The 1,153,433-nt window shown below is 38.6% G+C and overlaps 10 protein-coding genes and 1 long non-coding RNA gene across 38 annotated transcripts; 6 read left to right on the forward strand and 5 right to left on the reverse strand.

The window, feature by feature from the left end:
* Positions 1-32,758: 32,758 nt before the first annotated feature.
* KIAA0232 (KIAA0232 ortholog) lies at positions 32,759-98,168 on the forward strand. 7 transcript variants are annotated; one of them, XR_014883227.1, is made up of 10 exons: positions 32,759-32,958; positions 48,505-49,008; positions 65,079-65,216; positions 76,958-77,024; positions 78,322-78,403; positions 79,770-83,067; positions 92,370-92,478; positions 94,483-94,580; positions 95,513-95,670; positions 97,481-98,168. XR_014883227.1 is itself a non-coding variant. In XM_085223514.1 (10 exons), the coding sequence occupies exons 2-10, from the start codon at positions 48,778-48,780 to the stop codon at positions 97,558-97,560; spliced, it is 4,248 nt and encodes a 1,415-aa protein (XP_085079640.1). In that variant the 5' UTR covers positions 32,759-32,958; positions 48,505-48,777; the 3' UTR covers positions 97,561-98,168. The 7 variants fall into 7 exon arrangements, 6 of the variants coding, with proteins under 6 accessions (XP_085079640.1, XP_085079645.1, XP_085079642.1 ...); XM_085223514.1 differs by having other exon boundaries at positions 95,526-95,670; XM_085223516.1 differs by having other exon boundaries at positions 32,760-32,958; positions 92,397-92,478; positions 95,526-95,670.
* On the reverse strand, positions 97,823-104,632 carry LOC146544531 (uncharacterized). The gene is made up of 2 exons (XR_014883228.1): positions 104,267-104,632; positions 97,823-104,130 (listed from the first exon to the last, which is right to left on the reverse strand). It is a non-coding gene; the product is annotated as an uncharacterized LOC146544531 (long non-coding RNA).
* TBC1D14 (TBC1 domain family member 14) lies at positions 103,530-170,230 on the forward strand. 3 transcript variants are annotated; one of them, XM_085223520.1, is made up of 14 exons: positions 103,535-103,894; positions 109,034-109,766; positions 123,178-123,298; positions 141,940-142,058; positions 144,618-144,700; positions 146,311-146,428; positions 147,892-147,998; positions 148,888-148,968; positions 150,212-150,306; positions 151,372-151,443; positions 153,157-153,285; positions 156,219-156,328; positions 164,073-164,331; positions 166,988-170,230. In XM_085223520.1, the coding sequence occupies exons 1-14, from the start codon at positions 103,852-103,854 to the stop codon at positions 167,051-167,053; spliced, it is 2,136 nt and encodes a 711-aa protein (XP_085079646.1). In that variant the 5' UTR covers positions 103,535-103,851; the 3' UTR covers positions 167,054-170,230. The 3 variants fall into 3 exon arrangements, with proteins under 3 accessions (XP_085079648.1, XP_085079646.1, XP_085079647.1); XM_085223521.1 differs by having other exon boundaries at positions 109,037-109,766; XM_085223522.1 differs by lacking the exons at positions 144,618-144,700; positions 146,311-146,428 and having other exon boundaries at positions 103,530-103,894.
* A 1,426-nt stretch (positions 170,231-171,656) lies between these two features.
* On the reverse strand, positions 171,657-173,230 carry CFAP184 (cilia and flagella associated protein 184). The gene is made up of 2 exons (XM_010710387.4): positions 172,380-173,230; positions 171,657-172,233 (listed from the first exon to the last, which is right to left on the reverse strand). The coding sequence occupies exons 1-2, from the start codon at positions 173,193-173,195 to the stop codon at positions 171,691-171,693; spliced, it is 1,359 nt and encodes a 452-aa protein (XP_010708689.3). The 5' UTR covers positions 173,196-173,230; the 3' UTR covers positions 171,657-171,690.
* Positions 173,231-173,519: 289 nt separating this feature from the next.
* On the forward strand, positions 173,520-179,204 carry TADA2B (transcriptional adaptor 2B). The gene is made up of 2 exons (XM_003205947.5): positions 173,520-173,844; positions 174,545-179,204. The coding sequence occupies exons 1-2, from the start codon at positions 173,575-173,577 to the stop codon at positions 175,535-175,537; spliced, it is 1,263 nt and encodes a 420-aa protein (XP_003205995.2). The 5' UTR covers positions 173,520-173,574; the 3' UTR covers positions 175,538-179,204.
* A 787-nt stretch (positions 179,205-179,991) lies between these two features.
* On the reverse strand, positions 179,992-186,123 carry GRPEL1 (GrpE like 1, mitochondrial). The gene is made up of 4 exons (XM_010710385.4): positions 185,978-186,123; positions 185,214-185,382; positions 183,319-183,400; positions 179,992-181,192 (listed from the first exon to the last, which is right to left on the reverse strand). Exons 1-4 carry the CDS (start codon positions 186,046-186,048, stop codon positions 180,846-180,848), a joined length of 669 nt encoding a protein of 222 aa, XP_010708687.1. The 5' UTR covers positions 186,049-186,123; the 3' UTR covers positions 179,992-180,845.
* A 44,427-nt stretch (positions 186,124-230,550) lies between these two features.
* On the forward strand, positions 230,551-767,584 carry SORCS2 (sortilin related VPS10 domain containing receptor 2). Of its 7 annotated transcripts, none has more exons than XM_085223524.1 (28): positions 230,551-230,973; positions 415,940-416,007; positions 543,525-543,624; positions 662,688-662,852; positions 666,869-666,942; positions 676,536-676,600; positions 678,685-678,803; positions 683,004-683,093; positions 691,384-691,563; positions 695,807-695,953; positions 697,206-697,308; positions 704,607-704,683; positions 710,597-710,688; positions 712,233-712,340; positions 724,099-724,219; positions 725,660-725,793; positions 726,385-726,513; positions 728,049-728,220; positions 731,646-731,832; positions 735,858-735,991; positions 737,479-737,602; positions 739,515-739,627; positions 741,780-741,905; positions 744,932-745,031; positions 746,234-746,336; positions 754,653-754,810; positions 757,014-757,093; positions 757,436-767,584. In XM_085223524.1, exons 1-28 carry the CDS (start codon positions 230,629-230,631, stop codon positions 757,457-757,459), a joined length of 3,438 nt encoding a protein of 1,145 aa, XP_085079650.1. In that variant the 5' UTR covers positions 230,551-230,628; the 3' UTR covers positions 757,460-767,584. The 7 variants fall into 7 exon arrangements, with proteins under 7 accessions (XP_085079650.1, XP_085079652.1, XP_085079651.1 ...); XM_085223526.1 differs by having other exon boundaries at positions 757,014-757,075; XM_085223525.1 differs by having other exon boundaries at positions 754,653-754,798.
* Positions 767,585-772,670: 5,086 nt separating this feature from the next.
* AFAP1 (actin filament associated protein 1) lies at positions 772,671-887,646 on the reverse strand. 12 transcript variants are annotated; one of them, XR_014883230.1, is made up of 21 exons: positions 874,887-874,906; positions 832,560-832,688; positions 828,255-828,352; positions 816,780-816,888; positions 813,281-813,492; positions 810,198-810,377; positions 800,488-800,580; positions 799,432-799,516; positions 796,850-796,999; positions 792,940-793,151; positions 791,171-791,316; positions 787,517-787,634; positions 785,751-786,008; positions 784,394-784,508; positions 782,433-782,597; positions 781,734-781,924; positions 780,882-781,043; positions 779,047-779,109; positions 778,903-778,953; positions 776,779-776,849; positions 772,671-776,040 (listed from the first exon to the last, which is right to left on the reverse strand). XR_014883230.1 is itself a non-coding variant. In XM_031553212.2 (20 exons), exons 2-19 carry the CDS (start codon positions 832,684-832,686, stop codon positions 778,948-778,950), a joined length of 2,490 nt encoding a protein of 829 aa, XP_031409072.2. In that variant the 5' UTR covers positions 832,687-832,688; positions 874,887-874,906; the 3' UTR covers positions 772,671-776,040; positions 778,903-778,947. The 12 variants fall into 12 exon arrangements, 8 of the variants coding, with proteins under 8 accessions (XP_031409072.2, XP_085079658.1, XP_085079659.1 ...); XR_014883229.1 differs by having other exon boundaries at positions 778,903-779,109; XM_031553212.2 differs by lacking the exon at positions 776,779-776,849.
* Positions 887,647-898,086: 10,440 nt separating this feature from the next.
* On the reverse strand, positions 898,087-1,009,714 carry ABLIM2 (actin binding LIM protein family member 2). The gene is made up of 22 exons (XM_085223540.1): positions 1,009,586-1,009,714; positions 1,001,558-1,001,701; positions 986,469-986,652; positions 976,332-976,447; positions 971,980-972,106; positions 970,556-970,649; positions 957,200-957,287; positions 953,874-953,932; positions 949,310-949,387; positions 945,118-945,264; positions 942,421-942,453; positions 939,641-939,761; positions 937,837-937,935; positions 932,194-932,295; positions 930,940-930,993; positions 926,651-926,703; positions 925,977-926,121; positions 920,853-920,911; positions 918,300-918,354; positions 916,884-916,948; positions 916,616-916,696; positions 898,087-899,959 (listed from the first exon to the last, which is right to left on the reverse strand). The coding sequence occupies exons 1-22, from the start codon at positions 1,009,599-1,009,601 to the stop codon at positions 899,846-899,848; spliced, it is 2,034 nt and encodes a 677-aa protein (XP_085079666.1). The 5' UTR covers positions 1,009,602-1,009,714; the 3' UTR covers positions 898,087-899,845.
* Positions 1,009,715-1,050,816: 41,102 nt separating this feature from the next.
* SH3TC1 (SH3 domain and tetratricopeptide repeats 1) lies at positions 1,050,817-1,077,796 on the forward strand. 3 transcript variants are annotated; one of them, XM_010710496.4, is made up of 18 exons: positions 1,050,817-1,050,956; positions 1,055,794-1,056,063; positions 1,056,936-1,057,010; positions 1,058,333-1,058,460; positions 1,060,969-1,061,074; positions 1,062,067-1,062,210; positions 1,062,905-1,063,082; positions 1,063,535-1,063,608; positions 1,064,485-1,064,680; positions 1,065,083-1,065,207; positions 1,067,260-1,067,301; positions 1,068,651-1,070,342; positions 1,070,997-1,071,177; positions 1,072,244-1,072,394; positions 1,073,938-1,074,060; positions 1,074,329-1,074,479; positions 1,075,381-1,075,577; positions 1,075,800-1,077,787. In XM_010710496.4, the coding sequence occupies exons 2-18, from the start codon at positions 1,055,838-1,055,840 to the stop codon at positions 1,076,028-1,076,030; spliced, it is 4,020 nt and encodes a 1,339-aa protein (XP_010708798.2). In that variant the 5' UTR covers positions 1,050,817-1,050,956; positions 1,055,794-1,055,837; the 3' UTR covers positions 1,076,031-1,077,787. The 3 variants fall into 3 exon arrangements, 2 of the variants coding, with proteins under 2 accessions (XP_010708798.2, XP_085079665.1); XR_014883233.1 differs by lacking the exon at positions 1,075,800-1,077,787 and having other exon boundaries at positions 1,074,334-1,074,479; positions 1,075,381-1,075,523; XM_085223539.1 differs by lacking the exons at positions 1,074,329-1,074,479; positions 1,075,381-1,075,577 and having other exon boundaries at positions 1,075,800-1,077,796.
* Positions 1,077,797-1,105,720: 27,924 nt separating this feature from the next.
* HTRA3 (HtrA serine peptidase 3) lies at positions 1,105,721-1,128,290 on the forward strand. The gene is made up of 9 exons (XM_010710522.4): positions 1,105,721-1,106,453; positions 1,114,972-1,115,071; positions 1,116,683-1,116,905; positions 1,117,800-1,117,994; positions 1,120,670-1,120,702; positions 1,121,353-1,121,467; positions 1,125,389-1,125,437; positions 1,126,776-1,126,871; positions 1,127,330-1,128,290. Exons 1-9 carry the CDS (start codon positions 1,106,036-1,106,038, stop codon positions 1,127,493-1,127,495), a joined length of 1,395 nt encoding a protein of 464 aa, XP_010708824.4. The 5' UTR covers positions 1,105,721-1,106,035; the 3' UTR covers positions 1,127,496-1,128,290.
* The last annotated feature ends 25,143 nt before the right edge of the window (positions 1,128,291-1,153,433 follow it).

Here is a 1,153,433-nt window from a genome sequence, read left to right on the forward strand (position 1 = left end):
ATTTGATGAATTGGTGTTAAGATCAAAAAAAAAAAAAAAAAAAAAAAAAAAAAAAAAAATCAGAAGTGTTCTTAACACAGTGGCAATCTTCTCTCTAAATCAACATCCCACGGAGAGCGGGATGAGCTGCCTGCAGCCAGCATTTCCCTGCTGAGGTGCTCTGTCTCCTGGGCTCTGCTGCTCTGCTGCAGCCACCCCAGGGAAAGCACTTCCCCTTATTTGCAGATCTCAGATCCCTTGTGCAATTACTGGAGCATAGTTCTTTACACCACTGCCAGCTCTTTTAAAACACACCTTTTAAAGAGCATACTGGTGAAAAGCAGCCTTCCCAGCCAAGAGATGAATCTTATTTCTCCGATTTATCTCTAATTTTGAAGAACACGCTGCTCAGCAGTGAGAGCTGTACACTGTTATAAGCAATGCTGTAATTTACTGTAAGCTATGCCTTATTTTCTTCTTCCTGAGCTCCCTGCCCCTGATGTTCATTATCCACACGACAGCATCTGCTCTCTCATTCCATTTTGCCCTTTTTCCTGACTGTGAGGTTTTGTCTGTCCTTGTAGGACATTTGAAGGTTTGCTTTATTCTGTTTGGCTGTAGCACCAAGCTAAACCTTTTGTAACCAGTCCCCTTCCCAAAATGTGAAACAATCTAAATCCTGGCACTGTGCTGAGCTACGGCACATTCTCCTTTTCAGTAGCAGCTCAAGTGTGCTAGGAAATGAGTAGGATATAATTTCTCTCACTGTTCCTGAAGGCCCCACTCCTGCATACTCTTAGGCATGTGCTTAACTCCTGTTAGGAGCCAAGGTCCCACTGGCAGCCATAGGGTTACCTGGAGAGCTATGAGAGCATCCCTGGCAGCACAGAGCGGGTGCAGAGGGAGGGAAGCAAAGAGTGTGGGGCTTTTTTTTCACTGCAGTTCTTTCAAAAGCTCCAACTACGTGATGAATATTCATTTCAATGTAGTACTGAAAATTCAACTGATGACACCTCAGAGAGAAAATGATCCAGGAATAAAAGAAATTAACATATAGCTCCCACCTTATCATGGAACAAAAGTGACTTTTCAGAATATATTATCAACCTAAAAGCATTTCATTAGAGTCGTTTAAATCTCTTTCAATCCACTGATTTTATTCCCCAGTACCATTGATTTTCATCACATCTACCCAGAATTTGCTGCATATTTCCTTCCCTGAGTAAACCTTAGTTAGGTTGCAGAGGTGCTGGGCCTGTTTTTATACCTACAGTTTAATCTTAGCTCCTAGACCTAAATATTACAAAGGATGAGACAGTTTAAGAGACAGTATAAGGCAGATTTAAGGGAAAGGAAAAGACAACACAACTAGCAGCTCAGCAAATATGAGCTAATAGTTGTGGATAGCGTGTGTTTGTTTTAGTTGGGTTAACAGAAAATAATAGATATGGGAAGCAATATAACTCGCAAATGAAGATATAGGAAATATTCATCTATGGTGAGTTTCAAAGGAGAAAAGGCCTAAAGGCTCAAAAGGTCAGCTAAGAGCAGACCAGCCAATAGGTATTTTGTGTTGTCTTCTATAGAACAATATATACTTGGATTAACAGTAGGTACCTTCCAATGATTAACATATTCCAGTATCTGTGGTCAAGGCTTTTCAGTTTTAAGAATAGAAGTGTATGTACAGGAAATATACGAATGGCATCAGGTTACCTAACCCTGAAAACACTTGTGGCATTACCTGAGAAGGTCCCTCGTTATACAACCTTCAGAATAATCACAGAAAAAATAAAGATTCATGAAAAAAAAAAATACATCTCCAAGGAGAGCATTGGGTTTATATTCCCAAGTAAGCCCAGTTTGGGGCTGGAAACAGGACACTTCTGTCCCTGTGTACTCTGAGCATTCCATGCTAGCAGAGAACACCTTCAACACTTGACCTATATTGCTAAGATCAAGCCCTTCACAACATTCGTTTGAGCTGCTTGTTTCCATATAATAAATTGATAGAGGAGGAGGAGAAGGAGGAGGAGGAGATGTGACCTGTCTTTTATGCAATAGTCTCATGGTAAAACACTCCTCTAAGAGCTAGGAAACTGTGCTTAGGCCTTCCCCACACATGTCAGCTGAGTGTACTATGCAGCAGGATCCAGCTAGCATTGGTGTGACTGCCACTTGGTTCCTCTGTTGTACAAGAGACTGGAGGGACTGAACAAGAAGCAATGAGCCCCTGCAGCCTGGCAGATCAAGTGTTTCGCCAGTAGTGCAGGTGGCTGTGTCCTAGATACTCCATAAGGGCAGATTTTATATTTTAATCAATAGCTACTTAAAATACATACCTAGCACAACTGAAAAGATGGTTCTTGCTAGGTGAGCTGCAAAACCACTGAAAGGTTGGGCCACACTCCCAAGCCATTCCTCTCTCTCGGGCCCATGGAGCAGGCTGGAAGGGTCTCAGCAGGGCAGGAGGCATCTCCTCCTCTTCCTCCTCTTTCTCCTCCTCAGAGAATCCAATCACCCCTGTAACTGGTGTTAAATGCTGGGTGACTCCTGCTTAGACACATAGAAGAGTTTATATCTCTGTTTTGCTACAGAAGTTTCATGTTTACAGCTCAGGTGAGGTTCATTGCTTGCTCAGTGTCCTCTTGCTCCCCAGGCATTGCACACTTGGTCTTAGGCCCCTTTCTGAGACACTTTTCCCATGTTCAGGTTCTTGCAGTCTGCTCTCTGAGCCACCCACATGGAAATTAGTCATTACAGCAGCTAATTGACTGTGCTTTTATACAGGTTTTTCAGGCCATTTTCTTCCCTAGACTCATTCCAATTATTTTTCCCCCTAGTTGAGATTATTTTACTTCTGGACCCAGGAGTAACCCCTGGGTCACAGCTCTGTCTAGATGCTGGTCATTGTCTGAAGGGAGAGAAAAACAACACTTTTACCAGCACAGCTCTTCTGCTCTACAGCAGGTGCTAAATAACTGCATACATTGTCTTATGCAGCAGGACTAGGCAGCAGAATCGTCTACAGGTAGGCTTATTTTTGTCTAGTAAACACTTCCATTACATCCAAATAAATGCATTGATATTTTTCCTCATGGTTTCATAACTTTTCAGTCAACACAATTGCCAATAACATTTTCTTTTATTTTATGACAGGCAGAAATAGGTCTCTGAAGTATTACATAGCTATTGACTGTTGCATTCAGAAAGAACAAAAGATTCCTGAGAAGAAATGGGTAAGGAAGCAGAGCAGAGATGTGCTGATCCCAAATAAACAGCTGAGAGAAAGCGAAAGCCCAAAGCTGTGGCTGGAGAGGAGCTGGAGAGGATCCAAAGGAGATCCCAAGTCCCAAGTAAACCAAGAGTAATGCCAGGTTTGTCCTGTAAGGGGTCTGTTGTTGGAGAAAAGATGCATGCCTTGCCCGAGGCTGAGGATGTAATGTCAATGGCAGGAGGGTTTTAGTCGGGGTTTGGCAGGAATGAGCACAATCCCTGTGAACCCAGGTGATCCTCTGCTGGTCTTCCCATCAGAGGACTCATCCTGCTGCCCCACATCATGGGAAGTAGCGCATCCTTGCTGACTGTGTGCCCTCACCTTTGTCTCTCCTCTGCAAGCTGAATAGCAAACTGAAGGATTTTTCTCATGCTCTGCCCCCAGAGATCAAGCAAAAGAGCTATTCTCTCTTTGGTGCAGGAGGCTGCTGTTGTGTCCTGCAGTTTAACCAGTAACACGTGTCAGCTCCATCTTTCAGTGCCCAGAAGAGGAGCACTTTAGTGGCTGGATATGTTGCTTCCAGTTTGCTCAGGCTATGCCCAATTATTACTTCATTAATGAACAAATATCATCATGGTTCAGATAAAATAAAAGCGTGTTTTAGGTTTTTTTTTTGCAAATCCTCCTAACTTTACAGCAGTAAAAATGAAACAGTGCTAACTTTCTGTGAGGTATCATCTACAGAAGCACAAGCAAAAGACTTCTCTGTAGGTAGCCTGTTTTCTGCAGATCTCAGCATTAATGAAAATAGAAGGACAAATCATTCGATTTTCCTGGCACTTTTGATTAGGGAAGGATTCAGTTCAATAACTTTAAATATCTATCTAATAATGATTTTGGGTTAATGGGTGTGGTATTGCTCTTTTTAGTCATCACCAAACATCAGCTGTACGTTGGGATCAGAGGCGGTGGCCCTCCTTCTGGCAGGCTACAGGAATGTTGACCCATAGCCATCACACAAGATGCAGACCTTGGTTCTTCGTTGGGTTCCCAATTCCAACTGATAGCAAAGAGTACTAGGTTTTGCAATTGCTCAACAACATGGATTCATGACTAAACACAAAAGCCATAGAGGTTTTGTTATAGGATATCACTTGTTGTCTATGCACATATTACCTTTGTTTCAAAGTTTGAGTGAAGGATAACAGCACTAAAATGGAAAGCAGTACTTGATAATGGAAGCAAACAAGCCAGCTCAGTATCTCAAGTGAGAACAATGCACTGGGCTTACAGAGGAAAAGAATCACAGAATCACAGAATCACCAAGGTTGGAAAAGACCTTCAAGATCATCCAGTCCAACCATCCACCTATCACCAATAGTACTCACTAAACCATGTCCCTCAACACAAAATCCAACCATTCCTTGAACACCCCCAGAGTCAGTGACTCCACCACCTCCCTGGGCAGCCCATTCCAGTGCCTGACCACTCTTTCAGAAAAGTAGTATTTCCTAAAAAAGTAGTATTTCCTAAGAAAGAATCAAGACAGTTGGAAAGCAGAATAAAAGAAATAAAATAGTTTCCTATGGCTATATTTAGAACTGAAATTGTGAATGCTAAGGAAGTATATGTACTTTTTGCTGCATTATCCTGAGAGAAGAGGCAGAGACCATGATTAAATGCTTCCTCATATGACGGTGCCTCAGTAGAATAACTCATTGCTATGGGTGCTGCAAGTTTTATATCACATACAGAGAATGTCTACATTGCCCTGATATCTCTGACTTGAGAAACACAGTCATTTTAGATTTGCTTTTGTCTCTCAAACATCTGAATCACCTTTACCCTTTGCCCCCTCCATCCCCAGAGAGGTTCTGCCTTAACCTTGCCTTCATCTATCTGAGATTCTGTCTGCTTTCAAGACAGCACTGGGATGGACTTTTAAACCAAGACAGCAGTTATACTTTCTGTCCAGGATCAAATTGTTTATTATTGTCCAGATAAATATAAGTGCATTCATTTTCCCAGGCAAAGTGCTGTGCACAGACAGCAGCTGAAGGAGCAAAGGCAGTGACCCTGGTGTCCTGCAGCCAGCTCTACCCTGATGCACTGGGCAAGTGAGGACTCTGCCTTCCTGGTCCTCTCTGGAAAATCATGAAAGCAAACACTTCAGGACATATGGAGTAGGATGGGGCCCTGAGATAAGTGAGAGATTCTGCCAAAGACGGGCAGGTTTAGCAGACACAGACTTTAGCCTTCTAAAAGCCCAGGAATTAAAATTATAATTAACAGTTGTGCCAACAGGTTTTGGCTCCATCTAAAAAAAAACTCTTCACAAAATCTTGAGCCTTCGTTTTCTCTCCATACCAGCTTCTGCTGCAAGATCAAGGACCATTTGCTCCAGCAGGCTGGCCACTGACCTACATACAGCAGCAATGCTAAGGGAAATAAAGGACAAAGCTGAAATTCCTGTTTAAAAATAATCTAAGTTTAGAAACAATTTAGATGCTGGTGAAGACATGTGACTCCAGAAGCCACAGAGCCTAAAGCCAGTGGTTTAATCTGCACCTGGCTCTTGGCAAACCATGTGCTGCTGCTGATTTTACACCTAAAAATCTCCACTCAAGATGTTATTCATTCTGATTGGTAGAGGCATAGATGAAGGCACATGGAATCCTATGTCTTAATAGATCTCGGTCTCTAAATGCAGTATTTTGTATTCATTTAAAGAGGTCTGCTCAAATTTATGCATTGTGTCCTGCCCCAAAGAGGTTCCCATTCCTGGCTTAAGGCTCCAGCGATTATGGCAAGATAAGTAAAGAATGTTAATGATACCTCTCATTAGGTGTCTCTTGTTGCTTACATATCTTGTAACAGTTGTCATGGCTGGGTTTTTGAGAACTGCCCAGTGCTGCTCTAACTGTGACCTTGTTGCTTCCGGAGATTGAGGTATTCATTCAAAATAGATCCCAATATGATTGTATCATTTGGGACACAGAAGTATTTTGTTTTCTAATCTTGTAGTGTAATATTTTCCTTGTTAAACCATATTAACTCAACCTTATGCTAATCCTGAAATAATTTGTCCTGGTAGATTCTATACTCATCTTGTTGTTATTGAAAGTGGTTTATGTTTGATGATCTGAGAACACAGTCTTCTAATTCCTTAATTGCTATTGAGACTTTTTAAAAGTGCATCTTATGTCATATCCAAGCAAAAACCCCATTACGTGTGAGACATTACTGGCCATCCATTTTGTGATCAAAAGCATACAGCAAGATTAGTGATCATCTGTAGCTCAGCTGTTATTTTTACTGGGTTATCAAAGCTCTGGGGAGGATTTTGTAAAGCTATTTAGCCTGAAGGAAGGGATTAAAGAGGTTTCTCCTCATGAAACATCTGTTGCGAACATACCTTCTAATATTCAGAGCTGAAAGTTAAAATTAATCAGAAAGGGGAAGTTTCTTTCCTGTTCAGCAGCCATCCCATGGGCCAGTCACCGTTTCCTTCTTTTCCTAAAACAGAAACTGCCCCCAACCACTGTGTAGCAGAAGACTTATTTGGATGCTGTGCCCCTCAGTCCTTGATAGGATACTTCACATTTTTTATTAAGCTCCCTTCCCTTTCACCAACTAAGGAGAAACCAGGACTTGAAGTGGCTATTACAGTCAGAAAGGCCGACCATCTGTGATCTTCTCTTCATTCCCTGATTCTCAGATCTAAACTCATGCTTTTGTGGTCTATGCATGTACACTGACGTTTTTTTCTAACAGGTACCTGAAGGAACAGTACCTGATCTACTGCTTTGAGCAATAAAGGCTGATCATTTTCCCAAATGGAGCCCATTATATACAGTTCTCTTATTTATGTCATTTAAAAAATAATAATTATACTCACTAGAAAAAGAAGAAAGAATGGAATATTAAACACACTTGGGCACTGTTAGTCCTGATACAAAAAAACACCCTAGCTTTTTCTTCTGTGCCTTTCTTCTCCCCACTCAGTGTTCTCTCAGGTCCACTGACTCCAACCCCAGCTAAAACTGGGGCAAGGATAACTTCTTTCTCCAGTAGCAGATAGGACTGGGTTGCACTGTGCTTTAACTGCTTACTGCATTGCTTTCTGTATTATCTGGGGGAAGAGGAGATATCCTGTACTAAGTGAGCGCATTCACTGAAAAGCAATATATACTGTGCAAATTCAAGCTGGATAAAAACACTCCGTTTCTTTTCCTGGTTTATGCACAGAAAATTTTCAGAGAAATTGAGGAGACCAGACTTGATGTCCCTCATTCTCAGTGCTATTTATTTTGTCTTTTTTTTTTTTTTTCAAAGTAAAAGAAAAAGTGAATTAATTCTTCTCCTCTGTGTAAGAGGTAGAGGTGTTATATGCACCTGCTTTCACACGCTAGGCTCAGTGAACTGAAGCTTCAGGAGAGTGAGAGAATGGCTTTCTGGTAGCATCACAGTAGTACCCTTAAGTTGCATTGATTACACAGCTACAGGCAAGTGACAGAAATCTTAAAACTATATTATTGCTGTTGCTGGTATTATTCTATCAGGCACTAGAGTGGTAGCAGGGCTGGTGGCTGAGTAGAACATCAAATCATAGAATGAGTTGAGTTGGAAAGGACCTTAAAGCCCACCCAGTTCCAACCCCGTGCCATAGGCAGGGCTGCCCCTCATCCTGGGGAGACTGGGCTGCTCAGACCTCATCCAACCTGGCCTTGAGAACCTTCAGGGACAGGGCACCCACAGCTTCCCTGGGCAGATGTGCCAGCAAGAGCAACATATTTGCTCTTGTCATACCATGCTCAGAGCAAGGGACTGAATCATTTTGTTTTTCCTGTGCCATGTTCACCTGCTGCAGGGGAGCTGCAGCCAGCAGACACAAGCACAGAAGGTGCCGGTGATGCACCTACTGTTATGAAATAAAGAATCAAGGATACCAAGGAGAGAAGACCCTAAAGCTGGATCCGTGGGGAGCAACACATGGGAACCCAGGTTTTGCACCCTACTGTTGTCCTGGCATGGGAGAAGATTCTATTTGCAAACAGGTTGTGATACCAAAGTAGAACAGAGATTTTTTGAAGACTCTTTCAAGATGACATACAGAAGAGTTAGAGATAAAATTTCTGCACTGAGTATGAGGATAAAGATCATAAATAACAAGGCAGACAGTAAAACAACAGCAAATGCCTGTGTCTACTGGAATAAATTGCACCTCAAAGATTAACTGGTATACTTACACTAGTCACGCTTTTCTACCATGGCACAGGCTTTAAGAGGTCAATTGTTACTTCATCTGGTTGAGGTCTCACCTGAAACCCTGACAAATACATCCCCAAACCTGAAAAAGGATGCAGTGACCAACCAACCAGAGCTCCTTTGAGGCACAAGGAAGGGGACGGGACAGCAGTTTGAGAATAACAGAACAGTGAAACACACAAGATTTTTTCTACCAGAAACTGGAGGAAATCCAGAGTCATATCGCAGGGGTCATAAAACAGCCAGTAAATAACCACTGTAAACCTGAGCTATATTAAACCTGGTGATATGTGATTAAAAACCAGCTGTCATTGCCCTCAGCCTCTGCCCACAGCCAGGTGACATGCTGTCCCCACCCTGGGAATGGCTGAGAAGTAGCAGTTGATTTGGCACCTGCAGTGGTAATAAATTTTTTTCCTCCAAATCAGAAAGTATTAAAAACATACTGACAAAATGCACTCTAAATTTTTCTCATGTAATAAATCTACTCTTATATTTAAAGACTACATTTCTTTCCCTGGCAGGACACCACCGTAGAATATTTCTTTCCTCAGAAGACACCGTACCCGCCCAGTTTCTGGAGGGCCTTAATGGGGATGTGCAGAAGTGCAAAACATGAGCTTCATGTGGGTCGCTGGGGTGAAGGCACAGGAGATGTTCAGGGGACATCCATGGGTCTGCTGGAGATATTGCAAGAGGCAAACCACTGTACAACACACAGGCTGGGCCAGCTAATGCAGGACAGCGGTCTGCCAAAGCCCTTCCTACCCTGGGGAAAGGACTGCACAGCAGAAATGTCCTGTGTTCCCCACAGAGCATGGGATCCCAATCCAGCACACTTCTGAGCGCGGCCTGAGGCGTCTGGGAGCATTGACTCACACTGCCAGGCCTCTGTGGAATTTGTACTGTCCATTGTGACCTATGTTGACTAGACATATTCAGATCAAGTCTTCTCCTGTGAGGTGGGTTTATATGAAGGAAGTTAAATGAGTCTCTAGGAAGGATACAGTCTGCCTTCAGGGACTGCTGCCTGTCTTTAGAAGACATGGGGCTGTTCTCAACCAGAAATAACTATGGTCATGTGTGACATCTGCAACAAAGCCTCAAAAACAGGACCAATACCCTGCCTTTAGTAATAATCTCAGCTGTTCTGTTTGAAATCAACATCTCTTGGGAAAGTGGCACCCTGTGGTTACAGAGCACTTCAAAGCACAACAGATTCAGGATCTGTGGTGTGAATGGTAGGTGCTGCTTTTTCCTACATTTTTGCAAAATAAGTCTGGGGAGGCATGCAGAGCAGTGAAGCCTCTGAAACAACTGAATTAGATAAGCTGAATCTGCAGTGTAGCATTTGAAAGCTGTTCAGGATCAGGATGGATAACTCAGTAATCTGGCTGGGTGATAGCAGATTCAGCTGATTTATGTGTGAATCAACTGCTGCTCTCCTGGGTTTCCTTTCTCTCTCCAGCCCTGTAATTCATTCTCCTTCTCCTGCATAAAGCTGCTGGGTTTTTTCACACTGTAATCTTTCTGTCCTGCAACATACCCATGTTTTGAGGACCAGTTTTACAGGGGTGGAGGCACGGAGGTGGACAGATGAGAAGGACCATTGCACTTGGGCTTGGGGGTAGCACAACTTCTCCAGGTCCTTACTCCTGTGGGATTGCTGCTGCACCCTTTCCTTAACCGAAAGCTCCCTTTGCAAGGGGAAGGAAAAAGGCTTTGTGTGTCCCATCATTGATTCTTATCTCTGTGTAGAAACAGAGAAATCACGGGGACAAGACTACAACTTGCATGAGGGTTGAGGATCTTCTTGAAACAAATAAAGGGCCAATTGCAGTTGTTGAGCTATCTGGAATTAGCAGCACTGTGGGGGTGTTGAAAGGTACCCAGATGAAGAAACATAGCTTATTCTTTGTATTGTCAAAGTGATACCTGGGACAATGTTGCATAACATTATAATCTAGAACACAAGGTGTCCATGGGCAGGTAACCACACCCAAACAGTGTCTTCTCACTGGATGAGGTTAAATGCACCAGATTTTCAGTCAAGATCTTTTAATGTTGTCTAAAATGTGCTGGAATCATCTCACTGCCTGCATGCTGGTGCCTGGGCCCAGAGACAAAACCTGAGCTGCTCCGTTAGAGCACAAGCAGCAGAGCAGCAGGGCTTGCAGTGAGAATAATTAGTGTGTAATAAAGGGCAGGTATCAACTGAAGCCAGCCATTCCTGCAGCTCACCTTCCCTCACACGAGCTCTCTGGTTCTCAGACACATATCTGCTGTCATACTGTCTTCTGTTTTTCCATGAAGACTGCCCATTTTTCTCTGGCCTCCTCTGGCCTAGGCATTGCACACCTCTGAAAATAGAGCACCTTTGAGATAGCTAACACTGATTGCATTTTGGTTGAAAGGTTTGGTTTTCCATTTGGGGAAATCAGTTGTCCTCCACTGCAGCAGGACATTTAGAAAAACTGATATCTGATGTTTCTCCAATTTGTCACACCTTCTAAAATGTCTCTTTAATAGGTGATTCAACGAATGTGCAAGTCATGTACATGTAATACAAATTACTCATGGGACTCTAACAACATCCAAGGCTTATGAAATTCCTTTGCCAGGATCTGGACCCATCACCTCAAACAGATCTGCATAAATCTAGTCTCCTCAAGTCAGAACTGAGCCATTTTTTTTTGTGACAGAGCAGGGAAGGGAGCCCATGCTCTATTATTTTTAATAACAGAACAAGAAGTAGCAGACTTTTCTGTTTCCAGGGTTCTCCAGTGAGTCTTTTTCACAAGCAATATATTTTCTTCTCTCAACATAAATATATTGCTCTCTTGCTGGTTGAAGTATGAAGCCAAGGAATCTAAATTAATCTCATCATTTAAAGCTGAAAAAAAGCACCCATACTCCAAGAAGCTAACAGGAATGGATAGCTGACCCAGCACTGAGACTTCCATGAGATTTGGCTCTTGCTGCCTGCCTGCTGCCCAGACATTTCTCTGAATACAAAGGCTAGGTTGAGAATTTTGGCTTTATGTTGGGTACACACACTTCAGCTCACTCAAATTACGCCATGAACATACACTAACTCCATTTCTCCTAACGAACATCTCACTGCTGCTCTCACAAATGCAAACCAGCATCTTTCCTGCAGAACACTCACTACCACTCCTACTTTTGCTTGCAATGTACACATACGTGCATCCCAAAGCAAGAAAGAGAAGAAGCTACAAGCTAAACCAAATGGCATAAATCAGATATTGTAGCAGTAGACTGAGAATGGAATAATCCAATTTGCAGTTAACAACACCATTTTTAATGGAAGCAAGAAGCCATGCTTCAGCCAGACTAACTAACTTTTATTCTTTCTGTTATTGCCACCTAAGTCTCACAGTTCTTAGAGCTGTTGTCCCATCAGCTCCAGAGTAAATCAAATCTGATTTCATATGGATTTGTGCCTTATCTCCCTACACATCTTTACCCCTTTCCTGCCCTCTTGAGGACATCCTCACTCCCATGTCTGTGCTGAGCTTTCACCCTTCTCCCAGCCTTTCCTGGTCTGGTAACTACCAGCTTGAGCAAGAGGTGGCATATGCTCTGTCTTGTTCTGAAATACATATATTTAAATATATGTCTGGTTTGTGTATGCATACTGGGTTGCCTGCCGAGAGCACATATAGCAATTTGCTAGCAGCAGATCGGATACCGCTGAGCACACAGTCAAAACTTTTTCCCACTGGATACTCTCTCCCACAAGACTTACAGGAATTTAATTTCTTGTGGAACTTTCACTCTTATGACTAATTATGATCTGATAAAAAAGGTCCAGAACTTACTGGTGGGACAGACAGAGAGGTGAGCAGGCATTACAGAAACAGAACAAAAATAAATTTATCCACAGATGGCTTTGTCCTTTTAGGCAGTTTAGAAAACATATACCCACTCAAATACAGATTTGGAAAAGGAAAGCTTTACCATAAGGTGGAAATTCATGAGGATATTCTGTCCTTCTTCCTACTACCGCAGGCCAAATCTTCTCCAAAACACATCCTCTTCCTCTGCTCCCCTTTGTGTATGGATAGATGCTTCATCAAAGCAAAATCTTCTGTGCACAAGTCGTATTTTCACCCTGTTGAACTTGCAAAATTAGATTTTCAAAGGAGTGTAAGACCCAAAATATGTTTTCCGTGAAGTCCAGAGCAAAACCCTTTTGTCACATCCAATGTAAGCGTGAACACCGGGGTAACACGTTGTCCTAGATATTTTCAGGCACAAATGTCTTATTTACTCTAAACTACGACTCGGTGCCTCGAGGCTGAACCTCCAGCAGTAATGTATCCACTGGATTTGATGAGTTGAGCATATTTTTGTAGATGATAATGTAAATTCTACCCTGATATCATAAATAAAAGGCCATTAGTAAGTTCAGAAGTTCCTTCCTAAGAATTACAAAGGTCCCTTAGTCTGAGGAGCCCTAAACTAATATATGTCAACAGTGGTCTGACAGCTCCTATGTGCATCCGCAAGACAAAATGATGTCGAGAAGTTTTCAGCATTGCTCACTGATGTGTTGGGATGTGCTTTAGAAGGAATCATTTATTTTTAAAAGTATGCAGCGAAGAAACAGCTGCAAGAAATGTGCCAGTCAGCCCCCAGCTGTGCAATACTTTCTTTGGGCACCTTACAGCCAGACCAGCAATTACAGCCTCTCCTCCCAGATTAAGGATGCTCTGTCAGATTAGCCCTAACCCTGAGCAGATTTGCCTTTCACTTTTCTCCCCCGCTTTCACTGCCTGCTGCCTTTCTGAACCCGTTTACGTGAACTACCAAAGCAGATATTTGTGCTGAGTAGAAAACCTCATCCTCCTGCAATACGGATGGGTTTTCAGAATGCCCTAGTCTTGGTTTTCATCAGGCTTTTGATGAACTGAGAAGAGAAAACCTGCTGGTGTGTGCAGCACAGTGCTGTGAGCCTGCGAGCAAATTCCTGCATCTGCATGTCACAGCCATCCAAAATAGTAGCTTCAGTCTCGAGGCTGGCATGAGCCTGATACTGCACCCAGATTAATGACCACACGCACTCTGGCAGGGTCAATAAGCCAGGGCAGGCTACTAGGTTAATTCAGGTCCAAGGCTAGCTTGTACTCCAGTTCCAGAGTGACTTCACTTGCCTCTAATTTGGGTTTCTTTGCATGCTGTCACACTGCACCTTCAGACATCACAGCATCTCCGCCACTTCTGAAATGCGATGCAGTCATTCGGTGCAGAACATAAACATGTTCTATCTGAGCATCAGTGAACTTCTCAGGTGCTTTTGGGAATCCTGCCTGAGAGCAGCTGCTGGTTGCCATTCATCTCATGCAAAGCTTGGATTGACGCATTTTTTGCTGCATCCATCACAAAAGTAAACCACGCTGCAAACTAAAAGGATCGAGTGAAAGTACTAGTGATCACATCTTCTACTGCTTTGCCTGAAGAGGGGACAGGCAGAACAAAAAGAACTAAGTCTGAAAATCCACTGGAAAATATAAATTCTAGCCTTGAGAACTGCCTACATTTACTTAAAGGATAAAAATGTTAAAAAGTCAGGAGCGGATTTATCCATCGTAGCTGCACCAACCTGAATTACTGCCCCACAGCCATCTTCTAGCATTACCAGTCATCAAGGCTGAAATTCCAGTATTGTGATTGCCACAACTCTCCAAGAAGCATTTGTACCAGTAAAGACATTATGAAAAATAAATAAATAAATAAACAACAGCAAAGAAGAATTTTTCTGATTAATATGAACAGTGTAGCAGGACGAAAATTCCATCACTTTATTCAGTGTCTTTGAGGAGCAGACATAATCAAGTTTCTGAAGAATTGCCTTTCATCTCTCAGAAAATTGAGCCTGTAATTATATTCCGCATCCTGCTACAGACAGCTTTTATATCATTGCCAGGCACTTGTTCTCCATAGGTATGTTAACGTGCCATTTCTGAAGTTTTCATAATTTTTATGTGTGGATGATTCATTCTGAGCAGCACTGAAGGAATCTTGAAAACTTCAGTCTTTTTTTTCCACGCATTTTTTGCAAACCCAGTCACAGCTTCCCATAGACATGAGCTTGAAACAGAGCATGTTTCCGTATTTACAGAAATACCTCTGACTTAACACAAAGTGAGCAGTGAAAGCTGAATCCTTCCCCGGCACAGCAAACGGGGAAGGAAGTGCTGAAAGGGAGATCCTGAGAAGGATAAGAGCAAAAAGGCAGCAAGGAGGGGAGGGGGCAGGCAGGTGGGGAGCGCGATAACCAGCAGGGTTATCACTGAGGGATCCGTGCCAGGTCACGTGAGGATATTTCTCTGAAGCGGACGATGGGCAAGAGTTTGGCAGTAATAAATGGGATAGAGCGTGTTTACGTAAACACAGAAAGGACACAGGCTGGAGCTGTGAGAACAGCTGCAGACTCCGCCAGTGGAGTGGGGTTTGACCTGCTCCTGCTCTGCTTGAACTGTAAAGATAGTTCATTCTTCATAGAGAACAGTAACTGGAAATGATCATGAATAGAGATTCAAGTTCTGCTCAGAAAAAGTACTTCTAAGGGCATACAGTATTAGGGATTCTGTTTTTGCAAAGCCTAGTAGAAAACGGAGGGAATTTGGGGAAAAGGGAAGTAATTTTTGTAAAAACAGAGAGAACTGGGGGAAAAGGGAAGTGAAGTTTGTTCTCTGTCTTATTTTCCCACAGGATGATCAGAGAGGCCAAGAGGTTTGTTTCAGGTTGTGCAAACCTCCACTTTAGGGAAGTGCATGAGCATCGCAGTGGAAGTTTCAGAATGGAAAGTTCCTCCTTTCAGACCCAGACTCCGCCAGAAGGGAAGCCCTGAGCCAGGCCTGTGGCTCCACTCACCATGAGCTGTACTCTCCTCACACTCATTGTAGGGCAGCTATTTTCAGCCACAGCCATAGCACAGTGATAGCTTGTGGTGAGAGTGCGTGGGGCTGTGTTCTGTGCTCTCATCCCCATTCCTGTGCTGATCTTTCACGCTGAGACACACCAGCTGCACTGCTGGGGCTCTGCGTAGCTATATAGCACATATTTCAAAGCCTAAATGTCCATCACAGCTCCGTGCCTATGATGAGATGCCTTTCACCGCCCTCATGCACTCCCGCAGGAATCAGGCAGCAGATCTCTTGCAGGACTTGGACCACACATCACGAGCTGAGAGCAGCCGCGTTCAGCTTCAGCACGCTGCATGTGACCAGGCCAGCTGTACTCCAAGTGGTCTGGATGTCCAATTGACTGGAAAGAGCAAGCACATTTTTTCCAGAGCCACTGACATTCTTGCTGCAGGGACCTGATTTATGAGTGGTGTCTATAGGAGCCGCTGCAACACGCACCATTAATCTGTCAGGAATAGTAGTGCCGGCTGCGAACATATACAGGGAATCTTTCTGTAAATGCCATCAGACAAAAAGCTGACTTACTTGCAGTTTCCATCTGTTGAAGAACATTAAGCAATTAGCAGTGCTGCTTTGGGGATGAGCTTCTGCATCCCCTTCCAAAGAGCCGGCGTCCTCACACTGTGGAGGCGCACTGCTGAGATGTTATGTGGGTCCAGCCCACAAACCCCTTGTTTGCTGCAGAACTCGCATGTGGCAGCAGCACCTCTCCTACTAACTGTCTGAACTATTACTAGATGAGTATTTAGAGGCCTGTACATTATCTATTTGATGCAAGGCAACATATCAAGGTGAAAAGCCCCATAACGGGGCCATCCCTGTGACTGCAGCACCACGTGTGCCCCACAGCAGCACCAACGGCCGCAGGGACTTTTTGTGCCCAGGATTAGCAGGGATTGGGAACGATGCAGAAGCAGAGTGCTGAATCCAGGGTGGGAAATTGCTTTGCACGGCAATTTCTCTGGGAAGATTCAAAAATGGTGTTGATTTCCAAGTACAAACAAATGTGCTGATGTCCTATATTCAGAACTTATTTATTCCTTTAAAAAAAATCAAAAACAAAATCAAAAGATACTGCAGATCAGAGTTTGTTTCAATGAGCTGACGATGCTGCATTTCATGGCACAAAGGTTCACTGCAATTGACAAAACTATCAGAAAATGTGGGAGAAGTGCATGCAGATAGGTTTGTTAAACTTTGACAGCAAATGAGAGAAAAAAAAGAGAACTTGTTTTCAGTCAGAGACATCTGTCATGCCATGCTTCCCTCACTAGGAAAAGCAATGAAGCACTTCTGCCTAATTGTGAATTTACTCCTGTAGCTGCTGACACAATTAGTTTCAAATGTGCATTATTTTGAACCATCTTTACCTCTCAACTACACAGTGAGCTTTAATGAAAAAAGATCTTCTTGGATCCACTCTCAGTCAGATGGATTCCCACTGTTACATTTACATTCTAAAATCCATAATCCTCTTTTCCCCAGGCTTCCAATAACTTTCTCCCATTTCTACAGTCTTGCTCCTATTCCATTTGAAAAAATTGTCAGCCCTCTACAAACTGCATAACGAACAATAATGAACTGTTTTACTGCACACTTAGCTGTAAGCACACTTGCTAATTATCCAAGTTGCATTGTGAATGAAGATTTATATTTCACCTTGCCTCAGCTACATAGGTGCATTAAAAATATTTGTAGCATCTGTGACAGACAGAAATGTCTCCAAGTTTTCTGAAAAAAGGGAGGAGATCAAGTCTTGATTTGCTCTCCAGCAGTCTCAAGAACATCTCCATGGAATAAAAGTGTTTTTTTCTCCTAGCTGAAGGACAGAGCTGCATAGTTCACCATGTCAAGCTAATGTATTTATGGTTCGAAGGGCTCTCCTCACCCCCAGACTTGAAACTTGCCGATGAATCCTAGGTATGTAATGATGATATGAACATGATATACTTTACTGTAACCTGTGCTGCAGGCAGCTGTTAATGCCAGTCTAACTTTCTGCAGTCTGCAGCCAAAGGAAAGCTGTCTGCAGCATATGTATAGTTTCACTCTGCAGCATAGTTACTGTGAAGTCAATGGTATGCCGAAGTGGATGCCGCAGAACCAAAGAGACATTTGTTAAAATTCAAGCCTCAGATGTTAATACATATTTGGAGTAATTTCTCTGCCTGTAAAGGAAATTCATTTTCTCCCTGCTAAATTAGTACTGCAGTAGCGTCTACAGTGTCACAAAAGATTACAGAGATGCATTGTGCTAAACACTAGGCAAACACTGGGAAAGATGGGCAGGCTCCAAAGAGATAAAAGTCAAAGGTACCAAAAAGGTCAAAACACATAAAGGAGACAGCAAGGAGTGCAAAGGGAAAGAGAAAGAAAAAATGACCTTAGCACAACTGCTGGGCAGATCAATAACAGAAGGATTTGAAGTCAGTCTGTTGGCTCCTTGTCTAATCTCCTATTGCATGCTGCTGCTTCTGACAGTCTTGGCCTTGGTATTTTGGTACTGTCCTGAAGTAATCTCTTTCTTTTTAAATTGTTCTTGTTATGAAAATACTTAAATTTTCAGCCTCCATTTCTGCAAGTCCTCTGCTACTTTGTGAAGAGGGAGATCATTATATTTTACACCAAGTGTGAGTGCTTTCAGTGACAGACAGTCAGTAATATCCTATTCCCTCCCTACTTTATGAACATGCAAAACTTATGCAAATCATCTAGATCCAAAAATGCATACAGTCAATTTCTCTGCAACATCTCAGTTAATGTTCTGGTCATAACAGATTAGGGAAAGCAATCAGTTCTGTTGCTTTTCCATGGATTTTTGCTCTCTTCTATCTACAAAACCAAGCCCAAGTAATTCCGAAATTCAGACCTTTAGCGTGTTGAGTAGCATGGGAGCATTTCTTGGTTTTACCAACATGCAACACTCCTCTAAATATCACCCCATAGGATGTTTGCTTTTGTGAAGCATGATGGTGTTGACTCATCTGCCTTTTTCCTTCTGCATTCTTCGAAGTGCTTCTAGTAAGCATTTAACATTTTTTTAATCGTTAATATTACTTTATTAATATTAAATGGTGTTTACTGGCAGTATATCTTGGCTGAGAAAACACCAAGTATTAATCTCATTGTGTATACATATATGTGTATATGTACAGCTTCTCCCTACTCTCCTGTTTCTATGCATACGTTAGTGAGAGCAATAGCAACTTATATGATTGTACTGGATTAGATTTTAATTATTACAGCTTGTACAATAGAGACATAATTACGGTAATATAATTTACAACTGCTGTAGGATAACTTCAGCTTCTTCACAACCTTTTCTAGAAAGCAGGTTCTTTACATGTTGGTTATGTTTTTAATTACGCAATTAAAACATAAAATCACATTCATAAGCCAGATGCTGTACACCACATACATCTCCAGCATGGAGATGTCAGGACCTTTTTGGAATGCACAGGCATCACCCTGCTGGCAGAGAGGTGGAACCCAGGTATGGACCCAGCTACTACCCATATTTGAATTTCTCACCTACATACTCAGCTGACAGGTGCCCAACTGAATTGCAAGTGCGCACTGAGAGGCAGGCTTTGTGGATGAGAGAAGGTAAGAAATAAATAAAAGATTTGCAGCAGATCGATCTGGACAGCACAGACGTCATTTGTCTTCCTGGAGCTCCTTGGAAAAGGGTCGAGGCACCTTCAAGGGCATTGCTGCTTACAAAGAAGAAGGTGAGCGCCTTTGTGACTAAATTATTTAGTGATCTGTAACAGGTTAAGCATTAGGGGGAAACATCAAGTGCCAAAGTTACGTAATTGATTTTTGGCAGACAGAAGCACTCAACAAACCACACAGATTACCAAATATCAGGCAAAACTAATTATTTGTGCCACACAGAAGTATAAAAAGGGTACACAGAGAGGAAAAGCAAGACAGCAGGCAAAAAGAGATAACGGGAACTGTATGCATGGTAAGACAAGGGGAGGAAAAACAAGTAAAAAGCTGTTGATTTTCTTTTCGTAAAAGCTCCATTTTCTACCTCTTTTTATTTCCATCTCATCCTAGCCTTTGACATCAGTGAATGATGTTTGTTCCAGCAACCAATCCAATCCTCAACTTCCAGGTCCCACTATTCAACACGATTTTGGAACATCGTCATTTGATTATTTTCACATTTCTATCTGAATATTTGCACCTTCCTATTTATCTCTGTGATATTCTGACCACTACATCTATCACAAAACACCATAGTACATCTTGGAGTAAGTGTAACAGCGCATTTTGCTTGCCTGAGCTTTTTAAAATTTGAAATGCAATGCACTTCCCAAAGAAGAGATAACCTGCACGTGGGGAATCATGAGACTGGTTTAGCATCCTGCAAACATGTTTGGAGAGAACAAAATTAAACATCTAAGCATGCTGATTAAAGCACTGATTCTGCAAAGACTTACTACCAGGCACAGTCCCTTTGAAATCAGTGGGACAATTCACAGCCATAAAAGCTGCGACTATGAGTAAACATTTACCTGGTTGAGCCCTTGGTAGCAGTTGCAGACAATGCTTTTTTTCCAGATGGACAGTGCTCAACTGCCAGCAGTCCACATGACATATATTGCCATTGTGGCTACGTGGTGCACAGAGCGCATCACTGCCCTGTGAGAGGCCCACAGGAAATTGCATAAACAGGCTGCTGTAATTAGACACCTATTATTATTATTTATTAAAACACAACTAGCTACACTGGTTGTGCATATTCTGTAGGCAGACCTTGTGAAAAAGTGAGTAATCTAGTTGGGGCTGTGCAATGTAAGCTTTGTTTATGACAGAAAGTTGTGCTGACCTGACTGTGTGTCTGAAGTTAAAGCTGCATCTCTGCAGCATAGCTGGTGTTGTATCCGCATAGCTTATGTTTTCCTTAGCAGAAGGCAAAACAGCGACAGTGTAAAACACCTTCACGGCAGTAAAACCACGCATCAATTTAAGCAGCACAGTTAAACGAGTTGTAAAAATTCACAGCTCAGACAGTTAAATTGCTACATGACTTATGAAGAGATCAGACTCCTTATTCCACAAATAAATGATAATCAGTGAGTTTTACCCCTCCTGCACATAGGAGGAGAAGAAAGGAATGAACATGTCCCTTGTTCAGGACAGAGCGTTTCATGTCTGAGCACCCTGTGACTTAAGCAGCACTTGCAGCTGAGAGGATCATGATGTATTTGTCTGGCTGCTGCCTGCACAAGTTCTTGAATCAGTCTGAACTAATTCTTTGAACAGGCACAAAGTGGGAAGCACTAAGACCAGAGAGAGAGGAACTGCTGGTTTAAAGAAAACAGCAAAAGGTCACGGAGGGATAAATGTTCCTGCCAGCACTAATTTTACTATGATGCTCCACTTTCTCAACTCGAAAACTGAAGGAATTTTTTCCTTATTCTTCCAGTCAGAGAAAGCAAGAGAATGTGCATGCATATGAGTTAGAAACACACAGAATTATGGAGGAAGCTGATGAACATTTGCTAAAGGGATGGAGGAGCAGCATGGCACTAGTGACCAGGCCTCAGCACCAGGCCGAGGAGGCTGGGCACTGCTTTTGGCCCACTCTGAGTTCTTGGTACACAACCGTATCTCTTCACCTCTCTGGTTCTTCCTTTGTAGGATGAAAGAAGGCCAATTTGTAGAGCGCTCTGAGGATTAGCAATGACAAACAAGTGTTACATATTAGTTGGGTAGAACTTCTGTTAGCTTCAGTACCTTCTTTTCTGGTGGAACAAGCCACCATCCAAGGGAGAGGTTTCATCCCCGATTGCTTAATGAGGCAATTTGATAATTTGGGCTCCAAATCAGAATTCAGATTTCGAAATGAAGTTCAAAAATCCATATTCTTGAACATGACTTTTCAGCTTTAGGCATTATTTTCTTTAAAAATCCTCGTTAAAACAAAAAACAGCAACAGAAAATTTCATATGGACTGCTTCCAATTTACTGGCAAGTACCCAAATGGACACAATTGATCAGCAACATTACCTATTTTTGAAGTCTCCTCTCATTACCTACTTACAGAGAAATGGCTATGAGTAACTTCACTGTCAATTGCGACCAGTAATTCCATTAGGTTGAATCACTGAGTCACCTTGTTTGTGACACCACAACCAGGTGCATCAAACCAAGTAGTGCACTGAACGCACCACGCACTGCTTGGCTGCTGACAAGGGTGTACTGCAAGCTTGGGGATGAGAAAAAAGTACAGAGATGTGATGTCTAACAAACCGTGCCAAAATTTGGAGCCCATTGTTCATTGCTGCCTCTTCCTAGGAAATTTGCTACTATTCACAAGATGTGAAAATATTTTCAGGATCAAAACTTATCAATTGTTCTCAAACATAAGTTCCAGGCAAGCAAGCGGCCTGTTTTGTGAATGTGAGATCATGCAAGAGCCAATTTGGCCTTTGTTTTACTGTTTTAGTTCTGCAAAGGATCAAATAAAAATAGAGCAAAAATGGTATAAAGGAAACAGGATCTGGTCCCAGATTTTGGGTATTATATGCGGGAGACTAGCTACTTTTGCTCTCAAAAGTCCTCTATTTCTCTTTTATAGGTATTGCTGTTTTGTATACACTAGCTAAATTGATACATATTCTATCTTTAATATCGGAAATGTTTATATTATTCTATTTTTGTTGATACAGCACAGAGGAGAATCTAAAGGATACATTCCAATAATGTTAATTTTTGTTAAATGATTTTATTTATTTCATAATGGACTACTCCTGTCCTTTTTTGTATTTCCCAAACTATTGATATACATAAGAAATTCTCTTTACATGACACTTAATTTTGAACTGCAATAATGGATTATTTACTATAAAACATCAATTTCCTAGACATGGAAATGGTTTATCCTGCAAGTTCTGATAAATTTTTCTAATATTTAAGGTATATCAATACCAGTTCTACTGAGCCAAGATACAGGTCACAAAATATGTGAATAGCTTTTGTTTTATAAACTGCCCTTCAGATATCATCCCAGCATCTTCTGGCCATTCCAAATCATGTTTGCTATAGAGAACAATTTGAATTAATTCTCCAAAATCAATGACTTCTCATGTAAGGGAAGTTCATATGCAGGCTCTGATGTACTCCCTTCTCTCTCTTACAAATTTCCTGCGTGTATCCCTTAATCTTGTCTTGAGTTATTATCTGAAAACCCTATGCAAATTATGAACTCATTTTTAAAAGCTCTAATTTTGCTCAGATTTATAGGAAAATCATTTTGTAAACACATGTATATGGATGACAAGAGCAGACTAGGACCTTAACAGCCTGTGCTCTTCTTGCTAAATTAGTTGTAAATTGTAGATCCTTCTGGCCCTATCTCAGGAAAACACTTTAACCTATAATTAAATCCCAGAGAAATCAAGGACACCTCAGCACACATTTAGGGTTCAGTGTACACTTCAGTGTTTAAAAGAGAAGCTTAATGCATTCCTGAAGGAATATTTATTATCATAAACCAGTATTTCACTATGACTGGGGCACAGAATCCAGGCAGTCCAGCAAAAGAGATCTAAGAGATCATGAGACATTGAAAAAATTATTAAATGACAGGGAGACAATTTGTATATTCAACTTTTTGAGGTCTGACATACTAAGCTTATTAGCTCCACCCTTTTCATACCCCGCAGGTGACTGCATTATCTTAGCGCTCCACAACTCACACTCTCTTATCATGCACCTTCAAGACCTCAGTCAATCTCTTGAAACACGCATGGAAATGATGTACATGTATACTGAGAGATGCCAAGGCGTACCATTCTGCACTCCTATCTGCATTACCAGAATAATTTCCGGACACAAATATATACCAACAACACCTGCTTTTTTTGGATTTCCGCTATTATTTTTATGGACCTGTGCAACAAATTTGGCAATTTTTCTTCTTCCTGGAAGAGCAAGGGATTTGTGTATATTAACCATAGATTCATCTCTGCATAGTCTAATCTTTGACATTTTCCTACATTGAAAAATTGGCTGTAACATTGTGATTCTGTGCTTCCCAGAAGTCTACGACTAACATGGCAGAATTCTGGAGGTGGGAAACATGTATGCTATAGGCTCCAAATGTGGCAGGGCTCATACAGTCCTTCCCCCAAAGAACTCACAGGCACTAAGACTTACTGTGCATGTTATTTACTGCAAAACTAAATGCAGATTATATTTTTCATTTAATGCTTTATTTTCAGAGCAAGCTTTTCAATACAATGTTCTGCTATGCCTTTTTGTGAACTCTCTAACATTGCAATGTACATGCTGCTTTTCTGATTATCTGATGTCATATAGAAACAGGACTGAAAGTGAAAGAAACAATCCGTATGCAGTGAAAAATGAGGATTTATAGCTAAAATTGTTAAGCTTTCCAAACTAGATAAATTACTAAGCTTACCTCTTTTGTTGGCATTATGTTCATCTCTTCCTGAGACATTTAGCCCCTGCAAACAGCAACTGATACTGTCTGCAAATATGATACACTTCTGTGGGTGTTGTGCAAGCCAAATACATCCCACAGGACAATTCCTCTCATACTATCATTACCATCTTGTACAATCTTGGAGAGGAGATGAAAGGAAATGACTAATTCGGGAGGTGCATGAATCTCAGCAGAAGTTGCTGCTTCCACGTGAAGGATTGGTTTGCCATCATTTGGCAAGCAGAGACTGGCATAAAAATTTGTCCTCCAGTATTAAAAAAGTGGAGAGGTTCTGATGAACCTTCCCAACTCATTCTGAGAATAGGTTGCTGCTGCAATAATATTAGCACAAGAGACTGTCTGTAGAGAGCTCTGCTGCTGTCGAGTGAGTGCAGAAATGTGTTGGTACAGCCCTCTCCATTCAGCCCTGAGGATGCTGAGAGGCTGCTGAGCTTCCACTCAACAGAGCAGTACTGCACTGCCCACTGTGCCCATGATGAAGTACACTTGATGGGTGATGAATCACGATAACCTCCCTAGCTGCCGTAATGTTTTCATTGCAATTATATCTGTGTAGCTATTTATTGTGATGTTTTATCTTGCGGATTTTGAATATGATGTATTAAAACATGGTGCAGTGCAATCCAAATGCAATGAGGCAAGTAACTGTAAAAGTCAAAATTAGGATACAGAGAACAATGTATTTCAAATTAAGTGGGAACAAGATTACTTGTTAGCTGAAAATAATGAGCACCTTCAGCGCCTTATGCGCATGCAAATGATAGGTGTGCCAAAGGAATATAATATCAGCTGGCATTACAAAACCTACCACCGCAGAAAATAAGAGAAGTGCACTGGAGAACCTAATTATTACAGAATTTAAAAAAATTCCCCCCTTCCCCAAATCAGGATTACAAGCAAATAAGTATGCTGATTTAACCTGCCTCTGCATAAACTGAAAACCTGTCTACGTCCTATGAGACATATGTCAGGTGAATCCCTGAAATGGGATAGCGAGCCGGAAAAAGAAAACGTGCTGCTAAAATGTTCTCTGCATCTACGGGTAAAAAAAATGATTGTAACAAGTCATGAAAGCTGGTTATCAGCTCAGTAACTAGGGCAAGCAGAATAGTTGACACAATCATGCACTCAAAATTTGAGAACAAAACATAAGCACTTGTCTTAATTTTGAATGAGACCCCCAGCCCAGTGAAATCAGGCGGCTGTTAAATTTCAGCTTAGCTATTGCTGAGGCCTTCTTTGTAAAATGGGACCGCACTTTGAAAGTATTTAGGAAGTATTTCCCTCTGCCACTAGCTCATGTAAGTTTCCAAAACGCCCTTGTCACAAGTAATGACGGTGACTGTCTAGAAGAGTCAATTAATGAGCATGCTGAAAAGAAACTGCAGCTGAATGCCTTACTTCCTCTGCACAGTACATTTTCAGACAGCTGGTGCTAAATCTACAAAACAAGGAATTTGAAAACTACTCTAATATATATATGGTTAACCTCATTCAGAGAAGAAACAGTGCACAGAAGCACAGAAAATGTATCAGATATTTCAAGGAGGCAAATTTAAACAGTGGGAATTTACCCTCTCACTCAGAAAGCTGAGGGACTGTATGGGAAGAAGCTGCCTTCCACACTTTTCCAAACGTGCATGTCTTCAAGAAGAGAAAACAAACACAACTCAGTCATAAAAGCCTATCACTACTTGCTGGTCTTCTTACAGCTGCATAATAGTTCAATCTGCATGGTGCCTAAAATGCAATACAGCTATTCAGGTCACCTATTATCCATGGAAGGGCTAAAAGTTTCCTAGCTTCCATGATGGACTGCAAAATTTTCTACAGTCTTCCACACTTACATACTTATATGCATCCCAAAATGAACCCTTAAAGTTGTAACTGAGAAGTGTCTAAATTCATACCCAGAGAGCCCATTCTCACATCTAGTATCCATGAAGCATTGAATTTAGCTCAAAATCCATTTAGTGCTTCCAGTTGGCGCAAGCAGTCTTGTTCTGCCCGTGGAGAGAGCTCTTCCAGTAGACTGCTCTCACCAGCAGCCTAGAGAATAGCTTCGGATGAGGTCCATATCTGCCCTCCCAATAACTCTCAGTAGCTCACTCATGAGATAGGAATAGTATTTACATTTTGCATTGCTGACTAAACTGCATGCATATAACCAGCATCAGAGTTTCAATCCCAAAGACCTCTCATTTCAAAAAAGTATTTTTAGCATTGGAAGACAGGGAGTTTGAGCCTGTTTTGGTAGGCTTCATTATCCTATTTACTCTTAAAAATGTCTTGGTGGTCAGAGATGCTTCTGGCAAAGCCAAACCTGCTCACTCTTCAGGTGATTTCAATAGCATTTTCCACTGAAGACCTCCCTGCAGAACTCCACGTCAGTATATGGGAGTCCTGAGTCAGCTGGCAGCCCTAGGCAATCAGGACAGAGCAGCCGGTGCCTCACACAGGTGCACTCAATCCCTTTTTACAAGGCTTTACAATTTTTAACTGGCTGTGAAAGAAATTTTATAGTACTTTCCTGGCACAGCAATGCATCAGTTCCAGATATGGAAATAACTTCTATGCACAGTGGTGATGAATGGAGTTCTCCGCTTGTTTCTTAAGGATTTCATTTCCTACATGAAAAACTGTGCAGTGAAGTACTGTTCACTATACAGAAGAACTTGCCTCTGAGAAAGAGGCTCCCAGGAAGAAAAACTTAAAAATTGTAATATCGCAACAAGCCATGAAACAATGTCCTTGACTGACAATTCTTACCACTCTGGATACTGACATTTAGGAAGAAAATACCTGTTCTGAGAAACACACTGCTCACTTATTTAATGATGGTGTATTTGACATACATCTTCAGTAAAATAAAGTCTAAATAGGATAATCCAGTCATAGGATTATATTCCTCTGAGATCTGTAGTTCTGGCCCCAGTCTGGCATCTAGTGTTCTCTTATACACCTGCATGGCATCAGCTTGGATTGTAATAGCTTCTCCTTGTGTTATCAGACCATCATGTGCTCCTGATTTAGCTCTATTTGGGACTACAGTCAGCCTCAAAGAAAAACAATTGCTCCTTTGGTAAGGGAAATGACTATCTTCCCTATGCCTGGAAAGATTGGATGAATCTGGATATTTACCTGTACCTTTATTTAATGACATCTTTAAATGCTAAATAAACTTTTTTTTTTTTTTTAAACACCAGACAGATTCGCTATTTGTTAAAGCTGTGCCTGATTTGTCTCTCAAGACTACAACACCGAAACAGTATCAAACTCAAAAGACACCTCAATTTCAACATAAAGTCCTTCTGACAGCAGAAAATGAAGAGCTTTCATGTCAATGTAGAGCGCTTTCAAGGAAAAACAGCTTGATAATGTAAATACAAAATACAAAATTGGAAAGTCAGGTAGTTTTGCTTCTTTTAATGTTATAATGGAGTAGCTCTTCAAATGAGCATCTAAATGTAATTAAGTTGGAATTTCAAGGCAAACTATTACAAAAGGTATTTTAGATAGCATATCGGTGCAGTTGAAAAGTATCAAAACATCATTTACTTCTTGGCAGAAAAATATGCTTTCCTTCTCTCAGGATGCCCAATTCTATTTCAGCCTGAAAGCTCTGCAGTCAGTCACACAATCCAGATGACTCTCCTTGCTGTAGTTACGATACTGGAAGTTCAGGTGTTATATCTCAGCAAGAAATTTATTTTTTTTTTTGTCTAAAACTGTAACAGTAGATGTTCTTCTGGTTGGGATTCAATCGTCTTTTAAAAAATACTGTTTTTTTTCAAACTTGACTTTTTCCCCTATTCAACATGAACTCTTTGTAACGGCTGCTGGTATCGATCAGTCACTCTTAATGCTTCTTCACTACCTATGAAATTAGTTGTATTTAGTAGTAACACTTGTTAGGCTATCAGTGAAAGCAATGACCATTCTCCCCCCTGCTGCTGCACCAATAAAACAGCCTGCTCAAACAAAAATACAGAGTACAGAAGAAATGTAAATTTATTACAGCCTATAAATCATGCATACAGTTTTCCAAACACATATTTCATTTTTTTCCAAGTATCTGAAAATAAGTATTACTTTTGTTTTGCAGTTATGGTTGTGTTTTGTTTTGGTTTTGTTTGTTTGTTTGTTTAACCATAGGATCAGATAAGAAAGCTCTTTTTGATCAGCCAAAACAGAATGTCAAAGTGTCAGGACAACAAGCCATTAATACACACAGGATCTTTTCTATTACCAGGGTATGCAACAGAATCTCGTGTTAAGAGAATGCTGATGCACTGGATAAAAAAAGAATAATGCCAGGGCAATTGCTTTAAGAACACAATATATTTTCAGGTGTTTATTTCAGTTTTCATTTCATGTAGGTGATTAACAAAGATTGAACCAGTTTGCCTATCCTTCCAATATATTCATTCAAAAAACCATGCCCAGATCAGCTGCTAGTATAACGTGACCAACCCTGTTCTCAGCATTCTCACTGATTGAAAATACGGTCAGTATCTGAAAAGAAAAAATGCTTGGTGGAATTGCTGTGGAACAATAATTATATTTCTGACGAGTAAGGCGAGGACTGGGTGCTGATGCTGCAGGCTACTCAAGGATGGTTAATTGTATTCATGGACTATTTGTAAGACAGAAAGCTGCCAAAACCTCAGACATTTCCAGCATGGTAATTCAGGAATGCTGTAGTAAATAGCAGAAAACAGATGTCATAATGTGTTTCATCTAGTTTAAAACTTAAAATGTAATTAACTTAATGGCTTGACAATAGCTGATGTAGCAACAAATATAATGCAATTGAATTAGTGTCTCATTATGACATTGAATTTTTCTACATATGCACTACCAAAACAAGAACAGATTTTGAGGTGTTGTATCTTATGGTGATTGTCTTTGAAACACTACTGCATGTAACACTTTCTTTGTATTTCATCACTTGTGAAAATTATTTCACTTTTATAACACTATACTTCTGTGCTTTTTCCATTATATCACTAGTTAAAGCTGTTCCTTGCTTTATTGTTTCAGAGGCTTCTGCCTGGAAACTTGGGCTTTTATATTCATTGAGTAGGATAAAGTTTTCATTTTCTCTCTCTTTTGTGCTGCTTGGCTGTTTGGCCAAAGCATGGTAGGTGATTATCACAGTTCTTTCACATCTGTTCAGGATATTTCTTATGGTAGACTTTAGGTGGTTCTGCTCTGCACACAAAGCAGTGTGCAGTGACAGAGGCCTGGGCATGTATTATTATGGACTTCCTGAAGGCTCCTCAAGGTATTATTGTAATTAATTAATTATAATTAATGTAATTGAATTAAATTGGAAAAACAAAATGAAACAAAGCAAAAAACTCTCTGAATTGTGAAACTGATTTTTCAAATGACTCAGGCCTTCTAAAATAACTGTGCTACTATGCCCCTTTTAATAATACTGAAACCTGTCACAGCAAAATCTGAACATAAAATGGCCTGAGTGGCCTAACGCAGACCTGACTAACGTTTACATTCTTCTCCATTCATGTAGATGAGGTCCTTGATGCTAACCAGAAAGTGACCCCTTGCTGCTGTGGGTAACTCCAGCTAGCTTTTTCACTGTGCAGTGATATTATTAAGAAGGATCAGTAAAAAGGAATCTGCAATCTGATCTGGTGCTGAGGAATGCCTTTTGAATGTGTTATTTGAATTTAGTTATTACTTCTGGGAGGTGTGAATGTTTTGCATGGCTCTTCATTTCAAAACCTGAAATCGACTGTGAAGAGCGCTAAAAGAGTTATGCAAGTCTTCATGCAATTAAGAAAAGTAGTTTCAAAAAGGTAATTATACACAGTACATCATGATAGCCAATAAAATACACTATTTATGTCTTGGACATTCTTTGTGTTGCATTACTTTTGATAGTCCACTTTCTGGATTTTAAAATTATCTATAAATGTATGTATATGTTTTGGATTTAGATCCTGCACACTTAGTTGTGTTGTTTTGTTTTTTTTTTTTCCTTAAACTACATTTGCTCCCTCATGGATATTGCTCCATCTCCATTTCTAAAATGCTGAATGGGCAGATTGTTTCTATCGAGTATCTTACATGAACTGTCAATGAAGTGTGAACAGTAGGGGACTGTCAACTGATTGGTTCTCAGGAATTTTACAGTTAAGTGATATGGAAGGCTTACTCATGGAAATTCAGCCTTTTATTGCACCTAGCAGGAAATCTTAGGGAATATTACAAACCAACCAATTGTAGGGAAGTATGATGTATGTCTGAGAGTAAATGCTTATAAGCCCTGCATACTGTGCTGCTGAACTGCTGTGCAATTCCTTCTTTAATATGCAACTGAATAGGAGAAAATCTTACATGGTGAAATTTATAATTTTCTAAGAAATTCATTGGAGACCCTATCCAGCAGGGGTCAGAATGAAAAAGGGAAACAGTGGTACTCGCTGAGGCTGACAGCTAAAGGCACAGACACCCCGTGTCTGTTCAGCATTCTTTTCAGCACAGATCATCTGGTTTTGATTTTCCAAACAAGTGTAGTTACCTACAGCACACACCCACCTAGTTGTTCATGCTGCGTGTAGATTGTCACATATTACTCCTTTAGAGAACCTTCACCTTTAGTATCAGTTCAAAAAGTAAAAAAAAAAAAAACCACTGATTGGAGTTAGCATTGTCTATCCCCATGGTTTTTCAGAGGAAAAGTTCATTAGCTGCTTCACATGCCAAGGGACCAGCTGTCCTTCAGCACATGGAGCGGCTCTGATTGACCAGGAGGACAAGTGGGAAATAAGCTCACAGCAGTGCCAGCACAGCATATGGTCATGTACCAGCTGTTTCTGAAACACTTGCCAAAGGGAGACCAGAATCTGGTTGGCTGTTAGGAAAATAAAACTCATCATAAACCAACAAGCAAACAAACAAACAAAAAAATCCACTATCAGTATTCCTGAGACCTGGCCACAAAGGCAGTGCTGTGGATTTGAAATGACAAGCAGCAACTATGTGAATATTCAGAATAATCTTTTGTTCGCATGTTCTGACTTCCTCTACTAGGAGAACACTGATAATCAGACGTTTGGCCCTTCCACAGAGCTTTTAACACAGGAAAGCCATAGAAAGAGTTAAATAAGGTAAGTGGATTTGCACTTGTAATATACATCGCTAATACATTGAAAATATGTTCGCCAGCCTGTGTGGAGATCAGTTTAAAGTGGTGCCAATTTTCACTTCAGACAAATCGCAGGTGTCCCACATTTTACTGTATTTTATTTCTATTTTGAAAAAGGGAACTCAGATTCTAAGCTTGAAAACACAAGGAGATTTGATTTTGATTGGCACAAGTCATATTGCTGTGTTGCTGAAGTGCTTTTGATAAAGCCGTGGAGTGACTCAGCAGAAAACAGCCAGCAAGATTTTTCCCCAAGCTTTTCCATTTTCAGTTTCAGCTCTTCTTAACATAAAAATAAGTTAAACAGTAATTAAATAGCTCAGGGAATGACTCTGCTCTTCCAGCACTGAAGCGCTGCTTTCTCTTCAGAGTGCTCCCATAATACTCTCTCAAGGTTTGGAAGAAGCTGCGCTGATTAACTCCATATTCATATGACATCAATTACTGCCTTGGCACCATTCAGGACATCGTCAGTAGCTCATGCAGCCACACAGTCCACGTTAAACTTTAAAAATAGGTTTATGTGGTTAGCTAAATTAAATGTACAACTAAACTAGGTGCCTGGCAAAGAATATCTAAAAAAAAAACAAAAAAAAAAACAAAAAAAAAAACAACCACCAAAAAACCTAGCTAAAATGAAAATAAAGGAGAAATAAGAGTAATGCTGCTGTCATGTATCACAAATAAATATGTATGTGGAGAGGCAGTGGCTACTAACTTGGCACCAGTGTTCATGGTTTCTATGAGATGTGCTTTCATACACAGGTTTAATTCTCTGGAATGCCCACACCCAGCTGTGGGATCATCTTGTCAGCAGGGAGCATGGTTGCAGCAAAGGCTCCGTGTGGACAGAAGTGGTAGTGTGAGCCTAGTTAGATGGCACACCTCACTACGAGGCTGTGAGTAAAGGGAAAACCCTCAGAATGACACGGTCTGACTTATTTGGCATCTTACATAATACTGACTTTCCTTGCACCTGTGTGTGTTCATACAGCTGAGGAATGAGCAGACCTACTGCACGTCCAGGAGGGCGTTATTATTTTCCCAATTAAGACGCTTAATTAGCACTGCGGCGTGCCGCCTTCGTCATATTTTCAGTCTCACCGCGGCCTATTTTCATCCATCCGCCACGCTACAACTGCTGTTCCTTCATTACCCCTCGGTGCGTACACAGCTCTGACAAACTCAACACTTCATCCACGAGGACGAAAGTTTCGCAGCTCCTGACAGTGGCTCTCGGTGGCAGCCTTTCTTTTCACATGGGCTCCCGAACCCGCTCTGTTTGCACACCGCGCCCTCGGAGCCGCCGAGCTTTGCTGTGGACCCGCACGCGGCGACGCTCTCATCGTTATCCCCACTTTCTTCTCCTCCGCATTCCATCCCCGTGCTCTTCCCGCCCCTTTTCTCTTCAGGCGCCCCGCTCTCCTCCGGCGGGCGGGGCCGCAGCGCACAGCCGGGCCAAAGAGACGCTTCCCTCCTCCCGCCCCGCCCGCCCGCCCGCCATGCGGCCGTACGGGCCACCCGCTCCCCTCGCGTCCCGCCCGCCGCTCCTCTCAGCCCCGCGCTCGGGCGGCGGGATCCGGGCCGCCCTCTGGGCGGAAGGATACGGGGCGGGGCCTGCGGCGCGGTCCGCCGAGGCGCTGAGTCCTGTTGCCGGGTGACGGAACGGCCGCCTCCCTCCCCCCCCCTTCTCTCCCTTTTCCCCTCCCTCCCCGTGGCGCTGGGAGCCGCCGCCGCCGCCGGTTTACGTAACGCCTCCCGGGGCAGGTCCCGGCTCCGTCCCGCCCGCCTCACTCGGGGACGGCCGCAGCGGGACGGAGTCCGCCGCCTCCTCCGGCTGCCAGAGGCCCCGGGGCCCCGCGCCGCGCCGCCACGGCAGGTAAAGCCCGGGTAGAGCGACGGGAGGGGCGGCGCCGGGGCGGCGGGAGGACGGGGCCGGGGCCTCCGTTCCCGCCGCCGCGCCGAGGGCCGGGCCGGGCCGGGAAGGCCTCCCTCGCTCCCTCCCCGCGCCGGCGGCACGGGGAGAGGAGGAGCCGCGGGGCCGGGCGGCGGGAGGACGGCTTCCCCGGGCCGGGCGGGGGGGGAGCGCGGAGTGGAAGCGGCGGGAGGGAGGAGAGGGGCCGGCCGGGGGGTGACAGCGAGCGCCGGCGGCGGGCAGAGCCTGGAGGCGGGGCCGGGGGCCCGGCCGGGGCGCCCCGGTGCGAGCGGCTGGCTGGCGGCCGGCCCGGCCCCGCCCGCGGCGCTCCGCTCCGACCCGCGGGGTCCCGGCGCCGGGTGAGAGGCGGGGGGGAGCCGCGCCGCGGGCCGGGCGCGTCCGGAGGGAGAGAGGCGGAGGGCGGGCGGTGCAGCTCGCGGGCGGGGGAGCCGGAGCTCGGGCGGCCGTGACGGCGCAGCGCGGGCCCCGCCGTGACCTTTCGGCCGCGCGCCGCCGGCGCCGGGCAGCGCAGCGGGGCTGAGCGCTGCGGCTCGGGGCGGTGCGGGCAGCGGAGCGGGGTTAAGGCGGGAGGCGGCCGGCGGGACTCGGGCCCGCTTCTTTTTTTTTTTTTTTTTTTTTTCCTCCTCTTTCCTTCCTCTCCGGCAGCATTGTCCTTTAGGGGCCTATCGAAGGCAAAAGGCGGACAGAAAGGCTCGGGCTGCCGCCGGCGGGGGGCGGGGCTCGGCTGACGGCAGAGTGACGGCAGCCGCGTCCTATGGCCGCGCGGGGCGGGCCCGGCAGGGCCGCAGCCGCTGGCGGACGGCGGGCGGGGCGGGGGCCAAGGTTTGCCGAAGGTTACGGCTGGATGCAGAAGCGGCGCGGCCGAGCCCCGCGCCCGCCGGAGCGGAGCCGGCTTCTCGCGGGTCGCGCTGCCCGAAGCGTGGCTGAGCGCGGCCGGCGGCCGAAACTTTGAGAGAAGTGGGAGCGCGGCGCGCTCCGCCGGTTTGTCTTTGTTTTAATCGCTCGTTGCGGTATCCGGCGCTCATCTGAAGGGTGCGGACGGTGCGGTTTGTCCTCTGAAGAGAAGGCGTTCCGATGTTCCAGTGCTCTCCGTATGTCGGGTTGTAGCTGATAGGACCGGAGCTGAGGACGCTGCGGTGCGTGCGGCAGGTTTTCCTGCCGGCCCTTGGAAGTGCTGTGCTTCGTGTCCTTCTTTCACACGAACGACTTCAGTGTCGCTGTGATGAAGAGGAAATTGCAGCTCAGATTGGGTGTCCTGGCTGTCAAAAGTCGTGTCAAAATTACCCTCTGAGCTCGCAGTTGGTAATTGCATGAAGCAGACTATTTCACCGCAGCACCCGAGCCCAAACAGTGCACACTGTTTGTGCTCCCTGCCCGTCTAAATGGCCTTTTTCTAATGTTTGTACTGTTGAAGACAAAAATATTCTTTATAAAAGTAAATGACATGTAACTTGATTGTTACTTGACGTGTAACTCTACAGATTTTATTTTGTGCTAATCCTCCATCTGCTGCTCCTTGTCAGTATGGATATGCTAAAATGGTCGTGTACAACCCTTCCCTTGCAGTTAATAAAGTGTGCTGTGTATGTATCAAAATCCCCAGTCTCTGGCATAGAGATGTAATAGAGGAAATAGGTAACATGAATGAAGACAAGCAGTACCTTGTACATTTGTAATGTCCTTCATGTTCCAAGAATTTTAGGGGAAATCCTGCTTTGACCTCTCAATGGAAAACCTTAGCAGTTGCTGTCCCTGCCACGCTGTCTCCTGTGTAGCAGGTGTTCCCGTGCTGACAGCAATGGAACTTAATCTCAGTTTGTCTCTTTTGTGCACCGTTGGAGGTAATGATTGTTCCAGACCGCAGGTTGTGCAGATTGGCATTAGTTATGCGACCCTGCAGCCCTTCTGCTCATCGGCAGGTGAATCAGAAGGAAGGGGAGAGCAGATTGATATGGGACCCCAGAGGAAAGATAGGAGGCCTTGAACATCTGTTACCGTAATATGCTGATTCCTTAGCGTGCACTCCCCACTGCTTTTCCTCTTTTTGCTATTCACTGCTCTTCCGAATAAGAGAAATTCCATAAGAGTAAAATGATGTCAGCATTTTCCTTTGCTGTGCATCCTAGCAGGAAGAGGGACAGAGTGGGATCTGGATACTGCTTATAATTTAGTGTCAGCTTCCCTATTTGCCCTTCCTGAGCACCTTGTTTCTAGGTGGATGGGGGCAGGGAAGGAAGCCAAGAGATTGCTTCTGTAATGGGCGCTGGTGAATCTTCTGTGAAATTTTACTGATTTTTAGGAATAGTATTGCAGAGCCCCGATAGGATTCCTGGCTATTTAGTTCAAACTGAGCAAAATCATCTACTACTTCAGACCCTGCTTAAAGAAGCATACGAAAACACATAATGATGGGTATTGAAGGTGGTATATGTTAAATGTCGCCTCTAAATCTAAATGATATATATTCAAATATATATATAATTCCAGGGCTTTCTGTAGATGGTGTGAGGAAAAAGACCCCCGTTCCCGTTTATTCCTTTGTAGCTCACTGCTCTTTTATTTTGCTTTTTTTCCTTCAGACATACATTGGTAGCACATCTTTCATACTTGTCTGATGGAATGCTAAGGTGAAGCCCCTAAAATTATGCAATAGTAATAACAACTAATGGCTAATAGCTGTAGGTAATAACTTACTAATGTAAGGTGATGAGTAATAACATATGGTGAAGCAGAGTGTGATGAGGACAGCAACAATTAGAACTCCTATAGGCTGAGAGGTAGCAGGGACTGTTCTGGTCATCTGCACTGCTGGTGGAGCTTGAAACACTAATGGGATCCTGGGAGCTCTTTCATATGCTCTTTTTATTGGGACTGTGGGACAGAGACTGGAATGGTACAGTTCAGCTCAAGAGCAGTGCCAGGCTCATTGGTCGTTTGAATATCGGTATAGAAATGAGTTGTCTTTGCATTGTTTGTCTTGTGGTTGTTTTTCCAAGCTGTTTTCTCAGTAATTTCATGATGCAAAATAAAGATATTCAAATGAATGTTTGAGTGTTCAGTTGCATTTAAGTATATAGTTAAAAAGAAAATTGGCTACTGTGAAGGAAAAGCGTGTTTTCTAATTTGGTGATCATTTACCCAACCTCTTGTTAGGCAGAAATACCAGGTAACTGTGAGACTTGTTGAGTGTTCAGTAGGGAGAGATCTATACCAGCAGTGACCTCTTCTGTACTGGAGAGGCTCTTGTAGTTTCCCAGCAGCTGGTTGGGCACGTTTGGATGCTGAGTGATGGGATGTGTTTTATCAGTGGGCTGTTTTCAACATTCAGTAGCATTCACTGAAAAGGTTCCCCTCTCACAATGCTCTCACTAAAAGCTCCTTCTCTAGCTGTATTGTAAGTTACAAAATTGTAGTTTTTAATCTATTTTCTTTATAATTTGCTGTGCAGTTATCTGGATTTAATCACAGAAGTGTTCTTCTGCATGGATTCTGCTCCTAACTGAGCTGCTGCATGACTGCTTTGGCATCTATCTGTCCTTCCAGGAGTTTTACTTCTCACTCAGTAGTGTGGAAATTTAAAATTTGAATTCATTTTTTTAAATTTCCTTTTTTTTTTCCCCCCACTGAATTTAAATGAATTTAAATTCATTTTACTGTTGTGATATTATATGTGGTAGGTTAACTAGGTCCTAGGATGTGTAAGCATAGTCTGTATGCAGACTCACTGTAATAAATATAATTTTCAGTGTAATTTGGAAATGATTACATTGCTCATTTTAGTGATGTGTTGTCGTGAGGAGGAAGTTTCAAGTCTGCAGTCAATGCCAACTTTGCTCATGTCTGTAACTTTTGGGGCCTTATTCTTGAAAGGATCGCAGGTAAAAATTTGTAGTCTAAAGAAAAAATCCCCTCCTTACTCACAGACACCTTATAAATTGTAACAGGGATAAGCTGTGAATGTTGTTTTATGTGAAAGGAAGGAAGGTGGTCCAGCAGCTGAACGTGGGTGAGACTGAAGAGACCTGCGCTGCTCTGTCAGCTGCGTCACGGCGTGGATGGAAGCACGGCGTTCCGTTTGGTTGTGCCTGTGTTTCACATGCTGTATGGAAAGGAGCAGTGGTTACGCTGTTCGTATATTATGAAACTGCGTGTGGGCTGTTTTGGTGGTGGTTTTTGAGATCTGGTTAGAGGAGCGAGCTTGGTTGCGGAACAGTTCCAAAGAGAACTGTAGTTACGTTGCAGGAAAGATTTTGTCCTGTTAAAGGAAGTCTGGAGATAAGAGTGAGAGCTCAGGGGCTCGCTGAAAGCAGGGGAAATAAAGCACGCTTTCATAAAACTGTGTCGTTTTAGCATCAGAACAGCAGAGCTCAGCTGTAAGATACCCGTTGCAAGGTTATTCCAGGTAATGTTTGCTCAGCCAAGATTTGGATTGAGATAATCTTTAACGGCAAAGTGGCGAAACATACCAAAACATACAGAGTGATTAAAGGCATTTTTTTTGGATGTGTCATATATGCTTTTTAAGAAAATAGTTTTGTTAGCCTAAAGGGAAAAGGCTGCTTGAAGCATCACTAATGAAAAAATAGGTAATGCGTGTTGCTGCTACCGAGTGAGTAATTAATTCTCACTAAATCCTTGTGACACCTTAGTGAGTTATTACAAACTTGAAACAAATGTGAGGACTCCGGCTGAGTGGGAGCACAAGGCTCGCGCCGTGCGTCGAGCTGGGGGAGCTGGAGGATGTTGGCAGGAACGGGGCAGGCTTCCAGCAACTTGTCTGACTGATAGCTTTGCTTAGGAAGCTGAAGGAATGATTTGTGCTTTTTCATGGTATTTTACTACAGCTGCTTGAAGATTTTGAGCTGGCAACTGTTACTAATTAGCTAAAGGCTGCTACTCAGTGACTTCCTATTTTCCTGCCTCTGCCTTCTGGGTTAGAAGTTCACTGTCATGTAGTTCAGCAAAGTGAAGCTCCCTGTAGGAGCTCTGGGTTTTGTTTGGTCAGAGTTTTCATAACTGCTTTACTGGAGTCACGTTGAGTTGGGTGGGGTCACACAGGAGTTGTTCTGTAAGTCTAGCTATTAGTTTATTATCTTTTCATATTTATGTAGTTCTGTTTCTTTTTACCAGCTTCTTTGAACAGCGTGTCTTATCAGCTGGAGAGAAACCTCAGAGTTCCAGTTTTCAGTAACTTGGTTCTTGAGTTGTGAAGGAGATAACTTGGCTGACAGTCCCATAACTTCCAGGAAGAGAAGTGGCATAGTGCCGATCTGCTCTTTTTGTGACAGTTCTTCTGCAGTGATAGTTAAACACTTGGCATTTTAGTAAATTAAATTTCCAGCTGTCATTTGAAGTAGCAAATATTTGGTTTTTAAAAGTGATGTTAACCTGTCCTACCTACTTAGTTTGTACGCTTTTATTTTCAATAATAATTTTCTTTTAACAGAGAGATACTGAAAAGGCTGTGTGGTCATTTAAGCTTTTTTGTCTTTTAAGCCTTTCATTGGGCTATTTTTAAGCTTTTCAAAAGGATAGTAACTTTTGAGTTACTATCCTCAATAGTTGAGTCACAGACCCACTATAGAAAACCTCAGCCAAATACAGAAAACTTCAATACAAAGCATTCAGGGAAGAGCCACTTACATGTTAATGAAATAGAATGTATAGTGTGGCCATTTACTGTGAAGGAATTTATATATAGCCAAATGATTAACTTTAAAAGTATAAATAGCTGGGAAATGCCTTTACCTTTAAATGGACAGTAATTATTGCATGTCTGGAATACAGAATTAATTCTCCTTTCCACTCCCGAGCTGAAAGATGCAAAGTGTGCCCAAGAATAAATTCTGTATTAGTTGAATTAAACGCTGTACAGTTGCATGAATGTGCAATGAATGAACTGTGGGCTGCTTAATGCAGTGGTGCTCTGACTGTTGGGAAGGGCAAGTCAGTGTTTTATCCTGGTGATCCCTTTGGCTGCCCATGCTGCAGGAAGTGTTGGTGCTGAGGCTGTGACACTGCAGGTAAGGCTGTGTCAGGGCTTGGTGCTTAGGCCTGGGAGCCATTACCCCGCTCCTTGAGGGGGGCAACGAGCTGCCCACAGAATGTGTGGAGTTTCCTTCTCTAGAGATTTTCAGAACCCACCCGGATGCTTTCCCTGTACTGAGGGACCCTGCTTGTCAGGGGGATTGGACTAGATGATCTCCAGAGGTTTCTTTCAACCCTTACAATCTGTCATTCTGTGGGTTGAGCTCTGACAAGGAGCTGTTGTAACAGAGAGCTCAAGCTGCTCCAGGAGTTGGACAGATACAAGGCATCAGGAGGTGAGGAAGCAGAGTGATCCAACAGTAGGTCCTCTGTCCGATGTTTCCATTATTTGACAGTGTCCTCCTTGTCTGCATTGTAAAGCCCTGTCTGTGTTTTAGGTGAGAGAAAAATTAGTAAATCTATTGGGATGCAAGTAGCTTGAAGATGTCATATGCCACAGGTCCTGAAGATAAATGTCCCAGTGAGCTTAGGGCATGTGTGTTCTTTGTGATCTTTGCTATATTTGGTTTGTAGTAACGTTTTCTATTTTCTTTTCCTAAGAAAGAGTTGCTGAAGAATGGTGATTGATGGTAATCAATGGCATGCCATCTGTTGCTTTTGTATGTGTATGTAGGAAAAGATACAGCTCCTGATAAATTGTTTCTGTAAAAAAAATCTCATGGGACTGAATAAAAACGATGGATGAGGTCTCCTCTTCGAGGTTACAGGCAGAGGGTTCTCGCAGCTCCTCTCAGCCCTGTAGTGATTCATCCAAGTGTTCCATTTGTGTAATGGGTGTGAGAGGGCGAGATGTTCATCGCTGATTTTGCTCTGGTATGCTGATGGGATCTGCAACTTCAGATTGAAACACTTAAATCATACTGACATCTTCATTGGCAGAAAGAAATGAAATAGAACAGTCTGAAACCTGATGGTGGTGTGATACCAAAATTGTTGCAATGTCTGGGGAGTTACTGTGAAGTATGACTTGAGGCACTGTCTGCTTTTTGGAGGCATTGCATATATACCTTCTTCTGAATTAGCACTCAGTTTTTCTTGGATTTGCCACAGTTGGCTGATCCGCAGCGTTCCACCTTAGTAGCAGTGCAGCGCTTTCCCCTGTGCCATCGCAACCTACAGCAACTGGAATTTGTTGTCTGCTGCTGTGGCTCTGATCTGCTTGTTTTAAAGCCAAGTGTGCTGAGTTGCAGTGTCATTTCCTCTCCTACACCTGTTGTGGAGACTGTGGCAACAAAAGTTGATGGCTTATTTGTGTTTGTTGAAGACTGACCCATCAAAAAAAAAAAAGTCACCAAAAGTGACTTTTCTTCTATTTAGAACAGACTGATTCTTAAGTTCACTTTTAATGTAGAAAGCAGTTGAATTCCTTGCCATTAGACACCAAGTTGTATTTCAAAGCTTATTAAAAATTCTGATTTCCGAGTTAGGTGATGAGTGTACATTTTTCTTTTTTTTTTCCAGTTAGGATTTAAAAAATCTTGTAGTCTTGTTTAAACAAGTACCAATGAGTTCAAGCACCAGCTTTAAGCAAGCTTTATATTTAGTGCCAAATTCAGTCCTGGACAGTAATAAATTAAATGGGGGAAAGAGGGGCATTGTCACGGTGTACCTCCATCGTTGTTGTGAATAGAATCATTAGGATTGGACTGGTAGATGGATAACCCTGCTTGGACAAATTCTTTCTGGATCAGTGCAGGTGTTTCTGTTGTTAATGACAGCTGGGCGTTTGAAATCAGTGAAGCGGTGTTTTCAATTATGTAGGTTCAGACCATCTATAAATATCTTCTGGTTTGTTAAATCTGATCTCTGTGTGAAGGTGTTTTCAGAAGTTGTGAGGAGTACTGAAGTGTTGGAGATAGGAGAGTTTGGGCAGCTTACAGGGTTGTGGTACCTACACTTGTCTGGTACCACACAACCAAAGCGTGCTTCAGAAATTGTTTTATTTGTTGAGTGTGTGAGTTTTGTCTGAATTGCTCTGGACTCCCCTAAGTTTGTGGAAATGAGAATAGTGGCTATGTGCCACAAAATGAAGTGCCTGCTTTGGGATTTTTTGAATGTCTTTTGGTGTTGAATCTTGATTTTCCTGAAACAGTTTCCTGAGCGATGCTATAAAATACTCCCGTCTTGAAGATCAAATTTGCTCACTAAATAATTAAGATAACTGTTGAAACAGGTTTTGCAAAACTTATCAGCTGATAGAGCTCCTGAAAGTCCTATTACATAAAGAACCACTTCCTATCTGTCCACCATCTAGAGACACTTCTTGCAAGTCTGCTGTACATAATAGGAACACTTCCAAAAGAGCCTTCTTGTGAAGCCACTTTCAGACCTTCTTGTACCTCTGTAAAGTGATGGAGTTTTGATGTGTGGTGGACACAGTGTGCTGTGACTGTTCTTCACAGTGCTTGCAGGTTTTGCTGCTAGGTCATGCTTTTCTCTCTTGCTTTTTTCAGACTTACTGTAGGTTTTTCATCTTATGTTACACATTTATTTTGAGGAAGCAAAGAATATTCTGGTGAGTGAGAACACTGGGATCTTGGTTATGCAGCTGAACCTGGTGCAGGTGCATCGCCTGCTGTTTCTGCAGCCCATTAGTAATTGCTCCCCAGAGCTCACTTTTTGCTTTGCTCTTTGGCAGGATTGGTGTTCTGACATCCTGTAACAAAGTCCATGTATGTTAATAAAGCGCAGCTCTGTGAGCTGATCAGCTAATTGAACTCCTCCAGCTACTTTTTTTCCTGAGTGTTGTTCTTGTATTATGGTGAACATGAATGTTTTATGAGAACAACTGTACTGCTTCAGACAAAGGCTTTGTCAAATCCAGTACTCGTCTGCATCAGCATCTGTAAGTGAGCTGTTACAGAGGAACAGGGAAAGTACATGTGATCCTTCTCCCAAATTGCCCCGAGCCCCTCACCGTTTTCTGCCTAGGGGATCTTCTTAGCCTGATGTGTTTTGCCTTGTTGGAAATTTTCAAAGGATCTCTCCTGTTCAATTGCTTTTGAAGCGCATCTGAATATGCATATATATATATATGTTCTGTGCTTTCAATATCTTTTGACAAGGAATTCCTGATCCCCATTTTATAAAGCTTTGTATGTAGCTCATGTTAACCAAAAACAACACAAAACCAAACAACAGTGCATTGAGCAATCCTATCCATGGAGAGGCACGTCTGCTTTGATATTACAGGAGCAAAGTTCTGTGCAGCTGTTGCAGATAACACCAGCGGGCAGCTAACAGCACGCAGCCGCTCGCTCGCTTTCCCCCAGCAGGGTGGGGAAGAGGATCAGAATGGTAAAGCGAAAGCTGCGTGTGAAAGCGAAGCAAAATAAAGAATTTGCAACTTCTCACTGAAAATGTGCTTCTCTCTGCCGTCTTTCCCCCAACTGGGAACAGCATATGGTATAAGACATCCCTGCAGCCACTTGTGGCCAACTGCCCTGGCTGTGTCCCCTTCCAGCTTTTTTGTAGTTCTGTTCTCCTTGCTGGCACGGCAGCCTGAGAAGGAGCAGGCCTTGATGTGGAGTGAGCACTGCTTAGCGATAGCTTGGGCATTCCTGGATTATCAAAGCTGGTTTGGTTGCAAAGCCAAAGCACAGCAGGATACATTCTGCTCTGAAGAAAATTAATTCTATCCAGCCCATACCAATGCAGTCTTCTCTCCAAGCTCTGCTCACACTACCCAACATGCTCTCATTAATCACCACCCCTCTTCCAGCCTTTCCATTTATACACAGATTTTCCCTTTGTCTGTGAGTTGCCCTTGTACAATGTCCATGAGGTGTCAGTGGAGTTCATGTAGCTCCTGGCTTGGCTTCTGCCTGTGTGTGGCAGTTGCTCAGGGCAGGACGGCAGTGTGCTGCATGGGTTTTGGGGCACTGAAGGCAGCTCATGTCAGGGCACTGCTGCACCTGCACTGCCACACTGGATGTTCATCCTCCATCAGTTTGGGTGGTTCCTGCCTTGGAATCCCTGTAAGGAGCAGCTCAAATCACAGATTACATCAGTTAAAGGTATATCCATTATACCTTTATAGCACTGTATATGTGTGCAGTGAAACAGATGACTTTGGTTTTGTACTGTGGTTCTGTCTTTTGACTGCTGCAGGGTTTAAACTTGCAGTTTCATGAAATTCCTAATATACTGCTTAAGAACTACATCCTGGAATCAGCTTAGAACTCATTGTTTTATATGAGGAACTTAGTATTAATAGCACAAAATTACTATTCCTGCCCTGCATCATTTCCAGTTTCTCTACACTGAATTTTGTTTGCCTTTTCATTGCTCAGTCACTGTGTTTCATAAGCATCTCCTGCATTTTTCACTTACTCTGTTCGCTGTCCCTGCTGGCTTGCTGTAATTCATTAGCTTCAGCACTGTGTCATGTATCCCACCTTCCAGATCCCTTATACGTTTGTTAAATGATGTGGGTCCTACAGAACTGTGCTGATGACTTTCCCTGTGCTGTTTTGATTGCATCCATGCTTTTTTTATTTGGTAAGAAGGAAGAATCATAGAATGGCCTGGGTTGAAAAAGACCACAATGATCATCTAGTTTCAACCCCCCTGCTATGTGCAGGGTTGGCAACCACCAGACCAGCTGCCCAGAGCCACATCCAGCCTGGCCTTGAATGCCTCCAGGGATGGGGCATCCACAACCTCCTTGGGCAACCTGTTCCAATGTGTCACCGCCCTCTGAGTGAAGAAAATGAGGCTTACAGGGTAGCTCTTGAATTCTTTGAGTAATTCCATTAAGCTTTGATGCAGGATTAGCAGCTTCAGTCCTTTGGATAAGCATTATGAAAATAAACAAGCAGATTTTTCAAGAGAAGCATCCTGCAGTGACACCCCCACGCTGCGTTCTGTCCCAGGTGGGTTCCCACTTGCCTGAGTTACTGTAGAACCAGAGCATAACGGCAGCCTGGGTAGACATTAGACAACTGTAAAATGTCTATCCATTGAAGCAAGCTTGTACTGCCCTTGCACATCTGATAAAACTTCTTAAAAAGAGAAAACCGGTGTCTATCAGGAAGTCAATTCACAGAGCTGCTTGTATGCTTCTTCCTTAAAGTGCTCCTTGCTTTGATTCCTGACAGATGCTTTAATCTGTGTTTGCTGTAATGCAGCAGCACTTCTGGAGCTCTGTGGCAGGAATGGACTGAAATGGAATGGAGGCAGAGGTTTGTTTACAACGCAGACTTTATCAGTATTTTTTGTTTTGCTGCATTCAGTGCCTTAGTCATGAGTCAAATCTCTGCTCTGCTGTTTGTTGTACAACACCACCAAACATCACCAACACATGAAAAGATTGTTCCTGCTCTGAGAATTATAGAGCCAAATTTCTTTGGTCGTCAAGGAATGTGATTAAAAAACAACTTCTTCTGAATTCACATGTCTTTTAAGTGCCATGTGAAATTTATTAAGGACACAGATGCCATTGTTCGCTGCAGTCTAAATAGGCTTTGTTTCAGGGCTGTGACAGTGCCCTCCCCAGTGTGTGGCCCATTGGTTTGCGTATTCAGGATTTGTTGAGGCTTTTCTCTGAAAGAAGCAAAACAAATAGTGGTAAAATTGCTGATTTTTCCATAATGCATATGAGAAATTTTGAACTTTTATTGCCATCTGTGGCTGTGCTTTTGATCCGTAGTTTTCTGGAGGGGACTGAAAGATACTCATGTGAATACGTACTTTTATGTTGTTGACCACACAGTAACATTTTCACTTCTGACTTGTAGTAAATAGGATTCACTGGCTTTTGCTACATGCAGTTGTCGTGGAGAGGAAAGATTGCTTGTTTGTTTTTAATAAAACTACCCTGCAGAAAAGTGCTACTTCTAAAAGGTGTCCTGGTTAATAACGTGTGGATTTCTATATCCACATTTATAAGCAGTAAGAATGCTGTGGTTGCTTCTTCATGCATTGAGAAATTGTCTTAAGTCGTCGAAGTTTGTAGCAGAAAGGCCCACACCTTTAGCAAATGAGAGCTTTTAATTGTAAACTATGCAATATACTGGCGTATTTTACAGAATATCAGTGGAAACGTATGAAACAGCTCTAAAGACAACTGCTGTGTGACAGTGTGTTTGTTGCAGTTGTGAGTGTAAAGTGTAGGGCAGAATGGTGCATTGGAGGCACAGATGTGGTGGTTGTCCCTTCTGGGAATGGAAGGAATGAAAGAGGTGACCTGTAGCTTTATTGAGGAACGTGCTTCTCTGCAGTAGGCATACAGTAGTGTGTAAAGAACAACTTGGTGGCTTGGGAATCTTTATTTGCAGATCATGCAAAGAAATAATTATTAGTTTCCTATTTCCTTCAATATATAGATTCTCTAATTTTTGTTCCTTTAGAGTGTAGACTCCTATGTTGTGGATTTAAGCCTGCAGATAGCTTGATTGCTTTTTGAGTTACCTTTTGATAGTGTACAAGGAGCAGTCCGTTGTGCTTTAGTTTACCTACAAGGACAGTAATGAAGGATGTGGTTGGTTTGCTCTCTCTGCTGGAAGTCTGGTAAGAGCACTTACACATACTGGTGCTTTCTGGGTAGGTTTGTATCAGTTTAAATGAGGAGTGATTTAATTATACCTTCCTTTTACTGTCCTCTTGGCATGCCTGTACTCTGTAAGCTTGTACTCACAATGTCACAAAAAGGCATTTGTGTGGTCCAAGACACACAGAATTATTACTATGAATTAGTTGTGACCATAGCTGTATTCCATTAGTCTTACAGGGAAGACTATGGTTGTTTAGTCTTCAGAAAAGGTTTGTCATGCAGCAACAGTGACATAGGGAACTGACATGAAGTTTTCCAGCTTCAGTTTCCAGACCATTGGGCTTCCTTCCTATTTTTCACCATAGAATACTTAAAACTGCTTTCCTGTAACTACATTTGAGCATACTTGTACTCGGTTGTTGTCTTTCACTGTTTTGGGTGAAAAGGATGTCCAGCGATTTTGAGAAGAATCTGTTCTCAGATAGCTCAGTGGTAGAGTCCCTGTGTTTATTTACCTACTGTTGTATCCTCTTTCCTTTATAGGACACTTTGTAATTTGGCTGTAGTGCTTCGGAAAGGTCATTGATTAGTAGTACAAAATCTGAAGGTTACTAGAAAGTGTACTTGGGTGTGGAGCAAGCAGAAATTGGCTTGTAGGAATTTCATCTCATGTTTTTGACTTTGTCATTTGTGATGAATAGAGATTTCACAAGCTATTGAGAGAGAGATGTGATTTCTTATTTGGAAATTCTCATAAGGACTGTCTGTCTACCATGTTTTATGGCTGGAAATGGAGAGTTCTTTCCAGCTTGGTAGTTAAGTAACTAGCCTTGCTCTAATTACTAAAGCTACATAGTAGTCTCCTTGTTAAGATTGGCTGTTACTATAGCGAGGACAGGGTTTTTTTTTTTAACAAGACAGTGTGAAAAAGATAATAGGAAGAGTTGATTTGTCAAAGACTGTTATCATACAAGTTGGGCTTCGCATCTTGCAGAGTGTCTTTTCTTTGAATGACTTGTGTAAATTTGGTGTGTAAAACCTCTACGTAGTGCTGGGATAGGAAAATATTTCTGTTTGTATGGGATTTTGTTCTCAAGCATAATGGAAGTACATGCTTAGTGCTTCTGGTAAGGCAGAGTACTGGAGGCTGTTGTAAAATGAGAACTCTCAAAGACTTTTCTCGTTTTTTGTCATTTATATATTTTAAAGATATAGTGAAATAACATTAAAAAGGGGAACTTAAATATGGTAATAAAGTTTGACTAAAAGTCTTGGAGCATCATTGACACTTTGTCTTGTTTCTTAACTCCGGACTTTAACAAAAAAAAAATGTATAAGTGAAATTTAGTTTTTCAGCAGTTAGGAAGATATGAACTGCTGAAGAGTTTGGACTTGTGACTTTTCATTCAGAATACATCAGTCACAGTATGTAACTTTATGTAATTTCATGATGAAACAACCTTTGCAAAGTGTTTCTATGTACTTTTCCTTCTGCTATCATACGAGAGGCCAAGCAATACAAACATGCTACTGACAGAGCTTGAATACTGGTCTGTTATTTGCCTGCTCATGTGAAGACTGCCATTGGAGTAAGGCAGTAAGGCAGCTTTAACTGTAAGGTAGGGCTTTGTCAACTCAGATTATCATCTTTGGGTTCTTTTCCTGATGATGTTGCAATTGATTAAAATTCTTGAGTATACAGCTGTATCTGAACAGTAATGCAAAGAAAGCTCCTAAAGCTGTCGTCTTAAGTCATATAGACATATGTCAACAGCAAAGGCACTGTTCATTTTGTTTGGCCACAAAACATGCACTGCCCACACAGCATTGCTCAGAGCTACAGTAAGGAATGGCTGTTTGAGTGAGTCTGTCCCCTGCACCTTGCAGAAGGGTTGGAGTGAAGCAGTAGATATTGCTAGGTGCTTTCTTTGGTGCTTCCCTTCAGTGAGGGTATATTTCTTGCTTGGATTTGAGCTTTGTTTTCTGCTGTCGAGCTGGAGAGGAGAAAACTTGCACAGATACCAGATTGCTGTTTGGCTGATTGGCAGGCTGGTCCAAATGGCCTTTTTTGGACCTGACTTGCTCTGGATTAGAGGACATAAGAACTGCATACTTGGGGCTTGCTTGTTCTGCAGCTTACTTATGCATGATTGGTTTGGCATTGCAGGTGTTCTAAGTCTTAGGATGATTTATCTATTTTAGGATATGGTTTAGAGTGTAAGCTCACTAAGTTAAGACTGGTGTAGTCATCTGTGTGAAGAAGGTTAAATGTTGATTCCTATGTGAGTGGATGATGTTCTGCTCAGGTTTTTTTGTGGACAGATTTTAGATGATAAAATGCTGCATTGATCTGAGGCAAAGCAAAAAGTGAAATTAAAACAAAAAACCACCAACAAGAACAACCAAACCTGGCAATAGCAACCATTCAGCAATAGAATATAGGAAGTATTTTATATGTCTGGTGAAACTGCTGGCCAGATTGATTTGTAAATTCAGTGTTTTATAAACAGGACAGTTTTTTCTGCTTGTAGATGGAAGTCACAGCAAAACAGTAGGATTATGTTGTCTTCTAATGATGCAAAATATGCAATTAGTCTTGATGTGAGTGAATGTAAATTTTTTGATCAAAAGGTCTCTCTTTGGCTGATAGTAAATAAAATCTCAACCTTTTATTAAACTTAGGTCTGCTGTACATTTCAAGGAAGGGTTGGTTGTGAACTGTTTGAAAGAATGTCTCTTCCTTCATGAAAAAGTGATTTTTCTCTAAGTCACCTTTAAGTTTGGAATAATACCTGTTACTCTTTGCAGCGACACAGAACTGGTGTGCTGTACAGGTGAAGTAAGCAGTATGTAAATGACTGCTTTCTACATTGTTTATTTTGCACTGTTTGATGTTGTTTGTGTGTGGATACATAATATCACAACTTATCCTTTTTTCCTCTTTATAGGTCCTGCTGGGGACTTGCATCTGGCCTCAATGTGAAATTAAGGTAGAAAAACACATCTACATATGTGTTTGCTATTAGGATTTAGTTTATTCACTGGTCATGCCTGAAGAGTGATGTTCGTCTCTAGACGGCTAACTGCCAGGAAATATAAATGATTGTCCTAGAAGTCAAGCCTCTCTCCTATTTACTGGAGTGAAAATCACCTCCAGATATCGACGGGATATCAACTACAGAAAATGCTTCACGTTATAAGGATGCCAACCACCTAGATTCATGCGCCCTATCTGTACAGTTGTTGTGGATGGTTTGCCATCAGAAAGCTCCTCAAGCTCTTATCCAGGCCCTGTATCTGTTTCTGAAATGTCTCTGCTACATGCTTTGGGTCCAGTGCAGACCTGGCTGGGACAAGAGCTAGAGAAGTGTGGCATTGATGCCATGATTTATACTCGGTATGTCCTCAGTCTTCTGCTGCATGATAGCTATGACTACGACCTGCAGGAACAGGTATTTACATATTTTAGATGTTGTCCAGTGAAAGTGAGTTTTGTATCAGTTATGTTTTGTGTATTATACTTGGGGATGGCTCGGGGTGGGAGGTGGTTGTCTTTCAGTGTGTGGGTGGAAGGGGGGTATGTACTGCACTGGGATCAAATTCAGGTTGATGTTGGTTTTCTTTATCAGGAATTGCATTAACATTTTAGTATTACTGCAGTCTCCATTAGAATTATTAGCACTGTCACGTTTCATGAACTTAGAACTTCTGGTAGTCCTGGTTGTAAGATTTATTTAATATTGGAAGATTAATAAACTTAGGTGAGTTTTGTAAGCTGTATGTGAAATTGGGCTGCTGCGCAGTAGCCTGTAGACTCCCTGTCACTTCCTCTTAAGAATTTCATCTCATGCTATTTTCAGTAAACAATAAAAATACTTTTTTAATATCCAAGTATCTAAAATACTTTATTGCACGAATATTGTTCATCTCTTAAAGGAGTGTTAATGCTGAATCCCAATGACAGCTGTGCAAAAGAGTTGTTGAACAGTGAGTTGTGATGCATGGCTGTAATTCAGAAAGGGCAGAGGAAGAAAAGTGAGGCCATGTAGCACAGGCAACTGTACTGCCATTCCCACGTGCCATTCTTGCTAAAGATTTTCTTTGTTTCAAGAGCAGTGATCCTTATGGATTCCTTCCAACTCAGGATATTGTGTGAGCATATGCTTTGCTCCTAATTTCATCTCCTTTTTATAAATTTCTCTGCATCTTTTGGTGTACATCAGAATATTTTTAATAGAGGATTTTTTTTAATATAAAATTCAGAGAAGTTCTGGCATTTTCAAGAGGGAGCGAGAGTACTGTTATCATGGACTTGGATAAGGTGTTTGTGATTAATGTGAAAAAACAGAAGGAAGAAAGCATTGCTTTTTTTGCCTTGCCTTGATAATTCATTTTTTGTTGCTGTTTCTTTGATAATGCTTCACATATTGCAACTGAAGTGCTTCAGAATTTTTTTTTCTTTGTCTTCCTTTTTTCACAAATCCATCAAGAAAAGGGCAGGAGTTGGATACTGCCAATTTCAGAACTCTTAGCAGCTATCACTGTGCATGCTTCCATCACACAGAACAAAAAACTTGATGTGCAAAAGCATTTTTTGCGCAAAAGTTCCACCCACAATGGTGGAAATCACCAGGAACAACCTCATGATTTGTAATAATAATTAAAAATAATAACAAAAAGAAAACCACTGTAATATATTTTAAGAACACACCTTAGCAGTGAGCTTACTTAGGTCTTGGTCAGACACGAATGGCTGTATTTTAGAAGATAGACAAAATGAAGTTTCACAGCCCATTGAAATAGAGGAGTAGGACAGAAAAAAAGAAGCCAGTGACACTCCACCAGAATTTGAGAAGCTTTGAAGATAGTCCTGTGACCGTGGAGAAAAATGAAGACTTGTTTATTTCTAGTCTGATTTGGAGCATAGTCATAACTGTAAAGTCTCTATTGTGATAATTTAAAAATGACTGAAGTGCCAAAATTACTTTTCATCAAGCATTACAAGAAACATTATTAACTTTATTATGAAAATCTCAATCATTCGATTTCATCTTGATACCTTAACTGGATACTTAGGAGTTGATTGAGCTTCAAGGAAAGTCCCTGTTCTTTTCCAAGTTGAGTATATGAACCTAACGAGCCAAAGAGAGAAGAATGGCACATGCTGACAGGGTAACCAGGATGTGTGCCAACTGTACAGGATGTCTTCTGAACAGCATCTAGAGACTGAGCAACTTGGAAGTTTCTTTCCTGCCTCCCTGCTTTTCACATGCCGTTATTGTACTTGTTCACTTCATTTTCAAGTAACTGTTCTCTAATCGTTGAGGTCTAGTGTCTGGTTTTGTGATGATTCTCTGTAGTAATGACTGGATGGATACATTATGAAATACTGCTACCTAATTCCTTTCTTGAATGGCTTAGTCTTTAAAAACTGCAAATGTTTTTCTTTTACATGAAGAATTGAGGAAATTTATATCACGTGTGCTTGCTCTACTGTATTTTATTTTATTTTTTGTGTGTGGCTGCATTTAAAAAAAATTGGCTTAAGCCACTCAGAAACAAAAGATTGTATTCTGAACAGTAAAACTACGTTTAAGCAGTTTCAATCCAATTTTGCTGATGTGTACAACATGAAGACAAACAAAAGAAATACAAATAACCAGCAGTGCTTACAGGTAGGGAAGAGTGCAGTAATTCAAGTACAGAAATATCTTTCAGATATTTAAGAGTAAAATATTGAGAGATGCTGAACTCCTCTAATTGTGATCTGTTCCTGGGGAAGAATTGGTTCTCAGCATCACAGGAATTTTTTTTCCCCTCATGTGATTCCTTTGATTCTTGAGAAAGATGGCAGAGTTTTCAGGGGAGAAAATGCTTTCAGTAACAAGTTTATTCTGATGATTTCTCTTTACTTGTAGAAGTCTCTGCGGGGCATGATTAGCCAGCGCTTCTTTCCAAAAACACAGCAGCGAGGTCTGTTTTGAACTGTTCAAAGGGAATGTATGGGCCCGAAACAGAATGAAGTGGCAGATGTGGCAGGGAGTTGGAACTTGATGATCCTTGAGGTCCCTTCCAACTCAAACCATTCGGTGATGCTCTGTGATTGGAATCCGTTCTCGTACTGGGAATGTGTGCATGCTGAAGGAGACAAACTATTTAGGAAATACTAAACTTAAAGATACCTTGTAATCATCCTTATTAGAAATGTTGTGAATTGAAGTTAAGGTAGATATTAGGATCTTTTGATCTCAAGATGTTGATGGCATTTTTGGCAATTTTAAATGCATTTGGAAGCTTTCTTCCATGCTTCCTTTGTAGTGTTTTTGTGTCATCAACTGTAGCAGAGAAATGGATGTATGAACTCCCAAACTGGGCTTCTATCAGGAACATACAGAAAGATTTGAGGGTTTTGTTTTTTTTCCTTTTTAAACAAAAGCAACAATCATTGCTAACCTTACTAAGCAACCCCAGCTATTTGAATGCCATAGTTACAAGCTAGTGCTTGCTTCTGCTTATGTTGACAAGTATTTCAAAATAATATGGCAGTGTTCATTGACTAGGTCTTCAGGATTCAGTTTTGAGTTTAAACAGGGTGTTCCCTTTTGTTCTCTTGCTAATGCAAGGTATGTGATCCTCTCCTTGATTACGCTGGTGACTTCTATGCCTTCTGTCACTTGATGGCTTTTCCTCCAGTGTTACCCAGTTCTGCATGGTGAGGTTGTTTGATATCTGGATAGGACCTCAGGTGGTGTTAAGGGTTTGAGATGTGTGGTGGTTTGTTTTTGGTTGGTTGGTTGCTTGCTTGCTTGCTTTTGGGTTTTGCTTTTTTAAATTCATATTTGTTTATTTTACTTTTGTTTTCGTGATCACTACTAATTCCGTGGCTTGCCCAAGTAGAGTGGTTTCTCTTGGATATGGTTTTGTGTACACAGATCTAATACTGCTGAACGACACATTGTTTAGATTCTTGATACTAGGTTTTTCAAGACTTAGGTTTTCTACACAGAAATTACAGATGAAAATAAAACTGTAACACATTGTGATCCATTTTTACTGGAATGTTTGCATTTTTTGTTCTGATTCATCGGCTTGAATATAAAAATATTCAGAAAATGCATAAGCAGGTGTGTTTTGCTTGACTGTTTTGGAATCTTGTTTATGAAGAATTGCACAGGGATTCCTTGAGCCTCCAGGGCTGCTGTGGTTATTTGTACAGCCAGCTACTGTTACACACGTGTTATATGTATAAGCACTCTGTAACACCTTATAAATATGCCCATTCTAAATGTTGTAAAAACTGAAAAAACCTCTACTGTAGTACATTATCGTTGGCATTTGTAGCATATTTCTCATTCAAGCCAGTTGCATGTGTGGATACCTGCTACTTCTGGAAATGAGCTGAAGAGCTTAAGATTTGAATGTTCTTAGGCAGTCCTTAATTCTTAATGGTTTTGCTCTTTTCCTTGAGGAAATAGAAATTGGTTTGGATTTAAAGAATAGAATGTGATAGAAACTTAAATGTTCTGCATTTAAATGTGTAGGCTTTCATCATTTGCATTTTATTGATGTTTTTTTTTTCTTGTTTAGGAGTAAGAAACAAATAAACTACAAAACTCATTACATCATTGGGCAATCTTTATCTCTGGCAAGCCCACAGAAATGCTGTTGGGGACAATGTGAAAATTCTGAGACAGCTTTTTGACTTCAGATTAGACTGACTTTTAGTCAGAGTGCCTTGCACTCAGTGTTTCCTGATGATAAATCAACTTCTGATTATAGTTTAAATGCCAATTTAAAGTATATTTGCAGATACCTGTTCTCAGACTGGTTTGTGATATAGCAAATACTGCATTACGATGGCGAAGTCTGTTGGAAGCAACTGCTTCTCACTGCATTGCCTTGGGATACATTGTGTGAAACAGTATTTCATTGATCTTTATTTGTGCAGTATTAGAATCAGTGTTCTGTGATTTATACGCTATTTGTAGGCATAGCTGTTTCTGAATATAACAGGTTCATCTGTTTTTGCCTGCGGATTTTTCTTCCTTTTGAAGAAAGCAAACAAACCAAACCAACCAAAACCCCAACATGCCAGCAAAAGAACCCCCACCAGCTCAGCATTGTGCAGGATAAGGGCTTTGTTTGTAAGCCTTTGGTCATGCAGCAGAAAGGTCTAAACACATTTGTTACGTGTACTGGCTGTACCCAGTGCTGGCTGCTGTTGCTGATTTACTTCTTTTCACTCATTTTTGGGGGAAGTTGACTTTTTCTGACCCTCAAAAGTAGAAATCCTAGAGAAGTTTTTTAAAAAGATAATTCCAAGATTTAGGAAAATATTAAGTGGCTGTTCTATTACAAACTGTGCTCTTCTTTGACTAGCATGAGGTGATCTGTTTTGAAACCTGTGGCAGAGGGTCATTCTGGAAGACTTGCTATTTGCACCCTGATTTGAAATGGTCTTCAAAATAATAGCTACACTTCTCATGACTGATCACAGTTTTTATTCTTGCTTTTTCATCATCATATACCTAAAGTCCCAAAATGTGATTTTTATTTTTTTTTTTTTTCTCCTTTATATAAAGGGAGGAACAGAGTGGGAGAAAAGGCACCTGGCCTCATGTGATAAATGCTACCTGTCTGCCCATTGGCTGTATATTCATTACATGTTCTTGGCCTGGTGTTCTGAAATGGGCTGGGGCTGTTGCTGCCTGCACACAGGTGTGGTGCAGGTACTTGGAGCACTGCTGGGCTACAGTACATGAAGTGTCAGTCTGGTTAGTATGCCTGTTTAGCAAAACACTACAATTTGTGTTCTAGTACAGTGGCTCTTGGATCATCCCTAAGAAATAACTGTGGTTCTGTTACAGCAGAGCAGTGCTATGTGACTGTTGCACACAGGTGTTAAGTTTCCAAGTTTACCAGCAACTCGAATGCAAAACGTTTTCCCTTTGGTTTGGGTTTGTTTCTGCTTATTGTGCTGTACAACATTTCTGTAGGAACCTTTTTTTTTTTTTTTTTTTTTTTTTTTAATTTTCTGACCATAATACTGAAGTATGTAAAATTCAAGCTGTAGAAATTTGTCTATGCGGAAAAAGAATAGGTAGGAAAGGAACTATGAGTCCAAGACTTCTAATTGTACTTTTCTCATATGCTTAATTTAGTCTTTAGAGTAATGTAATATATATGTTTGCAAGATTAGGACTAAAGAAACTTTTTTTCATACATAAATATGTAAACTGAAGCAAGAGAGATTGATCATGATTAGCATACAGTTCTGTGTCCTCAAGTTAACTTCCCCATACAGCTTATTTATTCATAGCAAATCATTTCAGTTTTATAAAAGTTCAGATAAGTAAATTTAAAAGTTTGTAGGGAAAACAGCTCTACATTCCCCCCCTCATTTAGAAGTGATTAGATGAGGACTCATTAAATCACAGTTGTATTAACCTTTTGAAAACAAGTCTTTTATATGCAGTTAACTCGGTGAGAAAAATTGTGGTTTCATCCTCAGCACGTAATGCCTCTGAGCAGCCTTAAAGCAGCCTCATGGTTCCCCAGCTCTATCAGTTGAGATCAGTCTGTGAAGGACTGCTGCCCATTGGTTGTTTGCTGATGCTGAAATCATTCCAGCTGTGTTCCTTTTACAGTCACTGTCAGTATGGGAGCATCTGGCAGGAGCTCCGGGAATAGCTCTGGCCAGTGTAAGGCAGGTTCTACTGGTGCAGTGCCTCTAAAGGACATACTCTTTTTTTCCTCCCCATTTACTAATTATTTCTCGTGTTAATTGTGAAGCGATTGCTTTGTTCTGTATTTCTGTGTTGGTGACTTCTTGACAAGGGGTACAGTTGATGTACCCTGGACTGTGCACTTGTATTCTTGATTGTGTTTGAAGGATAGAACTGGAGCTCAGCAGTGGGCTTCTCACTCACTGAACAAACTGTGCAGGTCCCAGGGCAGTCTCCTTCAGCTGCGTTAGCACAAATCCTGTTGGAAAACATTTCTTCCCAACAAGCGGCGTTATCAGAACATTTTCTTTCAGGCAGCATTCTGTCTTTGTGCTGGTGCCTGTGGTCATGTTTGCAAATTTAAACATGTCTGTTTCATGATGTGAAGTATCTTTTTCAAGGCATCTGACTTAGCCAGGGTCTTTGGTGCCTGTCTTTTGTGCTGTCCTGTTGAAATTGGCAATAGAGATAGCGTGTTTTCTTCAGATTCTCTTGTGAGGATTCCAGGCAGTCTTTGAAATATGTACTACGTTGCCTTTCTGTGGCTTTCTAACTATCATCTAACACTTAGTTACAACGTGTATCCCAATGCAGTCACCCAAGAAGTGTAATGGAATGACTTCGTTATCACTATTAATGTATTCTCACAAAGGTTTATGTAATGCAAAGCAGAGACAGAAAATCAAGCACTAGGTTGGTTCTTCTGCCTGAAAGTCAGGATTTGTTAGCAGCCATCTCTGTGCTGATGTAATTGCCCTGTTCCTTATTCTGAGGCTGCTGAGATGCCTCTTCATGTTCAATGGTCTGCAGTGCAAAGCATGATGATGTACTGCAGCATGTCTCCAAGCGTAGATGTGCACTGTACTATGTGAGATCAGCTGATTATGGTGCTGTGTCATCTTTGCCACACAACTTAATTCCAAGGTTCAAGAGAGTGACCATAACATTCCGTGAAATGATTTCCTCAGTCATAATATGTCATTGTCACTCACAAGGATTCTGTAGTGACAGTTTCTGTTGAATTTTTATCCTCCTTCTCTGACATGTAAGGCATGCAAGTAACGTGATTTCTCTGTAGCAGAGGCCTTGCTACACATTCTTTTCTGCATTTACTTTAATGCGAATACTTTTAACTCAAAGCCTACTCAGCAAACCTAGGATTTCAATAGATGCAGCATTTGCATGTTCTCTAGCTCTTGGCAGTGGGTGTGATTAAATTCCTTTTGCTTGATTCCAACTTAGAGTAACTTCTAATTAGCAAACAACACATAGAATGCCCTTTCAGGTTGGTGGGATTATAAGCAAGAGTTTGTCTTTGACAGAAGCTCAGTTTACACTATTTTATACTCAGATTGGTTGGTTTTGATACAGTTCTTCCCTGCCTGCACATTGTGAGATCATCAGCTCAGTGTCTTGAGGACCTTGAAGTCACAGGAGCACATGCTGTGGTCTCATACACTGTCAGCTGTTCTGCTGCAGTCCAACACGTAGGATTATTGTGTTCTGCTTAGAGCAGCTGGGAAAGAGCTGACTGTAGTGGCTAGCTACTTTACTGTACTTGCAGTACAGTGGTTCTCTGCTTTCTCACAAAAGAAGTGCGAAGTTCTCTGCTTCCACTGGTAAGAACTGCATTTGGAATTTTTCTAATTATAAAGAATGTTTTTAAGTCTCTTCTGTTCTGTGGCCAGTACAGCTTCTGACTTGGAGAAAGCTTGTGTTGTTCTCAGAAAACCTACTTATCTGCTCTTGCCTGCGCAGCCTCGTGTTGCATGTCTTCTGGGGAATGTAAGCTGAGTTTTCATGTGTCTTCTGAATTGTTGCGTATGTATTAATTCATCACAGGAATGCCTGAGCCAGTCCTGGTCCGTTTAGACTGTTAACTTTAATGCTAGTGAGATGCAGTCTCTCTCTCAAATGTTTCACAGTCATTGTGAAGTACAGAAGTACATCTGCAGAGCTCTAAGCTACCTCTGAAAGCTTCTTTTCCAGACTCAGTTTACAGGGAAATATTTTATTTTTTCCAGGAAGTAATGCTTTTTATACACTCTACTTCTTGAGCAATTTTAAAGGTGAAATAAATGTGTAATCTGTTGGAGCTTTCTCCTTATTTTCCATTATGAGAACCTCCTAGAAGTAGTGAGGATCTGCTCCATTTTTTTCTCATCTACTGCTGGTTTGTTTTTTTTTTTTTCCATTTTCTTACCATCCAAATATCTCGTAGTTAATTTTGGAAATTATTTGAATAAGTTTCTGGAAAAGCCTTCTTCAGTGCAAAGTGGTTCATACCTGTCTACCTGAACATTATATTTAATTATTAATTGTTAATTTAATTTAACTTCTGCCAAGAGAAGCCAGGATTGCTGTACCACATAGTTTTTTATTACGTCAGCTTACTTGGCTCAGGCTTTTTTTTGTTTGTTTTTGTTTTAAATTCACTATAAGCCTTCACTTCTGAATTTTCTTTAAAATAAACTGATGATGGGCTTAGCAAAGAAATATTATGGACTGTGTGTTGATATTCAGAAACTATTCTAGGTATGTTTGTGGAGAGGGAGCATAAGTGGCTGTAGAGGTCACTGCTGGCATGAGATTGTAATACCTCGTAGGTAAAGATTGGCAAATTCTGTAGTTCCTTTTAATGAAAGATTTTGGGATTTGGAGTGTTTTCATCGCTTCAGTATCGCAGTTAGTTCAGATGATCTGTCTCCTACTTTGGAGCTTTCTAAAGAAGTAAGGTTCACATGGACAAAGAACAGTAAATGCATAACCATTTCTGAACATGATTCCATTTGTCCCATTGATCTGCCCAGTAATTTGATGACCTACTTTGTTTGCATTTGGACATTTTTAAGTTTTAAGTTTTCTAAGAAGGTTCCTTCTACAGTTTGGTAGAGGCTAATGCCTCAGTTTGGAACACTGGGGGGCAGTTAACACTTAATCTTTATATATGGCATCTGACAGGAACTTGCCATCCATTCAGCAAACATGCAATGCCAAACCATTTGTAGTAAAAATACCTATTGGGTCTCCTGCTGAATCTTTGATGTTTGTTTCTTGTTAAAAAGTTGATACTTGTTTTTTTAATTTTTTTTTTCCCCATCCTTCCTCTACAATCTCTCTCAAACTCTTAAGAGTCACAAGGGGGAAAGTTTTTTGCATATGTTGCTTAGTGTTACAAAACTCCCCATATCTGAAACATTATGGGAATTCTTTTTCACACTAGAACATAGACGACTTGTTTTGATGGTTTACTGAATTAGAATCTGGAAGGGAGAAACTGTCTATTTCTGTGGTATTTCAGAAATTATGACATTGAATCTTTCCTAGTTTTTGTATGAGCTTGTTTCTTGAGCTTGCCTGTTGAAGCAGCACTATTTTTTGGCCAGCAATAACATTCAGAATAGCAAAAAATGCTGAGATGGTAATTTGCTTAAATCATGAGTGGTTTGTACTGAAATTAAAATGCTCAAAGAAAAGAGGTGAGTTTCAAAATTCCCTGATCCCGAATTTTTTTACTCTGTTTTCTTCAGCCCTCTGAGAGAATTGGATTTCTTGCCATGAAATCGTTTATCATTCAAAATGGGGGTATTGACCAAGTAGGTACTTATGGTTACTCAATTCATTATCTGAAAACTTGGTAATTGTATATAGAATCATAGAATGGTTTGAGTTGGAAGGGACCTTTAAGATCATCTATTTCCACCGCCTCCCACTAAAGGCAGAGACGCCTCCTTCTAGACCAGGTTGCTCCAAGCCCCATCCAGCCTGGCCTTGTATGCTTCCAGGGAGGGGACATCCACAGCCTTGCTGTGCAGACTGTTCCAGTGTCTCACCACGCTCAACGTAAAGAATTTCTTCCTAATACCTACCCTAAATCTACCAGTTTAAAATCATTTCCCCTCATCCTGTTGCTACGTGCCCTTATAAAAAGTCCCTCCCCAGCTTTCCTGTAGGCCCCATCAGGTACTGGAAAGCTGCTGTAAGGTCTCCTTGGAGCCTTCTCTTCTCCAGGCTGAAGAGCCCCAGCTCTCTCAGCATGTCCTCCTAGGGGAGGTACTCCAGCTCTCTGATCATCTTTGTGGCCCTCCTCTGGACCTGCGCCAACAACTCCATGTTCTTCTTGTGCTGAGGACACCAGAACTGGACGCTGTACTCCTGGTGGGGTCACACAAGAGCTGAGTAGAGGCGCAGATTCACCTCCCTCAACCTGCTGGTCACACTTCTCTTGATGCAGCTCAGGATATGGTTGGCCTTCTGGGCTGCAAGTACTTGCTGCTGGCTCATGTTGAATCTTCTAATTCACACTCCCAAATACTTTTCCTCAGGGCTGCTCTCCAGGCATTCTCCGCCCAGCCTGTATATGTGCTTGGGATTGCCCCAGTCCAGATGCAGGACTTTGTGCTTGGCATTGTTGAACTTCATGAGGTTGGCATGGGCGCAGCTCCCAAGCCTGTCCAGGTCCCTCTGGATAGCATCCCTTTCAACTGTATGCCAACTGCAGCTCTCTGCTTGGTGTCATCTGCAAACCTGGGGAGGCTGCACTTGATTCAACTGTCCATGTCACCTACAAAGATGTTAAATAACACCAATCCCTGAGAAATGCCACTCAGCACCGGCTTGATCATCATTTTACTGTATCTAATTTAATCTGTACTGTGTGCAAAAATAATCATAGGGAATCTGTTTCTCTGAGTTTACTTGAAGAAAAAAAAACATGATTTCTTAAGCATGCTTTTTTGCTGATTTGGTTTCCCCATTTTGGAAGTAGTTTATCATCTTACTTTTCTGCATGTTTGACTGGTAATGCAAAATTTAAGCTTATTTACTTACCTGAGCATGAACTGGGACCTCGAGTCTTGTTTCTGCACCACTGAACTTGATACCAGCTTTTATGAAACAAGTAGTTTCGTCTTGAGATGAGATTTAACACTGATTTTTGCTATTACATAAATCACGAATTTTAAAACAATTTTTGCGTAGACTTGTTGCAAGGCATTGCAGTTGTTTTCTTTCTGACAATGGGTATTTCTTCAGTGTCTTTATAACAAATGAAATTAAGAAGAATCTCTACTGCAGTTGCTTTTCTTTTGCTTGCTCAAATTCTTGGGAACTGTGAAGAGAAGTGTGGGAATTGCTGTTCTTGCGTAGTTGAGCAGCAGAAGCAAGTTAGAAATCTAGTTCTAAATTTTGCATCCCTGTATGAAGCTAGTATTCGATTAAGTGCTCCAAACACTGGCAGCATAATGAGATTTTGTACTTTGTCACTTTAGGAATCAAAATCTCCATGAAGAATTTACCTAGATAGGTAGTAGTCAGTAAAGCAGGACTCTAAAGAATGGGTGTTTAAATAGCAGGTTTGATGTTTTTCCAGTATCCACATGGCTTCTGCTTCCAATTGATGTTTGTTTATGTTGAGTGGTTCACCATCAAAATTCGAGTAGTAATAGTCTCTTCAATGTTAGAATGTTATAAGCCAAGTTTCTTTTTTTTCTCGTGGATGTTTATATAGACTTCCTAAATTTGCAGGATTGGAGTGATGTTGCTTCTGTGCTCAGTGACCACTGAACAGGATTGTGAAAATTCAAAGTTATGGCAGAGCATTAAAGTAGCATTAAAACAAACCTTATGATATGGTCTTGTTCTGTTAGGAAGTTCTGTTAGGAAGCAAAGGTAAATGAACACAGCTAATAGCTGAAGAGAATAGAAGTCCTTAGTGATTCTTTCCATGTGAAGTAAATAGTTTACTCTGTTTCATGCGCACAGAATGTTTTGTTGAACTGCTTTCTTTCCTGTTTGTCACGAGCTCAATATTTTCCAGCCTAAGCAATAAACTTCTTAATGGGCTTCTCACCACTGAAAAAAAAAAAAAAAAAAAGGTGCAAGAGATTAATTTAAAACATACAAAACTCCTGGATTGTTTTCTTACCAATTTAGTCATAAAAGCAGAAAGCTGCTCAGTTTGTGTCATCCCCTTTCTAGAACTTAAGGTATATATGACGTTTTCTTGTTCCTGCCCATTTTACTTGAATTCCTTCTCCTTTTTTTCTTTGTTTCTGTAAATTGATTCAGACAGGTTCTGATGCACTATAACAAAAGGATTTTATGTAATGAATTTATTTTATTTGCTGCTTTATGAATGTGGTATTTGAATTATTTGTGGAAAGTACAAGGTACCTGAAAAATGTGTGGATAAGTATTGTAATTTATGTGAGGATTATAAATTTCAGAATTTTATGTGGAATAACTGTAATTCATAATAGTAATTTTGTAAAATGCAAGGTAAAAATATCAACAGGAAAAAAAATTGAAAACTCAGTTTTTCAGTAGTTTTTCCTATAAAAATTAAAGTGATGGTGCGATGCAGTGGCAGCCATGTGTGATTGAAAACCCAGACAGTGTTCAGAAACAAGTTTTCTGTGTGCTGTCTGGAGACATAGAGAGAAGGTACTACCAGAGCTCTGTCCTCTGTTGCTGCATCCTACAGGATGAGTCACTTTGTTCCCAGAGTGCATGAACAAAGTGTTTGCTCTGAAAGGAAGGACAAGATGGTGCTGGATGTTTAAGTGAATGTTCCATATAGACTCACTTCCTCCTTTAATAATGAGTATTTTTATTGCAAAGAGTAGATATTTAAAAACATATATTAAAAAAAAATAGACAGAAGCCAGATATCTTTTGAATTACGTGTGTAGAGAACAGACTGAAATGTTCTGTGTCCTTAGTGCTCTGCTGACACACACCACTGGCTTATGCAGTATATAGAACTGTCCTTGCTGAAGACAGCTGCAATGTGCTTGTGCAAAACTGAGCAGCAGTGTAGCAAAGCATGCTGGTTTATATTTTATATTTTATATTTTGGTAACATTTTCATAGTGTAGGTTTTGCCTTAATCAATTTTCCACCTAAGAGTAGAATGCGTGAAGTCAACTCGGTGCGCATTTCACAGAATCGGTGGAGTTGGAAGGGACACTTTAACATCAGCTAGTCCACCTTCCTGCTGAAGTAAGTTCCCTACAGTAGGTCACCAGGAAGGCATCCAGATGGGTTTTGAACATCTCTGGGGAAGTGAGACTCCACAACTTACCTGGGCAGTCTGTTCTGGTGCTTTGTAACTCTCTCAGTAAACTTCTTACGTTTGTATGGAATTTTCTGTATTCCAGTTTGTGCCTATTGCCCCTTGTCCTGCTGCTGGGCACCACTGGGCACCATTGCTCCATCTACTTGACTCCTGCCCTTTAGGTTTTTATAAGCATTGATAAGATTCTCTCCTTGATCTTCTCTTCTGCAGGCTGAATAGTCCCAGATCTCAGTCTTTCCTCGTATGAGAGATATTCCAGGCCCCTCACTGTTCTTGTAGCCCTCCACTGGACTCTCTCCAGTAATTCTCTGTCTTTGTTGAACTGAGTGGCCCAGAACGGGGGACACAGAACAGGACACTCCAGATGTGGCCTTACCAGGGCAGAGTAGAGGATCAAGATCACCTTCCTCAACCTGATGGCCAAGCTCTTTTTATTGGATACTAAGTATATTGTTGACCTTCTTGGCTGCAAGGTCACACTGCTGGCTCATGTCCACCAGGACACCCAGGTCCTTCTCTTTAGAGCTCTTTTCCAGCAGGTAAACCCCTGACCTGTACTGATGCATGCAGTTATTCCTCCCCAGGCGTAGGACTCTATATTTACTGTTGTTGAACCTCATAAGGTTCTTCTCTGCCCAACTCTGTATTCTGTCCAGGTCCCTCAGCACAGCCTTCTGGTGTGTCAGCCACTCTTCCTAACTTCCTACCTCAGCAAACTTGCTGAGGGTGAATCCAATCTCTTCATCTAGGCCATTGATGAAAATGTTGAACAAGGCTGGACCCAGTATTGACCCCTGGGGAACAGCACTAGTTAAAAACCTCCAGCTAGACTCTGCACTGCTGATAACAGTCCCCTGAGCTGTACCAGTCAGCCAGTTCTCAATCCACCTTCCTGTCTACTAGTCTGTTCCACACTCCCTAAGCTTACCTGTTAAGGCAAGCAGTGCCAGACACCTTCCTGAAGCCAATGTATAGACAGCATCCGCACCTCTTCCTTCGTCTACCCAGCCAGTCATGAAATTTTCCTGTGTGCTTAAATGTTCAATTTGAATGACCTTTTCTTAGTGGATGTGTATTTTTTTCTTTGTAATTTTGCCTGTATGTGGATGAGCAGGACAGGCTTTGGCAGCTGCTGGGGTAAGTGGGCCTTACCAATGTGCATGCTTCATGTCAACATTAGAAAGAGCTACTGAGCTCTGCAGCCTCCTTGTACTTGATGGACAAATGTAAAATTATGGGAAAAATATATATTTTTTAATGAAGTGTAGATATGTGTAGTTTATTGCACTTATTTTTGATAATTTTACTTTTTTTTTTCCAATTATTTTGTAAATATTTTTCTGTTACTTTAGTAGAGGCGTGGTAGACCAATTAGATTTGTTATTTTAAATGAACCACTGGAAATCTTGCACAAATATGAGAAAGCATAGAGAGACCAGTAGCTTTTTGTTCTTAAGAAGCAAATACTTTTCTCCGTATCTTGTGATTTAATAAGATTAAAAAAAATAAAAATCAGGGAATTGCTCTTTCCTGAGGGATTCAGTTGGATAATGAGTCCATGGTAGCTGTTTAAATGCAGCTGTCAAAATTCTTCCTTCCAAAGGCATGTGGTCATTTTCCTCCCTCCCACCCATTTTCTGTCTGACTTCTTATGTGCACAGAGATGATCAGTCTCAACTGACAACTTGTTTTTACTTCATTTTGAAACTGCGAGGAATTTGGAGTTGTTTTAAATGAGGTTAGGCCTTAGCCTGAATTTCATTAGGAGCAGGTGAGAGGTATGTTGAAAAACAGCAGTTTTGTGAAGCTCTCTGAAGATGATGTTTTAGACCAGCATACATTAAATAGCATAATTTTCCTGGTAGTCAGAATATTTTGTTGATTAGATGGACATAAGAAATCATATGTATAGACATGAATGGACAGTAAGGAATAATAAGCAAATGTTATAATACATTTCAGGGTAGAGATGAGTATTTACCTGAGTGTGGATGAATGAGTAGGGGAGACAGGCAACTCTGCAGGAGGGTTGGAAGTGCTCTGTGGTTGCTGCTGGTGTGATTTGACTTTTTCAGAAGTGACACAGAACAGATGCTGTGTACCTTCAGATGATTGTATATGGTACAATAGCTGCCTCCTTTGATTTTCGTTTTTCCTAACGGGGACTCTTCCTACTCACAAGTATGTGACTTTGTTAAAAAACATTTTGAGTTCATTGAAAAACAGACGCTGCTATCTGTAGTCATAATGGTGCTTGTTGTAAAAGCTAGTGGAAGACTAACATGATTTTTCTTCTTTTGGCCTATTTTACATAAGCTTGATCCAAACTCTGAATTTCTTGCTCTTTATTCTTATTATTTCAGAGGTCATGTCAGTGAAACTAATAAGTTTTGTAAAAATTGTAGTGATGTATTCAACTGTTTAGTTGGCCTTAAAATAATCCTTATGGATGATACGCCTTGCAGTTGGAAAATATTGCATTCAAGTGTGAGTGGCCTCCATGTCCAGAGACAAATGCATGTATTTTTCTGAATAGTAAGTGCAACCATCTCCTGTAGCCATTGGTTTTAATCAAACTGAATTTTAATTTGGAAAGCAGCAGTTTTTAATAGATGGAATGAGTTATTATTCTAAACAATATATTGTTTGTGGTCTTATGTTGCTGTAGTACTGAATTATTTATGTGTCTTAATACCATTTTGTTTATTTTTGATTTTAGGAGAATGACATCTTCCTGGGCTGGGAAAAAGGAGCTTACAAAAAATGGGGAAAGAGTAAGAAAAAGTGTTCTGATCTAACACTAGAGGAAATGAAAAAACAGGCTGCTGTCCAGTGTCTTCGCTCTGCTTCTGATGAAGTAAGTTTATTTAATAATAAATAATAAATGAAGTAAGATTATTGAACAGATTCTTAAGACTTTACTCCCTTCTTTGAGTTAGCCATCACAAGCTAAGGATATCTAGTCATCTACTCCTTGCCTTCTTGAAATGCAGGATCCCCAGGAGTTCTGAGTGTTCTTGTTTTTCTTTCGGAAATTATGAAACCTTTGTTTGGTAGCAGGATTTCACAAAAGATTCTATATATTTGTAGTGTTACGTTTCCTTTCCCTTCTTCAAGCCATTACCTATTATTATTAATAGGTGTTGCAATGCACGTGTTTGTGTTGAAATTGCCCCAGAGTTTTGCATAAGATTGTTAAAATTCTAAGTTTACTTTGTGGTGGAGTCTATTTGAGCAGCAAGGAGCAGAATGTTTGGGCACAACATCAGCTTTGTGTCTAGTGCAATTTCTGCAATCCAGAATTGCTAAATAAGTAGCAAACACTCATTTTCAAGATCACATTGTTAAGTGGAAGTGGAATTGAAGCCTGATGACTGGAGAAGGTGAGGAGAGGTGAAGGCAACACAGTTGAAGGAGAGGTGGGAAAGTGGACAAAGGGAGATTGGATAGAATGAAATATTAACGTAAAAATTCTGTAGCATAGATCAATGAAAGCTCTTAAGAGAGATTCTTCAGACAACAGAGATCAGAAAGGCTAATTGCAGAACTACAAATGCTTATATTTCTCTCAACAGTAAGGGAAATTCTCCCTCTTCCTTTGTGGCCTGGTTATGTTACTGCTCTATACAACCTCCTGGTCACAGTTTGTAATTAGTATTTGTGTGGTTGTGTGGAGAGTATGATCAGGAAAGTGAATTGGTATTCTGAGGTGGAAGAAATGTAAACCAAAAGCTGTCTGGTCAGATTCATATGGAGACTTTCCCCAGCAAGAGTGGGGAAGGTATGTGGCTAAAAATAATGAAGAAAATGGAATTGATTTGTGTGATTATTGCCTCTGTCTTCAGCAGCATTCTTGTTATTTACTGTCTTTTTGTGTATGAGCATTTATCCAATTACTAAGGTGTTCATTGACTAACTGGGAAGTTTTGTGAACTCGCGTTTTCCCATTACTTACAGTCTGAACAAAGAGATGCAGAATATAATTTTGAGGGTAATTTGCAGTGCTCTCATAGTTACAGAACACTGGAGTCAGCAATCTGACTGCTGTAAGCGTTAATGTAAATAGGAAGTATGAAGAAATAATTTCAAGAAATAATTCCTTTCTGGTGGTATGGCAATCTTTATGTGCTCATGAACAACAAAAGCTAATAATCTGCACGTACTGCAGGAATACCCACGATTGACTTTTAGCATTAAGAATGATTCTCTTTACGCATCATCACAAATGAAAATGAAGGGGCATCACTTAGCTAAATCTATACTGAGAAAATGAGTTGAAAAGAGAGTGAGATAAATGTATTACTAATGCCTGGCCTGCCTTCACTTCAAAGCTTGTATCATATAAAACAGATTAAGAAGGGAAGAAGCCCTGTAACTAGAGCTTTAAAGGAATGAAAAGATGTGTGGTCTGAAAGACTAAACAAGTAACTTCTTCCTTTGAATCCTGCCACCTTGTAAGATTTTACTGTTCAACAAGAAGCTGTAATCTATAAACTGTAGTCTCTGTTTGGCAGGGCTATTTTGACTTCTGTTGCTTACCTAGGTAGTTAAGCTTGCTCATTTGTTGTCTTTAACAAAACTGCAGAATATGTTATTTTTTCTCATGTTTTCATACAGAATGGAACCTTCCAACCTTTCTCAAGGTTTGAACCCTGTTGCTTAATACTGTTTTGTAGATAGTGCAGATAAATTTGCATTGTACAAGAGAGAAACATTATTTTTGAGCACAAGAGTTGGGGGAGGGAGATGATCCTGCTTAGATATGAGTGTAATTTAAAAAACAAACGAACAAACAACTGGCTGAAAAATTTTCTTTCTTGGCTGGTGCCTATGTGTATCTTTATGTGCTAATTGACAGAAGATAGTGTTACAACATTATGTTTCAGTGTACAAGAAATATCATTTCTCTTGAGTCATTGTGGCTGCTCTGTGCAACGTTTGTGATTTCTTCTCTACAAGAAGATGAAAATACTTACTTGTGTGTGTGAAAAGTCTCAAGCTATTTAAGGAAGTAACTAACATATTATAGTTTTGCTCCATCTGTCACCCTGGGGTGGATTTTTGGATTTTATGTGCATTGAAATTGAGGTAATTTGTCTGTTAGATTTCAGGTTGACTCACAATACTTATTTTGCGTGACCAACTTTAGGAGCAAAATTTCAGGTACTTTAGCTTTGATCTTCATGTTGGATTATTTAAAATAGTGTCATGGTTTTGTGATTTTTGGTTTTCGATATTCCACATCATAACATCATGTCACGGAACTGGGCCGAACCACCCGTAAAACGTTGACAACTAGTAATGTGTGGAGAAATTGCTGCTGATCCATTTCTTTCCTAACTGAATAATCAAAGGCCTGCAATTTGGGCGACTGTTTAAAGAAGATGCTGTCAGGTGCTTAATGGGAAGAGGAAATCATAAAATAAATGAGATGAAATTTGGATTGGTGAAAGTAAACTCTTTTGTTTCATGGTTGAAATGACATTTTTTGAGAACTCGTCTTTCATTGGCTTCCATTTTCATGGTATTCATTCTCTGGGAGTGTTTAGCTTGGTAGCTTAGCTTTGTTACTGTTAGAATTCAGTATTGGCTCATTAAAAACAAAACTAATAAAAACCTGATTGTTGAGAAACATTAGCCTGAGACAGAAATCCAGGATTCCGGTTATAATTTGTTGCTGCAGAAAACAAGCATTTGAGATGTAGAAGTCTGCAGTGTGGTGTTTCTTTCTGAAGCACTTTTCAAGTTACACAGTGTGTGACAGTCAGGGTGGCTGACTGTGGCATCATTGTGTTTCCCAGTGGCCAATCATGTTGTGGACTAAGTACTTTCACTTGTGGGAGATTTGACTGAAGGATGCAAACAGTTTCCATGTGTGTGTGCTGAGGGTGGTATTTTTCTGTGTGACAAACGTTTTGATGTCTCAAGTTGTCAATAGTTGTTTGAGTCTTTGGCTGCAGACACCTCTGATGCAATTAAGAGGCAGTTAAGTACATCACAACTCACCCCAGAATGAAGACAGAAGGATGGTGAGAAGGAGTAAGACAAGTATTTCAGTATAGTAATCAATTGTTACTCTAACTGTAGTTCTGAAGCTTATTTCTTCCAGAATGCTTGAATGGAGTTTAAAAAGTGGGTCAAATAGAAGTGGTGAAGAATTGTTCAAATTCTAAAAAGCTCATTAGTTACTGATCTTGCATAGAGCTTTTATTTTCTTATTCTGCTGAAACGTAGGAGTAATTTTAATTTTGAAGTGTTGGTTTGCAGTTAGCTGGCAAAGTAAGGGTACCTGTTCAGATTAAGCACTGCGTTGCGGGAAAAAAAAAAAAAAAAACAACACCAAGAAACTGTTAGGACTAGAGAATATTTATGAAAAATTCCGTACTTTTAGCAAAGACATCTCAAAAATACCACCTCAAATGCTAAGTAATAACAGCAGTTTCTGACATTATTTAATGACTTTTGATTCTGTCTGGTATACCTAAAAGATCAGTTTGTTCAGGTATAGTTTCTGAGTCACTTTAATTCTTTTGGATCTCCCAGTTCTGAAAGTTCATAAATCATTCTGGATTTGATAAATGAAACTTAGCAGTAACAGTGCATTCTGTCCTATCTTTGATTTCCCAAAGTTCAGGTGAAAAAGATAAATGTAAATGCAGAAATCCATCCATGTTGAATTTTTGCAAGGTGGGAACTGTCTTAGTAGGAATGGACATCAAGGTTACTTTTTGAAAATTGATGCGTATGACTTTTCAGTAGGAACATTTCATACTGATAATATTGATATCACTTTTGTTGCATGGCTGTTCATCACAAATTCAAGCCAGTTACCTTTTAACTGACCAGTTTTCTGCCAAAGGCTGATTTGCTCAGTGAATTGAGCAGGTTTCAGCTGTGTTCTCATGTCATATGGCTCTCTCATTGAATGCTTGTAGTGTTGCATGTGAAATTCTGCCCCAAGATGGTGCTAGAGTTTTTATTCACGTAATAGATGGCTCTGTTCTTCTCAACTATTTGAGGACACTTTAAGGTGTGGGCATGACACTGTTTGGAGCGTTGGATTTGCTTGCTTTGAATTATGAGAGAGAAATATGACCTATCTGTATTATCAGCACATAGAAGACCAAGTCATCTGCTAGACGAACTTATACCTGGCTGGGTTTTTTTCTGTTGTTTTCCCCCTTTGTTTGTGTTTAATGAATTTTCTTTCATTTTAAATGCTGATATGCAGTATGTTTATTGTTCTTCCTGATGTGTCTTAGCTAGCTCAGTAGTAAGCATTTCTTTGTGTCTGAGAAAGATGGTTGTTGGGGTTTTTTTCCTCAAACAGAGAACACTTCTCAACATTAGAGAAAATAATCTTCCTTTTGGGTAATGATGTTCACCTTCTGGAAAGGCTTGTAATGTCTATCCTTAGAACACATGGTGTTATTTGTGAAAGAGTTTTAAAATCAGTCAGGATCTTAGGAAGAATTTTAGATTAAATGTTTTTTAAAAATGAAACTGAGCTTCTTCTGTGAGAAAGCACCACAGAACTTTATTTCCAACCAGTCATTGTTTTTCTGGGATAATTTAATTTGAATTGGTTTAAGAGAATTTGTATTGGTTCTGTCTTACCAAATCCATTGGCTTCAAAACATTACTTCTTTTTTTTTCTCCCTCCTTTCATTATGCATTATGTTGGATTTGGCAAACTGTATTAATCCATATTTTATAACTTCAGCTACCGCATTGATACTTGAAGTGTATTTGTCTTGCTGAAGTAACTCTCAGAGCAAATTAATTACAATAAATCAATTCATTTTTCCTTATGACTTTTGCAGTCCAGGAGATATTACTGGTAGCATGCCATCAGCTTTGGCAGATATTAAGGCTGCTACCCCAAGTACAAAAGTTACTCATGTGGAAGTTGATAGAAGTTTCAATTATTAAACCTCTTATGCCAATTTTCTTGATACAGAAAAAATATATGTTGAACAAAAGAAGTTCTTCGTGGAAGCTCTGTCTGTACAGAACTTAGTTCATAACATTTGTTTGGGCATGGAAACTTTCTCACTTTGTCGAATCAATGAAAGGATACAAGTGCTAACCTTGTGTTTCTTCTATTTGAATCTTTCCCATAGTATTTGTTGTGAAGGCTGACAGCAGGCTTGCTTGGTGTGTTTGAGAGTGATTTCATCTGGCATGTACTGCCAGCAATGATGAGAGTAGAATGGGGCATCAAAGCTCTTTCACCAGCAGCTTCTCTAAGTATGTGACAGGAAGAAGTTAGCACAGGTCTGGAGGAAAAGAGAGAGTATGCTTTTCCAGGTAATCTCTGGTTAACGACTTATCTCTCATCACAGCATAAAGTTACTAGGTTATTATTTTCCATCATGTAGAAGAAATACACACACACACACACCCCCACCCCCAATTGGAGTCTGTTGTGAATTTTACCTTAAGCATAAGCAGACTTCAGTGGATATTGCAGAGTCCCTGTCTATTGCAAGTGTCCCTTCTGCTTTTTGCTCTGTGCAGAAGGTCACTTTTGCATGACTGGAGGAAATGTGCTTTTAAAAATTTCTCCTATCTCATTGATGATACAGATTAGAATATTTCAGCATCTGAAAGCTGAAGTACTGTTAATTAAATTCCCTCAGCAGCTCTGCTTACAAGAACACCAAATCTATTGTGGCTTTGAAGTCAGCGTGTTTGTTTATTAGCAATTAATATAATCAAGAGGAATATTTTTTAGAGGCAAATTATTCTTTCTCGGGGGGATAAAATGTATCTCGATGTAGCCCACTTTAGAGTTAAGAATCTATAGTAGCAGGAATGTAGCCACTAAATAATTAAGTGAAATAATAGAGGTCAGGGGATTATGTGGTAATTTTAACTTAGAGTTGATAGTTGAATTCTTATCTGGAATGACTAAATAATACATGCTGTGGTTTCTGTTTCAGAATATAGTATGTGAAGTGATGAATAATAGTTCTGAATTTTAAGCCTGATTCTAGATAAGTGATTTATTTTTCTTATTGCTGTCATAGTGCGAAAGACCAGATAAAGAGAGTTGCAAGAAAGCGTTTTGTTTCCTTGTTGGAGAACTATTGCTCTTGTAGTGCTTGAAAATTTTATTTATTTATTTATTATTTATTGTTTTGCCTGCTAAACAAAGTCAGCTATTCCAAGGTAACACATCTATTGAAGATTATTCAGATCAAGTATTCATGAGCCCCAAAAGAAAAGTCTATTTGGCGGGGTTTTTTTTTGTTTGTTTGTTTGTTTATTTTGACTGGTCCAACACCCTTGTTGAAAAGATGTTGGTTATTCAAATGTTATTTGTGCTTGTGCAAGGCAGCACTAAATTGGCCAGATTCATTCTGTCTTTCTGTATTCGTACAGATACTTTTTGCTTGTTTTTCACTTGTTTTGATTTTAGACTTTGCGGAACTGCTCTCTATAGTGTATAGTGCTCAGCTGGTTTTGGGTAGCCATATTTACAGCACTGTCCTGCTTCCCCGCACAGGTGTATTGTTGTGAAGAATGATTAAAGCAAATGCAGGACATTAAGCACAAATGGAAGGAACGCATATCTGAATTCACCCATGACTTTTTTTCTGAAGTAACAGCCTTACACAGTGGAGATAAATAGAACATTCCTAGTATAGATGAATAGCAAATCCAAGAATATTGAGTTTAAGTTGCAATTCCTCCATGCAGATAGCAAGGGAAGCAGTTAGTTATTCCTCATGTATATTTAATAAAATTTTTAACCTCAGAAAAACATAAACTGTGTCAGTAAATGGAGAAATTTCTCTGAAAATGTCAGGAATTGTGGAGGCAGTGGGGATATTCAGTTTTGGTTCCACTTCTTCTTGTGCAGAGCACCTTTGACCATAGATAGGCAAGTAAGTCTGCTCTCATCCTGCAGGCGGTCTGAGGATGCTTCTTACAGTTCCTTTGCATTTGAGAAAATGGAAACCTAGGCATTGCCTAGTTCTTTTCATTCTACAAAATGGAGAAATAGATGTGTGATTGCAGTGAATCACAGTTTGTACCTTATTCAGTTCACGTGGCTTAACAGCTGATTCATATGGAATGGCTGCCTAATCCTTCACTTGGTGACAGGCTGCATGCCAAGAAAACAGTCCTGCTGCACTGGGATCAAAGGACAGTGTCTGTCTGGAGGGGCTGATGGCCTGTCGTAAGAATGATTTGAGACTATGAGTCTATTGATTAACCTTAATTTCAAGATTGTTTGAACTTGTATTCTGTGTGAGAAGTGTCAGTATTCCGCTTCGGGGGTCTGAGCAGGTGACCTCCACAGGTCCTTTCCAACCCCATGCAATTCTGTGGAACTGAAATATGGAAATGTGGAAGTAAAGTGAGGACTTGTTTCGAAAGTGTAAGCTAGAGAGCTCTCCAGACACCTAGGAGAAAATTAGTGATTGGTTTGGTCTCTGTGGTAAACTGAAATAGAAAGCTTCAGTCTTTTGAAAGAGCCTCAAGATGAACAAGAACTTTCCTCATACCTTGCAGGCCTCACGTAGTGCGCCATCTTCAGTGCATTCAGAGCACACAATGAGAGCTTCTAAAGTATTAACTTACTAGGCTAAAATGGGAGGGGGGAGAAATGGTAACATTGCAGTCTTTGCCACTTGCATCTTATAATCAGTTTTTCTATTTCTGCAGTTGTATTATAGTACATCTGGCTTAGAAAGCTCATTCTAAATATTGGATAGTACAACTCTTTTTTTCCTTGATCTGTTTTCTATTTCTCTGCCCAAAATTTTGGGGTATTGATTATGTACAGATTTATAGATCTGTGTACACGTTTTCATGGCATTCTTTGGATTGCAGTATGCAAGCCATAACTTGACATCATTACTGGAATATGGAAAGGACTGCAGAACCAGTGAAAAAGCAAGTTTTGCTAGCCTGTGCTGTCTTCGATTCCATAGAAGAAATGACATGAAATCGTTGTGACCAGTTGTGCTCAAATCCAGAGAAAAAATAACCACTAAATCTTCTGTATGGTGCCCAGTGGTGCTAGTTTGCAATGCTCAGAAGTCCACTAGCAGAGATAAAGGTCAGCCAGAATTAAAGTGACAGGGCTTGATGTTTGACTGCTTCTTCCTTAAAACTCTCAGAATGTAATAGCTGGTGTCCACTGTTACATAGACAACAATTTTTAGCAGACTTGAATTTTATATGCATAATATTATTTTCTTTCCATAGTTGCAGTTAAACTGAATATCTTAAATGCATAAAAGTATTTCTGAAGTAATTAAGTGTATAGATGTGGTCTCTTTTGGGAACATTTTCTGCAGCTATACAGGACTGAACCTTCAAAAGCAGTGGAGTTGCTGTAAGCTGATGTCATAACTTCCATCTCTTGGATTGCTCCATTTGAAAAGGAGAGCATGTAAAATGATGTTGAAGCTTTGTCATTATTTAAATATATTTGTATGGATGTGCATACGTGCATGTATACAATATATGCAATATGTGTAAATACATCTGTATTTACATATAAAATGTGTGTGAGGTTTGCTTTTTTTTTTTTTTTTTTGAATTGCTCTCGTTCCATGCTACGCAGAACTACACTTATTTGGCTTCGAATTGAGTCGTTTTGGTCAGTAAGCAAGGCTGGCTAGTAGTGAGAGCCCTCTTAACTCAAGCAGTCAGATTGACTGTTCCTTTTCATGCTGGGTGAGTTCAGAAGCTTAATTTATCTGTTAGCACAGTCATTCCTGTGTCAGTAATATAACACCTCTCCTTTATGTAATCCTTCCCTTGCTTCAGCCAGCTGATGAAAAGCCAAAAAGCACAACTTTTGATGGAACTGGCTGTAAGTTCAAGCAGAGGAATAAATTTGAAGGATATTGGAAACAGTAGGACAGAATAAAATGTGTTTGGTGTAGAGGAAGATTTGATATGCGAGATGGAATTGTGAATTAAAAAAAACGATACCCTATCTTCTGTCATTCGAATGAGAGAAATGGGTTAGTAGAAATCTGGGTCAATAGTTTAAATAATCTTAGAGATGATCGTAAGATTTAAGTCTTTCATGTTGGAATTACAAAAGCAATCCTAATTAAGTGCTAAGACCTCCATATTGGAAAGAACTTATAAAGGTACTCTGATATTTGTACTATTTGGGGACTGCCTTTACATTTGAACCTGATCAAAGCACTTGAGGCAGCTCACCCAATATCCTGGAATATCCTGCTTTCTGGCAGTGGGATTGCTGCAACTGCTGCACATTGACCTAAACAATGAAAAATTTTAGTAAATAAATCATATATTCGGATAAGAACACTATCAGATAGAAGATAGTTGCTGAGGCATTCATTACATTGCCTGCAGCCTGTTTTTACATACTGCAGTAAGAGGTTGAGTAAGTGGTCTCTGGAGACTTGGCATTCTGCACAGTTGTTCGTGGTTTTTTTTTTCCTTTAAACCTAGCACTAGCTACATGGGAGTGCTATGCAGGACAGCATGCAGCCTGTCAGCTGACTTGAGTATTAGTTTCATGGTACAGGAGGAAATGAAGTGTTTGATTCCAAAAGTTTTCCCTTCTTCGGTGCAATGGTGAGCATTTTGTTGCTGTTCTGGGTTGATTTTTTGTTTTTGTTTTGATGTGATTGTGCAGATTCACTTCCTTAACTTATGTTGCTTAGATTTTGAGTATTTGCTACAGGTGCCGATTCAGTTAGACAGTTCTGAGAGCTAAGCAAAAACAGGGCCAGCTCCTCCTCTGTTGCCCTTTTGCGGGGAGGAAGGGGGGGGTCAAAAGAGGTAAAGGTATAAATTGACAATTCTTACAGCTATGTAGGTTTGTCCCTTTTACTGTGCTGCTTGGTTGTTTCTAAATGATATAATTTATGTTAGTAAATTTATTGATGTAGGAGATACTTTCTGATGTTTAGTACTGCTAAGTCATCCTCAGTTAATTACGTGGCATAAAGTTTCATATTTAGTACTTCAGTGCAGCAGTGCCGATAGGAACAGAAAATTGCTTTCTCACTTGACTGCAAATAATTAAAGTTTAGAAGTTAGTGTGTACGTCATTGTTTCAGTATATGATTTTTCAAGGGCATGTTTCTGACACTGGTTTAAACAAGCTGGTTCACTGTATAATTTAGTATTTCCTTTTTCATAAGGTTTACTTGTGCTTTAATGTCATACGTTCACATTTCTCAGCAATTTCTAGCCAGTAGCCAGAGGAGAAAGGAGGAGCTCTTGTATTATGGGAAAACAAAATTTGCCACCATAGTGACACAGCAAATCTTAAACTTTGAATGCATTTCTTTACCGTGACGTGGGATTCACGTTACCTTTGGAGAGCATGCATTTTCACTCAGTGTGAGTGCACAAGACATGTCAAACTCAGAAGGTGAGGTAATTCCACAGGAGCTTTGTACAAGTCTCAGAATGTCCAAGCGGGTTGGGGAAAAGATGGAGCTGTTATTATGGAATCTATGCATAGGGTAGAAGAAGCTGCCCAGTGCTCTGTGTTTACCACTTCCAGCTGTAGGGTGATGTGAAGGTGGCTTCCCACATCTTCCTCACGTGTTGCACGGTGCTCCTTTTTGCTGTGGTTCCAACCTTGTGTTTGCAGTTACGAAAAGTGCAATCACCAAAGGTGACCCCTGAGTACCAAAATACTCACCTCACCTAGCTTTTCTTCCACAAGAAATTGTCATTTCAGGCCGCAGGTTAGTTAGTGTTCAGTATTTCACTGACTGGCATCCAAGTTTCATTCTGTTAGAACAGCACGGTGTTTTCTCCTATGGGACGTTGGCAGCGTACTGTTCTGCTTTATGCATGTTTATCTTCCAGCATTTTGCTGTTCTGGTACTGTTGTTTGATCTAGAGCTGCTCACAAGTCTAGGCAGATTGAAAATGCAGAACAAATGCATGTGTAAATAACATTGAAATGGGATTTAAAAGGAAATTTGAGTGTAAAGAAGGCTTATGCGGAGGAAGAAAGGAGCAAATAGAGGCTTATAAGGGAAGGTGAATAAGCTGTTTATTTTTCCCTCTGCTCTTCTAAGCAAACAACACGATGTTTAAAAAAAAAAATAAAATTAGGCATTGCAAACTGATATAGCAGTGGGATATGTGTTGCATGTATCCTCCATACCACCTGTCCTTTTGTACTCTTCTACTTTTCACCTTCACCTGATTTTCTTCATCCTCTTCAGCAGTCCCTTCCTCACAGGTATAAAGTGAGCAGCAAAAGGGCTCAGACTTAGCTTTCTGAAATGCATCTTAGAGATGGGCTGATTCTTGGATTTTATCCTGAGACATTCAGCCAAACCAAGTGATACAATGCAGTTAAATGTGAGAAAGCCTTGGGTAATGCTTGTGGCTTGAAACCTTAGTGTGAATTTCTCATTTTGTGGGATTTACCTCTAATGAATTTACTTAGAGGAATGGATTTAAACATGGGGAATAATTTAGTTACCATGTGAAAAGAAAATGGCTGCCAAGGCATGTTTACTGTATTTTGTTGTCTTTATGTAAAATGAATATCCTTTTTGCTAAGCGTTCTGTTTTTCTGTTTTTCTTCCTTTTTTTGCTTCTGTGGTGGTGTTTATTGTGCAGAGCTCTGGGATTGAAACTTTAGTGGAGGAGCTTTGCTCCAAACTGAAAGACCTTCAGAGTAAGCAAGGTAAGAAATAAACCCTCAAACTTCACAGGTTATATGTGTTGTATTAACTGTACATGTAATTTTTCATTTAGGCCACACAATTTAAAAATAAACAATAATTTCGTTCAAAGAATTGCAAACAGTTCCAACAATCATACACTAGTATGCTTTGTCTGCCTAAGAATAAGCCATTCGTGAATAGCATTTTCCTTGGGAAAAGAACACTTCTTTTTTTTTTTAAGTAAATACTCCATATTCGTTGTTTTCTTTTCTTGTCAAAAGAAATGAAAATAAATCAGGCTTGATTCTGTTCCTTTTGTATATTGATATTTGCAAGGAATAGATCAGCCTCAAATTACTCTGTGCTAGCTGTTCTGTGACAGTCATTCAAATAAGTGTAATGGAGGTGTGCTTGAAGTTCCTGGCCTTTAGGGGAGTAGTAATGGGGGCTTTATGTTCTAAAGCATATGGCATGATATAAAATTGCCATTACTACAGTTTGAATTCTTTGCATATAAATGTTTGTTCAGGCACACAGCAGCACCCTCTGACACCTTACAGTAAAATGAACAATAAAGAATAAGTATTTGTCTGCTTAAAGAATGATTTTAGCTGTTTCAATTCATTTTTCTGCTTTTAAACACTAATCATTTGTCTCTCAGTATTGAATAGAACTGTGTTGTGATGCTTCCTTGCTGAGTCAAAATGGTGCTGACCATTTATTCAGAAAAAAATAAGTAACATTTGTGTGCATTTCACAGCTTCTTTTGTCTTTTTTTTTTTAATTTATATTTTATACATTTTAATGTAAAGAATTAAAAATCAGAGTTTTTTGCTTAGGAAGTATGCCTTCATATGCTCCCGAAACACAGTGACTACTGCAAGGATGCTTCCTTTTGGTGACATGCAGTTGTTCATAAAAATGTTCAGTTAAACTGTTGGGTTTTGGTTTGCTTGTTTTTTGTATGTAGTAATGTATGATGAGGGTAGGATTCGAATATGAACTAACTAAAATCTCACTAAGAAATGTCCTGATGGGGGCATTGCTAACCACAAGATGGCCTGCAACTGCTAGCAGTTTGGTGAAATTTGCCAGGCCAGCAAGACAATGGTGGAAATCTTGAATCTTTGGTAATAACTTGTATCTTCTGTATGCCTAATGCTCAGACTATAAATTGCTTTGTTACTTTACAGTATTTTATGAAAACGTACTGCTATTACAGATGTATGTCCTGGTGCTTTTTGTTTAGTACTGGTATAAAATGCATTGGCTTTTTGAACTTTCCTGTTAAGCATTTGGAATTTTCTTCCAAAACAGAGGAGAAGATTCACAAAAAGTTAGAAGGCTCATTGTCTCCTGAGGCTGATTTATCTCCCACAGCAAAGGATCAAGTAGAAATGTATGCATTTATTATTACTATTAACTTAATCATATTTTATTAATCTATCTCATAACTGCTCTCTTCTCCTTCTATATTCGTATTTTAAAACAATGAAGTTTTTAGTGGTAAATTTGAAGCTTTGTGGATATTACGCAATCTTTGTTTTTTTATCTGCCATCTTCTTTTGTTCATCTTAGATAAAGTATAAGCAAGTCCTGATTGCTTTCTTTTTCCTGCTTTTGACTATAAGCTGAACTCAGACCAATACTGTATTTTAGTCTCCTTGAAACCAAGTCAGCTAGAAGAATTAAAAGCCCTTAAAACAGCCTGGATTGACAAATTGCAAGAAGAGAATGAGTTTTCCATCTTCTGAACTTCTGTTGCAGAAATGGAAAACTGAAACTCTTCATAATCCTTAATCTCTTCATAACCAAAGTGACCTATTGGATAGCAAGTACCCAGTTACTGGAGTATCCAGGATCTTTGTGGTTGATTTTTCTTGGAGATACTGCTTTCTCCATCTTCTTAGCCATGCTTGCAAAAGTCTATGGAAATATTGCTAAATGAACAATACTTCTTCAGGAAGCTGATTCTGTTAACTCACATTTAACTTAACTGACTTTTGTATGTTTTTGAAAAGGTTTTCATTGGAGCGTACATGAGAATCTGCATAAATGTATTTATTGTCAAACATAGGCTGCTTCAATCTTGTCCTTGTTGGACAGAGCTGGTACACGTTATACTACTGTAAGGCAATACCTTCTTTTTTTTTTTTTTTTTTTTTTTTTTCAGTAGCTAAGGCTTTTTTTTATTTTATTCTTCTAGAAGTTGGGACATGTTGGTTTCCTTTGCATGTTGATGTTCGATTTTTTTTTTGGCGACGTTTTTTATAAGTGGAAGAACAAACTATGTAGAAGTTAACACTCCGTGTTTTACAGTGTAGAGTTAACAGTGGACAACTGAAATTCAGAACTGAATTGACTGAAAATGAGGACTTCCTCATTTGTATTTTTAAGTTGAACACTTTTAAGATAGCTATTAAATAGCTTCAATATCTAATAAATTTGGGATCAGGCCTTCACTATTTTAAGCAATGACAATTTCTATCTACAGTGAAGTTTACTACTTTCTAAAAATAGGAGCTTTACTTTGTAGTATCTTTTAAAACATGCATGAGTATATAAATATAAGCTTATCTTAATCTCCCTTTTGTTATCATTCAGATAAGCAGGGCAGTGAATGGTGTGTGTATAAATAGAACAAACTAGGCTTTTTTTGACAAGTAGATAGGCAGTGTTTTGATGCGTTTTTAGTAATGCTTTCTAATTTTAATGCCTGTCAGAAGTTCTAAGATACAAATGTCACCTTTTTATGTTACTTTTAGGTACTATGAAGCATTTCCTCCTCTTTCTGAAAAGCCAGTTTGCCTGCAGGAAATTATGACCGTATGGAATAAATCCAAAGTATGCTCTTACTCTAGCTCCTCATCTTCATCCACTGCTCCACCAACTAGCACAGATACATCTTCTCCAAAGGACTGCAATAGTGAAAGTGAAGTAACTAAAGACAGAAGTAATAAAGTACCTGCCGCTGTACACGAAAGAACCCAGCAGAAGAAAAGTAAAAATGAGAAAGAAAACAAGTTTAGTAACAACGCTGTTGAAGATAAGCCTGTTTTGTATAAAAAACAAGTCCGACATAAGTCTGAGGGAAAGATGCGTCCTCGCTCCTGGTCATCTGGATCCAGTGAGGCTGGCTCAAGTTCTAGTGGTAATCAAGGTGAATACAAGGCATCGGTGAAATGCATTAAAGTAAGACACAAAACAAGAGAGGTGCGAAATAAAAAAGGGCGTAATGGGCAAAGCAGGCTTGCAGTGAAATCTGGTGAAAAGGCCGATAGGAAAGTCCACAGTGGAAGCAGTAGCAGCAGCAGCAGCGGGTCCATCAAACAGCTGTGCAAAAGAGGTAAAAGGCCATTAAAAGAAATTGGAAGAAAAGAAGCTGGCGGTAATGATGGAAAAGATTTGTACATAGACAGCAGAAATGAAAAGGAATATAAAGAAGAACCCTTGTGGTATACTGAGCCCATTACAGAGTACTTTGTTCCTCTTAGCAGAAAAAGCAAGCTGGAGACTACGTACCGCAACAGAGAAGATATATGTGGCATAACATCAGAGGCTGTAGAAGAGTTGTCTGAATCAGTGCATGGTCTTTGTATTAGCAACAATAATGTTCATAAAACATACCTCGCAGCAGGTACTTTCATCGATGGTCACTTTGTAGAAATGCCTGCAGTTCTAAATGAGGATATTGACCTCGCTGGGACCTCAGTTTGTTCTCAACCAGAGGACGACAAATATTTAGATGATGTTCATCTGTCAGAACTAACACACTTCTATGAAGTGGATATTGATCAATCCATGTTGGATCCTGGTGCCTCAGATGCGATGCAAGGGGAGAGTCGGATTTTAAATATGATTCGACAGAAGAGTAAAGAAAAAAATGATTTTGAGGCAGAATGTTGCATAGTGTTAGATGGAATGGAGTTGCAAGGGGAAAGTGCAATATGGACAGATTCAACCAGCTCTGTTGGTGCTGAAGGGTGGTTCTTGCAAGACCTTAGTAATTTAGCTCAATTTTGGGAGTGCTGTTCATCTTCTAGTTCTGGCGATGCAGATGGAGAAAGTTTTGGAGGAGATTCTCCTATCAGATTCTCCCCCATCTTAGACAGCACAATGCTTAATTCACATATGCTTGCTGGCAATCAAGAGCTCTTTTCAGATATTAATGAAGGGTCTGGTATAAACTCTTGTTTTTCAGTGTTTGAAGTGCAATGCAGTAACTCTGTTTTACCGTTTTCTTTTGAAACACTCAACTTGGGAAATGAAAATGCAGATTCTAGTAGCACTGCTAATATTCTTGGGAAAACACAGTCTAGGTTGCTAATATGGACCAAAAATAGTGCCTTCGATGAAAATGAACACTGTTCCAATCTTTCAACAAGAACTTGTAGTCCATGGTCACACTCAGAAGAAACACGTTCAGACAATGAGACTTTAAATATTCCATATGAAGAATCCACGCAATTTAATGCAGAAGATATTAATTATGTAGTTCCTAGAGTGTCTTCAGGTTATGTAGATGAAGAAATTCTAGACTTTTTGCCAGAAGAAACCTGCCAGCAACAAGCTAGAACTTTAGGAGAAATGCCCGCTTTGATTTTCAAAAAAAAATCTAAGCTAGAATCTGTCTGTGGTATTCAGCTAGAACAAAAAGCAGAAAGTAAAGACTTTGAAACTACACAGGGGTGTAGTGCAAGCAGTCCACATGGAGATGGCTACAGCTCAGGGGTTATTAAAGATATTTGGACAAATATGACAGACAGAAATTCTGCAGCAATGTTAGAAATAGAAGGAATAGAAGATGAATTGTTTTCACCTGATGTAAATAACTATTGCTGCTGTTTGGATACAGAAGCAAAAGTTGAAACCCTCCAGGAGCCCAATAAAGCAGTGCAGAGATCAGAGTATCACCTTTGGGAAGGTCAAAAAGAGAATTTAGAGAAGAGAGCGTTTGTCTCAAATGATTTATCAAAAGTAGATGGTGGTGACTACACTACACCATCAAAACCTTGGGATGTTAACCAAGATAAAGAAAACTCATTTATACTTGGTGGTGTGTATGGGGAGCTGAAAACATTTAACAGTGATGGAGAATGGGCAGTGGTGCCACCTAGTCACTCAAAAGGGAGCTTATTGCAATGTGCAGCTTCTGATGTAGTGACAATTGCTGGTACAGATGTTTTTATGACTCCAGGTAATAGCTTTGCCCCTGGTCATAGGCAGTTATGGAGGCCATTTGTGTCATTTGAACAGAGCGATCAATCAAAGAGTGGAGATAATGGATTAAATAAGGGTTTTTCTTTTATCTTCCATGAAGACTTACTGGGAGCTTGTGGTAACTTTCAAGTTGAAGAACCAGGGCTTGAATACTCATTCTCTTCCTTTGACCTGAACAATCCATTTTCTCAAGTTCTTCATGTAGAGTGCTCATTTGAGCCAGAAGGAATTGCATCTTTCAGCCCTAGCTTTAAACCTAAGTCAATTTTGTGCTCTGATTCAGACAGTGAGGTTTTACATCCCAGGATATGTGGTGTTGATCGAACGCAATACAGGGCTATAAGGATTTCTCCAAGGACTCACTTTCGCCCAATTTCTGCATCTGAACTTTCTCCAGGTGGTGGAAGTGAGTCGGAATTTGAGTCAGAAAAAGATGAGGGAAGTATTGCTGTCCCTTCTCAAGTAGATGTGTTTGAGGATCCACAAGCAGATCTCAAACCTCTGGAAGAAGATGCAGAAAAAGAAGGGCATTATTATGGAAAATCAGAGCTCGAATCTGGAAAATTTCTTCCCAGATTAAAAAAGTCTGGAATGGAGAAGAGTGCACAAACATCACTTGATTCCCAAGAAGAGTCTGCTGGGATGTTACCAGTAGGAAACCAAGATCCATGTTTAGAATGCAGTATGAAAGAATCCCTAGATGGGAGGGTAATGGAGAGCTCTAAAGTAAACTGCAGAATAGTGGAGCCGCGAGAGGAGACTAGCAGGTTTTGCAGTTGTAAAGCAGGATGCCATTTCCCCACTTATGAAGATAATCCTGTTTCTTCAGGAGAGCTTGAAGAGGTACGTGGATGTGCAAAAGTATGGAATTTGCAGCTAACAGCTGGTAACCAGCAATTTGTCATGTGACAGTTCCATTTAAATGATTGTAGTTGTATAGCTCTCTAGAAAAATATATTCTATAGAAACACAAGAGTTCTACCTGAACATCAGGAAACTGTTCTTTGTTTGTTTTTTACTGTGAGAGTGGCATAGCACTGGCACAGGTTGTCATAAAGAGTTGTGGAGTCTCCTCCCTTAGAGATACTTGGAAGCTATCTGGACACAGTCCTGATCAAACTTGGTGACTCTGCTTGAGCAAGGAGGTTGGACATAATGACTTCCGGAGGTCCTTTTGAACCTTAATCGTTCTATGGTTCTGTGAAATATTAACCATTTTCAGGCATTAGTGTCGTCTTGCATAGCTTTGGAAATACGTGCATGTGTATACTCATTGTGTACACTTTAGAATCTGTTCATATTAAGCTTTTAGTTTATGATTTACATATAATATGTTAAAGCGTGCATTAATTTTGAGTAGTGAAATATTACTGGTTTAATTCATGCCTATTTTAAAATACGAAGAGGAAGATCTGAAGTCAGTCTTCTCAATATGAATGTCAGTATGAGTTTTACTGTTTCCAAGTAGAAGATTGTGGAGCTGAACTATTGCATGTCAACTTAGGCACAGAAATATTTCTGGAAAAGGGGTGATGCCTGGAAGATGAAGTGTTCTCTTGTCAGCATTAGACATGAAATGAAGTAAAACACGGATGCAAAATGTACGTTGCTACTGCAGCATTGCAAGTAAGCCTCAGTATGAGTTAAGCTCAGAGTTTTCACTCAGTTAATTGTAGCCATAGGTAAGTAAAGATTTAAAGCAAAATATCCTTCCAGCTATAGGTAGCCAAGCTTTTCTTGCTGTTAGCTCCCTCTGCTCTTGAAGGAAAAAAATCCTTGATCTGCAATATTTGCAAAAGAAATTGCATGGATAGTTACAAGGTGAATCTTAGGTGGTCTTTTCAGTTTCTTCCTCTGCATACCTGGCAGTTGTAGTATCTCCTTTAGGAAGGAATTCTTTGCTTTTAATTGAACGACTCTAATCAGCTGGTGTTGTGCTGATTGTATACTCTTTAGTTACAAGTTTGAAACACTAAATCATATATGGGGGAGGCTAACCATTTTCTTGATAAAACTGAAGCAAAATTTTGTGTTGAATGAAAAAGTTCCTTATTTTTCTTCCTCATTTATTGCTCCTCTCATTCCCCTGTGAATTAATTACTATTACTGCTTCTGTTCTCTTCAGTAAGTTGTTGTCTGCTGCTTGTGCAACAGAATCAAATAATTGTGGCTTCCTGCTTCTCCAGAGTCTGGGGATTTTCTTTTGTGCCAGGCCTTGTGATTAAAGTCACCAATAAAATGAATAGACCAAGGCTGTAAGTCAGAGGAGATTCTGGAAATTACCTTTAACCAGGCATAACAGATTCTGTCTAGCTTTATCATAGGGTAGAACGTAATAAATGAATAAATGGTGATAGCAGGAGAGAGAATTTCCTTCCAGCCCCTTTACAGATCTCTTTTCTTGAAGTTCAGCGCTCCATGAGGATGATTTGCTCTTTTCAGTGACTTACCCATACAAGAAAGTAGTATGTGCCTGCTATAAATTTATAGTAGTTTCAAAGTTTATGATAGCTACAAGCCTTGAAAAAAGCACTGGTACCAATTACTGCTCAGAAATTTCTAGTATTCTATTTTCCTTATACTCTCTGTCACAAGAGTAAAGCTAACTGCTTCCCATTCTCAGGTCATGTACTTTTGGCAGTCTAGACTCCAATTTGGTTTGAAATTAAGCTCTTCCTAGGAGACTCGAGCCTGATTACAACTTAAACTCAGAAAGATTGGGTCAGCTAGCCTTCCTAAATATAGTGTGTCTCAAGAGAATGCACACGCATTCTGGGCTTGTCTAAGAGCAGTTAATGCATCTGATGGTAATTGGCTTTTTAACTTCAGAGCACATTTAAATTTATTGGAGTTAAGTCTATATGTAAAAGTTTTCAAGCAGTAAGACAACAGATTCTAATATATTGGTTATGCAGCAAGCTTTAGTAAAGATGATGATTATTTTGTGTGCAAGGGTGCAAGTGTCATACAGTTAGACTGTTTGAACTTGTTTCTTGTTAGGAGTAGTAGTATTTTCATCAGTGTTAAAATCAATATAAAAAAAAATGTATAACTAAAATCATTTAGGAGAGACATTCCTTCTTGACACCCCACACATATGCAGGGGAGTGTATGCTTAGCAGCAGTCAGTATTTCTAAAGGATTTTTTAAATGAGACTTTATTGACTTATGATAAAATTTAAATGTGTTGTTTAACTCATTGTTATCTAACAATGTTTGAGTTGTATTCTGAGATACGAGTATCTCCAGTGTTTTGCCTAAGTAATGAACTTGAAAATACTAATGTAGATCATGATGTAATGGTGGATGAATTGGTTTTGCATCACATAAACCTGTATTATGTACATGTGTAAACACGTCTTTCAATACCTCCTATTTACAAGAATGTAAAAGAATCTGGCTGAGTTTCCTCCCTCTTACTTTATTTAGCACTCCATTCAGGATTATAGCATGTTTTACAGCAGGAGTGTGCCAATAGCTCACACTGAAGTTCTTTAAAATTGAATTACATATCTAGTCTTAAGATTTAATTAAAAAAAAAAAAAAAAAGAAGACACAGGTACAGTCCATGTTCTTTCGGATAAATGCTCTTACCATTTAGCTGTGGAGTTATGGGTAAGTATGCCCTGTTAATGGTGCCTGACTTTAATAACACTGAAACTCGTATCAGTACATGTTACATGGGCTCTGATTTAGTAGGTGAGCCCTAAGAATGCTTATCATACTCATAATGAACTTGTGGGTTCTGTTGGGATGGTAACTATACTTCTGAGGTCTAAACTTGCTAACAGGTGCCCGTGGGGTGAGGGAATTTGATTAGCAAAATCATGTCAGTGCTCGTGGATCTCGTGACTTAGTTGGCCTCTGAGATGTGTGAGCTACTTTTTGACTGGAGTAATGTCAGACACTCGTATTTAACTTCCTTAGGAAGGACTGGCAAAAGAGAAAAGGAGGAGGGGTGACTTACATTGATTCTGAGGTTAATAGTGTATGGACAACCTGCAGTTGCCTCAAGGTAGTTGTAAGAGAGAGAAAATAAAGAAGGTCTGTTTTATGCCTTAAAACCAGGAGAATTAAGTGGAGGAAAAAAATCCATTCAAGAACATACTGTCATCCATGTACAAAGCAAGGTATTTCATTTTAAAAGGGTTAGTCATTGTGAGGCTACCTGAGAAGGGCTGGTCCTGGTAGTTCTTGATATGTGCTAATTGGGGCAGATGATGACAACTCTAAGCTCTAACTTTCTAATTAATAAGACGTAATTTTTTGAGATTTTGAAAGATGAAATTGTCTTGTAGTAGAGGGAAAAGGTGGAGCTGAAAATGTCTGTATAAAAGTTCTGAGGTAAAAAAAGAAGATAGAAAGCCAGTAGGGTAAAGGTTTGCTCTATCTGAAAGTTCTACGAGTAAATCAGAAACAGGAAAAATAACCAAAGAGGGATTTTTCTGAGAGGCACTGTATACAAGTACAGGAAACTATGAGAAGGTAATGTCAGAGAGGTCCTGTTTAATGTATTTGTGTCATCCATGGTTTGAGTTGTTGGTGAATTTACTAAGGGAAGGAAAAATACAAATAAATTACATTGTTTCAGCTTGTCCTAGCCTGAATACTAAGAGGAGAAGTAGCTAATTTAAAGATAGTCTAGAAGAATACTTACTTGAGAACACACAGAAGGCAGAAAATACATGAAAGTCAAGCATGTTTTCATCTTTTAAAGGCTTTCTGTTACACTGAAGGTATTTCCAACTGGCGAGGGAGATTGTTAATTTTGTGGTCTGGGGCGTAGAAAATATGCTTCTGAAAATCTCTAATGATTCAAACCAGACGGTCTAGTTACACCAGAAAGCAGGATTGGAATCAAAAGATTGTTGAATGAGAGAAATAAAATGCAATCCAGCACCAACAAATACAAACTTTTGAAGAAAAAATAATTTTTTCACAAGCACCATGTGAGGAGTGACTGACAAGGAAATCTTACTAAACAGAAAAGCACCTTCAAGTAGATAGAAGCTGAGCATAAATTGGCAATGCCACATTTTGCAGAAGACAACACTGTAAGTAAGAGCCTCCTTCTGTAGGAGGGGAAGTAATTGCTGCTCTGCAGCTGGAACTGGCAAGCTGGAGCACTGTGCCTGGTGCTGGTCATCTTTCTTGAAAGAAGGTGACTTGAAAAGTGCAGCCCAAAGATCACTATTGTGAAAATAGAGTGGTGGAACTGAGGAGGTTTCATCTCAAAAAAACAGAAACTTGAAGAAGAATGCAGTGACAGAAGATAAGGAAAGAGTTGTGTTTGTTCTGTAAACTCTGCTGTACACAAAGGAAGTGGATGTGATGGCCTTACAGCAAGGGGGAGATTGCAGGAAAAGAATTCTAACAAGTAAATGAGCTTTCTCTAAGGTTTAATTACTTTAGGGAAGCAATAGAAATACTGTCTTGAAGAGACTTGGAGTGTAGGCAAATGTCTGTTAAGAGTAGTGCACTGTAGTTGATTCTGGCTCTGCAAAACTAGAGATGATGACCTCGTGAGTTCCCTTACAGGTGTGTTTTCAGTGATACTTCAAAATGAGGTGACTGACAGGCTTTAAGAATATACAGCTTAGACTTGGCTTCCTTTGTAACTACTACAGCCAGATGTATGTTCCAAGAGTAGCTGATGAAGTATAATTTGAATCTCATCTTTTGGAATGGGACTCCATAGGTTCATTGCTGCTGTGACTTCTAAATTATTTGTGTTTGTCAGCTCACTTGTTTCATGTTGTATATATTTATGTATATGAAAATGCCCTGTGTTTGAGACATTTCGTGAGCTTAGACATCATGGTTTGCAAATCTTCATTGCCTAGAGGTCTTGAAGAGAGAGGCAGAGAATTGGATAAATTAAATTTGCGAGTCATGTTTTTGCACTGATAAAATTAAAAAAAAAAAATTGTGGAAAGTAGATGGATAAAAATGCTGGGAAGAATGCAAAAACACATACAGTGTTTGTGTTGATTTTTGTAACAGCAGGTTAAATTATATCTGTGTGATTTTCCATCTGTATTCGTAAAAAAAAAATGTAGTCAAAGAAGTCTTAGCTACCTGTATTTTTCCTTCTTCTACAGTGGTCTTACAGTGGCCTATTAAAAAGAATTTCAGATAATTGGCAGTAATATTTCTGTACTTGGGCAAAATATTTTATTTACATGGAGCTGAACACTGTTAGATTTGTGGTTAGAATCAGTGTTCTACTAACTTCAATTGCAACCTTTAACCAGAAATATGGAAATAATTAACAAAACTAAATATACACAGTGCTTGGAAAGGTCAAAGTTTTAACAGACAAAAACCAAGTGTGTTCCATCTCATCTTGGTCTCAGTCTTACTATTTGATCTGGAAAGCTGCTATATATGCTGTTTCTCACATCTGTAAATAGAAGAGATGGAGAAAGCAACTTCATGTACAGAGTTGGCACTGTAGGAGAAAAATATCTGTTGAGGTAAAGGAGAGAATTTTGACAGTTGTTACAGTTGCATAAAGCAAAGATAGAAGGGACTGAAAATGCTTATTGCATGTATAGGGGAACAAAAAGGATGGGGGGGAAGAAGGAGGTGATGTGATGGACAAAGTGATTAGCAAAGCTTTCTCTTTTAAAAAGCTCTGAGGTTTGAAGTACCATTGAAGAGTAAGACAAGGCAGCTTGCCTTTGTTTCAAAGACTTGAGCTAGATGGCCCTTTAAACTGTAAACCCCAGCTCTGAGATGGTTGTTCTTTTGTTGTTTTTTTTTTGGGGGGGGAATCCAAAACAACTATTTTTGGCTTAGTGGTTGTCTTTTAAATTGTCAGCAGGAATTTCCATTTTATAACTTCTATATGCATAAAAGGGAGGAAGAAATCTATGCCACATTCCCCAGAGTCTCTCCTACATTTTGTTACTTGGCTTTTCCATCTGCCTTTATAGTTTATCACTTGTGTAATGAAACCTTGTATTTCAGACGTGACAGAAGCAGGTTTATTGCTGGACGATCATTAATTACTCTCCATGGCAGTTTTGGAAGGAGAGCAGCCATACAGTAAAGCTGTGTAGAACAGTAATCTTCCGTAGCTGCCTTATTTCAAATAGATATGTGAATGGGAGAGGTGAGGAATACCTCATCTGCTGAAGAAAATGGCATTGATGGGGCAGGAAACAGTCTTTTTACCATTTTCTCTTTTGCTCACTTGTACCCTTAGAAAACACTAGATTGCACTTGCATCATGATGCTAGCTCTGCAAAGTGGCCATTAGCTATTTACATTCGCAAAATCTTCCATGTTTGCTGCATTGGTTGAACTGCAGAGTTGTTTCACTGTAATTAGATCTTTGAAACAGCTTGAGAATTTTTAGAAGGAAAAAAAAAAGAATATTTTTATTTCTATAGAAAGTATTTGTACTGATGTTCCAGAAACCAGAGGTTTCATTTGAAATTTTAGATGAAAGACTTAAGTGGATAGCCCTGCTGCTGTGTGAACTTCCTCAGAAGTTTTATTTCAGACAGACATAAAATGATGTTGGAAGGAGCAAATGTCAGCAGGTTGCCAAGGAAGGGTATATAAATGCTGGTTAAAGTTTTGGAGCTGTTTTATTCTTCTTTCATGCTATTATGCAAACAATAGCAAACATTAACAGGATTTTATTCCGCTGTTGTATGGAGAAGCGAATGAGGGACAGAAATGGAAACACAGAAAATAATTGAAGTTTTAGTTTTTATATGTAACTGCAATTCTGACCCTAGTTACTGAAATTAGTAGAAAATTCTGACTGACTTGGCCAGGATCTGGGGACAGGTGAACATTGCACAACAGCAATGTTGTAGTCATTTTGTGGATTCTGAAGTCCTCAAGTGATTCTCCATATCTTTAGCCAGAGGCTCTAAGGAAAGCCTCAGTTTTCTAGCTGTAAAATGCAAAAAAAGAAACTATCAGTCTTCTCCCAGACCTGCAGCAAGGCTGGGAGAGAAGCAGGCGTTGCACATGGTTTTGCCTTGTTAGCTTTGAGCTCTGTTTAAGAGAAAAGTAAAATAATATGAATGATTTTAGAGAGGAAATCTGCCCCTTGCAATGTCTAATGCTAGTACAGTTTGAGAATAACAGCTGTTCAGATGTGCGACTGGAAAATTTAAAACAAGTTTTCATAAAACACTGGAAGTGTGTGTACAAGAAAGGGGAGGTATAAGCTGAAAATGCAGTTTTAAAAGAAAAATACTAAATTGTGTTTTTTATTTACTGACAAACTGCAATTGTATTAAACATCTAAACAATTAAAGGAAGAAATGGTTTTCTTCAGTGAATGTATGGACAGCAGCTTCTGCCCCCCATCCTCTCCTGAAGACAAACCCTGGCTGGATTTAGTATTGGTAGCAGATCTTTCAACAAATATCCCTTAGTTTTAGACATCAGACCTTAAAGCTGGTTTAGAAGTAAGTCATTCCATGAGGATCATCGCAGGGCCAGGAGCACCAGGTCAGAGCTTAAGCTGTTGCCCTGCTGGGCTGCTTCTCTTCCCTCTTTCCTCTCGCACTTGCGATACTGGGGAAGGCTGGCAGGATGGGGAGCAGAGCTGGCCAGCAGCAGTCACTGAGCTGTCTTCCTGACGCAGACATGTCGGCTCTGATGGTGGCTCAGCCCAGGAAGCAAGGAAGCCGTCGCTCATTAAACCCTGCCAGCCTCAAGCTGGCTTTGTTTGTAACCTGCTGTGCTTCACCCAGCACATCACACGGAGATAGGAGTGCAGGTGTGACATCAGCAGGATGAGCGGCTCTGAAGTTAATAAAGCGTAGTGCTGGTGGAGTTTAGATACCTCTGTCTGTAGTCAGCAGCAGAGTGATGATTTTATTTTTCTGATTCCGTTTATTTCTACCTGTGTGTATTTTCTGTTAAATTCTGCTTCAAAAGCCCTTGGGCTTCTTTGGCTTTATTTTATTTTATTTTATTTTTTACTATGGCTTTATTTCCTCAGAAATCCTTTTTTTAGAGTTGGAGTTCTTGCTTTTGGAGGTTTACTTTGAAAGGGGAGTGTTGTGATAGGAAAAAGCATGATCATTTCAGTATCTGTTGCAGGAGAGTTTCATGGGGAAAAGAGTTTCATCTGGAAGATGCTGTCATTATGGCACTCTGAGTTGCTTTGAGAAAGGCTTCCATTTTTTGAGAAATAGCAATTTGTAAGTTCAGGTTCTATGGCTTCATAATTCTGCAGTAGATTAAAGAGGAACAAAAAGTAAGGAAATATTGGTCGTAGGTAGACAATGATCTTGGATCTCTTTTCCAACCTCAGTGAATCTGTGATTCTATGAAAAAGAGGCTCCATAATTTTCCATGCTTAGATGTTCTCAGAGTTACAGAGGAGGGAACTGGATAGATATTCAGCATTGAAACTCATTTGTTAGCACTTCATAGAAGCTGGTAGCAATATTGCTACCATATGTATGAATTCCACCTAATATCTGTAGGGGATGCTACGAGCTGGCATCTTTATAAGGAGGAATGGAGCTACCATAGATGAAGTCATAAGTCTAGGGAAGTACCCACGTACTAAGCCTTCAGTATTTCACAAAGAAAAGACCCTGTGAACTTCAGTTAACACTGCAGTATGTTGTGGGGGAGAGTATTTATGCATTTTTAGTTAATATTTTTAGCATGAACTAATTTATTAGTAACTCCTGTAACTAGTTTTTCCTCATGCTGACGTTAATTCTCTTATTGCTTTTATAGTGATACTACTGCTTATTCACCCTTCCAGAATACAGACCTTCAATTTTGCTGGTTTTTGTTTACTTTCTTCTGTTTTGTTTTACACTGAATGATTTATCGTGTTGGCTAAGATTGTTTTATTTTTCATCTCTTGGATATCTGTGTGTTCTCACTGAGATTATGAAGTGTGAAGCTGGAATTCGTGGTCTTGTTCTGGGTTGGTACAGCTCTAAATCTGTGACGTAGGAGCCTCTGAATGGGTTTGTACTGGCTGTAGCAGTTCAGGTAATGGCTGTAGTTTGACAGTCCTTTCCCATTAGTGTTAGAAATTGAACAGTGTGACCTATGCGACCTAGCAAATTGACTGTCACATCACTTTCCTCCTTTTCATGTAAGTATGTTATTTATGGCATAATGAAGCATGATTATTGTCTAAACAGCTTTCTGTATTGAATACTGATCTGCAGAGAATGAGTGGCAGCCAGGAAAAGCGGTGCTGGTGGGAAAAGGCGCTCTATTCTCCCCTTTTTCCTGTGTCACAGTGTGAAGGTAAGAAACCGTGCATGCTTGAACTAACTCACTGTTGCACCTGGCTAGAATTAAGTGGTCTTTGTTGTGGATTTGAATTGTTCCAGATGAGTTAGTACTACCACTTGTATGTAAACAGAAACAAACACAAAAAAAGGAAGTGCATTTTTATAATAAATTATCTGAGGGAGAGCTGGGATTCCTGAGTTTGATCTGCAGTTAAACCTCCAGCATGCTTCTAACTAGTTCTTAAGTGAAAGAGCTTTCAAAATAGTATTTTGTGACTCACTTAATTCCAGAATTTGACTTTACACAGAATGTGTTAACCTCTGACTCTGAAAATACTTCATGACATTTTTTGAATGTTTCAATGTGTACAACGTGTAGGCAACTAATTTTCACCGGAATGTAAAAGCATAACTGCCTTTTATAGGTTTGCATAAACAACATGCTAGTTATTTGGTGAATGTGAGGAATTTCTCTCAAGCTGGGAAGCAGAGGGATCTGCCTCCTGGCAACCATTCACAGTGACAGTCTGGGAGTTTTTTGGTCCCACGCTGAGCATTAAGCCCAGCTTGGTGGCAAGCAGCTCACTGGCGAAAGCAGGTGTGTTTCCAGCTCTCTCTGTTGCCTCCCAAGTATTTGCAACATCTGACAGCTGGCCAAAGGCCAGGAATTCTGTCAACAGAATCCAGAGCTTTTTTGTTTGTTCTGGATTTTGCTACATGCCAGTTTATCTTTTCTGGGAAGAAGGCTAAATAATACTAGAAGTCTAAATAATAACACTAAACTGATGGATCTCTGATGCTTGCAGAGCTCAGTGCAAGGAATTTTTTATCAGAGATCTTGTTCTTTAATAGTCTGGAATTACAGTGGCCAGTAATTATTACTGAATTATTTTTAGAGTACACCTTAAAGTACAGCCAACTAAACCATGTTTAGGTTACCTTCAGAAACTTCTTTGCTTAATGAGCTCCCAGCTGTAGAGATGTGTTTGTGCTGTGAAAGGGTTCATGCCTACAGGGTTTGCCTCCTGGGCTTATACTGGAAAAATACTTGGTATTTAGAAAGTGAAGTTATTTACTGTCCTCTTGTCAAGTTTTTTTTTTTTTTCATGATGGTAATTGCAGAGATACTATCTGTCTAATAGCAAATGCAGTAACTCAGAACTGTGAATATGTATTTTATGCAGAGTAATCCTCTAATTCCTGTGAATGAATTGTGTCGTCTTACTGCTGACATCTGCTGGTGAACTCATAAATTGTCTCAGTGTTTCACTGCCTTATTTCATCAGAGGAAAGCAGTGTTTAAATTAAAAAAAAAAAAAAAAAAAAAAGTCCAGGAGCTGCTTAATACAGTGCCAGAATTTGTGTGAAGTTGAATAATCCAAGGAATTTGTCTTTTAGACTAAGCTTAAGAAAACCAGAGCTTTATGCTTAGATCTAATGTTACTGTTTCACAAATACGGAGTTTCCTGTATGGATAGTTATATACACATGAACACTGATGCATGCAATCCATCTACACTTATGTATGCCATTATTTTATATGGAAGATTATGCTGGAAAACAGAAGTTACAACCATTTTCTTTCACAATTTTTGAGCTTCTGTCAGTATCAGATTACACTATATTTTGTGTGGGTGTAGAAATATAAATGACCTGAAACACTGTGCAGTATCAGAATTGAGAAATGTATGGAACCATTGATAATAGAGTAATTTTTCATCTTTGTGCTGTATTTTCTAGATGTTTTCATTAACTGAGCAGCATTATTATTAGTATCAGTTTAGTTATCCAGGAAAGATTTGATGATGCCTCAGTAAGATACTACGTTGAGCTATTTAAGGATGTCAAACTAGAATCCTCCACAAGCACAGAATTTAATTGACCTAAGAGTGTGAATTTTAAAACTACCATTCAAGATGCTTTTATTTTGGCTCAATGTAAATAATGGCGTTCCTCAATTTTTCTTCTTTTTTTTTTTCCTTCCTTTTTCCTCTGAACACTCCACATCCACTCTAAGAGTGTTATACAAATGCCAAGGGAGAGAATGGTGTAGGAGAATTTGCAGATGTAAAGGAAATACCCAATGATGATGAACATCTTTTAGATTTTAACATGGTAAGTTTGCCACTGGACTGGGGAGTGAGCTCCTTATTTTTATAAGGGTATGCCACTGTGTCTTTCTGTTCTTCAGAGTTTTCAGTCTGACCTCAAATGAACTCCCTACAAAAATCCTTGAAAGCTTTTCTTCCCTTTCTGTGTTTTTTTAATCTCTTCTGTATCTCAAGCATTCTCCTGAAAACTCCACAGACTGCAGAACATTGGACTTCGAGTAGCCAAGGAGATTTGGTTTCCTTTGGGAATACTTGGCTTTCATCTGTTGTGTGCGCTAAACATTAACGCTTTTTTCCCTCAGCTTCTGATTCACTAACCGTGGGGTGGGCTGATGTGCACTATGAAACCAGAAAGGACTAATAATTAAAGGAGTAAATAGAACGTATGCTCAGTTCTGTCCTTATTGCAAATAAAAAGCTGATGGACTGCACGGTAATTTTTGCTATAGGGAAAATCTTTGTGTTTACATGCACTTATTGTTGTCCTTTTGGAAGTACTTAAATTTAACACTGTGACATGCTTGGTGTAGCTCTACTGATTCAGCTGAAAATGTATGGACTTTCCTCAAAATTCATCAGATTTGTGCTGTTTTCATTATATTTAACATTTACTGTCAGCATTTGGACACAGCTTCTACAGCAATACTCTCTTAAACAACAAACAGTGCAGTAATGACACATTGTAAGTTTACTTTTGATTCTGTTGCCGTTTTATGCAAGTCCTAAAGGGCCCTAAAATTAATTAAAATCCTAAGATGAAAAAAAACATGTTTTTTTCCTACTGTTCTGTAGTTGTCAATACATCATGGACTAAGACAGGAAAGAGGAGAATTTATCCTGAATTGTGACATTTCTCTTGAACATGTACAATATTACATTATTTACCAGCCCAGAAAAAAAGCAAACGTTTTTATTGTTCCCCATCAACACTGTCAGTTTAAATCCATAGGTTTCTTCTGTTTATGAAGCAAGATGTGCAGATGATATAAACGCTGAAGCAAAACCAAATGGCTTCAGGAAGAAGATCTACTCCAGTGATAGCTCCAGCTCTGAAGACACAGCTTCAGAAGGTGGCAGTGAATGGGCAGATCCGTGTGAGGAGGAGCTTTTTTCTCGAACTCAACTATAAAAACTGCAGAGTAGGACGGATGATTTAAAAGTAACGTGAGGTGGAAAACTATCCTTCTTGAGGGTCTGTAGCTCTAAAACAACAACTTGAGTTTCCTCTTCAGTTAATGGATTCAGATGTGTATTTATCTTTCTCTTCTTGCTTATTTTATAGATGAGGACACAGCTGTCCTGTTGAAGATTTTTTTCACCCCCAAACTGTTAAATTCTTGGCTATTTGAACTAGACTAGATTGTGTTGTTAAATCAAGAATGGATGTGCATGTGCTTGTCTTAGTAGTACCACTGCTTTTTTGCATCTTAATTGCAGTTATTTTCATTCGTAACTGTAGCCCTACCACTACTGCTATCTTCTTAGCATCGCAGTGTCTACAAGTACTTCTGCTATTCAGAGACTTTAGCTTTTGGCACATTAGGCTTTGTTCTTTAAGAACCGGGAGATAAATACTTAACACTGTAATCTATCAGTGCCTTTCTGAATGCAGGAGAAAAGCATGAATGACTTGTCCAGTCTTCATTCAGTAAATCTCATAACTTTGAAGTAGGAACAACAGGGTTGTGCTTTAGAGACTTACAGAAACTGTGTTTTCTATCCTATGATTCCCTTTCTCCCCCCTTCCCCCCCGCAAACCAACGCTGAGGTTACCATGGTTTGTATTTTTGCTAACTGGAGTAGCCAAGGATTTTTTGTAGGTATGGAGGCAATGTGGTTTTTTCTTTTTTCTTTTTTTTTTTTTTTTTTGTCCTTTTTAGCAACTTGCCAACATAGGGCAGTTTAAAAAGAAGTAACACCAAAAATAATAAACCACTGGGGTGATGTGTGGATTGTTTTGAATTTTGTAACAAGTAATGAGGATGTTGTCTTGTTGCAAATGATGGCATTCTTGTAACCTGCAAAAGCATTCAAGACTGAATTTGAGCCTGAATGACTGAAACTATCGAAAATGCTCAGTGTGTTCAGTGTTTTAAATGCAAAGGGTCAGTGCTTCACTTGAGAGAAATCCTGTGGCTGCTGCAGTTAGCTGCTGTTGTGGCTGTAATTTAGTAAATCTCGTAGTTCATTTTGTGTTTCTGAGAGAATGTGTGGGGCAAGTTACGTGTGTGGTGGGTGGGGGTAGGGAAAGCGATGATTTACAACATACATGTGTGATTGCAGTAGTGACTGTTGCTTTATGTGACTTGCTTTTCAATTTTATTTTGTTAACTTAGAAAGTCAATACATTGTCAAGTTGCATCTGTACAAAACTATCAACTCCTTGTGCTTTTAACACATTATGCAAAATGTATAAGCCAGGAGGAGCAATATTTGCAAAACTAAACATTCTTAGTTTTCACCAACTCGTAGTTAAAAACCAACAACGAAGAACTAATTATACAGTAGCAGCATGTCTATAACATCAGAAAGTGCAGAAAGTCCAATATTGACTTGAAAAGCTTAACCATTAATTTTGACAGGCAATAAAACTCATGAGAACTATAGCTGTTTGAAACGTGAGCTGAACTGGCTTTGAAATATGTTCTGTGCTAGAAAGGTTTTCTGAATAACTGGGTTTGGTTGCCTTTATTAAATTGATAGCATATGAATTGAAACGCGTGGTTAAAAAACCATGCCATACTTTGTGCAACATTTTAGTTGAGTTCCTTACCTAATATTGGCTCGGTTTGTCCTTACCCTGGGACTTTGTTTTGGTCCTCCTATTGAGCTATGTTTTAGGGTTTGTATTTATACAACAAATCTTTTGACACTTTACAGTTTCTTTTCTTAATTTATTTGCAGACTTTGGAGAGATTTTTATATATTTTACTTTCTTCTGGAGCTTCCTTGAGAGCTTGTTTAGCACCTGCACTGAGAACTAGTTAACTGTAACATGAAAGTAAACAAGAACTTACACGTAAATTCTTCAAATCACTACAGTGAAGAATGGAATAGAACTTCATTCAAGAACAAGAAATGACCAAATGGACATATTTCAAACACAAACTTCAGCTCAGTTAATTTTGGCTAGAGCTGCTTCTTTGGTAAGAAAGGGCTCAAAAATCACAAAGGTGTTGCTTATAGTTACATTGTGGTATGTAATAATTCCAGCACCTTTGGGGAAAATAAAATCGTATTTTGAGCTTGGGCAATAACAAATTGTCTTTACTTGTTTTCATAGTTTACTGGCTAAAGCTCTAAAGCTTTCAGTGAGAAGTGAAGTGTGGTTTTTAGTTTTTCTGTATGGATAGAAACACAAACAAAACAACAACAAAAAGCATTAAAGGTTGGCATACGCTGAACCGCACTGTGGTATGAAGCGCATTGCATATCCATAGCACTGAAGTATCAGTTTTCCATTCCTGGGCTGAAATTTGTTTCTACTTTTTGCTTCAAGTGGTTGTATTGTTCTGATTTCACGTACACCAGAGTAACTGATTTTGTTTTCTTGTGGAGTTACTTAACACCAAATAAAAATATAAAAGGACAATTGGATGGTGTGTGTGTGTGCTCATTTTCTTTTGCTAATAGTATGTGACTTAGATAACTCAGAGCAGTTAGAAATTAAACATCCTAAGAGGAGTTAGTAATGATGTTTCTAATTTGGGAGTCCTCATTGCTGTATTTCCTTGTGTTTTATACTGGAAAAAAAAAAAGCATTAAAATTAACAAGCTATTACTTGTGTTCTTAAAAAACAGAGGAAAACACAAGACAGCATGTTTAGTCCTCACTTCAGTTACTTACGTGCAAAATATCGTGGTGTCAGTCAAAACATTTAATGTGCAATGACATCTTCATGTTTAGAGAACACAAGACCTCTATTTTTATATGGTGTGAAATGTGAAATGTTTTTAACTTGTGCCAAGAGATCAGGTGGGTCTGTACCTGACTTCTGCTTTTAGAAAAACTGTTTGTGACAAGAAGATGCCCATAGGTATCATCTGTACGTACATCTTGCCTTGTTGGGAAATATGAAGAACAAAGGGAACTCCATAGGTCTGTGAATCCTCTTTCCCTACAGCAGCAGCTTATGTGCAGAAGGACTTTTAGATTTATTTATAGTTTAAAGAGAAGGGAAAAAAAGAATAACTAGATTGCCTACAGAACACAAAATCTTGTCAGTTTTTCCTTTATTTCATGTTAGTAGCTTGTGCTTAAGAGAAGTACAGCTTGGAGTGGTTGAAGCCTGTCTTCCAAGGAGTAATTTGCTGTATATATACTTCAACTGTGTTACAGTGGGCTACCCTTCTCCCTTCCAAGTACAGGACAGAAAATGTTACTGAATGTTTCCTTTACTGGTATTGCATGTTTCTTTTTTCTCTACTGTTACTCAGGAGGATTGTATTCTTTTTCTCTTAAATATTTTTTCATTTCACAACTTCTCATTTTCGTGCTGACTTTTGGCTTTTAATTCGGTTCACTTGGAGGTGGATTTGAGTCCATGTTCTGTTGATTCTGGAACCTTCGTTTGTTTGACAGCAGTCCTGTTTAAGAAGACACAGGTCTCTTCCATGCTTTTTTAATACTTTCCTCTTTTTTTTTCCTATGATATTTGAAACAAATACTAAGTCCTTTGAAGCATTACAGATCAGTAGGGAGATATTAATTTGATCTTCGGTCTGCCCAAATTGAATATTACCTGTTTTCATTCATCATTACTATTTCTGAGCAACTTCTTTTTAATTCAGTACTCCAATAGAAAGTTACTGCATGCTGGGTTCATTCCCTTTTGTACTGCAGAACTAATGTGTTTGCTTTAGAAACACAGTTTAAATTGTGCTGAGGTATCAGTAAGAGAAGCAGTATTTTTTGTTATGTGTAGTCTTACTCCTCCACATCTTTTTATTTCATAAACAGCTTGTAGACAGCGATAAAAAATAGCCCAGTTGCATGCATTTAGTTACAGTAATACCAATTCAGATGTGCTGGAAAGTCTCGTAGAATCTTCTCCTACCTTTTCCTCCATGCAGAAAGCTTTCAACCGTAGAAGTCTATTTTTACCTAGTGGTTAACAGTAGTTAGAGACCTGGTTTCACTTTCCTCATCTTTTTTTACATTTGCTAGCATTAAGATCCTATAGAAGGAAGCATTTTTGGGGCCAATGAAATGGCAATTTCTCTAGCTGTTCCTGATTTGCCTTAAACCTACTGAAATTATTTAGTAGATGCAGTAGGAAAGGCAGTATAGATGGTGGCTGGGCTGGAAATGGACTGCTGTCCATCACAGATTTGTACAAGACAGATATATAGTTTTTTGAAGTAGAAGGGATAATTATTCTCTTATTTTGTCAAAACCATCACTTTGTCAGATAATACCATAACAAGATAATTTGATCAAAAAATATTGTAAGTCAGTAGTAAAAAGCTGAATTTAATCACTGTTCCATTTTCCTGTGCCACAAAGCAGGCATTCTCCATACATACAAGTGATTCTGTGAAGCAAGGAGGAAAAGATCAATGACTTATCTCTGTTTTGACACTTCAAGATGAATTTCTCTGTCCCTCAGCACCATGAATTCTAACAGATTATCTATCATTTGCTTATATTCAGCACACACATACTCTTGCTTACATGGCCTAACACAACCTTAAATGACAGTGATGAGAAATCCAGGCATGACTGATCAGCTAATATACAGTGATGTCTGACTGTGGGATATCCACAGCATGCAAACTATTTGTTAACTGGAGAAAAAAATACTACTTTGAAACTTCTGCTGGTTTCTGACAGAGAACTGCTGAACTCCAGATCGATAGCGAACTGTGTGGATTGAAGTGAAGCTCAGTTTGGCTGTGTGGAACCAGCTTGCATCACACTCAGCAAGTTACTTGGCAACTGATAAATGAAAATTCAATCTAGATATTTCCATTTAGTTATTGAAACAAATGTCTCTGTTGCAAAATAGTTGAAGCTTCAAAACAGGAAACACTTTCCCCATATCTGTAGGCATAAGAAACATGAGAGGAGTTGGTATTTCTATTTTTGTACTGTAGAATTCTGCCTTGTTTGAAAGGACTATTACTTTCGCATGCTCTTCTGTAGGCATGTATACTTGGAAAAATCAGTGAGACTGAACAGAGCACACAAATCCCCTCATGTTTTCCTGAAGAATAGTCATGAAACTGGTTTATCTAATTCTAGTGGCATGGATATGAATTTGCATGACAGGACTTTTGACACAGATATTTTCTAGAAATTAAATTCTCTAGCCCTGATCTATTGTTAGACTGCTTACTTGTTCTTGGCCTCTTAGGTGAACAGCAGTTGCCAATTCCAGGCTCCTCTGTACAGTGCTTCATTTTACTCAGCAGCTGCTGGCAAGACATTCATGCACAAAACATCAAGATTTTGTCCCATGGATTTTTGCAAACATAAGTATTTATTGTACAAATTTACTTGATTCTAAATCAATAGGAGAACACTAATGCTAACCACCTTGGGTAGATAGTGTAAATATTGGAGAATGGTTTTTTTTTGTCCATCATGTTTTGCTAAGCTGCCTGATTATGGTGAAGGCTGAATGTGTTTATTAGGTTTATTTTTCATTTAATGTTTCACTGTTTCAAGCATTTAGCAGGTTCCAAATAAGTCAGGAAGGATATACATACTGCCTCATTAAAAAAACAACAAGTGATTTTTTTTCTTCTTGTAAATACCCTGAGGGCATTATGCTACATGCTAAGTTTTCTTCCTCAAACTAGTAAAACAGTCAAGCAGGTTTAAACATAAAAATCACAAACAAGTTTGTCACATATTAGCAAAAACTATAGCCCTGGATTTGACTTTTTATTACGCTTCTGCGGATTTACTTATGGCCCAGCTATTCAAACTGGAACATTTCTCAGCGTGCCCTTCTGGATGAAGTCATTTAAATGTCACACACCTGAAAAACAAAGGATGTAAGGGACCCTTTTGCACTTAGTTACACATTCATTCTTCCTGAACCTGGCAGTACCTGCTCATTTTCCTTTTAGTAATTAGGGCATTCCACACTTCCCCAGGACTAATAATGTGAAGCTTTATTAAGCTGCAAAATTTGGCCCTTCACCAATAGAGGAATAATAATGCACAACACTTGAAGGCAGAAATTGTGCTAACTCTTACAGACAGCTTTAGCATTAGTTCTGTTAAATGTTGCTGGAAAAGTCTAACTGAAAATGAACAACCACTCATTACAACAAATTATATGGTGATTCAGATGTAGAAAAGAGTACATACATTTTATACTAACTATGATGGGATGTTCTGTAAACATTTTAAGGCTGACCTTGGTATTTTTATGCTGCTTAGCATAGCAGACCCTGGTTGTTCTTATGTATTTCTTCAGTACCCTGAGCAATACAAATTTTGTTGCGAGTAGGTATCAAAAAGCACGTCAGTTGAAGAGAGTCATCTGTGGGTTGGAAATGGAAACGTCCACTACATTACTTTAGAATGGGACCTTAGGCACAACGCTGTTCTTAAGTATTTACTGAGAAAGCCTTTAAGTTCCTGACTGCCTTGACTGCTTTGAAACTTTTAGCTGTAAGTAAGCTCAGCTGAAAGAGATCTGTGGCAGATTTTTCTAATTCAAAATTATTCATTCAAAATAAAATTACAAAGATAGAAGTGTAATTAGTTCCTTTGGAGATAACTGCAGACACAGAATTCATGACTCTGTATTTCCATTTGCTTATTTACCCTGGGAACCTAACAACTTTGGCCTAAGATAAATGACAGCATGGTGACAGTACAGCCTTTCAGTTGCTCCAACAGAGGATTCTCAAACACAGAAGGAAAGTGTTAATACTGAAAAAGGAATTAGTGGCAGCATATGTTCCAAAATACTCTCTTTTGCATATAAACAAGTGTTTCAAATCTGTTTTGTTTTTTTTTTTTAATTTGCCATTTTAGCAGTAATATGGAAAGTGTCTTACAGAAGTGATTTGCAAAGACACGGAGAAATCAGTGACATTTTAATTGTTTTGCATTCTTTTTGAAACCTCACAAATCCAGCAGAACAAATGTTTAATTTTCTCTCTCTTTGAATCAGACATATCTGGAGAGGTATAATCTTTGGTTGATGATGATAAGTGCCTACTTCTCATCTTGATAATGAATTAATTCTCATCTCAGTAGCATAGAACTGCTGTCAGTGGGGCTGTGGTGGCAAATACTGCAGTACTTGTTTACCTCAGACTGACAATTTACCCAGACTTGCCCACATCAAGGCTGGAATAATCAGGGTTTTGCTCTTCTTGATATCAAACTCTTTGCATCAGTGCAGGTTCTGATGTGCCTCATTTGCTGCACTCAAGATTCCAGCTTTGGGCAGACCTAGAGGCATTGCTGGGACCCTGAGAGGTTGGTGTTTAGACTACCCTGAAGCAACTGACAACTGTATTTTGCTACTGTAACATATTGCATAAACATCAGTTTGGGTGTTTGGTGCTCCCAGAACTTTTTTGCAGGGAAAAAAAAAAAAAAAAAAAAAAGCAAGTATGAGTTCCAAGGACGATAAAGAAAGGGAAACAAGATCTCTGGTCCTGAACAGTCCTGCATGTTTCCATGGCCTTTGGCTTCAGACCGGGGGCAGAAGGGTATGGCAAGGTGTGCTGATGGCGCACTCAGCACAGAGAACACAAGCAGGTACGGCTAAGATACATAAGCCTCATTTGATGCCCCTGGCCGACAAACTTCCGTAAAACATCACATTTTTTTCCTCAACTCAGCCAGGCCCGACACCACCCGGTGCTGAGCGGACAGCCCTGCGGGCTCTCTGAGGCGATTCAAAATGGCGGCCGGCGCGCAGCCCCGTGGCCCAACGGCCGCCTCTCCCGCGAGCCACCCCTCCCCCAGCGCGCAGGCGTTCCCTCCCCGGCGGGCGGCGCTCGGCCCCGCGGGCCGGGTAGGGGGTGCGGCGGCGGGAGGGGCTGGCCGCGGCGAGTCGCGGGAGGAGCGCGACACCTGTCCCACCGCCAGGTGCGCGACGGGCAGAGCCGCTCCGTGCTCGCCGCGGGGGCGGGCGCCATGGGAGGCCCCGCGCCGTGCTGGGAGGGAGCCCGGCGGGCGGGGGCCGCGCCGCCGTACCTCCGCTGAACCCTTCGTGCCTCGTCGGGGACCGGAGAGAGACATGGACCCCTCGCCGCAGCCGTCTGCAGCCTCCTAGTCCCGGCGGAGGGGAGGGCTGGGCATGGCCCGGCGTGAGCGGAGCGACGGAGCGCGGCGCTACCCAGGTGAGGCGTCAAAGTTTGTGCGCGGCTCTTCCTCGTCCCCGGGCGGCGGGGCCGGAGCCGGCGCGGCGAGGCGGCGAGCGACTGCCGGGGGAGCAACCGGAGAAGCGCCGGGGAATCTCCGGGGGTTAAAGGGCGCGGAGAGGGCGCCGTCCTCGTGGGGGAAGGCGGGATGGTGGCTCTGCTTCGATCGAGGCCGGCGGCTCGGAAGCCTTGGCGGTACCGAGTCAGGCGTTCGGCTGTGGGGAGGAAACAACTTTCAGTTCTCACTGGCTCTGTAAGCGAAGTCTCTGAGGCGCTGCGGGCTGAATAAAGCCGCTTAGAACGCCAGCTGAAGTTGTTACGGCGCTGCTAACGGCGTAGCGATGGGCTCACCTTTTTAAGCGACGTTGGGGAGGGCTTATAAAACAAAACCAACTCTGTAAACTGCCTCTGAAACAGAAGCTTTAGTAGAACCCTGCGGCTCGTTGACGCTGCCCGCCCGATGTGGCCGGAAAGCGACAGAGCCGTCAGCGCTTCGCCTGCGATCGCCCCGCCGGCGCTGCGCGGGGAGCCGGGCTCGCAGCTCTGCCCGTGGGCGAAGGGGCGGGCGGGAGCCGGGCGGTCTCGGCGCGGCTGCGTGTGCGGCAAGCGCTGCGCATCGCGGCTTTGCTGAAAGCTGTGCGGCCTCGGGAGCGCTCCGCTGTTGGCAGTGCGGTGCGTGTCAGCTTGTGAGCGTCTGATCCGCGGCGTGCTGTGGTAAATAAAGTGGTTTTTGTGTTCCTAAGGACACCCGTGCTTGGTGGCGGTAACGCACAGAGTGTTTCGTGGTACGTTCGGTAGCGATGTTGCCTGAAGAGTTCAGACTAATCACTTTTTTTTTTTTTAAGATTTTCTTTAAGGAGAAAAAAGCATTTGCAAATTTCTGTTATTGGGTGGGGGATCTTAACTCCAAAAATAATCGTGAGCCTTGAAGTAACAAGGAGATAAAAATGTCGATCTTATCCCTACGATAACTGAGCAATATACACAGAATCACGGCACATCCCATGTTGGAAGGACCCGCGGGGATCCAACCATTGGCCCCTGAAATCCAAGTCCTGTGTCAGAGATAATGCACAGCCTGCTGTTAGGCTGCTGTTGTGCCTTCTAAACAAGTTCTTTGCCTGTGTTGCATTGCAAGGCAGTGCGAATTTAGAAGAACATGACTTCTTTCTGATCTTTGTTTTGTTCTAAGACTTTGATTTTTAACTTTTTTTTTTTTTCCTTTTAACTTCCCAATAAAGCAGCTAAAAAAGCCATTTTATTCTGCATTTTTTGGAAATTACGTCAGGTTTGACTTCTTCCCTCAGCACGGTTGGATGATGTGCTAAGTCAGAACGTACTTTAAAGCTCAGGTACTGTCAGAACACGCCTTCTGACTTGCTGTAACCAGAACTTCAGAATGCATGACCCTATGGACAGCCGTGCTGGGCCAGCCCCAAACCCCTCCCATCAGACGAAAGAATTTATTTGGGGAAGCCTGTAGGCAGGGCTGATGGTTGTTGGTATTTCCCTGAAGTTCTGGTACTTGCAGTTTCCTGAGTTCCTTTGTGAATCTTTAGTGTTTGTTTTTTTTGTCTTCCTTGAACTTGCATGTAAACCTCTAGTGCCCATCACTTGCTGTGTGAGGAGTTCTGCAGCTCAGTACCCATTGCATGAATAGTTGTGTCCTTATGCTACTTTTGAGCCTGGCTACATCTCTGTCTTTATTTGGTGCCCCATTGCTCTTTTGTTGGCTAAGTTAATGAGTAAGTGATCCCTGCCTTCCTCTTCCTTGCTTCGTGTGACCTCTGTTGTTGTCTTCTGTCTCTTTTTCTGTGGTTATCTCTCTTCTGGGATATTAATGTTGATGAGATCACCATTCCTGTAAGGCGTGAGATTTTAAAGACTTTACAAATGTCAATTTTACGTAAATGTATTACCAAATCACGGGGCCTTATGGATGTTGTGCAGACAAAAGTGCTTTTTCTTCTTCAGTAGTTTATTAAGCTAATAAGACTTTATTGCCATGTTTATTATGGTAATAATATTACATTCATAAGTAATTTATGGAGAGAAGTTTGTGTTGCAGAAATGACGCTGTGGATGTTTGACATCAGTTGTCAGTTTTTGCACTTAGCTGCAAAGCAGCTGAAATAAAGAATATAAATATCTGTATACCCTTAACGGGAATCCTCCATCAGCCTGGCGCAGAGGGAGTTGAGGAGTCTTCATGTATGTATTTGACAACTGATCGTATCTCAGGTTCTCATTCAGAGCCCTTGATGGTGTACTTCAAAGCTCCCCACAGTTTCACTGAACTGTGTGAAACCTTTGCAGCTTGTTGTTGCACAATTTGCTCCAGCGAGCTGTGGCTGTTACATACTTCTGCATTTGCTGTTTGTCCCATTTAAAGGATCTCCTCGTGTAAAATTTCCTCCTTAAAATCCTATCTACTCAAATCAATATAGCTTCGCTACCCTACATGGAAATCCATTTTCCCTTCACTCTGAACTCTTTTACAGACTTGTTCTGCCTTTTGGGCTCTTCCCAAGGCTGCTGGAATGCTTGCTGTTTATGAGATCAGTTGAGAAGAGCTATGAAGATAAGGCAGGAGCTATCTCCACTTAGGAGTCACTGAGCAGAAGTGAAGGCAGTGGGGGAATTGATTATGGAAACACCATGGCTGATTATATTTCTGAACCTTATTTTCTGGACCAGTTAATACATGTGAATTGCAATAAAGCGAACACCTGCACCTTTGCTTTTAATGATCCAAGGGATGGAACACCTCTCCTTAAGGACAGTCTGAGAACTGGAGTTGCTTATCCTGGAGAAGAGATGGCTCTGGGGAGACCTGATAGCAGCCTCTCAGTGTCTAAAGGGGGGTATGAGAGAGAAGGGGACAGACTCTTTAGTAGAGTCTGTGGTGATAGGACAAGAGGAAATAGTTTCAGACTAAAAGACGGGAGATTTAGATTGAATATAATGAAGATGTTTTTTGCAGTCAGCATCAGGGCACTGGCACATCCTTCTGAGAGAGGTGGTGGATGCCCCATTCTTGGAGACAGTGAAGGTCAGCCTGGAAAGGACTCTGAGCACCTGATCTGGTTGTATGTGTCCTTGTTCATTGCAGAGGATCTGAACTAGATCACCTTTAAGAGTCCCTTCCAACTCGAACAAATCTATGTAACAGAATCTAAGACTGTATTCCATAGCTTGTGTATACAACTTTGAGAAATGCTGGGACTGAATGAGCTCTTGATATCAAGAGCAACATAATGTGTTTGAAGGGGTAGGTGAGAACGGGGGAAAGAAAACAAACTTAATTTAGAAAAATAAGTGAAACCAAGCAAAAAGATCTAAGCAGAAGATTCAGGTGTATGCAATTACAATTATACCTAATACCTCAATTGTCGTATTTGTACACTTTGACTATCACAGTTGACTTCAAGAGGTAGAATAGTCTGTCTGTATTCAGGAAATGTTACTTAGTGTTTTTATTTTTGTTTGTTGCCCTTTGCAGTTTTAATTCTCTGAACAGGGAGGTTCATAATTATGCAATTTATATGCTAGCTATCTGAGGGCATGGCTTCTTAAAACTGGAGAGGATATAAACTTTTCAAACCACGGTAATGAGGAGGAAAAAAATGTTGCTATAGCAACTCCATAAGAAAAGTGTACATCTTCACAAGCTTTTTAATCCCAACAGTAAATTTGAAATTTCACCTCTCCAAAGGATTCAGTAATTGATGCGTTGATTGCTTTGAATGGGTAATACAAAAGAAAGCTCGGGAAATGTCTAAGGGATGGGATAACTGAAGAAGTTCTACATACTTATATTTGACTTTTTCTTACGTGTGGAATTAGATTGGAATGATGGATCAAACAGCAAATAGCATTTTTGTAGTTGAATTAAGAAGTTAGTATAATCTATGAATTATATTTGGATTCATGAGCTGTTCACGTGTCTAAAAGATTATAGAAAAAAAAATCTTTACAGTTTGGGGAAATTGAATTTGTTTGAAATGTTTTCTGTCACATACTGCCCACCTGTATATCAATTCCAAAGGAAGTGGATAGGCTCAGGTCTAACAACAGCCACACATCAAACCCTGGTGTTGGGCAGGAGCACGTCCAGCCACGGGTTTGGAACTGCTTGGAGGAACCACCGCTAAAGAGTTGATTCTTGAATGGGGGAGAGCCTCCTGGTAGACAGCTGGCACCTTTCCTTAAGTGCTGTACTGCAGAGAGAGCAGGAGACCTGGCTTCAGGAAGGAGGAGAGAAATCTATTTAAAAAGAACTATTTGCACGATGGGAGGAGAATTCTTTGCTGCTTCACACTTAACACAGAAAGTGTTTGAGAGTGAAGAAACTGAAGCAATATGTGCATATTTCTTCTGCCAGCTGCTGTAATTACATTGCAAATGAAGCACTGGCTGGTTCGCTGCCCTGCTGGCAGCCCCCGGGTGATGTGTATTGCAAACAGGAGGGCTGGTGGTCCCTGTGCACAGTAAATATGTTACGTGTGAGTGTTAGTTTTGCTGTACGTGCATTGTGTGTATCATCAAAATGTTGGTGATAGGAATATCTTCCTAGCTATTCAGGTTCTGCATCTCTTGCTTAATGCAGCACTCATATATTATGGATTGCATTTGAGTGACAAATTTATTGTAAGCTTTATGATTGCCAGAAGAAAGCCAAGAAATTCTATTTAAACCGACACTATAATTTTGATGTAAGTTGTAAAGTATGTGGAAACGATCTTTATAGCTCCTTTACATCAGTAAATATGCATTTATGACTATATAGAAATCAATCTCAAACCTTTGCATTAACATTGACGTGGAACATTACATGGCTGCAGTTTTTGTAGCACGTAACTCTCAGGAGGTGGGCATGAGGCAACCACTGGTACACTGCTTAAGAAAAGCTTTTCATGCTTGACATTTCTAGAAGCCTAAATTACATTGCCTTTGTCCTGCTTGTTCAAGCAAGGGGGAAGGGGCATTCATTATCTGCAAGGGAAGACGAATAACTTCTTAATTACGGAGCTTAATTTATGATAGCACAGAGTGTAATTAAAATAAATATATATATATTCCTCCCTGCAAACTCATAATCTTTTCTTTCTTTTTAAGCAGTTACCACGTGGCCCAATACACCTGATGGAAATGTATCCAACTCCTTGAATGGTTTGAGCTTGATAGGTGTTCTGAACACAAGAGCTGGCGGCAGCATCCAGGGTCTTCAGAACTTGAAGTCCCCGAGATCTCTCTCATTGCCTGAGTATGGGCCGGGTCAGCACTCAGGTGCTATAGAAGATTGTCATAGCCTTAAATCAGTGGATTCTGGCATTCCAACCCTAGAAGTAGGAAATCCAGAGCCCGTTCACTGCAACGTGCTAATTGCAAAGAGGAAGCAGTCAGAACCTGAAATTGTGCCTGACAGAACTTTTCAGAGCGCGTGCACACTGCCGTCCTGCGTGCCTCCACGCCCTCTGGCTTCCGAACACGATCACGCAGTGCGAAAATCCTCCACTTTTCCAAGAACTGGGTATGACACTGTCAAGCTTTACAGTCCGACTTCAAAAACTCTGAATCGAAGTGATGATATCTCTGTCTGTAGTGTTTCTAGTCTTAGCACAGAACTGTCAACAACTTTATCAGTCAGCAACGAGGACATTTTGGACTTTGTGGTCACAAGCAGTTCAAGTGCAATTGTGACTCTGGAGACTGATGAAACACACTTCTCAGATGTCACCCTGAGTTCCACTAAAGAGAGCGGTGATCAAAGTCAGCAGGGCTGTTGTCAAGAGGCTGACGTGGACACTAAACGAAAAATATTGGGACCTTTTACCAACTTCCTTGCCAGGTAACATTTGTGTTACATAAATTTTTAACAGTGAGAGTAAATGAGACCATAGGAGAACTTTCTGGTACACTGCTTAGGATTTTACTTCAAAAGTGATAATAGCTTGCTGTTTTAAGTTTATATTTTGTATTATTGGTCTCTTCTGAATAAGTAAGCCAATATTGCTTACTAAGGCTTTGAATCCTTTATTATCTTTAGGATGTATGAAAGCATGTTATATTTCTCTAAAAGGTTCCTTCTGCATTACAGAAAAAGGAGTTCTGAGCTAAGGTTTCCTTCCTATGAGCACAGCTTTGCTTCTAGGCTTCTCCAGTGATACTTCTTGCATTTTGGCCAAGATCCGTAATCTCATGGCTCATAAACAGATATGTACTGGTGGGATGTGTACTGTATGGAAGGGTTTTGGCAGCTGGGTGGTCAGGTAGTCATGGAGCATTTTTATTGATGGCTATGAGCATATGGAGTTTAAACAAACACTTGAATGACTGCTGTGATGTTTCCCAATGATATGTTCCCCCAATGATATTGTGTTAATGCTTTGTTTCCTTCAGTTTGCTGTGGAGTGGGAACCCCTGATGTGGAAATTTGGCATTCAGTTGTTGAAATAAAGTCATTTGCCACTCAGTGCATTTACATCTTCTACACCTCTTCTGACTGTGGCTTTCAAATGAATGATGAGGTGTTCTAAAAGTAGATATTCATTTGGTAAATGAAAGTGGTGAATAAGGGACAGGATTATTCAATATTTTTTTTTCATTTAAGGCCTTGCTAATACCTCTTATTTTTAGAACATAATGTCTGAGGTGTGTTGTATTTTGAAGGAATGGTTCTAGAAGCAAGCTTCAGACTTTAAGCAGTGTTTGCTGAGTCTAGCCTGTTTTGAGAACTATTTCTTCAGTTTATCTTTTTTCTTCACGTAAACTTTTTTCTTTAAGAGCTGAGTAGGCAATAAAGTGCTTAGAGACTTGGCAAACATCATTCTTTAGAAGGCTGTGTTAATTGCAGAGCTCAAGAGAAGCAGTTCCTTTAGATTTACTCAACTCGCTGAAACTGTCATGGGTTTTTATTCTTAGGTTAAAGTGACGGTAGAGTACCAAGCGTTGAACTCTCCTTATCACTTCTATTTGAGGTACTGAAGCTTTTGTGGATCTCTACTTGTTGCCATGGAGCCAGACTCAGTTCTGAAGCAAGAGGGCTTTAGCACTTCAGAGCCTGAACTTGTGTTACTCTTCTGTCGCACAGCTGTTGGCTCAGACAAATGGTGTGCCTCAGCCCGGAGGGAGCACAGGGAACAGCCCCATTTAGGCCCTGCTGGGAGGAGGAGGATGTTTTACCACTTCTCAACTTTTCCCATCCAACAAAAGAAAACCGTCTGTCCGATTCTGTGCTGGTGTAGTCTCTCACGGTTTTGCCTGTGTTACTGAAGTGGTGGTGCTAGACTGAGCCTTTTACCTTGAATGTTTTCAGGTAAATTCAGTGTTACATTGAATTTCAAAGTGCAAGGGACAGCCTTATTGCCTTTCAAATGGGGAGCAGCTCAGCTTGGCCACCAGGTGATGTCACCGGGAGAATATGAGATCTAGTTAAAACTAGGTTAGCAGCCTTGAAGTTCCAGCTGCTCTATTTGTAACCTGACCTTTAACATCCTTCCCCCTAACACTTGCATTCTGCTGTTTTGAAAACAAAAAGAGCTGCTGGCTGGCTGTGCTTGCACTCCACATACCTGTATTCTGTGCATGCATTCTCTTATACCATCCAGACTGGCAGCGTCTCCCTGGTATCTAACCAGCATGGAGCTTCTGAGCATCCTTCTGTCCCACAAAGGATACTACGCAACTTACACTGTTGACCTTGTTGAGGATTGGAAGATTACTGGTATGTGCTGCTGTCCCTGTGGTTGTGATTGCATCCTCTAATCATCCCATGCAGTTGCTGTTTCCCTGGAGTTTCCATGGCCTTGATTATGCTCCTCGCATTCCTGGGCCGAACAAACACTTTGGTAAATGAACTCAGCCCCACAGTGTTTTGTCTGAAAGTAGCTGGCCACCAGCAGGCTTCCCACAGCTGACCCTGAGCTGCGTGCCAGGCTTTGTGCAGTGCTGGAAGAGGAGGAGGTGTGATATCGTTAGAGAGCAGTTTGCTGAGAAGGGGGTTGCTGAGAGCACTTGGTAAAAAGTGCTGCAGCCACAGGTATAAAGTCCCATGTTTTTAGCACTTTGAGCTAAAAGGATTTTCCCTTGTGATTCATGCAGGTCAAGTGTGTAAAGCTTCCCTTTCAGAAGGGTGGCAGGAGAAAACCAGACTGTTTGGACACTGTACACATACATGTAATGTGAAAGCTGGCACAGGAGGTTTGGGTATGGCCCTTCTGCTTTCAGCAGACAGATGGTGAGGCATGATGGAGGAGTTCCAGCCTTCCTCTGCCACTTCAGGTCAGTGAGGGTCTTCTGGGTGGTGAGTCCACGTCTGAATTGTAGTGAGCTGCGATGAAGCAAGTTGTTGACATTTGGTAAAAGGAGGGATCTTGCTGCTTGAAGCAGCAGCAGTACTTGTATTGAACCCTGTCATCTGAAAATGTGTTAGTTTCTGAGCTTGTTAAGACTGAATTTGTACTGGGTACGTCAGTTAAAATTTATTGCTGCCTATAGACATTACAGTGGCAAAAATTAGATGCCTCTAGTGCTTGGCCGTATACACTGAAAGAGCTTGGGTATCAGTGAAGGTTAAATCTTCTATAAAGAAAATGCTTAGAGAAGCAGCTCTTTCGGAATGCAAACTGATTTCTTAGCATTCTGAAGATTTATTCTCTCCAGTGACAAGATTATGTGCATGCACGTGCAATGCATATGGGGTGGTGTTCCCTATTGGTTCTGACAATATTTATCCTCTTACGAATTGTCGGTGTTCGCTTCAGGCTGCTGTCGAAGTTAAATCATAGCAGAGATGGAAGACAGGAGAACCTGGCAGGCTGGTTGCCTGTTCGACGTGGCACCTTCAAGGCACTTGGGAATGGAGTGCCTCTGCTCTACCTTTGTAAGCACAGAGGGTGAAGAAATTTCCTGGGCTTCTGCTGAGACTCAGTTGCTGTCTCTTCTGCACTACCAGGTTTTGAAAGGGCCAATGGTTTCCTCAGGCTGTTACATGCCTCCTTGGGTGTGACAGAAAGATCCAAAGTGAGAAAAAGAGGTGGCTTTCTGCTTTGCTACGCAGCTTTCTTGAAAGGGCTTAAGGCATCATGTGGACCAGCTGTGTGTGCCAGTAGCTGTCATTAGGCTCCAGGTTAGTGCATGAGAAGGGATTAGTGCTTTGGAAAGCAGCTGTAATGCTGACTACTGCAGAAGAAACCATCAGGTTGTTTTCAGGAGTTGTGCGTATGTGGATCAACTCCATAGGGCTGGGATCCTTCGCATAAAGCTTAAGTCTGAATTCATTTCCTTAATTTGAATGTACGTAGGAATTTGGTTTGAGAAATAGTGCTAAGAAATAATTGGCTGAGACTGAAGGTTCGGTGCCTTGGCTGTGCCTTTGCCCTGCTGACCCGCTGTAGTGATGGTTAATGAATTCCACCTTTGTACTTTGCTTCTGTACTGTACTGCTGAAACAGGCTTTTAAAAGGCTCATTTTTAAACCAGCTTTGCTCAGAACCGTTGTGATTTTACTGTTCAAGTTGTGCTTTTCATTATTCACTTCAGAGAGTGAGGATGAGGCTCTTCATGGTTACACGCAGAGGTTTTTCTAGGACTGTGCTTAGTTAAGTAATAAGCCATGAGATTCCCATCCTTTTTAAGGAAATATAGGAATCCTCACTCTACATAATCCATTACCGTGAATATTCTCTTTTGTTCCTGGAATCTGAATCCTTTTTTTTTCAGGCTGTACATAGAAGTTTTTGATCCCAATTTTCTAAGTAGCAAAATCTCGGGAACCTTTTGCAGAGGTTTCAGTGCTTCCAAAGAACCTCTATTTCTGAGAGAGAAAATATGAAGGTGAATTGGCACCACATCCCCATACGTAGAGGAACAAACCTGTGGCCTTATTTGTAGTGGAAGATGAAAAAAAGCTTACATTTCAGAGCTGTTAACTAGTGGTTTCATATTAAGTCTAAAGCCATGTAACTTTTATGTATCTCATACACACGTGTGTGACTGGTCACGTAATTGGGACATTTCTGAACCCAAGGAGCTTTGTCCAGTGGTGCCATAGATAAGTCTGCTGCGTTGTTGAGTATGATCTCTTCATAATGCCATTTCTTGTTTTTAATGAGAGCACAGCATTCTGTACTTAGATAATTTGATGTTAAAAGAAAGGTATCACAGAATCACAGAATGGCCAGGGTTGGAAGGGACCTCAAGGATCAAGAATCTCCAACCCCCCTGCCACATGCAGCGCCACCAACCTCCACATTCAACACTAGACCAGGCTGCCCAGGGCCCCATCCAACTGGCCTTCAACACCTCCAGGGACGGGGCATCCACAACCTCTCTGGGCAGCCTGTTCCAGCACCTCACCACTCTCTCTGTAAAGAACTTCCCCCGACATGCAACCTAAATCTTCCCTCCCTCAACTTAAAACCATTTCCCCTTGTCCTGCAGTTATCAGCCCTTTCAAAGAGTTGATTCCCCTCCTGTTTGCAGGCTTCCTTTAGGTACTGAAAGGCTGCAATGAGGTCACCCCGCAGCCTTCTTTTCTCCAGGCTGAACAAGCCTAGCTCCCTCAGCCTGTCTTCATAGGGGAGGTGCTCCAGTCCTCTGATCATCTTTGTGGCTCTCCTCTGGACCCTCTCTAACAGCTCCCTGTCTTTCTTGTACTGGAGGCTCCAGACCTGGACACAGTACTCCAGATGGGGAAGGTAAAATAACAAGGATCTTTATAGTGTTGATTGACCACTTTTCATCTTTCCAAAAAGGGAATTCCCTGGCCACAGAAGATAAGAGAAAGTATGAAAATAATTATAAGTGAATAATCTGAAATTTTAAACTTTAGAAACTCCTCACATGTTTTATGTTAAATAAAGACTATTGAAGAGACTATAGGCTGTATACTAGATCTCCTGAGACTCACTCATCTGCTGGAGGGAGCAGGGGAATTCAGTGGCAGCTTCGTTCCTGCCCTACAGCTTTGTTAGGGCATACTAACTGTTATCAGTGGTGTGGATCTGAAAGGGCAGGGAAGAGATTTTTGGGAAGGAGGAAGGCAAACAGGTGCGTCAGTGTTCACAGTGTGGTTTTGGATGGCCCTTAATTGAAAGCCACTTTGCTTGAAACTCCCCTAATCTGTATTTACTGTAATATCTCTGGAGAACAGAAGAGGTTTTTTCTGAAATAAACACTTATAAAAGCAAATGTTTCAGGGATGCAGAGTTGGAGTTCTATATTGATAATAACCTTTTCATTTGATAAAGAAAGTTGAAAACGATGTGATACAGGTTTCAGAATTCCTGTCCTCTGTTTCCCTGTGTGAAACTAGGAACTTTGTCATGTGGCCTGTTCTCCACTAGGTGTTGAACTTAAACTGTCCTTGTAAATTGTAATCTGTTTTTTCCTCTTATGCATACAATAACGTAACTTTAGAATTTCTGTTGTGTTGTTTCTTCCTTTAATTGTGCTTTAAACCTGATTCGAGGTGCTGCTCTTCAGAATAAATGGAAGTTGATATTGGTGATAAAATCTTCTTTATTTAAATTCCTGTTTGTGAAAAACTTTTCAGTTATTCAGCAGCAAAACTGGAGAGGCTTGTTGAAACTACTTCATTATGGAAGTCAGGTGAACATCTGCCCGGCAGCTCTTTGGTGATTGTTTTCTGTTTTCCCAGCAGTGGTGCAGTAAGCAGGGACTTAATGCGATCCAGTTACTGTTTACAGTAAGGTAATTTTTTTAGTGACTGATGGGAAGAGTGACCAAAGTCTGACCCTATCTAGCAAGCGTGCTTTGTTAGCATGGGGAGCACTGCGTGTAACGTCCAGCTATAATGTTTTTTTTTTTTTTTAATTCATTCCTTGTTCTCCTGCATGTGAGGCTGCCTTTCTGAAAGCTTGCACTTGTTCTATTCTGTATGTTTGCTTTGGATAGAAAGAGTGAGAATTATTTACATTTTGATAGTTGTATGTAAAAATGTCGGGTGAGTGAATCTGAATTCTGCTTTCATTTTGATCGTCTTTGAGAGAGGTTAGTGAATTAGGTGGCCTTTGTGTATCTTAGGTTAATTTGCATGAAGTTTTCTCATGTTTTGTGTGCCAAAAGGAGCTGTGAGTAGTGGCATTGAGGGCGTTGGGAAGGAGGAAGACCATCAGTGCAGTCGCTGCCCTGTGACACTATCTAATCAATGGAACACTGAATGTTCAGCTGACTTTGTTTCCTCACTTCCTTATCCGTAATGTAAACTGTTCAAAGTTATCCTTAGTTCAGAAATCATAAAAACAAACAAACCACAAAAACAATGTAGCAGGTTTCTGTGGGTTACTTGGACCTTAAGAAATTCCCTCAAAATAAATAGTTATTGTATTCTCTCTCCTTGATTTTTGGCTACCATTACCAGTGCAACATAATCTGTGGGAAATTGGATTCCACGTGAGATGTTTAAAAACAGATGCTAAAAGGCTCCAAGAAGAAATGGTCTTTCAACAGAATACTGTGTAAGGATGAAGTCTTGTTTCGTAGAAATAGTGTGCAGAGATTGCAGATTTCCTGGTGCAGGGATGGGTGTTTTTAGGTCTTGCTCTGGATAATGTATGTTCTGTTAAGTAGATTTAAGTTGTTTGCTGCATGGCAAACAAAAAAAAAAAAAAAAAAAAAGGAAAAAAAATTCTTATTCCTATACTGTTTTATAGTCATTAGCTACATTGTTGTTTTAAGCAGGTATCCATGGTGAGCATGGCTTTGTAATCATTAAGGAAACTACTTTGTAATCACTAAGGAAAATAAGTTTTCAAGCCATACTGTTAAGAGAAATAATTTTAAAATGGCCCAGTTGATGAGGAGTCACTCATGTCTTACCCTGACACTGGACAAAACAAATGCAAGAAGTTGGTAACAACCATGAGTAAGACTGCATCTATGTACTTAGTGCTTGGACTTCCCATCCTGAGCTGTAGCATTTCTGGAACACAGAATCACAGAGCAGTTCAGGTCAGAAAGGGCTTCTGGAGCCATCTGGTGTAACCTCCAGTTCAGTGCAGGGCTGACTTCAGCTCTAGCCTGCATTGCTCAGGGCCTTGTCTGGTCAGCTATGGGCATATCCAAATGTAGAGGTACCAGAACCTTTATGAGGTGTTGTGGTCTGTGCTTGAGCCGCTGACACTCCAACTTTTCCTTGTATCCAGTTGGAATTTATCTTGCAGCAATTTGCTTCAGTGGCCTTGTGCATCTCTGGGGGTGATCATCCAGGCTGAGCAGAACCACCTTTCTGAGCATCTCCACTTGTGTATGTTTCAGCACCCAGCTGTTACAGTGATCATCTGATGGACTTCCTCCAAATTTTGATCTTTATTTTACTCCAGAGGCCCCAACCCAGACACAGGTAGTCTTACAGTTAAGTAGGGCTTTTAATCATTTCTCTCTTGATCTGATAACAGATCCCAGTCTAAATCAGTCTTTACTGCTAGGTTTTACTGCTGACTCAGGTTCAGCTTTTTGCTTGAATATATTTCATGTATTCATCTGGCATGTGATTTGTGGAGCAGTGATGCTTTAGGTCAATGATGGAATCCTCTATCAGTCTCTGGGAATAGAAGTTTGGGTTATTCTGATAACATTAGAATAACTGGGAGTTTTGCCAGCTAGTAAAGAACCATTATTTGTAGTTGATTGAAGCTAATACAATGAGCTTAGACCCCAAAGTTGCTTCTGTATGGGAGCCCTAACTGGCAGAAGCTCCTGTTTCTGAGAAGTCCACAGAGTTTGCATTCTAGATTAGCACTGCACATCATCCACACACACAATATTTCTTATTTTGCTACAGCCAGTCTTTACTGCCAAACACGTGGGATTAGTCTTGCTTATCTTCTCATGTCTTTACACTTCAGTACAAGCAGCTCTGCTTTGTGCTCTTCTGAAATGAGGGGTATCCTCTAAGAAAAAAAGGTAAACACAGAATACAGCAGTCCTCTTGATTTTTAGTTTATTAAACTTTGATTTTCTTATTTTCTTTTTTTTTTTTTTTCTGGAACATACTGAAGAGTGTGCTGGTATGTCAGTAGTTGGACATTTAATCATAAAATTTGATATGGACTTAAAAGATGATTTGTCATCAGGGAACTCTATTTCTAGACTGTCTGATTCTAAATCTGTTGGATTTTTTAATCCATAAACCAGGCATTGTTCAGCCTTTACCCTGGTCTGTGGTGATCTGTGAGATAGAATTCTGCAAACACTGCTTTTATATCTAAATTTGGATTCTTATTCAAAGCTTGGCTTTTAACTAGTTGTCAAAGGTTCTTTTCCATGGCCAAAATACTTGGACATTTCTTGATTATGCTCTGTTCTGATACATGTGTGTGCATTTGTAAAGTGTAGGTTGACTGAGAGGTGATCTGGGCTGGGTGTGATTCCCAAAAAGCATTTAGTTGAGTTTGTACTGTACCAGGAAAGATGGCTGGACACTTTTGCTCACTCTGCAACAAATATTTAGTACAATTTTCTTCATATACTTTTTGTTTCTTAGATGCTGTACATTGCTTAAAATTTCTTGTTTCAGTGTAGGTTTCTGGGTGCCTTGTGGAGTAACATTTGTGTGGACATTTTTACACAGTGCTTGTGTGCTAGACATAGGAGTTTTACCTGCTCTTAAGAGCATCATCTCCTTATGCTTTAGGAAGTTGGTTTTGCATTCTAGTTTGACTGCCTTTATCTAGACTGAGAAGCTCAAGACCTGAATGATCTCTTCACATACGGAAACTTCAGGATCTTCCTCCAGAAGCAGCTGAAGGAAATGTGATTTGCTTCTTAAGAGTACACACAAGTTTGATACTCATTTGAAATTACTTCTGAGGATAATTCTGTTGTACAAAATCTGAACCTTCTGAACTGTCTTCACAGCCCTTATCTTTCATCTGTTCTCTTCGTAAGGCTGGTAAGTTCTTCCAGTCGTTAATTCATATGACAATTCTAATGATTTTGTCTTCTTAAGATAACCATCTTAACTGGAAGACTAACTGAAATGTGAATGGAGCATGCATCTTGAGAGCAGCAAATGCTTATTTGTTTTTAACCCTCATAACAAAAATGTACCTGCTGTTACAAATGAATTTTGGGTGAACGTATTGCATCAGTCTTATGTGTGGGTTGGGTCAGCATCTGCCTCTGGTTAGATCTACCATGCATGTTTCTTTACAGCAACTGTCTTTTTAAAAGTAACCAACTTTTTAAGCCATGACTGTGCTTTTTTAGTTAAAGATTGGACTTTCTGCTTTGGTCGTGATGCTGAAGTTCATTTAGAAATACAGACTTGAAGAAGCTGTGACATGTGCTATATGGGTGGCTTTGGCTTGGCTGCTGGTTGGTGTGGTTCTAGTATTTTTTGAATTATTTTCATTTATTTGGGGCTTCAGTGTGACCATGACATCATGGAAGGTGACAAAAATAATGACAATGTATGATTGTGTAATCTGTCTGTGTGGCAGTTATTCGGTAACTTTACCTCAGCAGTGCTTGTAGAACCAAAGTGAAATGATTGTCAGGTTTTACTCACAAATAAGCTTTTCCTGACACTGCTGAACACAGCTATTAGCATTACCTTCCACTACTCCCCACAGAACAGGCAGTTGGGCAGTCAGTGTACAGTAGTGGTGCAGTCTGTGATGTTCATGGGGAAGAATTTTGAGCCTCTCTTATCGCACGGCGTTACATGCATGGATGTCAGCACTTACTCTGGCTCTGTAATTCAATTATCTCCAGTCAGGTAACTTTTTCTTATCTCCACAGCTCAATTAAAACAAGAAGGTTAAACATTTATTTGGTGCCAAATCGTGTTTTTAAGGCATGGTGCAAAAAGTCATTTTGTATTTGAAGTACTTAAGTTCTGTGCTAAAATAAGCAGCTGCAGACATTTAGTGTGAAATAGTTCATGTGTTTGATGGAATGCAAATGAAACCTATGACACTTAAATGGTTCCACAGTAATGATACAGCAGGCATAATGTATTGTGTCAGTGATTCCTGTTAATATCCAGCTGTAAATCAGCATGATGTGCTTTAATGATTGTGAAGAAGGCAGTGAGACTGAGATAATCATCAGCACGTGATTTTTTCTTTCCAGGCATGCCAACCCTTTTTACATTTAAGATCTCAAATGAGCTTCTGTCTTAAAGCACTTGTAATTAAATTTTAGGATCTTTTCCTAAAGGAGTTCTGAGTTTTTCTTTGGAGTGAGAAGTTCTATTTTTGCAGATAAAGAATTTTTGCTCCTTATTACGTTTTCCATTAAGTATCATCTCCTTAAACATGTCACCTCTAAGCTGAGTTATTTGGTGAATTGTATTGATTCAGGAGTGAAGTTGTTCGGCAGTTTATTGGTTTTTTTTTTCTGTTTTGTTCATCTTTAATCTGATGGAGCTAAGTATGGAAGGAAAAAAACCTTTTAGTGTTAGGACACTACAGACAAATAAAAGCTTTTGCTGTGAACTACTTGCTTGTGTATTTGTACATATATATGTACATGTGCATAAAAATGGCAGACATGATTTCCTTCTGCTCAAGCAGTGCCTTTACCAGGACCTTTTGGTGGATGTTCTGATTTATTATAAAAGAACTGGTTGTAGTTCACAGTTCTACATCTGACTGCCAGTTTTTGGCTTCTGATAACACTGTGTCTTTTGGAAGTTCGGATACTTCTTGGAGCGTGAGAAGAGCGCGGATACCAGCAAAGGAGCAGAATTTAGGCAGAGGGTGGAGAAAGAGAAGAAAAGGCGAGGTGGGTTGCTCTGAGAGGGTGGGATTTGTATGTTCACCACACCAGGTCCTTTTCTTTCATTTTTTATTAAATAAAAAGATTCAAATGGAAATCGCTGATGGCGCACAGAGAGAAAGAGTTGCCTCGTGCCCTAGAACTTGCAACAGAAGTCACACAGATGGAAAAAACAGTGAGCTGAACAGCACAGTGCCATCTGCTAGATAAGCCATAGGACAGATTACTTACTGTGGTGCTGCCTCTAAAAGAAAGCAGTTAGGACTGCTGAACTGAATTCAAAGCAACTGCTTGAATGGGCTTTTCATTCTTAGTGTTACAGCAGCACTTCCAGCTGAGAGCTATTACACTTCATCATCCAAATTTGTCTTTATTTTGCTGTGAAGATGTATTGCAGTCTGCTGTCCTTCTTAAAATCCTTCAGAGAGATTGGGGATATTGTTGCTTGCATAGACATTTGCTAGCAATCTCTAGTGTGGGAAAGAAAATTGCCTGCTCTTTTAATTTTTGTGTTACTGCCATCCTGACAAGCTGTGCTGAAAGCTTTTATTTGCAAACGAGGATTTGAATGTGCAGGGAAACGCCATGCAGGTGTGCCTCCCTGGGTGGCTCTCAGCTGTGCCTGGTGTTCTGCTTTGCTCTACAGCTGGCTTGTAGTCATGAATTGAGTTTCTTGCTTCCTAAGTAGTGACCTTATAGCAAGAACAACCAACCTACCTTGCAGTGTGAATCATATTTTTTTTCTGGAGTGATTTGGGGGATGTTCTTGCTGTCAAGTTTTCCTCCTTCTCTTTTTTAGATAGATTTTAGAACTTTACTGATTTTTTTTTTCCCTTTAAAATTAACAAATAACAGCACAAATTTCCCTCAAAAACTCACATCTGTCCCTTTTAAGTTTTATTTCCTTTGTAGTTGTCTCAAACAATCCTGTAAACTCATAATCTCTGGCTGTCTTTCGTATTTGAACTTGGGCTGGGTTAAACACACCTAAGCTCTTTGAGGTACTAAACTCAGAAAACAAATTCTTATATTGTCAAGGTCAAGGAATTGCTGAAGAAAAGAAAGCGAATCCAACTGAAATATCTTTCCTTGAAGTTGTTTTTATGATGGTCTCTTTTCCCAGCACTAGCAGTTATAGTGGCAGCACTGTAGCTGAACTTGCTGATTAATGCTCTAATTAGCTTATACATCTTTAAGTAGCATTATAACTTTAATGATGAACTACAGGAGAGCTCTGTAACTGAAATGGAGCATGTTGTAGAGAGACAGCAAATCCGTGCTGCTGGTCCAGTAATTTACCTGTGGAATTAGGAGTTCGTGCCATCGGGGGGGAAAAAAGGGAAGAGGGGGAACGAGGGTGGATGTCAACAGGTTTCTCTTTTCCTTGCTGTCTCCCCTACATTTTTATCCTATTTCTTGTTTTCTCACAGGGGTTAGAGGGAAAGCTGTACACTTTGTAGAAGTGTACTTACTCTTAATACTTAGCTTTGACATCAGCTGTTACTGAATTGTGTGATTTCTGTACCTAGCCACCTTGCTCTTATCTTTCAGTATGATAATCTGTTCCTGCTTTGGGTTTCAAGGTAACTGTACCCTTGTGATACAGAAGCATGTGATCATTAGTGTAAATACAGACACATTTAAGGATAGCAGAGCACATTATTAACTTTAAAATACATTGCCATGCACCCTATGCTTGTGTCTCCTATTAAACGTTTTTCCTCTATTCCCAGCAGTTTGATCTCTGTTGGTGTCCTTACAGTACTGCTTGTGTTAGCTGAGCCAAGGTAACCTGAAAAAATTACTTGTTTTTGTGAGTGTCTTTCCTATTGTGGACTTGTATTCAGCACATTTGGAATGCTGATTTCCCAACCTACCAGACTTAATGAATAGGAAACAGTCTGTCCTTGCTAGGGTTGGCCTGTTGGGTGTTAAAGTAGTGATTGTAAGTGAGGAAAAACAGTAGTGCTAGACTGGAAGCAGCTGTGATATGAAGGTGCTACAGCTGTGTGCTGGTTGAAGAAGTGAAAAAACTTTTGGTGGAGTAGAGTTAATGTGTTTTCATAGCTGCTTTTAAGGTTATTCAGGAAAACAATCTCTTATAAAAACAGATCAAATACAGTAAAAGGCTACTGTGTCTGCAGCCTCTTTGTGATTTTCTTGACAGCAGTCTGTTGTAACAGGTGGGTAGAGAACGTTGACATAGCAAGAGATTTGTTTTTTAGTCTCACTTTAAAAGACTCATAATGAGAGTTGTGGAGGGAGGCTGAAAAAGTAGACAACTTTCAGAAAGTCATAAAAAAAAACCTTCTTTATCTGTTAAAGTGCTTACTTAGCCAAGTCCATTGTCTGGTATGGTGGCAGTGCTGCATAACATATCTCTTTAGGGTGAGAATTGTCCCTGCCACCACAACAGCAACTAGAATGTGTGGTTGAGGGTGAATAAGATTGACAAATTATTTATCCTTCTGTTGTAATTAGTTATTAATCAAACTTTTTCTTTTTTTTTGTAGGAATTTGTTTACCAGGAGGCAAAATGCAAGACTTGAAAAACAAAATGATGTGGGCTGGAAGTTGTTTGGAAAAGTACCCCTCAGAGAAAACTCACACAAAGATCCAAAAAAAATACAAAAGGTATTTGCTTTAACTCTATATTAGGAGTAGCAGTGAGTGTAGAATCCAGTTCAGTTTAGGATCTGTGTATGTGACTGTGAAATCTGTTTGTATGAGGAGTTGCACCCAATTTCTTGTGCAATATCGGAGATGGTAACAGAATGTAATTCAAAAGAGCATGTTTTGTTTATTTGATAACATTGTTATAAAATTGAGTATTCTATGAAAATAATACCGTTTTGGTATAAAGCATATAGTGAAAGGATTTAAAGTACGGAATGCATTTTGGTGGTTTTTTTTTTTTTCTTTTTAATCAAACTCAGTAGGCATTTTGAGGAACTTTCAGTTTTCATTGGCATTTTCCAGCTTTCACTGATGTTTGAGGGGAAATTGCATTCTTTTGGGGCCTTGGCTTATTTGTGCTTAAAAAGCAATTAAAAATGTATGAACTCGGGATACCATCAACATGGTGGAGTACCTGAAAGTTCCATTGGAATGCTAGTTTCCTTGTTTTCTCAAGTGCTTGCTACTGGGAGTTGAAATTCTCTGTGTATGGGCCTTGCTGAAAATTCAGTTACTGACTTGAAATGTTAGAAAAATGTAATACCATTCAGGATAGGCAAATGAAATATAATTTTTCTTTCATTCCTAGCACAGATAGTTCAGAGGGGAATGTGTATTGAAATTGTTTATTGAAGTGTTTCCCTGAACAGAAAAATCTGTTGAAGCTTCACAAATCTCTATGCTTCTTAGGTCTGTGATTTGTCAAACTTAGGTAGCTGGTTTTGGATGTGGGATTGTGGTGGGGAGTGAAGAGGTTATAAAAACAAACAAACAAAGAAATGAAGGAAAAAAAAAAAGAAAAAGACAGCTTTTCAGGTCATCCCTAGCTTGTCATAAGGGACTGAAAAATAGTGAAATCCTTTTATGTATATCACATCTAAGTATAATGTTCTAGCATTTCTTAAAATGAACAACATATATGAGGGTTGGTTTGACTACAGATGAATCTATTTGCATAGCTAATGATTCAAATAACCTGCCTTCCTAGTTAGGAAGAATCTACTGAAATTCATCTGTGTGTCCGATAATTCCTGAGCTGCTTGCTCTTCAAGAAGAAATATCTTATTCCTATCTTTGTCATTTGCTCTGGGATTTTTGCATTGCATATTGGCTGATGCTTGAGGTTTTTGTATTTCTTTCAGTATGGGAAGCTTCATGTTCTCACTTCCTTGTTCAGACCAGCTGGGGGATGGACAGGTGTATATAGGAAGAGATTGCATAGCTAGAACTTCAGAATCAGCTGCTGCATGTGAAGTGAGAGTGTTTCTTTGAAGGACTGTGCTGCTTTACTCAGGATGAAGTGTTCTGGAGATCTGGTGTCTCACGTGACTGTTGTTACCTGTAGGTAGGCTGTCAGTTCAGGTGAAGCTGTAGCACCTTTTTGAAGTCATGGCTGTGATCAGCTGTTGTGACCTTATCTACAGCTTATTTACAGTTCAGTTTTTGAGAGTTCATCAGACATTTCTGACAACACATTTGGAGAGTCAGTACTCTGATGATAACTGCAGCACTCTGACACCTAACCATGTGTTAATTGTGGTAATCACCTTTTCTTTGAATACTGAGTAAATAATTTGTTAGCATTTTATGGTTTTTCCATTAGATCCAAACTATCTTACATTGCAGTATTCTAGAAATACTGAATACTCAGTTTTGGTTATATTAAATGTGTTTGGGTTTTTTTTGTTGTTGTTGTTGTTGTTGTTTTTTTTAAGCTATTAAAGATGTGCATGATATGGCAAACAACCATTAGTGAATTTCTGGCAAGACTGCAATACTGAAAGAATTGTCCCTCGGATGACAATAACTCACCTTTCCTGATTTACTTACAGCTTTCCTGAAGCTATTCTTGAAATGTTCAACTTCTGAGATTTGGGTACTGCTGTAAATAATTGATCCGGCCTCACCAGCACCCAAAAGCACAACACTGTGCAGGTTACCCTGGCAGATTTATTTGATGGTGTCAAAGTAGCACCTTCATTGCAGAGGTTTTAGCCCACTTGGAGGCATGCTTTTAGCAGTGTGAATTGTGCCCAAAGAACGGGAAGATGTGTAAAGATAGGAGGTGACAGAAAGGCCATTGGAAAAATGCTTGCTGGCCTACAGCCATTCTTTCTCCTTTGTGAATAAAACAGTACTAGGCCAGAAGAACAGATGCTTTTGTCTCTGTTTCTGCCTTGAGGCATGTATTTTATTTCAAAGGCTGAAGAGTAGGTGGTTGAAAGATCTATATTGAAGTATTTGGATGAATGTGATGGAATGGAGAATTAGGGGAAGAAGGTGACTGTGATCAAGGTAAATGATTAATGTCCTAGTAAAATTTTGTGGTGTCTGCACTTTTTTCCTATGGCACAGGAAACAAGGTGCCAAGACTGTATTTTTACAGGTGGGTGTTAATTGTCTGCACTTTGTTTGCTTTACTTGAAATTGGGCTTATTTTTTTTCCTCCAGAAGTGCTGGTGCCTTTCTTGAAGCTCAGTGGAATGGGAGGAGTTAGTGTGTGAAATTCTCTATAAAATCTAGGTGTCTGAGAATCCAGTCCTCTGCCCATAGGCAGTTGGCTGTGTTGGAGCTTAACACTAAATATCTTGGTCACCTTTGTTTTGTGGCAGCCATGTTGTCCTATGCTAAGTGATGTTGTGGGAAACACTGTGGAACATTCTTAAGCAAACCTGTCATTAGTGCTGTGCTGGGAGTTGTAATGCCCTGAGCAATGAAGGTAACAGAGTAGTTTTTCATTGAATCATGTCAGTTCTGCATATTGAGTGATGTATTTAGAATACTCAGCCCATGTGCAAAGTACCACCTAGGAAGTAGGGACAACATTTAAGTATTCTTTTAATGTGAACTTGTTTGTAAGTTCCTATACACAAGTTTTGTATAAAACCAAACAGGAAGGAGGAAAGGGAGTACCAGTATTTCTGGCATAATGGGAAATCAAAATGGTTGAGGTCTGTAGTCTGTTGATCTCTTGAGCTAACATAGTGATTTGTAGCTATGGTTTTCTGTCGCTCTGTGTCATGTGACATAATTGGACGTATACAAACTTGATGTGAAATAGATGTTGCTAATGTGGTGGTGGCCTCAAGTTAACATTGGTATGGCCTTCTGCTCATGATAAACCTTATTCCCTCTGACTTCTATGCATGCAGGGTTACCTGATTTCATACACAGTGCTCTGGCAGACTTGCTTCCTAATGCACTGCTGAGATGATGTACAAAAGAAATGTGCGTTGGCATGCACTTGTATCCAGCTTCTCATTGCTTTGCCTCTTGGGTATTCATCTGGATTTATACTGGAGAGATGCTCAGTGCTCTGTTAAAGGGTCTCATTGCAATTTACTAGTGGTAGAAAACTGACAGGATTCTGAGGTTCTGTAACTCGAGATTCCTCAAGTTTGGGAAAGGGTGGAAGGGAAGAACGTGCCTTCCCCTCCAGCCTGACCCTGTTCTTGCTGTTCCAGTTCTCTCCTGTACTGGTGCTGGACATTAACTGAGTACCTGAAATACTTGTTTGTTGAGTAAAAGTCGTTCCAGTCTTTGGCTGCTCAGACTTGACTTACTGATTCTTTTCAAGGAAAAAAAAAAAATACATATTTATACCATATGGAGTCCTTGTCCTTCAAATTGTTTGTTCAGTGCCGTTGTCTATGTTGTGAAGTATTCAGAAGCCCATAGGCTTAGGACTCAGTCTGTATGGCTACGCAGAGTAGTGTTCCTGTTCACAAAATCTTGGTCTGACTTAAAGGTAATGTGCAGAAAAGATGATAAATTTTTCACTGTTTTTTTATTTTTTTAACTGTAATTTCCCATTTGACCAAAAAAAAAAACCCACAACCAACCAACCAAACAAAAAAAGCCAAAACCACCAACAAAAAAGAAAACTAAGTGGTGTGTAACTTGTTGAGACTATTGAAAGTCCTCTGGATTATCTAAGATGCCACAAAATCACAACTATAGTAGTAACTATGGTTATCAGTCCTCTGGTTTAGCATATCTAGGGAGATCAATCTGATCCTACTTGCTTGGTAGGAAGCTCTTTGTGCGCAGGACCTGTGGCAACTGAGTCATCGGGCTGCAGTTTCTCAAGTCAGCTTCTTTTGCTTCTGGACAGACATCAAAGGAATCCTTTGTGCCAGGTCAGCTAATTAAAGCCTTGTGACTTCGTTGGTATGTTCGTGGGTTCATCTTTTGATAACTTCATTATACGGATAAAGGATGATTTTTTTTTTTTCTTTTCCCAGAATGAGATGAACAAAGTTAACTGCAAACTTAGGTGTTCTTTTGAAAGATAGGGATTGTGTTTGTGCATACAGTTTTTAGACTTGTTTAAAGGGAACAGCCTTTACAAACATTCTTACTGCACATTGTTCTCATCCTTCAGCCATAGTAATTTCATGTGGGTTTGAAAGAAATGTGTAAGAAAGAGGTTGTAAGGTGTGTGTGTGTGTGTGTGTGTGTGTGTGTTTGGGGTGGGGAAAAAGAAAAAGTAATTGAACTGTGAAGTGCTTAAGCACCATTTGTAGATGTGCCAGCTCTCACTGCCTTCCAGTTATGAAGTAAATAAATGATGAAAATGCCATACCCTGGAGTTGCAGTTCACGAGCTGAATGTTGTTAATGCTGCAGCTGAAGGTGGCTGAACGTACACGACTGATCTAGAAACTGTTTGTAAGAAGCAGCCTTTTGTTTTCCTCTGACTTCCGACCAAAAGAACGACCAGACAGATTTTGTGCACGTAAGCCTCTTCTCAAGTCTTACAAGTATTCCTCTGAATACACTCATTTATTTGACTAGTGAATGGAAGACACAGGGCTGTGCTCCATTTTGACGATGTGGGAATTAAAATAGCTCACTTGAGTTGGTGTTTGGCCTACCTGTGAAGGCTGACTGTATATGTGAATGTTACTGTTTTGAAACAGTGTTGTCATAGACGAAGCTTGGGTTGTTTTTCATCGCCACTGTGAAGTTTTGTATAGATTTCATCCAAGTAAGTATTTTAAAGCTTAAAAGGTGCAAGAGTGAGTAATCTCATCTGTGAAATTGTAAGTACATTTACAATGAAGGTTTACATAATTAATTTTTTGAATGTATTCTCTTTCGGAATCCTGCTTGAGCAGAACTGGTTAAGCCTGTTGCTTTTGTAATTGCTGTGTCAAAATGCACTGAAAGTCAGATGACAGTACTTCACTGTGAATAATGATAGAAGTAAAATTATCTTCCCTTCTAAATAGACTACAGGGCTGAACTGGTGGCCATTACTTCTTTCCGGAGTGCTTTTCAGAGCTGGTGAAACTAACAGATGTTAATATTGTATGTTTGCTTTTTTTTGAAGTGGTTTTCTTTGTCAACTAGAGTTTGTCACTAACAAACTCTTAAAAATGAGGTTGTTCAATCTCCACACAACGTTGTCTCCACATGTGGTCAGTCTTCAAGAAAGTGACTTTGTAGCTGTGTCTTCAGCTGAAGACATTGCAGCTGTCTTATTCAAAAGAGCAGTATAAATGAAATGCAGTGTATATCTCATTGTGTAATATGAAAATCCATTTTGTAATCAGTGCCTAATATTTCCCTCTCCAAACATTCTGTGCCCCTGTGTAAACAGCTCAATTTAATTTTAACCATGGAAATTCCACTAAGAGCTCAATGGAATTTTGATATTTTCTTTGAGTATCAGCACCAGTGAAATCCAGCATAAGAAGCCTTTCAAGTAGCAATCTTTACTCATACATTCACATATAAATATTTTATGAACTCATTTGCTACCCAGAGGCATTCCATGTTTGACGTTCTAATGGAAGTTCCACAAGTATAAGTAATAGTTATACTTTTTAACTTTGGTATTGTCATCTTTCCAAACTTAGAAGGGTTTCTATTTTGGAAGCTCTTTCAAAAACATTTAGAAGAGGAGACTCTTCTTCTTTCCCCGCATGGGTAAGGATTCAAAATTTCTGGGGAATAAGTGAGGCCATCAATGATGAAAGCATTGTGTCTGCCTCAGATGTAATGGAAAACTACAGTGGTTTATGTGTAACTGTGGATAACAAGTTTGTCAGCACAGGGCTCTGGGAGCAGACTGCAGCTGTGCAGTAGGCAGAGTGGCAGCAGTGGGGCTTTGCAGGCAGCCTGCTCCATACATCTCATTTCTTTTGTCCTTATAGCTCCAAGAGTCATTTGAGGCAGCTTGCTTGGCCATGATCACATTAATACAGCACTGTTTCTATTACACAAGCTGGCAGCACTGTGTTCCATACCCAAACTGCTTAGTTTTTTTCAGTCGTTTGTGTTTTTATTATTTTTGTTTCTGAGAGGAAAAAAAAATTATAAACCTGTTCTTTTTGGGTGCCAATAAAATTTTTTTTCCGACTGGGATATATTCAGCTGGAGACATAATGGAGTTTCTTTTAGGAGTGATGTACTAAAACAAAACAAATCAGCAGGATTTACCAGCTGTGGTTTCCTATAATAATCAAATTGTGACTGCAAGTGGAATCAATCTTCCTGTTAATCAAAATCAGTTACGCTTAAACAGATCACTGGGCAGGGATAAGATGAAGTGCAAGGGAGCTCTTGTAACAGGCTGTGTGCAGTGTTTGGGGTGTAGGTGATCTTTTTTTCGTGGAGTGGGGTGTTAAGCTTCTAACAGTACTGGAAGAAAAACTTGTATGAGCTGAGTTGAGTGAGGTATCATTCAAGTTAATCTCAATTTTACTTTTTAAAACTGATTTATGAAGTCACTTTTCTCAAAATCAGTTTTCTGGCTTTGGTCTATTAAGTAGAAAAGATCAACAGCACTTCGCAGGAATTACTGGAAGAAATTACTGCAAGTAAGTCATGCCTTAGCTAGACAGTGACAAGAGCTGGTGCTGAGGGCAGCGTGTTTTATCCAGGCACCAGGAAAAAAAAGAAGTGTACTGAGAGCACTGACTTGTGCTGCGTGGACGTTCTGTGCAGCTCCGGGTGCAGGAGCATTCCGGATGTGTGCTGTGTGCCACGTGCAGGGCTGCCACCGCGTGTCCTGCTTCCTTGGCCTCTGCTGATGGGTGACAGTTGTCTAAAAATACATAGCTTTTCTAAATGCTTATCTTACCCATTTTCTCTGTGCTCACATAGTTCGTTCAGAGCCTTCTGAACAGGAAGCGGATGGTTCAAACCAATTTCTGCAGGAGCTTGATCTGCTTTGGGTAACTGCTCATACTGAGATTGTCTACACATAGATCACTGGATGCATCATTGTGACTGATGACTGAAACTGTTAAAGGTTCAGGGGATGCTGTTAGCTTTTTATTCACACTGTAAAGTGTTCTAAGCTGTAAACTGTCTAGTATATTTTTTCTGTTGCACAGTAGAAGTCCAAGAGTGTAAGTGAGTCATGTCCTGTCTTGTCTTCCTCTGGGCTCATTTCTGCATGTCACCCTGAAAGGCAGGATTTAGATCAGTTGTGGTGTGGCTGAGTTCATTCCTTATAAACAAGAAAGCACAACTGAAGTGCTGTCCTCATTGATCTGAAGCTAACTTCTGTTAGCTGTTTGGGAGGTTGGAACTAGATGATTTTTGAGGTCCCTTCCAGCCCAATCCCTTATATGATTCTGTGCATACTCTTGTTGCTGTCTCTAGAAATAAAAGTGTGAATCCAACTTTTCCAATTGAGAATTATACCTGCAAAACTTGCAAGCTGCCTTAATGTACTGCTGTTTTCCTTTCTAATCCAACTCAAAACATTTTGATTTTATTGAAATTACATGTAAAGAGAATCTAGTTTTTGTGACATTATATGAAAATAGGTAAACAAGGGGTACCTGCTTTGTCACTTAGAAAACCTAAAATATTTCTTTGGATAAGGAACCTAGAGAAATGTACTGAAGAGATTGTTCTGCTGTTCCAGTAGGCTGTGTTACTGTACAGTGTTGCTTTTGTCCTGACTTGAAAATTACGTGTCTCAAACAAATCTAATATTATATTTAAACTGATAAAGTAAGGGTAATAGCTTCATCCATAGTAAATGAAAGGGAAATTTAATCCTACAGCAGAAGGATTGTTCCTGAGTATTTTAATAATAAAAGAACGTAATATGACTCACCCAAGTATCTTAATCTAGCAAACTGCCCAGCCGCCTCAGTGCTTCTTTTAATGCTCCTGGAACCTCTTTCCTTGTGTTATGAAAATACATATTAGGAACATGAAGCTAATAGAAAATAATAGGCTTTGAGTATCAATTTAACAGTTACAGCAAACTAAAAAGTGTTTTATTGAAAGGAAGTAGGGTTTGGTGGATTTTCTTTTTTTTCTTTCTTCCTCTTTAGTTTTAAGGCCTTTGTGTTAGATTTAGCACTCAGAAATTCCTCGCATGCTGTCTTGGTGACACCACTCGGAGGCTTGAGAGATCTTACGTTTAACATGATGTTTGAGGATAAGTGTTTGGCTTCCTGGAATAAAGATACTGGGTAGATAACAACATAAACTTTGTTGGTTATGGCTGTTAAAACGTCAATTAACTATTCTTTATTAAAAATGTCCATTTTAATGCCAGTGGTGAGTTTTAGGGGAAATACAGTAAGTTTGGAATTGTTTAGTGGGATCATAAAGTTTGTCTTACTTGAAATAGTTATTTTGTAGCCTACTCTGATACTTAACATTAGGTGGAATATAAACTCACAGAATGCAACATTAGTTTTAAGTGCAGGAGGCCACAAAGAAGTGGGGAAATGCTTGCCTGTTGAAGGTGAAGTACATAGATAGCTCTTCTTACCCTCGGAAGTTCAAGGCCAGGGAGAACAGCTTTTCAGAAGACCTGGTATATATGTGGAAGCTCACTCTCAGTTGTTAAATAAGAATCCAGCACACAGCTGGCATTTGTGTGTCTCATAGTGCTTAAACACCGGCATCTTCATGCAGCCAGGAAGTTAGTTTTTTTTCAATGTAGTAACCTTGGAATGAAAATAGAATTATGTAGAGGAAGAGTATAGAAATACTGGTGCGACTTCTGAATGTTGCATCAGAGAAACACCTAGCAGGACGTGACTGCATAGTGAAGCTGGAGTTAAGTCCTTGAAAGCAGATATGTTAGCCTCTAAATATTGTAAAGAAATATCTTAACAGGAGACTGGAACTTGTGTTGCTAGAATGTGAAACTAATTGAGAAGGCTTTGCTAGACTTCAGTATGTTATTTTTTTATTAAACAGAACCGTGCTACCAAGAAACCTAATCCAAAGGTTCTCTTTGTTTCTTCTCCAGTTTATACATCTCAAGCTTCATCTTAAATTAAAGAATGGGGGCAGGGGGAAAAGAGTGAGGGTTGTGAGAGGCCAACTCTTTCCATGCTCACTAGCAATAACAAACAAAGCTGATGTTCTTTGGCTTTGCGGAGTGAAAGGAATTCCTGTGTGTGTTATTGGAAACCTGGAGGGTAGAGATGTACGAATTTAGAAAAACAAAAACACCACACCGAACTGGTCCTTTTCTTAGGTGTCTTTCTGAAGAAATATCAGGAGAATGTTTCAAGCTTTGTATTCTCATTCTCCCCTCCCTCTTCTGGATACTTGACCTTATTTATCCACATGATCCTATTACACATTTTTAGGTAGTAATTTTCTTTTAATGTGTTGTGAAGCTGTCTCTCTAGCAAGTCAGTGCAAATAGTGTCATGAATGCAGAAGCCTGGAAATAGCAACTAATTTAAGCTAGACTGTGCAGCTATGTTACCTTCCTTTGTGTTTTATTTGTACTAGTGAGTGATTTTTTTAAAAGTCCCAATCTCTTCTCATCAAAACCAAATCTTAAGTTACAAAGACGATGTTCACAAAAATTTATATGTTGATATAGCTTTTTGTTTAAAAAAAAAGAATATATATATATATATATATATGTACATACAGAATATACAGGAGTCTTCCAGATAGTGAAAGATGATGTGAAAAAGAAACTTGCACTAAGCATGTAAGAAACTGCCACCAATAACTGCTTAATGGGCAATTTTAGGGATCAGACCAGTGAACACAGATGTTGAAAATGACCTGAAGAAGTTTTAGAGCAGTAGACTTATTGCCTTGCTTTTCTGTCATTTCAAAGGGCAGACAAGTATAAACTTGAAAAAGTGAGAGATCGTTAGAAATGCACAAATGTTGGTGAGGTGGCAGTATAGAAATCAGTGAGAGATTTAAAAAGGGAGGTGAAAGCAGAATATGCTTCAAGTGAAGTGCCTTTTCTCACGCTGATTTGGTGTATGTGCTGAGAGCATACACAGAAACATAAGCCTGCAGATACTTACCTACACAGATAGCTGCTTGCAAACTTAAAAAAAAAAAAAAAAAAAAAAAAAAGAGTTGATTTATGCTCACCTGAGTGTCTCAACATCATAATAATATGCATTTATATGCATTTCTGGCTCATTCTTTTGTTGTCTTGAAAAGTGGAAGTGTTTGAGGTCTTATTAGCAACTGAATAGAGAACTTGAAAGATAAAATATCAAATTCCTGTGACTCCTTTCCTATATCCTAAAGTTAACGGGTGTTTTGGCCATTTCACTGTCACTATGAAGCTGATGTGACTTAAGTATACTTTCTTTTTTTCCATGTCTTGCTCAGAATGAGGGAACAGTTCTTGCTAGGAGCTGGACTGAAGAGCATGTAATTCAAAACGAGATAGGAAAGATAAGTTCTCTTCTGCAACACCAACGTGTCAGCACTAATGTGAAATCTCAGAAGAAAATGTTGCTGAAAGTTGCTTTGGAAGGGTGCAGTGCTGAGGCTTTACAGTAAATTGACTAGGAGAGATTAGTGAGTGGACATGTCATTTGTTTAAAATTATTATTATTATTATTATTTTTTTTTTTAAGCTCTGTATCCAGTGTACTCCCAATCCTTAGGAGTAACATTTCAGGTACACGCTGAGAACAGGGGTTGATAGTATTTTATTTTGTAGGCTGTTCACTAAAAAAATAATCAAATAACCATTTGGCTTGTATTCTCTTGCTCAAGCACTTGTTTGATGCTTGCCCTGCTGGAAGCTGTTCTAGCAGATGTTTCCGCTCGGTTGATACTGCAGTGTATCAGATGGTGTCAGTATATAGGGAAACTGCACGTTTGTATATGCAGATTAAATTACATCCTTTTCAGTGTTCTGAAGTAGTATGAGTTTTTTTGGTTACAGTGACTCATACTGGAGTCACTTTGTAAGAGTTTGCTTCACAATCTGATTACAGATACCAGACAACAATGAAGAGCTGTTATTAAACCACATAGTGCATAGGTGTGCTTTGTCTTTTTTAAATAGTCCTTCAAATACAGGGAAATGGTCTGGATTTTTTCCTCCTTTTTTTTTTTTTTTTTTTCTTTTAAGCGTGTAACTGTATGATTCAAAAAGCACTTACATAATTCAGATGTTTCATTTCTGCTATATGAACCCCAAGGGCAAAAGCCGTCTGATATGTAGCATATTGCATGAGGGCAGTGTGCCCTTATTGCATGAGAGCAAACTCATTCTTTCTTGGGAGAGCTAAATTGACTGTAAATAGACTTGGATTTTAAATTTTCTTTAACTCAACATTGCTCAAAATACAATGCCAGAAAGTTAATATTAGTAAAAATGGCTAACATGGTCCAATGGAAGGAGAGCAGGTCTGCAGTGTAGCTTTTATGAGGGTTGCTCTGAAAGTAGTGCCTCCTACTTTATGATGTCAGCCCATGACAGAGGCAGATGGTGGTGGTATACCAGTAGAGGTCAAACCTTCTTGCCAGTATTCTATTACATTTTGTTGCTGTGTGACAGATGGCTGCAGAGGGGCAATCAGACGGTGGCATCTGACACAAACACATGAAGCAAAGGTGTGTCATTCCTCCACGAGGAAAAAATTGCACTCGTTGACATTCACTGATGCTTGGTAAGCACATGGAGAACCAAACAGTGAATATGGGCATAATGAAATGGGGGGTGGTATGTTTCAGCGATGGCAGCAGCTGCATGAAAGACAAGCCATGTGCCAGCCAGCCATGCAGATTTTTATGAGTATGGTATGCAAACTCTCATTTATTGCTGGCAAAAATACACAGCTAATGGTGGTGGCTATGTTGAAAAACAGTGTTTGGTAGTGAGAATATCAAATAGTGTTGTTATGTTCTTTGTATCTGTTGTAGTTTCCATGGAAATAGATAGGAGGCATTACTTTTGGAGTGATCTATGTAGTTCTCTCATTACCTTTTAGAATACGAATTCAGCATGGTTGTGTGGAACCGAATCCCCCTATAGTCTGTAATCAAAAGGGAGAAGCTTTTCAGGAAATAATGGAGGTAATTTCACAGCACTTGAAATTATGCCTGAAAGTAGGTGGTGAGAGGATTTCCTTGTGTGAATTGGCCATCGTCTCTTACCCTTACTTTGCTGAAGCATTATTCCTAATTTGTTAAATACGGAAGAGACAAATATGGTAGTACTAAAGATGAGAAGAATGATGTGATAAAAAATGCATATAATGTTATTCCCTCATCAAATGGCTGTCTTCTGCTGTGGTATTCCTCTTTTAACTTAAGAGACTTAAAAATGTGTACAAGTGGGTAGAAAAGCAAGTGGAGCTGGTGGTTCTTGAACCATGACTGAGTCACAGAGCTGCCAAATCACTCTGGCAAAGTCTGCGGGTTTGGTGTGAAGTTGATATTTCTCAGGTTGCCAGATCAGATCTCTAATAAACTGATTATATTTCAAAACAGTCCTGGTACTCTTTTTTGGACTTGCATAAAAAGCTCTCTAATCCTGTTAATACTAAACTTCCAAACAATTCTTTGTGTTCCTATTTGAATTTTGTTAAATTTGAAGGATGTTCTCATAGTCTGATCTGTGCCTGAGGTATTAGTCTTCTGAAATTCTCTTTGATTACTGTAATTGTTTATATACAGAGCCTCCATTAAAATGACCATTTTATGGCTTAGTATGTCAAGAATCAAATCTTAGTTACCTGTCTCAAAGATCATCTCAAGTTTTGTGGTCTGCTGGTTTCAGTTCATCTTCTGAAAGTCCTGCTGCTCTTTCCTTTTCCTGTGTAACAGTTATTTGTATGCAGACGGTTGCATTGCCCTGTAGCAAAGCAGATCCAGAAGTCTAACTAGAGTAACCAGAACTGATGCAATAAAACAAAAGATCCATTTGTAGCAGAGTCAATTCCCCAAATTAATGTGCTGCGTGGTAGCACAACTTCTTAGCAGAGGCAATGGGGAATTGGTGCTGGAAGGGGGGAAGGGCAGTGATGTTCTGGGTGTGCACCAGCTTAGATCCATCTGCTAAAGTACTTCATAATAAAAACAGAGAGACTGCAGATGGATGTAGCAGGAAGCTATGAAGCAACAAAAGGGGAATGCTGAAGCAGTATTTTGGTAGCAGTCAGACTCAAAAACAAGAAAAAAAAACAATTTGGCTTGTGCAATTCTGGTCTGGTTCCTATCTTGTAAGCTGGAAGAGGCAGGAATTCCAGTGGAAAAATTATCATGCAATTTCAGCTTGTGCATAACTTGTCTGAGTAGCCTCAGGTAATCTCAGAATTGTGGCAGCCTAAAAATAGAGCTACCATACCTCTGTGTAATCAGTGGTAATGAAGTGAGTTATGGAGTGTACTTTGTTTCACCCCACAGAAGTATCTCCCAGTTCCACCAGGCTGCACTTTCTGTATTTATTTTTTTATTATTATTACTTTGTGGAGACAAGTGATGGCTGTTTCCTTGGAGATTTGCAGCATCGTTCCACTTTCAGTACATGAAACCAGAAGGGTTTGTCACGGAAATATTGTCCACCTCACAGTCTGAAGTTGTTTCTGTATTAATAGTTGTACTTCTACGTAAATGTTTTTTGATGTGTGATAATTGACTGCTTCGGACAGCTTATGAGGAGAAACAGCATTTGGGGCTGTGGTGCTTTAAGTGAGCTCAAGTGATAGCATTGTGGTGATTGTCCATGCTCTGACACCAGACGTCTGTTATTGGTGGTGGTAGGAGTCAGGTGGAGATATTTTAAACAAATGAGCTGTCCCTCATTGGGTGTATTATTGCTGCCTCAGGATTTGATGGCAAGCTGTAGGTTGAAAAAATTAAGCTGATAAAACATCCAGCAATTCCAAACATCATAGAATTGTTTTGAGCTATAAGGGACCCTTAAGGGTCAATATTTGCAACAATATTTAGTTTGAAACCGTTGCACAGAATCATAGAATCACACAGGACTGTGGGAGTTGGAAGGGACCTCAAGAGATTGAGTCCAGGCTCTAGCTAAAACAGGTACTCTACAGCAGGTTGCACGGGTAGGTGTCCAGACAAGTCATGAATATCTCCAAAGGAGGCTGCACAGCTTCTCTGGGCAGCCCATTCCAGTGCTCCATCGCCCTTACTGTAAAGTTCTTCCTATGTTCAAGTTTTAGGCCAATGCTCTTTGTCGCATTGCTGTACACCACTGAGAAGAGCCTGGCCTCATGCATTTCTCTCCCACCTCCCTTTAGATGTTTATAAACATTAATCAGGTCCTCCCTCAATCTTCTTTTCCCCGGGCTGAGCAGACCTAAGGTACTCAGTCATTCCTCAGATGGGAGATGTTCCAGGCCCTTAGTCATCTTTGTCGCTCTTCACTGGACTCTTTCAGAAATCCTTATCATTTTAAACTGTGGAGCCCAGTTGTCCTGTCACAGCAGCCCCTGCTGCTGGCTCTGGCCTTTCTTACACCCCCTCTTCAGACACTGAAAGGCTGCTCTCAGGTCACCTCTCATCTGCCTTTTCTCCAGCCTGGACAGCCCCAGCTCTCAGCCTGTCCTCACATGCTGAGGTATTCCAACCCTTTCACCATTTTTGTGGCCCAATTTAAGAGAAAATAAGGAGAATTAGTAGAAATTCTCAGAAGCAGGATGCTGAAGCTACTTCTCTTATATTCAGGGTATCCGTGCTGCTCATTCTGACTCAGGAGCGGCGTGAGGTCCCGAGCACCGGGACGAAAACTGGCTGCAGGTGCGGGGATAACAGCACGGTACTTGCGCTAAACGCGGACCTCGTAGAGCTGCCCGAAGAGGGCGGACAGCAGCAGTGAGGCCGCCTGCAGTTTCCTTGGGCCCGCTGCTAAGTGTACGCGTCCCGCTGAGGCGGGAGCCTGCCGGCCTGGCAGCCGGGGAAGCGGGCGTGAAAGCGGCGAACCCGGCCGGGCCCGCCCCGCCGCCACGCGTGCTCAGGCAGCGCTGGGCGAGAGGGAGAGAAGCGATCGGCCGCGGCGGCTCCGCAGCTGATTAGCGGGGCTGGCGGGGCGGGGCGGGGCGGGCGGCCCGCGAGGCCGTGCGGGCCCGGGCGGCGCCGCGGCGGGGAGGCAGGTCCCGGAGCGGCACGGGCATGGGGCTGCGGCGGCGCGGCCGGTGAGGCTCCGCGGCGTTCATGGTGAGCGCGGCCGCTCGGGGGAGGGGAAGAGAAGGGAAGCGAAGCGAAGGGGCGGCGGCGCGGGCAGCGGTCGTCCTTTGGAGCTCGCGGGGCGGGGTGCGGCGCGGCCGGCGGGGAGAGACTGCGGAGGTGACGCGGTGACGCGGGTCGGGCGTTTCGGGCTCTCCAGCCGAGCTCGGGCGCTTGGTTTTCTTTGGTGTGAAGGCTGCCGGCTGGAAGCGAGTGCCCTCCCACCCCGGCGCAGCCCAGCGAAGCCGCACGGCGGTGGAGCGGCGTGGTTCTCGCTGCCCCGTCGCCCGGCGTTAGCGTTTCGTGTTCCGCTCCCTTTAAACAAAGAGCACGCGAAGCCGGGTGACCTTGGCGGAGAGCTCCGCGTCCCGCAGCCCGTGCTGCTCCTGCCGGGCAGGGCTGCGGTGCGCACCGAGCCCTGAGCGCTGCTGCCTCGGCCCTGTGTGTATCTATCTACGAGCTGCTCTCACAGAACACCTTCAGACCTCTGCTCTGCTCCCCGGCTGTGGCAAACGTGGAGGAAAGCCTGAGTGGTCGCGGTGTTAGGGATGTATTCAAAATCATAAGCGATCAGGTCATCCTGAATCGAACCTGAAGTTAATTAGGTAAGGCAGCCCTAGTTTTGAGTACGGGGTTTAAATACAGTTTGTCGCTGCAGGAGATTTGAGTCTGGTTTAAAGAAAAATGCTTCAAGTGAGCCATTGTGCGTTCAGCCTATTGCAGTATGCCGGTCTGTACAAATGCTTCTGCTTGCCTCGTCAGCAAATACTCTTGGTATGAGTTTGTGAGGCTTCAGTCTGTTTCATTGCCGTTCGTACAGAAAGCTCTCCTCAAAATTGCCTTCTCTTCCTACTGAAGTAGAAGGTCGTTGTAAAGAGCGCTTCTGAGTCTTTTTTAACCTTGCCTAATTCCTGTGCAGCCTTATCATTTGTATGCAGTGGACATTTTTATTGTTTTTGGCTGATACTAGAAATACTACAAAGGACTTACACTGCTAATCTGATGAAATGAGCCACTCCCATTCTGTGTGCTGCTCGGGCTTCTTTGCTGTAGGCATGCTGAGTAAAACACATGGGTCAGTGCTGGCTGAAATGTGGAATTGGCTTTTGCTTTATCCTTTGAGAACTGTGAATAACTATGCTAACACGCCAGTGCTGTAACTAGCTACCGTACTCCAAAGTATTCTAAAACAAAGCATCGTTAATCAAGAAATTCCTGAAAGGTACTGTGCAGAACACTAGTCTGGAGAAGTTTGTGCTTAGGTGATTTTGATTTCCAAATAATGGGAATAAAATCCCCGTTGTAACCCAGTCTGTACAGTTTTTTGTACCTTCTTAAAGCAGTTTTGCTCTGTGATTGTCTTTCAATGAAAGGAAACCTTGAAAATAATATTCTTATGCAAAAATCAGACGACTTTTTTGGAACTTCTCACCTAATAAGCACTGAGTGCTTGTGTTTTCGTGTGTGATGCGTTAGGGAGATTGATATGTGATGATGTCTGCCTTCTTGCAGACTCTTGCAGATGTCAGCTGGTTTCACTAGCAGCAAAGGAGCAAAAACATCAGGTTTAGGGATAAGGTTTACATTCTTTGGGGAAGCAGTCATGTAGGTTAGTATTTGGCCATGTTAATTTGTGGAAAACAGCTAGGTCTATCTCCTAATAGAATAATAATAATAATAATAAAAGAATAAGCCTCTCTTTCGTCCCCTAAGTGCAGTGGGTGTGCCACTCTGTCAGTGGGGCAGCCGAAGCACCCACTGATGGGCACTAAGGTATGCTGATGCACTGGTCACTATCAGCTGCCTGCAGTGAGTTATTTAGGTAGGAGCAATGTCTTAGCATTCTGAGTAAGTGTCTGTCTCAGTACCTTTTCAACTACCTTTGTTTGCTTATTTTCTCAGTAGATTTTTTTTTAACCAAGAGCTTTGTCAGTACGACTGCTCTCTCTAATAGTCAAAGCTACATACTGTTCAGTAGTTTAAATGCTTCTGTTTTGTTGTTGTTCTTTTCCTTGTTTTCAAACTGCTGCTGTGCATAGCAGCATTAACTGGTATTAATGAGGCAGACATTCCAAATTCATGACAGTATTTCCCGTCACAGCAATGCAGGCATCACAGGATTGAACGCTGAGACACTGCCCTGTTCATAAACAAGGAGGGAGTTCTTCTGCATCCCAAGAGCTTCACAGAACACAGTCTGTGAGTCCCACAGAACTAACTTGAACTAGAATTGAGTTGGACAGCGTAAAATAGAAGAGTTAATGTGGTTCTGCTTTCAACTGTGTGTTTCTATATTTAAGGAGGAAGAGAAGGGCTTTCTGTTAGTAGTTGACACTCCATTCTGGTTTCTGAATGAGCCAGGCAGTTTGGTTGTATTTGATGGTTGGATCTTTTGCCCAAGGAACTTTTTTTTACATAACTGGCAGGTTAGGTTGACTGAAATCAGTACCATGTGAAGGAGCTGTTTGTGCTGGCAGGAAAAAGGGGGAGAGAAAGACTGGTTGGAACACCTTTCACAGAACTCAGTTATAATGCTTAATTTTAGAGCACTATGTGCAATTTTTATTTTTTAAATAGAAATGGTATAAATAAGCTGTACTAGAAAGAAAGTGTCTTTTGGAAATGACAAAATTGGTGAAGTTTTATTTAGAATGTCAGTGATATCCCAAACACAAGGTAATGTTACGCTTTGCTATGATTTAGGATTGTTATACTTCAAGGCATTATAAGAACTGTGAGTTTAACCCCCAAAACACTCCTCCCCAGCTCTGGTGAGCCACTGAGAATAAGGTGAGAAGGAGAAATCTCACGATGAGATTTTAAAACAAGAAGTCTATGGTGGCTTTTGGCTTTGATTTCAAAACGATGTAGATAAAAATATTGTAATAGATCTTTTTTACACCTCAGGTAATGTATGCTGTTTCAAAGCTTGTTCTTAGTGGTATTTTGTAAGGGCAGGCTTCCAGCCAGAGGAACTTAAAATTAGAAGTAATGAAAGAAGACATGGGAACTCACTTCTGAACTTAAAATTTAACATTGTTTTCAGTTCTGAGTTGACTCAAGCTGAAAAGCTTAAAAGAGATTGCAGTTGGGCAGAGATTCAAGAGCATTATCTTGGTGTCTTTTATTGACCCTGTTTAATTCTCCCGAGCATCGTTTTGGTGTTCTCCACTTTTGTAACTTGTCCTTCATCTTCTCTAGGAATATGAAGAAAAAACTGGACGAGCTCACAGACCTCTCTCTCCTAAGCAGAATGTGAGGAAGAATCTTGATTTTGAGCCACTCTCCACTACTGCACTTATTTTAGAGGACAGACCAGCGTAAGTTTTGGGAAGCATCACAGCCCCTTCAAAATGGGGCTAGCAAAGCTTATATTACTGCATGTATTTGATTGCTCCAATTCAGACAGATGATTTTAAATCTAAATACTTTTGTTTCATGCTAATGAATATACAAGTGTGATAGTTATGAGGAAAATTATTCAAACTTACTTCAAAAAAGTAATTTTATAGTAAAAACATTTTTTGAGCTTTAGTTTTGAGTAATTCTAAACACAAGGAATTTTTATTTTCCCTTTGAGAGCATAAAGATAAGAATGAAGCTCGTTTAAGCTAGGGAAATTGAGAAGCAGGGATAAAGTGTCTTTGTTTGCATGGAGAAAGACCAAACCCATATTAATAATGAAATGATATAATGATTGTTCTGCAGTGAAATCAGCACCACGTGATAAAGGTTGTCAGGAACTCAAGTTCTTTGGTGCTTCTGTTTCAGTAATGAGATTATTGCATATGCAAACTAACTCTAGAAAGATTTATTTGAAGCTGTTCTCATAGTTTTTTACCCTTGAATTTCACAAATTCAGTTGCATTTAGTCAATTTATGGACAGTATCAAGTCTTGCAGACATGATGTCTGCGTTCTTAATAGAGCAGTGCATTGATACAAAGAGCTGGCGTAACATGGTATATGTTTTCATGAATAAATTTACACCAAAAATCCTCCTATCAAACTAGTTTAGTTGTAAGGTCATTTAAGACACTTCTTGGTTGGCTGGTAGACTACAAGATTTCTTGGTACCCCAAAACAATCAGTGAGGAATTATTTGTAATAGTAAGTTTTCTTGTGTACAGCTGGAAGCAGTGCATACTGGCTTATTTGTTTTAAATAAAACTTGTCTCTTAAAATCATTCTTTATGTGGCATACTCTGAGACACAGTACTCAGCTAGATTCAATTATGGTACATTACAGGATAACATTCAGATTTTACTTTTTTTCCTAATGTTGATAAACTGAGGAACTTCTAGCAAAAAAAGTTGTTTTTTAAATTGTAGACAACTGAATCATGATTTCTTCCCTCTAATAGAGGAAACTGAACAACAGTGCCAAGCTCTAATGAATCTCTGTAAAGAACCTTTTTTTTGTTTGTTTTTTTAGTTGTTTTCTTTTCCCCTACCTATTAGGCTTCAAGTAATTTCTTGTTGATTATTTGCAAAAATAAATGCACAGATAAATAAAGACTTCCAAGAAATGCAGTGAGATTTTATTTCCAAAAGAGTTACTCTTGGTTTTGGCCTCACTTGTAGGGTTTAGGTAAAAACTCTAAGGAAAAAAATCAATATTTTATAGTTTCTGTATCTTTAACTGGACAACATTAAATCTTAATAGATACATCATCTCACTTATATGATGATGTCATTAAGAGAGGGAACAAATAATTTCAGTTACGAAATTTAAGTTGGTAGAATTTGAATCATTTCTATAGGTTTTCCGTTCCAAAATTCCCTTAACTCACACCCTTTATAAGGACTTTGGATTTATGAAAAGGAGCCAGTCAACTTACTTAAGTGAAACTGGAAAAAATCATTCTTTATGGGTAACAATTACATTAATGTGCAAATAAATTTCTTGTATTCTTGTTACAGTCTTGATTCTTAAAAATATTTGTAGGTGTGTAGCACATGGCTCTGCATGCTTTAGAGCATAATGTGATTATGTAAATAGTAAAGCATACTGCTATTGATGATGTCTGCACTGACAGCTGGAAGCTGCCTTATGTCTGAGATCGTACAGGAGTACACACATTAGTTTTTGTGGTTCTTTTTTATTAACTAACGATATTAATTGTCCTAGAAATACGATACAACGATGAACAAAATACTTATTTCCTGTTCTGATGTTTTGATGATCCTATAGTTGCACGAGATACATAGTGATTATTTTAATTATTAATATAATTAGCTTAAAGTTAATTTGATCTGATACAGAAGCATGTGTATTGTATGGTAGAGATTTTACTTTAATCACAAGTAGAAAATGGCTGCGTTGATCTCAGTGAGTGGAAAATGCACAGAATGGCTACTGCTTGTTGCTGTAGAAGAGAGGGGAGGGAGATAAGCATTCTAAAAAGAAATGGGGTCTCTGAGAACAGAAAGAGGAAGCTGGTGCAGCGAGCCATTACTGCATGAGTGAAGAAAGCTGTGGATGTAGTCCTTAAGTGAGGTACGCAGTGAGTGAATAAGGTCTTTATCTGTAGTGCTCAGTTTAAAGTAAAACTACCAGCTTTTTATGTACCACTATATTCCCTTTATTTATGAAGATTAGTCTGTGGCTTCAGTTGGTTTAATAATAAAAATGCTGGAATTGCCAAACAAAAGGAAATTGCTCAGCATATTTGGTGTATAAAAGTACTCATAGCTGTTCAAGTGTTCTTTCCTTCTCTTCCGCTGACTCCGGCAAAAAAAATCTTTCCAAGAATCTGTTGGACTACTCCTTAATCAAATATTTTGACGTCGGGCAGCATTATGTTTTTCTTTTAAAAGTGCCTAGAATTGTTGTTAGATGGATGTGGCAACTTGAAATACTGCTTTTTTTAATTCAAGGAACCTTCCAGCAAAACCAGCAGAAGAAGCCCAGAAACACAGGCAGCAGTACGAAGAAATGGTGGTTCAAGCAAAAAAAAGAGGTGATGGAGTTTCTTTTCTTCAGAAGAAAACAGTAAAGTTAATGGCTATTTCTAAACTTGAAATAGACTGATGTCATTCAGTTTTTCTGTATTGTGAGGGATTTGTACTTCCCTTCTAAGAAGAATCAATCCAGAAAAGAGAGAAAGACAAAAGTAGTTTCATTAAAAAGCCCCAAGAGTTTAATTTTAAATAACTAAAAATATGTTAGAGTTTTATTCCAGGAACAATTTGTTGAGGCTGTCGTACATAAGTACATGTAGTTTCCATGCAGGAAGTGCAATAATTTTATTTGATAATCAGTCTCCCACTTAAAATTTACATCTTTCCTCAGGTTTTGCTTCTCATTTCTTGTCTGGCTTCACAGCAGTGTCTCAGTAGCACTATACTGCCCACATCACGTGGAGCTGATAGCAGTGGTTTCTTGCAGATTATTTTGTACTATCTCAGCCTTCTAATAAAACCAATCATTGCAGTAATAGGAAATCCGGACACGTGGAAGTTGTGTGTACAAGGAAAGCTTCTGGAAATATTGTTTTTCCAGCTGGTCTAAGTTATATGAAGCAGTGGGAAAGTGGCACGAACTCAGGACTTTTCCTTTCTTTCTACAGTAGACATTTTAATTAAAATATTTCATTGTGGTTTTGGTGGGAAAGTTCATTCTACCCTTTCTTGTGACCTCCATGTCACTATGTTCATGTAGCACGAAGTGGTCCAGAGGAGATTCTCCTTTCCTTCTGTGCACATACAATAGGTGGTTTGGGAGAAATGGAGTGATGCTCAGGTTAGGCAGTGGGCCAAGCCTTTGTGCTGTCTTGACTAGATGAGAGTATGTCATTCTATCAGATAAGAAAACAGAAAAACAAAAAACATTTTGCCTACAACCTCTGCAGGTGAACGACTTGGCAGAGTAATGTGTTGTGAGGAGGTCAGGAAATCAAAGTGTGTAAGCACTGTTTTTGGTCAGAGAAAAATGTGTCTGTGTTTAAGACAGACTTACAGAGAGGTTGTATCAAAGCCAGAGGTACATGGAGGCAGTTGGTGTGGTTCAGCCCTAGCTTCTGTTGTAGCTTTAAAGTGAACCCAACAAGTGGTGTGTGTTCATTCCAAAGAGCGTGGAATGAACACACGCAAGGTGTGTGCAACTAGTTTTCCAATTTGCCAATCAGTACTTGCCCATCTTGTAGACTGTGTGTGCTCACACACACACACACAGGTTCTGTATTTCCACTGTGAATCTGTAAGTGTCAATCTGTAAGTGTCTGCTGATGTTTGTTAAATCACATCTAACAAATCTGTCTGTGGAACAAACAGTAGTTGATGACGCAATAAAAGAAGCACTGCAAGGTAATGCAAAGATATAAAATACATTTAAACTGAGCGTGAAAAATGTAGGATTTTATTCTGGGAGTTTCCAGTTTGTACAGTTGTGATGTAGAACATTTAGAATAACCATACATTAAAATCTTAGAATTGGAATAGTCTGCTGGAAATGTAGATGTATGTAAGGTGATTTTACATGGCTATGTAGTCATGTATAGCTAACTTTCTTTTTTTTTTTTCCTGGTTTTATTAAACTAAAAAATAAAAAATAAAAATTGCTTTCCTGTAGAGCTTAAAGAAGCCCAGAAGAGAAAGAAGCAACTGGAGGAACGTTGTAAGCTGGAAGATAGCATTGGCAATGCTGTTTTAACTTGGAACAATGAAATCTTGCCCAACTGGGAAACTATGTAAGACAGTATGTTACATTGAGATTTAATTAAAACTCTTCTGTATCCTGAAGAGAAGTTACAAATTTAGCAAGTGTAATTTTAAATGGTGTTGGTAACTTTTGTTTGAAAGTCATCTTCACACAGTGGCAAAGATAATGAGTAATGTGAGCTTCATTAGTTTGATAAGGTGATAAAAAGTAACGCAGTTCTAATTCTCATTGCTTGATCTTCAGTGGGAATTGGAGAAATTTGGAAACTGTAAAAGAGTGAGAAGTGATCCATGAAAGAAAGTGCAAAAGCAGAAAGCAGAGTGCTTAACTGCATTTATCAAAAATGAGTTTTTTTTCTTGACTACATCTTGAGCTTGATGTTTCAGTATCAAACATGGAGTGAAGTATGTGCATGGTCCTATTAAGCCTCTTTAATTAGTGGTAGACCTGCTGAGATAATCAGGTGATGGAAAAGAAAAGTAGGGAAAACGTTGTTTTAAAAAAGCTGAAATACTACAAGATTTTCTACAAAGACACAGCACATACAGCTGGGAAGCTACCTCCGCTCTCCAGATTTTCATGGACTTTACAATAACAAAAAAACATCCCCTTCCAATCTGGAGAGCATAAAAGCAACACAACTGTAACAAAAGCCAACACAGCTCTTATAAATGCAGCTTGCTTAATGATACTCAGATGCTCAATATTAGAAATGTTGATGTGATGTGCTGGAAAATGCAACTGAATTAGAGAACCGAGTGTGAAATAAAGCATAAATAAACTGTTGATTAAATGTCTGTCTTTAGTAGTTGAAGGTGCACGTCTTGTCTGCTGTAAATCTAAGTATGCATTTTACTGTTTGTGGCTTACAAAGCCAAAAGTTCCTCATTGTGTTCCATATTTTACATTTGATTGAGAATCTGCTTTTAGGTCATTGCATTGCTGGGTTCTTTGTCACTCCTGGAAGCTGTAGCAATTTCTATGTCTGTGTTCTGTTAAATGTGCTTCTACCTGAAAATTGCTGCTTCATGCTGGAGAGCTGGAGTGGCAAAGCTGAGTGGGTAACTGCATGTCTCATTTGCACAAGGAAGCGATGACCGAGAGAGTAGATCTGTAACTTGTTTATGTATTTAATTTTACATGGAATTTTAAGTCTGTCCAAACTTTAGTATATGCAATGGCATAGATATGGATCTATTTTTCACTTCTTTATTACTGTTCCTTACAACTTTTGCTGATCATCTGTGGTGGAATGTTACTGTGGCTGCACTGCTTCTGTCAAAATAAACCATTAACTTTAGAAGGAAGGAAGCTTTCCTTTTGCAGTTCAAGACAAAGTAGTACTAAAGAATTGATATGTGCCAATCTGGTTTGACTTCTTGGCTCACTGATGTTCATTCTGGTCTGTATCCCTTTAGCTATGGTAAGAAGACACATTTACAGTTCAGCTGTCAATGAAATCTTTCTTAGAATGCATTTTGTTTTGAACAGGTGTTGTTCCCGTAAAGTTCGAGAGTTATGGTGGCAGGGCATTCCACCGAGCGTGAGAGGCAAAGTCTGGAGCTTGGCAATTGGCAACGAGTTAAACATCACCCACGGTGAGACTGTTGTCTTGTCTGCGTTGTGATATGAAGAGAAATGAGTCTTGTATTTACTGAGTTGCATCAGAATCTGATTTGTGGTCATGAAGTGTTATCTGCTTAGGTTTTATTTCTGGTGGTTTTAGATGCTAAGTTCAGAAATGCTGTATCTTTTAATCCTGTAGCTGTTCTAGGACTGTTACCATGAGTTGTTTCTGATTATTGCCACCATTGTGTCTTGCTTTAATGTTACACAGAAATGGTCAGAACTACTCAAGATTTTTTACTTACTTTCTTTTTTTTCATATTAGAATTGCTACTCATGTTGTAATGCCCGTGAGTATGCAGTCTCTCCATTTAGAGCAAGAAGTTAGGGCTTATGAGATTGAAAGACTTCCAGGGAAACTAGTCCATCTGCTTATATATATGTTTATGAAAACAGAAGTAGTGTGCTACTTCACTCAACAGCAGAACAGTTTTGAAAGAGCAATTAATTCCAGTATGGAAAGACAGTAGACTGCCTGTACTCTTGCTAGTATTGTGCTGCTTTTCTGTGTTTGGTTCAGTTACCTCTGGTTTAGTTCTTGCCTTGAATTTGGTAGTTTTATCCTAGCCATCTGTTCAGACTGTAACTTTGAATGTCAGTGCTCTGTAAGAAAAAAATAATTGCTTGAACATAGAATGCAATTTCTGCCTTGATTGCCTTTCCCTCTTTCTCGATCTTAAATTACAGGTCAGTGGAACGGGTCTTTCAGAACCAGAATCAAAAATTCAATTAGTATCTCACATGTACTGCTGTTTGTGTGCTTGGAGCTGCATTGCTCACATGGTACATGGTTGGTACTTGACAGTAAGCAGATGTGTATTCAAATAACAGCTTTGATTTTCTCTACTCTTTTTTTTCCAGAACTGTATGATATTTGTCTGGCTCGTGCCAAAGAGAAATGGCGATCACGTAGCACGGTAGGGGCTGAGGTAGAATGTGAAGGTATGTTTTCTTCTGGTCAATAACCTGTGCTGTGCTACAAAATAAAAGATTTGGTTAAATTGTTCCTTAAGGTAAGATTAAAAAAGAAAAAAGAAAAAAAAAAAAGCTGTAGAGATGAATTTGATTTAAAAACAAACAAACAAAAAAAAGACCTTTTTTGTGGAAGAAAGAGCTGCATTCTTTCTTTTAATGAATCTTTTGTCTCTTACATGCCTTGCTTGTTCTGTTTTTGTTTGAAATATTTCTCTAGCTACAGTTATGAATTGATACCTAATTTATAGGAAAACTAGGAACATTTAGGAGGTTCTAATTTGAACTGAAACACAAATATTTTGCTGCCTCTGCAGTTTTGCAATTGAAACTCAAATCATAGCAGAAAGTTAAACTTTAGTTCCTTAGTGCGGCTTTGGGTCCATCTCCTGGGCATGTTTCAGAGAGAAGCAATTTATTTTTGCATATGAAGTGGTTTGAGATTTGCTAATTGATGAGAGGAGTTGTATTTTTGAAAGTAGTACACTACTGCTTGAAATTTGTCTTTGGTAAATAATTACACTGAGCAGAAAAAGGAGAACATACGTACTGCTGGTGTTTATCCACAGAAAAGCATGGTTAGTTGGAAACCCCCAACTTTGTTTTCTTAAGATGCAATTTCCTGCATCTTAATTATGATGACATTGGATACATTTCCAGCTTTCTCTTGCATTTTATTTTCTGGAATGTGTATCTTCGTACGGTTGTTATAAATTATTGCTGTTTGCTAGTGACAAGTCTTATTTTTTCACTACTCCAGAAGTGACAATAGGTAGTTCCCAACTATATTTAACCAGGACAAATGAAATAGAACTGAAGTTTTTGGGTGTCGGATGCTTTAGGATTTTACTTTCAGTGAGATCTGTTTCAGTTTTGGACCATGATCTGTAACAACATATACAAAGAGTAAGTATGATTTTGGAATGTGAGCCAACAGTAGAAGAAATAGGAGACATCTGTTCTATAGTTCTTTAGATCTTCTCTCACCAGAAGCTCTCCACAGAGATGACTACATAAAGAACTATTGGAAGCCTTGTTTGAAAGCCATCAGGCTTGTGTGTCTATTAGTTTGTCAAAGGATGCCAGTGAAATTTCTGGCATGTTTTGCCTTGCCTCCCTCTCTTTCTTTCTACCCCTGATTTCATAACAGTTGTGGGGGGGAAAAGGTGTGCACTGATGCATGTAATAAGAGCAGTAACTTTGGCTTTTGTAGATGCTGGATTTTCTACAGCTGACAGAGAAGCAAGTTTGGAGTTAATAAAACTGGATATCTCAAGAACGTTTCCTAATCTCTGTATATTCCAACAGGTAAGCAGTGTTAACATTCAACTTGTCTTCTCTTGAGAAAATAAGTTTATGTGATCTTACATGCCCCCTGGTTGAAACAGTCTGCTACAAAAAAAGGAGTAGACATCTTGAGAGAAGAAGTTCTTACAAATTTGGGAAATTTAGAAAAAACTAACCTTGAGATACTGTATGTTTGGAAGAGACAAAAAACCAATCTGTTAGCTAACCATTGTGTTTGGGTTCATAGAGCCCAGTTCATGCTGGTTTCTGTCCAAGTGATACAGGTTAGTGTTTCCAAGTCAATGAATCAGCACAGCTGCATTGCAAATGCATGGGAACTGAAAAAGCAAAGCTCAGGCAGGAAAGATTGGATTTTTGTTTGTTTGTTTGTTTGTTTGTTTGTTTGTTTATTCCATAAAAGACCAGTGTCACTTGCATGCTTTTGGTATGCTTTAGTGACTTGTTTTAAGCAAATATTTTGTCCTTCTATAAAAATCTTTAACGTCTCCGTTAAAAAAAGTTTGGATTGTGATGAACCAACATTTTTGGGTAAAAAACATCTCCCTTTAGAAATTCTCAGCCAGTTATAATTGGTGTAAGCTATGACAGCTGTTAATAGGCAACAGCATGAAATTCTTTTCAGCTATAGAGTCATTGATATGCTTGATATGCTGTCCGTGCGTGTTATAGCATATTGTTGTTCTAACTGTTCTCTTCATGATTGCATTCTGCCTCTAATCTGATAGACAATTAAGAAGTTCTCATTAGTGTTCTGCTTTCTTGGCACAATTATCAAAATGCTGCTAAGCTGTAATGAATCTCTTAGGCTTACATTTGTCTTGTATAAGGATTTCGTATATAACTGATATAATTGTGCATCTATAATACATGTGGTATATGCAGTTGTTACAAGCTTCTAAGGTTAAAAGATTTGGGGATGTTCAGAGCTGCTTTGGGGAACGTGAATAAAATAATATGAGTAATAATGAATTATCAGAAGTAATACAAACTGTCAGTAACATTGAAGAGTTTTTAATGTGTTTGCAATGTACTTAGATATGTTGTCTTGCTTTTGTTAAATTATAGGGTGGTCCTTACCATGACACATTGCACAGTATTTTAGGAGCCTATACTTGTTACAGACCTGATGTAGGATATGTAAGTGAACTTTTCATCTGGGAAAGGGGGGAGAGTGAGGGGGAGGGAGAATTCTTTAACAGGCCTTCATAGACAAGTATTAAGCTATTTCGTGACTAATTGTGGGGTTTCTGTTTGCTTATATTCCAACACACGCTTGAGAAGTGTGTCTCATGTAATTGTTCTGTTGCTAAATTTAAGCTTTTTAACAGTTTAAGTCATTGGAAAAGTCAAAAGTACATATTTTTAGTACTTGAAAATTGGAGTTGAAAGAGAAGATGTAGTTAATGGATCCTTTGAAGTACATGCTGTTCTGCTGTTCTTAATGTCAGTGTTACTGAGATTGTTCTGTTGTATTGTTTGTTACTCCTCTTTATATACATTTCTGCACCTTAGCATAGTGAGCTATTTACAGTCTGTAACGGCCTATAAAGCAGCATCAATCCAGGCAGTGTGAGCTCCCTAAAAGTATTGGGAGTGATTATGAAAGGACAGAGTGGATTCCACATTCTTTATTGAGTCTGGAGAAAGGAGAAAAAAAAAAAAAAAGAAAGAAAGAAAAAAAAGAGCATACAACAAAAACCAATGCCAAAAGCAGAGCAAAGGTGTACATAGGAGCTTGTTCTTTATTTGGCAGCAATTGTTTTACAGAAGGCTGGTGTAGGTAGATGCCATTCCTGTTTTCTGAGTAGCACTGGCTACTTGGCAAAAAACTTCTGAACATGATTGTTAGGGTGCTAGAAAAAGGGGAGATCAGATGATGTGCTTCATTTGGCATGGAAGCTGTTGTGTGAGGAGGGGGAGCTTGTTCCTCTGGTTTGCAGGAAGGATTGTCACATCTTGATCCATGTGACACAGTGATGGCAGCACTGCACGCTTTGAGCGAGCAGTCTTTGGCTAGGTTCATTGTCAGCTCCATAATATGCTTTGTGGAAAATGCAGCAGTATCATGAGCTTATGCTGAGTGAAATGTGTGTAAAGGCATCTCTCCATAACTGACCAGCTAATGATTGAAAAAGGAACGGGTTTAGTCTCTAGAGTCCTAGTCTAGTCTGGATTTCCACAAATCAGAATACATTGATCTCATCGCTAGGAGAAGAGGGATCAGAACAAATCTTCATTCTGTTCTTCAGGAAAAAATCTTTATTCCGTGTGTTTGAAATGGCAGTCATCTTGGCATTCCTTAGGATTGTGCTTGGAATCTTTGAAAGGAGGGGAATCAACTCTTTGGATGAATAGATAATGGCAGGACAAGGGGAAATGGTTTTAAGTTGAGGGAGGGAAGATTTAGGTTGGATATCAGGGGGAAGCTCTTTACAGAGAGAGTGGTGAGGTGCTGGAACAGGCTGCCCAGAGAGGTTGTGGATGCACCGTCCCTGGAGGTGTTGAAGGCCAGGTTGGATGGGGCCCTGGGCAGCCTGGTCTAGTGTTGAATGTGGAGGTTGGTGGCCCTGCGTGTGGCAGGGGGGTTGGAGATTCTTGATCCTTGAGGTCCCTTCCAGCCCAAGCCATTCTTTGATTCTGTGAGGCAACATGGGGATTGTTAGCTTCCATGCTCTCAACATTCAATACCAAATGGTTACATGGTTTAAAAAATCTTCCCTTTCTGAAAGTTTAGCAAAATTCAACGGTGCAGTGAGTGCATTGAACAATAGTGATTGTGAGGGCAAAATGTGGCAGTGTTCTTGAAGGAATGCAGTTCTTGCTGAATGGTAACACTTCTCCTTTCTTCAGGTACAGGGCATGTCTTTCATAGCAGCAGTACTGATCTTGAACTTGGATACTGCAGATGCCTTCATTGCTTTTTCTAACCTTTTAAATAAGCCCTGTCAAATGGCGTTTTTCCGTGTGGACCATGGCCTTGTAAGTATGCACTAAAACTGTAGTCTACATGTTGAAGGTAAAGTTTTAAAATAAAATCGTACCCTCAGTAGCCTGGAACATGTCAGAATTAACTTCAATGCAACGTACTTGTTTAAAAAGAATGGAAAATTAGCACAGACACACGTACACACCCCCTCAAAAAACAACCAGCAAACAAAACCAAATACCAAACTGGGAGGTTTGAAGATACGAATGAAGTTGTTCTGCTGATGAGTATCTTACGATTCTCAGGGAATAATCATGAGAATATTATTCTAAGTGTGTTTCCATTTGAGCTGAAAGATGAAAACAGCATTCAGACGTGGTTTGAAGGTACTTTTTATCCCAAGCTAATATGCTGCTAAAAATAGTCTGTTGAAGGAAAAGCTGTTTCCCATCCCTTACTCTCTGGCAGTTTCTTTAAAGATGGCACTGGGGAATCAGATGAGCAGACAGTCCCCCCATCTGCCCCTTGACAATGTTCAGTGAAAGTTGGGTGGCTAAATCTCTTAATTGTCTGACATTCCTTGTTAGTATATACAGAGGGAGGGCTGCTTGTGTACCATCACAAAATAAGACTCATCTCCTGAAGTACTTCTTAATTTATTCGATTTTCAAAAAATAAATGGCGTTCTGCATTTCCTTCTCACTTAGTTACCATCTGACACTATAAAAATAGGATCTTGCTTCTCAAGTGTTGAAATGGGGAAAACAAATCATGGAAGTGGCTTACATCAGCAGTGACCACTTGTGTTTCTTAAACAGTAGGACACTAGGAATCCTATCAGCATTTTCTATTGAAAAACCAGTACGTAATTTCTTGTTAAAGCTTCTGAATCTCATCACTTGTAAATGCCCTTGGGGGAATCTTTTAACAGCATTGCTACCAGCAGTATCAGTCATCTCTATTACTTGAAAAAGGAGGATGTGCTTACACATTCAGCATGTAAATACAGTTGTTCTGAAGATGGTGTCAGAGTTAAATTTGCTGGAATTAGATACTTACTAGCTGAAATAATGTTTCCTGGGAGTCTCTTGGATAGTGCCCATAAGGTGCTGCTATGTGAAAGAATATTAGCAATAATATTAGTGTTTTGTCCAATTACAAAGCCATGATTCACACTACAAAGAAAACTTCGTAGTTTAGAGACAAAGTAAGACAGTTTTGGTTTTTTGGGGTTCATATACTGATCTGATGTCTACCCTGAACACCTCTGTGTTTAAGTTCTGTAGCTCAGTAATGAAATGCTACTTTGTCTAAAATTAATAAAAAAGTAAAACCAATAGAAGAGTTACTCGTGGAAATTATAATAATATAATCTGTCCTGCTTGTTTTTGATTTCTTTTATTGGTTACAGTTTTATTACACTAGAATTTTTAATTATTACTAAGTGAGGTACCTTCTTGTATGTTGGTTTGGTCGAGATAAGCACCTGGACTGCTGTTGCATTTCTCAAAGCTACCTGCATTACCATCAGCAGATGTGATATAGCAGTTGTGTAAAATTCCTGCTATAAAGTATTTCAGAAATGGAGTAGGACTCTTACTGTGGTGTTGGCATGTAAACAGATCCCTTCCAATCCCTGACATGCTGTGATTCTGTCATTTTGAAAGTACGACTGTCTGTTGCGTTCCCTGCTTCCTCTTTATGATTGGAGATCTCACATGATGCTTGGTTTTCGTGCATTTAAAAATACATACTGGGAAGTTGTTTTAGCTGTACAGTTCACAAAAGTGGGTTTCTAGGTTTTTGGCTTCATGTTTATCATGAAGCTCTTTCTCAGTGACTAGTAGGTCAGAGATTTTACGTAACCTGTATGGTTTTTTTTTAGTATGCTGATCTCATATTGGCTTGTAAGCCTTAAAACTCTTACTGACTCAGTTTCTCTTTTGCTGTTGTTAATGAGGGTAGTCTGTCTGTCACTATATTCAGATGAAATAGGAAGAAAAATTTTTTAAGGACATGGTAAAAATGGGGAATTGCCTGTCATCCCTGTCAGGATTTCACACAGAGGACTCCTCCTTTACTATCATCACGTTCTGGGGGAGAAGTGTGCTGATAAAACTCACACTTCAAAGAAATCATAACTACTCTTTACTGCTTTAATCAGGATATTGAATTAAAAATACTGAGTCATTCAAGGACTTTGTTGAACTTCTCTTCATGCAGTATTAAGAGAATTGAGGTAGAAAAGCTAAAAAGCCTTTTCTTTTTAACTCTTAGTTGGATAGGAAGATTTTCCAACCCCTCTCTGTTACAAAATTTGCATTAAACATTCAATTTTTAAAATACCACAGAAGTCTTCACATTAAAAGCAGTTCAGTTAAGGGGGATAAGGTATCAGTTGGGAGTTGGAATCTGTTTTTCTCATCATAGGTGTTTTGTCCTGATCTTCAGCTCTTCTGTGTGACCTTTCTCTTTCCCTCTTTGCAATGGAAATGACTTATCTTGTGTTAAAATTTTACACAGTAGAAGCTTGGACATTATAATATGACTTATGATTGGAGCCAAATGAACTCTTATCTCTTGCTGTGGGCTATTAAATTGTTTCAGTTTGATAATTCATTTTTTAATCCATTGGATCTTGGATTGTACTCAATGTAATATTAGGTTATTGCCACGAACATAAAGCACCATTCCATTATCATAATTATTTTGAGTAATCAGCAAATAACTTCTCTCCTGCTGGTATTTTTCTTTTCAATGGAAGCTAGCCAAGACCCAAAACAATAATTATATTGTTTAATATGAGATCAATATATAGAACAGGTCTTTAACTTGCAGATGCTGTCTATTATGTAAATGATTAGTTCTACTGTATCATGTAATTTACATGATCCTCTTTTTGAAGAATGTTAATCCAACAACAGATAGTATATTTAAGCCCATTAATAATAAAACTAACTGCTTTTTCTCCCTATTGTTTTCCCAGATGTTGACTTATTTTGCTGCATTTGAAGTATTCTTTGAAGAAAATCTGCCAAAGCTATTTGCTCACTTCAAAAAAAATAACTTAACTCCAGATATCTATCTTATTGATTGGTAAGACATTGAAAGCATAATTACTAATTTGCATACTAGTTTATAGCTGCATGTCTATATTCCTAATGTAAGCTGGAGCTCTCTTAGTTTTAATATTTTTTTAAGGTAGAAGTTTTATCTTGTGTTCAGTAATTGAATTTATCAATCCAAATATTTCTTACAGTCTCCTGTGGTAAGCTTAATATTTGCTTAGCCTTTATTACTCCAGTGCTTTTGAGTTTGAAGCTTATTTTGCATAAAGCTGGATAACAGTGTTTATCCATATTTAGGACATATCTGAATTCGGAGAACATAAGGAAGGATGCAGTGAAGACATAGATGTGAGCAGTGCATTATTCCTATGTTATGTGGTCTCAGGTCCTGTGTAGAGGATTCTAGCACAGGTTGTTTAAAAACTGCACTTCAGTAGCATAAAGGCTTTAACGTGTTTCTAATTACTCCAGCCCTTAGCAGACAGTTAGTTACAATTCTTTTATTTTATGAGATTGCCTTTCTTCTTAGCTCTGTGTAATTTTAGCCTTTTTCCTTTGAGGGAGAAAAAAGTATGAATCTTATTTGCAGACCTGTCGAATTTCAGTGTATGAAGTATTCCAAATTGAGTGTTTGCATTTGTGCCCATTAGGCTTTGGTTTGGAGGCAGCTGAAATGTCTCTCCTCGGCCAGCAAGGCTTCATTGTCAATTTTGGAATGATATGAAATCTTTTTCATGAAAATTGGCTTGCCTTTGAATTGTTGGAATCTTCTTCTGTTCTCAAGTATTTGACTGAATAGTTTTAGTTAAAGATGAAACTCCCAGCAGCAGCTTTGTGGATTCTGTTTTTTTTTCCTAGATTCATAAGCTGTTATTTCAGAAAACAGTCTGTATCTTAATCCAGTTCTGTCTGAACAAGCTCTCAGTACCTGATGATCTTTCAAAGCTTACTGTTAGTGCTGAGCATGTGGCTGATCCGTTGGACCAGAAATCCATTTCAAGTTGTTCTGTCCAGTCTAACAGCTAGAAGTTTCAATAGGTGAACTTTCACTGGATCATGGGATTGCTGAGATATTGAGGATTTTATGAGAGACAGCGGTGATAACCTTGCTAAAATCATTGTAAACTTTATCCACTGCTTTTCACTCATCCACCAAGTCAGTCATGTCATCGTAAGAGGCTATCAGGTTGTTCAGACGTTACTTTGCCTTCAGAGATTCTTTCTGACTTCTCCCTATCACTTTGGGAGGTGATTGTGAGTGGCCTCACAGTGATGGGCTTGGGTTAACCTGATGAGGTTTAACACAGCAAAGTGCAGAGTTTTGCACTTGGGCCATAGGAATCCCAGCCATCCATACAGACTGGAAGGAGCAGTCCTTGAGAGCAGTCCTGCAGAGAAAGGCCTAGGGGGTCTTGATAGATGAAAAACTTAACATGAGCCAGCAGTGTGCCCTTGCAGCTCGGAAAGCAAATGGTATCCTGGGCTCCATCAGAAGAGGGGTGGCCAGCAGGGACAGGGAGGTGATTGTGCCCCTCTACTCTGCTCTTGTGAGGCCCCATCTGGAGTACTGTGTCCAGGTCTGAGCCCCCAGTACAAGAAGGACAGGGGGTTGTTGGAGAGGGTCCAGAGGAAAGCCACAAAGATGATCAGAGGACTGGAGCACCTCCCCTATGAAGACAGGCTGAGGGAGCTGGGCTTGTTCAGCCTGGAGAAAAGAAGGCTGCGGGGTGACCTCATTGCAGCCTTTCAGTACCTAAAGGGAGCCTGCAAACAGGAGGAGAATCAACTCTTTGAAAGGGCTGATAACTGCAGGACAAGGGGAAATGGTTTTAAGCTGAGGGAGGGAAGATTTAGGTTGGGTGTCAGGGGGAAGCTCTTTATAGAGAGAGTGGTGAGGTGCTGGAACAGGCTGCCCAGAGAGGTTGTGGATGCCCCGTCCCTGGAGGTGTTGAAGGCCAGATTGGATGGGGCTCTGGGCAGCCTGGTCTAGTGTTGAATGTGGAGGTTGGTGGCCCTGCATGTGGCAGGGGGGTTGGAGATTCATGATCCTTGAGATCCCTTCCAACCCGGGCCATTCTTCGATTCTGTGTGATACCAGGCAGTTTCATCAGCACTCACAAGTTCCTTGATTTGCATGTGCCTCTTGCACAGAGAATGCTGTTAGTGGATTTTGTTTAATTTTTGCAGTTACACTGGCATTAAATTTTAACGCAAATTGAATAGAGAAATGAGAAGTGTGATGGTTGGCTCATTTCTCCCAACGTTTGTGGATGCTGTCAGTTCTTTTATGACTGAATGCTGGATCTCTTTAAATGCACAGCAGGAAAATGCCAGAATAACACTGGAATAGGATAGAAGTAAAGGAAGAGGGCAAGGGCTGGCACATCCAGTGACAAGAGGAGAGATGTTGAAATTATATTAAGCGTCAGGAATGAGGACTACTTGCATAGTCCTGAGAAATCCTTTATTAAATTTCCTCACATTTGCCTTCAGCTAGACAGCTTGTCCCACTACAGCGTTAGTTTTGTTAGACAGTAGGGTTGGTATTCAGCTGTGTGGGGTTTTGGTATAATACTGTTCTCCAGAGGTGGTAACCACGTGGGAAAGTAGTGAAACACTCTGGAAACCAAGAAGTGCAGTGCTGCCCCCTCCCCAGCTTTGGCAAAACACTGCGTGATGTCGTGATATGGAATACCATGGAAAACCATGACAGTTACTTAAATACATGTGTACATGTGTTTATATATATGTATATGTGTGTTTGCATATGTGTTTATGCATATATGTGTATATATGTTTCTTTCGATGCCATAGGAAGCAGATTTAGATTTGTTTTTTTTAATGTCCACTTTAAACTTAATTCTCTTTAAGTTTATATCTGCTGTCCTTCCATAGAAATTAATAGAGAACTAGGCAGAAGGTACTTCAAAAAAAATATGAAGGAAAATCAGGTTGTTCTTGCAAGTGAGGGCTTCAGAAAATTTTGTTGAGAATGTTGCCTGTGGCTCCTGGGTGACTGCCAGTTTGAGAGTGAATTTGCTGTAGTACTGATAGCACTGGGGAAAACAAAACTATTTCTGGAAAAACAAAGATGAAGTTTCAATTAGGTTTCAAGTCTGAGAAGAATACGGTGAAGGGATGCTTTTACAATTCTGAACCCCGCGAATTCTCTGACTAGACAGACCTTTTGGTTGTGGGTAGAAATCTCTGTGAAACAGTCTTGCCCTGTCAACATTACTTTTATTTAAATGCACATTTGTCTTGAGCTCCAGAGGGATGCCTGCTGCTATTCTGGTGGCTGGCATGGTTACTGTGCAGGCATGTATGCAGTAAATCTCAGCTGGTGCCAGCTGCAGGAGGACTCCAGTGGCCAGTGCTGTGCAGACCAGTTGCTGGGAAACCTTCATGCTCCTGCTGCGGTTACAGTGGAATCAGCGTGTCTTCTTTGTGCTGCTTCATGCTACCAGTGCTACAGGAAGTGGCAATACAATTGTTAGACTTGCATCATTTGTTGATGCATATGTTCCAAGAAAAAGCAGTTCTGTGCATAAAGGTGGGACCAGCTATACAAGCAATGTAATATTGCGTTGGGTTTTCTTGGGGCTGGTGGAGGATTTTGGGAGCAGAACTCCATGCTGTCTGTCACAGGCAGACATTGAGGACTTAAAAATTTAATTACAAGGTGCAGCAGTATTACCAGCAATGGCTACCTGCCCCAGGTAAGGCTTCCCTTTACAAAGAACACGAGCTTCAAGCTCAAATTTGGTTCTAGTATAAATTTCAGAAGCTAGGCAGGCTTTTAGTTTTTTGAAGAATGCAAAGAGAACCAAAAGTGCAAAGGCTGTAAAGAGCAATGCACAATCAGGTTCAAGAATGCAGAGGAAATCAAGTGTGCGAAGGCTGTAAAGAGCAGTGTGCAATCATGTTCACAGGGAGCAGAGGGAAAATTGTGTGCCTCAGTAGCCCAGTTTTGGCCACTCAGCACTGTCAGCTGATGTACTGCAGGCTCTTCTGAGCAGAGCAGAATGTGGATTTACAAAGGACACACGCTGTCCATTTATGGCCTGCTGTTGCTGTACAAGTACCTCTTCATCCCTACTAAGAAAAATGATTTTGGCAATAATTACAGCCCGGGGCTTTGTTTGTACTGATGGATTGATCAGTGGTTCTTTAATACTGCATTGACTGTGATCGTGCTCTTTGAGCACTGACTTTCTCTTGATGCTGTTTGCTTATTATGACAGAGGGCCAGGACAGTTTGTTTGTGCAAATGTTTGTTGTGGGCACTTCAGTGAAATATTTATAGGCTTTGCTGTCTGTGACATCAGGAAAAGCACAGCCCATGTCATGCCATTAACACCTCATCCCTCAAAAGTGAAGTTCAGTATTATGCTTTAAATGCATGCCTCCATTTCAGAGAAAAAATAGATCAGAAACTCAGACAGTAATTCAGTCCAAAGATCACTTGTGACGTTCTGTTTTTCCTAAATTTGGGGTAGTTGTTACCAGACTCCAAAAAACCAGTCGCTGCAGGGTAAGGTGAAATACTGCATTGCCATGTAGTATTCCTGAGTGAGAGAACATGGCTTGTTGGGCGCTTCTGACCTGATGAAATTGCTCAGAAGCTACCACAGTATTTGTATCAGCACATTTTAGAATGCAGTCAGTTTTGCTAAGTTGCTCTGTTGCAGTCAGCATTGTGTTCTATGTAGGGTTTTTTTCCCTTATTAGAAACAAAATAAATGCTTCTACTTTCTTCAGCTGTAATGATTAAAAAATTGTGCCAAATTAGCTGTTAATAGCAGTCTTATTGCAATAACTCTAAAGATACCAGTGAGAATAGAGCTGCCACTGTGCAGGAGTATGCAAGAAGTAATGCGGCAGACACTTAGAAGGGTGCAGGTTTGTCTCAAAGCAGATATAGAGGAATTGTTACAAAATGTAGCAGTGATAAAGGAGTACCAGGATAAAGTGAAAGGATCTTAAAGTAAGTTCAAAAGCTGAATTAATTCAGCGATTTCCACAACTGAACTGAGAAGTTGCAGAGGGACTCTTGTGTAAAAAAGTCGTGGCGAAAGAATGGGTGGTAGAAGAATATATAAAATCTGAGTGGTGTCATCATCGCTGTGCAGGAGTTGTCAATCCAAAATCTGGCATACCTGCCCTCAGCACAATTTTTATGAAGACAATTTATGAAAATAAAAGAGGAGGAAAACAAAACAGAGCCATGAAAATCAAATCATGGTAACAGTGCTTTCTTGGTAAGCAAGGCTCTGGTCATATGCTTTTCCTGTCTCAAACATATCAAGATTTTATGCATCTGCTTCAAAGTACGTGTGTCCTAGGTGGGTCTGGAAGGAGCAGGAGTGTGTATCTGGTATTTCTTTCAGAGAGCAGCCAGAAACCTTTGTTTCTGTTTCTCTGACACTGGACATCTCTGTGAGCTGCTGTCTGCACCTGGCTGGGAGTCGTAGTAAGCTGAAAGAGCTTCAGGCAGAGACTCATCCTGCTCTCCAGTGCCAACAGATCACATCCAAGTCGTGTGCTGGCGTTGCTGAGAGCTGCTGCAGCTGCCTTATGGCTGTCATAAATTTCTGCTGGGTTTCAGAGCAGTAGCTCAGATGTGTAATAAAAATGTCTTCCAGTAGGAAATGTTTTCAGAGAGCAAATGCTGTATCAGTTCTTAGAAATGACTCCTCCTGTTGTACCACTGCTTATTCTGGGAGGCCCGATTTCCATTTCTTAGGGCTTGATGCATTTGGTTTTATGCTGGTGTTAATGAAAGTTAATTGACTAGTGAAATTCTTGCAAATTGCACTTCCTTGTGAATTATGAAGAGATCAGTGTCAAATCCCTTGTTTGAAGTGACACCTTTTTTATCCAAGTAAATCTTTTCCTACAGAAAGTAGCGTTCTAATAAATAGGTGTGACTGTTTTTTCTGACAGTTAATTTTCTGCATAGTTGCAGATTTAACGCACGTGGGTTATTCAGGTTAGGTCTGATTCATGACAGGATAATAGCTTCTGGGGATAAAATGGAGCAAAATTAGGCATTGTTGCTTATCTTTAACCAGTGCCAATTACTGGCTGGGAGTTTGCCTGCTGTTTGGCGACCAGGAAAGCACTCTGCTGAATTGCTTCCTATTACACTGCTCCTTTTAAATGGAAAACCCATTGCTGTTTCCTGTACATGTGTATGTGTGCATACAAGTCCTAATTCTGCTGCGTAAGTATTCTGTAATGAGATGTTGTTACATGGCATTGCGACTGTACAAGAGTGTTGGAAGAATATACAAGTTCTGCATGTCAGTCAGTAACCCAAATAAGGGTTGCTGCTATTTTTTTAGATATATAATAATATATTGTGTAATATGGCCAGTAGTATTTTTTTTCATTCCAGACTCTACCACATTATTATATAATACGCTAGCTTTTTGGTGAGCAGAATTTTAATATTGTCCCACTTTTTATTAAAAAAAAAAAAAAAATCATCTGAATTTGTGCAAGTGACTTAATCTGGTCTTGCAGCTTGTAAAGTGGGATATTGCCCAGTTTTCCCAATGCGTGCTAAGAAAAGCTTGCTAATTATGACACATCATTCCAATAACCTTAAGTAAAAAAGATACTTAGAAAACCTTTGATTATTAGAATTTACTGGCAAAATATGTTAATTTGTATTTTATGTCTCTCTGTATATCTATTCAGCATCATTTTTTTTTTAATGAAAATTGGAATATCTTGAATAGAAAATTGGAAAGGGTGGGGAGTAAAGAGCTACTGTTAGATTTAGCATCCTTATATATAAATGTTATGTTCATATGGGAAGGTTTGATTTACATCTGAGATTTTACTGACCTCTGCTGGAGAAGGAATTATTTGCAGTTTTACAGTGACAGAAGATGTGATATATCTGTGGAGTAATACTCTTTTTAAATTTTCAAAGAGAAAGATTATTGTGACTCTTTTCCCGTGCATGCTGTCACTTGATTCCAGTAAGTGTAACAGTTGGCACTTTTTGAGGTTATGATGTTGTACTGTTATGTCTTTGTTAGGGTCAGGGAAGGAAAAGAGAGTACCTTTGCCTTCCTTGCTGCTGAGGCATCAGTGGTTTGATGAAGGAGGAATTGTTCTCTTGGCAGTTACCAAAATGTGCTTTTAGCTACATTTAGCCATTGCTGTTGCCTTTGCTGTTTGGAGATCACATCTGTCTCAAGAGTATTATCACAGCTACCTGCTCATTCTTTCTGGAAATCTTGCCTGTCTTGCTCAACTCACTAGAGACCAAGCTGATCTTTCAAAACTCACTCTATTTTTGCTTTGCCAGTGAATCCAGTCTTGGACACTGAAGTAATCTTCATCTTCTCTTCATCTAAATCACAGAATCCCTTTTTAGTACGTCTTAAGATTCAGCTTTTTGTGTCCTCGCAGCTAAAACTACATGAATCTTCAGTTCTAAAGTGATGATTGATTTTTCTTTAATCATACTTGTGTCCAGGGCATGCCCATCAAAAAATCATATATATTTTTCTTATGGTGTGAATTAAAAAAAAATGAACCTGGAAAATGCTATAACTGTTATACCAGCGTAGCACAGTTTTGTATTATTGCACATATTGCTATGCTGCAAACAATAGGAATACTTCTGAAATACAAAGGAGCTATTCAAATTAACACATTTGAGAAACCTCAGTAATGAGTAGTCTGTGTACTTCTCTGTGGATCCATACATTTTTCTTGTGCAGTAACTCAGAAAATGTTACTCTGTTTTTCAGGATATTCACATTGTACAGCAAGTCTTTGCCACTAGACTTGGCGTGTCGTGTCTGGGATGTGTTCTGCCGGGATGGAGAAGAGTTCTTATTTCGTACAGCCCTGGGAATATTAAAACTTTTTGAAGATATTTTGACCAAAATGGATTTCATTCATATAGCCCAGTTTTTAACAAAGCTACCAGAAGACTTACCTTCAGAAGAATTATTTTCATCTATTGCTGCCATTCAGATGCAAAGTAGAAACAAAAAGTGGGCTCAGGTAAAGAGAGTGTTGATCTTTGATTAACAGATGAATGTGCTGTACCTGTGAAGAATGGTGTTTGGCATCTAGGAGAATACTTTAGCAGACACGGGATATGTAGGGCGACTTAGCTCGCTTTGTGTGTTTAGTATAGAAGTACCTCCAGACAGCAGACTTTGTTGCTGAACTGTGGAGCAAATAGATCTTAGGTTTAGCTCACTGTAGGGTCAGTATTGGCTGATATCTTACCTACCTCATTGACTTCTGCACCAGCTGCCTTTCTTCACTACGTATCTCCGTTACTGAGTAAGTTTCCATAAAGAAGGCCTCTTCCCTCTCTAGCCTGTCATCTTTTTCTAGGTCAGTGGTGGGTAGAGGCTATGAGTTTACTTGCATCCCATACATACTAAGAGCTGAGGTGCCACTGTTGGAACTAACATAGAATCAGTACCAAGAGAAAAGAGTGTATGGGATTTTGTTTCCTTTTTCTAAGATGCTGACTATGGTAGTCTCTACCTTTGTTCAGTCTGTACAAAGTTCACGAGATGAGTTTGGACTCAAAGTCCTGAATTTTGCTTTTTTGAGGAGCAGGCTTTTGGTAGTGTGCAGGTAATGTGAAAAAGCACAGTATGTTGAAAAAATCCTTCAGCAGTTGCAGTACTCCTTAGCAAGATAATTCTTTTTGACTGAGACGATTACAGTAGAAACTAGATACTATACTGTAGTATCCATTTGTGTTTTGTAGAGAGATACTGTAGTATCCATTTGTGTTTTGTAGAGAGATGCTTTTTTAAATTAGCAAAAGGAATGCTAAGTGTGATGGATGCACAGCATGAGGTAAACTCTGAGGTGGACTGAGCAATGGCTCTACTTTCCAGAGAATGCCAAATGCTCTTCAGCTTAGAAAAAAAGTTAATTTTGTCTCATCTTTAGCATCGACTTGTTTGGTAACTGTACTGCATAAGTAAGCAGCATACTTTGAGCTACAATAACTTTGCAGGACTATATACGACTGTGTAGAACTAAGAAGTCACGTTGCAGCAGTAGATATAATCAGTACTCAGAAAAGCACTCTGAACCTTTTGCCTTGCTGTACTGTGGTAATTACGGGGCTGATATCCTGTGGGTCACATTCTGGAATGGTGCTGTCTAGAGATTATGTATGAGGGACCACATCTAAAACGTTCCGAGTTGCTGATTAGTCTGGTTCCCAAAATCCTGGTTCCCTCATCAGACAGGTTGGTGGTATTTTCCATCTTACTCCATTTTCTGTAGGTCGCTCTGACAGTCTGATCAAGAACCTAAAGACTGAAAGATGCGTAACTAAATTACAACCACGGCACTTCTGATGACAGGAAGCGTGGTTAACACAATGTCATAAAATCATAGAATGGTTTGAGTTGGAAAGGACACTAAGGATCATCAAATTCAAAACCCTCTGCCACAAGCAGGACCATCAACCTCCACAGTGTCCACGAGTTCTTTTTTTTTTTATCTGGAATTACCCACAAAAAACAGCAGGTTTTTGTGCCAGTACGTTCTTAGCCTGAAATTTGAGTGACAGTTGTTACTGTCACTGCTTTGTCATCAGCAGCAGAGAAAAAGAGATAGTAGAACAGATTTAGCTGTTGTCCTAGCATTTCTGCAATTTCAAGCTCTCTCTTAGCAGCCTTGAGGTATTCGTGAAATGCTTTTCTGGGCCAGATTTTGGTGTCATTCTCAGATTTGTTGAAAAGGCTGACTTTTTTCCATGAAGGATATTGTTACTATGGCACAACAAAATCTCATAAACTTGCTGTAGTTTCTCCAATTCCAGGACTCTTTGAACAGCCAGCCAGCTAGCAGCAGCTCTGTTCATACCTGGATTGAACACCCTTGTTGTGATAATGTGGGTGATTTTGCTTTTGAAGAACAGGCAGTGTCATGTGATTGCCATATGAGTGATTTAGATTTAGTTAATTCTGTTGGGCAGAAGCTTGTTTAAAATTGGTCGAAGTTGCAGATCCTTGAAAAGAAATGTCCCTAAGGGCATTCAGTTCCTGGACACTTCTTGGGGATGCTGCTGTACTTCAGTGAAGTGTAACCAGAAGGTAGAGAGTACATACTGCTTCAGCAGCATGAGAAAGTGGGTATCAGTGTGCCCTCTACCAAACAAAATTGTCCATCAGCCAGTGGAGAATGAAAGTTTTCCATCTGAAGACAAATGCTGATTTTAACGTAACACTGATGTAAACAGATCTAGGGCAGCAGCAGTGCTAGGCAAATCCCAGTCAGTACCATGGTAATAATTCTGAGCAGGCTGCTCACTTGCCATGGTTTTAGACAGTTTATTTATCCTAAGAATGATGACATCCCCTCGGGAAGCTGCTTTTAATTGTACCAGATATCTCTAATCTGGGTAAAAATCCCATATTCAGGCTTCAAAAATATGTGTGTGGAGGTTAACTGAGCTTAAACCTTTATTTAAATCAATTTGTATTTACTGTGCCATGAGGGCTTAAGGAAGAAGTCTTGTGCACTGGGAAAGGTTCTCAATTTAGATAAAGTAACTATATTTAATAGTTTAAAAAGTATTGCTCAAAGCATCTCAAAGAGGAAGGTCTTTGGACAACGGTTTATTGAGTCGCTTTTAAAATCTAATATCTTTTTCTCTGTCATTTCTGTACATGTCCAGATACTGGCTGCTCTGCAGAAGGATAACCGGGAAATGGAGAAGGGAAGTCCTTCACTTAAACATTAACTCTGGCTGCCTCCAGTGACACGCAGGAAAAGGATGTAAAGTGGCAAAAGTATTTGATATGTACGACCTGCAAATCAAAGCGTTACTTCAGAGTTCTGTTCAGTAGTCAGACAGCCTTAAAGGGGAGAGAGAGGAGGAAAAAAAAAAAGGGAAGGAAACTGGGAGAGTCACCTTTATAAGTGAAACCAAGGCGTAGCCTTAAACTTCTAGTGGAGCAAGTGCTTGCTGTGGACAGCAATACACATTCGTATGTTTGATGAGGGCAGTTAAACCAAACTATATTAAGATTTCTTTATTATTTCTCACTGATGTTTTATAATACCGGGCATTCAGCGATGTCAGTTGCTTTGAAAGCCATTCCCTAGTTCTGTTCTTAGGCAGGCTATACACTTCCCATGCCCACTAACTGGATCTGGATTTTAAATAACTGGTGCTGGAATTTAAATGATGTAAGGACCATTCTTTTAGAAATGCTTTTTGTTTTATAGGCCGTGGGTCCCATTTACCAAAGAAATCATGTAGACGTAGAACTACATTCCATTCTTTAAGAAAAAAGAGTCAAGAAAGTACACTTGGAAGAGAAATCACACTAGCAGTATAAAACCAATTATTCTTCAAGATGCCTTGGAAATCCACATTTCTGTCTGAGTATATATAGCTAAAGTTCCATTCATTTGGCTAGATGGCAAACTCAGCAGGAGTGGGTATAGTATTAAGCTGGCATTATTTCCCAGCTGTTCTCTTTTCCCCCGTTTCAACCCAGGGTCACATAGTACTAAATGGATGCTTCTGTGTCTCTTGTGGGGCAGTGCCATTTCAGGGCCTCGCCTCCCAGCTACTGGCTTCTGTGCCATCTGTCCAGTTGTGCTCATAAAACTGGGCTGAGCAGAAAAATTGAGAAATGGTTAAAAGGAATTTGTACAGCTGTTTTAAACCCAGCTCTGCTCACTGGCAAAACTGAGGAGGAAGGGTGTGGGGTAGAAGTTACATAAGCCATCATTGCTGCTGAAAAGAAAAGCCTGTGAGGAGCTCTTGAAGCTGCTGCTACCACAGTGGAAAAGCACGTGGAATTGAATTTGATTAAGTAACGAGGGAAAGAAGTTTACTGGGAAATATGCCAAATACTATCAGGACAAGTTCAGGCTGTCATTTCCTGGCATTTTATCCAGCCATGTGAGCAAGTTACAGAGAGAGCAGATGGCCATTGCTCAGTTGTTATACAGGTTAGATTCCCTCTGCATTCAGATGAATGTTGAACTGTAAAGCATTAGGTGCCTCTGGTTTACAAGAATGGTGAGTGTAGAGCATAAATTATGTTTTATAAATAATTATTACCACTGAAAAGGGAAACTAACTGTAACAATATTCATTAACTCTAAGCAGGAATTATTACTAAATCCTTTAGCTATAAGGCCATAGGCTTCCCAGAGTTTTTCATTCTGTTTTGTGCTGAGTTTTTGGCACTGATAGATGTTAAAAAAAAAAAGTTGCACACTGCTTAACTCAGCATACAGTGTAAGGACTGTGGGACACAATCAAATTACTGTCCTTTATTACAGACATTGTTTCTACAAGTGATACTTTGACTGTAATTTTATAAAGAGGGAAAGGAAGATTTCTTGGTAAGTCTTTTAAGATTCACAATCACTTTGGAATATATGTAATGCAAATGCAGCTTGCAAGTCTGTTACCTCGTTGGCCTTTTTTCCTGTCCACTCTGTGTACCTGGCATAATAGATGTGTTTTTTTCGGTTGGCCATCTGAATTTCTCCAGAAGACTTCTTTAAGTCATCACTTACTGAAAACAGACATCAGGATGCTGACATTGAAAACATATTAATTCTCCCAAGATTTGTGCGTGTGTATAGACTGGTACTTGCATGCCACGTTGCTTTGAAGTGCAATAGAAAGCTGGAAGGTCAGTAAGTACTTTTCCTAATACAATAGCAAATATGCCTTTTCATGAAGGGCATGAGAGGCCTAACATCTGCAACATTTGCACTGTGCTTTTAAATGATCTATTAAACACACAGACAACTCTCCCTGGTATACTTTGTAGGTGGTACCGTAACTGGCTTTGTGAGTTGGGTCTGCGTTGTAACTAGGTGCATATTTCTGTTCAAAGCAAGTTGTCAGTGTGGCTCACCTGTCTGGTTGGAATGCGTTCTTGAGCCACTGGGTATTTGTCTCAGCCATCTGCAGCCTGTTTTCTTCTCAAAAACACGTTGAATGTAACAGTGAAAATAGGCATAGTTGTGAGAAAAGGCCTGCTGCAACACTTGTGCACTGTTTGTTACTTGCAAATGTAATTATTTTGGTCTGTGATTCGATCTTTCTGTTCTTAGGAGATGTATATATTTTCTAGATGATTTCTTTGTGTATATAAGGTATGTTCTTTAATGAAGAAAAGCAATGCAATAAGGAGGAGCTTTGCACAGTTTATTTTCAAACAAAATGCATTTGGAAAAAAAAATGACCTGCCTAAAGATGCAATTGTTCCAACTTCTCAGTAACTTGATTTGAAGATTACACTTGAATTTTGATATGAACAGAGATGAGTTGTAGTGGTTTAGAATAACTTGCCACCAAGCTTCGTAAGTTTCTTGCGGCACACCAAATCTCTTCATTATTAAGGAAAGTTTCTGTAATCAATTCAGGGATTGCATAAAAAATTCTGACAGCGTTACTGTTCAGGTGCTCAAGGGTATCTGTAACATCATGCATGAGGTGTTCTCTCATTGAAGTGTCCCCATCACAGCAGACTTTTTTTTCTTCACGGGTTTAAGGAAAAAAAAATGCTGCAATACACCACAGGTTTGCCACTGTCACTGTACATACAGCGGATCAGAGAAACCAGAACATTGCCACCAGGTTTGGAATTTTGTACAACCCGCACTTTATTGCAAAGCCGTTTTGCAACTGCTGTCAGCAATCAGTCATCAACGTGTTTCATTCAGAAATTCAGTTTCATTTGGAAAGGTACCTTCTAACAGCTCATTTTTGAATGTTTTAAAAACTAGACACATAGAGAACTGTTGATACATCCTCTGTACATCATGTTTAAATTGTTTTTATGTAGTTATCTGTTGGTTTTGTTTAGATACGTGTATCAAACTGGAACTTTTTTCAACTGTAAATATATGGTTTTATTAAATAAAGTCATGTAAAGTTACCTTACTCACCTGCTGTCAGTGCAATTGAGAAACTGAAAGGTTAAGTATCTTCTTCTGCTGTTTGGTCTCCAGAAACGCTCAGCGAGTGTGGATGAATGTCAGTGGGTGCCATTTTTTCCATGTGGAGAAATTCAGTGACACACTTGCTTCATGCACACATGCTTTTTGTTGAGCAGCCTCTCTGCTGCTCATCATCCACTGTTATTTATTAAAACAGTTTTGTGGAACACCAGAAGGCTTCTCAACTTGTGCAGAAACCACCCTTGGATCGAGAGAAAATCTCACATCTGCTGACGTGGGTTGTGGTGGAAGTCCTGACTTACAGTGTCTTGGTCCACGAAGCATAATAAGTCGTTGGCACTCGTCTGTTTTCACAGTCCAGCAGCAGCCAGAGGTACATTTACTGTTGTATGTTGTGAATTGTGCAGTCTATTTTCATGAATAGAGATTGTGAGCTACTGGAGATACATTGCACTTAGTAGGACACAACTGTTTCTGTATTCATGACATCACCATCCCATGCCTGAGTCAGCAATGATGCTACTCTAGCAGCAGCAAGAGCTGCTCTTTTTGCCTCTTTTTCCATGAGCCGTGTGGGAATTTGAAGAATACACTGCTTTGAAAGTGGAAGCTGCTTCCTGTCTGCTAAAGCTGTCTGAGCTGTATGATCAGCCCTGTGTAACAGTTTCTCCCTCCCTCCCCCCTCTTTTCCTTGTTCTGCAATTCTGACGTGTCTTTGAACAGTGCAAAGGGGCTGAAGCTGTGGTTGGGTGATGCTACTCTGTACCTCATCACACACCACGTAGAGCCCGCTAAAAGGCGAGTCTTAAAACTCTAGTTTGGGATAGAAGTTTAATATATGTATTTGAAGTAGTAAACCTTTCATCTCGTACACTAACATAGCAGATTTTGCAGCCAGTTCTGTTGACAGAATGAGTGAGGGATTGAGTGCTTCTGTAGTAAGTTGGCTGTATGCAGGTCAGGTTTGCTGTGAATACCTCCTGTTCCTCCTCAGCCACATCTATGAATGCTAACCCCTAGAGTAAATTCTTCATCTCCTAGGACCTGTCCGGAAGGCACCTGTGGTGGTTGTACAGATGAAGTCGTTACTGAATTGTAAGAACCGGGAAGGGGGTTGCCAGAGTCAGGGTATGAATTAGAGCTCTGGGTGCTCTGCTTAAACGCTATTGCCATGGCCTCGCAGGACTCAGCGCTTGAGATGGTGTTCTAGAAGCGTAGGCTTTTGGCTGTGCTCTTCTTGTGCACTGTTTTTAATAGGAGATACGTGTAGGTGGCTTCGTTCAGAAATGGGTACAGTGATCTCCTAAGGCATCACACTGGTACGTCATACACAAGTCTTTTTCAGGAGCACACGTAATACCTTCCCCAAAAAGAAGCGTGTTAAAAAATGACCATTACAGACAACTCTGTGGTTTATATCTTTTCTATGCTTTATTTTCATCCTCAAGGTAGAAATGAATTGGCATCTCTCATTTTTTTCTGAATTTCCCCCTGTTTGAGGATCAGACTGGCGTGGTGATGTTTCAGTGCTTCCAGCTGCCGTTGTAACAACTCCATGGTGTTCACCTTCTCCTCAAAGTCCCGCAGCAGCATCTCCTCTCCAAGCAGCCCGCGTTGCTGCTGCAGTTTCACATTGCGTGCCCTCAGCCTGTCTCTATCCTGCTTGCTCTTGCTCAGGGTGTCTTTCTTCTGCAGCAGGACGCTCACGATGTCTCTCAGCTCAGCCTTCCGGCCTCGGTTCTCAGCTTCCACAACCTGCAGTTTCTCCCTGACGTGGCCGAGGATCCGTTCTGCGTTAGCTACCTTCTTTTTCAGCTTCAGGACCTCGTCGTTGAGGCCGTCCAGCTTTTCGTTGAGCTTCTGGTTCTCTTTCTTCATGTGATTGAGCTCCGCGAAGTGGCGGCCTTTCAGCGTTTCTCCGTGGGCTCTCAGGCCGCTCTCGAGGTTTCGGACCTCAAGCTTCACCTTGATGTTTTCCAGCCGGGCCTGGAGGGGCAGAAGCACGAGGAGGGCTGGTTCCGCGCCTCTCGTCTCCGGCGCGGCACGAAGGACCGCGGCACGGCGCTCGCCGCGCGACCGGGCAATCCTCCGCCCTTCGGGAGAGCGGACGGAGCCGGGCGTGCCGCGCTCACCTCCCGCACGGAGATCTCCTTGTCCTGCTCCCGGGCCTGGATGTCGCCCACCGCCCTGAGCGCCGCCTCCCTGCCGCCCCGCCGCCGCGCGAGGGTCTGCACGGCCACGGCCTTCTTCCGCGCCTGGAAGGCGGCCCAGGCGGCGCCGGCCCTGGCCTCGCTCTCCTCGCGGTCCCTCCGCCGGGCGTCCACCCGCCTCTGCCAGCTCGCGGCCTCCCGCTCCCGCCGCTGCCACAGCTCCCGCAGCTCCCGCAGCCGCCGGGCGAACAGCTGCTGCCCGTCCGCCTCGTCCGCCCGCCGCTCGCCCCGCTGCGACCGCAGCGCCTCTCCCAGCAAGAGCTGCAGGCGGCCGTCCACCTGGTGCAGGCGCTGCCGCTCGGTCTCCAGCGCCCGGTACTCGGCCAGCAGCGCCGCGCGCTCTCTCTCCTCCGCCTCCTGGGCTTCGCCGCCGGCTGCGGGTTCCGGCTCCCCGCCGGCGCTGGCTTCCTCCGCGCCGCTCTCCTCTTCCCCCGCGCCCGGCGCGGTTCCTTCGGGCTCCGCGGGCTCCGGAAGCTCCGCCGGGCCCTTGGCTTCCCCGCTCCCCGCGCTGTGCGCGTCGGGTTCGCTCTCGGGGACTTCATTATCCCCGTTCCCCTCCCGCTCCTCCCCCGGCTCCTCCGCCCCGGGCTCCTCCGCCCGGGCTCCTCCGCCCCGGGCTCCTCCGCCCCGGGCTCCCCCGCCCCGGGCTCCTCGCCCCGGGCTCCTCCGCCCCGGGCTCCTCCGCCCGGGCTCCTCCGCCCCGGGCTCCTCCGCCCCGGGCTCCTCCGCCGCCTCCATGCCGCTTCCCGTCGGCTTCCCCCGTTGCCCGGGCGACGGGACTCGGCTCTGGCAGCCCCGCCCCTCCCTCCGCCCCGAGGCCCCGCCCTCTCTTCCCGGCCGCCGCTCAGCGGCGGGGTCGCCCGGGGTCGCCTCTTCGATTGGTCGCCGGAAAGGAAGCAGGATTGCGCTTGGCCAATCGCGGCCGCTCGTTCATTTTAATCTCCCCCGCGCCCGGGCGTTTCTCCCCCATTGGCCGCGATCCGGAGGGGCTGCCCGAGCCCTCGTCACCCATTGGTCGCCCGGCGCGAGGCTCCTCCCTGCGGGAGCGCTGCCATTGGCCGCGTCCGAGCGGGGGCGGGGCCGCGCGTGCGTGCGGGGCGGTGGCGGGCGGGGTAAGATGGCGGAACTGGGGAAGAAGTACTGCGTGTACTGCTTGGCCGAGGTGAGCTCTCTGCGCTTCCGCTGCACAGAGTGCGCCGACATCGAGCTCTGCCCCGACTGCTTCTCGGCCGGCGCCGAGATCGGCCCGCACCGCCGATGGCACGGCTACCAGTTGGTGGACGGCGGCCGCTTCACGCTGTGGGGCGCCGAGGCGGAGGGCGGCTGGAGCAGCCGGGAGGAGCAGCTGCTGCTGGACGCCATCGAGCAGTTCGGCTTCGGCAATTGGGTAAGGGCCGGGCCGGGCCGCGCCGGGCTGCGGGGCGGCTCCGAAACCTCCTGGGGTGGTGTCGTGGCGCGGCTCCGGGCTGGGGGGAACCCAAAGCCCTCTCGGTTCTCGCCCTGCTCTGGGGTCGGGCTGCCTGGGCGGCCGCTGCTGTCCGTGCACCTGTTCCTGCTCACCGCCCTCTGGGTGAAGCATTTCTTCTTTACGTCTACAGCTTCAGTATCTCTTCGTTCAGCTTAAAGCCATTCCCCTTTCCTTACCGAAATGTTAACTTTCCTTTTTCTCTGTCGCTCTAAAAACGAGGCTGTAAGTGAGCAGAGCCCTGGCGGGTGACGCAGTGAGCTTGGGACCCGTCGCAGTGCTGAGCTGGGTTGTTGAGGCAGCAAAGGGTCCTCAGGAGAGATTGTGTGCATGGTGAGCAGACAGGGCTGATCTCCCCAGGGGCAGCTCAGAGGCAGTTTGCTGCACTGATGCTTTTTGCTTTCTTTTTTTTTTTTTTTTCATGGCTTCCTGTGTTCCCAATGCTTTTCCTGTCCCTTTCGCACTTGTAAATGCTGACCTGGTCCTCACTGTGTGGCGGTGCTGTTGTTGGAAGAGTTTGGGTCTTGTGAGTCGGTTTTTGAGGGACGGGGAAGGAGGAGTGCGTGCTCCAATGAAGGTGTAATGGGAACCATCTTCTTGCCCCTCCTTGTTTTCCATTTAGGAAGACATGGCCGCTCACGTGGGAGCATCCCGGACGCCCCAGGAGGTGATGGAGCACTACGTGAGCATGTACATCCACGGCAACCTAGGGAAGGCCTGCATCCCCGACACCATTCCCAACAGGGTGACGGACCACACGTGTCCCAGCGGCGGCCCTCTCTCTCCCAGCCTGACCACGCCGCTCCCGCCCTTGGACATATCGGTGGCTGAGCAGCAGCAGCTGGGCTACATGCCGCTCCGGGACGACTACGAGATCGAATACGATCAGGATGCTGAGACTCTGATCAGCGGCCTGTCGGTGAACTACGACGACGATGATGTGGAGATAGAATTGAAAAGAGCTCACGTAGACATGTATGTAAGGAAACTCAAGGAGAGACAACGGCGGAAGAACATTGCGCGAGATTATAACTTGGTGCCGGCCTTCCTGGGGAAGGATAAGAAGGACAAGGAGAAAACTCCCAAACGAAAGATCACGAAAGAAGAGAAGGAGTTGAGGCTGAAGCTGAGGCCTCTGTACCAGTTCATGTCCTGTAAGGAGTTTGAAGACTTCTTTGAGAACATGCACAAGGAAAGAGTACTTCGAGCGAAGATCCGGGAACTGCAGCGGTATCGCAGAAATGGAATCACCAAAATGGAAGAGTCGGCGGAATATGAGGCAGCCAGACATAAACGAGAGAAGAGGAAGGAGAACAAAAACATAGCCAGCTCCAAGAGGGGGAAGGAGGATGGCAAAGAAGGGGAATTTGCTGCCATTGAAAACCTGCCTGGTTTTGAACTCTTATCGGACAGGGAAAAAGTGCTTTGCAGCTCTCTGAATTTGAGTCCTGCGCGATACGTGACTGTAAAAACCATCATCATTAAAGACCATCTTCAGAAAAGACAAGGGATTCCTTCCAAGAGTCGCCTTCCCAGCTACTTGGATAAGGTACTGAAGAAAAGGATTTTAAATTTTCTAACAGAGAGTGGCTGGATATCCAGAGATGCATCATGAAACCCACCGCATCTGAGCACCGCGCCAGAGGCCTGACAGGCTCCCTTCTTTTTCCTGCCTTCTCCGGAGATACAGAAATTATCTCACTCAAAACAGACAGACAAAACAAAAGAAGTAAAAACAAAAAAACCCACAGTGTTCGTGGTCCGTGCTTCGAGTAGACTTTTGCTTTGTGTCACAAAAAATACTGAATTGTGAAACTTCTCCATTCGATTTCATTGCTCGTTAGAGTACACTGTTTTTGTTATGTTACTCAAAGAGATTTCTTTCATGTGAACCAACTCCTTAAGTCCAAAAGTTCTGGGGTGGTCACTTCACTCCTTACTGTTGGATAAGTGAGCGTCAATGTCATCCATAATCCTTGCCTTTTTCTTTTATTTTTTTTGAAGGTGGGAGATGGTTTTCAGCAGATGAGTTCTTCTCCCTGATGTTGTTTTTGTCACAGTGCTGGCAGCCAAGCAAAGCTTGCAGAAATCCTGAGCTGTCAGGCTCAGGGTGCAGGGATTGGCGTGGCCGTTGCAAAGCTTTTGGAGCCCTGCCCTTAGTAGCACAGCGCAGGTGTCAGGACGTGGGGTGAGAGCTTCTTTGGGGTGCAGCGGGGCTGAGCCGTGACGGGGGTTGGTATTTGAGTTGCCTGCAGGTATTTGTGCTGTGTGGGAAGGCTTCTTGGAGAGCTGCCTTCAGCTGCCTGACCTCGGTGTATGCTTGGTCGGGCAGCTGTATGCTCTGTGCTGGGCTCAGCACTGCTGTGAAGTGGCTGCTTCTGGCCAGCTGTGGCTTAGGACACACAGAGTGCTGCCCTGGTGAAATCACCACTTCCAGTTGCAGGAGGAACCTGCCCCTCCTCCTGTATCTGCTGTGCCCAGTGTGCGCAGCCCGAGCACCTGCAGCTGCCTCCTGAGTGCAGCTGGGATGGACGGGGACAGGGAGCTCCATTCTGAAGCTCATAGCGGCCACTGAGGTTGGTTTATAAAAAAAAAAAATTAAAAAAAAAAAATTAATTTATATAGATGAAAATGTCCAGCTGCTGTGCTCCTGGAGTGCAGAGTGGTGGATGCAGCCATCGCAGGTTTCTGGCTGTATGTACCTTGAAACCTGCTGGACTAAATGTGCTGAGGTTATTGCTGTGGTTGGCAAAATGGATCTCGGTTTGCCACAGTGGTCACTTTGGCATCACGTCGTGTTGTCAGAGCTCTCTGAGGGCTGTGCTCCCTGCCAGACAGGGCTGGAGTTACAGTGCAGCAGAGCACAGCAGAAACACTTGATCCACACCGTTGTTTTAGTGGTATATACCAGTATACCACTTAAGGGAAAGGTGTTCAAGGAGGACTGGAAAAGGCTTTTTTTATCTTCATTTCATTCTTAGATTCCTGTGCTGGCATCTAACCATGTGAATTAAAAAAAAAAAAAAAAAAAAAAAAGTTGATTCTGTGTGACAGACATCAGTGTTGTTGCACCTGAGCCCTGTGCTGGGCAGTGGGTGGCAGCCAGCTGAGCAGCAGCTCCACTGTGTGGATTTGCCAGGAGATGGAGCTGACTGAGTTGAGAACGGATGTGAACACAGGAGGTGTGCTCTGGTTCTGATGCCTTGGGCCACAATGAGGAGCCCATGACATCTTAAGAACAGTATTAATTCTGCAGCTTGGCAGAGGTGTGCTGACCAGAACTGGTTTTGAGTCAGTATCTCCAGCATTATCAGAACAGTGTTACCGCTGAGTTTAGCATAGAAAGGGTACAGTTATAAAGCCAGCATTTCTAAGGAGAAGGGAAAAAAAACAACACCACAACACACACACACACAAAAAAAACTCTAGTGCCTTTTTGTTTTGAGCTTGTGGTGTTACGTCCCTCCAAAAAAGGAAAGGGCTGTGTGCTCTCTGATGGAATGCTTTGGCTTACCTGGAAGTGGCTTCTCGGGCGCTCGAGACAAAGCAGTGCAACTCACTGCAGTGTGCCAGTAGCTTTAAGAACCTCTTCCTCCCTATATGCACGTATAGAGAGCACAGGAGACAAGTTCAGAAGGTGTAAACCATTGATTATTTCCTCTGTCCTTCTCCTGTGGAAAGGAAGCTCAGCCTTTCCAGCTTTGGAGTTATGCAATTTGGTTCTTCCTCTGAGCGGTTCCGGCTGCTGCATCGCACCGGTGCTGTGCTGGAGCCTCAGCTCTGCCTGCAGCTGGGAGCTTAACACAAATGTGGGTTTTCTGATTTATTACTACCTTCCTCAGATCTAAATTTTATATTTCTACAGTGCTTTGGCACACCTAAGCCTAACTGAAGCAATAGCCTAAAACCCATCTGAACAGTAATTTAAAAATAAAATTAACTAGGCACCAATGACTCATTTAAATGTTGTAGAAATGAATTCTGCATTTATTCTTTGTAGTTCCTGAATTCCTCAGCCCTTCCAAAATGTTTCTTTGGTGCTAGACGTAACTTATTGAACATCAAGATGAATGTAAAATAAAGTATTTTTAATGTATGAAATATGGATATCGATATTTATTTTATACTTGCAAGCAAATTCAAGGTGGTAAATGTTTGCTGTAGCAAATGCTGATCCCTTGGAAAGGGCTTCCCTAGAAGCAGTGTTTCATTGTCAGCTATGCTTTTAATTTTAAAGGTGACTTGCACTAGAGGATGCTGCTGTCCTGTATTTTCAGATGGAACCGATTTAATCTAAGCATTCCTTTGTTACGAGCTGCTGTTTTGTTTTCTCGAGCTGAGATGCCGTTGTCTTAATCTGGCAACTTAGTAGAGCTGTGCTGCTTTTCGTGTGGTGAAGGGCTGACAAAAAGCGTGGCAAAAGCTCTCCAACTTTGTGTCTTGTGTTTGTCAGGAAGTGCTTCCTGCACTGTACAGATATCCTGGGCTTCATGTCGCTCATGAAAAGGTGCTTGTTTGTTTGTTTTTGTTGTTGTTTTTTTTTTTATGCTTAATGATCTTGGCTTATTTTCTAACGAAAAATAATGCTAATGGTAGTATCTGCCCTAACAGCACTGATGTAAGCCTATGGCAAAGCGCTAACCCGTCAGCTGTTCAGTCTGATCTGCTGCTGGTAGGGGCAGCAGTCAGCCTGCTGTAATGCTGTACTTCCATCAGTCCCAGCCACGTGTTACAGTACAGCTCGCCAAGCAGCAATGGAGCATTAGCCTTCATTCTGTGCGTACAGCCCAGATCAGATGGGCTCGTTACAGCGTTCTGCTTACAGCCCCTCCTGCCCTACCTTCTGTTCAGTCCCAGTGAGGGTTAAGAACAGCATTAGGTTTGCATTGGAGCCTCTGCCCGTAAATGGCCTTGTGAATGAAAGCACTCTGCTGTTCTTCTCTTGTGTGATGGCTGCACCAGGTTTCTTTGCAATTGTAACCGACAGCATCAGCTTTTTGGTTTACTGCTCTTTCTTGCAAGGTGTTTTTGCGTGTGCCCCAGGTGCTCTTAAGAGATGATGAATTAAATACTGTGAAGGAGGGTACCTGGTGAGCACCCCTGGCTCATCAGCTTCTTTAAAGGGAATGTTGCACTCATTTGCGTGGTGTACTGGTGTAGCTGTGCCAGACACACAAACGTCTGTGCTGAAATCATGTAAAACCTAACTGATGTTGTGCACACTCAGCATTTTACTAGGTTTTTGCATTGTATATTGGTAAATAAACTTGTATTAAAGTTTCTTTCCATTATTAATTGCTTTGTAACATAGCCCTTTTCCTCACTGTATCAGCTAAAGCCCTGGCAGTAGTGACTAAAGATGCATTTTAGCTACACGATGATATGTGGAGAAGTGCTTGTAACAAACTAGCTAGGCCAGAGGTAGCAGTGGCAGCTTTGTAAGCTACTCTCATGCTTAAACTTCAGTCATTCACATTTTTATTTCTTCAGTGCATTCTGCTGCCATCTGCCAGCATACAGGTGCTTGGAGAGCTCAGTAAAGGCTTTCCCATACACTACCTCCTCTGAAGGGGCACACCAAGGAAAAGGAATTATTTCATTCAGATGTTCAGAATTCACTTAGTTTTAAGGAAATGAGCTTGAGTCCTGTGCTGAACACTCAACAGTAAGTTGTGTTTAGCAATACCTTAAATGAAGTAATGTAGTGCAAAAAAGACACTCTCTAAGGAGCTGGTAAGTTCATTACAAAAACCTCAGTCTCAACCGACACGTGAACTGAAGAAGCTCCTTAACCCAAACAGCCAGCAGTGAGGATGGAAAATCCAGAAGTCCGTCCTGTTACATTACCAGGTCCTAAATAACATGTGTAACTCTGATATTTCAGGTGCGTTAAGTGTATGGGCTTTGAGGATCTGAGGGAAGACACTCTGTCAGAGGTGTAGTTTGGCAGGTCCCATCCACTCCTATCAACATGACCAGCAGCAGGTGGAGTTACACGTGACAAGAGCTGTGTATGGGAAAGCTCTGTTGCAGCCTAAGATCCAAGGTGAGTAAACACAAGAAATGAAGCAGAGTTCACATTTTTGTTTGAGCCACTTACAATGCAATTACTTGTGCAGTTCTAAACATAGCAGATACCAAACTCTGAGATACTCACTTCTTTAGGTATTCTGACTTTCAGAGGGGTTTTAACTACAGTTTGCATAACAAACTGATTTGCAGAGCTTGAAAGTTACGAGTCTATCAAAATCCTTTAAACCAATTTATACAATATTAAATTCAAAATCCAGAGATAGGATAAGTTGTACTGGTTCTTCAATGCCATACAAGTATTAAATGGTTTTCTTGAGTCAACTTGACTATTGATCTAAAAGGGCTGAACAATTACAAAGGATGTCCACTCTCCCTTGCCTTTTATTTTCAGGTCAGAATTCACAAACGTTTCTATTTCAGTTGTTGAGAGGGATTGTTTCTGAATAGGCATTCTACAAAAATGGGTGCTTACATCAGCCAAAAAGCCAGTGGATACTTGCAGAAGATTGATTATCTGGACAACTTCACCCACTTTTGCAGTTTAGCGTTACAAAGCGAAAGGAACCATTTGAACCACTGACTGGATCTTCAGTTTACATAGTGATAAACACAAGATTGCAGAATTGTGAGCATTTTGTTCATTTCATTTTAATGTGTACCTTCAGTAGCCATGGTTGTAACAAATATTACTGATAGAAGAGAGCTGAAGGAACACCGTTGAAGGCCGCTAAGCAACAGAATGTCATTGTCTGCTTCATTTTCACTGGGAGACCTCAACTGGTTCACCGGAACCTCTTGGGGGACAGAGGGATAAGGAAAGCACGACGTAAGAGAAAAACCATCCAGCTGTTTAATAATTGAATGGCATTTTAAGTGCTCTGATTGAGCAGCTAAGCGTCTTTCACAACGCCCACGAGGGCGGGCCGCAGCGTGCGCCCATGCAGCTTATAGCCGATCTTGGATACTAATGCAATAGTGCCAGGCTCCTTCCCTTCCATGGGAGCGTGGAACAACGCTTCGTGTTCGTAGGGATCGAATTTGGCTCCGACGGGGTTCAGTCTGAGCAGCCCGTGTTTTTTGAACACTTTCTGGATCTGTACTTCTGTCATGACAAGACCTTCGTATAAGCTCTTCAGGTGAGGATTTTCATCCTTAATTTCTTCTTTTGGAACGCTTTCTGTTGCTTTCTCCAAAATGTCTGCGACTTCTAGCAAGTCCTTACAGAAGCCCTGAATACCTAAAAAGGAAAGGAAAAGAAAGGGGAGGGAGGAAAGCAAGTATTAAAAACCATCACCAACAAAAAAAAAAATATACAGTGATGAGATGATATCGACAGTTAACTGTAACAAAAGTTACCAAAACCTTCAGATGACTTCACGTCATTTCCTGCTGTTAAGGAATGGATCTTTTGTCTCTCAGTGGTGGGATTCACCTGAAGACCAAAGCATTATATTGCTCTATTTCTACTCTTTAATCTGAGATACAAAGAGTGTTTGCTGAAGAAAAAGCTTGTAGTCAGGCTGACAAGGAATCTTAAGAGGTGAACAGTGATTCCTCCTTTAATGAGCAGAACACTCGTAACCCCCCCCTCCCACTACAAACCGCTCTTACAGAGTGAGCCAGAGGCTGCACCTCATGCTGAGTAATTCCTGGACCAGCAGCAGTTTTGAAGCTGATCTCCAGCTCGCCCTAGAAGAATCTGGACTCATCTCACTTAAGGTAGAATGTCTCAAGCAATCACAAAAGACCAGGACAACTCAGAACAACGCATTTCTCTGCAGAGGTATGATGATGACAAAGTGCACTGAGTTGTGGCAGCCTTGCTCATTTCTTCTTTTAGTCAGGGCTGGGATTTATAACTCTGTCCACTTGTTTTCTCCTCACCAGGAAGAGCGCAGTACCAGAAGACAATGAACTACAGAAGCATCTTGCAGGATCTATAAGGATGAACTAGTTCTCAGGAAAAGGCCACTTTAACAACTGCACAATTTTATTTAGAGACTTGAGCTTTTTACAGAACTGTATCTGAAAGCGTCCAGTCAGTTCCCAAAATATTAGGAAATGAATCAAAACTTTAAATTCAGCCTAAAACTATGGCTAGGGCAGAACTGTCCCAAACACCAGCTGTCAAGCGCTCTGGATCAAACCAGACAGCAATTTGTTCAGAAAGGGATTTTTTTATTTTTTTCTATTTTTTTTTAGCATAAGTTATTTCTATAGACAGCTGTCACTGCATCTCTACGGACTTAGTTCCCAATGGACAAGTTTAAGAATGAATTTCCCTTAAGAGTTTAAAAACAAAAAAAAAAAAAAGCAATCCCAAATGAATGATGAAACTTACAGTCACACATTGACTGAGATAATGTTTAAATGAGAAACTTTATTTGAATATTTTTATCATACATCTCTGGGCTCAGAGATAACTCCAAGCCTTTCTGCCCTACACAGCACAGCAATCAAACAATGCTTTTTGCAAATGAACTTCAGGATGAAGCATTCAAACATCCATGAAAATGGTACAGAACAATGAAACAAAGAGATGCTTTCTTACCACACACATTAACTGCAGATTCTGCATGTAGAAATTAAAATGTCTGCATTCAGAATAAAACTACACAGCTCTGCAGTGCATCAAGAGAGGGTAGCTTATATTTCAAACCAAAGTGAGTGACAGACAAGTACTAAAAGGAAGCTCTTTTGCTACAGCGTTTACACACAAGCAAGAAATTCTGTCTGAATGTCAGAACGCTGTGTCAGATGTCAGTGAGCTGGCTGCTGGAGGCAGATGTGTTTCTAGCACTCCTTAAAGCCTACAGCTCTATGTTCCCTACCACTGTACTGCCTGTTTGAAAGCCATGGCTTTCACCAGAAGAGGAATGTTATTCAAATCTGAAACAAATGAAAACCTCCACAGAATGAACCACCTCAGAATCCATGCATCAATAACAACAAAACAAGCAACACAGCAAGCATGCCAGTATTCCATCCTCCCCCTCTGTTTTTGAAGCCTGCCATGGGACCGAGCGCATAAAAAGGCAAACTTGAGGCTGCAAACCTTACTAGAAACATCTCCTAATGCTGTACATTTAGCAAATCAGGTGCCAAATTCAAACAAAATTCACAGTTGTTGACTTAAATTGGTTAAGTCTTGCCCTATCTTAAGGGAGACTATTGTAATTCTATTACCAAGTGAGGAACCATTTTTAAACCTCTTTCCCCTAAAGATGTTTTTTAAACTAAGTAGCCAGAATAACTACAAGTACAACTTGTCAAAACTGTAGGCTAGTAAACTCCATTTTCCAGGCTCTGCTTTTCAAGTTAGTATTCCTGGGTCTAAAGATTAAAAACAGAGTTCTGACTGACCGTATAACTTTGCTTCTTCCACAAGTTTCTGGCTTCTTTGCCTCACATTTTCTGCATCTGCCAGGGCCCGCTTGTACTTATCCTGCAGAAAAACAAGTCACAGAAGAGATTTCAATCCAAGTGGTTGAAGCATTGAAAATTCTAAAGTGAGTACAGAACAGCATTTCTCTTTTACTCTTAGATTAATTTTAAATAGTGGATTTAGGCAAACTGAAGACACGACAATTACCACTGTATCCTTGTTGCAAAGAAAGTTGTTTGCTTCATTTATGTGCAGAAAGAAGCTAGAGAAAAGAAGTAAGGATTGGCCTGTAGACTCAATATTTGCTGTCAGGAATTTTTAACACTACAGATACACCAATTTTTCCAAAGATTTCTGCTTTTTCTGGCAAGTGCTTGCAGGAAGTCTTCATAAAGTATTATGTATTCTGACACTAGCAAACAAGACCAACCCAACCATTCAATCTGCCTCTTCCCTCTCCACCAAAGTGTCCTCCAAGTTTTTCAGACCTTTCAAACTACAAAGTCTGACTCCTCTGTTTATCAGGCTAAGTTTAGGTATGTTCCTAGCAAGTTGTCCTGCAGCATGAGATGCATTAAGAACTAGATTCAACAAACGGTGTTTCAGTGCTGCACCACCTGACCCAGAACTCTGCTGGGCCTGCACACACTGTAAGGTTGACGTTCGCATCAAGAAGTTGACTGAAGGGATGCCCTACGTAGCCAGGAACATATACTGTCAACTGAGGTGTTAAACAATCTCCCCGATTTGTCTTTCAGTTCTTTCCTAAGGGCAGCAGAAAGGAATCTCAATCCACTTACAATTCATAGGCATTGCTACTACAGAAGGTTCTGGGCTACCTCTCAAAGTCCCAAATGCTCTAGAAAGACATTTTCTATAAAGCACGCATCCAGAAAAGCTATGCTTTTGTTTAATCCACACCTCTCACCTCCTAGGGCACTGTTCACTCTCCATTAAGTCATGCATGAGAGAGAATGCAAGATTCACTAGGCCGGATAGTGGGAATGCAACACAGACACGTTACTCTCCCATTTAAAGGCATCTCTAACAGAGATGGGTTCAAACTCCCACTGTGTAAGCATGTAATAAGTACAGTATTATATACAAGCTAAGAATTGTTAACCCCTACCTTTGGAAAAGTCAGTGGCTGCTTTCAGAATACCTACTCTTAGCTCACATACATACATACAAGATGCATTCCAAGCCATACCTGAACTTCAAAGAATTATTTCTCCATTGAGCAAAAATCTAAGTGGGCTGAAGTCAGTGAAACTAAAGAACAAATTTCCAGGTTGTAGGGGAACTGTTATGTCGCAGCCTGAACTGATGACTGAGCACCTGGTGAAGAGGGTGGCTGGCCTAGGAAGCACAGGTGCAAGATATTCACCTGTGTTTCCCATGTGACAGGAAGGGCTCATTTAAGGGCCAGCTTCCAAAGGAAGAGCATCTTTTGGATGAAGGCTACTTCCTGAGAAGGAGTGGTCTATAGCCAGAGGCCCTATCACCAATCAGGTGAGTCAACTTTTTCCTATATATGCTTACTGCCATTCCTAACGCTGTTTTGCCTGGCATCACAAAGAACTTCTCAGAAGCAATTTCCCTGCTTCTGAGAACCAACACAGGTCAAGCAAGATTCCATCCAGAAATCAGAATGAAACCACCCAAAGTTCTTGTTTTAGAGTAGGACGGGATACATTTCAGGTCTTACAGTAAATCCACTCTCTTAAGTTTTGAGAAATTATTTGATTACAGCTTATTATCCATTAACTAAACATCAGTTGGATTTTTGCGTTCAGACTATGCACTGAGAAGCTATAATCAAGACTCTTAGGTACACAGCCCAGGAGGTATGCACACAGACTGAGCCACTTACAGTAACTTCCTTGAGCTGCTCTTCCAGTTTGGCCTTTTCCTCAGTTAACATTCTTTCAGCAGCACTGGGTTCAGTCTTCTGCTCATTGTGGCTCTGACCCTGGTCCTCTTCCAAGTTCTGGCCAGTGCTCTTCTGCTGTGTTGCTACACAAAGCAGTCGTGGAGAGGTCCTATGGGGGAAAAAAACCACACAGAGAGTATTAATCGACCACTTACCCTGTAGGACAGTACTGCTTCCTAGATGCTTCATCTGACAAATCAACAAGCACAACAAACACACATAAGAGCACAAATTAACGATTCTAGAACTGTGGAATCTGTCTGTAGAACCTTCCATCAAAGAACCAAATTTAGCTAATCTGAACTGCTGCAAACAACAACTCGTCTGCAAGACACGGACCACGGGGCAGCTCGTGAGTGCCCGTTCGGTCCAGCCTATGCCATAGGGCACAGGAGCTCGCTTTCACGGCAGCACGCATTCTGCCTGATGCAACGGCCCGCAAGAGCCGCCCGAGGCCCGGCAAGAGAGCAGCGGCCGCACCGCACCTCGGCCCTTACACCGAGAAAAGGCCTCCAAGACGGTCCCATGAGCGCTTCGAGGCCGAGCCGGCCCAACGCCCTAAGCGAGCTGGCTCACAGGGCTGCACGCCGAGCCCGAGCCCGGGCCCTGTCCCAACAGAACGAGGGTGAAGGGCTGGCCCTCGTTCCCGAAGGCCCCGAGCGCGGCCTCAACCGACGCACCCGGCCCGGCAGCACCGCGCTCACCTCAGCGCCAGGCTTAGCAGCGGGGACCGCGAGCGGAGCGTGCCAAACACGCACTGCGCTACCGCCGCCATAGTGCCTTCCTACCCAGCACCGCATCTGCCCGCCCACCTGCGCATTTACCAATCAAAGAGAGGGGGCTCCAGGAGTGACGCGGGCAGCAGCCAATCCGAAAGGAGGATGAGCGAGAGCGATGGGTGGAACGCACGGCCCTTCCGGGCCGCGGAGGGGAACTCCGTGCGGGGAGTTGTACTCTGCCCCCCTGTGGCGGGAGGTGCCGCCTGAGGGTGCCCTGGGGGCCATTTTGTGCGCTGTGGGGCGCTGGGGCTGTCCTTGTCATCCCTCGGGGGATCTGGCGCCTGGCTAGCGTAACTGGAACACACAAATCCTACACGGTGATACACGAGTTAACTTCACCAGTGCTATCAGTTAGCATGCGATTATCACTCTAAAAGAAAGAAAAAGGTCACATATATTACAAGGTCCCAGAACAGTTGCTGGATTTTCCACAGATGCATATGCCCCAGCTGTAAGCCTGATTTCTGCTTGCATTTACAAAGTATGTCCTGAGGATGAAGAAGCTGCACATACTGTAAAGCAAATTCAGTGAATTATATATCCTGCTGTGTTCAGGTGTGTAATTACAGTGTTAATAAAAAGAAGCCTCAGAAGAGCCATCAAGCTTGCCATGTGGGAATCCTGCAGAAGTTAGGAGCCTGCTCGGTTAACTCAGGCTTCTGCACAGCCTCTGTGCAGCAGGGTTGCTTGTCTGTGGTGCTGCTTTGTGGCCATTGCAGAAAGGATGTGGGACATTCTGGTCCTCTGGTCTTGTGACAAGTGTTATATTCCAAGGAATGCTGTTGTCTCTGGCAGTCACACAGATGTGCATTTCTCCTTTTGAGGGACAACTTGGAAGAGCAAGAAGCGTGCCGGTAACACCCTTGGGTGACAACATCTCTGCAATGAGTACCAAGCAAATGATTTTGCATTCTGGTGATCATTAGTTTTATACCGTGACACTGATACAGCACAGCAGCTTGTACACAGAACAAAGCAAAGATTGAGGTTGCATGCCATGTTCCAGTGTGTCTCTAGCCCTGTCAGTGACTGCCTGCTGCTTTCTGGCAAGTAGATAAGCCACAGATCCCAAGCTTCATCCTTATAATTCTTAAAGATGCAATTGACGAAACCTGGTAAAGATGCCAGTAATGCCATGGAAGGATCTGAGAGAACAAGGAGAGAAGTGGGAATAGCTGTAAAGGAGGCTATCCACAGAAAGCTGTGAAGAAATGAGACTGAAAAGGTAAGTTGGTCTTTAGATCTGAGGCTTCTAAAATTTTTGCCTGGAAAACTAACTGGTTCCTTTTAGCACTGAACAACCAGTCTGCCTGTCTCATTTCCCGTCTGTTGGGCTTTCCTGAAACCCTTAACAGGCTGCTTCCTATTTGCCTTTTCTTCATTCTCTCCTGCCTACCACCTCTGGAAGCTGTGCTCAATTAGTGATTGATTAGAAAATTAAAAACAAAGTTGAGAAAAGCCTATTGTCAGTATATCTTATTAATCATTTAATAAACCTTTGAAACAAGCTAATTCCTGTATTAAGGCCCATTTGCCCAAAATGATCATTCACAGGCTTTTTCCAAGCAAAAATTCAAAATGATGCTCAATGAAAGTGAATTTTGTTGTGATTTCCTCAGCTTGAAGAGCAGTCAAGAAAAGCCCACAGGTGGTGCAGATTCTGAGTGTAGGACTGAACAGCATACACAGTACTACAGATAAGCATGTAGGTTACCCAGACTGTGCACTGTGACTGATGTTGGCCGTAAGTACTGTCCCACTTTGGAAGGCACCTTGAAGAAATTACTTTTGCAAGCTTTGTTCTGACTTCCGCCTTTGCAGTCTGTTCTGTTTTATTTGTAGTGCCACCTAGTGGCTTGCTCTGTGTTTATTATTATTTTTGTTAGTACTGAGCTGAGGAGTAATTCAGCACCTGCTGCTTGGCATGGCTGGCAGCCACAGATGTGCAATCACAAGCATTTTCCTGAGTAGTCCTCTCCATATCAACCAGACTTTTGTTTTTCACATACATTCAGGGTTTGAATATTGTTTGTTGATAGGCAATGCTTATTCTGAATTCTAAAATGTTAAGTTAAGCAGTTGCTACCTTTCAACTTGATGTGGTTAGAAGTGGTTTTAATCTCTAATTAGTGCAGTCCAGTGATTGACTCGAGTGGTGTGGACTTAATTCCTGATTCATCTTGTGATTCACTTTGTGGCCTCATGCAGTTATTCAGCTTCGTGCAGTTATTCAACCCCGTTTCCACACAACTACAAATTAAGGGTAGTAATCTCTCAGAACAGTAAAGTTGTTCAGAGTGCACAGGGAATTTCTGTGATATTTTCAGAATGTCAAAGGAATGATAAGGCTCTTTTTTATTGTTATTAACATTAAATATATAGTAAAAAAGCTTGTAATCTTTTGAGGTGAAAAATGGTATAAATGCAAGATCTGTGCTTGAAACATTAAATGAAAAATTAAGGCATTTCTGTGTCTATGAAGAAATACTGGTCCTTTCTCTGAATGCCAAGATATAATCTGTTGATATTCAACCAGCAGGCAGAATGCCATTACATTTGTGTTTCAAATATGAGCTGTATTATTAACGTTTTCAGGCTAAAAATGAAAGGGTATCATATCTTCCCTGATCAAATATGTTATGTGTCAGCCTGATCAGAACCAAACATTGAACTGTGGTGGGAGGAAGTGAAATGAGAAAAGAAAAAAAAGAAGAAAAAAAAAAATCTTTGTAAATAGTCTAGCAGTGACCTTTCAAGTCAGTTATCAGGAAATAACAAACTCAAATTAAAATATGTTAATTTAGCTATAAGACTGTTACTGAACTTTTCAGTGGTGATATCAAACTTGTTTTTCAAACCTGAGCCCTTTAGGAAAGATTTCACAAGAGAGGTCTTACCTGTAGCATTCCAGTGTAATGTTGGGGTACATATTCTTTCATACAGAATGTTAATTTAAAAATATATATGTATATACACACATATACATATATATAGGGATCCCTACAAATAGGGGTTATTGAGTCTGAGGATCAGTAACACCCTGGAAATGTCTCAGACAGAAGAAGACTATAAAGATTAGACTGTTATTTGCATCCAGAGACTTTAAATATCGTGTAGTGAGATGCAGATGTGTGTGTAGGGGAGAATATCCTTCCTTCCTTTTAATGAGAGCCTTACTAAGATAGTTAATGTGTCCCAAATTCATAATTTTTAATGCAAACATTTAAAGAAATCTCTCCCAAGAGAGAACGTGTAACACCTACTCTCTCTGCCTAGTTTCTCTGTAGGCTGGAAGTACAGAATCACACGTCTTATTCTGGTTATAGAATAGCCTTTGAGTTCCCATAGCTTTTTGCTAACTAATTTGAAAGGTACATTTTGTAACTATCTTGTTGCCTGGAGAAGGTTGTTGCTGTGCTGAAAATCTAATAGCAACAGCCACAGGGCTCTGAAGAGAGCTAATTAGAGCAATTTAGAATAACAGAAGTTCTGTTCCTAGGAGGACACTGAAGAGATCCTACCCCAAAGCAGCATGCAGCAATTTCAGAGCAAATTTATTGTGATATTCCTGCATAAGTAATTTGGTATCCCAAGGATTTGCAAATTTGGCTATCTATTATGGTTTGTTTTTTCAGCTCTCATTATTGGGGCACAGGTATATGGCTTGTAACACTCCTAGCAATAAAAAATGCTTCCCCTGTCATCTTTCTTAAGAAAGCAGCTAGCTGGTTCTAATGCACAAAAGCAATTTTTTATCATGCTGATGTGGCTTTACACCTTGAGACAAAATTATTGAGCTCTGGGAGAAGGGTTTTCAATCAATTGTTGTTCTCATAAACTCTTAGTGTGGTGCCATTGATTTTCTTAATGTTTTTTCTTAAAAATAGTTGTCTTTCAGCTTAACGGGTCAAGTTGACAGAAGAGGTCAGCTGTGTTTGCGTGGTCTCTCCTCTCCCTTCTGTTACATTGAGGTTTTGCCAAGAGGACAGAAGTTGTTGGTGTCCACTTCTGCACAAAGTTTAACAGTGGAAATACTGTTACTGAAACAGTGTTTGGACATTCAGGCCTACATTTTTCTTTCTTTCTTTCTTAATTTTTCTTTGAGGTTTGATGAATTAGATCCTGTGGGCCCATTTCTGCTGTGCAGCGTACAAGTGATTTGTATTAGTCAAAGGGACTGTGGTGTGGGGAAGGGCTGCCAAGCCAGGTGCTAGGCACACAGGCTGCCAGCAGTGCTGTAAGAGCCCGAGGCCTGGCTGGTTATTGCTCGAGTTGGACTTGTGCAAATGTTTCTCCCTTGCTTTTTACGTATTTTTTTCAGATAACTGTCAAGAGGTTAAGCTGCATGGTGCATGCCAGTGAAAGGAGCTCTGTTTAGACGTAGTGTTTTAGTGCTGTAATTCAGTCTCGTTGGCGGGCTGTTCTTCCTGAGTCAGAAGGGGAATGCTCATTCTGCTGGTGCTGTGCAAGTCTGTTGGAGAGCTAAGAAGACAAGAAGCACAAAGCAAAATTTAAAGAGGTTGTCTCCTGCTTTTCTCCAGCTCCTTTAGAAAGCAAGCAAGAATTTTTGATTGTGTTACTATGAGTAATTAATGAGTGCATGAACGTTCCCGTTGGACAATTATTATTCTCCATTCAGTCCTGAGCTAGGAGGGTAGGTCTGGCCAGACAGGAGAGAGTCCAGCTGAAAATAGCTGGAGGGGGAACGAATAAAAGGCTTCCAAACCCCCCAGATTTTCCACATAAATGAAATCTACCTAATACTTGCTTGGTGCTTTTTTTTTTGTTTGTTTGTTTGTTTTGGTAAACGCCATAATTTCTGAACCTGGATTTAAACCTGTCTCCAGATGAGGGCTTTACTCTTTGCTTCCTTCCCACAGGCATCTGTGAACATACAACTTCAACCTTGTTAGAAGAGCTCTTACAATCATTAGCATTAGACTAGTGACGTTTATGGGGAGTGGCATTAGATTTTCCTCAAAATCTCTTGAGTTGTGTCATTGGTATCTGTGGCATGGCTCTCTAACTGTGGTATCTACAGTAGATTGAAATTTACTTAGATATAAAAGCTGTGCTGGGCAGGTGCAGACAGAACTGAATGAAAGTGCTTGTTTTACATCCCAGTACTTGAAGCTTGTGTGGCTACTTCAAGTTCTGTGATAATCATCACACAAAGGACTTTCACCGCTGCTGTAAAGGTCACCTCAGCTTCATGAATCACTGCAGGTTAATATGTTGTTAATCAGTCAGAGACCAGCTGAAAATTATTGGTTCAGCTCGTGTTAGATGTTTATAAAATAAAATACAAGGAAGAGAATCTGTGCTTCTATGCTAGGAGTTAAATAGGAGTTCTGCTGCTGTCACTTAAACCACGTGGTCTTTCCCTCTTACTCCATCACCAGCTCCTGCTGTTGGTCTCAGAGCTGTCATTCTCTGACCTGAGTGGAGATGCTACTTCTCATTGCCATAAAACCTGCTGCTGGTCCTTTAATTTTTGGCTTTTCTTTCCTTTTTCCTTCCTCTCTACCCCCTGCTGTACACTTGCCATCAACACACCTGCTCAGTTTGGAGTGGGGAAACCTCCTCAGCACACCGCTTCCATCTCCGCTCGCTTGTTTCAGGTTTTGCTCAGGATGTCCTTACTTAATGTCTTCTGTTATTTGAGATTGAGGACACCTTCACCTTTCTGATATTAAACCTTGCTTCATCTGCATTGTGTTCTTTTCTAGAGGTTCTTATGTTTATGATATTAGTGTTGACTGATAATTATGCTTGTGGTGCAGAAAAAGCATTAAGGTGGAGGACCCCTGTGACTTCTCTTTTAATTCATCTTTATTACTGAATGAAACAGACTCCTCCATTTCAAAGAGCTTATGGCTTTTCTCTGACTGATCTTGTACTTTTCTGCTTGCTTAATTTGTTTTTTTTAGTCTATTTTTAAAATGATATTTCTATTGTGTCTTTTAGAATACGTGTTTATTACTCTTCGACGACTCCCAGGTGTCTTAGCTGGCAAAGTCTTAATGAATAAAATTGCTGTCATGTCATAGCAATAAAAATTCATTCCTTCCCTGGAATGAAGCAGGCAAGTTTGAAGGAGTGCAGGGAAATAAGAAGTTATCCTGGAGTTATTTTAAGTAAAATGGGATAAATACTTAGGAAAAAATGTAGGATTCTGTTGCAGTTACAAACTGTTAATGTGTTAAACTTCCTCGTTCTTTACAAAGAACAAATTTGGTGCAAATGAACCAAAGTGTGTATCTGTACAATCACTGCAATGATGTGTGCTGTGTAGAACATATCCACTGACTAACTTTGTGAGAGTTGAACCCTGACACTAGCCTGGAAGAACCAAACAATTCCATATTTACTAGAAAACCTGCCTGCGTGCTGTGGTCCAGTAAGTCATGCTAGTGACTCTGAGCTGGTTGTGCTGGAAAGCAACTAGTATGTGAGGCACTTTGTGTCTCATAGAGCTGTACACTGCTCTGCAGACATGTTAGTGGCTGTCTACACATTGACTCAACAGCTTTTCTTTTGTTTTCAACAGAAGGAGATGCTTTGAAGTGTTGGTTGTTGTCTTTCAATAACAATTGTTAATACCTTGGTGCGATACCAAGTGAGTAAATGTGTACAAACAACAGCTTGAGGCTTCGGAGATAGATAGCAGAGCTGTGAAGTTGATGCTGTGCTCTTCTGAAAGAAGATTGTGACAGACTCAGTGGCTCTGTTCTACTTGTCTGCATTGCAAATAATTGTGTAAGTGCCAACATTTCCATAAACTGCAGCTATAATATGTAGATCACGCAAGCAATTGGCCAGCACAGCTCCAAGCAAGGTCAGGCAAGAGCATAGCACAGGAAATAGTTAGCATTAATGGCAATATCCTTATTACTGCTTCTGTTCTGTAAAAAATACATTTCCAGTTGGGAGCAATTCTAAAACAGCAAACAGGTTTACCCAGCTTTATGCTTTTCAGACTTTGCTTGCTTTTGTTGAGGGCTCTGCTGATCACTAAGTGCAGAGTGCTGATAGAGGTTAGGTGATGACTTAAGGCAGTGTCACCTTTCCAGGCAGAGTCACTAAACAGGGGAGACAGCACACATTTATCTTCCTCTGTTTGCACAATGTTGTGGGTGGGTTGACCCTGGCCAGCACCTAAGCGGCCACCACCAGCCTGCTCGCTTCCTCCTGCAGTGGGATGGGGGAGTGAATCAGAAGGGCGGGAAGCAAGCAAAGCTCATGGGTGGAGATAAAGACAGTTAAAGTGAAGGAAAAAATAAAACCACAAGTGATGGAAAGGCAATCACCAGCTCTCGTGAGCAGACTGGTGCCAAGTTGATTTCTGACGAGAGACTACCGTGGGAAGAGCCCCTCCTCAGTTTTATTTCTGAACATGGGATTACATGGCATGTGCCAGATAGACTGTTCCAGTCAAGTCTTTTCCCATTCCCCTCGTTATCCTCAGCCTACCTGCTTGGGGAGCAGAGTGGAAAATGGAGATGGTTTTGATGCTGTACCAGTACTGTTCAGTGACAGCTAAAGCACTAGTGTGTTAGCAATGCTGTTTTAGTTATAAATCTAAAACAAAGTAGCATGCAGGTTGCTGTGGAAAAAAACCCTCCATCCTGGCTGGACAGAGTGTATGCCTTAATAGATGGGCTTAGCCCTAGGGTGGGGTAGTCACTGTGCAAGCTGTAAATTCGCTCTGACTGCATCTGTATCTTATCAGTTCCAAATAAATTTTATGTGACTTATGAACAACAAAAAACAGTAAGTGACTGAATCTGATCACTATATGTGCGCATACATATTTTAGGCCTTACATATGTTTTTCACTTGCAGTTCCAGAAAATTTGTAGCAGTCTGATCACTAAGATGGCATTTTGCAGGAGTTGAATATCACTGTATTTTGCTTGCTATTCATGACGTATTTTCATTGTCTGTTTAGGTGAAATTCTGGATTAGTGAAATTTGTACCCTACATAAATACAAATCTCTATTTCAGAGAAACTTGCTCCTGTAGAATCATTTGAATTTTCTTCTAGAAAATGTTGTGCTTTATGGTGAAATCTTATTCTGCTTAGGGACTTTCTGGATTATCATTTCTAGCGTTCCTCCATTTGCCCTGTAAGTGCCCTTTATTTGAACTCCTGTATTTCTGTGAAATTTATTACATTTCTTTCTGGAAGAGGAGATCACTTGGAGCAGAAGAGTTGAGATGACATGCAATATGTTAGCCTGGAAATAGTAATACCTTTATTAAACCTAGCAGTGTTCTGACCTACAAAGGATCAAGGTGTAAGTGAAGTGTCAGGCTTCATTTTGTTCCATCAGTGATGCTTGGCTCTTGGTGAAGTTATTTATACCCTTTCCATCTGCCTTCCAGACTGATCCTTAAGCCTTTTCTTGGCTGGTGTTCAGTCTGTTCTCAATGGCCGTGCTTTCATCTGCCTCACTCTTATGACTGTGATTCTCATCTGTTAGTTTAGACGCCTCTTCCAGGAGATGTCCTGCCTTGTTCTGGGCTTTGTTTGCTGAGCTGGCCAGAAGTGTGAATCAGATGACCTCAATTTGAGTTATCTGAGTGCATTCCTGTGTCTACTGTTGAATTTCTAACAGTGGACCAGGATGTTGTTCTTGCTTTGAATCCTAAGACAACATCAGGACACAAATCTTAGAACGTAGGCCAAAGAAAGCTTGGGGTGCTCCTAGAGAGCCTGGAGCCAAAGGCTACAGATGGATTTATATTGGACTTCTGAAGGTCAGCTTGTCCACCATCTGTTCTGAGGCAGGCCACCTGAAGCTGGTTGTCCAAGAGCATGTCCAGGTGGCTTCTGAATATCTCTGAGAAGAGGGGCTGTACAGTCTCTTGGGGCAACCTGTCCCAGTGTTAAGTCATGTTCATAATGAAAAACTGTTTTGTGGTATCAAGGACAAAGCTAAGTATAGTACATGTACAAATATGTAATGGTCAGGCTAACTCGGTGCCAGGATATTAGCATGTCTGTTTGACAGATGTACTGATGTGTGTCTCAGACTGAATGGAACACTTGAAATGTATTTCATGTTTGGAAACATGCAGTGTTAGTAATGCAATTACAAAGATCCCCATGTCTGAGTTTTTATCTCCTTTTAGTCATGTCAAACTTGGTGTATTTCTCCCTGTTTATTAAAAAGAAGATAAGGTTGATTCATATGATTTAACCATAAATGTTTATCTGCTACTTGGACCATATTGAAAATAAAATTCATTAGGTTTAATGAGAAAACTGACTGATATCAAGAACAAAAATAAATAAATATAAGCCATACTGAGAATTCATCCTTTTATATTTCATTCCAACTTAGAGAAGAAAGGGTACAGGCAATTTTTCAGCTGCAGTACATTTTCTCATTTTCATTATGCAGAGCTAAAATTATCCTTGCTGTAATTTTTCTGAAATCAGTGGTATTCTTCTGCTAGGTGTGAGAGTGACCTGCTCTGATGGACCTGCTGTTCCAGGACATGCTACACTCCACCGGCTTTCTTCCTTTCAGTTGAATGCAAACATACAGGTAAAAACTGTTTACTTCTGCAGTCTTTTATATGATTATAGGCAGCACAGACAGGGGAGCACAATGACTTAAATCTGTGGCTTTCAGTTGGATGAGATGAGCTTTTTTTTTTTGACTCAGAGGAGGATGCTGTTCTACATCCTGTAGCTTAGTTTGAAATTCTTTATTGCATCCCTGATTAGGCAGAAGCCTTCTATAGAAATAAATCAGGATTAGAACCTGGGAGATGTTCAAGTTTGATCATCTATGCAGTATCTGGAAATCACAGCGAAGAGGGTGGGGGAAAGGCTTTGACTTCTTTAAATAATCAATTTTTTTTTTATGTTGTATCAGAATATGTTGTGGCTATTTAAAAAAAGAAAGAAAGAAAATAGGATGACGGGAATTTTTCCAGTTCTCATTTCATGAAAGAAATAGTAGAGAATAAGATTTATGTAGGAGTTAGGACTGCGCTGTGCTTTAATATCCAGTCTTTATTTTGAAATTATCACATTTCTACCTGTTAGGCCATACAGACTGCAATTGAACAATTTCTATTAACAGAAAATTCATATTTCACTCCCAGTGCTTCTTGTTCAAATCTTCCTTATATTAATGTGAAAATCTGACTTTTTAGTAAAACTGCTTCACTTTTTGCTCCTACTGTGAAAGTATTGTGTGTCTAGAAATGTGTATGGTTCCTTTTTTCTGTTTACTTATTTTTATTTAGCAAGTTGTCTACTCTCATCAGTAGCTCGTGAATGATATGGATTTCTGTAGGAATTGTGACTTTTTAATGAACATTGTAAATATTAATTTAAAATGTGAGAAGCCAATAACTGAGATATTAATGCAGCTTTGGAGGTCTTCCTGCTTCCGAAGTGATAAAAATAACATATGGGGTTAAGAACATGAAAAGCAATGCCTTGGGGAGGATGTGGATGCCCTGTCCCTGAATGCATTCAAGGCTAGGCTGGATGTGGCTCTGGGCAGCCTGATTTAGTGGTTGGTGACTCTGCCTGTGGCAGAGGGGTTGAAACTATGTGATCATTGAGGTCCTTTTCAACCCAGGCCATTCTGTGATTGATTCTGTGATGTGCTTAATGATAATATAGCAGAGGTAGGACGTAGAAATATTTAGATTGTGAAACAAAGACTAATAGCCTCTTTCTTGGGAGATGAAGAATCATAGAACCATGTAGACCTACACAGAAGTATTGTTGGGGAAGAGGTAGTTCTGCCCGAAGGAATAAATTTCTCTGCATAACTTGCCATTCTTGGTGTATTTTTATTCACCTGTCAAGTCACTGGTTTTGACAGGTTGTTAATTGTCACTATGCAGTCAGTTTTGTAGCAAGAAGTTAAGAGATTGGTTGTAGTCCTGCCCCAGGACATTTTTTTTTTTTTTGGTGCTGTCACTGAAGAGTAATTTTAGAAGATTCTGCATGATAAGAGGTACCATCCTTCAGCTGATACGTTAAATTGAGGTCACTTCTGCCAATGGCCCTCTTAAAAATCACCTCTGTGTCTTGTCAAACATTCCATTTCACGGTGAAATTAATTCTGAAAATCAAGGACTGTGTATGAAATATTACCGTGCCCATAATGGTGGCTGTGTTTGCCCTGTATTGTTGCTGGTATTTCACTTACAATTTTTGTCAGGACTTACATTATAAAACTCAATTTTACTCCGTTCTATATCACAAAGCAGCATATGTCACACTAACTCCACTGAGCACAGTAAGATTACTACATGAAATCTTATATCATCTTGTGATATATATACACACAAGATTACTCAGAAAATAACTTGTCACCACAGTAGACACTTCATGGTTGCTGGAAAAACCACTCCATTCTGAAGGTCACATGTATGCACGCACTGATTTAACAGCTCTATTCACCCTTTGCTGGAACAGTGCTGCTGGAAGAATGACGAGAGGCTACGAAAGCATCATACTTTCAAGGAGAGCTCTCTGATCTCTTCTGTTCAAAGGACCAAAGTCTAGTATATTAAAAGGAAATAAAACTTTAGAACTGCTTTATATTGTGAAAATAAAAGCACCCTCAACTCTTTTTGACCTCAAACACTACTGACTCCAAAAGTGTTGCAAACCTTGCCATAGAGCACACCTTATTGATGTAAAAAACTAGCAGCGCTAGTTTTGGCACTTTCAGGTTGCTAATTCCTTGGTTTAGGTCATGTTGTTGTGTTGTTTTCTTTTTCTTTTATGAATACAGATAAATACTTCAAGTAGTTCAGTGTTTCTGGATCTTTCAGCTGATGTTTATAAAGTCCTCTCAGATTCTTAGTATAGACTCGACTCTTATAATCCATTCACAAGAAGAGTTAGGACATCTGTATTTGGGTGCCTATCACTCCTCCATGCTTCATTCACTATGCTGAATGCTCTTCTCTTTGAAGCATTTCAGAAGTGATTCTGAAGGCTTCTTATCTCTGTTGCTCTCATGAACATCTACTTAGATTTTGCTGATTTGCAACCTCTTCCATTAGTGCCCTGTGCATTTGTAGTGGCTCCTTTCTGTTGTTCTGTAGCTTCCAAACGGACATAGTCAATATTGCAGGCTAATTTTTTGTATGTTTTGACTAACTGTGTATCTAGAAATAAAGTTCATTTTGGTTAGATGATGCTGGTTGATTTAAAACAAACAAACAAAAAAGTAATTTCCTTTTGTTTCTATAGGATGCATTTGATAAGAATCCACAACATTCTTTTTTTTTTTTTTTTTTGCCAGCATGCATGACTTGTGCCTCCTTAAGTGACTTGGCTTCATGGCTTTCCTTCATGAAATGCTCTGCATTGTACAGGTGCTTTTGAACCTTGTCTTATCAGAGTCAATAGAGGCAGCTCAGTTTACATCCAAGGAAAGCAGAAACATTGACTTGTTTCCTCTCTTTGCAAAGTTTTGGGAGCAGCAGTCAGTGGCAAGGGTTGGTGACAAACCACTGTAAATTAATAACAGTGATGCTAGCACACTTTCTTGCTACATGAATGTGAATCATGGCCTGAACTTGTATTTCACTTGTTCAAGGATGCTTGAATCTTACTTTGTAATAGAAGAACAACTTCTAACATTAAGAATATGCTCTTTTTTTTTTTTTTTTTTTTTTTTTTCACCTTTGAGATCTGGGTTGTGGTGCAGATTGCCCACACAGCGTAGTGTGAATGTGAAAGATTTTTGCCATGAGTTATTAATAGTGAGCACTGCTGCCTTATTTTAAATTGCTGAATTGCAGGGCTATATGTTATGGGCTTTAGAGTCTTTCTGAGGAGGTGAAGGGAATTAATGCTAGCCGTGTCGTATAACAACCTAATGATTATATGTGGTGTACACAGTCTGTTTTTCTTTTATATACATCCTTTATATACATCCTGTTTGTTTTTAGAATCATAGAATTACTCAGGTTGGAAGGGACCTCAAGGATGATCAAGTCCAACCGCAGCCTAACCGTAGTACTCTAAGTGCCCTATTTAAGGCAGCACTTACAAGTAATTATCATAGCTCTTTCTGAGATGCCAGTTTCTGCATAAGAACTGGTCTGCCTGCCTCATCAATTTTGGTTTGTCTTGAAAAGGCACCACTAAACTGGTGGATTTAAATCAGTGCTAGAATCTGTATAGATGCTGAGGAAACGTGGACAGATATGCTATCCATAGGATGGGTAAAGTGATGAATACACTCTTCAGCAGGAAGCTAGCACACCTGCTGCCAGGTGTCAGATTGGTGCAATGCAGTGCAAAATCAGCCTGTTTATCTCCAGCCGCAGCTGGCATGGTTTAAGGTGAGCCTTGCTCCTACACTGAAGTAAATGAGGAGGACTCAAACTTTCTGGCCTGATGGCTCTGATGGAAGAGGACTGTATTTCATCAAGTGGATGGCATGAAGCAGCTTTTAGGGAAATAATGCCTTTAACTGCTTCAAAAAGCTGCTAAAAAGCAAATTTATATTTTTAAGTATTGTACCATAAAAATGTACATATAAAATCTCATAGACTCAAGGAAGCAGATGCAGACCACATAGGTCTAAGCCAGATTAAAGTACTGCAAAACTGCCTAAATATTAATGCACAGTATTTCAATATATCATTTGTTAAGTCCATGCAAGGCACAGAGATTGGAAGAGAAGAAAGCACTCTACATTACAAAAATTACCAAGTTCTGCTTTCTAAATCAACTGAGGTATTAGGAAGAATAAATGTCATGGAAAGTCAATAAGGCTTGGCTCCTGGGTAACTCATGTTATTTTAAATGTCATGCTCTGTACTAAAAAGTGACTCATCTTGTACATGTTACTGAATCTTCCTGGGAAATGATCGAGGTTTAAGCTAATGTGTGTGAAAGTAGAAGCTACTCCCAAGCCATCAATTTCTGTTTTTTTTTTTTTTTAATAACTATTATTATTCTTTACATATTGGCACCCCAGAAAAGGGTCTAAAAGAGAAAACAGCTAATAAACTAAAGGTGACCTAGTAAAGATACATGTAAAAGAAAACAGGGGTGTCAAGATGCTGTTTGACTCTGAGAAGGGAACATTACATAGAGCAGATACCCCCATGGCTCTTAAATGTAGTTCAGCTGAGAAGTACTTAGGATTTTCCAAGAAATATTCCACTGAACTTGTATTTATATTAAAATAAACATTGTTTCATGTTGAGGGGCAGAATGCTTATAATGTTTTCCAGTTTTTCTCTCTCCAGACTCTGCCTAAGTGTTTCTGAAGTAATGCAGACGGTTTTGTTTGTCAAATATTTAGTTGTTAACTTTGAGTTTCAGGATGTTTTCTTCAGGAAAGTTGTTTTTTTTTTTTGGTTCAGTCAGAACCAACAGCATCAGATTGTAGTGATAATTTTATATGCCCTGGTCTTGACTCTTCTTTCATGTTAGTCTTGTACTCAGCCTAACATACTGAAAGCATTAGGTCAGACTTTATTAACTAACAAGATCTGTACTTCTCAAAAAATAAAAAATAAAAATAAATTGTTACCTGAGATCAGAATCTGGTGTTCAGTTTCCTTTCTTGAATTTGAAGTATCTTTCCTAATTTTCTTTGTGAACATCAGAGAGATTTTACAGAGAAACATCTTTCAGTCTACAGCAGAAGTTGAAATATTTTTTCTTGCTTCAATTCTAACCAGATAGCTGCTTGATTATAGTGTTCTCTTGAATGATGCCATTGAGAAGATCTGACAGTTAATAAGTCTGTTTCCAACCGCTGTGTACTTTGGCTGTAGATAGCATTCCAGGTGGAAAATTGGCACAGCAGGTGTCAGCCTAGGATACTTAGAATGCTTCCTTCTCCTGCTACCAAATAAAGCAAAGGAAACCTTGTAAGGATTTTGTGGTTTCGTGTTCCACTAGGCTTTTTGTTCTTGTTACTCATAATTTCCTTCCCACACGGCCTTCCACGAGTTTCTTGAGTGAATGATGGTCTACAAAAAGGTGAGGAGAAGGATTCAGGGTGCTGCATGCAGGGCAGCATCACCTCAGTCCCTGAAAACCTCATGGAGCAAGTCCTGCTGGAAACCTCTTTCTAGGCATACTGAGAGCAAGAAGGTAACTTAGAACAGCACCAGTAATTCTGACCAATTAGTCACTGTCTAGAAAGAAATCACTTCTCTGTGGATGAATTAATAGCAGTGGATGTTGTTTATGTTGAAACGGCTTCTGACACAGCCTCCTATGCTGTGTGCAAAGCTGCTTCACTTCTCTCTTGCACGAGAGGTCAAAACTGGACACATTGCTCTATGTGGGGTCTTGTAAGTAATGAATTGCTGCTTAGACATGAGGGAGACATGAATTAGATAGTGAATGGAAAACTGGGCCATTCGTTCAAATAGGAGCGATGAATGATTTGGAGTAAAACTGACAGGTAGCAGCAAGTGGTCAGTGCTGGGACTGATGCTGCTAAACATCTTCAGGAGGAGTGGGCTGGCAGAAGCCTCATGGTGTTTACGAGGCAAATGTTCATGAGGCAGAACTGTGATTCTGCCAAGACAAATTAGCACAGGCTGCAAGCCAACTGACTAGAAAACAGCTCTGCAGAAAGACTTGAGAGTCCTGGTGGACAACAAGATGGTGGGTCAGCAGGAACATACTTAGAGCAGTGAAGGCAAATTGTTTACCAGTCTGCCTTATCAAGACTGTAGTCAGCAGATCAAGTGGTTATTCTTCTCTATTCGTTACTTACAAGATCTCATGTGGAGCAGTGTATCCACTTTTGACATTCTGTGCAAGAGAGGAATGAAGAAGCTGGAGAAAATCCAACAGGGAGTGAGTAAGATGGTTGGGGAGCTGTGGCATAGGAAAGTTAAGGAAACATAAGGAAAAGCTGAGAGAGCTGTGCTTGTTTATCCTGGACAAGTGAAAGCTAAGGGAGGATCTCAGAGGTGGTCTTCCACTACCTCAAGGAGGGATATATGGATGGAGGATGGAACAAGAACTTCAGAGCAAAAGAACAAAATGCAATGAACACAAGTTGCTATATGGAAAGTCCAAAGGCATTAGGAAAATTTCTTAGACGTTATGTAATTTTATTTTATTGTGAGGGTGCTTAAAAACTGTAACAGGTTGGTCAGACAGACTGCCAAGTCTCCATCCTTGCAGGTGCTGTTGCTTGGTTAGTCACTTGAAACTTGCCCTCTTTTGTGGAGAAGGTTGGGCTCGATGACCTCCAGAGGTCTCTCCCAAGCCAAACTACTATCTAACTATCTCATTCTATAATAAGCCTTCACCTGCAGACACGACATCCTTCTGAGATGGAGGAAAGATGTAGGGAGGAAATAGGGAAGAAGCATGAGGCTTGGAAGTTGCTCTGCGGGCTTTTGTGGAAGATTCTTTAGATCTTGATTAGTTCTTGAGTTAGATCTCCAGGTTTGCAGGGGTGTATTTGTCCTTTAGGAGTGTCACAGAGCTCTGTTAATGCTACAGCAGCAGCAAGGGCCCAGCGTACCAGACACAAGACTGACTCTCTGAGTTGGATTCCTGACTTGACCATGCTGTTGTTCTGCTGCTCTACAGGTCTCTGTGGTTTGTTTCACCTTCCCATTCCTTCCGTATTTAGACTGCAAACTGTTTGTCACTAGTTGTTTTACATACAGCATGCCCTGGCCTCATATTGAGTATGGCTGTAAACACTTTTTAATTTTATTTTTCTATTTTGAAAATGCCATCTGAGATTAACAGTGCACAAAATACAAGGTATTACAGCTGGAATTTCCCTCAGTTTGTTGTGCAATACTGAGAGAAAATTAAAGTCTTCCATGCTGTACTGCTCCCTGTAAGAGGCTTAAATAAACTTGCACTGTGTGTTGAAATGTTAGCAGTAGCAACTAGAGCTGGGATTGAATTAGAGTAATCTGTGAGGAGAGAAGCTGAAGAGCCTTGTTACAGTTAATGGAGCAAGATGAGGGAAAAGATCTGTGTTTGCTCATAAGATTCTGCTTCTCACCAAATAAAAACAAAGCTTCGAGTCTTTACATGGGGCTGAAATCCTTGTGCAGCTTGGTGGAAGGCTTTGTGTTCATTCTGTGGTGTTAATTCCTGGAGGGTAGTGTGAACTCGACTTCCAATTAACATTGATGTAAAGTGCTTACAGGATTTATGAGCTAGAATTAAGAAAAATAACCAATGTGGACTGTTGCCATAGCTCTGGAGATTCTCTTTTAGCCAACTGTACTGCCACTAAAATTACTTCTGGCAAAGTATTGCGAGTTGACTTCTTTCCTTTTCCAAAATGGAAGGAAATGCCAGCTCACTCTGTGGACATGTGTTTCTGGCAGCTTTTTGCAAAGGCAACTGAATGAGCTTGAAATAAAGATTTCAGTGGCCCTGTGAATCATTCTCATCTCATTGATACTTGTGAGGCCATAAAAGAGCAACAGTAATGCCCAGTCCACAGCTGGGGCAGATTCACTCTCTTCTGGAAGAGAATCTCCTATGGGTGACTCTGTTATTCCTTTCTCCTGAGTGTTGTAACTGTGGGTGTGCCTGAGATGTGATGTAGGTGCTTCAGCAGCATTAGGGACTGGAATAATCCCTCGTTGGGTTTGCTTCTACACACAGTGGCTGCTGAGCTAATTCTGGTGGTTGGCCTGTGATTTCCTTGTCTTTCACAGAGTGCATAGAGCCCACAGATTTGAGTTGGATCAGGATGGGGCTGAAGCTTTTAGAAATACAAGTATGTGTCAGAATCTTTATATTTTTCTTTCTTGGACAGAAAAGATTCTCACCTACTGAGGGTATAGAGCCATGATTTAAGTTATTCTGGAAACAATACTTATAAAATAAATGCTAATTGTAAGTTTATATTAACTTGTCATTTGCTCAGCTTGGCTCTGGTAGAGCTAACTATGAACATATTTTAGGTGACTCAAAAGGCTTTGAATTTTATTTCTGCCCCTGGTTATCTGATAATGAAGTTCCAAGATGTGATTTAGGAGTAAGTTGTGATTATATGCACCTAGAAAGGTAGTACTGGTCTTGAGGATAAATCACAGGACTTGATGGCAGGAGATGTAGGTTCTTTCTGCTTACCTTTGTGATTTCCAGCAAGTTGCTAGTTTTTGGAATCTCAGGGTGCCTATCTGCATAAGAGGGCTCAAAAACCCTGGGAAATGCAGCAGGGAGTAAGCATTTCTAAGTATGTGAGAACTTTTAATGGACTGTTGTGTGAAAGTTAATGGTATGGTTCTGTAAGTCACAAGCTGAGATCACCCTTGTGGCGTATTTCTGTTAAAAACATCGCTGCCGCCTTTAGTTCTGTTCTTCTAAAAGCAGGGTGCATGTGAGAGTGGAAAACAGCAAGACTGCTTCAAGTCTATGAAAAGAGAGTATTGCAGCTCCTGACTTAATGCTATGGCAAAGTTGCTACCTATGGTAACAGAAGCTGTTTTTGCAATGGTCAATATTACAATGCAGCTTCAGAAGAACTTAAAATACTTTAGAAATTAAAGGGGTGTAATTTAGCCCTGACTAAGTAGTTAAGAAGAAGTCTCTTGCAACAGCAAAATTTGTGACTGAAAATTCTGACCTATGACAATCCTAGAAAAACTGATCTACAGCTTGATGCTATGCACAAAATGGACAGAATGACTTCTTTATCAAAGACAATATTTATATGTTGAATGATTGTTTTGGTTAGTTTGGTGTCTGTTATAGAACATGACTGTTGTACAGGTGACACCTGGGAAATAATTAAGTAAAAAGATGATTGTGAAATGTAATTATCATTTTTCTTCTTTTTTTCCTTCCTTTCTTTTTTTTTTTTTTTGAAACACATATATGTGTAATATTACAATAACATAGCTAAATATGATGTTAGCTGAAAAAGAAATATCTATGCATAATTCTGGAACATTTTTTTTTACTTTTGTGAGTGGTGTTATTATGTGATAGAAGAGAGGTCACAGCTGTGTTCTTCCTCTGTTGTTTTTTTTTCCCACAGAAAGCACATTACAGTGAAACATGCTGAAGTAAATTTGGAAGAGAATTCTGTGCAATATTCTGTCCTTTTTTGTAAGTTCTTCTATTACAACAGTGATCCAGAATGATGAAATTCTATGGAAATGTTAATAAAAGCCAGAAAGATTCCTCAAGGTACAGTGATTTCAAGCTGTATAAGACTTTAAAATTTCTGAGTCCTTATGGATTTTGTAGTTTTCCTAGGAGGGTATAGGACTAATTAATTGCCTTGTAGCACAGAAAAGGCTGAGTAATTTTTTTCCCCATAAAATTATAATTCTGATACTTTACATCTCTATCTTTCTAGTTCATTGATGTTTACACTGATGAAAGTTGGATTTGAGAACAGACACTAACCTTAGTGCCCTTGGTGTATGCACACTGTACAAGGATAACTGCCTACTCCTGGTTTTTACAAATGGTCTAATTTCAATGGGACTTATCACAAGGCTAAACACTTTGTGGGTACAGGGGCTTTTAGACTGGTTCTGTTAATCAGTGTCTCACTCCATATTTTAAGTTGAGATTTCTATGTTTCCTGCATTATATTAACAAATAGGGGATCATAGAATCATAGAATCCTTAGAGTTGGAAAGGATCTTTAAAGATCTTCTAATCCAAATCCCCTGCAATGAACAGCAGCATGTGCAGCTCCATCAGGTTGCTCAGGGACTGATCCATCCTCACCTTGAAAGTTTCCAGGGATAAGGTGTCCACCACATCTCTGGGCAGCCTGTGTGATGTGTCAGTGCCTCAACACCTTCACTGTAAAGGACTTCTTCTTTATATCTAACTTAAGTCTACCCTCTTTAAGCTTGAAACCATTTCCCCTTGTTCTATCACAACTGACCTTGCTAAGGTGTTTGTCTCCTTCTTTCCAGTAGCTCCCCTTTAGATATTTAAAGGCCACCCTTAGGTCACCTCAGAATTTTCTCTTCTCCAGGCTGAGCAGCCCCAGCACTTTGAGCCTATCTTCATAGCAGGGATGTTCCATCCCTTGGATCACTTTTGTGGTCCTCCTCTGGGCATGCTCCAACAGGATTTTACTGGTGTTTGTAAAATGCTTTGAAATCCATGTGTGAATGGTGTCATAAAAGTGAAAAGCTGTTCTTTGGCAATGCCAGGTAAAACAGACATTGCTTTGAATGTGAACCGTGGAGTTATCTTCAGTAGTTCCCTTATCATTACTTGATTTTATGAAAAAATAACTGAAACAATGGAGTATGACTAGGCTTGTTAAAAACATATTTTGTTATTAACATCCTATAAAGAACAGACTGTAATATCAATTACTGGCTTCAGCGGTTTTGGGAAATGGGAGTGCCAAAGTACTTATAGGAAAGCCAATATGCACCAATGGCATAGTCATTGATTTTTGTAGGACAATGGGAGTCAAAGATGGAAATTGATATTGCAGTGATGTCCTGGGTAATTGACCATTTAAGTGATTTGGTACTATCCTGGAGGTAAGGGAAGAGATGCTCCTCTTCATGCCTGTTCTGTAGTAATGAGTTTAGTACTTTGTCTTTTATGCTTGTTTCTTTTGCAGTAGAGCTCTAAGTACTTGATCTTGACTTGAGAGTACTTGGCGTCTTGCAGAATCAGGAATTGTGCCTGCTGAAGCTTACTGCATTTAGTTTAATTGTAGCATTTTATTCACTGTTACTGACTCCGTTTATCCCACGAGGAACATACCGAAAGGAAGAGGGGGAGGGCATCATAACCCATAATAGCAGAAAGAAGGAATTAATTTTAAATAGCTTTGAAACATGCTTTCTATAAGCAGTGCTGTCTTCCCAAGTGGCCAAGAGCTTAACTATTGCAGAGAACTGTGGTAAACTGAAGTTTTCCTCTGGTGGCATAACAGTGTATTGACTACTCTTAATTACAAACATGGACTAAAATGGGTTTTCTAATCTAGGGTAATTGTCAAGTGGATAGGACCAAAAACCAGGAATATTTACCATGATGGGAATTTATAGTGAGGGTCATACAGAGGGTTAATAAAAGACTTAATAGATATTTGATTAAAAGGCAGATCAGCAATTACAGTCCAATAGGTTGCTTATAATCATTGCTTTTAACTGTCCATTAAACCTAATGATACTGTCAACTGTAATACATAAATCTTATACCATCTTTCTTACATGTTGTCATTTAACCTTTATAAAATATTTATAAATGGAACTTTGCTGCAAGTGTAGCCTATATTTTGTGATTTTGGTTTCCGCTCTGCAGCGTTCACCTTATTGTGCCAATCAATATTGTCTTACTGCTTCCTTGTACTCCCCTATCTGCCTATATATCTAAGAAAAGAGAATTTTCCTGAGATTATTATCCTCGTGTTACTGTGGAAATATGAATATGCATTCTGTCGCACACAAATACTATTAATACTAAAAATCTGTTTGGGAAGTGCCAGAATGAATGTTACCTGCCCTGAACGAGGCATGTGTACCCCGATGTTAAGGGCTCCCATCTCACAGCTTGTGAAATTGAGACTGTGTGATGTCACACACAAACCAGTGCTCATCCTCTTCCTCCCGTGCCGTGACATCCTGCCATGTGGTAGTGTGGTGGTGCCCTGGTAGCGTGGGTGGGAGGAAGAGCCATAGATGTGTCATTTGGTGGATTCACTGGTTACCCATTTTGAAGCAGGTTACTCTTTCTGAGGCAGATCTCTCAGTACCACTTGCTGCATATTTATTTGCATCAAGCAGTTGCAGTTTGGATGAGCTACATTGCTTTAAGAGATAGCTAAACCAGGAGATCCACTGCAAGTACGCACCAAACTTGTCCTAGTCCATAATCCTGGGGACTGAAACCATAAATTACCCTCAGCACCATGAAGTTCCCATGCGTGAACCAGATGCCAAGAAAAGGCTCATAAACTTCTGCCAGTTTGTAAAGCACCCAGAAAGTGTTCCTAGCGCTATGCAAAGCCTACAGGGCATTTATGTGTGATGTTTCCTGTTGCTGACCACTCCTCAACTCCTTGAAACTTGTTCCTTTCTTCTTTTCTGGGACAGCTCACCTCAAAACTCTGTATTTATCAGTGCTGAATGTGGTGCAATCTCTGTTTGCTGAACCTGGTTCAGACAGTTCTACTGTCTTTTTTTTTTTTTTTTTTTCCTCCTCTTATTAATTTACGCCCAGCTCATTTCTTTCTTTCTGAATGGAGTATCTTCTGTTTCTGCCCCCCAGGAGATCCAACAATGGACTTGCTGCAGCCCTAGAAATGTATTTATGTTTATTATCTTGTGCTGTGAGAAAGGTGAAAGCTTCTCAGATGGCAGAATAACCCAGTGGCCATCCCAGGAGCTTGCTGATGTCAGGATTGCTTCTAAGTGCCAGAGGGCTGATGCTTCTTAGTGCAGCATTGCATAAATTGCAGGAAGAGGAAGGTACTCTTGATAACAGCTGCATTTTAGGAAGGCACAACGGATGCACACTTGTTCATCACAGAATCATAGAAAGTCCTAAGTACAAGGGGACCCATGAAGCTCCACACAGAACGATCCAAAAATCAGACCATATGTCTGAGCATTGTACAGATGCTTCTTGAACCTCTAGAAGGCTCAGTGCCATGACCACTTCCCTGGGGAGCCCTTTTCAGTGCCAGACCACCCTCTGGTGAATTAAATCTGAATTGCTTTTCAGGGGAAATACGCTTCTGAGGCTGCCATCCACCTGGATGCGTGCACTTTGGGCCCTGGGGCATCTGGATAATTCACTAATACCACTCCTGCAAAAAAGACATCAAGGAACACTTTCTTTGTGTTAGTGTTTTCATACTAGATAAGAATACATTTGCACAGCAAAACTAAGGAGCCCACCTCCATCTCCTAGAAGGAATATGGACAAGAAAAAGCTGCGATTGTTTTGAAAATCAGACCAAGGGTTTATCAGGAGTATTGAAGAATACAAAGCTTTCTGTCTCCGTTAGGAGCTTAAATTGACTTCATTGGAATGAAGTTTAAATGATGAGATCAGTATTGATCTTAATGTCAGTACATAAACCTTTGTGTGGACTTTACGTGACTAGTCATAACTAAGGCTTGGGTTTTCTGTATTTGTTTCTTCCTCTTTCTTGGCCCCTGTGGCAATGAACAAATAATTCTGACGATATATTTATTAAAATTAATTGTAATGATAAAGTAGAGTAAAAAAGCAGGTGATTAAAAATTATTTTAAAAATTGAAATTTAACCATTTTCTTATAAAAATGTTTATTTGCAAAATACTTTAGAATATGAGTATATTCTAAACCCTTAGTAAAAAAAAAAAACAAACTTTTAGTCATTTTTATACACTGAGAGTTCATTAATTTGTTGTCAATATTTTCAAGGGTCAAACCACTGCATTAACTTTGTTTGAAATGATAGGTTGCTGAGGCTCTAATCTAGGATGAATTTGAGTTGACAAACATTTTTCCCCTTGTATAGAGCAGATTGAAGGCTTTTATTTAACTTATGACATAGCTTCAAATGCTTCGTTATGTATTTGAGGTTAATTCGGATTTTTTAACCTAATTTGATTTGGGAGAAATAACTCAAATAAAAAAAATAATAATTTACTTTGGGTTAGAAAAGAGAAAATAACCATGTACACAGCTAATGAAAATTTATGAATTAATCAATTACAAAATAAAATTAATGATTGCTTGAAGTTTTCTTTTTGGTAACTCACATTATCACTAAAATCTTTGGAGCTTCCAGAAGCTGAAAATGGGTTATCAGTGCTTTAATCCCGTGGTTTAACATTATTTACTTTTTTGTTTTTAAGTCTCAATATTCAGAATAAAAATTTCTGCGATAAGTTGGGAAATAGGAATATTCTGTAGAAGGAAACTGATGATGTTTTCTTTAATTGCTCAGTGCTGAAGCACTTACTCAGCAGCTGAAGTGCTGGCTTACTCTGCAGTTCACATTTGTTTCAATGTCTCGTTCAGCAGTGCGGCGTTTCGTTAGTCTTTGGCTAGGAATGGTCGTTGGCACTTTCAGTTTCTTCATTCTGACAGTGGGTAATGCTGTGCTCTGTATTTGTAGCCATGAGCGAATAACAATAAAATGACCGCCATGAGGAAATTGAGCCAACAAAAGCAGTTTACCTTTGGATATGATCTTAATGCAGAAACAACAAACCCCCCCAGAAGCCCATTAACTGAGGCTGAAAAGGCTGAGCTCTATTTGTATCTGTAACTCTCTTAAATTCTGTGTTGTTTCCTCAGGTTGTTTCCCCATGGATTTGAATAGTTTGTGATGAATAAAATATTGATTGGTGGTTTCAGGTGACAGATGCTTCTAAATCTGAACAAACATAACTAATATGAAATTCAAATTCTGATCAAACAAAAAATTAATATGAATTTCATATTTTGTTGCTTTTAATAAGCACAGATGTCTTGCCAGTGGCTCAGGCTCTGTCAAGCATCACTGCATCGTTTTTTCTGGGCTCAGACACAAAGGTAGAGAGTTCCCACTATACTGATGCTTTGCATGCAGAATCAAATTGATTGGTATTCAGGCAGAACTGATGTTAATTTGCTTGAATTGCAATTGTAGTTCTAATGTAAAAGTCTAGACATACTTTCCTTTTCCAGTACGATATGTATTCATATGTATTCAGTAATTTAGGGCCAGAAGGTTCCTAGTTCACCAGCAAATCTCATCCCCTGCCATTGTAGGTGGTTTAATCATATAATCCCTTTAAGAGACCGATGCAATTCTGTACCTCCTACTGCTTAACAGTGGGTAAAAAAAGATAGAATTGCTGATACTGCATGTTATCTTCTGCCACATAACTGAAGATGAATAATGCCCTAAGCTAAATGAAGTAAAGTGAAGTATCCGATTAGTGAACAATGAAGCAAATGAACACGAGGATTGTGAGTTAGGTCAAAATATTGCATATCTGGCCCTGAATGCTGGGTTTGACAATGTCCTGTTGCAAAGTAAGGTTTAAGATTTTTTTTTTTTTTTTTTTTTGCTGGATCATTGCACAGTGACCTTTGTCTGGAGGTGGCATTTTTGTAATTGCTGTCTGTGAGTAACACGCCCTAATATGGCATTTAGTGTCTCACCTGGAGGAAATGTTTTTATTCCTGCTATATAACTTGATTGTTCTTCCTGTTTGCATAAACTTTTAAGTTCTGTTTTTAATGCCTTATAGTGGTGCATTTCAGATGTTAACATGACAGTTTTATTCCTTCAAATACTTCTGTCTGTCACCTTCACTACTTCATTAAGTATACCAGAACCACAACCATTTGCACTGAAAATTTTATACATATCTTTATCCCATGTCTCCTTGTTGGCATCTTACTGAGGCCCTTAGTTTCCTCCATTAGCTCTGACAGCAGGATGCGCAGAACTAAATGCACTATTTCAGCTGAAGACATACCAACAATTGTAATAAAATGGTGTACTAACACCATTTTTATTCTTTTCTGTATCATGCCTTTACGGAAAAAAAGGCTGAGCATCTCAAGATAACTTTTCCCCTCCTTTTCTTGTAATCCTAATGTATTGTTTGCCTCTTTATTTGCAGTTGTGTGTTGATCCAAAGCTTTTGTATTTCATCTGCTTACAGCAGTGCTCCTGTCTCTTTCCCAAATTAATTTAGAATTTATCAGTGAATGAGCAATTCAGACTGGATTAATGTAAAGTGAGCTCTGTTTGGATTAAAATCCTTATGTGTTGAGACTGCAGATAGGACTGGTGAAAGCATGCAATGTCGTTCTGTTCCAGGACAGTCATTCGATACAGTGGGGACCAAAAAGTGTCTCTTCACTGAATGGAGTTTATGGTGGTATCATCTCGGCTCTTATGTGAAAAGACACTTTTTTTCCCAGTTGGCATGTTTGTAGGAAATCTTCACCAAAAGGTGAAGACTGGCATGAAGAGATACCTGTGCTGGTGTCTCTGAGTGGGGCAGAGTAAAAAAGCTGTTGCTGTTGCCCGCTCTGTATTATCCATTCTAAATAAGTGCTGGGGAAAGGCAGAGGAGTATTTTTGTTTTACATCAGCAGCATTCTCCAAAGCATCATTTACTCCTTAGGTCAGGGACTCGAACAACCACATTATAGTATTCCTTCAATAACCTAACCAAGCTCAGTCAAAAGACGTGCTGGTGTCTTGTGTCATGGCCAAAGTATCCAACATTAATAATGCATCCTAATTAGGAGGCACCTATGCCTGAGGGTTGTAGCTTCATCAACTGCAATTAGCATGAATATACAAGCGGAAATGAAACATGAAACGGCAAAATAATAGATTGTACCTATAATTTTAAATTATATTAATTGCAGGCATGGTAGATTGAGTTATTTAGTATATGTGCATTTATATTAGACAGTGGAACAAGACAATAATGTATTTGCCTAGAATACATCTGAAACCCTATTAATTGCACAGATTTTTATCTAAACAGCACTTTGTGTAGTGGAAAAAGTATTTATTCCTCCAGAAATTTCAAGAGAAAAGCAGTGACAAATTTGTGAGTTTTCTACTTATTTTATGTAATTATTAAAAATAATAATAATAATAATAAATCTTCACCTATGGCACAAGTCAACCTATTGTGACAGTTCTTGCTAGGGATCATCAGATATTATTACAAGCTCAGCATTAATCCTTAAGGTCCATGTAAGACTCATTGTAGGCTTATGATATTACATGGACATTAATCTGTCTTGGTCCTGGAGCTGTTTAAAACTTGTCACTAATCACTATTATTAGCAGCAGCTTTCTTGTTCAGAGCACCTGAAGAAGAACCAGGAATTTTGTGTTTAATGCTGCATAACGCAGACAGGAAGGCCTTGACAGCCTAAGGCTGAAGTTGACAAGGTAGAATTGGAGAAAGATTTAAATTTCCAAAATAATGTCCATCATATCTGTAGAATATACACATGCATATATCAGAGCATGTTTTTGCCAGTGTAGGTGTAGAAATCTACCAGTTAAATGTTAGCTCTGTTCTTCTAGATATTGTGGCACAGGTGGGTAATGATAAAATAAATGGATGAACCAGTTGCTACTGCTCCAATGCAGTTGGAGTTCAATTCTGGAAGTGTTGGTTTCATTCTTTTGTCCCAGTCTTCTGCTTTGAATGTATAGAGGAACCTGGCTTTATTGACAGCCCTCATGCAGACTGAGATCTGTTCCTTGATTTTTCTTAACTTCATGTACTCCGTTCATCTTAATTATGCAAAACTTAAGTGCCTGAACATAGTAGATAAGCAAAATGCAGCTCTCTTTCAACATTTCTTATTCCTTGCATGGTTTATGCAGCTCGTGTAATATCAGCCAGCTATTATGGTTTTGTTTGACTTGATAGCTACAAGTTCATCTTTAGATTGGCTCGCTGTGCTGTACATGAAGCAGCTAGAGTTTCCAGCAGTAGTCTTAAAAATTCTGATTCAATCTTGTTACTGTTCAATATGTCTGCATCCTGTCTAGTTGATCATAGTGTTCTTATTGCTCTGTGGATTTCTGTGTAAGACCAACAAGTTGCAGCACTTGAGTAGCTTTCATCTTTTCAGACTACTTGCCTCTGCTTATATATTCTGCATGGAACTCAGGATTTATCAGTATTTTTACAAGGACAAAACAGAATCACATGAGGAAATTATTTTTGTGTCTTCAATTGTGATTATAAAATAAAGAATTTACTCTTCCTTTAACTGAAGAACGCGGATTTTAAAATAACATCCTTCTGAACTTTATAGAAAAACTTCTAAATGTTTTTCCCCATTTAAATGTATTTGCAGTTTTCCTGTTGTGTATGAATTATTACTTTTTTCTTTTTTTTATCTTGGAGTGGCAAAGATTATCCTTCCGTTCCCAAGGTGTTAGTAGAGCCATATTTCCACTCTCCTTCCTACATGGATCTAGTGCACCTCCATAACATTGCTTTTGATTTCAGTAGCTACCCTTGAGACAAAAATTGTCTTTCTGATTTTAAAACTGCTGAAAATAATTTCATTTTATTCTATGACTTGAAAGGACAAGGGAATGCTACAGACATAAGAAGAAAGTCAGTACCAGATTCAGTCTTAAAGTGCAAGAAGAGATGTTGATGAATGACTGCTTCTGTATCATCTGACAGTTGTCAGGTGCTACTCCTACTGGACTCACTGCTCTCCCACGCCCACAGTAATGGATCTATCTGCCTTTATGAAGTGTAAGGAGAAAGAAAAGAGGCAGGTGCTGTACTCTGCCCTTCCACAACCAGTCTGTCAATAACAAGAAGCTCCTTCCTTTAGGGTCAGACACTGAGCTGTTAGGAACACCTTTTTCTTCCTCCCATTCAATTTTTCTGGAGCTGTATCTATTCTGTTTATCCAAACAACGATGTGTTTATGCAGGTACATGTACCAATGGGCTTTAAGCTTTCTTTGATCTTAGAGCAACATGAAAAATTTTGTGGAGTGACAATAACAACAAGCTTTCTTATGGAAACAACACAGCCAGATTTAAATACATACAGTAATCATGTTTACATTACTTGAATGGCAGTTTTGCAAGAACAAGTTGGTTAGTGACAGGAGTGTAAGCTGTTGGTTTTGGAACAGTTTTGCATCAGTGTCAATCCATACTGAAATGAGGTTTATTTAATTCTAGTAATCATAGAAGAACTTGCTTTTAAATAGAGGAACTCACTAAATAGCAGTTAAAAATTCTAATTAACATATATACTTATATATGTGTTTCTATTGCAGGAGCTCAAGACAGGTATTTCAGGCTCCTTAGGAGTCATGTGCTTATCACCTCTCATGTACTCCAGGAACACTGAGGTCCTTATGTTTGATCCATTTTTCAGAAATCAGGTACATCAGGATGCTTTCAGACTGTAAATATTTAATACAGTCTCCTTCCAGGAGATAGAGCCATATTGATCCTGTGTTCTTAATCTTTACAACTTCAGTCTTTGTCTGACTGAAATTTGAAAGCTCTCCTGGCTGGGTTTGGGGGTATTCTTTCTATTTCTGCTTAATGACCTGACTAAACTTCAGATCACCAGAACAAGAATTCATGGAACTGCACATCCTCTTCATCTCTTTCTTTTTTTTTTTTTTTAAATGCATGATTTGCTTTATTATTTAAATACATTTTAGCCGAAATTGTTGCTGAAAATATTGAGTAACTAACAATAATATATCCAACAGAGATAGCTGCTTTCTTCAGCAGCTCTGTTTATGTCATCAAGTCTGTAATTCTATTTATTCAAAATACATACTTGAATCTATTCTTGCAATTTCTGAGACTCTAAATCATTTCATTTCTTTAAATCTGGAGTAGATGATGAATTCTTTCAACTCAGTAATCTTGCATCATTTCCTTCACTGACATAACATATTCACTAGGGGGAGGTTTAAACTAAGCTTAATGCTTTTGCATGGAATTTTTGAGACCCATATATTTATGTGGCTGACTTGCTTAATGCAAACAAATTCTGTTTCATGAAATTAATGGGAATAGGCCACAGTTCTTGTTACCTCTCCAGCTAGTTTGAGAATGCTATCTGAAAGCAGTGGAAAATGGGCAATAATAGTAAATAATTAAATATCACATGCCTGTGTTGCTGTTCTGTCAGTGTTGCTCCCTGAGTGTAGCTTTGTAGAGATAGAAGGGTGTTCTTGCTGCCTTTTATAGTTGCTGTCTCCTTTTACAGTTGAACTACTTTGTCTTAAAGAAGTTAAAATGGTGTTACAAACAGAGCAAGGAGATACAAATGAGTAGTCTTGATATCCAGTAGCAGATGTTTGGGGAAAAGTAAAAGAAACAGAGAAAATACAGAATAATCTTTCCCTGGTACCGTCCAACCTTTCTATAAATGGGAACTTAGGGACTTCAGACCTGGATATTTCATTCGTGCCACAATGCTTAAAAGCCTTGATGCACCATTACCTCTCTCTAGTGTCTCTTTACAGTTCTGACTTCCACAGCATCTCAGATGGAATTTAATTATGCAAAGAAGTGTTTCAGTTTCTAAGTTTTAGATCATCTGCATCCTGAATTCACGAGCTACTTTGTCCCTACCAATTATTTCATTTAAATATACTGTAATACTCTTCAGTCATCTCAAGCCCAAGTGTCTGACTAGCTTCTTCTCATGCAAGTATCGTCATATGTCCAATCATTACTGTTGCTCATTTCCTTCTGAGTCTCTCACATCTTTTCTGAGCTGGGAAGATCAATACTCTGAATGGTACCTCAAGTGTAGACACCTTCATTTTATGCAATAATGAAAACTGCTTTTGCATCTGTTTCCAATTTCTGTAAATGAGATTCTTGGGGAAAGAGAATGTTTGAGTACCTTTACATGCCATTTGCAAGACCAAAAGCCCTGCTGCAATGGCTTTAATCAATTTGTACCATTGTTCCACATCCAGGAACATGAGGCCTTACGACTTTGTTGTTACCACCCTTTCTTGATCTTTATGTGTTTCAGTGCTCCTAAAGGGCCAAATTCTCTCCAGTGGGTGACAGGCTCTGGTGCAGATAAACTCTTTAATCAGTACTTCTTTTAGTCCTTTCACTTCCTTGTCTCACAAACAGCTATTATAGTTGGCTTGCATGATGAAACTACTGCTCCCCATGTTTCATATGCAGAGATGCTTCCCAGCTTATATAGGCCATTCCCAGCACATATAGGCTCTCCTTCTTCCTGGTTTTATCTAGCTCCTCCAACTCCTTTCGTATTCCTAGAGCGCAATATTCTTCTTTCAGTCCCTGCTCCTCGTTTGGGATCTTCCACTTCTACATTACTTCTGCTTTTATTATTTTTCTAGAATTCTTTTTTTTCTAGAAATCATCATTGAAGTGTATAATGTGATGGGAACTCATTTTGTCAAGTGGCATACAAACATGGCAGAAAAGGTAATCTCTGTTCCCAAGAGATTACTATATAAGTTAAAGGTAATAAGGGGCTCTGACGAGGGAAGCGGAGCAGAGCAGTGAGCTGTAAAAACTGGAGGCAGTCACAATGGCACTAAAAGTAGACATAGATCTGAGTCTGTTCCTGAGACCTGCACTACCTGATGTGGAAAGAGTAGTCCTTGTGTTTGTATTAGGCAGAACCAAACCTGTGATTTAGATATGACTAAGTGCCATATGAGCAAGTGTTAAGAATATAGAAATGATGTTCTTTTGTCTCAACCCCCCATTTATGTAAGGACTTTACTGTAGTTGCAATTCAAGATTTTTTTTAAATATAAATACCAATAAGAAAACTAAATATGCTGTAAGGTTAATAACAAGTGCTCTTGGTCATTGTGTTGTATTCATGGTTTTATGCAGAGGAAGTCTTCTGTACCTATGACATGAGAGAAAGTTATTATGAAAAGATCAATGAATTGCATTAAAAGAAAGCTACAAGAGATTCTATTGCTAACAAACTTCTACCTGAGATATTCGTTTATCCTTTTTTTCTTTCATTATTATCATTATCATTATTATTATTTTAGCATCTTAAGATAAAGTCTTATCTTAGACCTCTAAGTACAACACGTAAGGGTTTTGGGGAATAATAAATGAAAAATTGCTATAGAAATAATACAGGAGTGCTTAAGAATGAATTTTAAATGGTTCAGTGAAGTAGATACTGCAACAGCAATCTAAATTCTATCAGACGAGGTAATGGAGGGTAAAGAAGCTGGCAAGTAGAGTGACTGGAAAACTAAGTGATAACATAAGCTTACACCATAGAAGACCTTTGGAAAAAAAAAATCTATGTAAATTGACCAGAAAACTAATGTATACATAAAGGGTTGTAACTTGAAAGGAATAAAATGAATGCCTGGTTAAAAGGGATCCAGGAAGAGCCAAGCCTAAGATTTTACTAAGTGTTGTTGCTCTGGATGCATGGAATCTATGCAGCTGAGGGCTGAATTCCCATTTGTGGAGTTGTGATATGAAATAAGATCATACAAGGTCTGTCTGGTAGCAGCCATCTGGTGAACCTCATGGCTTCAAACCATAATCAACTGCTCCTAAACCATTCTCAACAGAGTGTTGTTCTGCTGATCCTTAAAACTTGCACAAGGATTTGCAGTCACCAGAGGTGTTCCTTTCTATGTATCATCACTTCAGCTTAGGGAAGTTTCCAAGGTACCTCACCCTTGTATTTCTTTCTGCACTTTGGACCCTTTACTTCTAGCTACATTCTCAGTTGGTGAAAATGAGATCTTGCTGCTATATTAGCTTCCATTTTAAGGTTCTTTTCCCTGTTCCCACAGCCGTTCCTTATATTTGTGTGTCACGCTTGGGCTCCAGCCTGTGGTGACCTGCTCACCTTTGTGATCAGGGAACTTGGGTCGGTGGCAGAATGGTGTAGGTGCCATACTTCTGTCTATGGTTGTTCACTTAAAAAAAAATAAATTGCATATTGGTCTGATAGCTACTAGTAGAGACTATTTTGGCTGGTGCCCTGGTTATCTAGGAGCCACTCACAAATGTATGAATCCTCCATAATAAGCATGGAAGGAAATCCTGTCTTGAAAAAGATAGCACATCCTATCAAAATTAGTGAAAATACAACTTGGAGGAGAACATCTATTTTTTAGCTATTGAATTCCAGTCTGAATTTAAAGAGTGTTTAAAGAGTTCTCAAAATGGCACACCTAATGACAGTTCTTTGAGAAATACTTTATAAGGTAGCAGAGAGGCAATTTCAGTTCTCATATGTAACGCTCAGCAAGTATGCTGTTCCCACTGCTTTCCTAGGAGTAGATGTGTGCTCACAGGTTTCTATACTGATAACAAAAATGCTCAAAAAGAAAGCCTGTTACAATGGTTGAGCCATATGACAAAGCATCCTGACTGAATCAGTACATCACGTGCGTACCACAAGGGAATCCTTGTAGGGATTATAGGTTTTGTGTGTGGACGATCTGGCTGCTGCTGAATACCATAAAACAGCAGATGCTCTGTTGAAATGATGATTGAGGAGAAGACTGTTTTTAAGAATCTATTCCAGTGTGGTTCCTTGAGGATTTGGAAGGAAGGATGTTCAGACAGCATGGCAGACGAATGCCTTTTCTGTCCTGGTCAGCGCTACAGCTGTGCTTGGTCTGTGACCAAAGCCTAAGCTTCTCAACACATGTGGTATTTGGAACAGCTAACTCTGTTGACTTCAAAGGGATAAAAAATTGATGGAATTGGCTATATTTTTAGCTGGTTGGACAGTGCAACGCATTATTTGGTTATGATTAGATCAGTCAATGCACAGGGCTAGTAAATGTTAAAACATTAATATTAACTGTGCAGCAATGCCACTTCCAGGCTCTCAGCATTCTGGTCTGCAGCCAGAAGTGCAGGTGTGCAAATGAGAGATGTTTTGATATTAAGAGCCAAACTTTTCTGCTTCTCACACCTGCACATATTTGGCAAATAAATATAGCCAACAAAAGCTTTTCTAAAATACTATTATTGTCGAAGTGCTCCCTGCCCAAACACTGCTGAGACAAGCATACATATATAAAAGAAGCAGATGCAATTCCGAAAAGTTTAAAGCATATGTACTGTGCAGGAGTTGATGTGACTTTCTCATGCTCATCAGAACATTAGCTTGTAGGAGGCATTTGACTACCTGCAAATTTTGGCAGGTAGTCTCAGTAGACTGGTATGGGGTTATCTTCAAAGCCTCATCTTGCTCCCACTGCAGTTAATGATGATGTTCTTATCTCATTCTTAAAGGGTTGTCTGTTGGCAATATTTTGTTATATTGTTGTTCACATACATTAACTTCCATTTAAAATCTTTGCAAATATCTCCATTCTTATTTATTTAAGAGAGAGATTTAAATATTTCCACTTGCCTTCCTTCTGCACTGTTTTTATTGTATAGTAGGTTCAGAATTTTTGCTTAGCACTCAGAAGTACAGGTGGTGTGTTACTCTACTGATTCCAGTGTTGTTATAGATGCATTGTTTATAATCTGCATGGCTTTGTTACTTCAGATGCAAAATCTAGATGCAATAATCTCAGCTTTTGTAGGAAAACCTTTGAACACTGATTGCTGCACTGTGTTTTTGAATATAACAGTCCAGAATAAAATAGCTCTTTGCCAAGAAGCAAGGTCTTCTTATAGCATATGATGATGCACAGACACTTAACACGTAACTCCCAGAGGTCAAAGAGAAAAAGATCAGAAGTGGTCCAGAACATCCATAACTGATAAATCCTGCGTGAAGAAAAGGCAGGGATTCAAAGACAAGGGATTCAGGAAGGAGACAATGCTGTGTACATTATCATGATCCCAGCACTGCAGAGACATATCTGGGGAAGGCAGGGCTGAACTTTTTCAAAGTTTATTTGGTTATCTGTTTTAACAGTAGGAGTGAGTCTGGCTTAATGTGTAAACTCTGGAGAAATCACAGCTACAAGATGATGATGAGGAACATGGGCAGATATGTAATGTGGATGAATAATGAAGAGAAAGAATGAAACTATTTGTAGTCTATTTGGATCTGGAAATAATGGAATTAAAGTAAAACTCAATTAGGAAATGCAACTTACTTGCATTATGACTCTAACTGGGTCCCATTTTCTAAGACTTAAGCTCATTTAATGCATACATCTACCTAAAAAGATCATTGTTGTCATGGCTTGTCTACATGGTAGTAAGTGTATTGAAGATTCAGAAACAAATATTTATAGTAGGAGTGAATAAGTGAACGGCAGCTGCTGTGAAGACATCATTAAATTTGATGTATGTCAGAGATAGTTAACTGGTAGTTAACTTCTGAATGGCCACAGGCTACTTTTGTTCTCTGGTGGCTGTTTGGTGACCAGAAGGAGCAGCTTTAGTTCTGAGGTGTTGCCTGACATGCCATAGATCAGCATACTTTGTATAACCTCCGCAGCAATGCCTTTTAATTTAGTTGGTCTGTTGGCCCAATGACATTCCTGGAATCCAGGTCTTTCCAAGGCTCCAGCTCTGCAAGACCTACAGACCAAAAAGTTTCAGCCCTCAGTTACTAAGTAGCCATTTGATTTAACCGCGCTGGAAATTGGTTTCCAACCTAGGTTAGCAGTGAGAGCATGGATAAGCCTTTAGAGTAAGGTGGAAATAAACATTCCAAATGACAAATATGACAGCCTGTATTGGAATATCATTCATGTGGGAAATAATACTATGCAGTTAATCATTCTCTTTTGAAATGCTAATGCTTATTGAATACGATGGACATGAAGTCAGGATGTTTTCCATCTTTAACTCTTTAAAAATTCCCCAAAATATTTTGTTTCAAAGGATACAGAAGATTCCCAGTGGAGTCAGGGACTCCATCGGCATGATTTGAATTAAATGTCTGCATGTGGTCTCTGCTGATTTGTGAGCCATGGCCGAGGACCTTCCCTTATTGCTCTTCTTTGTCACTGTGAAGTCAGTAATGCATTCAACATATTTTCCATAATTTATAACCCCACAGAGATAAGCACTGTATCGAATGCTGCTCTGCTGACTACTGACTGATTGAACTAATGAAGTCCACGGGCCATGTGCAATATTGCAGAGATTCACAAAGAATTAGCATTTTGGAGACGGAAGGTGACTCAGTTAACCAATATAAAAAAAAAGATGAAGTATGCACCCAGTTCACTATAATACATCCTTAGGAATAGCTACTAATACAGCTAAAGTGGAGAGCCTAGGAAATGAAGGTGCCTTGAGGACAGACTAATAGGAATAACTTAAGGATGAGAAAAATGTTGCATCAAGCCAGCTATAACTGCGTGTCTTCATTCCTATCTTTTCTGTTGACAACAGAGACCCCATGAGAAGTCTTTTATTTTTTTTTCTTCCCAAAACAGAAGATTTGTGTCCTGTAATGAAGTTCCATGCAGGCTAGAGCTACGAGAGCACTGCTGGAAAATTGCAGGAGCAGTGATTTATTCCTAGGTTGAAAGCTGAACAAGGGAAAACACATAAACACTGCACTATAGGCACAAAGGGTGATTATTTTTGCCACATGAAACTGTTTTAAAATTCATGGGAAAAAGTAATTTTTGACAGTATGGTATAGGTGTTTTAGTGCTTATAAAAATAGCTATGGAAGGAATGTTTGTTTGTCAGGGAGTGCTATCTTTGCTGTGCCATTCAGGTATTTTTAATGGCTTTTCTTGAGTAAGACTTAGCATAGTTATGTGTATTGATGGATGAATTTATATAATTACAGCAGACTAAAACTGCAGAATCTTTACAATAGCAGAAGGAAATCTGTGGCCTTGCTGTATTTTTCTTGAGAAAGTTTTCTTAGTAGAAAATTCTATTTGCTTAGATTTATTTATTATTATTTTTTTGTTTGTTTTATGTATTTTAGTAGGTAAATAATGTACTGCTTTTATGGGGTTGGACTCAGAATCATACATGAAATTGGAGTGAAATATGGTAATTTAGGAGTAGATTCCCCATTAAAATATAGGTTTAAGTAGTTGTCTTTTGTTTCTTTTTTGTCAAATTTTACAGTTCTGGGGATACAAATTCAGTTTTAGAATGCTTTCTTGTGACCTCAAAGCAGATTTGTTTTGTTAGATGTTTTAATGTCCATATTCCCCATATTTGTGGTCCAGCATTCTGTAGATTAGGTTACGATGTTACCAAATAAGGATGGAAGAAGAAATATCCTAAGTAAGGTCTCTTTTCTTTCTTAAATATATTTCCACAATATAATTTCAAAACTGGAAGTCAGCTCAGATCCTGTCGTGTAGTAACCACCAAAAGCTCTCAGAGGCTCAGTCAGACAGAAGGAAGAAGACGATGAGAAAACTGTGCAAGACCTTTCTGCCACAGCACCGCCAGAGAGAAACTGAAGGTAAAAAGTCATGAGATTGCCTTAAAGATTCTAACACTGAAGTGAAATTCTTGACTTCAACATCTTTGTATTCTCCTTTCTCGATGCCAGAGGATTTATTTATTCTTTGTTTTCTGTCATTCTTTAAGAGCATGAAGACTAGCAAACATCTTACAGCTCTTTCAGCTGTTGTGTAAGCAGAAATCTTTACTGCTTCTTACAGATAGACATTTGCTCTTATTTACCTTTCACACAGTACTTATTCACAGTTTTTAGGTGAATGATACAGCAAGAATATCATTGGGAAACACATGTGTTTCCCAAACTTCCTTGCTCTTTGATAAACAAAAATAAAACAGCATCTTATGCTAGATTTCTAAAGGCAAATTCATTTTTTTTAAACATTTGGGCTCTTAGTTGCCCATTGATTTTTGTGGAAGTTAGAAGCCAAGTGCATTGAAAATGCCTACCTGCATCTTCATAGACGTGAGCTATTTCAAAATTCTACATCAATGGGAATTTCAGGGTAGGCTGCAGTTGTTTGGGATGGAGGGAAATAACTGCACTGGGAAGAAAAAAGGACAGATAAATACTTTTTAATGGATATTTTTTCATTTTGTGTGATTATAAGAGATACTGATAATGTAATTTCTATAGTGCTATTCAAAACAGCATGATATTTATGCACTAATTTGTTTTTGTCAAGTTAGGTAATCTTATATTCATAGAACGATACCAGAAGGTATCTATTCTGTGGGAAAACAAGTATGCTGTCTTCATATAAGCTATCTCACTTGGTGCAGAAAATGAGATTTTAAGATCCTGTGAAATATTTTTTGTTACTGTTGTTTTACCAACTCAAAAGCAGAACAAGAGTGATTTAAAGGAAAGCAATGTTTAAATATAGAAATGTAATTGATAAGGGGAGTCTTGGAAAGCATGAAGTTCTTTGTATTTCTTCATCTTTTGATTCTAAAAACCTTTTACTTATCCAAAACATCTGCCTTCAGCTGTTCCATTTTTCAGGAAAAATAGCTTGTAGGAGAGGTGCCAGTTGTCTTTTATGTTTCTATTACTTTAATTTTTACTGTTACCCATATGGCTTTTTTGGAAAATGGTCTACTCTATAATGTGAGATCCTCAGGGTCTCTGGCATCTAATAATACACATTTTCACAGTGTTACAATACTGCCAGTAACTTGCTTTTCATGGAGGAGAAAGATTCATCTTTATGCATTCCTCTAAACCACACAAATCTAGATCAGAAAAAAGATATAAAGTGGAATAAGCCAGCATAGAAAAAAAATATCACCTAAGCAAAATTAATGTGCTGATCTGTTAATTATTTAAACCAGCTGCTCCTGAAGCTTGGTACTACTACAGGTGAATCTGTTTCACAGATTGAAAGTAGTGGGATCTTCTATGATTTGAGAAAATGTCTTACACAAAAACCTCTCATTTTTTGCTGGTTTGGCTTTGAACCAACCTCTGCTATAACTGGGAGACTTCAGACAATGAGGCAAAATTCAGATTACTTCTTTGAAAATGCACAGTGAAACCCTTTCTCATCCCTTCAAACAGGCACATGGGCAGCAGCCAGTCCTGCACCAAGTACAGCTTGATTGCATGCAGTATGACGGATTGGCTCTGGTGATTAAACCCTATTAATTGGATCCTACTCATGTTTGCATTCTTAGCTAAGCTCCTCCCGTGAAGAGTTTGAGTGGATTGTACTCAGACGTCCCCCTGACTTTCCACTGAGCATTTAGGAAGATCTCCTATGAGAAAAATGGTGTCTTCCAGGATCCTTTCCAAAAGACTATGGGACTGATTTAGAATGGCTTTAGTTGAGTTTAATAGTTCTTTTCCTGTTTATTTCTGATGTCATTTTCTCAAAAATGCAACTGTATTAGGGAACTGATTAATGACACAGGTAAAAATCCTGTAGATTAGACAAGAACGTAAATGTTTGGTAAGACATCAACAGTATTTCCAAGATAAAAGGAACTGCATACCTGTAATATACAAAGCTGAATGTAAACCTGAAAGCTACCTCATTCAGCACCGTATCTTATTTACCTAAATGTTCAAATCTTTTCTAGCTTTCAATATTTTCTCAAGTTAGCTTCACGAAATTTTGAGATTGAAAGAGCACAGTGATTGCAAAGCTATGCCATGAAAACAATTCCCACAGTCTAGCTAGCCACATGAAAGGAAATGCTCTACTTGTTCTGTTGTGAGCTCTTAAGGTGTAGACAATTAATCCAACTCTCTCATGTTTTCAGACCTCATTAATTGTCAGTGAGAAATTATGAAGGCTGCAGACTTGCGGTAGCTACCATAAAACATTTTTCACCATATGCTTTAATTTCACATTAAACCACCATTTCAGGATCCAGATTCAGAGCAGATTTGTACAAGTCAGGTTTTTTAACCAACAGAAGATAAAATGTTAGAGGTTCAAACAGCTTGTATTAATTGTCAACCTGTTCTGTGAGCCACAACACTTTTCTTTCAGTTTATAAGCTGGAGCTTGAGAAAATTGTAGTATACATTTACCTGCTTCCCAGGAAAAATCCTGCAAGGTGCTGAGGTTTGTAATAAGCACCTGCACTTTCACTGAGTTAATGGAGAGCTGAAGATGTTCAAAGGATCAGGTTTGTGGCCTACCCCAGCAACTTCTTGTTTAGGGCTACTGGCCTATCTAAAGACAGCTGGTTGTGTTAGGTTTTCTGCATACGTGCTGCTTGATAGTTTAATAATGCTAAAATAATAAGCTATTTAGCTTTCTCCCAAATCACTTACAGTTCTTCCATTTTTTTTCTCATACCTGTGTGTCAGTGTACTCATACTTGAACACAGCACTCAGTATATTGTATTATCTCTGATTATTATTGAAATCCTTGCTTATATTGTTTAAATTTGGATAGGATAATTGAAAGTGTACTTTCTAGCTTAGGCAGGCTTTCACAGAACAAACACTCTACTCACTTTTTTGTTTCTTATTTTTAATTTTTTTTTCGACTTCAGAAATGCCCATAGAAGTAAAGTTTTGTCCTTCTATCAACAAACATTTCTTGCTACTAAGGTAGTTTTCTTCTGAGAGCATCTGAGATAGCAGCTGATAGTGACAAAGAATGAGAAAAAATCAGTCTGACACTCACTTGATTTTTTTTTCATTCTGTCAAATGGAACAGTTGTTTAGGAAGGTGTTAAAAGTGACACCTTGATTTTTTTTTTTTACAATAGAAATATTTTTTTTTTCTGTAATTTTAGTAATACAAATAGAAATCATTTTGGACCTTGAGAGGCCTTGCTAAATAAAAAGTTTGCTGTTTGGCATAAAGGAAGTTAGGGTATGGCATCATAAATATTAATATCCATTTAATTTATCCATTAAAGAGAGGAAAACATTTGGTTTTTTGGTAGTTGGGTAACACGGCAATAAAGTTTTGCCATTTATTAATTTAATAGCTTATAACATGGTCAGAGTGAGCCAAAAGGCTGTGCTGGAGTCAGGCATTTTGATAAGACGTGAGATGAAGTTCTTTTCATGCATGAGCATTTTGTTGAAAACTCTGCAGGTCACTGTAACAGGCAGTCATTTTCTATCTGATGTATAGAATAAAGTATCTTAAATGCATCTTGATATATTAATTTAAATTAGCCTTGAAAATATGTAAACGATCTATAAAGAAGATGCTTGCATGAGTAATTCTGTGATTTTTCTACCGTGTTGTTCCTACATGGCCATCTTGCTCTACTGTGTTTAAAAGGCTCTCTGAAACATACAACAAATTTATTGTTATTTTTATTTGCAAGAGTACTTCCTACATCCAGTAATGAAAGGAATATTAGCATGGTGTCTTGGTTTCTGCTCAAGCAGACTTGTGACTTTTTGTAGTACTTTTCAATGTTTGATCAGAAATGAACTTGACAAAAATAAAGCGGTTAAATGAAGTCCTCTTAATCTTAATCTAATCTGACAGTCAATAAAAATTTGAGCAGACTTTATTAGCATAGCACTAATAATTCTGCCATTAACAGGAAGAAATCTGTCTTAGATTTACAAGGCACTAATTCTTTTTCAAGCTTTTTCTATTTCCATTCTGGGACTAGAAGTGCTCAGAGGTGTCTGATGCAAGGCTATTTGTCTTTCTGTGTGTCTGAGCCTATTTGCTGGGTCAGAGTTTATAGGAGAGATAAAAGGTGGCAGAAATTTAGGAAAGATTTTTGTTTTAGGAATCCTTAAACTTGAACGAAACAAATGTTAAGAGGGGATTTACCTACTGGACTTGGAATGAACGGAATGGGATTTATGTCATGAAGTTCCCTTTTCAGTTTTGCAGACCTCAGCCTTCTCTTCCAACATGTTTCATTCTGGTATTTTAAGCTGTACTTTATAAGCTACACAGTAATGACACAGGGCAACAGGTGTAGTTGGTGCCATATCCCTAGTCTAGAGTTACAAAACTTTATCATTGTGAATTACTGGTATACTAAATATGCATTATTTATTGGATTGATCAGTCTGATGTCAAAACAGCTCAAAAAACCATTGAGGAGGCAGCCAGGTAAAAGCTCATTAACTAGTTGCTGTAGTTCTCTGTGTCCTAAAAATCTGTGCTGCATCAACACAGATGGTGTAAATATTTTCTTAACATTGCCCATACGTTGGTCATGGATATGATTCTCTAAAGCACAGAAATAGGGAGGTTACCTTCATTTCCATTTAATCCTTGACCTACTCTGAAGAGCATGGTACAGAGGGATTCAGTTAGTAACAAGCGCTGTGGTACGTTGAATGGTTCATGCTCATGTACTCAAATCTCACAATTCATGCAGAGAGATAGGAGTTACATCCATTTGTCCCTGATTCAGCATCCTTCAGGTGAGATTTTTAATTTATTTGGCAAGAAATAAAAGGCCTGCATAGTTTTTGTCAGTGAGAAATCACTGTCTCTCTCCCTTCACCTTGGTCAACATCTTCTCAACCTGTAAGACAATTTCAGCTAAACTAGCAAATGAGGAGAAATCAGAAATAAATAGGAAGTGTTGTGATTGCACAATCTGGTGACAGACAAGTGGATTTGTTAGGTCTACTGAGATGTATGAGAAAGACATTCTGAAAATATTCAAGCAGACCTTGCATCCATAGGATACAAGGCTGTAAGAAACTGAATTTAATTAGTTCTAGATTGACTGATTGCTTTTTGGTTTTGTCTTTCGGTTTCATTGTAAGAAATGTCAGTAATTGACAGGTGTAAGGAACTTGATTCTTGGGTACCTGGATGTTATCATCTCTGCTGCTCCCCACCTGTTGAACACAGTAGTGTGAACGCAAAATTGATAAGCATAGGACTGTGAGATGAAGTATTAGTTGTGGTATGCCAGTTTAAATCTGTAGGGATTTCCTTCTATTCTGAGCATTTTTAGATTATGATACGAATGTTGAGTAATCTTCACAGTTTCGTGGGAGATGATGCCAGAACCCAAATTGCTCACTTCCTAGTAACGTACAGATCACCCTTCATATCGGTTGATATGGCTGTTATTAGTCAAGGTTTTCTGAAGAACTCAGCATTGCATTTTTCCCTTATTCCCTTTGTGCAGAGGTGCAAAAGATGGAAGGTGACACACTCCATGTGCAGATTCCCCAGCAGGAATGGCTTTCTGCTCTGTGAGCTGTTGAGTCACTTCCTAACTTCTGCACCCCTGAAGAACATATCTGAACACTTATGACTCAAACGAGTGTTTTATCACCATCTCTTGCTGATACCAGTTTGCGAGTCAAGGGGTTGTGTCTGGAAAACTCCCTTTCTGCCCACTGGAGCCAGGTGTTTCACTGCAAGAGTAGTGCTTTAGAGAGATAACATACTGTGAGGAATCCGCATGCCAGGATCATTCTCACCTCACACTTGTGTTTAAATTCCTTTAGGTAGCTTAGTACAGCAATATAGGCACTTTAAGCTTTCAATTTCTGTCTCCAGAAATCAAGACGTATATTTATATATAGTATATATACAATATACTTGCTTCATATTTAAGACCTAAAATATTTCAGAAATGAGTTTAGCATGCAGCTCCCCAAGGAGCCCCAGTGGCAGCTTTTGGTGAGTGGGGCCAGGTGTTGCTGCCTGCCCTGCATCCTGATAGAGAGCATCCAAGGCAGACACCAGAGCTGCTGCTGAGGTCCCTCAGATGCTGGCAGTTTGTGTGCTCATTCAGCATTAGTAGCAGAAGGAGGGGAGAGCTGCTGTGGGACTGTGCTTGGGTTGATGACATAAGGCATCCCAGGCCTGTAAATTATATAGGTAGAAGTAAAAAAGTAAAAATAAAAAAGGGATACTGTTTTTGTTTTCTTTTCTGGCCCCTAACACAGCACCCTCCTGACTCTTGCTGCACCCTCTCAGGATTCACAGCCAAACTCTGCCCTTGCTGGGCATGCCTGCTTGCCAGGCGGCCTACAGTGACAGGAAGGTAGCTGAGGGGGCACAGGGATGGCTGAAAGTTCTGCAGATCTGCCCAGTGGGATTGTTCACACGTGGCCCTGTGACATGGTGTGGGCTGATGATGCCTGCACATTTGCAGCTGGAATGCAGGGTCTGGGCAGCATGGCTGTGGCTTGGTGTGCAGCCCCATGTGTGCCCCTGCCTGTGACCCTGTGTGTGACACCATGTGTAGCCTGGTGTGCAACATGGTGGGTGACACAGAATCACAGACTCAGAATCATTTGATTTGGAAGGGACCCTTAAACGCCATCTAGTCCAACTCTCCTGGCAATCAACAGGGACACCTACAGCTCGATCAGATTGCTTGTAGCCCTGTCCAGCCTGACCTTGACTGTCTCCAGGGATGGAGCACCCATCTCCCTGGGCTACCTGTGCCAGTGCCTCACCACCATTATAATTTTTTTTTCCCCTTATATCTAGTCTAAATCTCTCTTCTTTTAGTTTGAAACCGTGTCCCTTTTTTCACCACAAACCCCACTAAAGAGTCTGTCCCCTTCTTTCTTACAGCCCCCATTTAGACAATGAAAGGCCGCTCTCAGATCTTCTTGGGGCCTTCTCCAGACTGAACAGTCCCAGTTCTCTCAGTCTGTCCTCGTTGGAGAGTTGTTCCATCCCATCGATCATTTTTGTGGTATTCCACTGGATGCTCTCCAACAGATCCACGTGTCTTCTGCACCGAGGACTCCAGATCTGGATGCAGTGCTCCAGGTGAGGTCTCAGCAGTACAAGGCACGGCGTGGTCTGACGTGTGACCCGGGGTGTGACCCGATGTGTGACAACGCATCCCCCGGTCTGTAACTCAATTTCTAACGCGATGTCAACACGATGTGTGACTCGGCGCATTATACGGCCAGCGTCACGGCGTGCGACCGACTGTACAGCACAGCGCGTGGCCCACTGCGGGGACCGCGTGTGTCCCGGCGTGCGTCCCAGCGCCCGACCCGCTGCGTGCCCCGCCGTACAGCGCAGCGCCAACCCCCCTACGACCCACCGTACGCCGGACGGCGACCAGCGGTCCGACCCGCCGCGTCCCGGTGCCGCGCCGCCCCGCTCCGAGCGATCCCCGCCGCGCGGCGTTTCGGCGCGGGCCAGCAGATGGCGGCGCCGCCCCGGCTGGGCGCGCAGCCCCGCGCACGCCGCTGCCGCGCGAGCCCCGCTCCGGTTACAACCCTCCCCCGCCCCCGCCCTCCGCGGCGGTGTCTCCCTGCCCGCCACCTCCCCGCCTGTCACTGCCACGCCGGAGAGCCACCATGGCGCACGGCGGGCCACGCGTGTCCCCCGCCGCCGCCCGCCTGCCGCTGCTGCTGCTACTGCTGCTGCTGGGCGCCGCCGCCGCGCCGCGCTGCGCCGAGCCCTGCGGCCGCCCGCGCCCCGGCGCCCTGACCCGTGGGGCGCGCAGCCCGTCCGAGGCGCGGCGGGGCGGCGGCGGGGCGGCGGCGGCGGCGGCGGCGGGGGGCGGCCGCTCCCGGAGGGCATCCCCGGCGGCGGCGGCGGCGGGCCGGGAGCGGGTCTCGCTCCTCAGCACCTCCTTCGTGCTCAAAGGGGACGCATCTCACAACCAGGCGATGGTGCACTGGACGGGCGAGAACAGCAGCGTGAGTGCAAAGGGCGGAGCGAGAGGGTCGGGGGGGTTCCCCGTTCTGGCCGCAACTTGCGTGGCGTTCGGCGCCCCTCCGGGATCGCCGCTCCCGGTGCCCGGGGCTCCCGCGGGGCAGACGGGTGGCGAAGCGCATCCGCCGCTCGCGCACAACTTTGCAAAGTTGGCGAGCGCGCATCTCACACGGGCCGCTGCGCGGCGAGGCGAAGGAGAGCTCTGCCCCGGCCCCGGAGCGCTGTCCGGCGGCGTGACTCGGGCAAAGCGGAGGCGAGGGGTTGAGAGCCGCAGGTTCGGTTGCCGCGGCTCGGTCGCATCCTTCAGCCCCGCGCAGCCTTCCCCTCGCCGCCGCGCCGCGCTCGAGCGCCGGCGAGCAAAACGGTAGCGGAGAAGAAATCGGTGGGGACTCTGCACCGCGCCGGGGGGCAGCGCTGAGGGCCGGGCTAGGCCGGGCGCTCCCGCGGGTCCCCGACCGCCGGAGCGCCCCGAGGAGCTCCGCAGGCTCAGGCGCGGCTCGGGATCGCGCACCGGGAGCGGGGCTCGCTGCAGAGCGTCGTCAGCGGCCGCAACTTTTCACGGCTGGAGCCGCCTGCCGTGCCTCGATGTTGCCGATTTTAGGCAGAAACTTTCACGGTGATTTGCTTTTGACTCGTTTTCAGTGTCAGCTGTCGTCGCTTCTTTATGTGCCGGCCCATAGCGGTTGTGCGCTCTCACGGATGATCTCAGGGATTTGCGGCTTCTAATTTATCCGGCACGGAAACGTTATATCCTAACAGCGTGCAGCACAGGGAAGCACGGCACCGCACCTTGCGCTGTTGGTGCAGCTTCACCGGCAGGAAAATACCGTTATGGAGGCTCAAGACCAACTTTCTCCTTGGGGATTTGAGCTTTTCTGGAAAACTCCTGAGAGTTTTTTACTATAGTTCAGCTAAGATTGAGCTTTGTGAGCTTAGCGTAAAGTTTACTTAAACTCAGCTCGGTTTGGAGCACTTGCTCTGTAGTTGGTGCTGGTGTGCGAGTTATCGTCCTCCCTGTAGGACATCGAGTCCTGTGTTTCTCCTGCCCCGCTGCCTCCCGGACTGCGTGGGTGCGCGGTGCGGGTGCGGCAGTTCGTTGCGCTGCGTTAGCGCTCCTGTGGGAGCTCCTCGTGCTGCTGTGTGTCCGGGTCGGAGTCAGCACAGCGCCTGACGCTTTCAAAGGCAGTTTGCGAGCCGCTCAGGGAGGCACTGTGCGATGACGGCTGTTTCCTTCTCGCAGAACGGGTTGCGTATCGGCAGCATCGGCCGCTCCCATTCTGTCCTTCCTCCGTCTCCGCTGGGCTGCTGCCGTCTCCTCTTTGTGGAGCACTGCGGGCTGTAAGGATCATTGCCTTGAAGGATTCAGTATTAAAAAGTTGGCATAAATTCATTTTTTGACATAAAAGGCAAGTAACAGCTTTCATGCGAAGTGCCTGGAACTGTGAAATGAATGTAGCAGAACCTCGCTGATCCACGGCTATGACAGTGGTTTCCTCACCTCTCTGCAAAGATTTAATAACAGATGCTGCAGTGGAGGCTTCTGTTGCTACAGTGGTATTATTTCTTCCCAGGATGCTACAGTTCACTCCCAGTGCAGCCTGAAGTAGTCTGTTCAAAAGCAAAGATAAATGGCAAGTGTCAGAATGAATGAAAGTAGATGCAACTTCTTAGTTCTCTCTGTGTTTGCTTGTTTACTGTCTGCTAATTCAGTACTGCAGGGTGGTGCTCTCATCCTGGGTGCACGGAGGCATTCTCCATGGCATTTACACATTGAATACAAAACGCTTTTCTGCAGTTATTTAAAAAGTGTGCTCTTACCTTACCTGCCACCAGGTGACTGCTGCTAAGTGAGTCTGGTTTTGAAGAAGTGTCCAGGTAATGAAAGCCTTTGCCTCATTTGAGCAGCCTTTTTGCTGTGGATATTTTGAAGTATGGCTGTCAGCAGTTCTTTCTGCACTTTTTTTGTCTTGTGAGCTTTGTTCTATTGCTCGCTTCCAGTAGAACTGATTTTAAAGAAGGCTTCTGGGGAAAAGTGATTTGTAAGGAGTCTGTAGGATCTTTTTTTTTTTCCCTTGGAAAGTGAAAGAAATGCATTGAGCCCGGTGGAAGCAGGATGCGTTTAAAGGGTTTGGAGAGAATTATGTTGCCTCTGTGTATTGGGATGAAAGTGTTTGAAAATAAACACCTAATCCAAAACGTACTAAGATTGTCTTGAATGTTTGCTTGCTTTTTTCACTTCGGTTGGGAGTCTAGAGGTAGGAATGCTAATATCCCTGGACCTGGCACCGTGCCGTCTCAGGCCTAGGGAAACCTTCCTTGCCTCAGAAGTCCGCGTTTGTATTGAGAGTGCTGCTCTGCCCCAGCACCGCTGTGAACAGGAGTGTTGCCCGGGGCCGGGGTGGGGCCCTGTGAACAATCCAAAGTGTCACCGCGGACATTTGGCACCTCATTGGAGGTACTCAGCACTTTGTAAACCGGGGAGCTAAACTAGCTCCTTTATCCTTTACAGCTACAGGGCTGAAAGTTTGGCAGTGATGAGCTCCAGATGACCGTATATCCCCTTAAACACCTCACCTAATAAAATAAATGAAGAAGAAATTGTGCTCCGTGCTGGGGAGACAAATACCCATAAAAGCCGAGGGCAGCCCCCCGAGGGACACTCACCTGCACGGCTGGTTCACTGAGAGCACCTCGGGGAAGTGTGTGTGTGTGGACTGAGGGCAGAAAACAAACTGACGGGCAGACGTGCACGTGGAGCTTTTAAAAATATATTTACGTCTTCTAAATTCTCCTGTGCCTCCGGTAGTGGAGCGTGTGGTTTTTGGTTGCAAGGCATGTCTTGAAGGAAACTAAGGAAGCTGTAAACGAAGTTGTTCCTCTCTCCTGTTGCTTTTCTGCACGGGACTGTTGTGTACTTTGCAGTTTTGAGAAGTAGGGAGAATGGTGGATTCGATGGCAGATTGCGTGGGTAAACAGATTGTAAGGTGAACTTGCATCACTGGGAGGATGACTGTGCTCCTCCTCGTTTTGTCAACAGGGAGCTGTGCTGGGAAGTATGAAATTGCTTCCTGCCTTGTTCCCCCATTGCTTTTATTTTATATTTTGATAGTTAATTATTTGTGGATTCCATGCACACTAAGCCTTTCCCTGGCCTTTCTTGGCAGTGGGATGCACAGTTACAACTGCCACTAGTGACTAGTGGCACAAGCCCTGCAGACCCTATCCTTTAGCATCATGGATGTAGCTGCTTGCTGAATTCCTGCACTCGTTATTTCTGCTCTCTGTCTCCCACATCCACAGAAGTTTGTTGTGCACTAATGCTTTCAAGTGGGACTCATTTCTTTTCCAGTCTTAAAATATCACAAACAGAAGCTGTGGCTGCTCGGTGTTGTGGCACACCAATTGCTCTGGGCAGGGCTGGTGGCTGAAGTTGTGGAACTGGTAAATAACGTGGAGTGGTGCATCCGCAGGTACAAGAAGTGTGTGTCCAGAGCAGCCTCTTACTGTGCTCAGCTGCATACTGATGTCCCCAGCTTTGCTGTACTATCCATACGCTATCTACTGACTTAGGGAAACCAATCACTTTTGAAAGATAATGCTTTAAAATCCTCCTTTTTCTGTAGGAAACCTTATAGGTGTCCCAGAAGCCTTTTTTTTTTTTTCTTTTTTCCCCTTTTGTGCTAGGTAAACAACTTTTTTTCCAAAACTGTATTCTTTTTGACCCTCCTGGAGAATTCCCATTGTGCATTAATACTAGTTGATTTTAAAAAACATCAAAGCCAAAACAGAGCTGCAGCAAGAATGAGGTTTGTATTCACAGTTGATTTTGATTCCTTGGATGCTCATCATGCTGTGTGCAGACTGCTAAAGTGTTACAAACAGGACTTCGGCCAACTAGTTCCAAGTCTGCAGCTTTGTGGTGCCACTATTTCCTCTTTTTGTTTGGTGTCACAATATTAACCCCCGTGCAGGCACTTATTTGTCCCATACGTTGATGTCATGATCCCTCATAAATGTGTGATTCTTTGTTGTGAGAAATAAACATAAAAGCATACACAATCTTTCCAAAGACTTAATATTAAGCAGTAGCTTATCAGAAAGGAAGATTTGTACATCCGCAGCAATTACTGCACTCAAACTTCAGCTAATCCGGACTTTCTGATGTACAGATACTTTGTTTAATTAAGAACAGATTTCCTTTGTAATACAGTTTCACAGTACATGATTTGTAGAGTTTGTGATCACTAAATGTACTCTTCTGGCAGATATTTTATTTAGTTGTTTTTCTGTTTTGTTCAGTTGGCAATAAACTGTGCTGAGTGGATCTATAGAAACATTGACTTCCATATTACTGTGGCACTGTCTGTAATGGTGAATGTAATTATCTGTCCAAGCTGGGTGAAAGCCCATCTGTGGTGAGGTTTTGGTGCTGTTTCTCAAGGGCAGCCAGGGTTGTTTTTATGAAACTCAAAGGAGCGTGAGGTCAGAAATCCTAACAAATGGCAGATGTATTATAGAATTATAGATTCTATCATGAAGTGAAAGGCAAATTTCCCACAGCAAGGATCTTGAACATGTTAGTGTGATAGAAAACAAGCAGAAACCAAACCCAGTAATCATACTTGAATGGAATCCCACACTGAAAGCAGACTGATGTTAAGCTCACTGAAGAAACTGAAGAGTTTGGCATCATCTTGGTTTTTTTTTGGATGTGTGTGCATGTGTAGATTTTTTTTTAATTGCAATATGAATATTATGACATCATTTATTTGCTTCTGCCAGCCTCCAGCTCTCCTGCCCATACTGCTGCCTGCTGAGCTCTCTTACATTTCTGCAAAGTCCACCTGCTGAAAAGTGGGAGCACTTCTTGTCCCCTGCACAGGCATTTAAAACTGATACATAATTTAATTAGAAGCATGTGTTTTAAGCATACCTTAATGTCCTCCTGTGAGTGCACCCCTGCATGTCACCCCTCTGTGTCATACCTGGATTTCCCTGGGTTTGCTGGTTGGACTGGTGCTGCCTGCTTTGCACTGGAACAGGCTACCTGCAGCCTTAGAGTGAGCAGGTGCTGCTGTGCTGGTGCTGGAAGGTGCTCAGAGAGAGCCAATGTGGTACAGGAGTTTGAATCTAGGAAGGTAATTTAGCAGTAAATGCTACAGGCACAAGATTGAAATCACCTGTCTGATACTGGTGATGTATTACAAGTGCACGATGAACCAAATCTGGCTTAATTGCAGTCATTAAACCTGTGTTTAGGCTTTTGATGGAGGGATCACGTATCACAGAGGGAATTTCATACTGCAGGTATGTACAGATTTATGAATTAAAAGCATGAAATTGCTCAGACTTTGGAAGTGTTTTTCTCTAAGCCCTTAATATGCCTAAGTGAAATATTTTGTGGTTGTGTCAGTTAAGACCAAAAGATGTTAACATGAGGTGAGATGATCTGCAGTGCAGTGCAAGTGGGATCCCTCCTCTTTCTGGAAGCAAAAATCCATTTAAGCAAAAGCTTGAAGGATAGGTTGGCATTAGTCTGCAATGTATGGCAGCTTGCAGTAGCTCATGATGAAACTCAATGACCTGCAGCATTTCTTTGGCATTTTTATTCCCATAGTCTTACATTCTTTACCAAACATTCCTATTCCCAACCCTTATCCCCAGCAATACTAATTTTAAACCCTAACAAATCACCAATGACAAAAACACTTGAAAGTAGAAATGGATGGGATCCTTTCTCTTGCACAGCCTCAGCCTTCACCTATAAGCTTGGACTTGTGCAGGCAGAGCTGGTCCTTGGACTGATCTCTCCAGTGGTAATCTTAATGTCCATGCTTGAGAAAGTTGGGATGAGTTGTCTTCTGGGAACATGGGTCCCTTCTTATTTTAGAGGGGCCTGGATGACTAACTGGAGTGAAACGCTGAATTTAAAACTTTCCCTAACCCAAGTATCTGGGTTTATTGCTGCTGCATTTCCTTCCCTACAGACTAAGTTATGGACTAAGGCTGTGTGGAAAAACCTCTGTTTGCCACAGCCCTAAGGTTTTTATAATTGCTGTTTTACCTACACGTATCCTTGACAAACAGAATTGTCTGCTTAGAGGATGTTCATTGACAGAGATTACACAAAAGTCTAAGTTTTAGGCCAAGCACTGCTCCAACAGCTGATTAAGTCTTTTTTTTTTTTTTCTTTCCCACTAATGACTTGGAATATTCATACATAAATGCATTTTTAAAAATGCTCCTGCACATTGCAAAATGCTTAGTGTTGTAGGTGTGTGGTTGCACATCTGCTAGGTTTGAGTAAGTGGAGAGGTGCCACATTTATGGATCCTATTGGATTTTGTCAGCCCAGACTGAGGCTGTTGCTGTAAGAGAGATGCTCTGGCACTGCCCTTATAGGGCTGAGCCCCATTGGTGCTGCAGTGAGCTCCAAAGCAGCACTGTGAGGTTTGTGAGAAGCATCAGGGCAGGGTAAGGTGTGGCCAGAGGTACAGCACAGGGTTCCAGATGAAAAGATTTGGGGTTAAATTGAACCTGAATGGGATTATTGAGCAACTTCCCCAATTGCTTCACGAGTTTCCACTAAAATACCATTTGCAGTACGCAGCTTATTTTGTGCCTCAGTTTCCTTCCTGCGACGTGCAGATAATGGTAATTCTTCATTGCTGAGAACCGCTTGTGTTCTCAATGAGAGGGGTACTTTGATATTAAAGTAATGATTACTGCTTGAACACCTGAAAGAGGCAAGACTACAGGAGATCAAGAGATCACATCTATGGTTTCTTTCTTCCTTTGGCTGTTTGGTGGTACAGCCTAGGAGTCGGAGAAGAAAAGGCTCTCCTGGGTCATGCTCGTACTGATGTTTGTTTTGATCAAGGCAGCTTTTAATCTGTAGTCCAGTTTAATTTAAATGCCTAGCCTCTGACACGTCAGTTGTCAGACCAGTGAATAGACTTAAGAATATGTGGCTAAAAACATTTTCAATGAAATTTAACCTGTATTTAACTTGTTCCCTGCCCCCTGCCTCACTTACCCGTATACTTAAATAATTGTGCTTCTTTCTCTCTGTGTGTACCTTGTCTGCTTTTGTAGACTAGTTATTATTTTTCTGAATAACTTCTATTTTAGCCTTTTGCATTTTCTTTCTTTCTAACTCACTTTTGCTAGCACTTTAATTGCCCTGTCTGGATAGGACAGTGCCTACAATTTAGCACTATTTACCTACAGTATATTTGATGGACACATTTTTAGAAATTTATGGGCACGTAGATTATTGTTCACTTCTGGTTTCCCTCTAGTGCTCATAATAATCTGTGTTTTCAAAAAAGAACAGTAAGCAGATAACATTTTGAAATTAAAAAAAAATTGTAACTCATAAAACCATTTAAACAATCTGGTCCCTAGCAGAACTCTGGTTTTTGGATTCTGAGCAGTGACATTGTAATAGGTTTGTTCTAGTTCATGAAGTAGATGAATTAATATTTCATCTTTCCCCACTCACTTCATGAAATTTGTCTCTTCCCTACGCCTGCTGGGGACTGAAACTGTGTGAAGTGTGGAGGTGTGGTGGCAGTGCATTTCCAAACCCCAGCTGCTGGGATGTATCCTTATTCCTGCTGAGAAGTAGCCCCATGTGTACTGGCCAGCACTTAGCAGATGGCAAGCTGCAGTCTGTGAAAACACATTTGTTGTTATTGCTGCTGTCTCCTCTCTGCCCCCCAGAGTGTGAGTGCCACAGGGCAGGAGCAGCCTTCCCCCTGTACGTGCACCAGCAGGCTGTGGTGCACCATGGCACTGCTCTGCATTGACAGCGTTTGGGTGCTACTGTAATAGCAATAGATGATGATGATGATGGCTGGGAACTGAGCTTTTCCACCTGTAAATTCTAACAGTGCCTAGCCTAGCTTCCTAACTGAGCCACAGCAAGTTGCTTTTCTTAGATATTGAAGTACAAACTGTGTGTGGTTAATGTATTTCTATGCTGCCACAGCATGACAGATGCCCACAGGGCTGGAGCTGGGGGTTGGAGGGGTGTGTTGGAGTTGCTCCTGGAGGTTTGGGCCCTGTTTCATAGTGTTATATGTGACTGAATCTGAAGAAATAGTTGTTATTTCATTGAAAACACAGTTGTATCAGGGGATGGTAGGTTGGCATAAAATCCTCCTGGGTCTAAGTTCAATAAGATATTTTCCCCGTGTTTGCTAGCAGAAAATACCTTGTTACTTGCCTTTTTTTTTTTTTTTTTTTTTTTTTTTTTTCTCCAAAGGATTGAAGCTGCCTGTGAGTCTAAGGCATCTAAATCTGCAGCAGTACTCGTTAAATCTTGCCACTTACAGAAAATAGGATATTTTTTTCTTGGTTCTTCCTCTTATGCTCTTAGGTGCTGTGTGGAGTGTTCAGCGTAAGTAGGCATTACTGTTAGCACAACCAGAGATAAGAAAACAGCCCTGAACTCTTGAACCCCTTTCATATGTTCAATTCAAGAACCTGTGAGCCAAATGTTTCAGGGATCCGTAGCGCCAAACACCAGGGAATGTGCAGGGGCCTGGCTCTGATGCTGGAGACCAGTGGCCAAGCTCAATTGAACACAACAGAATTGGTATTGCTCTTTTGCCCATGTCGCCTCCAACTGCACTGATCTCGGTAGTGCAAATCAGAAGTGAATGCTTGGGATCCTGTGCAGGTGGGAGTGTATGTGCATGTACTGCAAGGCTCCAATTTCAGTGTCTCTTAACTAAACCCCTTCGTCCAAGTCCACAGCAGGTTGGTGCTAACCTACTTCTGTATCTAAGTTCCCAACTGGTCTTTTAGAGCGATCCCACTCTGTTCTTCTGAGCACTTTATAGGGCACTGTTGAAGCTGGTAGGATTAAAATAAGACTTGGCTGCTACACGTTGGTTTGCAAATAGGCTACATGAATATCGTTCCTTCTGGCCTCTCTCATTTTAGCCTTGTAAAACACACAAGTTTAATAGATAAGTGTAGGACTTTGGAGTCTTGGCTATTGTAGCATTTAATGTGGTTGAACAAGCAGGCATATGAAGAAAACCTTTCCTCTTCCAGACCCAGATGTCATCCCATAGGCACTAGGATTTCATTAGAGCTGCAGCTTTTGATTTAGAGGGAAATTTCTTATTTTGTTAATTTGTTTGTCCTTTAATCAGTGGTTTCCCATGTTTCCCTGCCTGTTTTCCAACCACATAATGGCAAGCATATTGAGGTCTCAGCTGTTTGGAGAGAGATCTTAAAACATGTTCCTTGCCCTGAATGGGATGTAAAATATGAACAATGAATGGAGGCTATGCAAAACATCTATGTTGGATGTGCAGTGGCTTTGGAGTAGGAGCTGCGTCCTGAGCACAGCTGACGGAGCACAGAGGAGTAACTCTGAGCTCCCTGGCTGTTCTTGGCTCTGTTTGTGCCGGAGGTAGAGAATTGGGAAGACATTACTGCTGCTGATCCTAAGCTTTGCTTTCCCCTTGGATGAAGAAGGCCAGTATTGGCAGAGCCAGCTGAGACTCCATCCTGTCCTTCATGAGGTATTCCAGCCTTGTAGGAAAAACAAACATGACAAAAGAATCCAGTTATTTTTAACTCTCTTGTATGTGCCAGCCACTGAGGTGCTGCTGAACACATGCAGGAGAGAGGAGGATGCATATATGGAGCAAAAGTGCCCATATTTTTGAAGCAAGCAGCCCACCATTTATGCTTAAAATTTCTCTTGGGGCTCAGCTATTATTATTAAACTTTAAAGCAACTGTAAAGAAGAGTAGTAAGAAAGTATGTTGTGCATCAGATGTACAGCATTTTTGTAGCTCTGTGAAGCCGATTTGTGATTCACTGGCTAAACTATTGGCTCTTGCTAAGGAAGATGTAGAAGGAATGCGTTCCCCTGCACCTTGCCTGAATTGAGAACCTCTGCTTAAAAATGGCAAGATGTAGCTCAGTGAACACGTTTTCAGTTCCTAATGAAATACATATGTTCTTCTTCATACAGCATCTCTCAAGGGCTACTGTGCAGAGCACTGAGGGCTACTAATAGGGTCTTCTTTTCCTTCCTTCCTTCTCAACTGCTGTGAAACAGATGTATTTTTATAAAGTCGGATACATTTGGAGAGTTTTGAGTCTTTTTATTTTTTTAAATGTCATTGATCCTGAAGAGCTCTAAGAGACAGCATTTTTCAAATCCGTTGTATAAGTATCTTGTGCTCTTTGTTCTGTTTATTTAAAAAGTCTTGGGGGGAAAGGAGAGAAGACTTGACCACCAATGGAAGATTGATACCAGGCTACGGTATATAATCAGTGTGAGAGCTAGGTTGTAGCTGCTAAATTATCAGATTTAGCTTGGTTTAGTTGACTTCACAAACACCAGTTCTTAAACTGGTACAAAGCAGCACAACTGAAGACCTGGATGAAAGACAAGCATCTTCATCTGCTCATGGGTTTGGTCTGGTTAGTCTGTGAGCATAGGGATGTTTGGGCTGATCTGTGTGTGCTGTTGAGGCAATGAATGCCTAACGAATGCATGAGAGGAAGTTTGAATCAATGCATATATTATTGTGGAGGATTACATCTCAGCTCTAACATTTCTGACTGCGAAGAGACTGTTCCTGAAGATGGGAAAATAGGGTTACAGAAGGAAATAATCTTTATCTTGTTTGCAGAAACTGCCGACAAGGCTTTCTGAGGCTTTGTGGAGTGCTTGGAGGCTCCCTCAGGGAGCAGGACTTAGCCCGGCGTGGTGTTTCACAGGGGTCGGCAGCTCAGAAGTCAAGCCCAGTGAGATGAGAGCACTGAAATTCCCATCTAGGCATAGACTGTGTGCCAGGAAATAATATAAAGGGTTCATAGTTTGACTTACAGGCTGTTGTGTGTGGAGGGTTTGCACAAAATATGCAAGCTTTTCATTTTTTGCCATGTCTAAATAGACTTGTATTTATTAACTGAACCTGAATGTCACAATCACTGTCACTCAGCGAGAAACTCTGCTCCCTTTGGGCAAATTCTTTTGTTTCTCCTACTTTTCCGCCTTCTTTTTGTATGGTTTTCATCCCTCCTCTCTCCTTTCCTTTTTCTGTCTGAATCCCCTTTGTTGTTCTCCCTTCATTTCTTCTTCCTATTAAATCACCTTTCTCACCCCTGAGGCTTAAATAGCATCATCTTCCCCGTTCCATCTAGAAAGAAAGATCGTCAGGGACATGGTTGGTAATGACCTGACATGTCAGCACTTCAGGAGATGCCATTCCAGGAAGTATAGATGTTCACACTGGGTCACATACTGTCTGCGAGCTTGGACAGAGAGGCGTTACTGAAGGAGATCTTTTCTTCATGACATTATCTGTATCTCTGGAGGATGGCAATAACAGATGTTTAAAAAAGAAACCCCCCCAAATCTAACTTGAACCTGGCCTTGGAGCAGCGTATTTCCCCTCGTGCCCTGAGCCTGGAGCTGCAAAGTGATCTCTTGAACTCATCTAGGGGTGGGCTGGGGACACAAAGGGAAATGCGCTGCTGCTTTGTCAGGCTTCTGCTGTGTTTAAGTGATCGTAATTAGAAATGAAAGACTCACAATCCCATTTCCAGTCATCCAGTTCCATAATCTGCACATACCATCTAATAAGAATGTGTGTATTACCCATCACTGGAATTACTTTGCTGCTCATCCAAGCTTAATTGAAAAATAATCGTAATCTATTCAGTGTTACATTTAGTGCTTAAGTGAGGTATTGTGAGGAAAAAACGACTTCTGAAATGTGGATTGTCATGGATTTCATTGTTTGGGCTTAGTTCTGATAATGCTCATCATTCTGATCCTTAGGTGATGTCACTCTGATATGTGGCTTTGCAAGTACACCTCATTATTATTCCTTGCAGCATATAGGAAGTGAATCCTTTCTACTTTAAATGAAATATTTACAAGCTGTTATTTATTGCAGGAATTTAAATGAATGAAGTTTCTTTCAAAAACAAATGCAAGCTGGGGAAAGCAAAGACAGCAACTGAGTGCGAAGGTGTCATAGAGTGGAAGCTGTGCAGCTCATGTATGTAAGTTCTGCTGCTTTAGCTGAGCTGGGAGTGAAAGGCAGGGAATGCTGGAAACTTGGTGCTGGCATAACCCATTGCCATGAGGCAGGTGCACTTGCTGCGCAGTCACTATAGCTCATGGACTGAGTGTGTTTGTCTAACATGCAAGTGATATTGTCCTATGGGAATGGTTTGTAAGAAGAGCATGAGGATGCCTGTGATAGGCCAGGCCCATGGATTTCTGGGGAGAGCCTCAAAATCAGCTGACTGCATTGTGACTCTTCACCAAACAGCTTTTTTAGCAGACAGTACTCTGTTGCTTGGGGATGACTGCGGAGCTTTTTGGGTGCAAGAAATACACCTGATTTATAAACATGGAAAATGGGCTTACATAGTTCAGTGTAGCACTTGGCCAAAATTGCTAGTACTGAATTTCTGTTAACCACGATCCTTCCCCCAGATCTGAATGAGCTCAGATTTGGGGCTTTGATCTCCGAGTAACTTAAATTTTGTGTTTTGTAGTTACACTGTAGAATTTCAAAACCATTTTTTACTACATTGACTTAAATAATATTTAAATTCTAGCAAATTATGTAAGATAACAAATATGTCTTTCATCTCATAATTGACACAGTATTTATTTTCTACTAAGTTTCTCACCAGTTTGGGAAATTTAAGGGATGCTATTTCACTTATGTGAGTATTGTTTCTGGAAAGAAAGATGCGCAGCAAAAGTAGTTTTTAGATGCCTCTTAATTTTTCTAGATTTTATTGAAACATCTTTTTAGGAGTGTTACATGATGGTACTGCTGTATAAAAAGAAGTACTAAATATATTGAACTTTTTCTTCAGTTATTTAGAGTGGAATTAATATTCATTAAATGGACAACCTCTTCTGAGCCAGGATTAACTTCATCTTGAAGCTGTTACTCTCTTGCTACTTAAGCAATACAGTATATGTTCTTATCAACAATTGAGTCTCATTTTTAATTTATGAAAGTTTACCTGAGAGCATTCACGTCTCACCCTTTCCAAGTTTGAGAAAATGCATTTAATGTCTTAGTGCTTGACTTTGAACAGCTAATCTTCTTCTATGCTGTGTAAAAAAGTTGTTTTGATATGTACAAGATTTGCTGCTTGTTTGTTCCAAGTCTGCGCAGCATAATCAACTAAGCTTTTTTCCAGTAAAAGAATCAGTGATTTTGTTGAAACAGAAATCAATACTTTTCTCTTAACTTACTTTGAAGCCAGTTATTAAAAAGTCATGATCCCGCTTCTTAGATTTTAAGAAGCCTGAAGGTAAATTTTGAAAATTTTCTTGCTCATTTTTGTTCACAAACATTTCATGATTTGTGCTCTCTTTAAATTTTTAATGTTGGACTGGAGGATATCAGTACAAACAGTTAATTGTAGTGGACTGTCTGTAGGCTCCATGAGAACCCATGCTGTGATTAGATTTCTAAGCTAGTGTGTGGTGCACAGTTTTATTGACTTAAATTTCACACATAATTGAAGGATTCTTAGCTTTCATTTGCCCCGCAGTTAATTAAGTCTTCAAACTAATGGGAAACAAGAGGGGCAGAAGCCTACAAAACGGCAAAAAGTAAGCACAAAATGGCCTCAAGAAGTATATATTAAATATTGAATTCCACACTGTTCTTTCTTATTGTTTTTCTTCTTCTTCATTTTTCCTTAAGCATTTATATGCTATTGAATTCATCTAGAAAAAGCAAGCTTTTTGTCTTCTCACTCTCTCTTACTCCTCCGCCTTACTTTCTATAGATGGTTAATTTAATCTTTCTAGCTGTTGCGTTGGTTTGTCTGGCCTCACTAGAATCAGTAGGAAGGCATGTCAGTGGGATTAAACTAATATCCTGATCAACTTACCATCACTGCAACTAGAGAGAAACCAACTGGCATGAGTGAATTGATTTTTGCATCAATCTCCCTGCACAGGCAATCAGTTTAACAGAGAGAAATGGGAATGGAGGCCTCACCACTACCCTGTTGTGGAACGTTCCCTATGTTACAGTCTCATCCTTCAGAATTTACTGGTGCTCTCTACCATCACTTAGTTATGGGAGCAATGCTACTTGGTGCTTTTAAAAGCTAACCACACAATATTTCTGAATCCAGAGCCTGTAAAAGGCAACAGCAGGCTTCACTGTTTTGTCAGTCACTATACTAGTCACCATACTAATTAAGAGGCATTTAAGCCACAAAGGCATTAGAAGGTATCTGTCATAGCTAACAGCATGAGATTTATCTTGTTGACAAAGGAGGACTGATCTTATTCATAATTTTTTAGTATACCCAGCTGCGTTGTGTAGTTTTTGTGCCTCATGCATACTAATAATTATGAGGAATGGCATACTGTGTTAGTAGGAATCACTATTATGTTCAGCATGGGGAAAAATTGTGTTTTCACTCTTCTTCATCACTTTTTTGGTGAAAGAACGTAAGTGCAGACAAGCAGATCTGTTCTTTAATGAAAATTTTCAGATCACTATGCTATATAACTTAGGTAATGGCTTAAATAGTCAAGTTAAAGAGAAGATAATTGGAAGGCTAATTTGGATTCACCCTTCCCTATTACTGTTTAAAGATGCCAAATGCTGAGTTCCCTTAGTGCTTCATTTAGTTTGGCTGTTGCAATGACCTAACTCCTCCTGAGTCAGGCTGCTCTCATCTCAATATAATGTAGGATTTTTGTGTTGCTGGATTGGAGCATGTGATACCTTTGGCTTTTCTGATACCATAAGATTTAGAAGCAGATAAGCTGACATACTGGCTTACATAAGGGAACAGACTAGCTCTGCGTTGGTCCCTGAGGTGTCATCGATTCTATTTGCATTACATGGTCAAATATTTATATGTGGTATCATCGAGGCTAACAAAAGGTTGTCATAGGGCAGTGATTATGTCACAAATTGTGACATTTCCCCGTTGATGAGAAGTATAATGCCAGCATGCCATGGTGCAAATGTCATCATTTTGTGATGTGACAAATTGTCCCTAAGGACAGACTTTTAAAAGAACTTAGCTGATGTTTGAAAAATGAATTGGTAGAGACGGATTTCATTTACGTCATGTTTAGGAACGATCAGAAGTTTAGAAAGCAAAGCTTGCAGCACTTTGTATCGCTTTTCATTCTTGAAGGGTCTTTGCCAATGCCACAAACTTTAGTCATTATATACATGATGCTTGGTTAGCAGACATTTGTTGACTCATCATGCTTAAAGGCAGCTCCAGAGCAGACAGTTCTTCTGTAGCTAACGTGTTTAATTGGACTGTTCTCCATTTGTAGTGTAGTGGGTTTTTCTATTTTAACCACAGAGCGGTAAGAGAATTTGGAATATTTCCAGCTTGTCAAAACTTAAATGAAATGAGAAGTGGGATAATTTTGTTTGTATTTTTCCTGTTCTTCATTTAAAGCTTGTTAGAGCAATTGCGAAGGACAGTGAGCGTTGTTTCTTCAACCTTATCTGCAAGACAAGTTCAGCTGGGAGGGCTGGGCTTAGTTAATGTAACTGTTAACCAGAGATACATTTAGTATCATAGGGAAGTTCCATGTATATGACCGAGACACACCTTAATTAATAAACACAGATGGCATTAGGTAGTTTCTAGATGACATTTTTAATAAAATTCAGATGTAACTTGCAGTAAAATTGGTTCCTTTGAGAATGTTCAACAGATTTCTTAAACTATGGAGAACGTCGAATCATGAAATAGAATCATTTAGTTTGGAAAAGATCATTAAGATCACCAAATCCAACCATGGCGTCACGCTACCTACCGTTAAACCACATCCCTAAGTGCCACTTCCACACATTCCTTAAATCTCTCCATGATGGCTACCATCACCTCTTTGGGCAGCCTGGAGAACTGAAGGCTGCAACTATTGCTGTAGAAATAGTAGATTCTCTTTCTGTAGAAACAGAAATGATGGAAAATGTGTTCATCCAATCATAGAATAATAAAATCATAGATTTGCTCTTCAGGTAAGGTGTTTCTAGATTGCATGTTTGAATTTGCTCTTCGATGCCTAGTAATTCTTCTTGGTGGCTGCATGCAGGTTTATTTTGTCCCATATTGGTCAGAAAATGGACACGGAACAGTATTAGCCAGCAGCATCCTGTCCTCTGCTCCCGAAGCTGTGTCTGTTCATTGTAAACCAAGCTTTAGATCGGTGATGCTGTATGGAACTACTTTCCATTAGATTTGAAAAATGTTTTGATGAATTTTGTGTTTGCCAATTCTGTAGTTTCTCAGCTATGTGTTTGCACAGAAATTCTTGCGTATTTTGAGTGTGGGCTGTGTGTGAAACTATCTGCAAATGGTGCAAGTCACTTATTCTGCCTGTGTGTAAGCAGCAGATTTAATCCTGATTTTAAGTGCTGTTCTTTGAAAACAGAACCAACAGAAGCTGCATTCTTCAAATCCAGCGTCTTTTCTTGTAGCATTTTAGCATTTCCTAAGCAAGGAGCAGTGCTGGGTTGCCCACGCACCTTATTTAGGGTCTGATGGTGGCACAGCGCAGTGGGCTGCTCCTGCTGCTCGGTGCTGAGCTAATGCTCTGTGCTTGCACCAACCTATAACTCACTGCTAAGGAGGAGACATTGAATAAGGAAAAACCATAGTATTTCATGGAAATGAACAGTGTTGTACAAACTTTGAACAGCTTTCTCGTCACGGTGTTTAGACACTGGGTATTTTTTTCAAACTGGTTTGTGATTGATCCAAAGCCAGTCCTTCTCCTGTGTGAATTCCTGCTATATGACATTTTGGCTCAGATTTCCGAGAGCATAAGCCTCCATTTCTGTCAGTTCAAAGGCCAACTCCAGGTGAGCTCTGCTTCCTCTACAGAAGACGTGCCAGTGGTTGCAACATGAGGGCAGCTTCTGCAGAAACAGCACACAGAGGAGCCAGTTGTTGTTGCATTCATTTGGGCTTCAGGAAATCCACTTTGGGTTCTTTGGGCTGCCAGAAGCTTTCTGTTCAGCCCTGGGCAGGTAACTTGAATCTTTCTGTTTCTCAATTCCACATACACAGGTCTTGTTCTGCCTCTTTGGTTATAAGGGCAACATCAAAGATCATGAAGTGTTTGAGTACTTTGGAAATTTATGTGATCATGTTACCATAGAAAAATAGAATGGTACAGAGAGGCAAGCTGCACAGGAAAGTGATTTTTCTGATGCTAATCGGGTATAGGAGAATCTCATCTTACAGTTTCTTATCCAGAGCTTTCATGTGGCTTTACATCCTACACAATATTGCTTTTTAAATGCTGTCCTGCAAAAACAGTAGACCCCTATGAACGATTTTTCATTTATGTACATTTTTAATGCCTGATATATGCATTGGTGAGATATGCTTTTTATTTTGAAGAATATGATTTTCTTTCATAATAATGTCTATTTTAAAAATAATTAGGAAATTTTACCTTTAGAGAAGGCTGTGTCATTTTTTTTTTTCTTCTTTCATTCAACTATTTGCTTTTTTAATTCTAATTTGGTAAGAGTTATAAATTTCTTGGAAGAGTCACTGCATACACAATAATTTGAAATGTGTCTGGCATTAGTTCTGCAAAAACAATCTGGATGTTCTCTGATCTGGTTCTACAGAGCCATAAAATATATATGGCACTGTATTAAGTTTTATAATGCTCATTACTTCAGTGTTGTACCTGTTGGGTAGAAAATCACTGAAGCGGATGAAGAGTATTGCTCTTTGAGCAGCAGAATTATTAGAAGTGCTTTTATATGGTCTCTTCTAGATATGAGTTTCACTGCAGGGTTCAGCAAAGAAATAATTAGTATTTAAACTGTTTGCTAAGGAATATGACTGTTCCTCCAGAGCAGAAGAATTACAAATCACTGAAGTGCTGCAGAATTTTTCTTTGGGCTGAACTAATTGCTATATGAGGTCTCCAAGTTATAATGAGGGGTATCTGTGGTTTAGTAAAGCAAGCTTAAAATTCAATACAGTAGGACCCTTTTGTAGCTCCAGAATCTTTCACAGGACTTTCTTTGTAATTTTGGGCAGTGCTCTCTGTTCCCGTTCCAGTTGTTAGAGCTGTATTAGTAGCTTAATCTGTGTGCCTTTAAAATTAACTGTGCATTTATATTTAGTTACTTTCAGGGTCAATTCCTAAGCTACTTAGACAACAAATTTAACCCACCTGCTTTGTAATCACTGTAATCAGTACTCTGAAATACTTGGGATCAACGTACAGCAATTTGACTGTAGCAGTGAGCTCTGAAAGGTTAAATGTTCAGATTGTTTATTGTTAGGTAACCTTCTGCTTATAATTATAACCATAATAGACATCAGTATTTATCTTGATATCTTTCTGTTGTTGAAAGGGATTCTTATTTATGATCTGTAGAAAATGCATTTGCTTAACAGGCACTGCATTAGCATTTCTGAGCCTTGTAATGCATTTAGTTTCACACGGTGTCTATTCTGAAACTCACTGCAGAATAGCGGAAGTGCCACCATTGTCTTGGAAGTGTCTAGGAGAAAGTCATGCAAACGTTTTGAGGTTAGAATATTTCATTATGCTACTCATTTTCCATCACCAAAGTGCTGTTTGTTTGGTTTCAGTAGCAGCATACTGGCAGTGAGGTATTTTCTCTGAAACAGTCCTGTAAATATCAAGGTAAAAATCCATAAGGAAGTCTGGACAGTTTTGGTGGTTATATAATCCCCAGCTCCATTTTTTGTGGTGAGATCTTATCTGGGTGTTGGATATACACAACTTTTGAGTGTAAAGCAGCATGCATCTCCCACTGATGTGAACAACTCAAATACCTGCCCATTGCATGGGTTTACATGCTTTGCAGTATGCTGATTTTGCATTCTCCTAGGTTACAGCTCCCTTAAAACAAACCTTCCAACACCAGACTTATACTTAATCTGGCTCCTCTTACATTACTGCCTTACTGTGCAGCCCCACAGCTACTGCAGTGGCACAGCTGGAAGGCACTGGGCACTGGCAAAGGGTTCAGAAAAGTGCCCAGAGTGTTGGGAAATGGGGGCTTTGGGAAGTGCGCTGCCGAATATATTGCTTGCTACCTGTTTGTCTGGGTAATGGTGCTGTTTTAAGCGACTGTGGGATGCTTAAGCCACCAGGCATGTGTGAACCCTTCAGCTGGTGTCAGTCTGGTTGTTTATGGAGTTGGATGGGAACTGAACTGGAGAACTGATTGTAGTAAGAAGAACCTGGACGACTGGGTTAGGCTATTTTCTTTAATGCCTGACTTAAATCTGCTTCAGTTTACTTCTTTCCCTCTCCTCTATGGGTATGGAGAAAAGTTTATACCCTGTCTCTTCTCATCAAGCTTTAATATATCTGAAAGCCTTTATTGTGCTTCTCCTCTCTCTTGCATTCTTTAGATTTAATAACCTCAGCTTCTTCATCCTTCCCTTGCTGCTCGCTTGGTGCTGCTTTTCTAGGCCTCTTATCATTTTTACTGCATTCTTTCGGGCTCTCTCCAATTATTTCACATTACTCTGTGATGCTGTGGTGTGAACACTTGTTCACCCGAGGTCTTCAGGCTGGAGTGAAAGTTTACTTTGGGTCTTACCGTCTGGTCTTGCAGCCTCTCTCTCCATCTTATGATGCCATGCTGCAACGAAAAGGACAGATGTTATCATCTCATGATTCATTAATACTCCCAGCAATTTTGCTAAGCATACTTTGCTCTTGACAATTCTGATTATATGCACTTTAGTATTTAATACATGTTGAGTGTCATCATTCTTGCTGTACAGCACCCAGTCATTTTTGATCATTTTGTCAATTTGTGAAGATCACTTTGAATTCTAATCCTGTACCTCCGGTACATCATTCAGCTTGGTGTCATACTCACATTCAATATGCATAGCACTTTAATATGGATGTCCAATAGTACCAGACTAAGGACACATTTCCTTGCAAACCTGCTCGTTTGCCTTTCTGTTATCCCAAGGCCTGCTACTCGTATGTATGAGAGAATTAGATAATTTTGATAGTAATTGCTTTTGGGAATTTAAAATTGGTCTCCAGGTATTGCTTGCACACCATTTATTTGGTAATAGTTTCTAGAATTTTTCTGGGACTTGAAGGTGCACTGACTAGTTGGTGATTTCCAGAGTTGTTCTAACTCTTTTTATAAAAATAGATTCAATATCTATTCTTTTCTGGTCAGCTGGTATGAACCCCACTAACTCTTTAAGAAGTAATTTTATGCCATATCAACACTTCTGACAGTTCAAAAACCTGTGGATGATATTCGTTACCTTGTTCTTCATGGAAATACCACCTAAGTTCTTTCACCCTTCTACATTCCCTGTCATTTGTTGTTTTTCAACATATTTCACTGGGCTTTGGCACTGTTCTCTTCATGTGACCATGTGGTAAAGCTGATCAGTGGAACAATTTGGAAAAATGATCAAACATTTTCCTGTCTTCAACCTGCTTGAGCTTCATGATTTACTTATAGATTATAGATATTTATAGATAAATCCTGTATGAATAAAATACACAGCTGGTAGGTTATATTAAAATTGGTGAAGGATCAGAAGCTCGGTGTGCGTTATGCATATATATTTATGTCTCACTTGAAAAACTCTGTAGGTTAATCTCCGTTTCTCTTCTTTCAGAAGATCACTGAAATATTTAAAAATAGTGAACTCAGTTGCCTTGATTGTATGTTTACTTTTCCATGACCCTTTGTCCATATAGCCAGTGTGAAATCTGTGCTTCTGTAACAGTATTTTACCTGTTGCTTAGTGTGACTTAGATTTTGATCCTGGAGATGGGCACATAGATGCTGGGGTACAGCAGGTAAGAATCGGCAGCAGATAATGCAGTAAACATAGCAGAAGTTCAGAGGCAAGATTTTAACTTTTATTATTATTACCACACAGCTTTACACATCCCTTTGTCTTACCAGATTGCTATCTGGAGTTCACTGAGTGGAATAGATTCCTTCTGGGTGTTCACAGAAAGATGTGACAAACGTGAGTTGATAACATTGACCCCTTTCCTTCTATGAGTCAGATAGCTTTTGTGAGTAATACGGCATTAAGTTATGACCAAGGCGTAGTCTGTGAGTTGGTGAGACCAAACTTTTCTGTAAACACTCAGATCTGCAGAATTTCTTACAGAGACATTCAGACAATGATGGAAAAGATCAGAATGTCTAAAACAATTAAAATGATTTTTCAAATAAGCAGAAGTGCCTAGATTGCTGAACACAGTGAAGAGGAAACATTGCTGGTGCAATGAATCCAAAGACTTCTCCATATACTGATGAGTTACTAGTCTTTAGGAAAGCGCTGAAGGAAGGCTTAGCATGCCAGAAGAGAGGGCTTAGATCTTCAGAAGGAGGAGAAGAGATTGTGCTGATGGGAGTTGCCATTGTGGTTATAAAATTCCATCCTCTCTGACAGCAAAGAAGCTGAGGTCTGAGATGAGGTCAAACATGAGGGTCATGCTGGAGGTGTGAGCATATTTAGAGAGGCACCATTTTTGCAATGGGAAAAGTGGTGCTGCGGTAGAGCTGTAAGTCTCTGCTTGTGTGTTTGTTTGTTTAGCAACAAGTTACATCATGCAATGTACTGGGGGTTTGACTGCTGATGCTCAAGTTCCGGGTGCCTGTCCAGCGGAGAAGAGCAGCTACGTTTCCCCAGGGGGCTTTGCGGTCAGCGAGGAGATATAACTCCCGGCAAGGTCACCTGATGCTCTCTTCTCTGCCTGCGCTGCTTCGCTTGCGCTTCTCTGCCTGCGCTGCTTCGCTTGCGCTTCTCTGCCTGCGCTTCTCGCCTGCGCTTCTCTGCCTGCGCTTCTCATCTCAGCGTTGTGGTAAGGCCGATCCACCATCAATTTCACATTCTCTCTCCTTATAAAATTCTGTTGATACCATATTTAGTAAATTACTTTGTTTTACCTCAGATTGTTGCCACTGTTTTCAATTATTTCGGGGTCCCTTATTTTCTTTTTTTTCCGGGGGCGCGGATCCGCGGATCCCTCCGCCCTTCTAGTCACGGAACCGGGCCGAACCAGCCCGTAAACCGTTGACATTCTTGGTGGAGAATGCGGGCAACAGTTGCTTTTTAGCTTTTTGAACAAATCTCTCTCTCCGCTCTCAGACAGCTTCATTGGGAAAGTTTATCTGTTTCACCAGTACTGTCTGAAAGCGTGACCTTGAAAAGTCCAGGCGGACGGCCAATACTCTAGGATATTTGTAAACTTTGAGCCTTGCTATCTTGTTTCTGTAAAAGAAAAAAAAAAAGAGAAAAAAATGCTTTCTCTACTGAAACTGCCTTTTAAGGGGCTGCATGCCACTGTCTCTTCTTTCTTAATGCTAAAAACATACTGGGCCTTAATTAAGTTCACCACTTTGCTCTATGGAGCAATAGGTATATATAGCCAATTGAAAACATGGATGGAAATAACTATGTGGCATCTGCATATTATGTGGCATACCATTCCAGAGGGAGCTGCTAATTTTACAGGGTTGGGGATTTTTAAGCAGGTTTCCAGCCTCTCCTTTGAATTCTTTATGCGGATTTTCAATGCTCACCTGATCACGTTATTAATCTCCGTGAATGTACTGCTCACCATTTCACTTATTATTAGTATTTATTATATTTTGAGGAAGTCTGCCCCAAAACCAGTAAATACTGAGTGGCAGGGAATGTGGAGAGGCCTGGGTGAGACTTTAGAGAGATGGAAATCTTCGGTGTCATGGAACTTTACTCCAGAACACCTGAAAGACCCTGAAAATTTAAACAGATATTTGAGACAGGAATGTCGCGGCTCGGGAAGATCTGAGGAGGCCCAAATTATTTGGGGCCTGGCTAATGCTTACCGGGCCTTATTCAATACTATCCTGGAGAGGGAGAGAGTTTGTGAAATTGAAAAGGAGAGTCTCAGGGAAACAGTGCAAAATGAGCGAGAGAGTCTCCTGGTCGAGAGAAACAGCCTCCAATCTGAGAGAGATGCCCTCCGAATTGAGAGAGACTCCCTGCAATCCAAACTCAACAGTCTTCAATCTCAACAAGACACCCTCCAATCTGAGCTAGATACTCTCATAATCGAACGAGACAGGCTCCGAGCTGAACTGGAGGATGAGAGCATTGGAACTGACCAACCTGATCAACTACAAGAAGCACCACAATTGATGTCACTTGCCCCTGTAAGAGGACGGAAAATGAAACGAATCTCGACTCAGTTAGAAGAGAAGAAAGAAGAGGAGAGAGGTCCAGAGGAGTGGCTCCAAGATCCACAAGAAGCACCCCTAAGTCCAGGGGAGGGGCCCTCAGTAAGACCACGGTCACCGGCGCCAATGAGGGCAACAAGAAGTCCCGAAAGAGTAAGAGGTGAGCAAGATATCGTTACTATTGTTGATCGATCTCTGAAAATGAATGAAATTCGAAGTCTGAGAAAAGACTTTTCACGTCACCCAAATGAGCCTATTGCCACTTGGTTACTTCGATGTTGGGACAATGGGGCCAACAGTGTGTGGCTGGATAGTAGAGAAGCTCGCCAACTGGGTGGCATTGCCAGGGACTCAGCCATTGACAGAGGTATTAGTACATGCCAGAACCAGGCCTTTACCCTCTGGAAGCGGATGTTGTTAGCTGTAAAAGAAAGATACCCCTTCAAAGATGATCTGATGCCTGAGAAAAAGAAATGGGCTGATATGGAAGAAGGCATCTGTTATTTAAGAGAATATGCTGTGGTGGAAATGCTACATAGCCCCGATTTCATTCCTGACGAGCCAGACCAAGAGCATGATCCCGAGAGAGTCAGGTGTACACCAAACATGTGGCGTACATTCACAAAGACCGCACCAGAAAGGTACGCCAGCACATTTGCAGCAATGTATGGCAGAGGGGAAAGAAGACCCCTTATAAGTGAATTGGTTAATAAACTTCAAGACTTTGAGTTACATTTAAGCCCTCTGCGAGCTTGTGTTTCAGCCATTACAAAGGTAGCTGAAAAGCTGGACAGAATGGAAAACAAACAAGAAGATATAATAGACAAACTATCAACCGTGCCTGAAGCTGATAAATCCATGGAGGTAACGGATACATCAAATGGGGACCAGAATTCCCAAAACAGCCTATTGGAGGGGCTCATCAACTTGATTTCCTCCCAGCCGGTGGCATCTAATGTCTCAGCCATCAAAAGAAGACGTTCTCCTGCTCGAGCAAGTGACAACAGTAAGACCACATCACGTTTTGCCTTGTGGCATTACCTACGTGACCATGGAGAAGATATGAAGGAGTGGCATAAACAACCTACTCCTGTACTTCAAGCACGGGTAAGAGAGTTACAAGACAAATCAACCACCAAGGTGAACTTCTCTAAGAAGGTGATTGCTCCAGTTGCTGCAGACAATGAAGGTAACAAATAGAGGGGCCCTGCCCCCAGCCAGGGGGGGGAAAGGGATAATAGAGTTTATTGGACTGTGTGGATTAGATGGCCTGGCACATCAGAATCACGAAAATATAAGGCCCTGGTGGATACTGGTGCACAGTGCACTCTAATGCCCTCGAGTCACCAAGGGACAAAATCAATTTATATTCATGGGGTGACTGGAGGTTCCCAAGAGCTAACTATGTTGGAGGCCGAAATCAGCCTCACTGGTAAAGACTGGCAAAAGCACCCTATTGTGACTGGCCCAGGGGCTCCATGCATACTTGGTATTGATTACCTCAGAAGGGGATATTTTAAGGATCCCAAAGGGTATCGATGGGCCTTTGGAATAGCTGCTGTAGACACAGAAGGTGTTAAGCAGTTGTCTATTTTGCCTGGCCTGTCAGAAGATCCATCTGCCGTGGGGTTGCTACGAGTGAAAGAGCAACAAGTACCGATTGCTACAAAAACGGTGCACAGACGGCAGTACCGCACCAACAGGGATTCCTTGCTCCCCATTCAGAAGCTGATTCACCAACTAGAGAATCAGGGAGTGATTAGCAAGACTCACTCACCTTTTAACAGCCCCATATGGCCAGTGCGTAAAGCCAGTGGAGAATGGAGGCTGACGGTGGACTACCGTGGCCTGAATGAAGTCACACCCCCATTGAGTGCTGCTGTGCCAGATATGTTAGAACTCCAATATGAATTGGAGTCAAAGGCAGCCAAATGGTACGCCACCATTGATATTGCTAACGCCTTTTTCTCCATTCCTTTGACCAAAGAATCTAGGCCACAGTTTGCTTTCACCTGGAGGGGCATTCAGTATACCTGGAATCGTTTGCCCCAGGGGTGGAAACATAGCCCAACCATTTGCCATGGGTTGATCCAAGCTGCACTGGAACAGGGAGGTGCTCCTGAGCACTTACAGTATATTGATGACATCATCGTGTGGGGCAACACAGCAAAGGAAGTTTTTGAGAAAGGAAAGCAAATAATCCAGATCCTTCTGCGTGCTGGTTTCGCTATTAAGCGAAGCAAAGTGAAAGGGCCTGCCCAGGAAATTCAGTTCCTAGGTATAAAGTGGCAAGATGGCCGTCGTCACATCCCAACAGATGTGATCAACAAAATCAGTGCCATGTCTCCACCCACTAATAAGAAAGAGACACAATCGTTCCTGGGTGTAGTGGGTTTTTGGAGAATGCATGTTCCAAACTACAGCCTCATTGTAAGCCCCCTTTATCAGGTGACACGGAAGAAGAATGATTTTATGTGGGGTCCTGAGCAGCAGCAGGCTTTTGAGCAGATTAAACAAGAGATAGCCCGTGCCGTGGCCCTGGGGCCAGTACGGATGGAACAGGATGCGAAGAACATCCTCTACACTGCTGCTGGAGAGAAAGGTCCCACTTGGAGTTTGTGGCAAAGAGCCTCAGGAGAGACCCGAGGCCGACCCCTGGGATTCTGGAGTCGGGCGTACAGAGGGTCTGAAGAGTGCTACACTCCAACTGAGAAGGAGATCTTAGCCGCGTATGAGGGGGTTCGGGCTGCTTCCGAAGTAATCGGTACAGAAACACAGCTCCTTCTGGCACCTCGACTGCCAGTGCTGAACTGGATGTTCAAGGGAAAGGGTCCCTCCACCCATCATGCTACTGATGCCACTTGGAGTAAGTGGATTGCGCTGATAACGCAGCGAGCGCGGATGGGGAATCTCAACCGTCCAGGAATCCTAGAGGTGATCATGGACTGGCCTGAAGGCAAAAAGTTTGGAACACCGCCAGCAGAAGAGATATCACGTGCTAAAGAGGCCCCACCATATAATGAACTACCCGAAAATGAGAAGACATATGCCCTATTCACAGATGGATCGTGTTGTATTGTGGGGAAACACCGCAGATGGAAAGCCGCTGTGTGGAGCCCCACACGACAAGTTGCAGAGGCCACTGAAGGAAAAGGAGAATCAAGCCAATTTGCAGAGGTAAAGGCTGTCCAACTGGCCTTGGATGTTGCTGAACGGGAGAGGTGGCCAATGCTTTATGTTTACACTGACTCGTGGATGGTGGCAAATGCTCTATGGGGATGGTTACAGCAGTGGGAGCAAAACAACTGGCAAAGAAAGGGTAAACCTATTTGGGCTGCTGACCTGTGGAAAGATATTGCTGCCCGAATAAAGAATATGGTTATAAAGGTGCGTCACGTAGATGCCCATGTGCCCAAGAATAGGGCTACTGAAGAGCAGCAAAATAACCATCAGGTAGACAGAGCTGCCAGAATTGAGGTGGCCCAAATAGATCTGGACTGGCAGAACAAGGGTGAATTATTTCTAGCCCGATGGGCCCATGAGACCTCAGGCCATCAAGGGAGAGATGCGACATATAAGTGGGCTAGAGACCGAGGGGTGGATTTAACTATGGATGCTATTGCGCAGATAATTCATGACTGTGACACGTGTGCCACAATTAAGCAAGCCAAGAGAATGAAACCTCTCTGGGAGGAAGGGCGATGGCAAAAGTACAAATATGGGGAGGCATGGCAGGTTGATTATATCACCTTGCCACGATCTCGTAATGGTAAGCGTTATGTGCTCACCATGGTGGAGGCAACAACTGGGTGGCTTGAAACCTATGCAGTACCCCACGCTACCGCCCGAAATACCATACTAGGTCTTGAGACACAAGTCCTGTGGCGACATGGTACCCCAGAAAGAATTGAGTCAGATAATGGGACTCATTTTAAAAATTCTCTTGTAGGTACCTGGGCTAAAGGTCATGGTATTGAGTGGATTTACCATATTCCCTACCATGCACCGGCCTCAGGTAAGATTGAACGATACAATGGGTTGTTAAAAACTATGCTGAAAGCAATGGGAGGCGGTACATTTAAGCACTGGGAGAAGCATTTGGCAGAAGCCACCTGGTTAGTCAATACCAGAGGATCTATCAATCGTGGTGGTCCAACCCAGTCCAGCTCCCTACATACCGTAGAGGGAGATAAAGTCCCTGTTGTACATATAAAGAATATGTTGGGAAAGGCAGTTTGGGTTATTCCAGCCTCTGAGAAGGACAAACCTCTTCGTGGAACTGTTTTTGCCCAGGGACCTGGGTCCACTTGGTGGGTGATGCAGGAAAACGGGGATGTTCAATGTGTACCGCAAGGGAACTTGATGTTGAGGGAGTGCAGTCAGTAATTCCTAGTGCGTGTGTTTATATTTTGTTTGTCTATATTAAGCATGATGTAGTGATGTGGAATAAGGGGTGGAATGTCATGGTTTCATGATTTTTCATTATCGGTATTCCACATCATAACATCATGCAATGTACTGGGGGTTTGACTGCTGATGCTCAAGTTCCGGGTGCCTGTCCAGCGGAGAAGAGCAGCTACGTTTCCCCAGGGGGCTTTGCGGTCAGCGAGGAGATATAACTCCCGGCAAGGTCACCTGATGCTCTCTTCTCTGCCTGCGCTGCTTCGCTTGCGCTTCTCTGCCTGCGCTGCTTCGCTTGCGCTTCTCTGCCTGCGCTTCTCGCCTGCGCTTCTCTGCCTGCGCTTCTCATCTCAGCGTTGTGGTAAGGCCGATCCACCATCAATTTCACATTCTCTCTCCTTATAAAATTCTGTTGATACCATATTTAGTAAATTACTTTGTTTTACCTCAGATTGTTGCCACTGTTTTCAATTATTTCGGGGTCCCTTATTTTCTTTTTTTTCCGGGGGCGCGGATCCGCGGATCCCTCCGCCCTTCTAGTCACGGAACCGGGCCGAACCAGCCCGTAAACCGTTGACATTTTTGATCCTTTTCTGTCTATTTAGATGAAAACTTGGGGAAAACCTCTTACCATGATGTTTGTAGCACAAAGCACAGAGAACTCCCAAATTTGAACATAGTTTTGAACTATGTTCTGTGCAGAGAGTTTACCAAAAGTGGAATTAATGCAATTTATTTTACCTCCTGAGCTTTTGCAGACCTTCAGAGGGAGGAGGAAGAAATTGTCATAATTTTTATTTGTAAATCCTCCTTCAATTTGTCTTTATGTTAGTCTTGTTCTGAATCACGAGGGAATAAGCAATGACAAATAAGCAGAAGTTATGAGTAGGGCACAAAGTATAACTGTGCCCAAAAATGTTTATGAGATCACACTTTGATTTTTAAACAATTGCTTAAACAAATAGTTTGTTGATAGAAGGACATCTTTGAGTTTGAAAATAATATACGATTTGTACAGTAATTGAAGTGGCAGTTACTTCATCACACTTAAGTTTATTGATTCCATTAGTGCACTGACCTCCTTTCTGCTGAACCACCAGTCTAAACGCCTGTGCTGTGTGGGATAGATTAAAAGGAAAATATGCCTAACTATACAGGTTTCACTTTTCTGCAATAGAGAAATAAAAGCAAACACACTAGTGGAAAAAGAAAAATGTCGGGATAAATGACTATTTGAATATCTTTAGATTTGATGGATTTTTCAAAGAAACTGAAAACAGGGAATGCCTTTTTTGCAGATCAGTGATGGATGCTGAGTTTGCTTGCTTAGTTAAGTGTCTGGCATCCATACTCAAGTAAGCAGAAATCCAGAAGAATATGAAAATTGTCATACGAATGGGAGAGCAAGGCCAGCTGGAAAGTGAGTTTGTATGTTCTACATATTAAATAATAGTTTCCACACTTTTATTTTCCCCCAGAAGGATGGCTCATAGTTGAGCAATGTTCAAAGCTGCAAAATAAGAACGTAGAACATTGGCACTTGAACTCAGTGGGAGCTGGGAACCACTGCCTTGCAGGACAGGAATCTCTCATCACTTGTATTCTGCTGGGCAGCTCTTTCCCCCCTCTGGCCTCTTCAGGGCATGCTGCCCTCTGCTGCAAGCTTGCTTAGTCTTATCTCCTCTCTGGAAAGGGAGACGGACTTTGCACCAAACAGTGTCTTTATTAAAGAGCAGGAGCTGGCAGCAAATGGTCCTCCATCTCTCTGTTCCTGGCAGCCCACAGCTTGCAGCAATTCCCCAGGACAGGGAGGTACAAAAGCTGGTGGTCTGCCATGGCATGGAGAGCTCTTCCAGGCTGAGCATGGCTCTAAGGAATGGATGTTTTGGCTTTTGCTGCCTATCCCTCAGTTTTGATAGGTTTTCTGCTTCCTCCCTTTAATCATTGATGAAAGTCAGCCAAACTGAAAGGACGTGTTTTGCTCTTTGTATCTGGGAAACAGAACAAAACAAAGGAAAGATTTGGCCATTGGGATAACTGAAGTGAGGATGACCCATCGCAGTGTGTTTGGTAGAAGGATAGATGATATTTTTTTGTGTTGATAGTATTTGCTGAACCAATAGATGTAAAGCTTCAGTTGCATTTGTAGATTCTGACCATTCTACAATGAAATGACATAAATGACTTTGGTTACAACCAAGGCTCAGTAACATTCAAAATCTCTTAGTCACACTTAGATGCTGGTAGAAGAGGTGTTTAGTAAAGTCATCCTAAGAGTACCATATTTTTAATATCCAGATTTGTGCCTGGATTACCACTAAGTGAATTTTGATACAGTTCCAAGAGCACCTTTTCATGGGATTTGGCCCAGGCATACTATGCTTTCACTGAAGTGAGCCTGGAGCAGCTGAATGGGAGAAATAGAGATTGGGAATGGTCATGCTGTTTCTGAAGGGTTTTTCAAACAGATTTGTTTTCTTCCTGTTGCAAGATGGAAACTTTTGGATGCAGAGCCTGATTCAGAGACCAAAGGGATAGAGTACTCCTGCATTTATTAAACTGTGATGTGAGTTGGGCCATATGGCACAGAAGCAGAACAGGGGTATTATGAAGGTTTTCCTCTGGGGATCCAACTTGCTTTCTGTGAGTTCATTGGAGTTTTATTGCACAGACATGCTCAGATGCTCTGTTAAGAAGTGCAGTATAGCAATCTGAACTGGATGGAATTAATTGCAATCTTCTAAATGACAACACATTCTCTGGCCATATTATCAGGTTGGCATCATCATCTTTTTTGATTGTGCTACTCTAAATTTGGACCATCTGCATGGAGTTGTACCAGTGTTGCTGCTCAGAATTTTACAGGCTTTCTAACAGCCAAGTTGAAAGGGCATTTCTCATTATTGTACCAGTGGCTGAGACACTAAGTGCTTGCTGTTGTGTTCACAAATGAGTGTATGAGTTTTTGGCAAAATGAAGGGGCTGGGTTCACTCATGTAAATTAAGGTCTTATTACAATATGTCCAAGGGGGCTGTGTGCACCCAGATTAAACCACTGGGTCTTTCATGTGAAACGAGGGTAAGTTTTAGATGTATGGTAGAATTGACATAATATTTTATCAGCACCATTCTATTTTTTTTTTTCCATTGACCTGATTAGGAAAGAAAACAGGATCTAATTTAATTTTCCTGCCTCCTCTCTATAAAAATCTGTTTTACTGGCAAATTAGAGTGATGAGAATTTCTGAAAATTTTGTCAAGCAAATACTTTCCATCTGACAAGGCTGAAACTCCAAAGTTGCCAGGAAACCAGAAAGCTAGTGTGATGTTAATTAGAGGAGATGGTCTGGCTCTTGCCATCTAGCTCTGCATAATTTCACAGAGAAATTCCAATAACTATTCTAGGTTCAATAGCCAGCTGATTGTCTCATCTTTTGTATTGCATAACATGAATTAAAAAAGTTTATTTACACAAGCATCACAAATTATTTGTCTGTGCTATCTCTGAAAATGCAACAAATTTTTTAGACTTTCTGGGGCATGAGTTTAAAGGGGAAGGAGGAAATGGGGAACAAAAGGATAGCTGAACTCATAAGAGCTGCAAGCTACTTTCCACGAGCTTGCTGTTATTATTTTATTAAAATGTTGATTAGGAAATGGCAGGAGTACTTTGAATACAGAAAAGGTTATGTTTCCCACCTCTTGATTTCAGGAGATGCGTTGGGATTAAATTAAAGTAAATATGCCTGTAATTTATTGTATCATGAACATTGAGTGTACTTGCTCTTTGACGAATATCCAGTTCCTTTCAGTGCCAGTTACTTCCTAATCAGGTAGTAGATGAGTCTGGAAGGACAGTGCTCAGCATCTCCTTGAATTTTTGCTGCTGGGTAAAGGGAGATGTAAGGCTTGAGGGGGCCGATTCAGAAGAGGCAGGAGCACATGTGGAGCTGGTTTTGGTGCTTGCTGTAGGGATTATTTCTACTTTTTCCTTAACGAATCATTGGCTAAAATGTGTAAATGTTGATTAAAGCATTGGATGTAGAGCCTGTAGTTGTGGGATCGGTAGTCATCTCAGATGAAGTGATTACTCTCTCCTTGACTGTAGAACAGAATTTTTAGAAGTAGTCATTCTAAATGAGGAGTATAAGAAGGGGACAAACTCTTTAGCAGGGTCTGTTGCGATGAGACAAGGGGAAATGGCTTCAGACTAAAAGAGGGGAGACTTGTACTGGGTAAACGGACAGGATTGCTTACAGTAAGAGTGGTGAGGCACTGTAAAGGGTTGCCCAGAGATGTGTGTCTTTGAGGACATTCAAGGTCAGGGTGGACCAGCCTCTGAGCACCTGATCTAGCTGTAGATATCTCTGTTCATTGCAGGAGAATTGGACTAGGTGACCTTTGAGGATCGCTTCCAACTCAAATGATTCTATGATTCAATGATTCTGAGTACATCCATGTTGGCTGTTGCTAGCTTGAATATTAATTATTTTTCTAGTCATTTAGCTGTCACTGATGTGGACTCCTGTTCTGTGTGGTCAAATAAACATTTTTTTTCCAACATTAAGAAGTAAGTGTGAATTTAAGCTCAAGCTTATTTCTGGGGCCAGAGGCAGTGAATGCATTCTTTGATCCGCAGTTTGTTTTTGGAGTATAAACTCATTAGATGTATTAGGACTGCACCTTCTACAAGGAGAGTTAAACCAGGTATTAGGGCTGAGTTTAACCATACTGTGGTTAAACTCTAGATAGAGCCATAAATAGTGTGTTTCCCTTTTTTCCTGATTTGTCTACATGGAATTTCCTGAGAATTTTGTTAGAAGCTTGGCTTAAATGGAATACTGAAATTGGTTGCTGGTGTTAAGAAGAAGATGGTGGGAGTACCGTTGTCTAGTATGATTACTCACATGCTATATACACGCTGTTTGTGTAGAATATGTCAAGGTATTTTTGAGGATTTCTGTAGTTTGATAACATGGACTATACTGAAATGTGGGCAGAAGTGAAATCTGATGTTCTTGTTTTAATTCAAGGCTATCAGTCAGTTTGCTTGACTTCGAAACCTGCAAACTCCAGTTCTGATTTAAAACAAAAGGGAAGTAATTTCTTTTGCTGTTTCCTAACAGGCATTGCACGTGCATTGGATATGTGCCTATGCCTTGATTATATTTTAAAGTGCGTGTGATGGCAATAGCTCTGGTTCATGTTAGAGAACTCTGTGCTGCCATGTGCCAGCCACTTTAGAGTTCTCAGTGCCCTTGCTGTTGATCTGAGTGCTGAACATGTCCCATAGGGCTCTACAACCATGCCAAAATATATTGCAGTACTCAGGATTTATATGTTCACTATACTTTTTTTCCCTCTATGTTTTTTAACTGTTCTCTCCATATGACTTTGAGCTCAGGTCCGTGACTGATTATAGGTTGTTAACAAAGTTTTCTGCTGCCTGTCTACTCCCTATTTCCTAATTGAACCCTTCTGTGTAGGAGTAGAAACTTTCAATCTGTGAAGATCTTGTGGGCCAAGAGGACTTTTTGCAGCCGAATAATTTTGAATAATACATAGATTCAGTGTCTCGCATGTATGTCTTACTTTTTGTTCTATCCCCAGCACGTTTTCCTTTAGCAGCTCCTGTTTATGCATCTTTTTATGATTTAGGATCTTGAAATGCACTGCTGCTGCCTCACTAAGTTGTATTTATGAATTGGTGTATTTAGAAAGAGAGGATTGTGCTGATGAACACTGACAGCCCAGTGAGTTTGCACACATCTCTGGGTGCATCGCATGCTGGTGATGCTGCTTTTCTGCCTGCTGACTTACTCCAAAGCAGAAGCTGTTCTGTTTTCCACATTGAGCATGGAATAATGCAAACCATTCTCTCAGCTAGAACATGGAGCAGAGAGTTGGCACTCCTGGGTTCTGTGTTTCAGGCAGATTTATAAGGTGCTGGGAGTACAGACTTTGGAATTTTGGTGTTAGCTTTCCTGTTGATGTGCTGTTGTTTCCTATTTGGTGTTGTTCCAGCATCTCAACATTGCAGTCATGGAGCTGAACCTCATTGTTCTGAGTGCTCTGTACACACAATACAAAAGAGAGGTGAAGGAACACTTTAGAAATTTTTATCAATAAAGTGAGTTTTCTAAAATTTACACTCAAGTATTTAAATACAGTTGGCTGCTTTTTCCCAGATGTGCTGGGCTGCTTCTTTGCCCTTGTGATATCACAAGACTTTTGTGGTCACCCAGCCACTGATGCTGGTGCTGCTACTCAGTTGCTGCGCAGACAGTGTGCACAGTGTAGCTCCACAGAAGTCTCCTTCTCTGGAGATAAACTTAAGACCCATCTGGATGCCTTCCTGTGTGACCTACTATAGGGAACCTTCTTTAGTAGAGGGGCTGGACTGGATGTTGAATTATTTCAAATACTTAAGGTTTTTTGATACGCATTTTGAGTTACTTTTTTAAAAGATCATTTGAAAGGACTGATAATACAGTACTTTCTGAAATCTAAGTCTAGTAAAGGTTGCCTAAAATGGCAATGAGTGCGAGTCAGCTCACTAGTCGCCTTTGAAAATCCACGTTTGTCTGATGTTGAGGAGCCTGATTTGAAGTACCTGTTTGAAAACACCAGTGCTTTTTTTTTTTTTTTCGCTTCTTTTGATCTCTCTGTACAGGGACCTGAAAGAGAAGTACCTCATCATGTTGCTGTCAGAGTTAATATTTTGAAAGATTTTGAATACTTTCAAATTATACCCCTTAAGTATTAATTTATTTAATATTGTGGCCTCTGATAGAGACATATTTTGCCTTTCTGTATCTGTATCTCTCTAAAATGAGCACAGTGTTATTATTTGGTCTTAATCTAGATTTCTTTTGTGGGGAATGGAAACCGCTTGATGGAAGTAGGAAATTCTAACAATTCCACAACCCTCTGTCAGTTTTGTAGCTGAAGAGATCCCTTTGCAGTGTTGCTGTCCTATTAATCTGAAATTTGAAGCAGCTTTCATCTCTCATTTAGATGCCCGCTTTGTAAAATGTTCCTCTTCACGTCACATTTGCATCCTGCATTGTATCTGGTGCTGTTGTGCAGCTTGGAGGTGCAGTTATTTCAATCCTGAGCAAGTTCGTGGCTTGTATTCATAGTCAAATTTTGGCATCATCTATCTATGAAATTATTCATCAGATTCATGTTTGAATGTTTTTAATGGTTTAATGTGTTCAGCTGATAACAGACTACATGCTCAAATGTAATGTTGCTCTTTTTAGACTTGATTAGACTCTATCCTTGATTGTGATTTAATGGCTGTTCACAAGCTTGTTCGCTCTTGCTGTTGCATACTAAGTACCAAAGTATCCAGCCAGGTCTGCCAAAGTCTTTCAAGGGACCATGGTTTCTCAAGGGAGATGAAAAGCCCTAAGTAGGCTAGCGTTTTGATTCAGGGCTTGGATTGTGTTTGATTGTTCTTGATCATCAAAGATTTTGTCTGTAAATCCCTCAGGAAATGTTTAAGTGCTCAAAGACCTGTCTCAGTGCTGGATTTTACTCTCCTAAAACGCTATCTAAACAGTCAAACAAAATACTTTTTAAGGCAATTAACACAAGGAATAGCAGTCAAAACAATTCCAAATATAAATTTTATTCACCTTTTCGTTTCCCAAATGTCTGTCTGAGCTACGGTTCTATAAGAAGCAATGTCTGATTAGAAATCTTCTGTTTTTCATATGCTTTGTGTACGGTCTCTAACATTTTGCATTTGTGTGTTGTGGGTATTACATGGCCCCAGTAACCATAATCTCTGCTTTTTAGCATGTGCTGTTTTTCGTTGTGTTCTCACAGAAGTACTGATAACCTGACGTCACATGCAGGAAAATACGGGTGAGGTTATTGAGTCTGTTGAGGATTTTTACAAGAAGTCTGTGGAACAAGGAATTGAAGTTCTAGGCTAATGCCATTACCATGCAGTCACTTTTTAAATCAGTATCCAGTTTTCTCTGTTTAAGTAATGAGGTGCTTAATCAAAATATGATAGAGATATACTAATTAGGAAACTGTTTAAGCTCAACTTGATGTTACACCAAAGGCAGTGGTGGATGAAATGTTGTCCTTAGTAGTTTTCTGGACGTAAGGCCTGATGGCTGGGCCACAGGGAAGTGGGACCGCAGAAGTGATGTGCTCCTCACCTTTGGCTGCTGTGACTTTTATGAGCCTAGTGAACTTACATTCTCCAATAAAATACCTAGAAGAATAAACCAGCTTTCTAAGTGGAAGTTGATTGCACTTGATAGTGTAATCAGGTGATGTTGAGAATTAGGAATGGTATAGTAAAGTTTTGTATCGGAGCTGATTTTGCCATAATCGTTGCTTTTCAATAGAAGTAAATAGTGCAAAGATTTGTCAACACTTTTCCATACCAGTGAGTCTTTGTTAACTTTGAAATTAATTCTGGTTTACTCCTGGTAACTGAGAGGAGGCTTTTTGCCAGCGTTGCCTTCTTTTTATTTCTCGTGTTCAACTATGGTTAATTTGCGTCATAAGATTGCTGAAAGATGATAGCTTTGTTTGAGCTGACGTAAGCATGCTTTTGAGCTGCATTTTATTAACTTATTAAGAAAATATGTTGATTACTCAAAAGAAAAAAAAAAGGAGCAAGAGATACTTCTCACCTGTGCTTGTGTAAGATACCAAACTTGCTTTTTGTTAAGCACAATGAGAGATGAAATGCCGAAAGCTACAGATGAAGGAAGGAATGCTTTTGCTGTAATGAGTAGCCTGGTAAATCTCAAGTATCAGGGAAAAGCCATAAAACAGTTTTGACTCCTGATGAGAAGGTGCAACTAACTTGTTTTGAAGGTAGTCATCCAAGCAGACAGGTTCTCATACTCTGCTTTAACGTACGCCTGCAATGTGCCTGTGCCAGGCCAAGGAGCTCTTTGTGCTTGTGCTCAACCCCATGCCTTCGTCTCTGCCTGCTAAAAGCCCTTCATTTTTCCGTGGGGAAATAATCACCAGCTGAAGTGGAGCAAGAAATACTTTCATGTGGATCATATTCGGCAAGAAGTTTAATTAAAACTGAAGTGGCAAATATTCCCCTTGTGACACATCCTCTGTTTATTGGCGTCAGAAGGAATGTTTAGCAGAGGAGGAACTCCAGACTTGCAGGAGAACATTCTGCTCTTCTGCTACTCTGACCAGGTGACTCCTGTGTTAGCCCAGCTGTCCCTTTCATCTTCCTTTCAGGAGAGAATGAATATATATTGCTATGATTTAATGCATACCTAGCACAAAGGCTTTGCTTTTAAAAACAGTGAAATATTCTGCAAGCTTAAATTGTGTGATAGTATTTTATGAAGGCAGCAATCCTGGATTTTGTTAAGATTTAATGTAGACATTTTTATTACTTATTAATCAACTCCCAGATACATCAGGAACATGATTTAATTTCTACTTAATAATCTTCTAAGTGCAAATATTGGAACTTTTTAAAACAAGCTAAATATTTTTTCACTTGAACTTGATGAAGCTGATTAAGAATTACCTGCAGGAAGGAGTTTTAGCTACAATGTAAGCTATCTGTTTAATGAAATAAATCAACACCTCCTGGGAGTACGGAGAGAAACACTGAACATTTCTAGTGAGATTTTCAGAAGCTCTTTTCAATGCCTTAGCTCTGCTTTTCATTGTGATTTTTATCCTTCACTTAAATGGAGCAAGGTGAGGGAAACACCCAGTGTCCATCTTGGATAAACTGTGCTCAAATAATGCAGAAATGTTTTTCCACTATGTTCTCTACAAAATGTTTGTTCAGCATTGCTGTGAAATCCTAGTTGTCTTGCTAAAATCAAAAGCCTTCTGCCAAAGGCAAGGACAGGTTAAACTAAGTGAGCTGAAAAACAGCTGTTGGATTCACTGGCAGTACTTCATTGTCTGTGTCTTGTTAACTTTCTGTTGGATTTGGCTCTGTTCCTTGAGCAACAATCCCATCTCTTGAAGAAATAAACCTCTTGTAACCACCTTAACATAATATGAAAAGTCTTTGATTCCTCTTACCACATTTCTACCATCTTCTTCTCTCATTAAGATGTGTTGTTTGAACATTATTTTCTGTTGGCCTCTTTCTGTACTGAACCTGCAATATTTCTCATTGCTTATCCCTTGAAAACTCGAACATTCCATGCTGCTTGCCAGAAGTCATTCAAGCAAAACATTACTCGTTTATGAAATATCTTTAATTAATATGCATCTGCTTTTAAGAAATAAATGGTGCTAAAGACTGTTCAGCCAAAGTAGGCATTATGCTGTTGGTCTAATGCACAGATCTCCCCTCCTTCACTTGACCAAATCTCTATTAAATCAGAAAATAAAGCTGCAGTTCCTTCAGAGTGGTCTATCCGCGTAGTTTGCCAGGGGCTGCGGCCTAACCTACCTTGTGGAGGCAGGGATGTGATCAGTCACACTGGGAAAGCAATGTGGATCCAATTGGAAGTCAAGGATGCAGGGACTCTGAAGTAGATGGCTTTTAACCCACTTTCTCGTGCCTGGCTCTTGATGACATCCTTGAAAGCAGAGTGAATGAATATAACATGCAACACATCCTGCCTCAGCTGAGCAGCACGGTGCAGGGACAGACATGATTCTAGCATTAAATATGAATTTTCCATCATTTTGCAGCTGTGAGGACATAACTCTGTGTTGGTGTAAATGCATGAATACATATTACATGCACTGGGAGGAATGCACCAGGACTTTCTCCATGTCCCATATGGTTCCCGCAGATCAGAGCAGGACTGCAAGGCAGAGGCACTTGCGGACTTGTGCTCCAATGGCTCTTCATTGTCACCGCTTCTGCCCAGAGCACCCAGAGCACAGATCTGGAGCTGTTAGTGCTTCTGGGTGTTGATACCGTAGAGTGAAAAAATATATTACATAATAAGTGCATATTATTTTATTTTGGGTACTGGAGTTGTGTGCATCTTCTAATAGAAGCTGAAAGTTGTGGGAGCTTAGAATGGTGTTCTCTTGAATTTCATTCCTGGAGAAACTTAATCTAATTCCTTTTGAGAAGAGATATTTTCTCCAGAATCCTGCTTGATTATTGAAGAAAGGAGAGTTTTTCATGTGTGGTAGAATCATAGAATGCTTAAGTTTGGAAAGGATCTTACAGATCAAGCCATGAGCAAGATTGTCAACCACTAGATCAAGCTGCCCATGATACATTTCATGTAGATATTTAATGTAGATTGAAAACATCTCTCCACAACTTTCTTTCTAGGAAGAAAGTCTTGTGCAGGAAAGTTCCAGATAACTGTATTTGCACTCTGAGATGGTCTTGGTTAGGCAGAGGCATCCTGAGAGAGGTCGTCTGGTTTCATATTCAGTCCTCTGACTGTATTTGCAGCCTTATGTAAGTTATGAGTACTTAAACCAACAGTTTTGCATGTCAATGTCTGAAGTTAGACATCCAAATTTTCAGGTGAGCATGTAAGTAGGATTCTCTGTTTTTTATAGACACTGACTTCCCACGGTGTCTTCATGTGCTATGTTCTGTAGGGGGTTGAGCATTACTGAAAACTAAATGTGGATTTAGGAGCATAACATAAGTTTGAGAATGTCAGCCTTGACCTCTACAAGCGTAATTTTTTGCTATTCTATGAAGTTGACATAATAACACTTCCTTGGCTGGAGATTGCTGGGCTATGGGTTTTCTGACTACCAAAGTGTTTTGATCAGCCAGTAGCTGATATTTTCCCATTGATGAATAAATAGGATTATTGTTGTAATATAAAGAAGATTTCTTCAGACCTGTTGCCCAAACATAGTGCAATTGTCAAGTGCAAATGTACCTATCTAATGAATCACAGTTTCTTAACAAGAGCTTAGATGGCTTCTGTGAGACATGTAGTGTCACACTGATGAGAGAAGGGATCCTTTGTGGTTCTTCACATTCATAAATATGCTGACTGCATGAGCTGGGTCAGACTGTTTGAGCATTTTATTAATGAAAATAACCCAGTGTTTTGGTAAAGTTTTGGGGCCACATTCCGGTCTTATTTTAATTATGTATATCTGGCATGTAAGACAGAGGAGCTGCACTGAAGTTAGTCTTCCTTTTCATCATATTGAGACCAAAAAATAGAGCTCTGTATTTAAAATTTCTCTTGTCCAGTTTTACAGTGGCAAGGGCACATTATTTTTGCTTTGTGCCATGCTGGGAGTGAGTTCTGTGGCATGTTTCTAATGGGTAGATTTGATGGTAGGAAGTGCAGTTGCAGCTTTCAGCCTGTTACAGAATTAAGCTCCAGAGTGTGCACGCTAAGAGAAATTCCCAGTCAATGTAATGCTGTTTGCAGGCAGAAGCATCTGAAGTTTAGTATCCCTCTCACTTCTGTTTGGTGACTGCTGTGACATCTCTGTCCCTTTGGGGGACAGGCAAAGTCTGCTGCAGCTTTATATGGAGCGTGTATCAAAGCCTACTTTTGTCTTGATGAATTCAATGGGAATTTTGTCTTTAAATGTAGCAGCAGCCCCATTGGATTCCTTCTGTTACAATTTATTCTTTGAGGGGTTTGTGTCCAGAAGCAATGACTGCCTCTTGCTTCAAGTGACTTAAACATGAGCTGACTGCTTATCATCCCTGGAAGATGGGGTTTCTTCGCTGAAGAAGATTCCGGCTTAAACAGGCAGATATAATTGTTCAGAAACAATTTTTCTCTTGGCTCTTGATGAGCCTGCCTTAAGTCAGGTTTGCTTTGGTGTGCTTTGGTATAGAGGTGTGACAGTGCATTTCACAAAATTGGTTTAACACTGAAGGCATTGTCTATTTTGATTAACACGTTGCAGTTTTTCTCTAACAAACAGAGAACTATTACCAGCACAGAATCATTTTGACTACCAGGAAAACGTTCTTCAAGCAGATGGGTTTATCACATACTTGATCAATCATTCGAAATTCAGTTGTTGAATAGAATCAGGATAAACAGTAGTGCACTCTGTTTTTAAATTATGTATCAGAAAGGATCTTGACTTTTAAGAAATGCTCTGCCTGTGTTGTTTTTTCACTCCAAAGCCTTTATGCTGCTTTGCTCCAATTTGATTTGAGAGTCTTATGTGGCATAGGGCTGTGTGTGGTACACAACTGCTGGAATTGTTTCTTTTTTTAACTAGGAGATTGGCAGCCATTTGGATGAGTCACAATCAGGAGCCTAATTTTAGCTGGTATGTATGTATTGGGAGAATCTACCACAGAAAGCTGCATCTCAAAGGTTCAGAGAGGTGAATTTCTTTTTTGGGCTTCTTAGAGACTGGCTTTTGTGTCTGATTTCTCTTTCTTTTCTTGTGGTTTTGTACAGCCTGGCTAGAAACACAGCATTTATGACCTTTCTGTCAGAATTAACCTAACTACTTTACCGTCAAAGAGTTTATAAGAAGGAGACAATCTAGAGTGACAACGTCGATACTTTGATTGATGTTTGTTTGCTATGTGTTTGACATGTTTGCCTCTGTTTTGAGCGTAATGAAGTCCAGAGTTTTGGCTGTCTGTAGTGTCCCAGTTCATTTGATAATTTATCTGTGTTGCAGCCTCTGCTTGTTTCTTCTAGTTTACTTGAGAATTAGCATGGAGTGGTAGGATGGAGTTGAAGAGGAGTTAAGGGTATGCAGTCAGAGCCTTCCAGTCATTCTGGCTACAAAATTTTGCTGTGTTGGTTGGCATGTATCAAAGTAATGTAAGCACTGGCAGAAGCTGGCTCCTACTTCTGGCATCCTCCTTGGAAAGCAAACATGGTAGAGTGGTGCCTGGTTTTGAAGGCTGTGTACGTGAGAAAGAGCTTTTTAAGGCATCTTGCTGTTCCCTAATGCATTGTTTTGGTTTCTTGTGAAGCAAAGGTGTCAAACTGGATTGTTCAAGGAGATGAAGGACGTGTTGTCATTTAGTGCCCGTGTTTAGAAAGTGGCTGTTCGTGTACCCAAGTTCTTCCTCTGCATTGTGCCATGATGCTCGTGCTCAGCCTCTCTATGCACCCAGGTAGTAAACTACCATATGTTGTTTATAGAGGATTCAAAGGCAGTGTATCATTTTCCACTTAATCAGGATGTTCCTAATCGAGGAAATTGCCCAGAGAACTAATTAAAGCCAAATGTACTCAATAACTACTGTTTAAGAGACATTTTAATTCGACTTAGCAGGAACATCATTTGGTGATTTACAGGTACCTGGGCCACGTCCCATTTTCAAGCTGAGCATGTCCTGGTTTCTCCCAGGGGAGCTCTTACTTTTGTTGGAGTTACAATGCAGGGAATGTCTATAAAAGTGACTTTGTCACTATTTGACCTGTATCAAAGCTGTACCTTTCTTAGATCAGATGGGCAGAGTCTTTGCCATGTCTGGGCAGCGTGTTCTGCTCTCTGTGTGCAGAGCTGCTTTTTCTATCCCTGGAGGAGTCTCAGGCTGCATGCTGGTACTGATGACAGTGCTTCTTAAGGTTAGCATAAACACCTCAAGGTCCTGGACACATGTTCTTGATTTGTGCTGTTTCTTGCGCTGTCCTGGCAAGCTATTTGTTCAGCTGTGTAGCAGTTAAGTCAGGATACTGCTCTGGCTGAAAAATAACCAGAGAAGGGAGAAGAAATAGGAAAAAGAAGACAGTTGCTTCATCTGAATGGGTTTTCTAGCTTGGTTCACTGTGTGGCTGTACAAACAGCTGTACAAGCACAAAGAAGGGAGTGATGGGAATAAGTGGGTGAGGTCAGGGAGAAAGGAGGCTGTTTAAGCTAGCACTGTTGCCAAAATGTTACTTGCCAAATTTCTTAGCTTCTCTACTTTCTTGAACAATTCCTCACATCTGCTACCACAGTACGCTCATATGGATGTTACCACTTCTGCATAATAGCATGACATCTGTACATTTGGTGCAGACACTGACTTACTCTCAACCAAATATCATGTCTCCAGTGGTGGCCATAACGGGCAGGCCCACGGGGTAAGAATGGGACAAGCACACATGATACTTTCTGTGAGAGAACTTTCTGTTCTTTCAGACTGTTTTCAGCTCAGAAGATTTCATGAATCTAGTGTTGTCTGTTTATGCAGTAACTGTCAGTGTGTCTCCTAAGTACTTCAAATTGAATACTCCCCTGAAGACCATGCAGGATGACCATGCAAGTGCTCACAGCATCTTTTGTCAGGGAGTCCTATGGTTTTTCAACTTGGGATAATAAATAAGTCCATGGACAGGACAATCCTACACTACCAACCTGAGCAGACATGGGAGCATGATGGCACAGAGCAAGCATCTACTCCATGTATTGTCACACCTCACCTCCAAACCAATCTCCACCTGCTTCTACTGTTAGGAACAGTTCCTGGCTCCCTCTAGCTCTCAGAATCTACCAAGGAGTTGTTTGCATCATTGATGCAAGCCAAAGAAGAGAGGGGCTTCTCTGCAGCTGGCAGCACGGTACAGCAAGCTACAGTAATTGGGGCTGTTTCCTGGCACTCTTAAATTAATGGAAGGAGATACAGTCATGATACCTTTGGTTAATCCCAAAGGGACTGAGATCATTGCAGTGTTCCTACGTCAGCGTTTTCAACCTCTGATGATTTCAGGAAAATGATAATTTCCTAGAGGGGATTGTTCATTATTTAGTATTCTTAAACTGATAATTCCATTGAGTCAGTTTTAATGCCTAGTCTAGTCATCTGTTGACTATTGTTATTATTTTTATGAATACATACTTTCACATAACGTTGACTAGCTTATGCAACAGATGAAATTGCTGAGGGAAAGGCTTCCTTAAAGAATTGGAAGTATCATGAAGTTGATAACACCTGCTATCTACTGCTCAGTGAAGGGGAAATGTTTGGATTGTCTCAGTCCAATGGATGAACAAAAGATGTCAAAGTACCATTTCCAGAAGCCAGCAAAGGGTAATGAATTTGGAGAATTCAGCTGAAAAGCCCAAGAAGGAACAGTTGGGACACATATTATATGTTCTTCTCAAAGGTAGGCAGGTTTAATTCATATCTGAAAGAACATCTGTAAGTGGATAAGCAGTCTGTATCAGTTCTGTCAGCACATGAAGGTGTTTTACATCCTTGTGCTCGTCCAATTCTGCTGTGATTTGTGTGAGATTATAAACTGCTTAAGTCTGGATAGCATCACTTTCTTTGTACATCTGTGACCAAGTCAGTGGGTTGTGGTGTTGTTCAAGAAAAGTGAATCCATTGAGATTTGCTGTGTTGACAAACTAGGGCAAAATTTAGATGTATATTTAATGGTATGTTTGATGTAGATTATAATTGTTGCTACAATGTGGATACCTGTTTGCTGTGATGAGAGGGAAAACTCATTTCTCCTCATGTTCACCATGTTTCTCATTGTAATCTCTGCATAGGCTGTTGTAGGCTGCTCTAGCCAGTGTGGTTGCCTGAGCCTCCAGAGGTGCTCTGGCAACGAGGACACGTGTGTAGTCCCATGGCAGAGAATAAAATTGCCTGGTATTTGTGTGCATGTTGAAAGCTTTTTATGAATAGGTTGTACACTCCTTTCTCCCGCCCCCTTGGGATGCAATAACCCCTCTGTAAGATATTCAGAATTTATGTAAATGATTGTGATTGCCACAACTAATCAAGGCAAGGACGAAAGCAATCACAAGCTCTCATCTAGCAGTCAGCTTCCTGATTCCACGTCAGCCCCCATATTAGATGCTACTTCATTAAAATATATATGACCCAATTCAAGAGCTAATTTGGGTGAAACCATTAGGCTTCTGTCCTCATCACCAGTGAAAGTTTGCAGTTCATTTTCACACACGAGTGAGCAGTTGCAGCTTTAAGATGCGTGAAGGTTACTGCTGTGTGTGTGTTGGAGGGGGAGAGAGAGGGAAGGTGGCAGGCAGTGGTCTGGTAGGACGTGCTCATATTTCTAGAATAGCACTGTTTTATAAGGTCTTACTTGTGCTCCACCTGTGGACTGCTATGCAGAATATGGAAATGTATGGATCAGTTAAACACATCAAGGGGAAATTGAGCCTCTGAGAACAGAGAGCGCAGGATGCTCATATTGCCTCCTGGCTCAGTGGTGGTCTCAGTGGAGTGTCTGTGGAAGGTGTCTGGTCAGATCTCCAAAGTTGTTTGGACCAAGCCCAGAGAATCTCTGCAAAGGCTAAGAAGTTTTTTTTATTTTTTATTTTTTTCATATTCATTAATCATTTTAAATGCCTTAATATCATAAGAAGCTCTTAATAGACAGAGTTTGCAAAAATAATCAGAAGATCACAGATTCAGGATCTCAAGATGTTTTCTAATCCCGTAAATCCAAGTAATTTCCCAACAATGGGAAGGATGCCACAACTGAGTTGCATCAATAATATCTACTGGCATCCGTGGCTGGCAGGGGTTTCTTCCCTGGAGCCGCTGTCTGGGGTATCAAGTTGCTCTCTGTGCTGATGGATGAGTCACTGGAATCTCTGTTTTGTTTGTGCATTTTATCAGAGATCATCAGGCAGCCATCACTGTGATTGACTAACCCAGCACGAAGTGTCAGGCGAAAGGAACTGAAGTGAAGTAACACAAGTGACAGCTAAAGAATAAGCAACAATCTGTCTTTTCAAATGAGTTGTTCTGTTGGCAATTTGACAAATGGTACGGTGTAACTGAAAGTTCTAGTTAATGTGTTACATTACTTTATTTCAAAATATTCTATTATGAATTGCTTACATTTAAATTCTGCAAGATAGAATGCTTAATGATAGCAGTACAAACACAATAAAACTGACATAAAAATGCTGAGACAGTGCAAGTCTTCTGAGATTTATTTCTAAATATACTTGCAAAGTTCTGTTTCAGCATTTTTAAAAATAATTTGACATTTTTGTTTTGTACAAAATAGAATGTAATAGGGGAGTTCTCAATATAAATGGACAAGAAGGAGAAGTGGTGAGATTGGAAACAAACAATTTGTTTGGTTGTAGAAAATCTCCTGCAAACTTCCACTCAGCAGATTTATTTGGGTGCTATACCAACTGATTGATTGAATTTATCTGCCCTACATTGGTAATTCATGTTTTTCCCATTGTCTTTTTCTTTCATTGAATTTGATCAAAATTGGTTCCATGCTATTAGGGTGAGATTTGGACGGGAAATATGTATAAGGATTATCTCCATAAACTCTGGTTTTGTTACACCAATCCATGCCAGGAATTTGGGAAGAACTTCCTTCCAATCTTTTGTTTTTCCTGGCTGGCTAGTGCCTTCGGAGAGCCTGCAGCTCTTGTGATCATCACTGTTTCCCCATGTTTTTATAAAATTACTCCCATTCTATAAGAAAATGTGATTCACGGTTTCTTGAGGAATGGCTACACTAATTCATTGTGACTATATTTCAAGGTGTTATAATTTGTTTCTCACAGTCTGGGCTGTCAGTGTCTTGTATGTGGCAAGCTAATGATACAGCCTGTAAAAAGCTGTACTGGAAAAATTAAAGTGTGATATTAAACAATTGCAGTTTTACTGGTGCATGTCCCTTTGGGGATATCCTTATTTTACAATAAGCACTTTTTTCTTTTTTTTTCCTAGACTGACAAATCAAATTTGTAACTAAATTGAAATATTCTGCTCTGATTCCAGAGTAAGTGTACCCAGATGAGGAGCTATTTGCAAGCAATCAAGTGGCCACATTATAAAAACTTGCTGTGAAGGTGAACTGTCCTTGTTTTATTTTGTATTGCAAAGGACGAGCGGTGCACATTGTCAGTTACCATGCTTGACTGAGAGTGCTAAGTCAATCACATGTGTTCATTAAAAATGACCACTGTCCATTAAATTGCTAATACTGTATCTTGGGTTAAAATTGTTCAGATGATTGCAGCTGCTTACAGTATCTAGGTGCTTTAGATTTCCTTCCATGCTTGTTAGTCTGATACAGTGCGAAGAAAGCACTGTTTGTGTTGGCAGCTACAGATTGTAGATTAAGCACCACTTCCACAGCAGCACATCTCGTTTGTCTTCATCAGTGCTACTGCTTGTGCAATGGTGTAGATTTGTCCGGGAGTCTGTGAGAGATTGACAAGACAGCAGGAACAGATTTTCATAATTATCACTTCTTTTAGGAAACCTTGCAAGTAGCAAAGGTATATTTTGTTTGCACATGACATTCCTCCAGCTTTAATCTCCTCCCTTCTGATTACAACTGCATAGTTACTGGGATGAAGCACAGATTGCAGTTATCATCATCACCTTGAGGTTTGGGGCCAACACTGGAGGCAGGGGAAAGCTGTTTGCTCGTTGTGTTGCCAGAGGCAAAGCAGTGCCATCTCAGTGTCACGTTGCCTAGGCTGGCAGTATTCTCCTCTGTGTTTTGGATTGAATTAAGCCCCATTGGCACCGAGACTTGTGACTCTTTTCTAGTGCAGCTGGTGTGACTGAGTTTCTTCATCAAAGAGGGTTGATACTGGAGTTCCAGTGGGGTTAGGTGGCTACAGCCTAATGCAAACAGGAAGGAGAAGAGGCTTTTTAAATAGAAGATTACTAGCAAGCTGTGGTGGAGAATATAACCGCTGCTTGCCCTGCAGATATTTAGCTGTTCTTTAATAGCTGAATCTGCAATGACATCTCAGTGCCTGGGGCAAGTAGACGGTAAGAACTTTTTCTTTCTCGTGCAAGCCTTGTGTCTGAACCTTTAAAAGGCTGTGGTACCTGCAGAAGGTAGCATGTGTGTGTTAGAGAACCAACAGGGCTGTGCTAAGCCATGCAGATCCCTGGCCCGGCTCCACTGGCTCTGCTGCAGGGGAGGTGGTTTTGGAGAGGAAGGGAAGGAAGGGACTCAAACTCTTCCCCCTCCCCTGCCTTCCAGTGAGCCCACTCCTTTGCAGGATTCTCCACTGTTGAGAACCTGATGGTTTCTTGGAGGATGTGTACATCGTTCCAGAAAGCACTTGATGTGGCAGTGCTGCTGATATGAGTGGTGCAGAGCTGTGGGTGGAATTGCTTAGCTAGAGTTCAGGAAATTAAATAGGCAATTGGAGCAACCACATTTCTTCACACAGAATCATAGAATGGCTGATGTTGGAAGGAACCTATGGAGGTCATCTGGGCCAACTCCCCCTTTTGAAGCAACTTGGGTATTGTCGTCTTTCCTTCAATTTTCAGAAGGATGAACACTAATCTAGAGGTGATGATGATAACAGTTGTTGTGTTTACTTTCATTATGTACCGAGTAATGTATCATCCTTTTATTCTGCTTTTTGTGGTTAAAAATAAAACTGATGACACTTCTGAGAATGCAGGAAAGACATTTCAAACAGACATGTTGAAACAAAAATAATTAGATGGAAAAAAAATTTACATTCCCTATCAGTGAATGTGTTTCTTTCAGGCTAAGTTTTCTAAGGCAGATACTAAAACTTTGTTATCTAAATTCATACAATTTTATTTAAAATATTTTATTACTTTGTTGGCTACTCTCTGTATTACTACACTTGTCTAGGCTTTTGAAACACAGAAACCAGCTACTTAAAGAATTCCATCGTGGCCTTAGATTGCAAATTAGCTCCTTGAAATATCAGCTGTACATATTTTGCATTTAATAAATTAATTTATTAAGGAAGCAAGAAATTGATTATTCAATTACAGGCACCAGACACTCTAGTGTGTTAGATGAAGCATGAAGCTGATCAATAAAAATATATTTCATCAGCATCTCCTAGGAGTGAACTAGCTGGCTAGAAAGGAACAAAAGCACACCCTTGCAAACCACTCTCTGTGTTTTCACATGATGAGATTGAAACACAAATGTCCTATGCAATAAATTTGTGTATAGTCAAGGAATTTGTATTATGTATGAAATGCAATTTGCATTTCACTCTGGAAAAAAAGTTAATACTTGTTTGTTTGTGTGGGTTGAATAAGATATATGAATCCCATGAGTTAGAAACACGTTCTGAAATCTACATACAGAAAAGTCTGTTGGGTCTTAATATTAAATCTGTGCTGAATGCTGGCAACCATCCAGAATCAAAACTGTCATGGCTTGTTTGTATCTCCCTGCTTCCTTCTTCTTAAAGATCCTTTATATCCTTGCTTCAGTCAGGTTGTCCCAGATAATTTATAGTCAGTGCTGCCAAACTCATCTCATACTGGGCATTTTAGAGGCAAGGCAAAACAAAACAAGTGTTTTCACAGGGAATTTATGCGCAGATGTTTCTTTTTAGCTTACTTTCTTCTTCTTTTTCTTCTTCTTTTTCTTTTTCTTTTTACTTTTTCATATCTCAAAAATGTTCCAGTTGCAGTTGATGGTCAAGGTGATTACTTACTGTGTATTGAGTAGGAATAGCAGCATATGTCCGTTCTGGAATGTGGATAATAGAGTATAGTCACCTTAACATTAACTTTCTTAATATTTTTCCTTCTGGATCCTAAATATGCAAGCGTCAGGCTACTGCTTGCTGTTGTACCAATTACAAAATAATGGTTGTGCTGGGAAGGAGTGTAATTACTGCACTTTTGTTTCTATGCTCGTCTAATAATCTCAAATTTGGATTTCCAGGGTAATCAGTTCTGTAACCTTCCTGAAAAGTCTGAGACCTTTGTTCTTTGGCAAATATTGACAGTCATTTGCGCGCTAAACTTAGAATAAGGAGATGATAGTGCTTTGATTTTAGTGACTTCAGTGGAGTTCCTTTCCATTTACACCCAAATAATGAAGATGAGAGTCGGGTCATTGTTTTTGGAGCCCTATTGTTCTTTTTGCTTTAGTAGAATCCCTCTAATGATATGCAGCTGCCTGAAAAATTTCAAGAGATCCAAAGTAAGCATTGCTGGGTGGTTTGGGAGTCTTTCCTGCCTTTGAACAGTTTAGTTTCAAAAATGAATTGTACAATCTAATTTTAATGCGTTTTGCAAAACTCTGCTTGTGATGTATGGTTTGTGTTACCAGTACACTCATTTCAGCCTTAGATCTCCCAGCCAGCCCTAGGAGACGTTGTAGCAGTAGAAGAATCTTTATCCCTCTGCCTATAAACCTGTAAAAACTGCTACCACAAATCTACACAGAAGAAGGAAGCAAAACAAATTAAACTCAAGGTAGATTTATGGCCATCATCAGCCAAGCACTTCAGCATGCATTCAACTGCAGGCATGGGTTTAATCCATTTTTAGTCACTTGAGCTAAGTGACTAAGTCCCTGCATAACCATGAGGAGCGGGCGTGGGCCTACCTGTGCGGCTGCCTTGGAGCCTGTTCCCCTAGAAGTGCAATAGCCTCCTTGCGTCACTTGTGTGACATTTGTGCCACGGCAGCTGCACACTAATGGTGAATCATCCAGATCACCACAGCAACAGATTTCTTCTTAATACCTTTGTCTCTTGGGAGACAGAATCTCTCTTGTGCCAGTGCTAAGTTTTTAAAATGTCGATGTGAATGAGCAGGGATCTTGCGTTTGTTGAAGATCAACCTGCAGCCCTGCTTTGCATTACGTGGGAGACTTTGAATCCTGTAGTTACCTCTTGGATCTGCCCAGGTGCTCTCGTTCACCCTTTTTAGGGCTGTGGCAGATAAACATGAGAGGAGATGGGCACCAAGGCTTGCGCTGCTTACCAGCAACCATCTGCAATCCAGAAAGGAGCAGATCTCGTTAAACCCACAAATGTTTGTGTATCAGGAACAGCTACATCTAACTGCATCAGGTAGGGCCAGCCATGAAGTTAAATGATTTGTTATACCAGATTCTTAATTGGTGAGATTCAGCACCTGAATTAATTACAGTGATGTAAATCAGCCAAAGGGAGGACCCGTTGTGTTGTTGGTGTTTCCCATTCAAAGAGTTTGCTCACTGAAGCAGACATCAGAAGTACCATTTTTATGCAACGTAATTAATTTGAGAGAATGCAAGTGTTCAGAATGAACCATTTTTTACTGATTTGTTCCAGAGACAGGCTGCTATCTATTCCAGTCTTCAGCAGGGCAAGGAGCTTTCCAGAATAAATTTTGTGTTGTCCTGTTCTCCTCATTAGCATGGTTGCAGATGTTTCTGTGAAAACTTTAAAGATGCTTTCTGAATCTTTGCATAGTGATTTTGAGGCAGACTGAGATTCCTTATGGAATATAGCTTGTCAAACACCTGTCAGTCATTTAGTGTTCTCAGCTTTGTTGAATTCTCAAAAAAGGCATAGGCATCTGTTTTCAACTCAATTCTTTAAAACCATTTAACCACGATAAGTCATTTTTTTTTTAATGAGGTATTTTTTGGCTTGTGTATGCTTTTCTTGATATGGATGAAGGTGCTTGAAGCTGAACTCAGAGCAAGGGTCAGCAGAAGGGTTACGTTGAGATGACCATTGTGGGAGTCCTTTCTCTTCCCTGCTATTTAATTTGATAGTAGCAGAGGAGATTCACTGCTGCTTGTGGCAGGAGGGCCTCGCAAGCACAAGGTCAGATGCCCGTATGGAATGGTTGGCCAATGTTCTTGCAATTGTTATGATGATTATTACGGTTTGAGATTTTTCCTATTTCTGAAAAACAGCAGGAGAGAGATAAACCCAATATTATAAACTGAACTAAGAAGATAGTGCTATGACTGCATCTCAGTTGCTGGGTCTTACAGCTGTAGGTAGCATTTTTTATATCCAAAATACTCGTTTTGATGAAGGTAGAAACATTTCTAAATTTATAAAAATACTGAAAGAATTTGTTGTTGAACTGGGGCAGAGAGAAGACAAATGTCTGACCGGCTCATCTTTGACTTTGCTTAATGATACTCTTTGTCCTGGCAGTTATCTTGTGCATCTGACTGGGCTCATTTCCCAAAATTTATATCTATCTATAATCACAAATTAATGTGGTAGAGTAATTCCACTTCTGATTCTGTGCTTTCTCTCTCTTAATTAAATTACTTTAGACAGTTTGGGCTGAATAGAGGCAGTGTTGTGCAGAACTTGTAACTGTCCATCTTGAAGAAGTAAGTGCTATTTTCTGGGTTTCTCCATCAAGAGTAAGCTTCCTTCCCAGATGAGTATCATTCAGTTTAATGGTTTATGTTTATATCCATTTAGAACATACTGATGTGTTAAACTTAGAGTACTTGCCAGAAAAATACCAGCTGAAGCTGAGAAGCCTTTCCAAATGCTCTACTCAACAAACATGGTTTTTAATGCAGTTTGTGAGAGTTTACTGACTTTCTGGGCTCATCTGGCTTTGGCCTGTCAGTACATCAGCAACATAGTGTTAAGCACATGTCAACCCTGCATTTTAGTTCCAAGAAAGAGATTTTATCCAACTTGCAAATTCTTACTATATGCTTACTTATGATACTTGGAATTTATAACTCCTGAGAACACTCTTCTGTTTTAATGGATATGAAATCAAAGGAGGGAAAATCTGCATGGTACGAATCTGTTAAAACAAAAAAGCAGAGAAGAATTAAAGAACATATTAGAGGACATTTTCCTCAGGTAGTATGGTTATGGTCTGTACCCTTTTACTCTGCAAAGCAGATGATGTGTTAACTGTTCAGCTCAAGAGAAACACTTCATTTCAGATTTTGATCATTTGAACCTATCAAGACCCTTGTGACTGCTAGATCTTGAAGAAATACATGACTTTTTTTGCTTTGAATTTGCCATTACATTTGTCATTCAGCAATATTTATCTCCTGCATAAACTCTCAGGGCTTTAACTCCTCTTCTGATGAACACGTTATAGTCATTTTTAGAAACAGAGTAGTCCTTTCCAGTCACATTATCAGGGCTGCTGAATAGTTCATATTTAATTCCCGAAATGTACATGTCTAGGTATACTCCTAGAGATGAGGCAAATGTAATGTAACATTATGATTTTCTTTTCAGTCTGCATGATTAATTTTTGCTCATGATATGGATACAGACTGAGATTTATCAGTTTCAATTTATCAGGTCAATAATGGTCTTCTCTCCAGATGTAATATATTAGGCTCAACAGACAGCAACCTTTTAACATTTCTGTCTTCTAAATTGCTATTTATGTGGAGAAGATGAGTCAGTGGAATCAGCTGGATTCACATTTTCCTGGCTTTTCAGAATAGAAGACACTGGAGTAAAATAAACTCCTAAGTGCCTTCTGGGTCTAACCAGCTGAGGTGGGTTATTCTCTGTCTACTCTAATATATCATAAGATTCCTTGCTGCCCAGAAGCTAATAAATTGTACTGTGTGCTATCAGGGGAGTATAAAATGTGACCTCAAGAATTTGATATCCTTTTATATTGAGGCTAGATAAGGCATGGATTCTTTATTTATTGTGAGGTTTCAGAAGTAGTTTCATATGTAATGGCAGTTATTGATTTACTAGTCTTTTTATTATATATTGGAGGGTTGGAAAGAGGAGTGCTTTTGCTCATGCGTGAAGTAAGTGCAAACAGGATTTTCTAATCCATGATACATCTGAAGGTACATCACTTTAATGGAATTGGTAGTCTTTGGGCTATTGCTGCTGTCCACCTTCTGTTTTCCCTGAGAGGAAGCAGAGCAGGTGGAGATGAGCTCCTCCTGCACATGGAAATACAGTCAGATGTGTCACTCCCGCATCAGCCGTGCCTGTGAGAAGAGCCCCAAAACTAGGATGTGTAATCTCTCCCACAACTGAGATTTTGTCTCTCCCTCTTAAGTAACTAAGTCACCTGATTTATATCGATGCGAAACACCGCAACCTATGATAACATTCATAAGCTTCATGGTGCACATCATTTGGAAGCAAGATACTTAAATAAGTGTGAATTTAGTCTTCCAGCTTTAGGTTGAAGCATTCAGAATTATAGTCTTTATTTCAATGATTTGACTATAGGCAGTTTTCTGGAATTGTCTGATAGATGCAAAATCTCTTCAGCTGCTCCTCTTTCTTCTCTCCATCTCTACAAGTTCATGAGCAGCTACAGCTACTGTTCTTGCACTCTAAGTTACACTGAAGAATGAAGACTTATGATATTCCCCTCCCCCCTCCCCAGCTCTGGTTTTCATTACCCAGAGCTGCTTTAACAAGCAGGGGTAAGCATCAGTGCCTAGGTGCAGCTGGCAGCGTGCATCGCTGCCTTCCAGCCTCGCAGCAGCTCCATGCTGTTCTGCATCTGCCCCCATTTTCAGGCAGTGCCCTTTATGTTTGAGTAATGGTAATTCTTAAGCTTCAGAATATGATGATTTCTTGATTTTATTCTTTTGCTCCTTACCATGTGTGTGGCTTGCATTAGTAATGGTACTTTTGGTCCTGCCGGGGGTTCTGTTTGCAAGGACAGGTCTTCCCATAGACAGTCTCGGTGGCTTGAACCTCTAAGGAGTGAAACTTAAAAACATGAGGTTTTCGTATATAATTTTCCTAATGTAACATTTTTGTTGTAAAAATAATAAAGCAGGACTGGCCTGATCTATTGAAGTAACAGGTTTCCTGTTACTAATGCTAAGTGAGGCTACTTCTATATCTATTCATATGTAGATTTGCAAGATGATAAAGTAAGTGGAAAAATTAATTTCATATAATGTGTAATTGTCTGAGAAAATAATGCTCATTAAAAAAAAAAAGGAATATTGAAAACATTAATCAAATTCTATAAAAACTTCACAAAACAAACAGTTGAATTTATTTCTATGAATTTTGATGTTTTTCTTTAGCCTCTCTTAATCCATTGAAGGAATCTGCTTTGTAATGTACCTGAACATTGGGTACCTGAACGTACCCAAGTCTCACTGGGAATTTGGTCCATCCTTGGGAGTCGCTTATAATTTATTAGGCAGCCTGCCGTGGTCTTAGAAAGAAAACTTCAGTTATGTCTATGAAGGATTTTATACATATTGAATTAATAAGTGACTTGCTTAGTGCATAAACTGCTTTATCTTGTGATCCTTTGCCTACGTAAAAAAATTGCAATATGTTAACAAGATTGGGATATTGCTGCTGGCACATACTGGAGGAAAGCCAAGATCTGTGCTTATTTAGCTTCAATTCTGGTAAGTCATTTTTGATTATTTCAATTAAATTATTTGGTTTATGTGATTTCATAATGCCTTGATAACAGCTCTTGTGCTGCACACCTGCAATATGAACTTCACATAATAGTTACTGCTTAAGAAGAACATAATAAAAATAATAGTATAACAAATAGTAAGATATAAACTTCTCCATTTCATCTGTTGGTTACACCAAACGTTTTACAGTGTGTTTACTCTCTAATACATTCTTGTCTTATGTATTTGAAATGCCACCACTTTCAAATGAACATGTCAACGTTTTGGATGAATAAATGACCAATTAATACCCAAATAGTTCTCTGGGATATCTCATGATGCTTGATCTCATAATGAGAAGAGTGGCTTTACTTGAGGAAAGCATGCGGCTGTCCTCCACACCATTGCAGGTTTGTGTTTGCCATACTTGAGATCTGGTGCCATCTAAACACAGTAGCATGTGGCTCTGGATGGAGCAGCAGTGAAGATACCGATTTCAGAGCATGAGCCATTGTGATCTCTTTTCTTTTTCTTCAGTAACATTGAGGTCTCTCAGTGCTGCTTGCTCTTGAAAATAACCCTTTTCTTCTTCAAGGAATAGAATTGCGCAGTTGCCATAATGCTCCTGCTGGGTTTGCTAACAGGACATTCGTGTATCTGTGATTACGGGTTGCCTCTGGAAATGCTTCTCTGTCTTAGGCAGAGGAGAAAAAAACTATTATTTTTGATGGAGATACTGCATGGCAGGTCAGAACAGATTATTATTTTTTAAGGAGGGAATTTTCTAGTGAGACATAGGCTTTAATATGGATACGGATATTTTTTTTTTCTGTCTCTCTCTACTAGTTATCTAATAGGGAACTGGACAGCTGGAGGGTTAGGCTGTTGCTTTCTAAGCTTAAGATACTTTTGTTGTTGGAATCTAAATATAAAGCTGCATCCATAGGATGATAAGTTTACTGCAAGCAAAGGGAGCATGGTGTATGCAATAATCACTTGGTGTATACTGTAGATTGTTGAAGTCGTTAGAAAAATGATGACATCAGCCCTTTTATTACAGTAGTTGGATTAGTTAGGGCTTCGGCAATATTTTCTCAGAGCCAGCAGATAAAGCAACTATTAGGGATGCCTTAAGTGTTCTCATTTGCAGGGAGCTCGCACCTGTACTTGTTTATTTTTTGGTAGGCATGGGAGAGACTCAGAGAGCAAAGCTGCAAAGTGGCCAGAAACGATACCAATCCATCACAGTTTTCATGGCTCATATATTTTTACTGTGCTATAAATAGTTACTCTGAGCCACCCATGGAAACACACATAAAACACGTGCCTCCTGTGCTGTAGTGGATGATGCTGTTTGTCTTCATCTTTCCTGAGTGATATATTGGTCTCGAGCTCACCGCCTTCTCTCATACTGAACAGGACTTGCCTCAACTCAAGCTGTTCTCGAAGCATGGCTTTGTGTGAACCTGCAAAATTCAGCTGGGATTTAATTTTTAAATTCCAAGGTGCAAGGATTTCTACTGCTTATTGATCAAAGGCAGTAGAAATTAAATATATGCATGCCAGGATTAAACCACACAGCTCCTACTTTCTTTGGACGTATATATGATTTGAAGGATACGTTTTCAAGTGTTTTTTTTTTTTTTTCTTTTTCCAAACTTACCTTCCCAAATCCTCTCTGGGCCCTGAAATACGTAGAGTCTCATTTTCAAAGGCACTGAATAGCAGTCTCCTGACATCAGATGCTTAGTAGTTTCAAAGGTTTATAGATAGATATTTAGAAATCCAGTTTCATTTCCAACAAGCTGTGTATCCAACTCAGATGTTCATTAAGGTTTATTTAAAAATGTGAGAATACCAATACATACTCCCATCATGGTCTTTATTTCTTTGCTTTTACAAGCATACGAATGAAAAGTTCCTTTTCCCACTTGTGGTGATGTGGTGATGATTTTTATTGACATTTCACCTAGGAAATGTTCTCCCCAAAATGTAGCTTGTGTTTAGAGTCAAACAGCAGGCTTTGGCAAATTTCTTTTGACAAGGATTTTCGTTTTTGGCATCCAGCCATTGAAAATAACACAGTCCTCTCAAAGCTGCATTTTTCCTGGAGAGCAAAGCTATCTTGCAAGATCATGGAAAATGAGGGGATTGTAGAGGCAGCTTGATTAAAGGCCTTGTGAATTTAGGATAAGACACTGAAATATTTTTGAAATTAAAAAGTAGCACTCGTGCTGACGAGATTTGTTTGTGTAGACTCTTGCTGGCTGTGCATATCTTCATAGTCATGTACCTCATGCTAGGGGTGGACAGATAAGGCTGTATCACATCAGAAGAAGAACAATAGTCCACTGTCAAATTTGCTTCAGCATGTCCAATTTATGACATTATTAATTTAAACCAGGAATTTTCTCTTAACAGTTATGGTACTTGGAGAAGGAAAGGTTATCTTAAAAATAACTTGGACCTAACCCATAAAAAAATTTTCATAGTTTGGCATCAGCATCTTGAGCTGCATTGGGGTTAGCAGGACAGTCACGTGGTCTCTGAGAGAATTATGATGATGTGTTCCTTATGGATAGCTGCTTTCTCCTCTTGCTTGCAGTTAACAGTGTTCCTCAGCTTCTCCATATAAGAATGAATACAGTAATCCAGTCTGGAGGTCCTAAGGTGTAGCAGCAGTGGCAATTATGCCTTGACAACAGACTTCTAGACTGTGAGGCATGGCTTCATTACAGTGAATAACTTAAAACGTGCTGCCAGTTTTCTGAGGCTCATCCAATCTGAGCTGAGCTGGACTGGAGATCTTAAATCAAGGCAGCTGTTTGCTCTGTGCAATGCAAGCAGCTGGTCTTAATGGTGGCAGCTAGTGTGGTAATGAAAATGTGACACCTACTGCTCGACGTAGCAGAGCTTCAGATGCCACAAAAGGCTACTTTCAGACAAGATAGGGGATTAGGATTAGTGTAGGGAGTACAGTGCAGATGGCTGAAGAAAATTAGCTGCTCTGTGTTTCAGGTCAATGGCAAAGATTTCAGATTAATTTGTGCTGCCTTTGTTGCTTTTTTTTTATCATAAACATTTGCAAAGATTACTTTGGATGTATGGATACCAATACAGAAAATTGTAGCTTATACACACAAGGCATTTAGCTTCCACATACATCCTAGATGAGGAAGATATTTAAGCCATTAAAGAGATGAAAACTTAATGGTAGAAATAAGCCCATATAGATAGGACATTATTGCATTTGGTCTTATGCCAGACGTAGCCCTCAGAGTTAGTGTTTTGCTGTAACATTTGCAATGTGGCCAGTGAGACACTTGGTCAGAGCTGAAAGTTCCTTGAATGAGAATGCAGTATTGCCTGCTGAGACTTGCAGTTTTGAGGGACTTCAGCTTCAGTGTGCAGAAGACGACGGATGGCTTTGACATGGGATTTCCAGTCTTGCTGAACCACTTGCAAGTGGGAAGTTTTTGAGCAGAGGAAAGTTTTGGCCCACACCTTGCTGCATTGCCCATAAAGGACTTAAGAGATAGAAATGTGTGCTCCAATCTGATGATAAAAAAAAATTTCTAGCTGCCAGCATTATGTCCATAGCAGGCCTTCACTGCTAAAAGTTAGCTTTTGGATGGCAGTGAAAAGGGTCAGCCTCTTGCAAAGTAACCGAAAACAAGATGAAATGTTGTTCAAACAGACAACCGTCTTTCTCTAGAGTGTGATCTATCAGTCATTTCTCAGCTTCTCACTTTGTTGTCATGAGATGATAGCAAATTAATTGGAGGTCTGTACATCAAACATTTAAGTACCTGTGTGTACTCTGCAAAAAAAAAAAAAAAAAAAAAAAAGGCTTGGAAATAATTCTAGTGAGCACTTTCCAGCAACACTTTTGTTTTTATAAAGTCAAGAACAAGAATTAAACTTGGTTTTAAAAACTAGCAAATTAGTCACAGAGAAGGCTGGCTGCAAGAAATGCAGAACCCCAGACTGTCCAAGCTGATCTCTTTGTTGCCAAGTTTCTGTAGCACGCCCTTACTGTCAATGGGAAGAAAGTATCTCTGGAACTCATTGGCTCACCACTATATTGGAGTGTCCACACTAAGTCAAAATGCTTGCATTTCTGACAAGGCAACAGCTGATTGTGTGATTATATTTTGGTGTAGCTCTTACAGCAGCAAATGGGGATCTTGGCTGCCTGCTGTAGAATTGACCTGCGGAGCTCCACAAAAGATCAGGGTCGTAGTTTCACAGCAAAGTGAGCCTTAAAAATCCCATTCTTTATAGCTTAAACTGATTAGAAGTCCAGCACCTTTTGTAGAGCTTTTTTGTAAATCCAGTTCTGTAAAGTATCTAGGTCAGAACCTAGAGCAGGTGTCACTGTTTTTTTTTTAAGCTGTGGTATGTTTGGAAAGTCTTTGATATAGTTGGATTGCCTTGAGGAATCCAGTTGATTTCTGAAGTGAATGCTTCAGAAATTTAACCTGTCAAACTTGACTTTCGGCAGTTTAGCTGAGGCTTGTCTGCTGGTGCCTTACTCTTCATTTTAGATCAATGTGAATATTTTGAGAAAAGAGCAATGAAAAAATCCTGTGTTCTCTTTATCCTATTCACAAGCCTTTTGCATCTTCAGTGTGGAGGCTTTGCCTGAGGTTATGCATAAAGAAAACTCAAAATGCATGCTGGTTAGGACAGAAATCTTATTCCCCTAAAAGGAGCATTTTGAGCAAGAGGACTCTTTGGAAGCATAGGTACTTTGTTGGTGACAATACGTTTTCTTTTCCTGGCACGAAGTGATACTTGTTGCTTTGGAGATCAGTTTAGTAAGTCAGGTGTCTGCATGACTCCTCAAAAGACACATCATGCTGATGTTGAAACACATGCTTTTGAGTTCTCATTTAAATGTTTTTTCTCCGACTTCAAAAAAAGAAAGCTCTAAAGGGGGTATGTAAGCAATTAAAAATAGAGGTAGCAACTGTGTGATATTATAAAGAAGGATCTTTTCTTAGCCTGCAGTTACTACAATATCTAAATGCCTTTAAAATCTGTCCGATGTCTTCTCTACTCAGGATCTTCCTTCACTGAAATGAAAAGATAATCAGGATTAATTCCCTGATGGAAAATATGTATCAGTTGGATGAGAATGTCCTGAGGACAAAAGTATCTTCTATTCCTAATCCAAGAAACGTGAAATTTTCAAAGATGCAATAGGAACTCCATTGGTCTGATATGGTGGAGGCAGCAATTGAGAAGGGCTGTTCCATGCACCCTACAAAGAAAATCCCCAGAACTGGCAGAATTCTGGGCTCTTTCTTTGCAGAAAGCAGACTGACAGCGCTTGTAGGTTAAATGAAATGAATTAGCAAACAGGTAATTATATTTACATGTAACCTTGTTAAGATAATATCCTGCCCATCTTAAACCTGTCATATTAGACATATTTAATCTTTGTGACGCATGGAGCGGTATATTATGTTTGACAGCTTCTAAAGGAAGAAGGACGAGGGGCTGTAATTGGAATGCTGGTGTTGGATAATAATGATGAGCACTTCTCATCTTCAAAGGGTTTTCAGCCTCGCTAGCTAATCCACACATCCGCTGAGAGGGGAAGGTAAGTTTTATCCCTGTTTCGCTGATGGGGTAACTGGGATGGAAGAAGAACAGCTGGATTAGAACTTGAAGTGCCTACATGCCAGTAGTGCTGTGAAAAAACAAAAATTTACTTTGCTCATTCCAGTCAAAGTACCTATATGGTTTAGATTCAAATTATATACGTTACATCAATCACCTTGCTGTTTCACCCTTCAAATATAGAATTAGTCTCGTGGCATTACCAGTATAACAAGTAAGCGTGTTACCTTTGTGTTCAGTAATCTTTGCAAATAAAACATGAAGAGTGTGTGAGTATTTTGCACTCAGAAGAGAAGATGTGATTCTGAAAGCCTTCAGGTTATAGACTGTGTTTCGCAATTAGTGGAATTTCAGACTCAGACAGCTGGAGAGTATCAGTCAGTAAAACTGGACAGTTTTACTTGCTGGGTTGGCGTGCTAATGCAATTTTAGTTTACTGGTAATTAAAATAATAAAACTAAATCAGTTGCTGAAATTGAATTTTTTCTTGTCTCTTTGCCGCCCGTTTTATTAGAAGTGATTGCTTTGGGTGTTAGACAAAAGGCGGTTTGAGAATAACAATTTCATTTCAAGCCCGTAACTTACATTATTAAATTGGAAAATGTTTTTTAAAAAATGAGTTTACCTACTTCTGATTGTACTCCACACTGGAATTTCTTTTGTACCAACAGCAAAAGGTGAGCCAAGTATTCCACGTTACTTGTCCCTCTGTGTCATTCTGTTGTCCCAATGCTAGTGGACAACAAATATGTATTAGAGATTTTTACCAAAAGTCTGCTTTTCATGAACAAGTACGTACTATATTTTTTCCTCCTCATCTTAAATTTTGGAAAGCTTCCTCAGTTTTACCAAATTTTGATGTCCAGAGAAGCCATAACCTTAACTATATTCTAGTCCCCCACTGGAACCCAGTACTATACAGCTTGTGAGCGGACAGGAGAATACTCTGACTTGAGACATTTTAATTAATCTCTGGAGAATGAATCATTTATGCAAAAATTGCAACATTTCCACATGCATTTTTCAGTTCCCCAGTAAAAAGAAAGCTTTCACTTAGTCTTTACCGGACTTTTATTGGCTGAAATGACAATGCTGTTAAAAATCGATGTGCTGAAGGACAGATCGGTACTGAGGTTTTCCCCTGAACAGTTCATATAGACAGCATGCTCAGGGAAACAGCCCGAGTGAACTGCATCACAATTGATTTCAAGTACTTGTGATGGAGTATAATTGTCCACCCATTCATTTCTTTTCATTCTCCTCTCCACATGCTTCCTCTTTTGGGACCAAATAATCAGTAGCAATAATCACAAGCAGCAAGAATAAAAAATGAAATAAATGATCCCCCCTCCGTTTTGCTTTCAAAACCAAATAGCAGTAACCTTATATTTTGTTTATGAATTCCCATGTTCCACTATAATATCAGCAGATTCTTTGGGAAAGCCCTGACAGCACTTGATACAAACTTAATAAAATATATACTTTGGTTTATATTGATGGTTTTGTTATTAGTGGTGTTGAAACTGGATTTCCATGTGTCTCAACATCATTACCAATATCTTCTCCTACTTGATTTCTTTTAAAATGTGGCAAAAGAATCAATAGTGTGAGATGTCAGGGTCATAGTGTTTCTGTTGTTTTTTGGGTTTTTTTTTTGCTAGTTTTTTAATTGACGTTCATGGAACTCAAAATGGAGGCTGCAGTTTAAAATACGACTCTAAATGGTCTTTTGGGAAGCAGAGCATTAATTGTCTGATATCTTACTTGATATATATCCATACTACTTAATTGATATTAATAAACTTCATTGTAAGGATCCCAATTAAAATAAATCCAGATTTTGCTCATATTCCTTACCTTATAAATTTACATCAGTACAGAGTGCTGCATACTCTGTGATTATCTGCCACAGGCCATAAATCTGTTTCAGAAAATCATTCATCACTTAAAATGTTATTCTAAAAATTGTTTACTAACTTAACATGTATGGTCTCAGGCACAAACTTTATCTTAGCACTACCTAAGCAAATAGTTTTGGAATATGTATGGATTTTGTTTTTTTTATGATAACATGGCCATCTTTCTTGTGTATAGCTGTAGCACACTGGTGAATTGCTCTTAGTGTGCTGAAAGAAACTGTTCTCGTGAATGAGGACTTTTTTTGCTATCTCTTATGCTCTGTGCTCCAACTACTTTTATACCATTGGTGATGTCATCAGTGCAGAATGATTTCTGATGGATGTTGGCTCTAACATGATGGATTACTTTTGAGTTTTGTTTAGTTCTAAGGTCCTCTTTCAAATTATATTTGTCAACACATCCTGGCATTCTATATCTGTAACATCTCAATTCTTTAAGCATCAAATTCAGTAGTGAAAACTGGCTTTTATGTTTTTTTTTCCAACCACATAAACTTAGTGTGAAATGTGAGAATTAAACTACATTCCTCTTTCTTTTGGTGTGTGTGAATAAATTTATCTCCAAGAAGGGATAATCTTCAGGCAATGTTCATTGACTGTCACCAGAAGAAAAAAATTCCACTTTTTCAGATTGAGCCTTTTGTGACTTTACCCTGTGAAGGTAATAGGACTCTGCAGTGAGAACAAGGCTGTGAGGAATGAAAGCAGGAATACTTCAGTTTTGTCAGATACGTCTCTGCAAGGAGCATATGCCATGGAAAGAAGGTGTCATTTAATGCTGAAGATTTTCAGAACGGAACAATACTTTTGCATATCTAAAAAGTCCTGTCTGCTGTCATTGATATGAGAAAATCATTATACACTTTTTAGCTATTCAAACTGTTTCTTCTTTTACTCTCTATTTCAGAGGTACTAGATTGTTCCCTTCTTTCCTTTCTACTTTTCACGTAGTTAATTATCAACTACATTCACGTTTCCTTCTCTTTCGTTCACCTCAGCCCTCAGAGATTTTGTCACTACAGCCCTACTCATGGCTTTTTACCCTGTGAGCACTCTCTGATTTATCTAAATCTTTCAGATAAGGATGTGCAATCAAGTATTTGTTTGCCAACTAGGTCCATGCTAATACGGCCAAGAAAAATGATACAAATGTTATCAGTTGTGTTAATATATTTATATAGGCAGATCTGATTAAGAGTATATGGGCAAATACATTTCTATATTACAAAAAATTTTGAATATTTCCTCCTATTTTGGCTTTATTTTTAAAGGATCTTCTTTCTGTCTTTCTAGTTGAATTTTTGCATTTATTTCAAAAAAAGCATTGGATTATTTAATGTAAAGAAAGCCCTATTCTGCATCTTCTAAATCATTGGAAATCTTGCCATCGTCTTGAATGGAATAAGATAGTATGCATGATTTCTTCACCAGGTTCTCTATAGAAATATGTGTTGCTTCGTTGCTTTTTAACAAACAGTTAAATGGCTATAAGAAGAACTGGCAATCACTTCTTAAGAAGTGCTGTTGACAAAAATACTTTTATTATCTTTTTTTTTTTTTGAATAGCACTATCACTTTAAAAGGAGAGCTATCTTAGACCCTGAGAAAAGTGATTCTTTTTTTTGTTGTTTTTCTTTTTTTGTCCTTTTTTTGTTAGTTTTACTGAAACAACTGATTTGAATGAGGTGAGTGGGAGAGTCAGATAAAGATGCGCAGTCTCTACATTGTGAACTTTTGCAGATAGTGATATTTTTCCAGGTACTAATTTATTGTTTTCCATAAGAATTATAGTTGCTTTAATTAATTTTTGAATGCAACTTGATACTGTGGGTCTTTTGATTGTCTTAAAACATGTTTTCAGTTCTTAAGCAAGACAGTGTGAAGCACAACTCATTCTTATCTCGAACTGAAGGAAAACATTTGAGTCTAGTCTGTGGGCCTTAGCCTGATGGCTGCATACTTGTTATATTCCCTCTCGTCTTTCAGGGAAGTCCACATGTTTGGTATAGACCATGAAACTGTGAAGCAAAGAAAAATTCAAGATAAAATTCCAATTGTAAATCTATCCTTATACTTAATGCAGATAAATGTACATGCAGCCTATCATTTTTATGTTATATTTTATTCATTCTTACTAAAATATTTCTGCAAGTAAGTTTCTCAAGATTTACTTCTTTTTTTAAGCTGTCAGTATGTCAGAAATTTGCCTTCTGCACATGGGCATGGAGAAGAGGAGGCTTGTAGGTGTGGTTATCGAGATTTTGAGCCATGATAAATGCCTTTTAGTCACATATCCATAATCAAATATCCAATTAAATTCCTGGGAGAAAAAACTCTAACAGTGTAACAGCTGATGCTGTGCTGTATGTGACTAACTCACAGGTCTGTTCCAATTGCTCACTAAGGCACAGGAGCACATGTTTGTGATTTTGTCTGCTCCCAAGCACAAAATTACATGTTGTTCCTCATTAATAATTTCTTTTAAAGATAGTACAGGGATGAAGAGAAAGCCTGGCCAACCTCACATAATGATACCCTGAAGCATTAGAGGTATTACGGGCTTCTGATCTCTGTGTGAAAATAGTGTGCAAATGGAAAATGTCTATTTTCCAAAAAGACGGTGAGGTCTTCCTGGATGTTTTCTTGAACACTCCTTTGTTTTGGTAGATTTGAGGCTGTCCCACTGTGTTTCAGTGGCTATCCATCATACATTTGTTTCTAATTATGCTACTCCTCAAACCAGTGTACATCTGCAGGCTATTTTGTGAGATGTTAGCTTAATGTATCAATACAGAATATCAATTGCAGTAGTTTTTTTGTTTTGTTTTGTTTTGCTGCTGAGGATATAGAATCTGTGCTGTTTATAGAAAGAACTTGGGAGAGTTCTAAGAAACCTGAGAGAGTGAGAGTCAATTTTTTCTTTTCCACGGATTTTCCTTTCAACTATGGGTCTTTCAGAGTCATAAGAGGACTTGTGTCCTACTACTTCCTTCTCATGCTCTTTACTTTCCCCTCTCCTCTCCTTTAATGTTTTTTATTGTAAATAACCTGAATGGTCCCTTACATTGGCACTAAAAGTGTTGAAGAATATTTCTGTTAGAGTGTTATTAACGATCTAGTGGTTAGAGGGCCATCTACCAAAGCAAGAGGTGCAGGTTTAACTACAGGACCAGTGTTCATAGGATTGGTATTGACTTCTCCGTATTAATACACAGAACTGTGAATAATTGAGCACAAGGAATGACATAAAAAAATAAAAATACAAAATTGAGAAAATGAATGTAACTTCATAACCAAATGCAGAATTAAATCTCTGCCAGGAAGCTTTGCACTTTTAATTTAAATTTTGAATTTACCACGTGGATCTCTTTTAGTTGCTCTGTACAACTAATAGTGAAAAGAGGAAGAGAAACTGGTTTGAATGTGAGTCTTTGCCACAGTGTTGGAGCACTTACCATGGAGTCCTTGGGAAAATCCATTTGGGAAATCTGCCTGTCGATAGAGCCAAAAAGAAACTATAGAGGGGTCACAATGACAGCAGGAATGTTAAAAGCAAAGAGAAAGACATTACTGGAAGGTAATGCAGGAAGACTGAAGTGTAAGATGCTCAGGCAACCTGTCAGAAGAATTGTTCTCTTGCTGCCATGGTAGTTGTGCGTACCAGACAAAGAGATGAAAGGCTAAAAGTGACAGATCTGCAACAAAGATGCAAACGTATAAATCTGGCTGGTATTTCTAAATTTAGATGCTAAGGCAGTGTTGTAGCTGTAACAAGGTGAGAAGAGGCTCAGTATATGTGGGAGTTGGACATGGAGTGCTTTGTAGTGACAGAACAGAGATGTCTCTTGGTGGAAAGGAAACCTTGCTGTTACCCCTCCACCCAGGGTGGAGAAGCAGAATGTTCAGATTTCACCTTAATTCCCCACTGCAATCAAGATGCAGCTTGGGAGAACCTTTCCCAGTTAGCTGGTGTGTGTGCACCTGAGCCTCTTGGGTGTCAGCTCTGAATAGCATGGAGCTGTCAGAGAGACTGGGGATGAGCAGGATGACAGATCCTGGTAGAGGAAATCTGCATGCTCTTTATGCTTGGGGAAACACTACTATGAAAGCTGTCTTCAAAAAAGAGCCATCCATATTACAGTGCTATACTTTTTATTGGTTTTTTAAAAACTTCATTCGTAACTCCCAGATTTCCTCTTCAGTTGCCTTTTAAGTGCTTTGACGTTTTTCCATTCGGTTGTTTACATTTCATGGCTGTACATTGCTTGTAGGCAATTTTGTCTCAATAAAGGACCGGTAGCAGAAGAAGGTCTAATAATGTGAGATACTCAGTTCTTGTTACTGCAGCTGACATCTGTAGGAAGGGAATTCTGCATGAGTAGCTGTAGGTGTGAATTGAAAAAAACAAGGAGGTGATGAAGAAATCGAAGATGTTGTGAATGTGAAGAGAGAAACTGAATTGTTGAACATTTCCTGTCCTGCAGCATAAAATAATTATTGATGAAAATTTTACTCTGTAGAAAATTTGTTTTCAAGTTGGTGCACCTGAGCTTTTTGGTTTAGCATGCGGATTTAAATAATGAGGAGCAACGCTATGTCTTTAGAAAGTAGGCATTGGAGGTAATGGCACTAATCTGGAATTTGTTTTGCTTTTCTGTGAGTTTGGTAGGACAGGTTAGGAAAGCACTGAATATCCTTTGAAAAGCTCATGATGAAGAGGACTTATCTTCTGCAAAGTGCTTTGGGTTCCTCAGTCTCCACAGAATAGATTATCTGTTGCTTTTTCAGGAAGAAGTTACAATAATTGTATTGATTGTCTTTCATTTGACTCTTGACTGAGAGGAATAAAAAGCTTCAGAATTATTGATTTAGTTCTGCTGTCAAGTATTTTACTTTTGTTTTTACTTCCCTTAGGACCTAATCCCAAGACCATTTAGGCAGTTGTGTAAGGCCTTAATGCAGTAGAGATAATGCAGTTTTACTCTTCAGTAGCCTGAATCAGCAGAGAGCCTATGTGTCTATTTCCCTGCTGAGGTATTTATAACTCTACCATCTGAGAATAATCCTAAAATGAATTAAGAGAGGTTTAAACAAGTGAATGTTTATTCTGCCTGCTTAGGAATTGTTCTGCATCAGAAACAGTGGAAGTGATTGTCCCCTTGTATGTGGCATGGGTGAGACTGCAGCTGAAGCATTGCGTTCAGTTGTGGGCCCCTCACTACAAGGTCACCGAGTTGCTCAAGCACGTGAGGAGAAGAGCAATGAAGTAGGTGAAGGGAATAGAAAACAAGACTTATGGGGAGTGACTGTGGGAACCGGGGTTGTTCAGCTGAGTGAAAAGGTAGATGAAGGGATACCTCATTGCTCTCTATAACTACCTGAAGGACTTTAGTGAGGAGCCTTTCCACAGGTGAGGAGTCTCTTCGTAGGTGACAAGAAATGAAATGTGAAGAAATGGCCTCAAGTTGTACTAGGGAGGTTTAGATTGGACTTCAGAAAAAAATTCTTCGTTGATAGGGTAGTTAAGCATTACAATTGGCAACCTGGGGAGGTGGTAGAGTCCTCAACCCTGTAGATATCTGGGAGACACATGGATGTGACCCTAAGGAACATTTACATGGTTTTGCAATAGGGCTTAGTAAGTCAACCAGATCATTGGACTTGATGATGTTAAAAGTCTTTTCCACCCTAAATGACTCTGTGATGACAACAAGTTGACAGAAACTGTTAACCTTTCTGGAGGTAGAAAGGCCCTACAGAGGGATCTGGACAAGCTGGATAGATGGACTGACACCAGTGGGATGAAGTTCAAAAAGACCAAGTGCTGGGTCCTGCACTTCGGCCACAACAACCCCAGGCAATACTACAGTCTTGGGGCAGAGTGGCTGGAAGACTGTGTAGAAGAAACAGACCTGGGGTTGTTGGTCAACATTCAGCTGAACATGAGCCTGCAGTGTGCCCAGGTAGCCAAGAAGGCCAATGGCCTTTATGATTCTTTTCTCTTGTGAACCAAAATGACTTCTAGGTAGATTTTACTATATATGTCCCTGTCAGTGACCAGGACCTTGGGGGAAGTGGCAAAGGCTGTTCTCAGCTTAAACTTAAAACAAAGGAATAGAGAATTTCTAGCTGTGGATGTCCCTGTTCATTGCTGAGGAGTTGGAGTAGGTGACCTTTAAAGATCCCTTCTAACTCTAAGGATTCTATGATTCTATGTTTCTATGAAAATTAGGACTAAAGATTTTCTGAAGTGCTGGGCATATCCTGTTCTTTTTTTGCTACTGAAATGTATCTTGTTGCAGTAGAAATAGTAGTTTATCCTGCTTTGGAAAACCCATGTGTTGGAATTAGGTGATATGTTTCTAGTTAGTGCTCAAAATGTAGCACTTAAATGTGATTGTCTTCTCCTTAATCCTTTTCTTCATCCTCAAGTAAACAGAGCTTTGATAATACACATCCAAGCTATTCTGTAGGAAAGAAAGGCTGTTGCTCTCACCATGCTACCTGCAGAGGAGATGCCTAATTCAGTGACTGGAGCTGGGAATCATTTTACAGTCTCTTCTGGCTTCAGACAATCTGAAAAACAGCCTTCCTTAAATTTGTTGGATTTTGTGTTGAAAATTGATTTCTTCACTTCCTTTAATTGATAAATAAATGTGTGTACTTAATGTGCAGTGCCTGTATATATAGTGCTAGCATCAGTATGAGGGAAGGAGAGGACACATGAATTATTTTCTAACACAATTATGAATTGTAGTTCCTTTATTTTCTGTACCATTCTGAAAATGAGGTGATCCCATAAGAATGTGAGATCAAACATTCAAATATTCTCTCAGGATAATGTTGGTGCTATATCTCTCAGTCACCTCATTTTCTTGATGTTGTTGATAAGACATTAAAATGTAGAAAAAAAAGTTGGAACAAAAAGATGTGTGCACTTAAAATTATTTTACTGCTTTAAATTCAGATTTAATTCTACTCTAAAAAGAGTGCCTGATACGTGGTACAGTAGGAAGAATTTTAGGAAATTAATTAAATGCGTGAAAGTCCAGGTCAGGTGTTCTTTTAGACACATTTTCCATTAGGATGGTTAATCACAGTGGTCATCAACTCCAACTCCTGGCTCCACACAGGACCACGCAAAAGTCAAACCCTCTGTCTGAGGGTATTATCCAAACCTTTTTCCAGTGCCCAGGCACTCTCTGGTGAAGAACCTTTTCCTAACACCCACTGGACCCTTCCCTGATGCAGCTCTATGCGCTTCCCTCAAGCCCTGTTGTCATCAAAGTGCAGAGCTCAGTGCTGCCCTCCACTGCCCTCATGGGGCCTCCTCTCATCCTCCTTTTCTCTGGGCTGCCCTCTAGACCATTCCCCGTCTTCATAGCCCTCCTTTTGATGCTTATAGTTTGATATCCTTCTTATATTGTGGTGCCTAAACCTGCACACAGTGCTCAAGACAGGATCACACTAGTGCAGAGCAGAGTGGGACAATCTCTTCTCCCCTCACCCAGCTGGCAGTGTTGGGCCTGATGCATCCCAGGGTATGGTTGATGCCAGGGCACCTACTGGCTCATACTCAACTTGCTGGCAGCCAGAACGCCCAATTCCTTTCTGTGGGACTGCTCACCAGTCTGTGCATATATCCAGGGTTATATCCTAGTTGCAGAATCAGGCATTGCTCTTGTTTGACTTCATGCTGTTGCAAGCTAATATGAGTTTGATGCTCTAGTGATCGTTTTAACTTAGCAGATGACCTTGGAATCTTTTATGTGGCTTCTTGTTCTCATTTGTAAGATAAAGATAAGCAGGCAGAGACCCATTGCCCAAAACCATGATATCTCTTGATGAAAAATGTTGTGCCATTTGCACATGTTTGTTATCATCTATGAAGCATAGTCATTATGTTGTTTCCTTGAGAGCATTAAGCCCTTTTTTGACCTTTTTTCATTTTTTTCTTTCTCAAAAAATTTTATATATTTACCTTACATCCAAGAGCCTACTAGCACTTTATAAAGATCAGGGGATAGCATTATCTTTGTTTTACAGATGTAGCATCCGAGAATCTGTACTAAGATCCCTCTTGAAGGTTATACATCTTGCTCAGTGTCCCAGGTTCCTGTCTCCCAGCAGCTTTCATCACTAGACAACTTTGCTGCCCTTTGTAAGAGAGAGGCTGATGAAAAAGCCATCTGCTGCGATGGTTGCCAGGGAGTCACACGGTGCCCTCAGGTTAGGCTGATCCACTTTCTCTCCCATTTATACTTGTTTGTGATGCTGCTCTACTTAGTTTTTCCTCCCCCTCCCAGCAGTATGGCAGCTGGACAATTCAAAGTGGACTGCATGGCTTTCAGTATGCAACCCGCTCACAGGTACATGCAGAAAAGGAGAGTAAATGTAGGTTTTGAAAAGCATTGTTCTGTATTTGTTTGTTCTCTAAATCTTGCAACATGGATGAGGAAGAAAATTGCTTTTTAGTGAAGAGTGCTCACACCCAACACATGGGCAGAATATGTAGGTTTTTGTAAATTTGTTCTTTATGGCTTTATGAGGAGTTTCCAAGTGTATTAGCATTTTTAGGTCCTCTTATCAGCATTTCAGAGATAAAGTGGTGCGAGATGAATGCTTCTCCCTTGGTGTGCTGGGTTTTATATACACAACTGTGCACCCAAAATAGGAAAGTCTAAAAGGGGATTTACAAGCGGTTTAAAAATATGATGAATTATTTTTCATATCCTTTTTAATTATGATTTGTCAGATGGCTTCTCATAGGAACATAATAGCAAACCAGATAATCACCGATAGTTTATTTAAAGAAATAAGAAGGAAGGCACGCTGGGTGGTGTTTTTGCAAGGTGCTGCTTGTGGGGGCTCTGTGTCTGCATCATGCTTCTCTCTGCTCGCTGTCGTCATGGAAGCTTGCAGCCAACTGGGAGACCCTGCTCTGCACGGGACTGGATTACTGACCCTAATGCATGGGAAATTGAATGTATTAAGCAGCAGCCGCATTTTCAACCCCAAGGACTTCACAAGGAATTTGAAACAAAAGACGGAGCCCTCTGAGGAGATTTTCATCACAGGGGGGAGTCTCATTTTAAAGAAAACAAATTAGCATCACCATAGAAAAGCAACTTCCAATGACCAAAAATTAGATTATGAAATGAAAGATTTTTTGTTTGTCTCAGTGCTGCCTTCCATCTTTCTTTTTCTTTTTCTTTTTTTTTTTTTTTTTTTGTGCCAATCAAAGGAGCACTCTTGTCTTAGATGTAGCTGAGGTGAGCTAAGCTATGACCTCAATGCAGTCGGTTGCACTCGTGTTGGAAATGGGAAAACTGGAAACATCTGAATGTCGTGCCAATCCATGGATGAAAGATAAAAGGCTTATTCTTTTATAGAGAGTTAACAACAGGGGTCTCTTGATTTGTATGTATATAAATTCTGTAGAAGTCCATGAAAAAAGAAATCTACAGGAGTTAATCTAGCAGGGACAGATAAGGGTTTTTTTCTTCTTGATGGCAAAGAAAGTATTTTGTGGACTTCTATTAAAATATATGCACAATTATAGAAAGATATGTGAAAGAAGCCTCATGAGCTGTAAAAACCTGGGTTGAATGTATATGTGTGTGAAAACCACGCATGTCATGTCTTTCAGGAGGTATCTGAGAACTGCATGGAGAAGGGCTACAAGGTTTGAGTTTGGAAATGTCATTTCAAGAGGTGAGGGCACAGACCACCTCTGCAGACCACCTGCACATCCCTGCTGAGTTCTGGTGTGCTGCTGCACCCCTCAGAGCTGTGTCACAGCAGCTGGGTGTTGGGAAATGCAGCATGAGGTCACTGGCAGGTGTGTGCTAGATGTGAGGGAGGGTGAGCTCTGTGTGCAGAGCCCTGTGCTGACTGTGCACAGTGGAAGAACTCTGTGCTCCTGCTCCTGGCAGGAAAGGCTGTTGATGTAGTCCACCTAGACTTCAGCAAAGCCTTTGACATTGTCTCCTATAGTATTGTCCCAAAGAAGCTGCAGGCTGTGGCTTGGAGATATGCACTCTGCTGGGTAAAGAATGGGCTGGATGGCCTGGCCGAGAGAGTGGTGGTAAATGGAGTCACATCCGGCTAGCGGCCTGTCATGAGTGATATTCCGCAGGCAGAGGCACAGGCCTAGGCCTGTCCTGTTCAATATTAGCAAGTTTAACAAGACCAAGTAGCAGTTCCTGTACTTTGGCCACAACAACCTCAGGCAACACTACAGTCTTGGTCAAAACTCAGCTGAACATGAGCCAGCACTGTGTCCAAGAAGTCAAAAAGGCCAGTGGCACCCTGGCTTGTATCAGACATAATGTTGCCAGCAAGAGCAGTGAGGTGATCATCCCTCTGCATTCAGCTCTGGTGAGGCTGCACCTTGAGCGCTGTGTTCAGTTTTGGGCTGAAAGTACAAGAAAGACATCTCCCTGAAAGGAGGTTGTGATGCGGCATGGGTTGGCCTTTTCTCCTGTATAACTAGTGATAGGACTAGAGGGAATGGCCTCAAGTTGCGCCAGGGCAGGTTCAGGTTGGACCTTAGGTTGGACCTTATTCTCCAAGAGAATGCTCAGGTGCAGGAATGGGCTGCCCGGGGATGGGGTGCAGTCACTGTCCCTGGAGGTGTTCAAGGGATGTTTAAATGTTGTAGTGAGGGACATGGTTTAGTGAGAAATACTGGTGCTAGGTGGACAATTGGACTGGATGATCTTAGAGGTCTTTTCCAACCCTGGTGATTCTGTGATTCTATGAAAGGTTGTCGGGACTGTATGCTGACTTAATGCAAAATAAGTTTCATTTACCTTTCTCTACAGTGAATTCCATACTCTAAATTCAGCGTCTGTCTGTTGAACTCTTTGTTTAAGCTTCATAGCGAACACTCAGAGTTTTATAAGATAACAAGCTTATATTGATGAGTGTTTTCTCCTTAAGCCTGGTTATCCAAATGTAATAATACTCTGCAGTGCCTGAAGGGTGCCTGTGTAGCCTGTCACTTTGGAGGATATGTGCTAAGATGGAAACAACACTTCATTATAAAGAATAAGCAGATTTTAATGATAGTTGTTGTCGTATGAGATCTTGCAAGTGAAGCATACATTTTTCATACAACCAAATCAAGAGCAGACTTGATAGTGCTGTCACTGCTTTTTGGCTCTCTGCTATTTTGATGGTAAAATACCTGAAATTTGTAGCATAGAAATGAATGAGGTAACTACTTAATTTATTTTAAAAGATATGGTGCCCTTTGGTGTGTTCGTGTCTAAGACTGTATGTGGGAATGTGTCTCTGCTTAATTAACAATGCTGAGCCAGCAGTTTTACCCTGTAAAGCTCTGTGTTTTTGGACAATCCATAGAACATAGTAAGAATCTTTCATTGAACAAGTGGTGGCAAAATAACCTTTTTCTGCCGTGCGCTGAGCATTTAAAGGTCATGCTTGTCGGTAACAGCAACTTTATTTTTGCAGCACAAGTGAGGTGTTTTGTCCTGGTTTATGCACTTTACTCTGAAGCGTGAGCCGTGGTGCTTATGATGTGACTTGACACCGTTTCAAATGGGTGAACGTTGTGTGACATACACTACAGGAAACAGGCTCAGACAGAGGCACAGAACGCCCTGCCAGGATTTGGATAAAGAAAGATGCTGAATCACTGTCTGCCCTGAAGAAATCTCCTCCAGCAAAACAGTATGATTAAAAGACAGTAACTTCTCAACTGTCTTTTTTTTTTTTTTTTTTTTTTGTCTCCTAACATAAGCATACAAAAATAGTGAAAAGGAATAGCTGAGACACTCTGCATAGAGTGGGATAACAGTGGTAAATTGTGACAGGAGAGGGAATGAAAGATGGATCTTTTCTTCACTGCCAAAGCTATAAGGAAACATAAGGAAAAAAAACAAAACACCCCCACCCCCAAGCCAACGAAATGCTGCAATTAACATGGCAGAGATGCTAGCATTGCTGTGTGTGAATGGGGAGAAGACAGTGATGACAAAGAGAAGCACGACAGCCCCCAGGCATCTGCAGCTGATTAGAAGTGCCACAGACAAGCAGCTGCCATGCCAATGAAATATTATGGGATTGAAATGAACTTACAGCAGGTTGGGGTGCCACCCCTCGCACTTCACTTTTATCACTGCCACTCAGGCTCCTGCTCTTTACCTAGCCAATGAGCCTCTCTCTCTCTGCATGCATCCCATTTAATTAGCTTCACTTCACATCAAAATGGGGCCTTGTTTCTGCAAGCCTATGCTCTATAAGGTAGTGGGGTACAGAGCAGCATCAAACTGTTCTCCCCAAGCACAGTTGAGGCTGGGGAGGTTATCATGGACACAGCTGAGATCCTGAGCAACTATGAAAGTTGGGAGATCACAGCCTTTCAAAGCATTCTGGTATCTCTCAGTTTTCTGCTTTTCACTTGTCTCATCATTATTTCCTGTGCTATTTTTCCTCTGGTCCTTTATAGAAGACTTGCTAATATTTTGTTCAGCTACCAGCTAACAGAGTAAGGCTCCAAGCAAGAGAAATACTTCTCCTGAATATATAGCAAAATACTTAAATTATATACCTGTATGCTTAAAATACTGCATATTAGTATGATATATGTAAAATATATTTGCAGATCATTTGGCTCGTGCCATGGTGTGAAAGGTAATTCTAGTTGACTGCTGGGAAATAGGAAGTGTAGCCTCTCATTTTCTGCTTTCAGTGCTGAGCTATTCATGGCATCTGCAAGTTTTTTTTTTTCCTTTTTTTTTTTTTTTCTGGGTCTCTATTATTTTCCATTATTCTCTAGATTTAGCTACTTCTAAATCCACAGAAATGCTCGGGATTTCAAATATTGCCTCCAGGAGCAGAAAGTCTGTTTTCCTGCAGGATGGATGTTTTGCTCTTGAGTCTATTAATTACGGCCTTTTCTTTCAACGGGAATAATTGTGTTATTAATAGTCTTTTCATGAACAGAAGAAAGGCCTCTTTGGAAGGAGAATGCTCTTGCTTCACAAAAGGTTTCTGATAGCCTTAAGGTGGATTTATCTGGAGAAGCCTTGGCTAACCTTCATATTAAACAGACAGAAGCAGTTTAGGGAATTTGGGGATGAGAAGCAAATTAGAAAATAAATTAAAAGCATTATAGCTCAATAGTATAAATTAATGCTGCTGCTGTAAGCTTCATCCTGAGAGAGTTGTCAATATCTGCAAAATTCATGCTATGGGGAAGAAAATTAATGCGTACTTTAGCATTTGTGTTTTGCCCCACAAGAAGCAATTTGAAAGAGTCCCCTGTAGCTTTGATGGTTTTCCTTATCTTAACTCCTTCTACACCACTGCACTGGGTGCTCTCTGGGGACTGCAGAAAGCAGGAGCTAAAACCCATCCCATCTCAAGCAGAACACCTGGTGAGCAAAAGCTGTGCAAAGCAGATGCAGATGCAGATGACAGCAGTGATGGCCAGGTTCCCTCTGCAGCTGCTTCTCAGTGCTGCTAGCTGTGTGGCAGGCTTTGTCCAGACAAAGATGGCTTGGATTGGATAGAGGCATCAGCTGAGCCTGTGTCTGCAGAACAAAAGTCTCTTCTGTCCTGATAGAATTCTGTTAGTGTTGGTGGGAGAACAGCACTTCTCTGCGCCTCCAGGAGCCCAGCCCTGCTGTGGTGCCATTCCCTTTGCTGCAGCTCTTTGTGCTGCCTCTTGCCAGCCAAGGTTTTAACTCTGTCTCTTCCTTCCCTGACATCTGGGCACAGGCTCTACCAAGAGATCAGAATGACTAGTGGCATGTCCTTTTTTGTTTCTGGAGCAAAGAAAAGAGTGCTGCTCGTTCTAAACAGACACATAACACCAAGCTCTGAAAGCCAAAGAGACTAAGATAGCAAAAATTCTGTCTTCAGCATGGCTTGAGTCAGGGCAGTTACATGGAAATTTAGGGTAATAGATAAAACGTGCTAATTTCCTGATTGAAAAGAAAACTCTGTATGGGATTACTGCTTCTCTAGTAGTCTTAATGTAAACTGGAATGGAAACTCTCGTTGCTGCTGTATTTATATTCTGGTTGCATTGAGCACTCTTGGTTCATGATGTTCTGAAAATGTTGCAAGCGCATAATAAGTGAGAAATTATGTCCCAATGAGTTTGTGATCTTGATTAAAATAAGATGCTTTAAAGCATGTGAAGAAATGCAAAGTGTTAAGGGCAGCCATGGCAATGCCCATGTCTGGCAATATTAACGCTTCCATCTGTAAGCAGAAGGAAGTGATGTCTGGCCACAGTTATTGTTATTATGTGAGATGAGCATTCCTAGGATTAGATGCATCAGAGAGAGTTTGAGATGTTAGAGGACAAATGGCTAATTAAGGCTGTCCCTATTGGTATGCTGGAGCAAACTAGAGTGAAGAAGTAGTGATAACATAAGTTGTGCAGGTGCGTAATGCAGGGGGCAAGGAATGTATCCTTGAATGAAAGCTAATAGAGAGACTTAATTGGTAAGAACTGTGTGTCAGGACATTATGGTATTCCTTATGGACATGAGTTGGGTGTTATAAAAATGGTGAGTATATACTGGGTAGTACCATGAGGAAAAAGGTGCAGTTCTGTGGCTAAAGGTTTGGAGAAAATTTAACTGGTTTGCTGACATCTTATGAGGAACTATCCTAGAGATGTCGCTCCATGGTTCTAGATAAGATTCTAAATTTTACCTTGCTGACTGCTTTTAGAAGTTTATATCTCTCTAATTTTTAATAAAGAGTACTCCTTGCATTCATTAATACTGCTTTTTAAACATGAAATGGATTATAGCATGCTTCTGGCAGAACATGATTTGCCTCCAGAACAAACAAGGAAACTCATAATCTTGAAAATCTGACCTTTGCTTAATTTGTTCTTACTTGTTCTCAGCATGTGTTCCTCCCATAGATTCCCCCTTATTTAAAGCGCAAGAGAGCAGAGATGTTACCTCTGTCTTTCTGCCTTTTTTGGGGTACTCTATGATCTTCAGGTGCCTTAGAATTGCAGGAATGGACAAGAAGGATGAGGAATTCTTGTATGTGGAGAAGGATGGAACATATGACAGCGGGTGCTAATATCTCTATTCTGCTACACCTGAGGCCCTGACATTCCCCTTCTACTGCTGCTGGAAATGCAGGTCAACTAATAGGGGCAGAGTTCTCATTTTTGATCCTTTATTTAATTCCCTGAGGCTATTATTGCCTTGAGGGAGTGGGGGAAAAGTGGAGAGGATAATTAGACTTGACCTTGTATTATGGAATAGTGCAAAGTGTCGGATTAGCAATGAACATTGTCAAAGCTTGGTTAGAAAGCGATGTGGGGGGAGACTTGTAAAGCGTATTTCTCAATATACCAGAGAATAAAAATTGAAATGAGACGGACAAGGGAAGCTGCAAGCATTGAAGCCAGCTCCGTAAGTGCGATGCTGTCAGAAGTTAATGCCTTTTTTGTTGTTGTTGTCAGAACATCAGTGATAATCAGGCAAAATGGTACTTACTGCAGAGAAACAATTAAGTTGAGCCTTCACAACCTAAATGATTAAAAATGAGAAAAAAATGGAATTACGCTATGGGAACACGTAATGAAACCTGTTATAGCTAAGCAGCAGTTGTACATCAACTAGATGGAGCAGAGCAACTGATTCTGATCAGCTTTGCTTTTCTTCCCCGTTTCTCCCGTTGAACCCTCTCACACTATTCTGCTATTACTATTAGCAGCTTCCACTTTGGTGTGGATTACAATGGTTTGAATAAGTCTTTTTTGGATACCATCTGGCCACAGACATCAAAGAACAGCTGTAGATAGAACTGGCTTTTAATGTAGCTAAAGTTCACATCCCTGCGAAAATAAAATGGAGTGGTGCATGTCTTAGTGCTGACATGGTGACACGGAGCCTGGGGGAATTCATTTTCTCTTATTCAGTTTTGTTGTTTTTGGTCTCTGCCTCCATTGGGGATTCTGGGCCAGATCCTCTTCTGATTCACACGAAAATAGTTCTTGATGTCAGTTGTTCTCTAGTATCTTAGAATGTGCAGCCTGCGTCCTAAATCAGACATCGCTCAGCAAGTAAGGGTGAAAGGAAGGGAGGGCAATATGAAACCCAAGAAAATGCAAGATTTGGTCACAATTTAAATTTTGATAAAGGCTGTTTTTATTCATGTGAGTTCTCTGGGCACTGGAAACCCCAAATCAGAAACTATTTGGAACACAGCAGAAAACTTTAAAAGGTGAAAGTGCAAGAGTGGATTCTGCTCTCATTTCTAGCGGTGTAAATGTGGAGCGATGTAGATGGCTTCCAGATGCATGTAGCTGCCACAAACAACTGCCCTGAACCTACAAAATGAAACTGCTCGTTGCGTTCATGATGGGCTGAATGTGGGAGGGAGAACTTGAAAAGTCAAGGTGATTCATGAAAATGTATTAATTTTGTGAATTCCTAGGACCTACTGGTAGCATTACAGCTCAGCTGGAGCTGTTATGTGGACTTAGGAAATTTCGAAGGCAGTGTTAACGGGTGGGCCAACTCTAAAAAGAGGCATGAAGTTGTTGCATTCCCTGTGTGTCGGTCTGCACTCCCCCCCTCTCCCCTCCCAGTCCAGGCTGGGGTAACCATTGCCCTGCATGTGGCAGGGCAGTTGGAGCTCCATGAACCTTGAGGTCCCTTCCAACCTGGGCCATTCTGTGATTCTGTGAACCTGGCTCACCGATCGTCCCGTTCTGCTTCAGTTTCTGCCAGTAGAAGGACCTGCAACCCCTGTGTCCGGTGAAGCAAAGAGCAGTGTGTGTTAGTAACGTGCTGCCCTGTCAAAACAGAGTCAATAGAGTGAGCAGTGTGAGGGGAAACTAATCTTGTGTTTATACTGAATCATCCTGCATAGCACTCTATGAGAGGGACTAAGAGAGAAGTGAAGGCAGGGGAAAAGGCTGCTGCAAGACCGTGTTTCAATTACTTTATGAAGAAGTAACTGTGAACGTTCCTCTTTAAAATTTGCTAAGCTTCATTGATTTAAACATAGCACTCAATGTGGGAATTTTCCTCCTGAGCAGCTGGGTTACTCTACACCTCACCTCCTTCCTGCTCTTTCTTTTCTTTTTCGAGAGTGACTTTTTAATAATGGTTGGCAAAACAAAATTAGATTTGCTTTTATAGGCACAGTCTCTACTTGCCTGTTCTTTCTGGCCACTGGAAGTAATTTGTAGGAGACAGACATGCTAATGCTGTGAAAAAAAATCCATAAATACAGTGTATCTAAGTGCTTGTCCTTATTCTAAGCAGATTTATTTTTGCCCTTGCACACAGTCTCGTGTTTAACAAAATCTCATGACCTGTAAATATTCCAGTGAGCATTAAGTGAAATAGGTATTGGGCTGGATGAGTTCTTTTGCATTTCCTCTAGGGAATATCTGAAAATTAAACTAAAGCTTGCTTCCCTTGGGCTGCCAAGGAGATGGGGAGTGGAAGGAAAAGGGAAAAAAAGATTCCCAATAAAGTGCGGGTAGCAGATTCTGTAGGAGGGGATGAATACTAAAAAGAAAGGTTAAGATCATCACCCAGCTATGCTGCAGGTTTATACTGGGATTATCCATGGAAAGCTGAAAGAGGGAAGTATATATATGATACACATGTACATATATATACAAGTGTGATGCAAATGTAAATTACATGAGAATATATCATTCTAAAAGTGGATAGCAGTTCTGTAGATACATTAATTAAAACTTACGTATAAGGCATTTTGGAACCGTGAGCAACACATAGATGACTTATTTGCATCCTTCCTGCTCTTAAAGAGAGCTTATGAACAGGAGGGAGGCCAACTGATTTCTTATATGGATAAGGGGGAATGGCTTTAAACTGAAAAAGGGGAGATTTGGGTTAGATCTTAGGTGAAAATTCTTCAGAGGTCAGTCAAGGCTGTGTTGGATGGGGCCCTGAGCAGCCTGAGCTGTGGGGGGCAGCCCTGTTTGCAACAGTGGGGCTTTAAGGTTCTTTCCAACCCAAGCCAATCTGTGATTCTGTGGTCACAAGAAAGTTGCATGGAGTGCCGTGGCTGCTGGGCCACTTGCCCTGCTGGGAAGGGCTCTCAGTGAGCTTAGGAAGTAGAGCTGCACTGTGTGACTGTGCTGAGCAGCAGAGCTGGGAGGGTGAGAGGGTCCGTGCATACAGCATTTGTCTGGATAAAATTACAGATCACGTACTATGTTCTGGTCAATTAAGATTGAAAATAGCCTTCTGATTACAGAATATTTTTTTCAGTGTTTTCAGTTTGCATTCTTCTGGCATGTATTTGAAGAGGGGTGCTGGTGCTAGAAGGGCTGGCAGACTCTGGGCTCCTGCCTGTGAGTGACACTGGCACTGGGACCTCTCTCTGCACTTTGCCATCTGTGGCCCAGTGCTAAGATGGCAGCCATCAAATGGTATTAAAGGGGTATTAATGAGCTCACTCAATCCTGAGATGCCAGACTTCATAGCTGGTTGCCTCTTTAGAAAATAAATGCTCATAGATTCCGAATTACCTTTTGGAGGCTTCATTTCCCTTTTTCTGGAGCCTGAACTGCCTGTTGACATGTGCAGCATGAACATGTCTGCTGAACACATCAGCGGACAGTGAAGTCTCCGGAAGACTTTGTGAATGCCTCCCCAGAGCCTTCCTGCTGATAGTAAAGAACGATGGGCTCCTGCTCTGGCTGTTCAGGGCTCTTCTGCTGATACCTGACTGATGCTTTTCCAAAGTTGGGCTTTGTGGGAACTCATTTTTCCTCACACTGTAGTCCCTCAGAGCACTTTGCACTCAAACTCACTGTAAGTGTTGTTGCCTCACCATTTCCTGTAAGTCAGCTGGGTTGCAGTAACTTTCTGAGTTCTTGATCACGAGCTTCAGTCCTTAAGTATGTCCTAATTGCTTTACAGAGATCTTGAGTCCGATCTCCGTGATTTAACTGACTGCACAATTCAGCTACATACTTGCTTTGTTTTTCAGTGATGTGTTAGCACTCCAAAGTCGGAGAGATGCTTGAAGCTTTAAATCAGTTACTAGTCCTAGAGAAAACTGATTTTTTGTTCATCTTATGATTCAGTATACTGGCTTTATTATTATTTTTGAAAAATCGGGATGTAGATTACTCAATAATTTGATCAGCACAGCAACAAAGGCCAGCCAGTACCTCATTGCCTGTTGTGCCCTCTGGTTTGAATAATAACAGCACATTTTCATGCTGAGTTTAGATGAATTGGCTCCTGCCTGTGTGTGCCCAGTAATGTCCTTTCATATTCTTGGCATTGGGAATGAATAGGATTTTGTACACAGCTTGCAGACGTTAAGGCTTATCATAGGAAAAACCCTCACAAAAACTTTAAGCTTCTAGTATGTGCCTAAAAGCCAAAGAGGGTATTGGAATTATGGCACTAATTCAGTTGCTGTTTGGTGCTTGCTGGATTTCTAATTGCCTGTGCATGCACTTAAATGCATTTGGTGATAGATGACTTAACTGTATTGTTCCCAGATTTTTTTTTTCTCTCCTCTTTAATGCTATAAAACAAATTTGGCAACCTGATTGCTCTTAGACCTATAATTTGACTATAAGATCTCAAATACCTTCTTTGATGTTAGTGGTGCTCTTGCATCTTAATTGAGATCCACGTCTGATCTGTTTTCCTCCCCCCAAAGTAAGAAAACAGCTCTAGTATCGATATCACAGATTACTATAGGTAGTGTTAGGAAAAAAAATTGAAAGAAATGGGTAAGACAACAAAACCCAATACTCCAGTAAAGTGTCTGCTGTCTGAAGACAGCATATTTGCCACCTTATGATTTATTATTTGCTTGAAAACCAGAAATGGAAAAATCCTCTGCAGTGTCAAAACTGTCAACTTCTTACTTTGGCAGGGTGTTTTTCTGAATAGGAACACAAGTCATAAACAACTAACAAATAACAAATCTCCTTTTTTTGAGGAATTACTGCGATTTACAGATCCTATTTGATTTTGCAGTAGAGGGTAATGCTATTGAAAAGCTGGATTTAACACAGATAGTTAAGAGGGATTCTGTAGTGTTGTTGTTTTTTTTTTTTTTTTTTTTTTTTTTTTTTGCTTTTCTCTTTTTGCAAGGGAGTTGTTTATTTCAGCTGTGGATTTAATCCTTCCTTCAAAGAGAACTGGAGGATAAAGTGAATGCCAGAGCACCACTGCAAGATTCTACTGTACTTCTGCTTTTTGTTGCTGCCGTGCTTAAGATCCTGTTAATGTGGTTGTGCAGGTGAAAATACTGGGACTTCATTAACAGCCCTGGTGATGATGTGTGAACCAGAATAAAATCTGGTTCCTCCTCTGCTAGGTGAGTTAGATTTGCAGGACCAGCAGAAGTAGCCTGCCCTGCTTATGTTATTCCACTGAATAGATTCCACTCAGACTCCATGCGGGCAGTGGAATAAAAAGAAAATAGCAGTAAAAATGTGAAATCTTTATGCAGCCGCATTTCTGAATAAAACCAAACCTCTAAGACCTTCAAAGTGAGGCTTCGCAGGCAAATTACAATGGGTCATCTGTGCTGTAGCCAAAACATACTGAGGAAAAATAACCTGAGAATGACACATTAACAAGGAAAAAGTAAGGAAATGAACACATCATTTTACCTTGCAGCCCGTGTAATTCAGCACAGTGTTAGAGAAAGGAGTCAGACTTCTGCATGGCTGCGTGTGGATGTAATGGTGCCTGCTTTAATGGATAGTCGTGTGGCCAAAGCCATAGCCATGGTCTTATGAGTAAATGTGAATAAATAAAAAGGTTTTCTCCCAACATGAGTTGGAAATATCAGTGGCTACATTAAAAGTTTTAAACCAGGTTAAAGTCATTTGTTTTTTTCTGCCCCTTGGTCCCTGCTTCTATGTGAGAGTAAATTCAATGATATTTGAGTGCTGTCGGAATTGTGTGAACTGACAAGATATTCCCATTTGATTAAGAAGTATCCAGCTCACTGAAAAAAATTGCATTATTGCTAAAGAAGAAGCTGGTTTTGTTCTGACTTTCATAATCTCTGTTAGAACTCTTTTCTAAACAGTGTTTTGCATAAAATAATTTAATTCATGCTGAAAAAGAGTGCTTCAACGTGTTTTTTTAATAGAGATGAACAGATAAGCCCTTTTCAGCAACAGGAAGTACATCTAACACTTCTCTCTTAAGCACTGCAGCACACAAGAACATTAACAAGAAAAATCACAGTCAGATGAAGATGGTAACAACAGGAGAGTTTTTTAAAAGCCAGTGTTTCTTGTCTCTGGGTGAAGCAATCAATATGTTCTCTAAAAGCTTTAAGACAGTATGAATTTCCTTAAATAGTGATGTAGCTTTGAAATTCCCTTTCATACCTGGGTCAAGCAACACTGAGACAAGAGACTGCATCATCAAACTTGCACTGACTGATGAAAAGAAAGGGGTGTTTGTCTGAGCCCAATCTTTCTTTCCTCTAAGCGATTCTCGCTAGATGCAAATCACTGGACAAAAATCAGGTTCTGCATGCACATTACCTTCCTAGAGAAATCTTTGCAGACTGGCCAGCACTTTCCCTAGGAGTCACCAAAAGCCCTATTGTTTTCTTTACTTCATCTTTTATACTGTATGTTTTTCCCGTTTTAAGGGTGCTTCACAGTCTGTGGAAGAAACATAAAACACAGGTCATGAGCACTTATGGTAATTAAAGATCCGTGGTATGTATGTTCTAGGTTGTTAGCTTGGATATGTTGGCAAAATTCCAGCTGGGGTAATTATGTGCTGTCTACCTGAATTCTGTCAGCAGCTTCGGCTGGGTAAGGCATTGTATTCAAGTCTTATCCTACATTAGTACATAATTTTAGCTGCTCTGTCTCCTGGGCCTGTGATTTGAGGAGCTGTTCACTGATTTATCTTTTGAAAAGTCAGTAATGATCTTGTTGCCCCATAAAAAGGTGCAGTTCTGAGAGAGCAGATCCTCAACAAATCATGAAAATCAAGTCCTTTCAGTAGTTTTTGTTTCATGAGGTGTGTGAAATCACTAGTTATTTTGGGAAATTTAAACTTTTAGCAGAAGTTGAACAATTCCAGGGTGGGTATGGTTCACTGGTAAATGCCTAGTGTAATGATGATTCTCCTCCAGAGCTGCAATGATTCTCTTTCAGAAAGAATGAAACAACAACCCCTTCTCCCTAGCAATCCTGAATTTGCCTGAGAAGATGTGTATCTCTCTGTCAGAGAATAATCAAGCTAGGATGGATCGCTAAGGGAACTGCTGCAGTTCATGCTAGGTCTTAATTGGAAAGGAATCAATTATAAAGAGAATTCTTGTTGCTATTATCTTAATGTATTCATATATTTATAAGTATTGAGCTATGTTCCACTATGTCACCTCAGAGTTAGTCATAAGCTCACCTCGGAGTTCGTCGTAAGCTCTTGAATATCTAAATCATTAATACAGCACAGTACAGCAGATTCTAGTTTGAAGAAAATGATACAGTACCTCTCATACCATCAGATGCTTGGTGAGAACAGGTTTTGGCCACATGCGGGCTCTTTTGGTACTGCTGAGTCCCAAATTCCTGCAGCCATCAAAGTAGCAGTTCCAGCAGCACTTCAGTTAGAACACAGGACTAAATTTAGCTCTGGTCATTTTTGTTGTAAAAATGGAGATTTATAGTAAAAAGATACTCCAGTAATGTATCACAGGGGACTACTGTGATGAAGTTAATATAGCAGAGATTTTATGTCTTACAACATCACCTGCAGCAAACCCTGTAGTCACAAAGCCCATGCTGTCAGTTTGGAAATAACCTCCTCAGGCATAATATCCATGTTTCCTGAATAACAGGAATAGTACCTCAGAATGAAAATTAACAAACCCATATGTGTATATAGGATAGATATGAATGCAATTAGGTATCGTGCCTCTAAGAAGAGGCTACTTAGATGCTGCCTTGTCATCCGTAAGTCTGATGCTGCTATTATTGCTGACTACTTACACAGGTTTTGCTTTCTGGTATTGGGAAGAATCACAGCAATTAATGTCGTGGATTCTGAGTTGCCAAACAAGCAGATTTCTCTTTTCGAGCTGCATTTTTTTTTTTTCTCCTGTCAAAGATGGGAAAGAAAAAAAGCAGAGGATGTCATTAGATCTGATCAGGAAGCCTCTGTGCTATCTGGATGGGAATGGCAACAGTTCAGGGATATTCTTCATCCTTTGCTGCTAACAAGGACATAAAAATGAAATGCAAGAGCATGTCATTGGTTTGTTTACTCCAGTGCTTTGCCTCCCCCAGTGCTTTGCCTCAGGCAATGGCAGCAGGAGACACTATTTGGCACTTGCCACTTCCTTCACTGTTTCTCATGTATTCAAACATCTACATCCCTTTCTACTCCTTCTGATATTTAATTATGAACCTGTTGCCACTAAATTTGTCTAATTTCTTTTTGAACTTACGATTCAGTCAGTCTCCTCAACCTAACTGCTGTATGAAGACTTCCTGCTCTGTGTTTTAAGCCCGCTTCCAACTCATTTTCTTGGGTATGACATCATCTTGTAGAAGGAACCAGAGTTGATAAGCAGCATTCACCCATCCACCACTTCAGCACTGAGAAACACAGCCTTCTCCTCTCTAAATGAAAGACTTCCAGATTTTTAGCATTTCCTGGTGAGGCAGAGAGATCTCTTCCAGCCATCTTGGACTTCGTCTAGACACAAGTTGCTATGAGCACAAATCCCATTAGATATCAGGAGAAACTTTTTCACTGGGAAAACCATTTGTGGTTAAGCATTATAACAGATGCCCAGCGGAGTTGTATAGTGTTCAGCCTTGGAGATATTCAAAGTTTGATGGGGTACAACCCTCAGGAGCCAACCTTACCTTAGAAACTGACCTCACTCTGAGCAGGGCATTAAACCAGATTACCTCCGAAGATCCTTACCATCTTACTTCATGATTCTAAATACCCATCCAGATATTTGGAGATGAATTTATCACTTGTGTTATTTCACTATGTATTTTCTCATGGTATTACACCAGATGGAGATGTTCATTTTGGCTTCAGTTGGAATTAGGACAACTTCTTAGTAGTCCTGTTCCAATGCCCATTAAATCAGACATTTTATGAGTGTAATTTATTTCTCTAATTTCTCTAATCCTTTTATACATATGACATCTGTAACAGTGTGTGGGAGTCAGTTTCACAGTATCACTGTATGAAAAAAAATACTTTCCAGTTTATCTATTTTTTTTAATTTGCATTCCTTCCCATTGCCTTCATCTGTGGTTTGGTATGAGTTTGTCAGACCATTTATATGAAGCAGATTAGTGAGGGGAAACAGTAAAAAAAGAACCTTGAATAAAAGGGCTAAATACGTAATTCTGTATTGGGAACTGTCAACCATGACAGAAGATGAAAGTGCTGAAATTTAAATAAGTGCACTGGGCAGTGTATTTCTACCTCATTTTCAACAGTAATATGACTTTGTTGTGAAAGCAAGACATCCTGCCTGCAAAAGTTACAGCCTCTTATAAGAGCAATATGGGTGCGAGGTGGATTATTTCTACAAAATTGCTGACTGGCAGCACGTCCTCAGCTGGTTTAAGAGCACCCTTTACCCCAGCTGAGGATCCTGCTAGTGGTGTCAAGCTCCTGAGCAGAGCCAGATCTGAGCTAGCGACCAAGGGGTGAAAAGCTCTGTATCCTGTTAGCTGCTCTCTGGGGAATTTTGGTCTTTCCAGTTTTAACTGTTTAAGGATTCATGCATTTTCTGCAATGGCTGCTCTCAGCAGAAGCAAACTGCTGATGAGAACTGGGATCAGGCCATTCCCCTGAGGTTTCCTCCCTCACCCTCTCCACTTGCAGCTTGACAGTTTGGATAGGAAACAAATCAGTTCTTTACTAACATTTCACAGTAGTTGAGCAGAAAAATGTCACAACATCTCTGTAATAGAGTCTTTAGCTCCAAATTGTGCAGGACTGCTTTAAAATGGTTGGAAATATGCATGACTCTGCAGCAAGCAGAAAACTTGTCGCAGTAACTTTGCTGCCAAGTCAGGATGCCATAGATGCGCTGTGTCTGAATATCTCCAGAAATCTGCACTTCATCTAGCTTGGGAACTGTATCTTTGCTGCTGGTAGGCCAGATGCATCTGTTGGTTCTTTTTCTTTTTTTTAGTGTGAGGAAGAAACTTCAGCCATTTATGTTTATCTCTTGCAATTCTTGCCATGTTTTAGTTTCTAGTTCTGTAACTCTTTTTATTTATTAGTAATGCCTCCTATTTTATGGTGGTATGGTAGAAGTTGAACCTTCCCACCAATATTCCATCACATGTCGTTGCCGTGAGACAGATGGCAGCAGAGGGGCAGCCTGACAAAATGGTGTCTGACATGGAGGGACGTTTGAAGTAAAGGTGTGTCATTGAACTTTTGGAGCAACCTGTGTACTAAAAAGTGCTGCGTAGTTTGGTGCAGAGTTTAGTGAGACTAACTTCTGAACTGGCTGCAACAGTGAGAAATCTGATCAGTTACAAAAAGTACACTGATTCTCCTTACCTCAGTGTGTTCTCCTCTGAGGCAGTGGTTCTGCTGTTGGTGCTGATGCTTCAGGCTTCCTGGAGGCTGCTGTTAAAGCTGGACTTGTGGGCAGTACTGGCAGCAGGCTGCTGGACGAGAGTCTGGATCTCATCTGAGAGCATCCTCGTGAGCCTGCCAGGCTCTGCAGCCTGCACTGACTCTCCTGCAAGGCAGTTTGCAGGTGGGGATGGGGGGGGTTTGCTCTGTAGCTGCTTCACACACCGCTCTCTGGAGCAGCAAAGACTGAGATGAATGTGGACTCCCCAGAGATGGGAGCACACGGCATCCAGTGAGTCTGTGCAAGAGACTATTTGTTTCAATAAAAGTAATGATGGCTGTAATAATAAACAGGAGGTTTTCCCATGAGCCTGTTTCTATTTCCCTAGAGGCTGTGTAGCATAGGAAATTACTTTTATTCCAGTCATTTCTGCCTTGATTGTGTAAGAATGAGAGATTACTCTCAAAGTAGCATAAGAAAAAAAAATGAACAGTGATATCGATAATTTTTTTATTTTTAACAAATCAGCTGAATTAATTCCTGTTGGGTGCTTCTCAGTATGGCCATATTCAGCAGCCTGTTAGAAGGAAGCGGAGCAGGACATCTCACTATGTATGGAAAATCGATTTGAACCGATAGGCTGGAATGTGGGAGTCTGTCAACACAGCCGTGATGCCACCAGCGGAGCCCGATGGCATTCCTTGTGGAGCCTGATGGGATTCCTCTGTGCACTGTAGCTCTGCCAGCTGTCTCTCTTGCATGGAGTGCAGCACAGTCCATTTAGATTCAATTTTGTTTTTATTCTTTGATGAGTGTTTAATAACCATTTCCAAATCTCTGCACAGTTGGAAAGTGACATTGTCAAGAACAGGTGCAGCCAGCTGAAATTATGTGGTAATGCAAGTTGTAACAGCACTGGGAAGAAGTAAAGCGGAAAAGTTTTATTTCCTTGAGGGCAGAGTTGGCTAAATGGAATTGAGAAATCCTGGGATAAAATAATTACCCTCTTGTTTTTGGTTCACTTTCCATTGCCAGAGACCCAGAACAACAGTTTGGGCTGGGAATAAAAAGCCGTATGTTTTAATCCCAACCTCGATATCAACTTGCTGCATGATATTTGAAAAATCACACGGACAAAATTTTGAATTTATTTGGTCTACAGTTACATGCTTATGTAAGCCACCTGGTTTCTTAAGTAACCCCACAACTCTGTTCATCATGCTGGACACCCAGCATTCCCAGCACTTGCTGTTTGGGTCATTAACAGTATACACCTAATCAGGACCAAACATTTCAGCTTTATTTTTGTTGTAGGAGAACTCTGTTGCAAGAAAAATTAGTGGAACCGAGAGGCGTGCAGCATCTTCTGAAATCATTTCTTCTATTTCTTAGCTTTTTCCTGGCTAAATTGTAGGCAATAATTCATACCTTGTCAAATTGTTTTGAGGCTTTTAATCAATTGGAGTTTGGAGCTGCAAATTATTGAACATCGTGAGCTGTGATGGATATTAATAGATGAGCATGCAGAACACCCAGTGCAAGCAGGGATATTAATGTTTGCAATTGCTTTGAGATCTTTGCTTTGAGATGCTGTTGAAGTGCTAAGGCTTATTAAGCTCTTTCTTAATGATAGCAACCTACTGCACTGTCAGTGGGAACTGTTTGTGGCTGTGCTCTTTTATTTATGATAGGTTTTACTACTTATTCTCTGGTATTTTCTACTGACTGCTTCATATAAATGCGTTGAGAACTCTGTGAGAACATCTTCTTACAGATTTTCACTAGCCTTCCCTCTTTTCTTTTTCTGATATTTCACCTTTTCCCTTTGCTTCTTTGCTGTGGCAAAACAGCAAACACAGCAATCTCTGTCCTTCAATGCAGAAGGATTACGGGGGTTAGATAGTGTAAAAGTACACATTGAATGAATAATTCCCATTAGAAAATCAGTTTGTTGACTGAGGGAGAGCAGCTGGAGATGAAGGGAAGGGACGAAAAGGCTTCCTTTAAACTGCTGTTCTCGTGGTTCCCTGTTGAATCTTTGTTAGTGTGAACAGCTGATATCTGTGGAAGCTCCTGACCTCCTTTCTTTAACTATTAACCTCTTGATTGTTTTATAGTGCCGTTTTGTCTAATAGAGGGGTTAACTCAGTAGATGGCAGTCTCTTTCCTCCGAGTCAGCGCAGAGGCAGAGCCAAAGCCATTCTGCAGATGCCCTCTTTTGGGGGAGATGTAAAGCCCTGGTCAGCTGGCATTGGTCAGATTGCTGCAGGTTTCATGGGAGCGGGTGTGTTCCACCTGAGAAGGCTGCAACTCTCATAATTGGGTCTCATTTTTCCTAGTTAACAGTTGCTATTTTTATTGTATCGTAAAGTTTGCAGGAAGCAGTGCACACAGTAGGCTTGTCACGCTGTAGCTTGCTGTGCAGGGCTGCTGAGTGGTGGAACTGCTCTTAATTCGTGTGTGGAAGGGGAATCAATCTTTACATGTTTAGTGTGGTTTTTCTTCAAAAATATGAGGAAAGGACTGTGGAGATAAGTAATGCGTATAAAACCTTAGTGATGACTAAAAGCAGTAGATGTGCAGCTTTGCACACAAAGACTAAGTTCCTCATGGAATAATGGTTCATTTTTTATTTAATTTGTATAGCGATTGTTGCAGCAAAAACCTGCAATGTTTATTATAATACTAAAAATAATTTCTATTTTCTTACTAATATTTTCTTTATTGTTTAATATTTTATTAATGTTATGAAGAAATGAATATTGCTATGTGTTATTATATTTTTACAGTTACGAAAATTTTCAATCTTAAGTGCATGAATCAGGCTTGAAAATCAAGCTTAAAGAGGATCCAGAATGCCTATTGGAGTTGAGTTGGTTTTTGTTTGTTTCTGACTGAAGTTCTTCATGGTTTGGCTTCAGGAGAAACCAGTACCTTATAGGCACTGCTTTGGATTGTCTGCATATTAACGTGGGAAGGTTAAGTCAACTTATAGCCCTAGACAACATCATGGGACTGCAGAAACTCAGTATTTCCAGCTGAGGACAACTGCCAAATAGAAGGCTAGTCTTGGAGGTCAGAACTTTGCTTTAAAAAGATATCTGAGTGACCCTTGTTTCTCTCCCATTAGGATGGAAGAACATACATGTCTGAATGGATTAGTTCTAGAATTCACACTAAAATGCTCTTGTCTGTTATAATTTTTGTCCTCTTGAGGTTTTTTAAAAAAGGATTCAGCTATTAACACCTGAACGGCTGGAGACTGAATGTATTTTATAAGTATTTTGCATGCTGGATTTTGACATACTGTACACTGCCACAGTATTACTATAGCACCTGCTTCAAATTCTTTTCTCCTACCTGTCAGTGCATCATTTCATGCTCCAATAAGTGGTGCAAATAGCAAAACCATCTGCTCATTACTCATGTAGCCATCGTGTGAAATATGAACGAAACTTCTCATGTCTGAAAGAGTCTTTGTCAACTGACTCCAGCTGGTAGTGCTGCATTGTGCCCGGAATCCAAAGTCCAGTTGCTTCCTTCAGTTGTCCTGCTTAGACTCAGTGCAGTACTTGTTCAAGCAAATGTTCAATCTGTGACGCAGAATCTTCTGTTTACACACCTGTTCTTCCCTTTAAGCATACTTTGGGATTGAGATCCTTGCTAGGACACTAACTGTAGTGTGAGATCACTCTTTGGCTTTGTGTTTGTAGGCACAGATAAGGGAATAATGTATGCTTGTATACCTACAAGTGAGGGAAAGAGATTAATTTGTTATGTACGGCAGGAAGGCAGTGAATGTTTTGAAGAACTCAACATTTTTTCCACACTGCCTTTACTGAAATAACTTCCATCAAAAGTTTTCTCCATCAGATCTTGAGTTCCATCTCCATCAAAGCTATTTGTATATTCTTTCTGCCAAGAGAAAAGAATTGTTCCTTTGGAAGCCATCATTGTCACTGTTGCACAGATCAGATGGCAGTGGCTTCTAAAATAGCAGGTTAATATTCCTGTCTGACAGGATTAAAAAGCTTAACAGTGATTCTTGCTTTTACAGCTATCAGGATAAGTGATGCCATATGCAATGATAAAGATGTGACATTGTTCAGCGTGCCTTTTGGAGAATGATTAAATGACATGCTTAAATCCTTTGTGGCCTCACAAATGTGGTGATACTGAGTGACACAGTGAAACAGAGTAGCTATACCATAAGTGAAGAATAACATGTAAATTACATATCTGAAATTCGGTTTGTACCTACAAGTTTTAGGCAGAAGGAACTGCATATATTTTCTCATTTGTAATGAACAAATTGAAATGTTATAAAATCTGTCTCTGTAACCTTTCCCACATCGCTCATGAAGGCCCTCATCCCTTTGGAGTGGGAAAGACAAATTGATTAAAATGTTCAGTAAAACCTATACCCCCATCATCTCTTTAGAATTTGGGTAAGATTCCATTTGTGAATTTAAATATCTACATAGAGCTGTCTACATGTGCAGCAGGAGTCTAAGCTTCCATTATAAAGTCAGTGAAGATCTCATTATAGGAGTGTAAAGCCATTTAGCTTCTGAAGCAAGGCAGTCTAGAGCTGCTCAGCTAACCAGATCTAAGTGCCTGCTTTGGGATGAACTGAACAGCTCATTTGGACTCCACTGAGTGCTCAGGTGAGTTCTTCACATGTGAACATCTGTGTGTGGCACCTATATTTAGGTACCCATCTGCAAGCTGAATCCAAGCCTCCCTTTTTGCAGTTTATAGCAAGATGAATATGCCAGCTCGTAGTTCATAGAATGAACTGGACCATTGCAGCACAACAGATGAGAGGATCTGGCTTGGTGAGATGAGCCCAGTGTCAAGTTATCTGCATGCAGGCTTCTGCTGGCTCTAACATCTGTGCATCTGAGGGACAGAAGGAGCAGCTGAGCTGTGGGATTTTTGAGGCCATTAGTAATAAATGTAGGTACTAAAACAGAGGTTGGTGTCTAAATAGTGAGGATTTGGGCTTTGGCATGTGCATTGGTTGCCGACATCATATATAAAAGCAGCATTTGGTTCATTTCCATATTTTTTTGTTGCTAGCCATATGATTAAATAGTTGTGTTGTACAGTATTAATCAGGATGCTGCACAAGACAGTTTGATGACAGATCTCAAGTGCTCAGGTGGCTATCCTGTGTTCAAAGCCAGCATCAGGTGTCACAGCAGATTTGGAGAATGTCTTGGAAAGGTGCAGCTGGACTGGTGGATGCCTGGGAGCCTTGCTTGCTGTCATGCTGACAGTCCCATCAATCTGAGTCCTGTCAGCTGCTTCAGGAGCTTCTATTCGTGCATAAGTTTTTTCCAGTATGGAGGTAGGAAAAGAGTGCTTACTTTGGTGTTCACAGTCGTTTGGTAGTCCCTTTATGTTTTTTCTCCCATTGAGCAGCATGTAGTTTCACATATGGAATGTCATTTCACATATGGAAATGACATCATTAACCAACATAAGATTTTTTGGAGTAGATATTAATATGAAAGTATATATTTCTTTTAAAATGAGAAACTAGCTGTCTGGCATAAATGTTTTGCCATCAGGAGCAAAAAAAAGTGCTTCCTTAGTCTCTATGTTGTGTAGCTTTAAGAGATCCCTGTAACGGGAAATTAACCCTTCTACATTCAGGTGCTCTCCACTTTACAGAAGGATAAAATGTAACCTGCAGGCTTGTATTATGTGCAGTTTGTAGGACTGCAGGTTTGGGTCAGCCCTAATGCTACAATATGACTCAAAGTTCAAAAATCTGGAAAGCTGCCGATGTTTGCTTTTCTTAATAAGCAAACTGTAAGTCAAACATTTAATCACAGCATTCTGGTAACCGGAGGGCTGTTTTAATACAGCTCTTTTATTGGCCTCTTTGTAGTGCAGAAATAATAAAGGCGATCCTGGTGGATAAGGTGTTTTCAATGCAAGTCTCCCATGGAACCTTTATTTTCAGATGCAGGCCCTGTATAACAATATGAATCACCGGCACGAGAGCTGTTCTGATCTACGGTGGTTTTTCCAGTAGGGAAATAACCTGCTGAGTTTATTAATGTTTGTCTAATTTACATCATTAAGGTCATTTTTTAAATAGCCTTGTCTGTTCGTTTTATTGCTGGAGAGAGCGCTGTGAGGAGTGATGCCAGAGCTCTGCATTTCTTCCTGGCTGGAGAGCTGGGCTGCGTGTCCTGGGGCCGGAGAGAAGGCTCTGAAGAGTTGAGCTCTCAGGGCCTGTGTCTGTGTATGTTTTTTAGTGTGGGTTTTCTAGTTCTTTAGAAGGGCTTTGTGACAGCAGGGTGAGAGGTGGAAGAAAGGCTTTCAGGTGTTCAGCAGGGAAACGGCGCAAGGCCTAGTTTGACATTTTAAGGGGGAGCGTGTCCTAATTCCTCATTTCATGGTCTTGTGTGTATCATTTAGCAAAGGGGACTTTTGCATCTCTTTGTCCATGGGTGACCACTGGGCAGTGCTGGCAGAATTCAGTGGGATCATCTTTATGTTGTTTGTCATTGAGAAGAAGCGTGGCATGGCAGTGGGGAACGCTACAGGGTGCTGTCACAACATGGCGTATTGCTGGAAGACCTCTCCGTCTCCTCGGGAGCACCCCCTTATCTGAGGTCTGCAAGATGTTTGCTTTAGATCAGATTGCATTTTTTTTCCCTTCTTGTTCATTCTCAAAGGGAAATAAATGAAAGGATAAAATTGCATTTTGTATCCCAAATTTTGGACCAAGTTTTGATCTTTGTCTCCCAGTGAAAATCTGGAATATCTTATTGATTTGGTAGTTACTCTGGGTTTACTACAATGAAATAAGAATCTGATTATGTTGCTATAATTTCTTATGAAGTGTACTTAATTTATATCAATCTATCTACACATGTACAGATGATATGGGGAAAGTTGCCTGTAAATCACATGGACTAAAATTACACGTAATTGTTAAAGTGGCAGAACTTCTTTCCTTCCACAGTTAAATCTTTTTCACCTGAAAGAGAAAGCTTGAAGAAATTATTCACTCTGAGTCACTGTGCCTATTGAGTTTGCCAGCAAGAAGAATAGAAGTACGCTTTCCCAGAGTTCAACCAGCCAGGCATTTAAAGCAGAGATCTTTTGGAAAAATATTCCCAATTTCTGAGTTTAGAACATCTAAACTCAACTCTCTCAGTAGTAGAACATTATACAGTTGCATTCTTTATGTGTGAATATATTGTGGATTTTAAGTTTTTGAGGTGATTTGGGCTTTAGATAAAATGGTACTCTGAGAGAGCTCTTTGCTATTTTACCACTGACTCTGATTCCATATTAAACTGTAAGGAAGCATTTACAGGCAACATACTTTTTTCTTTTTCCTGAGTAGGAATTTTTTTGTCTCTTTGTGTGAACAGCTGCTCAGCTTCAGGTAAAAAAATGTTATAGTTTATGGGATTGCCAGCTGGAGCCAATTAAAATCTAATGGACCAGAGTTGGCACTAAAATATCTTTTTCTGCCCTAGCAAAGTTGAGTTTTTGTTCTGCTGCTTGTGCATGATTTAAGAGGTTCACAGTGTTAAGAAACTTACCATTTTCTTACCATTACTTACCATTTTTCAAATGAAAGCATTTTTGAATTTAAAATCTGATATAGGAAGAATACAATTTGGCTACTTTAATGAAGCTGTTGTTCTTCTGAAAGTGAAGAGTTGTGATGCAGGGACTTTATGTGCCTTATGATGATCTTCCCTAAATGGATTAGACAGAAGCAGAAAGCTAAATAGCTTTCTTTGGTCATACTAAGGATGTGCTATATCCCTAGGAAAAAAAAATACAGGTCTTAGGTGATCTGTCTTTTAGTTCTGCCTCCCTCAAGGAAAAGAAGCCTAGGACAAGACAAGGAGCCTGAATTACAGCATTTGTAAAGTGAAAATCATTATTGAGAGTAGCATGGGCAAAGGGAGATTTGGCTGAGGTGTGCTAGATGGATAGAACAGAGAGTAAAAGCTCAGCAAAAAGAATTGATTTTTGGAAAAAAGAAGAATTCAGTTCATTTGAACTGAAATGAGTTGTTTGTTCTTGAGAGTGATAATTCAGAGTAGTCTTCTGTGCAAACTTCAGACTAAAAAGGCATTTTTGGCATTTCCAAAATGATGTCGTTTCAAAAGTTGAATTGAGACTTTCTGACATAATTATGAAGGCGGGGAGAAAATTTGTTTCCAAAATACAAATTTCACTAACACTGTATAAATGTGGTCGGTATGGGCAATCTTTACCTAGGAAACTTTCTGTTTCTTTACTTAGTGGTAGTTTATGTGCATCTTGCTTGATGTTTACAGTGAGAATACATGATTAACTACTGATGAAGATTTATCTGATAAACAGGAACTCAATTCCTTGTGGTTGTTTCTCCACATTCTCAGAGATTGCTCAGGGCAAGATACCCTGATAACAGGTAGAAAAGTAATCCTATAGATTTGTGCAGCTGGAGCATACTGTTCTGGATTTCCACAAATACATATGCTATGCTTTGGAAAGAGTGAGAAATGGAAAGGCTCTGAATAGTGGGCATTTGAAAGCAAAGCATGATAAACTTAGGCTGAATTTCTCTATTTTGCTGTTCTAAAAACAGATCAAATCTGCTTTTAAGCATCTGTGACTTATGTAGAAATTTACGTATTCAAAGGTTGGACAACGTGGCTGATTTTAATCCTGAGTTGACCAGTTTTAACCCAGATAAGAGTTACTCTGTATTCATGATGCTTCAGAATGGTCAAGTTGCTGTAGAAAGCAGGAGGAAAAGTGGATTGGAAGGACAATAAAAATTCAGAAGAAATAATTGAGTTTAGAGGTACTTATATGGAGAAGAATGTACTGAGCCTGGAAAACTTGTGTGTTTTGATGAAGCATTTAATAATTTCAAAGAAGGATCAAAAACCCTTGGCTGTGTCTAATATAATGGTAACTGCCAACCATTGACATCGGTCCTGCTTTGACTTGTCGCAGTGTTTTTTTGGTTCCTGGACAATCAGCCTCGTGGATGCAGTACATTCCACTGCTGCTGGAATGTGTGCATTCATGTGCTGTTTTGACTGACCTCCAGCCCCTGGTCTGTTTGTGCTGAGGAGCATTTACTCTGAGCAGAAATGCAGAGCTCAGACGACTGTCCTCAGAGGATTGGGACTGAGGCCAGGCCTCTTAAAACTGTTTTTACTGTAATATTATTATTATTTTTTCCATATTTTTCCTTTTCTAAAGCCTTCGGCAACCACTTCTATCTGTTTATGAAAATAAATTAATGGAATTACCAGTAGTTTCACAGTTTTGCACAGTTGAAATTATATAGTTCTCCTTATTATGTATTCAGCTCCCCTCAACAGGAGAAGCAGAGATTCAAACAGAAGTGGAGATCATATGGCCTCAGGGTGGTCCTCGGGCACAGGACTGAGCTGTGTTCTCAGAGAGCTGTTGGGAACACCACATAGGTGTTGCTGTGCCTGTATCACAGCCAGAGGACTTCCTGCTCTGAACTTGTCAGCGTGTCACTTAGAATAGGTATTAAATTTAGTATTTGGAGAGACACAACTTTGTTATATTAATAACAGCTTCATAATGTTGAAGAGAAAGATACAACATAATTGGAGAATGAATATGGACTTTTTTTGGCTATGGTTCAGGCAGGAGATTTATTAGAAGCACCGTGGTGCTCTAATCCATCTACTCTCCATCTACTCTCCCCCAGTTTACAGTATGTTACTTCATTTGCCTTTCTCTCTAAAGAGTACTCCTGAAATGACTTTTTTAATGTACCTGTTTCTTAGAAAACATCATGGAGGAAGAGGAAAAATAAGCCAATCCTAAGCAGAATGTGGATGATTCATAGTCAGAATTACTGAAGTTGTAAAAATCACTGGTAGGGATTCTGACGAGTTGGCATATCTCCTTCCACATCTATAAATTTGTCACTGGTGAAAATGTTTATTCCTTCACATTTGTGTGATTTGTATTGGACTGTTTTTATTGCATATGTGGACCTCTAGCTCATCCTTAAACAGAATATTGACTCTAAGTAAGAGATCTCAGTGACTATCCCACAATTTGTGCTGGATTAATATTTTAAAAGAGTAGTGTGCTTGATTTAAGTAGGAATTGAGCATATAGCCATGGTTTGTCCTTTGCTGTCAGCAAAGCCATCCTAAGTTCATTTCTTTAAAGAAGCTCCAGGCCAATTGTCAGGAAAAATTAAATCAAGCAGTGATGTAGACCCATAGGGAAAATGTATTTCAATTGTGAGGTATTCATGGATATAATATGTCATCCAGTAGTCTGTGACTGTTGGGTGCACTTACAGGCAACGTGGATTGGTAATTGCTACTTGTTAAGAAATTTGGCTATGATATAAGACGACCTGCCAGGGAGAGAGACAGTTTAGTTAATTTTATTTATGAGACTTTCCTCAAAATTGGAAGATACGTATATGTGGCAGCAAATCCTCCATGACACAGCATCTTTAGTAGAATGTTGTTTTTGTCTTCCAGCAGGAAGATACCATAATCTTCTAGAGCTTTGGCTTCTATAGTGTGAGAAACAAGTTAGACACAAATCCCTTTTTTTGCTCTGCCACCAACATTTTGCTACCAAATTCTGCCTTCCTAAGGGCACGCATAAGTAAAATTTCCATCTTTCCAGCAGATGTCGGACAAAGTTAGGCTTGTCAGATCTGCCTGTATCCAAACCTGGAAAGAATTAACTCCACCCTCTGTAGTTTTGTTTTCATAAAGTTTCATTTTCTGGCATAGCCTAAATAAATCAGTCCAAACCCTTACAGTTCAGATTATTCTTTAGTCTGGATACCTGAACTCATGTGTGAGTCTCCAGGTTGTAACTGAGACCTAGCATGAAGTCACAAATAGCCTTTTCAAGAGATACCTCCCTTTGCGTTCTGTTATTTATTATTCACTAAGCTTTTCTGGAGTCATGGATATGGGTTTTGCAGTGGGTTTTTTTTATTATTTTAAATAATAGTTTTTAAGTGCAAGTATGTTAACCTTGTGATACCGATGTCACATACGCATCAGTACCATTCAGATGTTCATGTCATTCTTAGCCCTGTTATATGATTATTGTGAAGCATTACACACATTTAATGCAGGAAGGGCATCTCTTTAGATCCAATTAGGTGTTTAAATCTTCATAAGAAGCCGTTGCACCTTTGATAGCAACATCTTTCCAGAATGAAAAAAATTATCAGCTATTGAATCATTATGGAACAATAGACCTGCTCCCTGAGCTGGTCAAAATCATTGTAGTGCTTTGTGTCAGTGGCCCTACAACAGGAATGATCTAACCCAGAATTGTTCCTCTAGCTGAGGTAGGGAGTAATGAGGCCACATTTAATGGATTTATTTTAAAGATATGAGTAGCAAAAGGGGCAGATTCTGTCATTCTGAGTCCAGACAAGATGAATTAAAAATGGAATAATTTCTGTGGTCTTGATGATCCTCACAGGTCGCTTCCATCTCAGGATATTCTATGATTCTGTGTTTTTTAAGTGGAGTGCTTATGTTATCCCATGGTTACACTTCCCTAGCTGATGCTTGAAACTAATTGCAGAAAACGACTAAATGATAAATAAGAGTTGCTGAGTAGTGTCATTGTGTGCTAGAACAATGCATGAGATGTTCTGTGCGGGGAAATAGGTTGCATCGAGTTTGAATAGGCAAAATCTGCATTTAGTTAATCCTTCAGAGTCTGCAGGCACAGCAGCCATAGGTAGGCAAATTAAGGATGAGCTGTTATCAGATGGGTTCGTCTGGCCCAAATGACTTGGATATCTTGGGACTAATGTACTGTAGGGGACCATTCAACAGTGCCTCTTAACTGGAGTGGAAGTGGGGTGGCAGATCAAAGGGTGGCAGATCCTATAATACTGAACACAAGATTTTAGTGACCTGCCCATATGACCTAAAGGACACGATTTCCTTTCCTGAGGAATCAGTGTTGAATCTGAATTCATCTAATCTTTCCAAAATGCATTTCATTGCAGTGGCTTTCCTGTTGCATACTCTTGAGATGCTTTTTTTTGGTTGCTTTTTGGAGTTTCCCCCAATTTGTTCCAGCGTCCAAATTGAACCTATCATCACAGACACCTGTTGTAATTGTTTGTATTTCTAATGAGGGTGTTACATAAAATCAGAGTTATAAGAGCATGGAAAAATCTCCATTGCTTCAATTCTTATATAAATACAATTAACTTTTCTAAGCATGAATACAGTCAGTGTGATCAATTAGTACCAATTGTTCACAGCTCCTGGGTGAGTAAGCATTCATTCACTGTGACTTACCATGGGTTTTATTCATTATTTTCCTCCTGCATAAAAGCTTCGGTCCCTTGCATGCCTCATCCCTTCTATTTGCAGAGACAACAGGAGTGTCCCGATTTCTTTGTCCTTTTCCTGTGGTGAGAAATGAAAGCAAGATGTTGCAAATTGTTGGAATCACTGGAAAGCAATGATTGCCAAGAACAGTTCCTACAGAATAACCTCCTCCTTGCTTTGAGGAGAGCACAGAAAGGCATAAACAATCTGGTTGTGTGTCTGCTCATCTTGCCTCCTTTCTTTCCCAAGTTCCTTCATCTTGTTTCCTACCCATTTTCCCATCTTACAGCACACTGCCTGCTATATATTTCTCCTTCTCTTTGTATCCCTTCCTTCACTGGAACTAGTATTTATTGAGATTTTAATTTCTTCAGCTTTTTCTTTTTTTTTTTTCCCCCTCTAGTTTTCTCATTTTGTTTACTGCAAGATTTTTTCCTCTATCTTGGTTATGTCTTATGCAGGTAGTTCAGATAGACTTCTGTCTTGGTTGTCTTGGAAATGAGATGCTGCTGATCTAAGCTGTTACCTGTACCTTTACAATTGCAGTTATCTCCTTCCTTTTTAGGGACTCATTCAGAGCCTTCTGGCTCTGACCCAGACTGAGAGATGGGAGCTCTCACTGAAGCTGTTTAAAAAGATTTGTTAAGCAAAGAAAAGAGTATTCTGCAAACAGCAAATGAAGAGATCTTTGCTGAAAAAGACCGAAGACAGCGCGGTTGTTGGCTGTTGTGATTCTTGTCCACTCTTCTTTGGGAAAGTAATTAATGTAGATATTATTAAATAGTAGTCTTTGTGGAATAATGGAGTTCTTCCATGCAGGCAGTGTCCTCCTGGCCTGGGTTTGTTTTTGGGAGGCAGTGAGAGCACAGCAAAGTGCAGTGCTGCCAGTGGCAGCGGAGCCCAAACCAGCTTCTGCCAAGTCAGGGAGATCTACCTGGCTGTGTCTGCAGCTTTGTGTTTCTTGCATTGATCCTTTGAAAGGTGAGATTTAAACTTTCAGATTCAATACGGCAATTTGATGTGTAATCATAAATTAGGAGCAAATATGTATTTCTATGGAAGCATAGTGGTAATGTTGCACTTTTATTTCTAAATACCTCAGGGATTCTTTCCAGGCCATATGACTCACAACTTTGAAGGCGCTGAGGAAAGGGTCAAGCCCTTCTTCACTCAATCAATGCTTTCAGCTTCAAGTGCTACTGATACATTCAGGGCTAAAATCTTGTCTATTGAAACAGCTGTAGCTTCAAAATGTCGTGAAGCTGCATTAACGCTTCATTTCCTGCAGTGAATCATTTTGCTTATGAAAGTATAAGAGCTAGGGACATTTGCAAAAAAAAAGAAAAAAAAAAAAGAGAGGAAGAAATAAACCCTCTGTGCTCTGAAATGAGCCTTTCTTTCTGTTTTTCTGTCTTTCTTTCTTTCTGTCTTCTTTCTGTCCTTCTGTCTTTATGTCTTTCTATTTTTTTCTATGGGATATCTTTATCCTATCACAGCAGTAAAAGGCAATGATATGGAATAATTATGTGTTCCTAAGCCTTTCCAATTGGTACACTGTTGTGAAAATATATTCAGTAAATTCACCTGAGTGACTTTGCAGAACAAAGCACAAGGACATTATGAATAAAAGAAACACTTATTCCACAGATACAATAGAGTGTTGTGACCACATTGACATCATTGTCAACCTCTATTCTAGATTAGAGTTGGTTTGTTGTCAGAAATTGGGCGTGTGGTTAGGAAGGTGACTGCAAAATTGACTTGTGGGGGCTTCACATTTATTGTCTCCCTCTGCTTTCGGGTCTTAAAATGTAATTCTGGATTGGAAATTCAAGCTATTTTCTTCCTATTACTGTTAGCAGGAAGGTGATTTTTCTGAGAAACCGAATGACAATTTTGACGAGTGAGTAAACAGGAAAAATAAAGCCTAGCTGTCTCCTCTTGATTGGCTTCTGATTCATATTAAAAGTATAATTTAGTTTTAAAAATATTCATATTTAAGGGAGCAGATACTTGGCAAAAGAGGATGTCATCATTAATGATTTTCTTCCATCACTATCTGCATTTTGAACCAGCACTGTCTTCCTCAGGCTGTTGTGGTACTGTGAACAACAAAAACAGGAAAATGCAATGTCACAGATAAAAGTATAGCTATTATTATTTCCCTGCTTTCCTGCAAGTATTCATCTTCTGCATTTGTCAGCCATACTTTAAAATATGAGGTAAAAATTGTACAAATTTTTGTCATATGGGGATGTTGGCGTTGGGGAATCCTATAATGAGAAGTTATTTCAATACATGTGATAATATATATATATATTCAGTGTAATGCGTATAGTTTAATGTTATGAAGACATTATTGCAGAATTAACAGATTTCAAAAAGCAGATACATAAAAGCCAGCTAATATGATATATTGCAAATAAGGACATCCAGTTGTATGGCTAGAAGTAATACATTTATACTGCTCATGATTGTTATTCTTATACATTTATCCTTCTGTGGCATTTGAAGTTTTTTCTTTGTGTCTTATAACATCAAAAGAACTCACTATAAAGGCTCAGAAACAACAAAAATAGAAGGAAAACTAAGAAAAAAACAGAAGAGGCAAAAGAGGATGGGTAGCAGATGAGAATGTCCCTTCAAAATTGTATTTATAATTTCAAGAATATTATTTTAATCATAGAATATCCCGATTTGGAGGGGAACCAGAAGGATCATTGAATCTACTGCCTCCATGTAGGACCACCCAAAAATCAGACCATATTTCTGAGTGTTGCTCAAATGTTTCTTGAACTCTTGAAGAGATTTCCAAATCTTTATTAGGGCACATATATTGTCATAAAAAGGGCTACCTTTTTATCAGTGGGAGACTGTAACCTACCAAGATACAAAGTTGCCTAAGCAAGACAAAATAAATGTTTTGTGCTTTCATTTTTTGCACTATTTTGTATTGAAAATTTTAAACTTCAAGATGTAAACTTTGAGGATTTATAACTGAAAACAGAAAATGCGAGACCTATACATTTTGTCAGAGCAGTTAAACAAAATGGCTTAACTTCTCATCCAAAATGGTGTGGGTTTTTTTTTTCATATTTTAATTATGGAGAGGTCCATTTTGGCCTACAAATATCTCCTTTGAAATAAATTGACTAGTTCTACTTGTTAAATTATTACGGCAGAATTGAGAACATCCAGCTTGAATGGTGAGACAACTATAATTACCCACACAGGGAATAATTTTTGAGAATGGAGGAATCTTCATGTATCTAGGTATCCAGGTCCAGGTACCAGAGACAGCAAGGTCAAGTGGCTGGAAACTGATCCAGACCAATTCAGGCAGAAAGTGAAAGCACACATTTTTAACTGGGATGTAGAAGGTTGTTATTCATAGGAATGCCTCTGCAGGGAATGCTACTCTATCTCCATCACCTGATGTCTCAAACTGATAGGATGGCTTTCTAAAAGGTGTTCTGGAAGGTACTGAAAGTTTTCAGGATTTATGTGCTTCATCCTGTCAGAGGACAAGTCAGATGGGATATCGCAGCAATCCTTCTGGTCTTAAAGTCAGAATCAGAAATATTTTGGGGAAGCTTAGTGAATCTCCTCTCTGTGGCTGTGGGATTCATCCTCCATGCTGAGCCTTGAGGAGCCAGTCAGCGTTGCAGAGAAAGGCTTATCTGCTCATTTCAAGGGAAGGGCTCAGAAGACCTGCATAATCCACTACAGCGTGTGTGGCATCCTCAGTGCTCCTCTGCATGCACTTCTCTCTTCCAGTTCCCACCTGATCCCTGGCCAACCAACACACCCGCAGCACTGCCCTTATGACATGCTGGCACTTGAAGGATGTTTTGCTGCAGTCCACTCCTGGAAGAAACTTTTATTTGGGAAAAGGAATGTCTGAGCCCAGCAGTACCTCCTCTCTTCTGTAGCTTTTAACAAGGATGCTAATCACACAGCCAAGGAGTAGGGTTGTGTCTGCAGGTGGACGGCTCTTTGCTGAGGAGTGAAAGCTGTCCTGCTGGGAGCCGAGGTCAGGTGCTGGAGGAGGGACATTTTTAATGATTTGTGGAGCTACGTGTGGTGTAGCTGCTGTTTCTGTCCCTATCCAACTGTGCTATGCAGCTCACATCCTGTAACTTCAGACGAAAAGATAATTTGAGTACGGGAGGCTGTTACATGTGAGCAGAAAAGTTTTATTTTATTCACAGGAAGGTGACTGAAATGGTTGTTTAAGGCTATATTCTTAGTAGCTGGAGGAGTGCAAATAGGAGAAGAATTTTTCTCACTTTTTTTTTTTCTTTCATTTAAAGCACTTCGAATGCAGTGACAAAACCAGGATAATGTTATAGATTTGTCAGCATACGAAGTTTCCATTCGTTAGGATGACCTCCTACTTGTTCAGTGGATGAAGAAAAATAATATTACGTTCACACTATAAAGGGGGGGAATTAAAACAACTGAAATGTATCTCACTTTTTCTCAGTATGTAATTTGACTTGGAGAGGAGCCTTTCCTATTCCAGGGTCATCTGCAGGTTGCTGTGGCCTCTGGTTTGCCTGAATGTCTGCCCAAGTGATGAAGCAGCCAGGTGACAGACAGTCTGTCAGGGTCTGCCCATGGGCAGGGGAAAAGGAGCACTCTGAGGTGGTGACTTCATGCCTGCTCCGATCTCCCTCTTGAGAGACCCTTCAGTGGCTGAATTTTTGCTGTCCCAGTGCACAGGAAGAAAGAAGAGTCAGTTAAATTCCATGAAGTAATTCCTTATTTAAACCTTGATATATCAGTGGGTTTGAGTGGGATTTGTCAGCATCGCTACTGGGCCATTAGGAGTTAATTTGTTTTCTAAAGAGATTGGAATCAGAGCCAGGATTGGAAGCCAGGTCTTGCGGCTGGACAATGAGGCTAGGCTCACTTTTCATAGGGTAGAGAGCAGCTGGAGAGAAATGCCTATTATTTGCAATATACATATTTGGAATATCTGCACAAGTGAATTATAGCATTGATTCTTCTGCATTTGCATTTGAAACCTCTGTTGTCGGGAGGATTCAGACCTTGGTAGATTTAATGTTTCCTAAATTGATTTTGTAATTATGTTTTCAGTATTTCCATTTTTTTTCTCCTGAAATACAGGCATTTGATATACTTTCTCCATCTGTCTCTGTCCAAACTCAAACAGTTTGTGAGGTAAATTTAAACCCTCCATTACATCATTAGATTCAACAGCTTGTGTTTCAGCATTTTCATTCTGAGCCATGTTATGGAGGATTCTGAAACTCATTTGTATACTAGGCAAATTTGGGCTTAAATGACTAAGATGTGAACATTTACCCCTTGTTGCTTATGGGTAATTAAAATAAATTGGTATGGAATGTATTTTTAAGTTTGAGGAAGACCAAATGTTTAGACAGGGAATAGCTTTGGAGGTTGTTTGTTGCTGCTTAGACTTAGAGAAAGCCTCTGCATCATTAGTACAGTTTGCAATTATTTTTAATTAGCCCATGCAAACAAAGCAGGCAAATTGTTTCCCTAATTCTCTTCTAAATCTCACCTTTTTTAAAGAGGAGCTCTTCCAGCACTGCTAATAGATTTACTGTAGATTTACACCTAATGACTACACTAACATTCTGAATATTGTTTTCCAAGTTAAATGTGTTTCTTATTCAGTAAAGCCTGAGCTCTGCTATCTTTAGACACTATTGAATAGTGTTTGCAGTGAAACAGTGGGAGAGCTTAATCTGTCGTCTTCATCTCTGTTTTGTTGCGTGTCCTCTTCCATGCAATTCATTTAAGCTATTAACTACGTCAACACATATGCAGCTAAAATAACAATGAGGCAAACTACTGACCCATAGCTTGAGGTCTGAACTCTGCACTTACACCTAGCTCAAGGTATCTTCAGTTGGAATAATTTCCAGATTTTACTATGATTGGCCAAATTTGGGCCATCTCTTTCCTGTTTCCAAATCTTCAGATGTATAAGTCACAGCTTACAGACCCTGCATTATATGCATGGGTCCAAGCAACTCCAAAGAACGAGCTACACGTTAACTATGTTCAGGTAAATGTTCTGAAGCAGATGTAGTCACTAAACATATTTCAAAATAAATTCTTGCATGCACTAAATACATCCTGGAGAGCTCTCTGATGGGCTGAAATGGGCAGAGCCTTGCAACATGCAGGTTGCAGAATGTCTGTTACCAAAACTGACGTCCAAGTGGTAATGCACAACTGTTTGAGATTATAACTTTATATATGCTTACATTAAAGATCCAGAAAGTAGCTAGAGGGAAGTCTACTTTTGTTTCCCAGAGGGATTTTAAATGGGAATAGCACTAGTGAGTGTTAGAAAAGCAAACTCTTGCTGTTTAGGAACAAGAGCCAGCCTGTAACGTTTGTGCTGTTCTGCTGTAAGCCAATTGCACTGACCACAGCCTGTGCATCATGCAGCGGGTTATACCAGTGTAGCTGCTGGAAGAGAGTTGATGACAGCCTTACATCTGCTGGCTGATGAAGCCCAATTTCAAATCCCTTTTTTCTGCCTCTAGCTGCTGATGTTTATACAACATGTACTCTTAGCAGTGCTTCTGCCATTTTGCTGGGCCACATATCACTGAAAAATGGCCAGTTTTACACCAATAGTGTATGTAGGAAAGTCTGGGGTCCTTTGGATCCTAAGTACTGATGATGAGGACTAATAAACCACCTTCACACTCTGGAGTCCTGCATACTTAGGAGGTTGATTTTCAGTAATCAGATTATAAAAGCGACTTTATCTACATGCTTTGTGCTGTTCCTTCCTTTTGTTTGCTTACAGAATAAATCTTGTATATTCAGTGTCAGGTAGATGAAAAGGTAACTCATCTGAATGATGAGGGCCCACAGTTCGCTCCAGTAGTTACGCTTTCCTCTGCGCTGGGAAGGATTAGGGACAGTTACCAGATTTGTACAGGAGTTCAAGATGAGTTCTCCCTTTCCACTCCAATTCCACGGTATGCTTAATCATGAGTAGTCCCAGGCTTGTCATAAATGTTTACTGCATACAGTTTTTGTCTTACTGAAGCATAAATAATACTTTGTTTTCAGTTGTCAGGGTCAACTGCATGCACATAGAGTAATCCAGTATTCAGAGGATTAGAAAACCTCTCCAAAGTGCTTCTGGCTTTTCAAGAATTTTAAGCTCTGAAAATTAACTTTTGGCAGAAGTCTAGTATGAAGGATCTTAATAGAAAATAACAATTACTGCATGTGTACTGCCATTGTTTCTGTGTTTCTTCATTGTCAATTTGGTAGTAAGTAATGTGCTGGATTTTCTTAATGCTCAGTTTATTACATTGTGGTACACAGAACAATTGTACAAATATACTTGTTTGTTTTAAATTTCCATGGGAGGTTCTTGCTTTATTGATAGGATGGGATAAGTGTCAAAATAAGGAACTGAAAATGTGAGTAGGATGCGACTGTGAGCCCAATCTCCACGTTGCCTACAGTGCTTCGGGTTTTTCCTCATGTCTTGCATAAGCTTATGCACATCTACTGGATGAACGTCACTCCACTAGTATACAAAGCTAGGGTGGCATTGTAGGAAAAGGTCTTGCAGAGTTATGGAGGTGTGGGTAGGTTTGATTTACATAGTCCCTCTATCAAACTCATAGAATGTAATGATAATTTTACATACAAACTGCAGGATACTACACTGTATCTTTGTGTTTGATTCATTCTCTTTTGTAAGGGAATAGTCAGCTAGTGGGTGAATTAAAACAATCATTTATTAAAACAGTTATTAACTCTGCATATGATACTGTTGGGTAGTCAAGTGATGGTAATAGCCATTAGGGCTAGCAGTGCAATATGAAATTCAAACCAAGAGGCTCTAGTTTGTTTTAGCATAAGTCAAAGTGAGAAATATTTCTGATATCTGCTGGATTGCTGCACTGAGGTGAAATGAGGTTCAGTCCAGCTCTGAGGGGTGACAGCTGTCATCATCATTACACGTGTAGCAGCCAGGAGAGGTTTGGAGGAACTCAGAGATTGATGCACAGGTGGACTTGTTAAAGGACTTGCCAATGGGGCAGCATGGGAAATATTTTGACTTCTCTAAATGGACTTCTAATTTGTCCTACTCGTTATTACTATGAGATTACATTTATTTTGCATTTGGTGTGATCAACGAACCATTTTCAACATTTTAAAACAGGAGTTCACCTTTCTCTAGGCATCTTACTACTAAATGTAATTCCTTTCCACGACAGAACCTCCTTACCAAGAGGTAACAGCCTAAAGGGAGAATTAGCTGGAGTTCGGTAAAGAGAAGACAAGAGTTTGCCTTTAGTATGGAGAGAAGGGTCAATAACACCTTTGATCATTCCATTTTTGTAAATGATTTGACACAGATCGTTGGTGACTGAAGCATGCTGAAGCCATGTGGTCACTTCACACAGAAGATCAATAGATAAATGCAAGGCAGACAAGAAAGGCCTGAATAACTCTGTTTCTTGAATACTTTTCTGTTTTTTTGCCAAGTGCAATATATAGGTGGCTTTTAGGAATTGATGGATGAATATAATTTTTGTGGCCTCGTGTGGGAGCTTATGCTACAGTGATGAAATGCAATCCAATCATTTTTCTCTGGTGAAGGTCCAGCAAGGTTACCTGTGTTAGCAAGTAGGAAGCGTGGTCTCCCCAAGGTCAGTGTACTTCAAGCTCGTCAGAGGTGGGAGATAAGAGGATAGATTGAATTCACCATTTTCACTTCTTTTTGACCTTCCCTATTGGATTTCTTTTGTGTTTAGTGGCGTGTGAATGCCCTCCTTGCCATTTATTCAGTGTGCATACTGGTTGAGTGATGCTGAGAGATGGAAATGAACTCTACCATCCTCCCCCAACACTTTTCTCTCTCTTTTCTTTCTCTTTTACGTTTAATTAATCTATTTTGCTTTTGTTAATTCTCCTCTTGTTGTTGTAAGTGATACCAGCAAATGGTATGAACACTGAAGGATTTGAGGATTTTGGATTCAGAAGTGCAGTATGATATGGTGAATGTGTGGACAGAACATGTGTATATGGAAAATGTTCTATTCATCTGCTAGTGAGCCCAGCTCGTGAGCGTTTCCATTTATCAGAAGCTCTAGCTCAGATCTAGCTTGTCAGGGAGCCTCTGGCTCTGGAGCAGTCTGACTCAAAACTTCAGGACAGAAGTCCTTCTGGCTTCCTGTCAGCCACAGCTTTAAAGTGGAAATGAGTTAGTATTGATTTGTGTGTATGTGAATGTGCACATACCTACATCCTTCCCTTCCCCACCACCCAAATATTTAAAATTCTCTTTTCTTTAATATTTCTTTTTTTCCTATTTCATCCAAGGCCTTCCAGCCATTTCCAACATGTATAGGATATGGTGGAACAAAAGACCATACAGAGGCAAGCACATTAATCCAGCAGCTTGTTCTTCAGCTGACACGTGGTCAGATAGACCATTTGAAGGCACTCTGCCTTGAGAAGAAAGTCAGCTTCAGAGTAAAAGCAGTGTTTGAGAAAGAAAACTTTTAAAGGTTAGTTGCAGAGGTTGCCATTGGATTTTTTCATAAGCTTATTCTTTCTGAAATTTCCAAATTTTAGGTCAAAAGTATGTTTCTCCCAGAACTCCAGCTACTTCAAAGTCATTCTGTCTGCAAAAGTTTCACAGCTGGGGCTGAAGTTACTGATATGATGCAAGCTGCTGTGAGCTTTGGGATCTCGTGGGGTCTTGTAGCCAAAAGTCTCTCATTCATTAGAAATGGAAGTGGAGAGTTAAAAGCAAGCCATGGAGAAGAATGTGTGTTCTTAAAAAGTCTAAGCTTTTCATGCTTCCTAAATTTTTAACATTAGTGGATGTTTTTCCCCTTGTTCAAAAATAACATGCAGAACTCCTAAGAACCTATTTTACTGTTTTTGTCTTTAGGTATTTTGTTGCTTGTGGCACGTATCTTTACCACCAGAAATTGTTCTGCACAAGCATTTAAAATAAGTGAAGGATATGTTAGTATCTGCCTTTTGCAGATGAGGAGAAATTCAGTGATTTGGAGTTAGTCATTCTGTGCCTGCTCACAGTGCAGATCCCCAGGAACAGAGCCCACATTCTGACAAAATGCTGAAAATATGGATTTGTTTTATCTAATTAGGTCTGCTGTTGAACAGGTAAGAATTATTTATAAACAATTATTTATAAAGAGAAGGTAGTCTTGCTCTGTACCTGCCATGCAAATTAGCAATATTTATTCTAACTCTTGTTTTAGTGAAAGGAGAATGGACAGTGAATTGAGCTTTCTGTGCCATTCCCAAACCAGACATCCCAGAGAGGGATTATGAGGCTAACACAGGAATTCTCTTGCTTTTGCGGGAATTCCCTTCTCAGCTTTCACCACTGAGATGCAATCAGAATCAAATACCATATCAAATACCACTGCTTAGCTAGAAGGCAAGTAAGACTGCAGGCTGCTTTATGGTTACTCATAATCAAAGCAGCTGTGAAGTTCTACCACTATTCTAAATGGAAAAGAAGATCTGCGTTTTTGTTGAGCTTGTTCAGGTTTCAGTTGAAAAACAGTGGGGTTTGGGTTAGGGTCAGAAAGAGATTCATTGGAATGGGCTACCCAGGGAAGTGATGGAATCACTGACCCTGGAGGTGTGCAAGAAACATGGAGGTGTGGCACTGAGGGACATGGATTAGTGGGGATGGTGGTAATGGGTTGATGGTTGGACTAGATAGTCGCAGTGGTTTTTTACAACCTTAATGATTCTGTGATTCTCTTCCTATCTGTCTACAAGATTCTTTGCTTTATACCCCTTTTGCTTAGTTAGTGCTTTAATTAATCTCGAGTCAGTTTTAATACAACAGCTTCTGCTTGTTCGTATTTCACTGAGTTGTTATAAGGCAAATGAAATACACATTTTTGGGAGCAGCTTTCTTTTTTAGTTCATCGTCTTTGGGCATATACCACAAATTGTCTGAATGCTGCTTCTTGCACTACATATTGAGTTTATTTCCTTCATTATAATAAACCACTTTCTGTAACAGGATGGCCGTTTATTTCAACAACAGAGAAATATTCCGTATCATTATCAAAGTAACCACCTGGAGTGCTATAAGTAATGCACACACATGGAACAAAACTCTGCTTTTTATTACAGATTTCTGAATGCAAAGTAGCTGCATGCCAATTTAAAATAACTGTTGACTTCAGCTGAGTTGCTCAAGATTTATACTTGTGTAATTGAGAGCAGAATGTAGCTTCATGTATACATCTTCTAATAATGCAACAATATTGCGTGAACAGTAAATCTAAACTTTATTGCTGTCTAATAAATTATCTGGTAAGCACTATAATTAAACTACAAACCAGTTCATTATATGCAGGCAGTATTACTAAATTGGTTCTAATATAAGCTAGGTAGTTGCAGAATGTGAGTGGCTGATTGTGAGTATTATTGCTGTGACAGCAACAATTAATTCAAATAATGATGGAACGTTAATAGATGAGATTGTGTTGCAGAATTAGCAAAAGCAGAATTGCTGGATAATTGATTCTTTTTTGGTCCAGTAAGTCATTGATTTCTATTCTCTTCCTTCTCCTCTTACAGTTATAATAATCAATCTGATTGTGCGTGTAGCGCCCTGAGACATTAGCTGTAGCTCCAGCAAAAGTTCAGTGCCTATCAGAAGCGATCAGGGTTGGCGGATGAAATGCCAAGAATGCCAAGCCCAAAGCATCCTTTAGCAGCGTGTGGTGCAGGAGGCATGGATTGTGGAGCAAGGGAAGGAAGGCACCCTTCTGGGAGAAGCAGCAGGCAGCCCCGGATGCAGCCAGAGCTCTGCATGGGGTGTGTGCCACAACCTGCTGAGCTGCTCTACCTGCTCTGAGTGTTTGCTCAAAATGAATTCTGCCTAAGGTACTGCTTTGTGAATGTCAGTTACTGTGTCTATACTGCGGATTTGATGCAGGTTTTTTTCGTTTACTTTTTCTTCACCTAATCTGTTAAAAAAATACAGATCAAAGCTTCATGCTGTCCTTTTCTCTTACAGCATGAATGTTGTGCATTTTTATACATGAGCCATTGCAAAGTGTGTGCATGCATATGAACTCACCAATGCATACCCCTGTGAGAACTCACATACTTTGCTGCAGTGTATTTGAAGTTATAAAGCCACAGGCTGTCAGCAATTCAGGGCTGTGTAATCTGATCTAGTAAGTAATCCCGTGCAATATCTTGTTTTAATGGCATCAGGGTGAGGGCTGTACTGTCAGTTTCAAATTGACAGCGGTTGTTGTGATAGCTGCTTTAAGGGGATGTGAGGGATGTGAACACTGGAAACAAATGGTTAAGATGTGACTTCATAGGCAGGTGCTCAAGGAGCCATTGTTACATCCACATTCTGTATTGGAATAAATTTTATAGTTCATAGAATTGTTTGAGTTGGAAGGCACCCTTAAAGGTCATCCAGGTGAACTCCTCTGCAGTGAGCAGGGACACCTACAGCTTGATCAGGTGCTCAAAGCCCCATTCAGCCTGACCTTGTATGTCTCCAAGGACAGGGCATCCACCATTTCTCTGAGCATCCTGTGCCAGTGCTTCACCACCCTTATTACAAGAAACTATTTTCTTATATCCAATCTAAATCTCCCCTCTTTTAGTTTGAAACCGTTTCCCTGTTTTCACAGATTCTGTGAAAAAGTCTGTCCCCTTCTTTCTTGTACTCCTCTTTAGATACTGAAAGGCCACTCTCGGCTCTCTCCAGAGCCTTCTCTTCTCCAGGTTGAACAGCCCCAGCTCTCTCAGCCTGTCCTCTCAGGGGAGGTGTTCCATCCCTGGGACCATTTGTGGCCCTACTCTGGATGCACTCCAACAAGCCCATGTCTCTCCTGTACTGAGGACTCCGCATCCAGAGGCAGTACTCCAGGTGAGGTCTCACCAACCCGCAACAGAGGGGCAAGATCACCTCCCCCACCTTGCTGACCAAACTACTATTGAAGCAGCCCAGGACACATCTGGCTTTCTGGGCTGCAAGGGCACATTACTGTCTGATATCCAGCTTCCCATCCACTGGTATCCCCAAATCGTTTTCAGCAGGGCTGTACTCCATCCCTTCGTCACCCAGCCTGTATTGATGGGGGGGGGGGGGGGGGTTGCCATGACCCAAGTGCAAGGCCTTCCTCTTGGATTTGCTGAACCTCATGAGATTAACCTGGGACTGCTGTTCAAGCTCGTCTGGGCCCTTGGGTTTGTTGACTGCACAATGCAGCTTGTAGCATTTCTCAGGAAGTTTGGAGCTGAAGCTATATTTAGTACCTCAGGGGGCCTGCTTTGATTTTATTTTTGCATACAGAAAGCCTTGATTGGAGCTGTGTGTTAGCTTCCACTGCTTTGAGGAAGTGTTGCGCAGATTCATCAATTCCCATTTTCCTGTGCTATGACTGCCTGGCTTGTTCTACAGCCACTGGGGTGAGTAACAGCTCCCTGCTGCTGTCTGCCATTCTCTCACACAGTTTTTTTTTGTTTCTTTTAATGCCTTTTAATGCCTTCTAACTGCACTTAGGAATTCAGTAATCTGGGATTTGTTTTTTTTGCAAACTCTTGCAGTGCTGAAACAAGGCTTCTGAAAAATTCTTAAAAAATGTTTTTCATAGTTCTGCATACAGATGACAGGTACAGATTTTGGAGGTATAAAAAAAAAACTGTTGTTTTTCTTTGTACTCTGTGTCACGTCCTTGTAGTTATTATATCTTACAAATTCGTACATGATTTTACCTGGATTCCAAAATCCCTCCTGTTTTGCATCAACCTTTTTGGATTCTAATTTCATAGAATAATGAAGGATGGACCACGCTTTGGACTTCAGTGTCCACTGAGCTTGGGGAGAAATAGAAATGATTCAGATAATATATACACAATTTCATTCCTCTTTTACTAGCAGAGACATTCACTGGATTCTATAGAGTGGAGAAAGTCAGTCTTTTGCAACTGCAGGTTGCAGGATTCTTGTAGACGCTTTGCAAATTGTTTTTTTTTATTCCAAGAACTCTGAGCTCATCTGCCAAAATCCAGGAGATATTCTGCTTTTTCTGATAAGGCAGGCAGTCCTTTCTTGGTATCGCATCAACCAGAATCTAAACTAGCATAACGAAGCCTGTGCTGCTCCATTATAATCTTCAGTGATTTAGTCACTTCCAGTAGTAAGCTCAGTTACAGTTCATCATTACAGTCCTTGTGTTTTAGAGAGAGAAAATTAGGTACAAGAGATTAACAGCTCAAATCCTTGCTTAAATATTATAAAATCTGAATTTTTTGTCTGTAACTGCATGCTTTATTTCTGAAAAGAAATTGGCATGTATTAATTGTATCGTGTGCAGACCTCCATCGTTCTTCTTTTTCAGTTGAGGATGTCTGACAATGCCAACTGGAGTGAATCTTTTAAAATGACAGTTATCTGCTTTTTTTTGTAATAGTTTGTAGTATCCCTAAGACAATCTGATATTTATCCTTACGCAGCCTTTAGATGTTAGATAAACTCATCACTTTTGATGCTGAACATCAGTTGCTTTTTACGTGGGTTCTAAATAAATAGCAAACATTTCCAGCATCTCCCTATCAAAACTTTTCTTACCAGTCTTGTCTGCAACATAAAATGGACAAATGTTGCCATGTACCACTGGCACAGTTATCTTGATAGTTTACAAGAAAATATTAAGGAGTTCTTGTTTCCAAGTCCTCGTCATGTGTTCCATTCTGCAGGTGAGAAAAGCAGTTCTAGAAAAGAGCAGTGAAAGTCACAGATTTGCCTACACTGTCTCTAGTTCTGGTCTTTTTCTTGTGGAATGATAACAAACATAAGTTTGCAGGCAAGTAGGTCTGGCACCAATCATTTCCTGCTGTATTATCAGAATTCATAGACAGATTCTCATAAAAATAATGTAGCTTTCCTGATTTATTGGCAGGGATGCTAATTTAAAATTGTAGCTGTTCTGTTTGTACTTTTGAAATAGTGCAACAGTATGGTATATACAAACCTTACTGTGAGTCACTAACAGTCAGGTACTGAAGGATTTTTAAATTTAATTCAACCTTCTCTAGATGGTTTAGCTTGCAAAGATCTCTTATGTTAATACAGGGAAAGTTTCCCTATTAAGTTTTATATAAAATCATATGACTTAAAGAATAACGTGGATAATTGTTCTTTGACTCTTGGGTAATTATTATGGTTGTTAATCCTTAAAGATCCAAGTAGGTATATGAAATTAATTGGGTGTTTTTAGAGCTCTGCTGTGATTATCTATACATTTAAGTATTTACAAATGTAGTTTGAAATTTATTTAAGAATAAGTAAAAGGAAACTGATGTAATTGAGTGAATTCTTATTTTTCCACACACAATAAATACTGTTTTAAAAATAGTTACACTGATTTAATTTGCATTTGAATATTTACTTGTAGAAGTTAAACTTACATGAGTCAGATTTAGCTTTTTAAGGGCAACCCTACAGGGCTTGATAATGCAGTCTGACATTATATTGTGTTTGGTTTGGTATGGACATAACTCAGTACGAGGTGACTCTCGAGTCCAATCTAAAATACTTGTAGTGGGGCTTAATATAAAAGCAACACAGCACAGCTGTAGTGGTATCTTTTCAAGTGGGTGAAACTGACTTTTGAAGAAGTGCCCATATCTTCAAGACCCAGGGCTTAGGCTTGTAATCAGTTTATTAAAGCTTACAAAATTATATCATCTGAAACACAGTAGTGAAAGCCCAGCAACATAATCTACCTTAAATCTCAGTGTAAGTGGTTTGATTGATGTGGTATTTTCTTTTAGAAGTTTGTATTGCATACCTTGATGTCTTTTCAGAAGTGTTGAACTTTCTGGAGCTCTACTAATTGTACTCACATCATCACAGGATGCTAATTATTGAGTGCTTCTCAAAAACAGGCTATGTCTTTTTGTTCTTAATAAGTGTGTGAGGCTTGTACTGGCATCCTCAGGACATGATTCAAAGTATATTAAATTAACAAGATCCCTCCTGTTTATCGTAAAGATATTAACTTCATCTGTAATGGATCCTCAGCTGTTACTGCATATTTTAAAATATCTTCTCTTAGAGTATCTCTTGTTCATACAGGGTGGAAGATCTTCTGGAACGCACTTCTTCAAGTGCAGCAATCACTTTTCTGTAACTATACAAAACAAAACACTATCACGTTTGAAATAATTGTTCAGGGACCACAGCCTGTACAGTGGAGATCAGTAGGTGGAAATTCAGACTCTGTAATTGGTCCAAACCTGTTGTTTACAGATGCCTCCTCAGAATTCTTCTAAAAGACTGAGTTAATGAAAATCAGTATTTTGAACTGTGCTGTGTGAGGTAAAACAGTGCTGCCAGCTGATGTTCCGGTCAACGTTGTCTGAAAAAGTTGCCTAAAGTATGTTCCCATAGTGCTTGGTTGGAAAAAGAAGTCTGAAGTTCGGGACTATGGGCATTCCCTATCAAAAGAAATGCCGTCACCTCAGCTAAATGCAGCACTGTTGGAGTAAGCATTGTTGTTTTTCCCAGATGCTTAAAGACCTTCCTATAATTCTTCCTGGACACGTGTTAAAAATTACCTTACAAAGCTGTGGCAGTCTGATAAATGGAGGCCACACAATCATACTCTCCTCTCTCTGCCTGGCTCTTGGTTATCCAATTTGGCAGTATGTATGGGGAAGCAAGCAAATAGAAATCTAGAGTATACTTCTGAGGCTTCCACAGTGCAGGGCAATGCTCTGGTTTTCTATTTCAGCGATTAAACTTCTTTCCAAATCCACATGATAGGTGTTTAAAGTTAAGATATTTAAAATCAAGATGAAGAAATAAGCTGGAATGTTAGTTTTTAGGAAATGAAGCAAGATACGATCTTTAATAGTACACAACAGAATATTTTTTTATTAATCATTCAAATAGTCAAAGCAAGATATAATCATACAATTAGTTAATGAGGTTACATTTGATGTAAATTTCTATTCTTTATTACTGTCATTGTGTTTGTATACTCAGTAATACTGTCTGTGTATCAGGCTAGCTGGAAAGGACAGCTCTGCTGGGGAATGCAGGGAGTGAGCACATGGAATCAGGAAGTGTCTAGAAATGAGTCAGAACTGTGTGTTTAATATTGAAATATTGCTGTGGTACTGTATTGATCAGTAAATATTAAGTCTGAATCAGCAGCTAATTCAGGTAATTCTCTCCATCCTCTGAACAGTGGTTTAGATAACGTGGCTGAATTCCCTTTTGTCTTTATGCCCTTTCTTTCCAGATTGTGTTTACCTCCATTAATACTGGAGCAGAAATACCGGAGTGACCATCCTTCATTATAACTTGTATATTTCATCTTAGAAAAAAAAAAAGAACAATCATGATGCAACACATTTATTTCTGTAAGATTAACAAATAAGGGAGAAAGAATTAAAGAATTAATATTTTCTAATTGTTTCTCAAGCGTTTTGTTATAAAAATGATTTCAATTTGAGGAGCCTCTGTTTGAATTTCACTTTCAAGTCAGCTCTTCTCTAGCCTTATTTTGGAAGACAAAACTGAGTGCATTTCCTTTTTGACGTCTTTTTTTTTTTTTTTTTTTTTCCCTTCCTCTTCAAAGGGGTACTTCTGATTAGCACTGCAACCTATTGGACATGATTTGAAAGTACAATTTTAAGAATATATTTGAAATGCCATTAGGTAGTTCTGTTTGTTGCATTGTTTCTGTGATCTTTCCAGAGGCATAGTGGACTTCATTTCATATTATTTAAAAATAAGAGAATAATTGTAGTAAGGGAAATGTATGAGTGCTGGAACAGGAGGTATAGAGAAGTACTTTCTGGCCAGCTTCTGTGAATAATGCCAGCAAAAGAATGAGAAGTAGGATGGCACCTGACTTGTTTCCTTTCACCATTTTGTCCTACTTTCTCAGCAGCCAGGTTGAGGCTGGAAGCCTCTCTGTGTCTCTGTATTGTGTTGCTGGCAGGCCTGCTCCAGCGTTGCCTGGAAAGAAAAAAAGCCTTTGAACCCTTTCTTAGATGTGGCTGAGTGACTTTTTCTAGTTATTCTTTTCCCCATTTTTTTATTCAGAAAGGGTGAGAACTGCCTCTATCCTAGAAGCTGGGATGTGAATTTGAGTACCTTTAGTACCTGTCTTTCATCATTTTGCTAGGAGGAAGAGGTCAGGCTACTTAAAGATGATGAAGACTGATGTATCACAGGCAGGGTCAGGTACAGAATTTGCTTCATTCGCATAGAATTATGTTAACTCTTGCAGAGCTGAATTTCACTCTGAATTCTGCTCAGTAGGCAGTATTTTCAGCTGACTGTCATGCAGCAGTTCACAGTAAGTGTCTGCTGTCAAGCTGAATACATCACCTTAATCACTGATTATATAAAGCTGTTTTTCTCACCTATCATCACTTCATGAACAACTACTTTACATTTCCCTTCTTCAGAGTTTTTAATTTTCTTTTCAGTTCCCTTTTAGTTACTGAGTTGCATAAAAGACTTTTTACTAGCTATAGGAGAAATTATCTTTAAATTCCAGTGCACGAACTTTCTTAGAGTCTATCACATATCCATTGGTTTCAGCAGCTTCAGTTTTGTGAGGGATGTGCTATCAAATCTGCAAATCTGGAATCCATGGAAAATAAAAAAAAATCATGATATCTAAGGAATCTAAACGCTTTGCAGTCAGGATGTTAGCATCAATCTGATGTAGTAAGATCACTGTAGCTCTTTCTGTACCAGCTTCATGGCTGTTGAAGTATTGTTGGACTTTAATGCCTTTAATGTGCCACATTTAATGAAATTGCCATGAAATTAAATGTTCTGGTTTAATACCTTCACCTAGATCTGACAATTTCTGCATCATCTCTCACTGGAATTTCCACCTCCACCTGTTGGCACATTCTGCACCTTTGTTCCAGAGGGACTTGCACTTTCCTCTGATGCAAATGTACATCCACTTCCCTGAGAGTATCCCATAAAGAAAGATTTATTAATTCCAGAAGTCCCTTTCCAGCTTTAATTAGTGACTCTTTTTACCTATTTGTACTGGTACTATCTTTCTTATCCATTTCCTACTAAAAAGGCTCATAAACTAAGAGTATAATTGACAGTGAGTGCATGGAAAGCCGAGCTGATGCCATTCCCTGGCAATTGAGGGGCCTAACAGTGGTCCATAGTTACAAAGGTTTTGTTGCTATTGAAACACAGCAAATGAAACTGAATCTTTCACCTTAAATGTGTCTCATACCTAGAATAGTTTAATCCTTTGCTTTCTCTCATGTGAATAGGGAAAGACCATAGAAAACTCATTTGTCATGTACATAGTCAGTGGTTCATAGTGAAGCATAGTGCAATGAATTATGAGATTCCATCTGAGGTAGTAACTTTCTTGACTTCTGGTCATATTTATGTCAGAGATTCTGTCTCAGGCATATGGAAATTATTTGTTATGAAACTCTACATTTGCAGGATGGAATTTTCAAAAATGTGTAGTGTCATCTGCTCTCATTAGAGTATCAAACATAATTTGATTTCTGAATTCGTCAGTAATAGAATTACATGCCTACTCTGTTTGATTCTAACAATCTAGTTCTAATTATTTTAAATTTGGATAAACTTTGGATAAATGCCTGGCAAAGGTGCTTTGCTTAATTAAGTTCCTCATGGACTTGGTTCTTGACCACATCTCATGACCAGTGTACCCTTTTTAATAAGGAATTATAAGCTTGTTATTTCATCTGACCTAACTTTCCATGGCAATGTCTTTCTACTCTCACTATTACTCTTTGAAAGCATTTTTTCTTTACTTAAGCAAAGACACTTCAATCATTTCAAGTCTTACAGAGAATTCAGCATTAAAGGATCTGGAGAGAGTTTCTTCTTGAACATCCCATTAACCAAGGAATGCACAGAGGGAATAATTAGGGTAACATGACAGTAATTGAATGGAGAGTAATATTTTTATGGCAGGATTTACACTGTAGCAAAACTTGGCCAAGTATCTTCTTGCATTGAATAAACCAGTAGGTGAGATAATTATTTAGGTAGTCACAGAAACGCCTGGATATATCTGCTCTCTCCTTATTATTCTCTTCTTCATTCTCTTTCTTTCACTCTAGGTCTTCCTATTTAAATTCACCGCAGAGCAGCTGCCCTAGGCCAGCTCCTGCTGAGCCAGGCTGATGTGAGTGCAGGTTTTTTGTTGCTGTTCTGTAATAGGGTGTGGGTGGATGTTGGACATAATGAACCCAGACAGAAAAAAATCATGTACTAAAAACAAAACAGAGACTGAGTACTTTTGGGGAGGGTGGGATGGTGTTCTGGGAAAATCTATCTGTTGTGTATTCCTTCTGTGCTGGGATCTGAGAGGAATGGTTATTAGAGCAGGACCCAGCGCATCACACCTGCAGTCCAGTCTCTGTGGGATCAGTAATTACGTGTTAATTAACAAGTCTGGAATGACCGAGAGTTTGCATGTCAGCAGATAATCTGTATGGTGACTAATAAGCTGCAGAATGTTTTCAATTAGCGGGCTTGAAAAGGAAATCCCAGTGAGTGTTTTGCTTGGTTGGGAAAGGGCTGAGTGAATGCGTTCTGTTGTTAGGACTTTCAAAATAGGAAAGTGGCAAATTTAAAAACTACATTGTAAAAATCAAGTTTCACAGACTTTTATACTTAATTTTGCTGCACATTGATGAAATTTTACAGAACAAACTTCACTGAAATCGAACTTTTCACTTGATTAAATAACAGCAAATGTGGAAAAGTTCCACTCTTTCATAGATTCATTAAGGCATGTTGGTAGTACAAAATGTATTTTTATTAGAAGTTGCTTTTCTTTTTTTTAATTAGACTGAAGTGGGGACAACTCAAGAATTTGTTCACTTGGGACTCCTTTGACACAGGTTCTGGGAAGCATTGGCCATAATCTCCGCTAAGCTTTGTGCTGTGATCTCTGCATGTTGGATTTTGTCCACTATATTTTACTGTTTACATAGTAATGTAAGGAGAATGGTTATTTCCAGTGACCTAGCTTGTCTAGATTGACTTAGCCTTATTTCTTTTCTATTTGCACTCAGGGGCAACATTTGGAGATATAATTTCCAGAAGAGTTTGTGGAGTTTCATCTTTTTTTTTTTTTCTGGGCTTGTATTAAAAGGCAGGCAGTTTGACACCCCTATTTTTTTTTTTTTAATTAGTTACAAATAAGGACTTATACAAGGGAAGAAAGATTAAAAATGTTCAAGATGTTTCACTGCATAAAAATGGACTATAAAACTTTTCTGTTAGATTGGACAATTGAAGAGCTTCAAGACATATGGTGTATAATTTTGAACATCTTTCAGGAACTGCAGAAGGATCAAAACTAGTCAAATTAACTTCAAGGCATGGTCTTCAAGTTAATTCTTGTTAAGTTAGCTGTATTAAAAATTACAGTCAGAGGACATGTGCTCTAATGGCCTCGGTCTGCTGAGAACTGTCAGTATGGAGATACGCTCAAGATACAAGTGAGTTTTCAGACTTGTGACTGTCTGTGGAGGTATCTGGCTCTGTTTCCATGTTGTGCAGCTTCTCTTATTGTATGCTCCTATTGAGGATGCTTTTTGGGAAAGAAAAGCTTATACTGACCTAGTTTGTCCATTCTTCAACCTGACATGACTCATCTTCATTTCCTCCCAAACATCTTCTATCTCTAGTAATTAATATTTTTCAGTGAGATTTTTTTTTATAATCTTGTTCCAAGTGCAGCTTAGATATAATTAATTCCATCAGTTGTGGCTTTCTTTCTTTTTTTTTTTTTTTTTAAGAATTGTTGGCTTTCAGGTTGGCAATGACCTATTGGCACATCTAAATGCAGAACACAGATTCTTCCCTTGTCATTCAGTACCTCTTACTCTGCAGAACCAGTGCACTTTTTACTGTACTCTTTAGGGCTTTGAGTTGCCCTCTGTGGAGCTTCTGTCAGCTTTGGAGGTGATATTATGTTGTTTTTTTCCTGTGTCCCTGGTGTTGCTGTGGTTGTTTCCATGCTTAGGGAAACAAGGAGAGGGCTCAGCTGGAGGTGTTAGGTCATGTCTAGAAATACGTGATGGGATGTAGCAGAGTTGGGCTGTTCTCTATAAAGCTGCACATGCAATAAGAAGTTTTATTCTGTTTCTCTTCAGTGTTTTCCTACAGGTCTTTTCTTGTCTGCTGTGCTGACAGATATTTGGTCTAGGAGATCTTGATGCTATTTAAGGCCTTATTCATGGAGCTAATTTGCAAGATTCTTTGTGGTACCCAATAGGAAACTGAAGTGGATGTCCAGATTTGGCTAATCTCCTCCTGGAGCAGGCAGGCATTCAGCCACGTTAGATAAACTGTGATGCTTGACTTCAAAACCTTTTAAATTCTTATGGAGCTTATTATTACTCACCTCCTTTACCTGCATACTAGCAGGTTATTTTTGATTACATTAATCTAGTTCAAGGTCTTCCCCTCCTCCCACCGTTTTCTGAAAGACACTTGAGCTTGCGTCTTGATCAAATCAGCTCGCAGATGTTTGAGCCTTCTCTTGTCATATGAAAAACAGAATCAGTTGGAGCCTAGGAAGTTGTGTGCGTTTTCCTCAGGAGTGGCTGTTGTACTAGCCACATCTTTTCTCACTGTCAGAGAGAAGAGTTACTGTAAAAGACCATTAATTTCCCAAATCAATGGTCAGTGTTTCTAACACACTCAGACCATTACATGCATAAATTTGGAATGTTGAAAACAGATAAACGTGATTGCAAATAGGTCAACGTCAGAGGTTTCTTAGGATAGAAAATAGCATGGTGGTTGTACTTGGTGCTAATCCTTCTGCTTTTCCCTCAACAAGACAGCTGTCCCTAGCTAACTGTTGAAAATGTTTGTGAAGTGATGAAAATTCATGTTATTCCTTCTTTACGTGGATTGTTCCAGATTCAATGAATATAATGCAATTATTTTTTAAAGTAGTTTTCCCTCCTCATTTTGGGTACACGTATAAATCATTTAATTACTTACAATTCCTCTTATAAAGTACTAGGTACATTCCTTCATCCTCTGCAATTTGACAGGGTTGTGCTATACAAAATATGAAGATAAAAACATCATTGGAACAATAGCAACAAAACACAGCACTCTGCCTTTGACACTGCTGTATCAGAGAATGAGCCTTACAGAACTTTTAAATAATTAAATAGAAACACATGGGTGAGAAGTGTAAGGGACTTAATCTAGACTTTCAGGTGTTCAGCTAACCTGGTGAAAGTCATTTAACTTCTCTGTAACCGTTTGTCTCCATTTGCCATCAGCTGTGTGATTTACAGTTTCTAGAGGCTGCTTTCATGAATGTCTCTTAAATGCTGTGAGACACCTGGGTAGCAGAGTACTATAAATATTAGCAAATCCTCTTCTAATTTGTAGGGCATTCATAGTACTGTCTGAAATGGGGTCACTATTGAATCTTTAGAAACAGTCTCAAACAGCAGCTTTAAAAGCAGGTAATCTGGAACAAAAGCTTATGTCTTACTTCATTTTACTTTAATTTCTGCAGAGTTAATGCCTCTGTCCTGGGGATGCTGCTCCACAATGAATTCACGTGATTGAAAGGGTGTATAATTACTGAGTTGAGATGGTCAGACAACATCTCATCCTGCTGTCTGCTTTTTGAAAGTGAATTATCCCAGTAAGGGTGGTATGGCATGCTAAACCTGGTGTTTTTTTTTTTTGTTTTTTTTTTTGTTTTTTTTTTTTTAACTAGGCATGGAGTCAGACACTTGCTGTTAAAAGTACAGAGTTTGGGCTATTTAGTTATTTATTGGCCATAAGAATCGGAGGATTCATGAACTGTCTCTTTTGAGGAATGCAGTGATTTCATCAGATAAATGTTTAAAGCAAGGCTGAGATAGTAGCCAACCATGGTAGAAAAATATTTTTTCCTTTGAGATAACCTCTTAAATATATACATATTTAAAACCATTTTATCTTCTCTGTCTAATTCTAAGCACCCCTTCTGTCAACATCAGACAGAATTAAAAAGAAATAACCCTCAGTGGATGCCTTTATTTATTTTTTCTGAAATGTGTCAGATAAGCAAAATGTAGCTGGGTATTTATTTTACTTTTCATATGGTGTGCCCTACAGACTGTGGAAGGCGGCAAGAGAGAGAGAGAGCAGCAACAGTCTGATAAGCACTACTGTTCCTTTTTGCCTGCTTTCTGTTTATACTGCCTTTGAGCGAACACTGGGCTGGTGACCAAATGTCTTCACTCATATGGGACATTTCAGAGCTGCTGGGAATAAACTGGGCAAAAAGCAACTCCTCGGTTACAAAATCTGTAGGTAAATGTCACCCTTCCAAAACTCACTGTTTTCTCCTCCATTTCAGCACATTCTGTTCCATCCTAAAGTGCTTAAAAACAATAATAGCAAAAATAAGGAGTATTATTTACACTAGTTATTTTCTGTCTCCTTACTGAAAAGGACACATAATGGAATGAATCTGGCTTCCCATCTGTTGCTAGGTGCAATTCAAAGTGGCAGTTCTGACCTATAAAGATTTGACTGGTTTACGTCATGCTTACCCTAGAGATTGCCTCTCCCATTTAATTTCTTTGTGTATCCATCTTCCATCTGGGAAAAATCAGGATAACACTAGTTTTCTGCTTTGCAGGGTTATTAGAAGGACACATTTATTGACATTTATTAATTAGGCTCTGTATTAGATATCATATGACTATCATAAAATCATAGAATGGCTTAAGTTGGAAGGGGCCTTAAACGACCATCCTGTTCCAACCTCCCTGCCATGGGCAGAGTTATCAACCTCCAAGGCCCCATCCAACCTGGCCTTGAATGCCTCCAGGGATGGGACATCCACAGCTTCTCTGGGCAGCCTGTGCCAGTGCTTCACCGCCCTTTGAGTAAAGAATTTCTTCCTAACATCTAACCTAAATCTCCTCTTTTTTAGTTTAAGGCCATTCTTTCTTGTCCTATTCCTATCCGTCTATGTAAAACAGTTGGTCTCCCTTCTGTTTATAAGTTCCCCTCATGTGCTGGAAGGCTGCAGTGATGTCTCCCTGGAGCCTTCTCTTCACCGAGCTAAATGAGCCCAGTTCAGCCAGTATTTCTTTTCACCGCTTGTCACTGGTCTCCACCTGGGCAGAAACCTGTTGGCTATAACCCTCTGGCTGAGACCATCCAACCAACTCTTTATCCACCTAGTAGTCCAGCCTTCAAATCTGTGTCTTCCCAGTTTAGAGATGTTTTGTGGGACTATGTCAAAGGACTTGCACAAGTCCAGATAGATGACATCAGTTGCCCTTCTTTTGTCCACAGATGCTGGCACTCCGCTGTAGAAGGTCACCTAATTGGTCAGGTACAATCTCTCCTACTTGAAGCTGTGCTGTCTTGGATTGCTTCCTCTTCTTGTGTGTGCCTTAGTATGTCTTCGAGGAGGATCTGTAATCTGGCTGGAGACCTGTAACCAGTGGTGTCCCCCAGGGGTCTGTGCTGGGTCCGGTCTTGTTCAACATCTTCATCAATGACCTTGATGAGGGGATAGTGGCCACCCTCAGCAAGTTTGCTGATGATACGAAGTTGGGAGGATTGGCTGACACGCCTGAAGGCTGTGCTGCCATTCAGCGAGACCTGGACAGGCTGGAGAGCTGGGCAGTAAGAAACCGGATGAGGTTCAACAAAAGCAAGTGTAGGGTCTTACACCTAGGGAGGAATAATTGCATGCACCAATACAGGCTGGGGGATGAGCTGCTGGAGAGGAGCTCTGCAGAGAGGGACCTGGGCGTCCTGGTGGACGACAGGTTGGCCATGAGCCAGCAGTGTGCCCTCGTGGCCAAAAAGGCCAATGGCATTCTGGGGTGCATTAAGAAGAGCGTGTCCAGCAGGTCGAGGGGGGTGATCCTCCCCCTCTACTCTGTCCTGGTAAGGCCTCATCTGGAGTACTGTGTCCAGTTCTGGGCTCCCCAGTACAAAAAAGACAGGGATCTCTTGGAAAGAGTCCAGCGGAGGGCCACAAAGATGGTGAAGGGCCTGGAGCATCTCCCCTATGAAGAAAGGCTAAGTGAACTGGGTCTGTTTAGCCTTGAGAAAAGAAGACTGAGAGGGGACCTGATCCAGGTTTATAAATATCTGAGGTGTGGCGGCCATAGTGGTGAGGACAGTCTCTTTTCAGTGGTACGTGGAGACAGGACGAGGGGAAACGGACATAAGCTGCAGCACAGGAAGTTTCGCACGAATGTGCGTAAGAACTTCTTCACGGTGAGGGTGACGGAGCACTGGAACAGGCTGCCCAGGGAGGTTGTGGAGTCTCCTTCTCTGGAGATATTCAAGTCTCGCCTGGACGCCTACCTGTGCGACCTGGTGTAGGGAACCTGCTTTGGCAGGGGGGTTGCTCTCGATGATCTCTAGAGGTCCCTTCCAACCCCTACAGTTCTGTGATTCTGTGATCTGCTCCATGATCTTCTCAGGCACAGACATGAGGCCTACTGACATGTTGATTACCAGACCCTAATCTTAAAATTTTTAAAAACATGCATAGCATGATCCTTGCTAGTCATCCAACTGATCTTGGTGTTTTCTTATAAATTGATTGGGAGAGCTCACGAGTATAAAGTTAGAAGTGTATTTCCACATTTCAGTTTTGGTCCTCAAATAAAATAAGGGGAAGTGGGGACCATAAATGTTTTTGTGGGCTAGGTTGGAGTAGGTGTATGTGAAATACTTGTTTACTTCAGAGCACACATATCTGGAGTCATGGCTGTTTAGAGCATTAGAAGTAAAATAGCCAATCAATTAGTTCCTGAATCAGTAGTTCTCAGGTACGTTTTGCAATCATATGAGATTCATGCTTAAGGAAGACAGTATGCCTGTTTGAGAGAAGACGTCTTCTGGGTGCACAAACTTATGTTTTAGAACTGTGCTTCTTCATTAAGGTTGTTCTTATCTTGAAAAAGATGGGGTCCATCCCTGCCAGACCTTTTAACCACTGGTAAAATCTCCGAGTCATCTTTTCTTGCTTTGCAAGGAAACATAGCAGAGACATACTGCCATGATGCTAGTCCTCAGTGGGGATTTCAGTTGTTACTCCCAAGCTCACAGAGACTGGCAAGAGGCAAGTTGTGCTGATGTGTGTTCAGAAAATGTTACACGGTCTTTTTAAATATCACTGCCATATTTTCCACTGTATTGCATCCTATTTTTTTGTCCATAATGCTATCTTCATAAAAATAGTGAGTATTCACCTTGCTTTTAATGATAATTTTCTCTTAAAGCTTCACTGCGTTATGTGTATGTGTATATATGCGTGCACACTCCTTCCTCAAAAGTCTTCTGTAGAGAGATCCACCTGCTTAAAAACAACAACAACAAAAGCCAACAGAGTTGTTATTTTTTCTGAGTAACTCCTCTAAACTCTATTCTTTGTGTTTGGTAAGTTTAGGGATCTGCCCTTACCAGATCTACGTAACCCGAGAAAATTAAAATTGAGTAAACTTGCAGCAGACTTGTTTTTTCAACCTTCGCACATGCAGGAGCATGTTAACAAAGTGTAAATAAGTGAAATTTTAATTTGTTCCTTACAGTGTATTAATGTTACTTAATTGTACAAAATCAGTAGTCTCCTTCAGTTATAAATTAAATGGTAGCTGTGATTTTGTGGTTTGGCAGTGACATGGGAAGGTGGCCAGCTCTTGAGAACTGGAACTAAAGAGTATCAGGGGAAGATAGAAATGGGGCTTCAGCTTGCAACGTTTTACACATCTGAATAGCTCTTATTTTCTTATGGCATATTTGCCTGTAGCACCGCGTTCCAGAGGAAGATCTCTTAATTTTGCTCAAATGCACTGGAGTCGAAGAGATTATAAGAGGTCAGACAGAGGTCACTGCTCTTGGTGTCTGCATGATGCATCACGGGGCAGCTTGGGCAGCCCTGAGCTCCTGCTCCGCCCCAGGGGCAGCACTGGGGGCTGGCCATGCGAGCTGTCTCCAGACACCTCATTAGCATGGAGTGATGGCTTTATTGGAGGAGCGAGTCATAAAAAAGCTTCCTCTGGTTAAAAATGAGCAGTTTAATTTCAGTGCGATGACAGCCTGATACTGAGGATTAAATTTGCGTTGCAGCTAGCTTTGTGTGTCTGCAAGCAAGAAAAGGGATCTGTGGACAAAGCATAGAAAACAGCCTCTGCAGGGGGGAAAATCAAGAGAAAGAAAATCTGAAGTAGTGTGTATTTGTGTTTATACATTTTTAAACTTCTCATGTTTTCACTCCCCATTCTGTGTGACAGGCATCTGGTTCTGTAGCAAAGCCTTTGCTTGGAATTCCTGTCCCTGAATCTTTTTCTGCTAAAAAGTGGTGATTCCTTGCAGATATGGATTATTTCATTTATTTATTTTTGCTGCTAACCATAAAACAAATGTACAGTTAATGTATTGCACAGTTGTGTATCTTGTCATCAAGAAAACGCTGTCTACTAAAAGTTGTCATCTTACTCATTTTGGTAGAAAAAACTGATGTCAGTAAATGTGTCAAAACAAGATGAAAAAAAAAAAAGACAACTCTCCCCTCCCCCCTCCAAACAACAACAGCGGTGATTAATTTACCTATAATGTAATACCAGTATTGGAAAATTCACGTTCACTTTTTATGTGAGCATCCCAGAGTTCTCTTCTAGCAGGGCAAGGGGAACAGATGTTAACAGCTTGGCTTTTTGGCTCCCTATTTACAATATCTTTATTTCATCTTTTGTATCTCACCACCTAGGAAGGCCGAGCTTGGTTTTTTGTTTTTTTGTTTTTCTTTCTAGTTTGTACCACAGTAGTGTCCCAATGCAGAGGTCTCTAAATGATTTGCAGTGTAAATAATGCAGAGCAGCTGGCCACCTGGTGAGAGAGAGGCAGAGGGAGCAGAACCCAGCCCATAGGGCACATGTCTCTGGCCACTAGACCGTGCTGCCTCCCTGTTGCTGGTTTTCATCATGAATACTGCATGCGCTTCCAACAAAAATGCCACAAAGAAGCAGGCATGCATTTTCTCAAACACGGAGCCAGCATATAATAATATTAAATTTAGAGGCACAGTACAGTGTGCACCCAAGAAAACATGTGGTTATCTATGGTCAGTCATGGGCTAATATGTTTGCCATTGGCTAACCACAAATATACATCATAAAGAATCATATTCCAAGTCTTCAATACTAAAATGACAGCATTCTGCATGACAAGTCACATAAACTAAGCTGCGTGAGGAGAAGTCTGGCAACCCCTAAGAATTGTTTAGTTTCTGTGATAACAACCAGGAGAGGGCACTGGTACACATCTATACAATTGAGAGCTGTGTGTTTGAATTCCATAGGAAGCCCAATCTCAGATCTCGGTGCTACATGCTGTCAAGAGTAAACTGTTTATCTCCAAAGTGCTTTATCCACCAGTAGGATAAATCTGCCTGAGGTACCAACAAGTGGGTTTAGCTCTTTGCTACGTACTGTTGACCTCGTGCTTTAGGTCAGGAAGCCTTAATCAGTTGGCAATGGCTGTTCTTGTGATAAAGGATTTTCTGCTGAAATAGCAAATAGTGTTTTCAGATAATGCAATGGGATATCCATGCATCCGTAACTGCAATATGGTATATCCATATTTAGAGATTAGATGAAGACAGAAAAGAATTACACATTCTGTTTAGCCGCCTTGATTGGAGGTGGACCTAACTGAGGATGATATACTTGTATTCTCATTGGAGACTTTTAGGTGCAGCTATTCTCTGTGACATCTTCACTTCTCTGCACAGTGTCACGTACATCTAATATACAGGCACATTGTTTGCACTGTGGGCTGATCAGGCCCCGGCCCATTCTCTGCTATCACACATATATATATCACACATTTTTGTGTGATGGCTCCATTTATGTCAATTATTTGTAAAAACGACTAGCACACTGCTGTCCTAGCTGAGATCAGAGCCCCCAGGCATTACCGTGTTGTGAATAACAGTAGTGTCATTTACACATTCAAAGCCTGTGATGACCTCCTCGTATTCTTCTAGGAAATATGTTTTTTAAATTGTATTAATCATTGCTCCTCCTGATGACAGTAGGACAAGCGCTGAGATGCCACTAAGAATGTTGAATCTTAGAACAAATAGATTGGTTATTGCAGTTTTGGAATGTTTTGGAGCCTTTGTATTCTTCCAGTTAAAGTGCTATTTATTCCTGGTGCTGCTGACCCAGTTTTAATCCTAACTAATGCCTTATAGCCACACTGAATTGAATATATTAAGTAGAAAAATAAATTCAGCTTTACAGAATGATGCTATAAGAGCAGTTTAAAAAGGTCAAAGATGGAATTTATTTTCTCTGTGTTGCTGGAACCACTGTGTTTGACTGTTTAGAAACTTGATATGCCTTTATAGCAAGTGAGTAAATCAGAGAAGCTAGATCCTTATATTGGCACATCCTGAATACCTCACGGAGTAGCTTTGCCTTGAAGGTAAATCAGTGAGAGGTAAAAGGTGTTGAATGTCTTCAATCATTTGAGGATATAGAGCACTTTGGAACAGCGTGGAATAAAATCCTTCCATGAATTAAGTGAACACAAATGGTTTTCAGTCAATTCACAGTTTTTGCACATACTAGAATAATAAAGAATGATGTTGGCCATATCAGAGGTCATAAGAAAAAAACTCAAGTGTGTTAAACATTCACATCTGTCAATCCTGGTCTTTTTGGAGTGAATGGAAAATAGATGAAGGTGATGTGTGTCCCAAGTGACTGTATATGGATGGGAAGTCTGCAGGGATGGCATTTGATTCTGAACACACACTTTTTTTTTTTTTTTTTTTTTTTTGTCAGTCATCAAATTGGCATTGCATGCTGTTATTAGCATGTTATAATTGCCCAGCTTTTACAGAAAGCACAGAATCATCACAAGATAAAGACCTAAGTGGAAGTTACAGTGGCTCGCAGTAAACGTTGCTGAATAACCCCAAGTTCATCCTGCTGCCTTCTGGTGATGGTGTGCAGGGGTGTGCACCTTTAATAAGCTAATGGCTCTGCAGCCTGCCATCAAAGTGGGAGTAACAGATTCTAAAGACACAGAAATATATCTTGAAGCCTACTAAGAAAAGCTAGTATTTTATTCACTTAACTACAAAGGTTTGCAGACCATTTCCATGTGATTGTTTTTAACTTGATCACATCTGGAGCTGCTCTTATAGGAAGAAAGTGGCTTCCTGTTTGAAGTTAGAAAGGATAACTGGTGAATTATTGATGAGTGCTTTCTGAAGCACCAATTCACTTATGAATTTAAACAAAAAGCTGATTACTGATATGAATTATTTTTGTTTCAGATACTTTGAGGACTGTAGGCTTACCGTAGTCAAACTGTAACTTCCATTGGCTTTGGTAGACTAGGTGCAGAAAATAACTCCATATTTTAGGGGAGAATTCTTTTTTCTTTTACGCTTATGATATTTATTACTAACAACACTTGTTCTTTTCACTTCTTTTTAATGTTTATTGTTTTTCCTGCGCTGTTTTTTTTTTTTTTCCCAAACCAATTGGAGTTTCAGTTTTATTCACTTTCATTTCCTCTTTCTCAAGGCAGTTTGTTTTAAATTATATGTTTCATGGAATCTTCAAGAAATATTTAAATACTTGGTTTACATAATTATTTATAAAATATTTGCTCTTTGTTTCTTTAATGCTATTTCTGCATTTCAGATTTATAGTATTCATTACATTTGAAAATGGCAAATATAGACAAGGAAGACAGAGATAATCCCAAGTATTCGTTTAGTTTCTACACTGAAGGATGAAGATTCTTTTCAAGTTCAATTTTCTGCAGATGGTTTAGAGCATATATTAAGCTATGGTAGGGACTTATGTATATAAACTCTGAATGTTTGGAAACAAAATCAGCCTTTTAATTCATACAGTCAAAAAAAGAAAAAAAAGACCAACTTGTTGTTGTTGTTATTCAACAAAAATGGAAGTTTTTGTAACGGGAGAGCAGTGGTTTTAGAAGAATTTTATCAGCTGTGTAGTAACTCTTCTGTTTTGTTTGGGAAAAATGACAGTTTAAAACTAACTTTTCTAATTCAGGATAGTTTGATATTCAGTGAATAATGTAGAAGGGCCTGAATTAGGACAGATGCCTATGATAAAATTATTTTAAATTAAATACAATTGAAATATTAATTTATTTATTCTTCTGCCAAGCTCTGGATTGCCCATAAAGGTGTTTTTATTTATTTATTTATTTATTTATTTTTGTTAGCTACAAGTTTTTCTCTAGTGTAGTCACCAGGGTCAGCAGAGTTAATCTGTGCAAATACTTTTTGGTCATTTTTGGTAACTTAATTTATGCTTAATTGTCCACTTCAATCACAAAGAGTACTTTAGTGGTAGTTTATGAGAAATAATCTTAATGAACTATTGCTGGCACTATGGATACATAAATGAAAAGTTGCATCGCAGTATATTAGCTCTGGCACCGGTTTTTTTGGTAAGTGAATAAAATATGAGATAAAGTGCTGAGCTTGACTTAAAAAAAAGAATAACCTTCCATATCAACTCAAGATTTCTTTCTCCTTATATCATTTTCCCGTACCAACTGCTTTGTGACTCTGTACAAACTATCTTCTCAATAGGAGCAGCTTGTCAAATAGACTGTTGGATATTTCTCCCAGTTGGACTATGCATGGACTGTAGCAGTGACACAGCACGGGCCACTTATGCTATATGCAGCAGACTTTCTGTCAAGTCCAACTCATAGATCTTGTGGCACCCTTCCAACTCAGGATATTCTATGATTTGATGTGAATTTTATAGCGTGTGTGTGGCATCTACCATTTTCTTGCACACCACCATCTGTTTCAAAAGACTGGGCTTACTTAAATTCGTGTAATGGCTCAAAATACTGAGGAGGATGATACCACTGGCAGATGAGAAGCTTTATGAAAGTTGATCTTCATACTGTTGTGAAAAATAACAAAACAAAAGCCTGACACTGAATCATAATGAATGGGATTTTGTGCTAATGGAGAGAATATAGTAGGATTTGGTAGACTTTGTCAGGTGCCTAAAATAACATCCCACTGCAGCTATGAAAGGAAGAACCCAGTTACAGGTGTTAAAATCCCTTTCAGAAGGACTGACTGTGCAGTTGGTTCCTTGATCAAAGCCTAAGTTTTTTTCTGTCCAGTTAAAAAGATACGGAAAAAAATATATATTGTTATGTAAACAGTGGTATATATTCATATAAAAGTAACAGGAATAGTTCATGCCTACTCTGTAGGTTATCTGGAAATATACCTGTCATGATGTAAACTGGCAGTAATTTGCATTCTCTTGTCTTCAGCCACTAACAATATTTTCATTTACTTCTCTTTATTGCATAGAAACTGTTGAACTTCCTTTCAAGCTATCTCATTAAATATTTGATCTAGTTAATCTTGGGTAAATACCAGCGATCTAGGGTGAGGGTCTCATCTATTTCTCTTGCCAAAGCTGGAGTAACTGTGCATAGCTGAATTAGCCAACCTTGTATTGTAAAGGAGATTATAGTCTGGTCCTTAACAATGGATGTGAATTGCAGTCTCCCATTTGATTCATGTGCATTGTTCTCATTATCCTTAATGGATGTTGCACGCACATATTAGAAGAATTGACTCTATTAGGAACTGTCTAAGAAGTGAAATGAAAATAATAATCACTTTGTCTTAGACCAGATATTGTATTTATTCTATGGGATTTTAAAGGATATTCTAGTGTTTAAATTATCTGGTGCATTAGAGAATGACTTTGGTTGACTGACAGTAGTGGGTATATTTTAGAAAATTATTATAGGTGTTGAGACTTTAATGTTGCTGTGAATTATATACATATAGTTTTGGAGATGTAAATTACAGTCTCTCCCAGGTGACAGAAATAGCATGCTGCTCATTTGATTTTAGCAATAATTAAAATGATGTGCCAAATTAGGCTCAGGTAGTGTCATGAAGCAGGGCTTGTCTGCTTGTGTGGGTGAGTGCAGGGTTCTTGAGAAAGCTGGGAGCTTGTGTAATAAAATAAACCAGGCACACTGTAGTCCATATTCTAAAACGTCTCTCCCTGTTTGGATGGCGTTGGTACCTGTATGGAGGCCAAGGAGCCTGGCAGCAAGTCAAGGCAGTGGAACCTTTCACTGAGATTAAGTGTAGGTGCTCTCCAAATGAGAATTACACTAATTGAGGAACAGATGAGTGGACTCAAGCTATTGCCTTGTATTACACTTAGCTGACATAGAAGGCAGTAATTTTGAGTGCTGTCCATCTTTTAATTTTAATCCATTGCCACTCCAATCAGGTGAGACTGTGGGTAAAGCAGTAAGTACATAAGGGCTTCAGGGGAGAACTTAGTGTCAGCTGAATGATGTAGCGATCTGCAGGTTACAGCTCACTTTTCAGATCACCAGGCTTTGTAAAAGTGCCATGGGAGGGAATAAGGTTAAAAGAAACCTTGTTGGGTCTCTCTGTTGTTTGGACTTCATGACTTCCTACCAGCAGCTGCAATTTAGTTAGGGCTGTTATTTTCTCACCTAGAGAAGTCATGAGAAAAGTAAAGTGCTGATTGTTACAGCTGGTGGGAAGCAAATTGAGTGCAGTGAAGTGGGTGATGTTTATTGAGGTCTAGGTGGCAAAGTCACACATCACCCCTTGCTCAGAACCTGGCAATTGTAAGGATCCTCTTGCCTTTTCCTTCCTCATAGCAGCACGGAAAGTCTGTTGTGCTGGATGGATGGCATAAATGGGAGGGCTTGGGGAGTTCTTACATCGAGAACCAGAATCTCCAAGGGATGGCGGAGAAAGTTTTGTCAGTCAGCCAGTAGCTTGGTTCAGTGAAGGAAGAAGACTTAAGTGTGGGTACTATCAGAACAAATTAAGTTTTTTCTAAGAGAGGTGAGTGTGTGCAACTTAATACTTAAATGCTTTAAACTCACGACATTTGTCTTAAGCATAGAGGCAGGATTTGAAATAGTGTAAAAATCTTTTTCATAAATTTTGGCAAAATAAATGTAAACCTGCCACAACGAAGAACTACAAGATTAAGATACAATTATCTTAGCCGTGCCACTTCTTACTAAGGTCATCCTGTACTTTGAAACACTTCTCAAATGGAAGAAGCATCATGAGTGGATTCCTAGCATCTTGAATTTCTTTCCATTTCTGCATGTGACTTTCAGATGTGATTTTAACAGAGAAATCTTGCATTGAGCTTTAATTACACATTGCTTATTTATTTATTTTTTAAATTTAATCCATAGGTGACCGTGTATAGCCTTGATGGTGCAATTCAGCAATGATAGGAAACTGTGGTCTCTGGGGCTTCCAGTTGTAACTTATTTGGGACAGGAGCTCTTAGCTTCCCAGCAGTGAACTGAGCTGCTTCCACAGGCATTTGTAGTATCAAAGAACAATATTGGTGTGAGTACTGTCAGAGTTATATTTTTACGATAAACCTAACTGTTTCAGGAGTTTATGCAAAAGTTAGCGATGAGGTATCCAAATTCTACGCAGTTAGAGTCCATAGTCCCCTAGGTATTTATCTAGGCATAACTCTGAACACAGCTGTGTTCTAAACATGGACACAGAGAATGCAAAACTTGCAATGATGAATCCAAACAACTGTGTGATGAATATGGCCTCTATTGTCAGCTAGTCTGATTTTTCCAAAAGCAGGCATAGATTGTAGCCAGTAACGAGTGATTGCAAAATAAACTGAATAAAATAAAATGAATTTCAATGTTACTGAGACTTATTTTATGCAAGGTAAGAAAAGGAGGACAGCATTCTCTTGAGAACATTTTCTATAACAGTGATGCAGTGGCTGCTGTATTGATTGGATATCCTCTCAACCAGTGTTTTTATTGACTTTATGTCCTTAGCTGTATGGTATTTGTTCCTTTTCTTTTTTATGTTTTGATACATAAATATCACTTGATCTCAATAATGATAGAACTCAGTGATTTCCATTTAAAAAAAAAAATAATGTATTGAGGATCCCAACTCTTCCACATTCTTGATTCCAATTTCTCTCCGTAACTTTTCTCACTGTTGCTTTCCTGGTTTCAGATAAATTCCTCCTCTCTAGCTTGTGTTGTTTGGAAGAAATTATTTGTATATCTCTATGATATCAGCTCACCTTACTGACTATCCACTGTGCTTCACATTTTGTCTAATCTTCCTCCTTTGTCCCTGTCTGAATCTCCAGTTCTTTGCCATTATGCTCTATTTTGATATTATAATCACCAAGAATATAATTTCAAACTAAAATACAATAGGGGGACAATGTGTTTGAAAAGCTTAATATGGCATGAAGTTGTATTATTCCAGTAATTCCCCAGAATGTTTCCCTCTCTGCAAAAACAAGGCTCTGTTTCTAAAAATATTTTCTATCAGCTCCCACAGAAACTTTAAATACAGTGTGTTACTGATATCTCTTGCACAAAATAATGTTGATTCCAATTTCACTTCAGTTCTTTCGAAGTCCTAGTGATAGGATGAGGTGGAATGGTTTCAAACTAACAGATTTAAATTAGATATTAGGAGGAAATTTTTTACTCAAAGAATGGTGAGGCACTGACACATTGCCCAGAGAACCTGTGGGTGCCCCGTTCCTGGAGGTGTTCAAGGCCAGATTGGATGGGGCCCCAGGCAGCCTGACCTGACGGGTGACAACCCTGCCCATAGCAGTGGGTTTGGAACTGGTTTGATCTTCAATGTCTCTTCTAAACCAAGCCATTCTGTGATTCTGTAAGTCTCTGGAAATACTTTTAGGATGGAATGTGAGAAGAATGAATTTCACTGTCTCCTGCAATTATTCTCTGTTTTCATAGCACAAAACAATTATTTATGTGAACCGTGTGATCAGGTTGATGGGACGCTTCCATCCCCTTAGGACAGCTGTTGGTGACCACTGTCAATGCCTGTAAAGCAGTCTCCCTGGCAAAGTACTGCTGAGCAGAGATGTAATTTGCAGCTCAGGTTGTTGTGCAAGCTCTTCCAGGAGGAAGAACTCTTGGCAAACAGTACTTTTGCCAAGTAGTTGACAAAAAGCACTGAGACACTTGAGCTGGAATAGCTCCTGTTGACAAAGATCACATTTTAACAGTGATATGCTTGTTTTTGTTTTTCTTTTTTTTTTTTGCTGTAATACCTATAGCTGTATATTCTGTGTAGCTGTAGTGGTGAAACTTTCCCTATACAGAAGCAATGAAAGAGGTCAAAATCCGTCACAACCCTCCATAAACTCCCATCACCCTCACCTGTCCCAGCTGTTGTGTAAACAAGAGTATTACTTTTCCCATGAGATGGCCTTGTGTTAAGGAATTGTGCTGCCATGTGGGCAGGCTTTCAGATAGCACCTTGGCACAGAGAAGCTGTCTGGTTTCAGAGAGTGATGCTTTCCTCTGCTTTTGAGTATATCATATATTTTTTGCAAATGAATTCCTTAGTCTGAATGTGCTGCTGTGGTGCGTGGATCAATACTGTTCCTCTGTGGCAAGGTGTACAGAATGCCAAATGTATATGGCAGTCTGTTATTATAAGGCAACTTAGCAGAGCCAAGAAGCCTGCAACCACCACTTTCATTAAGGGTAATTATCCTTGAGCAGCTGCGATAGGAGCAGAAGCCTGGATGGTAATTAGCTCCAATTGTTAGGAGATGCAGTTCCAGGTTCCCGTACCATTTTTCTGTCTGTTTAAAGGACAGATGGGAGAATTGTGATAAATCCTGAGTCCTTGTGTTAGAGAGGAGTAGTTGCCTGCATATCAGTTCAAATTAGGATGTTCTTACCATGTCCATGTGGTCTTGCTGCAGTGAGAAATCATCCTGCACAGTTTGGGTCTTTGCAGCAATGTTAATGTTTCCTATCTGTTTTCTAAACAGATGTATTGCTTTATTGTTGAGTTTTATGTTGCAGTAAATTCAAGTGACAACTACTCCAGATCTGTTTCAATTCAGTTTTGTTATACAGGTGGAGAGATCTATGCCTGTCACCAGTGAACAGAATTACCAGTGTGGTAGAGTACTGAAGACACAGTGTCAGTCGCAGATAAAACTGATGCTTCTATCCATCAAGAATATACATTTTCAGTAGAAGTTTGATGCTAGATTTAAATGGAAAAACAAGTCTTTCTTTTTAAATCTTGTTATTTTTTTCCCAGAACCTTCTTTGGTTTTGGTGCCAGTAAATAGCACTCGAAGAGCTTGACAAGTATTATGTCCTTGCAACGTCTCTTCATGAAATGAGTTTGAGCCGAGAAGAATCAGTAAAGATTTTACCGTGTAGCACAAATCTGCTAGCTGCTTGGTCACCCTTGCTCTGTCCTTGGATAATAACAGCCATCCTTATCTAGTAATGTTCATTTTCAAAACTTTTTACAAGCATTAGCTAATGAACTCTTGGAGCACTGTTTAAAATGTGCATGAAGGAAAAGTAAATTAGAGATGTTATGTAGTGCATACTTTTTCTGTATTACCTTTCTCTGTTAAAAAAAAAAAAAAAAATCTTGTTTCAGCAGGAAAAAAAAAAAGGACTATTGAGTACTCTCTCCTGTGCTTTGCTAAGGAATTACATCAGTTAGAATGAAAGGCATTCACCATTCCTGTGTTAGTTGCTTGGCCCTGGTAAAATTTGTCTTGGATGTCTCTTTAGGTTGCCAAGTTACTATTTGTATGACTGACATTTAGAGTGTATTATGTAGAATAATTATTGACTTGTTTTCAAATTACATTTGAGAATGAATGATAAAAATCTGTAAAACAGGTGTAAATTTTGTAATATTACATATTTGACTGTAGATTTCAGTATATCCTTAGAAGCACTTTTTTTTTTTTTTCTGCTACTTCACTTTTTTTTTTGCTTTCTGTTTCTGGTTTAAAACAATAATTTCATCCCCTCTTCAGCTGCAGCAGAATTTCAACTATTTTACTTGTAGCAATATTGAGAAACATAAATGCATTGCATAGATTGGATTGCAGAGGATTCTAGCAGAAACTGAAGTGTTTGAGGGGCAAGCACAGGACTGATTTTTGACCATGTACTAGTACTATGTACTAGTTTTTCAACTTTCTAACAGTCTTCTTGGATGGCACTTATCTCCGGAGTGAAGACCGTGCTGATCCAATTGTTAGTCTGAGCAGAAGCTTTCAACAGTGTGTTCATTTTTGACAACTTACCTCAAAGTCCAGCAGCTTATATTCTGTTGTAAGGATGCTTTATTAATGCTAGTACTGTTTAGTCTGCCTAATTTTTTGTATAGAAAAGATGGCTGTTTGCATGACATGGCTATAGTGAAGTCTTAGAAGAAAGAGCTCAGTGGATGGAGCAGAGATGTCTTGAGCTTAAATAGTCATCCATTTGTAAGTAATAGAATCTATCGAAATATACCTTCCTCTGCAGCAGCTCTTCCTGCTTCCCTTTTTTTTATTTTTTAAATCTTTTTAATCCACTAATCTTCCCGTCCAGCATTTATTTGCTTATAGGTTGTGTTAAGTTACAACTTAATTGAAATTCCCCCATTTGTTGGCTACATGTAGGCCCCCTGGTGCCTTGTTAAGTGCTCTGTTACCAATAAATGTTCTTAATTATGTTCTGGAAGACATTGTTCAACTTACAAGTCATTTACTCAAGGTTTGGGCCCAGCAGGTAAACATTTTCAAATTAATTTAGGTTACTAAACAGAAGCTGCTTAGATTGCGAGAATGCTGATACCTTGCACTTAGCACTGAATTCACTGGGAGAGATTACGTACTGCATTCTGAAATCAGGCTGATTGCTGATTAGATGACAGAATAGGGGTTTACTGTTCTTCTCCTTTGAAATATGTTGACTGTAATTCTTCAATAGTACATTTTTAATTGTGGTCTTGAATCTTCACAGCATCTTTTCAGACGGGGCAACCAAAGGCAGTTATATGGATGTAGAGAGCTCTATCTAGAAAGTGTCTGACTTGAACATTTAAAATGACTTTGGGCGTGTGCTAATGAAAACTGTCACCTCTAAATTGCTGGTAACAACATGTGACTGCAAATGACTAAATTTGAAGATTTGTTGTTCTTAGCCATTTCACATAAAGTAAAACAATACAGCTGTATAAAAATCTTTATTATTCCTTTGTGCTTGTGCAAAGTGAATGTTCTAAATATTTTAGATATTGAAGTTGTGACTACAGGGGAATGTGACTTGGAGTCATTATTATATTATTCTCTTATTAAGGACAATACTTTTTTTTTTTTTTAATGGGACTTCGCTTAATCTAAATCTTTTTTCTCCTCTTTCATTGAAAGTCATATGTAAAATCTTTCTAATTTCTTTGCTGTCATTATCATCATCATCGTCTTTGTCCTTATGCCCTTTCTAATGAATGACAACCATTTAAAAATACAAAGTCAGCAAAATTTTTATGAGGTTATATTCAGCACAAAGGGCAGAGCTGTCAGGGCTGCACTGCTGATGGGCCTGGACTTTTACAACAGCGAATTTCTATCTTTACCAGATCCAGGAAAAGCGTTTCCTCTCCCCTGTATCCAGTAGCGAATTAATCAATAAACAAAGCTAGAAAACAAACACCTCTGAATACACAGAAATCTCCTTGAGCCTAATTCACATAATTCTGCTAAATTTCAGTGAGAAAAGTCTGCCTCTTCCTGCTGACCAATAAAGAAATTGAAGCTTACAGTTCTGACATAAACACAGGCTCAGCTTCTGATGCACAAAGTCACTGTGATAATAACTGTGTTTCCAGCATACTAATTTCAACTGGGTCTGTTGGCACAAGCTTGGCCGAAAGTAGCACAATTGTGGTCCTGTTGGTTTGTATAGCAGACTTTAATATAATATGGGCATGTATTTGTGTAGCTGGAAATGGGGACCCTTGCTATTGTAGCTTGATGAGAATATAGTTGTTTTGCTTTGTATTCCCTCCTGGTGTTAATAACCTGTCTACCTTTGGGAAACCGTATTAGCTGTTTTAATCTGAGCTAATAGTGCTGAATATCAATACTTTTTAGTGCTATATGTGGGTTTGCATCTATGATTTTGTTAGTATAGAAGTTCTGACTTCAGCATAGCAATCTTAATTGTAGAAAACATTAAACTTGTGGAAAAGCTGTCAACACCAGAAATTAATTTTATAATTAGCTGTTCAGATTTCATTGGGAAAACACACGTTTTCTCCCACAGTAAAAAACAAACAAACAAACAACACCAAAACAATAAACAACAACAAAACAAAAACCAACATGACTTCTTAGCAAGATAAAGGCAAAAGGTTGCTGTCAAATGTCATGCAGATTGTTCAGGGCTTGTGAAGTGAAATCTATCCATTTGTAAATAGAACACAGAGTATAAGTCCAGATTTTCACCAATCTTACTCAAAATGTTATATTTATGGGAGGAACTGGAAGCATCAGATATTAAGGAAATGTACAAGAAATATGATGGATGATTCTGACATCTCCTGCAAGCAGGTGACTGTCTGAGGCATCTGGTGGGAAAGCTGGCTGTGGATGGAGTATTTACCATCACTAGGAGATGCTTGGCACTTAAAGTGAATTTGTAAGATTCTTTGTGACTATTCAGCTCATACAGGTTGTACAGGGATTTGACAGCTGGGTGTTTGTGGCATCTGAATGGTTCTGACTGGAAGTGGGCATAAATAATGGGGATTTGGGCTATTTTGGATTAGGAGAGATTCAGGTTGGATGTTAGGAAAAATTCTGAAGGAGTGGTTGGCCACTGGAGCGAGCTGCCTAGGGAGGTCATTGAGTCACCGTCCCTGGAGTTGTTCAAGAAGCATGTAGATGGACATAGTTTAGTGGGCAACATTGGTAGTAGGTGGATGCCTGGACTAGATGATCTTAGAGATCTTTTCTAACCTTTATGATTCTATGAAAACAGGAAAGCAGGCTCTTAAGCGGTGTGCTACCACTGGATTTGGAAAAACATGAGACTGTTAGGTTGGCACAGAAGACCCTCAGCCTCATGGTGGTGCTTCCACATCCCTTTTGCAAAAGTCTGCAGGCATGGGGCAGATGGAGGGCTGATCTCTAAAGGCCCTTTCTGCAGTGGTGAGACAATGGCTTTGAATTCTAATGGCATATTTTGTTTTATTGAGACCTTTCTTTCTGTTGCATGGGAGCAATTTGTCATGCTTGAGATCAGAACTGGCCTAGGATTGAGGAGTTTTGGAGAACCTCTCCTATGGTAAGAGAATATCACAAGGGGTTTCTCCATTTAGTAGACCATAGAGGCATGGGTCTTGGTTAAGCACCTGGTTAAGAACTTGGATAAATGGCTAAAATGGAAAAATATCTTAGTAGAAATGCAAGAAAGACAAAAGCTGCAGACATTGTAGAAGTAGCGAATAAAAGACTTAAAAAAGAAGGAAGCTGACAGTTCTGTCTTTGTAACAGAAACTTCGGTCTCTTCATTTTTAACATCTGGAATCTCCACTCTAGTTCCCTCTCTACTGAGAATAAAAATATGACGTGCCTCAGTCAGGTTCTTCTGCTCTGCCATCCTGCCTGTTCAATACAGTTATGAATGTGCTTCTGCTTTTCCAGCTGCTGTTGAAATCTGTTTTGTAAATAGTTTCCAAGTCTTTACCCTGAAGCCTCATTTGCTTCTGAGTGGCCATGATGCAACTATCCCCCTGTCTTGAAAAGTATTTCCAGTCTTTCCCACAATGTCCTCAGGAGGCAAGGATGTGCCTGCATGTTTCCTAAGTGACCTAAATCAAAAGGGACTGAGTTGACAATAGCTACGGTAGCTTCCTGTTCAGCCTATTCATTATACTTGCCTGCTCATCTCCATGTGCTTTCCATTTTGTATCATAATACAGCTCTCTTTTACTAGTCATTTTTGTCATTTCAACGGGAATATTTCCAGTAATATTCACTTGTCAATATCAAAGAGCTTATTGGAATTCAAGAAGCGCAGCTGTTGCTATTTATCAGCAGTAATTAACATTAACATCTATAACAAGAAAGCATCAAAGACCCTAAGGAAAAAGGGGATGCAGAGACTATTTTCACCAGGTCATATATCTGTTGTAATAAAAATCAGAACAAAACCAGAAGCTCTATTATTTTTGACTCATGTATACAAATACTTTAGTCTTCCACATATGCAGGAGTTCAATAAACCAGCCCATTAGTATCAGGAAGAGCAAAGAGATCATGGTAATGCAGAAAAAGGCTTTTTGAAAACTTCAGTGAATCGAAACTCAGGCTTTATTCTGTTGCTTCTTCAGAACTGATAACCCACTGTTGTGTATTGAAGCATGCTGGGGTGTTGCCATACTTTCCTCTCCCTATACCTCTGAGGATGTAAGGCCACAAAGAAAAATCTAACAAGTGATGTAAGTATGTGAAAGCTTTCTTAAAACAAACAAACAAACGAACAAACAAAAAAAACAACAACAAAAAAAACCCAATTTTTTTGGCCTTACTTACTTTTCCAGTTGCAAGGCTTCTCCCTGCATGTTCCATTTTATTTTTATTTTATTTTCCAGTTTTCCCAGACATGTCTAGTTTTTTGTATTCGGGAATCCTATCCCCAAACCACTGTTATATGATTAACCTGGAGCAGGAAAGAGCTTTTCTTTGCACCTTTGTTGCCTGAATGGATTAATCAAGGTGGAAGATATATTTAATGTATTTAAAGAGGACAAAAATAATCAGAGGTAGAGGGGCAGATAGTTCTGTTGTGGTTGGTATCTGGAAGAGATGTCAAAAGTCCCTATGGTCACATTGTGTTGGTGTCATTATATTCCAGGCCTGGAATAAATGGTTTATCGCCTCCTATTCCAAACAACTTGTACTGAGAGTAGTTCCATGCCTGGTGCTGGTTCCTTAAAAGAATATTTCAGCTGAGAGAGGACCTGCAGAGATTTAGTTCAACTGCCTGACCACTTCAGGGCTAATGAAAAGTTAAAACATACTATTATGGGCAGTATCCAAATACCTCTTGAACACTAACAGGCATGGAGCATCAATTACCTCGCTAGGAAGTCTGTTCCATGTTGACTACTCTCACGTTAAAGACTTTTTTCCTCATATCTAGTCTGAACCTCCTCTGGTGCAGCTTCATGCCATTCTTTTATGTTCTGTTTGTCCCCAGAAGAGCTCAGCGCCTCCCTCTTCATTCCTCTCCTCAGGACACTGCAGAGAGCAATGTGGTTGCCTTTTCTCCAGGTTGGACATGCCAAATATCGTCAGCCTCTCCTCACACGACATGGCTTCCAGCTCTTCTACCAGTGGGAGATAAATATAGTGGGAGAACAGCAATACCTCATGCATTAGTTAAAATTCCTCTTCATTTATTTCAGGAAGCTTAGCGGACCAACCTGATGTATTACGTGTTTCATGGCTGTAGTGGTAATTGTTTTTATTCTTCTGCAGCTGTTCAGCTGTGCACTTAAAGAAGATAACAGGCTTTCAAAGCAACCTGCATGAAGTGTTGTGACCTCAGAAAAGGTATTTTTTTCCAAGAAATAGTGGTTGTCATATCTAAATAGCTGCAAACACTGAGATCTGTACTGAATATCTGTTTATCAGTCTCCTTAACAAAAAACCCTCTGCTGCATTATGGAAACTTCCCAGTATTGTTTTAGGTGACCTTACTGAAAACACCATCCAAAAAACCTGCACACAGAAGCAAACTGCTAAAAAGATCAGTAGATTGAACTGGTTTTGAATTACTGCAGTCTCAACAGTGTTGGTTTCCTTTGGTAGAGCTACTGATGAACCAACACTAATTCCTCATGTTGTTTTTGATTTATATTTTTGGAAGACCAGTCTAACCCTATTTCACTCCTTTTAGAAGGCTGAGAGAATACTAAACTACTTTTCTCTTTCTAGGCCAGTACTGTACTAGCAAATATGTATTCAGTTGTATTCATGTACTATCCTAGGGTTTTGCTTCATCCTTGCAAGCTGCACCTACTGATGACTTGCACTAGTTTTTCTTACTCAGCATTTATCTTTGTTCATCTGGCATCAAGAACTGGTAGAAATAGCTGTCTCAGATTTTTAGCTGAGAAATGCTGTTTCAGCTTCATTGCAACAATATCCTTAGAGACATGACTTGATTATACTAAAGAGAGCATGTCTGAACCGCCACAGAGAGCAATTGATCACTTGGTAAGCATGTTAAAAATGTCTGACAATGAAAGAGGGCTGCTTTGCTGAGGGTTTCCTTTTATTCAGATTCAGTGAGACCATGTTAAAAATTGTCCAGAAGTTAACTTTGTTCTGCTAAGATGCTAGGAATTTGTATTATGTTCTCATCAAGGGATGGACATTTTTTTGTACAGCAGCATTAGAAATACTGATTTTTAAAAGTCAGTGTATAAACAGCAAGTAGAGACTTCTCATTCCACTGAAACCAAGATTCTCCTCTTTATGGCAGAGGCTGGTGATCAGCTCTCTTTTTTTTTTTTTAATTATTATTATTTTTTTATTTTTATTTTTTTTTAATTCTTGGGAAAAGCAAAGGAAAAAAAAAGAATTTCCGCTCATTCCCAGTCGAGTTTTATGTACTTATACTTTGGGGTTTTTTGTCACACTTATTTTTTGGCAGCCCTTCATGTCTCCCTGCATCCAGCAACAGGTATTTGGCCAACTCTTCATGCAAGCTGCTGTGTTAATTGTGGCTGTTTACCTTTGTGCCAGCCCTTCTCAGTTCCCTAGTGTATCCTGACATAACAGCTTAGCCCCCAATGTTCTGACTTTGTATTACCTCCACATGTCAGCTAGTTGGGGTCTTGCATTGGAAATCATCCTTCTCTTCTGCTCCAGGATACCTTGTGGACCTCTTCCAGTCCTTTTTATCCACTTCCCTAGCAGTTATTTCTCAACTTGTTACATCTGGCATAAAGTAGTTGCCCTGAGGCTGAGTTCGAGCTGATCTCTTTAAGAAAACCCCACTTTCTGCTTCTGCTTTATAACTCTGCCTACTGCTTGGTCTGTAGGTTTGTGCAGTGTTTGCACTGCTCACCAGTACATTAGGGGCTCCCTTGCTAGCTGTTTGCAAGCTGACTTTTCACAGACGGTCTCTTATGGTTTGCATCTGGGCACAGAACTCTGTCTGGGCTGCTCTTGCCAGAGCTGGCGCAGCTGGCTTTGCTTCACTCAAGCTCTCTCTGAAGACAACTGGCACAAGTAAAACTGCATGGAAGTATTGGCAGTGAATACAAATTATCAACCAAAATGACTCTTCTAGCCTGCCTTCTGGCTTGTGCTTCTGGCTTGTCGTGCCTTTTGCTGTCTCAGAACACTGATCTTGCCTGAATCCTCCCTTGTTTGGAAGGGCTGTAAGTTTGCATTGCTATCTCCAAAAGCTGCACTGAGAAACCACCAGCAAGTGGTACTGAGATCACAATGAAAATGTTGGTGGGTCCAGTGAAGCTTTTCCTTATTTCCACTCTTTCCATATGCAGAAAATAACAACTCCAAAATCCAAATTCAGAGATGATTGGTTTGGTCAGCATGATTGGTCAGTCTCAAGTGGAAATGCATGTTTTACAATCTGAATCAGCTGCCAGCACTAAACAATTTTGAAAGATCAGAAGTTTGGAACACAGTTTCAGTTTCAGCAGACCTGGGTAGGATGCAAGTCTTTTTTCCCCTTCTTGTTATCCAGCTTAAGGAAATATCCCCTGGCTTTGTTTTTATTTTTAAATTTTTTTTTTCTTTTTTACTATGAGTAGGTAGTATGGTTGTTCTTGGCAAATGCAGTTGGCTTGGTGTTTTAATTCACCCCAAAGTGACATGGTGACAAACACAGCCAATATGATATGGATATATGATATGCAGAATTTCAGATCGTGAAAGGAATAAGGGAGAAGAATGATTTCTCCAGAAAGCTGCTGTTCACTCAAAAAATGTTGCTTGACTGTGCTTTGTATTACGAAGATCAAAAGGCGAAGGGCGAAATCAGCTTGGGGATCTTATTAATATAACTCTGTGGAAGAATATCAATATTTACTCCTTAAATGAAGCAATCACAACCAAGCTACAACCTTATTATATTGAATGTGTTACTGTACAGCCTTGGAAAACTTGTATTTTAGAAAAGCAGGTTTAGGAGGCGAAAGGAATTAACAAGCCAGGAAAGGCAAGGACAGCAGTCAGGGTGCTGGTGGTAATTGCATCATTAGCAGTAATTGCAATTGCCCAGCCATTAGGAAAGAGTTCTTGTGGCAGGCAGTTGAGATGCATAAAGCAGTTTTGTAATGAAAGAGAAGACCTTTTGCGCTCCTAAAAATCAGCTAGCCAGGGATGTGGCATATCTAGGAAAACTGCAGCATATGCTGGGTTGAACTGGACTTGGCTATGGAAAGCCCAAAAGCCACTTATGTTTCTATGCCTTGGAAAAGACATAGTAGGTGTCTGGAGGTAGTAGCATCACTGCAGTGTTCTGTCAGGCACCATCCTAGCATGACTAGGGACCAAGCCTGAGCACACTCCTGACTTATACCCCTGCATGTAACTGCAGTCCCTGCTGCTGATGGACCCAGTTTGCCTGTGCAGCCTGCCAGCAGCTCCTTTCTGTCTCAGCTGGGCAGAGGATCCCACCAGCATGGGGCTGCAGCCAGCCCTGGAGCTGCAATCACCTTGACAAATTCCAGACTGGGAAAAAGGACGGAGCTGGTGGAGGCTGTGGGGTAAGGCAGTCAGAGATGCTGAGGGCTCCTCTGGCAGCTTGGCAAAGCTCAGTATAGCCTATGCATCCAAGAAGCTGAAATGTTACCTCAGCTCTCCTGAAACAGCTTGGGTTTGATTGGCTGTGCATCCTGGATGCTGTCACTCAGCTTTGGAGAACAGGTCTCATTGGTTCAGGATATGCCATGTGTGGCCTTGGGCTAGGCTTTGTTTTGCAGTTGGTGAGGGAGATGCTGTATGGATTATAATATAGAGGGGGAGAAAAGCAACACAAATGGGATCTTGCTTTCACCACTGCACATTGCGGTCATTCATCTTCTAAGCTATGGAAGTTATCTCCTGTGTAGGGAGTAAGCGCTGAATGAAGGATGGGCAGCAGGAATTGGCAGAGGTCAGATCCTGCAGCTGTCACACAAACCAAGCTCCTCTGGCTTAGTTATGAGAAGTTCTCTCTTTGATTGCGCTGGTATACTGTTGGTTTGAAATGACTTCTGAGAGCTGCTGGATTGTACTGCACGCAGGTGTGACATGAGGCTGTCCTGTGCTATGGGAGCACAGCACCGTGCTATTCTTGCTTACAGACCTGGGGGAGCTGTTCAGTGTGCTTCCCCTCCCTCCCCCCCCCCCCCCCCCCCCCAATAATACGCTCTAAATTCTAATTATAATTTTATTCATTTAAACAACACACAAACACGTTTCTTAACATTGTATTGCCTGGAGCTGCTAGATACTATTACAGAGTAATTAGGTAGTTAAGACACTGTTAAAGCATATGTATAAGTTGAAAAGAAGACTTTTTGTACTTGTTAGGTTTTATTTTTTATAAACCATTGAAGGAAGAAAGGAAAAAAAAAAGTAACCCACAACTGACAAGAAAATTCTAAGGAACATAAATCAACATTTAAGTAATAGTAAAGAGTCTGGCTTAAACTAAACTAAACTAATAATAATCTGAATTAAGGCTCAAAAGCCATGTTGAAAATCTGCCATGTTATTTATTTTTCTACTTAGAAATGGAGGCTGACCAAAGCGCCACCCTGGAATTCCAGCTTTAACTTAGAATCTGATTCAAAGTCAGACACTATGTCTATAAATTCAGGTTCTTGTAAATTAGCTTTTCTTTTAATGTTGTACTTTCCCTATAGAAATGGAGAGGTCTTAACGCTATGCTTGCAAGTAACATAATATCCAGCCTGGCATGCTGAAATGGAAGGATAAAGGTGTATAAAAGGTGTATAAAATGCCCATATGAAGTACAGCAGGATAAGCTTGTTGGTAGAAAAGTGAAAGATTGAAGTGTTCTGGAAACTGCAGGTGATTAAAGTTCAGGAGGTGAAACTCATTTAGAAATCAGTAAGCATCTTAAGTTGAAGATTAACAGTATAACATAATCAGTGTAATTGTAAATATATAGAGTGAATGTATATGATATTTCTGTCAGTGTTTACAGTTGCCTGGCCTTTGAACAGCTAGAGCTTACTAGCTACATTCTTTTGAACTTTTCTTTGAACTTAATTGCTCCAATATAATCAGAATTTAAAAAACAATCTAGGAAAAAATAAATAATTTTCAGTAATAACTGCTTAATTGCAAAATAAAATCCTGAAAGTTAAAACTACAAGATAAAAACGTGTCACTTTATTCTTCTCTCAGATATGCATTTTATTGATATGGACCTGTAATATTTCCAAGATCTTACAGGAAATGGGAGGCAGAGAAAACTCACTTTTCTCTGTTTTTTTTCTTTTCTTTTCTTTTTTCTTTTTCTTTTTTTTTTTTTTTTCTTTTTTCTTTTTTTTTTTTTTGGAAGTGTGAAGGGAACTTGCTGTTCTGTGTTGCTGTTTGGCTGAACAGTGTTTCCTGCAGATGCAATAAGACCTCCTCCTACTGTTTCATTTTACTGTAGGCACTGAGTGTACTCAGAATCTACACACAGTGAAAATCTCTAACCTTTTGAATGGAAAGTGCTTGAAATCATCACTGTACAAAACAGCCAGTGCACATTGATCACTCACCTCATCCCATGTGGTCGTCATCAAACCCTTCTCCCTAGTGAAAACAGCATTTCCTATAGTGCTGCAGGTCTTCCCATGTAGGCTGTGAAGGAAGGTGCTCTCTGATGGGAAATCTGTAGCACAAGTTCCTCTTGAGTCCTCGTTGACAGGAGTCAAGGTTATTGGCATCCACTGCCTTTGAGATGGAAAATAGGTCCCATGATACAGAACTGAAAGAAAACGTTCCTTCGAATTCCCTAGAGAGCACTAATTTCTGTTTTCAACTGGGAGACACAGCTTAAAAATAAGTTTCATTAGGCCTTGCGTACCATGCAGTAGAAGAGGAATTTGCACAGCAGCAGCATTGTAATATTGAAGTAAATGCTTGAAACAGGCTTGAAATTTGAACAGAGATGCATATGAAGTGCGTTAAACGTTATCTAGGAAAATGTTGCTTACATGCTATGATGTTTTTTGTCCTAATTTACCTTCTAAAGAAAGACTAGGCTGTGTTAAAACAAAGACAAGAAATCTACTAGACAAATCACTGTGAGGCCTTTTACCTTTTGCTGGCTTCCTCCAATTTTTATTTAAAGCCATGGAGTTTTCATATTCTGAGCTATCTGGGGAAATTGCCATGCAGTACAGAGTAATTTTGGGATGTTAGAAGCTTAAATTCACTCTCTGCTCCAGCGTATTTTTTTGAGAAACAGTGTTAATACGTTTCATTGGAAGAGAAATGTCAGACACATCACTGTTTCTATTGAACTTAATATCCCTGTGTGATGCTATAAACAAACTGATATCCACAATTCTCCTGTGGTTCCAAGCTGTCTCATAGCTTGTCTGTTCTTTCCTTATCCCTCAATCCCACTCCTGAAACTTATGCTTTATAGCCCTGGAGATCTGCATGGCTGGGGCGAGCCAGATTCAGGCTGCGACCACAGACATGCTGTGATATATTTTTATGTAGGAGACGCATGCCTCTTGAGGATTTTTGTGGGCAAGGAAATTCAGCTGCTGGAAAATGCAGGATAGTCATGCCAAGGACAAACCCGAGCAGTTCTGTCATTCTGCAGCACAGAGCTTTTTATTTGCAGAGGAGAGTACTGTATTGTGGTTTTGGCTAGTCTGGATCTGTGGGTAGGAAAGTTGACTTGAACTTTTCAGATCCCCTATTGTGAATAAGTATCCTGCTAAGACTTCCCCCCCTTCTCCCCCCCTTCTCCATTTAAAATCATTTGCAGTGAATTCTTAACTTTGAAGCTTGCAATATTTCTGGCAGACTTGTTGCATGGGTGGTGAACTGTCAGCTGTGAAATTCTCAATGAAGGGTGTTGCAAGGACACAAGAAACAGAGCTAATTTCCCCTCATTTGTTCTCCTCCTCCTAAATAAAATAATGAAAGGCTTTTCTTTCAGCATCTTATGGCAGTTGTTTGGGTTCTACATTCCCATCTGCACCCTGCAATACAGGCTGAGCATTCAGGATGTTACATTAACAGGAAATATCTGCCTTTCAAAGGGGAAGAGAATCCTAAATTTACTTAAATTCCTTTGCAACTCCAAGTAATTTGAGCCGTCACTTGTCCCATGCAGATCTGATAGCTGAACTACATATCAGAGAAACACATTTAAATGCAGTAAAGTGTAGATTTGAGTCACAGTTTGGCCTGAATGTAACCCCGAATTAGGTGCCATATATTAATATTTACAGTTGATATTAATCATCGCAATTAGTAATAACACTAATCAGAAGCAAAGTAGTAACCATATTAAAATTTGTATTTTCTTAATATAGTGTGACTCAGACATTTCAAGTATAACTGGATGCAAATTCCTTAAATATGAAAAATAAGTTTTAGAAGCTCCTTATAGCTTGATTTCTCATTAAAGTTTATGGCTACTTTTAGTGGAAATGCAGAATTCGATCAAAATAAATGGATATCAGAGGAAGTCATAGCTGGAAAATCTGCAGTAGACTCCTGCTGGAGTGGGTTTGGTTATCATTTATCTCTGGGGTTATGTATCTTGCAATTTAAATATATTGCATAAGCTGAAATCATTAGGGATAAATAATATTTATGGTAAGCATAAAATGTGTGATAATACTATCAGATGTACTATTCAAAACATCAGGTGTAGTAAATATATAGTGAACAAAGTACTGAGTTTTCTGGTACTTCCCCTAGTAATCAAAACAGAACTATAAAATGGAAGCACTTAATTTCCTACCGCCGATACGATCTTTCTGCTAATTCCAAAAGTAAAAGAGTACAAATACTTCTCACTGTGTTCTAGCCAGGAAACACACATTTAAAAATGGGCTGTGAGTAGTTCCTTTAGCATTCTGTATTCTGCCAGAAATTCTTTTCTGCTCCTCATTATTTTCAAGTTACAATCATGTGAGCCATAATGATAAAGAAAGATATTTGGTACTCTAAGAAAATATTTTAAGCAAGAGGATAAAAAATGGTTTCAGTGCTGTACTGGGCTTTGCAAGCCTGTGACCTGTCTCTTGACTGAAATATTTTCAAAAACCGCATTGTCTCATAGATTCTTTCACAGGTTTCATCTCAGGTGACTGTCTCCATTTTCTCTCCATTTCAGTCTTCCTTAATTGCTACAAGTCCTAGCACAAAAGTCTCATTTGCATGTATCATGCAGAATCTTCCTGATTTTAGCCGAAATGTCTACATGATTTATGTTTTTTTAAATTTTCATTTTAATTTTTGTTTTGTGTTTGTTTTAAAGTCCCACTGAAGTAATTAAGGTCTTTCCACTATTTGTAGAATTTGTTTGTTAGCTGTAAACCTATCATTTCAAAAAATAAAGCACTGAGAATTCTGCAGTTGCCTTATTCTGTAAACTGTCCACATTTGGCAAGTATGTAGAAATACAACTCCAACATTCTCAGTAAATTGTGTTTTTGCTGTTGGTTCTGTGCTGTCAGGAATCTCCATTACTCCTTGGTTTTGGAGAATTTTCCCATCCAGCTTCCCATTTTGCTGTTTACAGTGCAGTTTTAGAGCATTTTCTTTTTTTTTTTTTTTCTAGTAATTATGTATCATCTATTCAAACTTCTGAGGAAAGCCTGGTGAACAGTGCTTTTGCATCACAGCACTGGGCACAATATTTGACCTTGAGTTGTGCTTCGTTTTCTTCAGGCTGTTAACATGCTGAAAAAATTGTTTATGGAACGAGAAGAAAACATGTTCTCAGTATTTGGGAATATGCAGCTTCTGACTTATTTTTTCCAGCAAGATTCATAGAAACTTTTTCCCCTGAGAACATGAATGATGTCCCTCATCCTCCAAATGGATTTACAGATCACTTGTTTCTCTGGGCCCATGAAGACCATTGGCAAGAGCTGCTTTTCCATGGTACTTATTTCATGGTCTTTATGGAAACGTTGGCTTGGGTTTTTGACTGGAGAGGTTGCACTGTCTGAAACAACGTTATTTACTAAGTAAGAACTGAGCAATTCAATATTATTTCCATTGCCATGAAAGGAATTTCCTCACCATATCCACTCAGTTAGTGGGTTATCACAATGGCTTTATGGCCCTACAGTACTGTTAGATGTGCTGTGTATACATATGGAATTATCTGGGCTTGTAAGTTCTTGAGAGCCTGGAAATTTTGCTGAGACAGTTTGTGTACCATTTAGTCTTTCAAACGGAGACTAAATTAAATTTGGATTATGATAATGAAAACTAATTATTTGCCAAAATTTAGTAAAAACTTTTTTTTTTAAAAAAAAAGAAAAATAGATCTTTCTCTATACCAATCTTGTACCTAAATTTAGAAGGTTCTCTGTCATCTCATAAAGTCTTTGCATTTAAATAATTATGGATAAATAGATAGCAGAACATACTGAGAAATTACAGGGGAGAAAGATGGCTGTATACTCCTCTTCAGACTAGCCATCCTGACTGTCCCTACTGTTCCTATTTATTTTCAATGCTTTTGCATTGCTTTCATCTTTCTTCATCAATTTGAAAACAGTTATTTCTTCTTTTTTCCATCAGAACACTTCTGAATTCCCAACCCGTTGTTATGTTCCCGTCATTGCTTTCTTGAGTTTAGAACAATTTTCCTTACCCTTGATTGGACTTTCATTGCTATCAGGGAATTGAATTGACAGGAGAAATTGTAATCATTTTCTAGCCTTTCTTGCCAGTGGTTTGGAAGAAAATTTCTAACCCATTGCACAAAGCTGATACCTGTAGGAACCTCATACTGTGGTTTCATATAAATTTAGTCTTATTACGGCAAACTTTCATTTCCTGATAGCTCCTGCAAGTCACTCTTTCACATGAGATGTCTTGGCACCTTATATTTTATTTACATCTGGATATTGTGTCTGCAGACTTACTAAAGTGAGATGCTGACTGATTAAAGTAGTCCTTTTGTATTCCAGTTGAAGAATTCACCATCTGGGATCTGTAATTGGACTTCTCACTAATTAGATATAATAAATCAGCATAATGCTAACAGATTGGGGAAAATTTATTCAAAATATGATATGCTATATGACTGATTATTTTTTATTGCTTAACTGCGAATAAAACGTTCCTCTCATGTGCTGAACATCCATGCTTTCCTACTCCTGTAGGATAAAAAATTCTTTTCAGTCATTCATGACACTACATCGGTTGCTATGGTGATATCAATTTCCTGTCTCAAATTATTATACTTCAGAGGTACATAAGGCCTTTTAATCTTTTTTTTTTTTTTTTTTTTTTTCTTTTTTTCCTTCCAATTCAGTCTTTGATTTTACAGATGCTGTTACTCAAGGACTGGAATTCATATATTGTTAGTCTATTTTTTTCTATTATCTGATGGAAAACAGAATAAATACATACCTTTCCCCCATAGGTCTAATGAAGATTCCTGCTGTTTTATTGTTACCCTAACCAAACATTACTCCATATCAAAGTCTTAAGAAAATTTGGCTTGGTTTTGTTCTGTGTCACTTAGCTAGAGAAGCATAGCCTTTGCAGGTTGGCCAGATCAAGAGCAGCTGCATCCAACCAAGTGGAATTCATATACATGTGAAAAACAGCTTGTCAGTCATGATAGATGTTAGCTTAGGTGAGATGCTATTAAAATCCAGTACTAAAAGTCCAGTTGGGCCAAGCCTCCATAATGCAATTTAGTGGGGATTCTGCCAGAACTGAGACAGTTTGCTGTTTTGGTGAATATGAAATAAAAAGAAACTATAGCACAGTATTAGTTGATCAATATTCCTTTTGTTTCTATGAATGACAAAGTTCATGTGGCACTTGAATTTGCTGTTGTCACTATACTGGGTTTCTATTCTGCTTGATGGGGCTTATAATAAAGATGTAGAGAGACTTTTTACCAGGGCCTGTGGTGATAGGACAAGGGATAGTGGTTCTAATTTAAGAGAGTACAGCAGAGGGCCACAAAGATGATAAAGCACCTGAAGCATCTTCTGTTCAAGGAAAGGCTGAGAGACCTGGGTCTGTTCAGCTTGGGGAAGACTGAGAAGGGGATCTGATCAACATTTATAACGGTCTAAAGGGTGGGAGGTCTGGATGAGTCCAGTCTCTTCTCTTTGGTGTGTAGTGAAAGGACAAGGAGCAATGGGAAAAAGCTGGAATATAGGAAGTTCCCCTCAAATAAGCAGAATTTCTTAATGGTGAGGGGTGGCAGAGCACTGGAACAGGCTGCCCAAAGAGGTTGTGGAGTCGTCTTCTGTGGAGATATTGAAGACCCATCTGGATGCCTCCCTGCGGAGCTGTTGTAGGGTACCTGCTTTAGCAGACAGTTGGAATCTATGATCTCTTGAGATCCCTTGAAAGCCTTGCAATTCTGTGGTACTGCTCTAATTCTACTGTATGGATTCAGATAGTCTGCTGGAGTTTCTAAAAAACCACCAACAACAATAAATGTTACTGGATAAGGGAAAATAATTGTGAGTGGGATTACTGAATTTCCAAGTGGGCAGAAATTGCATGGGGGAAGATACATATATGAAACATTTGGCAATGTCAAAAAGAAAGGATCTGGCTGTCTGGAAACAAATGATGTGTTTGTATTTTAATGTGTAATGCATGCTAAAACTGAAGGAAAAATGGGAACTGAAGAAGACAGATTTGCGTGGATCCTGAGATAAATTTATATCCCATGGAATTATACCAGAATTAAGCAGAGTGGCAAGAGCGTTTGTATTACTGAGAAGAAACATGCAATATGTTCTTCTTTATTAATGTCTTCCTCATTGATATGATAGCCTACCCCATTTTCTTTCTAATTTAGGCTCTTTTGATTTTTTTTTTCTTTTTCCCTTGAGTGACTGCTTAGTATGGTGGATTTTATGCTGTTTGTTCAGTAACATTCTTGGTTTTCTGAATTCTGTCCCACATGTGTTTAGCATAATCTTCGTTTGCATTTTCGCTTGCTGGCTGCTTGTTTAGCTTCTTCTCCCAGGCCATTAATTCAGTTGTATTTTCTTATGGGGAAAAAAAATTCTTTCTGTGATATAAGTAATTAAGTTTACTATGTTAAAATTATATTCTTCAGAATACTCCAGATTAGCTTAAATATAATTCCCTTGAAATCCATATGTAATGCCATGGGTTGGAAGTAGAAAAAAAAAATAAAATATAATAATAATAATAAATATATATATATATATTATTTCCTCCTTTTCAAAACAATGAATGTTTCTGGAGTTAAACTGGTCTGCAGCAGTGATGTCCCAAAACAGTACCTGCAGCACACCATTAGCAGTTATGTGCTTTAGCTAACATAGTATAGAATTTTACCCTATGGTGTTGCCTTTTTATTTGTACTACTACTATTGAGTAGTCGCTGCTTCTTTCACTGTATTTTTAGCTGCCTGTGTGTGGCATGAAACCAATGCAAGGATCGCTCTTCTGTGGATGTAATAGCAGAAAATAGATGTATTTTCATCTCCCTCTTGATTCTTCAGATCTTTTCAAAAAGAAGTGAACTGTGATTGTGCAGGGTGAACAGGGTCTTGTGCTCTTTAACTTCTATATGATGACACAAGGGACAACTGAATTTCTTTCTTCCTTTTATTGATGCTGGGAAATCAAGGCTTCTGTAGCTCAGGGGAATCCACACGATTCATCTCATTTCTTTCTCTTCTGTACATACTTGACTTCATAGCAATGATTGGTTTAGAAGTATTTTTTTAAAGCTTTTTAACATTAATTGAATTTCAGTACTTTGTCTCCAAGTCAGCTGCCAGTAAATGTTGTAACCACATCTCAGAACCCCAAAGAATATTGTAGAGCAAACTAGAAAGATCAGGTCAATTGACCAGTGTCAATGTTTTTAAATTGCTTGATTTTTAATTTTCATGTGAGAAAGCAAACATATAAAAAATGATACAAAATGAGTAATTTCCCAGTTGCAGGCAAGAGGGCATGTCAAGTCCAAGATCAGCCCCAGAGATCTAGGCAATAATTCAGAAACATCTGGGAAAAGGATTGAGAATGAGTACACCTATGATTTGGGCCAGGACCTGAAGCTGAAGCTGAGGTCCTGGGTATATGGGCTGGGTCCAAGAAGAGGCTGCCAAAGGCAGAGAAGACCTTCTTGTGCTCTAAACAGTCTGACAAATTCTGCTTTCAAGTAGCTTCTACTGGGAAAATCCTATGCCCAAAATGATTGTGACAAGTTAGATGTACTCAGTAGAATTGAAGGATAGGCGATGCTGACTGTATTGAGAATGAGCATGAAGAACTTGGGATGAGTGATGCATTCAGATGGGGCAATTATGAAGAATAATGGTGAGGAGATGCTGTCATTGCAACAGTGAATTTAAATAAAGAAATGGATAATGACTTATGCTTTAAGTACATGCCCTCTCCTAGCAAGAGTCTTCATACACTAGAGTCTGGTAAGGGAAAGAGACAAGAATATTTCAGCTAAAAAATGATAACTGCAAGGGAATTATCCTGAAAATAATCATTAGAGTTATATCACACTTTCTAGAAAATCTTGGCAATCCAAAGTCTGGTCCTTTACCTTGTGGGTTTTTGTTGTTGTTGTTTTTGATGTGATAGTAGCTGTAAGTGATGTTCAGCTTATATTCATGTCAAAACAGCCAATCTCAGTCAGAGATCAAGTACTTAAAATAGTTACTGACCATATCTGTATCTTTTATGGAAATGACAATATCAAAGAAAGGAGACAACAGTGAAGAACTGCGGCTAAAAATCAGATTCTTAATAGTATCTGAGTAATAGTAAAAATATTTGGTTTCCTGAGTCATTTGTTTTCCAAGTAGAAGACTCTTTCAGTAGGGGTATTTCTTACAATGCACTCGGCCTTCTGCCAACAGATGAGAGATCCAGATTGATATTAATGAAAGAAATATTAATGCACCATAGCATGTCAATTATCTCGAAAAGGTCTCTAGTAACCATTTATCACTTAAATTTCACATCTTATAGCTGAGGACCAAATTGTGTTACATGTTAGAATAGTTCTGCCAAATTTGATCTATCATTAACTTTCATTTATTGATAATTTGAACATGAATTTTTATTTAACTTATGCATCTTTGTCAACTGATGGAAATGTCCTGAACCATCATGTTGTCATAAATGAGCGATGCTGCTTCCTAGTTGAGATACAACTGTGTTCTGAAAGGCTGTAAAGGATATGTTCCACAGGAAAAAATCCTGAGACCAGAGACTTTGTTTAATTTAAAACAAACATACAAAATCAAAATTTTTTTTGTGACCTAAATTGGATTTTCTGTTGCTAAATCATACATAAGAACTAGTTTTTGTTTGTTTGTTTCATATCAATGGTGCGATGGCTTTCATTGCTAGGTTAATCATACTTCCAAGAAAAACAGAGATAGTTATAAAGAAGAAAGGTAACACAATAAATTTTATTTGTATACTAGACAAATGGGTTTCTGTGGGTTAGGCAACATATCTCTGGTGCAAGAAAACAAATAAATCCATCATAGAAAATGTAATGCAGTCACAGGCCTCAGCATTAAGGAGCATTAATGTTCATGATTTGGGATTTTGGATAAAGGCAATCCCCCAAAGGGGCACGACCATGAAAGATCACCACAGAAGCATCCCCACTCATGAGTTTGTGGGAGGCTCTTTGGCTAAAGGTGTTGATTAGGCTTTGGGGTGTGGAATGTGTTGGCTGCTCCTATTGACTATCAAGGAGTAACATATGGTAGGCTGTGGAAATAAATCCATTTCTGTGTGCTGTTGAATCACTGCAAAACTCCATTTTTTTTTTTTCCCCTCTTCAAAACAACAACAACAAACACAGCAGCTTATACAGGTTAAAGCTGTACAATGAAATTCATAGAATCATAGAATCACAAGGTTGGAAAGGCCCTACAAGCTCATGTAGTCCAACCGTCCTCCCATTACCATTGCTACCACAGCTACTAAACCATATCTCATAACTCCTCATCCAGACACTTCTTGAACACTGCCAGGGCTGGTGACTCCACCACCTCCCTGGGCAATTTTTCCAATGCCTGACCACTCTCTGAGAGAAGTTTTTCCTTATGTCTAGTCTAAATTCTTTTTGGCACGCAGAGTTCTGGCCTGAGGCAGCTCTAGGAAGGCTCATACATCGCAGGCTTCAATCACAGTGTAATATAGTTTTGCAGTGTGCTCAAATGATGTCTTCAGGAGTGTGGTATAAGAAGCCTGAGTTGAATAAAGAGAATGGGAATAAAACAAAAAGTACTCAAGTAGCCAGCAGGTAATTTTGCAAGCTCAGATCACACCTTCAGATTATACAAATTAAAACCAGCACAGAAGAAATGACAAAGAGTGAATGCTGATTTGGCTGCATGAAATGCCTTGGAAATAGAAGTCTTGATATTGGGAAGATGCACATTTGTTTTCTTACAGAGTATTTTAAGCCAGTATTCCCAACCATGCTTAAATGGGCAGTGCAAATGAATTTGTCACACTAAGCTCAGGATTGCTATGTACGTTGTACTTGTGCCTGTATTTGATTAAATTTACTCTTTTATGAACCTATAAGAGTATAAAATGGTATAGGTTTCAGGCTTCAGGTAGCCTTTCTTATCTTTTAATACCATGATTAGAACCCTTGTACTATAAATTAAGAGATCATGGTTGTAGTAATTTCTCTATTTTCTATAGGACTGGGAGGATGGCATAGATTTTGATACTTTAACTAATGCAGGATACGATTGGAGTGCAGTTTTAAAGACCCTTGAATCATTGCAGTGAGCTCCTCAGGTTCGTGGAAAGGCTAATTGGTTGTGAACATAAAATATCTCCACTCAACTTCTAGATAAAACCTGAACAAGAAGCAGCAGAAGTAAGTTGTGCTGTACCTGAACTAAAAAACCTTAGCATGCTCTCAGCACAGAGCTAGATCCATAACTAAATACAATTAATTGACTGCTTGAATAAGTGGAATGCATCTAAGCACATATGACAGTGTTGCCAGCGTTTTGCTCCAGTCACATTCTCCCTGCTTTGCAGTGACCAGGAGTTAGTTGTTAATATCTGTGTGAATAGTGCCGGCCCCTCTGTAACAGTTCTTGTGTTTATGGTTTTCTCTTGCCATGGTGTTTCAAGTCAGTGTCTGTGACCGTCACTGTACTGGGAGCAATGTGGAGTGTTGCATTTATCAAGCTCTACACTAAACCATAACCTAAGTGTTTGTGTGGTTTTGTGATACTGTCTTTTCAGTGGTCCTTCAGGAAGGGAGTTCTCCTTCTTTAGCTTTTAAAACAGAAGGACAGTTCTACTACGGAAGGCTGTTTTCAGAGACAGTGGTGCTAAGATTTGGGCATAGTTGTTATGGTGCTGTCACAAATGCATAAGTGTCAAGTTGCCTACACTACCTGGTATAAACAACCGCGGACACTTAATGCATCTATTCCTAATTTTATTTCACTTGAAAGCACCATGATTCATTAGTGGTACATGGAGAAAACCACAGCAAGTAATATCTCAATTTGCCTGTTTTGCAACAAGTTGAGTAATGCATTAACAATGGACATGTGAGCATCTCTTTTATATTCAACAGCAGCATTAAGATTTCTGATATGTGCATCTTTCTTAATAGATAATTAAAAAAAACAACACCTTTCTAGTTTTCCTAACAGTTTGTTGTATTCTGGGCTGTGTCTAAGTGATTCTAGTGCTTATTTTACTGTTTTTATTTGTGTTTTGTGCATCATTTTAAATCTCCTGATATTTACAATTTCTCTATTACTTTTTAATTTTAGTATGTCAGCTGATTGATCATCTAATCTTGGTATGTATTTTGTTTGTCAGAAAACAAGTGTGGCAAGTGTGGAGTAGTAAAAAACAAACAACCCCCCCACCCCTCCCCACCCCTCCAACTGGTAGAAATCTTTTCTCTGACCTCTTTGCAAGAATTAATGGAAAAAACAGTAAACATCACTCAGTGCATGTATTGCAGGCCTCTGTAATACTGTATAGCCCATGGCACTGTTTTTTTTTTTTTTTTTTGTATGGAAATTTGAAATGCTCATTTAGTTCATGTTTGCCTTTGAAATGGGAGATTTGAGTCTTGCAATTGCTGTGTAAGGAAGAATTTTAGGATTTTTTTTTTTCTAATGATGATGTATATATTTTATTTAAAGTAACTAGGGAACATTCTGGTGAAGCTCATCTACTTATAGCAAAAAATGATGAGATGGTATTATGAAAAATTCCATAGTGATACTAAGATTACACTAATATGCCACTTAGCCATTCACCAGCCTGACTAACATGATGCAGTCACCTTCATTCTTGCTGTGCCATGAAAACCAGCTGGGTACAGAAACTTCTCTTGTTGGAGGACAAGTCATGCTCAGTCACTTTAGCTGTGAGTTTGAGGGAAAGTAAATTTTGCAATGCAGGTAGTCCTTGGGGAAAACAAGAGTTAAGCAAACATCATCACAGCAAATGTGTTTGTTCTGATGTGTTCTGCCCTGGTTTTATGTTGTTATTAGGCCAAATTCACCATAAGGAAAAATCTTCAGGATATAAAATCGTAAACTAGCAGGTAACCAGGATTGTTGCTTCCCATATTCTCTATCAAGGTTCTGCTCTGTCCACTTATGCACACCTATGGTTCACAAAAGACTGTTATCAACTCATGGAATGTTGCTAGTTCTGTATTTGGAGATTTTAAGAAAAATATGATAGAATCGTAGAATATCCTGGGATGGAAGGGGCCCACAAGGATCCCTTGAATTAGAAGTGAGAGTCCAATTGCCTGATCATTAATCCCAGACCAGGCACCACTTCATCATCCAGCAGCCCAAGTATGATGTGGAGCAGCGCTGTCAAATTAGCCAGGCAGCGCAGTGTGAAATTCCTGCTGGCTCTGTGCCTGCTGCTGGGAGACAGATGTTACCTGATCCATGTGAGTGATTGGAACGATGCAGGGTAGAACCTGAACCAATGTAAAGCTCGACAATGTGAAATTAGCTTTTCAATGTTTGTTTGCCAGATTTGAACTGTCAGGATGAGATGATGATGTTAAAGCAATATTTCAGTGTTTTTTAGGAGCCCTAAGGGTAGCTCTACTGTGTTGTCAACCTGCAGCCTAACTCAGCTTCGGCAGCTGTTTATGTAAAGCCAGCGGCAAAACCCTGAAAGAAAATGAGTGGTTAAATCTCTTCAACTGTTTCTGTAACTACACTTGCTGTGACAGAGATTAGGTCTCAGTGAGCTCTGTAGTTCTTCCAGACAACAAATGGGCTCATTGCAGATTTCAAGGAAGCAGTCAGGGCCTGGCTACCCATGTACCACCAACTACAAAAGAGGTGCAACTTGGCACGTTGTTAAATACTTTATATTTCTTTCTGACCTTTATTAGTAAATTTTGCTAATAACTTATTATTACCGTTTTAAACTTCATTTGGTTACTTATATATTCATTTTTTATTTTATCCGCAATGGAAAAGATGTTCATAGTACACTGAGATTTTCCTTCATGTATCGACAATGTCATTTGCCATTTTAAGGACAATGTAGTTTTCCACTGGTTGTTCATAAAAGAAAGGGGGGCTTAGAAATAAGGTTTCCTACAAAAGCGAGAGAAAACATAGTAGAAGTGGGCATCATACTTTCCTTTCTCAGGTTGGATATTACAAAAAATTTCTACTCAGAGTGATAAGTATTGGAATGGGCTGTGCAGGGAGGTAGTGGATTCACAATTCCTGGGAGCTTTCAAGAAATGTGTAAATGTGGCACTGAGGGACATGGTTTAGTGGTGTGGTGTGGTGGTGATGTGTTGAGAATCAGATTAGATTGTAGAATCATAAAATCACCAAGTTTGGAAAAGACCTCCAAGATCATCTTCTCCAGCTGTCCATCTACCACCATTATATCCCCTCTAAACCATGTCCCTTATGATTCTAAGATTCTGTGATTCTTAAGGAAAATCTGGTTGTAAACCCGTGCTGATTTTGCTCAATATATAGAATTCTGTAGTAGTTTACACTCAGTAGTTTGTTGCTTTCAAATCCTTGTCAGCTATAATGAAGCATTGTTTGACCAGATTATAATATTATAGTCTGCAGAAGAGGTGCTATAAAGTCATATTTGTATGGTAGATCTTTCTACAAGTGAATTCAGTAGCAGGATCTCACTGGTGCAAATAATTGTTGTAAATTTTAAGGCTTATTCTTTACAAAAGTAGTTAATTTTCTTGTCTGAAACTACAGTGACAATTAAACCATTTGTCTTAAGCTGCTGTTCATGGTGCAGTTCTAGTGGAAAATTTTAAACATTAAAGGAGACTTTTTCCTGTGAAATGTCCAGTATTGTCCTCTTGATGACAAACTATTGTTAGAATAAAAGGTAATGTGACTTTAAAAGAGTACTTTGCAGTAACCAGATGTTATAGCAGTAGAATATATAATACAACTTGAAATTCTTTTAATTTATAATCTACATGCATGCTGAATGGCTTGAGGGCAGATGATGTTTTAAATAGTTTATCCTCAAGTCACCAATGCTTTATATAAAGAAGATCTGTTTTAGAGAAGATGTAGCATTAACAATGTGTAGAGTTGTTTGGTTTTTTTTAAAATATATATTCATATAGAATCGAATAGTATTTATTTGGATGCCTCACAACAGACTGTGTAAGTGATCACATGTAACTGGAAATATTCAGATAACACTGACTGTGTCTGCAGAGAGAGAAAGGAAAAAAAGGATCAAATCAGCCAGTTTGGTTTTATGGGGAGAATTTTATCCTTAGTGCATCTGCCAGTCTATTTCACACTGAGACTTTTTAAAAGCAGAAACTCATTGGAGTGATGGTGACCATCACAGAGATGAGAAATAGATTCTGAAAAACAATGTATGTTTAAAAAAAAACAAACAACAACACGACACTTCTAATACGTATAGAAGCATGACAGAAACAACCTCACAGCATATCCAATTATATTTTAATACTGTAAGTTGATCTGAAATATTGGATGCTTCCAAGGTGCAGTAGGCATCTAGATCATTCACGAAATATTTGTGCATGTTACAAAATAAGTCTTAGCTGAGCACCAATTAACTGTCACTCTGCTATATGACATCAAAATTTAGTGCTGTTTGAAGCATTGACTCCTTCAGTAGCAATAATCAGAGATAAAAAGTGAACTAAAAAAAAGTGTAGTAATGCATTTTCTTTCTAATTCTAAATTGTAATTGTTGAATGATGTTCAGAAGCTTGTGGTCTGAATGGAATAGAAGTTGGTTTGGAGCTAAGTTACTGCTGTCTAGCTAAGCAATGCAGTTGTCCTTTAGAAAACTAGCCTTAAGAGTTGAGCTAATAAATATATAGCTAATAAATATATAGCTAATAAATACTTTGTGTGTGCTTTGTTGCTTTGCTGAATCATCGTTTCTGTGCTGGAAAGATAGGGCTGGTTCCTGCTAGTAGTTCCCTGTAGGGCTGTTACAGAGCATTGGCTGTAGGGGATTGAGATTCTGAGAATCCTGCATACTTAGACTGAGCTTTTTTTGTTAAGGGAACATGTTGTGCAGTGGGGGAACTATGTGAACTTGCATGTCCCTTCTGTGGCACAACCGATATATTAAACTCCTTTTGTTACATAGAAGTCTGTGCTCCCTAAAGGTCATGATTTCCGTCCCCTTGGAGCACCCTGCACAGAGTGGTAGGGAAGGGTCACTTCAAGTTAATGATGAGTGTTGGAGAAAGTCACCATTCAGCCTCGGAAAACGTTGCTATGTGGATGAACAAGTCCATGCTTGTTGCAGTGCTGTGGCTACTTGCTGCAGCTGCATTGCTTTTCATTCATTTTTTTCCTTAAATCGTGGTTCCTTTTGCTCTGAAAGGTTCTGAAGTCTTCTCTGTGTGTTTGTGTGCACTGTAACAATAAAAATACTTTATCAGTGGCCTTTTGTTTTTATTTTTCATTAGCAGTGTTGTTCAGGACAGGGGTTCATGCAAATTTTGGCCATTAGTCTCCATTGTGGCTTTCACAATACTCCATTATTTTCTTTTTTGTGCATAGCGGGCTATTAGCCCAGACTTCTAGCACTTCTGCAGTAGCAGGATGGATATAACAAAGATCTCTCTCTTGGCTGAAAAAGAAGTGACTCATCTCCCCTTTCTCATCCATTCATATGTACATCTTAATAACAAGAAGCTTGCTTAATCATTTTCTTGCAGGCAAACATAAGTTGCATTAAATGAATTCAGGGTATAGGTTCAGTCTGGTCTTAACAGTCTGATAAATTTTTCACTTAATCTGATGTGCTCAAAAGAGATGGCTTTATTTTCAATCAGTTGGGGCTCAGAGCACACAGCCTGCCCCAGGAGCTCTGCTGCCTGCTCTGGCAGCTCCACCTCACTCTGCAGGAGATGTGAATGGCTTTCTTCGCAGCTCTGGCTCCAGGTCGCTCTGGGAAACCAAGCACCCTATCTAAAAGCTGTTTCTTCTACGTTGCTTTGCCTGTGAATACATGGGCATGAGGAGCTGATCTGGATAGTAAGTGGGTTGGGAGCAATCAGATCCTAAGAACAAGGCTGGGAGGAGCTAGGCAAAAGATGGAGATGGCAAGATGTAGTGTTTTAACTCTTAACACGGATCTATGGAGTGCTTGGTGTTGCATCCTTTAGTTTTGCTGACAGCTGTGTATTTCCATAAGATCTCGGTCAAGGTCAGAATTTTGTTCCCACTAAACGCTTTATGTGTGTAAGAGACAAAGCATTTGTCTCTAAGACCCTAGAGATTTAGCAAGCTAAGGACTGTATGAGGGAAAACAGAATTACTGTGGTCAGCTCATGGAGAGTTAAAGTAAAGAAGCTGAAAATGTACAACTAGAGGAAATTGATCTGAATTTACTGAGCTCAGGTTGTGACCTGCAGACCAGTTCCCTTCTCCTTATCCCCATGACCAGGCGTCTCTCTGCTCTGCAAAGCTGTCTGTAACCCTCATGCTTTCCACTTGTGCAAGGAGCTAATCCTGCTGCCTAGGGGAATTCCTCAGCTGGAACTGGAACTCTGCTCCCAGGTGTCCGATTTTCTGGTGGAAAAGTTGGCAGCTAAGAGAGATTTCTAGCTAGATTATCTGTGTTATAAGGACGGAAATAAAGATGGAGTTGGGGAACAGAAAAAGGCTTAAGTGATCAGAATTTAAATCTTAAATTGCCAATTGCATGGCTGGCAAGAAAAGGAAGTGTGGGAAGAAAAAGGAGGCGGTAAACATGATGATTAAGTGGATCTTACTCAGAGCAAATTATAGCATTCCTGAATGAAAGTCTTCTCTTTAACAGAGAAATCATTAAATGTTAAACTCACACTATTATTTGCGTTTCATTGGGTAGACTTGCATACGCAGAAGTATCCATTTTAATTAGTATTGAAAAGAACTCTCATGTACAGAGCACTGCCTGGTAGGTATTTTTATACTCTCTCTCAGCGAACTCGTTTTATATGATGATGATTTCCTCTAATTTTTAATTAACATGTCTGAGTTAGAGTTGGGAAAAATGATCAGTGTTTCATTAACTGCCTCACACTTGGAGATCTATGCAAACTTAATTGATATGGTTGCTACAGGGTACTTTGTCAAAATGAACCATTCTGCCACTACCTTTCTTCCCTTTTTATTTATTTGAATTTGAATGAAATACTGCAGCAGCTTATAGTTTTACCTCTACCATGATACAGTACTGTATTTCAGTGCAGTGTTTTATTCAGAATATTTAAAAAGAATTTTATAGCTTGTGTTTTTAGATGATAATTTGTTTATCACTTGTATACAGTACCTCTCCATGCAAAGAAATTATATAACAGTGCTTAGGAAAAAGAATATTTGTTGTCATTTCTGTGGGGAAAATTACTAGCTCATGCTAAACATCGCAAGTATAAAATGTACTTTCTAGTCTATAAGAAACGCCCTTGGATTCATAATGTTTAATATCACAAATGACTAAAGACTATTGTTCATAACTATTTAGATATGCAAATGAATCATAGTATCTGATGGGAAAAACTTTTTTCAGATGTGTGAAGGCAGAATGGGCTAGTGATGAATGTGTTGAATTGTATTTATGAGCTCTGGTCTTACTAGTGACTGGGACCAAATCACTGGCTACAACAACTGATCTACTGAAGAATATAATTTTTGGGGTGGAATTAACTATTATTCTCTATACTCATTAGTAAATGAGTGTGATCATGCTTGGCGTTCGTTCAGAAGTCTAGCTTAAGCTGTAGTTATTTTAGCTATAGGGTTTCTGTTAAAGTACTGTGATAGTGTACAAGGATATGTAAACAGCAGAGAAAGAGAGGGAGAGCTGAAACCTAGCAATATACTCAGTACTCTGTCCATGAATTATGCTGTAAAATGGAATGGAATAGACTATAAAGTGAGTAGAAATGTTGTTCTCTGAACTTGCTTTATCTTGAGGAAAATGTGGCCTGTACTGTCTACTTATCATACTAAGAAGAGCAAACTGCAATAGCAGTAGTGGAGTTCATATATTATAAATTATTCAAATATATATTTATGAAGCCATTTTAATAGGATAATATTTAAAAGGCAGTTAAGGCATTTATTGTAATATAAAATGGTTTCCTCCAAAGTTTTGGACTTAGGAGATGAGATTTCTTGATCAATATGATAAAATATGATATTCACATGAGATAATAAGATAAAACTAAAAGCAATTTATGTGGTATAGAATTGATGAATAATTGAGATGAGAAGGGACATCTGGAGACCTGGTCCAGCTGCCTGCTCAAAGTAGGGCTTACATTGTAAGTGAGATGAAGTTGTTAAGGGCATGGGCGTCGTCCAGGCGTGTTTACAGATCTCCAAGGATAATGTGTCCTCACACTTACTGGGCAACCTGATCTATAGCTTAATTATTCTCGTGGTGAAGATACTTTTCCATTATGTCCCATGGGAATTTACCTTAAAATTTTTTGTTTCCCCTCTATCCCTCTTGTTCTTTTGCTGCATGACTCTGAGAAGAGACTGTCACTTGTCTTTAAATAATGGAAGATATTCCCTTAGTTTTCTTTTCTTCACTAGACTGTGGAGCTCTCCTTCTCTCTATCTGTCACGTGCTCCAGTTCTCTAGCCATCCAATAGATCCTCTAGTGGAGCAGTATTTCAATTATTCAAAAAGTGGAATTTTGTATGTAGTAGTTAATACAGAGTATAATACAGATAAATAGCCATGGTACATCTCCCCAACTACCAAGATGTTAGGGGTCTTGGTTTATATGCTAAACATGCCACCTCATGTGAGAAACTGAATGTGACCCAGAAACTTGAATTGCATGACATTTTGCTTTTGCACCTCATATTCCAGTTCTGAGAAAAAAGGTACGAGAAAACTCAATTTGAAATAAGAGAGGAGGGCAGCAAGAGGTTGGTTGTAATGGTGATATTAAGTACAAACTCTAAAGCTTCATATTCCTGAAGAGCTGATAAAGACATGACTTATGGAGGGATGAGTATGAGTCTGTCTTTTCATTGAAGCAAGCACATTGCAAGCTTTCAAGTTAAATGGAGTCTTTTAGTGGTAAGCAAAATTTAGTGTAGTGAAGAGTTTTCTAAGCAAGTTCTGCAATTAGGAATTTAACCCATTGTTTATGAAAATAAAATTTATTTTTCCTTGTGGACTTGTTAGTGTTGGATAAATATGTCAGTTGTAGAGTATGTTGTTTCTTTAAAAGCTGTGAATTCAAATCATGGCGTTGTTAAAAATAAATTAAAAAATCTTGGGTGTTCACAATTCAAGGTAGATCTGTCAACTATAGAAGTAGGAGCTTGCTTCCCACCATATCTGGGACAAGTGCCATAAAATAATAAAAAATCTCCTGGGTGGAGGCTGGGGTACATAATTCACAATTCTGAGGAAACTCATTGCTTTAGTCTCTAGACTTCACTTCTGGATCCAGTGCTGGTCAGTAATTCAGTATTTTTTATCACTGACATGAATTTTGCTCTTAAGTTGTAAACTGCTTGAAGAGTGCTGAAATAGTGAAGATTGTTGCTAGGATCTTGCTCAGTCTGAAATGGCTGATGAAATGGCAGAGTTCTGGCAAAATTAATTTAGATACAGTCAGATGCAGGGTAGTGCATCAGGATATAAAAAAAATAGAGCTTGGACTGAGAGTGAAAGGCAGATTTAGGAAGTCATTGTAAGATTGTTGGAGATAACTTTCTCAACATGTCCTTTAGCTGAATTGGTATGGCAAAGAGGCTCACAAAATTTGTTCTTCTAGCCAAAATTTCTGTCTGCATTTGTGAGTAGAACTTGGAAGACTGTTCTCTCTTCCTTTTTTTCTCCTGTCCTTTTGTCTTTTTTTTTCCCTCCCACTCTTGTCTCAGTCTGCAGACTTATCTTGACAAACTTGTTTTTTCCTCTGCAGAATGTCGGTTGGATTTTACTGGCAGTTAGCCCAGGGAAGCTGAGGCTACTCAGAATAAATACTGCTGGAGGAGTAGGTGGAGATCTACAAAACCTAAGGCTAAACAAGAGGAGACTGATTAGAAACAGCACTTTGGAGCCTGAGAGATGGATAATGTCGAAGCTTGGAATGTTCCTGGATTCTTGGGGAGAACCTGGTGGTGTGGATGAAAAAATGCTGATTATTTGTCTATTTATCTGCATTCATTTAATCCCCAATCACTGTGCACTAATTTTATCAGGCAGGCTTGCCAAGTGACCCTTCCCTTTTAGAGAGAGAAAACAAAATGTTTAACATAGCTCTTGAAAAAAGCGGAGTGTTGGATTGATTATCCCAGAAACCCATTAGGTGTGAGACATATATAAGCTATTTGCAGGCTGTCTGTAAGTAGTGTATAAAGTATAAGTCAGAGAACAGACTGGCATCTGCCTGTGGGTTTGTTAACTGCTGTTATTCAGATCTGGTGCCTTCACATCGCTTCTAGAGAAAATACTCTGAAAATAAGGGTAGTGGAGAGGACCTATAAAAATACTGGAAAATAAGCATAGTAGAGATGTGCTGTAGGGAGGTCAGTCATTAACCTATAAAAGAGAAAAGAACAAAGGGTAATATGATTGCTGTGTATAATTATGTTTGGAGATTGTATTTGTCAGTAGGGGCCTGTTGGTCTCATATACAAGATCTCAAATTGGACAAATTTAGTCTGGAAAAAAATGATGTGAGGAATAAAATGAAATAATCTGATAGCATTTTCTGACCTATAGACCAATTCATCCCCCCTCCCCTCCCTCATTATAATAAATCAGAACATCAAGTTTTTTTTTTTTTTTTTTTTTTTTATGCCTGAACTTTCAGGAGCAATCATAGGATTTTAAGGAAAATATAAATAATGTTAGGATAAGTTAGACTGTAGATATGTCTTTGGAATACAAACCTACGTTTTAGTGTTTCTAAATTCTAAAGTCATAGAATCATAGAATGGGCTGGGTTGAAAAGGGCCACAATGATCATCGAGTTTCAACCCCCTGCTATGTGCAGCGTTGGCAACCACCAGACCAGGCTGCCCAGAGCCACATCCAGCCTGGCCTTGAATGCCTCCAGGGATGGGGCATCCACAACCTCCTTGGGCAACCTGTTCCAGTGCGTCACCACCCTCTTTGTGAAAAACTTCCTCCTAATATCTTACCTAAACCTCCTCTGTCTCAGTTTAAAATTGTTCCCCCTTGTCTGTTGCTGTCAACCCATGTAAACAGTCATACCCCCTCCTGTTTATACGCTCCCTTCAAGTATTGGAAGGCTACAATAAGGTCTTCCTGGAACCTTCTCTTCTCCAAGCTAAACAATTCCAGTTCCTCAACCTTTCTTCATAGGAGAGGTGCTCCAGCCCTCTGATCATCTCAGTGGCCCTCCTCTGGACCTGTTCCAAGAGCTCTGCATCTTTCTGACTTACAAAATGACTTAAAGGCATTCTTCATACAGAAATTATTCACTTTACAACAAAATGCAGCAAATGCGAAATCTCTGTAAAAACACGCATTTTCCTATCTCCTCTCCCTTTCTCTCCTCTCCCCTCCTTCTTCATGTTTTCTTCAATAGTTAGTTCAGGCAAGAATTACTTTTTATATCACTCTAGTAAGCATTTACTTCATAGCCTTTATCCACTTGCGTTCATTATGAATTTAGGCAGAAAACATTTGGCTGTTGTGGTCATTATCTGCCATTACCTGCTATGAGGATTTTTATACTTTACTATGTCGAACATTACGGAATTAAGATTATGGTTGCAGTGCCTTCAATAAATATCTATTTCCATGGATGTTCAGTTCTAAGAATTCAGAATAGGAAGCATTTAGCTACAGGCAGTCATTTAATTTTTTATTTCTGTCCTTTTCCTTTGGAGTTGAACATAAAATTTTAAACAGAATGATCTTCTAAAACTATTAAAATAAACAGATTGTCTTGAAGGTTTACTGATTTCTTCTCCCTTTCTGCTTTTTCAATTCCTCCACCCCCTTCTAGATTCTTTAATCTAGTCTTCCAGTGTGAAATAACCTCAGAGTCACTGCAAAGCTGAATGGTAATTAATAATTAAAGACAGATCCAGAGAAAAGTATCTATAATGCATTGATTTGTGGAGGGAGGAGTGTGTAAGTTGATTTTTTTTTTTTCTTTTCTCTTTTAAAGAAAAAAATAAACTTGGTAGGTATTCTTGATCTTAGAAACACACGTATTGCAAATTTCAGACTAAGCTTCTTACTAGTCATGATGCCTTTTCTCAAAATAATGAATCAGGTATTCAGTGTGCAGCTCTCACATACTTGCTCTTACTAGCCTGCCCACAGCCATAGCCTCTTAGATTTTCTTTGCTTTGAGGTAATTTTTTTTAAAAAAAGGGAGGACTACTCCAGTTGCTGAGATGCTAAAAACAAAACAAAGGACTCCGAACCAATGACGCACACCCTGCACTATTTCCCTGAACTATTTCTCTTATGTCTCTGAGGAGTGAGTATTTCACAGGGACTGACTGTTCTCCAAATACCTTAACCCCCAGAGAAAATGGGCACTACTTGAACTGAATAGGAACCAGGGAATTTTCTTAAGGTGGAAGATGTTTTCCTTTCCTGATTGATGCGTTTCACTGGTAGCATTCTTACTGCCTTTTTGTTTTATTCATGGAAATTCACATTATTTCCAGGGTATCTGAAGGTTCATTTATTGCACTTCTCTAATCTGTTTATATCCGTGTTCTATTTGTGCCATCATTTGGGGAAGGGAAAGGGAGGCTCCAAAAATAGCTGTCCATTGCTGTCTATTTGTTACCTTTGTTTCACCTTTTGTGGAGCAGGGAGTGTGGAGTGTTCTCCTCTGGGCTGATGGGAAACCACGGTCCCTGAAATAGCAAAGATTTCTGTGGGTGTCTCTGAACTGGGTACTCTGTGAATGTACATGAAAACTGAGTTCTAGCTGTTGCTGATGTTCTTTCATTAAAATCTTCCAGCATTGAACTTTAACATTTATAATTTCTTCCTTCACATAGCATTAATAATAATGCTGTATTAATTAACTAATACTGTAATTCGTTACATTACTCATTTTAAGTCTCAGAGCGCTTAAGACATTTTGATCCGTATTTTTCCACTGTTAGTCACAAAAGAGGTTTTCTTTGGAAAAGCTGAAATAAAGAGAAATTAAAGGAGTCAAATGTTGTTTTTAAATGTATGGGCATTTTCCCCATGGCCTCCTAAATATAGGTGTTCTAAAATATAGGTGTTTTTTAATAGTTTGCTTTTTTTTGCTTATTTTATAAACAGCAAATATATGTGGATGGAGATGATGTGTTGAGGTTATTTTCAGTAGCCTACCTCTACTCTCTTTCTGTTATATATTTTAAATTAACTTTTATTTTGATTAAGAAATGTTTATTTAAGAAAGAGCTTCTGATGTGTAGGTTTCCACCGTAGGATAAAACAGCTTACATCATTAAATATAACTTACACCATAAATATAACATAGCTATTCTATGTGGGTAATATCATGTCCCTTATTTAAAACTATAACTTTGTGAAGCTACATGCATTTTATGGAAAATATAGCTGGGCTTTTTTTCCTGTGCTTAGAATGTGTGAGACTTCTGCAAATACTGGTTTTGTCAAAATTGAATCCTTCCCCTCATGAAAAAAATTTCAAGATCAGATTTGATTTTGATCTGCTTAGAATAGGCTTAATCTAGATTCCCAGATTCCCCTAGACTTAAATAGATTTTGGATCAGACTCAAATTAACGGATAGGTAAGGATGAGGAAGGAGACAGAGTGGTGACACTCTGGAACAAGTTGGCCAATGAGGTTGTGGATGCCCCATCCCTGCATTCAAGACCAGGCTGGATGTTGCTCTGGGCAGCCAGGTCTGGTGGTTGCCGACCCTGCACGTAGCAGGGGGTTGAAACTCAATGATCATTGTGATCCTTTTCAATCCAGGCCATTCTATGATTCTGTGGTAAGGAGAAAGGAAAGCATCCCATTGTTAACAAGATCAAGCTGAGAAGTTGCAGTTGGATTTGGGCTATATCCTCTGCACTCTGTATGAATGCCTTTCTATCATGGCATGAATTAAACCCCAAACTAAAGGAAAACAGTTTGCTAGAATTTGAAGGTTCACTTTTTTTCTCTGTTTAGGGATAAAGTAATTTCTGCAATAAAAGGACTGTTGACTGTAAAGAGAGGGGACTATGCTTTAATTTTTGAAAATAGGCCACAAATAGAGACAATACTAATAATATAGAATTACATGGAATTATAGAATTATGTAGAATAACAGACAATAATACAAAGATAGAATGAACTCATTAGGAGAAAAGATTAGAAAATAAACAGAGGTTGCTCTGAGATGTGTAGTATACTGAAGTACAACAGTGACTATTATGTACACTGTGGAGAAATTTTAACAGCATAACACTTAGATCTTCAATACCTTGATAGAAAACATGTCATAGTTATGTATACCATTTTGAAGAAATAGAATGCATTTGTGGAAGTTGTGAAAACTAGTCTGCATCTTCTGAGACAAAATCTAGTTGCATCAGTTTCTTTCAACTTGTTCCTCAGATTTCCATTTTTTCCTTGACAGGAAACTGAATTTTTTTCATTAGTGAAAGTTCTGACTTTTTGGCACAGTTTTCATTGCAGATGAGTTAGGAGTGTGGTACAGAAACACATAACGGTACTTCAGACTTCCTAGCTCAGCAAGGTGCTGGTGTACTGCTATGTCACTAGTAACAGTACCAACAAGAGGTCTGCATGAATTACTTCTTGCATCATGTATTACAGAAGAAGATTTTTAAGGTTCATGGTACACATAATTTATTGTCTGCTGACTCTGCTTCTCAGTTTGCCCTTATTTTTGTTTGTTGTTTTGCCTACCTCTGCCTAGACTTCTTCCACGACTCACTTAGGCAAGAATCCATTCAGATTTTCTAAGAGGCTGAAGCTAGCAGCATAGATTTCTGGGATGAGTAGTTCATATGAAAAATGAAGCATCTCCAAAGGACTGTTCAGATGTAAATGCACGAAACTATTCTCCAGGAGTGTCTATCCCTGTGTCTAGGGGCTGGTATATTCTAAACTTAGATGGGATAAATCAGGTGATTTATCTCTGACTCCATTTCCCAACTGTAAAACAGAAAGCACTACTACGTTATTCTAAGGGAATTTTAGAAGCCTGTAATTACTTCGTTTCTTGAGAAAAGAGCCACGAGAAGTTGTAAGTGTTAGAGATAATTGTTCTGAAGTGCTCTAGGAAAGAATTAAAAATATTTGCCCTCCAAGACTTGTGCTGCTAAATTCTGTGATTCTGTGATTTCTGTGATTTATTTCTGACGGTAGAAAAGAGTAGTTCTCATAACATGAAAAAAATTTCTTAACATTTTTAAAACAATCTGGGAACACAGAGGGGGAGACTAAGCACGAAGGGAAACATTTCCCAGTACAAACTTGTTACAGAAAATTCTTTGCAGCCCTAACTGTAACCAGCTTAATGCTAACATAGAGAAAGTGAATCTATTGAATGCCTAATTCTTTGCTAGAGTAAAATAAAGAAATATAGACCTCATTTATCAGGGCTTACAGTCTTTTTCTGCTTGTACTTCCTTGATCTGAGGGTCATTTAAAATATATTAGAGGTTTAAGGTTGAAATGCAAGGCTAATTTGAAACCTGGCTCTGAGATGACCGATTGTGTTAATATTCTTCATACTGCTTAGAAGTGACATATCTGTGATAGGACAGAATTAGCCAGGGATCCCAAATGACATGGGATTGCCTGGTGAAACAGCTATTTCTTTTCACAGGTAACGCTGTATAATTCCACTTAGCTTTGATGACCCCATGGCGCTTGAAGTAATGAACATCTAGGGTAGAAGGGGATGAGGAGGAGTCTTAGGAAACACAAAAAGCTGGCAAAAACTCTGCACTCACAGCATGGAAATCTTCTGGTTTGGCTCTGGGCTGAAAGTAAAGAACTCTCCAGCATTCTCCTGGCCCCTTCCAACATTTTCTCTGACATATTTGGCCTTTGACCAAATTTCCCAACTGCTCCCAAGCCCTATCTAATAGTCTTTGGCTGGATGTTCCCTCAGCTCCTTTATGCCCTTTCTGTTGGCACGGATATGAATTTCTGCTGCTTCATGAATAATGTCTAAGATAAATGTACTTTCATCCTTCTTCCTCTCAAAGGGGGTCATTCCCATTATTTTACCATAGCTGAATTCTGTTAATTTAATTTGAGGTAGTAGTAATTTGTTTTGAATGTAGCCACAGGGAGTAGGCAGGTTTGGAATTTGAGTGGTAGTGGATCCCCTTCCATGCTGTACTGGGCACAGTGTGTTGTTACTTTTGCTGAAATTAGTTTTTTTTTTTTAACAAGGAAAGTAAGAAATGCAACAATTAAAATGAAAGGCAGATGAAGAGAGATAACCTTCCACCCAGCAGAAGAATGAAGACAGGTAGCACTTGGCCTGATCCATTCTGATGTGGAGCTGTAGTGTACAGTGAATGATCCTTGTTGTGAGGCATCTGGGCCCACCCCATAAGGAGCAGGACACTGCAGGACTTTCTTTAGACAACACTTCAGAAACAGGCCAAGATACGTTTTTTTTCTATTCCTGTTTTGCTAGGCAACCTCTTGACTTTGTTTTCCACTCTGGTTCTGTATCATTATCTAAGCATGATTTTGTCTTTGCTGTAAGTCATGTTGAAGCACCCCTGAGTGTTTTAATGTCTTCCAATGCAACACGCATGCTCCACTGCACAAAAAGGGCAAAAGAAATTTGCATCTGTTTCTCTTGTGTATTTACTCACCTGGGCAAAATTGTAATCAGCATGACCCTATAATTGCAAAATAACTGCCTTATTCTTTAGCATGTTTGTCCTTGCATTATGTCTTTCAGGAAGAGTGTGCTGTTGTCTCTTTCTGTAGATCTCGTGATATTTCCCATTTATATTGGACAAATTTAGGTACCTACTACATTCAGGAAATATTATGTTCAGTCCTTCTTAATGATAAAAGGATATTAAACATTGTGACAGCATCTTGGTGCAGCATCAAAGACCTTCCCACCATATGCAGTTTTATAAAGTCTCTTTCTGATAGGCAGTTAGGTCTTATTTGAACACTATATCTCAGAGATAATTAAATGTAATATTGAGGTTGATGCAGCCTCTGATAAATGTGATGTTATCTAGTACACTGGTGTTTAACCCCATGGTTCTTCTGAAGACAGGGCAGCTGCGAGGGAGAATTACCAATATGAACATCTCTGCCAGCAATCCTGCGTCATACGAACCGTCTTTCCAGCTTGTGGTATTCTCTACAGATGTTTCCATATGTCTTGAATAACGTGGGGTTTTTTTTGCCTTTTTATTTTTTATTTTTTTTAAATAAAGAGCTTAATCTTTTATATGGTAATAGAAGAAAATAGCTTTGACTTTGAGAAATGATTTAGTGAGGCAAATTGGAAGTTTACTTTCAATTTTTGTATTTTACTATTGGGCAACAGCATTGCGTGACAGATTGGAAATACTTCCTAAACAGCATTTAAAAATTAAATCTTTGTTCCTGGTAGAGAATAATTATTATAATAGTTATATAGTTATAACACTGATGACCAAGGTGAATTGCCTACCCTTAATAGTGGATTCTTGACTGTCTGGAGGAAAGCAGAGATGCTTTAGATATGTCTTCTGCAGATGTTGGCTGTTCTTTCCTTCGAGTTTTCATAGGAATGAAAAAGAACATTTAAACAATAGGTTTGCTTCTGCAGGAAAGATGTTAATTCAATTCAGAATATGATATTAGAGGAGATAAGTGAAACAAATCTATATTTCAAAAATTTTTACAATTAGGAATCAAGCCAGACTGTTAAAAATATATTCTTGCTTCATTCTTTGGAAATTTATTCTTTTGGCTTATTTGCAGAGGCAATTTTAAGAGCTTACAAAATTCTATCTCAAATATTTAAATTCCCCCAAATCACACTGGTAGTGGAGAAAATTGCAGTGACAAAGAACTGGAGGATTTTGTCACAGATTATTTTGGGCTCTTTGTAAAAGAAGAGAAGTATAACAGTCAAAATGTTTCACTGTTTTCGAATTTGCAGATGTGATTTAGAATTTTGGGTCCTGTTACTACGTGGCCTTACAATTCAGATCTTACTTGCTTGAGTGAGCTCTGCATCAGCTCTTAGCCCAGAAATCTCAGAGCTGTGCCTGATGCCTATAGAAACGAGCAGCAACATGGTAGTGTTAGAGTAGCAGCAGTAAAGATTGGCTGCCTCCATTTTGTGTTTACATATGCTTTGATTTTTAAGGACTACATGATAAAAGTTGAAAACACATCATTTTCTATTGTACTGATGGCTCAGGCTGATTGAAACTTAAGTAAAAGACCAATTGTTTGAGTTTCTGTATTTATTGTTTGCCGCTGTTGGAGACAGGTGACTGATTAGGATGGACCTCTGATGTGAACTGGCATGATTACTTAAAGTTCTTAAATCTGAAGATTCTTCTTTTGAAGCTGATGACTTTCCAAATGACGAATAATGAACTAACACTTGACTTTGATATCAGGCACAGTCTCATTTATACGTTAGAAAGAATGACTTTTTTTCCTTTACTCATCACAGAATAGCTGGGGATGGAAGGGACCTCTGGAGGCCATCTGGTCCAGCCTCCCTGCAGGGCCACCGCTGCTAAGGAAGCTAAGGTTCCCTTGTTCTTCCTCTGATTTTTCAGACAAGGTATAAGCCTTGTCTGAAAGTTTTCCTGTATTTAGGCAGTCATAATTTTGTTTCATTGTAGCTTTCTCTTGGTAGTATTGTTCCTTTGAACTAGCAACCTCTTCTCACAGTCCTCCAGGAGCTTGGTACCTCCCTGACAAATATGGCTGAAATCAGTGGATTTACAGTTATAAAGTAGAGATGAACAGCCAAAAGCATACACATGTAATGCTATCAGGTAAACATAATTTTCTTCAGAGCTTGCACTGAAGATCTGACATAAATTGATGAGGATGTGAAGTGTTATTGTCTTCCAAAATTGGATTGTAGCTCTTGCTGGTAATAGGTTGTCTTTTTGTTCTTTGCTTCTACAGCCAGTGCTGACACAATGTAATAATGTTTCTTACTAGCCAGTGGATTAAATATGTTATACATCTTGAAGTTACACTTTAGTCAAAGTGCTTGCAGGGTTAATGTGTGAAGTACTACATTTAACATAGTTTTGAATCTGGAAATAATCAAAGCCAAGGGTTTCAAGTATATTCACTTATTCAGCTCCTCTGAACAGAAATACCTCTTAGAGAATAGGAGTTGACCCACTGTTGTTTCTTACCTTGAGATTAAATGCACTGTAGAATTATTACTAATGCTTAAAACAAGTGCAGTGATCTGGCCAGTGACTTCCTGCACAGTAAGTTCTCCCTTCTCCCAATACACCTGACTTGGAAGTTCTCTAAATCTAACCTCCTTAAGTCCTTCATATTAAACCATGGTTTGCTTGTGTGAACTTTATTAAAGAGAGGAGTAGAAACTTGTACAGCGAGGTCTTCATAGCTTTACTAATGATTTAAATGTCTCCTTTTTCACCTTTCAGTACAGCATTACAACATGGTAAACCTAGATGCTTTTTTTCCACTTACTGCTCTTCCAGTGTAATCAAATTATTATGAAGTTGTTAATAGTATTTAAGGCACTTGGTCCATATAATAGATCTGTAATAAATTTTCCTGTTAATAATCTCTTGATATTTATTTTTCTCACAAGTGTCTGTTTTATATAACAAATGTTAAAAATAATGTCAACCTTAGCATTATGATCAAAGAGCCTGCTGCTGCAAAAGTACAAGTGGCTTGAGGGACCAGAGAAATAGGTGCTTACTTATTATTTGTTATGGAGTTTTTTTGATGATCAAATGTCAGTAAGGTTTTGGGAGTACATAGGGTGGTAGTGATGAATCAACAGGTTGTACCTAGAACATCTTGATCACTGTGAAATAGTTACAATGAAATAGCTATGGTTTATTAGCTAAAAAAAGATGAATTACACAGTATTCTTGAACAAAACAGCAGCTTATGTTCCAGTCATGCAAGTATTAAGTGCCTGATCAAGTGACTCTCATAAACACTTCTGCTGATTTCAGTGAGTTCATTCACATGAATGAAATTAAACAGATACTAAAAAGTTTGAAGGAACTTGAGTGTGTCTGAGCAGTATGTTCTCCTAGTGGCTATGGCTGTCTGAAAGTGTTTGCAGTGTGTTCTCACCTGCTAATAAACTTGGGAAAACATGAAAGCTTGCAATCATACTTGCAGGATACATTTGCAAGTATAAGTGTTTCTCTATTAAACTTCTGAATAGATGCCAAAAACAAATCTTCAAATCAGAAATAGAGGGGGTCAAATAAAGCTTAACCCACAAAAATCTTAATTTAGATAGATAAACAGGTATCTGTTGAAATTGGTCAATGAAAAAAAAAAGTCATGGAAAGGGCATGGAAAGAAAAGGGGTTTTCTTCTTAAGCCAATGTTTACCAAAACAAGGGGAATCTTCACAGAAAACAAACAGCAAAATCAACAAACCAAAGATAAAATATAAACACCATGGAAAGTGATCGATCAATATATTTTTCCTTTGCTATTCTTCCTATGTGATATGGTGATGAAAAGAGAAAATTAAAATGGACTCCTTTAAAGGCAAAAGTTTATTAGAAAATTATTAAAAGCACACTGTATGTCTTTAAGAGCAGGTGCATATGGTAACTGTTGAGTCACAGCCTGAACCACTGATTGAGCACCTGGGGAAAGGACCTGGTCAGCCCTGGGAGCACAGGTGAAGGCAATTCAGCTGTGTGACCTGAAGGGCTGCAGGCTGGCTGCACCTCTCTTAGACCTTATTTAAGGGCTGACTGCCACGGGGGAAGGATCTCTGGTTGGAGATTCCTCCCTTGTGAGCCTAGATCTTCAGAGGTGGGTGAGCACTTCTCTATCACGTTTGTCTCTTTGTCATTGGATTTCTTGTATCACCATTCCCTTGTGTTGATCTTTCTGATTCTTACGAGGTGCATCTCTTGTTGGCCTAGTCTTGCTGCAAAGCATTTTCAGAAGAGAAATAGAGGGAAGGAAAGCGTTAAAAAAAAAAAAAAAAAAAAAAATTCTAACTTCAATTATTCATAGACACTATTATCTGCAGAACTGTGTGGTGAGACACTGGAACGGGCTGCCAAGTGAGGTTGTGGGTGCCCCCTCCCTGGAAGCATTCAAGGCTAGGCTGGATAGGGCTGTGAGCAACCTGGTTCTAGGGGGAGGTGTCCCTGCCTACAGCTGGTGTTTGGCAGTAGATGATCTCAACGGTTCCTTCCAACCCCAGCTGTTCTGTGACTCTCTGAATTTTCCTTTTGCTTTAGCTGTCCATCATTCACTGAAAACCCAGTACAGCCATGAAGAATGATTTGTTTCTAGAAAGGATTTTTGGGAAAGAAACTATAACTTCATGTTTGGAGAAAAGCTTTGAGCTGTAGCAGCTAGGGAAATGCAGGATTGGATGGGAGATCTCTGACAAATCACAGTTCTGTTCTCTTTCTCACTCCTCTTACCAGAAAAAGAAATAAATCAGTGGGAAGGATGAAAATGTAGAGGTATAGTAATATCTGAATTTCCATTGAAAACTTGCTTTAAGTGCCCATTGCTTATGACTTTAGGAATCCCAAGAAGTTTATCCTCTATACCTTGACCCGTGTGGGGAAATACTAGCCAGCTCCAGCTTTGTAGGAGGGGTATATGGAGAACTCTAGTATAGAGGCACAGCTTTTATGATGGAAGCTGAAAACTTTAATTTTCCTTTTTCTGTTTTTAATCTGTATGGTGTGACATTCTTGTAAGTCTGTCAGGAAGCATTAAAAAACAAACAGACAAAAAAAACACAAGAATTTTTTCTTTTTAAAGAAAGAGCTGAAAATATTGTCTCCTGAATCGTTTGCAGGAAAGCGGACAGGAAGCTGGAAATGTGATTTTCTGTTTATTTCAGTGTTCCTGAAACTGTAGTGATCTTCAATAGCACTGAAAGGAGCAGAATAGGCCAGAGTCTGAGCAATAGAAATATAATCAGAAAGCTTTAAGACGTAGTAAGGACTGCTCCTAACAGAAGTGTGCAGTGCTCAAAGAATGAGCTAGAGAGCTGCACCAGGCATTTGAGTCATTCATCTTGGACCAAAGTACATTTTTGTGGGTAGAATACCATAGAATTGCTCATGTTGGAAAAGACCTTGAGGTCATCAAGTCAAACCACAACCTAACCATACTGCCCCAACAACCCTCCACTAAATCGTGTCCCTGAGCACCACATCCAAATGGTTTTAAAACACATCCAGGGATGGTGACTCAATCACCTCCCTGGGGAGCCGATTCCAGTGCTTAACAACCCTTTCCTGATAGGTCCTGAAGTTTCTCCTGATATCCAACCTAAACTTGTCCTGGTGCAACTTAAGGCCATTTCCCCTTGTCCTGTCATCAGTGAGAAGAGACCAAACACACTCTGGCTGTAAGCAGCTTTCAGGTACTGGAAGAGAGCAAGCAGCCTTCTTTTCTCCAGACTAAACAGCCCCAGTTCCTTCAGTTTCTCATAGGGCATATTCTCCAAGCCCTTCACAAGCCTTGTTGCCCTTCTTTGGACCTGCTCCAGCACCTCAACGTCCTATCCGTACTGAGGTGCCCAAAACTGAACACAGTAATCGAGGTGAGGCCTCACCAACCCTGAGTACAGGGGCAGGATTACTCCCCTAGTCCTGCTCACCACATCATTCCTGATACAAGGAACTAGGGTTGGAGAAGCAAATAGTGGCATGAACTTCTCAGAATTGTGGCTCGGATAAAGGCAGCAATCCTGATGTGTAAATAAGGCATTTTCCTATGTATGACTGCTACCAAATGCAGTTTATGATTACCTGAAACCCTTTCATTTGAAGTATGTTGAATAGCAGTAGTTTTTTGGTTTGATGGGTGCATCCCATAGATGAACTAGTGCTGGCAGACACTACAATGAGTACACTCCTTGTGCGGAGTTCTTTAATGTTATGGGTTGGTACTGAGGAACAGAAGTGGCTTATTCTGAAGGTGCTTCGCTGATCTTTCCAAGTTCAAAGCGGATAGATTGGGGGTAACCTGATAGGATCTTCTGTGTGTGATAGTAATCAGTTACGAAACACTGGACTTTCCCTGTGGTAGAGTAGCTCCAATTTATACTGCTGCATATGACCTGAATTAAATTTACAGTTTTAGGACATAGAGGAATGAAAAACATAGGCTTACTAAGTCCAGAATTCAGTCCTTGTTTTTTCATGAATATGAAAAATTCTCGTATATTTTTTCTTCGCTTTTTTTTTTTTAATCTCCTGTAACTCATATATGTTCTTGCATCTCTACAAAAATTTCCTAGGTCAATTTTTGTGGCATAAGAATTTCGGTTCTTCTAAAAGCCAAGATCTGAAACGTTTTCCTTACTAATTAGAGCCAACTGATGCTCCCAATAGTGAAGTTTCTTTTTTTTTTTTTGTCCTTAATTGCAAGCACTAGCAAAATGCTGTAGGTAGGATGCTGACAATAGAGTAAATAGCTGACCTGATGGAGCATGGTTGGGTTGTAGCCAGGAATCTCATCAGTAGATGCTCCCTCTCAGTTGGGAAATGTTTCTTTTGGCTTTGTAAGCCTTGTAGCAACCTATTTAAAAGATTTTTTTTTCTTGCTCTATTCTAAACTGAGGCTATATTTTTACAATGCCTTTTCGTCAAATTCCAAAAAAAGCATCTGGTAGATGCATTTCCTTTGACAATAAGAGAGATTAATACTGTTTGTCAATTAATGAGGTTCTGCTTTTACTTATTAAACATACATCTAGCAATACATGTTATGAATTTGTTAGGCTACAATCACTCTGTGACTAATATAGTAGCTCAGTTTTGCAAAATGTTATTTTCAAATACAATGAATGTATCTGTAGTCTGGAATTCTCTTACAATCTCCAGTGTACATAGACCCAAGCTTTGAGCTGTTGCATAAATGTAGTATTAGCATATTAATTACCTGGATAATCAAATGAATACCTAAAGTTGCTGTTTGCTAGAGATTTCACCTGGTGGTCAGGAACACGGGAAGTGCCAGCTAAGTATCAGCATGCTCTGAGCTGCTGGAGACTGATGTTGACCCTGCATTAAAGAAATGTAGCAGCTGTGCAGAGAGCCACAGGTTCTTCCAATTGTACCTCAGTGGGGTTGCTATGGTAACTTGGGGATAAGACGCACTAATATGGACTGGCAGCAAGCGAGGGAAATCTGTTTTAAGTGATCTAAATATAAAACACAGCACTCAGTTTGATACATCAGTCATGGACTAACACTTGACATTGACCAGTGAATTTGTCAGATGTTGAATGAATGGAATATCTGTTTCTTACTGATTTTTCTTGTAGGCTGAGTGTGTTTTGTGGATTGAATTTGTTAATGTGTATTTAGATGACCAGTAATCCCAATGAGTAATTTACAGAGTGCAAAGCCTGTACTTCAAAGAACAACACTTCTAGGAACAAAAAATTTACAGACATTATAGTCACATTTCTGATCTTGTAGAGAACACCCAAACTCACTTTCTGTCTTAATTTATATGGATAATCAAGATCAATTGCTATTGTTTACACTTTGAACTAATAAATAAATAAATGTGTCCATAGATGTCAATGACAGTTGCCTCCTTTAAATTGGCAACCAGTTTGGTTCTTTCTACTGAGAAAGTCATTCAGATTGCTTCAGGGCTGTCATGTGACAGAGGGATTTGTGTGACCATTCCAACTCCACTGTTAAGTGAAAGTTCACCTGGTTTGCAGAAAGCTTCGATTGCTGAAATCACTCTCCTCAGAAAGAGGAAAAAAATCCCATCCGGTCAATCTAAAAGTAAATCCAATAAGAAACAAAAAGAAAACAAAATAAAAAACCCAACCTGAAATGCAATTAAGATTTTTCGGAACATCACCTTTATATTCACCAGAGTAATGCTGCCCATTTTCTACCTCTGTTTTGTTTATCAGAGTACATTTGTAAGTGTTTTTTTTTTAATTGTCTTTTTAGGTGATCCTGATCCTTACCAAGTACTATCATACTGACATGGGAAAAGTGCTGGAGAGCTCTTTGTGGAGGTAAATTTTATGCTTTTCCTGTAACTCTTTTCTGAGTCTGTCTCTCTCTTCCTGTAACAAGTTGCTGCTGGATTAATCTAACTACTGTTTGGTGTTAATATAGCAGTATGACCCAGAGTCTCAATAGTACGTATTCTTTTTCTTCCTTAAATGACCTGCAGTTCAGTATGAAGGAGTTTGAAATGAATTTGCAGTAGGGAAACAAACAGTTGTGGAGTGTGTAAAGCACCTTTCCAGTGCCACTTGATAAGAGGCAATTCATTTTCTTTTTCATAGAAATTTTACATCAAAGTTACCTGAAGCCTTTCAATCCTTTAATGTGTTGTGATGTGTCTCGGGAGTTTTTGCAGTTCTTGAGTGCTGTATTGTGGTTAATAAGTAACCATGATTTGGAAGGAGTCACAATTGTCTGGATGAAATACAATACTGGTCCTGGTTAGATTATATGTTATGACAACTTGAAATATACAGTAATTCAATTAAGATTTCTAAATTGATTGTCACTTTCTTAACATTCATGAGTTAGAATATCAACATGCTTGTTGCTGTGTATGCACAAATTGTGTTATCAAACATTAGGACAAAAACAAGGCTAGGGTAAGATTATTAAGCTAGTATAACATCATAGATGAAGATCAGTACTTTCCCACTCTGCTGTCCTTTTCCCCCACTAACATACCTACTTTAAGCTTGCTGACAGGAGATGAATTACTGTAATTACTCTCTGGTTATGCATGTTGAGATGACTTGTTTTTTCAAGTTAAATGGCTAACAGATACCTACTTTGCAGAGTTGTATGCCACCTGAATGAGTATAGCACAGCAAGCATGAACCTATTCAAGTTATTTAAGTGCTTATGTGTTGAATGACAGCTCTTAAAGCAAACACCTAAAATTTTCTCAGGTGTCCACTTTCTTTTGCTAGATAAGCTTTGTGTGTTCTGTATAATTTTCCGTGTATCTATATAAATTCTACAAGAGATTTTCCTGTACCCATTATGTAGACTTGAAAATTGAAAATATATCCCTGTTATCAATAACTATAAAGCTGCTTCAGTGTTTGCAATGGTAATTTTGCTGGGTTATCTATAGCTCTAGAGATATTCTTGAATTATTCTGCCTGGATATCTAAATAGTTGTTACAAATGACAACAGGCATGCTTGAGAATTTCTTGTGCAGCCCGTAAGCTTCAGGTCTAGAAACAAATGGGTGTTATAATGCAATGTGACTTTGGTACCTGTAAGCTTCATGCTTTCCCAAAAGCTTGTATAGAGACCTAACCTTGCATCTGTGTGAGAAAATCTTTGATCTGAACATGTGCATGCCAGTCTTGTTAATTTTCTTGAGGAAGGCTGTTTTATTCTTGTGGGATTTCTCATGGCAGCAGCAGATCTTTGCAATACCTTGAGAGCACTTAGTATTTGCTCAGGATTAAGCTTTTTAGGGTTACTGGTGGTTCCTTTGTTATTATCCTTTAGTTTTCCAACCTTGGAAGCTGATTACATATTTGTTTCTGTTTTAATTTTTGTCCAGCATCTTGTGCAAACAGGACAAAAAGTAGAAATTCAGATTCCATCAGAATTGTGTAAGCATATATTGCTTTCTTGTTAAATGCCTCCAGCCTATGCAGCATATGCAATATGTTTCAAGTTTTGCTATTTGTGCTTCAGTACAATCTATCATGGAAGTCTTTTAAACTTACCAGCCTGACTCTTCAAAATAAACTCACTCTTTCAAAATAAACATAAAACAGGCTTCAGATAATGTTGCCTTCTTTTGAGAACATAACTGCTTTAAACAAGGTTGCTCAGACCTTGCTGACAGCTGGTGTGAAGGAGAACTGATGTGAACTGCATTTGAATAAAATTGATGCTACATCACATTATAAAAAAATCAGGAATTTTTCCTTATGGGGAGTGGATTTACCAGATGTTTTGGTTGTTCAGGAAACTAGAATGGGAAAGCTGAAAGGAAACGAGCACCTAAAAGATTTGTACTTGGGCAAGAGATGGTAGCTGATCCATCCCTAGATATGTTCTGTTCACCTCCTAGTTCTGCCTCTGCCCTTTGGGGTGTATAAGCTGAACACAGATTTGTCAAGTTGTGAGTTAGAAAGTGTATATTTAGAAAAGCGCAGACAAGGCTAACTGGTGCAGAAAAATCAAGTAGTGCCTGTCTCTGTTGAGATGTAGCTCATTATATGTAGAAAATAAAATAAATACTGAATGCAGCTGACTGTGAAGTCAGGGAATCTTTGTACTTTTTCTCCAGTGTTATGAGTTTGGATGTGAATTGGTGAAGTTCCATGTTTGCTGGGAGAACCATGGCATGGTGTTCTACTCACGCTGGCATTCTACCCAGAAGGAACAAAGCATAGGTTTATTTTTATGCTTCTTGGTTTGTTTCGCTCCTGTTTTTCTCTCATTTCCATCAGAACAAATATACAGTAAAATGGGTGTGAAAAATGGTACAGGGTTTTTTGCCAGTGGATAAAAGCCATTAATCTTGGTGAAGTTTCTGTGCCCCAGTGGGAATGGACTCTGTCCTTTTATTTCCTGATTCCGTCCTGTGTTTTTCTTCTTCCTGTCTTTCACAGCTACATCATAGCAGACAGTTAATATTCTCTAAGTGAAGATAAACTTGTTTTATAATCCAGTCAGTCCCCACCAGGTTAATTTTTTAACATTGTTTATCTGCTACTTTTATCTTGCCAATCTCTAAATTATCACAGCTTGGCATATATCAGTCCTTTTATTTCCTGCAAACACATCTTTCTTTTCTTCCTCTAAAACATGTATCTACTTCAACTCTCTCTCCTCCATCACTCAATTGTTTTTTCTTGCCATCTCTGGAACAGGGAGTGAGAGGGGAAGAGTGACTTGGTGGTTCAGAGATGGTTATTTGTTCTCACTCTGTTGCTGCAGGCAGACTTTCCGGAGTAATGCAAATGGCAGAGAAAAAAAGTAAAAACAGCGTGAGGTACATTGCAGTGGAGATGTGGAGATCTTCATACAAAGGAGAGGGTTTTTGGAAATGGAATTGAGTGACAAATTTCTGTGCTTTTGCAGAGCTTTGTTGGTTTATATAGGTGACTTGTATCTGCTTACATGGGTCAGCTTTCAGGATTGGGATGCCAAAATATTGTCTTGGAAACTTATTGTTAGCTAATGAATAGTAAAAATGGTGTTGGTTAATGCAAGTCTTAACAACTTCTTACTAGCAGCAGTTATCTCTGGTTACAATGATGAGGTGAATGCATAAATCTTGGTGAAAATGCGTGGTTAGAAAACACCGGTGTGTGTTTTTGTAGTCAGCTATTTCTGATACTTTGCTAATTTGCTTATTAAGTAACTGTTAATGTAGGATTAAATTGCACAGCTATTTGACTCAAAGTAGGGAAGTAAACAGAGATAACATTGGTTGCTTCTTGAATGTAAAGCAACTTAGTGGGAAGGAATAGGACACTGTTCAGATTTATTTTAAGAGTTCATAAATTACAGTTTATCTTGAGAGCACAGGTGGGTCATGTTAGGCCTTATGAACTTAATGAAAAAGTGATGTTCCAGACTAAGGCTTCAAATTCAAATACTAAAACTATGTTAACAGACTGTATGTAGTAAGGATTCTTTACATATCAGTGCTGCTTACATCAGAGTCCACACACATCTTTAAACAACATATTTAGCCTATGGAAGACCTCAGTCAAAAAGAGCACTTAGTAAATTAGATACTTGAGCATGTGCTTCCATATGGCTCAAGGACCTGCTGGTGCATGAATATATGAGTGCAGATATTTTACAACCTCAAGTGACTCTGTGCACATATTGCACGCTTGCAATTTATGTGCATGTCCTTCATCTTAAAATCAAATATTTTAACGTTAATTTGGTAGACACTGAGAAACTAATACTGCAGATGCAAGTTAATTAACCATCATGAAATTTCTTGGAAACAGGTGTGTATTATTATTTTTCATTTTATAAATTGATTCATAGAATCACAAGGTTGGAAATGACCTATAAGATCATCTAGTCCAACCGTCTTCTCATTACCACTGCTACCACAAGCTGCTAAAACATATCTCGCAGCTCCTTGTCCAGACGCCTCTTGAACACTTCCAGGGACGGTGACTCCACGACCTCTCTGGGCAGCCATTCCAGTGCCTGACCACTCTCTGAGAGAAAAACTTTTTCCTCCTGTCTAACCTAAACCTCCTCTGATACAACTTGCAGTCGTTTCCCCGGGTCCTGTTTGTTGCCTGGGAGAAGAGACCAAACCCCTCTTTACCACAGCCTCCCTTCAGGAAGTTGTGGAGTGCAATGAGGTCTTCCCTGAGCCTCCTCTTCACCAGACTAAACAATCCCCGCTCCTCATAAGACTTGTGCTCCAGACCCCTTACCAGTTTTGTTGCCCTTCTCTGGACACGCTCCAGGGCCTCAACATCTATCCTATAGTGAGGGGCCCAAAACTGAACACAATACTTGAGGTGTGGCCTCAAGTATTTTTGGCAATTGGGGCAACTGAGATGATAGGTGTTTGCTGTGGGCTGTCCAGTGATTTAGCACAGTGTGGCCATGGAATTGCCTTCCAACCCCATGCTCAGACTGGCTCTGAATCCTGTTTCTGATATGAATGCAGCCTCCTCTTCTTAACTTGACCTAGACAACAAATAATAGATGCTACTGATGATCGCTAATAAAGTTTTGATTGCATATTATCAAGCATAATGATACGGCAGCGCTAATGAGACATGCTGCATAATTGCCATTGTTCCCAATGGCATCCCCATGTTGTTATTGTTTCACCATAGCAAAACAAACTGCATTATTTGATGTTAACTGCAGTGTTACTTCTTCTCAGCACTGCTTCCTGAATCCTAGTTAGGTCAGTTTTCAGAAATGTTGGGATGTTTTGTCTGTGTTGTGAGTAATGGTACTCTTTACTCAAAGGCAGTTTGAAGAGGGAGCAAAGTAGCAGTGCTGGTAGGGGAGGTTTTGAGGGCCTGGGTCAGCAGCTGAGAGTGTGAGCAAATACGTGAGCCTCCTTGACAGCATGACATTTGGCAAGCACAGGGAGTCAGAAATTCCTTTAAATGTGGCACGTTGCATCTATCTGCACCCACAAAAGCCATGTATTCTGGGCAAGATCCAGTTGTGTAATCCCACTGACTATCATGAGTGATCAATGCACTATGGTGCTCTGGGCATTTAGACAAAGGCAAAAGCCTATGCTAAGGTTAAAAGTCAGACTGCAAAGAGCAGGGGAGTCTTTTTGAGGTAGCTGCAGTGAGCAAAATACCACTCAGGAAAGTAAAACCTCTGGACTCTGTGTGGCTCAGTCAGAAGGATGGTAGGTACTTGTTTCCATGCTGTTACTGAAATTAATTTAAAAAGCAAAACAGAAAAAAAAAATCAACAATATAGGATGTGGTGTCCCACTCAATTTCTTTCTTGAAGTGCTGTTTACTAAGTGAGTGACTATTCTGCAGCAACTTGCACTTCCAGATGGTCTTATATTGTGGTTCAGCTTTGAAAAGTGACTTTGTAGAAATGGCCCCAAGGGATCAAGTTATTGAGTCTGCGATTTCCATATCAAATTTGCTTTCTTACCAAGTAAAAACAACAAAGAGGAAATGGCTTTCTAATTATTAGCCCAGCAAACTCAGCTTGGGATCTAATGTCTAGCTGTGCTTACTCTGGCTAATGCATCATCCTGAGTAATGCGGATTCTGCAGCCAAAATAGACTGCCCTCAATTATTCTGCAGCTCTTTTGTCCTCCTATTATATCCTTGTTTACACCTGTTCCACTGCAAAAAGGTTTTGGGCAATGTAGTTCAAAAAGTAGTCCTTCAATTAGAATTCTAATCTCATTATTGAACAACAGATTTTTATGCTGTCTTTGATCATATTACCATATTCACCTAATAACATTACTAGGAATTTCATTATCTTTGCTGCAATTTCTGTCTTGCTAATACTCTACAGTGTGTCATTATGAGTTGAATTGTGCAGGAGTGTTTCTGTTTTAAATTTATTTTGGGCATTTAAAATAGTAAAACCAGAGTTAGAAACAGAATGCAGTAGACTTCAGTCTATGAGCAGTGTTTTATTTTGGTTGTCAGGTAACAAAAATAAATAAAAGAGAAAGTGAAAGGACCATATCTTGACAACCTTTGAGCATGCCAGATATTGAAGAGATGATTATTGATGTTTGTAAGAGGCAGCTGTATTGTTGACAGTACAGATGTTGCAGTGTACTACTTTGCTGTGTATTCTGATGGATACGTGGCTTGCTATATTCCTTCCCGTGACAAAGACCTAATGCATTGGCAAATAACCTTGTTGGTACCTTGATGCTGTGCTAATCCTGTTGTATGTTTTAACTGTTGCCTTTGGCCATTTGTAAAAACAAACAAAAAGAAGAACTTTGACTTTGGATGCAGATATTGTGAAACAGTATGCAAGAGAGTTATGATCTGATGTTCAGTAAAGCCCTTTGAATGAGATGGATGCTGGATATAAGGAAGCCCTTTCATATCCTGTGTTACTATAGTGGCACCTTCTATGTATTTTAGATGGCTAGTATGTATGAAGGTCTGAACTGGGGGGGAAATAAGCTATAAACAAGCAAATAAAAGCTACAGGAGAGATCTATCTAAAATACTTTCTTAAATAACTGTTGCTCACAGATAGCAGTGTTGTGTCATAACTCCTCTTTCAAGCCTTCATCTCGGAGTGATGATGATTTCAAATGTTTGTATGTTTCTAAACTAGTTTTTGAATACACAAATATATGACATGGATTAAAACTCATTAAGAAAGCTGAGATTTATACAGATAGAAAAAGGCCTTTGCTTGCAGTATGCTTATGTCTGTTGGAGTTAGATGCAGCATGGCTGCTGAACAGGTTAAATTTATCTTGAAGAGTGGGAATGCTGCTTTTATTTTTTATTTTTATTTTTCACCTGTCTCCTTAACCCCGGGAAAGGGAATTAAATCAGTGTAAGGCTTATCTCATAGTGAGTGAATCAGTTTATTCAGAAAGAATAATCATGTATTTAAAATAGTGTACAAATCATGTCCCATTGTTTGAGTAAAATGAAGCTCAGTCATAGAATTTCTGATTACATTAACTGGAACTAGTGTCTTAAGACTTTTTGGTGTGGGAATTTTCCCATAATGCTGCACGCAGGTTCTTGTTTTACATGAATTCCTTTCAGCTGGGACTGATTGTAATAAAGTAATTTTTCTTACCGAAGTCCATCCAGGTCAGTAGCAGCAGTAAGTTCAGAAAAGGCATTTCACTGACTTCTGCTCAGCTCTCTCATGGTATTTTATTGTACAAGGTTCCATTAAAAAAAAAAAGTATTAGCTTTCTTGCTAGCTTCAGCAGTCAGGTTTAAGATGAGGAGTAAAGAAACACTGCCCTTTTATGTATTAACCATCTGTGGGGTTAGCAATTTTTTTTTGTTGTTCTCATCCTCCCTCCCCACATTCTCAGGATAAGAAGAGAAACTTGCACTGGCACTGCCCATGATCCACTTGCATATGATCAAACTGAATACAGCAGTCTTAGAGTTTTTATTGCAGCATGGTTCCTTTATATGAAATTTGTGTGAAAATACTTGAGCCATCTTTTTTTTTTTTTTTTTTGGCTTATCAGAAGTACTTTGCTGTGTCGTCATCCATTAACTCCCACAGTCAGCAGGCCAGCACTGCAGGGAGGTGTGGAGCCCATAACCTAGGGGCAGGTGGAATGACAGGTGTATACATTAAGCAGTGTTTACTCTGCCACTCTGCAAAATGGAATAAATAAGAAACCACAATGAAGGCAGCTGGCTTCATTTGCTCGCTGCATTTTTATGATGATAAGTGAGATATAAAACCCTGAGTGGGATATGTTTTTTAGAAACTTTAGAAGGGGCAAAGTCATGTCTTAAAGGAGTGTATGGTAAAGCAGATATGACATAGCATTCAGAACCTGGTGATGCTATGGGGTCCACCTTCCACCTACTTTACCTTGTCTGAAGAGCCACTGTTCTTGTCCTTTCCTCCTTTTCATATTTGCCTTTGTTTATTTGGAACAAAATAATTTGGAGAACTGTTTTTACAGGCACAGTCGGACCCCAGTCAGAGCTGTAATGCTGTAATAAGACAAATAATACGAAGGACTGTAAGCACAGGGACATCTTGTGTTTTGTCCCAGAGTTTTTTGGATTGAGCCTGGAAAAGACAAAGGCCACACTGACATACAATGAGATCCATCGAGAAACACTTATCCATGGTCTCGCAACAAGTCAGCTAATATCTGCACAGGCAGCAAGATGCTTTTTTTTCTCAGCTGCTATTTTGAAAATGCTGCTTTGCAAACCACAATTACTTCTCTTTATTGTTGGGCACCTCGTGTCACTGATGTGGTATGTGGCAGTGAGCAGCTTCTTTAGTATGTGCTGTCTGTTCTAGTGCATCTCCTGCTAAATTATTGCAAAGTAACTTGGTTATTGGGACCAAATGAATGAACAGCTGCATAGTTAATTATGCAGAGTGGTATAGAAAAATGTAGTGTTAATGTTTTATACTCTTCTTATCCCTGCAATATGGGATATATTTTTCAATGTGGGAATAACAGAGGCAATGTTTCCCACATAACTTATTTATTAGGAACTTTGTAATGTTAGGCAGCTTTCTGTTTTAATTTGGTAGGGATTGAGAAATTAGAAAAATCCATACAGGGTAGATTTAAAAATATAAGTATAATCCTATGTGCTGAACAGTTAGTTTGAAGGTATGGGTAGCTTGCAAAAATGAAACATGATAGTCTTCATTCTTCTTGCTTTCCTGTAACATGAAAGAGTTTTTCCCTCCTATCCCTGCCACCCCTCATTGATGGGATGGGATGACTAATAATTGGATCAATCAATTGAAACTGGTCCAGCTCTTTTTTTTTTTTTCCACACAGTGTTTTGTTTTGGCCCCTTCTACTTTAGTTCCCTCTCTCCACTTTGGCTTCATTTCCTTCTGTTGCATGTAGAGGGGGGTTAGTAACTTTTTGCCTCATAATGCCTTCTTTTTTCTTTTTTTCTTTTTCGTTTTTTTTTTTACTTTCTCACTTAGTTCCTTCTTACAAGTTATTGCCCCTCTTCTTTCCCGAGGCTAGATTTCTGTCTCTTCCAGGCTTGGCTTCTGTCCGCCTTGAAGAAGGTGCTTTTTGGATGAGGTGCGAAGTGCCTACCAAAAGCTTTTGCATTGCTGCCTGAAGTGTTGGCTCCACTGCTGTCTTTTGAAGCTATTTCGAAGTTATGCTTCTCGTGGCAGCCTTCATTTGCTCTTGTTGCCTTGGCAGATTGTAGATTTTTCCATGACCTCTGAGGACATTTGATCCCGATTTTTCTATCACAGTATCTGATACTGTGATTTCAATCTGGAGGGGAGAAAACCCGTTATCACCTATTTGTTGAAAAGCACCCGTCAGTGTTAGTTTATTATTTTTTTCAATTCTAGAATGTGCTTTCTTTGCCAAATGGATATCATTTCTGTTTAGGAGGATGCATGGAGATCAAATTATGCCCCTTGATAGAACAGCATTGTGTTATCAGTGAAATACAGCCATCTCTGGGCAAAAGCCAGGGGAACAAATAAAGCAGACATGTAATAAAGTGTGCTTTCTTAATATTGAAAGAACTAACAGTTCACTCAGTCTCAAAAGAATCTCCATAGTTCAGCATTCTGATATCCAGTCTTTCAAGCTTTCCTTTCTGGCAGGAGGAGGAAGTATGCTCGTGCTTTCTTTAGCATTCAGATACTTTGCTGTAATGCTGATCTGCCCGTAGGATCATTGCTGTTCTGAACACTTTGACGTAAAATGTTAACACATGGGAGAGAAAATGATTTTAAATCTTACTCTCTTCCAAGAATTTTGAGACATATCACTGTTTTATCTTAATTCTTACCATATGCTGTCCACTCCTTAATTTTGCAATGTCTCTTTGGGATGCAGTATATAAGGAGAAATGTGATTAAAAATAGAGTTGTGCTGTTCTGAAATACACTGTCTTGATTTTGATATTTCTTTGTCTACTCTACCATGAGGCAGTATCTGTGCTAAATACTGGCCTCTCACATTTTTTTTAGTTCTAATTTGCTTTTTCTTTAGCCTGGCATGTACAAAAAAAGGTAGTATCTTACCACATTCTATTAATTGGAAGCTAAGAGAGTGTGTGTGTGTGTGTGTGTGTTAGTGGGGTGTTATATGTGTGATGTGTGCAATACTTAAACTTTTGATGCTATTTTGGTGCACTGGTGCAATTGGCATCTTGGTTCAGACCACAAGCTCTCCCACCTGTTTTGTTTTCTGCTAATGGGAAGGACATAAGGTAAAAATATTTTTCTGCAGTGTGAGAGGATGGTGCTTTGGAGCACCAGGGTGAAAAATCTTGTGCCTTGGCTTTCCATGTGGCCTCTGAGTGAATTTATGGAGTTGTCAGTGTTCCAGGATGGAAGACATCCAAGAAGCAAATTTAAATAAAATTAAAGAGGGAAAGAAAGTTAATTATTTAAAGATCAGAAAAAACATGTTACAAGTATGGTTCCTTTGTTCTTATCGCAGTATTATCTGTCTGGGTAACAATTACAGGAGGCTTTGACTCCTTAAATATAGTTCTGGTACAGCTTCTCTTAATGTGCATTGATACGTTTGATACATGGAATGTAGAGTTGGGTTTCCAAAAACTTTACAGTGATAATTGGACTCAGCTTCTCAAAAAACACATGAACATTTGTAAAGTAATAAGTAAGTAGAAGTTAATATTTTTTTTCCTGATTCCTGTGTTAACTGGAGACTCAATTTTTTGGTACTTCCAAATGCTTAAGTATTTATAGATATCTGTTGAGATTTCATGTTGGGCAAAGGATATACATTTATATTGTTACAATCATAACTATTGGCTGCCTTCTTGAGCACATTTAGTAAGGCTGAGAATAGGAGATTATTTGTAGCAATCACTTCCACTACTGCTTTACTGGAAGTTGTTTTTCTGTATTACAATGATTTGATCATCTCATACACCCCGCTGCTTGAAGGAGTGCTCAGTGCAGCAGTCCATTAGGTCACTCAGTGCCTTGTCCTGTCCACTTCTGAGAGTGTCCCAGGAGATCCCGCAGCTTCACTGGGCAAGGTCTGTCTGTGCCCTGTTGCTCTCATTGTGAATGGTTACGTCAACTGGAATTTCTTATCTTCTTCCTGAGTGTGCCTATCTGTTGTCTCTTCACTGTGAGCCCTGATCCTGCCTTATAAACCTCCCTTCAGATGTTGGGAGACTGAAATCAGATTCTCTGTTAGCCTCTCTTCCCAACCTAACCAAAGCCCACTTCCACTGGGATTTCCTTGCATGCTATGTGCTCCAGCTCGTTTGCCATGTTAGCGACTCTCCGCTGGACTTGCTCCAGGTTGGTGAGTTCTCACCTCTATGGCGTGATGTAGAACTGAACAATTATTTTATCCTATTTGTAGAAGTGGGATGATCTGTCGTCTGCAGGTCGTTTTGTCACTGTCTCCACGTAAATTCATCTGAGCAAATAATTTTATATCTGAATAGGAAAATAAGTGAGAAGAATCCCTAAATGTAAAAATCAGTAAAAAATGGAAATTCAGCGCTTTAAAAACTGCTTATACACCTCTGTCACTTCCTTACCTTTGGCAAAAGATAACATTGGTTCCCACTGTAGTGAACCTCTAGCTATGAAATAGTGGGGATGCCCGCATTAATTTGTTGTTCTCACTTTAGTTATGCAGTATAGATTCTTGATAGGTTTTGATTTAGTTTGTTGGTATGTTATGTATGGCATCTTTTTGCTGCAGCTGCTGTAATCCAGTAACATACACAAAGCTATTGTTTTTAGCCGTAGAACTGTAGTTTGCTATGGAGCAACTCCCAGGTGATTAGACAGTATGTGCTGGGATCTGTTGACCTTGTCTGTTCTAAATAAATCGTTAATCAGATGCAGTGGCAGGTTTAAGTATTTTTTTTTTTCTTTTGAAGATTTGTCTACCATGGGTAAACATTATTGTGATCATGATATTTAGGAAGATAAATTTTGCCAGAAAAATAGTTGTGCTTTTTCTCTCTACTTCTTTTCTTCTCTTCTTTAGTCCTTCAAGTAGAGGAGAGATCTTGTAAATTAGAATATTGAAACTTTCAAGAAAGAGTTTTCAATGACAAAATTTACATAGTAATTCTGGGACGTGGTTAGGGCCAACATGTAGCTCAGGGAGGGGACTTCATGCAACAGTTTCCATTGCTGTTGGATTTATAAAGTTTTGGACAATTCTGAGTCATAATTTTGCGTTCTACTTTTGTACATGTGTAGACTTGATTAATGAGGTTTCAGGAGTCATTTGCATAAACCAGAGTAAAAGCTGCTGACTGTTTTCATAAGTGTTTATGAACTGAGAATAAATTAGAAGAGGCATAGCATTTTGGTGGATTTCTTGTGTCTTGGTATCTTCCAATCAAAGATAAAGTCTTTTGTAGACTGTGCGGTGGGTGCATGTAAATCTGGCAAGAATAAAAAGGAAATTATATGAATTACAGCATTAGCCCTGAAAATCAGAATGTGCAACAGCCTCCCCAGAATCTGTGAAAAGCAAATGGATTTGCATCAGTTCATATTACAAGCTTAAAAACAAACAAACAAAACAAAAAACAATCTTAGCCAAAAGAGTACTCAGGACTGAGGATAGGAAACAAAAATGAATCAAATGGCATTTGCTCCATTGAATGTTGTTCCCTCAAACATGCTATTTTTTTCCATAATATTCTGTTAGGATTGAAATTAAAGAATGAAGGGCCAAAGCTTTTATTTTTTGACTGTCCAGTTTTGAATCTGTATGTTCAGATTGGCAAATAGGGAATGGGCTTTTTATGCTTTGCAGGTGGTGAAGCAAAGTGAATTTCTGTGTATTTTGCACCTCAGAACAGGTGTTTGGATGACAGCAAGGCAGAACCAGATGGGGATTCTTCCATTTTTCATTTTGCTATGTGGAGAACTGCATAGTCAATATTTAATTTCCCTTTGCACCTTCTCTGTGAAATTCACACAAAGTACTGTCTGTTGTTGCTGCCTTACTCCCTGTGAAGTAGATTTCCCTGTCTGCTAGTCAGGAAGGAATTTTCACTGGGAGAGAGTAGTTCCTCCAAGGGAACTTAAATGGATGCTGTCACTTTTTAGGATTATGCACACCTCCAAGACCCTCCACGTTCTCTCCTGAAATATAAACCACACTTTAGGGAATAATTGTATGGTACTGGGGAGGGGCAGTAAATTGACTGCATTGGTGTAAACAGTGCTAGTTCTTCAAGGATAGAATGATTTCAATAATTTGCACTGGTTACAGGTTGGTCCAATCACTAGCAATAGACCTCAATTGCTACTCAAAGAATTTGTGGATTTTTTTTTTTTTTTGGAACAAACATTTATGCAACACCTTGCTGTTTATTGTGGAAGTAGTAGTTGCCCGTTCCCATTCATATTTCGCTTCAATTTGTAGCCTCAGAGGAGGAATTCCTTTGGTTACTGGAGTATCCATCCACAAATGAAGCCCTGTGGCTGAAAAGGGGTTAAATTTGAGAATGACTGCCAGAATTTTTTCATTTTGACAGTTTGTACGGCATTTATTTTTAGTCATGAAGTATGCCCATCTAGGCAGAAATTGGGCAATCTTGCATGGGGTGAGAGTGGTGGGAAAGGGATGTCAATTATGTACAAGTAGATAATTATGAATAAAAATGTTGCTTGAAAAGCCTTGGGCATTCCTCCACAAATCTGATGATGATTGGGTTTAGACATTAAAGTAGAAAGAAATTATGTGTTAGAAACAAGCTTCCTTGTACGTTCATTCTCAGCTTTCTGACCTGTTCTTTGCTCTGTCACAAGCAAGCATCTTTGTTTAGACTTATTCCTTACCATTCATTTTGTCACTTAGTTTAATGGGCAGAAGATTTCGAGGAAGTGCACTGGAGGCAAAGTGATTCTCAAGTAGATGCTTGGCCCTGATTTGCCTCTATGTATGATAGCAGTTGGCAAAAATCCCAGTGCAGAACAGAGCCCTTTTCCCCCAGCCAGACTTAACTCAGTTTTTCCTGGACAGTGAGACTGCTGGTTGTATGAAGATGTGTTTTTTTTTTTTTTTTTAATCTGCCACAGTTTACCTGCAACACCTGGCTTATCTCCATATTGAAAACAAACAAATAGATCAATTCTGCCTCTGTTTAAATGTATTAGTATTAAAATCTAAGTGTAAGATTGCCTCTAGCTATTTGGTGACACTGCACAGAATTTGTTCAGCGGTAAGGTGCACGCTTGACATGGAATCTTGTGCTCTCATGTTTTATTATCAACACAGGGTCTACCCAGGCTTAGCAATTGTTGAAATTAGACCATGCAGTAAAGCTCACTAAAGTCATCATCAGTGCTCCTTTTGATGTAAAGGTGTCTTAACTTGGTCAATTTGCATGCTAAATGCACAAATGCAGTATTTCCATAAATAACAATCAATTACAGATAACCAATATAGTTTTCAGAGGATGGATGTTCAATACTTTGTTACCACGTAATCCTTAAAGCTCTTCCAGCTGAATACTCAAAATGGAAGTTATCCAAAATGATCATCTTTGAAATTTAATGGGAACATGTCCATGAGAAAGTAAAGTTGATGAACAGGGAGAATTTATATTCGGCAAGGTTTGTGCTTCAGATGCTGAACAGTGAGTATTCCTGGGATGTGGTAAGAATGACAGCTGTTCTATTTATGCACTTGAACAAGATGCGTTGAGAAAATGAACTATTTTGCTTGATTTTACCTTTGTTTTTCCACATCTTTGCCAAAATTCAACTTAAGCTTTTTTTTTTTTTCCAGAAATTAGACTGGGAGTTTTTGAACTGATGTATTCTTTTTCAGCGACTCTTTTATGTGTCAGATATTTTGAGTTTACAGTCTTTTAAGCGGAAACTTTCTGTTATTCAATCTATTTGGAAACACAGCAGTAACAAAACACCGAACAGCACTGTGCAGTGCCAGTAAATGACGTTTTAAATTTAATTAGCATTGAGTGAGTAATCATAACTGTCTGGAGTTTAGGACAGGTCAGTATCAGCCTTGCTTCCAATGAACATTTTAACCAATTGTTTGGCAGTAAATAGAAATTATGGCTGATTACAGTTGTAGGAGACAAAAAAAGTAATTGACGGTTATGAACACAGGAGCATCAGAAAAGCTTTAAGTTGGCACATTAAAACTGAGTTAAGCATAATGTAATATTGTCTGGGAGCATGAAAGATGGGCTGCAATATACAAAATGTGTTGGCAAATGGTATAACATTGTGACTGTAATAATGCTCAGAGGATCAGAGCAGGAAGAAAAGCACTAACTTGCTTCCTGGCTGTGCCACAGCAGACGCGCTGTGTGATGCTGAATTACCTGTCCAGGCCTCCTATCCATACATTCAAAAGCATATAGAAAAATCAGAAGGAGTCACAAGTAGCATTTGAAAGCTGGTGTGAATGGCCTACTGTGAGAGATACGCAGAGTTGAGCATTTTAGCTTATCAGAAGGAAGTAATGAGCTCTGTAATCTCCTGTAAACTTAACTGTTAGAACTTGACAACTGCTGTGCCCAGGGCTAGGTGACTGCTGTAACCAGTGGTCTGCTGGGAATATATAGCCCTTTCTGCTTATTTATTTATTTATATATTTTCTGTTAATCCCCCATTTTTATCTGTTTTGACCAAAATTACTTTCCTTCCTCTTTTCTTCATAGTCCAGCAAATTTCTGTGTGGCTTTTAGTAGATAAAAAAAGAAAGGTGGGGAGTAGTAGTGAAATATACTCTCTTCCTTGTATGTGGACAGCTCAGAGTTTTGGCCATAAGCAAGAGGATGATCTATCTCCTAGTCTGTTTTATCAGTATTACATTCTGAAACTGTGAAGCCTTGTTAGTCAATCCTTTTAAGGCCATGTGAAGTAGGAGCAGGACTCGATGATCCATATGGGTCCCTTCTCACTCAGATTATTCTATGGTCCTTTGATTCTAAGTAGGAAAGTGTCATCAGTTCTGTGCAACAAAGAGACACAAGGAATCCAGAGTCAAGCAAGGGTGATGGAGATTGATTCACTGGAGCATCTACAGCTCAGTTCTGTCTGCATTCAGAATGCCTGCTAAACTGTGAAACTTCAGGATTTTATTCTGACATCAGAGGCAAAGATATTACTCCTCTTTTGTTTGATTCTTATCCACATGTTCCCTCATTTCAAGTGAGAATGTTTTCTCAAAGATAAATAAAAATTAAAAAATTAAAAAAAACCAGTTATTTCAAATTGAAGGCTATCAATAAATGCTGCATGAATGAAAATGTTGAGTGAATGAATTTCCATTATGACTTCAGTGCCTTTGCTATTTGAAGAAAGAAGGCAGGGCAAGTGGCTCACATGATTCAGGAACACTAAATTAGTAAATTTGTTTGAGTTGAAATAGAGATGTTACAAAATGATGCTAGGCAGTTTGTATGCGTGGCAGTTCTCTGAGCAGAAACTTTGTTTCCAGTAGATTGTAGTGGTCAGTTTGAGTAGCATCAATGCTGGAAAAACAGTTCAACGTTTTTAGTGAAAAACATGAAAGTATCTTCAAGTTTTGTTCTGTTTTAAAATAAATGGGATAGAAGGGAAAATATAAATCAAGATGAACTCTCATTTGAAGGATTATGATTTTGAGAACCTCTACTGTAAATGCCTTTGAAATCATGTTAAATATGCAAAATTTTCTTTTAGATTTTTCCCTTTTTTACCTTTTTTTTTTTCTTTCTTTCTTTTCCTTCTATCAGATGAAGACTGGGGGAAGGTGAGAATAAATGCACTGAGTATGGTGAGAACCAGAGCAATGTAGGTCAAAGCAACACTGGAATCCTTTTCAACTGTGCATTCATCATTTTCTGTATTCTTTGGGATAAGGAGATACTAGGTCCTTATGAGCCAGCTATGCGCAGCTTCTTTTTACGAGGAAGATAAAGAATAAAACAGTTTCTTCAAATAGCAAACTATGTTCAAATCCTGTGGAATTTTCTTGAATAGCAGAATCACTCCCTGGAAAGCTTTTGCAATGTGAGAATTGAATTTAAGAGGCTAAGCTTTCAGTGATAATAATTGCATAGCTAAGGATGATGCAAATTTAATGGCTTTAATCAGATGAGGTGAAAGAAAGCAAACATTAGGTTTATGCTTTAATTTCTGATTTGCTCTACAGTTGATTCTTCCATGCACAAAGACTGGTGTACTGTGTGTAGTTCTATTTTCTTAAACCTAGAAAGTTTGGAAAATATTAAAGTAAGTATTCTGCATTAAGGTAATTCACTTCCAGCTGAAATTATACACTTTACAGCATTTAAATTGTAATAGTTTACTGTATATTATCTTGTAGAAAACAAGAATGATCATTGGAGGTCACAGCGAAGGACTACTTGGCTCAGTATTACCTCTGTGCTGGTAGCTGATGCCAAATAATTCTGAACAAGAAAGGAGAATGAGTATGTAGTAAAGTGAGCTTCACAGAGTCACACAATGATTGAGATTGCAAGGAACCTTTTGGTCCAAGTACCCTGCCTAAAACTAGACCATATCCAGTTTTCTTTTGAATATCTGAAAGGATGGAGAATCCATCACCTCTCTGGGGAACCTAGAGAGAGTGCTAGTGCTTGATCCCTTTCACAGTATAAATGTGTTGGGTTTTTTATTTGTACTGTTGCATAGTAAGTAGTTCTTTGTACAAAACCCAACATTTTGTATTGCATTAGAACTGTTTCCTATGAGCATCCCTTTATATTTAACCTTTTCTTTCCACTTGCTTTGAATAGTGTAGTGTTACCAGCAGATTTCTGTCACTTTTTCTTTAGTTATGAATAGATAAAATTGCATTGGCCATATTTGTTGTTGGACTCCCTTGATCACACTTTTCAGTAGCAAATATGAATCAAAACTTGTTTCCCATTTTTACAGTAGTTACTCTTCCAAATGAAGATCTGTCCCCTTGTCCTCTTATCTATCTCATTAGTTACCTGAGTATATTTTCTGGACTGTCTTCCTAAACCTTTTAGGTAACATTTTAGGTTAGGCTACTTGGTTGGATTTTCCTTTTTGTATATTCATATATTCTGACAAAAAAAAAAAAAAAAACAAACTAGGAAGTTAATGAGTCATGCATTCCCTACCCAAACTCATGAAGTCTGTTCCTCAGTACGTTTTATTTCTGTGTGTGTTAAATTACTGAATTGGAATAGTTTTTACTAATTTTCCTAGTGCTGACATCAAACTTTATTGCCATGCACCTCTCTAAATTGCTCTTGGAGACCTTTAGAAATTAAAATCTATATTTGTAACATCCATTTCTCTAGTACAAATGTTATTTTATATGAGAAGACACTCTTTGCAATTAATGGCTTAGTGATTTCATCCTTGAGTTCCTTTAGAACATTTGGATGAATACCATCTGGTTTGGGCAGATGACTGGTGTTGATTTGTGTTTTATGTCTTTTGCTGATACTTTAATATGAGGCATATCTTAATGCAGCCACAGCAAAGAAGAGCTCTGACGTGGGAACCTTTCAAAGCTGCTCCAGAGTGAGCAAGAGGCAAAGCATGAGCTTGGCTTTATTGCTGTGACCTCATCCCTGGATGCTCTTTTCTCACCTTGCTCTTGCACTGGCTCCACAGATTTCTGTGGCAGCCTACACAACTTTTCATAGGTTGTCGAAAGATTTGTTATTACAGTGTAAACTTTTTCAAGCTGTTTTTCAAAGTTTTATTTTGACTTGTTTCATTATAGTTTTATTTGTCTGAGGATTTTCTTCTCATTATCTTTAAGCTAGATAAAAATTTATCTTGTTAGTTTTCTTTTTCAAGTAACTGTTTTCTTTTTTTTTGCCTTTCTTTGGCTACTTCAGTTAGTCATGTACTTGTGACCTTCCGTATCTTCAAGAAGGCATTTCAGATATTTTACCTGTACTTTTTCTTTCAGTTTTTCACTGTTAATTGAGATTTCTCATTTTTGTGCAAGAATCTGGTTGAATCCACTCCCACTGTAGATATTTTGGCTTCTCTGCTTATGCACAGATGTTGCATCTACGTTGGCAGTGATTGCTATTATGGAGTGACTCACTGACATCCCTGCTGAGACACTGAAGAGTTGCTTCCCCTTGAAGATTCCTGGCTAGCTGCTCATGAAGCAGTTAAAATTTAGTCTTGACATTGTGCCCCAACGCAACACTTAAGTAATCTGTATGGGTCATTGAAATTTCCCTTTGCTGGCATGTTTCCTGATCTTTCAGCCCTGGAGTTCACAAAATGAATCGCAGTCATTGCTCCCACTCTGGCCAGCCTGTTGGCGGTATGCTAAATAATAAATACTGCACTTCCAGCCCTGAGTGGGACAGAAGTTTGAGTCCACAGGGTTTGTATGCTACTTCATACATTTAATGTATTTATCTGAATTAACCTTAAGCTTTTCCTGATAAATAGCACCTCTGCTAGCAACTGTTTTGTTGTTTTTTCCTGTATTTTTTTCCCCTTGGTATTTAAGCAATCTGCTCATTTCTTAGAAATTTAGCATTTATATAAAGACATTCACTTTATCTTCTGGTTTTATTTGTGTTTTTCCATGCTTGCTTTAATAGTACTTTCTTTTATCTGATTGCTTTTAATCTTCTACTATTTCAGAATTGCCAGTGCTTGTCTTTTGCCTAAGAGTGTGGTGTATGAGTCCTTCACACAGAAATAAAAACAAAATGCATAATCCCAAACTTCCTTCTGTGCTTTTCAGCATTCTTACAAGTTTTCTTAATTTAGTCTCTCATGATGTGGCTATCAACATTACTGACTTCAAACCTATTGGTAAGTAGAATGCTTAGAGCAAGAAATATGCATTTTTTTTCTCGGGGGGAAAAAAAAAAAAGAAAAATTAGTGGTACTACATTATTTTATGGCTGTGAATTTGTACACTGGAGGTGTCAAAAATAAAGCAGCTGAATTCTTTTAAGGGAAGAGGGTCCTCAAGTAAAAAGTGTTCCTGCCTTTCTCCTTTACTCCAGCGACTTCTCTGGGAAAATTCTCGCAAAGAGCGAGGAAGCCTTTGTAAAAATCCTTGGCCATGTGTTTCCTGTACATTTGTCATCTGGCCTTTTTTCTTTTTTTTTTCTTTTTTTTTCTTGGAGTTATATGTATTTGGTATAAAAGCAAGATGAAGCTAAGCAGAATTCAGAGGCTTTGACTTAGTGAAAAGCAAAGAGAGAGTGCACATGAATAAAACAAACTTTGCATGTCTGCAGCAGCTTCCCACATTCGTTCTACGTAGCAGCCAACACTTTCATTTGGTGTTTCAATTAATGCTATATGCATAGGCATGAATTTACATCATTTAAAACCAATCTGCTGCTCAGAGCCTCACACGTTACCCCCAGAATATTATTATTTTTGGTTTTTACAGCTAGAAACAGCTTCGTCATCTGGATCGCAGTTTATGTCACTGCTGTTTGTGCTTGTAATAGATTCTCTGTCATCTTCCTCTCTGTACAGCTGTCTCTCTGATTTGTGCAGCAGTGTCTGGTGGTCCTTTTCTTTCCATCTGTGCCTCTGCTGCTTTTGTCTGCTTCTTTAGAGAAAGACAGCTCTCATAATCCCTTATGTGAGAGGAAACCTCTCCCCATCTCCCCCCGACTCCTTCTTCAATGTATTTCAGCACATGCGGAGAAATATTAATAGCAAGAAATGAACATTTCTAAGGAGTCCAGTGATTTCTAGGTGAGGAATTTTTGGTGAAATTTCTGAGAAATTTCTTAAGGCTTAATGCATTTGCAAACATGATTTTATGTATTTTTAAGACAAGTACTTTTTTGTTTCCTTTTATTGTTTTGTTTTTCAGTAGTTGAACAATATTTTTTAACACAAATGTCAGGACAAATACAAACAACAAAAAGAAACAAACATTTGAAAAAAAGGAATAATTTTCTTGCTAAGAATTCACTGTAGGGACAGAGCTTTGTATCAGACCTGTCGGGGAGAAATAAACCAACAAACACTGTCCCCCCATCCCTGTGTACCTGATGGGGGATGATTGAGGTGAAAACTGTTGAAGAAAGAGAAGTAGAAGGAATTTCTGAAAGACTATTTAGCAGTTTTTCTTTGCAGAAAATGTTAATATACGATATAGAAATAAACACTGCGTGCCAGCTAAACCCCACATTAAGGCTTATATAATTGTTAGCTTGCATGGCAGTTCAACTGTGTACATGTAGGTGTGTACAGTTGCATGAGCAGTTTGCTTGTGAATATGAAGTGCTTTGTAAGCAAGGACTGATTGCCCTTCCTTTGGGATTTTGCACCGTTCCACATAATCAGGGCCAAAGCATGATCTAAGTGCCAAGGAGCACTTTTAAATTAGCGTTTACTACCAGTGTCAGCAGTTTAGGATGGGGCTTCAAGATGTGCCAGGTATATAAAGAAATGAACTTGTCTGCCACAAAGTGGAAATCTGTTCTGTCATTCAGAGGTAGAGCTGTAATCTGTAGGATCAAGCTGTGATCCTATCAGATTCCATACCAGGCAAGGTATAGGCCAGGCTTCCCTTTCATTCCAAGACTGGAGCTAAGCACTGAGTTTAGTATGGAGAATACTCTGTGTGACCAAAAGGGAGAGGAGTGCCGAAACTTTGAACTAATTATCTTTAGTTACTAGTTTTCCTAAAAGGAGGGGACTAACTCTGTTACATGTACTTCAACAGCTTAGATACCCTTGTTCAAGTTTTTGTAGTAATAATGATATGATATTCTGTATGCTTGTATGCATGCATTTTTTTTATTTACAGACATGTTTCATTCAAAGAAATTCATTGTACTCTCAGAGGAAATGCTGAGTACTGAAGAGCTATATACTCTAGTGGAAAAAAGGCATGAAAAGAAGCCATGGCTAGGAAAGGTGGCAAGATAAATTCAAATTAGAAATCAGGCACACATTTTTAATTGGAAGCATAATTGTGTTATAACCAACCAAAGTCAGTGATAGATTCCTCTAGTTGTGAGTGGATGGCTTTCAGTAACACAGGCATTGGCAAGACAGGAGTTACTGTGCTCTTGTATGGCTGTTCTCGAATGAAGTACTCTGGCTGGTTTTGTGCAGCAGGTCAGGCCAGATGAACTCAGGAATCTTTCCAAATTAAAACTAAATGCTAACATAATTGCTCATTTGGCCCTTTTCACAGGTACCCCTATGAAGAGTTTTCTCATATTTTCTTATGTACTCTGAGGTTGGGAGAGGGTGGATATCCCTCTATTTGTCATTAATCTGTGGCTTTTCTAACATCTAGAAGCTTGGGCTAGAAAACTGGAGAACACATGAGAAATTTCCAGTGCTCTTATGCTTGAGGAAGCATCCTTGTCCTACTCTGGCTGCCCCATCAGTCTTAATGTCAGAAGGAAGAAGCAGCATGTCAGCTAAGTCAGGATAGGGAATGCTATAAAAGCTCAACAGTGCCAGCCTTAGAGGAGATGCTATTGTCTGTTCTTGTGTGCTAGCAAACTCCAACACAGTGAGAATTAGTATCCTGCATGCTGTTTGCGAGTCTTTGGGGATGGATGGGAATTAAGGTTTGAACAGGCATTTTTAACTGTTTTTTTTGTTCCTCGCTCACTGTTCTTCTTGACAGTATATTGGCAGCCAGAGATTGCCAGCATCCCCTGGAGGGGGAGGAGGAATCCTCCCTAGAGATTACACAGACTCAATCACCTTCCAGCAGTTGAAGGATCTCTGCTACCCAAAGCTACTGTTGCCATACATCACCCTCATCCCAGTAATTTGCTTTGGAGTTGCATGTCCTTATAGCTAAAGCAAAATGTCGTGGCTGCTATATGTGTATAACAGTGTGTAAGATTTTATTCATGCATAATACTCTGGGAGAATACGTAATGTTTAGGATCTCTGTGTGTGTTTCTCTTTTCTTGGTAGTATATAGACTGCACAGGAAGTAGAAATCTCTTTCCAACTGTTTTCTTAAAACTTAAGTTTGGAATTTTCCTATGAAGTCATCAGTCACCTAGTTACTGCACATAAATGTGTTCCTAAATGAAACAGGTTTCAGATTTCTGGTGAAATTCCTCTTTGCCTGTGTCAGAGAAGCCCCACAAACTACAGACAGCTGGAGCTAAATAGAAATAATAATTCTGTGGAACTGCCTTTACTGTGTGTGGCAAATGAACCACAGTTACTTAACTGCTTTTTTTTTTTTTTGGTGCATTTTCGTGAAGACTGTACATAATACTAAGGATGCTATAAATTTTAAATTGCCCATTTGCTGCTTTTCTTACTGTCAAAGAGTAATTTGTGCTTGGGGGACTTATTAGTAGGGCCTTGAATCCATTTGTTCTGCCCAGCAGAAACTATTTAAAATATTTAGCAGTGCTACTAGAGACAAAAAGGAAAGCAAGGAAAATAAAGATATTTAATTTTTAATGAATTCAATTTTTTAATTAACTCAATTTCTCTATTCTCCCATATAGTTTTCTTGTTTTTTTTTTTTAAAGGAAAAGCTCGCAGTGCATCAAATGGCTGTGAGCCTTAGACATTCTTTTTACCTTAAATGCTTAAATCATATATGTAGTTTCCAGATATATTGCTAATGGAAATGAGTAGAGGTATCGAGAAGATGAATTCAGAAGATAGGAGTGCTGAGCTGACCGCTGCAGTTGTCTTTCTGTGTCCACTGATTCCTGCAAGGTGAATGTTATGTTGGTTGGATATAAATCCTAAGAGTCTCATTGGGAAAGGAGGAGTCAATAGGTAACTGTACTCCAATTCTGTTGTTTTGGAATCAGTGCTTATAAGATAGATAGGAGGAAAATCAACCAACCAATATGGAACAACTCCAGGGAAACAGAATGGTTGATGTTTATCTAGTGGGCAAGAAGGAGTAAAGGAAGTGGGAGTTATGTGATAGAAGAGTTACTCAGAGTGATAAAAACAGTAGCTGACCAAATTCATCAGGTTTCACAATACCTTTAGGGTGATGTGTATGTCTGGTTCTCTCCTATCCCCTAGCCCATACAGAACATTTTTGTAGTAGCAAAAGGTTTGCTGATTATATATTCTGTCCTCAGAGGTCTCGCTAGTAGATGATGGTATTCACAGTGTAGTGCTTTTAGATGCAACAAGGATGTTATCATCACTGCTTCTGGCCTTGTTCAGTGAGATGCTAGATTTCCCCCTGGAAGAAGTATTAAAAAAAAAATAAAAAGGTCAATGCTGTCCTTTCTAACAAATTTCTGGTGTCTGGGTAGAGACAGTTCTTAAGGAAAGAAGCAGCTTGGTGTGCCATCCCCATCTGCTGGTTGAGCAGATTGATAATACAAGTTTCCAAACTAATTTTAGAAGAGAATTAACACATAGGGAAATATGAGTAGGAAAGTAGAAAGCATAATGCACGCTAACTCTTGCTGAAGAACTGAATGTAATCAACAATACATTAGAAATTATGACCTGCCCTTGGAAGATTTAAATTTTCTTTTACACTTTCATGTCAGAAATAGCAGGATTATAATAACATATTGTTAGATTAATTACATATATTACCGTGGAATATAACTTTATAGGCATACCAGTTTACTGGAGTTGTGGTTAAATATGTAATACCTGGAGAAGGTATTACAATCATCAAAATTAACCATGTATAAAACAATGATAGATATTTTATGTTTTAGAGTGTGCTTTTGGTTTCTGACAATGTATTTAGTGATTTCATTGTTCTCCTTATGGTGTAAAACTTCTTAACTGCTACTGAAAATGTTCAGTCCATTTGAAAAAATGTATTACTGAAGTGCTCATATTAAGTATTTTCTGTACTGTATGAAACAAAGGAAGTTCTTGTTATCAAACCAGTTGTCACTGAAGTATTCACTTTTGCCATGCTTCATCATTCAAAACATATTTAGAGGAGGAACTTAGGAAATGTATTTTTCTTTTCAGATTGTAATGCATAAAATAGTCTGAGTGGCATGCTGATAACCTTCAGGGTGAAGGGATTTCTTCTGAGCTTGAATAATGGAGATGTACATTCAAGGCTTTCCTGAAGCAAATTGGAAATCTTAAAAAGGGTAGAGGTGAGCTCTACCAGCTGGCAAGTTTGCTTTGCAGGTTGACTTCACTAAAATAGTATATTAGGCAAGCTATGACCTGTAACCTTGCAGTTAAATCAGCTAAAGATGAATAATCACCTATTTTAAAATTTGTGTGTGTATATTTATGTGGTTGTGCATATTGCAGGCATGCTCCTGAAGTTAATCATTTGGCTCTTACATTAGTGTCGTTTCCCTGCTGTTGTTTGAACTTGTATTCAAAGCAAAGAATGGTAAAGCTAATTTCTAGGGGGTACGATTTCCTAGATATTGACCGTATCCTGTTATTCAATTTCTTTGTGCGCGTGTGCATGTTTATCTACACATAGAGATTGAGACAGTTGTTAATTTCTCAGCTGCATCTTTCAATCAAAAGAAAACTAGAGTGATATAAGAGCAATTACTGCCATTATCTTCTAACTTCTCTATCTAGAAGGTCATGGTTTTGCATCAGGATATCATAGGGACTTTTTGATGGGGAAAAAAAAAAAAAGTGTGGTTTCATCTTTACTCAATCCATGATGTGAAAACAATGAGTCTAGTAAGTTCCAGGAAGAGGCAACATAACAGGCTTCACAGTTGAGGACTGATATAATGCAATACTTTTTTTTTTTTTTTTTGCCTGACTAAAAGACTAAATTAAATTCTCTTTATTTTTCTTTCTCTGTCTTGGTTATTTTCTAATTAAAACTAAAGCAGAATGTGTTCTGGCATTTTGGAAAAGGTTTGGAGGTATAGGCCAAAATCTCACTGATAGATGCAGTATGGAAAAAAATGAAAAGTTATTGTAATAGTTATAATTTGAAAATAGATCATAGAATCATAGAATGGCCCGGGTTGGAAGGGACCTCAAGGATCATCAAACTCCGACACCCGTGCCACAGGCAGAGCTGCCAACCTCCATATCTAATACTAGACCAGGTTGCTCAGGGCCCCATCCAATCTGGCCTTGAACACCCCTCCTGTCTATAGGCTCCCTTTAGGTATTGATAGGCTGCAATGAGGTCACCCTGCTGCCTTATTTTCTCCAGGCTGAACAAGCCCTGCTCCCTCTGCCTGTCTTCATAGGGGAGGTGCTCCAGCCCTCCAATCATCTTATATCCAATGTTTTGCTTTGCATTCCTCCTTTATCAGAGTGGCAGCCATTGTAATTAGCATTATTTAACTGCAACATTCAGCAGTAATATTTTGGTATAACTAGAAGTCAAAAGCTTCATACGATAAGGAAATGCTCACTGTTTGGACTTACTGAGGTTTAGTTCTCTGTGTATAAGTAGTTTTTTTGGCAAAAACAGCAGATTATGCGAGGAAATTTGTGTAAACCTGATCCACTGGTCATTCCTGAAGAGCTGATTAGCTTTAGTTAAGTTCCTCTGTCCTCTTTTTGCCAGCTGTAAACTCTCAGTGGCAAGAATATATATATCCAGTATCAAAAGTAATTGCACTTTTCATTGAGTATCCTACAGGTGGTTTTCTGATATACATCCTTTTATCCCTTTTGAGCTTTCCTGCTGTGAAAGAAAAAAAAACAGCTTTGCCTTCATGATAAATCCTATTTTCTTTTAGTAAGCATGCCTTTGATTAAGAGACCATTTCTACCTAACAAAAATTCATCCCAAATAGAGTTTGAATAACAAGTAGCAGCCGAACAAGGTTTCTGTTTCATCCTGTTAGAATATGCAGTGCATACCTTGGTAGTGCAAGCAGAAAACAGAATACATAAATACACTTTGAAGAGTAGTTAGAGTCGATTCTTTCATATAATAGTTGACTGAATATTCTCTGATTCCCCATGTTCTTCTTATTATTCTGTAACTTAATTATAAAATGAGAGCTTATTTTATTTCTCCAAGATTTCTAATTCAAAGAAGAAAGTATATACTGTAGAGCAGTAGATTATTTGAACTAATGACCCATTTCTCGCTAGAAGGCCCTTCCTACGAGGGTGATGGTATTGGAGACTTTGGGCTTATTTGTAGTGAGAACACTACAATTCTATTTGTGGTGTCTAGAAGAGGCTAACCATTTCATATAGCAAAGAAGGGGACCTTTTTATGAATTATGAGGGGAATAGTCTTATGTTTAAGAGTTGTCCCCAAATCAGGATGGCAGCTGGAGTTGTCCAGTTGCCTGGTATCTGGTGATATCTTGGCTGAACATATTAGAGACAAGATTCCAATCTTTCAGAATGGATTTGAGAGGGAAACTTCAGCTCTGTGAATGAGAAATTGTCACAGGATAACTGTTACATAACTGAATCATAGAATTGATGTGAGTAGAGAGATAAGAGGGAAGGAAGATGGTAAACCCAAGTGTCCTGTATACTGATGATTTTCTGTTCCCATTTAGTGCCAGAACAGACTGCAGAATACTCAGGTTTCTCTTTATTGCTCCCTTTTCTTGAAAGAAGTGTGTTTGAAACTGTTGCCGTTATTTCCTTAGCCTGGGGGAGTTGGGAATCCAGACCTTGTACCAGATGAGAGGGACTTCTACCTCTATGTACCACACAGTACAACAGAGGCAGCAGATATCAGAAGGCAGTCAGGCTAAAGGCATTCACAAGAGTGTTTCAAACTGCCCGTGGTCATGTAATGGTGATGTAAGGAGAGATGGTACGGCACTAACGTAGTTCAGGAAGTTGCTTGGTAGAAGATAAACACAAGTTCCTTCTGTTTGTGCGTGGTCTAGTCTCTGAAGGTTTATTAACTGTGATTTAAAATTACAGGAAGAGCTAAGTGACCTGTAAAAGCAAGAACATAAAATCACAGGCATGTTGCCTGCAAGTGACTTCTGGAGATTATGTAATGCATCCTCCCAGGATTTACGCATTGGGCAATCTCGCCATCAGCAGCTGCCTGAACTGTGAGGGGTTATTACCATTGTATCTGTGAGGCTAGCTATTTAGGTTATTCATATATCTATGTTTTAGTGTTTTCTTATTATAGTACTCTTTCTTTTTCTTGCAGTAAAGGGACCTTTATATTCAGGAGTTGTGAAGGGGATCAGGTTATGAGGTATATTAATATAAGTAAGGCCCCTAGGATGTTTCCATTTTTCCACTTTGATTGTTTACAGTATTGTTCCGAGTTGGATTTGGTGAGGTTTTTTTTTTTTGTTTGGTGTGTGTTTTGTATTTGATTTGGAAGGGATAATGGCAATATTTGACCAACATGTGTTAGGTGAAGACAGGCTGGTTTTTTAGTCTATGCATAAAAGAAATAGAAGTGCATATATGAAGTATTTATATAGGAAATGTTATGGAAGTGAGAATCAAGCCTGTAGACTCAAAGGGCACTACAGGATTTATTGTGCATTATATATTTATCCCTTAATGTTATTTTGAAGATGAGTAATAGCTGAGAATTCCCTCTTGTACTGTTTCCTAAATACCTCAAGTATTTCCCTTCAGATACTGTAAGAAAAACCTAATAAGAAAATCTACTGTATGGAAAACCTGGTATTGGAGAATCATAGTGCTGGGAAGTGAAGATCTTATTTTATCTGCAAAACCAGTTCAGCAAAGGTCATGGTAGGAAAGGTTTCCCCACTTGACCCTGTCCATAGGGACCACCTCTGGCAGAGGGAGGCTGTGTACTCTGCTGCTGCTGCCCATTGAACAATTGACATCTTGCCTGAGATTGCCAACAAAGCTGTCAATTAGTACTAATTGTGTTGGTAGATTCTGTGAATCTAATTACTTTCTCAAGCCATTCATATGGCTTTCTTTGGCCTTGCTTGTTGATTTAATGTTATCCACAGTCTGGGAGAAGACATTTAAGCTTACATTGCATTTGTGCCAAATTAGGTGGTTTAATGCTTATAACTTGCTGAAAACGGATGCTTGTGGCTTAGGAGTACGTGGAGGGAAATAAACACTAACAGCATCTAGGAATAATAATTTGCTTGTTTTTTTTAATTTTAATTTGTGGACTCTCACACATATATAATACTTGCTGGTGTTAATAAGCCCATCTGCTCTCTCAGCATCTGCCCACCAACTCACGTAAGTAGGTAGTATAATAAGCCACTGTATAAGATATATTTGAATGTGTGAGTGTTTTGACGTTTTGCTGTAATTTCTATTATCAAAGGAATATCTGGGACAGTGCAAAGGCGTGTCTGTATTTTTGTACTGAAATAGGAATCAGGGCAGAGAATTTTCAGGATATTAAGTGATATCTTTGAGGGTGGGAGGGGGCGTGTAGCAGAAGCGAACTGTTATTCTCCTGTTTCTTAATGTAGTACAAGATTTGACTTGGTTATTGGAGAGATTACTACTTTGGCAGGAGTGCTCAGTTGAGTGTTCTGACATATTGCCATTCACTAACATTCATTTGAGTCTAATTTGCAAAGTGTAATAATTTTTCAAATAAATTTTTTAAAGCTCCAGGATGTTCCCACACAGTTTGCCTGAAAGAAACCCCAGGTTGTCATCTATTTCCTTTTTCATCTTGCTGTAGGAGAGGAGATTATTTCTAACTCCTTTTTCCAGTGATATATTTTGTATAAAGGTACCTGTTGCCCCAGGCCATATTGTGACCTTTGGTACATAATGTTGCAAGTCTAGGATCTCTTTATGGCATTTCATAAGCAGAATAAAATGTTTCCCACACTTTATTTGGCCATACAATGTTAGATGGAAAGAAAAATGTGATTTTAATTTAGGAAGTTGCGAACTTTTGTGCTCCATACATCAACTTGCTGTGTATTCAGAACTTGATATGTTCTGGCTTTCCTTATGGAACCTAGTATAAAATTCTCCTCCTGTTCTAAGTTGGTATAGTAAGTGGCAAAAAGCTTGTTTATTAAGTTTATCTTTGAGGAGAGGTATCACAGAATTCTAAATATTCATCATTGCAAGTAATGTTTCAGGACTGAGGGGACGTTCACAATATAGGCTTGAGTTCCTCAGAGACCTGTCTCCTCAATTATAAGTTTCGAGAATTTTTAAAAATTCTGTGGTTTTGCCATAGTCTCAACAACTCTTCCACACTTTGGATTTATTAATTCATTTATTTATTTATTTAGAAATGAGTCGACTGGGGAAAAACTCATTGTTTTTTTGCATTTATGAATACTCCTTTTGCTTATCGGGGTATGAGAGAGTTCCTTTGAGGAAATTTATTGCTGAAATAAAGAAAATGAAATTCTGTTAGTTGCTGCTTAAGGCTTACAGACGAAGAACATACGGAAAATAATTCCTTTTAAAGCCTCTCTGGAAAATAGAAAATACTTTGCTGTTAACTAAACTGCCTTTAAAGAATGCATATGAAAGGCCTATACAATTATTTCATGCGTGTCTATTTGTATTTCTCTGGAGATTTTTCAGTTCACATCTGCATTTACAAAGTTATCTGGTTCTTTCCTCTCATTCCTTTGAAAGAACTTCTAATTCCTGCTTAGATGCAGAGAGCACACACTGTAATCCAGAATTCCACTAACAGGTCTGTTTGTTTTTCATTTGTTTGTTTAATTATAATAATGTATGGAGATCTTTAATAACTCCATATACATGTGTTCATTAGGCTTACTATGTCTTAATACAGTTAGTTCTTCCTTGTCAATTAATTTTCTGGTAGGTTGCAGTCCATCTGCTCTTTTTTGGGCGTAATACTTCCCAGAGATGAGATTTAAAGAGGGAAACGGAGAAAAGCTAGACTCAGACTTTGCTTTCTCTATGTCTTCCCTTTGGAGTATGAGAACAAATTCTTGAATTTAATGATGCAGTTGAAAGTAATGAAAAATTAGATGTTAATCATTACTGGGAATCTGTGTTCTGTCCTCAATAAGTAGCAAATTTTGTTCCATTCTCCCTATTCCCTTATGAGAGAATGCTGTTCTTCCAGAACAGCTAGACAACATTGCAGGTAGACGCTTAGCAATAACACTGGATTATAATGCAAATTTTCACTGAGGTAGAGTAGTGCATGTTGTGTTACTTTTCATTGAAACCTCATATTCCACTTATCTTGATATAACATAAATGTCATAAATATGCAAAATGGCTTTAGTATATGCAGTACTGGATTCCCATCAGTTCTCCTAGTGAAAGTCAGGATTACTTTGGCCAGTCAGTTCACTCTACATGTGAGTTAAATCAGAAAACAAATTTAAGAATGAAGCATAATCGAAGTCACTCTAGAAATAAGCATTGCTGAAATCTTTCTTGAATTACTAGGGAAATATATTATCATGAATAAATTATATTTGCATGCAGGAATGGAACATGACCTTAATCTTTGGGATCAGACAAGACGCCCAGCAGCATTGTCAATCTTTTGCATTCAGAAGTCAGAAACAAGCTTGACTTAATCGATTATGAATTCTTTTTGTTTGCCCTCAGGCATTTTTGCCTTTAGGATTGTTATTTTAAAGAACAGAATATTTCTTTTACGGTGATTTTAAATAAATAACAAAATAAAACAGCTGTGATTTTTTATGTGGTTATGCATCTCCATGGGAAAGAGGTCCATTAGAAGTCAGAAAACAAAATAAAAGTCTAAAGTCTCATAATGATGCTCAGATATGTCATGAGATTTCAGACTGCGTGAAGTAGAAGATGGTTCTCCCAGTTAGACCTGTGGCTTGCACAGGGCACTGTCCCTTTTTCTATCTATAAAATCCTGCACTTGATGCAACCTAGCCATATTGTGCTGTGGTATCGGTATTTCCAATTATGATGGGTTTGGCAGGACTACAAGAGGCACAGCTATGGGAAAGGAGTAATGGCATTTGGAGTCCAGCTGCAATCCATGCTTCAGGTCCCTTGTCTTGCTGCCAACTTCCATGCTGACCCTAGTCAGCCATCTTCCTTCTTGTCTTGCTGCCATCTTCCCTGCTGATGTGTCCTGGTGGATCGCTGTCCCACTCGCAGGGACAGTAAATACACAAATGTTTCAAGCTGCAAGGGCAGCGTGTTGATGGTCAGTGACCATTTCTCTGCAGAAGTACAGTGTGAATACACTTACACAGTACACTTCCACTGTGCAAGGAAGTCTAGCTTTTTAGATATTTGGGCACGTGGAGCTTCTTCTGAATTTGGTTTGGTTCACACTGTAGGAAGTAACTGCTTGTTTGAATAACAATTCAGGATCCATGTGTTGCATCAGAAATTAGAAAAAAAAAAAAAGACTTCTTTTGTGCAGTCAGTACAGGCCACTTAGGAGCAGAGCAAATACCACAATGAGTTTGTCTCTTTTCAAACTGCTTTTAACTTGGAATAGCAATATCTAGGCTGATCTATAGGAATGCAGTGGACTGGACCTGTGTAACATCACAAATGCATACATTTTTAAGCATGCAGGACACTAGACTGCAAGCAAGCAATTGGATTAATGCTGTTGGAGTCCCTGTAAACAAAGTACAGTAGTAAACTAATGTGCAGCTAGGCTTTCACTTAGATAGACTGGGGCTAAATTTGATTTCTGTCAATCTGATATTCTAGGTTCAAGGCATTGCAGTTCCTCACAAAAACAGATTAATTTCACAAAATCCAGAACTCAACAAGAATGTAAGGGAGAATATTTTTAGATGCATTCCTATCTACAGTATAATATTTTGTTTCTATGCTATGTTTATAAACATAGGTAATTCCAAATATTAAAAAATGCAAACAGAATAGGACATTATTTTTTATACATATTCTTTAGCTGCTAATATTCTTTTAAAACAGCTTTAAAAACAATGCCTACTGTATACAAGCAGGTTTGTTTCTCTTAACAGATCAAAAGTTAACCTCTGTATCAGAACAGCAGGTATGTTAGATACCAAAATTGAAGCCTCTGAAGAAGATTTTCAGTTTTCATTGCTTGGTATCAATCTTAAGCAGTTATATTTGAATATTCTTGCTTCTGCAGACTGGATGGGAAGTGACAGAAGTGTTAATTCACCAGCAGCACTTCCTAATTGGTTATATCTTTTGGGTGTTCATATTCAAAGAAGTAATATTCTGAACTTGTTAGCTGTGATTTTGTATTTGTTGTGAATGCTAAGCAGCTCTCCTTCCAAAACTGAAACAAGCTTGCAAAGTTGTGAACTCATACTAATAAATTCAATATTAAAAATATATAATATACTTAACAAAACTCAAACAGGAGTAGACTATTGACAATGTCTTCTAAATCCACTTCTCATGCAGCTTGAGAATTGTCTGTGTAATTTATAGTGAAAGAATATCTGCAGTTACCTAAATGCCATCATCTTGTTGCTTGTTTTGTATGCAGGAGGGGATGTGGGGAGATGGTGGCCTTATTTATTCTAAGATCATAATTGCATGCTTTACTTTCCTTGTGTACATGGGCAAATGCATGTACTATTCCCATAGAAAGTAAGTATAAAACCTTTTTCTAGTGTTTGACATGAGTTGGTTTAGTTATTGTTGGTCCTTCAAGGACCCTTCCAAACAAAGCCATTCTTACGATTCTATGAATTTCACAAGCAAATTAATTTTGAGCAGCTGTTTGTTCCATTCTGCCTTTTTTAAGGCTCAGTGAAAAAATAATGTATCTCTCAGTAGTAGGAAACAGACAAGTAGATCACACTAATCATTAGCAATTGCTAATATTTTGTTTCTCCTTTGTTCTGGTGGAATGACTGTCAATGCCTGGGTTGGAATTGGGTACATTGCAAAACCAGAAAGGTTGTATTATCTTATGTAACCTCGCGGACAAAAAACGTATATAGTTGGTTAGAGAAGGCTGGCAGTGTTTCAAATTTCCCTCTGTAAGAGATGAGGATACAAGGGTCAGCAGGAACAGCCGGTTCTTGTTTGCATTGGGGGAATCCTCCTCCTCCTCCTGTGGGCAGCTCTGCAGGCATGACAGAGCCAGCTCCAGCGAAGAAAGTGGGATGCTTTCATTCTCACTTTGTGTGAATTAATAATCCAGAGCATTGCGTTTGAACTGGAGGCATTTTCTCCCAGTGGATCATCCAGTGAAAGTAAAGGGTCAGCTTTAATATAGGGTCTCTGTCTTTGGTGCTGAGTTCATTCTGTAGCTCAGTCCTTTTGTTCTCTCCTGTAGATGTTGGAGTGTATTATCTATCCTGCCAGAGCAGTCTGAAATGTATATACTTCCTTTAGGAAAACTGCAAAATTAAATTAGACTTTAAAGAAACCACAGAATCCCCTTTGAATATTTAACGTAAACCTTCACTTTTTTTTTCTCCTTTCTCTTGGCCTGACATTGGACAGAATAAAAATTGAAGAATGGAAACGAGGGATAGTGTGGCAGCTGTGAGCTAGAAGTTATTTTGGTTTGTGGCCAGTCATGGAAATGGAAAACTTGCAGAAGTTCTACCGTACATCTATGGGCTCAGAGCCCATAGATCAAAGGTGTAGAAGAAACTGCTTATTTGGAAAGGTAACGTGAAGTGCATCTCAAAACATCAAGATGATGCTATAATGAATGTAAGTGAAATGAGATGCAGTCTTGGACTTAAAAAAAAAAAAAAAAAAAAAAAAAACATCTGGATGTTCTGGAGTGATTTTTTGTTGTTGTTTTTTGAGTTGAATAAGACTTTAAAAATCTATAGCATATGGGAGCTGCAAATTTCCACCATGTGTTGCTGCTAGGTTTAAGGATGCATGGTTTGTGCAGCAACTTTCATTGTTTTAAAGTGTCCATGTGATTTAGCTTCTTGCTTTGATTATGCTTTCCCTCCGCCAGCAGTGAATGAAGGCTGCCAGCCTGCTGAGGGAGAGGTCGCTGAAGCTGTTGCAGGTGATGTCACGGGGATCTGGAGGTAGAACTGAATCTGTGATGCTGAGAGCCTAGAAGTTTCCGGTGTACCTTCCATGCCCAGCTCACTTTTTCAGAGATGCTGTCAGCGACACTCAGCTGTGGTGGTGCTAAGTGCTGTAAAATGTCAGAGATGTTGCCTGGAGTCAAATTCTGATGGTGTTGAATTAGATTTGATCATGGGAATATGCATTCTCATAGATACAGTTCTGATATTAAAAATAATTGTTTTTGCACCACCTTTAACTGGAGGACACAGAGACACTTCTCAGTAACAACACAGTTTTATTTGCTTTCAGAATTTTTTGTTGTCTGAGTTCATGCTCTTTCCCTGCCTTAATCCACTCTATATATTTTTTTCTAATGTAGAACTAGATCAAGGCACAGTGGGTTTTGCAAGAAATCTTATGCTTTTTTAGTATCTCACTAACAAAATGGATAAGGAAGTCAAATGGCCTACAAACATTTACTGACTGGAAGAAACAGTATGATGGGTGTATCCAAACATTTACTGGAAGAATGATAACTGTGGCAGCTGCACAATATTTTATAACTGTTCTAAAGATAAAATCATTCTGGTTTTTCTTTGAACCTAAGGAAACAATTTAGTTAAGAAGAAAAGACATTTTTCTAGTGTATGTGAAGAAACCCACACGCGCGTTGCAGTTACATTTTAATGCAATAATTTCAACAAGTTTAAGAGCTGAGATTGTTCTGTATGACAGCTTTCCCTGAGGACACACACAGAGCAGAGCCACGTGGCCCAGACAAGGTGTAGCAAGGTCTTTGAGATCCTTATGCCTCACAGTGATGTTATCCATTTTTTCCCATTTCTATCCATATGTACTCTTCTAATGTAAAGTTGGTCTTTTTTAAGATTTTCTGTGTGTAAGATTAGTCAGATTGATTTTTCAGGTGTGAATACATAGCCATAGCCTAGCTCCTTTCTTTGAAACCTCCTCAGTGTTTGAATCACTGGAGTAACTTTGGAGTTTGCCATGTGCTATGCATATCTTGGTGGCTTGGTTAAACTAGTGGAAGATACACATGGGTGATAAAATATTGTCAGCACTTCTCAGAGACTATGAGTAAGGTCTGTGGAGGTCCAGCTGTGATGAAGACCATTAATAACATGATCTATAATATCCTAGAGCAAATGTGATAAAGGGTATCTTCCTGTAACTCAGAGCTTTAGCTTCCTGTTAACCACCAAATGAAGGCGTTACCTACTCTTTGTTTCTACTTGTCTTTGCTGGTGATGATGGTTTGTTAGTCTTAGAAAAAAGACACAGTTTTCTTTTGGTTGTTTCTTTTGAAAGCTTCTTTTGTATGCGATGAGTAATGATTTGTTTGGAATTTTCATTGAGCATTTTTAAAACTGTTTTAAAAGATATTAAAAGTTCTAAATAGACTGCAAAATCAGACTGCTAAGTTAAGAGATATATCACAGAATTGTGCCTAGCCCTGAATAATGAAGACTGATCAGAGGAGAACAAACTGTACTATTTTTTCATGGTTTTTGTTGTTGTTGTTGTTGTTTGATTGTTTGTTTGTTTTTTGTGTGTGTGTGCGTTCTGGGAGATAGAACATAATCTTCAGGTTTGAATTTAAGTCATGGAATTGGCTTTGCTGTAAAGCTGGTACCATCACAAACTATTCAGATAGGTTTCTTAAGGCATCTTCAGAGGACTTCAATGGTCAGTGTTGTGCATCAAGGAAACACAGTGTTTCAAGGTCAGTCATGGTTCCAAGAAAGCAATTTTCTGGGCTGTGTGCACAGCTCTACTCACTTAAAGCTTTAGTGGTACACAAATACTGCATTCTTCAAGTATCATTCAAAGTGCTTACTGTGGGGCAGTCCTATCTTTCTGAGCACTGTTGTTTCTCTGTTTATAAATTGTTGTTGTCTGAGTACAATTATGATATCCATTAGAGCTGCTCAAAGCATGTTACCTTTGCTTCGTGGTGTGTTTTTAACGTGCTGAAACTGGATATAAAAACCACATAAGCACAGATTTACTATGAACAAATAATACATAAAATAAATAGAAGGTATTGCTTTTGAAGCAGCCTTCATAGGTAGCCACACAGAAGGGAGAGATGATGTTTCTGACCATGGTAGGTTGTGCTGAAAACCCTAAAATCTTATGGCATCTTACTAAAATGATTTAAAAAAAAAAAAAAAAAAAAAGAAAACAGGAGTCATTCTTACTTTTCAGGGAGAAAGAAATTCCACTTTCCAATGACCTGTGGAGGAAAGGAGAGATGGGCAGGCAGAGGTTTTGGAGTTTGTTTACTTTGTAGTCTTTCTGGCCCTGAAAGTCAAAACCATGATCTTACTGTCCAGTCCTCCAAAGCTTATTAGCTGCAAACATACTGGGGGGGAGGAGAAGGAAATATCTATATTCTAGAAGAATGGCATAGTTGTCTTCTTAAGACTTCAAGCACTGCAGAGTCCCCTGGTAAAACATTTCAATTTAACTTTCCCAGCTGTGAAAGTAATCAAAAACTTCTTTCAAGTTTTAACTTGCTAATGAGATCCAGTGACTGGAAGTTAGTTGTAGCATTTGTCTGCATGATTAATTATTTCCATTCTGGTATCAAATAGCTTTAATGTGTGAAAATACCTGTGCATGATGCTGAACTAAGTCCTTAACCTTTGTTTTGATGATGTAAATATGTTGAGTTTCTGAGACTTTCGTTATAAATCACAATTTCTAGGCTTGAGTGACTCTTTCGGCCCTTCTTTGAATGATTTCCAATATTTCCACATTTCTTAAATTGTGGACACTATACTGGTATTCTGACAGATGTCTCACAAGTGATATTAAAAAAATAATAATTTCCATTTGCCTAATTGTAACCTGATTTTTTTTTTTTTTTTTCTCCCCTCAAGAGTGGCATGAATACTTTTCACATATAAATTCCTCTAGGTGCTTATCCTGTGGTTGTCTTTCTTCTCCTTGTTTCAGCTTCTCTTTTTTTTGTTTCAATTCCATTGAAGTTCACTGAGTTCGCAGATGGGGTGGCCATGAGAGCAGTGACCAAATGATAGCCTTCAGGTATCCAGCTCTAGGAGTATCTTTCTTTTTTTTTTTTTTCCCCATACTTCTGTAGGAAATTTAAGCTCTTCTTTTAAAACTTTGGCAAGATTATAAACTAAATTCCTTAAGACAAGTCAAATACCCTCCATTCTTAATTCCCTTTGTGTTGCTGTTTGGTTCTATTAAGCACACTTAACCCTAGTGGTGTTCAAGGCCAAGTTGAATGGGGCTTGGATAGCCTGATCAGGGTGGCAGCTCTGCACGTGGCAGGGGTGTTAAAACTAGATAGTCCATAAGGACCCTTCCGACTCAAGCCGTCCTATGTTCTAGGGTTTGATGAAATTGGTTAGATTCTCCTTGTAGCCAGCAACTCCTAATGCTTCTCAGACATTACATTTTCTTCACTAACCTTTGAGTTGCTTTCTCACTTGATCTTGTATTTTTGATAAAAATAACTTTAATTGAAAAATGAATCCCTCGTGGCTTCGCTAAATTCTGAGTTGTTAGTATCGAGAATGTTTTGAGACCTGTGAGTATGCTACAGTTTAATCCAACTGAAGTAGGCTCTGCTAATTCCAAATGATAATTTTTTAATTGAGATGTCATGTAATACTAAGTCAAATGCCATGGAGAAATCAAGTATAATATTGCATACAATTGCCATTGTCAACCAGACCTGTTATCTCTTTACGAAAAGACAATAGGTTTGTTTTACAAGACCAACCTTCCATTACATTAACTGACTGACATTAATTAGATTTTTAGCCTGTAATTCTTTGTTGATGAAATTCCAAAGGACTCAGTTGCTTTTCTGAATGCAGAATAACCATCCTAGAGGTCTGTGCCTTTCTCTTTTATTCCTATTTAAATATTGGATCTCCTTTGGCAGTCCTTTATTTGGAATTTCCCCAGTTTTCAAAGGTTTGTTTAAAAAATGATATTAGCAATTCAGGGAAGCTCCTCAGCATGTTGTTTTAACACTCAGGGGTATATGTTATCCAGTCTGCTGATTTGAACATTGTTTAATTTTAGCAGATGTTACCTAATATCCTTCCTTATCACATATGGCAAACTTCCTATTCCATCCACAACTTTGCATGAGATAAATGCAACCTCTTGCTTTATTCTGAATTTAGATCAGAAAAAGCCAGCTGAGCATTTCTGTGTACTTCTATATCACCCTCCACAGTTTTATTGCTCCTCTACTGCAGAACTCCTGCATCTTTTTTTTCCCACTAATATCATTATCATTCTCCTGTATTTCTTTGTTCTTATATATCTGTACGCAGTGTCTTTTTTCTATGTGCTCTAATTTCTCTTACGGTTTTAGTTGCTAACTTCATGTCTAATTTTAAGAAGATACCTCAATAGCATTTTTTGTGTGCATCTGGGTAATGATGACTTCTTGAGAATTTAGAAGGATACTTGCAAAGGCACACGTTTTGTTAATTCATACAACTTAAATTTCTTTTGTTGTTTCTAAGTCTGTATGCCAACAGATACTGTAACTTTTGAATAAAAATCTATGCTCTACAATTTTCAAATTACCAGCAGAAAGATAGAATTGTGTTTGGTTTTTTTTTTTTGGCACAGAAGTGTTTTGCACAAGGTAAGCACAGTGAAGCTGTGATCAGTCATCATAGTCTGACACTGAGCATGGTTTTTAAGCAAAGTTCAAACGCTTCAAAATCTGACGTGTTTCCCAAAGTATCTTCTATACATTTTAAGCTCTGAGCCCATCGCTTTCTTCCTGTTACTAATATTCTTGCAGATCCCAGTACATCCTCTGCTGCTCTGAGTGTTATGGTAGAGATGACTTTATTATGAATACAGTTACAATTGTTCTTTATTGTTTGTTTGACCCTTTTTAATCACTCCCCCTCTTGATTTCTTGGCTGCTGACAGATGGATTTTGTTTTCTTGCTGTCACTGAATGTGTGAAGACTGAATAACCTTGTACTTCAGCTGCATGTTCAGTGCTGACATCCCTAGTAGAAAATTAATTGATCAGCCAATTGATAGGCTAAGAACTTTAGACTAAAGTGCTTGTAGGCACCAAAGAGATAAGAAGGAAAAAAAAAAAAGAAAAAAAAAAAAAAAAGCAACAGTTTTGGGAAACAATGCCTGCCTCCGTGGTGTGGAAGCCTACAGATACAGTCAAAACGGTCTTGTATGTTATTCCTTGTTTTACTAGAAAGGAGTTTTTGGTTTGTCAGAGGAGCTCACTTTGCAGCATTTTTTGCTATACGAGTCTTTGTTCTTGTATTGTTTCTCACTGCAGCTTCAATTAGCAGAACAAATAAGATAGAAGAAGAAATTGAAAAACAGAATCCTTGTAGCTTGAAAGTAAAGTGTGCTCACAACAGTGATCTTTTTGTATCCCCAAGCAGAGAACAGCCTCCTTCACTCTTTTATTTCTTGTCTCAATATATGTATTTTCAATGAGGCAGAGTCAAAATCAGCAGAAAAATTCTGGGCATGAGAAGGCAGTGCGAAATGGAAAGGAGCTGCAAGAACTGGGACACGTGGTTCTAAAACTCATTGATTTTTATCTGCTGCTTACTGTGCTGGAGTTCAGAAGAAGCATTCGACCTTGCATCCCACTACATCCCCAGGAGCGACGGAAGGGTCGTTATGACCTATAAGTGTTTAGGAGTCTGAGTTGTACGTGCACGTGTGGATAGCATTTTGTGCATCACTGAATACATTGCAGTTGATTCTTTCGGTAAAATCTGATGCAGTAGCAAAGCATTTATTAAAACAAATGAAAACAAAGCAAACCCATGAAAGAAAAACCAACACCTGATCTCATCTTTCTTAATTATATGCTACTACTTGTTGGAAGTGTAAACCAACAAATATTTGCTGCTCTCATTTTAAAGCTTAATTGTAAGAATAGCCTTTAAGGGGTGTAAGCTCCTTACTTCACTGAGATGTCAACTTTTGAAAAAATCTGATGATAGCAAGTATGAATAGCAACTCTTTCATGTTTAGTTAATTATTTCATGCCTAAATAATGAGGTAATTAACTAAATAATATTCTTGTTTTCCCAACTCAGATCGTTTCACCCAGTATCAAAATTTTCCATTATTTCCTCTGCATCTGTCAAAATTTCTGCCTTCCTGATAGTTTTTCCAGACAGGTATTTACAATGTTCTTGTGCATTTTCAGCACAAAGATTTCTCTATATTGCTATTTAAATCTTCAGAGCCATCCAAGTGAGTCAAATGTAGAATAAAATTAAATATGGCAGTAAATGCTGACCTGATTATTTAATATTTAGTTCACTTTGGAATTTTTTTTTTCAGCGTGCTGCAGAACTTTCCCTGCATTGCAGTAAATGATGGACATTTCCTTTGAATTTCAGTACTCCCTACATTGGATGTGGAGGTTGTGAGCAGCAAGGTTATTCCCCACATGCACAGCTGTGCAGGGCAGCAAGGGAAGCCCTGACTTGGCCCTTGGCAGAGTCATTACCTTGCTTCTGCATCTTTGTCAGATGTAATTTACCGATCTGGTATAAAAGATGTACCTTAGAGGAAAGGGAGATTTTCTTCTGAAAAATCTTTGATTCTTCCTCTCCTGTATGAATTGCAGGGCTACTGCTGTTACTGTTTACAGAATGGCAAAAAATTCATACAATCTGGTTGCTGTTCTACAGAAATGACTTAAATGGACTCTCCTGGCTGCCTCAGATATGTCTTTCTCCTGGAAAACAAGGAAGATGAATGTGGTGCTGCTTTGACAAGCTTTAATTTAGAAAAGATGATACACTTTTTAAATTAAATAATAATTATCTACTAAAGCTTTTTTTTTTTTTTTTCTAAAAGATATCTATTTCGTATGGCTACACTGCAAATAGATGGTAAAACTATTTTTAATGTGGGAAGAATACGATCTCTTCAAGGAGTTTATCTCCTCATGATTCTGTGTGCCATGAGCTGTATATTGTTGGTCAGCAAGTTGTGTCAAGTAAGTTACAAGTTTGGTTCAGGATGACTTAGCTTAAATTGCCACAAAGTGAGCAGTTCTGGTTCAAGGATCTTACAAGCTCCTCAAGTCTTAATGTTCTGGCTCAAGACATTTATCTCTTCTGCTTGTGAAGGCCAGGGCAGTTTGTTCTGCAAGAAGAGCGAGCAGCTTGAGAATTCTGTTCTCTTTTATTTCTTGTTTGCTTTTCCTTGTCTCTGGGTTTTTCTCACTTCGGAGCACTCATGGTGTTGCTAATAAAGCAAGTAACACCCTCATGGCTTGTATTAAATAAGGGTGAAAAAGAACACAAACATTGCAAAGCTGAAACTAAAACTTCAGTATCCCATCCTAATTTGTCTAGAGTTGTATTTACAATAAAATAACTTGTTGCTTTGCTCACTGTGTATGAAATGTGTTAGTGGTTACTTTACTATTTGAAGCAATATTCAGATTAACATTAGAGACCTGGTGTGATGTGACAGAGTCTGTCAGTGTGCATTCAAGAGCTGTCAGGCTGTACATCCCGAGGCTGTGGGCACGCTGTGCTGGGCTCCATAGGCACCATGGAGCCTCTGCTATCCCCACTACTGGTGCAGGGGAGTCAGAAGCCAGGAACAGTGCTGGCCGGGTTCCTCTTCTTCCTTTAAAAATCTTCTGGTGTGAATGGATGAAACCAAAGAAATGGATTGTGATTTAGTTCACGTATATGTAGAGACTAAGTGAGTAAAAGAAAATGTGATTTCCAGGTACCTATGGAAGCTGGGCAAGGGGGAGGAAGGATAGCTGTCAAGCATGCTAATGCAAGGGCTACTCAGAAAGACCCTTAGTGAGAAACCTGTTCCTAAAACATTGTTTTCCTGATGTGTATGTTGGGCTCTTGCATATCTGTGACTTCCTGGAAAAATCTGGCTTTTGTGTTTAAAGTTTCAGTCTCGTTGGAGTTTGCTACTTTGGTTTCTTTGGCTCATATTCCTGCTGAAATGGTGCAGGAACGAGTCCCTACCCCATGTTCAGAGACTATGCAGCTCCAAGTGGATGCTCTATGCCGCTCCAGCTCCAATGCTGGTTGTAGAAACTGTTGTCCAAACACAGCACTGAAAACATCATGTCTCTAAAGGAACTTTACCTAGATTTGTATTAATGAGGCATGGAAAATGGGATGTTTTATTTATTTATTTTTAAGCTATCTGTGCATGGAGAACTGATTTATTTGGTTCTTCACTGTAGCAATTAATATTTTAGGTGATTGCTTTTACATTACAGTTTTTTGCAGATTTACAGATATTTACAGTTAATGAGTTGAACATCCTCTCCTAACATCTTGTCAGGTACTTTTACTGCCAAAAGACTTAAAGTTTATTTGTTTTCCAAACACTGCATTCTTGATAACTAGCTTTAAACAGGTCATGTACCTCTAGAAACTGGAATTTCTGTGGAATCATAGAATCACACAATGGCTTGTGTTGGACCCAAGGGAACTCAAAGATGATCCAGTTCCAACTCCTGCAATGGACAGGGTTACTACAGGGTTACTACAACCACTAGACCAAGTAATAGGTCAGATTGCACAGGACCCTGTACAACCTGGCCTTCAATGCCTCCAGGAGTGGGGCATCCACAACCTCTCAGGGCAGCCTGTGCCAGCACCAGCACCTCTGAAAAATTTCTCCTGACACCTAATCAGAGTCTCCCCTCCTTTAGTTTAAAACCATTCCCCCATCTACTTGTGTAAAAACTTTATTCTCCTCCGGCTTATAAGCTCCCTGTAAGTATTGCAAGGCTGCAATGAGGTCTCCCTGCCGCCTTCTCTTCTCCAATCTGAACAAGCCCGGAACCCTCAGTCTGTCTTCATTAGAGAGGTTCTCCAGCCCTTTGTTCATCTTCATGGCCCTCCTCTGGATCAGTTTATCAACATTTGTTCATCTTACATGCATAATATCGTGGTAATGACATTCCAGAATTGCCACTGAGACCCTTTGGTTAAAAAGAGAAATAAAAGTGAAGTGAAAACAGGAGAACAAAAGTTGGCCGTTGCCCTTCAATATCTTACTAACAGGAGGTCTCTATCTGGAAAATTATTGCTTTCTGAGACCTCCCTCTGATTCAGCTAATCTTTTTAAATGGATGCTGATACTTACTTTTGTTCAACTCTGGGAATGTGTTTTAACGATGACTTATAAATTGCTTCTGGTTTTCTCTTTTTTTCTGCCTCCTCCCCTTCACATAAAGTCTGTTTGTAATGGAAAAAAAAGGTCACTCTGTTGTACACACCTATTCAAAATATATATATATAGTTGTGTGAAAATGAGTTCACTTTGAGCAAACCTCCTATATTTTTAGTTTTATGCCAACAATTTATGTGCAGGTCCTCTATCTGGCTAAGGGTCATCCATTAATTTTTTTGATGTTAGGTTTGTGAATTGGAAAGATACATGTCTTTTCACTAAATCTTTCATGTACTGTCCCTAATAAAATGCAAATTGGAAATAGTTTACGCACAAATTTGTGCTTAACCTTGTCTGTACTGGGCACAGTTTAAAAGAGCACATATTTGTGTGCAAACACTGATCCTAAACTGCATTTCCCATTAATTTTGCTTTTTTTTTTTTTTTTTTTTTTTTTTTGAGGCTTTTGTGGTTTTGGAATACTTTAGGTGACAAAATTAGTCAATGTATAATTCAGTTAATGAAGGAATCAGCATTGTTCTTTTAGTAAGTGTCCTATTAATGGCAAGTAGATTATAAAAGGACTAAAAATACCATCTTGTTTATTCTGTAGTCTGAGTGGTGCTGAGGGATTCTATTTACTGGATTAAGGTCTAACCAGATTGATATTGAATTCAGGCAAACACTGAATGGCAATCTTTGGGTTTAATGTACAGCAAAGCCTGAAAGGATGTTTTGCATTTCATAGAATTTAATACCACCCACAGTCCAGATGTTCTGCTCATTTGACTCTTTCGGATATAAAACTAGTTCTTGTTAAACCAGTGCACAAATGTTCAAATAGTTGGATGCATCCCTAGGAGGGGAATATGAAATACTTCTGTGTAGTCTGCACTTTGGGGTGGGCTGGTGCTCAGTGTAGCCTTCCACAAAAATGAATGTCTGTTTTGCATTGCACAGAAGTAGCAGCCTTTGGTAGCATCCACTGAAGCAGGCAGTATGGAGGCATGTGCCCCTTATTTCCGGTAGAAGTGATACTGTCTATGAGGGAAGCTTAGCATGTGAGAGCACAGATTCTCTGGGTTGGGAACAGATGCTGTTGCATCTAAGAGTTGTATGACTTGTTTTGTTTCAGTGGTACGTATGGCTGTCAGCTCTGCTGTGCTGTACCTTCTGTGGGAAGGCAGTGTGCTAATACAATCAGTTAGATAATCTAGCCAGATGTTAAGTTGAACAGGAGTCAGGTGACAGTCTTAAACAGTTGCTTTTAGATGGAGTTTTTGGCGTATTATTTACTGTCTTCTTTCCAGCACATAGAACTTAACATCATAACATTTGCATCTCTCAGTGGTTAGGACTTCATTCGCTCACAGTCTTTGTGCAGATAATGATACCCATGGAGAAAATAGTTTCTGTGTTCCAGCAATCACTATTGCATCTTAAGATAACCTTTTCCTACATTAAAAAATATAATCAGGAAGAAACATCTTTCTCAAAGTCAGTTAGCTATGTATCTAATGTTACTTTTTGTGGAAGATAATACTGTGTCCTTGCAGAGGTGATTACAGCCCTGTCACATTTCTTATTAAAATTTTACCTTCTCAGAGATTTTTCTCGGTCATACTCTTCTACATAGTAGAGTTGTTGTTCTTGTGACTCTGTCCCTTGATGTTCTTGATACATAAATGGGATTCTACAGCAGAAATTGAGACGGGGGCCAGTGCCGAAGGTGTATGAGATTATTGCAGTCTTTGCTTTGTGCCTCATTTCATACAAAGGTTTTACCAAATGAATGCAATACATTTTTGTTTTAATGATTTAAGGAAATTTAATCTTTCTGAAAATAGGAAAATTTTCAAAACAAGGGTTTTTGAGGTCCAGTGTTCTCTCACTATCGGTGCCTAGCAGCAGATGCATAGGAAACCATGTGAAAATAGAAATAGGTTATACATTCAGAGAGATCCTGTCTCTGACAGGCAACGTTTTAGACTCGCTGAACCGAAGGTTGCATTAGGATTGCGACAACCACTTATGAATCCTGCTCCACTGATGCAATACAAAGGAAGACCTACAAGAGTACCAGGAAGGTCAAAGTCTGTCTTATGCGCTTCCAGGATTACATCATAGTCATAGGAACCTGCTGCTTCTGCTATGAGCACATTTTTGGAAAGCTCTCCACCTTTTTCTGTAACCTACTTTGCTATGAGCTCTCATGTATGCATACAGATTTTCCTAACCTGTATGAAAACTCATTTTGAAAATCAGATTTTTTCAGGAGCGTTTATATTTTCAGTAGAGATGAAAGTTTGTCTTATTCAGCATTTGTTCTGAGTACTTTGCAGCTCTTGCAGTGGTTTTAAGCAAAAAACTTTGATTTTAAGCAAGTGTTCAACCACTTTGTTAAAGTAGAGCTGGTATTATTTTCCTATACAGGAGATGAGTTAAAGATTTTTAATTTTTGAAGATACCTCGCTACTAACTCCACATTATATCATAGTATTTTATTCATGAACTGGAATGTGAGTAAAGCTTATGTTACAATGAGATCATGAGAAACTGCTTGGAACCATCTTAAATTTACCTGATAGTGAAAATGCTGTGCACAGCTGAATAGCTCTGGCGGTTCAGAAACACACATCTGAAATAAGTTGAACACCAGTTCATTTTGGATTTTTTCTTTTGGTAGAAGTAATTTGAGTTCTTTAGGTCATATCTGTACTTACAAAGAACTTGATTCCTATGGAATAATGCTTAATGTGCTCTAGAGATTCTTACGAGGTGTTAAGCCCCTTTTCTTTCAGGCTTTGCTCTCATTGTTAAAATGTAAAAAGCCCTTTGGTCCCACCAGCTTATACTGTCCGTATTTGGCTGTGTACCCAACCTGACGTGCTGAAGTCAGCTTGCTGATTCCACCTCTTCTAGAAGCTGTTGAAAGAGCCAGCTGTACTTTTGCCTTGTAATGTCTCAGCAAAATTGTGATTTATTGCATTTATTTCCAACTTGAAGTATGGTACAAGAGCCTGGATCTCATCATGATTTCTTCTGGTCTAAAGCATATGCTAAAATGGATGTGTATGTGCTACAGAGAAAATTATTCCCGTTACTTGGCATGAGTGTCTACTTGCATCTGAGCAATACAGATCAAATATTTCTAAAATTATCTATGGAAATGTAGTAAGAAGAAAATCCTTCGTGTTACTGTGAGATTCACGCAGAAATCAATTTCCACTGAACTGAGACATGGAAAGAATTTCATATTTTTATGAACTCTGCTACTTACATGTCCAGCATCACTGGGTGCTTCTTTTTTATGATGGGGACATTTTTAGAAGTTTGGGAAAATGCAGAACATTGGAACAGAATGAAAGATCGCTCACTTCTCACTGTTTTTAGATGAGTAAATTAAATGAAAAAGACAACTGCACAAAACTGGGAAATGTTTTAATTGTTGCCCTCCAGAGTGAAAAGGCTGGTGCATTAACTTAGGCTGTCTCCTACTATACTGCTCTTATTCTTATTGATTCTTGGAGAGGGAAGCATTGTGCCTTAGCAACAATTTACTATATTAACTAGTCACAGTTGCTCAATAACACATCTTCTCTTGTTCACTCCTTTCTGCAGTACTTCTTATGTAACATATTTGTTCCATCTCCCTCATACCATTGGTTCATCTGATCTCCTTACTAGAGTAGGTAATTAGTGCATGAATTTTTAATCCTTCATTAGATATGCAGATGGTTTTGTGTTCACCAGGACAAAGCACAGTAGTTCGTATTAATTTTTTTAGTTTTTCTCTTGGTCAAGTTCATCAGGAAAAGACAATATTTACCGGAGATCTTATTTTAGAAGTTATTTTGTATCATCAAAGTAGTGCTAATACCATTTTGCTAAGAACTTAACAAAGGATCTGTTTCATATTGGACAGTATTAGTGCTAAACTACATGTCCAAAGCTGAGCTAAAAACGGCAACGTGCCAGAAGTCACAGTTAAGTTTTTTTGTCCATTTTGTTTTAGAAAGGATGCCAAATTCCTGAAGAAACCACTGTTGGTAGTCCTGATTTCTCCTGTTGTGACGAAACTTTCCAGACAGGAAGAAAAGCAGTTCTCTACTGCTTTGCAGTTTATCTTTTGCTTGATCTCTTTCCTCAATCCTTGTAAGGAATATGGCAGCTTTATAAGGAGAGGCTGATTCTGTTATTGACCTGATGACTGATCAGTGCTGCTACTAATAGAGGTCCAGAGGAAAAGCCTAATATCCTAGAAGCTGGCCATTGAGATGGCAATAGCTGTTGTGGTTATCTATGCTAAAATTTAAAACTAGGACTGAATGTAAACTATCTCTTACTGTGTTAAATCTCAATTCGGAGATTTGTTAGCAATCCAAATAGATTTTTATTGCATTTTTTTACATCAGAAAATCAAAATTAAATAAGGTCAATGAAAGCATTATTTCTCTCAAATGTATTGTTGCTACTTCTTTTTCAACTTTTTTGTGCATTTTTTTCTCCTGATTTTGGTCTTGGCAGGTTGAGCACTCTACAGGGAAAACTGTAAATGCTTTACAAATCTTTAGTAGATTATGCTGTAAGTTACATCAAAGTAGGATTTGATGTAATTATCTAGAAAAAGCATAGCTTGCTGAAGAGTTTAATGGTGGTTGCTGATGTAGATTTTTATTTTTTTTAATGCTGGCTGCTATAATCTCTGATGATGTACATGGATAACCATTGTCCAATAGAACATGCATTTTATGCAGAAGGATGGTAAATAGTTCAAACTGGGACAGAAGTGTTGGAGATGTTCATGAAGGAAGCTGTTGTTTGATGAATATTCATTTTGATGCTAATTGTTCTCATAATCTACATAGTATTAAGTGGATCTGACAACTTTTATCTTGTAGATGTGATGTTTAAAAAGAAGAATGAATTATGCACTTAAATATGAATGGTCTGAATTCTCATCAGTAGGAAATATGAATGCTTTGTGCATTTAAGAGCTAAACCATTTGATACATGGTGGCAGGGAGGGACTGTGGCTTCTGAAGGTGACTAGGCCACGATAGGGATCTACAGTAATTGTTTTTTTGTAATTTTTGTACATTCTTGAATGTTGCCATTTGATGATCAGCCTAAGATTTAAAGGTGTTTTTTTCGTTTTGGACAAGTGTTTCCTTGTCTGGATTTGAAGTTAAAGCAGTGAAGTGTCCACTTTATCAATAGGTAAAACATGCAAATAGTTCTTCCTTCATTCCTTGTCCTCTGTGAAAAGCGATAATGCAAAAAAGCTTCCGTAGATGTGATAGAGAAGATTTTAAAAGTAATTTAAAAGGATGATGATTTACATGTAGTTTCCCAGAAAACATGCATTTCTGTATCTGTGGCCTTTAGCAAAATGGTACATGTGATTTTGATAACTGGACATCTGAGTAGCAATTTGGCTTCAAGATCAGTTATTTTACAGTTTAGTTTTTGGCTTTCTAGCTGTGCAGTGTACTGGTTAGAACACCTTCAGAAGATCTTAGTTTGTCATACATTAATGAAAGAGAAGATAATGTATTAGTGCAAAGCATTTATATTCTGATTCCTCCTTTCCAAGACTAGTTCTACAAGGGCTGCTCGGTCTCTGTTCAGGAACAGTGGTTATATTTGTGTTTGTGTGGTCACTTTTTTTTCTTTGTTTTTTTGGTTGAGTGGTTGTTTTTAAGCTCAAGCAAAAAAGGTTTAGTTATTGTGCACAGACATGAGAAAACTAAATAGAGCTATAGCTGTTGTCCAGTTTTCCTCACTGTCATTAGACAGAGTTAGAAAAAATTGAAAAGCTTGAATAGGAAATAAGAGAATGCTAAAATTTAGGACTAAAAAATCCTTGCCTTGGAAGGATATTGGAGTTTTGATTAAGCTGAGCAAAAAAAGTGTTCATTTTTATCTTTACTAATACAATTCTTTTTGCTTTTACATATAAGTACTGTTAGTGAAATCTGGCTGAGATACAGATACCTGATTCTCTGCAAATCATGAATTTTGCTTGATATGTGATGTAGTCTCAGTCATTTTATTTGTTATACATCTAGATGATCTTTTTCTTTGGCCAGGGAAGAACAAAACAACAACAACAACAAAAACAAATCCACCAAAAAACCAACCAGTCCTCTGCTTAGCTGTTTTTCCTTGAGAACGGAACTCTTTTTACATTCAGTTCTCTGCCCATGCATTCTGCTCAGGGCTCAGGTGTATTTCTACTTCTTTTCTGCTTAGGAATGTTCTTAGGTGGTGTCCCTTGGCAGCAGGACCCAATCGATGCCAGGGCCCTTGATAAGCTGGGGAAAAGGTGGGCTCTGAAACATCTCCATTCTGGTGAATCTTCATGAAGGACTTGTCACAGAGGTTCCAACAATCTCTGTGGAACAGAAACATGTTAGGATTGAAGCCTGTGACTCACATTGGCAGGTTTCCTAGCAGGTTTTTTTGTGGTTCACTAAAGGCAATCCCTTTCTGATATCCTTAGTAATTTACCTAATGGACAAAGCTAATACTAAAAATGCATCAAAGAATACCAAAACAAAAGCATGCTTTGCCTTAGTCCTTTAAAGTGTCTTCCAGATTTAGAGCTTCAGTTTTTGTTGGCGCTGGCAGGATGGTAGGAAGACAGGTACATTTTTCCTTTGATTCAGTGGTTTCAGCTTGGTTTGAAAACAGTGTAAATTATCAACTGCTTGAGACGATTTAGTCTTAAACCAACCTGAGAAGCCAAGTGATCATAAACAATAGTTGCGTAGTTTCTTAAGTCTATTCACACTGCTCTTTTAAAGTTGTAATTTAAATCTTCATGATACTATGCTTGTTAGTTCTTGAAATAATTATAATTTACATTTATAGTGCTAGCGTGCAATTCTCACACTATGGTAGTATACTCTTGATAGTATTTCTTCAATGTTTTTAATTGGAACAACTTAAAGCATTTCACAAAGCATTAATAATCCTTGCAATTGCTCTCTTAAAGGAAGTACATATTAGTAGCCTCAGTTTACATATAAAGGAAAACAAAGACTTTGAATCATTTGCCCTAGAACAAGCCAAGGCAGAGTGAAAATCTATCCTATGGGCCCTGATCTCTGAAAAGTGAAATAAATCTAATATGATAAGAGATTTTTCACTGCATGGGATTTCCTTTAAATGAACAGGGGGAATATGATAGTCTAGTATGTTTAATGAGTAAGTCCTTGTGGAATTATATACAAATTTTCTTCACTTCTTTTCCATGCATATATTTTTTTTTTGTTATTTATTATTTTGTGTTTTTTTAAATTTTTTTTTTATTTGGTTCTTTTTGAAAGACAGACTACAAGTAAAATGTATTAACAGAGTTATATAAGAATGGTTATCTTCTGCATTTTTTTCACTACAGCATTACAAAAAGTGTATGTGCAGTGCTTTTGTGAGCATTTGAATTGTAGATTAGTATTTAACTCCTCAACAGCAATGATATCAAGCAGCACTAACCAGGGTTGTTACAAGTGATATAAAAATACTGAACAATGCAATTTGTACATCTCTGAAGAGGTTCAAATCATTAGTCAGTATAGAATAAAGTATACAGGAACAGATATGAACTATATGAGACTAGATGGTTCTAACTGAATATAAAAATGCTTTGATTCCTTAGGCAAGATTGTAATATTGTTGTGTTTTTTTCTGTATGTGAGGATTTTTCTCTATTTAGAGCTGTAAAATGTTAAAGTTGAAATTACACTGCTGGCTTGTATTCAGCTGAGCATTGACCTACACCCCTGGATCCTTTCTTTCTGCACAGTTTTCCAGCCTTAAGATTATGTTGGTATTTAAACTGTTTCAGATCTTTAAGAATTGGCTTGAGTAAGGTTTCCAAAATGCACCGCAACACTTCACAGCAACTTTAAAATTATTGGTCTAAATATCCTGCCATGATCTGAATATCGCTCTTAGTCTTTCTTAGTCAGTCTCTGCTTGATTTCTGTGCTGTGTGATAACAAAATCTATGGATCCATTGCTAGAGAAAGTTTGTTTTGTTTATCAGGTTTGATTTAATACATTATTTCATGAAGTATACCTCTAGTTATTGTGTTGCGTTAAAGAAGTGACAGATCAGCCCTCTGTAGTTGGTACTCTTGTTACACAGAATGTTTATCATGTCCCTTCTAATGTTATCTTTGTAAAACATACTATTCTAGTTTCTTAAGTCACTCTTTTTGAAGTAGTGCTGCTATCATTGTATAATTATTCTTATAGATCTCCCATAGAGTTCTCTTCAGTTCTATAATAAATAGACTTAGCAATTTGGATTAGGGATAAGGCAGACTGATTCTGCTGCTGAACTTTGGCCTAAATGAATACACTGGTTAAATCATAAGTGTTTCTTAATTAGTATGCACAAATTGGCAAATGATTGCTATTAATTTCATATTAGCTATTTTTGAATTAATATTTTTTAGCATTTCATAAAATTTTAAATTTTCCTATTGTACTCTATCACATAAGCTGTGTTTGGTTTTTTTTCTTCACGTCTTACATTTTCTTTTGTTTCTTAATTGATCATCATTACATTTTAGAAACAAGCTTGCTCTTAGTTCAGAGGAGGGCTGCGAAGATGATCAGAGGGCTGGAGCACTTCTCCTTTGAAGAAAGGTTGAGGGAGGTGAGCTTGTTCAGTCTAGAGATGAGGAGGCTCCGGAGATGCTTCATTGTGGCCCTCCAGTACTTGAAGGGAGTTTATAAGCAGGAAGGAGAGTGACTTTTTGCACGATCTGATAGCGATAGGACAAAGGAAAATGGCTTTAAATAAAAGAGAGGAGATTTAGGTTTGCTGTTAGCAAGAAAGCCTTGACACTGTCTCCCACAGTATTCCCATGGGGAAGCTGGCAACCCATGGCTTGCACAAGTACATTTTTTGCTGGGTAAAGAACTGGCTGGAGAGCTGGGCTTGAAGCGTGTTGGTGAATGGAGTTAAATTCAGCTGGTGACTGTCCATAAGTGGTGTTCTCTAGGGGTTAGTACTGGAACCTGTCCTGTTCAATATCTTTATTGATGATCTGGACAAGGGAATTGAGTGCACCCTCAGTAAGTTTGCAGATAACATCACGCTGGGAGGAAGTGTCAGTATGCCTGAGGGTAGGAAGGCTGTACAGAAGGGGATCTGGACAGGCCAGTGGGATGAAGTTCAATGCGACCAAGTGCCACGTCCTGCATGTTGGTCACAACAACCCCATACAATGCTACAGGCTTGGGGCACAATGGCTGGAAGACTGTACAGAGTAAAAGGACTTGGAAATGTTGGTCAGCGCTTGGCTAAGCATGAGCCAAGGAGGCCTATGTCATCCTGGCTTTTATCAGAAGTACTGTAGTCTCCAGGAGCAGAAGGTGATTGTCCCATTGTACTCAGCTCTTGTGAGACTGCACCTCAAGTATTCTTTTTACGTTTTGGACCACTCACTACAAGAAAGACATCAAGGCTCGGGAGTGTGTCCAGAGAAAGGCAGTGAAACTGGTGGGAGGGCTGGAGCACAAGTCTCATGAGGAGTGGCTGAGAGAGCTGGGATTGTTCAGTCTGGAGAAGAGTAGGCTCAGGGGAGACGTTATTGCTCTCTACGTCTACCTGAAACGAGGTTGCGGTGTGGTGGGGGTTTGACTCTTCTCCCAGGTAACCAGCGATAGGACTGGAGGGAATGGCCTCAAGTTGTGCAAGGAGTGGTTCAGGCTGAATATTAGGAAGAATTTCTTCCCCAGAAGAGTGGTTAGGTGTTGGAAGGGCTGCCCAGGGAGGTAGTAGAGTCACCATTCCTGTATGTGTTCAAGAAATGTGTAGATGTGGAACCTGAGGCACGTTGTTTAGTGGGTGATATTGATGGTAGGTGGACTAAATCACCTCAGTGGTCTTTTCCAACTTCAGAGAGTGGTGAGGCCATGGCACAGGTCTCCCCAAGGAGCTGTGGATGCCCCATCCCTGGAAGTGTTCAAGGCCAGGTTGGATGGGGCCCTACGCAGGCTGATTTGGTGGCTGGCAACTTTTCCCATGGCAGGGCGGTGGAAATGGATAGGCTTTAAGGTCTCTTCCAACCTAAGGCATTCTGTGATTCTGTAATGCTGTAGCGACGACTTTATAGCATAAAACACCATATAGGATTTCAGGTGAAATAACTTATTTTAAAATAGTTTAGGACATTGGAACAAATCTTTTCTCTTTGGTTCTAACAAGCCTTATGCTGTAGTAGCCTTGTTAATCTTCCAATATATGTAAGTCACACCACAGTTTAAGTCTTTGCAAGCGATAGTACACATGCACAACAATAAAATGATTGTATGAATTATGTGAAAAAAAGTTTTATAATGTGGATTTGTGAGGATTACCTTCTTTCAAGGTCTGAGCTGTTTGTGAAGTGGGAATGCAATGGAAATGTAATACAGTTTGGCTGGTGGTTCTCAGTTTTCCCCCGCTCCCTCCCCTTTTTTCTTCAGTTTCCCAGTTTGAAACCTGAAGCTTTCCCAAATCCATTTCAAATCCGCAGGGATAAGTTGCTGGTAGTGGTTAGTTGTCCAGTGAGAATTGTCTGTTCTGGGATACTGACATCTGTAGCCATGACCTTCCAGTGAACTCCCTAACAACTCTGTTGCAGTTTTTCTGCATTTTGTTCAATATACATGGCAAAGATTCACTAATTGCATTTGCTGTGCGGTGCTATCCTTAAAATGTTGCTTTTGCAATGTCCTTTCTCCTTATCCACATTTTTTTTCTCTTTTTCTCCTGTTCTACAGTATCTGGAGAGTATCAAGCTGATAGTTGCAAAGTGAGTCAGAGCTTTTGAAGTCCAGACATTTGGAATATTACTCAGCTTAAATGGTGAGAATGTTATTGAGAGATATTAAAGACAACTGGAGTTCTAATGACGTCAGGCCTGAAAAAATGATTATTCTATCGGTAGAACATTTAATTTCCAAAAATTAAATTATGCTTCATTTCTAGATTTGTAATAAAATAATTAATGTCTGGACTTTCTCATTATCGACTAGCTTGCTCCAGTTTCTTTATATGAAAGGGGCTTTGTCGTTTAGTGAGGAGTCATATTGTAGTCAAGTTTTACACATTTTATTGTCTCAACTTCAGCTCCAAGAATTACATGTCTACTTGGGAAATGAATTCACAGTACCAGAGTCTGGCTGTCTTCCAGATTTTAATTGCTTACCAGTGAGGTTCAGGGCAGACTGTTCTTCCTAGGGTGGGAAAATGGAAAAGAAACAAACCTTGGTTGTGCTAAAGAAAAAACACCTTATTGCAAAGTGTATTCACTGGTACATGAAACAAAGAACTGCATCATATTTATCATTGCACAGTGGGCTCTGAGGCTGAATTAACAAAATTGAAAAGCTAAGCAAGGTAAAAACTGGTGTTTAGCCAACTGTTAGGGCTTTTTGTGCAAGTAGCTTCTTTTAGGCAGGCTGAAGTAGCTGATGAAGAATTAAAAAAAGAATTAAGATCAAAATGTATGTGAAAAGTGGAGAGGAAGGATGGACTAAAAAGCTCTGTAATAACAAAAAAGAAAAGTATGTTGAAACACATGGACTGCAAATTAAAAATAGCGCACAAGGAGGTGTAGTGATGAGATCTTTTTATTAGCAGCCAAGAAATGTGGATTTGTCTCTGGTTTCTGGTATTTTCTGATTGCAAGCAGGGAAAGCTTTTCTACCTTTTGCTTGACAATATCTTGCTGTCCCTTGCTCTCTTTTAAAGCAGTATTTTCCACTGTGTAACTTCCAATCATTACTTTCACTTCTCTGGCTTGCACTGTTTGGCCATCAGGATACTGGAAAAGTAGTGAGAATAATAAAGAGCAAAAGAGTAGTGAAGGGTAAATATCTGAAGTGAAATAGTAACTGTAGGCGTAAGAACTGCGCAATTTATTGCTGCCATCTGAGTTATTGCTGCAGTTTTCTAAAAGGATCATAGGTGCTTTGAGGAGGAGGACGATGTGTTTCATCTGCTGAAACTATGGTGGCAGCTGCACAGACTGCAAAGGGGGAAAAAATGACGCAGTTGAACAGGATCAAGTGTAGTCTGTCTGAGAAAAAGTACAAAGTTAAGCAGTTAATTGGTGATGAAAAAATGAATTTTGTTTTTACCTAAAGTGGATATGAAGTAGTGGAGCTCTACTAGGAAGGGTATGTATTACACTGTGGACAAATAGATGAAAAATAACATGCTTTGATTTAGATATGAGCCACTTGGGATGTTGTGGAGCAGATGAGATGTGGTGATCAACACAAGTTGGGCAGCTGGAAGGATGGCTGGGTACGTGCTGGGGGTGGAGGTGTCTCAAATTCAGGACTTGTTTACTTGGAGCACAAATAGCTTAACATCTGGTTGTCTTCCAGTGAAACTCAGATTCTCAACTTCACTGCCTCTCCTGAGCTTTCCTTTCATACCTCTTAATCACTTTGTACTAACATTTAAGCAACCCTCATATTTTTCATTCTTTTTGTTGCTAGTCTGGCAAATGACAGGAAAGAGATCACTATGATTTAACCAAGGGAAAAATACTCCTGTGCATGATTACTAATATGGATACTAAACTGTATTCACTGAACAAGAGAAAACATAGTACTTACATGAGTTAAGATCACTTTACCTGTCAACAATTGTGCTCCAGTAGGTACTGTTCAATCTCAAGATACTTAATAATACAGATGCAAAAAGAGCTCCAGTTAGATTTGTCAGATACAAAACTTTATAATCCCTACTATTCAATTATATTCCCACTCTTCAGTGTTCATCCTTGTTAAATGTAACACTCATTAATAGTATATAACCCATATTCATCATCTTAGTTATCCATCACTAAATCAGATTAATAGATTACCATACAATTTTACATTCTTTTTACAACTTAATGGAAATGATACATTATTAAAATACTGAGCATTGCCTACGTGCACATTTCTTTTTTTTTCCCCAGTTGAGTCACCCATTGATGAGTGACAAAAGGAGTGATGTTGATAAATGTGTTTGGAAATCTTCAAGGCATTGTTGCTATTATAGACTTGGTCAACCCTCTGAGTCATTACTCTTTGCTTCTGGCTTTTTCTGCATCCCAGATGGGGTAATCCTGTTTTGGCAGTGCCTCTGAAGGATGTGATCTCTGTGGTTGGATTAATGGATTTCCTTATCATGTCTGATGACTTTTCATATTTTTCATTTGAATCCATTCTTTAAAAAAGGTCTCATGCTGGTAGCTTTTTTCCCATAAGAGGAGGTCTGTTTTGATCAAAACATCTTATTAAAGGGATTTTTTTTAGTAAATATATCACCTTTCTTCCCCCCCCCTTCTCCCCCTCCAATGCTACTGTGTAAATACCACATAGCATTATCCTGTATTTTGAAATTGTGTTTATCTGACGTAGACAGGACACTGTATGCGTTTCTGTTCAAGTTAATGGTTTCTAAGCACACTGAGGAGGCAAACAACAACATGATGTCATAGTTGATTTTAATATTAATCAAAACAGTAAATAACTCCAAGCAAATCTCTCTCTGATTTCATTCATCTGGTTTTAGCTTTATACTAAGAGATTCCTCCTTCAGGACTTTCCTACCTGTCTCACTTCCTCATTCTAATTTTTTACCTTTGGGAGTCTGACTTTTTGCACAGGCTTGTAGTAATAGGGCAAGGGGGATGGTTTTAAACTGAGAGAGGCAAGGTTTAAATTAGATATTAGAAGGAAGTTATTTACTCAGACGTGGTGTTGGTACTGGCATAGATTGTTCAGAGAAGCTGTGGATACCCCTTCCCTGGAGGTGTTCAAGGCCAGGTTGGATGGGGACCTGGGCAGCCTGATATGATGGGCATCCCTGTGCATGGCAGGGGTTTTGAAACTAGATGGTCTTTTAAAGTTCCTTCCTAATCAAGCCATTTTATGGTTCTGTGACCTTGAACAGCATCTCTGGTGGAGATGACTACTGAAAACCAGTACATGGCTATCAGTCCTTGAAGAACAGTCTCTTCCTCACCTCTGACTCCAAGACTTGTCATCATGAGAACATGTTCTGGAACCTTAAAGTTTGAGCAGGTTCGCAGGCAAAGGTGATGCGAAATGATGCAGTTAGAGGAGAAACCATCGTCAGTCTGTTCTCTTGTTCATAGTCAGTGGTAAACTAGCAGATATACAGGGTGTGTGTGTGTGTGTGTGTGTGTGTTGTGTGTGTGTATGTGTGTGTGTGTGCATAGAATTCTTTTGGCCAAGCTGTGCATGTAATATCTTTTTGTAAAAATACCATCTAGTAAGTCCAACATGTTCTATTCTTTTGTTGTCCTTTACCCTTCATTTTGCCCTGCACTTCATTCTCTTTATACTTACCACAGATCTGCTTGTCTAGCATTGGTAGGGATGCCAGGCAGTGACATACTGTAGGGGCAGCAGGGACATCCTTTGATTCTGGCATCCCCTCACAACCTGCTTCCAGCTGACTTGACAGTCTTAATGGGCTGTGCACTGAGCCAGGTCATCAGTTTTTCAAACCTGCACTTTTCCTCCCAGGTTTCCTTTTTGTTTTTACCTTGTTTCCTGCCTGCCCTCTGCCTCCCCTCTCAAGAACTGCTGGGGATGGGAGCGGGTGCAAGCTACACTTGCTGACTGTGAAATGCTTTCACAGCATAGCCTTGTGGGAGGCTGAAAGGTGAGAATTGTTTTCTTTCTTTTCAGTAAACATTCGAAAAAAAAGCTTTCACAATGAAATAAACCTTCATAAGTGATACTAGAAGTAAAAGTGAAAATTTTCCACAGCATGAAAAATATTCTGGGCAATGTGTATTTTAATTACAGTCACAGAAAAGCACACAAAGAAACCTGTGAAGTCTCCAGTTTTTAGATTTGATAATAGTAGCTTTGTGAATTGCTCAGAGAGAAGTGTTTCCATGCTGGGAAATCATCAGATTCCCCCATGCTTGCCCTGTATCTGTAAAGCAAAACCAACTCCTCTTTATGTATTTATCTAAAGCTTACTCTCCACTCCTGTAAGCTTCTTCACAAACCAAGAGTAGAGCAAAGTTATTGATCTCTCAGTAAGGTACTTTAATCAGGAAAAAAAAACAAAAAACAGTAGATCCTATAACAGTCTTCTAAACATTCAGTAAAGGTATTCCACATGCTATCAGGCAATCCTTCACGTGTTTAGCAGTGTATTTTTTTTCAGCACGTCTCCAATGATGCAGTGAGCTGGATTTGTTCGTGTATTGTACAGCCAGGTTTGACTTCACTTGAGAGAGTGATGAGAAAACCTGTACAGAGAGCATATGACGTTTGTCCTATAGCTAAAGCCTGAGGAGCCAGTTTGTACTGACTATTGGAAATGTTTGGGCAAGCTCTTACATTATGAACATTTTGTTTTCAAGATTCAATGGTTTGCTGAGATTACTATTTGCACTCTCCATTCTCATCTCCTTGTCTGCTCTGCCATCAAACATAGTATTCCTTCCCAAACATAGTATATATTTTTTTCTGTGCCCTTTTTCTTGTGCCTTTTTCTTTTTTTTTTTCTTCCATCCTTTCTAGTTTGAATTCCTTTGTTCTCTTTCAGCATCAAATAACCTTACCCACATCCTTATACTGACTTTCTAAAGCCTTCCAGGAGCAATCCTCCTTCAAGATTCCCTAATGTCAGAAATGAAACAAAACAACAGAATAGAGAGGCCAAATTAATGATAAATGCATCTTCCTTAGTTTTGGTATTGAGCATGCATTGTTTTGATGAGTCTGTGTGCTGTACTAAGTTCCTTGTTCATATGGTAGGGATGCTTCCTTGGAGAGCTTACCAGCTGAAAAGTACCGCTGGAGAAAGCAATCAGCTGAAGAGGTTGCCACATGCCAAGATAGTATGTTAGAAAAAAAGTCCCCTACTAGGAAGGAAAGTTTTTCTTTGTAGTTTAAATTGAAGTAGTGGGTCTTTAGGAGGGATGTGAGCAATGAGAAATCTGCAGAGGAATCATTTGCTGAAGAGAGCTTCTCATGTGTGACATGGGAAGGAAGGGAGAGAATTTGCATTGTTGGTGGAGAAGGAGCTGTGGGAATTATTTTACAAGAGATTGGGACAGTTTCCTGGACTTTCTGCTCCAAGTTCAGTGGAGCTTCAAAGCGGAACAAAGAATTTTGGATGACAGTCTGGTCTTTTCAAAAGATGAAGGCATTTGTATTCTCCTTTAATATTTAAAAAACACAGTGAGTGTTCTGAAAAGACTTAAGCATCGGACTAGGCAATTAAGAAAGAAGATTCTGCTGAGGCTTTGTTTTTTTTCTGTCAGGCGACGTACTCAGTGACTTGAAAAAGGGAAACATCATTCCCATTTTTAAGACAAGGAGAAAGAAAGAGGTTGGAACTACAGGCCAGTGAGCCTCATATCTGTGCCTGGGAAGATCATGGGGCAGATTCTCCTGGAAGATATGTTAAGGCACATGCAAGATGAGGAGCTGATCCAAGACAACCAGCATGGCTTCACCTAGGTCAGATCATTCCAGAGACCTGCAATGGAGTGATGGCATCGTTAAGCAAACGAAGGGCATCTGATTTCATCTACCTGGTCTTGTGCAAGACCTTTTACATGATCCCACTGCACATCTTTATCTCTAAATTGGAGAGATATGAGTTCAAAGGGTGAACTTTTGGATAGATAAAGAGTTGCAGCCAGAGGGTTGTGGTCAGTGGATGTCTGTCCAGATGGAGACTGACTATGAGTGATGCTCCCAGGGGTCCATTTTGGGAGCAGTGCATTAACAGAGGGGTGGCCAGCAGGATTAGGAAGGTGACTGACCCCCTCTACTCTATGCTGCGCAAGAAAACAACATGGAGCTGTTGGGGCAGGTCCGGAGGAGGGCCACGAAGATGATCAGAGGGCTGGAGCACCTCTCTTTTGAAGAAAGGTTGAGGGAGTTGGGCTTATTTAGTATGGGAAAGAGAAGGCTTCAGGGAGATGTCATTGCAGCCTTCCAGCACTTGAAAGGAGCTGATAACCAGGAGGAAGACTGACTTTTTACGTAGTCTGATAGTGATAGGACAAGGGTGAATAACTTTAAACTAAAAGAGGGGAGATTTAGGTTGGATGTTAGGAATGAACTATTTATTCAGAGAGAGGTGACACACTGACGCAAGCTTGTGTCCAGAGGGCTTGTGGATGCCCCATCTTTGCAGCATTCAAGGCCAGCTTGGATGGGGCTTTGGGCAGCCTGATCTAGCGATCGGCAATCCTGTCCATAGCAGGGGTTTGGAACTGGATGGGCTTCAAGGTCCGTCCCAGCCTAAGACATTCTATGATTCCGTAATTCTGTGAAGGCATACTGGAGAGGTTGAATCAAAAAAAGAGCAGGCTGTTTCAAATGTTTAGTGCGAAGAAGGCGCCAGACAGTAATTGTTTAAGCAAATGTGTGTCATAAAGTGAGCAATGTAAAAAAGGTCAGTGTTTCTAATTTTCTGTTGAGAACTTGAGTACTCTTGCATTCAGTTTTTGTTGGAGATCCGTGCGTGTGCATGGCAGTGCATAATATGTCCCTGTACTAATGAAACTATGAGTGTTCCATCATAGTTCTGCTTGGATAAAGTTATTTCATTAACTTTTGCCCATCCTGTCACTGAGAACTGATAGGAAAATCAGAATTTTATTGTGTTCTTTAAACTTTTGAAAGATCACTTTTTTTTTTTAAAGCTGAAGATCTTTCCAAAACAGTTAATCATACAGTTTATGAGTACTTTAAAATGCCCACCCAAACACTGATAATGCAAGGATTTTTTTGTCCTGAGTTTGGAGATATTTGATATAGCTAGTAGTACCTGTAATGGGCTTCAGAAATGCATAAATGGAGAAGGCATGGGTCATTCAATTGTAGATATTCACAACTGGGAGAAGTCTAGGAAAATAATTGGCTTCAGAAGACTTTTGATTTGTGATTAATTATTCACAGCATAATTTCTCTAGCCCATCTTGGTTTTACACTTTAATCTCTTCAATTTGTCTGGCCTTCATTCGTTTTATTTGTAAGTTCATTAAAATTAATCTTTCTGGAAGAGAAGTCTGACTTTGAATATAATCTTGCTTGTGCAATGAATGTGGACATTTTGCTTTATTATGTGCATATATATCTGGGGGAGCTGCATATGAAAGGGCAGTCATGTGGATTAGATGAATGTGCAATCAGTTATCTCTGACTGTAGTATGTTACACAGCTTCCCTTGTACCAGACAATGGAGCATCTGTGTGGACGAGTTCCCCACAGCAGCATTGTCTTCATAGAGCTGTAAGCTGCTTGAAAAAGATAAAAAGCACTGCTACGAATGGCTTCAAATTATTTATAAGTGGAACGAATGCAAGTGCAAAGCTGGGGTATACTTCAGGAGCTGACTTTGGTTTCTTGGTGCTCAGTACAACCTGCCTTCTTTCTGCTGGCTTTGGTATTTCAGGGCTGGAGGTGCACCATCATTTTAATAATCAGATATTCCTCTGGCGTATCAAGAGGGAAGCTCATTGTTCCCTCCTTCCCTAGTTGTCAGGGCATTTGTCTCCTGTGCTGATGCTTATGTTCGTGCTGCTGTGTGGTGCACAGTACAGTGTGGCTTGGGAAGGGGATTACTTGGCATTCGGATGGGTTTCTGTCTCTAGCTCACTTGTCTCACCACAGGTTTTGGTACAAAGGAGGAAAGAGATGGCCTGTGGCAGGAAAGCACAGCTACTAGCAGATTGTGTTTCTGCTGCTGGAAGCATCAGCAGTCAGTACTTTTTTTTACAGATGCAGGTTAGCATTGTAGTTTATCAAAAGTAGCTGGCAGGATTGGTAAGAAAGGATGTATAGGACAGCAGTATCAGTGCTAAAGAATTTGGTACTAATCAAGTCTGATACATGGCTTCCTACAGTGATATTTTAAGATATTGATTGACAGGAAAAAAAAATATACTATTTTTGACAATTTTAATATTCCTTTTCCAGCACCCCCTCTGGTGTATTTGACTGGGAAATGATGTAGGAGCCTCTCTGATGTGAGCTTTGCCAGTTACTCTGTTCTATAGCTATTTGCTTTGGTTCCATGCACCTTCTTTTGATCTCTTTAGAAATATTTCTGTACCCATCTGCAGTACATTCTTGATTAGTTATTAGTCTTTTATCTGAGCCTTTTACAAAATTATAATGATGCTGTGCTGGTTCCTATTCCAGGAGGAATACCTATCACCTTGTTTTGATTGCTATGAAATCATTATTTTGTTTTCTGCCTATATAGATTTTAAATGCGATTTGTGACTCAGCTAAATATTGTTGAACTTACTTAGGGTGTTTTTTTTGTTGTTGTTGTTTGTTTGTTTTTAACAAAATAATAAACCCAAATTGATTTTTCTTAATTAATGATCCCTAGTCTTTGCTGATAAAAGTCACTTTGAAAATGAATCTAACCAAGATTTCTATAGCACTAGAAGTAATCATTTTTTTTCTGTATGTAAGAGTGTTCCAGATGTTCCCCAGGTATTAATGCTGATACTAGAATGTCTGGCAGCAGAAGGAGACAGAGTTTGGGGTGTAAGTCTTCAAATGAAGAGCAAATTTGCAGTTATGTCTTGCCCAGTATGTAGCAGAAGCAAGGGAAAGTATGGAGTGGAACCAGTGAGATATATCATGCTGGTAGTCACACTGTTGTTTAGGCATTTTGTTTGCATACAACTCTCTTGAGGATTAGTTTGCTTTATTCTTATGTTTTTAAACTTAGCATGAGGGAAGAAGAGAAAGCATAGTGCTTTCAGCATCCTTTGATAATGCTCTAATTCATCGCACATCTTAGTGGAACGTTTCAGAATTGCACAAAGACTGACTTTCAGTCTCAGGACCTAAAATGGGAAAGCAACAGCCTTTTCTCTGATGTGATGAAATGTCTCACAGAGGTAAGAGAATGTCTTGCAGATGAATGACAGAAGTTGTAATTACCTGAGAACTTCCAGTAGTAGGCTCTAAGTGAATATAGGACATCACAAAGAAATACTAACAATATGGGCTTCTCAGTAACTGTTGCTGATAAATAATATTTGGAGCTCTACATCTAGCATGTGGCTACATACCTTTCTCTTCTTCCTCCCCATGTTTAATATTAAAGTTTGTAGCACGTAAGGGGGGGAGAAAAAAGCAAACCTTAAACTGACTTCAATTATCCCAGTATCTATCTCAATATTAACTTATTGGACACTACAGATATTTCCACAATCATATGGAAGCATATATTAATCCTAAAACCTTTTAGTTTTGGAATTTATTTGATAGAAGAGGTTATACAGTGAGGATTACATAAGTACCTGCACTTAAATGGTTGCTTCTGTTTGTATATTACACTTTAACATGAGTTTTAGATCACTGTAACCAGTTTGAATAGACATGGACAGTCAAATATCTTAAAGTTTGATTTGAATTGATCTGATTTGGTCTGTTCTATTCCCACAATGTATGTATTAAACTTTGAAGCTCCCACAGCTTTAACCAGAGGAAATATTAAAATCTGCTGCTTGGCTCAGATATGTTTCATTGGGAATTAATTTCACTGTCACTTGAATATTAATCCTATGGTATCCAGATGGAAGTTGCTTTTCAGGTGAAATTTCTGAAAGGAATAGCCTAAACACACAAAAATAAACCCACTGACACTTGTTGCAGAGCAGCATTTTCAGTGTAGATAAAGTCAAGAACCATTTTTAATTTAAAGCTTCACCATCCAAAGTTCTCTAAAATGTGTATGTGTACTCAGTTATTGATGTATTTTGGATTCGTATGAGGATGTGAAATAATATGGTAGATTTGGGATCTCTCAGAGAATGCATTTCTGGAATACGCGCCTTACCTGTAGGTGCTAAAGCTCCTTCAGTTCTTGAACAAATCACATTGCAAAAGTGAATTTTGGTTTGATTGGGCCTCTAATGCTTTGAATGGCATAGCATTTCCAACCAAGACAGTAGAAACTATGCAGAATTATAGTTAAAGTGATATTTAATACGCAAAGTTGGGCAATTTACGTATGTGTTATTATGGGCCTTTCAAAACAAATGATTCACTCTATTTGTGTACAAATGATTTACATTATTTTACTAGAATGGTTTGAGTACTTCTAGCTTGTTAGTTTTCTTATAGGTGTAAGCTTAAAGTCATCACTGAATCTATCCTAAAACCTCTGTCCTCTGGTACCAGACCAAATGTAATGAAATCAGAAATAAAAACAAACACGTCTTGTTATAGTATGCCTTTGTCAAAACATTTTTATTCCTTTGAGAAAGATGAATATTGTCGAAAATTCAGAAAATGTTAGCTCCTTTGTTGACCCTCAGGGTCAGTATAATGGCTTACCTTTAGGCAGTTTTTGGTAGTGCACTACCAACCTGTGTTAGTTAATCCTAATAAACAGAATGCATCTGGAATGCTGCAGACTGTTCCCATTGTTCAGTTGCAATGGGAACAATATAATTTTTTCACAGCTTTTCTTTAACGCCGAACTTGAGATTCAGAAATGCAATGATTGTTTGTTTTGCTTGAAAAGTGCTGTCTTGGGTCAATCACTTATACGTTAGCAGTGTAGAGTTAAGCAAATGCTTAACTTCAATTGTACTTCTTTTGCCAGTTGCCTTAGCAGACAAAATTTTCAGATAGTATGTTCAGAATTTCACAGATTTAAAGGCTCATGATAGTTAATTGAAGGGGATTTTAATTTTTGTATTGCTTGCATGAATGTATTTCAGGTTTGCTTATGAAGTTGGCAGTACCCTATCTAGAGAGTTACATTTGCTTTGTGTGCATGTGTGCAGCATTTTCTTATAACATATTTGAAAAAATGGGAAAATTGGAAATCCTTGAAAAATTATTATTCCTCACTGAAACTGTGCCATTTTGATGTTCATGTAGTGAGCAGGGGAAGAATGGTGATAGCTGCTGTTCTGGTCCACGGCTTCTTCACCTTTATTCACCGAGTTTTTCTTACCATAACATCATTCACTGCACGTGAATTTCTGCTCACCATTTGTACCAACGGATCTAGCCAATATTGTCTTGCTTTTCCAAACAGACTGAAATCGGGCAGTCAAATGGAAACTTTATTCACAGTTTGAGATGAAAAAACTAATGAAATGCTCCATTGATCATTTAGTTTGACCTTCATTCTGACTACAGTGAAGAAAGAGAATTAACATTAGGCCATCTGAAAAGTTTGAACATTTGGGATTGATCCTGAAAGGGATAAAGCCATCAGTGATATTATACAGAATTACTAAAGTCTTAAATAAATAAGTCATGTCTTATGATACTTCTAACATAATAATCTGTAATGTGTAGTACTTCTAGGCACTCTGTTTAAATTTCATTTTTGAAATAGCTCTCACTGCTGGGAATTTTGTCTATTTGCTGAGAAAGTTGGAAAGGCTACTTACTGGTTTCACTATCCAGTATTTAACTGCACTCCTTATAGTGCTGTGAATTTTAGCAATGCTGACTTATTCAAGAATTATTTTTAATGCCTGCGAAGTAAAATACTTCAGTATTGTGCAGTTTTGTTAGTTGGTGTCAACAACGTTCTTCTCTGGGTCTAAATACTCCAGATACAAATCTCACTTGGAAACACTGACATCTTCTGTCAATTGTCTCAACATCTTAATATGGTAACTTGTGTTTCAAGTGAGGTGTTGAGCTGTAATCTTGCATGAAGTATGAATTCTGACATTACAGACACACTATATGAAAAAAAACTATAGAAGTATTTAAGATGCAGCATAATTTATATCTTTATTTTGTAATACTTGCTTGACAGCCTTTATAATTAGGACAGAGCCTCTGTGGAAACAAGCATTGGTATTCAAAGGGTTTTCTATTATGTGTCTCCATTAACTAAATAGATGTAGGAGTCATAGCAAAGCAATTTGTTGTTTAGCTTTATAAGACAGCAATGATTTGTGCTTATTGAACTTTAAAATAGCACAGAAAAAGTTGAAGCAAAATTTTGGAAATTGCTATGCAGTTCTTGTTCAGTGTTACAAAAAGCTGAGTGATGCATACAAATAGTGCTTATTAATTTTTCACTAGGAAACCAACACTTGACGCATACTGATTTTTCCAACACTGGTGTGAAAGTGGTGACACTAGTTCTTACTGGGACCAATTGGCATTACTGCAAAGAGAAATGTTATGTCATCAGTGTTTCTTGGATCTAAAGTCTCATTGTCCAAAAGTATTAAAAATGGAGAAATGTAGAATTCTGTTTTTACTTGTTTTACTTTGTGAATGTATGAAATCTGAAGTATAATTTTCTGATTTTTACTTTAATCAGTTTATGATCACTCTAACTAATGGAAGGATTTCTGTGATGCTTGAGTCAGGGTAGACAGCAAGATAAGGGCAATAGTAGTCTTGCTTAGCAAATTATTTGCCTGTCACTACTTAACACTGACAAATACTTAGTTTAATACTAGGTTTTTAATAATAAGACTTTGTGGTTTTATAAAATTCTGTTTAAAATCTGTAGTGTTCCTTTCTTCATTGTAATGAATGAAGAATGAAGACTCAGAATGCTTTTTTTTTCTTTTATCAAATTAAAGTATTCAAGATAACAAACCTTTAAAAACATTAAGAGATGGTTAAGGGCTGCAAATGGTATTGCTCTTTTTATGTATTTACCTTTCTGTTCAAAAGCAGTGAAAAGCAGAAAATTACATGATTTTTTTTGTATTTCAGAAAGCTGAATTTCATCAATCTGACAATAAGAAGAATAAATTTTCTCTAACTGTTTTTACAACAGAAAAAAACAAATAGCTAAAACTTCAGGTCATGGAAGCAATGCCTTTTCACATCCACTATGGATTTAGCCCATTAAGGCTTCTCACCTTTGGATAACAAAGCATGAGAAAGTGGAAAAGCATCATTACTTGTAGAAAATGAAATACAAGAAATTTGATAAGGGAGTTCTCACAGTCACTGTCACTTTCCAGTTCCCTTTGATAGGGCTGTACATATTTTTCCTGGGACAAGTGTACATAGTGTACAAAATCAGGTCTTTCATGAAATAAAATCTTTCTGTAGCTCATGCTACAACTTGGAACTCATTTTAAGTCAGCATGTTTGTGGCTCTATGAATTGACCACATTGTATTTATTTCTTTGAATTTGCAAAGAAATTTCGTCTAAATTCTGGTGCATGCCTTGCCTGCAGCCTTTGGATTGAATTAGAAAGTCGTCTTCCCCTGCCCATTCAAAGTAGTCATTCTGCAAACTGCTATGGTAATCCCCTGTTTCCCAAGAAAGAGATGACTGGCTATTGATATATATGACAGCAAACATTTGAGTTGAAGACTTGACGATGCAGAGCAGCCTGATCTCAAAGTGTTACAAGAGAAGAGTAACATTCTGGATGTTTGTGATAAAATTACTATCGATTTCATTGAATGCAAAAGCTCAGGTGTTAGATATGTTGAGCATGACACAAATTTCAGTGTTAATATTACCAGTGTGCCATAAGAAAAGATTTCTTGCTCATTCATAGCCCTTTCTGTATATCTTCTTTAGAAAATATCCCTGTAGCTTAATTGGCTGATATGGAATGATTTGGACTGTTTCAGAAATTTCTTGTAAATCTCTCACAATTGCAATTCATCCTGCCAGGCAAAGAGCTTATGCAATTTTCACCAAGCTGTTGTATCAGGACCATTCACAAACATATGTTGCTATTGTGTCAAGCTCTGAGAAAAGTGCAGATTTTCATGTCACAGTTTCTGCTGCTCTAATGCATAGCCATGGCCATTTTAGGAGGCCAAGACCTTTCCTCGCTGGAAAATTTGAGCCAAACTGAGAATTATCTCAGTGTTTCTAACGATTTTTCAGACCTACGCCCTTTGTAATAAAACACTCAGCTGAACAGACTCAGCATATAAAATTACTTTTCTTGATCTGTACTATAAAATTGGGTAAATTAAGTGATTAAGTGACTTATTCTTTTTACAACTCACAATGAATACTACTCTTGGTGGTACAGAATTTTTCTTGATGTAAGTTAGTGTGAAGAACGAGATTTACATTCATTTCCTTGAAGAGATAACCAAAGCTGTGTTTGTGGACTGTATTAATCTTAGAATAATAGCAGCAATTGTTCACAGAAGAGAACAATTGAAAGAAAAGCCTTCCAGCCAACCCAAACAAAAATGCATTGTGAGGTTGTAAGGGTGGGGCAAGGTAACATCTTTGGAATTGATATCTTACTGATAATACTAAGCCATTAATAGACACAGTGAGCTTGCAATAAAACATCATCTGAAGAATTCTGAGCTGATTATAAATACAATTTTACTTGCATCTGAATGATATTGTTGACAGCAATTGTTATAAATTACTGTAGTCAAGTAGAGTACAGTTTGTGATAGGAAGTTGTCACCTACTCCGTTCACTGGATCCTGTATGGATAGGAGAAGTGCATAGTAGACAAGGCTTTGCAAAGCTGTGATTTACTTCTTGTAAAGTTTGTTCCCCTCCCTGTTCCTTCCTTATTGAGTTACATGACTGGTTTTGTGCCACTTTTTTTCTGATTCTGTGTTTAAACCCCTAGATGACATCGTTCTGTATGTTGTACACACGTCTTTGTGTGCATGGATCCCTGCAATTCCTTTTGTGACCAGTTTATTCCGTATCAGTCTCCTGATTCACACTGTCTATTGCCTTTTAGGCTTTTGTCTCTTAGATTTTTCTCTTCAGTTTATTGTAGCAAGCGATTACTAAAGTTATTCTTCCATATTGGCTTTCTTTTTTAATTTTTTAAATTCTAATCTAGGTTTTGTAGCTTGCATTTTTCTGTAGAATACTGGGGAGTATCTGAAATGCTTATCTGTCCATGTCTCTGGATTTCCAAGTCATTAACAATTTTATTACTACTTCTCTTTCTATTAACTGTAGGTTTATGTTATCATTAAGACTTTTTTAACCTATTTACCTCCTTCTGAGACTTTGATTAATTTTAATATGAATGACTTTTAGATTCAAGCTATTACTCACTCTTCCAGTATTTTAAATAATCCCTTACCAGAAAGGATTTTCTTAAAAGATTTACTTTCACTTTTCCTGCAAGGTATAAGTGAAACATTTTCATTCTCTCTCTTCTGTGCTTTATCTTTAAAACCCTCTCATTTTGTTTATTTGCATCCTTAAATTCTCTCCAATTTATTAATGTACTTTATGTAATAAGTACCCAAAATGACATGTAGTATTTTAAAGTACAGATGTGAAATAATTTATTTTCTATCAATAATTCAGTCCATATGCTGTTAACAGAGTAATCCTACATCCACAAAAGCATCAAATAGTTGTGCAAACAAGTTTCAGGTGATACAGTCTTGCATAGTTCAACTACTTTTTTGTTGTGATTAATAAGGTCTCATCTTACAAGTTTTCTATAGTTAAATTGATGCAAAAAGGCTTACATCTTAAGAAAATTTTGACATGCTATTAAGTAGTTCTGCTCATTAGTTCATACCAATCGATTTTATCCATGCTTTTAGTCCATGACAAATATGAGATTTTCATAGAATCAATCACAGAATCTCCAAAGTAGGAGAAGACTTCTAAGATCATCCAGTCCAGCCGCCCACCTCCCTTTCAGATTAGCAGGTTTACTCTAAGATTCAAGGTATAGCTATTACTTCTCAGGAGTTTTCAGGACATAGATCCGTATTCTTGTTTACATGTCTAAACTTAATTTACTCTAAGTATATCTCTAAGCAATTTAGCTAAGTTGAAATAAATACATAGTAACAAGAGCAGATAGAAACACCTTTCAGAACTGCAGGGCAGCTTCAATCCAGTTCTGTCCATGTGCTAGAGCTGCATTGGCTTTGCGAGAAGGGAAAGGATTATAGAGTGCCATTTGTTGAAAACAAAGTAGGCAGATTTTCTAAGCAGGCAGATATGGCAGTTATTACCAGAATCCTTTATTCTTTCCTGTAGCCATAACCTGAATCCTATTCCAAGAACTAAAACATAAGCAACATCTAACAGTGTAATCATAGTCAAAGCACTGACTTTCATAGGCAAAGTGTCAAGAGTAAAGTCTGGAGTGATTTCATTCATGATTTTATCACTTCTGAATAAAAACAAGATTTAAAAATGCATGTAGCTGAGGCAACACTTTTTCCATTTGTTACTCAGTGAAAGATAACAGTGCTTTACTTTTCCTTTTGTTTACTGGCTTGCCATGATTTGTAGGATTAGTGACATTGGATTGTGACAGAGATATTGAATATTGTAACAAGCTACTACAAGAATATTATGTGGAAAATATCACTTGAAATTATTTAACATGCAATTTGTTAATTGCCTAATCTGTAAGACATTGTGTTGAGATCCTCTTTCTCTTCTGTGCTTTACTGCCTGCCTCAGGTTCAGTGATACAGGTGATATAGAGAACATAGTAATAGTGGAATTCTATAATAGATTAGTGTTCTGTTTGTCTGGTTTTATTTCTTTTTTTTATTTTTTATTCAACAGCTCTAAAAAAAATTGAAAATATCAAACTATATTTTTAGAACAGTCTTGGAGCGTACGATATATCTGAATTTAGAGAGAAAATTTCTGACATTATACTCTGATGGGAAGATTGAGCAGACTTTGTTCTTGAATGTTAGATCTCATCGAGGAAATCAATTGTAATTCCTCTTTCCTATCTCTTATTTGTCTGCAAAGTGAAAAGTCATTCTTCATTGTAATCTTGGTTTTAGAATCTCTGATTTTAAGATTTGTCAATTAAGGAAGCCATTTTATAATGCATTACAAAAGTAGTAGAAATATTCTGTCTCGTCTCTCATGAGCAGTTACAGAGGATGGTATTTCTTTGACTGATGGGCTGGTTTTGACTTCTAGTAAAAAATGAATTGCAGCCATAACTATGAAAGCTCTATTTCCAATTCCCATAAGTGCTCTTCTATTGTATATTAAAGACCTGAGATCTGAAAGAAGATTTAGTAAGGTGGCCTATAATTCAGAATTAATAGAATATCTGGAATCATATCAAAATATTTGGTTGGCCAGTGTACAGCTTATTACTTATTCTTTAGAGTTCATTTAAAACACATTGCTTCAAAATAGCATTATGTCTATCACTTTTAATTTTTTTTTATAATAGCAATAAAATTACTTCTAGTCATTTCTGTGGAATTGATTATCAACAAAGGTTAAAAGTTCCAAGAAATATGCTGCATCTCAGTCACTTCAGGTGAAAGGAGGTATGGGTAGTTTAAAAACTTGAAAAAGTGTTGGCAAGTACACAATAGTCCGTTCTAATGGATGGAGGTGAGATTCCGTATCAAACAGAAGATGTGGGAAGGAGTATTAAGAGGTATTCGCATTTGAACCAAGAGGAATTAAAGTAACTCAGAGCTATTCTCCAAGTAGTTTCCTGAGAAACTTCAGTGCAATAAGAATCAAGCATGTCACACAATGTTAGTACAAAAGCATAGCTTGGCTTTATTATGTTTTGACAAATAGAGAAAAGCTAAGAAAATTGCAGAGTAAAAAGGTGAAACTTTGAAGTATTCAAAACAAGGCAGAATTAACATAGAGAGTAACTTCTGAAACGTGTTAGTTATTTTTTAAAAAATGAAAGCATATCCATGGTGGCATGGCGCTCCCAGAACACTGGAAATCAGTTTTTCTGGAATTCTTTGTGTTTGAAGATAAAAATATTTCCTTTTAATGCATAGATTTGTGAATGAGATTATAAGGCAAACTGGTGTAAGTAGGTGACAGAAAATTGGCGAAGGTATTTGTGACAGTCATCTTCCACTTTTGGCCCACTGGTCCCCGTTCTGCGGTCCTTGTAGAGCATTACTGATTCAGTGTCATTTGGAGACTTATAGTAACGGATAAACAATGGATTTCAAACATGGAATAGCAGTAATGCAACACTTTTCCCCTGACTACAGATAGTATTTAGTTAATACCACATGATGATCCTTTAAAGACACTGATTATTAAAGACACCTATGGATTATTTTCACACAAAGTTTTCAAAGCTTTGTAGTGATTATATTACCTTATCTTGAACTGAATGTAACAACTACTGGTATATTTTGTAGAAAAGCACATGTATCTTTGTGTTATTTCTAAAATATTACATTATATTCTAAAAGCCAAACATTTAAGTCCACTAGATAAGATGGATATGCTGTTGAGGTAGTGAAGATCTCCATTTGGGAAAATATTCAAGGCAGTTTAAACAAATTCTCCTCATCTTCTATTTTGAAAATTAAAATAAAAGCAATAGGAAGCATTATATCCTAGAACCCTCAGGGCTCTGCTGAAGGTACTAATGGGCCTTAGCAGCCTCTCCAATCCTCTGCTGATGGTATCAGGAGCCCTGTTTCAACCCAGCCTCGGAATTTAGCCCTGCTTCAGCAATGCCTGTTCCCTCCCCCAAGCTGTTGGTCTTGAAGATCTAGAGCCCACCATGCCTGTCACTAATGGACTGAACTCAGACCTGCCTCATCACTGTGACCTGCTTTCTGATCTGGATTCATGGCTGAACGTGGCCACCATTCCTGGTCCACCAGCTCTGTTCAGTACAACGGGATGGTGCGCTAGTTGATGACGTCCTTGCTGTGCTGATCTTGTCCCTCAGGGAACAGTCATCCCTTGTTACTCCCTGACAAATTAAGGATATTTCCATGTATTTTACAGCAGCTAGAATTACTTCTGAATGAATGCAAACACTAAAATCCAATTCTATATTCTCCCCTAGTATTTCTGTGGTTTTGGTTCATTTTATTATAAATATTTGTAGGAGAGGAAAACAGACAAAATACACAGACTACATGCTCTGTTGCCTGCTTCTGCAGCACATTTTGAAGGGAATGCTCTATCTGAAAATAGAAGTCTGAAATATTACATACTATTCCTTCTTGTGATAATTAACCTCCTGCTGGTAAAAGTGACACATATTGTCCTAGATTCTGAAACACATATCAGAGAATGAAGACCAACCCATCCTGTGAGAGAGAATGCGTTGGATTGATTCAGAAGATCGTAGGCAATGATTTCTTTTCCAGTATTCAAACTGCAGTAACTACAAAATTGCATCTATTAAATAAATAAAGTGCCAGGGGTGGATGAACTTCTTTCATTACAGGGTATCTTGCCTCTATAATTTCCTGCTACTTTGTTATGTGGCTCCTTAGTCTCGTTGGGATGTTAGCTTCGATTTTATTCCTGAAAAAAAAGAAAAACGAATGCGAAGAGATTTTTTTTGTTATAAAACAAAAACAAATGATTAAACTGTTCTGAAAAGAAGGCCTGCCCATCTGACAGTGACAATTTAGGCTGGTTGGTAGTAGAAGGTAGAGCATGCTTTCTAATTCAGGTGAATGCTGATAAATTCTTAGCCAAATATATGGAGATCTTGAAAGCTGAATATATAAGACAGTATGATGAGCAGGCACTTGCAGTTATTTGAGCAGCCTGTAGGGAGAAGTGTCCCTGCCCATGGCAAGGGTTAGAACTAGCTGATCTTAAGGTCCCTTCCAACCCAAACCATTCCATGATTCTGTGATTCTCTTTGTTTTACTCTTTAGTCTTCTTAATCCTCTTAAAACAAAAAATTCAGACTTTCCATGGACATCTGGCAACTCTTCTTCACTGGAGGTAGCTGCTGAATCAACTTTGTGGTAGCAACAAAATTTGATCTGTTTCTTCTCTGGGCTGTCTGTGTGTGCTGCCTTTGCCCTGATAATAACAATCACGGTTATTTTTCTAATGTAGCTGTGCTGCCACTTTACCTAGTCTATGCAGCAGTCACACAAACATCTGCTGGATCACAGTGCTGTTAGCCATGCAAGGGCATAAATAAGTGGCTGGGACAGAGGATGCGATTACTTAAGCTGCTATAAGCAGTACTGCCGGTGAATGTGTAATTGCAGCCCAGTTCCCATTGACTTTCAGCCTCTGTCACTTGTGCTTATGAAAATCTGAATCATTGTTTATGAGCTAGCAATGTTTCCTGTTGTAGACTTTCAGCATATTTAATCTCATTTACATAGTGTTTTCAGACTGAGATACAGGATCTTTTTTAGGTTTATCTGTCTTTGTGACCCCCTAAGTAGACAGTGACTTATTTGTTCTACAATGTGAAGACTCAGACTTGCATGTAATTACTGGCTTATTCTACCATTCTGAAGAATGTGATCTACTGTAAACAACTGCATGAGGTGAGCAGTCCCTTGCTGGTGAAATTGCTTGCAGTCACTTATTGCAACCTGCTTTCTTTATTCTGCTTTGGGAAACTGAATTGTGTCAGATTGTGGCTACTCAGAATTGTGGCTACTTAGAAATCTCCTTTCAACTCTTTTGCCCACTTCCAGAGGGGCCATGATCCATAGTGTGAGACTATATTCATATTCATACAGTGACTGAATGAAATGTGTAATATGAAGTGAAATTGAAAAGAGGGATATAAATTTTGGAAGAAGAAAGAAGAAAGCCTTTCAGAAACACTTAATCTCTTTTTGAGCTTCATCATAATAGAAAGAACATCTAGTAGAATCTGTATTTTATTAACCTGAAGACTACATTGTTTGCATCATATATTAGGTCATCCTATTTCTTTCATTGAGGCTATTTGGGAGAGCGTGTGAATATGTATAACATTTGAATGTGGCTGTAAGCACTGCTTGAAATTATACCTTCGAAGTGTTTCCTTTTTCACCTTATTTGGTCTGTCATATGAACACGTTATTAATTTATTTTTAATTGGAAACCACTCTTTTATATAGTTTTAAAATAATTAGTTTCCTGAGCCAGCTATGGAAGATTGTCTTTTTTTATATTGCCGATCCATAAGTATATTGGAGACCACATTTAGAGAGCCCAGAATGATCAGGATGATATTGATGACAATTTTCATACTACCTTCTGAAATTCAAGATGAGTAAAAGATAACAGTATTTTTGTCCTTGTTCTGTGGTTTGCTTTGTGATCTGAGAACGTTAAGAAGCAGTATTGCCATGTTGTCAGCCAAAGAGAAATTGTGTTTAAATTTAAGTTCCAGAGTTTGTGTTGGCTACTCTATAGAGTGCTTTTCCCTTACTTGCACTCAGCACAAGGTGCTGGCTAGTTCATAGCAGACACTATTAGCTCTTGGCTTCTGTTAGTCCAATGTAGATGTACTTCAAGGTGAATTACAGAATTGTAGGGACCTCTATTACAGAGGGGGGACCTCTAGAGATCATTGAGTCCAACCCCCTGCAAAGCAGGCCCCCTACAGCTGCACAGGTAGGCATCCAGGCAGCTCTTGAATATCTCCGGAGAAGGAGAAAGATACGGATAGTGCTCTAGTTCCTCTCTTCCCATTTTTTTTTTTTTTTTTCATTGTAAAAACTAGTTGAAATAAGTTTTGTCTAGAGATGTCGGGGCTTAAGTATTTAGACAATTTTTTCATTATGTGTTCTTTCATCTATATGCCATCTGTCAAACTTTACCATTTCTTTTAAATCGAAAGTTACCTTTAGTATAACAGAGAATTTCTGATGAAACTGATCGACCTGTCATGGCTACTTGCTGCCTCAAGCAGGAGATGGTGTTGGAAATCCTCATGCTTTCATCTTGAGCATGAGCCAGCTTCAGCCATAACAGGTTAGCAAGTGCAGATGGGACATTGGCACACTGACGAGTGGGTTAAATTGAGCAACGTAAAACTAGATAAAAGTCTTTCAAAAACTTCAGGGAGATTTGGTCTTAATCCTAAATAAACATTAAAAAGTTTGAAAGGGACACAGTCACAAAATGGGTTTTATATTTAAGAGCTGCAGATTTTTGCATGGACCAGAAATAGGTTTTGATGAATGAAATGGTAGCTGTTCAACTGATGCTGCTAAGAAATACATTGATTGCGTATAAGCAAATAGAGACATGACTAATGTGTGTTTTAGTGGCCACGTAATGCCATTCCAGGCTTACATAAGTTATCAATAATGAAATGTTTCATGCCCTCAGTATATTTTTGCCCTTCAATTGGAAGCATATTTATTGTATGTCTGATTTGGAAATGAGCTCTACGGAAGTTGGCATATATATGTTGCTATTTTGTGGAAACATAATGTCTGTGCAAAGCAAACATCACATTACAGTGCAGTAGAGAGGTAGATGAGTTCTTAATTTCTAAAAGAAATGTTTTATAGGGTTTGCAGCTGAAATTCAGTCTCACTCTTACTGGGGAGTGATAGTTTTTCTATAATAAACTTATGATGCTGTCATAGGATGAAACATATGGATTTAGACACATAGTTGTGTTATAAATATTTGATTCTATGGGTTTTTGTTGTTGTTGCTGTGGGGTTTTTTTGTTTTGTTTTGTTTTTGTTTTGTTTTGTTTCTTTGTTTTTCCCAAAGACGTACAGCTTGAATCCTGCTTTTGTTTGTTTCCTTTATAGTATGTGAGGGCTGGTTGATTCCTCATTGTACAAAAAATACCTTTTGAAGGGAAAAGGGAGGGATTGAATATCAAGCACAAAAAGGTTTTTTTTTTAAAAAAAAAAAAAACAGTAAAAGGAAGACAAGCAGGAAAAAGGAGTAATTAAAATACAGAGCCTATGAGACTCACTCCATCAAGCAGTGAAATAGACTTGTTCTACTTCAGTGTGCCATGCTTAGTCCATATTGTTTCAGGCTGCTGGATCCTGTAGTCTGTCATTCTATTCTTTGGTTTGTCTGTTCATTTTTTTTGTTGTTCACAGTAAAGAAGTCTTCTCCAGCAGACTACGGTGATAAATGCATAGAAACCAGGGCATCCATCTTAGTTATAATTATGACCTTGCAACTTTTAAGGAGAATTGGAGAGATTTCTTGCACAAAAATTCCCTAGAAGTTGCTCATTTATAGTAGCAGGGTTTCAAATGAAACCGACAGTGAACTGTTCATAACACAAGGTCAGTGAATCATCAGTGCCAGTTACCTGTGGAAAAAATTAGTCTCTAATGTAGATGTTGTTAGCATCAGGATAGTAAATATGGCATTGAATGCTCAGTATCCTCTGTGAGTTATTATTTAGCTTAGATACATGAAAAATATCTTTCATCTAATTAATATTCCTCTCTTCACGTTAGTCACAGTTAACACTTAGACTATATGGAACCTAAGTAAACTGTGCAATATTGAAAGACAGTGCATCCTTTAATAGTACCTGGGGTTGCAAAAATTTTTGCTTTATAAATATGTGATAGTGCTTCCGCAGCAGGGAGCACTTTTACATGCAGGTTTCATTCTTCCTGCTGTGCAGGAGAAGCCTCCAGGCCAGACTTGAGGCCAAATTCCTTACCCATATATTTAACTTACTCAGATGCCTTCAGAATTGCCTCTGCGGTGACCCAGCAGTGTTTCTGGGACTTGCTAGGTTTCAGCACACACTCAAGCATACGCTTATTTGTATACAGACTGGTAGTCTTGTGTAGTGCTGGCACATGTGTAACAGACATTTATGCAGTGCTGCTTACATAGCCACCAAGCTTATATGCTGAAAAAGTCACTGGATTTCTGTAGGTAGTTCAGGCTGTGCATAAAGAAAATGTGGAAAGATGATACAAGCCTAAGCAAGTATAGGCATGGCCAGAGCACCTCTAATGGGACCAGAATCTTTGATGAAACAGAAACAACAGTAATAAAAAAGGAATTGTTGGTGAGAGGCTGTATGCCATCCAGACCTTGAAGTAGAGAGGAAATACAAAAATGTTCAAGCTAGGCCTTTGCTTCTTATTCCTCATCTCTCATTTTTTCATTTTCAATATGATGTCTCCTGTGGATTTCCACATCCACCATCTCTCTGCCTTTGTAGAGCCTCCCCAGGTGTATTGTCTTTGATAGTTTTGTTCTCTATTCTTTTGCGTAGCTTTTCTTGCTACTGCTATTATTTGAGCTACTTCTGGCCGAATGTATTGGTCCAGATGAGGGAATTACTTCATGCCTCAAACCCTAGAATAGTAATGAAAAAGGAGTACTGGAGAAGAAAATCAATCTTTTCCCTTAATCATATCTATTAACTCTTCTCCAAACCATCTTTTGCCTGTAGACACAGCCACACATTGGAGCCCTATTGGCAGCATTAAAAAATCCCTGAAATTATAAAACAGAACAAAAATCTTTCTTGATTATGACATTATCTCCAAATATGAAGTGTGTGTCTGCTTAAATGGTACAATATAAATAAAAGCAGAAACAGTAGCAAAATATTGCAGTAGCAGTATCCTTCACTGAAGCAACCAAGAGTCACGTTACATTCCCTGTGGTCATCATGGTAGCAGTAGAATTGGCTTGGTTAGCCAGGCAGCCATCCCTAAGTATGAGAAATGAGATAATGGAAAAAAGAGAAGAACTTTGTGCGAAGAAAATACACTTAAACTGAGCTGAGACTGAAAGCGAGGAAGTCTTTATGAGAACACTGTTTATTATGTCTCTCTGTATCAGGTACAAGAAGTGACCTAGAGCACTTCATTAGAAATATTTTCCACTGTTAGCATACACACAGCAAATGGTGTAGCTCAACAGTAAAGCAAACAATGTAACACAGCACAAATGTGCATTGGCAATACATGCAAATGTTTTAAAAGGAAATTTTCATTTATTTATATATACAATGCTATCAGTGCAGTGGGAATTGAAAATAATAACATCTGAATTGTTTAACTGTTGTTTAGATAAAGTGTAAATCGTAGGAAGCAGGTAATACATTAGTATTAGTTTTTTAGATGGGATCATTTAAAAATTGTTTTTATCTATCACTGTGTCCTGGAAGGTACTTTACAGCTGAAGTGACTTATTCTGTTCTCAGAAGAACTGCCATGCTAAATGAGCCTCTATTTATTGAGATGGTATCGTACTTCTGCTAGAAAATGGTACGTTCCTGTTCTAGCTGCTTAGAAACCTGTTCTCTAAGGAAAGTGTCCATAACTCAGGCTAGTTGTCCCAATTCCAACAACGTTTTCTTAATTTGAGAACAAGTCTTGAATCTGCAGGACAGAAAAAAAGGAGGATTGATGTAGCTCAAGGTAGACAAGAAGAAATTAAAGCTTGACTGCTTTGAAAGATGGATGCCTCCCAGCAGGAGCTCCGAGAAGAATTGGAGGTAAGAATAGAAAGTGTGGACAGGTTGCTGGGAAATGGATTAATGAGCAGGAAGATAAATTGAAAGGAAAAATTAAACAGCAGATAGACCCTGCCTTTAGTGTCAGAAAGACTGATGTCCACTTCCCTGTGAATGAAGAAGCTGAGAGTAAAACTTCCATTTTGAATCCTCATGCTCCTGGTTTTCAGACCAAAATATGGTCTCTAATCACATTTGGTGGCATTACACGTTGGTTGAGTTTTCCATTGCACATTGTTCTCCTACCTGTTCAGTGTGGCAGTAGCATTGCATGAAGGAGAAACTGTTGCCTAAACTAACCAGAAAAGCATCCAGTGATGTGCTGTGGCAAGTCATGTTTGCATACATGTACCTTAGTTGAATTAAGATGGGAAATTGTAATGTTTTCTGACATTTTAAGGGGAAAACTGCGTGCTTAATTCATGGAAATGTTTACCTGTTAAAATGAATGGAATATGTCAGAGTTTTACATAGGAAACAGATTATTAAGATGCTATGACATACGTTCATTGGTACAGAATCGATTAGTTGTCATTTTGCAATATACACATTTGGGACTAAGGTTAAGTCTGCTTTATGTTGCTAGAGAAGCCATTGACTGTCACAAGAGTCCTTTAGTCAGAGTAACGGTGCTCGTACATCAGAGTGAGACAGTGATGAAACTTATAAGCAAGAGTGTTTTGGATACATGTGGGAGATCTGCAGATACTCAAATAAAAGGAGAACATGTCTCATTTGGAGAGACGACAGTGGAAAAAGCAGATTATGGAAATCGGTCATGCTATGGTACAGTTTAATGCCTGAGGGAGTAGCCAAGAAGCATCTAAGAGATGGAAATATAATGGCATTGTTAGGGATAGAACAACTCTGTTCATCCATTGGAGCAGAAAGCAAATACATTACTTTTCAAGAGCAAGAGAAGATAGATGCAACAAGAACTGAAGGAATTAAGAGTCACACACTGTGCAAAGGTCTCATGTGGTAAGGAATTGATGTTGAGTATTTTTGTATAGATTTCCAAAAATATAAGGCATTTTTTGGTAAAATGTCGCATACTTGAATTATGATTTCATTTAGTCTAGTGTCTGTCAATCTGTTTACTTAAGTAGAGTTACTTGCTTTCACTAAGACAACTGAAAGCAGTGTCAGACATCTATGGATGTTATAAATGCTCTTGTCAAAGGGTGAGAACAAGAATGTTAACAAGAAGAAGGCAGAAGTATCAGCTTTTACAGAGTGCTCGCAGATTTCTGTTTTCTCTTACTATCTACTAAGTTATGAACAGTCAGATGCCTGGTGAAGCAGTTGGCTAGTCTTTAATTCTGTAGTGAATAAGTTCTGCCTTAAGCACTGGCGTGAAATAATGGATCTGACCTTAAATTTCAGACCGTAGTCTTGTGGGATAAAGTGAAACATAATACTTTTTTGAAGCTCCAAGAGGTTCCCTGTTTAATGTCGGCAAGCGTACAATGGGGTATCTTACCTCGTTATCACTGGGCAGATTTAAAGATTTTATTGGAATTATTGGGGGAGGAGAGGGGAAGAGACGAGATGCCCCTTGTAGAAGCTCATTTACTGCATCCTGATGAAGTTTTTCAGCAGGCACCCCGAAGGAAACATCTGAAGGCCTATTACTAGGAAGACACCTCTGTAGCGAAGTAATTGCACCACTTTTTACACTTTCCATCTGTATGCCAAACTACTCCTTACCACTCCTGTCCTTCAGCTGGTGCTTTTTTCCCCGATACAGTCCTGTGATTAATAAGGTATTCACCTTGAATCATACAAAAGAAAGAAGTTAAGATGAAGATAGATTTTTCAGGCATATTTCAGAGTTTTATGGTCACTTACCACATTTTGAAAATTAAATTCTCCCAGTGCACACATCAGAAATCTGTGTATTAAGTATAACTTGAAGAAAATATTTAAGAATGCTGAAATGAAGTACCATTGTTTTAGAATATTAAGCACCAATAAATGATCATAAATACACACTAGAAACTTGGTTTGATCCCATAGTTATCCTAACAAGCTTCAGAGATGTGGAAAGTTTATAGAGGACTTTTTGAAAATGCTCTTGAGATTGCAGGTGATTTAAATTCAAGATTGTTGTGTTTTCGTTGTACTGTTAGGCAGACAGCTTCCAGTCCTACTACTCTGGGCAGAAAACTTTTCTGATTTTCTCTTCACACTGATTTGTTTATGAAACACGTTTCTGTTAGCTTATTGCCTGTTTAAGAAATGCAATATGCTATATGGGTGTAGTATATTTCAAAAGCATAACCTACTATAGAGATGATGAAGCATCTCAGTCTCTGTGTCTCTGCTGTTAAATTGTCATGTTATAATTAAGTGAGTGCTTAATAATGTTTTGGAGGTTTCTTTTGTTTTGTGAAACACGGCTAGGCATCAAATTAAACAACAAATGACAGTTTAACAATGACAGCTTTGTGCTCAGCATTCCAAATATGGTGGTTGTAGGAAAAGACCTGTTTCTTTGATTTGTTTTTTTTTTTTGTTTTTTTTTTTTTGAGGATAGTTTATTTTTATATTCTCTGAATAAAGTGCACACTTCAGTGAGTATTACTTTTATTTGATACTGTCAGTTATATTTTATTTAGGTATATATCAGCCCTGTTGCTTTTGGGAAGGCCAAGATTTCACATTTGTGAAAACTTATCGAAGCCAGAGGAACAGTTTTGATAAAATAATTCTTCTGATTTGAAAGACTGTTAAACAGAATTTTCCAGAGTTTAAACTTTAATGAAGAATTTAAATTTGAATAGAAAACAAAACAGCGGAGGCTTATCCACCCTGCAGACCAGTTCTGGTTTCTGGCGTCTATGAGCAGGGACAGAGAAGTAAATATACAACCTCATTCATAATCCCCCATATAGTCTGTTTAATATGGACAAAGTTGACATATTATAAGGATGTGGCTATTACGATCTAGAAAGAAACATTAATATTCCCCATTACTTTGACTGGCACTTCAAGAGAGAGAAAGTTTCCTTCGATTACAGTATTGCTGAGACATTGATAATTGATTAATTTGTTTCCAGTTAGAATTGTTCTCATTTATGAATGTTTCCATTTATATAACTGCCAAAACTGCGGTAAAATGCAATTTGAAATGCCTTGAAGTCTATAATGTGTCTGTCACTTCAAGATGTGAAAAAGCAGTGGGGAGACTTTTCATTAATTTCAATAGGAAATATGTTTATATGCATTGTGTGATTGGGAGACAAGTATTCTGCATTTCAGTTCTTTGTTAAGATTTTTTTTTTTTTTTTGTGGGAAGACTTATTTGTCACCTACAAAGACATTTAAACTTTGTCATGATCAACAGATGCAATTAATATTATGTACTACTTAATTTTTATTTCTTTTCAAGAAAGATAACCATGAGATTCCTGAAATAATGAGAGAGAAAGCAAAGAACTAGGAAGATAGATGAAGAATCTTAAGAGGGTTGAGAGGGATTTAGGATTTTGAGATCTTTTAAAAATATGTAAATAGATTATTTGCTTTTATGTGCATTGTTTCTCAAAGGAAAAACAATAGTCCTCAACAGGAGTTGGCTGATCATAATCTAATCTATGCAATGATTTAGAGTCACAACACTCAAGTTTAAAATTAATCCAGAAGTTGAACTAAGATCATATAGATATGCTAAACAGTGGAAATATAAACTACAGTATTTATGTCCTGGAGGAAAGGGAGAAGTCTGTGAAATATGGGTGGTCGATAGTCTTTGTGACAGTTGAACTCTAATTTACACAGGGTCATGATTTTAAGGGATAAGTGTTTGTAATCCCAGATGGAAAAAATTATTAGGTAATAATGAGGTTGCTGCCCAGAGAAGAGTTACCTTGTTCTGGACATAGTTTAAGCTACAATTCAGTTAAATATGTGTATGTACACCAATAATAATTTAACACCTTCCTTCTGTTGTATCTAACGGTGCTGCAGAAAGGCTTTAATTTTGCAGTGAACTCTCTATATCTATGTTTTCCCACTTCCACTGATTCTTCCAGATGTCTGTAATAGATGCCATGAAATAATAAAATAGATTAAGGTTCTAAGCCATCTGGTGATGTAAGACTTCCTGGCATTGGAAATTCTGCTTACTTACTTCAGTGTAGTGTATATTTTCAAAACTACCATTAATTTTCAACGTAGGTAGGTTCCCTTGAATCGTAGATATACTTTTTTTTACCCATTTTAGAATAAAAGTCTACCTTCTCTTAGTATTTTCACTTAAGGAAATGTCCTTGCAAATACTGGAATATTTATCTTCTCTTTTGTTTCTTAATTTTACTTGTGAAGCATACTTATTTGTGTTTATTCCATAATCTATGTTTCTTCACAGCATTTTAAGTAACCTGCCTTTTACTATAAAATCTAAGGTTCTCATGACTGTATCCTTTTGAGGATCTGATCATGATTCACTGCTGGGTCTGCACAGTTCATGCCATACAATGTGATAGAAATGGAATGATAATTAAGTTTCTTACTATAGCACTTCATTAGTTGCTTTAATAAGCAAAAGGCTCTCACTAATGGCTGAAAATTACAACTGTAAAATTTTCTAGTCCTTCAGATTGGAGTGGATCCACTTTGCAAGTGCTTAAAATAAAGGAAGCATCTATGGATTGACTCTGGAGAGTTTATGAATGTGTACCACATTTCTAGGGCTGAACTTAAAACATTCAGGAAAAAACTCCCACCCCATCTTCAGAAGGGAACAATATTCCATGGTTTGCAGCAGTGCAAGAAAACACTGAAGGCACAGAATTTTCCTGAACATAAAATAATAAAAAAAAAATTCAAGGACATGTTTTGGTATTTTTATCTTAACTAAGTAATTTAAATAAGTAACTATAAGTTGATGATATTTGCAAAAAAGGTACTGTTTGGTGTAAGATATTTACATTGGGTACCTAGTAAACTAATTTAAATGCCAGTGATGTAGATGTCTGTGTTTGTTGTTTAGATTTCTGTTTTAGATGGGTTTGTATAAACCCTGTTTATTAATTAACTGCTATTAACTTAATCCTAAAGAAGCTTTGCAAAACAGAGCACCGGTATTCCCATTCCTCTTTGCTGGTGGTAAAGTGATCCCCAATGGCTGGCTCAGATGTTGGTATTTACACTACAGAGGCATAATGTTTGACAAGACAGGTCCCACTATTGGTGTGGTGAGGTTAGAAAACACCAAAACCTTTAGTTGATTGCTGATTTTATTATGCAAACTACATTCCTAGCTGAGAAGGCTGTATAAAGGCTAAGTGGAATATAAATTGAGAAGTAATTTGTTTCAGTGACATGTTGTGCTTGTGTTGAAATGGATTGCTCCTCACAACATGTTTTACGGAAGAGTAGAATCATAGAATTGCTCAGGTCGGAAAAGACCTTAAGAATCATGAAGTACAACTGCAGCTTAACCATACTTCCCTAACTCTAACAACCCTCCACTAAATCATGTTCAGTCAGTTAAGGCTCTAAACGGTCAGGAACTACTTCTGTATAAGAACTGATCAAAGAAGCTAGGGATGCAAACCACTGGCCATCAGTGTAATGTGTGTGAAAGCCACTTAAACCTGTATCCACAAGGGCTATTACCTGCAGCAAAATGATGAAAGTTGTCAATACTTTACGTAATGGAAAGACTCAGACAGAGTTTCCTTTTTGAAATGACAGTCGTATCCTTTCGTAATTAAAATAGGATTTGACTGCGTTAAATTTTACCTGCAGCTGAAATTTCCGAAAGGAAGAACAATGTTGTGTGTAAAGCCCAGATACTGATGACCTTCATAAAATAAATTACTAATAGATTTGTCTTGCTTTATGACAACCTGTTAATCATGTAATATCAGTTGCTATATTCTATACTTAGACTCCATATTATTTTTTCATAAAACTGATGAAGTCCGAACATGAAGTCAGTCAAAGCGAATTCTTTTCCATTTTTAATATTCAAGGAAAACCACTATCCTGCCAGATACATGCAATTCTTTCCACCATTATTAATGAACATCAACAAGGTTTTGTTTTGAAAAAGCTGACTTCCTCTAATCTAAGTTGACTGTTCAATATCTTTTTCTACCCTCAGGATTTTAATCAAAAGGCTATATTTTTATTTCAGGCTTTAAGGTACCATTCATTCATAATGACACAGAATACCTTTGCTGTAATTAGGAAAACAGGACTCTGAGCTGGGATTTACATTTAAACCCTGTCTCACTGTCAAAACCAATCCATAGACATTTTGTAATCCCTATCCTTTGGGAAAAGGAAAGATGCTTAAAGGACTCTTTTACACCTCTTCTGTTCATCACTTCAGTAGTTTCTCTAGTCTTAACAGTGATTCTGGAAGGGAAGAGAAAGATCTAGAATAAAACATGCTAATGGCTTGAATTTGCTTTATTTTCTGAGAAGTCAGAAAATACGTTTTAGAAAACTATACTGCAGATAAAAATGGCATCATAATTTGATATTTTTTTCTTGATTTCTAGCTTATACGATTACATTGCCTACATTATTTTTCAAGCTTTATCTTACTGCTGGGGAATTTGTGTGCACTCTTTAATAGTAAGCTGGGATAGGACTCTATCTGTTTCTCTTGACCTCAGGTTAGCTTTTCTTTGAGATACACTACTTTTAAGATTGGTAAGTATGCTGACCTATTTCATTAAAAGTAGAAGATGCCTAGCAAAGGCATTGTCCTGTTCCTCCTTCTCCTTCTGGTCAACCTGCAGTCTAACAACTAAATAACATTCTCTAAAATACCTCATCTTTTTATGCTCACAATACCCTATTTTTGCTTGGAAAAGAACTGCCATTTTGTTCAGGTGACAGGTCCTGCCTGTCCAGTATTCTTTTCCTGTGAAAGACCGGTGCCAAATGCTTAGGGAGAAATAGAAAAAATAAGATTCAAGAAAGAAGCTTTTAAATGTATTAATTTGACCTTTATGCTGAATTTATTCCAGCCATTAATCCAAGCAATACATATTTAACTTAGTAATAGTGCACTCATATACAAAATAGTCTTTTTCATATATTTAGCAGCTTTACAAAGTTTCTAGCTTTGTTTTACACCAAGGCATGTTCAGTGCTTACTATTTTTCTCTTTAGACTTATGTAAATTGATGTATGAATTATAAAATTTTGATAAAAATGGAGATATAGCACCAAAAGTCCTCTGTAGAAAGTTTTGCAATGCATAGTACACATGTACAATAAACTTTTATCTACTCTATTTACTACATACAAAGCCATTCCCAAAATAAGCAAACAAGCATAAATAGTGTTGGAGAAAGGAGGACCTGAGATAGAATGTGACATTTCTAATAAAATGAATAACAAATGTAAATTAAAGTCTCAAACATCCAACATTCCAATGGATCAATATTTGAAGATAGTTCTGTAGTGTCCATATCTATGCAAAAGTAGTTTAAATTCTTTCAGTCTCTGGGATTTTTTTTTTTTTTAATGGAATTCCTTGTGTGGGAATTGTGTTTATTCCCCAAAGTAGAACTTTTTCTTATCTTCATTTCTGGTGACCTTGCCTTGGCCACTCTCCATTCTTCATTTCTCTTCCTGCTCTCACTACTGCTTTCTTTTTCTCTGGATCTCTCAACCAGGTTTCCCCTTTGCTAGCAAAACTAATGTATAATCCACTTATATTCTACTCTCTGCTTCTGTTTACATTTCTGATTTTCTCACTTTCGACTTCTGCAGCATTCTAATATCTTTGTTTTGTTTTTCTATTCCGAACTTTGATTTCTTATTTACACCTGGAAAATATTCCCCATTCAGTGGGGAAATACACTCCCTTCATACTCATTCTCAGACCTTATTCCCTGTGTGTATTTGATATCTACATGCCATGCTAATCATTTTAGTTATTTTTAAAATGATTTGTAGTTTGACATAAAGTCATCTTCAGTTCTATATTTTCTTATGTGTCTGTCTTGTATGGTTTATCTCATCTCATTTTAGTCTCCTTGGGACGAAGTTTCTGTCTTTGTTTCTTTTGAATGCAGAACTGAGCCATCACTACCATCGCTAAACGAATCATGCTATTAATGACTAATATATGGGTCAGATTACTTCTCTGTTTTCTTAATTTAAACTAAGATGATTCCATTTTTAACTAGTTAACTTACAGCTGCTCTTAATCTAATGGAAGCAAAGAAGTTATTTATCTTGGGTAAAATGCACCATTGGGATGACTTCTGAATCATGATTTAGAAGATTTTAGAACAGACGTTTAGAGTGATTTCTAAGGATTGTATGCTGTGTGCATTTCAGAGAATGACTGATGGGCAGTCACAAATTTCTTTACAGGCGTATAGTTACTACTTCTGATTTTAATGTGAAATTCAGGCTACTGCTGTCAATTTGATTAGTGGGGTAATGCAGTTGATGACATTAAAAAAGTTAAATTTTGATAAAGATACAATCTGGAAAGGAAGCAGAAAATATATTGTAAATATTGCTTAAGAGCTATGAAGCCTGATTTGTTGAAAATGTTAGCATGCTTCTTAATTTTACAACTATAAATAGCACTTTTTATCTAAGTATTTGTGCAGTTCTCCATTCTGTAACACCTAACTGTGAAATCTTAAGGGCAAAGAGACTTCATTATATAAACTAATTCATTGTGAAAAAAGGAAAAGGGCAGAAAATTGACAAAAGAATAAGAAATGCCACTTTCCTTGAAATCCACTGATTAGTATAGTTCTGAAAAAAAATTACATCTGTAATGTGAATATGTAAAAAAGCATGTTGACCTTTTTAATTTTAATGTTTCTTTTTTTGTGTGTACAATGTGGAGTATTTTTATTATATATAACTATTGCAGTAGAGTAAAATATCAATTTATAAGCAAATGCACAATTTCATAGAATCATAGATTTCTATATGTGTAAAGCAAAAGAATGCAATTACAGGCAGAGACAGCCATGCTCAGTACTAAGTGTAGTTTAACATGTACTCTGTTCCAAGCAGTGATATTCTTTCAATGGTATGGGTGAAACAGGGAAGAAGAAAAATTTGAGAGGGGATTGGTGTGTAAAGGTAGGTGGAAATAAGGTATTTAACAGGGAGACGGGAAGAACTGAACCCTTCAATATCTGTCTGGCTTAAATCTTTTTTCTAGGGATAGTGCTAAGAGTATCAATGAAGAGATCTGCTCAGGAATACAGTCTCTACATATCTCATCTTTTCTGTATTCTAGCAAAATTCTTTTAAAGTACAACCTCTCTTCCTTCAAGAAAGAACATTCTGACCATTACTGCACTACAGCCAGCCAAAATCTCATCTGAGCATACAGATGAGACAAAACAGTATTGGTAGTAAGGCAGAAGAGGTCACAAAACTACACACTCATCTCAAGGGTAAAAAAAAAAAAAAAAATAGGACTTAAATATATATTTAAACAAGAGAATACCAAATTAATTATAATAGAGCTATACTTAGAGAAAAATAGTTTTTTTTAGATGTATAAACAGTATTGGTTCCTACAAGGATGTACTGTACAAGATTGATACATATTAGTTAATATTTCTTACTATGTATTACTATAAAGTGGTTGTCCATGGGAGAGGGAGACCCTTATGCCAAAGGGTGTAGGCATGTGAAAGTGTGTGATGTGAAACAGTGTCTGAAGGACTTCACATTGTAAACAAGCAAGAAGACCTGTGTGTATTTGGAGGGGGAAATAATTGGGGGGAGCAGGAAAAAAAAAAAAAAAAGCAAAACTGAAGGACAGAGAAATTAAGGACTCTGATGGAGGCCACAATACAAATCTCTGGTGACAACCCTGGGAATTATATCTAGACCTTCTGAGACCCAGTTAAATCCTTTTCCAGAATTTCTCTCAGTAGCAGGAATATGATTTATCACTTGCAGAATTATAAACCTTGGATTAGTTTTGTTCTCAAGGCATACTGCAGATCTATTAAGATTCATTTCATGAAATACTTAAATTGTTAAGAAACGACATCATCCTCAGCGTCATCATCTTGCCTCCCATCTCTTCAATGACTTTGATTAATCTAAACTTGTCTTTAATAAAAAAATGGTGCTCCTTATGGACTTAGTATTTTTAAAATTACTGTTGATTTAGGGAAGATTTTTTTTTTGTTTCAGTGCTCATGTAAATTCTTTATAGACAACAGCAAGCCTTGAATTGTATAAAATGTATGTTTTATTATCAGTTTTCTGCAAATAAATTGAGAGTTTGGAAGATTTAAATACTTAAAATCCCACTCCAGGTTGAGACTGTGAAAAGACCCAGCAGGATTCTTAACTGTTTGACAAAATAGGATAATGTACAGAGTAAATGAAAATAGCAAATGCCACCCTTATGCTATTACTAAAATTTTGGCACTTACAAAGAGACTTAAAGTTATGGCTAGAAAAAAAAATAGCCTTAAAAAGAAAGCAGGATGTAAACTACTGTGAATGAAGGTTTATAAGTGTAATGAAGATTACCTTTGAGATTTAATGTACATCTTGCAGAATGAAAGCTATATACATTTTCTTTTCCACCACTGATAATTTGCCTGTATGCTTTTAAAAGCAGTAGTGACAAGTTAATGCCTTACACCAATTAACGTTTTCTATATAGTAGACATTGAAGTTTCTGCATTCTTGATGAAATCTTAATTGCATAGTAAAATCTTACAATAGTGTTGTTTAAATTCTGTTATCTTCTTATGTTTGTGACAAATGAGAATCCATCTTTGCCTCATTTCATTCAGTGTTGCTCCAGCATTGACTTTAGGTTCCCATGCCTGTTGGGCTCAGTGAGCTTGTGTGTGGCATTTGAATATGTAACGGTGCTATCAGGCCCCCAGTCCAAAATATTTTCCGGGCGGAAGCACAGATGTTATGTTCATTTCACTGAATTTTCACGTCCTCTGTAGAAATGCAATTCAAACTCCCGTGGAGCAAGTTTCCATCTTCTTGGGTCTGTTCAAGAACTTCTCTTAGGCTGTTGAATCTTTTATCTGTCTCCAAACAAAACACGTTCTTCAGAAAAACTGTCAACATGCCGGCACTGAATTGACTGATGCCATCTGTGTGTTGATTTTCACATGCTTTATGCCCTTATGCTATGAAATATGAAAGTTTTCTTTATTGTACAGATAAAATCAGGAGCAGAGATGTCGGAATTATATTGCTTTTTTTTGGTGTATGGTATTCAGGAGTAATGAATCTTTATTTTTTTGCTTTTTAATCACTAGCTACTGGTATAGCAAAATCAAAAGTAATGTCAAACATCGATGTTTTAGAGTAGCTGTGCATCAGGTTTTATTATTGTTATCTTTTTATCTGAATAATTTCTTCCTACTTCTGTCCATGATGTTCTATATTTTTATATACTTAGCAAATTAAGGATTTTTAGTTGAGAGATTTTTTGTCTAAAGCAAATTCTGAATGTAACAGATGCATTCACTTATAGTAGAACCTCAAAGATTACTTGAGAGCAAAATGGAAATACGTTATTTTGTCATTAAGGGAATTTTGACTTTATTACTAACTTAAATAAATGTAACAAAGAATATTTTTGACAACTCATTAGTCAGGTTGATTCCAGTAGACTTATACATTGGTAAATATCATAAAACATGACATAAAATCCTTATGTACAGGAGATGACTGGAAAATACTGTACATAACAAATTGGAATTGATTTGTATGTTGTTTTTCTTTCCTGTACCTATATTTTGCATATGATCAACATGACTATGGTAAGCTTGCATCATAGCTTAACATAGATATTACATAGGAATTACAAAAATATGAATTTTGCACTGCTTTTTTTTGTTTTAAATGCAAATACAGTTATGTGATATGGTTACGAAGTTGTATTTGGGGAAGAGCTTGGTACATGCACTCTTTCCCATCTTGCATATACCACTGGGGATGATTGAATATACAGTTTTCTGAAGAGATAACAAACTACTTAGTGATTGGTGTTTTCTCATGGGAGCTGGTTTTGGACAGGGGCAGCTCAGAGCAGTCATAGTTTTAGGACTTCAGGAGCACATTGCATAAATACATCTACATGATTCTTTGTGGGGGTCCTAGTTGCAAACTGATTCTGTCCACTGGCTTGGGCTGAAGGTTGCAAACTCCAGCTTGACCTAGACCACCTTGACCAGATGGGGCCCTTGGCTCTTCTCCACATCCCTGAGCTCCAGGCTCTGGAGGCCTTTAGTAGGACATCATCTTGCACCTTCTAAGTCCTCCATTTGGGATGCATCAGCCAAATACTCTGAAGCTAATACTTAACAAGGTCTTGCTTATGTGTCTTTGATTGAATTCTTGTGCTCTCATTTCTTGGAGGATTTCTTTCACGTGCCAAGCTTACTTTATTTACACACTTTCACGAGTTCACTTGTGTGTTTGCACAACATAGGTACTACAGACAAGCGTATTTATAACAGGAATAATTCCAGCATCCTCTAATTATTTGGGGCTTTGGCCTTCTTGGGAGTGTGCCAGCCCCCTTCCTTGTCTTAGATGATAATTGGCTCATTTTGAGTATCTTCTAAAATAACAGTCTAGGGACTCTTCCAAAGGTAATAAAAATTTAAATGACTATCAATGCTAGTAGTAATTCATATTTTCCTATACAACCTTGAAAGATGTGGAACAGGGCTATCTGATTTTTACTTTCATTAGGAAAATGCGATGGACAAAACGTGTAATTGAGACATTATTTGACAATATTTAGCTTTTCCAATGCAGACAGGATTGAATGGTGCTTGAAGTGTGTTGCTGAATCTTTCCAATATGTCATAATGTACAACCTGTCTTATGCCTCATGTAAAACCAGAAAATGTACAGAATAACTGAGAAGTTTATTGCTGAAATGTAAAATGTAGTGCAAGGGCATGGATGCAGATCAATTTAAACTACATAGAATATTAGATTTGTTTGTACTGTTGTGTTGTGATCCCAAAATATAATTAAAACTGTATGCAGAGCCTTCCATGTAACTTCTTATAATATGATTTGATGATTGAATAGTGTGGCTTCATCATTTCTGTATGTATCTGTTTCTAGAAATGAACGGAAAAGAATCAAGAAATTTAAAATGGCTCCGTCAACAAATTGGTTAAAAGAAAGAAAGAAATTGAGCAAGGTGGAGATGCAGAGTTTTCAAGATACTGCAAAAGGCAGAATTAGCATTATTGTAGGAATGACCAGTTTATGGCAAGAGAAGTAATGAGCAGGAAATGAGACAGTGCAATGATAAGTGGAAAAGAGATATAAAAAGGTGATGCAAAAAGAAAGTATGCTGTTTTGGCAAGAGAGAAATTATGTGATCTATGAAATTAGAGAGGAAAGAAAGATGTGATGAAGTGAAATTGGATTTAATGATGTAGAAGAAAGGTGATTATGGAATCACCTTAAGAAAAATAGAATTTAGTGATGAGAAAATCCTATTAAATTACCAGTAAATCTTCTTGCCACTTAGGGATTTCCCATCTTACTTCTCTTTCTCTCCCAAATATTTTCCAAGGTATAATCTTGATATTTAACCTTATAGAAATGCCATTTTCCTCAGGAAGCACTTCCACATACGAGACTAGAAAAGCAATGCAAGTGTACTCCTGAAACTTAGTTATTGTCTTCAGCCTTCTATTCTGCATGGTGTGTTAGTCAAGTTAGTTTGTCAAAAATGTGTTCAGGTCAGTCCTTTTTCTAAGGACTCGTTGTTTCTTGCTGTTTGTTTGCTTGTTTTCATTTGTTTTCCTTTATTTTTATTTTCCCCCCCCCCGGGGAAGGATGGGTTTTTGTTATTTATGTCAGATACTGCCTATGAAATCATCTTTCCAATTTTCTGATAATCTCCATTGCGTAAGTTAAATCTGTAGACTTTCTGCAGTTTGCTTGCTTTTAATGGTGTTCGGTTCCATATTACGGCTTTTAAAAATCCAAGCAAAGTAGATAGAAGCAGCATTAGAATGTGGGTAGCAGATGGCATTCCATTAGGAAATGACCGGTTTGGCCTATTGGAGTCATGTCTGAATTACACTCAAAAGGTAAAGTGCACGGTATTTGTGTGGACTGTCTCTTTGCTTTGTCTTTTTGATGGATAAACAGAAAAAAAAAACAAAACAAAAAACACAACAAAACGCAACACTTATTCATAAGACAATCTATCAAAACAACAATTACAACACAGACGCTGCATTCTCACATTCTCTGTGTATGATATTTCTGTCTTAATGTTGTGTTATTGAGACCCAATTTGGCAAGATCTTGTCTTAAAATTTGATATGTTTGGTCTGTAGGTTGTAAATATCAGCAAAATTATATGTGGGAAATCCCTCTGATTTAACTCAAAATGGATTTAACAAAACAAGTCTGGAGAGCCTTAAATACAATGATCATTGTGGTCCTTTTCAGCTCAGGCCATATAATATAAGATTCATTCATTCTATAAAGATAGAAGAGTGTGATGGGGGGTTGTCATGAAAAAGCAGTAAACTAAACTGCAAAGTTTTAGTTTAATTTACGTATAGAAAGCTTTCCTGTGGAGTTGCTGTAGATCTGATGTATCACCTAAAGCATTAGTCCTAAATCAGTTTGTTTTATAGAGTGGAAGACAGCTAGTGTAACTAGCTAATTAATCTGGAGATCCCTTGGTCCTTCGGTAATTACTACTCACTGCTTTTTAAGGTGGATTTTGTTGTTTTTTTTCTTTCCCCCTCTTTTGCGATAGCTTTAGATCATCTAAGACACTTCTTAGAAGCCTATTTTTCAGGTCAAAAGAAATCCAGGAACTTCAGTTACTGACATAAAAGAAATATGTTGGTTTTGTCAAATAATGAAACTTATTGGAATACATTACTATCCTTATCCTGTATATGGGGAGCAGAAAGAAACGCATACTAACAAAATCCCCCACCTCTGTATCCTTCATGAGAAAACATTTTGAGTGTTGCAGTTGCCCAAGTCTGTTTGTTCAGCTTGAAGCAAGTTTCAGAACTGGTTCTGGTCAATTAGATAAGCTTTTGATCAGCAAAATTCTTGACTTTGAGTGCCATAAAGCTTCAAGAAGTTTCCCTTAAGTGGTCATCCCCTTCACACGGAAGTTGCTGAAATCAAAACCAAGTAAGTCACTTTCCTTTCTGAAGTCTCAGGCTGATCAGACTGTCTCTGTGAATATGAGTTACACATTTTCATGCTGAAGACGCAATTGACATAATCTCAGAGAAAGTGAATTCTTAGATTATTTTAAACAAAGCTTGTGTACTGTGGTTTTGGAAATCTGAGAATGAAGAAAGCATTTCTTAATGACTGTGGAAAAAAAATGCTTAAGTGTTGACACAGCTTCAAAAGAGAAATAGATTTATACTTTTAGCTCTACACTGTATCTGTTTCTTAAAATGTGGCATTAAAAGTAAGGACTTAGCATTTTAATCCTAAAACCTCTCTTTACTGAGAAGATGATGTACACAGCTTGGTATGCCATCTGTTTTTCCAACCAATGAATATAGTCTATATTTTTAGTGACTGACCAAGTGACCTTTATTTTATTGATGATTCTTGAATCAGGTTCTGAGTAGGTTACTACTGTATGCTTGTACCAAAGAGTTCAATTGTACATGAGGTAAAATTTGAAAAGAAGACAGGAAGAAAGAATTTTTTCAGGAATATAAAATAAAATGTGATAGCAGTAGAAAGGTAAAGGAAACTTGAAGTGGCAAGAAGGGAGAGGAAGTGTTCTAAATTTATAATGAAAATTAATTATGCATTCACTGCATTTGATGAGGTCAGACATGATGAATTTAAATAGTACATGAGAATGAAGGCCATCTTTTATATTAAAAGCATTACAACTGGGCGATGTGAGGAGGGGCAGAGAAATAAAGGAAGCAAAGGGAGAAAATTGCAACATTGAGGCAATAAGTAACAAGAACATTAAATCGAACAGATCTGCTTTGTGACTAAATTGATTCACAATTTTTAAGCGATTCAAAATAATGGTAATTTATTAGCCATAAAATTACACTGGAAAAATGTTTAAAGCTGCTGAGGAAGTTAATGAAAGGAGGAATTTCATAGTGGATATTCATCAGCTTGCAGCAACCTTTAGAAGTTCTGTTCTTGTTAAAATTTTGTTCCTTTGTTCAATATAGTTGCTATGTATGCTTCTTGATTTTATTGGGAAAAACATTTTTTTTCTTTTTTTTCTTTTTCTCCCTGTTCTTGTCACATCTGTCCTGTTTTCTATACCCCATTTCATTTGTGAACATAGTATTTGAGCAAAGTAATTAAACACAAACTCATAGAAGAGCTGTATGATACAACCAGTTGTACAGCTAAAACAATCTCTGGACCCTCTTTCTGGAATACCAAATTGGATTTTGTTAGTAGGGATAGACAATGCTGAATAGCACCACTACAAGTACATCATAGCCTCTCTGTTTTACGTTGGTTTTATACGTGTGTTCTGGGAAGTATGAAGATACCACATTTCTCAGCCACCTTCCTTTTCATAAATTCTGGTACTGTGGAGCTGGGAACCCTTTATCTTCATGTGGAGTTGAGCAGTACTTCTGATACTATATATATATATATATACATTGCTGTCAGACCCAATAGTTTACTCAAGATATTGCTATGGAGACACAAGAGACACAAGGACTATGTGCATGGGGATATGACCAGGAAGTAAGAAACTCACACTTTCTTTGTGAAAAACATCCATTTAATTACAGAAATAGAAAGGGAAGGAGTCCTTCAAGTGTTTCATTTCTGTGTCTCCAAACTAAGGATTGTCAGCAGAGAGTTAAATCTAAAAGTCTTAGTGGTTAAGAGGAAAAAAGGTAGAACAGCAAATAGTGAAGTGTCACCTCAGACTTTTACAAAGTAGCACTTAAGACAAAATAAACATTTTTTTTTTTCCCTTAAGGGTGGTTTCGTGTACTAAGTTGTCTGTGGAGTGCAAGGTTATCAGAACACAGGATACTGTGCCAGATAATTCATAGAATGGCCTGGGTTGAAAAGGACCTCCAAGATCATGTAGTTTCAACTCCCCAGCTGTGGGCAGGGTCATCAACCACCAGACCAGGCTGCCCAGAGCCTTCCTCTAATTCCCCTATGTCAGCTGTTATGATTCACTGGTTTTAATATTATTCCTGAGTTCACTAGAGACAGTTCTCCAGGCAAGCTTCTAAGGCATAACGTGTAACCTAATAGATTTATTAGTTAGTGTTTTTTTTAACAACGTATGTTCTTCATTTACTTACGATCAACCTCTATGCTGAAAATGCACCATAATCCTTATAGCTGTAAATAGATAACCATGGTCAGATTGAATCAATACCCATTCTTCTGAATTATATACTATAATATACTGAATTTGTGGAATACAGCTCTAATCTTTCTCCTGACGTATGTCATTATTACTAGAACCTGGTTCCAAGGTCTATCTAATTCATGTTGTTATTTACCAATTAAGTAAGCCATTAATAATAGATAAGCATGTATTTAATGCATTTATGTGGTCCTCATATTTTAGAATATTAATTATTTAGCATGATTTTCTATTAATAAGTAGTTATTGTACTGTGTTTGATGAAAAGCCTGTCAAGTTTAACATCTGACAAAAGGTTTTATGGTCTTCTAGCACATGGGAGTTTTGAAACCTGTTGACAAGTGAGGGCTTTTCATGTTACATTTCCTTTTCCTTAGCCTTAACCTTAGAGATGAAAGTAACTGTTATACTGACAATAGCAATTTGGTACCATGTGCCTCCTTAGTCCCAAAGTGCTTGATGTTAGTTCAATCTTGTGTCTTCTCCTGCATTTTGAACTCACAAATGGACTACTGCAGTTCTAGTAAAATCATTAACAGTCAAACTTTCCATATTAACTTGTTATTTTTTTCTTTGAGGACTTCGAATTTCACATTGAAAAGCAAGTTTGGCATTTCAGTTACTGTTTTACAGTGATTCACCATTAGGAAGCAACGTTACAAGACATTTCTGTATAACTGTGTGTTAGCATGCTGGTATCTACGTGTATTCCTTATTTACCTTTGAGGAACCTGAATGTATTGCCAGGTGTGTCAGTTCCTTTTGATGATGTCTGAGAGTCTTCTCTGGGATTATATGTTGGTTTGAAGTCAGCTTCCATTGCACAACAATCTGTGGTATATAGAATGAATGAAAATGATAAATATTTATACTATAGGAGAAGCTATTCCAAAGATAGGTTTCCCCTGTCAAACACACAAGTCAAACACATTGTTAGAAAACTTAAAAGTGCTTCCTGATTCAGTTATGTTAGTGACTTTGCCGTATTGGTCAGGTCTATCAGCTTTTTATTTGACTCATGAGAAAAGATCTGTGCACTGGATGAAAAATGGACATAACACTCTTCTGCTTGAAACTCATAGGTAGATAAACCTTTGGCTGAGCAGAGTTGGCAATGTGTGTATTCCGCAGCTGTGGCTTCTCTTTCATGGCTCAGTTGTGCCAGATGCGTGTTGGTTAGGTTTCCAGCTATGCCCAGCATGAGGAATATGGGAAATGCAGAGAAGTTGCTGCAGTTTGGGAGCTGCTAATTTATGGTAGGAGATATGGTTGGCAGAAGCCAAAGGAGCAGTGAGCATGCAGAAAACTGGATATTCAATGGCTCTGGGAAAAGAAGTTAGTGGTGCCCATGAAAGAGAAATACAAACCGTTATATATGGCAGGGAGTCAGCAGACCATTTCAGAAAGAAGTTTGTGTCTTGGAGAATCAATATATAAAAAAGGACAACCATCTCATTTTCAATTTCAGTTGAAATTCAGTTCCAATCATAACTTTAGATTAAAATCCTTTTTCAACTTTCGGTGATTTAAACATTTTTCTGCGTATTTTCTATCTTTTCAATACCCCGACCTCAGGCAGAAGTAGATTTTTTTTCTTTTCAAAAAGGCACAACAGGGAGAAATCTTCCCCCTGTAGGATCCAGTAAAATTTTCCTCATCAGTTAGGTTGACAGCAGGCTTAGCACATTTATTAATTATGAGTGAGATTTGTTGGAGCAACGAGATTCCAAACCTTTAGGAGTCCTGGTGTGATTATAAATAAATAAAGAACCTTAAAAATGCTTCAAAGCAAGAGCTCAGCAAAGAAAAGAAGGGAATCTACTTTAAGACTATGCTACTAAAGGAGGAGTACCTTTCTTTTCTCTTTTTGAAGAATTTCCCAGAGTATTTACAATACACCAATGATCTACAAGTATAAACGTTTTTTTTTTTGTACTCCTTAGAGCTTCATTGGAACTAAAAGCATTATGAACTTTTTTGTATCTCCTTGTGAACATCTTTTGCCTTCAAGATTGGCAGTAGTTCTGCTCTCTTTCTTATGTGTCCTGTCATGTTTCTGGCTTTGGGGCATATGCCTTTTGCCACTTACCGGATGAAGTTCTGCAACAGCATCGATTATGTGGGGAAGTTGGTTCTGGGTTGTCACATGCTTTTCTTCTATTGGAGGAGCGTGAACGTTCTGCAGGCCCTTACAGGGATCTGTGGAGGTCATCTCTCCAGTCAAAACCCTTACTCCAAAAAGGGCGACCACCTCCTGCAGGCTTATCCTATAATTAACCGGAAGAGGAAGGTTTGTTTTCAGACATGTTTTCCGCGTTGCTTTTGTTAACTAACATCCTACCTATTGAACAGAACCAAACTACTAATGCTGGGGAAGTTAGTTGTCAGAAATTCCAATGTAGCTGCTTTTGTGTGCCAACTAATCAACTGTACTTAGAGACTCTTAACTATTCTGTGTTACAAGCAGACAGCATGGTGATTTAGTTGGGCAGCACTATGATTATTGATTTCAGATCTTGAGAGTCATGTTAAATATATTGTGAACACTAGCATTTATCCTTTTGTGAGGAACATCTACACTGAAATTATGAAGACAGTGTGCAGTGGTTACTTGAATAAACCTCATGGCATTTTGTTCTTGTGAAAGAAATACAGGTATGATTGTATTTCTTGTCCTGAGCAACCCTTTGTATCTATTTAAATATTTATCAATGTTTATGGTTTTCAATATTTATACTTTTATGTAACTTAGCTTGTGAGCCTTCCAGTTCCGTAGCTACTTATTTTTCCTTCATACAACCAGTATGCTGTAGTGCCTTGTCTGTCACAGAATTAGTGTATCTATTGTATATCTGTATTTTATTCTACTTTGAGGGATTTGTATCCAACAGCTGCCACACCTCTATCCCACTATGTGTCTGACTGTGAGAAGTAAATCAAAAACATAATGCAGCAAAGTAATCTGCTCATCATTGACATTAGAACTTCTGAAATTTTTTTTTTTTTTCCTTAACTAACCTGAGTACTCCTTTCTCAAGGAAAAGTAAAAGCACATATGCAGTGAACTGGTTTGACCTCTTTGTTACACAGATGGTAGAAGGTGCTCTGTGGTTGCATTTCTGGGGCAGTTCCAATGAAACTAAAGGAGCTACTCCAGCTGAATTTGACTCATTAACATGCTTTTCTTTAGATGTAAGATTTGTTTTTTTTGAAGGTACTACTCTAGTGTGTTGTTTTTGTAACTACCCTGATTTCTTTGAAATTACATCTATGACAAAATGATGTACAGCCAACATAGCTTAGACCCACAGGGGTGAGTTACAGTCTAAAAGAGAATATTGTGGACCACGAGAGTGTCAGTGACCCAGAAAGTAGCACAGAAATGAGTTTGCATTGTGTGCTGATGATGCACCTTGTTTTTTTTAAAAACTCAGTTACTCATTTTCCCACTCTATTATGTTTACTGGACAAGTGCGATATAGTTCATGATCAGCAGAAAACTGAGGTCATGCTATTAAGATTTTTGTCATTTACAATTAGCCACTTATGTCTCCTTTTAACAGAACATAGCTTTGAAACAAATAAATTTAAAAACTTAATTGTATGAGGGATGCTCTGAAAGTAATGGTTCTTGTTTTATTATGTCATCCCACTATGACAGATCACGTGGCAGTAGAGGTTGAACCTCCCTGATGATATTCTCTTAAATTCTAATCTTTAAATATAAACTCTCACAAAAGTGAAGGAACTGGTGTCTGAATCTCAGATTTTGAACATTTACTATCCAAACTGTTCATCCTTCTCTATGAAGTTGCTGCATTGACCTAAAGGTCTTTGAGATAGTTGAAAGGGTGATATTTGTGCCCTAGTTCTGAAAAAGCCCGAAAACTTTGTGCACCATGGATGATTTTCCGTAAGACATTTTCTCTTTCTTGAGGTTCCTGAAGGACTAGATGGTGGGGATTTACTCAGTGACTGACTTTCCAGGCTGCCTGGACTTTGTCATTTGTGATCTTAATACCGTTTTAGCTGTGACTGTTTTTGACCTCGTTAAGGAAAGTATGATTATTTAAATTCAGATTTTAGCTCTAAGATTCTTTAAGATGCATATAGTGAGCATAGTTCTATGTTGTCCTTTATACTATTAAGACACATATAGCGAGTGTAGTAACCATAGTGACCAGCATAATTGCTAGCACTTGAAAAACTCCTAAAAAATGCTAAAGTTACTTATTTAAAATATGAACTTCTACTTCTCAAGTACTCAGATGCTGCTTAGTTGCATTAGGATTCTAGAGAATGCATTACATTGTATAATGTGTATATATAAAATATTACTACAAAAATGTAGTTAATTTTACCTTTAATCCATAAAGGAGTCATTCCAGCTGCTGCCTATCCCTCTGGTTCACGCAGTACAGAACCAGAAAGTTTTTTCAGGAATCATCTATGGACAGCTGCGTTTCGTGATACTCTACTGTGAATTTTAGAAGATCCCGTATTTTAAATGATCATCATTCATTTTCTATAAATGCCTTTGAGAACATTTCATAGCCATGCCCAAACTGTTCTCCGTGTTTTGTGTGGAGAAGGCAAAACAGTTTCAAAAGAAACATTCCATGCCTTTCTGGCTGACATCCTGTGGGTTCCTAACCATTTTTTGTTCACCTTTTATTTTTTTTCCTACATCATACATTAATTCCATCTCTTCTTCCTTCAGAGACAGATGGTGAGCTGGTGATACTAATGAGCTCCCTGCTACCCAGGGAAGGCAGGCTGAAACGGTTTGTGTTCTGAGAGCTAACAGGCAGAGCACCTCACTAAGGATGTAACGCACAATGGAAGGTTTTATAAACACATTCTATAGCAGACTTTCTTCACATTCACCTATGAGCTGTAGTTCTCCAGATCAACTTTCCGAAACAGTTCACCTAATGGTCCAATCCTTACTGTGTTTATTGGGGTATTGTGAATGGTACAGTAATCTCCCACCGTTATGGAGACTGAGAGAGCATTAGGTCGTGGACACATGGCAATTGAGTGCCCTGCATCTCTGGCATTAGCACACTGAGAAACAAAAACAAAGAGCACCTGCTGTTTCTCAAAATGATAATTTGAACAACATAAACACTTTGTTGGCAGAAGGCCATTCTTTTCTAGTCTAACTTTAAAGAGAATGCAATTAATTATAGGAACAGCAGACCTCTAAGGTAACAAAATGCAATTATCCAGGGATTCATGATAGATTCAGTTATATCTTGTTTAAAACATAATAGGATTGTCAAAACTGACTTGTGCTTAGCATGCAATTAAAGACAGGTCCATTCGGACTGGAAATCCAGCAGTTATAATTCTGCGGTCAGTTCAAGGCTAACTACAAAGTTCCCAAATTGTGGTAGTTCTGTGAATTCAGCATAATTATGAAAATGTTTTCAAAACCTATTGTACTGGTTATGATTTTTAGAACTTCATTAATGAATTCATTAGATGTTCTCTCTCCTGCAGAGATAACAAAGAGAGGTGTAGCCATTTCTCCACAGCCAGTGGAGTAGCTGCACTGACACAAGATTTCTAATTGAGCAAATGGAAAACATTCACTTTTTATGTCTAAAGACAAGTAAATACTAGTATCAGAATATCTGTCCCTTAAAGAGCTCTTTTGCCCAAGAATGCAGTATTTTGCCTCTGGAATGGAGAACATTAGAAAACACAAACATTTGCTTGCAGTTATTACACATAGAGATATCACATAAGTTCAAGGGATAAATGATTGTATATTTAACTCTAACTGGCTAAATATTGTAGCAAATAGGGAGCTGTTGGTTTCTTATCACAGCAGGTACTTTGATATCTGCTAGTACAGAATAGTACCCAGTCCACATTTAAGTTAATTACAGAATACTAGCAAGTAACAGATGTGCTGCAGATGGGTAGGGTGATTAAAATAAAAAAGCTCACAAATAAAGGTTTTGCAGGTTTAGAAGCTAACAATATATAAATGGGTTAAGAAGCACTATGTTAGAGAACTCTTTTTTTTTTTAGTATTTGAACTGAGAATGTATTTGTTTCCTTATGAACAATCATTGGTTATGAATAGGTTTAAAATAATGAGTTACAGACTTAAACAGAGATGTTTTCCCTATCTGAGTATAATTCTACTATGCCAGCCATTTCTTTGGGAAAATATGCGTGTACTCTGTTCTTGGGGCTGTGATATCACCAGTTTTTGGGAAGAACATAAAATTAGGGTCAATATTAAAGTAGGTTATAGTCTTTTTGATTTTTTAGACTGTAATCTTACATTCACTGAAATGAAAGCTTTTTACAGGAATGTACTGGTTTTGCTAAAAAAGCTTTTACAAGCATTTTTGATTTACAACTGGAAATTCTACCCCAAAAGGAGAGGGAGCCACTTTTAGACATGCAAACACCTATCATATAAGAAGAAAGTTGATCGTGTAAGCAGTGTGACTCAGGAAACTAAACCAAAAGTTCCCATGGGTCTCTTCACAAATTTTTTTCCCTTTTGGGATGATGCTCCTTCTCTGCTCCTTTTGTCATTTGACAAGAAAATGGTTTCCTGCCCAGCTTTAAGAGGCATCATTGTAAGATGAAAAAGATTACAAAATGTAAAGGAAATGATACAATCCTAGTAATTTAATATTACATAAGTAGGTTGACCCAATTTCTGATTCAATCAATATTCAGACCATTTTTGCCATGTGATCTAACCTCTTAACTAGTGGTGTGACACTGCATTAGCCTAAAGGAGCTTAGCGTATTCAATGTAATTCGCTAATATGTACAAAAGTTCTGTCATACCACAGTACTGTGGACTGAATTTAAAAAATATAATTAAGCTTCTCCTGTTCATTGTTACAGAAAACAGTAGAGGAGTGAGACGCCTCATAACCTCACTTACTGTATAGAAAGAACATGAAAGTTTCCGCCTTTATCTTACGACATTGTGTACTTCATTCTAGTAAACTTTTGTACTATACAGGTCATTTATAGTATATTCATGTTGAATTTGGTCTGTTGGTAGGAATCACTTGCTTATGGGTTTTTCTTCTACCCACTATAGTAACTTCTCTGCTGTGATCCTATGACTTTTCTCTTTGACTCTTGCAATTCTCTTTGACTCTGCTGTTGTCTCCACATGCTTGTTAGAAGAGTAAGAGTACTTGCTGTGGCTGATTTCCAGTGGCATGAGGGTGGGCAAGCAGGCTCGTAATGGCCTCTTTCTTTTGCCTTTATCTCACACAGATGATATTTGGGACTGTGTCTTTTTTCTAGTAGTTGCTATTCAGGAAAGTTGCCAGAGTTTTGGATTTTTGGGATCTCTCATCCTCTGAAATCGGGGCCCATAGGCCCTGGGAAAAATGGGAAAACAGTGAAAGAGAAAACAAATGACCATGTGGATGCCCCATTCCTGGAGGCGTTCAAGACAGTGTTGGATAGTGCCCTTGGCAACCTGGTCTACCAGATCTGGAGGTTGGTGGCCTGGTTTGTGGCAAGGGGGTTGGAACCTGATCATCCTTGGGGTCCCTTCTAAGCCATTCCATGATATGAAAGTCTTGTTTCCTTAGGGAGCCAGACTAAAAATGTGTTTCTCACTTATAATTTATCAAGCAGAATGCACCCTCTGGTATATAGGTATACTGGGGAAGTTTAGTGGTGGGGATGACGAAGAATTTAAAACTGACCTAAGAATATTGCCCTCTTCTAGCCTTTGTTTCCAAAGCTGCATTTTTTAGCTCTTTGGACCTGTCTTGATATTTATACATTCTTTTTGTTTTAGGATAAACTACATCTACTCTCCCTTCCTTCCTCTCTCCCTTCCTTCCTCTTGTCTAAATTTCTTGCTATTTCTTCTCTTACACATTGATATAGACAAATTAATATGAATAATTCTTTTGAATGAAGACAGCCCAAGAAAAGTTAAGCAATGCATTTGAAATGTGAACTGGGGAAGTGTCATTAAGACACTGTAAAGCTGCCTGTTTGTGTTCCAAATTAGTTTCTAAACGTCTAAGACTTTTAACTCTCTGTTAGCCAGCAGCACAAGGCTCAAAGGTACAGGGTGGTTTGGTTTGTCAGGCCGTATCTGAAATATCCTGAGCTCACACTGAAAGGAATTATAAGTGTCAGTTCCATAACATGCTATAAATCTCCCCACCAAAAATAGTTCTACACACGAAGTCTACTTAAGTTAGTGTCTAGAAGACATTTTCCCTCCACGGCAGTTACTACAGTGCCTAGAAGACATTTTTCTACCACTGTTACTGTGGAAAGGACTACAATAAATGATTTTTTATTTTTTTTTTTTTTTAACTTTTTTGGTACCACATACCTCTTGTAAGTACAATACTAGAATTATAATGTTTAAGGGCTACCCTGAAAGTAATGCGTCCTATTTTATGACATTGGCCCAAGACGTCAGAGGAGGATTTTGGTAATATGGCATTAGAGGCTGAACCCTCCCACCAATATTCTGTTACATTTTGTTGCCATGAGACGCATGGCAGCAGAGGGACAATCTGACAAAATGGCATCTAACAGGGAAGTATAGATGAAGCAGAGATGTGTCACTGAATTCCTCCATGTGGGAAAAATGGCACCCGTAGCCATTCATCAATACTTGCTGAATGTTTCTAGAGACCAAACAGTGGATGTGAGCACAGCGGGTCACTTCCTCTGGAGCAGATTTTTATAAGTGTAGCACTCAGTCTGTGCATTGCTGGTGAAAATACATAGCTAATTGTGGTGACTATATTGAAAAATAGGTTTTCGTAGCTGAGAATTTGCTCTCTCCAGAAGTGTTATAGTGCTGTTAGAATCTGTGGTGGTTTTCGTGGAAATAAGTGGGAGACATTACTTTTACAGCAGCCTATGTATATCAAGAAGTCAAACTATAGCATTTCAACAGTAATTGCCATCTTCTCTGGTACTGATTATGTGGAAATTTTGCAGAAATAAGATCTGGGTATTAAATGGACCACTGGAATATATGTATCTGATTTTACTTGAAAAAATGCAAAGATGTCCTTCTGGTAAATTCAGCTTTGTGAGGCACCATAAAGGCAGCAAGCCTGGAGAAGTGTCAGGGATGAAGGAGATGTAAAATGTATCCAGTGACAAAGATCAGAAGAATGTTTGTTTATTTGTTTTAGAGAAGAACAGTCAAAGGGAGATGTTGAAAGAGTTCTAAAATATTTGGGAAAAAAAATCAGCAAAGATTATACAGTCTTCAAATGCAACATGCTAGGCAATGAATAACAGGCATACGTATTAGTTAAGAAAATGCATGTTAGAAATTAGGGAAAACTTTACAAAATATTTGCCCTTTGGATTACTTGCCTGAGCAGGTTATAAAATCTTTGTTACTGGAGGTTACTAAACATATAAACCAACATCTGTTAGGGATGACAGAGGTATGGCTCACTAGCCTATTATTTCTGAATACATTTGTGTGTTTTTTTAATGTGGACATCTGTAAGGCCTTTGATATTGTGTGACACTATCTCTAAGTTGTTCAGTGGGTAAGGAATTGACTGGATGGTTCCTGTCAGAGGATTTTGCTCAGTGGCTCCATGTCCTGGTAGAGGCCATTAAAGAGTGATGCCTCTCTTGCTCTACAGTATCTTCAACATTTTCATCAGAGACCTAGACAGTGGGATCAAGTGCACACTCAGCAAGTTTGCAGATGACACTAAACTCTGTAGTGCAGTTGATACAAAAAGGAAGGGATGTTCTCCAAGGGGCTGGATCTGATTACCTTGAAAAGTGAGCCCATATGAACTGAATGAGGTTCAACAAGGCCGAGGGTGCAAGATGGTACACTTGAGTTGGGGCAATGCCAAATATGTGTACAGCTGGAAGAAGAACTCCTTTGGGTCAGCACTACAGAAAAGAACTTGGTGGTCTCAGTGGATGAAAATCTGGACGTAAGCCAACACAGTGTGCTCTTGAATCCTAGAAGGCCAAAGGTATCCTGGGCTGCATCAAAAGAGAGAGGTAGCCAGCAGGGCAAGGGAGGTGTTTGGATCCCCTCCGCTATGCTCTTATGAAGCTCCACCTGGAGTACTGCATCCAGGCTTGGTCAGCTTGAAGAAGAATTAAAATACTGTTACTGAGAAGAAAGTTGTTTTTACATTAGTTGTATACAACAGATAAATATTTTTACACACTATGATAGGAAATTGAAATTTTGACTGCAAATTGTGATTTATACTTGTATTAAGACGCTGCTTTTACATTTTGTTGTGTTTTGCATATATTCACGTTTCTGTCTGAATGTATTTTCTGTTCCTTTTGTTACCTTAAATTTCGAAGAATGGACAAGGCTCTTTTGTTCTGAATCACAACATTACTTCATGGTGTTATTCTGTTACATAACAGCAAATGCTTAGTTAGCTATGTTAGCTAGCTTACAGCATCATGCAAAGTTCTAAATGAATGAATTTGATATTGTACACAGATGTCAGCTCAACTGTAAAGGCCCAACATTGAAATCAGACCCTAATACAGTTGAACTCCATGCTCATTATCTTTTTTTTTTTTTTTTGAAAGAAAAGCTCTCAATCACTGTAGTAATAACTGTAGCCCAGTGCTGTCCAGTGCAGTTATTCAAGATTGCTAGTGTTGAGTTAGGTGCATGCCTGATGAGAGTTTGAGTTTGGTTTACACTACTGTTATGTTGCACAATCATTACCACTTGAAAACATTTTCAAATATGAACATTCTCCATGTGTATGTGAAGAAAAAGAGCCAAGAAGTGTTTGTGGTAGTGAATAATGACATTTGTGATTTTCTGTAGTGAAATTGAATCTTTATGAAAGCTGGAACATTCAAAAATAAATTAGAATGTGAAATTCTAAGGCTGAGAATGAATTCAGGATGTTTCCAAATGATGAAACATTGCCAAAAAGGCACAAGTGGACACCAGATGAAGAAGCCCTTCCTATACAATTATCTATATCAGGACAGGTACTATGACAGTTTTGCATCTCTCATATACGCTGAACACATTGTTAGTGTCTCATATAGTTCTGCTCAATTGTTAAGATGTCTTATATTTATGTTCAGTCATTATTAGTTTTAGGCAGAGGAGAGTGTGTTCAGGGACTACTCTGGCTAAACGGCATGCATTATGCAGTGTACATGCAGTGTAGAAGGATTAATTGAGAGGCCTCATTAAAGAGTAGACAGCTGTGTTGCAAGTGGCTCATCAGGTGAACTAAGGAACCTTTTGAACTACTCTCACTGCACTCTTCTGCTGAGTTGGGTTCAAGTTGTTGGGGAGAAGAAACGTGCTACGTGCTACAAAGTTATGGAAATAACTTTGGGGATGTGTTTTCAGTTAAATGATTCTTAAGCACTTGGATAAGCATTTTAGGATGAAAGATATATTTATAAATGTTGTACATACAGTAGGAAAATGACAGTAACAGGAATCTTTTTTTTTTTTTTTTAAGTATATCAATTTTTTCAGAGCATCAATTATTAGTTAACAAGTTTTGTTCCCTGTCAGCAGGGTTAATGGTATCTAGTACACAAATAGAAGGATGACACTGGAATATCTGCTTTGTTCTGAAGGAGCACGTGGCTTTCCTCTGGAACTCAAAGTGAAAAGCAACATGAGGAAGGCTAGTGGTAATAGATCTTCAAAGTTCTTCCAAGATCCTGTGTTTACTTAGGGTTCGAGGGCATTTAACAGAATCAATCCTGCTAGTAATTGTTACTGCAGACTTTATGGTATGTAACACAAATTCTGCTTTTCGTATCACGCTATTTTTTTTTATACTAGTTTCTGACATTGTTCTCTGCAATGAAGAACCTGTTAGCAAAATCAGTGGCAAGAATGCTAACGAAAGAACTTTCGTCTTATACTGAGGTTTAAATGGAAAACCAAATAATACCATTGTGGAATCAGAGGTCTGACTATGGCCAATAATTTTCCCTTGGAAATCTTTCCTGTGTTTCACTGTGGTTGAGGTTGTGATTGAATTCAGATAGGAAGCATATGGCAGTGGGCTGGAGAGCTGAGATGTTACTGAGATGCAGAAAATGAAAATGGAGCCACAAGAATAATTGAATCACTTATTCTGGTTGAGTAGAGCAGCAGAATGTTGTAAGTTTTCTGTGAATATTTGCTCAGATTTTAAAATTACTTTATTTCAGTTCTGAAGCTTGATTCTCTAAGTCATAGTTGATCAGGTAAAAGCTAACTTAACATGTTACATCCTGTCAGAGCTCACGTATTTTCAGCAAACATAGCTAATATGCTACAGATTCAAGATTACTTTACAAATAATCTGATATGTATTATTGATTTTTTCTCATAATTTACAAACAGAAGAGACATTTGTTTGAATAAATACTGTAATGCAACATTCTGTAATAGTATTTTGTATTGAGATGAATTTAGTGCCCATATGCATAGAAAACACAGGGCTTGGTTTCAAGGAATTTGCATTGGTGCCTTTTTGATTAGGGCCTTGTAAGATGGGCTGTCATCTACTTCTTACCATCTTGTACTTTTGTCTAAATCTTTGTAGAATATTTACCATACTCAGAAAATTAAATTTGCCTGGCATTTTTCAGAGCTTCTCCTTTTTGATATTATTATAGAAACTAAAGTGATAAAGGTGGCAAGTGAATTTGGAGAGGAGAGGCTAAATTCAGGGTAGGTAAATGGAGGTAATGCTGTAAAATAAGCAGACTACTGTGGATTTAGATGAACAATTTTCCAGCTATCTGTCATGTTCTCCATGGCAAGGAACCAAAACTGCCAAATAGTGAACTATGAACAATGATAGCTGTTACAGTTATCTGTATGATGAACAGTGGTTCACAAACGGTGGGTCTGGATCACTAATGATCTACAAGTTTGCGGGCAGTGCTTCACCGCTGATCTGTGGGAATACATTGCAGATATGTTGTGTTTTCAGTTTAAATATTCTGATAGGGGTGCACTTACCTCAAGTTTTTTGAAACAGTTGCCTGAAGCCAGAATGTCTGGTATCTAAGGTATTTTTTTTCTCTTCTCTGTAATGGGACAGTGAATTGACAGAGGGTACTGATACACCAATATAGAACATGATAGAAAATTCCAAAGCAGATACAAATGTCTTCTTGTCCATGAGCCAAGGATGCCTGACTTTGCTATCAATGCTGTTAGTGATGCTCTACCTGCAATTTAGATGAAATCTGTGCTTAGCATGGCCAGCTTTCAAAATAAGGAATAATGCAGCTCTCTTCCCTTGCTGATTCTATACACAGTCTTGTGTAATCACTGCCAAAAGATAAGAATGAAATGGAAAAAAAGAACAGTAGCAAAAACCAATGCTGTTCTGATCGGCAAAAGGCAAGGAAAAGATGGGTATAAAAGAAAGATTGTATGTGCAACTGATGCTGTGATATTGATTTGAAATGCAATTACTAAAGGTCAGCCATTTCCAAAGGCATACTTTTCTCTGCTGCTCATGGACTGTAAGATGTGGGGAGAGCAGGGACACAAAATGCAGGAGGCTTACAGGAAATAACACATAGGGATGTAGTGGAAAGCAGAGGGTAGCGGATACTCTTTTCTCCCTAGAAAGTCATTAGGTCTTCTAATAAAGAAATCACATACATTTCTAGATATCATGTACTTCATAGTATGGTTTACTTGCTAAATTTTCTGTTTCATTCTACCTCTGCCTTTGTGTAAGTGCTCTGCTAGGGATGGTGGACCATTGGAAATAATTTCATCCCACGTTTTTCTGTGGCATTTTGCACGTTTAGTACTATTTTACCCTAGTTCTATAGCAAAAAACTTGAAAAGGCGATTGTAAAGCATAAAATTGAACCTTGAATATCTACCTTCAATATACTTAATCTAAGCTGTATTTTCTTTCAGATGCTGCACTAAAATTATTGCATAAATATTCTTCCTTGGTTTCTTCTTGCACTTTACAGAATGTCTGTTTAAATCTCTGAGTTTGAATGGTGTTATTATTGTAGTTGTCATTTAGTAAAACCACAGAGGTGAAATTATAAGTAATCAATACCTCATAAGAGGTACGACTCATGATTTGCTCTTAAAATATCTGTTGCATTAAACCAACTCTATCATGTGGTTTAAAAGTAATTACATTTTGATTATCAATGTGGATAGATTAAAGTTGGAATTACTTGAAATTTTGTATCAATACATTTGCTAATATCCCTTGCTTATAATTTGCATTCTTAACAGAATAAACAATGAAAACTTGCTTATTATTTGACCTCTTTTTATAATAATCTACATCTTATGATCATATAGGACTAACCCTCACTTTTACATCTTCACTTTCTTAAAGGCAGTAGGCTTTGATATTGCTCTGTTTTTACACTTCATTGAGGCAAAACCAGAAGTTCCTCTGACTACTTAAACAATTTGAAGAATATTGAGGACTCTGAAGCTCAACTGATTTGAATGTGCGCTTATCTGTGTAAATGAGTGAAATGTTAGAAGGATCGGAGGTAAATTCAAAAACTAAAACCAGAGAAAAGCAATTAGAATCTTTAAGTATTAATCAAAATGCTGTCTGCACACAGCTACTGAATAGACCATATGTGGCCAATGCAAATACAGGTGTGACGTGACTGTTCATTGCTCTACCAGATTACTACATTTCTGTAGACAAAGCATTAATGTTTGAGGACAATTTCTCTGGGATTTGATTATCATATTTTGTATTATTCTTCCTAATCTCACATGGTACAGTAACTGAAATAATGAAAAAGTAAACATGGAGAGTGCAACTCTCCACTGGAAGGAGATGGAACAAAAGATGACGTTTCTTCCCGAGACAGCTATGCAGCAAAGAAAAGGGTCTTTAACAAATACAAAATAAACATATTAATAAAAATTACCTTACATATTTTAATATAATATTGCTAACAAAGGAAACGGTTGCCATTGAGAAAGATTTCCTTCTTCCCTCCTTAAGTCTATATGTCTCATTTTTATGAAACCGAACTGAAAGAATTGAGGTCCCATGTGCGTGACAGAGGCACAAATAGTTCCTATTTTGTACATTGGACGTAATGATAAAAGATTAAATCTGCTCTGAGTCAGGTAGACTGCTTCTCAAGTTTTCTCAGACCTTGTTCAATAAGAAATGACTCAGTTTTTTGAGTTCTGTAACTGTTTTGGAAAGGTGTTGCATTTTTCAAGTCCTTTGTCAGAATAGCTTTTTATCTGTTGTCACATAATTTGGCCTATCTTGGCCTCAAAGAATAATGTTCATCAATAAAAAAAAAAACATAATAAAAAGTAGCTTAAGAATTGCTCTACTTGTCCTAAATCATAAAGTGGAATAATGAAGTTAGTCTCTCTCTGTTAAAGTACATTGTGGATGACCCTACTATCCAACCTAATTTACTATTAGGTCTTTTCAAACCTGAAAAGTGCTGACGTCCTGTCATTAATACTCTTGTAAATTCTGAAGTAAACAGATTTCAAAGACACTCGATTGTTAGTGTGAAGACAGGGTCAAAGAGTTGAATGACAAGTCCTCCTGGTACAATAAGACTACCCATCAATCAGTTTTACTACCAACTTCTTAATAAAGAAAAGAGAACTGAACATGACAAAATTATATCTTGAAAAATGTGTGTGCATGATGCCCATTTTGGTATCCTTGGACTAGTTGTTAATGAACTAATGACAGCTATTATATATGGTTGGGAAATACGATTTGTCTGATATTCAAGATGCTTTTCCGCAGTTTAAAAGTGATCAAAAGGATCTTGTCAAAGTCTTAAAGTGAAATCCATAAAGAGGAAAAATCTAGTTTGCCAAAGTTTTCTATTTTCTTGCTCCTAGAAGAATATATATTAAAATAATTAAAATAAGTAAGACAGGGAAATTTCATGTAAGAATTATCAGGTTTTAGTAGTGGTCACTTAGAGCTGCTCATTTACTGCCTCAATTTTTTTTTTTTTTTTTTTTTCAGTTATCAAACATATTTTTGTATGAGTGTGCAAGCTACACTGTCAAGGTATTTGGCAAATACATAGGTTAGAAGCTAAGTCGTTTTCTCAAGCTTTCTGCTGAAGATTTTTGGAACTTTTTAGCCTGCCCTGTGGTGCAGCTTTGTTTCCTTTCCTAAATTTTTCTGTTTCATTCATTTTATAGGATTAGATGTTACAGACAGGTTAATCAGTGATAATTTTAAATACAAACAGTGTACCAATTTAACAGTAGAACACTGTCTAAACTTAGACACATTCCTTTTTTCCCCTAAGTAAATGTATAGGACAACAAAATTATGACTCACATCTGTCATTTTTACTAGCACAGGATATTAAAAATTATACAAAATAGAAAGTGCTTACTGGTAAATTGGCTTCAAAAGCAGTTAACAGTGAAGATATTACATACATTGTACAAATGTATTGTGAAGCCTTTTCAGTTGGTCATCATCTCACTGGTGATAATCAGGATTTGTCTCAGTATAAAGAAAATAAAAATCCATTTATATCTGGTCATTCAGCCTGGTTCAGTCTAGACAGGAGAAGAGAAAAAAATCTTGGTCCTTGAAATTAAATGCTGGAAGAGATCTTTAGGAAGCATGGTGGTAGTTCTGTGGGTCTGCCTCAGATTTCCTACAAGACATTAAGCTTCTTCCTTTTTTGCTAACCCTTCTGGTTCCCTTTTGTTAGGTTACTTTGTGAGCTTTTCAAGATATAGTACTCCTTCCTACATTTATACAGTCTTCCAAGTGAGAACCCATTCCGCATTGGGGAATCTTAGCACAGTGGATGGAGAAGTAATAAATAGTAAACAAATTTACCTATGAAGTGATTATTTTTATGGAAAAGAATTATTTTACTCACTCAGTGGATATATAACACTTCTGTAGACGTATTGATTTTCCCCAGCTTCATTATATATTCTGTAACTGTACAGTTTTGATTCTGGTGTACGTGTAAACCAATGTCCAACATCCTTGCTGCTCTCCTTTCTTGTCATATAATTAACTGCAAAGCTAGGTGGATGTTCTGTGCTTTTAATTAGCTCAAGATCTGCTGATACAGTTAGTGCTTGGAAAACACCATTAAGACTGGAAGTGGTCATGTGAAGAGACTAATTACAGGAATTAAAATGCCCCTCAGGCATATTTCCTGATGTAAATAACTGTGAAAAGTAATTGCCTCTTACAGTTTTTGTAAACATTTGGGGCAGCTGTAAAGATTTTGTAGGGATTTTTTGGAAATTATTGTAGAGTTTGATTGTGAAAGGTGTCTCTTGTTTTAACTGAGTGATATCTGTTGGAAGTTTTTCTTAGTAATAACTTCATATGGTCAGCTCACTTTAGCAATATTTAAGAAGATTACATGTCAACAGATAGAACTACAAACGTTTCCTGTGCATAGTGCTCATAACATTTCCTTCTTCCCAAAAAGAGTAAAGTGCTGTGGTCCAGAGGAAGTTCTCACATAACAATGTTTTTTATTTCCTGTAGAGTTTTGGTAGCAATCACTACAAGTGCTGTGTGAATTTACAAAGTTATCAGAATGTTTTATTATTTTTTTCTAATCAGTGTTACTTCAGTGTAAATCCAAGATTTAAAGGAAGTTTTGTTTAACTTACACTGCAGCATCAAATGTTTCTTACAAAACAGAATACTGATTTGTTCAACGTTTTTCTTCTCCCTCCCTAGCAGTCCTTGATCTCCAGAGAGGATCCTATGGTAGTAAATTTTAACTTGGAGGATCCATTCATGCCTTCTCAAGCGCTTTGCCCCACAATAGGAGAACTGAGGAGTTCTCTTTGGTTTCTTTGCCTCCAGATCTGCGTAGTCGCAGTTGGTATATTCTCACAGCTTCCCTAGCAGTCTTGTTGCTGCCCATAAGAAAGAGCAACAGGGGTTAAAAAATTAAGGAACAGAAATAACTCAGCTGTGTCTACCACTTCCCTGATCCAAGCCCTGACAAACAGCACAGCAGATCAGGTCAACAGATGGGTGCCCCATCCATTGGAGTGGAGTGTCACCTGCCCTTCCTCCTGGAGCTGCTGAGTGGTCAGACATAGCCTGAATCAGTATGTTGATGGATGCTGCTTCCAGTCCCACATTTGCTTGCAGGGTACTGAAGGTATTTTGTAGTCACAGACCTGTAGTAGCAGGGGCTGTTCTCCATATGCCAGCACTCACTTAGCTTCCAGCCTTTGTCATCATCTAGGGATTCAGACTCTTGTAGCCGCAGTGTCTGAAGATCCCATTGATCTCTTTCTCTGCTGACCTCTGTCTAGAGCTGTTAGTGGTCCAGAACCTTTAATTCACTTGGTCACTCAGAACAGTGACTAAGTGATTCAAGCACATCTACCAGCACAGAACTCCTGGAGTCAAGTAGGCCATCGCTTGCTGCCCCCAACCTTCATGGGAGACCCCCAACACCTGCAGGGCTGTTTCATCTGAGCTTGAAAAGTAGCTGCTAGGGAAAGCAAGACAACATGTAACAATCTTTACTCATTCAAAAAAGTACTCCTTTTTAGATGCAGGGTCACTTTTTTCTCTTCCTGATCTGCCTGATTGCTTGACAAGAATGTGATTTAAGTTTTCAGCTCCTTCAGTGCTCTTTGTGTTGTTTTAAATGTGAACAGTTAATCTTATTCTGTGGGGGTTGTTTTCACTTTCATGTGAAATTACATGGCAACAATTTATTGTGGACTGAGCTTCAGTTAGCAGTTAGTCATCATCGAGTGAACGAACGTATTAGCATGTCACCCTGACATATATCACCCACTCTGTTAAAACACAATGTCAGCTGTAAATGTACTCTTACTACCACTGTCTTTTCACAAAACAGATCCAGCATGGTATGTCTGCAGAATGCTACTTCTGCCAAGGATCGTCCTTCTGATTTATTTTTAGAACATTGATGACCATAGTGTGGAAGCATCATAGGTACATATGAAAGTGTTAATGGCCATAAAATCACCTGCTTCCTGGACTTGTTGCTATGGAGTGCAGTCTTAGTTTGGAAACTCCTATGTAAATGCATGTATTTGTCTTTGCATTCTGTTTCCTAGCAAACTGTGATACAGTGCTACATTTGCTGTGGCTGCCCCTTGTTTCTATGTCCGCATAGTTTATAGGAACACTTCACCTGCTGCTACTAATGGTCTCTCAGAGTCCTGCAGACAAGGATGGTTTTGCCGTCTAATTTTAAGAGCTGTGATGGTGGCACTGTTTGTCTCTTTTCTGGATCTATTTTGGATTTATGTCTGGCCATGGGTTTGGAAGAGCTGCTATAAAAGCAGAAACATCTGCTGGGGTTTTATTGCTGCTTGCTTGCCAAGTCCAGCAGCAGGCCAAGCTTCAGCTGATAAGCCAAGCCCTCCCCAGGTGTCACTGCAGCCACAGGAGAGGGACTGGAATTGTCAGAGGCTATTAGGAGATTATGGCTGAGGTCATTAGCAAGTAGCAGAAACATATCCTGCTGAAGTGATGGTTGCAACTTCATAAAGTGTGCTCCACTGTTGGTAACTGTATGTGGAACCGCTGTGTTTGCAAAGCGGCAGGTCAGGTAGCAGACACACTGCTTTTAATGGCTGTTTGGAAAATGTGAGCTTGTTTAACTGTGTGGAAATTTTCATGACTTCAGATGCCTCAAAGCAACCTTGATGGTGGATCCACGTGATGAGGCAGTGAACTCCTGTGGTATGGTGAGGATTTAAAGAGATGCCTTAAAATTCCTTGTACAGGTTTTGTTCCCAGGGTAATTGTAGTAACTTAGAACAGTTATTCTTTTAAGAACGGAGATGCAGAAGCTGATACTTTAGACAACTTGAGCTCCCTTTGAGCACCGCCCAGCCTCAATCTGTGATATACAAGCAGTTTTGGAGAAACATGCCAGAAAAACCCACAAGAAATGACTCTGTGGGACTTGGTAGGTCTTTAATACACTCAGCGCAAGGCTTAACATTCTGCGGTGTCTGTTTATCTGTATTTATTTACTATTTGGGAATATTTCACTTCTTTACAAATGTGCCCAGATATTCCTTCAGTTCTTCCAGGCATTTAGCTTCAGTGGCAGAGAAGCACACTCCAATCATCGACAAAAGATGGATGTATTTACCTTTCTACAGCGTTACAACCTGGCCCTGTAATTCACTCCCTACCTCCTCTCGCCATGAGTCATCATAAAGCTGAGGTCAGCACTTCAGCAAGAAAAGTAAAAACTTCCACAAATTGAGTCAAAGAAGAGTTCCACTTACTGGAGTTTCAGTAGTCTACTATTGGTAATGCCTATTGTTAGAGGAATACACAGTAATGTGTGATGGTGTGCGAATAAAATTTATTTAAGTATTATCAGTTATTTTTTAAACTCCTAAGTGTTCTTGCTGCAGCAAGAAATCTTGCTGTTTTGATCAGAAGGCATAAGGCCAAATTCTCTTTTCTCATATATCCCAACATCCTTATTGCCTTCCAAGGACTTGCCTTGCTTGACTGTTTCTGGGAGAATAAAGTTGTTTCAAAAATATTTCAGCTGTGTGTAGTGGTTTAAATAAAAATCCTGGGCTGTAGGAAATACCTTGCATTTTTCCGTGGTGGATAATTTTAATGTTCCATGCAAGCTTCACAAGAAGATGTTTTTAAACCAATGTATTTCCTCAAAGAACGTGAGAGTATATCAAATGAGAAATTTTCCTTTGTAATTACTTTATTTCCAATCACAGCACTCCCAAAAAAGGAATCATACTGGAAGTAATACAAAGTTGTTTCTCTTCTTGCAATCTTCTTAGTAAATGCAATTTTTGAGAATTACATCTTAGCATATCCCTCTTCCTCAATGTGTCTTGGCTTCCTTGTCCCTGTGACACTGTGTTATATGGTTGAGTGTATTCATTGCAAAAAACTGTGTATGTTGAGTGTGCTTCACAGTGTACCTTTTCATATGTGCCATCAGTGGTTTCTGTGCCTTTGGAATTGAATTAATACAGCAAGGCACTAGTTTCAAAATAGATGTCCCACCTAAACTAACCATTTCCGTGAGAAAAAATGGTGATTGCAGCTAATGGAAACTAATGCAGTGTTGTGGAAGCCTGTAAAATATGAAGCCTAATTATTGGAGCTGTGCAGCAAAGTAATGAGGAGCTTAAAAATGTAACTGATAAGCAGCTCGATAATAGGGTAATGAGCAGGATGTTTGTGGTATATTGAAGGACTAATGAAGGACTGCCAAAGATAACTGTGGTGGTGTACATCAAGGCAATGCAGAGCAGGAATGTTTAAATACAGCCCTGGGAGATCCGTGGCGTATATTGAAGACACAGCACCGCTATCTGTAGGAGTTTAAATGCGTGCATGTACACTACAGAATAAGTAGTTTGGTTATAAGTAATAACCAAATAAAAATGCTTGATAAATCCACAACAGAGGATACCAGCAGGAGAAAGCATGATATGTAGGAAAAAGAAGAACTGTAACTTAAATTTCTGTGCCACATTTCTGTGTCAAATATCACCCTCATTGTAAGACACAGTTAACTTGCCACCTTCCACATTCCCTCAAATATACCATCAATTTTCTGTACTGTGCTAAGATTTTGCCTGGGTCACTCTGAGACGGAGTGAGATTGTGAAGGCTGAGATTGGAAATAACTTTCCGCAAAGGCAATTGCAACATCAGGACAGAACACTGCAGCCTGGCATGCCAGTATGGGTCAGTCAGACCAGGTCCTGTGTAGCTCTGAGGAGCAGATTGTCAGTCCTATGTAGCATTGCTTAGCTTTTGTCTTTTATTTTTAAGCACGCTGCAAAACAAGGTAGTATCTTCTTCCTTCCTTGTTTTGAAGTTAGTAACCATAGTTTCTAAGGGAAGACCTGTCTTGCTGAAGTAACCAGCAGCCTAATTCTTATTTTTTTTTTTTTGGCTACGTAGGAGTGCTTTTCCCTCTCAGGTCAGACAACGGAGTCAGGTACATTCTAGACATTCAGTGGAAGTCCACCTCTAGACATTGTGACGGTTTGATCCTCCTTGAGTTCTAATTGGGCAAATATTCAGGTTTTGCTTTTTTTTTGTTTTCTTCGGAGTTTTTGGAGATAGTATTTTACAGTCGGATGTGAATATATATTTATGAGCTGCTGAAAAGTTATTGCAAATAGTTGCTTGTCTTTCATTTTGCTTGCATTTAATGACTGACACTGAAGGACTCTTCATGTGTATGTAGCATGGAACCAGCTTTCATAAGTATATAAACACAGGGTTGTACTGTCTTCTATACATATCAGAGTAATACACAGCAATAGCAGTTAATTTCAGCCAGAAAGGATGTTGCGATAAACAGTTCTTAAGAATCTGGCTAACATTATCAGTAATGGATTGGTAAATAAAGCCAGGATAAATTCATTTTCATACTGCAAAAGGGAATAAAAAAAGAAAAAGTAGACTCTGTATCATCTAAATTTGAAGTAGTGAACAGTTTATCTGTTAGCTCTTGCCTGCAGCATTGATTGTTTAGTGTAAAACTGGATTAAATCAAAGAAACATTTCTATAATTTTTCTATTTTTGAGAGGAAAAAATGTACATAACTTCAAAAAGGCTCAACTTCTATGGAAAGCAGAGGAAGGTACCTCAGTAGATCCAGCAGCTGATGAGTAATCTGTTAATTGGATTGCTAGAAGTCATACTCTTGTATAGCTGTTGAAGAAATTTTGATCTGCATGAATTCCTGAGTATATGATGATTTAGTATTGGAACTCAACCATTATAATGTGTTTCTACTGTGAAGTAAGGCTTGGGGATTTGTGGGGAGAGAATGGTGGCGGTATTCAGAAAGATTTTGTGAGACTAACCAATGTCTTTGCAATTTTCACACTGTGTATGTGAGAGTCCTTGAAGTCTCCTGTGTTGTTCAGTTAATGAAGATGTATGAGTGTACCACCTTAATGATATTCTTCTGATTACTTCCCTTTCAGAAGGGTTTTTCCTGGCATATGTTGTTGGAATGTCTGATATAAGGGTGCCCAACCAATTGGCTGAACTGAGCGAAAAGGAATTTTCTTGGGCTGCATATACATAGGTTGCTCTGAATGTAATGCCTCCTATTTATTTCCATGGAAACTACAAGAGATACAAAGAGGACAGTAACGCTATTTGATAGAGAAAACTCTCAGCTACAAAACACTACTTTTCAACAACTTCAACAGTCACCACCATTAGCTGTCCGTTTTCACCAGCAATGAACATGAGTATCCATGCCACGTTCGTAAAAATCTGTAGCAGCGGAGGTACCCACGGTTGCTGTTACCTCTGCTGAAGTACACCACCTGACTGTGCTCACATTCGCTGTTTGGCTTCCATAAACATTCAGAAAGTGTTGATGAATGTAAATGGGTGCAGTTATTTCCACATGGAGGAATTCAGTGACACATCTTTGCTTCATACACACTTCCAAATCAGACCATATCCAGTCAACTTGCATTGCAAGCTGTGCCAGGCTGCATGCAGCCTGTGGACTGTGAGTTGGACATGCTTGGTCTGATGTATCTGTTTTAGAAGCTCCACTCCTTTACTATCCTATAAGTAGCTATGTATTTTCCTTACAGATGTTTGAAGTACAGGTGATAGTATTGTCTCCATTTTTTGAGTGAGAGACCTGAAATCTTGAACATATTACAGCTTGTACAGTTGTAGAACTTGTATCACTGAGGTAAGGAAAATGCTTAGGTTTTCAGTGTCTTCTTGACATCTCTTTAAAAGCCAGACCAGTTATCCTCAGGGTACTCTACCCTGTGATGTGGAAGTCTGGGATGGGGAGCAGAATAAACCCCCCACAGTTCAGGTGGAAACAGTTAGAGACCTACTACTCCACCTGAACTGTCAGAAGTTAATGGGGCCAGATGGGATCCACCTGAGGGTGCTGGCAGAGATGATTGCCAAGCTACTTTCCACCATCTATTCAGCATTTCTGATCAACTGGAGAGGTTCCAGAGGATTAGGAAGTTGCTAATGTGAATCCCATCTACAAGAAGGACCATAAGGAGGATTTGGGAAACTGCTTGCCTGTCAGCCTGACCTTGGTGCCAAGAAAGGTTATGTGACAGATAATCTTGCATGAGATTGCATAGCATGTGCGAGACAACCAGAGGATTAGACCAGGCCAGCGTGGGTTCAAAAACGGCAAGTCTCCTTCTATGATTGACCAGCCTGGTAGATGAGGAAAACACCAGCATAGCCTACCTACACTTCAGCAAAGCCTTTGATGCTGTCTTTCACAGTATTCTAGAGAAGCTGGCAGCCTGTGGCTTGAACAGGTACATTCTTTGCTGGGTAGGGAATAGACTGTGGGGCTGGGTCTAGAAAGTGGTGGTAAATGGAGTTAAATCCAGCTGGCTACCAGTCATGAGTGGTGTACCCCAGAGGCTGGTGTTTGGGGCCTATCCTGTTTAATATCTTTACTGATGACCTGGATGAGGGAATTGAGCGTACCCTCAGTAAGTTTACAGATGTCACCAATTTGGGAGGAAGAGTCAATCTGCCTGGGGGTAGCAAGACCCTACAGGGAGGGATCTGGACAGGCTGGATTGCTGGGCTGAGGCCAGTGGTATGAAGTTCAGTGGCATCCTGGCATGTATCAGAAATAATATAGCCAGCGGGAGCAGGAATGTGATCATTCACTTTTACTCAGCACTGGTGAGGCTGCACACTGAGTATTGTGTTCAGGTTTTGACCCCTCAATACAGATATGATAATGAGGCCCTGAAGCATGTCCAAAGAAGGGCAGCAAAGCTGGTGAGGGATCTGGACCATAAGTCTTAGAAGAAGCGGCTGAGGGAACTGGATTTTTTTAGTCTGGAGAAGAGGAGGCTCAGGAGATAACTTATCACTATCTACAACTTCCCAAAAGGAGACTGTAGCAAGGTGGAGATCAGCCTCTTCTCCTGCATAACTAGCAACAGGACTAGAAGGAATGGCCTCATGTTGTGCCACGGGAAGTTCAAATTGGATATCAGGAAGAATTTATTCACTAAAAGAGCAGTTAGGCACTGGAACAGCTCTATGATATAGTTCATTTGGTTGTAGAATTAATCTTCAAGGAGGAAAGATAAAGGTAATCTGATTAAAATATTTGCTAAGTGTTCTAAACATTGTCTTTCTGGTACATCTCTTCAATTCACTAAAAATAAAAGGAAGAAGGAAGTGTTTTTAATTGACAATTTCTTTGAATATTAAATTTTACTTGGGATTTTGCCATTTTGACTTTTCAGATATTTTTCCTTAGCATCTCACCATCTACATTTTAATGTTTGCTATATCTATTTTACTATATACTTGTAAATAACTTTTGGAAAGACAACTAACAGACATACTGTAGGTGTGAGTTGTCAGTGGAGAGCTGTATAATGATAGTGAAGTTTGGACAGGCAAACATTTGATTCACATCTGTTTTGGTATCTGCTGCATATCTTCTCCCTCAGTGTTTGAAAGATGTACAGACTCAGAGTGTAGGTACAGCTTTAAGCTGTACAGGGCATAGATTTATTTTAGCTCAGTTAAAAAAATTACATTTTAACAGACAAGATCCACAGTTCCCCAGAGTTCAGGAGGTTTTGAAATTTCTTGTTTTTCATCAGGGTAAATTTTTGTGCCATTTGGAAGGTTTCCCAACCGTACTTTGAGCTCACTGTATTAAAACAAGATAAAAAGACATGATTCTGTCAGTGTGTAATATTGTTTTATTTTAGTGATTGCTATTTCAACAAAGTGTTCACAGAGTGACAAGTGATTTTTCCTTGAACACAAAGATGAATAATGACACGCACTTCAGCAGATGCGTACGCTTCCAAAGAATCTATTACCTAGTAGGAAAGCCTGTCAGGAACAGGTTGCGTGAGGTTCCTCGGTTTGGTCTGCCCAAGCTGGGGAAGCTGAGACCTCATGGCAGCTGCAGCTCTTCAAGGAGAGCAGAGGGGCAGCTGATCTCTGCTCTCTGGTTAGTGAGAGGACCAGAGGGAATGGCATGGAGCTGTGTCAGGAGAGGGGCAAGTGGGGGTTAGGGAAAGGATCTGTACCAGAGGGTGGTGGGCATGGCCCCAAGCTGCTGGTGCTCAGGGAGTGTTTGGGCAATGTTCTCACATTTTGGCTTTTGATTTTGGGTGATGCTGTGTGCAATCGGAAGTTGGACTAATAGGAGAAGGGAAAATGGCTTTAACCTGAAAGAGGGGAGATTTAGGTTAGGTATTAGGAAGACAGTTTTTAATCGTAGGATGCTGAGGTGCTGGAACAAACTTCCCCAAGAGGTTATGGATGCCTCATCTCTGAAGGCATTCAGGGCCAGGCTAGATGGAGCTCTGGGCAGCCTAGGTCTGGGGGAGGCAACCCTGCCCGTGGCAGGAGATTGGAACTGGATGGGCTTTAATGTCTCCTCCTTAAGCCATTTGGTGATTCTATGACTCCGTGATCCTTATGTGTCCCTTCCAACTCAGGATACTCTATGATTCTGTTATCCACATATTCTGTAGCTATTAATGGGCAGTTTGAGATAACAAGTGGATAGCTTTCTCTCTATCCACTGAAATGTCTCACAGCAAAAATGATCAATGCATCCACAGCCTTCTGAGTTGTGGGTCAGGCCCATGGTTAAGAAATCAATCCTTTCACTTCTTGCTTGGGTTTATAAAGTTCTGCTATTATGCTCCCACTGCAAATAAACTGCACTATGGAAGAATTTTTTCTAAAGTCTCCTTTTACTCCTTATAACTGTATGCTCTTATCATTTTACCTTGAAGTATTTTTTCATGAATTTCTAGAGAAGAAAGAAAATACTTTTTCCTGATAAGTACAAAAGGTTTATTCTTTTTTCCTTTCTTTTTCTTTTTTTTCTTTTTTTTTTTTTTCCCCCTTCTTAAAACTTGACATAGTATGATCGTGGTTTTTTTGCACACAGAAAAATAAAAACCAAAAAACTTATCTTCTAATTTGGTACAAAATGCATTCTGTACTGCTACGTAGTATATTCCCAAAGCAGGCATGCACTGCAGTCCCAGAATTCATCCTCCCCAACCCTGCAGCTGAGTTATTACAGAGACTTCTGTTAGTAAAATGTTGATTCTTTATATATGCAGAATTGGGGAACAGGGAACACATAGCTCAAGTAAAAAAAAAGTCTGGAAAGCCAACTAATCTTTTGGATGGTTCTTCCCTTGAGCAATGTCCTTGAGCTACAGTCTCTTGTACGTAGATTTCTTAAGGAGTAGCTGATATTCTTGGGCTGCCTCAAGAGAAGAAAGATCTTTGAGCATGAATAAATTTTTCTATAGATTCACTGATATTCTGCTATCAGCATGGTGCATCTTTATGGATATGCATTGTCCTATTGTGTCAGACTGAAATTAGAATTCTTTTTTTGCCTGATTTTTTTTTTCCCCTTGAGTTAGCTCATTTGTATGGAAGAAATTAATAATTTTCACTATACTTTTTCTACCTTTCTCTGAAAATACCTTTGTTAACTAAGCATACTTTTTTGAAATAACTTTATTCTTTCTTTGTAATACTTTTTATAAGTACTAAGAATTAGAATAGGAAGTTCTGAACTGGAACTTTTTATCCTTTTTGGGCTTCCTCCCTCTACTCTTTTCATATCTTGATGCAGTTGCCATTCCCATCACTCCTGTGGTGTCACTCTCCAGTGATCCCATTGTATTAATCCTGGAATTGCCTCTTCAAGGTAAATTAGGTCATCTTTAAGGTTCAGAGAATGATTTCAGGATTTTATTACTGGGCAAGCCACTGACCTGATATTATTTCCTCAAAGAGAATATCCTGGGCTCAGTTTCCAGCGTGCATACTTGTTCTGCATGATTTCAGTACATCTGGCTGAAGTCAGTATTTTACTTTTTTCTTCAATTTCTTGTCTGTCAAACACCTCTGGCAAATTAGATTTAGCACTGTCCACCCTATTCCCCTTAGAATTTTAATTAGCTTGTTGCTAAATACCCAGTGCAGTGCAATTGTATGTATTTGATTTCTACATCATTATTTGTCTGAACCAAAGTACTCTGATTTACATTAATTTTTGTAATGCACTGTTATGTATCTGCAAACAAAACTACACTATGGATCTAATCTGTTCAGTTGTGACTATAAAATAGATATGCTTTTGGCTTCAGGCTGTGAGTATGATCTGTGTTTCACAGTCATTTTTTACCCATACACAGGGCAGGTGAATAAAGTAAATACACATGATTATTTACTTTTGTGCCTTTGTGCATAATCTAGACATATCAGAACATTTTGCGGGTGGTAGAGAAGTTGGAACTTGATGATCCATGAGGTCCCTTGCAATCCAAGCCATTCTCTGATTCTGTGCCTCATGTTTTTGATGATGACAAAACCTTAAAAAGCTACTCCAAGACCACAGCTGTAAGTTCTTGCAACACGTGGATAATTGGATAAGTGATAGCAAAGTAGCCCTCTCTATCTTCATACCACATGTCCTCTGGATTAAGTGACCTTCTTGGTGGGATGGGGACACGGGCAGATGGAAGCCAGGTGCCCTCCTGCAGGCAGGTGTGGACTGTTCTGCTTTGTGTAGCTTGAAGGAGATCTGCTCTGAGCCACCTGTCAGGGACATGGTGAGCTAGGGATTCCTTGTCTCACTTTTCCCTCTTGCTTTACTCAGTCTTGTCCATGTGAACATCAGCAATAACTCACTTGGGCAAGGAGTATGCAAGAAAGAGCCCAGTAAGGAACAATAAAAAGGGAATAATGTGCTACAGGGCTGGAATCAGTTATAGGCTGTCCTCAGTGTCATGCCGGGAGGGGCACAGGTAATGATTATCTTGGATAGACTGGACATGAGAACTGCAGTGTGTGACCACAGAGATACCTGACAGGGCACCTTCAGTCCTGTTTAAAAAGAGATGGTTATTCCAGTGAGGAGAATGTAATGTCATGGAAGTCCACCCACTAGCCATCTGTCTTAGGGAAAGCTTCTTGGTGGAGAAAGGGACAAATGCCTTAAATGAGTCCCCTTCCAAATAAGAAGGGAAAAATTGTAAATATGGAGAGACCATATGGTGTAATTTGATGCTATAAGGAACAAATGAGGCTTCACCCAAAGTGATTTAATTTTGGATGTGGCTTGCTTTGAGTTTTGCTTATTAACATTTTGCTAAACTAACGTTTTACTTGATCATTGATTTTATACCTGGCACTGCAGATGGAGGTACCTAAACCAGATGTCATTTCTTGCTGTCAGGTTTCCAGGAATTCAAGACAGTTTCTGCTTAGTGCTCCAATTTATAATATTTGTAGCTTAGTGTGTAAAAAATACTGATGGTCACGTACCTGCTTTGATTTTATTTATTCAGAACTATACTGATCCTCTGAAAAAGAACGTAAGGAGTAGATACTTTTGTCAGTACCAAAGCCTCCCAGATCTTGGGCCAAATTCTTCTTTACACAAAATCAGGTTCTGAAATTAGCTATTTTTTTTTCTGCAAAGTTGAGCAGGTACTGTTATTATTCACATAAAGCCTTTGCTCTGCTTAGCAATTTTTTCAAAACTTGTGGGTGGGTGGTGATGGAATGTTGTATGTTTTGTGCTTCTGACTCTGCTCTGGGTAGTGACAGGATGAAAACTAGCACTGCATAGACCTGTGACATAAAGACAGAGCTAGTGATATCTTTTTAGATCTGGAAAAACATTCCTATTCTGGCAGGTTTCTCTTAATAGCTTATGAGCAAAAAGAGAACAAAAGAGTAGCAGAGGAGTAATGAAAATTGATAGTTATACAAAGTGATCTTTTACTTGTTTATTTACTTATTTTCCTCAGAGCATTTCTGTGCTGAAGCCTTTAGAAGAAAGTGCTTACAGATGTTTGATTTCTTACAGGTCCTCAGATTTTGGGACGTTATACACAAAGTTGAATCTACAGCCTGGGATTGCCACTGTTATTGACAATTTCTACATTTGCCCCACCAACAAAAAAAAGGTATGTGGCAAAAAATGGTGTTTTGTACTGCAGAGGAAACTGCGATTATGTATGTGAAATGTTTTATCGGCATTAAAACATAGGGGAATGGCTTTCACCAAGTAGCTGGTCACCCTAGGTTTATCTGTGATATATCGGAGTGGAATATTTCTGATTGTTGAATAATATACAAGAGGAAAAATTGCATGAAAAATTTTGTGGCCACTAACTCCTGGGTATCGGTTTTCCATAGTTTTCCACAGAAAGGAAAAAAGCAAATCCTGTAGATTTTCAAACATCCACACAAATTCCGGGTCAAGCATTCAACCTCTTCATTCTTTTTATATGATTTCAAAGTCCTTTTGGATGTTCCTGAGTATTAAGTATAGGAATGGGACAGTCTGTCATTTAGAATGGTGTTTATCCTGTGCAAAACCTTAATTAAAAAATAACAAACACCTCTCCTTCAAACTCTTTCTTAAAAAATGTTCGCACATCATTACTGAACGAAGAAGCTTTTCATGGCTCTTTAAAAGATTAAGTGGACTTTATAAGTGAGAATGAAATCGACCCATTGAATATATTTACAGTGGATGCTATATTAGAAGCAACAAGAAGAGTGATTATGAGGGAAAAAAAACAGTAAGAACAACCTTTCTATGTCTGCAAAATTTAAACTGCAAGAATAGTGAAAAACATTGTGAATAACACAAACGCAGTGGGTCTTCTGTGAAGTAAGAATTTTCTCTTGATAGGGACCTTTTAACTACAGTGTAATACAGAAGAATTGATTTCATGCAGAGGCCACTGATTGGAAGGACAGTCTTAGTTGTGATTGTCTGTCTATTCTGCTTAATGAAAAATCAGTGGAATTTGGTGAGGCTGCCTGGATGATTAAGTGCATATTTCATTTCTCTTGCAATTGTGACTGTTTTTTTTGTTTGTGTTTGTGTGTGTGTGTGTGTGCGTGTGTGTGTGTGTGGAGTGGAACTACCACCAAACACGTGAAGATTCTGTGCACTGTCTATCTCAAAACTAAGATTTACTGTTTATTTCAAGTCCAAAAAGAATTTAAAAAAATCTTTACCCATTTCAGTTTCTGGATTGAAAGGTAAAAGGATGAGAGCTCAGTGGGAAATTTTTCCCATCTCACCCAGCTAGAGCATAAAAGCCTGTACAGCATGTCAGTGACTGTGTGATTGTGCCAGTTGTCTGGCAAAATAAACAGTGTTAAGATCACTGCTGAATTTCAAGCCTGAAGGACACACTGAGGTTTACAAAAAAATCTCTCATGTTAACACTATCTTAGAAAAACCTGTTTTCTACACAAGTCAACTTGAAGACTTTAGAGATATAAATTCAGCTTAGTGAACCAATATTACATTGCAATCCACTTCTGATAGAATCTTTTCTTTTTGGTAGTCATTAAATATGCTATTTTCATGTTGAGTTTTGCTTCTCAGTAGATGGTATTCAGTAGTATGCAAAGAACAAAAGCAGAAGAACGAAGGATTTCTAGGATCTGAAATTATTCCAGGAGAAGATATGTGTATACATGTAAATGTACATATATACACATGTACATGGTTGTAACAAAGCTGAAAGGATTGGGATCAAACAATGTAGTCGGCATCTTCAAACTGGACTTGGAGGGGTTGGGGTCACACCTAGCAAGTAAGTGGGAAGTCTCCATGTCACAAGAACTTTGTCATTGGACACAAATGCTACCAGCTGATTTCACGAAAGTCTTTTGGAAAGATAGAAGAAAATTTCTCCCTTATCTCTCTTCTTCAGCACAGATGCATTAGGACAGAAGAAAACATTTGACCTGAGCAGAAGTCTCAGGATTTGACCTCATACTGATGTTACTAGATTTCAGATTGCTGTGGTGTGGGTTTTCTTCAACCAGTATACATCTTTTGAAATATGCTGAAACTGGGAGCTGTGATGGAGTGCTGACTGTGCTTCCTGGCACTGAGCATGCACTTTAAATTTAAGGCATAAGTAGTCCCATGCTATCACTTAGTGTTTATGGACTGGGAATGTGCATGAAAGCAAAGATAAAAGCCATTGACAGGGATTTTTTGAATACTTTGCATATTAAATGTTATTCTGTGCTTTCATTTTGTTTACATGTTGTAGACCTCATTTGTAGAAGAACTGATACTGCAAATATAATGATCCGCATTTCTACCTCATTGTCATCAGATCTTTAATCTCACCTGGTTTTCACTCTGTAGAATTTAGGTGTTTTGTCAGCTCTTCTCCTTCTGTAGTCCATAGGTAGTCCATAGAGTAACTTGGGTCCCTCTAGGCAGTTTATCCTATTAAGGTCATTGTACTTACGAAAGTAAGACTGAATGGTCTTATATGTGACTTTGTTACTCTAGCGAGTTCACACAGATATATATATTAATGGAATTAAATATTTACAACAAGGCTCCAGTCTTGTTCTTAGGTTAGCATTATTTCTTCAGGTTTATCTCTGCCTATATACCAGCTTTTGGAGTGCATTAAAGTTGCACTCAATGTGCCTGCAGTCTTTGAGGTATAATTATGCTATAAAGACCAATGGACTTGCAAGTGATCTTTATACAGAAAATGTGAAATTGTACTGGAAATTTTTGAACCCTATGAATTGCTCATTTGTACTTTTTTAAGATGTGTCCGAAAAAAAGATTTGATACTACTTATCTTCCCTGTGCCATTTGTCAAGTAGTTAAAATTCCACAGAATCATAATGGTGTTTATGATTAAGTGCATTTGCAAGTGCAGAGGTTAGAAGCAGATAGTGCTCCATGGAAAAGGGATTGTATTCAAACAAAACACAATGAAGCATTTTCAGCATAAGCTATAGGAATGCAGGGGGCTTTCAAGTAGCTGGTGGAGGGAAGGAAATCGATTTATAAACCCCCCTGAATCCATCAGAAGTGTCATGTTTCTTTTTCTCCATTACTCTTCTGTGAGTGAGTTGTGATGTCCATAGGTCTGCCAGAAGAATCAGTATGGAATTATATCAAGATCATGTCTACAAAATCTTTTGTACATAGAGTTCTCTCTGTCTGGGTCTTGTTCTGTCTGAATGCACCAGAATTCTGATGTAATAATTGCGTTGCTGTGGTTGTCACAGGACTGAATCTATGAAAGCCAGTTTTGACAAGAAATGACGACAAAGCTCTGAGAATAGAGCTTTAGAGAGCTTTGTGTTACTCTGAATAGCCTTTCTAATGAAATCACGGTATGAAGGTGTGAGCTGTGGCTGTTCTCGATGTGATTGAAAACTGAACTGTTGTCAGGAAGCAGCACAAGGAGGAGACATTCACTCCTACCTGCAAAAGACCATGTAGGCTCACTCTGAATTACTATGAGACACTAATTGAAAGTTTACACTTCCTGAGTATATATTATTATTTGCTTTATGTTCCAGTTGCTTTTAGTGTGATAGAAACCTGCAACCAGAGCCAGGGAAACTATTAATCATGTTGTTCTTAAATGATGCTGGAAAGTTGTAGGGTAATGAGTGTGAGATCTCGTATGCAGCCTCTGACAGTAAATTCTGAATTTGAAATACTTTTTCATTGATCAGTGACGTAAAATAGTTTTAGTCTATGCAGTCCTCAAAGTACTGTGCATTGATAAGGGATATTCTTGTACCTGAAACAACAGAATTTATGTAATTATCTTGTTTGCAGTAATTACTCTGTGCTGATTGTATCAAGTAATGCAGACATTCTAGGATGTACCACAGTGTGAATATAATTGGATCTGTATCCTCTGTTTTCCAAGCCAGCATTATAACTGTGGTTATGAACTGATGCACACAATTCATGGAATAGGAAATTACAATTTCCATAGTGTCAATCTGGAGTCAGCTAAACAAGGTAAATTCTTTTCATAGAAGACAAAAGTTAGAAGAATTCACATACACTGAGCTAAATTGACAACAGTACGTAACATTTTTGTAGGTCATATATGCTGCTTAGTGTAGAAGTTACATATTTATTTTAATTCAGTATAAAATTGATGGGGAGGAGCTAAATGAAAATGCTTATCTTTTCCCACATTTTAATTTTCATTGATGCATCTGCATTTGATGCATCCATTGTTTCGGATATACACTTTTTGGAAAGTAGCAGGTAAGCAGTGTATATTCAAGATTTTCACATTAACAGAAAATAAATGTTTATTGTGTCTATGTTAATAGATAAATGGGTTGAACAATTACATTCTCATCTGTCGCAATAACCAATAGCTTCATGATTTTCCAAAATAAGGGGCAAGGTGGCAATTGTGTCCTTTTGCTTGACAAACCTTGCAGAACATATAAAATAGTAATGAGAGTATAGGTTATCCTGACAATATTTTATGTCCCGATTCTTTAAAAATTGTATACATTTACATGAGATAGCAAAATGATATTTTCCACTGCTATAAAAGTCTTCAAGAAGCATCTGGGTTGAGCAACATTTGTAGTCACTAATCAGTAAATTTGTTTTGTCCTTTCAGAGCAAAACAGTCAGTAGTGGAAGGTACCAAAAAGCAGCATGGTTGCGTTTACTTGTAAGGAATAATTGTACTCCATTATCAGTTTCCTTAGAGAGAATGCCAGTACGTCTAGAAACATACAGAACAGAATTATCTTACACTTTTTTTGTAGTAATTGGTCTCAGCTAAGAAATTATGTCTTTCAATAACCTGAGTAGTTTCTTCAGGAAGGTTTCACTTTGAAATTGCAGGACAGCCACTAAGATGATCAGTGGGCTGGAGCACCTCTCCTATCAGGAAAGGCTGAGGGAACTGAGGTTGTTTAGCTTGGAGAAAAGAATGCTCTGGGGAGACCTCATTGTGACCTTCCAATACTTGAAGGGAGTGTATAAACAGGAGGGGGAATGGCTGTTTACAGGTGTGGATAGTGATAGGACAAGGGGGAATGGTTTTAAACTGAGACATGGGAGATTTAGGTTAGATATGAGGAGGAAGTTTTTCACACAGAGTGGTGACACGCTGGAACAGGTTGCCCAAGGAGGTTGTGGATGCCCCATCCCTGGAGGCATTCAAGGCCAGGCTGGATGTGGCTCTGGGCAGCCTGGTCTGGTAGTTGGTGACCCTGCACATAGCAGAGGGGTTGAAACTAGGTGATCATTGTGGTCCTTTTCAACCCAGGCCATTCTATGATTATGAAGTGTTCTTTTCTGATAGTGTCACCATTAAGTTTTATTCTAGTGATGCACTATCAAAATACAGATGTCACCTGACTACTTAATTTTGCTTTAGACTTCCATCCAGGGCTGTCCATTCATCCTCGGTTTTTTCCAGATGCTTCCAGAAATATGCCCAGTAATAAAAAATTTATCCCACCCATATTTTGCTACTAAGTGGCTTTCTGGGAGAAGCAGTCCTGTGCATAAATCCCAGGTTTCTTCATACACAGCTGATGAGCAATTGCCCAATTGATGTCCAGTCCAGAAGAGTACTACAGGGAAGTGGAATTACGAAGGCTAAATAAGTTGAGCTGTTAGTTAGGAGTCACCATCCACAGCAGAGTACCGCTGAAACCAAGCCATACAGGGAGAAGATTTCATGGTTGCACTTTGATAAATGTGTGTTGAAAAAAATCTACTAAAGATTTGAGAAGCTGAAAGTGAAGCAGCTGCAAATGAAGACCATAGATAGAACCTGGCTGGAACATAGATTGGAATCTGGCTATTAGAAAAGTACTGGGGCTAAATGCTGACTGAATGGAGGTTAGGAACTGCAACTTCCTCTGTCTGACTGATTCCCGCTGTGTTTGAGAAACCGTGGCTTTTTCAAACTTTGCATATAAGCAGGACTGAATCAGAAATATATAACTAGCAGGATTTTTGCATTCTAGATTTTTGCAAACTAGCAGGATTTTTGCATTCATTCTCAAAACACCTCTAATAATTCAAAAGTAATAGCAGTATTACAGTATTTAAATATGCTATCTCCTTTAATCAATTGCCTTTGAATATTTTTTTCTATATCTGTTGGAGAAAAATTGTTTTGGTTTGGTTTCTGTAAAGAGATTTAGGCACTTTCTTTGCACTTCATCCTGATCTTCTACATACAGAGCTTGAAAGGAATCCCATTTCTCGCTGAATAGATGCATTGTTGTCTTTGAGTACTTTTTTTGCAGGCACTTTTAGAACACTGACTCATATACAGTTTGAAGCTGCCTTTAAATTCTGTTCATTTCAGTTTTGCTCTGTTTGACCTCTAAAGGTTTTATTGTTCAGCACCTGTAGACCATAGTATAAGGCTGCAGTTTGTTTAAAAAAACAAAACAAACAAACAAACAAAAAAACACAAGCAAAACATAAACAAAATGAAAACATCTGAATAACAGTGCAAGTTTAATGAGGACTAGTCTGTAGGTTTACCATTGCATATACTCAGTAATGTAGAGGGTATGTGGGCTAAATGGGTGAACACTTGAACAGTCATTATTATTATTATTTTAGATTATTGTATCCTATTATTCTATGTGATACTTACTGTAGAGATCTCAATTTAAGCTTTTGAACTAACCTCCTGCTTTGATTTTCTGGCCTAATATATAAGTTCTGCATTCTCTTGTGCTCAAGTAAAGTTATTCTAAAGAAAAATAGTCCTGTCTTTACCACATGCTTATTATAGATTCTTTTGTTCTGTTTTTATGAATTTCCTGTCTAAAACTCATTTATCACAAATGCAGACCAACAACTACAAAAATCCTAATGTTAAATTAAGTTTACTGTAGTGAAGCTAAATATAAAAAGACTACTGTGTGGAAGTAAAACATAAAGAAATTTATGTGAAAATGGAAAATACTTTTGAACAAGTGTTAAGATGCACTGTGCATATTATTCAGCACTTCAAAGGTGTCCATTTATCTCCCAGTAGTTTTGGGAAGAGAAGGAAGCCAAGCATCATATTTTCAAAAAGGAGAAACTCTAGACTGAAAAACATTGTTTTTGAAGGCTGTATTACTGTGAGAACGGTAGATTTTCTCACACAGTATAGAGCTTGAAGACTTAAGGAGGCAAATTTTTTAAGTAATGATCCAAAGAGAAGGTATACACGTGAGAGTGACATCTACCATGGGTAAAAGAATGGGGCCCTGGACAACTTAATCTAGTGTCTTGATCTAATGCTTGGCAACTCTACCCACGTCAGGGGAGTTGGAACTAGATAATCTTAGAGATTCCTTCCAACCCAAGCCATTCTGTGATTCTAACAAGAAATAGTAGGTTAGCGTAATCTTTGCAAAAGTAAAGAGCAGAAAAGAGAGACAAATTGGAAAGAGGGGAATGATAAAGAGTTAGTAACAAGCATCTTACGGTACATGACAAGTAATTGGCTGCCTCATGTGCTAGAATGAAGTGGATGCAGTTGAGTCTACAAAACAGTCAGATTTCCTCTAAAGCCAGCATGCATGAGATAAGGTCTTTCTTTGATGAATTTAGACTATTTATATCTACAGCAATTATCCTCTGTGTTAAGATTACTTTCATGCAATTATTTACTGATATGCAACATGCCCTGAGGTATATTTATTATCAAGGTTTCTGTGTTACTGAAGAGAAGAAATTGGAACCCTTTCATCTCAACTCAGTCTAAGCGCAGCAATAACTAACTACCAGGAGAATCTTAAGGAGATAACATGAAAACTGCTACACGGTATTTGAAAAAAGATGAGTAATACTCTTCAGGAAATCTGCAAGGACAATGTGCAGTCGGCATATTCCCCAGACATCCTCAAAATAATGATGTAACAAATTTGAAACATATTCACCATGCTTGCTGATGGATCTTCTGCAGCTCCTGGGGACCTGTGTGTTTCCTCCTCATTTCTCCAGTGATGGAGCAGCAGCATGAGTCCCAGCTTCCATGTTTCATGCTCTTTTAGCTTTTTCCAGTCTGCTTCTCTTTACTGTAACTGCTCAAATTCCCTCTACTCACCCTGGCCACACAAACTCCTTTTGCTCTCCTGGAAGCAGAGATGCAGCAAGCCTATTTTTCTTCTGGAGCTGGCATGGAAGCACAGTGGAAATGTATGGGGTTTAAATTGCTGGCAGCATGGTCATCCCATTGTGCAGGGCTGGAAGAGCCCTTACCCCACTGAGAATCCCTCTGGTTGCTGCTACCCATCCTTACTAGCAGTAAAACTGTTGCCTGCACTGCTTAGCTGCTGCAGTCTCACTACCATGGCACAAACATTTGTAAAAGTGAAAGGACTCCTAAACTAAACGTCACAGCTGTATTCCAGTGATTTTGTTTATTCCAACCTCTAAAGCAATGCTTTCTGATACTCACTAGAAGGGATGAATATAACTGTTTTCTTACTTGGGTCTAATTCTGGAATTATCCTCAGTTCTTGGGTGGGTGGGTGGGTGGGGTGTGACAAATGCATTGTAGGATATGACTACATGTCCTTCTCTTGCAGCCTGTACCATTTATTTGAGTAAAATCATCAAAAATTCATGCAAACATAAAACAGGATTTTTCTTCATTTCCCACTGTGTGCTTCTATCAGGCAGAGGAAGATTCTTACTCATGGAAAGTGCAATCTCGTGTTTAAATAAGCCAGCTCTGAGGCCCTCTGACAGTGGTCTCTTTCACAGTCTGTGGCAGAGACAAGTTTTTTCCATCTGTGAGAGCAATGCACCAGGTTGCTGTAGTCCCTCTATTCCTGCAGATTACTGTCAAATAGTGGATCCCTCATAATTCCTGATTTGCTATCATTATCTATCTGTTGATTCATTTACTTATTTTGAGTGGAATGCCCTGCAAACACCTTTTGTCACATATCTGATTGGCATTTCTCCCTCCATTTTTTTCATGATTTTTTTACCAGTCTTTCTGTCCCTTCATCTCCCAATCTCCTTCTAACTTTCTTAGTGTTTTTTCTCCTTTCTTCTGTTTGTAAGCATTACTCTTTTTTATAACTTGCAAGTAGTTTCTGAATGTAATTAAACCTTTTTCTTTCACACTTACAATTACTGAAGAACAATATTACTGAGACAAATGTAACCAATAGTTTACATTTCTATTTAGGATTGTTATTTTGTTGGGGTATTAATAAAAACTTCTGCATAACTTTATTTGGTTAATGACAAAAACTATGGACAAATCAATAACTGTAATTCACAAAATGAATCTCCTCAGCAGCAATACTGGGATGATTCAATCAGGGAGCTGTTAGCCAGGAGACCTGACTTCAATTTCTATGACCTTGAGTAATCCTCAAGTGCTCTGATGCCCGGCTTCCCATTGCCTTGAACAGTGTAATATCATTTGCCCTTTGGAAAAAGCATTTTGCCATGCTACGATTTGACAATCTACGTTGAGGTCAGATAACAAAGTTTTCCAAAAAGTGTGGAATGAGTCTGCATTGGTTTCCTTATTTATAAACTTCAGACAGTAATACTAAACTGCAGAGTGTTTGTGATTATATATAGTAATAAATTGTAAGTAATATATAATAGCATGTAACTATAGCATATCATGTATAAATTACATTATATCATATAATGCATAATACATATATATGTATTGTGCGTATATATATGTAATGTGTAGTATATATAATAATAAATGCTGAGTATTTTTAGGATATCATTCTGAGAGGAATGGATATTTATTTATAAGGTGTTTCTTGAGTTTTATTCCTGCAGGACTGAACAGCATTTTAAGATTTGCAGCATGGTGAAAATAATTGTTATAAATAAGTTCCTATGTTTTTCAAGATTGCTTAACATTTATCAAATATGGTTGTTTCAAGTCATAGGTAATAATTTGAGTATGATGGCAGCATTTCTGCTCTCACATAAATGTGGAATTTAAACTACTTGCCCCGAGCAGAACAGGATTAATTTCTGCTCTGATTGCTGGAGCTACAATTTATGGGTTTACAATCCTATTCTCAGTCCTCTAAACAATATTACCGCTCCAGGCATCAAAATAGCATTTAGATTCAACTTGAAAATGTTCTCTTTCTTTTCTGGAAGACTCTAAGTGTCTGCAAGGAGATCTTGTGGAAAGATCTGGCAAGAATAGTGCCTCAGGTAGTTCTGAGGGATTGTGCAGTGTTTAGCTTTTAAAGCTTGGTGCCAAAAACTGGTGACTACTGGTTGCATAAAGAGCTCTGCTTTCAAGGTAACTATGGCTACGAGAATTGGACTGGCATCAGTGGGAGTAAGCAAACATCCCATGTCCATTTAAGATATTAAATGCAGTGGAGTCGGTCATCTTTAATATTAATATGTGTCCTGTTTATTTAATTCCATCGTACCTGTGAACGATTTTTTTTCTGCATTGCATCACGTTATAGGATTTTCTGTGCTTAAGTACTTTTACAGTTTGTTTATGATGCAGTGTAGGCGAGCATAAATCAGGGTGCTTTGGCTTAAGGTTTGAGTCCGTCCATGAGAATAATAGTGTCTTGTTCTTTCTCTGGGCTCCAGCAAAGACAACACTTCTGTTACGTGCTGTAGCTGAAGGTTAGAGAGGTGCTTTTCTGCTCTGCATTGGAGCAGGAGGTCTGGCGCCTTGTGCTCACCAGAGCCCTGGTACATGGGGTTTCTGCTGTGCTTTGGGACTGAAACACAGAAAGGCTCTTTGGAAACTCTCCCTCAGAGTAGAGCACTGCAAGGCCTAGCCATAATTTTTTGCTTGACATAGACAGATTAAGTCTATAAAGCTTCTCTTTCTGGAATAAAATGCTGTTCTGTAAATCGTAATGCTCCATTCTAATATTGTTTGGTATATTGTAAGACCATATTAAATCCACTTGTGAGTTGTAGTCTGCCATAAGATCTCAAAATCTTATGTGCTTGTGGATGATTTTGAGTCACCTGTTAATAGTTCTGGAAATTCTGAAGAGGTTATATGATTTCCATTTTACAGATGTGGAAACAGAAAGTTGTAAATGACTTGCTTGGGAAATAAATGAGAGAAATTTAATAATATGCTGTGTGTCTAAGCCAGCTTCAAGCACAGAGCTACCTTTCTGCCCCTCACCAAAATAAGAGATTATTTAAATTGGATGCATATGCAGAGATGGGTTTGTAGGAGGTCTGTTGATACTGTAGATATCATCAGTGGCCAGATATGTATGAAAGGTTATTCTTGAAAAAAAATCAGAATTGATCATAATTGTAGTGTGAATGACTGAAATCTGGAAAGTAGTTTCAATAGGAAAATCATAATTAGCTTTAAGCAGGAGCCAAGCAGTTTTTTTTTGTTGTTGTTTTTTGGTGTTATGACTTTTCAGGATTAAATAGATGAATACACAAAATTTGATAAAATGTTCAGCAGTACATTGTTTAAGAGTGAAGATGTGACTTTTGTACCAAATGTCTTAAGAACTTTACAAAAAGCTAATTTGTGATGATGACAAGGAAAGTTCAAAAGCTGTTGGGGGCAATTTGAACTGCATCTTTAAAAAGCTATACTCAGGAACAAAGGGAGATAAATATAGATCTAGGACCTTATTTTAAGATGCTCTATTGGAAAACATTGGTCCTGTGTTTCTGCACAATTTAATGAATTCACTTTTTACTCAGCACACAAGACTACACCTTGAGTACTGTGTTCAGTTTTGGGCACCTCACTACAAGAAAGACATTGAGGCCCTGGAATGTATTCAGAGAAGGGCAAGAAAGCTGTGAGGGGTCTACAGCAGGAGCTCCTCTACTACAGAGGAGTTTCTGAGGGAGCTCGAATTGTTTAACCAGGAGAAGAGGAGGCTCAGGGTAGACATTATTGCTTTCTACATCTCCCTGAAAGGAGGTTGTGTCGCAGTGGGGATTGGCCACTTCTTCCTCCTTCCCCACTAACTAGTGATAGGAGGGGAGGTGATGACCTTAAGTTGCACCAGAGGAGGTTCAGGTTGGATATTAGGAAACATTTCTTCTAAGAAAGAGTGGTGGTTTTGGAACAGGCTGCCCTGTGGGGTGGTGGAGTTACTGTCCCAAGAAGCGTTCAAGGGAAGTGTAGATGTGGTACTGAGAAACATGATTATTAGGCATGTTGGTGATGTGTTGATGATTGGACTGGATGATCTTAGAGATCTTTTTCAATCTTCTATGAATCTTCATGTGCTTTAACTCATTCACCATGTAAAACGTGGCTTGATTAGGATAAGGTCAGGAATGTTTTTCAATCCTATGAGGAATTCTGAAAAAATTATACCCTAACTTACAGATGAAAAAAACTTACAAAAGAGGTGATGGATCTAACATAAGGAAAAATAGTTGTGATTAAATGAGAAATTTTGGTTAATCTATGCCTCTCTTAAATGTAGTGTTTTAAAAATATCCTGATATTTACTTAAAGAAATCATAAATGCTCCAAATAAAAGTCAATATTTGAACTAGGAAGTTTATAAAAATCAAAACATGTTCTGGAAAACATAGACTTTGCCATTTCAGAATTTTATGACCAAAATTTATTTATTTATTTATTTTTGAAAGTGTCCTGACATTTCATTTATCTTATCTATTAAAGTGTGAGAATCTTACAGATTTTTTTCTCTGACATCTGGATATCTGGTACCTTGTCAACTTGCTTAGCAATTATGACTCTGAGTTTATCTCAAAGCATTAATGTATTCTGTTTTACTTACATATTTTTTTATCCCCATAGGGTTCCTTGATTCTTTTTTTTTAAATGAAGACATTAGGAGGCAAAGTCATCAGACTGATACTCATAGACTGGATGAGACACTACCAGATTTGTCTTTTTTTTTTTTTCCTGCATTAAAAAATCTCTGATTTAGGTAATTATGAGTTGTTTATCTTCTTTGAACATTCTGATAGCACATTGGGTTGTTTTTTCCCCCTCTTCTCTTTGCTGGTGAAGCTAATGCACCTTGTCAGAGGCTGAGTCTGACACTTTGCCATTCCTTAACACTGCTGTGTTATCTGCCACTGCATTTAAGTCATGTTCACAAATGTAAGCTAAGTATCAACCAGTTAAAACCCAGAGAGAGGCAAAATCTCTAAATGCTCATGATAGCGAATAAACGTTATTGAAAGTCACTGTGTGGTATGCTGACAGAACCCAAGAGTCTCCCTGTCTGCCTTCCTTGCTGATTAGTTTATAAGCTTCAGTCAACAAAATTATCCACAGAGAACACTGTGATTGTAAAGTGGCAGTGATGTCTACTGTGGCAGGGGGCTGTGGGCTGTTATTAGAAATCTCAAAAAAGGGTCTATTCCTAAAGCTATAGCAATTTTTATCAAATCATCAAAAGGTGAAAGAATGACATAAGTTCGCACAATAATTTTTAAATCCCTATTTTAATCCAGTAAATATTTGTTGATGGCTGGAGAGTAGAATACTATTGTGCTTCTTCCCTGAAGGATTTTAGTTTTCAACTTATTTTGGTTCTTAAGGAATGGCAAGAATGAAGATGAAACCTCCCGTGTAGGGCTTGCCCAGCTCTGTTGTACTATATTATATGGTAATCAAGCATACTTCAGATTGATGACCTTTCATCTAGGGCTGTTGTTTAACAGCATACAGTGCTGCAATCTGGGCTTTTGTGTGTTTCAAGTATTGATTTTCCACATAGAGAGAACTGCAATAATAACCTGGGGAGGTCTGGCAGCACGGTGACCTGGTTTACTATTATTCCTTACAGCTCTAGGCACAGCAGTCAGTTCCCAACAGCTGGGGGCTGTGACCAGATCTTCCCCCAGCCTTCCTTTCCGGCTTCTTTCCTTCAATTTCTTTTCTTCTCTTCCCAGCTTTCTTCTTTTCTTCTTTTCCCAGCATCCGAGGAGCTGCAGTGTTCATCTCAGCCTGGATCACTGGGCAGCTTTGTACTGCTAATGCCAGAGCACTGGAAGATGAGTGAGCAATATGGCATATCAAATACAGTTTTGGTCAATAATCACTTCAAAATGGTGCTCTGCTTTGATAATATATTGTTTCTTTCCTTTGGACAAAGAAATGTGCTGCTGCTGTCTTGTTCAAAACTCTGCCTAAGTTTACTTCTTCCCTTTCTAAAGTTCTGGGGTACGAATCCCATTCTCACTGGGGTACCTTGGTGATGAGTGGCTTACAAATACCAGAGACGGAAAACGTGTGGATGGTTGCTGTGGTGTGCTTAATCTCCTTGTGATCCTTTTTATATGAGGATAATTCTGTGTGAGGAACCTATGATCCAAACTAAACGCTCTCCAAGCCAATTGAGCAAGACTACAGGGAGCAGGGATACCTCGTGAAGTTGAGCTGGTAACTGATGTCAGCACTTGGTGGTTCTAAGGCTGTGTCATCAGTTGCTTCTGTAATCCTTTCTATGCGTTTACCTCATTTACGTTGGAAATGGGTTCTCTCACGTGACTGAGGTTACTTACCTACTATTTCAGAGTACAGCATATAGTCAGTATTTGTTCATCACATGTAATGGTGGGTATGCAGTATTTATAGAGTCTTTCCCTTAGGATTAAAACTGGGAATAGTGGAGTCGCAGCCAATTGCCACAGCAGCTGCTTATCAAAGCCAGCTCAGTTACCATACCTTGGCTGGAGTAATCCAGACCCACACTGTATTACCCAGTAAATACAATGCATTTGATACCTATTTGAAGAGACTTCGCTCATTTCAAAAGTCTCAGGAGACAAAATGAGTTACTTCTGTGGCTGAATCATTGAACAAAAGAGAAGTCATTCGTTATCTGAAGGAACAGGACAGCATGCATTTCACTGCATTGTGGCTGGCAGCTGACAGCTTTGAAAAATATGTTCTTGTCTTCACAAAAAACAACTTCGTGCATCTCAAGAGGTATTAAAACAACATGCAATGAGTCAAGTTGCAATCAAGTTAGCCTTACTAGTGAAGAGCAAGAAACATATTCAAAATTTTGGCAACTGCCATTTTACCTTTGTCTTTTCTTAATGACAGAAAATCCACTGAGATTTCTCACAAGTTTTCTTGAGCTGTATAATAAAGAAAGGTGCCCTGAGCTATTTTTCCTCTCATACCCAACCACCTTGAAATTCTAACCTTAGGAGTGAAAATAGAAAGATAAAAAACGGGTAGAATTCCTGCTTCTGTTCTCTTACCTATTTAAAAATATTGAGTTTGTCACCAGAGGAGAACCATTGAGCTGATTTCCTTTCTGGAAAAAGCAAACTGTCAATTTTTATTTTTATCTTTTCAAATAACACTTTGACTGCCAAACAAACACCCTGAAGAGTCAATTCTGCAGATGTATGTACTCCTAAATTTGTCATGTCTGTGTTCAGATATCCATACCATCTGTCTTCATGATTAAAAAAAAAACAACTATTACTTGTGACTCTTCAGGTTTGTATTTCATAGTAAAAGATATTAGTGACTCCAACACTTTCTGTAGCTTCACGCTGGTAAATAAGACTAGACGGTAATGATTAGAGACTTTTCATGCCCACCAGCTTGTAAATACTGGGGAGAGTAGGCAATTCTTGTACAGGATAACCATGAAAGGTGTTTGAAATAGTTTTCAAAGTCCATGCTTTCTAGAAGGCTGAGAAATCACATCACCAGCACTGTACAATGATGATAGTCTTCTTTTGTTGCTGGTCTGATCAAAAGAGCCATATTTGGAGAGCACGTACTTTTGTTGAATCCAAAAATTCCATGATTATGCCTGAATAAAAGGTGCATGGTAACAGAGTTTCACAGAAGAACTTGAGTCTGATGGAGTGGATTGCAATCCTGCCCATGGCAGAAGGTTTGGAACTGGAATCTCTAAGCTCCTCCTCCAATCTAAGCCATTCTATGAACCATAGATTCTTCCTGGAAGCACAAGATGAACAGAGAAATCGTATTTCTGTCTCTACTTAGATGGCTGAGGTTGGAAGCAGAGGTTGATTTTACAATATCCAGCTGTGGATGGAAGAACCTCGGGTAGGACTGTGACACATTAATTAATATGGAAATCCATAAAGATGTTGATATCAAAGACTGAGATTGTTCCAGTCTTCTGAAATAATGAACATTTGCATCACTTGAACACATCCATCCAGTGCTATTGTGAACCACTCAATTGTTAGGATGGAGTCATTCAGTACTCATGGCAAATCAGTTTAGAAGCATTTGCAGCAACCTGTATAAGAGTAGATAGTGTAGAGAACTGATCCTATTTACATTTTGCTTGTTTTTAATAAAAAATGCTGTGCTTAGTTTCCTAACTTATCCTTCTAGAGCTATTTGCTGAATAGGGTATAGGCAAATGGGAAGAAATGCTTTACATGTGAGGCTTCTCATTTCTGATAATTTTGCACCTCAGGATTCCTTTAATTCTTAACAGAAATAGTGTTTTAATGGAAAATAGGAGGGATTAAAGAAAACCCTTTCATCTTCTATTTTGCCATGGAAGGCTTAGCGCTTGGAATTTAAGACTGACCTGTTCTATATTCAGAAATAATTCAAAAAATGAAGTCAATCAATACAGATTATCTCAGTAGATATTGGATGAAACTGTTAGTCGTGCCTATTACATCATGAGAAAATGGTTGCATTAGGGTGGCTAATAATTGCCTGAATGAATGAACTCCTATTTATCAGCATACTTCATTTTAGTCCATGTTGACTGCCGTTCTTAAGGTAAGGGAGTGGTTTGTGCATGTGAGATTGCATTCCGCTGACATCACTGTATCAGTACTTGGTCTCATTCTCAAGAGGACCGGTTCAGTTGGTTCATGGGTGGCAGTAATTTGTAGGTAAGACAGAAGACAGAGTAATCTCTTAAATATTTATTTGTTTTTTTTTTTTGTTATTTGACTTTTTCATAGCTGTAAGCAACATGGAAGAACATCACAGGCAAAATGTGGTTTTGTTTTGTTCTGTAAAAAGTAAATTAGGAGAATTTACTTTTTAAGGTGTAAGCAAAGGGGCATTTAGCAAAATGATTTACAAAACTTCTGCTTTGTTAACTTGTGTCCCTATCATTTCATTTACACATCTTCTCTTGGGGCCTAAACCTTTTGTCTGTCACTAGAACTTAAGTGTGGAAATAGTACATACAACACTTATGAAACTATGAGCATGTTTTATTATCAGACCATTTCTTCACTACATAGAATATAGCTAGAGATGTATAATATGCAATATAAATATGATAAGAAGTGCCACTACAGCTCATCTTTGATTAAGAATTTATTTTACTCTCCTCTTAACAAGGATTGACTGGATCACAGGCCATTTCATTTAGGAGGCTATATGTGAGAGCTTTGTTGATTTTTAATTTTCCTCCATTGATTTTCAGCATCCAGAGAGCACTTGTTCTCTAATGGCTCTCTGTGTTGGTGTTTGCTTGCAAATTGAAGTAAAAGATAAATGGCTGTCAGAGTAATACCTCTCCAAGGGCTTCCACTTGAGGGCTGGTGGCTGTTAGCTGAGCTGCTGAGTGTTTAGAAAAGTTCTGTACTCAAAGAAAGGCATTCCTGAGCCTCTAAATGTGGTAAAATGAGTTTATTTCTTGGCTTGTCTTGACAACAATGTCAAGTTAACTTCTGGTTCTTTGTAAGGAATAAGCCCCATTTTGTCCACGTATTTTTTTGCAGGAAAGAGAAATGCTCTGCACTTTTCTCAAAAGGGATTAAAATGATTCTCCTCAACAAACAGATGATTTTTCAGTACAAGAAAGGGACAAGAACTGCTGGTATTTGGCTAGTTATGAGCAAGTATTTGAAGTAGAATGTGGTAAAGTTATGCTTGTGCTAAGATTGAAAGTCTTGGCCTCTCTGTTGGAAAATAATATTTAGAAATGGCTATAAATTTAATTTTCAAAATGTTTGCAAGCTTATGAGCCTCTAACTCTTATTAAGCATGAACTTGCTTTACATTTGGCTGTTTGAGACCTGCCTGTTGCATTGTATAACAGTGTTCTGTCTTGGAGCCACTGCTAATTAAAGAACGCTTTTTTTCACTCCTTCGTTACCTATTTAGGACAGACTTAAATATTGAAGAAATACATATGCTGTCCCAAGTTTTGAAGTAGAGGACTGTGGGAAAGGGCTGTGAGACTCTTGGAGCTCCAGGGAGATGATGCCGGTGAGCCTCCCCTGTATGTGCTGCACATCACCCTTTCCCATGGGACCACTGGAAATGGTTGCTGTTCATCACCTTGGTAGTGTTTTTCTGTCAGGCAGGTCTATGCAGTGCATATGCACAGACTTCAGTATGTATTTTTATATATTTACATTGCTAAATTGCACTAACACATTTTTAAGTGTTAGTTACTGAACATATACTGCTTATTCATGTATGCAATTTCTTTATTAAGTTTTCAGCTTGTCAAGAGTTCCCTTTAAAATCAACGATCAGATGGCCTAAGGAATCTGTGGCACTTTTTTATTGCTCACATATATTAATTCAAGCAGCTTCAAAAACATCTGGAGCAAGATAGATGTTCATGGGTGCTGAAGCAGCTTAATAAACTGCTCCATTACCAAATAGGTCTAAGAAACTAAAGACTCTGTCTGGAAATGGAGAGGAGCTACAAATTCTGGGCTCCTCTCTCAGCTCTGCTACTCTGTTATTTTCTGTCACCTGGATGGATATTAAGGTCAGCGTTCCTTATAATCCTCTAATTGTGCGGAGTCCAGCATCAGGGGGAGGTTAAAACTGGAAAAATGGAGATCTGAATTTTGAGTTGGTTTTTATGTTCTCATTTGGCAGAAGTTTAAACTGTTCGTGTTTGGCATTAAGTGTGTGGATTATGCCATTGACTTCAGTTCAGTGCATAAGGTTAAGCATTTGCACAATTGCATTTGGGAACTAGGGAATAAACTGGAATGCACAAAAATTAGTCATTACCAGAGGAGCGGGAGAGTAACTTCCATATCTTAATTTATAAATGAGAAGAGTAGCTATTTTCCAAGCAAATGAAGACACTGTTTCACAGCAAAATGCAGTTTATCTAAGGACTTCCATTAGCTCTTTTTTAAAGCCATGAACTTCTGATGGCTGTATGTGCCACAGGGCACACAGAAATCTTTTGCTGAAGGCTTTGTTTCAAGCTTTTGGGGCTTTTCCTTCTCACTTGCTAGGCTTATTGCATCACATGTGCTTCTGTTTTCTTTCTTCAGTGTGGCTTTCAGGGTTACCTCTGCTGAGATAAAAAGACTAAAATCATTTTCCTGAAGCAACATCTTCAGCCATGATGAGCAATTCATTGCTCTGAAATGAATTGCACACTCCCAGAAATATTCCATAACAGACAAGACTGGACCTGGCAAAGCTCTTGATTTTCTCTGTTCCTCCTACACTGCTTGTGAATCAGGGCAATGCAAAATCATAAAATACAGTACTGTATGTAATAGCTGTGCTAGTCCTACAATGCGGGAAAAGGTGTTGTTTTATGTTTTCTTGAAGAATTTAGGGAGAATTGTAATGTGGTTATGTTCCTGGTCAACTGTTCAGCGGGCTCAGTGTTTTCACTGCCTCACTTGGTGTCATTTGAACTCAGGCAAATCTAATGTGAAATAGTTTAGAGTGGTGCCAATGTTAAGAGATGGTTTTAAGCTACTGTTATGAGGAGCAATACAAGGAGAATTTTGTAACCAAAATTAGACCATTTCACAATCCACGGGTTAATTCATGTGCTTTGAAATGGATGTTTTTTGCGTATCTGTTGATCAGGAATGGAATAGTTTTCAGGGAAATAAGCAAGGATTATATTAGGGAACAGTCTTGGAATAAGATGTAAATGGGTAAAGGAATAAATATTTTCCCTAAAAGTTCTTCTTAGTGTAGTGTCTAACAAGGGAGTTGAGGCAGGGCATTGAAGTGGTCTGAAGCTGAAAGTCAGACTTTTTTATTGCAGTTGACTCACTAAAGCTGACTGTAACAGAAGTATTTTCCTGTGAGCATGATATTCATTCAATAATTGAAATGTGGTTCTTTGAAAAGTACATACTGTCAGTACTTTCTTTTCTTTCTTTTCTTTCTTTTCTTTCTTTTCTTTCTTTTCTTTCTTTTTTTTTGGCTAAGTAATTTATAAAATTCTATTTATAAGTGGACTAGAAACAGTGGCCCAGAAAGCTTGGAACACATCTAACAGCTCTATATTAGTCAAGTAATATAACCAACCTGCAGAATGAAGGTTTAATTTATCACCTTTGGGTGAATGCTAATACAAATGCATAAATAAATGAATGATTCTTCACCACAGCATGTATTGTCTAAAGCTGATGAACCAGACACAAACTGATTTAAGTTCTTTGCATTATCCAAAATATCTTACATGAACTATTAACTTATTTTATTTTTTATTTTAAAATGTATTATTAAAGAGCGTTTCTGATCAGGTCAGTCTGTCTCCAGCCTGGTCTGGTTGAGCAGGAGGCTGAACTGGAGACCTCCTGAGATCTGCTGGGCTTCTGGGGCTATTGAATGACATACACATTCAGAATTTAGTTTAAAGATTCTTTTGGTAAGAACTTATGATTTATTTAATATCTTCTTATTTTATATGTCCATTCTTATAACTTGAATTCAGAACAGCTTATGAGTTTTCTTCGGATAAGACGAGCAGTATGAATTGCACCATTTATGTTTACAATCAGGTTATATATGAGTTAAAAACACCACGAGAAGGGAAAATGCTATGAAGCATGCAGTATAAATCCCTGAAATAGATCCTCTGAGTATTGAAGTCTCACTGCTCAGTGTATAAAAATGTATTGGTTTAATTCTCCAGTTAGTCACAGAGCCCATTTTAAACATTAATTTCTCGTTTCCCTGATATCTTTTCCCCTTAGTAAGTATTTGAACTAAACTTTTTGCAAGACCGTAGCATTTCCTTCCCCTGATGGGACAAAAGACTGCCTCCTATGCTACCCTCCAATTCCCAAGCAAGACAAGAATTGGTGCCTTGTTAGACTGAGAGCGTCCTGATTTCTCAAGGAACAGAAAACCATGCCGTTGTAAGCAAGATGACCCAAGTTCACTTGGTTTTGTTGCGTTATGTATATTGATATTGATTCTTTTCTCACTTGGCTGACTTGTCACTTAACAACCCCGTTTTGTGGTCTAAGTGGCATGCTGGAGACCAGTTGAACCAGAGAGACACTGGTGATCTACTGTGTGGCAGTTAAAGATGTATGAAGCTGAGGTTTGCAATTCACTGAATACTACTCAGTTTTTGTGGCAGATGTCATTAGTTATGGTTTCCCTTTAAGCAAAGGGTATTCAAGTTCCTTTGTACCAAGTTCATTGTTAAAAAAGAAAGGCATAGTGTGCAAATGCAGTATTCACTCCAGAGCAGTGCACTCTTCTGCATCTTTCATAACATTATATTTCATAATATTATATACTTTGCTGTTTATTGACAGGTTTTTGTTTGTTTGTTTTCATAGAATGTGGCTATTCGGGTAAACTGATCTATACTTTCCTCTTTAGGTTGTTCAAACAAAGACATCAAAATGCTGCAAATACGCATGCAGTCTTTAGCAAAACTGTAAGTCAGCTGCTGGAATGAACTTTTTAATGGAAACAGACACAGAGAGGTAGAGGGTCACAGAACATGTGTGACTGAATCATGGATGGCTTGCAGAGCTCTGATTGCATTCCAGATAGCAGACCTTGTTCTCTACTTGTACGTTCTTAGGCATATATTCTCTGATCACTGTATGTACTGCTGGGTCATTGGCTGTTCACACAGGCTATTGAAGATGCTCTTGTACAGAACTTTTATTTCTTTTTTTCTGAAGTCTTTTTAAAGGAAGCAAGCTGTGAGAATCTGCAGTGAACCTATAGGTGAAGTACAGCACATTTGGTGACCCCTTTCAGCTCTCTCAGTAAACAGCTGAGCATGTATTGATGAACTTGTGTTGGCATTTTCATCAGGTTTCTGAAGAGGCAACATTGCTGTCTAGATCAATAAAACTCAGTTAGATTTACTGATTACACTATTCTCTTTTCCTGAGACAAACACCAAGTTAGTAATTGCACTATGCACTATATTTTCTGCCAGCTGTACCCAACCACACCTGTCAGTTTGCATGTGTCGTATGGGTTTGGGTCACTTCAGGTATTTTTATTCTCTTAACTGCTGTGAGCTGGTGGACTTTCTTTAGAGGAAAAGGAGAAACACACTTTTCATAATCTGAGCCCTTCACCGCAGTCTTCTCAGAGCTGGCCATAATGTAAACAAATGTTTTGAGATTTTAGAAGGAAAGACTGTGATAGCTGCGTGTGCTACCTTGAAAAAGAGGTAGACTATCTGAATATATACTGCGAATCTGTAATAACAAAATGAGATACTGTAATGTATCTAACTGACCTACACAGGTTTTTTTTTTAATTTTTTTTCTGGAATCCAGATATTCTTTTTGTTGTTGCCGAGACTATGCTAGGAACAGGGAGACGCGTTGTGTGTTCCAGGCTCACACCTCCTCTTTTCTTGTACGTTGCCAGTCATGTCAATTTTATGTTTTGGAAGCAGAGGTCTCCAGTACACCCAAAATCTCTGGGCTTAGTATCAGTGATGGCCTCTTGTGGAAACTAAATGCCAGTCGAGAAAACCTGATTTTAAAGTCTTTGAGCTGAGAGTAATTAATTCATTTACTCAATCCTATCCAGGTATCTGCGTTCCACTGTGCTACATTAATAGACAGGTCTAACTGACTGGCTTTTCTCCCTAGGCTCAGTAAAGTAGTTACCTCTCCTCTTTGAAAATGCAGGTCGCGTATGACTTATGAGAAAAAATGTATGCTAAATTACACAAAATAGATAGATGAGAACTTCCATTCCCATAATCACATTTGCTCCAGAATTACTGTTTCTTTTCAGTAATCTATTTACTTCTGTAAGAGCATTGCAATTACTGGACTAAAATGTACTTACTTAAGGACTTCCTAAGTAGCTCTGTTTGAGGTGCGTCTTCTTTTAATTCCACTGCCTACTGGGGAAGTACAGCTAATCTGTTTCTTCTCTCTTGGAGCACAGATTCTCAGTAGGCATGAGTAGACTAAGCTTCACTGATAATGTTACAGATTTTGAGCCTTGTCTTTGCCATGTCCTCTCCTGCAGTTCTCCTGTTAGTGATGTATGATACTCCTCTCATCAGCCTTCAGAATTTGTTTTTGGTAAATGTGTAAAATTTACTCTCTTGCTGGTTGTGAAAGGCTTGTATCCCAGGGAAATCCATGAAAAAAGCAGGGAAGATTTTGGTGATGCTGAATTGCCGCCCTTTTAGGAAGTACTCTTAGGGTGTGATTCTCTACTGGCTTCTAAAACTGAGGTAAAGCTTTTCAACTCAGTAATAGTACAATATGGAGGTAGCAGAGAAACAGAGCTGCTAAAAGGCAGAAAGAAAGGATTTGAGGGTCCTAATACAAGGCTTAATAAATGTTCTCAAGGGTATAAGCAGTCTGAGATCATAATGAGTATTTTATTAAATTTCAGGCAACCATTTCTCCAAAATTATCATCTTTGCTGTCTTTGAAACAGGCTGACCTGCAGCTGAACTGTGCTAAGACACAATTTTAACAAAATTATACCAGCTGTTAACAGAGAGTTAGAAAAAAATGTGTGCTAGATTCACTGTTGGTATAAATTGTTGCAATTAGATTGCATTCAGAGGAGCGCTTTTCATTACACAAAACTGAGATCTGGTGGCTGGGGCTTTTCTGAGGCTGATGGGTAGCCTGAAAATAGGCTGCTATTTTCAAACACCCCTGCTATTTTGCTTACCAGTGATATGGTGCAAATGCCTGTTTTTAAGTTTTAGAGATAATTTTCTTGGATTTTGAAGAGTCTCCTGAATTTGACCTATTGCAGCATATAGTGCTTCCTAGCTCAGTAAGAGCAGAGTGTGCCAGCTGTCTGCCTGGTTGGGCATGCAGATACTAAACTCCCTGAGGTAGGCATAAATACAGGGATATCTTACTTCATAGTGTAAACCTGCTTAAAAGGAGGTTCCTCTTTGTATGGTAACTGCTGAATCACGGCCTGAAGTTCTGGTTAATCACCTGGGGCGAGCAATGAGTCGGCCCTGGGAGCACAGGTGAAGGGAATTAAATGGGACAAATAGACCCCATTTAAGAGCTGACTACCAGTGGGGAAGAATCTCTTTCTGGAGATCTCTCCTTTTGGAGTTATCCAGCGAGCCCAGGACAAGGGTAGGCCCTTTATCTATTCTTTTTGAAGTAATAACCTGCTTAGCCAAACTCTCTCGTATGTTTCTTAATTATAACACCTGTATATTTATTGATTATACACTCTTCTATGGAAAAGCTCTGTTGTAATGCGTTGAAGATATTTACATGTGAGCATTATTTGTGTACCTTCATTGTGATCTTACCTCAGTTTGCAGGTGGGAGGAAATAAGGGAAAGAAAAGTGGTAGGCTCATCTTATCTAGGTTGTCTGCTGCTTAGGAAAACTATGCCTATCTCCTTTATACAAGAGAAATCCGTTTAGATTTTTGTTTGTGTGTTAAATATTGGGCAGAAGTTATCACTGAACAGCTTCATTTAGTTGTTTTTATGTTGCTTTTTTTGTAGTACTCTTTAAGTGGTAAAATCCCTATGGGATGGCTGCTGTAGGAGATAATCACTGTCTAAGTCTAGAGGGATCTTGAAAGAAATGCTACTCCACTTCTGTTCAAAACTTCATTTTTCAGTATTAACCATGATAGTGCAATATCTGTCAAAAATTGAGACTGTCTTCCTTATTTTGACGCTGAAGTAATATCTATATGCTATAGTAGTCTTTGCTTACTCCTATAGGTAGTACTAAAAGACTTTTGATGAAAAAATTCTTGGACTCATTTTATTTGCAATAATAGTTTAATTTCTTTAGACTTTTGTGTGTGTATGTGTGTGTGTGTATCTCCTTGAAATTTATGATCGCCAGAGTTATTTTTCTCCCAATATATAAGCCCTCGTATAAACAAGAGAGCCTATTCTTTAGGTGTAAGGTAGGAATGCACGTATTTTTAGCTTGCTTTGGCCTGGGCGAGCAGGTGGAAGAGGGAGCAGAAATCATTCCAGGTGGCCAGGTGCTCTGCTGGCCTCTAGTGGTGAGTGGGCAGCAATCTGGGAGATAGAACGGGTCTTGCCCAGAGGCAGCATCTTCTGATGTTACTTCAGGTAAGATACACAAAAATTTGAAGCATGAATGAGACCATGGCTGTGACTTAGTTTGTTACGTGAATTATGTTCTATGTGGTTCAGATAATCTCAAAATGAAATGCTTTTCATTTTTACTGATGAAAATAAAGCTCAAGCTGTGTGTGAGTGCTGGAAGAAACTCTTGGAGAGAGAGCAGAGAGGATACACAGTATCTTACAATTTCTGTAAAGAGGAAAAGCTGGTTTTGATAGAGAAGAAATGTTACAAAATTTGTACAAAATCCTCTGAAGATGTTTATTTTTCATAGTGGATCTATGAAGAGGTAAAACTCGCTGGGCTATTCAGGCAGTTCTCTTGTACAGGAAAATAACATAAGGATCGGTTTGGTGGCCTGCAGGTACATGCTGTGTGATAGGACAGGCACTGTGAGGGGATGTGCTGCTGTGTTCCAGTTCTCAGCACATCACTCAAGTGCTGCTCAGCCCACCAGGCTTTGTAGTGCCTGATAGGCACCTGTGTAGGTGCACACGTAAACTCTCCTGATATAAACTCTAGTTATCGTCACATGAAAACAACAGCCAAAGCATGCTGGGTCTGTGGGGCAGTTTCCAGGACGAATGATTCTTATAGCAATACCTTAGAGGAATTCAAAGAAGGGACGGAAATGCAATCATTTTAGGACAGTGAAGAGGAGAAAAATCTTTCATTAGCTCTAAAATCAATTAGCACCAGAAGCAGGACATTTATTAATTTGCATATCTTCAGAAGTTTTTACATTGCTTTAATTTACTTTGTGTTAAAACTTAATGATTACCAACTTGTAATATCCAAAGCAGGTAGTTTCAGCTCAGTTCAGTCCTTTTTTTTTTTTTTTTTTTTCTCCTTTTTTGAAAGGCAGAAATAATCTGAGCTTTGCTCACTGAAAATAATGCAGTTTAAAGGTAGAACCAAAGGATTTCTGCCAAGACCAGACCAGATGGAGTCGGATTTACATGCTTTGAATTGAGTTGGAGTTGCTCTGTGGTTACTCTTGCATTTTCTTGTTAGCCCAGAGTGGCTGCCATTTCTGAAAGGAGGATATTTGCTTCTGTAAGCCCTCCTTCGTCCCATTTTGGTCCCTCTCCCCAGTCACTGGAATGACAGAAAGGATCTGCTTACGCTTACATGCACCTCAATAACAGTGTTTGCCAAACATTCTTTGGCAGGACATTCTGTGGTGACTGAAAGTTTCTCTTTTTGTATCCATTTACTCCCTTTTTTTGTCTATCTGAGGCATCTGAGGGGTTTCTGGATGCATTTTATCCAGCAGAGGAAGGCATAACAGACTTGAGAGATCTCAGAAATACAATGTGTTTATCTCCACAAAAGATAGTTTTCAATGCAGCTGGTTCAGCAGGGCTAAATCCCACAGAGACCAGCTGAGCAGCCAGGTGTTGTTTACCTCACATAGTTTCTCTGAGTCTGTGGAAGTTTTAATGTGTAAGATTTGCCTCTGAAAACTTCTGTATTTCAGCAGCTCCCAAGTCTGTCAGAGCTTCCCACTCTCCCCTGGTGTCCCCACCTTTGTAGAATGTGTGGCTGCATTGTAGCTGCTGGAGATCACTCTTTGTGTTTGTTTCTTAGTGCTGTTCTCCTCATTCACAGGGAGCAGTGGCTTGGAAGAAAAGACTGATGCCCCTCCTGGCATTCATAATAGAATTTTCTTCCACTTACAGGCCCTTAACATTACTTACTCAGCTGTGCAGGGTTGATGTCAGTGAATAGCTTACTTAGTCATTTCTGAGTTATTTAATGTGTTGAGAATAAGCCTGCAGCTGTCAGACAAGTAACATCTACATAGGCATTTTCTAGCTGCAGCCATTCTTGATTTCTTTGCAGTATTAAAGCTAAGCTAGTAATAGTAGTTTGGGTGATGCTTTGATGGGAAGCTTTTCTAACATGTTTGTGAGGACTGAAGAGATCAGTTAGTTCAGTAATAGAAGTGTTAGAAGCGTGATGATGGACAGAAGAGTAGATGATAAATGAATAGATGGAGCAGCGTGTTTTGCTGGAGATACAGTATCTGTGTATAGGTCTTTGTAGTGTATTAGCTTGTGAATAGGCACAATAGCTGCATTGCTGTAGTTGGCTTTCTCCCTCTTCAACAGCAGTTGTTTGCTGTTTCAAACAGAAACTGGATTGTTTTAAAAGTGAGACTAATTTCAATTTTAAAAGAAAGGACAGTGGTGCATCAATTTCAGCTGGTGATAGGTGGTGCAGAAATGGTTCCTGTATCTGGATGACTATGCAGCAAGTAGGACTTCAGAGTGTGTTTGGTGAACTTAGAACCTTAAGAGTGATGGCAACGAGCTGCACCTGAAAAAGTGGTCCTGGTACTGGAGAGACTGATGAGACTCTCTTGCAGAAGTGCTGATCTGTCAAATACATCTGTGCCTGGAGATCCCTTTTTGCTTCCTGTAGTAGAATCAGTGGAGTTATGGTGACTTGCCACATTTGAGGACTTGTCTCAAGTGATCTGTTTAACAGTTTGGGCTGTGTGCTTATCTACTACTGCCTGATCTGCAAAACAAGTCATGGTTAAGAAAGTGAGATCAGAAAGTTAGTAGTAAAAACAACAGCCACTGTTGTAAGACTGCAACCCTTTAGAAATGATACTGATTTTTGTCTTAAAATTGGTTCAGTTAGATGTTAACTGGATATCAAAAGTTTATTTTGAAAGGATGATTCTGTATTTATATTAAAGCTGCTAGTAGAAATACTGGATATTGTATAGCATGTGTTGGTTTTTGTGGCTATGAATTTGGTACTTTTTTTTGTGAGTGAAGTTGCAATGTGTTATCTGAGTGTGTTAGAAGGTATCCTGCCAAGAGTTATTTTATTTGCTTTCTTACTTTTCCCTAAGTCTCAGTATCTCCCTGTGTACCTCTCTGTGTATCTCTCTGTACCTAATACTTTCCTGTATTAGCTAAGTTCTATTCCTTATAAGGAATCATACAGATAAGCTTGGAAACCATTTTGAAAGAACCTAAAAAACAGCGGGGTTATTTTAGGTTTTATTTCCTTTGTTCATACTGAATAAGGCCGTAGAAGAAGAATATGTTGTATGGTGTTGTATCAGCGATCTTGGAAGAAAGCAGCTTTATATATTTGAGTTATTTCGTTTGTTAAGTCTCTGAAAACATCAAGGGTGACACCAGGAAGCAGGGTTAAGAGCAGGAGTCTAAAAATGCTGTGGATCACTGAACAATATGATAGAAAAATTAAAAATAAAGCAGTGTAAAGATACTAAGGTTGATGTAACTTTTTGCTACCTTCTCTGTTAATCTCCACATTCAGAGGAAGTAAGAGAGAGTTACATGAGTTAACCTGTTTGGCACCAAACAGTAGTGACTTTCTGTCCAGATCTACTGCTCTTTTTGACCTGAGAGAGACATAAGGGTTAATGCTTTATATTCATTGCAACCCTGTGTTTGTTCACATTGTACGTAAGCAGATAAGCTCCTCTTGCACGTTCTTCTTTCCTTGCATATTTTGCTTCTTTTTTCCAGTCTTTAGGGATGGGCCAAGTGATAAACCTCAAAAGTGTTGTGCAAGAATAAACAGATTGTCTGTGGGGGATATAGAAAGTGGACACAAGACTTTGAATTGTTTTTTTTCTTTCAGCTAAAAATGTCAGAATAGTCAGTGATGGGAAATCTGCTCTGTGTTAAGGGAAAATGTTGACACAATTTTCACTAGCATCAGGGCCCTAATGAGCGACTGTTAGGAACAGAGGAACAACGCAAGTAATTGTATTGTTAGTTGGGATTACCCTGTCAACTCCAGCCTCCCTTTTCTGAAAACCAGAACAATATTTTTATGATAATTAGAGATGTAAGTTATACTGGGGTCTTAGAGTCTCTTTTTACACCTGAAATTTGAAATGTTTTTTTTTCCAGGATGATTGGCAATTTCTGCAGAGGCGTGTTGAGAGCGGACCTGCAGATGTAGTGCAGAGCGATTAATGAGTTGTTGGTAGATCAGTGTTCTAACCTTGTCTTGGCTTCCATGCCATTCACAGTTAGAGAATACCTTCTGATGATAGAAATGAACAGGATGCCTTGAGGTTTCAAGGCATAGCTGTGGTCTTATGTCTAGTGCAGTGATATCTGTGGCAGAGGTGACACAAGGACATTTTTAGCAGTTAAAGCAGTGAATAATGGAAGGTGAAGATGACTGTCTGACTTCTTTTTGTGGGATTTAAGCATGCAGAATGCCAATGATGCAAGTTTGTTTAAACTCTACTAGTACTCATATATTAAATATATGCAAAGTCATCTAAATTCCGTACCTTTTTTTTTTTCTGGCCAGAATTGTCTGACAACTGGCACAGTGCTCTTCTGAATTTTACTGAAGTAGATTTTTTTATTAAAAAATAAAAAAGCTATCACAAACTTCACTAAATAAATGCCATCAATTACTAGTCTATGCACTGTGTAACTGTGCTGCTTTGTTTCTCTGCTGATTTTTAGCGTGTTTATCCTAGTTATATTATGCTCATTCAGGATTACCTACACAATATGAAGCTCTTTTTATACAGAGACCTTTATAAGATATCCATGTGTGCAAATTATTTAAATTTTGGGACATGGTCAAAAGAAAATACTAGAGTCTAAATTCATGTGCTCCAAACATTAAAAAAAAAAAAAAAAAAAAAAAAGGTAGGGAAGAACTTGAAGGAGCCCTTGTTTACCTGAGAACTTTTTTTATATGCAGGAGTTTTTTGTTGTTGTTAGCATAGAAGCAGATTTTTATATTGCAATCAGTTTTAATAATATTTTAAGCAACAAAGGAAAAAGTAATTTAACACTTCAGGGGCTGGATTTAAAACAAACAAAAAACAACAGACAAAACCAAGCAAAAACACAAGAAATGAAACAACTGAAACTTTCTCTCTGGTCTTTTCTTTGTGATCTTTCTCTTCCTCTGTTTGCTTCTGTTTGCTGAGTGATACTTTCTGTTTATTTTCTTGATTATGTGATGATTTTAAAGAACAGTCAATTTGACAATGGCTTGGAAAGTGGAGTTGCCTCTACCCAACTAGAATATGTAGTTCTGTCTTGTGTATTTATTTTATGACTGTGTCGTTGCTAAGGGCCTAATTTGAATGGCTAACACATCTGTTGGTTTCATATTTTCATTAGAACATCACCTGTAGAAACTAAATTAGAGTCAACCCTCACAGCAGTAACAAGGGCTGACTTGTTTGCTCTTGAATGCTTCAGTTGTGCATCGTCATCTCTTGAAAGGTCACATGTTCTGGCTGTCCCTCAGATTTTGAATGAAGTGAGATCCTTTAGATGCATTTTGTATAAGGGCCTAATAAATAATATTTGGTTATGTACCTGATGAAGATTTCTTGTAGATGCTTTCACTCTATTTTCAGTTGTTATTTGTGCTCATTGATCCATGAGAGCAGTTTAATTGCAATAAAAATGAGTGTCTATAGATGTAGAATAAAATCTTTTAAATCTATGTAGTGTGCTGCACTGACTTAACTGAGCTTACTGCCTTTCATAGACTACCTTTAAGAAAGGTTAAAATTGGAGATATTTTGTGCTGTGTGGCTAGTATCCTTCAGTATTCACGTTTAACCTGTCACTATTAAAATAAAGAGCAGTGACAATGAATTGATTTGTGGATAAGTATTCTGTAGACTTCAGATGTTGATGTGATATCTTATGGATAAATTGGTTTGATTTGCTGCAAATTTATTTCAATCCCACTTCAAACAGCAAGAATTAGCAATGAAAGGAGAGGAAACAGCCTTAGGTTCTACCCAAGAAACATACCAGAGTTATTGACTCAGCTTATCTCTGCATCTTAGATGGTTAAGTGGCAATGTTTTAACTAAAGTGGGAAATGTAGACTTTATACTTATTTGCAGCAAAACACAATATTCTGTTGGGTTTTTTTCTTTAATGTAATCTATTATTGGAGCATCAGAATCACCAGTTGTGTTCTAAATTGTGGAATTCAAGATGTTTATTTGTATGCGTGAGAGGCAGAAGGGTAATTGGTGTTTAGGTCAGTACCTTGAATAGCATCTCAAAATAACATAGTAGTGTGATTTGATTGTTAATAATCTTATTTCCTGGTCTAAAACATGTTTGAGATTTTTGGCTGTACTTTTTGGCAGCCTGCTGAATTGCTAGGAGAAAATAGAGTAATTTAGAACAACTCACATTTCTTTAACTCTGTTTGTAAGTGAATTTCTCAGAAGGCTTGATAAAGTCTTTAATTACAGACTAGCTCTGAAGTAAGTATCCACAGGACAATGCAGATACCATTTAAATCTCAGCTATATCACCTTTATGGCAATCACATTTAATGTCAACAAATGAGTGTGGTGTTGAGGAGAGAGTAGATATTGGCAGGATAACACAGCTGCCGCTGCAACTATAAAAGGTCATTGGATTTTTAAGCTTTCAGTTAGCAAACAGCTACTTAAATTGCCAGGAACTGATGTTTTAGCCATCCAATCCAAGAACAAACCCTTCTATTAAAAAGTAATCAAATCACTTTTAGAGTTGATTTTTTGGCCATCTCTATAAATGCATTATGGTGTTTACTTTTGAAGCTGAGACAGAAGCGACTGGCCTGAAATCAGAGCTGTAACTTCTTCTTGGGTCTCTTGGCACCCTTTTAATGCCTTGTACATTGGGCTGAATGGAAGGAAGGAAACATTGCTTGTTAAACAGTGCTTCTAGTTTCTCATGATTTAGGAACAGGAGCCATTCTTCAACTCTGTAAAGTGGTTGTTCTTTTTATTTTTTAGTGTGTAGTTTTCTTCTGTAGTTCTTTGATTCAGTAACTTACAATGAGGAAAAAAAAGAGTATGTTTGCTACTTCAGTTTTGTGATCTTGTACATAGTAGGCCAGATCTAGAAGTGATGTAAATGTTAATGTTGATTACTAGCTAATAATCTACGAGAGAAATTCACTTACAAACAATAAATTGAATTTCTCTCCATATATCTCCAAAAAGTTAGGATGTTTAGCAAACATTAGATGTCAACATTATTTGACAAGACAGTAGCATCTTGGCATGATGCATTATAAAAATTGGAGTGAGAGCTGAAACATATCATTGAATACGGAAAGAGAAGAGGTGACCAGCTTTGCCTAGAGATGGAAGATATCATCACTGAGTGGCAGGTTTTTAGAAATGACAATGGAGACGATTTTAGAAATTGTCCTTTCATTGTCAGTATTGACTTCCTCTTTGTGTGATTGCTGTGAAAACCTAAAGCATCTAATCCTGTGTTAAGTTTTTTTTTCTAAATCAATACTACAAAAGGAGAATTTTGCTTGTAGAGTTCATTGCATGTCTGACAAATGAGAACTACTAACGAAATATTCTTAATTTCCATTATGTTTCTACTGTGTATCTATTTCAATTTCATTAATGCTATTGTTTACTCATTCTCCTTTCTTTCTTCTGGTATAAATTGCCATTCTATTGTTCTTGAGAATGTGTTAAGCAGACATTTTTGTGTCTGATGTTCATGTGTCTCCTTTCACCAAGAGGTATGTTGAACACCCCTCAAAGAAGTAAAAATAACACTCCTGGACCTGAGAAACTGTGATACGAATTGCAGATTCATGTAATGAGGATATGGCAGCAAAAGCAGTAGAGCTAAAACTTTCCTTTATTCAGTGAGATTATAGCATGCCTTGAGAAGTGCGAGGTGAATCGAGGTTATCTGTTATGCTTTTCATTTGTAACTGATCTGCTTGCAATGCAGGTCTTTTGTTTTTTGGAAAAGCTGTGTTCTCTCTTAAGTGTGTGTGTATTGTTAACTTTCAGGAGGAAATTACTTTCCAAAAATCAGAGTTATCTGCATGTCTATTGCAGATTAAGCGAGTTCCTTCTCTGCTTCTAAAAGTAACTTGTTGCTTTTTGGAAATGCAATAGAAAATATGTGGCGAGGTGATGTTTCACCAGTTTAAGTTGTCATCAATTTCTCCATGGCTATTTCCTGTTGATTAAAAGACCATGGTGATCTTAATATTGAGAAGGTACTCGTGCACATGTGGCAAATAGGAGACAATAGCAAATTAGTGTGTAACATTCACCACACAAAGATGCTAAGAATGAGTAGGCAGAAGTGTTTTTTTGATAGAGATAACTTTATAAAAATGATGATCTAGACTGCAGATTCTTTCAAGCTGAGTAAGAATTTTCAGTGAGCATTGTCATTGTTTTGATAAATGATAGCAGTGTATTGTCTGAAAATGGTGGTCAGTAAGGTGTGATTGAAATATTTAAATCGTTTAGAATTAACCTTTAAAAAAGAGAAATCCCAAAGTGATTAATGAAGAAAGGAGATCTGTAAAAGGATACCTATTTTATAATATTAATGTTTATGATGTACTGGAAAATACTTTGATATATTTGTTGCTCTTGAATGTCTTTCTCAGGTACATATCAATACATTGCTTCTGAAATACATAATGATGGGCTGTTTTTGGTGTGGTACACATCTGATTTGGCAGTAGATGTGATTTTTTTTTTTCTGAAGCAAGTTAATTGTCAGTCATCCAGTTTAATGTGTAGGTATTTTCACTAAAGGTGAAGTACCAGTGTGCTACTGTCTTGATGAGGGTATTTAGATTCCATGACTCTTTTAGTAAAGGTGAAATTTTACTTGTCATTTCAGATTTCAGCAGATTACAGTTCTAATTGTTAAAAGTGTTCTCTAGCTGTCAACTCTTGCTCTATGACTGAAGCTGGAGTTTTTCCTTTGTACTGTATGTAACTTTGAAGTCTTCTGGGGCAAGCAGAAGTGCTATGTTAAATTATTGCTACTAAAAAATGTAAATACCAAAAGAGACATTATCCAGGGAAATTCATATTTGCAGGAAGTGCATGTCTCTGCTGCAAACCCTTGTGGGGAGGAGCAGCAGTGGAAATTCGGGTATTGAGTTGAGCAGCGGTGGCTTTTGACTCTTCAAAGTGTCACAGATGGCAAGGAAGCTAATTTAACAGTTCCTTGAGGAAATATTTGTGTGTGTTAGGCTTTTGAAAGATAGGTCTCTGTTGACTTAAAAATTCAGGGAAGTTAGCACTGGATCAACAGTGATTTCAGAAGGTTTCCAGGCTTATACTGGGAGATGAATGAGTGATATCTTTGGATGTTCAGGAGGTTGCTCAGTAATACATTAGTCAAAGATATGCAGTTCATTCTTTAATATTACTGCTGTGGTATAAATTTGGAACTTTTCCTCTTGGAAAACAGCCAACATGACCAGTGTTCAGTTAACATGGTTTGGTAATCGGATCAACATTTTCTGTGGCAAAGCCTGGTAATGCTGATAACACATCTTTTGTTATCTCCCTGTAGAGCTTTAATTCTTTCCACACTGTCTTTTGCGAGGTGGCAGAGCCCGTTGCTGACGTGTGTCTCTGGTTTGGTGGGAGCTTCTGCAGTGTGTCCAATGGTGTGCACATTGAACCACCCGTGCTCCTGGAGGGGGGAGGAGGAAAAGATTTAATTAAATGACATTACCCCAAATTGCTGCTGATTGATTATGAAAGAAATTGGAGTGGATCAAATATCTTTTTTCTTTACAGACTCATCGTATTCATCCATATTTCAATGTCTGAGAGTAGAAGGGGAACAATGAAATCATGCAAAATTAAGATTGGCTGTTAAATTTTTTCTACCCCAAAGTACTCCCTGCTGCAGGCGAATGGAGAGGAGACTCGGGCATGAGCTGTGCCCGCAGCCTGGGCAGTGGCAGAGAGGTGGTACTGCTGTTCTTGGCTTAACAGTTATGTCAGTGTGATCTGGGCTATGATTCATTCCCAGTACTAAATCTAACATAAACATGTAGGAGACAGAACCATGAACTTGAAATATAGGTTACTTTCATTGTTAGGATATCATGCATTTATTGTCATTTTTACTTTCCAGTATATTATCCTAACACATAGTAGGAAAAAAATTATCTACAGCTTTTTTCTTCGCAGTTCTGTAGTGTTATCATATTGTACATTTGACAAAACGTATTGACTAATGATATCCTATCCTCCCGGTTTATACTCTACATATTTTTTGTTGTTGTTTTTGTCATCTGCAAATGGCATCAGGAAAGATTCTACATGGTCAGTGATGATGGCTGGTTAGTGGGAGAAAGACAACTCAAAGTGTTGATTAACTGTGTATGCTGCAATTGGGGCAGCTTGAATATGAATTGAGCTTGTCACAAAAAAAAATATATATATGCTATAAACATTTATATATATATACACACACACAAATATAGTTGTGAGGTTGGCCTAGATCTACTCCTGTTTGAGACCCCAGTAAACTTTTCCTAAGCTAAGTTAGGCAGGCAATGAGAATTTTTTTTCAGGTCCCACCCTACAATTACAACCAAACATAATTTTATAGCAAATGTTGTTACTGATTTCTTTCTTTAAAGCTAAGCCACCCACTGGGAGTTTGATTTTGTAGGACTGTGAAGATGATTTGAGAGGGGAAACATCAACCTAAAAATAACTTAGAGAAGCTCTTTTATGCCTCAACAAAGTCACAGTGTAGGTCTGTTATTTCTGGACCTCCAGGGCAGAGAAGTAAGTGGTGGATGCTTTGGAAAGAGAAAGTGTGTATATATCTGCCTGTGTGATTTGAGTGAATGTATAGATTTTTTTCTTTTTTTGTTATCTTTGGAATGAGTTAAAAACACTTATTCAATAACCTGGATTAATCCCTTCTTCAACATTGTTACCTACAACAAATGTAATGTTAGATATTGGTAATGCCCAAAGAACTGCAGTTGTTTAAGACTCTTTATTAGCAAAGTTGTTAAATCTTTCAGTTGCAGTTTATATGAGCGAGGTTGTCTATACTGGCAGGTGAATCATTTTCAGCAGAGCTGCAGGACAAGCAGGATTTTCAGAAAGAAGCTTCTTTGTAAGTATGGCAGTAGACGGGATTGTTTTCTGCTCAGAACTTGCTCCAGAGTTGATCCAGATTTGGAAACTTTATCAAATCTCTGCTAACTTTATGGTATTTTCACGTGAGAGCAGAATGTGCCCTGTGGTGAGCATTCTGCTGCTGCTGTGCCCTAACAAGGCTTAGTGCTTGAGCTGTTGCTGACCTGACCAGCGCTGCATCTTCCCTTGGTCACACACCTGGCTCTGTGTTGTTGGCAGCTGATGCAGGTGGCACTTGGGAATGAGGTGGCCAGTTCCGGTGCATAGAAGGTTTTTACCTTTCTTGCTCTTAGGAGGTCACATTTCGGTTGCTTTCAGATTTCAGAAGGTCTAAGAAGTGCGCAGAAAAGTTTTTCCCTTGTTTTGCGGTAAAATGACTTGGGAATATGGTCTTTCAGAATGGATGTCATGGGTCTTGCGGAGCAAATGCAAGGGGCTGTCTGCAATTCTGTGCTTCAGTTCTGCTGGAAAAGCTGGTTGTATGCTGGAAGATAAAGCTGAAGTCAGAAATGAAGGAATCCTGCTTGAATTTTGTAGTTCTGGGACAAAGAGTTAACGCTTGTTTTAAAGCATGACTTTCTGCATTTATTTTTCTCTGAGCTTCCAGTAGCACACATCAGCCTGCTGTATGAAGGGTTTGCAATGAGATGCTACTTGGGAAGAAGCAAAGATGTAAACATTGCTGCTTGCTTCAAAAAGAAGCATATTAATCTCACTCTACCAGGCCTATGTAAACCTTTGCGGTTGGTAAATGTTATTACAGTTCTTCAAGCATGTAGAGAAGGGAAAGCAAGTTCCTTCACTTGTGCTGTCAGCTATCATTGGCAACATAAAGTTTGTATTCCTACAGCTGCTGACAGTCTGTAGAAGTCATGAATAAAAATATGTGTTTTTAGACAAATTGTGCTGCCTTGCCCCAGTATGCTGTTAGCATAATATACTATTTCTGGTTGGAGTATAATAATTTGATTGAATAACTCTGTTTTGAATTTAGAATTTCTCTTTTCTGTCATATTCTCAAGGCTATAAATATATTCATGTGGTTGTTTTGACATGCAATAAAAAGCTGTGATAGTTCCTGGCTAACATATAAAAGTTCATTTGCAATTTAGTTCTAATGTTAAATATATATGTGCATGTCTCAGTGACTACGTAACGTATTTTTGTCACCACATTACAAAAACTTATAGATTTATAAAAATGCAAATATGATTTGAAGAAAAATTCTTTGTGTTAGTTGGTGTGTTGATTGGTGCCAGAAAAGGTACATTAAAAAAGGATTCAATTCTGGTTTTCTGGAGATCATAAATTGAATCACAATATACCATAATAATGTGAATTTCAATTCATATTTCTGTGCATTTATAAAAACCATTGGTGGTTATTTGTCCCTGTACTTTGCTGACTCTGTGTGATTGCCAGCTGTACTGTTTTTCTATGTATTTTCCATTTCTTAGCTGAAAGAAAATGTCATTTCCCTGTAGACAATGTCCTGTAAATAAAATAAAAACAGAAATGTAAAATGTCAGCAACTGCTTTCTTTTAAAAAAGGCCACTTTTGTTTGCAAGTTTGTATGCAGTAGGCAGGGAAAAGGGGTAGCTTTTTTTCCTTATTATTTCCAGTAAGAGCAGTATTTCAAGCAGCATCTTCAATTCTTCTCTGAGGACTGAATGGTATAAAATGGTAATAATGAATTATTCACAATTCTTAACAGAAATGCTGTCAATTCAGTGTGCCTGTAATCCACAGCCATGTCCTGTCCTCCTCAGAGGAATAGCACTTTGTTCTGTGAAACCAGTGGGATTTCAGCTGAGGTCAGATGTTCTCTGAGATACAGCTGTAGTGTCCTGAGGGGGTTACCATCCCTGAGCAACTCACCTTTGTGTTGGAGTTGGGGCCGGGAGTTCTGCTAGTAAGACAAATGGTGCTCTTCAGCAGCTCAGGTGCCAAATGAATTGTTGTTTAACCAGATCTCTCTCGAAAATCAGCCATCTGACTCTGTGCTGAAGAGCAGGAGGAATGTCTATTGTTCCTCTCTGCAGTGTCACCACCAGAAGAGTTTGCAAACAGCTTACACAAGGGAAAGGCTTACACCTTGTAGAAAAAAAGTAGCTGTAGGAAATACCATTCTTCAGTTTTTTCCCAAGGTTAAAATGAACTAAGAAAAAACTTGAGGAAGGTGAGATTTGTACACTGGAGTCCAGATGCGTTCAAAAACCTGTGTAGCTATCTTTGATGACATGTTAGGAAGGTAAATTGTAGTCTTTACTGAGGAGAGATTGGCATTTTGAGGATGCATTTCCTTCCTTATACGTTATAAATAGTTCTGTATCCATGCAGTACAAGGGCCATGCGCTATTTAAAACACAGGGCAAGTATAATCGTTGGTTGCCATCCCTGGGTGAGATGGATGTGGTGTTAAGTTACTGTGCTAACAATTTCCTCTGATAAAGTCATGCAAGTTACCTTTAACATCTCACTGCATATTAAGTTGTAGTGCATTAACTGGCCATATGTTATGGTTTAAATTGTGCATATTGATGATTGTCATTAGTAAGCTGATATTTGGAAGCTGAATAAATCATAGTAGTTAGTTTTGGTGTCTAAGCCTCACACTAATGTGTATAGGAAGATTATTAACATAACTTCATCTGCTTGCTGATAAACCAGGTATTACAATAATAGGTTTGGTCTGAAGTAGATAGATGTGACCTGCTTAGTAGGAAGAAATTTTATTCAAGGAAAAGTCAGTATCTTAAAGACCAAAAGGCAAAGAGTTAGATTACCTTTTTCTTTTTAAATATGACTGTTTAGTTTCATTAAATGACCTGTACTCATCTGTCAGGAGACAGAACTGAATATCCTTCTTAATATGACTCATTGTTTTAGATGCATTAATTATTGCATTTTCTTGTTTATTTCCCTTCTGGGATAAACACTATCAATGTTTTCAAATCCTACTTCAAAGGAAGAAGCTCTGTTAACAAAGAATTTCTGAAAATGTTTAATCTTAAAAGCTTGTTCTGGATAAACTTTGTCTAATAAATATGACATTACTGTTAAAACAAAGCATTGCAGAATAAGATAAGAGTCAGAAAATAATGTCCTATCTGTTCACTGACCTAGTATTGCTACCTTTAAACTGAGAGCAGCTGGAAATAGCATAAGAAAATCTGTCTTGGTATGTTTCAGAGGGTAGGAAAGCAACATTTTTCATAAAACCAGCAATTAACAAGTAAGGGTTTTAAATGGGGTTGATGGACTGCCCGGCATCCCAGCAGTGCATTAGAATCTGTTTAACAAGGAGAAGAATAGACCAGGCAACGCAGTCACTAGAGAAAGAAAGGTAATCTACATATTTATGAGAATAAATAAGGGCAACATTTGGACTGTTTCTTTTTGCTGTCTCAGTTGCTTTTTCCAAGCACAGCAGCATCCTTTATTTAATCTTTCTTCATCTTTTCCTTGATTAGTACTGTTAAACTCATCCTCGTTTGTGTTGTCTAGATGTCTTTTTTGTACTTAAAAAAAAAAAAAAAAAAGTTCTATTGCCTAATGATCACAACATACTCTGAGAGATAGTATGAGTACCACTAGTAGTGTTTGATTTAGGCTAATTTTATAGCATATTTAGGACCTTAAAGGTATATGTGAATCAGAGTGCTGGAGTTAGAGAGTTGGAGCCAGTGTTTAAATTGTCAGTGGTGAGAGGCATGCAATCTTGAGATTGGACGAGGGGATGTGTGTGTGTATGTATGTATGAGGAATCTGAGCAGATATGTGTATTCTCTACTTTTTAAAAGAAATGAAAATCGGACTCTTTTTCTTTCCACATTTCAAAACCTTTGTATTTCCAGTAGAAGTCTCCTATCCCAGTGGTCATCTTTTAGATGTGTTTCTTGATTGTTTTTATCCTGGGTACAGGTGGTTAGTTTATTACAGATGAGAGAGCATTCAAGAGCATTAAAATACATGTCTGCACATTCTTTAGTTCAGAATTGTTTGGTTTGCTGTTGCACAGGCACAATGATATTCTGAAAGGACTGAGGCATTAGAGTCATTTTAAATTGGGTTTTACAGTTTAATATATTTCTTGCATAATGATAGACGATTTGTTTTACAATACAAATAAAGTCATTGGAATTAATTAAGGAGGATAAAATTAAACAAACTTGCTGATCCCCTGCAGAATTGTAGTCTAACAATGATTACATCCAACTGTTAAGTACTGTGTAATGAAGCCTTAGACAAAAATTGGTAAATGTTATGAAAAGATAGGTCAAAAGGAGGAATCTCATGACTGGCATGGGTAGAAGTTGCATACGCATCCACTCATGTTCTGCTTTTTAGCATTTGTGAAGGAGTCAAAAGAAGCTACAAGGGGTATGAACATACTTTGTAACTGGTGTCTGTGCTGGAACCATAACTGTGCACAGTGGGAAGTGTGCACACCTCGTTTAAGAAGTATTTACAGAGTAAAGAAGAGAGATAAGAAGGGCTTACTCTAAGACATTTAATAAAGATTATAAATTCCTGCCTTTATCTTGAATGCATTTTTGTTACCACTGTAAATCAACAGTACAGTTGCTTGAATTTTATTCTAAGTCAGAGAATCATGTAATTTGTATGCAAATCAGATGGCGTTCCAAATTGTTATATAAATATAATTCAACCTTCTAATATGCATTTTGGTGGTGTTTTTGTCATGATCATATTTATTGGCATTGTTTTGCTACAAGAAAATAGTTGTTGAATTATAACTAGAAAATTTTTATCTTCTGTTAGTAATAATAAAAACAAAGTTAATTTGGAAAAATAAAAACTAGGTGTCTACTCCATTTTATTTATAATGACTGAATAAATAAATGCCAGTTTCGTATATTCTTTAATAAATTCAAATTTAGTGAAAGCTCCTCAACTAAATTTTGCACGTGGATATTAGGTGAAATATCTGCTTTATTCAGTCCACATAATCATATGTCTGATTCAAGATGGATCCACAAAGTTCAGGACCTGGCTCAGGACTTAAGATGGAGCCTATGTTTAGCTATCATTTAAACTGAAGCATTGGTGTAGAAATGGTGGAAAAATAAAGAAAAGGAATCCTTCAAAAAGGAAAAAGGCAACAGATTAGTTAAGCAGGAGAACCTTTCTCCATAGCTGGACGATTTTACGACGGTTGAATGAGTTTCTCCTAGCAGAGGCCAGTCCAGGAGAAGCCAGATCATAGTTCATACAGTTTTATGCTAGCGAAGCCCTAAATCCAGGTATTAAAGTTTACTGTGCTTCCTAACTACAACAGGTTGTTCTTGTGTTTTATTATGTTTCTTGTGCTTAAGTATTTCTTTGTTAAAATTCTACTTAAGAAAAGAGAATCATACATAATTCACATGACACTTGGTGACTTCCTTTTCTCCCATTTCTTTCTGTGATTCCTTTTTGTTTGCATTCTCTTCTTTTTGTTTGTATACTTCTGATAGTCTAGCTGGTGCACTTGAACATCCCCATTCTGCTGAACCATGTCAGCAAGCTGTATGTGATTGCAGCATGTGTTTGTGGCATTTTACTGAGCATGTTTTGCTGTTTGTCTTCCTCCAGCAGTAAATACAACCATTCGATGGATCAGTAGTTGAAATCTATGATTATAGTGATCTTTTCCAACTTCAATGATTCTATAATTCTCATGCAGGCATGGTTCCCCAAAATGGATGTTTGGCAATCAGAGCTAATGCAAGACCAATCTCTCAGTTTCCGAACAAAGTTCTTGAACCATCTATTTTCTGATGGCTTTTGAGGAAGGGAAGTGCTGTGTCTTTGTGACAAGTATTCGATCAAAGGCTGACTTTTAAAACCTGGAAACTTGAATGAGCAGTATGCTGTGTGGTGCTTTCACTTACCAAGAGGTGTTTTATCATGGACTGTAAATCTGACCATGGACTGTACCATCATGATTATGTCATATAAGTGCAGCTGGAAGAATGTCTGGCAATAAACCAAATACCTGTATGCTTTATGACAGCAGTGCTTATACAACAGTTTCAGATCATTCATCCTTTCAGGTTTTGATCCACTCTGGAAAGAAATGACAAAATTTATGCACTTGGTCACGCTGCTGATAGATTCCTCAAAGTGCTTTTAAGAGATCTTAAATCTCCATTTTCAGTTTAGTAATGTGATAAAGTCTTTAAAGAGAATAAACGTTTTTTGGTGGGTAGATGTGGTCCTGCCAGGAGAAGTGTTTGGCTTTACAAAATCATGAGGCAAACAAACTCTCCTCTATAAAATAATAGAGCTTTCCAGATAATTATCATTAATTCTGCAGGAAGTTTGTTGAAGAAACTGAGGAATTCCATGGACTATTGCATTTTCAGGGAAAATTCTGGAAGTCAGAAAAGTTCTAGTAGAAGAAAAATTAAATTGTGATCATAAGACAACAGCAACAACAACAAAAAAACAAATCCCAAACTAAAACCAACAGAAAACACCCAAGTAAAATAAACATAAAATCCATAACAACTTTTCCCTTTTCATTTTTTTTCCCCCTGAATTTACCATGGAATGTTGCCCTAAATGTGACTGTTTGTGGACATACCTTTTCAAAGGTCAAATCCAAATGTTTGAGAGCTTCCACAGCGCAAGTTTGGGCATTCCAGTGTACCCTCTACTCCCTGGATTCTCTCCTGTTTTAATTAGACCAATTTCCTTAATGCTTTTTTTTTTTTTTTAAGTAGCATGGATTAGGTGGATTTTAAACTCATCTTGTGGAAGAATTTAATTGCTGTTCAGGATAATTACTTGTTTTCTGCTATACTGTAATACATAGTGCCTTATCTTTTCAGTAACATAGCTTGTTTCATCTTAGAATAAAAACACTTCCCCATTTTGCGGATTTATAGTGACGATAATCAACTGATTTGATGTCCATCATCATTTGTCTGTTATGCTGGGGGGAAACTTTGTTTACAGGGTAGATCCAAGAGAATGAAGCTGCAGTACCAGTGGAACAGGTTTTAAAAAAAATTGTCAGGAGATGATAGTGGTCATTCAGGATGTGAAAGGAATGTAGTGATGAAAAACTGGGACCTCTACTGAAATCTGGTGTCACCTGAGGGCTAGAATGCCTCAAATACACCCCAAAATTGAGGAGGGGGGAAAAAAGAAGGTAGTCTGTGGAACTACGCATTAAATCCAATACCCACACCTAATTGATGAAAATGAGTTTTAATGAAAATAAATAGAACATGAAATAGATAATACTGAAGAAATTCAATATACATCTGAATGTCTCAAAAATCTGTTAGAGTTTTCTTCAGAGAAACTGACTAAATATTTGAATGTAAGAGACTTGGTTGATGTAGTCTGCTTGAGTTTCTCTAGTGGAGTTCAACAAAACATCCTAGCAAATCCTTTAAAACAATTGAATCTCCTCAGATTGAGTAGTTCTAGTTTCTACATCTACTGCTGCTTTGTGTTTCAGTATTGGCGTAAGATTCTGTGGATACTGAAAATTCACATGGATTTTTTTAAAAGGAACTAAGAAATTCATGGAAGTGAAGGACATCCAGACTATTAACCACAAAGCTAACTTTCTTGGCGTAGCAGCTGCTGAACCATGAGTTACGGGAAGATGGCAGTGTACTAAAACTGTGGGGCAAAAAGTATGAGGCAAAAAACTTACTTTTCTATCTTGGTTTTCCTCAGAAATCTATTGATTTCCAATCTGGGGGATAAAACAACAACAACAAAAACCAACACTGATTTGCACCATGTCAGTTCCAACGTGGCTGATTGTGCAAGCTCCTACGTGGCACCTATGCCTTGCACTAGCCAGTGCTCCCTGTGGCTATATTTGTGAGATAATAAATGTACTCAAAATAACATTTTAAGTTAAATGCTATGGTTGATCTCTGAATAGATTATTATTAATTACCCTGCTATAAGCAAAAATATGTTATTTAAAAGCTTTCTGATACTATAAAAAATATATTGTGCAATAAATGATTCTATGCAAAAGATGTATCCAGACGTATTTCAGTACACCTGAAATGACTCAACATATTCTTTCTTGATATTCTGAGTGGAATTCCTTTGTAGCCTTATTATGTGATACTTTCTATATTTTAAGTGCTGGTTTCACTGAAAGAACATGATATTGAGTGCTAAACTTTCTCATAGCTTTCTAAATCTTCTCATTTCTTTCAGGAGATAGCTATGGATACAGTCTTTTGTGAGAATATAACGCTCTTCTCCCCAGCTACTCATTTCTTCATTGCTTCTTACAGCCCACTCATCATCTTTTTCTAAAGCCTACCTCAACGCTTAGAATCTTAATACAATTTAGATGGAATTGAAGTGTGAGACAATAATCCTGAATGTCACTAGGTGAGTCAGAGTCCCTGGAAGTCCAGCTGTTTCCTACTAGTGGAGTTATTAAAGTGCCTAAGCTTTTAGTGCCATGCAAGCCTAGAGGTGAACCTTTATGCTTCAGCACTTGTCTTATGCCTGAGGCAGTCAGTGTGTGATTCATGATGCAGGCATCTCATTGCTTAATCCCAAGGAAATAATACGAAAGATATATTTAGCTCTTGTCTAACCAACACTGAAAGTGTTGCAAAACCATGGCAATTATGATTGCTACAAGAGATGGTTATATCTACGTATTGGAAGGAAATTCATTAGAGTGTCTCTAAAGGGAATGGAAAATCAAGATCCTAGGATTTCAGCTAAAGTGAACTGAAGCCAGAAATTGCTTGTTTCAGACATGTCCCTTAAATACTGTTGTTTTTCAGAAGAGTTTCTGTGTTTGGCAGTTAATCAGCAGAGTATGTAAAATATGCTTCTGCAGACAGGGGCCAGATCTATGACTGCCTTCCCTGAGGAGCTAGCTAGGGAGAGAAGCCCACTTCTCCATGCCACCCTAAGTTTCATCTTGCCAATGCAGTAGCCAAGTATAAACATGTGAGCTGAGCAGTGAACTTTTTCAGTTTGGCTGAAAGCTGATTGGTGGCACAGTCTTAACCTGGTGAGTAGGTTACCATATAGGATAGTAAATAACAGTTATTATACTCTTTCCTCTGATTGAAAAAGAAATGCACGTTTCATTATAGTCCGAAGAAAATGTAGCATTTAATTTTAGGGGAAAGGAATGAAGATTTTCAAGGTCAGACTGGATGAGGCTCTGAGCAACCTGATTTAGCTGTGGGTATCCCTGTTCATTGCAGGGAAGTTGGACCAGATGACCTTTTGAAGGGATCTTAAAGACCGCCTTGTTTCAACCCTCTGCCATGGGAAGGGACACCACCCTCTACATCAGGTTGCCCAAAGCCTCATCCAGCCTGGCCTTTGAACACTTCTAGGTGGGATCAAACTGTTCCTGCCTGCTGGTTATGTGCCTCAGCTCAGGTATTCCTGCATCGTGTTTCTGCTTACAGAACAGGCTCAGGAAGCGCTGTTGAGGTACTTGGTTAGACATACTTTCAGGCTCCTTAAGCAGGCTTGGTAATTCTGCTCTAATTGGTTGGTGTCTTTACTTCTCTTTTGGATGTGACTTAGTGACTATGTAGATATCTGTGCTGCAATTCAGCATATGTTTTCATCCTCTTCTGCATTTATAAAAACATTTCCAAATCCTTTTTCTTAAGGACAATCATAACTAATTGAATTGAAAATGCCATATAGAAGATTTGAAGACAAGATTCAATATTTTGTTTTAAATAGATTTGTAATTACACCTGGGGGTTCGTTACTTCCATAGTCCTGAAAAGGACAGAAACAGAAGAATGACAGCATGTGTGGGAGTATTGATTTTATATAACCAGATTATTAAATGATAGTGAAAAAATGCATCACTCAGTGAACACCGCTAGGGACTTTATCACATTCATCTGTCACTATGGAATGAAAAGAACTTTTAGTCTAATACCTCAACTTCTTACGTAGTTTTTATAGAGGCTTTTTTTTTTTTTTAATAATTGTATTAGAATTGTTGCACTTGTAACATTTCTAGTAACTACTCATTCGAGTATTGACATAGGTATGTGTTTTATTAGCATTAACTTCATTAAGCAAGGGCTTATGCTGCAAGCAAATGGATGTCTTGCTTCCTAGAAATCTCTCTCAGTGACAGAGAGATTCAAAATCTGCTCAGTGACAGTGCGGATTCAAAGAAAGCAACTTACAATAATATTTGATTTTCTTTTTTACTTGAATTTAGCAATATGTCTTCAGGTTGACAATGCTGACTATGAAAAACTCTGCTCATGTTCAGGTGGAGCTTTAGATCAGTCTCCCTGCACAATGCTTAAATCGTGTCAGCTCCTCTGCATGGTCTTTTATGACTGTTCAATAGAATTGGGAGTTGATATGCTATTCACAATAGTTATATCTAGTGAAAAAAATGTAGAACATTGCTACTTCTACAGTGAATTATCAATGTATACCATTTTTTTTTTTGTTGAATTAGTAGCATTATTAATTGAAAAGGTCTAAAAAATGATTTACATTGTGAGGTACTGATTTGTTTTTGAGTTTCATTTCTAAGTTGTCCTGACTTAAAAATGAAATGCATTAAGATAAATGATTAGAACATTCACTATTTCTTTAATCCATTTTTTTACTTTAAATATCTGGGATTAAAGGAAATGCATTAGAACCTTTTTTTTTTTTTTCTTTTTTTTTTCCTCCAAACAGAATTAGAAACTTGTGATCAGGAATTAACAGCATGATCTGTGAATCATTCTGGTGGTCTTCACCAGGCTCTCTACAGTCTGCATCTTCATCCTCAATGCCTTGTGTATTTCTGATAATACAGGCTATGAATAGGTATATGCTAACAGAAATTGTGTTGGAGATGCTATTCTCTGTGGTGATGAGAGTCCAATTGTGATTATTCAGTGAGGTGAGCAAATGCCTTTCTGTGGAGGAACGTGAATGAAGTGTGGCAATAGTCCGTTTTTTGTTTGTTTTTTTTTTCTCCTCCTAATACAAGCATCTCTCTAGAAGCGTTTCTATGATGTGCGTCTTCCCCCGGGATTCTGTATGTGTTGCAAGACAGAAATGACCTTTTCACTGAATCAAAGATAGACTATCTTCAGAAAACTCAGTCTTTATAATTTAAAAGCGCTTTCTAAATACATCAAGTAGGCACAAAACCACTCTTTTCTGGATCACTACATGTTATCTTTCCTAGTCTCTGCCCCTTGACACAGTGTGCGTGAAGTGCAGGTGTAAGTTAATGTTTTTAACTTGGAGCTCTTGCTTTGGGATTTGGATGATAAGGACTTGTATTTCATGCAGAACATGGAGTGGGGATGGCCACCATCATGATGACCCAACCTTTCCTTTTGGTAGCATTACAGAATCACATGTAGCAACAGGGTTTGGCAGCATTGTCTGAAGCAGCTCAAGCCAATGCTTTAGGTTTTTTTATTATTTTTAAATCTCTCTGGTCATTTATTTTCTAAGTACAGAAGGCCGCTGCAAGAATCTAGTCGAAGAGCAGCAGATGCTGTCAACTACAAAAAGGAGTTGAAAGGGAGTTTGAGGACACTAAGTGAGGATAAAGAGGAAAGTGAGCTGCAAGTCCATTTTGAAAGCTTTTGAAATCATAATCCATATCTATCATAGGATTTTGTGGTGTTTAGAAACCCATGTAAGGGCAGCTTTTCCAGTGTTAGGTACTTGTGATGGCATAAGGTTAAATATAAAAGAAAAGAAAATAGTGGTGAGAAGTTACAGTAACTGTATCAGAAAAGTGAAGCCACAGGGGTGAACAACAACTGACATATCAAAGTGGAAAGTATGTTTTATCTTGGTTCTCAGTCCTTTTGTAAGTTATTAATGGTTTATTTGAAATGCAAATGAGAAAGTACTAAATTTTATTGCAAAACCATATTCCACATCAAACTTTGATGTTTGATTATAGAAAGAGCTTCTAATTTTCTTCTGCAATTTTAAAATCAGCTCAACATATTCTTAAAGGGCCTGTATTTATTTAAAATAAAAGATGTGGTAAGCAAACAGCAGATTCTGTTTTAAGTCTACATCCCATGAGTGTGCCTGGAAACTACAGAGAGGGATTCCATTGATGTAACAACCACAGGTCACCTGCAGGTGAGTCTTTTATACTTTTATCCTCTGGGATGAAATTTCAGAATTGAAAAAATTATGCATCCAAACCACTGAATAATGGTTATTATGAAGCAGGAACACAAATATTAAGTCTTTCTTATTCTCCAATGCATTAAGCAGAATCATTAATTCTCCTTTGTTTAACTTCAGTGGTAAGAGGGAGGTGAGTAAAGACCTGTGGTTTTTTTTCCCAGAGATTGTTTTTTTTTTTTTTTTTTTTACAGCCATTTTGTACCACCTGACTGTGATTCAATACTATTTTACTGAAAAACAAACAAGCAAAATGAAAATCCCAGAAAACTCATGAGCACAGGTGCCTGTATTGCTATTGGGAAATGGAAATTTCCATCATGTGTCAGCATTTGCACAAAAGGGCAACAATGCTGTTAGGATTTTATATTTACATCAGATTTGACTTTTTTATTTAAGGAAACTTTTTTTTTTTTTTTTTTAACCAAAAGCCATATACTACTTGCTGCTTTTTTTTTTTTTAGTACAACATTCTTGCATTTATCATTTTTATCTTATTAGCCTCCCCTTTATTTCTCCTTCATTCAACTCTGCTCTTACAGTTTTGTCTTTTCTTTCTCCTGTCTGAAACTATCCTTACCTCTGCTTTTTTTTACAACAGCATAAATCCAACAACCAAAAAGCACTTTTAAATGATACTGTCTCAGAGAAACTCTTGATCTCTTTGGTTTGCACTTCAGGTGTTCTACTGTACTCTGAAAGCATTATCAACTGAACAAAGTAAAATAGAAGTCACTCTAATTCAAGCTTAAAATTATCAAACTGAAATGAAACATTTTTTTTCCTAAGTGAAAGGAAAATATTGATTACTTTATTAGAAAAATGTGACAAAGCTATGATGATTTGTGAATGGAATAAAATCTAAGAATTGCCATTAGAATAATGACTGATCCAAGAAGTGGCTTCAGTCCTGTAAGGAAAGTCCCCCAGCTTTATATATTACATATATATACACATATATATTAGAAATATTTATGGATGGAATTATAAGTATAGATGGTTCACTTCTGGGGAGGTGTTCTTTCCCTTCAACCTAAGATCTCAGCATGGGTGGGGAGGAACTGCAGTTGTAGGAAGCAGTTTATTTCATAGAATGGATATCTGAATCTGTACCCCAAAATCACCTATTTGTTGCATAGAGAAAAGCTTCTGACTTGCTCAGGTCTAGGTATTTATGTAGATGTCTAAGTTTAGAAATCAACGTTATGCTGTAACTTGGCAAAATCCAGTCAAAAATAGACCTTGCCATCAATGTGTATAGGCAAATTCAGGCTTCAATTTGTTGTGCAACAGCTGCCAAAAAAAAAAAAGCAAATATTTCAAAGCTGAAGAAATGGGAGGAGGAAAATGCTGAAATGACTACAGCTGCTATTTTATTTTTTAAAATGTCAGTGTTGTACCCTCACCTGGGATGTTGCATATGGTTCTGATTGCTGTATCAGAAAGACATTGGCAAAACCGAGTGGTTGAAAGAGATGAGTTATAGGGATATGGAGAAAATACTGTCATATGAAAATCCTAAAGAGTGGGACTATTTAGGGAGAGATGAAGAAGAGGGAAACAGTAAAACTACCCGAAGTAATGATTGCTCTAAAGAAAAGTAGGATGGGAACTTGTATTATATTTTTAAAGCATGAATAGAAGGATAATGAAACACTGATTGGAACTGGAAGGGGAAAATTGAAAACTGATGAAAGAAAAGACTTTATTCAAACACTGCATAATTAACCCATGGCATTCATAAGATTGCACTGAGGTTGATGTTTTAGCAGCCTTTGGAAAGGAGGCTGGAAGTATGTATGGGAACAAGTGAAGCATATGCAGCAACAGTAACATTCAGCAGCCCCCCTTCATACCAAGTGAAAAGTTTTGAGTCTTTTCAAAGTACTTCTAGTGCGCCTATAGTAGTTTGACTTGAAGATTGTTTCAGATTTCACTGCTTCTGAATAAAGTAGAAAGTAAATGGTTTTAAGGAATTTTTTTCAATGGGTAATCTGTTTATGCAAAGTAAATGTACTGTTCAAAACCATCAGATTCGATATTGCTTATCATCTGTTCTCATTTATTCAACTTTATGCAAACTCCATTGTGGTCCTCTATCAGAATGAAGGCATGTTTTTGTTCATGATATATTAAGGGCAAAATAGCAGCAATATTTCAAAAAGAGTGGGCTAAATCAGTTTCAGTACATTGTCTAGCTGGGAGATGAGCTCAAAGGAATCTCAATTCTTGAATCTCAAGCAATTCAAGGAGGTTGTAGCCTTTAAATGCTAATTGAGTTTGTCTGCAGTGTTATTGATAGAGCTTCTAAGGATGAGATTGAGAATTCATTATCCTTTATATGAATAACTGAAGGAAGAGGAAGTGAACTAAAAGGAGATGAACTTTTTCTTCCTTAACTCTAGATTTATCAAACTGAATTCACTCGTTGAGTCTTGTCTAATGGTCAATATAATGTTTTAAATTTTGTTCTTTTTGAAGGTCGCTAAATGTCTACTGCAAGTATAAGTGCATTTTGACTTAAGTGGACAGCAAGAACATGCGGTCATGTTGATTGCTTTACTTAGAGTTAACCATGGCAGTGCAATTCTCTTCTATGTCCACTTTGTTCTATTTCATAAGGAAATTTTTTCTCTTGGTTAAGAACAATTAAGAATACATATAGTTTTCTGAGTAAAAATAGAGTTGGGTTTGATGATCCTTATGGAAACCTTCCATCTCAGGATATTCAGTGATTCTATGAAAAACTAAAAATTGTTTTAACTAGGACATGCCAACAAAATTCTGATTGATGCCTTTGTACCTTTTTTTGGCCATGGAGATCTGGAATTTGTGTCCCATTGCCTGCTCATTGCTATGACATTACATCGTGCAGTTCCCTGTTTCTCAGCTCAAGCTATAACCGGGCTGGGACTGTACAGGATTGGTGCCAGAAGAAGCAGAGCAGCTTTCAGTTAATTTGTACTACGTGGAAAAAGACTGTGGGGAGAGCACTTCTAGGAATGTATGACAAATAGGTGTGAGATAGCAACAAAAAAGGAGTTACTTTGAACTCAACTATGTGATGTTGGGTGTTTTCTTATTTTATTTCATTTCTTCTCTCTTATTCATCTGCAGTTGTATACTGGCTGTCTGCAGTTCTCTCTTTTTTCTCAATATAATTTTATGTGGTCCAACGCTTAACACTGATGCTAATCCCACATTTCCACTGTGCTGCTGTGAGTGTAGGATTGAGTTAAAATATGACTGAGAATGAGCATGAATTGAGTTAGGAGCTCGGAACTCGTGGCAAATATTCACTGGTATTTACCTACTATTTTGATGTGAAGGTTATGAAGATCAAATCAGGAGATTAAACTAAGTTTGTGGCTGCTTTATGTTTCTTTCAAAGTGACTGCTCTTCTGTACTGGTGAATCCCTGTAATTTTGAGAGTAATTTGAAAAAGGAAGTCCATTCATCTTTTAGATATATTTTGTTAAACCTAGGGAAAATGGATGTCATTGAGAGGATGATTATTTTTCACAGACTTGCAGTAAAAACTAGAGATTGCTTATAAAGGTTGTGCTGGATAATATATGTGCACACTGCAGACAACTGTGCCCCAGACACCTTAAGAACCAATTGCTGAAAGTTTTTTTTCTATTTCAGTGACATTCTTAATATTCTTCTTTTTTTTTTATTTTATTTTATTGATGTATAAAACAGACTTAAAAGAATGAGCTTGCAATCTCTCATAGTCGCTGATGAAGTGTGCTTTTTTTTTTTTTTTAGCATTTGTTTTTTTTGTTGTTGCGGCATTGGAATAAATTATATAATTGTGCTCTCTAAACCAACTCCAAAAGTACTTCCATGTGGCTGGGCAGAAATCAGTATGCCCTGTTCTACTTGATTGCAGATCAGAGCTCATGTGCATTTCTTGGCATCCTCTTTTAATCCTAAACATAAACCAGAAGAACAACAAAATTCATAGTAATACAGAGTTTTGCCTGGCTATTCTGGTGTTCTTTTTGTAACAGCTCCTTCCAATTGCTTTTATAGTCAAAATGGTGAGAGATGCTCTATATCTCTTTCTCATATGTCTTCATAATGTTCATATAAACCGAGTGGCACCTGACTGGATAAGATGATCTAGCATGATAGCTCTTTGACTATCTTTCTGCAGCTTTATGTTACATCTCTTAATTTTTTTTTTTATTATAATTGTTTCTCTGTGAGATGGGGTTACAAGTTGGGGAACGCAGCACATAACACCTGGATTTGCAAGGATCTGAAAGAGGTCTTATTTCTTATGAAGTCCATGGAATGTAGTGTTCATTATCTCCCCTAAAAATCAGTCCCTCCCTTCCTAGACATTAATACAAGTGTGTTAGACTTTACTGGGAACCTCTGCTGGAAGTTTTTTAGCCATGCTGCTGGATACATGCTCTTTAAAGTAATGATTTCTTCTGAGCTATTTTGTTCTCAGAACAATGTATATTTAATGTTCTTGTGTATATTGTTCCATTATTAAGTGCAATGTCATTATTAAGAGGAGAATGATAATGTAAGCAATCAAAATGCAAAAATTGTACTTTTCCATTCAGGCCATAACTTTTGGAAATTTAAATATAATCATTTTATAAGGTGATATATTTAGTTGATAGCTGCCAAGTGGAAGTGGATGCATATTTAAATTGTTTTGAATTCTGCAAGCACTGAACGTAGACAGCTAGATTCACTGCAGCTCTTTGTACTATAGCTTTTGAAGAGAAGGTGTGTTTCGAGGATGGGGGAGAGAGTTTGTAGGATTCTTTGAAACCCAAACTCTATAACTTATGAAGATAATTGGCAAAATTTTTCCAGTTATGATTTAATACATGCTTGTATTAATCATAGTAAATCGTTTCTGCCTAAGAAGCAACCAGAAGCACTCTTTAATCATTGTGTGTGCAAATATATAAAAAATAAAAGCTTTACATGTATAGCAGAAATAAATATTTCAGATGAAAGATTTAGAAGTCATAAATTTGAAGAAGGAAGTCAAGTTAGAGTGAAATAAAATAATGAACCCACGTTATGACCTGTAGTATATAGCAGATAGAGAGAGAGAGAACATCATGGTAAGTGTTGAGTATTAGCAGATGATGGGTGATGAGTAGAATGGTTATCTTAATAATTATTGCTTCTTCATTTCATAGTGATGGCCAGGCATCCTAGTTAGCCTGCTGAGCCAGGAAAGCCTCAGATGCCTTTTGATAATTGCTACTGAACTGAACCTTTGCATTAGATTTTTTCGGAGGGTTTTTTTTTTCTTTTTTTTTTTTTTAATTACTTTGTTAATATAAGTCTTACTTTTTGATACTGTATGTATGCTTACTTTCATGGCTCCATTTGTTAAGGTTTATTTTGGTACTGATTCAACTATGACCAGTCCCCAAAGTGATTGCGGCCATTGAAGAGAAAAATAGGAAAAGAAAGATTAGTGTGATGTGCGGAGTGAAAGTGCAAACAATAAAAATGTATGGCTGGTGCAAATTAACACCAAGTTTGGTTTCCAAGCAAGTGAATGGGCAACACTGAATTAGTTTTAAATCTGTTTTTATTTACACTATTTTTATAGCTCTTGTAAAATGTGAATAATATTGGTATAAAATTGGTGAAGAATCAGATAATACTTTGTATTTTCTCAGTGTCTTGTATAGACTAATGATGCAAACAGTGGAAGCTGAGTTTGCCATTGAGTATGAGTGTAGCTCCAAAATATTTAAAAAAATAAATAAAATTGTGTTTCAGAGAGAATGCATTGTCAGTAAATTTACATCTTTAAATGAATGGTTTTTAGAATCAGTAAGTAGTCATAGATGTTTGTTTTTCTCCATTATTGTGGTAGCGGAAGAAAAATCTAAAATTTACTTTCTTTGAAATGGTGACCAAAGCTTTCCTACAACACGTTTGTCATGGCAAGTATGATGATGATTTTTTTTCATTGCATTCCAAAGAGAGACACCACAAATTGGCAACATGAGGGAAGAGGTTCACTAAGTGAGAATATGATGTTTAGTATTAGTTGTACATGCTTAAAGAGGCTATCTGCTCCCCATTATGAACCGTATACTAGAATTAATTGAGCTGCTTTGAGAGTGTTTCCAGCCATCTGGAAGCTAAAAATCTACAGAAATGGTGGTAGAGCTTTACTTCAAGTTAAAAACAAACTAACTAACAAAAAACAACAACAAACTAATTTTGCATTAGGGCTTTAACACCTATTGCTAGAACTAATAGTCCATAACCATTAGAATTTTCACCATCAATGTTAAATGCATATCTGGCTTAGCAGTATAAATATTGGACATCTGACTTGAGCTAATTTTCTGGTATTTCTGTCTTGTCAGTGGGCAGTTATCTACGGAGGAGCATTTGTTCTGTCTTAAAATAGACATCTCATGAATAGAAGGAATTGCCATTGCAAGCTATCTAGCCCTATGGCATGACTTCAGACAGAAACTAAATATTTATGTTTAGATTGCCAATGTGAAGGAAGTTTTATTCCAATCAAAACACCAAATTTCAACTTTTTTCTTTTTTTTTAGTATGAGGTGGTGATAGCTATCATAGAGCAACTGTAGTGGCTTATCTTCCTTTAGAGGTACTGGTATGTAGGGATGGGGCTGGATTTTGAAACAGTGTAAGATATATTATTTTCTTTGTTTTCACTTGTTCAACTTAGGTCTGAACCCCAAACAGAGTTGCATGGTAGGTGCTGTCTTGACTGTTCAAGTCTGACTGCTTTTTAAGCTCTGAATTTTCTTACAGCTACTCAAGCATAGATGCTGATGATTCTGTGCTATGAGGGTAATTATCATTTTCTCACCTTAATAGAACTTTTTCTGAGGAAATTAGAGCACTCCTATATGCATGCTTCTTTCTCAGTAATTTAGCATATCCCCGGTGTATTTGAATTGTTCATTAACCAGATGCTACCAACATTAGAAAGAAAAAGGTAATCTACCATGCAACATGACCCAATACTTGCTTAAAAATAAACTAAATTCATTGCAAACCATAGCAAATAATGTGGGCTTGTCTCCTGGGCTTTCTCCTGAAAATTTCAAACACAGTTTTAAAACGTCCTGTGTTCATATGTAGTTTGTACACAAACCATTTTGTTTAGTGAGATGTCAGTTATGGACAGAGTTGGAATAGTGTTGTAGGGACAAACCACAGGCTGTTCATTTCAGATTTATTTATTTATTTAGTTTCGAAATAATTCCATACAAAAGAGAATCAAATAAATACTTAAATAGAGATTCTGGAATTAGATAAGGCTTTTTTTTAAAAAAAAATTAATCTTTATTACTTCAAAGCATTTTAAGCTCATGTAGACTGTAGTGAAGATTCATAAGGAGGCTGAGAGACCCTAAGAAGTAGACATCTTGCAGAACCTGCATAAATGCATAACAGTTTGATCATTAAGACCAAAATTTAGCTAAGCCGTTGTAGGCACTACTGTAGGTTGTTCTGAGCATATATTTATATTTGAGTGCTCTAAATATCTTAAGTGCAAGTACAAGACCTAAAACCTCTGAAAATGTATACTACTTGGTTCATTGTTGGTTTGTTTCTTTTCTGTAATCTTTTTAGAGTCTATTGCTGCATGCAGAACACTAGAAATATTCTGAAAATTGAGTTCTATGGGAGAAGCTGAGACTGAGGTTTTTTCCAGATTTTCACTTATATTATGGTTTTAAATTCTTTTGTTATCATCTGATCTTTCAATTTGATGCCACACAAGCCATAGGAAAAGACATAGTTCTTACCTGAGAAGCTTGCCATTGTGACAGAAATTTTTCAATAGCTTTCTGTGATTTGTTTTTCAGAACTATAGAATCATAGAATGGTTTGGATTTGGACCATTAAAATCATCTAGTTCTCGCTATCTGAGAATCACTTGATATTTCCAGTGAATAAATATCCTATTCCACTGGCTTTTGTTTGAAACTGATGAGCTTTGTATGAAAATCAGAAAAGAGGACTAGCTGTAAATTACAAAGTAGTTCAGAAAAGTGCTCAGTACAGTTGTAGGCTACAAGAAAATGAAACATTGGGAAGTATGAATTTGATTTTTTTTTTTTCATGGTAATAACAATAGTAATAGTAACATACAGACACGAGATACCCCTTTGTCATCTATTTGCTATTAAAAAATGGTCTGTAGCTTGTGTTTGTTCTGCTGTTAAATGCCAACATCTAGCTAAGTTTAACTTAATTTTTGTTCTCTTATGTTGTTTGGTGTTACTTTTAATGTTTTAGATATTTCCTTTCTCCTTTTCTCCTCTCTCTTACAGAGGAGATAAGTTAGCACTTATGTTCAAGATAAAAGCATTCTGAGAGATTTCAGATTTGGTGAAATGAGTTCACTCATTTTAGATATTGATAAAGCATACTCATAGCTACGATTTAAAAAATACTGAGTGCTTACATCGGGCTGAATTATTCCATGATCTTACAGGTGTTCAGTATTGCAAAGCAATGCTTTTCATCCTAGTGAAGTTCTAATGCCAACACTCTGTAACAAGCTTATAAGCATGTTTTTTTTTTTTTTTTTTCTGTAGAGAGCCCAGCAGACCAGTGTGTTTTCAATTGTTTTATTCACAAAGGTGTTCAATAATTTATATGCTACTTTGCATCCACTTCTACAACTCCTCAACGAGCAAATTAAAGTTTAAGAAGGCTGTTGGATTTGAGGAACAGAATTTTGTTCAACATTTGAGATCTTTTATCTTAAGCATCACATCTACTTTCATCAGTCTTTATACTACTTCTTGCGTGTGCTACACACGCATCAGTTTATCTTCTCCACTGTTAGTCCTTTTCTTCTTTCTACAGAATTTCTGTTTCTGTGGACACATCCCAAATTTCCAGAAACTACTAAAAACTTGCACCAAAACTTCTTAACCCTATATGCATGAATGTAAATACGATTGCAATAAAAAAATATAAAATATTAATATAATTATTTATTTATTTTGTTGTGTAACTTGAAAAATTGACTCATATGAGTTCACAATAAAGAATTTAAGTGTCTTAGAAGGCACTGCTGGCTCCAGAGTTAATGATGTAAAGATCATTGGTTTTGCTATAGGTCATGACGTGTCAGTTAACAATCAAATTAGCATTGTATGCCTGTTATGTGAAGACAAGGAGAAAATCAGAAAGGTATCTAGAAAAATTCAATTTAGCAGTTTCTTTCTCAAACCAGCTTAGCGAAGAGTACTTTGTAGTTTTTGGTTTGTGGTGACACCCACTGCATTCAGTGCATGAATACCCAGCTGCAGTCTGTTGGGAGGAAGGAAAGGAAGGCATTCTGTTGCAGATGATATTTCAGGGCATTGAAGTGTTAATAAAAATAACCTACAGTTAAACTGGGAAAATCAGCAATTACATTCATGGATAATTTCATGCTAAAATGTATGCACTCAATGGTAATCTCCTTGTAAATGTGTTAAACACTCAAGAGACGCTCAACTGTATCACAGCAGTTAGAGGTAATTTCAATAGGGTGCCTTAATATTCTGTTAAGTTTTGTAATCAGTAGGAAAAGGTTGGCAGAAATGTCGCTTAAATTAGCATGTTTTTTCAATAAATGAAAAGTGGTGCTGAAATAAATAAAACAGACTATTCAAGTTGTTATCTGAGCTCCTTAAATCATTGACAGCTCCTGAATATTTTTGTGACTGACAGTAAATTAATCTCAGGATTCTCAGATCAGTGTTACCAGTTGGAATCTTTCTCATGTGTTGTGTTTTGATTTTTTTCAGGACACAACAGCAGATAAGCTAGTTGGAATTAAGTGCAGGAATCTCAGCAGTCACTGAATGGTCAAAGTTGAGTTAGAGGCAGTTTAAAATTCTTGAAAATGAAGCCAAGAATGTTGTGCTTGTAAGTATAGGAAAAAAATGGAGCCAGAGGAGGGAAGCGGAGGAGGATAAGAAAGTTGTTTGGATAAGCATCATCAGGGCAAGACTGCATTTGCAAAGGCCAGGAAAAATATATCTGCCCTAACAGTTTGACAGTGTAATATATTGAAGTAGACTGAATAATATGGTAGGAAAGTTGTGGTGGTTTAACCCAGCAGTGCCTGTACACAGTGTCTGCAAAATGTAATGCATGATAAAAGTCATACAAGTGGAAAGACTGGGTCTCAATCAGGGTAAAACAGTGCCATCTCCAAATCCAGAAATTGTTGAATTGCTAAGTTTTTGTTGTTTTTATATAGAATATGTTTTATCAAATAAACCTAACTATTGTTTAAGAGAGTTTATTTGGTTCAAGCATGAATACAGTTGAGATTAATGAGATCAATTTAAAATTGATTTAAGTTAAACCAGTTCAATTTCTCATGAAGATTAAATTACAGATAGGTCAACTACTGGAACAAGAGATTACAGCAAAGTATTTCCACACGAAGAATTTCTAGACATTTGGCAGTTACGAAAATCAAACTTCTTATTGAATGGCTAAATCAAATGTAGGAATTCAACTCTGTACTCTTTTCTTTTGGCCTTAGTGACTTGCCCAGGGTCACTCTGTGAGTCGTGGCAGAGCTGGAAGTAAAGCCGAAGAATTATTACTCTCAGTCATAAACACTAATCACGAGACAATCTTTCTTCTCATTTTCTTTTTAATAGACTACATTTGCGTTTAGCATTCCACACCAGTCAACAGGACAAAATTATTGGCTGTAGTTGGACGAGTGGACTAAAGAGTACCTCAAGGTTTATCGATGAAACAGCTGTAAAAATGCTCAGTTTTATTTTTATTATTTATTGTTTGCAGACATAGAAATTCAGTAAAAATTTACAGGTAAAGGAGGCCCAACACAGGACTTAACTTCCCATCATTTCTGTTCCAAAAGGAATATGCATTACTTAAAACATTTAACTGAAAAACTTGTTGCCAACATTTTTTAGTGTTCTTGGAAAAGTGTATAAAAAAATGGATTACATCAAATTATTTTAAATTATTCTGTTCCTGTTCTTCACTTCCCTTCACCTAGTAATTGCTATATGGTTCTCTGGTGCTAGTGTTTCATATTACTGATATCAAGAGAATCTGTATTCCTGAGTAATCTATTGAAGGGTTTCTACCAGATCATTTATGTGAGTGAATACTAGCTCAATTCTCCATACTGAGGTAGATTACTTGTTGTTGTTGTTGTTGTTGTTGTGTTAGTTGATTTGCCATCTTGTCTTTGCCTATCGGTATGACTGAATGGGGAGAATGAGTTGTATTATCAAGTAGCATTCATTGTGAACAACTCATAAAAAAAGCCTATATTTTTCTTTTGGGGATCCCATTAATTTAAATGTGAACCACCTTTGACAGCAGACATTTACACCGTGAATTACAATAATTGGGAACTGTGATGAAAAGCTAAAGAAGGCAGTCTGTGAAACGTCAATCACTTTGATTACACAAGGACGTTACAGCATATCTAGCAATGGGTAAGACACAAGGCGAAGCCTCTTTCATTTTGGAGAACTCGTTGTCAGAACATAAAGCAAACAGATCTGAGTATCTGTCAGAATCTGCATTGGTTTTAAGGCTGCATGAAAAGCACTGGTCAGTTGAAAGCCAGACAGAAAGCAGCGTTTGTTTTACGTATCACCTGGCATTCTTGTGAGCAAGAGACAGAGATGTGCCATGCAAACCACGATGGACAGCGGAGAGTAGCTTTCAGAACACGTGCTGTTGTGAGGCTTCAAGGTAGCAACCTGGTGCAGGGAACCTACTTTATTGATAGGTTGGACTTAGTGATGCCTGGAGTTTCCTTCTAATCCCTATATTGAAGAATTACAAATTACTTCCGTGTCTGGAAGAGATATTCCTTTGTATTCAGGTGCTAGAGGAGTTCTGTATCCATCTAGCTGCAGAAAAACGAGGCAGTGGGATAAAAATACTGATGTTTCCAAGGTCTCCAAGCCCCTGCAATACATGGTAATTTTTGAAACCAGAATAACTAGTACCTTACTTGTGTTAAGTGAACATTTGTGAATGAAATCAGAGTGGTGAAATGGGGGATTTCGTGCTGTTAATAGATAGCATTACCAGCATTGAAGAAAGGATGAATACATTAGTGTGAGAAAGTAGTCCAGTAGTGCCGCTGCAGAAATGAGACAGCTGTGGCATACTTGGGCAAGTAAACCGTGTACAGAAGTATAACATATTCACTGGTATGTCTAGTATTGCTATCTGTTGTTATCTAAGCTGTAGTTGAAAATATATACAAGAAGAAATAACTCTGCGAGGAATTGCAGACAAATACAAATGTATTGATGTGGCCGGTACCAAGTTGAGCTGCTGCTTCTTTACTTCAATTTTAGTGTCTTAAAGTGCCTTCAGGTTCCTCTTTCTGTTTGTTTACTTATTATGAAAAAAATGAGAGTATAATCAACTTCAGTTGTCCAAGAAAGAACAATTTTAGTTTCCTGCTCCTTGGTCACTTGTGTGGCTCGTACAGTTGTGTTTTCTGATTCAGTGATGCCAAATCCCAGCAGAATAAGGGAGGAAAAGAATGAAAGCGAGCCTCAGAACTTAACACAAACCACAGTCAACAAGCAGCAGAATCCAATAGCAAATTTTAAGCTTCACTTGACTACAAATTAATTCTGCATTCTAACTTTGCTCTTTGGTTCATTAACATTCCAGTTTCTTTTGTGTTTTCTGAGCACTGCATTTAACTGTAACACATCCCGGTTTATTTCTGCATAACTTCATTCCAACATAACATTCCAGTAGCAGGCACTTGATTCAGAGAATTGCAGCCTTTTTTGTTCTTTTTTTTTTTTTTTTAATCTCCTTCTCCAACACTTTTCTTTTAAGAAAAGTTTTGCAATCAGTTTCCATAAGACAAAATTTCACCAAATTTCCTTTAAGGCTGAAGATAAAGTAAGTGTGCAAGTGTGAGTGCATCAGTACAGATGGAGTTTTTTTTTATGGTTGTTGGTTGTTTTGTCATTTGTTTAATTTTTTTTTTTAATTTTGTGGATCTTTCCAATGTTATTAATGTTATTTTGGTGCTGTCTAATCTCAGAAATGAGAGAGAACCTATTAAATAGAAGGTGTTCGTCTTGGAGGGAACTTTCCTTGTTAGCAGCAATAGCAGACTCATTTTATGAGATTCCTTTGGCTCTCTCCACATCTCTGAAAGATCATTTATAACTAGTAATCTGAAAATAACATTAATAACTGCTCCTAATGCAGCAGGGAGTATAGTTTAGTGTATATGAAATTGTTATGTACTTGTGTTAAGATAAAGTACAAATGATGTAAATTATCAAGATTTGGGTTTGTAAGCTGATAAACTGGAGCAAGTGAAATCTGCTAATCTCCAGGTGCATGAAGTTTAATGCATTCCTGTAAAGCATTAGACCACAGCTGGAAACAGATGTGGATGATTTGTGGCACTTAGTGTAATAATTCCCAGAAAAAAATATGCATTTAACATTTGCAGGCGTGAATAGAGTACATTTATTTAATGGATTTATATTAGTTTTCTTTTGGGCAAATGATATTCCAGAAATGTTTGGACTGCAGTATGATGTGAGATTTTTTTCATTATCTTCTGAAAAAGCATGTAATGCAATGTAACTGCTCTGTTTTGAAGTTGGCTGCCCGTGGTTTGGATGGGCGTAATGCTCCACTGGGTGAAACACTGGCTGGATGGCTGGGTCTGAAGAGTTGTGGTCAATGGAGTTAAATCCAGTTGGCTGCCAGTCACAAGCAGTGTCCCCCAGGGCTTAGTACTGGAGCCGCTTCTATTTAACATCTTTATTAATAATCTTGATGAGGGGATTGTATGCACCCTCAGTAAGTTTGCAGACAACACTAAGTTGGGAGGGAGTGCTGATCTGCCTGAGGGGAGAAGGGCACTACAGAGGGACCTGGATGGACTGGATCGATGGGCCAAGGTAAACTGTATGAGGTTTTAATAGGGCCAAGTGTTGGGTCCTGCATTTTGGTCACAGCAACCCCAGGCAACCCTACAGGCTTGGGCAGGAGTAGCTGGAAAGCTGCCTGATGGGAAGGGACCTTGGTGTACTAATGGACGGTCGGTTGAATATGAGCCAGCAGTGTGCCCAGGTGGCCAAGAAGGCCAACTGCATCCTGGCTTGTATCAGGAATGGTGTGGTGAGCAGGACTAGGGGAGTAATCCTGCCCCTGTACTCGGCATTGGTGAGGCCTCGCCTCGAGTGCTGTGTTCAGTTTTGGGCACCTCAGTACAGAAAGGACATTGAGGTGCTGGAGCAGGTCCAAAGAAGGGCAACAAGGCTTGTGAAGGGCTTGGAGAATATGCCCTATGAGGAGAGGCTGAAGGAAATGGGGCTGTTCAGTCTGGGGAAAAGGAGGCTGAGGGGAGACCTTATTGCTCTCTTCCAATATTTGAAAGGTGATTGCAGCGGGAGCGAGGTTGGTCACTTCTCACTGGTGACAGGTGACAAGATGAGGGAAAATGGCCTCAAGTTGCGCCAGGGTAAGTTTAGGTTGGATATGAGGAAACACTTATTTACAGAAAAGGTTGTTAAGCACTGGAATCGGCTCCCCATGGAGGTGGTTGAGTCGCCATCCCTGGATGTGTTTAAAAACCATTTGGATGTGGTGCTCAGAGATATGATTTAGTGGAGGTTTGTTAGAGTTAGGGTAGTATGGTTGGATTCAATGATCTTAACGGTGTTTTCCAACCTGAGTGATTCTGTGATTCTGTTCTGCTACGTGCACCTCAGTCACAAATACAAAATTGTTCAGTGGTGCAACTGTCACCTGCACACAGTGTCCCACAGTTAAATGTTCAGGGTCTTAGAGCTCCTGGGATTATTTGTACTTTTCATATGGCGGAAGAAGGCGTAGCCCAGTTTGTCTCCTTTCCCTCTGAGTGCCTTGAGTGTGAGGTTACTCACTGTCAGTAAATGCCTTCATGTCTGCACGTGGCAGGGGTTCAAGTGCTCCTTCTGCCAGATTCTTCTGAGCCTGGTGGACTCTTGTTACATTTTAAAACACTTAATTGAAATGTTAAAAGAAGTTGAGTATCTTTCCTCAATAAGGAGCTAAGATAGTTCTTCCGTGAATATATTTACAGTGAAATTACTCATGGGTTGTACCTCTTTCTCACTTGAATATAGAGATACATGATCAATTTTCTCCAAGTTTAGAAAAATGCCTAGAGTTAGGTGAATTCACACCTCCTTAGATCTCCTTCCCTGGGATCTGTGACAGATGTATTTGAATTTCTTCTACACAAGGAAAGACCTGGGACCCCCATCTTCCTTTCCTTGTCACATGAGTTAACCTATATGGCACTGTGTGCTGTAACTGTTGGACATGGCTTACAGGCATGAGTCCTCCCTGCTGAAGTGAAACCTAGATCACAAGTGGAAGAGGCCCTGAACCCTGACTTACATGCCATCACTTTCAGAGGGTGGCAGGAATTTGGAGATATTCTTTTTGACTAGTTGTGGGTTCGTAGAATGCAAGTTGTGCTGATTGCCCAAGTAGACTATAATAATTATTAATTATCAATAATATAATTATTTTATAATTATAATAATAATTACTATATCATATGTAATTATATATTTATTGATTGTTAATTAATGATAATAATAATTTATGTCAACCAGCTGTTAATACACCCATCACAGCAGCAAATCCTGTTGCTGTGAAAATGAATACACATTTCCTTATAACTCTTAGCCTCAGAAAAGCAAGATTTAGTTACGAACAGCAATATATCTACTAGATAATATAATCTCTCTTCTCTAAATTTGCATTGAAGACAGTCACCTATCTTTTTTATTTGTGGTTCTAAGTCTGTAGTAAACTCTATGACTTAAGCATATTACACATAAATGCAATACATGACTCGTGGTCAACTGAAAATAAGTTAAATCTTTGTATATGTGAAAACACAGCTCAGGTGTTTCTGTTTGCAGTCTCACTGTTTGGCTTTTTGTGTGGCATTCCTAGTTAAGTATTAACTTAGTATGTAATGAAACTACTTTTTTTTTGTGTATGTGTTTGCTTGCTTTTTTTTTTTTTTTAATACTAGGGAAGAAGTGACTTAGCATCTCTGTATTTTGTAATAACACAATTCTGCCAGCATCTTTTCTATACAGCTCTTTTGTAGATCATGTAAATATGGCAATGTGTTTTCTCTATCATGAAAGATAAGGGATTACATGGAAAATGTTATCACTTGAGCTACTGTTGTGCTAATTACGCCTCTGTTCAAAACCACAGTGATAACAACTCTTTGGCCTTCCACTGAACAGAAAATATATACAGAATCTGGCTTATCTTTCCTGCTAGTACTTTCAAGACTTCTTGAATTTACTAAAGTCATAATAATTTAGAACTCAATAAAATCAATCTGTAAAATCTATAGTAATTTAGGACTCAGTAAAATCAACTAAAAATTGACTGCTGCATGCTGAAACTTGTCACAGAATAAGGAGATGATTGAACTATACTTTTATTATGCTTAAATAAAGAAATATTTAAATAAGGTCATTTTCTCTTTAAATATCACTATTGTATTTTGAAGAAAAAATTATTTAATGGGATTAGGAAGTGTTGGTATTTTAGGTTGCATGCAAATTGAATCTGAGCATTTAAAAATGCTATTAAATTAATACCTGATATTTCCTTTCTGCACCTGTCTTAGACAATTCAGTGAGACTTATTACGTACTTGACTTCAGTTCCTGGAAAAGAACTGAAAGAAGTTGCAAATATTACCTGTAAGCACATAGAAATAAAAAGGAGATGAGGGATGGTAAACATACATTTGCCAAGAACAAAATGTGTCAAACCAATTTAATTTTCATCTCTCATAGAATAATAGGCCTTGTGGGTAAAGGACAGGCAGGAGTTGTCATATATTTTGACTTCAGCAGAAGAAATTGTTGTAAGTGGATAGAAAACTGTTCGAAAAACTATAATAGGTGAATGTTATTAATATTTCACTGTCAAAAGAAAGCATGTAGCGAGTGTGTGATTATTAAATCTGGATGACACCAACCTGAGAAGTATTGTAAGCACTTGAAAAAATAGTGAGGAAAAAAAAAAGTATTGGGAAGAAAGTTACAATGCAGTTGCATAGAGAGAAGTACATGGAAAATGTAATGGCATTGCAAAACAATAGGGAAGTGTCAGAAGTTTTGCAGAAGTATAAAATAAATTGAGGCTGAGTAAAAAGCATTGCAGGTCACTACATTTGCTTCTTTACTTGATGATTGCTTTCGAGAAAAGATTGGATGTGGTATTTGTGTTTAATGATTTAAGGTGAAAGTTTGTTCAATGAAAAGGGACACGTCTTTGAGAAAAGTGCATATCTTCTATTTAAAAATTTACAGCTATTGTATGTCAAAACTTGAGTTTCCACATTGCAAAATATACCTCTGTTCTAACCAACGAATAAGCTTTTTCCTTTGTTAATCATTTAATTGAGCAAAATACATGTTATTTGATAATTTGATTATATAAGATTGGAAATTCTGTAATGGGGGATTTTCATCTCTATACAGTGATAAAGCAAATATTCTTGGTGAAAGCAGTTTGAATATTGTCATTAAAATGATGCTGTCTACTTTGTTACTTAACTTTTATACTACATATTGCTTCTACATGCATACGTATAGAAGTATGAGGGCTGCTTTGAAAGTAATGCCTCCTGATGCTGGCCCATGATGTCAGAGGAGATGGTGGTGGTATGGCAGTAGAGGCTGAACCTTTCCACCAGTATTCCATTGCTCTGTGACACATGGCAACAGAGGCCGTCTGATAAAATGTTGTCTAACAGAGAAGTCTGTATGAAGCAAAGGGGTGCATGTGAATTCCTCCATGTGGAAAAAAATGGCACCCATTGACATTCGTCGATGCTTGCTGAACATTTACGGAGACCAAACAGTCAATGTGAGCACAGTGAGGGGTGTGTGGTGTGTTTCAGTAGCAGCAACAGCGACAGGTGGTGCAGATTTTTACAGGTGTGGCATGCAGGCTCTTGATCATTGCTGGCAAAAATGTCTAGCTAGTGGTGATGAGTATGTTGAAAAAGTTATTTTTTGTAGCAGAGAATTTGCTCTATCAAATAGTGTTATTGTGCTCTTTGTATCTATTGTATTTTCCATGGAAATAAATAGGATGTGTTACTTCTGAAGTGACCTACATCTATTAACAATTGTATATACATCTTAATATATTGTGTACATATGTATCTATGTATTCATGTTAATTATATCTGAGAGCATTTCGGTTGGCAAAAGATTATATTTAAATTCTCATGTAGGAAGCTACTATTATTAAAAGAAAATTTACTTTCATAAAAGAAATATGGAAGGACTGGAATTCAAATCCCAATTCCCCTAATAACATTGCATTAACCTCATTAAAGAAATTCTATTAAGTGTATGAGCACTGTGGATTTAAGTAAAGGATTACTGAAAGGTTTCTTTTCATCCTATCAAAATTATTGGGTTTAACTGATCAAGTTTAGGCAAAACATAAGCTTATAAAATTTGTTTCACTTCAAAATAACTATGAAGCATAGCTTTTATTGTATAATTCTGCCATTTACTTACACTGTCAATGTATAATTTGTTGTGTTTCTAGTCAATCTATTTTTAATAATATTAATCCCACTAATATGTTTTACCATCTTGTTCTTACTAAGAGTGTTTCATCTTCATTGAAATCATATTTTCTTTAATGAGATGAACATTTAATGTGCTCTTGGCATGAATTAATTTCTAATAAACCATTAATAAATCAGATCTCTGTGGATTTTGCTCTTCTAAAAAATCAAGACTCTTCCCACAAGGAGTTTTACATAGGTCCCAACACTTGAATTTATTGTGGCATTTTCAGAATTATTCATAACAAGAAGAAAGGAAAAAAAAAAATTGTTATTCATAGCGTAGATTAGTTTTTCTCCCTTTGATACATTTCTGAGACAACGAAAAATATGAACTTCTAGAGAAGCTGATTTCTTTAAAGTATAGTGAGGCTTGGGTTAGTATGTCTTTTGTTTTAATTTCCAGCAGCAAAATTATCAATTTATCTTTATTTTTCTACCTATTAGAATGCGTGTTGCACTGTTTTTTGTTTTTAAATAAGGTTTTATCTTTTTACAAGCACTGCTTTTGTATTGAGTTGGTTGTTGAGCTATCATGATAGTTTTTGCATTTATACTTAGAAGATCTGACTTAGAACTGATGTAGTCCTAGTATAGGAACAAATTCTATTGACAACTGAAAACCCTGTGTGGTAAAACTGAAAATCTAGTCTTTATTCTGTCTAAGACTGGAAAAACAGGCAGTGTGAATGTATTGATGGTTGAATTAATGTTTCTGATGGTCAGTTTACTTGGAACTCCACTGTAAAGTGTTCGTTAGGGCATGTAGATGCTCAGTGTAAAAGGCTGCATCTGAGTTACTTTCTGTTGCTCAGACTGTAGTGTTGGGAAATGTTGAATAAGATTTTGGACTTTTCTGTTCGAGATTGAAGCAGCACATTTCTAAGACAAGAAGTTGTCAGAGTTTGATTACATTGATATCAGACAATTCAGGATAGGGATAGAGTGGATGAGGCTGAGTGTTACTTTCTGAGGAAGAGGAGAGCAAAACAGTGCCAATTAACGCCATCTTTTGAAAAGAAAGGGAATGCTGTGCAAATTGCCCTGTGCAACCCTAGCAAATCTCACAGTGGGTTTCATCTGCTCACAGATATGTAAGATTTATAGCAGAGTCATTTTGTTGACTTTGAATAGGTTACTACATTTAACTGAGGTCGGCAGCTTTTCCCATTTAGTGTAAGTTGTAATTAGAACTATGTAACCTCTTGCACGTGACCTGTGGTTTCATGTACACTATTTCTGTTAGCTGAGAATGAAAGGTCACCCAGTGGAAGACTTCTCTGGGATAATTTTGTACTGCTGGAGTTGTTTTCATATAAAGTTTGATACAAGTCTTGTAGGTGTTTGCTTAAAACTTAAGGAAAAAAATGATTGCTCAGAATTTCATATTCTGTTGTGTTATAATCTGGAAGGAGACAACGAGGTACAAAGTCTCTTGGTTGGGATCTGTCCTGAGGCAACATCTACCCTCAGTTCTACTTATGCCTAATTTATTGTAATAACGTTATGATGTCTGTGGCCTGGCTTCAACACAGCACCCGATCATCAACTCCACTTCAGTTTTGTTAACAGTTTGCTTGGGTTAAATGAAGTTCCTTCTGTTCTTTCAGTTGGAGAATGGTGTGTGCTGTGCAGGCTCATAATGTGTTTTGCTGACTCATCAGTTGAGGCCAATGTTTTTTTTTTTTTTTTTTTTTTCAAGGAACTGTTCTTTATTAATGAAATGGTGGTGAACTTGCTTCTGCAAAACAGTTCTGGTAGTCTCTTCCTCCGTTTTACTATGGAAACAGTGTTTTGTTCATGGTTGAACCCTTCTCTCTACTCTCAGAAGTGATGCTCTTTCTGTGGAATTCAAAGAAAAGAAATACGTTCCTTTGCTCACTTCATGTTGAACGTGTTTGCAGTCTGAGCCATTAATTTAGAAAGAAACATTTATTTCTGTTAAATTGGAGTGAAACATTTTTAGAACACACTTCAAAGATAAATTGATAAAACAGCCTGAAAAACTTATAATTGGCCTGAATTTAGGAACTATGTAGCTATATATAATTTGGGAGTTACTTGCAAGGAGTTAGTCAGCTTCTTGCGTCAAGACACTGACAGTTTCTACTGTGGTGCAGTCTGAACAAGCATGCAGAGGTACAAATGTAACCCAAGATAACCTTTTAGTAACAGCCAATTGATTTGGTTGAAAGACCAAATTCTGAAGAGGATTGTCCTTACTGCCTTTGTGCTCATTTTCATTGCTTCTCAATCACTGATGTATATGAAGGGGAACACCTGTTGTCTTTCTGCTGTAGTATGATTTGGTGACCATTTGGATCATGCCTTTCATAAGCCTCTTTTGGAACTGCTCGTAGTATAGCTGATATTATTTTCTAACATAGCTACAGTATATTCAGATGCTGTCCTTGCTTTGCCTGTGCTAATTCCTTCAATCCTGAAGAGGTTTTGAATAGTTTCAATGTACTTTTGTTTTGGTAAGTTTGCTTTTCTTTATGATTTGACACAATCCAGTAAAGAGGATGGCTACAACGTTCAGAAAATTGCTGTTAAGTACAGTGTTTGTTTTGGTTTTGGTTTTTGTTGTTATTACAAAGCAAATTAGAAATACCATTGAATAACATAGATAAATACTGCTAGAGAATGGTGGGGTTTTTTGCTCATCTACTTACTTTTCAGGCAATACTTGAGTGTGTGATCAGTGCTTTGTGTGTATGGGTGCATCAATGCAGGTATTTTTATGTATTAGGAAATTAGTGCAGTCTTCTCTTGATGTTTATCTAAGGAATGAGCAGGACTTTGCATCCATGAGAGCTCAGCTCTACTCTTCAAGCTCCCCATCTCTGACAGAGAAGCCATGCTGTTAAGCACGCCATAGCAGAACTGAAGGAATAAGAGCAAAGTGTCCCAAAAGAAATATCAAGCGTGTTGGGTGAGAAAAGCTGTTGAAGTACACGTTTACTTGTCAGCTTCTGTGGGCAGTCTAGTAGGAAACGGGAAGGAGAATCATACATTGGTCTTCTAAATTTGGTTTGGATGAGTCTTCTAAAGATACTTATGTCTTATATTCTTAGTAGAATATTTGCTTAGGAGGAAAGAATCGGAGCTGTCAGCACTGTGATGATACTGTATCTATTTGCACTTGCTGAAGCTGTGCTGTTGTGAAGGGTGCAGGGTGCAGGGAGCAAAAGAAAGGAAGTATGGAGGAAAAGAAAATACAGGTATGGTCTGAATCCTTGAGACACTGCTTCTGTATTAAGCAAGGACTGTTTAATGTAAGAGATATAGGTGGTCTTGTAAGCATGGATGCAAGGTTTCCATAGTCTTTGTTCCTCTCCACTGCCCGTAAGTGCTCTCTTAGTTACAGCCCCTTCATTAGGAGACATGGACATGAACCCCTTCAGGTAGAGGAAGATGTTTCAGTTTTTTGCTTATCTCCAACTGCATTTTGTACAGGTTTTTATATTGGAAGTAAACACTATTTTTATTTTGAGAACATCTACCAGATTACAGGTCTGAAGATCTGTAGCCAAATAATAATAATAATAATAGTAATAATACAATCCTTTAGAAATGTGACTGGACTTTATTGCTGTGACACTCATTCAGCAAAACCTTGGTGAGAAGGGCAAACTTGATGCCATCGGTAAAACAAGTGAAGGAGGAAGAATCTTGCATTAGGAGGTCGTCTGCTTTACCTTGAAAGATAAAAAAAAAAAAAAAAAAAAAATCTTTCAAAGCTAATAAAGGATGAAAGTAAAAGAATCAAGATTAATCAACAGAAAAGGACAATATCATATGATTTTAATTCTGTCAACAGTTCTGGTAGATAGAAGCAGTAGATGCATGAGGAAGACTGCTAAAGTATCAGATGTGTCAAATGGGTCTTTTTGAGACCTTGACTGACTTTAGTCAAGGTATCATTCTATATTTTCTGTAAATACTTTGGATTCAATCTTCAGGTGAAATTATCATAGGAAAATATAGAAGGAAGCTTGAGAGATACTATTTGAATTCTATAAATACAAAAGCATTCAAGTCATCCCATTCCTGAAACACTGGGAAACATAAAATAAGCTTAAATGTTGCTATGTAGAAAGGAGGGATTTAAACTTCTGTATTTAGATTAGAGTAATTAACTGTATGAGCACAGGATAGATAATGACTCCTTAGGCATCAGCAATACAAGAAAAAGTGCTAGCTAACAGTCAATCTCAAGTTGAATTTAGGTAAACAATATCTTGTCAATCATGTCAAACACCATCTGGAGTATAAGGCTTGAACATTGTGTTAAATAACAGAAAAAATTATCTATCTCCTCTTGAACCTACTAGGGTCAGAAAGGATATAGACCAATTTAGTGGAGTTCAGAGAAAAATAATGAGAATCTTCAGAGATCTATTTAAAAAAGACTAATAAAAGGTTGGAGGAGTGGGTTTTTTGAATACAGAGAAGGTAGGACTGAAGTGTCATAACAGCTTTCAAATACATAAAAGGCTGTTATAAAGAGGTAGAGAATACATTTATCGTCTTTCCCAGGAAGATCAGTGAGAAGCGGACTTGAATTACAGCAAGATTTAGGTTATACATTAAAAAAAAAGAAAATAAAATTCTAACAGTTAGGATGGCAAAGCCTTAGAACTGGTAGCCCAGGGAGAATGTTAGGCTCCATTATTTGAGGTCCCAAGAATAAGTATCTATAAAATGTATTGGGGGGACGCAGCAGGAACTTAAGGAGCTCTTTGTCTCAGAGCAGTGCTACATACAAACCTGATGCATGGAGTAAAGAAATCTTTACTGCTTTCTTGGAGATATGGAGTCTAGGATACAACCTACTTAAATATGCATTGAGCCTGAGAGGAGGAGCATAACTTGTTCTCTTTCTCTCTCAATTCTTCTGAGCAAAGGTGTTTCTATGTCAGTCTCAAAGAGGAAGGAGGGAACAAATCTGAACTGCTTTTCTTATGGGTTATGTGTTGAATTGCTGATTCAGCATCAGGGCTTCCCCCAGGTCAGAGAACAACACTTCTACTGCAGAGCAATGTTTCTGTTCTACCCCACTGCAACAGCACCACTGGGCCTGGTGCTTCTCAATAAATGCTTTTGATATTGCAAAACCTGACAGAGAAGATCCTGCTTCCAGCCCTGTTACAGTTTTGTTTCCATGTTTCAAGACTTCAGCAGACTTTAAAAAAGCTTACTCTTGCTTCCCCTTCCCCTCATATAAGCCAGGTTGGGATTGTAGCAGATGGTATTAAGCATCAGATCCACAGCCACTTCTTTGCTTGGGCCCCTGCTTTTGTTGGGAAAATAGATCTCTTTTGGGTTTGCTTTTAAACAATAAAAGGTTTCACTTCAGGTCACGCTGTTTAACTGAAAGGCACTTCAGAGATAAAAAGAAGAAAGCTGTATTTATCTTGCAGTAACAGCAACATCCAGTGAATAATGCAGCCTTCTCCCCTGGCTCCCATGTCTGAGCACAAACAAGCCAGCTACAGAAAGCGGTTCTATAGACTCTCAATTTAAGCATTGCATATTAAAGGACACATACATCGCCTGTTTTTTTTTTTTTCCTCAGTTTGCTCCCTCAGAAGGGAAATAGACTTGGCTGGTTTTAAGTCACAGAAGTTCTCATCTCAGCAGATAGAAGGAGCCATCATCTCTCTTCTCCTTAAATAGATAAAAAGGACATTCATCAGCTGTTGGAAGTGGGTGCAAAAATCAATAGCTCCCATGTTGTTAGAGCAGTTCAAAACAAGGTATCTGTAAAATAGCTTAATGTATTGAGTAAAACAAAAGAATTTAAGTAGGAAAACCTCACTAGCTTCACTATAGTAAAAATGTTTGCTATTAGCTTACTTAAATATTTGTATGAGTCAAAGATACAAGTTGTTTTCCTTCTAATCTGAAATAGACTTGATTTTTAAAGTCAAAATGAATTTCTCATATTTTATCTAATAGTTTTCTTGTTTTTTTTTTCTTATTTACCTTAAAAGTATGTAATATGCTACTACTAGTTAATACTGTATGCACTGTAAGTTGTGACAGTTAAGAATTTGTTGTGAAGAATTGACACAAAGGAAAGAAGGGCAGGTAGTGACAGGACCAGGGGAAATAGTTTTGAATTGGAAGAAGGCATATTTAGACTAAGATATTAGGAAGAAATTCTTTACTGTGAGAGTGGTGAGGCACTGGAACAGGCTGCCCAGTGAGGTTGTGGATGCTCCCTCCCTGGAAGCATTCAAGGCCAGGCTGGATGGGGCTTTGAGCAACCTGGTCTAGAAGGAGGCGTCTCTGCCTTTAGCAGAGGGGCTGGAAGTAGATGATCTCAAAGGTCCCTTCCAACACAAATCATTTTATGATTCTAAGGAGGTGGATGAGTGCTGCTTTACTGAGGTCTGTAGTATGTAGCTGAGCCTCTACTGCAATATTATCCTCTAGTGATGACATTTCACAGTGCTAGAATTTATCTAGATTTATCTAAGATAAATGAATCCTGTTTTCTGATAAGTATAAACTTTCTTTCAATGGAAAGTTGAGTGCATGAGTGGGAAATTATTTTTCTGTAATTAATATTGACTCTTGCTCATCTTCACCTGTGTTATTTTTCAGAATATGTGATACACTTTGATTCCTTGAAGACAGTTTAGTTTTCATAAGTTCCTAGCTAAACTTTGCATTTAAAGACAGTTAGGGCTTTTTATCATTATGTGAAATTCAGTTTGATCTCAGAATTAAGGGTTTGATAAGGATAGCTGGGATTATGTTGTTCTAGCTGTATTACGTCAGTAGCCTTTGAAGGAAATATATTTCACATCTCATTTATGTTACAGCAGGTGCAAAGAAAAAAGTAAAAAGAAGCTCTTATGTAAACTGAGAGACTGAGATCCTTTTTTTTTAATTTGTTAAATCTGAATAATGTTTGTATGTCAGTCAAATGTTTGCTGACTTAAAAGCAGGTAGATTTATGAAAATGAATTGAAGATAACTGGTTTGAAATGTCAGTAAAGTCTGGGTTTACTGAATACTGTGTGTTTGAATTAATATAGTCTCAATGTAATGTGTGAATCAGTATTTCTCAGGATGAAAATTTGGCTTGACTTTGAATCCCAGATAGAGATTGGAGTGAGAAGAAAAGTAAATAGCTGTGGAAATCTTGGAAGGAGAATGTCTTGTGCTGTGAAATTCTGCAGTCATTTGTAATGAGAATTATGCTAAGTGTCTCTACTTCAGGATAAGCAGCACTGGTCTTTCCTTGTTCAGATAGAATTATTCTACACCACAGGGAAATTTCTTTATGTTATCACAGGTTTTCTTCTGTGATAACAAGGTACTATCAATCACATTACTGTGACATCAGATCTTGTTCTCTTCTAGAGAACAAATGCATTTGCAGTAGCAGATCTCATTCAGAGTATTGTTTTCAATGCACAGCCTTGAGATATCCTCCTCATAATGAGAAAACCTTACGTTCTTAGATCTCATCATTGTATACAGTTAGAGGATATTGTGAAATTTCAATTGTTAGTAAAGATGGTCAATTGGTTAAATAACTCTTCTACCTGTGTAATATTTCTAAAATTGCTCTTCTTTTGGTACTGACTTTAAAGATTAAAGGTGACTTAGGGGCTTGTTAGAGGTGGATTTCACTGAAAGCTTTGAAGAAAATCCTGGTCCACTATTTAGAGATGATACAAAGCTGTAATTCTTTCTTTGATGAAGTCCACCACTGTGAGACTTGACACTGGAGTCCCCATTGTATTCTGTACACGCATGATGGATTTTTCATGAAAGTATGTGCTGCTCTCCCGTCTAGCTTTGTGTGTGTTTGTGCAGTTATTTTTTTGAAGGTGTGTAATGTCTTTATTCTTGCTGTCAGTGTTTTCAGGGCAGCTAATAGAAGATCTTCTGGAAGTTTTATTGTATAAACTAAAATGTAAGTAAAGAGGAGCTCAATGGCTCATTACAACAGAAGAAATTCAGATTTTTTTTAATTGCCAGTAGCATATGTCTTTTGAGAATTGCACTGTGCTTGGTATACTGCTTCCTCTCCTTAATACATTTTTTTAAAGGTGTAGAATTCAGTTTTGAGTACTCAGTCTGTGGCATTTAAATATTAACTTAATGCAGCTTTCACATTCTTGATAAGAACCTTAAGGAAAATCATCTGTGGACTGGATAAAAACTGATTAATGCTGATCATGAGTTTGCCTTACGTAAGTGATATTACCAGTGGGAAGATATAATCTCTTCAACTTGAAAATCTTCAAATGGGACTTGTGGTTCTTATTCCTTTCAAAAATAAGAAAGAAAGACACCATTCTGAAACAAACATATCTGAAATGATCCTTTGTAGTATGTACTCAATGCCAGCGTTCAGTTTCGTGCTCATGGCTTGTCCTAGCATTTTCTTCTTTCAGATAAATCAGCAGGTATTTTATTTCTTCTCCTGTAGCAACTCTGTGCTTTGGCTTAAGGTACTGATTCAGTTAAAAGGAATGTGTTGGAAAGAAATCAAGGAACTATACTTCCTCATGGACTTGAGAGCATCACTACGTGTATGTCATTGCGTCTGCAGAATAGATGCAGGAATTTATATACTGTGTGACTTTTGGAGGGACCTGAGTGTGGGATGACAGGTTGTTAACCCCTAGAGCCACAGCAGAGTTTGAACCGTGCCATCCTGAACACTGACCATCTTTATAGCTGAATTAGAAGAAAGCTGATAATGAGTTCTATAGCTGGATGGATATTTTTGGACTGGGGAGTTGGTAGAGTGTCTGTCAGCCATTTTTAAGGGAGAAGGCAGATGAGAAAATTTGAGGAGGGATCTGAACCTGAGCATAGACAAAGAATTTTTCAGAGAAATACAAATGAATTGGGTAACATGGTAATGTTTGGTTAATAGCTGCCCTGAGGTTTCAGCAGCTGCGGTGGAAACATACTGCATGTATGCTCTGAATGCTCAACAGCAGTTGAGAATGTAGTTGAGGATGCAGCGTTCATTTAGTCCTGGCAGGTTAACAAATAAATCTTTCCAGTGTATTTTTCAAGTAGTTTTTGTGTGTCATTATCAGGATCTCCGAGTGTCCACCCTCATTCACAATCTCTCCCACAGCTGCAGTTATCCATCCTGGTGATGGCTGAGGGCTTTTAAGCAATACCAGAGTTTTAAAACCTTGTCAGCACTTAACATCAGCAATAAATAAAAGGCAATACCCCAGTATCTCCTCCTACTCTCAACTGACTCAATTAATTCCATTTTTAATTTGGCATCAGGGAGGAATTTACATATTTCAGGTTTATCTGTCTGAGAAAGTAGAATCAGAGGGGATATGCAGACTTAATGCCTGCTGTTTTTTTTAAACTGTGCAAGTAATACTCTCAAATAAATTAAAATCACTAGGAATCTCCATTATTATTCAATGGACTTGGGATTTAGATGGAAGACTTCAGTTACCCATGGTTTACCTCTCAGTGCTTGTGCTCATCCATGGCTGTAATCTTCTTCAGCATGATAAAAAGAAGTCCAGGTTGTCACAAATTAGTTGTTTTGCTGCTAGAAATCTGCATATTTTGAGAGACTTCTTAAACACTGAGATTTCAAACAGTGCATTCACATTAGTTTATCAAAGGAAGTATCAAGATATGACCTGACTATGATTTATGAGTATTGTAATTGGACATAGGTTTCAAGAAACACTAAGCTAGAGAATTTGAATTTCATGCTGCATGCAAATTTTAATAGGTTTTGACTTTCACCTCTTGAGGTTCCTAGCTTGAAACTGGCGCCTTGTATAATACAAATACACTGTAGGCAAGTACAAGTTGAACTTGAGAATAATAAGTAGCATTCCTTAGCCATTACTGCGCTGATTTCAGGCTTGGAGTTTTGATGACCCCATTTAGAAATTTATGGTTCAGTGATTCCCAACTACTAAAAAAACCCTGTCAAAACTAAGCTTAAGTTGACCTCTGTAGTTCTTATTAAAAATAAATCGACCAAGTTAGACCAAAAAATGGAACTAACATTCATTTGCAGATTGAAAACCTTTTCTTTAGTAGATCTGGAAAAATATGGGAATTGAAAATCATAAACTTTTCATGAGATTTTGGCAGTTACATCTGGCTTGTTCTATGCTCCTATATCCCAAGCAGAATAAGCAGTTGGCACATGATCTTTGTGACAGTAAGTGCAGCAGTCTGTGTTACTGCTAATGAACTTATTCCAAACTCTGTACCCGTTTTTTTTAGAACAGACTGAACTTTTTTTTCAGTTTTAAGTTTCTAAGTCTAACAGTGAACTCTCTCCTGCTCTTCATGTGTTGTATAACAGATTGACCAATTTTGATTGAAATGGTTGGCTGCAAATGTGTTAAAATTGTCTCCTTTAGAAATTATATTCTTCTGAATCTTTTCTGAGCTAATGATAATGTTGAGTCTTGATCCTGTAATAGCATGGCTGTCATTGTCATCACTAGGTGTTGGAACTGTTCTGTTTCTTTTTTAAAAACTTTTTAGAAACGGGTAACTTTTTTGTACGTTTCCTTATTCATGCAATGTTATCAGCTTTCTGGGGTAAATATTACTTAAGCTGCAGCTACTAAAACAGGCCTGTTGGTCCGTCACGTTTTGGTCGCTTTCTGCTGATTGGTGTTTCGTACTACTGATCACCCTAAACAGAGAGATTTCTTCTCAAAACTATTTTGTTGTAATAATGTTGTTCATTAGTTGCCTGCTGATTTGTGAATGATATCGAACACCCATCTTTCTTCTCACCTCCATCTACTGCTCTACTAAAATTGGCAGAATTTTTTGGATTTGTAGAAGTTAGGGAAGTGATACTGAATGAATGGTAAGAAGAGAATATCCCTGAGAAGCATAAAAAAAAATTCTTATGAAAATGCTTGTCTAAGAGAAAATGAGACAAAGAGATAATCTTTCAATAAAGGCATTGAGAAAATGAGTTATTTCCCATCTTCATGCCGTGTATTAAAAAGGTGAATGACGTGTGTAAGAGCAGTACTGAGGTGTTATACAGGTAGCTGTACCAGACCACTGTGTCTATATTTTCAAACGTAAGAAAGATTGCCTATATGTTAGAGCACTTTTCCTTGGTTTCTGTCTAGATTTAGTGGATTCAACAGGACTGTGTTTAGGTGTGATGAGAAACATGCCCTAAGGCTGGGAGTCTTGCTTAGAGTCTGTAGGCAAAGCTGGGTGTTTCTGAGATGTCTTGATTATTATTAAAGTGCTAGAAAATTAAATCAGGAAAAACTGTAATACTCTGATTTCTGAGGTATATAATACCTAAAATGCAGAAATACTTTAATACACATAGAGATTATCAAATGTCTGCTGAAATGTGCAACAGTAATAATGGCTGTCCTTCAGTAAGGCATTTCTCATTCTTTGCAGGCAATTGTATAGGCTTTTAAAAGAGTTTATTTTTATTTAAATATATTACAGAGATTTCTGTGCCTCAGAACATCTGTAACTTAAGTTAAAAACAACATCAGCAAAAACACAAAAACTAAAAGTTTTTATAAAAATTATTTCCTAGTATTGCCAGGCTGTTGTTGCTAGAAATTGTCAGTTTAAAGACAGACTCCAGTATCAAGCTGTGCATCTGGACAAAGATGCTTTCTTATGTTTTCTTTGTTTGATTAAAAAAGAAATGAAGTCATTCTGACTCAATGCTGTTTGCTCAGTCCCTGACAACTTCCTGATTCTTTTTTCCCCCTTACCCTGTGCGGAGCCCATGTCTACTCCTTATTAGTGAACGGATGCAACCTGTGATTTTATATATGTTTTCTGTCCAGCTGCTTGTCATCCTCAACAAGTCTGAAGTGTCTGCTGCTAGCTAACTTCAGTTTTTTTTGGAAATGAGCTTCATCATTTTTACAGAGCACTGGAAATCAGAATTCCTTTATGTCATGAGTTATCTTGATAAATTTAGGCAAACAGATGAACTCTGAAGGTGTATTGTTGCGTACTTGTCAGTGAGGTATTCTGAAATACTCCCTTTGCAACTCTGTTGTGCTTCTAAGGGGAAATATTTGTGCAGGAAACACCGTAAATCAGTTTGCTGAAATGTGTCATGAGTGAGTCCTAAATTCCTAGTTCTCAGCTGGCAGCAGGGTTTTCTTAATCATGACTCACTTGGGAGGTTTATAATGATCTGTCAGCACCTCTCTTTCCTCCCAACCTGTCCTGTCTGACCCTTTTCTTCTGCTAATCAGTGACTGAGATGTTTTTATTTCCTTGAATTTTGTCATCTTGGTGCCTCCTCTGAAGGTAGTGCTGAGCTCGGATAATCCATTTCAACTTAAAGATCCAGACAAGTGCAGAGGAAGACAGCAGGGAGTGATAGAAAGTGGTATTTGGAGGAATAGTAGAGAAGCAATAAATTTTTAAAACCCAAGTGATGATGAAGTGGAAACACACAGGGAAAGAAATAGCAGCAAAAATATTTCCACCAATAAGACATCTTTTCACCTCATGGTTTGGAAATGATGGGTCATGTTATGTTCCAAGCAAGGATTTGGGACACTTAAGGAGACATGCAGCTTCAAAAAAAGGCACTGCATTGTTAAATGAGTCAATTATCTGATAGGGAAAAGATGTAAAGAAGTAGAAATCTATATCCTAGGGGAGATTTAGATTGGATATAAGGAAAAGGTTTTTACAGTAAGGGTGGTGAGGCACTGACATAGGCTGCCTAGAAAGGTGATGGATGTCCTATCCCTGGAAACATTCAAAGTCAGGCTGGATGGGGCTCTGAGCACCTGTTTGTGTCCCTGTTCAATGTAAGGGTGTTGAGCTAGGTGACCTTTAAGGATCCGTTCCAACTCAAATGATTCTATAGTCCACTGATACAATATTATTTGTGTTCTGCTGGTAAGTTAACAAGATTACAAACTAGAAATACGTTTACTTGTACTCAGCTTCTGGTGCACCATGGTCTTCGCTCATTGAAATTCTCACAGTGATTGTTTTATTCAGAATACAAATTTAAGCAAACACTGTGATTTTGCAAGTTGGAACTGCTGAGTTCTCAGCCTGCACTTCTTGCAGCATTCAATTTAAAAAGCCAAAGTCCTGATAATGTACTTAGCCCCACAATAGTATGGTGTTGGAAGGTGAGTGCAGCTGAGATGCCACCTCCAATTTTCTGCAAGACGTGATTTGTTTTTACAATTTTTTTTCTTTTCAAATAAATTGGATGAATCACAAGGAAAAGTTGTCTAAGGTTACACAGAAAAATTCACAGTTCACTGCTTATTTTTCCTTGGGCATTTTATCCTTTCATTTTTATCCTTACCTGATTGCATGTGGTCTCATTAAAAATGAACCAGAAGTAAGAATATATAGAAATCCCATCAAATCCTAGCAGCTGCTACAATTTGGGAAGTTATGCTAGTCAAATTGTATACTTTAAGATTAAGCAGAGCTACAGTGGCTTTCCAATACCTTTGTTTCACAAGGATATAACTGATGATCAAAAAATGAGTTAGTGCTCAAAGGGAGAACAGTTATTGCACAGTACAACTAAGTGCCTTTCAAGTAGTGCTGTAGTGCAGGATAGGTGAAGTAAATTTACTCTGCCTCCTTTTTTTTTTTATTAACATTGCAACACTACCTTGAAGGAAACAAACAAACAGCAAAAAAACCCACGTTTTGATCTTAAGCTGAAGAAGTTATTTAGTAGTGAGTACATGTGCTATCTCTGATACGTGTTACAACAGTAAAAAAATCCAACTATGACAGTCACTGCTTGCATTTATACTCAATCCATAACAAAGCATGAAAATAACAAAATGTGAAGGATATTCTTTAGTAACAGATGTGACAGGATTGCTTTCATAGAATCACAGTATCTTTTGAGTTGAAAGAGACCTATGAAGGCCATATATTCCAATACTGATCAAATTACTTTGTTTTTCAAATGCTACTGTGGCAAAAGCAACTTAGAATTCTATTTTATAAATACCTCACATGTAAGTTCCATCTTCACAGAATATGTCATACCACGGAAATCTTCAGAGCAGGGTTGACTTCAATCACAACGTGGGGAGCCTCGTCAAGCTGAATTCATAGAATCATACACTCACAGAATCATTCACGCCAGAAGGGACCCTTAAAGGTCATCTTGTCCAACTGCCCTGCATTGAACAGGGACACTTACAGCTAGATCAAGGTGTTCAGATACTGCCTGACTACGCTTAAATATCTTCTCTTTAGTAAAAGTTCTTGTGAATGAACAGTGTCCTTGCTGGACAAGGCAAAAGCCCCTCTTCAAAACTTTCTGTATGATATCAATGGCCTTTGATCAGAGTGGACTTGAAGAAGTTTAGAGAGAGCTAAAATGTTGTCAGTTTGCTTCTTATGAGTCAACAGCCTGGATTATCACATTGGATTTTCATGAGTTCTGCTTTTTATCAATTTCCATCATTTAAATAAATTTCTTTTCAAATGCCAAATTAATGCTATGTTTTGGATTGTCATGTATTTGTGAAATAAAGAAAGCTGTAGAATGTTTTCTTTGTTTCACTTTGGTGCAGAAAGTAATTGTAACTCTTGTTTTTGCTTTCATTTTTTGTGAGAACAAAAATGTACAAAACAAAAAACAAAACAAAAATGTAGGAAAAAAAGACCTTATCCCTCAGCTTTTGAGGTCACTAGCAAATAAGAACAGCTCAAGTTGTTCTACAAGTTGACCTGTTTACACTTCAGGTATTGATCTCTGTGAAGCTCAGATCAGCCTTATGAGAATGGGAGAAGGTCCCTAGCAGACGGAAAGCAAAAAGAGCAGAAAAGCAATATTTACCTTCATTTAAACAAGTTTTGAATAAGGGCCTTAGATCTCTGAATCCTCAGAAAGGTCAGTGAAGCATCCCTACCTTCATTCCCTGGAAGTGTCTTGTATGATTCCTGCCTATGACCTAGGTCATCTTTGAAATCTATAAAGGTGTTGCTTTTTAAATATACTGCTCTAGGAATGGAGCCCCCAAGCCAATCTTCAAGCACCTGTTCTTTATAAAGTGCATGGAGAGAATCAGATGTCCGAGCATGCGAACCACGCAGGAATGTCTAAGCCAGCTCAAGCTGGAGCTGGTTGCCTGGGGCTGCAGGGCTAATGCAGATGTGTCTCAGCAGCAGCTGCAGGCTGACAGCAGCATCATGAAGTGAGAGGAATGAGTATGATCCTAGTAGAATACACGAGAGGAAAGAACGAGATCCCAGAAGAGGGTGGGGAAGAGAGGGAAGAGACATCTGCAGCTTGGAATACTGCGATCCCTGCTCCCTCAATCACAGTCCTCTGTAACTGTGGTCTTCCTGCATCTTCCCATCAACATGCAAGTCCCTCTAGCCCTTGAAATCCTGATGGCTCCTTTTAAACTTTTGCAGTTCTTAACCCACTGTGTTGCCACTTCGCAACTGAATTTTACTAACAGTACTGAAGCCTGAAGTAACTATGAGTCATTCTCCAGGAAAAGGGAAGGAAAGGGTGCAAAAACTTGCCTGGGACTGTTAGGTACAGAAGGTGTCATGATGAAAATGATTTTGTAAATCTCACCCTTGAGTCCTGCCTAAATTTCAACTCAGTTGCGTTTGGGATGCTTGAGTGCTTTTTTGGATTTCTTCCCAACTATGGACAGACAAGGATGTCTTGGGTAAAATTCAAGCACACATGAATAGTACATTCACATCGCTGTGGAATGTTTTATATTAGAAATTCTTTTTTAAATTTGTAGGTGTTTGTTTTTTTTTTTAAATAAACGATATTCGTTTTCATCAAATGTATTTTGAAATCCACTAGGAGTTAATGATCTAAAGAGATAATGGGCACTGAATTTTGAAACTCAGAGAATATACTTTTTTCTTTTTTCTAGGAAGAAAACATAATGTAACTCGAAGTGTATTTTATTTATGTATTTGATGAATATTGATTAATTGAATTAAAGGCTTCCTAGAATGCTAATAAATACTGTTGGATGAATTTCAGTAAAACTTGAAAGTCTTACTGTAAAGCGCAGTGCATTGCAAATCTCATTATGTTGGTGTTTAGAAATCCTTTCTGAGGAGGAAGTAGATGGTGATTATAATGCAAATTGGGGAGTGCAAACTAAATATTAGATAGCAATGAGCTGTACTGTTTAGATTTTATGATTCTTGTTTTCTCAGACAGATAAACCTTCTGCATTCATTTTTAAAATAAATAGTTGTATAGAGTTTCCGTGCCCAGTGTGCATTAAAGTGCTGATTCTTTTTTTTTTTTTTTTTTTAGAAAAAAATTCTAAATTTGTGGGAATGCTTTAATTAGATTCCCTTTGTATGTGAAGATACAGAAAAATGCACTTTTTACACTTGCACTAAAATTTTATTTTCTGGAGCAACTGCTTGCTTTAGAGAAGTGGGAGGAAGGGTGATTTGAACTGGTGTGACATGACTTTCTGACTTCCCTGGCAGTTCTTGTAGCCTTAATTTCTTTAGATTGGTCCTGACTTTCCAATGAATCTCTCCCCAAAGCGATGACTCTCAGTGGTGCTTCGACTCTCTTTCATGACAATGCACATGTTGGAAGCCTTACTGCTCCTCAGCAGGTGTATAATATAATGAAATCGTCTTTATGTTCAGGGTGCGTTCCTATGGCAACAGCAATCTATTTGCTGGAAGGTTAATTAGTCACGTTGGTAAATGAAGTGCTCTAGGGAACTGACACTGAGTGGTGACTGAATCCCTCTGAGTAGCGACTGATCCCACTACCTGTGCCTGCTGCAGCAGCAGTGCTTGGTTTGGGAGAGCATACCATTCACCATGTGTTTGAATTTTTACAGTGAGAACAGTCATCAGCAGAACAGCTCTCAGGGGTGTGTTGGAGCCCACATCACTGGAGATTTTTAAGATGAGACTGGACAGGGTGCTATGTAATGTCACCTCAGCTCTGTTTTCCACAAAAGCATGGACTGCGTGATCTTTTGAGGTCCCTTCCCTTCTGATTTTGTGAAGATTTTCTTTGGTTTTGTTAGCGTGGAAAAGTAATGTCAAAATTCATCAGAAATCATTCCAGAAGACAGATGAACAAGGAAGCAGCAGCCAAGGGTTTATGAGCAACCAGTGCATTATCCCTTCCTCCTTGTTTAACCTCCTCACCAGTCTGTAATTAAGTGTGACAAAGAGTGAAGAGTTCCAGACCAAATCCTCATAGACTTCCTAGGATACATTTTATTGGTATCTGAGAACAGATATGAGAAAGTGTAATCTCTGCATTAGTCCTACAAAGGCATCAGGCATCAAGAATATATTGAGAGAAAACTCCTCTGAAACACCATAGAGTTAAAGCTACAGCTATTTTCCACAAGCTGTGACTAAACTTCCAAAGACAACAGGGAATGTATCTTTAGGTCAAGTTTAATAATGGCATCTTTGATTTCAGACAGTTACTTTTTTCCAGTTTCATTGCTTTATTAGTATCCCTTTTAAACTGGTTATTGTCTTGTGTTTTTGCATTTCCTTTTTGAAAGCAAATACTGATTCAGTGATTTTGTTTTCCTGATGTGTAGTGTAGGTAAAATCCTTAGTATTGTAAGTTGAGCAAGGCACAGATTTCATTTTGGAAATGTCTTCATGTGAGACACTAAAGTTTTATTTTACCATTTTGACCCACATTGGATCTAGTGAGAAAGGAATATTGCAGGATTTGTATGCAATTCTCTCTACCTCTCATCATCCAGTGACTTTATTTACTAAGAAACATGTGCAGATGTGAAAGGGAAAGCTGATAGAGTTGAGCCAAAAAAAATGTGTACTGAGCTTAGCCATGCTTTTATCTTTTTCTTCCTTTGCCTAGTTTGATTTTATGCTCTTTGGAATAGTATCTGTCTGTAAGAAGTGTATCACTGTTTCTTTTTGAGACAATATGACTAAGGAGTACTAGCAAAATTGTACCTGACTTGCAGTGAGAATTCAGGGACACTTGTTCGGAGGAATTTTCTTAGCAAAGAGGAACAAATGCCATATAAAATGACGGCAGTTTTAAACCTTGGAAGATTGTAATCACAATTTGCTAGCGTGTTTGGGTATTTCCTTGTGGGAATAGTCAAGAATATGCAGAATGTATATTGGATGCACAGAAATGTTTGTGGGTTTTTTACTTTTTGTTGTAGAAGGAAACCTATTTTGTAGAGATCAGAGTCTATTAAATAAATCTACTATGAAATAGAATGACTTGTTGCTTATTTCTTAGTCCAAGCTTAGATCATTTTAGTGATGAATGCAGAACAGCTAGATATCCTATTCCTAGTATGATTGAAGTCTCATGAGACCTGATAGATGCTCATCAGCAGAGATAACTGGCAATATATTTGAAGGACACGATGGAGGTCGCTTTTTAAAAATCTGAGTTCTGCCAACGTTTTTGTGTAGCAACTTAGTTTTTACTGCAGCATATCAGGCTGTTCAGTCTCAAAGAGAAAAAGAGGGAGTTAATAGCAAGTAGATGCAAATTTAGTTTGTTTGCTTGTTTGTTTGTTTGTTTGTTCCCAATTCTGTGGCCCTTTACACTGAACAGAATAATCCGACTAGAAGCCACAGAAATATGCAGGAACTGGGTTTCTCTTATTAGAAATTGTTTCTGAATTCATCTGAAATAGTTTTCCTGGCCAGGTGTTCTCACCCTTGAGAACTAAGTCACCACTCCTGTAGATATTCAAGAAAAGGGCAGATGTTGTACTGAGAGACGTGGTTTGGTGGGCGTGATGATCGTAGTGGGACTTGATGATCTTAGGGGTCTTTGCCAATCTTAATGATTCTGATTCTATGATTCTGTGTTTCTAAGTCAGTCTGACCTTTGTAGGAACAAGGAGGTAAGTAGCAGTAAATGTGGCATCTGTATGTAAGAAATTGTGTGAATGAGCTAATGCCTGCTTCTAGTAGAGAACTCGAGTGTAGTATCTGGAAAAGGAATGTAAAAGCTGTGTTGAAACAAAGAGGGAAGGCATGCCACGGGTTACTGCTTTGTGTGGATAATGTGGATGCAGTGTTGAAGTAATGCTTTTGGACAGCTAAACTAGTATGTTAAAAAAAAAAAAAAAAAGCATGGTTTGTCTGACAGTAATTTTATTCCCCAAAATTTCCAGATTTTCCTTGGGGGGACAGCATTCATCGAGCAGGAAAAAAAAAAACAACCAAAACCCACAAACAAACAGAAAGACACTGCAGATATGTGCTGTTATGGTGATAGGAATAACTTCAAAGGCAAGGACCCTTGTCAAGTAGGTTTTGACACAAAGCTCTACCTGCCCATATTAAAACATATTCTCTAGAGTTCTATGTAATGGCTAGAAAAAGTAGGTATGTTTACACAAAAGACATAAATGTTGGCTTTTAAAGAAGTGGCTGGACTACTGCCATCTTTGGCCAATCTGCTACAATAGCATATATTGGCAAGAGGATATGTTTATGTAAAAGACCAATTTGTAGACAAGGAATGCTGAGTGAGATTTGTCTTCTCCGAGCATGCCTAACATTAAAAGACTGGAAGATTAGCCTTGTCAATAGTAATCACTCCCTCTTTCTTCAGTCTTTGCAGGGGAAGAATGATACCCCATGCGTATCCCTCCTCAGAATCTGCTTTGACTCAACCGAATTGTAATGAAAATTTTATTGATAATTTGTCTGCAAAGAAACACTACCTCACATTTTTTGATGAGAGATCAAATCATGCCATTGCTTCCTCTAGTCAGCTAAACTCTAACAAAAAACAACAACAACAACAACAACAACAACAAAAACAACCATATAATTTGTCTTTTTATTTTGCTGGCAAAGTATTAATCAGTAGTATTCATCCAATTGATTTCTGTATGCACAGATAACTGGCAAGAAAAAAAAACACCAACCCAGAAAGCAGAGGGTAATGTGCAAGCATATCCAAGGATGGTATGCAAAAATGATGTGCATATGGAGATTACAGTTTACAAGTAAGAAAACATACTGATTGCTTAACAATTACATCTGAGCAAAGATCAATGATTTTATTTCTTGTTTCAAGACTTCGTCCTCATTTTTTACTCTGAATAACATACAGTTTTCACTTAACGTTTCTGTAAATTTCAAGACTGCTCAACTTACCTGGGTTTGCACAGAAGTGCGTATTTCAAGTGATTTTAAAGAAAAATCAGTGAGGGCAACTCCACTCAGGGTGCTAGAGAAAAGAAAGAAAAAGTAAATCTTAGCATGCTTGTAACAAATGTTATCTCCCATTTGAAATTTTGTAGGGATAACTGAATATTACATTTCAGATTCATCTGGAGAAAACAATACACATTTTGTAATTCCAAATCAAACAGTTTTTACATGATTTCAAGTTTGACTCTCATATTAAACATTTAATAATATGGTTATTTGCGTGTTTTAAAATTGGAGTAGATGCAAGTACTAGCAGATGCAGTAGTTATGTGCAAGTAGATGCCTTCAAATCATCTAGGTGCATGCAATAAGTCAACTTTTAAGCAGCAGGTATAAATTTACTGCACTGTTGGTTTCATTAAATTGCTCAGGCAGCACTGATGTCTGTAGCGTATCAGTAAATAACATTGGCAGACTGTGTATGTGTATGAATATATAGAGATGTGAATCTTAAAAATATGTTGGGGTTACATAAGAGAAGAAATCTGTTCATCTCATTCAGTGATCAGATGTTAGGCCAAGAAAAAACCTGCAGGTTTGATCCCTGACAGCTGTGGGGCCATCACCATTAAATACCTACCTAAAGGGAAATATACCTTGGCAAAAAGGTAGAAAGATGCAAATATAGAGCAAGATATTAGCTTCGACATATTGTTTTGATTTCTGGTTGGAAACATTATTTGGAGAAAACTTGTTATTCATATACCAAGTCTGACTTTAGTTGAATCTTTCAACGAATGCGGTGGATATATTTTAGTGAAGTGACTTGTTATTGTACAATACTTCTTGGTCTTTCTTTGAATACTGTACATATATTGTAACTGAGCAGCCCGTTATAATGACTTCACGGAGGTTTCATATTTTTATTTTGCAGCTGAAGAGCAATTTGAGCTTTTAAATGACCAGTTAAGACCAGTAGTTTGATTATGAGCTTGAAGGAGCTAATGAGTTTGTTTCATTAAGTAAAGATAACTAGGGAAAGTGTTGATGCTACAAGAGACTATTCTATAGCACTCTTAAATGTCATGCAATATTTGTGCATGAAGGAATGATTCAGTTACCTGCAGCTTTCAAAGTACAACAAATCATGAAGAGCCCTTGCCGTTCTCCTTTTGTTACGTGATGTGTTTTATAGCGATTGCTTTTACACTGAAGACTAACATGAAAGTGAAGAGGCTGCATCTTCATCGTGTTTCACTAGCAAGGGGTTAGACTCACATATGAGTTGACTGGTCACTGGTTCTAAACAGCAAACTGGTTCTAAACAGCAAACCGTAGTTTCCTATGTTAGTGTTGCATGTCTGAGGCTGCTATGTTAGGTAATGAGACACTGTTGAAAAGTGCACATTCTTGTTGTGTTTTCTTACCAGGTAAATAGAAGTACAAATATTCAACCAAATTGATAATTATTGCTATCCAGTTACAAGGATAGCAATACAGTTTTGAACATGTGTGTTCAGAACTAATTCTCTGTGAATACAATTCAGTTTTTACTTGTGGGAGAGTTTCCCCTCTCGTATTCTATAGTCTTATGCAGCATATAAATCAAACATAGTCATCAGATATCATCATCAGATATCATCATATATAATTTCACATTATTCTAGTCTTATTTTCTGAACGTACACAGAAAGTTACCAGCTTACAGATCAGTTTCTTGGAAGTCATTTTGTTTTAATGAAGGCTTGCTTGTGATTTCTCCTAGTAATTGTTTATCTCTTCCTTTCTTTGTTTTGGATATGGCACATTTTCAGTTGTTGTTGTTTTTTTTTTCCCTCTGTTCTTTTTTTCTATTCATGTATGTGTGTAAGAGGTGGGTAAAGGAATTGTGCAATTGAGGACTTTGGACTACAAAGGTATCCCTTTATTCTAGGAATGGATCATGAAATACAGTATTTTCCATTTGCTATCTCCAGGTCTCCTTTTATTTAAATCTGTGTTGCATTTAGTCTAAAAATCTTGTCTTGCCTCATCCCAACTACACAAATTAAAAATTTATATTCACACTAAATTAAAAACATCTTACTGAAAATAACATTCTTCCATCTTCTGCTTTGCTCTTCTGATGGCTGTAGGTTCAATGTCTCGTGCTTATTTACTGTCTTGTCTGTTTGCAGTATTAAGCCCACAGTTTACATTACTTTTATTATCTAAATTAGTTAGCACATATATTGTGCCTTAAACTCGTTGAGTGTAATTTGTATATGATTTGGCATTTCTTACTAAAACTAAAATTAGATGAGGTGGTATCTTATTTTGTATAAGTTACACTACTTAAAGATGAGCTATATTCTACATAATGACAGTTCAACATAAATGCTTATCATTTAACCTATTATTTCGACCTCACAAAGTCTGACATACTTATGTCTCATCATAATTTGGCCAACAGGACATAAAAGTATTAGTGAATTTCTTGAAGCCTCATAATGTGCCTTTCTGTAACAGATAAGGCTTTCAAATGAGTAGCATATTGAAAAAAAGAATTGAAGGGTAAGAGACAGTTGTACACAATGTTTTGGATTCCTGTAGATGGAAAGTTCTGAGGACTTCATGTAGTGAAGTTTTGTCATTAAAAAAAATATTAAAAAAAAATCTACCGTCTAAAATTCTTCCTAACCTTCATATAGTATTTATCTTCAGTTGTAAAATAATATATTATCCAGTTAGTTCAGTCCTTGAAAAGCTTGGAAGTGTGTTAAAAGTCAAGCAACAAAATAAAGTGTATGATTAAATCTAGGAGGTTCCATGGATCCACTGTCTGAGGTCAAAACAGAGATGTCTAAAATTGTGACTGTGGCTTTGCCCCAAGATAGCATCTTGTGCTCTTGGTCAAGATCATCCAATCTGTCCAATTCTTGTTATATTCTCTTTAATAAGTTGTTTGACTGGTTGTAAGAGTAGAATCCTGAACTAGTATCTGTAGGAAGAATCACCAATATATTTATTCAAGTACCAATTGTATTTGTTTTACTGAATACTTGGTGTTGGAACTTTATCTGTTTGTGATACAGTGTTTAACTTGCAGATGGCAAAAATAAGTTTTTCAATAAGAGCAACTTGTCTTTTATGACACATTTACATTCAGCTCTGTATTCTTGTTCTGATATGCACGTTCTTTCCCCATGAATCAGAAATGCAGAAGGATTTTTACAGCAGTGTTTTCCTGTTAGAGCAACCTATCTGTTGTACAACTGTCTGCTGAGATAAAATTAAGAATTTCCAGAAGTAATAACCACTGAAAGAATAATAGATAATAGTGAAAAGGACATGCAAAAGCAGATGAGCTTTCTTTTATTCTTCTTGCAAAGGTGTCTTATTTTCCTCAGAATGTTTGTATGTTTCAAATCTGGACTCATGTTGAAAGTTTGTTCTACATAATTGATTTTTTGGCACATAAACTCTAGATGACATGCCTAATATATACTGTAGGCATCTGTTCTTCTCTGATACAAAGTTCTACTAGAACATTTTAAATGCTTTCAGCTACCAGATGGCTGTATATATTTTCAAGAGAGTTTTTTTCATTTTGAACCTGGGCTCAGGTTATCTCAGTCAAACCAGTTTCGTGATCAGAATTCACAAATCATATTAGGGGAGTAACTGTGTGCAATGCTACTTGGTTAATAGAATCATAGAATGGCTTGGATTGGACAGGACCTTAAAGATCATCTGGTTCCAACCCCTCTGTCATGAGCAGGGTTGGATCAACAGGAGTGATGTTTCCCTTTTTCCAGTCACTAGGGACTCCATCTGACTTTTTGAATATGGTGGAGACTGGCTTGGTTCATTCAGGACCCTGGTATGCGTATCATCAGGCCCCATAGACTTGTGTACACATTCAGTCTCATAATGCGTACTCATCAAAGTTTTTCTTTTCTCTATGGACTAAAATTTATAGGAAAGAGAATTACAACAGTCCATTTCATTATGGTCTGACATGATTTTGTGGGTTTTGTGGCAGGTATTTTGTCATTTGACAAATTAATGTTGAATTTTTATATTGAATCTAAAGAATTAAAGGGCAAAAGTGATATATGCCTTACCATGCAGAATCAATATGTCTTTTAAGATAAGAATTTGATCTAGTTGTAAAGTTAGTGATATATGTTAAAGAAAAAAAAATGGAAAAAGGGAAGGAAGGCCCATATATTAAAAACTTAATCTATTTAAATATTAGGTTCTTTTTTTGTTTTATATCTTTATTTAACAAACACGGTAGGGGGAATGTTGAATCGCCTTTTTTTTTTTTTTTTATTGCTCACTTTAATAATTTGCATTGAGAATTTTTAAAGGTGACTAAATGACTTACAATAATCTGTGATAGTGAAAATGGCATTGTTAAATTTAAATAAATAAATGCTTACTGTAATCTGTAATGATGATGAACTTTACAAATAGGGCAAAAAGCACTTGAATGAAATGAAGTGCTCTAATGCATTCGGTAGTGATTTTAATAAAACCTTCATTTTCAGAGCATAAGTATTATTTTAAAACATAAAAATAAAATGAGTTGATGAAGCCACAAGTAGCCTTGAACTTCTTGTCCTTTTTGTGAGATTTGATGTAACACAGTGTCATTTTGAAACAAAACCAGAAGTAACAGGAATGTTTTAAACAGCCAGAGGAGTTGGAGCACCCGTAAATAATAGAAAGAATGGAACTGACCTTGAGTGAAGCTTGGCTTTCTGTATGGTCTTAAGTTAAACAGAATCTTATATTTTGCTTTTCTTGTCTGTTACATGAGAGCCTAATTCCAAGCTGCATCTTCTCATATCCTCCACTGGGTTTTAAATAGGTTTCAGAATGCAGAAGCTGAATCTCCAATGGTTGTTATAAAAGTTAATAAGATAATATTTGTGCCATGCATAGAAAATGTAAGGTAATTCCCTACCAAGTGAATATGCTGAATTTAGAAGCAGCTGTAGTCCAGGCGTAGATGGAGAGAAAGCAAGTGAAAGATGAAGCAAGCTATGTGTCTCCTGTGCCCACATGTCATATGGTTCTGGAACATAAAGCAATGGCCAGAGATTATTTATTCTTCACCTTTCTGTGTGCATTAAGTCTGTCTTACCTGAGATAGTCCATAAAAAATATTGTGAATGGCAGCCTCCAAGACAATAACCATTTCATGCTTCTTGTACCATGAGAATTCTTGTCTCACTATTCTTTAACAAATACTTTGTAAATTGGGTGGGGGGTGGGGGGGGGAGAGTAAGAACTGGAGGCTATGTTTGAGCAAACATACGGTTAAAATATTGCTGGGGTATGGTAAATATTAAGGATTCAAGAAAAATATTCAATTTTGGGGGAATATTTCCTCTGTTGTTTTCATCTAGAGTAACTAGGGATGTTAGGATATAGATTTTGGCTTAGTAAGCTGCTTTAGACAAGCAGAAGATTTGATTATTTTCATGTCTAAAGACTAGAGGTATATGAACGAGATACTGTTAAGATTAACTCTTGTGAAAGGTAGTTTATTGCAAAAATTAAATAAAACAGCTCCACTGTGTTTGGGTTCCCAACCATGATATACCACCTTTTGAATATGAAGAATTCCCCTTGAGGTAGGAGACCTGCAAGGTTGGATATGAAGGCTGGACTTTGAGACCATTTAAAGGAAACCTGTGCTTTTACATGGCTGTGTCATGTTTGGAATAGTGAAACCAATTAACTGTACTCTGGGCTTCTAGAGCAGTCTCTATGGGCACATTAAAAGAGAAAAAAGTGACAATAGTAGGTGAAAATTTATGTACCTTTACAGATGTTTGGCTTCCTGCTCTATTTCATGTTTCCTTGTAGAGTTTAGCTTAAGAGTCTGTAGCACAACACAAATAATAAATTGTTTAAACAGTATTTTAATCTGCTTTTCCTTGGAAACAGGTACTGGTAAACCCTGCACTAAGCCATGAAGTCTTTACTTTTTGCTGTTGTTTTTTAAACAGAAAACCATTGCCAAAGGGGCATTCCCTTGTTTTATTACCTGACATTTCTTTGCATCACTTTTTCAGTAAAGCGCAATTGAGATCAAGAAGGATAGCAAACTTTTAAGGTAAAAATCAGGGGCAGCTGCAAGGTATGCTTTACAGCCGAAGAAAATCACTTATCATCTATGTGACTACGAGCCATGGGGTAGCTTCTGTCTCCATATACATCTTTGAAAAATTTAAAGATAACCAAAGATGCTGGGAAACATTCTTTCAATCCTGCCTCTTGCACAAAAAATGCCTGAGAATTGAATGAAAAGTCTTGGAGAACACGCTGAAGTGCTGTAATAAATAAATATGTTTGGCTGTGGATAAAAACAATTGTACACATCTGCCTTTAGAGATGTATAATGCAGTTTTGTGTGGCAGCCAGAGGGGCCAGTTACAAGTGATCTGAGCTGTTGCAGCCCCCAGGAAATACTAATGATTTTATTTAATGCTTATGTAGCACTTTTCTGGTGTTTAACTGGATTACCGGAGACTTGCAACTTAACGCTTTATGTGACTTAAAACAGAAGAATAGCTGAAATTCATTGAAACAAATAATGCCTGCAAAAAATTCAGTGTCCTATGCCTAAAGCTCTAGTTTTCCAGCAAGAACATGATTAGAAACTAAATACAAGCAGAGGGCAGAAATATCTTCCTCCTCCTTGTAGAAATACCCTAGGAGAAGAGCATTCAAACAGACATAATTCCTCTCAAACTTGAAATTCATGAAACAGCTTGCTGCATACTAGGTTCTATAATCTCCAACAAGATACTAATTTGCAGACTTCCTTCCTTTTTTAATTTATTTTGACTTCTAGCAAATTCTGCTAAAACTAACACGATTTTCTTTTATTAGAATTTGGAGGAAATGCATGATGTGTTCTTTTCCAGTAAGACAAGATGTGCAGTTTGATCATGCCACATTGCATGGGCCAGTGATCAACCTAGCAATGATTTTGGTAGAGGAGATCAAATGACTGTGTTGTAAGTATGAGGAAAATACACTGTAGCTGTATTTCTCATTGATGTATGTATATACAGTGGACTTTTCTCAAGGGAAATGTGCTTCATTACTATTGCATTGCCATTTAATCTTTATGTTTGAATTTTATACTCTGTGTTTCTGATTTTTGTTGTTTTTTTTCTTCCCAAACATATATGCAGTCAGAAGACTGTATTATGCCTTCAGTAATACTCTTTAGTGACTTGTTTTTGGAAGAAATATATAAAAATATATATATAATATTTGGTGAGAAGGAACTAGGTCTATTTAGTCTGAAGAAAAGAAGGCTGAGGGGAGACTTTATTGCTCCCTTCCAATATCTGAAAGGTGATTGCAGTGAGAGCAGGGCTGGTCTCTTCTCATTGGTGACAGGTGACAGGATGAGGGAAAATGGCCTCAAGTTGTGCCAGGGTAAGTTTAGGTTGGATATCAGGAAACACTTCTTTACAGAAAGGGTTGTTAAGCACTGGAATCGGCTCCTGAGGGAGGCTTCTAAGATCATCTAGTCCGTCCATCAATCCTTCACCGCCTCATCCACCAAACCATGTCCTTCAGTGCCACATCTCCCCACTTTTTGAAAACCTCTAGGAATGGTGACTCCATGACCTCCCTGGCAGCCTGTTCCAATACCTCACAGCTCTTTCTGCAGATAGATTTTTCCTAATGCCCAACCTGAACCTCTCTTGCTGCTGCTTAAGGTCGTTACCTCTCATTCTATTACTAGCCCCCTGAGAGACCAACCCCTACCTCTCTACAGCCTTCTTTCAGGGAGCTGTAGAGAATGATGAAGTCTCCCCTGAACCTCCTCTTCAACAGACTAAATAACCCCAGTTCCCTTAGTCTCTCCTTGTAAGCCTTGTGCTCCAGACCTTACACAGCTTTGTTGCCTTTCTTTGGACATGCTTCACCACCTCAGTGTCTTTCTTGTAGTGAAGGGACCAAAACTGAATGCAGTGCTTGAGGTGTACCTTCACCAGTGCCAAGTATAGATGGGTAATTGCTTGAATCAGTGTTGAAGTTCACATAATTGACCCCAGCCCATTGATCCAGCCTGTCTAGATCCCTCTGTAGGGCCTTCCTCCTCTCAGGCAGATCAATACTTCTTCCAGCTTGGTGTAGTCTGCAGATTTACTAAAGGTGTACTCAATCCCCTTGTTCAGGTCATCAATAAAGATATTAAACAGAACCAGCCTCAATACTGACCTGTGAGGAACACCACTCATAACCAGTTGGCAGTCTCTGGGCCTGACTGTCCAGCCAGCTTTTTACCCAGGAAACAGTACATTTGTCCAAGCCATGGGCTGCCAGCTTCTCCAAAAGCTCTGTGGGAGGTGAAGTCAAGGACTTGTAAAGTCTAGATCAGTAGTTGCTCTCACCAACGTCCCATTGCACATCAGCATCTACTTGCGTGCATAATTATACATGCAGCATTTTTTAAATTAGGTCATTTATAATTGTGCTTATTCTGCCACTAACAAAGTGATCATTCCTCTTGCTATTTCAATAGCAAACTTTACTGCATGTCCATTTGTAGAGTATAGTTAACTAGTTTATAATTATAGAAACAGTTTAATGATTGGGAAAACTGATTAATTGTGAGCAGTACAGGCGGACTTCAAAGTTTGTTTCACTGCTCTTTCACTGTAGATCATTGTCTCTCTTCCTTGGGACTCTTACCAAGAAAATTGTGCTTCAGAAACAAAGACCTTAAATGCTGAAAATGTATGTGTTCTCTGGAGAATGGAGGCCAGTTCTTTGGACAACTGTGATTTACTGTGTAGATTTTTTTTTTTGTGCGTGTGTGTGTGTTTGTTTTTGTTTTGTTACTGTCATTCTTTCCTCCTCCCTCCCCTTTCAGAAGCAGTGCAGAAAAGTAAATTTTCCATGCAGCATACTACAATCAAAATGAAAACAAGGAAACTAAAATACTATCGTGTTTTCCTTAAAACTGAAGGTATTTTTAAAACAGCTTTAAATAACCCTTTGTTACTGCAAAACTTTTGTCTGAAACAAATCAACAAGCTTTAGGAATTGTGTTTTGCTCAATTTTCTCAGAAAAATAATTTGTCCCAAACACAAAGATATTTTCCAAATGCTACCAGAATCTCATCATTTCAAAGATCTGAGTCTATACTGTGAATTCAGACTATAGACTAAGACGTATACACAATACTTTCAAGATAGTAGCATTATTCTAATAGAAAAAAGGTTTAAATTGAGTACAGTGTACTGAGCTCAATATTGAGGTTTCTTATATTGAAAATGTTCATAATGGTGTTGAGTGGCATACAACCAGATATATTTGTTGATTCTCCATATTCCTGCTTTGTATCAGAGGATAGTGAATTTTTCTCTGGATATTTTTTGGACATATTATGTGTAAAGGTTCTACATTTATTTCAAAGACATGCTTCAGTCAACTTACTCCCTTCTTTTATGAATATCTGCTGAGATGGAATCTTGTTTTTATTTCTTCAGTATTTTTTTTTCACTGCAACATTGATTAAAAATGAGAAATGGCAATGAATTCTTCTCTCAGAATGTATCTGTACTGTATTTCGTAGTAATCATGTAATCTGTCTGATTACATAGGCTGATTACAAAAGCAATGTTCAGATTGATTACCTAGAACAGCTTCCTTATTGCAAATAACTGTCATTAAAGTGCCAGTTGTACTCTCATGCTAGTTTAATTCCAAAATAATTCCCTTTATAATTAATTAAATATCTTTAGATTTTTACCAAGATATAATATGCAGTGAACAATTCAGATAGCAAACTCACAGTCATACGTATCTGCTGTCATACTACTGTATACATTTTAATCAGATGTTCTTCTAAAGACAGAATATTTTGGGATGATTGTGCAGGGGTCATTATCTGAAATACAGATTAAAGAAAGGAGCTATGAAAAGTGGAATATTCTTTTTGTTTGTTAAAAAAAAAAAAAAAAAAAAAAAGGGAAGTTGAGGTCCGGGTGATACAAATCAGCCATTTTGATCTGTTGATGTCTTTAATGGCATTGAGAAATTGCTTGGAAATAAGCCCCAGGCAAAAAAGATATAGCATACTTCAGCAGCATCATTTATTTGCCATGGCTACGTCTGCAATTCCTATTATAGGTAGTGCTCTTCCTTGACAGCTGTAGACCTTTCTGCAGTTGAAATATGTTTCCATTAATGTTGAGATGCATTGAGGTTACTTGGATACTAATGGTGTCCCAGTATTTCCTGTTAAGGCGTAAGCTATTCTTACATTCCCCCAGAGAGGATTCATTTGCTACGATACCAGACACAATGGTGTTAGTATGGCTCTACTAGCTCCTCTTGATCTCTGAGTCTCTCATGCCCATGAGATGAACTAAAATTTTACAAAAACTTATTCGCCGTACCCTGATCTAGGAAACAAACTTTTATCATTTAATTATCTAATTCTACATGATACTGCTTTTGTGTAAGAAAAGCGTAGTATTCAATATATATAGTATTATATATTAAAGTATAGTATTCGATATATGATTAGTAGAGATCTGTGGAAAGTCCAGTGAGCCAGATAAATTATACTAATGTAGAAGTGATGTTAGAAATCAGCAGTGCTGTCACATGCAATGTCAGCAATGTTGCACTCTTAAAATAGGCTGTGACTCTTTCTAACCATAAAAAAATATGAATCTGGAGTTTTTTGTAGTTAGCAAAAATGCAGAAATTCCTCTATTTTTGTGGTAAATGAGTACTTCTAAAAATTGATAGGTGCCAATAATTTAATGCATAAATAAGTTGTATATGCACTGGTTGCAGTCTGCATTTTAGGTCAATCCCTTCAACAACTGGAAGCATCATAATAGATATATTTAAGCACTGTGTAATACCCAATGTTAATAATAAGGCACACAGGATAGCATTTTAAGATTTCTCACAGGACTTCATTGTCTTTGGTGTATGATAGAAGGAAAGATAAAGGGCTTCATCCTTCAGTTTCTTCAGTTATTCAACTTCTGCAAGCATGCACTGCATTTGGACAGGAATATTGCTTAATACTGTTGTATTACAACCCAAGTTCATTGCACAAAAGTCAACAGTGTCATGGTGTGAGCACTTTTGAGTTGATTCTGTTATTTAATCTGTAAATTCACAAGCTGCTGTAGAAGTGATAACTTATCAAAATTTGATTAAGAGTTTGAAATTGGGTAGGTGGGATAGGGATCTCAAGTTCCTCAAGGTATACCTTTTGAACTCTCACTTTAAAGCCCTGATGGCAAATACCTGATAGCAGTAGGTTACTATTGCAAAGGCTTGAGCAGGACCCAGAAAAGGGTGATATTACACATCTATGTCAGCTGGGTATCAACAGTAATATCAGCCTCTCAATTACAGTTATCTCTCAAGTTTCATGACACAATTGTAAAATATTCTGAAAAATAATATCCAATGCAAAGAACTCAGTAAAAAGTTGGCTGTGTTCTATAGCTACTGAACAGAAAAGTTACTGAAGGAGGAGTGAAATACAGAAGAGAAAAACGCTTTAATAAATCTTAACTCTTGACTCTAATGAATGTTGATTGACTATGTAACTTTTAGCTAGGTTTGAATTGGAATAAATGTCAAATATAATTCCATTTTCACAGCAGTGTGAAAAGAACTGTTATTTCCCTCAGAGAAAACCTGTCAGCCCAACTTTCTTAAAGGGCTTTTCTGTCTTGCTCACTCATTATCTCTTTTTAATGAAGCCTTTCACAGTTGACACTTCCTTAACAAAAGGTAACACAGGTCATTCTATTAAACAGAATATTCTTCTATCAGTAACATTACATCTATAATCTGAGATCAGAAGCTATTATTGCCTCTTTATCTAATAGAAATCAGAATTGTTACTCATAAGAGTATTGTGGTTTTTTGATGTGATGTCTCCATACAGTGGGTGATTGACAATTATGGCACATATTGACATCAGGTAGAAGATATTTATTTGCTATAAATATTAAAAACAAAAAAACAACCAAAAGGAAACATCCGCCTACATACGCTTTCCATACGTGAAACTAATAAATGTGCAGTATTAAGCAGTTGAGTGGAACTGAAAATGCATCGCATTAATTTCCAGATCTGCAATAGACTTCACAACTAGAGAATCCTTTGGGAAGCAGATTTGGCGGATGGTGGGAGAGAAGAGAAATTATCAAAATTGCTTACTACCTATCATTAAGATCAGATTTTCAAGAGCTTACAGTACTGAGTTCTTACGTAATTGGAAAATGTCCTCATGAGGTCACAATAGTAGTGCTGAATGCTCATCATTTTTGAAAAAGAGGTCTTCATTTCTGTGCTTCAAAAAATATAAGACAGTTTGCTTGTTTGTTGGCTGATTTTTTTTATTATTATTATTATTTTAAAAGCTAATCTTTCTTTTTTCCCATTCACTGCTCAGAGAGAGATGATGATATTTTTCTTGTGTTTATTTTATTTCCATTTTAAACAAGGGGCAGAATCTGTCTGTCCATCTCTGTGATCACATTTCTGATCTGCTGTGAGTGGTGCAGTCATACATCATATTTCTATCTGTTACATTTTAATTTTTATTTTTGCAGGATCACACAGCTTTTAATTTAAAACTGAGAGAGTAAGGCCAGTACCTGTGCGGTACAAGTTAGGAGATGCAAGTATTAGGTTTCCTCCTAATAGGGATTTTAAAAGGGAAGAATTTCCCTTCAAGGACAATGAGGAATGGTGCAAGAACAGGGAGAGAAAGGAAGAGCAGGAGCAGAAGGTTGTAGGTGCTGGAGATTGCTTGTGACAAATGATTCAGAAAACAGCTGTCGTGTCAATAATTTGGCAAAGACTAACCGAGCCACCTACGGTGCTGCTGCTTGTTGAATGTTGAGATACATGTTAGTTCAGGATGTTAGAGAAAATAAAGGAATAAATGCGCCTTACTGTCAGGGAGCTGTGTTAAACCACTAAGAGCCACTAATAAAATATAAAAAGGATTTGTCCCTGTTAACTGTAACGCGTTCTAAACGTAATTAAGTAAACAAGACTGATGGATAGTAAGGAAATATGAAGGAGAAGAAAATATCCATATAGTTGTTCTCAGGTAAGATTGGGATTGTGTATTTATCAGTTACAGAAAAAGAAGGAAAATAGGGATCCATTTTGGGAACAATGTTGTTGTTCATTTTGGGAACAAGTTTTTAGCGATCATTGTGCTTAGAAAAGGAAGGTCCATCCGTCCATCCACTCCACACTGGAAATCTTTCTTTGCAACTCCTTGGCAGGTTTAGAGCTTTACTTTCTGAATTTGGGGGGGCAGAGGGAAGTCAGAGAGGAGTTAGTGGCTGTTTCTTTCTTGCCCCATGGTGAATTATTACTTAACAGCTTTTGGCTCGATGGGCTTCCACGTACTGGAATTATTTATGTATAGAGGAGTAGTTGTGAAGAAAAATCTTTTCTATTACTGGCAATGTTTTTTTTTATGTTTGTCTTGAAGTGATTAAGAAAATCATTTTGGTAGTCCAATCTGAAGACAAATTTCGACACTTTCCAATCATTCTGTAAGTGCAGTTATTTCTGACTTGGGAGAAGCTGGCTATGAGGTGTGGGTAATGATGGTATCCATAGTGATTATTTGGAACGCAGCAGGAGTTGATAAGGTTTTCTGATATTTTGTCTGCATAAATTGTACAAAAAGCACTCTGGGCTGTAATATTTCTCAAACAGCAAAATACTGTTCTTTGAATGTTCTCGGAATTACTCTAGTAAATATATTTTCTATGTAGGAAAAACTAGATAACTTAAATCTTAGAATGATTTGCAGCGCTGTATTTCTCTGCCATATTTTGCTGACATGGTATATATTCCCACTTGTGTTAGAACACACTAATGCTGCTCTGAATTAAGAATCACATTTGATTTTCCCTCATTTTAGCCATTTATCTTTTTAAAGACGACCATTAAGGTGGAAGGCTCTGTTACACACTTAATGCTTTCCAAATTGCTATTTAAAATTGATTTTCAGCCCAAATCTCAGGACACGTGTCAGAACTGCCCACTCTGGTTGCCTCCCAGGTCTCTCATGAGAGAAATATCCTAGATTCCAATGTATGATCTGCACAGATAATCTCTGTGGTCAGCCTAAATAACAATCTCAGAATCTGAAAATTCACCTTGTTGGCTAATTAATTAGTAGGTAGATTAGTCTGAGGTTATTGTGCTGTTAATGCATGTTTCAGGGCTATTTGATAAATTTGTTTTGTTTTGATCCTAGAACATGCAGAAATTTCCTTCTGCTCTGTGCAATTTAGCAATGATGTTGAATTATAGAGTCATAGAATGGCCTGGGTTGAAAGGGACCACAATGATCATTGAGTTTCAACTCCTCTGATATGTGCAGCGTTGCCAACCATCAGACCAGGCTGCCCAGAGCCACATGCAGGCTGGCCTTGAATGCCTCCAGGGATGGGGCATCCACAACCTCCTTGGGCAACCTGTTCCAGTGCTTCACCAGCATCAGCTGGGATCCCAGAGATTTGTCCTGTTACTTAATTGAACTGTGGGAAGAGTAGGAAACAGATGTGTTTTTTGAAGTAATCTTTGTAACACAGTGATATCCTCTACATCTTGATGCATCAGAATATAAATCAGGGAGAGAAGTAGACAAAGTAAATATTTTTATAATTGAGCAATATTTGCACGATCATGTATTTATTTATTTGCAGTAGAAATCTGTGGAGATTGAAGTCCTGTACTTACATTACTCCCTAGCTTAATGAATAAAGCTTGTCTTTGGAGAAAAAAAAAACTTTATGGGGATTTTGTCTGAAGGAAGGCTTAAGAATTTTCAGCACTTTCTGTCTTGATCCTGTATTATTTGGAGAGCAGCAGTATGTATATTCATGAGTGTGTCATATTTTAATAAAACTTTTGATGAAGGCTGTGCACAAGTGCTTTGTTGAAAAGGATTTTTAAGGTTCTCTAATCAGGATGGTATCATTCCTTTTGTTAAACTGATAAAGAATTTAGCATCCATTAGTAGTGCTAATGCAGTAATGTTTTTATTTTTTCTGAGGCAAAGTATGGTTTACACTGACTTGTACTCAGCATGATAGCACAGTATAATTTCTTTTTACTAAATAATATAAGTACAGCCCATTCGGAATTTGTAACGTAATAATGACTGCTGTGTGTCAATGGTTTACGGGCTGGTTCGGTCCGGTTCCGTGACTAGAAGGGCGGAGGGATCCGCGGATCCATGCCCCTGGAAAAGGAAAATAGGGGACCCCGAAATAATTGAAAACAGCAGCAACAATCTGAGGTGAAACAAACTAATTTACTAAATATAGTATCAGAATATAATGAGAGAGAGAGAGAGAGAGAGAGAGAGTGTGTGTGTCTGGAAGGTGGATCGGCCTCACCACAACGCTGAGATGAGAAGTGCAGTCCAGTTGAGCCGATGAAGAAGTGCAGGCGGAGAAGCGCAGATGGAGAAGAGAGCATCAGGTGACCTTGCCGGCAGTTATATCTCCTCGCTGACCGCAAAGCCCCCTGGGGAAGTGTAGTTCTTCTTCTCCTCCAGACAGGCACCCAGTACTTGAGCATCAGCAGTCAAACCCCCAGTGCATTACATGATGTTATGAGGTGGAATACAGATAACCAAAAATCATGAAACCATGACACTATGATTCTGCTTTCCCCTCGCATCTGAAAATAGGTAATTAGCTAACTTCAGATGAGAAATGAGAAAATATATGTGGACTACTAGTACAAGTATTAACTTTTTATATTAAATTCAGTTCCTCTTCATAATTTGAAAGTCACAGAAATGCAGCTATGGATAATCTTGAAAATATTGATGTGCTGTGGAGGATGAAAAAGCTCTACAACCTGAACTCTTACACTTCTGTAAATGAAGACGCTTATCACAAATTGTTTTACTTGAGCAGATGGTCATGGAAAACCTAATAGTGCAGCTTCTGTTATGTAAGAAAGGGTTACTTGTTTCAGTAAAATATCTCATAAATTAAAAAATGGAGTAGGACCATAAAGAGCCGTCTTCTTCCAGCATCTTAACTCTTTTCTTGAATGATCAAAATAGATCTTGATTTCATAGGTCTAGCCACAGTTTTTACAGATGTGACTGAAGCAGATTTGATGTCAAGGGATTTTATTACTCAGAGTAAAGATTCACATCTGTTAGATTAAGTTTCAGCAAATTTAATGGTTTTTATATTTAGCTCTGTCGTTTCTAGAGGGAACTATGAGGTTGGATGGATACAGGTGACTTGGTGTATGGAAAATCTGCTCTTGAAACTTCATAATAACCATACAAAAGATGTTTGTAGTTCTTCATTGTAGTACTGGTTTTCTAGTTTACCTGCTGTTATTTCAACATGAATGTTGAAATAGCATGTTACAACACTAATTTTACATTACATGCTCAAAACATTAGCTTGAAAAATGAAATACATTACCAGAATGAAACCTGGGTGCTTCTGTAGGAAAGTGTAAACAGAGGACATTTTAAGTCATATTGTAATACCACCATCTTTTTCATACAGTGCATGTCAGTTGGGTATCAAAAAGAACAGAGAGTTAAGGTAAACACATAGTTTTGTAATCTAATAGTGTGCTGCTGAGAAAATCTCAAATACAGCATGGAATCCTGGCTCTCTGCCTGTTTTTGCTGCCTACCCTACACAGCAACATCCTTGTTAGGATCCAAGAGTCATCTTCTGGTCAATCTTATTTAACCACTGTATTGATAATTTAGACTATATACCAGCATTTTTGTCGTTCTTTCCCAGACCATAACCTTCAGCAGAGAGGTTATACACACCACTCTCAGAATGCATTGGAGTTGGCATGGCTTTAGGATCTTGTTCTGAGAGAGAAAGCTTTGTGAGCATGTAATTTTGTTACAGATCTTTTATTGAGGAAAGCCTATGTGCTTTTTGCAGCTGTGATCCACATTTGCCTCATGCAATGTGCTTTAGGAAACAGTTACTTTACCTTGTCAGCTTGCATTGTGTTGCAGTATTTACAGCAAATTATTTTGCTACTATCACTCTATTGCAAAAAAATACTCTCAAATGGATTAAATCCTTTCAATGAATTTTTCGTCTTTATGTATAACAAAGTGCATATGGATTAATAAAGGTCCCAGCTGATTATTTTGCCTAATAATACCGTAGTAGGATTTTGGGACTAGTTAAAAAAAATTACAATGCATTCCAAGATCTGAAGGCGAGTGTAGGCAAAATACTAGCATACAACCAAACCATTTTTCATTAAATGATAGAGGATCACTTGATCACCCGTTGCTATTGTGCTACATAATGGTAACTACAGAACATCAAATGCTTTCCCACAGGGCCCAGATCTAATGGAGATACAGGTCAGCATATAAATCACTGTAATGGCAACTTTTGATGGAGATGCTTACATGAGTGTTGCTTGTTTAAATTGTCTATAACCTGCAGTGCTCATTCTCCTTTCCCTGCAGTGATAGGTAGTCAACTTGCAGTTTCACTTAAAAAATGAATAATGGAGAGAAGTCAAAAGATGGACCAGAGTGTTGAAGGAACAAAAGATATAAATTCCCAGCCTGAGCATGGAAAACTTTAAATACTAATGACAATATAAGCTTGGAGTACATATTGTAATGTGACCTACATCCCATGAATTTTGGGAAACAATTGCAGACATTTAAAAACAGAAATAATCTCTGGTTAATAGGCTATTGTATGAACATATACTAAGGCTACAAAATTTAGCTGTCTTTCTGAGAAATATCTCAACATGGAGCATAGTTTTGGTGGGGGGGTTGCTTTTTTTTTTTTTTTCCCCCCCAGTGGAATTATGGAGTTATATGACTGTAGAATTGGTTCTAGTTGGAAACCGTATCTGTAACATGCAGAGCTATATGGACCCAGATGACTGAGAAAAGTGTTTTAGCTGTAGTAGATGTAGATTCCCTACTCCGTAGGAGACATTGTGGCCTAAATCTGAGTCCACAAGTTATCCCCCAAAGCATAGGAAAATACATTCATTAACTGCAAACTTAAATGTGGATAAGAAAAAAATGTCAGCAATTATTTTGTACTAGAAAAGCCTTGGCATAGTGTTACACCTGTCACATGCTGGTTGGAGTTTTGTAAAAACCTGTATTGATGATTGTGCCTGGATTAGCAGAGGATCTTGAGGGCACCTTGATATCCTGCAGAAAGTGTGTGATGCGAACCAGGTGAGTGGGACTTACTTGAGAGATTGGGTCTGTTGTTTTTGAAAGTTTGCAGGGATTTGCTATTCCCTACCGTTCACCAGCACTGAGAAGCACCACTCAAAACAAATAAATTAAAAAAAAATAAATAATATCTTCAATTTGTTGTTTTATCCGGCTTAAGTTACTTCTTGGTAATGTGGTGTTTCTTATTCAGAGCTTGTTTTCCAGGAGGACAGCTCAGCTTCTCACTGACTTGCAGTGATAGCATTAAGTCAGCACGGTGCCACAAGAGATTGTTCAGGCATGAACCTGCGTTGTTCTGTTCTGCTCTCTTCCTTGCTGGCTGCAGCGATTGTAACAGCCTGAATCACACCTAGCCTTTCATTAATACCCACTGCCTCCCTACAAAACATGCCCATAAGTGTTTGCAAAGTCACATTCATAGCTCTAAAGTACTTAAAACTCTTCCTAGTGATAAGCCTTGAAAAAGATGCTCAGAACACAAGGCTTAGTAGAACCAGGCTTCTCTGTAGGAATGGATTTAGCATCTGAAATTTATGGAAAGCATGAAACATGATGATGCATTTGGGAATTTCTAGTGCTTAGCAATTTGCAAATCACGTCTCTAGTATATGACCAGTATGAATGAAATTAATTGAGTTAATTTCTGTTTATGATGGTGAAAATGAGGGCAGTGTGTAGTTCATTTGAATTAATTTGTCATAAATGACAGAATCGTGAAGGTTGAAAAAGACAAGTAAGATCATCTAGTCCAACCATCAAGTCTTCTCCACCATGCCACTAAACCATGTCCCTAAGTACCACATCCACCCTTTTCTTTTTGTGGGCAGCTGGTTCCATGTTTGATGTCTCCTTAAAAATCACTGAGTTCTCATTTAAGGGTTAAAAAAAGAAAAAGAACTGAGTTCTAAAAATGCTCAGCAGTTCTCAGCACTCGAAGTGACCAGTCTGGTTTTCTCAGCTGTGTTTATTTACTTTTATCGTGGTTGCACCTACATGCAAAATATGATTGAGCTTGGCACTGTCCAAATGTGAAACAGAGACAGTCTTGCCCTGGGCAACTTGTAATCAGGCTCACAGAGGAGTACAGATGTGTTGTAGCCTTCTGAAAAATAGGGCTGTAGGCACATTGACCACGTTTTAGATGGTGGGATCCTATTGCTGCTTAGTTCATGAACTCAAACTTCAGTACTGTTTCTGCATCTCCAAATACCACCTTGATAGACAAGAACTGACAAATTTTAGTTATTACTTTCTGAAACATTTTGATTTAGGATCCTTTGGTTCTGTATAAACATGCAGTATTGTTTAGTAATCAAAGGAAGGTATTTCACAAAGGTCTGGTTGAAGGCAATTTGGAAAGACCAGCCATCCACCTGCGCAATCTTTCTTCTTGATTGAGGCTGTAAGGCTTTTTTCCCCTCTTGTGATTTGGGGTTCTTTTTGGTCAGCGTACTTCTTTGATGTCTTTTATGTCCCATGGGTATTTGCTTTTAATAGCAGTAAATGAATGATAGCCTATTCCTCTACAAACGTTTTTCTTGTCTGCTTATTAATTCTCTAAAAGAAATGTCTAGCAGCAAGCTGATGAAGTGAGGTAGATTTCAATGTGAGACACTGTCAGGGAAGAGAGTAAATAACTTTTTTCTTTTGTGTGTGTGTGTAGGTTTTTTGTTTTGGATTGTTTATTTTTGTTTTCTTTTGCTTTTTTCCTTGCCTGTCACTGAACTGCTTAACTTGCAATAAATTACCAAGAGCTGTTAGTGAATTAGTATGCCACCTGGGACAGGCAGTTGATTATTATGTGATTTCTGTTTACTTCTCTGGGATGGGCTGCAGTCTCAGATGAGTGCTTCTTTCAGGAAACTCACTTGTATAAATGACAAAACGCCATTTTTTTTTTCCTCTCAATACGGATTGTAGTGAGAGTTTTTAATTAATTTTTAATTATGTTAAAAAAACTCTTCATAGCTCCTAGTGTTGTTTTATGGCTCATCCTTTCTGGCTAACTCACACTGACACTAGTCTCTACCTAATTAGTTGTGTTGTATTGCAATGAGTTTGGTTCTTACAGGTTTTTAGGAACTTTATCTCAAATCCATTTGATATAGAAGACAATACAATTTCTTGTGCTTTTTAACAGTGACTGTGGTTCAGGGCTACAATGAATTAAAAGATAAGAGGTGAGGGACAAGGTTTCCCAAAGGTATATACTCTAAAGACATTCATAAACAAACATAAGAAAACACAAGAACAAAAAGCAAATGTTGCGGTTTTAATGAGAAAAGATTATTTGGAGAAAGATATGTAAATAAGCATTCCTAATTATTATAACTGGCACTGGAAAATTGAGGGTAAAATATCATCCTTCTAATTTAGGAAATCTGACAGAGGTATTGCCTCATCAAAATGCTGAGGTTATCTGCCTCGCTTTACCCAGGCATCTAGATTTCTTCAGCAAGATACACAGTGATTGTTTGGTGGCTCCATCTAGTTGTGGGTTTTTTTTGGTTTTTGGTTATTTTTTATTTTTTTTTTTGAGGGTAGATCAAGAGACACCCACTGTGCAGGCTGATGGTAAACTTGTGAAGAAGTTCGATGAAGGCAAACACATGCATACAAAAAAAAAATCTGGCAAATGGGATACAAGAACTCCAGCAAACTGTACTAAGAGATGGTGGATTGGCTATAGAAAGTAGCTCTGCAGATAAGATCTGGTGGGTCCTCCTTGAACACCCAGGAGCACAGCAGAGTGCCTTTGCAACAAAGATAGACACACTTAGTTTGGAAAAATGTAGTGAGCTGTTCCAGCAGAGTAACACTCTGTTCAGTGGTTTGGGGACTGTATCTGGAACAGCTCTTCCAATTTTGGGCTTCCCAGGGCAGGAGATGCATTGGCATAGTGGATGGAGCATGGCAGAGGGCATGCAAGGAGAGGCAGAGGGATCTAGGCTTGCTAGCCTTAAAAAGACTTGAAGGAGATCTTCTCGCTGTCCTAAACCACGTATACCTGAAGTTGAAACTTCTCAGAGATATGGACGTGGAAGGAGAGGCAGCAACACAAACTGGAAAATAGGAAATTTCTGCAGCTTGAAGGGAAATAAATTTATATGATGAGATCAAACACTGATCTCATCCAGATTGTGAGATCTCTACTCTTAGAGGTGATCAGAATTCAAGGAGACATAACCCTGATCTATCTGCTTTGCATGGCCTTTGTGCAGGAGGAGGTCAAGCTGGATGTCTTCTTGAAGTCCCTTCCTACCTATTTTTATCAATCCCTATTCTCTGGGCATTTGAGGAGTTATCTGCACATCCTATCCATTAGCACAGCAGATGATTTGAAGAGCAGAGGTGAAGGAGAGGAAAACACACCTGGAGTTCTTACCCAGAAATAAGAACATGCTCATTTGAAAGGAAAGAAACGGAAACGCTTTGAAAACACAGAACTTCCATGTCAGAGAATTGCTTATGCAATATCTGGTCAGTATCCATCAGTGTTTATCAAACACTGGAACTGCATCTGCCAGAACAATTGGTAATTACCGACTGAGATTGTTTTCATCTTTTTTGTTTAGCACAGGTTATTTAAGACTGCCTGCTCAGATCCAAAGGCACACAGGTCTGTGTTTTGTTTGCTGTGTATGTACATGCCAGCTGACCAATAGATTTAATCAAAAACATACACATCTGCAAAACTTAGATTAGAAATCTGTTCTGGAGCAGTGAGGTTTTTTTCCTCTTATGAAAGTTAACTGTAAGATACTGAGACTACTGGAAACATCAGTATGATGGGGTGTTAATGTACAGTAAATTTATTATTCAGGCATAATAATTGGTCCTTTAAATGGAAAATTTGAAGTTACATCACAGTATGTAATTTTTTCATAAGTCAGAATAACTTCTAGCATTAATATGAAGATTTATTTATTTATTTATTTATTTATTAAAGCTTATTTCATTGAAGAGGAGGAGAGAAGGGAAGAGTTGCTTTTTTTCTTTAATTATTCCTATAATTCATTTTGCTTACTGGGGCTGCTTCTGCTAGCTCCATGTATGCCTACAATATATTCAGAATAATCAAATGACTTATGTAGTATCAGGTACTTGCTGCCAGTAAAATCAAAATATGAACGATACGGGGATTTTGGAGAAAACAGCAGAGAAATAATTTTATTCCCATCCTGTTGGTATTGATATTATTGGTAAAGAAACTGTGATGTATGTAAAGCCTGATATGAAATTCACATTATAGCCTCGATTACTAAAACAAAATCTTCCTAATTGCCAGCCCAGTGGTAAGCCCAGTGGAAAGAATTCTGCTATCAAGGAGGTCAATACCAGAGTCTGCATAACAAGCAGTTTGTGAAGTTCCTGCTGACTCTGATAACAGAATTATTATCCTAAGACTAACTTCAGCCTGAGGTTTTCAGAGGTCTGATTAGCTTTTTAACTTAGAAGAAAAAATAGCCACGTCTCTTTTGTTTACTTTTTCAGTGGCCATATCTCAGCCATATTTCAGCTGCCATATCTCAGTGGCAGCTGAATCTCTTTAGCAGTATGTTGTTAATCACAGCATTTGACTTTGAAGATAGCAAGACTCATTGTTCCTGCAACAACATGTGATTGCTCTAACAAAGTCAATGTCTTTAACCCAACAAATATTTTCTTCTTATGTGCATATGGGGGAACAGCCCCAGAAGAAATATCTTTTCCTAATGCACTCACAGGCCTCAGGAATCATGCTGCTAAATTTGTTTTTGTAAGTTGTCAGCAAAACCTGTCGGTTATGGCAAAATGATGCTTTTCAATAGAAAAAAGATGTTTTATACATTGTCTTTCAAAAGCTCCAATCAACACCTATACTAAGTACACATGGAGAAAACTAGCACAGTGAGTACCAGATTTGTGCATTTTCTAAAGCCCTACCTCAGTATAAAATGGATGTTTTACAAAAATCTAAACCCTGATAGAGAGTTTTGTTATCTACAGTGCTGCTAGAATCAGGCACAGCAGTGCTGTATGCTTCTGAATATAAAAGCTCTATTCTTCAGTGAAGTCCTTTTTCTATTAATGAGATTTGCCCTAATGAGACCAAAAATTACTTTAAAAGACGTTTCCTTTCTGCTTTTCAAGGGCCTTTTTTTCCAGTCCATTTGGACTGGATATCAAAGATAAGGGGAAATATTTCAATAGCAAGAGATTTTATAATTAAGCTTTGTATCCCACATAATGGAGATATATACGAATTCAAGTGAAAAATAATTATTGTTTTTCCAATGCTTGCTTCTGCTGCTCTGCCTTCCTTTTTTCTCCCTCTTGTGTTTTCCCCTTCAAAACCACATAATCAGCTGTGGCTTATGTGTGAAAGACTTGCTCAATGCAGCTCTTTCTCCAGGGTTTCTTATTTTCTCCTGTGGTTTAGAAAAGAAGAGTTGTTCGGTCTTTAACTACACCCAGTTTTCCATTAAGGAGAGTGCCTACAGTTCTTAAAAGGAAGCAGGTGCTTCCTCAAGGGTAAGGTCTTAAATAAGTCACTTCATATTGCCACTTACCCCTTTAGATACAGGAACAGACAAGTTCAAAATATGATGCGAGACACCTCTGTGACATTTAGTAGGTGATGCTGAGATGGTCAAAGTGTTTACCTTGTTCCAATCTTCAGAAACCTTTTCCAGTCAGTAGACCCTTACAGAGCTCTCAGTGATTCCAGCCAGCTGCTTCAGCACGCTTGGATGTATCCCATCTGGTTGCAGGAACCTTTGTGTATGTACAAGTATAAGTATGCATCTACATAGATCCTGTTTTAGATTGTGAAGCATATTCTTTTCAAATTTTAATACAGTCAGTGCACTGCTTTCCATAAGACCTGCTTTATAGAACTGGGAGAGAAAGGAATGTAGGTGTTTGAAGCTGATGTATCAGTTGGAGTTACAGATGTCTTGGGAGCATTATAACATGACCTTGGAAGGAACACCAAGAATTTGTTTTCATTTCAGGATCGAAGGGGACAATTTCGGCAAAGTGAGATTCCCCAGAGCAATGCTTTAAAATCTCAGTTTCTTAGTGTTTCTGGAAATTTCTTGCTCTATCTTGTAAGAGAATTGTATTTTATAGTAGAACACCAAAAGACATACCGCTTTGTGTCCTGCCTATTACACAGCATGGTGAGTCCTGATCAGTCCCGTACAACTGATATTTTTAACCACCACAACTGCCTTCCTCTCATTTATGTTTTCTCTTTGTCCCCTGGTAACTGTTCATTTAATTTCTCTTTGAGCTCAGTGCATTTTTTCATCCAAACAATTTAATGGTTGGAGACCAGGAACTGTTTGACCTCTCTCTTCATTAAATTAGATCAACACATATATGCAGCCATTTTTTTGTGCGCATCCATTATACAGTTTTGGAAGTGTTGTTTTGTATTTATGCTCTTTGATGTGTTCAGGCAGAAAATATTTGCAGGTTTACTGGAAGTCTGCAGAATAACTTCTTGAATTAGATTAGTTGTGAATGCCCAAGCTAAAAAAGATCAGTATGTGCCTGTTCTGTCTGGGAAATAATAACATTTGTGGAGACGTTGGTAAGAAAGAACAAAACTTGCCCATTTCTGCTGTGCTATCCAAATCCTTTTTTCCCTCCAAGTCACGCAAAATGCCCTTATTTTATGGGCAATATAAAACTTGGTGAGAGTACATTCCCCTGCTGTGACAAGAACTGGCCATATGTCTCCCCCAGTGCTATTCCCCACTCAAGCTGCTGATATAAAGCATACTGGGAAAAACTATCTGATCTTATTCCTGATTTATCAAAACATAAAATTTTCAATGAAACTATTTGAATATGTTAAATATCAATATGATAGTAAACAAAAATACTGAAATGTAACAAGAAATGTAGAAAAAGAAAAAAAAGCAAACGATATTGGCTATCTGTATATTAACATTATGTACCTAATACAGCTTTTGCACCTCTCCATGTGAGTTTAGCCTATGCTAAGAGGTTTGTTAGATATATTAATGTTAATCCCTACTAATTAACTACTGGTTCAAAATAGTAACAATGTGTTTTGTAGAAGGTGAATAATATATGTCACTTAACTGGAGTTCTACTCTTTCAAAGAGCTGTTAGGAATGAATACATCAGTATTCCCAACAACTCTGTGAGGTGGCTCTACAAGTAACACTATCAAAATTTGCTGTTAGAGGAAGAACTGTCTATGAAGACACTGAGTACTGTTTCTCTCTGTGCTGTGACCTTTGGCATATTCACCCCTCTGATATGGTTTTTAAACAAAGCATTCCTCATGAAAATTTGGCCTGCCACTCAACTTGGGTGGCAATGAATTTTAGATTCCAGCAGGTTCCAGCAGATGTGTGAAATTTGCTTGCTTATCCTACCCAACACTTCTCTAAATAAGAAAACTGAAGACTGGAGCTGCAGTTAGCATTCCCCAGAGATTGATTCAGCATAGTCAGCATCTTTGAGGTATACAGCTATAGCAATCAGGCATATTTAAATATGTATCAGTTACCAACAAGTGCAATAAAACAGGATTTTTAGACTGGTCATCAACATCAATCAGAACTTTTGTAGTTGTTTCTCTGTGGGCATTTTTTACTATGATATGTAACCAGCCTTAAACTTGCTGCCTGTATGGTGAATGTTCTTGAAAAAAGGCAACTTTTTCAAAACTGTTTCCTTTTACTAGCAGACTGTGTAATTGCCTAGTTGCAGTTTAAGCCAGCTTTTTCTCCTTCGTGTTGCTATAATAGCATGTTAAATGTTGACTCTGATGTTTATTCTCCTTATGTTCCATTTGTAAATAAGTGGTCCAGTTGGTAACCAGCTCATTTTAAGATCCTAAATTCTTAACATTAGGATATTAAGTGTTGTTTGTACAAGATAAATAATATGACAGGTTCAGCTGTGTTGCTCAAAACGATTAATGAGGTGGTCATAACACAGGGGAGCTGAAACTCTACTATCTGCTTTCCATTAGCTCCACTAGGATTGTTTCTCATAGCCCTTCACTATATGATTAGTAGAACAGACATTTCTTGGGAGCCCTCCTTAACATTCCCACCTTCCATTCCCTAATGGCAGTTCTCACAGAAACTAGCTGCTATATTGAAACGTTTGACAATTTGGAAAGGACTCCTTAAGAGAAAGGAAATACAAATTCTGGAAGAAGCTGTGAATGCTCACCATGGAAAGTACTCACCATATACTATTCTGGGATATATATATGCATGAAAATGCATTTATGCAATTCAGTTGCACGCAAGCTGGCTTTCTAGATCTTCTCAATTTTCAGTGATTCACTAGCGATTATATTCATTAATAACTATAACATTTAAAAGGAGTGAATTTGAGTTCAACTTCAAGGAAAAACCTATAGGATTAAACTGCCAGCTGGAAGGCATTTTATTTTACTTTCTGTTTGGAATTACCCTGGTTTGATTCTTTATATATTGTTTTTTTACCACTGAGAGAGTAAGGGGACTATATTTCTCTCTGCAGCTTTTCCACTCTTGAGTTATCAAGTCTTCCATACCATCCAGGAAAAAAATCACATCCCTTGGCAGTCCACTTTGTGTTTTATGAATGCTGTCTGAGAAGCAACATCTCATTTACAATTGTCACCAGGAGCTAGAGTAATTTCTATATCAGCCAAGGACATCTAATAACACATAAATAATGTAAATTGTAAGAACAAGAAAAATAGATGACTTATTTACTTAATCTAAAAAATGAGGGTGTGACTGCAGTGCTGTGGAGCTATATCAATACTGCCTGAGATTGGCAGTACTGCCATGAAGACATGCAGTTTTATGCGCTGGTAGCAGGAGTTTTGGGGCTGGCCTGTGCCCAGAAGCCTTGTCTCCCTTTCAGACAGCAACTTCCATCTGAGCACAACATTACATGTTCTTAATGGAAGTTAATTGACCTTACTGGGGATTGCTCATAAGCTTGATATTAGTTCCATCTTTAAGTATTTTGCTGGAATGCATCCAGCACTCTTTAAGATTAATTCCCAGTAGCCAAGTCCTCTGTGTCCAGTGGGAGTTGCATCTACTGAAGGATGCGGAGAGATGCAGGTGCTTCCAGGGCGTGCCTGGCGTCTCTTGAATAGCTACTATGTACCCTTAAATGAACAGTTTCTGTATTACAGTTTCTTACTCATCCTGAGTTATATTCCTTTTTCCAAGTTCAGTTTAGAGTTAACATGAAGTGTTTTGATTTCAGACCATACGCAGAATTACATAATTCAAAAAATGGTATTTATCACCTGTCTTATCACTTATTGCAGAATTCTCCTGTGGCAAGTCTGATGATACAAGTCTAGAAATTACATCCTGCTGGACTTCTGGGTTTTCTTTTTCTTTCTTTCTTTTTTTTTTTTTAATATATATTAAAGAGAAGGAAAGGATAATGAAATCTAGAATTATATAAGATCAGTTGCCAAAGCTGGAGAAAACAGCAAAATTGTAATATGCAAGAAGAATGCCTTGTTTTAGAGAAAGTGCTGATTAAGATCAAATTTATCTTCAGCTTACATTTTTATTGGACCTAAGCTTAGGGGAGGAGGATTATATTTCAGAAACGGTGCAAATGATGCATGTTAATATCCTATGTTTATTGCCACTTGAAATTACAGCATGGCTTTGAATTGCTGCCAAATCTATAGTTAAGACTCCATGGTAATCACTATGATTATTCCAAGTTTTTGTGGTAATCGTGGGAAGAAGAAGTATGATGCCCAGACTACGGTAGCCTTAGCTGTCAGCATCTTTTTATCCTTTGGGGTTCAGGCTGTGATTCTACCCAGCAGAGGGAACAGGTAGACATACACATTGGCCAATCAATCCTGAAAGAGAGGTTAAATATAAGTGGGTTTAATCACATTATTTTTGGATTTATTTGGCTTTTATATTTCCTAACTACTTCACTAACTTCCTGAAACAAGAAAAAGCATAGCTTTTCTTTATTTTTTTGGAATGCTTTAATTCCTATACTGACATGGTGTACAGTTTTTCATTTTTATTAGGAATCTCTTTTGCTCTCCTTCATGTTGATGTATATCATAGCTTCTTTTTATTGACTTTCTTGGTAATCTATGGGATATGTTTTCACCTTGAAATATTCTTTTACCTTCACTTAACTATTGGAAGTTGTAGATATACATTTGATCTAGATGTATACCTACATGTTCCTGTGGTTTATTTAGCTGATGAGAAATGAAGAGGTGAGGTCAGGGATAAACAGCATAATGTTAAGCTACAGTTTTACTAAAAAAATATTAAGACTTTGACGAAGAGGGAGAAATGCTAGTTAAAAAGCACAGTCTAAAAGAAGCTTAGGTGAAGTTTAGATGTGATTAAAATCTGTTCTGGTTTTTGGATACTAAATTATTCAAGCGAGTAGTTGTTTATTCTGAGTTAAAACCATCAGCAATCACTTTAAGCCAGCTCTCCAGATAGTATGTCCTAGTTGCATCCCTTCGTCTGTTGCTAGTAGGAAGGTTTTGGTATTTTTTGCGTTTACAAAGTAAATAATACTTGTTGTGGAAAGCATTTAATGTGGGGACAATGTTTGTTCTGGAATATTTTCCTCAGTAAGTAGTGCTAGCCAGCAGGCAAGACTGAACTCCCTGTGTGTTAGCTGTGGGGAGCAAATCTGTATGCCTGGCACAAAAACTATGGAAATATATATCAGATCACTGAATTAAATTCAAAAATATTTCATTAAATGAATTATGATACGTGTGTGGATAAGAGTATGGTTAGGGACTCTCTCGTGTATGCTTAAATGTCTGTAGTCTTCAAGCTACATTTTTTTCTCTCAGATTTAACTCTGAAAGATGCATAATATATATATTTTTAAGGACAGCATTAGCAAATCTCACAGCGTGTTTGCATTTCATTATATCTGACATTTTTCTTCAGGCTTACATGTCTAGAATAATGTTCTCTGAAAAGCTGTTTTCTGGGTTCTTAGTATGGGTGAGAAGCAGGTGTGCCTACACACAAGGTTCATCAACAGTGACAACTACTCTCAGCTTTATAAAGTTAATTCCTTTATTATTTGGAAGTCAATATTTTGGTATTCTTGTCCTCATAAGATTTACTGGGCTGAAAAAAAAAAGCAAGACCTTCACACTGTAGGCAAGACTTTACCTTTCTCTTCAAGTACAGTCTATGCCTTTTCTGGTGTATACCCTATACTGATTTGTCTTAGTTCTATATGAATGTTTTTAAAGACATAAACAGAAGGGAATGTAGATAATGACATTTCTGGAAATTATTTGGACTAGAAGACAGTATCCAAAGGGATTCCAAAGAACTAAGCTTTCAATAAAGAATTAGTGCTGCTTCTAGTTATGCAGCATGGAAGAACTCATACACACTGCATGCTAAGCATGAATCTCATGACCAGTCTTGTGCACAGTCCACATATTAACGTTCAGGACAAGGACATACCTGGGCAGGAGCTTCATCAGGATTTGTTGAGATCTCATTGCAGCATTGCATGTGGAATTTGCTTGGCCCTTTCACACAAGACTGTGTGGTTCTTTCTGTGATCTCATCATTAGCTAGCAGGTTTGAACATTAAGCATCTCAGGTAGAATGCTGGTTGTTTGAATTCCTTTATTTCTAAGGAAATTATGATGTTTGAAGCCTAAGCTGCAGTTAGCAATGTAACAAGGAAAGAACAAGTCTTCATGATGAGCACTGATACTTTTCTCAGTGTTGTGATGCAAGTAAAGAGGAAGGGAAGCACACTATAACCACATTCAATTTTAGTCTGGTGTCAGGCCCTCTGCAGAAAACTGCTGAATGAAGATATTAAAGGAATCTTTGAGTGGTGTACCTGGGTTGTGAGCCTTATACTTGGATTATATGTACTAGTAGATTAAACAGATGATGTCTGAAGAGTTTACCCAGGATAAAGGAAGCCATGCACATTCTAGATGTTACTTGTGAAGGTGTCATTTATAGAAGCCTAACAATAACAAAGACATCTTCATACTTTTGGGTAAAGTCATAATTAAAAATATAGAAAATTCTAGAAAGATTACTAACCTAGTCGCACAGCTGATCACCACAGATATGGCTTAATGAATGCTATAGGATGGGGTTTTGATGTGGACCATGGACCATGAAGTATATGTGTAAGTCTCTTTTTCAGCAATGTATTTCAATATGTACTTCATTTGAGGTTCATAGAAACTATGCAGAAATTTGTGAATCTGTGCATGTGTTTCAAGTACAAGTGCACATACTTAAGTATTCACTTTTTCCCCCAAGACTAATAGCGGTAAAGCCCAGACCAGCTGTCATTTCTGTGCAATTCATTAGGAATTTTAATTTTTTGGACTTCAGCTTTACTTTAAAAAAAAAAAAAAAAAAAAAGACTACGTAGAAGAAATGGTACAATTTTTAATATATTTACTTCCTTGTATTCATATTATTCTAATGCTGTTTGCATAACTGGTTGCCATTTATCTCTTAACAATTTACATTAACCATATAGCAGTGCTTAGGATTCTGTGGCGTCTTCTGCAACATTTGCTGAATATTTAAAATATGTTTTGATTGCAAGATTGTTCTTATTTTTTTATTGTTTTTGCAGAGTGAGCTAAATAGAAGCCAGCTGGCATTTTGAAAATCTGTTTTGTTTTTGGGCTATCAGTGTATAAGGGCACCTTTTTGCTTGCAAGCTGGGCCTATTTGGTCTGGAAAAACAATAAAAATGGGTACTCATATTGGCATTTTTTAACTATGCTATGACATGTTGGTGAACTGCAAAAAGTGAAGAAAATGAGAAGAGTGTAATTCTGATTAGATTATGTGAGGAGAATTTCTTTGTTACTGAAAGCCTGATAGGATATTCAAACAAGAGAAGAGCTCAAGCTATTAATATGTTTGAGTTAAGGTATTATCTGGACATAAGAAGGAAATGCAAATAACTGAGTTAAAAATAACAAAAAAAAAAAAAAAGAAATATCTTTCTACTCAAAGAGTTTCAGCAGGACTTGAAGCAATGGAAAGATATTATAAAATAGTTTGTCCTCATGGTGAATATTCTGATATAACTATAGCAGTGATTACATTTTTACATTTAGTATTTATGAATGCAGCTTCACTAGAGGAGGTGATGTATCTATATGAATATGTTAAAATGAGTCATTATTAGTTTTAACTCGTTTTAGGTTATCTCAGGATTTTCTCATGTGGCATCATGAACCTTGCATGAGGACCAAAATCTAAGGCTGTCGCTCTGAGTAGAGACGAGAATTGTGATCAATTTGGTGCAATTTACAAGGGAAGTTATAGATTTTGAAGTAGGGAAGACTTAGGTTGGATATCAGGGGGAAGTTCTTTACAGAGAGAGTGGTGAGGTGCTGGAACAGGCTGCCCAGAGAGGTTGTGGATGCCCCGTCCATGGAGGTGTTGAAGGCCAGGTTGGATGGGGCCCTGGGCAGCCTGGTCTAGTATTGAATGTGGAGGTTGGTGGCTCTGCCTGCGGCAGAGGGGTTGGAGATTCATGATCCTTGAGGTCCCTTCCAACCCAAGCCTTTCTATGATTTTCACATTCATAGATTTGGACAGGGAAGATTAATAGGATCATATCTTAGATACCTTTCAGGGTTTTTTCCACAGAATTTTGAAAGATGGGGTATGCACAAATTCTGACACATACATAAGAAAAAATGAATAGGCTTTGTTTTCTGTTTTAGAGAAAACAGTCTTCTAAGTGAATGTGTTGTTGTTGTTGTCTTTTAGATCATTCTTGTAAGTTCTTCCCATAATGACCGTGACCAAAGCCTTTTCATAAGCACAGATGAAGGAGCTACATTCCAGAAACAACCCATTACTTTCTTTGTGGAAACTCTCCTCTTCCACCCAAAAGAAGAAGACAAAGTACTTGCTTACACAAAGGAAGGCAAGGTGAGCCGTGAACATACTCTGTTTGAAGTTTAGCAGCTATGTCATTAAAAGGATATGAAACTTCTGGGTTGTGCTGCTGAACGTTGGTGTTTATGAAAGCAGTTATCCAGAAAGAAGCCATATTCAGTGTTTGAGAAGCTTATTTGAATATTTATTTCATTCATGTCCAGTTTTTTGCTTTGTGGTAGCTTCAATCCTGTCATTTTCAATTGATATGGTTATTGGTAGTATTTATCCTTCTGTATAATAAATACTGCCTCTGAAATGTACCTCTCCCTAGAAAATGACCATAAGCTACTGCTCATTAATTTATAATATAATAGAAAGTTAATGAAGCTGAACTACTGCCTTCAAAGGGCTTTCATGGGATGTAAAATAAAATAAACTGTTCAATCATACAGCAGAAGAGTATTTAGGGAATCACCAAATCTGTAGAAATGTAGAATAATTCTCTCTCATGATATATTTATAACACATTCAGAAGTTGCATTATGTAGTTTGTACATTTTGGCCATCTTTCTTTTTTTTTCTTTTTTTTTCCGGGTATATTATAAAGTCATTTCTCTGGGTGGGTACAACTGAACACCAGTGAGTGAGCACACATTCTGTAAAAAGTGTCATTCATCTCTTTTTCACAGTGCCCAAACTACAGCTTTAAAGTCACTGCAGTTCTGGTTCTGATACCGCTGTTGCCTCACCTCCACTGTAACTCCTTTTTTTAAGCTGAAATTAGACAAACTCCAGTCCATTTCAATCCTTGTCAGAGATCACAAAGCGTTTGTATATAGTTGGTGAGAGTAGTAGGAGTAAGTTGCTGCAGTCAACTGCTGCACTGACTTCAGTTACATTATATCATTTTATATTATATGATATGTTATATGATACATTATATTGGGGATATTTCCAGAGGTATTTAACTTAATAACTGATCCCTAGTTTGTGTTCACAGGCATTTGCAAGTAAGGATGGAGGCGGTATGAAAAAGATTAACAAACCAATCACAGTCTCTTGTCTAATGGAGTGTTTTACTTACCAGCTTGAATTCTAACTCGTAACACAAGTTAGAATTAGCTGTTACAAACGTGATGAATACTTTTTATGAGAACAACATGCATCAGGAAAGCTAAAAGTTGTGAAAAGCCAATGTTATGAAAAGTGCCATTTTCAGTTTGACTTTTGTTTCTGATGATTGACATAATCCCTGAGTTTTGTTTAGTTAGGAGATTAACTGACTCAAAAAACAAAGTGGGAGATTCTTTAAGTGTCATAGTGTGATGGAGGACATTGACCATCCACACACAGCCAGTCATTAAAAATATTTGCCAGAAAAGAGGAGGGACTAAGAGCTCAAAGCAAGCCATTTCCTTTGTGTTTTGAGAAATTATATGTTATATGGAAGTTTTCAGGCATTTTATACATGGATAGCCTCCCAAAGTAGTGATACTATTACTTGCCACATTAAAACACAACTGGACAAAAAAATACAAAGCAGTCAATAAAGAATAACTTTTCAATAGTAGCAAGAATATTTTAGGTAATCTGATAGACTTCTCTCAGGGTTTTTGTTATGACACTAAAAAGAGTCAACCATAAGGACGTACTGGATAATCCCTACATCTTTATCTGAGATGTACAAGAATGAAGGGTGCCTTTCACTATAACTGTACAAATAACCTGCCCAGTTGTATAAGGTCCTTTGTGTAAGATCTGACATATTTGGCCTAGCAGGAAGAGGAAGATGAAGTGATATTGGCAAAGAATGATTTTAAAATCAGAACTGTGGCTTGACACAAAGAAGTCACTGTACTAAAACCAAAGGTATCCAGAGAGGGCGTTAATCTGAATTTGGCCTGGGGAGATTGTATACTTTGGATTTTTGAGTTAATTAATACTATTTTCACTGAAATAAAGTCATATCAAAACAGTGACATAATCTAAAACTCAGGAGAATCCATTCCCTCCTGTTACTCAAATGATTTCTTGCAAAGGCTCTTTGCAGACATACAAGGAATGTGGGATCGTGTCCTTTGTAAACAGCAATCATTGAATCTTCTCTGTCTACTGGAGCATCACAGCCTGTCTCACAGCTCCTGATTTGATTTACTTCTTATTCTCTATTGCAATATCAGCATTGTTCTTTCATTCAGAACCCCAGATTTTATTTAAATACAGCTCTAGCCTCTGGCTGACACTATAAATGAATGCAAATCTAGTCAATGTAGTTGGACTAATCCATTTACTGCCTCAAATCTATACTCCCTTTTTCTGGCTACCTCAGTTATAATGAATAACAATCAGCTATTCACTGAGCTTGATAAATGCTTTTTGATTTTTAAGATTCAACAGAGATATGGTGGATTTTGATTGTTCACTAAGAGTCTGTAAAGGTGGGGAAAACTTAGAGGTACATTTTCCTCAAACCATTCTATGATTCTATGATTTTCAATTTCTTTTAAAAGTGATTCCTTACAGCTATTAAATGGGTGATAAGAAGCATCTATTAGAAGTGTTTTCTGAAGCCAGAGATTTTAGCTGACCACTGTTTCCACCTCATCTATAAACTTATTTGTCAGTTTTATCGTATCCACCTACTATAAAGCAAAACCCACATGGATCTTTTTCTTCATTTTAAGGAGGCTGAATATGTGCTAAGGTTAGGTACGCATTATTTTTTATTAATTTTGAATAGCACATCAGTTAAAAATCCATCTTGGTTTTGAATGTGCCTTCTTATTCCTATTTCACTCTCCCTTTCAGTCAGACTGTAAGGTCTTTTCACTACAGTGAACCAAGCTTGTTTTTGTCTATGCATCAACTAGGTCAATATTATTGTAAGCAGTCAGAGTCCTGACCATAGTTTCTTACCACAGCTGTGATTTGCCTGCTTTAATGATTGTGCAGTGGAGTAAAGCCCAGTAATTGTGAAGTACAGAGTAAGTGGGGAAAAGGATGTTTTAGTTCTAATTCAAATTTAAGTACATCTACCCGTGGAGTTTATGTTGAGGGAAGTTATCTAAGGTTTTGCATAGTGATATAGCTATTTTTCTCTAGTAAAGACTAATTTATTGTAGTTTTTTACGTTAATCATTGAACTTGTAATTTTAAAACAAGCATTTTTTACTAATCCTCATAAGACTCTCCCTAACAATTGGTGACTGAACTGATGAATTATTCCCACATCAAAATAGAACAATTTTATTTGCATTTTTTCCCTATTAGAGATATTAAAAGAAAGCCTATCAGATGTAAATTGGATTAAATAAGAAATGCATGTAGACAGCAGGGGGCTCTAAGCATGTCTCTATAGAAGCATGGTAGGTATTTGTAATTTAAGCAGAGGAACAACATTATGGGATAATGTGAAGAAAATAAATAAAGGAGATTCTTGAATAACTGTTTTATCTCCTGTTTTATGTGGGGAAAAACTGCTTTCATGTCTACTCTATTGATACCCATCCATATCATTAGTGTTTGCAGGCATGAGCTGTTCAGAGGGAACTGAAGTCTTCTCTAGGCCATCTTCTGCCTCTACTGAGTGACCATTTCTCACCTTTCCTCATCAAATCTCTATAGAATTTCTATGATATCTTTTGGTTCTATTTTAGCAGAGTTTTTAATCTAGTGACTTCCTGTCTTAAGTGTGTTTAGTAGAATTAAAGATTGAAGAATAAAACAAGTGTTTATTTGGTCAGTGGATGGAAAGGAGAAAATAAGTGTCCTTGTACCCTCTCTCTTTTGTAACTTTGCTGGGATCAAAAAGAATCTGACCCAAAATGAATTATGGATTATTTTCATGGTAAACAAGTAGATATTGTCACCAAGTTTCATTCTTTATATATTATGTTTTAAAAGATTTTCTCTGTGAAAAGATATTACTCTGAAAATCATTGTGGAGAGTTCCTGGAAATGATTTTTTTATTCATATGCAATCATTTTAATAGTGACATAGGACCTGTCTTTTAAGATGTACATCATTAAGTTTCCTCTCACCTGATTTTTCTCGTTTTGTTTTGTAGGTTTATGTATCCATTGACTTGGGGAAAAAATGGGTTCTTCTTCAGGAACGTGTTTCAAAAGATCATATTTTTTGGTAAGAAAACTGTTACCTTCCAGATTAAAAAATGAACAGGAAATATATTTCATCCTAATCAAGAAGGATATTTCCAGAGGTGCAGAGAAGAACAATAGGACCCTTCATGTCTTTTGCAGGTTGAGTATGTCAGCATTGCTGCATCCGCTATTGCCAGTTTGTACTCACACCAGTGACTGTGCTGAGTGTCAGTGTATATAGCGGTTACAGGTCTGGATCTGTGGAGCCAAAGATTAAAGAGAACTGTAATGTCCAATGAAATTGCTTTTTGTTTTAGTGGGAAAATTGATCTTTAGAGAGGAGAACAGTCTTTTCGCAGAGAAAAAATCTATAACATTTTTTTAAGAAAGGTTGAATCAGACCTTTTAATTGGAGTCATATATAAACTTAAGGAAACTGATGGAAAATGTGACTATAGGATACACATATAAAATTGTTTTATTTTCAGGTCAAATATTTGACTGTCTCTGAAGGTGCTTAAGAAGTGGTTTAAGCAGATAGAATTTTTTTTTAAGGATAAGCCAATGCATATATTTCCTGCAAGTGAAGTATTTGCAAAATATGTAACTTAATTTAAACTTAAACTTTGCTGGTATTTTTAATTGATTTCAGCTTTTGAAGTTGTCAATTTGCACACTTGGCAGCTATTTGTTTTCTATGGGAAAAAAACAGAGAATACCACTTTTCATGCTTTACTTCAATAAAACATGAATAAACATGCATAAACATATAATTATCAATTATTAGTATATTTTTATTACAGTACTAATCATAACTTGCTGGTCATTTTCCTTTTCTAAATGGCTTTTGATTTTTTTTAGTTCTAGAATTGTCCTTGCAGAAATCGTGGGAGTTGTTCATACTTCCAAGCACTTGTTTTGTTCTGCAATGTCTTCACTATCCATACTTTTAGAAAAGCAGCCTCTGGTAACACCACTCTGATTTACTCCAGTTTGTCTCAACCTTTTCTGCTGAAATATTAGAATCAGCCTCGTGCTTTTTCGCTCCTGTGAAGCATACCCTTACCCAAGAACTTAACTATTGCATAGCAGCTGGAATGTTACAGGCAAAATGCTTCACTCTCAACTATCATCACTTAGAAGTTACACTGTGGGTCAGAAGTGTCATGTCTCCCTAAGTAAAATTGCATAGAATGTAAATTAGGAAGATATTCAGCTCAATCTTTAATTAAATAAACTTTTAAAATGCATGCAGCCTGAAAACCATTCAAGTCACTAGCAAGCACATGCTTAACATTGTGTCTGTATTTTGCTGTATTTCAGAATCCTTATACTTATTTATATCATTCAGACACAATCAGGGAAAGCATCCCAGAACTTTGACAGAAATAACTCCAATTTTTTACTTCAAAAAAATGTTTTTTCATAAATGTCACATTTCTCTCAGTTAAGAGTAATAAATTCTGAGAGCTTGTACGTTTATAACCATTAAAAATAATTTGTAGGTTTTTCTTTACCCCTTTTCTGTGCATAGATCTCTCTGAATTTCCTCAAGAATTGTATTGGCCAGCAACAGCAAGAATTTAAGGGCAGATGTTTAGCATTGCCCCCTTCTATTAACCTTACTAAGCACCATATCACATGGGATGTTGCAATACAGAAAGAATCTGCTGAGAATGGAGGGTTGTGTGTGATGGCATTCCCGTGGAAGTTCTTCTGTCATTCTAGAAAACTTTCTACTATTGCAGGGCTTTCATCACCTGAGTTATCATAAGGCTGGATAGAAACCAGTGTTTGTGTAGTATTCTGAGAGCTGTAAGAACATGAGCTTCATCAGGCCTTGGTTACTGGGGAACTCTCAGCTGAGTCCAGTATTGTGTTCTTGGAAAAATGGATTTGATGGATGGACCACTCGCTGGATAAGGAATTAACTGAATGGCCGCACTCAGTTGCGGTCAACAACGCAGTGTCCAAGTAGAGATTGGTGATGAGTGGCGTTCCTCAGGGCTCAGTGTTGGGACTGGTGTTATTTAACATCTTTGTAGGTGACATGGACGGTGGGATTGAGTGCACCCTCAGCAAGTTTGCGAATGACACCAAGCTGAGTGTTGCAGTTGACATGCTAGAGGGAAGAGATGCTATCCAGAGGGACCTGGACAGGCTGGAGAAGTTGGCCCATGCCAACCTCACAAAGTTCACCAAGGCCAAGTGTAAGGTCCTGCATCTGGGTCAGGGCAATCCCAAGCACATATACAGGTTGGACAGAGAATGGCTTGAGAGAAGCCCTGAGGAAAAGGATTTTCAGGTGTTAGTTAATGAAAGACTTAGCATGAGCTGGCAATGTGTTCTTGCAGCTCAGAAAGCCAACCATATCCTGGGTTGCGTCAAGAGAGGTGTGACCAGCAGATGATTCTGCTCTTGTGAGACTCCACCTGGAGTACTGCGTCCAGTTCTGGGGCCCCCAACACAAGAAAAACATCAAGCTGTTGGACCAGGTTCTGGGGAGGACCATGAAGATGATCAGAGGGCTGGAGCACCTTCTCTATGAGGACAAGCTGAGAAAACTCTTCAGCCTGAAGAAGAGAAGGCTCCAGGGTGACCTTATAGCAACTTTCCAGTACCTAAAGGGAGCCTACAGGAAAGCTGAAGAGACTTGTTAGAAGGGCATGCAGTAGCAAGACAAGGGGAAATGGTTTTGAACTGGAAGAGAGTAGATTTAGACTAGATATTAGGAAGAAATCCTTTACTGTAAGGGTGGTGAGACACTGGAACAGGTTGCCCAGTGAGGTGGTGGATGCCCCTTCCCTGGAGGCATTCAAGGTCAGGCTGGATGGGACTTCGAGTAACCTGGTCTAGAGGGAGGTATCTCTACCTATAGCAGTGGGGGTTAGAACTACATGATCTTAAAGGTCCATTCTAAACCAAACCATTGTATGATTCTATGAATATGTAGCATCTGCTACATTAAAGATAGGTGAAATTAATTAAAATTAGTTGCTTATCTCTATGAATTTCAGCATGTGTCTTGCTGATAATGGCTGGTTGTGCCAAGCCCATTTTGTTTTCTTCTTTTAGTATCCACTAAGCTTTTTCACAATATAGAGGTTCATAGGATAGCCCAGGATTTTTATTTCAGCGTGGTAACTACAAATATCCAACAAAATATTTTCCTGTGGTTTTCAAAAACAATTTCCTGCTCCTGTGCCTCCAGCAGCAGTGAGATCTTCCTGCATTTCCTGAAGAAGCACTTTTTTTACTCACTGAAAATCTAAATGCAATGAATTTAATGTAATGTCTTGTGTATTTATATTCTGGGGAGGTCAGTAGGGACTGAGTAGTTTAAACTATTTATGTTCAGATCTTATGCTGTAGGTTTATAAGCAATATATTTAAATAATCTTCTAGGCTTTATTTGCTTTTCAAGTATTCTAGTCTTTCCATTAAGTGTTTTTACAGATTTAACGTATGGAATTTGGTCTTTCATTATAGTGGAGCTAATGGAAAGATTATTGATATCACAGGAAAGTGTATGCTATCATTTCTGTTTTAGCAGCACAGAGTATTTTCATCCATCTGTGATTTAGTGTGGCGTATTTTTCCCCCTTCCCAGCTGTTTTCCCAATTTATTTTATTTGTACTTTTGGACAAGAAAGTTGACTAATCCTTCATAGAAGTTTTTCTTCCCTTAGCAACGTAGCAGGCAAAAACAAAAAAGCTACAGAGTCTGCAAATAGATGTAAAGATGTCTCTTAAGCTTATGTATTCTAGACTTTTTTTTTCTTTTTTTTTTTTCATTCAAGTCAAAAGGAAAAATCAAAATATAACGAAAAATAAAATTAAAAAATAAACAAACTTGTAGTAAGCTTTCCATGTGCAAATACTGAAAACAAATGCTCTGACATTGTTTATTGAGAAGCTTGTTTAAGTTTATCAAAGGAATGTCATGACATATGGATTTGAAATTAACTTTAAAAATTCTGTTTAGTATCAGTGCAATTAAAAACAAAATACTTCATTTTGTATAAACACTTTAAAAATGGTTATTTCTTCGTAAGTACTAGCTGAAAGTTTTATTTTGTGAAAAGCTTGAATTTTGATAAAGTTCTTCTGCTTGAAAATTAAGAAAATGTTTGTTACCATGGCCAATTTTACTGCTGCATTCAAACTATCACCAACCATTGCTGCAATGTGAAGATTTCTATTGAAGTGGTGTTGATAGTGCCTAACTTGGAAGTACTTTTGTCAGTTCTTAGTATGTCTGTGGGAGAGAATACAGACAACTCTAGAAATAGAATTCTATAAGCAGTCCCAGCAAAACATTGAACGCCCACACGTCATATGGTACGTAATTGGTTTTATATATTGAAACTATTCTTTAAAAAAAAAAAAAAAGTAAATTATGTGGTAATAGTCCAGAAGAAGAAAGAATTCTGCAATTTGGGATTTGTCTCTCCTCATATTCTTTTTGGTTTTTGAGGCTTATGCACCAGTTGAGTTCATTTTGATTTCTCAAAACAGAGCATAGTAATACATAAGCAAAGAATAGATTGTGAATCAGCTGTCTATGCCAACACAGATATACCCCAGGACAGTAAGTCTTGAATCAGTAATTTCTAGAGAATTAAGTCGAGCATGTTTTCACTGTCATTTTGTCTGGAGCCTTAAAAATGGAATATGTGGATCCCGTGCTATATCTATCACTCTTATTTTTAGATATTGGTTCTCCATTTTCATGTGAGGTGAAAACATAAAAATAAAAAATGAGTGTATTTGGGTAGGGCAGCTGTTCTCTGGGGACTGAAGTTCTGTTCTTATCATGAAATCCCACATGAACAATCAATCATAGCTGTAGCCATTAATGTCAAGTGCAGCAAGTTCCTGCCTATTCAAGTGTCAGGTGAAAGAGTGGGTTTTAGAGGTGTTATGCCCCAAAGGAGAGAAATGGAAAGAGGATTTCATAGAGCTTTTAACGTTGAATTTTGTGTGAAAGGCCCTAGTGTGAGAAGCCAGGGATCTGCATGGCAATCATTCTTACGTTTGACTTAATCACTTAGGACAATATTTGTTTCTATTTCTATCTGTCTGGAGATGGGGCTGGCACTGGTAGTCACATAAGAGTGGCAGAAATAATGTTTTTTATTAAAAAGTATTTAGGAATAGGGAGGAAATAAGAAGTAGCAAACATTGTAAGGTATCGACTGAGTCATTGCAACTGCATCCTTCAAAGCAGATATGAAGAACACAAGGCCTGAAACATAAATCTGTCATAACTAAATGACTTCAGTTTGTATAAATCAAGTTGTAGCTTTGTCTCCCTGAGTAATCAGGTTGCCAAGAGTCAACTCTGTATTGTGTTACTCAGAGAAAGCATCTATGTGCTTTCAACTTGTTTTCTAAGCAAGAATTCTAATGTGAAATACTAGAAATCAATCAGTGCAAACTTGGAACTTACTGCCTTTTGGATAAAGTTCATATTAAGGGATTATAAAGAGTGCAAATAGAGGACACTTGCAAGTATTTAGACAGCCTTTGATTGGAAACTCAGCCACATCAGCAAGCAGGTTTGTATTGATTTGGTTTTGGTTTCATGTGGTATATTTGAAGATATCCCTTCATCATTATGCATCCAAGTGAACTGGATTGAATATTTAACAGTGAAGAGACCTACTGGGCGCAGAGGAGATACATATCCAGACTCTAGATGGTCAGAGTTTTCAAAAACGCTTTCCCTACAAAGTGAGGCCAGACCGCAGAAGTAAAATACAAAATCATAATTGTCGTATAAGAGATTAATGCTTATGATTCACATTTTGAGATACGTGTGTTACACATCAGTGGTAAATTTTATTCATATTACTACATACATCTGAAATTCTAGGAAGGCATTGGTGTTCTTCTGATATTGCATGCAACTGGAATAAGAAATTACTGGGGTAGTCTGGGAGGAAAAGAGGTAGCCAAATAAAATAAGTTTATTAAAATAATGCTGAATGTCTGTTAACTAACATTCTCAACAGAAAACTCTAAATTTTTGTTCTTAGAATTTTTAGCATTCTTACTTAAAAATTAAAAATACCTAATGGCTGTATCATGGAGTATATAGTCATAGGCAGACAAAGGCAGATGCAGAGACCCTGTTAGTCCACTCCACTGTGGTTGGATGTACACGATGCCTGCACCATAGCTGAGGCAACTTCACATCAGTGCACCACCAAACAGGAATGTCTGGCTGCATGATCAGATGGTTTCAGAAATGGAAAAACAGTCCCCGAATTACATCCTGCTGAATTAGTTTTCCCAAGAGGCTCAACGTGGTGTCAGACAGGCACTGGTGCTAGCACAGGGGAGGTGATGAGAACTTGTATTCACAGGAAAGGGAAAAAGCATATTGAGGCTGCCTATATTTGCACCACCCTGCAATCGAGTCAGGCTATTTTCCTTCTGAAGTGTTGTAACCACAGTATTATGCAATTGGAAGTGCTGACATGTTGCACTTGCTTTATCCAGCATAGTATACTTGTTAAGAGATATTTCATTTCTAGAGGAACATTTGTCTGGTCTAAAATTAATCTGCTTCTTTTCACTTGGCTTTTTAAGTGTTTAGTGTAAAACATGGAAATAACTTAAAGCTGAAGATTCCAAATTCAGTGGCAAGCCTTCTTTTACCCATGTAAAGCAAACAAACAAAATGGTCTTAGATTGCTGAGATTTTAAAACCTTAGTTGCAAACTACTGTGAGAAGAAAAGGGAGTGAATTCTAACCAAACCAAAAACTCTGCTGACATGGAGAAAAATAGTTCCCAAGAAAGTGCTTCTTGTACTGAAAACTTAAATTCCTATTTGAAAAGAGAATTTGATGGTGGAATGTCAGCGAACAAGGAAGAACTGATATATTATCAGGATCATAATGGTGTCCTCTTTTTTTCAATAAAGGAAGAAAGGACTATTGCAAAGTATCTGTAAAATTGGGTGAAAGGATTTCAGAGTTGCAAACTGTTTTATAGCAGATATTTAAAAGTATACTTTGAGTGTTTAATATCGTCAGTGAGTAAACAGCTTGAGGAGTTACATCTCATCTGTGTAGTTGTAGTAATATAAAACACAAAAGCTGACTTTGAAAAAAAAATTGGTTCCTTTATTCTGGATAAACTCTCCACTTAGAGAGTACATCTCACCCGCTAGACATATCTAAAACTAGATATCTATGGGTATAGCTCAATGATATGTATATATGTGTATAGACATATATATATATACAGACAGTGCTGTGGCTTCCATCTTTGCAGGGCTACCTAAAACTAGACAGTTCCCAGCACTGGGACATGATTAACTCAGGGGGACATCAGAGACAGTGAAGGAGAAGCAATACTGAGGATTCGGAAGGGGAGTGGGTTAGGCTGGTAGAACACTGAGCAGAAATACTTGTCAGACTGCAGCATGGAGTTGTCACCCTAACCCTTCTGTATTAATCAGTGGACACCACAGGAGGTGATCCAGCTGGTTTCAGAAGAGAGGAATTTACCCTCTGAAAGTAATGGTTCTCTGGTTAGATGAAGGATAGTTTCAACAGGGATTATAAGGGAAGTGTCAGAACTTCAGAGTGAAGAAAATACTACTTTTTCCTGTCTGAGCTGAGAAACACTTGCCTTGTGATTTTTTTTTTCTTCCACATCCACTGAAATAAAAATGCAAAGAAGATAAGTAAATCTGGGTTGGAAGCTGTCATGTTCTCTGTACGTGCAGTATTCATTAACACAGGTCAGTTGCAAACTTGTGTACTAGAAGACTGCATTGGAAATGAGATTAGACATCACTTGTGCCAGCTGCCATTATTAGGAGGAACATGATAGAGATGAGATCATTGTCATTTTTGAGCTATTGAAAGGAGTATGAAAAGCTGAAGATATTGACAAATATCTGAAACCGTGCTTATGTGTGATGAATAAGAGATAGAAGAGGTAGTTTCACAAGTACCCTCAAATTACTTCTGCATTATTGATGCCAATCTATATGTCAGCTGAGCCTTGAAAAATTTTAGCCCTAAAGTTTCTTTTAGTTTGTAGTTCAGCTGCATGAACAAAAGGTATTCAGCAAATATCATTTTCTTCCTTCAAAGATTTGACTGCAGAAGAGATAGGAGGTTTGATCTGACGTGATCATCTAGAAGAAATAGACAGCGAACAGTGAGAACAGTAGCCCACAGATCCTTCGGTTCAGATATACTCTTATTAGATCAAAAAGAATATAACATCTTTTCTGATTTAATGTGTTGTCTCCAAAATGCTATAATTGGTTTTGATTCAGAGATTATTTCTTTATGAGTGCAGGACTTTTCCATACGTCTACTAAATAATTCCAGCAAGAAGTTTCCTTCACATCTTATGGCTTGGCAGAAGCTCATTCCTCTTCCTTCCTTTCCTTCTTCAGACTGATCATTTATCTTATTAGGGAAAAATGACAATGTGATTATTTCTGGTTGTTATGCAGCAGTGGAAATCATCCAGTCTCTTCCCCCTGGCCTGCATTCCCAAGGAACCACCAATTACTGCGTCTGAGTTTTCTCCACTTCTCATAAATCAATGTTATTAAAATCATTTAACAGTGATGTAATTTCAATGCAAAACATAGCCTTAATGCATTTGATTATTAATAATTGTATCAGAACAATCATTTTTCTCTAAATAATGTAATGGGCTTTTTTAGTGTCTGCATCCAGCTACACTTTGTTGCTTAATGCACTCCCTTTACATGTCTGCAGATCACATCTACTGACTCGATGGGCTCCTACATTGCACCAGATTCTGCTTTGTTTGGCATGACTGTCAGCTCAAAGCTTTCTCTGTAGAAACTGCCTGACTGATGACAACGTAATGTCCAGATTAAGCCGCAGCTGTGGCTGCTGTTCTTAGGTTGGGGTGGGAGCCCCGAGGGCAGAAAATTCATCCTTTTTCTGAGCATATTTAACATGGGAGATATTGAGAGAAAATCAGCCGGTATAATCGGTACACCTTTTTAGTGTTAAACTGTGCCTTGATCAGTTCTGGCTGAATTTGCTTCTTGGGATATCCTTCTCAAAAGTATTCTTCATTTTCCTCATTTATCAAAGTAGAATTTACTTTTCTCTTGAATACACTTAGCAAAGATGTGTCAATTAGTTATGGAAGGCATGTGTCAAATGCATGATATTTCTAATTAGAATGAAATCCACATATTTTCTAGCCCACTATCTGCCTTATATTCTCAAATGTCAAAGGTAATTGTAACAAGATGCTCTAAAGCTTTCCAATAAACGTGTGCATCTCTGTGTATATTTATAGATAAATTTATGATTATAAGGTTTTGTTTCCAATTTCATACTGTTTCTGTTATTTTCTCCAATCGATATTGGAATCCTACTTGTATGTGTATTTTAGTAAGAGAAATTTGAAAGAAATTTAAGAAGAAAAACGTAGTATCAAATACAGACAATGGTTTCCATCTAATGTTTGTAATATGGCGTTTTTACTAGAGCTTATTTTAATTTCCCAGTTAAAGCGTTAAAGCTAGTTAATATGAAATCTTCTCTTTTCTTCCATCCTCATAATTACTATTCTGTAACTGGCTCTGCATAACTTGATTACATTATGTTCTTAGGGCTGTTGCTGGAGTTGATGGAGACCCTGATTTAGTTCATATGGAAATTCAGGACCCCAGTGGAGGTATGCAAATAAAAACGTTATCAATTGATTCCCTAACGTATAGTCATTTCTCTTTTGTTTTTGGGGCTTTGTTTTGTTTTGTTTTGTTAGAAGAAGTGGAAATCTTTTGCTGTTTATCTGCAGTTAACAAAGCTAAAGCTGTCTTGTTATATAAAAATATAGTTTAATTTGAAATTCACTTTTTTTCCACTCTGAGACGAATTGACGTCAAGATGCTATGCTCTGCTGAAAATGTCCATTAATAGTGAAATTTGTTTTGGCAGTTAAACACTGAACATTTTTTCCTGATTTGCAAATAAAACTGGCAATGTAGCGTTAGTGCTGGATAAATGTCTGTTAAAGTGGATCGTTACATATGGCAGCCCTACTGAACTAACCACTGTCTCCCAGAATTTCCTCATGTTACAGCATCCAGTATACTTTGAGACTTCAAAAGCAAAATAAATGAAAAAAACAGAATAGCAGTCAGAATGTGCTGTACTAAAGAGTCACCATGATTCCAAAAGTTTGTATGGGTTCTTATTGCCAATGAACTCTTGAAAGATTATTTAATTCCTTGAATCAGGTCATCTAAGTTCCTGTGTAGTCTTATAAATTAGTTGTAAAAGATGTGTAATTTGACTTTCCCCGATCCAGTACCTTGTCTTCATTTCAGCCCTATAAAAAGGCAGAGTTAACATATTAAAATCTTGATGACAAATTGTCCAAACCTTTTGTGAGTGAGATTTCTCAGACTTGCTGAGCCTCCACAGCCCCATCAATTGCTTTGTGTGGATAGAGTGTAAGAAGTTTGTTAAGGAGCTTCATGGAATTTATGCATATATTTACTTATTTTAATTTAATAGAAACAGTAGAGCAAGATAAGACTCATGAAGTATTTATTTCCTGAAGTTCTCAATTAATCGACCTTGTGCACTTAAGATCAATACAAGCATTGCCATTGATTTTAGTAGAAACAGCATCTTCTGCAAGTATGTTTGTCCTGTGAACTACGAATAGCTGCAAGACTTTTTGATTGCCCATTACTGTACTTGCTCAAATATGCTTATGAAGAAGACTTGGAAATAAGCAAGAGAACTTGAATGACTCTAGCTGCCTTTTAAACAGATCCAGATTTTAAAACAGATATTTGTGTTGAGCACACTGTTTTGGCTTTTTCCAATAAAAAGCCATAATACATGGAATGCATTTCCTACCAAAGTGCAAAAATAATGAAGGATATGCATGCGGATGCGTTGTTTACTTTTTCACATTGGAGCATGGAGAAATCAATGATCTGAGCACAGGATCATGCACATAACCATTTTCTCACTGAGTTTGGGAAAGTCGTAGTTTGTACTCAAAGGCTTGTGGCATGGATGAGCTGTACAAATGCTTGTATCTAGGAGAAGGTCATTGGGCTGCAGCTGTTGTAAAATAAGATACTGACTCTCTTCTTGCTGTTCACTAAGAGCAGGTTGCATAAAAGATGAAGCCTGCGCCTAGCTGGACAGGAAGAGAGAGGCCATAGCCTCCACTGACATAAATCACTGCAGGCTTTTTCAGCAGGGTATTAACTCACACTATAGAAGTCCTGCCCCAGCAGCGCAGTTCCAATACTGTGTGTTGGCTTTTCTACACAGCTTTGAAAATAGCCTTTAAAATTCCATACCCTGTCTATTAAACTGTGTCTGACACTTATCACAATTTTATATTGAGGCTGATCTATTGATTTCAGTTACACTTTGTAAGGATGCTGCTTCTTTAAAGGAGTAATTTTGCTCTGTGCATAGGTTAACTGAGAAAAGAGGCTCCTTCTATTATCCCCAACCATGAATGTCTCATTCATCTAATCCCTAATCTCTCTGGACCAGCAAAATTTGGATAATGACAGCCTTCCTCCCACGAATGATCTGAACTGTAAGCAGTTAATGTATTCTCAGTACATTGGAGATTGAAAAACTCTTGTATGAGGGCTTAATATAATAATTTTGCAACTAAATCGACTGGCAAAGGCAGCACTACCCTACATGAATAGCATTTTATACTTCTTGCTTCCTTTTTTCCTTGAAAGCCATGTCATGTGTTTCTGTCTCTTCCCTCAGGTTATCGCTACATCACTTGCCAGATTCAGAATTGTTCTGATAAGACAACGACAGTCCAGTTTGCTGGTGGCACTGATCGGGATTCCCTGACTGTGCAGGATGACTACATATTCCTTCAGGTAATGCCACATTCTGGGGAGACAGCCCATTTTGAAATTCAGAAATACAATTTTAGACAATAGCACTGTAATGGAAAAGAGCATGGAGAATCCTGTTCCAGAGTATGAGTGATGAGTTATGATTTATTACATGGAACAAAGCTGTTCTTTATCAGTCAAAAAAAAAAAAATAACTTTAATTTGTGCAGCCTGTTGACTACATACCCAGTTGATTTTAATTCCTCATTGACCTAGCTTTAATTAGACAGCATTTTTCAGGAGGATTATCTAGTTTAAAATTACTTTTTAAAAGAACTGTTGTTTGTTAGGCAGAATACATCTCTCCAGGGCTCAAGCTTACACTGTCTTGTGGGTCCCTTCCATATCTCTGTAGCATGTAAAGGTTCCCTGAGAACAGCTTCAAAGGAAAGCCACTAACAGAGTAGCAGGTCAGCTTTTCCATGTTGATTATCCTGTGAAGAAGTGTTGTTGGGAAGGAAGCTATATGACTGTGCTTAGGATCCAAAAGGAAGGAACAGCCATAGTTTGAAAACAATTTGTGATGGAATTATGCTGGGGTTATTCAGTTCTCAAACTAATATAATTTCTAGTGTCAGATTAGATATTAGGAAAAATTTTTTCTCAGGAGTGGTGAGGTATTGTAAAAGACTGTCCAGAGAGGTGATAGAGTTCCTGGAGATGTTCAGGAAACATGAAGATGTGGCACTGAGAGACATGATTAGTGGACGTGATGGTGATGGATTGATGGTTGGATTAGATGATCTTAGTGCTCTTTTCTGACTTCAATGATTCTATGATTCTAAACAACCTTGCCTGCACAAACCTAGTTTGGAGCTCTGTTGACTTTATTGCACCAACCAAGTGCAGCTTGAGCAGAGCCAAAAGTATCATGCTTGGGACTGGCTGCAGTTTGAATCTGTCAGAGCTGAAAACTTCTCAAAGAAAGGTTATGTCCTACCTGATTTTTAATAGTTTCTTAGCGAGACTGTGTGTACCTTTCTCAGTGACTGGCTATGATATCTCTTACTTGGATATGATTTGCTTGTTGCAAGGCTCGTCTGTTTCTTGACTCTTGCAGGAAGGCAGTACAATGGCAATCAATACACACACCACTACCTTGGTGTACATTAGTCTGACTTTTCTGCAGCTTTCCCCTCGTGGCTGTTTCTTCCAAAAGGATTTGTCAATTGATAATGAGGCAAAAGATCTGTACACCTTCAGGTCAGCACAGCAACTTCAAAGACCCACACAACTTAAAACATTTAGCACCACAAAGGAGTGAAATGGAGTTGGAAAAGAATTTTTGAATTCAAGTGGGCATTTTTCAGCTCAAATCTAGCATTCATGGCACCAATTTTTCTCAAAGGTATTATTATCTGTGACTCCCACCAAGCATGCTCTAAAATCCATTTCACAGTTTGTAGATGGTGAGAATTGCATCTCACCACATATAATTACAGATTGTGGTGCTCAGCAAAAAACAGACTGCTTCCTCCTCAAGCATACGTGTGTTGCCAGATATCTTGTATAATTGCATCCGGAGCTGCTGTTATTCTGTCATGTAGTGAGCCTGGGCAAAAAGGAAATGGAAGTGCAACTTGGAAATGTGTGCATGAAATACTGGACAGTTACTTTTGCAAAACTATGCCACTGTTAATATGGTCTCTGTAGCTTTGAGGTCTGTTAATACCAGTAGAAGATGTAAACACAAAGGGGAAACATCTCTAGTCCTTTCCTTTTAGACTTATTGCAGTACATCACAGTATGCACTATAAATCTTGCTTGTTGCTTAGCTGGCTCACAGTTAACCACGTCTATATTACTGAGGAAAAGATGATATCTCTGCGATCTTTTAGTCACATCTGAAGTGCAGCCACCTTTGAGGTATGGTGCTTTTAGCTGTGCCACTGAAACCACACAGCAGCTGTGCATCTGAGAAACAGCATACTTCTGAAGCCACAAGAAAGTTTATTTTTCACTAGGCTAAAACATTGCAATGTAAGTAAGAATCAGACCAGGGACTGCTCTTGATATCATAGCAATATCTGCCAGAAAAAAGATGGTCAGTCATCTGTGTAGAAAGAGGAGAGTCTGAGATTGTAGTGTTGCTCCAAGCATCGCTCATCCAATCCCAACTGGCAGCTGTGAACCAGAGCAAGGCAGTCTGCAGGACCAGTCCTGTTCCTGTTCACAGGCTTTAACCGAGTACTCAACCCAATTTTTTTAGTATGTATATGTCCATGAAGATCAAGAGCTTTCTGACACTCACTGCTTTCTTCAGTTTGTACTGACAGCCAGGCAGTTTTAGAGGTGATTTTAGCAGGATGATTAAAATTTTGAGACTATTTGTAAGACAGACGAGCCTTTAATGTCAGCAAGGTTTGGCACATCTAGCTCCTTCAACTCTAGTCCTCTGCTGCCTTCCATCATCCCTTGTCACTTAAAATTAGTCACATAAGATAAATGCATAATGGAAAAGGAGGGTAGTAAGATGGATAAGACTGATATTTAACACTAATTAAATAAATGGTGAGCTTTTTGCTTTAATCCATCACTTAACAAATCATATTCTTAAAGGGCATCACATCCTTTCTACCAAAAAAAAGACTGGTTTAAAAAAACAGTAAAATGATGATTACAGTCATAGGTATTTTTAAATATTAAAGCAAGCGGGCTTGCTGTCATGCATCAGCTCTATTTAAAAAAAAAAAACAACAAAAAAAGTCAAGCTTACTTGCTTTGGGTTAGGCTGTTCTCCAAATCAGGTTCATTTTATAAACATGTACTTCAAGAATGTGATAACCTACTGCGAAATACTGTGTTCATTGTGGCAAACACCATTTGATTTAATTAGGAGCTTTACCAAGCAGTTAACTGCAAAACCTTGATTTTATTATTTTTTTTAATCTCCTTTTAGTATTATGGAAGCCACAGTGAACCTTCATTTGACATGTATCTTCCCTGAATTAGATTAATTTTTAAGGCTTTTTCATAAATGACATTGAATTGCTGCCTTTCATTTAACCATCAGCTTGCTCCATTTACTTCCTTCCTTTGCTCTGATATGACTTACATAGGAGGTTGAAGTGAAAACAAATGAATTAAGAATCTCTTAAACTGTTATCTCCTCTATTTTTCTGTCTCAGTAAAATTTCATTTGTCTGCTTGAGCAAGGCAGTATCCATATTTGTAGAGGAAGTGAAAAACCGCCATAAGAATATTTTTCCCCCTGGTGGTGGCAATGGTTTTGTCATACAGCATTTTGGCGTTACATTTCTGGCTGTGCTGCTACTGAGTATTTTCAGTGGTGCATCAGAACAATATTTGCATTGGTTTTTTAGGACTTATGCAAAAGTCTTAAAATTACCTCTGTACTGTCTATTACAAAGTGGAGAAAGTCATATGCTGGTACGTCTTTCAATATGAAATTCTGTTGGCTTTCTTGGGTGAAAATCTTCATAAAATCCCAGATAGGAAACCTAATCTGTCTCCAGTTCTCTGCAAGAAAGCACTTGAAATATGTTTTACCTCTGTGTTTAAGCGTAGAATTGTATCTTCAGGACATGTAATTGATTTTCAAGCTGGCTGACTAAAGATGTGGGAATTGCATCATTGTCTTCTATACTGCATGTTAACATCTTGCAGTGGGAAATGTCTCATCCTGCAAGGCAAATATTAGCCAGACATAATGAATGCTTTATATAATGTTAGCATGGCTTATTCAGTCTTTTATGCTCTTATTTGAGTAGTGTTGCTGGCGAATCACTTGCCCTTGAGGCATCTAGTGTTCACAGCCACTGTGCCACCTTCTTGCCTCCTGTCTGCTGGCAGGGGGTTTCCACAAAAGGACAGAAACATGGGAGGCTGATAGACGACAGTGTAAATAAATTAAAAAGGACAAGGCCAGTGTGATGGTGACATCTCAGGTATCACTCAAAGCAGATGGACTGGCAAAAAGAAGGAAGGAAATCACTTTCTTCTTCCTAAAGAGAGGGAGAGAAGTTTGAGTATGCTGTTTTCCCACAGCTTCTGATATATTCTAAGCACACTGTGCAAAATAATCCAATACAGTAGAAGTAATAGCTTTATATTTCAGTTCCTTGCTTAAAAAAATAATAATAAAAATTTCTTACAGTAGGGACTTTTTATTTTTAATCAGAACTATCAACTACCACACAATTCTGTTTTTCTTTTATATAGACAACATCAGCAAATCGGACCAAGTATTATGTATCCTACCGTCGAAATGGCTTTGTGCAGATGAAGTTGCCAAAATATGCCTTGCCAAAAGTAAGTGCACACATTTTTCTTTCTACTTCTGTGTTTTTATTCTTCTCTTTCCACCTAAACTAGCTTAACTCTTTTCTTTTTTAAACCTCAGTGATTTAAGACCATAATTTCTCATTGTAGTGGATTTCTGATTCCCATTTGTGGTATATCCTTACCCTACTGTTTTTATGTTTATTGTGGGGAAGTAGTAGCTCTAACCATAGAGGGCAAGAACATAGGCTAGCCTATATGTCATCAGTTACCACAGTAGTTTCTGAGCTTTGCTTCTTTGAAGCAGTGCTACACACCCAGTGGCAATACAATGCAAGTGTTCTTTCAGGAATCAATTGCAATTTAATTCCATGTGATGTTTTCTGGTATAAGTATAAATAGTAATATAAGAGGGTTTCAGCAGCTGATGATGCTCTATTTTATTAAGGAATCCCAATATGAACTTGAATTACTTAAAAGAATGGCAGAGTTTTTTTGAGAGTTTCCCTTAATCTAGAATATTTTTATATTTGCACAGTAAATTAGCAGTAAAGCACAGACAGATATTTCTATGCAGTCTGAAAGATGCAATTGAAATTTTGTGCTGCACACAATATGTTTCGTGTTTTTCTGTATACTTAGAAGGCGTCTGCAGTCCTGAAGAAAAACGACTTGGCAGCTTTTGTAGACCTAGTGGATAAAACCCAAGTAACGTGGTCTGGCCTCCCACTTCACCCTGCCTCTAGCAGGGATTTGTTCTACAGACCTCCTAATGTTATATTTCAGGTGGTTTTGTGCGATCCCATTGCTTTATGTATTAGAGAACTAGAATGTACCATCTGTGCATATCTTGAAATGCACTAGTTTAACTCACTGACCAAGCAGTGAATGACAATGCAGTACAGTTTATTTCGTTGCTTTGTTGTTATTCTTGCAAAACAAATAATTATATATTTTTTTTTAACTAAGCGATGGTCTGAAGACTTCTGCTTTTAAGTATACAGCATATTAACAAAACTCTCAAGTAAAATCCTCAGATATTATTTGGACATGAGTCTGAGATTTGGCTATGTTCCCAGTAGCATTACGCAGATAGCAATTTATTGATTTATTTATTTATTTTGACAGGCAATGAATAGTCAAGGACAGGTAAATATATCAGCCCTCCCAAGTAATTATTTCAATGTTTCAAGGCCTTCAGTGTACCCTTTTATGCTTTCTTGGGGGGATTTGTAATTAGGAAAACAACAGGAGGATATCCAGATGTAAATGCTAAAATGTTCCAAATGTGGGCAGTCTGATGGATTACAGACCACCAGCAACTTCTGTTGGGGGCAGGGACGTCAAGTGCCTGCAGCTTATGGGTGGATGACCTGCACCAGGGCAAAAGGAGCAAGGAGCAGTAGAAGAGTGGAATTAAACAAGGACAGAAAAAGAAGGAAGTCCTCTGGCAGATGACCCCAACTTCCACTCATTCACAGCCTATTGCCTCTCTGAAGTAGTCAGGAGGGGCTGAATGAACAAGGAGTGTGTGAAAAGAGATGTTCAATTGATCTCTGACTGGAAAGGAAGGGTGTTTACATCAGTGTCTAAGTGCTCATGTTTTTTTATTTCTGAATACTCAAGTAAATAATTAAAATTACATACTAATTGTCAATACATTAAATCAGTTAAAATTTTCTTAATCAAAATGTTCTGTCCAAGTTCCTGAAGAACTAACAGCACAACAGTGCAAGTGTTGACTATGTTAGCTCGTGTTGTAAAATAGTTATTTGTTTGGAAATGGAAGGGCAGACATATTGTGCAAAGGAGCCAGGCATTTCTCCACAACTAAAGACTATTTTCTGGTTCCTGTAGGCATCCATGTTTGTAATAGGTTAGTTTCTGTCATTATGAAGAACACAGTAGATTTTGTTGAAGGGCTAGAGATAAGGAGTGAGGGATCCAGATCACTCTACGATGGAGCTTGCCTTCGCTTTAAAACCAGTTTAAGAATTTCCTCTCCACTCATTCATTACAGTTCACTATGGCCTCTGTTGTATTTGTGGGGTCGATCTACAGAAAAGATCACTGAGATCAATGATCTAAATAAAAAATGGCCTTAGAAAAGAAAGTATAATTTATCTTTTGGAAAGGAAGGTCAAGAGGTGACTTTATTGTGAAGAAGCCTCCTTCTTTTGAGAAAGTACTTAATAGACTTAAAAGTGCTATAGAAAGGAAAGTCAGACCCATAGATGGTAACCGAAGCTAGCCTTGTTCAGATTAGAAACTCCACTCAACTTCTTATTAGTGTTGGTGATAAGTATTTGAGAAAGTGCCAAGAAAAGTGACAGAAATTCTAGATGTTGAAATTTTAAAATTGTATCTAAATGCCCTTCTGACGGATTTGCTCCTCCTGCATGTCATATGTTGTGCAGAAATAATAGTTGGAAAAAAACCGAAGAGCAAACTCTAATCCCCAATTTTAGCCTTCAAATCCATTAGTCTGTGAAAGATTATTAGTTTACTGGACATGTGATCTTACTGAGTGCATTTCTAACATATTCAAAAAATGTCAGCCATAACTCACTGCTGTTTCTGTCTTATGTAGTCTAGATTGTTTGAAATAACCCTGTATACTGAATTCTTTGTCCTTTCCAGTATCATTTATGTTTATTTGTCTTTTCTTTTTTCCTTCTAAGGAGGTTAACTAGAGGCTTGGCTGAGTAAATAAATTAGAAGTTAACAGTTTCATTTTGAAAAGAGTCAGGGGTTAGCTAGGAACAGATTGACTGTTTCATTTGGAAAAGAATGTTTTTATGTTGTTCCTAGTTGAGGCTGTACCTGATGAGTGGAACGAAATATTCTGTATATCTTTAGCATTTTGATGATGCCTTCAAGAGAAGTTTCTTTGGTATCTGCTCACAACAGAGCTGAAAATTTCACTAAGAGGGCCTGGAAGCCAGACATCAATTAGAGCAGCAATGAATGTGAGAGATTTTAACATTTTCTGTAAAAGATACATTTTTTAAAGTGATTTGCTATCTCTTTATTATAGCAGAAATGTTGGTTGCTACAGAAAATAGAGTAGCTCTGAAATTTTTCATCCCATCGTATTTCAGTGAAACACAAATGTGTTTTGGTCCAATCTGGGCAGAAGAGGAAAGATAAATATGAGCAAATTATGGGAGAAATTTTACAAAGGAGCAGGATATCAGCAAAAACACTGACACGTGAGACTTCAAAAAATCACCTTCCAAATGGTATCATGTGCCTGCCCAGAGATGGAGCAGTCACTATCTATAGGGAAGGGAAAACTGTACACAAGTCAGAGGGTACTACAGGATGGTCAAGTATTTGTCTGAAAACATCAGAAGAGCCCCCGCTGGGGGCTCTCACCTGAGGGAATACTGCTGACTTTTCTGATATTGTTCTTGTGCAGCACAGACACATTTTACAGTAATTTTATTATGGAGATAGAATAAGCATTTTCAAACTGAGTAATTAAAAAATGTTGATGTTTTTGTTTTCTTTTGATATGAAGAGATTGAAAATCTGCAGAAAATTATTCCTTTTTTTTTTTTTTTATGTTGCTTGCATTTGCATTTATGTTTGTATTTTTCCAAACATAGCCCCAAAGGAAAAAAAAGAAAAGGATGAAAGCACTATATCTCAAGGCCTCCTTACTCATCTGTCAAAGACTGATAGAACCAGCCTTCAGCCAAACTTTACATTTTCTAAACTTCATTTAATTTGTTCTTTCTTTCAGTCTCTGGGTCCACTGTGCCACTTTAGACTGCCTTTTTGTAACACATCATATACCTATGTATGTACGGAACAGAGCTGTTGGTAGTCATCTTATGAACAGAAATCAGGGTTTTTTTAGCTGCTTTTGAGGGATTTTCTGCAGCACGTTGGATAGGGACACCACACTGAATCATACAGCTGTCTCCTGTACTTTGCAGGAGTCATGTGCTGGCCATGAGGATCTGTCCCAGGGAATCTAGAGAGATCCAGAGAGATTCAGCAATTCAGATTGAGCTGTTTTCAGCCTGGAGCAGGGCTTTAGCTGCTACCTCTGGGAGGGTGGTTCTCCTGAGGGGTGCTGGGTGCAGCCCCACCAACCACCACACTTGTCTTGCTCTAAAGTCCCTTCAGCAATGATTGCCCTTGCCTAGAGGAGTGTGGTTTGCTGGAGTAGCGTGTTGGTTTCTGGTCCTTGTTTATTATATTATCATCTCCTTTTCTGGAGATTCTCAAGACTTGCCTGGATGCTTTCCTGGTCAACCAACCTATCAGTAGGGAACCTATGTTAGCAGGGAGTTGGGCTCGATATCTCCAGAGGTTCCTTCTAACCCTTATGATTCTGTGATGTTAAGTTGTGCCTTAATATGACTAACAGTGGAAGTGGGTACTACTTTATTTTTGTGTTAGCCTAAAACACTGACTAAACCAAGAAATCTGGTACAAGTCATGTAAACCTTTACTCTTGCAGTTCATAAGAATTTAATTATTCTGAGTCCCTGTCCCACCTCTGGTAAATAAATTCTATTGATATGATCTCCTTTTATGAACTGAAAGAAGACATTCATTGTTATTGTATTTGTTCATGCCGCCTATAAAAACTTAACAATGGAGCAGCTATATCCTCCTGCAATTCAGAAGGTAAATACTTAGTTCTGAAAGGATATGGAATGGAAAAAGCGTATTTCATTTATCTTGATCTCTATATGTCTTTTCTATCATGTGAGATAGGCATTAAAATTAAATTTTTTGGGGTAGCCAAGATTAAAGAGAGATTACAGGGAATAAATAAAAACAAAATAATAAAATCTTATTGCTTTTGAAATAACTGAATGTTTTTAATGTATTCATGGTAATATGAATTTTCTATACGCCCTTTTTACTAACTTCATATATTCTGTTTACTTGATTAACACCTAGTGCTCTAAGGGGCACTAAACAGGCCTGTGTCTTCCTTGACTCAGTCTGGGACATACATCACTATGTTAATCCCAGGTTTTCTTTCAAACTTCTGTATCATTCAGTAATAGATATAATGCTATCAAGAGTAAAAATTTTTGAGCTGTTTTTCCTCCTTCTCCCTAAACAGCTGTCAGTCTGTTGAAGCATGTATTCCCTGTTCTGTCAAGCTCCCTCTTTTCGTTACTGTTTTAAGAATACCTTAAATGGGTCCATTCATTAACAGTAGAAGTGGCAGGAAAGATTCGTGCAGCCTTTTTGTCAGCAGGCAAAACTGTCTTGAAGCTGTGGCTGCATTATGGTTGAATTACTAAGTCATGGGACCTTGAGAGCTCATTTAGCAACTGGTTCATCCCCCAGGGCTTGTTTTGCCACTTGGGCAGCCCCTATGCCCAAGGAAGGCTGTTTCTCCATGCCAAGCAACAGAGCAGTTTGCAGCTGCTTCTCCATCCTTCTGAAGTGATTTTTGGAGTGTCTATCAAATGTAAAATAAAGAGAAACAAAATAGAAATGCAGGTAGTGGTGGTATTTGATGCAGTGGAAGTATTTGTTTCCCAGGAGGTGTCATGGCACCAGCAGGTGAATCTGTGCTGTAGCAGCCATCGATCTGAAAGGCTCCAAGTTGTACAAATCCATCGGAGGTGGATTCAAGGAACTCTTCTTTTCTTCACAGTGTAGCTTGTTATTGATTTCTCTCCTTGCACCGTTTTACTCGGCCAGGCAAGGAAGATTAGGAAGATTATCTTCGGGATATGTGCCATGCTGTTACCTTGGTTGTACTTAAGAGATTACAGGGGTATAAATGTGGTGCATCTGGAGGTCAAGGCTGAGACTACACAGCTCTGAGTGCTTACTTCTGTTGCACTTGTTATAAATTTCTTCCTTGTGATTCTCTGTTTAATTTTTCACTTGCTTAGGTTCATGTGTCACGTAGCCTAACCATTAAATGTCTGTGGGGCAGGGGGTGGAATCCTGACATGAATTGTAAGATTTGAAAAACGGCAATTTTGAGTTTCTTTTATATTTTCCTTACTGAAGTGCCCTGGACAGTAAGTTCAGCCTAGCAAAACTTTCTGACTTCTCATTGTCATGGGCAGTGGGCAGTTGGGCTGACGGGTTGGAGGTAGCACACTGAAGACTCAGATGCTGTGTTTGTCCATCAGTTTCTTCCTTTTAAATTCAGCATTCCAGCAACAGGAATAGTAAAAGGGTGACATGACGGTCTTATTTTGTTTCACCTAGACTTTAAAGAGTCTGTCATTCAAGATTTTAAGGGATATTGGAGAATCAGACATGAAATTTGCAATTTTCCTTACTTTGTCAATTAATTTTCCCAGAGAATTATATCAAGACTGTGAGTAGGAAGTGTTGTGCAGGATTAATGCAAAGTAGTGTAACTGAAGGACTGCTCTGCTTCCTGAGGGAAAAAGAAATCGCTGCAAAAAGAAATAGCAGTAAGGCTGCACTGAAAATCTGAAAGTGTAAATGCTAGATGAAAGGAACTAAGTTCAAGGAAGCGGAAAGACAATTTTTCTTGCTAAAACCAGGACTTGCTAAGTTCTTCCCTGATAAAAAGAGAGCATCAAACAGTCTGACTGTATACTTCTTTCTTGGTAAGAGTCACAGCCATATGACTACATTTATTGCAGTAAGGTACTCCACCCAAACCACTCTTTCACCCAGTCTTTCTAGACGTTCCAGAATTCATCTTAACCACACATTTTAGCTTTGGATGCATTTCTTCCACTGGACCTGCAGCTCCTAACAGTGTTTGAGATATGAGGATGACAACCAGGCTGTCAGTCAGCAACTGGTACCCCTGCAGCCACTGCCACCCACCTGTATGTGGGGCAGGGAAGGATCTTTATCTGAATTGTAGAATCGTTATGTTGGAAAAGACCTCTAAGATCATTCTTTGTTGCCCTTCTTCGGACACTCCGGTGCCTCAATATCTTTCTCAGAGTGAGGAGCCCAGAACTGAACACAGTACTTGAGGTGCAGTGTCACCAGTGCCAAGCAAAAGTGTCTGCATTCACTGCAGTATTGCTTTTGTTCATGGCATAATAATGTAGATGATAGCTCTGCTGCAAACTGTGGCATCACAGATGACTAATTTTTTTAGATTTTCCATGAAAAAAAAACCACACAAAAACATAAAAACAAAGTACTGTTTATTTACTCTTTCTTCTGACTCTGTTTCAATTCTAATCCCTACTTAAAGGATAATCAGGGCAACTATCTCACACTGTAAATGGAAAGGTGACTTCAGTATTACGTGGTTTAAGGCAGGAGTTGAAGCCTTCATTTTTAAAGCTTATTTTCCCCAAACTTATATTCTCTTGACATTTTTGCTAGCTTTATTTCATATTCACTCCATCACCCTAGTTATTTTTTTCAGTTACCGGGTGACCAGCACTCTATACAATCTCCCTAATAAGTGCCAAGAATGTCATAAAGAATTTACAAGTTTTCTGTCTCCATGACTAGATGTCACTTTGTATGTAGCCCCAACATCTGACTTTCTGCAACCTTATGCAATTGTAAACGCAGGCCCTTCTATTGTTTGCTAAGCTCAATTCACTGTTGCCACTTTCTGATTTCTTTCTTTTGTTTAATATTAGTGTTAAATTATTTTTCCCATCTGTGTGGTTTTTGTCTGAGAAGTTTGGAGTGAAGGAGCTGGAAAACTGTTAAGAAAGCTATTGCAATATTCATGCCTGAGATTCTTGAGAAAATGCAGAATGTTGACTCTCATTTTATTATTGTTGAATATTTAATTCAATAGGTACTGTTACATAGTATAACAGACATGAATGCACAATATATACTACTTCCTCGTGTAACTGCTGGGTCCTCTTTTTGCTATGTTATGTGTTATGGACAAAATAGTTCTTAGCTATTTGAGTATCTAAGATTATTTCTTAGATTACAGAGTTGCAAAATACACAAGTTTTCCATGGACTTGCATTCAGATCAAGGAAAGTCATTCACTTTTCTTTTTTCCTTTTCACTCATGAATCCAAATGGTAGAATCAGTAGCATTTGTTTTCATGTTGAAAGCCAGAAACAATGTTTTTTGTTTAATTATTCCTGTAAAAGCTTTCACACACTGATGATTTTTGGTCTTCACTGAGCTGGTGGGATCATCCCTCTGATGACCTCTAGCCAGAAGGCAGAGCCCAGCCACCTCAGACTGGTGAGATGCAGCATGCTGGTTAGTATTAGGTTGGGAGATTACTGTCATCTAGCTCCCCGATGCATTTTTCCCCACACTAGTATTCAACTCTTATGTCAGACCTATTGCTTGTGCCACATAAATGATGGAAAAAATAGTCATTTGTACCTTCTTTTCCTACAGGATTTACAGATAATCAGTACGGATGAAAATCAGGTGTTTGTGGCTGTTCAGGAATGGTACCAGACAGACACGTACAACCTGTACCAGTCCGACCCACGAGGCGTTTACTATTCTATCCTACTGGAGAATGTCCGGAGCACGAAGCAGCCAGAAGAAAATGTCCTGATAGATATTCTGGAGGTAGGCTTTTAGTTCTTCCAATGTCTGTGGTCTAGTGGAGTTTTCATTCTTTTATTTGGATTATGAATATAAATAATTTTCACAGTTGTCTTTAATGTAAAAAGACTGGGATTTCTTTCTTGCTGTTAGTACGTCATACTATATATGCGTTTCTCTCCTTTCCTGCTAGTGTGCTGTGGGCTCTAAGAACTAGATAATTGATATGACGTTACAGGGATGTGCAAAACCAGAGTTGATCAAGGCTTTCTGCATGTGAGAAATGGAGCTGACAGCACAATTTATTATTGAAGGAGGAAGTTATGTAGCTGCCTGTGTATGGCTTTTTTTTCATCTCCATGGTACACTTCCTGACTTAGAGTCTCTTAGCAAGTAGGTTTTTAAATAATAAACCTGAGAGCCTTGTGCTAAGTTTTGTGTCACCTCTGACAAGTGAAGAATCAACAAAATTAAATACTGGACAGCAAATTCACTTGCTTTCACAGGGTGCATTGTGCCAGCAGTGTTTGCTATGTGATGTTATCTTATGAACAGTTCTGTCTTTGATCTTACCTCTTGCGTGCTTCACGAGATAAATGAATAAAGAATATAGTGTTTTGGAAGGCACAACCTTGTCATCAGTTCAATTCTTCCTGCCACTGACTTTCATGTGAAGCAAGATGTACATTTTCACCAGTTTTGTTCTTTCTTACGGCACATAGGACAGACCATTAGCAGGATCTCAAATGACAAGGACCTTTGTTCTGACCCACTTTGGCCACTGTTATGTTCTAACTTGTCTGGTGTTAGTTTTCTGGGTTTTTTTGTTTTGTTTTTTTCTTGTGGAAACGGTCTGCAGTAATTCTGATTACAAGTCTTGCACTTACAGAGGTGCTAAATGGCTCTAAATAGGCTATTCTTGGTGGGAATATGATAGCATTTGTTTTTTTCTCCTTTATCTCCTTCATCATTGATTAGCTTTTTCTTTTCAAATAGCTAGAGTAAAACATTTACTAATTACCAATTTAAGCACAGATTATTTTCTATGCTGACCCTATTTAGAAATGGGGTTTATTTAATGATTAAAGCTGTAGATTGTGTGCCACATTCCCACAGGGTAATATACTGGGAGCAGTATTTTGCAGCTCTTCCCTTTTGTCATTCCTGCTAGATGCAAAGCCATAAGAGATTAGGGTACTATCTCTTCTCTCAGCATCACCTAGAGCACATCAGTGGAGATGCCAACTCTCACTCTCCTTTTGTCTACAACAGTTATTTAATTCAGTGTCACTCATAATTTAAGAATTTCACAGTGTTAATGAACAAAAGTGAGAGATCCTAGATCGTTGTATACACAGAATTAATTCGTAGGGTTGCATTAAAAAGAATATGTGCAAATGATAAAGTAATTGAAACACAGTTTTACATCTTTAGAATTGTTTTTGGAATTAGGTTGCATCATAGGAGGATGATTTTATTTGCTTAAAGTAAAAAAGCCTGCAGCTTTCAGATATCTGTTTATTTTACAAGCTAGTGTTTGTCTTCTTTACTGAATAGTGATCATCTATTCATATCTACAAGTAGCATGTGGATTATTTACACTTTATAGCTAATAAAGATAAGTTGAGGACATTGGGAATGTGTTTTTGGGGTTGTTTTTTTTTAGTATATTTTGGTTTTCGCTCTGGACATTTTAATGCATGTATTCCATAATTGGAACAGAAATCTTCAACACAGAGGTGATCTTCAGTGGTTGACATTTTCCATCAGTGTGTAATTCTTAAAATTTTCACAGTTGTTCTTAATTACCTGTTGCAAATGTGAAAGGGGAATAATTGCCAAGTATTCATATCAAAGAATGGCAAAGTATTAACTCTCCAAAAGCAGTATGCCATTGAAATTTATATCAAGTGCCACTGACACGACTCAGTCACAAATTTGACTCAGTCATATTTAAAAACAGACACCCAAATGTACTACTTCTATACTGCTCCTGTTTTGTTTCCTGTATGAGTAAGAGCTCCACAAGTTGGAGCATATATTCTCCATGCTTACTTTCTTGCCTAAACAGTGACTCTTAGGCTTTTAAATTTTAATTGCATACTTGTTATATAACTGCATTTTTTTGTATTTCAGTAACTGCTGCTAATAAACACTGTGGGCCCGTCTGAACACTAACATCAAATACTGTTCAACTGTTACTAAAGAAAAAGTGCAGTAATTATTGTCACAGAATACAAAGCCACAACAGCAAAAGTGTTTACAAAATAGGTTTGGAAGATGCAAAGGACCTTTCTAAAAGTACTGGGAAACCACATCAAAAAAGCTACATTAAAAAAAAAAAATCAAAAGAAAGCCAAAGGAACAGCATTCTTGAATTCCCTGACTTGTCTTACTCTACGAAGCTACTTTCATATTTTAGGTAGCTTCTGGATTGTAGCTGAGCACTTAAACACTCCCTGGTGTTTAAATGTCCTCTTCTGCACAGCATGTTATTTGCTATGCAACTCTTTTCCCTTCGTTGTAGAAAGACACTAATGTCCCACTTTTAGACCAGGAAAGTAAGTCAAGGAGTGGAAAGTGACAAAGAATTTGTCTGTCTCATCATCGCAATTGAATCCAGTAGGTAAATTCAACGTACAGATCTTAAAATATTTACAGAAAAGTCAGATATGAGTTTCCATAGGTCACAAGACAAATATATTAGAAAGTGCTATACAGTGGCAGGGATGTTTTAAAGCTGCCAATTTTATGCAGTGTATTTACCATTTTTATTTCTATTCGTTTATTATTATTATTTTACTTTTTAGCTAATGCACCATTCCAGACCTCATTTTTCTGAACATTCTCTGAAGATAGATGCCTCTTGGGAACGCTTTTATTATTTCAAGTAGGGTTTATGCCTTTCTTTCAAAACAGAGCTGCTGAAGTGCTGGTCAGATTTTATCTTTTAGAGCATTGGTGAGGTGTTGTTAATTGAGACACTGAAATATTTTTTTTTATGATATTTCTGTGCCTGATAGGATTCAAACTCCATATTCTGGAGAGGTGAGGTTACCCTAGCCACTTGGCTGGATTAGAGATGGGAATGGGAATGAAGAACTTTTTCAGTCTGATTCTCACTGAATGATTACATGGAGTGATCGAACATTTATTAAACAAGACTGAGAGAAGAAAAAAATATTCACGATGCATTACTGTTTTTGCCATCTACAGAAGAAGAGGAATTCCTCCCTTGCAGTCCTTGATCTAATTACTGCTTAAATATTTAATAGTATTCACTACAAAAAATGTATGCACAGAAATTGAAATGCAGCTCTACCATCCTCAGTACATGTTTGAACTGCTCAGCATTTCAGTCATATTCATGTTCATGCTCTCTTTGGAAGAAGGAATGCATAATAAATTCCCAGCAAGTTGAAGTAGCTTTGACAGTTAAGAATGCACATTCCTTATTCTTTCCACTTTTTCTTTTATCACCTGCATTACCATGCAATTGACTGTTGACTTGGAGTCAATGCTGAGCTTCCAGCATCCTGGAGGAGTAAGCTAATCACGTGTACATGGGTTTTAAGGAGGAAGGAGCTTGTAAGAACTTTGGGTAGAAAAACAGTTATGGAAAATTTGATTCTCTGGACTTAAATGTATTTCCAAGTTCTAGGGTATTACTGTAACCAGCAGAATATAATCTCTGTAGACTTCGGTCAGTTCCTTTAGCCTGCTGGTATGGATGCCTTCTCTTCAGCCTAAGTACAGACATTTTTTAAAATGTATATCAAAGGAAGTTAGTGGTATTTGGGGGAGGGGAGAATAGGAAAAAAAAAAACAAAAAAAGGAAAAAAAAAAAAAAAGAGGGAACTCTAAGTGTTTCTGATAAAAAGTAAGTAGTGAGAGGCAGATATTCCTGTTCATGCTCAGACCTGCACATTTGGGCAGCTATACGATGCTGGAAATGGTGTATGAGTAGATAGATGTTTCCAAGAATTTTTCAATAATTCAGAAAGCCTCATAAGTAATCACAGGGTGAACAGGGATACTCTTAATGAAACCTTCTAATTTGATGTGAGATCTTACCTCTTTGTCCTTTTCCTCTTAATACTTTTTTTTATTTTTATTTTTTCTCTTTTAAGCTATCGTTCATTTCCCTAATGGAGAAAATACCAGAGGCATGCAGTTCAGAGCCACAGAAGAGCAGCTGATCAGCAATAATCCTTGCCAAAAAAATGTGTATGTGCTGGTTAATAACTTTTTCTCATTTGTGCTTCAGGTCAGAGGTGTAAAAGGAGTCTTTCTGGCCAACCAGAAGATTGATGGGAAAGTTACAACCCTAATAACCTACAACAAAGGCCGTGACTGGGATTTTCTAAACCCTCCAGATATTGATATGAATGGAAAACCTACCAACTGCAAACCTGTAAGTGGGTCCCATTCTCTGTCTGAAGTGCAAAAGAATTATTTGTATCGACAATATGTGTAGCAGTGCAGGCAACCCAGGAGCTTTGTGCTGAGATTACCAGCTAAATTAATACACAAATCTGCTTGCGTGACATGAGCAGGGATTTTGCTAGCTGTTAGTCCAGTCATCTTGTACAGTGAGTCATGACTCTGTCTGTAGCTCTGCATTACTTATTTTAGAGCTTAATTTGATGCAAAGAGGACAGCTTTTCTTGTGTGCCAACCACACAACCCAGTTCAGAAAATCATAACAGTAAGTTGTTTTAGGATATGAGGCACATCAGATGCATCTTACCAATTCCTTTTTTGTTTCCATCTTTCATACTTTTATTTCATCTTAAAGCAAGATAACCCTGTTAAAGGAACTCTTGACAGTTGCTTGGAAATAGAAATCACATTTAATTGCATCAAAAAGTCCTTTTTTTTTTTAAAGATGATGTAGCTGCCCATAATATCTCGTTGTTTTTTGCACTGTACTGAAAAACTTCATATTTTTGTCACTGACTCTCCACTCATGGGGACTCCAGGCTCTAAATTTCTTGGCAAAATAAATGGTTTCAGTCCTGCTACTGGCAGAAATTTAATCCTTCTTCACATAGAAAGGGGAGGACTGGAGGTGTTGGCTCCCATTTGAAAATTTCAAACTATGCTGTATGTCTTAAGCCTATGGGTCTTGAATCGGAGCTCTCAGATCAGTGGAAGAATAGCAGAAGCAGCAGCTCCTGAGCACCACTGGCAGGCAGCAATAATGGCCTCCATGTGCCACTGCAGTAAGTGCAAGAGGCAGCAAGTTGCTTAGCTAAGAAAGATGGTGGTCATCCAAAAGTCATTAAACTATTTTTATATGATTTTTTTTCTAAAAAAGAAATTTTAGTAATTTTTAAATTAATCATCATTTACCTAATTACTTGAGACTAGCGAACATTCTAATTATTGCTGTTGCTGCTAGCTAGAGACTTTAAGCAGTTCTGTCACATGGATTTTTTATACAATAATTTCATGCCAACTTCTTTTTTATTGTCAGACTATGGAGACAGACTCTTGTTAGATGGCTTAGCTTCATGTTTTGGTCTGGACTCCACTGGAAACAGCCATTCTCTATAGGGATACATCAGTGCAACTGTTCTCTGTGTGGGCTTTCATTATCATATATGCATAACTGTTACCAGCATTTTATTTTTTTCAAACCTCTGTTCTTTTTCCCCCACAAGCCTGATTGCTACCTTCACCTCCATCTCCGCTGGGCAGATAATCCATATGTGTCAGGAACAGTCCATACGAAGGATACTGCACCAGGGCTCATCATGGGGGCAGGTAAAAGCACGCCATTATTTTGTAAGAGCTGAAATGTAGTAGGAATTGTTGATTTAGTATTGATCTAGTATTTTGGATTATAACATTTACCATTCTACAAACATTACCAAAATAAGGCTCTCACTGAAGAATGTTCTTTTACAGGATCCCTAGATCAAAAACTGTAGTAAAAGTTAATTGAATCCCCTAGAGCTCAGTCTTCTAGGACAGATCTGTAACAGTTAATGCCATTATGATTCTCTGTGTTGTTTAAGTGTCTCTTTCCCTGTTAGTGAAGTATGAAGCAGTGGTGATGGCTGAAGGACTTGTTATGTTGCCTGGAAGTGAAGATCCTTACCATCTCCTCTGTCATCATGAACAGTCCAGTAAATCCAATAAATCTAAACAGTGGCCAAGTCTTTGTTCTTCATAAAGATAATTTGGTTTTTAATATTTACTAATTTCATTCCACCTAAAGGGAGATGAATTGAAAGAGGCAATTGTGTCTTAGTGCTGAGAGCAATGCTGGTTGTGGCTGTTCCATTATAACATACATATGGGACCACGTTACTGTGAAGTGGAATTTAATAAAATAAATTCCCTCAGAGTATTGACTACTCATCACTAAAAACATTCACATTAGTCTGTTTTACTTTGTACCCTTGTGATTCATTTATTCATTTCATTTGATTTTCCTTTGCTTTAAAATCTTGAAATGTTAACAGTTATAAAGTGCTTTTTAAGTCTCATTATTTTATTCCATTGTTCTGAACTATGTTTAGATTAAATACACACATGTATTACTTCTCTTTTCATGAAAATGTATCTGTTTTTAATCAATAATGATTTCTGCTAGTGTCTTATAAAAGGGTTATTACATTGAAAATTTCCTGAGAATTTCAAGGCAAACATATTTGGTGTTGAAAGACAATGACAGCTGCTATTACTTCAATATAACTAGATTTCCTTACAGTAAATGGAGTTTAAAATATTTTACTGGAAGCAGATCTAAATGGAAACTGCTGCTATGTTTTTATTGACGAGAATGAGACTAAGAATTATAAGATGCCTTTGTGGATACATTTCTTGGAAGTATCTCAGTAGATATTTAATTCACATTTGATACATTGCAGTGTTTCAAAAAATAATAACCATCTCAAGGATCTTCTTTTTACATAAAGGTAATTCCTATTCTGATGTAGGTTCTTACTTTATGCCTCTGCTTTTTTGAAGAAAATTAAGCAGTGTGGTTTTATAAATTGGTCTGATACTTGTATTTCATTTTTCTCTGTCCTTGCATTATAATCTGATGTGATTAATTGATACTTCGGGGGATTTGGGTTTATTTTCATTTGGTTGGGTTTTGTGGATACTTCTTAAGTGCATAGCTCTGAGGTGATAACATGGATGGCAGGTTGGAGAAGAGTACTTTGCACTTAATTCCTTCCTGGAAAACTGAACCATTGAGGAATGGCTGAAGGAACTGGGACTGTTTAGTCTGGAGGCTGAGGGGAGACTCTTATTGCTCTCTGCAGTTACCTGAAAGGAGGTTGTAACAAGATGGATGTTCTCTTTTCTCAGATGACAAGTGACATAGGACATGAGGAAACAGCCTCATGTCACAACAGGGGAGGTTTAGATTCAATGTCAGGAAGAATTTCTTCATGTAAGGGATGGTTAGGCAATGGGGACAGGCTGCCCAGGAGTTGGTGAAGTTGCTATCCTGAAGGTATTTAAGAGACATGATTGTGGCACTTAGGGACATCATTTGGAAGTGGGCTTGATAGTGTAAGGTAATGGTTGGACTTGATAATCTTAAGGGTCTTTTCCAATCTAAATTATTCTGTATGATTTTATCACTTTGATGTCTTACCATGCCTGGTAAATAAGCTTATCAACAGCTTTCCTCAACGTGGGAGCCTTTTTAATTACATCCAGATATCATTAAGAAACAGTCTGATGTGTTACATCTGATCAGATTGTTGAGCAACTTGTAATGGAATTAAAATGGTAGACTCATAGCGACTAGTTAAAATAAGAAAAAAAATTTCCAGGGATAGTGCAATATATTTTTCTCTGGTTGAAGGTTTCAAACAGAGCAGAAGGGCTTTGTTTTGTAAGTATGAAAGAGCATCTGCATGCTTGCAAACAGATGAACTGACCCAGCTCTGATTTTGTCTTGCATTTGTATGATTTGAATGCTCAGGTCATGTAGATTCAGTGCATGTCCCCAGTCTTATCTGGCAAACCTGATATCCTTGTAAACTTACCCTTCTTATCAGAAATAATTTACATACAACAAGCTTGCATTTTTTTCTGTCCTGATTCCCAACATTGATAATCACATGCAAATCAACAGAAGTACTGGTTTCTTTGCACATACAGAAATCAGATTATCTGGACTACATTACACTCTATTGGAATTTCACTGTTAGAATTAGTGAGAGCACATCGTGTGCAAATGGCAGATGATGATATAAATCCAGGAATGTCAGTTGATCAGTGTGACTATGAACCATCAGTGCGTTGTACTCTGGAAAAGGGAAATATATTCCAAGGGAAAAGTAGGTAAAAAATAGCCAACAGGGAGAGGGAAATATTAATTATCTGGCAAAATACTAATAACAGTATGTACAGTTCTGATAATCATTTTTCAGGGCCAGTGAGCAGATGCTAAGAAGGACTACTTGGCAATTGATGGAAATAGAGATTCTGTTTACATGGAGAATCTTATTAGCTGAGAAAAATAAAGGCCAATAAAGAATATGATTTATTCCTGAAAGTGTAACCATAGAATAGAAACAAATGGAAGAGATGTTCAGTGAATGTGTGGTATAAACAACTGGATAAGAACTGGAAATCAGAGAATAGTTTGTAACCATAAGAACAATTAAACTGCTCCTCTCAATGAGAGCATTGTGGTTATTAATCAGAAGGTCGAACAACAGCAACAAAATCACTGTAACGTGGAGATTGGCTACTTAACAGAAAGATGATAACACAATAACACAGTTGCTTGTGACAATTGAAAACATAACCTGTGACTTAAGGACTGTTTTGATAGTCAGCTTGAGAGGTAGACCACAGACATATCTGATTATTGTTTTCATTTAAAAGAATAATTAAACAGAAAATAGCATTAATGCCTAGAACCTTTGGAGAATATGTAATAATATGATGTTAAAATTGCATCTTTTTAAAATCACATTTACAAGTAAAAAATGAACTCTATTAAAGTTGTGTTAGTAGTTCTAAGGAAAATGTATTTGTAGCTTATAAATATATATAAATTTTGCAGACAGAATATTGAGTTTTATAGCTGCATATTAAAGTGTTCATTCAAGTAACTGGTTTGCTCCCTTTAAGAAATGTAATAAGATTTTGCATTGCATTTGATTTTTGTGCATTTTAATCTTGGCAGCAACTTGTTTTTTCACAGCATCAGCTATGAAATGGGTGTCAATTGATGTGTAAATTTTTTACTATAAACTTGTGAAGGACTTTTTTATGAAGAATGTTTAGAGAAGTGTAGACTTCTCAGGTGCTGGATTTACTGTAATTCTCTGCTTAGTTTCCAGTCCAGATGGCAAGTCAAGCAAGCAGTAAATTTTGCACATCGAGGAAGTGCTGGAAAGTTCAGTTTACTTTTTGTCACATCTGGCTCAAATACATTGCATATATTGTGATAAATTTATAACATTTTTCACAAAAGTAGCATATGGAGCTGCCACTACAGAAAGGCTGAAGGAACGGTGAGATGACAGAGCATTTCCTAGAGCATTCTAGAGTGAAGATCCTGCAATTCCCGAAGACTTTTCTCATGTCATGTTCCTTGACTCTGACTGTGTGAATCACTTCCTCAGTCAAACACTTCTCCATTTTGCCAAGCAAAAAACAGTCTATCTGGGACCTGAAACACAAATTGGTTGCATGCATCTTCTATGCTGACTAGTAATTTACAAACCATGGCGTTTTAGCTTGTTCATTGGCTAAGGAGATGTCACAGCTGCAGTAATTAACAGGCAGTGTAGGCACAGGGCATTTACCTTTTTGGAATAGGAACCTGCCTGTATGCTAAATTTCAGTGGCTGGAAAAGATTTTCCGTATTTGAAATGTTGCTTATGGGGATTATTTCTTCTCATGGTAAGCATGTCTTAAATCACATTAAAAATGTGACTGATACAGTGATAAGTAGTGATTAAAACATGTAAATTAATAATAAATTGTAAATGAAATTGAACTCCCATATTTGCATGACTGGAGATATCTGCTAAAATGCCTGAGCTGTGTGGAACTTTAAATTAGCTAACTCTCTTGATGTCTGTGTTCTCACAACTATACCACATTTCAAGAGAGCTTGACTGTCCACTGATCATCATTAAAATGCATTGTTTTATTTCAGAAATGAGATCACTGTGCTATCATCTGTTAATTTGGCATGTGCGAAGTTAGGAATAGCTTGGAGAAATGCATGAAACAGCAGTCAGTGCCCCTGTACTTTCAGCCTTGCCACTCTTGTAGAGATGGAACTTGTGTTTTATGGTTATCTCACCTATTCCAGATGCAGTAACTTTTTCAGTATGAACTTGAATTGTGCTCAGTGTATTATATTACCTTTACTTGTTACTACAGGAGGATTTTGAGATGTAATACCCAATAAAATGATGAAAGGGTTCCATGTTGTACTGACACATTTGAGGACTTACTTCAGACTTTTAGAGCTATAATAAAGAACATAAAATTTAGCACGATTCTCCAGACAACCAGCTTACTGTTATATCCGTGGGTTGTGTTACAGTTATAACATACCAGGATGTGGTGGGTAGCAGGATGGCATTTAAAAACTGTTCTTTTTTTGGATGAGACGTTTGATGTCTTTCTTTCACTGAAGTGTTGGCTCCCAGTCTTAAGAGCTGAACAGAATTTGGCTATTTCTTACCTTCTATACCCTTGATTGTGATGTCAGTTTTGTTTTGTTTTATTGGCCACCACTCTTACCACAAATACGGCTCATAATTGCATTCAGATACAGAAAAGAAATTTTAGGGTATTTCAGCTCTATTTTCTAAGCGCTTGTGTGACTTTGCTGTTATTTGTTTATAAGGTTATTAATGTCAGGACTTTCTTTGCATTTCATTTGAAGTGAATTGGAGCTGCTGGAAAGGAGTTTATGGGGTGCTGTTACATTTGCTTGTTAGCTGACTTAATTCAGTAACACCACGCCCTTTGAGATAGTTAGAGCCTTGAATCAAAACTTTTTACTAGAATGTAACAAAGTCTTTGAAGTTGCATTTTACTAGCATATAAAAGTTTAAACAATGTAATTCTTTAAATAGGGAAAACTCGTAACTCTTTTTTGACATGGATTAAACAGAAAGGTTTGGAGACGTAATTTGTAGGTTTCACTTTATGAAGTTTCCAAAATGAAGTGGTAGATGTATTTCTCCTAAAAAAATCTGGAGGTATTGGACATTTCAGCCTTCATCAATGCCCAGAGCATTACATCAGCAATCAGAAGTTCTTGCATGCATCACCTCTGCTTTTTTTTTTTTTTTTTTTTTTTTTACCCTTGACCAATAAAGTGGGCTGCTTTCAAAGGTCAGAGAGCAGTATTTTTTCCTAAAGCAATCCACCTCCATGCCAAGTTTGTCATTAATTGTGTTTTTGACAGAATAGTGTTTCTCTACAACCATAACTGAGTCCATCTCCTTTTGTTCATTTACCAAGAAAAGACAATAGAGGTAAAACCAAAGCAAGGAGAAGTCATGGCAGTCCTGACAAAGCTGCAATTACAAAGATCCTGCTGATAGCTTTGTTACTAATGTGTCAACTGGATGTAAAAGTCTTTCTAATGAAACAAAGTTAATGATGTCAGTTTACAGACTTGTTCTCCATTAGCTGAGGCAATTTACCACTGCACCTTTTAAAGTGCAGCTCCATAGCACTGCTCGAAATAAAGATCTACTCATGTAAATATAATTCTGTTGACAAGAAGGTAAGAGAGACAATAATTGGCATTTGTCCAGGAGCCTAATGGCCTCCAAGAGTGGAGTCCTATTTTCAGAATGACAAAGCCAACTATATCTGTGATGAACTACTTGATAAATGAGAGCATGGAGTTGGCTGAAAAGAGGTAAGACCAAGAAGGAGCAGTTGAAATAAATGAACTCCATCCTGTAAATTCTCTGATTCTACATGAAGTTTAACATCATCTCATCTAGGCTGTATACAGGATTAAATAACATAGGTAAACTGTTAAGTGACATAGCACACACAATCTTGATGGTCCAAATAGAGCATGTATTTTGAGCAGTGCACACAGTTTTTCTTCTCCTGAACCTTTCAGCTCTAATGATCATACTCCATAAACAGATCTGTTTGGTGGTAAAAACAGCTATTTATGTAACACACAAGTGAAATTACATACTGCTATTGTAATCTCATGGGTTTTCTTTCCCAATCTCTTCTGTTTAAGAGTATCTGATTTCTTTCTTTCTTTTTCCGTAAACGCATGCAATGCATATATTTAAATCAAAATCCCCTAAAGGGACATTGTTTAGAAAGGATTTGGAGATATGATTGTTTCTCCCTTATAACGCTGTGAACTGGTGATTTAACGGTTTGCTGTTTTAAATATCACAAGTTAAAAGATAGAGATCTTACTATTTGGAGTTGCATCTTCTACGATCTTGATTTAAAAGTTTGTTTCAAGACTTTTGTATGCAAAAGTCAGTAATCTTCACAGTAATCTGAATGCTAGCTGCAACCTCTTCAGTGTAATTTGTCAAAATATTCCATGGCTTCCTGGTGAATACTTAAATACAACAAATAATTCTGCTCTAGACTTTTGCATTTACAGAGCTTTTTGGACCATAACCCCTCTTTTCGGTTTTACATACTTATCTAAATCCTGGATTTTTCTACCATTCCATGAAGTCTTGCATTTAAAACTTTTTTTTTTTATAAACAATTCCAGTTCAAAATGAATAATTTTACATAATGTGATTAAGGTATGGCTTCTGAGTTCATGTACGTTTCAAACTTACATCTTAAATACACATTTTAATGTCAGAATTAAACCTCATTGCTCCTGCCTATGTGCAACTAGGAATGTTTAAGTAAAAGTAAATAAATAGATTAAATAGATATGATGTGCTTTTTTTTTTTTTTTTAAAGATACTATGTCTGTTGATAATAAAATTAATAAAATAAAACCACTTATCGTCTGAGTTTTGTTCTCACTCTGACTGCTGTCAGGACTATTTCCAGTCTCTCTTGTTAATTGGGTGCCCCCTACTTTCTTTATCTTTTGTGACAGGTAACCTGGGGTCTCAGCTGGTTGAGTATAAAGAAGAAATGTACATCACATCTGACTGTGGGAAGACATGGCGCCAGGTAGGAAACTGAAATAATTTAAGGCAATTTTAAATTTGCCCAATATGTTGGATTTTATTATGCATAACTTATCTTTATCTACCAACTCTTTTGAGGCAGGTGGCCATTATTTTGCAAGCGGGATGTGGATACTGAGAGATTAAGGAGGTGATTTGCAAAGATCCAAGTTGGTTGGGCTGTCAGATTCTCCTGAAACTCAAATATTCTGGTCTCTTTACAAATCTTCTAATATCTTGCATAAGAAACATGCAGTCCAGTTAGCTTTTTTTGTAATTTCAGTAATCTTCCTATGCTAATGAAGAAGTGGACTTGGGCTAAATCTTGCAGTATGAATATCCCAAGCTGAAAAATGGGGTTTGTATAGGAAGGGGGAAATTGTTCTGCTTTGCAGTTAAAAACTGCTATTAAAGCTTAAAGTTTGTTCTCCAGTGGAAACGAGAACACAAAAAGAGATTGAAAAAAAAATAGCAGTAAACCTTTGAATGTCTTTTAGTATGATTTAATCAATTATAGGACTAAATACATAAAGTATTTTTTAAAAATCCCAGTCTTGTAGTAGTGGAACTGGCATTTGATTTTTGGATGCCTTATGTTTCCAATGCATAGTGTTGACTTGAACATTGCACCTTTCTAATTCACTTTATTTTAAATTGCTCTGCCTCAATGATATTTTCTTTATGAGTGTGAATGTCCATAACTATAGTAATAAGACATGAGAAGGTTCTGTAATCTACTTTTAATGTATATTCAGAGGAAAGAAAGAACAGCATTCAAAGTACCAGTATATCAAAAAGTATTTTATTTCAGTTAAAACAGTGTTTTAGTGTTCTACTGAAATAAAAGCTGTGTTATTATCTGAGAATAAGTGGGAAAATACACTCACTAGTGTTATTAAGCTCAGCACCTTCGACATAAGAGTAAACACAGCCACTTTCTTATATTGCTATTGTAGATTGCCATTAATACTCTGCAAAAGAACTTTTTAAAATATATATATTATTTTTATCATGATAACGTTCTTTAAGTTTTCAAAGATAAGATTTTATGCCAAATTCTTTCTTGAATTCTAGCAGATGATAAATAGGTGTTTAAATGCAAAAGCCTTCCAGAATTTACAGCCTGTGTTGTCCTATCTCATACTTAACAGAGGCCTCTCATGTTTTATTGTCACTATTTCCCAGAGTTTCATAATTTTGATAGGGTGAGAAATAAGAAGGAAAGAGTGATGGAGATCAAAGTCATATTTTGCTGCTTTTATTTTTGAGACACTCCAACAGATGATATGTGTTGGAACTTGACCTTAAGATGACTATTCAAACTGTAAAACCAGCCACAGACTGATCCTTATTGTGACAGTCAAAATCAAACCCATCATTGCTCACTTGATTTTAATTAAAACTGCTATGAAGTCTTGGAAGAGCTTACTCAATATTTGCTATCAGAATAAAAATGTAGATTGCTATATATACACTCCATGTGTTTCTCTGTTAGAACTCATGAAAAAAAAAGACAAGAATTTTGTCATCAGTGATACAGGAATTATTTGGATAGAAAGTTACAGCTTTCCTGTGCTGGCAGAAGGAGAGCAAAGCTCGTTTCAGTTACAGTTCTTTGGGTGGGTTTAAGTCTCTGCCTTGGAAACTTTGAGGCTGTGATTATTGAATCCCTTTCTTACATTCCATACATGAGGTTGCAGAGCTGTCTACAAACTATGAGGAGAAAGAGCTATCTGCTTGTGTAGAGTGAAAAAAAACATCATAGAAAGGTAAATATGGAGAACTGAGGGGAAAAGACTGTTCAAGGAATTGAATAATAGCTTTCCTGAAATAATAGCAATATTGGCACTGGAACTCATAGCAATATAGGCCTAGGAGGAAGGTGAAAGAAATCCAACCACCTGCTCTGAAGCAACATATGATACAAATGATGTTGTATCAGAAACAACTTAAATAGAGATTTTCCAGGCCTATTTGTTAATCTTTCACTGTAGGAGATTCTGCTGTGCTCCTATATGGTGTTTTACTTCACTTCATAGATTTTTTAACATTTAACATAAGCTGCTTTGCATATCCTTGCTTTTTGTTGTTCTTGCTGTTCCACAATTTTTTGCAAGATAAGCTGATTTCTTCCTGTCTTTTGGGAGCTGAGGTTTTCTGTCAGCTTTAAATAACCTTTCAGATGTTGAAAGGCAATTATCATGTCTACCCATAGCACAGGCGTTTCCCCCTCCCCCACCTCTGGAAGGAAAGCAATTTCAAATCTGCCTTTTTTCCTAAGGGATGGAGTTTCTAAACTGCTTTTCCCTTTTGTTGTTTGTCGATGAGACTATCTAAAATCTTCTCCTGAAAAATGGAGAAACTGGATGCAACATTATAAATTTTATAATTATTAATCAGAATGAAATGATTTCCCTTGATATCTTGACACCTTGGCTATCACCTCACTTCAGGAGGAGATCTCTCTTTTTTGTACTAGAGCATCACATTGTTAACTCAAATTTAGTCTGTGATTTGTAAATGGGACCAGCCCCCATATTTGTAATTCATCCTCAAATTAAAAAAAATCTATTCTTCAGTAATGTCTTAATCTGTTTTATACACTTGGAATGATTTCAACTGAACCCATATTTCCATGGCTTTTACATGGTATGGTCACATGAGAATTCAGGGTGATTTACTATGGCAGACAACACAGCTAGCACTGTTAGGTACAAATCAAAATGCCCAAGGAGTTCCATAGAATTAAGTAAATACTTTCAGTAAATGAAAAAGTAATAGCAAAGATTCTAAATAACCGTAATGCAATGTGGGCTGGTTACAGTTGTTCTACTGCCTTTCTGTTGCATGATGCCTGACTTTGAAAACATTACTGAATAACATTTGAAAGCAGAATGAAATTTGTGATGGTGTACTGTATGTACAACATGGTACTGTAAACAGCACAGGTTTAGGAGCTGATTGACAAGTAGCTTAAATGTCCATGCAGCGGCAGTGACCTGGAATGTATACAAGAGAAGGGAATCCAACCTTGACATTATCATGAACTCTGTGAGCTTAGATCATCTTAAGTGAACCGTGAAATATGCCTGAGGTGAACTCGTGGGACAGATGTGTCTAATTGAAAGATTTCTCTATCTATTGTACCAGGAAAACAATATGATAAAATGTGTTAATGAACGTGATATTGAATCAGATAGATAAATAAATCTTGCATCCTGGGAGAAATGGTCTGCCTCTGTACACAATTACAGACCATACAGATTTTAAACATTGTTTTTCCCTGTGAGCCTGTTTTGAGTCCTGATTTTCAAAATTTTAGGATGCTCTTCTAAATGTTAAGGATGTGCTTTTTTAAAACAAGGTATTTCTCTTCACATTTATGGTTGCCGTTGGTATTTCAACTTCATTTGCACCATGAGCAGAATAAGAGAAAGTTCTTCTGGCTTTCAGAAGAAATGGCTGAAATTCAGATTCTGTGATGCTGTGAAATAAAAGTAAAGACAAGAACAGGAGAGCCTTTCATGTTTGATCTGCTATGGAAGATCTAGTGGAGCCACAGTATATTCTACTAGCCTTCTAAGGTTACACAGTGCACCTAGGAAGTGAACCTAGATCTCTGGAACCTCCAGCTCACTGGTTCAGTTGTAGGAATATTCTTTATCTGTGTCAAATCCTTTCATATCAAAGCAATGTGGAATACCTTTGTTTAAGTAAGACAACTTTTTTTTTTTTCTGCAGACGTCTTAAGGGATGGATGGTAATACTTTTAAGCACAGTGGTAAAGGATGCAACCCCAGCTTCTCACCACTGTGAAGGTCCAGCTGCCTCCTCCTGCTGTAGGAAAATTACGGATTTGGATTTAGAAATGGATGTCACTTTGTGAGATGCAAGTGACTTTGAGTATTTTTGGTTACTTCTAAGATATCTCAGAGTAAAATTGTGTGCAATGAATTTCTCTGGGGTATTTAAACATGTTTAGTTATTTTATGGAGCTCTCTTAATTGCTCCCAACAGATAAGCTGCTGCAGTTGTTACAATAGACACAGGAGAAAACAGAGAGAGACAGAGAGAGAAGAAGTTGACTTTACGATTATAAAACACACAAATTTATCCAAAACATTACAAAGGAAGGAAAGATTTAGAAACAAGTTATAGTAATTTAGTTCTGTGATACTTGGCTCTAGTAAGGATCATTATAAATCTATTACCTGATGTCATTTAGTGGAGAGAGGTCATAGTTCTAGGCTGTTTGTGAACATGCCTATCAATTGTTTTCAGGTTCTGATTTCATGAATTCATTATTATATGAAAATGCAGGAATTGATACTCACCTTTTAGTCAGAAAGTATTTGAAATGCATGGAAGAAGAGCATGATATAAATATGACATTTATATACCTGTAATAGGTTTGCTGTGCCTTATAGCATGCCATAGTTTACACAGGAGTGGGTAAACCTGGTGTACTGAAATGGTGCACCAGGAATTGCCATGATGCTTTTCTGGGAAACCCTAAATTGGATGAAGTCATACAGACAACATCTTTCATTATCTTCTGTATGAAGGTGAAGCTTTTGGAAACTTCTTGTTCTGGCACTGCTGTTTTGTTTTGATTTGAGCAAAAGTTCAAATGAAGTTTGAAGGAGAATCGAAACTCTGCTGGCTTATCTGAGTTGTAGCGACCTCATCCTTTTGAAGTACATCTAAAATGAATGTCTGCATTTCACTGAAATGTCTTCTAAAATGTGTAGCTGAATGGAACAAGTAGATAGGACTGTAAATGTCCCATATCGGGGTTCTGTCAGTAAATTGACAACACCAAAAAGCCAATTAAACACTCAAAACCCTAGGAATCCCATAACACATGTTCTTAGGAAATGAGAGGAATATTGAATTCTAAAGGCAAATTAAGTGCTTGCTATTTTTGAAGTAACTGTGGATGTGCTGTATGATTAGAACTTTTTCTCTCTTTGGTTCAGTCTTACTTATTTATCTCCTAAGTGTATCATTTAGCATTGTCATTAAAAGAAACATTGTGTATTATCTGCATTTTCTCATTCACAAGGCAAAGTAGAGCTCACCTTTATGTTTTTTTTTTGACTTTGTCAAAGTGTGTAGGAGGCTCTGTGTTCTATGAACTGTTATGTGTGTGCATAAACTCTCAATTTATCACTTGATCTTATGGTAAATGAACTTTCACTGGCTAATAACATGACTAAACACCGGCTTAAAACAGATAACAGATGCAGAAAATAGGATATTTCTTATTCATTTATTTTTGTACTACTGATGACCTCTAGACAAACGAATGAAAATAATTTAGGAGATTTTGAATCCTTTATACCATTAAATCAATATTACATGTATTTTGGTTCAGAGCTCAGAGCAGCGTCCTTATGTGATCACAAAGTTTGAATTTAAATAAATCATTGACATTGGAAATGCAGAAAACACTGGCACCAATTATTTCAACTTCGGTCGAGTCTGAAGAACATGCAAGGCAGTCCCAGACAGTGACAGTTTTCGTATTTTTCTTAGAATTAGATTACAAAGCATTTCATTCTGCAAGATATAAAGAATATGGCAAATACTGAAGTAAGGTGATAGGTCACCTGGTGATATATAATAGGAAAGAATGCAGAATGCATACTGCGAGGAATGTAAGCTAGGGCTAAAATCACTTTAGACAGTTTAATCTGACTGTGATTTGAACCTGAACATTTTCTGATTCACCTGCTTACCTTTCTTTTCTGTTACAACTGGGAGAAGAGAGAAATGTAAGAGTTAAACTGACTTGTATGTCCTTTTCTGTTTACAGTGTGGACATTATGAAACATGCAAGATTTTTAATACTGGTTTTCTCATACATTTTACTTCTGCATTTTCTTAGTTGGACTTCTTGTTTTCTGATCTGTAGGTCTTTGAAGAAGAGCATCACATCTTGTACCTGGACCATGGTGGAGTTATTGTGGCCATCAAAGATACCTCTATCCCACTGAAAATACTCAAGTAATCCTACAGTCAATTAGAGCAAGCTATTGTGTATTCAATACATAAGACAAAGTTCAGATTTTAAGATGAACATTTCAATGTAATCACATATGAAATGCAAGTGTAATCAGCTTAATTTAACATTAATTAATTTGACAGAATTCAGAAAGATGTTTTCTTAAAGATTACTTCTTAGTGGTATTGGTACCATGACATAATGAATTAATCATAACAAGATTTTCTTACATCAGTATAGATATTTTTGCTTAAAAGGCTATCCTGGAACTCTACAGTACATGCCATGTTTATCATGGTCATTATCTGCTACTGGTTTGCACCTGCAGCATATGGCAGTAATGTTCTCCCTATGATGCCTTAGGTAACAACGGTTGTTTCATACTGTGATGAAGCTCTGTCCTCTTCAGCCACAGTAATGAGGACGCTGGAGAATAGTCCCGAATTGCTCTGGCAAGAACAATCCAACATAGTCTGTTGGAGCCAATGGGAAAAGAATTTCTCTGTGCATAAAAGTTGTATGGTACTTCTGACAAATTCCTACACTAATTAATTGTACTACACATTCTGTGTAGGTCCTGTCATATGATGCGACTACAGAAAATGGCCTTCTTTTGTTTGACAGGAAAGTTTGGTTGCAAATAATTTTGTTATAAAATAACAGATTTTGAACTGCACGGTAGCGAAGCAAAACATGGTAACTTTGTGTGATGGCATATAAAATTATCATCTTTGCAGTACAAAAAAAAAAAAAGATACAAAGAGATACAGTTATGGAATGGTTTGTGTTGGAAGGGACTGTAGAATTAGATTACAATATCATCTAGTTCCAACCCCTTTGCCAAGGGCAGGGACACCTCCCCCTAGGTTAGGAAATAGTAGGTGCAAGTGATCAGCAGATTGATCATAACAAGGCTCATTTTTGCATAATGCTGCTTATTCTAATAGGATCTTGGCTATATGCTTCATTAGCTAGACTGAAAACCATCATTACCGTAGTATTAAAAAAGACCTGAAAAGCATGCAAGGCAAAAGAATTCTAGTCATAATTTTTAGGTAGACAGAGTATTTGAATGCTGAACTTTGAACTTTGCTGAATATCTATTGAAAATTTTTTTGTGGATTCTCATAGCTGTAAGGGCCCATCGTCTTGGTGTCTGCAGTTTTAGCACTTGTGTTTTAGCACTTGAGCTGTTCTGCATACTTAACATTTTACTGACCTCTGCTTAACAGGTCTCCAGCTCAGGGACTTTGAGAGAGAATTAAGTGTAAATTAACTGACTCTTGAACCTACAAAGTAGCAGGATTGTTTGTTGATAGACATTATTTTTTATTTGCCCAGGAATTACCATTGTTGTCACAGATTTATTACGCTCTTTCTAATAAAGATGGGAGACCCTGGAACATTAATGAGATACACCACTCATGCATACTGTGTTTCAGTGATTGTAAATCCTGAGGTTTAGTGGTTATGGGATTTTTTATTTTTTCAATGAATTCTTATTTATATAATACTTGCAGATGAAACCATTTCTATCTTTTAACAGGTTCAGCATAGATGAAGGCCAGACTTGGAGTACGCATAATTTTACAAGCACGTCAGTCTTCGTAGATGGATTACTTAGTGAACCTGGAGATGAGACACTGGTGATGACGTAAGTTCCCGTCTACGCTTCTTTTTTTAGGGTTCTCTGCTTAAGCACTTGACCATATTTTTAACTCTGGATGTTTGAAATAGTACTTGAGTCGTTGACTTTTTTTTTTTGCTGTTACACAAGCCCTTACACTGATCATGTCCAAACAGCCCCAGTATGCTGCCTGCCTTTGATTTGCACTATACCCTAACACAATATTTCAGATTGTAAAGATAAAGAGCTCTGTTTGTATGAAATTTCACATAGTTGTTGTCAGTGTGGAGTAATAGGACTGCAGAGTAAATCTGAGAAACTTACATAAAAATAACAGTATCCTGCATTTTTTTCTGATTTTTACATATCAAAATCATTAAACATCTGTCCTTTCTTCTTGTGCAAATTGTCTTCACAGTGCAAACAAGTACGTAGTTGTCCAAGTAAGTATGATGCTTTATGTGGCCAAAAAGTGTGCTAACAAATACATACTTTAATTCTGTGTGGTGACTGAGGAAGATACTGTGATTTAGAGTTAAAAATAAGCCAGTTCTGTAGCTCAGACTTGCATTTATCTGTCTTTTTTTCCCAAAGGGCTCTGGACAGCCGGATCTGAGCTGCAGGTTTTGGTCTGTCTCAGGATAAATGCTAACTTTTTAAGAGTGCTTGAAAGTAAAAAATAGCTATCCAATGCTGTACACGCTGACTGCAGTAGTAAAGGGGAATGCAAGAGGAGAATGTGCTCCTGCACTAGGGATGTGCAGGATGATGTGTTTGCTCCTGTCAGAGCAGTTTGTCTGACGCTTTGTATTGGAGCTCAATATGTTCGTGACAAGCTTTTTCTTCTAGGAATTAGAAATACAGCTGTCTTTAATGTGTACCAGTAGTATTTTCCTCAGGGAAAAAAAAGAGAAATCAACTCAGCCCATAGTTTCCAAAGGATGTGCAGCAAAACAGAAATGCCAACATACTTAAATGCACTGCATCTTCCTTTTCTCTCAAGCATAGGTTTTTATGGTATAATATATGTCACACAGAGGTACTTATGACTCTGAATGGAGGATTTCCATTACCTTCATGGAAGTATATAGGGATCAAAAGTTTATCCTACTCTGTACTTACTGGCGGATAGAGCTCTGTGTGATGAGTTTGTGCTCTGATTTTTTATTTTTATTTGTTGAAAAACAGTGATTTTGCAAAAAATGTATTTAATTATCTGAATAAATAGCCAAAGACCTCATGTGAAAAATACGTCTTTCTGGAATCATACATATGAAATATATCCTGCTGTAGCTAGATTTGATACAAGATCACAGTCTCACTAATAACCATCATATGACTTGTATGTTTCTGAGGCAGAAGTCTGACTCCAGCATCTCTGTCACCCTTACAAGATTCTACTTTGCAACTAGTTCTATTGAACACAGAGGATGTCAGTGACTTCCCATTACAGACAGGCACTGAAAATACTTGCTGTCTTCCTACCTGTCTCCAAACATAATGGGAAAAATAAACCTGCAGTATGTGTTTCCCCACTGCTGTTATATGAGCGTCCTTGCCTTTTCTACCACCTTGCTAAAGTTTTACCTTCAGGGTGACCTTGTCTGCCCAGTGGTGTTTTATCTGGCTGTGTATGAAGACTTTTTGTTGTTCTCTCTGGCTTAGATAATTTTCTCCTAAAACTTCACAGTTGGATTTAGATGCTGGGCATGACTCTATCTACAATTTTCTGCTCTTGAGAAATGCCGTCCTCTGATTCATACTCCCTGAGGAAAATAATCAACTCTGACATCTTTTCCATTAGAAGTGTTACCGTCTTTTCCACTTTGTTAGATAAGTGTTTTTACTTCTGGCAGATGATGGTAAGATGTACTTTTGTATGGTAATGGAAATAAATTAATACAGCATCTTTCACCCTGAATCCAGTCTCCAAATCCATTACTAAGAACCTAACCTGACATTTTTTACTTGTGCAGGATTTTCATTTTCTCCGTTTGGGTGGGGAGTTTGTTTGACTTCGAATAAAAAGTCCAGTAAAATCTGCATGAATTAGCAGAGATAAGATAATTCTGAAGTGAGAAGATAACAACTAGAAGGCTGTACAGCAATACTGGAAGAGACTTTTTCATTTAAAACCTCTAGAATAAACTCACAAAGGAATAAAATATTTTACTTATAAATAAGAGAAATAACCTCTTTCTGCAGGGTAATATCCCAATTCCACTGAAATTGGGCTAGGGATTTCATTGTACATTTTTTATTTGAATTAGGGTTAAAAATGATAACAAAAGTAGAAGGATTATCTGGGGAAGATATTAAGGAACGCGATAAAGATGTGTGAAACAGAGACTTGACATTCTCCACCATGGGTGACTGGGACATTGCCTGACTTGAAAAGGATTTTTGTTTGAATTCTCTTCTGTCCTACCTTATCCAAAACTAAGTTGTCTGAAAAGCTTTACTGAAGGAAAAACCAGGGGAATGTGAACGTGGTTGCCTCAAATCTTCCAAAAGTTTTGTGTATCCTTCAAAACAGAGCAAAAGCGAGTGCAAACTTGTCAAATTTTTTTAGAAAAACTGAATTGTCATCTGCCAGTCGACATTCATCAAAATCATTCATCCAAATCCCTCACAGTATTCAAAATATGTGCACTCAAATGCCAAGGAAAACATATTTTATTCCATTGTACTGTGCAGTAAACCTACTTAAGTGTTTTAGGAGTTGAAAACAGTAAACTATCAGGAAATTTTAGGGAAACCTTTCTCGGTAAAAATTATATTCTAAATAGACCTACTTAATATATCTAGGAGTTTTAAGCAATAAAGAATACATAAATTTAGGAATTGAGTAAAATTATTTTCTAAATGAAGAACTCAAATCCACCATTTATTGCTAAATGAAAAGTAAGATTTGATAAGAAAGTTTCTTAACTAATAGATGTATATTAAAGTCATCAAAATAGTGCTTGTTCTAATAGGCTTTATTTTGTTCTAAATTATTTAAGAGCAAAATTTACTGAAATGCAATGCTACACTTTATATTATATTGGGAAAAAAAAACATAATAACATTGGATTGAGTAATGGCTAAACTTAGTGGAAAAAGAATAATTTTATGTCTTTGAAATATTGATGTTCCTCTTCAAAGGAAGTAGTTCGTATAATGAAATTTTCAAATGTGTTAAAATGACTTCTAATTACAGTTCAGCTTCTGGGACTATTTATACTGAGACTGCAGAGTAAATCCAGCAGGGACAATAACTGTGGTACTTCAGACCATGGTCCCTTTTATTAAGAGGTTATATAAAATATAATTTCTTTGTGTTAGGTAGAATCAAATCCTTCCTTACAGGCAATTGTGTATATATATAATACATAATTCTTGGAGGAATTTTTTTCCTTAAGGTCTTATGTAGAGCAGCAATTTAAGATGCTGCTGGGAACATATTGACATCTCTTAACTTCTTCTTGTACCTTGTGCTCTTAAAGTCGATTGTTGCATTCCTGTTGACTTCCTAAATGATAACAGGAGAAAGAAAATAGGTTAAACTTAATCAAAACAAGGTGGATATTATTTAACAGGGCTTAGATATTAGGCAGAACCATCTGGATTTTTGCAGCTGTCAATTTTGCCTAGGTACGTTGACACTGACGCGAACAGTCAAAGTTACATGTAGTTTATGGTGCTTATTGTTGTGCCATATGTGGCTACGCACTGCTTTTCTTGTTGTCTTTGAGTATATCTTTGTAGGTGGAGGTTACACCTTTGCATCATGTGCTCTTCACTGCTAAATTTCTCGTAACGTACCCCTTAAAAAAGACAGCTAACTGGTAGGTAAAGCCTGAGTAGGTAAGAGAGTAGCTGATTTCCCAAGGTGAATTCTAGGTTTTAGTTGCAACCATATGATTTCTTGTTTGAATGAAGTTTTAAGAAGCATTGCTTGGTGATGAAATCGTTCTGCTCTCCGCATAATAAAGAGCATACCTCAGTGTCCGTAGGTGGAAGAAAGGCAGCAAGATAATGATGACCTTGATTTCAGTCTAACTTATGTATCACCTAACTCAGGATTGCAGGTAACAATTTAGTGTCAAGTCTCAGCTGGTCTTATTTTTGTCACCTTTGTGCACACAGGTGTTAGCAGAGCAAATCTGTGCACTGTAGCATGATTACAAGCCTGTGGTCTTGGAGCCCAGACTGTGAAACAGCCACTGTCTTCTCTGTCTGCTACAAAGAACCCCTTTGAGTGAAGCTTTATTTTTCAGTTTCCTATCCATGAAGTTGACATACAAAATTCAGAAGCAGTAGAATGTGATGCTTTTGATATCTTGCTACAGCCCATATTTGGTGCACTTTGAGGACAGACCTGGAGATACATTTAAATAGGAGGAGCTGAAAGAGTAGGAATCTGTGTCCTGAAAGAATCTTTTATCAATCTGTCTTTTTTTTAAAGGAGAAGTGAGCAAAAGTGTGACACGGACTCTTTCATTCGGAGAGTCTCTTTAGGTCAGTTTGGGAACCTGTCACTAAGTGGGTGACTGTAGCTATGTAGCTCTAACTTCACTTTCAGGGAGACAGTTCTAGTTTAGTTTCTAGATTTGGCAAGTAGTAATAATGAGTTAGTCATTAGAAACATTGTCCACCAAAAAAAGTTATTCTAACATTTTACTTGACTTTAGTTAGGCCTTGGACTCCATTTTGCTATATTTTGCTCTAAGAATAAGGACCATTACTTTGCCGACCATAAGCTATTTATTCTGGTTATAAGTTGAAGTCCAAATGAATAATTTCTTATCTGGAATAAAAGAGATCTGGTTTTCAAGTACATGAGTAGAAAAAGAAAATTCTTAGCTAGAGAAATAATTATAAAATGTTATAAAATTCCACAGGTGAATTTGATCTTTAAGATGGTATCAGAGAGCTGGTTGTTCCAAAGCTATTATTTATAATGTCACATGTTTCTCCTTGAATCTGTCCATTTTCTTCACAGTCTACCTTGTATTTACTTCTGCATAAGGCATCAGGCTAGATATTAAATCTACATTTTTTTTCCAAATGGCTTACATGCAAAAAGATTTTTCTTGGACAGAGTTTTACCAAATAGATGGAAAAAAATATTGGAGATAGTTCACTAAACATCACGGAGCCACTAAGCTTCTGGAAAAAATGGAAACATGCTCATCCTGCTCCTCCCCATTACTTCTTAGAACCTAGGCATTCATTTCCTTTTTTTTCCCAAAGGAGCTGAAACCAAGATGTTTTGGCATAAAAGAATGATTGGCAATTATTTTTTTGGAGGCAGGAAACAATGAGAAGACATATTTTGGTTCAGTTTCAACTAAATTGTTTCCTCTGGTCATTTTTCACTTTGGCAGCCAAACTAGGGGAAAAAAATACACAACAAAAACCTCTTCAGTACATTCAATATATTCTTATGCTTGCAGTTTAAAGCACTTTTAAGTGTCATGTTTCGATAGTTGAACTGGATGATCTTGAAGGTCTTTTTCAACCTTGGTGATTCTGTGATTCTGTTTTTACATAGTATGTGTGTACACAAGCACTGTTTATAAGCAATTATATGCAATTGCATTATGCAGGCAGGTATCTATTGTTGCACATGGAAGCATTCATCGTTTCTGTAGTTGTAATTTAGGAAGGCCACTGAAAATGTGACCTCTGTTGTTTTGGGGAATTAGAAAAATATGCTGAATTATAATCTTGATGTATAACAGACGGCAGCTTGAACGTGACATTGCTTTCATCCATTTATATTAGTATGATTCCCTTGACTTAAATAGTTTTTGTTGATTTTACAGTGCTGTAAAAGAGGTGAAGACAACTGATGGAATGAAAGCAAGTCTTTAAAAATTCATTTGTCGTTTCCTTTTTAAAGTCAGTAGGTTTTAAATAGCATTGTAGACGTAGTCATGGCTAACCTACTCTTCCAGCCCATATCCCCGTGAATGTCTTTCATTAATAAATCTCATCATTTCTGTGAGTTAAGAATACTAAGTGTTGGCAGTCCTTACACTAGAGATAAAGTGCATCCTCCCAGTGCCACACCCTAATCACTTTACTCCTTCAACATTTAGTTAGAAATCCTGTCATTGGGAGGTTATTTGTCTTGCTCTCTATTGAGAGATACTGTAATAATATGAATTTTAAACTATAATAGGCAAAAGAGAAACAAAAAAGATTTTCACCTTCATTTGTTGTTTCAGTTATATTGTCTCAGTATGTAGTAAAGATCAGGCTGCCCAGAGAGGTTGCGGATGTCCTGTCATTGGAGGTGTTCAAGGCCATGTTGGATGGGGCTCTGGGCAGCCTGGTCTACTATTAAATGGGGAGGTTGGTGGTCCTGCCTGTGGCAAGGCAGTTGGAGATTCATGATCCTTGAGGTTCCTTCCAACCTGGGCCGTTCTGTGGTTCCACAATCTAAATGAAGCTAAGGAGTTGACCGTAAACTGACAGGGAACTTCTCACCTTTCATATAAAGGACAGCTGAGAAAATTGCTGCTGTTGTAGTGTTAATGGCCTCTGTTGTCAGAGACAACAGTTGTTTGTTCTAATATATTATATAGTATAATATCTATAATATTATACTACTGGAAAGGAAACCTGATCATGGGGAATAAAATCTAAATAGCACTTTTTAGCATAACTGTGGCTACTTTGATTTAAATGAATACTTTCCAGGAGACAGAGTGAAAGTTACTAAAATAGTTATGTAGCAGCTCTGAGAGTCTTGTTTCCTTTCCCAGCTTGGTCACATATTCAGTGTTTGATTTTGAGGTTTAGAGCCACAAAGAATTTCAGGTACATGCCTTTTTTCAAATATTTTGACATCTTTACTTTGGTGCTGCTTAGAAGAATGGATTAAGATCTGTTATCTATGACAGCCCCGTTGGGATGACCTGAAGTACAGGTGATATGTATGGGCACTTGGCTGACCCTGATGGAAATCCTGGCTTTTATTCTGTTGGGAGTTTTATACATTTGAAGGCTCTTCCAAAACATTACATGTACTGTTCCACATCCAGCTGGCATGTGAAGCTAGCAGAGGGTCTCAGCAGGACAATACAGGACTACAGAGGTAAATTCTGCTGTTTCAAACATCACAGTCGATGACAAAGTCATATAGAGGAGAGCAAAAGCCAGCACAGCACTTGGGAGATTAAAGCCGCATGTCTAGAATGAAAGAAGCATCTGATTTCAAACAAAAGTAGCTATGCATCACGCAGTTGTCATCACTAGTCTTCAGTATGACCACAAAACTTGGACAATTTTACGTGCTATGTTAAACATCTGAATAAATTCCACATGTGGTGTCTTCACGGCTTTCGTGTTACAGGTACAGCAGGGTTGCTTCCTCAACACTGAGGTCGCTGATTTTTAGATATTCAGCAGTGAAGTAAAACTGTTGCAGGTTCAGCTACACTGCTCCAAGTATCTGGTGGGTATGAACATCAGGCTCTTTAAAGCCATCTTCTTTGTCCAGAGTAGCAGAGCAGGGCTACGTTGGTAAATCAATGTAACGTTATAAAAAGTCACTCAGGGCATATCTTAATTTATATGACATTAGATTTATAATAAATTCCATCTGTTCTGGCAGAGAATGTAAAAGCCTACGAACGAAATCATGAAGGGCACAGCTGAAAAATGAAAGCAAACATGGTGGATATAACGAGCTGCCTGTGGCATCCGAGATGAGCAGCACTGTGAAAGTCAGGATCATTTTTTCTGAATGAAACCACGAAAGCTCATAAGTCTCTGGGAGATTCCATTACAAGAACCATCATAGTTTTGGTCAGGCATCTAACTAGTGACACAGACAGCAGGCAGTGAAGCTAATACTGTTCATGTAAACTAAAAACATCTATTGAAGAGATGCTTTTTCCTGTTGAATTGAAACATGAATTTATTGGAAGAGATTATCATTGCGTACAATTTCCATTAAATTAGCTCTCCCTGATTATGAGCTTTATCAGGAACAGAAATAAACGTCAATCCTCCAGCAAATAGTTTAAATGAGTTAGCTTAAAAACTGCATTAATCTGTCTTAGCTATCAAGTGATGCAATCAAATTTTAGGATGATGTGCTCATAAATGAAGTAGGAACAAATGTAAAAAGTTGTTATGGTAACTGGAACATTGGCATTAAAATTATGGATTCCAAATAGTTGGAAAAAAAAAAAAAAAAGAATTCCTAAGGTTATTGGAATTTCTTTCAAAAATTATGTATCAGCGTAATTTTTCATAGTTTCAGTAGAATTGATTTGATAGCCTTCTAATGAAATAAAATTAACAAAGAAGAATGTTTTAATAGCATATCATAGAATGGCCTAGGCTGGAAAGGACCTCAAAGATCATCTAGTTTCAACCTCCCTGCCATAGACAGGGTCACCAACCACTAGAGCAGGCTGCCCAGAGCAGCTTATGAACTACTGTCGTCCTGATACTTATCTTCTGATCGTTGCTACAGAGTACCATCTTTTTCCATGTGGATTAATTGGACATGAATGTTTTGCACCTGAGCAATATGATTGCTGTTATGTATTGCTTTAACATCGCTCATATCTTTTTCCAATCCATTGAATTCTACATTAAAAAAAAAAAGGCTTTCTTTTTTACTTTGAAAAGGATTTTTTCTTAATCTTATTGTTATTTGGCATTACATCTGAATGGGCTTTTCTGAAGTGTCTGCAAAACCTTGTCCCCAGTAATCAAGTGTTGTAGCAGCAATAGCATTAGTAATTATGAGGCCATGTTTTCAAACATTTTACAAATCTGAGTGCACACCAGTTGCTGAATTCCTTTAGAAATGTGTCCCAGGATTTCCTTATACTGTGTGATTGCATTTTTGTACAATTTGTGGTTATGCTGATGGGACACCTTGAATCTCAGGTACTTTACTTAACCCAGAGAGTGGTTGAATCAGTGGTACAGTTACTGTATTATGTTAAATCATGTTTATTGGTATGTAGAATCACAAGACCTATAATGCAAATCATTTTTTCTATGAGACCAAACTACAGATTGTATATAACATCTGTATCCTTCTTAGGGAACATTCTTTAGTAATTTCCATGAATTTTATAAAGTCAGAGGATGTGGGACTAGTCAATATCGCCAGATTCTATCTATCTCTAATGCCTATGTTTCATTTATATCTCAGTCCTGTGAGAGAGAATAGAATCTCAATATCTCGTTCCTTTACCACTGGAGAATTCTATAGCTGCATCTTTTAAGTTAGTGATTCTTGTCCTTGTTCTTTTATGCCCCTTCATAAAAAACTTCCTGTCTCTTTAATGACAACTCTACAATCTATAGAAAGAGTATTTGAAGACATTTTGTTGTACTGCTCATCTTTAACTTTTCCAGAAAAAAGTAATTCAAGGCAGTTACCCTGTAAATGAAGGAAATTACATTATTTTGACATGATTTGTTTGCTTGTTTGTTTGTTTGTTTCTCTGGTGGCTCTTTCTTATCATTTTAATTATCTCCAAGGTACTTACAAGAGACTAGCTTAATTGTTTGGTATCTTTGTTGATATCAAAATGAATTTTGTAACTCAGGATTCGCACTTACTTGGGAAGGTTAGAGGAGAAGGTAGGTGTGTTTTACTTTATATATAGTCAAAATATTCTCCTTCTTTTAGTTATCTAGAATCACCCTCAATCTCTCTGAGCTTGTAAAGATGATTATTAATCATTCAGAGATTTTATTTCCTATTTTCAAGAGAATTATGTGACTTTCTTTTGCACTGAATTCAACCAGCCATCTCCTTCTTTCCTTTTCCCTTGACTCATCTGTTTGAGATAGCTAACACAAACGAAGAAAATTTGATTTCTTATGTAGAAAATACTTCTCTTGAGTCAGGAGTGAGGCCTTGACAGAACTTGGATCTTTACACTTGAATGTGTTTAAATGAGATAGTAAAAGAAATGTGGCCAATTTGTAAAGTTGTCTGGTGTTTGAAGAAGCACTCAGTCAGGTAGGCAGTTGTGTAATCTCAAGGTGAAGTCTGCTTCACTTTAAACAGTTGTACGGAGAAAAAAAGAGTAAAATAAATTAAAAAAAAAAAAGCATCAGGTATTTAGCATGCAAAAGACACTTCATTTCTGTCAGCAAAACCAGGCATATTGAAGCAGGCATTGTAAAAAAGCATAAGACCACCCAAGTAGTCACTTTATTGTGTATATGACTACAAATGAATAAAAGCATATGGTGACAGCAGGTCTCAGAATCCAGCTGAACCAGAAAAAGGAACCAAACCTGCAGATCTTGATGCAAGACAGTTGACCTGTTGGGAAGTGAGACCACACACCTGTGTGCACATGCAGCCAGTGCTGAGCCATGCTTTTTCACTTCTGTGTATTGTTTCTACTTCTGAACCACAGAGACATTTAAAAGGAAAGAAAGTAGTTAGTGCAAGTCCTTTAGTCACAGTGCCTCACTAAAAAAAAAAAGAGAGAGTAAAATGTGCAGACAAAATGCCTGTGTTTCTGTTTAAATACGAACTCTACTGATAGTGAAGCTTAATCTATAGATTATATCTGTATATCTATGCTAGGCTGAGAAGCAAAGGCACCAGGAAAAAAGGGAGAAATTCCTGTATTCTCTGCAAGTATTTTTCAACCTCTGTAGTGGAATTCAGAACTCTACATCCATCTAGTAGGGAAGAGACTTAGTGCAATGATGTTGCTTCTGTGTTTCAGAGAATTCACTGTTTTGTTTTTTTTTTTTTTTTTTTACTTTACCCTAGTTCCACTTTGAACTTGGTATTCAGGACAGGAGAAATGAGTCTAAGTAGCAGAATTTTTTTTTGCAAAACTGCACCGTTCCTGCTGTGTCTGGATTTGGACAAAATTGAGGACAAAACAAAAGAAATGAATTTGTTTGGAGAATGCTACTAAAACTTGGAAAATGAACTCTGTGCGGTATGATCTGTGCAGAAATTTTTGGCTTCAGAATCAACCTTAAATTCTTCGGCAAACAAGCCACACAGGCCAGATACAAACCACAAATACATTTGACTTTTGCCAAAATAGAGTCTTTATCCTTTCTAATTTGTTGCTGGATATCATACTTGCCCATTTGGTTTTGGAAATAAATATTCTGTCTTTGAAAGTGTTGGCTACTTTGGAAGTGAAACCTGATTTTTAAAGCTATAAGATTTCCTTTTTTTTTTTCTTCCCCTTTTTCTCTTTTTTTTTTTTATTTTTCAAGAAGAGATTTACAGTTTGTGACTGGTTTTTGTTATAGTTTGGACTATTTGAAATGGAGACTCTATCCTCCAATATAATGTGTAGATTCAGTGTATTCCTTAGAATTGAACACAATTTCATAATACTGCTGTGAGTTTGAACAATAGCAATTTTGCCATCTAAAATCTGTGGAAGTTTAAACAAATTAAAAAAAAAAAAGTTGCACCATAATCATAAGGAAATGGTGACATAGCTGTGTTCCTCAGTTTTGATCCTAATTTGAATCAAAGTCAGAGAATGTTTCATGTGTATAACAAGATAATAGACAAAAATATTGGATTCCAAATTAGAAAAGCTAGTGTATTTCCATTTATGTTCTTGTATAATTTGCTGGGGAAAAAAAGAAATCTCTAATCCATGAGCTATACTTTTTCACTGCAGAGTTCCACAGACAATGAAACAAAAAAGCACCAGTGACCTTTTAGTAGGGAACCATATCCGTGAAAAGCAGAAGACAGAATGGAAAATTGGAATCTCAGATTTCTTTCCTGTAAGATTTTACTTGTGATTCTTTTGTTCAGAGTCTTTGGACACATCAGTTACCGCTCGGACTGGGAACTGGTGAAGGTGGACTTCAGGCCATCCTTCCCCAGGGAATGCACTGATGATGACTATGAATCTTGGGAACTCACAAATCTACAGGTATTCACTGTATATGCCAGAACTTTTTCATATCTGAAAGAATCATTCACTATTGTGAGCTAGTAACATGTTTTCTAACAGAATTTGGATGTCACCTTCCCAGCTCTAATTTCTTTTGGTTGATATTTTGCTGATTTTACAGTTGTTAAAAGTTGGAGGGATAATTTCGTGTTCCCTTTAATTGTGCACACTGTGTCGTGGGAAAGGCAGCAATATATCTAGTGGTCTTCCATAATAATAGGTGGTCCTGCTGGATTATGATGCATATCCCATAAACTAAGATCTCTAGTATTGATTGAAGCAATTTCAAAATGCAGTTGTATGTACTGCCAACTTCCTGACCACATACTGTACTCACATAAATTGCTGTAAGTAAAGCCCAGTCCAGACGTAATTTAGGATCTCAGTGGACTGATCATGTAATAGAGTCCAGTTGTTTGGGGCAGTACCATTTCTGTAGTTAATGTGTTAAGGCTGTACTAATCCTGCTTCTCTAGCCATTCTCTAATTTTGGGAAGCTATGTTCTCTGTGTAATGTATGATTAGAGACCAATTAGAGTCTCTAATTCTTACATTAAATGGGATATGTCATGTTATTTATAGTCATTCTAATTATTTTGTTTGTTTCATCCAGTATACTTGTTCTCTTGCTCTCTCCAGGTTTCCTTTTTGTACACAACTCTGTTGTTATTCCAGCTCTTCAACTCTCATTTGCTAGTTCTCACACATAATTTGGAATTGCTTCTTGTTTGAAATTGTTGTGTATTTTGAGAGCGTTATGCACATCTGAGCATAAAGAGTGACGTTATTTGGGTACACTGACATTTAAATGTCTTTCATAAAATGGAAGCAACTGGAATATCTCTGACGGAGTACTTACAGCTGCCAAGTTGCCAGTGGAGTGTTAGCTTCAAGAGTGTCTTAATACTACCTGTCTCCATGTGCCTAGTGCTTCATATTGACTGCCTACACGTGATGTGGTCATTTAGAGAGAAGTCCAGCCATCTGAAGCCTGAGTTTTTAAGTACAGATCTGTAGGCTTGTGCCTAGATTGTGCACACATGAAACGTGGGTTAAATTGCACTAGAACTTCTGTGCACATCTTTGGATTTGTGTCCTGAGACAGTGTATGTTAGAACTGTGTAATATCCCAGTAGTGGATGTGAGAGCTTTGTATAAGAGTCCAATTGAATTGAACATGAGGTATTTTTTCTTCTTTACTGAGTCTGTTTTCAGTCTCAGTCTTAAGTTAATTGATCACATTTTTATAGTCATATCATAGATAACTTGCTGTAAATTTCTGTAGAAATTGATGAATTGAGACTTGATACCAGTGTCCAGTCTTGGCAAAAAAAAAACAGACTTTCTCCTGACAATTTCCGATTGTGGCTTTGTGATGCAGGTTATGGCATGCAATAAATCTGGTGCTTTGATGTTTAGGGTGATCGTTGCATCATGGGTCAACAGAGGAGCTTTCGGAAGAGGAAGATTTCATCATGGTGCATTAAAGGGAGAAGTTTCACTTCAGCTCTAACATCCAAAGTCTGTGAATGTGCAAACTCTGATTTCTTATGGTGAGTCTGTGGATCTTCAGATTCATTATTAGTGAAATATTATTTTGAGTTTGAGATGTTTATTTTCCTCCTTTTGCATCACTCTTGCATGGCTGTGTACAAACAACCAAGAAGCACTGTGATAGTTTTGAATAACAGGTAGCTTATGAATTTGTTTTTGTCTGAAAGTGGTGCTGTGCTTTAAGAATTTGACTCACCTGACTGAAGAAATCCCAATGTTTTTCTCTGTTGATCAAGACTTGAAAAATGACCATTGGATTGATTCATGGGGCAATTAAACCCATTCTTTTTTAAGAAAAAATAAAAATTAAGAAAAATATAGAAGAAATGTGTTGGTCTGAATGGCAAAGGATACCTTTTAAAAATCTAAGCTGCCAAGAAAGTTAATTTTACAGAACTGGCAAAGTAATTGCAACCATTTTTGCCCCATTGAAACTACACTCAGAACAGACATGGCTTCATCAAGCTGTGTGTTCAGCCTATAGCAGATATTTTTAAAATCTTTACTCTTAAAGAAGTAGTCTCATCCACCCAAATTGGGTTGGTGAATAAGGTGGGGATAGTAACACACTTGGTGTTGATGTTTTCCAGTGATTATGGATTTGAGCGCTCTGCACCTCTGAAGTCACAGTCTAGCAAGTGCTTTGCTGACTTCTGGTTTAATCCAGAAGCACCTCCTGAAGACTGTGTGCTCGGGCAGGCATACACCAGCAGCAGTGGGTAAGTCAATTTTGGGTTTGACTGGCTTGTGCTGGCTTCCGTAGTGGAGGAGGATGTTCTGACCAAGGACTACAAAAGTGGCTTTGGGGAAGTATAAATAGGAAAACTGAAAAAAAAAAATAAATAGGAAAATGCAAGTGGTAAGCTGTTCTGGCTCAGACTTACAGCTCATGCACAATCTTTCTACAGACTAATGTAAGAGCAGTGTTACTTTACACGTTCACAGCAACTCAGTAAACTAATTGATTTGAGAAGAGGGAGATCTGTCTTGTTCCCAATAATTTTTTCTAACTGCTGGGGCAGCTAGTAAGCATTGCTATACTTCTGATAGTAATGCCCATTCAAAGCCTTTTCTTTTAGCTCCTTGCATAAATCCAGTTAATTACTCAGAGGAGTAAGAAATGTCTCACAGAACTTTCCACTGTCTCTCACTTCCACCAGTGTAAGGAGCTCTACAAAGAATGAATTATTCTCCTGGCCATATGGGATACTCAGAATCAAAGTAAAGCTTTAGTAACTGTAAACAATAGTGCATAGAGTACACACTACAATGTAGGCTGACGTCTGTGCTGAGAATAACTTGCAGCTGGCATCTATTCTGGCTTATCATAACATCATCTCTGTTGGTTGTGGAGATGCAAACCAAATGATGAAATGTCAAATCTGGCAATAGAATCATAGTCTTTGTGTATATTTGCCTTACTGAGGAAAATGATGCCTTTTGGGTTGTGGCTGACAGCTGTGATATACAGAGTTTGAATTCATCAGAGTGAAATCTGACTCAAATTTTTAAGAATGTTTAAAAATAGCATACCTGATTGAAACTGATCTGTAAATAATTGCTGTACTTCCAAGTGTTTCTTTATTAGCTCTTCTTACACTCCTAGATACATCAAATTATTTATGTTGAAAAAGAGCTCAAGTTCATCAAGGTCATCAAGTTCAAGCTTTTATTACTATAATGTGGAATAAATGTTAGACGTGTTTTAAGAAATGCACAGATTTGAGAACAGTATAGAAGTGATTGGTTCTGGGATAATGCAGAAGTTGCTTGCTTTAATTTATTTCTGATCTTTGGAACTTGAACCAACTACATGTAAAGCAGTAGTAGAGTGGGATAGGATAGAGGCCTGAGTTTGGCAGTGCATGTGAGCAGCAAAATCCTGAGCCAAGACCTCTGGAGCACGGAAGGCTATTGAAAGCTTCATTGTTGGGGAGGGGGGGAGGTGTTGGGAGAGGAAAGCAGAATTCCCAGCTTTCAGAGAACTGATCAGGCATGTTTCTGAATTTTAAAGGAAAGACTCTTCCAATGCATGCAAGTGAAATCCTGATCATTCTCTAATCCCTCTTTCTTCAACAGATTTCACTCAGTAGAAACAATGTCCTCGAGCAAAATTCTTTTTGCATTATGAGTTGATTTTGGTCATCTACAACATTTTCTGTTTATGAACCCAAGCAATATGCATTAGCTACTGTCATGCTCACATTTGCTGCCTACTGTTTGCCTCCAACTCACTGCGCTATTGTTTTTGCAGGTACAGGAAAGTTGTTTCTAATGTGTGTGAAGGTGGTGTAGACCTGCAGCAGAACTTAGCACAGCATTTGTGTCCATTGATTGCTCCCAAGGGACTTCAGATCAGCATCAGAGGAGAAAGCTTGGCTGTTAAGCCTGGGGAGGACATCACCTTCATTGTCAGACAAGAGCAGGTAGAAATTAACACTGTCATTATGAAACTTTACTTGCTATTTTTAGAGTTCATCTCTCTCTTACCTGCTTTGCTGCTGAATGAGATTAATTTGTGCTTGAGATAAAGATGAATGACTCTGTAAATACTGAAACTTATGCTTCCAAGAGAATCAGACAATCTTGTAAACTCAGTGAAAGGGACTTCCAGAGAAAGGGACTTGTCTCCTCAGCAGTAGTTCAGTTATTATTCCTTAAAGGCTTCAGCTTACTGGAGAATCAAAGGGACTAAATTAGCCGAGTCTCCTTGAACTGGAAATTTCACATTGTATCAGAGAAGAACAGAAATGCTGAGACCCCTTGATATTCTGGTTTAAGTGCTTTTAAGAATCTGCCTTTCAGCCTTTCAGGAAGGAATCAGGCAAAGCTTTACAGAAATCAGCAAATACCACAGCATAAGAACATTTATAATGTATTAGTTATGTTGCCAAAGGATTTTTCTTTCCTTTTTCTTTTTCTTCTTCTTTTTCTTGTTTATTGGAAGAGACAATACCCTGAGGCCCTGACCAAAGGCAAGGAGTAACTTACAGATGTGGTTATTTGCCCTGGGTATGATTCTTAATGCTTGTATTTTAGTATTAGGTTCTAACTGTTGTGCTCCAGTTACAGAAGTATTTCCTGAATAACCCCAGCTATTTGCAAAAAATTGAAGAAAGTTGGCAAACCTGTGTGACAGAAGTTGGGCACTCGGCATTTTATTTCTGTGAGAAAATCTAGGCAGAACACAGCTCTGCCTAATCCACCTCAAGTTCTTGTTCCAAGGGCTTGCAGAGCACTAACGATGGTGTAGCAAGTTGTGCTTCCATCTCTTTTCTAACTTGTTTTGAAATGTTTGCTGTAAGACTGGAGCATTTGATTGTAAATTTGGAGTCTAACAGTTTTGATTGGCAGTTTCACTTTTTTTTTCTTCCTTTTCAAACAAAAAGTTCTGAATCCTTCATGAGTCTCTGTTGGCAATAGGCAAGACTCGTACAATTATTCAAAACTCTTCCAAAGTCAGGAATCCTGAAGGGAATCCCCATTTTCTGGTAAAGTCTGCTCAGTGAACAGAACTGAAAAGGAGATTTAAAGGAAATGTAACAGTTTGCTGCCCCCTATGGCTAAGAATAATATTTATACTTGAAAGTCCTGGGCATTAGGATTTAATGTATATGATAAAGTCTGAAGAGAATTCTTATCAATTAGAGAGTTTAAGAAGCAGTCTCCCTAAGATGAACCAAAAATACTACTTTCTTTTCCTGCTGAACAATATTAATTGACTGGCTTATGTGAAGGTGCACTGCTGAGTGCAGCAATGCCAGACTCCAGGAAATAAGGAAAGTAGTTTTTGAGGCCCACTTGAGCAGTTTGCAAATGATCTTGGAAATAATAATAAGAAAATTACTTTTTTTTTTTTTCCCCAAATTATTTAGGCTGGATTTGTGAATAAATAATTGTACAAAAATCATTTATTTTGTGTGGAAGTTAAAGTACAAGTTTCTTTAAATTCCTTTTCTCTGTATGAATCATTTGCTGTCCACCACTCTCTGTCTTTCCTGATCAGGAAAACGGAAGTGCCCTGCTTTTTTTGGAGACAGCATTCCCATCTTTACAATAAGGAAGATATTAGAATAAAACATTAAGAGAAACTTGCATGTAGTTGCTTTCAACACTGATTTCTCCCTCACCTGGAGAAAATACACGTGTATACTTGTTAGCATAAGAAAGAGCTAAGGAGAACTATTTCCAAGCTAATATCATCTGAAGAGATGCCACTTACTGACACATTGCTGGCAAGCAGACATCTCTTCTGCTTTAAACTTTAATAATATATTTTCTGGTACCCATCTGTTGTCAAAATAAAGATGTTATTCAGAAAAAATATTCACAGTGAAGAAGCTTTCAAGGTCCTTTTTGTGTGTTGAAATATGATGTTAGGTGTTTGATAACCCTACAGGTTCCTTATTTTGAGTACTCTCTTACAAGATAAGTAGTGCTCTTTCATCTGATAAAACATGGAAGAAAATCAACCAAACTGCAAAATAATAAATGGAGAAAAAGAGTGTATTTTTCTTTCCTTTGTAATACAAGCATTTGAAAATTCTAGGCTTTGTTACCTCCTTTGATTTTACATTAATGCTGCCTTTTGAATTGGATTTTGATGCAGAACTATTTCACAGATTGGCTTATGGGAAAGTGAGGTGATTTTTCAGTACTTCAGGGGGTGTGAGTCCTTGTCAGATCTGATTGCCATTCAGCTTATTTGATGAGTGTATACATTCCTTTCCTCTAGGCTGATTTTTAAGCTAACACTGTCTTTTCAAAATATGAAGGATTCCCTATCAAACTTGGCCCTACAAGCCATTTTAACTTCCATGGCAGTAGTGACAGTGTGCTGTGAAATGCAGGCAGGAGTATATTGCTGAATACAGAGGAAGCAGGGCAAGTCACTAACACACTGCTGCCAGTGGTATTAAGAAGGTGCTGTTGCTCACAGCTAAAACGAATCTTCCTTTCACTCAATCCATATGGCCAGTCCATGTAGCACAGGCCTGACTTCTCTTCTGAGCAGACACACCATGACAACATGAATGATGGGCTTATATTTGTCCTCTGACAACAGTATCAGTCATTGCAGTATTTTAGGCCTGAGTTTAGGAAGACGGTATTGTTTAAAGGAGCACTTAGCAGAAGTGCAATGAATTGTAAATTATGTGAGATGCTTGGTGTGACAGAAGTATTTGGCTGGTTCTCTTTACTAAACACAGCTCACTACTCTACTTTGTCAAGCGTGCATATCATTTTGCAGAGTAGCATGCCAGTTCTAAACATGCTGGTAACTCTGTATAATGCAGTACTACTCTGTAGAAGCTACCAGCTTGTGTTCTAGCTGTCATACAGTTGACACAAGGAGAGCATAGTTAGAAGGTGCTATGAAGATGATCTAAGCCTATTCTGCTTTATAATTGCACAAGCCAGAAGTTCACTGCCAGTCAGTTACCACAGGTCCCTGGATAAGTTGTAGTTTGGAATCAGCAGATCATAGCTCCAGAACTTGGAGCTGCCCTGCACCATTATATTAATTAATGTCCAGAAGTATTAAGATAAGAGTGATGGTATCTATATCATACAACTTGGCTTAAGTGGTCTGGGGTGTTTTTTTTAGTGTTGTTGTTTTTAAGATTAAGCCTTACTGAAGAAAGCTAGATTTATCTCTGTGAGTGCATGCAGCATTTGATACTCTAAAATCTTCTCAATCAGTTTACAGATTTTAGTGTAGCTACTGCTATGGAGTCAGAAAATTTGGCTGGTGCTGGAAGTGATGTTGTGATTCAGGAAGTGGTTAAAATAACATGTCCTATCTACTTAGGTTCTGACCGTTCGAAATGTTGATATATTCTCCTTTTAGGGTGATACATTGAATACCAAGTACCAGGTGGATCTTGGCGATGGCTTTAAGGCGATATATGTGAATCTTACAATGACTGGGGAACCCATCCGTCACCGTTATGAGAATCCTGGGATTTACCGTGTATCAGTGAAGGCTGAAAACGTTGCTGGACATGATGAGTCTGTAGTGTTCGTCCAAGTCAACTGTAAGTCAGCCCTTTGATTTTCTTGTTTTTACTGCTGCATACAAACGTTACGATAGTTATGAAGCAGTTGAGAATGTTACTAGTCACATTTAAGAAAAATACATTGTTTTTCAATAACCTCATGCAGTTGTGCATTGCTGTGTGCTGTTAGTGTAGAGACTTGTATAAAAGAAGGACAGAGTTAGTTTTGTTTAGATTTGGGAGAAAGATGGTATATTAATCTTTTAAATAGCATGCATTCCTCAGTTCAGTTCTCAGATTTTACCCCTCTTCCTGACTCAAGACCTTGTTGACAGACTTAGCAGCTAAAATTTAGAACTTCAGGCTATGTCTTTTTGTGCTTTAAGAAGCAAGAGAACAGACATATTGATAAAAGTCTGAGCTCTTGTATGACTTTCAAAAAGCATGAGTTAATAGAAAGATCAAAATCTCAACATTTCTAAAAGTCAGGCTGCTTATTAAAGTCCTTAAGCCTAGCTTTAGGTAGTATATTAATTCTTACAAAGTTTTAAAGCATTACTTGGATTTAACTTTGTCTGACATGCAGTATAACTTGACTTAGACCTCTCTCCCTGTCTTCTTAATTAAGACCTAAAAATCTCATTGAATAGATTCAAATGAAAAGAATAGTGAGGCACAGGGATATCACACATGGTAGCAGACTTAATGCACTTCAGCCATCTCTTAGTTGAAATAAGGAAAGAAAGTCATAATTGAAACAAAATTTTCCTCTTCCTTTGAGATTCAAGACCGCTATCGCTGTCTGATTATAGATCTGTCAAAAATTGTAAACAAGTAACATTCAATGAAAAGATATACTCATCTCGTATTCTTCAGTTGTCTGTTTCCCCCGATGTGAGTGATGTCTTCCATACTAACAACAGAAAGCAGTGGAGCCACAGTCAAGTCTGTGCACAGATCCACATGTTTTATGTCAGCCTGTCTGGTGGCTGCAGCTGTTTCTTCTTTTTACTTTTCAGAGCCTGAATCCGGAGTTTCTGTTTCTGCTTTGATTAACAGGTGGAGCCCAATCCATTAATGTTAATGGCTAATCTCCTATTAAAATCAAAAGGCAACGATTGAAGCCTGATTTTGCGTTGCTGTTTCATTACCTGTTTGTTTATTGTTTTTGCTTTTTACATAATTTGACAACTGCAGACAGGTCAGATTATTACTAAATGTTTTACCTTTACTTTTTAGTAGCATCTGGGTTTTAAGAAGTAGATTAAGCACAAAAGTAATTGGTAGATCTCTATAAACAAGGAGTGGCAAAAACTCTGTAACATCATCTCTCTAGAGAGAAGATCTTCATATTTTTTAGGGAATGACAAACTGTAACGAGCACTGATGGAAAGCTGAACAATTCCTTTCTCAAGATATGCTTCTGCTTTGTTCTACATCTGGATAAATAGTTAAAATAAAAGATGTAAATTGTGTTTTATGCAGTGGATTTTTCAAAAATACGATGACTGGGTATTTCAAATGACTTTGGTGCTGAAGTGCAGAATCAACAAATTACTGCAAGTAGATTTGGATGATTTCAGAGCTCATCTTGAGCTTCTCCATTATACTGTAAGTGATCTAAAAGACACATGGACACGTGTTACCCAGCATGCTTGAATAAACACTTCAGATGGGGTTTAAACTGTTTAATTTTTAAAGTAAATTACAGGATTTGAGGAAATTAGCTGGCACTAATTAAGTGATATATCTGCCTTCCAGAGAAATACTAATAGCTGCTCAGGGCCATTTTTCATTGTGGTGTATCATGCAAACAGAAATGTCCAGTGTCCTGTTTTCACTGTTTTCATCTGATGTATTTCGAGATAAAATTTATGAAGGACAAATAGTAAAGGAAATATTTTTAACTCCTGGGAGGTTTCACAGAATTGCACACAATCACAGAATGGCCAGGGTTGGAAGGGACCTCAAGGATCATGAATCTCCAACCCCCTTTGGTTTGGTTGGTATGAGAATTGTCCTATAATGTTTTGGCCTGTTATCCGTACTTGCTGATCCAATTCACAAACAACTTTTTTATAAGCTGTAAGAGATTAAGAGATATTAAAGCAAGTCTGATAGTATACATGTGAGTAGATAACGCAGAATAAAAAGAACTCAGGATGAAGTAGACATATTTTTCTTCTTCATGCCACAAAACCGTAATAACTATAATAACTACAGTGTGTGAATATGATTTTTTTTTTTTTTTTGAGAGTGTGTGGAAATTGATATAGAGAAAGAAGCTTGGAAAACTGTACTGAAATTGTAGCCTTGTTAAGTAGAAGTCAACATCATTCCTCATTATGTACATTCAGGATGCTATGAAGGTTGTTCAAATACATTTGGAATTATGTGACTGAGAAGAAGAGAAAGACTTGCTGTAATTATTATTAGCTCTTTGCTATACAGAAATGGTCAACTCTTGGTTCAAGAGCCAAACATCTTCCCTTCCCCTATAAAAATTTTGAAAAAAGACAGTAACCTTGTTCAGGACAAAAGCTGTATCTCAGGATGATCAGTTTCCTGTGTGAGAATGGAAATATATGGCAAAATCAAAACAGTGGTGCAGATTCCTCCCAGACTTCTTTATTTTGCATTAATGGTTACATTAAGAAAATATATTTCTAAGAGGAGAATATTTAATGGAATTTGTACTATTTCTGAGTTTTCCACAAGATGCCAGCATCAGGAAGAGCATTTTAATTCAGTTTTGATAAAGAAGCTGTTGAAGAAACCTTCTTTTTTTAAAAAACAGTGTGTCTTTGAATTCATGTAGATGGTTAATCACTCATAAGCAAAAATGCAAAATGAAAGTAAAGCCTTATGTTTGGTTGAAGCAGCACGAAGTCTGAGTGAAGTGAGGTAAAAAAGGAGGGTATGATCAGTTTGAACAATTTGCTCTTAGAGAACTTCTATCAGTTTAATCAAAATGCACTGGAAGTGAATGGAAGTGAATTCAGTCAATAAAAGAGAATAAGAGAAAGGCCTTGAAATAGTGTTAATTACATTTAAATCTGAACTGAAATGAAAGACATTTTTATGAATTAAAAGATACATTGAGTAGAGAAAAAATTATGGGTTAGTATTCACTCTGTTTAATGAATGTATTTAGGACTGTGCAGCACATTGGTATCCTGAATAGATATTGCAGCTGATGTTAAGAAGTTGTAGTTATCACATTATAATATTAAAAAGCTTGTACCTTCAGACATTCTCAAAATATACACTTGGAGAGAGACCTCTGAGACAAAGATGATTTTCAATTAATGCTGTTGTACTTCGGAACAAAATATGACACTAATACAAAATCAGATGAAATCATTTTAATGACATGTTTCTTTTATATCTTTTATATAAATAATAATGTTTACAGCATTTGTAAGCAAAAGTTCATAAAGAAACAAACTTAATCAAAAAGTAAACTTCCAGAGGCCATCTCTCTTGATTTGCAAATAAATGCTCCTCTGATGTACACATTTATTTTAAAGCGTGCACTAATTAGCTTATGTGAAATGAGCCTAACAGCTGATATTTTATAATGAAAATGAACACTCAGCAACATTATTATCCAGTTTTCTGCTTTTCACTTAGCAGCTTGAGACTTTTTAGATTTCTATTCCATTTTTTTTTTTTTTTTTTTTACTTAAAGCAGATTGCCATTTTGTATCTGTAATACTTGCTTGTACTTTCTCAAATTGAACATGCACGAAAAGTGCACATTAAGGTTCATCTTGATGATTTGTCACGTTGCTCACCTGTTCTGCTTTTTGGGTTTTGTTGTTGTTGGATTTTTTATTTTTTTACTATGTTTAATTTTGGTTGAAATGAAGTCCTTCCAATTATGTCCATAGCTTTCAACACAAATGTAAAGGCAGGAGAGAGAAAAGTAAGTTCAGCACCTTATGTTGTACAGGTGAGAGGCTTTTGGCAAAAAAAAAAAAAAAAAAAAAAAGTTTGTTATTATATTGATGCATTCAATGATTTAAATAAGGTTTCAATGACGTTTGGGGAACTTTTTTCAGCTCCTCTGCAGGCTTTAAATTTAGAAGTGGTTCCAGTCATTGGCAGAAACCAGGAGGTGAATCTGACAGCCATCATACTGCCCAAGAACCCTAATTTGACTGTCTTCTACTGGTGGATAGGAAACAATCTTCAGGTACATGAATGGTTGTGACTGACATTATTTTTGATCTCTTTCCAGTAAAAATTGCATGACACCTTTTTACTTTATCATAAAATCATATAATGATTTTGGATTAGAAGGCAAAAAATCATCTCGTTCCAACCCCTGCTACAGGCAGAGGTACCTTTCTTTAGACCACGGTGACCAGAGTCCCATCCAGCCTGGCCTTGAGCACTTTCAGAGATGGGACATCCACAGCTTCTCTGGGCAGCCTGTGCCAGTGCCTCACCACCCTCATAGTTAATTTCTTCCTTATGTTTAATCTAATAGTTACCTTCTTTCAGCTTGAACCCCCTTGTCCTATCACTACGTGCCCTTGTAAAAAGAGCAATAAACATCTAAGTATTTCAACTGGGAATATTTCTTGTCTAATTGGGTTAATTTTTTGAAGGCAATTCTTTTAGTATCAGATATGTAAAATATTTCCTTTATGAGGGAGACAAAGTATGACACAGGAATGCTTCAGATAAGCATAATGAACTTTCATCTTGTAAATGTGCTGTCTACCATAATCCTTGCCTGTGTCTGTTCATTGTTATTGGCTTTGCCATTGCCAGAACTGATGTAATCTTGTTGTAGGGTGGGGGGGTGAGGTTTCTGATACGTTCAAATGTGGTCGGGGAGTACAGATCTCAACTTCACCTTGAAAGTTGTGATAGATTGGTGCACTTCCATGGGTCATGACAGAAGTAATCCACCTGACCTTGACTATGCCCCCATTTTTCAAGGCAGATGACTTGCTTGATATGATCCTGTAAAGTTCATAGAATCACAGAATATCCTGAGTTGGAAGGGACCAATGAGGATCAAGTCCAACTCCTAGCTCCACACAGCATCACCTAAAAATCAGACCTTCCTTCTGAGAGTGGTGTCCAAATGCTCCTTGATCTCTGGCAGCTCAGGGCTGTGCCCACTGCCCTGGGGAGCCCGTTCCATGCCCACCGCCCTCTGGTGCAGACCCTTTCCCTAACCCACAGCTGCCCCTCCCCTGACACAGCTCCATGCCGTTCTCTCAGGACCTGTTGCTGTCACAGGGAACAGAGCTCAGAGTTACTCTTCTGCTCCCTGTGAGGAGCTGCAGCTGCCATGAGGCCTCCCCTCAGCTCCTCTGCTCTGCGCTGAACAAACCAGGGGGCCTCAGTCACTCAGATTTGTGAGCCTGATTCCAAATCCCTTTATTTCAGTGGGATCTGAATATAAACTAATACTCTACCAATTAATCTCACAGAAATATTTGACTAATCTGGCAGCTATTCTGTTTATAAGAGTCCATCTGTTTAAAAAAAAAAAAAAAAGTCTCTATTGTAAATCATAATAATTTGATAAAATGTTGACCAGCGTTCTAAAAATATAATTGATGTGCAACTTTTGTGCTGTTATCTTTAGTGACAGTCTCCTCAGATAACTATTCTCCTGGTTGTTGTTGAAATTCTGTTTTCTACTTTTCTTTGCTTGCAAAGCCACTTCTTACATTGGACAGTTTTCTGGTGACGAAGTTCGCTGTGACAGGTGATGTCAGAGTAACAGTGCAGGCTTCCTGCGGGAACTCCATGCTACAGGATTCCAAAGTTGTCCACGTTTTTGGTGAGGCATAACTTGTCCAGTTTTTAATTGTTGTCTAATGTGTACTTGTATCTCTTAAACCAGTGCAGGCAGAACTGAACCTCTTATAAGATTATGTCTAAAGCCACATCTAATTTCTAAAATTAGAGGGGTGTACATAATGCTGAGCAGTGTGGTCTTATGGAACTGTTTCACTTGAAACCTTTTGTTTCCTTTGCTTATTCTAAATGTTACTGCGTTTCCCTAATGTAGCAATAACATTGAAATAGCATTTTTTCTTACGACTTCAGAGTTTGTTAGTATTTCAAAATACAATAGTTTAAATACTTCTGGAAAAAAAATAATAAAATTATTTGTCTATAGCATTAAAACAGTGTGAAATATTTTCCTTCTGCCACCATGTACAACCATTCCTTCAGCATTTGTCTGAGAGTTTGAGTTTGAATTATTGCTCTTTTGTACGTATTGAGCTCTTCAATAGAAGATGAACTTCTACTTTTGTTTCACATTATGCCTCAGTGTGCTTTGCTGTGTACTGTTGAGGCATAATATATAATGAAAAATGTAGTGCTGGCAAATTTATTCTATTTGCATTTGTGCTGTCACATGTGGGAATAGTGATATGTAAAAAAGTTTCATTGTAATGCAGAGCTTAAAATTCATGAAATACAAAATGAAACATATCTGTGACTTGAACAATGAAAGAGGATTCTGGTACTTTTGCTTTCAGCATACATACTAATTTAAAATAATGGTGAAAACCACATTCATGTTAAACAGAACTTTTACAAAACTTCTCGTTTATTAAGATAAATGGATTTAACATTTATGTAATCTCTTACAAATGCACCCACTATTTAAAAAAATCTTTAGATGTGTAAACACTCTTAGTGAGATGAGATTGATGCCTTTGGTTTCCAACACTGTTTGGCTGTTCATGTTGGGAAATCCTGATCTGAAGAGCAAGAAAGTACTGTTCATGAGGGATATTAAATCCTTGGAATAGAAAATCACATTGAAACAGAATTCTGTCCTAACAGTTAAGGAAGAAGTGTTTGAGTCACTCCTGTGCTCCAGGGAATCTATTTCCCTCCTTTGTATTAACTTCCCCAGGTGATCTTCTAAGGAGCCTGAAAGGAAAAAATGACAGACTTTAAAGACTGTTTGCTGAGGAGTAGCCGATTTCTAGTATTTCAGATATTTTGGGCATTATTCAGATAAATGTTTAGATGTATCTTTTTTTTTTTTATTATTTTATTTTATTATATATATATATATTTTTTAAGATGGCAGTAGTTACCCTTTGGTATTTGGAACAGAATTTCTGTTCTGGTTTTTCTAGTTAATCTATGAGATATGTGAAGTATCTATTTTGCATGAAAAACAGGAACATGTAAAATGTAAAAATATGTTTATGATTCAGCGAGAATAGAATCCATTGGCCCGTTCCCATTAAAAATTGAAGAATCCAATCATATTTATGTGGTATATTGTCTTAAAGAAAAAAATTACTGAGCAGGTTATGACCCCAAAAGATGAATTTAAATCTGTTTGGTTTATTTCTTTTTTTCCCCCTACTGCATTTTAATCTCTAGACACAAATTTGATGATGCTGATGAAAATACAGAAAGTAATTGAATGCCTGGCAGGAGTGTATTTTTGCTCCATATTACACTGTAGGCTCCTGAGGGATGGATTTGTTTTTTTCCTTTCCTCTTTGAGCAATGGATTATAATGGGGTTCCTAGGTAATGCAGTGCTGCATAGATAATGTGTGTGTATGTATACGTATATAAACACGCATACATCTACACACATGTATGTATAAATGTAGGAAAATATGTAAGTAGATAAATATATATGAAAATATATACAAAACCGTTTTTGCAGTCAGATTGTCAGTGACTCAGAAGTGTTTCTTTTTGCCTTTCTAGATCATTTTCACGTTCTTCCTCTGAAGTTTACCAAGCACCTGGACATGTACAACCCCAACATACCAGAGTGGAGGGAAGACATAGGGCGCGTAGTTACACGACTTGTTGCAAAGGTGCTCTTTCAGATTGCTCGTAAAATGTTCCCTTTCCAGTCATAAAACTTGAAGGTTAAGTTAATGCCTTCTTGTTTCAGGAAAAAAAAAAAAAAAAAAAGAGGCAGAGCAAAAGAATAAAATGAACCTCATGAGCCACATTTGAAACGAGTTTGAACCCAGTGTCACTTCTGTGGGCAGGCTGTAGATTATGACATCATAGCTTGGAAAAGTTCAGTTCTAACATAGCCTAATTGGCAATTAATGCTAATTATTGCTCTCTGGGATTAGCGATAGATATATTGGCAAATACTGCTGACTCCAAAGCAAGAAAAGTCAGTTAAATGTGATGTATGTAGGATATTGCATAATATAAAGACACAGTCTTTGTGAAGAAACAAAGCAGAGAAAAGAATTCATGATGTCAGTTGTGGAACTTCAAAAGTTATATATAACACACGGGCAGACAGTTTGTACAGCTGTTTTGTTTTTTTTTAGATCACGTTTGTAAAAGAAATGTGGACTGTGAGCAGTTGAATCATGTAGATTAAATCAAGTACAAAGCCACAGAACAGTTCTGTGAGATAACTGAAGAGCACTCCATAAAAATTGTGAGGTCTGGAGCTGTGCTGTCAGATACACACAGTGCCCACAGCAGAGTGTGCACATTCAGACTGTGAAGACAGTACCACTGTGTCGCAGATTGATGATGTCTTCAGAATGATTGTGTTTGAATTCAGTGGACTTTTCCTGGATTTACAATAGTGCAAATCAAATTTTGGAATTTTGACTGTATACAGTTTCCTGCTTTTCTTTTTTTAATCTTCATAACAAATGTCAAATTACATTCCTACTTTAATCCATTTATATATTCTACAAGCACTGTCAGTCTTAAAAATATTTTACTATGTTTTAAAATTAGCCATTTTGTTTTAATAAATACTAAATCATTTGCAAGACAATGGGAACAATCTAATTGAATTTCAGAATTTGTTTTGGGAAGGGCTATGGAAAATGCCATGGGTGTTGTCATTAGAATTTTGTGGCTCTATAATGAGGGCCACTCCAAAAGTGAAGCCATCTTTTTGGCCCACAATGTCAGAGGTGAATGTTGGCAGTATGGCAGAAGAGGTTGAACCTTCCCAGCAAGATTCCTTACATTTTGTTGCCATGTGACAGATGGCAGTAGAGGGGCAGGCTGACAAAAAGGTGTCTGACATGGAAGTGTGATTGGAACAAAGTTATGTCACTGAATTCCTCCTTGCAGAAAAAATGGCACTCAGTGACATTCATCAATGCTTGCTGAATGCTTATCGAGACCAAACAGTGGATGTGAGCACAGTAAGGCAGTGGTGATGCATTTCAGCAGTGGTAACAGGGACAGTGAGTCATCTGTGCTCGTGCAGATTATAGCAAGCACAGCATGCAGGCCTTTGTTCATCACTAATGAAAATGCACAGCTAATAGTGGTGGCTATTAGTAAAAAAGAGTGTTTTACAAAACGTTGAGAACTTGCTCTCTCCAGTAGTGCTATTGTACTCTTTGTAGTTGCTGTAGTTTCCATGGAAATAAATAGGTGGCATTACTTTTGGAGTTACTTATGTAACAAATGAAGCAATTTGGGTTAGAAAACAACTATTGCACAAACTATTTTGAAAAGCAGTGCATTTGTTTCATTGAGGGATGCAGATATTCATACCAGGTTCAGAAAAGGAATCTAAGTACTGTTGATCTCACCCTGGGAGAGTCTGTCCCATAGAAACAGAAGGAAAAGTAGCCTCTCTAAGGTTAAATTAGCTATAATGAACATGCCCATCTAAGTCTACTAACTGAATGGCCCACGATACATTTCATGTGACTTAGGAGTTATTTTTGAAGTTACTCAAAAAATACAGAGCTATTGCAGTTTTGCTAAAACTGTATGCCACTTCATTTGGCTTCTTTCCATGATGCCATTAAATCTTTTTTGAAGTGACAACAGTGCTTGGACCCCTCACATTTCAGCTAATTAGCGCTTGACTTCGCTCACGTTTTAGCTTCTGGTGGAATCTACTCTAACTATTAGAGATTTGAGTGCTAAAGAATTAAATACTCACAAAGCATTACTCATCTATTTTATATAAAATACGAAGAACACTGTCCTATAATTTACCATATGTGTTTGTCTTCACAGGAAACCAATATACCTGAAGAAACGCTTATGACAGTAGTGAAACCTGGTCTGCCCACAACTGCGGACTTGCACGTGCTCCTACCAGCAAATCAACCTAAAAGGAAGAGAAGTGTAACTAGTGATAAGGTAACCAGAACACTGTATGTCTGGTTAGAGCAATCTTCATCCCATTTTGAAATCAGTGACTGTACTCACTTTTTCTTTATGTGGGATTAAAAGGTATAACTTGACTATGTAAAGATCTCTCTCCTATCTGACAAAAGATATGTAAAAGCTGAGAACAGATATGGCTGCCCTGTATGGCACTATTTACCCCACCTTTTATAGTAAAGAATAAATCCTGCCAGAAGAGACAGAAGAGAAGAGGCAGAAGAAGACATGATTAATTAATTATTCTACTAAACAATAGCCTGCAGTAAGCCTTGATCCCTCTTGATGCTTAAAAAAAAACAAAACAAACAAACAAAAAAAACAGAAAAAGAGAAACATTAGTGGTGACATATCAATCTGTGAAGATTGGTAGAGCACAAGGAAGTGTTTCTAAAAAGAGACAAACCATTTCTTCACTTCTGTCCAACAGAAACAGAACCTTAACAGTTGATCTGTAATAGCTGACCCGAAGAATGTGAAGCAGGTAGTTTCTTCCTTTATCATCTAATGTCCTTTTCAATTGCCAAGAAGCAAATACAGTGAACAAGGCAATGAAAATATGATATTAACTTCTCTGCCCCTCTTTCCAAACCTTCCATAATAAAAAGCCTATACCTGGAGAAAATCAGAATATTGTTTGGCCCTTGCTTGTTAATTTACAGTTTTTGTTATTTGTCCTTTTGCTGTTATAGAGAAGGAACAAATCCCAAGACTGTGCCTGCATATTGCAATTCAAGTCCTACCTGTTACAAAGAGTCACGGTATAAGATATTTTTAATTTTGAAGGGCATTTTGCCACTCTATTAGACAAGATCACAGTATTCAAAAGGTTTGCTGAAGTAGAAAAGACAAAGCTCTCATACTAACACAGTATCAATAGATTGTTTATATTATTGCTGTGGTACAATTGTGAAGGTCCAAATGAAAGTATTGATGTTGTCCAAGTGCCTGAAGAGGTTTCTTACAGAAACAGTAGTGTGAAGTAGATGGAAAACAGTGTGAATGCACAGAATGTATCCTAAATCTTAGTTACTTCTCTCCCTCTGTAATCATAATGGAAATCCCTAGGAGTCTGAAATCCTGGTTATACTGCAGGAAACAGTTAATTTTAATAGGTTGTTTCTTTTGTAGTGAGCTATTTCTCTGGCTTTTGTCCAGGTGAGTATTAGCACTTCAAAATTGCTTGCATCTTTCTACTTCTTTAAGAGGCGAGGCGCAGCTTCTAAACGAAATTATTTATCTTTATTCTAAGCATATTTGGAATAGATATTTTTAATAATTTAAATGAACTGATGATGATTGATTCTTGGGTTCCGCAAACATTTCTGTGCAAAATGTTATGCATATTAGTTCACTTTACATCTGAGCTGTTATATTAGAGTTGTGCTTCAATGTGAAGAATATAATTAATTATAGTCAATGCTGTCTCCATTTTTCATTGTTTCTGTGTGAAATACCCCATGAGTTACTTTGTAGCATAAGGAAGAGCAATCATATATTGCAAATTATTTGGGAAAACTTGTGTTTATATGCACTATTCACATAGGGTTCAAACCTGCGTGTTTCCTATAGACCTAGGTGGAAACCCAGGTGTAAGGTGAGAAATAATGAACAAGATCTAATTGCTTGAGCAAAAACCAGAGCAAAAGTTGGGTGTCTTGAATACCTGCCAGGAAATTACTGTGTTTTCAAAATTAAGCTACAAGACTCAGTAACTGAGTTTACTGATTGAAAGTTTGATTAGGCTAAAGCAGTGCTCCCTCTTGCCTTGTATGACATGAATGTGTGAATGAGTCTTGACCAAGATTAAGTAACTCTATTTCAGTGGTGCCAACATCACTTCAAAGGCTTCTAACCAATATTATTCTCATACTCATTCTCTTTTCACTCACTAGGCAAAAAGATAAATACTTAAGAGTTATCTGGAATAATTTTCTTGTAAAATAACTGGGGCCATGTTCACATCACCATTAGACTGAGTCATTCCTCTGCGAAATATCTAATAAAGTCAGTGGAATGGTTTCAGAAGTTAAATGTTCCTCAATATGAGGGTGAATATTTGAATCTAAACCTTTGTGAAGTCTCTCCATAGCATGAGAGAGATGGCAGAGATTTCTATTTTCTATCTGTTACACTGCAAAGGCTTCTCAAAGATGAGCACCATAATTGGTAAAATGATAAAAAGAGCTTCTTGTGAAGGTTTCATAGATATAAAGCATATTTCTAATTCGTCATACTGTGGGAAATTGTATCTTAAATTATAAGGCATAGACTGTAAAACTAGCTTTGATCTTTTAGAAAATTACCCATGTTGAAGACACAAGGAAGTAAAATGGCAAATTCAGCCAGTTTGTCATCTGGAGCTAGAATACGATGGTATATTTAATGGTTCTGCTCCATAAAAATATGAGCAACCATATTTTAGTATGCTCTGCCTATTGGAGAAAAATAGAAGAAATCCTGATTTTTTCCACATGAATGGATGTATATATTTCTGCAGAGTGTTGTTAAAAATTAGACATAAATGGAATCCATCCCATTATAGCAAAAGAGATGACTTGAATTACGGCATGCAGTTCATTATGAAATAGCAGTTGCTTTTCATAGCAGGAAATCTAAAGTGACATTGCAGGTTGTCTTTTGATGGGGTTAGAAAAATTGATAGAGTTTTTAATATGGATTATGCATTGTTTGAGTTATGACTGAGGTAGACCCAACAGTGTGTGCAAATATGCTGTCTGTTCACATACTGCGTAAACTTAAAGGGTTTGCTAAGCAGAAAGACAGACTGGGCTATTAAAGATTTGACTTTTTCAGCATTTGCAGCTTGTGAAGTTTTGCATGTTTTTTTACTATGGAATTTCTTAAGATTTCAGCTCTTCGGTGACAAGTGCTTTCTAACTTTCTCTCCATACAATAAACCAGTGGTTTTCCGAGCATTGAGTCTCTCAAAGTAGAATGAGTGAAAGAAGAGTGAGACATTCTCTCTTTTGTGTTTTCAGAGAATAGCGGCTATAAAGCAGGCCTTGAATGCACACAACATCAGTTTCTTTCTGCGGGGAGGATACTGGGTCTTAGTGACATTAGCAGACTCTGATTCAGGTAAATATATAAATAAAACTTTGGGTGCTTATTAGATGGGTTAAGGAGGAAGTCTACATATCAGTATATGTATACGTACAAATGCATGTATTTACTTGGGGCTTATTATGTATAGATAGACACACATATGTACACATATATATTATGTATATATACACACATATAGTGTTTCTGTGTGTATTCTTAGTTGATACTTTTTAACAGTCGCCACCAAATAAATATTTATTCTGTAATTTCATTTTGTCATATGGCATTATTTATATCACAGACTTCTTGCTGTTTTCTGTATGGCCAGGGAAGAGCTAATCAGGCTTCCAAAAAAACCATTCAGTAACCATCTGTGCTAGCTTCCAAGAAAGCAGAGCTTCTTAAGTCCTCTGATAATATAACTCTACACATCTGTGATGTAGCATGGTATCACAGCATTGTGCTAAACTGTGTCACACACGTGGATCCACAGATCTGAATCTTCCTGTAGGGTCCCCATAAAGCGCTGAACTGCTTGGCTAATGCTGTTCTGAAAGATCTACTTTGTCTCTGCTTGAAACACTTGAAACAGGTTTTTTTGGCATTTATTTCCTCCAACTCTGAATTTACACTTTAGGTTGAAACTGGTTGAAGGGAGTGAGAATTTTGAATAGAGTTATGTTAAAATGATGTTTTAACTAGAAAATTCAAAATTGACTTCAGCCACATATTAAAACGTCCCATAGTCTTTGTGTATCATTTTATTAATATATTCTTGTCTCTTACTTGAATGTGTTGTGGGAAAAAAGCTTAACTGACCCAATCTATTTATGCTAATACTGATGTGATACTTTATCTATCAACTCTTAGTAGAAGATTAAAGTTTTTTTATCTAGTCTCTTTAATGCAGAATCGTGTTACAGTTTCACTGTGGTACCTTGTCTGGTCAATACTGGAAACCACTTACTTAAGGGATTAATATCCATTTGCCAGCTCAAAAAGCTGGAACTGGAAGAATCCCACATTCATTCTAGCCTTTACCATTGTATGACCTTGATGAGCTCAACTGCTGTTCGTAGCCCTAGTTTCTCCGTCTGCAAAATTAATAAATCCTTGCTTTTGCGTTGTATTTATGTAGGATATGTCATCGTTTCCTTTGATATCTTTAGAATCTCCCAAAATCTGGATGACCTAAAAGAGGACATGCTAAGCAATTGTTCCATGTTTTATTTCAGACTCTCAAAGAATTGGAGGAGGCAGTGGCTACTGGGCTATTGTGGTTCTCTTTGTTATCTGTCTAGTCGCAGTTGGGGCTTTCATCCTCTACAAGTTCAAAAGGCAAGTAAACTTAATCAATGACATTCATATTTTGAGATCTGGACTTACCCAAAGATCAGCTAAGCAGAGTTTGTTGTTTGGAAGGGAGGTTGAAGTCCACTGCTTTGAAAGTCACATTTTTTCTGAACCTAGAAATGAAGATGCTGCACTGGTGTTTGGTTTTGCTTGCTGTGTTCCAAGATAAATAGCAGCAATATGGGAACTATGGAGAGTTTGTTCAGCTTGTTTAAATAATATTGTCAAAAAAGATGATGCTATTCCTGACTAATTCCTACCTCATTACTCTTAGCAGCTACAAATAAACTAAAGTTATCAGGACAATAAGTACATCTGCAGTGCAGTTTTGTCAAAAGGTACAACCCTGAGGAGTTTCTCTTTGCACATGTTACATTTTGAATGTTGGGACAATGCCACACAGATAAAGTGATGGAAATAGGTTAGCATTAATTTGACACTGGGGTGTGCTGAGGGTAGAAATAATTTTTGAAGTTGCTTTATGTGAGACATTTCCTCAAATGTGACAGTAGTTACCTTGCCCGTGTTTGACAGTCTGGTAGACCTTTAGTCCTCAATTGGTTTTAATGATAGCTACTTGGATGATGTGTGATTTAAAGGATTTTGTTCTTTTTTCATGAATTTGTGTTATCGTTGGCTATCTTCTTTGTATTTTTATATCTTTGGTGCATTGAGTAGCTATTGGGTTTGATAATACTGGAAACAAGCATCCATTATTATAAAATCTTTATTTAGCAAGGCCTTCTATTGATTTGTTGTATTGTTTCAAGATGCATTTCTATTTGTAATAAACGTAACCTTATAGAAGTGGATGTGGCACTGAGTTTGTGATAACAGTAAGAGTAAATAGCATCTAGGAGTCTATATAGGTGAGAATTTTTAAATGAACAGAGAAAAACCTTGCCAAGCATCTCTTCATTTTCTTACTGCAGAATCCTAGTTGCTTAGAGCCCATGGTGACTGATTGCTCTAAAGGACAAAGCACATAATGCAGTATCAGACTGTTTGTAACTAAATAAAAATCCATTTCCCTATTTTACGTGCCTGCGGGAAGAAAAAGCATAAAAATGGTTGATGTGATGTAATTATATTATTTCAGTAGCAATACATGCAGGATTTGTTGCTTGTAGTATGGGATCATAAAACTTGCTTGTGATGTGTTTTGAAAGCAGTATGACTTATATCTTTTATTAGCTCTTAAATGAGAGCAATTAAATAACAGGCGCAATTACTGCATGGCAAAAGAAGTATAAAATATGCAAGAAAGGAAGAAAAAAGAAGTGTTTTCCCTGAGTCCTTTTTAAAATGCTCAGTGAGCCATTTCTTTATAAATAGAGCTTTTATTAAGGAGGAAACTACAGTACTATTTGCAGATTCTGAGCCTTCATGTCTCACACACTTCCATATATAATTTGTGAAAATCATTTGCATTTAAATTTCATGGGGTTGAAATTTGGGGTGCAAGTGAGGAGAAATATGATACATATTCAAATGTTTCTCTGTAGCTTGAAAGTAGCTCCTGCCATTGATGAATATTTGGTTTTGGTCTGTATCGTATCTCTTCCTGAGATATTTGGCACAATTATTTTTAATCATTTCTCCTAAGCTTTTTCAAGATTACTTTTTTCTAGTTGCATCTTTTTTTTTATATACAATTTGGTTTTCAAACAATATTGAGAGCCTATGTGTTCAGTTGGAAAAGTCACTTTTTCCCCATCTGTTCCCCATGAACTCCTCTCCCACAAATGTCTAATCCCTTAAAAAAATATTTCCTGTGTTTATAAAGACTGAAATTAAATTGCTAGATCCCTATGGAGTATTTACTTACAAGTGCAATCCCTTTAATGTTGGAACCGAATGTGTAAGTTTACAAACTGGCCCATGGGACTGAGGTTATGAAACTGAAATGTCTTTTATTACTTATAAGCCAACCTGCAATGCATGAAGGCTTGTCAATGCCTATATATTAAGAATTAATTTGCTGAAAGAAGGCTATATTTAACAAAAATCGTTCAAGTTTATGAGATAATTTCAGTGGAATAACACTTTCTGAGCCCTCAGACAACACGTGAAAATATAAATACTAATTATTTCCACATAGGAATTACAAAAATATATAATGCGTTGAAGTGTTAATACTGTCCATAATTTTTATGTATGATTCACAAAATTGAGGCAGAAATGTAACAGATTTGGTGGCCCTTTCCTTTCAGTTATGTAACTGATAGCCTGATCGTCGTTTCAAAAAAGTGCTAAAATTCCTTTTCTTCCTCCAGAATCAGAGAAAGGTTTATGAATCTTAATTTTATCATTACACTGTTTGGGTCTTGCAGTTTACCTTGGGAATAGGAAATCCAGGCTGCCCAGAAAAGGCTGCACAAACATGACTCGTATTACTATCTTTCTTTGCCAGCCCAAAGGATTTTTCTTTATTCAACGTTAAATTTGGTACTTGAAAAAATTTGCCCAGTACATGAAAAATAAATTTTTAATTTTTAATGTTGATATTTTCTAAAAACTGACTCTTGGACGTGGACTCTATGATCCTTACGGGTCCCTTCCAAATTGGGATATTCTATGATTCCAGTCTGATCCTGCTAGTGAACAAAGTTTGTTTTAGACATTCTGAGGGGAAATTTTCAGTATATGGCAGTAAGATGCTAAAACTTGCTATGGCTGTGACACATGGCAGCAAGCATGAATATTGGATAAGTCAAGAATAATTTTTCTTTGCTTTGCTCTTCCTTTCTGAGTATGGAAATCACTGGTCTGATGCCTCAAGCAAACAATATGTTACAACACTCAGTAGTATGCTTCAACTATCCAGGTAAAGTGCATTACAGCTGCTTCTTCTGACCAGAACAGTATGAAACAGCTGGAAAATATTTTAGAGAAATCAGTTCAGGTTTTTTTTAAACAGATCAGAGACCTGCATATATTGTTTTCTATACCATCCCATCTTTGCTAAATTTGGTTCAGTAAAAGAACATATCATCTATTCCCTTCAAAACAATGTTTATATTTTCTATGGGTTTCATGTCGTCATCCAGAAAGGATTTTTTCCTTCTTTTCTTCCTCTCTGGGGGGCCCTGGGCAATGACATAGAGAAGGCAGATAGCACTGTCTGAACTAAGCAACGCGGAGGAAAGGAAAATTGTATTTTAGCCACATAAAAGCTGCCATTTAATCATTATGTTACTAGTGGAAGTTGTGAAATCATTCTTTTATTATTTTTTACTTCTGCATAACAACAGTACATTGGATTAATCAATCCCGAGCAGATAGATGGTTTTTCTGCTTAGGAATTTTACTTGGTTAACAGTAAAAAATTCTATTCCCTAAATGTGTGTGATAGTATTCATCTTTTAATTTGTGTGCAAACTACTGCCTGTACCCTAAAACTGAATGCTGTGTTTCATAAATCTCTGTGAGTCTACTTCAATTAAATTTATATCATTTTATGTGTAATTCTTTTTTATTCCTGGGACTGTCTAGCACCACTTTTGGTAAATGAACCTCCTCTTGGGTCATTTCTACAACGAGGAGCAGAACTGTTAACTTTCTGCCTCATTGACTAACTATCTCATTTTCAGCCTCTGAAGAATACCCCCACCTTGCTTATACTGTTTTTATGTTCCATGAGAGCAAGTTTAGTCCCAGTCCATGCCACTTAGTTTTATATACATACATATATATATATATATAAAGGCACTAATTTAATGGTCTGTAATATTTCATAAAAACTTCCTCAGAAATCAAAGTAATAGCATGTATAAAAGATTTCCAAAATGAAAGAGGCGAGTAAGTCAGGAGTGCCTTAAAGCACAAAGAAGGCATTCCTCTGAACATTAATCCAAACATAGTAAAGCCTGCACCACAATAAAATATTCTATTTAATTTATTATTATTGTTATTAGTTTTATTTAAATTTCAGAAGCATGAGGCATTGTTCTATGTATTTTGCCAAGTGAATATGTTCCTGTTTCTTAAACTAAACAGAAACTTAATCAAGCCTCTGGAAAATGAGTGAAGCCATGTATTTGTTCCACAAGGTGGGAATTGAAAGGCAAATAAACTAGGGAGTTTAAATGAGTAGGAATCAATATCTCATCCCCCTCCTGCTGTTTCATACTGCTTAACAGTTTTAAGTGCAAGCAGTTTCTGATATGAACTGGTTAGAATCTGTGAATGCAGTAAGCCAATTGCTTTCTCAAATATCTTCTAAAAGTTGTGTGACCTGAAGGGGTCAGTCAAACCCATGTGCTGGGATATTCATTAGTTTTGTAGAGAATTAAGTTACCCATTCATATTTTTGTGGTCCTCAAAGCAGGCATGAATATTTCTTCTTCCTCATGATTGAAATAAAATGCTACAGAGAAAACAAAAGGAGCTAAAAATGTAAACCGTGGAGCCCTGTGCAGCAGAGATAATTGTCTCCAGCGATGAAGGCAAAGCACATGCATTTTACAGCTGAGGGGTAACCCCCCAAATAAACTATTGCATAATTTTACTCTCTGTTCTTACGAATGTGCTTTCAATTTTCTTATTGCTGATAGTAATCTCTTGGGTCACATTTCATGTCTTGTCATGTTTTCACAGTAATCTTTTATGTAGACCCAAGCATTTCAGCTCTGCCTACTTCAGTTACATTGGACTGAACACAAGTTATTTCCTTAAGAAGAGCAAAGCACATCAGGGTACACACATCTTTTTTTCTGTATAATCAGAGGTAGCAGCTTCCTTCCTGCAAGTTAGATCAATGTGGAGCAACTGGAAAATTGCCAGAAGCAGACCTATCTTTTGCAAAGATTCGGCATCCCCATCCTGTTTTCATCCCACAGTGTGGTTGTCCCAAGTAAACAGAACATCTGGCACGTGATAAAATGCCCGTTAAAGAGACTTGTACTATCATTTTCTTGAGTCTGGTGGAACTTTCTCCTTGTAAAACTTTAACCAATATGAAACATGTAGAGATCTCTATCGTGAATAAAGGTCAAATGCCTATGTATGCCTACACAAGACCTGTAAAGTTCCTCCTCCCATCCATATTCCTTGTTAGAATCTAAGATACTACACTGAGTATCTGAACTTTATACCTTCCATGAAGGATCTACACTGAGCAGCACTGGGCTTATAGGTTTAGGTGAGTGAGAAATATCAGCTTATGCCTTTTCTCCTTTTATTCATAACCCATAAAGAAGTGCTCTTAACAATGATGAGTTTAATGTTTACATGTGAACTTGTGAAGTTTCTTCATTCATGCGCATTTAATAGTGTGTATTGGGGTGATGGTGATTGGGATGATGTGTTAAGGCTAGTAAATTTTAACACATACACAACTTGAGGCTTCAGGATTTATACCAAAGGATGCACCCTGTTGACCTGGTTTCAGGCACATACTACAGCCTTAGAAAATCCAGGCAGATAACAGTCAGATTAGCAGCTGTCCTTGCTGTAAAGGTCTGGTGTGACATATGGGTTTGAGGTAGATAAAATTTTTATTATGTCAAAAATATCTTGATAATGCCATTGATGCGTCTGAAGTTTGTCAGAAATACAGCTTTGAGAAAATCCCCCAGTTCTTGTGGAAACATATGTCTACTTCTGCAGATGTGCAGCAAAGACATTCTTTTGAGTTTTGTTTCCCACAGGAATTTGGTGGTGGACTGAAAGGAGAGCAATTTGACAGATTGGATGCAGGTCTGATTGAGCTGAATATTGTTTTCCACATGACTAGTTTCATTAGCAGACATATAATAAACTGTCTGAAGTTACTGGCCCTAGAGAAAAAAAAAAATCACAGTGAATTACCTAATGTATTTGGTTTTGTAATGAGGTGTGTCCTCCTTTCTTTTACAATGGCTTTTTTAACCCAATTAATGGGAAGAGAGTGATGCAGGAATTGGCTTTGTTAGTGTTGGAGAAGCCCTCAGATTTGCTCAAATACCAGATTAACACTGTGATATCAAATATTCTATCCATCCCTGTCATTTGCATTTGGTTGTACCTGTGCTTTATTTTATTCCGTACTCACTGAGGTACAGAAGAGTAAAACCAATTAGATTTCTTTCTTTGTGTTGCTTATAAATAAAGCAATAAAATATTTGATTTATATATATGAAGGCTGCTCTGAGAGTAATTTTTTTAATGTTGGCCGACAGGATTAGAGGTGAATGTTGGTGGTATGGCAGTAGACGTTGAACCTTCCTGCCAGTATTCCATTACATTTGTTGCCGTGTGGCAGATGGCAGCAGAGGAAGTCTGACAAAATGACATCTGATGTGGAAGTGTGAATGAAAGAAAGGTGTGCCACTGAATTCCTCCATGAAGAAAAAATGGCACTCGTGGACATTCATTGATGCTTACTGAATGCTTATAGAGACCAAACAGTGGATTTGAGTACAGTGAGGCAGTGGGTAAAGCATTTCAGCAGTGGTGACAGGAGCAGTGAGTCATCTGTGCTCGTGCAAATTGTTACAAGCACAAGGATGCAGACTCTTCCTTGTTCATCTTGTTCATAGCTGTGTTGAAAAAGAGTATTTGGTAGCTAAGAATTCGCTCTATTAAATAGGGTTATTGTGTTCTTTATAGCTGTTGCAGTTTCCATGAAAATAAATGGGAGCAAACTGTGTGTGTGTGTATGTATGTGTACATATGTATATGTGTGTATGTGTATATGTATATATAAATATGTATATATGTGTGTGTGTATGCATATGGCTATATAGTAGGTATGTGTACATACATGGGTACAGATAGAGAAGATGCAGTTCATCTCTTGGTTAGTCAAAGGGAGAAAATCCCTTCCATTCATGTTTCAGTTCAGCAATTTCTGTTTACTGTAATTATTTGTGATGTATTGAAAGTTTATTATCAAATCAGGATGCTGCAGAAACTTTTAACTCAAATTAAAATGGTGCCACTTGAAATAGAACCTTTCTTCTGAAATAACATTTAAACTCGAAAGCCAAAGCACTGAAACACATTTATTTTTCCTGCTATTGTACTGCTGCCAAAATATGAAGGAGAAGGTGGTCATTTTTAGAGAGAGACCCAAGAATTACTGTCAATCTCTCTGTCTTTGCACTGTAGCTGAAAGAGCACAGCAGAAACTTCAGCTTAACCTCAGCAGCTCAACCTCATATTCCATTTTTTTGTTATTGTCTGCCCATTGTAATGATTCCTGTTTGAGAGTGGACTTAGCCATGATCTGCTGTCACAATGATTGAGCTGTCAGACTGCTGCTTGCTACATGGAAACAGAGCTCACAGCCTGCATCTCCCTAATCAGAAGTATCTTCTTGATGAACAGCAAAGGATGCCCTCATGTGCCCAAGCTGATTTCAGATAGCAAAGCTATAACAAAGGCCATGGCTGACTAGGAATGTTTAAACGATAAATTCTGTTGCAAAAATTAGAAGCTTCTGATCTCTTCCTTTTTGATTTTACAGTTCTCACATAAGTTAATCTAGTTAAGAACTCTTTATTCTTTAAAGCTTTCCAGGTTCAGCTATGGTGCTAATCATCCATTGAAACTGATAGAGCCATTTTGTAGCATACTTTCTGTTTTTCTAGACACAGTTCAAAGTGGAGGAATTAAACACTGTCTTCCATAGAAAGCTTGGTCTAATCCATCGTTTCCCAGTACTGCTTCAATGCTGCCTGCTTATCTCTACCCAGATTCCCCTGCAAGGAGGCAACGTCTTCTTTCTTTCCCATTCATATGCTGGTTTACCTTCTTACTCCGTACCCCTTGTTCCTGGACTCTGGTGTGTCACCCTCTGCTCCCTTTCATTCACTATTTGCTGGATTTCTCCTGCTTCTTTCCCCTCAACCCTAGTACAGTATGGGAGTGTTATTGAACACTAACCTCCAGTGCTAGCTCACCTTGTCTGAGGAGGTGGGCCTGACTTATTGTGACTCAGCTTTAATGTTTGTAAACCTGTCTGAAACCAGGAATAAATGCCCGTTGGGTCTTTTTACTGCTTTACTTTCTAAAAATAGTCTTTCTGTGTTTTTAGTTGTTTCTGTTTTTTTTTTTTCCTGTCAGTCTTAGTAAGAAGAATTGATGCTTAAGTCTTACACTGCCCTGAGCATCCTTGTGAGGCAGTTAAATAAAACTGTGGCTGAGAATAATTAGTTGATAACTTTAACTTGGGAACATAAAATTAAGGAAGAGTGTGACTGGTCCTGTTGTGTGATTCTAGTACAACTTCTTGCTGCTGCAGGTCTTCTCTGTTGTCAAAATGTGTGTGGCATGAAGGACTTCCATCACAGGACTTTTTCTCCTTGTCCTATTTAGGAAACTACCAGGCAGGAATGTCTATGCCCAGATGCACAATGAAAAAGAGCAAGAGATGACAAGCCCTGTTAATCATAGTGAGGACACCCAGAACATCATCCAGGGTGAGGAGTTTATTGATGATGATCTGGACTCTCAAACGCTAGGTAACGCAAGAGGTAACTTCATTTTTAGTTCATATATTTTTGTAAGTAACTCATTTTTACTTGATGTTCATTTTCATTTTAGCTTTGTGTTTTTTTGTTTTTTTTGTTTTTTTTTCTCATAATCATTTTCTGTTCAGATTTGGGAAAAAGTAGCACACCACTAACTAAGTATTATCTCAATTATCTTCATTTTGCTTGCTTGTAATACAGATTAATGTATGAGTAAGCATGCTATACAGAAGCACAAGTACAGAGGCAGTAGAGTTTAATGTCAGGAGACTTTCTCAGGCAATTTTAGGGAGAAAATATATTTCATAAAACAGGATATAATTGATAGCATTTGAATTAGCTCAAGAATCCTCTGAAATAGTAGAAAATCAAATGTATGTCAGTAGAATTTGTAGAGTCAATGTTTCCATTATTTCAGATTGCTATATTTATCCATTGCTATATTTGCCATTATATTCCAGTGGCATTTAAAATTTTCATTATTAAAAACATTAAATTTATTCCTCTATTAAAAATATTATGAGCCTTCCTATTTTAGCTGTTAATTTACTAGTATTCATGGGGTAGCCATAAAGAACCTTTAAGACAAACTTTCTGTGAAACTCTGAGCAAATGATTTCATTGTCAGGTAGAAGTGTACATCCTGGCTCCCTGTGATTATTTTTAATGTAGCGTAGAGTACTGATGTGTTAAGTTCATTTCCTGTAAAATGTACCATTGCGTTCAGAGTGTGTTCAGGTCGTAGTTTGAAAAGTGTAGGACAGTGGAAAAAGCTCTCCAGTTCCATTCGTACAAGTCTTACGAAAATAAATCAGATAACCCAAAGCCTCTGGTATTTGTGACAATCCTTTCATGGTGTAACTGGCAACTGTAATGTTTTCATGAACCCACAGAAGGGCATCTATATTAGGTGGGCCAGAGGTACCCTGAGGTAAGAGAATCATGGGAGAAGAGAGATTTCTTTGATGTGGATTTCACCTTTACTTTTTGTTGTATATATCTTCTTTTTCATTTGCTGAACCTCATGCTACGTCAAGGTTCTTGGAGATATTATTTTAGAGTACAATGGAAGCGTCTACCCTCCTGCTTTGTTGTCTTTGTATATTTCTCTATATTCTCTGACAAATAGTGTGTATGAGTATCACTGTTTTCATTCACATTTTGTAAGACCTTTTTTGCACTCTTGACTCTATTGAAATTAGTTCCAAGAACAACCTTGGAAAACAAAGTCTCTGTTAAAATTGTTTGATCAACCTATCTCCAGAATCTTTAGAGAAGGCTGAATGCTTATGAAGTCCGTGCAGACATTTCTGTTAAAGTGGAACATTCAAACACTTCCAATAATGTGAAAAAATATAACTTTAAATGGTAGAAAATCCCTTTTGGCCTATTTATAGAAGGGAGCTAGTAATGCTGGAATAAAGAAAATCTACCCTCATTTGTGACACATTTGGAAATAATCTCTACTTGCTTCTGCTGGCTACGTAAGCCTGATCCTACACTCCTTACATAGAGAAAAAAATATCATGTATCCGGGCAGAGTATTGTTAAGGTTAAAGGATGCAAGATCACAGTGTTTTGAGGTGAAACTTAAGACAGTTAGCAAATGCAGCTCTTGAGGTAGGTGATTTGTGCTTCTGCCAGGTTGTCAACACCAAAAGCTTTTCCAGCAGAGCATAAAAGGTTCGTTTCTGTGGATCCTAATCATCTATATTCATCAGCTACTGTACAGCTTCAGCTTTTAGACACAAGACTGTACTTAAGACAGAAAACTGTCTTTCAGCTCGCTGTACCATTTTGTTACTTATAACACGTTCTACTAGGTCCTGTATCACTTACTATTGCCAAGAAAATATTCCTGTTCTATGTTATCTGGGTAGAGTACGAAACGTTGCAATCTGTGCTTTATATAAAATTCTGTTTTACAACATTATTTGCAGAAGGTTCCTATGCTGTGGAGATCCCTTCTAATTCTGGTGATCTTTCTCCCTCCCTGTTGGGAGAGGTCTGTAACAACCTCCGCTCCATGCACAGCAGGGTTTTGCAGGCCTAGCTTTCTGTTGTTCTCTCTTCTCGTAACTTTTGACTTTCTGCAGTACAATATTTCCAGACTCACCCATCCACTTTTTTTGTTTTCTATATATTTTATGTTGCCTACTTTATCGCAACCCCCACCTTGGGACTCCTCAACACCATTACCTTGCAGTGACTCCTTCTGGGAGAAGTGGCAACTTGAACAGCTACAGAGTTCCCCTATTGCTGATGCCGGTCAGTGTCCAGTCCCAGGTCAGTGGCATGTTGAATGGATGCCTCAGGTGCCATTCTCCTCCCTCACCTGCACCCCTCGAGACAACTACACCTTTTTAAGCTGCAAAGGGAACCAACTTATGCTGTCACTGGGATAGAAACCCTAGGAATTCACCACAAATTCACCACCATGAGCAAAAGCTTTAGGTGAAAGTATCTTGTAGGGTACATGGAGCTGTTGCACAAACCTTCACCTGATCTGTTGTTTGATAAAGATTCTCTGTGTATGTGATTGACTTGTCCCTGCAATAAAAAGGGGATTTTTGTGAAGTACCTGAAATACACTAATGTCTTTTTTTTTTCTTCCCTCTATTTTCATAGGCAATCACTCAGGCGTGGTTTTGAGCATCAACTCCAGAGAGATGCACAGTTACCTGGTTAGCTGATATTTACAGCTGAATGCAAAAACCGAAAGACTCTTCTCTGTATTGTTTTATTTTTCCCTGGTGATGTCACAAAATTACAAATATGGCTGTAAATGCTGGTGGAGAGAAGGTTCCCTAACAGTCCCGTGGAAAAAAACGTCCATCGTCAGATACTGGTGGAGAAGGATGCACATCTTGTGTTCACTAATGGCCTGAGAATGTGTTATTCAAACTACAGTAGCAAATGTGTAGCCCTGGGCACATTCAATGCCACCTTTTTTCTTTCCTGTATAAGCTCTAGTTCTCTTTGTTTATTTTTAGAAGAATTGACTGTAACTTTTTAATTATAATTGTAATTGAGGTATTCAGCAGAAGGATGGGACTCTTCAGCTTGAAAAGGTGATTTCTAAACCATGACTGGACCAGAACAGGTGCTGGTTGGTCTCCATGACATGGTTTCAGAGGGCCGTAACAGCATTGGTTCTATACTGGGAGAGGACTGAGCAAGGAGCTGGATGTGCTCCTAGTAAGTACAAGCTTTTAACTTAAATACATGTGAGACAATCGAAGAAATTTAGGCCCAGGCCCTTCTGTGGATTAAACAAAGTAAAGTGCTAAATAGGTTATCTGATAATTGTAGGATAACACTCCTTTAAGTGTATCAAGTCCTGACAAACCTTCAGCACCAGTACCTCCCCCAATCTCACCCATGTATGAGATAAACACACCAGCGTGAAGCTTTTCCCATACCAGGTGCCTTCACTTACGGACGGTCATTTCAGTTGCTCTCCTCTTGTCTTCTGAGTGAGCACCTCTAGGATAATGACAGCTGCCAGAGCAGTTATCATGTAACAACCCGTGCTGATGGCCTGTCTCTTTTTAAATTTCCTTAGAGTGTAAATACGTCTTCGTGGTCTCTTTCTTTGTAGGATTATTTTATTAAGACTTTCTGTTAGGGCAGAGATGCTGGGAAGGTGAGAGCCCTCCTCCAGTTTGAACAGCGCAGTCCCTTTCCTACCCACATCTTCCCTTGGAATTTCAACTTTGGAGGCAGGGATGGGCAAACTCATACCCAGACTTCTCCATTTGTGTTGGTCTGAGAAACCAGAGGGCACGAGGAGGGCCTGTATCCGTGGTATCAGGTCCGTGCTTCCTTTCTCTCACCACAGGGTGTCAGTCGGGCCCCACCACAGCAGTGGTCCCAACTTCTGCAGGTTGGGCAGGGGGTTAAGTAGGGCTCTTCTCTTGGAAACCTACATAATCTCTTCACTTTTTGCCTTCAGTAGAGGATAAATAGCTCTTTACTCACTGAATGTCATGCCGATGCTAGTGACAAGCTCACACACCACCTTGTGTGCAGGGGATTACAGGTAGCTAACTGTATCTGCCTGAGTAAACAAGCAGTAAATAATGAATGCTGGCAAGACACAAAAGAACTGTCTTAAAATTAGCCCGTGCATTGGAGTCATTCTTCTGCATAGCTGTGGATATCCTAAAGGATATGGTTGTCAAATGCAGCAGAGTGGGTTGTCATAATTCAGTGCAGTAGTGTGGGCTCTCAGAAACCCCACAGGATGTATGTGTAAAGCACAAGAAAATCTTGTTTAGAAACTTCATGTATGACCTGGATGAAAAAATTAAAGATTCTGAAAAATACTGCAGAGTCCTCAGGAAAATAAATTCAAACTTCTTTCCAAAATTTCTGCCTACATAGTGGTGGAGTGCAAACTGACCCAGAGAGAAGCCGTCCTCTAGCTAACTGTTGTGTTCAACAAGTGTGTGCATAAATCCAAGATGATACGTGGAACTGAGTCTGCATTTCTCAAAGAGAAGTGTGATATAGAATGTGCTGTGCATTGGAAACTTGGTCGCACCAGAGGCTTCCCCTTCTCTCTAGCTTTTTATGTGTTCTCTAGTGAAAATGAGTCGGAACAGACAGTAAAATAGCATTGCAAACAGCTTGCTTGTTCCTGTGAAATGAATCTGAAGTGGGCATGGAGCAAGTGAGTAGGGGACTAGTCTCCTGGTCAAGGAATGAGATGGAGATCCAAGCACTGAAATTGCTCTCCCACTTTTGTCTGATTAGTAAGGACATTGTTGGAACGGGGCCACACATCTGATCTGTTCTTTAGCAGCTACTTTCATACATTGAAAACAGGGTGATTTTTGTCTCTGATAACAGCAGTCTTTTGGAAAAGAGTAGAATATTTAAGCGCTCGGTACTCTAATTAACACTTAGCACAATATAGTGTCTGTAATAATGTTTTTCAGTGCTAATTAATTTGATTCATGCAGCACTCCTGCGAGGTTGGTTTGTCATGTCTTAAAAGCACTGTTTTCTAAAGAGTTGTCAGTATTGTTATAACTGTATTAGCAATATCCAACAGATAATAAAGTAAGCCTTTAGTTCTTTGGCAAGAATAACTTTAAAAATGAATTATTTTGAAACTGAGAAAATACCATCCCTATTTTCCCATTTGCTGTTTATCTTTAAATGAAAATTATCTCTAGTATTAGGTTTTGAATCTCTTGCACTATGTCCATGATTTATATATATGTATATACGCCTTAAAATGCTTATATATATATATATATGTGTATCTCCTTTACATAAGTCTGGTTACATGCATATACAGAAACAGAGTTCTTTCTTTGCATAAACACCAGGCACATGTGCACACATGAATACACACAGTGTGTGTACACACTCCAGTTAAGTTTGTTAGTGAGGAAGGGTGATTAGCTAAGAAACGGAAGATGGGTCTCACACACCTGGATTCTGTACCCAGACTCTGGGCAAATTATTTGACCTGTAACCTCAGTTTCCCCACCTGTAAAATGGAACTGATGGTAATTACCAACCTCACAGGGGTATTGTGAGGCTAAATTGATTACTATTTATTCAGGACCTTCAGCACGAGTACATAATATTAGTAGTCTTCCTTCTTTGTTTTACTTATAATGATTGCTGTTATTTAAAGACTACTGAAACCAAGCGCAATTATACGTAACTGTAAAAATGTCCATAATCCAAACAGGTACGTAACTGTTAAAAATACTGTAATTTGATTTGAAAACTGTTACTGGGCCATATTGTTATGCAGTAGCATTGCAGCATTGGCTGTGATCTTGATAATTTGCATCCCAGTATCTTAAACTTCCTTTTCTGCAGTGTTACATGGTCAGAAGTCTTATATTAATGGGTACAGTGCTTTCTATCAATATTGACAGTGGGCTGTACTAAAACCACTAACAACAAAACTGGTATTCTATCATTTAGAACTTGTGGTGTTCTTAAATCGAACCTATTTGCAATTTCAAAAACACCCAGTACTTTTCAGAATGCTCCACTGAGTGCTGATATGAAGCATGCTTCCACAGCCATCAAGATTTATAGCTGTTAGCGGTGGTTTTCCTTTTGACACTGGTTGTTTGAGAAGGCTGTAGGGTGATCTGTCCAGATAATGTGCTCAGAAATGCCCAAAGATATCTAGTGACACACACCCATCCTTAGTGTAAATTAATTTCTTAAGAATAAAAGCAATACAAGCTAATGTCTGCTTTAATACCCTTTAAAGAGGGTGGTGGAAGTGACTGTGAAGAAATAGACGGTGTGAGCCTGAGGCAAGCTGCTGTTATAGCTCCAATTCGCATCCAATTTCTTTGAACTCCGTGAAGATATTTTCATTGAATTATATCATTCTTGATGAGTTTTCTGCTTCCCTTGGCCAGTGGGAAGAGTGAAGTGTTTGTTCTCATACGGCAATTTGTTACATGATTGTCCTCTGGACAAACAAAGGCATATCACTGGTTTGCCATTATCAGTTCAAAGTACAAAGCAGATTTCAGGTGACATTACTATGTTGGTTATCTGTATTTAAGTCACTGAGAAATCCCGTTAGTGGGAATACTCTATAACTCTATGCTGCCTCTTTAATAGAGGTTAGCAGAATGGAACTGCATTGGTTTCTATCCTCCTTACACAAACACACTTGCGTTTTTTCATTTGTAAGAAATGAAATGCATTTGTTTGCAGTAAGTTTTTGATGACAAACCAGTGATTCTGATATGCTTTGAATTTTTAATGTTATGTAAATTCGAATATGATGTTGGTAAGTCAGTAACACTAATGACAATTTCAGTTGAAGATGTTCCCTTTGTTTCCTATGAAACTGTGCTGTAAGTTTTTTTTGATGAAGCTCTTGGGGGAAAAACAGACTAAAATTTTTTATTTCATTGCCAAATCATTTACATTTAGAGTTGTTTTTTGTATGTTGATTGATACTGCTCTGTTTTTTTCCATCTTCATTCTGGCTTACCATCAGAAAGAAATTTATAACCATTTACCTTTATAAATATATTCTTTTGAGATGTAGAACTTTACTGGGTATCCCAGATTGTCCCTAACGTTCCTTCCTACATTTCTTTCCCTCTTCTAGACTCAATTGCATATTTCTACTTTTCTTTCTGAGAGTGGCATATAGCCTAATCACACTTCTCTGTGAAAATCTTTCTAAAACTCACATTAGAATAGCATTTAAGTGCCTAGAAGTAGTTAGAGAGTCTGCTTAGAGTGCTTTCAGAATATTAAGTCTATATTTTCATATTCATTATTTGTTTTCATTATTTGCTTTCAGGATTAGCCCTCTGATGCTGCTTAAGTGTTTATTCTTTTCATGGCTACATGTATAATGTTTTTCACTTACTTTCAGGTACAATCATCAAGTGACAAGTTTTGAAGTACCTCAGACCCCCAGTTAGCTTTAGCAATTAAGAGCTGAAGCCCTGCAGTCTTTGACAAATGTCAAGTTATGCATTCTTTGTTTTTAAATAGTCCTTTACAAGTCAGCCCTGCAGGCTGGCATACCTCTGCAGTTTTCTTCCACATTTTGCTACCATAGCAGACAGGAGTGCAGAAGGGTTTCACCATGCCAACAACAGACCCATCTCAGAGTTGAACAGGAGCCATTCTATGGACTCATTTATAAGTTTTTCTATTTTCTTTTCAAATATTTTGCATAAAGTGCAGAGGATGATACATACCATCAGGGGACTGAAGACTGGTCATCTGCACAAATAATACTTCAGAATGGTCTGAAGCCAAAACAATATATTCCTTTTGGAAATCCCTTTTTTCTTCTTCTTCTTCTTTTTTCTTTCTTTCTTTCTTTCCTGGAATTGATGTACATACAGCAAGTTGGATAGTTGGGTTCAGTTTTTGTAATATGCAAGGTCATACTTCTTTAAGTCTTTAGGCCTTGAATTTTTCCTCCTGTTAAATGGAGTAGCAAATTACTTAAAATATGAATTCTGGAGCTATGTTTAACTGAATATTTACATTCTTTTCGTCTTTCTCTCTTTTTTAAACTTTAGGTTTGTCATAATTACTATTTCCAGATACTTTTTGTGCCACTAACAGTGATGTTCTTTTGGAAAACAGTATTTAGGACAAGAAATACTGAAAGGCTTATAAACATGCCTTCAGAAGTGTAATGATACAGCCCTGCAGGCAGTGATAGGCTATGAGTATGCTGGACATAACAAAATCCTTATCAAAGAGCTGTTATGGTTTATATTCAAATATTACCATTTTTAATAATCTCTCTTCAAATATATTCTTAATTGCATTCTTTTGCCTCTCCTTTTAGGTGAAATTTCTTTTTAGGAAAGATATTTAGTAGTCCTTCTGAAAAGTATATTCTTTCCCTAACACAAGTAATTCAGTTCAAAATCATTTCTTGCAATACTTGGAAAACATTACATAAACATGAGCTTTATTAGCCAGACTTGATTTCTGAGTTTCTGTAGAATTTGCATTTTTATGCCAGTTTGTTGCAATGCAGTGGACATAAAGGTTTGTTAGGCAGCAATAATACGTGCAGCACTGTATGCTTTGGTTGCCTGTATTTTTAATGGTATGATGAATATATTGATCATCAATAAGTTCAGGCATTCCAAAAAACTTCCTGAGCATATCTAATATTCTATGTTATTTGTTGATAGTTTTGTCCGCATTTTGCTACTTTTGTTAATTTCTTACTGAAACTGACTTTGATCTTGCAGATCAAAAGGCAAAATTGGCTTGTTCTCTTTAAATATATACATATGCATTCATTCGCACCATTTGCTTATTAAGTTAAAACACTTTAGGAAGTAAATCTTTCTAAAGTGGTGAAAGAGTTGCTCGTACAGAAGAACAGCAGATTTGTATCCACGTGGTTTCTGATACAGGCAACTTGTTATGGATTGCAAACAGGCATAGCTACATAGTGGGAGAAGTGTAACATCCCAAACATCACTCCTGCCCATAGGCAATTCACAAGTGATAAAAGTAAAGGAGCACTTTAAATGCCATGTACCAGGTTCACAGAAGGACAGGCAAATGATAACAGTTACAGATTGTCATCAGAAACAGGAAAATCCCCAATTTACTGTCTCTGTTTGCTAGTAAATGCACTCCTCTCTTTATTTGTTGTTTGAGTTGCTGAACTTTTTGGAGAGATGACCAGCATCATTTAATGATTGGAACTTATCAATAAGTACTGGGTGACACTATATAGAAAAATTTATCTGAATTTCTATTCTCTTTATTTTTTTTCTTCCCTGCATGTTGGCTCTCTGCATTCCTTTCTCTCTGTCTCTTTTTCACTTTCAACTCTTTAATACTTTCACATTTAGTTTTGGCTCACATATTCTCAAAATCTTTCAGGGATCCTTTTGCCTTTCAAGCCCTTCTTCCAGCTCTTTGGCTCAGAGAGCAGGTATTTCTGTCTGAGATTGGGATTGGTTTTGTCCTCCTTGAAGGAATGATGAACCTGTAACTAGCATTTTTTTTTTCTCTCTCATTCGTATACATTGACCTTACTGTCTGCCTTCAGTGGAAGAAATGTATCTAACTGATAGACAGCTGTACCCAGAATCTCTCAAATATCTCCTCCTGCCTCATTTCAGGTTATGAGGATGAGATACGATGTTTGCACCAGTCTTCTAAATCTGGACAATAGGTGAAATAATGAGGATCTGTTGCTATGTGGAGGAGCAGCAGGGGTCAGTCTTTTTTGGGAACTTTGTTGAGACAGGTCTGAATGCAACCTTTCCTAAAGGCAGAGGCAAATGGCTTTCTCTCAAGACCAGTAAAATGCAAATTTAAAAGTCACTGGATAGGTTTGGCAGATTCTTCCTGTTGTAGAAGCTTGGAGATGATTGAGATAGCTTAACTGTAAAGCTCGGAGGTCCTTTAGTAGAGTAGAACCTAGGTTAGAGGAGGAAGGTATGCAACAAAGGTGCAGGAGGGAGAAGAGCACAAGGTTATACAGGGTAGAGAAATGCAGGGAGAAAGGCAGAGTTTCAGAGTTAAGAGTTTGTATGGTTCTGCCATTAGTGTTTGATTTTATATTTTCCTTAAGCTGTTTGTAATAGCATGCATTTTCAATATGCATACGGAGCTTTTAAACCATAGGTCTAAATTGCTGCAGCACCAGGGCCATGACAATGCCAAGTTATCAGCACTACCAATTTAGAGAGATCAGACACACAGCACCATCACGTATGAAGTACACGGAAAAGAGTTTGCTTCCCACCAACCAGAGTGCATCTATATGTGCTTCAGAGGCAGCTCCAATGCAGCTTTACCTCTGAGATGAATGCAGGCCAGTTGCTAATGGTGCTCCTCCTTAGCATGGCACTGAGCTGGGAGGCAAGGGAGAAGAGTTATTTTATGGATTAATGATGTGTATTGGACTTAAAATGCTTAAATGTGATCTGCTAGAATCCCTATATGACCTGTGATTTTATAAAATTTAGAGAGGATGAATGGAGCTGGTGAGTAGGCAGAGTACTCCTGAGGGTAAATGCCAGACACTGGACTTTACTGAACATGTAAACAGAAATTTTAGTTTTAGGTACAGAGAGTTCTTGCATTTCCTATACACACCAGACATTTGAGTACAGCTCCTTCCTTATTTGTCACTGGCACGTTATGATTTATTTCTTCATGGCTGCATGGCACAAGATACATTTGCCACAGGGCAGGAGGCATTGAAGTGAAAACCTAATCATATGGAGGAAAGAATTCTCCCCTCTTCATCTCAGCCTCGTCTGAGTTAGTTTTCTCTGATTGTGGTTCTGCCAGCCAGCTGGCGTGATGTCAAAAGGGGATTTACTCATTTTTATCTTATTTGGTGTGATTGAGGGAAAAAAGAAAAAAAATTGCAAAGGAATAGCAGCTATGAAGAGCTGCTGAACTTGATCACCTTGTGGGGTGCTTCCACCTTTTGTGCTTTGTTTACCACTTATTTTCACAATTCTATTTGCTTACTTTGATTTACCGTATAAGTGTTTCTTTGCAAGAGCAAAAAGTTGTTCTAAAAAATATCACACCAGAAAGTCACAAATGGGGTTTTAGAAGACATCAGCTGTATTACCCTTCCTCACCCAAATTAAAGTATCCTGGTATTATGAGGCACTGGCAGAGACTGCGCAGAGGGGTGATGGATGCCCCATCCCTGGGGACACTCAAGGTCAGCCTGGATGGGGCTCTGGGCATCTGAGCAATCTGTAGGTGTCCCTGTTCATTGCAGAGCTGTTGGACTAGATGAAACTTTGGGGTCTCTTCCAACTCAAACAATTCGATGATTGTATGATCATAACTCTGCACTCATGAATCTGTGCTAGGGATATAAATTCGTCCTGGACTAGGTATTGGAGAAAGATTTAAGAAAGAAGGAGAATTGGAATGGGAGAATTTTCCATTTTAAGATTAAAGGATGAATGCTGTCATATCTACACTGCATCTCTCTCTGTTCCAACATGTGGGTCCAAAATCTTTCCTTCTCGATTTGGACAAATCAATCATATATATATATATATATGATAATATATTATTGTATTATTGTATATTATTATCCATAGGAATGAAGTGGGGAACAAAGGCTGATTTAACCAAACTCAGTATCTTCAATGTACTCTTGGCAAAGATACAAAAGCCAATAAAATTAGAGCTAAACTTGGCACACTACTTGTGAAGTTTTGCAGAGTGATCCTCATTTTGCTGTTCATGTGGAGCATCATTTCATACTGTGAGGTCAAATTCTACCCTAATTTATGGCCATGCAGATTCACAGACTTTGTCAGATAAACTGTGTTCCAGAAGAAAGGTATTCATTCATGGTGAATCTAAAATGTAGCTGCAGTTGTCATCTCTCTGTATCCATATGCACACAGCTGATTTCACCTGGAATTTTTTTTCTGGTGGTTAGCATAAGTGTATTTTGTATGCCCACAAACTAATTACAACTACATTTCTTAACTACTTGCACCCGTTTTTTCAGAATACGCTCAACAAATGGGACATGGTACAATAGGCAATATTGGTGGTAGATGGATGGTTGGACTAGATGATCTTACAGGTCTTTTCCAACCTTAATGTTGGAAAATCATGGAATCATAGGATTCTAAATGCTTAACACTGTGTTTCTGACCAGATTTCCCTTGCAATCCATGCAAACAAACACTCTTAGTGGTATTCAGTATGCTGTAGTCCTCTCCTTCTGCCTTTGCACATTTTAGTATTTGCAAAATCCATACATGCCTTTTCCTATTTTTGTTTCGGGAAACCATGTCTAGGTTTCTTTGTATACGGTATCAGGACTCGAGGGAAGAATGAGATGAATAACTGGTGCATTGTCATAAACGGGGAAAAGTGTTATTTGTATATTATTGTAAATATGTAACATTTAATGGCAGTTTTGTAGTGATGTGCTGTTTTTGAGAAGAAAAAAATCAAATATATGTTTGAATATGCTTAATGTAACACTTAACTGTGATTCTATTGCACAAATAATAGCTTAATCAAAAGTCTTGTGCAATACGTAGTGCACACACATAACCAAGTATCTGTTAGTGGTCCACAACCAAGGTTTTGGCAATTTTTAATGATGGTGATGAACTGTGCAGTACAGTTTATCACAGTCTCTTTCAGCTTCCAAACATGTAGCAGGCAGACTACTGTATACGTACCTGTGTACTCCACTGCATCCAAAGGTATGCATTTGTCCTGAGAACCTGCACTACAGGTTTTTCTTTAATAAAATTTGGTTCTAAACTATTTGTCGCTTTGTTGTTTTTCTTTGGAAGAAGCTTATGGGAGGGGAAATGTTTTCACCACTCCACAGAGTTTGTGTGCTTGGGTTTGTCAGTCATCGGCAGCACTCATACAGCAAAGCTCCCTCCTCCTGCACATCAGGGCAGGACTTTTTTTTCTTTTTTTCCTTTTGCTGTGAAGTTCAGCTGTGGCATAACTGGTATGAGGGTGACACTGTGTGGTGAGAGGGGAACCGTGCAGTTTCAGCTGAAATAAGTGCTCTACTGAATTGAGGGCTGAATGTTGCAGTGCAGGTTGATTATGGGATACTACCCCATGGCGCAACCTACTAGTTGTGTAAGGCTGGGTTCAGAAATGAAATGAGCTCGAGGCTTTCCCTACTCTTGCAGCTCAGCTTGAAGACATTTTGCTGATTGCTGTTTCAGTTTCTCTATTCCTCTATCATGGCCTTCTGACACTTTAAGCTACAATTAACTCACCAATAGGGATGCAGCCTGTTGAACCTCAAATGACCGTGTTTCATTTCCCAAATTCAGTGCTCTGATGTAAACAAAACCAAAACCAAAAGAACTCCTAAACTCTCTTATTTTCAGCACTGTTCCATTAGTTCTTCCGGAGGAAAGCTCCTGGGTTGGGAATGCAGCAACAAAAACAGGCAGGGGCAAGATGCTTCTGTAAATCAGACACCTCCTGAAACCTGCCAGCATTTAAACTGAGGGACTACTTTATTTCAGGAACCAATTTTCATATATAATCACTTCAGTTCTGTTTTCTTGCTGTCCTCCTCAAAGCCATATTAATTCCTATGTTATTTTGAAGTCTATCTGGTTTCAACATCATCATAAATTATGTCTCTTTAATGAAACTTCTGAGTCATAAACACCAGCCAGTATTTTTTCCTGTTTTCCATTAAGAGACTGATTTCTTATCCATTTTTTTCTTTTGGTGATTTATGCCTTGAAAGATACTTTGCATTCATATGAATCCAGATGCTGTGGTGAAGATGTTACTGTTCTCTGACCCTCTTTGTTTTCAAAATCTGAAGCAAAATGGTGCTCACTATGTTTTCAACATGATAAACGGATTCTCTCTCATCGTTATACCATCTTACCACAAGCTGATCTCAAAAAAATTAAAAAAAAAAAAAATTAGAAGCAGCAGTACATGTGGAAAAAACACAGTTAAAAAAGTAGTAATTCCAATCAATAACACAGTGACAGCAATTATCAGTCTATTGCAAAACTTAAAATGAAACCAGCAATGGAGCTTTTCACTTACGTTCAACTTGGGACTGTGTAGCTGTATTTCTACAGAGTGAAGCAACGTCTAATAGGAAAATTATTTTCTTGTCATCAGGATAGAACACTGAAGAGGAATGTCTTTGATGTAATTTAATTATTTCAATTATCCAATAGATTCTGAAGTAGTGACATTGCAGTCTGAATACTAAGACAGTAGCATTTAAAAAAATAATAATAAATCTTACAGGAAAGAAAGCTTCTGTAACTAGTGGTCAGAAAAAATTAAATAGTCTTTTATGAGAGAAACCAGCTTCATTTATCAAGAGGCATATAGCAGGTGAAGAGGAGGAAGCATATATAAGTGATACGAGTAAGTATGTGCTTGCAGCATCCATTCACTGTGGGACTGAACCTCCCTGCTGCAGAACTGGTAGCTTTGTCATTAATAACCTTAAATCATTCCTCTCCACTATCAATTTTCTTTATTATGGGTCTGCATAAGCTTTTAGCATCTACAACATTGCTGCAGTGAGTTCTACATCTGAATTATGCTAAGTGAAAGTACCTTGGAGCAGTTGTTTTGAACCTGCTTCATTAATTTTGGTACCCTCTGAGCTTGTACTATTAGTGAGAGGGACTGTTTCATTCCCTAGTCACGTACTCTTCCTGCTGCAGATTTTTATAACATTTAAACATATGCCTTCCCCTCCAGACTCCTTTCTTCACAATGAGAAGCCATTATCTTTCATCTCCTTTGGATTTCATTTTAATATCCCTATTTTTTCCCTGCATGGAGTGGTTTCTATGGTTTTGATTCTCTTTCTTATGCCATCACCAGTACGATTTTTATTTAGGACATCCAGGTCCCAGCTAGGGCATGGGTAATGTTTTATGGGTCCTAAAGCAGACAATGGAGGTGCTACAGATGGTAGGTGAGTTCTTCACTTCTGGTGAAGTTTCTGCAAATCCTTGTATCATAGAATCATAAAATGACCTAGGTTGAAAAGGACCTCAAAGATCACCTAGTTTCAACCTCCCTGCTGTGTGCAGGGTCACCAACCACTAAACCAGGCTGCCCAAGGGCACATCTTCATTGTAGTTGGAGTTTAGTTTAATTATCCTGATAAAGTTAGTAACAGCAAACTTTTCTTCTATTTTTTTTTCCAGTTATTTCTGAATATTCAGATATGCACAAGTCTCAGAATGCCCCAGCCCACTGGGGTCCCAGTGCTCAGAGTCACCAGGAAAAAAGAATGTATACACTTTTTTTTCTTGACAACCAGATACTTATCCTATCAGACTTTCTTCTTTTCTCTAGCTCTTTAAGCTTCCATAGTGATGGACCTTGTCAAAGGTGGACTGAAAAATCCAAGCAGATCTTATTTTCCTGGACGCCTTTTAACAGCTTCTTAGCACTTAAACGACATCCCAGAAAAAAGCTTGTGTTGACTCTACACCCAGTGCAGTGATTTCTCAGTTTGCCTATTAATTCTTCACTTTATTATGCTGTCACTTTGCCCAGTACTGCTGTAGAAGTCTCTGTTTTCTGATCTTCCTCCTCCCTATTAAAAACAATGGTGTCACCTTTGCCACCGTATTTTCTCTAAAAAGAAGCCCTTTTTTATAATGCTCTGTGCTGAAACTGTAATGAGATGTCTGATGGTGTTCAAATCTCAGAAGACAATTAAAAAATGAACAGGGAGGAGAAAGTGAGGGAGGAAAAATAAAGAATCTAACACTAAAGCACTGCACTGCTTATAATTTTGATGCCTCAGTGGAGTAAGCTGGGTATTGGTGAGGTCTTACAAATCACTGAATGTCTTTGGTCTGCAAGTGGGTAGAGCAAAAGTTAAATGTAGTTTTTAAAAAACTTTCAACATTCTTTTATAAGGCAATTTTAGGTCATGAGCTTAAGTAATGTAAGATACTTATTTTGTAAGTTTTGTTTAGATGTTATTATACTGCAATAAGAGGTTGGCTTCTTCTACCAGGTAATCAGTGACAGAATGAGAAGTAATGGCCTTAAGTTGCACGAAAAGAAGTTCAGGTTAGATATTAGGAAGAACTTCATCTTGTAATGAAAAACACTGCCCAGGGAAATGGTGCCAGTCACCATCTCTGCTGGTGCTCAGGAAATCTGTAGACGTGGTACTGGGGGACACAGTTTAGTGGGCACGGTGGAGACTGGTTGCTGTTGGACTAGATGATCTTAGTGGTCTTTTCCAACCATAATGATTCTATATTACATATGACAAGTATTGTACTACATTATATACACACTTATAAAACATATTATAGTCAGTCAACAAGTATATAGATGTATAATTGACAAATATACAGAGAAGTTAGGCTGGACTTTAGAAAAAATATAGCTGGAAAGACTCTTAAGTTGGAAACGGATAATTGGAAATAAATGGAAAAGCTTACGCACGTCCTAAGCTCACAAGAAAAGACTGCAAGAGGAGTGAATTCCAGAGAGTGATCCTTCCTCAGTGGCAGTCAGCCCTTAAATGGGGTCTAGGAGAGGTGGAACCAGGCTCCACCCCTTCCATTCACACAGCTGAGTTGCCTAATTGTCTTCACCTGTGCTCCCACTGCCAACTCACTGCTTGCCTCAGGTGATCAATCAGAGGTTCAGGCCCTGATTCAATAGCTCCCATACATAAGTACAACTTGTTCACTATATATTTGCCCTACAAACATTTTTATTTTATCAAGAAAAATGTTAACAATTTGCTTTGCTTTTGAGGTGGAAGGTTTTTAATTGCAAAAGGTAGTGTTATAGGCCTTAATAACAAAAAGCTGTGTTTATTTGCAACACAATTCTTATTAGTTATAGCACCATGATATTTTTTACATATACTGGCCATCCTTTCCTCCTTAGGTCTAGGAGGTTGTGAGTACAAAAAGCCAAATAGGCACTAGTTTATAATATTGCTTCCCTGAGTTTAGTAAGATGAAATGTATTTCCTACTTATTACTGAATGTCATGTTTAAGGTGGTGGGTGTGAGAGCTAAATCTAGAAAAAGTAACAAAGCATAATTATGGCTCATCACTTTGCAGTCTAATCTGTCAGTCATATGTAAGGAATTGATACACTCAACGTTATTCAGCCTGATTATTAGATTGGTCTGATTCTTTAATTTCTTGGGGGTAATTCTTATTGTTATACAGTTTTATGATACTTATTAATAGGGTTTGACATCTAAGCAAAAGATGAAGTAACAGTAGATAAGCAGGATGAGCTTCTGCTACAGGCTCTAAATACACTGAACTTCCATTGCTGAGCTCTCACAGTATATTCAAGTTGCAGCAGGTGTAGCAATTAGAAAGATCAATACAATGGGAAAAGCGTTACAACAAAAATAAGATGACAGAAGGACCAGCATGACAGAAAAATGCTATAAAGGAAGGGAAGAAGATTGCTCACCTGTATCAGAAGATTCCAGGTTCACAGTAGAAATCTTCACGTAGGAGGGATCTCCAGAAAGAGATCCATCCCCAGTGGCAGTAGCCCTTAAATGAGGTCTAAGAGAGGTGTAGTCAGGCCACACCCCCTTCTAGCTGCACAGCTGAATTGCCTTCACCTGTGCTCTCAGGGCTGACCAGGTCCTTTCCCCAGGTGCTCAATCAGTGGTTCAGGCCATGACTCAACAGTTCCCATATAAGAACTTCACTGCAGTTTCATGGGGATGGATGTGATACTAATTCTATATTATCCATGCATTTTTCAACTGACTGATAGGGAATAATCATATTCTGTTCAGGGTGACTGTTGTGGGTACCATGCTAAGATGCTATGTACCTATTATTAGGATAAATACCAAGAAACAACAATACAAATACATATTTATGACACGTAACTTTATTAATAATGGTCTTGGATCTGTCGCACCTACCAGGTGCCTGTCTTTTTTCACACTCTGCAAGACTTTCTGAAGAATAAACTAGAAAGGCATAAAGTTAGTTGAAGCTACTAAGACACACGTTTGTAGGTGGGTCTGGTTTGGACTTTTTTTTAAAAAAAGAAGTTTCTATGGATGTGTGCCAAAAGACAAAATTAAATACATTGAGAAATACAGTAGAAAGACTATATTTACAGTCAATTATAATGGGCACCGCCAACATATCCAATAACAAAAATAAAACAAAAACTTTTTTCATGTTTCTTTCATGGTTTTTTCACAGAGATTTTTAAATATGATTTTGTTTTTAAAAAATACAATAAGGAAATAATTACATTCTTAATATGAGAACATTATCTTACAACACACAGCCTGGCCAATTAGTTTGAAAGTGTCTTAAATGAAAAAAAAAAAAGATAGTAAATTAAGTACTCTCCATCTGAAAAATCAAATTACCACAATCACCTCATTAAAAAAAACACATCTGATCCCCCAAGATTATGATGTTGTCTTTAAAAAATCATCACTTATTTATTAAAAAAAAATTTCAAAGCACCTGGTACAGTAACAAGAGTTTGAGGAAGCACGAGTATAACATCTTCTCAAAAGACATAGATATGCAATGGTTTAAAATACAATATTTTTCCATTAAAAAAGTCATACTATCGCTGACTTTGTCTGGTGATCCTGAAATCATAAAAATGTGGAAAATACAAGCTCTGCTGCTTTTTATATAAATCACACAGCAACAGCACTGTTAAACAAAATGGAACGTATTTCACAGCACTGGATGTGGTCTATCAAGAGGTTATTTCCAGAGTTGTTTTTTGTTGTTTCATCCTTTCAAAACCTTGGCTATTATATAGAATAGATATGTCACTAAAGGATAAGGGGGAAGGGGGGATGGCTTTAAGGACCCTTTGCAGGAGGAAAGGTGAAAGGGGGTGGAAGATACAACACCAATATTGGGTAAATAAGATTGACTCAAATGAACTGAATTTGATTACTTTTGATTACTCTGCATTACTTGTTGTGGGACCACTTAATGGCAACTGTTACATCTTTGCAAATGTTGACTAGAAGCCTAATTTGCATCATAAATATGTACAGATATAAAATAAATATTTATTGAAATATACAAATAAATAACTTAATTTGAAATAAAAAGCCTAAATGAACTTACTTTTCTTTCAAATTTATTTCTGCTAAAATTTATGGGAACTTGATACTGCTTAGTCCATAGTCATACAGTATGGGATGTGCTCTCCACTTAAAGAGTTAATAAGTAAGCAGACCTAAACTAATATAAAAAAAATATACATATATCCTGGTTTCACAGAGAACCACATTGATATTTTTTTCCCATTATATTCGCATTCTCGTGGCACCTTGTGCAAAGCACAGTCCCAAGAAGCAAAGAGCCTTCTCTAATTTTGAGCCCCATTTCTCCTCTGCTAAGGTCAATTAGATCCCTAACTGCATTTGGGAACAGGATTTAGCCCTTGCATGTAGACTGTTACAGACCCACTTTTCAAAAGCACTTGGCATTCACGGCGGCCTGATTGGAGGGAGCTGCCATGCATTGAGACTTTCTGACAGTTCAGCGCTGGGGCCCTGGGTTTACTGATCCAAACAGCTCCCACAGGAGTTCCTCTGATGCAGCAGGTCAGGGATGAGCTGAATGCTCAGCTGACCACATCAGCTGTCACAACCTGTCTAGGCTTCAGGAATTACAGTTCTTCCTAAAGAGAAGAGGCAACCTGTGGGCCTGGACCGTAAAGAGATTTGCTATCCTTGATAACTACTGCATTGCCTGCTTCTGCGACTTTAATTGCAAGTCCTAATCATCTATCAAGTTTCCAGCCCTAACTTCTCCAATTATCTCAAAATATGAGTAGTATTTCAATTTTTTTAAATTAGTTTTTTAATCTTCACAGTTGAGGAGAAAAATGTTGAGAACATGACTGAAGGCTTTCCAGAAGCTTAAAAAAACAAACAAAGAGAATAAAAACCCCAATTTGTTACACGTTGTTTTTTTCTATCTTATGCCAATCTTGAGATTTTGAAAGGCTTCAGCTGGCAATTTAATGCATGTAATTTCACAGGAGTGACACACACAGACAAAGATGAACACGTCTATAATGTCACAGACTAAAATGCAAGATACTGTTTCCTAGTAATCCGACTTCTGTCTGAGAAAATCCCCAATTCTTTGTAAAAATGTTTATAAAAAAGCCTTGAAATTATCATCCTTTCAGTCTTGTTTTCCTCAAAAATAACAGCTGAGGTCTGAAAAGGCGAAGAAAATGAAGTACAGCAGTGTTCTATAACTCAAGTTTAACAATACTATATTTAAAAAAAAATACATGACTGACCTCAAAAGCTATTCTGAGTTGCCATTATCTGTTGAGGATTAATTTCAATTACATTTCTTTTTCTTTTTCAAAAAGCATAGAAAAGAAGCAATATCTAAAAATACCTGTTTGCCTTCTAACAAAATCAGAAATGAATCACTGCTAGGCAACAAGCCTTTTGAAAATGACTGGTGCCTCAGAATAAAGCTAATGTACTAAAATCTATTTTTTTCAATGTGTGGAAGCTTTTTATTTTCCAATGACAAAAATCTACCTTAAAAAGTATCTGAAAACTCTTCTCAGCTGAGTTGTGTCATTCCACTGTCTCTCACTGCCATCAAGGCAGTAGCAGTGATGAACTCCCCACTTCCCAGTCCAAGCAGGTCATGCCATTCATGTGAAGCCATTTCTTCAGTTTTCTTTTGCCACATGGACCACTAGTAGCAATGTGACCACTTGCCTCAGCTACCTCTGTGTCATGCAGAGCTCTCCAAAGCAGTGTCACCTGCAAGAGTACTTATCTGAAATGAGTTCACATCTGTCTTAAATAATGCACCAGTCTTCAGTGCTGTTCAGGCCATTTGATGCAATGTAATTCACACTGCTGGTCTGTACTGTTTCAGAAAGTAAACTTTCAATTGCAACTATATGCCTCTTTTTACTTACTACGGTTGGTTTGCTTTTTGGTTTCCATTTGCATTACCAGTGAAGCTGGAAATAAAGAGTTACAGGTAATAAAAAGGGGCACATGTAGTTACACAGCAATACAGTAGAGGGAATACAGGCAAATTAGCGCCAAGCTACCATTAACTTAACAGAATTATAAAACTTCTTATGTTGTATCGCTTGATACACCGGATGAGTCCTTTGCAGCCTATGTTGTGGTCCATAATAGGCAAGGCCTTTATGGAAGTGAGTGGTTTTGCTGTACTTATGTTCCGTTTTTCATCTCCCATTCCTGAAAGGGGGGAAAGAAATATGGAAAATGTTAGAGAAATCAAGATATTTCACCATTGTCATCAGATGTGCTAAGCCAAAGCCAGCTGAGGTCAGTAACAGTTTTTTCACTGACACTACTGGATTCCGCCATTAGCCCTCAAATTAGTTAGAGAATGCTAAAACCTGACAGTCAGTTTCCACTTTCCACCCCATTCAACTACACCTGGAAACCTTTTCCTAGTGCTTTCTAGGGCTTTCTACGTTACATATGTGAGAGAGAAGCAAGCATTTAATATCTGTTATGGCTGACATACAGTGATTGCTATTCTCTTCCATTTCTAAAAATTTTTTATTTTTTAACAAAATTCCTGATAGGCACACATTTATATGACAAAAAAAAGGAAAGAGATTTAGGTAGGGTAAAGTAAATCGAATAGTTAACACTACATTTGTTTCCTATATACAGAATCTAAGTTGATCTACTGCTCATTAAATTTTAGAAATCTTTTTGCTTTTCTATAGCTCCGTTTCCCTGCCTCTTAGCTGAGGATAATGAATGTTACCAACCACTGCAAAGCATGCAATCTGTAACGCTTTCATATATTTAAAAGAAAAATGTTATTACTGGAACTTTTTATCATAGAATCATAGAACCCCTAGAGTTGAAGGGGACCTTTAGAGGTCATCCAGTCCAACTCCCCTGCAATAGAGACATCCACAGCTACATCAGGTTGTCCTGGGCACGATCCAACCTCACCTTGAAAGTCTCCAAGGATGGGGCATCCACCACATCTCTGGGCAACCTGTGCCAGTGCCTCACCACCCTCACTGTAAAAAAAAAAACTTTTTCCTTATATCCAACCTAAATCTCCTCTCCCTAAGCTTGCAGCCATTTCCCTTTTTCTATCATCACAGACCCTGCTGAAACGTCTGTCCTCTTCTTTCCTGTAGCTCCCCTCTAGACACTGAAACGCCACTATCAGGTCACCTTAAAGCCTTCTCTTCTCCAGGATGAACAGCCCCAGCACTCTCAGCCTGTCCTTGTAGGAGAGCTGTTCCATCTATTGGAGCATTTTTGTAGCCCTCCTCTGGATGTGCTCCAGCAGGTCCATGTCTCTCCTGTACTGAGGACTCCACATCTGGATACAGCACTCCAGGTGAGGCTTCACCAGCACAGAGCAGAGGGGCAGGATCACCTCTCCCGCCCTGCTGGCCACACTTCTTTTGATGCAGCCCAGTATATAGGCGGCTTTCTGGGCTGCTGGGTCACATACAGCTTCCCATCGACTGTTACCTCCAGGTCTTTTTCAGCAGAGCTGCACTCAATCCTTTCACCCCCCAGCTTGTATTGCTGGTGGATGTTGCCTCAACCCACCTTGCATTTACATTTGTTGAACCTCATGAAGTTCATCTGGTCCCACTGCTCAAGTCTGTCTAGCTCCCTCTAGACCACACCCCACAGCCTGGTATCATCAGCAAACTTGCTGAGGATGCACTTGACCCCACTTCTTCTGCTTGGTAAGTGAAAAATCACAGTAAGATTGCTATGGTTAAACACCCTGTTAAATCAAACTTGAGACTATTGATTCGGCTGATAGCTACAGTACTTCCTAACAATACAATGGAGCAGAGGAGATAAAGAAAGCTGGGCTCAGCTTAGTACATCTATGATGTACCAACTCCCTAAATCACATCCATACAGAGATAGGAAATAATGAAGCTCTAAAGGAGTTGGCCTCTCACTGAAGTAATCTCTGTGGAGCCATCCCACAGCTGCTCTCAGCCAGGAACAGGGGTCTACAAATTCCTCTCCCAGCCATCAACTATGCGGAGATGCTCTGCAGGCAGCTTGCTAACTTGGCTCTCAAGCTGAATTCCTGAGTTTAATGCTCACTCCACATTATTTAAGAGCTCTAGCTGAGAACTTTTATTTATATATGTAAATATCTGTTTCTGCTGCTGAAAGCGGTAAAAGAATTAGTTTGGCTAAACAGCTCTATGACTATAAAACACCATCAAAAGTCACAGTTGGTGGCTTTAGAAATGCAGGAAAAATAAGTTTACTATTTTTTTTAAGCTTGGCTGGCTTTTTTCCATATAAAAGGTAATTTTATTAAAGTATAATACATTCTTAACATCCAATTTAACAATTTAAATTATGACAAACCTAAATTTTAAACACAGTATTGATGAACTCTAGATTACTTTTTAAAACGGGTGTTAAATATATAATCTCTATGTCTGTGCTGCCAAAGCTCTACAGGAAGTCCGTGGCTGAGCAACTGGGAAGAGAATTTTTTTTAAAGAAGTGTTGAATAAGCCTCGAGAGCAGCAGCTTCTTTTGCAGGTGCAGAAGGAATGTCTGTTGGTTTCCACTGCTCCTGCAGGTTCAAATCAATGAAAGAATGTTTAAGTCAACACCGACAACCTGTCGGGAGCTGGAAAACCAGGAGACCTCATTTTACTACAGTCTCCTTCCAGCAACACAGATTAACAAAATCACAATTCCTTCTGACTGACCCAAAATATGCCCCAACATGCTAAAAACACGTATGTTACAAGAAAAGTTAAAAAAAAAAATAAAAATCCAGCAGCAGAGAAGGGTGCAGTGCTCCAGGGCTACCAAGAGGGCGGCTGCAAACAAGAGTGGCTGGTGACGGGCTCAGCATCCTGGTGCAAGGGAAAGAGTGAAAAGGGAGGCATTCAGTGCAGGGTAGAGAGTGAAAAAACAACAATTTGAATGCTTATACAACCATAATGTTGGGAGACTTGCCAGCTGCTGAAGACACAAGTGTTAGCACGGATGTGAAATCCGTTTCACTCCCACACATTGCACTGACATGCATGCGCAGAGAGCCAAGTTCTGCTCTGAGATACTCACGTGTGACTCCTTTTGTTTAGCCACATCTATAAGGCCTGGGCTCACTCACAACTGCAAAAGGCCAGAAGAATTGAGAGCCAAATTCCACCCTTGCATATGCACTTTTAACGCCCACTGAAAGGCGGGTGTGCTGCAGATGCATACCTGATGGCAGGATTTGGCTGCTGCTCCTGGCGAATGGACTGAGCACAGCTTGGGTTGCACTGTCTAATTCAGCAAAATTTCATTGTTAATATTTAGTGCATGAGGCTTTCAGGAAAAAGCTGCTAAAGCTGAATTGGATACTTTGAGTTATTTTTCCCAGGGTGGGAAATGCACTTAGTAGCTCTACAGACTTTCAGATTAATCTAATCTTATATTCATGATTCCCCTCCAACAGGACTTGACCAACCTATTGTGCCACCCAAAGTGCAGTGATATCGAACAGCACGGCAGGACTTTTCCTGTATGGTATAAGCTGAACACAAAAACGAAATACAGCTGTAAAGTATTCTTTACACCAACACTGTTCAGGTTTTTATAGGTTCCTCCAGATCTAAAGATTAAACGAGCCTGACCAGTCTGTAGCACTCATGAAAAAAATCCATGCTGCTTTTTGTCAGGACTGTGCTCTGACTGCTAGACACATTTCCCCAGTAATGCTGTGCTAACATGCAAATCCAAAACAAAAATGTGTAGTTAGAGATGATATCTTTATGAGACAAATTACAGCATAATTGGAATTCAAAGATAAGATCTGGAGTGCACAAATTCTTCTCCAAGTTTCAAACAGAAGCAGCAAACTTCAAAGTTAACAAGAATTGAAAGCAATCACTCCCCGTTTAATTATTCTTAGCTGAATGTAAATGAATCAGGCCAACTAACAGAAAAGGCTACTGATGCTCATGGCAAAGAGGGAGGAAGTTGTGGAACGCTGGTGGAAACACACTCACATAAGCTCCAGCAGGAGAATTAATTCACTGCAATATTGAGAGCCTAATGGCGGCTAGAAGAGACACAGGTAGTCAATAAGATGGGTCATAGAACCAAATAATCTGCTAAGCTGATGATTTTTTAGTATCTAGTACATTTAAGTACCAGGCTTATGCTCAGATAATGTAAATGTGTTTTATTAACGAAGACCGTGACTGCTTTTAACAACAGTTATTTTAAAAAAACAACTACCTTGAATAATGTTTTATTACTTCAAAAAAAAAAAAAAAAGGATGGCACAGAAACAGCTGTCTATGATTATTATTACTTATAATTGCAATTAGAAGTGAACTACCCAATCAACAAAAGCATGAGCCAGTGCTACCACTGTCACCCTTACTTAAGAGCTGCCCACGTGCTTAGGTTCTATTGCAAATGTAGCCCACAAGAATGATCATGCAAATCTCACTAAATATAAAGCACAAAAATTAAAAAAATCTGTAGCGTTACAACAGGAATGCAAACTTCAGCCTGGTACGTGTTGAATTAAATTAAACTGATTTTACTTTAAATGCATTTTAGGAATAGGTAAATTGCACAATGCATTTTCAATTAATATAGTGCAGGATTATTCTCTTCTTGTATAGCTGGCAAAGATCAGCCTTGATAATGTGTTCCATCAGAACTGTGAGCTCTCACACAAATTTCAGCTATGCAGCTTAGTGTAACATTGAATTCTAGATGGACTGTCTACTCTACGCACCACTTTCCTTGCAAATTAAAGTTAGAAAGGAACACGGGGAGAAGTGGAATTAAATCCGATTATCATTAATCTACAAATGATTCCCCCAAATCACTCCTGCCTAGAGGACAGCATTTATAAAGCACAGATGAAGTAATACAAATGATCTTGATATGGCACTGCCAGTTCAGAAAGCTAAATTTCACCCACAGAAAAAAGAGCCAGTATTTCCCTCTCTCTCATCTCTCCATGAGTAAACATAAATCCTTTTTTTAAAGTAAGTAAGAAAAAGAACAGAGAAAGAAAACTATATATGTCTTCTCACCTTTGCTTTTCGAAGTACATGCCCCCGACATGGAGAACTGTTTGATGAGGGAGGTCGCTTCAGAGCTGCTGCACTGTTCACAGGTATTGAGCACTCGGTGTCACTGGTATCACAACTGGAGATTGGAGAGTTTTCCAAAGTTCGGTGCTTGAAAATTGGAGACTAATAAAGAGTGAAAACCCCACATTGAGTTTCCTCCAAGTAGTCACATAGGCAATATTGCTTAGACTTAGAAATGCAGAAACTACTTTTAAAGAAATTGTCTTCATGATCATGATGAGTAAATGAAGAAGGAGTTACAACAGAAATAGAGCGTATGTTCTCTGATGAAAGTTCATTCTCTATAATAAAATGACAGTGGGTAATGGGGAGGTTTGACACATGGCTCTATGATCTCTGTGATACAACTACCCAGCTGTTTCAGCCGGGATACCGTATTCCATCACCAATGTGTAGGATGCAGTCTTTGCAAAGGGTGACAGTGTGACCAAAACAAATAGATCTCAGTCACTGCATGATGATATGGTGCATTTAAATCTCTCCTTGGGAATGAGAAATATCTCAGTTTACAAACTCTGTCTACAAACCCTGAGTGAGGACAAGGGTGAGTCAGCTTTTGTGCGTTGTCCTAACACAAATATTAACCGCATATATACAACTTGTGATTCCCTTCTTCTTGCTCCCCATTGCTTTAGAAAGTATATCATACAGAGATGAAGAATACAGGTAATGAAGATAAAATTCTGTATACTTATTTCATGTACTTAATAAACCTTTGGAAAACTCTGACTTCCCACTTATTTTAATGGAGCCATCCTAGCCTCCTAGCCTGTGGTCTTGGAATCTGCATACCTGTGGGCTTGATGTTCCTGACTTGGGCTCAATAGCCAAGCCCAGTGTGATGCCACCAGCCAGGGCTTTCTTAAGGCTCTCTTTCACCTCAGTCAGTTCTAGCTCCAGGTTTACACGCTCAGCCTCCTTTGTCTTACATTCCTCTTCCAGCTTCTTTAACTTGTCTTCAAGAATCACTTGGGTCTTCCTGCCTGTCATTCACAGCAATGTTGTTATTTCAACAGGAAGCTTTAATTGACACTTCTACAAAAATTATTTTTCTTTTTTTAAAAGAAAAAAAAGAAAGGCTCAAAAAATCACTGACTTCACAAGAATGTTGCATAATTTGCAAAAAAACATTTGTCATGTAAAAAGTTTAGCAACGGGAAGCAAATGCGATCTTTCAGGCTCCTTCCCCAGATTTGAAGTCTAACTGCAAATCAATGTCTTTGTTATTTTTCCATGTAATGAAAACATAATTAGCTAGCCACAATAAAATTATTCCCATATTATGCTTGCTTTACATATGCATCACTATCATCTCATAGGTGTGTGTATCTATATGTACACAGACATCTGCATACAAAATTTGTATATGTATAAAAACCAAATACAGATATTACAGACTATAATTTAACATCAAGACCAAATTTCACATAATGGCATCTCTTCATCACAAAATGTCACAGGCAGGACTGAGCACAAAAAAGCATCTCATACCAGCATTGACTTCGATGGCAGCACGTAGATCTTTCCTTTCTTTTCGGAGCTGAGCCAGCCTATTCCGCAGCGCTTCTTTCCTCTTTAGCAGTTCCTCTTCTTTGCTCTGTAACCTCTTTGCATCAGCCTCCACACGATTCTTACCATATTTGTACTGTTCTGCATCTGTATATATTAGATGGTAATTATTTATTTGATCCAGTTGGACCTTGTCTGCTGCCATTTAAACTTTGGTCACAGGTTAAAATAGTATATACAAAAATCTTAACCCTCCTCAATTTAACTTCGGGTTAATCAAGCCTTTATAGAATAGATGTGTGTGAGTGAACATGTGCTTCCTCAGCTGTCCAGGCAGCTCGTTGCCTCAATGACTCGGTTCAACTAACAGTAAAACCCAAAACTGTACCCTGGAACTGAACATCACATGATGCACTTCATGTCTGGAGGACATCTATCTTCCACTGGCTTTTTCTGAAGTTATGCGATTCCTACTGAGCTCTGAAGCACAGCTAAGGAAATACTATAGGATAGACAGTTTAACCTCTAGGTTTTATTACAGTGTTTTTTAAAAATGTCTTAACCTTCTTTGTAGTTCAAAGCAAGGAAAGAAGGCTTCTATTTATCTCAGAAGCCCTGATTTTTAATTTGAAGTGGTCAAAGGAAAAACTACAAAACTACATTTGCCCTTTTTGCCTAGTTTCCATTTCTATTTCTAGTACCTAAAGCACGTCTTTTCTCACCTGACTGAATAGAACAAAATGGCATTCTCGGTTTATTTGATACTTATGAGCTTTCTTTCTTTCCTTCTTTTCTTCTTTTTTTTTTTTTTTTTTTTTTTAATTTCCCATAGAAATGCTTTCTTTTCCTGGCTCACGTATATTTGTTCTAATTTATTTCACAGGCACAATTATACCTCTGCTCCTGTAGCAACTTAAAGGAAATAGGTCACCCCACAGATCAGTTTGTCTGCATATCTGAAGGCCGTCCATTCTACCTAAACTATTCCTGAGAAACAGCTGCCTAACCAGTTTAAGTCAGCCACTGGCAACTGAGATGCCTTTTCTCCAACAATCGACTCCAATGTCAACTGACTTGTGTAGTTGGAAAGACACAATTTTTTAATCCTAAAACCTAACTTTATTTTCTTATATTCCCTTTAAATCCATGACTCCTTAAAAATTTACCACAGTCTCAAAAAGTCACATTCATTCCTTCACTAGCAGAAGCCAAATTTTGGAATCCATATGTTAAAAATTACAACTATAGCTCTTTGTTGTCTTTTCTTCTTTAAGGAAAACTATCTCTGTTAGGATTGTTTTTAATTACTAAAAATTTGAGGGCTGGAAATTTGACAAGTCTTCTCATATTTTCATTTCTTCCTATAAAATTTCTTTTCTGAACTTCCATCTCAGAAAGGATGTACTCATATTACCTACGGGCAATCCACCTGCCCAGAAGAATCCATATTCTGAATTTGCTATTTATGGTCTGAAATCTCATCTCTCTAAGGAAGCTTTTAAGCTGTACATTTGTTTTCATTATTTTGTTATATCTTTTTCATTAGAGATAAGAGTAATTTTTCTTATGAGCACCATAATGTTCTCATGACATTCCTAGCTTCTCACTCTCCTCTTCCCACAGGAATACAAAATTACCCTACACTCCAAATGAAGAATCATTACTAATTTTTTTTCCCTCTGCTCTCATGGCTTTTTGCAGCCACAGAGATACATTTATCATTCTCCACATTACAACCTTTTATATCATGGCATGGCTGGAGTAATAATGAGTCACTAATGCACACAGTATCTCGTATTCAATGTCACGGTGGGCATCTCCTGCCCAGTCTCTCAGATATAGAAGAGCTATAGTGGCTATTCATCTTGTTTTCCAAGAAGACAGCTGTCTTGGGTACCTTCATGGTTCCATTCACAGTGGTAGCAGTGAGTAGATATACTTACTGGATGCTGTGCGCTTCACACATGACACCGATTCAGGTTTCTTTGGTTGGCTATTTAATGTTCTCACTTTTCCAGTGATCCCGTTAGCAGTTGCAGGAGGTTTCTTGCCTTTAAACTGTTTAAAAATAGAAGTACAAATGGGCCTCAGCTACTCCTGTGCCTCTGGCATGGCAGTTATCCACTCATCAAGGGCAAATCTTGACAAAAAGCAGCCTGCTCAGAGAGCCTTAATAGATTGCATTGATCCAGCTAGAGACAAAGCATTCTCCAGGGACTTGGTCTCTGAGAGCAGCCTGCTAGCTGGATCCCAGAAGGGAAATCAACAGGAACAGGAATAATGAGGGGATGAACACTCCATTTCTAGTGGCACCATGGTTTCCAAATTATCTGAACATCAAGCATTTACTATACTAATATAGCCACTGTGAGGCAGAATAGTTGTTCCTTATAATAATTTCATATAGTAAATATTCCTGAAACACAAAAGTTTTTTCAACACTGATTGCCCTCATTGATTGCTCAACACGGTTTGCCACAGAAAAATTCAACACTTTCTTATTTATTATATAACCATTTGGTACATGTGCTTTTGTTTCAAAATGATTCAGTTGTTACACAATTTTAAATGTTAAGAGTTAATACATTATTTTCTATTCTACGACTGCAAGCTTCTAAAAATTTTTCTTATTGAAAAAAATGAAACAATGAAACCAAGGATGAGAAACATTGTGCTGCCTACTCCTCACATTTCCACTTAGAATGTGTTAGCCAAGCACATCTGTGCCCTGGCATCTTCATCACATCTCCTTCAAAAACCTTTAGAGGACTGAAAAGAAAGTGGAATGAGAATCCTGATGCAGCAGACCAAGTTCAGGAAGAAAATAACAGGCAGTAATTTAAATATGGTGCATATAATATAATTTAGTATTTGTTTATATATATTCACATTATACATATATAATATATAGCTTAATCATTCCAGATATGTGAATTTGCTGTCACAACCGAGTCATTTTTCACTTACAATGCTACTTCTTTTTTCTTTTTAATTTTGAAGTCACTACTGTATGCCAAGGAGATAGACGGAAGCTACATACGTGTTCAGATTAAGCAAGGAAGGCCACATCTATCTGCTTGGTACTACCTACAATCTGTAAATCATCATGAGCTCATGAAGAAAGCCTTACCCATGTGTCACTTGGCAAAACTGTTTTATTGGCAGCAGTCTGGTGACTGACCCACAAGCACTTCAGTGCTCACACTGACTGGAATAGCCCAACGTCCTTAACATAACAATCAGATAAACAGAACAGCCAAAAAAATAAAAAGCGTTATCAAGTATTAAATAGTACAGTACCTGTGAGACAGATCCCCTCCCCACAGCAGAGGTATTAGTGACAGACTGAGCAGAAGACAGATTGGATGAGACAGGGTGTTTGTAATGGTTAGAGGAGAGTTTGTCAGTAGATAACCTATTGGTTTTCCTGTCAGCTGGCGGATAGCGCGCAAAGATTTTTGGAGATGGCAAGTTATCGTACAGGCCTGCGTTATCATAAAGCATTTCTTCTCCCATGTTCCTGCTACGAGAAGAAGGAAAGCCATCTTCTGGTTCCCACTGCAATACACACACTTTGGCAGTTAGTAAACAATACACCATGCAGAACCTGAGTGAAATTAAAACATTGGTAAGATTTCTGACCCATAGCAAGCCATCCACAATTAGCAAGCTCATGCTCACTGCTTACACTTGAAGCTAACTACTCAGAAAGGTGGGAGAAGGCACAGAATGGAAAGGAAGCATTGTATTACATGGCACATAGCCGTTTGCATTTTCCATTGCATGAGCAAGCTGATGCTATCCTGTTATCCTTTCTGCTCACAGACTGTATCATCAGTTATTAGCTCAGCACTGAGGGGGGCACAAGGAGAATGTGTTAACAGGGAGACCCTCATGGGCTGCACAGATGAATCTGTGGGATTATATCTGGTACATGAGTTGTTAAAAGTAATAATGCCTAACTGCTAACACATGCCAAAAGGTTTTTTTTTCTGTTTCTTTTTTTTTTTTTCCTCCTTCTTCAGGCTATACGTATTTGCAGTGAATATCAGCTGCTGGTATGCTAGTATTACATTTTATTTCCTGTAAGATTATCATTCTAAGTTAACTATCTAAAATAATAACTACAGGTCATTTCCTTTTTTTTTTTTTTTTTTTCCTTCAGAAAAATGGAAAGCTCAACAACAATACTCCAGTGATTCATTCAATTAATCTTAAAAGAAATCATGGGCCTGGCTGCCAAATATCCTTCCTTAATCCATCCTGGCTGTGGCAGTATGCAACTCACACAAAGGCTTGAGCACATCCAAGAACTATACACAGACTACTCGCCCCACATGCTGTTGCATGCAGTTCCCAAAGGGTTTTTTTTCTACCATCTTTCTGACATTACTAAGAAATGATGGATGACTTTGCTTGCAGTTCACTTAGCACTTGGAAACAATGAATTTTTCTGATCTCAGCCTTAGTGGGAGCATTTACGAAACAGCCCAAATTAAAAGCTGCCATGAGCTGTATCTGCCCTGTAAATTGTAAGGATCACATATCACTAAGGGTAAATATCCATTATGCATTAGAACTATTCCACAGCTGACTGTGATCAGCTCTGTGTATTATGTGGATGGAATCGACCCCTGTGATTCTCTTTTGGGATGTGCAATACCTGCTCTCATGCGGAACGCATCCCCAGGGACAGAAAAATGTTCTGTATGTTTTTTAACAGACACCAAAATGCACCTGGTGTAACTGACTACTTAGTTTTGCCAGCTTCGGTGTGATCTGAAAAATATCCCCTTGAGTCAGTATTATATTCAAGGACTTGGCAACAAATCATCAACAGGCAACTTGCTTTCTAAATGCATGTTGGCTCATGTGCAGGTTAATGTAAGCAATATGTCCCACACCCCTAATACTCTATAGGTGTGAAGGAAGTTTGCAGTCCCCTGTCTGAAAAATAGGACTTCGTTTGGAATCTGCCCAGTGGGCCTTTTTAGATAATATAATTTTCAGATGTCCATGCATTCAACACATGCAAACCATCTGTGCTGCGTAAATTCAATTCTTACCGATCCATTTATGCAGGGAACATCATCGTAATGAAGTGCCATTCCACTCGGACATGCATAGCCATTGGCAGTGCTTCCTCGGTATGGATTTGTGGATATAACTCGCCTGTTCATAAAACTGAATAAAACAAAATAAAAATAATAAAAAACAGCACTTGAACCCAAGTCTAAATGATGATTCTGTAGTACATTCCCTGTGTCAGATTCCGTAGCCTGGAAGCACATATATTCTCATCTTCTGCAGGAATGCTCTGGACAGCTTTCCTTCTTTTGCTACTCATATGTTGCTGCTAGCAGCCAATATTACACCATGTGTTTCCATACTGTATTCTTAGAGCAAGGATAAGACTGTGTGAAAGCCAGGATGGCAACAGCTGTAACCAATCGTTGGCACGTTCACATGGGAACCTGCTGATCTATGTTATAAACCAACTTGCCAGTATCCCATAAACATTCCCTTGTTGTCTGCATGCAGGGGAAGCAGGTGTTTCTGAGTGCACACATGGTCAGGGGGACACAAACTCGGAATCTGGAGGAGCAATAATCAAGCAAAAACTGAATAATCTAGCAAAAAGCTGAAAAAGAGAAAAAGGTGGAACTGATGAAATGTAAGTCAGCACATCCATGAAAATTTGCTAATCATTCTTCCCCATATTCTGGGGATTTTTCATGTCCATGTCAGAACTTTTGGCTGTGTGGAGTTTGTACAATGGCACTATGCTTCCTAGCTCTCCATCTGGGCAACTGTGCATACAAACAGTCCCTATTCTCATTACCACTGCATTTCACATAGTAAATGAGCCCTCTAAAAGCTTCAAAAGGGACAGATAATTTTGCTTTTGTTTGCTCTCCTCAGAACCAATACTGTTGCTTCTTTTACTGGAATTCTGAAGAACACATGCATAATATCACAGACTACAGTGGGATTTGTGTTCAGAGCAGAGATCTGAAAATGCAGAAACTGGAAGATCCAAGCCCAAAGGCTGTAACAATCTCAAGGGTTAGTTTTCTTTCCTAGCAAGCTCTGAAACTAAATGAGGTATAGAGTGAGATTCCAAATAACTCCTATAGATTCAGGTATACGTGAAAGGGAACACAAAGCTTTCTATCTCAAACAATGGGACTATTCAGGCTCTGTGCTGATATTCATAAAATATGACAAAGCCCTGCTAAAGCTCAGAGGGTCTTCTGTAGTGCTGGCCAGAGCTCAGGAATTCTGTGGTTTTAACATTTGCTTACTTTTGGCTTTGAAATAACATCTAGACCATTGAAATAGGTATTCTGAGGGAGACAGACCTGATCCAGCAATGGCTCACCTGAGCCACAGGAGACCCAGACTTGCAGGAGGAATGAACTTGCTGAGTTGAGTGTGAGTGAGCCTTTTAGATCTGCCTCAGCCCCAGTAATGCACAGGCAGGGCATAGGTGGCGTAATCACTAGCCAGAAGCTTTTCTTTTTTAAAACAAACAAACAATAAAAAGCCTACCGTAAATGCCATGATAAAAACTGTTTTATCTCATACTTCATTAGACGTTATTAAAGGGATGCATTTATCTACTGCTTCTCTTAATGAAGAACATTACTCAATTGTTTCTGGTTAGCCTGAAGGACTACATTTGGAGCTGTTATTGTGTTTCTGCTTATTTAAGCAGCTTCATTGAAAGCAATGCGTATTATGCACATTTGAAAACTGGGATATTCATTAACAAGATCTGATGCACCTGCCGTAACTGTTTCCATCAGCAAAGAAAGCTAAAGTTTATCTAAGTATCTGTAAACACTTCATGAACATTATTACACTAAGTCTCATTAAACTAGTTTACAGATGCATCCACATAAGTTAACTGCATTCTGAAACTGCTAAATGGGAAAGCCAATGGAGAAAACTGCTTGGAAACAATTTTCATTCTGCCTTTCCTAGAAGCCTAATGATTCACATACAGAAAATTGATGAGATTATTAATGAAGAACCAACTATTTGGCAGAGCATCAATCTCAGGAAAGTCTGAAGTGACTGAATGTTCACCAAACCTTTAATGACAACCACAGTTAATTTGGAATACGAATATTCATTCTAAAAAGGGTGGCAATAATATTTTAGTATCATTGTCATTTTCCCTCTTTTTCTAGGAATAGTTGAACATCAGCATATGGCTACTCTAGTTGCTTTCTGACAAGTTCATACAGACTTTTAAAGACACCCAGTGAACTTTAACTAATTTTTAATAGGGGAATTTTGCTATTTTGCAAGTTGTTTGACATTCCTTTCTAACATGTGGTCTAGTTGCATATGTTTTTTCACTTGGCTCCAATTAATATCACATTTGTTCAAAAAAGGAAAGCCAAGCAGTATTTGGGGGCGAAAGGTTTCCATTCTGTTTCTTTCTTAAATGTGGTTATTGTGAGATGCTGACTGAAGCAAAAACACATGTCAACACAGGATAAACTTTCTGAACCCTATTAACTTCAAAACAAATATTAACATAAGTCTATAAGCACAGTGCATTTTGATTCTATCAAAACTATCTGGTTTTCACAGAACTGGGATTGTGGTAACACGGAGTCACTTTGATTTCCATCTAAAGACATTCAAGATAGATCCTGAATGAAGCTAGGCGTTTTCTCTTGCTGTAGCTTTCTTAACACATAGCTAGTGGAAAGTGTTCTCTTTAGGAAAACTCTGAAGCTTTTTCTTTTTCTTTTTTTGGAGTTATTGATCTTTTATGAGAGGCAGATGAAGTGTGATTCTCTAATGTACTGTCACACAAATTTCACATTTGTTGAATTCGTAGGGAGTCTCATTTGGCTGAGATGAGGGATGACACCTCTCCAAACTGTCTTGTCAGGCCACTTCCCTTCTGACCCCAGCAAACCACAGGGTACATCTGCAGAGGAGATCTACTGTGGCCCAGTCATCCCCTCACTCCTGCTTCTAAACAGTCTCATCAATCCCAGGAAAAATGAGAGTCTCTTCCCACAGGAGACTGCTTTAGTGACAAAATTCATTTGCACATGTAAATTGCTGTACATACAAAGTATGCGTTATTTTTCTTAACTCAAGATCAGTGATGAAGGACCAATTTGCATTTTAAACAGAATTTCTGTGTTGCACCCAAGAGTGCTTCCCAATTTCCACCTTCCCAATTATGAACTATAAAGAAATTGAACTAGCTTGATGTAATTCTTAATTAATCAAAAAAGGACATGAGAAGGAAACACTGAGAAGGTGACTCACAGTTAAATTTGATGCACACTTCTAGTGGTTCTGTTAAGACACAAATATTATATAGTGAATAGGTAAGTGATTGCAAACAATGTACCCATATATTTATTTACTTTTCAGCATAATTGTCCTTTTCCAGGGTTAATTCTAAGGCTTCAAGCAAAATATAGTGGTTAATAAAGAGACTCACTTAAAAATGAGTCAAGACATGAGTAAAGTTGGCTGGTGTCTGAATTTAACAGAGCTTTAGCAAGATGCCAACAAGATAATCTTAAACACATCTACCATACTGCAATGCTGAGACACTTCAGGACTTCAAAATCTGGCAAAGAGGCTGAGGGGATTTGATAAGCTCTCCTGGCACCAGACTTAATGTACAGATATAAATTCTCATAGTACTGAAAACAACAGGGTAGCCAAATGCCTCTCACCAGAAGGTCTGTTTTGCAGCCTGGATGACACTTGCTGTCATTTCCACATCGATGTAGTCATAGTGCAGAGCTCCGGGGTCTGTCGAAGATCCCGTTTCTGCAAGCAGCATCCCTATCCATCTGCCCATGTCTTCAGAGGAAGATGCCTGTAAGGAGAATGCAAAACCATATGTCAAGTCTTTAGTCCACCACCAAAGTGAGGTAGTCACAGCATTGTTTCAAAATGCAGCATTCTTCTTGGCTGACCATATTATACAAGAGGCTCTGGTTTCTTTCTGCTGAAGTCAGAAAGCCCAGGATTTCTCATTAAATCTGCTTTGCTAGAAGGACTGCACTTTAAGTAAGCCACGTGCTCATCAGCTATGATGTAATACAAAGTGGGCAATCTCCACAAAAGAAATAAAAATAATCATTTAAGGCTAGTGGATTTAGATTCAAGTCATGTTTATTTTAGACTTCAGAAAATTGAAAGCTGTAACTGAATTGTTTTCCTAGGCAGATTTTAGTTAGGATAAATCCTGAGAATTAAACATTATTGCCAAGTACAAACAAGTGGAAAAAAAACCTGAACTAGTAGAAGAAACTTCAGTCATGTTTTTTGAAAGATTCAATTTGCATATGTCTACCTGAAGGTGTTTATTCTCCAAGTGCCAGAAGTACAAATACTTTAAAACTAATTTTTAAAAATTCAAATCTAAACAGTAGCAAAATAAATAAGTGAAAAAAAGGAGGGAAAAAAGAAAAGTGTGAGGTTTCTAAATTTCTCACTCCTTCAATATTTTATGGCCTTTCTCAGATTCTTGAGATGCTTTCTTTCAAACTGTGAACTGCTCACATGCAATAGGACTTGCAAGGATGGGAGATTACCATGACCTCCACTATACTTGGCCTTAAGTGGCTTTTCTTTTTCAAAATACAATAGACAAATATCTCCTGCCAAATCCTGAACCACTTTTCAAAATCCAATTTTAACAAGATCTGAAAACAAGATCTGACATAATTTTTTGAAGTTTCATTTTGACTTTTCAGTTATAACTTGCTCCTGAATTTGTTGCAGAGCGGCATAGTCACCAAAGGCAATTTTCTAGATCAGAAGGATTTCCCACACCAGTTTGCCAGTCATCCTCAGTCAAATTCTGCTCCTTGAAATGAGATCCCATCAGAGCCTGGATCCTTCCACAGGTCAGACTGGCAGCTGTCCAGGCTGCAAGGACCACAGCTTTGTGCTCATCTCTGTTCCCACACCTACAAGCACACAGTTACTATGCAGCTAACACAGAGGTGTATAAAGAGACTCACTAGGTTGCTGGCACAATGTCTTTCTTAATGAAAGATAACACACGAATTCAGACTGAGCAAAAGTGGTTAACATACATAGCAAACAAACGAGAGCTAAGAGCTCTAGAGTTCCCATCAACAGTGATTCATTATTTAACTAGAGCTAAGTTATTTACCCAAAAGGACCATATCTCTGATAAAGAAGTATGCCTAGAAAGGAGAACAGATAATTTAGCACCAGGTCAAAGGAAGGTCAACGCAGGGAAAAGCTTCTTACAGACATTTCTGAAGCGTATTACGTGACTTGTTCCTAAATCTTATTTCTTCTTTTGCCTACAACTCCTATCTTTCTTTCTCCTTTCAGTATTTATTACCCATCTCTACATTAACATTACTCCACAGATTTTTGGAAATGTCACGTTGTTTGACAGTGCTTCCCTAATTTAGTTTGTGGTCGTCTCTGTAAGTCAGAGCCATTAGAGCCACAGCACCTCAAGAACAGCAACCTCCTGCCCGTTTCGAAGCAGTCGGAAGGTCAGAGGATGCTTTGAATCCAGTCCTGGGATGACTTCACATCCACGGAGAGGGATAGAAACAATGTGTGTCTTCAGATCTGTCCTGTCCTTGTGGAAAATGAGTTTATTGTCTTTCACTCGGCACCAGCGCTCACGCCAACGGTTATTTGAGAGCACATTGAGATATCCTGCAATGAAATGAAATGTGAAATGCTTTACTCCTAAGTTTTTTTGAAAAACAAACAAAGAAAAAAATCCACTTATTTTCAAAATAATGCTATCACTTAAAGAAGTTATTTCTCTTGTAATAGGAATACCAGATGGATTTTAGGAAGACAAGTAAATGATTCTGACCCACTTCTTCAATGCAAAATTTCACTATGCCAAAAACCTAGCAAAAAATCATGTAAGGATGTGATCCTGCTCATCTTAAAATGGCTTTTTTGTATTTATCACTGCAGCGGCTGGGTAAGCTGGAGCTTACCGATGATCAAAGCCTCAGTTAAATGGGAGAGGAAGAGTGTTAACAAGCTAAATACAGCTGATGTGTTCATACAGCTCTTCACAGAAGACCCACCTGCTCAGTTTATATTTGCTATATAACCGTGACTGCCCAAATCTTCTGAGAAAATCACAGCTCCCGTTATGTAATTAAGTGATGACTTAACTTCTTGTATGGGGCTGCTGAATTATGGCCTGAACCTCTGATTAATCACCTGAGGCGAGCAATGAGTCAGCCACGGGAGCACAGGTGAAGGCAATTCACCTGTGCTGCAGGAAGGGGTGGAGCCTGGCTGCACCTCTCCTAGACCCATTTAAGAGCTGACTGCCAGTGAGGAAGGATCTCTCTGGAGAGCCACTCCACTGGAGTTCATCTTGTGAGCCCAGGATAGGGTGAGTGACTTTTTTTCCTTACTCCAATATAGCAATTACATTAGCCAAGCTCCTGGATATACCATACCATCTGTATATCCCTTGATTATACATATACCATCTGGTGTATATCCATTGATTGTACACCTTTGTAACATTCACAGTATCCTACAGACCTTGTAAGATTCCTCCACTCAATGTCTGCTTTGCCAATAGAAACAGATTAGCACTGTTAGGTTTACACACAAGTGCTACCTTTTATGATTTCATGTAGAAAGAAGAATGCAACACACTTAAATAAGAATTTAATGGGTCAATATTCATGTTGACAGAAGTAAATTAATACTTAAAACTCAAGAGTTAAATAAATATGAAGTTAGCTAATTTAGCATAACTTTAAGACATGTTTTTTTCCTTTTTTCCCCCCAATATATCACAAACTCATAGAACCAAATCATCGTATCACAAAGATTTGGAAAGATTTATAAGATCACCTAGTCCAACTATCCACCTACCACCAATGTTGCCCACTAAATCATGTCCTTAAAACATCAAAATTCCATGAATAAATAGCATTTTAAACAAACCCTGCTTTCCTTATCATTCTGAATGTCAGATGTAGGCACTATCTAGCGTATAAAGTCATTAAATAGGCAGTTATTTCTTCTCAGTCCCATAGCAATAATCATTCTAAACATCAAAATCAAGACAACGAATGTCCAATTTTTTCTGTCCTGGTTCATTTGTAAACTAAAAAAACCCATCAACTGTTTTTTACTTTTGTTTCCTCACTACAGGTATATTAATTCAGTATGCTGCTGTTTCCAAACACACCAAGTAGAAACGATACTTTGCACAGACCAGGATTTTTCCTCTATCTCAGGTCTGACTTTCATTTAAGCACTTAATCATGTTGGATAGCTATCTTTGGTTTTCATTAGAACTATGACTTATTATTTTTTCTGGATTTCCCTTCCAACATCATGATTCCAATGTCAAAGCTTGATCCAATAGGATATAGCAGATCAGAATTGCGCATAACTTAGAAGATGCCATAAAAAAGGAGGATGTGCTCAGTTCTGTGATTTTGGCTCCTTGTGATGATCACCCTCTCCAACTCTTCTCTCTCTCCTCCTCTAACAAAAAAATCTGTATAGCTGTTTATTATAATAGAATCACTAGAAATGGAAAGCCCTTCATGTGCAAGCCAGCTGGCTAGTTTTGAAGAGTCTCTTTTTCAGACATTACTTTTCCCCATACTCTGTTCCTTATGCAGCTCTCAGAAAAGCTCTTCTAACTCTTCATATTTTGCTTAAATAAGCAGGACTCCATATTCTTCCTCCACAATAGTCTTACTTAAATCTGCAAGACTTAATTTGACCAAAATGCCTTGAATGTTGTTCTAGTTGGGGCATTAGCTCTCCAACTTAGTTCATGTGGCCAAAGACCAGTGATGCTGAGAGAAGAGCCTTGTTATGACTCTAAGTGCAGGTGGATTTCTGTTTCCACTCTAGCTGGGTGTCCCCTGCAGTGTGATTGGGCTTTCCCTTTGTTCATGTAAGGCAGAACATTCTAAAGTGTAAAAGCCTTCAACTACGGAGCAACCTCCCAGAGGGCATTGCACTCAGACAAATTTCTGGTGGTGAGAAACTTTGCAAAGACTTCCTGCCATGACTAAAGCCTAGATACTTAAATTTTTCTATAAAATCTGCAAGTGGTGTAGCCAAATGCAGACAATAGTAATGGCTATATTTATGCCCATATCTGAAATAATGGTAGAAGTAGTGAGAATTAGATTGTACAGCTGTGGTTAACATCTCACATAATATGGAATAATCAACAGACTATGAGACCCAGGAAGTTAGAAGTTTTATGAAAGCCAGATGGTTTGGACAATGCATCTGGCTGGACACAGCTTTTCCCAGCTGTTCCTTTGATAAATCACATCTTTACTTAGTTGATATACAGACATATGCACACACTTACTGAATCAAGGATTTCTTATGGGAATTATTCCCAAAGTGGCCCTGAGAGCCATCTGCAATCTATGAAGTTCTCACTGGTGGTCCATGAATCTTCTTTCATACTGGGCAAGCATCTACTATACTTCATGCACCAAGGATTTCTGCCAGCTGCTGCCTAATCACAGATTTCTGGGTTTTCCAAGATTTCCTAATCAATTAAAGGGGAAAAGTCCAAGCCAAATTCAAAACTGTGCAACCACTTCACAGTTCTCATGCATGGTTTTTTGGATATTTTTTTTTTTGAAAGATTGGAAGAAGGATGGGAACAAACTTGTTCACATCAATAGCCATTACTTAATATTGGAGCACCAAAAGGCAAAGAGGAGAATGTCAGTGCACTGCATTGTTCAGAAATACAGAGCTGTGAGGACACTGGCTAAATGCATTACAAAAGTCCTAAATAGCAGGCAAACATTAGCAGCTCAGATACAAAGCAGACATTTTCTATATGTCTTGTCTTATGTACTTTCTTGGTGTTGTCAAGCACTACAGCTGTCATTAGCGCTGATCAACATCAGCAATTAAAATAGCTTTCTAGAAATTTGCCCAATAGGCACCATTTTAGGAGCAAACAATTAAAGTTAAATAACTTCAGCTAAGACCAGGTGGCTACTGTCATCATTGCCACTGCATATAAACTCATCAAAAATACTTGACTGCTTACCAGGAACCTTTTTCTAAAATGAAGTATAAAGTTATTTTATAATCCAACCTATAGTCATTTTATACCTATTGGTTTGAAAACAGCTTGTTTCCTTCAAAGTCTATGCTACTCTTCTACTTAAGAAGTCAAAGTCTTCTAGACTCTTTGAATAATAAACTCTTGATTACTCTCTTGATTACTCTAGTCTTTCAATCTGAGTGCACCTTTCTGATGCAGAGGTAAAAATTACAGCAGTAAAAGCAAATTCATGGGACTTTCTAGGCTAGAACGTTAAAAATTTTTAGTCACAAGCTGCCTTAAAGACCCAAGAAGAAAAACAACTTACCACATGTTGGAACATCTTCTTCAGCTGATGAGGTCTGTTCATCTGTTGATGGCTTTTTCTTTCCTAAACCAATGATCTTCGTTATTTTTTTCCCTGTTACTTTAGTCACAGTGCCCTTGGCTTCTGTTTTTGAACTTTTTTTCCTCTTCACTATTAAGAAAGCAAAATTTTGCATTTTAGTGTGTTTAAATTATCTAGTCAACAGAGAAAATCTGAATAAAAAAAAGTAGCTTTGGCAAACACTGTAGGTAAACATTTGTACAATTGCAGACTGCCATGAGATAAACATTATATGTCCTCCTGAATATCGATGCCCGTAAATCACCCTTTTGCTATAAAAATCATGGCATTTGGAAGGGTAAGAAGAACAAAAATCAAACTTCTAATTTAATTTCATCTAATCAAGCTTGAAACCTCTTTCCAAAGCAGTCATTCTGTAAGTTTATCAATATGAACAGACTATTCAGCACCTATACGTGAGAATAAAAATCCAGCTGGATGATCAGACACCATTCTAAACACTTATCTATTAAAAGGCAACAACTAATTAACAAAGACATAATATGCTTGCCAGCAAAAACGGCTCTGTTGTTAAGGAATCTAATCACAATAGGCCTTTCAGAAAGACTTATAAATTAGCTATTAACAAGTAAATTAGTGGGATCAGTATAACCAGTCAATTATTAAAAGCTGGCACTTTTTGTATCATGCTTGCTGATCACAAAAAAATATAAAGCTTGCTGAAAGGAGAGATCTTGCTAACATCCAGTCTATGCGTTGAGCCACGAAGGTAACAGGGCAAAGAGTGTGGATATCACTTTTAAAACTGCATATCTGACTAAAATTCTAATTAGCAGAGAAATAAGAAAAAAAGGTTCTAAAACAGAATTTAAAAAAAAAATAGGAAAAGACAATTTATTTGCAAAATAAAACCAAAATAATGAAAGAATCTTTGTTTCAGAAATGACATTCAGTGGATTTGGATTCCATCAACAGAGCAAAAGTCAATCTGATAACTGACAGGGTAGCAAATCTACCCATGTAATTACCCTGATTTATAAGTCAGATGGAAATTACATGTAGGATAGTTACTGATGGAGCTGCTTTAAGTTTACCCCTCACATCCTTAGTTCCATTTCCTACTTTCCCAAACAGAAAGTTTAATGGTTATGGGCTTGTGTAAACAAAGAGAAAAAGAACAAAATGTTCACATGAAAAAGAATTATCTGAAATGATCTGGGAAGAGGAATACACGGAAAACAGAGTAGCAGTTTGAGACTCACAAGGGCACAATTTATCATGTTTAGCTTAATTGCTAGCAAACATGGAAAATAATTTAGTAATTGTATCTGTGGCCAAGACCATATAAATCTTCCACCTGCTACGTGCAGTGCTGAGGGCAAAAAAGTGTTTTTTGGGTGTGGATGGTTTTTTTTCCAGTAAACACCAATGCAGATGTTCTGGCTTCCTTGCAGCACATGCCCCATCAGAATGTTTCCTGCAGGGCACCTGAGCCACTGGTCACTCTGGGACACGTTGGACAACACCTGATTTGGATTCTGTATGATAGAGTTGATTAGTGGGCTGCAGAGATTAAAACCTGAGCAGTGGGCTTTCTGAAAGCTTAGCAGTTATGCTGTGAAACATAAGCATGTACTGCAGCTTCTGGAAACCACAATAATTGACATTGTTCCATTCTACTTGGCATGTCAGAGATCTCAATGGTGAGGAAATGCTGGAAAAATGACACAGGAAGAAGATAGTGGGAATGAATGAAAAGGCGAGACGGCTGGCAGCTGGCACCGAAGCCAGTATTGACACACTGTGTTTCCTGCAGCTCACATTACACTTCAGCCTTACAGCTGCAGAAAAACATCAATTTTGTGCCATCTAGATGATACCACTGCTACACAGCACGTTAAGGAAATCACACAATTTCCTTTGTTTGCAGGAGAAAACAAAGGTAAGAGCACAGGCGTTGAGTTTTTTTAGATACAACTCAGGGAAAATGCCCTCCGTTTGGGATGTGCCTCTGATAACACAGATTACAAGGTAAGCATGGCTCCAAAGCAGCACATTTAAAATTACATGAATATATACACACAAACCCACTGATATGATTATGTACGTTGCAGTATATTAATACAATCATATATAATACTTATTTTTTTATGTGTGCAGACACATACGCATATAAACTGAGATATATATTCATATATATGTAATATGTATGATCCTTTCCTTCTAATATGCAGAGATAGAGAGTTTTTTTTGCTTAAAGTCTATATATCCACTACTTATATTCCTGCTGTACAGTTAGAGTTATCATAAGCAACTGTTAGTTGCCTATAGTGGTCGCCCTTGTACTTAAAAAACTGTACCTCTGAGTAGACAAAAAGCCAAATCATAATCTCTATATTCTATTTCTTTATACTAGTACTGATTTTTCCCACTGAGTAAAAATTCAAAAGCATTACTGACTATTAAGCAAAAAAAAAAAAAAAGGTAGATGTATTTTACTTCCTTTCTCTTCATATTTGCACCTATTCTTTGCAGTAAGCATCTCTGCATTTGAGACATACCTTGTTCTTTTCCATTGCACACTGTGGTGATGCCATTTTCCACAGCACCCTCCCCATCTGAACTTGGTCTCTCAGATGACAACTTCTGCAGGAACAAAGAGATCAGCTGCCCTGCCATATCACATTGTCACCTTCACCACATTAAGTCTCATCAGTCAATTTAAATTAAGCTTGCTATGAATAAAGCACTTTTCAAGCACGGATACACTTCAAAGGTAAACAGAAGTTAATAGAATATTCAGATTTAAATCATTTTTTACAGATCCATATAGAATTTAGAATAGCACAGAAATCACAAATTAAGTCTACATCAAAAGATTTTCCTTCTAAGTGAAAAAATCATTGCACATTACATTCTAAATACATTACAAGATTGTACAGTGTCTCTGTGTATTAACCTGCTAAGCAATGAATAATCTACTAAACACTGAATGTGGATAAGACAACTTTAAAATGATTTTTTTTTTTAAGAATTTCTTCACACATGCATTTATAATACCACTTGTCAGAAAACAGTGCATTCCCACTTGGTGCTTAAATATTTTCAGTATTTGCAAAATAGGAGCTTTTGAAATAGATTTTTAGCACCTGTTATCCTATAATTGCTGTGTATGGGATACAAGATGAGGTGGGATAAAGATTATGCTGGCACCACATCCTTCATGAGTGGTGGAGCCATGAAGATGTACAGAATATTACAAAAAGAAACCATGGAAAAGTTGTTTTAAAGTGAGCATTTTAGAATACAACTATTTATTGATATTTCTATTTACTTCGTTAATGATGTGCTGGTACTTGCAACCATGCAAACACAGCTGCTCTGGGCTTGTGCACAAAAAACATCTGAGCTATTGTGGAAGATATTTTGCTCTTAATTTCCTGGGTACAATGCAATGCAACAATAGTGAGTGCAGTGTGATGCCACCAGAGGGACAGACTGTGCTAAAGTGATAAAACCTTTGTGGTCTGAAGAACATCCTCCCTACCATGCAGTGTCTAGCAGAGCCTCAATAATAGTTGTGAGAAAGTTAGCATTAATCATTTTGGTAAGCTTACCTTTTCCAGCTCTGTCTTGTGTACTGGAGAACTAGACAACGGCCCATCAGAGTCCACAGTGCCCATACAGTTGTTGCATACATCTTTTATAACCTTAGGAGCAAAGGCAAAACCTATTAATTACTTACCAAATACAAATTTGAGAAATGATGTATGAATGTGAAGGGAAAATGGAAAGGAGATTCACATAAACACTTAGTAGGTTGGCAGGTTAGAAAAGCAGTGGTGTGAAAATCTTTCTGTCCACAGCAGTGTGTCAGGCAGGCTGCCACTACAAAGGTCTCATACTGCTTTCCTGAGCCACGTCATGTGCGACCTGCAGGAGACATGGTGTCTAGAGGTGGAAGGTGTCAGTTTCTAGACAAGCTAAGCTCTGAGGCCCTCCTGAGTAAAGAAACCAAAGCGCTGCTGATTTCTGTGTGCTACTTCTGCAATATAAACTTTGCTGACACCATTGAATTACCTGCATTATTATGCCAAAAAAAGTGGGATTAGATCCAAGGAAGTGACGATTGATCTACAGTTAATACTGTGCAGAGGTATTTCATGACATTTTCATTTTATACTTGCATATTGACATAAAGGTATAGGTCAAAGTAATTGTAAATGACTTCTGAAAAATGGTAATGACATTAAGTCTATTTTTAAAATGCTAAAGAAAAATCTCACTGAAATCACTGAGATCTCAATAGAAAGTGAAGTTCAAAACCTGAAACTATTTAAATGTAGACGTAAGTGATGACTAAAGACATCTAATGATTTTCTATGTTATTTATTTTTTTTTCTAGTGAGGTTCCTACCTGGTGATTATCAGCATGAAACTGCATGTGATGATGAGAACAGATCTTGACTCTCCTATTCAGATTCATGCCAATGGAAACTGATTACACTTCTTTTGTCACACACACTACTGCCATCTTACTTGCTTTCTGACTGCAGGAAATACAAGCCTAAGTTCTACCTGAGCAGTCAGAAAAGCTGAGCTAGGGAAAGCCGCAATATTCACTAGTATCCTTCTTAAAGCTTTTCAGCCATACATGAAATGAAAACTTCAAGTAGATATTTGGATAGACTAATAAGGTAACAGCAGACAGAAAACAAAATCAGAATACAACCTTTCCAAGGAGAGTTTTTCAGCATTCAACACATCTAATTAGTGTTTAGCACACCTAATCATTTATGAAAAGCAGATCCTGCCTGAATAACCTGATCTTTTCTATGACATGATGACCTATTGAGTGGACAAGGAAACAGCAATGGATGTTGTTTACTTGGATTTTAGCAAAGCCTGTTTCCCACAGTCTTTTCCTGGAGAAACTGACTGCTCTGGCTTGGATGGATATACTGTCTTCTGGGTAAAAGTCTGGCTGGATGGCAGGGCCCAAAGGGTTGTTGTGATTGGTGTTAAATCTAATTGATAACTGCTTACGACTGGTGTTCCCTAGGGCTTAGCATTGAGGCTAGTTTTGAGTTTACCTTCATTAAATTTGCAAATGACACCAAGTTGGGCAGAAGAGTCGATCTATTTTAGTGCTGGAAGGCTCTGTGAAGGATATGAATGTGAGGTGATGGATGGACTCAACAATCTTAAGGGTCTTTTCAAAACTAAATGATTCTATGACTCTATTCTGTACACACCAGTAATCATCCACTACTGGATTACAGCAACAGCCACATGAGGACAGCAGAGCCTGGCTTGCTCCTACCCTGCTGAAAGCTTTCCTGCTAGACGTGCAGATTTTCCCCTTTCAATGCACATGGCTGTGTTTACACACCCTGCTCTCTCTTTTTCCCCGTTTACAGTAAGTCTGGGTAGGAGTGAGGAGGACTTGGTCTGAGAACTACCAGGCGCAGAAATAATAGCAATGATCTAACTGCCAAAATCCAGATTTCCTTAAATGGGGAGCAGGATAATAACAGCCTCTTCCCAGTTTTGAACTGAACAATTTTGATGTAGAAACCATTAAAGACAGTTTAAAGTTATTTTCACAGCACTGAAGTTCCCTGTAAGGGTGAAGCTAAGCAAAGCAAACGTTTATGGTCTTAAAGAGACCTTAATGAAACAACTCATGAGCACTTCATAAATTAAAGGTACTATACTCCATAAAGACAGGAAGAGAACCAAGTCTATATTACAGACGGAGAGCTCAGAAATGAAAGATTAAATCACTCACTCAATGTTACGTAACAAATCTAAGCATAGGAGGGAAATGAACCTGCATTTTTAGTTCTAAGTATCTTAAAATGTTTCGGTATCCTTTCATGACTGTCTGAACTTCTCTGTGTTTTTTTCTCAGAAACATAAGCACAGTATTATCAAATTCATGGCACTGGGTGTGCTTTCTAATGGAAAATGTAGATATGTCTACTGCAGAACATTTGCATCTCAGAGTTAAACTTCTTCCTAAGTCTCTACACACACATTAGAATTTGTTTCTGTGTATTACTTTCCTTTCAATTACTGGTCTTCAGTTTGAGAAAACACAGTTTCTGGGAACATTCATTTCTGTCTTCTGCATGACCCTGATTCAATGGCTCATGTTTTCAGCATCTGCTCACACCACACAGTTAGTTAATTCTGGCAAAAGCAGATAGTAATGGGAGTTACAGACAGAACAGAGGGAAATGATTTGGCAGTGCTAACTGAATAATATGTGCAAAGTCATGCACTCAAGTAAATACGGTTCTTATCATACCTCACATATTTAAGGAGAAGCTAAAGTGTTTAATTGGGTTGTAATTAAATTTTGATTGAAAAAATAGCATACTGCCAAATAGAAGTTCATGTCAAGATCTGAAGAAAATGGATTTTCAAGTATTCCACACTTCATCTGGGCTCAAGAGGTTCGTTAGCAAATGCTTCCTCATCATCTTCTATGTACAGTATAATTGTGTTTGATGCATATCATAGAATTCATACTTTCAGAGCTCACCAGGATGAAATGCCTTTAATATAAAATGGTTGCCTGGATGCACTCACTATAATTACGTTTGCAGACAGCTGCCATTATAAATGAGGTTTTCACATGCTTATAGCTTTAACTCAAAATTTTAAGGATAAAACATTCCACTCGCGCTGCCAACTCTCAGAATTTCTGTCACAAGACTCAGAGTTCTTGTCAATTTTTTTCTATAATGTTCCATCTCTTGGAGTCATACGAAAACAAAAGAATGCTATTTTCATTTAAAAATACTTGTGAGCAGGAGCAAGGTGAAGTCAGCAAACTTCTATCTGTTGCAATGAAATGTATGAAAATATGAATAAATATATAATCGCAGCAGTTCCAAAACTAAAAAGCAAATAAGAGAAATCCCCAAATGTGTGATTTTTAATAAATGGAATTGGAAGGCTGCACTAGATTACTTTGTAATGGAGCGTACTCCATTAATAGCTTAATTTTTCCCACACATAAGAAAAGGGAAATCATTCTCTTCTTCTCACTATAAATGCATCATATATTATATACACACACGCACAGGACGCCAGGAAAATCAAACTAAGAGTGTAAACATGCTATGTATTAAAATAATTAAAATATATGAACAAATGTAACCAGAAGACAGAAGACCTTTCATTTGGACAGCTTCAAAAGTAAATACATTTAAAATAACCTCTTGCTATTCCATCGCAAGAATTTTAAATACCATTGTTACCATAACAATATTACAGTTAGATTTCAGAGCTGCGTCTTTCAAATGCAGACATGGAAAAAGCTTGTGCAGCCTGCACCATACTATTTTTACTTATTTATGTTATAAGAAGGTCTTGAATCCCCAGCTGGGTCTGGATATGCAAGTGTATTGCATTGATGTTGGCGCCATGAGGAATGAAGGGGAAATATTCGCAGGTATACAGCTGGGAAGATTCCCTGCCCAAAGCAGCTGATAATGATGGGTGAAGCCAGTGGAATTTTTGCCATGTGGTACGTCTGGAATATTTCTCTTTATAAAAGCCTACTACACAAGCAATAAAGTTGACTACAAATCTTTCATACTTGCACTCATACACAAATTTCTATGTGTATTTTCTTTTAAATGACACACCACAACTGCAGGCAAAACAGCTGCCCTACATTTATTCTTTTTACATGCAAAATCAGAAGAATCAAATTAGCTTTTTCCAGCTACCTTCAAAGATCCAATTGCCAGATAAAAATACGGGGTATGCTGTAAAACCAGAAAGTCAGCTACTTACTTACCATACCCTGCCACAAAGAAACCAAGCAAATTCTGAGCAAAAGTATTAAGTGTGCAGCTGGTTACTTGTGGTTGAGCTCTTTGGTAACTGATAAGGAGTAAGACTGAAAGCCTTCCTGTGTCTGAAGAGCTTACAAAACTTTGTCTCGGAAAATACCAAGGGACGAGGTCAGTCACAGACTGTACTTACCACAGAGATGCGATTACTGCATCTCTTGTCCACCCAACACCTGTTTTCATGAAACTCACAGGAATTTAATGTCTGTGAGACAGACACCATCTCCCACAGCAGGCAGAGAAAAGATTAACTTTAAATTTGACTGAGTTCAAAAGAAATGAGAGAGAAAATTGATAATTCTGCTTCATTTTTTGAAGGACATTTGCTTCATTTCTTTATGCAGCTGCAGCCAAACTAGAAATTCATCCAACCAACAGACTCTTCTGTCCCAATCTATCTCTACATCTCACAGAATATAAGAACTGCTAGAAGCGGGGAGAGCTCATGTTCCCTGCCTCTCATCTCTTCTTATATCTGAAGTTGGGAATAAGGTCAAACTGAAATCCGCGTATATACAACCAAGCAGAAGGAAATGCATTTGGCTCCAGAGTTACTCCAGCAATTCTTGCTCCTGAAGCACCTCCTGCTCAGTGCTGGAGGAGCTGTGGGACTTTTGGCATAACTAAATTCTCATTTTCTCCATTGGACCTCTTATGCACAACATATATTAGCATTAATCTTATCCTACTTAACAGAGGACCAAAGTTCTACTAGCACTTTAAAGAGAAGAAATGCCTCAAGAAGTTTACCTACAGAAATTAGAGGAAAAGCAGAAATTATTCACATAGTCTATGCTGTAAGTCCTGAAAATAAACACGTTTTACTTTATGTACTGGAAAACATCATCCTGAAGCATAACCTATCCTGAAAAGATTCATCTTTCTGTCTTACTGCCATTTCTCTGAGTAAACTGGGAATGAGATTCCAGCAAACTAACCAGCCAGCAAGCCTATTTTACTATGTATATATTCCCATAAAAATACTTTCCTGGCATACCTAACCAAGACAAGCCCCGTGTCCTCTTTCTTGCATTGCTACCATGAAGACTATTTCCATATATGGCCACTGGACCAGACAGAGCCTAGGACAGGCAGTGCTGGGTGGCTGGAGACATTGTTCTGCATGGGGAGCAGTGCTCCCACACAGGGCTGCCCCTCCAATCCAGGCGATGCAGGGATGCAGAATGCACTTCAAGCCATAAATCTGAGCTGGGTACTGTTTAAATAATTTGCCATCCAAAGCTGCAAGCAGGAGAGAAAAGGAATGCTGTCTAGTGGGGAAAGCAGGAGATGCAGTCTCAGCCCTTCTAAGTGCCGCTCTGAGATTTGCTACAGCTTGCATTTGAGATTTTAGCATAAAGAAAATGTATTCCTGAGAAAGCAAGCAAATAGGATACTTGTGGTTCCTTATTCATTGCTTTTTAAGAAAATATTATATATACAGCATCTGCTTTTTTTAAAGTACATCTTTTCCCCACAATGCCAGTCACACAAACCCACTGGTTCACGTGGCTACTGGCCACCTCCCAGAAAAGACAGGATTCTGCTGTTCTGCCCAAGTACACCAGAAGGGATCTTGCAGGCTGTCACAGCTTTCACATGCAGCTCAGCGCTCTGAGCCTGCAGGTTCTGCCATCACTGCATTGCACTGGTGATGAAGTGCAGAAAGAACCCAACCTGACTGTGCCAGGACACTGTGCACACCTACAGTTACTTGTAAGCCAACAAACACTGTATGGAAATCAGTTGTTCTCAGCATGCATCTCCCTACTGAATTTCTACTCAGTTTTAAGGTACAATCATTCAGCACTTGACTTTTCCCAGTCTAAAAAATGGAGATAATGACAATGTTAGGGAGCTTTGCTTCAGCCAAGAAAGTAATGCTTGAAGTATTTTGAGATCTTTAGCTGGAAATTCCCATAGAAAGTAAAAGCAGACACACAGTGTTTACGGTTACAAGCTCAGTTTTCTGCTGATTTGAACTGGTAAACAAAGAGCTATGCCAGTAGTTTATTCTTCAGTAAAACTCAGTCCACATTAAGACTGAAGCCCAGAAGCCACTTGGCCCTCTCACTAAGCTCGATGTAGTGGGGGAAAAATAAGAGGTTTTCTAAGATTTTCACAAGAGATAACATGCAATTATCAAAGATGGAAGTTGGGTAGGTTAACTCAGCAGTCTCATGAGGAGCAAGATAGCGTCACTAAATGACACAACTCTGATTTTCTTCTATCTTTGGGATGAAATCTCTCTTATTACAAGCTCAGGACAATGGCAGGTGCAGATACGAGGACAGATACATTATGTGTTCAATTACAGATCTTGAAGTGAAGAGCTGCTGCACACCATAAACTGAAGAAAAGTTAACCAAGGGTGTTTACCATTAGGAAAAAATGAAAATAAAGGACAAGATCCAGAAATGATTCATAGATTAACTACGATGCATGGTAGATAAGTGGTGAGTGATAAATCAGAAGTTCATTTTTGCAGGAGGCATCTCTAGGAGGAGGGGAAGGCCTTGGGGCCAGACACCATGACCATTTCCTTCTCCTATTGGTCTTCTACAAGAAGCTGCTTCAGAAATTATTTCTTTGGTGTCCACGTATTTATAACATTAAGAGCTGTCTTTTGGGGCTAGTTTGAAGGCTCTGCACAAAGAACATATTCATCTGTGTGAATGAAGCCACTAAACAAGCATCTTCTTGTAATCTTCTTAGTAGTCCTTTTATTTCTAATGTAGCATTTCCCAGGGATGCTCACGAATAAGTGGGTAGTTTCCATCAGTCTGTTGGATGTGCTGAGACAAACAGGAAGATTTAAGACCTCACTTGACCACAAATGCACAAAAGTGCACACAGATGCTCATATACTCCAAGCGCACATGGAAAAAGCTCATGTATGGGTCAGAGTGTGTAACTGCATACATTTTTTCATGTACATTTTTGTGGGAACATTTCAGGACTCAAGTTTGGAAATTTCCACCACTTTATGTTGTACACGGTAATACTGCTATGATCTCAGCTGTAGCCTGGATTTTATACAAGTTATGCTCAATGCTCTGCAATCACGACAGGCTCTTTGGTGACATCAGCTATCTTTTTCAGCAAGTATTTGTTAGCTGGTAAACCTGAAACTCCCTTTGTGGTTTCCAGTCTAGACTTCAATTTGCACGTTTATCAGCTGTTTTCTTAGTGTCATCTCTACAAAAAAGGCCTAAAGTATTCTGCATTTATTTCAACTCTACTTGTTCTAATGCCCCTTGCCTTTCAATAGGTATTCTAAAATTATTTGCTTAAGCAAATGCATTTTATAGAGATTACATCTGACTTTAAAAAGATCATCTAGTTTAGCTTTCATGGGAAAATCTGGCCTCCAAATCCATTTTGAGCTTTTCAGGCTCAAGAATAAAGCTTTAACTTGATACTTGCATACAGATTTCTTCATGGGAACCTGTCGTTCCCAAGCAATAACCTAGCTCCACTGGCATGTACGTATTCATAAAGCATCAGTGACAGAGAGGGCGTGTTATGATTAAAAACTAAGGATCCAGAGGTCCTCTGCATAGTGTAAAAATCTGTCTATTTATTACCTACAGAAACTACAATCTTCACAAGCTCACTGTAAGGGCTGAAAGAGCAAAGCCCAAGTATTTTCATAATTAAAAAAAAAAATACATTTTTTTCATACCTTTTAAAAAACAGAAAATAAATAATTTTATTTTCTGAGGAGCCATACTTCTCAAAACTGTGGAGCTGTTGCAAGAGCTGCACAAACCACTGTGGGTTAGCTGCTGGCTTGCTATTTGTGTTGTACAGATCAGAGAGTACGGCAGCAGCACTGAGAACCTGGAAGCTGAGCATACAGTAGCATTGCCATGTTGTTGGGATAGTTTCTTTGGGAGAGCTTTGCAGCAGGAGGAACTAAATAAAGTGCTGTCAGACTGTCTCCACGTGCTCTACAGATGACAGCATACTGTACAGCCATTCGACCTCAGTACAACTGTGCCAAATGTGTAACTGCACAAAACCTTTTTTCTTTTTTTTTTTTCCTTAAGTAGCAGGAATGCATCTGGGATATGGGAAAATCTAGTACTGTTCTCTGTGAAGAAAGTTTTATGGGAAAAAAAAACAACAACAAAAAAAGAAAACAATTTTTATGAAAGAAAGTCTGATAACTGCCAGTGTATTCAGCTTTACTAAACCCAAGTTTAGAACAAGGCAGGAAATAATGGGACAGTTACTATGATCTAACTGAAGTGGAATTCCCTCAGCAAAGAATACGACTGATGAATTTATTTTCATTCCCATTCATTCCTTTGAATTTGAGGTGAGTTAATAGGACCTTCAGATGGCCCTTTGTTTTGAAACTTAAAATACTGGTGTTAGAAGACACCAAAAAATAATGATTAGTTTACATTAAAAAGAGAAAACAGAGTGCATTTTTTAAGACAACATGCAAACTCCCATTCAAAACAAAGCATGGACATCCCGCAATCCCCAAAAGGTATATTCTAATGTTGCAAAATAGGAAATTACAGATTAATTTTCCACTTGGTCAGTTAGCCCAAAGCAGAGCTCATACCTCTTAAGCTGCATTTTCTCTCTCCTCCCTTCTACAAAAAAAAAACTGTCATCAGGAAATTCCTATGTGTTTAATTCAATTGTGTTTGGAGAAATACAATTTATTCTCAGCAAAATAAGTACCATATAAGGTTAGATCAGAGCACAGCATAGAGAACGCCCGATCGGCCTTATGCATTTAGACTTTCAACATGCACTTAAAAGGCTGGATTTAAAGGTCTTAAACCAAGCCATTAGAAGTGCAGTGGTTTCCCACACTACCTCACTGAACTCCATTATCCATTATCTGAGACTGACAAAGTCCAGTATAAAACTGCCACCCTTGCATCAGAATTTTCCACATTTTTCAGAGATCGCACAGAAAGGTGAAAAATGACAAAATCCTGTTTCTCAGAACTGTCTTTTCCAGAGTAAACTGCAACAGAGGATGCACTGCTCCATGAGAATAAGTAAACTTTAACTGACTTCAAGGATCTGAATATTTTTTCTTCTTCCTGAGCAATTCAAGCAGGTACCTTCTCGGAGTTATCTCTTTTATAAAAAGATGACTGTGATGGTGGTATTTTGCAGTTTTGCATGGTAGCCTTAGCTGCTATGTTGATGGACAAAGAGCATGCTGAGTGCCAGCTTTCTTTACCTGAGGGAATCTGAACCACCAAATCTTTCTGGAGAATGAGCTAGAGATAAAAATGGAAGGGAATTGTCACCTCCTCTCTTGGTGCCAATTATTGTGCTGTTGGCAGTGAAAAGCACATGCACCCACAGCAGCTGTGTGACACTGAGCTTCTGGTTGCCCAAGGAGCTGCCTCAAGGCCAGACCTTTAAGTCTGGATTTCTGCAGTCTCAGACTGGCTGGAATTTAAGTGGTTACCCCATACCTTTAGCCACTGCTCCGCCTGTTCTTTGCTCTGTACTGCCAGAACTAGCGCATCCGCTCCTTGGTGTGAGATTTTCAGTTCATGTTTCTTCTTTTTACTGTCTTTGGGGATGTAGGTGATGCTGCAGTCATTCAGGAGCAGCTCCATCTGGGGCTGCTGGTCCTTAGAACTTTTGTAGCACTGTAAAATGTAAGGAAAGGTCAAAAGTTAGATCTCATCTTTCTGAACTTTGGAGGAGAGCTGTTATTATATAGAAATTCTATTTTTAATATTTTCCACAGACCCTTTACCACATACCATGGAGCTTAGCCAATGCTGGCTTCACATTTCTCCTTCTCATCCTCTTTGTAAAGAAAAATTGCTTCCAGACCATCATTAATAGAGATCTGCTGTTGCAGGACAGGTACAACACATGGAGGGCATTAAGGATCTCTGTGTTATCTTCATGATTCAACCTTGGCCTCCATCAGGTATGGAGAGGGTGATTTTGGATGTCTGCTCACAGGTAGCATAGAACATGCCTGTACAGTTAATAAGTTTCAAGCCCAGATGCTGTGCCTGCCCTCTAGCACCATCAAGGCAAACCTACATGCTGCCATCACTCAGGTACAGACCTTATTCAGCTGCCCTTTTTGTAAAGATAAGTAGCAAATTTCCACAGTGTGGAAAGAGGGCAAGACCAAAGGACTGTAGTTTTTCAACTAATTCAGTTTCATCATTCACTGCAAAAAATCACACGAATGTTGGTTTACTCTATAAGCTTCTAGCTAAAACTATATGAATTATACTTTTTTTTTCTTTTCCCTCAAGAGCAAGTGCTGTCAAAGAACAGCCATTCCATGCTGGATTACTAATGACTTAATCTGTGTTTGAATTGATGACTAGAACATGAAGAGTTCCACACTATGTCACTTGTCCTGCTGACTGAGTTCCTATTCTCCTAGCACATCAGTACAGCTGAGTTTAAGAAAGCTGCCAGACTGCAGAACAATGTTCAGCTCTGTATATGAATCCCAAGTAATTTTATATACCAGTATAAGTTGGACTTTTACTCATACAGATAAGCATGAAGGCTAAAAAAAGTATATGGTATTAAACACTGACTAGTATATACACATGCAAAATATATGTATAAATGTGAACAGAATAAATGCAGAACTCCATATTCAAGCCATGATGCAAACTGTCAGAATAGTAGCTCTTAGAAGGATATCATAAATACTCCAATTTAGGCTAAACAAATACAACCTAACTTTCTGCAAACTACCCATCATCTTCCTTTCTCTCCAAGGCTAATTAACTCAAAATTTCTCCCACTTGGTCACAGCTTTTAAGGTCGTAATTGCAAAAAACTTAAGTTTTCAAGCTATGAAACCTAGAAAACATACAACAGTCACTTAAAGAAGCATTTAAAAGCATACAGATTCCTTTACATTAATTTAATTTTTTTACAGTTATGCATTACTAAAACTGAAGTATTTATATATTAGGTAACTTTATGTGAAAAAAAAACAATTCTCTACTAAGTCTTATTCTTAATGTCTAATTCTAATTAAAACATTTTTGTTTTTTGATTAAAGCCACATTTATAATGCAGGCAATTTCTAATCCCTCAGAACATATATTTGTTTTACTTGCATATCTCATAAGTTATATCTCCAAGTCCTCCTTCAAACAATAAACCAATCTTGTGTAATTTGGTCATTAAATTCCTATTGGGATTTTAATTTTCTTAACACCCATTACAGAATTAATGAAAGACAATCCCTATAAAGAGAAAAATCTTTGCAGACCACACATGTGGCTATAGGAAAAGAGAAAAAAATAACATATTTCTCTATAGAACAACAAACATAATTCTAGAAGAAATACTGTGTGACTTCTGAGAAAATTTGCTTCTTTCCCTTTTTCTTCTTTCTTTTCTTCAAGCTGTAATTGTATGGTCCTGAAACCTGACTTGGTTCTGTTATATGTTGATAAAAATGTTGACTAAAAATAGTGATGTTGCAACAACATGATACAAACCAGATCACATTAAACATTTCTTTGTGGATACAAGCATTAAAACCTCAGTAACCATGGAAAATGAGCAAGTGAACTCCAGCTAGATTTCCAGAAGCCTCTTACCCAGCAATCACTATTTCATATCATGATAGTTCCCATAAAGCCAATAACTGTTAATGTACTTGGAAAGTGAACACCCCTAAGCTGTCCTGTACTTGTGTAGAATACTGAGGTTCTACAGAAAATTTTCTATCACATGTTAATCAGCTTTTAATCCTTGGGATAGTATTGTATTTACTAGTTACATAACTAGCTAGACCTATCGCAAACACCAGACTGGAAGATTGGAAGGCCCCAGCTGATACGTTACTATAAGCCTCAGATTGCTTTAAATATCACAGAAATGAATCTCAATTAGGCCTTCTTTACAACAAACAAAAAGACTTCTATAAGCTGACAATTTACTAACTTTCAGAATCTTTTACTGGTGCCTCCAATCATTCAGAAACATGACAGATTTGCTTAAGAAACAAATATATCCACTAACAAGTGGATGTATTTCTATAATGCAGCTGTGCATCATGTGAATACTACATCTGTAATTACTGCAGAACAGATGGTGAAGGTTTAGTTTAAAGTGTATACATTACAACAGCATATGCTGCCAAGTGAGTTCTCAGTCTAACAAGGGACTTTTCTCTCCAGCAGTCTGATCCAATAGTTCATACACAAAGCTCCCTAAGAGATTTTTGGTCCACAGGGAATGAAAGATTGGATTTATAGTTTCAGCAAAATTTTCTCCAAATGAAATACAGTGAAAGCTAATAGGCTAGACTTTCTTTCCTACATCAGGGAACTGACTGGGTTTAAGAGCAATAAAAGTCTAAGTGGTTACATGATACGCTTATAATTTCAGTAGTTTTCAGATTCTTGGGTAAATCATAACCGAACTTGTTGGTAAGGTTACCGTAGACTTGGCCACTGTTTGCAGAACTTACTCCAAAGTTAAATCTCTATAAAAATAAATACATAGTCTAAAAGGTAGAAAGAAAATACAGGCAGATAGAAATAAGAATTACCAGTAGTTTGTTTTCTTTGATAACACACAGTAGTTTGGTCCATTGCCCGAATCGTTTCTTTCTAAGTAGGAAGGCACAAATTTTGGCATCCTTCACCAGATCCATAGAAGCCTCCTCAGAAGGCCACTGATGTCTCATTTTCTTCCCCTTTCCATCCTCTTCCTCTTCATCATAGGATTCATAAGAGCTGCTCATAGCATCCGAGTCATAATCTTCAAGAAAAGCGTGAGAGTGTCAAGTTAAAACATTTAGCCATGAAGTGTACAGAAATAACTGAAGAGCCCAACAGGGTGCCTTTTTAAGCTAAGGCTTTTGAATGTCAAACTACAGTTTCAGTGCTTAGTAATATCAGTACATTAAGTTAATTAAATAAAAGAAGTGTTTCCATTATGAAATTTTATAGGAGACGGAAGGTGTTGAAACCTTGTGAATTTTAATTGAAAAACAAGCTGGGAATAAACGGCTTTACTACCTTCAAAGTGTTACCTGGCAGATACTTTCATCATTTGTAGTGCTTTTACAGAGAAAACGTCTCAATCTCACTGATTGCAGAATGCAGAATGTAGGCATAGAAATGTAAATATTAATAAAGCATATTAAGAAATAAATACCGCATATGACAAAGGTCACAAGAATAAATGTGGGGGTACTATCTACCTGTCAAATATATCTTGTAGTTCACAATTACAGCACCTGCAGAGACATGATTAATGTTGGATAGATGATGATGTTCCCTGAACCATGGATTCTGCTCAAGTTAAAACCATTCTGCAAAAATACTTCTTATTATGTGCTTAGTTTAAGTAGTTAATCCTGCACCAAGTTTCATGAAGTAGTGGCAAGATTCCTTTCTAATTATGCAATCTTTGCTTAGTCCTTATGTTTTCAATAAAGCAGACAGCTCTATAGCAGACCCCTCTCTTAAAAAACTAATTTTCTGTTACTACAGAGCCCTCATTTCCACCATGCATATTTAGTTGATTACGTGGGTATATATGAAGCCCCTCAGATAATTACTGCGACATGAAGACACACTTGTTTGCCAGTGGCACATGGAGAAGTGAAGAATCTTCCCATGGAGATGAATTGCTTGGAATATTTCCAGTAAATAAAATTTCACCCAAATACTTCAAGGAAGAAAATCTCTCATTTGCTTTAGCTAGGTACTTGGGACACAGCCTGGGACATAGGAAAGAGACCCACGGCTCTTAGGATCAAGACAAGGGACTGAATTGCTGGTGAGCTTATTGTGTGTCTGTCCCAACCTACGTGTAGCTGAAAACAGGATACACCAGAGCCTCCAAATCAACCCCAGATATTCTGATCTCTTTGTAGTGGCAAGGAAGTGTACACAATAATTTGATCTTCATTTAAAATAGAAGTTAAAAAAAATATAATGAGGCTACACTCAGAATTATAATTAAGATCTGAAAATGTATTGCGCACATGTACATGTGAACAGACTCTTAAGGTTTTGAAGGGGGTGGTGGGGAGGAAGGAAAGAAATACAAAAATCCGGTAGGAAAAAAAGAAAGTGAAAAGCATCTGTCCAAAATAAACTGTTTTTGGGTTTTATCAAATCTAATGAAGTCTGAATGACTTTAATGATTTCTAGGTATAGTATATAGTATGAAAGTTTCCTTGCTACTAATGATATTACAAAAATACTCTGTAGGAATATTTGCTTAAGATAACTGCATCTATCCCAACAGTTATTTAATAGTTTATTCTTCTATTTCTTATACCTCCAGAAACTTGCTGTTACTGTCTTCTTTATCTCAGCAGTCTGATTAGCTATAGCTTCTATCTTTGGTTAGTACAGTGCTTTGGTGGCTTACTTTAATAGTCACATACACTAGGTTTTGTGAAAATTTTGGGTGTAGATAAATTACTGATGATATATTAAATTTAAAAACAACTTAATTATGGAAGAAGAGTGGATGATTTTTAATATAAATTAAAAGCTAAGGACATAAGAAAATTAAGCAAAATCACAGCAGGGCAGTGGCACTTTTGCACTAATAAGTTACTGTAAAAAAGCTTTAGATGTCTGGATATATATACTAACATTTATGGAAATATTAATGAAATTTGAAGGCTGATATACTAAATATTCTTATGGATTTGGATGGTTAAGTACAAAAAGATATCAGTTTCATACTGTGCCACTTTTTTTTTTTCTAGGTGATCCTTTTGCCATGCTATTAATATCTGTGCTATTAATATTTTCCTGCCTGAGTATGACTTTTGTTTAATAACAAAACACAAGTCAGCAGCTCACCAGATTGCAGGGTATAGCAGGACCACCCTGCAGAATTTCAAGCAAGGACGTAAGAAGAGAAGTGATCCTGCTGCCCTAAGTTCCTTCATTTACTTTGCATTATATGAATTTCCTTCTTATCTTGAATTTCCCAGCAAATTAAGAGCTGCCAGCTAGCTTGGTTTGGTTTTTAATGTTCAGAGCTAACACACAATGACAAGCAAACTTCCCTGTCACACAGTGTATAATTAGTGTTTTCAGGTGATGCCTATGGAAGTACTTTAAGGACAGAAATATTATTTTATGCTTTTGCTTTGGTTCAAATAACAGAAACAGCAAAAAATGCAGGCAGATATCCCTTCAATCTTTGGAACACACAAACACAAAATGAATAAGCCATACACAAGTATTAAATTATCTCACCCAACAAAAAAGAGTAGCAAAAGGGAAAATCTTTGCAACTTTTTATTATAAAACACCATGCATACATTCTCATTACTATGCTGTCATCCTGTCTCGTCTTAAGTGCAGTGAGTCTGCGTAAGTACTGGAATTTGATAGAGAGTATTCGTGTGCTGCCAATGGAAGTTTTAATGGTCACCTGGGGGACTAGCCTATGCCTTTTGCACAAAACAAGTAGTTACTGTAACACTGACGTGCACTAAACATGGCTTATGGGAGCCAGTATAAATGATGTGTCTCTACATCATCAATCAATAGAAATTGTGCATGTTTTCAATAATTACTCAGTTCAGAAAAGACAATTTTTTGCTTTTTATTTGTACACTTTAGCAAGTAAATCAGTGCAATAGGAGAATAACAATAGATCTGCATATCAAGACCAATTTCTGAGGCCTCTACATTTACACTATCAGTAGTTTAGTGAATAGACAATACTTAACTCTGGACCCCTGGTTCGAACGTCCCCAGCACATTCATACTTCAGATATGCCCAGAGGACCAATGAGGACCTTCTGCCTACAGCAGCAGTTGAAACATCAATGTGCACCTAACTTGGAGCTCCAGATTTACTTTCTTCTAAAAGGAGCCTGGTTTGTGCAGATCAAAACATTTCTGCGTACCAAAACAACGCATGGTTGGTGAGGGCAATGAAACTACACTTATAACATGCAACGACAGCACCAACAGAGATATAACTGTTGAATTCTAAAAAAAGCTGAAAGACACTAGAATTAGCATTCAATTGCTGCGAAACTAATCTGGATATATACTACTCACTGGAAGTGATATATTCAGGAGCCTTCCCAGGACTAAGTGGCACTGCCTCTTCATAATAGCCTTCGGGAAGGGAAGATGTTGGTAATGGTGGAGGCCCATTATCTGGTGGCTAAAAGAAGGAAAAAAAGAATAAATGAGAAAGTAATTGAAGTAATTAAATAATAACAAGGTGTTAAAATAAACATGGTCAGAACATCTGCTCATGATCAGCTCATAAGGCTGGTTATATATTATACATACACACACGTACATACACAGAGTCACAAGCATACCCATTCACTTTATATACCTACCTATATAACTATTTCTCACCTCAACTATCTCTAAAGTCAAGGCTGTGAAGGAGTTAGATTTTGTCCTTTGAATAAGATGTATTCTGCAGAGTAGCAGGTTTTAGGAGAAAAACAAGTCTAAATCTCAAGCTTAATTATATGATGTTATAATTAAATAATAATAAGTAGAGGTTGAGATTAGAAGCAGGGAAGTGACTTAATTATGCTTCAAACCTTTACCTCCGCTCATAATAAGGAAGCAGAACCTTCTCTCCTGTACTCAAACTGAGTCCTTTGAGACACGATATGATCCAAAATGTTGAAAAGATATAGTTTGCTAAGAACTAGAAACTCAGAACATCTCTAGGAAAGAGATTTATGTGCATAGGCCATGTTACCCTGTTGAGGCTTATTTATTAGAAATCTGTATCTAAAATAGTTCATATTACAGCAGCAAAAAAAACCCTTTGGTTGTACAGTTGAGAAAAGTTGAATCGACTGGGCTGGTAGACATCAAAGAGTTAACTTAGATCATGTTTTAATGATGCACTGTGTTTTTCAATAGCAAATTAATTCTTAATATAGATATTAATTCTTTACTTAGAGAAAACTGAGCAACAAATAATGAATAGTTTGGAACATCGAGAAACTATTATATGATAAAATAAATATTTCAAATACCAGGTCAAATTCTGAAATGCTTCTTTTCTAAATATAAACCTGTTTTAAATTTAAAGCTGACCAACTGCTGGTATGTTGATATAGTAGCAAAGTAAATTTAGTGCTCTGTGACTTCTTCCGTATGACTTTACTGTTCTATTTTTTTAGCAAAATACAAAACTGCATTTTATATAAATCACACAGATTTGCCATAAGTTTTCAGTTTTACATTTTCATATTGGAGGAAATCATATAACAGAACCATAGAGTGGTTTCGGTTGAAAGAGACCTTACAGAACATCTCGTTCCATCCCCTGTTACATAGGCGGGGTTGCCAAACAATAAATTAGTTACTAGATCAGGTTGTTCAGGGCTCCATACAACCTGGCCTTGAACACCTCCAGGGATAGAACACTCAGAACTTAAGTCTTTTTCCAAAGCCAGTGGTTTATTGCATTATTACAAAACCGTAAGTTGTAAGCAATCTTATTTCTGCAGTAACAGTTTTTCAATAAATTGTCATGTAATGAAATAAATGTGTTTGTCTTCATTAGGCTCAAAACTCAGGGAACAGAGATATCAAAGTAAGAAACTAATCAGGTGGGCTCTGATCATGACCAGATACAGACACTTCTGGAATACCATTCAGATCACAGGTGGGCAGAACAGTCAAGGAAAGGCACAAAGCCTTTTTGCACATAAAACAGGTGAAGACATAGTGACTAGATTCCTCTTTTGTTACAGATCTAAAGTCATCTGAAAAGAACTTGAGCATTAATAACATGACATTGTCTGCCTTTAAATTATTTCTTTGTCACTTTCATCTCTCTGCATTTCAGAGCCAGACACGACACTGACTACATGCCCATGCCAGACACCTAATTCTCAACTAGAAGATGATGATTACCAGCCCAAGGATGCTCTGTAGTTAAATTTATATACAGTAGGTTATTTCATCTCACAGGTAGATGCTTATGAATTCCCAATGGCGCAGAAAGAAAAAATCTACACTTCAGTTTATTGAGAACTAATTTGCCATCACGCAGCAGAAACTTCCTTATGACCAATGAAATGATTTGTGACTGACACAAAAATTCTTGGTCAGACTGACTTTCAAACTAATATTATTTCTATATCAAATGATATAGGCATTGAGTATGTCACACTCAATTACAGATAAGAGAAGGAAATTACTGTTATCTACAGCGTGAGTCAAATGAATTTTCATCAGAGACCAGTTTTGCTAGAGTAATTATCTGTCAAAGAAGCAAAACAACGAAAAAATGCAACTTTTAGTGTAATTTCCTTGTAATTCTGTTGAAAAACACAAATTGCAAATCTGTGCATCATGACAACTAAATGGGTCTTTCAAGGTTATCTGCTGCTGTGCAACGGGTATAAGAGACATTAAAACATGCTTTGCGTTAGTTAATATTGAAATATTGACAGCACATCATGAATTCTGCACAATACACCAGCACAAATGAGCTCTGTGTGGCCTGAATTGTTAGACACAATAGAGCGAACTGTCTCAAGAAGAATTTTCATTTTTATTTATTTTTTATTTTCTCTTTACAGAGCCTTGCTCAAGTGAGTCATGGTCAAGGTTCCTGGAGCAGTGCAGATTCATATCACCTCTTTCATCAGACAGATACATTAATATCTTGGTCTAGCCCCAAACTATTTTCCTTGTCAGGTGTATAAATGTTATATGAAATTCCTATTATTATTAAGCCTAATTCACCCAGGAAATAGCCATCCTGAGTATCATACCAATTTTAACCTGACATCACAATGAAGTTTCAAAGCTATCCAGAAATGAAGAAGAGGTTCCAATACAGATCAGGAGAAAAAAGAAAAAAGAAAAAGCTTGTTTTTAGACAAAATGTTATTCAGAAAGAAAGAAAAAAGGAAATGAAACACAAATGGTGCTTGTCTGAATTCGACCCTGTTGGAGCACCGTTACTTCATGCAGCTGGGGCAGGCTGTGCTGTGCAGCCAATGTCAACACAGATGGAATCTATTGGTGAATTACCCAGCCCTTAGTTCTGAAATGAAGTTTGCAGTGCTGCCATAACAAAGTTGAAAATAATTATTAAAAAATATTGTATTTTTGGAAGAAAAAAAAAAAAAAGAAAGATTATTAGGAGAAACAGAAACATCCAACATTAAATACTTTTGATTAAAGCAAGGCAGCTTTCTTATTGAAAGAAAATCCAATTGATTGAATACAAAACGAAACTGTCTTATGCGAAATTGTATCATAAACAGCTACATCTTTTTGAGTGCTATGGAATTTGTACATCCTTGAGCATCAAGAAAAGTAAAATGTGAGCATTCTGATATTATTTAATAATATTTATATTTGTTGCATTGCTTATTTTTTCAACTTGGCAGTTCTTCAGTGAAAGAGCTATGGTGAAGTTATGAGTTAGGAGCTGGAATAACTCTTGACTGAATAACTTTTAATTAGCTTAACGAAAAATAAAAAGTCCATAAGAACACTAAACTATTTACATATTACATATAAGGATTAAGTCTCAAAAAAACACAGAACACATAGTTTGAGTGGTATCAGGAGGAAAAACCTAGCAACCTGCACAAAAGGCATTAGTACACATTTTTACTTATATTTTTTACAACAGCCACAGGGAAGAAAGTTAAAGAATGCTGCCTTTCAGGGCAAATAACTTTGTTCAATCACAGGAATAAGAACTGAGTTAGAAAAACACTACCATTATTTTTATGTCTGTGGAGGAAAAGGGACAAAGATGGGTGAGATACTGTTGCCCAGAATAACACCGGTGATGTTGAAACAACAGATAAAGGTGTCTGACAGGTGCTGGGCCTGAGAAAAAAAAAGAGCAATGCTTTTCCTGAAGCCAAGAAGTAGGAGGGCTGATGATTACACTGCAGAACTGAGATCTCTGAAGACACTAAAAATTGGGTTGTTTGTGGGATGCCCAACAACAATTACAGGAGGCACTGCCAAGAGCAATAAACAGGTATTTCTAAATAAGCAGTATTTATCTGCATATAAAAGCTCATTTTACCAGTCAGTATGAAGAAGACTTAGTGCAGATATTAGTTTTGTGGCTTACTATGGTTTACCTCTCCGCCTACCCCTCTGTGTTAATCAGATCACAAAGAAACTCTTTCTTTCTTTATCCCAGGAGACCAAATTCTTAATTTCCCCCTTCCGCCCAGGGATTACAAGACAGGTAGTAATGTTTTTAGGGATAGTCTAATACCTGCTGAGGATACAGTGGTATATAGCGTGCAAAGTGGTATGAAAGGCAGAAGAAAAGAAAGGTCATCCTCCAGAGCCTGAGATTATAAAATCGCTTTACACCCCAATGAAGATGTACACTATGCAGGAAATAGGAAGAAACACTTCAATTTATACAATGATTCAGGACTTGGACTTCACTTTTCTGTGAAAAGCAGCAACTTTAACGGAAGTAAACACAGTTGATACACCCAGTTCCACAGCTGTGCTCATACATGTCATTTGATCAAGCCCAGCTGGGCAGTGGGGCAGCTGCTGTGTTACCCATCAGTGCTGCAGAACATGTGAAAAGCAGAAAAGCAATGTGAGACTGCAAGAGTGCATAATAAAGCTATTCAGAAGCCAGAAGGCAAATGTGGGATGTCAAGAAGAGACTGTGACATATGCACGTACCTTTTGTATTGGGGCAAGCTTCTAAGTGACCCCCCTACAACCCCATCCCCCTGGAGGGGGGAAGACTAATCCCACTATCCAGATGTTAAAAAAAAAAAAAAAGATGTCCAGAAGGGAAGGTGAATTGAGAAATTGAGTGCCAATACAATTGGAAAACTGACTATACATTTCAACTAGGGTTCATCACACTGCAGTAATGGCTGAAAAGTGGGCATCACTACATGTCAGGCACTTGGAGTTGGTGTGAAAACTGTTACATAATGTCAAACTCACTCACTAAGGCACTAAAAAGAAATTGCTGTTTATTGCCAGCAAATGAGGACATGGATGGCCCAGGGATATATTCAGGACAGAAATGCTGACTATAAGGAGCATTAAGAGATGTGCAGAAGTGAAATACTAACCTGAGCATGGACAAGCAAATGCCAAGAAGAATGCTCTGTATTCCAAGGTTATTAATTTCTTGAGTTGTTGGCTGGACCCTAAGAAACCAGGAGCCAAATCATGTGATAAAGAAGTCTAACAATTCCTCTTTTCAGTGTCTGAGCACATCTGACAAAGGACAGTAACCAGCCAGCCAGATAACAAACAAATGTGGCTAACAGGAGTGCTAAGAGGCTCTTATAATTGTTTCCAAGACTAAATAAGACTGAATTACTACTACTAAACTGTCAGCCAGTGGCATTTGCTAGTCTGGAGTTCACAGATGCAGAAAAGAGATGTATGTGCTCAGAAGAGCTGACAGGAGCCAGACTGCATGCTAGAAGAAGTGGCTACTAGTCAGGGGATGGATATAAGCATAAGTTTATGTGTTTAGGGTGATCCTGAAAAGATTTAAGAAAGACAAACAACAAGGGAAGGCACAGTGTTCCAAGCAGTGTCGGTTTATCTGAAACTGCCCAGGAACATGTCTGCTGATGCAGGAGTAAGTGTCTAACAAAATCTGCAAAAAAAAATATACAACATGATGATGGAGAAATGATCTGAACAGACTTGCTCACATTTAAAGAATGAATCAGGGTTAGTATGGCTCCACATTTTGTTCTGAAGACTGTCTGGAGAGCGCATATACAGGAAACAACAGGAGCAGAGGCACTTAACTAATTTGCATGTGATTAATTTGGATTTAATTAATATTTAATATGTTAAATAAAACTGAGAGGACTGAAGCACATAATGCACCACAGAAGGCGTTACACTCAAACTCTATGGAAGACAGAAGTGAAAATAAACTGACGACTCCTTGGAAGTAAAAGAAGATCTAAGGAATAAATTCAAAAGCAAAAAAAAAAGATCCAGAAACACAAACATAGTATTCCTGTTCCATTACACAGCCATTTGGAAGCGTCACTTAGACAAAACAATTGAGCTGACTCATATCAGGCAAAGGGTCTGGGTGTATCAACAAACGGTCTTTAATTTATGGTAGGAAAGACTTCCATGCATATTAAATGAGAAAGATGAAACCAAATTTAAGTAGCATGAGGCCCTCAGTCAAAGGTGGTTATTCTGGCTCAAACAGCCTGTATTCTAGGAGCTTATAAGCTCAGCCAGGTACCTGGCATGGCTGTGCAGACCAGGCAGCAGGGTGAGAAAAGCAACACCCCGTCCACTGGAATGATATTCTCTAAGAGCATCAAACAAAAGCATGAGAAGACTTTGGTACTTACTGGCCTAATTTCTTTGCCAGGTATTTACGTACAGCACGCTAATAAGCATCTTTAGGAAAGCAAATAGGCTTAAGTTGCACCAGAAGAGGTTGGATATTAGGAAAAATGTATTCTCGGAAAGAGTGGTGAGGCATTGGAACAGGCTGCCCAGGGAAGAAACATGTAGATGTGACACTGAGAGACATGGTTTAGTGGGCATGGGATGATGGGTGATGGTTGGACTAGATGACCTTAGTGGTTTTTTCCAGCCTTAGTGATTCTGTGATTCTGTTAGATAAGGTGCCTTTATGAACAAGTACAGCATAGAAAGAAGAAATCAAAAATCTGAGAACACAAATGTGAGTACGTTAGGAAAAAGAAGTGGGACAATACACTATCAAAGCTATGGCATTAGTAATTTTATAGCTGTCCTTTATAGAGGTCACATACACAAACATGGAAACTGTTCCACATCCAAACCATGCCCAGGGGACCCCTTTCTGGTGACTACTGGTCAAACAAGATTATCAAACTACAGCAAATGAGAGACATTGATATGGGAACTAGTTCAGGAGGATGAATTTATACTTCAGAAATGAAACTAAGAGAGCCTTTATTAGACATAATGCAGAGAAATGGAATCTGGGAAGAGTGTGATTTAAGATAGATTTACCAAAGTTCCCCTTGCTTTTGTTTGCCACAAACCTAAATGCACATTTGAAAAGATTGTTAAAACTAGCACTTCTTAATGTTTGTTTGTTTGTTCAAATAATGAATAATGTGATTGATGATGCATCACCTTAAAAATCCTTTTGACTTCAGATCATTTTTTTCTGCTTCAAGGACACTGTCTCCTTTCAGCATTTTTTAATAAATATCTGAGAGTAACATCAGACAGGCAGCCAGATAAAGAGTTTGTCAAGTCACATCTCCACCATAGGAAACTCATTTATATGAAACACTCCTACAGTGTGACTGTGTGTGTTGCAAGAAAGGGTTTGAGGAAGATGACCTATCCTTTTGATTTATATCTACAGGGGTTCTGGCATAATGCTGGACACTTGTTGTGGTTAAATAATTATTAAATTGTCAATATTCCAGGAAAAACAAAACGTATATCCAATTTTACTGTGAAAATTATGCAAAAGAGCTAAGCGTGCTGTTCGCATTTGATTTTCTTGGATGGCACAGTGTGCTGAAATCACTGACTGTCAGATGTAATACGGCAACCAAATGCTTGGAGGCTAAGAGTGTTCTGTCACTGTCATGCTGTGGATAATTTATGCCAGTATTCTTCTGATGCATCAGAGCAGCAGGATGTACTGGATATCGTTCTGTTGCCTCAGTATTTCAAGGTAACTTAGCAGTAGTGCAGTGATGGGATCCCAGATATTAAACCCCAGCAGCACTGTGAGGGGTATCACAAAGCTCTGCTGTTTCTCTGAACCCCCCATCTAGCACTACCTCTTGCCTGTCCTTTCAATGCAGAGATGCATCATAAAACTAGTGCTGATTTGGAGAGTGAGAAAACAGGTGAAAATACACAGGTAAGAAGACTCAAGAACCAACTCAACTCTGTTTCACACAATGATCTCCTCTGCTGCTGTCTCAGGCAAAGCTTCATTAGCTGCTAGCCCTGTATTCATGCTAGCAAGTACATATTTTCATTTGTGAGTGAGTGGAGTTGACTTCTGAGATCCCACTCATGCTCACATTCTTCACCTGTAGCTTTTACTTTGCTGGCTGTCTGAAGGAACTGTCTGCAGGGAGGACTAGTTCCATCTAAGCCTGACACAAAGTCTGATATACCAGATACAGGCAAGGAAGTGTAAATAGAAAAAAAGAATTTCTATGAGATCATGTGATTTGTGCTTTATTCCAGTGTATGTAAAGTCCAACTTTGTCCCTGGATTTAAAGACCTGATCCAAAGCCCATTGAGTCCAGGAATACACTCTGGGCTTCAATGCATTTTAATAACTGGAGAATTCATTTCAAATATTAACAGCATGTCTCTAAATAAAATGAATTTTATTATCTTTGTTCACAGACTGATGAATGATAAAAATGATATAAAATTCAGCCTGAGCAAATATGCAAGTCTATTTACAGATCTGCAGAGGAAACCTTGCACAGCACCTGCCCACACATAATTCTGGCTGCTGGCACTACTTTAAGAAGGACTGAATTCCTTCCCACCCACACGTCTTTACATAAGTAAAAGCTTAAACATCAATTCAGACTAAACATTTTTCAATGCACTCCCCGGAGTGCCATAAAAAGGAACAGTGGTGTAAATGAAACTTTAATTTCCATCATGTTCAGTAACTGTTGTGCTAAAAACTTAGATTTTAAAACAGTACTAGTTTATTTAAAGTTATTAATTCCTACTTCCAGTAAATTCCTGTGTTCCAGCAGCACATTGTATTTCTATTGGAGACTGAGACCACCACTAGATATTATTCAGCAAATGGAAAAGTTGTGCTGAATGTGCTGAATGGCTAATTAAACAAAGTGCCATACAACACAATTTCCAACTTGTAATGTGAAGAGGGGCATCTTGGTGCAGAATTTCCTATCCTCTGGTGGGCCCAATGGATTTCTTTCTCTGGAATGCGAAAATCTGGTCTATAAAAAGTTGCTATGAAAGGCAGCACATTACTATCACTGAATCACGTAATTATGTACAGTTTCTATAGAGACTGGCAAGATACACATTATTAGGAGCCCACTGATTAAGGGTGGACTGAAAATCACCATGCAGGAGTATTAATGAAAGAAAAAATCAGATCTCGGACACTATCACTGATGTCAAGTCTAGTGCTAGAAGAAAGATGATGCAAAAGTAGCTGGTCATATCTAATAATAGTAAGTATCAAACAAAGAAGCATCTAGCAGGGAAAGGTTTCCAAGAAACAGCTAATGATCTGTTTCATTACCTCAACATGACTTCAGGGTAAATTTTTAAACACTCAGATTGGGGTCTAAGCTTGCAACATTGTCCAAAAGTCAAAAACTAGAAGGTCTGGCCTTCTGCTCTGGCTCCACCTGGTCTTTCGTGGGAGAATAGTAGTCTGTCATCTTTTTCACAAATTATGTGTTAAGTGTCTTAAAATAAAGTCACTCATAACCTGTATTTGGATAAGGAAAGACAGTGAGAAGCTGGAACATTTTCCTGCTGATCTCAAAGTGGCACTAACAACTGAGGTAGAGGCATGAACCACAGCAGCCTGATAGCAACACTGGAACTGCAGGAATAAAAATCAGCATCCACTACCATGGAAAAAACAGCTCAGCTTTGTGACTTCATTGAGATGAAAGTGCCCGCCTTGTTACTGGCAGGTCAAGGAGGAGGGTCATGTCTAAACACCATTTTGCCAGACTCAAAAGAATAAGAACATGCTCCAGAGCAGGCAGCTTTAACTGTGGCAGCTTCCACATTAATCCTCACTGTATATCAGAACACTATTTTTGTTTCTCTGAAACTTAAACTGAATATAACTCCTGCAAAAAACTGCTGATCTACTGAACCTAATTCATGCTTCACAGCATTTCACCCAGTGCAGCTGTACTAACTTCAAGGGAATTTACACATTAAAATGAGAAAGGAGAAGTAGGTTTATTGTCTTTAAAAAAACAACTTGAATCTTCAGAACCAATTTATTAAACTGAATCTATTTAAATACAAAAGAACAAGGAAGTGAATTGGCTTGAGCTTATGAAATCTACGTGTCAAAGTCATGTGCATTTTGCATAATTTTTCTCCCTCTCATCAACCATTTCCCTTGTGATTTATGCTATATGCATCTTGAATTAAAGAAAAAAATAATCATTTTCAGGCACTGTTAGCCATGAAATGGATTCCCCAGGTTTCACTGCATATTAGTAAGATTGTTTTCGCATCCACTCAAATTCACGCGTAATTATTTTTTAGCATCCACTTGAAGTGACTCTTGCTACCGTATGTATACCAGCTCTCAATTCAGATGTTTCTACCATAAATATTCCCTTTCTATAATACTTCTTTGTATTAGGTGGAATTTAAAAAAAAAAAAATCTTGTTCCAGGTCACAAACCAAGCGCTGACAGCACTTAGGGAGAAACTATGATAAAGACATTTTACATAAAATCCTTGTTTGTTTTTAATGTGTTCTGTCGTGTGAAAGTGTGTAGCATTATTTGCTACCAAAAAGGCTTATTAAGAAGAGCTGACCAAGAGTTTGATCTGACAAGCTAGTTCTTATGTTCATAAGATGCTATTGGCTTGTAAACTAGGTAAGCTTCTTCTACTGGGTGGAGATGTAATAACAGAGTAACACATTAAAATGAAGAACAATGTGTTCTAGTTTTGGTGGGTTTTGCCCTCACCATGCACTTCACTCACTTCACATTAATGAATGAAGGTCTCCATAGTAGAGCCTTTGATTATCCTTACCAGTGCACAATATTTTCCACAAATTAATAAAAACATAGATAATTTATCAATGTTAGGTCTAAGACTACATTCCCCTTCCAATAGGATAGACCATTATTTGTATATGCCTCTCTAAAAAAAGATTGCAAATGTTTCTTCAAATCTACTCTAAAGTAGCAACTGAGCATTCACAGAGGAGAATGAAAACTTGTTGACAGTTCATTTCTTTACAAGACAGCTGCTCCCAACTGCAGGAACTGAATCTGCAGACAGTATCTTTGCTATAAACATCACCAAAAACTTACTCTGCTGCTTATTCTGCCAGGAATTTCCTGCCCGAAGACTGAGCACAGAAAAGCACTAAGGATTCTGTGAAAAAAATGAAGCATTCTTCCTGTACCTTAACGCTTTACACTTTAATTTTTCAAGAACCAAAAAGGAATCTTCTCATAAGACTCACTACATTGAAAGCAGGTCCTTAAATCCTACAAAACTGGCTGTGACCCATGGGCTCAGCTAGGGCAACAATCTCCACAAGACTGGGTGACTTCTGAAGTTAAGATTAAGTTGCTCAGGCTTGTGCCACTCTTATCTTGAAATCGACAAAGACTGGGATTCCACACTTAATTCACCCTAAGGGATTTTTTTTGTCTTCTCTTCTGCAAGTTGAACACAATTCTCTTAACCAGATTGGTTTTCCCTGGACCTGCAGGCTCCTTCCCCTTGCAACCATTCCTGCTACTGCTTATCACAAAAACATTCTCTCATATATATGTTGATATACCTAAATTAACACTCACCAGCCACTGCTGAGGTATTTCTGGCAGAGGCATTTGAGGAGGTGCTGGCAGGCTGTTGACGACTTCTGGTTTCTGCACATGCTCTTTTATTTCAAAACCTGCAGAAGAGAAACGCAAATCGCTTAACACTTTGGTGGATGCAAATGGGACATTTTTCTATATGTAGATCATCATCCACTGGAATCTGGCATGCAGTCCTGCTCACAACCTGCCTCCCAACCCTGGTTACTGAGGAAAAGCTTGAAGAATGCTGGGAATTCAGGAATTTAATCAAGCACAGCAAACACATACTTACTGTATATGATAATGACATATATGATATTTGGATCAACAAATACCAGACAGAGAAAAAATGCACTGGAAATCATGCTGAACTGCCTACCCGTCTGGAACTGAAAAACCTAAAATTCAAACATTGTCAGGCATGTATCACAGATAAAACCAATGATATGAGGAAGATATCACGCTTAACACTCTGAAGAGTCTCAGCAGCAACATACAGCAGATGAAACAGAGTCTACTTCCTTCCTCGGGAAAGCCACCAGTTCTGCTGTTTCTGGCACAATAATTTAAATTCCATTCAAATTCACTTCACAGGAACATGGCATTGTTTGTTTTTCTGAATATCAAGGGGAGGGTGGATCCCAACGCTCTGGCAAAAAAATCAGCCGATGGGACAAACCCTACTTACTCCTAGACTGAATTAAGTTCATGGTGTTTAGTTAAGTTTTTAAAATGTATATTTACATAGTCAAATGGATGTCTTTTGGTCAAGATCATGTAATTCTCAAAAATGTAATTAATGATTAAACATTTCTTGTCATAATAACTCAAACCCACTGGCTGTGAAGTCATAGATTGAAAAATAACACTGATAAAATAAACTGTCTCTAAGAGCCACAGATTCTTCTTTCTTCCTACAAATCAAGATGCAGATTAGTCTTGGGAAACATTCCAATTTTTTTTTTTTCACTTTTTTTTTTTTTTTTTTCAATTTTACTTGTTCCTCCTTATGTAGGATGAATTCATGTTCCCATGCTTTCCGTAACAACCAAAACTCAAAGGACATTTTACTGAAGAAAAAAATACATATATTCCAAGTGGATTTTACTCACTCTGTAAACCTAGTTTTCACTCAAAACTATGTGTGCGCTAGCAAGAACCTGCTATAATATTTTCATCCTTTTAACATATTGAATCAAAGTCCATATTATAAATTTCTGACATGAAGGCCCTTTAAGGGAAACCAGCAACAATGATGGTCATATTAAATGACTGAATCCACTAACAGCTCTTACTCCAAAATCAACTCTTTGTGCCTTTGTCTTTTAGAAGGAAGTCTGGGTTTCATAAAGAAATGCCAAGTGTTTTGTTCAGACCTATAGTACTTTGGGCATGCCAAGATCCAGAAGAAAAACAAGGTTTATAGTTTTGCCGGCTCCTGAAGGTCACCACTGGTTTGGACATGCGGAAGGTTGAGGCCTGAAGCCACAACGTGAAGAGTACATCTGACTGGTCCAGCTCCCTCTGATGGATATTAAGTGAAGGGAGTGGTGTGCATTTAGGAGATCTAAGAACACAATGTAAAAGATTTCTGAAGATTTCTCCAAGACTTACTGAAATGAAAGCGACAGTTTAAAGTGCTTTACTGAAACACAACCATTATAATTTCCACACCTTTATGAAGAAAAGCGTAATTGTTGACTTCCAGATGTTAGAAAGAATCCATTCAATTCCCAGCTGCACTGACCCTTCATTACCATTCCCTGTTGTTCTTAAATGGCTTACTTCAGCAATTGAAATACACTGTTGGATTCACACAGTTGATTTTTCCAAATGCCTATAACGAGCCTGAACTCTGCACCGACCTTGGGCTGTGAAACCGTGCCAGCGATCCGCGAGCTCTCATGGAGCTGTGTGGGTGGAGTAAAGCAACGTTTTGAAAAACAGACTTGGAATGACAACTCAGCTTAGTTACAGACTTCTGTGGGCTTAAGAGTCTTTTATTGCTCTTAATTTTAATGAAGAGATGAATAGTTTCAAAGGGATGGGAGTACTGAATGTTACAGCTGATAAAAAAAGCAGCAGGGTCATCTCTGTCCATCTGCATGACTCCTTCTACTGTCTCACAGCCAATTTAAGCCAGCACAAGATGGCTCTCAAGGAGGCAGCTCACTCCTTTCCTGCCTGAAGCCTGTCCTGCACCAGCCTCTCCTCCTCTGTGCTGGCATAGGCATGTGTGTGGCCTCAGGTTGAACCAGAGCTGGTCAGGAACAAACCAGTAAAAAAAGCAAACAATGCCTGTGCTAGCAGAAAGGAAGCAGCAACACATGATGAGCAAGAATGAGTAGCCTGGGGATACTAACAGGATGCTTTTTTTAGAGGCTGTGCTGGCTTAAACTCTATTTAAACTACAACTCCTTAAACTAGGATATAAAGTATAATCCTGTGACTTCTTGCTTAGCTATACTTACTTGAGCTATAGGACATCCTCTAATTAATTCTTGCTTGAACTACAGCATACCTTTTAGCAAAATATTACATCTTGAAAAAATGCCAGCAACAGCATGCAGACCTTACTAAGTTCTCCCATTAATTCGTATCTTCAGTGCTCAAAAAAATGTGCTTTATTTCCACTTTGAAACAAACATCCAGCCATTGCATACTGCTTTTTTGCTGTGTCTAAGAGCACATTTGCAGTCATCCCTTTTCTACATCAAGATTAATTATGATTCATCATTTAGGGTAATTTGAAGGCATATTTCTGGATCTTTTAATCACTTTATGTCTTTCCTTTGAAATGCCTAAACTATTTCTTTGAATGCAATTGCTAGAAGTGGGTATAATGTTCCACTAACAACTGCACTGAACCAAGCCCCGCCGCTAAATATATGGCTCTTGTATGGATCTTGTTAATGGATGAATCCTGTAACAGGATGTAATGGATCCTGTTACAGATCCTGAAATAGGCTCTAAACCCTAAGAGGTAGGTGCTGAAAGTTAAAAAGCTATGGCCCTTGAGTATTTTTATCCTCTCCCACATCTGTAATCTTAAATTAAATACGCCTGGTAAGGTGCTCTGATGCAAAAATCCATACAACTTCATTGAAAAAGTCAAGTATTTTAAATAAATTGTGTTGAAAACATTAAAAGAAAAACTGTCAGGTCAGCATTGTTGTTTGGACTCCCATGAAACATGACAAACTGCAAGTTCTTACCTGCAGCCATTTGTTTTGGGGACTGCAGGGTATTTTGATCAGCCTCTGGAGCATGAAGCTCTCTTCCACACCATCTGATCCTGATTCCTGCCTCTTTCACTCATCAGTGAAATAAAAGCAATGATAAGTCTTTAAGAATGTCAAAACTGAAAGAAGGACAATCACCATTTCACAGCTGATCTCCTTGGACTTGAATCCTGTGGCAAATTCGATTTCTTTAATGAAGAGGGGAAGACTGCATCAAACATCGAAATGTATTTTTTAGCACTAGAGAAGAAACATGAGAAATGCAGCTCCTCACAACATGCCATTTTTTCTCAAAACACCAAATCATTTTTCAAAAGCCTAAATGTTGGGTGTTTACAGTGACAAAACTGCTGTCAGTTGTTGGAGAGACAGAAGTCATATAGGCCTGATGCCTCTTTGTACAGAAGGGCGTTGTAAGGACATATAAGAGTAATATTAGGAAAAACAGTGAGAAGCACTTTTTGTAAAAGCCCCGTGGAAAGGTTGATTTATGCAGTCAATCCATAATCTTGATGGAGACCAAAGTGATTGTGCAATCAAAATGGTTTTAGATAGGATGAGAAAGGGAAGGTGAATCCTAATTTACTTGCAAAGTGCAAACCAAACACGTTGCTAGTGATTTTCTATCTCTTGCTTTATACTCCTGTGTCAGCCATGCACCAGAATACACAGCAAAATCAAGTCCTGGCTTGATTTGGGTCTCACAAGAAAGATGTAGCACATCATGCAAGACTTTTATAACACAGTGTATCAAAATGAATGGATTGAATTTTTGCCTCAACTATACTAACACTATACTAACAAAGGTGAAAGCATTCTATCTAGCACAGTTTTGTGGTTGGATTCTCTTATATGCTATAAAGTTACTTCCAGTATAGCTTTTGCTATATTTTATTGTTGACTGAGGAGAAAAGCATTCAGGAAAGCTGCATTTTGGCTTTACCCTGCCACTCTGTCTTTCTTCAATTTAGAGCTTGTCTTCAGCCCTTAAAGCTATTTCACTGAACTCAAACTTATTCTGTGCACTCTGCAAGCGAGAAAACACACCCTTGACACTGACCTTTTGATGACTGTATCCTCAGGAGAATGTTAGTTATTACTGCCTTCTTCTCCCTGACAGTGGAAGTCAGATATTCATGGTCCAGAAGTTCAAGAAACAGTCGCAGCTCTACTATTAACTCTTCCATGGCTGAAAGAGAATAAGAAAATTACTTTTTCTAAAATATCCCATTAGAAAAAAAAAGACAGAGTTAATACTCATTTTTTATATTCTATTATTTTTAGCAGTTCTTAAAAATATACAGTTTTTCCTGCTGGCAACAGACTGAGCACTACTGGCACATGTAGCAGTTACCTCAAAATAGATGCAGAAAAGACACACTTCTTCCACACAGCACATCATCAAGCCAGCCCTGGACAACAGTGCAGGAGTGGCATCCATCTGCTCTTCGAGCACTGTCACTCTGGTTCCTCACCTTTAAAAAGCAATTTCTAACTCCACAACAAAACTACAGCTTGATAAAACTTCCAGACAAATTCATATTCTACAAAATCTTTAGGGAAAACTTCTACTATCTTCACCATATTTATTCTATTTGCAATGGAAAAAAAGTTTCTTTTTACATTTATTACACTCTAATCATATGATTGCTATTCAGCAGATTTATGAGAAGTCTATGCTTCTGTGCTTCAATTCACTCATAACTGAGAGTCTCTGGTCCTTTCACTTAAGTGGATTGTCTACGTTTAGTTAGGAGTTTGTCTTGGATGGAATAGCTCACATTTTAATACTTTTTGTGTCTGATGACATTATCCTCATTAAAAGATGATGGGAAATATTAATTTCATTTCAGGGCCACACCTAGGATTAATCTCCGTTGTTGCTTCATTCTCAAGTGCCTCTACTTGAGTTTTTCTCTACTTACATGTTTTATGGTATTTTCAAGATCTAATCAGGTGACTGCTGGTAAGTCTCTTCAGACTTCTAAAAAGTCTACTATTTGCTGTTTATTCTCTTTCCTACTCTGTTCCCTACTCTTAAAACCTTCTCCGATATGGTTGTTTACCCAAGCAAACCTGGAACTTGTTTCTTCCACTTGTGATGTACAACTGGATGTTTAAACTATGTTTGGTCCAGTTGTACTTGTTTCACCTGATGCTTAAAAATGGGATTGTGCAGGGAAGCCTGAAGGTGTCAGCTACACTTCTGTGAGGGGCTGCTGCCCGTTCTTGTCATCCCATGAATGCAGATGGCACTTTTTATTTGTAGATGGTTGTACCTGCAAATATGATCAGGCCAGGCTGGCAAAACCAACACACTCATAGCAAACACCATAAGATACAGCAATACTAAGGCATGATAGTATTTCAACAAACAACTACAAAAAAAATCAATCACAAGAAGTCCACTTCAGCATATCATTTCTGAAAGACACCATCAATTTGCACATACATATCCATCCTGAACAAGTTTTCTCTTCACAAATATGTTCTGCTTAACTAAACACTATCACTACTACTATATAAACAAACAGTACGTGTTTTGATGAAGTATTTTTTCTCAAAGATTTTTACAAAGCCTCCCTCATCTCTCTCTCATGCTATACCAAAAGAGAGTATCCAAAATGACAGTAAGCATGCCTACATCACTTGAGAACATAGCACATGATACAGTGGCTACAGGTCTTTTTTAATTTTTTTTTAACCACCATATTTGAAGCTGGCTAGGAATCTGTCTGAAACCCAAAAGTTCTTCAGGACAACTGTATTACTTCCAGTTGTTCACATTATAGAAGAACAAACAGGTTTCTGAAGCAAAAAGGAAGAGATGTAGATGATGTAAAGAGATTATTTAAGTCAGACTTAGATCAGATTTGCAGAGCGATAAGAGATCACAAGATTTCGGGAAAACAAAGAAAATGAACCTACAACTTCAAAACAAAAAGAAACAAACAAAAAAAGCTGTGTTGTGCTTTAAATTTTATATTTTAGAAATAAGATGTGCATTCTATTATTGAGTTACAACACAAACTACTACACAAACATTCCAATTACAGTGTTCTTTTAAGTCTGCTTTGATTATAAGGTTTACTAATATTATTCTTAGGAGCATTATTTTCAATTATCATGGAATATACAAATCTTTCAATATTTACTTATTCATGATATGGCATGCATTTCAAAAGCAATCATTACCACAGAAAGTAGACACTCAATGTGAAATCTACCCAGAACACAGTATTAGAAATGTACATTTTTTGCCTAGTTTTACAGCCACATCAACTACTGTCAATACATACCAGCATATAGGCACTTAAAAAGGCATCAAGCACTGAAAATAGGGGACTGTCAATTTCATGTATTATTTCAACATTTATTTGAACTGGCAGCTTTTCTAGATTTTCTAAGACAAGAAACTGCAAATAAGCTGAATGGGATGTCTCCTTCTCCTCTCCCCCAGTGAATATAACGTACAAGAGTAATCCCATTTCTCTGGCTAGAACACTGGCTTCTTAAAAGGAAGAAAGAACACGAGGAGAGGAATTAAAATCAGTGTACAGTATGCCTAACTTTCTTAAGTTATTAAAAATGATAAGATTCTTGTGCTCTGTAGCTTATTACATAATATAAACAGATAGATGGCAAAATGAGAAATGAAAACAGACCAAGATGGAGTTATGAGGCAAAGATACAAGGAATCAACAGAAGAGGAAATAGGAAACTGCCACAGAAGAGACAACTGGGAGATGGCATTGGCCCATGTCTCTCCTGGTTATGAGGGTGGAATGGTTTTAAACTGAGACAGGGAAGGTTTAGGTCAGATATTAGGAGGAAGTTTTTCACACAGAGGCAGGTGACGCACTGGAACAGGTTGCACAAGCAGGCTGTGGATACCCCATCCCTGGAGGCATTCAAGGACAGGCTGGATGTGGTTCTGGGCAGCCTGGTCTGGTGGTTGGTGACCCTGCACATAGCAGGGGGGTTGAAACTCGATGATCTTTGAGGTCCTTTTCAATCTATCCATTCTATGATTCTATGATGATTAGGTGAACATGAAGCCCTCTCCTTCAAATCCAACCTTCTCTTCCTCCATGCCTTCAGAGGACATCTGCATTACATGCTGGTGACCACAGCTCACTATCATGACCTATCATGACCAAGCTAAGTTACTCAAAGCATTATAACTGAACCCAGCAGCAGTTAATAGCATCACAAACATCAAAGTGTTAAGGAACGAAGTTTTGAATTTCACTTTCTTGTGACTTTGAATTTCACTTTTTCATGCAGTAACATCAAACGTCCATAAAGAAAAAGAGGAAACATTGTTCCCATCTAGTAAGAAACACTTTTTCTACGTATTTTAAAAACATTAATTTGTAATGTTTTTGCTGCTTAAGCAGACAACAGAAATACTACCATGAATTGAATTTAGTCCATATATAATAAGGAACTGCAAGCTCTTAAGATAGCTACAAAAGTATTTGTATGTAGTTGGGAAAAAAAACATGTTTGCCTGTTTTCAATCCTTGGCTTGTTTTCTGGATTAAAGAATCTTCTTTTTCCTAGAAATGTAGCAATGTGCTCACAGAAAGTAATGTAATTAAATAATAGAAAATCCACATAACGCATATTTTCAGTAAGCAATCATTACTTCTGAAATGGAGACTACAAATGAGAGGGTGATGCAAGTCCCAAAGAAAAACATACGCCTCTAGTGAGAGATTACCCTTGGAAATCTGACATCACCACAAAATAAGAATAATAATCAGAAGGATCTCAAAAAGGGGCAAAATTCTTTGACAGTTCTGGCTGAAGTCTCATTGCCAGAGGAATTACTTCTAAGTGGCAGGTGGTGAAAGGCAGGGTGGAGCCCAGAGATGGTAATCACAACAGTAAACAGATTTTAGCTTGACTGGAGAGCAAAATCACATTCCATATTAAAAGATGAGGAGTTCATTCTATGCTCAATAGTAATCATAAACCCCCAAAGTGCCGCTACAATTAACATGTTCAAATAAAGAACAATGATACATCCTGAAGCGTTGCCAGGTCTGGATCTCAAGAGTTTTTAACTTTTTTTCAAATGATAGCACATAAACTATACAAGCAAGCCAGCAAAAGAATACACCAAGGTAAAAATAATCAGAGAGAGGCAATTGCATCACACTGCAGTTTTTGTTCCAAACCAAAACGAAAACCAACTGGAATAAGACAACATAATGATGTAATTATTTCAAGTCTACATTTATGGGCACTAGTCTATAACCATTTTTTAAAGAATAGACTTTTTTTACTTGAACTGATTAAAACACTGTTAGGAACAGTGCTATTTCATACACATGCTATCTAGGTTTCTCAAACCAGAAGAAAAGTCAAGGATGAGCTCTTAAAAAGAATGTTCAGGTTGTTTTTTGAAAACTGTTTCAATATCCTATCCACCAATAAATGTTGGAAAATCTGTTGACATTGTTTGCTTTCTTTTCTTCAAAAGATGACATTAGAATTCCCTTGGTCTACAGAGATTTCTTCATGCTTTTGGATCCACTTTTCTAAATATTATGAAGAATGCAGGTGGGTAATATTATAGAAAAATATATTTTCACTTGTGAAGCACTGTCTAGAGTCTTGCATATATTCTCCTCATGGCTTCACTCTTTTTTATGAGAAGAAAGAGGTGTTACTGTTCTGGGTTTCATAGCATTGCAATATGGATCACTAGATTAATACCAGAATATGCACAAGAAATGAATGTTAAATGAAATCAAAAGAAGTAATGTTTCTTTCACAAACAGATACTTATTATTCATTCTAACTGGTATGATGGAGCAGCCACAAGCTCCGCAGAACCCTTTACTGTATCCACCTACTGTAAGATAAAATGAACTTCTGGGGCATGAGACGCATACCATTTAAAAAATATACTGTTTGACATCTTCATTTATGACCTGGATGATGGCATCATCATCAAGGTCATGGACAACTGCAGACCTGGGTAATATATGATAAACTACAGGGTAGGGCTGTCATTGAAACTAACTTCAGTAGACTGGAAAAAAAATGCTAGAGAACACTTGTAATTGACCAATGGGATAGAATCAGCCCAAGCAACAGTTTGGGATGGCAGCCACCTGGCTGAAAAGCAGCTTTTAGAGATGTCTCTGTGGCTTCTGGTGGATGAGCAGAGCACTAGTCAGTGGTTTGCCAATGAAGCCAAGGGCCACATGCTGGGCTGTGTTAGCAAGAATAAAGCCAGCAGATGGAGAGGAGTGATCCTTCCCCTCTAAGCAACACTGGTGAGACCACATATGGAGGAGTGTGCCCATTTCTGGCCCCGCTGGTACAAAAGAGACATTGATAAAGCTTAGTGAGGGTTACTGAGGTGGCCAGGAGGCAAAGCCTATGACAGATGAAGAATTGACTGAATTCCTGGTAATGAACAAAGTCACAGAGACTTTATATATAATGATTATATTACATTAGCCCAAGACCACATCCAAGTCTGGATAGGATACAAAATGTGTATTAATCCCTGAGGCTTGTTATATCCTTACCATAAGACATTGCTTCCTGTAAAGGAAAGGATAATTACAGACAGATAAACCATTTATAGATAATTAATACAGTACTTGTGAAAAGGGAAATCTGGTTTCTTATATTCACTGTAAAATCCAAGACATTAGGATGATTTAGAGGATCCAACTTCTTTGCTTCAATATCAAAGAGAGAAAGCAAACAGATTCACTGAGATGATCTTAAACAGTCGGACAAAAAACACTATAGTGGCTGGTTTGCCTGGAGATAAGTTCCTCTTGCTATTGAGGGCATCCTTTCATTGCATCTCAACCCTCAGTTCCTGCTCCTCACAGTTGGCTTCTTTGTTAAAAACCAATTCCTTCTGAAAAGGGATCTCTGTGAGACAGAAATGGGGGGAGGAAGTGTGAGAAGATAGGACTTTTCACTAGGACAGTTTCTCCTGGTTGCAGAATCCCTTCTTTGCTGCTCTCTGGTAGTGTATGAGGTGTGATATGTTCTGTTAAGTACTCTAAAACCCTGCTCTATAAAGCAGAGATCATCATTTTGGCGGTGGATGGCACTGTAAGGAAGACATGGCAAAAGGGCATGGAAAAAGGTGAACCCTACATAGCAGATGAAGCCCTATAGATGAAGAATAAGCAAGAAGCAAGCAAAACAAACACAAGGATTGTCAAGGGGGCGTTTTAACAACAACAAAAATTACATTTGAGCCTCTCTAAAAACTCATACAGTGATCTTTTGTTTAAACTCTGGAGCTTTTCAGACTGTCACTCTTATTCCAGACAGCTTGGGGTAAGAGATGCAACGCACAGCCACTAAAAACTCCTCCTGTCTCATGCATATTTATGACCAACCTCAATGAGTGTCAAGGGATCACTTCAGCCACAACCCACACGTATTCCTTCCTTTCTTTCTTCCTTCTGTTTCAGTTTCCAAGGAATTGGCTTTTACAAAACCATCTTTCCGAAAAAGCTATCAGAGCTCCAAATGCTGCTGTTGCAGTACTTGGATGATAAAACAAGAGGTGGGAAAGCATTAAGGAATGTCTGGACAAGAAACAAGCTGCCAAAAATCCTACTCAAACAGCTAGAGTCATGCAATGAGTGACAGCAACACAGGAGTATAATCCATTAGCTGAGGTAGATGGATAAAGAGTTTATTTTTTAAAGTCCAGACCAGTGTTTAAGCACTGCCGCAGATTTCGGAGAGGAATGCCTGGCTTCTAAGCCAGTTCACAGACTCACAGGAAAACAGAAAGAATTCAGTATTACAGGCATTTACTTAAGTATTAATTATCCACATCGAATTCAAAGCATGTTAGGCCCAAAAAGAAAATGCTGACAATTAGCTACAGAAACTTACAGCAGACTTTAACAAGTTGCTTTCTCTAAAGGTATATTTTGCACACAAGGTTCCTTTTGTTGTCAAAATAAACTCTGTAAAGCAAAAGAGCATGGATTTTACTCCTCCTGCACGCTCAGCAGCCCAGGCAAGGGCCTCACCCTCCTATGTCAGTGCTCATGGTGAACATTTGATTTTAGTTTCCTTCTCAGACCCTCATTACCTGATGAGGGAAGAAAACTGAGATTTTTTTTTTTCCATTTAATCATCTGCAAATGTATCAGGCAACATCATCTCACCAGCACAAGGCATTCCAGGTCTTGCTTGCTGGCTCCTGCATTAGTTCAACTCCTACATCGCTCCAAACCACAAGAGATAAGCAACCACGACAGTTAAGACTTCAGCTGTGCACTGATCTGTCTGTAGGTTACAATTTCTTCCACAGTTATGGATATCAAATCTGGATTCTGCTGGATTGCTTATCCAGCAGAAATGTGAGACAGTAAATTAATGAAGTTCATGAAATAAAAAAAAGAAAGAAGAAAACAATAACAAAGAAATACAAAAATGGCAATGTTAGGTTGCAATTGCACAGTCGCATTTGTTATATCCTTTATTCATCAGGACAATTATTGTCATGCACGTCAAATGTCAAACCAAAAAACTGTTTGAAAAGTCTTGACTATGATTACGTCAGCCATACCTGCTGTACAATGCAAGAGTAGATTACAGTCCATAAATCTGCTTCTAGAGGCTGCCAGTTTGCAGCTAACTCAAAGCCAGAAATGAGATAATACTGTATTTTATAAGAATAGATCCAAAAATCCCCACTTTTGTATGTGCATAAGATAAAAAAAAATGAATACATTCTTTAGTCTGACAGAGAATGGAATGGTGCGAGCTGAGAAAATACTTCATGCGGGAAACCCCCCACGCTTCACCAGTGCCATGAGAAAATTCTGTCTCCTTCACTTCTGAATCTTACTCTTATTTTGGATAATTTAATTACGTGAGAGATAGATCACCATCAACAGAAAAAATATATATATTAGAGCTTGAGGTAGTTTTGAAATTCAAGACTCACAGGTGAAGAATCATGGGAAAAAAAAGAAATTTTAATTAAAAAAAAAAAAATGGGTAGAAGATTGCTGGGTCCTGCAGGTTTCCTAAGTCAATGTGTCGCACACAAGATGAAAGCATTACTTGCATACAGAATGAGAAGTCAATTAAATGATGGGAAAAAGCATAAGTGAAAAGCTAGTATTCCAAAAATCCATACACCTTTTCTATTTCTAGTTTCCTCTCTCCTCTAAGCCTTCAAGTTCAAGGTCAAGCCAAGTTCAGCCAACCAGACCTAAATTGTTCCTATCAGTTTCTTCACTCATTGCATGCCATACTTCACATCCAGTGAGACCAGTCCAACATTCCCCATGGAGCCCAATTGTGCTGACTGCCACCGTGAGTACTGGGAGCTTGGATTTGGTACTGGGAGCCTGGATTTGGTTTGGGTGTGTTGGGCTTGAGCAGAGACTGTGCTCCAAATGAGCAGATAAGCAGATCTGCAAATAAAGGCAGGTAAGTTTAGCAAGTATGTGAAAAACAAACAAACAAACTGTCATGGTTTCATGATTTTTCATTATCGGTATTCCACATCATAACATCATGCAATGTACTGGGGGTTTGACTGCTGATGCTCAAGTTCCGGGTGCCTGTCCAGCGGAGAAGAGCAGCTACGTTTCCCCAGGGGGCTTTGCGGTCAGCGAGGAGATATAACTCCCGGCAAGGTCACCTGATGCTCTCTTCTTTGCCTGCGCTGCTTCGCTTGCGCTTCTCTGCCTGCGCTGCTTCGCTTGCGCTTCTCTGCCTGCGCTTCTCGCCTGCGCTTCTCTGCCTGCGCTTCTCATCTCAGCGTTGTGGTAAGGCCGATCCACTATCGATTTCACATTCTCTCTCCTTATAAAATTCTGTTGATACCATATTTAGTAAATTACTTTGTTTTACCTCAGATTGTTGCCACTGTTTTCAATTATTTCGGGGTCCCTTATTTTCTTTTTTTTCCCGGGGGCGCGGATCCGCGGATCCCTCCGCCCTTCTAGTCACGGAACCGGGCCGAACCAGCCCGTAAACCGTTGACATTCTTGGTGGAGAATGCGGGCACCAGTTGCTTTTTAGCTTTTTGAACAAATCTCTCTCTCCGCTCTCAGACAGCTTCATTGGGAAAGTTTATCTGTTTCACCAGTACTGTCTGAAAGCGTGACCTTGAAAAGTCCAGGCGGACGGCCAATACTCTAGGATATTTGTAAACTTTGAGCCTTGCTATCTTGTTTCTGTAAAAGAAAAAAAAGAGAAAAAATGCTTTCTCTACTGAAACTGCCTTTTAAGGGGCTGCATGCCACTGTCTCTTCTTTCTTAATGCTAAAAACATACTGGGCCTTAATTAAGTTCACCACTTTGCTCTATGGAGCAATAGGTATATATAGCCAATTGAAAACATGGATGGAAATAACTATGTGGCATCTGCATATTATGTGGCATACCATTCCAGAGGGAGCTGCTAATTTTACAGGGTTGGGGATTTTTAAGCAGGTTTCCAGCCTCTCCTTTGAATTCTTTATGCGGATTTTCAATGCTCACCTGATCACGTTATTAATCTCCGTGAATGTACTGCTCACCATTTCACTTATTATTAGTATTTATTATATTTTGAGGAAGTCTGCCCCAAAACCAGTAAATACTGAGTGGCAGGGAATGTGGAGAGGCCTGGGTGAGACTTTAGAGAGATGGAAATCTTCGGTGTCATGGAACTTTACTCCAGAACACCTGAAAGACCCTGAAAATTTAAACAGATATTTGAGACAGGAATGTCGTGGCTCAGGAAGATCTGAGGAGGCCCAAATTGTTTGGGGCCTGGCTAATGCTTACCGGGCCTTATTCAATACTATCCTGGAGAGGGAGAGAGTTTGTGAAATTGAAAAGGAGAGTCTCAGGGAAACAGTGCAAAATGAGCGAGAGAGTCTCCTGGTCGAGAGAAACAGCCTCCAATATGAGAGAGATGCCCTCCGAATTGAGAGAGACTCCCTGCAATCCAAACTCAACAGTCTTCAATCTCAACAAGACACCCTCCAATCTGAGCTAGATACTCTCATAATCGAACGAGACAGGCTCCGAGCTGAACTGGAGGATGAGAGCATTGGAACTGACCAACCTGATCAACTACAGGAAGCACCACAATTGATGTCACTTGCCCCTGTAAGAGGACGGAAAATGAAACGAATCTCGACTCAGTTAGAAGAGAAGAAAGAAGAGGAGAGAGGTCCAGAGGAGTGGCTCCAAGATCCACAAGAAGCACCCCTAAGTCCAGGAGAGGGGCCCTCAGTAAGACCACGGTCACCGGCGCCAATGAGGGCAACAAGAAGTCCCGAAAGAGTAAGAGGTGAGCAAGATATCGTTACCATTGTTGATCGATCTCTGAAAATGAATGAAATTCGAAGTCTGAGAAAAGACTTTTCACGTCACCCAAATGAGCCTATTGCCACTTGGTTACTTCGATGTTGGGACAATGGGGCCAACAGTGTGTGGCTGGATAGTAGAGAAGCTCGCCAACTGGGTGGCGTTGCTAGGGACTCAGCCATTGACAGAGGTATTAGTACATGCCAGAACCAGGCCTTTACCCTCTGGAAGCGGATGTTGTTAGCTGTAAAAGAAAGATACCCCTTCAAAGATGATCTGATGCCTGAGAAAAAGAAATGGGCTGATATGGAAGAAGGCATCTGTTATTTAAGAGAATATGCTGTGGTGGAAATGCTACATAGCCCCGATTTCATTCCTGACGAGCCAGACCAAGAGCATGATCCCGAGAGAGTCAGGTGTACACCAAACATGTGGCGTACATTCACAAAGACCGCACCAGAAAGGTACGCCAGCACATTTGCAGCAATGTATGGCAGAGGGGAAAGAAGACCCCTTATAAGTGAATTGGTTAATAAACTTCAAGACTTTGAGTTACATTTAAGCCCTCTGCGAGCTTGTGTTTCAGCCATTACAAAGGTAGCTGAAAAGCTGGACAGAATGGAAAACAAACAAGAAGATATAATAGACAAACTATCAACCGTGCCTGAAGCTGATAAATCCATGGAGGTAACGGATACATCAAATGGGGACCAGAATCCCCAAAACAGCCTATTGGAGGGGCTGATCAACTTGATTTCCTCCCAGCCGGTGGCATCTAATGTCTCAGCTATCAAAAGAAGACGTTCTCCTGCTCGAGCAAGTGACAACAGTAAGACCACATCACGTTTTGCCTTGTGGCATTACCTACGTGACCATGGAGAAGATATGAAGGAGTGGCATAAACAACCTACTCCTGTACTTCAAGCACGGGTAAGAGAGTTACAAGACAAATCAACCACCAAGGTGAACTTCTCTAAAAAGGTGATTGCTCCAGTTGCTGCAGACAGTGAAGGTAACAAATAGAGGGGCCCTGCCCCCAGCCAGGGGGGGGAAAGGGATAATAGAGTTTATTGGACTGTGTGGATTAGATGGCCTGGCACATCAGAATCACGAAAATATAAGGCCCTGGTGGATACTGGTGCACAGTGCACTCTAATGCCCTCGAGTCACCAAGGGACAAAATCAATTTATATTCATGGGGTGACTGGAGGTTCCCAAGAGCTGACTATGTTGGAGGCCGAAATCAGCCTCACTGGTAAAGACTGGCAAAAACACCCTATTGTGACTGGCCCAGGGGCTCCATGCATACTTGGTATTGATTACCTCAGAAGGGGATATTTTAAGGATCCCAAAGGGTATCGATGGGCCTTTGGAATAGCTGCTGTAGACACAGAAGGTGTTAAGCAGTTGTCTATTTTGCCTGGCCTGTCAGAAGATCCATCTGCCGTGGGGTTGCTACGAGTGAAAGAGCAACAAGTACCGATTGCTACAAAAACGGTGCACAGACGGCAGTACCGCACCAACAGGGATTCCTTGCTCCCCATTCAGAAGCTGATTCACCAACTAGAGAATCAGGGAGTGATTAGCAAGACTCACTCACCTTTTAACAGCCCCATATGGCCAGTGCGTAAAGCCAGTGGAGAATGGAGGCTGACGGTGGACTACCGTGGCCTGAATGAAGTCACACCCCCATTGAGTGCTGCTGTGCCAGATATGTTAGAACTCCAATATGAATTGGAGTCAAAGGCAGCCAAATGGTACGCCACCATTGATATTGCTAACGCCTTTTTCTCCATTCCTTTGACCAAAGAATCTAGGCCACAGTTTGCTTTCACCTGGAGGGGCATTCAGTATACCTGGAATCGTTTGCCCCAGGGGTGGAAACATAGCCCAACCATTTGCCATGGGTTGATCCAAGCTGCACTGGAACAGGGAGGTGCTCCTGAGCACTTACAGTATATTGATGACATCATCGTGTGGGGCAACACAGCAAAGGAAGTTTTTGAGAAAGGAGAGCAAATAATCCAGATCCTTCTGCGTGCTGGTTTCGCTATTAAGCGAAGCAAAGTGAAAGGGCCTGCCCAGGAAATTCAGTTCCTAGGTATAAAGTGGCAAGATGGCCGTCGTCACATCCCAACAGATGTGATCAACAAAATCAGTGCCATGTCTCCACCCACTAATAAGAAAGAGACACAATCGTTCCTGGGTGTAGTGGGTTTTTGGAGAATGCATGTTCCAAACTACAGCCTCATTGTAAGCCCCCTTTATCAGGTGACACGGAAGAAGAATGATTTTATGTGGGGTCCTGAGCAGCAGCAGGCTTTTGAGCAGATTAAACAAGAGATAGCCCGTGCCGTGGCCCTGGGGCCAGTACGGATGGAACAGGATGCGAAGAACATCCTCTACACTGCTGCTGGAGAGAAAGGTCCCACTTGGAGTTTGTGGCAAAGAGCCTCAGGAGAGACCCGAGGCCGACCCCTGGGATTCTGGAGTCGGGCGTACAGAGGGTCTGAAGAGTGCTACACTCCAACTGAGAAGGAGATCTTAGCCGCGTATGAGGGGGTTCGGGCTGCTTCCGAAGTAATCGGTACAGAAACACAGCTCCTTCTGGCACCTCGACTGCCAGTGCTGAACTGGATGTTCAAGGGAAAGGGTCCCTCCACCCATCATGCTACTGATGCCACTTGGAGTAAGTGGATTGCGCTGATTACGCAGCGAGCGCGGATGGGGAATCTCAACCGTCCAGGAATCCTAGAGGTGATCATGGACTGGCCTGAAGGCAAAAAGTTTGGAACACCACCAGCAGAAGAGATATCACGTGCTAAAGAGGCCCCACCATATAATGAACTACCCGAAAATGAGAAGACATATGCCCTATTCACAGATGGATCGTGTTGTATTGTGGGGAAACACCGTAGATGGAAAGCCGCTGTGTGGAGCCCCACACGACAAGTTGCAGAGGCCACTGAAGGAAAAGGAGAATCGAGCCAATTTGCAGAGGTAAAGGCTGTCCAACTGGCCTTGGATGTTGCTGAACGGGAGAGGTGGCCAATGCTTTATGTTTACACTGACTCGTGGATGGTGGCAAATGCTCTATGGGGGTGGTTACAGCAGTGGGAGCAAAACAACTGGCAAAGAAAGGGTAAACCTATTTGGGCTGCTGACCTGTGGAAAGATATTGCTGCCCGAATAAAGAATATGGTTATAAAGGTGCGTCACGTAGATGCCCATGTGCCCAAGAATAGGGCTACTGAAGAGCAGCAAAATAACCATCAGGTAGACAGAGCTGCCAGAATTGAGGTGGCCCAAATAGATCTGGACTGGCAGAACAAGGGTGAATTATTTCTAGCCCGATGGGCCCATGAGACCTCAGGCCATCAAGGGAGAGATGCGACATATAAGTGGGCTAGAGACCGAGGGGTGGATTTAACTATGGATGCTATTGCGCAAATCATTCACGACTGTGACACGTGTGCCACAATTAAACAAGCCAAGAGAATGAAACCTCTCTGGGAGGAAGGGCGATGGCAAAAGTACAAATATGGGGAGGCATGGCAGGTTGATTATATCACCTTGCCACGATCTCGTAATGGTAAGCGTTATGTGCTCACCATGGTGGAGGCAACAACTGGGTGGCTTGAAACCTATGCAGTACCCCACGCTACCGCCCGAAATACCATACTAGGTCTTGAGACACAAGTCCTGTGGCGACATGGTACCCCAGAAAGAATTGAGTCAGATAATGGGACTCATTTTAAAAATTCTCTTGTAGGTACCTGGGCTAAAGGTCATGGTATTCAGTGGATTTACCATATTCCCTACCATGCACCGGCCTCAGGTAAGATTGAACGATACAATGGGTTGTTAAAAACTATGCTGAAAGCAATGGGAGGCGGTACATTTAAGCACTGGGAGAAGCATTTGGCAGAAGCCACCTGGTTAGTCAATACCAGAGGATCTATCAATCGTGGTGGTCCAACCCAGTCCAGCTCCCTACATACCGTAGAGGGAGATAAAGTCCCTGTTGTACATGTAAAGAATATGTTGGGAAAGGCAGTTTGGGTTATTCCAGCCTCTGAGAAGGACAAACCTCTTCGTGGAACTGTTTTTGCCCAGGGACCTGGGTCCACTTGGTGGGTGATGCAGGAAAACGGGGATGTTCAATGTGTACCGCAAGGGAACTTGATGTTGAGGGAGTGCAGTCAGTAATTCCTAGTGCGTGTGTTTATATTTTGTTTGTCTATATTAAGCATGATGTAGTGATGTGGAATAAGGGGTGGAATGTCATGGTTTCATGATTTTTCATTATCGGTATTCCACATCATAACATCATGCAATGTACTGGGGGTTTGACTGCTGATGCTCAAGTTCCGGGTGCCTGTCCAGCGGAGAAGAGCAGCTACGTTTCCCCAGGGGGCTTTGCGGTCAGCGAGGAGATATAACTCCCGGCAAGGTCACCTGATGCTCTCTTCTTTGCCTGCGCTGCTTCGCTTGCGCTTCTCTGCCTGCGCTGCTTCGCTTGCGCTTCTCTGCCTGCGCTTCTCGCCTGCGCTTCTCTGCCTGCGCTTCTCATCTCAGCGTTGTGGTAAGGCCGATCCACTATCAATTTCACATTCTCTCTCCTTATAAAATTCTGTTGATACCATATTTAGTAAATTACTTTGTTTTACCTCAGATTGTTGCCACTGTTTTCAATTATTTCGGGGTCCCTTATTTTCTTTTTTTTCCCGGGGGCGCGGATCCGCGGATCCCTCCGCCCTTCTAGTCACGGAACCGGGCCGAACCAGCCCGTAAACCGTTGACACAAACAAACCTACGAGAATGTAGTTCCAAAAAACTAAGTTATGATACACTCCGTTAGAGAAGAAAATTAGAAGTCAGAAAAGTGCATTTTTAAATAATGGCTAAAAAAGAGGTTCTAAAGAATGCCCCTGTGACAAGCTGGCTCAATAAGTCAGCAGAAATTTTGCCATTTGAGCTAAGGATTGTGCTAGAATTCGAAATGCTATTTTATCACAAACACATACAGCCAGCTTTGAAAATGTACAGGAACACTTCCTCTATTAAACAGTCTAAGACAATGCCTGAGGTGATTATGACAGTTTTAAAGAAAAGCAGCTGTATGCATGCAAGGTTCACTTCCTAGACAAAAACTGACAAACCTTGACAAACAGTATTATTGTGACAGTGCCTGAAGCACATGAGGGCATGCTGCATGGAAAGGATCACAAATGCACTGAAATAATTTGTATGAATGGATTTAGAGCCTACAGCTCTGACATGAGCATTACTGTGCCACAAGGAACCACAGGAAATAAATTAAGTGTAAAGTTATATACTTTCAATAATCTGAGTACTGATATATGGTGTATTTTGTCTGTAGCACTGATCAGGCAAAGCAAAAAACCACGTTTCAGACCATAAGATTTCAAAGGACTTTTGCAAGGTCAAGAAATAGGATTAAAGCCACAAACTTGTTTAAAAATCCCAAAGTGGTATTTTGTTTTAATTGCTGATGGCACGGCATGGATCTCTGTAAGATGGCCCTGATGAGTGAAATTAATGAAGTTATTTTTTCATGGAAGACTTAAATACCCACAGTCAGATCCCTGGAACATTAAACCCATTACTGCACAAACCTTTAAAGAGAACTCCATCTTTCCCACACTCGCATCAGTTATTCTGAAAACTTGTGATGAGCTGTGTGAGCAGATGGATGAGGTGCTAGGTCACACACTGAAGTGGTCTACAGCACTCTTAGTTCTGTTTGTTGGGATGTTTCTAATAGTACAATAGTCTAGGAGGAATCTTTGTCTGAAAAAAAATGCAGATTCTTACAAATTTGTTTAGGTACTCTTGGTTTCATATGTGATTTGTCTGTATACAAAACTTGGACTTAAAACTGAACTTCACTCACCAAACTGAATAAACATTAATCAATATTTATACCATTTATATCCTATGTTTGCCAAATGAAATCACTAAATGAGCTAATTCCCTTTACAAATTAAGGAGAAAAAAAAAGAAAAACACTTAATTAAAAACTTTGGGTCCTTATGTGGTGTGGTTCTCTTGGTTTCAGTGATGCTCAACTGATTCCCTGCAATTACAAACATCTAATACTTGTGTGTTATGGAGACTGCATTTTAATTACAGATGTGCTTTGCATTTATTGTGAAAATAGTAAATGTATGTTCAACAGACATTACGCAATCACTGCCAGTACCTTTCTCAGGCGGCTCTTGGCACGCCTCCTAGAGAGGTGTGATCACACTCCCCATGCTTCTTGTCCCCTTTATGATATGGGTTTTGGTAGACAAACTTACATATAGGTCTTAGGCAAAATTTACCTCTGTGGTTTTCCCTCTCCTTGGTTGCTTTCTCCTCCTTATCCATTTCTTCTACATCTGGTTATGTTGCCCCATATGTCTGGATCAGCTTAGCTTTCCTTCTCCCTGCCAAGCAGCCTCCTCGCTCCCATGAAATCCCTCTTTCTTTCAGCAGTCCCCTGCAACAATAATCCTCACATTCTCCCTCGCCGAGTGGTTGGGCCATGTCTCGTCACGCATCTGGTTTCTTTATCTACCTTTAGGCCAGACCTTGCACACACTTTCCCGTGGTAAAAAAAAAAAAAAAAAGTAAAAAAGTCCCTATTCTTCTGACTGGTTCCCACTAACTTCAACAACAGGATGAGTGCAGAGGAGAAAATCTGTGTTTTAGTTATTAACAGCTGAAAAGCAGTCACTTCACTTCTGTGCAACAGGAGCTAAGTACACAAACAGTTGGATGTGTTCACCTTGCCAAAAGCAGCAGGATGTAGGAATAAGTGCATAGGAATAGGTCCACAGTGATGCACAGCCCCAGCCCAGCCGCTGTGTCCACCCCACACACAGCTGGCCCCTTCCAGCATAGAGGGGACATCAGAAAATGAATTATTGTCCTGGGGAAAAAGGCATTGCAAAGCTCTAAGGGTGTTTGTCCAAAATGCTAGCATTACCAGAGGCAAAACAGAGCTAATGAAGCCAAGGCAAGACCAGGGCAAAAAATCATTCTAGGACAACTGCAACCCATATGTCAGTTCATCACCGGGCACATTTTTTAAGGTTAAAGAGATAACCTGCCATTTGTAAATTGGCTTGCCACAGAACCAAGCAACACCAGCTGCTCACTGTTACAGCGCCTAAAAACTTCACATTTAGCCACAAGGGAGAAAAAAAACGCTCTTTATACATATTCTTCAGCATATTTTTCTCATGACTGTCTTCTGCTATTAGATGAGCTGATGGATACCAAGAAGATAAAAACTGGTCACTGAACCCAGAGCAAACCCCTCTATTCAAATAATGCAGCTACTTCTGGCGAGACTTCATCAGCATCACTCAGGCAAGGGATACACATTTTGTGGGCAGGAAGCTCACGTCTCCACTTCTCAACGCACTTCTGTCACAGCTGAGGGTACATCCTGACCAATGTGAGCTTCATCAAGAGCTGGGTGAGCCATCTAACTCTTGCCATGTATTCCTGGCTATGCTCCAGAACAGTTATAAAGGTACTTCCCTATTCTTTCTGTATTCATATGTAACAAAGAAGACGCACTGCCAAATATCCTCCCACTGAGATCTCAAAGGCAAAAACCATCATCCTCCCCCAAGAAAAAGAAAAAAAAAAACCAGCGAGGATTTCAGTTTATAGCAAGTTTGCATATTTTCTTAGTTTTATGTGCATTGTTTTTCCCAAACATAAAACCTAACTATGAAACCACAGAGTACTGCATCTGTTGGACCAGTGCTATCAAAAATGTGCTGATGCTATCTAAAAGTTCTCTCATTGCATCAGAGCACAAGCAGCATGCGTCGTGCCGGCCAGTGGGCTGGGCAAGGAGCAGCTGGTGCAGCTGGGGCAGTGATCAAATGGCATCAGCCATCTCCATGATGCAAAGGTAAAAAAAAAAAAAAAAAAGCCACTGATGGCCAACATTTGAATGCTTCCCTCATCTCACCATCTGCTTCTGTTGCTGCTCACTTGAAAATTAATCCAGCTGAGGCTTCAATCAGGAGCTAATGCTGCATCTGTCTTCCTTAGCACTACAGATAATTATTAGCCTACACATACAGCTCTTTTTGCAACTCAAATGGGGATACAATGGCATCTAATTTGACAGGTTCCTTCTTTCATAGAGACCAAAATGCCTCATCTGCATCACGCACACACTCTGAAGCAAACTGGACTGAATCTTCTGCCTCATACCCTTTGCTCCCTTTTTCCCTCTTCTTCTCCTACGTACACTGATCAGAGTTAAACAGTAAATGAATAAAATGCAAGTCTCTTTGAAATAATGCAGAAAGATCCTTCACAAGCAAATGTATGGAAAACTCGGGGATGGCCTTGCTCGTACAAATAACATCTCCCAGCCTGATTTCTAAATGCTGTTTACCAGTCTTAGACAGGGAGGAAACAACTGAAATTGCATTTTATAATCTTGTTCATTTATTCCTAGTAGTTTTCCATTTGCTTCTGATTTGCACTTCATGGAAGAAAAGGGAACATGTAAGAATTTAGTATATGTTGTCATAAAAATCCTTGAGCTTAGCACACTCATACAAATCCCAGTTCTGCAGCCTTTAATCTCAGAGAGGTATTCTATAAATATAAATTACAACATCCTGGTTTATTGAAGAAATAATTTCAGAAGCTTCAGAGAAAAACTCAGAAATCTGTTACTTTCTTCCCCATGTAAGATACATTAGAAACTGCTTGTAGAAACATTAGCAAAATAAGTATTTTTTAAAGCCTCTCGTTAAAATGTTTTTGCATGTACAATATGTACTTGTCATTCACAGCCTCTTCTTATGACTTAGAAATTTTATACAGTAAGAAATAAAGCAGTCAAATCCACTTCCTTGGTTACTAGTGGAACTTCAGAAATATAAATCTAAGCAAAAAGACACCTCCTCCTGTTTAAAGTAGTTTGAAGATGTAGCAAAGATTATTCTAAAAAGAAAGTTGGGAATCATTTTTTTCATAAGATATACTTCAAGCACCATGGTTATAGTGAATAAGATGCTAAACTCAACAAAAGGTAAGGATAAACTGATCCATTGCGTCCTAACTCCTTCCACTTCTGTTTCTCTATTTGCTGAAGGACATGACATGCATACATATTAGCAGTAGAATAATGAAAGATGATCACCATCACTCCCCTGACGGGGAACCAATGACAGACAACAGGCAAAAGGCAGAGAAGGCCAGTGGTAAAACGGATGCTATTTAAATAATCCCCTGTTTTGGAACACATGAGAATGGCAGATAGGTGCTTCAAAAAGGCCAGGCTGTCCTACAGTAAGAGAAGAGATAGAGAGAGGGGTCATCCAGCACACCGAGATTTATCTCAGCATAATGGTTTGCTTATAAGAAAGATGCAAATATGCATTTGTGGTAGGAGTTTTATTCTCTCCTACACTGATTTAATCTTTTTTCTCATTCTTAGGCCATTTCTTCCCTCTCCACACCTTCCCACAGTTTTTCTCAAAATACATACAAAGACAAAATTAGCTTCTGCTTTCAGTCCAGATGGCAAACTAATGAAAACTGACTGACAGCCAAATCAAGAAACAAATCAGCATAGATTCTAAAAAAAGCCTTCAAATTTTTTCAAGTGAGAGAAGGAGGAGAAACACTTATCACATAAACGTTTTGAAAGTACTTGATGTTTTCAAGGTAGCACGTACCCACTGAGTACCTTGTTTCCCTAGCACCCATTTTGGATGCAGAGCAGCACAGTCTCTGACTTATAGCTGGGATACGAGGCAACAGCACTTACGGACTTCATCTACTAGTGCTCTGTGGAGCAACATATGGCTGCAGTCACAAATTCAGGAGTGGTCCAGAGAAGGCCATGAAGATGATCAGAGGGCTGGAGCGCCTCTTGAAGGAGGCTTGTTCAGTCTCTGGAGAAAGTAACGCTCTGGAGAGATGTCACAGCCTTCCAGTACTTAAAAGGAGCTTATAAGCAGGAGAGAAAACAACTTCATAGCCTGATAGAACAAGGGGGAATGACTTTAAACTAGAAGAGGGCAGATTAGAGTAGATTTTAGAAAGAAATTCTTCACTATGAGGGTGGTAAGGCACTGGCGCAGGTTGCCCAGAGAAGCTGTGGATGCCCCATCCTTGGAGGCATTCAAGGCCAGATTGGACGGGGCAGCCCTGGGCAGTAGGTTGCAATTCTGCCTAGAGCAAGGGGGCTGAAATTTAAGGTTCTTGCTAACCCAAGCTATTCTTTGATTCTATATCAGGCAACAGTGGAGAATCTGTGTCTGAAAGAATCAGGTGGTCATTGTTCAGCATCCTATTTCACAGACATGAACAAGACACACAACACAGCTGGTGCCCCATGTGCACTGCATGAAGGAGCATTTTGTGCACATCCTAAAGCAGAGGTAGCTGACATTCCCTCTTGGGAATACCAGCAACGGAAGGGGAAAACAGAATGTTCTGCAGCTCTGCAAATCAACAAACTCAGTGACAACATCATTTCTGTGCTATGGCTTCCTATTAGCCTTACCAAATTTATCCATGTAGAGTGTGCAATATTGGTTGGTCAAATAAAAATTTAAGAACCAGAGTTTGCCTAACAGTTCCCATTAAAGGCAAAGTTCTCTCAGCATCAATGGCTGCTGAGATAATCTCCAACCATTAGCACATCCACAAATTCAATCACATTGTGGCCCTCTCACATGATCGGACTAACTTTATCAATTTTTGACAATGTTGGCTAATTTTGTCTCTCTGGCTTTTGTAACTGAAATGTGGTTCCAAGTCATGCTATCAGGATGTAATGGGAAGACCTTAAGGATTTTCTTAAGAAGTAATACATTTTCACTTTATAAAAACACAACAACAAAAAGTAATACATATATTAGATATTAAATACTAAATATTTGTACTAGAAAATTAGATAAAAATACTTCCTAGTATGCTATTAATATGTTTAATATTTATGGTCCTTAATGACCTCCTTGGCAGATTCCCTACAATGCCCCCCTATAGGCCTGTGGGTCAGGGCAGGCCCGGCCTGCAGGACCTGCCTCTGTGCACACTGCAGCATGGCTCACCCAGATGTGCAGCCACTAATAAATAATAGTAATGACGATGCTGATGGCAGAACCATGTAAGCATTCACAATTTTCTCGTTTCCAGCCTCTCCCCGCTCTCCAACGCCAAACCGCCTCACAGCACTGGCGAGAAGTCAGATGCTGACAGGCCAGATGCTGACAGGCGTCTTGGCAGCACACAGCCCCCAGGCTCCTCGCTGGATTAGGCTGACATGGAGCAGGAGGCTGCCGTGCCGCTGCCAGGCAGGAGGAGCGGGCTCAGAGAGATGCTCTGTTTCCCGATGCTGTGCTGACTTCAAGAAGCCCAGCCTGGGACAACCATCACAGTCCCCAGAACTACATACTTGGCTTGCACTATCCTGCAGACAAATTGCTCACCTACATCCAGGAGTAGTGAGGAAGTGGATAAGATTTCAAGCCAAGCTAGTCATCATTTGCAGCGTGGATTAATTAAAACTACTTAGATTTCACTTTTTACCCTCCCATGCTGAGAAAGAATAAATGTTTCAGAATAAAAATGATCAGCCACGCCAGTACACTTCCCCACCACTGCACATGCCAGCATGCTGTCTGATCACATATGGCTAGCATAGTTCTCTCACAAATGATGGTACTTAAATTATTTCACAGGTTACAGTGAAGCTGTATACCACTGCTATTGGTTCAGCTTACAGGTCTGAAACCTTGGAGATCTTATTGTTCTCTACAACTTGAAAGGAGATTGTGGTGAGGTGGAGGTTGGCGTATTTTCCCAGGTAATAAGATAAGACATGACGGCCTCAAGTTGTGTCAGGGAAGGTTCAGGTTGGATATTAGGAAAAATTTCTTCTCAGGAAGAGTGGTGATTGGAACACTCACAGGCTGCCCAGGAAGGTGGTGGAGACACTGTTCCTTTAGATGTGGAACTGAGGGACATGGTTTAGTAAGCATGCCGGTGATGGGTTTGTGGTTGGACTAGATGATATTAGTAGTCCTTTCCAACCTTAATTATTCTATGATTCTATGAAACAGGAACGTGGAAAAATCAAACAAGTGGTGAAAAACATATACAAGCAAATCACATGCACAACTCCAATATGTTCATGATGAAATTTCAAGCAATGCCCTCCGTTCTGCAGCACAGATAGAACTATTTTTGGAATACTGAAGAAGGAAGGGTGAAAAGGTTCTAAATAAAAGCCAGAAGTTGTGATTATTATTTGGAAAATTCTTACGCACTTATTCTTCAGAGTACAGCGTGAATATTTATTAAGCCTCCCAGATTCACAAGTTTCAGATTGGAGTGTTAATATCTCTACTTTCCAAAATAGTGAGGCACAGAAGTGCAGCTTCAGACAGCTAAGTGGAACCTGAAGGCTGCAGTTACTCCAAGGCCTCATCACTTCTTTTCCTTTATCTTTCTTTCAGGAAAAAAAAAAGAGCTAGGTGATTGCGGTGAGAAGCAATTGCCTGAGACCACTACAAAAATAAATGGCAAAGACAGAAATGAATTCATATCTCTGAAAACTCAGCCCACTGCTCTGGTCCTTTGGGAGCATTGTTTAAGTGTAGCAAATCGTGAGCTAATATCACTCTGTTGAACTCTGGTGGCAGTTTCCCAAAGTGTGCTCCATGAGGCCACGGTTCAATGATCCATGCAGCTAATCAATGGAGCAGTCCCGTCAACAGAGCTTCAAATTAAAAGTGAAGAGCACAGGGTTCACTAAGTTCCTGTCATGAGTTTTAGGTACCATAACAGTGCCTTAAAAACATCATTCTTTGGCAATTAGTACAATCATATGACATTTTTCAGAAAACATCTCAAGTCTGGAAAACAACATTTTGTCAAGAGATTATGTTGCAAGCTATATATATTCTGATTTGTAGTTGAGGACAACCCAAGTATAGCAGCTTTCTTTATGCAGAGATTAGACAATCCACATTTTTCACACAAGCACTGGGGCAATCAGTTTAGCTTCAATAAATTCTCAAAATTCGATTTAGAGAAGAAACAATCCTGGTTGCTGCCTATGTGGAATGTATAGGAAGTAACTCAATGAAATGCTACACCCCTACACCTTAGCTTCACCAAGGAAATAGAGGACTGAAGACATTAGAGGACTCAGTAAACCAGCTGCTGGTTCTTCATGGACCCATGAAATGCTTTGAAGTGAGTGGAATCTCCTCTCTATCTTCTGGGTCCCCCATCATTGGAAATAAAGATAGGCATTTTATTTCATTTTGTTTTGAGCCTTGATATCTACTAAAGAAAGGCACTACGTTAAAGTTAGACTATACTATGGTTTTTTAAACCACACATACAAAAGCAACATCAGGTTTCTTGCATTTTCAAACTTGTAGTTAATGACTTTCAACCATGCAAATACAAAATTATGGCGGTAAGAAAAGAAGTGCTGTAAATATGACTAACCAGAGCATGATCCCAAAGGTCTGCCAGCAAGCAGTCAAATATATGTTACTTGTTCAGTCAATTCTAACCTTCCCCAAATTAGAAGAAAAGCAGTTGCTATTTATCATGATACACCATGTTCCTTTGAGTAACTGACTCAAGAGAGGTGATAGGTACCCTGGGAAAGTTTAGTCTTCGAGGTGGTCTAAGGAATGGCAAAGTCTCTCATAATGAACAAGTAGAGATGTATCTTCAAGTTTTTCCAATTACAAGTAAACAATATGAAGTTAAGTAACCTAAGGACTTTGAATAAAAACAAGTCAGAGAAAAAGAATGTGAAGCAGTGTAGATGATAGAAAACTTAAAAATGCTGTCAGTAAGTGGGAAAATCAGAAGGAAGCATATGAAGCAGCTCTGAAGATCTGTTCTTTGCACTGCTCTAACACAGAACTTGCCTTAACTGGAGGCTTGTCTGATACTCCTGGTAAAGGTTGTTCTCAACATCTTTCCATGAGCAAGCACAAAATGCTCATCTTCATCAGCTCTGTGGGACTACAGACTTCCACTTTGTTCCATCCTGCTGCTCATCAGAGTGTTGCCAAATGGAGCAGCAGCAGGACAGTAAGCCATGGCAAAGCCATACACTGCTTAATGACACCCCAGCACCTCCTCATATACTCTAGAGCACCTCCCCTATCTCTCAATTTTCTGTCATTTCCATCATAGAATCATAGAACATCCTGAGTTGGAAGGGATCCACAAGCATCACTGAGTTCAGCTCCACCAGGACCACCCAAAATCCAAACCTTATGTCTGATAGTGTTGCTCCTTGAACTCCTGCAACTTGGGGGTGTGCTCACTGTCCTGGAGAGCCTGTTCCACGCCCATCACCATCTGGAGAAGAAGCATTTCCCAACACCCAATCTGATCTTTCTCTAATGCTTCTTGCCTTTGGTTGCCACTCCATCCCAAGTGACAAAAGGGAAAAATCAGTGAACCTATCTACTATACATACCACACTCAAAAACAGAGTGGGGGATGTAAATAATGGATCAGAAAAAATAATGATTTTTACAACACCACATGCTGCTCACAGAACCCACGCATAGATTACTGAAATGCTAAAAAGCCAGACAGAACTGATTCAGAGAAAAAACAAAAACACAGGCTATTTCTTTTAGGAAAGGCAAAAGTGTAATGATAATGATAAAACAAAGGACAGTGGTGTGCCCTAAGGAGCAAGGAGATTAAAAAACTGAAAAACAGTAGATAAAAGGAATGTTTGTTTAGGACTATATAAAACTGTCATGTGAGATTTATGAATATTAAACATCAGCAAGGATGCAGAGAAAATATTTTTAGTAATATATATTTGGTAGTATCTATTTTGGCAATTTTTGTCAGTGTATACTTCACAGTGCAGGCACTGGCAGACAGTTAAATGATTAAACTGGGCATAAAACAAACAAACAAACACATCTGCCGTTATAGCTGCAAAAATATAGATTTAAAATCATTTGAAGTTTAGCACAATTAATGGGATGTGATCTTTCACCGCCACAAATGGCAGTGAGAAAAACTGATGTACAAATTAGATATGTCCCTTGTTTAATTTACAGGGACGTTTTTAGCCTGAGGACAGTGTTGGATGGAAGGACTGGACCATGTGAAAGACTTGTACCAGTTTTCAGCCAGAAGGACTAAGATGAAATGGGGATGAGCCTTTAGCATCAAGCACTACCTCCTCCATCGGCTGCGCAATGTTGGAGCAGCAGAGGAAGGTCTCATCTTTTTCTGAAGCATGGTTGATGGATTCTCCATTAAGTCCCATGCCATTAATCCTAGTTTGAGCAGTAAAAGGGGGAGTTTTGTGCTGTTCCAGCTTGATCACCAGCATCTGATGGCCTCAGGAGATCAAGCTTGTACCAGGATCAGGCCAGTATTTTCCAGCAAGCAGTAGCCTAATATAAAACTGTTAGCAGGAAATATTTAATAAAAACTCAGGAATCTGTTCCATGAAGACAGCTCATAATTTTCTCTATCTCTGTTTTAGCAAAACATTCTCTTAAAATAACAATGGCCAGCTGAACTGCTTCTGGCACAGAATTTAGCTCTCTCATCTTTCTTAAGTTATCAAATGAAATTCAGGGTGATACTCTTGAATAAATATTGGAAGAATGCAGGTTTTTAAATATACATGTGTTCTGTGATTAAACCTGACTACGAAGAGATTGCATTCTTGACTTCAGAGTAAGACATGAGCAAGCAGAACAAAAAGATAGTGGAAATTCACTGTAAAATTAAAGTCAGCAGTCTTGAAGATTGCAGCACTTGACTGGACTGCTTTCCCAGCAACTTTGCTGGATTTGTGATGGATGCACCAAAAGTAATAATTGTGCAGCTGCAGGATGAGTTAGCTCTTATTTAAGGAGGATGAATCCTTTTTACTTCTTTGAATTGAAGTACTCTGTAACTGCTCAGTCTAAGTCTTCACATAGGAGAAAGGTCAGAAATCCAGAACAGACAGAGGCGTCAGAGCAGCTCCACACCTTCCCAGCAGCCCACAATTACACTACAGGAGGAACAGCAAGTGATTGACTTTATAGATAAAGTGTCATAGGAAGATAATTCAGGTTAACTTTGTATTTTGCTATAGCTTCTTCAGATCAGTTCAAAGCAACATTTTCCCCACAACTGAAAGCGTGAGAAGCTTTTCTAGGATCATATATTTTATTATAATTGTCTCTCCAGTAATGGGAAGTTTTTTAAACCATATAAAATTATTATACTATGGTATTGGCACTAATACAGTGTCCAAATTAATACTTTTATTTTGAAAATGTTCCAAGTCAAAGGTAAAATGCCCCCAAATTAGCTTACAAGAAATACAACTCAAAAGAAAAAACGGTCCACTGGATGCAGCCCAGCTCTGGGAACAGAGGGAATGAGATTATCTTCCTAACTGGCACCAACCTCCACACAGCATTTGGCAGATTACTTGGGTCAGACTTCAGGCACGGTGTTTATGATTAAGTGGATATGCTCTAGTTTCCAAACACAGTAATATATAATGATATTCTAACTTTTATTAAGGGTTATTTCTCAACTGTGCAGAGAACTTTGACCTCCTGTGGAATTTCAAAGTGAAACAATGTGATTCATTTTAAAAAAAGATAAACCGTGATGTAAAGATGCAGACTTCGGTATCAATCTATTTCCAAAATTACCCAAAGATTTTTAAATACTAATAATTAACAGACATTTGAAAAGAATGAATTCCACTGCTGTTAACATGGCACAAAGCAACCAAAAGTAATGCCAAAAATGTTCTTTTTTTTTCCCTCCGGAAGTAAAAAAAACTTCAATTCAATATAAACACTACAATTGGGAAGCTGCAAAAACCTGTAAGTACTTCATTTTGAAAGACAATTAATTTCTGCTTCGGAACAAAAGTTTAGAGGCAAAATGCAGTTTATCTTATGACAGATTATTTTAATTTGAACTTAATGAATCTGACTCTCATAATACTCATTCTTCCAGTCTTACTGGAGGCTGCTTGAGCAGAAAGTTCATTTTTCCTGAAGTCACGCTTCCTTCTGGATGTGAGTAATAATGTGTGAATGTTTATTTAGTGAAAAAACACTTTTATTTTTGAAAACTAAATAAAAGATGTCTTCAAATAAAAGAAGCTGCCAAGAAGCAGATATTTGCTAGTAACATACATGGTATGTTTCCAAAGCATCTTTTTCTAATATTTAATATTAATCATTCTGAGGTGAAATAAAGTGTTCTTGTACCTTAAGGGCACGGAGAAGTAACTCTGGAGAGCCAATTATGAATGAGGAAACCTGACTGTCTCAGTAACTGAGCTTGGTGGGATTTCATGTTCTTACACTGTGGGCAGCCCCATGTGTCTGGCGTTGTACCGGTGACCTCTCACCAATCTTTGTGACCCTGCTTTTTATGTCTGGCATGTTGTAATCTTGGTGTGGGAGTTTTCCATGCTCTCAAGGAGAGAAGGGAAGAGCAAATGCTGAAGCATAAAAAAGTATACCTCAGAAAGCATCAAACCACATACTAAAATAACAGCACATGAAAATAGAGGGCAACGTGAGGAACGGTTGAAGTCCCTTGGTTTGTTCAGCCCAGAGCAGAGGAGCTGAGGGGAGGCCTCATGGCAGCTACAGCTCCTCACAGGGAGTGGAGGGACAACGCTGAGCTTTGCTCCTCATCTTTACAGTGAAGTCCTGCTGAGGAAATGCTCTTCTAACCCTTAACATCCTCTAGCAGAGCCGGTTATGAGGCTGAAATCAAATTATTCTGAAGCTCTGAAGGACCCTTTGCTGTGAACTATGTGTTTATATACAATTGTCTTACACTGAAGGGTCTAACAACTCCTCGACTACTCATTTAACAGGAGTGTGATGTTACAAACTGGGAAATCTTGTATTGCTGGGAGCCAGCTCCATGCTGCCATTCCACTTGCTGCCATGGTGAAGTTGATGGCTCTTATATGCAGTTCAGTGTCCCTTTCTACTAAAAAGTGTAGCTGAATGTGTGCACCCACACCAGGCTACTACCTAAATGTTTGTTAAAATTACAGTCTACCTGCTTTTATGTGCCTAAATCCTATTGTAGAGGAGACTTCTGTTTTCACAAGCAGAGCATATTCTTTCCCAATGCCAAAATAAATAAAGGAGTAGGAAACACAGATGAAACAGAGCTAACAAAGATTTTTCTGCTGAGTGGATGTTTAGATAGTAGACTCCACAGGGATCTGGATGGTGTCCACACTTGCGTATAAGGAGGCTAATCTCACTATCAGCATCCAACAATAAATAAGGTTTTGCAAAGAGAATAAAGTTTTGCAAAGGGAGATAAGGTTGCACCCTGTCCAAAGCCAAAAGGCAGCAACAAGTCTCATTAATTGGTGCAGAACTCATAACGAAATGCAAAAAAATAATGCTCTTGGAAAACATCATCAAATTAGAAAACGATTTCTTAGAACTCAATGAAAGACAAAACAATAAACAAATGAACTATGACCCAGACAAGAATTTGCAATCAGCTTTTCCATCTTCTCTGCTGATTCACTCGCACTGACATTCTCCCAGTGGAGGAGCCCAAGAAAATGGGCTGAAATGAAGTCAGGTTATAGTATTACTATACTGCTACTTTCAAGACTGGATGTTCAGGTTGGTTCCTCCACATCTAATTTTATTTGTCTTCTATACTTAGGGTTAGGTGTATAGGTTTGTATATCATTTTCATTCTGAACCAAGATTATATTCATCTCAAGATTACATTCAGGTATGGAAACAGTAATTACAGTGAGGGTTATTGTACTGCGCCTGAAATTTATCTCAGTCCTAAAAAAATGAAGCCTTCTTTTTAAAAGCCCAGAAGGATTAGCACAACAAGATAATGAGGATGCTCCACTCTTAGACCTAAAATGTGATTTGGAGAAAAAAATCTAGGTAAAAAAAACTTCTCACATTCTAGGAAGATGCATTATTGTGTTATCTATGTATTTAATGACACCCATGGAAATTCATTTTCTACACCAGATGCAGCAAAATTGTTTTACTATAGATGCCTATTAATATCTGGATGAGACTTCCAGCTCATTTCACAATAGTTACAAACAGCCTCAGTCATGCTAATGGCTTTGAGGTTGCCCGGATTTCAACTAATAACCTAAAGATGAACAATGCAACCTATCCAATTACTGAGTCCCTACAAATGGGCATTAAATGGATATTCATCTTTGCAGGAACAAATCTTAGATGAGCTGGCAGAAATCATTTATCTGGCAACTGCCTGAACTCAGTAATAGTTTTATTGATTTCAAGAATATTCTAAAAGTTCAGAAGAATTGCCATGAAGTCAAACACACATGAAATTCTAATTTTATTCCAAATTTGGACTATAATCTTTCTAATGACATGTCTGACTCAAATTTCAAGTCTTAAGAGTTCATGAAAGTTTTGGTGGTCATTCAAAAAGATATTCAGTAAGAGTAAGTTATAACATAGAATAATAATTAGAACAGTTCCAGAGGGCAGTTGTGTGATCCAATTTCCCCTTCTCATTCCTGAGCATCTACTGAAAAAGTACACAAAACTTCGCATTCTGTTTTGATACATGTAAATAATTTACGGGTAAACCAAAACTGTTTTAACAAAAGAACCAGTATTTGGTAAATATGATTTGCAAGAACAGAAAACCTGTAGAGATTGTTTATGACGTGAGTGCTAGTTAAAATGACTTTAGATTATATGGCACCAAAAAGAGAGTAATCAAAACTAAAAATATAAGAAAAACAAAGAGGGAACTGTATGATGATCTATTATTATGTATTTTAAATGACAGGCTTTGAGGTAAATACAGCTTTCTTTAAACACTAAAAGGTTAGTCTAAGTCAGCTTTTTGTTCTGCTTTGTTTCTAATTTATGAAAGTCAGTTGCTATTATTGGAGCTATTCCCTTCTTAATGCTCTAGTGATAACGTGCTTCGTATCCTGCATGCGCACAGAAATGAACTACTGCTGAAGAAACAGAAGAGGGTAAAAAAGTGACAAATTAATCACCTAGCATCACAACTGGAATAAATGTTAATAAATGATTTAATGTTTTCTGGCAAAATACAAATATGCTGAATAAACATTTGTTTTCCCTAAAGAGCTGTTCATTCTAAGCAGCACAAAAGAGAACTCAGTACTTATCTCTGAACACTCACATTTATGCACATTGGCTGGTTATGAACTGCCCTTCTCAGGCAGGTCTGCACACCAAAATACCACAAGTGTTTTTTAATTCTGGTAGTCAGGAAGGTATATGAAACCCAGAAGAGATGTGGCCCATGTCTTGGTGGCATACTTATCAAGGAGACACCAGGTAACAAGAAGGTAAAACCTGAAGGCAGCACACAGATGATAGTTGAATTTCAAAGTCTAACAGAACCAAAAAAATGATAATTTCTGCACAACTAGCTCAGAAGAAGCCTTTGGTGTCAGTACAAGAAAAAAGCTCAGGTCAGTTCCAGCTCTGCTTAAGTTGATGGAAAAGGGAATAACACTGCTGTGTGGTTGTTTTCCAAGACTTACTCCTCTGTAAGTCAGACCAGTTTCAGTGGTCATGTAGGGGTAGGCTGGATATTTAGATTGCAACATGTTAGTCTCAGGTTCTTCATGGCCTTCCTACATTTAAATTATTTAACATCTCTGAAAACATTAAGACTTAAAACAAGTGGCAGTCCTCCGAAGTGACAGAAGTGCTCAGACTGCCAACTCGCCACTTGAAGCTTCACTTCACTTTTTCAAGCCCCAACTTACTGATAATATAAGTACTACAGATACGAAATTACAGAACAGCTCCTACACAAATAGATCCTAATATGCATAATCAGCTGACATCATGGAATAAATAAATTAACACTTTTAACATACCAACTTCAAATGCACCTAATTTTCTTAACACTGATGGATTTACTCCTTGCTGTACTCCCCTCTACAAGTATCTACAAACAGATACAGCTGTATTCCTAAAGGCGTAGGCACTACACAGCGGCAGCAAGAGAGCAGTTCTTTGTCTTCTTGCATTTCTGTTTTTTCATTTTTCATGTCAGCACTTCTGGAAAAGCACACAACCAGTGACTGATTCTGCTTGTCAGGAGTCATTAATACTTAAAGCCGAAAAACACACACACTTGAAGAAAGGTAGGGAAAAAATTTAACAGAAAAAACATCCTGTTATTTATACCAAGATCACATAGGCCACATTAAATGTAGCAAAATGTGGACATGGTTGTTCACATCTACATTTCATATATTTAAGGAAGTGTAGTGTGATTTTTTTTGACGTTATGATATTTCCATAATTTCCAAGGAGGTCAGTAAAAGCACTGCGTACCTTCCTGACCCTTATGTTAAACCTACAAACTCTATTCCTTTGGAATAGAAAATCATTATACACTTACAATTATTATTATTATTATTATTTTACAACTAAAGAAGACAGAAATTTTTGTGATTATTTCTAGAAAAACTTCGCTGAATAAAGACACAAACAGAAGATTTCAGGCATTCTGCACAAAATCAGAACATCCATCTCCATTCAAATAGAAGAAAAAGTAAGAAATCTTCCCTCAAAAGTCAAGGAAAAAAATGCAGAAATCCTCTAGAGTATGAATAGCCTCTAAATATTAAAATAAAAATTGAAAAGAATCATATTTTTGCAACACAATTTATTACTGTTACCTCATTATTACTAAGACATTAGCAGAGCTTTTACAAAGCATTCCAGTGGCCTTCCAACCTGCAAAACATGCCAAATTCTTTGACTCAGTTGCCATAAAACTTTTCCAAATTGCTGGAACCAGATCCAAATTTCGTTTTATGGAAGTATAAAAAGGATATGAGTAAAACCGTGGGTTGATTCACTGTGAATGCAACATATGTTAAAGGTTTCCGGGTCCTGTTACTCATTATGAGAGAATAGCAATCCAGATACGCAGATACATTATAGTGGCTCCACAGATTTAGATTCATCCTATTGTTTTTGGTAGTTCTCCCTTTCATCTAATCATCTGCATCTGGATTTTCCGTAAGTAAATCCATGTCTTCCAAAACCAAGTAAACTAAAGTAGTGCCACCAATAAAAGTGTGTACTTTCTCTAGTAATAACAACCACACACTTTCCTCTTCGTGAACAGAGTAAATTAGATCACAGGGAAAACAATCCTCTGGAATACTCCAATACTTAACTATATTACCAAGAAATCTGGAATATTTTTATCCTTTAAGCAAATAATAACGTAACTTACAAATGAACTGATACTCAGGTTGCACAAACAGCTTGGAAAGACCCTGAAGTATTCTTTAATTCTTATTCAGAACATTTTTATGGGAGTCTCTGTAAGTTTTACAGTTTAAACTGAAGCTGTTCAGTAAATACCTACCTCATAATCAACCAACTAAGGCACAAATATCACAAGACTCTTACCTACACATACTACAGAGCTAGACTCTGCCACAACATGTCTTTTTCTGCAAGAAGATCTGATTTACTGCCAGATAGACTAACCTTGTTCAGGTGTGGGATATTCCTGCACACCAGGTGTAAGATACCCCATGCCTTTCCAAGTGGGTTTTGGAGGAGCTTCTGGGAGTGTATCTCTACAGGTATGCCACGTCCTTTCAGACAAATAAAGGAAAGTATGGAAATGCAGAAAAACATGTAACTACTCTTCCATAGCTTAGCCTCCAGCTTTCTGGGATACGGCAAGAAAAGCTGTGCAAGTCAACACTTCACTCAGCTGTAAGCTTATCTGCTTGTACAGACTCGCTTTCCTGTACTGAAAGCAGCACTAAATTCAGCTCAGAGGTTTTAATCTGTGTTTGGGAAGCGCTCAAGACAAGTTCACATCTGGGTAAGTGGTAGAGCAATGCCTGCAGTTGAAGCAGCAACTCAAACATATCCATCAGTATTTTTGGAGCCTAAGCAGCCCCAGAACTTCAGCTAAATGGGAGGTAACACAATACTTAATATTGCCATTTGGCACAGCTATGTTCTTTTGTCTAAGCTGAAAGTTGAAATTCCAAAGACAGATACAAAGCAAGTTACAGCTTGTGGTGCTCATGTAATGTGCAACTGGGTTTTCTGAATTTCAGGAAGCATTTCTTTTTGGAAGTTCAAGTTTGGGCAGTGCTGAGGGAGCAATGAAGCTGTTTTGACCTCATTTGTAAGGAAAAACATTTCCATGCTTTTAGTGTCAGTTTTTAAAGAGCATAGCTGGGTTTTCTTGTGAGCGTGGTTTTTGTTGTTTTATTTTTCTTCTTCTTTTGGGTAATTTTTTAACTTTCAAACAAAGACTAAAACGACCATTAGTTCACAGAACTGCGTGGAAGGGAAGCATTCTTAGCAAACATCCGAAGCTCCTTTTTAAAAATCAAAACTGCAGCCTCTTCTGCCGCATCACTTACACTTGTGTGTTGTTGTTTGGTTTTTTTTGTCAGTACACTGATTTATACTTTTTTTTTTTAGTTTTTGTTTTTCTTATTCCGCTCATACCAGAGAACAAACATTTACTGTCAAACGTCAGTATAAAGCAAATGAACTCTCTGAATGGTACAGCATCCCTACAGAGGGGATATATATAATATAACTGCATCCCTTCCACACCACTTCTAGTTTTTAATGCTCGCCACTCATCAAGCTGCTTCTAGGCAGCAGCACAAGGAATGCTAGGATTTCACTCAACATTCAGGATTCCTATCCCGAAGGAGTGGCAGTGTCATATTTCAGGGCTTGCTTTATATTTCCTGTTGTCATGCGTCTGTATGTTTAAGACACAATTTAGGCAGAATCTATTTCTGTGACTTTTAGAGAAGGAAAAACGCCCTTCATGCGCTTCTAGCAAAGAGAAGGATGACAATAGGGAAAAATGCAAGACTTTGCGAGCAGGGTGTGACTGCTACTCCAAACCACCATTTTTTGGCCCTAAAAGTTTGTAAGAAGTGGAATCCTAATCTTAGCCATTTTATCTGTTTTGTGTTTTTGCAGTTAAGTGATTATATTTAACGCAACTTGAAGCCAGTTCTGTTTATACAAGTGTGTGGGCCTAACATGGAGAACTGAAGTCTGCCAAAAGTAATTGAACCTTAAAAGTTGCTGAAAGTTCTGAAGTTACATCAGAGGGGAGAAAACACAGATATTGATGCTGTATTCTAATAAGATAGCTGGAAGAGCAAAAGGAAGAGAAAGCTGGACGTTCACTGACCGTGTTTTCTTAGAAGTGTTACTTCCAGAATAGTTCAAATAAAACCTTTTTTCTACTAAAGCTGTTTCCAGAGCAGCAGCAGTCACAGGAAGCAAAATGAGACAACAGACTCAAGAGGGAGAAAGGGTACCCTAAAGCAACAGAATGAGATGTCCCCTCAGCTGCAGCCTCTTCAACATTAATTCCTTTGAATGCTCAGTTGGGTATCTTGTCAGAGGAGGGCAGCCCAGAAAAATCAAGCAATCCTCATGAAAAATGTTCTTTACAGTGTTTACTTTTCAAAACATCACTAAGTGTAAGCCTGAGGAAAGCCATTACTACAAGATAGAGGAAGAATCAGGGTGGGAGAGGGTTAGAAAAATATGGAAACACACACCACATAAATAGTTCTTGCTCAATCTCAGGATGTAGCTAAATGAAACACTGAAAGAGTGATCTTGTTCATCATTCCCATCCAAGGTGAGCTCAGCTATACTCATCTCACTGCTGGTGGATGTCTGTCCAACCTTTGGCCTTCACTGTAAAATGGCCTCCACTCTAGTCCACACATTCATTGTTACTGTGTTTTAACATGTGATATCAATCTCCTTTGCTGTGGTTTAAGCTCAATTTTTCTGGTCCTATCCATAACACACAAGGGGAATACATTCCCTATCCCACTGTAGCAGACTTAACATATTTGAAGATTTTGTCATGTCTCTCCTCATTTTTCTCTTAGCTAAACATCTGAAATCCCATTGCTGGTGTCTCACAGGTTGCATTTTCCAGGCCTCTGACTATTTCTGTTGCTAAAATCCCTCCACATTACTCCCCACATATGGCACCCTCTGTATTACATGTTGCCCTGCCTCCTCTAGGTTGTTTAGAGCAGGGGTACCATTTCACGACTCTTCCAGATGATACTTTTAGTAAAATGTTTGTGTGGCTTTTTGGCAATAGCATGATACCAGTACCTCACATTTGGCTAAGATGTGGCTGTCACATCTTACAGAGCATACAGCTGTTTGATTTTTGCTATGGGAAACAAAACAAAATGAAACCACCGACTTAAATTGTAGAAAAATTCTTCAAAACTGCCTTTGCTCCAGGTTGACAGACTAATTCCCACAAGCCTAGATTTTGGAGATCTGCTAACTTCTCTCTGTTATAAAAGTCACTTTTAAGAGAAGCACAATGATGGAGCGATATAGGGTTGTGCAGTAAAACAGATGATACAAATGGAATCTGGACTTTTGTCATGGATCCTTGCTATGCTTCTACTTATGAAATGTTTGAGGAATAATGGGGTCAGTGCAGGGGGCTGGGAAGAACACAGCAATAATCTATTACCTCCTGATATTGTTTCATCATTTTAATCAGAGTAGCAGCCTGCATCTGTCAGAAGTATTAACAGTGGCAATATATACACAGCCCATTTGACCTTATCTGCTCACAATAAATAGGGTTATGAAGAGGAAACATTTATTTACTAATATGATAAATTAGTAGGTTGCAAATAACTGGACACAGCACGAGGTCCAATTGTGGCTTGGAGATAATAAGTACAGGCTCCTTTCAGTCTGTCCTGAATTGTTCAGAGGTTCTTGCAGTTAAAAAATGAGGCAGAATATTTACAGGATGGGATACTCTACATGCCATTCAAGATCAGCTCCTCTCAAAAAAACAACATGGATCTCTCAGGGCTTGAACATACCTTGGCACAGCTGTCAAGAATACCATTCCCTCTCTTCCCCACATTTGGAAGCTGCGCCGGGCCTTATTTCAGCAGATGAGCCACTGTGGCTGAAACCATCACATTAATGCAAACGGTTACCAATTCTGGTCAGAAATTATATGCTGTAGCACTTCAGCAGTGCATCACAAGTAGTTTAACCATGCATGGGTAGTATTAATGCCAGTTGCCATAGCTCTTTATCTAGCAGGAGTTGAAAGGCTTACCCATAAAGAATCCTGCATAAAGTTTCAAATAACAGATCTTTTCCTAAGACCCTCTTCTTCTTAGATTTTGACGCACTATCATTTTCACAGAAAATAAGTATTTCTCATTAATGATTTAAAACCTGATTATGCAGAGTACTGTTAAAGTAGGAAGAAATCAATTTCTGGAGGAACCTGTCTGATGCTTGTCAAGGAGAGAGCAGTTATTTAGAACTTAAGTGTAACATTATCCAAATAATAGTCAGAAAAGTGAGAAAAGGGTAATTATGACATTACCAAGAGTTTAAATTCAAAATATATGAATAATTCACTTCCAAGATACTTGCAGGTGCCTTCAGCTTAACTATTTCCTGATTGCAATTCTTGCAATTCTTGGCTTAAGCCAGATCTTAAGCATAAAACCAGCTGCCAATGCCTCTTCTATTTCACTGAGACAGCAGAGTAACTTTTCGAGACATTGAGATGTGCCTTTCAGCACAGCCTGTATGTGCAAATATGTTTGTATTTCAAATAAGAAGGTTATTTCTGCTCTCTGTCTTCCCAGCAAGCTGTGGTTTTATAACAGCTTTAAGTTAACCTATGTCTGGACTGCTGCTGAGAGGGACTGATCTCTCTGGTCCCTCATTTCCAGGACACAGACCCAGCTTGCCACGTGCCTGTGGGAAGGAGACTTGAGTTCTCTCTTTTAGGGACAGCCTACATTTAGATTTAAAACTATTATGAAACCACAGCCTCGAGTATAGATATCACACAATGGTTAATGTTGGAAGGGACCTCTACAGATGTATAATCCTAAATATATGCGCATATGTTTGTACATACGTGACTACCTTCATGTTGCTGTGGGTAGATACACAACTACCAGGATGTGAGTGGTGGGAGAAAACATCCCCATTTCACTGGCCAGGCACTCTGGGATATAGCAGGAAGGCTGCAGTTCACCCCAAAGTCCTCAGAGAACCACTTCTCAAGCACTGTTCTTATTCCTGTGGGGTATTATTTGTTTATATGTTGGACTCAGCAGCTGCATGAAAGCATGGATAAGGATGGTTTTATTATGCAGCAGAGGACTACAGAATCAAGCATACACAAATTCTTGGAGCACACGAGACTTGGAGATAGAAATTTTGAGCTGTATAGACTCTGCTATAGCAAAACACTAGAAGATCAAAATTGGTATTTATTAAAAACGCATGCAAAATATTTGTGTATGCATCCTTATATGTGAAATACACTAAGAAACTATAAACTGCTGAAATTACTGGAGGCAATGACACCAATTGCCTGGATATTATTTTCAAATGAAAGCAATAGCAGCAAGAAGGCTCCCATTTAGCTTTCTCCTCCCTGGGGCTGTGTATACCAAACATGAGTGTTATCCTGCATCTCTGTGGAACACACTAACTCCTCTGATAACAATGCAGCCCTGGGCTTTTAAAGGCTACAAAGCAACCATGCAAAGAGCAGCTGCATGCAAAGTTAATTCTGAACATCTCTATGAGAATTAAACAGTCTAACATTTCTTGTTTCACATTAGGGAGATGGTTTATTTTCCTTTCTAAAACTTATCTTCAAGTCAACAGATTAAACATCATTAGAGGTTTTCTTTAATATGTAAAAATAATTAAGCAGTAGGATACCCCATATACCCCCTTCCTTTTTTTCTGTTTTTATTTTGTGCTTCTCAATTATTAAACTGAAGAGACTGATATAAGCAAGTGTTATAATGGGGGAATGTTTTCACATCTCTCATTTCAAGGAGACTTACGTAATTTTAACCTCAGAGTGTTGTCCTCCAGATTAAATTAAATGCAATACAAGTCCTTCTACATTCTTTTTTCCTAGAAGTAGGGTTCAACCATACTGTTCATGTCCTATAAAAATAGTAATAATAATGGCCAATACATACACATTCCTACACTGTAAGATGAATTTAATAAAGCTGTTTATTGGAGAAAAAACTGACACACATTTTGAATTGAGTTCACATTAACAAGGAGAAGTTAACAATCCCTAAAGTAACCCCTGAAAAGGTTTTGGAGTCCACAAGGACTGTGGAAAATGAATGCAGTACATTAAAAAAAAAAAAAGAACCAAAGAGTAACAAACAAAAAGAACCCACCGAGTGTACCTGATGGGAAGCTTTGGTGCTTCCAATCAGTGAGAAAATGGAAATGTTTCTGAAATGATAGGAAGACATCTCTCACCAGAATTCCACTGCAACAGGTCAGGGTGGTACTGTCTTTCTAGTAGCTCATCTATGGATGCCAGTAAAAATGCACACTGAAGTGCTAGTGCAAGAGACCACACACCTGAATTTGTATACAAAACAATATAAGATTATAATGCAATAAAAGTAACCAAGCTTTTCCTGTGCCACATCTCAAGCTGCAACAATTCATCAGATAGAAGCATTTCCTTTCTCCAGCAAATCCCACATCTCCATCATGGACTCATGAGAAGTGGGAAAGCCTGTCCAAATTAAGAAGAATCTCAATGCAAAAGATGAGTGAATGAAATAGCACAGAAAAAGAGTATTATATTTTAAATAGCATAGCTGACTAGTAGGTTATCATAGAATCATAGAATTTCAAGGTTGGAAAAGACCTACAAGATCATCTAGTCCAACTGTCTTCTCATTACCACTGCTACCACAAGCACTAAACCGTATCTCACAGCTCCTCGTCCAGACACCTCTTGAACACTTCCAGGGACGGTGACTCCACGACCTCTCTGGGCAGCCATTCCAGTGCCTGACCACTCTCTGAGAGAAAAACTTTTTCCTCGTGTCTAACCTAAACCTCTTCTGATACGATTTGCGGTCATTTCCCCGGGTCCTCTCCGTTGTCAGGGAGAAAAGGCCAAACCCCTCTTCACCCCAACCTCCCTTCAGGAAGCTGGGGAGTGCAATGAGGTCTATCCTGAGCCTACTCTTCTCCAGACTAAACAATCCCAGCTCCCTCAGCCGCTCCTCACAAGACTTGTGCTCCAGACCCCTCACCAGTTTCGTTGCCCTTCTCTGGACTAGGCTAGATATGCTTGACCAAGTCAACACTGACATCCAAGGAGAGAACTCATCATGTCTCCCCTCCTCTGGGCTCAGAGAAGCAGTACTATCATTATCTATTACGCATAAATGTATTCATACAAGCTTATATATTACCTATGCATGCATTCTCTAGGATATTGATAGTAAAAGAGCAGCACAGTGGGAAGGAGTGATGGGCACTATCTAATAACAAGCTGAGGTCAATTCTCCTCAAGAATTTCTATAGTGAGACAGAAGAAATATAATTTAGATGCTTCCACCTGAGAAAAACTGAGATCTTGTGCTTTCTGTGCTATGATTGACTTAGGATTGTTGACTTAGGATTGTTGAATAACATACAGCTTTATTTCAGAACCACACTTTACCAGATTTACTATGTCAAGCTTCACTACCTTCTCAAGGAAGAAGACTAGTTGCAACTTAAAATTAAGTCAACAAAGCCTATTCGTAGCAATGCTCATTAATATCTTTATGAGGTGAAATGGTATAAACATCTATTTACTGCATGGTTACAGTTACAAACCAGTTTCTTCCAAATCAAGGTCAAAAGTAAAAGGAGGACATCTCCAGAAGATGTTCCTTGAACTTAAACTCTTAATCCCTGCCCAGCCCTTTACATTCTGCTGCATCTAGGATCTTGATCTCCAAGAAATATTAGCAGTTCTCCAAACAACCAAGCAAGGAGAATGTGAATATATTCAACAGATCTCTGACCAACATAGGTAGCAACTTGCTACGGTTCCAAAACTGAATATAGTTTCAGGGAAAGAACAGAAACATCTACTAAGGCTTGACCCCCCCCATTTAGCTCTGTCTTGTCTTTGTGGTTAATAGACATGTTAAAAAATCTGCTCAGCCATTGCAAAAAAAATGTAAATGCACACTAGTCCAAACTAAACAGCAGCTATATGGTGGTCTACACTTGAGTGAATGTGATGTGTTTATGAATAGCACTTTAACAGACACTCAACTTTTCCAGCTCCTAACAATATTCAACTTAACTTTTATTTACAACAGTACAGCAATCATCATGTTTTTAACAACAATGAACAAGATATCATGTGAGGATGCCAGCCACAAAAGGTAACATAAGCAAGATGTAGCCAGATAGCAATTACTTAGCCTGAAATAGTGATGAACTACCCTCTTTAGAAAAATGTTTTAAATATATTGAGGCTTTGAACTATTTTTAAGACATCAGCAACAACAGAAAGTCAGACAAGGGCTATTCCTAGTAAACAAATGTCAACAGGAGAAGAAACAGAGCGCAGGGTTACGTGCACTGTCTGCCTTATGAGTGAAGGTCACCCCAGTATGAAGGAGCTCCATAGGGCACGCTCCATCCTTCTGGTTTGCAGCATTATTTGACCTTTTGGCACATTATCAGACATATTCAAGTCTCTGAATTTTACTATTAGCTTAAATGAAACCACTCGTGTAAAGGACATTGCTGGACTGGATCTCACAGTTTATAGGTGCTCATTTCCTAGTGGAGTCATTTAAGTGCTGCTGCATGTTATAGATTGGATATAGGGACTGGTGCTCCATGGAAAACTCCTTGCTAAATTATATGGAAATAATTACTTTACTAAACTGCCTGAGAACAAATTATATAAAAATATATATATAAAATGTGAAATGTGTAGTGTATTTATTACTAAAGCAAATAAAACATGCCCATCAAACAGCCTTTGCAGAGACAAGCTTGCAGTAATACCTTTCATGGACTTCTGTTAGACAATGCCTTATTTCTCAATTATCTGTATCTCTACTTACACTTTCTGTCCACATATATAGTGTGTTAATAAAAAACCCACACGTTTCAGTAATAAATTCGAGTCTCTAGTTCTCCTAAGACTTCTTTGAAAAACTGGGAATCCTTGATATCATGGGATCTAGGATACAAGTTTAAACTGATCAGTACGTTACTGTTTAAATCCATATACATGCTAGAATTCATAGCCTCTGATATACACTTTTTTAAAGGACATAAGCAAATTCCAGCTATAGTTTCACAGAATCATAGAATGGTCTGGGTTAAAAAGGACCACAATGATCATCTAGTTTCAACCCCCTGCTATGTGCAAGGTTGCCAACCACCAGACCAGGCTGCCCAGAGCCACATCCAGCCTGGCCCTGAATGCCTCCAGGGATGGGGTACAACCTCCCTGGGCAACCTGTTCCAGTGTGTCACCACCCTCTGTGTGAAAAACTTCCTCCTCATATAAATTCCCTATAATTATCTTCAAGAGATTACTCCGAAGGCACTACCTACACAGGTAGTGTTTACCTTTTCTGTCTTCAGAATATTTTTCTGTGATCTGACAGAACAATTTTCCTCTTTCTTTTTTTAAATAAACTCTAAACAGTAGTAATAAAGATCATTATTTTCAATCCATTTAATCCTGAGAACCTTAGTCACCCAAACACAACACATTTTAATTAGCGAGGCACTGAGCACAGTAGTCTAAATAAAAATCTTCAAAATGCATGAACCAGCATTTGGCATACAAACAATCTTATATGAGACCATTACGGAAAATCTCTTGTAAAACTGAGAACTAAACTTACACAGCATTTCTCAAAACTACACAGCTAAGAACTTTCTCTCATAAAAGTCATTTTCTGGGAATCTGTCACCATTTTTGCATTTCATGTCTCTTTCCAGAGATGTTTTCATTTATTCCTATGAGCCTTCAAAGCATTTAAGTAGCCACTCATAAAAGTCATGACAAGTTTTTTAGTTGTAAGTGCCAAACAAACCTAAATTAAGACTATTTTAAAAAATCCACTTACCCGTGCAAATCCAAAAAGCCATCATCTTGCTTTAAACCTCCTGAATACACTCTTTGACTTTAGAAGAATTACTCACTTTATATGGCTGAAAGTAGAGGGGAAGGCCGTTTGAGCTTCCGAGATGACATTCTTCTGACTCAATGCCAACACTTACAATGCAGTCATCTGCATCTGAGCTAGTTGCCCTAGGCTCACTGCACAGTCAATGGAGAAATTTAGCCTTCCTAAAATAGACATCTAGAACAGAGCAGATTGACTGCATCCCAGAGAAGCAAATCTCTATCCATTGATTGTACAGGAAGTCTACAGGGAACAAACTCAGCTATAGACATGAGTATGTCTCATGACGGGCAGAATGGATCTCTCTGTTAAGTGCCCATCGACTCTCACAGGCATTTAATTTGAAAATCTGACACAATGTTTGCTAAAGAGAAAATGAAAAATAGCTTTATTGTAAAGAGAAAGCTCTTTAGATATAATTAGAAAGTTGTTTAAATGCAGTCATACATGATTTTCACACACACATTTAAGAGTGCTAATATTACTTACGTCTTAACACTACCTTTTGCCTGTGCTCAATCAGTTTAACAGGCAGTATAAATGAGAGAAATATCTAGTCTTAAGTTTTCTGAAGTACACAATGCCTGGCCCCATTGGGAGTTCATTTTGTCAAGATGAGAATCACAGTGGATCTCACTGTATGGTCTACGATTCACTCAGCATGCATGTCAGGCTGCAGCTACGAGCACTGGGCTGAGGCAAGGACTGATGAATATATGATAACACTTAACTTCATACTTTTGTTTTTCAATACAGATGGTTTTAGTGAATGCTTTATCAGTGCCCAGCACGTACCAACAGCTGAATCCTAACTTACAAGTTTATCCTCAGTTATAACGTAAATTTCCAAATTGTAATCTTCAAGATTTGTAAATACATTAATTCATGAAAATACACTTTCATTTCCCTTCAAATTCCGTGTTATCCCCCTGTCACTGTCTCATCAAGGGTCTTTTTACCTGCCTTAAACTCATAAGTAAAAAAACATAACAGATTTAATGCAAAAATCAAGGATTTCATCCCACTGTCCCAAGAGAAGAAAGGAAGATGGAAAGAAGCACTTGTGGCCCATTACTGCCTCCTTACTATCAGGAACAACCAATTCAACAGCCACTACAAACTTAAGGACTTGGGTGTCATGGTGGACAACAGGTTGACCATGAGCCAGCAGTATGCCCTGGTGGTCAGAAGGCCAACAGTATCCCGGGGTGCATTAAAAAGAGCATGGCCAACAGGACGAGGAAGGTTACCCTCCCCCATACTCTGCCATTGGTGAGGCCACATCTGGAGTGCTGTGTCCAGTTCCGGCTCCTCAGTTCAAGAAGGATAGGAAACTACTGGAGAGAGTCCAGCAGAAATAACGTGGAGCCTCAAGCACCTAGCTTATGAGAAACCACTGCAAGACCTGAGACAGTTCAGCTTGGAAGAAGAGAAGACTGAGGAGAGATCTTATTAATGTTTATAAAAATCTAAAGGGTAAGCAGGAATCAAGCAAATGGTGCGAGGCTCTTCTCGGTAATCCCCAGAACAAGGGGCAGTGGGCACAAACTGGAACATAGGAAGATCCATACAAACATGAAAAAGAAATTCTTCACTATGAGAGTAACAGAGCACAGGAAAAGGCTGCCAAGAGAGGTTGTGGAGCCTCCTTCTTTGTAGATAGTTGAGTCCCATCTGAACACCTTCCCATGCGACCTGCTGTAGGGAACCTGCTTTAGCAGGAAGTCTCACTAAAGAAGTGCAGAGGTCCTCTACAATTGTGATTCTGTCATACTCTTTTTGGGAAAATATATGTGCCATTCATTAAGTCTCATGGATAAGCAGAGACTTACACTGTACTCAGCTTCTTTGCTCTAACTTAGCACAAATTCATCTGCATCAATGCAGCTTCATATCCCACAATACAGTGAATAACACAGTTATACATCCCATTGCTCTTCTTCTGTATGCCACTACTACTGTTCTACATCTGATGTAAAAATGCTCTGACATATCTATTTCACAAATAACCCTCTTTGGCACTATTTGAAAATTTGAAATCATTCTTTGATCAACATCCACATTGCTTCACTTTGGCTGCAGACAGATGTGTTTTTGTTTGCAGCATATGTAAAGTCACATGCAGTCCTTGAAGGACAACGGTTCAACGTGATATGAAATGAAATCCCCTACATAATTTCTGCCATTGGCCTTTTGGAAAAAAAAAAAAAAATTAAAAAAAAAATCAGACCCAAACAAATATCCACTGGCCAGATTCAACTGTGGGACTGAAAATCACCATGCTGTATCAACAGTCTCATTTCTTATAATGGTGAACTTTCTCATCATTTATCTTTTAAAGCAATTTGTCAGAATCCTGACTCCATAATTTCCCCTCACAACAGATGCAGGTACTCCATCAAATGCAGAGGAAGGCAAGACAAAAAAAAAACAAAACAAAACAAAAAAAACAACAGGATGACAGACAGTTATGTAGGGAACTAGACAGAGTGCTGTAGAGTACCATTCATTTCCAAAATTCATCTTTGAACAGTGCTCTTAGATCAAGCTCAACTTACACTGTAGAGTATCTTAGATGAGTAGATGCTAATAGATTATCATTTGAAAAGCTGAAATTTGAAAGTCAGCTATGAGTAAAAGTCAATAAATCATTTCAAATTTTCCCTTTATAAGTTCCAATTTTCAATCTGAAGACTGTAATCTGACCTAGCAAGTACCTTTGTAAAAATCTTACAATACAGCAAAAAGAATGGTGACTCCTTATTTGTTTCTTATCTTATGCAATAAGTAGTTCTTTCTTGAAGGAATCTGAAAATTGATGAATATATGAGGAGAGTAGGAAATGAAAAACAACTCTAGGAAGATAAAGCAGCTCAGATAACACAAAATTAGTTCCCTTTGCAAATGCTCATATACATTTTACAGTTGTTTATCTAGCTTAATAATGCCAATTCTTATCCTTCACATTCAGAACAGATGGGATGCAGCCTTCTGATCTTTAAATTACAGAACACAAAACTTTATGCTGATGAAGCTTTTAATCATTGAGGACATACTGTCTACCAGTGCCAAAATTTTAATTTAGTGACATAATTCTATGATGTGATCAGATTAAAAAAGGAAAATAATGGTATCCTCAAAAGCACAGACTCCAGTAATCTTTGCTATTAGTAGCAAGCAGACAGGCTGAATGCAAAAGAAGATAATGGTAGCAGACAACAAAAAAATCACACTCAAAAGGGTTCTCTGCCGGAGTTCAGTGATTTTCCAGCAGTCCTATTACAGGGTCATAAGTCACTGATGCTCCGTTCATTAGTCAGTGACAAAAATTTACTTTCTAGATTCAGAAGGAAGCTCATTGTAGACATGGATGCTATTCTTAAGCAAAAGAAAGAATTATCCCAGTGATTATAACACCAAATTAAAAACTGAATAAATTACCAAACACTGTGTTAGGTTTACTACAATAGATATAATTGCTTAAGTTTCCATAAGAAAATGCACTTTAAATGAGAAAACAGTAACCAGCGATCATTTATTTATGCAGATGTCTTTTATCATTTTGCTCTTAGCAGCCTGAAATGGCATTTTCCCCTTCTGCTTTGGACAGCTTCCATTGGGGAATGTAGAGTATCCATTTCCTCATTATTTTCTAGTTTGACAAAAATCTCACTGTGAGGAAATTCTCACTTTAATAAAGAAACAATGACAAAAGGAATTTAACATTTTCTTAGGCTGACCTGAGAAAATACCCAATATTTACAATTTTGGGAAATTATGCCAGCAATAACGATTTCTCCAATCCAAGGAAAAACTTTCTTGTAACACCCTTTGCCTGATTTCACATAGTTATACTCTGTCAGTCTCTGTTATCAAACACGCAGTTACCCACAATTACTTCGTACCTTTCTGAAACACACAATCTATTTCTGACTCCATGGTGAGCTGCTGAGATACACCCAGAGCCACACTTTGTCCCACTACTCCTGTAGCTGGTAAGAGCCTCCATGAATTGTATGCATACTTTTCTGGCTTTGCTGTACTGGGTGCAGCAGAGCTGAACAGGGGAACGATTACTTTGGCAGACTGTTAATGGAGAAAGGAACAGATCTGGGATGGTACAGGGGAGCTGTAGTTGACCTCCGTGAATGCAAACAAAGAAAAAACACGTATGTATGTGCAGAGAGGCCCAGCACATCTCACATCTGTGAGATGACTCATATGGCTCTTCATGATTGGCTTGATAAAAGAGAGCAGTCTGCGATCCTAATAGCAAATAACACAGCATTATGTGACACTGCTCACATAAGAAGTACAGAGCTGTAAAAGAGCAGGTGAGATGTTTGCTCGTCCTTGACAGAAGGGCAAGGTGAGCTAACCTCTATCAACTGCGGCTCAAAAGTGATGTGATAGCGTTGCGGATATAACATCTAGATTTAAAAAGTACATAAATGCTTCCTTATTCCAGCTTTTAGAAGTGTTCCTACACTTATTCAAAAAAGAGGCGACTATAGCAGAAGAAATGCTTTAGGATACTTACATGCTTCTTATATTCCTATGCATTCCATTAAAATGCAGTTGGATCAGGGTTTAGTATCGAAATCTCAGGACTGTTGAGTCACTAGTGGGGCCGATAAGAGATGAGCAGCATACCAAAATCCTCACAAGTATTTGTTTCTAGTCTTCAGGGAGACTAACCCCCATCTCTCCTTCCCTCTGTACCCTGACAGTTCCTGTTTCTCATCCCATCTCATGAAGTCACCAATGTTTTATGATCTACTAACAATAGGTACAAAGTGCTCTGTAAGCCACTAATGACAACTTACAAGAAAGGTACATAATTCTTTGGCTATATATATATGGCTCAAGCTGTACCTCAAGTAAGTGCCCATTCCTGCTCTGCTGTCTGTAGGCAGCTTTGGTCCTGGCCCATCCTGGCTACCAAACCACCCAGGTGAGGTCTCCTGGTCAAGAACAACTTCACAGTCACACCTAGTGAAGCTGTGTGCTTTCATTTAATCTATCTGTACTTTCAGATGTTTACAATTAGATCTCGCTCTGGGTTGTCCAGAAATTGACTCATGGAGAGAAGTGCTTAGGCCACAGGAGGAAGTGGCCCTTCCCTACAATGATGAAGGGGGAGAGGGCCAAACTTTGTCATAAATACTGCTTTCCAAGTCATCTCCCTGAAGGAAAAGAAGAACTTAACTAGTGTGAATGCAAAGACTGAGACTACTTAAAGCACACTCAAACCACACTAAGGTCTGATCCCTATTTGGCAGGGTATTTTTCCTTTGTTTGGCTGTTTTCCCTTCAAGCTGGCAGAATGACAGCCTCAGAACAGCTGTTTTTTTGTAAGGGATGGTATGTCAGGAAACCTATTCCAAATGACACCAAGTCTCAAAGACTGATTTTACCCTTTGCTCTCATAAAGTACAATAAACTTTGGGGCAATCTGAGTTTCCACTTAGATCCTGAAGCCCACAGATATGCTGACCAAGAATCAGAAAGTGCAACTACAGCAGAGCTAGTCCCATAGTGACATTACTATGGGATGACATTACTATGGAATGACATTACTATGACACAAAAAAGAAGAGCTGAAGATCCCTCAAATCTCTAAAAATCCCTAGGAATCCCTAAACACGATACCTCTACAAGATAGCTTTTGCTTTCCTTGCAGTACAACCAATATTTAAGCTGCTTCCTTGGGGAAGATAGTGCATGGGTCTTGTAAACCTACCTGCATTCGTCCTCAAGTTATAGAGTGACTGTTTAGAGGGAAATCTTCAGCATAGCTAATCTTTACATTCAAATTACTTTCAAAAATTACACAGTTGGAGTACATGCAAGAGGAAAGAAAAATGAGAGAACTGGAAGAGATGAGATCAAAGGGGTGACATCTCTCAGCAAGCCCTTCTACATATGCAAAATCTAGCCTCAGCACTTTGTAAACAATAATAAAGGAGAACGTCCAAAGGGACGTGAAGGAAATTGCCACACTGAGTGGCTGTGAGGCTAAGTCACAACAGATAGATGGCAACAGCAGTTATCGAAAGACAGATGGGAACCTGAGTCAGGTTAAAATTCACTGTTTTGCCTCCTTGGTGTGTTGAATAAGGCTTGATCCAGATCAGCTCAAGGAGAGGGCCAGAGGTCAGTGGGACAGCCCATTCTGGGGTAGAAAGGTTGATGCATGTACCCATCCAGCCAGTTTGTGTTGGCTGGAGCTCCCTTTCTGCAGAGCAATGTAAACACAAAAACAGCCCAACGTACTCATCTCGCAGACATCAAAGATGATTCACTGACTTAAAGCTAAGCATTTGCATAAATACTTCTCCAGCAAAAGACACAGGACACCAAGAAGCTGCAAAAAGTGAACCAAAGACAGCAGAAAGTCCCAGAGAAGATGAAAAGTTCAGAAGCCACAAGAACGACAAACTTTCCCAGAGAAAGAACAGCTCTTCCTTTCCCCAGAGGACATTTGTTTTGCTTATCTGAGGGTTCTGCTGTGTGATTTCAGTTGTTTGCATATCTGGGAGCCTGTTTTCATTAATTTCTGAAGTGGGAGACTTAGATTTTTGTTTTGCTTAAAGGTCTCCAATTGGGATTTTCCTTTCAAATGAGACCTTTCTTGTTTAATAGTTCTTTTTCCAACAGAACTAACTAACCTTGGAAATACAATTGTTTTTGTAACCAGGTGGGGTCCCACCCAACTGCACTCAGCATTATTCACACCGGCCACCATCCAGAATTTTCCCCAAGACACTTTAGGGTGGATTTCATTCCTGTATAGCTCAAAACAAAATGTCACGGCCTGACCTAGCCTCTACCTCCTTCCAGCTCTCTTAGTTCTTCCTGAAGGACCCACCATGCCCCTGTCAGCCCCTGTCCATGAGGACTACCAGCTTTTCATTGTCCTAATTGCAAGCACATGGTGCAGGTAGAAGGATAGGGGTGAGGAGAAAAGATCCGCTCCCAATACTCACAGAAGCTCCTCAGCCCCAACATTTTTTTCCACAAAAGAAGCAGATCTTTCCATTTTTCAAAGGTTGTTCTTTGACAGTATATTTCAATAAGAGCTGAAAAATGGTTCATTCTAAACATTTAAAGGTGAGGTTATCCTGTTTCATATTTAAAGGTATTTTTTCTTTTCCTTTTTTCTCCTACAGCCAGTAACAATGTCCAGTAAGTATTTAACTCTATTCCCCAGTACATATTTGGCTTATAAAAATAAATTCTACTCTCCACCAGTGTAACTTTTTCGGTTCTAATCTATACTATATGCTCCGCCCAGTGGCAGAGCAACATCACAATGGCCCCTCTACAGCTCAGCTTCCTCTGGCACCTAGATCTGCTTCACGTTTTCTGAGCACTTTCTTTGCAGCTGCTGTTACAAACTTACAGCAATTCAAGCTTCCTTGCCCAAACCTGGTAAAAAGGCAGCTTCTGCCAAGAACTGGCTGGTTAAAAAGCAAAATAAATAATACGTTATACCCCACATTAACAGTTTGCAGTTCAGAACCTCAACCTTTCACCTGGTAGTGAAAGAACACTAAATGTATATTAGTGTTTAGCCATTTCCCTCAGATACTTATTATAGCTGACATTATAATACATATCACCTGTACCTATACACACTCTTTTAAAATCCATGTACATCCATCTGTACATACACAAACACAGGCCCACAGAGGAAGATAGGGCTGCACACCAGCACTGCTGCCTGTCCCATTGCTCCTGACCTCTCATTTAACTGGCAGTAAAGCATGAAGTGACAGACTGCCACTGTGCTGAGTGAGCCCTCAGAAAAAAAGGCAAGAAAGTTGCACTTCCAGATCAGGCATGAGAAAGACATCAGAGGAATTTGAAAAAGGCACAGATTTGTTGTAGCAGTGAAAAAAAATCTAAGAACATAAATTGTTTTGAACTCCAGTAGAATTCTAAAAGCAGATCAACACTGGTAGGGAAAAAAAAACAAAAACAAATGAACTCAAAGCAAACATACAAAGCACTTACAGAGTGAGAATAATGCTTTACATGCTTAAAGTGGGATGCGATCATCAGCTGAGCTCATCAGCTGGACTTGCTCACTGTGAACTTGCTTCCAAATGCAAGCCTAGAAAAGCCTGTGAAGGTGCACATGTTCCCACAAAACCCCAGAACTGCTCTATCTGACAAAGCAGCCTTATTTTCCTCGAAGATTCAGACAAGACTGAAAATCCTTTCCTTAATAGAACTGCTAAGGTTGGAAAAACCACTAACATCCTCAACTCCAACCATCAAGCCATGCCTATGACCACCTAGCCCATGTCCCCCTACATGGGTGCCACATTCGCCCATTCATTGAAAACCTCCCGGGACAGTGACTCCACCACGTGCATGAACAGTCTGTTCCAAACACCTCAACACTCTGAGAAGAAATTTTTCCTAATATCCAACCTCTCCCAACACCCGTGTGCACAAACTACCTAAAATAATTTAACTGTATTAACTCCTTGGTAAAATTATCACCTAGGATTAACCAGAGAGCACTGACTGCAGGTGAGGATGCATTAGTTTGTGAATGGTTTGCTAGGGACGCTGAGGCATGGGGCAACTGCTGATTCCATTTTATTAATCAGACCAATGGCTCATAGTAAAAATCAAAATCTGTTTCCAATGCTGGCATACATGGGAAAAGCTCACTCACGTTTGTTTTATTTCAAGCAAAACCAACAGTAGTTCCCTTTGTTTGTTTGTTCCCACCCCCTCCCCAAACCAGACAGCATGTGGCTTACGAGCACCTCTGACAGACGCAATAAAGCCCCTGCCAGACCTGATTGATGGCTGCACTAGGAGCTGCAGTGAAGGTCACACTGTGTTCTCTATTTGCAGCTGCTCCTGGGAAGAAATGCTGAAGCAAAATAAAATCTGGACCTGCTCAATGCTAATAATGGGGCAATCCCTTCCTTGCCTTCCTTTATCTTCTGCTCTGTGTTTGGACAGCAGCAACGCCATAAGCATGCGCATGGAGGGAGGGAGCAGGTAAGCTTGAAAAAGATACTTAAACGCTTGAATGAAGAAAAAAGATCCACCCACAGCAACCAAATATTGAGCCTTCATACACTGGAGGGCAGTTTATAACAGTAGTTGAGCATGAAAGAAGCATATTAAAGAGCTTTTGCTATTTGCTTCTCTGCACAACTGAGATAACAGTACATGTTGTCTGTGTAAGAGTGCTGTCCCTGATAACGTGAATCCAAGAATTAAGCCACTTTCCCAAAGTCTCTTTATTTTAGATGAACTAAGCAAACATGCTCACTGAAAGTGGCTACCAGCACAGACTGAATTCAGTGAGACAGAACATCAGCCAGTGATGTAGAAGGACACCAAGATCTTGTTTTCCATAAGTGTTTGGAAATGGTTAGGAAAGTGATAAGAGACTTTGGGGATTTCACAAACATGATATGATGACAGTCCCTTAATGAATAATATATATTCAATCCAACTCCCAGCAATTACCTCGCATACACAAAGTGCTGTGCTTCATGGGGGTAAAAACCTGTTATCTTTGAGACATCAGCTAGATTGCAGATTGAAATCACTTGAACACATTTTTCTGGCACTTATTAATGGAAGGCTACATACTTAGTCAGCATTTTGTCAAGATTTTGGCTCAACAGAGACATAACCAACAACTGTCCTCCAAAGAGACAGCTATTAGCACTCAGCTCAAAAATACATGAGGGCGGAGAGATACTGGCATCAGAAAACCCCAGATACTAAAAAAGAAAACCCATCCACCACCGTCATCACAAGCAGAATAATGCAGTGATTTTTTAAATGTTTATTTCTCTTCCAGTTTAGGAAAAACGCTATATAGGAACTATCCTATGCAGTTCAGGTTACTTTATTGACAAGCACACAACATTGACTTTTAAGATACTACTACATCTATACAAAAACAAACCTATAAAACATCCTCTTAGGAATTTCATTCCCAGATTTCTTGATAGCATTAAAAAACATGTTGATTCACCCTTTGCTCACTGTACTCTCCTAGGGATGCTCTAAGAGGGATATGATCACTGTTAGCTCATAGTGGCAGTGTTCTGTTAAGGGTACTCAGGAGCTCGAACAGCCAAATCTCATTACTCAATACTGCTCATGTTGTATGCCATGACCAAATGTAAAGATAGCTCAAGAGTTGATACAGAGGGCTTCAGTCTAAGTAAAACCACAATAATACAGAGTTAACTGTATATGACTTTGGACACAAAGTCCTTGCATGCCACATGCACGACAGATCTTTTGCAAATGAATACAGAGCACATCCATTCTTCCTCCTCGTCCCATCCACACAAAGAGACCAGCCTTGAACAAAGCACTTAACCAAGCGGACCCCCATTAACAGGGCTCTCATTGACAGAGGTATCAGAAATGAAACTTTTGAAAATGGGCGGAAATTAAATTGGCTGACTCCAGATTGCACAAAGCAGCCTGGAAACACCGGCTCTTTGTCCCGAGGCAATGTCTCGGGGAAGTCTGCAGTGAGCAGCTGGGCAAGACAATCCCTGCTTTGACCTTACCGCAGGTTCTTTTTGCACCGTTGAAAGGAACACCACAATTAGTCACATGTGTATGAAATTACGACCCCAGAGACCTTTCCAATCCTTGTATCTACAGATCCACCTGCGAGCCAGGAACAGAATGCAACACTTGGAATTTCATTGGCATATTTCCTGGGAAACACCAAGCAGTTCCACACTTCACCAAAGGCAGGGGATGTCTGCTCATTGTTCTGTGAGCAGCCTTGTCACCGTGATCACAGTGAGTTCAGACACACAAAGAAAACTGAGGATGCTTTTTTTTTTTTTAATCCGTATCAAATTCTTCTGAGCCCCATCTGGTGCCTTACAGCCCCAAAAGGCAGCACTGCTTTCCCTCCAGTTCTTATGCAGAATTCGGCCCTGTTTCACCCCAGTACCAAAAGGAAAAAGGAATTGTTCGAAAGTAATGGAGCAGCTCTTCCCGTAGAGACCACCAGGAGGCATGAGGGTGACTGAAGGGCACTGAGTGCCCATAAAGGAGCGTGTTGATGGATGGGTCCATCTGGTTGCCAAGCTGCTCCCTTGTACCCCCACCTCAGCCCTTCCTGGGCAATCAGAGAAGCAGCCCTCCATAAAAGTGCCATTTCCCTGCAGGAAATGGGTGGTCCTGTAACACTCAGCAAATGGTGAGAGCACCTGTAAGGGTGATACCACACTTGGGGTAAACATCTCTGAGAACCAAACTGAGCTGTGCCGTGACAGTTCAGCCTCCGGGACAAAACAAAGAACTGCACAAAGAACAAAAGAACTGCAAGCCAAGGAAGCTCTGGATTGCTGTACAACATTTAATCAGATCTTGCTTGCTTTGAGACCTATTACAGACAAACCTCAGCTGAAAAGATCAATCCTGACACAGGTCTGACACATGAACAAGCACAAACACAGCAAGTGTTAGGTGCATCAAAGTACTCGTATAGCATTCATAGGGGAGATAAGCTCAACACTCTTCAGTTCCTGACATCTGTCCTGCCTAGCTTTTGGGACACAGGCACTCATTCATCCGCTCCGTGATTCTAGGCACGTGGATACCATGCTTTTGGAAGATGCCCCTTTGAATCCGTTCAATTCTTCTGACTCCAGAGCTCCTCATACGTAAAGCAACAACTGTTTAGCTGTTTATTCAGCTCTCTTTGGCCACTGATTGTTTTCCTACGGTCTCTATCTTTGCTAAGTTTCCTATATTCCCCCTGCACGCATCCACACCGAGAACCGACCAAGTTAAAAATCGAGTTTCCAAAAAAACCTCTTAGTGGAAGAAATCAAAATACGTCGCTGTGAACTGAGCAGCCTTCTACCAATCACACGCTGCTTTTTAGTTTTAACCTTTCTGTTAAACAGGAAATAAAAAGGAGGGGGTCAGATGGAGAAGCCAATGGGATAGATCTGGAAGGATGGTTCTTTTTGCCTTTGCCCTTACTGAATCCAAGACTGTAACATGATGCAATCTCTCTGCTATGATGAAACAAGTTCAAATGGCAAAGTCCGGAGAGAGACCACCTTTTCCCACCCTAAAAGGCAGAAGACAACGAAAGTCTCAGCTGTACAATGCGGCAGCTCTCCCGGCAGTCAGGCTGCTGCCTCTCCCCGGGAAGGGATGTCGCTTTCGGTATTGCAGATACCGGGTTTCCCTCCAGGGGATTTCCGCCGGCTTGTCGGTCTCCCGAAGCCCGGCGAGGACGGCTCAGGGCGGCGACGCGGGGCCGGGCGAGCAGCCGCCGCCAGATGCTAGGGCTCGCTCACAGCATTTTCCACGTGCACCTCCCGGCCAAAAAACCGAATGAGACTTCGTGCCGTTTGTCCGCCCCTGGGCTGGAATGCCTTCCAGCAAGCAGAACCTCAACAGAAAAATCCCTTGTCTCACCCTAACCCTTCCCCTCCCTCACCGCCCGCCGAGCTCCGCGGAGAGATGCTAACCCGGAGCGAGAAGGGACGGAGCGGGCGGAGCCCTCCTACCTGCGGGCCGTCCTACTGCGACCGCGGGCACAAAGCAAACTCCGCGCTGCGCACAGCCGCGCAGCTCCGCTAGCAGCGCGCACGCAGCGCCGCGCCAGGAGCAGGGGGCGGGCGGGGGCGGGCGCAGCGCGGCGGGGCGGGGCCGGGCCTGGGCGGAGCCTGAGGGACAAAGCGGCCCCGGGCACGGGGTGGGGCGGCAGCCCGTGGGCAGGTGTGTTCCGTGGGGCAGCGCCTGTGCGTCTGTAATGGATGATTCTTTTTTTTCCCTTTCTCTCTCTTTTTTTACCTTTCTCTCTTCATTTTTTTTTTTCTTCTCCCAGGAAGAAATGCTGAAATACCACAAGATCGTAATGGGAGCTTCCGCACGCAACTTTCTCTCATTTAGGTGCAGGAGATGTTGTCAGTCCAACATTCAGCTCTGCACAAATAAGCAGCGTGTCACTGTTTGTCCAAAATCAAGATGCAAGCCCTCTTGTTAAAATGGTATAAAATCATGCTCATTTATGAATTAGATTGAACTGGATTCTGCCATCTAAGCCCTGGTGAGGTGGCACCTCAAGTACTGTGTTCATTTTTGGGCCCCTCGCTAATAGACACTGAGGTCCTGGAGCGTCCAGAGAGGGGCAGCAAAGCTGTGGAGAGTCTGGAGCACAAGTCTTATGGGGAGAGTCTGAGGGAAATGGGATTATTTAGTCTGAAGCAGAGGATGCTCGGGGAAGACCTTGTCACTCCCTACAACTCCCTTAGAAGAGGTTGTGGCGAGGTGGGAGTTCGCCTTTTCTCCCAAGTAAGGCTGATAAGATGAGAGATAATGGCCTCAAGTTGCACCAGGGAGATTCAGGTTGGATATTAGGAAAAACTTCCTGGGAAGAGTGTTTGGGCACTGGAATGGGCTGCCCAGGAAGGTGATGGAGACACTGTCCTTGGTGATTTTCATGAAGTGTGTAGATGTGGTACTTAGGAACATGGTTTTGTGGGCAGTATTGGTGGCAGGCAGATGGTTGGACTAGATGATCTTAGAGACCTTTTCCGCCCTTAATATTCTATGACTCTACCATTCTAAGTTTAGCTGGACATAAGCCAGATGTTAGTCAAAGGCATTATATTGATTAAAGTTTATATTTCAAGTTTCCTTGGAAAGCTGAAAGCAGGCATCAGCATTTAGTAGTGTTGCAGGTGGATCTAGTGCAAAACTTGCACAAAGTGGATAACTGCATTCCAACTTTGACAAGCGCACATTTTTATCATCTTCTCTTTCCATAAAGAAACTGGAAACCTAAGGTCACAGAGGAATGCTACTAAAGAAAAAGCTTTAATTTTTTCATCTTTAATCCCACTAGGTGTAAGAACATGTTTTACTTTGCCTCGCTGTAACAGTTGGATATACAAATGTTCTCTTGTAATGAGCATTGTGGAACATGCTACATGCAATTTCATCCTTCTGTTCAAGTTTTTAGCTTATGTTGTTGTGCATCTCAGAGTGTACAGCTCATTAAGTTTTTAAATTTGGTGAATAAAAGTCTGTGTGATCCTGCCAAATTTTCTGTGGTCTTCTGTCCTATTATCCTCATTCACTGCACTAGGGTGATACCCAGAGTAACAGTCTAAATCAGGGAAAATTCTACTTATTTTGTATTTACATTGCAGTACCAGCATGAGCTCTGTAGCCTAAAACTGGAGTGCTAAATTCACAACCAAGTCTTGTCTGGACGAGCAAATCTCACCTCTGTCTGTTCTCTTTCTTGTCTTTGGGTATGGGCAGGGAATGACTGGGTGAGCCCTTCCAGCAGCAACATGCTGCTATCTGCCTGTTTTCATTATGCTTTTTTCATTACGCTAGGAGCTGGCAGGAAGGGCTTTGGAGCACTCAGAAGCAGTGGTTTTTCTGGCAATGTTAAAGGGCTTAGTCAGCCTTGAAAAATTAAACCATAACACCTCTTCTCCACAGTTCAATTGCTTTCAGCTATTGTTGAGCTACTTGATTGGTATCAGGACCTGTAAAACATGATAGTTACCAGAAGCAGCCCAAAAGATTTTGCTGGAAAATTCAGAATAGCTCTTGGGTGCTCTGGCACATACAGTGCCACTGATTTATATGCTTGCAGCAAGCACTTTTAGGATGTGTTTTAGTGCTCACATTACAATAAGTAATATTTCCTTTCGTAGCCTCTGCCTAAGTCGTGTGAACCCTCTGCAGATTTAAAAGCTCTACTACAACACAGCTGAGAAGTAATATCAAGGAAGATAGGAAAAGAAGTGTGTCATGCCCCATGCTGATGAGATAGCAAGCTGTTGGTCCTCAGGCTGTTGGTGAAAATGGTGAGTAATTCTAGTCTTCTGGGAGTTACTCCATAGGGACAAAAGAAGGGAATGTGTGTCATGGAGATGAGCACCAGACAGCAAAATGATTCCTTCCAGAGGAAAACTCCCCTTAAAGCTGAAGGGCTTCAAAGAACTTTGTCTTATTTGCATTCTTGCTTTCTACAATAAAGTATTTTGGAGTGGCACTTTTTCTCCATATCTGAGTCTGTCTATGTCATTCTGTGAGCTGCTAAGTAGACCTTAGAAATTCAGTGAATTTCTTACCTATGAGTCGTTAATGACACTATTTAAACATAAAATCTATTTTATACAATTAAAAGGAACAGCATATAACTCACATTGAGCACAACATGATTGAAATAAATCAATTGATTACTGAGTAGTTTCTTGCATGGAAACTGAGTCACTCCATTAATAGGAAACCTGTGGTTCACAGCAACTGTACGTCATATACTTCACCCAGTAAACTTCTTAAACTAATCATTTTCTAACACAAAGTTCATGTTAGAAGTGTGCAAATCTCCCAGTTTGAAACAGACATCCCTCATGTTTGAAAAAGTGCCTTCTAGTTTTATATTACAAAACCAACAAGTTACAGGTTATAACAGACATCCCTATAATGCTCCAAATGCTGTCTTTGTTCTCAGTAATTCACCCTAATTTTCTGCTCTATCAAGGCTAACTTTGTTACTGTAGAAACAGACTTTGATGAACTTGATGAAGCCTAGTCACAGGGATGTCCTAATCTTCTTGTAATCTTAACATGGGTTATCACAAAGAAAAGAATATAATCGTTAGCAAATAGAAAATAAACAACAATACCAGCAAGAAAGAAAGAAAGAAAGAAGGAAATAATTAGAATACTCCAGTCAGTAAAACATCTAAGTATAGCTGTTTACAAGATCAGAACTTCAACCGTCCCCAGATTGCTGAAGGAAGAAAGTTATCACAATGACAGACCATATTTATTATCTTTAGGAGAGTTATTATGCATGTTTGAAGATTTTTTTCCCCTTGGATAATCAACATTGGATGAAATTGAAGAAGCACGGGCACGATAAAAAAAAATCCCCTACCATTTGTTGAGATTTATGTCTTCTAAGAAATCCAAGTAATTTGGATTTGGCTCACTTAAATAATGTAAAAAGGCAGGAAAACAGTACTTTAAGCATTCAAAAACGTGGGTCAGTTTTTAAAGATACACAGTTCCCCTTCAAATACGCCTTGGATTGAGTCCATATCAGACAACTTAGTGGTATAAGAGGCCCCAAAACCTCAGCAATGTTCTGGTGAAATAAACCATTCCATAAAAGCTATTGGATGATGTAAGCGATGAGTGGCACTCCCCAAAAGTCTGCTCAATACTTTTCAGTAAGTTCTTTCAACAGCCTCAAAAAAAGCATGGTTTTGTCTGTATCTTAAAGTGAAATCAGGGCTGTAACAAACATCCTGTATGTTGGGTAGCAGAAAGGCTGTCAACACAGTCAACCTGCTTCATTTCTTTTTCTTCTCCAAATAGGCATACGAAAACTACAACTACAGTGGCACTTCACCCAATGGCCACACTGTCCCATGCAGCATGCTGGCAAGTTATGGCTCTTTAGAACAAAATTCATCTTCTGTCACCTTGAAAGTGTGATTTTTCCTTACAGCTGTCTCAGAGGCTTAAGACTTTTATAAATTAGGAAGAGAAAGTTCTTGATAAAGTGTAATTTTTTCTCTGCCCTTCCTCATCATGTTCCACAATCCTGTTACTGCAGACTCCATCCTTGTTAGTACCAAAATATAGAGCATCTTTCTGAAATTTCTAGATGTGTTTTTTTGAAGGAGATCTTTGAAGGTAATACCTACCCCCCAAAAAAAACTTTTACATATACTCTCAATATTTGTTTCAGGAATCTTGCTCAGCACTGAGTATATATGTGTCCCACAAGGATTTATTGTACAGGTAAAATTTCCTACTACAGAAATGCCATTTACCTTTCTGTAGACAGTAAATTTTAAGAAGTGTGTATCACAGAAACTTCAAGAAGTGAACAAACACAGCTGTCAAACAACACAGGTACTTCTCCCTAGTCTCTACACATGTAGGTCCTCGCCGGTGTAGTGAAATTATTTGCAGCTGCTCACTCTTCACAGAGATGTAAAACCAATTATTGTCTTAATTTCACTGTTAACTGATTTTGAATCAGAATGAATAGGGAGCACATTAAAAAGAGGATATACACTTTCTAGAATCTGAACGTGAACCTAAAAGCAGTTACTCCCCATTAAAAACAGTCCCCCCTGCTGATTCAAGCTTCTTAAAAAGCTCTGTATAACCTGACCTTTGCAGTTCTGTGCACATCAGACTTCCACTGATTTCAGTGGGCTTAGCATTTAACACCTGACATTTTTAAAATGCTATGCTAAATCCTTTTACTCTTTGCCCATTAAACTCCTAGTGTAATTAAAAATAGCTTCAAATCTTCGCAGTACATACATAGGTTGTCAGCATTTTCTTTGTTTCTTTAACCCTAATCTCATTATTTTTATGTTTTACATTAGAGTTGAACACATTAGGGCAAGTTTTCTTCAAAACTTTGCCGTCTTGTTCCTGCTTTCTTCAGACTCAAGCAAAATGGTGTCAAAAATGGAACCTCACCCCTCTCCTGTCTCTTCCCCTGTCACCTGCACTGTTGAACAACACACTCCCCTCTTCACCTTTATCATCAAGATCAGGGAACAGTCAGTTCTTACACTTACAATCTGTCAAAATCGTGCCTGGGCAATTCTATTGAAGTTCTCAACAGTTCAACTAAACCTACTGTGCTTTACAACACCGGCTCCTCACACTCTTATGTAAGCAATGGAAAAGCTATTACTCCTGCAACACAATCAGTCTTTTATCAGTCTTTTTTTGTTTGTTTGTTTGTATACATGAGTAGTTTTCTTACTCCTTCAATAAATCGTGGCCAGGTTTGCTTTTACCGATCCTTGCAAAAGTAACAAAGCCATACGTTATACAGCTTTTCTGCTATAAAAACTTGCTCCATTTCTTCAATTTAAGGTAATGAATTAGAAAGTTTTTGAAAGAAAAAAGACCTTTCCGACTGAGTAGCAAATATGCTACTCTAATGTTAGTCTTCTGTACAGTGTTTGAAATTCAAGATGGGATGTTGTAGAGTTGGCATCTTTGTAAGGTTTGTGTTACAAGTAGTAGGCATCTTCATTTCACAGACTCGTAGAATCATTAAGGTTGGAAAGACCACTAAGATCATCTAGTCCAACCTATCATCTCCATGCCTACAAAACCATGCCAAATTTCTATTTCTTATGCATTTTCTTACAGTAGATATTTTGCCTTTAATTTTTTAAGCAAACAAGATGGGATCTGAGAAAATAATCTTAAATACTTCTAATTCCAGATTAGGTATTGCCAGACTGATGATTATTAGAGTAGGACTACTAATTCAAATTGTCCTGTGAGCACAGGAGGCCTGAATTGTGCTAATTTATATGGAAGCCCATTTCAGAGGTTCAAACACAAAATAAATGTGAGAGTACGTAGTTATTTACCTATATTTATATGGAACATATTCAGAAGCACTTATGAGTCCTGAAGGAAGGTATCTGGCTTGAAATTCAGCACACAGCCCTGCTAATGACCACAGGTTCTTCTGCAGAACCCTTTCATTCTAGCTGCTACTCAGAAAAAAATATATCTTTTAGCTTCTACTGCATATTTATATTTTCTTTTGTGCCACTGAGGATGAAATAAAATATTTTCAGTAACCTTTGATCGTTGTTATTTTTACTGCGCTACACAAGTAAATAGTTATTACACTGAAGAAATGATTGTGAAAGAATTAAACTTGAACTATTTGATGTTGTTTATGTCTCATGCAGCACCTCACACAGTGCTGCAGGCGCTGCCATTTATTAAAACTTGGCTGGGAGGTGAAAAATGCTTAGTATTATGCAGGCAAAACAGGGTTACCCAAATTGTCCGTGCCCTTGAGAGATTTTCTTTTAAAGCACAACTAGCAAAATTATCAACTGCCAAGAAGAGTACTAACCCCATACCCCAACTAAATTATCAGGCCAGACAACTGTAAGGAAAGTTAGAAAGACCATTAGCTTGGTCAATTTACTATCTATCCTGTTATCTATCTAATTATCAGTTAATAAAGAAACACGAGGATAGTTGTGGAAAAAATTAACTCTTGGAGTTCAGAAGCATACCCACTTAGGTAAATATGTTTGCAGTAATGGGATTAGTTCAAACAGAGTTTCAGCATAATGCAAATTTGTAGTAAAGAGCCAAAGCCGTTCTTATCATTCTTCTTCCCCTGTTAAAAATAAATAAATAGATATTAGAATATTTAACATACCATGTTGAATGTAAAATCATTTACATTTGTCATCCATTTATTCTGAGTCAGCGCATCTCCCGCATCAAATTACAATGAGAGGAGCTTGCAGAATAATTATCAATGACACAGGATGGTTTTCATCTCAAAAAGATTGAAGAGCTTACAATTGTTAGCAGAGAGATGAGTTAGAGGATGCAATCAAGGCAGTCATCGGAGCAAGTGGGGAAAACAGATCAACCACAAATCATTCTGGACAAAAAATTGACAAGATTCAGGAAAAGAAATGAAGAATATCCAGATTTCTTCTAACAAATGTTGAATACATCATAGATGAGACAGAAAAATCTCATTGTTAAAGCTTTTATTCACTATATATTTAGATGACACCTGTGTAGGACAGGGGCTCCTGTCTGTTGTTAGTTTCTCTAACCCTTTATCAGAGACATGATGGATGTGAAGAGAAAACAATAACGAGGTGCAGTAACCTGACAAACAAACTTCAGCTTGCTGTGTGGGCTTACAACTTTACCATCAGAGAAGTAAATTATTGAGACCTACCATTTCTCACGCACATGTTGTTCCTGAATAGCACCTTTTCCAACACAGCTTCCTTAGAGCAGAGTGAGAAGGGTTTGGCTGTATCTCAGAGGCACACTGAATATGAAAAAAATGCAAGCCTCCAGTATGATTTGACATGTGCAAGAGGTTTGCAGTCTCTCACTATGATAGCAGAAAGTTTTCCTCTTTTTTTTCTTTTTTTTGGTAGATACACAAGATGTCTGAAAAAACGTATGTGTTTCAACCTAGATATTGAGAAGCTTAGAAGAATACAAATCTGTTTCTCACATACAAAGAGAGTGACACTCTGGAATCCATGTGCCACACAGTTGGCAGTGCCTGAGATCTCCTCCAGCTCATCTGCAAAGAGCAGAACAGCATTTTCCTGCAGACCTGTGAAAGGCTAATAAAACTAATGGTCTGACTTAATCACACTTGGGAAATTTGAATAGATGATTCCTCACCAAAACGAGGAATAGAATACAAGGTACTTCTTTTGATCTGAGCTGCATCCTTTTCTGTAAAACTAACCTTAGGGGATCATTCGATTCCAGGTAGCTTCTCAACAGTGTATTTCCCTGTTTCTGCTATTCCGGCTTTCAGAGTTCTCCACTGAACCACAACGAAAAGAAATAGCAGGTCAGACAAAAATGTCCAGCCTTCTCAGACAGCTGTAATAGTAATCTGGCATGCATGGTTTCCTATCTGGAATTGTTGGTCAGATATGCCTTAGCATTAGGAAGTCAACCACAAAAATCCATGTGTTCCTTTGTCTCAGAGTATGATGATGAAATAAAGTGGCTTTTTCATTCCTGTGTTTGAGACATGCCTTTAAAATACATGAGGTGAGAATTAGGTCATACATCAGGGTTGTCATGAACAGCTGAGACATACAAATGAGATCCAGGTATGAAAATGAAATGTTTAACAGAATTCCCTTGCTTTTTGAATACATATCAAGATAGGTTCCATCAAGACTTACATTGATCCTTTTGAGCTGTATAGGCACATCCATACTTACCAAAGTGCTGAAAGACTGAATTTCCTTGAAAACAAGGAACAATATCTAATGATAAAGAGCATAATCTTAAAAAAAAAAAAAAAAGCAATGATTTTTTGAGACTATGAATTTGTTCTGCCAGTGCTGGACCACACTGTTAGAAGGAAAATTCTGGCAAAGATTTACCTAACTATTCTGAAATGTATTTTCCATTTCATAATGCTATTTAAGATTAGCATATAGAAATCTAGAAATAAAACAGAACATTGATTATGCACATGTTAATCTATGAGATACTCCAAGTTACTGAAAGTAGACTACATAACCAAAATTCTAATTTACAGTTTTTAAATGAGGAAGATATGATAAATTTATAAACACTAACGTTGTATGCTCTGGTTTGCCATATTCTGGCTTATGGAGTTAAGATGATGTACAGAGGATCTAGCAGTACAGTGAATTACTGCTCATTTTAAGGCTCTATCACACTACTACAGTTGTCTGGTGGCAAATATAACATACAGGATCATATTGTAAATGAGAATTTAGATATGCTACAAAGCACTACTGACTAGGTCTCTACACTACGTGACAGCAGACACTTGAAATATAGAGATGCACTGACATGTACCATCAGAAAAAGAGAACAGCTTATTGAGTTATGACACCTCTGCACTGAACAGATATCTACAGAGCATTTCAAACTTTGGGGGAAATGAAATAAGAAGGATACAGAAAAATATTTGTTCATCTAATGTCAGCAAAGATTTTGAGTATGGAAGCCAAAATTCCTTTATGGTTTGGCTGGCAGTAGGAACAAAAGTTGATAAACTGACTGTCTTCTAGAACATTTTTGTGTGTTTGGCATTGAATACATGCCTATTTGGTGAGCAGTATAAAGAATAACACTATTAAGGCCTTCCATGAAATCTGTGCAAGTCAAATTGCCATTCTGTTGTCCTGACAGTGATTTGGTAACGTGGTCTATGACTGCCAGTAGTTGTGAGTGGTAATCTACCAACTTACTGAGATTGTTGGCTTACTACTTTCACCTGTACAAAATTATTTTCATCTAAGAGAAAATAGTTGATTTACACATCTGCAGATGGATATATATCTTTTTTTTTACATTCAGCAGACAGAAATGTGACAACTGAGATTCATATAACTGGTTTTCTACACTAGGATGTCGTCAAAGTTCTATTATCCCTTGACCGACCATAAAAGAGAAAACAGAATGATGCATAGGTAGATAATGTGGTATCAATCCTACATATAGTTTTCTACAATCGTTAGAACTGATATTCATGAACTAAAACATCAACATGAGGGTATGCAAAACGATAATTTTATCTGATTTAGCTCAGGTAGGATGAGGACCTTCAGAAGATACTTTTAAGCTGCTGGCATTATAACAGATTAACTGGCTCAAAACAGCATGAATGGGTAAAACAGCTCACAAGCTTTGATCGTCCTCACTTGTCATCTGCCAAAGATCTGGGTAACAACATTCTTCAGTGTGGAGTTCTTGATGAAGTGTAGCTTGCATTAACTGTCGTTAAGCAATTTCACAATATTTATGAAGATCCACGTTGAACCTGTATGTGATCTGCACCTATATATGGATTTCCTCTATCAATCTGCAATATTTTCATGGAAAAGATGTCTGTAATTAATCTGATGCCCATGGAACATACAGATGAGAATGATAGTTTTCACCAAGGTCAACTATATTAACCACCCTTCTTCAGCTGCTTACTCTCCTGGATTTAGATATCAGGCCCAAAGTGTCTAATGAGCCTTGCCAATCGCATTTCAGATTGGCTGGATTTGACTGCAATATGAAGACATAACGAGCTATTCTGAGGTTACAGACCATTATGGGTGTTGCCTATGGGTGATTAGGAGCTCTCAATTAAGACTGACTACTGCTTGTGTACATTGAACATCATAGAATCATTTGAGTTAGAAGGGGTTCTTAAAGGTCATATAGTCCAACTCCCCTGCAATGAACAGGGACACCTACAGCTCCATCAGGTGCTCAGAGCTCCAACCAACCTGTCCTTGAATATCTTCAGGGATGGGGCACCCAGCACCTCTCTGGGCAACCTGTTTCAGTGTCTCACCACTGTTATTGTAAAAAAACTGCATCCTTGTATCTAATCTAAATCTCCATTCTTCAGATTTGAAACCATTTCCCCTTATCCCATCACAACAGACACTGCTAAAGAGCCTGTCCCCTTCTTTTTTCTTATACTGCCCCACAGAGTCTGAAGCGAAGCAGATTTTGCATGATGTGTCAGTTGCTCCAAGGATTGTTTAAGTTACAAACAACTTTGCAGTAAATTTACAGTCAGAGGTACACTTCACAACAAAAGATATCTTGTTTCCTTGTTGAGCAAACCTAATGCAAATAACACAATAGTTACATTAATATAATTGGAAGAACCTATCCAGAACAGCAATACAATGAATAAATTATACACAATTAGCACAGTTATTCAGTTATGTCTTTGTTTTAATGATTTTTTTAAACGTTCGTATCATCAGACAAAACATTTAGGTCATGAGAAAATATTTCCAACAATATGGATTTTGAAAATCAGTTGGAAGAAGGCATGTTCAATGCTATGATTTTTCCAATGCTGGGGCAGTTGAAACAGTGTGTTGTAGTGCATATATTAACCAGTTACTTATGCAAAAAGACATAGTGAAGTAGGAAGTGAATACAAACATTCAAGGCAGTAAAAATGCAGAATACTGACACGTGGCTGAAAAATGTACTTTTTTATAATGCTCTTTTAGTATCACACAAAACTAGCAACTCACTTTGAATCATTCTTTGTCAGCAACCATACTTCTGACCATATGAAATTATTAAATTTAATACAGTCTTCCAGTTGGAAGAGATATTAAGAGCTCATATCAAATGCTCAGATCTTGTTAGCTTTGCTTGTTGTTTAAGATAGTTCCAAGGTACTGCACCAGTATCATATAGGGATTTTTTTTTTAATTGATTTATACAGAAACATGCAAATAGTAATGCATGAGGGCTCCATATATTTGATTATAATTTGATATACTATTGATAGAGCACACCAAGCTTTTTTTTGTTACATTTTATGCTGAACTGTTCCATTTCCACGCCTACCAATTGCCATTACTATTCTCATGGCTTATGATATAAAGCCAGAAAGTGGAGAACGTAAAAATGTCTTTACTGAAAACACATAAATGCAAAAAATCCTTATAGATAGACATATCTATCTACATATAATTAAGATTGCATGGCATTTATATCAGCATGAAATGTAAAAAAAAAAAAAAAAAGTTCCCCAAATACCACAAGATAGTAGGAAAACACTATTAACTGTCACAATACACTCTTACACCAGTTTTGCATAAGGCTTCTGTTTTCCTGATGAACGGGACTAAATTTTTAAGTAGGTCTCTGTATACATTTTAGTCATAATAAGTGCTTTATGTCACAATATATTCTTAATAAAATAAAACCTCTTGTGCTGTAATTATAGATAGCTAGTTACCGTTTAGACAAAAATGACCTTTTAGAGAATAGGCTGTGTCTAAAGTATAAGAAGAATTAAGGTGCTTCTGTATTTTTCCTTTCATTCTTAAAAAGTACCACACATAAAGAGCTGCAATAATTGCTTGTGGACATGCTTTTCTTTGGCTTTTACCACATTTTTAATTGATGTGATCCTCTATTACATAATTTTATATTCATAACTTGATTTTGTAAAAATTGTATTTTAAAACTTAATGAAACAAAATCTCAGACTTTCTTTGTCACAGCTACACTTTTTCTCTTCTTTGCAGAATTCCCATTTGCATCAAGCAATAACTGCAAGCAACGATAAATTTAAAGCTAGATTTTTGCATGTTGTAAACTGGGTAGGACCAGAGTTACTGACTGAACCAGCTGGTAATGCAAGATTAGCAAATTCTTTGTATTCCAACGTGTTGCCATCTAATCTGTCCTCTTTCCTCTGACACATACTAACACAATGAAGCTGGACAATGGTTCAACAGCAAGTGCATGTGATAGTTCTGGCAAGACTATTTCTGTTTTGAATAAGCACATATTTTATCCATGAGGGACTAGAAAAGCAGGGCCTTTTTCTTCAGGTCATTCCGCTTCCAAAGTGCCAGGCGATCAAACTCCTCAATGCTCATTTTGAAGACTTCCTGGAACTCCTCAGGGGACAAATGTCTCTTCAAAATGAAAACACAAAGGTGTCATTAAACTCTTCTGTGCACAGGAATATTTTTACCCCTCTTAAGTTTTAAAATACATCACAAAATAATGCATTTGGCATTACATTTGAATTCTCAAATTCTGAACAACAAAAAAGCATCAAAACCACATTAGCTTACAGCAGCTGGGAAATGAAATTGTTAACATTAGTGAATTTTGGAAAAAAATAAGAATAACAATCTTTCCAACAGAGTCCCAACTGAGTGGAAGTTACAATCTTTAGAAAAAGGATGTGTTTACACATGGTGTGTGATGACAGGGCACACAGAGACAAATTTAAGGTACTCTAGGACTTTTTTTTAAAGAGATTTTAAAGAGACTGATACCAACATAAAATCAGAGTTGGATTTATCTTCCTTGATCTTTAGTGAGAGTGGTGGACACTGCACTGGTCTGCTAATAGCAGTCTTATACAAAGGAGAGAGCACACTGCTAAATTCTTAAATCCAGAATGCTATTATTCATGGGGGTAGAGTTGTATCAGAAAGCCAAGTCTGATAGAGCTTTTTTGAAATGTCAAGAATATGTTTTTATTTAATGTTACATATGTTTATATATACAAAGTTAAAAGGAGAGAACAACAGCATTAAGAATTGGAAAGAGATGGAATTATGAAAGTGTATAAAGTTTGCCTAACAATGAGTAGTATATGCACACATATTATTGTGTGAATTATAAAACAATATTCTATAAAATTCTTCTGATAACTGCAGGCTAACACTTTTTCAAACATTTTAGCTTTATCAATGAATGTTTCCACCATGTTAAATGCACATCATCTAAAAGGGACAGATTCAATGTAGTGAAAATTACAACTTTTATGTTTTTTTTTTAAGTCTGGTTTCTCCTTTTCCATAAAGCTTTCCCTGAAGTTATTCTGTTATCAGCCAAAATTAGGGCAGGGAGCATGCTAACACATCTTGATAGTTTCACAATGGATTAACTGACAACAGACACAACTGCACTGGCACTACTCTACAAAGCTACTTTTTGACCAAATTTAAAACAAAATTCTATTTTCCACTTATTAATGATGAATTTGCAATGTAAATTGCACGAGGAAAGTTAATGAAATTGTTTTCAAGATGTAACTACATTGAATTACCTTGAATGGTCTTGTGGGCCCTCCTGGTTTCTTAAAAAAGGACAGACTTTTTTCCCCTTGAGATTCCACATATTCAGAGCAACAGTGACTAAGAGTTTGGAACAGAGCCTTCATTTTTCTCTTGACCAATGAGAACAACACAACATAAGCACTACACTTAGCATGGAACAAACGCACCATGCATATTTGGCAGAGCAGATCCTGTTTTGCATGGAAATGAGCAACATCTGACAATGTATTTTAGCAACAATCTCTGACAGAATTTAATTCTATGGGGTCTGGAAAGAAAAAGTAACTTTTCCTTGCACTATTTTTTTTCATATTTTTCTGGTTATCTAGTAGAAAATTCTAGCAAGCTTAATTTTTCTAAGCAAGAATAATGTCTATGGCTTGTTGAAAATGGGGTTGAAAAAGAAGTCTGGATAAGCAATATGGATCATATCTTGTTTTGTCTTTCTTCTAGACTGCAGCTAATACTTGAAATGACACCTCAAGAGAAATTAGTGAGAAACTGTTGTTCATATCCTAGAAGAAAGTCAGAAAGCTTATAACCTACAGGTAAAACTGTTTTGACCATGATTCAGAAACATAGGAAAAGTAAAATTTTAAAAGGAATCTTTTCATCTTTTTTTTTCTTGAGAAACATTACAAAATTTCTTCCTGGGAGTTGCTATAATTTCAGCAGATCTCCTTCAACAATGAAAGTCAACTCAGAGACAGCCAGCAGGTGCTATGTCAGGGCACAGATCCTTCCTGTGATATGCTGGACATTTGCTATATCTCACCTCCCCAGTCTCAGTACAAGATCTGCTCTTCTATCATTTTGCTTTGCCCTCAGAGCTGATGAGCTTTCAATCCACATGATTCTATTCAAGCCAATATTAATTAGCCGTGCTCTTTATTCCTCAGCAAATGCCTGGATGACATCAATCCTTGCCTACATTCTTCTTAAGTTGCTTTTACATCAGCATCTTTTTTTTTTTTCAATTTTTTTTTTCCCCTCTCTCACAGAAGTTCTCAGCTGGTGCAGCCTGATCCAAAAGCAGCTTAGAGTTTCCAATGCAAGGATATCGGCTAGCAGCAGAGATTGAGATGAGAAAAGGATGAGGCCCCTTATTTTCACCTTCCATTCCACTAAGCAGTTATTTTGCTTCTAATTCTCCTCGTCTCAAGGACTATGCTACCAGACTGCAACATTAGCAAAGTTTCTTACTCCACCAATGCATTACTCACACTCAAAATTAATTCCAGAAGGCAAAATTAATTCAAAATTGGTTTGAATTCTATCTGAGGATACTCATCTGTGCCCAGTGTAGCATAATTGCCACTGTTTTCCCTGCACCTCGGAAGCATTCACTATCCTTTTTTTTAAACATCTTGGGCCCCTGCTCTAGGACTAACCCTAGAAGCAGCAATGATTACAGTTCTCTTTGCAGATTTTAGAATAACCCTTGATCCCAGAGAGATGTCATCAAACTGGCAATACTTCAGATGAAAGTAACAAAAGGAATCATGGGTTGCTGAGTTTGATTTATGAGGAAAGACTAAAAGGCCTAAGTATGTAAAAGCATAGCCAAATCACGACTAAGGGAAAATATGGTAAATGTCTACAAGTACTTAAAGGGTCTAAACACCATGGGAATAGGCCAGTGTGGGAAGGTTATGTTCATGGTTTTCTTTATGTGACTTTAAATTTTGTCCACACAGTTCTTGGACTTTCTTAAACCTTATAACTTTCAGACAGTTCTTACCAAAAGCAGAGAATATAGGGCTAAGAAATTTTAGATTGTTTTTTTCTTCCTAGGTATTTGAATATTAATTGGTCTTAGCTGAAATATTTTCATGCAGGAGCATTGCCTTGTCTCATTACTCAAACAAAAGAAAGGAAATTGAAAATTATGCGTAGAAAATAGAGCAAAATATTAATCTTGAGGTAGGAGAGAAGGCATGTACAAGGCCAAGAACTTGAGTTTTGATTTCTTTTCTCTTGTTTTCAAGTTTTGGGTCAGCTTAAAATATCCATATCCAGCTAAGTTAATGCTGCATCAATGGGCCATTAAATGAATGGATCAAGTTTTAATAAAATTAACATTTTTTTATTAATATTATTACTAGTGCTGGCCTTGTTTCTAAGGTAGTCTGCGTGTTTTACGATATGCCAGGAACAAGTTCCTGATTCCCTTTGGGAAAATTTGACCGTGTTCAGACAGCTGAATTCAATCTACTTCTCTGTTCTTCATCAGTGGCAAAGCTGGGCACATTGTAGACACTGGGAATCATAGAATCATAGAATTGCTCAGGTTGGAAAAGACCTATAAGATCAAGTCCAATCACAACCTAACCATACTACCCTAACTCTAACAACCCATCGCTAAATCGTATCCCTAAGCACCACATCCAAATGGATTTTAAACAAGTCAGGGATCATGACTCAAAGACTTCCCTGGGGAGCCCATTTCAGTGCTTAACCACCTTTTCTGTAAATAAGTGTTTCCTCATATCCAACCTAAACCTCCCCTGGCACAACTTGAGGCCATTCCCCGTTGTCCCGTCACCTGTCACTACTGCGAAGAGACCAATCACACTCCAACTGCTATCACTTTCCAGCTATTTGAAGAGAGCAACAAGGTCTCTCAGCCTCCTCTTCCCCAGACTAAACAGCCCCAGTTCCTTTAGTCACTCCTCACAGGGCATATTCTCCAAGTTCTTCATAAGCCTTGTTGCCCTTCTTTGGACCTGCTCCAGCACCTCAGTGTCCTTTCTGTACTGAGGTACCCCAAACTGAACACAGTACTCGAGGTGAGGCCTCACCAATGCCGAGTACAGGGGCAGGATTACTCCCCTTGTCCTGCTCACCACACCATTCCTGATACAAGCCAGGATGCAGTTGGCCTTCTTGGCCACCTGAGCACACTGCTGGCTCATATTCAACTGACCGTCCATCAGTACACCAAGGTCCCTTTCCATCAGGCAGCTTTCCAGCCACTGCTGCCCAAGCCTGTAGGGTTGCCTGGGGTTGCTGTGACCAAAATGCAGGACCCAACACTTGGCCCTATTGAAACTCATACAGTTTACATTGGCCCATCGATCTAGTCCATCCAGGTCCCTCTGCAGTGCCCTTCTCCCCTCAGGCAGATCAACACTCCCTCCCACCTTGGTGTCACCAAACTTAATGAGGGCAAATTCAATCCCCTCACCAAGATCATTGATAAAGATGTTGAATATGAGTGGCCCCAGTACCAAGCCCTGGGGGACACCACTTTTGACTGGCTGCCAGCTGGTTTTAACTCCACTAACCACAACTCTTTGGGCCTGGCCATCCAGCCAGTGTTTCACCCAGCAGAGAGTATGCCCATCCAAACCGTGGGCAGCCAACTTCTCCACAAGAATGTTGTGGGGGATGGTGTCAAAGGTGTTACTGAAGTCCAGGTAGACCACATCGACAGCCCTACCTTCATCCACTAAGTGGATCACCTTGTCACAGAATGAAAACAGGCTTGTGAAACAGGATCTACCATTCATAAACCCTTGCTGACTGGGCCTGATCCTCTGGTTGATCTTTAACTGGTCCATGATGGCTCCCAAGATGATCGGTTCCATAACCTTCCTAGGCACCAAGGTGAGACTGATAGGTCTGTAGCTACCAGGATCATCTTTCTGGCCCATTTTGAAGTTGAGCAACACATTTGCCAGTCTCCAGTTCACTGGGACATTCCTGCTTAACCAGGACTGTTGAAGGATGATGAAGAGTGGCTTGGAACCCACATCTGCCAACTCCCTCAGCACACTAAGGTGCAATCCATCTGGACTTCTGAGTGTCCAGCTTTTGAAGCAGGTCCAAAACCATCTCAGCATAGATTACGCAAGGCCTACTCTGTTCCCCATCCCTATCTTCTAGCACAAGGGGCTGTGTGCCCAGGGAGCAGCTTGTCTTACTATTAAAGACTGAAGCATTAAGTACCTCAGCCTTATCCTGATCCTTGGTCACTGTGTTCCCCTCTGTGTCCAAGAAGAGAGGAAGACTTTCCCTAGCCCTCCCGTTACAGTTGATGTATTTATAGAAATATTTATTGTTGTCTTAGTGGCCAAGTTCAGTTCTAGCTGGGCTTCAGTCTTTCTAATATTCTCCTTGCACAGCTTCACTATGTACTTGTAACTGCCTTAAGTTCCTTGCCCCCTCTTCCAAAGACCATAAACTATCCTTTTGTTTCTGAGTTACAGTCAAAGGTCTCTGTTCAGCCAGACTGGTCTCCTTCCCCCATGACTTGGGGATGGTCAGCTCCTACACCTTTAAAATAACTTCCTTAAAGTATTCCCAGCCTTTCTGGGCTACAGTGCCCTCCAGAACTACCTCCCAAGAGATTCCCTCAACCATGGTCCGAAAGAGACCAAAGTCTGCCCTCCAGAAGTCCAAGGTAGTAGTTCTGCTGACTCCTTTCTGTGATTCAGCAAGGATCGAAAAATCTATCATTTTGTGATCGCTTTGACCCAGGTGGCCTTCAACCTTCACATCCTCCAGAAGTACCAAAGGACCGACGAAGGACCCTTTCTACCCTCACTCTGAACTGGCTGTGTTTAGATTATCTCAAAATAGAAGTTGCATAGTGGTGTTAACAAGATGCTGCCTGAAAGCCTTGCTAAAAGATTATGTAAATAACTTAGACAGTTACTCACTAAAATGGCTGCTAAACTGGAGCTTGCAACATCAAACATTTTCAGTATATTTAAGAGTTAGTTTATGACAGTAGAACAAACTACTGCATCATATTGTTTTAAAACAATTGTATTAATCTGATGCTTGTAAAGTCAGTAGCATTCAGTCTTCTCCTGGATAGCACTTTGTGCAAGCTTGCATGGGAAATCATAAAAAGATGACCAGACTTAAGTTCAGTCAAGTACAACATATATAACGCCTCACTTGCATGTTACCTAAAATATGGCATAGTGCTATACGAGAAGGATAGCCATACCTCTGTCGTAAATACATGACTAGCTCTCCTACAGCATATATACACAATGGAAGAGACAGATTTGTTAAAGGTATAATACAGAAGCATGTAATCAAGGACTGAGCTAAACATCTCTGATGTACTGCAACCCTATAATGGAAAATCCTCACGTTCAGTGATCATTAAAATGAGCTGTACAGACATGTGCTCATTTTTGCATTTCCTGAAGAAAAGTAATTAACTGCACATTCAAATACTTTATATACAGTGCTAACTCATAAAGAAGTGATGCTTTTTGCTGAAAATTAACGAGGCTTGTGTCTGTTTTCCTGTGCCATGTTAAAAAGCCGCTAATCATTCTAATAGAGTTACAACGTATATTTAATTCAATGAGACTCCTTTTATACAACAATAACTGTACTTTTAATGACATTCAGAGATCTTCAAAACTAATACTGGCATTAGCATGACTAAGTCACAGTAAGGGAAATTGCAATTAACCTACGGTTACACTGCACTAAGCTGTGACCAGGTCATGCTGCACAAGCATGTTTATTCTGTGACAGTAATTGGATGGGAGTCCACAAGTGAAAACCTGCTGATGTAGGAAATTCGGATATCATACTTCCTCATGAGTCAATACCAAACCAATGAGCCAACACACTGGATGGCAGGAGGAGATGAGCTGAAGAAAAAAAAGAAGAAAAATCGAAGATCTGATTCCTAGGGGTTATTTAAAGCTTCCAGTTTGATTTTGTTTTCATTTTTGTTTTCATTTTTGTTACCTTATGTACATAGGAAGTGACTGCTGAACATAACATTGCCTTTGAATGAATCCATAGTGACTCTTTCTGAAGTACTCCACTGTACAGAGTGTAATTTTAATAGTTTCCCACTTCAATCATTTTTTTGTTTTGACTCCTTGTAACACTTCAAAACCTCTAATCCACAAAATATAAAAGCAAAAGCTATAGGATCTCTTCTACAGTCTCCAAAATATAAAATACCCAAACTGTGGTGAGATTTTTTGGGAAAAAGTTATCCACAAGTAAGCAGGCATTTATGTAAATAACTAAATTTTAGCTCTTTAAGGTAGTCTGTAGAGTCTGTACAAGTGAGGTGTAATATTTATTCTTGCATTACAATTTAGGATGTTAGAAGGATCTCAACTGAATAAATGTGAAATAAAAATGGCCTACTCCTTCTTTCATTTTTCCCCCTTCCCTAGTCCAATTCCCTTCTCCTACGCCTCTAGAATTTTGACCAAATATAACTTTCAGATGCCTAAAAATAAGTTTTTGGAAAAAAATTTCATTGACCTACTGAATTTCAAATCCTTATTTTGCATCCAGAACATTTGCACTCCTTTCTGTTGCGTTGCTGGGGCTCAGCAGACTCTTCAGAGGCTTCTTCTAAGCCTACTACAGTTGTAATTAGCCATGTACCATTTCCCCAAGGGAGTACTGAATATTATTCTAATCTACCAAGCAGTCAAACTTCATGCTCAATAAATATTTCAAACTATTACATAATAATTATATGATGGGGGTGAGGGGAGTTAAGAAAAGACAAGAGTTGCTACCCAATGAACTTTAAGAAGTATGTTAAAATAATGTGGGCAACTCCACTTACACTCAGTGATATCAATACCATACCTATAATATCTTACTATATAGTAGAATACAGTAGAACCACTCTGAGGATAACCTGTGCCATTATTCCATCATTCAACCAAATGAACTTTTTCATACTGCCCATTACATAAGTCATTGCCCTCAACTTACTGCTGATAAAAATGTTCTGTTGTTAAAAAATGATTCATAAATAAAACTAAAGCTGTGAATTCATACTGAATTAGGGAAATATATAGATGATTTTAGACATTTTAGACATATAAGTGGAGTTTTCTTAAAAAAAAGTAGAAGTTATTATCTACTAAACTGGAGAATCCAATGACATAATTTATTGTGTATTCATGTATCATATTGGATATCTGTCCCAGATGCACAGCTGGGGCTCAGAGGTTTGGTTTCAAGTGATATATCTATGGTCTTTGGGGCTGATCCAAAAAAAGTACACTGAAGTCAACATGAAACTTTCCACATGCACTCACTAAGGTTCAAAATACCTTGTTCGTAAAGCAGATTTTCCAGTTTCCTTTAGTTATGTGTTCTTCATATCTAATCTCTCTTCAGCTTCATACTGTTCCCACTCTGGTAGGAATTAGCTTTTTTACATATTAAGTCATTTCTAAAGTGTAATTTCATTTTACAATGGCTCCTTTCATAAGGACTTTGAAAACTGATATAGATATCCAGCACTGATCACAATACAAACATATGTTTAGAATAAAAAAAAAAAACAAACACAAACACAAATGTTTTGCAAATTAATTAAATTTGTGTGAAGTTCCACTAACATCTGTGAAGTGCAGTTTTTCACACCAGGATATGAACTTCATTCTGAAAGAGCTCATATGGGCAGCCTGGTCTAATGGTTGGCTCAGAGGGCTGGAGCACCTCTCCTACGAAGAGAGCTCTGGGGTTACCTCATTGCAGCCTTCCAGTACCTAAAGGGAGCCTGTAAACAGGAGAGGAGCCAACTCTTTGAAAGGGTAGATAACAGCAAGACAAGGGGAAATGATTTTAAATTGAGGGTGGGAAGATTTATGTTGGATATCAGAGGGAAATTCTTTACTATGAGAATGCTGAGGTGCTGGAACAGGCTGCCCAGAGAGTCTGTGGATGCTCTGTCCCTGGAGGTGTTCAAGGCCAGCTTGAATGGACAGCGCGGTGTGGTATTAGATATGGAGGTTGGCATCTTTACCTGCAGTAGGTGGGTTGGAGCTTGACGATCCTCGAGGTCCATTCCAACCCAGGCCATTCTATGATTCTATGATTCTATGACCCTGCCCATGGCACAGGGATTGAAACTAGATACTTTTTGAGGGCTTTTTCAGCACAGGCCATTTTATGATTCTTTGATTCTACGATCATCTCAAATTCCGCCCCAAACTACAAACTGTGCTTCTCTGTGCTAAAATACTCAATATTTTGGTTTAGCCTTTCTCATGTAGTCCTCCTCTGAGCTCTGGAGAAAGTGAGACACACAACATTACTTGTATGACTGACATCTACAAGCTGAGGCTGTTATAACTCAGGCTGAATTACTGGAAATCTTTCCTAAAACGATTACAGCCCAAATGAGTAGAACCCAGGGAATTATTGAAGAAAAGCTAGTGGAAAAAAGTCTCATCCTTAAAACAGATCCAGACAAGTAGCTTCAGGAGGAAAAACGTATTTGAATTAATGTGGGCATTCTGTTCAAACAAGACCGTACCCATGTTTAAATCTCTGATTTCTATTTACAAGAGAACAAGGTGGCAAGAAAAGCTTTCTACTTGACATTCCAGAGTATTTTTTTCCTTAGCAATTATTTCAGTTAAAGAATGAGCAGGCTCAAACAAAAGTGGAATAATTTGCTTTCTACTGTATCTCACAGGCACGAATGAGTAATTCTTTTAACTCTCTGATGTTCAAACGAAAAGGCTAAGGAAGCTAAGATATATCTAGATAAGAAAATGAAATGAAAAATCTCAATTATGCGTTCCAAATGGAAGACTAACTATGATGGTTTTCAAAACTACCAGCCTGTGACCATGAAAGAAATCTTATCCTCTATGATAAAAGCAATTTCCGGAGAAAAATAAATAAATCAAATCTATGCAGCTGTGCATGAACCGTCAAGTTGGATGTGCAGGCACTAAATTAACTCACACTTCTGTGACTCAACAACAGGCAAAGCGGTATCTAAACTAAGATAAAAATAACAAGCACATTATATCAGGAGTCCAAGGTATTTAAGTGCTAAAAAGTGTCAATAAGATTTTCAAAAGTGCCCACAATCCTAAGGTCTATTGGGGAAAAAAAAGACCATGTCGAACAACACTGGGAAAACAGCAGATAAAGAATGGACTAATTTGTACCATGGAAAAGTGATGTCACTCCCAGAACCCTTTGCATATTTAACCCTTTGCATAATAAAATGATTATTTTGATAAAATATTCCAATACTTATCAAATTACTTTGTTTTTCAAATGCTACTGCAGCAAATACAACTTAGAATTCTATTTTGTAAATTCCTCACGCTGAAATTGCGTCTTCACAGAATATGTCATGCTAACCAAATAAAGGAGCTATGGAAGTTTTCAGAGCAGGGTTGACTTTAATCACAACATGGAGAGCCTTGCCTAGTTGAATTCATAGAATCATACACTCTCAGAATCATGCATGCTGAAAGGGACCCTTCAAGGTCATCCAGTCCAACTCCACTGCAATGAACCTATAGCTCCATCAGGTTGTTCAGAACCCCGACCAGCCTGATCTTGAATATCTTCAGAAATGGGACACCCACCACCTCTCTGGGCAACCCAATTCAGTGTCACACCACCACTACTGTAAAAAACTTCTTCCATATATCCAGTCTAAATCTACTCTCTTTTAGTTTGAAACTTGTCACAACAGACTCTACTAAAAGGTCTGTCACCTTCTTTCTTACAGCTTTCCTATAGACACTGAAAAGCTGCTACCAGGTCTCCCTGGATCCTTCTCTTCTCCAGGCTGAACAGCCCCATCTTTTTCAGGGGAGGTGTTCTGTGGCCCTCCTCTGGCCTTTGCGATGAAGAGCTTTCCCCTTATATTTAATTGTAATTTGTTTTCTGCAATTTTTGACTTGCATTTTGGCCATTCAGGGCCTACATCTGAGAATGATGCCAAAGTGTGCTGCTGACTTACATTCATCTCGTTTTCCAGCAGAACCTCAGGGCATCTCTTGCAAAGCTGCCCCCCCATCTTCTGCTGCTGAACAGTATTATTCCATCACAAAAGTGCAAGCAGATTTTTTGTTCATGTGGTCACAGAATAGAATTACAGAATCACCAAGGACGAAAAAGATCCCCAAGATCATCTACTCCAACAGTCACACAATCACAGAATGGCCAAGGTTGGAAGGGACCTCAAGGATCATGAATCTCCAACCCCCCTCCCACACAAAGGGCCACCAACCTCCCCATTTAATGCTCAACCAGGCTGCCCAGGGCCCCATCCAATCTGGCCTTAAACACCTCCAGGGATGGGGCATCCACAACCTCTCTGGGCAGCCTGTTCCAGCACCTCAGCACTCTCTGTAAAGAATTTCTCCCAGACATCCAACCTAAATTTCCCCTCCCTCAACTTAAAACCATTTCCCCTTGTCCTGCAGTTATCAACCCTTTCAAAGAGTTGATTCCCCTCCTGTTTGTGGGCTCCCTAGTCCACCTGCCACCAATACTTCCCCAATAAACCACATCCCTCAGTACCACATCTACACACTTCTTGACCACCTCCAAGAATAGTGACTCTACCATGTCCCTGGGCAGCCCATTCCAGCACCTGACCACTCTTTCAGAGAAGAAATTTTTCCTAATATCTAACCTGAACCTCCCCTGGTGCCATTTGATGCCAATCCTTTAGTCCTATTGCTTGTTACATAGAGGCAGAGGCTGACCCCCCCTCACCACAATCTCCTTTCATGTAGTTGTAGAGAGCTATAAGGTCTCACCGGAAAAGAATACAGGGATGCTGTCTGGACATATAGAGATGGGATTAGAAAAGCCAAGGCACAGATGAAACTGAACTTGGTGATGGACGTTAAAAAAAACAAGAAGATATTCTACAGGCTCTTAGGTCAGAAGAAACAGGGCAAAGAGAGCATATCTCCTCTGCTAAATGGGAAGGGAGAAACTGGCTACAACAGATACAGAGAAGACTGAGGTACTCAATGAGTTCTTTGCCTCAGTCTTTGCTGGCAGCCAGGATTCCCACATCCCTGAACCTCTAGTAGTGGAAACTAGAGAAGAAGGATGGCCAGCAGGGTAAGGGAGGTGATTGTCCCCCTCTGTTCTACACTCATGAAGCCCCAGCTGGAGTACTGCATCTAAATCTGGGGCCCTCAACACAGGAAAGACGCTTTTGGAGTGGGTCCAAAGGAGGGTCACAAAGATGATCCAAGGGCTAGAGCATCTCTCCTATGAAGACAGGCTGAAGGAAGTGGGATTGTTCAGCCTGAAAAAGAGAAGGCTGCAGGGAGACCTCATTGAAGGCCTTCCAATATTTAAAGAGAGATTATAAGCATAAGGGAAATCAACCTTTTACACAGGTAGATAATGACAGAATAAGGGGGAATTGTTTTAAACTAAAGGAGGGGATATTTATATTAAACGTCAGGGGAAAGATTTTTACTGAGAGAGTGGTGAGGTGCTGGAACAGTCTGCCCAGAGAGGTTGTGGATGTTCCATCTCTGGAGATGTTTACAATCAGGTTGGATTGGGCCCTGAGCAATCTGGCCAAGTACTTGATCTAGCAGCTGGCAGCTCCACCTGTGGCAGGGGGGTTGGAACTTGATGATCCTGCAGGTCCCTTCCAACCCAAGCCATTCTATAATTCTATGATTCTCTCCTTAGCCTGTCCTTCAGACTAAACAATTCCAGCTCTCTAAGTTGCTCCTCACAAGACTTGTCCTCCAGACTCCTCACCAGCTTTGTTGCCCTACTCTGGACATGCTCCAGGGCCTCAATATCTTTCTTATAGTGAGAGGCTCAAAACTGAACACAGTACTCAAGGTATGGCCTAACCAGAGCTAAGGAGCACAGAGGGATGGTCATATTCCTGTCTCCTGCTAGCAACACTTTCTTATACAAGCCAAGATGCCACTGGCCTTCTTGGCCACCTGGGCACACTGCTAGCACATATTTAGCTCATGTTTAGATCACTGCTCAGACTTTCACTGGCCTGTCTCATTCTCTTGAAGTAGAGGTGCTGTTCCTCAGAGCAACAGCTCCCTCCAGTTTTGTCATCTACAAGCAAGATGAGGATGCAATTCCTTTTCTTCCCCCATACTGTATACTTCAGTCCTATGTTGTTGCCTAAATTAAGTTGTTCTCAATCATTTCTCATTACAATTGTCTGAGGAATGCTGCTCTATTCATCTAACATTGGAATAACAGCAGTCTGGTGAAAAGAAACTTTTTGAAAAATTCCTATGCCAAGTCTTTAATAAATTCCTTGCATTTCTGATCAGCTTATACTGAACAAAGATCCAGGATAATCATTCGAAAGTCAGAGTGCTGGTAATGTATTTAAAAATCAGCAGGTCATTTATTATAACTATGCTCAGTGTTGTATGAATTAGCTCACTGCTGGCATAAACATCTCCTCAAGGAGCACAAAGAACTGAGCTACTTCTGCCTCACTGCTGAGTTAGAACAAGCAAACAAAAACATGCCGAGTGTTTCTACGGTTAGATATATGCGGTTATGAAGAAAGAATTTCTATTATTTTAAAGTATTTATTACCAGTTGAGCCCTTCTAATCTTCGTGTGCCTCTTGGGCCTAGAAAAATATGCATTCTTACAAAAAAATACTAGTCTAAGCCATGAAATAGATTTCTTACACAATAAGTAATTTAAAAAATAGTCAAAATGGGAGCAAAGTTAGGCAAACACTACCAACCATTGAAACCCCACCCTCCTATAATCCTTGACCATTAGCTGAAGCTTTCACTGCTGCCACCTCCCTTAATTTGACCCAAGGAGTTAATACCTTTTACGTGAGTTCACTTTTCATGATAAGAACATACACTGCAGGAGACCTCTCTTGTAATAAGACATCAGAGAATAGTAACAGTGCCTTCTCCATGACATCTATGCTGGATTATTCAAAGTTCAAAACCCTGTCTCACAAAGAGTTTTCTTCAAGCCAATTTGCAAGAACTGCTGAAGAAATGTATCTTATACAGATTTACTTATCTCATTACTGCTAAGTAGACCAGGAAATTAGAGAATCACATAGAATCACAAGGTTGGAAAGGACCTACAAGATCATCTAGTCCAAACATCCTCTTATCACCATTACTACCTACTAAGCTACTAAACCATATCTCCATAGCTCCTCATCCAGACACCTCTTGAACACTGCCAGGGGCAGTGACTCCACCACCTCCCTGGGCAGCTATTCCAATGTCCAACCACTCTTTGAGTGAAAACTTTTTTCCTTATATCTAACCTAAATTTCCCCTGGTCATTTCCTCGGGTTCTATTTGTTGCCTGGGAAAAGAGGCTGACCCCCTCCTCATCACAACCTCCCTTCAGGAAGCTGTAGAGTGCGATGAGGTCTCCCCTGAGCCTCCTCCAGACTAAACATATAAGACATCACATATAAGATTTTAAACATTTAGTACAAGATGAAATCACTCTTACATCTGACAGTTAATTGAAACACAAATGTTCTATATATCCTTCCACCAACACCACCTCTACCTTGTCTGTATCCATCACAACCAGGATGTTGAGATTTGCAGCAGTGAGAACATAATACAGTCCGCAAAACTGGTCATAATGAAACGATAATATTAAAACATTGTCTGAAAAGATTTTCCAAGATAAACCACTTAGGACAGTGCAAAGGCTTAGCAGTGCAATCATCATTCCTGTAGGCAAAATACAACTCTTTTAAAAGTGAAATTGGATGTGCAAGATCCAAGCAGAAGCTGGCCACCCATTCTGCTCAAATACAGCACTTGCTTCCTGGGGATCTGTCAGCACTGAATCACACTTTGCAGCATATGTGAAATACAGCTTAAGAAAAAGTGAAATCTAACCTTAATGCTTGATTCCAGAATTTAGTGTCATCCCCAAAAGCTTAAAAATACCAAAAAATACTAAATGGGACTTCAACTAGTGGACAAGGTACGTGCATGTATGCATGTTTGTTGAGTACTGGTACATTCCTGGGAAAATCTTTGAAACCAGATGGTCTTAGGCTCCCAAGACCTGGGTCTTGCCCCGAAATCTGGTGAATGCACAAGACAGCAGCTAAGTTACAATCTGTTTTTGCTATGAGACAAAATGATGTTATACTCTGTTTCTATGCAAAGTTACTTAATTTCAGCAATTCTGTAATGTAAAAGAAAGGGAACAGGGAGAAGATGCCAGCAGGGAACGCAACAGTTTGCTCCTGTCTTTCAACTTCGCATATGGTTTGAATGCTCGGATGAGTGCTGCCTCTGTTTTTCCAGTAGTTATAATCCTTTTAAAATGCTGCTAATTTAATTGTTAGAAAAACTACCCATCCCTAATAAATGTAAGATGGTCTACAAATCTATAAAGGAGTCCTTTCTGCATAGCAAAATGTTTAACACAGGGCAACAATCAGCAGACCAGCCTGATCCCCTTATCGCTTTTCTGGTGCAGGTTGGAAGCAGACCTTATTTATTGTTCTTTTGCAAAGCTCTGTGAGATCTTTGAAGTGGTCAGGCTTCTTAAGTCATGAGGCCCAGAGCTGCACCTGGTGTGAAGCAGACTGAGCAACTCCAGTGTTAAACAAACAGCAGTCCCAGCTGAGGACACTGCAATAGTTATTCATAATGGACATGCATGATCCATCCAAAGCAAACTATATGTCTTCTTAAAAAAGCAAGCTAGAGACGCATTTGCCATATAGACCAGGCTGAAGTCTTTAAACAAAGCCTCTATTATTTAATAAACATGCAAATATGTATGTACATAAAAGAATCCTTTATGTGTCCAGATGAGTGCCCCTCCAGCCCCCTGTTCCTTCTTCTGGATTCCTTAAGCTGTTATTATGGATCTGATGCCTTACTATACCCCAGGCTTAAAACAGCACGCATTTGAGGCTCTTTCCCTACCTACCAAATCCATACCACTTGCTGGGTATTCAAGCAGCAAACACATTGAAGCATTTAAGGAATGTACAGCATGTCCAAAATATACTATTAAAGTTTAGTAATTTTTCTTCTTTTCTTTTCAAGTGATCAAGTTAAAATACTTTAAATTTATTTAAATATAAAGTTTACCAAAAATCTAACATTGTTAAGCACACAGGGTTTTTTTAACTCTCTTCTCAATGGTAATTCACACAAAGGTACAAAAGTTTAATAATTTCGATGAATCTTTACTGTCCTGTCATTACTTAGGCACAAAAAAAAAAAAAGGAAAAACCTCTGAATTTCACTACTACTCTTTGAGAGCAGTAGATGCTATTGCAAATGGATAATATATTCTCAAGCAATTATGTATCACACAGGCAAAGGGGAGACTGAATGAGAGAATGAAACAGAAACGGATCCATTTACTTGCAGGATAAATTGAGGATTTTTTTTGTTTTTTGTTTTTTGTTTAATTCTCAGGTTATTCAAGCAGATTCTTTTATAATAGGAACTTAAAAAAACTGGTTTCCACCCATCTAGTTTGGACTTTCAACATCCCATGAAATCATCCAAAACAAATGGGTACTATTGGTATTTTTGTGCAACCCTATTTTATCATACATTTGCCAGGTTTTGGCTACTCTATTCCTTTCAAATTGCCTACATACCAGTGTTTTGAACCAAAATGTAGTATATAGTGCTATTTCTCTCTTCTTTCATTGGGTATAGAAATAGCTAAGGTGGTACACAAACAGGATAAAGACTTGCAAAGCCATCAAGCAAATATCATTCCTACCTCCAGTCTGGTCCTGTCCACATCCTTGGGCAATTTCACACGAACTCGATTTGTTACAATAAGTGTCTCATAAGGATAAATCTGTTAAAAAGACAAGAGCATATGAACTCCAGCCAAATCTGATTCTGGAATGTGGAAACGACAGCATGGGGGACTTACTAATTTCAATGGTACAAACTTGCATCCTCATTTGACAAATATTTCACTGGGTCAAAATTGACAAAATAAAGTTAAAAAAAAAAAAAAAAAAAAAAGGAACACATGTAACCTTGCTAGGAAGTGCTGAATCTGATTGTTCTTCCAGTGTTGGAAAAGCCCTTCTTACCTTGTATTCTGCAAGAGAACAAGAATAAGTTCACAGTTTAGAATTTATAGGCTTATTTCAGAGTGACTATAATGAACATTTAGTTACATTAGCAATTTGGTATCCTGCTATATTTCTCTTATGGTTTTCAATAGGTATTGGATAACTACATGTGTTGGAAGAATTTGACTCCAATGGTCTGAATGCATACAGAATTTTTTTAAGCCCCTGAAACCAAAGCTTATTACAGAAAATGCATTTCTTGCTGCCATTCAGTGACTATGTCTGGTAAAATTGGGAATTTTGTGTACAGTTCAGTCAGACTGTCATCTGAAAATCCCACCCATATTTTTCCTTACTGTAAACAGTTACAATATATGGATAACTATAGGCATGTCATTTTGGGAACATACATGAAAATCATCAAGTTAATACAGTACTCCACGATGCCAACATCCTGCACTTGGACTGACTGCAGTGGAAATAATGATAGCAAAGAGAACATAGTAATTTTTTTTTTTTTTTTTTCCTGAGAGAATTGCTCATGGATCTGAACTAATACAAGAGTATTCTAGTTAGCCTAGTGTTACTAAATATGACTATCATATGGTCATATAAATCATATATAATAATGATTAAATGTGACCAGAATTGCCAGTATGTTTTCATAGACATTTTTATGATCTGAAATGAAAATCAGAGATAAGTCTATTTTCAAAATCTACATTGCCAGCTACTCAGACAAAGGTTTCTATCAATACAGAGCCTTCAAGTGAAGCATTGGAGTAAGATTTAAAAAAAATTAAGTGACTTGGAAACAAAATCTTCTCTTCTCCATCAGAAAGTGCATGCTCCTAAATTTCTCAGTTCTTTTGAAAATTCCAACCAACTTCCATATTAAGCTCACAGTCCTCTTAAACTGTTTTCTAATAAATTAATAAAAAGAAATTCTGCTTTTTAAATTCTGTCCATTTCAGCACCATTGTAGGACAAACAAGAAGCAAAATGAATGTTTGTGGTGTTTTTTTTTCTTTTCCAATCAGATAAACTAATCAATCCTTCAAGACATAAGATTCTTCCTTTCTTTGATATTAGAACACCACCTACTCAGCAAAGAGAACCACTGGGGCTGTTTGCACAAATTCAGGACACTGGCATAGACTCAACATTGTTACACCACTGTATAATTCAGGACATCAGTCAGACCTTTATATTCAATCAGATAAAAAGATTTTCTTTAATGAATGCGTTACTGAGCTGGTTCTGTACCATCATTATGTGAACCACGTGAAGATAACAGAGCAGTAGCCCTTTGGGCAAGAGGTAAACAAGCATCCTCAAAGGAAAAATACATGGAGTGGAAATGCTACTGCAATGTACCTTTCATCCCCCAGCTCGCCTCCTGGTCTGTTTCATATTGGCCCATATGTTCAGGCTGGAAGAGAGGAAAAGAAGCAATGTAACTTCAAAATACACACAGACACAGAGTATCACTCTGCACATTGTTGAGAGAAAAAAAGAGTAGACAAGTGGTACCAGAAAATCAAGATAAAGATCCTTCCATGACAGAAAGCAAACAAAGTTTCATTAGAACTTGACCTAATGCTCAAAGAGGGTATCCAGACTGCACACAGCACCCATCAATCTGCAGGCTCTGAAAGGAGCTCTGCCTGTAACAGGATGGATTGTCAACGAGTGTGTGTCAAACTGGGACTCACTGCATGTGCAGTGCACTGTCCAGACAATACATTTCCATAACAAGAGAATGCTGGTACGTGATTGTCACTCAGAAAGGCAGCTACACAGTGTTATCTTATCTTGTCCACTGTCTTTTTTCTTTGCTGGCAAATGTTGTCATGATGATAAGTATTACAGGAGACCTGAAAGGCACCACAACTTTTTTGTTGTTGTTGCTTCTCTGAGTTTTTTTCACCTGTTAGGTATACACTGTACACACAACTAGGCTCATAAGAAACTGCAAGGCTCCTTATTGTTTGCTTTTATTATATGAGGCATTACCAGGATGACTGATTAAAAATAACAAACCACAAATACTGGCATAGCAGCCACTCTGTGAAGAATTTTGGCCTAAAGGATTTGAACATTTTCAGCTTTCCTGCAGCTCTCAGATACTAGGTTGTACCTTTTAGACGGGACAAATGCTGCCACCTGCTGCTTCCACATCACATTACATGGCTTAAGCCTGCAAAAAATACACCAAGCACTGCATCTGCGTTTTCTGATGGCTTTGGCTCCTAAATAGGGAGAAGTTTATCTAGATCTTTCCAAATTCATAAATCTAATTTGGTTAAGTCGTGTTACTACTGGTTTGTTCAGAAAGGAATTCAAACAATCAGGTACTTGGAGCATCAATCAGTTTAGGTGCTCTCTGACAGTTACTTTCTTGTAGCTTCTTCTAATAACCTTCAGTTTAATTCATACTGGGCGAGTTCAATCCCACCCATATGGCTGAACAGTCCCACCTCTCTCAACATTTCCTCAAAAGAGAGATGCATCAGGCTCCCCATAATCTCTGTGGCTCTCCACTGGATTCTCTCTAGAAGCTCTCTGTCTTTCTTGAACTGAGGAGCCCGGAACTGAAAACAGTACTTCGAATGCAGCCTCACCAAGGCAGAGTAGAGGCAGAAGATCACCATCCTCACCCTGCTGCCCACACTGTTTTTAATGCACACAGGATGCCATTGGCTACAAGAGCACACTGCTGGCTCATGGCCACCAGGACACCCAAGTCCTTCCCCACAGAGCTCCTTCTCAGCATATCAACCTCTAACCTATACTGATGCACGTAGTTATTCCTCCCAAAGTGTAGGACTCTGCATTTGCCCTTGTTGAACCTCATCAGGTTCCTCTCTGCCCAACTCTCATGGCTGTCCAGGTCTCTCGCTGAATGGCAGCACAGCCTTCTAGGGTCAGCAAATCCTCCCAGCTTTGTATCATCAGCAAACTCGCTGAGGGTGCATTCTATCCCTTCATCCAGGTCACTGATGAAGATGTTGAACAAGATCGGGTATTCCTTGGGGAATACCACTAGTTACAAGCCTCCAACCAAACAGTGCACCACAGATCACAACCCTATGAGCTCAGCCAGTTGGCCAGATCTCAATCCACCTCACTGCCCACTCATCTTCCTAAGCTTCCTCATACGGATGCTGCAGGAGACAAAATCAGACGCCTTGCTGAAGTCAAAGTAAACAACATCCACTGCTGTCCTCTCATCTATCTCACCAGTCACAACATTACAGAAGGCTGCCAGGTTGCTCAACCATGATTTCCCCTTGAATCCATGTGGACTACTCCTGGTAACCTTCTTTTCTTCCACTTTCTTGGAGATGGCATCCAGAACAAGCTGCTCCATCATTTTCCCAGGGATGGAGGTGAGGTTGACTGGCCTGTAGTTTCCCACCTCCTCCTTTTTAGCCTTTTTGAAGATTGGAGTGATGCTGCCTTTCCTCCAGCATTCAGGCAATTCTCACTGCTTCCCCCCTGCCTTGCATGATGTCTGTCTGTGTGTATATATATGTATTTCTATATATATATTTAAGAAATGCTATGGATATGAGCTGCTCCACCTCTGCTCTAAGATCATTACTTGCCTAATTAAAGGCTTAGCCCTCTTTACCATTAATTCAAGATATACTGTGGTCTCTTAATATGCATAGACTGTATGCTTTGGACCTTAGTTGGTTTTGGGAGGAGAATCAAGATTCCTAATGCTCATGCCAGACACAGGTTTTTTTAAAACAAAAAGCTTCTTACTCCTGCAGACAATGTATGTCTCTCACAGGTTAAAAAATTGTCAGGCAGGGTTGGTAGCCAAAACACCTGTGAAGCATTATCACTGTGTACATTTTTATCTCGTTTTCTATTTATGATACGCTATTACCTGGAAAATACATTTAATTGTATACCTACCTGATGCAAGCCATTCCTTCCATAGCCAGGTAGAGAAGTAGATTTAGAATATGGAAATCCTATAAAAGACATGAGATAGACAGCTACATCACTTGTGATACACAGTAATATTTTTTGTGTAGTCCTTTATAAACTACAAAAATCCAGGAATCAGGAAAATAGATAGAAATAGCAATTGCAAGATAACTATGTATATCCTAGTCATGGGATGAAGTACAGATGAGTAGTGCTCATCTTTTCTCTCTCATTTTTCTCATGTACATGCGTACACATAACAACATCTGTAAATCATAGTGCATAGGATGCAATCACTGTAGTGGGCACAACAGCAAGAGATTTGTGAGACTCACTTTACGGAAGCACCGTCAAGCTACATAATGCAAAACAGATAGCTTGTAAAATCTCAGCTCTCCAATTCAGTGCTAAACCAGAACTTGAAAAAAGAAGTACCATTATTTTAGAGTTATTCCACTTCTCCCCATGATGTTTGTGGTCTATTTTGGGGTTTGTTTTTTAAAAGATAAGGGTTGGTATCTCACCAATCAGAAGGAAAAAAAAAAAAACAAAACAAGAAATGAACTTACACATTTTGCATTTTTACTACTTCATTAAAATGTAAATGAAAGTACTACAGTGGAAATAAGTAAAAGGTCAAATGCTGAAGGGAAAGTTTTAAGATAGATAAAATTCAGAAAGTGATATTACTATGAACAAAGTGGATCTACTACAGTGATGAAACTACAATGTCAGTAGGAAATAACTGAAACAGTTGGAGGGGGACAGCTGAACTGCCTTACTTTTACCACACGAGTTTAATAAGAAAGTTTGGATGATCACTTTGTCAGTAAAGGTACTAACAACATTTCAGACCAGATTTTGGTTTATAAAAAATAATGATGTATAGAAGTGATAATATGAATGAGTTTATATGAAACAGAAGATAAACAAAGGTTCTGTAATAAGCATTCTTGACTCCAATACAGGAAAGTTTGATAACTTGAGGCAAAGAGTTAGGAGAAGTAAGTTAGCTCAGAGAACTGCATGTACAAGGCTACTTTCTGCCAAAAATGTTGGCAATTTGTGTCCAAAGGGGAATGCAGGAAGATAATCCAGACACTACTGGATTAATAAGTACCCTAAGGAGATTATTAGGAATAAGTGTACAGAAAGAAAAAACAAAAGATGGATCAGCACAGAGCTCACGGTATGCTGAGATAAAGTGAGAACTGCCAGGAGTCAAGCTGAGTTAAACATTGAAAATGATATTAAAACAAATAGCAAAAGGTACTCCAGCTATATAAACAAAAAGAGAACAAGGAAAGAAGAAATGGGATCACTGTGTCACTACACAGGAGAGGGGAAGGGGAACCTAGGTGGGGCTCCAAACTAGAAGAGTATTTCACTTCAGCTTTCAGGAACAAATGCAGAGAGACAAAGTTCACGCAATTAGGGTAGGCAAGTGAATCTCACTGTGATAGAGACATAATTCAAAGCACAGGAAGCTGATAAGCTTAAATAAAATTGGAAGATTAATTTAAATCACTGGAGAATAGCAAGTACAATTTTATGCTTAAGAAGAGAAAAAGATGTTCAGCATCTATCAGTTTGTTTCCAAGAGAAAACTTTAATAAAGACCAAATAAAAACATGGAAGTAAACAGAAAATCAGTTATGTTGATTTTTATTCACTTAATACAAGTTAAAGACGCAGCGCGAGAGTCCCCTGCTAGCCCTCTTCACTAAAGAAACGACTTCTGTGCAAAATAAATTTTATTGGAATTCATCTAATGAGATATCATCAAAATCAGATATTGCTGCAAAGGAAATTAAAGTAAAACCAGAGGACATGAACTATTTATCAGAGGAATTATAGGGTATGTAAGGAAAAAATGAAATATGAAAAACAGGTAGAGAGAACTGAGCAGTGCTGAGAGAAAAATGTCAACATAAACTGGTTGAGAAATCGCCTAATATTTTCACCAACAATCTGGACACCAAAAATAGTAATGGGCTAATAAACTTGACTGTCTACACAAAGTTATAAAGTATTGCTAATATAAAGGAGGATTGGGGTATCATAAGGTGCTGGGACAATCTTAAACCTTAGAGAAATTGAAGTGGGATGCAGTTTAATAATTCATGGGAAAAGTCATGCACTTAGGGACTAATAAATATCCCACACTTCTACTATGTAAGCTGACATCTCATTATTTGGAGACAATAGGAAAGCAGACAGGCTTAGTTATACAGCTTAATGATGAGGTGACCAAGGGCTATTAAAGTGAGCTTAAAAATGATAGAAGTTGGAAATGCCTGTCTTGTTACATTCCAAATATGGAAATAATTGCAAAATCTCCAGGCAGTGACAGGACATCATGAAAGGATGTTCTGTTCAAGTGGGTTAAAATAAATTCACCAGATCTTTGGGCCTACAGGATAACTGGGACAACAGAAGTTCATCATAAGAAAAATAACAAAGGGCTCAACATTTACTCTCGCAAAATAAGGATAAAAGTAAAAGATGCTTTAGAGACAGAATCAACTATCATCTGAGCAGTGGTATCAACTATGAACAGAACTTCTTTTGTTGGCCCCACTGAGGGCTCCCATGTATAATACAGGGACAGAGTGGTGAATTAGATGAATCATTTATCTCTTCTTGAAAACTAGAAATCTATCATTGCTTGTTATCTGAATGGCAGTGACTGTAGAGGACAAAGAGCGTAACTGCTGTCTGTACTTCTGCTTGGAAAAAGATGCCAGTGTTGAACATCAGTGTGGAGTTCAATTTCTTGGCATCTTGGCTACAGAGAGGTTGAATGGGATTTGTTCCATCACCAAATAGCCTTTCAAAGTTATCATGGAAGGATGCTCTAAAGCAAAGAGCATAATTTGAAAACAAACAGTTCACTGCAGCACACAGCAGCTCAAATGTTGCCTCCCAGGCTGCCAGGACTGAGCCACATCCACAGGCACAAGCGACATCATGTGGATGGCTGGAAAAAACCTTAGCGGTGAATTAAGCTGAAAGAGCTCAGATTAATCAAGAAAAGAACCAGTGACTCCAGTGTGAAAAACATCTTTCACTTAGCACCTCTTTCTCTAGAGCTTATTATTTACGTTATATTTGATGTGAACTTTTTATTTTGCTGTTCCTTTATTTTTATTATAATGGTAAAATACAACACCAACATCCACCAGTCACATACTGTAGCTCAATATGATAACAAACTACAGTTCTATATTTATAAATTTATTTTTTTTTTTAGTAACTGGACAAATCAAAGCACTCTTCCTCTAATTAGGTGTTATCTGAACTTCAGCAATTACTTGATATAGCTACTCTTCCAATATGACATTCACTCTAGCCTGGATATTGTGAGGTTGTCTTTCAGTACTTCAAGTACATGTCAACAGTGAGAGTTATAAACCTGGTTAGATGTCTGCCTTCCTAACTATGTGAAACAATGACTAATGGTAAAATATAAACTAGTAAAAATGTATGCATACAGAAATAAGACACATTTATGCACATGGATGTAAGGAGATGTTGCCACTATATCTTAGTCTTCAACCAGGCTGAACACAAGCAAGTTCCACTCTAGATACCTGCCAATCACACAAGCCCAAATATATTATTTTGGACACATAGCTGGAGAGATGTGACTAAATATCTTCTAGAGCAGAATAATACTTCTTTGATTTGCTCACAGGTTGGAGAAATGAATGCAGAGATATTTGCATATGTTTGGATACATAGCCAGAGATTCACAGTCTGATGCCCACTAACTCCTCTATTCTCTATGTAATAATTTTGCACCAAACCAATATTTGAAAAAATTGTTTTCTCTGATTCTTACTATGCCACAGAGATGGGGCTAAATGACAAAGCTAGAGATCTGGGCACTCTCAACCACACATGCAATAGGTAGAGAAGCTACTGTTTACATCCTAATGACTATGCAAATGATAGGTGTTAGCTGCATAGGTGATCAGACCTAAGGCTTTCTTGCGCAGGATATGCAACAAAACATCATGCAATGTTTGACGATGACTAAGGAATCAAATCCCATCAGGTTAGACCAGTGTGACCGATTACCCAAAATGACTTCTCTTTTTTATCTTGTTACACCCTTGTGACAGACTTTGCATCATCTGTTTTTCCTCTTCCTTGCATAGCTAAGCCATAATTTCCTTAATAGAAGTTGATGGAGCCAGCTATCACATTACCAAAATGCCCACAAGACTGACATACTGGCCTTGCTGCCAGACATGTCTCACATTGGATGCATTCTTTTGGAAAACTGCTTCCCCAACTTGTTCACCCCAGATGACCTGCCACTGCTGTATGGCGTAAAATGGAGGATGCAGGGAGAGAAATGTCCCAATTATCTGGGATAATTCACTTAAAATTCACTTAAGCAATTCTTCATCATTTTCACAATGTAAAAGTATAATTCAGACGTGGTTCTGATGACCATTTTCTACATCTCATGTCCTGCTGAAATGCAGAGGAAAGAAACATGTAGAATGTTTTGTGTTTTTTTTGTTTGTTTTTGATTTTTTTGTGGTCTTCAGACCAGATTTCAGAAACAAAATCTTCCCATTATTTCACCTGGTTACTCAATATCTGGAAAGCTTCTGTCAGCTTACAGCTGTGACTACAAAAGATATAAAAACTCCTATTCTAAATTAGTCTGGAGCAAGTGCTCCTTACACTTTATCGTGATATTGAAAAAATGGCTCTACTAATATACAAAATGCAAATTAATCCTTGATAGAATCTTCCTGATACTACTGCCCTGTTTGTTGAAAAGAATTAGCATATACATAGGTGCCGTTATATATTCGTGAGGGGCAGGATTTTGCTGTAAAGGAAATTTTCCTCTCCAGGGGTATACGATATCTTTATGCAAGCAATGGTCCTTCTTTCATCAGGAGAACTCTACAAATATTTCCAACATTGAAATTTGAAGATGCTGACCACTTGCAAGCCATAGCTAAACAAATATATGTCATTATGACAGAGAAATAAGGAATAAAGCAAACCAGGAACAGCCTACAGCCACCTCCCGCTGCCCCACCCCTGTTGGCCATATCCAGCTGCCCAGCATGCAGTACTCACGGGAGTACATGGCAGTGCCCTCCTGTGCTCTCTGGAAGTTTTCTCTGTCAGTTCCAGGAGTAAGAGACAGGGATCGGGTATCTGAATCTGGGGAATTAGTTCTGGTGTCCATATCCCCCTTCAGAATAAGCCAACTGGTCTTCAGCTGAAGAGAATAAAAGCCTGTTATAGGAGCCAGATTGAACTCATGTCCTACATCACTTGCTAGCTTCTATGTTTATGCTCAGTACAGCCTGCACCAATGGTCACAGCCCCACAGTTACTGAAAACTTTTAACTTCCATCTGGGCTGAGGATAGTTTCTCTGTTAATCATGTTGCCCACTCTGCCTCATTTCAGATTTGTTATGTCTTCCTTGTATCATCAACCCATTATAACATTTTTCTTGTGTGTTAATGCACACCATTATACGTGAACACATTCACCAATATATGCACTGAGATTCAATTAAAATCCTTGAATTTATTGCTACTGCTTTCTTTACCATGAAATGCAGATTTTGAACACTCTGGAAGAGAGATTATGTTTAACAGATATGAAATCATCTTTTGGAAAGACCTAAAATCAGTAAGATTCATTTCAGATATATTAAGTAATACCTTGAAACATAACCATGTTTTATAAAAGAACTGCCTGAAGAAAAACAAACAACCTTTTGTTCTTTCTGGTTATTACCTTCTTGTTGTCCTGATCCAGACTTCCATCCTCCCCTTCTGATCTTCTTAGTGCTGAAAGATTAAATTTTTTAAAATTAAAACTGATAGATCATTTTTGTTTTTTGTTTTGACTGTCTTCACATTCTACATATTTTCAAAATGAGAAAAAAAGCAATAAAAAAACTTGAAGTTGGGCAGAAATTGGATCTGTAGAGCTATGGTGTCACAGAATTGCTTAATATTTGGAAAAGATAATGGGAATACTAATACTATAGGCGTGTAGTAAATGCAGAAAATCCACTCTTGCTGAATTTTTAAGCTATCATTTTTAGGAAGAAGTTACTTTTAGGGAATGGCAGGTGGTAAAAAGTCAAGATTGCAAGTTAGGGACAGATTCAGGAGTAAATCGTGGCTCCATTCTTCTTTGTTACCATGATTAAGAAAGTACATGTGGTTATTTAGCTATTTGGTGGTCTGCACATCTGGGCCTTCCACTTTCTTCAGTAAGACAAACAATGATGGTGAAAAAGATAGGTGCAAATTTGGCATTACCTCTTCATGACACTGCAAGAAAGGTTGTGTCAGTACACTGAGAGTGAAGGACAGCAGGTAAGGATGAGCTGCTGCTGAGCCCCACTGAGCTGCATCAAGTGTCAGACAAAGCAAAGGAGGTCTCTAAAATTCACAATTCTGTTTCTCACCTATATTCTCTCTTCAAGAGCCTCTGATAAAAGAAAATACTTACCTGTTGTTTCATTGTGACCTTCCACCTTCCTGAGGAGAAAATCTCAGCACTGAAAACCTAAAAGTTACAGGATAGTCTCCAAACACTAAATGTGTTTTTTCCTAAGCTTTTCTTTACCAAAGTATCATACCAGAGACTGATTTACACTTCAGATAGAATTTTACAGAAAGTTTTTTGACAAATTTCAGACTATTTCAGATAAGTTCCCAAAATCTAAATGCCTCTTGCCTTTATATCACTTGAAGCTGTTGAGTGTAGTAAAACAACTGGAGCAATGCAATGACGTAGCATAATTTTAAATCCATGCGAGGTTATAACAAGAGGATTGTCTGCAATATCTGAGTTCAAAGGTAACACAAGAGCCCCATGAACCACAACATAGCCAGAAAAATATATTTATTAATAATTAAGGTAAGTATGATAATATTAGACTGCTCAAAGACAGTGCTACAACACTCCCAGCTACCTGGGAACAACTCTCCATTTTTCCAGCTAGCAAGTCTGCTGAGGATCTTCCCTGCATCCAACGCAGGAGAAAGGCCACCACCATCAGCAATTCAATATTCTTCTCTTTCACACTATGCAGCTCACATCTAGACCCTTCACTGGTACTGTCAAGAAGGTGATACTTTAAGAATGGAAAATTTTCATTTTTCACTTTGTAAAAATCTATTGGAGGAGAGAAATCTTTATACGCAGAAGTTTTGTTTTTTCTTTTTTTCCACAGTGTAATGTGGCAAAACAAAGCTGAGTCATAAAATAAAGTATTATGAAAAAATTCAGAGTTTTCATAGTTAGCTAATGGCATCCTGACCAGGGCAACTTGTTCGTGGGCTTTTTTTCTTTTCTTTTTTTTTTTTTTTCAGATGGCAAGTTGCTTTTTTGAGAAAGAAATAGTAGAAATTCGAACCTGTGACATATGTGACAAACAAAAAAGCAAAAAGGAAAAATTAAAGTTTCTATATTGCAAGAAGGTCTTAGACTTGGTTTTCTGACACTCTGGGTGCACCCAGGTTATTTATGTGGATCTCAGAGACTCATGTAGAGAACTGGATGCTTTTTTGCAAATTGTTTTTATAAAAGACAATGCTATTTTAAAGAAGAAAAGAAAACACAAATTGAGATCAAAATGTTTTTCAGAGACTCTGTATGTTCTATGGGCTCATGAGATCAAATGACTTCAAGACAGCAGGGCACCAAGGTTTTACATAGAGATCTAGAGGATTCCAACAAAAATCAACAGGACCCTGCAAGGCCTGCTCTTCTCAGCTTCCTGACTGCTTCATGCAATACTTTACAGCAAATAAATCCATGCAGCCTGAATTTCATCAGTGCTGAGCTCTAGCTTCACAGGTACAAGAGATACTGGGTTCTGCTGTGAGTCCCAGTGCGAACTTTATCTTTCATATGGTTCAGTGCTAATATTGTTGCAGAACAAACCTCTTATTGTTATTATTAACTTTGAACTCTGTTCAGATGTTTCGAAAATATCAATGCACACAGATGGATGTCCATGCTGGCTGTGGTACACTTTACTTTCTGATTCCAGCTCTCATCTGATCTCCTCTGAGCCACTTTTCCACCACATTTTTTTCATTCTGAAGTTTAGTGTTTAAAATAGAAACACAGAAGCTGTAGCAAATCTGTTGGGCACTGCTGTAACTGAAACTGTTCAAAGCCAAATGTCTTGGAAAAGCTCCGTGCACTTTTTGTTTTAAAGAACATTTTTGTACTTGTTTATTCAAACTTGGTCTCTTCAACAAAGGAATGTTCCCTGGCTCCCTTTCAGCATGCACTGGCTCAGTGTCCCTTTAGCTTGAGGAGCTGACTCATCAGTTGCTCATGTGTTCATGCTTTAGCAGAAAGATTTATACAACATCTGCTGGCAGTTCTTAACTGCATATCTCACTATCTTACATAAAATACTTGGCTTGGAAAAAAAAAAAAAAAAAGCTGCTGTTTAGAAACTTCACAAACCAAAAATATCAGTAAAATTAAACAACAGCCAGAACGTAGGAGATCACGGCCATATAATTAGCTTGTAACAGTTGCTGCAACTATGCTGATTTACATCACATCAAGTTCTGACACTTACTTTGTAACTTTGCCTTCACTCTTTCCAAACATCACTGTAATATTCAGTGTTTTCCTTTGTCAGACTTTTTATTTTATTTTTTTTGCTCAGCTCAAGAACTTACCACAAATGATTTATGTATCTAAAGAGAAGGAATTAGAGGTTGGGCAGGCTGTTTTGTGGATAGCATGACATCAAGCATTAAAACAAACAGATGATAGATTTTTCCCTTGGAGGTAACATTAGTATGACCAAGATTAGGATACTGTGAGCAGAAAAAAATCTATCTAAAGTGCACTGAAACATCATCAAGTCTGACTTTGCTCAAACCACACCCAGAACAACCACAGAGGTTATCTAAACATTGATGACTTGAATGTGCAATTACTTGAGCATGAAAGGTTTTGGTTGCAATAAATGTCTGCAGGCTGACTCCCCCATATCATTTCTCCATATTCTTTCTACTCCTACTCTATTGGAACCAAACTAGAACTTCAATCAAAACAGAAGTGCCATTTTCCATGACAAATAATATTAAAAAATTAACAACATAAAAAAAGCTTATTTTTGACTATGGTAATCAAGTACTTTAAAATCAGCCCTCTGTTAACCACAACAGGAAAATGTTTTAAATATATTTTCCTTGTTCTAACGAGGCCAGCGATGTATCTGCAGTTTCCTAACCCTTCGCTCACGGAAAGCTTTCAAGTATCAGTTAGAGTATGTGAGAACAAATATGTGAGGCTTTCTTACTCTTGCATACAATGTGGGAAGGTGCTGGTGGAGATGACAGGATCGATCCAATAGAGACCTGCTATTGTCAGGAAGAATGGCACAACTTCTATCTTGCTTTCATCAACAAAGTGCCTTTTTGCTGGGTCTACCAAAGGTTTTCCAATCATATTCTGCCACCATTATCATCTACTAGATTCATTTCTAACTGTCACAGTGTGATTAGATTAGATCGTAATACTATATCCTGGTAATATGAAGCTTGAAGATAAGTAGATATTTTATTTAGAAGTTGGACTCAATGCTCCTTGTGGATCCCTTCCAACCCAGGATATTCTATGACTCTATGGTGTATATCAGTTATCAATAAACATTGTTTCTCCAGCGAAATAGAAGTCAGAATTACTTGCAAAAAACTGGACACTCCAAGGCATGGTGTGAATATAGGAGAGCAACTTCCTATATATACGTATTTTATTTCTTTCCATATATGAGAAAACTGCTTTTAAGTAAATATCTCCTCTAAATTACAAAGTCAAGTCAAAATATCGTAATTCTAGTTTTAGAGAATTTACAGAATCTTTGGATATCATGTTATACAAAATACTATGTCATTTTTATCTAGCTTTTTTTCTATTTTAGATTATGAGGATTTTGAGATAATGAAATGGAAAGATTACAGCAAACAATCACAAGCAATACGCATTTCTTTACAAATATATGTAGAGAAACTGCAAGAGAGAAAAGCAGACTGTACCATGCTGTTTGTAGATAGGAGGTTTCCTATAGATGTTATCTTTTACGCCAGTGTCTGAGGAAGAGGAAAGAGAAAGGAAAGAATAAAAGAGTAAGCAAGCAGTTCAGACTATGCTGGTCTCATCTCTTCTCAAAAACACTAAAATGCAAACACTTGAGGAAAGACAACAGAAGATTACATCACTGATTTGTCTTTCAATGGTTATTATGTGAGAGTGAAGATTTACCCATTATATTTATATATTTAAAATATTTAGGTAGTCTATGCCAATCTAAATTATATGAACCACTCTTATCTCCCTCAAAATGCTTTCAGATGCTTTGAATGCTGCACAACCAATATATACTTCTTAGAAAACAAAGATAAACTGGTTATACTTGTTACTATTTAAAAGAAAATTAATGTAATTGTAGAACAGACTACTGTAACAGTCACAATTGAAAAGGAACTTTTCCTCCATTAATTATAATGGAAGTACACAATCAAATATAGATGTTTATACTACAAATGCCTAATATTCTTGTATGAATTTCGTATCATGTCCATATGTTGAGTTGTATAGCTGACCTGGCCTTCCAGAAACTTTTGGAAAGCCCCTAGGACAACAGTCCAGTGTTCCTGTATCATTCCCATGTTAGAAATACTTAGTACTACAGACTTGAGCAGATTCAATTCCCAATCACAGTGTGCTCATAGAAACACTAATCCCAGAAGCCAAACATAATTTAAAAAGTAAAATTCCAATAGGCAGGTAGATGTTCTGTGCAGTCAAAAAGTAGGCAGTGTGGATATAAATTTGGAATGCTTGTAACTGAATGTGAACTTGAAAACAGTGTGTGTACAAAGACAGTCACTGTCAGTTTCATGGGGCCCAAAATCTTGCAGTTTTCAATGTCTACATTAACATGATTCTCTAATTCAAAAAGTGGATGAATAAAGAAAAGATTAATTAAAAAAAAAAAACAACAAAACCTATGCAGCGTTGGCAGTATAAATAATTGTATCTTGGAGGCTTAATAACGTGCTATCTAATGCAATTTTTTTATATATGTAAACATGCAGCACTCTAACTCCTTTATTTCTGAGACCAAACTTAACAGTCAACAGATTTCACTCATGAATAGTTTTCTTCTCTTGCAGATCTAAGTTCACAAATCAGTGCAAAAAAACAACCAAACAAAAAGCAAATTCATTTAGAACAGAACAAACACGTGCCAGCAATTGAAGATCAAACGCTAGGCAGTGAATGCCTACCTGGAATATGGAAATGCCTAGGAGCCTGCTGATAGACAGAAGGTGAAGATTTGCTGTCTGAGTACATGGATAAGCTTGGAGTGCTCCGACCACTTTCACTGCCTCCAAGGGGAAGAGCAAAGAAAGCAGATACAAGAAAAAAAATGGAAAGCAAAGTAGAGTATTTCAAGCATAAAGGCTTGTTCAGAATGACTTGTTAATCCAACAGTTTTAAATAAGTATGAAACTCATTATTTTTCAGTACAACATTTTGGCTCAATTGCCAAACATCTAAACAATGAATATCTGATAGATAATATCAGATTAAACTGCAGCCTTGCATCCAGTCTTTGAAACTAAAGCTCCTCTTTCAAAAACACTGTCATGAACAAAACAAACAGATAAGCACATCCACAGTCTTGTAATATGTTTTGCATAGCCTTACAAGTTTTTGAAAACTTTAATGCTATGGTTCATAGCCTGTCCTTAAAACTAGTAATGAAATAATTCAGTAGTATTTAAAATATCTCAAAGCAGGACTAGACTGAAAAAACAGAAGTTATGGTTACATAAAATGCTCCTGCATATATCAGTAACAAAAATAGATGCTGAAATCTGGTCCTTGATCACAAACTTTCCCCACAGGTAACATGCCAAGGCATTTTATATTTATGCAAACAAAGTTGGATTATCAAGTCATGGATCTATAATGCCATAGTCACTTGACAAAATTTGAAGATATGTACAATATTGATCAGCATACATTTTTTCACTTGTTTTGTCAAATGTTCCCTAGGTGCCATTCATTTCCTCTTAGTTTATTTCCCCAAAGTACACTCTATGGCATTATAGTGCTGCTCAGCAAACAAAAAAGTAAAGCTCTACTTTTTTGGGACTTGTAAAATCCAGTTAATTTACAGCACTGTTAAGCAACTGGAAGCCAAACGTGACATTTATTTTAACATGAAACAGTTGTTAATTTGGTGTTATTGTTTTAGTGTAGATGGAGCACAAATTTAATGGACACTAATGGTAAAATTATAGCAAGTTTTCATGGGGGAAAGGAAGTGCAGCAGCTCAGAGAGCTAGATTTGTAACAGAGTTCTGCCATCAGAAAGGGGAAGTTACATACCATAAAACTACTGGATTACCATAGCAATCTAGGCTATGCCTATGGAGTGGGTGTCTGCTGAACCCTTGCCAGGTCTCTGTTTACAAGCAGTGGATGTATGGTCAATGATCTGTCACCAAGAACAGCCTGGACATATTCCACTGAAATCAATAATGCAGAGCCACTGAGTTCAGGGGGAGAAGCAGGCCAGATGAGATCATGACAATGCACTAACAGATCAGCTCTAAATTTTGTGTCAGGTATTTTCACAGTCGGTAAAAAAATTAAAATCAAAGCCACTCAGCCTTTAGCACTGCATACACAGGAACAGCAATTTCTGATTGGAAAAAAATATAATCAGAGCAGCCGAGAAATTGAAATCGCAAATGTGGAAGATGATGGCCTATGGTCCTTCCGAAAAGTAAGGGAAGAATTATGGAATTACTAAAATTCTGGTAAACCACCACCATTCTGCAGTCAGGTTGTCCTCAGACAAGGAACCAGATGGTTATTCAGTTTCTTGATTCCTGCTTTACTCTTGGAAGGAAAGCAGTGTTGACAGATTTTCACTGCACATTTATTAATTCCTTCTTTGCTGCTTGCTGCTCATATGCTTGGCCATCCCTACTAAGCAGAAGTCTCCACTCCAAGTTAGAATACAAAGAATAGTAGTTTTTACTTACTTAAGTAAAGTTCCTGACAACTCCAATAAAAACCTTAAAAATCTTATGTCATTCATCCCACAATTATGTTACTATTATTTTTTTTAATTTAAAAAGAAAAATAAAGTTTTCAAGTGACTTTCACAGTGTATTTATTCCTCATTTACTTAAAAATTAGCATAATATTAAAAACATATTAACTGCATGAATAACCACCTCCTTGAGCAACAATCCCAAGGTGCTAGTATTGCACTCCCATAGAATTGTTCTTCAGGGATCGAATATCAGTAGCACATTCAGGGTCCCAAGAGGAAACATCAATTAGGATGAATAAACTTGCAAGCAAACGGGAAGCAAATGCAAACCAGATGATAACAAGTCTGCAAACTTCTCTATGCAAGCATCACCTGTGTAGTTTGCAGAGCTATCACTTGCTCACAAGGGAAGAATTATGGCTGAAATGAGGGAAAAGGTTCTTCTAACAGTCCACTTCTACAAGCTGATGCACATTTAAATTATATTTAAATTTTTGCCACTGATCTGGAGAAACACACAGAGTAGCTGTAGTTCACTTTTTGCATACAAAAGTATTTAATAAAAAAGTAAATGGAAGAGCTGTGTAGAACTTTCACATGTAGGAACTCCAGATAGACACTTAATCTAGCCTACAGTAAATCTCTAAAATAAGGCTCCATCAAGAATCTGTTTCTTTCAGGGGTCCCCTGGTATACACTGAAGAACCTCAAATAAGGTCTCTGATAAAATAAAGTGAATGAAGAGAGCAATGTTTCAGATTGTTGTTTTTGTCTTCTGCCACAAACAGCTGCAGGATATGATCCGATCTCCTGGTCAGTGCAGGGCAAAAACTCAGAACCACAAACTCTTCCCTGAATTTTGTTTAACTTGGAAAGAATCTGGAAAAGTTTACTTTGAACTTCAGCATCAACCACAAAGTCCTTCTTGTGTCTTTTGGCTACTGACAGGATAGCCTGCTCTTTGAACCTTGTGTGTGTACAGCCAACTGACCAGAGCTCAAACCATGCTCCCTTTCCATACTTCTCAAGGGACTGGGAGGAAAAGTGTAACACTGTTTATACCTCCTTCCTTGTTGGCTTTTCTTTATCTGAAAGGATGGGAAATTTGATAAGAAATTGCAGTAAGAGCTGTCTACATTCCCTGACTTGGATTTGAACAATAAAGAGCATTGGCCTCATAAAGATGTCAGAGATTACTCCTGAAACTGGATCCTTTACTATCTGTTTGCACATGGAATATTAAGCGAGACAAAGCTTTTTGAAGTCCAGTGACTAACTCTCCTCAGGACTTCAAAGCCAAATAAATGGAAGCTGACTTTACAGTCTCTGACTCCATCACCTCAGAGGAAGAATTACACCACATGCAGCTATTCTGGAGATCACATATCATGATTCTCTTGATAAAAAGCTGTTAAAGACATTTTGAAGACAAAAGACCTTAAAAGGGCACAACCAAATATTTTATCTGCACAATAAAGAATAGCTAGTAATATCCTATTATGTTGTTTCTTGGGAACTAAATTACAGTGTATGGAACTAAAAACAGAAACATAGTTATATTACTTATTATGAAAAATGATGAACTGTGCCCTTTCTCAGGAAGAATATGATACAAACTCAGTGAAATCAAAAGAAAGATTCTGGCATTTTTTCGTTGGAGTAGCAAAATTTCTACCAGAAGTTTAAATACATATTTTATCATTATTGTGGAAAGCTAGTTTTACAAAGATTTTTTCTAGCATTATAAACCAGTGCAGTATTTTTGGATTTAATAAGAGTTGTTTTTTTTGTTTTTTTTTGTGTTTTTTTTTTGAGTGTGATTTCATTTTTTAAAAACAGAAGTAGCAACATTCACCTCGGTCTAAAAACAAAGAAATGGTTCCTATGACTCTGCTCTTCCCACATCAACCGCTTTGAAAAGAAAAAAAAATTACGTTAATCTTTGAAAAACTTACCAAGGTAAGGAAAAAAGAGTCTTTAGCTTAGTGAAAAGAATTCAGAGAACTTGAAGAGGAATTGAACTTGAAGAGAATCTTATGACACTGGTCTACTGGTTGGCGACCCTGCACATAGCAGGGGGTTGAAACTAGATGATCATTATGGTGCTTTTCAACCCTGGCCATTCTATGATTCTATGATATGATTCTGTGACACTTTTTGGGATGAGACATTAACTCAGTGTAAAGTAGTGGTTAATACATACCTCTCCAGGGCTCAGAATTACCAATTACCTATAAATGAGGATTATAAACGTATCTGCCTATGTGATAAGAGTGCTGTGAAGCATTACAAGTTACTGCTTGCAACATATTTTAGCTCCTTGATAAAAACTGTTGCAGAATTACAAAATATGAAAATTTTGATCACTGTTAATAAATGCATGGGGAGAAACAGCTGGCACTTGAGGATTTCTTCCTCCAAAGAGCAACAATAAGTAATTGCTGCTGCTCTAAGCAACAGCAGGTAGCACTGAAAAGAAACTCATTTTAGCAAGAATGCTGCTAAGCAACTGCAAGTGGGCTTCTGAATAACAGCTTTCAGTTCAGTGAAATCAGGCAACATAGCACGCAGAAGAGGTTTTCTTACTCAGTACATCAGGTTGGATAAGACTGCCCAAATTTAAGGGACACAGCAAAAAAAATAATTGTTCAGGCTGTGACTCAGGGAATAACAGTACGTGAGACAGCCTTCCAAAAAATGTGGGTGTGAGTGAGGGTTTGGGGGGTATGGGAAGACGTTTCACAGGTGGACTTTGAAATGTTAACAACAGGATTAATCTCATCAGCTTTTCCCTCCAGAATTTTCTCCCGGGGATCTCATTTGGAGCAACCCAACCCTGATTCTGTCGCAGTGGTGAAATTGAGCTGACTTTGAACAGAACTGTTTCTGGATACATTGGAGCCTAATCATTTTCTGCAAAGGCAATGAACATCTGCAATTCATTTGAGTTTATATTTTAGATCTGTTTGTAAGTCCGGTTCCTGAAGAGGTCACTTCCTTTTCTATAATGGTTACAACAGCAAAAAGAATAGTTTTGCTTTATTAAATCAAGTGGTACAAAGGAATCAGGCATTTTCAGGCACTGAAAATGTCTGCCATTCATGTCTCCTCCCCAATTGTATTGTTCCTGGAGAGATGGTAGTTAATAACTTTTCTTTCCTCTACTTACATAGCTAACTAAAAAAAATTAAAAAAATAAAAAAAATTAACAGCCTTTGCCTGAAAGGTTCTTGGTATTCCTCAGAACTGTCTCCTGTTTGCAACATGGAAGCTATTAACAGTTAATATCTATGGGGGGAAAAAAAAAATTGACTAGGAGACTAGGCTCAGTTACTCTGCTTTACAGTATGTGGCACAGACTATTTGCTCATCAGTGCAGCCATATTGATTTAACAAACTTTATATGGCAAGGTTTCTGGTAATGCTGAAAATGATAAAGATAATCCCTACATGAAAATTATAAGGTTAGATAACTGATGATCCGATACTGGATCAATGTATAAGTTTATTATTTGTTTGGTGTTTCTAAAATCAGGTACAGGTAAACATTATACTTTTTAGAGTAAACAAGATTTAAAATTATTTCCCTCCCTCATTTTCATTACAAAATCTAATTCCTTCCCTCCACCCCTTCAAAATACACTTAACACTCACTGAAAAAAAAGCCAAAATAAAACATAATAATAAATTCAGACCCACTCAGTTCTTGAAACTTACACAGTACATCAAAAAGCACTTGCACAAAATTAAGACAAATTTTATCCAAGTGGAAGCCATGCTTGCACAGACAAAAAAGTGAAACACATCTGAATAAGTCTACAGTATCACAGCACGGTTTTGCATTCCTGGACCTTACCTTTGAAGAAAGGGATGTAATGATGTCTGAATGTAGATGTAGGGCTTGGGTGTTGGGGCAGGGAGATGCAGCTACTGGTACCAAGACTCTGAGTACCAGCTGGGGGCAACAGAGAGTAAGTGAAAATAAACTATTTAGTTCACTTACTGAAAGCCACAAATTACAATGCCATCCTTCTTTTTCAGGAACATTTTCCTCCTGATGCTTAGAGAACACATAGTTTTTGTTTAATATACGATCTTTTTCTTGTTGTGTCTAAAAACATCACAGTGGCCATACTGTGTGTTGGCCAATAGACACAGGATTTCAGAAGTTATTGCACAAAATGCTAATACAATGTAACGCATCAGAAAATATTCCAGAAAAGGCACCACAAAGAGCATTTCTGCTCTGAGGGAAATTCTGCATATTTCAAAGCTGCAAGAGGGAATGATATATGCTCATAATGGATCTAATGAAATGAAATGGGGAGAGCCTTTCCTTAGATCGGAACCCTTTTACAAGTGGGTCCAGTTCTCAATGCCATTGTTGTACACTGGTAGGATTTAGTCTACAATGTACCAGAACACTCAAGCACATGGCTAATTTAAGCACTTGAAGAAACATCCTGAAGTTATCTCCGCTCTGAAAGTTAGACATCTGATTAAGTTCTTTGAAAAACATTCTCAGAAGTCAATTTTATGTCTTCACTTTGTTGTAATAATGTTCTGATAACATTTGGAGGTATAATGGCAACTATTATAAGTAGCAGTTAGTGTGACTTTCCTCTAAATCATATCATTTCAGCGAAATGATATGGCTTTACACTTTATTTGGAATTTCTTTCATCTTTGCTCCTTCCTATAATAGTTTGCAGCTAAGCTTAGGCATGACACAGCTGCCAGACCTTCAGCAGAGACCAATCTTCCCTGTTTCTAATAAATCTTTGATACTCACTCTTATTTCTGTTTGCCGAAGACTTGACACAGTACAACCAATTTCTGTGACAACTGTTTCTGATACCCATACAATTTACATTTCCACTGGAAAGTTAATGATTCAAAATTTTCCAAACTAGTTTATAATTACAATATAGCTCCAATAAAATTAAAAGAGAAAATAATAGAAAATTTCTGAATATTCTGTGTCAGCCCAGATGATGGAGTGGTAAAAAAAATTAGACTGACTTTTGAGCAAATTAGTTGATTATTCTAAGGAGAAAATTCCTCAAAATGTCCAGATAAGAATGGGCCTCTGTATAGGGGCCTCATGCAAAGATCAAAAGGGTTGTATCTTTCCTCTCTGTGTAATAAAAACATCCAAGCTATACTAAACACTGCTATAAGCTTCACATCTGAAGCAACCTGAAAGTGAAAAAATAGTCATTAGAGCTCCTGCTTAGTTTTCCAGCTCCTCACTGTGGGGAGGAGAGTCATGACGGACCATAATCCTGGAGTACAAGAAGAGACACAAAATTACCTGAGCACTCTCCTGGCTTTGTGTGCTTTTGCTGCTATCACACTGTACCATGAAAAGCTGTGGATTGCATATGTACTTCTAGGCACAAGGATTAAGTCTCTCATATCTTCTGTTTACAGATACATAAAAATCAAGCTTTCCAGGTGCCTATTTTCTTTTTCTAGATGCTCATACCTGAATAATTTTTTCCTTCCTACCCATCAGACTATCTGTTCACAGTAAACAGCACATTGTAATGAACTTCTACTCTACCTAAAACTCTGTTTCTGGAGTTTCTGTCCTATCTAAAAACTAAGACAAAGTAGAAGAAAAATCTATAGAACAAATAATGCTGGTTCTCAGTTACCTGGCCTACTATAATGCTGAGGAGAATGGGATGTTGGAGTGTAGCGACCATAACCCAGTGAGCCAGCAGAGCTAGGACTTGATGTCCTGTACTGTTTGAAGGATCTGTCATCTTGGTCACCCTGAGAGGAAGAGAAGAAATACGTCATTAGGGGAGAGAAAACACTTTCAAATCAGCTAGAACTTCAGACATTTCTGTGCAGTGAAGAAGGAACTTGATGCTGTTGTAATGCTCCATGCAATCCCAACGAAGCAAAGCGGCTTTGCAGCTCAACTGCAGTGTGACTGAAGGAGTTCTGGAACTGCCAGGTTTCACAGAATGGCTACACTCGCAGGAAAGTCAATGCATACATGAATTGAAAATGACAGCATTATTTGTAAAGAACACTGTAGAATTACTGTTTCAGGACAGTATAATTTGCCACTCAATTTGATCTTCTGTAATGATTTAACATCCTTGGTTAGGTGAAAGATGAGATCAGGTTAGCATTGCAGTATTATGGTTACTTTGTCCTTATACAGATGGCTGCACAGTACAGTGTAAGGTTATAGACATCACAAAATCAGCATTCACTAGCTTGACTACATCACAGAAGCTAACCTGACTGCTGTATAAATTGCCCAGCACACACTACTACAAGCGAAACATTGTAATTATTAGCTAGTTAACCTCTAATGACCACTCATATAAATTGTATTAAGAATTAATTCTGCAGCACTGTGCAATGCAAGTCACACAACTTATTTTCCATGAAAGCTTTGACTTCAAAAAATGTACATCCATTCTAAATGTCTCACTCTTCACAGTTAAATTAAAACTCCAATTTGCACATAGCGTCTTATTAAAAGTAAAAACATTACTGAATGAATTAGATAAGGAAATGATTTTCTGTAAACTAACTACAAAAGCAAATTCAATTTTCTTTCCAGTGACAGGCAAGAAATGGCTGGAGTTAACTTAAATCAATGTAACCTACAGATACTCCCTTATGGAAAGTCTGGTTCTGAAAAATACTACCCCCTCCTGTTCCAGTAGGAGTGAGTGAAGAACATGCTATCCCATGGCAGGTGGCTTAGGAAATCTTCAGGCATCTTTAACTCCCACTGGATCATTCATCATTTAAGCACACAGCAGGTCCTAGCTCGCCCCATCATCATCTCCCAGATTCCTATCAGGGCAACTTAATTATATCTATCCATTCATCGTTAGATTCTTCTTGCTTGCAGCTTCCCATTTGACTGCTTTGGGATTATCTTTGACTCCAAAGATGTATAATGTCCTCCCATTTCACTCATCAGATTCTCTCCTTTGGCTGAAGTGTACTTTTTCCCTTCCACATCACTCCAGACTAACTGACTGCATTTTCAAAAATGGAAAATCAGTTTCACATATTGGTAAATAGTATTACTGCTTAAATATCCATATCAGAAAACAAATAATAAAAAAAAAAAACAAAAGGAGAGCAACTAGTACATTCCCAAGCATGCAGAATTCTATAGGCACTGTGCCACCAACTCCTCCATGTTGAGTTTAAGATGTTTCTCTCTACTTAAAGCAACTTTATTTAATATCCATTCTAATTGCTCAAAAAAGAACTAACTGGCAGTACACTCATGTCTCTTCAAAGTCTTGGAATTACATATAAATATCATGTGAGTGTTATGTAATGGTCTAGGAAGTGCTCAGTTGAACGATACAGTGAATTTTTGCCAATAAACCCCTTCAAAAACTAGTGACAAGTTTGTAGATGATGACACCTGAGCATCCTTTCACAGACTGTTTAGAAAAAGACAGAAAACATGGCAAAGCTGGATAACATAGAACAGTCAATATGACATGAATAATGGCAGCACCAGTCTCCATACCAGTGCCACTTCTGGAATCTAAATGCCTTACAGTGAGCTAACTGATAGCTAATTTAAACAAATTATTGTAATCTTGCTAAGCACAAAGATTTCACATTATTTCAGACCTTACCTTTTGTGTACTTTTGGTCTCTGTAAAGAATACTCAGTCAAGCTCATGAAATCCGATATTAAATAAAGCATATATTTATTTGCAAATTTTCAAATAAACTACATTTGACTAGTTAAATTCTCTTTTTAACCAATGTTCATAGAGACAGCTCGTGATTTATTATCTTCAATAGGAATTTACAACTCTTCACTACCACCAAAATTTTGCGATAAATAAAATTGGAATTAGGGAGATGTGCACCGATGCTGTGATGTTTAATTGATCTCATACACGGGGAGTTACATGAAATGCTTTCACTGCTTCTAAAAAGGTGATACTTCCTGAAACAATTACTGGCATTCATCATTAACATACACCAAAATATACTTCGAAGTTCAGGTATGTGTGTACAAATAGTATAAATACTTTAACTAGTTGTGGAATAATAACAAAAAATAAATAAATAAAAAAGAAGAGTAAGCATACCAAGCATTAATTCAAGTCAACTCATGCTGGCAGCTTTAAATGTAAAAATAAATCACGTTTCTTAATGTAATTTATTCAGTAGAGCTTGAAGAAGTGACCACAACATAACCTTTATTTTGGAAAGCTGAAACATGGGTGACAGTGGAGATAGATGCATACAGATGACAATGCAGAAGCAGAGCATGTATTCAACACAAGTAACAATGGCAAAAACATAAATTCTAAAATCCCATGCACTGCAGATGACACACATTTCAGACACTGCTGGTTATCAATGTGACCAGGTTTATGCATCACAAAATGGGTCAGAACAGGCGAAGAAAGGCACGGGGGATTACCTCAGTAGGTGTTGGAGAGAGCAACTGAGGTGACTGCAAACAGCAACACACAACAAATTAGTGATACAAATTCATGCATGATGTTACTTGTGAGAACTACTCTTGAAATACCAATATCCATGTATAACACATAATATAGATAGGAAAAACACCTGTCAAGTAAGTTAGGGTAATTTTCTTTCTTTTTAAACAAGGTAAGAAAGAACAATATATAAATTCTTTTCATCATTACTAAAAAATCCTGTGGCCTGTACATGTATCACTGAGTGCTGATGGTAAAAATCTCACATTTAAATAAGGCACAAGCCCTACTTAAATCTACACTGAAGCATCTCCAAAATCTGGATTGGAATGTTGTTGCTCAGAGCTAATGGTTTCAAGGGAAACAGAAATATCTGTATATTTCATTTATAATTAAACATCCTGCAATTTGATAATTTTCCTTTCAAATTTAAATACTCATCTTGATTACTTGAGCACAAATCTACTGAAACTACCATAGCTGCAGGTATAGCCAGGATGATGAAAGTTGAAAAACAGTAGATATATGTATTTTCTACCATGCCAATATCAAGGATGTAAATATTTGGAGCATCAGGAAAGTGTGCACACTTGCGTTGGATGGAAAGCAGGGCAGCCCCAAACCCAGTTCACTAGACGATGCATTTAAAAGGAGGTGACCAGATACTATTTTTTTCTTTTTTTAAGATATCACTGAGGTCTACATGACAGAAATACCTCCATCAGAACAGATATACATAAGCACGCTTTGGCCTAGTGGTGCAAACACTGGGGGAAGAGCAAATATATCATGAAATACTGTTTATGCTTTAAATCATGTCCATACTTTGACCATGAATAGTTAGTTCAGGTTAAGTCTCATATCCTAATCATAACTGGTAAATAATAAGTATTTTAAGCAATGTATGAGTCTATCTATATGCCAGCAACCAGTACTGAAAAGAACATCCAGTCCTGAGCCTCACTTCGGTATTTGAGTGCCAGCAAGCAGATGTTTTGTAGGCAATTTTTTGTGGGTGATCATTCCCAACTGAATCAAGCTATTTCCCTCCTGTCCCATGGGAAAAAATCCAACTTTATAGCCTGTTAAGAAATTTATATTCTGAAGAGGGCAATGAGCTCAACTGTCCCAATAAACTCTTCCTGTAGCAGGCGACATCAGCAATGCTCTCTTTCTGCATTTTTTTTTTTTTAAGGAAGTGTTGTTGTTTTTTTAAGAACTGTAGCTGAAACTACCTTCTATCCCACTCCTAGAATTGTGATGCTGAGATTCCCAAGCTTCCTAGCCACAGGATTCCAACAAGATGCTCTAATTGATGGCATGGGGTCAGATCACACCAGGGTTCCAGACTAAACCTCAGCCCCAACTCAGCCACATGGGCACTTATTCTGGAAAAGGAGAGGAATAGTAGCAAGTGGCCAAGGATATTCTAGAGGAAGATGGGGGAAACTCTCCAGCAGGAGCACAGATTTTTGGTGGGTGAGATGGTTTTACAACTTTTATTGCCTTACAGCATGTGTAATGACTGAACTTTGAGAGAAGCTGGGCAGAAGGTTGCTGTGCACGAGCACCTCTGTCAAGTCTAGATGCAACTCTGCCAAGGTCAGATGCAAACATAGAAAGGAAGTGTTTATATTACATAGATTCAGAGAGAGACAACAACTTTCACTTTACTGAATTCAGTAACCATTTAATATTATTTAAATCTCTTACTAGATATAACCTTAATTCTCTTCATACTCATGGTATGTGGTTCAGCACTGAACAAAGAAGATTTGGAAGCAAGTCTGCAAGATCTGACATGCTGCACTTTACCTGAGAATAGTGCTGGCTTCAGTGCTAAACATAAAAGGCATTGGTGATAGCAGGGCTGGAGTAAATATAAATACGTAGCATGGCTATTATTTCTAGTATTCATTTCTAGCAATCCATTTAAGTACACAGAGAAAAAAAACTTCCATACTAGATAGTATATATCCTACAAATATATGCAATGTTTCTGAAAGGTTAAATTTGTAAAAAAGTATCTCAAATTATAGAAGAAATTAGAAATTGGAAAAAAAAAAGGTAGATATGATGAAAGTAGGAAGGCTGACTTGTATGACAGGAGTTACATATGAATGTTTCACACACACAAGAAAAAACCCAACCAGAATTAGGATTAATAAGCTTACCGTAAATTAGATTTCATTAGCACAAACTGCTTAACATTAGCTCTGCATATGAATAGTTCAAAATACATGCATGACATGAGGACATGTGAATTGAACATTGTTTTGTTACCAAAACAGCAATAGTACACTTCAAAAAAAAAAAAAAATCATGAAAGTTGTTTGGCTTTCCTGCTGATTCCTGCGTTTTATTAGCAATGGATCTTGTTTCTCTCCATGTGCACGTAGAACTACTCCTTTCAAAGATAAGCATATTTTAATTACACATCATCTGTTTAAAAAATGATCACGGAATGTAATTCTTTAATTTCCATGAACTAAAAAGTGAAATGAAAATTTTCTGGAAGGCTAAAATACTTTATAAATGAATGGATGACATGAGTCAATTAATTGAGATTATAAAACATATATGTTTAATTCTGCATATTTGAGTGTTCAACAATGTTTAATGGTGCACATTAAATCTCAAATTCATATTAAAAAAAAATACCCATGTTTCAGTACCTCCCCGTAACTATGCCTGTCATCTGAAGAGTAACTGATATATGGAGAATAGGAGATCATATCTGGGCGGTCAATGTTATAGATGGCTTTATTTTTAGGAAGAGCAGCCAAATCCCTGTAGTCAAGAATTTCATCTCCAAGCTTTGCCTATGAAAAGGAGGAAAGAAAGAAGTAAGAATAAGAATGAATATGACCAGGAGGCAATCAGAAAAGGACAGATATATGTAGGTAGAAGAGTTGTCATCATAGTAATAAACTACTTTCCTATTTGGACAAATTTAGGTACCTTATATTTAGTACACAATGCTAACTTTTTCTGTTGCTTTCTTCTTAATATACCAGTGCTTTCTATTTTTATTTGTCACTTACATTAATACTATTAGGAGCAGCACGGCATGGTCCCAGTTCCCTTGGTTATATTCAGATCGTTAGCTGCACAAAGAGACATGTAGGATTTCTACAAGACGTTGGAGAAGACATTCTACAAGACACTGTAGATTTTCACAGGCAAAACAACCTTCACTTTAAAGTGGTTTTGGTGTGCAGGACTCCCCTATCATAAGCAGCAATGAATAATCAAATGTGTATTTCCAATATTTACTCTCCAGATGCTGACAAACATTAGTCAGGTCTTTAATTTCTTTCCATTCAGTTATATCCCACAACTTCACCTCCTTTCCTGACTATTTCTAAGCAGTCCTTAATTATAGGTCAAAAGCCAGCAGATGTTGGATTTGCACTGCAGTAGAGTAGTTGGAAGATTACACATGCCACTTAAGAAAAATCAGATCCTTTCATGAGATTTATGCGACCAACAGAGGGCTCTCTGCCAGCCCTTTCACTCCCCATTCTCCTCCTAGTATCGTTATTCCAAGAGTAACATTATCAAATGCCATATTTTCACAGATTATCTCTAGGATAATACTTACTTGCACCAAAGCTGTATCCAGCATGCACTGGATTTGTAGATAGAACAACAAATCAGCCACATGGAGGGGAAAAATGGCAGTGTAATTCTCTAGTTCCTACCTCAGGCTTTGCAAATGATCAATTCTTTTTTCTTTTGGCAATAAAATGATGACTGAATGTCACAGTTCTCTGAGAATCTCAGTATGATCAGCTGTCAAACTGTATATAATGCTTTCCAAGTGCAAAAAATATGAAAGTATCAAGGATTTATGTGTGAAGTGAGGTTTCTTTTGTTGGTTTTTGTTTGTTTTTTTTTTGTTTTGTTTTTGTTTTTGTTTTTTGTATGATATAAGAAGTGGAATAGATTTTCTAGGGAAGTTTTCCATTAGGCTAATCATGCAGAAGAAAGGTAGCATGACAACTTTCATTCTTCTCTTTTCCTGAAACAGTGCATGAATCGTGTAAACAGAAGCAACACGGAAAGGAGGAAGATTTTTCTTAACTAAGGAAGCCACTTAACTATAGGAACCACCATATATTTTTAAAGCTAGTGACAAAATTTGTTTTAATCAAATATCGGATTCTTAAAGATGACACAGTGATCTCATTTTTCTTCCAGCTACTTCAGTCACTAAAGAGCAACAAAACAGTCCCTTAATGAAAATAAATTCTTTCTTGCTGAGAAGCCAATGGAAACATTTTTTTGCAAGGACATGTCATTCAAAGACCAGGAGTGTGTCTGTCTGGTCTGTTCCAGGAAAACTTTGGGAAGTGTTGTAACCTATAAGGAAGACCAAGGAGGCTGTGTAAGTTTATTTTTAAAAGGTATCCAAGGTTGTGGAGATTATTCCAGTGAATTCAGAGAAGTTCAGAATTGGAAATATGTGAATTATGATAGTTTTATCCCCTGTCTCTCCATGTAGCAAGGTGCAATGTGAGATCCTGCCATAAGACTTAGAGTTATCAGGAATAAAACCTACTTGAAAATTTCTTCCCATCTAAACATCCTAATACAGCCAAATTTAAATGAAAAAACACCTTAGAGATACAGTTGCTTTCTAAACACTCCGGCTTGCATTTTTTATTTTACTTGTTTTACCTACTTTCAAATACTTGAGTGGAATACTCTAGAGAAGACTCAAAGTACAGCTAAGAGGCTTCAATAGTCTGGTATTCTGGATTCTGTTAAAACCACGCTCTAAATTTAGAGTATCTTTTTCATTTGAAATATTTACTTTTATAATCTTATAATAGCAACTATGATTGTGTATAAAAATGTAACACAATTTCTATGCCTAGTAGAAGCATGTACAGCGTAGCTTTATAACCTAAACTAAACCTTCCAGTTAGGTACATACATCATTGAAGGAACTTCCTAATTTTCCTTGGATTTTAGATGAGTGTAAAGAAGGACTTTTATTTAGGCCCTATTTAATGACACAAGCTAGACATTAACTGGAAAAAAAAAAAATTAAGTGGTATGCAGTGATTCAGGGAATGTCTACAGTAGAGGAAATTTCAGTCTGGATATAATCTCGCCATCACTGTAGCTAATTAAAAGATTCCCATTAACTTCAAAGGGCATTAGCCTATGCCCTCTCAGAACAAAAAGTCAACACAGACTGATATCAACAGAAGAAAAAAAAGATACACAGCTTTAGTAGATGGCCTGCATGAGCCATACTCAGGTTAAGACAAAACATACTTTCTAAATCATTGCATAGCTGGCCAGTATGCCATGACCCAAAAGCATGTCACCCACAAAATGCTGCATTCAGAACCATCACACTGCCCAGATTTGAAGCCTCTGAAAGAATACGTACCACAAATCCATGGTTTAAATGAGCTTTAATCATTCTCTTTAAATGCTCTTTTGTTGAACATAATATTTCAAAGAGCTCACCAGCTGTTGAGGTACAGCTTCACCATTTATTTTCATGACAGAAATCCATGCATGAAAGTTACTGTCTTGTGTGTGCTTTCCAACCTGCTCTGCCTACCTCAATCTTTGTTAGCAATAGAAACTTTAGACAGTTGGGTCTTTTTCCTGGGTTATTCTCTAACAATTAGAAAAAAAAAAACAAAAAAACATTTTCTAGATTATTTTCCATCTGAAGATAGTCTCAAATCTGACTGAACATATCTCTGTGTACCCACTAGCACCAAAGATGAGAAAGAAAAAAATGGCTGGAGAGGGGCAGGACCAAGTGTGAGAGGGGCCTTTCTTTCAGTGGCAGCATAAATTCGTATTTGGCTAAAGCAATCGTGAAAGTGCCCAAAACAATTATATACAAGTATATTTAAAGCTGTAATCACAAACACTAAGGCAAACACTACCACCTATTACTAAAAGTACATAAACCTTAGAAGAATGCTCATGCTTATAAAAACAGTGACGTGGCACATGTCTGGAGAGAGAGAGACCAAAAGAAAATGCTCAAAGAAAACATTTACATAATACTAGTCCCCTAGCACAATGAACTGCTTTCACAGAAGTTGTGGCAATGACTTTTTTTTTTTAAACTGGGAATAATCTCCAGCATGCATCTACACAGAGCTCAACTGCAAGGAAAAGTTAGAAGTACTGATGGCCATTTAGATAAGGGGCAATTCCTATACTTCCAGCAAAGTCTCACTCATATATAAAGGGTTATTTTATTCAAAATAGTATTTATTTAAAGAACGAGGACAAGCTTGGCTCCAAGGCCAATTTTTGCTCATCTCAGTGTAATAAATACAAACTCTTAATCTTAGTATAATAAAGCCAATCACATCTCTAGCAATTCCCTCAGGTACCATTCAGTGAGAATGACCTACCTTCCCCAGGGATACTGGGACAAAGAACAGTCCTGGGAATGCAACATGTCTCTATATATTAGTTACCAAGCGGTAGTGCTCATGAATGTTACCTACAGCAATTACTACAACTGGGATATACTCAGCGTAAGCTTTTACCATATTTGTCCAGTTTTTAAACCCTCTCTGAATTTTCCAGAGTTAGTATTTATTAGACCATAAACACACCAAAGATCCTCTGAGTTTAAGAACTGAAAATATTGAGGGCTGAGTCCTGCAATCACACACACGTGTCCTCACATGCAATCAGATGCAGGCTCAGGGGCTTGACTTAGGCAAGTAGTATTCAAATTTAAGCCTGTAATCCACCTGTGGGCTGTAGCATTTACTCAGAATATATTTTTAGAAAGTATTGTGGTAGTTTAGTTCCTGTGGTATGAACCACACTCTATTGGTAGTGTAAATGCTGTAAAGACAAAATACTCACATAGATCACACGGCTTGGGGAACCCGATGTACTCGAAGCAGGTACCGAAATTATACTCTCAGAGGAAGTCCTTGTTTCCTATGGCAGGAGAAGAGATATGAAACAGAGAAGAAAAAGAGAGAAAAGAGGGAGCCGTTTCTTTGTATGTAACCTTCACCAGTCAAAATAGCAAGTTATAGTGAGCTCAAAATGGACAGGTATGTCCAAAACTTGAAAAAACACCTCTTCTTACTGACAGTTTGAAAACACAAAACGATTTCGTATACAACTTGCTCCTCCCCCTACCCTTCATGAGGGGCTGGATTTCCACAGTGACCCTAGGATGCTATTGGAGATAAAGTTTATGTTAAAGCAGCTTTGGAGAATCCGAGATCACAAGATGATTTGTTTGTAACATTTTTACTTCATGGTTGTAATGTCAACTGATGTAGCTGCTTCTGGAACACATCACTGTACTGCGTCACTCACTCATAGCAGCCTGACATCCTGCAGAACATACTGACTCAGACACCCAATAGTTTTGCTTTCCTTCCCCTAACAGTAAGAGATTAATTTTAAAGCAGGTAGTTTTGCTCTGTTTTCAATCATCCAGTGACAGCAAATATTGCTTTCTTTTTAGTTGATTCTTTTGTGATGAAAAATATAATTAGTTGTAAATAAAAAAAGAGCTTTGAGGCACAATGATATTAACAATGACTCAACAGATCTGATGCTCATAACTGAAGTTCAAACAAATCTTAATAAGAAGACCGTGTTTTCATCCCCTCGTTTTATCCATAGATGTTCATTCATCATAAAATACTTCTCACTTCTGAAGAAACCTATTCCTGATTGCAAAAAGTATGTATTTTGCCATTTGCTCACAATAATTTTTATTTACTGCCTCACCAAATGCTTCTTATGTGAAAGTTATAACTGCTCAAACCCTTAAAAGGGATTCAGCATTATTAAGCTGTCAGGTCAAGGTAGCATCCTACTACTTCAGTCTTCTCTTGGAATATTAGCTAATTTTTAGAAGATGTGTGTGAAGGTGTCTTATCTCAGAAGTGTATGACAGGCATTAACATGGTATATATTATGAATTTTGATGACACAGAACTTTAAAACGAGTATCTAGTACAAGAACTCCTTACCAAACAGAGTGAATGGCTGCTTCATACAATCATAGCTACAGAGAAAGGTGAACTGTTCATCGTAAAGTTCAAATTGTTTAATTGCAATTGCTAAATGTTTTCACATGAAACATGAATTTTTAAGTATGATATAGCAAGAAGGAATAATTAAAAGAAAAAAAAATCATAAATCATACAAAAGAAGTAATTCTTGATTGCTACAGTGTACTGTATTAGCAGAATGAAGAAACTCAGCAGTCATAACAACCCTTCCACAGACCTTTAGCATAAATTAGTCTGAGACTATATATGTGGAGATACTCATCAATATTAAAAATATTTCTATTTTATTGAAATGTGTGACTGGGATTTTGGCATTTTCTTCCTCTTATTTTCAGAAGGTTCTGGACAAGCTCATGAATTCCAGGAGCTAAAATCAGAGGCAGGCAAGATATCAGTACAGTATTTGAGAGATAATTGTTGCTGCCCAGTGAGATGATAACTCAGCACAAATGGTATAACCACAAATCCTTTGCTGCATAGCTAAAAGCATGCTGCAGTTTTCCAGAAATTGAGTAAATTACATGAAAGTGTCACCAACGTTGTATAATCAATAATGCACAGATGTTATAATTATGAAATATACCAGAGAGCTTAGCTAAGTAGTTACTGTAACAAAAGAGGACAGAAAGCTCAACCATATCCAGGGCTCACTGTGAAACTCCAGAGGAGGGATCTCCAGAAGAGACCCTTCCCTACTGGCAGTCAGCTCTTAAATGGGTCTAGGAGAGGTGCAGCCAGGCTCCACCCCTTCCTGCAGCACAGGTGAATTGCCTTCACCTGTGCTCCCGTGGCTGACTCATTGCTCGCCTCAGGTGATCAATCAGAGGTTCAGGCCATGATTCAGCAGTTCATATACAAATGCACTGATGTCACATGTAATCTATAATTCTTTTTCATGATATCATTACAGGGGGTCCATTGCTGTAGAGAAAAAAGCTGAAGAAAACTCCTGTTCCAAAGTGCCATTCCAAAGTTTCACAGCCCATTAAGGACAAATAACAGTTTTTTTGTTTAACCTCAGGTCTTCCTAGACAAAGCCTCAGGGCTTCCTTCTGTCAGGCACATCAGCAGAATGTGTTTTAATATGTAGCAGTTAACAACAGTTAGGTAAAAGTCATAGCATACCTGTCTGAATATACTGAATAATGCATAATAAATTCCCAGAGCAATTTCAGTGGCTTTCCTCATCTTAGAGGCGCCATTTTCTTTTCAAGAAAAACTATAATTCATTATAGCTTCTAATTTTGCAATCAAAGTGAAGAGTCTCATCTTTCAAAGGTATTCTTATTCTATTCAGCTACTCCCACAAAGTGTCCCATTTTTATTCCTGGTGATTTAAACCTGCTCATTTTACATCTCACACATTCCGTATTCTCTTCATGATCCATTACCTCTTTTACCACCATTAATCTATGCCCACTGCATATAACCTTCCGTCTTTTGCCACAAAAACTTGCATCTCACTGGACTCTATTGCTTCTGTTCACTTCTTTTCTTTATAATACTTATTTCTTCTCATTCTACTCTGATTTCTTCTGTCGTTTCCAGCTTTGTCTCTTCTGCTTACAATCCCATTCTCCTAATGTTTTTCTTCTCACTGTCACTCTCTTTCACAACTTCCTTCTCCCTTCCACTCCATCTCCAAAGTTTAGGGGTGTGATGCCACTTACTCCTTCTCTTTTTGTCACCTACTTTAGTTAAATGCTGTGTGTATGTCTATGTAAAAACATACAGAGAATACTTTTAAAAACAACACTCTGCAAAGACTGACCAGAAAACTGATCAACTGGTGTATTCCATTCCCAACTTCACCACTTAAGTATGCTGGAAATTCTATCACTACCCTCTTGAAACAGCATCCTTTCTTGTTTTTTGTTTGTTTTGCTTGGCTGTTCCATTAATGAGTCTAAGTATCAGAAAAAGAAATAAGAGAAGGAAACACCAAAGTAAGGAAAAAAGGGGGGGGGAAAAAAAAAAGTCTTCAGAAAATTCTTTGAGTTTTTTTTTTTGTTTGTTTGTTTTTTTGTTTGTTTGTTTTTTGTACTCAGGCTAAAGTCCCACTGACTTTCAGGTACAAACAACTTCCCCTGCTGAGGAAAGGGCATACTCCCAGTGCTCAGCAGAGATGTGTTACACATGAGAACCCAGGACAACAGTATCCACTGTCTATCATTGAAGGAGGAAAAAAAATCCTACAACATTTTCCATAAAGTACATTGGGTTTTGGTCCTGCAATTTCAGGTACTCAGCCAGAATAAAATCCTCAGAAAGCCTGAAATACTGCATGGTAATATTAGACTAAATCAGCAGTACTTATTACAATGAAGTATTTTGACAATAAAGTTTTTTTTTATTATTCTGAAATGCCACTTATTTGATATTCAGAGATTGCCAAGGAATACCCGAGCAATTGTTCCCCAGAACGTGGCTACAAAAACTACAGCCACGATCTTTCAGGGTAAAGCCCAAAACAATATTTTTCCAAAACTGTCATTTAGTCCAAGTGGCACTTGCTAACACGCTAGATTTGTAAACCCTCTTTTTATAACTGCTGCCTGCTGCTCTGACTTGTCCATGTGACTTGTGTTCAAGACTCGAATCAAAGCAAAGCTTTTTTGAGCAGGATACCAAGGATACCACTTGGAGCATCAGAGAAAAGCAGAGCTGAAAAGCCCCGTAGTTGGCCTCTGTATTAAATGACATAGCTGCATCTCAGTCCCACCACTTCAGAGAGATCATTTCCCCAGCTACAGATTAATTCTTCATTTCCTACAGGCAGCTTATTCATCTGCTAGTCCTGTAATTAATGTTAAAGTTGCCAGAACACTCCCCCTTTCCCCTTGAATAAAGACAGATGCACAAATCATCCAACTTAAGGAGGTATCCAAAGCCAGAGATTAAATTAAGTTGGGGCTGGCTTGCCAATTTTTTACATGCAAATAATAAAAATTCCAAGGAGAGGGTGGGTTTTTTGTTTTTGGCATTCATTTTTTTCTTGTAAAAACAAATGAAGTGAAAGTCCTCTGATCTTTTAAGTGCAGAACCACATAAAAGAAGGTCATGCACTGATCATGTCATAATCAGAAGTTAAAAATTAATTTTTTTCTTCGTTTTTCATATTTCCACATTTTTGCTTGTTCAGCTTATGTGTACTACTCTTAACTCATGGTTCTCCTTAAGCTGTAGCTTTAATCATAAGTAAAACCAGAATATAAAGTGCTTCTCTAGTCTGCTACATTTTTTGTCATTAAAGTTTTAAATTTCAGTATTGTAAAAGTTTGAAACCCTTCCCTCTGCCCCTGCTGAAAAAAAGAAAAAAAGAAAAAAAGAAGAGATTGAAACTAATATGACAACAAAGTAATACCGGGTAAAAAAATAATGTAACTTACCTTGTTTTTTTCTTCAGTCTTGGCAGCCTGTCTACAAGCTGGATGCCAGATGGATGTACCTGGAGAGTAAGTTTAAAGTTGTGCTTAATTTGGTTCCCTAACAAGTGTTTTTTATAGGATACAACATGCTGACCGATTCCACTCAGTCACGATTCTATGCATACTTCCAAAGCTAAAACTGACAACTTCTCCATACTGGTAAGCCTGGACATAAACATTTTAAAAACTAGATGTGCTTCAGAAAGATACATGTTTTTCAGTATGCAAAATGAACATCAAAACGTAAGAAACATTACATGGGACCACTGTAGCTCTTCTGTCCTAATCTGCTGCTTGCAGAGGGTCACATTCCAGCATCAGCTTAGAGATCTGCTAAGCTGGGTTCTGAGTACCTCCAAGGATGGAGACCCACAGCACTTCTGTGCAATCAGTTCCACCTTTCATGGTAATTTTATATTTCCTTATATGAAATTGGAACTTCCAAGTTCTCTTGTTATGCATATTCACACCCAGGAACAGCACTGCGGCGTTTAAAAAAGTAGCTGAAAATCCTTTTTCTCAAAATGCTGCATTGTACTGACCTTGCACTACATGCTTGTGTCATATAAATTAAATACTAAAGAACTGCTTAATTCATGGGAATATCCATCCTAGATAAAGAAGAAAATACACAAACCAATTCTATACTTCGTGTATCTATTGATGAGAAGGGTATGAACTTCCCTTATATATGTCTACATAAGTGTGAAAAAGAAACTGAGTAACTTAGAAGTTTTGAATCTGTCACAAAGAAAAAAAAAAGTCAACAGCTGAACCATTCAATACATTCAACACTAAAACGTGTCACACTGGAACAGGTTGCCCAAGTAGGCTGTGGGTGCGCCATCGCTGGAGGCATTCAAGGCTAGGATGGATGTGGTCTGGGCAGCCTGGTCTGCTGGTTGGCAACCCTGCCTGTGGCAGGGGGGTTGAAACTCAATGATCATTGTGGTTCTTTTCAACTTAGGCGATTCTATGATTATGATCCTATGATACTCATTGTGTTCAGTGGAAATGGAACGTGTGTTCCTATATAAAACAAAGATTTATCTGTACATTTTAATAGTAAAAAGGAACTTTTATGTTTATGCTGGTCTGATATAGGACATGACACAAGATAAAGCATTTTTCCACACACTTAAATAACATCAGTACACAGTAAGTTCTTTCTAAGTAAATGGGAAGTTGAGAACTTCTGTGTCATAAATATTAAATATTTTTACTGGGTGGAGAACACCAATAGGAAATGTTTTGTTTTTAGAGCAGCTTGATAGTTTTCTTCACCAGTGGATTTTGGAAAGAAGATAGAAACAGAAAGTCTAGTTCCCAGAAGGCAGGTGGAGAGCATCAGAATTTGTTTCACAAAAATAATCCAGATGAACTCAGACTAAAGCAGTACAAGACTGTAAATTCAAACTGAATACATTAAGTTTACTAAGTTTTTGAAGTTTTCTGAGGATGTAACTACCAAAAAATGGCTTAATAGCACCTTCAAATTCACTGAAAGAACTTGTCCCAGAAGTCACATAAGCAGAATTTTCCCAGTGGTTTTAAATAGAAATTAGATAACTTTTTTGAATGATTTACTGCCATCTGTAGTCACACAAAACTGCCTGGGACATTCCACCCAAAAGTCATCTGCTGGCTGACTACTGAAGACTTTAAGGTCCACAACACCTTAAGTAACTTCAGATTAGTTTAGTAAAGGAGTGAAGAATGTTTTCATAAAACCCTGTTTTAGCTAACACATCAGGTCAGGCAGTCCAAATATCTAATCACAGATCTTTCACAGAATAAACACCAGTTTCTAATGGAAGCTGTTCTTCATCAGAATACAAGAAGTGTATTAAAAAAAGTTGGTAGGAATTTTTCATGCATCAGAAAATAAAGTGATTAAGACAGTTTCAAATTAAAGGACTTGAGCATAGTTTGTAATGACTTGAACTAAAAATTAGCACAAAAACTAACAGCCATCCTTAAAATAAACTGAACTTAAAAGTTTAATTACAGTCGGGTTTCTGAGGGTTTGAAATCTAGAAACAAATCCGTACTTTGATATCTTTTTTTAAAGCACTGATTTCCCGGGGGATTTCAGTACTGCTAAGCTACTTTGCAATTGGAAGAACCACAGCATTCTCTGGCTCTTGAGAAAGAACACATGAGCATAAACAAGGATCATTATGTCCTTTAATGAGCTAGTTCTTGTAGTAAACCAAAGCGACAATATAATTGTCATTTTGAATAACCTACTAAATTATAATCAGATCTTACTGTTGCGTTTTAAGGTCTAACTTCTCCAGCTTAAAGAATGACTTCAAAGTACACTTCAAGAAAACTGTGGGCAATTGCATAAGTTGTAATAGAGATCTGAGCAAGCATGTAATTTTGAGATAACATAAAACTTTGCAGTTCCCACATCTTACTGAGTTTCTCTTTTCTATCTTGCTTTTAGTACATAAGGCCAATTAAAGACGTAGGCAAAAGCCTTAATTTCCCCTGGAGATTGACCCTATATTTAACTATGCATACCTTTTTTTCTTTGATAAATTTAGTACAGTTAAATTTTACTACATCTGAAATGCAGATTTAGTTTGTATCTGTGTTATTTTTTTAAAAATTATTATTATTTTTAATGAATAAGTTACAGAGCTATTCTTCAGTATTGCCAGTAAAATTTTCTGACACAGAAGTGAATTTCTCCTGTCCAAACTTATGGTTGCCTCTGGTATTAATCCAATGTCTGGTAACGTCTTCAGATCCATGGCATCCTCATCTCCACTTTCCAGGGGTAGTTAGGTCTGACTGAAGGAAGTTTAAGTAAGGATCAAGAGATTTTCTCCTTGTATGCAAATAGGTAATGGGCACAGAATTGTTCAAAGATCTGCAGTGGCAGCTTTAGCTACTGTACTATGTGTGTATTAACTTTTATCTGGACCACTTGTACTGCTGAAAAACCACATTTTCTAGTAAAAGGAAAATGTTATAAACTTCACTGTCAAGTAGTTTCACCTGCTGGAAATAACTACTACTACTTCTTTCAATGATTAATTCTTGCTATTGATTTAAATTAGGAGAGAAGTAATAGTGAATAAGAAGCAATGGGAGGGGAGAGGAAGGAACGGAGATTTTTTTGCTTTGGTTTTGCTTTTACCTAACCTGTATGTATCAATCTTCACTTCTTTTGGTAGTTATGAAGTGAGAATACACATAATACAACTCAGCCACGAAAGCAGGTATGGGCAAGAGGGCCATGATGCCACGATGACTGCTTTGTTTGTTTGTTTTACCTTGAAGATACATTTCTTCTCCTTCTGCAAACATCTGACTGCACCTGACACATCGTGCACAGGTAGGATGATAATGTTTTTCTCCTGCCTGTTCAGGAAAAGAAAAAAAGGAGAGTAAGCATTCTAGTGAATTGTGAGACTTCTTTATGAGAAGGGACTCTTTTTCCATGAACTAGAATATGATTAGAGTAAATCAGTTAATTTCAATTAGTTCAACGGAACTATAGTTCAATAGAATCTCCTATACTTCAGCAATACCTATTTATGATTATATATATTTAACTTTATAAAATCAAATTGTGGTCTTCTCTACTCCAAGAAAATTACCATGCAATAGTTAAGCTTGTGAATTTATGAAACAGAAAACATTCTTACAAAATGAACACATTTTCCATGTAAACAATCATACTGTGCACCAAGTGCAAGGAAGCTTAGGAAATACCTATACAAGGCAGGTGGGAGGCCATAATCTTGAGCACAGATTTTAAACTCACTTATACTCCTCACAACCTCACTATACATATTCTCTTAAAGCACATTAAGAAATATCTTGTGCAAGGAATGTTTGTATTTGCTTCGAAAGCAAAGTGTCTTGCAGATAATGGATACAGAAGTGTATCCATGAGAGACGTGTGGCTGGGTAATAGCTGTTAGTTCAGAACTTACACCTTCATGTTCTGTACTCTAAATTCCTCACACAGATAAACCAGAAGACAGTAATCTCTGTAACAATACCATTGTTTTCAATTGGAATGAGAATAGAAATGTGTTTGGAAAAAGTAAGTCATCAATTTCCAATTACATTATAACCCCGTTAATTTCAACTTTTTCACCTCTCACTTCAGATTGTTTTTCAAGAGGAGAAGACTAGCTGATATAAAAGAGGAAGGGATCTCCAAGAAGGAGGCTCCACAACCTCTCTGGGCAACCTCTTCTACTGCTCAGCCACCCACCCAGTAAAAAAGTGTTTTCTGATGTTCAAACAACTTCCTATGCTTCAGTTTGTGCCTACTGGTTCTTGTCCTGGCACCAGACTCCACTAAAAAGAGCCTGGTTTTATCCTCACTCCACTCTTCTTTCAGGCATGCACCCCTTTATCCAGAGTTGTCACCTACAGCTCATGTGGTCTCTATATGGAACAGACTCTTGTTAAGTTCAACAGCCCCAAAACAGGTCATGGATATGCTCCTAGCAATCCCTACTCTTCAGAAACACCTATGGAACCACAAGCCAGACTGTGGCAACTCCTCTATGTTCTCCTTGACCCCACATTCTGCAGTGCAAGACAGAATGGCCCACAATTTTAGGCTCATGGTCAATGCCACTTCTATTAAGAACAAAAACCAGGAGACCAAGTTACTCTAAAGTTAAGTTTGAGTCCATAAGAAATTTCCTTAACAATAGGCCAAAATGTTCTTATGTTGAATGTTTCATAAACTGTTAATCTGGAGAAGGTTGAAATAGCCATTAGAACTTTGTGTACGTTTAACAAGTTACTCTCAATTATTGTCCCACTATCTTTGGCAACCATTGTACCTTCTATTAATCTAGAAATTTAACACTGTTAGTGCAAGGATGACTTCTTAGTGTTTTTCATTGAGTGAATGAAGTATTTATGATACTTATATTGGTATTCATATGGAATGGTATTTATACTGAAGAACATATTCTGACTCTGGAGGCTATTCTGCCATTCACAATGTCAAATATAGAAGCATAATAAATTCAGGTTAAAGAATATCTATTTACTACTTTACAGCACGGTTTGAATTGGAAGGAACCTCAAAGACCATCCAGTTCCAGACCTGCTGCCATGAGCAGGGACACATTCCTTGAGGAGAAACCTATCACATCAGAATTTCTACTTTGAAAGGAAAAAAACCCCAACAGTTCCTTTTTACTATTCTTTTTATAGCAATGCCTGTGTTGAGTGTTTTCTGCAGCTTTAGAAATGGAAGATGATTGCTATTTATTATGTCAACACCTTAAGTTATAATACCATTAAGTATCTGTAAAGTGTTTAAGCCTCATGGGTTTTAAATTGTTTCCCTGAATACAGGTGTTTAAGGACAGAAGACTACTGAACTATCACCATATAATTTCATAATATGTTGAAAAGAAGTATTATTTTTCTTGGAAGATTCATATTTCACAAACATTCCTAATGCAATTCATAGCCTCAATAATTCAGTAGATAAAGTTCCCAGGTAAACACTATCTAAGAGAGTTCAATTACTCCTATGCCAAAATAAACTGTCAGAATACATTCTCATTTAACCTGTACTGTAACATGCAAACTTTTGTTACACTTCTCTTGTAACCAAAGCACAGAATACAAGACATGCCAGACTCTTTCTCAGTATTTAAAACATCACATCGTTGTAAATGATAGATGCTAGCTAAATCTGAGATTTCAGACTTGATGCAGGAATGAACTCACAGTATTCTCCAATAGGTTTATATTCTTCGCCATGAATTATACTGAGACACTGGGAACTGGGTGTGTCAGGTCTAAACGCAAAATGTAATCTCATTTGGGTTCGTGCCAAAGGGGCTTTTGCTGGAGTCCCTCCCTCAGAGTATTTCAGAGAGTTCATCTCATAGACGAGCAATTGATTCCATCAGAATTCAGAAATGTTACATACAGTAACTGTTTTATGTTTTCAGTTTAGTTGTAATGACGGGCTAGTTATTTTTTTCTTGGTTAGACTGATGTAAGGGAGTTTAATGCAAAAAGCAAATTCCTAACCATGCGTGTACTTCTTTGCACAGTTTGAAAGCTTAGTTTGACAGTCTCAGTGTTGCTTGTTTAATAAAATATCAACACACTAAGAGACAACATTAATCTCTGAGAGATCTCTTATTGTTCATGCAGTAGATTATCATAGAATCACAGAATATCCTGAGTAGGAAGGGACCCACAAGGACCACTGAGTACAACTCCTGGCTCCATACAGGACCACCCAAAAATCAAGCTGTATTTCTAAAAGCATTGTTCAACCAGTTTTCCATAAGCACTGAGCCAAAGTCTTAGTATTTAATTTAAAGAAGGGCTCAAAGCAGTCCTAAAAACTCAGAAAAAGCATTATGAATCACTTCATTCTTCCTAAGTGAGAGGGACCACTTCCTATGGCAGTTCTTTTCTGTGCAGTTGGTGGAGTTTTTTGGACAGTCAACATGAGAAACATATTCATACTGGCTGTAGATGACTGACAACTCCCCACACTCCTCATCAAAAGCATGAGGGTCACCACAGCGTTACTGACTGTCCCACAGCACATCAACAAGCAAACCCAAGCTTCACTGAAAGCAGGACAAGTCTTTGCAGAAATTTTACAACCATGTTTTCTGATTTAACATACCTTAAGGCTTGAATACACAAAAAGGAGAAATAAAAAAACAAAAAAGAACCTGATGTGATAAGAGTGAATCACATAATTTAAAGCACAATTTCCAGACAATTAGGGGAGTAGTCCAAGAGTCTATAGGGAACTGAGAGCAGTAAGAACATCGTGCCTGAAAAACCTGCAGCATAATTTGTACCAGAAAGAATAACCACTAAAAGTTGAGTTCCAAATTAGCTGTCATCACTCAGGGAAAAGATATTACATTATTGTAGACAGCTCAGTGAAAACCTCTGCTCATTCTCTAGCAACGGCTGTGATAACTGATGAAGTCATAAAACATATAAGAGAATGTACATATGGTAATTTAAACTCTATCATAATGACACTGCTACTCTGGTGCCTCTTGCCATTGTTGGAAGTGTAATAGGTGTAGTTTTTTACTGCAGGTGATGAGCAGTAACTGCTTAAGGATTGACACTTGAAGGATTGAAGGATTGGAACCAGTGTGGCCCAGAGCTCAAATTGTAAACTAAGACCTAGGAAGTAGACTCAGGATTTCTAATGACTCTCCCATGAGTGAAGCATAAGTACACCGTATGTCACTGTGTTGCTGACTTAGTGAAGTTATATGTAAAGAGAAGATAGAAAGTAGACTAAACCATTTAATGTGTTAAATAATCAAACTTGTAACTACTTGATTGCTGTCCTGACAGTGAAAGGAAATCTGTCTCATTATCAAAATGCATGGTAGTAACTGATGTCTTTTAACACAAGGAATCAAAAACTTGTTTAAGTGGAAAAAGATGTTAGACTGCTGTGATGAAACCATCATACTAAAACTCATTTTCTATATTAAGGAGGTACAATGTAGATTGCTGTAATAATTCATTATTAATTAAGCCTCATTAGCTGAGATGTCTAAATCCTACCATCCTCATATTCTAAAATCTCTAAGTGAAGTCCTGACTGCAGACTACTTCGAACAAAGTTGATGCAGGTCAACCTGCAAGGTTATGTGACGGTATGGAGCAAATTGCAGGACCCAGAAACAAATTCAACAGAAGACTTGTGTCAAGGATTCTTAGTTACAATCACACAGAACAAATCCACTGGAGAGTTAGGTCATCACTAAAAAGCCACCTGTTCAAGCAGAGGAAAACAGAATGAAGCACAGAACATCCAACAGTCTATACCTTTGCATCAGGCAGCTTCTCACACTGAAAAGAACCAAAGATTTTATTAAACACACAACTCAACACCTGCTCCCTGTTCAAGTGGGAGTTACTATTTGTTAGGGAGGGGAGAGGAAAACAATTATGTAGTAGTGATGGACAGAAGTTTAAATTCAATTAGACTATAAATTGTTCTCTTTTCTATGCTTTGTCTACAGTTCCTTTAATTTCCAATAACATGGATTACATTAAAGGTCACTGAGATTTCTGCAAGCACACTTAATAATTCAGCTAGTAGTAGAAACACCATTCAGTTTAGAGACACAAAGAGAAATGCTGTTCATCAGCCACTCACTAATAATTCTGCCATTGCATGCATGAAGTGGCACAGTACGTGAACCATACTGTCTCCATAAACTGGAATCCATTTACTACTTTCAAATAAGTGTGATGATATTCAGAAACTAGATAAACATTGCTGCTAAAAGAAGGTGACTCTGCTCAGTTGTCATATAAAATATCTGTTCATATTTATAGCAAAGCCAGATTTTTGCTTATGCTACAGAAGAACTTGAAGAACTGTTCAGTAGTAGTTGTATATATATAATGGTTAACTTAGTAAACAGCTGCCATGTCATCTACTGATTACAAAGGGCCAGGCAACATTAACCAGGCAGAGATATTTAGCAAAATACCTATTGTTCATGTTATACAACAACACCGAGAAAAGTGTGAGAATCACAAGACAAAAGGAAAATTATGTGGAGAAAAACTCTTACTAATTCTCTTAGTCACGGTGGACCTGACTCACCACTGAGTCACTGCAGCAGCGTGCCAAGGCAAGAAAACTGTTTTAAATGGGGTTTACACCAGTATAAATGTTGTGTAATGCTTTGAGTCAATCCTTCTCCTCATCTTCTTATTGGATTAATTTCTGAACCCATTCAATGCCAAGAAACAGTCATTTGAACTGTTCAACCCATGCACCTACTGCATTACTTACAGCTTCGCATGTCTCACAAGTACAGTTGTTTCACATTGTGCCTTGATGCTGGCTCATCCCTCTGTACTTTGCAGAGCCTTGAGACTTCCCACCCACATTTGAGTCATTTTTACTCCTTCCCACACACGCCTTATTCTTCTAGGTATAAAGTGCAGAATCAAATGTACCAAGAGGGACATTTACCTCAGAATTAGAGTACTTTATTATACATACTGGACACTCAAAACAATAAGTTTCTAGTGTTTTAGGGAGAAATAAAAAATGAATAAAAGTTTTAAAGGGAATAATTAAGAAAAAGCAAGAATAGAAAAGGCTCAGCACTATTATAACTGCAATCTCATTCTGTGACATCTGCAAACAAGTTTTTACTAAGGAGCAATATCAGCACTGCCACAATCAGGCAAAAGCTGGAAAAATTCAACAGAACTATTTTTCTACAGAACTTTTTATACTACCTTGTAAATCAAAAAGGTTGAACATGCCTACAATCACTAATTTTGCACTCAGTTGATTTTGTTATGCAATGACTGATTGCCCCTTTTGTCTTTTTCTGCTCAGCTTTGCAGCTTTGCCTTGCCACCCACCAAGACTGGAAGAGGCTTCTGTTTTCCATTTGCTCGATTACCTCCTTCATTTCTTTTCAACTTCTCTCTCCCACTCCTTCGAACTCACTTGTGGCCCAAGACAAGCTGCAGCTGGCTCTCACTTCTACCATCCCTCAATAGGGGAGAGAGAGAAAGAAAGGAGAAAGATGACTTGCAGATATAGTCCTCTTCCTTTTCAAGCTTGCAGCTGTAGATTTAGCCCACCCATTTCAGACAGGAAGAATGAATTTACAACTAACAGTGAACAGCCCTGTTGAGGAAGGATGATGTATCAAATGAAGGCAGCACAGATCGTCTCACGCGGGGTGTGGTGGTCTGGGTTGCAGACATCTGAGGGCAGAAGCTGTCTCTCAATCCTGAGCAAGGGGCTGACATTTTGGATCTTCAGATTTAGCTGGGACCAAAAATGCTGCTGTCATGTGCAAAATGGACAGTAATAGTACTTCCTGGAAATAGGAAAGTACTGCTTTCATATTCATCAGTACATTTCTGAGTACAAAAGTGATGAAAGTTGGGAGAAGAAAAGAAAACCTTAGAAATACAAGAAACGAGCTGCATAGGCTGGTTTCCTGCTAACAAAGAACATTGTCAGATGGGCCAGAGCATACTCAAGATGCTTTATAAGCAAAGGCACTTGTCACTAAGTGCACTTATCGCTACACCACTGTCACAATGACAGGAGAGAGCTGGAGGGATGCTGGTGTGATGCTAGCTGCATCATGGCTGTACTACAGGGCACTGAAGAGAAGCAGCACACCTAAGCCATGAATCAGAAGGAACACAAAGAGAGAAATTACATGAAGGATGAGAAACTGAAGACTTCCAAAATGCAATGCTTCCCATTGTCAAAATATTCAAATGTTAGCAAAGATTGCGAAACAATAAAGCATCACCACAGCAACACAGTGCTCAGTAGGGCACTATAAGTGGCATAATATCTGCTGTATGTATCTGATGCTCAGAACATACAGGCTGAATACTGAAGCCAGTGCTTTGATACAAAACTGTCATAAGAGATTAAGACAGACAAAACTAATTAATAAGCTAAATTAATTTTTATTATGATCACTTACGATAGTTAGATGATACTACATTTTTGCATTAAAACAAAGCAGTGGTCAGCATTCACCTGCCTTCCAAAGGTCTAACCCCGAGCCTGGGATATAACTATGCACTAAAACTCCATCACATACAAACCCACACAGATACAGAATCACAGAATTGTAGGGGTTGGAAGGGACCTCTAGAGATCATCGAGACCAACCCCCAAGATACAAGTGCATAGCAACTCTGTCAGAGATCTTTTCCATCCATATGAGAGAAATTCTCATAAGAAAGTACATAACTGAAAAAAAATTAAAAAGCAGTAGTAATTTTTACCTCTGTATTAATCAGTTTCCCACAGATTTTGAACTTCTCTTTTATATTATTCAAAATTAGTTTTCAGAATCCCTTACTTTGGTAAAAATCTGACAAGGCTTAAGCTATCAACAAGAGCTCCTCACTGTGCTTGAGAACCCTGAAAACTGACTTACAGGGTTAAAATTCTGCAAACAGTTCTTTTCAGTATACACTAATTCTGCCTGACTTCTGTGAGGTTTTAGGAGTCCAGACAATAGTAATGGATAAGTATAGCTCTGTATCTCCTTCTGGAGAGAACAGACTGTTGCAAAAGGGAAAGAATGAGGGTGGGACACAGATAAGGTGAATGAACCCAAAATATTGCAATTGGTCTACAGAAAAGGTTAAAAACTAAGACTGACAGTATTTATACGCTTATTGATTGTACTTCTAATCATATCTGTTTTAAAGGAAAACATTCATCTGATAGTTTGCACTCACCCACCCAAGTTCAGATGCAATGTGCTGATGATTAACCTGCACTTGCAAACCAGCAGCCCCAGACAAGCACACGTAACACCAAAACAGAGACAGCTCTCAAAGTGCAAAATGTCTTGCATCTCAGTAAGCACCAGTCATTGAAAGCTCTAGTTAACGTTTCCTACCTTCAGTGGATTCCTTGGGCAAGAGCTAATGCTGATTTATTTAGCTGTATCTTTTCCAACAGTTTTCCTTCTTTTCTTGTGATGGAGAGAACTGTCGTGCAGAGCAGTATCTAAGTGAGGATTAGTACAGACACTCAGATCCTTCTGCTGCTCTGACAGCCTTCTCCAGGCTGATCATGCTACAGGAAATACTTCATGCACATAGACAGAATCACTTTTACTGCATGCTTCAGCGTTAATGCCTGCACTGTAAGCTGCTGGAGCACCTTTCACACATCACTAGGTTTTGTTGTAAGTGAAACAGCAGGGTAACGGGCATTTCAGAACGAACCATTATTCCACACTGCGGGCAGAAATTCATGCACCCCGCTGTAAAGAATTAGTCTCGTCTCTCTACTGTGCTGAGACTTTTGAATAGGGAAAGGGAATTGATTTACAAAGTGGATGTGGCTGCAAACAGCTCAACCCTAAGGCAAAGCAAAAAGCAAACTACAAAAAAAAGAAAAGAAGATTCATGCTTTAATTAATAAGTCGCTGAGGTGTAACTGCCATTTAATTGACATATACATAATTGACATTTCTAGTCTAATTCCTGTCTAGTGCCTTCTGCATTTGTTCCTTCATTTTCAAGCAGCATATGGTTATGATGAATAGATTTTTTAAAATATTGATTATATTTTATAGACATTTACACATACATGTAAAACAGCAAAAATGTTAACTCTTCCTTCCCCCATATGCTGAGTACCATGCTGCCATTTCAGAGGGAGCATTTGGACCCATCTTCATGTTTGGCAAATGATATGGGCATTTTCACCAGCTCAAGTAGGGCACGTTTATACCACAGCCTTAGCTGTAAACCAGAGCATGGTGGTAGACAGAAGCCTAGTCAAGATTTGAAAATATCCCTGTCTGCAGCCCAGATCACCAATTACAGTAGTAATTGGTTTGCATGGAAATAAGCCTCAAGAGGTCTTTCCAGAAATATACAATCCTCCAATATTTTACACTATCAGTTTTTGTCCATACTAAATTCAAAGCAACAGCTTATAGCAGTGGAGAATCACCTTGAACACGGAGGCCTGCTAAGAGGCAGCTCAGACCAGGCAGAACTGCTGCAGCTGCCTACCTAAGAAATCACATCTGATTTCCTCACAGCCCGCAATGTGTTTGCAATCAAAACATCTCCAGAGGCTGTCTTTTGCTGTGAAGGTTTCCTCTAAGGACCTAGGAAATCATTAGTTGAAACAGTAGATGAAGAGAAACACTCCCCAAGTCACTTCTTACAAGGGGCTATCAATGGTAATGAAGCCGGAGAAAGAAGAACACCTTCAGAGCAAGCTGTCTCAGGGAAGCAATTTTCTTTAGAAATGGAGAAAAGAGTTACTAGCACTGCCCAAGGTAGTGGTGGGACATCATCCAGAGCACAGCGTCCATCCATGCTGAGATGCATGGATTCTCAGGGGGCAGTGGCCGCTCAGGAGAACTACAAGCATCACAATAAGAGTCTAGAGCTGATTTTGATGGGGTAAGAGGAAACGGTTTCAAATCAAAAGAGGAGAGATTTGGATTGGATATAAAGAAGTTTTTTACAACAAGGTTGGTGAGCACAAGTCGCCCAGAGAGATGGTGGGTGCCCCATCCCTGTAGACATTCAAGGTCAGGCTGGATGGGGCTCTGAGTAATCTGTAGGTGTCCCTGTTCATCACAGGGGAGTTGGACTAGATGGCTGAAGGATATTAAAGGGTCCCTTCAAACTCAAACAATTCTATGATTCTATGATTTTTAGGAGTAGAGAAGAATTCAGCTTGTTTATTTTAGCAAAACTGAAGTTAACAGGGACTAAGATGGTCTCTGTAAGTTTTTCTTAGAGATCTTCAATTAAAAGGAAGAATATCAAAAGAGCTAAAAATCAGTCTTTATGAGGAGAACTAGCAACTACGGACTGACCACACACAAATAGAGAGATATATAGAGAATAGAATAGAGCTGGAATTAAGATTATTTTTCTAATTATCAGTTACAGAAATCCCGGTAGGTTCCCAGAAGGGAACCAGAATGTGTCACTGTCTGCCAACCAACCACTCCACACAAAACATCAGCCTCCCCAGCATCTGCATAGGCTGTTCTGAGGGAAAGACAGGAGACAGGGAACCTGCTTCTGTACCCTCCAAGCAGAACACAACTAGGAGATTGACTGAGGATCATTAAACAAATGCTAAGTTTTCTCTGGAATGAAATGAGTTTGTTCCAGGATCAGAGTTACCATGTGAAATACAGAGTATTTTTCTATCAAGGCAATTACACATATTTTGTCTATTTTTATGATATGTTTATTAGCACAAGTTGATAATAAATAACTGCATATGACATTAAAAAAGAGAAAATATATATTTTTAGTGCCAAATAGATTAGAACACAATATTGGGGAAAAAAGGTTATAAAATCAACAGCATATTATTTTCAAAAGTGTTTATTTTCTGTGCTGTTGCTTGAGGTTTGCTATTGCTGGACTGGGAACAGAGCTACAGCACAAGCTCATGCTCTGTAGTTATAGCACAAAAAAATAAACCCTAAAGGCTTTCAGTTGCATTGCAGCTTAAGTCAAACTACAAAGTAAACTCCAGCCATATCTTGCTGCTCATTTTGGATGTTAGGTTTATCAATATAAGTGGTCAGACCAGAATCGTATCAATTTCTAGGACAGGGTGGATGTTGTATGAAGCAGTGCTCTTTAGGTTTTCAAACCAAACCTTGTCCAAACAAGCACTGGTGAGAAGAGTTTTTGTAAAGACAAGAGCAAATATGTTGCCATTTAAAGTAATACAATAATTTATGGTCTCTATAAGTCAGTAATTTAACCTCATTTGTAGCTTTTTCAGTACAAGTTCCCTGGGAGACTGGGGAAAGAGACACAGTGGACTGAAGAGGAAGACACAAGAAAGAAGTCAGAAACACAGCTATCCTGTGTTTGAGTTTCTTTACTACATGAAATGGAGCTGGCCCTAAGAAAATGCACTGAACAAAGAATTTAAGTAACTAAAGCATCACTGTATTTGGCGGGCAACCTACAAAACCAACCATATTTTTATAATTTATCACTAATTCACAATAGTTGACTCTCCCTTCCTCCTCTGCTGAATAAACACTTTAAATGAACTAGTGTTGGAAAGGGAGACAGCATTTTAAAATCTGGGCACAGAACAATTGTGGAAGCAGCTGTCCTCCTGACATTATCACAGAAATCAGAGATGGAAAAAATCCTATTAGGTCATATAGTCCCGCCCTTTGTCATTGCAGGATTGTTCCCTAACGTAGATTTTCCAGTGCCTTGTCCAATCTAGTTTTAACATGATCTAAGTGATAGCTTCCAGCAGCTCCCTTGGGGAACTGTTCCTCTGGCTAAGAAGTATCACTGACAAATTTTTTTCCCCTTTTTTATCAGCAATTCACCCTATTATTTCTATGTATTATTTCTATATCTCTCCAGATTATATTTAAGGCCACAGAAATAAATGCTGAAGTATTGAAAAATACTTCAGGATTCCAAACAATTCTAACAGAAAATGTATACAATGACAAGCAGCCACAGCTACTTTTTGTTTTTGTCCTCCTGACCAGGAGATGTACAAGTGTCCCAGCAACCTGACCAGAGACAAACACAGAATGTGATACTGGACAGACAGAAGAGATCAGCCCCAACTCTACACTAGAATAAATCTGTCTGCTGTAGGCAAGCAACAAATGACTTAACTGCATTAGCAATGAAGGTGGTCTCTGTGTTCTTTCAAATTGATTTGCTTAAGGCGTGAGTTTTGGTCTCTCTTCCTCATGATACAATGTGTGCACTACCTCCTTATTCAGCTACTCTTCACTTCTGACACTACAACTCAGTGACCATTTTAAGCGATCCCTCAGAGAGATTCAGACACCGAATATTAATGTACCTGTTGTAATGCATTGCCTGCTTCAAGCTAACTTCATCTTGGCTTTCCTGTATGGAAGTGACACTATCTTATACTGCTGTGATTTTACAGGTTGCAAAAGTCCTCTCTTCTACTTACATCCTCTCTGTTTCAAAAAAGTTTACAGAATCCTGCATCGGTACTTTTGGCCACATTTAAATATCATAGGTTTCAATCAACATTGCTCCCAGCCTTCATGAGTACCAAAATAATAATAGTATCAATACTACCATTTTTTCAACAGAGGAACGCTGCAAATGAGTGGGGATAGAGAGAATATAAGAGGCCAAATATCCACCAACCAAAAACTTACCTAGAACTACAATGACCTACATAATCAGGGATGGTCAAATTCCTACAAAATCTTTAAAAAATGATCTTGTCTCAAGTTTATTTTGCTAAGTCTGTAATAAAAATAAGGAACCAAACTGTGGATAAAAATTTTACCAAGTAAAGAGAGTAATTTTTGTACATATGTTATTATGAGTCTATTTTCTGAGATTTTATAAAACATTTCATAAAAACAGTTGGAAAATGCTTTCCATGCATTAACCAAAACACCTCATGATGCCAACAAATACAGACTCATTGTTCTCTTCCACTTACCTCTTGATCCCCTCCATAGATACTACTGTCCACCATTTAGATAACTATTCTGTGCATGACTTCTAGCAGCTTTGGAGGATGCCTGTTGTGACCACTTTATCTAAACTGTGAAATTGAGTGGAACAAATAGGGATCTGAGGAACTTCTTCCTAACTCCAACATCGCTAGGGCTCAGATGGATCACTGCAGTCAGACTCAAATACTATTTAGATCAAAGAACTGTATTTATTTCTGATGCTCGATCAGTTATGTGAAAATCTGGTTTGTAAAAAAGCACCTGCGCTAAACAACATCCTTAAGTTTTAGAACACCAAATTCTGAAAAACAAATCTAAAAACCCAATAAAAGCAGCAGCATAATATAGCTTATTTTTGGTACGAAAATAAACCTCAAGTTACTCATTTTACTTTTTCATGCATCTGATAATGTATTCACTTCCCACTTATACTTGAATGTTCGCCAGTACTATATTTATCCATTTAAGAACTTAAATATAAAATTATTAAAAGAAGAAACAGAAAACAATCATATAAGTCATCCATATGATTTCATAATTAAACTTGTGTTAACAGTCATTTGTGAGCATAGTAATACATAGCAAAGAGAAATTCTCTTTGCATATGTTATGATTTGAGTGACAGATTCTCCTTACCTCAAGCACTCTGCCCGTAATGTATTTTTCACAATTGTCACATCTGATACCAAACTTTGCATGATAGTCCGTTTCACAATATGGAATGCCATCCCTACAGAACAAGGACAGACAACACAGAGATTGCTTTACATTGGGTTACAAGTTTTCTGTGAGATTATACAACTAAAATACATTAACAGTTACAGTTGAAAAATATGAAGAACAAGAATCAAAGTCTTAGTGTTTCTTTTTCTAAAAAGTTAAAATCAGGAAACTTAGACAACTTAAAATGAACCAATCTGTTAATTTCACACTTGGATCACAATTTTACAAAATTTTACATTTAGATCATTAAACGGGTGAATGAAATTTCTCTAGAAGAACTGGAGATTGTTCAAACATTGTAAAATGTAAATGAAGTATAGTTAAATACATTTAGTGCATTAGTTCATAATATGCTAGAAGAACCCATGATCGGATGGCAAATGCTCAGTGTTTAGGGGCTTTTACTTGTGGAAAAATAAACATTAACTTTATAGTAGACAAGTTTGAATGCTAGAGACTAACCTACGAGTTATCACAAAAATCAATTGAATTGATTGAAAAATGGATATTTCTTCTCTTCAATTTTGTTTGTTTGGGATTTAGTTTATTCAAGAGAGTAGAATGGGATTTGAGACAATGTGAAACTGTACTTGGGAACACCCTTTTATTAAATTCTGTTTTTTCAGTCTCCAGTGCATGCTGTGAAATTAACTTGTATTAATCCAAATCCAAGGAACTGTTTAAAGTCAGCAAGACATTGGCTGTGAAGCCCCATCATCTCTGAATCTCTGGGCACTGGTGGTTGAGATAGCCGTTTAGGAAAATTTTGTCATATCAACATAATTCTTCAATGCAAAAATTAATCCCAGTTGCTTTGGCCAGTGAAAAGTCTGTATCTCATCAGACTGATATGAGTGCTGACACAGACTTGGTCTCCATATGTGCTTTGTGCTAACTCTTATTGCTGTCATCAAATTCAGTCCAAATCTGATAGCACAAGTGTCAAACAGCACAAAGCCGCAGTATATAACTCTTTAATGAACACTTTAAGATTCTTTTTGCTTATGTGAAACACATGGAAAGGATAGTATCTGCTTCAGCATCACAGATAGCAAAGGCAAACACAAATAACAAAGAACACATCTGCAGAGTTTCGAAGCATATTCCACCCAATGGCTTCCCTTAGCACAGCTGCTCTGGTAACTCAAGGTAAATTGACAAATTCTATTTTATTCATTTTTTAATTCATTTTAATACAAATTGAGTAATGCTTGGTAATCTTTTATAGCTCTCCAAACATTTACGAAGACAAACTAAAGGATATACAACATTGAATTATTCAGTTGGTATCAGAAATATACTGAATAAAACCTTCTGAGCTTCCCCACTCAACTTACTTGCTGATGTACTCTGCGTTCAGTAGCTTGCCACATGCATTGCACTTAAAACAGCCCAAATGCCAGTGTTTGTCCAAGGCAACCAATGACTGCCCATTTTTTATTTCTGAACCACAGCCTCCACAATCTGCAAGAGAGAAAAATCCAATGAGTGCATCACATGCTTTAAACTCTCAAGTAATGATACAGGTTACTGCAGTACGCAGTACAAGAATCAATTTGTGTCTTAGTAACAGCTTGCACGTGCTCTAAAGCTTGCTGCTGACTGCTTACCAATGGATCACAAGCAGTACTGCCCTAATGTCCTACATGGCATGAATAATCCAACACAGAAGCAAAACCTAATAACTTACATTTCTAGTGACTTAGGTTATATTTTAAATTCTTTATATACTGTCTAAAGAAGGTGAAGTTTTGCTCATTAATTTCTAAAGTATTGTAAATCAGCCCAATGAGATTAATAAGAAAAAAGAGTAAAAGTTACAAGACTAGAATGAACTATTAAGGCTTTTTGTTAGACTTTGCTTCTGAGTCAGACAGTTTAACTCATAATTCAAAATTTTTCCGCAAATGGGGAAAAAAACTAATCTGAAATTCTGATTTGAACTTCTGTTACCAGGAAAACTACATTAAAAAAAATGAGAGGCATTACAAGATGTGACATTGGATGTGCAACATGTGAAACTGATGGCTGGGCTACATACTCATTATTTATAGAAAATCATACATAATCTGGATACTTTTGACTACACTAGTAAAATATAAAACCACTCTCAGACACTACGTGTTCGTGACCCTGTCTAGAGGAATACACATAGACATGGAATTTGAAGCTCTAAACTCTACATGAATCCTTAAATATCCTACACAGTCCAGAGCACATTCCCTCTCCACTCTCTTCAGTTTCCCATCTGTGTGCAGTTCTCTAACAAAATGTTAGAACATTCAGCTTCACAATACATGGAAAACATCAGTGCTAAACTAATTCTAGAATCAATACAATCAGTAAACAATCTAATTTGATATTATCTAAAACCTTTCTTTTTTTTTTCTTTTGGAGGAGTTCTTCATGTATACTAACAATTTGCTTGGGAAAAGACAAACCCAAAGATACATTAAAGCTTCGTTTAGTGATTCCAGAAAAGAAAAAAAAAATCTTGCATGGAAGAGAAAATATGTAAAAAGCATAAAAAAAGATTTATCTAGTTATTAAGAAAGAACTCCAAACGTGGGTTCTCATTAGAAGACTTAAACAGTTCTCTTAAAAACTTTCTGATTTAAGCTTCTATTTAGTTGATGATATGATCCTAATGAGACACTCTGTTAGTGCAATTGCAAATATTTAATTTCTGAGTGCACAACTATAAAGGGTAGATCTTATTTTCCTTTGGTGGATTTGGAATGGATTAGGGGAGAAACAGTATGTCTCTTTAGTATCACTCTGTACAGAACCAATATGTGGAAACAGATCAGCACAAAAGAGTATGCAGCACAGATCAGAACACTGGAGTTTTGCTAATAAAAGGGAACATTTGGGTATGTGCCTGCATTTAGTCCCATAAGACAATAAATGCTCCAGGATGCATTCTTTAACTGCAATCAGAAAGTTGTTTGTGATCTCCTACGCACTAGGAGTTTATCTGATAATCTAATTTAATCTTAATGGTTGAATGTTTATTTTGCCAACTTAATACAACACGTGTGACCAGAAGTCATTCAGCTTCCATCCTGCTGAAGCCTGGGTGGGCAAAAATGCAGCATTTTGTGGACTACTGCTTCATTGCTAACTGTCGCATTCTCTGTTAAATTCTAGGTAAGTAAAAACAAATATTGTGGTTTCTATGCCAACAGTTCCTGTTTGAGTGATGTCCTTGTTTTCCTGTCTTGGATGTAGCATCCTTTGGTGACTCACCTCATTTCATCCAATAACTCTGCAGTACACATCAATTTACTGCTTCATACTGATATTCTCCCCAGAGTACTCTTTCAACATTATCACTGACACAAGGTGCTTTCACATCTTGCATTTGATAAACTAAACAAACAAGTAGGTTGTTATTTATGTAATAATAAAAAATTCAAGAGATCAGGCAAAAAGCAAGTACTTGACATTCTTCATTTATTCCAAATGTAATACATGAAAGAGGTGAAAACCAGAGGAAAATAGAAGGGCTGGTCAGAGAGGGTTGTTTTTCTGGGAGCTCAGTGGATCCCAAGAACTCTAATGAAAGCATTCGTGAGCTCAATTCAGAGATAAATAGGCTGATGAATAGCTTACATAGTACATATCAGGCAGTTCTAAGACAAGTATAAAACCAGCATAACAGTAGGTCAGCGTATTACGTGGTAGATGACTTAGTTTGCTCGAGGAGATGTTTTCGTGCACTACCAGTCTTCCATAAAAATAGGTAGGTCACTCCAAAAGTAACGCCTCCTACTTATTGCCATGGAAACTACAACAGCTTCAAAGGGCACAATAACACTATTTGATAGAGAAAACTCAGGTGCAAAACACTCATTTTCAACACAGTCACTACCATTAGCTGTGCATTTTCACTCGCGATGAACAAGAGCCTGCATGTTGCTTGCAGCAAAAGCAGTGGAGGTGATCCACTGTCACTATCACCACAACTGAAACGCACCACCGGCTGCCTCATCCAGTGTTTAATCTCCAAAAACATTCAGAAAGCATTGATGAATGTCAATGGGTGCCATTTGTTCTGCATGGAGAAATTCAATGACACATCTTTGCACCATGCACACTTTCATGTCAGACACCATCTTGTCAGGCTGCCCCTCTGCTGTCAGCTATCACACAGCAACAAAACATAATGGGATACTGATGGGAAGATTCAATCTCTACTTACATCCTATCAACATCTGCCTCTAACACCTTGGGCCAACATAATAAAATTGAAACCATTCCTTGCAGAAAAACTCTCTACCAAAGATTCTATTCCCTACCCTAAGGAGGAATTACACCTCTTCCAGGGCTCATTCCTTTTGAGGCACGTGGTTTGCTATGGGTCTGCAGGTAAGGAGATGCTGTACCTGTGCACTGGGGAGGCATGGTGCAAGGACCTGGGAGAACTGAACTGAGGAAATAAAACACAAGCAGTCTCTGTAGCATATGAGTGTAGACAGAGTAAGTATATTAAAGGATTCTGCATTACAGATAATCAAATAAACTTGTCCTGTCAGTACTTAACCAGGGAAATAATTTCCATTAAGGTCAAAGCCAGTTTTCCCATAGGAAAAGGAGACAAACAGATAACAGGCTATTAAAGCATGGATCCACAAATGCAGCCAGGCAAAATGGATCATCCTCAGTCATGTATCTAATCCATCTCAAATAAGTGACAAGAGAAAGCACACTGAAAGCAAAGTGAAAAGAAACAGCCATTGTCTCTGCTAAAGAAAATGGCTTCAGCAATACAGGAATCAGTGTAGTGTCCTGCACTGCATTCACAAAGCAGCATTTGCTGACACAGAGCAGAAGGGAGATGGTGAAAACTACTGTTAAAAGAAAGATCTAGAGGAAAAAAGAAAAAAAAAAAAAAGAGTAATTACTCCCTTAAGTGAAGTAAATTCTTACACAGAAAGATAAGCAATCTAGGTTCTTTCCTCAGTCATGCCAAATTCAGTTTGAGGTGATGGCCATTAAGAACATTTCTGCATTCATTACTTGATTAGATTACTTTTGCTGCTCAATTACTCTTTAGGCTGCATTTGAATGTTAAAGTATGGCAGCTTCTCATGGACAAATGAGCACAGTAAGAAAGTTCAGTGTTCAGTGCAGCAGTGCCACTCTATGCTCAGTTTTGCTGAAAAAAACATGGTATGAAAAGATCATGCTTCTTCTCTGTAGCGTTTATATCTTCTGATGGTACACAGTAGTATGGAGGTCAATACAAATGTCTCTCTGGCACATTGTATACACTCCCTTTGTAGTATTCAGACATTAAATTACATCACTGACGTCTGTTCTCCATGACTGATCCAAATAATGTGATGAAATCTCAACCTGGACTTTATTTCAGCTGCAGTTGGATTAAACCCTTAAATGTATTAACATTTATATTATGCTCTGCTCCAAATATTTCAATTTACTTGCATTATAATCAAATGTTTTGAGAGGTTCTGTGTATTATTAATTCTATAATGGCACCGTTTGTGTTTCATTTAAGTATTAGCCTTTTGTAGAAAATTGTTGTATATTTCTTTACATCATTATACTGTAGTTGCTGACAGCTTCTGTGCAGCATAGCAGTTACAAGTGTCAGTGTAAAACTGGTTCTTTAAATACGTGCAAGCTAGAAAGTAACAACAGAGCACACACAGCTCCCACTTACTTCGCAAGTTCTGTACAGGGAAAGAGCCAGTGCTGCTGGAAGGGGGCAGGGAACATTTCTGGCAGATGCACTCTTTGCCATTAAAAGTTACCCGGTCACCTGCAGGGAAAGGCAGCCTACAACAGAAGAAAAAAAAAAAAGCATACAAGTTACATTCAAACGCCCTTGTTGAAGTGAAATGCATTTCCATAACTTGTTATTATACTGATTGCTTTTTCCCTCTTTGACCAGTTCTCATTTACAATATTTCAACCATTGGAGGTTAAAAGTACTGAAGAAACATATCAAGACAATTGCAAATGCAGATGTTGCAGCTACTTAAAAACAGAACCAAAAGACACACACACTGAGCAGTCCAAAGTCTGATGTATGTAAGAAATACTAACAAGAAGTCACTAACAGGGTGAGTTACAGAATGAAAATTAAATTGGAATTACAGGGAGCTGCTATTAAGTTGTTAGAATCCTGCAAGAGAGTGATGATTTTTATACCTTAAAGAAGACAGTATTTGTCCTCCCAACACTGATCATATCAAAACCATTCTCTTAACCTACTTATTCAGAAAGCAAATATCAGTGGGCTCTCAACAGAGAAAATATATCCCTCATAAGAAAAACAAGAGTCTATGTCACTTATTTGTTTTATTCTAACAATAGCTCTACTTAGACTTAATTAAATCTTTTTTCTTTTTCTTTTTGGCCCGGGTTTGAAGGGACCTCAAGGATCATGAATCTCCAAACTCCTGCCACAGGCAGGGCCACCAACCTCCCCATTTAAGACTAGACCAGGCTGCCCAAGGCCCCATCCAATCTGGCCTTGAACACCTCCAGGGACGGGGCATCCACAACTTCTCTGGGCAACATGTTCCAGCATCTTACCATTCTCATTGTAAAGAAATCCTATCTTTTAATCCATGCCCTTAAAATAACAAACTTTCTGCTGTGATCTTTGTTGTTCAGGCATGGAAACTGCAAAGGTTTTTCTATTTCTAAGAGCACCAGATGGACAAATCACTTCATAATTCAGCAAAGGATGGTGAGGATTTATAACCATGTTTCACTCCACCCAAAAGCTCGACTAAATCACTAGCAAGATATCAAAGTATGGCTTAAGTGGGGCAGAAACATATTACAAGCCTTCTGCCTCCTTATGAAGTATATCTGATCAGATTAATTCATTAACATTTCATTAGAACTCTGTATGACATTCCCCCACAAATACTATCAAATTTATACTAAATGAGATAATATCTTTGCTACAAAAGCTGCACAGATACTGCTTGGTAAGCATAAACATTATTTAATTACTTACAAAGAGAACAAAAGAAATTGTTTGTTATCCTTTGTTTTTTTAATATTGTTGCTAAAATCCACTTTAAACCATCTAGATAAGTTTTCAGCAGCGTCATCTGTTTTAGATCATGTGTAATACTTTAAAAATTATGAGCACACATGCAGCTTAATTATCATTATATCTTTGCTTTTCACTTACTTTTTCCCTTTACTAATGACTTAATACTTCAAACATTTTCTTCCTTCTTACTTACCTAAGTAAGTAAGGATCATACAAGGAAACGATCATAGAATGACCTGGGTTGAAAAGGACCTCAAAGATCATGTAGTTTCAACCCCCTTCTATGTGCAGGATCACCAACCACCAGACCAGGCTGCCCAGAGCCACATCCAGCCTGAACTGAATACCTCCAGGGATGGGGGCGTGATTCTGGTACAAAGAGTCCCAGAGCCATGTTAACACAGACACAGGAGTCCTAAAATTCCCCCTGTTCAACAGAAGACTTTCTATGATTAATTTTACTTCCTAACCTGATTAGAAGACAGCACTGTCTCTAGTTATAACGGGTAGAATGTGATGGAACCAAACCGTTCTGGTCAGCAATAAGTCTGTCCTATCTTGCATAATCCAGCAACAGCAAGCTGTTATGTATGTAATATTCTTTTTAGGTTGTAACTATTACTCACAATGGATTTTTATGCTACTTAAAATCATGGAGTCTTCTAATAATAAAAGGATTTTATGAACATCACTGAGCAGTTGAGGTTGGAAAGGATCTCTGGAGATCATGTGGTCCAAGCCAGAAGTTTATTCAAGTGTATCACTGTATGGGAACTGCTGAATCACGGCCTGAACCTCTGATTGATCACCTGAGGTGAGCAATGAGTCAGCCACGGGAGCACAGATGAAGGCAATTCACCTGTGCTGCAGGAAGGGGTGGAGCCTGGCTGCACCTCTCCTAGACCCATTTAAGAGCTGACTGCCAGTGGGGAAGGATCTCTTCTGGAGATCTACTCTGATGGAGTTTCACAAGTGAGCCCAGGATATGGGTAAGCATCCTATCTTTTCTGCTTTGATGTAATAACTATGTAGCCAAGCTCTCTGGTATACCTCATAATTATAATATCTGCACATTCTTTGATTGTACAATCACATACAGTATTTTTTTTCATGTTTATGTAGGTGATAAAAATTAAGGACTTTTTATTAAAAACTGTCTCAGTAGCAGAGTGATGTAACTCAAATTCTCTCCTAGTTTTCTCCTTCCAGTGTGAAAGACATCATTTAATCATGTATTCACTTCAATTAATTATTACAAAAATCACTTCTGTAACCTATTCAGTCACTTGAATAAGCACAAGCTAAGGAATTACAGCTGTTCCAGAACTAAGACAAGAAATAATCAATCTCCTGCATCTTTTTAGTAACATCTCCTTTTTTCTGACAGATACAGAATTACTAAGACTGCTGGTAATCTACTCAAAATTAAACCTCCACAAAAAGATAACCTGTTCCACAGATGCAATAACGCAACTACCTCATTATCTTTCATACTTTTGCATCTTTGCATTCCCTGAGCAAGATGTTAACATTCACTATGGTTCACCATAGTCCTCAATGGCAACAAGGCTGGGAATCAATGAATGACCCAACTGGACTTCTGTGTGAGACTTTAGTAATATGGAAAGCTTTGCACCATTAATCCTAGAGGCAGTGATGCACTGGAAGCCATAAGTGACTTATGGATTTCAAGAAGCATTACAACTACTAAGCATTCTTGTAACTTATATTAGGAGTAGCAGTCAGACAGCAAGTTGATTTATTTTATACCTGATCTAATTGACAAAAATCCAGCTGAGCTTCTGCACATAGAAGCCCATCTAAAACAAATGCAGCAAACGTTAAATAAAGTATGAGTAGGTAGTGATCACTTTGAATGGGTCCATCTATGTTAGGCAATTAGACAATCAAAAGATGCAGTTAAAACTGGAAGAGAATAGAATAACTGACCTCTTATTGCACAAAAACATAGCTGGTAGATGACGCCCACAAAACACACCAGCACTCATATGCTTCAGGGGGAGGTTGTGGGAAGGTTTTACTACCCCATTAAACTGGTTTGTTTTCTGAAAGTTTAGTAACTAATCACCAGCATTTCTGTAACATCTGACCTATCTCTTTCACAAGCTATTCCGCTCCAGGTTTTTGATGTCAGTACAAGTGAAAGCTCAACAGAAGGTGATAACAGACAATTAACGAGGTTTCAGTTTCTGAGCTCTTTAACTTGTGAGCAGGACTATATATAGAATTGTAGGTTAAAAACAGTGTATCTGCCTTTTAGTATAATGACATCTCACAGTCAGCCACTGAATATCACTAGGTATGGGATTTAATTAGATACTCATCCTCTTAAAAACATTCAGTGTGATTTTCACAGTTCACTAATCTATTTTTAAAATGAGAATTAAGAGTATCTTTAAAGCAGTTCTTGGAATGACTCGTAAGGTTTTTAGTACATCTCTTATGATTCATTTTTCAGTGAATTTTGTTTTGTCCACCCGCCTCCAGTATTTGTAGTTGGCAGTGACTGTAGGTGACCAACAAATTATACTGTAAAACATAAACCAGCAGTGACTGTAGGTGACCAACAAATTATACTGTAAAACATAAACCAGCAGTGACTGTAGGTGACCAACAAATTATACTGTAAAACATAAACCAGCATCAGCCTAATTCAGGGCAACTGTGCTGAAATTGAAAGGCCTGGCCCTTGTTTCTTCTTTCTCTGCACAGTGTCTCAGCCTTTGAAGCTGAGGGCATGTCATTCAAGCTTTCTGGGCCAAAAACACGTTCGTTTTTTTTTTTCCAGTGCTACCTCATGGCCTTCTGTTCTTTAAGTTGCTGACCTGACTTTGTGGCAGAACCATGAACTGAATTTGATATAAGAAAATTAACAGAAGCATATGGTCAGGAATGTGGGGAGAGCAGAACTATCCATTTCAGTAGCAGCTTGCAGTTATGCTGGGTCGAGCGTAATATCAGACTGCAATCTGAGGATCTGCAGGATCACACTGTGTGCTGATTCACCTGGTACTTTCATGTCCCTCAAGGTTGCTCTATGTGGCAGAATTTGGTTGAGAATGTTAAACCTGATGAGACAAAGCAAGCATTACTTGCTATTTACTGTCTTCATGAAGTTCAGCAAAGGCAAATGCTAAGCCTGTACCTGAGGAAGAATAATCCCATGCATCTTTACATGTTTGGGGTCAATCAGCTAGAAAGTTGCTTTGCAGAAAAAGATGTAAGGGACAGTAAGTGGAACTTGAGTCAGTAGGTTGTCCTTCTAGCAAAGAAGGTCAGTGACATCCTTGGTTGCTCAGTGAGTGGGACGAGGAAGTGATCTTTCCCTCAGTTCATCATTTGGGAGAGTGCATCTAGAATTGTGCATGCAGTTGTGGGTTCCTCAGAATAAGACAGATATTGATGTACTGGAGGAAGGCTGGCAGGGGGGCCTAGGCACAAAGCAGAACCACAGGATGCACAAGCAGGGCTAAAAGAAAAGGACTTGTTTAACCTTAAAGCATGTCCATGTAAGAACAGGACAGTAAGAGTCTTTCAGGAAAAACCTGAATATTGATAAATGCCTTTATTTTATGATCAAAATGTCAAGGAGAACATTCAATTGGATTTCAAAATTTTGGCATAAATATCCAAATGAAGAACTCTGCTACAAGAGATGCTTTAAGAAGTACCCAGTGCTGTGTAAGTGGGAACAAAACTCTTTCAAATTTCATAAACAATAAAAAAAAGTGAGCAATTAAAAAGGTTTAGCATATTTAGAATGTCTGGGATGAACTGATTTTTTTTCATTTTCAGTATTATCTTAATTCCTTAGAAACTCTTCTAAGCCATACCTACACAATAGTCCTCAAATCCTTCCTGGTAATAGCAGCGTTATGTAGGACTAAAAAAAAATGTGTGTATATATATTTTCCAACAAGTTTCTAAAATTTTATATCTACCTGCTTGGCTATGCTTAGTTACCTTCTTGAAGATAACAGGAATATAAATTGATTGTGAGAAGTTCTAGATCTGGATCTTCAAGTTCCTTGAAGAATAGCATAAAAATGTCTCACACTCCTCTACACATTATTCACCTCTTGGAACGTGCTCAACTTCTGCCAATAGACTGTTCCAAGAGAGAACTTTCTAAATTCAGACAAACCACAGGATTTGGATGGTCAAATTCTGTACAGAAAGCACAAAGCTGTTTGGTTATTAGCTTGAAACATTCATGTTAATTTATCATCCAGCGAAGAGTGAAACTGTTCCCTCTTCATCATGTACATGTCACACACAAAAAAAAACATCCTGTGTATGACCAATTATAAGAATATAATATTAGTAATATACAGATAACAATTACATACATTTCTCCAACTGTGTGAATAAACAACTCCCATCCCAACTTTATTAATTATATGAATCCATAATACCAAAATGCAGACTGATACCATGTGCACATGTCAGCAAGACTGAAATCCAGTATAGTATCCACGTATAGTATAAGCATATGTCTACATGTAGCAGATCATATATCTTAATATGTCTATATTAGGTATTAATACACTAAGGCTGCTCATGAAAATGCTATTTTTAAAAGTATTTCTTTTCATCACAGGTGTAACTTCCCATTGCTTTCTGAAACACTCAATTTTCTGGCCTTTTACATATGCTGTTCTGGTGAGCCAAGTCTCCGAGTGCTATGTAAGAATTTTGTGAACAATTTCAATAGACCTCAGCTCTCTTGATACAAATAGTCTTAATTATCTCTCTCTTTATTTCACTTTTACAAACATAGGATCTTTCAGAGAAAAGGTAGCCCTCTTAGGACATAGGTCCTTCCAGTTAATGAAAATGTAAGAATAGGATTGCTTATCCACTTGGTGGAGTTCAGAATAAGCAGTCAATCAGCAACTATTTTTGAATCTATGTTGTTATTTTTCTACTCTTCCATGGTTTTAAGCAATACAATCACAAAAAACAACAGCTGCAAGCAGTTACACTGACTACAAACAGCTCTGGGAGAAAGCCTTCAAACTATGCCAGCAGAGCAAACACGCAATTCAAACCTGAATTTGTTTAGAAGCCAACTGGTCAGTGCAAGATAGAGACCATCGCATAGCACACTAGGATACAGTGCATTTTGAACAGTCAGCTTCTCATCTATGGATTTCTGAACTGTGGCAGTGCAGGGCAAGAGCATTTGAGTCCCAGCAGATGCCTTAGGGAAGACTTGGGTTTTTGACATACAAGCTTTTTCACAGAACAGTGCAGCAGCTTATCAATGCAGCGCAGACTGCAAGAGGGAATAGAGGGAATACAGCTCTGTATGACACTGGCTCATGTGGCACTCAAAAGCAGCAATGTCAGTGGCTCCAAAAAGTGAATGGAGTTATGTGACTGGCATTTTCCCCACTGCTCCAGCTAGCTGAATGCCTCTAAGGTTTTCTCATTGATCTGAATTCAGATACATTTCCTGCTAGTTTCAATTCAAACCTCCTCTTCTGTGAAAATAGTAAAAGAACTGCTAACATCACTGGTTTACTACTTGACACAGGAGTGTTTACTTCAGCAGCTACAGAAATACTGGTTACAAAAGTATTCAATCAAAGTACTTAACTATACTGCAGTGTTTTGAGGACCCCTTTCATGAGTGCAAAGCCTTCAGCAGCTAAAGTTTACTTTTGCTAGTGAAACTGGTAAGAGCTGTGCTTGGTTCCCATTAGGGCAGGAAAGGTAGTCAGTTCCATTTCAGAAGTCAAAATTCTAACAGAGAGCCTATGTTGAAGTCCAGTTCTAAGGGGTAACATCAGATGCAGTTTGCATGATCATGTAGCTGCCTTAGATGATGTGGATTTGGTCTGTTATTTAATCTTTCTGCCAATCTGTAAGAAATGAGAACACAAATGGTACACTGGACAAATTCTTCCAAGGAAAATGCCCAGGAAAAGTGCTTTGCAGCATTGTATCCCTCACCAAATGGCTCAAGGTCTTTTTTCTGTCTGGCATGTTTCCATTGGTTTTTCATTCATTTTTTAAGGGGGGAAAAAAGAAAAAAATCTCCTACAACTGTGTCAGCTTAAAACACATGTACTCTACTCACCATATTTTTGCTGACGTATCACTTAATAAAATAAATGCTGCTGTTGACTAGATAGGACATTCTTTCCAATAAAGAACATGAATTACATTTGGCTTGCAAAGACTAGGGTAATTGAAGCAATGATGATTTAAAGAAATTGAGAAAATGGTCCAGTGTTTTTAATATGAACAGATGATGGGATTCTTCTGCTGATCTATGCTACAAGTCAGTGTTACAACCCCCTTAGGAGACACTAATTGAATCCTGCAACTCAGCTGGATGTTAGTTGGCTCTGATGAAGACAACATGAATTTGTGTGTCCTTCAAAGGAAAAAAATAGCAAACCTGGGTCTCTCTAATGAAGTTGCACATAGCAACAATTAGAAACTTCATTAGTGGAATAGCTATTGATCCAATTATTCAGTTACACAAGAAGGTTAGAGAATACCTCTGCATTTATTTCTTGATATGAAATGCTACTTTATCAGCAACTTTGTTTCTAAAATTGTTACCTAGATTCAGCACATCTTCATTACATGGGATATTAATAGCATGCTCCAGTAAATGCTTATATACTTATGTATAGACTTATCCAGTAAGTCTATATACTGCAATTCATCTAACATGGATTGTTAGGTACTTATGTAATTTAATTACATGAAAAGTTATTCTGATTTTCCAGGGAAACAAGACAAATTTTAACACAAAACTCTAAACCATCAGCTAAAGGACTGGCTAAATACAGCAAGAAGTTAGTACAGCAACAGCCTCACTGAAGCCTATGTGAATTATTAAGCTGCTCGGTATAGGCAGAGAATCATCACAGAATGGCTTGGGTTGGAAGAGGTCTTAAAGATCATCTGGTTCCAACCCCAGTTGTGGGCAGGGTTGTCAGCTACTACTGTCAGATGCTAGACCAGGCTGCCCACGGCCCCATCCAACCTAGCCTTCAACACCTCTGGGGATGAGGCATCCACAGGTTCTCTGGGCAGCCTGTTCCAGCAAAGGCACATTCTAGGCCCATGAACTAGCCCTTAGTGATGTGGCGAAGAATGTCACCATATTTGGCAGGAAAGTAGAATCAATGGGTTTTATTTTCCTCTTAGTCAAAAGTACCACCTCATTACATAGAAGGTACCAGCACTAACGAGAATTGTAGAAGAGCTGTTACACTGACAGGCTGTGCAATCCACATTTAACTCACGAGTGTTACAATTAGACACTTAAACCATTCTACCTCCTATTAAATATATGTATGTGTTCAGGTTTGTTATCTTAACTCTTTTTTTTCTTCTTTACTTGTGTTTGTTTATCCAAGAGGAAAAATCTACTTGTATTTGCAGAATCTGAAGAAACAAAATTTAATCTAACAGAAGCCTGTCAGGCTAGGAGACCTCCTCTTAATACAACTAATTAATTATTTCTGCAATTGGTAGATTCAAGCTGCACAGACATCTTGCCATGACACATGGTGTTCTGGAATTTGAAGCAAGCCCTGTTTCTTTATCAGCACAGGAGGACATCTGAGCTCATCCACTTGATGAACTGGGTAGATTTGGTTGCCGTATGGCCACAGAGATAGAGATCCTTTGGACTGCCTAAGTATCTGAATACAGCACCAGCAGATTCAGCATCTATAATGTGATGCCTTGATGCCCTGTTACTCACAGCACTGCAGCCATTTGGAGTTGCTTTCATACGTTGGTACAAGCTCAAATTTGACAGAAACACTGTTAAAGCAGTCGCTTCAAACTATTGCAATAACAGTGCATTTCATGGAGTCATAGAATGGCTTGGAGTGGAAGGGACCTCAAAGATCACCTAGTTCCAACCCCCTGCCATGGGCAGGGTTGCCAACTGCTAGATTAAGCACCATATCAGGTTGCAGAGAACTCTATCCAATCTAGCTTTGAACACTTCCAGGGAAGAGGGCGTTCAGAACATCTCTGGGTAGCCTGTTCCTGAAGTTTCCTGAAAATTTGGCATACATAAATTTCTTCCTGAAGTTTGTGCTATTTCTGTAGAAGAAAATTAAGATATAATTCCAATGAACATCAACTGTCTGTACTTCAGAGCCTGCAAAGATTGCCACCCTCATTGGATCCACAGTGCGAAATGATCTTAGTGACCTCCACCAGGCATCTCATGGAGGGGACATCTTGTGTGCAGTGTCACCTGTCACCTACACTCCTGCTGGAGACTCTTGGTGAAATCCAACACATACACCAATGTTTGTGAGACCAGGGCATTTCTGTCCTATTTTAAGTGACTACTGTAATTTCTAGGAAGCAGAACGGTGATGTTTTGGTTTAAGTCTACTCATACAGTATCTGCTTGGATTGCCTGGGACACAGGCACTGATATCTTAGTCCTGTGTAAGCTTCTGCCAACAAAATATGAAATAACAGACACCACAGAAATCAGGATGAATATCTGGGGCAAAATATCTGACTGGAGAGATAAAGGCAGTTTCTCAAGTACCTTGAAAACTTCACATATAAAATATCATTAAACAGAAATAAAATTAAAAAATAAAAAAAGTACTCCGAATTTGGATTTTAAAAATCTGCTCTTTAGAAAGCAACAGTTATAATAGAAAGTATAACAATTTTTCATCTATATGCTATCAGTTTGAATGCCTAGCATTACTCTTTCAAAATCTGTTTTTCAAATGAAATACAACTTCATAGAACACATACCTGCAAACAGCACACACAAAACAGTCTGGGTGATAGGTTTTGCCCAGTGCTGAGACCACTTCTCCCTCAATGAATTCATCACAACTGAAGCACCGTGTGCCATAGAGTCTCTGGTAGTCCAAAGTACAGATGTAGTCTCCCTGTCTCACAAAAAATCCTCCTTGAGCCAGGTCACATCCACAAGCTGCAGGAAGAAAAAAGGCAGACTCAGAAGGTTGAAAAAGGAAATAGCTCTCTCCAAGATGAAGCTGATCAGGGTCAGTTCCTAGCAGAGTGTTTTAGTGCTTCAGTACAGGGCCTTATGATCACAGAACAGGCATGTAGCTGAAAAACCCTGCTTTTTCAGTGCTTTTACATCAGTCATCTATTTTGCACACTAATAGTTCAATCTTTGCAAAAACACTAACCAGGGCAGATGTTGCTAGTAAAGTCTTTTAGAATCAAGTACAGTGCTGACATATACAATACCTGGATTTAAGAGGTTAAAGGAAATGCATAAAGAGTATAAACCTTCAAAATCCAAAGCACCAATGTTGAAATGAATCATAGAATGGCTTGGTTTGGAAGGGACCTTAAAAATCACTGAGCTCCAATCCCCTGCTATAGGTTGGTTCCCCCCACCAGCTCAGGCTGCTCATGGCCCCATCCAACCTGGCCTTGAGCCAAGGATGTGGCATCCACAGCTTTTCTGGGCAGCCTGAGCCAAGTTATCATCACCTTCTAGGTAAATAAATATTTCAGAGATTACTATACAATTGCTCGATAGCCTTCCTGGGTACAAACAGTGCTGAAATACTGCTCCCAGTAAGCACGGGGTCTGGTGTGCATGGCAACTGCTTGTAATGTCCATGACAGCTTACAGAATATTTTAAAATAGATCTTATGTTTACCGGGTAAGTGTCACACAGCAAATATGAATTGAAGGGATATTCACAACCATCTGCTCCTGGTAAAAGTAGAATTTTTAATCCTATCTGTCATTTTATCATTTTAAAGCTGAGCGTGTAGGAAAGAGTTAAAGTTGAATAACCAAGTGTTGGTGAGACTTTGCATGAGGCTTTCTCCCTTGCACCCAGGATGCAGACAGGCTGACATTTTGAGATTATAAAATGGGAAAGAGACAACAATCTGGTTGAAGTCACACAGAAGTAGACAGAGTTGCAGAAGATGGCCCCCACCCATATGGACCAAATATTTGAAAACCTACCAAAATTGACTTACAAGGAGAACAGAAATTCAAAATGGTGATTCTGTCACTGTGATGAGCACCACTTATTTGTTACCTGCTTTTTAAAAGTAATATCTCTATTCATACCAAAGCCTGTTTTCCATACCAGAATCTACCATCTACTCATCTAAACAATGAGAAACAGGTCCATCAAGCATGCTTAAGGCACAAAGCAATTGTAATTGTTGTTTTCTATGGAAATAAGCAAAGTATTCACCACACAGAAAACCCTAGAAAGCATAGGATCCTGTCATCTTTTATTCAAAACCAAATCCAATTGCCTGTCTTTTTTATCACCTTCCTTAATATCACAAGTGGCTCAGTGCCATCTTGGCATTTAAATTATAATCTTCCTCTCTGGCAATGCCCTAACCACTAAACGACAGAAAACAATCATGCTGATAATGCTTTAATATATGACCAAGAAGCTTAGGTTAATTAACTTTTCTTCTTTGTAAACCAAAGTAATTCCAATTACATTGCATTTGCCAGTGATAACAACTATAGGTTGGAAATTTTGTATTGCAATTTGCTCATGGGCCTCACTTCACAAACTTAGTATTAGTGAAACAACATTTTTCTTCCTCAACATTACTTACTCTTAGTAAGGATACGCTTTTTGTAGACTTCTCACAGATATCACAAGACCTGCTAAGTGTTACAGGTTTCCTTCAGTCAATATATTTCATCTATATATGTACTGGCAAGATAATTTTTTTTTTTTTTTAATAGCACAAATCAACTGTGATTTTAAGACGATGAGCAGTGTGCTGAGATGCAGTAGAACAGTTCTAAATTATATCAGATAGCACGTAGATTTGTCAAGTAGACTATGAGTGAAAATATCTAAAGGACATAAATAAACATCTGAGCAAATGTGGGTGGTGACAGCCTTGTCACTAGTGCAACATGGGGCCCTGTCTCATCCTGAAAATATGAGGGCTGCACAGAAAGTAATGCCTCCTATATTTATGTTGTCACCCCAGGACATCAGAAGTGGATGTTTGTAGTATGGCAGTGGAGGATGGACATTGCCACCATTACTCTTTCCTTACGTTTTCTTGCAGTGTGACAGATGGCAGCAGAACAACAGTCTGACAAAATGGCTTCTAGCAAGAAAGAACAGATAAAGCACAAGTGTGCCATGGAGAAAAAATGGCACCCACTGACACTATCAATGCTTTCTGAACGCTTATAGAGACCAAACAGTGGATGTGAGCACAATGAGCATTGGACTGCACAGGCAACAATTTTCCCAGCAATACCACCATATCAGCTGTGAAAGAGTGGATCACCTCAGCTGGTACAGGTTTTTATGAGCACACGTGCAGGCTCTTATCCATTGCTAGGGAAAATGAATAGTTAATAGTGGTGACTATTGAAAAACAGTGTTTTGTAGCTGCCAATTTTCTCTATGAAACAGTGTTATTGTGCTCTCTGTAATTGTTGTTTTCTATGGAAATAAATGCAAAGCATTACTTTCAGAGTAACCTATGCATTTTATTTCCCCAAAGGCAGAAGTTGCAATTACTTTGAGTTCTTACATATCACTCCACAGCAGACTGTATGAATGCAAAGTGGGGAATCAAGAGGCTGGATGCCTTGAGACAGCAAGAATGGATTTATTTTGAAGACACATTGTGAAATGTCTTCCACACAAACACTACTAATAACAAAAAATCCTGAGTGGCAGAAGAAGACTTGCAAATATTGGCAGTCATGGGACTACGAGTCATTAATGATTTGAGTAACAAAGAATGCACTGTGCCAAGTAGGTCCTGCAGAGCTAGCTAGTATCAAAAACGCTATACCTTGTGAGACCTCATCTAGCACTTGCTCAGTTATTTTCAGAAAAGACTGATTCACACCAGAGCAGGTGTAAGCGTGGCTATCAGGATGATGTGTAGAAAGAAACTTATTTTAAGAGCTAAGCAGAACTTAGCTTGTTTAGCCTACCAAAACCCACACGTTGGGAAACAACTAATACCTCAACATATATCTGAGGTTCAAACAGAGCAAGCTAAAGAAAAGATGAAGACCTATTTAAACCCAGCAAGAGCACTGGCACAAGAACAAGTGAGGAAACCTTGGCCATGAACAAATGGAAGCTGAAAATAATAGAAATGTTTCTAACCACCAGAGGAAGTTTTTGGAATGGAATAGCATTCCAGTAAGAATGAAAAAAAGATGGGAAGAAAAGGCTTAGAACTCTCTGGCTTCAGAATGATGTCTGCACAATATTAAAAGGAGATTATCAAATATGGTTACAACATTAGGGTTTTATTTAAAGTACAAGAGAGATACCACGGGACCACAAAAAGTATGAGACAAGCTCAGATAGTATTAGAATTATATGTTTATTAGTGTATATCATATTTATTTATTTATTTATTTATAAATTTTCTTGGATATTTGACACTTTAAACCCAATACCACCCATGAAATGCAAATATCAACATTTTAAAATATATTTCTTTCATTTAATACTGCTGTTTAATTACACAGATGTATCTGGCATCCTCCATAAAACCAGCACTCAGTAAATGTTACGATATAACAAATCCATGAACAGTTTTATTCAGCTGTTCCCTTAAAAACACAAAAACTTTCAAGTTCTTGAATTCTATTGTTAAAATGGAAAGTACATAGGAAGTAGGGAAAGAGACTCATTCATTATTTTTCCCACTGAGAATACTAGCTTCTGTGTATTATCATAATAGAAATACACTGACATAAATAGATTATAGTAAAAATGTATTTGGAAACAATTAGATCTATAATAAATTGAATTGCTACTATTGGCCAACATACTTCTGTGAAGATTTGATATCTTCTTCCGCTCACCCAAGGCTATTACTTCTGATGTACATCAATATGACTACTGATTCAATTTAGTACAAGAACTTCTTTAGAGAAGAGGATTATAACTTTCTTACCTATTTCTTTCATAAACCCAGCTGTTCTTTTGCCAGTAAAAATCTAAACTGTTAAGATTACAACTGAAACAAAATTATGCATGCAATATTGAAAAAAAGTGTTTTTTTTTAATCATTTCTGCTTTTAAATGAAGACAGGCTTTTCATGCAAGAATGCCACATACACTGTAAAATACTTCATCATAGGGAAAAGCTAGGATGAGAAGTTTTCAAACAGGCTTAGCCATGACACAACAGTTTTCTTTCTGTATCAGTAATATCACTTCCAGTACAAGATTTTCAGTATCTTAGTATATTTTAGTATTCCAAAATCATGTTATAAAGCCTTGATTCTACGTTTGTCCCCTTAATTTAAATTCTTGTCAATACTCATTAGTCTCTCTAGAATTTCAACTGAACTAGTTCACCATAAGCAAAAATACTAAATGAGAAAGGCCATTAATGGCTTTGTTTGTTCTGTTGGTTTTTGTTTTTTTTTTTTGCACAGATATATGAGCAGGGTGGGCTTATGGACTTTTGCAAGCTGAGAGAAATAGACTCATTAGCCCTCTCTTCAGTGGAATGCCATTCCCCTGTCCTGCTGCTTATGTGGGCAGGGAGCCCCTCCCAAGTTGGACTGTTCCTGCACACCTGCAGAAATGAAAAATCGGGGAAAGAAAACCTGAAGGGAAACCTGAAGGATGTTTGAGGAGCACATTCGAAGGCAACTACTCTTCTTGGAGAGTAAATCAGTGTTATGTCACAGATCCACTCCCACCCAACACTTGTCATCCAAAATGAGCATCTGGAGGTAGGGTTATTTAAAACCTAGAAGCAGCTACACACTATTATGGAAGTTCTTAGTGAAGCAAGGAAAGCATTGCAAACACAGCACTTGAAATAAAAGGAAAGAAACACCGAGAAACTAATCTGCTTGGAATGAAATGTAACACCAAGGCAGGGCAATGCCCCATGCTGAGTGACTGTGGCACTGAGGGACATGATGGCAATGACTTGATGGTTGGACTAAATAACCTTAAAGGTCTTTTCCAACCTTAATGATTCTATGCTGAACAATCACTGACTTCAGGAGCAATTTTTAAGTACTGAATAAATAAGCATCTATCTCTTGTGAGGGTATTTGGCAGCCATCCATCACCAGGACGTGGTGGGAGATGTGTAAGGGATGGAAGGTGCACTGCCTCTGCAGATGGTAGCTCAGGTTGGCTTCTCTGACAGCCCAACATTTCCCCTCATGAAGATAGTTTTCAGTGACCCAACTCTAAAATAACTCACGCAGACCAGGGGTTTGTCTGTTTGTTAATAAGGTAGCTACTTTTCCCCTGGCTGGTGTCTGTAACAGCATCTTGAGCACTGTCATTTATGCTGTGTGATTTCACGGGCAATCTAACTCTATAATCTTTTATGGATAGTGCCTCAAATGAGGGCTACAGTCTATAAAAATAAATAGCAGCAATAGCAATTAATTAGGGCACTTTAAGCACACTGCTTGCCCCACTACTGTGTGTCATCAGTATTGTATTTGCACTCTACAAATATAGAACACTTCTCTATCTTCCCTGCTTTCAAATGAGCCTAGTGAAAGTAGATTAATTTTTTGGCTGTGTGCTGTGTCCCAAGAGGCCCAGAAGATGCTATACTTGCTATGCTGCTCTATACTACAGCAGCTGCAACACTAAAACTCACAGGTTGCCTTGTTATTCAGACAGCATTGTTTAACTTTCAGCCTGCCAAAAATCCAAGTATTTTGCTTATCAACTTGCAAGCGCATGTAGGAAGTTGTTTTGTTGTCTTTTTTTTTTTTTTTAATATTGTTTACTCTCTGTCTACTTGCTTATTTATGTAAGCAAGCAGGCATCAATCCAATACAGGAGAGAGAGGAAGACTCTCCAAAGACAAGAGACAGAAGAAAAAGCCAATCATAATACTATAAGCTAAGCAAGTGAAATGCCTCCGCTTGTCCAACAGCTGAATAAGTTGTTTACCTCAGCACTGCAGTTCAAGTTCATTTCTAGTATTTCCCTCCTGTCTCTGAGATGGATGCTGGTGGCTGACTAAATCCCAAGAACAAAACACTGAATATGCTACTGACACAACTTTGGGCAGAAAAGTAGCACTGATGCAATCTAGGAGCTCGTTCTCCAAAAACCTCATTTCTGGAACATTTTGCATGGCCACTCTGCCCATGAGAAACAATAGCAATTACCTGGCAAGCTTCCACTGCTATTACTTTGACTTCAAACTGACTTGCAAAAAATTTGCAGCAAATCAAACTAATTTCCAGAGGACAACTGACTGTGATGCTGTCTTTCTGCTCCAGCGCTGATGAGTCCAGGCAAGCTTTCCAAAAAGGTTTTTAGGAATGACTTCCATCTGTAAGCTTAATGGCCACATGAAGTCTGCATGTGACTATCATCCCACTGTCTCAGTCAATTCACATCTCAAATTCTTTGTTTACAGGTGAGGCAGTAGCAAGACAGAAGGAATGATGTTTAATCTATATAATCTCTGTAATCCAGCCAATCTTCCTAGGTAGGAATAATTATATCTAAATTTTTCCATGTATATGTCCATAATATCAAGAACACTCAAGGTTGCCAATCTCCTCTAGTGTTTTAGCTATGATATCTGAAATACCAACTGTAATCTCACTTCATTTCGTTACAGTCTGTGGCAAACAACGGAAGGAGCTTGCAGCATCAGAAAGCTCAGCCGATGTGCTGAACCCTTCCCCAGCCTCCAAACAGGAATACTCAGACAGACAGCTCTGAAGAGTAAAATCAGAATTTTCTGGACCAGATAGGATTAGAGAGAACATATCTTATCCGTCATGCAACATTTCCCCATACACGCGTAGCATTACTGAAAGCATAGCTCCCAAGCTAGCCTGCCTATTACATCCATCAATTAATTTGTGGGTACACAGTTCAGCACAGGAAAACCCTGAGAGATTCTGAATGAACTGAATGACTAACAAAACATTAAAGATTCAGGTTCAATAATTAAATGAAGGAGAGTTTGGTGAGTTTCCTGTGCATTATGTAATTTGATATATACATATCTAAAAATTTGTGTTAGAAAGTACACATCCATTTTCCATTCCCTCCTTGGAAAACAGAATTTCACAGTAGCTTAAAGACAGTGTAACTGTCCAATAAAATCTCTTAGATGGTGTTACAGGTGAAAGAGAATACTATATACATAGATATTCGGTGCTACCAGAACAACCTCCAGGAAAATCAGAAAATTTGTCTGCTTTATATTGATTTACTATTTTAAGGAATCGTTCCGATTATTTTTTATTTACAATCAATCTAAAGAGACTGAAGAAACAGAATAAAGGAACAGAATTATGTGCTTTCAGTCATTCTCTAACTCACAGCACCTTTGGCTGCTCTGATAAAATACTGCTGTCATTTGCCAGGCCAATTAAGTCAGAATGCCGTTGCAGGCTTTTTTCTTTTTTTCTCCAAAAAAACCAATAGTTCTGCTTTACACAAAACTATTAAATATTTTCTAATTTTCCATAATCATGCTTTAGATATCAGTGACAGGTTTGTAAATTAAGTGCCTAATCTGGCTATGCACAGATATGGCAGATGGTCTGGTGTTAATGAGACATGCAAAAAGCAGGAGGTGGAATTACACTACTACTGACAAATTTTATGCAACAGCTCTCAGGTCTCCATGCAGACTTCACCTCACCTTGGTACACTGAAGTGCCCATTAAGTACTTAAGTGTGTTGAATGTATCCCTGCTGTACTCCCCTGTGAAAGGTTGTGCTACAGACAGAAAATTCCCCTCTGTAGAGAAAAACTGCACTGACATCTTTTGTGTGGGTAGTAATTCTACCCTAATTCCAGGAATTCAATAGAATTGCAAGCTCTTCATGGGGATGACAGTATCTAATGTAGGTTGAAGTTATGTATGCTCAAAATTGCCTCATCTGAATAATAACTTTAGTGCTTGCAAAGTTTATGTTTCCATCCACCACTTCATTTATCTCAAGCATCATTTTTAAATGAGTTCAATTGAGAATTTCTGCACATGGCTGTATCTGTGGTTCAAATCATCCCCCAGAAGTTTCAGCAATTACTTCTTGGAAAATCTCATCCCTGTTTTTATGAGCACTGGTAACTGGAAAAAAGAAAACATCGCTCCCATTTATAAGAAAGGGAGTAAGGAGGACCTGGGGAACTACAGGCTGGTGAGCCTCACTCCTGTGCCTGGGAAGATCACAGGGCAGATCCTCCTGGAAGACACGTTATGGCACATGAGGGACAAGCAGGTGATCTGAGAAAGCCAGCACAGCTTCACCAAGGGAAGGTTGCACCTGACCAATCTGGTGGCCTACTATGATGAAATGATGGCATTAGTGGACAAAAGGAAGGCAAAGTGAACTGGGTCTGTTTAGCCTTGAGAAAAGACGACTGAGAGGGGACCTGATCCAGGTTTATAAATATCAGAGGTGTGGCGGCCACAGCAGTGAGGCCAGTCTCTTTTCAGTGGTACGTGGAGACAGGATGAGGGGAAACGGACATAAGCTGCAGCATAGGAAGTTTCGCACGAGTGTGTGTAAGAACTTCTTCACGGTGAGGGTGACGGAGCACTGGAACAGGCTGCCCAGGGAGGTTGTGGAGTCTCCTTCTCTGGAGATATTCAAGTCTCACCTGGACGCCTACCTGTGCGACCTGGTGTAGGGAACCTGCTTTGGCAGGGGGGTTGGTCTCGATGATCTCTAGAGGTCCCTTCCAACCCCTACAATTCCGTGATTCTGTGATGTCATCTACCTGGACTTCTGCAAGGCCTTTGGCATGGTCTCCCACGACAGCCCTGCTGAGAAGGCTTAGGTGTCTTGTAGATGAAAAATATAACATGAGCCAGCAGTGTGCACTTGCAGCCATAAATGCTAACAGTACCCCAGGCAGCATTAGAAGAGGAGTGGCCAGCAGGGCAAGGGAAGTGATTGACCCTCTCAACTTTGCCCCTGTGAGGCCCCATCCAGAGTACTATGATCAGATATGGGGCCTCCAACATGGGAAAGATGTCAAGCTTTTGTAGACAGTCCAGAGGAGGGCCACAAAGATGATCAAAAGGCTGGAGCACCTCTGCTATGAAGACAGGCTGAAGGAGCTGGGCTCGTCCAGAGAAGACTGTGGGAAGAGACCTCTTTACGGCTTTCTATTACTTAAAGGGAGATTACAAACAGGAGGGAAATCAACTTTTTACACGAGTAGATACTGATAGGACAAGGGGGAATTGTTTTAAACTAACGGGGAAGATTTAGATATCGGGGGAAGTTCTTCTCTGAGAGGGTGGTGAGATGTTGGAACAGGCTCCCCAGTGAGGTTGGGGAGGCTCTGCCCCTGAAGATGTTCAAGACCGGAGTGGATGATACCCCAGGCAACCTGATCTAGTGCTTGATCGACGAGTTGGCAAATATATGCCTTGAAAACAAAACTTTTGCTTAAGTGCTCTTGTGAACTGTATATCACCAAGGCATTCAGGACTAGTGAATGTTCTTCATGAATACAAAGAAAGGTTGCAACTAACAAGTATGTTACTAAAACAACAGAAAAATTATCAATTACTCTGTGATAGTGAGAGTTCAATAACTGATTTTTTCATATTTAATAAGCACAATTTATAACTGAGTTGTTTTTAGGAAGTTAATAATTAGCCATTTTAAAAGTTTAAATTTAAAAGTCTCAGAACCACAATAGAGAACAATTAGCCACTGCACTAGATCACTTTTACAATAGCAAAAGTATAAAAAGTGTTAAAAAAAAAAAAGATTTTTTTTTTTTCAGTGATATACAATGTAAAAATAGCATGACATTGATAAGTCAGTCCCACACCTACCATGCTGTTGGAAATGTAGGTTTTTCCTATTATATCAAGTTAGAGTGTTCTGGGATTATGAGATCCTAAAGAACTTGGGAAGCCTGAGCACGCTGCTGAGTACCTGATGAACAAGAGCCACCACATTTCATCCCAGTGCCCGAGATACCACACATGCCACAGACTGCCACTGCTTTGCCAAAAGTTGGCACTCAGAAATCTTACTAGTGAGTTTCCCGTAAATGACTCCCATTCTGAAACGTGAAACCCCTTCGCTATGTCCAAACACCAGTCCCTCAGATTACACAGCACTGTTTTCAGCACACTTATTTATATCCTAGCAGATGCGTTTGATCTAACAGACAGATCACTCCTACTACCAAGTTACTTGATGTTTTTAACCTTTTCTCTGAATATCCTGTTTTAGACCTTCAGATTAATATGGCTTCAGAACAAACGATATGAATTCAGAATGCACTGTATGTTTTAATGAAAAAAGCATGTCTGTGAGGGTTTTATTGATGGTATAAAAATCCAGCCCAGGGCTCTTTCACAATTCTTAGGAAGCTGTTGTGTCACAAGAAACATTGACTCATCTACCCAACTCCAGCTGAAGATGTGAAACATTCAGGTTAACTAAACAAATAAACAAAAATACATGGGAAAACAAAAATGCACTTGAACCTGACCAGCCATGCATACCATCAAAGACTGTAAGCGCATCAAGACAGCTATCCAGGGAATTTTGATTAGGTGTCAAGCAACATGACCTACAAAGACATTCACAGTGAAGCTGGCATTGCACAATGGCCACATCAAGCTTACTTCATTTCACTAAAGATGGAATCAGTTAAGGACAGATAACGAGCAATGGCTCATCTTACAGATGAGTTTTGCAGGATTTCCCCATTTAATAAAGGTGTATGAGAATTTTTGCATGCAAAAAAAATCTACAGACACACTATGGATTTTCTGCTATTTCTGCTAAAGTGACTATATAAAATACATTTTCTGCTTTTATATAAGGCTATAACACTCATATTATCCATACCCCTTATTTGGGCTTTGATTCAGACTTCCAAGATTTCCTAAATACTGTGTTTGACGTAGGTTAAAGCTACTTTGGAAGTGCTAGGATGCTACTACACTGTAGAAAAACAACAGCTGAGAAACACTTCTAGAACATGTTAATTTCTATCTTTATGAAAGACCAAAGAGGTTATTCAATAGACTATTCACCTCTCGTATCTACAATTTTACATTAGTGCCCCCAAGGGCTTGCTAAATTATGCTGTTGTAAATGAGCACCAGGTGAAAAATTGCCTAATACAACATGCTGTCTGAGAAGCAGTCCTGACAGACACCTTCAGACAGAACTAGACATCTCAATTAGCTTGAGTTTGATAGTCTGAACTGTCAATATTTTATCTCCTCTTCTTATTTTCCTTGGTGCTTTCATTACAGCAGTAGGAAATAATATGGGAATTTGCCAATAAAGTAACCAAAGCTTTTGAAGTCTAACAAAGAAAATATTTGTGTTGTAGTTCAAAGTTATTTATTTCTAACCATGCTTTTATTAACCTGATTAAAGTGGAAAAAATTTTCAAGACTGAGCTAAACAATTTGATGTGGGACTCGATGGCACATTCCATACAGCATTTTACTAGCCGATTACTTGCACACCTTAACAATAAATAATGTATATGAATTAATGTGAGGATAAGCATTATTTCTGACTGAGCAAAACTAGCAGATCTTCACAGAATTGCCAGTGGAATTATTCATCTGGGTGTGTATCTCACATTCTGGATTAAGTACAAGAATCAATCATCACTTGACAACTTTTCTTATATTTCTTTAGAAGCTTTATCAGGGGAGATTAGAAAGAAATTGAGGGAAATTAGTGCTTTTTTACTAACCTTCCTTAGTTTTGGACCGTTACATAATTTAAATATGAAAGGTGCCTACATACATGCTATTACCATTCTGATCATTTCTGGAATTCACAATCGTTTAGGGGTGTTAGAACTAAATGATCTTTGAGGTCCCTTGCAACCCAGGCCATTCTATGATTCTTACAGAAATAATCAGATGACAATATGGCAATATAGAGAACTACCTTTCACACCCTAAAAAAAAATAATTTAATCTACATCCAGAACTCCAGCATTATCTAATAAATGATTTCACAGTTCACACACATTCAAAATAGTACACGTGACTTCTTTCTATGCAATATCATTTGTGACACAAAGTCATTTAAAAAGACTTCCAGTACTTCTAGACAGCTCTCAAGACATGTTTAACTGTACTTCTTCATAGTCCCTTGGTTAGTTTATGGTCTTCAACCTCTACACATGTGAAAAAATAAACCCAACAATTTTCTGCAGGCTTACATGTAACTTGAGCAAGGTTGTCTGACAAAGGCTACGGAGAGGTTTAATAAGAAGGCAGTCAACCTAAGAACAAAAGGTATATAGCTCTTCCAGACCACTCCTAGGATTACTTGTCCTGGGACAGTCCTGCTGCTACGCTTGGACAGACATGCCCTGTTGAGGTTGCAGATTAAGCAAGCGGGGCAAATTGCACTGCTGAATACCTTCGAATTTATGCATCCCCAGGAGGAGTCAACTGTAACAAATACATTCACAGGGTAGTCACCCTGCCCACGCACAAAGGTCCTGGGCAACCTGATCTAGCTGTGGATGTTCCTGTTCATTGCAGGGGAATTGGACTAGATGGCCTTCAGAGGTGCCTTCCAACTCTAAGAATTCTATGATTCTATGACCAGTGGCATGACAGAAGAGGGGTTCAGAAAAGGGGTTGTAGCACAAATCTCTTCTCCATGTCTAAAAAGATGTAAATAGTCAACTGATCAAGAGACTTGAGCACCATTTTTTATTTTTATTTTTTGCTAAATCCTAGCACATCAACTATTTTATTCATCCACTGATTTAAGCATACGATTAAACACCCAAACCACATTTCTCTAACCTGATTTTTTCCCCACTACACTATATAGCAAAATATATGTTCAGTGCTCTGTTCTGTTTCTAATCTCATCTCACACAACAAGGTAAATCCATAGCAGAAAGTAACTTGAGGTTCTCAAGTAACATATAAAACCAGAAGTAAAATAAGAACAGATACCAGAAGTATGTTAGCTAATTGATGGAAGTCCTTTAAAAGTGATAGAACAAATGATGACTTTTTATTAATGAGAGGGAAGAAATAAAATACAAATCCATATGTGCAAAATTTGTGCTTAGCAGAAGACTTAATACCAAGATGCTGTCTAGCCATACACCTCTTATATTATCTCCCATGCTAGTCTGGAGTTCGGTGTGTGGCTGACAGAAACTACCCAACTTACTGCTTATTAATATAATGGGGTGATTTTTCATTCTCATTTTATTGGAGGTCTGCCTGAAGTGAATAAACTACTACTTATTTCTGTCATTCTGTCAGGTAGGTAGGAGCAATACAGCTTCTACAATACTTTGTTTTTATTGTATAGTGAAAAAAAAAAAGTCTCAGCACAGTCTAGATTGGTGATCAGTGAAAGTTTCAGACTCAACTTGCTGCATTTATAGGTAATATGGCAGCCCATGAAAGTGGATGAAAATGAAATGAAAACATGAATAACTAGTTTTGTATGGTTCCTTCCATAGGACTTGTCAGTTTATCATGTCAGATCTGCATAAAAGTGGGCTTGGGTCTCATTAAGGTAATTATATGCAGCACATAACAGTATGTTACTGATACTTCATGCAGAAAACAAGACTACTATTAGCAGATCTGTTCTCCTACTGAGCTGGGTCTGCAAAACTAATTTGATAATAAAGTTAAAAGGACAGGTGACTTAAAAGAGAAAAATGTGTGGGTTGTGTACTGCTTTAAATACCATTCTTGTTCTGAATAGGCAACCCAAATATTTTTTTCTAAGACAGCACACTATGCTTACATTTCTTTCTGTGTATTTTTGCAAATAACCCAACTAAGGAACTGGACATTTAATACCATCTATCTTACTCAGAAATGACTGACTCAGATACTGAACGTGATGTAATTTGTTCTACGGTAACTATAAAAATTTCCACGTAGCTGACAGGATGAATTTTTTTTCTGATTGGTTCCTCTAATGTCTACTTTCAGTCATTTGATCAGATGTTCAGCAGCATTAAAGAAATACTACTTGTAGTAGATATGTAGATATGTGTGTTATAGGAATTACTAAACTTTGATCTAGCAGTAACTAGCTGTTATCATTAGCAAATCACTTCATGACATTTCTTGCACACTTCTCCTATGTCTGTCCCTCTGGACTGCTTCTATCATGAGGAATTACAGTTACTTGGGAATAGTTGCATCAACACAGATGTGACCAGAGTCACATTTGCATTTCTAAATGGTGTTCCAAGAATGGATAAATGCCATTTTATGTACAGCTTAGTGATGAAATAAGTAGGGTATCCAGTAAACGTCAGATAACATTCTACTCATTTGTATGCTCAAAAAAAGAATTAGAGCTTCCAGGTAATTTTCCATGCACCTACATAATGCATGTCTATTTATTAATCCCCAGTCTCTTTGCAAGACATTCACTACTTCCACCATCTGCAACACGTGAAATTGGATCATTTCCAGGTGCCATTCTGGAATAATCAAAGAGCTAAGTCCTCAGAATGGAAAAGCATCCAGCCACAGTGGGTTTCAGGCATCACAGTGACATAAGGCCACCTGAAAAAATGAGGCAATAGCTTACCCACTGAATAAAATAGAAAACTGGAAGAGAGATAATCTCCAAGTTTCTCCCAGCCCAATACTATCACTTCTACAAAACTTCTCTTATTCAGGTCCCAGCTGCACAGTAAACTCTATAGTTTCATATCCATTCAAAACATTCCTCACTTTTAGGATTTAAGATGTTTACAGTTTTACAGTAAGCAATTGTACAGTTTACAGTAGATTCTTTCAGGCATGGATTGCACTGCAAAATATTTTTATGAAGTTTCCAGTACCATGAAGTCATATTACCAGTGTTAATGCACTATTTATAGTAACAGTTGTTATAAACACTTACCTTTGCAAACAAAGCACTTAATATGGAAATATTTGTTCTGAACTCTCAAAACTTCTCCTTTGCATGGTTTTCCACAGGTATTGCAGAGAATTGCAGTACTTGATGGCTTCTCCAGTTGGCTGTGTACAGCCTGCGGTTGTGAAACTGCAGGAAAAACAAAAGACAGAGGGTTTTAAAGGCCATGAGATGCATAACTGCAATAAAAACATCATCTTTAACACCTACAAACAATGGCAATTAATACTCAGAACAAATCATGTCATGTGGATCAAACAGTTATAACTTATGGTGTTAGATGGCACAGGAGAAAAGATCACCTAAACAAGCCACGACTATTCTTCTGTAACATTCAAATCTTATGCCCGCAAACATTTAAGTCATAAATATGAATTACAGAAGAAAGAATCCAGATGTTCAAGACTCGAGAGATTCTGCCTAAGTTTCAAGAAATGCTTTGTGGCATGTTCTTTTCAGGAAGTCAAAAATTATGGGTGAAAGCTATTGTTTTCATGCAAAATACTGTTAATTAGATTTAGAACTATTACACTGTGAGTTATTGCAATTCAAAACATCTGCCTTTTTAATCAATGTTAAGATATACATTTGTAAATGTTTCGAATTTATATCTTGAAACATTAACATGTCCATAAATACATGCAAATATGGTGTTTAAATAATGTATTTTGTAAGAAAAATGATTTCAAGAGATTATGTTCATCGAGATTAATAAAACACAAAATGAATTAAAAATTTGCTGCCATCTTGTGATGTAAATTAGAAATTGCATTTATTGGACTGTTAATTTAACCATATAAGTTGATATTCCAATGTATTATGCAGAACAAGTGAGATACGATCATATTCTTGCAATTCTGCTGCTGTACATGCATGATTTTTTTTTACTGCTATGTACTAAGCAAGTATCTAGGATGCCAACATCAAGTCAATTAACTGTAATGAAGCTGTAGTACAACTCAGCCCTTTTTTTGCAGATGAATAAAAACTAGTAACAGAGTAATTTAAGACAAACATTAAGTAAATTATATGGTCAATGACATTCTTTAATGAAGCATGTTTATTCTAAGGTTGGATTGCTTATTTCAAAGTGATTTATATATATTTTGTTGTTGTTGTTTTGTTGGTTTTTTTTACGCAATTACTTGAAAATAAACTTAACAACATTAAGCAATTTCTCATAGCCCACTACACAAAGTACGAATAGGAATCAGGTACATTTCCCTTTCAACATTTAATCGAAGGACAATGATGCTGGAGCACCCTTTTCTACCATTAACACTGAATAACCCATTTGGAATTAGATTTTTCTATAAGAGTGCTGCCTCATGATTAATAAATTTATAAAAGGCCGAGTTAAACTCAGGAAAAAAAAGACTTTCAGGAAAAAAAAAAGATGGAAAAATGACAATGTATTTTAACAAAAGGACAATTTAAAAAAACCACAGCAATGTCTGAATCTGCACCATATGTAGGGTTGACAAAAAGAGGCTCTGATGGTACTGCCACTATAAGCATATATTATAAGAAATGGTATCAAAATCTGTAATGGAGCCCCATACAGTTCTGTTTGGGAATGTCTGTTCTTCCTGCTCTTTCTCTATTCACACCCCTCAAGTCCGCCACTCATAGAATCATAGAATGACCTGGGCTGAAAAGGACAATGCTCATCTAGTTTCACTCCCCTGCTACGTGCAGGGTCACCAACCACTCACCAGACCAGGCTGCTCAGAGCCACATCCAGCCTGGCCTTGAATGCCTCCAAGGGTAGGGCATCCACAACCTCCTTGGGCAACCTGTTCAAGCCTGTCACCAGCCTCTGTGTGAAGAACTTCCTCCTAATATCTAACCTAAATCTCCCCTGCCTCAGTGTAAAACTATTCCCCCTTGTCCTATCACTATCCACCCATTTAAACAGCCATTCCCCCTCCATATCCATGAACATAAAGGAGTCACTATTTCAGTAGGATGTTCAGCTTCCCCACGCAGTCTTCAGTGGCAGTTTCTAGCAGTTTTGCCCAAATTGAGAAGACTTTACTCCCACAAGCAGAAGAGGTAGTTCATTTTTATACCAAGGAGATGCACAGAACTGAGTTGCTTATCACATTATTCACCATCCTTTTGCATTCTTCTCTGTCTAATGAAATTGCTCATTCTCTGACTGTCAAAAAGTCCTGCTCATGGCAATTTGAATTTTGGAACTACTACTGAAGCCCTGATTGTAATTAAATACATATCCAATAAAAACAACACAGCACAGCCAGCAATTAGGAGCTTACAGAAATTCAAATGCCCAATCTTACATAAACAGCGCAAAGTTCAAGCTAATAATTATTCTCCAGGAGAGTAATGATGAAATTTTGAACTTCACAGTGTTCAACTTATGACATAAAAATTTTCTCACTACTGCATCCTGTCCCAAAATATCCACCCTGAAATAATGTAAAAATCATTTCTGTAAGAAATTGAAACAAAGCATTTTCTTGAGCTACATAGTACAGGAGCATCTTGCAGCTGTGGAGAAAGAGGGTTCCCCCTCCAAAACTGTAAAGAAGCATCAAATTTATAGCATTTAATTCAAAGACTAGACTTGAAAAGAGCTCACTGCACCCAGATCATGTTGGCTCAGATCATGAGGGTTACAGAGGTGCTGGATAAACTGGCAGGGAGCCATGCCACAGCCTGCAAGAGCAAACTGATTGCTCCTTACTGGAGTCAATGTATTGTCATCTTTTCAGAGAAAACTTCACTTTTCTTCTTCAAAGTGCTTAAACATTCTGCCTGTGCACATGCAGAACTGTCCACTTCCACCCTTCCCTCTCATTTTTTTCACGTCAAACACGTTTCAGTACCTCACTACCCTCATAGTGAAGAATCTCCTCCAAATATCTAATCTAATCTTTTAGTTTCAAGCTATTACCCCTTCTCCTATCACTACATTGATAAAGAGTCCCTCCCCAGCTTTCAGGTAGGCTTCATTTAGGAACCAGAAGGATGCCATCAGGTATCTCCAGAGCTGCCTCTCCTCCAGGCTGAACAAGACCAGCTCCCTCAACCCGTCTTTGTGGAAGAGCCCAAGACCACAGAGTGCCACATCATCACTACAAACCTCTGCCAAGGTGCCCCTGAGCACCCCTCATTAACCCCCTGGCACTAGGTCATGCTCCTAGTATGTGTAATGTTGGCTGCATCCTTCCGGCACTGAGAAACCGTAATGCCACCTGCCCACTCTCTTGCTGCATATCTGGCAGTTCAATGCTGCACATCTGTGTTTCTGAAAAACACCATAAGAATTCTGCATTATGAATATTTTCTCATCAAGGTACAGAATTAAAAAAAGATATAAAATAAATTATAAGAAAAACACTTTAGATGAATAATTATTTTACTTTCCTATCAGTTCAGACCTAAACTAACCAGTGTTTCATACAAACAACTGGGAATACAATGTCACCAGGCTCACTGTAAAACTATACTTTTGAAGACTGCTTAAATAAATATTCTTTCTCATAAAGAAAATGACACAAAAATGATAGTTTTCAAGTATAAACAAATCTATTTTAAAATGTATTGTGCTTTACGTCCAAATAGCAGTGATTGATACAACTTCGAGAAACTATATTAAACACCTTGAAATTTTAACTTTGAGTGTCGTTTGAGTAATTTCCCATATATTCACCTGGTAATTTTTACCATTCTGCTTTCATGCCTTTATATATCAAAATCAGTCTTCAAAGGAGACATTACAATTAACATATTTAATGAGTAAAATAGTGAATTAATGATGAAAGGAAGTGATCTGAGACAATTCAACAGATCCTGACTGACTTAAAAGCTCATTAAAAATTAAAACATTACACTATACTTTGGTTTGCAGAATCGAGTGAAAACAAATTTCTTTCTAAACTTTAAATGACTCTGTCTGGAAATACAAATGAATGCCTGATTTTCCAATTTTTGTCTCCTCCCACTTTCACAGCATTTAGCTCCAGCAGAGATATGGTTTGTTTTGTTTTGTTTTGTTTTAAGTGTACAATAAGATACATTCCTCAGATAGATTGGCTTCTATTCTGTTTGCTCTAGACAAATGCACTTGCTATATGCACTATGAGGAAGAGGATAATGGTATCACACGTCATTAAAGCTGCATTAGACACCTTAGTGCAACTGTAAAATCATGTTTTCAGTTTGTTTATGTCATTTCCAAGCTTTACTCATTTACACTGACATTTTTCACGCTTAATGTTCTCAAGCTCAGTTCTTTATGGAAAATTTCAGGCAAATTGCTTAAGCTTTTTTATAAGTAGAACAGGATAAAACAGATTGTTTGTTAGTGTTAAAAAGGAAGAACAGCATCTTGATTTCAGAAGTATTTTGCAGTAAAGACTGAAGCCTGCCAAGGAGATGGACATCATGACAGATACACAGCTCTATGAAAATCTCAAGTATGAGGTCAAAAGAAATCCTCCGAACAAACCCATCTCACTCAGCATTGCTGGACTAGAATTCAGCAGCAGAGAGGACTGCAGATGAGGTACCAGGGCTGAGGGAGAGACCTGGCTGAGACATGAGTGTTTTGGAAGTAGCACCAAGGAAGTTGATGGCAGCAGCAGAAAAGAAGATTCATGAGTCCCCTGGTCATGCTCTGCCCTGGAGCCCAGAACAGAGAAATCTAATCCTTGGCAAAAATATCCTGTCTGGGACTGGCCCATGCAGATGACAACAAGCCACTTTGCTACCAGGCTGTCTTTTAGCCAAACAACAGAAATCTTTATGGAAGATTGCAAACCCTATGGAGAAACACATGGCTCAAAACTGTGCAAACTGATGTAGTCCTAATGTTTGGGGTTTTTTTTGTTTTTGTTTGTTTGTTTTAGTTTCACATCTTTCATTTTGCCACAGCACAAGGACCCACAGAAGACATTACTGTGCTTAGAAACCAAGCCCTGAAAAGTTGAAAATGGTTGTGGTTAGGAATATACATTCAGCCTCAATTAGACCTCAAATGTGAATCTTCATTTTAAGGAATTTCACCTGCTTTAATCAGAATATGGACAAAAATAAGGCTACATCTCTCATTTATTCCATATTACCTAACCTGTTCCAAAACAAACAACAAAAAAATAGTGTACGAGATTTCCTGTTCTTGGTCATTATAGAAGCCTGAAATAACAAAGGACCTAATTACACAATTTAATAACTGGCGTGACAGGTGCTTGCTGTTCTCTGATACAGACATTTTAAAGAGTATTGTGAAATAAACAGAAAGGTGTAATTTGAATGGGTAGACAATGCTGATGGGAATAAATATTTCTAAAGAACAGATTTTAGCAGTCCCAACGATTACCTCTCAATTCAGAGAAATCACTATTTCTTCAAAAAGATTCTTTGATGGATGGTGTAAAACAAGAGCCAAAAGATGCAGATAAAAGGAAAACAAGAGAAAAAGGAAGAATCTATTGCGGGGCAGAGGTGCTTCCCCCCTCCTGTTTTTTTTTTGTGTGTGTGTGTTGTTTTTTTTTTTTTTGTGTGTGCTGTTTTGGTGTTTATTTTAGCTCCTGTTCTTTAGGTTGGGTACAAAAGGGGCAATCCTTTCACCTTGGGCCCACGTAGATGCACGATAATGCACCTACAATAACAACTCTCCATCAGAAGAAAATCTACAAGTTTTCCCCTCTAAAACTATCAGCACAATTGGCTCCCTAAGTACATTCAGCAAGAACATTCCTTCTTCACAGCCCATCCACTTCACAGAGAGAAACTTTTTGCTTGAGCAAAAGAAAAAAAAATCTAGAATATTACTAATGCCTTATATTACCAACATCAGCTATTTAGTTGGTAAAAAAGGCCTTTGGCATTTTCAGCAAAGCCTGAGGCTACATTCCAACTCCAAACCAAAAAAGCACATTATCATTAATAATAATGAATAATAATGAATATTATTCTGCAGAACTGGATTAAAGGAAAATCATCTCAACAGACTTGACACCAAAACTTGTCATGTCTACAGCTAGAGATTGTTCCTGAAAAATCAAACAAATAGGAGAAAAAAAATACAATTTACTCACTAAATATCTGGGAAACAGGACAGTAGTACTGATTCTTGAAATCCTGTTTCTTAGAATTTGGGGATGGCATAGTTCAGGAAAGCCTAGAGAGGAATTAAATTTGCAATCTTCTCTGAGCAGGATTAGAGGAGAATCAAATGAGAATTAGAGATTGGAGCTCAAGTTGTTATTTTGTCAAATATTTTTGGTGTTGCCTCAATCAAAACAAATAGGGCTGGATGCAAAACCACCAGATGAAAGGCAAGGAAATAAGCACTGAAGCGCCGGTAAATATCCTGTTAGGCACTATTTGTGGTTTTAGGTGACTGAAGTTGCCCTGCTGCCTCCCTGCCTCGTGTTTGGATGTAAAATGTAGTGACAAGGAGCACCTTTAGCGCTGGCATAGGCTCAGGGATAATAAAAGAGAGTAATAAGGTAATACACACAGTGTTTGGAGAACCATGTGTGCATGAGCTAAAAATTTCCCTTAGACAAAGAGTTTTGTTTTGTTGGTGCTTTTTTTCCTAAGAAGTTGTGATTCATAACAGAGCACTGTGGGGGTGTGAGATCTTTATGGTTCTGCAACAGCACATTAAGTATCTGGAAGCTGCCTGCTTTAACACATTTTCCAATTCGCGGTTTGTGATACAACCTCTTTTCAAGATAACGTGTTTGCATGCTTAGCAATGCCTTCTTTTTATCACATCTTCTGCCTTCGTACATCACAACAATGCGGACAGTTCACAAGGGGAAAGACCAAGGAAGCTTTCCCTTGTATTTCCCCATCATGTAGCCCCCCTCCAGGGCTCCAATAAGCTGTGCATGGCCAAGCTGTTCCTACCCAGAGCTCCAGAATGAGCTGCCCTCACAACAGGGCTTTGCTACACCAGCTGGGCACAGGTGCTCACTGCTTCTTCTAGCCCTATAGCAACAGGCTATTACTGCTCCCCTCTTTAGTTCATATTCCATAGGTTAGGCAATACAGCAAATCCAATCCATCTTTATGCAGTAGGTCCTTATTAGTTAAACTGGTCTAAAAAGTCTAAACTGGTCTATTTAGTTAACATGGTCTAAAAAGCTAAGTAGACCCATTTGAAATTCACGTTCCTTTTTGAACCAGAAACCTGCTGGTATTGTTTATAAACAACAGCTTGCACAGTGCCTTTGGCACAACGGAGAGGACAACGTGCCTTTTCCAGCACATCCTAAGGATCCAAAATCAAATAAAAAAAATCTACAGCTGATACAGGACAGCAGGCACTTAGCATGAAGACTGAAGTGACCCATGATTTTTCTGCAAATTTATGGCACCAGAAATGAACGAGATGTGTTATCCAACAGAATGCAAAGCAACGCAAACGTCTAAGATAAGCAATATAGCACAAGCACTCAGCACACAAGAACTCCAAATCTCACCATATGCTTAATGCAAAATTCACATCACACAAACAAGCTTAGCACAAGCTAACCTCCTGCCCTCATCATTGTAATAAAATATTTACCAAATCCAAGTGCAGCTAGAGAGAGAGATCTCTGCTGAATTTTAGGAACTGCTACTGCAGCAAGAGAAAGGCTATTTTTGTATGACTTCTAGTAAGACTGCAGTGAGAAATCTGCATAAGGGAATGAGGTCTTCTTTTTCATTATAATCTAATACTAAGTCTAAAGCATGATGAAGTCTTCTACTATGAAGTATTTAACTAATATTTTAAAAAATCAGAATTTTTCAGATTGAGCTGTTACCTAACAAGTGCCAATATCATCATAACTCCAAAAATCTTAATATAATTACGTGAACATAAAGCATAATCTGAAATAAATGTTTAAACACCTTTCTTTATAGCATCTCCAGGTAAACCCCAAATAAATATTCTCACGACAACACCATTTAGTGACGGCACTTCCAGATGAAAAACAACTCATTTCAGATCTGTGCTCCCCAGAACCCAGAGTCATCCCACCATACCTGTATCCTCCGGCATGCCTGCATTAACCCAGCTCTACCAGGACAGTGACATGGGCAATCCCACCATGTGCTTCAATGTCCTGGGGCAGGCAGTGGGACGAGTGGGCTCTGTGGTAGAGCGGTCATGAGCTGCTCCGGCACAAGTGCGACTGGGGCTCAGATGACTCCTGCAGCACCCACGCACAGGCGGGAGGCGAGCCAAAGCCTCATGTAAAAATAGCACCCAGCAGAAAGCTGAAGGTTTGCACGTCCACAGGGCATCCTTCACACAGAGGTGGCGGTGGTCCACTTCTGGCAGGGACATGGGAGGAGCACCCTTCATTAGCACTGTAGGGTGGCACCTCAGAAAAAAGGCTTAAAGAAGGAAAAGCTTCAAACTGTCAGGCCAGAAATGAAAAACACAGTCAGCTGATAAGCTAAAAATATGGAATCTGGCAACAGAGGGGAAATGCCTCCAGCTGTCCCCCTTGGTACAGACTGTCCCCATGTCCTATCACCATGGGCAGGAGGGCACGGCACTGATTTCGGAAGGAGATGCTGAGAGCTTGCCTCTCTCCAGAAGGCAATCACTGTGATAACTGGCAGACAAAGAATTGTCCCCTGCTAGCTCATATGGAGTTGGGACTGTGCATCGCTGGAGTAACAGTGATGTGTTGAGCTATTTAAAGCAATACTTCTTGCTCAGTTAGCATGTGAATGCTCTGCTAGGGTTAAAAATCTGTAGCTCTTGCTTTAGATTAACTACGTATGAAGGCAGAAAGGTAGTCTGTGCACTGGGAAAGGACCCATGGCTTCAAGACCAGCCTGGGTAAACTTGAACAAAGTGCTGGGACACAAACAGGGCTGCATTTCCCTTCTACATGAAGGTTTTATTTCTTGCAACCTTTGAAGCCGACAAAACACTCCCCCCCTCCTCCCTTGTTCCCCATCCTCTCCAGTCACTGCCTGCTTCAGTTACAAAGCAGCCAAGGAACAGCTTCTTTCTTTCAGCAAACAGAAACTGCTCAGGGGTGTAAATGTGAAAGCATCTGCTGCTGCTGAGGGAGGGCTGGGAAGCAGCACATTATACAGCACTTTGCACAAGAGGCAAAGGAAGTTCACCTCACCGAGCAGATTAAAGAACATTTTGCACTGAATCTTGTTAAAAATCTATTGAATCAATAGCTGAATATAGGATTAAGCGTGGTTCTCCACTGGCTTCAATAGTCAATGACAAATCTTTTCATAGGAAGTTCAATAACTTCCAATCTCTAGAGAAAAAAAAAACTAACAACATATCAAACAAGTTATTTTTCAAAGCTTGAAATATAACTTGCTTTTGATTGGGAAAAAAAGATGATTTGTGCAAAATAAAGCAAAACTTTTAGTTAGAATGAGGCTTAGTGAAAGTCATAAGAATTTCTTTAAGCTCCTATAATTCACTATGGATAAACTGTTATAAGCACTATATAAGGAAGAGAGTGGAGTCATTCTTTTTTTCAAAAAAAAAAAACATCAATGCTTCAGAAGTATTAACATGCAATTATGATCAAATCTGAATGTATTTCTTGAGGATGAGACAGATGGTTCTCACAAAAATGCCGATCAACAAATGCAGAAATGAGTAAGTCTACCAAATTTTCAGAATGCTGTTCTTTAGTTTTTTTCTTTACACTAAGAGCACTTACATTTCTTAAGAGATAAATAAGAAAGCACTTTTTGTTCATCCAATGCTGACTATTGGAAAAGGCGTAGACTGTCTATACTGATAGCTGAAGAGTTCTGACTTAGAGATCTCTGTGCTCTCCCTGGGACACATGGTCCAAAGCGTCCCAGGGATGCTGACTGACATGGTCTGGGATTCAGCAGATTTAAAGATCTCCACTCCTGAACACAAATTCCGCATGCTGAAACCACTCCAGCTTCCAAACAATGCAACGAACTATTTGGATTTGGCCTCCTGTGCTTTTCCCAGAGGTCACTTCATCTTGGCAGAGATGCAGAAGCCACTTTGCTGAATAGCACTGCTTGGGAGGAAGGTAAATTAATAGACAGGAAAAGCAAAAGCTGTACTGCAGCCTTTCCCTCCATTTGCCAAACCCTCTCCTTTGCAAGAATAAATACTGTACAACCCACATTTTGGTACTGTGCAATCATAACATCAGGACAATATCGGTGGTAAATGAATGGTTTGACTAAATGATCTTTGAGGTCTATTCCAACCTTAATGATTCTATGATAGCACAGCTGAACAGCACACTAATTTGCATTTACAATTCTGCTTGTAAGCTTAGAGCCTCTCCTAAGGTCTCATAACTTGGCTATGAAGGAGGTAGGCTCCTACATCAGTAGCTGTGAGGATTTTGATGGCGTTGCAGTGAAACTTGAACACTAGGATCTGGCTTCAGGGACACAACTCAGCAGACCTGTGCTTCACATTTCTGTAATCCACTGACAATGAAAGGCAATGGCAAGAAATAAGCGATGGCAACAAAAGCCAGACAGATACTGACTGCTGGCACACATGATCCATAAAGCATTATAGTCTTAACTTCTCACATCAACTGAAGCCAAACACCTGTTATAATGCAAACAACAATACATTGTCCTTGGTATAGAAAAGGATGAGGCCCTTGACTCCTCATGCAACTTCAAGTCCAGTTCTGGTAGGCATAGTCTTGCCCTCACTGCATCCTCATCACCCTTCTGCTTTAGGTTTTGTTTTAACAAAGATACATAGCCGAGGTCAGTGCCTTTACTGATGGCTTTCCAAACGACAGCCAGACAGCTTAGCAACAAATCCAGGCCATGCTGAAATGGATTAGCTGGCTGCAAGCTCTCTATAGCCTATGGTGCCATTGGTTGTAAATGGCATTTTTTAAAGATTTCAGATCTGATCGCGATTAATTCACATTTTTCCTATACTTGCTTCCCTTTTCCCAAGGAAAGTGAAGTGCAGTAGAATGCAGAGAGTGTACAATCTAATGCTCTTCTTTTATTCTCCTGTGCTCATAGCACCTTTCTTGATCCATTCTGAGCTTCTTTTCCATTGCTTTAGAAAACAAAAACAAAACAATTGCTTTAGTTTCCTGAATGCAATGCTCTTAGTAAATATGAAAGAACACAGTTTTTATCCTTCACTATAAGAAAGTAAAGTATTTTCTAATCAAGAATTAAAAAAAAAAAATACATGTACTTAATTGCACTGAACAATTCTCATACTGCTTGGAGTCTGCATGTCCTTGAACTACAACTCCCTTACTAAGTTTCCAACCCACAATGTACATGACTTTAATAGCAAACAGAAACTAAAGATTTCATTCTAACCACGTATTTAAAAAAATTACTTTTCATAAACAATCTGTAATTAACAAATTTTGCTTTAAGTATGCTGGAAAAATGCAATAAAGCATCATATTTCACAGATTTTTCTCAGCGTGTTTTGAGATATTTTTCCTGGCTGCAGCGCTATCCAGGGCAGTGTTTGATTTTCCATTAAGAACAAAATGATCTCAAACAACAATAACAAAAGCGATAAAACTAAGCATATCTCTGTGTATAACTGTACAGATTTTGGCAATGCTTGATCACTAGGACCAAAATAAATTGAGAAGCACATGTTTCCTTTTAATTATCATTGTCTATTAGCTGAATTGAAGTAATCCACAGTGGTTGTGCTCCAAGTTGGCACTAGTGCAGCACGATCCTTACCCTTGAGCACACAAACAGATCCAAACAAAGAGGACAAACATACGGCAGAAGTGAAAACAAACAGTAAGAGGGTGAAGGTTTAATGAGATAAAGTAGGATAAGCAGTGCATCTACAACTACACCCGCATCTTCCAACTTGCTGCCCATCCTTTCTTGATGCCATCAATCATCAATTGGAACCAGTCCAACCCTGCCAAACCTGTTCTGCTCAGAAGGAGCCTAAATTCAAACAACTGGCTATCTAGCACTTCTGTCCTCAAGTCCATGGATGAGCAAGCATCTGCACAGCGATGAGATGTATACACCAGTATCTCTAATTGAAGAACATATGCAGCAAGTCAGAAAAAAATAACAATTTGTGGGATTTTTTTTATTTTTATTTTTTTTTTTAGTACAAGGCACTGGAGTATAAGCTATTGGATGTGCTGCGCGTTTATAAAGCAGAAAAAATTTAAATGGGAAATGAGGTTGAGATTCCACTCTGAGTTTTGCATAAAGGATGGCACATTACTGGGCGCGCTCCTGAGATAACTGGGTCACAAGTCCTTTTCTGCTGCCTGCTATCTGTTGGAAATAAAGAGTGTCCTTCATCCCTGAAATTGGTGCTGACAGCCCTTGTCCACTGGCCAGCCCATCAGATGAAGGAAACCAAGCTAACTCCCATGCCTGCTGCTTTCTCACAAGGGTCCCTCTATAGAAGACCATGAACAATGTGCTGACCCCCTTTCAATTCCCTGACTACAACAGCAGGCTGCAGAATTCTCCAGAAAAACATACTAAGACATTCAGAATGATGAGCAAAAGTAACACACCCTGCAATGCCTTTAACAGAGCTGTCATAATGAAAAAAAAGTACAAGAAAAAAAAATGTAACCGTAAATGTGGTGTAAGTAAATTTTTATAGGACTGAAATAAAAGAAAGAAACAAATGTAAAATTCCTGTTTCTATTTCATAGAATCACAGAATGACTTGGGTTGGAATGGACCTTAAAGCCCATGCAATTCCAACTCCCTGCTGTGGGCTGGTTGCCCCTCACCTGATCAGGCTGCCCAGGGCAACATCCAACCTTGCCTTGGCTATCCGCAGGAATGGGGCATCCATAACCTCTCTGGACCAGTCTCATATTGAAGATGTGGGAATCAAATGTTGTTTCTGCATTAGAATTAGATAATATATTTTTTATTTCATGATCTCCGGTGTCATAGTTTTTTTTGGGAATCTTTCTGCTTAACTTGGGAAAGATCTCTGATAGTTTACGTCACTTATCCTCTATATAACCCTTCCCACGAATGCACGCTCTGTATATAGGTGTATATAGGTGAAAATATGTATATTTTGTCATACACATTGCAAGAATATCCTGCACAAGATCAAACCAGAGAACAAGTCATGGCATGCCCAAGGAAGCATCAGAAGAGACATTGGAAGGCCTGGCATCATTCCCCCCTCCCCGTGCTCCTTGTTTAACGAAGACTTTAACGAAGCAAATCACCCTTGGAAGCAAATCACCGTATCAATACGACAAGAAGAGCCTTGAGACATCTTAGAAACAACAGAACAACAAGATGGCAACTGACTGACACCAGATAACAAACAAATTAACAAGTAAATAACAAATGTAAATGCTTTGATAAGACTGTGAACCTGGAGTACCCAGCCAGTGGGGAAACGGGAGGGGAGGGTGGCAAGGGGGAGAAGACGGGGTATAAAGGCTGTCATGTTGTGTCCATAGGTGCGCTCCTGCTTGCGGGACGCCCGCCATTGCAATCGTGAATAAAATATGTTTTTATCAGAGATACCGTCCTGACAAAATTATTTGGATATTTCCAACAAAGTCATAGCACACCGATTTGTTGGCCACCAACAAATGGAGCAGACATCACGGAAAAAATATGCTGCTTAAGTAGAGGTTACAAGGCAACACGCTATTTAGTGCGGAAAAGTGCCAGGTAATAAATATGGTTAATGCAAACAATTAACAAAGGGTGTTAACTAGTCACTAGGTGTGACTAGAAGGTCAGACACTACAGGGGACTGCAAGGATTTGAGAAAGAGTGAGAGAAACTCAAACACTGCTGAATACCTGGCACTAAGTGAGGAACGCAGTCAGGAAAAGAGGATGTGCTGTGTTCAGGGCAGGCATCCTTGCAGTAATAAAATGGTGCTGTCATAAGAACTGCCCAGATAAGATTCAGAATCTGAGCCCAGAACTTTACAGAAGGGAAATCACAGGAACAGAATGAGGCAATAAATGGCAGCCAGTGTAAGTCCTCCCAAAGAGCCTTAGAAGTAAGTAAAGGTAATTTATATCCATTGATACAGGAGAAATTAAACTACAGTGAATTAAACTACAGAACTGTGACATTCTGAGGATCACAAACAGTGCAAGAAAGATGATAGGCACTGCAAAGATGCCAAGATTATTTGGGGATATTTTTTCTGGGAGCAGATGAACGCATGGAACAGATTTTTTTTTAAATGGATTTTTTTGTGTGGGCTGATGCTACACAAAAGGGAGAAGATAATCACTAAATATTAATTTGTCACTGTTCTACACAAAAAATTGCACAAAGAATTTTTTAATATATGGAAAGAATTTTTTAAAACATGGAAATTTCCAGTGCTTAAATAGAGAATAAAATTAATTATTAACTAAGTAACTAGACTTACAGGGTCTTTATTTCTTCCTTCTCTTCTGGAAAGTTACATAAGCATTTCCATAATTTTGCATTTATAAGCTGCCTATTGTACAGGATCACCAAACAGTAGTGTGGGTTTAGTGCTATGTAGGAAAAAAAAGGCTTAACACACTCACACATGTTATTGTAACATAGAAAACTAATTTCAGACAAGTCTCAAAAAAAAAAAAAAAAATACCAACCCACACAACAACTCCAAAACAACTGATTTTGAGAGTCAAGAGAGCTGTGACTAAAGGGAAGGGAAGATTCCCATACTTGAAACATCATACATATAAGGGCCGGATCTGCAAGCCTGAAAACCCCTCCTTGCAGCTTCTTATCCTTCCTCCTTGAGGTGACCAGGAATAGAGCAGGCTGATTTGCAAGCTGATTCTCCACTTTGAATTTCCCAGCTATCCACAGTGGACTGCAAGGAAGCAACTCTCCATATGTAGGAGAAAGGCTTCCAATCTGATGCATTGGGTGGACAGCAAGAGACTTTCTCCCTCTCGTGTTAGCTCCTCTCCCAAATACACTAGAGGATTTTGGGGGTGTTTAGGAATACCTGAATGGACGGAACCCAGTGGTCTCCCAGAGATGACCACAAAGACATTGTGGTTTAGGAAGCCCAAACACTTGGAAAAGGAATACAACTGGAATAAGTGACACGAACCCTGCAAATTCTTGTAGAGCAAGAGCTTAAAGCATTTTTAAGGCTTTTACTCTGTATCACCCAACAGATCTGATCATCTTCCACTTGAAGAGTTCATTTCCTTGTTCTCCAAGAAAATTTGACTTACAGAAACTAACAGCCTTTTCAGGTGCTCTGCTTTTTTGGGGATTTGCTGCAAGATCTGCAGTTCAGTGCATCCCAGCACCACTAGGACAGACATCCATGGCTACATAGGAATTACACTGTGCAAAGAAGCAGCTATAGTCTCTTGACTGTGGCAATCTAAAAAATTGATGAGTTTAACCCTGATAGGTCTAAATGAGATCCCAAGCTGGAAGCACGACCTGATGTTGCAAAAAACAGCACTGTTCAGGTTTTCAAAAACAAGCACAGATATTAAAATCAGGTTCAGGATTCAATTTGTGAATTCCAAATGTAAAGCTGTAAATTAAAAACCTGTCCCAGAGGACAGAGGGGATTTGAGAAACATCCCACTTTCAGCCACTGCGCTCAGGACAAAGTCTCCATATGTCCCATGCACTCAACTCCCAACACTTCCAGCTCACAGTGACCATACCAGAAAAGAATTTTCAGCCTGCTTTCCTAATCCCATCCTCTATAGAGGGATGTAGCTGCAAAGCAGCAGGGCAGATCCAAAGCCTGCTTGAATAGATTAAGCTTGGTTGATGATCATTGAGGAATTTGCCAACAATATGAACTGCTGCTTTTAAAGCAAAGAAAAAAACATGTAATCAGTGGGAATCTGATACTGTTGGGCTTCATCCTGCTCCCAGTAATGCTCACCATTATAACTGCTATCAATTTGGATGTAAGAATTAATTTCTCATCTCAGCTAAGTTTTGATCTCAGCCATTTAGTTATCACTGCCAGAGACTTCAGCCTTTCCACTACTTGTGTAAGGTTTTAACATCTCATCAGCAACGTTTTAAATGGAATTATGTCTTTGAGATCTCTTTTAATACCAAGAAAGAAAGCAAAAGGCTTTTTTCTTTCAATACTTTAAGTCACATTCTTTATTGTTCAATTTTAGCGTAAGTAGCTCTGAAATTCACAGCTCCCTCATTTTTTTCAAGAAATAATTAAGAATCACCAGACTCTATTACCAGTATATCAGCAGGAAAATGAGATCACCAGAAACCTCAGAAGACTTGAGTGCTACACACCGATTTATCATTAGAGAAATTTATAGGAAGCTGTGAAACTACTAAATGTGTGTGACCCGGAGATAATAGAAAGGTCTTAGGATACAAGTGCCCTGGGAAGGCAGGTACTGTCAGACATATTCAAACACAGGGTGCAGCTGATGGGCAGTAAAACATGGGGTGGAGCTCCCTGGCTGTCTCACGGTCATTTCAGTATATCCAGAAGTTAATGGAGCCATATTCCTGCCTGTCCCCTTATATTTAGGACATAAAACCATAGAGAACATTGGAGTAGAGAGTAGAACAGAGCAGAACATCCTTTGTTCAAGGGGCAGTCCTGGCTCCACAGAGGACCACCCAGTATTTATAACTTATGTCTGACAGCATTGTCCAAATGCTTCTCAAACTCTGCCGGCTTGAGGCTATGACCACCAGCCTGGGGTACCAGTTCTACACCCAATTACCCAAAGAAGATGCCCTAGGGACGTTGCGGAATATCTGGATATATTCAAGACTTGCTTGGATGCGTACCTTGGCAACCTGCTGTAGGGAGCCTGCTTTGACAGGGGGGTTGGAGCAAATGATCTCTGGAGGTCTCTTCCAACCCCTGTGAATAGAATCTGTGATTCTATGACTCCCATCACCAGATCTGCAGCACCAACCAGGCTATGCCCCTGCTAAGCATCCTTCCTCCCCTTTTCATGGTGATATTTGCTTCCATCTGTGTCACAGAGCAGAGGAACAAGTACATTCCCTGGCTAGAAAATGAACAAGTGTTTGGAACCAGGAAAAAACAGCTCAGAACAAATTTCCATTGCTCATTTCTCTTTCCATTCCCTGGTAGAGTAACAACAACCATGCCTATTTGTTATAGCAACACCAAAATGCAAAAGCAAAATAAAATAGCAATGTATAGTAATTTATCTTGCTAGTCAAGCCACAATGACTTATCACCAACCATTAATTACATTATTATGTACTAACATTCCATTAACACTGTCTGAAATTGAGCCTCAATAAGCATTTAAAACAATAATTTAAGGACCTTTCCAAAGGTTTCTCTTTTTTTTAATGTGTTATTTCAAGGAATATAAAAATGTCTTGACTAATTAATGCTGCAACATAAAAATGAACTCCTCCGGTTTTATTTGCTATGCTTAATTTGGCATTAAGAGAGCATAATTACCATTTTATTGCAACGATACAGTTATTTCAAATGTATACAGGTATTAACATTATTGAAGCTGATGTCACACCTGAGAACCTCTTCTTGTGTAGAATTAAATTGATATGAATCAAACTGTTCTTTATCCCCATCAGAAACATCAGCACATTGCTTCCATTTTCACTTTCAGGCTACACAATTTCTGCAGACACTTGTCTTTCAGCACTGCATTCATAGGAGAAATGTGCTACATTCATGTAAACACAACCTTCAGCCTGGAGCCATCGTGCTACTTCTTGCACAGCTCTGCAACCAACATTTCTGCTGCCTGCTGATGCATTTTTGAGCTGCGACAGTAGTCCTTGAGAATGTCACTACGTTCACTCTGACAAGGAAATAAATGCTCATATTATGCAGGCAGCAGACGCTGGAGCTGCGCATTTCCATCTAGTCTGTGTGCTCCAGCTGCTTTTACAGGGAGACCTTGATTTGGGGAAATGCTTGAAACTGGTGGGAAAGGTCTGGTTTGGGGCTGGCTGAGCTCCAGCTCCTGCAATGCTCGCATTATCTGCATTAGCTTAGTACAACTTGCTGGAAAGGAAAAGTAAAACAGAGTCCTGTAGGATGGAAAGGAGGATTCAAAATTTGGTTTCTCGTCACTAAGGGAAAAACTGTAAAACATGGCTGGAGGGCAGCACTGAAGCGCACTTCTCTATTCAAAACAATAGAAAGCAGAAGAAAACACTTTAATACGCTTCTGTTAGCCTGAATTGACTGTGACTCAAGTCCTCTCTTAAGATGAACCTAAGATTGCATTTACTAGGTCTTGGCTACAAGCTGTACAGGAAAACCTTTATTTTTCTCTGCCTCAAGAGACCCTTCTCTTTCTGTCTATCCCCGAACAAAGAGAAGCCTAGATTTTCTGCAAGCAGAGGCTGGTGACCACCACCTCACCCGCCAGCAGATGTGGGTCACACCGCAGGAAGGCATGGGCAGCTTCATCTGCCCACAGTCTGCTCCAAATGCCAATAATCCCAAGGATTCAAGTCTGTAATGACAACGTACTAAGATGATGATTATGTAGGACACAAGTAGCTATTCCGTGACCTATATTCTGCTGAAAGAAGACTCTGTTTTGCTGTCATTGACAGCCAGTCAGAACTCTGCTTGGGACACTTGATACTTAATGTTGGGCCAGCTGGTATTTTGGAAAAGTTGGAGAGATGATGTCTGGCAGGAGGCGGCCAAACCAGCCTTACTGTCTCAGAGGACTGCAGAACACAAGAGCTCTTTTTACTCTGCCCCACATCAGGACACAATCTGACTCTGCTCTACTCCCCAGATATGACAGAAATGCAGGCTTTAATAAGAGAGCATCCCAACCTCTGCTCAGTGTGCTACACAGAAAGAGCAAGTGATCTATGCTACTGCAGCACATTTCTATTGTTTATTTCACACACAAAAAAAGAATATAACCAAACGTAATTCACCTCTCAAGCCAAACACTCAAAGTAAATGATGACTAAGATGGTAAATACCAATTCCATAGCATCCCAGTTCTCTCTATCATTTAGAGCGACAGACTTGCTCTCACAGAACTAAGAGACAATTCTGCTTTGTGATGAACAAAATCAACATGTACTCCAGAATGATTAGTGTTCAGCAGTGCAGAAAAACTATCACTTTTCAAAGCCTTTTATTTTTAATAGCAGCTCTGTAGGAACAGGTCTGAATTTCAAGAATTCCCTTAAAACATGGACTTGAGCACATCTTTACGTGAACTACCTAAGAAAAACAGAGTCTAATAAAGTTAATCTGATCAAGCTAGAAGAAGTGAATATCAATTTCATATTCAAAGCATGATATGTAACTCTTAGAAAAGACTGACGAGGTCCTCAGGGTATGAAAAATGATAGGGTGTGATTGAATTATCTCAGCAAATACAGTTTCTTACATAAGAGCTAGAAAAGGACACAGTAAGGGCTAACATGTTAAATAAGCACAGAACTAGGAGCAATTCCTTAATCCAATCAAATCCTTACATTTCTAATAATTTAGCCACTGCTGTCATTGCTGCTGTGCAAAATGAGACATCTTCTGGAAGTACCTCTCTCTGCTCATTAACCACCTTGCTCCCAGCCAGTGAGATGTTAGGTGCCAAAAGCATAAACCTTTAAATTAGTCATCGTGACTTGCAGAAAACCTTAATTTAAGCTAACTTCCAGAGTCAGTCATTCTAACAACGTTTTTCATACTGTCAGTCACAAATCAGTCCCATCTCTTTAAGCTGCTCTACTTGCAATACTTTCCTGTATCATTAAGCATTGGAAATCCCAATGCTATCTCAATTGCAGTGCCTCTTCTAGCACTGAGTTGAAGTAGACTTGAAGCGCCTAGCCAAAAGATGGGAATGACATGCACTTATGCCCCGAGCCATACAGCTTAATGACTCTCATCATATAACAGTTTCTCCAGCTGACACCACACTGACAACCAAAGGCAGACAGGCTTATACTATAGTATATATATTATCAGTGTATCACTGATTTCACAACGACAATGGTTTAGACAGCTTTATATTTCCAAAGCACTATGAGGAAGACTAACACATCAAATTGCAATTGTAATAATTAAAAAATGAGTTTTCAGCTCTTCACCCCATGAAAACATGGAATTTATACAAGCACTCGGGGACGTGAAATTTTTGTCTTCCCTTGTCTGCTGGGACAAGAGCTACCTCATCTAACTCCAGGCATCTAAGGGTTAGGAAAGCTGTTAAAGTGAGCTCTCATTATAATACCCCATACCACCTGATCTAATCAGTGGCAACCCCACCCATGTCAGGGGATTGGAACTGGATGATTTTTAAGGATCCACCAGTGCAGGCCATTCTGTGATTCTATGATTCAAGCAACAGAAGCTTCCCAGCATGCAAGCAGACCCCCAGCATCAGACACCAACTGTCAGCTGCTACAGAAGCTCCTCTGGAGGTGCCTCCTTCCCACAGAATTTTTGACCAGCTCAGGCCTGACATATCTCAAATCACGAGATAAACCCATACCAGAGAGTGTAACTGCTCACTTTGCTTTCTGTGTGTGTTTAGAGTTTTTGGGACTATGAATTCCTTTGTTACTCATGTAAAACACGTTTGAATCACCAACATCTCTTGGTCCTCCTCTTCCATGCTTTTTGCCATCCCAATTCAAGAGTCTTCATAAGGAAAAAACAAACACAGCTTTTGAACCACGCAAAAATTTGAGAACTGTAAACAGTTAAACCAATATCACAGCTTTTGGAAGGTAGATTTTCTAAAAACTCGGAGAGATTGACAAACTTTGTATCAAGTTTTCTATTCACCACTTCATCAATGCACTCTAACACCTTTTGACTTGTGCTATTTTTTCCCCTTCAAGTACATTTAGGTGATTATGAACTTTTAATTGTGAATTATCCCAAATAATGGCTATTTGATTTTCCTCTGCAGACCTGAGCCCATTAACAGTCTTCCATATTTCTGGATGGCCATACCAATAAAGTGCATAACAATATGAATGTGAGTGATGAATAAAAAATTTAGTGCAACATTTCAGTTGTACTGAAGTCAACTGAAAAAATCCAATGTTTAAAATCAAAGACCTTCATATATATCTATCCTGATGGTTTTTGGAAGTCAAAGTACCAACTCTTTGGAGAAAGGTTCATAATTATTTCTCATAATATATACGATGCCGATTTTTGTTTGCAAAATAATACTGACAATAGCAAAGCAAGCTTAATCAGAAAAATAGTAATTTACAAACAAAACCACTTAGCCACACCACAGTGTACACCAGAGGCAACTATATTTTATTCAAAACAAAGGTACTGTTTATAATAGTTTAAGCATCCATCTTGAGCAGAAATTAACAATATTTAGCATTATATAATGAACAAGAAATTTCTTTAATCTCTTAGCTTAACAATTAGGCGATGCAAAAAGGAACTCTCTCTCTCAATAAATATATCCACAATTTTACAAACTCTTATTTACAGATTCTGAAAATTCAAGATATAAATATTAAATGCATATGTAAACCACATCTTTAATTTAGACTCTTATGAAATATTTATAAATTAATTGGAAAAAAAAAAAGAAAGAGATGCTGCCAAACACAGGCATCACCCAGAAGACACAGAGGAAGAACTAGGGGAAAGGAAAACACACCAAAGCCTAATCTCCATGAGAAGAGTTATGGGTTCCCCGCAACGGAGAAATAGCTGAAAGCAATGACTCTGACTCAGGAGATCTTCCCTGGGCCTGCTATTCACAACAAAATATGTTTTTTCTTCATGTTTATTTCTTAAGAAAACAGTATTTCAGAAGGAACACCTGCATACACTGTTAATTATTCTTCCCAACCAAAAGAATAAAAAGCACCCCAAGTGCTGGTTAACAATTTGCAAAAAAAAAACCAAAAAAAACAACCAACCAACCAAAAAAAAAAAAAACAAACAAAAAACAACAACAAGAGCAATGTACCATTCTATGTTTAATAGCTATCACTTTAAAAAAATTTTAAAAGATTTTTTGAAAAAATGTTCCTTGGTAAAGATGGCGTCTTGTAGGTTTTCTATAAGTATGGTAGTATTATTTTATTAATAAATGCAGTAGTACAGTGGAATTCAGTATGTTGTTCAAGAAAGTATTCTAATTCCCATACCTTTATTCAATAACAATTTCTTTAGAATCTTAAGCTCCCATTTCACAACTACAGGTCAAATTCACAAGACATACAAACAATTCTAGCATGGTTATACCTGCATAGATGTCATCAACAGTTATTTACCAATTGATTGGGCCAACCCTGGTTCTGAGTTCCACTTAGCAAAGTGTAAAGTGGCTCAGAATAGCTTGTTTATTCTTCAGATATACAGCCCATCTGCCCTTTATTACAGCAGTATGACAACAGTCACTCAAGGATTCTCCAGCAAAATGATACTGCCATGCATTTCCCATTTCTGTTAATAATTGTCAGAAACTAGCAAGACACTGAAATAAGCTAATTTTAATCAAGCCGAAATTCACTGAGATTAATTTTTTCATTCATAGTGTACGCTCTGTTTTAAAGCAGTAATATGTACAAAGCTAGCACTGTAACTACCACTTTGAAATGCATTGTTCTACCTACATAGAAAGATTTATTTTGCTTATGATCCAAACCCTTTTAAATACGCTCGGGTCCACTCAAAGACTTTAATATGACCATATGCTAATCCTAAACTCAGTCATGTATTAAATCCACTTATTAGTTGTATGATGAAGTGTGAAAATAATTAGAAAATTTAATAAAACAAATTCTGATATTTTAAAGACTGAATTTGGTCTAATCCTTTCTATAATTTTTTACAATCATTTTACAGATGGTTTTATGTTAACAAGATTCTACATCTCCTAGATAGATATCTAGGAATTCACTGTATGTTTTACATTTATTCTACAGGAAAATAATGGTCTTGAGATTCAACTTGAAATCAATACACGATCTGAAAATTAGCCTAGTTGTAGTAATAGCATTTAAATTAAAATTTAAAAGCTGGGTACTGTATTTCACAGAAAAATCTACAGAATGTTGGAAGTGTATTGTCTTTTTTCTCAGGTCAATTTTGTAAGATTACATCTTTTAATTATCTGTTGCAGAATAGGAAACACAATTCTTGAATCCTTTCAGCTGTTCAGTTTACGACTTGCAGAATTAAGTGTGACCCCTTACAAAGCACGGACACACACATCATGAGACATGGCTATGGTCTTAAGACAGTCACATTAACTCTTAGCTGAGACATCATTATGCTGCAGAAGAATTATTTCCATTGAAAGCCTCTCTACAGTTTTTTGGAAGTGCTGCAATCGAATTCCAGAAGTGTTGCCTTGCTCTCTTGTTCCAGTTTTAAATAAAAATTTAATCATGCCAAAATCAAATTTAGCACTCACAGAGACTATATTTAGATCCACATAATCACGTAGGCTGGGAGGCACCTCTGGATGTCATTGTGCCCAGCCTCCCCTTCCGCAGATTCCCCTAGGATCAGGTTCCTTCGTTCTGACCTGACGGAAGGACAGAAGGCCACCACTTCCCCAGACAGCCTGCTCTGGTGCTTTACTGTTGGGGTTTCCCTCCCCCCTCTTATGTCAGTCTGAACTTCCAGTGCTGCAACCTGCCACGTTGACTCTTGTTCTTCTGTCATGGGAAGAGGCCGCCTCCGTCTTCTCTGCAGAACACTGGGAAGGAGTGGAAGGCAGTGCTTCAGCATCCCCCAAACAAACATTCTGTCTGGAACTACTCTCTAGCATGAACATCCCCACAAATGGGTGAGGACACTTCACAGCAGGGAGATTACAATCAGGCTCCCAAATTCATATTTAGCATCTACATAAAAGCAGCCTGGCATTCAGTGCTCCAAGTTAAAGCTGTTCGGCAGCATCTTTGCTCATATAGATTTTTAGAAGACCATCTTCCATCATAACATTGTACTACACAAGGCAAGTGACAAAGCAAAACTTTTCTCTCTGGACCTGTCATAATGTACTTGGGATGTTCAGGGCAGGTGAGAGTTAACATTTCTGAATTTGTAGTTTTAAACCACTGGATTCTAATAGAGCAGAATCTAAATCTAGGTATACTCATATAAATGGATTTTTTTTTTTTCAGATGCAAAAATCAAAACAACTTTCTTATCTCTCACTGCTATCTAGCAGTGTCATAGTGAAGTAGGGGAGAAATGCCATCACTTCAAGTTTATGGATATGCCAAACATACGAAGAAACTAAACTGGCTTAAAAGTCACACACTTGACAATGCACTTTCTGGGGCCAAAACTTAGAGAAGTATTAATTTTGTTGTGACTATAACTACAGACCCCACTATCATATGGGACATAATCTTAGGCAAAAGCTTTACTATCCATATAGTACAGTAGTTCCCTTTCAACTCAAATGCTTGGCAGTGTGGTTAGTACTACACTCCTAATTACGTGTTGAAATTTGGCTGACTCTTCCACATAGAAGCTGTGGGAGTTTGAAACGGTTTTGAAATACTTGAGGTTTTAGATTAAATACCATCAATGGGAGATATATGATTATGCAGAATTTTTTTTTTTTTTAATCTAGTTGTAGATGTTTTAACTGCAGAAAAAGGTTAGATTTCACTATTTTTAGATCTCTCATCTTGTTCTTGTATGAACAACACAAAATCCTAAGAAAAAGAAAAAAAGAGGCTCCGCTTGTGTTTTACTTTACAGACATAAATAATATTGTTAGTAAGTTCTCCTCCAATTTTCCTGCACACACGTGCCCTACTTGATAGCTCCATCTCAGGGGTAAGCATAAAGTAAAACAGAAAATCATTTAAAATTCCAGTGATTCACTAAAACACCTAGTTCAGAGGAAGAATAACACATTAAAGAGAAGAAAGAAAAAAAAACAGAAAAGAAAAAAAAAGAAAACTTACAGCTCACCATATTCCTATTGCTGGTTTCTAGTGAGTTAGAACTGCACACATCAGAAACACCAGCAAAATCCCCTTCATGCCACTTACCAACTTTAGTGTTACAAGCAGGAAGAGAAATAGGGCAGCAGTGACATGCCCAGCACTGAACATCCACAAACCCAGGTGTGATCAAGGGGCCAGAAGCGCCTCACCAATGTGACAGGTACAGAAGGACCCAAAACTGACCTCATCTACTTGGAGCATTAAATCTTGAGCTGCTGGGTCTGCCTGCATAGCTTTTGCCACAATACTTAATTTTCCAGCCCATAGGCAACAGATAGAACAGATGTTACTGAAATGACTTAATGCATTAGACTGTTTAATTCTGATGTGGAAAATGTGTCATACTCCAAATAGTTTACTATGTTAAAATACCACTGTAGTGACATTTTATTTTAGTTCTATTTGCTTATTAATTTTATTTCAAATAATAATCAAACCTTGATCTTGCTTCATAGCGATAGTTTTTAGCTGTGCTTCTAACATCCCCTGTAGTTTCCTCAAGATGAATAAACAAAACCATTATTTGAAAATGATGTTTAAATATTTAATGTCCTGGCATATTCTATCTACTGTTTGTTTGCACTGAATGACATAAACAGCTGCATACTTCCAGAATAGGTTATTCAGTTAATTATTTGTAACACAGTATTTCATAGATAAAGGGGCTTAGGAGTTCAGCTGTAAAGGACAACATTTTGATATCTACACCTGCAGACGGAACTTAAAGCAGTATAGCAATGGTCTGTGAGTAACACTGAAGTCTCCTACATGTAAAATACTTGAGTCAAACATTCTCCAAAAAAAAGTTCCTCAAATTTTAAAGTCTAGCACACGGAACAGTTTTCAATAGATACAGCAGTATGTAATACAGATTTTCTTTTTGTAGTCTCATAGTTTCTTTTACTTCAGTAGGACTACAAGTGAAAAAGAATACATCTAGCCTTGAAATTGAAAATTATTCTAAAATTGATTCCTCAAATAGATGAATAACTTTTAAAACATCACAATGAGCACTAAAAATGAGGAATTTGGTCAAGCGGTAAACAAGAATAATGCCCACTTCAAAACAAAGGCACAATAAAAGGCCTACTAAAGTTAACTCATTTGTGGATTGGCAGAGATTCTGAAGCCCTATTAACTTGATGCATGTATTAGCAAAATTAATCCTCTTCCATAAAGCTGCATTTCTTTGATAAGTCAGCATCCCTAGCATTAGAACGTTTACTTTCTTGTGACTCTCTGGACATGCATAAGATAAATTTAACCTGCCAGCACCTTATTCCTATTCTCCCACAGCATATTTTGGCAGCCATTCCCTATGGGGGCTGTAAGCTTCAAGGCTGCCTCTTGTTTCATCTATGGCTTCTCGAGAACAGCTCTGAAGATAAGCTCCAAGTAATTTCTTAAAACAAACTACAAATCCTACAAAATTTGGAGTTCACCTTTCAATATACTTCCATTTTTTTGTGCCCAGTTAATAAAGCCTGCTGTGTGTATGATGCTGAGGATGTCCTGTGAAGAATCACAGAATAGCCAAAATCAGAAGAGACCCTAAAGATCATCTCACTCCAGCTCCCTCGTGTTCACAAGTGTCGCCACCTACTAGGTCAGGCTGCTCAGGGTCCCATCCAGTCTGGGAAGACGTCATTGCCACCACTCAGTACTTGAAGGGGGGTTATAAACACAGGGGAGATCAACTTTTTACACAATGTGATAGAGATACGACAAGGGGGAAAGGCTAGAAGGGAGACCTAGGTTAGATGTTAGGCAGACATTTCTTACTCAGAGGGTGGTGAGGCCCTGGCACTGCTGCCCAGAGAAGCTGTGGGTACCCCATTCCCAGAGGTGCTCAGTGCCAGGTTGGATGGGCCCTGAGCAGCCTGAGCTGGTATGGGGCACCCAGCCCACGGCAGAGGAGTGGAACCAGATGGACTTCAAAATCTCTTCCAACCCAGGCCATTCCTGTCCCCAAGAGATACCATTTGGTGTGCCTTGTCCATTTCATGTCCCATTTGGACAGTTCTCCTTATTCAGAAGATGTACTTTTCTTTACAAATGTTTGGTATGAGTGGTTTCACTCTTCTAGAACCACGAAGTGATCACAACCTGACGACAAACACGTGAATACAGGAACTTGATGTTGCCGCGCTTATGTAGGAAACACTACGGGACAGTCAACGTGATGCACTTGGGTCAGGGTTTCCCTGAAACCCTGTGATTGTTTCAACTCATTTCTAACAGAAACATTATGTGTGGCTTGGAGCAGATCCACCTTATGTAGACAGATTTTCCCAGTAAACAAGTTTGACTCAGCACAAGCCCTCAGGACTGAAATAATCTCCACCCCAGTAACTAAGCTCTCAGCTCATTGGGAAGGTCAAAAGCTTAGAGGTATTATCAGTCTGAATCAAAAATATTTTCCAAGTTACCTATTGTATTAACATAAGTATGACTGATGGAAGCTGAAGAAATTAGATCTTCATCTTATTTCAGTTGGACTAAGAAGATCTTCAGCCATCTGACACCCTTCCTTCAGCAAAGCACTAGCATTTTTTTCCAATTGCTGACCTGGCCTAGTGTTTGCATCCTGGTCCCATTGCTGCACACACCAGCTTACTGTCTGGGAAATGGCAGCAGGTAAGCACGTCAGGCGCTTTGCCCTTTTTCTGCAAAGGCACTAGCCCTCGGTGCTAGGAAAATATTAGCTTAACCCTGCCCCTAGAGCAAAGAGCTGCATGTTATGTCCTTGATGTTATACATAATCTCTAAACAGCTCGAAACAAGAGGCAAGTGACAGTGGCAGCTGCTGGCAGGGATCTGCTGGGAAATGTGTGCTGCAAGCTGCAGATTCCTTGGTGGGGCTGCACAGCTGCAGCTCTGGTGCCAAAGCAGGCAGCCCTTGCATGTAAAATGAAAGAAAAAAACAAACTCAGGTTTTCCAGGGTAGAAATTTTTTTTTTTTTTTTAAGTAGCTTATATGCATAGTCTTATTTGACAACTGACATTGGTTGTAATCCTGGTTTCTCTTAGGAATGAAATCTCATGGATACGATCCAGATAGAAACAAAACTTAAGAGGAATATCTAGGCTGCTTAGGGCATGGCATTAACAGCAGGAAATCAGCCTTATTGCAGTCAGTTATACTCAACTCTGATTCTTTCCTTTCTCTGTCCTTCCTTAAGCCACTGGAAAACCTATGGACTAGATTTTATTTTCCAATCTTGGTGGAAAGTGACAAGAGTTAATTTTCCTTTCTTACTTCTGAAGAGAAACGTCAGTCACTTATGTCAATGCCAAAAAAAAAACCCAAAACGTATTGAGCTTATACATAGAAAGACAGAGTGACTCAATGGATGTCAGACTTTGCTATTCTTAATGCTTTTCCACTTGACCAATCCTAGCAAACATATCACAAATCCGTTCTCAGCTCCCCTATATGCACACACAGGAATTAACAAGTCATTTCTCGTGAGAGATCTGCAGCCAACTGATGAAATGTTCAATCAAAAAGCTAATTACATTTCTGAATATATGTAACATCAACGTTACTATAATGAAATTGTACCAAAAGGAAATTCTGACATCAAAGACTGTAAATGTGAAGAGTGATCCATCCTAGCAAAGATTGAAGGACTTCTAGAAAAAACACAGGAAAAAATTCTGGAGTTTCCTTCCATTTTGCGAGTAAGAAAACAGTACTGCTGTTTGTGCAGTACATAAAACCTGACACAGAGCCTCCTTGCAAGAGCATGCAGGCAAAATAAATCACAGTCAGATGAAATATAGGGAAAATTAGTAACAACAGTAATTACAAATAACGCAATTAAGAGGGTATGTAGAAAAGCTTTACAAAGTTTTATTGCATTAATAACTTCCCTTAGGGCATGATATCTTAGAATGCTTACACAGAGGTATGCAACAAAAAGTTTGGGGAAGCTGATAAAAAGAAACTTTAAAAGCTGACAGTGAGATGTAGCAGTCATCTCAGGCACAGCAATCTTGAAGAGATCACAGCCTAGAGAAAGAACAGTGAGGAGCACATAGAGCAACCAGTCTGAATCACTCCCTCCTGGACCTGGAGCTCTCACTGTCCATCACAAGCCCCTGCTCACTGTTGCTCAGGAGCTATACATAGCTGTCAAGCTGAAATGTCAAATAGCCTGCAACCAATATAGGATCTTTGGTAACTGCTAATTCTTCATAGGACAGCAGTGTCAATGCAGTGAAAATAGTTCCCGTACTGTATTTTTTCTTTCCATACCATAATTACCAAAATTTCTCTAGAAAATTCATAGAGGTTTCCAGCTAGTTTGCAGTCCTTCACCTTCCAAGATGCCCAGAGAACAAGAGCCATCCTGCCTTCCAGAACCAGAGCAAGGAGCCATGGGGCACATCATGTTTTGCTATTTACCCACCACAAAGAAGTCACTAAGCAATGCTGGACACACAGTGCCTTCACAGACCCATTTAAACAAACAAAAAGAAGTGTTTCTGAAAATATAAAAGAGAACTGTACTTTCTAAGCAAGAAAAGTAACTGGTACAAAAAAAAAAAAAGGGGCTCTCAGGAAAAGCGATGTTTGTTAGCTTCTGTTGGCTTTAGGGAAGACAACTCTGCTCTAATACCTCAGTATTGAGATATGCGAGTGCGAACAAGAAGTTACACAGAAGTAGCAGGAGATCAAGCAACTGAATTTGATCTGTAGACTCTACAGTGCCATAAAAATAGCTTAAACAAATAACTAGAACTAAATAGAAAGATGGACCAAAGTTCCAGATCTGAAGTTGATGAGCCTTTCAGTGTCCACACTACAAACAGCTATGCTGCAAGCACCTGTCCCTCTGCTGAACAGATTGCAGCAGCACTTCAGAAACACATACAAGATAATTACCAGGGCTGAAGCTAGGAGTGCCTCCTATGTATTTCCAAAAATATTAAGTAGCTTTGTAAACTGAGAAACTGCCTTGTTCTAATTTTTTGCAGCAAATCAAAGCACATATCCCACCAACACTATAGCAGCTTTTGACAGCTCTAACTTACAGCCAGGCTTATTCTGCCAACTTCCATTTGCAGCTAGACTTTGCACAGCTTTCCGAAATAGCCATGACTATGGCACACTTGTAGCTCTATGTAGACCGTACGTGCTTCAGAACAATATGAGAAAGCCCAGCTGAGCATTTCTTCAAAGCTGACAGCATCACTCTCATGTTAGTCTCCTCATTATAGGACACTGACCACGCTGTTCCCATGGAAAATGAACACTGACCTTGAGAAAAGCTCTGGCACAACACAAATTAAAATTCTATCTCTGAGGAAGAAAATCTGAATTTGAAATAAGTGCTTACTGCTTCCACAGATTTTCCTGAAAACGCAGTATATAACTTCACTCTGTTGAACTCTAAGGTTTAGAAATAATGGTGTATTAAGGGTCTTCAGCATAACTTGAGTTTCAGTATTAGGTAAATTCTAATTAATAATACAGACAAAGTCCAATCTGCTTACCAGGGTAGCACTATTAAGATACAAACGTATACTAAAGTTTATTACCTTGCTGGCTTTCTGCAGACAATGACATTTAGGCCCAGCTACTGAAAGAGAGTTTATATCGAGTATTTTGTGTAAGTATCACTTCATTCTCATCCCGGTCTCTTACAATTTGATCATCTTGTAAGATGTTGCTAAATCCGTTATCCACAGTTCTCAAATCAGGGCTATGGGCACTGCTGGACACAGGGCCCCAGATGGTTAATCTAGGCTGATGCAGGCATCATTATGATCTTAACATCAATGAATATGACATACAGAGAGACAAAATGCTTATTACTGAAGTCTTGTGTTAGTAAAGACAGAGGCAATGACATTAAATCATTATCCAAGACGTTATCTTAGTTTATCATGAACAGCTATGGCTATTTAAATAAAGATATTGAAATCTTTATTTCTAATTCTGTAGTTAGTCACAAAATTAAATGGCCTTACTGCAGGGTGGGGGGAAAAAAAAAAAACAAAAAAAAACAACCACAGCAGCTCATGCTGATTTTACCCACAGGTGACAAATGTTCAGCATTTCTTCAAGTCCCAGTGCTGCTGGAGAAGCCAGATGTTCACAGAAAAACTGGTGTTGGTTGTGGAGGGGCCCTGGAGCTATGAATACATAGCCCAAGGGAGAGAATCTGCATCTTCCAGGCAACTGCTCAACAGGTCTGTAATACATAAACCCTCTTCCTGGTGCAGGAGAACTAGCAAATGCTCTTACATTATGCTTCCCCAGAAGAAGCAGGTTTTCACCCTATTTCCTGAGGCCAGTAGAATCAGCAAGGTACTTGGGATGAACCTGCCTGTAGATCTCTGCAGTACCTCCACAGGAACTCTGAGGCCTTGCTACAGGATGCATTAAGATAACCACCGAAAATTTGCAGCTGAGTAGGATGCTTAGAGGTCTAATTCCAAGCTACAGCCAGGTCCTGGGCAGCGTGGGCAGGCCTTGGGAGGCACGTAGCCCCGTGTTGGCCTACTGTCATCATCATCATATACCTACCACCCAGGCCCAGGCTCAGTTCTGTCCCACTCCAAAGGCAGAGCATGCTATTTTCTCAATTTAGTCTGAGTGAGGAAGGAACCACTGAGCACTCTGAAACTCAGACCACAAAGCATAATCCCTAGCATTGGCACTCAGCTTGCTGTGTGGCCTGGTTAGCAGAACAGATAGCATATGTGCAAGTTGCAGGGCAAGGTGCTCCCGTTGCTGCCAGACATTGGCTGCAGCACAGACAGACGAGGCTCCAGCTGTTCCAGATTGCCTTGTGTTCCATTTATGTGATTTGGCTGCAAATCCTTTTCTATTCCTGCTTCCTCTCATCAAGGGTAACACCAGCAACACAGCCAGCTTCTGTGGTTTACTTTGGTCTCTGTGCCCTACACAATCGTATACATGCAGCCTCAAAGATTAGATCCTCTGTATCTGCACTGTATCTAAAATCATAACCAAGTGATTGTTTTTATGCTGCTTGTTTGCCAAGCCAAGAGAAACACAGGAGCAAGGCAAATTCTACTAGGCTATGGGAAGTGAATTTGTCAGCTGAACTCTATTCAAGCCCCTTGCTGCTCCATTACAAGGTAAATAACAGAAATGACTTGCAGATCCAAGTGAAGTTTGCAATACTGACAACACCAACAGGAAAGGAAAATGGCTGTAGAGAACGTGTAAACTGAGCAAAGTAAACAAGAGGAACTGAGATAAAAACAAAGATGAAACTGGAAAAATATTTTTCGTGACTTGTAGAGCAGTCACATTATTTTAAACTGCAGTATTGCAACAATCTGGGATTTATAAACACACCTCATTGAACTCTTGACAAGAGTAAAAATAAATGAAGCACAATCTGGCCTCAGATCAAGAACTCTCTGAATTAAATGTTGCGCGCGCGCACACACACACACACACACACACAGCCTATTCATTGAGCCCCATCCCCATTTAATGTTGCTTAGAGGGTAAGATTCCAGTGGTTATTTGGAAATCAACTAGTTAAATGTCTTATGTATTACCTCCGAGACTTACTGCTACCTGTGAATCCACAAGCCACATACTTGAGAGGGAAAAGAGCTACAGTGACCTATTTTCTGAAGTGGCAAAAGCTCACGTATGACATACTCAAGTAGAACAGGTTCTTTGACTTCTTCTGCATATGATAGATATCAAATCTTAACTCCTATTTCTTCCCTAAAGATTTCACCATATAAACTGTGTCATAAGGATTTACTTTGAATCTGTTTCAAAGGATAACAAAGAAAAACAACTGCCCTCTGCTTACTGCTCCACAATTATTCTGTATTCAGTTATCTCACTCTGTAAACTACTAGGACTGAGGACCTTTATATACATATGTATATAATTTGTCCCACAAAACACACTTGGCAAGAGGGAAGGGGAAGAACACAGGATGTTCACAGTTCATCTTCTCCTGATGCATCAAACTGACCTGAACTAGAAATGACATGACAGAAAGGATACTTGAAAACTTACAAGGAACAGGCTGCTGTATTTGTGTGCGATTAGTGTACAGTCATAACTGAGGTGCCACATTTGCTCCTTTTATCTGTCACGAGGACCAGTTTTGTTCTGTTACTGAATAAAAATTACAAAAATCACTTAATTCTAAAAATAATGGTTTGCTAATTAGAAAAAACACCATGTTTTGGGAACATTAGAGTCTTTTAAAAATACCTCCAGTGATATCTTATAATTCAGGAATGTTTATTTTTCATGGCTAAACGCAGTTAGATTTGTTTCCCCTTCACTATAGATCAATCAACTTGTACTACAGCTGGAGGAAAATCTCCAAAATAGAGATATTGATCAATTTCACTAACGCCAGTTGAAGAATTATTTGTTTTTGCAGAGAAAGGGAGAAAAATGGCTCCTAAAGCAGACAGAACTAATCACTGAATGGAGCTTATATTCCTCCCCACAATCCTTTCTAAAATGGAGAAATAAATAACTGGTTCTTGCAAATGACGACTCCATCTAAATTTCACAGCTCAAGCATCAACTAACCAGCTGTGAAAAAATCCCTCCAACATTTCAGACAGCTCAGGGCCTTGACACGCTGCTAATAGATCCTGACATGGGGAAATCATCTAAATTCAGAAATATTTGCCCAAAGTATACATTTAAGGATGCAGACAATGAGCCAGCAAATTGTCCAATAATCTCAGAGCCCTCTCCACCTCCCTACGTGAATGAATGAGGGAGGAGCAGCAGCACTACACTTCCACTCGAATATGCTTAATTCACTACAATGACTGCTTTGCTCAAAAACCTCCCCCATCAAGACTGGGAAATGCTGCTCTGAAGTTCCAGTTACCAACAATAAGGAGAGACATTTCCACAGCCTGTATTTGGGGGGTCTGTGAACTGTACAAAGGAAAATGATTTGCCAAAGCAGTGAAAACAGCCATCAGACTTCCATAACCTTCCTTGATATTGACCAGTTCATAGCACAGAATGAGAGAAAAGAGGGAGAAATTAGCTCAGTAACCATACTTTTATTGATTTTTCACCATCTTTTTTAAGCTCTTTACTTTTCTTAGCCCTCCATTTAATGAGAATAGAATATTGGGCATTAAGTACGTAAGATATTAATGTCCTGAGAAACAGAACCAGAAGTACTTTGCCAGTGTGCAGAAACAGCAGCCAGCTGCAGGCAGAAGTGCAGCCACACTGGGTGCTCAGCACTGCACAGATACTACACTGCAGACAGACAAGGAGCAGAGATGGTTCACAGTCATACATCCAGGTTTGCTGAAGCAGAACTAGCCACCTTTCCTGTCTGAGCAGTGCCTGGGACATCCTGCAATCAGAAATTTCAGCTCAGGCAGGTATCCCCCGATAACCTTTTCCAATCTATTTCATCTTCTTGTAGCACTGTTCAATATTCTTACCAGCTAAATATATGATGTTATAGAGAATAATCTTCAACCAAAAAAATGCCTTAAAGAAACATAAGATACAGCTTCCTTGTATATTCCATGCAATTCAATTTCGGGTCAAGAATTACCATCAGGAAACACATGCCACTGCTTATTTTTTCAGCAGTATTGTACCAAGGCTAAAACAGCAAGGAAATGAAGCAGTTCTAATTCTTTTTAATTACAAAACTTCAAGGACTGTGCATTTTGATCTACACACATACATATTTCATTAGCTGGTGAACTCCACAGCAAGGAGACCTCTTGCTTCTCCCATCCAGTAATTTAATGCTCTCTTCTACCAGTGCTCAAAGCAAAGAGCTGAAAGTAAAACTTTATCTAACTGTAAAATATACCACAGCCTAAAACAATCACACTATTGTTCCTATTGGCATATTTGCATGTGAACTTTGAAAAGGAATTAAACTTCTTCATAGTATGGCAAACCTGTGGGACCAGCCTGTGCAACCAGTGCTGCCATGATCTTGCCCCATTCAGGTTGTGAAACTCCCATCACCTGCTTTCTGACCCACACAAACAAATTTTCCCTCTGATGGAGTAGTTTAGAGACTAAATAGCCACATGAATTTGTGTCATGACATCCAATTTAATCTAATCTAAGATAATATACACCGTACATAATTAGCTCTGTGATTCTTTTTGCACTCAGATAATCAACACCATGGTAGCCTATTTCTGGGAACTGATGGGAACCTAGTTTTCTCAATTTCAAGTGTTTAACCTTCTTCTAGCTATGATTTCAACATGGCAAAGAACTGAACTACCGGACTGATCACATTATTATAAATTCTTGAGTTACACTTAGAATCCTGAATACACAGTCATTCCATAAACTCTCCTAGGTAAAAAAGGTGTGAGTGGGCCTTTTTTTGAAGTATTTTCAGCCAAAATCAGAGGAAAGTACATGGAATTCAGCTGAGGGGAAATCATGTATAAGAAAATCTAATTATGACATAAATATAATACATTTGAGCTGAGTTTTCCTATGCTACATGATCATATTTTGCACTCTGCAACTTCCTGAAGGGAGGTTGTGATGAGGAGGGGTTTGGCCTCTTCTCCCAGGCAACGAACAGGACCCGAGGAAATGGTCACAAGTTGTACCAGAGGTTTACGTTAGACATAAGGAAGAACTTTTTCTCTCAGAGAGTGGTCAGGGACTGGAATGGCTGCCCAGGGAGGTGGTGGAGTCGCCGGCAGGTCGTTTCCAACCTTACGATTCTATGATTCTATGCTATTTTCTAGATTTAAAACTATGCCATGAGTCTGTAGACCATTAATACAGAATGACATTTCAAAGTACATACTAAAAATTTGTACATCTAAAGCCAGATGTTACGTAGACAGAGGACACTGACTGAGTGAAGGTTTCTGGAGCAGCAGTATAGATCTACGATCATCTCAGGGATGCTCCGGGTTCCCTGAACCCTACGTGGGGCTGATTTCGCTACCAAATTTCACCTAGTTTTCTTTGCAGAGACAGAAACATCCTTCTGTTACAGTACCATCACCAAGTTTTGAATTACAGCCTTTCCAGGGTAATTTTTGTGGAACACTTTTGTAAACAGTAATTTTACTCAAGCAAGTTTTGGCATTAAATCTGGTGTATGATACTTGCCCCACTGATGTAAATAGAAAATTTCGATTGACTTCAGAGAGAATGGGTGAGATCCCCACATTTAATTTATTGTAGAAATTGACTGTAAATTGTTTACTCAGTCCACACAGACAGGCAAAAAGGAAATATGGAAACATCAAAGCTGAAGTGATACTGAAAACCAATGCTCCTAAACTACCAGTTATACTTTCAAACGAGAGCTAGGAAGTCTCAGGGGTTTTTTTCCACTCTTATACTCAGGCTGTTATTTTTATCTTGGCACTGTTCATTTTTGCTATTTCTTTACATCATGTTTGGTGCAATTACAGAGACAGAACTGTGTCAAGTCTCATCTGCACTGTTACTTGCTAACTCTTCTTCTGGGTTTATAACTCTGCAACCTATTGAATTTGTGTTTAAAACATTCTCGAGATGCAACTCTAGAATTTTCTATTCCCTCTACCAACCTCAGTTCAACTGCTACAGAATTTAAATGTTTCATAGTATTGCATATTCTTCCACTGGAGATTACAGCTTGGTAACAGGATACGACTCTGTGCGCGACTTTAATAATTTCCAATGCAGATGTCACCATCTACGTTAACCATCTAGATTCCTTTAAAGTCAGAGGAAAGGCTCAGGATTTTCCATTCCTGCTCTGCTCCCACCTGTGTCCTACGCACCTGCCCCAGTCAGGGCTCTCCTCCAGGGCTGGAATCACAGACCACACAGGAGTGCAGCTGACAGGAATGCAGGATGATACCGATGCTTCCAATAGAGGAAATGTAAAGCTACATTTTGATCTGAGGTCTCTGGCAGATGTTTGACCTCAGGTCTCTCACTGCTCCAGCAGGGAGCAATGCCCCTCGTTGTTTGTGCTGCACTCCCGTTTGGCTTGCTGCGAGGATGTGGTGTGATTAAGCGTGTTGACATACAGAGTCAGCACGTAATTGCAGCTATTCCACATCTCCTTGTCGTTGTGGCAGAAGGTATATTTAGCCACTACGGTTATGCTCAGAAATGAAATATACAATCAGCTTTCAAAGCCTCCCCCTTCCCTAAGCATAAGCCTGTGTTTGCCTTAAAGACTGTAATATTTGGTGATCAGCTGCGCTCTGAAGCAACCACCCTCTGTGCCACCCGATGCAGACAAATGCTGAATCGCTGGAAAACACAATTCCGAGCCAGTTCTCAAATACTGCTTGTGTCACGGCATGAATTACTTTCACATCGCCCTAGGCAACTGGATCTACTGCGTGGAAATCCTACCCCGAGGTTCCGATGAAATCTCCGTGATTTTCCCCTCCGCTGCCACCACGTTCGGACAGGAGCAGAGGCCGAAATCTCACCCCAAATTCCCCCACCCAAATAGCCTCGGTTATGCGGGAAGGGCAGGGGGAGGACGCAGCTCCACACACCGCACGTACCGCCGGAGGCAGCGGCTGCCGAGCCCACCCGGGGGGCTCCCAGTGGGGCTGCGGGCGGCGCCCGGAGCGAGGGCGGCCCCAATGGAGCACCCGGCTCGGCACGATCTCTCCCGACATCCGCAGCTTCCCCTGCGCTGCGACAGCGACAGCTCCCCCCAGAGATACACAGACATCCCATTTATTTCTCTTATCTTCCAAACGGACAATCCTCAGCTCGCTCTCCCCGCACCGCGACAGACCCCAGCGCCTTCCCCAGCCCCGGGCAGGGTTAGCGGATGGCTCGCCGCCTACCTGTGCCGGTACTCATGGCGTGCAGTGGGGACGCACCCGCCACCCCGTTCCGCTCCGCTCCGTTCCGCCGTCACCGCGCCCCCGCGGGCGGCACCGGGCCCATCCCCGCCCGCCGCCCGCAGCGGGGCAGGCGGCTCCGCCCCGCCGCCAGGTGCCCGCACCCCCTGAACGGCCCCGACGCGGCGGGCACCTTGGGAAGTGTAGGCAGCCCCACGGACTACATCCCCCTCCGTGCCTTGCTGCTCCTGCGGGCAGCGCTGCTGTAGCCTTCCCCCCTCCCCCCTGTTCCCACCTGCTGCTCTGCGCTCCGCGGGTGAGGTCGTCTTCTGCATCATCCCGCCCTGCTGGTGCGCGGCTGGTGCGTTCGCCGAAGCAAGTCGGTGCACAGGTGCTTTAGCATGTCCCCCGACGCCTAGAGAATGGAGATGAGGGTGTTTATGCTGTTCATCGGCTCGGCCTGCACTCCTAGCAGCGCTGCACCACAGATGTCTGGCAGCACGTCTAGTTATTAAGGAAAAAGGCAGTGCTTTCTGGAGCAGGTGAACTCTCACCCATCCTTTGTATCGGAAATGAAAAAAACCTCACAGTGGTTTATAGAAGCTAGTCTACCCAGTGTTCCACCTGTCTAAAAATTAACTACTATAGCTTTGGTAGAAACTATGTTTAAAAAAAAATATATCAATTTTAAGAAACCTAGATAACTCCAGCTGTAATTACGTTACATAGCCTTACATAGCTCCTCTTATATGGAGCTGAGAGTTCAGAGCAGCTCAGTGTTGCAGTGGAAGGAAGCAGGACTGTGGTAAGGTTGCTTTGCATTCAAATAAAGCAAATCTAGGATTGAGAACACCTGGAGATAATCAGTACCACCAGGAAGACTATGAATCTACAATAAGGATGAGACAATCTAGGCTGCCCAGAGAGGTTATGGATGGTGTTAAAGGTTAGATTGGATGGAGCCCTGGCAGCTTGATCTGGTGGGTGGCTCACAGCAGGGGGTTGGAACTGGAAGGCATTTGAAGTTCTTTCCAACCTAAGCCGTGATTCTGTGAATCCAGTGTCCTGTTTCTGACAGTTGCTAGCAGGGGATATCAACAGAGGGGACTCCCTGAGCCAGGTGTGCATTCTTTGTGTTAAAGAACCTTGCATGCATTTTCTTTCATTATCTTATTCAGTTGTTCTTTGAATCCGTGCACACTTTACAGCACCCACAATGTTCTGCTTGAGGAATTTCACAGTGAACTGTATTTCTGTGAAGAGCCATCTACTTTTTGCACAACGTGCTACTTGCTATCTTCGTTAGAAGAAACAGCAAACGTACTGTTCCCTGTTCACTTTCTCTGTGTCACTCGTGGGTCTGCTCTATCAGATTCCACTCTATTTAATGTATTAACTTCTCCCTTAAAACTCTTGTTTTATAACTTCAGCAGCTGCTTCCTATCATTAATTGGGGAGTGCATCATGGACTGTTTAACAGAATGTTTTCTTTGCTGCTTTCATTACCTATTTTCCATCCTGCAGTCATCCACCACCCATTTTCCATGGAAAACTTTCTTGGGCTGCCCACTGTGCTGAAGCAGCTGTGTTGCTGTTGGCCTTGTAAAGCTCCATTAAGTTACAGAGCATACACAAATATCCATGTTTTCATATATGTTATGTATCACACTAGCAGAAATGTGTAGAGAATCTCAATCGTGGCTGTGCAGCATCCGTCTTGTCTTTGTTCTGCATTCATGCTAATGAGATCTGGCTTCCAGCATCACTGCAATTTGTGTAATAATTTAATCATGAAATATCTTTGCATATAATAACCATCATGAGTTCAAGGCATTCTCAGAGTGATGCTGGTAAGCCTGTGGCTATGTGGAATTACTGCTTTGAAAGCTAAATGAGATATAACGTGCTGTATTGAAGACAGTGGATATTCAATCAGTATTGGATGTAACAAAAAGGAACTGCTTTAGGGCTGCTGAAGTTTGACTCTCCCTGCACTGCTGCTCAGTGGAAAAGACTACTAAAGCCTTTGCTTCCTCATTGCAGAGAGAACCCCAGGTCTATGAGAGGAATTCTGAAGTTCAGACTTACGTTACCAACTAAAATCTCAGGCTAATAAACATCTTTTGATGACATTTTTTAAAGCAATCAGCTTGTCCAGACACTGCAAAGAAGGCTGAAAAGCCAGCCTCCAAAATGTCAGCATTTTGCACCACTTCCATCATTAGTGGGAGGTGAAATGGGATGCAACAATCCTGATGATTTTCTTTGCACCACATCCTCAATGCCATCCTGGAAGAACACAGAAAAAAAATGTATATAAAAAGGAGTTTACTTTCCTTGTATGTAGCTTTTTTCTGGTGTTTCTTCACTGATGTTATTCAAGGCAGTCGGAGTAGATGATCATTAAAGATTCCTTCCAACCCAAACCATTCTGTGATTCTAAGAAATCCTAATGCATTTTACTGTCACTGTGTACATGAACTGTATTTCTTAAATATATTCACATTTCATTCTTTTATATTAGTTCTACTGGAAAAAAATCTCTTTCTGTTGAACCACTCCAGCTATCAGAAATGCATCTGTGGCAAATAAGGCAATATGGCTCATATTTCATTTTCCCCACTTCCAGAAAGAAGATGGATATAGTCAAGTTCTTCCTCTAAGGCATTATGTGATATTCCAGTGTGACAGTATTATGTATGGTTTCATGTAAAGGAAAAAGGCATGAGCATTTAAATATAAGATAAACCAGAACAATCAGTAAAGCATACATTCATGGATAGACACAAGCATTACACTTGATAATGTGCATGTTCTTGTTCTCGTGTATGCTTCTGGATGTTAAGTAATACTGCAGATTGAAGGTCTGACAAAATATGTATTCTTGCTGAAGTAGCTTGCACTTTTGCAAGAAGCCTAGACATTTATTTATTTTTTCCTCAAGTGAAGCTAACCACACTGCAAAGTTTTTCCCTTTCTTCATTTTCTCATTTTTACTGCTCTTAAAAATTACAACAGTTCAATGGTTGTAATATTCAATTACTAATAATGGTATTTAAAATACAGTTTTGCAGCAAGATGGTTATACAATATTCAGTGTTTTTCTTGAGAAAATCCAGATGAAGCAAGCAAAAAGGTTGTTTTTGTTTTTTTGTTTGTTTGTTTTTGTTTTCTTCCTGGCATTCCTTGTATTTGCAACAATGTGGAAGCCATAGGCTTCCCAGTTTTATTATTTCTTTTATTTAATTTTTTTTGTCTACAAAGGTTTTTAGGTCATTTGCCAATAGAATTTGAAAGGAGCCCGTTGGTAGGAACTTGCTGCTCTGCATGAGGAATGAAGCAGAATCCTTATTTCTTCAGCACCAAAAAAAAAAAAAAAAAGCTTAACTGTGAAAAACCATTAATTATTTTCTTGTACAGTATAAAAAAGACCACAAGTTCAAGCATCTTTTTTCCCTGATGATGAAGGATGAGAAGTTGGAACTCGCCTTCACGTTCAAAACTGATGTGGTTCCATTGGGTATTCAGAGCAGCATGGTGTGAAACCTAAAAAATAAAATAAAGAACTGAGATAAGATGCCAAGAAACTTCGGCATTTCTTTACTTTCTTACCTGAAATCTAATTGTTAGACTTGCATTCACTCCAAGTTGCTTTGACAACTATTGGATCTCCTGAAAGATGAAAAGCAGTCTTGCAATTTATAGTAATTTGTTTTGAAGAGCTTGTGTCTTAAATGACAAATTATCCCTCAAATGCTTGCCATAAATTTCCAGAAATTTGTCATTTTCCCATTACTTCAAAAATAGCAATTCTTTTCTATCACAGAAGACTAAGAACATGGCGTCCCACAGCCTCATGGCCCCCCTTCTGCTTTTTGCTACCTCTCTTTTGTTTGAAGAAACCTCCCTGAATATCTGTATGTTAAAAACATTTCTGCTTTTATTTTCAGTCTTGTCTCTCAGGAATTCAGGAACTGGACTGCTTTGGGTTACAACCTCAGCTACTTTAATTGTATGTCTAATCCTCAGTTCAAGTTCCTGTCCACAGAAAGAGGTTGGAACTAGATGATCTTTGAGGTCCCTTCCAACCCAAGCAATTCTATCATTCTAAGTTATGAATTGTTCAGTATTTAGGCTAGCATATTCAGACTACTATATCAGGGAATTTTTGGCTCTAGGAGAGCTGCCAAAACCTGCAGGCTCATGTTTGCAATCTGTGGGTGCCTGTGGCAGTGGGTACCTCTCCATCTTGTGCCTGGGGTTGTCATGTGCTGCTGTGGGCATTGTCCACAGCATAATAAAACATAAGTCAACCTGAAGTTTCCAAAGAGTAGCAGGCTGGGATCTTAAAATGAGATTCTGGCTATGAAAATAAATGTATGGCTATTTGCTAAGGTAGATGTACACGTTTAAAAATAATGAATTAGTGTGAAGCTGCTGTAATGAAATAATAACAGTGCACTACATAGAGTTGTCTGCACTGCAATGTCAAGATGTCAGTAACAACTTTTATGTAGAGCTCCTCACACTGTGGGCAGAATAAAAATACTACATCAGCAGTTTTAAGTTAGAATTCAATTACCCATTGCAAACCTAAATGCGTTATGATCAGTAGGTGAAATACAACTCCAAGGCAAACTTTGCAAGCAGAAAGAATGGAATAACATCAAAGGGAGCAATGGCAGAGGATGAAAGAAATCTCTGTTACAACAAGACAATCAAGGACTGTTCTCTCATGTCAGCAGTTAGCTTTTGGGAAGTTGGTCAGAACAAATAAATTGTAATATAGGAGACTGCTGTGTGTGATAGGAAGTCTAGCAGGTAATGCTGGCATCACTGTGCAATTTATACATGAGAATGACAACCACATTGATTATAGAAATAAAATGTGCAGAAATATAAAAACAAAGAATGGTTTGAGGAAGAGCCAAGATAAGGCATGAATAATCGAAAACTCACAACTGCACATGCAAAAACATTGAGGAAAATTGAATTTGAGAACAGCAAATGAAATCTGCAAGGATTCCAGTGCAAAATTACACTGTTGATGTAGCCAGCAGAACCAGTCTTCCTGCCTGTAACCTTGTAATAACTTTGTGCTTTCTGGAGCAAGCAAAGCGACAACCCTTATACTGTCCCCTTTGTGCCTGTTGCAGAGGGGTTAGCACTCATTAAGCATGTTGTGATCTCCTGCAGATGTGACACCTTGATCAAATTGCTGTTTACGTGAAGCTACAGCTTCTCATTCCATGCATATGATTGTACAGCCCACTGGCCTTGGGACAATATAACTCTGTACTCTGCAGGACTGGCTGATGTATGTTGGCTTCCCACCATTAATCTCACATTGCATCTCTAACAGTTCTACTGTAAAGGAAATGCTGAGCCATGTGAGCAGAATTTAGGCTCTTACTGGGTGACAAAATTCTCACACAGCACCATGTGCAAGTGAGGCTTTGCTGGAGATCCATGACAGCTTACAGAAGCTTTCACCACTCTCTGCCAAGGAATATACCTGGCCTGAAAGCATCAGCCCCCCAGAAAATGCTGCTGTGACAGAACACTTCTGTGTATTTCCCCTGCTGCAGCAGAGCTGTCGTCTGCTATCAGTACTGCTTCCCAGGTTCAGTGATACAAGCTGAAGTTCCCAGTCTTTAGGTAATGACCTACCTGAAAGACTGCTTATAGGTCTTAGCTGAGGTTTGTGGATAGTGTATGCAGAGAAATCCACAGGAAAATAAAGAAAAACAGAAGAATAATATGTATAAATTCCCAAGTACGGGAAATAAATTGAATAAACATTACTGAATATAATGTATTGACATAAGACACATACTGTATATTAGCTGTTGTGAGCCCAGAATGTGTTAACGCTTATTATAAATTTTCTTTTTAGTTGAATGAGGATAAATGTAGTAAAAATCTGTTCATAGCATTCTCCCACATAGTCATGCCTTAACATAACTGAGGTCTATGATTGCACTAACAGAAATCAATAATAAGCATCTCCACTCTCAAAACTGAAAGCCTGATATTTATGTAAAGTATATTTCACTGAATCAAAAGTCCATACACAGAGCCATAAGGTGATTCGAAAGCTGAAATTCAAATTGGAAGCACCTCAAGTTCTGATGATTTTCAGATCCACATCAGCCAACCATATACTGTGCCTCAGATCTTCTCTATTAAATAGAAAATCTTTACTCATATTTCACAAGACTTTTGGTGTGCTGTATCTTTAAATATTTTATTGTTTTTCTAGAAAATGCCACATGAATCGTGTCAAGGTTAGACATGGAAGTAGCAGAAAGTGTTGGCCTTGTTATGTTTATTACCATTGTTTCATAATTCTGAGTTGTGGTGTCCTTGGCCAAATACATAAAAGAGGAAAAATGTTCCTTGAGAAGTTGTAACTTCAGATCTGTGGACAGAGCTACAGTGAATGGGCACTGTTTTGCACACATGAGCCCTTCTTTCAGATCTCAACTAGGTGGCAGCAGTATTTTGGAAAAATCCCAAGCTTCTCTGCTGGCTTTACATGGGTGCAGAAATTTATGGTTATATGTTAAAGTCAGAATTACCAATGTAGGATTCTCTATTTTGGAGATCTTTCAGGAACAGGAGACATTAATCCCAAGAAGATATTACTTTGTGCTACCCTGAACAAAGGGAAAACACTCACGTGGCATAACACTAGCATTCATTCCGCTGTACACAGAGGTTACTTAGGCTAAACTGCATTGCTGCTCATCTCATGTGTGGCACAAAGATAATAAATCACAGTTTTATGACTACAACTAGAATGGTGGCTCTCCATCACTCAATGTCTTCCAGGCATTCCCTCAGGCAAATTCTTTAGCAGGGCATAAGCAGAGCCCAAACCAAACCTTTGTTTTCACTCAGTCCACATTAAAATATCTTTCTTCCATGCTGGATACTTAAATCATTATTTATTTCCTCAGTACCAAAATCTGCATTCTGTGTATACCCAACCTCCAATAAAGTTTTCTCATAATATGTTTTCTACCACCAATCAGAACCACAAACCAGGTAGCTAAAATTTTAGCACACAGCTGAGTACTAGAAGTCTTTTTATCCATCACAGAAATGTTTTAGCACATCAGCCAGAGAAAAAAGGAATATATAGAGAGAGCTACAAGGAAGGTTATTAAATGTTATGCTCCTTTACAAATCCTTAGAAGGGAAAAGAAATTGAAGCAGAGCAATTATTCATTTCCACTCCTCATTCTGTTATAATGTTCATCTTTTGTTAAAATCATGTCCTTCTCTTCCACTTTAGCTTTTAGTCCTCATAACAAACACATTCAAATATAGTGAAATCAATATATCATCACAGAGTTATTTCTTAGGTAACTCTAGAAAGGTTATTTTTATTAGTAACCTTCAGCAAGAATTTACTCTTATTTCTACTAGAAAACTTCAAGCAGCTGGAAATGTTAATGAAAAATCAATCTACCTGATTACAAAAGGAAGTGCCAGTATTTTCCTTTCAATTACCAACAGTGCTATAAAAGGTAGCTTTGATGTTAGTGAAGACGAAGGAAGGTCTTGTAGGCTTTATATTGAAGTTTGGATAGAATGAAATTGGGTCAATTGTTACTTCATCTTTATTATTCCTCTTACTAGTTGGAATTTTGTAGAAGAGTGGTACTATTGCCTCCTTATTAAAATATTGTATATGTTCTCTGTAATCTTCAGGCTTTGTTTATCTAAATAGGGCTTGTTAATTCTCAAGACAAGACATTGGGAATTCAATAAAAAAAACAAACAAACAAAAACAACACTAGCAATGATAAATTAGGAAAAGCTTATTGCCTGTACTGGAGCTTGTGGGTACAGACTGATGGCTTTGGTTTCGGAGCAAAAGTAAAAGCTTCCTTTGTGACTAAAAATGTTGTGAATTACAGTATGGTGTTGTGCCTGTGGGTCAGAAAATGAATCACAGTAATCCAGAAAGTAAAGGAAGAAAAAAATCATATCTTCCAAGTGGTAAGAGTGAATTACCCATTTTTATTATGAGCTGATGAAGCTATTCTAGAAGGGGTGTGTGGTTTGTTGTTGCTCTGTGATTTATTTTTTTTTTTTTCCTCTCTCTTATATGTGGAAGCTTAAAATCCATGTTATGTCTGAAATAGACCAGGGAGTCCTATCATGTCGTGAACTTCTGGCCTGGAATAGGAGCCTGAATGTTTCTGCTGGTAGGAGGAGTGTGTTGGTTTTTTGGTCCCTGGCCAAAAATGCCCTCAGGCTGGTAGCAGTGATTCTCAGGAGCTGTTGAACTTAGGAAGAAGCTTTGTCAGGTGTGTGACAAGCTGTGGCTTGTGGCTAGGAATATTGAGCTTAATAGCATCTATTATTAGAATGTGATAATTGTAAGTACTCTGCACTGCTGTTTGGTGAGCTAGGTAAATAGCTGAGGAACAGGGCTTAAGCAGTGCAACAGCTGGATGTTTTGACTCAGCGTTTTCCTGCAGACTACAAGGCGACAGTGTTTCCTTGCAGATGGATGGAAGTATATTTTTCTTTTCATGTTTTCTGTTTTTCCTTTCCAGCCTAGCCTGTGGAGCTGGGATAGTGTTTTTTTCAAAGCATGGGGAAAGTAAAACTATTTGGTTCCAAACAGGCAGGGGAAAAGATGACAAGACTCCGGAAGAAAACACTTTAACTCCTTACTCAACAACACATGCAGTCACCATGGAGAGATAATGCCTTAATCAAAAGGAAACATATGGCTAAACCTGTTTTTTTTATGGAAGCTTTGTGTAACTTGTGAAACATCAACACAGTAACATCCATGAATATCAATAAGCCTGTTAAGTGTATGTGTGTGTGTATATATATACATATATGTATATATGACTGTATAGATTTCACATGTATGTGCTCAGCTGGTGTTTGTCTTAAGATTGTAGTTTTGGTTGCATTACATTGTTGATTTATGTTGTTTGTACGTTTGGTTGTTTTTTTTTAAGTGAGTGTACTTCAGCTGCTGGATGAAATAGAAATAGGCTGGTTTAGATAAGAAAGCAGTATCTTGCATGACTCCTAGCTTGTCATGCATGCCATATGTAGTGAAGAATACTGATCTGAGCAAAGCATTGCATAGAAAAGGATCTTTTTATTGTAGGATTAAGCAAGGGAAAATAACTTTTGTGACATTTAGTGGGCTTGAGATGAAAGACTATCAGGCAGCAATTTAATAAAGCACACAGATTCTTTTCTGCCTGGATTTGTTCTTTGCTATCAGTTAGCAGTTACTGGTTACAAATATGTTACATTTCAATGTGCTGAAGTGCTAAACTTGGTCCCTTTAGTAGAAGGCCAAAATATTCCTTTATACATGTGTCTGCAGCTGTGATGGAAGAGTAGTTATAATGGAAGGTGTAGCCTGGCCTGAATATTAAAATGTGTTGTTTTTCCCAGTGCAGGCTGCTGCAGTGAAAAGCTGTTGGACAAACACACAGCTGCAGAAGGGCAGACAAACAGGATGATGAACAGCAGTGCTAGAGAGAGACAATTAGAGGAAGTCTTTTTTTTTTTTTTTTTTTTTTCCCCATATGCAATGTCCTGCTGGCAGCTTCTTTTAATATTCCTGAAAAGAATGGGGGCTACACATGTAAACAGGCCCATAAGGTCAGCTTGTAATTTTAATAGCCTTAATGAAGATTCTGAAGCCTGCTCTTCCAAGTAAGGAAACCTGAGCAGATGGCACAACTCACGTGCAGCAAATCTCAGTGTGATTAAAATGAAGCTTACTAGATGTGATCACTGGTACAGAAACTACCCTGATACCTTTGTCTTTTTCCTGTTTGCTACAGTATATTTATCTCTGCAGTTATTTCATGGACTGGCCTTACGTAACTTCAGTAAGGCTATTGAGTTACTTTTCTGTAATGCGGGCTGGTCCTGTTTTTGAGAAGGCAGAAGGACAAATATTTGATACTGTTATCCTGAAGCTGAAAACTTTGTTTTCCTACTTCCACTTTTCTGTGTGTCAACAGACATCTCGAGTAAAATCACAGAGGATAGCTGAAGAAGAAAGTACTGAACAGAGAGCTGAGGAAACTGCAGCTCATTTGTTGATATTTTTACATATTTCCTTAAAGATGATGTGTATCTCCCGATTTCACTTTTCTAAAATAACGGTGTGATTTTTAGGGACACACAAAACAGCAGTACATGTGTACAGATTCTGCAGTGATGTCACTGTAGAAACAGAGGGTGGAAGGTTAGTATTCATTATGGGGAAAACAGGTTCCAGTTGCTTCCCTCCCCCTCCCCCCCCCCAAAAAAAAGGGCAAGGTGATGATAGGATAGGAATACCAGTGAAGAACTGAAGAAATAAAATATGATTGAAGATAATTCTATAGTATAAAAATAATACAAATGTGACAAAGATTTAGACATATGAAAAAGTAATAGAAAACTTGTTTGTAAAATGGTTACAGAAATATGTTATTTCATGCTCTAGGCATAGCTACTATACAAATTATTTGGCACTAGAACACAAGCTTGTATACTGTGTCAAGGAGCAATATCAAATCAGTTCCAATGGGGATGGCTGGTTAGGTGTGATTTGTACAATTACTTGAATACCTTCCAACTTGATAATTTCTTGAAGGATGTAATGTTCCCAAGCACACTGCAGGCAGGAACAGATTGGCTGATCTGTGTGAAGCTGCATTTGTAATTCATGTTAATTTAGTATAATAGGATGATGTAAGGTGAGAGTATGATTTGTAATAAATCCTTTTTTTTTTTTTTTTTTTTTTTTTTTTATAAAGTCTAAAAGCAACTTAAGTGCATGTTGCAGTTTTGCTGACTAAAGATGCCTGTGATGCCAGGTTGCGGGCAGGCACTATCTGTTCTGTCCTCTGCTGAGATACTGAAGACAGCCCATACCACTGCTATTTGAGGTACTCAGCGCTTACCCACAACGCAATGGTGTGTGGAACTTTCAGTACATCAGGCAGGAAGAGAAGGTAGAAACTAAGTTATCTTCATCTCAGCCTGGAGGGCAAAAATCCAACAGATTTGGATATAGTGGATTTTTCTTCCTTCCCTTGCCTTTGTGGCATGGGGATCGTTGACAAAGTCTTGTGATAGAGATCACTGTCAGGTATTCTTCACAAGGCTTTTTCAAGGTGGGATAATGACAAAAAATCAAAGTCTGTGGTCAAAAGCAAATGGGAAACAAAACCTCGTGCTGCACTTGAAGGTCTATTTGCTCCTTTGTCTGAACAATGCTTGCTTAGCACAATGGCTTGGATATGTCCCATGAAACCTTTTAGTAGCTAATGCAAAATGCCAAAATGACTTATTGCTTTGAAAAGCAGGGATAAGTGAATGAGCCTTCCAGCACCTTTGATACATTTTTGCTTTGCATAATGAACTTCAGTAGCTCAATTTCCTGCTCTCAAAAGTTTTTTGTTGTTGTTATCTTTTCACCCCCAAACAAGCTTTTCAATTAACAGTATCAGTTAATAGACAACTTTTTGTACTTACCACATCCCAGCTGGGCTGTGCAATCAACAGGAAAGATAAGAAGGTCAAACAGGAAGAGCTGTGCTGGAGTCAGCGCTGAGCGGAGCTGAGGAATGCACAGAGCTGCCTGCTGTTTACGGGCACGTTGGACATGGAAAAGGTAGGAGAACTCCTGTGTTCTGTCTACATGTATGTCTTGCTGTCTTATAGGTACTGTGGTCTAGTATTTGATTGTAGATTTACTGTCATTGTGTTAGAATTTCAGCCACTTAAGGGGGATAATCTTGATATCTTGATCCTCTTTTGTACCAATAATGAAGTGACTGAAGAACGTATGTATGTGATCTCTCACAGTTATGAGAATCTGCTGGAGGCTCCTGTGCTGTTCTGAGCAGGACTTCAGGAGCTGAGCTTCTGTTCTGTGATAGAAGTGCTTCTCCTGCTTGAGCTGCCACAGGCCAAACTGTCCCATTTAGCACTCAGAGTAAAGTGCTTAGATGCACTGGTGTCTTTTATAGTTTCCTAAAAATAATCTTATCTTTCGTTTGAATTATCCAAAAACTTGTGTATTTTTAGTCAGCAATATTAGTTCTGAGTCTACACTATCAAAGCTCAGAAATTTTGGATATACTGAGCATTTGAACCTGAAGCGTGAGTGGAAAGTTTACTTCAGTGCTACTGGAGTGAGAAGAAAATGAATCACGAGAGGGTTAAAACTTCTGAGGGAAATCTATTTTCAGACTTGAAGCTTGCTGGGACTTGTTTGTAGACAAAACATGAACAATGATACTGCTTGCAACATAGTTTAGTTATCAATTCTTAGTAAACTAAAGTGACTTAGGTGATAAAGAAGTCTGTCTTCCATTTTTGGAGGGCACTCAGATGCCTAAGTCCATGTGACTTTATCACAGATTTGCTTTACTTTGCTTTACTTTGCAGTGAAGGAGGAAAGCTTGCTGTTTTAAGTGTTGCTTCTACAGCCCACAGTATGAGTTCTGTTTTTAATTCACGCCTATGATTGAATTTCAAGCAGATCAAGGCTGTCTTACTCCAAGGATAAAGTTCATAATGGTGTTATAAGATATTTTTAGTCCAATAAGGGAGATGTGAGGTAAACTTGGGTTAGGAGAAACAGAAGAAGGAATAATAAAAAAGCTACTTGGCCATCAGATTGAAAAGTGACTTAGGTAGACCATATTACTACTACTAGTAATACTAGTACTACTTCTACTAGTAGTCTAAGGCATTGTGTGACATATGCATAAGGCATGCAGGAGACAAAGCAGTGCAACAAGATCAAGGATGTAAATACAGTTGAATGTGCTTCATTTGAGGATAGTACAGATTTCACTAGCTGCCTCATTTGGTCTGCAGTGCCAGAGGAATGCAGCACAGCATGAGATAAGTTAGGGCTGCTGGTGCTCTGTTGCATCAGGTGCAGAAGAGGCTGGAGACTTTTAAGTGGAACAATTGCCTGTGATCAGCTAGAGCTCAGGTGAGCTGGGGAGGGGCAGGTAGTAGCAGTTGCTCCTTTTCCTTAAAGATGCACAAGAGGAACAATGACAGCAATGCTGTACTGTCCATGAGGTTCCCAGTGTGCCTGAGTTGTCCTCTTGGGATAAACTGATTCAACGGTACACTGACTTCTGGATTCTTTAGCTATTTCTCACTTCTACAGCACTCCCATGTATCAGCAAATAGTCCCTGATTCTCAACTCTGGAAAACTAAAATGATTATGATTAGTACTAGTAACCTGAAGTTAGGTGTTAGAAAATTTGTCTTGAGCCTCTGAAAGGGCAGGTGATCAATGAAAAGGAAATACTGCATTTTGTGTGGATTTTGGGGAAAACTTCAAATATCACCTATTTCATATACTCAGTACCTTTCTCATACTTAGAAACACACCTTTAAAGACACAAACAGAAGATTTTCAGCAGATGTTATTAGTTTTTTCTTCAACTTGCTTTAATTGGAAGATAACGGAAGTGATAAATACTGTGTTCCTGTCATCCACAATTCGTATTAAAACAGCAAAAATGAAGGAAAAGCCCTCAACTTTCACAGTCAGGGAAACGGAAATGGTCAAGATATGCTTTTTCTTCTGCTTAGCTATGTTTTGAAAATAGATACAGATTCTTTGAATAGAGTCAAAGAAAAGGAAGCAGCAACAGAGGAAGAGAGCATGATAATACAAACCTTCTATTTAACTTCCAGTAGGGAAAAGAAGAACTGTGTGTTTGAAAACAGCTAAAGGCAGGACTTTCCAGCTGCTGTGCTTGGTGAGAGGGGGAGGGGAAGGCAGAATGTCCTTGGGAGCTTCATAAGCTCAGCCTTGTGTGTGTACCTTTTGAATAGAGGTTGGTTTGGAAAAATGGAAAGTTCATTAGCTTTCTTTGGCCAACATCCTTCATAAATATTAATTTCTCAGTTGAGCCTCAAAGAGCAGCAGATGATCATTTTCTTTAAATTGTAAATAGAATATTTTGTCAGTGCACTGAAGTATAGATAGTTGGAACTAGTTATAAAGGACAAACTAACTACTCAAAGTATCAGGAAAAAAAACTTTAATCAATTTATTCCCCATCTTACATTTCTTGCATCAATGGAAAGGTAGTTTCCTGTAGCAACAATGGTAGAAGTTAGCATTATACACTTATAAGAAATCTCTGAGAGTGACACAAGCACTGAAGATCAATGTTTTCTAAATCTTAGAGTGGTTGAATATTTTCCTCTGCTTTGGTGTTTCTGAATCTTTCAACTAGTGTTAGAACTATCTGATAATGGACAAGAACGTATCACCTCAGCCATTAATGTTATAATTTTGCTCCTTGGGGTAGTTATTGTTCACCTTTTTCTATCATGTTAAAGGACAAAGATGCGATGCAAAGTTCAATGACATTTTTCTCATTTAGGACTAGATTTGTATCCCTTAAGATAAATGTAGATGCTTAGAGATTGTCCAGCTTTAGGGAGTCTATTTACTATCTTGTTCTCAGTACTTATATGGAGGTGCACAAGTTGGGTGGCTGTTGGCTAAGGTGAACATTAAAGATGGGAAAAGAAACTGTTGAGCTGAATATAGCTGTCAAATATCTTTGAGATCATAATTTTCATTCTGTGTATTTTGGAAAAGACACAAGAAAACATTGCTCAGAACTCATCATTTTGCTTTTCTTTCTTCTATTGTTTTTTTTTTTTTTTCTGTTGGCCTAGATTCTAACATGCTATAACTACTTAAGCAGATCATATCCATCTTGATTCATTCAAAAGTTCTGCTTGTTTTTACCTTTCCAGCATTGTCCTCTATAAGTAGGATTCTGAATTAACCTATTTTATCCTTACCACCATACAGACTCTCAAGCAGAAGACAGAAGTTACTGTAGAACAGAGTCAAAGCTGTGCAAACACATCCCTGCCTTGTCCTGCATTTCAACCTGCCTTGGCATACAGCTGGAGGCTGATTCCACTGGTCATATGGGCCATTAATTTCTTTAGATTTACAGACTCAAGTCATGGCACTTGTTAGGGATAGAAGTGTTGGAAGATCTTTGTTTGAAAGAGAAAGCTAGAGCAACAAGCTTTAAGATATCTCATAGTACTGCAAGAGAAGGGAGAAATTTCCAGAGTGGTCTGGGAATAGATCATAAAAGGACATGAGATTACTCAACTTACTTGTCTGTGTTCTGGAAATGCAGCTTTCCATCATCAACTTCAATTTAAACCAATTTCTGCTGGAAAACAAATAGCAGTGGGAATTTCACAAAGATTACAAGCTCAGTATACTTATTATGACAGCAACTTGTTAACAAGTATGTGTAGAATAAGCACAGAGCAATTTGGGTTCAAGTTGAAGTGACAGAACTAACAGAAAATCTATCCTGAGGCTTTATGAAATCAATCAAAAAGGTACAGGAGAGTCTACTGAGAAAATGAATCTCCGTGTCAGTGGGTGACACTGTCTTCAAAAGTCAAAGCCTTTGCAGATGCACTCAATGCCTAGTTACACTTTTCTGAAACTAAAGCATCTTGTACCCAAGAACTGTGACTTGCAGAATGTTTCAAGTCAGCACCTTGTAAAAGAAGCATGGAAGCTTGCAACTAGTGCTCCACATTCATTTCTATTCCTTTTTCTCAGTGTTCATGCCAGTAACAGTGTTGCTGCCAGGCAGCCTTGGGCTGCAGTGGATCGGGTGCTGATTTACTGCAAGGAAAAATTCAAATGCTTGTGTACCAGACTTCCTACATTGAATTCCTCCAGAGGATTCATTCTTTAACTGGTTTCAGTCTGCTCATTTCTGTCAAGCATGCAGTGTCCATTCTTGTCACCTTTAGAAAATGATGCTTTTCCCCTGCATTACCTTTGTTAATGTGAATGATGCTCTCCTTGGAGGCTTTGCCTTAAAGTTGGCCAGGAATAAACGATGATCATTGGGCATACACTTCAGGGCTTGCATTGTTGCTGTTACTCAAACCTACTTCCAAGGTAAAATATCTTTATTAAAATGAAGGTATAAAAATGAGGATATGATGTCTATAAACACTTCAGATTGCCTGCACCTGGAACTTGGATATCTATCAAAAGTTATTTCCTAACAGCTGGCTTTGGGAAGCATTCTTTTCTTCTTCCCATCACTATTATATCTTCAGATTCTAGCAGCAGCAGAAGAGCTTTTCATAACCAACTGCTGTTTCCAAGCACGTCTTTCCTTCCTTGTCTTCTTGAATAGCTGATTCTAGCTCAAATGTCCCCTATAACAAAGTAAAAATATGCTGTTGTTGTCATATTAATTGTGTTTTCTGATTTATATTCCTTTTATTCTGTTTTTTTCTCTTTTGTTACTTAATAGGATGAGTTATCAATCCTGGTGGGCTGTGAAATAACAATATATATTATAATGAAAAATAACTCCCCCAGGAGATGAAAAGCTCTTGAATATGTGCATGTATAGTGAGATTGTTCTTAATGCATGTAATGATTTTTTTTTTTTTTTCTCAGATTGCTGATAATGTTTATTGGATCACTGTAAGGAACTGCAAATAATGTCAAGTTTGGCAGCTGGAGGCAGTGTGTCTGTGCTCAGCTCTAAAGCCACCATGGAGGTGGGGATCCCTACTCCTAGTCTAGCAGAAAAGCAAGACAGCAACCTTGAGAGGAAAGAAACAGAGCAGGGAAAATGTGTGCCTGACTGGATATGTGAGGCAACCAGTGCTACAGTGAGCGCTGCCGGGGGCGGAGACAAGACAGACGCACTGCAAGAACAAATGGGTAAAACCTCCATCTTACCCTGTCTGGTTACTCTGCTCTTGACTTTTCTTTGTGTTTAAGTTGATGGATTTTTATTTATTTTTTTAAACATCCCTTGCTCTGAGCAAACAGAAAGCTGTCATGTTTTTTCTGCTTTTTCTGTGAAAAGCAACAAAACAAATTGCTGTATTTCTCCTATGCTGAACAAGGTGTTGTATTAAACGATCTATACTGAAACTCAACTTGGGCAGACAATATATAGAAATAGTTCAATAATTAGCCTTAAATTTTATTCTTTTATGGCTTTTTTTCTGAGGCAGAAAAATGCTGTGCATATGTATTCTTAGTTTTTTTGTCTTTGTCCACATAACATCAACAAATGCTCTGAAAAGGAAGATATTTTTGCACTCAACTATATTACAAGCATTTTTTTTAAAGCAGAGCAGAAAATTTTTTAGGATATATATACCAATTTCTTTATAAGCAACGCTTTTGTCTATAGCACTGATGCTTAAGTGGAGGTCACTACTTAGTATTGGTGTAAATGAAGAGAAAATGTCTGAATCTTGTTCTTTCTCAAACTGGATGTCAGTTTTTCTTTCCTTCAATTCTCTGCTATCTTGAAACTTCACATTAAAACAATAAAATAAAAATTTATTTACCTGGTATGAGAAAAATGATCGTAGTATCATAGAATATCTCCGGTTGGAAAACATCCTCAAATCCAACCTCAACCTGATCTTCAGATATTTTTCATATCTTTAGGGAATTGTACAGCAGGAAGTCGAAAAAAATTTGTGCTAGTACTTTTCCAGTGTGTCAAATGACAGTGTGGTTTGTTTTTATGTGGATTTTGAAAATGCACTTAACTGTTCATTTATTTATCGTAATAGATTATCCACAAAATGAAAAATGCATGAATGTCAGTTCCAGAACCCTACTCGGTCAAGCTGAGAATTTTCCAACTGGTAAGATATCTTCCTTTACATCTTAAAAGGCTTTCTCATTGCTTTTCTTGAGACAACTAAATAAACAGTGCTTGCAATTGTCATTCTTCCAGCCTTGACATTTCATGTATGAAAGTATGGAAGTATGGAACTTCTATATAAAATTTGTTGAGAATTTCTCATAAAAAAAGTAATTTAGTAACAGCTCTGCCATCCTCAAAGTAAAGATGATCTTTCCCAGGCTCAGATGGAACTCCTTGTGTTCTAGTTTGTCTGTTCCTCCCTGCTGGACACAGACAAAAAGCCTGGCCCCATTCTCTGAACTCATGCACTAACATATTTATAAGCATTGATAAGATCCCCTCTCAATCTTCTGCAAGCTTAACAGTCCCAGATCTCTCAGCTTTTCCTCATATGGGAGATATTCCAGGTCCCTCATCATCTTTGTTGCCCTCCACTGGAATGTTTCTAGGAGATCCATGTCTGTCTTGAACTGGGGAACCTAGAACTGGAAGCAGTATTCTAAATGCGGCCTCACCAGGGCAGAGTGTAGGGGGAGGATCTCAACCCTGAAGCTGCTGGCCACGTTCTTTTTAATCCTGAGGAGGATTCCTCAGGATACCATTGGCCTTCTTGGTGGCAAAGGCACGCTGCTAGCTCATGGCCAACCTGTTGTCCACCAGAACACCCAGGTCCTTTTCTGCAGAGCTCTTTTCCATCAAGTCAGACACTAACCTGTACTAATCACGTAGTTTTTCCTTTATCTTGGTTTGTACTACTCAAGAAGCTTAACTGAGAAACAGCTCTTTGCCATGCTTGGTTTATCTTCTGAAGTAATAGAGGTGATGTGTCAGATAACCATGAATTTTAAATTAGCATTAAGAATTGTTGTAATACACAGTGGCCTTTTTTTTTTTTTCCTGCGATTCTAGTATGTTTGCCTCGACTTTAAAAATATGCACAGGAAATCTAGGCATGTTCTTGATGTCCATAGAGCTGTCTTTTTTGATAAATTAACAATCTGCTTGTTTTTTTTTTTCCTCTTCTCTCTTCTCCATCCCCAAGTTTGACAGTTGTTGTACAAGTTTTCTACAGGCTTGCAGATCCTCTGTGTAGCTGAGACCTCCAATACAAAACTGAGAAAAATCTTATGCTTTGTGCTAGATCATTATTTCTACTGGAACAAGTCAGCCCATACATCAGCTCAATTTTCCGTGTCTGCTTCTCAAGTTATAAAAACGTTTCTTAACATAGACTACTTGATTTTTGAGGGATTTTCTGGTTCTACAAATCTGATTCTTCATGACCAAACTTTAGAACTTTAAATGGATATTCTTCTCCAGATATCTCCTTGAAGCTAACAATGGTGAGACGCAAGAGTGGATGTCCTGATCCCAGACTCCAAAGGCAGCTCAGAGGACAGCTCCGTCTTCTGGAAAATGACAGCAGGGAAGTCACAGCAGTTTTCAGTGTAAGTGAATTGTTTTGGAGTTGCCAGGTGCTTTCATTCAGAGAACACAGCTCCATGCTGCTGAACTCATCTGTGAGATGCTTGGGTTCAGTTTCCATTTAGCTGATGTATGCTTGAATCTGAATGATCAGAATTTCTTTTTGCTTCTCCAAATCATCATTACAAATATCAAATCACTGAAAGAGGTGGTAGCATTGAATTTATGCAAAATAAGCCCGGCTAAGTAAGATATTTAAAGGTTTTAACCAATTTTTTTCTTCTTTGAGTTTCATCACAGGAAACTGTTTTTGTCTGCTTTATTGATCTGCCCTCATACTGGCTCTTCACTTCAGTTTCCAGTTGCATACACTCATTTGGCATGTAATTTACCTGGAAAGAACACAGCCAAAGAGGAAGTCTGAAGGAGAGTAGTATAAACATTGGGCTTCCTAATGCTAGAAAGCTATAGGTTTCTATAGGAAACTGCACAGAAGAGGGTTAGCCATTTTTTATAACTGTCTTTGATTTGTTTTTATATAAAAGCCCTGTTGTGTACAACCAATGAGGTTTACTAGAAATACAGTTTAAAGTCTCCTTTTTCCTCCCAATGGAAAAAGTAGGTTGATACAATTTGACCTTTGGTGTTCTTTTTCCCTGTCCTAGACTCCATCCCTAGGAAGCCCACCACTGACATCTTAATTAGTTATGACTTTATGACTGTCTTAGATATATTTGCTTCTATGTGATTTTTTTCATGAACCCTCTGTCACCAGCCTGCTGATTTTGTGGCTGAGAAAACAGTCTGTACTCCTGCTGCTCTGATCCTGCTTTTGTTTAGGAGGAGATGGAGGAAGGGAGAGGGGTAAGAAGGGGAAGGAAAGAGCATACAAATAGACTAGAGTTGTGACCGTATTAGAAATAGACTTGGGAAAAGGACTTTAAAAGAAGCAAGATTTATAATAAGTTTCCTTAGAATGTTGTTTTGATATTCAGCAGTGCGTGAAGCCCTTGAGGCTGAGATATTTTAGCATGTGTTGGCAATTTATTAATAGATTTCAGGCTCTTGTTAATATTTAATCTGGTGAAGTATTCACAAGATCAAAGCAGTGATGAGACATGCCTTTCAGAAGAGGCTTGAGGTGGACATTTATTTTCAAAAAGGAGTTACTATTTAAATCTGTTCATGTTATGTGAATTACAAACATTCAGATTAATCAGAGTTAATTTGGAGATCTTTAAAAATCTTTAAAATTATTTAAGTAATAAACAGTGGATCAAGCTCTGTTTGTGGGTGTGGGTTTTTTTTTGTAAATAACAAAGTGTTTGATAGAATTTTTTTGTACATTCAAAATTGGTTTCTATTTTTTTTTTTAAAGATGCTCTTCAATTTTGTGATGAGTCCCAATGATGTTGGTCCCAGGGGACCAACAATGAAAGGTACAGCAGTGGAAAATGATACAGTAAAATGACACCAGTCAGCTATGCATCTGACTTCCGAGCTGCTGCTTCAGATACTTGAGTCAAATTTGGACAGTTCTATTTTTCTGAAAGATAACACCCCATATCATCAGAGAGCCCCATTTTTAAGCAGCTAATGTGCAGTTAGCTTGTATATTAACAGTCTTTGTCTAGAATGTATGTTCAAATATACATTTCTTGCACTTATTTGAATGTTGATATAGTTCTCAACTTATAAAATTCAACATTATAACAATCATCATTGCTCATCTTAGTTAAATTCACAACTTACTGTCTCCCCTTAGCAACATGAACTCTTACAAATGAGGAAATGATGTTAATGTATATTTTTAAAAGTAGCATCCAAATGTTTTTCATTAGTCTTAACACGTGGAAAGAATGAACTAGGGAATGACTGTCCCATATCTACTGTCCCACAGGATCAGTGCTACACATAGCAAGTTCAGATATAACAAAGAGCATATTTTAATATGCATACAGAACTCTGAGGTGTTCTGCAGAAAGATGGTGCAGATCTAAAATACTTAGGCTATGAAGCTTAAAAGTTAAGCTCAGTTGACTTAGATGTTTTTAAATGTCAATAATAACAGCAACAACAACAAAAAATCCCTTCTGCTATTTACTGTTAAAGCCCTTACTTTTGGCAAAAGCAATTCCTAAGCTGCAAATTGCTCTGGGCTAGGAGGGTATCCTTGGAAAGTAATGCTGGATTCTTGCCTGGCTTTCACGCTCCGTATAGAGAATATTGGCCACTGTACAGAAGCAGATCTGAACCAGAGAGGCCTTCAGTCTCAGCCAGTCCTACTTTCTCTGTAAATTAACCTCACTGGAATTGTTGGTATAACTGTTAAGAATAAATCAAATTAAAATTTGGCTGGCTGTATGTTGTACATATCTGTGGAAGAACAGATATCTTACATAGGCAAAATCCTGGCTGACTTTTTTAAACCTCCTTAGTACATTGTATGTAAATGTGTTAACTAGTGAGAAATTATGCTCAACTCTGGTAAAACTATAATTAAAACGTTGTTTTTTGATATTTTTCTTTAGGAGCTCTCTGCTAGATTGCTCTCTATTCACAGTGATCAAGATCTAATAGTGGTAACATTTAAAACTTTTGAAGAAATATGGAAGTTTCGAACTTACTACTCATTGGGTAAAGCTATTTCCCCATACAAATATGCTTTTTTTTTTTTTATTCCTCTGCACAGAATTTCTGTTTGTGAACCTGCTGAAGAGTACTTTAAAATTCTTTAAAATATTAACTCCTAATAGTGATAAATAATGTGCTTGAACTTGGTACTGGTGACAAGGCAGAGACATCCCCCATCTCAGAGAGACCCTGCCTTTGTCCCAGTGCTAGGTAACAAATGTCATCTTCCAAGCTTCAGAATAGCACTTCAGTGACTGCTCATCCTTCCTATTCATTGTAGCTTTAGACTCAAACTATTAGCTAATGTTTCAAATCCTTTAAATAATTTACCAACTACCGCATGCTGATTATTACAACCATCCCATATGTTCCTGTAACTGTGATATAATTTCAAAAGCCTTGAGCCCTAATATAAGGGGATCCAGTTTCCAAGATCAAGCACTGTTGTGATTTACTTAACATCGTCTCTGTCCCAAAGAACTTACTGTCCTGAAGCACAGTAGCTGCTTAAATTGGCACAGCTGATTTGGGCAATAGGTTTATGATGGATTATATTTTGAAATTATTTTCAGTTACCTGTTCATATCGGATGCTAAGCACCTGTTGTTCAAAGTTTGCTAGTGATTACCTCTGTTTAACCCTAAATCTTTCAAATATGGCTGAACTATGGGGAACTCTTGTAAGGATATGGTCTGTTACTTCAGCAATAGTAGGCACGAAGAATTTCTGTACTGCTCAGAGGTAATATGTGACAGCTAAGCACCTGAAGTATGAAGTGATGTATGTATGTATGTATGTATGTATGAAATGTAATGCATGAAACTCGATGAATGAAATTCTGCCATTATTATGTAGTAACAAGAGTTATGTATTATGGGTTAAGCAACAGTAATGTCATCTGAATGCATGCCCCAGTCTCAGTCTTTCTGAAAGTTTTCTTATATAATATAGTAATACTGCAAGGAAAACAAAGTCTTAAGTTTTTTTCCCCCTAGGTTTTGTAAACCACTGCATGGAAAACTTATTCCTAGATCAATCTTTCTGGCTGTATTCTCAAGAGGAGGAAGAGACAGGCATTGAAGTCTGGATAAATGAAAAATCATTAAATTTAATGTACAGAAGTTTGCTAGTACAAGAAGGTAAGGAGGATTCTTTGTGCAAAAGTTAATTTGAGAGAAATATTTTTCTTTAAAATCCTACAAGCAAATCTTAAAACTCACTTTAATAGTTACTGAAGTTGAAATTTAAATGTTTTTAATGTATGTAATAGAAACACAGAGAGAAAGGAACAAAAACAGAAAGAATTCAGTAGAATCAAAGGCGGATTAGTGAAAATCATGTACAATTGGTCCATTAATTGGATGCCCAAAGGATTAGGTAGGGATGTGCATTTCAATTTACTTAATATTATGCTAGACCCTGTAGACATAAAAGAGATTACAGATAGTTGCCAGGCTCATGTGCTTTTCCTAAACAGCATCATCTGATGCTACTGTGAGGCAGGATGCTGGGGTAGGAGGGTTGTCAATCAATGTAATAGAAAAAGTTCTTGTATCCTTTAGAGAATATAAATGCATATATCCAGGTAATCTGCTGCAAAATATTGCAAAAAGAAGGTGATAGAGGATTCTGTGCTTTATAGGATGTTGTTGTACCAAAACAGAAACTAGACAGCAATGCATGAAAATCTCTCAAATAACTGGAAAGAAAATATCTGTGAAATCTCAGATTTTCAATCTTTAATTGAATACTGTTCTTGAAGCAAGTTTTAAAGCTTGTATGACACAAAAAACATTACATAAATTGCATCTGCTACACTGCTTTCTTTTTTAGGGGCATTTTTTGTTCTATGTCCTGACAATCTGGTAAGGAAGATAATGGCTACAGACTGCAAAATAAACACTTACTTTGAGACTGGGACTTTTACTACCAATGTAGCAGATGGATCTGTGGATGGTGACATGACTATGCTGTCTAACGTTTCTCTGGAGCCTTTGATCCCTTTTCATCAGTAGGTACCTGACTCAACTATTTTATATATGTTTCATATGCATGCCCCTACATTGAGACAGAGATGTCTCTAATGGCAGCTTGTTGTGTAACATCCCTTTTCCATTAACAAGGAGAACAAATGCTCTATTTTCTTCCATGCTAAGTAACTGAAATTAGTTTCAGATGCCTGTAGTGCAGCATTTAAAGAAGGTGGTTTACATTCTTTAAGTTGGATACAGCCTTTTTTTTTTTTTTCCCCTACAAGTAAAAAAGAAAAAAACCTTTGAACTACTATCACTCTAAGTTGTTATTACTCAAAATGTAGCTGTATATGAAGTTTACACTGTTGAAATTGAAAGATACTGATTGGGAGAGGTGAATCTTGTTGTTTTTAAATGGATTTAAAATATCACTGCTGCTGTTGCAACTTCTAGTTAAACGTTTCATGCACACTAAACTTTCTACTTTCAGGTGGTTTCTTAAAGTATATTCTGATCCCATTGATGTTACGTACAAAACTGAATCTAAATCCATCAGACAAGTTGGTAAGATGTTCCAATAAAATATCAGCATTTTAGAAAATTCACTTACTCTATGCTTTCATTAGGACACCCTCTCAAGTGTTCAGTATCTTTTTTTCGTTGTATTAGGATGGGAAAACAGCTTTCAAATTGCATTGTGGTCAAATTAGTGAGGGCATAAATCTCTGTCTATGACAAAGGAGTTTTACTAACTATATGGCTAGACGTGTCTAATTTGAGTTTAAACTCTGAAGGCTTCTCTCCTTTTTGTCCTAAATATTGTGTAAAGCCGACATGCAAAGTAGAAAAGAGTAATTTGCCTCTCTAGATTTGAAAATAAACTTTAAAATAAGAATATTCACTGATGTAATTTTTGTGCCCTTTTCACATGTACTGCTTTATCTAATACTGCCAGAGAAATAAAACTCATGCAAGTGGGCTCAGGTTAGAGAGTAAATATGGATTATTTTCTGCCATATATGTCTGTCTTAATACTGCATGGACTGCTATATAACTGCATTTTATCTAATATTGATTTTGTAAGTTAGTTCAGAAGCTTGTGCTTCCCTCAAGAAGTGGGGAAAAGGGACTTAAAGAAATTCCTACTGTCATTCATGATGGAATAGATTACAATTTTGAAAAGATTTTAGACCTTGCCATCTAATGGCTGGGAAATAGCCACTGTGAGCTTTATGTTGTGCTATTCACAACTTTAATTGCTTAAACAAAATTTATCATCTTTAGATGCTTCAAATCTTGCTTTGTTGGATGTACAACTGAGGGATTCCAGGAAGGTCTCTTGCTAAGTGCATTTTTCTGCTAAGTTGCTATTCTATTAAATGCATTGCTAAATTACTGTATCTACTGCAAATGTTATTTGTCTATCTCTTTATTACACAGCAACAGGATCCTGTCTAGCTGTGATGAATTATGATAGTGCTGTGCCTGAAGAGATTAGTTTCCAGGAAGGGGACAAAATTGAGATCCTTGGCTATTTAATTGAATGCATGGAATGGTTTGTTGGAAGACATTTGTTTACTGGCCATGTAGGCTTTGTAAAGACAAGTCATGTTAAACTGGATTTACCTGGAAATAAGTAAGTGACATAACTCAGAAAACAAAAGAGGCTTAGTGTACAATTAACAAATGTCCAATTAGAAGACTGGCATGGTTAGGATGGTATTTTACAGATTCATAGTTAAAAAGATTATTGTGGTGGAAAGAGACAATCAAAAATGAAATGCTCACCCATGTCCTAGTTTCACAGTAGAAAACTCCAATAGGAGGAATCTCTAGAAAGAGATCCTTCCCCAGTGGCAGTCAGCCCTTAAATGGGGTCTAGGAGGCCCCATCTGTGTAAGTATGATTACCATTACCAATAATGAACACAACAGAACCTGCAAATCATGCATTAGAATCTCCAGCAAAATCAAACTTCAGTGCCACAGTGAGCTACTCAAACCAAATCTTTTCTCTGATTTGCTCCTTTCTTTGTTAGAGCAGACCTGGATTTTCTTAAAGCAGAAGAGTTATCTTTTTTCCCAAAAGAAAAAAATGTTGAAGAAGTGATACATTTGTTGAAACAAACCTCTATAACAGATGTTTGTTCTGTGTATAGAATAGGTAAGTGTGAGTTTTGCTCATTTTCACTATACTAGTTATATGTGAATTTCCTCTATCCATACTATAAGTAACTTTTTTCTCTTTTAATGAAGTTCCAGCCATTTAGCTACTTTGAATTATGCTGGCATTCTGTTTGATCACAGAGATGGCATTTAAATAATCTTTGCTACTTTCCTGCTGATGCATGACTTCCCTGCAGAGCATGTACAAATCCTCTTTTGTCCATTTTCAAGTGAATCAAACAGCAGGGTTTCCAAATGCTGCTGTTGAACTGAACAGATCTTCAAGCATTCAAACGTCAAGAGTGGTGCATTAGACAAGACAGCATATTCAGCTAAATATTGTCTGCTTCATGTTTTTCTCAGGAAAGGTGGCATGATATTGACAGCTAACGCAAACATACACCTCTTCATGTTTTATTTAACTATCAAAGAGATAGCAAAAGAAATAACACTGTTAGTTGCACCATCTCTCTAAGCACTCATGCTTGACATAATGTAGTTGAGACAATTGGGATTTCCTCTTTACAGACTTAATGTAGGGCAATCTGACAGACCTGTCTCACTGAGCTGACCAGGAGCAGCAATTTCTTATCCTGCCACAGGTTGATCTGTGGCCATGTGTACGTTTGCCAAATATCTTACAGGTTTATCTTCATTAGTGCCATCTGAAGAGCCCATAGGTCCCAACGTGAAAGGAGCCAGTGCTGAAGGTTTGACTCATGCACTAGCTGGATTTTGCGAGTCTGTGTGCATGCAGACAATAACTTAGGCATGCCACACGTTAGGTGCAGAACACAACTCATGTCAGTGAGCAAAACAACTCTCTTACTTCCTCTCTCAAAAGAAAAACCTAGGAGAAAAATTTTAGACCTCTGCTAGATACTACAACTGTCTTCTGAGCTTAATGGAGACTTGCTACATCTCATCTCTTTCCTAATCCTTAAAACAGCCATCTTTACCGCTTTTTTTTTTTCTTTTAAACTGTTCAGTTGGTCAACATAACTTGATTTACTGAAAGCAAGTGTGACCTGAGTAAATATCTCTATCAGTTAATGAGACATATTTATTTACAAGCCCTTCCTCAACTGGACATTCAGAGCATTAAGATACAATTACTATTGTAAATATCTGTGACATTTGGGCAGAAAACTCAGGAAAGTATTTAGAGAAAAGAGATGCAGAAGTAAATAGTCAACGAGAGGTGAATCACAAAATCTAGTAAAATGGCTTTCTAACAGCTTAAATAGTCCTAGTTCTGTGAGCCTATGTGACTGTGTAGATATCCTTCATGAACTTAGTACCACTTACATTGCATCCAGTGTATGCACGACACTGGATATAATCCCGTAATGAAGTATGGAAACTGGAATATTTTGAGAAATATTTCCCACATAAAATAGTAATTCTGAAACATTCTACAGGTGTGCTATGCTAAACACTTAAATCTAGGTCTATGGAACTATAAACAAAATTGGAAGATGCATCCCTTAAAATAACAGATATATTTAGGCACATTTCATCTGAATGTTGGAATGGTCACAAAGGCCTGTAACTGTTACCTATACAAATTACCAAAAACATGTTTTTTCCTTGGGAGTGGTGGTAAAATTTCTTTCAGCAGTATTTAAGTATTTTTGTACCTGATTTTGGAGGTGGAGGGAATGACTGTATCTACACTGCTCCTTTGTAAATAGGCAGTATATGCATTCAGTATATGCATAATGCAGCAGCGATGCATCCTACATGTAGAACAATTTGACTTGAAGATTTAAATTTAATGCTGTATGCAAAAATCTCCCCAACATGCTCTGCAATGTTAGTTGTGTGGCAGTGATAACCATGCAGAAAGCAGTGAATATTATATATGGGAGGGCAAGTCCTGTAGCATGTTAGCTTTGGGTCAGACATAGGAAATTCATCCTTTTTAAATTTACAGGACACATCCAATTTTTCCACCACAAGGAACTGAGAAGTCTTATTTTAGGATATTTAAGGCTGAAAAAGAACCAAGATACCATAACTTGCATGGCTTTTTTTTTCTTTCTTACAGACCAATTAGAAGAACAAGAATTCCAGAAAACGTGTGAATGTGGTAATAAATATGCATATGATTTCAATATAGAATTAATGTTACTTCTAATTTTTTGCTATCTTTGCCAGCTTTTCTCTTTCTAATGTCTTTCCACATTCTTACTTTTTCTCTCATTGCTTCTCTACCTTTTTACTGGGTTTTGCTGTAAGATGTTTTGGGCTTTTACAAATATTAAATGCCTTTCTATCCAGTTGACCTTGCCATCTAGTTGTCAACTGTACAACTTGTTTTTACTGCTATGACCACCCCACACATTATTGTTTATGAGACACCTAGGAAGTGTGTAGTTTAAATTCCAGCAGATTTTCAGTTTGCTAGAAAAAATCCCATAAATATATTCCCCAAAGGAGATACTTTCAGAGTGCAGAATTATTTCTAAACGGCATTTAGCTGCTAAGCTGTTACTATCATTGCATTATTCTAATGCCATTTTTTGTATTTGATTCTGGTGAACAGTTCCAGAAAGCAAGTTCCAAGGAAAGCTCTCTAAATCTGTACCTTCAATAAGCTACTGTTGGTGTTCAGCTGTTAGCTTTACACTATGATCACAACCTGATAACAATGGGGAAACTGAAAAATGATGTCTTTTCTTTAAATTTGGACAATAACAGCAATAACACTATAGTAGAATTTAGATCAATGATCACATTGATAGCCACAAACATTGTAATTGCATGCAGAAAACCTGTACCAGCAAAGCAGCACCTGCTTCAGACTTCAACAGTGCAATTAGCTCAATTTTCACCATCCCTGGCTAATCTGCCTTAGTTTCCTAGAAGAATTTAAGCATAATTTATTCCCATGTTCACACTTAGGGTTCCTTGAGACCTTAAATCCTTTCTAAATTCATGCCCAGATTACCTTGGGTCATTTATCCAGCCTCCAATTCAGACCTTGGACATCTCCAGATTCTGGTGATCCTTCTGCTTACCTTGTCTGAATTGTAATTCTCTGACAGATTTCTCTCATAAATACACAGCGAAAACAGAAGATATGGACCAAAAGTGTATATTTTAAGTATACACTCAAATACAAAGTAGTTTGGATCAGCTTAATAAAATAGATTTTGGTGATGGGGCATATGTGAAACAAGCATACTGATGAGCAGTCTGTTTACATGTGGCAGGTTCCTTTTATTCCCCATTCCTCTATTTCCCATACTTGTTCCTCTCTGACACATCTTGATTTCTTTTTCTCTAGCTTTCATTTGTCTCCCTAACATACTGCTTTCCTAACAGCTAGTGTTTTCATAATGTCTTCTACTGATAGATAGCCCTGTTGGTCTAAGAAAGACCTTTGCGTGTATATACACATTAAATAGTGACCTGTAATTTATTTTTGAATTTCAGAAATTCCATGTCTATATTCTAATACGGTAACCACTAGCAAGAAGAATGGCAAGATAGAAGAATTTGTGGAGAAGTTCAAGAAATTAGAGGTCACGCAGGCAGAAGGGCCAGCTACAGAAGGAAAGGATTCTGCCAGCTCTTCACATATGGAAATCTTTCCTTCACCCAAAGGACCTTGCTTCTACATATATCAAGATGATGGTCAAAAATCTGATGTCTTTGAGTCATTGTTACTTTTCTTAAATAGCAAAGAGTATGAGAGTGATTTCAAAAACCTGTATGATTTCTCTTATACGTTCATTAATAGCATGTTTTATGGTTTTTCAGAGGAAGATGAACTAGTCAGTTTTTTTAGTTTAGCAAGGGAATTAGCAAAGAAAGCAGGTATGTCATGGGCACTAGCAAGGCTCTGCTTTCTCTTAGGCAGGCTGAGTGTTAAAAAAGTGAAGTTTTCCCAAGCTCGGGTTTATTTTGAGGAAGCTTTTGGAGCAGTAGCTGGAGGATTTAGCGATTTGTACTTTATAATTGCTCTTTACACAAATCTAACAGTCATCTACTTGACACAGAAGAACAAAGAAAAATGTTCTCATGTTTTTGACAAGGCTACATCTCTTCTCATGGGAATTCCCAACCACATTTGCAGTGCTGACCTGGAGTCAGATATTCTAAAGTATGCTCTGAAGAGGACGATTTTGAGCCAGAACAAACATGCAGAGGCTAGGGCGTGCTTTTTACTGGCAAAACACTATGCTGCACGCAAACAACATGAAGAGGCACTTCCCTTCCTAGAAAGGCTGCAACTGTTATCTAATGACTTGGGTTTACAAAACAACTTATCTAAAAACTGTTATTTCAAACTAGCAGAGTCCTACGATGAGAAGTGTTTGCCACACATTGTGTTAAGCTGTGTAAAAGTCTCCTCTTCCCAGAACTCAAGTACTCTAATGGATTCCCTGAAAAGGATTGATTTAGTCATCAGAAATGCTCCCAAACTCTATGGCTTGAGAAAACTCAGACAAATACTTCCATCTCAAATTGCACCTTACCTCACACAAGCACTTTCCTCTGCATTTACAAATGAGCAGCAAGGACTATGCAGCACCATTTATCTTAGTTTAGCAAAACTGTACAGCCACCACAAACAGTATGAAAAAGCCATCGTTTACATGATGAAAGCCCTGGACTCTGATACTTCTGCTAAGCCAGAGGAAACTATTAACTACTTGGTTTCACTTGCTTGGTTATACGTTCTTTACAGGCAGTATGATGTGGCAGCAACCATTTTAAATGCTGTTGTGGACTCCTCGTGGAGCAATCCTCAACAGCTAGGTGTTGCTTATAACATGCTTGCTATTGCTTTGAAAAGAACAAACGATACCAAGAAAGCTGCTGAAAACTGCTACAAAGCTCTGCGTCTTTCTGAAGAAGCCAATATGACTCATAACCAAGCTATATCCCTGGCTAATTTTGGAGTACTCTGTCTGCATGCAGCAGCCAGTAAGCTGGCAGAGCATTATTATATCAAAGCAGTGAAGCTGTTTGCCAAACTTCCAAGTATGGACTGTGGTCAAGAGTTTATCCAAACCCTCCTTCAGTTGGGACGTTATTATGTTAGTAGAACTCAAAGAGAAAAAGGAAGGTTTTATTATGAATGGGCATTTTTAGTTGCAATGGAGATAAGCCATCTGGAAAGTAAGTGCTGGGGCTTTTGGGAGCAGTGTTTGTTATAGGGGTGTATTACATTTTTTTCCTTAAACGATGTTTTATTTTCTGTTGTTTGACAGCTATCAAAGTGATTGGAATGTTTGTTCCATTCTATAATGGGGAAGACATAAATGCATGTTTATTTGCTCTTTTGGTACTTTTTAGGTTTGTCAGAAATCATGAGATGGAGAAAATGTACGTGTTAAGAAACAACTAAATAGTTAAAAAAAAAATAAATCCAGACACTTCTATGTTCAGTAATACTGATAACAGCTATATCACTGGTAGTAGAAAAAGAACTAGACTCAAGTTAAATACATGAAAACAAGGGTAATATGAATTAATTTTGCATAAAATAGTTCTATTTAGAAGAACTATGTTATATTTGTTTTTGCTGCTGTGATTTAGGTAACCTAAACATTAATGGTAAAAGATTTATTTTATTCTGGAGATAAACTTCTAGCTTTTGTTAATTTTGATGAGGTTGAGGAAGTTGCTGGTGGAATCTTTTTGTCATTGCTTCTATTTTTATTCACTGACTGTGCTGGAATTGTGAAACGATAGGATGAATTATTTTAAAGGTAACTTGACTTTCATTTTAAAATAGAGATTCATAGTACTGTTGTGTGTCTGTTCCCTTAGGTCAACTTCAAGCAATTAAACTGCTGTGTCAGTTCTACAGTACAGTTGTTCCCAATGAGGCTCAGTGTGTCATCTACAATGAGTACCAACTATCTTTAGCTAGAAAGATGTCCAATAAAGTTCTGGAGGGACAAATTTTGGAAACCATTAGTCAGCTCTATTTGTCTTTAGGAACAGAAAGGTAAGATATGCTGAATAACTTTGTTTTTATCCTGATTTGAACTTTTATATCACAGTGAAGGATCTCAATCTTTGCAGTAGTAGTATATGACCAATATTTTTCACTTTGTTTTGCTAACATACTTCACTATAATGGAAGCTCCTACAGTAGTGGAGACTTCTGGTCTGCTTTTTAATTTATTTATTGGTCAAGATTTCAAATTAGCTGAAACATGTAGAACGTTTAAAATAGGTGGAAAAAATTACTGCTTTGTGTGCAACTAGTGCATGGAATTTACATGTGCTAGGACTCTGGTTCCCAAAGACCACTGGTTCTGTGACTTGAGAACACTATTGAATAATAGCAGGCATTCAGTATGACATTAGACACAGCCTGACCTGTTCCATCTGCTGTTCTGCGTTATGGATTACTATATGCTTCTACCTGCTGTGAAAGCAACTTTGCTTTTAATGGTACGTTTTAAAATACTTATTTTGTTTGTGGAGGAAAATGCATTGGGTCGAGGCAATGGGAGTCTATCACAAGATGGATAGGGAAGGATTTAGTAAATAAATCTGGAGCTCAGCCAATCTGGCAGGTCTTTCCAACACAAACTGTGAGCACTTCTAAGAATGCTGTGCCCTTCCAACTAAAGAAAAGACTCACCAATGGTCTTATAATTTGGGTGCTTCACTCCACATCTCACCTCAAAATTTTGTGCAAGTGTGGATTAGTCTGAACCTTGCTCAAGCCACAGCCTAGGTGATACTTAGAAAATATGTATTTCAGACATTATTTCTTTCTGAGTCTTATAAGAAAAAGCGGAAACTACACAAGAGTTTAAGATGAGGAATTTTTTTCCCCCCATGTTACCTGATAACGATCTAGAAGAAAATAGACCAAACAAAAGAAAGAAGAAGAAGACTGAGGTGCTAGTTACTAACAGAGGATAGTTGAGAAATTGTGGTTGTGCACTGAATGGAGGAAATATTCCTTTACATGAACATAAAGCTTTTCTAATTACGAAGACAAACCTTCCTGATTCTGAAGAGTCACCCTGTGATGAATAGTTTTTACCCCATTTCAGGGCTTACAGATCAGCTCTTGAATATACCAAACGAAGTCTTGGAATATTTATAGATCTCCAGAAAAAAGAGAGAGAGGCACATGCTTGGCTACGGGCAGGAAAGATATATTATATTCTGAGGCAGAATGAGCTTGTGGATCTCTATATTCAGGTATGTTATCAACACAGTTATGCACATGTCATTGACATGCTGCAGGTGGCATGGTTAGACTGTGTAATTTTAACATTCCCAGAGATTTTGCCAACTGACCTTCTGAACACAACACCACCATTTATGTACTAAGCTTAACAGCTGAAAGTCTGAGTGTTATCCTGTGCTGTTCCATTTTAATCTGTTGCTTGACTTCATGCAGATTCTGGGTGGTGAACTTTACTGCCTGTTTCAATGCAAATTCTGTGTTCTGTGCAGTTCTTCATTTTATTACATCATTGTCTACTAGGTCTGCAACAGCACAGCAAGCATATCATACATGCTTGCTATATGCTAATGGGTACAGATACTAATCATTGCAGGCTGGTGGGCCAGATCCCCAGGGAAACTGCTGCTACAACTGTTGCTGTTAGCAGACTGTAAGATGGCCTGAAGGGGTGATCTAGTCCTTATGACTGCTGATACAGAATCATCCAGTGTCTATCAGAGCCACACTGCAGCGTACATGTGAGCCTTACAATTGTCTGTATTGCTTCCAGCCAATCGTGTAGGTATTTGGCAAATTACTTCCTGCTTTTGTAAAGGGGTTAAAAATATTTGTCTGCTGTAAGGGAGAGTGCTGCCTTGTAGAACAGGGTGTGTGTAGAATTTGACCTTAATAAGATCTGAGTCTTGGCTGTTTGAGTGCTTGGTGTTTGAGTGGTAACAAAAATATGATCATAAAATAAAAATAAACTGAGACCCACTTTTTAGATGTACAGCTTCCAAAAATATGGTACAACAGTTCTTAGGGTGTCTGAAGCCAAAATAAGCTGAAAAGGATCACTGCTATTGAGTTGAAGTAGGGAGCTGGACTTACATTAATGTAACACAATTTGAAAACCAGAAATCACAAAGCCAAAGCAAGAGTCATCATGCTTTGTGTGTAAGTCCCCTTTCCCATCAATATCATCAATATCAGTACTGGAGTGTCCTGGCAACACTCATTTGCTTTGGAGCAGATGCATACATGCTTCCTCTCCCAAAATCCTTCATACTGATGCAGTATATACTTAGTTTAGAACAGCAGGATAATGGAGCTGTGTTTATTAAAAAAAAAAAAAAAAAAATCTATCTATATATATATAAACTGTTCAATTAGCTATATCTAACTTGTACTCATAATTTATTCCCATGAAAATCTTGATCTTAAATTTAATATTTTGCAATTATCGACAGCACTATTGGTGCCCTGGTGTAGTTTTTTTGTTTGTTTTTGTGTGTATGCTGACCAAGCCAGCAGAAGACTATTGCCAGAGAAAGGAAGACCATACCCATTTACATGCCCTGGTTCCTATAGTATCTTTTCAACTTCGAGCTCCTTAAAAAGAGGGTGTATCAAAAAAGACAAAACATGGTGTCAACAAGTATAGCTTTTCCTACATCTTAACGAGAAGAGTCTTTAACAAAATCATTTTTTTTTCAATTGCTAATATTTATATACATTCATTTATTTTAAACAAAGAAGTAACCAAAACTTTCTTTTACCTAATTCCATTTTCAGGTTGCTCAAGATGCTGCTCTATGCACAGGAGATCCAAACTTAACAATGGAATTGTTTGAAGCTGCTGGAGACATATTTTTTAATGGTAAATGGGAAAAGGAGAAAGCAGTGCCTTTCTACAGGGTTTGTGCATTTTTTTTTTTCCTCCACTGATAGTTACATGCTTTTCCACTTTGTAACAGGTGTTCTAGAAGTCCTCTTAACAAACTTATTGAGACTTATCTTATACCCTAATGTTAATAGATTTCACCTGTTTCAAACCTTTCTTTTGGGTTTAAGATGTAGAATATTCAAAAAGTAAAGCAAAAGTTGCTTGATGTTCCATCAATGGAAGTTTGTCAGTACACATCTTGTGGTTCTGCAATACCTCAGCTGCTCTTATGCATTTCAGGACAGGGCTCTTCCCCTTGCTGTTGAGACTGGTAACAAAAACACTGAACTCAGATTATGCAATAAACTGGTGGAGTTGCTGGTGAATCTAAAGGTTTATGAGGAAAGCATGGAATATGCAAAAGCATCTCTTATGCTCAGTGTAAATTTAGGTAAGACAAATTTCAGTTACATCTGGATATTATAATTATCTTCAATTTAAGGCAGAATTCTAAAAATGTTTTCTTCTACAAATTCTGTCAGAGTTACTGCCAGGATTTCATAATAATGCTATCATTGATATTTTTGCCTCTTTTCAAAAATGAACAACTTATTGCTGCTCCTTCAAACTCTAAGATCATACAGAAAATCTTTAGTACAGCACAGAATTAAGCCTGGGATTCCATGCCCAAATTCAATGTGCTTTCTGACAGGCAAGCTGTAATACTCGTGAATTTTGTGCCAAGAGGCTTTCAAGTGTCAATGTGCTCTTTTCAAATTTGCTAGTAGCCTTGCTAGCAAGCACACCTAGGAAAAAGTAATTAAAAACAGTATGGCCTGTTTCCAAAACAATATTCTTTGAAGTTTTGAGAACTGTTCAACTGATTAAGAATGGTCTAATTTCTCTGTACCTGCACAGACCTGTCATTTTTGATCAGTCTGATTGTTGGTTTTTGTGACATAATTTCTGATAGAAAGTTTTTACTGAAAAGGATAAGGGAGCTTCTAATCCCATTATCTTCTACATTTTCAAGATAATCTACTTATATTTCTGTAAATATGCACAGTACGTATGTATCTATACACGAAAAGTATACGTGTATGTAGTTATTTCTTAAGAAAATCCCAGTGTTGGTGATATACAGCAGTTTGAAATACAGAAATTTTGTGGGATTTCTATTTAAAAGAAAGAATAGCTTTAGGGCATGCATCTATTGAGGTCAATTAGTTATATTCAATAAAATACCATGTAGATATAAAACAAAACAAAAAAAACCACCATAGACATTTATTGGTTTGAGATAATTTGAATTCTTTGTCTCTTTGGTTTTATCCCAATTCTTATCTCATTAGGAAATCAGCTAAATGAACGAATAGCTTACCATCGGCTGGCTGCCATCCATCACCATTTGGGTCACTGTGAACTAGCTGAACACTTCTATTTAAAGGCTTTGTCCCTCTGTTCCTCTCCTCTGGAGTTTGAGGAGGAAACTCTGTACTACGTCAAGGTGTACTTGAACTTAGGAGACATTATATTCTATGATCTTAAGGTAAAAAACACTAAAAACTGCTGTGGAAAATGATTATACATAGCAATGTTTTTTCATATCATTTTACTCAATCATTATTATGCATTTAGAATCTAAGTAATAATGTGAGAGAACTTACTGAAGTTCAGTAACTATATTTTTCTGGTGCATTAAAACTGAGCTTGGGTGTCCTCTCACACAGCTGTACTACAGGGAGTGCTATCTTTCTTTCTTTTATTTCAGGATCCCTTTGATGCAGCAGGCTATTATCAATTGGCGCTCGCTGCTGCCATGGATTTGGGCAATAAGAAAGCTCAACTGAAGATTTACACAAGACTTGCAACAATCTACCACAACTTCCTTGTGGATCGGGAAATGTCTCTCTTCTTCTATCAAAAGGCAAGAACCTTTGCAACAGAGCTGAATGTTAGAAGAATAAATCTAGCTCCTGATCAGTGTTATAAGAGTTTATAAGCATCTTTGAAGACTAAAATCTTACTACAGAAGTAACTGCAGAAACGCTGCACTCATTGGAGCATGCAGGATGTATTGTTTCATACAGCACATGCCGTGAGTGAGATTTTAGCATCCCAGGGGAAACTATCTGTTTTTGTTATAGTGGACTGCATTTCATTGTCTCTAAGATACACAGTCTTGTCCTTGCTATTTGAGGTTCAGCCTGTAAACTAAAAAAAAAGAAAAAAGAAAAAAAAGTCTTTATTCTTTTTCACTATCAGTAAAGAAAAACCTATCTGTTTTTGTCTAGTTGCATATTGGGAAATGATAAATATATATATGAATGAAAAGTATTTAATAAAGCATTGTAGAGAAACATTCAGCACTGACTTTCTTTGTACGACCTTGTTCATACATGGCCTCACTATGGAATATTCTTGCGTAAACACTTCTACGTCATCAAGTAAACTAGATATTTCAGAATTGGTTTGATCAAGTTCCTCAGCCCAGCCATCATCCCTCATTTATCAACAAACTCATCTACTGAATAATGTAATTAGCCCAGAATTCTTGAAAACACCAATTAGTGTCCAGAAATGAAGTCTCCAGCAATATATATATTTAAGTTGTATTTCTGTTCATTTCAGCAAATGTATGAAGGCTCTCCTTCTCTTTTCAAAGACATTTTTAATTGACCTTTTTCAGAGCTGTCAGCATTGTCTGCAATGACTTAATACAGAATTTTCTGCCATGTATCATTGCATTACAGTGAGAAAAATGTACTCCTTCACATTTGTTGCAAAAATACATTGTTAATTTTGGAAGTAGTTCTAAATCTTTGTTCCTCAAAATATTTTCATATCAAAGCTATATGAGAAATGACATAGTGGATTATGTTGCATGTATTAAATATGCATGTCTAAGAAAAAAAGTCTGATAAAATTATGCATTCTGAGAAATTTTTAAATCATCTCTCCTTTCTGTAGAACAACTTCATACAGAAACAGGTTACTGGGTTTTTAAAAGACTTTATGAAGAATAGAAGTTTCTATGGAAGATGTCAGAAATCAGCTGGGAGTTGTTGGCTACATATTTTATGTTATCAAACCTGGGGAAAGCGAAAGGTGCAAGAAAAAAAGTATATTTAAACAACTTATATGTTCTGGTCTGGTAGCTATAAATTCTCATTACCTTGGTTCTTTGCCCAGGAATCTTGCTTTTACTAAAAAGTCATTCACAGCAGAATGAACACTTCTCATTTATGCATTCAGATATCTGACATTTGTCATCTCCCTGGCCTTGTGAATTCTTTATTAGTTTGTTGACTTCTTCCACTAAAGAAATACAGTATGCTTAACTATATGAAGATAGATGACACTTAGGATACTTTCTAGAGAGATGGGAAGAGTATCTTCTTCCTGAGAGCTACAAGCACTACTAATGCAGCAGATAGTTGACACCGTCAGAATAAGTATCAAGTACTTATAAGAGAAAATTTGACTATCTAGGTATACATGAAAAATCTGTAGATCTGTTTTTGGCTCAAAGGACTAGAAAGTGAATTACAGATTCATCTCTGGCCGCTTGGACTTAAGCTCTGCATATCTGGTAGTTCTAGAAGGCTTCTTGCATGTTAAGCGTATCTCTGGTTTTCTATTCCAACACTGTAAAGAGAACTTATATGTTCCTGTGTTTTCACTTTCACACAGAGGATTAGATGCTAAAAATTATGAAAGTGATAATCTATTGTTTGTAAATATTTGATTTTAAAAAAGAAAAAAACATTAAATTGGAGAGCGAATAAGCCACTTAATGTCTCGATTGCAATTCTGCACACAGTTTTCCTGAACACACAGACTTGAACTAAGCATTAAAGTTGAAAGTTTTAATGTGCAGGTAGCTTGGAAACTTAGATTCAGACTGGTATTATGCTATCCCAAAAAGAATGGGGAAATTCATGTCCGCTTCCTTGCCTAGGCCTGAAAATTCAACAGAAGTCTTGTATTTTCTCAGTAGAGCTGGAAAAACTGTGGATATTACTCTCTGTTAATTAACTTGCTTCTTAGTGCTTGGTAGTGTCTCTGGTTCTGATTACTGTTATCACAGGCAGTCTCTTCCTATTCTGAGAAAGGAAGCTGCGTTTCTTAATCCACAATTTTATTCTTCTGATAACACTTGCCTTCTTTCTAGCACTGCTACTTCTTATTCTTGCCTTGATTCCACAGAATTCCAGAGGCAATACAGTCATTTGTTACTAAATCACCCTTTAAAATCAGAGCTTGTGCAGTTTATAGCAAATGATTTCATGGGCATTGCCTTCAAGCCAGGTGTACAGCATGAAAAATGTATCCAGATTTCAAAAAGCAGCACCTGAATACTCTCTCTTTACTTTGATGACATGGGAATTATGACTTTTCCTACTCAGTGTGGTTAAAGAGAGTCATAGACATAGAACTTCAAAGAACTTCATCTCTGCCAGATGCCTAAACGGCATTTAGATTTTCAAAAGTTGCTTCAAAACCTGTTTGATTTTTAAATATGCCTTTGTCCCCAGAAATGTGATACATGAACAGCAAAGTTGAAATTCACACATTCTGGGAATAATCGAATCTGGGCTAAAGTATTTTACTACTAAGTTTTGTTTCATTTGAGTAGGAGTGACAGGATTCACCTTCCCTTCAGGAGGACACTAGTCAGAAGGCCATACTGCCTCCTAGCTTCAGAGAATGGTCAGCAGCTTACAATGAAGAATGCTACAGATGGATGAGATGAATCTCACCTGGCATGTTTGCTGCTTCAAGTCTAGAGAATGTCAGACTTTTGCTCTGTTTTCTCATAGCTGTTTTGTAAATTATCAATTTTGGCTAGGTGACTGGCAGAACATTCTTCAAGTTTAATGAAGCAAAAAGGTGGAACAGCATGGTATCTGGATGCCTCATTAGAGAGTATAAAAAGCATACCTCTGCAGAGTGTTTGTTAAAAAAAGGCAGTGAGGAACTGGACATTTGGATGACATATAAAAAAAGACACATGAAAAAAGACACAGGAAGGAGATGTAGATTTGGTGGGCATATACTTAGCACTAGCTGTACAGCCATTGAATAGAAAAAAAGTTTGATACTCATTTAATGAGCCAAAAAAAGCCCTGATGAGATGTTAAAAGCTCTGCAGGCCCTGGCACATAGGGTATTTCTGCCTGAATTGAAAAAAGAACAAGCTTCTGCTTACAGGAAGGCATGGATTGGTGAGCAGCTGCATACCTAGAACCCTGTCAGATTCCAAGTTATACACTAGTGTTTTCTTATCCATAAAGGACATATGTTTCCAGGTGTCCTTCCTGCATTTTAAAATAGGATTTAGGAAGGAGGATTAAAGAGAAGGAAGTGGTAGTCTTTTTCATTTTCCTTGATGCTACTGCTATTGTATGGAATACTTAAGTACTGGAAAAGGATCTCCTTGATCTCTCCATGCATTCCTCAGCCTGTAGAAGCTCCCATTTCTGAAGAGGAAAATACAGAGCATCCTTATCAGAAGGCTGGGTCCATCTCTCCTGGTTAGATAAAATGGCATGTCAAATCATATGTACTCTCTGGGGATGTGTAAAAAGGAAGAACAACTCTATTCTCTCTGGGCTAAGGGATTCACTAGGGAGCAAGAGAAGGTTGATCTCCATCACCAGTGCTCTGGAAGACTTGTTTTAAACACTACTGCATAAAATACAGCCTCTGGATTAGAAATTAACGTGGGATTCCTGGATATATGGAGCTCAGTCATCTGTTTATTTCTTTTTTACTTAACTAAGAGCTCAATTGTTTTTTTCGTGTCCCTATATTCGCAACTTTAGCCTCTTCAGATGAGTTCATGCTGATTTTACAGAGGTCGAATCCATTCATAAGACTTGTTTTTCCAGGACGAAAACATAAACCATTACCAGTCTAAAAGCCTGCAGCCACACGGTGGCACTCTCTGACTTTAAATAAAGGTCCTCACGTTGCACATGCTTTCTCCTTTATTCTTCCTTTCCAAGCAAAGTGTAACAGCTACTAAAATCAAACCAAACCCTTCCAAAATGATGCTGGAAGTCCTTTTGTGGCTTCAAATCCCTTTACTAGGAAAGAAGAAACACTGTTCTTCCCCAGACAAGCATCGGCGTGCTCTTCAATGAGGGAAGTATGCTCCAAGAAATCAATGGGACACTTGGAAGGAGTAAAATGAAATAATTGCATTAAGCAACTCTAAAATACTTAACGTTCCTATCTACATCCAACCTAGATAAAGCCATCATCTGGTGTGCAAATAAAGTTTATTGTAATGGAGAAGAAACCTAGAAAAGGATGCCAGAGGCAGGCACACACTGCAAATGTTGGTGTTACTTGGAAATGGTAAACTTCTGACAGGTACCAAAACAAATGTCATAGGAACTACTTAGTAGGAAACTGGTGCTATGGTGCTCCAGGTAGTAAGACTGAAAATAATTAACATATGAAAGCCAGACATACCACTTTCCTTGATAATGTAGAAAAAATGTTAGTGGAGTTGGAAAGAGTTTTAATATATATTTTTCCATCTTGTTGTTAGTCTCAGCTGATGTTCAAAGGAGATGTGACCCTAAATATTTCTGTTTTCATTTTGTTATTTCAGATAACAAAGTGAACAAAGATAATGTTGAATTTCCCAGCAGATTTTTCTCTATCTAGCACTTTGGCACTGAAAAGACAGGTTAAGTTTCTCTTGCAGCACAATGACATACTACGTGGATTGTATCTTCACATGAAAATGCCAACTAAATGAGATTAATCTGACTTAAATTATCATAAAACTTATATGTTATTTAGAGACATTTTTTTTAGATGGCTATGTGCTGGGAAACTCTTGAAATTTTTCAGCAGGTGTTTTTCCTGATGTAGCAGATGTACAAAATCTGCTCAAATAATTCTTACTTGCCAAGTCAACAGAAGGGAAATTTCCTGATTGCAAGGAAAATATTTAGTTTTTTTGGAAGTTGGAATGAGTATAATAAATGGAGCATTTCTCTTTCTTTAAAAGTAACGTATCTTTTATTCTGAATGTTTTCTAAAGTTTATCTAACTAACTGCTGTTTTTCAGTGTCAGTGAAGCAAATTATCCATATTTTCTTGATATTCTGAAGTAAATTCTAATTATTTGCAGTTTCCTTTTAAAGAGTATCTTCAGCCTTGAACAACCTACTGTTTACAGTGGTAATTTGATTCTCAATTCATAACTGAAGAATGAAGCATCACTGTAAAATGTGCTTCTATTTTTTTTTGTCCATGTTTTCAAAATTGATGTTAGTACTAACCAGGCAGAAGGAACTAAACTACAAAGAATCAAGATATAAAAATAAATATATCACCACTGTCTATTGAACACTAGAAACTATTACTTCTTGCATTTATAACTCAAGGCATAGTTCTGCATTTATTTTTCTGGTAGATTAAATGTGATACATGCTGCAGTCTTCTTGAATCCTAAAGTTTTGTCTCATGTTGGTTAAGATTTACATGGCATAGAGGCAATTAAAATGTGTACACATTCATACTGATGGATCAAACTCAAGAAAAAACGTGTAGAATGCCTGCTATGTAACTTGAAAAGTGATTTCCTTTTGTGCTCTTCTGCAGGTTTGTTAATTTTACACTGTATGAAAAATATATTTATTTTTCTGTTTTTCTTGCATACCAGATATAACAATAGTCTCTACACCAACATACAGCTGAGTAAATGTTATTCACCATGAAGTAATGGTAACCATATTAATAAAATGATAATAATAATAAAGTATCTCAGATCATAAACTCTTTTTAAGTTTTCCACATTCTCTTATTTGTTGACAGCTATAGGTTTGTTAAGATCTTGAAAGACTTGTAAATACGAGAAGCTTCAGGAAAATTGAGGTGTGTATGAGCAAGTTTCTTAGCCGAAGATACTGTTCTTTACTAATACATTTTGATTAATTCTTTTCTTTCCAACATATTTTTTCTTCTGGAATTGTTTGAGATAATCCAACAAAGTGATTCAATGTTTCTTTTGTTTTCTTGCTAGTTGATATAAGTTCATGTCTGGGATTTTCTGGGTCACTGAATCACAGTTTCTTATTAAAGTAGAGAAAAGCTGTCCTTGTTATACCTTTTACCAATTATGTTTGCTTGCTCTATTGCTTTACTTTTTTTAGAAACCATTTTTACTTGTTTTTAGGTCTGCCAGACTTTTCATCACCCTTGCTGAATCCTGGGTGTCTGCCACATACCAGTTAATGCTGGAAACAAATCACTTCTATTTCTAAGAATGAGTCTGGAAAAAAGTGCACTAATTGGTCAATGTTTATTTTAAACCAAGTGAAGTCTGGTTACCTGTTTTCTACAAAGTTTTAGAAATGAGGATCAGGGATCTACCAGCAAAGTGGGGTTGCTTTAGGGATGGACTTTCTCCCATCTAAAAGTATCCCTGTTATAAGCTTTTATTAGAATTTTGACTTGTATAATAAAGATGTTCTGACATGCTATCAAAATTTTAGAAGAAATCTTGAGCTACTTGCATTTTCAGTAATTCAGTAGGATCTGCCTGTATGTTTCAAGCCGTTTCAAGGGCAAAGGGAATAAAGCTGGGAGTCTTGCAATATGTGACTCACTTTTAGAGATAAGAATGCTTAACCTCTACCCAAAATAAGGAAGAATTTCAGAGGAAAATAGTTGACTATGATGCCAAGAACTGTATCTTGGCAGTAAACAATACATAAACAACATTAAACAATAGTAAACATGCAAAAACTGTGTTAGTTTGGAGATTTTCTAAGTTCTTAATATTGTTTCTTAACTGCATTTATAGACCACAGATATCCCATGTAAATATTTACTTATATTATTACATTATTGTTACCTAGCATTCCCCTTATATTCCATCTGGTATTAATTTTGAAGTAGAAGATCCCAAGATTGGACAGGAAGGGAACTACATTTAAACATGGTACTTTTGAAGATGCACTGTATTCAGCTTCCTACAATTACAACAATCATATGTTAGAAACTTCAGAATTTCTTATTTGCTTTTTTTTTTTTAAATACATTATTTTGAATTGGCAAGAGACAAAATATAAAGCAGCACTGAAGAAACTTCTCCATGGTCTTGGTCTTTGTATCATGCAAATATCTTCCATTTTTCAATCTCCTTATTCAGTACTTCTGAACTTTACTTTTAATGCTGTACCTGGATTACCCAAATGTATTTGTTCATGTTTTCCAAACTCCCTTCTATTTTTTAATTAATTTTGATAAACTATTGTTTGACCCTGTTTAAAAATGTACTGGATATGGTTTACAACAAGTTAAATGTAATATAAACTTAGATTGAGCATTTAGAAATATTTAGATTGCTGCCTTTGGACCTCTGCACTCACAATTTAAGGTTTTATTTTACTCAGCTGCTGAGACATGGAATTTTGATTCGGACAATAGACCACTTTCTCAGTTCACATAAATCAGCTAAGCTCCATTCAAATAAAGCTCCAGTCCTGGGTTAAGTTAACAATTTGAAATTTGGCTCAAGGGCCATATCTAACATGACATTCCCTTGCCACAAGAGATTAGGGCAAAATGCTGAGGTCGTGAATAAAGATCCAAGTTGAACGGACTCGTGGAAACAGTAACTGGATGTGGACTGAGACATTAGATCTTCCTCCCATCTGATAGAGCAGCTCTGTTGTGCGGCTCTTTTCCTGTGTGAGTCTGGAGCAACAGTTTGTGTGGGTATGGCCAAAGCGGACAGACTTCTCCACATCATGTCTGCACTGAGCCATGCACGACTCCATAGGATGTCCAGATTTTGGCATATTCCTGCAAATCCTCCTCCTTGGTTGTCTTCTCCATGACCCTTCCATCCCCTTCACTGCTGTGCAAAGTATTAGAGGCTCTACTGGAAAGAGGGCTACAGCAGGACACATTTTGTAGCATTTGGTTTGTAAGACCCATTAGAGAGATATAGTTCTGTAAAAAGGCTACAAGTGCATAGTCTAAAATCATTCTCTCTCTTTTCTTCTTATTCAAGATCTTACAGGACTTTTTATTTTTATCCACTGAAAAAGTTTGTAACCCTTCATTGTCTTATCATATAGGATGTACAGTAAGTCATGATACTGTTTGCTTTGTTCATATTTTCATTAAACTGATACATGGCTGATATGATTGTATTTTGATTTTAAAGAATTCTGCTTTGATCTTTCATTTGTTACATTATGCAGAAACTTTGCTCAGTTGGTCAACAACTGATATGCCATCAATGAGAGCATAAAATTATCCTGCATTTAATTTTGAATATTTGTAAGAAGGGAATTGTAAAACTGAGCCTCAAGTTCTCTGAATTACGTTAGGAGGGAAACTGTGAACTATTTTTTTTTCTCAAAAGTGCAATTGAGGCATATTTTCATGTTTGCTTTTGTAATTTCAGCTAAAAGAGCTTAATATAAAGTTTTAGATTAAGCCAGTACATATATTCTCAATGTCACTCAGCTGGTTTGAAATAGTCTTGTAAGCATCAAATAGAATATGTGTCTAGTCTGGTATTTTATTAAAGTAACAATGTGTGTGGGATATTCAGCAGAGTTTTTCCATTGTGGTCAAAGTAGTTTGGAGAACTCAAATAAAAGGAAAACAATCTCAGGACATTTGGTGATCCTCTCTCTCTCTCCTTTTTTTTTTTTTTAATTTAACAGTATACTACTACACTGCTTCTTTTGGATTTATTACTGCTCAACAATGAAAATCAAGCATAGATGTCTAGGATAAATTATTCAAACAGTTCCCATCAGTGTAAAAAACGTTTAAAATTTTGAACTAGACAAGCACTGGTGGGCAACACATCTTTAATATATTCATTGCTTCTTTAAAAAAAAGTAAAAAATTTTCTCATGGTTTTGATTTCTTAGGTCAGAGAAAGATGAGAATAAAGCCATTTATACCACAGTCTGTAGTGAAGTCGCTCAAATTGTCAACTGGAGTATATGTAGGCCACTAAGACTCAAGTGTTTACTAGCTACATTCACCAATAAAGACCTTGGTAAAAATTACGTGTACAAAAAAAGCCATAAGAAGATGAAAGAATCAAGATTTGGGACAACCTATTTTCAAGATCTTAGATACTTACATTTGCCCATTTAAAAAATTCTACACTTTTTTTTTCTGTTTTTTATTCTTTTTTTTTCCTCAAACATACAATTCACAATAAGATTTTTAGCACTATTTTAATTTTGCTTAAGTGACTGCAGATGTTATTTTCAATAGTAGAAGGGGACTAGATTACTGCAGGAAAAGATATATGAAAATCTAAATAACTGTTATATCTCAAAAATGAAATATCAGAGTTACATCCCTTGAGTTGCCAAGGTCCACACGTTCGGTTAGCTAAGTGTAAGTTTCTCAGATGCGGAAGAAATCTTGGCCAGTGTTTGTTTTTTACTAGTATTCTTAGTTGCTGTATCCCATCATCCATATCCTCAGGCATTATTTTTGAATAAATGGTGAAGAACATGATTGATAACGTTCATGCAACTTTAGAAAACATATGCAAATAACCTGAAGCTATTTTTCTTTCTTTCAAATTCTCAATCCTTTAAGAGGATATGGCTCTTCTTTACTGGGTGGTGTCAAATATCACATTTCATTTAGTCTGAACTTCACATTAAAATCATGTCCATTTCCTAGCTTCATCTTTCATGAATGAAAAAAAACTAATAAAATTTCCTGGAAAAACTCACTATGCAAATAAAACATTTCACTATTACAGATACTTATATCATCACTTAGAAATAAGTGAATGTACTTATTTTTAAGTTCTAAGTAATTGAATTGAAAATAAAATATCTTGTTACAGATCTGTTTCACACCCCTTTCCAGAGAATTTTCAAATCTGATTCAGTCTCAGAAGCCTGGTCTTAGGGAAACTATTACTGTAAGTATCTCACTACAAAAATACGAAGTCTGTGCCCTCGTGGCCAAAAAGGCCAATGGCATTCTGGGGTGCATTAAGAAGAGCGTGTCCAGCAGGTCGAGGGAGGTGATCCTCCCCCTCTACTCTGCCCTGGTAAGGCCTCATCTGGAGTACTGTGTCCAGTTCTGGGCTCCCCAGTACAAAAAAGACAGGGATCTTTTGGAAAGAGTCCAGCGGAGGGCCACAAAGATGGTGAAGGGCCTGGAGCATCTCCCCTATGAAGAAAGGCTAAGTGAACTGGGTCTGTTTAGCCTTGAGAAAAGAAGACTGAGAGGGGACCTGATCCAGGTTTATAAATATCTGAGGTGTGGCGGCCATAGCGGTGAGGCCAGTCTCTTTTCAGTGGTACGTGGAGACAGGACGAGGGGAAACGGACATAAGCTGCAGCATAGGAAGTTTCGCACGAATGTGCGTAAGAACTTCTTCACGGTGAGGTGACGGAGCACTGGAACAGGCTGCCCAGGGAGGTTGTGGAGTCTCCTTCTCTGGAGATATTCAAGTCTCGCCTGGACGCCTACCTGTGCGACCTGGTGTAGGGAACCTGCTTTGGCAGGGGGGTTGGTCTCGATGATCTCTAGAGGTCCCTTCCAACCCCTGCAATTCTGTGATTCTGTGATTCTGTAAACAGTTGGGATTTGACAGAAACCCACCCCCACTCCCTTCAGACATTTATAAACATTGATCAGATCCTCCCTCAGTCTTCTTTTCTCCAGATTACTCATTCTAACAGTTCTAATGGAACAGTGGATGAAGGTTACATTATAAATGCCAAACTAGGCATGACAGTGTCACAACGCACAATCTCCTCTACAAGTATATAGAATGTGGTCTCAAAATTTCCATTAATTGAACAAGTGATAAAATAAAAATTGCAAAATTAATTATTGGAACTTCACAGTACCAAAAGAGAAAAGATTTCAAATAAAAATATCAATAGAAAAAGAAAAGGCCTCTTTAAAGTATTTGAAGAAATCTAATTGTCTATAAATATCTGAAGATGGCAGACTGCAAGAGATTAAATGCACTACTAAGGGTGGTAGTGCAAAAAATGCAAACTCCAATCAGTAGAAGTGTTGTGGACAACAAAGAAAATTATTCTCTGTCCTCTTAGACCTTGGATAAAGAATCCTGCCCAGTTTAGGCACAATACACGACAAGAAGGATGTTAACAAATCTGAGCACAAAGAGGAACAAAAACACTGATACAAACTTTAGAAAATACGAACTTTGAAGAAGGGTTGAAGGAACTATGTTTGTTTAGTCTAGAAAAGAATGAGTGCACATATAACAGTCTTCACAATGTAAAAGTGTCTTATATGACAGCTCTTCTTAATTGCATGGGGAAGAAAAATAAGATGCATGTTGTGCATTTTCATAATAATAGAGTGATGAAGCACTAGGATCTGTTGTGTAATAAGAATTTTTTTCCTTACAGCTTTTAAAAACAGATTAGATAAATATCTTCAGGTATTTGATAACCTGATTATACTTATTTCTGACACTGGGCAAGAGGTTTGCAGTGGATCCTCAAGAGATTGTTGTGATCCCATACACTTGCATGTTTCCAAGATTTCATTTGACAAAATAAAACAGTTTCAAACATGAAGGCATTAAAAAGCCTCCATCTGTAAAAGTCCTGAAGCATAGTAGATATAAACCAAAGGAAATGATGATTCAAAGTCTTTCATGACTGGTCCTCCAACTATTAGGTAATAGGGCATTATCTCATTGGGTTGTGTTCTGCAGAAACAAACTCCTCATCAAGAGGAAACCTGTTTTCTATCAATTTATAAAGATACAGATGCTTCTTTGGCACTATCAATGCTGATATGCATATGACCAGTGCTAAAACTGTAAGCATAAGTGGGATTTGATCAGATTAAAGAGTCGAGATTTTGAATGTTGGCTATAACAAAACACTGGGTAGATAGTAAGGAATCCTGTATCCTGGAGCGACTGGGTGGGTTTTGGTCTACTCAAGCTAAACAATACAAAATCATTTGGGAAGATTTAGCATGTTCATTGTATTATTCTTGTGATTTTGCTATGCTCAGACAAGATTAGTGCTTGCGAATATAACCAGATATGACAGCAGAAGAGACAGCCATCATTCTTTATCTACACAAGCATAGTGTGAACTACAGTGGCAGTGTTAATGCTAAAGACTTTCTCAGTTTAAGGAAGAACAGTTTAGCCTTCAGACTGCAGCAGAAACAATTACTAAGAGAAGTGGATGATTCTGATGAGGGTGTCCATCCACTAGTAAATGAGATTGAAAGGAGTGTATGTTAAACAGCAATCACTAACATCCCAGACAGGACATAAGCCCGTTTAGAAAAGAAATCTAACATCCATTACCTGTTACTGTTCTGTCCTGAAATTCATTATCCAGTTCTTATAAGCAGAATTATTTTATTTACAGTTTTATTTCAACAGAATATAGGACACCAATTTTTACTGAAAAATACAGATCCAGATTTTTACAGTATTTATAAAGAAGAATCAGATTAAATAGTGGATCAAACACAACACAAGCTCATCCAATAGTTTTTTTTACATGTTTCTGCTTGCACACACCTCTTTTCCATCTGCCATTCTCAATGAAAATACTTCAAAGTACCAGAGAGTGTGTTAGATATATGAATAAATAGATTAGATATTAGACATCTGACACCAGAGATGCAGTCCTCCAACTCTTGATTATGAGCTGACTAAAACAGTCTGAAGTCCATAGACACTTATCGGTTTGACCATTGCATCCCCTTGACTAGATGTTCTTCTTGTGATACATATTTCCTACATCACGATGAACTCAAAACCTTTCTACTACCTAAGTTCCTTTGGAAGCTGCTAACAAGACATTATTTTGCTTATTTTATTTGAGAACACAGAATCCAAAACACAGTTTAAAACTTGCTAAACAAATGAGTATTTTCAAAAAGAATAATTGAAAGAGATTGTTCTCCCTAACCGTCAGACATTGTTAATTCTGGAGAACAGCTAATAGAAAATGTGTTAAGTGTGTCACCAAAAGACCAATAAGACTGAGAAATCAAGTGGAGTGGAGTTTCTGTGGCTTAGTGGTTTGCGTATGCCTTTAGAATAAAAATATGGGTATCTCTACTGAATAGCTTAGTACTTATCCCAAGATTCCAGACAAATGTATGTGGACTTAGCAGTTCCAAAAGAAGATTCTTATCAGAAGAAAACATTTAGTTTGGAAGAGGAAGATCACCAGCAAAACAGTGAGGTAATTACTGTATACCTATCCTGCGTCTCAATTGCCAGTGTTGTAAACTTCCATTACACCTCCAACTGGTATTGTTGATTGGCCTACACTGGCATTTTGGCTTTGGGCATTGTGGTTTGATGCTGATGAAAACTCAGGCAAACACTCTAAAGGCTAAAAGATGACTGTTTTGGTCAGTGGTATTTGTGCCAGTAACACCATGAAGCTTACAAAGATGCGACCAACTATTCCATGCCATCAAATCAACTACAGGAGCAATAAATCATCTGTATCATTAAATACCTCCAAAAATCTAGGCTAATGTCAGCATTATTGTGTTTAATTGGTAGAGTCCATTGTACTGTACTAATTCTGCCAGCTGAGAGATTTGTTGTCAGTGAGTGTGGTGTCCTATAAACCGGGTATAAACCAAAAAATTTACCCTAGAAATATACCCATTTTTAGCCACTGAGTTTATCACTTTCATTGCCAAGGAAAATATTTTCAAAACTGAAAAACATGCAGGCTTTATTTTCAAACTTGTTAAAAAAAATTTTCCACTGCTACACAAACAAACCCGTGAGCACAAATCCACAGTGAGGTAATGGCAAAGCTAAGAAGCAAGTCTTCAAGAACTGAGACTTGCTTATGTGGATAAAAAAATATTAAATTTACAGTCTGGGCTGCTGACTGCTATCTTTCACAGGTGCTGGACTTAATTTAGCCATATATTTTTTTTAATTACTGGATTCAGTTTTTATTTTGTTTGCTGTTATAGAGCGAATCTGCCCTTCAGAAGCCTTTGAACTAATTACTATTTTCTAATTACTTCTACTAAACTCCTTTAATTTTAATGGATATTCCTATTTGTCCTCTTAATGAGGACATAGGAGCGAAGATCAAGGAACTCCTTTGTTCACCCTTCCATTTTCACTGAAAATGAATTATTTTCCAATTAGTTCTAACCTGAAAATCTTAAAATTCCAAGCACACACACAGATAATATGGCTATTATCCTGTACAGAAAAGGAGATGCTTCCAAGAATATTTTATCCATATTTCATACACGTGGATTTCTGACAATGATTTGATCTTTCTCCGATGGAAATTTTCTGTGGATTTACGAGGCCTTTTGAGCAACAAAATGATACCAGTGGTGATTATATTTGTCCATGGAAAGTATTGACCTATGTCATGAAGCTTAAAGCTAAGCAAAACAAAACACGTATTCTGTAATAGAGAACTATGAAATTGGTTGTGGGAATAAGTAAACGAGTTTCTAACCTCCCACATAAACAGCTTCTGGGATCTTTACCAATTTTATTCAGATTATACCAGATTAGACACCACAAAGATGAGAGATCCCTGAAGCCTGCAAAGAGAACAAGAAATGGCACGTTTGAAATCCTAAAAGAAATTCCTTGACGTGGATGTCTGTGAACTCCTGGGTCCATCCCCCAAAAAATGCTTCTGTAGAGTGAGGACCATAACCCTTCCCTAATGAGTTATAACTTTATAGCAAATGTGACACAACTAAATAAGAATTATAAAAGGCAGCTAATGGTAGATGTGAGCCATAGAAGGTTCTAAGAAAGTCACAGAGCAACTAGTGAGCAAAATTTTTAAGGAACATATAAAAACAATAACAAAATAGAAGAAATGATCACCAGAAATGCCATGAGATGTACAGAGAAATCAGTATTTCACACAGGTTTATATCTACAGAAAATGGTTTTGCCCTTGCATTCAGCAGTCTGGGAATGTTGACTTAAATTATTCATAAGGTAACGTTTTCCATGAGATCTTTGGGAAGACAGACACATTGTCTTTACTGAGACTTCACACAAGGATGTCCTAAAAATAGCTGATCAAAGCTATTATCTCCTACAGTTCTTTGGAAAATTATATGTCTTACAGTGTAACAGATTGGGAGACAAAAAAGTGGATTGCCAGATATACGTACCTGATTGATTTTGTCTCCATGGGAAATCAAGATATGTTTTCACTTAGGTATGTATTTTCTAAGAGATAACATGCATCTGAGACTAGCTGAGTACAGATCTATCTGTCTCTGAGAAAATATCATTCTTTCAAACGAAGAACCTATTAGTGGTAAGGTTAGATAGCATCATTTGAAAATTATTTTTAGGATAATTTCTGCCTTTCTGTGAAATCTATAATGATAGCACTGGACTAAGGGATTATAAGGCTAATATGAAGAAATAGAAAGCATATTAAAAACCAGCTGCGTGAGCAAACATGAGATCTATTTAAAACCATATATACAATGAAAAAAAACCTGGCAGCAATTTGTCAGTCTATAACATGTCAGATAATTTCTAGGTCAAAACCAAAATGAAGGACCAGAACTCCTATGACAGCAAAATTCTTCTTCATGCTCCACCGTAACATGGTAATTTTTGGAATTATTATTGCGTAGAATAAATATTCTCCTATCTATCATTTTTCAAAATCATTAGTGAAGAGGGCTGATTCAATACGAAATAGAAGTAATGGAAAAACTAGGACAGCCATTAAGGAGAGTTGGAATAGTCCTTAAAGGAGTAAGTCTGTTGTGAATAAAGCTCCTTCCTTATGGTATGACTTTCCTTGAATGAATGCACATGTCCACAGGGAAAAAAAAAGAAAAAAAGAAAGAAATGTTCTCATAAGAAACATTAATTGCTGTGGGCCTTAATGAAACAGAAAAACTGAAGATCCTACATCACCTCCTTTGTGGCAAAAGCGTAACTCCTACATCTCAAGCAATTTAGTCACAACTGCTTACCAAAGGACTTTTTGTAACATTCTTGAAGGAAATCATGAGAAAAGAGATGATAATTATTCAGATTTAAAATGTATAATTTGAATATCAAAATAAGATACTGGGGAGTATCCTATTGGATTAGATGGAAAAGATGATGCAAATCTTGCTAGTGTTTTCTGCAGGAGAGATACCAGAAGAGTTCAGGGTAATTAATTTTATACACATACATTTAAATATTTTTAGGTTCATTCTTGCTGAAATCATGCTTTCTTTGGTCCCACAATCCATCTGGTATTATCAGATTCGTACTGGTACAGTAGAATGGAATTGATGACACAGTAGGAGCCTTGTCTAAACCAAATGAGTCTATGTAATCATTATTTTTAGCTAACACAGATTTTCCTGCTTCTCTGGTAATCATTGCAATTCCAGCTATGCTTCTTTCTTAAGGGAAGAGATATTCCTTACACACTCAAAAAACCCAACCCTTTGAATGCAAATAAAACAGTTAATGCTTCCTTAAGTTCATAGCGGTTCCATACAGTAACTTAAATAAGAGGATATTAGTTCATCTGTGACTGAAAACCAAAACCAGATGGATTTGCTTGTGAGAGTTCCCTAAAAAATATGAGTTATAGTCATGGTTGAAAATACATTTCTTTTTCAGTTACCTTCTTTTACACTTTTCATTCAACTGTTTCACTACACTAGGCTTTTAGATAATTGTCCCAATTAATTTCTTCTAAAAGGCTTACTGAATATGGGGGAAGCAGCAGATGTTATTTTCAAATGTAAAAAAATGTAGCTAAATGATGAAACAAGTTTGCTAGGTACAATTCATAAGCCCTATGTATTCTACTATTCTCTTCTTTCAAAGAGAAGCCAAATCTGAAATACAGTTAGAACAAAATAAAAAAGAGATATTGGTTTGCTGTTAAAACCATATTCTTTTCTATGAATCTTCCCAAGCATTTAGGACTAATGAATGAATGTGATGATGGCTGGTGCTCATTGCTCTCTGTATCTGTAGGAACATGTTTAGTAAAACATATGCATCAATGGAATTTAGCATGAAGATATCAATGGCGCAAATCAAAAGAGGCTTTATCAGGAAATGGGGAGATCTAGTTTGGCCAGGCAGCACAATCACACACATCCCAAGCAACACAACTTTATACACATAAAATGTTTTAATATGAAAATAACATATATAGCTTTTCAACTGATCTTTACTGTGCAGGTGATAAAATACTGGCACAAAGACGTTGTGGGGCTTCCTCCTTCAGAAGCCACCTGAACATGGGCCTGGGCACCCTGCTCTTTGTGGCTCTGCTGGAGCAGGGGTTGGGTCAAAGGGACCCAGAGGTCCCTGCCAAACCCAACCATTCTCAAATTCTGTGAAATACCACGAGAAATTGTGATTTTTATGATTTTAAGGTATTCAAGACAGCTACACAGAGCTGCATGATACAAAAAGATATGAGAGATCTATATTCTTTTGGGGTATCAGAGCCCTTTTGGAGACAGGGCAGAATACTTTCCAGCATCTAAAATGGCATTGATCCGTACGTGTGCAATTGAATTGAGACTTAATTTGTAGCAAAGCACATGTCTAATGGTATCTCAAGTGTCTTAGGCTACTCATACCATCAATAGAGTTAACATCAGTAAAATACAGAGAAATATTTGTTCAGTTCTTGTGTTGACAAACTTGATCAAATTAATTGTGCTTTATCTCCATTGACTATATTCATCAAGTGTTTTTTGCTTACTATCAGATCTATACATATTCCTTTTATACACACACACACACCACAGTTATTTATAACTCTCTTAAATCTCATGTGAACAATGCCAGTATGATTCTGTGTGAACAACTCTTTAAGAACAAGAGAAAAAGCAAAATGTTCAGTTCATTTGTAAGCTCTTTTTCAAAAGAATGCTTGAAGGAACTTTTACTTAGTTATTTCAGTTATTGTTAGCCTTTTACCTACAATAAAATTAAAGCTGTAGACATCAGGTGATCACAGAATGTGGGCAAGAGTGCAAAGAAATAACAACACAGTCATATCACAGAGAGAAAGTAATGAGAAAGTATAAAGCACTGTAGTCATTCAAAGCAGGAATCGTGCATGAGACTGCAGAAAAACTTTAGTGCTGAAGGTCACAGAATGTTTTGTCTAATCCTTCAGCAGACACTCAGATTTGATCATATCAGTTGCATCTTATACCCTATTGACTATATTGATAAGAAGAAGTAAAAGTTCTTTACTTTTGTTACTCATAGTCCATAATAGTAAAAGCAGCTAAAAAACCTGTGTTTCGTGGCTGACCACCAACACTGTACTGAAGTTTTCATTTCTCTGCCCAGTGCCTCCAGTCTGTAATGCAAGGATTTTCTCTCCTCAGAGAACTGTTGTGGCTCTCCAGCTCATATAATTTTCTGTATCTCCAACAAAGCGAGTGAAGTTGTGTCAGTTTAAGTTTAGATTTAGTTTTCTAAGAGGGAGAGGTCAGATTCAAGAGACAAACTTTGGAATAAGATACGTAAGTTCCCTGTACATTTTGCTGTTTGACTAGATAAATCAGTTTGATCTTTGCATTTGCACCTTGAAAGCTATATTTCCTTGTGGCTAAAATTTAGCAGGCTATCTGTATAATAAGGAATGTAGTTATCAGTTTTCTATTTAAAGATTTCTTAAATTTTAAAGTACTTCAAGTCAGTCATATACTGGTTATGATCTTCCTAGATCTTGTAAAGCAACGCAGGCTCAGAGTGGCTAAAAACAGAGTGAAGGTTGTGATCTCAAAGAATTTCCAGATGCTCCAATAAAAGAGTGGCTGTTTTATCAAAAAGGATTGAGGGTTGTGATTCCCTCTATGTTCAGCATTGAAACAGTGCCTGGTATGCTTCAAAGAGACCCTGTACTGCTGACAAAGATAAACCTGACTATTACTGACTTGTGGTCAATTAAAGAATTCGTGGAACCTTTCACATGTGCAAAGACATTAACCTCTGCCTCCTGGCCAAATTATACAAGATTAATGAAATCAAGTCCCAAACATTTTGGATCTAGTTGTGCATTCCTTGCTCAGAGCTGGGTGCTTGGATCTCTCCTGGTGTCTTTTGAACTCAAATGAGTTCCACTGGATTAAAGCTGCATGGAATTTGGCTCTAGAATCAGTTCCCTTTCAGATCAACTGTGAGAAGGCATTGGGAAATTTACCAGAAGCAGATCATTTTTTGTTTTGTTTTGTTTTTAATGCTGTCATTTGAGTGGGAGGTATTTGAACTCCAAAGACAGAAGGGGAAATCAAGAAGCCAGCTAAATCCCAGTTGACTGTGTCTGTAAGCAGATGTTTTAGAATAGTGCAATTAATAAGACTGCAAGAAAGCATCAATTACAGTAAAAAAACAGATTGCTGGCACTTAGTGTGCACTTAGTATATTCCAAGGAAAGAGCACCATAAAAGTAGGAGTAAAACAAAAACTTTTTAGGTTTGTGCTGCTAAATCATATTTTCTTACTAAGTACTAGTATCAGATGAGTTGCCATTTGCTGATTAAAACACTTCAACATGATAAAGGCTTTCATTTCTCCCTCTCTTTTTTTTTTTTTTTTTTTTTTTTTTTTTTTTTTTAAATTTGAACAAGCCAAGCTTCTTAATATCTTGAATACGAAATTTAGGGACAAATATGGTCACAGTTCAATTGACTGATTATATTCTGGAGGCTGGATGCAACAGTCAGACTTGATTGATTATTTTGGCAAACTAAAACTTTGGGATACTTACACTAAGCATCTAAGATTCTAGTATGAATACGTTCTAAAAGGTTCAATTTGTCCTTTAGTTGACATACCTATAGGAGTGGTTTTTCCATTAATGCATGGAGATTTTACCAGTCAAAAACTTTTCAGGTTAATATGAAACACTATAAAATGAGATCGTTACACAGAATTCTGGGGAAAGACGGCTAAAGATTGAGAAAGAACAGATTTAACTTCAACAAATAATGTATTTTACTTGAGTGTTCCTTGCGACTAAGTCAGATACGTGGGAAAAGAAACCTCTTTGAATGCATGGAAAGAGGAAAGGGGACAGAGAGAGAGGAAGATTCTGCAAGAAGTCAAATGAGAAGATAAAGGTGAGGTTAAAGTAGCTCTTTTGATGCAACCTCTCAAGAACATACTGGAGTGGCTAATTGTGTTTAGAAGAGTGATTAGAGTAGGAACTAAGAGAAGCAGGTGTGGACAAGGAGTAGGAGTGTATAATGAGAGGCCAGCAGTAGGGAAGAATCAAGCAGCGTGCCTGAGAATAATTCAGGGAGAGCTGAGATAGTCATGCTACAAAGACAGCAAAATTCTGCACCAACAGCAAGTACCACTGACTGGGAGGATAGTCTAAAAGATCTTCTTAACATCTAATGTTCAGTAATAAATGAAATTAAGCTACTATTGGTACAGGTTACTTTGTGATTCATAGTCTGGGTAGTCACTCTCAAACATGGATTTTGCTGTGGACTCAACCCTTTACTAAGATTTGACAGAATGAAATTCTAATCTTTCACTCAATTTGAAACAAACAAACAAAAACTTGCTAGAATATTGTCTAGCTCCCTCTTATACACACAAAGACATAAAGTGGAATTTTAAAGCATTTTCTTATTTTAGATAAGTTCTTACAAAAGAGGCAAGCAGTTTGAGGAAACATACAGCTTTCAGACTTTGAGATGAGTGGAATCTTCATGGAGAGAAATGTCAGTGATTTGTGAGCTGGCTGGCTCATTGTGGTTGTCCTTGAATAAGATGACACTGGTAATTACGCAAAAAAGAACCTGTCCTTCCAGCTGAAGCTCATCGTGCCAAACATCTGAAAGCTTCTTGCATTTGTGTATTGCTAAAAATAGAATTGTTGAATCCTTGTTTTCTCTTGCTACAAAGGATATGACATTATTTAAATTTCTTTTCAGTTATGATCTTCACTGCAAATGCTGATATATTCATCCCATTTTCTTCCATATGTAGTCACTGCTCTTTTCTCACAAATCCAAAATGCAGCTGCACCATGACAAGTAAGGGATGAGAAAACAGGCATGCATGACTCCTTGACTAGTAAAATTTTCCAAAGACTGGGCCAGGAGAACACAGAAGTTCTGGGAGATGGCATTTATTCCCTTGGGTTCTCTAGAGTGGAGAGAAAGAAGGCATCTCCTATTTTCCTCCCCCATATCAAAATAGATCCTTCTTTTTTTTTCCTGCACATCTACAGATACACTTTATGATTTCACTGTAGTAATATGATTTGGTAATTTGGTGACTTTATCTAGAGTGCTCTTCTTTTCTCCAATCATCAAAGTTTTGACAGATTAACAGGTGCTTTAACCAAACATAATAAAAAGAGTGCATTGAGAAGACTTTTTTTTTTTAATAATGAGAAACTGTGGAAGATGTCAGAGAACACAGAGAAGATTTTGGCCTTGAATGCAGAAGGAGTGTAAAGCAGACACGAAAGATGTAGAACACCCATTTGTCTTTCATCGTGGCTCACTGATAGCAGAATTCCAACAGGGATCTTTGTAGAGAGAGTGGCAAGCAGAAAGCCTTGTCATGACTTCTAGTGAAGTTACACAGATAGTCATCCATGGAGACAAACCAGAGAAATGTGATTAATGAGCTGGAATAACACCATCTTGATGAGTACTGGATTTTGTGCTACAGTGTTCCTTTCCACTGCACACATCTGTCACAAACACACTCATGAAGTCATTTGCTGTTAGCTTTATCTGCAAGGCATTCTTTGTGTGCTGACATCATATAAATTGTGCCAGGGTAAGCAAATAAAACCCTGTGGCAAACAGATTAATCTAACAGTGACACCTGTCTTCTTAAATTGCTTTGGCCAATTATTTCACAGCGTTAGCTGAGGAAAAAAAATGCACACAGGTCAGGTGAAATGTTCCAATGACCATCTTCCTTTGCAGCATAACTCCCTTGCTCAAAGTTACCATGGCTCACAGGATTAGTGGAGAATTCCAGTATAAACTCTAGAGGAGGTATGAGAGAATTGTAGCAGAATGTGAGAAAACTGCTGCTACTCAAATTAGTACTGTCTAAGGAAGGCAAATGTTAGCTCAGGCCTGTTTTGTTTTTTTTTTCTAGGGGTCTGTTGTAAGTCATCATAAATGAGAAGACACCAACTCTTTAGACTGATCTACTAATACCATATTATATTCTTATCTCCTCCTCATATGAATCACTGCTTTCCACTTTATGGTTTCTCCCATCCTATCAACTTCGCTACCTTGGCTTTGGAGCTCAACTAGCTGCTCTTCTTGGCCATCATTCAGCCTTCACAGTGAAAATTCAGGCGCTGCTACAATTTTCCTTAGAAGCTGACGTTTTATTTAATTCCTTACAAGTGTTCTACTTATCTCCAAGCTCTAGTTCTCTAACTTAAACCAATTTTTCCAACTCACAGTTTTACTGCAAAACTTGAAAATGCAGTGTTTTTCTTAGAACATTTTCTCTTGTAGTAACCTGAGAGCCTCACGTTAAACCATTTTCCAGCCCTTGTTTGATGGAGTTCAAAAACACAACTTCTGAGCTTATAAAAATAAATAAAATATAGAATATTAATTTTAAAACTTAAAATTTGAAAAGGGTCAGGAGTTTGGAAAGTTAAAAGCTGGCAGTACTCCTAAACCCACTTTTCTTCAGCAATCTTCTTTTAGGTTGATTAAGTAGATACATTTGATGAGAAAAGCACCTAGTCATATAGTGCCTTTTTGTATATCCTAACCAGGAAATATTCTCTTGGTAAAACTCATAGTCTTTTCAAAGACTGAATCATTTATCCATTCATGGATCAAGTAGAATAAAGCTTTCTTCTTTAATTTAAACTGTTTACCCTGATCTCTATAATTAATTACAGAAACAAATGTACAATTACTTCTATATTTCTATTTTAGCCTTCGGATCCTCAACTCACTTGGCATCCATTTTGCAGACCCTCTCACAGAAAGATTGGCTGAAATCCAGGGACATTCACACCATCCTTCTGCAATGCCAAGACACCATGAAGAGATTCATAAAATCTGCAGGCCCCTAAATCTTGTTACACTGCCAGGGAAGGAAAAAAGCAGTCATGGAAAATGGGGTGGTACCAACAAGAAAGATTAAGGAAGAGAAGGAAGACAGAAGGAGCCTGGTTTTGTGATACTTGACACAATATCTCTAGTTATAGACTAAATACCAAGTGATACCAATAATTATAGTCACATGGAGTAAGCTTGATTAAGACAAAGAATTTGCATATCTAGAGTCTTTTAGTGCTAGCTGAATAGCACTAAGTTATTTAATATGATACACTTGCTCTACCTCCCTTTTCATATATCCTCCTTTTGGCAAGACTCTAATCTTGCCAATCTTTCAAGGAGATAATACATGCCATCTGGAGGAAATGTTTCTCTTTCCCCCACCCTCCATCTGTTATATATTTCTCTTTGATCTTCCCCATCCCCAGCATTTTATCCTGTGATCATCTCTAGACCTCAAACTCCCTTGTGTGTGCTCATTCACATAGCTGTACAATCATTTTCACTTTCAATCTCGCTGTATTTCCACCTAGGTTTTGCCTTGTGGTTTTATCACACTACTGAAACTGCTAGTCAACAATCATCTCAACCAAATCCTTCTTCATCTCCAATTCTAACACAACTTTTTCTTTCTTTTATCTTGAATCTCCAAGTTAACTTCTTAATTTCTTTGCAGAACTTTTGCTATCTAATTTTATACACGTTATTCAGGCAGATTGTATGCATCAATGTCATGAAATCAGAAGAAAGTGAGAAGTAAACTCAAGATTTCAACTACCCAAGAGAAGGGCAATTCTTACTAAATAATTTCTGAACAATAACTTTAAGATTTCTTATAAAGAAGGCCTTGAAAATTGGTGTTTTATATCTTCTCCTGAAAAGTCAGTTCCAGTGCTTTTCTATTTTCCTGCTTAAAAAGTTATTCCTATTAACAGTCCTAAAGTCCTAGCAGCATTTTCAGCTTTTTTTTCTGTCCCATCAGAGTGACATGGAGAACAACTTGTTACCCTCATATTTTCAGCAACCTTTTACATATTTGAGGACTGAAATCATGTCCTCTTTTTGCAATTTATTTATTTATTTATTTAAAGACTAAACAATTTCAGCTCCCTCAATCTTAACTTGTAAGGTGTATTTTTAGACCTCTATTTTACAGTCTTGGAGTCTCTCTCCAAGTGAATCACATCTCTTTTGAAGTGGAACATACAAAACTAGGCACAGAAGCCCACCTGAGACCTTATCAGGAGCAAGAAAAAGGGAAAGGCAATTTATTTTTTTTTCTTTTCAGTAGAACATACAAAGGATCTACGTATTTCAATGAGGGGAGAGGCTTTGTTGGTTTTGGTATGTTTTCCCCTCCTCAATGTGCAGGCTGATGATCTATCATAAGCTCAAAAACTGTTCTTCAGACCTGTATTTAATCAGACATTCCCTATTTTATTGCTGAATTGTTCATTACTTGTGTCCTTATCATTATTGAGTTGCATCTTATTTGCAAAGAACAATGTCTCTAGTTTGGAAAAAATACAAATAAAAATTAAGCTTCAGTTTTTCTGTTCTTTCATCTCATGGTCAGCTTTTAATATGAACAATGCTGCACTCAGGATACAACCTTGTGGAAACACCTGACACATCCTTCCACGTAGACAATAAAGGAAATATGAATTTTTGAGCAACAGAGTTTGCAGAAATTATATATCATGAATTTTCACAAGGTTTATATTTCACTGTTGACTTACAAAGATATTATCAAACGCAGTATCAAAAATATTGATAGGGAGTTTCTCAGCAGCTAAGAAACAAAATTCCACTTACGTTTGTGTTTTCCTCCAACGCACTATAGCTGTTTATTAGAATAATAAGGAGTTTCTATGACTCATGATCATTTCCATGCAACTCTTGATTCCACAAATTCAAGTCACAAACACAAATCTACATACTGGAGCAGACTGTGGTGGGGCTCTGGCGACACGTCTTGTCTGAGGAACCCACAAAAGTGTGGTTTGAATTTAAGGAAATTTCTTATTCTTTCACACATCCCCATGCATGCTAAACTGATAGCAGTTGGTGTCACAGTATGACTCTTTGAAGAATACAGCGGTATTTTAAGAGAGCTACAAACATACACAGCCTGCTAAGCAATGGCTTGTCCTTAGGTCTGCCTAGACCACACAACCCATCTCAGCAGCTAGTTGAGCTTGCACGTTGTACACATAGACCTGATGCAATGTCTTTTATACTCTTATAGATGGTTGAGATCTTTCTCAGCACGTTCAAATGGCCCTTTTCAACTGACCCTTCATACAGTATCTGTGCCCAATTAACAAAGTGGCATGGAAGTCCCTATAGGAGGGTGGGTTGCAAAGCATAAAATCTGAGCAACAGTTCAATATTTGTTTTTGTTTTTCTTCTGCAGAAGACCTAAAATTAGGACACTTTATATAAGACAACTATCTTCCACAGTAGAGGGAATATTTACCTCCAACACAAGAACACTAAAAGTCCTACCTCTTGATCATAAAGATGAAAAAAATTGAGTCTGAGTCTTCTACGTTTCAGAAGAAAATCTCAAAATTTTGATTCTTGGATATCCTTAAGAGGAAAGGCAAGGAGGTCTTTTTTCCAATCTTTCAATCTCTATTCCCACCTCTTCAAACATACCCTTTGAACAGATCTACCCATGTTGCTTACACATACCGTCACACATCAAACAGTTCTCCTAAGCGCTATTTTTGTTCCTCTGAATACCCTTCATTTTTATGAATCATATTTTCTAGGAAAAATGACAGTTTTATCCTAGACTTCTGCTGAAAAGCACACACATATTTTCTCATTGCAGATCCTTTAATGATTAAAGTTTAAGATGGAATCCCCTCTTCAACAGCTAGAAAAAGACCTATTAAAACTGTGAAAGAATTTAAAGCATACGATTTCTAAGCCAGTTCTGCTATTAACAATCTGAATTTCCTCTCCTTAAATGCAGTAACACAAACTGTTCTTTTGGCCAGAACCAGCGAAGAATAGAGCAGGCTGTGGCATTTCCTTCAAATAAACCTGTGTCTGTGCCAAAAGCCTACCTATTTTTTCTTACACCAAACGTGGTGAGTTCAGAATAGCTGTAGCTCTTGTTAAAGGAGAGTAAGCTCCTGAATTTTTTAAATTTGCTTTTGGTATACTTTGAGAAAGTATTGCTGGAATACATTTTAGGACTCATCAACACCTCAAAAAAAAAAAAAAAGATTCATTGGCATTGGTTTGAGCAGAACATAAAGAAGAAAAATGACTCCTTGCTCTACAGCTGCTGTTAGAGGTTGGGGGGAAAGGTCTTTAGAAGTGCATTTCTAAGATACAACTTGCTTGGCTGATGAAAGCAGCTAAGGAAGTTTTCACTATGTTCGAATTGATGTGTTTGTTAAAGTCTAATTTGCCCACCCACTCCTTCTTTTCTCCTGCAACGTCCAATCTTGAAAACAAACTGACAGATGTTCTTTTGGATCAGCTTGTGAGACTTGCAACGTCAGAAGTGCAAACAGACTTTAGCTGTTTAGTTCAGGAAATGAAATACAGACAATCTGATAAACAAACTGTGTTTGTTTCTCCAGCTTAAAGTGTGCTTTGGATTTCTTTTCAAAATGCTCCTACAAGGAACTGACTATTAATATTAAATATGTGCTCCTAATTTAGAGACCTCAGTGTCAAGGTCAGAGTGGTCTTTAACGTACTCAATTTGTATAGTGAGGTTATAATGCAAATGAAGGTCTCTGAACTCTAACCATATTACAGAAACAATAACAATAAATTTTATTTACATAGAAAATGACTCCAAAGAAAGCTTATAAGACCTATGAATACACAAAGATGAATTAGAATAACAGGATTTAGGACAATGCATGATGTAAAATATACTGCAGTATAATCTGAGAGAAAGAGAGATAAGCAGGCAGGGAGACAAACAGAGGTTTAAATTAGCTGATACATAGCTATATAGTTTGGACTGGGGCAAGCCAGAGTGGAAAATATTCTTAGGCTCCAGTGATTCAGTATGCATTTTAATGTTTACTGGGTCATGTATTTAGATATCATTCAAATGGCTCTTCCTTACCAGCAGCAAAATTGAAACCTATTGCAGCATTTTGCTGAGACATTATTTCATTGTTAATTCTGTACAGGGACATGTGATGCCCTGATTGTCAGCCATAACTACGTGGACCATACAGCACAGAAGAGACCAGTATCCATGTCTCCAGAATGCATACAAGGCACTTATACCTGTCCTATATATGCACACCAGGGGGAAGTGAGCTGGCACAACAGCATGATTTATACCATAAAAAGTCAGCAAGGATATTTTTCCTATTCTGAGATACAGAAGAAGATTCAGAGTGCAGTAGGTGAATTTTGTAGTAACTCATAGTATTCTCTGAAGAGCAAGAGAGCTACGTACTTTCCGTCCTTTGGGGCTTGCATAAAACCACAATTTGGCCCTTAAGAAAGAGGACAGATACCCACTGAATCACCAGTAACATTTCCTGCATTGCTTCAGACACCTCCCTTCCAGCTATGCAGTAAGCATCGTTTTCACCAGGAGGTGATTCAGAATCCATGAAACAGTCATTTTTCCAAGCAATGAAGGAGTCTCACTCAATGAGTTATGGTTTAAACAGCTTTTAAATTTTAAATGAATTCAAATTCAATTGAAAGAAGTTCAACAAGTAGCACCGAGCCATGAAACCTGTTACTTGCTATTCTAAAAAAGGACCACTCCATATATGACACTTTTCACTTTTTTCCTAGCCCTGAACTCCGTATCACTCTTTTTTAGCGGGAATAATGAAATTAAAAAGAAAATTTAGAAAGTGGTTATAGAGACTTATGTACCCCCTATAGTTCTCGTTTTGTCTCTTGTAATAAACAGGAGCCTGATGAGTACTCCTCAGAATATAACTGATGATTCACTTAAACAGTGGAAGTATTGTACACTTAGCTCATCAAAGAGAAATTATGTTTTATTTGGCTATGAGCCAGCAATCAAGAAAAAAAATACCTTTCAAACTTTTTTTTTTTTTTTTCCTTCCAATGAGATGCAAACTAATAAGCCGTGAAAGATTCTGTCAAGCTTCTTGTACATATCCTAGACCTCAGGAACTTGAGATAAAGTTATGCTATTCGTCTCTCTGTATTTCTCTTGTATTTCCTATGTGCTGTCTGAAATCTTCACATGCCATTACAAAAGAAGCTAACTAATAAGAATATCAATATACCTATGAAAAATTCTGTACTCTAACAGCAATAACACAGAGACTACTATTTGTACATAATTTGAAATATTTTCCCCAAGCTCTTCCTTGTAAATGTCATCATAAATAATGAAAACATTCATGTTTTATACACACAGAGCTCTTGTTTCCTTCTGATCTACGTTTCAGACTGAACACTTCATTTCAGGAATCTCCTGTCTCCTTAAAGGGCAAGTTGGGATTAAAATACACTTTTTTTTTTTTTTTTCTCCATATTTCATATATTGCTTTGCAAATAAAACAGTCGATCTTACCTTTAAAGAAACGATGAGATGCAGCAAAATTTATGGCTTTCTCATCTCAAGCCACAAAATGTCTTTAGTTGTCACCTATAACTTTCTGTAAGAGGGATTGCAGCTCTCTGCAGAATCCAGTCTTGAATTCTGCCCCTGTACACAGGAAACAAAAGAACACATTCTGTAGCTGAGGGTTCTCCCTACTGCATTTAAGGTCCTTAACTAGAAGACAGTACTAGCATTTCTCCCTTTAAATGACCATAAGACCAGGTGCAGCTGGTCAGTAAATTAAAGTCATCCACTGCCTACTTACACCCAGTCTGTGGGATGGTGGAGAGAAAGCCCAAAGCACTACATTGCAGAGTTTAATAAGTTGTATGTCTAACGTGAAGAATGAAAAAGGAACTATGGGCAGAAGCAAAGGGTGAGTCATATGCAATAAGTAAAGTTTGCCATACTCGTGTGGTCTTCAGATGAGCTACGTCAAAGGTCTTTCTCCTTAAGTTATTGTAAAGCTTCTGGAAACTATACCTAAAGAAAGGGGCAGGCTCCTTAGCAGGGTCTGTTGCAACAGGACAAGGGGAAGTGGTTATAAAAGAGAGGAGATTTAGATTGTATATAAGGAAAGTTTTTTACAGTGAGTGGAACAGATTGGCCAGAGAGGTGGTGGATGTCCCATCCCTGGAGATACTCAAGGACAGGCTGGATGGGGCTCTGAGCAACCTGATCGAACTGTTGGTGTTTCTCGTTGCAGGGGACTATATGATCTTTCAGAGTCTCTTCCAACTTAAAGGATTCTACATGGGGAGAAAGAATAGCTTTCTACCCCTCTTTTCCCAGAAGTCACAACTTCAGATATGCACCTTCACACGTGTGCGTGTGTGTGTGTGTGTATATACATATATATAAATATAAATATATACCCGTTATCTTAGCGCATCCTCTTCCCTCACACCTCCAGACGGCTGCAGCAGGGCTGCCCCCGGGCCACCAATTCACCAGGCGTCCCCGCCCAAGGGGAACGAGCGGTCCCTCCCCGCCGGGGTGGGGCCTGGCGGTGGCGGTGCTCTTTCGGCCGCTGCTGGAGGCGGCGGCGGCGGCCCCGGGCTCGTCCCACATATATCCCCGCCGCTCCACTCGTCCCGGCTTGTCCTCGCTGTGTCCTGCGGCCGCTGGGCCATGGCCAGGTCCCTCAGCGCTGCCAGCTAGTCCCGGGGACCGAGCTGCCCTTCCCTCCCGCGGCTTCGTATTCCAGCCTCTGCCCTCCCATCTGCCGCTCTCCGCGAGTACTTCCCCACCCCTGTGTGCGCTACTCGACTTTCCCGTCCCTCGCTGCGCCGCGACCGCGCTTTTCCCCTTCCTTCCTCGCGCCCCTCCCGCCGCTCTCCCCGCAGCCGAGGATGCGGCTGTCGCTGCTCAGCCCGCTGCTCCTGCTCTGCCTCAGCCGCGGCTCCGCTGAGATCCCGGCAGCCCGAGCCAAGTGCCCGACCCGCTGCGATGTCTCCAAGTGCCCCAGCCCCAGCTGCCCCAGCGGCTACGTCCCCGACCGCTGCAACTGCTGCCTCATCTGCGCCGCGGGAGAGGGGGACTCGTGCGGCCGCAAGGAAGACCCTCCCTGCGGGGACAGCCTCGACTGCCGCTACCCCATGGGCAAGCGCTTCGCTAAGGGGGTCTGCCAGTGCAAGCTCAGCGCCCAGGTGTGCGGCAGCGACGGCCGCACCTACGACAACATCTGCCAGCTGAAGGCGGTGAGCCGCAAGGCGCTGCAGCACGGTCTGCCCGCCGTCGCCCAGGTGCAGAAAGGAGCCTGCGAATCGGGTAGGAGCATGGCAGGGCCTGCGGCGGGTGGTGTGAGCAGGAGGGTGGGTAAAGGTGAGGTTTGGGGTGCTTGGGAAGGCTGGGGGTTCCCCCAGGGCAAGGCAAGCCGTCCTGTTGCTGGTAATCGCTGTGGCGGGGGTCAGGGACACGTGAAGGGATCGGGTCCTCTCTGAACAGCACAGATCCCTCTTCTTGATCCTCTGGTAGAGGTTAGGAAGGTTGCACGGTGGTGGCATGCTTGTGGATACTTCAGTGTTGTGCTCATTGCATAGCAGTGACCACAAGCACAGTTGTCAGGTCAGTACAGCACTGACACCCTTCACAATCACCATCCAGGCAGCACTACAAGCTTACCCCGATACCATCTGTGTCACCCTTGTTTTAGAATCATTAAGGTTGGAAAGACCTCTAAGATCATCTAGTCCAAACATTGGCCTATGCCTGTGACCTCTCTAAACCATGTCCCCCAGTGTCACATCTGCTTTTTTATTGAAAACTTCTACGGATGGTGACTTCACCACCTCCCTGGGTAGCTCGTTCCAATACTTCACTCTTCCTGAGAACTTTTTCCTAACATCCAACCTGAACCTCCTGTGGTGCAACTTAAAGCCATTAGCTCTTGTCTTATTGCTGTTACCTGGGAAAAGAGGGTGACCCACACCTCACTACAAGCTCCTTTCAGGGAATAGTAGAGAGCAGTAAGGTCTCTCCTGAGCATTCTTTCTCCAGACTGAACCATCCCAGGGTTGGCACTCACTATTGATGCTTTTCAGTAACGTTACACGCCTGGGCTGCCCTGCAGAGCCGTTACGACACATCCAATACAGAGCGCAGCCCTGCAGGTGTGCTCTGAGACCTTCCCTGGAGATGTTAGCAGATGTTAAATTTATTAACCAGATGAACATCTCTAGCAAGAGACTGGTTAAAGTTGTGTAGCTTAAACTGCGCAGAAAAAGCACCAGATAGAACATGTGAAGTATAGTCTTTTGTCTGTTTTATCTTCCTCTGACAGGAAATCTTAAAGCCATGGTCTTTAAATTGGAATTGAAAGGGGAACGGATGCCTACAAATTTTCCTTATGGTTTAAAATGCACAGTCAGGATATTAGACAGTCCTTTGCTTTTCATTAGCATGCTACAGTCTTTGCTTGTCCTAGGCTATTGTAATTAATTGTGGTAACTGCAGGCTGGATGGTATAACTTTAAAAAGCTTAGTAATCACCTACATTGAATTTTTTTTTGTCGTTGTTACTAAAATTGGTCACTTCATGGAAGTGTTAACATTTTTAGTTTATTTTCACACACTTCCTTGTATATTATTTTAAGATGGTATTTCTACATCCTTTCAAATACTGTTCTTGGAAAGAAAAATCATATGTGTAGCAGAGTTCTAAATCATGTATTAGTGTATCCAAAATGGCAGGTGAACCACTTAACCATTCTACTTATTTATAGATAGCAAACTTCTTAAAAACTAGGAGAGGTGAAAGGGCTATTAATGGCCTTTAAAACCTTTCTGTGACTGGGAGACTTCTCGTATATTCACTCTTCGAAGAAAGCAAACTGTGACATGAGGAGGGAGGAGGTCAAACGATATTCCCAAATTTACTTTCTGAGTATCTTTTCAGAGTCCAGAATTGCTCAGGTGCTAGCCCAGAGCTGCAATGATAAGTCTCTCCAGTATTTTGCAGTTATAAATTGCTGTTTGTTTCTTTGTATTCCCCATAAGCATCCATTAGTTTTAGTACTCCTAGTAATTGGTTGGAATTGATCCGCTTGACATATTTAAAGTGTTTAACCAAAATGAGTGAGCTAGCCTGCATCTAGGGGCTTAGATACTGTCAGGGGGTTGGAATATATGACTTTTTTTTTTTTTTTTTAAAAGAAATCCTCCTGAGCCTACTGTTTAATAGGCTTAGGAATTCAGAGCATTGAGTAAAGCTTTTTTTTTTTTTTTTTTTTTTTTTTTTTCAAGCAACTGTTTTAGTGTTCGCTTTATTTTGGCTTTATGTTTTGTTCTGGTAAACCTCAGCTTAGTTGAAGCATCTGGTTCTCTGTGAAGTTTTAATTTTTTTTTTTACTCAATTCTACAGCTGTACAAACTGAAGCTCAAAGAAACTAAGTGTCTTGCCCAAGGTCATATTGAGCTGGTGGTTGAGCCAGGAATAGAACTCAGTTATGGTACTTATTTTTTATTTTTTTTTTTAACAATAACATGCAGTGTCTGTAATGAGAGGTTTTAGAAGAAAATCAACAGTTTGAAATTACTGTCGAGTGTCTCTATTTTCCCCACTGGTGAAAGAAATCTGGCCTCAGATGACTCAGACTTTGGAGGCTTAATCTAGTTAAAAAGTCAATCCAATTTTACTTACCCATGCATACGTTAAAACAATCATAGGTAATTGTAGGCTTATATAGCATGACTTAGGTCTTTTTAGAACCTTCAGTGGCTCTGAGGAGCAGCTCTGGAAACTTCTGCTTCTGTCACATAATCATAGAATGGCTTGGATTGGAAGGGACCTCAAGGATCTTCAAGCTCCACCCCCCCCCCCCCCACCACAGGCAGAGCCACCAACCTCCGGATCTGGCACTAGACCACAGGTTGCCCAGGGCCCCATCCAACCTGGTCTTGAACACCTCCAGGAATGGAGCATCCACAGCTTCTCTGGGCAGCCTGTTCCAGCACCTCACCACTCTCTAAAAAACTTCCCCCTGACATCTGATCTAAACCTTCTCTCTTTGAGCTTAAAACCATTCCCTCTTGTCCTATTACCCTCTACCCTTGTAAAAAGTCGATTCCCCTCCTTTATAAAATCAGCTTTTAAATACTGGAAAGCTGCAATGAGATATTCTTCAGTATATGCCTGTGTCCTGAAAGCCACTACCTATGCTGTTAGTCTTATGCATCTGAGCAGACCCATAGTCTTATCAAAGACACTAATAGGAATGGTATGCAGAACTTCTGCGCGTATTTAAATTATATGCTACAAATAATTGTGATGATGTTTTTTTTACACCTGTTTAACTTAAGATATCATACTATATGGTAATATATTGAAACAGTTAGGTTTTTCCTTCCATTTGTCACTTTCTGTCACAAAGTTGTATAGATCAGTGTAATGTCATAAGTGTTTATGGAAGACAAACTCTGTAGTCAAAGAGCTGTTCCTACAGAGCTTTATTTCCCACTGTAGCAAATACAAGATTGGACAATGTCGCATATCAATCTATTAAAATGTCCTTGCCCAAAGTATTCATGAGATCACGTGTAATTTATGGCTGATTTATCTCAGATATTTTCTTACACAGAGGGATGTTCATGAACTCTCAATACAGCATTATCAGTACAGTTAATAATTCTTTGCAGTTTTATTTGGCTTATGGGTTTTTGGAAGATAGGTCAAATGTCAAAAGAAGGTTTGGATTTTCTCTCCTAAGGAAAAACAAAAGACTGATTAGAAAACCTTTGTAGAAGGAAATTCCAGGAAGGAAGTCCCATTGGTTTTAAAACTGATCTTTTAGAGGGTTCTGCTTTGTATAATAGAAGTTGCTGTTGCAAAGTGGGTGTGATGTAAAGTCTTACCCTTGTCTTGCAAAAATTTAACTGACAGGAGCCTAGAAGTTAGTTCCTGAAAAAAAACAATTGAAAATACAGTTAGCTTAAGGAGTGTAAATGCTAGTAGTTCTGCCTGGGGCATTTGGAATGTGCAAGTGTGTAACCATAAAGATACAGAGGAGTAACTAAATGAGCATGTCATTGCTTGCATTTCTGAGCAATTGTCCAATTAAGAGGTACTGAGGTCTCCTACCAGCACTGCTGTCATCAAAGCTTTGCAACTGCCTCCAGGTGTATTTAGAGAAATGTGTTGCAAGGTATTGGCTGCAAGTAAACTCCAATTACATTTCTTTACTGATTGTTTTCCTTATGTCTGAGATAATTTTGAGTTCCTGCAGGTGAGGATGAATCTTGTACACTGGTGTATTTTGAGAGTACAGCGCTTTACTGTTCTTGTAAAAGATATCCATCAGAAAAGAGATGTTCTCATAGTGTCTCCAAGTGAGAGCCACTTGGGAAGGAGGAATAACAAGCTTCTGAACTCAGTAAGGAGGTTAAGTACCTTTGATGGAAGGCATGCACTAGTTTTTCTGTCTAGTCATTGTGACTGCTGTACTGCACAAGAAAGCAACTTTGGTTTTGGTTCACCAAATTGTTTTCATCTGTTCATGGTAGACATCCATTGTATAAACAAGTTGCCTGAACCATAAAGTGGCATTAAACCCATCAAGGCTTTATGGTCAGTGCACAGCTATGCAACTTGATCTTAATGCTGAATTCATCAGAAAAGCTGCTCATGAACATACATTTCCAGCAGATGTTTCTGTTTTTTTGTGTAGAGACTTTATAATCTTTTATTTGTCTTTCATTTATTTCCATGAAAGCACAGTAAGGACAATATTTATCCCTGGAGATCAGATCTGCCAGGTTGCAGTCTTTCCTTAGACATAATAATTTTGCTGAACATACAGATCCTTTCTGTAGTTGGTTTTAGAAGAGGAATGGGAGAACAGTCTCAAAAGAATAAGTTTCCCAGACTCACAAGTTCCTAACAAATTTAAAATTGTAGCTCTTAGTCCAAAGTATTGTCTTTAAGAAAGCATTGAATGTGATTTGATTAAATTCTACAGTAGGTTGGCAGATATTCAAAAACTTTCAGTCTTCTGAAATTCTAAATGGTTCTAATTTTATTGTTTTCAGAGGAACAATGACAATTTATTTCTGCTGATTTTTTTTTTTTTCCCAGTTCTTTTTCAACTCCACAAATTTGTTGTTGCTCCTGATTTACAGCAGTGTTAATGTGATTGGAGTGGGTTTATTGCCTCTGCAAGAAAGTAAACATAAAGCTATTAAATGAACTCATATCCTGTAGGTAATGCTGTTATCCAAGTTTTTTGCTGAAAATAAGTGACTCCTACCTGACACTTAGCTTTATCCATATAAATCCAATGTAGTTGGAGCCCATAGAATTGGAACTGTGAGATCAAATTTAACAAAACAGACTGAGTGATTTAAACTCCAGCTTATGCACTTATACCCAAGTATGGATTTTAAGTGCTCTGTAAAGGGTGCTGGGATGAGAGTTCAGATTTGCTGAATCTGGTTGATTTGAGGGTATGATTGGACAAATCTAGTTCTTTTAATAAGAAAGTTGCAGAAATCTAAGGACTTGTCCAGTATAAATTTGTTTTTACTTCAAGTTTGCAGCACTTTTTAATGCCTTGGTTATTTTATAGATAGTTGGCATACATTATTTCTTTTTGCCAAGATAAATCAGCTTTGACTAATGTGAAATGATTTTGAACATGCAGTAACAACATGGAAAATAATGGATGCTATTGAGAAACCTTTGGAAAAATATGCAGCAGATCTCTGTAGGTCAATAGGTCAAAAACATGAAACTTAAAGCTTTTACAGTCGCAGTCCAGCAGAGGTCTGAGAGCTGCATGGAACTGCCAGACAGCAAGAATGTCTGGCCCAGAAGAGGAGAATGAAAAAGTCACATTTAATTTTATGTTTCAGTAAGAGCAGTAGCTGTACTCTAACAGGTAATGCAAATTAAAGGGCAGATTGAAGGTCTGACACATAGATTCTTGTCACCCCCGGCTTCTAGAACAGAATTGAAGAGAGATCAGTTTCCATGCAAGCATCTCAAGATTGTAAGTCAATTTTCACCAGTATTTAGCCCTCAGCAGATACTAACAAGGACAGCTCATCTCTCATCAGCCCAATGATCTTCAGCTAGACCTTTCCTACAGAGTTTACATATATATTATTCTTAATCCTCATTGTTTTAATTTTTCCCTTCCACTAGGGAAGGCCAGTTGGGATTCACCTTCAGGTCTGAGTCTTGCTATTTTCTGATCCCAGCAGCAAGGCTCAGGATTTGTGTTCAAACCAAGGAATACTCTAACAGAGAATGGAAAGAAGAGAAGCTTTGCTTCAGTTTTACAGTTTCATCTCCATTTTATTGCATTTTATTTTCTTCCACTCTTTCAATATTTATGTTCATCTGCTGTCTTATTCAGATTTTCTTTCTGCTTACCCCCAAATCATACCTGGAAAGCCACTCATAATGTTTGCCTCATGATGGGTTAGGAGCAGTGTGAAGCTGAGCTTTTGGCAGGCTTCCTTCTCTGCTTTTGGCCATGTACAATGCTGTGACAATTTGGCATGGGTGGAAACAATTCAGCACTCAGCAGATATAAAGAGATTTAGTTGCCCTTACAGAGAGCCACACCAACAGGAAGCCTGCATTCACAGTACTTTTCCCAAACATACTTTTATTCAGTGGCTGAAGGTCTGTCCAACTGATTTTCATAGATGTGTAGTCATTTGTATTAAGATACACTTGATGATAATGTTGCATCCTACCAGTGAACATTGCTGTGTATGCAAGCATTTAAAGTCATGTTAGTAGACTTCAAAGGGTATACTGTGTAATCAGGCAAGCTTCTTGTGAGCTGAAGCTAAGATTAATCCTCAGTGCCCCAGAAAGCAAAATAAATGACAACATATTGTGTTAAGTATATAAGTATTGCTTATATTTGTCTGACTTTTTAATTCGCGCTTGTATCGTCTCTTTTAAACCCAGTACTGAAAGAAGTATATTCAATTGTTTAAAGTGATTTTTCAGGGTGTGTGAGAATGTACATAGAAATAATAGACTGAATCTAGTCCTGCCAAGTTCCATCTGTTTATACCGTATCATATAAATTTAGCTTGCTAAATGTAAGCACGGTTTCTTTCCCCTTGAAAGTAAATTTCGCATCCAGTAGTGGGAAAAACTACTCACAGGTTTTTATGGAGAAATACCTCATTGGCTTAATCTGATCTCTTTAATACTTTTTTTTTTTTTGTTCATAGTGGTGTTGTGTCTGTTCCAAAAGTTACAAAGCTACTGTCTTTGCTTCAAGTCCTTAGATACAGTGGTGAAAATAACCTTTGAACTGAGAATTACGCAAAATAGTATAAGACCTACTGTGAGCTCATTCTTCAGCATGAGTTGAACTTGGAGCAAATTATGTTGGCACAAAACATCACTTCTGTATAGTTGGTGTCGTTTAGACAATAAAAAGTAGAAGTTAAAATGTAGACACTCTCCCTCTTCACCAAATAGAATTCTAACTCCTGGGCTAAATAGTGTGCTGTAGCACCAGATTTGATTGTATTCAATCGCAATTTGTCTACTAGTGCCCTATATCCTATAGTTATCACTGATGTTTGAATGTAGTGATATGTCCTCTAGCATATGTTTAAGATATGTGGCGATGTGTCTCCATGTATTAGGACTGCAGATAAGTGTGGAATTCCACCACAAATGCTGTTATTTGTTTGTGGTGTTGTGACATTAGAAGTCATGATGCCTTTTTCCTGTAAGGTCTCTATTCCACAGAATTATATTCTGTATTTCTAATTACTGTGTATAATGCTGTTTGACCTAGTATTGCACAGACCTTTATCAGATGAATGCTTATTATATAGTAAACTATTGCTGTGTTCAACTACTTGTGACAGCTTACATGTGAGCTTGCCAAACTCTTTAGTTGCAAAGGTTATCATTTATAGCAAGTTTCTAGTGTATCTATTTCAAAAAATCCAAACTTGGGCTGTAAAAGCAGTTCTCAACTGCTGCAGTAATATTACTCAGCACTTGTTAGACCACATCTTGAAAACTGCATCCTGTTGGACCCCTCCATACAAGAAAGACTTTAATAAACTGTAGTGACTTCATCAGAATGCCACCAAGATTGTGGGGATGGGAGTGTATGTGCTGTGAGAGCCTGCTAAGGGAACAGGGCTTGTTCTTGTTCAGCCTGGAGAAGAAAGAGTTTCATGAGCACCTAACAACAGGTATTCATGAGGAAGTTATTGAGAAAGTGAAGCCAGGCTCTTCACAGCAGCAAGTAGTGGAAGGATGAGAGACCATGGGTATGAGTTGAAACATGAATTTCTACAAGAAAGATTCAGACTATAAGAAAAACTTCTATCTCATGGGGGTCATTGGAGCAGTGGGACAAGTACCCACAGAGTCCATAGAGTATCTGTTCTTGGGGGTTTTCAAGTTCCAACTAGACAGAGCATTTGAGCAAACTGGTCTACCTTAGTAGCTGATCCAGCTTTGAGCAGGAGGTTGAACCAGAGTCCTCCCAAGATGCTTTCCAACTTGACTTACCTTATGATTCTATGCATTTTATATGCTAATTAATCACTGTCCTGTGAAAAATATTGTGGACAAAGACTTCTAAGAAAGTCAAAGAAATTATAATCAAGTAATATTGCTGTTTAATTTTTTAAGGATCAAACAAAACAAGGTTTTTAACAAATCTTAACGTCTTTAGTACCTTTTCCAGTATCTAGTTGAAAGCTGTCTTGGTAGGAGAAACAGATTTCAAATAATCTTATCTGCTTGGTGAAAAGGGTACAGTCTTACTAACATATCCAATTCTTTCTGCTAGTATAGGTCACCTACAGTCCAGCAGTCCAAGATACAAATTCAACTTCATAGCAGATGTGGTGGAAAAGATTGCACCTGCAGTTGTGCACATTGAACTTTTTCTCAGGTAATTCTTTTAATTTTTTGAGTTGTAATTGCATTGTTTTACAAAAGTCTACAAATACTTTCCTTTCTTCCCTTTCCAATTAAACAGAACAATGTACTGACTTTGCTTTTGAGTTTCTAATGTTCACAAAATACTCTGAAACATCATAGTAGACTCATTTATTTGGAGAAGGAAGATCTAAAGATTGTGAAATTGAGATATTGCATGAATAGTACAATTACCAATTTGTGTGTTCTGTTCCAGTTTAGTAGATAAGTTGTACTGGTTTTAGAGTGCTCTACATACAAAATATGTATCTCATCTTTGGATGTGTCTTCATTCTTGATTAAAATAACTAAAATGTTTGCATATTCAATTATTTTTATTATTTCAGAATTTTAAAAATCAAGGCCAAAAACAAACTGAAAAAATATATCACCTTGTTGGTTGTTCCATTTTCAATGATATCTAATGTCAGTTGATTTTATTTTGTCAGGGAGAACATGAAGAGGCAGCTTGTTGACTATCTGTAACCTATCAAAATCCATAAATGATTTCTGATAGGGGAAAAAATGTGCTAAATTTGCTGTCCAAGACATACAGCATAACTGAAGCTGAGTAGAGAGTTTTAACTTATTAACATTTAGTCAGTTTTTCTGGAACGTGGACTTTGTGTACACGATTGGTATTTTGTGAGAATGTTACAGATGAATATTTTTAAGATCTTTGCATTTTATATGAAGGCTTTTTTTTTTTTCTTTATTAGTTTGTCCAGCAGCCTGCTGGGTGCTAATTGTAATATCTGCCTTCTGCCTGGGATTGACTCCAGTTCTTTACTGCTGAATAGTCCAGAACTTTCAAATAATTTCCTAATAAGGATCACATCTTGAAAGAAGGAAGAACTTATGGACCTTTTCTCATCTTCTGCAGCACTTTCTGTTCCCCTAACAAATCTAAGATCATTACAGCAATTGTTCACATGGAAAAGTCGTAGTACTCTAAACAGTTTATAAAGTCCTAACTGTCTGTATTGCAGCAAGTGTCATTCTCCACCAAATCTACCCATTGTTAGTGTTTTTCATTTCTTTTGTCTTTTACATTCCAAATCCTTTCAGTCTCCAGACATCTTTTTCTGCCAGCCTACCCTTGTGCTTCATGATTTCCTCAGATGTCTCCTCTTTATTTGCTCCTCTGCCTAGCTACAAGGTTCCTTCTTTGTTCTTCATCAAAATTTTTCCCATTAGAGTATCAGTCCATTTATCAGCTTTACAATTTTCTGTCGTCATTTTTTTCTCACATGGAAGAAACAGCTCTTGGGTCAGATGGGTCCTCTTCCTTCCGTTTTTGTCATTTAGCTGTTCTGCAGGAAACCAATAAAGAAATACGCGGAAATCAAAGGAAAAGGACAAAGCTTTCCAAAAAAAAAAAAAAAATCAGTTCCTGTCTCACTGACTAAAATCAGTGTGCAGTTTTCAGAAAGAGATGCATCAATTTTTTTTTTTTTGGTGAAGATTTTAATGTTGGTCATCAAATGCTTTGCTATTGGCTGAAAGGTGGTGTAAATGATCTCTGATATGATCTTCTCTAAGTTATGTTTCTCTTATGAATTACATTTACTTCTTTCTTGTATAGGCACCCTCTGTTTGGTCGAAATGTCCCACTTTCCAGTGGATCTGGGTTTATTATGTCTGATACTGGTTTAATTGTGACCAATGCACACGTGGTGTCAAGTACCAATGCTATATCAGGGAGACAGCAGTTGAAAGTACAGCTACAGAATGGAGATACATATGAAGCAACCATCAGAGACATTGACAAGAAATCTGACATTGCGACAATAAAGATCCACCCTAAGGTGAGTGGTATAAAGAGCTGAATTAATTAATTTGGTAACCTTATCTAAGTTTCCTTGAGTACAGACGTACTGGCTGGAATATATGCTTAAGGATTCCCTGGAAATGTATCTGGAGATAACGTACTGAACAAATTGTCTCTATAGGTCTGGAAATTTTGTCCTATCTTAGAACTGAATAACTTTGTCTTCTCTGCAGGGGATGGCTATAGGAAAGAAGAGGGCAGGCACTTTAGCAAGGCATGTTGTGATAGATAAGGGGAAATGGTTTCAAATTAAAAGAGGAAGTTTTAGATGGGATGTAAGGACAAAGTTTGTAGCCCTGGTGCAGGTTTCCCAGAGAGGTGATGGATGCTCCATCCCTGGAGACATTCAAAGTCAGTCTGGATGGGGCTCTGAGCAACCTGATCTAGCTGTAAGTGTTCCTTGCAGGGGAGCTGGACTGGATGACCTTTAAGGGTCCCTTCTAATTCAAATGATTCTGTGAGCTGTTATAAAAGAAAAAGCAGCTCAGCTAACATGTGGCCAGGTTTGGCTACCTTTAACTGAAGATGCAGGCCATTCTCCTTACTCGTTTAGTGTCCAGTACATTTTCTGGCAGCTTATGTAGAAGAAGTGGCAGGCTTGTATGTTATTTCTAGGAGGAGGAGGGAAGAATCTACTGGAAAATAGGGAAATTTTGTTCAAAATCTTGCTAGCATTTTTCTGGATGAAACTGGAAGATAATGCTGATGGCATTTTGTTTCTGAAGATGGTTTGAGGCAGTTCTAGTGAGATGCATTAATATAATGCAAAGTATATGTTCCTAACTTCCAACTAGTTTTTTTTAATCTTTCTAGACAAGTTATTTTCAATACAAACTAATGATAGCTTTTTTTTTTTCCTGTTGTATTTAAGAAAAAATTACCCGTATTGTTACTGGGGCACTCTGCTGATCTAAGACCAGGAGAATTTGTGGTGGCAATTGGAAGCCCATTTGCCCTTCAGAACACTGTGACAACAGGTATTGTCAGCACTGCTCAGCGAGATGGCAAAGAACTTGGCTTGCGGGACTCAGATATGGATTACATTCAGACAGATGCTATTATCAATGTAAGTACTAGGTATGTGAGAAGCTGAGCTTCACAGTTCTGGGACCTTGAAATACCCACATATTCAGCAGAGAGATGAATCCACCAAATAAAAGCTGCTTTGTTTGAAATCAATGATAGGCTCTTATTTTTATAGAAGACTATGCAGTGCCTGTCAGTTTTGTTCAGGCATTAATGTTGTGAAAGGAATGTTAAATAAAATGGACCTCTATGAGCTTGTTGTCTGCAAAGATGTTATGTGTGACAGACCCCTCTCATTCTGTAAATCTTCTGCAGTAAGGTGTGATTCTATAGACCAGCAGTAAACCAACACATTTTTCTCTATGCTTGTTCAGCTGGTCTGGTCCAGCAAGCTGTAGAATAGAGCAAAAGTTTCTTTCAGCTCCATCCATTAGAACCAGATGGAGCAGTCAAGTTCATAGCATCTGCTAGAATTTAATGACAGGACAGCCAGGTAAGATCTTAAGGAGGGCTTTCTGTTGTTCTTGTATTTTTAAGGAGATAAGGGGGCTGTTGTTTTTATTTTCCCTTTGTGCGTCACACACTTCATATAAGAATCTAGATTTAAAATTATATAAAATTTGAAATCCTGTATAGAGTTAAACATCCCTCTAGCATTGCACATTGTATAGAAATGCATGAAAACAATATCCTTCAGAGCAGCCAGAAGAGGTTGAAAATGCTTCAGTGGGATACTTGGATGTGTATATAACTTGTAGCGATTCTAAAAAGCACTGCATGCATATTTGAGGTAGAAAATGGCATGACATTTCACATCTTAAATCTGTTAGACTTTAAAAGAAAAATGTTTTCAGCATTTGTTTGCTGAACCTCAATACCAATTTTCACATGAAAACTCATGCTCAGTGTTTTATGCATGCAAAGCTCTTGGCACATGCTTATTCTCACAGTTGAGAGAAGTTTTGAGCAGAAAAAAACATAAGAGTAAATATATCTTTGTGCTAAGAGATGGCATAAAAATTTGCTTTTTCAAAAAGTTTCTATAATAATACAGAAGCTGAAGCTCTGAAGACACTGAATTGAAATTAGTTTTTTTAATATGTAAAAAGAAGATAGTAAAACTTAAGATAAATGTGTTACTTGGGAGTATAGTCTGACTTGGTTGCAGAGAAGAAATTAGAACGTGGGATTCTTGACTTCACGCCTGTTCACGTTCTTCCAGATCAAACTGTTTTCTTGCATATTCTTAGGCATTCACTGCCCTCAAAAGCTAGTGAGCAAGTTTAGATTAGCAGAGTGTATTGGATGATACTTGAGCAAGTGGAATATTGATGGTAAAGGAGGTGAGGAAAATGACAACACATACGAGTTGCTTTGCCATTTGAAACCACAAAATATGGATATAGTCACTGGCATAGGGATGCTGTGTACTTAGCTAATGCATTAGTTTTCTCCTGAGAATGGGAGGAGTTAGAGTGCTGGTCTACTCAGAGCATTCCTGTGGCTCAGCCAAGACTTTCCTGTAGGAATGTGCATGCAGCTGCCTTCTGAGAAATGCTAGGACAGCAGGAACATGGAGCAGGAGAAAACACAGCCATAAGTTCCTAAATGGAGCTGTACTGCTTATACCAAAATTCCTTCTGTAAGAAGATCCTTCAAACAGATGAAAAGTGAATGAGAGATGATAACTGAGGAAGGCTGAAAAGTCAATTTCAATTCCTTTGTGTGTGAGACATAAAAATTGAGTGTATGGCTTCTGATCACTGGAAAGATACAATATAAGAAACCGATCTCTGTTTAGACACAAACTTCAAATATGTTTTTAGAACTTTAATGTCTGTTTTATTCTTAAGAGAATCTGTAAGTTTTCCCCAGTGCTATCTAAGTGTAAACAGTTTATATGGCTCATGTTGCTATCATGCATCACTTAGCTTTGGTTTATTTTGAGTGGTAAGTTGCTGCTTTTGGCTGTTCAGGAGATCTACTTGAAAACTCTGGCCTCACTCGAAAACAAACTTCTTGAGCCAACATGAAGATGAACAAGGAATTTCTCAATCTCCCACTTCCTGTAGTCCTGTTCGATGTTTCTTTTGAAGGCCATTAGGTATTAGGTAATTTCAGATTGCTCAGAGCTGCAATTTGCTCTCCCTAGAGGGGTATGGATCTCTGTGTTTACTAAATCAGTCCTTATGTAGTACCTACCTCATAGCAATGCTCTGTGATTAAACTTGCAAAGCACTGTGTTCTTTTCCAGTGGAGAATAAGAGAGACTGATAGTGTTACAAAGTGATTAATAGAACTGTTTCAGAACTCTGCATATGTTGAATGTACCTTAGTGAAATATAACTTTAAAACTCCTTAAAATCTTGTTCTAACATTATTTAGCAGAATTGAAACACTCATATTAATTACTTAGTGATTCTTGTTGATTTTAAGGCAGAACTCTTTTGAGTGTTAAGCTGCTGCTCGTAATTTAAGGCCTGTTACTGAAAAGAAAAAAGAAATCTAATCATAAGAGGTGTAAACAAATATGGTAGGACCTACTTGTAATCTTCTGCCATCAGAACTGTGTCCTTCAGTGCAGCATAAGAAATGCCTTGCTCTCTTTCATTTGCTTAAAAACAAAATGCTGCTTCAAGTACAATTTTTATTTCCTGATAGTAGTTTATTGATAGTAAAGCACCAATTTATTGTTCCCTTATGTCATTTTTACAGTATGGCAACTCTGGAGGACCTCTAGTTAATCTGGTAAGTCGAGGTGACTTTTTTTTTTTTTAAGAGCTTGCTTGAAATAAGTGGGAGACTTTTTCTTTGAAAAGGTTCATCGATTATATCTATAATCATAGTTTCTTAGTCATTCAAGCTAATGGTAGACAGATAACCTGAGGCTAATAGAAACAATGCAAATTAAGTTTTAGTTCATATGTCTTTGAGAAATGTTGCATTATAGGCTACAGGAAACTTTATACAGCAATTAGAAAAATATGTTCTTGTAGAAGTTACATTCTTTCGCACTCTGAAACCTGGGATGCAGGGCGAAGATGAGATCTGGGCAATCTATATAACTGATTTTAAAACCAGCCCTGGTTTTGCAGTTTGTGAATTCTGGCTGTGGTGATAGATGCGACTCCACCACCTGCTTGGCGGAGGGAACGTCTTGCTGAGTGGTTGGATGGACCTTGGATGAACAAACTGTACTGTAATCTCTCTAATCAACTTGGTTAAATGTGAGAAGGATTGTGAGTCAGAACCCAGATCCTCCCTTAGAAGTAATGTTTATTTCTTAAGTGATTACAGTGCTCCAGAATTACTTATGCTAGCTTTTAAAATGAAATGCTAGGAAGTGAGCTGAACCTTGTCACTTAAAAGCATATTAATTGAGTTCTGTTTCCCAACAGGATGGTGAAGTGATTGGAATTAACACTTTGAAGGTTACAGCTGGAATTTCCTTTGCTATTCCATCGGACCGCATTACTCAGTTCCTCACAGAGTCACTTGACAAACAAAATAAAGGTAAAGCCTGCAAGAAACAGTGATGCTGTCATCTGTCAATCATTATCTTAACTTGTCAATGAAATGCAAAAAGGCATGGGTCCTACTACTGGAAAAACTCAGCATTACCTTAGTAATTTTCTAATTACTCTAATATAGAATGCCTTGGACATGAAAACAGAAGACAGCTTCGCAGAAATAGGAGTGACATTTTATTATTCACACCCCTAAACAATAGACATTACCTGTAAAAATCTGTGACGAAGGGCCTCTGTGGACATGAGTGATCTTTGCTACATTTCCCAAATTAAGTTGTCTTCACTTGTTTATTTGGAAAAATAAGCTGATGGAAATATTTGTTAATAATGCATTTCAAGGTAGCTGACATGATTTTGTTTCAGCCAACAAGTCCAAAAATTGTTTATTTGTGTAGGTGATTAACTGATAATTCTTGTTGTCTTCTGAAAGATGCAATGTGTAATGGTGGTGATCATGCCCTAGAGAATCAAACTGCTCATTTCAAGGAAGGAAAGAGTAGGAAGGAAGATTACAAGGAAGAGTAATGGTTTATCTAGGGCCATGTCTGCAAGTAGACCCAGTGGAAGTCCACCAATGGACTTTCAGCACCAGTGGAACCAGTCAGTGGATTCTTGATAGTTAGGGCTAGAAGGTGGATATGTCACCATTGAAACAAGCCACCTTGTTCCCTTAGGTACCCTCAGGCACATCTGCTTCTACAGAGTGGTGAACCTGCTAACTAATGCTACCTATGCAGTTCTTAAAAGTGAAAGATTTCAGTTTATCTTGTGATTTGCATGTACTACTTGTGTTTTTTTTTTTTTTTTTTTTCAACCTTCTCATTACTGCATAATCAAAGAAGGATTCACACTTACTCTTAGCATTAGTAACTTTCAGTGCTTGACATACTCTTTGCACAGGTGATTTTGTTTTTAACTCATTGAAGTACCTCAGAAAAGCAATCATTTAGAGCTCTTGATGCATAGAGGAAGAGAACTTCTAGCAGACAGTTTCATAATATCTGAAAATAATTTTGCATTTTTTAGGCCCTCAGCAGTACTTTTCATTTTTGTTGTATTATTTCTTGTCATGAGGAATTTATGTAAACAAAATTTTTGGGATGCTTTCATCATGTTTTATTTCACTTCAACTACTTTTCAGTAATTTCAGTGGGATCCGCCCTTATGGTACAATTAGGTCATAGAAGTAAGTTTAAGGGTATTACCATTTTGCTCTAAATATTGCATTGCCTGAGGATGATAAAATTCTAAAATCTCTTTCCAGATTAACTCTATCATACAGGAAATGTTCAGGATATTATTTAATAAATTTGACCCTTAGTCTTTTAAATCTCAGCTGATCAGATAACTGCCAATTTTATATAGGTGGTGTGCATTCTTGAAGGTCCATACATGTAAGAACTGCAAGTGTGACCTACCTAAGTACAGGAAAAGGAGGGGGAAACATTTGGAGAGAATGGCACTTAAATTAATTATTTGCATTGATAATTATTATCTAAACATTCTGTGTTTCCTGAGTATGAATGATGCATAATATTCTCTCATGTATTTTTGACCAGCAGTTTTCTACATTCTGTATACTTACTGCTTGAAAGGTCTGAAATTCTTAGCTAATTTTGAATTTAAGTAATAACATCAACTTCTTTTACAGTTAGGAATTCCTATATTGGCACATACCCATTTATATCTTGCTGTTTTGTTTTTTTTTTTAAACCACTGCCTTTTGCTGGTAATGGATAAGAATTTTTCAGTTTTAGTCTTACCTTTGTTATCTATTCCTTTAGTTAGTTTAGACATGAGCAGAACAATAAGACTAGAAAGTGTTTGACATAGATCTTCTAGGATGGAAGACAGCAAATTATTAATTTGATAAAATATTAAAGAATAAATACATCCAATGTGATCTCCATAAGGCCCCTTGTGTTAAAATAGTACAACTGGTTTATTATGCTCATTCAGTCTCAACTGGAACTTACAATGAAGTCATCAATTTTAATCTCTCTACTTATTGTTGATGAAAACTTTGTATAACATATTTGACGTGGGTTAAATCAAATGGAAGAAAGCTTTCTTTACTTAACCTCTCTTACCTGAAGCTTTCTTATGTCCAAAATGACATGGACTGGGGAGGGGAGAAATCAAGATTCTGCATTCAGAATAACTCTATAGCTCACAGCTAATAGTTTCACTTAATACAGTAGACTGTTACTCATAAAGTGTGAAAGACTATTTGAAGTGTGTCAAATTTGTTGCAGAGAGTGGGCTAAAGGTGATTTTTGAATAAACAAAGGTATAATAAGATCAAACTGCCTAAAGATAAAGGTGAAATGAGACCTTTATTTATCAGTGAGTATGTAGTTACCAGATTACTTTTTCCAATGCTTTATTTTTTTGCTTACGTTATTAGCCACTGGGGAAATAATTCCCTTTCAGATCAGCGTTATTAACACAGTGTTTCTTCATTCTTGCCTAGCTCTTTCCCTTGTTGTTTTGTTTCTTCCAGATCAGTTTCTCTTGTCCCTTTTCTTATTTCCGTTTCCCTTCATGTAAACATTCTGAACTCAGCCCCCAGAATATTCATGCTTCAATATCCCACAGGTGATGACCAGCAGCAAACTGAGTAATACAGACAATAAACTGTTTGCAGAGTGTTTATCCATGTGGTTGACTGTGATCTCAGGGAGACAACTTCGTTTAACTGCCTAACATCACAGAAAGGAGGAGTTATTTTTTTTGTGTATCAGTTACCATGTTTTGCTTTTTAAAATAAACAAGAACATTTGTATTTAAGTGTTTGTATTTGCCATGTAGATTTGGGAAGAATTATGAGTGTTCATGGCCATGCCCAATGCTTTTGAGACTACATTTTCATGTAATAGTGCTGCGTGAGATTTTGATCACAGTTTTACTAATAGAAGAAAATACAAGATAGCCAGAAGTTTTCAAGGAAAGGCAGAGATGACTTACAGACGTAAGACTGTCTAGAGTGTAGAAAATACCATTTTTTGATACTCAGCATTTTTGGTGACATTAATGGGAGTACTGAACGCTCTTAAGATTTAGGGCTAATTCTTTTACTTGGGACTGTTTTTCTTGGAAAGAACAAAAGTTAGAGGAAACTATACATCTCCTTAACAATATTTTTCCTCACTCGAGAACATAGAGAAACTCAAAGAAATTGTGGGATAGTTATGCTGGAACAAATAAGGGAAATATTGTTTCATACCGGATATAACTAACTACTGAAGCACTCCAGGAAGTCATCGAACTGCATTTGTTCATTAAACAGCTGTGTGGTATCATGACTACTAAAAGCCGACTACAGAAATGCGGCTCTCCTCCTGACGGAGTGAATCTCTACCATTTAAATTTCTATAGAGTCTTGAGTAATGCCTATGTGTTTGTTTTTTTTAATCTTGTTTTTCACTCTTTGGAATAGAAATTGGTGTGATCCTTTTACTTTTCTATTTATAAGACTGTCTTTTTCTCTGAAAGTTGGAAATTTTCTTTTCTTTTTTTTTTTTTAATCCTGTTTCTGCAGTTATAGTGAGAACATTATATGATTACATTGTCTTGACCAGTTTCAGAAGAAGCGGCAGTTGGTTATAAGGTCTTCCATTTACTGAAGTCATCTGATAATAATTCATGAATTTTTTTTCCTGAAGGAAAGGTCTTACATAGAATAAATGAGCTTCTCTCTTACTCTCATTGGCAGGGAGCAAGATTGTCATTCTGTATACCAGAATTAAGCAAAATAAGTGACCTTAGTGTAGATGTGCATGATTTCTGATCAGATTTTTTTAAAAATACTTTCTGTTTCAATAGACAGGTACTTGGGTCAACGAAGTGGCTATTTTGTCCATGTTTGCCTGAATTTCTTAAACACCTGTTGTGTTCTTTTCAGATAGCAAAAAGCGTTTCATTGGCATCCGAATGCTGACAATCACACCTGCGTAAGTATCTCAGAGAGGTGATCTATATGATTGTGCATAACGTGTGAAATCTGGAGGGAATTAGGAAGGGCCTGAGTACTTCCTTAAGTTCTTGAAAAACATGTCTGGAATGACAGCAGTTTTTAGGTGTTGTTTAAACAAGCTGCTGCATTCAGGTGACTCTGAGGGTTTTGTAGCAATTTTATCAGTAACAGTAGTGCCCAAATGATGTGAGATTTTGTCTAACCATTAACTGGAAGGAAAGTAGTTGTGAAAGTTCAAACCTGTGTGCTCCCATATCAACAAAATCTGAATAGGGACACCTTCCTCCAGTTCTATATTCTTTTCTTTTTCTTAATGCTTCATGTCTTGCTGCTACCTGGATGTATGCTGGAATTACAGATGAGGGTTCATTCCCAGCAGTAGGCATAGTTCCAAAGTGGCAGTAGGCTACAAAATTAAACAAGACAATTTCCAGCTGGTGTTGTAGTAAAGCCTTCTTTATTTATTGAGTTACTCTTTCAGTCCTCCCTAAAGGGTCAGATCCTCAGCTGGAATAAATCAGTGGAATGGTATTAAGATCTCTGGATCACCACCAACAATGAGGAGTTCTGAATGATTTTCTTGTAACTATGTTATGAACACGATGCAAGATTTCACTGGTTTTGTGGTGTCTAATGAAGCAGTGCAAGATCTGCAGGCCTTTTTTTTGGGAAAAGACAAGTTTTCTCGCTGTGTTTGTTTGTCTTTTAAGTATTAGCTTCCTCAATAAAAACTAAAGCGAAGTTAAACTGTATGCAGTCATTTCAGTTTTCTTTCCATCTGAGAGTCTCCAGCTTTTCATGATGGGCAGCAAACTAATTCAGCATTAGTTTAAATCTCTCTCAAAGTGGGCCTGAGCCCACATTGTACACAGACACAAATGATGTGATTTTTTCAGAAATGACAGGATGTTTTTAGGGTCCCTATTTTGCAGTTTGTTTCTGTCTTCTTTATAAAGGTGTATATGCAGAAAAATTAAGGAAGTTGTAGTTTCCTTGGAAAATTCACAGTTCTAATCTCCTGTATGATGCTAGATGCTGTCAAAAGCAATAATGCTCTAGATAAAGACAAATTAAGAGTATTGTCCAAGATGAAAGAAGTAAAAACATGAACAAATTTCTAAGTTATTACCAGTGTTAATTGTTTGGGACAGGAATGTCTGGTCCTTTTAGCATGTAGGTCAGAGAGTGCTATTGTCTCTGTGCTGTGTTCATTTTTGATCACGAAAATTTAAGAATAAATATATTAGCAAATAAGAATTTCTGAATGCTCCTACTTTTTCTAGTGAAATGAAACCCTTTGTATTTCTTCTTATAGCTTGGTGGAAGAATTGAAACACAATAATGCTGATTTTCCTGATGTCAGAAGTGGAATTTACGTGCATGAAGTTGTTCCAAATTCACCTTCTCATAGGTGTGTAGAGCGCTTTATTTTCTTCATAAATAAATCTCCAAATAAATACTAGTAGGCAGTACTCTTGTTCATATTCAAGTATATTTTATGGCAATCTTGATTTGTATTTAAACAACTTAAAATTGTGCTTTTGGGTTTAAAAAAAGAAAAAAATTGTGTGCTAAAATTCTACTCTAGCCTGAATAAGGCATTCACATAAGACATTGCCTGAACTATTGTCTACAACAAAGCTTTAGCTTAGAGGAGGAGACCTTTCAGAAAATGTGGAAAATAACATTTCTAAATATTATGTCAGGAATTATTGAGAAGATGCAAGAGAACTCTGTTAACAGAGTCAGAAGGGTGAAAATCCTCTTTTAAAGGAAACTAAAACACATAAAAAGTTATCACAACTGCCAAAGAGGTGGTAAATAGACTTGGTACCTTTTCTTTATTGTCTGTTTCTTCTTTCTTTGCAGAGGAGGTATCCAAGATGGAGATATCATTGTTAAAGTCAATGGGCGTCCTTTGATGACTTCCAGTGACCTTCAAGAGGCTGTGATGAATGAATCACCTCTACTACTTGAAGTTCGAAGAGGAAATGATGACTTACTATTTAACATTGAGCCTGAAATTGTCATGTAAATAGAACTGAGGAAACTCCCACCGTAATTAAACACACTTACTCTGGAACACTAGATACCTCCTTTACAGCTACAGTAATTATACTTTGTTTTGACTAATGACAAGGTGGACTAACTTAATTGCCTGAGCCATTTCTGTACATAGTAGCTAGAATGAATTCAGTTATGCCATGTATTGCAGAATTAACTTTCAAAGCAAATTAAGACTGGTGTTCTGGGGAGGAGGAAGAAAGCAAGGTTTGGGAAGCTGAAAGAAATGGGTTCCACTTCCAGTTTAAGGAGACTTTAGAGCAGGCTTAGTTCTTCATTTAGAAAGACCAAAATACAACTGGAATTGAGGAAATATCCTGCCAGAAGAAAATATTCATAAATTAGTCATGCAGATACATGCTATCGCAATTGAGCTTTTATATATATATATATCTTTTTCAATGTGAAACTAATATTGGTGAAGCTTGTGTGTGTTCTTAGTGCTTGTATGCTACATACCAATGCAGGCAGACTAAATCTGTAAATATCGGAAGGAACAAAAATGGTATCAGGCTATAGAGTGTTACACCTAGGTCATGCAATTTTGGAATATAGTAAATGATTCTTATAGAATTAATGCCTTATTATATATAAATCAAAACAATGTGCTGAACAAAATTAAGTTTGAGAAAGTGCACAGTTTGTTTTTTGATACAAATTAGTTTTGCATTTTACTGGTAAGCTTTGCTGTAAAATTGTTACACTACTTTTGGCTTGTACTGTATAAGTTTCTACTGTAAGGAGATTAAAGTTTACACAAATAAAATGCTGGTGTAAATCTTTTTTTTTTTTTTTTAAAGTGTTTTCTACCCTCCCTAGTACGTCAAATGGGAGTAGACTCTACCAAGAGAGAATTTTTTACAGAAAATTAGTCCCTGATGCTATGGGCTCCTACACAGCTCTATGGAATACTTATTCTGCCCTTATTTAGACAATGTTTATAAATGTTTTGCACATAAGTCATTTATTTACTCTGTGTTTTTTCATATTCTTGAAATGTGCTTTGGTGTTGTTTAGTGACTATCTAGCTGGGATTGTGTTATGCTCTATTCTGCCTGCGTGTGACAAGAAGCAGAAAGGAAGCACTATTAGCCTTGTTTTCCTTGTTTTACAATTACAGCCTGTGAGACTTGTATAATAAACCCAGCTCAGAAAATGCTAAGGGCTAAATCTGGATTTCCTAAATACCCTAAAATACACAATGATCTTCTTTCTTTCTTAGTGAATATTGCTGCCATTAGCTGTGCTTACTAAACTTGATAGTTGTATCTTCATTTAACAGATTTTTGCATCGAAGTGAAATTCCTGGGGCAACTAGAACCTTCTCTTTAAGTTGCCATCAAATCTAGACATTGAGTCTATGCTGACTTGTTTATGAAAAGAGCAACCTTGTTACTTGCTCGTTATCTGTGACTGTAGCTGTACAGCTGAAAGACAGATTGGTTATTTTCATCCTAAAAATGAATGCTTTTCCTTTACCTCACATCATTTCCCATGCCATTAATAGTGGCGTGATATCCATGTTGTCAGTAAAACAAGAGCTGTTTTCACCCCATGAGCAAAAATGATGTAGTCATATCTGTTAAGTGTTCCTTTCCAAAAGAGCTAAGCCCTTTCCACTGTGTTACATTGTTTGCATCCTAGTTTGCAAAAAACATAGAATCATAGAATCACCAAGGTTGGAAAAGACCTAAAAGATCATCCAGCCCAACCGTTCACTTACTACCAATAGCTCCCACTAAACCATGTCCCTCAACACAACATCCAGTCTTTCCTTGAACACCCCCAGGGTCGGCGACTCCACCACCTCACTGGGCAGTCCATTCCAGTGCCTGACCACCCTTTCTGAAAAGTAATGCTTCCTAATGTCCAGCTTGAATCTCCGCTGCCATAGCTTGAAACCATTCCCTCTGGTTCTATCACTAATGACATGAGAGAAGAGGCCGACCCACAGCTCACAACAACCTCCCTCAGGAAGTTATAGAGAGCAATGAGGTCTCCCCTGAGCCTCCTCCAGGCTGAACATTCCTAGCTCCTTCAGCCTCTCCTCATATGGCCTGTGTTCCAGACCCCTCACCAGCTTTGTTGCCCTCCTTTGAACACATTCCAGGGCCTCAATGTCTTTCTTGTAATGAGGGGCCCAAAACTGGACACAGTACTCGAGGTGTGGCCTCACTAGTGCTGAGTACAGGGGAACAATCACCTCTCTGCTCCTGCTGGCAACACTGTTTCTGATGCAAGCCAGGATGCCATTGGCCTTCTTGGCCACCTGGGCACACTGTCGGCTCATGTTCAGCCGAGCATCAATCAATACCCCCAGGTCCATTTCCTCTACGCAGTCCTCCAGCCACACCGCCCTAAGCTTGCAGCGTCGCCTGGGGTTGTTGTAGCCAAAGTGCAGGACCCGGCATTTGGTCTTGTTGAACCTCATCCCGTTGGCTTCAGCCCAGCTCTCCAGCCTGTCCAGATCCCTCTGTATGGCCTCGCTACCCTCAGGCAGATCCACACTTCCAGCCAATTTGGAGTCATCTGCGAATTTACTGAGGGTGCACTCGATGCCCTCATCCAGGTCATCAATAAATATATTGAAGAGGACAGGCCCCAGCACCGACCCCTGGGGAACACCGGTCATGAGTGGTGGATTTAACTCCATTCACCACCACTCTCTGAGCCCGGCCCTCCCGCCAGCTCCTTACCCAGCCAGGAGTGTACTCATCCAAGCCTCAGGCTGCCTGCTTCTGCAGGGAAGCACACTGTCTCGCTGTGGGAGACAGTGTCAAAGGCTTTGCTGAAGTCTAGGTAGACCACATCAACAGCCTTTCCCTCATCCACCAGATGGGTCACTAGATCATAGAAGGAGATCAGGTTGGTCAAACAGGACCTGCCCTTCATGAACCCATGCTGTCTAGGCCTGATCCCTTGGTCATCCCGCACATGCCGCATGATCTCCCTCAAGACAATCTGCTCCATAACCTTCCCTGGTACCGAGGTCAGGCTAACAGGCCTGTAGTTCCCCGGATCCTCCCTACGACCTTTCTTGTAAATGGGAGTCACATTGGCAAGCCTCCAGTCTTCTGGGACCTCACCAGTCAACAAGGAGCGCTGATAGATGATGGAAAGCGGCTCGGCTATCACCTCCGCCAGATCCCTCAGCACTCTTGGGTGGATCTCATCTGGGCCCCATAGACTTGTGGCAGTCCAGTTGGAGTAGTAGGTCTCTGACTGTTTCTTCCAGAATCACAGGGGGGTTAGTGTGCTCCCCAGCCGAGATTACCAGGTCAGAGAGAGGAGTATCCTGAGGATAACTGGTGTGACTTTTAAAGACAGACGTAAAGAAGGCATTCAGAACCTCCGCCTTTTCCTTATCCTCAGTGGTCACATTCCCAGCCTCATCCAGCAAAAAGTGGATATTCTCCTTTGTCCTCCAATTAATTAAATAATTAATAAATTATTTATAGATTTAATAAATTAAATAATTATGTTCTGGACCTTAGGGTAACTGAGATGCAGAAGGATGCTGTCATGACTAACTTCAAGCCTATGCCTAAGTTAGTGCCATGTCAGGATTACCATTTTACAGCTTGTGAAGTGCACTAGGCTGCCTCTATCCATTGACTAACAAGTTAAAGCATGTTAATAATTTTTCGGTGTTTTCACCAACTGTGTGTGTTAGGAAGATAACAGTGTAATAGTCATTTCTGTAGTGGTTGTTATTGTAGTAAAAGCTGTATGGCTTCTAGAAAACAGAGTAATGACTTCAGAATAAATTGCTTAATGATTCTTATTACATTAACATTGAATAGTCTCTAAGAGACAGAGCATCATTTAAGTTTAAGCAATACACTTCGTAGAGTGCCTTGGCCTTTTAGGCATGTGTATGGGAACTGTGGATCACAGCCTGAACCTCTGATTGACCACCTGAGGCAAGCAACAAGTCAGCCATGGGAGCACAGGTGAAGGCAATTCACCTGGGCTACCAGAAAGGGATGGAGCCTGGCTCCACCTCTCCTAGATGCCATTTAAGGGCTGACTGCCACTGAGGAAGGATTTCTCTCTGGAGATCGTTTCTTATGGAGTTTACTGTGAGCCTACAACACTGGTGAGCATTTTTATTTGTTTTGATTATCTTTCTACCGTGACAATTTTACTAAGCCTAACATCTGTATACTTACTGATCTTACATCTTACCAAGCCTAACCTCTGTATATGTACTGATTGTACACATGACGCACAGAGAGGAGAAAGGTTGTCTCCTTACCCACCTAAAACTGTTGTGTTCCACCAGCGCTTCCTTTTTTCTAAGTTATCTCTGAAAATTTATAGCGCGCACACATAATAGGCTCTAGTGCCTTTGCATCGAAGAAGCTTTTACTCTGAGGGAACAAGGATCAGATGAGTTTCTTTTAGAAAATAAAGCAGCAATTTCCTTTGGATAAATTGTAAGTACCCCTTGCCTTCTCACACTGGTCAGAGCAGTCTTTCAAATAAACTAGCAGAAGCTATAGCTGCCAGTCAATAAGTCAAGTTTGTGTCAACAAGTTGAAAATTTCTGGTATATCATCTGTCCAAAAACCCTTTATTATTATGAAAGATTTCTAAAACTACTTCATTATTTCTGCAAGGCCTAGACAGCAGAATCACAGAATCATTAAGGTTGGAAAAAACCTCTCAGATCATTTAGCATAACTGTCCACCTCCCACCAATTATGCCCAGTAAACCATATCCCTAACATAAGGAAGAGGAGAGATCAGTGATTCTAAAAGTGATCTAAAGGATGTGAGCATTTCAGGAGCTTTCCATGCTACAGGGAAGCTGCACAGTGCTGGAGCAGGCTTACTGCTGCCAGCAAGCTCCCTCTCACCCCTTTTACATCTGTGGCTGCTGTGGGGCTGAGAAAGTGGAAGACAACTTCAGATGACAGGAGTGAGATGATACCATGCTTAAAACACCTTTTATGAAAGGGCTTGGAGACTGTTGGGAAGACAAATTATGGGCAAAAAGTAAAACAAGAAAGGGAAACAGCACAGAAATATCAAGAAAAAAACATTCCTCTCAGGAGACAGATCATTTAAATAAAAATTTTATTTTATGTAATTACACAAGCATGATACTTGATCAAGACTGCTGTACAGCTGCCTGAACTAGGCATTTGAAGACTCCTTTCTGCAAGAATGGCAGTTTACTATCTCTGCTTGTTGTTCTGCATCTGTTCTGCACAACCACATAGCCAGCAGTCTCTGTGTTTTGACTGATCCTATACCAGCTCTCCTCTGCAAAGCAATTTGCACAATTTCTTCCATCACAGCTGTTCTACACTTCTGTATTTTGCCCTTCTCTTCAGCTACTCTGTTGTTATCCAGTGGTTTTGCACCAGCTATTCTGCACCACCATACACATCCCAGACAGCAGTCTCCCACCCCTTTAATTTTGTTTTGACTGCTAGTTTCTTTCTCAGGGCTTTCTTGGTTTGGCAGAAATCCGGAAGAGAGTGAGTTTTTTCTTCCCAAGCTCTGAAGTCTGGAGTGCTTTGCTGAGCATTTCAAGTCCATAATACAAGGGCAGTGGGTTGTTGAAAAAAGTTGTTTAACATTAAGTCATTGCTGGATATAGAAGGTGATGCTGCCTCTGTTTAGACACCACTACCCTGGAACTAGTCTTCAAAGATGCAAGATCAAGAGCTTATCCTAGAGGTTGTATACATGGATTGTGTGGGTATGATTTCTGTACCCACACCTCAGACTACAGTCGGAGGATTGCTTTGAAGTAGGAAGAAGACCTAAAAAAAGGAATGGAATGGTGGTGTAGAATGTTTATTTTATTTTATCGCCTTTATTTACCTGGTTTTCTGTCACCTTTATTTATCTGAAGGAGACTGAAGAAAACATCCAGGTCTGTGTTTGTTCCCATCCCTCTTCCTGCAGTAGATTATTTTTGAAACTTTGGTGTTCCACAAATAGAAGTCTCTTATCCAGACCTTCCCAGCGGTGGAGGCAACAGATGCAGCTTGGTGGGTTTTTACTGCAGAGAACTGCATAGGTTGTTCAATGGGGTGTTTCCCTAGGCAGCACAAGTAGACAGAGTAACTTAGAAGACATTACTGGCTGGCTCAATTCTCTATCTGTTAGCAAACAAGCAGGGAAACTGAGGAGAGGCCTCATGGCAGCTGTTGCTCCTCAAAGGGAGCTGAGGGGCAGTGCTGAGCTCTGCTCTGTGTGACAGCAACGGGGCCCAAAGGAGCGGCATGGAGCTGTGTCAAGGGAGGGGCAGCTGGGGGTTAGGGAAAGGGTCTGCGCCAGAGGGCGGGCACAGCCCTGAGCTGTCAGAGATCAAGGAGCATCTGGACACCACTCTCAGAAAGAAGGTCTGATTTTCAGGTTGTGCTGTGTGAAGCCGGCAATTGGACTTGATCCTCGTGGGTCCCTTCCAACTCAGGATATTCTGTGGTTCTATGATTTTAAGATTCCATGATTCCATGAACTGTTGCTTGGGCAGCACAGAGGATGGACAGGTGAGCAGATCTTCAGGCTATGACAGTAAAAAAAAAAAAAAAAAAAAAAAAAAGGAGAAAAGGATATTTATTTATTTATTTATTCTTTCTCTTTTGATTTTTATCCTCTGGAGAGTAAGGTCAGACAGAGTTGGTCTCCCCAGCCTCCTTTCCTCTTCCTCTCAGTCAAAGGGCTCCTCTGGAGACTGTAAGAATATATCAATATTAAACAGCATTCTCCCTGTAAAATTCTCTGGAGAATAACAGAAACAACTGCTCACTCTTTCTTTCCTCAACGAACAGCAGCCAGGCCTTTGCAAACAGTCTACTGAGACAGAGTCAGGAAAAAACAAGTTCTTAATGGAAGCAGTCGCCAAGGAAAATAATGGGGCAGCACAAGGGGCTTGGTGACGCAGTTGCACAGCTGCTGAGTTCAATGACTTCTCGATTGCCTCCATCTGAAACTGTGTTCCACTATGAAGAGATCCTCTACCTCTATAGCTATAAATAGCTGGCTATGATGATTTACTGCTTAGAGTCCTAGATGCAACTTGGGAAGAATAGCAAAACAAAACCCTGATGACTAACCCAATACACAACAAGAAGCAAGAAACTTTCAACTAGTAAGATTCTAAATGGCAAAGAGAGACAGCAAAGCTGGAGAACCTAGTGGTAATACTTTTTAAGATTACATTCTAGCTTCTCCGTTCACCATGAGGATATGAAGTTACAGCACCAATGCCAACATTATTGTGAGATGTTTCATCCCAGCGACCTGTCTAGATGTCCCTTAACATCAGGCTAAAGAAATTACAAGTGCAAAATAAGTCCCAAAAACCATATTCAAAAAATACTTAACTATGAAGCCTCCTTTGTGTAAAGAATGCCACAGATGACTATAACTGATGTATATGTCCATGTTGTACAAATCCCAAGGAGGGATGATTAACCCAATGATCGTAGAGCAGGTTTTAGAATAATTAATGTTTTGCCTTTGATTCCTGGCACAGCCCCAATTTCCAATAAGTAAAAAAATTCTGAATGTTGTCTCATGTCCATCAGAAGTAATTCATAAAGCTCTGGGGCAATAGGAAAAACAAACGTGGAGTGTGGTAATAAATAATATTTCATGATATTGTAAGAGCATGGGATACATTTTGTAAAGGAAGGTAACAAAGTAATGGCTCCTGCCTTACACAAATGTTGAACTCATTACACTCTGATGTGCGCAAAATATAGCTATCTACAAAAGTTATCAGAGTTTGAAATGTAGTAATTACACATCATTCTAGCCTTGTTACCTCTAAAGTTGTTTCTTTCCCATCTGTAAGTCCAGGTGCAAGGAACGTAGGAAAAGCACATTTAAGCCACACACGCAATTTAAGCAATCAAAACTTTTTTATGTACATAAAAATATCTGAGCTTGAAAGTCCATCATGCTTGTATACTTTTTGGTTAGACACCAATGCTCTGTTTCACACTGCATGTTGTGGAGATCATCCCTGCAAGCTGCATACGCTCCTGGAAAACCAGCTATGGCTTACATTAAGGGCATGAGCAGCTGTGCCCCTCCAGGAAGATTTCAACATTTGGAATATGTTATTCCTCTGGGGTCAAATATTGGCATTCTGCTGTGCTAAAATGTTGCAGTTCTGGCCTATAAATCCTACAATGAAATCTCACATTTAGGGGAAAGCAGGAAAAATTGTGTGGCAAGTCAAAGGATTTCTCATGTTTTGAAAAGCCCTTTACAGCTTTTCAGTGGTTTAAGATGTCAGATATTATATGAAGAGGAGAAATCAGTGGGCAGAGTCTGAGAAATTGATGAGAGACGCAGTGATAAACACAAACTGTTGTTCCACATTTCCTTTTACCAGAATGTCAGTACATACGGTCTGTATTTTTGCTGGGTTTGTTGCAATAAATTGTCTGAGTGCTAATGTGATTGTTCGAAGGAAAAGTTCTCTGCATTCTTGCTAACCAATATCATTAGTGTTATTGGTGTGAGGCTAAACAACCACAAACAGAAATCTAGCATTCTATGAAAGTTGAAGAACCTCCTTATTTACTTCTTTACTTCTTTATTTATTTAGCTTTTTTGGCCTCAAATCTGTAACAGCAGCTGCAGAAAAAAGAAAGACACATGAGTAAATGCTGGCAAATCAAAAAAGAGCAGCCCTTGAAAGCAGTCTGGCTAACTCCAGTAAATCACTCCCACCCCTTTAAAATAAATCAAGCTTTACTACGACTTAATTATACCACTGAAATAATTTAATATTTGTGTTGAAAAGGAAAATAGGATTCTGTACACATTTTGCACTGGTAGGCATTACAAATTTGCCTTAACCAGAAGTAATATTTGCAAAACATACTTTTAGCACTGCTTTACCCCAAAACAAAATAGGTAACTAAATAAAATCAGTATTTTCTGAATAGAATTGTGAATTCTAAGATTATTCTTTATTAATGGACAGTATTTTCAGTACACAATATGTATTTTGCATAGTACTGAGGAAATTTGACCCAACAGAGTTGACTACTAACACTGTCAAACCTAATGGCATGGATTGGGCTCTGAAATGGAAGAGGAAAGCACAGTGGCCCTCTAAAAAGCACCTAAAAGCCACCTTATCAGCTCTTCCTAACCCTTATAAGCATGGGTGAAGAAGATGAAGAAAGAAATGTGATCATGGCTCGAAGCGTCAACAGGCTCTTCCTGGGATTAAGAGTGGATGGATGATGCAGATATTTACCTGTGTGTTTGCTTTTACAGACCCATTCCTTTGGCCTTTCAGGTTCAAATTCTCCAAAAGACGTAGGTGGTATGCCATGAATACCTTATAGATTGTGCAATTCACTGTGTGTGGCTCATGGGTACCACATTTGCCAGAGACTGACCATAAGACAAAATTTATATGCGTGTGGCAATTTCTGACACCACGGCACTGCTTTGCATCCTGATTTAGAGGAGAAGTCAGAATTTAAACATCTTTCTTGGTGGTATGATTTCCTCAGCAGTTCATCTTGACACTTACAATCACAGTGAAATATTTGAATATGTTTTCATCTCCCTAAAAACACATTTGCTCAGCCAGAAAGAATATTTTACAACGCAGAGCCCACAGAGTACGTGAATGAGAAAAGTAGAGAGGAGGCATTTTTATATTGTGTGTGGGCAGTTATTGGAATGCACAGAAGTTTGTTATTGAGTAGATGATATACCTGAAACCCACACTAGATGTGAGTAGTTGGTCTTACCCACATTTGGCTTCACTTATGCAATCAAACAGAAAACAGCTATCACAATTATATTTTGATATTGTACACAGTTTGTCAGGTTTTTGTGAAAGGAATATGTTAAAAACATGGAAAAAATGGAGTGTCACTCTAGTAAAAATCTTAAACCGAAATTACACCATTCTGAGAATCTGGTTCCTTTCCAGTTTTTAAATTTACATGGAATAGGAAAGAACTGCATGTAATTAAACAAAGTGAAGCAGAAGTGTTTCTGCTGTTAGTACAAAAAAACAATTCAGCTTATTTTCACTGATAATTACTCACCTGTTTTTGTGCCAACATTAACAAACAGAAAGTCATATTGATTGCAACATGCTACAGTGGAGAGTTGGTATAGCTTGAAATTCTCCCCTAAAAACAAAAATCCTGTTTTGGATTAAACCCAAGATCTGATCCCATGGCTCTAGCAATAGTATTTTGAAAAATCATTTTTCAGCTGCTATGGTAAATGTTTCTAAAAACAGAGGAGAGGTTTACAATCTGTTACAACAATGAATCAAAATAACTGCTCATTTTCCTTGTGAAGTCTCCAGAGCCTTGGTAAACACCATGCCGGCTCATTTGAGAAAGAAGAATGATTGACAACGTAATGCAGCTCAAAAACTGAACCAAAAAAACCCCACACATAGGTTAATTATCCATTAAATTAATACTCATTCACTCCTCAGAATTCCAGTGACTGGAGCTGGGCCTACTTAATGAACAATCCGTTTGTGAGTCCAGCACAAGTGCACCTTAGAAACCTAGAGCCTGATCCTAAAATCTGTGATGCAAAACATATGCTTGAAGTTAAGGACGTGATTAATACATTGGTGAACACAAAAGTTTGGTCTGTGCTGGACCAAACAAATGATGTGAATATTAAAATATCCCTCCAAATTTGTGCAAGTGGATGATCACACTTTGCTGGTCCAACTAGTGTTTCATCTGCTGTTGGTAGCAAGCTCGTGGTAGCACTGATCTCATGGGTGACAATGACATAGCACACAAATCTAATTAACTCCGGCTAATGTATATGGTAAAATATACACAATGCATTCACTCAGATTAATTTCACATGTGAATCTATACATGTATAACATATAAAAAGGGAAATGCATATACAAGAAGATGTTGCAGAAATATTTATTAGGGAAATGTAAAGAAGAAAGATGAATTCTGTGGCTTGTGTTAAAACCTGTTGTTATTAATCCTGATACCCAGAACTTGGAAAGAGCTGTCCTTACTGACCCTTTTGTCAGTTAAAAAAACCCTGCTGAAAGTATTGTCAGTAGTGCAGAAAATACATTGTCTGACAGATATTTCCTTCTGTGCTTAGTGCAGAAAGATTATCAAGTGAGATAACACCAAATGTGGCAATCAGATCATATGATGGTGATGAAATACTTTGCAGTTTAACAGTAAATCAGGGTGATGACAACTGCATTTAGAGGTGTTTTGTGGGACTTTTTCCCTTTTCTCATTTTATCAGCAGCTTCCAATAAGTTGTAGCCAGCTGATTTAAAAACTATCTAATAGTTTGTGTTAATTTTCTACAGACCTTCGAACTGTGGTGATAATCCATCAATAGCTCCAAGAAAGACGAAAAGATCTCTGATATTTTTAAGGCCTTCTAATTGATGAAGATATAAATAAGCATCAAAGGGTGGATTGTGACAGGATTTTTAAGTCATGCTAATAATTTACCAGCTCACATAATAAGCTGAAATTGGAAATTATAAACTGATCTGAATGCCTGGAAGAAAAGCCTGATTTTGATTTCATTTTGTGCAGACCACAGGAATGAGTCACATGAAAGCATGAATGCCAAATGAGGAGGTGGGTAGGGTGAATGAATTATAGTACAGATAAAATATTTTCTGCAAGTCATTTGAAAATTCGGGGTTTTGCAATTCAAATATATTGTAGACTGTCGTGTCAGATTTGTTGTTCAGTCCTATCTCTTACCTGTGACTGATAACTACTACTGACATGAAGCACTCAGGCAAATATTACACTATCATATTGCAAACACTCTCTGTGCTAATAAAAAGAAAGAGACTTAGTGATCCTGTGTGGTCCGCAAGACGATAGACATCTACATGGACATTGCCTCCTCTCTGGTTTTCAGTTCCTTCACTGAAACCTTAGTTCATGACCGTGAATATGTGCATTTATAGATGTCTGAATTCGGTGTCTCAGCAGGGTAAAGGCAATGTGCCCAGTTGCCCAGGGTGGTGTCTGTAAGATTCCCAGTGTTTATTTTGGACTGCATTTTAGCTGACAATTTAAAATTTCATTGATTTTATTTTATTTTAATCTTGACAAGTCACCATCCACTTTCTAACAGGTTTTGTTTTCCTGGCTCCAATTCACGTTCTGTTTCTCCTTTATAAGAAAGATTCTTATTTTACTTTACTTTCTTTTATTTCAGTTTGCCTTATTTGTCAACTTTCAAATAAAAAAAATCAAACAGGGTATTAAGGCTCTTAAAATTTAAAGACAGAATTGTAAAAAACAAAATGAAAATATCCAATGGACCTTTTTGTTTTTTTAATGCCTATAAACCAATGCCATACTTCAGATAATAGGAAAAACCCAAAGCTATTATGTAAAACAGGATAAATTCAGCCTTGACTATAGATCTTCCACTCTGTTGTAACTTTTGAGCTGAAGTTTCCAGTGATTGAATAAAAACTGAAGGCAGCCAAATGCAAAATACATCCTCCATTTTTATAGGGTTTGGAGGAAAAGACGCCTAAATGAAATTTCCCTGCAATGGGAAATATTTTGTGGCCTAATGCTCTTGGTACAATGTGATAAGAAATATTTAAAGTAACTTATGAAACAAGACTGCATTAATATTTAGATACATAGGTGCAGCAATTTGATCTATTATCTGAAAAAGCAAAATGGTGGCAAGAAGGGGGAGGTTCTTGATGTCCATGGCTTTACCCATGGCTATCCACTGCCTGAAAGATGTTGTGTCCCCAGCTTGTTCTTAGCCAAGCAGTCTGTGGCCAGTAGGAAGTGGGCCTGACTGAAGCATTATTGTGCCGAAGTTATGCCTGTGCTGACAGATGTTATCTACACAACAATCCACACAACAACAGCAGATTTGGTCCAAAATGGTCAGCTTTTTTGGAAAGCAACCTTCATTACGACCCAGCTGCAAAGTAACTCAACATGCGAACATCCATGAGCAGGAAAATTCCTCATAAAAATCTGTTCACGTTAACAATGCATTTTATTCTGGAAGGTTGGAGACATCTGGGAGCTGTTTGGAAAGCCTGGGGCTCGGGTATTTGCACTGTGAGGAACAGCTGACAGCTTTAGAGTGCGCTGGAAGCGGCCGACTGCAAGTCACCTGTCAGCCGCTTCATAAATCTGGGAGAAGCAGATTGTGCACAAACGGACTGGCATTCTCTATTTTTATGCACAAAATAATATTCTAGCAGGTGACTTTAATATAAGGCAAGTAATTTGTGCACTTTATATAGTATAAACTCGTCAGGCAGCTATTTGGTTACTGGCAAAAGTTCTGAGCAAGCCGGTGTTCAGGAGGAAGATTTATGTCGATTTCCTTGATTCCTCAAGATGCAAGAAAGCATCCAGCCTTCCTGCTACTATAGCATTCAGAAGGCCCATTAGAGATCATACTGGAACTGTATTTCATGTGCCTCACCACTTAGGTTAGGCTGTCAAGTTGAATAGCTTCTAGCCTCACAAACTCTAACTTTCCACTGCCAACATCTCCCCTTTGCCAAACCATCTTTCTCAAATAGTTGCAGCAGAAAAGCATGGGGAAATCTCATGCAAAGAAAGGTAGCATTTCAGAGCAGAAAATTCTGAGAAATACTTACTTTTTAACAAGTGTTCCAACATTGTTATTCCCTATATACAATATTGTAAATCAGAGGAGGGAAAGGAAGACAAGTTTTATTCATTTGGCACTGTGTAATGAAACTACATGAACAATGATTTATCTTAGCATGGAAAATAGTAACTTCCTCAATACATAATTTTTTTTATTTTTTTTATTTTTATTTTTTTGTGGAGTAGGGATAAGTAAATTGATAGATACTACCGAATGCTGTTTCCAGTAGTAATCCAGAGAAGCAATACGAAGAAGTCAGAAAATAAATCCAGACATTGATCAGTCACTTTCCTCTTTCTTTCAAATACAGACAAGGTACAAGTCTTTGTGATTACAATTGCAAACTGCTGAGAACTGGACTCCTTTTATTTTTGTCACATACTAGCTATAATTTTATGTGAAGAGGTGACCTGGATTTGATCCAGCTGACCAGATGGAAAATATACAGCCAACTTTAGGGTGCATATAAATTGTTATTTTTAGTCTTTCTGAACAAGTCAAAAGTGTTCAGTTCCTTTTGAAACATTGCAAGAATCAAATTGAAAAAATATCAGACAAAATGTGGAGCACTGGTTCTCTTCTCTTCTCTTCTCTTCTCTTCTCTCTCTCTCTTCTCTTCTCTTCTCTTCTCTTCTCTTCTCTTCTCTTCTCTTCTCTTCTCTTCTCTTCTCTTCTCTTCTCTTCTCTTCTCTTCTCTTCTCTTCTCTTCTCTTCTCTTCTCTTCTCTTCTCTTCCTTCCTTCCCTTCCCTCCTTCCCTTCCCTTCCCTTCCCTTCCCTTCCCTTCCCTTCCCTTCCTTCCCTTCCCTTCCCTTCCCTTCCCTTCCCTTCCCTTCCCTTCCCTTCCCTTCCCTTCCCTTCCCTTCCTTCCCTTCCCTTCCCTTCCCTTCCCTTCCCTTCCCTTCCCTTCCCTCCTTCCCTTCCCTTCCCTTCCCTTCCCTTCCCTTCCCTTCCCTTCCCTTCCCTTCCCTTCCCTTCCCTTCCCTTCCCTTCCCTTCCCTTCCCTTCCCTTCCCTTCCCTTCCCTTCCCTTCCCTTCCCTTCCCTTCCCTTCCCTTCCCTTCCCTTCCCTTCCCTTCCCTTCCCTGAAAATGTGACTGTTCAGTCATAACTTGTTATTCTGATACTCTTCTCAGAGAGAGAAGAGTAGTCTGGAAATGTAATATGCTCATACAATGGTTTGTAGTTTTTTAGCTAAATTAACTCAGAAGAGTTTTACCCTGAACAATCAAAATCCTGGAAGAGCTTAGGTAACCTGAATTTTACACGTAGCTCAGATATTGACCATCATGTATGAAAGGGAGTGGGGCCTTGAGCTTCGTTTGAAATACATGATGAGTCAGTGTTATACCCAAGCTGTCACTGGTTGGATGTAGTATTTTGCACTTTTCCTAAGGGAGGAAGATATTTAGACAGAATACCATTGCTGCTGCTGAAGTTAGAAACATAAAAGCACATGTAACTAGGAGTACTTAAAGAGAAACAGAACACGTTGTTCCATGGATATAGCCTAGATTTCATCTTCTTCTTTTTTTTTATTTTTTTTTCCTTCCCAAGGCTCATTCAGGCATATCTAAAAACATCAAAACTTTTACCCTTCTACTTGAAATACAAGATAAAATGAATAATTAGAATAAAGTACAATAGCAACTTTTGGTCCGGGTCTCTAGTACTCTGAGAGTTTGTCAGTCTTCTCTAGATGTATAAACATAGAACTAACTGGACTGGTTTTCCAATACAGATGCTGAAGCAAGATAAAATGTGAGCCAGTGGGAAAGTCAATGTCATAACGGTTTTTGTGGAGTAAGATATGGCAATAAAAAGATTTAACTTCAGTGATAACCCTTGGTCTCATAGAGCCTGGAGACACGTTTTTTATACACGTTGAAATCATTTACATGATATATCTTGCAACAGTACGTTATTGTTCAAATAGGATTTGAGTTTGAAATAGATACATTTTTTAACTCTACAAATTTGTGACAACTGTTTCTTTACAACAGATGTTTGGTTCCTCTGGGAGAATCTCTCAATTAGTGATGACCTTTTTTTCAGAAAGGTTTTTTAAATCTTTGGCTGAAAACTGAAAAAATAGCCCATAGCATTTTATTGTTGCCTTGAATGTTGAATCTGTGCTTACTTACTTCTGCAATGAGATCAGGGTTTTTTGTTTTTTTTTTTTCCTTTTTTCTTTTCTTTCTTTCCATTTACTTTTCTAAATCCATTTATGGTGATGCAGAAGGTAATATAACCAATAATGGAAGATTTAGAAGGCTCCCATAGAATATCTTTAATCTGATCGTCAGCACTGTGTAATAAAATTCTATCCTTCAGTAAAGAGTTATCAGATCTCAGAAAATAACCTTCACAACCCTACTTTCCAGTTCTAAATAAAGTTGATGTAGTTCTGATATAACTCATATTAGTTTTTTCCTTTCTAGGATAAACATGAAAATACAACTTTTAACAGCTAGACATGTAACTGTTGCATACGTTGCAAAGAATTGGGTTTTATTTCCTATTGGAATCTCTTCAGAGCAACAGCTGACCCCTCTGTACATTTGCAGTCTGAAGCTCAAGGTCCAAGCCCAGATACTTCTGAAGAAGTGCATTGAATCACACAGACACACACACACACACACACACACATACACACTTAACCTGGATTTGTGGTTTTATACGTTTCCCAAAGGCTCTGAGAATCTGGTCTGAGATTATTTGTGTACCTGGCATATGGCTTAACACACAATTATGTGTGGGAATACAGTTGTTTTTTTTTTTTCTGCTTCTCGCTCATCAATAGTAAAAGGCTTCATCTATGAAAATTTTTAACTGACTAGAGTGTAACTGCAGAGCCACAGAGGTAGAAGCTGGTGAACATAAGTTGTCTGACTGAGCAGTTATCAGCTCATTCTTCCAGCTTGAATGCAGGCCTTTATCTCCACCTCAGCTTCCCTGATGTTGCCCTGAAGACCTTATCCCAGTGTGGGCTATGAGGAATTTCTGTCAGTCCACCCCATGCAGCAAATCTGCTGTAGTCAGGTCGCACTCACTCATCAAGAGCAGGAAGGAACAGCAATTGCCTCACTTTTGTACTTTGTGGAAAACAAATATTATGGAAAAACAAATGTTATGGAAAAGCTTTGTTGTGCTGCCTTTTTCCCTCTCCTCTCCTCTCCTCTCCTCTCCTCTCCTCTCCTCTCCTCTCCTCTCCTCTCCTCTCCTCTCCTCTCCTCTCCTCTCCTCTCCTCTCCTCTCCTCTCCTCTCCTCTCCTCTCCTCTCCTCTCCTCTCCTCTCCATTTAATTGTTTTCAAGCTTAAAGAGGATAGATTTAGGTTCAATATAAGGAAGAAGTCTTTTACAGTGAGGATGGTGAAGCACTGGAACAGGTTGCCCAGAGAGGTGGGGGGTGCCTCATCCCTGGAGAATTTCAAGGTGAGGCTGGATCAGGCTCTGGGCAACCTGCTCTAGCTGTGGATGTCCCTGTTCATTGCAGGGAGCTGAATTAGATGACCTTCAACTCTAAGGATTCTATGATTCTATAGTTTCTTCCTTACTTCGTAGGAAATGGATTTAGTTCCATTCAGAACAGATGACCTTTAAGTTCACAACAGATTGGTTTCATGAATCACAATAAATATGCTAAATAATTGCACTAGAAGAAAGAATCCTCATTCTGAATAAGAAACAGAATCTGAGTAAGAAAGATCAGTGTGATTCCTGTTCCAAGGAAAAAAAATGAAAGACCTGGTCAGACTAGATTATGAGGATATGGCCTGAGGATCTATCTCAAATAAACCTTGATTGAGATTCTGTACTGAGGTCCTGCATCACATTACTGAAACTACTCTAAAGTGTCATCTAAGCTGAGCAATGTCTAAATTCAATGCCTCTTTTTTAAAGGGAAAAAACAAACAAACAAAAAAATATGTTTAGGAGGGAACATACCCTTTCAATACAGTATGTATGTGACATTCTCTTTTGCCCAGGAAATATGGAATCAGGCTTTGATTGAATTCTGTGCTTTGTCATTTCCAAATGAATTCCCTTAACTAAAACACTGACAGAGAAAATGGTGAAACCTCTGTTTCTGTGGTAAAAAGGATTTAAGAATTGTTGTCTCCGAATAAGGGCAAAACAAGGATGACTCTTGTTTACTATGCACAATGCAAGCTCGGTCCTTGAGTCTTTATGAATTCTATCCAAAGATAATTGTAAGTAGGATGCTCCTCAGGTTCTGAAGATCTAGCACAGAATTCTGGACTCAGCTCTGGTAGCAGCACTTTGCAGCAGGTCGGTGGACACAACACAAAACATAATTTTAGCTTTAGACACTTTTCACCCTATTTTTTTTTTTTTAATTTTACTGAGTTAACTGAAAATTTTTAGAGAACTTTCCCTAAACTGAGCCCTGCGTGGGCTCTACTGATGGAACAAAGTCCTAAATCAATGAGTAATGTGCTGAGAAAGAGGTTGTATGTACACATGCTTTGTGGGTGGCTCCAGAGAGTAATCATGCTGTTGCTTATACAGAGATAAAAGTGCAAGAAAAGAGATAAGAGATGACCTGAAGGTAACCATCAAGCAAGCAGCTCAGAAGGATGAGAGTAATGCAAACAGAGTTCCATTTGATGGAAGCTGCTTTATTAAAAGCATCTGGCACACAGAGAAATGCGATATTTTGGCACCATCAGAAATTTTATCAAAACCAAGCCATGTAAGGCTATGTTGGTTGTTATTTATAGCATCAGCTTAGAGGGGGTATAGAAATTATACCAGGAACCTCATTAGTTTCAGCATGAAAGCCGTGGCCAATCTTGCTGCTCCAGTGACTTTGTTCATTCCATAGTGCAGACACTGCAAGCAGTCAGGGAGAAATCTCAGTGCCTTTCAGCTTTATTATGGAGGAACTATATGTGAAAATGGAGAAAAAAGAGGCAAGAACTTGCAAGATCTGGTACATATTTCCTAGAGCCATATATACATACTGACATGCTCCTGTCAGCGAGCCTCCAAGGGAAAGCCATTTTCTATTTTCTTCAGAAACCAGTATTTGGAAAGGGAAAAGTTTCTAAAGATAAAACTTTAAAAATCTTTGGTTTTTGTCTTCAGAGGAAAGCATAATACAAATTGAAGCAGTTGAGGGAGGCCATTAACAGATGTGCAAGTTATCTATTGCGTGCATTCACTGTGGTGAAATCTGACATGAAGTTCTTTTAATTGTAAGCCCCTTATCAGTTTGAAAACTTTTTAGTCTTGAAGGCACTTATTTTCTTTAGCTGGGTCACTTGATACCCAGCCAAGTAAAAGAGATGTCAGATTTATTGTTTAAAGAAAGATGTTGCCAATTAACTACATCATACAAACACCAACTTAGAGGTGTTAGAGCTCTGACATGCCTTCTTTTCAGACCATGTGTATCTGCTACGGTTTTATTATGACTGCTTGAAGTGCTCGAGGGTTTTGCTTCAGAGCATCCTTATTCAGGCCTGAGCAGTTGGTGTTGTCACACTTGTTCCTTTCTAGAGCTGAAAGAAGTTTAGTTTCCAAGTATGGGTATGTATGACTGTAGGCTTCAGTCCTTAGCATGCCTGCAGACTGCATTGCTGGAGAGTGGACAGAGGGGCTAGCCTGAAATGGAGGGGTCTCAATCTATGCAAAGAGAAGAACTGCAAAAATGTTACTGAAAAGAAGAATCATAGCTTGAATTGCAGAATTTTCCCCCTTTGCTTGCTACTGCTTATTGTCTACATTTAATAACATCTCCAGATTTTTAAAACTCAAGCCTTTATGCAATCCTACTTTAATCTATTAGTTTTATATCAGGTAGATGAGTGGAAAAAGATGTGCAACAGTGCTGTAGTTTGAAAATCCTCATTCCTCTGAGTATCTGTTAATTTTCAAAGATTCCACTTCAAGCTCCAACTGACTAAATAGGATAAAAGTTAACAATTGGAGAGTTTTAAGTATCATATTTTAGCCAAATCAGAATTACTTATATTTTAAATTAAGCTTTATCTTACATTTTGTACAGGCTTTAATACATCTCATTTGCTAGATTATTTGTTGGTATCAACCCAGGTGGTAAAATATAGATGAAAAACAGTTATGTCAGTAACTGAAATGTTTGATGCCATCTTTCTCACTTCTGTCTCCAGTTTGCTGCAGCCATTCCTAATTGCTTTATCTCCTAACTTTTCTCCTCTGTGGATTAATTACCCAGGAAAACATATGCTGACAGCCTCACTCATCTTTTCAGCTACATTCTGTTGAACCAGTGCCTCTACCCAATTTTTTTCCCCCTGGGCTGAATGTCAGCTTAGTACGTTCTCTTATCTTTGGATATTACAGGTGATCTGAAATGTGTAGGACTTGGATATGCTATGTTCAGAAGTGATTTTTATATGTGAATTCTTTTCCTCCTCTTTAATAGCACACTAGTCTACGTCACCCTTTGCAATAGTTCCCTTCCAGCCTGTATAAGAATTAATTTGATCTACTATACCATATGTAAGAATTGCCACTTTAAAAATTATTCTTAGTGATTCTTTCCCCTTATATTGAACATGAGATAGCCAAACAAAGCATATCCTTAGATGACTGAATGGTATAATTTTTCACATTGCCGGTACAGAGATCCTTCTGTGTCATTTATCTATGGCATTGTTTCCTCTCCTTCACATTATTACATTTGCAGACTAACTTGAGGATTTGTAATAGGAATTTTTTATTTTTTTTTTCCTGAGGAATTACCTGCAATATACATTTGTCTGTAACTCCTGAAGAATGTCTCTTATTTCCTGATGACGTTTTAAGCTGCTTGGTTTAAAATTAGACTCATGCAATCAGAATCTTCTGCCCCCAAGTTCCTAAATCTCCTGTAAGATGTCAGTAGGTGATTGAAGTGAAATAATCTTATGCTTTCTGGGCCACAACAGTTGAAAAGGGAATCACCTTGTTATTCTCAAATGAGCTATTAAATAATGATAGAGGACTGCATGGTTTTGCATGATTTCTGGCAGCTGCACTTGAAGTGTACCAGACAGACATTAAACATCCTGTGCCTCCCATTTGTATAAACATTGGTTTGGACATCAGTAGGCTCAGAAGTCTTCAAAATCCTCAGTAACCACCTAGCTACCGTTAGAAATTAGAAGTATAAGCCTAACTTCAGGACATGAGTGACCGTTGGGAGCTGTGGGTTCAGGATCATGCCCAGGCTATGACTAACACCTGAGCTGGCAGCCAGAGGGATGCTCTGCACACATCACTCAATAAGGGAGGAGGGACAGGAGCAGAATATCAAAAGGACTACTAGCAAGAACCAATAGCATTACATTTCTATATCACAAGTCATTACCCCTTTTCACTACTCAAAAATTTAACAGGAATACAGAACCATGGAAAAAGAAGTTTCTGTTTTCCTAGAAGAAAATTATGTTTCCTACATGAATGTTTCTAAGTCTTCAGTGTCACCTATTTTGGATTATTTAAGGGTACCTACTGAGAAAAGGGTACCCAAGTTAGAAAAATTGTTACTTTCCACTGACTCTATGAAAAATGAGTTTCCTAAGGTAGTTACAGACAGTTAAGATATGAATATCTCCTTTGTAACTTAAGTATCTGTTTGAGTTTGATAAGGGAGAGAGCAATATTGTTATAACTTGGAGTCCAGAAGCAAGAGTTGAGGATGCAAAATAATCACAATTATTATGTAGAGGATCTCATAGAGATAATGACAGATGAGGAGCAAATTTGATGAAGTACAGAGGGGAGGAAATGCCATTAGGCATATAGAAGATCTAGGGTAACGTGGTGAAAAGGAAGAACATGTCTGAAGAACAGAGGAGTGTCTGGCAAATGTTATGTAACTGGAGTTTTTCTGCCCATCTTTGGGTAGAGAAGAGCCAAAGCCCAAAGCAGGCACTGGTAAGTACTGCCCAGAAAGAAGAACTGGAATGGAAAAAAATTGTGAAGTACTTTCCAACTGTCCCAAATTCCTTCATTAGTAAAGTGGAGTGCTCTATATCAATCACCTTGGATTGGGCTGGAGGTGATGAGGTAGTGTCTAAGCTTCAGCATGTCTGTAGCAGCTTTCATGCACACTCAAGATGAATGAGAAAATGAGAGATGAGTCTCCATATTTCTGAAAAAAGAAAGAAAGAAAGAAAGAAAGAAAGAAAGAAAGAAAGAAAGAAAGAAAGAAAGAAAGAAAGAAAAGAAAGAAAGAAAGAAAGAAAGAAAGAAAGAAAGAAAGAAAGAAAGAAAGAAAGAAAGAAAAGAAAAAGCATTATGCTTAATTACTGAATTTTGCCCAATTTGCCTACCAGCAGTAAGCCATTGTAAGAACATAAACTCATTGTCTCCAGAGAAGACATTACCAGGGAAGCAGCTGTGATGTTTCAATGAAGCATCTAAAATTAAATCACAAAAAGCTGTCTAATTTCTTATTTTCCCATTCCAGTAAAGCCTGTTTTCTGGTTCAAAAACAAAACATCTTGAATGCCCTCAGCTTTACATGACCTACATTCCATGCATTAAATAGTCTACCCTGCCCCCCACCAGTGACAGACATCCAAGGACTACATGTCAATAATATTTTCCCAGAAATAGAGATGATGCATGTCTGAGTCAGGGAAGGAGGAACCAAAGGGTGTATAAACAATACAGACACAGAAGGGAGAAAATGATGCAAAAGAGAATTTGCCAGAGTTTGTTGTCTTCATAATTTTACATGCATTCTGTTTTTCAGTGTCTAAGTATTATTATCTGTTCTTCAAAGATTTGGAAGCGAAGTAATTATTACTTTAGCATTTAAAAAATATAGTTAAATTAGGCTTTTTATTTATCTATTTATTTATTTATTTATTATAATTCTTTACTGTATAAATTGAACTGAGCCGTTGTTTTTGATATAAGTACCTCACGTACGTGATGATACAATTCTATTTTTTTTTATCTGAGTAGATATTAATGACTTTTGTTAGCATGACATATGAAGATTTTAACTCTAAATTAGGTAAATATTATTAAAACATCTTAGCAGTGGTATTACTGGAGAAGAGACAAAGAGATTTAAAGATAGGACAATTTTTAGGACTACCCAGAACAACCAACAGTGTAGTAGATTGACATCAAGGAAATCCTTTGTAAGTGTCTCAGCCTACTTTTCTGTCTCGATCCATGTGATTAAGATCTCAATTTGGAATATTTGTCTTTCTTAGTAGTATGAGATAGTATGAGATTAAAGATTATGATTCAAACACAGTTTTCAGACTGTTGTTTTTTAGATGAACCCAGATAATGGCTTTAGAGGATACAGGAAGAATAAAGGTGGTTTTAGCTAAGTATTTTCCATTTGGTATGCTCAGATCTCATTCTGTGATGGTAAGTTCCATTCAGTGATAAACTGACAATCTTTTTTGGTTAGATTGACTCATGGTTGCACAGTTGTAGAATCTCAATTCTTAGAGGCTTCCAAGACAAATTTGGAGAAGGCTAGGGGCAGCTTGATCCAGCGTTGATGTCCACCTTTCTGTAAGTGGGAAGATGGAGAAGAATACTTCAAAGGTTTTTTATGATCAACATTTCTATGATTCTAGAATAACTAATATTGTTGAGAGAAGCTGAAATAGAAATTTCATTTCTTCTGGTGAGGAATTTGTAACACTTAGGAGTGTAAGTGGAAAATGTGGATGGATCTAGTATAATATTTGTCTCTGTAGTCTCATTTATGTTAAGGATGATCTACAATAGATTGAGGTAGTTTAGCCAGTTCAGTATTGAGCAAATCAGTTGCACAGGCTTCAGTGGAATATGCTGGATGGTGTCAGCAGGCAGATGGAAAAGTGTTTAATCAGAACTGCAAAGTGGGCAATGCTCCAGCCAGTGTTTTGCTGTGACTGCTGTAGAGGGCCTTTATGCCTCCCATTCTGTGTCCAAAAGATGGGTATTTAGACTGTGAAATATGTTTTGTAAATATTCTGGTTGTCACATTTAATGATAAGTCTTTGGACTATGAATTTTTCAGATAGGTTTACTATGAAGACTTTGGTACCTATAGACACTGCATTCTTAGTTCACTGATCCTATGAGTACAAATAAATGTATATGAAATACATAGACTCCCTTTGAACAGCAGGGGGAAAATTAAACAAGTTGGAAAATACATAACGCATGTTGAGCGGGGAGAAGATTGATGGTAACCAATAGGAAAAACTAAGAACAGAGTTTTTATATGTTATGAATACTGTCCCCCTCCAGAGCATAGGCACTGGATTGAAGCCCACGGAATGGTGTATCCATTCATTTTAGAGCCTAGTGTTTTCTACGGCTAGACAATTACATCTGTTTTTCGAAAGGATAAGACTCTTGCTTTTCTTTTATAAGGAGTCATGAAGATGAAAGTGGTGCTCTTTTTCTATATAATAATATGCTTTAAGGACTTACCGGGAAAGAGAGACTACTGGTCCAGATAGCAACTGAATGTAAGGTATTTAACCATATTGTCCATAAATGGTCTCTGCTGTGGAGAGCTGGAGCTTTCCCTTTCCTTTTCCACTGTGCCAGAAGGAATCCACAGTCGAGAAGGGAACAAAGAGAGGTACACAGCTTGCATTCAGTGCGGAGGTGGGGAGCCTTTCAGTATAGCTAAAATTTGCACTAAAAGTGCTTTGAACAGAGTAAGGGAAGACAGCTTCTACAAAATGCACAATGAGTAATCTGTCCTTTTTTTTTAGGATTAGGATTTTCTTATAATTAGAAATCTCTCTGAATTAGCTGCAGAAATTATTTGTTTCTGTATCCCAGATGGGCACTGGGCAGCATGATGCCTCAGTTTTGACATTTCTGAATATTTGAAAACTGGTCAGGTGAACCAAGTGATGCTCTAATAGCAGGCACCAGCTAAACTAGTGCTTTTGAGCTTTTGGAGGCTTTTGGGCATTGCATCCTTTGTTCCCTCCAAATCCTCATTTTGTGTGCTATGGCACTAAAGAATATGGTTTAAGTGATGGGACTCAGCAGGTCAGGTTGATGGTTGGACTCGATGATCCTGAAGGTGTTTTCCAACCTAGATGATTCTACGATTCTGTGATTCGATAAATTCTTTCCTGGCTTTAGCTCTAAATAGCTTAAATAGCTATTAAATAGCTTAAATCTACACTGTTTAAATGAAAGGCTGAATCCATATCACCTTAGCCTAGCCTACAGCCTTATTACAAAGGCATTGCTACTCAAACATATAGTACTACTTTAATAATCAGCCTGCAGGCTCTCAGGCTTGTGGGTGATTTCCTCCTCTGATAACTGTTCTCAGATTTCCACCATTTCAGGAAAGTGCAAAGATTTTCCTATGAAAATCCCAAACCAACGGTGCTCAATCAGAGAGCCATCAAGTAACTGAAACCTTTCTGTTGAGCTTAGTGTATGAAGCTTTGGAGAAAGTAAAAACAAAATATAAGCTGTTTTGCTCAAGCCTTTCTCCTATAAGCTAGAGGAAGAATTAACCTACATAGAGCTGAGTTTTCTGTGTTTAGTACTAAATGAAAAGGAAAGCTTTACTAGCACCTGAGAGCAACAAAATAAGAATGTGCAAGCTGAGAGGCACAGCCAAATTGTGGGAATAACAGCAATTGACCCTCTTAGGCTCAACTGTAGAAGAAAAACAACCTTAGTTTTTTTCAAAAACCTCAGATTTTGTTGCTGTTGTTGTTTATTTGTTAAAGTAAAAAAAAAATTATCAAGTGATTTGTCATTTTTTACTTTGATACTTTGTACACAAATAAATAACTGAATACTGAACTGAACTCTGTGTAGTATAAAATTGTAAGTTCCTTATACCAGAGATACAGGTGGGAAAAGCTGATGTGATGAAAAAATATTTCATATTTCACAAAAAGGATCTGGGAACGCTAATCAAAAGGCAGCTGAACATGAGCCAGCACTGTGCTGAGGTGGCCAAGAAGGTCAACAAAATACTTGTATGGCTTGTACCAGACAAAGCGCAGTCAACAGGACCAGGGAGGAGATTGTCACTCTGTACTCAGCATTGGTGAGGCAGTACCTCGAGTACTGTGTTCAGTTTTGGGCCCCTCACTGCAATAAAGATATTGAGGCCCTGGAGTGCGTCCAGAGAAGGGCAACAAATCACTTTTTATAACTCCCTGAAAGGAGGTTGTGGAGACGTGGGGATTGGCCTCTTCTCCTGGATAACCAGCAATAAGACTAGAGGGAATGGCTTCAAGTTGCACCAGGGGAAGTACAGGTTGG

Source organism: Meleagris gallopavo, chromosome 4, assembly GCF_905368555.1.
Source record: "Meleagris gallopavo chromosome 4, MGAL_WU_HG_1.1, whole genome shotgun sequence".
Lineage (NCBI taxonomy): Eukaryota > Metazoa > Chordata > Aves > Galliformes > Phasianidae > Meleagris > Meleagris gallopavo.

Excerpts from the sequence above, each read along its gene's own strand:
- KIAA0232 (XM_085223514.1), top strand. The coding sequence starts at position 48,778 with ATGCGCCCTATCTGTACAGTTGTTGTGGATGGTTTGCCATCAGAAAGC. Across the intron at positions 65,217-76,957 it reads TTCGCTCTGCTTCTGATGAA|AGCTCTGGGATTGAAACTTT; the intron begins GTAAGTTTATTT and ends TTTATTGTGCAG. Across the intron at positions 83,068-92,369 it reads CTTCAGGAGAGCTTGAAGAG|CTTTCTGTATTGAATACTGA; the intron begins GTACGTGGATGT and ends TTGTCTAAACAG.
- TBC1D14 (XM_085223520.1), top strand. The coding sequence starts at position 103,852 with ATGGCCCGGCGTGAGCGGAGCGACGGAGCGCGGCGCTACCCAG. Across the intron at positions 144,701-146,310 it reads GGTTCAAGCAAAAAAAAGAG|AGCTTAAAGAAGCCCAGAAG; the intron begins GTGATGGAGTTT and ends GCTTTCCTGTAG. Across the intron at positions 164,332-166,987 it reads GAAACAAAAAGTGGGCTCAG|ATACTGGCTGCTCTGCAGAA; the intron begins GTAAAGAGAGTG and ends GTACATGTCCAG.
- CFAP184 (XM_010710387.4), bottom strand. The coding sequence starts at position 173,195 with ATGGAGGCGGCGGAGGAGCCCGGGGCGGAGGAGCCCGGGGCGGAGGAG. Across the intron at positions 172,234-172,379 it reads AGGAGATCTCCGTGCGGGAG|GCCCGGCTGGAAAACATCAA; the intron begins GTGAGCGCGGCA and ends CTGCCCCTCCAG.
- TADA2B (XM_003205947.5), top strand. The coding sequence starts at position 173,575 with ATGGCGGAACTGGGGAAGAAGTACTGCGTGTACTGCTTGGCCGAGGTG. Across the intron at positions 173,845-174,544 it reads AGTTCGGCTTCGGCAATTGG|GAAGACATGGCCGCTCACGT; the intron begins GTAAGGGCCGGG and ends TTTTCCATTTAG.
- GRPEL1 (XM_010710385.4), bottom strand. The coding sequence starts at position 186,048 with ATGGCGGCGGTAGCGCAGTGCGTGTTTGGCACGCTCCGCTCGCGGTCC. Across the intron at positions 185,383-185,977 it reads CTGCTAAGCCTGGCGCTGAG|GACCTCTCCACGACTGCTTT; the intron begins GTGAGCGCGGTG and ends TTTCCCCCATAG. Across the intron at positions 183,401-185,213 it reads AGCAGCTCAAGGAAGTTACT|GATAAGTACAAGCGGGCCCT; the intron begins GTAAGTGGCTCA and ends GTTTTTCTGCAG.
- SORCS2 (XM_085223524.1), top strand. The coding sequence starts at position 230,629 with ATGGCGCACGGCGGGCCACGCGTGTCCCCCGCCGCCGCCCGCCTGCCG. Across the intron at positions 666,943-676,535 it reads TCAAAAGATCATATTTTTTG|GGCTGTTGCTGGAGTTGATG; the intron begins GTAAGAAAACTG and ends TTATGTTCTTAG. Across the intron at positions 737,603-739,514 it reads CAAAGTTGTCCACGTTTTTG|ATCATTTTCACGTTCTTCCT; the intron begins GTGAGGCATAAC and ends TTGCCTTTCTAG.
- AFAP1 (XM_085223532.1), bottom strand. The coding sequence starts at position 832,686 with ATGGAAGAGTTAATAGTAGAGCTGCGACTGTTTCTTGAACTTCTGGAC. Across the intron at positions 813,493-816,779 it reads TCCTGAATATATCACTTCCA|ATTATGACTCGGATGCTATG; the intron begins GTGAGTAGTATA and ends CTTTTCTTGAAG. Across the intron at positions 781,044-781,733 it reads CAGGAACATCAAGCCCACAG|TCTCCAATTTTCAAGCACCG; the intron begins GTATGCAGATTC and ends ACTCTTTATTAG.
- ABLIM2 (XM_085223540.1), bottom strand. Across the intron at positions 937,936-939,640 it reads TCAGCATTATAGTAGGCCAG|CTGGTACTCAGAGTCTTGGT; the intron begins GTAACTGAGAAC and ends TGTTGCCCCCAG. Across the intron at positions 930,994-932,193 it reads TAGGCATTTCCATATTCCAG|ACACTGGCGTAAAAGATAAC; the intron begins GTAGGCATTCAC and ends CCTCTTCCTCAG.
- SH3TC1 (XM_010710496.4), top strand. The coding sequence starts at position 1,055,838 with ATGTCAAGTTTGGCAGCTGGAGGCAGTGTGTCTGTGCTCAGCTCTAAA. Across the intron at positions 1,071,178-1,072,243 it reads TTGTCTTTAGGAACAGAAAG|GGCTTACAGATCAGCTCTTG; the intron begins GTAAGATATGCT and ends ACCCCATTTCAG. Across the intron at positions 1,074,480-1,075,380 it reads TATGCTCAGTGTAAATTTAG|GAAATCAGCTAAATGAACGA; the intron begins GTAAGACAAATT and ends TTATCTCATTAG.
- HTRA3 (XM_010710522.4), top strand. The coding sequence starts at position 1,106,036 with ATGCGGCTGTCGCTGCTCAGCCCGCTGCTCCTGCTCTGCCTCAGCCGC. Across the intron at positions 1,117,995-1,120,669 it reads AGACAGATGCTATTATCAAT|TATGGCAACTCTGGAGGACC; the intron begins GTAAGTACTAGG and ends TCATTTTTACAG. Across the intron at positions 1,125,438-1,126,775 it reads ATGCTGACAATCACACCTGC|CTTGGTGGAAGAATTGAAAC; the intron begins GTAAGTATCTCA and ends TTCTTCTTATAG.